This window comes from Stegodyphus dumicola, chromosome X2 (assembly GCF_044657685.1).
Source record: "Stegodyphus dumicola isolate Sdum_Otavi_A_Nest chromosome X2, ASM4465768v1".
Classification (NCBI taxonomy): Eukaryota; Metazoa; Arthropoda; class Arachnida; order Araneae; family Eresidae; genus Stegodyphus; species Stegodyphus dumicola.
Genome location: NC_140781.1, coordinates 120110490 through 121263922, shown reverse-complemented (window position 1 = coordinate 121263922; position 1153433 = coordinate 120110490). Strand labels below are relative to the sequence as shown.

Genomic DNA, 1153433 nt, shown 5'->3' with positions numbered 1-1153433 from the left:
CGTTCATTTCCAGTTCTCCAAGATCAGATGAAGAGGGTCCGCTTTTCCCAAAATGGCTTTCCGCATTCAGAGACAGCGAAGTGCAGACTTCAGTTTTCTCCCTCCCCAGGAATAGAGGGTCCCAAAATGGCTTCCCAAAGAGAGAGGGAGAGGCGTTCATTTCCATTCTCCAAGATAGGGTCGTCTGCATTTTCCTAAAATGGCTTCCCAATTCAAAGAGAGAGAGAGAGAGAGAAAGGGTGTGTAGAGCGGTCATGTTCATTCTCCAAGATAGGGTCGTCAGCTTTTTCTTAAAATGTCGTCTCCCCATTCAAAAAGAGATCGTGACCAATTTTTTCCAGTTTTTTCCAAGATGGGGGGGAGAAGAAAACCTAGGATGGAATAACACGACACACAGAGAGAAAGAGAAAAAAAAACGCCATCTTGTCATTTTCTGATAGGGTACCGGTGTTCGAATACTTTTGTGACCGACTGTCTGATTATACTGGGAGAACCATAAAATCGGAAAAGCGATGGGTTTCACAGTTAACGAGGCAATCGAAGACAGACTGGGAAAGAGAGATCCTTTTTTTAGCTGAGAAGCAGATTACCCTGGAAATCCGTGATTCTGACCATATAATTTCTCCATAGACTCTTTGAACGGTATTCAGGAGACATCCTCCATGAGGGAAAAAAATCTCCCCTTCCCCTTCTAAATCGACTGGAAAGAGAATGAGGTGGAAGAGATCCATCCACGAGAGATCATACTCTTGAACGTCAGACAAATATGAAGTCGAATAGCTTAAACAAAAAATGCTTGAAAAGTTATCGAATCTCGAAAATCTAGGCCTCTCTCTCTGAAGGAAATGAGAAAATGGGAATTTGCGTTTTTCTTCCTAAACGGCTAACATATCTGAAGTGACACTCGAAATGTTTAAATAGATAAACGAGAGTCCGTTCTTAAAAAAATGACGCTGTGTCGTCAGTTGGAGAATCGAGTCGGCTGGGAAAATATTTTGAGAGCCAGGAAAAAAATTTTCTAACTTTGAAAAAAAAAAAAAAAAAACTTTTTGTTAATTTTTATTATGTCTTTAGACATGATAAAAATTAACTACCTTCCCATTTTGTCTGGGAATGTTGTCTCACCGTTTCTAAAAATAGATCATCACTCATCCTTTCTAAAAAGAATAAAATTCCAAGAATGGGTTCTGGTCTATTTTTAGAAACGGAGAGACAACATTCCCAGACAAAAGGAGGGTAGAGTTAATTTTTATCATGTCTAGAAGACATCATAAAAATTAACCAAAAGTGGTTTTTTTTTTTTTTTTTCCCGGCTCTCAAAATTTTTTCCCAGCCGACTCGATTCTCCATTGACAAGACAGCGCCATTTTTTTTAAGAATAAACTCTCGCTTATCTATTTAAGCATTCCCAGTTTGGCTTTAGATGAGTGTCAGCCGTTGAAGAAGAAGCATCCTGTCACTTGGGAGAGACATATTTTGAGGAGTCAACATGTTGTGTGGACCGTTGAGATAGATTTTTCTCTTCCCATTGTGTGGACATTGTTGAGCGTTTTGTGAAGCTTTGAAAGAATGGAGGGGTTTTGATGGAGAATATTTCTTTTTATTGAATTTTTAAAAAAAGATTTAAGAGTGACATTTTATAACAGGTTTTACATGGAAAGAAGGTTTTTCTTCTAGTTTGACGACTTCTTTTTCTTGGGAGATGTTTCTATTGAAAAGATGGAAGGAAAGACGATTCCCACATTGAAGAAGTTTCATGAGAAACTCGTACGGATCTTGGTTCTCTTTTCGAGCCGATATATCATACGGAATCCGGGACATGTTTTGCAATCGCTCCAGTTCCTCCTCGTATTTTTGCTTGCTCGCCAATTTCATGCGGGGACGAAACTGGTCCAGAATATACAATCCCTGGGGTTGAGTCACTCGAGAAAAAGCGACATATTGCTGAAATCGATTAAAAGGTCCGTGCATGTAAATTGCGATCGACGGAAATGTGGCTCCTTGGGCTTTATGAGCCGTAATCGCTTCGGCTAACATCAAAGGAAACTGTTCGCGATAAAATGCGAGTCTTTTCGTCGAACAGGTGTCAATACGAATGGAGACGCGATCGATAGGAGCTAGACTATTCGAAAATTGCAGCCAGACACGCGTCACAACTCCGTCTTCGTCCTGGTCTATTTGGTGTAGTGTTCCAATCGCTCCATTCATCCATCCTTTGGATCTGTCGAGCGTTTTAGTCAATTGATATCGCGCTCCTCTTTGTAAATGGAGGACGGATTCGAGATTCGCCATCTGAGATCGATGTAAATGTCGACTCCGTTTCATCATCCTCTTCCGCAATTTTTCGCTCTCGGAATAAATCACGTCTCGAGCCAGACACGAACAGTACGTCCCTCGGGATTGGAGACGTTTCATATTATATTTCTCTGCATCCTTGCTCGAAAAACAGAGAATAATAGCTTCGCGAGGAATTTCGTCGAAACTGCGAACGCGGGACTGGAAAAATGCCACATCGTCCGGTTCTAAAAAGTGATTTCTCGTTAAACGATCGAGTCTCTCCTTGTAATCCAGAGAGAATCGCATACATTCGACTAGTTCATAGTAGAGCGTGGATTGAGGCGTCCACCTCCCTTCAGAATAAAAAATGGGCGTGTCGCGAATCGGTTGGAGCTGCTACAAATCTCCGAATTTAATCATATGCACATTCCCAAACGGCTTATCCGGCACATGACACAATTGTCGAAGTTGCTGGTCGAGGCGCGAAAATAAATTGGATCCGATCGTGGAAACGTCATCCAAAATCACCATCCGTAAGGCGGCTATCACACGGCGGTTTGTTTCGGAAGGACAACTGTTTGGAACAATTTTTCTGCTTTGTCACGTGATATACAACAGCCAATCACCGTAGATCACTTTGGGGTTAACATGTAAAGGGAAAACTGGTTCTCTACTACAGACACGAAGGTTACCAAAATTAGTTATTTTTAGCGTAGTTGGCGACACATTAATTAAATCGTCTGCTTGTGATTCTGTGACAATACACAGATAGAAGCAATTCTGGGAGCGAAGTAAACACGGCCATCAAACGCTATGTCGAATTCAAAAGAACGTTTCATTTTAGGAGCGTCTATATTTGCAGCTGCTTTCCTCATCAAGAAAAAAAGAAAGGCTAAAAGAAAAACATGGGCAAGACAATGGCTGTTGAGACGTAAAACGCTGGGCTGCTATGAAAATTTAATGCGTGAACTGGCATTAGAGGTAAGAGTTATTTCTTTTTTAAGTTTAAATATGTGCACATATGCATCCAAGGTTTTACAAATAAAATGTGGATAGTTTATAATTCATGAAACGTACTTAAGACTTTCCATATAATTTTTAGGACAGAATTTCATTGCAAATGATTGTAGATAGATATTTCAAGATTTTTTTCTAAATGCTTTAATTTTTAATATTTTATTTTCATTCACTTCCATTTTTATGTAGTTGTATTAGCATTTGTATGTATGTGCACTGTAATATGTATTTAACTACATAACAAAGTATATGTGTATATATTAAAAGCATAAATTTAAGGAATGTTTTATGGTAGTCTTCTGTTATCGGGATCTGATTCAGAAATGTATACACATACATATGTACATACGTATAGGGAATGTTTTATAGTAGTCTTCTGTTATCGGGATTTGATTCGGAAATGTATACACATACATGTGTACACACATATACATATGGAGTACATGAACATATACAACCATACATTTCTGAATCTGGTCCTAATAACAGAAGAGTAAATTTATTTTTCAAATGTTGACTGTTCAAAATATTCTTTAAAATTTTATGCTGCTTGAGTACTTGCATTCTTATTTAGTTTGCTGATTTTAACTATTAGTAAGTAATATATGGTGTCACTTTTCTGTTCCAATTAGCTATACTAAATACTTCATTATTTTATTTATTGCCTTTTTAAAATTAATTGTGATGATTTGCCTGCCTCTTCTTGAAAATGTTCCGACACACCAAAGAAAGTGTTAAAGCAATTTGGTATTCCTCATTAAATCATGTTAATTATTTTTTTATCTGATTACATTTGATTCTCGGGTAAATAACTAATTGTTCAAATATTCAGTACTCTTCTGTTAATGGGACTGGATTCAGAATGTATGTATGCATGCACACGTGTATAGATTTTGTATGTGCATATTTATGTATATGTATACACACACATACATACTTATATGCAGGCAATGAATGCATATATTCATACACACAAGCATATATACATACATTACCTGAATCCAGTTCCGATAACAGAAGAGTACCTGTTTTACTTCCAACACAGAATTTACTGTTAAAAATACATTTCAACTTATATATTTTTTCCCATGCTTCAAATAATATAAATATTATGTTTATACAAAAGCCTTTTATATAGAGTACCTTTAGTAATCTCTGGCACTTTATTAATTCCACCATATCTAGGCTGCACTCATGTAATTAATTTTATATAATACTGTTAGCCTAGCAAAAAGTGCCATATTCTTTGAAATTTTACATTCATCCTATCTCAGCTATAACTTCGTTATAAATTCAACTAAGTTACCTAACAATTATTCCAATTTTTAATCTGTTGCAGTTATAATACAACTGCATATGATAAATTTCAGGAATTTCTTTAGATTTTTATGATGTATATAATATATTTATCAGTTTTGCATTTTAAAGATATTTGCTTCAAATTCAAACTTTCTTATATTTTAGTATATTTTGGCATGTTTTATGTCAAGGAAATTTACATCTACTTAAATGATTGTATATATATAAGCATTAAATACATATTCATTGTTTGTGCTTTTGATGTTTTGGTCATAAATACAGACTTTTAAAGGCATGAACTGAAATTAACTTAACCATTGCTTAGAAGTTTAATAATGTTAATTATTAAATTTTTAGGACACTGAAGGCTATCGAAGATGGCTGCGGATGGATACTGCAACATTTGAGGAAATTTTAAGCCTGGTTTCGCCAATAATATCTAAACAAGATACACAAATGAGATTATCTATACCAGCTGGAGAAAGGTTATCACTAACTCTTCGATTTCTAGCCACAGGTAAGTGTCCGACATATTAAATTATTAAAAATATGGGCTGATTCTTATTTAAAATGAAAGAACAGATAACATGCAGTTAATTCTGTTGTTATTTTTCAGGAGAAACTCAGAGCTCATTGGCATATCAGTTTAGAATTTCTCAAAATACTATCTCGGGTATCTTGCCAGCTGTGTGTAAAGCGCTGTATGATGTCTTGAAAGCTGAATACATGGACACGCCTACGTCAAACAAGCATTGGGAAGAAATCGCTACAGATTTTTATTTAAAGTGGAATTTTCCAATGTGTTTTGGTGCCCTAGATGGCAAGCACATTAAAATTAAACCACCACCTGGTTCTGGTTCAACGTACTATAACTATAAGGGTGATTTTAGTATTGTCTTACTTGCACTGGTTGATGCTAACTTAAAATTCATATATGTTGATGTAGGAACGAATGGAAGAATTAGTGATGGAGGTGTTTGGGACAAAAGTAAATTAAAATCACTGGTTGAAAGGGATGAATTATTTTTGCCAGCACCAAACACTTTGCCAGGAACAGATGTTAATGTTCCATATGTCATAGTGGCAGATGATGCTTTTCCACTAACCTAATACATTATGAAGCCATATCCTGGAAGGCATCTCACAAAAGAAAAAAGAATTTTTAATTACAGACTGTCACGAGCAAGAAGAATTGTAGAAAATGCATTTGGCATTCTAGCTGCCAGATTTCGACTTTTCGGAACAACAATATTGACATCGCCACAAAAGGCTCAATACTTTGTTTTGGCAGCTTGCTGTCTGCACAACCTGTTGCGCAGCAAAAAAGAAACAACAAATTTATACACTCCTGAACATAGTTTAGATGCTGAGGATTTCGAAAATAATTGTATAAGAAAAGGAACATGGAATGAAAGTACTTCTAAATTTATTTCATTGCAACGAAGTGCACGCAATGGTTCGCAGGAGGCAAAAGATGTCAGAGATAGATTTTGCAATTATTTTAATGGTATTGGATCCATTCCCTGGCAAGAAGCCATGTGTGACTTACACTAAGGCATGTTTGAAATTATTCTGCATGTTCCAATAAAAACTCATATATATCTCAAGTAGTTCCTAATTATTAATAATTTATTAAAGCCTCTAGTATATTCTTAATCATATATACAAACACACATAAAAACAGTGAATCACTTTATTATAGTTCATCTATTAATGACTGCCATGAAATTACTGCAAATTTATAATTAAAAAGAGAAAATATTAGAAATAAATAAACAAGTATATTCACGTTTAACAGAATTTTATTGTGGATATTTGAATTCATAAATCAAATTTTGAATTTTCATCCGTAACAGTTCCTGATCAGCAGGACACTTTACTGTCTTCAGCTGACCAGCAACATATGCTCCAAACAAGTCGTTCACATCTTTGTCTTCTGTTATGTTTTTTAGACATTTTGTCATTGTAGTAAAAAATTCATCTTCAGGTTTTTTTCTTTTTTTGCTTGTGCCTGGAGCAACCAATTGACTTCCAGACATTTTGGGGGTTTCTAATAGATTGCATGTTTCTTCTGTGCTTGTAGGAGGAAGAACACTTTCTTCTGAAAACATTTCAGTATCTTGAACAAAATTCTGAAAGAAAAAGAATATTTAAAAAATGAATTTTTATCAACTCTATTAACACGTTGATGGCCATGGCACTTTTCGGATTCCGGTCCGAGAAGCCAAATCAATTTAATCATATGTTATTAATTTTTATAATTATATTTTTTGTTCATTTTTAATAAATTTTCTGTTTATGCAAGCTAGCATTGATTTTTTTCTTCTTTTCCCAGAAGCAATCTATCAATATTAGCACTGATATATTCTGAGTTTAATCGTAGCTGCACAAAAATGGCAAGTAAACACAGTGCGAGATAATTCGTAGTTGCCGTCCTAGAAAAGAACGCAATCTACGAGTTATCTCGTAGTTGGCAGTCAACGTGTTAATTAATGAACAATAAATATGATTCAACTAACATTATGAATAAAGTTATTTAATAAAAGGAATAAAGTGCTTAGACTTAAAATTATGGGAATAGTAAAATAGTTAAATTAAAATAAATGACTATGTAAATTCGAGGTAGGTTAATAGGTTCTTATAGCAAAGGATCTGAAGGATTCTAGAGTAAAATAAATTCAAACCATGTTTATCAATCCAAAATCAATTTACCCAGAATGATTACTAATTTCATTTTCGCATTTTGTGTTGATTCAATATAAGCTTTGTTTCACTTTTCAAATGGTTGCCACCAAATATTACTGCCCTGTATAATATTTAAAGAAATTAAATAATGAAGAATCTGCATAAATATATGTTTCTCACAGTGTGATAAAACAATGGTACCTAAGGCCATCAAATTTTCAATAACGTAATCTCCTATGAATATGGGCATCTGGAAGTCTAAATTTGAAATTTGTCCTATTATCGATTTAATTTTATAAAACTTTTATTGAATTTATGATTAACAAACTCAGGAATTTCAAATGGCAATGGCAACATTGTGCAGGAAAAACATTTTAATCTCCAGCATGTGAGACTGTGTATCAGAAATTCTAAAAATATGGTCATTTTAAAATTATTTTGCGATATTGCTCTTGAACTGAAATTTATGGTTTAAGTGTGAAGAACATGATATTTAATAAATAAAGGTAACACACGAAATTGTAAAAAACATGCCTTTAGGCGTAATTAAAACACTGAAACCTTTCAAATTTCATTTCATTACTTTTATGTTTTTTTAAATTTGCTTTATTGAATATGGTAGATTCTGCAAGGACTGTACATCTCAGAGGTGGCTTCATGGTAGATTTCCGAAAGAGAAACTGAAACACTTGGGCAAAACAAACATGAACCACCCTGATTGCCAAGATATGAATCCAGAGTGGCAAATGATACAAAATTTTAAATTTCACATGAGCCGTAAACACAGAGAAAGAAACATTGTATGATTTTTAAATTACAGCACACATATAAATTTGCTAATTTAATGGATAGTATTTTTAATATAAAAAATGTACAGATTTAAAAATTACCATTACAATACACTCAGATGAATTATCCATATTGCTACAACTGGCCATAGCAGCAAAAGAGTCATCTAAAAATTGAAGCCGTACATAATGTTCCCACTTTGGAACAAATCCAGTGGATCCTGTTCCACTTTTAAACAGCTTCGCCTTTTTTCTTTCCTTCCTAAAATATGTCCTGAGGTTCTGAAATTTTGTCATCACAGTCTCTGTACAATTTTATTTTATGTACAATTTTATTATATGTAGTATTATTCATTCTAACAGATTTTGTAGAAAGGGGTTTATAATCTGTGGCAATATAAGGAGTGGATCTGAAGATCAATCTATGTTAACACAAATAAATTTAAAAATATAATTAGTGGTAAATAAAATAAAAACATGATAAAAAATAATTTGACAGAAACTGCAGCTGTGCATCTGCTGGTATGTAAATATAATATGCATATATATATATATATATATATAATTGCATCAATATAAAATGACATATATACATGTTTTATAGAAATACACATGTCTATGTAAGTATGCATTTATTCATACATGCAATCTAGAAATGAGGACACCTTATCACATACGTACATATGTATTTATATGTAACATATGTAGATATAATTTTATATGCATTTAATTGTATATATGCATATTACACTTGTATACCTGCATATAGATGTTTAACACAGCTGCCATTTTCTTGTAATTTCTGACAAATCATTTGCCCAAAGGTGCATTAGCCCAGAACGGTTATTAATCTCAAAACGGTATTTTGCATCATATCACTAAAAATGCAAAATCACTTTTAAAACTGTCGTCACCAAATATTATCACCCTATTTTATATTTAAGAAAAGTAATAATGAAGAATCTGTATGAATGAATGTATACATTTCTTGCATTCTGAAAAAACAATGATAGCTAGAGCCATCAAATTTTGAATAATGTAGCCCTCCATTCCCCCTGGAAGCCTGAATTTTGTTGTAATTTATTTCATATTTTGTCAAACTTTAGAGAAATTTTTTATCCAAAACACCCCTTTGAATGTAATATAAAATCTGAAATTTTGATTAATGTAGCCCTCCATTCCCCCTGGAAGCCTGAATTTTGTTGTAATTTATTTCATATTTTGTCAAACTTTAGAGAAATTTTTTATCCAAAACACCCCTTTGAATGTAATATAAAATCTGAAAGCTTTCAGGGTTTTTACGTTTGCTTTTTTACCCCTGATTATATTTTCAATCTTATTTGTATGAACATAAATTGATCTTCCGATTCACTGCCATAGATTTATGGAAGATATGAATTACTATCCATTTGTAGTTTAAAAAAATTCAAAGCTGATGCCGTAACAAATTATAAAACATTTCACAGGAATATTCTACTTTCATAAAAGGAAATATATATATATATATATATATATAATTCATGCATGTATATATAAATGAGTATACCTTATTTCACAAATGAAGTTGTATGCACCAAATTTACAAATAATGAAATACATGTAATGTACACTGGTGAAATAAATTAAGAAAATTTGTATATTTTATCAAATTGTATGAAAAGAACTGAACTGAAGGAATAACCACTTCTTCTGGATAAAAATGCAAGTGTTGTAGAGCAAATACATAAGCATACACATGTGTGTAGGCCGAGTCAGCAGAAAAACAGGCTGTCCACTAGTTCTGGAGATCATAGATCAAATATTAAAATTCTCTTAATTTATTTCACCAGTGTATGTATATTACATAATGCACAAATATATGTAAATATTAGATTTGTAAACATACTTTTAAATATGCTTATATAAAGAAATGCATAAATTAAAAATGTCTATATATTAATATTCTCAGCCACTCTAAATTTCAGTAAACACTGCAGTATAAGATTGTTTCTTTTCAAAAATTTATATCCCTGACAGGGCCTTCTATTAGATTTAAACATATTTTTAAATTTAACTGAATATTTTTCAAAGGACACATAGGTGTGTATTTATTTATTTATTTATTTATCTATCTTTTTTTTTTATTAGAAATCTCAAAAAGCAGTATACATTTCTTTTTATAGTCTAAAATATTATTCAGATATTGATCAATTGAAGCTTTTAGTCAGCTCTGCTTAAATTTAACTTTCCTTATTTACTTTTTAAATAATAATTTTACCAGAAAATCTGTTTCTGAAATAAAAATCAGATTTCTAAGTTTTAACTGGTACAATTATATTGGGAAATTTAAAGGTTTTTATTCTTAGCTACATCTTTTCGGGTGATCCATTGCAATTCAGTAAAATATACTCCTTTGCAATATAGATTATACCCATATGCATAAATAAATCATTTTCATACGAGTGTAGAAATACCAAAACAGATATTAAGGGTATGGAAGTAACTGCGTCACACGCTATTCCAATAAGTAAATTTTTAAATTCACCTGGTAAGTTTGTAAGGATCTTAAGTTTTACTAACGTTTATTTTATTTTAAATCTTTACTATCACTTCTTATTTTCTACTTCCGGCCAGAATTATAAGCGTGAAGGAGTTTATGCAAAGTTGTCTGGCGAACGCCAAGTATTTAAGTGTGGCCTTTTTGCCAAGCAGAAGGGAGGAAGCCGTGAGTTCGAAGCAGGCCGCTTATCTTAGAAGTTACGCAGTTGCTACTTTGCCTTCCAGGCCAGAGGTTTTAATCCTCTTGATAAATTAAACGTATTGTAGTGTTCACAGTCTCTGTGCTACATACGCTTTCTGTTATTATAAGGCCAATCTTATTCTAAAGTTAAATTAGAGTTTAGTTTTATTTTGATATCTTTTAAGTTAGACCCCGAGTGGAGGGTCATTGTATTCCGAAGTACGGAAGTCATTGTATATAAAGAAAAAAATAAAGGGTTTTGTATACCCTTCGTCTGTATCCTGTCTACTTACTACAATTAGTGAACATAGCTTTAGTAAGCTCTCTGTTCTAGTCAGGTCATTGTATGTTTCCGAAGAAGGTTAGAAGAAACATTGAACCTGATAGTGGCGCCCGACGAAGAATAACCATGGCCGAGTTTCAAGAAGAACCTGTGCTGCCTGCAGAAACAGCTCAGAATCCAGAAATGCCAGCTGCCGCCCTGGAAGGATTTGGGTATATTGTCCAGACCATGCGCGCTTCGATGAAACCAGAAGCAACGTTTAATGGAAACTCACAGGTAACCAGTTTTTTGGAAAAATTGGATGACCATGCTCTACCCCGTGCACGAGTTTCAAAAAGTTACCTTAGCTACCAGCGCTTTGAGGGGCCAAGCGCTTAACTGGTTCAAATGTATCGGCAGAAGTCTCTTGGGTCAAGCAGGAAGTCCCACCTATACCTACGAAAATTTCAAGACTGCCCTACTAAAAGCCTTCCCTGTTGTAAGGGATCGTGCGAAATTAGAAACAGAACTTTTCAGTATATATCAACAAAGAATGGAAAACATCTCCAGGTTTATTTTAAGAAAAATTCACGTTTTCAAGCTCTTGTATGGAAACCGTCCGGATCCTGAAATAATTCAAGTGATTTTGCCGAGGTTACTACCCCAAGTGCAAGACTTTATTGAATTGAGAAATCCGACTACACTGGAAAAATTATTTGAGCTAGCAATCCAGTTTGAAAGTAGAAGAACGGCGGACGTCGAAAGAAGACGCCAATATCAACAGCGAAACCAATTTGGTACGCCAAGACTACAGCAAACTCAAGCACATGGCTACGGAGAAAAAGCGAATCAGTGGGCAAGGAAACCCGAGCATTCAAAAACAGCCGGCGAACGTCGACAGTTCAATAACAACCCAGGAAAAAAGTCTCAAGGCCAGTGCAGAAAGAAGGAAAGCACCGAAAGAAAAAATAATTTAAACTAAAACGGATTTCTGCGGACGAGAGGGTGCGGAAATCCGAAGGCCACGAAAACCCCTCTTCCTTCAAGTTAAATACAGTAATGGTGAAAAATTTAACTCTTCCGAAGATTGAAGTCTTGGTAAATAATATCCCGGCCACCGCACTCCTGGATACCGGCGCGCAGTGTTCCTGTGTGGCAGAAGTCTTTTTTAGAAAGTATTTTCGCAAATACCGCATATATAATGCGGATAATACAACAGTATTAGCGGCGCAAGGAGAACAATGTAAGTGCGTAGGTAAAGTACCTTTGTACATCCGTATCAAGGACGAACAAGTAAAGGTGATGTTTTTTATAGTAAAGAATTTGCAAGCACACTTAATACTAGGAATAGACTTTCTTTCAGACGCACAAGCTACACTGGATTTTAATGAAGCGTCTCTTAAGCTGACGATGAAACCAGTGCGTGTAGAAAAGGTTGAACCGCCAAGGTTAAATCTCGACCACCTGCCTAATGACGAGCAAGATAGAATCCGACAAGTGGTAAGTGAATTTGCTTCCTTATTTAGTGATATTCCAGGATTTACCCAGGTTACTAACCATAGTATTGACACCGGAGATGCATTGCCGGTTCGTCAAAAACCATACCGGTATGATAAGAATAAGGAAAAAATTATAGAATGGCATATTACCGATATGCTACGTAAAAAGATCGTAACGCCTATCTCAAGTAGTTATGCTAGTCCGGTGGTTTTATGTAAGAAAAATAATGATTATCCTTTGGAGCATCCAAAAAGGTGGAGATTCGCTATTGATTACCGTAAATTAAATTCCATAACGAAATATCCGGTATATCCGTTACCGATTATAGAAGAAATTTTAAGGAACATAAAATCAACCAAATTTATGACAACTTTAGACTTAACGAATGGTTATTTTCAAATAGGGATCAGGCCTGAGGACGTGCCTAAGACTGCTTTTATAACCAAGTCTGGCACTTATGCATTTTTGCGAATGCCGTTTGGCCTTTCAGGCGCCCCAGCAACATTTCAGCGATGCATGGACATTGTGTTAAGACCTGTTCTCGGAAAGTCCACATTTATCTATTTAGACGATATCATTATTACTAGTGATAATCTAGACCAACATGTACAGGATTTAAGACAGGTGTTTTCTTTATTAAATGAGGCCGGTCTAAAAGTTAATGTCGAAAAATGCAAATTTGCAGCCCCTGAATTAAAATATTTAGGTTACAAAATATCGCAAAAAGGGATCGATACAGATGAATCAAAAATAATCGCTGTACAAAAGTATCCGACTCCAAACACGGCAAAGAAGCTCTCTTCTTTTCTAGGACGTTGTTCATATTATAGGTCCTTTATAAAAGATTTTGCGGCTATCGCTGAGCCATTGTTAAAATTAAAAAGGAAAAAGGCAAGATTCTCGTGGACGGCCGAAGCCAATAGTGCTTTCGAAAAATTAAAACAAGCATTAACGCAAGCCCCTGTGTTGAAATTTCCTGAAAAGGATGAAAATTTAGAAATTTCAGCGGATGCTTCGGATTATGCGGTAGGAGCGGTACTTTCGCAAAATCAGCAGCCAGTAGCATTTTTTGCCGAACTTTAAATCAAACACAAAGAAACTATTCCGCGACCGAGAGAGAGGCACTTGCAGTTCTGTTAGCAGTGCAAAAGTTCCGAGTCTATTTTGGAAAGGCGCCGATAACAGTATATTCTGATCATGCGGCGGTAACTAGATTGTACTCTGGAAAAAATTTATCCCCAAGGTTAATAAGATGGGCACTCAAGCTGCAAGAATATAATCTGGTAATCAAGCATACCCCCGGAAAGGAAAATATCGTAGCAGATGCCCTGTCACGAATTAAATTAGACGAACAGGGTAATGCCGTAAAAGTTGCAATGCTGACAGCGTGTACAATAAATTCCCGAGAAACTGTAATAACCGAACTGGGTAAGGATCCTGAGTTTGGAAGTATTTATGAGTATTTGAAGGATACTGAAAATTTTAGCCACCAAGATATTGTGGCGATAAGAAATAGGGCGGCCCATTACGAACTAATAGATGGTCTATTATTTTATACAAAAACTACGAATTCCAACAACGAATTTCGACCTGTTATCCCAGCTAGTCTTAGATTAAATATCCTGCAAGAGCTCCATGACAGCCCTTTAGCTTCTCATGCTGGTATTCGAAAAACTACTCAACGCGTACGCGAGGCAGTCTACTTTCCTGAACTGCAAAAGTTAACAAGGGCGTATGTCCAGTCCTGCCCAACATGTCAAGCCGTTAATTATATTAATTTCCGCCCGGCCGGGTTTCTAAATAGTATTAAATCCGAATTTCCAAATGAAATAATTGGCATCGATTTATTGGGCCCTTTCCCAAAAAGTCAGTTAAACAAAAGTCGCTATCTCCTTGTTATAGTTGATCATTTTAGTAAATGGACCGAAATTGTTCCCTTAAAACGAGCCTCCGCGAAATTAATTACCGATTCTATTTTAAATAAATATATTTTAAAATACGGGGCGCTCCTAAAAGTTATATCGGATAATGGTCCTCAATTTGTAAGTAATATATTTGAAGACATGTGCCAAAAACTGGGCATACGTCATTTAAAAATGGTCCCGTATCGGCCGCAATCAAATATAGCGGAACGGGTCAACAGAAATATAGTGAAAATTATCCGTAGTTATGTTAAAAATTTTCATAAAAGCTGGGATAACTATGTCAATGAATTTGCTTTCGCCCTTAGGACCGCAAAACATGATACAACGGGCAAAACTCCTGCTGAGTTATTTCTAGGCAGAAAGGTTATAACACCGTTAGATAAACTATTTTATGTGCAACAAAGAGCCCCAGAATTTAAAATGGGTGATATAGAAAAACTAATAAAAGAAGCAAAAAAGAATACGGAAGTAGCACAAAGAAAACAAAAATTGTATTATGACTTGAAACGACGGGGAGTAACTTATAAAGTAGGGGATGAAGTACTAAAAATTAAGCATTCACTTTCTTCAGCACCAGAAGATAAAACTGCCAAATTTTTTCCACGCTTTGAAGGACCATATGTTATAGAAAAAATAACTCACGCTGTTGTAGTGTTAAAGGCAAGAAATGGTGAAACCTGTTCCGCAAACATTGACCAGATAAAACCATTCTATGACCGTAATAAAATGCAAATCTTTTCAGATCTTTTGCAGGATCCGGTACGGCAGACACCTCAGGCACAAGTTCCAGAGGTGGGAAAACGACAAGTACAAGGGCAAGCCAATGAGAGACAGAAGCAAGTGAAAAGAAAATTGCCCCGCGGAAAAATTGAAGGTACAAAGAAAAAGAAGCCGTTCCACCGTCCAAAAAACAGAGTTCACGAACACCCCCAGAATGAAGAAGGGAGAAGGACGACGTATGTGGAAAAGACCGGGAGAAAGGACGGCAACTATATCCCGGCTGTGAAACGGAAGATTGACTCATCCGACAGAACTCTCCGCAGCAAAAGTCGCCGAACTGCGGAAGGGCCATCAACGGCGGAGGAAAAAGTACAAGAAAAATTTGAACGGCCAACAACGAGGTCCAAGCAGGATCACGACAGAAGTTTCCCGGTTCCACCAAGACCAGCTGCCTTCAAACGGCCAAGACCACAAGCAGAGGACAGAAGGAAGATGTTCAAGGGTGGCCGTAGTGGTGAAAAACGGAAGCTTCCAGAGGAAAGCACTGAAGGGCGAGCCCGTACAAGAAGGAGGATCAACCAAGCTACGGTCTGCAGCACCTTTAAAGACTGGGCCCAGAAAATGATGTCTGAATATTACAAAGATAAGTAAAATTTTATGCTACTTTACAAACTTAAGTTAATCTTTCATTCTTACTGCAAGTGGCAGATTTCAAGAAGTTTTACCTCATGCGAGGTCTACCTTTATCGCCAAAAGGGCGAGAAATGAGTTGTGACCGATTTTCTTATTATGTTTTTCAATTACTCGCGCGTAAAACTAAAGTTGATGTATAATAGCGTTGTATAAAGACTTAAATATTGTAAAAAGTTATTGTATAAATTTTATTTAAAACATTCTAACAAGAAAGAAGTTTTAGTCTGAAAGACTTTTTGAAATGTAGTATTATTTCAATGTAGAAAGAATTGGCACTTGCTTTGAAAAGAATAGAAGTTAACAATGTACTACTAATGTATGTTTTCAAATGTGTAAAATTAACGGCATCTTGATATGTTCTTGTATACATGTGAACTGTTATTTTGAATGTTTAGAAATAACGTGATATGGTAAAAGTGAAAGTAATGTTAAAAAAATTTGTTACTGTAAAGATTAAATCATGGTGAATATGTGTTAAAGGTTGAATGATGTAGTTAGGCTCTCTGACGCTACACTTTAGAGTTAGCCACTTTCAGAATAGTACCTCAGGGTCTAGAGTTGAAATTAGGGTGTGTTAAGAGGTCTCGTATGTTGAATTTTAACACGTTAGTGTTTTGATTGTAGGAGGAAGTGTTGAACACATAGACAGAAACACATTCGTGTTTGGTGTTTTTACAACACATGTCAGAGAGCACGGGGAGAGATAATTAAAATAGTCATGAATGAAATAAGAATGTTAAGAAAAGTATATTCTATATGTTATTTGCAATGTCATTCTGTAACATTTCATTAAACTAGTTTTCCTTCCAGATCTCTGGAAGGAACCAGAATTGAATAAAGCTCCTGTTTTGATGCAGTACAGATGAAAAAGAAAAAAGATTGTTGTATATTCCGGGAGCTGCTATTGTAACAAATTTCTTTCTTTTAAAATTTTCTAGTTTCTAGCTAAGTTATGTTTGTAAAAGTTTGGCCTCGCGTTAGTTTCTAGAGCTAAAAGTTTTCAACAAGGTCGTTTTAGACCTCAGTTTCAAACTAATTAACTCTGGCGGGAAGTATGTAAGGATCTTAAGTTTTACTAACGTTTATTTTATTTTAAATCTTTACTATCACTTCTTATTTTCTACTTCCGGCCAGAATTATAAGCGTGAAGGAGTTTATGCAAAGTTGTCTGGCGAACGCCAAGTATTTAAGTGTGGCCTTTTTGCCAAGCAGAAGGGAGGAAGCCGTGAGTTCGAAGCAGGCCGCTTATCTTAGAAGTTACGCAGTTGCTACTTTGCCTTCCAGGCCAGAGGTTTTAATCCTCTTGATAAATTAAACGTATTGTAGTGTTCACAGTCTCTGTGCTACATACGCTTTCTGTTATTATAAGGCCAATCTTATTCTAAAGTTAAATGAGAGTTTAGTTTTATTTTGATATCTTTTAAGTTAGACCCCGAGTGGAGGGTCATTGTATTCCGAAGTACGGAAGTCATTGTATATAAAGAAAAAAATAAAGGGTTTTGTATACCCTTCGTCTGTATCCTGTCTACTTACTACAATTAGTGAACATAGCTTTAGTAAGCTCTCTGTTCTAGTCAGGTCATTCTATGTTTCCGAAGAAGGTTAGAAGAAACATTGAACCTGATAAGTTAACGTGGTGAATACCATGAATCACGATAATGTTTACAAACATAATTCTGCGAAAATTTGGCGTTTGTTTTGGCGACAAAGCCGCCTGTGTTTTACAAGTGTTTGACCAGATATCGCGAATGTAAAATACATACTTTTCTTTACATAATTATGCTTACGTAACATGAAAAACATCAAATGATATATTTATATATACATAGTAAATGTTTATGTTTAATTAACAGCACAAAATGCAATAATAAACTTACCAGGCGTAAACGTATGTCCATATTCAGGCCATTTGTCTGCGAGATGCTGGGCGATTGTGATATATGCATTCCGCTTCAGAAGTTTTTTGGTGTAACTGGGATCTGTAATATCCCATAAACATCGCCTTTGCCTCACTTCTTCAATAAGTTCAGCTTCGATTTCTGTACACCACTTGCTACCACTGCAGTCCGCCATCTTGAATGTTGTTTTGGTTGATGATGATGATGATGAGGGATTCGAAGCTGATAGCTGATTGGTTGAAAACGAACAACCTGCAACTTTTTTCGAACGGAAGCAAAAAATCGCGCGTCGTTTGCTCAGTAGTAAACCAGGCAGAAATCTTGTCCGAAACAGTTGTCCTTCCGAAACAAACTGCCGTGTGATATGGGCCTAAAGGAGCATACAGGGGTCTGTAATAGTCTAAAGTCTCTTGGGTCAGAGGTCGAACAAAAGTCCCGTTCATTTGAAGACGCAGGGCATGATGCAAAGTATCTCCCGTAATGTAGACCGCTCCTTGAGCACTGAGTGCGAGTTTGAGAACCGAGCACGGTTCGCTAAAAAGAGGCGTTCGAATCAGAGTTTGGTATAAAGCTTGGATCAGGAAAGATTTACCCGTTCCGGCAGATCCTTGCACAATAATATCCAGAGGAGGGGGACGTTTCGATTCAGGTAACGCGTAATAGGTGTACAAACGAACGAGAACGTAGATCAGGAAATTGTATTGCTCTTTATTACATTGTCGAATACATTTTTGATAGGCTTCTTCGGACCACATATCCTTATACTGCAAATTCATATAGCTTTCCCACTGCTTGGGAGGAAGATGTTTCTTTCGCGGTCGGGAGTTCTTTTTAAGAACAGCATAACGTTCCCTTTGAAGTATTCGTTCTCGCTCTCGATTTGCTGAATTGCTTCGCCAGCGTCGTTTCTGTTCACGCATTCTTTCCCTAAGAAGTTCTCTACTGGATAGGCTCATCGTGACACCACTCAAAAAGGTCAAGTGTGTGTATGGAAATCACTTCCTTTAATTTATATATATATATATATATATATATATATATATATATACTTTTTGAGGAGGGGGGTGTGAAATGACCTCGTCTCGAAACGAACCAATAGCACTTCGAGAAGACTTGGAACGAGATAGGTTTCTTAGAGAGAGAGAGGGACACAAAAAATATATAAAAAATCAGAATGATTTATCCGTTGACCTCTGGGCTAAAAGTAAACAAACAAAATTTGAAAAGGTCAAGGTGAACTCACTGAATTCATCTTAGAAATCAGATAGGAAAAAAAATGAGGGTACCCATGTTTCCTTTTCAACAACATAGACTCATCTAAAACGAAACTCGGAATGCTTACACAAATAAACAAGAATCCATTCTTAAATAAAAATGGGGACGTCTTGTCGATCGAGTCGGCTGGAAAAAATTTCTGTTACTCTGAAAAAAAAAAAAAAAAACTTTTGGTTAATTTTTATCATGTTTTCTAGACATGATAAAAATTAATGAACCCCCCTTTTTGTCTGGGAAGAATGTCTCACTCTTTCTAAAAATAGACCATCACTCACCCTTTCTAATAGCAACCATTCCAAGAATGAGTCATGATTTGTTTTTTTCGAATGGGTGAGACATCCTTCCCAGACAAAAAGAGGGGACAGTTAATTTTTATCATGTCTAGAAGACATGATAAAAATTAACCAAAAGTTTTTTTTTTTTTTTTTTTTTTTCTGAGAATTTTTTTCTAGCCGACTTGGATGGACAAGACATCTCCGGATTCTTTCTGGAATGGACTCTATGATCTATTTAAACATTTCGAGTTCCGAGTTTCGCTTCAGTTGAGTGTGAGCCGTTCAAGAAGAAGAAACCATCCTGTGAGTGGAGAGAGAGAACTATTCCTTTTTCCATTCACCCGTTGTGTTGAACCGTTCAGATATTTGCTTTTATTAATATTATTTTTTTTCCTATCCCACCCGTCTTTAAACAATGGAATAGTTTGAAAGGGTCAACCCATTTTATAGATATCAACCTCATACCCTCATCTCAACGGGTCTCGAGTGGGAGGAGGAAGGAGCAGGCGACGAGAACTAAGCATGTCTGTTTATCGAGTAGACGCATCGGGGAAAGAACGATACCCGACCGACCCCCAACATCCTCATTACGAATTATACGTTACGGATCCTGAAGGAAATCCTATCTTGGCTCGAGACGAAAACGGTCATGAGTATTACGCGGTAGATTTAAACGGAAACCAATACATTTTAGCTCCTCGACGGTATGCCCGAACGTCTTTTGGACGAGAATACTACCCGAAATTTCAAAATGGGGACGAGTATTCGCTTTATACGTCTGTTTTATTCCCTTATGCCAAAGACGAATCGGGGCATGAAATGTATCCTAAAAAGGCGGATGAGTCGAATATTGTTTAACGGCCGGCGATCGAATTCGTTATGCTCGCGATGCTTGGGGAAACGAGTTTTATCCTCGAAGAGCGGATCAGCAAACGGAATACCTCTGTGAAGAAGTGGGGTATGCGAAAAGAGCCGACGGATCCGAAACGTATCCTAAATTTTATATCTACACTTCTGGTTAAGATCTCTCTCTCTCTCTCTCAAAAGAGAAGAAAATAATAAAGAGTGTGTTACTGCAATGGAGCATTCTGACGCGGAATCTGTTTCGTATTCCATTTGGTGTGTGAAATGCCGAGCCAAGACCGATACGGTCGACGTCCACTATCGCATGTCGAAAAATCGACGGCCGATGGTCACGGGAAAATGTCAGGCGTGTGGAACCAAGAAACAACAGTTTATTACAAATGCTTCCGTTCCACCTGGAATTCAGTTCCTGGATGAGGAGGAAGAAAAAGGAAAATGTTCCGAGTAAGAAGAAACAAGTATATTCAAATCAAAAATTGGAAAAAGATGGATCTTACTATTATCTGCTCTCCTAAAGCGGGTGGTTCACCTTTACAGTTTGGTATACAGACGGATTCGCATAATCCGGTTCCAAGACTCGTGAATTTTCCTCAACCGGCAACTCCACCCTTAGATACTTCTTCTTTGAATGAGTTTTCTAGCATTCTGAAAGAATATCTAAACGTCGTGAAAGAATTGATTCTTCCCCTGCATCGAAATGTTGAAGAAAAGAGCTCTGAATGTGGAAGCAAGGACACGGATCCAAAGCCAAACTCGGAGGGTTGAAAGGGATAGGTGAAAGTCCATTATTTAAAAAAAACAATGGTCATGTCATGTCGATCGAGTCAGCTAGAAAAAATTCTCTAAATGAGATTGAAAAAAAAAAAACTTTTGGTTAATTTTTATCATGTCTTAAGACATGATAAAAATTAACTCTCTCTTCTTTTTGTCTGGGAAGGATGTCTCACCCTTTCTAAAAATAGACCATCACTCACCCTTTCTCAAGGCAATTATTCCAAGAATGAGTCATGATCTATTTTTAGAAACAGTGAGACAACCTTCCTAGACAAAAAGGAGGGACAGTTAATTTTTATCATGTCTAGAAGACATGAAAAAAATTAACCAAAAGTTTTTTTTTTTTTTCATCACTCAGAAAATTTTTTCCAGAGCTCTGAGAATTTTTTTCCCAGTCGACTCGATGATCCAAACAACAAGACAACCAAAATTGTTTCTAGAAGAAACTCTCGCTTCTCTATTTAAACCCCTTGCGTTTCCAACTTCAGATCCGTGTGTGCTGTGTACTAAACCTAGATACGCGCTTCTCCTCCCTCCTGGAAAGAGCCTTTTTTTTCTGAGCTCTTAGCATTTTTTCTCAGCTTCATTTCCATTCTCCAGGTTTCTGTCTCCTCATTTCCGTTAACACTGCAAAATTTCTAAATTTCTCATCACTCGGAGCTTGGAAATCTGTCATCAAAAAAACATGACATAGCTCTGCTTTCAAGGAGTCGGTTTAGATCCGTCAGGATCATGGCTGATTTTCCATGATGGCTCTCCAACCTCAATATTAGAGTTTGAAAGGAATAAGGTAAAAAAGTTCGTCCTAGATATCCAACGAAACGTAAAAAGAGCGACGAGGATCTAAAAAAGCTACGACCCTTTCCAGAAGGGGAGGGAGCAATGGATATTCAGGTGAGTCCATAGCGTGGACTGCACGAAAATGAAACGGCTTCCGCAGATAACAGAATGTTCGAGATGTCTCTCCTTGATCGAGTCAGCTGGTAAAATTTTCTAAGAGCTGAGAAAAATGTTCGCATACCTTCACAGAAATTCTTTCCAGGAGGGAGAAGTGTGTATCCAGGTCGAATTCACAGCACAGACTGAACTGAAGTTGGAAACACGAGTGGTTTAAATAGAGAAGGGAGAGTTCCTTCTAGAAACAATTTGGATCTGTCTTGTTTGGATCATCGAGTCGGCTGGGAAAAAATTCTTAGAGCTTTGGAAAAAATTTCTGAGTGATAAAAAAAAAAAACTTTTTGTTAATTTTTATCATGTCTTCTAGACATGATAAAAATTAACTCTCTCTTCTTTTTGTCTGGGAAGGATGTCTCACCGTTTCGAAAAACAAACCGTGACTCATTCTTGGAATAATTGCCATAAGAAGGATGAGTTTTGGTTTCGTTTTCGAAACGGTGAGACATCCTTCCTTGACAAAAAGAGGGGACAGTTAATTTTTTATCATGTCTATAAGACATGATAAAAATTAACAAAAAGTTTTTTTTTTTTTTTTTTTTTTTTTTTTTTTTTTTTTTTCCTCAGAAATTTTTTCCAGAGCTCTGAGAATTTTTTTCTCCCCCAACCAACTCAATGGACTAGACGATGAGTTTTTAAGAATGGACATTTTGTTATTTATGCAGATATTCCAAGTTTCGCGTCAGGTAAATGCGCGCTGACCTTAGAGTGGATTTTTTTCAAACAGGTCTAGAGATTGGATAACCCATCAAGAATTCTTCGACAGGTTTTTGGAAAAAGAAATCGTCAAGAAGTGAGTATTGATTTTGATATTTTCTTTTCAACCTTGGGTCAGTTTCTAGTACATTCCTATACTAATTCCATTGTATTTTAAAAAAAATAATGTCAGCACGGACTGATCTGACCCGAAACGCTTGCCCATCCAGTTGGCTGGAGGGAGGAAAAAAAAAGAAATTTGTTGTGAAGGATATGTCAGTTATTTTCTAAAAATAGATTTCTAAGAAAAGAATAAACCTTTGTTGGAAATCTATTTTTAGAAACATGTCTAGACAACATGTTGACAAGAAAAAAATTCTTTTTTTTTCCTGAGAGTGAAATGATTTTTTTCTTTCCACCCACTTTTCTTTTTTTGGGAGGAAGGAAGAACTTCCCTTCCCCCCGCCTTTTTTCCACTAGTATTTATATAGATCCGAGTTTTTCTGCCTACAGGGTTCATTCTCGTTCTTCCTTCTCAACCAAGCAAAACTAAAATGTCGACCGATGCTGTTGCAGTTCTACCTACCCTGGTGGAAATCACGCCCGTCTGTCATCTCGAACGAGCTCATCAATGGGAACCTCTCTCCCGTTTCGAAGAATGGTTTCGGGACCCGGAGCGTATGGAACAAATCGTCCAAGAAACCATGTGCTATTTATCCTGTTACGATGGAAAAATCCTGCATTATTTTTCGTCCATCGAAGCTTTCAAGCATTTTGCTTTCCAATCGATGATGGAGGCAGGAACCTTTCGCTTACACGCTTATCTGCGATGGGAAAATGTGATCGCCGTTATTGCTGGAACCTTTTTAAGACTGTTTTACGTTTCACCCGAGTGGGTTCATATTCTTCAAACCGGAGAAGCTTCTATCCGTCTTTATGGATGGGAAATGGAATCAGAAGCCGACGGGTATCGTATGATTCCCTATCGACTGCGAGCTCGCTCCGTGTACATTATTCACGGACCTCTTTACTACCAACTCCAATTTCATGACAAGACGGTGTTTGCCGTAGACGCCCTCTCCAGGAAGAAAATGGAGCCTTTACGAGCGTTGCATCCTGAACAGCATTTTCAATTCCCTGCTCGAGAGGAAGAGAGGAGAAGGAAAAGATCCCGAAGGAGGAGACACCTAAAGAGGTACTAAAAAGAAGTCGGAAGGTAGAAGCATATTTTTTTTCATTAACGGAAAAAAACTGTGGATCATTCTTTGTATATTTCTTGGAAAAAAAAGAAAAAGACTAATAGTCATAATAGAGGGAGTTAGGAGGGACCCTATCTATATATAGCTCTCTATATAAATCGGAAGCGTCAACAGGACGGTCCACCCAAAACAATCTACCTTATCTTTCTCAGAGCAGAGTGGAAGAAAGGCCAAGATGCGTGGACTCATTGGAAGCAAAATTCGAGTGGTTTAAATAGATAAGTGAGAAAAGATTTTGAGAGATGTTGTTTTATGAATGGAGCTGGCTGGGAAAAAAATTGGCAAAGCTCAGAGAAAAATTTCCTGAATTGAAAAAAAAAAAAAAAAAAAAAAACTTTTTGTTAATTTTTATCATGTCTTATAGACATGATAAAAATTAACTCTCTCTTCTTTTTGTCTGGGAATGATGTCTCACCGTTTCGAAAAATAGACCATCACTCATCATCCTTTCTAAAATAATAGAATTTCAAGAATGGGATATGTTCTATTTTTCGAAACGGTGAGACATCATTCCCAGACAAAAAGAAGAGAGAGTTAATTTTTATCATGTCTATAAGACATAATAAAAATTAACCAAAAGTTTTTTTTTTTTTTTTTTTTTAAACTCAAAATTTTTTTCCACAGCGCTGAGAAATTTTTCCCAGTCGACTCACTTATCCAAACAAGACATCTAAAATTGTTTCTAGAAGGAGCTGTTATTTTTTTCTATTTAAGAAACTCGAGTTTCGGCTTCCCATCAGTCTGTACTGTGCATTCAATCTGGATACCCATTTTTTGGAGATAGGGGGGGGGGAAACTTTGGCAGTTTTTTTTCTGAAACTCTCTATGGATCAGAGAATCTCACACATATCCTCCTCCGTGGATCGAAATGGACTGACCGCCACATCTGTTTTAGATAATAGTTTTGAATTTTCCACCTCCTCCCCAAGATTGGACTATCTCAATATTTTTTTTAAAGAAAAACAAAATTATTTTTTATGATTATTCTACAATTTTTAGTTTCCCCCACTCTTTAAGAAAAATAAAAACATAAAGCACATTGAAACAGTTCCGATAAATTTTGAAACTGAAAGTCCATCACCTTGTTCTCCACGGGACTAAAATAAGTTTCCCCGGTCTGAGAATCTTCTTGGATTTGAAGAGGTTCTCTCATCACACTCTGAAACCAGGTCGAAAAGAGGAGAGCGTCTGGACCCAAATCGTTAAGCAGTCTTTCCAGGGAATCGAAGGTGATAAAAGGGGTATGGCGGAGAATCCGGCTGGGGCGGTCCGACGTATCGATCCAGAGATCCGTCGTTAAGGATCGGTAAGGGCGAAAAGGGGCTCGAGAGATCCATTGCTGAAGAGTCCGTTGACCTTTCGGACTCATCCAAGTCCCTTGCTGGGAAAGGCAAGTCACGAGTTCCGATCCTCGAAAATAGAGCGTGCCCGACCCCAAGTAAAACGTGAGGGGGATCGTCTTGGCGAAACGGAAACGAATCGCGAGGGAAAAAGACTCTCGCCGTAATCACTCCATGGCATTTGGTTTTCTCTCTCTCTCTCTCTCTCTCTCTCCTGAGGACGAGATGGAAAAAAAAGAAAAGACAACTTTTCTCTCGGCTTCTTTTATATATAGGAAGAGAGAGGGGGGAGGGTTCTCGAAAAGACTCATGGGAAATTTCCTCTTCTTCTTCTTTTTGGGGTAGGTGGGAGGAACTCGTTTTTTTTGGCGGAGAGAATGCGTCGGATGACATCCCGAGACATTTAAAAAAAGAATAGATAGGATGGATTCTTCAAATGGGAAATGCGGGGTGGCTAAGGGATCTTATTCCATTTTTTTTACTTTTCTAAATAACAAATAGAATCGGGTGGATTCCATTTATCTCCTTCTAAAAAATATAGCAACACTTGATCCTTCCCGTCCTTTTTCATTTCCTGTTGACGTGTTAGATACTTTAGAGCCTCTTCGATTTTAATTAAGTAACCCCGATAGACCATCCGATCATCAATACTCCCGATATTGCGTTCGAGAGCCATTCTATAAGCAGCTTGAGATTGGAAAGGAGAATAATTATCAAAGTAGGTATTACAGCGTAAATGTTTAGGATGTTCGACTATAAAAAAATATTGTGTATAAATGCATTGATCTAAACCCGTAAATTCTAGTTTGATTAAGGGATACTGAGCCACGTCCGAGGGTTGGTAGGCGAATCGGTAGCCGGACTCTTCTTCGAATTCCTGATACGCGACTCTGAACCATTTGAATCGAGGGTCGTCGTCTTTCTTGAAGCGTCTTTTATCCATTTGTCCATGCGGGAAATCCCATTCATCTTCATAAGCTAATTTAGCCTTGTACCGATCATAATCGTCTTGTAAATTGGGATGGAGAGTCGGATAAATATGGTTTTCAAATTCATCTTGAAGCACCGATATTTTTTCCAAATCGAAGGGTGGTTCGATACGTTTATTTTTTAAAAGCTGAATTAAATAATTTTGAAAACAGTATGGCATTTTTCGATGAATCATCACCACCTGTCCTGATGAGGTCTTTACCACTAAACCATATGAAGTAGAGTATTTGTTTCTCTGGATCATCTGAAAAAAGGAAAAAGAGAGAAAAATTGCTTGATTACCTATCCACTCAATGAATACATTTATGAACAGCAAATTTCACTAATTGTTGGAGCGCTAGCATGGCCATAAATCGATGACAAGATTTCGATCGACAAGATGGACATTGCTGTGGCTGACGATGTTGAGGTTTGTAAATAACAGTCCATAAAACCTTGAGAGGTACCTTTTGATGAATTTTTTCTCGAGTGGGTTCATTCGCCACGTAGAGTTTTTCAATATGAAGTCGTTCCAGATCCGCATTCAATTGCCGAATAAATTCCTTCATATGTGTTTTCAGATCTCTGGCTATAAACCGGACGCAGTTCGTAAGAGTATATCCATCAGAGGTGACAGCCAACACACCAACAATTTTTTGGTGAAGCTTGGTCTGTGAGGACTTCTTTCTAGAGCGCTGATGAGTGGATAACGAGGAAGGAGAAGACAGTATTTCCAAAGAATGAGTTGGAGAAGGAGATGACTTTTTCGGTACTCTAAAAACGGGTGAAAATGGTCCATAAAAAGTGGGTTCCGTATCTGGAATATCCTCAAAGGGATCTTCTTCACATGAAATGACTAAGTTATCCGTTGCCATGTGTTCGCTATCTTTTTACGAAACAGAATGAACCCCGATTTCTTTTTCAACCATTTATATACTAAGAGAGGGGGGAATAAAATAGGTAGAGGTATCGAGATATTGTTGAAAAATATTTTTAAGAACTAGGAGAAAAAATTCTTCAATATTAAAAAAAAAAAAAAAAACTTTTTGTTAATTTTATCATGTCTTTTAGACATGATAAAAATTAACTCTACCCTCCTTTTCGTTTTGAATGATGTCAACATGTTGTCTAGACGTGTTTGTAAACAATAGACTTCCAAGAAAAACATGATCATTCTTAGAAATCTATTTTTAGGAAAGGTGAGGCATCATTCAAAACGAAAGGAGGGTAGAGTTAATTTTTATCATGTCTAAAGACATGATAAAAATTAACAAAAAGTTTTTTTTTTTTTTTTTTTTTTTTTTTCAGCTAAGAATTTTTTCCACCCGATTCGATTGACAAGACATCCCAGTTTTTTTTTTTTAAGAATGGAATTTCTGTTCTATATATTTCAGCATTTCAACTGTTGCTTCAGATCCCTCTGTGCTGTTGATAAAGCCTGCACTTCAACTCTCCTGGAAACAGTTTAAGCCAAGTCTCTCTCAAGATTCTCTTTAGATCCAGCAAAGATGTGGATTGAATCTCGTGAAAAAAGTTCATTGTTCAAGAAATTCATGGAAAGATGGGGAGGTCCTTTTAAATGTATTATTTCTTTTTATTAACTCTTTTCTTATGTTTACGACCTTGACAACTTGTTGCTTTCTCAACTTCAGGTTCTTTGGTCGGCTGTCTAAAATCAGCTCTTACCTCAGTGGACGACGCATCAAATTCCATTCTACTGAATTCTCCATTTCCCGAAAAGACTTCTTTCAACATGTGGATGGCTTCTTTGGTCAATTCTAATGTTTTATCTATCGTCTTATTCTTTTCATTTTCTCTACGTTGGAGGATAGCGGGAGTTAAAAAAGGATTTTGACAACAGGGTTCAAATTCTTTCGTTTTGTCTTTGCGATCATGACGATGTATTTCTATAATCTTGTCATCCGTATCATCGGGGTTTATCCATATTTCCAAATCTAACTCTTTACCTTCAGAATTTTTGGGAGATAGATGAATAAGTACAGGATCCATCGCCATGGTTAAATTATTGCTTCTTCCTTTTTTATTCCTCTTCTCCCTCTTCATTGTTTTTCAAAGTTTTTTCATATAATCCACTCTTCAAGTCCCATATTCAACGAATATATTTCTGGCTTTCTTTAAAAGCTTGCAATAGCCACTGAAATCGGTATCGTATCAAGTAGGCCAGAGCTCCAAAGTAAAATAATAGAATTAAACAGACCACATAATAATGAATCTTCAATACGTTGCCCAGTAAAGCAAAAAGAATCGTAGGACCCGCCGTTACCAGTAGTAAATGAATGGCGAACGTTTGTCTCTTCGACCATCCTTCCTCTTTGGGGCTTTCGTCTTCCTTTTCAAACCGACTCAATTCTTGGTCCGTTTGAAAATTTTTCTCGATTCGTTTGAAATGAGATGTCATTCTTGACCTCTCGAAATTTTAGGAACACTTGTTCCATGTACAATGACATAATCGTACGCTGTGTTGCCTCGCAAGACCCGTTTTGTGAACCGTAAAACCGACTGATTCTCTGGACAATAAATCGGTCGGAATTCAACAGATTGGTCGGTCATACATTCTCGTTTTCCCGTTAACCTATGCTTTTCGTTTATGTGTGTATATTCCAAAACACAGGGGGAAGATAGATCGCCCAGGACTCGATGCACGTAGGGTCCACATTCACAGACGTGTCGTTCGGCGTCCCATCCTAGTCCGGGCACGTTCCACAAATCTCGAACGCAGTAATCGACAGAACAGACCCACGGAGATGTTTGAATCATTCGATTACCTCGTCGATCTAAAGAATGGCATTGACACTGGTATCGGAACGATCCATCTTCTAAAGTTTCGTAATAATCGGCTACTTCTTGAGCGGGTTGTTGGGTTCGACGATCTATTAAAACATTGAGAGAAGGATCACGGGCTTCTGGATGTTGACAGGGATGGGTGAAAGAGGAACGAGGAGCACAGAGCCATCCCGAGGCCGAAAAAATAGGAATTTCCGAGGAAGAAAGACAAGCGGTCCGGATTCCTTGGGGAATACAATAAGTACCCGGTTCGAGATGATTCCATGTTTTATCAGAAAGGGTGAGTTTTTCGTAAAACGTGGGATTTGTTTCACAGAGCTGAGAACAATCGCAATGGCTATCGGGACACTGAAAGATTTGGAAAGGGCAATACGTCTCGGTTGAAATTTCTGGTAAGGCTAATGATGATGAGGGAGGAATAGAAGGCATCCGGAGATCGGGTTTATAAAAAAGATTCAAGAGAGTCACTAGAAATACAATGCATAGAATGATCGCGCTCGGGTGTATCATTTTTCTTTCTTTCCTCCTTTATAAATTAGAACCGGTTCCGATCCCTACGAGTTCTCATTATACTGTGATTCGACACTTTTCCAAGGACAAGTCGCTTCTGCAACTGTTTCCTCAAGATGTTTACGTGTTCGTCGATCAAGGTATTTGTTATTTTACGAGAAAACCAAAGAAGAAAAAACCTATATTTCAGCTATCCGGCTCGATACGCTGAGACGGCACGATCTTTTACATTATAAATACATGCTAAAATGGCCTCATACGATTGAAATCGTGTCGTATCCGAATCATCTCACCCATCCGATGGATATTTTAAATTACAGAGCTTGAGGTTCGGTTTTGATGAAAGGAGCCGTATTCTTCACGGCAATATCGTTTTTATTCTCCGTAGTATACCAATGAGCATCGACCTCCCAAATATTTTGAATAGCCTTGCGTTGTGTTTCATAGACGGGATCGTCGAGCGATTTGAGAGGCAATAACACGTTCGGTTGTAACCGTTGTTCGGCATTCAAACCTTGGTGAACGATCCGTTTCAACATAAACGTAAGAAACAAGCGACGTTTTCCAAAGAAGACCAGCGACTCTTCTGTATGGGTATCCATAGCCGGATGAAAAAGTGTGAAATGGCGTCCTTTTTGGGGATCCATCACGTATTGGATGACGATATGATGATACCAATCGCGTTGCCGCATTTGCGAGAGGAAGTGAAGTCGTTGCAATTGACGAAAATAACGTCGGGTTAGACGATACGAATCCATTCTGACTTACTTTTTTATCGCGCCAAGATCTTTCTTTTTTGTTGACCGGCATTTCATCCAACGCGCGATCTTGTTTTAAAAATGTCGATAATTCGGTTGGGAACAACACGCTGCTGCGTCCTTTTTCGGAATTTTTTGCTCTTTCCATAATTGGCACATCTCGTTTATGAATAAAGGCTGGATGCTCGCCATACTTTTATTCGTTTTGGGTTTATACTACTGTTACTTGTATTTCTATAATTTTTCGGTCCCGTCCCCGAAGGTTCCTTCTTCTCCTCCGACGACAACGACGCGTTTCCAATATCAGATCGAGACCTCAAACGACAACGAGGTTCCGTTTCACACCTCCACGGGAAAAACATGGACGTTTCCTCTCCCACTCGAATATTATTTCGCGGAAGGACGGATTTGGGAAAAGGATGAGTGTTTTGGACAGCCCGATGATACTCAGCTCCCCGCAACGGGGAAAAACCTCTACCTGTTTTTATTACGATCGCAGAGTTTTGTACCCCGCGAAAAGTCCATGATGTATTATTATTATCGATGTCGGCACGGTCGTGTTCTAGACGTGCTCATGTGTCAAGAAGAACATTCTCCTTCTACCTGCATTCCTGTCAATCCCTGCATCGATCAGCATGACGGATCGGTTTTACCCGATCCAACCAATCGACGTTTTTATTACGAATGCCAGAAAGAACAACCGATTCGAATCGCCTGTCCGCCCAAGACATTTTTCTACTACGACGCTTGCACTTCGCGAAAACATTTCGTATCTTACTGTGAAGACGGTCAACATTTTCCGATTGACGAGGTGACGTATATCGAGTGTCGTGGCCATCGACCGAAAATGATTCGATGTCCGCCCGGAGAAAAATATTCGACACATTATCGGCGATGCGTGTCTGATCTCTGCGACGGATTTCCGGATAATACGCAACGACCTCTCCCCATCGTCCAAAAAGGATCTTTTCTGTACTCTCCGGGTTACGCGATTTGTGAAAACGGAATGGTTCGCGACACTGTATCCTGTCCTATTTCCTGGGACACATGGACCGGCGATGCCTTATTCCATTTACCGATGGTGTACGACGAAACGTCCCAAACATGCCAACCGCCTCTTTTCTGTGAAAATGTTCAACCGAGCTCAAAAGAAATTGTCGTTCCCGCTCACGAGTATACGAAACATTTTCCGTCCTATCAATTTTCAACATCCTTGGATCGAGCTGTAGCTTACACGTGTGATCCAACCCGAAAACGTACTGTTCTATAACCAGGCTATCGAGTGTCGGATCAATATACGGTTGAATGGGCTTGTGAGGATAAGTCGTCGTCGTCGAAACTCGCGATAGGCGATACGAGCGATCGATATTTTGATTGCGCTCGGAGGGAAATTCAAACGTGTCCTCCTCAAACATTTTTTGACGGAAATGAATGTCGACCGCGCATCCCCGGCGCGTTTCAGTATCGGCATCTCGATGTGTTTAAATTCGATCATTTATCGATCGTTGCGAATTGGATTCGGCCCTGGACGACTCTTGATCATGAACCTCGTACCTCTTGTGACGAAACCAACGAAGAAGTTTATATTCCCGGCTATAATATTTGTTCTCATCCCGACTGCACGCCGTACCCATTCCTCAAACAATTGAAAACGGCTATTTATTTACCCACTTCTCCTCACATGTGTCTTTTCGAAAAGGGAAAAATTCGAAAGAAACGCGTTCGACGGCAAGGTTTGAAATTTTGGTCGCAGCGATTCGTGAAACAGGCTTCGACTTATAGCGTTCCCGAAACGTGTCGTGAAGGCCATCGCATACGATCGGGACGATTTATTCCCGATTCCGTATTATACGCCACTTGTAATTGGCGTCAACCTTTTGTCTCTTGTCCTTCTTCCTCCACAGAAGGAATTCGAGCCACTCCGTACGGGTATCACGTATGCGTACCCAAAGAAGAAGCCTATGAAGGGATTTTACCGGCTGGATTAACCCTTCGACTTGAAGTTCAAGAGCTGAGTCGTATTATACCGGAACATGGAGCGCGATATAAAATAGATGGACGAGAAGCTGTTTTTGATGCGACGCAGCATCCCGAAGGTATCCCCCTCCTGATTCAAATGGAATAAAGTAGAAAAAAAATGGATCGTTATTTAGGTCAAGGCATATTGTTTTACTCTACGGTTTATATCAGCATCATCCTAGTCGCAGTCACCCTCTTAACGAACCGGCTCATCTTTTTATTTTTATTAGTCCTCACGTTTGGTCTAGCCGCTTATATGGCTTATTTGACCGTTCATAATTCCGAACATCTCAAAACGACGGGCCAATCGATTGAAGACTGGATTCGAAAGCTGTATCAAAAGATAACTGGATAATCGTTTTTTAGGGAAGTGTCTCATGTAAATATCAAGATCGGTAAAGGAAAAAAATATGGTTTCGGTTTACACCATAGATGAATTTGGAACAGAACGATATCCAAAAGATCCTAAAAAACCTAAACAGGAGCTGTATCATTTCGATAATGACAATCGACCTATTTTTGCCAAAGACGAGCATGGAAATGAATATTACGCTGTGGAATATCGGGGTCATGAATATATAGCGCTTCCTCGTCGGTACGCCAAATCCAATTCCGGAGACGAGTTTTATCCTAAATTAAACAATGGAGGAGAATACCCGTTAAATTCATTAAATGTAAATGTGAAAACGTATGCTGTCAATGCGAGGGGAGGAGAGATTTATCCTAAATCCAGCATTGGAAAAGAATATTATATACAGGATAGAATTCGGGAAAAGCCAGAGACGAATTACATCCGATATGCACGAGACGAAAATGGAAATGAGTATTACCCGAAAGATCATAAAAACGAGGAATTTCTCTATATCTATCTAAGTTATGCTAAAAAAGCGAATGGTGATGAATTTTATCCGAGAAAGTGGTATTATTGAAAGATCTTCAGGAGAACAGTATCCGCAGCATGGACTCATCTGAAACGAAACTTGGAAAGCTTAAATAGGTAAACGAGAGTCCATTCTTAAAAAATGGTATCTTGTCCATCGAGTCGGCTGGGAAAAAAATTTCTCACTGCTGAAAAAAAAAAAAAAAAAAAAACTTTTTGTTAATTTTTATTATGTCTTATAGACATGATAAAAATTAACTGTCCCCTCTGTTTGTCTGGGAAGGATGTCTCACCCATTCGAAAAAACAAACCAGGACTCATTCTTGGAATTCTATTCTTTAGAAAGGAGTGATGGTCTATTAGAAAGTGTGAGACAACATTCCCAGACAAAAGGGGGAGGTAGTTAATTTTTATCATGTCTAAAGACATGATAAAAATTAACAAAAAGTTTTTTTTTTTTTTTTTTTTTTTTTTCCATCTAGAAATTTTTTTCAGCTCTTACAGTTTTTCCCCAGCCGACTTGATCCACAAAACCAGATATGTCAAAATTGTTTCTGGAAGGGATTCTTGCTTATCTATTTAAACTCCAAGTTTCACTTCAGATCACTCTGTGCTGTGAAAGAAGAAACATCTTCTTATAATTTGTAAGTACTAACTGATTTTTAGTTTATTCACTGGTTAGTTACTCCCCCTCCAAGTCATTCGTTTTTTTTCTCTCCAAAAATCTTCAGCTTTCATTTAGAATGACGATAAAAATAAAACACAAATAGGAAAAAGATGGTCACGCATAAGTAATGCATGTAGGGTTGAAATAGGAAGGTGAATCCTGTTAACAAATAAACAATTATCGTGAAATAAATCCAATTTTTCGGGGTTCTTTCGTCTGTTCGTGATTTTTGGAGAAATGACATTCGCGTTTGGGGTCGATCGGTCATGGGCACTTTATGGATAGCATCTAAATATTCTTGCACTTTCTCGGCAAAGAAGAGGTATCGATCGCTCGCATCTTCTTCTAACACGTCCCATAGAAGACCGGGTGTGATTTCTAGAACATGGTCCGTTTCCGATTGATAAAACTGAACGTCTAATCGCCAGTCGATATCGTAAAGATTTCGAGCGGTCAGCACTTTATTGAAATGAAACGGATCCAATATATCGAGTACGGCGGACAGAATACTTATACCCGTCAGCACATTGGAAGTAACCCAGAATCCTGTCGCGGCGATTCTGGAAAGTGTTGCGAGCGTACTTAATTGGGTCCGAACGACGGCTTGAAGGATGGCCGATTGAATGGGAAGAGACTGCATACTCAATTTGGTTAAGAGTTTAGGCATCCGTTTTTCAAGGATTTTTTGCGCGGCTTCTAATCCGATATCGATCCCTACATCAATCGCCCATTCATGAACCAAGGACCGTTTCACGTTTCTTGGGCCAGTTTTGTACAAAGTCGGGAAGATGAGGAGGATATGGTGGTAACGTATAATTTTTTTGCAGAGTGGAAATAGATCGATAGATACTGCTTCCCAAGAACAATTCGCCAATATCTTGCCCCGTCGTCGTCACACAATCAGACCCGTTGAAAACAAGACCGTACGCTTCACAATAAGGCTGGTTGAGTCGTAAATGACCCTCGACGAGATTGAGGCCGGCATGATGACGAGGAAGAGAAGGATGATTTGATTGAAAGAAAACTTGTTGGGGCAAGAGAGCTAATAATTTCTTGGCGAGATTTACGGCTACACATTTTCCATTTCGATATTCCGTGTTCATACTCTGCTGCGTGTTGGAATATAAACGATCGCAGGCGGGTTGGCAAGCTAAACTGAAACCCGTTCCGAGTCGAATCCATCGCGGTTCATCTTCCGGGGAACACGATTCTAAATTTTCTTGGAAAGGGAAGCAGGCAATCAGGTCACATCCCGTTTGCGTAAAAACAAATTTTTCGACGACGTGACATTGTTCCGGATCGAGGGTTTTAGGTATGTAGTAATCCCATTTGGAGTCGGCTTTTCTTATTTGGAAGGTGGTATGTTTAAAAATAAAAGCGTACCGACTTTGAAGAGCTTGTTCGTAAATATAGAGTTGAGTCGCTTCTTGAGCATACCGAATAGCGTGATCGAGATCGTAAGAAGTGACAGTATATTCATTTCTATTTTGAAACGAATCCCATTTCATCTTGGAGGAGGGCTTTGTTCCTATATATCGAAAAAATGTTCGATGTTGTTGCTTTTTTAACAACAAAAATAAAAGGATTCTTTTTTTTATATAGTAACAAGTATAAAATGAGATTCAGTTCAGTATTTACAGTTGCGTATGGAACATATACAAAAACCAGTTCGAAAAAAAAATTTTTTTAATTAAAAAATAAATTGTCTCAACTATAAAATCCTATAAATTTTAGTTTTTACAGTTGCGTATGGAATAGCGATAAAAACCAGTTCCCAAAAATTTTTTTAATGAACTATCTTATCTATAAAATCTTGTCAAAATCAGTTTTTACAGTTGAGGATGGAACCTGATGAAAAAATATTTTGGAAAGGATGCTATTCGAAAAACATTTTATCATGGTTAGTAGTTCTTCTTGTAAAGGACAAAAACAAGTTCATTTCGTCTAATATTTGTGCATCTAAAGTATTCAAATCTATTCCAAAAAATATATATATAGTCTCCCACATACCTTCAATGTATTATTGGAGTGTCCACTCTTTATATTGCATTAAAGAGCCATGGAAAAAATGTTCCGAGTCTCTAGGGGTTCATTTTGCCTTTTTCACTACTTGTAGTTTCTACATTTTCGTCTTCACACTCTAGTCTTTCGAAGGAAGCTTCTACAGGATCTTCTCCTCCCCTTTCCGATGGAGGTGGACTCTTGGGAGAAGGATAACGAACAGGTTGCAAATCGACAATCGAAGGGTCGAAATAATCACTCGAAGCTAAAGTAGGGTCCGACATATTATTTCTGTTTTTCTTCTTGATTCTAGGATCCTCTCTCACATTCTTTCTCTTTTGAGAATTATTTTCTTGTTGATTCTTTTTCGCCTGGTATTGTTCCAATTCTTTCGTCTTCCAGACTTTAATTTCGTAAAATATATTTGAAAATAGATCCTCTCCAAGATACTTTAAATACAATGCACCCCATTCGCTTACTTCATCACTGGTAGAAGGTGTAGTGTTTATTATTTCTTCTATAGTACGTCGAATCACATCCACGTAGAGAAGAGATTCCGATCGTTTGGAAACTTCGTGATATAAACAACGGACGATTCGAGCATGAACTGCTTTAAAATCTAGAGCTTCTTGTTCGTTTAAAGGTGTTTTTTCATCTCCTCCGTACTGTAGATTAAAAACATACTTTTGCAGATCCTCGCCCAGCAATCCGTCTACGGCAAATAATTTATACACTTCTATCTTAGGTATTTCCTGTCGTTTGAATAAGATGTTGGAAAGTCTTATTAGATCGGTCGATCTAGAATAGTCTTTAGATAAAACTTTCTCGATCATATTCCATTCATCTGGCGTGGAGATGGTTTTATTTTGTACCAACTGCTGTTGCACATCCATCCATAAACGCCAAATGGTATTTAAACAGTATCGATGGACGGGTACAAGAGGTTTCAAATCTTGAATCAAGGTCCACGGAAACATCATCATATTAGCTATTCTTTTTAAAACTCTCAACTGAACGGTGGTTTTAGTCGTAAACAAATTAGATTGACTAAATTCTTCCAGCACGACTTCATCCAACACGTACTTGAGACGATCCTTCAAGGGTAATGTCAAAGGCTCCAGGGTTACAGTGTTTTCCTGATCCATCTTGTCCTCAGTATGAAATGAGAAAATCGTCTCAGCTCCAGCTGTTTATATACTGTGAAACGAAAGGGGGGGAGGTAGAAAGGAGAAGCAAAAGTTGGGTAGTAGGAAAAAATTTAGCTTCGAAAAAAAAAAAAAAAAAACTTTTTGTTAATTTTTATCATGTCTTTAGACATGATAAAAATTAACTCTCTCTTCTTTTTGTCTGGGAATGATGTCTCATCTTTTCGAACATATTTCTAAAAATAAATTTCCAAGAAAGAAATGAGTCATGTTCTATTTTTAGAAACATATCGAGACAACAGATTAACATCATTTGAACAAAAGGGGGGATAGTTAATTTTAATCGTGTCTGAAGACATGATTAAAATTAACAAAAAGTTTTTTTTTTTTTTTTTTTTTTTTTTTTTTTTTTTTTTTAGTATAGCTCTGGGAATTTTTCCCAGTTGGTTCGATCGATAAAACCAGAAAAAGGACTTTCACTTAACTATTTAAATTACTCGAGTTTCGGTTTCAGATCAGTCTGTGCTTTGGATACCAGCCTCGAAAGAGCTTCAGTTAAAATCTATTATATACACATTTTGGTAAGTGAACTTTATTATTTTGTTGAATTGTTTTTTGGCTTTTGCGAATTGCTTGGATATTGTTTCTTTTTCAACTCGTTGTGTTTAAGCTCTTTTCTTTCTCAAAACAATACGAGCTTGTCGTGGCAATCGATCTCGAGCTGTTGGATGCCGTCGTGAGCAATGACTTAATAGATATCGACAAGCTTTATTGGGAATTTTCTTATTTCGTATGTGGGCCCCACCTTCGGTCACAAACGTAATGGAATGGTTACCATATTTATGAAGCAATCGATTAGGACCCACACGAACGGTTCGAGATCCAAGAACGTATCCTCGACGTTTTCTCATAGGTCTTCTACGAATGGGTCTTTGTGTTCCTCTACGATTGATATTGGAAGGAGAGGAAGAAGAAGATGCAGACGATGAAAAGGAAGCCGAACGACTTCTTATTACAGGACTTCTTCTTCTAGAATGACGTATTTCTAAACTACGACTACGATTTCTCCGACTTTTTCTTCTTCTTGGACTTGGACTTCTGCTCCTGCTTAGACTTGGACTCCTGCTCCTTCTTGGACTCGGACTGCGTTTTCTTGGACTTCTTCTTGAACTTGGACTCGAACTTCGAGAAGAAGGAGAAACGGACGGTCGAATGATGTAAGGGCTAGTGGTTACATCGGATTTGGCATACGTGTGGAGAGGAAATTGAAGTTCGAAATCGTCGGGAAGGTCGACTTGGTTTTGAATTTGTGAAGGTAGAATATCGTCATAATAAATAACTTCGGGTGTTCCAAGAGGTGGAATTTCCTTCGAAACATCATCATCGTTAGGATCATTCATTCTGACTTTATTTCAATCGAAACACGGATCCGACGACAGGATCTAAGTTATATCGCATAGAAGCTCGATACGCATCTTGAACCGATGTGCAAAGAATATATTCCAAAGGTCCGAATCGTTTCTTTTCTAAAATAATGGGAAGATCGACCGTCCCTGCTCGATAAAAAGGCGTGAGGGAGAGAATTTCATTCAATTGTAACACGTTCCCGTGCTGGAATTCCCTACAACAGAGATAATCGATCCATTTCTGAACGAGTTTCTTATAAGCACGAGCTTCCGCGGACGTTTTAAAACACAATTGCCAGCCTTCAATGCGATCGATATGATTCAGCATGTAATCAAAAGCTGTCCAAAAATGAAATAACAGTGACGACGTATTCCGGAAGGACGTAAGATCGATTAAAATCCATGACGTGTTTTCTAAGGGAGTCGGATCGGGATTCTCGGGACTGATCCATTGATCCAGGGTAGGACTAGGACCGATCGAAAGAGCTTTCTTGGACTCTTTAACTTCGGGTAGATCCGTTTTGTAAAGGAACGTCTGTTCCAAATCCATCAGCTGTTTGGTTTTTACCATATACCTTTCTAAACTTCCCGGGAAATGAAAATAGGATAAATAGGAACACGTATGGTATCGATCGATAAAAATCATGTGGCTCGTTAAAATGACGAGGTGTTGAGCCGTTTTAATGTCGTGGTGTAAAACGGCATGCGGAAAAGGTTCAATGTAGAATAATAAATCGCACGTGTTCGTGCTCAATTCTTCCGGTTTAATCACACGCACATGAGGGGAAGACGGGTACGTATAAAAGGGACAAATGACAAAAATGGTGAGGTGGGATAAATGTTTGGAAATGTAATCGTTGATCACATAGGGTAATCGACTCAGGTTCCCAAACACAATTGTTTTCTTGTGTTGGAGAAGGTACTGAAACAATTCGTCTAAATGATTCATTCTTTGCTCTTCTTTTTCTTTTTCTGAAATAAATGAAAAAAAATATTTAAAAATAAGGAACCATGAATTCAGAAACGATTATGAAACAAACTTTAACTGTAGCTTGCATTTCTTGGTTTTTGAATGAAACGTTCGGTCCCTCGATTGCCGATCGGTTCAACCAAGAAATTCAATGTTGGCCCGAGACGTGGAACCGGTTACGCGAATGGTTAGTTCATACGCCGATGCAGAATCCCAAAGACTGTATTTTATCGTTTGCTCAAACTCTGCCTCAGTACGAAACGTTCCAGGCCTCTTTAGAAAATTCGCTCGCTATTCACGAAGAATTTTGGAATAAAGTATTTACTAACTTGAGCGTTGCCCAGTCGCTTTTAGGATCCCCATGAACATTTCGAAGCTAGAACCGTTCGGTGTCTTTGCTTTAGCGGGCGGATTACTCTATTCCATTTGCGTGTTGATTGTGCATGAGGAAGAAACTCACTTTAAATTTCATTTCACGGTTTTAACGCTCGTCATTTTTCTAGCGCTCATGGCCATCACATCTTTCAAATATTTAAAATACCGCTATCAATGTGAGAGAATGGAAGATATAATGTCCGCTTTGAAAATTCAATAATAATAATAAGAAGAAAAAAGCACTTCCATCATGAATTTTGTCGAACAGTTATACGAAATGACGTTGGATGAAATGGCCACTTATTTAAGTGAGAAAGATCCTATTTTCCGGAAATTGTTCACTGAATATGTGGAGTATGCCAATTTATTACCCGAAGAACAAACTCAAGCCGAAACGCTTTACCGACAATATTTTCCAGAATCGGAGGATACTCTCGACGCGTTTATTGACAATTGGCGACGGTTTAAATTACAGTATCGTTCCGACAATGGCCGACAGGTCGAAGAAGATGTCGAACCGGACGAGGTGGAAGATCGTTCTCAAAAAGGTGGACCTTGTCCGGGTTTCGTCTTTGATCCGAAGGGGAAACGACTTTACAGTCCGAGAGTCCTGAAACCGTTCAAATCAGATCGCCGGCCAAATGAATTTGATGTGTTCAAGTTTCTCATGGACAAAGAACGCAATCGTGAAGTGTATCACCTAAATATTGAATCGAACGCCAATGAGCTGTATTTAGATATGTCTTATGAAGATAGACGCAACATGGACACTCGAGCAGATCAAGCGCTACGGAAAATGGCGAAAATGGTGACCATCTTAAATCAAAATTGCCATTATAAAATATTGGATCTCTATAGCGAAAGACGAATCACATAAACTAAACGCGAAAAGCCAAAGAAACAAAAAATATATTATTAACATACCTGAACAGAAGCTTGTATTCAGGTCATAGCACAGACTGGTTTTTTGAAGTCAAACTGGGATGGTTTAAATAAATAAGTGAAAGTTCATTATTGTAAGAAAATGGTGATGTCTGGTCAATCGAGTTGGCTGGGAAAATTTCTGAGAGCTGAGAAAAATATTCTCTAGTAGTAAAAAAAAAAAAAAAAAAAAAAAAAAAAAAAAAAAAAATTTGTTAATTTTATCATGTCTTTAGACATGATAAAAATTAACTCTACCCTCCTTTTCGTTTTGAATGATGTCAACATGTGTCTAAAAATAGATTTCCAAGAAAAGTATGATTCATTCTTAGAGATCTATTTTTAGAAACATGTTGACATCATTCAAAATGAAAAGGAGGGTAGAGTGAATTTTTATCATCTCTAGAAGACATGATAAAAATTAATAAAAAGTTTTTTTTTTTTTTTTTTTTTTTTTTCAGCTTTTGGGAAATTTTTCTAGCTGACTCTGATCATTCTTGTTCTTCCTTCTTGAGTGGGCAAGATGTCAATAAAAGCAGTTGTTGGTATATTTCTTCTTGGATTGAAGTTACGCCCGTCCATCACCTTGAACCTGTTTATGAATACGAGTGACTCATCGTTATCTATGAAAGTATTTCTCTGAAAGATTTTGGATTCATCTTGGGTAGGTCTTGTCATATTTTTTTTAATTAAATCATTACTTTTTCATAAAAATGCCTCCACCTAGCATCAGAGCAATAATATGTAGCATTATATTTCCGTAAAACATCCAGTTGCGTTGATTAAAATGTTCGGCTCCTGTTTTGGGTGTCGCATCACTGTAAATAGCTGTTGCCAGGTAGCCGAAATTGAGTAACGAGACAAATACAATTCCTAATAAGATAATTACCATGATAGCCTTTGTATCCATCGTGATGTATTTTTGAATCTAGACTTTATTCTCTTTTCGGTTACACGTAAAGTAATAAACCGACCATTAGTATATTGATCACATTGACAACCGTTGGAGCAATGAGCAACATTTTATTGTTGGCCCAGAAATCGCTCGCTGTCGTTCCTTTGGTCGTGACTTTATTCGGATCAGCAGCATCGTAAACGAAAGCCACACTGCCGTAGGAGAGACGATATACGATGAGGGCCATGATGACCAGTGTTGTCACCAGACATATTAAAATGGTTATGGCGAGAGTCGAACGAAGATTAAAACCAAACATTGTTTTATCCACTAATGATTCCTTTATTATGTGATTTCTTGATGGACTTGTCGATACCATTGAAGAAGATTGAAATGAAAAGGGATCGATTGTCCCGAATAATAGACGAGTAAATTTCGGTACATGAAACATTGGAATAGGTAAAGAATAAAAAACAGAGTAGATGAAATAATATCATGATGGAAACGATTCTTGATCGTTGATCAGCTTGGATTTCTTATCAGGAAGAATTTCTAAGAAGTCAATTGTTGTCAATTGACGTATCCCAAAAATATTATTTTTACAGCTCAACTCTTAGACGCGCATTTACGATATGTAACGGAACATGTTTATCCCAATTACCCCTCGGCAGAAAAATTCAACGTGGATTCTTTAAATGAGGTGGATTGGGCTCATTCCGTGATTCTGGTGAATCAAGACAGACAATTATTAATCGCTCCTGAACCGGTTAAACAGCTCGTCAACCTTGATCGGCGTTTACGGTATCATGAAGCGGCCGAAACTATATTCCATGGATTTCATTTCTTTCCTAAACTCTTCTATATATTTCAGTTTCGATGGATCGTGTTTCTGGTGTTGGTTGCGTGGTTTATCGAATGGAGAATAGACATTCAAAAAAAGAAATTCTTTTAAGAATATGGACCCAAATAAGAAGGTTTTTCATATGATGGAGTATAAGCTTGGATCCAGGCCACAGCACTGACTGACGATTTAAATAGTTAAGTGAAAGTTTATTCTGGTTAAAAAAGGGTAATGTCTTGTCCACATTGAACTAGCTGAAAAAAAAAAAAAAAAAAACTTTTTGTTAATTTTTATCATGTCTTTAGACATGATAAAAATTAACTTTACCACTCCTCAGCCCTATTTTGGTTTGAATCAGGTGTCAACATGTTTCTAAAATAAATTTCCAAGAACGATATTACTCATTCTTTTGTTTAGAAATCTAGTTTTAGAAAGGGTGAGACATCATTCACAACAAAAAGAAAAAAGGGGGGTAGAGTTAATTTTTATTATGTCTAAAGACATGATAAAAATTAACAAAAAGTTTTTTTTTTTTTTTTTTTTTTTTCAACTCTTAGAAAATTTTTCCAACTGACATTGTCATGTTTTGTTACTAATGGACTTTCGTATTCCTAAGCTTTTTTTTCATTGGTTATTTTTCTCCTTTTCTAGGTGTTCCGATCATTTCAAAGTCAGGCGTAGATGCAGTTGCATGATTCGCTGCGATCGCCATTAATATACTTGTCACGTATTTACTGACGGCATACATTTGCTGTGTGAAACGATTATACAAAGGATTGGGGACTTTGAGAGGTTCCTTCTTTGACAATTCGTCTTGAATCAAAAACGAAACGCAATGGAGTTCCGTGGATACGTTCGTATCGTCTGCTTGCAGAGTTTCTTGGAATACAGCAAAAGCCCGATTCAAATCGTGATCGGTGACGAGTTTCGTTAAATATGGAGCGATATATTTATCGTGAATGACTTTTCCGATCACGCCATTCAACATGTCAAAGATGGAATTAAACGCCATCAATTTTTTTAACTGAATTTCCGAATGGACGCATGTTTTAGCGATACTGTACATTTTTAAAAATCCTTCGTAGCCTTCTGGAATTTCGGTCGTTGAATCTAGAACATGTTTACTCATGGGCAGTTTTTCAATGACTTTCCGTAGATAAGAAACGAGATATTTTTCGCGAGCCGTTTCCAATTCTCGATTCATTTGCTGACCGGGATCTGTGTGTTTATTTTGAAGCTCTAATAATAGAGAGACGTCCGACTCTTTAATTCGTTTATGGGTAGGTTCTTCCTCCTTCTCCCCCTCTCCATGGTCCATTTCCTTTTCGGATTCTTCATGAGCGCGTTTCATTTTTATTTTGATTATATGTCTCCCTTTCTTTTATTTTGATTTTCTCTCTCTTTCTCTTTAAAAGATATGATTTTTTTCCAACGCTTTCGTGGGTTCTCCTTTAATATCGGGAAAGACGGCTGGATCTAACGTCGCCGCATATGTTTCTACATAAGGAGCTCGAGCAAACGTGACATGCCACATGCCTTCCTCATTCGGTTTCATCTGAATACCGTTCGATCGAAGAAGGTTTGGGAGGGTTTTCAACAGTAAATGGAAAGGATTGAGAACGACATGGCCTTGATAAATTTCGGGAACGCGTCGATCCTCCTCTGAAAAAAGACATACGGGATATCGATACAGGAGCGTGTAGGCGTTCGCGTGTTGACTTAATTTTCCCTCCAGTTCTTGCTCGATCAACTGGCAACGTGAGCTGGTTTTGTCGAATAATGGTTTCGTAGCACGTTTTAACATGAAAAATAGGATCTTCGTGGCAGTGACGCGTATGCACCGTAAAGGGAAGGTACTTAAAAACATATTGCATGTAGTCAAAAGGCCACGTTTCTTCGATTTGTAGATGGTGTTTCTTGGATTGGACCACGTAATAATTGAAAGGATAGGATAATTGAGTCGGGTCTAAATTCTCAAATTCGATGAACGCGACCGGCGAATAATCAAACATGTAGAAATAGGCAAACAGTTTCACATGATGGATCGGGGAATCGGGTTCGCTTTTAAAAATATTCGCGCAAGCATTATAGCCCTTATCGTTATTTTTCAAATAATAGGGATGATCGAGTCGCACCCCAATATTCCCATACCTCGGATCACACACACAACTTCCAAATTCTGCATGATAAAAAGTATGTTTTAAAGGCTGACCTGTAAAAGCATCGAAGGAACAGGGCTGCTGGAAGTAACCGGGTTTTTGGAAAGACGCGAGATACTTTTCGGAAAATACGGTCGGATCCCATACGTTGTTTTTTTCTTCTTCCTTCGAAAATGCTAATCGTTCGTGAGCGGTCATTTCTTCACACCCGAAACCTTGCAAAAGCGGCTTGTATCCAAAATCGCAAACACATTTACCTTCTTTCAAAGGATCTTTGTCTAAACTTTCTAATCGGCCGTGAGGTCCGCAAGCAATGTCTACGTCACAATTCCCCCCGCGTTCTTTTTGCGTGACGAGATGAGGGTATTTACAAAAACAGGTCGCGAATTTCAATCCTTTTTGATTCACCAGAACCCACTCTCCCGTAGCTGAAGAACAAGTGGCATGGGGAAGGAGTTTGGGAAGACATTCACCCCGAAAACATATTTGATCGTCGTCACAATCGGTTGCGTGAATACAAGTCGAATAAAGCGTGGTCCGCTGAGGAGGGTGGTAGGAAATGGATTGCCAAGGAGGGGTTGTAGTCGTTTGGGACTCGTTTCGAAACAGGTAGATCATGATCAGGTAAAGATAAAAGACGAGAAGAAATATCCAAAGCGTCATCTTCTTTTTTTCAATAGAGGTTCACAACTTTTATTTTATCGCCTCGATCTTCATGCACCAGACCGGCATTATCTCGTTGGGCCCCAATTTGTTCAAAATATTGCAAAAGTTTATATTTGGTTTGTAGATTTTGGATCGATAATAAATACTTTCGAACACTGTAGACCATATCGTTTCGTTGAGCCTTCACCATTTTGACAGGGTCGTCCATTATTTTTTAAATTACTTGTTTACGCCAAACATTTGATTCAGTGCATCCTCCGTGGAGGCTCCTGGACCCCCCTTAATAACACTTACTTTCCTAGCATTTGGATCCTCTATTGGGTCTTTAGGAAGTCCTCTTGTGTCCATCGGTAATTCTTTCTGTTCCGTTTTCACCTTTTCCGCGATCGAGGTGGCTATTAACTGAAGGAGGAGAGGTTGATTAAAATTGCGGCAAGGAACGATTTTGTTCAAATATTGACTGTACTGAGGATCAATATTATCTTTTCGGTGTATAATGCTGGAAAGCATATGATCGGTAATCACAAAACTGTTACTCAACAGCGATTCCGATAAACCTCGATGAATAAACATATTATGAGGGGTGAGATAGGAAAGTTGATCCATTTCTTTTTGAGCCATCTTGGCAAAAAATCGGTAACGTCGTTTGGATAATAAATGTCGACGATGGATTTTCCATAAATCCATTTCTAAATGCTTTCTTCTTATTTAAAAATGAGTAACGGGTTTGAAGTAATTGGGAATGCCGATAATTTCGGGACACTTCTCTTCCCCTTCTTCCATCTCTTCGACTACAGGGAGGGAAAGAGGAGTTTCGATATCCAGATCGGTCGAGAACAGGACAGATTCTTTAAATAAGATAAATTCGCGAACTAAACCTCCTATCTTGTACGAATTTTCTCCGAACGTGTACCGGTTAGAAATTTGAAGGTTTAGAATACCTAGAAAAGAAGTCGTCGTACCAAACATATTTTCAATCGAACACTGAAAAGTATTTTTTAAACCCTCTCCATTAAATATCCGACTCTTTCGTATACACCACATATTTCTATGAATTTGAAATTTATCTTGGGCTCCTTTACAAGCAGAGCAACCGGGATCGCACCGGTCCATGAAAAAACGACAATTCTCCGCAAATTTGTGTTGCGGATTCTCTTTCATGCTTTCGCCAATTTTAGTTAAAGGAGCACACAGTCGAGTCATGAACGAAGTTCCTGTTTTATTGTTCTCCTCCGGTTTCAAATACCAATAACCAGCCACGAGAACATTATAGCAATTTTGTAAACCAATAATGTTTCGGATGTGAACAGTATCTTTTCGAGTTCCTTTGGAAAATTGAACTTTTTGTTGATAATGTGTTTCGTACAGCGGATCGTGATTTAAAACATCTTCCCAGTCGGGACATATTAAGTTGAGAGCACCTTGACGTTCTTTTAATTCGTCGATAGCTTTCTCAAGGATGGGAGAAGAAAGAATATTCTTGATAATCAACGAATAATCCATTCTTACTCAATAGATTTCTTTTTTTCGAACAAAGTAGAATGTAGTATCTTGGTTATTAGACTACTGGCCTTAGATGTTACCTCTTCAGCAGCACAAACTGATTTGAAGCGAAAATGGGATGACTTAAATAGAAAGCGAGAATTCATTCTAGAAAGAATTTTGCAATGTCTTGTTTGGTTGAAGAAGTCGAGTGGAAAAAAAAATTTTGTGAGAGCTGGAAAAAAAAAAAAAAAACTTTTTGTTAATTTTATCATGTCTTAGACATGATAAAAATTAACACTACCACCCTTTTGTCTCTGAATGATGTCTTACCATTTCTAAAAATAAACTATGACTCGTTCTTTTCTTGGAATTTTATTTTTAGAAATGGTGAGTCATGGTGTATTTTAGAAACATGGTACTGAGACATCATTGAAACAAAAAAGGGGGGTCATTAATTTTTATCATGTCTAGAATACATGATAAAAATTAACAAAAAGTTTTTTTTTTTTTTTTTTTTTTTTTTTAGTTTTAAATTTTTCCTGACAGATTTTTTTCCAGCCAGATTTTCAACCGACCTTTTCCCAATCATCATTTTTTAAAACTGGTTCGCTATTGGTTTGTTTAAAAATGATGTCATTGCTTCAAGAACTATATACACATAACTTTCTCGTACTCACTTCTCTATACGGAATGGGGTTCCCAGCTGACATAGCAAAAACACTATCTCGCTTCATCTACAACTCTCGTTGATGATCTATACAAAATTGGGTAATTTTTTCCATGACTTTATACAGTTCTTGATCACGGGGATCTATCTGCTTGTACGGCTTCACGTGAATTCTTAAATCATAGCGCTCGTCCATATTTTCATTGACGTTATCATCGACCCCAATTAAAAGAATGTCGTAATCGTACAAGACTCTGATATGTTCCGAACATTTTGAAATATTATACTTTCGGCACGACTTTTCACATTGCGTGCGGCCAAATATCCGATACGCATATCGTGCAATATCGTGCAATGAACTGTTGATCACTCGTTCGACATAATCATCCGAACCTTTACTCCACAAAATGATATCGATATTGCAAAGACGTAAAAACTGGATCAGGAAATTGGTTTTGGGTCGAATTTGAAATGTTTCTCCTTCAAAGTATCCAAGCGTCTCATCCATATCTAAGACACAGACCACCACCATCTTTCTTTTTTAAAGAAAGAAGAAGATGAGTCGATCCACCACTCATACTATTATTGAACACGTGAAAGAAATTGTTTATTATGCTCCTTCCAAATGTCCTTGGCATTTTGATTATACCTGTTTTCTCATTTTAAATAATTTCAATCAAAGACGATTCCACTGCCTGTTTACTTCCCACTCGATGCAGTGGAGATCTTACAGTGCCAGCAGCTCTTGTGACTTGCCCGAACATTTTTTCGATTTGATCCTTCTTCATCGACAATTGAGTTCGGAGTATGTGTTGCCTTTTGCGACGCATTTCCGAGAACGTTCGGGATATACAATAGGTCTCTTTGAAATGAATCCTGGACTTTATAGTGCTCGCATTCTTCAACCGGAATATTTAGCAGAAACGTTTTACACGTTCATTGTTTTCTTGTGTAGTATTTGTTATCGACTCGGAGGAACGGCTCCCGTTTTAAAATTATGTTCTTTTGTGTACACGGACCATCATCCCGTGCTCGTGGATATTGGAGCTCTGAATGTGGAAAAGAGAGAACGCATCGGTCATCGAGAATTTTTAAACGAGAAGAAATGGCATCGGTTCTTGAAACGACGAACGACTCGAGACATTATTCGGTACGTGAAACTCATGCATCCGGATTATTTTAAGAAGAAATGTCGTGGTCAATGCATTCTCTCCGAGAAAGTGGTCTTCAACGATGTAACGCATCAACTGATTTGTAAAAGTCGACAACGCAGTCTGGCCGAGGTTTTAGATACTTTTCAAGAACTCATGCCCCATGAGCCTATTCGTCAACTCATTCGAACGTGGCTTTCTGCGAGATAAACAAGAAGATGGATTATAAACAACTCGTCCTCGATTTATTGAAACAGAAAAAATATCCCATTTTATTGGGTTATGTGGTCATGGATATTTATTACAAAGAGGTTTATAAATCAGACGGGAAAGTAAAACGATTTGACTCCCCATGTTTCGAGTTGAATCAAAGATATTTAGAAGAACCCAATCCATATAAACTGGAATTTATCACTTCGGACGAGAGTAGTAAATTGGTTATTCGACGACATCGATCCTAAAGATTTTAATATAAATCAATATCAGGAAAAATGTTTTCGTGTTAAACTGTCCAGTCACCATCTTGCTGAATTTGATATGTTTAAATACAAGATGTTCGAAGAACAAATTTATAATTTCATAATGTATCTGAATAGTAACATTCCTGCCATTCGAGAATTTTTTAACTTAACTCACGACGAAAGTACTCGATATTTACCCCAGTCCATACGACTATGGGTGTATAACTATAAAACGGCCAAGATCACTCATCAAATTATGGATCCCGAATATTTTGGACCCCGTTCATCTCTTTTACTGGAAACACGCATGATTCAAGGTTTATTGTCACCGTGCACTTCTAAATCAGTATTATTGTCCCTTCGAGATGATTATGCTTGGAAGAATCATACCGATAAAGCCATTTTACCGTCTTATGTATATGATTACGATCCTTATAATTTATATTATTCGGATCACTGGAAGGCTCTTGTCCCGCTGGCTTTTAATCCGTTAGAAAATCCTATCATTTGTTAATATTCCAGTTGCAGCACGTACTCATCGTCTTCACTCCCGTCACGAACAAAATTGATGTAACGTTTCGTTTGAGGATCCTTGTAGCGACAGACTTGGCGAATACCCCGACAAATAGATCCCGGCAAATTTAAATCTCGATCCATTCCTCGAGTCGGTTTTAGAATCAGACCCGATTCGTTTGTCTCGAGGGCTTTTATAAACTTTTGATCGTAGCCAACACGAGCTTTGAGTTTAGACTTTCTCTTTCTCCCTCTTTTTTTGGGTAGAGGAGCCAAGTAATGCCGAATGGGTATATCTATACTCGAAGAGCGACTTCGGGATCGATTTCGGACTCTTGTTGGACTTGGAGATCGACTTCGGACTCTTGTTGGACTTTGAGATCGTGTTCGGACTCTCGTTGGACTTCTCGATCGACTTCTAGAACGTTGACGTTGAGATCGACGCCGCATATTTGGATTTATTTCTACTTTATTACGGTTTAAGAAACGTTTTACATAGTCTTGGACACGAGGTTCTTCACTCATAGCGTCATACCAGTAATTTCCCGGAATGATTATAAATTTATCGTCTCGAAACTTTATAAACTCTTCTGGACTATAACGGGGAAAAAATTTTTGTAAATGAGACAAGTCGAATAAAACGTGCCCCAACGAACATGTTCCTGTCAATTCAGAACGACGCACGTTTCGATTTAATTTCTCTTCTAACACGTTTTGAACATACTCAATAGGAACTTTGGAAGGATAAGACATTTTTTTTTTTTGCTTTATATTCCCCAAATGACTTGTCCATAGAAATATAATCGGAAGAAAACTGAATCTCGAACGTGCTGGTGTGTATCATAGTAAGCGTGATCGTATAAATCAAACACATCTAAATGAGCCAAGGCATGTAAAGTAAAAATGAATAATAATTGCCATGTCGTTTCATTACGATAAAATCGAGTTTGATCTACATAGACCTGATTAGCATAATAGGTGTTCATATTGATCGTGCCCCTGTTTTGATCTACCAGCATCTTGTTCGAAGTGGAATAGTTTAAGCAGTAATTGCGATTAATTTTAATAAACTCGAAAAGATTAAAAATAACGTAGACGGGAATTTTTCCTTCCTCGGTTTCGGTTTCATTAATATATAACTGAATAACCTCTTTGGGTCCTCCTGGCTCTTCACAATAATACATGGACATTTCGTAACGGTCCAATCGACGAATTGGATTTTCCAAGATACGATTGAGAATCGAGACCCATCGTTCAAATATGAAATGGAATTTTTTAAAATCGATCGTGGCCCAATCATCCATGATTTTAAAGCATGCCGTACAAGCATCTCGCCAAGTATTAATTTTAGACTGAAGAGCCGTTCGATGACAAGATCGACGTTCTTCGTGTTGATCAACTCGTCTTTCCATATCCTTATCCTTTGTTTTTTTCCAAAGAAAAAAAAGATGGCTGAAATGTATATATTCTTGATGATGTTTGGTCTCTTTCTATTTTTCTTTCCTACTTCTGTCATAGAATCGGATTCCATCCCCATGAACGAATCTATACCGCTTAAAGATAGTCGACGAGAAAAAGTCCGGTGTGTGGATACATGTGATTTTCTTTGCACAAACGGGGAAGAAATGCAATGTGTTCGAGGACTCTGTATGCCCAAACTGAATCCTTACCCGTGTCAAACTGAAAAAGGAGGTATGATTATTCTTACCGAAAAAAATGGATTCTATCAGTGGTCGTGTTACTGTATGGATCCAGCTTTTTACAATGGACCGGATTGTGGAGAATTGGCGAAAGACGTTTGTCAAAATGGTACATTTATCTATAGGGGGTTCAATCAGCATGAATGCATGTGTCAATTTCCACAAGTAAAGGCTATGATTCAAGGAAAACCTCAGTGTGTGCATAGGAATATAGCTCGGTTTTATCGGGATCCGTAATGAACTGGATCATTAAAAAATGTAAGGACCAAATCAATTGAGTAAGTTGAAAAAAAAATCGTCTGAAAATGTCTCAAATTTTTTGAAAAAACAAACCGTGACTCTATCTTACATTGGGTGTAATTAGAAATTACCCCCCTTTTTGTCCGAAAATGATGTCTCACAATTTCGAAAAATTGAAGACATCAATTTCAGACGAAAAGGGGGATTTTTTTTAAGTTTACAGAAAATTTTTCCTACCAATTCGATCGACTTGATCCTTGTGGTTTTTTAATTATCCAGACTCTCACTTATCTATTTAAACAATCCGACATTCCCTACAGATCAGTCTGTACTGCTGAAGAGGTAACATCTTTCAACGCAGCTTCTACGTTACGACAAATGCTTCAATAAAGGTAAGAGATTTTTCCTTCTTAATTATTTTTCGTTTTACTAGAAAGAAATGATTATCCTATTTTTTTGAACCTATCTAAGTGTTTTGAGTTCTACTTCAGATTACGAAGTGCTTTTGAAGATCCAATCTGGTTATCTTTTTCAATCCATAAAAGTAATGATCCCTATATTTTTTGAAAGTTTTTTAAAGAATAGACTCTTGTGTTACTGATTCCATCTCCTTTTTAGCTTCTTCTTGTATATATTTACGATAACCTGAAATTTTCATAGAACGTTTAATGATGGTAAAGGAAGGACAAAAGGATCGATTCGGAAAATACTTTTGAAAGAATCGTTTTAGTTTTCTTGAGCAACTATCTAATCTTCGAGGGAAAAGTGGGCCGGCAATTACCCAAGCTAGAAATTCATACAAAAACCGATTACGTTGGTCCAATACATTGGATGACACCAGTTTCTTTTCTGCATAATGTCGACGAAGATCTGTTTCGTTCAAAAGTTTTAAAATTTCTTTTGCTTTTAATTCGGTTTCAAGAATGACCAGAATGAATAAAGCCATTTCTTCATATTCGTAGCGATCTATAACTATTTTTCTAAGTCTTTTGAGGTCATCTAATGTAAGAAGAGAACTTTGACACCTTTTAGTATTAGTTTGTTTCGGACGCTCCTTTTTAACACTTAACAAACGATATAGAAACCAAAGTCTATTCTTTACTTGATTAAGCGATTTCTTCTTTTCCTCAGTTAGATATTTTTCATATTTTTTAAGGCGTCAGCATAATGATCTGGTATACCGTCACCATGGTTACGATACCACTCATAGAATTCATTAAAATAAAGTTCATAGTTAATTCGTGTTCCTTCCGAAATATTCATACGTTTAATAATATTTTGACATTCCTCCATTGACGGACATGGTTTGAATACTGTATTATCAGGTTTATGTCTCTGTTTAGGAAGAGCCCTATCCCAACATTTCCATCGTCTCATTCGTTGGTATTCCCGCTCTTTGAATCGAACATTTGGATCTTTTCGCCTTTCTCGAGATCTCAATCGATTTGCTTCTTTTACTTTTTCCTGTGACCAATACCATTTCATATACGCTTTTCTTTTCCTTTTCCTTTCAGACAAAATTGTAGATGCCTCAATATTCATCTTGATTCCCATTAGTTACACTGATTTCATCTCTTTTTTAGCTTCTTCTCGTATATATTTACGATATTTTGCAATTTTCATGGAACGTTTAATGATGGTATAGGAAGGATTAAAGGGTCGATACGGAAAATACTTTCGAAAGAATTGTTTTAATTTTCTTAAGCAACCATCTAATGATCGAGGGAAAAGTGGGCCGGCAATAACCCAAGCCAAAAATTTATACAAAAACCGATTACGTTGATCCCATATATTGGACGATGCCAATTTCTTTTCTGCATAATGTCGTCGAAGATCTGTTTCGTTCAGAAGTTTTAAAATTTCGTTTGCTTTTAAGTCAGTTTCAAGAATGACAAGAATAAATAAAGCCATCTCTTCATATTCATAGCGATCTATAACTATTTTTCTAAGTTTTTTGAGACCATTTAATGTAAGAAGAGGACCTTGACATCTTTTAATATGAATTTGTTTCGAGCGCTCCCTTTTTTCACCGAGCAAACGGTATAAAAACACGATTTTATTTTTTATTTTATTATACGATTTCCTCTTTTCCTCAGTCAGATACTTTTTATATATCTCTAGTGCTCTTTTATAATGATATTTTATACCGTCACCATGTTTTTGATACCAATCATAGAATTCATTAAAATAAAATTCATACTTAGCTCGTGTTCCTTCCGAAATATTCATACGTTTAATAATATTTTGACATTCCTCCATCGACGGACATTGTTTGAATACTGTATTGTCAGGCTTATGTCTATGTTTAGGAAGAGCGTTATCCCAACATTTCCATCGTCTCATTCGTTGGTATTCTTTTTCTTTGAATCGAACGTTTGGATCTTTTCGCCTTTCTCGTTTTCTCCATCGATTTGCTTCTTTTACTCGTTCCAGTGACCAATAATGTTTCAAATATGCTTTTCTTTTTCTTTTCCTTTCAGATAAAGTTGTAGGTTCCTCAGTATCCATCTTGATTCCTACCCTTCATTATTAATTATTATCTATTATTTTTCACTTCGTCTTATATTTTTTTAATCTAATCCTTTTTTGGTACCTAAAAAGTAAATTGATTAAAAAAAATATAAGGATTCCATAAAACTTTTAAATTTTCCTTGACCGTAAAATAACAAAGATCCTAAAATCCTTCCCTTTTAAATGTAGTGTGTCCCATAGGACAAACCGGTTTGTCCTATGGGACACACTAGATTTAAAAGGTAAGGATTTTAGGATCTTTTTTATTTTACTAAAAATTTGATAAAAAGGTTTATACTAGAAGGTTTCAAAATTTTATTAATGATATTAAATTATTATTAATGATTTTTTGAATGGGTGCCAGGATCTGACGCTATTGATAAAGAAATAACTTAATCCATAATATATATGTCTGAAAAACAAATACCATGAAGGGGGAACATAGTTTTCCTAATATTTATCTTGCTGTGTTTCATAAATCATGTAGATGGTCAGACAAATTACTAATGTAATGACAAATAAACAGTAAAGCTGAATAGTATGAATAAAAGGCATAAATGTCTTATAATTAGATCCAAAAACGGATCGGAGAAATGATTCATAACTCATTTTATCTTGTTCATTCCTTTCTCTCTAATTACATACAAGTTCTATCAATATCCTTAATGGATCCAAGATTCTACTTCAACTATAAAATTGACTCAGCGTAAGATTTTTTACTTGCAGATACTCGAGGCAGTTTGGTCTGTTTATTAGAATTCCAAATACATTTCCCGCATCTGTTCTAACCAATGGATTCTGGATTTACAACGAGCGGTTTTTATCAGAAGCATAAAAGACTTTCCCATCTATTCTCTAGCCATGGATTTTAGATTTTATTAGACCCCTTAGCGAATGTCAGTTCGGATACTACGCCAACTATAAAATCGGCTCATCGTAAGCTTTTCCACTTGCGGATACTTTCTCAGATGTCTATTTTCTTCTTTTTTTAATCCGACCCTCTCAAAAACAAAGGATAATGAATATTCATAAATACGCTACACTTTACAGCCAATTTCATGGCTTGCATTTAGGAGGATTCAATGTGATTCAAGATACGATTTTTTTTCCCTTAGCCCATATGCGGCTTCAACCTTCTGTGATTCGAAAACTCGTTCATTTCGATAAAGTCGTCCCGAGTCAGAAACCACTCGTTCTCGCCCTAGCCGCCTATTGTAAAATGTCGGACTTGTCGTGTACCGTTTTTCTTCAACGCAATGCGTCATGGATCCTTCTTTTAGAAAACGAACGGGTCATTTTCCCCACGATCCCGAATTCATCGGAATCCTCCCACAATCTTTTCAAACTTTTCGCCACACCATTTTTTGTGAAAGATCCTAAAACGATCGAACGGTATTTACAAAATCCCGTGTTCGAAAACGTGTACCGCTCCCAAAATAATCATACAATTCTATATTTAGACGAATGGGATATACCGTATCCAGGAGGACATTACTTTGATGATGATAACGGGCCCAGATTACATTTACCAGAAGATGACGGAGGGAAAAGGTATCGTCTTTGTTTTTTGTCCAACCAGGTCCATCACGAGAATGACCTCGTCCATAATTTCATCAACGAATGGAAAGATCGACCGGACGTTTATTACGATCCTCTGAAAACGCGAACGGCTTTTCCGTCTTCCTTTATTGAATTTTTACCGTCCGTGAATCCTGAGAAACCCATCCCGTTTCCCATTGAGTACAATAAGAGTACGGCGCTCATTCAAAAACAATGGACGTATCAGCACCATCCTCAATATATTGTCCAAGATATTTTGAATACGTACGATCAGAGAAATTCGCTTGAGAAGGTCGGACTCTTGATCGAATACCCGTTTCAAATCGGGTTCGAAAATGCTACTCGATCGAATCCTAACGGGAAATGCATTGGACTCGTCGTCAACGGTTCTGAACCGGAAACGATTTTATATGTTCGATCACCGTATCAGCGGTACATGGAATATCAAGCCATCCCCACGACCGTGCACTGGATTCCTATTCTTTACGAACCAGAAACCACGTATCCACTCCAACCGGTCGTACTCTGTTCGACGATCATCGGGTTTGAATACAAAAAGGCTTTCTTATGTTTAAGTTATGTCATGCTCGAATCTCATCCGAAACAACCTGCTAATAGAAACACGGCGTGTCTGTTCCATCCCGTCACAGATGTGAGCGAATTGACGTTTCTCGAGAGTTACGAATACGATTGTCAGCATGCGCTTCACCGAGTTCGATATGCTTCCATTCCTCATGATTTATGGTGTCTGACCAAAATCGAAGAAGAAAAACCAGTTCCACTTGCTAAACCCTATGCTCATCTACCTTACCTGGTTCAATCATGGCTGGAATTTTATCATCAGAATCGTTCCACGGATCCAGAAATCAGGTACGGCAATCTGAAACTCTTTCAATTGGCTCTAACTTTGGCTCGACATAAAATATGCTTTTCGGCCGAAACGGTCGAAACCGAAGAAGAAGAAGGTATCATTGTACCAAGAAATTCATCGTCCCCGATCGTCATTCGCCTAAGTCGGGAAGCTCGAAAATTTCTCGATATTGTCCGGTTAAGAATTGAATTTATGGAACGACCAGTTTCCTCTCCATGTGTTCTGTTGTAAAGAGAAAAAAAACGAAACAAATATCTGTAGATTGAGAAATGGTGATTCCCTTAGCTCAGCTAGGAACTCAACTCACAAGAAGTGCGAAAGTTATCCACTGATATACACAATTCTTTAAACGATGACGTCATCTTGAAATGTCTTGTGAATCGAGTCGGCTGGAAAAAATTTCTGAGAGCTATAAAAAAAAAAAAAAAAAAAAAAAAAAAAACACCTTTTTGTTAATTTTTATCATGTCTTTAAGACATGATAACAATTAACTCTCTCTTCTTTTTGGCTGGGAAGGATGTCTCACCGTTTCGAAAAACAAACCGTGACTCATTCCTGCAATGATTGCCATGAGAAAGGATGAGTTATGATTTGTTTTTTTCAAACGGTGAGACATCCTTCCCAGACAAAAAGAAGAGAGAGTTAATTTTTATCATGTCTAAAGACATGATAAAAATTAACAAAAAGTTTTTTTTTTTTTTTTTTTTTTTCATCTACAGAAATTTTTCTGGGCTCTCAGAAATTTTTCCTAGCCGACTCGATTGGCAAGACATCTCAAAATTCTTTCTAGAATGGACTCTCGCTTATCTATTTAAACATTTCAAGTTTTACTTCAGATCGCTCAGGAGGGTTGAAGAAGAAGCATTTCGTAACTTGGAGATCATATTGTATTCTTTTCCATTTCGGAATTGGTCAAGATTCGACTAAGAGCAGCAATCAAGTAATCATACATCTGATTACATCGTAGCAAATAATCGACCGTGATCCAATTGAGTTGAATATTCACAATCAACACTAAAAAATAGAGTATTTCAACGCGAGTTATTTCGTACGTCATATCTCCCCTTTGAGCGAACTGGTCGGCTATCTGATCTATTTCCGTAATGATAGTAAAAAAGTTCAATGGATCCACAACCAATTCTGTATTCCATTGAATTGTAAATGGAAGTACGAGGTTTTGTTCACTCAAAAAATACAAATAGCCGTATTTCTCTTTTTCTCGAAACAGCGTTTGAATATAGTCTCGCACCGCTCCCCGTACTTCTGGATCGCGCACCAGTTCGAGCGTGACGAGGCTCGTGAAGGGCGGAAATTTATGAAATTTGATATATTGAGGTACCACGGTATTCAGTCGAGGACGATATTTATGATGAAGAAGGTGATCGATAGGAGTCTTTAAGGATTGAAGTGTAACGATATCCATCTTTTCTTATACGAATTTCCAAATAATAAGGCCGATGATGACAAGAACGATTCCCAACAAGATTGGTTTTAGGTACGGTATATTACCCAAAACATCCAAAATACCACTCGTGATGGAACCCGTCACGTCTTGACTGAAATGCGTTAAAGCTTCTCCGATCGTGGGTCGACGGCATTTCAATTCTTGCGTCGGTGTACAATCGTGATATTGACAATCACATAATCGACAACACGTATCCTCTTTCTCGTTGTCGTACCCTTCACACGCATTCCATTGCTGAATAGGAAATCCCATGCACGATTCCATCCCGTGAACAGGTTCGGGTTGACAACAACTCAATTCTTTAAGTTTACAAACCATGTCCCCTCCGTTGTAGAGAAAACAGCCCGCATTGTCCCGAATGTATTGGTTGACATATTGAGAACCGAGCGCGACGGCCGTCACCCCTCCTGCGGTCAGAAGAGCTTTCTTACTAAACACTTTATCAAAAGCTTTTTGAAGGGGTTTATTCTTCGCGACGACTTTAGCGACCTCCCCTGCTCGTTTGACAGGAATGTCGAATCGTTTAAATTGTTTAGCGATTTTGCCTCCAGACTTGTTAAAAAATCGCATGTCTCTTGACCCTTGCCGGATTTTCAGAAACCAAGACAATGAACGTATCCAATTGTATTTTTAGTAATCGAAAAATTCCTTGTGGGTCGGACAATATTTCGGCGTTTCGGAATATTCTCTGCCTGAACCATCTTCGAAATCCTTATGGATTGCAAATTTATTATCATCGAATGGAATCGGAATCGCATACCAAGGTCGTTGGACCTTTCGTGATTGTGAAGGAAAATTTCTCGTTTCCGAAAAATACTGTCATTTTACCGACACGCGAATTCCTGGATAAACATTTCCGACCCGATTTACACGACGTCCAGTTGGACGATCTCACGTTTAAACTCAACCCGTGCATCGAGCACTATATCAACCACCTGTATTCTCAAGACCCGACCGACTTGAAACGCAATAACGCCATGGATGTGTTTGATCGGCGTTTCCATTACGAACTGCTACGGAATTTAAGTGTTGGCAACACGAACGAAATTGGTTTAGGCGTGAACAATACCACGAAGATGCAAGAAGAAATGATGGTTCATTTCAAGAGCACGCTTCAGCAACGTCTTTGCGGTTTATACCACTATATTAATAATTCAAATGTAGCGACGCTCTTCGACAAGATAAAGGTATGCGACATGGCGAATGGAGGTCTCTTTGTCGACCCTAAAACGGAATTCTCTCCTTTTTACAATTTCCTGCTGGCGCATTGTTTATTCGATTTTCATAAACTACCCAATTTAGACCTCGTTCCCGAAACCGTCGTTTCGAATGTCGCGTACAAGAAAGGGGTTGGGTTTTATACGTTAGAAGATATTTGTCACACTGAACCGATTGTTGTGATGGGAGAAGAAACAGGATCTTCGTATCTCTATCAATCCAAATGCATCACGTATCCCAAAGAAACGACTTTAAATAAACAATTGACGAGGAAGGATTTGCCCGATAATCTCATTATGAAAAATGCCATGCAGTTTTCTGATACGCGGTTCCTAACTTGCTAAATGCGAAAAGGTTTGGAGAAAAAAATTGATTTGGTTGGGGGTTAAAAAGTCAGTACAGAAAAATTTCTATTATGTAAAAAGGAAAAAAAAACAAAATGCCAATATACCTTGACACAGAATCTGTTTTCATCATGTAGAAGCTTGTACACAGGCCACAGCATCAAACGATCTGAAATGAAACTCGAATGGCTTAAATAGATAAGTGAGAACACATTCTTGAAAAAAAAATGATGGTCTTGTTGATCGAGTCGGCTGGAAAAAATTTTTAAGATCTAAAAAAAAAAAAAAAAAAAAAAAAAAAAAAACTTTTTGTTAATTTTTATCTTGTCTTTAGACATGATAAAAATTAACAACCCCCTTCCCTTTTTGTCTGGGAATGTTGTCTCACACTTTCTAAAAATAGACTATAACTCATCCTTTCTAATGGCAATCATTCCAAGAATGAGTCACGGTTTGTTTTTCGAAAGAGTGAGACAACATTCCCAGACAAAAAGGGGAGGGTAGTTAATTTTTATCATGTCTAAAGACATGATAAACATTAACAAAAAGTTTTTTTTTTTTTTTTTAATCTATATCACGACGAGACCTGAGAGCGTACGGTTTATACGCAAATTTACTAAACTTGTTCTTCATAGAACTGGCAGAAACCTCACCTAAATTGACTGGATCCTCATTGCCTTTTACATCCTCAGCCTCCTTCTTAGGCTTCTCTTTCTTGAATGGTTTGCACAGATCTGGATTGATCTTGCTTTTGATGGGAACCTGGTCTGGATCCACCTTTTCAGTTTTGATTTTCTCTTTATGGAAGGTAGTGGAAATGGTTTCGTTAATAATATTTCTCGAAGAAGGTTCTAAAATATTTAACTGAAACACGGGTTTTTCGATCATATTCAGAGCATCTTCTTGAAAGAGAATCATATCTCTACAAATGCCTCCTACTCTACAATACAAAGCGTCCGTTTCGTAAAAGTACCGCGAATTAATTTTAATATTTAAAATACCAATAAACATATCGTTATTCACAAATTCTTGGTCCAGGGTTTCTTGAAACACGTTTAAAAGGGTCGTTCCATCAAACACTTTGGTTTTGCGTAAACACCATTGATTTTGAGACATCTGAGAATTCAGATCATTTCGTTGACTCATTTGCCGACACGCTTTACAGAGAGAAGGTCTACATTTTTCAATGAAGAACCGACATTGTTCTGAAATCAGCATTTGGGAATGATCGGCGGCCACGGCTTTGGTAATGTCCACCAGAGGAGGACAGAGTTTACATATGAAAGAATGGGCATTCAGATTCCTCTTATAATTAGTAGCGCAGAGAACCCAATACCCCGCTACGAGAATATTATAATGATGATTGAAATCTTTAATATTTTCAATCTGAATATAACCTTTTTCTACGGGATGCTGGAACGGGATCGCTTTAGCTTGAAAATCTTGAAACTGAGGATTGTTGGCTAATATATTTTTCCATTCCCGGCTCACGAGGTTTAACGTTCTCGGGTTATTTTCAACGATTTCTTCAATCCCCGCTTTTAAAATCGGGTGCACAAGAATACGATCGATTAACTCTGAATATTCCATAGTTCCCCTTTATTATTATTTTATGGACTTCTAAACATCTCGGTCTGTTTCCTCAATTCTTTCGCGTACCGGTCAATGATTTCAATCGTTTGATTCATGCAATAGGTTAAGAATTCATCTTTAATGTAGGCTGTATGCGACCCCTGCCAGTCTAATCCTCCTGTCAGAGTTTGTACGTCCCACTTGATGTATTGCAATAAAACATCGGTCCATTCTTTCACAGTCATATTGGATCGAATGCTTCGATCCACGAAATCCAATTTATTCAGCACGGATCTAATATATTCCTCCGACGAAAGAACGGTTTTTCCGTACACGACATCAAATCGTAATCGAAAATAGGACACGTATAATTGATAAAACAGGTCGCTGAGCATTTTGAAATCGGACGATACGGAGGGAGAAGGGGTTGGTTTGGTTTTAATGTGTTCCAATTCCTTTTGCAAGTGGGCTTTTTCGTCCAGACATCGATCTAAAGCGTGTTTGGCCTCTTGTAAATCCAATGACAGACCTCTTACATAGTCTTCGTCGACCGTCGATACGTGCTTTCGTTTATATTTCGATGTATCGGACATTTCTACATCCTGCGGAGCTACGAGAGCTTTAGCCAGTTGGTTTTCGAAAGTTTGGTTTCGAGACCGAGACACTTCCAGTTGGTTTTGTAAATCTTTCACTTCCCGCTGTAATTCCTCCATTTGATCCGTAGGATACGTAATGGCCGGTACAGTAGTGGGTTCTTTCACTTCGGTGATGTGAGGACGTTCCTCCAACTGCCGTCGATATAGGTCTCGTTCCTGCTCGAAATATAAAATCACCGAATTCGCCAATTCTTCAATGGGATCCGGTATGTTCGGAAACTGGGCTCGAAGCGTGACAATTTGTTTATAAACGAGATCTTGAAATTGTCGATGCTCGTGAATCACGTTTTGGAGTTGATGGACAACAGCTTGCGGCCAATCTTCTCTTTGATCACTAGGGTCATTCTGAAGGATCGTTTTTAGGAACGTGGTCAATTTCGTTTTGGCGTAGAGAAGGTACTCATTACATTTCGTATAATTACTTTCGACTTGATCGAGTTTCTGTTTCAATTCGAAAAGTTGTTCTTTGGTTTTACGGAGCTCGACTTCACAATCGTTGCGATTCTCGACCTGTCGAGCCCATTCGATCATGCTCGACGCCAAATTATCGAATTGAACGACCGGTATTTCGGGAAAATGACCTTTCAGTTGCGCCAATTGCGTTTCGAGGGTCCTCTCTAGATTTTCTTTGAAATGGAATACTTTTTCGAGTTCCGAGAGAATCTGATCGTAATCCGTGGCCCCAAAATACGCATTCCATTTAGTCCGTATCAGAGTTACCAAATTCGTTTTCAGGACCTCCAGTTTCTTTTCCAAAGCGACGCGTTGCCGTTTTTCATGTTCTAGACTCTGCTGTAATTTTTTATGTTCTTGGCTACGATCCCGATGGAGTTGAGCTTGGATTTGTTGTAGGACCTCCTTCGCTTCGTTCTGGTTCTCAATCGATTGTTGAAGATCGTGCAGTCGTTGCAAGACGGTCGTGTCTTCCATCATGCTTTTAGAGGAAGAAGGGAGACTGTGAAGAACGGAATGAGCTAAATTGTCGGGCGTTAGCGATTGATTTAAAGCATTCCCGAGAAGTGTTAATTGGTTCAAAAGCTGGGTTTGCCAATTTTGTAAATACTGGATATACGTTTGAATTTGCTGCAAGAAAAACGTTTTCCAATCTTGGTTCGCACCTAAAGGTTTCCAAAATGAGGGGGAAGGATCGTCTGTAAAAACGTCATAAACTGCGTTTCGTGGAACTCCTTCATTTGTTTAGCCATTTCGTCTCGAAGAATCGTCTCAATATGAGGATTTTTCTTTTGCAGCGTGTCAAGAACGCGTTGAATACCTTCCTGGAAATGTGTTTCGGACTCGATTTTCCATTTTTGCAGGAGGTCGGTTCGTTCTTTCTGACCCTGCTCCAACTGCTTTTCCAACATCCGTTTTTCGTTTTGACAAAGGGTCAATTGTCCTTTCAGTTCCTCGTTCAGTTGCTGGATGTGCTGTTTTTGTTCCGATTGATACGATGTTAAAAACTGGTCGAGGGTTTCTTGTAATTGCTCTAATTTAGATCGCGACGACTCGATCTTGAGCTGCTGAGAAGGAGGCGATTCGAGCGGTAAAGTTTCAATGACCGTAGTCGTAGAAGAAGGAGGAAGTTTCAGTTGCTCGATCGTTTCTTGTAAACCCCTTTGCAAAGGGCGGATTAAACTTTCCGTTCGTTGCATCCATTCTTCAAGTCCCGTTTCGTAGCGTTGGTGGAGCATTTGCCATTCGTTCATCAAACGGTTTGGAAACTCGATATTATTATTATTATTATTATTCAATTGTTGTTGTTGTTGTTGTTGTTGTTGTTCTACTATTTGCCTCTGCCATTGTATTTTTTCAGACTCGTGCGTTCGAATTTGTGTCTGTAAGGTTTCGTGATCTCGTTTCAATTGCTCCCACTGAGTTTGTAAGGTTTCGTGATTCCGTTTCAGCTGCTCCAACTCAGTCTGCAGGGTTTCTTTCTCCCATGTAAGGCGTTCCAATTGTCGTTGCAAATCCACGACTGAATGCTCTTTTCCGAATCGAGCGGTATTCACATATTGTTCTTTTTCTGCTAGAAAATAACGCATTTCGTTCCGGTGCTCTTGTTGGAGCGTCTCGATTTGTTTCTCAAAAGCTTTCCGATCTGCCTCCAATTGAGTATCCAAAGAAGCGATTTTGTTTTCCAGGTCCTGCGATTCCATCGGAACAATCTCTTCCAAATGCAAGCCCGAAATGCGAAACAAGAAATCGATGATGCTCGAACTCTTTTTATACAGTTGACGATAGAGATGGAGTAAAGGTCGACTCAGGAGAAAAGCATCTATCACGTCGTCTCGAAGATTTTGTTTGAGACCATCGACAACATTTAAAGATATAAAAGTGGGGTCGGACTGGTATTGAATAAGACATCGAACCAGTTCTCGTAACATTCTTTTCTTTTTGCTTTTTTTAAATCATTAAAAGGTAGGCTACTTTGTTCAAATCGAGCAACATATATTGATATTTTTCTTCGGAGCGGGACGATAACCAAATCATGACTTCTTTCAAGCAGCGACGATTCTTTCTAAAGTGGGAAACGTATATTTTAAATCCTTCTCGGGTCCATAATTCATTATTTCGGTAAAGCGGTAGCCAATAATTACATTGTTCACGATTCACGTCGAGGAACGTTTCATGATGGAATGACGCAATCATGGGCGAAACATACATCACTAAAGACATATTCAAAACGACAAACCAAACACCGGTTAATTTCGTGTCATCAAAAGTAATTTTACAAGTATAAAAGTCCGATGGAATAGAATCCGTATGCAGGTAAGGTGGAAGGGAGCGTTTCCACAATTTATGAAGTTTGGCAGCCAATTGAGCACTCGCAGCTTGTCCCGTTAAATGTATGAAGGGGAGGATGAGCATGGGATGTAAATAGTGATACCAGTTGGACCACGATTCCCAGACGTGCGTATTTCGTTTGAAAAATCGGAGGCGCATGCAATGCTCTAACTGGAAAGGTTCTCTTTTTATGTAGGTCATCGTCAGATCGCTTAAGGCGCGAAAAGCCATATTGCGAGGAAGTACTTTCCAGAACAAGGAAAACGGATTGATGGTCGAACAAACAAATAAAGTATTATTTTCATAGCAGACCTTGATAAAATCTCGAGAGGGAAATAAACTTTGTAAAAACTGATCGGTCGTATCTCTAGAGACGTTAATCCAACGAGGATCCTCTTTTGTTCCATGCACGCAAAAGACTAAAGACCCATGAAGAAACGGATAGTCTTTGTCTAAATTTTCTCCTTGGAAAATGAGTCGATTTTCACTGACCACGAGAATACAAGGTGCTCGAACGAGACCCGGGCTAAAATGTTTCAAAGTATCGACATGAAAGATGGGTAGTTTAAAACGAACAGCCATAAAATAATATTGTCTATAGACATTTCCATACGCTTCCACATAATCCGAAACATTATAGTACTTTTCATTATCCATGACAGAGCTTACTTTATCTCGCCTTCTTCCTCGAAAGGAATAAGTCTACAGAGCCAACTTACACGCTTTATATATACATGAGAGATGACGTCATTCAAGGACATAAACAAGGACGTTTATGTCTAGAAAAGTAAAAGCTGGCTGGGAAAAATTTCTCAGATAATCTGAAATGTATATTTAAAAAAAAAAAAAAAAACTTTTTGTTAATTTTTATCATGTCTTTTAGACATGATAAAAATTAACTGTCCCCTCTTTTTTGTCAGGGAAGGATGTCTCACTCTCTAAAAAATATACCTTGACCCATTCTTTTATTGGAGTTCTATTTTTAGAAAGGATGAGTCATGTTCTATTTTCCGAAAGTGTGAGACAACATTCCCAGACAAAAGGGGAAGGTAGATAATTTTTATCATGTCTAAAGACATGATAAAAATTAACAAAAAGTTTTTTTTTTTTTTAATATCTACTTTGGAATTTTTTCTGAGCTCTGGCTAGAAAGAACTCTGGTTTATCTATTTAAGACGTGCGAAACGAATTTCACTTTAAATCATTCTGTGCCGTGAATTCAACATTATATAGGAACAGACTTTATGAAGGTAAAAGTGCTCAGTTTATTTATTCTTTAGAGGAGCACGTGGAGATTTTATAGGATATTTACTTACAAAGCATTGCTTGTATTTTTTTAAGAAATATTAATCAAGTTAAAGATATATAATCATGTCGCAGAGCCTCCATTATTTAACAAGGATTAATTCGGTTGGAGATGCGCCCAACGATGCTTACATTTTCTACCAGATGTCGGGAGGAATCTTTTGCTGTAACCGAAAAGACTACGCACAATTTTCTCGATTTTATACTTGAACGTCTGCCGAAAATCTTTTTTTAACGATGGATCTTTGCTCGACGACCCATCATTCCCTTATCCTAGATATTGATATTAAAACCGAATGCGATGCATCCCTTCCTTCATCTATGCTCTACGATTATGTAGATTCTGTTATTCTCTCAACCTTAAAATTTTACTTTTTATCCCTTAAGCATTTTACTTTTATTGTGGCTATCCGTCCAGGAGGTGGTATTCACGTCCATTTGCCGGAAATCTCGATCGCTCATGATGATTATATTCAATTCTGCAGCCAACTTCAACCCCGGTTCTATCACGAAACATCTGAATTTATTTTCCAGTTGGACGTTTTAGCGAATGCGACGCTTGTGAATTCCTCCAAGCCCTATACGAATAAATACGAACCCATGCTGATTATTTATGTAGACGAACAAACCACCTGGCGTTTAGATTTGACCAATCCTAATGCTTTCAGCATGCGATTGTTAGGCATTCAATCAAAATTTAAACGTCGCAAGGATAATACCAATTCCTTTTTTCGTAAACTGCTCCACCTCCAGCCAATGGATATTCAAAAACAACTTTATGAATATATGATGCCTGTGGTGACACTGTACGATCCTTTGTATCGAGTATCGTATCCCACGCTTATTAGCAAAGATGAGGAAGCTGGACCCGACGATGAAAAAGTGGCTACATTTGTGTATAAACTAAAAACCCCGATGTATATTTACAAAGGGAAGGATTTTGGAACCGAAGGTCATCATTGGTTAAAAACGTTTTACTTTATCAAGTTTAACGGGTTTGTGATTTCAGACTTTGAATCGAATAACCGGGCTCTAAAACGATGGTACCGGGAAAGTTAAAATTCTATCGTCATCGAAAACGATGTATTCCAGACGGTGAATCAAGCTCTCAAGTTAGACAATCCTAGTTTGCATTCGGATCCCAATCCCCTTCGTACGATTATGCAGTACAATCAAGGTTACTATTTTTTACCTGTCTTTTGTGCCTTGTGTCAACATTCACGAATGTCCTCCCATACACTCGCATCCCATTTTCGTACAATATTAGAATCTCACGAACTCATAGATTCTGTGAAAAAAATCAACAGTAAAATTATAGATATCATTTCCCAAGATTTTACTCTCGACACGATCCTCTTTTGTGGTTCGAATCTCAATCCTAAAATTTACAAATTTAAAGATAAACTGAAAGCTATTATCAAAACCATGAAAGGCGTTATTTTATATTCGGTGTCTGGAGATCAGCTCGTGGAACAAATTCATCGAATTCAAGAGCGATATTTTCCGATTCTCGTCATTACCATGCACAATTCCTGTAAGAAACCTCAACGCTATATGTGGAATAATATCCACGAGTACTGGCAAGAAGTGCCCCACCAGATAGAAATTCTAAACCTGACGAATGCCATCTGGTCCTCCATTCAGGCCTATGCTCGGAATCAGTTTGCCGATAAAACTAAAAACATGTGTCCTTTCACAGACATTATGAAACAGGTCAACATTAATTATGTGGTCTCGTCCATTCTGAGTCGAACCAACATTGATCGTAAAATCATTCAAATGGATCGACATAAATGGCATATTCGAACCCACGATGGGGTTCTGAATCTCTTGACGGGTCATGTAGGAGGGACGGTTCCGGAATTTTACCTATCGGATCGACGTCTGGGCATCAATTTTAGTCGACACGAGTTGATGCAATTTCGTCACGATCCGGATTTGATAGCCATCTATCGTTTATTAACCGACCGGAAATTTTTTCGACAATACCTGAAAAGCTGTTTTCTCGACCTCACGGACGATTTACTGGATACGCTGCGGGAAAAAGTGCGCGAGTTTCATGACAAACTAGAAACCAACCCGCTCATTCAAAGCATGCTTCATTTTTATGTGCACATGTGTAAATATACGTGTTTCGAATACGATCTGTTCATGTACCTTTTAGATGTCCTGGCCAGTCTTCTCATTGCGACCAATTACGGTCGCAAATTTTTTATTTTGAAAGGCAACACGCGCAATGGAAAAAGTAAATTCTTTCAAATGATCTCGAAGGTCTTTGGAGGCTATAGTCATGGTATTCGAGCCGTCAATTTACAAACGACGAGTGGTCAAGGACTATCAGCCCAACCCGAACTGGCCTCTTCGTTATTTTGTTGTCGGGTAGTGACTGTTGAAGAAATGTCGGGAAAATTAAACGAAAACCTCGTGAAAGAAATCACGGGTAATTCGACCACCAGTTTTCGGAATTTGTACGAGCAAAATGTAGGAGCGATTCCCAGTGCCAAACTCATGGCTTCTACCAATACGTTCCCAGTGTGTACGGCCACAGAGGCGTTTAATGATCGCGTGGTAGCAATTCCTTTTGACGCCGTGTTTACGAAAAATGCTCCATCCCTCACCTCAGAACAAGTGATGCAGGATCAATATTTACTCGAAACCAAAGATTCTATCGTCGAAGATTCCTATAAAGGTTTCTTTTAAATGATTTATCTGCATCTGGCCTACAATATTAACATGGAGGACGGCATGATCAGTTACCGTTCCGAACCTGAAATATTAGTAGAATTCAAAAACGAATTTTTATCTTCGACCGATATTTTTACACAATTCAAACAGTATGCCGATGTACAAATCATTCCCGGTTCTGTTACGACCTTTAACGAACTGAAATCGGCCATTCGACAATTTTTGAAAACGATGCGCGACACCTCCATCCACGAAACGGAACTCATTATGCGTTTCAATGATGAATTTGGACATTTGAAACGGACCGAAATGGATTTCAGTTCCTTTTCAGCCGAAAATAATATTTCCTCGTCTTTGGATATAGTAGAACCCCTTCAGTTTGAAAATGCCGAATTGAATTCGTCTCTCAAACGAAAGCATGACGACGAAGAGGGAGAACACTCAACCACGAAACATTTAAAAGTGGACGATGAACCCATTGATCTGCCTCAGCATAAAAGACAAGTTATTTATTACGATAATGTTATCATCAAAAATATGAAAAAAGACAAGAATTACTAACCTTTTTACATATGCATGAGGTAGGTTCCCAACATGTCATTGTGTAATGACTTGGAAAAAACAAAAGTTGACTGAAGAAAGCCAGATTTCAAGATGTTTCTTCTTCAAAAACACAGAATCATGTGAAATGAAACTCGCAATGCTGAAATATATAAGTGAGAGTCCATTCTTAAAAAAGGGTGATGTCCAGTCGATCGAGTCGGGTTGGAAAAATTTCTAACAGCTGAGAAAAAATTCTAAAGATTTAAAAAAAAAAAAAAAAAATACCCCCCTTTAAGTCTGAAAATTGATGTCTTCAATTTTTCGAAAATTGAAGACATCAATTTCGGAAGAAAAAGGGGATTTTTTTTTTTTTTTATAGAATTTTTTCTCAGCCAGCTTCGAGTCATTCTTTCTCTTCTCACTGACTATATATAAGAACGTTGTTCTTACAGTCCTGGTATTGACATTAACGTAGCTGCTAGAATAAAAGCCATTGTAGGTATTTCAGCTAAGCACAAACAGAGGCATGGAAACAACTTTTTAAGAATTTCTTCAACGGGTACCGTGGATTGATAAACGCAGTTTCCTGCAGCATCGCATGTGCGTTTATAATGTTCTGAGAGAAGATACTTGTACTGTTCAAAATAATTCCAGGGAATGAGGACTTTTCCACTACATGTTTTAGCAAAGTAGATTTCACCTTGGGCATCTTTCAGGACGTAAGGTTCTTCATTTTTCACTAAATAATATTCGTTCCCTCGGAAATCCACCGGGTATCGTTCTTTTCCGTCCGCGTATTTGGCCAGAACGAATTCGTTTTGAATTTGAATAACGAGGGATTTTTTACGTTGTAGAGGATATTTTTCATTTCCTTTGCGATCTTTGGCATAATATGGAAGGCCGTCTCGGGTTTTAGCGAAAGGATCACCTTTGTCGGGACAGATTTCCCCCTTTTGGGAGTGAATGGCATACCTTTCATGACCATATTCACTTTTCACAAAGACTGGATCTTTTTTTCGATATTTGTAATATTCGCTACCATATCGATTCGGATAAAATTCCATTATATTGCTTTATCTTTTCAAAAATAAATTTCTCGTCTAATGATTTTATTTTTACTTTTCTTCGTGAGAATGTTTAGTTAATAAATATTGATGATATTTATTGCCGTGTATTAAATAATCCATTGTGATCCAAGTATATTTCGGATTCGCGAGTAGTGCGTAAAAATATAAGAGATAGATGCAAGTGATATGGTAATGAGCAGAATCTTTAGGAAAAAACTGACTGGCCATTTTGCGAATAGGGTCTAAGACTTCTTCATTCGATAAAATAAATTCTTCATCATTCCATTCCAGGGCATTAAACAGGGGCTGCTGATCGATTAAAAGATATAGGTGTCCATATTGCGAGATATTATCTAACACGTGACGGATATGAGCAACGGCCTGTGATTGAAAATCTCGAACGAGTCGAGGCGTAATCTCAAAAAATAGATTCAGAAACCGGTACGTCGCTTGATAGTTTTCAAGTTGAGGATTTTGCCCAATCACGAATCGGATGAGTCGATCAATCGGTAATTGAATAGTTTTCAAAACAGAAATATCGTAATACTCTGCCATGCTTGTTTAATCCTTCGAACCGAAGAAGAAAAATCAATTAAATTAAATTGAAAAAAAAATGAATCATTCAACCTTTCTTCCATGGCGAATCACCGAACGGTTCAATCGACAAATAGGTCCCTCCTTTCGATATATTGTTCTTATTTCCCATATTGCCACGTTTGATTTGGAAAGAGATTTAAAATCGACATTGGGTCTTCAATCTTGGTCCTTAATACAATTTCTACAAAAGTTTCGTCAACATCGAGTGGGTATAGAATATATAACTCTGTTCACTCGCACGGATAAGATACGTCTAGGACCTATTGCAGTACAAGTATCAGAGCGGATTTGTTTCCAACAATTAAAGAAAAAATATGGAACTCAATCCATCCACTTAGTTGGAGCCACCTATCTAAAAGTCAAATTGAGAGATTTTCATGTGATAACCGTAGAGGATTTTAGATTCAATGTTCTCCTGAAACAAGATGACCGATAAAAATAAAACATGGAATCCTATATCGTTCTCAATTTCGAAGGTTTCGAATTGAATGGTGATCCTCTCGCCAAAGAACTCAATCTTTCTTATAATGATGACTTTTCCGACTATATTATTAAAGAAGTGGCTTATATCACCCATGATCGTTCCCAAGGCATTATCTACGTGGAACCACCCATACCGTGGTCTGAATTATCCTATTCCGCCAAACAAAGCGTATCGAGTGTTCATTTACCGTTAGCGGATATAACGCATGGCTTTTCATGGAATGAGGGTCATTTGCCGTACGATCAATTAAAACCGTTTCTCGTAGCTCTAACGGCAGGATATAAAAACATTTACTGCCCTCATTATTGGAAAATTAATGTTTTGTACCAGATACTGGCCCGTCCTATTTATTTCAATTTCGTCTCCAAGAACAAGGAGGCGTTTCATACCGCGCCCATACCAATGAACTATGAATATTCATCGTTTTGTCCGAAACATATAGGTCGGACTAAATATTGTGCTTTCCAAGAAGCTTTGTTTTATTTTCATCGCCTTCAAGAGTACAAGAAAGAAACCTTTCCGTTTGTCATTCATAAATCTTTAGAAAAAAATGAAAAAGAAAGAGACTTACCTCCAACATTATCCAACACGTTATAGAATACTTTATTTTCCTTCCCCATGAATGAGTCAACTAGGATCTAGGTGGGTCCCTCTTCAACAGCACGTACACATTTGAAGCGAAACTCGAAATGCTTAAATAGATAAGGAAGAGTTCATTCCTAAAAAAAATGGTGATGACTTGTGAATCCAGTCTGCTGGAAAAAATTTCTCAGAGCTATTAAAAAAAAAAAAAAAAACATGATAAAAATTAACAATCCCCCTTTTGTTTTCAATCATGTCTCACCATGTTTCTAAAAATACACCATGACTCATTTATTTCTTGGAATTTTATTTTTAGAAAGGGTGAGTCATGGTCTAATTTTCGAAAGGGTGAGACATCATTCCTAGACAAAAAGAGTAGATAGTTAATTTTTATCATGTCTAGAAGACATGATAAAAATTAACAAAAAGGTTTTTTTTTTTTTTTTTTTTTTTTTTTTCCAGCTGTGAAAAATTTTTTCCAACCGACTGGATTGAAAAGACATCCCAATCTTTTTAAGAATGGATTGTCTCAGATATTTTTCTTTCTCTCACGACTTTAGTTTTTAAACAGTATATTAATGCAGATTAGGAACGCAAGTATGGCCAAGATACCTATCATAGAAAGAATGATTTTAGTCCAGTTGGTGGTGGATTGATGATTATTTCCGTCAGACTGTATCGGGTTGGCATATATTTTCTTTTTTCTTTTCTTCTTTTTCTCTTCCTCTTCCACTGGATCTTCCTGTCCTGGAAGACCGCTTTCCACTTTCTCGACCACTTTACCCTCCGAGTTATTATATATAACTTTATAGGGTTGGAACCCGTGTCGAGAAGCGCGTTTAGATCTCAAATTGGTCAAATAATCCATCGGTTTCGAATGCGATCGGTACAAGTAGCCTATCAAATTTTCGGGTTCAATTCTAGGGTCTCGTATAAACGCAGGCGTCCAGGGCTTGTCATTTAAATTGGGAACAATGACGATTTGATCACACGTGATGGGGTATCCACTCGCAAAGATTTGTTCCTCACTCACTTTCTTGAACTGGACAATGTACTCGTTATTCTATCGATCGACCGGGTAGTAATATTCACCCAATTTATTTTGAGCGTACCGGTTTCCTAAGGGTTTTTGGGTAATGCGCTTATCGGCATGAATGATTTCCGGATAGATTTCATTATTGTCTGAATCTTTGGCGTATCGTTTCACGGCCGGATCTTTCATCAATTGATCGTACGATCCTTTGTCCGTCACTAAATATCGTTCGTTGCCGTGTTGATCGACCGGGTAAATAATGACCCCGTTCTTATCATGAGCATAAAAGAATTCTTTCAGCCTCGTCATGGCGAATTGACCGCTGTCCGGGTAAATTTCGCCTCCATCCGCTTTCCGCGCATAGACTTGGTTCTGATCGGTATCTCTTCCAAAGATGACTTGCTGAGTGAAATGGTGAAGGATTTGATAAAATTCATCGCCCGTAGCATTTTTAGGATACATGGGTTTACCCTGAGAATTGATAGGATAGAACGGAATACCGTTTTTATCGAGGGCGTAAGACATGTATTCGGGCTTGTGTTCCGTATCGTCGGCGAACAAGGGATATTTTTCATTTCCTGTCTCATCTTTAGCATAATAATACCGCCCGTCGGCATCTCGAGCAATCATGTCGTTCCCAAACAAATCTTTGGGATACATCTCGGCCCCGGAATGCTCTTTGGCATAAATTTCTCGACCCTGGTACTTTAGAAAGACGGCCAAGTTATTCATTTTTCCATAATACTCCTCAAATTTTTTTTCTCCACCGATATACACGGGTTTTTTAGCATAATGGGGAACTTTATATTTGTCTAGGGCATACAGTAGACTGGGATCGTCAGTGGTAATATATGTTTCAAATTCCCTTCGATCCTTTCTATATCGCTGATTTCCAAGATTGTCGACTGCATAATACTCATCTTTTGCCATCGAAGATCCTTTGGTAATCGTTTTGCTTTATTCGTCATTGTCGTCGTGGTACATTCTCGGATAATATTCGTCCAAGTTTTCATCTTTCGCATAAATGCCTCCTCCTAAAGCATCTAAGGCCGGTTCGTCCCTATTTCCAATTCGAATATACGTTTCGAGACCGTTGAGTTGCTTGGGATAGTATTCGTCCCCACTCGCTCTCTTAGCGTAATAAGGGGTTCCATCGATGTTCCTAGCCGGCATTTCATTGTGCAAACGATCTCGAGCGTAAATTTCATCGTTGAATTCGTTGACGGGATAATATTCGCCTAGCGTATTGTTTCGGAAATACATTTCGTCCTGATCCGGAGAGAGTTCAAACAGCGGTCGTTTTGTGACGAGATTAAACGGGTATTGGAATTTATTGTTCTCTAAGGGAATATAGATCCGTTGACCGTTGGAATCGAGAGGGGCATATTCGATGGGGAATTGATTGACATCGAGTTTTCGAGCATAGTAAGGCTTTTGATGCTCGTCTTTGGCAAAATAGGGTCGATGGTGCTCGTCTAAAGCATAGATCTGTTCTTTGGTCTGAGGATTTTCCGGATACCATTCTTTTCCTCCGTAGAACAGATACACCATTTTTCCGTTTTCCATGGGAAACATGGGTTCCCCATCACTATCAAATCCATACACGGGACGGTTTTGGGCGTCGACGGGTAAAATAGAACGGTTCAGATGATCGACGGCATAGACAGGGGTTATTTTACCGGTGATGGGAGAGATTTGTTTTGCAAACACAATATTTCCATCGGGATCCAGCATATAAAATTCATCTCCTTGTCGATTCTTAGCATAAATCTCATTTCCGTCAGCCAATTTGGCATAGCGCTTATCTGATTCCATTCGATCGGGGTAGTATTCTTCGTAATTGAGGAGATCTCGCCTATGCCGACGAATTATTTCCTCATCCACGTCCATGGGAATATTGCCTACATTATCATTATTAGGAGGATTGTCATGGATTGGAGGAGGATGGTTAGATGGATTGCTTGGAGGGTGATTGTTAAGGGGGTTGTCAACGACTGGGTCTCCTACATGATTAGGAGGAGCTGCTTCCATTCGAAGCAATTTTCGTTCCGCTTTATCAGATTTGGATTTATCCCTTCGAACCATTTTTTTTAATTAATATGAGTTACTTTATTATTATCTCTTCTCTTCTGACTCAGAACAAAGAAAACAAAAATATGGTATCGATCCTCTTATGGATTTTATTATTTCTCTTTATCCACCATCCCGTTTATAATGCTTACCAGAATATTACGTATCGGACCCTTTATTACGAGACATTAGGTCAAGAATAGAGAAGAAGAAGAAAAAAAACAAATGGATTCCTTAACATTAGGAACGCTTTTAGTCGCTGGAGCGTATACGTCCTTCGTGATCCTGTTTTGTCTCATTTTAACACAAAGCTGGTTCTTTCTCCTTTTCCTCCTCATCAACGGACTCATTTTTCTCTTTCTGGCTTTTGGATACATTCGCAAGCTGACGATTTTTACAACTTTCGGCGAATTGCTCGGCAGTTTGGTGCAAAATAAAGACGTGGGAGATTTGTATTGCCGTTTTCGTCAATGGTGGTTTAAGTAAAGAGAATGGATGCTCAAACCTTTAAAACGTTTAAAACGAACTTATTTAGAAGATGAACCGATCGTTTCGAACGAACTCCAAGAAAGCCAGGCTCGTGTTTCACCGTTCGTGGCTCATAAAATTCATGAACTTTTACACTTCAAAACCCCTTCTTCTCCACCTCCTCCTCCGGGTATTGACATCACCCACTTTACGACCGCTTTGCGAGAAGAAGAGCCCCAACAACGATTAGATGAAGTCGTCATCACCTATTTATTATTCATGGCCAATTTAATGAACCAAGATAAATGGGGACGGACGTTTCTACGACCTGGAGCTTGGGTAGGCGAATACAGTTGGATTCAACTCTTTAAATTGACCACGTACTGCGTCTTAACGCTCCTGTACCGTATTCGATGGAAGAGCGAATACTTTTTCTTTTTAGACGAAGCGGTGATTGAATTACTCCAGGGGAAAAGTCAGGCGATTCGAGACTTGATGACCCAGATCGGCATTTCCGTATCCCCACAACCTTTTTCAGCCGAAGATTATTTTCATCACATCAATTACCACAACACGTTGGTCTTTGGTCCTTATTACTGGCGGCTTTTACATTGGATGGCCGAAGCGTTTTCAGTTCAGGACGAGCAGGACGAGGATATTCGTCTCGCGGAAACTCTTTGGAGAGACTTTGTGACAGAATCTTTATATCGAACTCTCCGATGCGGGATTTGTGTGTATCATTACTTATCCAAACTCAAAACGTATAAAGAACGGTTTTTAGGCGAACACTTTGCCCACGTCTGGTTTCAATTCCATAATGAAGTGAATGCCAGTCTTCAAAAGCCACCTTACCCTGAATCGGAATTCCAGAAAGATCAAGAATATATGCGAGCTGCGTTAAAAAAATAAAGAATAAGAAGCATGGGATCTTTTCTGACTCGTCTCGGGAATCAAGTATGCGGAACAACCACCATGGGTTCCATTCAAGATCTTTTCAAGAAATGTCAAGACGCACCCGTGACCGTCGTATTAGGTAATTTAGGAAGGCATCCTTCCCTCTTATCCTATCATTTGGAAACCCTTTTTGTTCGACATCATAAAACGGTCCATATTCTTCTCGACGATTCCAACGATTGGTTCGTCAGCGGGTTAGAACCGTCTTACGAATGCGACGGCACGCATTGGGATCTTCTCATTTGGATCGAACCGAATTTTGGAGACTCGGTGGTCAAACCAGCCTATGCCGATCGTCTCATTGTTTTCACGAGCCATCTTCATCTCAATTTATCTAATTGTCAGTTACTGAATTATCATTTAGGCGATCCCTACGACCTTCCTTCCAGTACCATGAAACCGTGGATCGAAGATGAGGCTGAAATATATTCACACAATGAAGTGCTGTACCCAAGGAAATATCAAACTGGGAGATGGTGGAAGCAAGTCGAGAATGAAATGGATGTTGTCTTTCATTTGAAACTGTGTCGGACAGCTCAAGAATGCTATCTCAGCATGTTAAACGCTCTCCAGATTGTTGGAAAGTATCGTCCCAAAACCTGGCGATTCCTTCTTTCCGAATATATGAAAAAGTCATTGGCTTTAAATCTTCGGATGGGATTAAAGAAATGGGATGAATATCAGTCCCAATCCATTCCATCGGTTCGAGTCCAATCCCTACATCCGTCATCGGCTAATTTACTCAAACCCATCTATGGTCTCGATTCCTTTTTCCAGTCTCAATTAGTTTCCTCACTCTGGTTTTCTTCCTCAGGTTCGATTGATTCTGTTTCCTCCTCCTCTTCCTCCTCAGAAGTTTCCCAAGGTCCCAATAATTCATACATGAGTAAATCATCTAAATCAGCCTCATCCTCATCGTCTGAAAACCTGATGCGGTTTTCATAATCGTAAATTACATCATATAAAAAAGAACGTCGCAAAGGGAGAAACATAGAAATTAATTTCTGCAGGGCATCTTCAAACGGTTCTCGGCAGACAGGACACGTCAATGCTTTTTCTCTCCAAATGTCAATACATTTCGTGTGGAACTGATGTTGACACGTTAAAGTAGAAATGGTTTCTACATCTTCGGCAATGAGTTCGTCTAAGCAAATTGGACAACATTCGGCCATTTTGTTTCTACTGTTTCTTCTTCTTATTATAAATATTTTTTTGATTCAAAAACCTATTAAAAAAATTATACTCTTACTTATTTGTAAGAGTTCTTCATTATACCAAAAATAAAAGAAGCATCATGTCTCCCTCAAAAACTAGTAAATTAGTCTACTCTATTTATGAAAATCAATATGAAACTTGGTGTTTACAAATGCATAAAGATCTAAATCATACCGAAACACTTCAAGAATATCACCAATATCTTATCGATCAAAAACAACGTTCCGCGAAATATATTTCCAATGCTTTAAATGCTATTCGACGAAAATGGTTCTTACCTTCTGCAGATGAGGTGGTGGTCAAGAAACTTCGTCGTCGAAAACACCAACGTTTTACAGCAGAGCAGATGAATCAAATCCGTAATCACTGTCTCTCCAATTATGAAACAGATGAACTGTCGCTGATAGTCTTATTACTTTTAGAAACGGAATTGAGGATGATTCACATCTTGGGCTATGTAAACGATGATCCAGAGAAACGAAAAGCGTTTGCGTCTAAATCTTTAGAAGTCTATAAGGATCCAAATCAGATAAAGTTATTCCAGTTTCTTTTCAATGCTCCTCCATCCAAACTATTTGGAAAAAATCATTACCAGTATTTATTTAATCTAAAGCGACGATTGAAGAAACAGTATAACATCAAAGGGGCTTCCTTCGAAATGCTGAAGCGGTCTCGATATCTCGTGAAAGCAAAGGCGAAAACGAATGAATCAGAACCCAGTGAGTGAAACTTATATATCGACTTATATATCGTTATCAACATCTCCAAAAAAAGAAAGTAAAACCGACCGACTGGTGGAAAATATTTCTCAAAAAAATCTAATGTGGTATTAAAAAAAAAAAAAAACTTTTTGTTAATTTTTATCATGTCTTAGACATGATAAAAATTAACTCTACCCTCCTTTTTGTTTGGAATGATGTCAACATGTTGTCTAGACATGTTTCTATGTATAAATTTCCAAGAAAAGCATGATTCATTCTTAGAAATCTATTTTTAGAAAAGGTGACATCATTCAAAATAAAAAAGAAGGTACAGTTAATTTTTATCATGTCTAAAAGACATGATAAAAATTTTTTTTTTTTTTTTTTTTTTTTTTTTTTTTTTACTATCAAATTTTTTTGAGAAATATTTTTCAACAGTCGGTCGGTTTTACTTTTCCATTTGGAAATAGATTTGTTGATATAACGATGTATAGGAGATGGATCTGTTGATAACAAAATATTATACACCAGTCATGAGTCTTACTTTTCCATTTTTGTTTACTGTTTTTATTTTTATTTTAAGAATCATCTAATTCCTTCTACTTCGTCTTTGTCGTCTCATTTCTCTCCAAAATGCATTCGGTCGACCAAAATAAGGATTGACTTCCCGTTCTTCATCATCTGAGGTAGGTGAACTTTGTCTAGGTGTATCCATATAAGCATAATCTCCCACTAAATCTTCTCTTCTCTGTCTTCTGGGTCTTGTCTGACTGGTACTAGGCCCTGAAAAAATGAGACCATGGCCTCCCAGATCGACTAATTCTTCTTCGGGTCTTCGTCTTCGTCGTTGCCTTGGCGGTTCTTCCACCTCTGGTTCTTCCTCCTCCTCCTCTTCATCCGAATCTATTCTTAAATGTTCCATTTGCAATGTTCCGCTGGTAAAATACAGCATATCATCCTGGCTGATACGAGTCCGACAGGTCGGGCATTTCTTTTTACCATACTCTCGAATCCATTTCTTTATACATTTAATATGAAAGGAATGCTCACAATCGAGATTGTAGACTTTATGGCGTTTCGTTTCTTTGAAGGCCTTCAAGCAAATTCCACAGATTTCTTCCTCTGCGTCTGTCATTTTTCCCAATGATTTACTTGATTATGACATATCCATCTCTTCGCCATCTTCGTTTCTTCTTCCTCCTCCTCCTTGACATATTTCTTGACGAGAGGGAACTTGAGATTCCTTCGTCGCTACATTGAGTAACATTCTCAATTCTTTTTCCATATACCCGTCGGAACATAAGAACAGTTTCACCATTTCCATCGTCCAGAAAATTTCTTCGTCGGATTTTTCAAATTCGCGTATTTTCAAGGCCACTTTCTGTACAAGACGGTAAAATTTCTTAACCGTCGCGATCGAACCTTTCACTAATCCTTTACCTTTGAGCTTGGAAATAATAAACCCGGTCCCGAAAAGATATCCGAGGTACTCATCAATTTGGGTGGCTTTTTTGATATTTTTGGATAAACATGATATTTTTGGTTTTACCCCTTTACACTATGCCTGTCAATTACGATGCAAACTCATCGTGGATATGTTGTCTCTTCGTCTTCTTTCGGAACAAACAGGACGTAGGGGAAATTTTGTTTGAACGCAAACTGCTTTATTCGATCATCCGCTTTTCCTAGGAACACTTTCGCTAAAAAGGTTTCGATTCGACTCATTTTTTCAATAAATTCTAGTGATAAGGCATCGTACGTGCCGCCTTGTTGAATCTCTCGAAGGAGTTAGTAGAATTCTGTATTCCGATGGTACGTAATTTGAGAAGTGACCAGTTTTCGCAATTGCTGGGTCAAGAACGATTCTTTGAAGAAGAAGGGGCGACGACAAATGCGAACTCCAAACTCACACACGAAATTCGCCACCACGTTGAGTTCGTTCCGGCATAAATTGCAATAAATCATGACGTGCACAAGATCAAATAGGGTCGTGTAAGGAGAATAACGAGCCCGAATTTGATTCGAGGCTTTCATTTCCAAACATAATTGATAAGCGGGATCCTTTTCAACATCCTTGGAAGTAGGAGGTAGAAGGAACGAAGCATCGTCGCCGTCACATATTTTTACATAGGGAGCTAGGACTTTGTGATAATAACTTAAGAAATTGAAAGGTTGGTCCTCGTCTTGATGGACATTTTCCATGAGCGATTTCATGTTGGTGAAAAGAGCGTGCAGAGCCGCTTTATCAACTTGGGAGTGATTCTCTTCATTGGCGATTTTTTCAATATGCCGGGCGTATTCGTCCATGTATTCGATCATGAACCGTTCGAGCGATTCATACGATTCAAAAGGTTCGGCCTGGGATCGAAAAGGGGCATTCACGCATTCTAATAATCGAATCCCGTTTAATAAAATACGTAACGTGACGGAAACATTACGGATCGGTAAAATACCAGGAATCCCTATGAGAGGAAATGTGCAGGGTACGTTCAAATCTCCCGTCCAATTCGCATATTCTCGAGCTAGACGAGCCGATAAGAACGGATCACTGTCATCAGGAAAGGACGCTCGTAAAATAAAAGCATACGCATCTTGAATTTGATCACATTCCGTGCACTGCAATTGACCATTGACACCTGCTACGATTTTATCGGGACCGTGACACGTTGAAATGAAATCAAGGAACATGGTAACCAAGATCCTACTTGTATTATTCTTATTCTTATCATGCCGTATACACCTATTGAAATAAGACGGGAAATTCGTCGTTCGTATTATGAACGAGGGCAAACGGTTCGTCAAATTGCTCGACACTTGAATGTCGCTCCTTCCGCAGTTCAATATTGGATCTCCCGCTCCTCGGAAAATGAGGAGAACTATCAAACCAAACACAAATCCGGCCGACCTCGAGCCACGACCCAAGAAATGGATCAACGTATTTTTGAAATGTCGACGGGTGATCCCTTTTTACCCGCGACGGATATTGGTCGTCGATTACAAGTGCCTTGCACCGCTCAAACGGTTCGTCGACGATTAAAAGAAAAAGAATTAGTGTCGCGCATCCCCGTCCGAAAAGATTATTTGCGGGAGATTCATCGTCAACGACGCTACGACTTTGCTTCTCAGCGTGCGGAATGGACGGTCGACGATTGGTCCCGGATTATATTTTCCGACGAGAAAGTATTCAGTTCGATCGGGTACGGTCCTATTCGCGTATGGCGGCCTCGACAGGTCCTGCGTTATCAAGACGAACGTTATTTTTCTTCTGCGTTAGAAGGCCGTCAACGTTCCGGTCGTTTTAATCTCAGTGTCTGGATGTGCATGAGCGGAAAATTTCCCAACCAAATCCGTCGAATCGGGATCCAGCATTTAAATGCCGACTATTACCTCTCTAATATTTTAGAGCCGGTGCTTCTCGATCATAGTCAACCTCCCGATGTTTCTTTAAACCCTTTGATCACCGAACACCGTCTCTTGTTCATGCACGATCTCTCTCCGATCCATACGAGTTTACGCGTCACACAATGGATTCGAGAACATGAAATTCCTATGGTCGAAGACTGGCCTCCTAAAGGAGCCGATTTGAATCCCGTCGAAAATGTTTGGGCGGAATTAGAACGTCGATTAGCGAATCGGGTAGCTCGAAACCGATTGGAATTATGGGACTTGGTCCGCGATGCTTTTTATAGTTTGGAAGAAACTTATTTTGAAACATTAATCGCGTCCATGCCTCGACGAATTGCATCTGTCATAGAACACAGAGGAGGTTGGACAAAATACTAATCATCATCCATAAAAAAAGACACTTCATTTGGTTCTTCAATGAATATATTTATTGACACCATATTTCACTATTTGTTGCAGGGCGATCATAGCCATAAATCGATGACAATATTTCGTTCCACAATACTCACATTGCTGTGGACGACGAGAAGGTTTATAGCTTACTGTCCATACAGATTCAACACGGAGCATGATAAATTTTTTTTCGACAATGTTCATTCGCGACATACAGTCTTTGAATATGAAGTTTTCGCAGATCCTCATTCAATTGCTGAATCCATTTGGTATGCGGTCGATACGTTTTCATGTCTCTAGAGGCAAACCGGACTCTGTTTGTCAGAGTGTATCCATCAGACGTGATGGCCAGCACACCTATGACACTCGGATGAATTTCAGTTCGATATTTCTTTTTTTTAGTAGAAGAAGTAGAATGAGATGAGGAGGGAAGATCTTCTTCGATTGCAGAACGCATGTGTGGTGGAGAGGATTGGTCCATTATTTCTGAATAATGAGAGGAAGAAGACGAAATGGGCGATAACGGCGGATTGAAATTCAGAGAAGGGGTATCACGAATTGGATTAGGTTTCTTCTTTTTGATCCTACGGCGGACAGGTGGAGGAGAAGGAGTTGGCGATATATCAGACCACGACGTGATATACTCATTCTCCGAAGAAACACATTCATATAAAGGCAAAGAAGGTTGCAAGTCCAAACAGGGTTCATCATCATCTTCACACGTCATGATTAAGTCTCCCGTAGCCATCTGATCTCGATCTATCTGCTCAAGAAAATGAGCCGCGATTCCTTCTGCAATCGTTTATATAGAGAAAGAGTGAGAGGGGGGAATGAAAGTAGGTAGGAGTAAAAAAGATAAGTCGTTGGGAAAAATATTTCTCTCAGAAAAATTTTAAACCTTAAAAAAAAAAAAAAAAAAAAAAAAAACTTTTTGTTAATTTTTATCATGTCTTTAGACATGATAAAAATTCTTTATTATCATATTTCTTTTTTAATTCTTCATTATCATTTATTATATTTATGTTATCATGTCTTTAGACATGATAACAAAAAGTTTTTTGTCTTTAGACATGATAAAAATTAACTATACCCTCTTTTTCAAATGATGTTGATAACCTGTTGTCTCGATATGCTTCTAAAAATAGAACATGACTCATTTCTTTCTTGGAAATTTATTTTTAGAAACATATTCGAAAGGATGAGACATCATTCTCAGACAAAAAGAAGAGAGAGTTAATTTTTATCATGTCACAAGACAAAAGACAAAAAACCAAAAGTTTTTTTTTTTTTTTTTTTTTTTTAAGGCTTATACATTTTTTCTTGGCTCTCAGAAATTTTTCCCAGCCAACTCGATGGACAAAACCATCCAATTTTTTAAGAACGGACTATCGCTCATCTATTTAAGCATTCCGAGTTTCGCTTTAGTTCAATCCGTGTTTCCTTTTAGAATGAGTGTGTGCTCTCCAACATGGTTCTACCCTCTCTTCTCAAGAACCCCGTCCATTGAAGAATTTAAGGATATCTCCTACCTATCTATCAAAGAAGCTACGCGTAAATTTAATAGAGTTGAATTCAATATGAGTTTTTCTAACATTTTTCATCAATGGATATTCACAAAATTAATAATAAACGCGAAACCACCCGTTTTTTATGAACACAGAGGCACGAAAAGGAATGCTTTACATTTCGCTATTTTGTTCTCCATGGATGATATCGTTCGGCAACTGATTCTTCTTGGATGCGACATGAACAAACATGATATTTTTGGTTTTACCCCTTTACAATATGCCTGTCAATTACGATGCAAACTCATCGTGGATATGTTGTTGCTTGCTGGTGCAAATGTCCGGTGTTGCGATCCCAACACAGTTTTAGAACGCTGGCGAAAAAATGGAAAATTTGAAGAGGAAAATATGCGGTTACTCAATTATGCTGTTGAACCACGTATTCTTAGCCTGGAAAATTTATGTTACATAACTATTAGAAAACATATGAGGCATGTCAAAAGGAATGCTCATCATCTCGGATTACCTGACTTAATGGTAAGACGTCTCACCCTCGAAGAATGGTAATAATATTCTTTAAAATAAGATCCCTTAACCACCCCGCATTTCCCACTTGAAGAATCCATCCTATCTATTCTTTTTTTTAAATGTCTAGGGATGTCATCCGACGCATTCTCTTCGCCAAAAAAAAACAAGTTCCTCCCACCTACCCCAAAAAGAAGAAGAAGAGGAAATTTCCCATGAGTCTTTTCGAGAACCCTCCCCCCCTCTCTCTTCCTATATATAAAAGAAGCCGAGAGAAAAGTTGTCTTTTCTTTTTTTTCCATCTCGTCCTCAGGAGAGAGAGAGAGAGAAAAAACCAAATGCCATGGAGTGGTTACGGCGAGAGTCTTTTTCCCTCGCGATTCGTTTCCGTTTCGCCAAGACGATCCCCCTCACGTTTTACTTGGGGTTGGGCACGCTCTATTTTCGAGGATCGGAACTCGTGACTTGCCTTTCCCAGCAAGGGACTTGGATGAGTCCGAAAGGTCAACGGACTCTTCAGCAATGGATCTCTCGAGCCCCTTTTCGCCCTTACCGATCCTTAACGACGGATCTCTGGATCGATACGTCGGACCGCCCCAGCCGGATTCTCCGCCATACCCCTTTTATCACCTTCGATTCCCTGGAAAGACTGCTCAACGATTTGGGTCCAGACGCTCTCCTCTTTTCGACCTGGTTACAGAGTGTGATGAGAGAACCTCTTCAAATCCAAGAAGATTCTCAGACCAGGGAAACTTATTTTAGTCCCGTGGAGAACAAGGTGATGGACTTTCAGTTTCAAAATTTATCGGAACTGTTTCAATATGCTTTATGTTTTTATTCTTCTTAAAGAGTGGGGGAAACTAAAAATTGTAGAATAATCATAAAAAATAATTTTGTTTTTCTTTAAAAAAAATATTGAGATAGTCCAATCTTGGGGAGGAGGTGGAAAATTCAAAACTATTATCTAAAACAGATGTGGCGGTCAGTCCATTTCGATCCACGGAGGAGGATATGTGTGAGATTCTCTGATCCATAGAGAGTTTCAGAAAAAAAACTGCGAAAGTTTCCCACCCCTATCTCCAAAAAATGGGTATCCAGATTGAATGCACAGTACAGACTGATGGGAAGCCGAAACTCGAGTTTCTTAAATAGAAAAAAATAACAGCTCCTTCTAGAAACAATTTTAGATGTCTTGTTTGGATGAGTGAGTCGACTGGGAAAAATTTCTCAGCGCTGTGGAAAAAAATTTTGAGTTTAAAAAAAAAAAAAAAAAAAAAAACTTTTGGTTAATTTTTATCATGTCTTATAGACATGATAAAAATTAACTCTCTCTTCTTTTTGTCTGGAATGATGTCTCACCGTTTCGCAAAATAGAACATATCCCATTCTTGAAATTCTATTATTTTAGAAAGGATGATGAGTGATGGTCTATTTTTCGAAACGGTGAGACATCATTCCCAGACAAAAAGAAGAGAGAGTTAATTTTTATCATGTCTATAAGACATGATAAAAATTAACAAAAAGTTTTTTTTTTTTTTTTTTTTTTTTTTCAATTCAGGAAATTTTTCTCTGAGCTTTGCCAATTTTTTTCCCAGCCAGCTCCATTCATAAAACAACATCTCTCAAAATCTTTTCTCACTTATCTATTTAAACCACTCGAATTTTGCTTCCAATGAGTCCACGCATCTTGGCCTTTCTTCCACTCTGCTCTGAGAAAGATAAGGTAGATTGTTTTGGGTGGACCGTCCTGTTGACGCTTCCGATTTATATAGAGAGCTATATATAGATAGGGTCCCTCCTAACTCCCTCTATTATGACTATTAGTCTTTTTCTTTTTTTTCCCAAGAAATATACAAAGAATGATCCACAGTTTTTTTCCGTTAATGAAAAAAAATATGCTTCTACCTTCCGACTTCTTTTTAGTACCTCTTTAGGTGTCTCCTCCTTCTGGATCTTTTCCTTCTCCTCTCTTCCTCGCGAGCAGGGAATTGAAAATGCTTTCAGGATGCAACGCTCGTAAAGGCTCCATTTTCTTCCTGGAGAGGGCGTCTACGGCAAACACCGTCTTGTCATGAAATTGGAGTTGGTAGTAAAGAGGTCCGTGAATAATGTACACGGAGCGAGCTCGCAGTCGATAGGGAATCATACGATACCCGTCGGCTTCTGATTCCATTTCCCATCCATAAAGACGGATAGAAGCTTCTCCGGTTTGAAGAATATGAACCCACTCGGGTGAAACGTAAAACAGTTTTAAAAAGGTTCCAGCATCGACGGCGATCACATTTTCCCATCGCAGATAAGCGTGTAAGCGAAAGGTTCCTGCCTCCATCATCGATTGGAAAGCAAAATGCTTGAAAGCTTCGATGGACGAAAAATAATGCAGGATTTTTCCATCGTAACAGGATAAATAGCACATGGTTTCTTGGACGATTTGTTCCATACGCTCCGGGTCCCGAAACCATTCTTCGAAACAGGAGAGAGGTTCCCATTGATGAGCTCGTTCGAGATGACAGACGGGCGTGATTTCCACCAGGGTAGTTAGAACTGCAACAGCATCGGTCGACATTTTAGTTTTGCTTGGTTGAGAAGGAAGAACGAGAATGAACCCTGTAGGCAGAAAAACTCGGATCTATATAAATACTAGTGGAAAAAAGGCGGGGGGAAGGGAAATTCTTCCTTCCTCCCAAAAAAAGAAAAGTGGGTGGAAAGAAAAAAATCATTTCGCTCTCAGGAAAAAAAAGAATTTTTTGTCTTGTCAACATGTTGTCTAGACATGTTTCTAAAAATAGATTTCCAACAAAGGTTCATTCTTTTCTTAGAAATCTATTTTTAGAAAAAAACTGACATATCCTTCACAACAAATTTCTTTTTTTTCCTCCCTTCAGCCAACTGGATGGGCAAGCGTTTCGGGTCAGATCAGTCTGTGCTGACAATATTTTTTTTAAATGCAATGGAATTAGTAGAGGAATGTACTAGAAACTGACCCAAGGTTGAAAAGAAAATATCAAAATCAATACTCACTTCTTGACGATTTCTTTTTCCAAAAACCTGTCGAAGAATTCTTGATGGGTTATCCAATCTCTAGACCTGTATGAAAAAAATCCACTCTAAGGTGAGCGCGCATTTACCTGACGCGAAACTCGGAATATCTGCATAAATAACAAAACGTCCATTCTTAAAAACTTATCGTCTAGTCCGTTGAGTTGGTTGGGGGAGAAAAAAATTCTCAGAGCTCTGGAAAAAATTTCTGAGTAAAAAAAAAAAAAAAAAAAAAAAAAACTTTTTGTTAATTTTTATCATGTCTTATAGACATGATAAAAAATTAACTGTCCCCTCTTTTTGTCAAGGAAGGATGTCTCACCGTTTCGAAAACGAAACCAAAACTCATCCTTCTCATGGCAATTATTCCAAGAATGAGTCACGGTTTGTTTTCCGAAACGGTGAGACATCCTTTTTATCACTCAGAAATTTTTTCCAAAGCTCTGAGAATTTTTTCCCAGCTGACTCGATGATCCAAACAAGACAGATCCAAATTGTTTCTAGAAGGAACTCTCCCTTCTCTATTTAAACCACTCGTGTTTCCAACTTCAGTTCAGTCTGTGCTGTGAATTCGACCTGGATACACATTTCTCCCTCCTGAAAAGAATTTCTGTGAAGGTATGCGAACATTTTTCTCAGCTCTTAGAAAATTTTACCAGCTGACTTGATCGACGACAGACATCTCGAACATTCTGTTATCTGCGGAAGTCGTTTCATTTTCGTGCAGTTCATGCTGTGGACTCACCTGAATATCCATTGCTCCCTCCCCTTCTGGAAAGGGTCGTAGCTTTTTTAGATCCTCGTCGCTCTTTTTACGTTTCGTTGGATATCTAGGACGAAATTTTTACCTTATTCCTTTCAAACTATAATATTGAGGTTGGAGAGCCATCATGGAAAATCAGCCATGATCCTGACGGATCTAAACCGACTCCTTGAAAGCAGAGCTATGTCATGTTTTTTTGATGACAGATTTCCAAGCTCCGTGTGATGAGAAATTTAGAAATTTTGCAGTGTTAACGGAAAGGAGGAGACAGAAACCTGGAGAATGGAAATGAAGCTGAGAAAAAATGCTAAGAGCTCAGAAAAAAAAAGGCTCTTTCCAGGAGGGAGGAGAAGCGCGTATCTAGGTTGAATGCACAGCACACACGGATCTGAAGTTGGAAACGCAAGGGGTTTAAATAGAGAAGCGAGAGTTTCTTCTAGAAACAATTTTGGATGTCTTGTTGTTTGGATCATCGAGTCGACTGGGAAAAAAAATTCTCAGAGCTCTGGAAAAAATTTTCTGAGTGATGAGAAAAAAAAAAAAAACTTTTGGTTAATTTTTATCATGTCTTCTAGACATGATAAAAATTAACTGTCCCTCCTTTTTGTCTAGGAAGGTTGTCTCACCGTTTCTAAAAATAGATCATGACTCATTCTTGGAATAATTGCCTTGAGAAAGGGTGAGTGATGGTCTATTTTTAGAAAGGGTGAGACATCCTTCCCAGACAAAAAGAAGAGAGAGTTAATTTTTATCATGTCTTAAGACATGATAAAAATTAACCAAAAGTTTTTTTTTTTTCAATCTCATTTAGAGAATTTTTTCTAGCTGACTCGATCGACATGACATGACCATTTTTTTTTAAATAATGGACTTTCACCTATCCCTTTCAACCCTCCGAGTTTGGCTTTGGATCCGTGTCCTTGCTTCCACATTCAGAGCTCTTTTCTTCAACATTTCGATGCAGGGGAAGAATCAATTCTTTCACGACGTTCAGATATTCTTTCAGAATGCTAGAAAACTCATTCAAAGAAGAAGTATCTAAGGGTGGAGTTGCCGGTTGAGGAAAATTCACGAGTCTTGGAACCGGATTATGCGAATCCGTCTGTATACCAAACTGTAAAGGTGAACCACCCGCTTTAGGAGAGCAGATAATAGTAAGATCCATCTTTTTCCAATTTTTGATTTGAATATACTTGTTTCTTCTTACTCGGAACATTTTCCTTTTTCTTCCTCCTCATCCAGGAACTGAATTCCAGGTGGAACGGAAGCATTTGTAATAAACTGTTGTTTCTTGGTTCCACACGCCTGACATTTTCCCGTGACCATCGGCCGTCGATTTTTCGACATGCGATAGTGGACGTCGACCGTATCGGTCTTGGCTCGGCATTTCACACACCAAATGGAATACGAAACAGATTCCGCGTCAGAATGCTCCATTGCAGTAACACACTCTTTATTATTTTCTTCTCTTTTGAGAGAGAGAGAGAGAGATCTTAACCAGAAGTGTAGATATAAAATTTAGGATACGTTTCGGATCCGTCGGCTCTTTTCGCATACTCCACTTCTTCACAGAGGTATTCCGTTTGCTGATCCGCTCTTCGAGGATAAAACTCGTTTCCCCAAGCATCGCGAGCATAACGAATTCGATCGCCGGCCGTTAAACAATATTTGACTCCATCCGCCTTTTTAGGATACATTTCATGCCCCGATTCGTCTTTGGCATAAGGGAATAAAACAGACGTATAAAGCGAATACTCGTCCCCATTTTGAAATTTCGGGTAGTATTCTCGTCCAAAAGCCGTTCGGGCATACCGTCGAGGAGCTAAAATGTATTGGTTTCCGTTTAAATCTACTGCGTAATACTTATGACCGTTTTCGTCTCGAGCCAAGATAGGATTTCCTTCAGGATCCGTAACGTATAATTCGTAATGAGGATGTTGGGGGTCGGTCGGGTATCGTTCTTTCCCCGATGCGTCTACTCGATAAACAGACATGCTTAGTTCTCGTCGCCTGCTCCTTCCTCCTCCCACTCGAGACCCGTTGAGATGAGGGTATGAGGTTGATATCTATAAAATGGGTTGACCCTTTCAAACTATTCCATTGTTTAAAGACGGGTGGGATAGGAAAAAAAATAATATTAATAAAAGCAAATATCTGAACGGTTCAACACAACGGGTGAATGGAAAAAGGAATAGTTCTCTCTCTCCACTCACAGGATGGTTTCTTCTTCTTGAACGGCTCACACTCAATTGAAGCGAAACTCGGAACTCGAAATGTTTAAATAGATCATAGAGTCCATTCCAGAAAGAATCCGGAGATGTCTTGTCCATCCAAGTCGGCTAGAAAAAAATTCTCAAAGCTCAAAAAAAAAAAAAAAAGAAAAAAAAAGAAAAACTTTTGGTTAATTTTTATCATGTCTTCTAGACATGATAAAAATTAACTGTCCCCTCTTTTTGTCTGGGAAGGATGTCTCACCCATTCGAAAAAAACAAATCATGACTCATTCTTGGAATGGTTGCTATTAGAAAGGGTGAGTGATGGTCTATTTTTAGAAAGAGTGAGACATCCTTCCCAGACAAAAAGGGGGATCATTAATTTTTATCATGTCTAGAAAACATGATAAAAATTAACCAAAAGTTTTTTTTTTTTCAGAGTAACAGAAATTTTTTCCAGCCGACTCGATCGACAAGACGTCCCCATTTTTATTTAAGAATGGATTCTTGTTTATTTGTGTAAGCATTCCGAGTTTCGTTTTAGATGAGTCTATGTTGTTGAAGAGGAAACATGGGTACCCTCATTTTTTTTTCCTATCTGATTTCTAAGATGAATTCAGTGAGTTCACCTTGACCTTTTCAAATTTTGTTTGTTTACTTTTAGCCCAGAGGTCAACGGATAAATCATTCTGATTTTTTATATATTTTTTGTGTCCCTCTCTCTCTCTAAGAAACCTATCTCGTTCCAAGTCTTCTCGAAGTGCTATTGGTTCGTTTCGAGACGAGGTCATTTCACACCCCCCTCCTCAAAAAGTATATATATATATATATATATATATAAATTAAAGGAAGTGATTTCCATACACACACTTGACCTTTTTGAGTGGTGTCACGATGAGCCTATCCAGTAGAGAACTTCTTAGGGAAAGAATGCGTGAACAGAAACGACGCTGGCGAAGCAATTCAGCAAATCGAGAGCGAGAACGAATACTTCAAAGGGAACGTTATGCTGTTCTTAAAAAGAACTCCCGACCGCGAAAGAAACATCTTCCTCCCAAGCAGTGGAAAGCTATATGAATTTGCAGTATAAGGATATGTGGACCGAAGAAGCCTATCAAAAATGTATTCGACAATGTAATAAAGAGCAATACAATTTCCTGATCTACGTTCTCGTTCGTTTGTACACCTATTACGCGTTACCTGAATCGAAACGTCCCCCTCCTCTGGATATTATTGTGCAAGGATCTGCCGGAACGGGCAAATCTTTCCTGATCCAAGCTTTATACCAAACTCTGATTCGAACGCCTCTTTTTAGCGAAGCGTGCTCGGTTCTCAAACTCGCACTCAGTGCTCAAGGAGCGGTCTACATTATGGGAGATACTTTGCATCATGCCCTGCGTCTTCAAATGAACGGGACTTTTGTTCGACCTCTGACCCAAGAGACTTTAGACTATTACAGACCCCTGTATACTCCTTTACGGATGGTGATTTTGGATGATATATCCACGATCGGATCCAATTTATTTTCGCGCCTCGACCAGCAACTTCGACAATTGTGTCATGTGCCGGATAAGCCGTTTGGGAATGTGCATATGATTAAATTCGGAGATTTGCAGCAGCTCCAACCGATTCGCGACACGCCCATTTTTTATTCTGAAGGGTGGTGGAAGCCTCAATCCACGCTCTACTATGAACTAGTCGAATGTATGCGATTCTCTCTGGATTACGAGGAGAGACTCGATCGTTTAACGAGAAATCACTTTTTAGAACCGGACGATGTGGCATTTTTGCAGTCCCGCGTTCGCAGTTTCGACGAAATTCCTCGCGAAGCTATTATTCTCTGTTTTTCGAGCAAGGATGCAGAGAAATATAATATGAAACGTCTCCAATCCCGAGGGACGTACTGTTCGTGTCTGGCTCGAGACGTGATTTATTCCGAGAGCGAAAAATTGCGAAGAGGATGATGAAACGGAGTCGACATTTACATCGATCTCAGATGGCGAATCTCGAATCCGTCCTCCAATTACAAAGAGGAGCGCGATATCAATTGACTAAAACGCTCGACAGACGCAAAGGATGGATGAATGGAGCGATTGGAACACTACACCAAATAGACCAGGACGAAGACGGAGTTGTGACGCGTGTCTGGCTGCAATTTTCGAATAGTCTAGCTCCTATCGATCGCGTATTCATTCGTATTGACACCTGTTCGACGAAAAGACTCGCATTTTATCGCGAACAGTTTCCTTTGATGTTAGCCGAAGCGATTACGGCTCATAAAGCCCAAGGAGCCACATTTCCGTCGATCGCAATTTACATGCACGGACCTTTTAATCGATTTCAGCAATATGTCGCTTTTTCTCGAGTGACTCAACCCCAGGGATTGTATATTCTGGACCAGTTTCGTCCCCGCATGAAATTGGCGAGCAAGCAAAAATACGAGGAGGAACTGGAGCGATTGCAAAACATGTCCCGGATTCCGTATGATATATCGGCTCGAAAAGAGAACCAAGATCCGTACGAGTTTCTCATGAACCTTCTTCAATGTGGGAATCGTCTTTCCTTCCATCTTTCCAATAGAAACATCTCCCAAGAAAAAGAAGTCGTCAAACTAGAAGAAAAACCTTCTTTCCATGTAAAACCTGTTATAAAATGTCACTCTTAAATCTTTTTTTAAAATTCAATAAAAAGAAATATTCTCCATCAAAACCCCTCCATTCTTTCAAAGCTTCACAAAACGCTCAACAATGTCCACACAATGGGAAGAGAAAAATCTATCTCAACGGTCCACACAACATGTTGACTCCTCAAAATATGTCTCTCCCAAGTGACAGGATGCTTCTTCTTCAACGGCTGACACTCATCTAAAGCCAAACTGGGAATGCTTAAATAGATAAGCGAGAGTTTATTCTTAAAAAAATGGCGCTGTCTTGTCAATGGAGAATCGAGTCGGCTGGGAAAAAATTTTGAGAGCCGGGAAAAAAAAAATTCTCTAACTCTAAAAAAAAAAAAAAAAAAAAAAAAAAAAAAAAAAAAAACTTTTGGTTAATTTTTATCATGTCTTCTAGACATGATAAAAATTAACTCTACCCTCCTTTTGTCTGGGAATGTTGTCTCTCCGTTTCTAAAAATAGACCAGAACACATTCTTGGAATTTTATTCTTTTTAGAAAGGATGAGTGATGATCTATTTTTAGAAACGGTGAGACAACATTCCCAGACAAAATGGGAAGGTAGTTAATTTTTATCATGTCTAAAGACATAATAAAAATTATTAAAATTTTATTAAAAACATATTAAATTTTTTTTTTTCCAAAGTTAGAAAATTTTTTTCCTGGCTCTCAAAATATTTTCCCAGCCGACTCGATTCTCCAATTGACGACACAGCGTCATTTTTTTAAGAATGGACTCTCGTTTATCTATTTAAACATTTCGAGTGTCACTTCAGATGAATGTTAGCCGTTTAGGAAGAAAAACGCAGGTTCCCATTTTCTCATTTCCTTCAGAGAGAGAGGCCTAGATTTTCGAGATTCGATGACTTTTCAAGCATATTTTGTTTAAGCTACTCGACTTCATATTTGTCTGACGTTCAAGAGTATGATCTCTCGTGGATTGATCTCTTCCACCTCATTCTCTTTCCAGTCGATTTAGAAGGGGAAGGGGAGATTTCTTTTCCCTCATGGAGGATGTCTCCTGAATACCGTTCAAAGAGTCTATGGAGAAATTATATGGTCAGAGTCACGGATTTCCAGGGTAATCTGCTTCTCAGCTAAAAAAAGGGATCTCTCTTTCCCAGTCAGTCTTCGATTGCCTCGTTAACTGTGAAACCCATCGCTTTTCCGATTTTATGGTTCTCCCAGTATAATCAGACAGTCCGTCACAAAAGTGTTCGAACACCGGTACCCTATCAGAAAATGACAAGATGGCGTTTTTTTTCTCTTTCTCTCTGTGTGTCGTGTTATTCCATCCTAGGTTTTCTTCTCCCCCCCATCTTGGAAAAAACTGGAAAAAATTGGTCACGATCTCTTTTTGAATGGGGAGATGACATTTTAAGAAAAAGCTGACGACCCTATCTTGGAGAATGAACATGAACGCTCTACACACCCTTTCTCTCTCTCTCTCGCTCTCTTTCTCTTTGAATAGGGAAGCCATTTTGGGAAAAAGCAGACGACCCTATCTTGGAGAATGGAAATGAACGCCTCTCCCTCTCTCTTTGGGAAGCCATTTTGGGACCCTCTATTCCTGGGGAGGGAGAAAACTGAAGTCTGCACTTCGCTGTCTCTGAATGCGGAAAGCCATTTTGGGAAAAGCGGACCCTCTTCTTCTGATCTTGGAGAACTGGAAATGAACCCTCTACACGATCTCTCTTTGAATTCAGACGGTATTTTGGGACCTTCTAATGTTGGAAAACTGAAATGGACGCTCTACGCTTTTTCTCCCCCTCTCTCTCTCTCTTTGAGATGAGTAGCAATTTTGGAGGATTCTCCACCACCATCCTAACCTTGGAAAACTGAATTGAACGCTCTACACCTTCTCTCTCTCTCTCTCTCTGAAATGTGTAGTCATTTGAAAACTCCCTAACTTTGGAAAAAACAGAAATGAACGCTCTACACTATCTCTCTTTGAAAAGGGGGGTGTCATTTTGAGACCTCCCTCCCCTAAACTTGGAAAAAAAACTGAAATGAACGCTCTACACTTTCTCTCTTTGGACATGGGTAGCCCTTTGGGGACCCTCTCCTCTTGGTAGGAAAAAAAAGAACTGAAGTGAAGGCTCTACACAATCTCTCTTGGAATGGGATCCATATTTCGGGAAACGTGGATCACCTCATGCTGGAAAACTGAAGTGAACCACCAAGATTGGACTCTATATAATATTTTTTTTAATTGAGATCATGACCCTCCTCCAATTTGTTATTAAAAAAATTGTTTTTTTTTTGTTTTGGTTTTTATCCCATTTCCGATGTGATTTCAGAAATGCAATTCCATAACAGTTCAATTTCATTCGAGGTTAAATGATCTAAACAGTCTTTGACCCACCCATCCGTATGATTATTTTCTTCTCCTTCCTTTTGCATCAAATTTTGTAAGTCCATATAGTCATTCCATACGGGAAGGGCTGGATCCTCACAAGGCTGTCTTGAAACACTTGGAGTCTCTTTGGGATGAGTGGAGGGATCTAGGATGTCTGGACCCGGCTGCGATTCTACCTCCATGATTTCTGGACCCGTTGGAACTTGTGAACCTGGCTGAAATTCTACCTCTACGATTTCTGGACCCGTTGGAACTTGTGAACCCGGCTGTGATTCTACCTCCATGATTTCTGGACCCGTTGGAACTTGTGAACCCGGCTGTGATTCTGCCTCCATGATTTCTGGACCCGTTGGAACTTGTGGACCGGGCTGTGATTCTGCCTCCATGATTTCTGGACCTGTTGGAACTTGTGGACCCGGCTGACATTCTACCTCTACGATGTCGGGACTCGTTGAAGCTTGTGGACCCGTCTGACATTCTACCTCTACGATGTCGGGACAGGTTGGAGGAGAAGAAGAAGAAGAAGAGGATACTGGAAGAGGTTCTGTCTGTGAGGAGTCCGAAAGAGGTTGCCTGTTTGAACAAGTCGGGGAAGAAGAAGAAGAAGCTTCTGGGTTCTGAAGCGGATGTTGCACGCCAGGTAGGTTCCGGTAAGTCGACCGTTTTTTAAGAGGTAATTTTTTTCTTCCTCCTCATCTTCAATCGTGATGACTTCAATTTCATTCCGTTGCCGGGTCGATTTTGTTTCGGGCCATGACGGTTTGGTCCAGCTCCTCTTATCATCTAAGGAAGGGATGGGTAAAGGTGGCGGAGGGTTCTCTTCTTCTTTTTCTTGAAACACCATCGGCGATTGGAAAGAAATCTCCTTTTTCAATTGTTTCCAAAGCGAGTACGAACACCGATCGACGAGAAAGAGACTCTTCTGGGTTGTGACGATGAGATATTGCGTTTTCGGGGGAACGACATAGTTTTGAAAAGGTCTTAGAATGTATTTCTTATATTTCATCCTGTCGTTGACTTTAAAACTTCTTTCCTTCAGATTGGGGGACGATGATTCGTAATAGGCGAGAGGAGCGGCTGTGGTCTGAACAATATGAACTTCGTCCTCAGCCGTCGTTCTCACTCCAAACGTAAAATATCGTTTCGTGAGAAAAATATTCTTCCACCGAAAACTCGTGCGCGGATCCGTATATCGCTGGTCTGTTTGAATGGGCCGTCTCAAAGCTCGATCCATCCGATTCCAAGAGAAGGGAGATTCCTCTTTCGTTTGTTGCGATTCGAATAAATTTCTGTATATATTCTGAACGAGCAGGTTGGAGGATTCGACATCTTGGTTGAAAGAAACGATCGCTTGATGAGGTGGTAAATGCGGAATAAATGTTGCACAATGACACGCCAAAAAATTTTCAAGTTGGAGATTTGCTTTAGCGTCTTCAAATCCTCCCCGTTCGAAATCCGTTGAGTTGGAAAAACGTCTAATAGCGACATGGCTCCCAATGGAAAAGAAATGATCTCGTCCAGTACTCTCGCCTTTTTATATATATAGACACACACAGACACACATAGAGGCTCTATGACAGCCGTTTTATTTTTTTTTTTGTTTCTCTCTCTCTCAATCTCCATGACCTCTTTTTCTTTTCTTAAAAGATGAATGTGTGTGGGAATGAGGAAGTGAAAGTAATAATTTAATAAAGAAAAAATTATCCAACCATGACCTTCTTTTTTTTTTTTTTTCAAAGTCACCCTTTCCAATCCAAGGACGTCCAGAGTTAGAGGAAGCAGGGAGAGAGGAGGAGGGAAGGGAAGGTCACACTCTCTTTCTCTCTATAAATAAAAGGGGAGAGCCCCAAAGTCGTATTTTTGTCCAAGTGGATCATGAGGAGGCATCCCCAGCTCACTACGTGTATTCCTTTCAAATATAAATATGTTGATCTTTCCTTTTATATCATCCAAGGAGTCGTATACTTGAAAGCCTCCGATTTTTCAAAATGTGCGGGTTATCATACCGTGGGGAGTTGTCAAAAGATGCGGGACGAATTTTTATCCGACGAAAACGTGTTGATGGCTCGTGACATTCCACCTTTGGATGCACAAATTTTGTTAATGAAACGAGCCAAATATTTTTACACGTCCCACTTTCTAACCGTCTCGCAAATGAATAGGATTATGGATCGTCTTGAGAAGACAAAAGGGATTCTCGTTCATTTTAGTGAATGGTTGCATAAATGTTTGCACGAACCTCTCTCGATCGAGAAGACTGGGAAGAATACCTATTATATTCTTCTCGAGGACTCTCCTCCTTCGTCTCATCTTAAGGAGGCCACGACTTTTGAAAAAATCCTCGAGCAAGAAAAAATAGAATGGTGGAACAACTACCCCATCCCTCTCCCCGAGCATCAAGAGGAGCCTGTTCAGAAGTAAAAGAAAAAACCTTTCCAAAAGCCTATCCTCATCCTCCTCGATAATGATGGGGATGAGGAGAAGCCTGTTCAGATTCCTCTCCGTTTGTCAAAACCCATCGAGGATGAAAAACCTCTCCCTTTCTCAAGACCCCTTGAGGAAGAGAGACCCCTCGAGAAGGAGAGATCTCTCCCATTGTCAAACCTCCTCGAAGATGAAAAACCTCTCCCTTTCTCAAGACCCCTCGAGAAGGAGGGACCTCTTCCTTTATCAAACCTCCTCGAAGATGAAAAACCTCTCCATTTATCAAGACCCCTCGAAAATGAGGGACCTCTCGATTTGTCAAAACCCCTCGATGATAAGGGAACCAAAACTTCTCTCTCTTTCGAAGAGGAGGGACCTCTCAATTTGTCAAGACCTCGCGAGAATAAAGGAACCGAAACTCCTCTCCCTTTCTCAAGAATTCTCGAGGAGGAGGAGCAGGAGAGACCGCTCCATGTCTCAAGACAGGACCCCCCTCTATCTCTTGAGGATACGAGGGAAACGATTCCTATTGAAAAACCATCTACGACGATCCCCAGAAAACGTCTTTGGAGGAGATTAGACTTCCATGTAGAAAACGAATCTGCCACAATCATCATCATCATAATAATAATAATAATAATATACCCCCCTCTCAACAACAGAATCCTACAACATTTGCAGATAAATGCATTCAAACCAATCCCTTTATAGTAACCCTTTTGATTGGAGAACCCGTGCATTAGCCTCGAAAAAAAAATGAGATTCCAGACTGTTTCTATGACCAGAATGTTAAGCCAATAGATAGGTCTAGCTCAGAATTTTTCTTTTAAAAGAAAATAAATAAATAAATTACCCAAAGACTATTCGTAAATATAAATGGTAAAGTCTTGAGTCGGCTGGAAAAAAATTTTCAGAGCTGAGAAAAATTCTCCAACTCAGAAAAAAAAAAAAAAAAAACTTTTTGTTAATTTTTATCATGTCTTAGACATGATAAAAATTAACGATCCCCTTCCCTTTTCGTCTGGGAATGTTGTCTCACTCTTTTGAAAAACAAATCGTGATTTATTCATGGAATGATTGCCATTAGCGAAAGGATGAGTCATGGTATATTTTTAGAAAGGGTGAGACATCCTTCCCAGACAAAAAGGGAGGGTCATTAATTTTTATCATGTCTAAAACATGATAAAAATTAACCAAAAGTTTTTTTTTTTTTCATTAGAGAATTTTATCTCAGCTCTGAGAAATTTTTTTTCTCCCAGCCGATTCGAGACTTTACCATTTGTTTTTAAGAATGATTTCTCCCTGATCTATTATTTCAAAATTCCAAGTTTCGCTTCAGAACCATCTGTGCTGTTGAAGAAGTAACGTGATATATGTATTTTTTTTAATGAGTTCTGTCAAGATTGAATTGTGCAGGATCGACCTTGCGAATTTCTTCTCTATGTCTTTAAATAATAATGATACCGAACCGCTTTTTGTAGAGCGCAATGGAAAAAACCTTTTGTATGGTTAGAACAATTCATGTGTTCGACCCCATTGTATTTGAGAATCTCTTGCGTCGATCCCGAAATGCAATAAATGGATCTTTGCAACCATTTCTCTAAAAACTGCCGTTTCATTTCTCCTCGCACCCAAATCATGGAAAAGGGTTCCGTCAACATCGTTAACACCCATGGAAAATAACTGTATGGAATTTCTCCTTCGTACCACGACAAGCCGTGATAATAATCACTCGCCCACACAGAGGTTCGTTTTTCTTTTTCGGTGAGCATTTTCCATGGAAACGGGGGTTTAAAAACAAATGCCCCTCGAGAAGTACCGTCCAATGTGACGTAAGCCAATTCTTTCACAATAAAGGCTCCTTGAGAATCGTAGAAACCTTCAAAGTCGAGCACGAGTTCCATGTTTTTTATTTCTTTTTCTTTCCAAGGTGACCTTTATTATTATTATGATGGATGTGTATTGAGATACGCATGATATTATTCAAAAACAAATATATATACGAATGTGACCTTTCCCAGAATTCATACGACCTGTCACGTGCAACCTTCTCTCTCTCTATAAAAGAGGAGACGGCGAGAGAACGCTATCCATTTTTTCCTTCAGGACACACAGCGAGAGAGAGAGAGAGAGAGAGAATTTTGTTTTCTTTTTTTCTCAATTGAAGAAGATGGACATTTTGAGTACCAAACCTCTCAAAGATTCCTACATTGTTCTGGACATGGAATACTTTCACTGTTATGATCCAAAGACGGGAGATATATGTTTCATCTTGAAAGAACTCGGCTACATCACTTGCGATTTAACCTTATGCGGATCCATGATTTTTCTCCCTCCTGTCCATTACGATGACTTATCGTCCCGCAATTAAGCTGTGGTCAACCAGACTACAAATAACCGACACGGCCTGCAATGGACCGAGGGTCGTCTTTCCTACGAGCATCTTCCTACGATCCTGAAAATACTGACCGAAAATGTGGAGACGATCTACGTCAATGGATACGATAAAGCCGAATTTTTCAGCAAGTTCTACCAGCGATCCGTTTACGAGTTTTACATCCCAGGGAGAACCGAGTGGCGGAACAAGTCGAAATGCACGTGACACCAATATTTCCAAAAGATGATTCATTGTGCCGAGAACAAGGTGAGAAATTTTCGATACCATTTGATGGAGGGTAGTTACGTTTTTCGGAAATTACATTGTTACCCCTCCGAGAGCAAAGCTGTCGAAGACGAAGAGGAGGCGGAAGAATCTCCCCAGGAGAACTCGTGCGACGATGAGGAGGAGGAGGAGGAGGAGGATGAACTTTCTAATAATAATAATAAATGTCTAAGTTGGGATGCTTTAGAGACCCAAGAATATTGGTCTCAACCCTTATCTCACCTAGACCTGAAAGAGGATCCTCAAGTGTACTCTTTGTGGTCCTCTTCTAAAATTTGGTCTTGGAGAGAACCCTTGAATGTTCATGAATGAAATGGTATGTAAATCCCTAGAGAAAAAAATAGAAAAAAAGTTCCTTTTTTTGTAATATGTTGATTTCTTTCCAATCCCATTTCTTTTCCATAACTCCACCCCAATCGACGAGAAGAAGAAGAATTTTCCAAGTTACACAAGACGAATCTTCCAAGTTACACAAGACGTAGAAAGATTTCACAAGGATTTATAAATTACACTCTCCCACATGATATATGTATAGAGAGAAAAACACCCTCTGTTCTCTAGCCAATACGTCAAGACTTCCCTAAACTAAGAGAGACCATGAGTACCGAGGAAACCTTAGCAGAGCAAGTGGAAAGACTTTCAAAGAGATTAGAAGAGTTAAGACGGGATAGATTTACAGTTCCGCCGACTAAAGAGGAAATTATCATCGATTTCAACAAACCGCTGTACTTTCATCCCCTACCCCAAAGAATGAGACGAGTGAACTCGCCGTTCCAATGAGAAACAGAATGTCACTTATTTGAAAAGCCAATTTCAACACATGAATATTTCATAAGTATTTTTTTGTTTTTTTTCCCTAAAGCGTAGGGAGATCGCATCCGTAGTTTTTCCCTTTCCATCGTCGAAAAAGATTGGGAGGAAAAATCTTTCTGATCTCTTTCAGAAAAATTTTTCAGCCTTTAAAAAAAAAAAAAAAAAAAAAAAAAAAACTTTTTGTTAATTTTTATCATGTCTTAGACATGATAAAAATTAACTCTACCCCCCTTTTGTCTGGGAATGTTGTCTCACACTTTCTAAAAATAGACCATCCCTCCTCCTTTCCTAAAGAATAGAATTCCAAGAATGGGATCTGGTCTATTTTTAGAAACGGTGAGACCCTATTCCCAGACAAAAGGAGTCTTAGAGTTAATTTTTATCATGTCTAAAGTTCAGGGTCCATCCATCTTCTTATGTGAAACGGTGACCCTGACGAGATCGAGATAAACAAGTCCTGTGAGTTGTTTTGTAATCTTGACGCGATCCAAGAAAGACTTTTTATTTTTTTTTAAATAGGCGGGGGGTGGGGAGAGAAAATGTTCTCACGACCCTCAGATATCTTTTCATAAATATATTTTTTATCAAAGTGTGTCTTTCATTCCGATCCTTTAAGAGGTTGGAATGACCCTGACATTTAGATGGGGTCGCGATCCCGACAGATGTCGCGCGAGTATAAAAGTGTGTGTCCTCCGCAAGATTTCTTCAGAGAACAGAAGAAGACGTGAACTGAGCTGGTAAGTCCCTTTGGTCCTATGAATATGGTTATCTATAAAATCGATTTGATTCTTAGTTTTTTTTTAATAATCATAATAATCATAACTTCATTTAAAAAGAACTCTCTTCTTAACCCTTTGAAAAGAAAAATGTCTCTTTCAAGACGACGACTCTAAAACGTTTTATTGTTTTTTTTTCCTTTCTAGATCTTCCCTGTTATACATATATACCTTTTCGATTCTTTTTTTGCTCCTGTTTGTGGGAGACATCACCGTATTCATCGCCATGGCGTGTTCAGAAAACTTTATGATGCTCGATCTAGAGGGTTTCCAGTCCTACAACCACAAGAAGAGTGAATTTACCTACGTTTTAAAAGAATTGGGCTATGCGACAAAAGATTTTTTGACCGTGGGATCGTTGACATTTGCTCCTCCTCAACCCTTCCACCAACTGAGTGACAAAAACCAAAAGACGAATGCCTGGCTGACGAGAAACCGGCACGGACTTCGTTGGAACGAGGGTCATATTCCCTACAACCATTTAGGACGCATTCTCCAATCGCTCACTCACAGCTTCTCCACGATTTATGTGGTGGGATGCCAGAAAGCTAAATTCTTTGCTAAAGCCTTGGATTATCAAAAACCCGTGACGGAAATTTATGTGCCAGATGGAATCATTTGGAAGTATCGGGAAAAATGTGCCCGACATCATCAAAGGAGGAAATATTTCCATTGTGCCGAAAACAAAGTGCGCAACTATCGATGGCATATTACGGAAGGAGATTTTCATATCAAACACGTCTATCCAGACGGAACGGAGAAAGAGCAGAGGATCCAGGAGGAAGCAGACAATCCTCTGCAAGCTTTTGATAAGGCCTACGATCAGTTAGAGAAGGATCCGTCCCCGAAAGCGTACGATAACCTCATCCAGAAATGGGATAATCTGTCCTGTTTCCAAGTGATGGAACATCCGGATGAGCATACGCCTTTCCACTTGATGGGCTCTTCTACTTCTTTTTTGTCGTCAACTTCCTCCAATAACTCGAGGAAGACGGAGGGTTGGGGAGACATACCTGAAAATATTCCCCATTACGATCCAGCAGCCTGTTGGGACGAACCTTCCAAAGAATCTCCTGAGACACCCAAAATATCTTCAGAGGATCCAAAGACAAAATCCACTGAGTGTTGGGACGATGAACGGACGACTCATGCTCCAAAATCCACTAAGACTATGTCCACTGAGTGTTGGGACAATGAACGGACGACTCATGCTCCAAAATCTACTGAGACTATGTCCACTGAATGTTGGGACAATGAACTGACGACCCATGCTCCAAAATCTACTGAGACTATGTCCACTGAGTGTTGGGACGATGAAACCGAAAAGACGACAGAGAATTGGGATGACCGTTCTCAAAAGTATTTGAATTGATATATACATAAACTCAGAAGAAAGAAAAAGAAAAGATTTTTAGAAATAAGTAGGGAAAGGTTCTCCGCTTTCCCTATATTTATGGAAATGGACTGAGAAGAGAGAGAGAGAGACGAATCAGGAGACCAAAAAAAATGGGTCTTGGAAGGAATGAGTGCAAATGCATTCGATTCCTTCCGAGACCCATTTTTTGGGGTCCCTCTCTTATCCAATCTTGGAAAAGAACTTTGTCCTATTTTTCTAGGTCCATTCAAAAAGAAATGAATCTATCCATAAATTTTCTTAAAAGAAAAAAACAAAAAGATCCATTACCTCTTGACGGTCCAAAGTCGAGAATCTTGGAAAACGTCATCCACTCTCCATCCAGTCAAGCTTCTCTGTAGAAAATCTAGTAGGTGCATCTGCATTCTTGAACACCCGGCAGTTATTATTGGACGCGAAACGTCGAATGCTGAAATAGTTAACAGTGAGCCCATTCTTAAAGAAACGGGGATGTTTCATTCATCCAGTCGAGTGCGGAAAAATTTCTGAGAGCCGGAGAAAAATTTCTCTGGCTAAAAAAAAAAAAAAAAAAAAAAAAAAAAAAAACCCTTTTTAGTCTGAAAATTGATGTCTTCAATTTTCAAATTTTCAGACTAAAAAGGGGGATAATTTATTTTTCAGAAACTTTTCCCAGCCGACTCGATGTGAATAAAACTTTACTGTTTTTTAAGAATGTTATTTAATGGATCGATTTCAACCTATCGAGTTTCGCTTGAGTTCCGGCCGTGCTGTGGGCCCACCAGGATACAAGTTTTCCCCTTTTGGAATAGAATAAAACTTTACTGTTTTTTAAGAATGTTATTTAATGGACCGATTTCAACCTATCGAGTTTCGCTTGAGTTTTAGATGTGAATAAAACATTACTGTTTTTTAAGATTGTTCTTTAATGGATCGATTTCAACCTATCGAGTTTCGCTTGAGTTACGGCCGTGCTGTGGGCCCACCTGGATACAAGTTTTCCCCTTTTGGAATAGAATTTCCGTCAAGGTAGGCTACTTTTCCTCTTTTTGCATTTTTCATGTCATTTCATTTGTATTACAATATACTGAAAACGGGCGTTCGAACTGATTTCTAGGCTATTTCTATACAAATGGAGCTCGATCCAAGAAAGAAATGATGTCTTTTTTTTTATTTTGTGGACTGCCAATTTGTATTGGAATATACTGAAAACGGGTGTTTGAGTCGGTTTTCAGTATATTTCAATACAAATGGAGCTCGATCCAAGAAAGAAATGATGTCTTTCTTTTTATTTTGTGGACTGCCAATTTGTATTGGAATATACTGAAAACGGGTGTTTGAGTCGGTTTTCAGTATATTTCAATACAAATAGAGCTCGATCCAAGAAAGAAATGATGTCTTTTTTTTATTTTGTGGACAACCAATTTTGTATTGGAATATACTGAAAACGGGCATTTACGTCGATTTTCAGTATATTTCAATACAAATGGAGCTCGATCCAAGAATGAAATGATGTCTTTTTTTATTTTGTGGACTGCCAATTTGTATTGGAATATACTGAAAACGGGCGTTCACGTCGGTTTTCAGTATATTCCAATACAAGTGGAGCTCGATCCAATAAAGAAATGATGTCTTTTTTTATTTTGTGGACAACCAATTTTGTATTGGAATATACTGAAAACGGGCGTTCACGTCGGTTTTCAGTATATTTCAATACAAATGGAGCTCGATCCAAGAATGAAATGATGTCTTTTTTTTATTTTGTGGACAACCAATTTTGTATTGGAATATACTGAAAACGGGCATTTACGTCGGTTTTCAGTATATTTCAATACAAATGGAGCTCGATCCAAGAATGAAATGATGTCTTTTTTAATTTTGTGGACAACCAATTTTGTATTGGAATATACTGAAAACGGGCGTTCACGTCGGTTTTCAGTATATTCTAATACAAGTGGAGCTCGATCCAAGAAAAAAATGATGTCTTTTTTTTATGTTGTGGACAGCCAATTTTGTATTGGAATATACTGAAAACGGGCGTTCATGTCGGTTTTCAGTATATTCCAATACAAGTGGAGCTCGATCCAAGAAAAAAATGATGTCTTTTTTTTTATGTTGTGGACAGCCAATTTTGTATTGGAATATACTGAAAACGGGCGTTCATGTCGGTTTTCAGTATATTCCAATACAAGTGGAGCTCGATCCAAGAAAAAAATGATGTCTTTTTTTTATGTTGTGGACAGCCAATTTTGTATTGGAATATACTGAAAACGGGCGTTCACGTTGGTTTTCAGTATATTCCAATACAAATGGAGCTCCATCCAAGGAAAAAAATGATGTCTTTTTTTTATTTTGTGGACAACCAATTTTGTATTGGAATATACTGAAAACGGGCGTTCGAGTCGGTTTTCAGTATATTCTAATACAAATGGAGCTCCATCCAAGAAAAAAATGATGTCTTTTTTTTTAATGTTGTGGACGGCCCTATTTTGTATGGGAATATACTGAAACCGGGCGTTCGAGTCCTTTTTCAGACTAATTCTATACACATTCCACTATATCAAAATGACGTCATCGTTGCGTCCAAACAGAGTCGTCCCCGGACAGAGTCGTCTCCGGACAAAGTCGTCCTTGGACAATTTTATACCGAATTTGTATAGAGATATACTCAAAATGGGCTTGAGGGCCGCTTTCTGGTATATTCCTATATACATTCGGTTGCATTCAGAAACAAAAAGAATGTCTGTTTGAATAGACAGGATGACTATGGAAACCGGATCTCTCTCTCTCTCTCTCTCTCTGCCAAGATTGGATGAGAGAGTGGCCCCTATTTGTATTGCAATATACTGAAAACGGGCTTTCGAGTCAGTTTCTAGACTATTTCTATAAAAATGGAGCTCTATTTACGAAAAAAATGATGTCTTTTTTATTGTGTGGACAGCCCTATTTGTATTGCAATATACTGAAAACAGGCGTTCGAGTCGGTTTCTAGACTTTTCCTATACAAATTTCACCATCTATATAGAAATTATGTCCAAACAAAATCGTCCCCGCATAATCTTGATGACCGAATGTGTATAGAAATAGTCTGAAAATGGGCTTGAGGGCCGGTTTCTGGACGATTTATCTACAAATTCGGCCGCATCCAGAAAAACAAAAATACATAGTTTCTTTTTTGGTGGACAGGAGATGATAAATTTCTTTTCTCTCTCTCCCAATATTGGAGGAGAGAGTGGCCCAAAAAAATGGGTCTCGGAAGAAATCGAATGCATCTTGAAATGCACTCATTCCTTCCAAGACCCATTTTTTTGTCTCCTGATTCAACTCTCCAGTCTATGGTATAGGGAAAGCGGAGAACGTTTCCCCTTCCTTAAGCGACTGGAGACCATAGCGCATCATCATCATCATCATCACCATCACCATCGTCCTCTTTCTGATACTTTTCAACGAAGGCTTGATGTCTCTGGATGATTTTGGGGAGATGATGGATCCCGAATTGAGTGATGAAAAGGAGAGGACTCTTTTTCCTTTCCTGTTCGTCTTGCACAGTCTCTCGGAGGGTGATATACGTTTCCCCGTCCTCCTCAATTTTCGTCAGAGATCTCATGAATATTTTACACATCCAAGGGAAGAGCGACTTGTTATGCAGGGATTTCGAAGCGACGAAGGCCGCTTCATTCGAAGTGAGGACAATCTGGTTCGGATGACCCCATTCTTTGAAGTAGTTGTCCAAATCGCCTAGTCGAAGAAAATGGTGTCGATTAGGAAAAAAGACTTGGAGAACACTCGTCGTATGCGAGACGTTCGTAGGCAAGAGAGTCAAGATATCTTTGGCATTCCAGTACAGGAATCCTAGATCCACATACGCGTGCACGTAATAGTCATCGTTATATTCCAGTTTGAGCAGCATGGCTTTTGTATTTTTTTTCCGTTCTCAAGGCGAAACACTCGTCTGATATGAACAAGAGCTCGCTGGCGATCCGTTTATATAGACTCCTCAGGAAGAGAGGGAAAGGGGGGGAGGAACAAGGTTGATGAATTCTAAAATAAAAAAAAATGATAAAACATAAGTGTTTGTGAAGGTCATACAGAGATGATTATAAAGTTGTTTTATTTTTTATTTTCTCAAAAGAAAAAACCAAAAGGGTCCCATTCCATACGACATGGCCTTTGAGAAGGTGACGGGGTCGAAATGGGTTAAGATGGGTAGCGTGAAGCGGGGGACACCTGGATCAGGATTCCCGATTAGGGTAGAGAGGGAGGCGTGTTGCATTTTCAACAGCCCACAGTGTTCTGAACAGAAACGTGGAATGCTTTTATAGAAGAGAGAAGAGTTGAAAGTGAAAGTCGAAAAACGAAATGAGATCGGCTGGCAAAATATTTTCAGAGCTCAGAAAAAAATTCTGAGATGTAAAAAAAAAAAAAAAAAAAAAAAAAAAAAAAAACTTTTTGTTAATTTTTATCATGTCTTCTAGACATGATAAAAATTAACTCATCCCCCTTTTGTCTGGGTATGTTGTCTCACCGTTTCTAAAAATAGACCAGAACCCAGGCTTTTCTTGGAATTCTATTCTTTAAAAGGATGAGTCATGGTCTATTTTTAGAAAGTGGGAGACAACATTCCCAGACAAAAGGGTGCTGAGTTAATTTTTATCATGTCTAGAAGACATGATAAAAATTAACAAAAAGTTTTTTTTTTTTTTTTTTTTTTTTGATCTCAGAATTTTTTTCTGAGCTCTGAGAAATTTTTCCTAGCCGATCCCATTTCGTTTTTCGACTTTCACTTTCAACTCTTCACTTTTCTATAAAACCATTCCACGTTTCTGTTCAGAACAGTGCGGGCTGTTGATGAGGCAACATGTCTCTCTCTACCCAAATCTGGAACCCTAGTCCCGAGAGAATATGAGACTAGAAAAATAGTTTAGCTTATTGATCTAAAAAATGTCCCATTCTAGAACTCAGAATTATAATCAGAGCGGGGCTTTCCAGTATCCAGTGCCAAGATTTTAGATTTGCCATGGGTGACATGTTCCCAAATTCATAAATTCTTCAATTATAGTCCCCTTTTTTGACAAATGGCTAAGAAATTCTTAAAGAATATCATGATAAAGATTTAGCTATCTATATATAACATTATGTTTTCTTTTCAAAAAAAAAATCCAGTCTTGATCGAAATGGATTTTAAGCACAATTTATTGTGTCCCCCCCTTTCCAAGATTGGTTTGAAGAAGTGATAAAAAATGGGTCTGGAAGGAAAAGAGTGCATTTCGAGAAAAGAAAAGAGGACCCTCTTTTTCTCGCAATGCACCCGTTTCCTTCCAGACCCATTTCTTTTGCCTCCTCAGAACTCTCTCTCTTTTCTCCTCCCTCTCTCTCTTAAGAGGGAGTGAAAGAAAGAGGCTAGATGGAAAATTTTCATTTTTCTTTCTTTCGAGAAGATAAAAAAAAATTTGGAGGAGGAGCAAATTTTTTTGGGTGGTGGTGGTGGTTTTTTTTAGAAGGTGATAACTTTAGTGACATTTAAGGAGACCACCAGAGGATCCGTTTGAGTCTCGACGACCTTTTCTTGACGGGGGTCTGTCTGGCAATAAGCGCTGGCATATTGTTTAGGGTAAGTAGAAGAGTCCGTCATGCCTGGATGAGGCGGTATGTAGCGCACTCCCAGATTAAAGAGGGTGATGAAGGGAAATCTCTCCCCCGGATAGAGCAGTCGGTAAACGGGTTGATTGGGTACAACTCGAACCAGCGGCTGAGTTAAAATGCTATACACCCAGGCCAGAAGCTGATTATTTTTAGGATTCTTTTCGGCCAGATGTAACATTTCTTCGCTGGAGAGGACATATCCCTCTTGAGAACTGCCGAGACTCTCAAGATCTTTTATTTTCCTGAAGACGTGGTGTTCGTCGAAAAACACGGAGAGAATGTCCCAGGTTCTTTTGCTGGAAGTATGAATCAGAGGCAAAATGTCCGTAGCGTTCCAAAACAATCTTCCGTCATCCACATAACAGCGAATGCTTACAAACTCATTATATAAGACGCGGATCATCATCTTGAGTAGAAATACAGCTACGCACAGCAGTCTCTCTCTCTGGGAAATAGAGTCTGTCTTCCACTCGCCTCTCTATATATACGAGAAGACCACGTGATGGGCGACGTGACAGTTGACTTCTAGAAAAAAAATCAACTTTGTCTACCTCTCTCTCTCTATGACCTTCTATTTTTTTCCTAAAGGACACCCCGTCACCTTTTCAAAGGTCATGGGATTGAGAGGAACGAAAAAAACAACCATCCTTTGTATACTACCTATGACCTTCTCCTAGAGACCCCTGTCATTTTCTTCTCGAGAGCTACGTGATGAAAGCTTTTTTTTTATTCTAGAGTTTATCAACTTTGTAGACACATGACCCCGTCACCTTCTCAAAGGCCATGTCGTATGGAATGGGACCCTTTTGGTTTTTTCTTTTGAGAAAATAAAAAATAAAACAACTTTATAATCATCTCTCTATGACCTTCACAAACACTCATGTTTTATCATTTTTTTTTATTTTAGAATTCATCAACCTTGTTCCTCCCCCCCTCTCCCTCTCTCTCTGAGGAGTCTATATAAACGGATCGCCAGCGAGCTCTTGTTCATATCAGACGAGTGTTTCGCCTTGAGAACGGAAAAAAAATACAAAAGCCATGCTGCTCAAACTGGAATATAACGATGACTATTACGTGCACGCGTATGTGGATCTAGGATTCCTGTACTGGAATGCCAAAGATATCTTGACTCTCTTGCCTAAGAACGTCTCGCATACGACGAGTGTTCTCCAAGTCTTTTTTCCTAATCGACACCATTTTCTTCAACTAGGCGATTTGGACAACTACTCCAAAGAATGGGGTCATCCGAACCAGATTGTCCTCACTTCGAATGAAGCGGCCTTCGTCGCTTCGAAATCCCTGCATAACAAGTCGCTCTTCCCTTGGATGTGTAAAATATTCATGAGACCTCTGACGAAAATTGAGGAGGACGGGGAAACGTATATCACCCTCCGAGAGACTGTGCAAGACGAACGAACAAGAAAGGAAAAAGAGTCCTCTCTTTTTCATCACTCAATTCGGGATCCATTATCTCCCCAAAATCATCCAGAGACATCAAGCCTTCGTTGAAAAGTATGAGAAAGAGGATGATGGTGATGATGATGATGATGATGATGATGCGCTATGGTCTCCAGTCGCTTAAGGAAGGGGAAACGTTCTCCGCTTTCCCTATACCATAGACTGGAGAGTTGAATCAGGAGACCAAAAAAACGGGTCTTGGAAGGAATGAGTGCATTTCAAGATGCATTCGATTCCTTCCGAGACCCATTTTTTTGGGCCACTCTCTCCTCCAATATTGGGAGAGAGAGAAAAAAAATTTATCATCTCCTGTCCACCAAAAAAGAAACTATGTATTTTTGTTTTTCTGGATGCGGCCGAATTTGTAGATAAATCGTCCAGAAACCGGCCCTCAAGCCCATTTTCAGACTATTTCTATACATATTCGGTCATCAAGGTGGTCCGGGGACGACTTTGTTTGGACATCATTTCTATATAGTTGGTGAAATTTGTATAGGAAAAGTCTAGAAACCGACTCGAACGCCTGTTTTCAGTATATTGCAATACAAATAGGGCTGTCCACACAATAAAAAAGACATCATGTTTTTCGTAAATAGAGCTCCATTTTTATAGAAATAGTCTAGAAACTGACTCGAAAGCCCGTTTTCAGTATATTGCAATACAAATAGGGGCCACTCTCTCATCCAATCTTGGCAGAGAGAGAGAGAGAGAGAGATCCGGTTTCCATAGTCATCCTGTCCATTCAAAAAGACATTCTTTTTGTTTCTGAATGCAACCGAATGTACATAGGAATATACCAGAAAGCGGCCCTCAAGCCCATTTTCAGTATATCTCTATACAAATTCGGTATAAAATTGTCCGGGGACGACTTTGTCCGGAGACGACTCTGTCCGGGGACGACTCTGTTTGGACTCAACGATGACGTCATTTTGATATAGTGGAATGTGTATAGAATTAGTCTGAAAAAGGACTCGAACGCCCGTTTTCAGTATATTCCCATACAAAATAGGGCAGTCCACAACATAAAAAAAGACATCATTTTTTTCTTGGATGGAGCTCCATTTGTATTTGAATATACTGAAAACCAACTCGAACGCCCGTTTTCAGTATATTCCAATACAAAATAGGGCAGTCCACAACATAAAAAAAGACATCATTTTTTTCTTGGATGGAGCTCCATTTGTATTAGAATATACTGAAAACCGACGTGAACGCCCGTTTTCAGTATATTCCAATACAAAATTGGTGGTCCAAAAAATAAAAAAAAGACAATTTTTTCCTTGGATGGAGCTCCATTTGTATTGGAATATACTGAAAACCAACGTGAACGCCCGTTTTCAGTATATTCCAATACAAAATTGGCTGTCCACAACATAAAAAAAGACATCATTTTTTTCTTGGATCGAGCTCCACTTGTATTGGAATATACTGAAAACCGACATGAACGCCCGTTTTCAGTATATTCCAATACAAAATTGGCTGTCCACAACATAAAAAAAAGACATCATTTTTTTCTTGGATCGAGCTCCACTTGTATTGGAATATACTGAAAACCGACATGAACGCCCGTTTTCAGTATATTCCAATACAAAATTTGGCTGTCCACAACATAAAAAAAAGACATCATTTTTTTCTTGGATCGAGCTCCACTTGTATTGGAATATACTGAAAACCGACGTGAACGCCCGTTTTCAGTATATTCCAATACAAAATTGGTTGTCCACAAAATTAAAAAAGACATCATTTCATTCTTGGATCGAGCTCCATTTGTATTGAAATATACTGAAAACCGACGTGAATGCCCGTTTTCAGTATATTCCAATACAAAATTGGTTGTCCACAAAATAAAAAAAAGACATCATTTCTTTATTTGATCGAGCTCCACTTGTCTTGGAATATACTGAAAACCGACGTGAACGCCCGTTTTCAGTATATTCCAATACAAATTGGCAGTCCACAAAATAAAAAAAGACATCATTTCTTTATTGGATCGAGCTCCACTTGTATTGGAATATACTGAAAACCGACGTGAACGCCCGTTTTCAGTATATTCCAATACAAATTGGCAGTCCACAAAATGAAAAAAAAGACATCATTTCTTTATTGGATCGAGCTCCACTTGTATTGGAATATACTGAAAACCGACGTGAACGCCCGAATATACTGAAAACAGTATATTCCAATACAAATTGTCAGTCCACAAAATAAAAAAAAGACATAATTTCTTTATTGGATCGAGCTTCATTTGTATTGAAATATACTGAAAACCGACTCAAACAACCGTTTTCAGTATATTCCAATACAAATTGGCAGTCCACAAAATAAAAAAAAAGACATCATTTCTTTCTTGGATCGAGCTCCATTTGTATTGAAATATACTGAAAACCGACTCAAACACCCGTTTTCAGTATATTCCAATACAAATTGGCAGTCCACAAAATAAAAAAAAAAGACATCATTTCTTTCTTGGATCGAGCTCCATTTGTATAGAAATAGCCTAGAAATCAGTTCGAACGCCCGTTTTCAGTATATTGTAATACAAATGAAATGACATGAAAAATGCAAAAAGAGGAAAAGTAGCCTACCTTGACGGAAATTCTATTCCAAAAGGGGAAAACTTGTATCCAGGTGGGCCCACAGCACGGCCGGAACTCAAGCGAAACTCGATAGGTTGAAATCGATCCATTAAATAACATTCTTAAAAAACAGTAAAGTTTTATTCACATCTAAAACTCAAGCGAAACTCGATAGGTTGAAATCTTTCCATTAAATAACATTCTTAAAAAACAGTAAAGTTTTATTCTATTCCAAAAGGAAAGAACTTGTATCCAGGTGGGCCCACAGCAAGGCCGGAACTCAAGCGAAACTCGATAGGTTGAAATCGATCCATTAAATAACATTCTTAAAGAACAGTAAAGTTTTATTCACATCTAAAACTCAAGCGAAACTCGATAGGTTGAAATCGTTCCATTAAATAACATTCTTAAAAAACAGTAAAGTTTTATTCTATTCCAAAAGGGAAAAACTTGTATCCAGGTGGGCCCACAGCACGGCCGGAACTCAAGCGAAACTCGATAGGTTGAAATCGATCCATTAAATAACATTCTTAACAAACAGTAAAGTTTTATTCACATCGAGTCGGCTGGGAAAAGTTTCTGAAAAATAAATTATCCCCTTTTTAGTCTGAAAATTTGAAAATTGAAGACATCAATTTTCAGACTAAAAAGGGTTTTTTTTTTTTTTTTTTTTTTTTTTTTTTTTTTTTTTTTAGCCAGAGAAATCTTTGTCCGGCTCTCAGAAATTTTTCCGCACTCGACTGGATGAATAAAACATCCCCGTTTCTTTAAGAATGGGCTCACTGTTAACTATTTCAGCATTCGACGTTTCGCGTCCAATAATAACTGCCGGGTGTTCAAGAATGCAGATGCACCTACTAGATTTTCTACAGAGAAGCTTGACTGGATGGAGAGTGGATGACTTTTTCCAAGATTCTCGACTTTGGACCGTCAAGAGGTAATGGATCTTTTTGTTTTTTTCTTTTAAGAAAATTTATGGATAGATTCATTTCTTTTTGAATGGACCTAGAAAAATAGGACAAAGTTCTTTTCCAAGATTGGATAAGAGAGGGACCCCAAAAAATGGGTCTCGGAAGGAATCGAATGCATTTGCACTCATTCCTTCCAAGACCCATTTTTTTTGGTCTCCTGATTCGTCTCTCTCTCTCTCTTCTCAGTCCATTTCCATAAATATAGGGAAAGCGGAGAACCTTTCCCTACTTATTTCTAAAAATCTTTTCTTTTTCTTTCTTCTGAGTTTATGTATATATCAATTCAAATACTTTTGAGAACGGTCATACCAATTCTCTGTCGTCTTTTCGGTTTCATCGTCCCAACACTCAGTGGACATAGTCTCAGTAGATTTTGGAGCATGGGTCGTCAGTTCATTGTCCCAACACTCAGTGGACATAGTCTTAGTGGATTTTGGAGCATGAGTCGTCCGTTCATCGTCCCAACACTCAGTGGATTTTGTCTTTGGATCCTCTGAAGATATTTTGGGTGTCTCAGGAGATTCTTTGGAAGGTTCGTCCCAACAGGCTGCTGGATCGTAATGGGGAATATTTTCAGGTATGTCTCCCCAACCCTCCGTCTTCCTCGAGTTACTGGAGGAAGTTGACGACAAAGAAGAAGTAGAAGAGCCCATCAAGTGGAAAGGCGTATGCTCATCCGGATGTTCCATCACTTGGAAACAGGACAGATTATCCCATTTCTGGATGAGGTTATCGTACGCTTTCGGGGACGGATCCTTCTCTAACTGATCGTAGGCCTTATCAAAAGCTTGCAGAGGATTGTCTGCTTCCTCCTGGATCCTCTCCTCTTTCTCCGTTCCGTCTGGATAGACGTGATTGATATGAAAATCTCCTTCCGTAATATGCCATCGATAGTTGCGCACTTTGTTTTCGGCACAATGGAAATATTTCCTCCTTTGATGATGTCGGGCACATTTTTCTCGATACTTCCAAATGATTCCATCTGGGACATAAATTTCCGTCACGGGTTTTTGATAATCCAAGGCTTTAGCAAAGAATTTAGCTTTCTGGCATCCCACCACATAAATCGTGGAGAAGCTGTGAGTGAGCGATTGGAGAATGCGTCCTAAATGGTTGTAGGGAATATGACCCTCGTTCCAACGAAGTCCGTGCCGGTTTCTCGTCAGCCAGGCATTCGTCTTTTGGTTTTTGTCACTCAGTTGGTGGAAGGGTTGAGGAGGAGCAAACGTCAACGATCCCACGGTCAAAAAATCTTTTGTTGCATAGCCCAATTCTTTTAAAACGTAGGTAAATTCACTCTTCTTGTGGTTGTAGGACTGGAAACCCTCTAGATCGAGCACGATAAAGTTTTCTGAACACGCCATGGCGATGAATACGGTGATGTCTCCCACAAACAGTAGCAAAAAAAGAATCGAATAGGTATATATGTATAACAGGGAAGATCTAGAAAGGAAAAAAAAACAATAAAACGTTTTAGAGTCGTCGTCTTGAAAGAGACATTTTTCTTTTCAAAGGGTTAAGAAGAGAGTTCTTTTTAAATGAAGTTATGATTATTACGATTATTAAAAAAAAACTAAGAATCAAATCGATTTTATAGATAACCATATTCATAGGACCAAAGGGACTTACCAGCTCAGTTCACGTCTTCTTCTGTTCTCTGAAGAAATCTTGCGGAGGACACACACTTTTATACTCGCGCGACATCTGTCGGGATCGCGACCCCATCTAAATGTCAGGGTAATTCCAACCTCTTAAAAGGATCGGAATGAAAGAAACACTTTGATAAAAAATATATTTATGAAAAGATATCTGAGGGTCGTGAGAACATTTTCTCTCCCCACCCCCGCCTATTTAAAAAAAAAATAAAAAGTCTTTCTTGGATCGCGTCAAGATTACAAAACAACTCACAGGACTTGTTTATCTCGATCTCGTCAGGGTCACCGTTTCACATAAGAAGATGGATGGACCCTGAACTTTAGACATGATAAAAATTAACTCTAAGACTCCTTTTGTCTGGGAATAGGGTCTCACCGTTTCTAAAAATAGACCAGATCCCATTCTTGGAATTCTATTCTTTAGGAAAGGAGGGATGGTCTATTTTTAGAAAGTGTGAGACAACATTCCCAGAGAAAAGGGGGGTAGAGTTAATTTTTATCATGTCTAAGACATGATAAAAATTAACAAATAGTTTTTTTTTTTTTTTTTTTTTTTTTTTTTTTTTTTTTTTTTAAAGGCTGAAAAATTTTTCTGAAAGAGATCAGAAAGATTTTTCCTCCCAATCTTTTTCGACGATGGAAAGGGAAAAACTACTGATCCGATCTCCCTACGCTTTAGGGAAAAAAAACAAAAAAATACTTATGAAATATTCATGTGTTGAAATTGGCTATTGAAATAAGTGACATTTTGTTTCTCATTGGAACTGTTCAACGGCGAGTCCATTCGTCTCATTCTTTGGGGTAGGGGATGAAAGTACAGCGGTTTGTTGAAATCGATGATAATTTCCTCTTTAGTCGGCGGAACTGTAAATCTATCCCGTCTTAACTCTTCTAATCTCTTTGAAAGTCTTTCCACTTGTTCTGCTAAGGTTTCCTCGGTACTCATGGTCTCTCTTAGTTTAGGGAAGTCTTGACGTATTGGCTAGAGAACAGAGGGTCTTTTTCTCTCTATACATATATCATGTGGGAGAGTGTGATTTATAAATCCTTGTGAAATCTTTCTACGTCTTGTGTAACTTGGAAGATTCGTCTTGTGTAACTTGGAAAATTCTTCTTCTTCTCGTCGATTGGGGTGGAGTTATGGAAAAGAAATGGGATTGGAAAGAAATCAACATATTACAAAAAAAAGGAACTTTTTTTTCTATTTTTTTCTCTAGGGATTTACATACCATTTCATTCATGAACATTCAAGGGTTCTCTCCAAGACCAAATTTTAGAAGAGGACCACAAAGAGTACACTTGAGGATCCTCTTTCAGGTCTAGGTGAGATAAGGGTTGAGACCAATATTCTTGGGTCTCTAAAGCATCCCAACTTAGACATTTATTATTATTATTAGAAAGTTCATCCTCCTCCTCCTCCTCATCGTCGCACGAGTTCTCCTGGGGAGATTCTTCCGCCTCCTCTTCGTCTTCGACAGCTTTGCTCTCGGAGGGGTAACAATGTAATTTCCGAAAAACGTAACTACCCTCCATCAAATGGTATCGAAAATTTCTCACCTTGTTCTCGGCACAATGAATCATCTTTTGGAAATATTGGTGTCGCGTGCATTTCGACTTGTTCCGCCACTCGGTTTTCCCTGGGATGTAAAACTCGTAAACGGATCGCTGGTAGAACTTGCTGAAAAATTCGGCTTTATCGTATCCATTGACGTAGATCGTCTCCACATTTTCGGTCAGTATTTTCAGGATCGTAGGAAGATGCTCGTAGGAAAGACGACCCTCGGTCCATTGCAGGCCGTGTCGGTTATTTGTAGTCTGGTTGACCACAGCTTCATTGCGGGACGATAAGTCATCGTAATGGACAGGAGGGAGAAAAATCATGGATCCGCATAAGGTTAAATCGCAAGTGATGTAGCCCAGTTCTTTCAAGATGAAACATATATCTCCCGTCTTTGGATCATAACAGTGAAAGTATTCCATGTCCAGAACAATGTGGGAATCTTTGAGAGGTTTGGTACTCAAAATGTCCATCTTCTTCAATTGAGAAAAAAAGAAAACAAAATTCTCTCTCTCTCTCTCTCTCGCTGTGTGTCCTGAAGGAAAAAATGGATAGCGTTCTCTCGCCGTCTCCTCTTTTATAGAGAGAGAGAAGGTTGCACGTGACAGGTCGTATGAATTCTGGGAAAGGTCACATTCGTATATATATTTGTTTTTGAATAATATCATGCGTATCTCAATACACATCCATCATAATAATAATAAAGGTCACCTTGGAAAGAAAAAGAAATAAAAAACATGGAACTCGTGCTCGACTTTGAAGGTTTCTACGATTCTCAAGGAGCCTTTATTGTGAAAGAATTGGCTTACGTCACATTGGACGGTACTTCTCGAGGGGCATTTGTTTTTAAACCCCCGTTTCCATGGAAAATGCTCACCGAAAAAGAAAAACGAACCTCTGTGTGGGCGAGTGATTATTATCACGGCTTGTCGTGGTACGAAGGAGAAATTCCATACAGTTATTTTCCATGGGTGTTAACGATGTTGACGGAACCCTTTTCCATGATTTGGGTGCGAGGAGAAATGAAACGGCAGTTTTTAGAGAAATGGTTGCAAAGATCCATTTATTGCATTTCGGGATCGACGCAAGAGATTCTCAAATACAATGGGATCGAACACATGAATTGTCCTAACCATACAAAAGGTTTTTTCCATTGCGCTCTACAAAAAGCGGTTCGGTATCATTATTATTTAAAGACATAGAGAAGAAATTCGCAAGGTCGATCCTGCACAATTCAATCTTGACAGAACTCATTAAAAAAAATACATATATCACGTTACTTCTTCAACAGCACAGACGGTTCTGAAGCGAAACTTGGAATTTTGAAATAATAGATCAGGGAGAAATCATTCTTAAAAACAAATGGTAAAGTCTTGAATCGGCTGGGAGAAAAAAAATTTCTCAGAGCTGAGATAAAATTCTCTAATGAAAAAAAAAAAAACTTTTGGTTAATTTTTATCATGTTTTAGACATGATAAAAATTAATGACCCTCCCTTTTTGTCTGGGAAGGATGTCTCACCCTTTCTAAAAATAGACCATGACTCATCCTTTCGCTAATGGCAATCATTCCATGAATAAATCACGATTTGTTTTTCAAAAGAGTGAGACAACATTCTCAGACGAAAAGGGAAGGGGATCGTTAATTTTTATCATGTCTAAGACATGATAAAAATTAACAAAAAGTTTTTTTTTTTTTTTTTCTGAGTTGGAGAATTTTTCTCAGCTCTGAAAATTTTTTTCCAGCCGAATCAAGACTTTACCATTTATATTTACGAATAGTCTTTGGGTTATTTATTTATTTATTTTCTTTTAAAAAGAGAAATTCTGAGCTAGACCTATCTATTGGCTTAACATTCTGGTCATATAAACAGTCTAGAATCTCATTCTTTTTTCGAGGCTAATGCACGGGTTCTCCAATCAAAAGGGTTACTATAAAGGGATTGGTTTGAATGCATTTATCTGCAAATGTTGTAGGATTCTGTTGTTGAGAGGGGGTATATTATTATTATTATTTTTATTATTATTATTATTATTTTTATGATTGTGGCACATTCGTTTTCTACATGGAAGTCTAATCTCCTCCAAAGACCTTTTCTGGGGATCGTCGATAGATGGTTTTTCAATAGGAATCGTTTCCCTCGGATCCTCAAGAGATAGAGGGGGGTCCTGTCTTGAGACATGGAGCGGTCTCTCCTCCTCCTCCTCTTCGAGAAGTCTTGAGAAAGGGAGAGGAGTTTCGGTTCCCTTATTCTCGCGAGGTCTTGACATATTGAGAGGTCCCTCCTCTTCGAAAGAGAGAGAAGTTTTGGTTCCCTTGTCCTCGAGGGGTTTTGACAAATCGAGAGGTCCCTCATTTTCGAAGGGTCTTGATAAATGGAGAGGTTTTTCATCTTCGAGGAGGTTTGATAAAGGAAGAGGTCCCTCGTTCTCGAGGGGTCTTGAGAAAGGGAGAGGTTTTTCATCTTCGAGGAGGTTTGACAATGGGAGAGATCTCTCCTTCTCGAGGGGTCTCTCTTCCTCAAGGGGTCTTGAGAAAGGGAGAGGTTTTTCATCCTCGACAGGTTTTGACAAACGGAGAGGAATCTGAACAGGCTTCTCCTCATCCCCATCATTATCGAGGAGGATGAGGATACGCTTGTGGAAAGGTTTTTTTCTTTTTCTTCTGAACAGGCTCCTCTTGATGCTCGGGGAGAGGGATGGGGTAGTTGTTCCACCATTCTATTTTTTCTTGCTCGAGGATTTTTTCAAAAGTCGTGGCCTCCTTAAGATGAGACGAAGGAGGAGAGTCCTCGACAAGAATATAATAGGTATTCTTCCCAGTCTTCTCGATCGAGAGAGGTTCGTGCAAACATTTATGCAACCATTCACTAAAATGAACGAGAATCCCTTTTGTCTTCTCAAGACGATCCATAATCCTATTCATTTGCGAGACGGTTAGAAAGTGGGACGTGTAAAAATATTTGGCTCGTTTCATTAACAAAATTTGTGCATCCAAAGGTGGAATGTCACGAGCCATCAACACGTTTTCGTCCAATAGAAATTCGTCCCGCATCTTTTGACAACTCCCCACGGTATGATAACCCGCACATTTTGAAAAATCGGAGGCTTTCAAGTAAACGACGCCTTGGATGATATAAAAGGAAAGATCAACATATTTATATTTGAAAGGAATACACGTAGTGAGCTGGGGATGCCTCCTCATGATCCACTTGGACAAAAATACGACTTTGGGGCTCTCCCCTTTTATTTATAGAGAGAGAGTGTGACCTTCCCTTTCCTCCTCCTCTCCCCCTGCTTCCTCTATCTCTGGACGTCCTTGGACTGGAAAGGGTGACTTTGAAAAAAAAAAGGTCATGGTTGGATAATTTTTTGTTTATTAAATTATTACTTTCACTTCCTCATTCCCACACACATTCATCTTTTAAGAAAAGAAAAAGAGGTCATGGAGATTGAGAGAGAGAGAGAGAAATAAAAAAAAATAAAACGGCCGTCATAGAGCCTCTATGTGTGTCTGTGTGTGTCTATATATATAAAAAGGGGAGAGTACTGGACGAGATCATTTCTTTTCCATTGGGAGCCATGTCGCTATTAGACGTTTTTCCAACTCAACGGATTTCGAACGGGGAGGATTTGAAGACGCTAAAGCAAATCTCCAACTTGAAAATTTTTTTGGCGTGTCATTGTGCGATATTTATTCCGCATTTACCACCTCATCAAGCGATCATTTCTTTCAACCAAGATGTCGAATCCTCCAACCTGCTCGTTCAGAATATATACAGAAATTTATTCGAATCGCAACAAACGAAAGAGGAATCTCCCTTCTCTTGGAATCGGATGGATCGAGCTTTAAGACCGCCCATTCAAACAGACCGGCGATATACGGATCCGCGCACGAGTTTTCGGTGGAAGAATATTTTTCTCACGAAACGATATTTTACGTTTGGAGTGAGAACGACGGCTGAGGACGAAGTTCATATTGTTCAGACCACAGCCACTCCTCTCGCCTATTACGAATCATCGTCCCCCAATCTGAAGGAAAGAAGTTTTAAAGTCAGCGACAGGATGAAATATAAGAAATATATTCTAAGACCTTTTCAAAACTATGTCGTTCCCCCGAAAACGCAATATCTCATCGTCACAACCCAGAAGAGTCTCTTTCTCGTCGATCGGTGCTCGTACTCGCTTTGGAAACAATTGAAAAAGGAGATTTCTTTCCAATCGCCGATGGTGTTTCAAGAAAAAGAAGAAGAGAACCCTCCGCCACCTTTACCAATCCCTTCCTTAGATGATAAGAGGAGCTGGACCAAACCGTCATGGCCCGAAACAAAATCGACCCGGCAACGGAATGAAATTGAAGTCATCACGATTGAAGATGAGGAGGAAGAAAAAAAATTACCTCTTAAAAAACGGTCGACTTACCGGAACCTACCTGGCGTGCAAGATCCGCTTCAGAACCCAGAAGCTTCTTCTTCTTCTTCCCCGACTTGTTCAAACAGGCAACCTCTTTCGGACTCCTCACAGACAGAACCTCTTCCAGTATCCTCTTCTTCTTCTTCTTCTCCTCCAACCTGTCCCGACATCGTAGAGGTAGAATGTCAGACGGGTCCACAAGCTTCAACGAGTCCCGACATCGTAGAGGTAGAATGTCAGCCGGGTCCACAAGTTCCAACAGGTCCAGAAATCATGGAGGCAGAATCACAGCCCGGTCCACAAGTTCCAACGGGTCCAGAAATCATGGAGGTAGAATCACAGCCGGGTTCACAAGTTCCAACGGGTCCAGAAATCGTAGAGGTAGAATTTCAGCCAGGTTCACAAGTTCCTACGGGTCCAGAAATCATGGAGGTAGAATCGCAGCCGGGTCCAGACATCCTAGATCCCTCCACTCATCCCAAAGTGACTCCAAGTGTTTCAAGACAGCCTTGTGAGGATCCAGCCCTTCCCGTATGGAATGATTATATGGACTTACAAAATTTGATGCAATAGGAAGGAGAAGAAAATAATCATACGGATGGGTGGGTCAAAGACTGTTTAGATCATTTAACCTCGAATGAAATTGAACTGTTATGGAATTGCATTTCTGAAATCACATCGGAAATGGGATAAAAACCAAAACAAAAAAAAACAATTTTTTTAATAACAAATTGGAGGAGGGTCATGATGCCAATTAAAAAATTATTATATAGAGTCCAATCTTGGTGGTTCACTTCAGTTTTCCAGCATGAGGTGATCCACGTTTCCCGAAATATGGATCCCATTCCAAGAGAGATTGTGTAGAGCCTTCACTTCAGTTCTTTTTTTTCCTACCAAGAGGAGAGGGTCCCCAAAGGGCTACCCATGTCCAAAGAGAGAAAGTGTAAAGCGTTCATTTCAGTTTTTTTCCAAGTTTAGGGGAGGGAGGTCTCAAAATGACACCCCCCTTTTCAAAGAGAGATAGTGTAGAGCGTTCATTTCTGTTTTTTCCAAAGTTAGGGAGTTTTCAAATGACTACACATTTCAGAGAGAGAGAGAGAGAGAAGGTGTAGAGCGTTCAATTCAGTTTTCCAAGGTTAGGATGGTGGTAGAGAATCCTCCAAAATTGCTACTCATCTCAAAGAGAGAGAGAGAGAGGGAGAAAAAGCGTAGAGCGTCCATTTCAGTTTTCCAACATTAGAAGGTCCCAAAATACCGTCTGAATTCAAAGAGAGATCGTGTAGAGGGTTCATTTCCAGTTCTCCAAGATCAGAAGAAGAGGGTCCGCTTTTCCCAAAATGGCTTTCCGCATTCAGAGACAGCGAAGTGCAGACTTCAGTTTTCTCCCTCCCCAGGAATAGAGGGTCCCAAAATGGCTTCCCAAAGAGAGAGGGAGAGGCGTTCATTTCCATTCTCCAAGATAGGGTCGCCAAAATGGCTTCCCTATTCAAAGAGGGAGAGAGAGAGAGAGAGAGAGAGAAAGGGTGTGTAGAGCGGTCATGTTCATTCTCCAAGATAGGGTCGTCAGCTTTTTCTTAAAATGTCATCTCCCCATTAAAAAAGAGATCGTGACCAATTTTTTCCAGTTTTTTCCAAGATGGGGGGAGAAGAAAACCTAGGATGGAATAACACGACACACAGAGAGAAAGAGAAAAAAAACGCCATCTTGTCATTTTCTGATAGGGTACCGGTGTTCGAATACTTTTGTGACCGACTGTACTTCCGGAAGAGGATATTACAGATCCGTCCGACCACCAGGCTTATACGCTGCACACATCTGTCCCAGATGATATGCCATTTACGGAGAAGGAAGTCTCCGCAACGATCAAAATTCTCCCGAAAAGTAAAGCCTCTGGTCCGGACTCAATAGACTATCCAATCTTGAGAGCAATACATAAAGCAAGATCCGGCTTTCTCACGCGTTATTTTAACAAACTGCTAGCACTGCAAAGCTTTCCGGAACCTTACAAAACGGGGCAGGTTGTGCTCTTTAAGAAAGAAGGGAAGGATCCAAACAGCCCATCCTCGTTTAGGCCGATTTGTCTTCTCCCGGTAATAGGGAAACTCTATGAGAAGCTCCTAGTCCAGCGGCTTAAATTTCATATGACGCAGAGTGGGGCAATCTCTGACGTACAATATGGATTCAGAGAGCTACGCTCAACGATTGCTGCCCTATCAAAGATAAGAGACTATATCAGCCACTTGCATGAAAGGAAACAGCATGCAGCGGTCCTAAGTCTGGACCTGCAAAGCGCATTTGACTCTCTGTGGTGGCCCTCAATTTTAGAGGCACTGCACCAGGCAAGGATCCCTGATAACCTCTTGCAGGTTTTCAAGCAATACCTGTCCAATAGAAAGTTCATGGTAACACACACTGGCGGTGTCATAACCAGAAGCCAGACAAAAGGCTGTCCACAGGGATCGTTCGCGGGTCCAGACTTGTGGAATGCAACTTTCGATTCCATCCTACGATACGAATGGCCGTCCCATACCCAGATAGTAGCCTTTGCGGATGACGCGATCTTTGTGGTGGGCGGCAAGAGTAGAGATGAACTGCAGCAAAACTGCAATGATGTAATTGATACCTTCTCTCGGCTATGTCAGGAGAAAAATCTAATAATTTCTGAGGCAAAATCGAAATATATAATTTATCATAAGCCAGGCCAAACTTTAATAAGAAACCCAACCATCCAGCTTAATGGGAAGACCATCAAAAGGGTCAGAGAACTAAAATTCCTGGGTATTATATTGGATGAAAAGTTCACCTGGCTGCCTCACCTTAAAGCCCAAAGAGAAAAGGCTCGCCGAATCGCAAACAATCTGCAAAAAATGCAAGGCCCGCACTGGGGCCTTCGGCCCAATATCTACAAGATACTTTACTCCACTGTCGCGGAGAGGGTCCTAACCTACGGAGCAGCCATCTGGGCAGCCCCGATGACAGTCAGAAAGGCAAAATTGCTAAGTAGTGCACAGCGACCATTTGTCCTGGCCATAACGAAGACCTACAGGACAACGTCGACTGCGGCCGCTTCGGTATTAGCAGGGCTTATGCCGCTCCCAATCAAAGCGCAGCAAGAAGCCTCAATTGCAAAGGTGACGCAACTCCAACAGCCATGCACATATGGGGATACATGCTATCTGCCAGAAGTCTACGAAACACGCAGGTCCAAACTAAGCACACATCCGTCGGAATATGGACTGGGCATAAGGACTTTCCACTCACCAGCGTTAACCCCGCGCTTAGACGGACCAGGGTCCGTGCTTTATACAGACGGGTCAAAAATTGATAACGCTGTAGGCAGTGCCTATATAGCCTATATAAATGGAAACATAGCAAAGGAATGGAAGGGCCGTCTAGGAGCACAGAACTCAGTGTTCCAAGCGGAAGTAGTTGCCCTCACAAAGGCAGTGAAATGGGCAATTGACACACGGCAGAGTCGAGCTACGATATTTACTGACAGCCTGTCAAGCATTTATGCTATCAACAACCCTCTCCAGCGCTCCGCACTAATCTCGCACCTGCAAGAAGTCCTCCGTCTACAAGAAAAGTCAATGAGAATCCAAATTTCCTGGGTGAAGGCGCACGCCGGAATCCAGGGAAATGAAGCAGCAGACGCTCTTGCCAAGAAGGCTGCCCAAAATGAGGAAACGGAGCAGATTCAGGTGCCCCTGCCCCGGTCATGCCTAAAGAGGCAAATAGAGGAGTCCGCAATTGGAAACTGGCAGAATGAATGGGACCAAATCCCGCAAGGCCGCAGAGCATATGAGTTCCCGCCCAAGGTAGAGGTGGACCGGCTCATCTCATCGCCCTACCTCACGCGATATATAACAGGCCACGGCCCCTTTCCGACGTACTTTGCAGAAAGAGGTCTAGCAACAACTGATATGTGTGTTTGTGGCAACGTGGGCTCACCAGACCATTATGTCACGGAGTGCCCCTTAACAGCAGAATGGCACATAAAATTCCCAACTACCAATGTTCTGCCTTTCAAACGCCTTCTCATAAAACATCGAGGCACGCGGCAAAAGCTTAAATGTATAATGGCCAAACTAGAAAAAATGGGCATAGACCTCTGCAGGCCGGAATAGGGCACCTGCAATAAACATAAAAGCATCTTACAACTGTGAAGACTCAAGATGGTTGCAGGGCCAGGGTAATACCCGAGTAGTCATAGAAAGGCGTCCGGGTGCCCTGTCCTGCTGTCCCCTGTCACCTGTCTGGAGTAATTCAGAATTTCAGAGTATTTGATCCAATTTGTAACTCCTATACTTCTGTCAAGTGAGGGGAGGTATTTATTAATGGGGATTTCAAATACAATGGGGTTGTGGTCGGAAGACAGGGCTGAAATTACAGAGATATTGCATCTGTTAGTAATGTTATTTGAGATGAAGAAGTCAATTGTGGTGGCGCTATTGTACCCGTAATGGGTGGGCTCGTCTGGAGCATGAATGTTATAATTATTTGATTGAATGAGTTTAAATATGTCATTTCCTTTTTTGTTAGCAGGTCCTCGGTTTCAGCAGGTGTGTTTGGCGTTGAAGTCCCCTCCGACAATGGTAGAAGTATTAGAATTAAGGAGGTGAATCAATTCTTGTTCGCTGGGATTATTATTTGGTGGGATGTATATATTCGAAATTTTGAATTTTTTATGTTCTATTACAATTTCTATTGTGTTACTTTCGAAAGTGGTGCTGGGATTAGGAATTTGAGAGTGTTTTATGCTCTTTTTAACAAATGTGATGATGCCACCGCCTCTTCCTGTCTCACGATCCGTACGGTAGGTGTTATAATTAGCATATTGTACTTTGAGTGCTGGTTTAAGGTGAGTCTCTTGTATGAGAATAACGTCAGGTTCAATTTCAATAATGAGGTTGGATAATTCATCTTTTTTATGGTAAAGACCGTTAGCGTTCCAAGAAAGGATTTTTATGTTGCATCTGTTCTTGAATTTATTAGAATTAAAGATGATTTCTTATTTTTTCAATGATTTCGACTACTGCGATTATTTTATCAAGAGGTGATTTCTTCGTTTTGATGTTTTTGAGTCCTTGTATCACATTGTCCAGATTGTTTTTAGCGAAGAGAAGTCAAAGAGGTCTGACAGGGAGGATTCTGCGGTGCTGGTAGTTTCTTCTGTTAGATTTTCGTTTTGAATGGAGGTTTGAGAGAGATTTTCGTTACTGTTTGATGTCAGCGGATGTCTTGTCTTCTGTTATGTTGATGTCAGCAGAAGTCTTGTCTTCTGTTACTCCAGGGATTGGTTGCTGGTGGAGGACTGGGTTGGAACTGAACTTGTTTGTTTTTTGGTCTGGCCGGGCAATTTGAGAAGTTGTCTGGGTGAGGACCTTTCAGTGATAACTGGCTGGTCTCGACTACGGGTGCATTCTATAGGTTTGTGATTGCCACCTCAACGGACGCATACCCAGTCTCTGGTGCAGAGCAGGGAACTGTGAAAAAATCCCTGGCATCTATAGCATTGTGGAGGGCCATGCTTCTTGCGTAATGATTCTATTGTTACGTTCATATAACCTATGCGTTTGATTTTGAATACTTCCTTATTTTCTTCTGATTTTGGCATATGTACTAAGAAAAACGGTATTGGTTTATTTTCTTTTCTGTTTCTTAATAGTGTAATAAAGTTAACCTTGAATCCTTTGTCAAGAAGTTCTTGAGTGATGGTTTGGGGATCTGTGGTGATGGGTAAGCCTCTTATTATGACTTTTAAAACTTTATCTTCGGGCAATAAGTAGGTGTGGGCTTTAAGCTTCGTTTCTTCAACTATTTTGCGAATGAATCGATGTGAGTCAGAGTCTGCAGGCTGTATTTCAAGGCGGCGTCCTTTTAAGGGGCCAGTTATCTCTTTTCCGGTTTGCTTGTTTAAGTTTTTTAAGAATTCATCCGCTTTTGGTACGTCATCTACGAGAATAATTGGCACTTTATCAATTCTGCTTGTTTTGGGGCTGGAGTTTGGTTTTCTATTTACGGGAATGGTGTCACTTTTGTTTGGTTGGTCTTTTGGGGTGGTAGTGAGCTGAGTAGCTGATTCATCTTTGTTGTCCAAATGCATGTCGTCTATTTGGTTCTCTAATTGTTTATATCGATTGCTGGTTTTGAGGGAAGGCTCCTCATCGGAGTCAGAATCCGTTTTTCTATGGCGCAGTTTTCTTTTTATTTGTTCTTTGAAACCACTAGTGGATTGAAGTATGTCGCAGAAGTTTTTAATCTCTTCAAATTGTTTAGCAAGCTTTTCGTTAGAGGTTTGTAATTCGTTTATTTTTGCATTGGCCATCTGGTTTTCCTGCATACGCAGTTGATTAATTGCTTTTACAAGGAAAAAGTTTAGTTCTTTTTGATCACTAGCGGACATAATCACATTTGGGTCGTTACGGATACCTTGGATATCTTCCACCAAGGATCTGGTAGTTTCGACGTCATTGGATAAAGCAATTTTGGGACTTAATATTTGGAGAACGTTGGGTTCATCATTGAGATGTCTCATGTGAGGATTTTCTGAGTTTGGAGGTGAATTTTCCCTGTTTGTATTATTATTAGTTACAGTAATGTTTGTTGTGTCATATTGATTAATCATGTGAGGCAAATAAGTTGGAAAAAAGGCCTAACTAGAGGCCGTACCCGAAGGTACCCTTATCAGCACGGTGAATAAAGAAAATCAGAAGAAAGAATAAAATACGACCTGTTTTATCCAGCGAAGGGTGCAGCAGTGGAGTTAAGGCGACGCTTTTGCGAGGCGAAAGCCAAAGAAAAAAAACAACCCAGAGCCCGTGAGGTGAGGCATCACCATCGAGATAGATAAGGCCTGCACGCTGAGTTACTACGTCACTGCTAGGGGACCGGTCTTCGCGCAGTTTAGCTTTCTTGCTAAACACCCATTTTTCTAAACCTATTCTATGAAATTGGTATCTCATACTATAAAATCAGTCTAAAACAAAATTACAAGCGGCAATATAATATTTTACAAAGTTTATACGAATATGAAATATTTTCATTTTCTTTTGTTGGTATTTATTTTCAAAACAAAATTATTTGAGAATGGTGTGGTGCTTTTAACAGCAAGTCATTTCTTTGAAGAAAAATTGGTTTTAAAATTCAGGTAGCTAAAATTTTTACTTTGATTTTTCTGCACTGTCTTTGTGTCTCTCGTTGATTCTCATCACCGTATCAAATTTTTTTGTTTCACCCAATACTTTAACAAAATGTTTGCCAGTGGGAACACATGTTATCTCTCATTCTATAATTATTGTATATTTTTTATATCTATCATATTAATGTAGCAGGATTATAAAACATCAAACGAATGCAAGAGACTACTTAATATTTAGACTAACATTTAAATATCTTATATCAGTCAGAAAATTTTTCTGAATGTAATATATTACTAAATAGTCTAGTCTTAAAATTATTTCTTACTTACATATTGTATGTTAATCTGTATTACAGTTAATGTTTTCCTCTTAATGCTACATAATTATTCGACAGAATCTGTAGTTAAATTGAGATAATGTTCATTACATAGCTCTGAAGACTATCAATATTAAAATTCAAAATAAGACAGGAAAAAAGTTTTTTAAATAAAGTTATACACAATTTTTTTGAAAATATTTTAAAAATATACGAAATACTTAAAAAACTTTTAGAAACTGAAACTTCTTGCAAATATTTACATCATACCTATTTAACTATAAGCGTTACCTCTGTTCTGAAATATTTTTTCTATTAATATCCACATGAAAAGAAAATATAAATCCTAACATCATGTTCAGAACTTTTCTGTATAATGTAAGCAATTTTTTTAACTTAACTTACATAGCTTTTGGTGGTGCCACGTACTCAAATTAAATATTGTAATTTAAAAGATAATTAAAAAATTGTTTTTAAAATTGCATTGAATTGAAATACAATGAAAACAGGTATGTCTACGTATGAATTCAATTACTACTGCTTCTTCAATAACTGTACATTTTTAAAATTTCATTTTGCAGTTTCGCAATTTAATTACCTTAATATGAATCTTACATACATTACTTTAGAAACTTTTCTATCATTCTCAGAAAGATTTATATTGCATAACAAATTTTAAACAAACTGATTGCATGATAATAACATATATAAAAGTGAACAGAAGCTATATTAGCTAAACATATGCATTTAAGTTTCATCATGATCAAATGATATTTAATGATTTGCAAAAAACATTGATATTTAAATTAAAGAACACAGTGCTCTGCCAAGAATCAAATTTACTCTATATTTGATATTCTACATATTATGTAATGAAATAAGTGTTATGCTTTTAACCCCTTACGACAGTTATTTCATATAAAATTAGTTTCCAATTAAAATAAATAATCATAAATTTTGCTGACAATTTTTATATTACTAGTGTTAGTAATTATTACAAGGGATGATGCTTCAGATGTCAAAAGTAAACATACGAGTTCAATTAGTAAATTCAATTCTTAAAACATAATGAATAAAAAATTACAACTTATAAAAGCCAACAAAAAGTTTGCTGAGGGTCCCTTAACCGTGACGTCACAAGCCAGTTTCGTTTCAGAGCGCAGGCCTTATCTATCTCGATGGTGACGGGTGAGGTCGATGAACTCGGTACAGTAGCGGGGTGGCAGCAACGCAAGGAAACGGAGAGCGAAGCGATAAGACGTCTATCTCGAACGCTGTCCCACCTCGGAATGATGTTTGTTGACTTCGAAATCTTCAGCCACTTTGGTCACACTACGCCCCTCTTCCAGCTTTCCGATCATCCTTCCACTAGATGATCTCTTCTAGCCATATTTCACTTGTACTTGCAGCGAATGTCTTTAATTGCGTCTCCGTCCTTCCTTTTATGATAGTCTCGAGTGGAGCGCATGCGTTTTGCGTACGATCACGTAGCCTGTGACGTTTATTTCCTGATATTAGCATATGTATGACCTTTCTACTGAATTGCGTGTTCATTGTACTGATAGCAAGAATTCCTTTTCTGCAACTGCATGGTTATCTGATTAAAATTTGCATTGTTGCTTAAGTTTTGCACACCAGTGTACGAAGATTCAGAACCTTCGCTTGACTCTCCAGAAATTGGCTTTCTGTTATAAAATTTCCAGAGAAATTTATTTGTTTATTTAAATGCGGCAAAGAACTGAGATCTGTCCCAATAAAAAGAATTCGATGAAATTATATTTTACCTTAAAATCATATTTTCTTCCATTGTGTGGCAAAGACTTCACTTTAATTAATCAGTGATTTATAATATGCGAATTTCCAAGTTATCACAATGAAATTTTTAAATTCCTTTGTGAAAGATGCTTTTCTTTATTTTTCTAAGCTTTTTAAATACGATTGCAGAAATCAGTATCTTTACATTGTCTATTTAAGAAAGTGATACATTAAAGAAAAACTAGATGTGATAAGGTTCGATAATTAAATTAGATGTAATTAGAGGGTTAGATGTAATTTTTAAGTTTCTAATAATAAAATAAAATATCTCGTTTGCAGAAGTGAAATATATTAATTTAATAAATAAAATAAAATTATTATTTCAAATAAAGTTTCTCGGTGAAGCTGAAATATACATTTCGATTTATAGTAATTTTCCTTACATCTATAAAATTGTCTACAATAGGTTAAATTTTCTTAAAATCAAATTTCAAATTCGGTTTCTTTATAATATGAAGTAACTTGTAATTTTAGAGACAAATTAATATTAATTTATACTCTTTTGTCACAAGGGAAATTTTAGCTTCCTTCATATGTAATTTCCTTATTTTATATTGTTATCGTTTAAATAATTTATATATCTATTTAAAAAATTAATACCATAAATATATTCTCTTAATCTCTCAAGTAACAAATACCTTTGCGCAGTTGGTTTTTGATATATTTCTTAATATGTGAAGTGAATACGAGTTAGTTTTCCTTAGAAAGTCCTCCACAAAGGCATCCATTCTCTTAAGCAGGCAGCCATCGTGTGTTTTGTCGTAATCAAATAATTTAACCTAAAATAGGAAAATTTTTCTCTAACTAAATCTCTCAATAAGGAAATTGGGTTACTTTAAGAACGCAACTTAAATATATTATACGTAAAAGTGTGACATAATTTGCGAAAAGAAAAGATCTAATGTAATAAATTTTAAAAATAATCTCAGAAATTTAATATAGGAAACATGTAGAAAGGTTCAATGTTTTAATGTAATACGCCATTTGTAAAGTTATAATACAGTCAAAAGTCGTTAATTCGGACACCCATAATCTGGAATGATCTATAATCCGGACCTCAAAGCTAAAAACGTTTTGCGCATGCGCCGCGTTGGCACATGCGCACAGGCGTTTTACGCGTGCGCGTAAGACCTTGACTACTGCGCATATGCGTGTGCGCAAGTGCAGAATACGTTTTCGCCTGCGCGTTTAATGTATAACGGACGGTGTAAGCTAAAATTATCTAATTATCTATTTCAGTTAATGTTAATGATTGCGTTGTTCCTTAATCTTTTAATTGGATCCCGCTTATTATATTTTGCAGAGTGTAAGAGCAATTTTATAAAAGTAAACTTGAAATTTCGATTATGTCAAATAGAATTTCCGATGCTGGAACTTCCAAAGGATCTACAAAACGAAAGTATGTTTCGATGTCCAACAAAGAAAAAGCGGAATTGCTCCAAAAAATGGATAAAGACATGAAGAATGTGACAGAGAGGTTAGTGAAAACGAAAAAATTTCGATTGACAAGTTAGTCGGGATTCTCGGCACAGCAATTAACGGGACTTGAACAGCGGAACTTTGTAACTAAACAAGGAATTATGTCTGTTTATAGAATTAAAGAGAAAGTATTATCACATATAACGAAGCAACTTAAACAACTTACATTGAAAGAAATGTTTAATAAAGTAAACAAATAAATATTAAGCTTTTTTTTGTAAATTTTGGTACCCTTTAGATCATAATTGTTCTTTATTTCATAAATTACGGTTTCATATTTTAAATTTTAGAATTTCTGCATGCCATCTTACGAGATTTAAACTGATGATCTATAATCCTGAAAAACCGATAATCCGGAATAGCCGAAGTCCCGACGAGTCCGGATTAACGACTTTTGACTGTAATTTAAAAACGTATTTTGTGTAAGTAGAAACGTGGTTATGGAAGCGTGGCATCATTTGTAATGTGGCGCTAAGTACTCTGCATAGAAGTAAGTAATTATTTTGTGAATAATTTCGAAAAATAGCTGAACACGATGAAAGTACTGCAGTAAAATGCATAAAATCAATTCCTTTTTCACATTATCTCTTAACTTTTAAAACAACAAAAAGTGAATTATATCTGCCAAATAAACCTGACTTACTAAATTAAAATTTCTAAGCAGTAAGACAAAAATGAGAGTAAACTTTTGACAATGGACCTTGCTTCCACGCTCTTTGCAACACAAATAAAAGCCAATCACCTGCCAGTATTTCTTTTTGTTCATAGCATTTAAATTACGCTTTTATTGTTATATATTAATTATTATACTGATATCATTCACATCAATGTACAATAAACAGTGCTTACCTGAAAACGTAGCACTGACGATGTGTTTGACCAACAGAACTAAAAAATTGGTCGCGATGATCCTCAAGACAAGCAAGCGCTATGCAGACAACAAACTCTTTTGTCAGTCTCTCTTGATAACAATAGAAACAGTAGAATGTGAATTCATTCATCACAGAACATAGTTCAGTAATTTCGAAGTATCACATCAATAAAAACACGCTATAAACTGTTAATATTTTTAATAAAAAGAAATAACTAAAATTTCAAGCTTTTAGTATAAAAGAATAATTTATTTAGAAAGGTTTACTGAATCACATAGCAATGAATCGGGGGGCGAGGTCAGCGCGCAAGAATACCTCCCAATTGTTGCGTCTTACGGTGTGGGTTCAGTGAAGTGCATGACCCAACCGAACAGACTAGTTCACGGCACAAACATTTATTTCTAACTCATAAGACAGCAGCGATGCGCCATTTTACGCAGTTACATTACATTCTCCTCTACTCTCGTTCACAGATGTTCTCAAGTATAAGAGTACTGATACTCTCGAAATCAGATGCTACATCCCTCCCCACTTATTTAGAGATTTAATCTCTGAGGAGCTTTGCGGATGCGCGAAGATCGTCTAAGTTGCTGCAGCTCTTTATCAGAATTCACTGGAATGACTGGCTCAGTTTTCCGGTGCAGATGGAACCTCGCTCCCTACCGATGTGATCTGATCGACGTGCCGGCGCAGTAAAGTTCCTTGAACGTCAATGGTATAATGGAGCGCTCCATCCTTATTTGTCACTCTGCCAATTTTCCATCGGGAATTTGCCGATCTATAGTCCCGAATGGCAACTTTTTCTACCATTTCATCGAACTTATCAAAAGAAACAGAAATTTTGTCTTGTGTATGTTTCGATTTCTCTTGCGATGCGACCATTAAAGCTTCATTCTGCTTTATTAATTCTTAAATTAACTTCTCCATTCTTTCAAAATAAAAATAAAATAACTTTCCAATGCTTTTAAATGAGACTGATCATCCCATCCTCGTCGCCAACTTGTTGTGTCTTAAGGCCCGTCTATCTCGGCCGACAATATCTGAGATAGCTCGCCTGTCCACCCGAAGTATGTTTAATCTGAGAACTTAGGTCTGTTTAAGCCAGATATTTCTAGCAACTGTGAAGTAAAACTACCACTCTATAGACAAATTTAAAGTTCCTCTGAATTCAGATTACTGTACATAACTATGAATATGATATGAAAGCACACATTGACTTATTTTATTGCACTACGATATGAAAGCACACATTGCAAGAAAGAAAGTACAAGAAAATGTTTATAGATTACTTGCAATCAATGCACATAAAATAAATACTAAAAAGCTATAGAGTAAGCCATGTTTGAACATCGATGAGTCGTAACCATCGAGACTCAAGGCCTCCGCACTACTTTATGACGTCACAGTCGTCGATCCTCTAAAAGCGAACATCGCCCGATAAGAACTGTGCTCCCTCCGGTATTTCCCTAAACTTTGTTTTTATATATACGTTTCATTCCGATGCTAGTCAAAGAATAAATTAGCAGTGATATTTCAATTGCAATAAATATTTTTATATTTTATGATTTCCAAATAAATTTTTGTTGCACTTGATGATTATTTCATAAACAAGAAAATTGAAAAATAACATGAGAATTACCTTAAGCAAACATAGAAGGAAAAGTAAAGGTTTAAACAGAAATAAACAATTAAACAAATTTCATTCAAAAAAGACTTTATTCAAAATTCCCTTTTTATTTTAAATAGATTAAATACAAATCATATACACAGATAATTATCATAAATAAAATTCACTCATGTTGTTTAGGTTATGCATATTATTTATAAAAATGAACAAAAAAATTACTTGAATAAATATTTGAGGAAAAAAATAGCAAAGGCGAAAATGTACAGAATTTTTCCTAGGTTTAAGAATTTCCTTACTATTAAATTCTCAAAATGAAATAGCAATATTCATATGCATTACAAAAGAATCAATATTCAGTTTGTAGAATCAAAATACTCAATATTGTCTTACATTTAAAATAATGTATGTGGATAAATTACATTATGAACAATTTGTAAAAAAATAAAAAAATCCACTGCAATTTTTACATTCAAAAGAAATATTAATAATATTGTATTTTAACAAAATTAAATTGTTTTGTTTTGTTTTTTGTCCACTGAATAAAAAATAAAGAATTATATTTCATCTTATTCTATTTTGTAAAGTTAATTGATTTAGAAAATGAGTGGCTCAAATCTAAGTATAACATAAAGGAGATGAATGAGTTGTAAAGGAAAAAAAAAAAGAAATAAATACACTAGTGCATTTTATTTTTCATAATCTGAAATATGCATCATGTTAATGTGGATAATTTTCTTTTACTGCAATTTCTTTTATCATTTAAATTTTGCAAATGTGTGTCATTTTTCACTTTACAGTAATTATTTAACAATATATTTGTTGAAGACCAAAGGATCATATTTATTATTTTGTTGTTAGAGTGTCCCAATTCACAGTTTGTTTCTTCAAATAGTTCTTCATTTAATATGATATTGCTTGTAATTGAAATAGCAACATTAAGCTGATTTGATGAATTTAAGAAAAGGCATTCATATTCACTACACAGTTTTTTAATAACAATATAATTAACTAAGACAATATTTAAAACACTGTCATTGGGACAAGAAAGTCTACCCCTATCTAGATTTTTGAAGTAATCAAAGTATGCATGTTCAATTGTTTTGTCTCTTAACATTTTTTTTTCGCAAAAATTGCATTTTAAATGCTTTAACACAGCAAAAGCACTATATCCTGCAACATAAATTAATACTGGAACAGATTTCTTACATGATTCAATATCAGAAAGGCTTACAGAGACATTGAAAGTTGAATCTGTAATAGAATTAAGATCTAAACTGTTAAAATCTGTCAAACTATTTAACGCAATGTCATCTGTTATTTTTGGAAATTTTAACAGAGACTGGATTCTTAATTTTGATTCAGCTTCGAACAGCTGTCTAATGCTTATATTATACTGACTTCCTGATAATTGCCTATACAAACCAAATCGAGACTCCAAATTATCAGTCTGAAATTTGCCAGGCAATATGTAATTAAGATTTAGTTCAGAAGTATAATATGATGTTACTTCAAGCAATGAATAGGTACTTAATTTTAATGCAGAATGAGTTTCTTTACTGAAGATGCCTGTATCACAATTGAATTTTTCCCAACGCTCTAACCAATCTAAAAAAATTTTTTTCTCATCATTTTCCGAATTTGTTAGCGGGTTTTGATATACATTGTTTAAACGCATGCCTTTGTTAGGCGATTTAACATTAACTATATTCCACCATATTACAAATATTTTAATAAAATCAGATGTGTCTTGGAAATGTGCAATATTATTTTGTTTACCTATTTCTAAAAGGCCATTCTTTACATAATCACTGAAAACTTGTAACACAAGTTTAACATTTTGTTTCTCAAGATTGGAGGGATTTAATGCTTTATGTGATAAATTAAAACCATATTTTACCAAGGAGTTAAATTCAAGTTTAAGCATTTTTTAAGTGCATTCCATGATGCTGTTTTCAAAGAGGTTTGATTAATATCATTAAATGATGGGAAATACATACATTTTTCACCTTTTTGATTGACCCAGTTGTTACGAACACATTTCAATAAGTGAACAGTATCAACTAAATAAAAAAAGAGGTCTAGAATATCCACAGGGGTGAGGATATACGATTTGTATTTGGGGAGGTGAAACAAATAATGACATACATTTTCTGTTAATAGAATTATTATCTGTTACGACACATATTACAAAAAAAAACAATTTCTTCTAAACCAATAATAATCTTTTTTACAATTTCATGTATTATTTCAGCATTTATTTTATTGGTTGGCAATATATGAATGACATCTTTGTATTTTGATAGCAAACTGCTAATCATAAATACATGGGCACTGTTTGCCAAATTTTTATTGTCATAAGACAAACCACAAATGTTACCGCCCTTATAATCTAAATGCTGTTTTAAATGTATCTCATCAATCATCAAAATTACTTTTTTATCATTATCTTCCAAAAGATTAAATTTGTGTCTTACATACATTAAAAAATTAGAATTCAATGTTTCGGCATCTGGTTTCACATCATACGACAGGCAAATGCGACAAATTGTAGAGGGATGTGGTAATAAAATATTTTTACTATTACGAACAAAATTATACGCATGTGGAGCCATGTTAAAAAAGAGAGCAGAAAATATCATCAGGTCAGAAGAATACCTGAGACCATTCTTATTTAAAAAACACAATGATAATTGCTCCTCAATAAATTTTAGTTGCAGTTTTAAAATTTCATTACCATCACATTTCATCATTTTTTTTAGTAAATAGATAACAGTTTTCATAATATCTGTTGATCGCTTTTCTTTACACATACACTTTCAATTAAAGCTTCAAAAATGTTGTTAAGGGCGTCTATGTGGCTTATATTTAAAGGAAAAGAGTACGTACCTAATTTATATACTTGAGTCTCATATATGTATGCACTTGTAGAAAGTTTATCATTTATTACAAGTGAACATTCTATCACTGGAGCTGTATCTGTTATAATTTTTGCAAAAATTATCTGGTCAGTTTTTCTAAAAACAGTCCACACTGAAGTGTCAATATATTCTATTTTTGCATGTAAATCATCCAGCGAGGAAAACATTCTTTTAGAGTCATAGTTCTTTTGTTCTGCAGCACTCTTCTGTAAAGCCAATTTCAAATAATCCTCCTCATGGCGTTTCCTTCTGACATCTGGATCTTCCCTTGGTGTCTTGGAATTCGATGATAAATATCCTGGCAAATTGGGAAATTTAGATGGCACTCTCCCTTTTATTAGCCTTGGATTTTTATAGGGAACTGTTATTCGACAAACTGTTCGCTGATCGAAGGCACTATTGTTGTATTCAAAATCACAGCCATTAAAATGTAGTTCACAAACCTATGGGAAAATACAAAAATTATTTATTAATTTAATATTAAAAAACATGTTTAATGTGATATTTTCTTAAATGTAAAATAACATAGATATGCCTGAAGAATTTTCGTTATTCGCAGATTGGAAGTTTTATTCACATAGTAGCAAAATATAATTAATTGAATTTGTTTTAATACGACTAAAACATATTGTTAAGTAGGAACAGCTTCCGTATAGGTCATTTTTTCCTTCGTAACCAAATATGGTCGCTCACACTACACACAGCGAGAAACATACAAATTATTTTTAGTAGTATATACGTAAATTATATAGTCATTTTTAATTCCATTTAAAGTTAAATTAGCAATTATTACACATACACATCATATAAAAATTCATATAAAATGAAAATATACATGAAACCTGATAATATTTAGATTTAGATAAATAATGGAATGTTATAAATAATTAACATACCTTACTATGAGGAGTAACCAGAAAATTATCTCTTCGTATGGCGCGTAGCCATTTAGCTGAATCTTGCTTATTCTTCGGAAATCCAAATACTCGAACTTTTGGGCCACTTTTATAATTTCCTTTACACCCGGGAACGCAACAAGGATGAGGCATTCTTCACAACTGTTTGGAAGCTTAGCTTATATACTATTTTTAATTAATTACCAGTCCTGGAACAAAATAACAAACGAACCAAGGCGCCCGAACACAAATGAAGCAAGTTAACGCCGCGCGAAAACATGTTCGGAGTCTCGGCGGTTAGATCGAGCTGTGTGACGTCACGACCTTTCAGGGGAGGGAGTGCAGAGGCCTTCAGTCTCGATGGTTACGGATGAGTACAGGGAAGCATAACAAAGCAAATGAAAACAGAAAATAAAGCATTAAATAATTATTTAAAGGTGCAAGACACTTATTTTTACATATATTATCAATATTTTATATTTTATTCAATTATGTACAATTTCTAATTTAATACTCTTTGCTTGATAAAATACATATTTCTAAAAAGATAAGCAAAAAGAAAACATAATAATATTTTCCCAATACGTATCCCGATCTGCTGCTACGGATAATCCCTTAGTAGGGAAAAAGTATCACGCTATCCTCCTAGAAGAAGTCAAGGAGGTTAGAATAGAAGGAGGAAAGGTTCAACTCAAACGGTGAAGCTTCGCGGCCATGTTTCTGTTATCGCTGTGACTTGTGCAAGAAGTCTGTAATTGCAATATTTTTTTTCTTTTCTTTTTGAAGCATGTCAGCTTGTGTTGCATATGGATGCACAAACAGATTTTCGAAAAAGATTCCTAAGATTACATTTCATTCATAAGTATTGATTTTCATTTTCTAAGTAATTTGATAAATATGTTAAAAAATATCACAATGTCATGTTGTTTTCTTTCCAGATGTGAAAAAAAGTACTTACTAATAATCAAAATACCTTAAATACATTTTAATGTTTCTGTTTATAGCTGGTATCTTCGTTCCTTAAAATAAATAGAATGATATATACTAGGATTTAAACTCTATAATTTGAACGTTTTAGGTAGTTCGTTTTGTAATTTTCTTTAAAAGTAAGAAATCAATTGTTACTGTTTTTATGAATTGTAAAGGTGTTAAATAAAGTAATGCTTTTCTTTATGTATTAATTATTATTCATTTTTAAGTTTTGTGAACTGTTAGGAATATAATTTGTGCATTTGATCAAGATAAACTAACTGTTCTGTTGTTAAAAATTTTTGCATAAACTTACAAATTTGCGGGCAGTATAGCGATAAAAGTAAGTAAAATATTTACACAACTGAACATGTGGAAAGATGTATCCAAAAATTTATATAGGTATATTTCTGTAATTCAGCTTAATTCAAGGCAATTTCTTTGAGATTCATAAATATGAAATGCGCATAAACTGAAATCACTGAATTCACATAAATCTGTTTTATTTTATTAATATTTATTTTCTTGTAGTTATAAAGTTGTTGGTTGTGAAAAGAATCTATTTAAAATTTTCATTTAAAAATAAATGCAACCTGTGACTATTTTTTAGATAATTCTCTGCTATTAATTTCAGGTTAAAATTATTTGAAATGATTCTTTAATAAATTATAATATTGTGAATAAATCAGAAATATCACTTCTTAAAGGAAAAATTGGAAAGTACACCCAACAGGTTCCTAATAAAAGCTAAACAAATTCTTGAAATATGCAGAAACATCATTTTTAAAGGCTTCAAGGCACATGCATTTAGATGTCGAACTATTTCTTAATGATTTTCTGTACGTAGTAAATTACGGATATCATCTTTATAACTTTAAAACAAAAAACTAACAATACAAAGCATTTCATTATAAATTTTACATATTTTTATTGGAAAATGCATGCACGGAACAGCTTAAAAACACGTACGTTTCACTGCCGTAATGCAATGTTTTGAAGTTACAAACATGGACGCCGCTTGTTGAGTGGAGTTTCATTCCCCGATAGTGGAGGAAACTGCGAACCCTCCCTCCTTGGAAGAAGTACGTCATGGGATGACAACCATAACGTGGTCTACCATAATAAGCTGTTTCTCCCCGTTTTGGCGTTAAGGCTGTTCTCCGAACCTTATCCCTGGAATTCACTCAGCCAATCACTGTGAAAGGAAGTGTTCCCGCCCTCTACAGCGTCACACTCTCTACGATTGTAAACAAAGCTTACGGTGCTGTGAAATAATCAAAATAATGGATGACTATTTTACATTAAATTGCTACTATAGATAGAGCTACAATTTTGAATTTAGCTTGAATTTGAAGGGGGGGAAAGAAAATGCGTTTGGACCAGGAATTGGGTCAAACGACGAGAAATTCATGGTGCCTGCGTAATAACCTGCTTCGGGAGTTGTGTATTGAAACGAGAAGCTAGACTCCGCGCTGTGCCCTCATGTAGCTAGCCAATTAAATTAGACTTCTCGATGACATCAGATTGTGGGCGTGGTCTTCTGTTACGTTACGCGATGGTCCATTTTATCTATTGACTATCTATCAGACAATTATATGTTTTGGTAGTGATTGAATGCGTACTGCATGCTTACGGAAGAATGTGTCCTTTGCATGTACTGCGAAAAATGTGTTAAAAATAGAGTGCAACTACGGAGTATACTTATGTTAATCCGCACCGTACATTTATTTCAGTACGCAGTAGAAGTATTACTTTTAATTTTTTTTCTCTCATTTTAAGGAAAATAAAATTACTGAAAAAGTGCTTTTTTCTTCTTTGCTATGCTTGAATTAATCGTTGTTAAACGTTTTCGGATCTTAACGATGTGAGAAGTGTTATAAATCTTGCTCTTTATCTTTTATTATCTGTAATACAAAAGACTTAACCAACATTCCACTTGCAAATTACAAAATTATTGAAACATTAACGTACCAGTTAGTCTTTTTGCATCTCTTGCATATTTAGGCTCCTTGAAAACTACGTTAATGGTATAAATTCATCACTCAATACATAAATTTTAATAACACTGTATATTTTTCAGTTTCATTGTCTTATTTTTTAAAAATTGGATACTCCTCTATAGCATTTCTGAATCTGATCCCAATTATAGAGGAGTACCCAATTTTTAAAAACTAAGACAACGAAACTGAAAAATATACTAATAAATATACATACTTTATATACAATATATACAGTCATTAAAATTTGTGTATTGAGTGATGAATTTATACCACACACATACACTGTACATGTACATCTGTACATACATGCATACATACATACATTTCTGAATCTGGTCCCAATAACCGAAGAGCACCAAAAACTGGTATCGATACATTAAATTCCCCTGCTAGACATGATGCAGGGAGATTTAATTGGATTAATTCTTTTTTTGCTTTCATTCACTAAAATGTACGTACCATTTTACATTGCTTCACAATTTTCTTATCTCATATATGTTGCTTTCTTTTAGATTGTTTACTTATTTTGAATACCTAAAGCTGATCATACTTGGATTTTTGTCATCTGCATTAACTTTTTTTTCAGTATATTTACCTTTCAGTTTACATAACATGTTTTGTGGATTTTAAAGAATCAAACTGAATAGATATGTTCATAAACCATTTATTGGAAAAATGGTCCTTTTATAATACATGCATTTTTCCTTTTAGTATTACAAATGTGAAGTTAGTGGACTAAAGAACTTACTGTCTAACAAACGTTTCCCCCTTCATATTTGTAATTAAAAACTGGGTTTTAAGTAATCTTAATCCTTAGCATATTTCCAAAATAATCTTTAATGAAAGAAAAATGAATACTTAAGTTTTCTTTCAAAGCATTCTTCCCATTTCCTTGTTATTATATTAAACACACTGAGAACACAAATTTTCTTATATGTATTATCTTAATTGTATCAATTTAATTTGTCCAATGTGAGAATTCCAATTACATGAAGCATGTTGCGGAATATTGGCAGCTTTGCAATGGTTTTCTTTAATGACTGGTTTGAAAATTAATTTATTAAAAAAGTCAGATATTACATAGAATAACAAAATCTTAACTGTAATGTTCTCCTCTCCTCTCTTCACCAAACTCCCTTAATCCAAACAATGGTTTAAGGAATTATAACAACATTCAATGTGTGTTATATCAGGCATGTTTACAACTTTGCAAATAAAATACTAGATGAAAGAAAGCACACTAATGGCATTTTTGGAAGGAATTCAACATAAGTGTGTGTGTGTGTGTGTGTGATTATGACAAAGCCTCGAGGGCTATATGCCTAAGGGGAGGGATGCCTTCGTGGAGGGTTTTCTAAGGGAAACTCGCTCGTATACACGTTACACAAGGGGGAAACCATGAAAACAGCCATGCAGCCAGCCTGTTCGCGGGATTCGAACCTCGGACCGAATTACCAGTGTTCAGCGACTTTACCACTCGGCTGCTGGTGGGCCAATTCAACATAAGACACTGCATAGAAATGATTGAAGGCCCATGGGAATAAGTGAATTCATCAACCATGAATGTTTTCTAGCTTCTACTTTCGCCAATGAACAATTTTAAAGGATTTCCATTGAGTGAAAATGAAGCCAAGGAAATCATACAAACTGCAAAAGGAATATTCATATGTGGAAGGAGAAATAGAAAAATTAGTCAAGAATGATAATTCTGAAATAACAAATTAAGAACTGAATAATCTTACATTGTTATTAACTGAACAGCAGCTGAACTGTGAAAGCAGCAATAGAGCGGAAGATGAAATGCTTTTATGTACAAGAAGTTAAGCAAATTGTTAAAAAAGACACAGGAAATGTCCGATTTCAGAATACAGATTGACCGAAGTGAAAGAAAAAAACACTTTGAGAGAAATTAAAAAACTGCACTCCTTACCACAATATGTTTAATAAGTTGCATCAAGTATTGTCCCAAACAAAAATCAGCAGCTATTTAAAATAATAGGTGTATCATGCACCTACTTATTAAGCAGTGATATAAATTATTTCAATTACCATTTGTTTCATGTTTGCCTTTTAATTACAATAATATTAAGGTTTGTATTAAGTATTCATGCCTTCTTAATCTGAAATATACCTAACCCGTTTTTTTCCATAAAAAGTTCGTCTTTGCGGAATGTAATTTTGCTGTATGTGCAGTGTGTTAATGACATAACCCCTGTTTTTGGCAAAGCTTTAAAGTATACATATACAATGAACTGTCTGGAAAATTACCACCCATGGTCCCAGATAATTTTTCTTCTGTGTAGATAGTTAGTTGTCTGAAAGAAACAATGTTCAATATAGATATTGACCTCAGAAATATTCAAAAATCATTTTTCAGGATTAATTTGGATTGATCAGATAATGATAAAGCACAGAGATATAATCATGGGGCCTCTTAAGGGAAGTTGGTTGTATTCATATTACACATTTAGAAAATTACATGAACAACTGTGCAGTTAGCAATTTCGCAGGGATTTGAACTGGATGAAACTAGCAGCGGCTGCTTGGATTTATAAATAGAGAAAAGTTCTTACTGCTGAGTGATAACTACCACCTACGTGCCTCTTGAAACATATAACAAAAAATCAGGATACTTGTTTTGCATGCTCTAGTTCATCTGCCTTACATCTTAGACACAATAACATTGCTTTAAAATATTTCAGTACTTCTAACATTTCTTAGCTGTGAAATATTTTGAAATATGTTAAACAGTATATTGAACAATATTTCGCTTCTAAGTCACCTATAAGCTGATTTCCAGATGAAAAAAAGTGAGAATGATAGTGATTACATAAGTTGTTGGTGCTTTCTGTATGAAGTAATTTTAAATTCAGCCACTAAAAATGACAGAATTTTTTTAAATGACCCACTATGTTAAAAACAACTACTATAGACTTCCTATTCCTTTTTAACATATACAGGTTAAAATTGGTTTTCATAGTACTATATATACTTGACAAGATGCTGATTCAAAATTGCAATATATGTTTATTACATATTATGAAATTAACATATTGTTATTAGATAATGGATTATCAATTCCTTTAAATTTTTTATAGAGCTTTTTATAAATGGTTACATGATGAGGAAAGAAATACCAGAACATCCTTTGTATTAAATAGCTCATGGGGGGGGAAAATTCAAAATCCCTTCTTCTCTAACTATGACAGGTAGCCAAAGTGGATTTTATAAATCTGAAGGGAAAAGAATATGGCAACTAAAAGCTCAAGGTTTGTGTGGACAGACATGTACAGCTAGCATAAATATTAAAATTTATGAAAATAAAATTTACAGTACTACAACACATACCACAAGCACAATTTTAATTTAGGTCATGTTCTTATTCCATCACCTTAAAAAGAAAAAAAAAAATGGTAAGGTGGTAATGATTTAATCTTTTTTAAAGATTAATTAATGGTAATGATTTTAATCTTTTTTATTCTATATAATGTAATAGTTATTCATTTTTTGTAGTTATCACAGTTTATTTCAAAAATCCCTCCTTAAAATATATTAAAGTTTTTTTCCGTCATAATACGCATCTGTTTCCCTCTCTGACTTTTTACGCTGCTGGTATTCAAAATGCAATACCATGAATGAAGGATCCAATAATCTTAAAATCTTCCTGTTAGATGACTTAGAATAGACTTTGATGGAATATGCAGATAATTAATATTGCAGTGTATACGCATATCACATACTCCAGTAATGCTATGTAGAAAGACTAAAAAATAACTATAGGTTGTTTTAATTACTGGAATTGTATGTTTTGCCAGTGCTCCTTTATGTGGGAAGTTTCAGCATTGCACAACATTCTTTTCAGACAAATCTCATTTTTGCCTTACCATTACGATGGTCTTATCTTAGTCTGGTGACATTTTAATAACAGATATCATGACCCTTGCATTATGACTTATCCTATCAGTCTATCACTAATGGTTATAGTTTAGGGTACCATTAGCACTGTTACTCATGCCTAATATACTACATTACAGGCACCCTCAGCAGCAATCACACATTACAGGCACCTTCAGCAGCAATCACTACATCTTAAAATTTTGTGCCCTGTTGTCTTCCCTCCCTTTCAAGATAGCCTGCTGCTGAGTTTCAATATGATCACAATATTCAACAGTTTTTCATGCCTATTAGGTCATTATGCTGCTTTGGCACAAAAAAAAAAAAAAAGCACAAATGCAAAATTACAACAAAAATCTCAAATACTTATAAGGCCACACAAAGATGCAAAATGTTTACAGTCTGAGAAGATTGATGACAGAATATTTAAATTTAAAAGTAGCTCATCAAGAAGAATCTATTAGGTCCAAAAAAAAAATTCAGAGCATGATTGTAACAAACACTGTTTGAAAATGTATACACAGTGTAGTATTAACATGCAAGCATATACTTGTGAATGTATTGACCTTAGTATTCAAAATAATTCGTGCAAACTCATTCTTTCAGCAGTAATGTACAACAGAAGTGAAACAAGTTATTCTGGAGCAATCATTAACTTCTGAAAAGAAGGAGTACACAATTTAGAAAAACCACACATAAACTTCACTTCTGAGAAATCAACTATCATATTTTTTTTAATCACTAGTAAATGAAATCCAAAAATTGTGCAATGAAAATAAAAATTTGCAGACTACATTAACAGACAAAATATTTCAGCAAATCATGCAACATTTAAATGCTGTTCAAAACTTTTTACAGTTGTCAGAAAATTACAACACAATAAATCAAAAAATATATATGCACTAAATTTGAATCTACAAGTAAAAAGATTATTCTACAAAAAATATTTTTCTCAACAAAAATTTGTAAAAAAATGAAAGCTGAACAAACCTACAGCAAATGAAACTGAAAGGTTCACAGATATTTTATTAGGACAGCTTGTCATTAGCAAAGGAAATGATTATAACAATTCAATACAGAAACATCACTAATAAGTTAACTTTATTTTGTTTGATAAAGAAATTTAATCATACAAGCTGATCATTACTTTTACTGTTAACTGCTTCTGTAAGTTTCTTTCTTTCTATATTAATAATTTAGAACAAACTATGAGAGATTATATGATTATTTCAAGTGGCTTTAGAACTTTTAAGATGTTTAAGAGCTAATTTCATCTAGGAAATCTATTTTCTAAATGAAAGTGTGCTATGATTAAAGAAAACATTTGTAAATAATCAAACTTTTGAAAATAACATGTGACTAATGTAATATGTTTTGTCAATTACATCATAACTAAGATTTGACTTTTTTTTTAAAATTTTTTGCTGTAAATATTATTTGTTGAATACTTTATAGATAATAAAAATTTTGTGCATGTGCTTAATGTTGTAGGTAATTTCGAATGCTTCATCCCAAAACTTTAATTCTTTATTCAGATTTGTGAGAAAAGAAAAGAAAAAGAAACTTAACATTTATTTAAAATAATATGTATCCAACTTTTTATTAATTTCATAGAAGAATTTTATCTAGAATGTTGAATACTTGCAAATGCATTCACAGTCATCTACTTCCTTTTTTTATTAACGAAAAAGCTCATTAAGCTGTTCATTCATAGAATGCTCCAAAAACGTCATCCTTATTACAAACAATGCATATTTTCCTATAGCTTTAAAATTAGTTAAATTATTTCCTTGTACAAAATAGTTCCTTATGTTATCTCAAGAACGAAAACAGCAACTTCATATGGCACTGAACTGTACTTCAGAATTAATCACTTATAAAATTTCATTATGCAATAAATCTTTGTTTTTTATTGTATTTTGATAGTGATTCTGTATAAATTGCATTCATAAACTGATAGACCTATTGCTGAAGGAATAATAACGAATTGTACAGATATTTTTTATATGGCACAGACGCTTAAACAGTGTGATGTCCTATAAATTATTTCATGTATGCTAATATTAAAGTTGACATGTAAAAATATTATTTTTGAGACAACTGGCAAAAAGCCTGCGAATTCACGCAGGCTAGGCCCAGTATAATAGCGGTAAATGGAATGGAATATTATTTTTGAAACTCGAATTAAATAATCAATGATTCAGCAACCGCCAAAATACAAAAAGAAGCAGCACCAGGAGATACTTTCAGAAGGCATAATAATCTAATATAGTATGGAAAACTTGAGATAATAAAAGAAATAATAAAAGATTATAAAAGAAAATAAGGTTATACTATAAAACTATATAAACACATTCATGTTTACATCGTCAGCCATTCACGATTACCCCGCCTATAAATGACGTCATTTTCAAGTCAAACATAATTGGCCAACATCAGAAGGGTACGGCGCGGAATCTAGCTTCTCGTCGTATTGAAGACACGGGTACAATTCGGAAAATATTTACGGATGATGCCGCGTGATTTTGATTTTTTGCTAAATTTAGTTTGCAGCAAAATTTTAAAAAATATGCTTTTCCTTTGTGTACTGAGTACACAGATTACTCTTTTTTTATTTTATTTATTTATTTATTTATTTATTATTATTATTTTTAAATTTCATTTTATGGCACTCCTATTTGTGCACTTAAATCTTGAAATAATAAAATAACCATGTTTCAGAAAAATAAGTAACTATTGTGCCTTTATTAATGAATAAATAGACAATAATTCATGAATATCAAACCAGTATGAGTAAAAAGTAGTAATAAAGAATAAAGATTACTACATTACAAAGCAACAGTGTAATTTCAGTGCAAAAATTTCAAATAAGAAATATCATAAAGGTGCAAAGTTCTAAGTCGTACTTTTATTGAACATTAAAAAACTAATATCAGCATAATGAAAGAACTAATACAGTCTGAAAACTATAATCATATGACTCTATCAGTTAATCAGCTAATAAAATTTAGCAATATTGTATTAAATTAAGCTGTAATTTGTTTTCGCAAAACTCAATTAACACAAAACTGAGTTTGTGGCTTTCTTTTGAGCTAATACGCAAGTACTGTAACGTCGTCAGCTATTTTCCCACGGACTCCCACGAAGTCTGGGAAAAGGAGACTTCAAATGGGCGTCAGATGACCACCCTGATGACACTTACGAATTCTGGAGGTTGAACGTGACCCCCAACAAAGTGCGGAAAGCATATTGTTTTTACGAGAGAAGAAAACTTTCATACAAGTTCTCACGGGTTGTGGAGTGTCCATTGTGTGTATGCGATAGACTGTCGCCAACTGCCTGTTTCTCGAAATAATTTAGGTAGACCTCCCAAAAAGACGTTCTGAATTTTCCCACGGAAAATTTCAGTTTCTCAGGCTGTCAAGACAGTATCTGGGAACAAATCAGCGCCTGTTAACCAATGGAGAGATGCTCCGAAAAAGACGTTTAGCGAATCACTGCAGCAGACGCACAAGACACGCCCAGAAAACCTGGACATAAAAACAGTGAGTGAAAATAATTAGAGAGATTTAGTCTGAAGAATACGCAGTCGTTGCGTAGAGAAGAGAGAGCCTTTCTCTTGTATTTTACGGCTCTTCCCGAGTCGCTAGTAAGCTTTAGAGAGCCCCTTTCTCTCTTGTGTATTTTACGGCTCGTCCCGAGTCGCTACTAAGCTCTGTCAAGAGCGGAAAAAGAAACTCACAAAGAAGCGTAGCCGGACTTTTTCTCCGCTACCTCTGTTTGGACTTTGTTTGAACTCGTTTCCTATGTAATTTGTTGAACTTTGTTTGAACTCGTTTCCTATGTATGTTATCGTTTCCTATGTATGTTATCGTTTCCTATGTAAACGGACTATTTTGCTAAGCAAACTACTTTGTTATGATAAGCAGTTGAACTTACCTTAAAATTCAACTTGTGTAATTTAACACCTATCCTTCATTATTTTATTTACGCTACCCAAAATAAAAATCTGACTGTTCTCAAATCGCTACAGCTAGAAGGTATGTGTTAATTGGTGGCAGCGGTGGGATCGTAAAAACCCAATAGACAAACAAAGACGTGATCGTTTTGGAGAACCGTCCCGGTTCTTATCTTCATTCGGAATCAGCCGATTCTAGCAGTGGAAAAGAATTCTTTCGCAGTAAAGTTTGGAGAGTTTAACCAGCAGCTGAAAAGGGATCATCGATGAGAAGCGTTCGTGAAGAATCAACTACTACAAAGACTAGTTCCGGAAGTGCCTGGGAAAGAGTGTGAAGTAAAATTCTCCCTCGGGTGTAAAGACAAGACATAAGAAGTCCAGACAAGAGTGAAGTGTTGTCAATTCGCGTTTGGTGTTTACCACCCTCTGTGCAGTGAAAGTGCTTTTGGTGTTTAGTGAAAGAAGAATCGCCCAGTCGACTATTGTTCAATTGGTTTCCTTCTTCGGTCATTGAATCGCGTGTGCAAATAGAAAAGAAAGGAAAGAAGAGCTGTTATTTTTTTGTCTGCAATGGGTAAGTTGATATGGCATTATCTTTTTAAAGAGGCATTTTAATGGAGTTTGTCTTTTGTGTATCGAAATTATATGTTTAAATGGTTACTCGTAAATGTTTTGTTTTTGATGAGTAGAGAATTTTATAATAGTATTTTCAACCTTTAGAAAGCACGCATCAGTTGTAAATTGAGTCAATAAGTATTGCTCTTTGTGACTAATATTCTTTTGCCAATAAGTATTTAGCAAATTTTTTTTATATACTGCATTAAGTATGGTTATGTGTTAAGCTGCAACAGATTGTTTAAGAAATGCTTAATTTACTTTAATTTTTTTTCCTATGTTGCTAATGGTACGTATTTTATGTCATACATACCATAAATTGCATTGCTATGTTGTTTTACTGTAGTATTTCTGGATAGTGTGAAACTTTCAGAGTAGACAAACTTGTACCTTTAGTTTTATTTTATTGTATCATTTTAAAATTTTGTCACTGGCAAAATGTCATATCTTGGCAAGGGTAGAAAGCAAGACCTCATAAATCTGTCTGTAGAATTAGGTCAAGAAGTTCCCCCAAATGCAAAAATACAAGATCTTAAAAACCTCATTGTACAGAGCCCTCAGTATGACGAAAAATTCGTCGAGGCAACACTAGAGTCGATTATCGAAGCGCGAATCGAACAACATAGACTCGAAGAAGCCGAAGAGCGTAAACTTGAAAGGGAAAGGGAGAGTGAATTTGAATTAGAACGTCTAAGGTTGACAAACGCCAATAATGGCCGAGAAAATTCTCAAAATAATATTCCGAGATATATGAGAGATTTGCAAAATTTAATGCAGAGATATAATCCCGAATCATCGGATATTTCGCTTTACTTAGCGATGTTTGAGCGTCAGGCTCGCAAAGCGAAGGTAGAGGAAGGAGACTGGGTGTCACATTTGATGGCTCTATTGCCAATGGACATTGTTTCTATTATTCTACGAGAGCCGGAACAGGAGCTAGATAATTACTCCTACGTAAAGAAAATTCTTTTGCAGCGGTTTAAGTTGAACCCAGAGGCGTTCCGCGTCAAATTTGTTCAACACCAGCGTAGTGCGGGTAGTTTATATAAAGACTTTGCTTTTGAGTTAAAAAAACTATCTAGATGAATGGTTAAACGGAGTAGACGTACGAGATTTCGATGCGCTAAAAGACTTAATGTTGACGGATCAAATTAAACGTCGAGTAAACAGCAAAATTCGCGAACACTTCGTGGATGAGTGGCCGAGTATAATATCTTCTGCCGAACTAGTGAACAAATTAGACGAATATGAAGCAGTACGAAAGTCCGTAAAAAAACCAACAGGTTTTACTAAAAATACCGAACAGGATTCAAATATTAAAGAAAGGAAAAAAAGAGAATTTTCAGATCGAGTACGTCGCCATGATAATGTTTCGAAAGAAAAAACTGCGAAGAAATGGAAGTCAAGTGTTTTCGAAAAACGGAGAATACCTAGATGTTATGAATGTAATTCAGATAGTCATCTCCGACCTCAGTGTCCTCGGTTAAACAAACAAGAGGCCGCTGAAGCTGTAAACAAACTAGGCACTTCAGGATCTCCAGATACATGGCTAGCTCCCTATATGAGTATAGCGAGAGTAAATAATCGAGAAATGCCTGTACTCCGAGATACTGGCTCCACTATCGATCTGATCGGATGGGACCAAGTAACACATCAGATGCTTCTAGGAGAGACAGTGTGGGTTAAGCAGCCGCTAGATTTACATTCCTTGTGTTTACCCTTGGCTCGAATTGAATTAGAGGGAGAGGACTTTGGGAAAGTCATTACTAAAGCCGCAGTGATTAGCTCCGACCTGAATCAAGAATATTATCTGCTGGGAAATCGAACAGCCCGATTGATAGAACAGAATAAAATGCAGCCCCATAAAATCAATGCTGTTATGACTCGCAGTCAAACGAAAGCTTGCAGCAGGAAAGAAAATTCCCCTAGCCAAGGTCCAGAGAACAAAGAAGTTGAGCGCCCCGCGGGGCGAATGAATGACGAGGAGGAGGGTGAAATTTCCCCCGTTAGAAGGGTCAGCGCGGGATGCGCAGAAGGAGAAAACCACTTACCCCCCCGGTCGAATGACGAGCCGATGAATACTCTATTAGGAGTGACAAAGGAAGATTTTATCAAGGCTCAAGACGAGTGCAATACCTTAAGCGATCTCCGAAGGCAGGTACAAGAACAAAGGACCGCTGGAAAACGGGAGTTTGTCCGAGAAGACGGTTTGATTTTCGAATTTCCGAGGATCACCATGGGAATAAAAGAAAACAGCTAATCATTCCTGAAAAGCTGCGGGAAAAGGTAAAGGTTTTGTGCCATGAAGGAACGGCTGCAGCACATTTAGGGTTTACGAAAACGAAAGATAAACTTTCAAGGTATTTTTATTGGCCAGGTTGCTTTAAAGAGATAGAAGAGCATGTTCGCACGTGTGACCCGTGTCAAAAGGTGGGAAAACCCGGAGGAAAGAAAAAGGCACCTATGAAATTAGTACCCATTATAACTGAGATTTTTTCTAAAATCAATATCGATGCTTGCGGACCCCTACCAGTCACTCCGGACGGAAATAAATATATCATAACTGCCATCTGTATGTCCTCCAAATATCCTGATGCAGTCCCCGTTGCAGATATCAGTTCCGTGACGGTAACGGACGCGTTGATGAAAATTTTTAGCAGAGTGGGGTATCCCAAAGAGGTCCAATGTGATCAGGGAACTTCCTTCACGAGCAACCTAACAACCGAGTTTTTCACAAAATTTGGTATCAAAGTAACTCACAGCTCTGTTTATCACCCGCAGTCGAACCCCGTAGAGAGACTTCACCTCACAATCAAGAGACTCTTGCGAGTGCTGTGTTTAGAGGCCGGATCAGAGTGGGAGAAACATCTCCCATCTGTTCTGCTAGCATTGCGTACGGTTACACACGAAAGTATGGGATTTAGTCCCGCCGAATTAGTCCATGGTAAGAACCTAAGGACCCCAGAAACACTATTGTATGAACACTGGGTTGAGCCCCAAGAGGAGAATGTCACTGTTACGGATTATGTTCTCTCGTTAATAAATAGACTGAAAAGGTGCCAAGATCTAGCTTTTGAAAGGTTAGGAGAGTTGCAAGGAAAACGTAAACTCTGGTATGATAAGAAAGCAGTTAAGAGACAATTTAAAGAAGGGGACTGTGTGTTAGTCGTTGCCCCCTCGAAAGCAAATCGATTATCAGTTCAATGGTTCGGCCCTGGTATTATTAAGAGTCAACTCTCAGAGACTAATTACGTAGTGAAATTACCGGGAAAAAAAGAGCGTTCTCAGATATATCATGTTAATATGCTGAAGCCGTACCATCAGCGGCCGGAGACAATTAATCTACTATTGCAAGAGGTTGATGATAAAGGTTTAGAACCGGAAGTTGATATTCCATACTTCACTGATGATCCCAATGTGTACGACTTTGAAGATATAACTTTGAGGTAGTTTACCGCCCAGGCAAATTGAATAAAAATGCTGATGGGCTGAGTCGTTTCGAATCGGGCGAAACATAGAGTGTAAAGAGGTGATAATGCCAGTTTCTTATCTGAATAAGTATTTTGTATACAGTAAAAGTGTAATATAAGAATATATCATCAATTATTTTGTCCCTTTGTTAAGAATATTTGTGATGTGTATATGTATATCTATGTATGTGTGTGACTCTGATTTTAAATATCCTATTAATTCTCTCCTCTAAAGTTAATGCCTTATTGACTTATATGTGAACTTTTCAATAGTGACACTATTAGCACTGTTATTAATCAATGTAGCTGTGTTCCTGTAAAGGTGTGTTTGAAAGTGTTATCGAGAGAACAGTTTATTTCGTGTCATTTTTTAAATTAATGAAATGATGAGGAGAACTTTCCTCTTCGTTTCAACTCGAGAAAATTTCTTCCGACGGGGGAAGGAATCTATAGCTGTAACGTCGTCAGCTATTTTCCCACGGACTCCCACGAAGTCTGGGAAAAGGAGACTTCAAATGGGCGTCAGATGACCACCCTGATGACACTTACGAATTCTTCCGGTCGAACGTGACCCCCAACAAAGTGCGGAAAGCATATTGTTTTTACGAAAGGAGAAAACTTTCATACAAGTTCTCACGGGTTGTGGAGTGTCCATTGTGTGTATGCGATAGACTGTCGCCAACTGCCTGTTTCTCGAAATAATTTAGATAGACCTCCCAAAAAGACGTTCTGAATTTTCCCACGGAAAATTTCAGTTTCTCAGGCTGTCAAGACAGTATCTGGGAACAAATCAGCGCCTGTTAACCAATGGAGAGATGCTCCGAAAAAGACGTTTAGCGAATCACTGCAGCAGACGCACAAGACACGCCCAGAAAACCTGGACATAAAAACAGTGAGTGAAAATAATTAGAGAGATTTAGTCTGAAGAATACGCAGTCGTTGCGTAGAGAAGAGAGAGCCTTTCTCTTGTATTTTACGGTTCTTCCCGAGTCGCTAGTAAGCTTTAGAGAGCCCCTTTCTCTCTTGTGTATTTTACGGCTCGTCCCGAGTCGCTACTAAGCTCTGTCAAGAGCGGAAAAAGAAACTCACAAAGAAGCGTAGCCGGACTTTTTCTCCGCTACCTCTGTTTGGACTTTGTTTGAACTCGTTTCCTATGTAATTTGTTGAACTTTGTTTGAACTCGTTTCCTATGTATGTTATCGTTTCCTATGTAAACGGACTATTTTGCTAAGCAAACTACTTTGTTATGATAAGCAGTTGAACTTACCTTAAAATTCAACTTGTGTAATTTAACACCTATCCTTCATTATTTTATTTACGCTACCCAAAATAAAAATCTGACTGTTCTCAAATCGCTACAGCACTAAAGTTTTCCAGTAGATCTAAAACACGTGCCAACGGCCATTCGAAAAATAAAAAGAAAGGCGTTAAAATTCACTAAACACAACACCCGTAGGCGAAAAAATAAAAAGTGACTTTTAAGTCATGCAGTTCGAATTTAGTGATGGAGAAACGAAATTAAAAAGTCCTTGCAGGCGCAGAAAGTCCAAATGTTAAGGTGGCGGACCGAACCCATGACTTCGATGTACAGAGTAAACCTGCTGTACTCCTTACCACTGGGCTATTATCGCTCGTGTAGGGGGAGTGTCGAGGAAAGCTATGTACTTCGCCACCTGGTTAACTCCCATTTTCGGCGAAGTCAATGAGTCTCTGCGTTGCATTAAATCTGCCCGTAATTTCTCGACTGGAAATTTTGCTTTCTGAATTTTTTCAGTAAGTGCGACCATAGTTTCATGTAGTTTCTGAATATTTTCATCTAGTACCCATGACATGGTATCATTAATAGTTTTTGGAACATTGCTTGGGGGAGTTAAAATAATTTTCACCCGAATAGAAAATATTTGAATAAATAAAGTAATGAGAAAGACAAAGCTTACCAAAATAAGAGAATCCCTTAATTTTTTATTTTTAAAATTTATATTACTCATGTCCCACAATACAATATTTTCTTGACAGAAATCTATTAATTCAAAAATATGAGTTTCGCTCCAACGAAATGCAGCCATGCTTTTTATTCCAAATGAGGAGAAAAGACACGGGATCACTCAAAGCAGTCTTATTGGCTAGAAACTCCAATTTTATCGTACGCTAGTGAGCAGTGAACACTAATTCTGAAATCGCGGCAGATAACATGACCGATTTTTGGCGCATGCGCAGATCCTTAAAATTGTTGCTCTACGAGAAAGTCGGCCGAGAAAATCGCTTCGTGTAGACGGGCCTTTACGGTGTGGGTTCAGTGAAGTGCATGACGCAACAAAACAGACTAGTTCACGGCACAAACATTTATTTCTAACTAACTCATAAGATAGCAGCGATGCGCCATTTTACGCAGTTACATGACATTCTCTTCTACTCTCGGTCACACAGATTCTCAGGTATAAGAGTACTGATTTTCTCGAAATCAGATGCTACACCATTAAAGAACAATTACGTGAGCAAGATCAAGAAAGGTCAGGGAGGGGGATACTGCGAATTTCTGTGTCGTCACATTAGAAGTTAGCTGCGACGTGTATGTGATATTCGTGCGACATTCACATCCACATCACAATGTGACATTTCTGCGACATTGGACCGTTTTCACAAATGTAATATGAAGAAAATGCAACATTTTGATGTCACTGCAACGCCATAGCAACTAAAGGGGTCTAGTCTGGACACCGGTCGAGATCGATATCGGAAAACCAGTCGGGATTCTCTTTCCACTCGACAGCAGAAGGAAGAGCGAGTCTGGCCCCTTCAAATTCCGTCGGCGGAAAGTGAAGAGGAAATCCCGTGCGGAAGTGACGTCTGTTGCATAGCAACCAGTCTATCTCACCTCTACATTGCTCCAGGCTCAGGGGAAGGGGATAGTTTGTTGTCAAAGGGACTGTTTCGCACGTGCTTATTACTGAGGATGGCGGTAGAAAAAAAAATCGAGTTCGAGTAAATGGTGAAAATTTCGAAAAAATACGCTGCTGGATTTAGTAAAGAGTATGGAAAAAAGAAATGGGGAACGTTAATGGATATTTTAAACGCAGAAAGAAATGGCCTTTTCAAAACTTCAATTATGTGAAGAAACGTAAACATAATTTTACGTATGATCTTTTGCAAAATGGAAATTTTCTAAACGGTTACATGTTTGTAAACTATTTGTTAACAGGAATTTTATGATTAAAATACATTACTTTGTCTGAAAAGGGTATGCAACAACTTCATAAGTCTAATCATTGAAATATAGCACGGCGTACGCGTGTTTAATATTCCTAATGAATTTGAATCAAAAAAATTTTAATTTTTAGCAACCAATGATTATATCAATAATTTTATTTATTCAGGAATTATACCTATCCCGTAGCTACAAATATACTACGTATCGTAGATACCAATAAGCAGCGAGTAAAAATATAACAAACTTTTAACAAAAGTAATAAGAAGAAAAGTAAAAAAAAAATTAATAACTATAGGTTAAATCATAAAACATATTATCTTGCACACACACACACATATATATATATATATATATATATATATATATATACCTTTAAAACGAATTTAAATTTTAACAAAACATGTATATACGTATAAAAGCAAATTTAAAGTTAAAATAATAAAAAAATGTGCAAACATATAAAAGATTTAATTTTCGAACTAATCTATATATTTTAACATATGCAGTGAAAGGACGTTGCAATACATATTCCTATTTATACCCTTTTTAAATCGATTCCACCAGTGACCGTTTGGTAAAATCACTGAACACTGGTAGTTCGGTCCGAGGTCCAAATACTGGAACGGGTTTGTTGCATTACCAACATATCTCTGATAACCAATATATCTGTCATTACCAACATATTTCTCGTAATATCCAAAAGCATGAAAAAATTAAGGCATACAAAACCTGTTTTAAATAAATAACTCTATGTATATATAAATGTCTTATAAATATATTAGTTCACTTGCGGCCGAGCGGTAAAATCGCTGAACACTGGTAGTTCGGTCCGAGGTTCGAATCCCGCGAAAGGGCTGGCTGCATGGTTCTTTTCGTTTTTTCCCCATGTGTAACGTGTATACGAGCCAGTTTTCCTTAGAATGTCCTCCACGAAGGCAACCATCACTTTAGGCAGATAGCCCTTGAGGCTTTGCCGTAATTACATAAAACCAAAACTAAGCACTTTTTAGATCTAAATAAATATACACAAAACTGATGTAATATCTAAAAGTTTACCACATTAAAAAATCTGATAACTAATTATAAATCTTGCATTGTAATATTGACAAGAATTTAACCGAAAATTATACAGGAAATTCTAGAAGCTATTGGAAATTGACATTGATATCGACACAGTTAAATCTACTTAAATAATTTTTTTAACTTAAAGCAATTTAATGTAAATGTTGAATTTAGGATGTGCATAGTTTGAATTATATACTGCATATTCTTTAATGCATGTCTAATGTATTACATTTTTATACACTACAAATTCAAATAAAAGTAGAGGGAAATGCATTATAATTTAAAACATAAAATTTCAAAATTTATAAATTACTGATCAAAACATGAAATTAAGTACATTGATATATACATTAGTTTAAAAATTACAATTTTAAATTAAAAGTTGCACGCCTTCTTTATATGTGAAATAGGAAAACACCAAATATATTATTTTCACTAAAATTTAATGAAGGCATTGATAATGTAGAATAAATAAATAATGTAGAATCGTGAGCATCAAATGCGTTATTTCTATAGCGAAATACTCGAGTTTTTCACAAATCTTAAGAAATTAAAATATCTATTACGTACACTTTCAAAAACAATCCGTGACCTCCGCCGTCCTCAGTTTAGCTCTAAAACGACAGTCAGAAACTTAAACGGCAGCTGTCCAGCTGACGGAAAAATTTCTGACGCGTCGATCTCTGTAATGATCGAGACGATGACACCAGACTCTCTCTCTGTCGAGTAGATAGCAAAAAGCGACCCGTTCTTCTATCTCGACGGTGTACAGTCGGTCACAAAAGTATTCGAACACCGGTACCCATTCAGAAAATTTACTTTTCCGTTGAGAAACAAAATTGTCTCCAGAGTCCATCTTGGTTCGATAGAAAAAAAAAACAAAAGGATGGCTCATGTCCAAAATTGGCTAGGTGCATGAAACAAAATACAACATGACCTATCTGGGTGAGATGGGAAACAAAATGGCTGCTCACGTAATCCATTATCGCGCTCATAGAAAACGCAAAGTGTGGCTGCGGCTCGTCTCGGTTCGCGAAGAGTGAAAACCCAAAACGGTCTGCAGTGTCTATCTTTGTTGAATGAGAAAACAAAAGGATGGCTCATGTCCAGTTTATTTAGGTGTGGGAAAAAATATAACGTGACCTATCTGGATGAGATGTCTCCAGCGATCCAGTATAGACTTTTTCCCCATCTGCAATAGGTGACATCTATAAACAATTCCATTGAAATCTCCTCGAAATATAAGAAACAGCTAGCTCGTGAAATTGTAAAGTATTCCCAAAGAATTCCACTTCTTGAAGAAGGAAAAACACCCTAGCTGCAGATGAGGTAGAGAGAGAAAAAGCATGTTGCACCATGGAGAGCCCGCACGGTTCTGAACAGAAAAAGTGGAATGCTTTTATAGAAAAGAGTTGAAAGTGAAAGTAAAAGCCGATTGGAAATTTTTCAATTGGTTGCCGACTGGGAAAAATTTTTCAGAGCTCAGAAAAAAAAATCTGAGTTGTAAAAAAAAAAAAAAAAAAAAAAAAAAAAAAAAAAAAAAACTTTTTGTTAATTTTTATCATGTCTTCTAGACATGATAAAAATTAACCCTACCCCCCTTTTGTGTGGGAATGCCGTCTCACTGTTTCTAAAAATAGACCATGACTCATTCTAGGAATTATATGTTTTAGAAAAGATGAGTCATGGTCTTTGGGTTTCTCCATTCCAAAGTAAACAAAGTGAAGACATCAAATTAATAGAAAAAAAGGAAGAGGTTTTTTTTTTTTTTTTTTTTTTTTTTTTAGCTCTGGAAATATTTTTCCATTCAACAGCCAAGAAATATTTCCAGCCAATACAATTTCATTTTTACTTTCACTTTCAATTCATTTCTTATATCTATAAGAACATTTCATGTTTCTGTTCAGATCAGTGTGGGTTGTTCAAGATGCAGCAACTCTACTCCATCCCACAACCAGGAAAAAAAAGATGTTCTTTCATGAGGAATTCTTTTGGCTTTCGAAAACAATTATGACATGATGATTGTAATACATTTCTGCTGTCATGTCCCATACTTGAACTCAGAATTATTTCCAGAACTCTGAAAATTTTTCCTAGTCACCTCGATGAACCAAATTTCGTATATTTATTTTTTAAGCCACTCGAGTTTCGACTTCCCATCCGTGTGTGCTGTGCATTCAACCTGGAGACACACATTCCCTGAGGTCTAAGAAAATGTTTCACAGCAGACTCAATCGCTGAAATGGATTAAAAATAAATTCTTTCATACATTTTTAAACCTCAAGAGTGTTAGCTGTCATGGAAAGAGCCTTTTTTTTCCCTGAGCTCTAAGAAAATGTTTCCCAGCCCACTCAATCGCTGAAATGTATTAAAAAATAAATTCTTTCATACATTTTTAAACCTCAAGAGTGTTAGGTGTCATGGAAAGAGCCTTTTTTCCCCTGAGCTCTAAGAAAATGTTTCCCAGCAGACTCAATCGCTGAAATGGATTAAAAATAAATTCTTTCATACATTTTTAAACCTCAAGAGTGTTAGGTGTCATGGAAAGAGCCTTTTTTTCCCCTGAGCTCTAAGAAAATATTTCCCAGCAGACTCAATCGCTGAAATGGATTAAAAATAAATTCTTTCATACATTTTTAAAGCTCAAGAGTGTTAGCTGTCATGGAAAGAGCCTTTTTTTTCCCTGAGCTCTGAGAAAATGTTTCCCAGCAGACTCAATCGCTGAAATGGATTAAAAATAAATTCTTTCATACATTTTTAAAGCTCAAGAGTGTCAGCTGTCATGGAAAGAGACTTTTTTTCCCCCTGAGCTCTAAGAAAATGTTTCCCAGCAGACTGAATCACTGAAATGGATTAAAAATAAATTCTTTCATATATTTTTAAACCTCAAGAGTGTTAGCTGTCATGGAAAGAGCCTTTTTTTCCCTGAGCTCTAAGAAAATGTTTCCCAGCCCACTCAATCGCTGAAATGGATTAAAAATAAATTCTTTCATACATTTTTAAACCTCAAGCTGTCATGGAAAGAGCCTTTTTTCCCCTGAGCTCTGAGAAAATGTTTCCCAGCAGACTCAATCGCTGAAATGGATTAAAAACAAATTCTTTCATACATTTTTAAAGCTCAAGCGTGCTAGCTGTCATGGAATGGGCCTTTTTTTCCCCAGGCCACTCAATCGCTGAAATGGATTAAAAATAACTTCTTTCATACATTTTTAAAGCTCAAGCGTGTTAGCTGTCATAGAGCTGCAGATGAGGTAGAGAGAGAAAAAGCATGTTCACCATGGAGACCCCGCACGGTTCTGAACAGAAAACGTGGAATGCTTTTATAGAAAATTGTTGAAAGTGAAAGTAAAAGCCGATTGGAAATTTTTCACTTGGTTGCCGACTGGGAAAAAATTTTCAGAGCTCAGAAAAAAAAATTCTGAGATGTAAAAAAAAAAAAAAAAAAAAAAAAAAAAACTTTTTGTTAATTTTTATCATGTCTTCTAGACATGATAAAAATTAACCCTACCCCCGTTTTGTGTGGGAATGTTGTCTCACTGTTTCTAAAAATAGACCATGACTCATTCTAGGAATTATATGTTTTAGAAAAGATGAGTCATGGTCTTTGGGTTTCTCCATTCCAAAGTAAACAAAGTGAAGACATCAAATTAATAGAAAATTTTTTTTTTTTTTTTTAAGCTTTGGAAATATTTTTCCCATTCAACAGCCAAGAAATATTTCCAGCCAATACAATTTCATTTTTACTTTCACTTTCAATTCATTTCTTATATCTATAAGAACATTTCATGTTTCTGTTCAGATCAGTGTGGTTTGTTCAAGATGCAGCAACTCTACTCCATCCCACAACCAGGAAAAAAAAAGATGTTCTTTCATGAGGAATTCTTTTGGCTTTCGAAAACAATGATGACATGATGATTGTAATACATTTCTGTTCTCGTGTACCATGCTTGACCTCAGAATTATTTCCAGAACTCTGAAAATTTTTCCTAGTCACCTCGATGACCCAAATTTCGTATATTTATTTTTTAAGCCACTCGAGTTTCGACTTCCCATCCGTGTGTGCTGTGCATTCAACCTGGAGACAGACATTCCCTGAGGTCTAAGAAAATGTTTCACAGCAGACTCAATCGCTGAAATGGATTAAAAATAAATTCTTTCATACATTTTTAAACCTCAAGAGTGTTAGCTGTCATGGAAAGAGCCTTTTTTTTCCCTGAGCTCTAAGAAAATGTTTCCCAGCCCACTCAATCGCTGAAATGTATTAAAAAATAAATTCTTTCATACATTTTTAAACCTCAAGAGTGTTAGGTGTCATGGAAAGAGCCTTTTTTTCCCCTGAGCTCTAAGAAAATATTTCCCAGCAGACTTAATCGCTGAAATGGATTAAAAATAAATTCTTTCATACATTTTTAAACCTCAAGCGTGTTAGGTGTCATGGAAAGAGCCTTTTTTTCCCTGAGCTCTAAGAAAATGTTTCCCAGCCCACTCAATCGCTGAAATGGATTAAAAATAAATTTGTTCCTATATTTTTAAAGCTCAAGCATGTTAGCTCTCAGGGCCTTTTTTTCCCCATCCCACTCAATAGCTGAAATGAATTAAAAACAAATTCTTTCATACATTTTTAAACCTCAAGAGTGTTAGCTGTCATGGAAAGAGCCTTTTTTCCCCTGAGCTCTAAGAAAATGTTTCCCAGCAGACTCAATCGCTGAAATGGATTAAAAACAAATTCTTTCATACATTTTTAAAGCTCAAGCGTGTTAGCTGTCATGGAAAGGGCCTTTTTTTTCCAGCCCACTCAATCGCTGAAATGGATTAAAAATAACTTCTTTCATACATTTTTAAAGCTCAAGAGTGTTAGCTGTCATGGAAACTGAAATTTATGTCATGGTTTGTGTCTCACACGTCGTCAACGGTATGGTTTGAGGTGAAAATTGAAAACCCGGTATGAAAAATCTCTTTAAGTTCACTTTAGAAGAAGCTGTGGGATAGAGAGATTTCGTCATGGAAAAATGTCTTTCAATGTCTTTCAATGTCAGTCATGGGAAAATGTCTTTCAATGTCCGTCATGGAAAAATGTCTTTCAATATCATGACATCTCCTTTCAAATAGGATTGAAGGATTTTTCTTAAACTATGTTGAAATCTTGATCCATCCAAATTACAGATGGGAAATTCTGATCCATGGATGGATCATCCAATTTCCCTAGAACCTGATAAACGGTTGCTGATGAAATCCAAACGAAAACCCTAGCTTTTCAAACAGGAAACATTTTCCCCTAAACGTATTAATGATTTCTATTCTGTGAGACATTAAAAAGTGGAAAGAAACTTGTGTTCACAGAAGCTCTTTCTAGAAGAGTGGTCCTAGGTCCAGATGAGATAGAGAAAGAGAAAAAGCATGCTGCACCTTGGATAGCCCGCACGGTTCTGAATAGAAAACGTGGAATACTTTTATAGAAAAGCGATGAAAGTGAAAGTAAAAGCCAAATCGTCTTGGCTGTAGAATTTTCACTTGGTTGCCGACTGGGAAAAATTTTTCAAAGCTCAGAAAAAAAATTTGAGATGTTAAAAAAAAAAAAAAAAAAAAACTTTTTGTTAATTTTTATCATGCCTTCTAGACATGATAAAAATTAACCCTACCCCCCTTTTGTGTGGGAATGTTGTCTCCCTGTTTCTAAAAATAGACCATGATTCATTCTAGGAATTATATGTTTTAGAAAGGATGAGTCATAGTCTTTGGGTTTCTCCATTCCAAAGTAAACAAAGTGAAGACATCAAATTAATAGAAAAAAAGGAAGAGTTTTTTTTTTTTTTTTTAGCTCTGGAAATATTTTTCCATTCAACAGCCAAGAAATATTTCCAGCCAATACAATTTCATTTTTACTTTCACTTTCAGTTCATTTCTTATATCTATAAAAACATTTCATATTTCTGTTCAGATCAGTGTGGGTTGTTCAAGATGCAGCAACTCTACTCCATCCCACAACCAGGAAAAAAAGATGTTCTTTCATGAGGAATTCTTTTGGCTTTCAAAACAATGATGACATGATGATTGTAATACATTTCTGTTCTCATGTCCCATGCTTGAACTCAGAACTATTTCCAGAGCTCTGAGAATTTTTCCTAGTCCACTCGATGACCCAAATTTCGTATATTTATTTAAGCTACTCGAGTTTCGACTACCCATCCGTGTGTGCTGTGCATTCAACCTGGACACACATTCCCTCAGCTCTAAGAAAATTTTCCGAGCCCACTCAATTGCTGAAATGGATTTAAAATATATTGTTTCATACATTTTTAAAGCTCAAGAGTGTTAGGTGTCATGGAAAGAGCCTTGTTTTTCCCTGAGCTCTAAGAAAATGTTTCCCAGCCCCCTCAATCGCTGAAATGGATTAAAAATAAATTCTTTCATACATTTTTAAAGCTCAAGAGTGTTAGGTATCATGGAAAGAGCTTTTTCTTTCCACAGCCCACTCAATCGCTGAAATAGGTTTAAAATAAATTGTTTCATACATTTTTAAAGCTCAAGCGTGTTAGCTGTCATGGATGAAATGGATTTAAAATAAATTGTTTCATACATTTTTAAAGCTCAAGCGTGTTAGCTGTCATGGATGAAATGGATTTAAAATAAATTGTTTCATACATTTTTAAAGCTCAAGCGTGTTAGCTGTCATGGAAAGGGCCTTTTTTTCCCAGCCCACTCAATCGCTGAAATGGATTTAAAATAAATTGTTTCATACATATTTAAAGCTCAAGCGTGTTAGCTGTCATGGATGAAATGGATTTAAAATAAATTGTTTCATACATTTTTAAAGCTCAAGCGTGTTAGCTGTCATGGAAAGAACCTTTTTTTCCCCAGCCCACTCAATCGCTGAAATGTATTAAAAATAAATTCTTTCATACATGTTTAAAGCTCAAGCGTGTTAGCTGTCATGGAAAGAGCCTTTTTTTCCCAGCCCACTCAATCGCTGAAACGGATCAAAAATAAATTCTTTCATACATTTGTTTAAACCTCAAGACTGTTAGCTGTCATGAAAACTGAAATTTATGTCACGGTTTGTGTGTCACACGTCGTCAACGGTATGATTTGAGGTGAAAATTGAAAACCCGGTATGAAAAATCTCTTTAACTTCACTTTAGAAGAATGTGTGGGATAGAGAAATTTCGTCATGGGAAAATGTCTTTCTATGTCTTCCAATGTCCGTCATATGAAAATGTCATCTCCTTTCAAATAGGATTGAAGGATTTTTCTTAAACTATGTTGAAATCTTGATGCATAGAAACCACGGATGGAAAATTGGATGATCCATGGATGGATCATCCAATTTCGCTAGACCCTGATAAACGGTTGCTGATGAGATCCAAACGAGGGGTCCTAGCTTTTCAAATGGGAAACATTTTTCCCTAAAAGGAGGAATGATTTCTATTCTGTGAGAAGTCAAAAATTGGAAAAAAGCTTGTGTTCACAGAAGCTCTTTCTAGAAGAGTGGTCCTGGGTCCAGATGAGGTAGAGAGAGAAAAAGCATGCTGCACCTTGGACAGCCCGCACAGGCTTTCTGAACAGAAAACGTAGAATACTTTTATAGAAAAGTGTTGAAAGTGAAAGTAAAAGGCCAATCGTCTTGGCTGTAGAATTTTCTCTTGGTTGCCGACTGGGAAAAATTTTTCAAAGCTCAGAAAAAAAATTTGAAATGTAAAAAAAAAAAAAAAAAAAAAAAAAAAAAAAAAAAAAAAATTTGTTAATTTTTATCATGTCTTCTAGACATGATAAAAATTAACCCTACCCTCCTTTTGTGTGGGAATGTTGTCTCACTGTTTCTAAAAATAGACCATGTATACCAATATACTACAAACGGACTTGAACGCCTGTTCTCAGTATGTAGCTATACAAATTTGAAGGTAAAATTAAAAAAAAGACATCTTTTTGGGGAAAAGGGAGTAAATTTGTATAGGAATATACTACAAACGGAATTTAAGGCCTGTTTTCAGTATATAGCTATAAAAATTGGAAGGTAAAGAAAAAATAAAAAAAAAAAGACATCTTTTTTTTTCGGGGGGAAGGCAGTGAATTTGTATAGGAATATACTACAAACGGACTTTAAAGCCTGTTTTCAGCATATAGCTATACAAATTGGAAGGTAAAAAAAAATAAAAAAAAAAAAGACATCTTTTTTTTTTCGGGAAATTAAGTGAATTTGTATAAGAATATACTACAAACTGACTTTAATGCCTGTTTTCAGTATATAGCTATACAAATTGGAAGGTAAAAAAAAATAAAAAAAAGATATCTTTTTTGGGGAAAAGGAGTGAATTTGTATAGAAATATACTACAAAAACATCAAGAAAAGAACATCATGGGTCCAAGAATTGAAAGTGAAAGTCCAAAAACGAAATGTTAACGACTGGGAAGAAAATTTTCAAAGCTGAAAAAAGATTTAAAAAAAAAAAAAAAAACTTCCTTTTTCTTTCTTAATTTGATGTCTTCATTCTTTTAACCTTGTAGAAATGAAAAAAGTGAAGACATCAAATTAAGAAAGAAAAAAGGAAGGTGTTTTTTTTTTTTTTTTTTTTTTTTTTTAATGTGTTAAAATTTTTCCAGAGCTCTGAGAATTTTTCCCAGTCGGTTTCTAGAAGCAACTCGTTAATGTATTTAAACCACTCGCGTTTCAGTTTCAGATCAGTCTGTGCTGTGCACTCAACGTGGATACACGCTTCTCATTCTCCTGGGAAGAGCTTCTGTGAAGTTATGTGAACATTTTTTTCTTACTCTTTTGTATTTCATAGACTACAAATATTTATTGAGTCACCCATTTTATTGAAATGTATTCTTATTTCCTTTCAATACTTTGAGGTAGGGTAATATTTTCCCCCCTGCTACTGTTTTTGTTTTTCAAGGTTAGAAATGTTTTACTCAATAGCTGTTTTTAGAGAAAACATGCTATTATTTCATATACTGATGTATTTTGTGAAACTTTAACAAATTCCTTTCAAGAAGCCAAGATATCGTGATCCACAGCTGGCTAGATACGTCAGTGTAATCGGATCACGATTGTTCCATCATATACTGATATATTTTGTGAAACTATAACAAATTCCTTTCAAGAAGCCAAGATCTCGTGATCCACAGCTGGCTAGATACGTCAATGTAATCGGATCACGATTGTTCCATCATATAGTGATATATTTTGTGAAACTTTAACAAATTCCTTTCAAGAAGCCAAGATCTCGTGATCCACAGCTGGCTAGACCCGTCAGTGTAATCGGATCACGATTGTTCCATCATATACTGATATATTTTGTGAAACTTTAACAAATTTCTTTCAAGAAGCCAAGATGTCGTGATCCACAGCTGACTCCATTAGTCAGGAAAAACGGATCGCGACTGTTCCCTCGTATACTGATATATTTGTGAAATTTTAACAAATGACTTTCAAGAAGGCAAGATCTCGTGATCCAGAACTGACTCAATCAGTCAGGATTAACGGATCACGATAGTTCCATTGTATACTGATATATTTTGTGAAATTTTAACAAATGACTTTCAAGAAGGCAAGATCTCGTGATCCAGAACTGACTCAATCAGTCAGGATTAACGGATCACGATTGTTCCATTGTATACTGATATATTTTGTGAAACTTCTTTAACAAATGACTTTCAAGAAGGCAAGATCTCGTGATCCACAGCTGACTAGACTTGTCAGAATTAACGGATCACGATAGTTCCATTGTATACTGATATATTTGTGGAACTTTAACAAATTGTTTTCAACAAGGCAAGATCCCATGATCCACAGCTGACTCCATCAGTCAGAATAACGGATCATGATGGTTCCATCGTATACTGATATATATTTTGTGAAACTTTAACAAATCGTTTTCAACAAGGCAAGATCATGTGATTCAATAGAATTGTTCAATCTTATACTGGCATATTCTGATAAAACAACAGAATGATCCAATTTTGAATACGATCCCAATATGTTTTTATAAAATACATTTCATATTTTGTTAAACGTGAACGACTGACTTTCAAGCTGGCTGCATGGGTGTTTTTTTTCGTGGTTTTTCCCCATGTGTAACGTGAATACGAGCCAGTTTCCCTTCCAAAGTCCTCCACGAAGGCATTTCTTAAGGCAAATAGCCCTCAAATGCTTTACCGTCCTCCGAATCGACTTGACCTCTCTCCAACTTCCACGGTGTCATTTGAACGATCGAGTCGGCTGTTGGAAAAAAATGTCTGACAGCTGAAAACAATATCTTCACACACCTTCACAAAACCTCTTTCCAGGAGGAAGAAGCGTGTATTCAGCTCCAGTGCACAGTACAGACTGATTTAAAGCTGAAACACGACTGGTTTAAATAGATGAGAACCCTTTATAGAAATAATTTGAATATATCTGGTTTTGTGAATCAAGCCGACTGGGAAAAAATTCTCAGAGCTCAGAAAAAAATTCTGCGATGTAAAAAAAAAAAAAAAAAAAAAAAATCTTTTTGTTAATTTTTATCATGTCTTCTAGACATGATAAAAATTAACTCCCTTCTCTTTTTGTCTGGGAATGTTGTCTCACTCTTTCTAAAAATAGACTATGACTCATTCTTGTGGAATTCTGTTGGGCTTTTACTTTCGATTGGCTTTTGACTGTTTCAATTCCCCAGTTATCTATAAAAGCATTCCGCGTTTCACTTCAGATCCGTGTGGGCTGTGGAAGAGGCAACACGTCTCTCTCTTTACCAGATCTCATGATATTCTTTAAGAATTTCTTAGCCATTTGTCAAAGAAGGGGACTATAATTGAAGAATTTATGAATTTGGGAACATGTCACCCATGGCAAATCTAAAATCTTGGAAGTGGATACTGGAAAGCCCCGCTCTGATTATAATTCTGAGTTCTAGCATGGGACATTTTTTAAATCAATAAGCTAAACTATTCCGCGTTTCACTTCAGATCCGTGTGGGCTGTGGAAGAGGCAACACGTCTCTTCTTTACCCAATCTCATGATATTCTTTAAGAATTTCTTAGCCATTTGTCAAAGAAGGAGACTAATATTGAAGAATTTATGAATTTGGGAACATGTCACCCATGGCAAATCTAAAATCTTGGAAGTGGATACTGGAAAGCCCCACTCTGATTATAATTCTGAGTTCTAGCATGGGACATTTTTTAAATCAATAAGCTAAACTATTTTTCTAGTCTCATATTCTCTCGTGACTAGGGTTCCAGATTTGGGTAGAGAGAGACATGTTGCCTCATCAACAGCCCGCACTGTTCTGAACAGAAACGTGGAATGCTTTTATAGAAAAGTGAAGAGTTGAAAGTGAAAGTCGAAAAATGAAATGGGATCGGCTGGGAAAAATTTCTCAGAGCTCAGAAAAAAATTCTGAGATGTAAAAAAAAAAAATATCTTTTTGTTAATTTTTATCTAGACATGATAAAATTAACTCCCTTCTCTTTTTGTCTGGGAATGTTGACTCCCACTTTCTAAAAATAGACAATGACTCATTCTTTCTAAAGAGTAGAATTCCAAGAAAAGATTGGATGAGTCATGGTCTATTTTTAGAAAGTGGGAGACAACATTCCCATACAAAAGGGGGGTGAGTTAATTTTTATCATGTCTAGAAGACATGATAAAAATTAACAAAAAATTTTTTTTTTTTTTTTTACATCTCAGAATTTTGAGCTCTGAAAATATTTTCCCAGCCGATCTCATTTCGTTTTTCGACTTTCACTTTCAACTCTTATCTTTTCTATAAAAGTATTTCGAGTTTCTGTTCAGAACACTGTGGGCGGTTGAAAAGGCAACACGTCTCCCTCTCTACATTAATTGGGAATCCAAGATGTTCTAAAAAAGAATTCTTTGAGAATCTCTTAACCTTTCTGAACTTTAGAAGAGCTAGCTGGATATTTCTTCATTTCTTTTTCAAGTATGGGTTCAAAGGATTCTTTTAAATAGTTGCAAGTAAGACGTTGTATTATTTTCTGTTGATCATGAATCTATTAAAAAATTTCAATGCCTAATTTTAGGGCTACCTATACCCGGCATGATTCATATGTTTTACTCTACGTTTTAGATAAGACCCTCTCTTAAAAACATGATTTTCCTATTCAAAGTTGAAATGAGTTTCCAAAAGCATGATCCTTTTAAAAAAAAACATGTGTGTTTGTGTAGGTGTGGTGGGACGGTTAGCTTTCTTTCTTACGAGATAGTCATCTCCACGAGATGTGTTTTGGATATCTTCTCCACCCTCTCGTGGTCGCTGAAATCTCGTGATGGCTCTCAAGTGAAAAGGGTTCGTTTATTTTGACTCACAACAACGTTATATTTTTTTGGATATCTCCTCCAACGACTCGTGGATTTCTTTTCCCTGAAATCAGGTATGTTTAGCAAGCCCTCTGAAGTGAAGCTCGGAATACTTTGACAAATCCTGTCGAGTTGATTCTGAAACCATTTTTAAAGGATCTCAGAGAAACACGTATGAAGACAATAGCAACGTGTCTTTTTTTCGGAAAGGATGAAGCAGGCTTATGGTGAGAGATGTTGCTGTAAAATGTTTTTTTTCCTTAGAAATTTGAAAAAAAATAGAGAGTAGTAAGACACAGTCTCTTTTTTCGAAACTGAGTAGGAGGGTCATTTTGAGATGAGCTGGAAAATATTTTCTGAGAGATTTGAAAAAAAATTTTTAAAAATTAGAAAATATATATATTATATAATATATATTATAAATACTTTTTGTTCATTTTTATCATGTCTTCAGACATAATAAAAATGAACGACATATCTCTTTTCTCTTTGAAACCTCTTTCAACCTATCTCGTCCTGTTTCTCAAGTAACATTTCTTTCCTGAAAAGCTAATTTCTTTAGAAACCTAAGACAACTCCTTTCCTGAAAAGTTAATTTCTTTAGACACGTAAGACAGCAGGTAGAGACATACTTCGAACCAAAAAGAGAGTAGAGATCCTTTTGAATAATGTCGAATAGACAAAAGACGGCTAGCCATTTCAGTTCTATGCTTTTTTTCCTAGGGACGATCCACGAAAGGAACCTCTTTTGTTCACGACCCGTGGTTAACCCATGAATTAAACACGTAGGCTCGAAACTTTCTAACATCTCTACCTCCACGGTGCAGTTTGAAAGGAAGGTGACCCACCCATCACCCCAGCTATGAAATGAAACGTCAAAACAGTGCACACGTTCTAGAATAAGAACCCTTGTAGACATTTGGGGGCTCTACAGCACAGACTCAACAGAAACAAAACGATAAAAACTTTCATACGTCCCAGAGAGTGGATGCTTAAAAATAAGGTGATGACTCGTCGATCAAATCAGCTGTAAATAAATGTCTAAGAGCTGTGAAGAATGGATGGTCTACCTTCACAAAAGCTCTTTCTAGGAGGGAAAAGTGTGTATCCAAGCAGAATACACAGCACAGACTGATGTTAAGTCGAAACTGGAGTGATTTCAATACACAAGTATGAATTCGTTCTAATAACCCTTTAGATAGGTCTCGTTTGACTCATCGAGTCGAGGAGGAAAACATTGACGTGTTGCCTTTCCGACAGCCCACACTGTTCTGAACAGAAACGTAGAATGCTTTTATAGATAAGAGAAGAATTGAAAGTGAAAGTAAAAAAACGAAATCAGATCGGCTGGGAAAATTTCTGAGCCGAGAAAAAATTCGGAGTCAGAAAAAAAAAAACTCTTCCTTTTTCTTTATTAATTTGATGTCTTCACTTTTTGACTTTCTACAAGGTCAAAAGAGTGAAGACATCAAATTAATAAAGAAAAAGGAAGAGTTTTTTTTTTTTTTTTTCAATCTCATAATTTTTCCTGAGCTCTGAAAAATTTTTTCCCAGCCGATCCCATTTCGTTTTTTGACTTTCACTTTCAATTCTTCTCTTTTCTATAAAAGTATTGCGCGTTTTTGTTCAGAACAGTGTGGGCTCTTGAAAAGGTAACACGTCTCCCTCTCTCTTTACCCAAATCTGGAACCCATGATGATCTTAAGAAGAATTCTTTAAGAATCTCTTACAATTCCTGAACCTTAGACAAGCTGAATGTTTCTTTTTCGTATTTCGAAGCTATTGATGGATCAAAGAAGAAGATTTCAATGGAATGACTTCATCGTTCTAGGATAGAATATTTTTTCGAAATCTCTTCCTACTTTCGTCTACACAGAAATGCTTTTCACGAAAGTTAGGTCCTCTTTTACATTTACTTTTTAAATAGTTGTTCAAAGGGATTTTCGTTCTGCTGATTCAGGTTTCCCGCGCTTCACGCTACCCATCCTCACCCATTTCTAAAGGATCTCAGAGAAAATTAAAAGGGAAAGAAATAGCCTCCAGTGAACACAACTTCAACAACGACAGTGGATAGTTTTTTTCTGTCCTTCCAGAGATATCACCGGTGACCGATAGGTTGTTCAGCCACACGGGTGTCGTGAAAAGGCACACCATACCTGTTTCCCTCCCAAAAATGTTTCTTCGGAAAAGGGAAAGTTTTTTTCCCACCCCTTTGGAGATTCCTTTTCCGCATCGATACCCAAACCATCGGCCTGAAAAATAATTTTTTTAAGAACATTTCCATTCTTGAAACTCAATATAAGATACGTATTCATTTTAATATTTTTAATAAATCACGCATACATGTATTTTACGAGCTTATCTATTATTTCTTACAATGCTTCGTCAATCTTACGTAAAGTAGCTTGGAAGAACCGTATTATTATTTCTTTCTTCTAACTTCTTACAACTATATTGTTTAAAGTTTCTAAGGAATTTCTAATACATTGTATATACAATTTAGCTAAAACCTGTGACAAGATGAATTTAATTCCCCCCCTCAAAACAATTTATATACAGTCAGTTTGAGTTAGCTGGATCCGTGTAAATAGTTAGATAATATTTATGTCGCGTAAATTATTTGCTATCATAACATATTTTTCCTTCTTATCATGCTATTTCAACCATTTTGTTTAGCAATCATCCATCTCAAATAAAAAGGATTTGACGAGACACAATATACTTAAAAGATTGATGAAATAACACTAAAATCTCATGTTTTTGGAATCATTTAAGAAATTTAGAGTTTACAGACTACTTCATCCAATGAAGGTAAAATATTAAAATGAATACGTACGTTTGTAATATATTTCAGAAACCTAATGTTCTTAAAAAAAATTTATTTTTCTGGCCGATGGGTTTGGGTATCGATGCGGAAAAGGAATCTCCAAAGGGGAGGGAAAAAAACTTTCCCTTTTCCGAAGAAACATTTTTGGGAGGGAAACAGGTATGGTGTGCCTTTTCACGACACCCGTGTGGCTGAACAACCTATCGGTCACCGGTGATATCTCTGGAAGGACAGAAAAAAACTATCCACTGTCGTTGTTGGAGTTGTGTTCACTGGAGGCTATTTCTTTCCCTTTTAATTTTCTCTGAGATCCTTTAGAAATGGGTGAGGATGGGTAGCGTGAAGCGCGGGAAACCTGAATCAGCAGAACGAAAAATTCCTTTGAACAACTATTTAAAAAGTAAATGTAAAAGAGGACCTAACTTTCGTGAAAAGCATTTCTGTGTAGACGAAAGTAGGAAGAGATTTCGAAAAAATATTCTATCCTAGAACGATGAAGTCATTCCATTGAAATCTTCTTCTTTGATCCATCAATAGCTTCGAAATACGAAAAAGAAACATTCAGCTTGTCTAAGGTTCAGGAATTGTAAGAGATTCTTAAAGAATTCTTCTTAAGATCATCATGGGTTCCAGATTTGGGTAAGGAGAGAGGGAGACGTGTTACCTTTTCAAGAGCCCACACTGTTCTGAACAAAAACGCGCAATACTTTTATAGAAAAGAGAAGAATTGAAAGTGAAAGTCAAAAAACGAAATGGGATCGGCTGGGAAAATCATGTTTTTAAGAGAGGGTCTTATCTAAAACGTAGAGTAAAACATATGAATCATGCCGGGTATAGGTAGCCCTAAAATTAGGCATTGAAATTTTTTAATAGATTCATGATCAACAGAAAATAATACAACGTCTTACTTGCAACTATTTAAAAGAATCCTTTGAACCCATACTTGAAAAAGAAATGAAGAAATATCCAGCTAGCTCGTCTAAAGTTCAGAAAGGTTAAGAGATTCTCAAAGAATTCTTTTTTAGAACATCTTGGATTCCCAATTAATGTAGAGAGGGAGACGTGTTGCCTATTCAACAGCCCACAGTGTTCTGAACAGAAACTCGAAATACTTTTATAGAAAAGAGAAGAGTTGAAAGTGAAAGTCGAAAAACGAAATGAGATCGGCTGGGAAAATATTTTCAGAGCTCAGAAAAAATTCTGAGATGTAAAAAAAAAAAAAAGAAAAAGAAAAAAAAACTTTTTGTTAATTTTTATCATGTCTTCTAGACATGATAAAAATTAACTCACCCCCCTTTTGTATGGGAATGTTGTCTCCCACTTTCTAAAAATAGACCATGACTCATCCAATCTTTTCTTGCAATTCTATTCTTTAGAAAGAATGAGACATTGTCTATTTTTAGGAAGTGGGAGACAACATTCCCAGAAAAAAAGAGAAGGGAGTTAATTTTATCATGTCTAGATAAAAATTAACAAAAAGATATTTTTTTTTTTTACATCTCAGAATTTTTTTCTGAGCTCTGAGAAATTTTTCCCAGCCGATCCCATTTCATTTTTCGACTTTCACTTTCAACTCTTCACTTTTCTATAAAAGCATTCCACGTTTCTGTTCAGAACAGTGCGGGCTGTTGATGAGGCAACATGTCTCTCTCTACCCAAATCTGGAACCCTAGTCACGAGAGAATATGAGACTAGAAAAATAGTTTAGCTTATTGATTTAAAAAATGTCCCATGCTAGAACTCAGAATTATAATCAGAGTGGGGCTTTCCAGTATCCACTTCCAAGATTTTAGATTTGCCATGGGTGACATGTTCCCAAATTCATAAATTCTTCAATTATAGTCTCCTTCTTTGACAAATGGCTAAGAAATTCTTAAAGAATATCATGAGATTGGGTAAAGAGAGAGACGTGTTGCCTCTTCCACAGCCCACACGGATCTGAAGTGAAACGCGGAATAGTTTAGCTTATTGATTTAAAAAATGTCCCATGCTAGAACTCAGAATTATAATCAGAGCGGGGCTTTCCAGTATCCACTTCCAAGATTTTAGATTTGCCATGGGTGACATGCTCCCAAATTCATAAATTCTTCAATTATAGTCCCCTTCTTTGACAAATGGCTAAGAAATTCTTAAAGAATATCATGAGATCTGGTAAAGAGAGAGACGTGTTGCCTCTTCCACAGCCCACACGGATCTGAAGTGAAACGCGGAATGCTTTTATAGATAACTGGGGAATTGAAACAGTCAAAAGCCAATCGAAAGTAAAAGCCCAACAGAATTCCACAAGAATGAGTCATAGTCTATTTTTAGAAAGAGTGAGACAACATTCCCAGACAAAAAGAGAAGGGAGTTAATTTTTATCATGTCTAGAAGACATGATAAAAATTAACAAAAAGATTTTTTTTTTTTTTTTTTTTTACATCGCAGAATTTTTTTCTGAGCTCTGAGAATTTTTTCCCAGTCGGCTTGATTCACAAAACCAGATATATTCAAATTATTTCTATAAAGGGTTCTCATCTATTTAAACCAGTCGTGTTTCAGCTTTAAATCAGTCTGTACTGTGCACTGGAGCTGAATACACGCTTCTTCCTCCTGGAAAGAGGTTTTGTGAAGGTGTGTGAAGATATTGTTTTCAGCTGTCAGACATTTTTTTCCAACAGCCGACTCGATCGTTCAAATGACACCGTGGAAGTTGGAGAGAGGTCAAGTCGATTCGGAGGACGGTAAAGCATTTGAGGGCTATTTGCCTTAAGAAATGCCTTCGTGGAGGACTTTGGAAGGGAAACTGGCTCGTATTCACGTTACACATGGGGAAAAACCACGAAAAAAAACACCCATGCAGCCAGCTTGAAAGTCAGTCGTTCACGTTTAACAAAATATGAAATGTATTTTATAAAAACATATTGGGATCGTATTCAAAATTGGATCATTCTGTTGTTTTATCAGAATATGCCAGTATAAGATTGAACAATTCTATTGAATCACATGATCTTGCCTTGTTGAAAACGATTTGTTAAAGTTTCACAAAATATATATCAGTATACGATGGAACCATCATGATCCGTTATTCTGACTGATGGAGTCAGCTGTGGATCATGGGATCTTGCCTTGTTGAAAACAATTTGTTAAAGTTCCACAAATATATCAGTATACAATGGAACTATCGTGATCCGTTAATTCTGACAAGTCTAGTCAGCTGTGGATCACGAGATCTTGCCTTCTTGAAAGTCATTTGTTAAAGAAGTTTCACAAAATATATCAGTATACAATGGAACAATCGTGATCCGTTAATCCTGACTGATTGAGTCAGTTCTGGATCACGAGATCTTGCCTTCTTGAAAGTCATTTGTTAAAATTTCACAAAATATATCAGTATACAATGGAACTATCGTGATCCGTTAATCCTGACTGATTGAGTCAGTTCTGGATCACGAGACCTTACCTTCTTGAAAGTCATTTGTTAAAATTTCACAAAATATATCAGTATACGAGGGAACAGTCGTGATCCGTTTTTCCTGACTAATGGAGTCAGCTGTGGATCACGAGATCTTGGCTTCTTGAAAGAAATTTGTTAAAGTTTCACAAAATATATCAGTATATGATGGACCAATCGTGATCCGATTACACTGACGGGTCTAGCGAGCTGTGGATCACGAGATCTTGGCTTCTTGAAAGGAATTTGTTAAAGTTTCACAAAATATATCAGTATATGATGGAACAATCGTGATCCGATTACACTGACGTATCTAGCCAGCTGTGGATCACGAGATCTTGGCTTCTTGAAAGGAATTTGTTAAAGTTTCACAAAATATATCAGTATATGATGGAATAATCGTGATCCGATTACTCTGACGTATCTAGCCAGCTGTGGATCACGAGATCTTGGCTTTTTGAAAGGAATTTGTTAAAGTTTCACAAAATATATCAGTATATTATGGAACAATCGTGATCCGATTACACTGACGTATCTAGGCAGCTGTGGATCACGATATCTTGGCTTCTTGAAAGGAATTTGTTAAAGTTTCACAAAATACATCAGTATATGAAATAATAGCATGTTTTCTCTATAAACAGCTATTGAGTAAAACATTTCTAACCTTGAAAAACAAAAACAGTAGCAGGGGGGAAAATATTACCCTACCTCAAAGTATTGAAAGGAAATAAGAATACATTTCAATAAAATGGGTGACTCAATAAATATTTGTAGTCTATGAAATACAAAAGAGTAAGGAAAAAATGTTCACATACCTTCACAGAAGCTCTTCCCAGGAGAGTGAGAAGCGTGTATCCACGTTGAGTGCACAGCACAGACTGATCTGAAACTGAAACGCGAGTGGTTTAAACACATTAACGAGTTGCTTCTAGAAACCGACTGGGAAAAATTCTCAGAGCTCTGGAAAAATTTTAACACATTAAAAAAAAAAAAAAAAAAAAAAAAAAAAAAAAAAAAAAAAACCTTCCTTTTTTCTTTCTTAATTTGATGTCTTCACTTTTTTTATTTCTACAAGGTTAAAAGAATGAAGACATCAAATTAAGAAAGAAAAAGAAAGTATATTTATTTTTTTTTTAATCTTTTTTCAGCTTTGAAAATTTTCTTCCCAGTCGTTAACATTTCGTTTTTGGACTTTCACTTTCAATTCTTGGACCCATGATGTTCTTTTCTTGATGTTCTTGTAGTATATTTCTATACAAATTCAGTCCTTTTCCCCAAAAAAGATATCTTTTTTTTATTTTTTTTTACCTTCCAATTTGTATAGCTATATACTGAAAACAGGCATTAAAGTCAGTTTGTAGTATATTCCTATACAAATTCACTTAATTTCCCGAAAAAAAAAGATGTCTTTTTTTTTATTTTTTTTTACCTTCCAATTTGTATAGCTATATGCTGAAAACAGGCTTTAAAGTCCGTTTGTAGTATATTCCTATACAAATTCACTGCCTTCCCCCCCGAAAAAAAAGATGTCTTTTTTTTATTTTTTTTTACCTTCCAATTTGTATAGCTATATACTGAAAACAGGCGTTAAATTCCGTTTGTAGTATATTCCTATACAAATTTACTCCCTTTTCCCCAAAAAGGTCTTTTTTTTAATTTTACCTTCAAATTTTCATAGCTACATACTGAGAACAGGCGTTCAAGTCCGTTTGTAGTATATTGGTATACATGGTCTATTTTTAGAAACAGTGAGACAACATTCCCACACAAAAGGGGGGTAGGGTTAATTTTTATCATGTCTTGAAGACATGATAAAAATTAACAAATTTTTTTTTTTTTTTTTTTTTTTTTTTTTTTTTTACATTTCAAATTTTTTTTCTGAGCTTTGAAAAATTTTTCCCAGTCGGCAACCAAGAGAAAATTCTACAGCCAAGACGATTGGCCTTTTACTTTCACTTTCAACACTTTTCTATAAAAGTATTCTACGTTTTCTGTTCAGAAAGCCTGTGCGGGCTGTCCAAGGTGCAGCATGCTTTTTCTCTCTCTACCTCATCTGGACCCAGGACCACTCTTCTAGAAAGAGCTTCTGTGAACACAAGCTTTTTTCCAATTTTTGACTTCTCACAGAATAGAAATCATTCCTCCTTTTAGGGAAAAATGTTTCCCATTTGAAAAGCTAGGACCCCTCGTTTGGATCTCATCAGCAACCGTTTATCAGGGTCTAGCGAAATTGGATGATCCATCCATGGATCATCCAATTTCCCATCCGTGGTTTCTATGCATCAAGATTTCAACATAGTTTAAGAAAAATCCTTCAATCCTATTTGAAAGGAGATGACATTTTCCGATGACGGACATTGAAAGACATTGAAAGACATTTTCCCATGACGAAATCTCTCTATCCCACACCTTCTAAGTGAAGTTAAAGAGATTTTCATACCGGGTTTTCAATTTTGACCTCAAATCATACCGTTGACGACGTGTGACACACAAACCGTGACATAAATTTCAGTTTTCATGACAGCTAACAGTCTTGAGGTTTAAACAAATATATGAAAGAATTTATTTTTTATTCCGTTTCGGCGATTGATTGGGCTGGGAAAAAAAGGCTCTTTCCATGACAGCTAACACACTTGAGCTTTAAACATGTATGAAAGAATTTATTTTTAATCCATTTCAGCGATTGAGTGGGCTGGGGAAAAAAAGGTTCTTTCCATGACAGCTAACACGCTCGAGCTTTAAAAATGTATGAAACAATTTATTTTAAATCCATTTGATCCATGACAGCTAACACGCTTGAGCTTTAAAAATGTATGAAACAATTTATTTTAAATCCATTTAAGCAATTGAGTGGGCTGGGGAAAAAAGGTTCTTACCATGACAGCTAAGACGCTTGAGCTTTAAAAATGTATGAAACAATTTATTTTAAATCCATTTCATCCATGACAGCTAACACGCTTGAGCTTTAAAAATGTATGAAACAATTTATTTTAAATCCATTTCATCCATGACAGCTAACACGCTTGAGCTTTAAAAATGTATGAAACAATTTATTTTAAATCCATTTCATCCTTGACAGCTAACACGCTTGAGCTTTAAAAATGTATGAAACAATTATTTTAAATCTATTTCAGCGATTGAGTGGGCTGTGGAAAGAAAATTCTCTTTCCATGATACCTAACACTTTTGAGCTTTAAAGATGTATGAAAGAATTTATTTTTAATCCATTTCAGCGATTGAGGGGGCTGGGAAACATTTTCTTAGAGCTCAGGGAAAAACAAGGCTCTTTCCATGACACCTAACACTCTTGAGCTTTAAAAATGTATGAAACAATTTATTTTAAATCCATTTCAGCAATTGAGTGGGCTCGGAAAATTTTCGTAGAGCTCAGGGAATGTGTGTCCAGGTTGAATGCACAGCACACACGGATGGGTAGTCGAAACTCGAGTAGCTTAAATAAATATACGAAATTTGGGTCATCGAGTGGACTAGGAAAAATTCTCAGAGCTCTGGAAATAGTTCTGAGTTCAAGTATGGGACATGAGAACAGAAATATATTACAATCATCATGTCATCATTGTTTTCGAAAGCCAAAAGAATTCCTTATGAAAGAACATCTTTTTTTCGTGGTTGTTTGATGGAGTAGAGTTGCTGCATCTTGAACAACCCACACTGATCTGAACAGAAATATGAAATGTTTTTATAGATATAAGAAATGAACTGAAAGTGAAAGTAAAAATGAAATTGTATTGGCTTCCTTTTTTTCTATTAATTTGATGTCTTCACTTTTTTTACTTTGGAATGGAGAAACCCAAAGACTATGACTCATCCTTTCTAAAACATATAATTCCTAGAATGAGTCATGGTCTATTTTTAGAAACAGGGAGACAACATTCCCACACAAAAGGGGGGTAGGTTTAATTTTTATCATGTCTAGAAGACATGATAAAAATTAACAAAAAGTTTTTTTTTTTTTACATCTCAAATTTTTTTTTCTGAGCTTTGAAAAATTTTTCCCAGTCGGCAACCAAGTGAAAATTCTACAGCCAAGACGATTTGGCTTTTACTTTCACTTTCATCGCTTTTCTATAAAAGTATTCCACGTTTTCTATTCAGAACCGTGCGGGCTATCCAAGGTGCAGCATGCTTTTTCTCTTTCTCTATCTCATCTGGACCTAGGACCACTCTTCTAGAAAGAGCTTCTGTGAACACAAGTTTCTTTCCACTTTTTAATGTCTCACAGAATAGAAATCATTAATACGTTTAGGGGAAAATGTTTCCTGTTTCAAAAGCTAGGGTTTTCGTTTGGATTTCATCAGCAACCGTTTATCAGGTTCTAGCGAAATTGGATGATCCATCCATGGATCAGAATTTCCCATCTGTAATTTGGATGGATCAAGATTTCAACATAGTTTAAGAAAAATCCTTCAATCCTATTTGAAAGGAGATGTCATGATATTGAAAGACATTTTTCCATGACGGACATTGAAAGACATTTTCCCATGACTGACATTGAAAGACATTGAAAGATATTTTTCCATGACGAAATCTCTCTATCCCACAGCTTCTTCTAAAGTGAACTTAAAGAGATTTTTCATACCTTGTTTTCTATTTTCACCTCAAACCATACCGTTGACGACGTGTGAGACACAAACCATGACATAAATTTCAGTTTCCGTGACAGCTAACACTCTTGAGGTTTAAAAATGTATGAAAGAATTTATTTTTAATCCATTTCAGCGATTGAGTCTGCTGGGAAACATTTTCTTAGAGCTCAGGGAATGTGTGTCTCCAGGTTGAATGCACAGCACACACGGATGGGAAGTCGAAACTCGAGTGGCTTAAAAAATAAATATACGAAATTTGGGTCATCGAGGTGACTAGGAAAAATTTTCAGAGTTCTGGAAATAATTCTGAGTTCAAGTATGGGACATGACAACAGAAATGTATTACAATCATCATGTCATCATTGTTTTCGAAAGCCAAAAGAATTCCTCATGAAAGAACATCTTTTTTTTTCCTGGTTGTGGGATGGAGTAGAGTTGCTGCATCTTGAACAACCCACACTGATCTGAACAGAAACATGAAATGTTCTTATAGATAAAAGAAATGAATTGAAAGTGAAAGTAAAAATGAAATTCTATTGGCTGGAAATTATTCTTGGCTGTTGAATGGGAAAAATATTTCCAAAGCTTAAAAAAAAAAAAAAAAATCTCTTCCTTTTTTTCTATTAATTTGATGTCTTCACTTTGTTTACTTTGGAATGGAGAAACCCAAAAACCATGACTCAACCTTTCTAAAACATATAATTCCTAGAATGAGTCATGGTCTATTTTTAGAAACAGTGAGACAACATTCCCACACAAAAGGGGGGTAGGGTTAATTTTTATCATGTCTAGAAGACATCATAAAAATTAACAAAAAGGTTTTTTTTTTTTTTTTACAACTCAGATTTTTTTTTCTGAGCTCTGATAATTTTTTCCTAGTCGGCAACCAATTGAAAAATTTCCAATCGGCTTTTACTTTCACTTTCAACTCTTTTCTATAAAAGCATTCCACGTTTTCTGTTCAGAACCGTGCGGGCTCTCCATGGTGCAACATGCTTTTTCTCTCTCTACCTCATCTGCAGCTAGGGTGTTTTTCCTTCTTCAAGAAGTGGAATTCTTTGGGAATACTTTACAATTTCACGAGCTAGCTGTTTCTTATATTTCGAGGAGATTTCAATGGAATTGTTTATAGATGTCACCTATTGCAGATGGGGAAAAAGTCTATACTGGATCGCTGGAGACATCTTATCCAGATAGGTCACGTTATATTTTTTCCCACACCTAAATAAACTGGACATGAGCCATCCTTTTGTTTTCTCATTCAACAAAGATAGACACTGCAGACCGTTTTGGGTTTTCACTCTTCGCGAACCGAGACGAGCCGCAGACACACATTGCGTTTTCTATGAGCGTAATAATGGATTACGTGAGCAGCCATTTTGTTTCCCATCTCACCCAGATAGGTCATGTTGTATTTTGTTTCATGCACCTAGCCAATTTTGGACATGAGCCATCCTTTTGTTTTTTTTCTATCGAACCAAGATGGACTCTGGAGACAATTTTGTTTCTCAACGGAAAAGTAAATTTTCTGAATGGGTACCGGTGTTCGAATACTTTTGTGACAGACTGTCTGATTATACTGTTACAACCACGAAATCCTGAAATGTATGGGTTTTACAGTTGACTACGGTAAGACGCAGGGAGACCTGTCATCCCTAGCTCCTCCTAGGAATTCTGAAGATACTATTACAACCCCAAAATCTCAAAAATGATAGGATTTACAATTGACATCGAGTCCCGAAACCAATCCAGCTGACCCTAGAGAGATTGGAAAGGAAGATGGATTCGATGGGAGGGAGATTATTCTTCTTTCGGGATGGAAACAATATTTGTACTGCTTTTCTTTCAAGAGGGAAAGGGGCATCCAATCCCACAACCTGTCGAGCGGACCCTAGAGAGGTTGAAAAGGCAGACAGATTCGACTAGGGCCGGTTTCGGGTTAAAAAAGAAGAGCTGTTCCGCTTTTCTTCCAACATGGAAAAGGGTATCTAGTCTCACAACCTACAAACGCATTTTCATTCAAAAAGTTAGAAAGGATTTTAAAATAGGTTGGAAACTATTTTCTTCTTCAAAATTCGGGAAAACAACAACATACGCTTGGGTTCCAAAAAACAGTTAAAGAAGGCTAAATGAACAGCCCGTCTAAAGTGAAATTCCGAAGAGAATAAATGGCTAAGGACTCATCCATCGAGTCGGCTGGGCAATGGGTTTCTTAGAAATTGAAACGGTCCACAAATAAACAACGCGGTAAACAATATCAACAAAATGGTAAAGCAAATCTATTGAGCTGGTCTCTCAAATCTCACCCCGGAAAATATTTTTAAACGTAAACAAGTCAACAACATAGTAAATACCATCAATAGAATAGGATAATAACATCGGCTAGAAGGGGAAAAACCTGTCAGAGAAGCAAAAACACAAAAGAGTGGAAGAAAAAATGTTAACATACCTTCACAGAAGCTTTTTCCAGGAGAGATAGAAGCGTGTATCCACGTTGAGTGCCCCGCACAGACTGATTGGAAGCTGAAACACGAGTGGTTTAAATAGCTAAGTGAGAGTTCTTTCTAGAAACAATTTGGAAGTCTTATTTTGATCATCGAGTCGACTGGGAAAAAATTCTCAGAGCTCAAAAAAACATTCTGAGATGAAAAAAAAAAAAAAACTTTTTGTTAATTTTTATCATGTCTTCCTAGACATGATAAAAATTAACTCCCTTCTCTTTTTGTCTGGGAATGTTGTCTCCCACTTTCTAAAAATAGACCATGACTCATCCTTTCTTAAGAATACAATTCCAAGAAAAGAATGGGTTGGGATCTATTTTTAGAAACGGTGAGACAACATTCCCAGACAAAAAAGGGGGGTAGTTAATTTTTATCATGTCTAGAAGACATGATAAAAATTAACAAAAAGTTTTTTTTTTTTTTTTACATCTCAGAATTTTTTTTCTGAGCTCTGAGAATTTTTTCCCAGTCCACTCAATGATCAAAACAAGACTTCCAAATTGTTTCTAGAAAGAACTCTCACTTAACTATTTAAACCACTCCAGTTTCAGCTTCAGATTAGTCTGTGCTGGGCAGTTCACCTGGATATAGGCTTTTGGATTACAAGAATGGTTTTTCTCAACTCGCAGAAATTTGTTTCCAGCCGACTCGTTTTCACTTTCCCATTCAACTCGTCTCTGATCTATAAAAACATTCCGAGTTTCAGTTCAGTTCGGAACGGGCTGTTGGACACGCAATACAACAAGATGCTTCTCCTCCAGACCTGGAAAATACTTCCCTATTAGGAAGATAGAGATACGTAAAAGAATAAGCTGTTACGTTATTATTGATTCCATCTCCTTTTTAGCTTCTTCTCGTATGTGTTTACGATACTTTGTAATTTTCATAGAACGTTTAATGATGGTATAGGAAGGATTAAAAGATCGATACGGGAAATACTTTCGAAAGAATCGTTTTAACCTTCTCGAGCAACTATCTAATCTTCGAGGGAAAAGGGGGCCGGCAATAACCCAAGCAAGAAATTCATACAAAAATCGATTACGTTGATCCCATATATTGGACGAAGCCAATTTCTTTTCTGCATAATGTCGTCGAAGATCTGTTTCGTTCAGAAGTTTTAAAATTTCAGTTGCTTTTAAGTCAGTTTCAAGAATGACAAGAATAAATAAAGCCATCTCTTCATATTCATAGCAATCTATAACTATTTTTCTAAGTTTTTTGAGGTCATCTAATGTAAGCAGAGGACCTTGACATCTTTTAATATTGGATTGTTTTGGATGTTCCCATTTCTCACTTAACAAGCGATACAAAAACCAGAGTTTATTCTTCACTTGATTGCGCGATTTCTTCTTTACTTCAGTCAGATACTTTTCATATTCCTCTAATGCTCTCTTATAATGATATTTAATGCCATCACCATGTTTTCGATACCAGTCATAGAATTCATTAAAATAAAATTCATAGTTAGTTCTTGTTGCTTCCGAAATATTTATACGTTTAATAATAATTTGACATTCCTCCATTGTCGGATTTGGTATGAATACTGTACTGTCATGCTTGTGTCTATGTTTAGGAAGAGAGTTTTCCCAACATTTCCACCGTCTCATTCGTTGGTATTCCCTCTTTTTGAATCGAACATTTGGATCTCTTCTCCTTTCTCGTAATCTCCATCGATTTGCTTCTTTTACTCTTTCCAATGACCAATAATGTTTCATGTAGGCCTTCATTTTCCTTTTCCTTTCAGATAAAATTGTGGATTCCTCATTATTCATCTTGATTCGAACCCTTCATTATTCATTATTATCTATGTTATTTTTGATTCCGTCTTATATTTTTTTTAATCTAGTTCTTTTTTGGTACCTAAAAATTAAATTGATTAAAAAAATATAGGGTTTCTATAAACCTTTTGAATATCCTTTAACCGTAAAATAGAAAAGAGAATAAAAACCTAACCCCTTTCATATTACCCCATTTCTCGCTCAAGGCACCTTGATCAAGTAATGGGATAATGATAGAAGGGTTAGGACTTTAGGATCCTTTTTATTTCACTATAAATTGATAAAAAAGATTTATACTAAAGGATTTCAAAATTTTATTAATGATATTAAATTATTATTAATGATTTTTTGAATGGGTGTCAGGATCTGACGATATTGAAAAAGAAATAACTTTATCAATAATATATATGTTTGAAAAATAAATATCATGAAGGGAGGAAAAAAAACATAATTTTTCCTAATATCTAGCTTGTTGTGTTTGATAAATCATGTAAATGGTCAAACAAATCACTAATGTAATGACAAATAAACAGTAAAGCTGGACAGTATGAATGAAAGACATAAACTTACCCCTTTTCAATTTGAAGATTTGAAAAGGATAGAATATGTTATCTTCTTTAAGTGGAAGAGATTCCGGCTATTATATTTCACCTTGAACTGTAGATTGGAAATCTAAATACTTCTATCGATAACAATGAATCCACTGTTTTTTTTTTGAAAAAAAACTAGTAGTGACACACGTCGGCTGGAAACATTTAGCCTTCTCCATATAAACTCCTTGCATATTTAGAAGTGATTTTTCTTTCTCCCATTTCAATAGCAAAACAAAATTGTTGATGATAACGTTCTCCTTTTTCCAATGTCACTTTAAAGAATATCTTTTGAGATCTTTTATGCATCTCTATCTTCCTAATAGGGAAGTATTTTCCAGGTCTGGAGGAGAAGCATCTTGTTGTATTGCGTGTCCAACAGCCCGTTCCGAACTGAACTGGAACTCGGAATGTTTTTATAGATCAGAGACGAGTTGAATGGGAAAGTGAAAACGAGTCGGCTGGAAACAAATTTCTGCGAGTTGAGAAAAACCATTCTTGTAATCCAAAAGCCTATATCCAGGTGAACTGCCCAGCACAGACTAATCTGAAGCTGAAACTGGAGTGGTTTAAATAGTTAAGTGAGAGTTCTTTCTAGAAACAATTTGGAAGTCTTGTTTTGATCATCGAGTGGACTGGGAAAAAATTCTCAGAGCTCAGAAAAAAAATTCTGAGATGTAAAAAAAAAAAAAAACTTTTTGTTAATTTTTATCATGTCTTCTAGACATGATAAAAATTAACTACCCCCCCTTTTTTGTCTGGGAATGTTGTCTCACCGTTTCTAAAAATAGATCCCAACCCATTCTTTTCTTGGAATTGTATTCTTAAGAAAGGATGAGTCATGGTCTATTTTTAGAAAGTGGGAGACAACATTCCCAGACAAAAAGAGAAGGGAGTTAATTTTTATCATGTCTAGGAAGACATGATAAAAATTAACAAAAAGTTTTTTTTTTTTTTCATCTCAGAATGTTTTTTTGAGCTCTGAGAATTTTTTCCCAGTCGACTCGATGATCAAAATAAGACTTCCAAATTGTTTCTAGAAAGAACTCTCACTTAGCTATTTAAACCACTCGTGTTTCAGCTTCCAATCAGTCTGTGCGGGGCACTCAACGTGGATACACGCTTCTATCTCTCCTGGAAAAAGCTTCTGTGAAGGTATGTTAACATTTTTTCTTCCACTCTTTTGTGTTTTTGCTTCTCTGACAGGTTTTTCCCCTTCTAGCCGATGTTATTATCCTATTCTATTGATGGTATTTACTATGTTGTTGACTTGTTTACGTTTAAAAATATTTTCCGGGGTGAGATTTGAGAGACCAGCTCAATAGATTTGCTTTACCATTTTGTTGATATTGTTTACCGCGTTGTTTATTTGTGGACCGTTTCAATTTCTAAGAAACCCATTGCCCAGCCGACTCGATGGATGAGTCCTTAGCCATTTATTCTCTTCGGAATTTCACTTTAGACGGGCTGTTCATTTAGCCTTCTTTAACTGTTTTTTGGAACCCAAGCGTATGTTGTTGTTTTCCCGAATTTTGAAGAAGAAAATAGTTTCCAACCTATTTTAAAATCCTTTCTAACTTTTTGAATGAAAATGCGTTTGTAGGTTGTGAGACTAGATACCCTTTTCCATGTTGGAAGAAAAACGGAACAGCTCTTCTTTTTTAACCCGAAACCGGCCCTAGTCGAATCTGTCTGCCTTTTCAACCTCTCTAGGGTCCGCTCGACAGGTTGTGGGATTGGATGCCCCTTTCCCTCTTGAAAGAAAAGCAGTACAAATATTGTTTCCATCCCGAAAGAAGAATAATCTCCCTCCCATCGAATCCATCTTCCTTTCCAATCTCTCTAGGGTCAGCTGGATTGGTTTCGGGACTCGATGTCAATTGTAAATCCTATCATTTTTGAGATTTTGGGGTTGTAATAGTATCTTCAGAATTCCTAGGAGGAGCTAGGGATGACAGGTCTCCCTGCGTCTTACCGTAGTCAACTGTAAAACCCATACATTTCAGGATTTCGTGGTTGTAACAGTATAATCAGACAGTCTGTCACAAAAGTATTCGAACACCGGTACCCATTCAGAAAATTTACTTTTCCGTTGAGAAACAAAATTGTCTCCAGAGTCCATCTTGGTTCGATAGAAAAAAAACAAAAGGATGGCTCATGTCCAAAATTGGCTAGGTGCATGAAACAAAATACAACATGACCTATCTGGGTGAGATGGGAAACAAAATGGCTGCTCACGTAATCCATTATTACGCTCATAGAAAACGCAATGTGTGTCTGCGGCTCGTCTCGGTTCGCGAAGAGTGAAAACCCAAAACGGTCTGCAGTGTCTATCTTTGTTGAATGAGAAAACAAAAGGATGGCTCATGTCCAGTTTATTTAGGTGTGGGAAAAAATATAACGTGACCTATCTGGATAAGATGTCTCCAGCGATCCAGTATAGACTTTTTCCCCATCTGCAATAGGTGACATCTATAAACAATTCCATTGAAATCTCCTCGAAATATAAGAAACAGCTAGCTCGTGAAATTGTAAAGTATTCCCAAAGAATTCCACTTCTTGAAGAAGGAAAAACACCCTAGCTGCAGATGAGGTAGAGAGAGAAAAAGCATGTTGCACCATGGAGAGCCCGCACGGTTCTGAACAGAAAACGTGGAATGCTTTTATAGAAAAGAGTTGAAAGTGAAAGTAAAAGCCGATTGGAAATTTTTCAATTGGTTGCCGACTAGGAAAAAACTATCAGAGCTCAGAAAAAAAAATCTGAGATGTAAAAAAAAAAAAAAAACCTTTTTGTTAATTTTTATGATGTCTTCTAGACATGATAAAAATTAACCCTACCCCCCTTTTGTGTGGGAATGTTGTCTCACTGTTTCTAAAAATAGACCATGACTCATTCTAGGAATTATATGTTTTAGAAAGGTTGAGTCATGGTCTTTGGGTTTCTCCATTCCAAAGTAAACAAAGTGAAGACATCAAATTAATAGAAAAAAAGGAAGAGATTTTTTTTTTTTTTTTTTTAAGCTTTGGAAATATTTTTCCCATTCAACAGCCAAGAATAATTTCCAGCCAATAGAATTTCATTTTTACTTTCACTTTCAATTCATTTCTTTTATCTATAAGAACATTTCATGTTTCTGTTCAGATCAGTGTGGGTTGTTCAAGATGCAGCAACTCTACTCCATCCCACAACCAGGAAAAAAAAAGATGTTCTTTCATGAGGAATTCTTTTGGCTTTCGAAAACAATGATGACATGATGATTGTAATACATTTCTGTTGTCATGTCCCATACTTGAACTCAGAATTATTTCCAGAACTCTGAAAATTTTTCCTAGTCACCTCGATGACCCAAATTTCGTATATTTATTTTTTAAGCCACTCGAGTTTCGACTTCCCATCCGTGTGTGCTGTGCATTCAACCTGGAGACACACATTCCCTGAGCTCTAAGAAAATGTTTCCCAGCAGACTCAATCGCTGAAATGGATTAAAAATAAATTCTTTCATACATTTTTAAACCTCAAGAGTGTTAGCTGTCATGGAAAGAGCCTTTTTTTTCCCTGAGCTCTAAGAAAATGTTTCCCAGCAGACTCAATCGCTGAAATGGATTAAAAATAAATTCTTTCATACATTTTTAAAGCTCAAGAGTGTTAGCTGTAATGGAAAGAGCCTTTTTTTCCCTGAGCTCTGAGAAAATGTTTGCCAGCAGACTCAATCGCTGAAATGGATTAAAAATAAATTCTTTCATACATTTTTAAAGCTCAAGAGTGTTAGCTGTCATGGAAAGAGCCTTTTTTTCCCTGAGCTCTAAGAAAATGTTTCCCAGCCCACTCAATCGCTGAAATGTATTAAAAAATAAATTCTTTCATACATTTTTAAACCTCAAGAGTGTTAGGTGTCATGGAAAGAGCCTTTTTTCCCCTGAGCTCTAAGAAAATGTTTCCCAGCAGACTCAATCGCTGAAATGGATTAAAAATAAATTCTTTCATACATTTTTAAACCTCAAGAGTGTTAGGTGTCATGGAAGGAGCCTTTTTTTTTCCCTGAGCTCTAAGAAAATGTTTCCCAGCAGACTCAATTGCTGAAATGGATTAAAAATAAATTCTTTCATACATTTTTAAAGCTCAGGAGTGTTAGCTGTCATGGAAAGAGCCTTTTTTTCCCTGAGCTCTGAGAAAATGTTTGCCAGCAGACTCAATCGCTGAAATGGATTAAAAATAAATTCTTTCATACATTTTTAAAGCTCAAGAGTGTTAGCTGTCATGGAAAGAGCCTTTTTTTCCCTGAGCTCTAAGAAAATGTTTCCCAGCAGACTCAATCGCTGAAATGGATTAAAAACAAATTCTTTCAGACATTTTTAAAGCTCAAGCGTGTTAGCTGTCATGGAAAGGGCCTTTTTTTCCCCAGCCCACTCAATCGCTGAAATGGATTAAAAATAACTGCTTTCATACATTTTTAAAGCTCAAGCGTGTTAGCTGTCATAGAGCTGCAGATGAGGTAGAGAGAGAAAAAGCATGTTGCACCATGGAGAGCCCGCACGGTTCTGAACAGAAAACGTGGAATGCTTTTATAGAAAAGAGTTGAAAGTGAAAGTAAAAGCCGATTGGAAATTTTTGACTTGGTTGCCGACTGGGAAAAAATTTTCAGAGCTCAGAAAAAAAAATTCTGAGATGTAAAAAAAAAAAAAAAAAAAACTTTTTGTTAATTTTTATCATGTCTTCTAGACATGATAAAAATTAACCCTACCCCCCTTTTGTGTGGGAATGTTGTCTCACTGTTTCTAAAAATAGACCATGTATACCAATATACTACAAACGGACTTGAACGCCTGTTCTCAGTATGTAGCTATACAAATTTCAAGGTAAAATTAAAAAAAAGCATCTTTTTGGGGAAAAGGGAGTAAATTTGTATAGGGATATACTACAAACGGAATTGAAGGCCTGTTTTCTGTATATAGCTATACAAATTGGAAGGTAAAAAAAAATAAAAAAAAGACATCTTTTTTTTTCGGGGGGGGAAGGCAGTGAATTTGTATAGGAATATACTACAAACGGACTTTAAAGCCTGTTTTCAGCATATAGCTATACAAATTGGAAGGTAAAAAAAAATAAAAAAAAAGACATCTTTTTTTTTCGGGAAATTAAGTGAATTTGTATAGGAATATACTACAAACTGACTTTAATGCCTGTTTTCAGTATATAGCTATACAAATTGGAAGGTAAAAAGAAATAAAAAAAAGATATCTTTTTTGGGGAAAAGGAGTGAATTTGTATAGAAATATACTACAAGAACATCAAGAAAAGAACATCATGGGTCCAAGAATTGAAAGTGAAAGTCCAAAAACGAAATGTTAACGACTGGGAAGAAAATTTTCAAAGCTGAAAAAAGATTTAAAAAAAAAAAAAAAAACTTCCTTTTTCTTTCTTAATTTGATGTCTTCATTCTTTTAACCTTGTAGAAATAAAAAAAGTGAAGACATCAAATTAAGAAAGAAAAAAGGAAGGTGTTTTTTTTTTTTTTTTTTTTTTTTTTTTAATGTGTTAAAATTTTTCCAGAGCTCTGAGAATTTTTCCCAGTCGGTTTCTAGAAGCAACTCGTTAATGTGTTTAAACCACTCGCGTTTCAGTTTCAGATCAGTCTGTGCTGTGCACTCAACGTGGATACACGCTTCTCACTCTCCTGGGAAGAGCTTCTGTGAAGGTATGTGAACATTTTTTTCTTACTCTTTTGTATTTCATAGACTACAAATATTTATTGAGTCACCCATTTTATTGAAATGTATTCTTATTTCCTTTCAATACTTTGAGGTAGGGTAATATTTTCCCCCCTGCTACTGTTTTTGTTTTTCAAGGCTAGATACGTCAGTGTAATCGGATCACGATTGTTCCATCATATACTGATATATTTTGTGATATATCTAAAAATAGACCATGACTCATTCTTTCTAAAGAATAGAATTCCAAGAAAAGATTGGATGAGTCATGGTCTATTTTTAGAAAGTGGGAGACAACATTCCCATACAAAAGGGGGGTGAGTTAATTTTTATCATGTCTGGAAGACATGATAAAAATTAACAAATTTTTTTTTTTTTTTTTTTTTTTTTTTTTTTTTTTTTTTTTACATCTCAGAATTTTTTTCTGAGCTCTGAAAATATTTTCCCAGCCGATCTCATTTCGTTTTTCGACTTTCACTTTCAACTCTTCTCTTTTCTATAAAAGTATTTCGAGTTTCTGTTCAGAACACTGTGGGCTGTTGAAAAGGCAACACGTCTCCCTCTCTACATTAATTGGGAATCCAAGATGTTCTAAAAAAGAATTCTTTGAGAATCTCTTAAGCTTTCTGAACTTTAGACGAGCTAGCTGGATATTTCTTCATTTCTTTTTCAAGTATGGGTTCAAAGGATTCTTTTAAATAGTTGCAAGTAAGACGTTGTATTATTTTCTGTTGATCATGAATCTATTAAAAAATTTCAATGCCTAATTTTAGGGCTACCTATACCGGCATGATTCATATGTTTTACTCTACGTTTTAGATAAGACCCTCTCTTAAAAACATGATTTTCCTGTTCAAAGTTGAAATGAGTTTCCAAAAGCATGATCCTTTTAAAAAAACATGTGTGTTTGTGTAGGTGTGGTGGGACGGTTAGCTTTCTTTCTTACGAGATAGTCATCTCCACGAGATGTGTTTTGGATATCTTCTCCACCCTCTCGTGGTCGCTGAAATCTCGTGATGGCTCTCAAGTGAAAAGGGTTCGTTTATTTTGACTCACAACCACGTTATATTTTTTTCGATATCTCCTCCAACGACTCGTGGAACTCTTTTCCCTGAAATCATGTATGTTTAGCAAGCCCTCTGAAGTGAAGCTCGGAATACTTTGACAAATCCTGTCGAGTGGATTCTGAAACCATTTTTAAAGGATCTCAGAGAAACACCTATGAAGACAATAGCAACGTGTCTTTTTTTCGGAAAGGATGAAGCAGGCTCATGGTGAGAGATGTTGCTGTAAAATGTTTTTTTTTCTTAGAAATTTGAAAAAAATAGAGAGTAGTAAGACACAGTCTCTTTTTTCGAAACTGAGTAGGAGGGTCATTTTGAGATGAGCTGGAAAATATTTTCTGAGAGATTTGAAAAAAAATTTTGAAAAATTAAAAAATATATATATTATATAATATATATATTATATAATATATATATTATATAATATATATTATAAATACTTTTTGTTCATTTTTATCATGTCTTTAGACATGATAAAAATGAACGACATATCTCTTTTCTCTTTGAAATCTCTTTCAACCTATCTCGTCCTGTTTCTCAAGTAACATTTCTTTCCTGAAAAGCTAATTTCTTTAGAAACCTAAGACAACTCCTTTCCTGAAAAGTTAATTTCTTTAGACACGTAAGACAGCAGGTAGAGACATACTTCGAACCAAAAAGAGAGTAGAGATCCTTTTGAATAATGTCGAATAGACAAAAGACGGCTAGCCATTTCAGTTCTATGCTTTTTTTCCTAGGGACGATCCACGAAAGGGTCCTCTTTTGTTCACGACCCGTGGTTAACCCATGAATTAAACACGTAGGCTCGAAACTTTCTAACATCTCTACCTCCACGGTGCAGTTTGAAAGGAAGGTGACCCACCCATCACCCCAGCTATGAAATGAAACGTCAAAACAGTGCACACGTTCTAGAATAAGAACCCTTGTAAACATTTGGGGGCTCTACAGCACAGACTCAACAGAAACAAAACGATAAAAACTTTCATACATCCCAGAGAGTGGATGCTTAAAAATAAGGTGATGTCTCGTCGATCAAATCAGCTGTAAATAAATATCTAAGAGCTGTGAAGAATGGATGGTCTACCTTCACAAAAGCTCTTTCTACGAGGGAAAAGTGTGTATCCAAGCAGAATACACAGCACAGACTGATGTTAAGTCGAAACTGGAGTGATTTCAATACACAAGTATGAATTCGTTCTAATAACCCTTTAGATAGGTCTCGTTTGACTCATCGAGTCGAGGGGGAAAACATTGACGTGTTGCCTTTCCAACAGCCCACACTGTTCTGAACAGAAACGTAGAATGCTTTTATAGATAAGAGAAGAATTGAAAGTGAAAGTAAAAAAACGAAATCAGATCGGCTGGGAAAATTTCTGAGCCGAGAAAAAATTCTGAGTCAGAAAAAAAAAAAAAAAAAACTCTTCCTTTTTCTTTATTAATTTGATGTCTTCATTTTTGACTTTCTACAAGGTCAAAAGTGTGAAGACATCAAATTAATAAAGAAAAAGGAAGAGTTTTTTTTTTTTTTTTTTTTCAATCTCATGATTTTTCCTCAGCTCTGAAAAATTTTTTCCCAGCCGATCCCATTTCGTTTTTTGACTTTCACTTTCAATTCTTCTCTTTTCTATAAAAGCATTGCGCGTTTTTGTTCAGAACAGTGTAGGCTCTTGAAAAGGTAACACGTCTCCCTCTCTCTTTACCCAAATCTGGAACCCATGATGATCTTAAGAAGAATTCTTTAAGAATCTCTTACAATTCCTGAACCTTAGACAAGCTGAATGTTTCTTTTTCGTATTTCGAAGCTATTGATGGATCAAAGAAGAAGATTTCAATGGAATGACTTCATCGTTCTAGGATAGAATATTTTTTCGAAATCTCTTCCTACTTTCGTCTACACAGAAATGCTTTTCACGAAAGTTAGGTCCTCTTTTACATTTACTTTTTAAATAGTTGTTCAAAGGGATTTTCGTTCTGCTGATTCAGGTTTCCCGCGCTTCACGCTACCCATCCTCACCCATTTCTAAAGGATCTCAGAGAAAATTAAAAGGGAAAGAAATAGCCTCCAGTGAACACAACTCCAACAACGACAGTGGATAGTTTTTTTCTGTCCTTCCAGAGATATCACCGGTGACCGATAGGTTGTTCAGTCACACGGGTGTCGTGAAAAGGCACACCATACCTGTTTCCCTCCCAAAAATGTTTCTTCGGAAAAGGGAAAGTTTTTTTTCCCACCCCTTTGGAGATTCCTTTTCCGCATCGATACCCAAACCCATCGGCCAGAAAAATAATTTTTTTTAAAGAACATTTCCATTCTTGAAATTCAATATAAGATACGTATTCATTTTAATATTTTTAATAAATCACGCATACATGTATTTTACGAGCTTGTCTATTATTTCTTACAATGCTTCGTCAATCTTACGTAAAGTAGCTTGGAAGAACCGTATTACTATTTCTTTCTTCTAACCTCTTACAACTATATTGTTTAAAGTTTCTAAGGAATTTCTAATACATTGTATATACAATTTAGCTAAAACCTGTGACAAGATGAATTTAATTCCCCCCCCTCAAAACAATTTATATACAGTCAGTTTGAGTTAGCTGGATCCGTGTAAATAGTTAGATAATATTTATGTCGCGTAAATTATTTGCTAACATAACATATTTTTCCTTCTTATCATGCTATTTCAACCATTTTGTTTAGCAATCATCCATCTCAAATAAAAAGGATTTGACGAGGCACAATATACTTAAAAGATTGATGAAATAACACTAAAATCTCATGTTGTTGGAATCATTTAAGAAATTTAGAGTTTACAGACTACTTCATCCAATGAAGGTAAAATATTAAAATGAATACGTATGTTTGTAATATATTTCAGAAACCTAATGTTCTTAAAAAAAATTTATTTTTCTGGCCGATGGGTTTGGGTATCGATGCGGAAAAGGAATCTCCAAAGGGGTGGGAAAAAAACTTTCCCTTTTCCGAAGAAACATTTTTGGGAGGGAAACAGGTATGGTGTGCCTTTTCACGACACCCGTGTGGCTGAACAACCTATCGGTCACCGGTGATATCTCTGGAAGGACAGAAAAAAACTATCCACTGTCGTTGTTGAAGTTGTGTTCACTGGAAGCTATTTCTTTCCCTTTTAATTTTCTCTGAGATCCTTTAGAAATGGGTGAGGATGGGTAGCGTGAAGCGCGGGAAACCTGAATCAGCAGAACGAAAATCCCTTTGAACAACTATTTAAAAAGTAAATGTAAAAGAGGACCTAACTTTCGTGAAAAGCATTTCTGTGTAGACGAAAGTAGGAAGAGATTTCGAAAAAATATTCTATCCTAGAACGATGAAGTCATTCCATTGAAATCTTCTTCTTTGATCCATCAATAGCTTCGAAATACGAAAAAGAAACATTCAGCTTGTCTAAGTTTCAGGAATTGTAAGAGATTCTTAAAGAATTCTTCTTAAGATCATCATGGGTTCCAGATTTGGGTAAAGAGAGAGGGAGACGTGTTACGTTTTCAAGAGCCTACACTGTTCTGAACAAAAACGCGCAATGCTTTTATAGAAAAGAGAAGAATTGAAAGTGAAAGTCAAAAAACGAAATGGGATCGGCTGGGAAAAAATTTTTCAGAGCTGAGGAAAAATCATGAGATTGAAAAAAAAAAAAAAAAAAAACTCTTCCTTTTTCTTTATTAATTTGATGTCTTCACACTTTTGACCTTGTAGAAAGTCAAAAATGAAGACATCAAATTAATAAAGAAAAAGGAAGAGTTTTTTTTTTTTTTTTCTGACTCAGAATTTTTTCTCGGCTCAGAAATTTTCCCAGCCGATCTGATTTCGTTTTTTTACTTTCACTTTCAATTCTTCTCTTATCTATAAAAGCATTCTACGTTTCTGTTCAGAACAGTGTGGGCTGTTGGAAAGGCAACACGTCAATGTTTTCCCCCTCGACTCGATGAGTCAAACGAGACCTATCTAAAGGGTTATTAGAACGAATTCATACTTGTGTATTGAAATCACTCCAGTTTCGACTTAACATCAGTCTGTGCTGTGTATTCTGCTTGGATACACACTTTTCTCTCCTAGAAAGAGCTTTTGTGAAGGTAGATCATCCATTCTTCACAGCTCTTAGACATTTATTTACAGCTGATTTGATCGACGAGACATCACCTTATTTTTAAGCATCCACTCTCTGGGATGTATGAAAGTTTTTATCGTTTTGTTTCTGTTGAGTCTGTGCTGTAGAGCCCCCAAATGTCTACAAGGGTTCTTATTCTACAACGTGTGCACTGTTTTGACGTTTCATTTCATAGCTGGGGTGATGGGTGGGTCACCTTCCTTTCAAACTGCACCGTGGAGGTAGAGATGTTAGAAAGTTTCGAGCCTACGTGTTTAATTCATGGGTTAACCACGGTTCGTGAACAAAAGAGGACCCTTTCGTGGATCGTCCCTAGGAAAAAAAGCATAGAACTGAAATGGCTAGCCGTCTTTTGTCTATTCGACATTATTCAAAAGGATCTCTACTCTCTTTTTGGTTCGAAGTATGTCTCTACCTGCTGTCTTACGTGTCTAAAGAAATTAACTTTTCAGGAAAGGAGTTGTCTTAGGTTTCTAAAGAAATTAGCTTTTCAGGAAAGAAATGTTACTTGAGAAACAGGACGAGATAGGTTGAAAGAGATTTCAAAGAGAAAAGAGATATGTCGTTCATTTTTATCATGTCTAAAGACATGATAAAAATGAACAAAAAGTATTTATAATATATATTATATAATATATATATTATATAATATATATATTATATAATATATATATTTTTTAATTTTTCAAAATTTTTTTTCAAATCTCTCAGAAAATATTTTCCAGCTCATCTCAAAATGACCCTCCTACTCAGTTTCGAAAAAAGAGACTGTGTCTTACTACTCTCTATTTTTTTCAAATTTCTAAGAAAAAAAAACATTTTACAGCAACATCTCTCACCATGAGCCTGCTTCATCCTTTCCGAAAAAAAGACACGTTGCTATTGTCTTCATAGGTGTTTCTCTGAGATCCTTTAAAAATGGTTTCAGAATCCACTCGACAGGATTTGTCAAAGTATTCCGAGCTTCACTTCAGAGGGCTTGCTAAACATACCTGATTTCAGGGAAAAGAAATCCACGAGTCGTTGGAGGAGATATCCAAAAAAATATAACGTGGTTGTGAGTCAAAATAAACGAACCCTTTTCACTTGAGAGCCATCACGAGATTTCAGCGACCACGAGAGGGTGGAGAAGATATCCAAAACACATCTCGTGGAGATGACTATCTCGTAAGAAAGAAAGCTAAGCGTCCCACCACACCTACACAAACACACATGTTTTTTTTAAAAGGATCATGCTTTTGGAAACTCATTTCAACTTTGAATAGGAAAATCATGTTTTTAAGAGAGGGTCTTATTTAAAACGTAGAGTACAACATATGAATCATGCCGGTATAGGTAGCCCTAAAATTAGGCATTGAAATTTTTTAATAGATTCATGATCAACAGAAAATAATACAACGTCTTACTTGCAACTATTTAAAAGAATCCTTTGAACCCATACTTGAAAAAGAAATGAAGAAATATCCAGCTAGCTCGTCTAAAGTTCAGAAAGGTTAAGAGATTCTCAAAGAATTCTTTTTTAGAACATCTTGGATTCCCAATTAATGTAGAGAGGGAGACGTGTTGCCTTTTCAACCGCCCACAGTGTTCTGAACAGAAACTCGAAATACTTTTATAGAAAAGATAAGAGTTGAAAGTGAAAGTCGAAAAACGAAATGAGATCGGCTGGGAAAATATTTTCAGAGCTCAAAATTCTGAGATGTAAAAAAAGAAAAAAACTTTTTGTTAATTTTTATCATGTCTTCTAGACATGATAAAAATTAACTCACCCCCCTTTTGTATGGGAATGTTGTCTCCCACTTTCTAAAAATAGACCATGACTCATCCAATCTTTTCTTGGAATTCTATTCTTTAGAAAGAATGAGTCATTGTCTATTTTTAGAAAGTGGGAGACAACATTCCCAGACAAAAAGAGAAGGGAGTTAATTTTATCATGTCTAGAAGACATGATAAAAATTAACAAAAAGATTTTTCTTTTTTTTACATCTCAGAATTTTTTTCTGAGCTCTGAGAAATTTTTCCTAGCCGATCCCATTTCATTTTTCGACTTTCACTTTCAACTCTTCACTTTTCTATAAAAGCATTCCACGTTTCTGTTCAGAACAGTGCGGGCTGTTGATGAGGCAACATGTCTCTCTCTACCCAAATCTGGAACCCTAGTCACGAGAGAATATGAGACTAGAAAAATAGTTTAGCTTATTGATTTAAAAAATGTCCCATGCTAGAACTCAGAATTATAATCAGAGCGGGGCTTTCCAGTATCCACTTCCAAGATTTTAGATTTGCCATGGGTGACATGTTCCCAAATTCATAAATTCTTCAATTATAGTCCCCTTCTTTGACAAATGGCTAAGAAATTCTTAAAGAATATCATGAGATTGGGTAAAGAGAGAGACGTGTTGCCTCTTCCACAGCCCACACGGATGTGAAGTGAAACGCGGAATAGTTTAGCTTATTGATTTAAAAAATGTCCCATGCTAGAACTCAGAATTATAATCAGAGCGGGGCTTTCCAGTATCCACTTCCAAGATTTTAGATTTGCCATGGGTGACATGTTCCCAAATTCATAAATTCTTCAATTATAGTCCCCTTCTTTGACAAATGGCTAAGAAATTCTTAAAGAATATCATGAGATCTGGTAAAGAGAGAGACGTGTTGCCTCTTCCACAGCCCACACGGATGTGAAGTGAAACGCGGAATGCTTTTATAGATAACTGGGGAATTGAAACAGTCAAAAGCCAATCGAAAGTAAAAGCCCAACAGAATTCCACAAGAATGAGTCATAGTCTATTTTTAGAAAGAGTGAGACAACATTCCCAGACAAAAAGAGAAGGGAGTTAATTTTTATCATGTCTAGAAGACATGATAAAAATTAACAAAAAGATTTTTTTTTTTTTTTTTTTTTTTTACATCGCAGAATTTTTTTCTGAGCTCTGAGAATTTTTTCCCAGTCGGCTTGATTCACAAAACCAGATATATTCAAATTATTTCTATAAAGGGTTCTCATCTATTTAAACCAGTCGTGTTTCAGCTTTAAATCAGTCTGTACTGTGCACTGGAGCTGAATACACGCTTCTTCCTCCTGGAAAGAGGTTTTGTGAAGGTGTGTGAAGATATTGTTTTCAGCTGTCAGACATTTTTTTCCAACAGCCGACTCGATCGTTCAAATGACACCGTGGAAGTTGGAGAGAGGTCAAGTCGATTCGGAGGACGGTAAAGCATTTGAGGGCTATTTGCCTTAAGAAATGCCTTCGTGGAGGACTTTGGAAGGGAAACTGGCTCGTATTCACGTTACACATGGGGAAAAACCACGAAAAAAAACACCCATGCAGCCAGCTTGAAAGTCAGTCGTTCACGTTTAACAAAATATGAAATGTATTTTATAAAAACATATTGGGATCGTATTCAAAATTGGATCATTCTGTTGTTTTATCAGAATATGCCAGTATAAGATTGAACAATTCTATTGAATCACATGATCTTGCCTTGTTGAAAACGATTTGTTAAAGTTTCACAAAATATATATCAGTATAAGATGGAACCATCATGATCCGTTATTCTGACTGATGGAGTCAGCTGTGGATCATGGGATCTTGCCTTGTTGAAAACAATTTGTTAAAGTTCCACAAATATATCAGTATACAATGGAACTATCGTGATCCGTTAATTCTGACAAGTCTAGTCAGCTGTGGATCACGAGATCTTGCCTTCTTGAAAGTCATTTGTTAAAGAAGTTTCACAAAATATATCAGTATACAATGGAATAATCGTGATCCGTTAATCCTGACTGATTGAGTCAGCTCTGGATCACGAGATCTTGCCTTGTTGAAAACAATTTGTTAAAGTTCCACAAAATATATCAGTATACAATGCAACTATCGTGATCCGTTAATTCTGACAAGTCTAGTCAGCTGTGGATCACGAGATCTTGCCTTCTTGAAAGTCATTTGTTAAAGAAGTTTCACAAAATATATCAGTATACAATGGAATAATCGTGATCCGTTAATCCTGACTGATTGAGTCAGTTCTGGATCACGAGATCTTGCCTTGTTGAAAACAATTTGTTAAAGTTAAACAAAATATATTAGTATACAATAGAACTATCGTGATCCGTTAATTCTGACAAGTCTAGTCAGCTGTGGATCACGAGATCTTGCCTTCTTGAAAGTCATTTGTTAAAGAAGTTTCACAAAATATATCAGTATACAATGGAACAATCGTGATCCGTTAATCCTGACTGATTGAGTCAGTTCTGGATCACGAGATCTTGCCTTCTTGAAAGTCATTTGTTAAAATTTCACAAAATATATCAGTATACAATGGAACAATCGTGATCCGATTACACTGACGGGTCTAGCCAGCTGTGGATCACGAGATCTTGGCTTCTTGAAAGGAATTTGTTAAAGTTTCACAAAATATATCAGTATATGATGGAACAATCGTGATCCGATTCACTGACGTATCTAGCCAGCTGTGGATCACGAGATCTTGGCTTCTTGAAAGGAATTTGTTTAAGTTTCACAAAATATATCAGTATATGATGGAACAATCGTGATCCGATTACACAGACGTATCTAGCCAGCTGTGGATCACGAGATCTTGGCTTCTTGAAAGGAATTTGTTAAAGTTTCACAAAATATATCAGTATATGATGGAACAATCGTGATCCGATTACACTGACGTATCTAGCCAGCTGTGGATCACGAGATCTTGGCTTCTTGAAAGGAATTTGTTAAAGTTTCACAAAATATATCAGTGTATGAAATAATAGCATGTTTTCTATAAAAACAGCTATTGAGTAAAACATTTCTAGCCTTGAAAAACAAAAACAGTAGCAGGGGGGAAAAATATTACCCTACCTCAAAGTATTGAAAGGAAATAAGAATACATTTCAATAAAATGGGTGACTCAATAAATATTTGTAGTCTATGAAATACAAAAGAGTAAGAAAAAAATGTTCCATACCTTCACAGAAGCTCTTCCCAGGAGAGTGAGAAGCGTGTATCCACGTTGAGTGCACAGCACAGACTGATCTGAAACTGAAACGCGAGTGGTTTAAATACATTAACGAGTTGCTTCTAGAAACCGACTGGGAAAAATTCTCAGAGCTCTGGAAAAATTTTAACACATTAAAAAAAAAAAAAAAAACCTTCCTTTTTTCTTTCTTAATTTGATGTCTTCATTTTTTTTATTTCTACAAGGTTAAAAGAATGAAGACAATAAATTAAGAAAGAAAAAGGAAGTTTTTTTTTTTTTTTTTTTTTTTTAAATCTTTTTTCAGCTTTGAAAATTTTCTTCCCAGTCGTTAACATTTCGTTTTTGGACTTTCACTTTCAATTCTTGGACCCATGATGTTCTTTTCTTGATGTTCTTGTAGTATATTTCTATACAAATTCACTCCTTTTCCCCAAAAAAGATATCTTTTTTTTATTTTTTTTTACCTTCCAATTTGTATAGCTATATACTGAAAACAGGCATTAAAATCAGTTTGTAGTATATTCCTATACAAATTCACTTAATTTCCCGAAAAAAAAAGATGTCTTTTTTTTTTATTTTTTTTTACCTTCCAATTTGTATAGCTATATGCTGAAAACAGGCTTTAAAGTCCGTTTGTAGTATATTCCTATACAAATTCATTGCCTTCCCCCCCCCCGAAAAAAAAAGATGTCTTTTTTTTTATTTTTTTTTACCTTCCAATTTGTATAGCTATATACAGAAAACAGGCCTTCAATTCCGTTTGTAGTATATTCCTATACAAATTTACTCCCTTTTCCCCAAAAAGATGTCTTTTTTTTAATTTTACCTTCAAATTTGTATAGCTACATACTGAGAACAGGCGTTCAAGTCCGTTTGTAGTATATTGGTATACATGGTCTATTTTTAGAAACAGTGAGACAACATTCCCACACAAAAGGGGGGTAGGGTTAATTTTTATCATGTCTAGAAGACATGATAAAAATTAACAGAAAGTTTTTTTTTTTTTTTTTTTTTACATCTCAAATTTTTTTTCTGAGCGTTGAAAAATTTTTCCCAGTCGGCAACCAAGTGAAAATTCTACAGCCAAGACGATTGGCCTTTTACTTTCACTTTCAACACTTTTCTATAAAAGTATTCTACGTTTTCTGTTCAGAACTGTGCGGGCTGTCCAAGGTGCAGCATGCTTTTTCTCTCTCTACCTCATCTGGACCCAGGACCACTCTTCTAGAAAGAGCTTCTGTGAACACAAGCTTTTTTCCAATTTTTGACTTCTCACAGAATAGAAATCATTCCTCCTTTTAGGGGAAAATGTTTCCCATTTGAAAAGCTAGGACCCCTCGTTTGGATTTCGTCAGCAACCCTTTATCAGGGTCTAGCGAAATTGGATGATCCATCCATGGATCATCCAATTTCCCATCCGTGGTTTTTATGCATCAAGATTTCAACATAGTTTAAGAAAAATCCTTCAATCCTATTTGAAAGGAGATGACATTTTCCCATGACGGACATTGAAAGACATTGAAAGACATTTTCCCATGACGAAATCTCTCTATCCCACACCTTCTTCTAAAGTGAAGTTAAAGAGATTTTTCATACCGGGTTTTCAATTTTCACCTCAAATCATACCGTTGACGACGTGTGACACACAAACCGTGACATAAATTTCAGTTTTCATGACAGCTAACAGTCTTGAGGCTTAAACAAATGTATGAAAGAATTTATTTTTGATCCGTTTCAGCGATTGAGTGGGGTGGGAAAAAAAGGCTCTTTCCATGACAGCTAACACGCTTGAGCTTTAAACATGTATGAAAGAATTTATTTTTAATCCATTTCAGCGATTGAGTGGGCTGGGGAAAAAAAGGTTCTTTCCATGACAGCTAACGCGCTTGATCTTTAAAAATGTATGAAACAATTTATTTTAAATCCATTTCATCCATGACAGCTAACACGCTTGAGCTTTAAAAATGTATGAAACAATTTATTTTAAATCCATTTCAGCGATTGAGTGGGCTGGGGAAAAAAAGGTTCTTTCCATGACAGCTAACACGCTTGAGCTTTAAAAATGTATGAAAGAATTTATTTTTAATCCATTTCAGCGATTGAGTGGGCTGGGAAAAAAAAGGCCCTTTCCATGACAGCTAACACGCTTGAGCTTTAAAAATGTATGAAACAATTTATTTTAAATCCATTTCATCCATGACAGCTAACACGCTTGAGCTTTAAAAATGTATGAAACAATTTATTTTAAATCCATTTCATCCATGACAGCTAACACGCTTGAGCTTTAAAAATGTATGAAACAATTTATTTTAAATCTATTTCAGCGATTGAGTGGGCTGTGGAAAGAAAAATCTCTTTCCATGATACCTAAAACTTTTGAGCTTTAAAGATGTATGAAAGAATTTATTTTTAATCCATTTCAGCGATTGAGGGGGCTGGGAAACATTTTCTTAGAGCTCAGGGAAAAACAAGGCTCTTTCCATGACACCTAACACTCTTGAGCTTTAAAAATGTATGAAACAATTTATTTTAAATCCATTTCAGCAATTGAGTGGGCTCGGAAAATTTTCGTAGAGCTCAGGGAATGTGTGTCCAGGTTGAATGCACAGCACACACGGATGGGTAGTCGAAACTCGAGTAGCTTAAATAAATATACGAAATTTGGGTCATCGAGTGGACTAGGAAAAATTCTCAGAGCTCTGGAAATAGTTCTGAGTTCAAGCATGGGACATGAGAACAGAAATGTATTACAATCATCATGTCATCATTGTTTTCGAAAGCCAAAAGAATTCCTCATGAAAGAACATCTTTTTTTCCTGGTTGTGGGATGGAGTAGAGTTGCTGCATCTTCAACAACCCACACTGATCTGAACAGAAATATGAAATGTTTTTATAGATATAAGAAATGAACTGAAAGTGAAAGTAAAAATGAAATTGTATTGGCTGGAAATATTTCTTGGCTGTTGAATGGAAAAATATTTCCAGAGCTAAAAAAAAAAAAAAAAGTCTTCCTTTTTTTCTATTAATTTGATGTCTTCACTTTGTTTACTTTGGAATGGAGAAACCCAAAGACTATGACTCATCCTTGCTAAAACATATAATTCCTAGAATGTGTCATGGTCTATTTTTAGAAACAGGGAGACAACATTTCCACACAAAAGGGGGGTAGGGTTAATTTTTATCATGTCTAGAAGACATGATAAAAATTAACAAAAAGTTTTTTTTTTTTTTTACATCTCAAATTTTTTTTTCTGAGCTTTGAAAAATTTTTCCCAGTCGGCAACCAAGTGAAAATTCTACAGCCAAGACGATTTGGCTTTTACTTTCACTTTCATCGCTTTTCTATAAAAGTATTCCACGTTTTCTATTCAGAACCGTGCGGGCTATCCAAGGTGCAGCATGCTTTTTCTCTTTCTCTATCTCATCTGGACCTAGGACCACTCTTCTAGAAAGAGCTTCTGTGAACACAAGTTTCTTTCCACTTTTTAATGTCTCACAGAATAGAAATCATTAATACGTTTAGGGGAAAATGTTTCCTGTTTGAAAAGCTAGGGTTTTCGTTTGGATTTCATCAGCAACCGTTTATCAGGTTCTAGCGAAATTGGATGATCCATCCATGGATCAGAATTTCCCATCTGTAATTTGGATGGATCAAGATTTCAACATAGTTTAAGAAAAATCCTTCAATCCTATTTGAAAGGAGATGTCATGATATTGAAAGACATTTTTCCATGACGGACATTGAAAGACATTTTCCCATGACTGACATTGAAAGACATTTTTCCATGACGAAATCTCTCTATCCCACAGCTTCTTCTAAAGTGAACTTAAAGAGATTTTTCATACCGGGTTTTCAATTTTCACCTCAAACCATACCGTTGACGAAGTGTGAGACACAAACCATGACATAAATTTCAGTTTCTATGACAGCTAACACTCTTGAGCTTTAAAAATGTATGAAAGAAGTTATTTTTAATCCATTTCAGCTATTGAGTGGGCTGGGGAAAAAAAAGGCCCTTTTCATGAGAGCTAACACTCTTGAGCTTTAAAAATATAGGAACAAATTTATTTTTAAACCATTTCAGCGATTGAGTGGGCTGGGAAACATTTTCTTAGAGCTCGGGGGAAAAAAGGCTCTTTCCATGACACCTAACACGCTTGAGGTTTAAAAATTTATGAAAGAATTTATTTTTAATCCATTTCAGGGATTGAGTGGGCTGGGAAACATTTTCTTAGAGCTCAGGGAATGTGTCTCCAGGTTGAATGCACAGCACACACGGATGTGAAGTCGAAACTCGAGTGGCTTAAAAAATAAATATACGAAAGTTGGGTTATCGAGCTGACTAGGAAAAATTTTCAGAGTTCTGGAAATAATTCTGAGTTCAAGTATGGGACATGACAACAGAAATGTATTACAATCATCATGTCATCATTGTTTTCGAAAGCCAAAAGAATTCCTCATGAAAGAACATCTTTTTTTTCCTGGTTGTGGGATGGAGTAGAGTTGCTGCATCTTGAACAACCCACACTGATCTGAACAGAAACATGAAATGTTCTTATAGATATAAGAAATGAATTGAAAGTGAAAGTAAAAATGAAATTCTATTGGCTGGAAATATTTCTTGGCTGTTGAATGGGAAAAATATTTCCAAAGCTTAAAAAAAAAAAAATCTCTTCCTTTTTTTCTATTAATTTGATGTCTTCACTTTGTTTACTTTGGAATGGAGAAACCCAAAGACCATGACTCAACCTTTCTAAAACATATAATTCCTAGAATGAGTCATGGTCTATTTTTAGAAACAGTGAGCCAACATTCCCACACAAAAGGGGGGTAGGGTTAATTTTTATCATGTCTAGAAGACATGACAAAAGTTAACAAAAAGTTTTTTTTTTTTTTTTTTTTTTTTTTTTTACATCTCAGATTTTTTTTCTGAGCTCTGAAAATTTTTCCCAGTCGGCAACCAATTGAAAAATTTCCAATCGGCTTTTACTTTCACTTTCAACTCTTTTCTATAAAAGCATTCCACGTTTTCTGTTCAGAACCGTGCGGGCTCTCCATGGTGCAACATGCTTTTTCTCTCTCTACCTCATCTGCAGCTAGGGTGTTTTTCCTTCTTCAAGAAGTGGAATTCTTTGGGAATACTTTACAATTTCACGAGCTAGCTGTTTCTTATATTTCGAGGAGATTTCAATGGAATTGTTTATAGATGTCACCTATTGCAGATGGGGAAAAAGTCTATACTGGATCGCTGGAGACATCTCATCCAGATAGGTCACGTTATATTTTTTCCCACACCTAAATAAATTGGACATGAGCCATCCTTTTGTTTTCTCATCCAAGAAAGATAGACACTGCAGACCGTTTTGGGTTTTCACTCTTCGCGAACCGAGACGAGCCGCAGCGACACTTTGCGTTTTCTATGAGCGCAATAATGGATCACGTGAGCAGCCATTTTGTTTCCCATCTCACCCAGATAGGTCATGTTGTATTTTGTTTCATGCACCTAGCCAATTTTGGACATGAGCCATCCTTTTGTTTTTTTTTTCTATCGAACCAAGATGGACTCTGGAGACAATTTTGTTTCTCAACGGAAAAGTAAATTTTCTGAATGGGTACCGGTGTTCGAATACTTTTGTGACCGACTGTACAGACTAGGGCCCTAAGTGTGCTCTATGGGTAGTATGCGAATGGTACAGGAAAATAACTTGTTACAAGCTTACACACATAATAAGTTGAAGAAATGTATATATAAACATGTTTACATGGCATACGAAAATTTTAAATAATTTTTGGAGTTTAAGAGACGCTAAAGTTGTTCGATAATTAAATTAATAATCGGGTAGCTCGTGCAAAGATCACAGGTGTGAAAAGCATTCTGGAAAGCTACGAAATTAGCCGTCAACCTTTTGATAACATGTGAAATGACATACATGTATGTATATATATATATAAGCAAGTGTGAACACAGAGGTGCGATATGAAAATTAACGTTTGACGACATTTTAATGTAATAAATTTCACCCACTGACAGCATTTTACTCTTGAAAATTTGAATGATGTTATTGTCAAAACTGTTTGTTGGATTTACGCAGTTAATGCATAGGCACTCAAGATTATCTCAAAAGACTGAATGCATTTTTTTCAGTTTAGTGAAAATCAAGTTCACCTGTGTTTCTTGGGCCAAAAGTTCTGCTAGTACAAATGAGCCTTTTACAGATCAATTGTCTTTCTTAATAGCAGTAGAAAAAAAATCATTTTTACTTTACTCTAAACTGATTACAAGATTTACTAAAAGTACTAGCTAAAATGCTTTCTTTTTCAATTAAATAGGTGTATGTTTGAGACATAGACATTTGGACTTCAAATGGCGAACTTCAGTCTAGCCTCCAAATCTTTTTCCAACTTCTTCTTTCCCCATTTTTTTAAATTAAGGAAATGAAAAACAACTGCTCAAGTATTACAGAACATGAATAATTATTTATGACTGATAAATAAAAAGCATATTTACAGATTTTATTAAAAACGGGACAAAATTGGTACATTTGTGTACAACTGGAGGATGGGAAGTATCAAGAACACTTTACTGGCCTTTTCAAAAGTGAACGCATGGTCAGCTTGTCTATTACATTGTTTGTCTGAAAAAATTAATTAGGAATAACAGAATTTATATTAATTGTAAATAATTTAAACCACTAATGAATAAATGAAATTCTTGCTGAATGAATATTTCATGTTACAGGAACGCCTGCCAAGAAATACATGGTGAAAATAATTTGTAGGCTACAATTGTACGAAATATTGAAAAATAAGCAACTTATTAAATTTAAACTGTTAAAGTGGGTAGTATTTTCAATTATGTTTCAGCTGCGCTTAAATGGACGTATGTACAGTACTTCTGAAACTGAAAATGTTTGTAAGAGATCGTTCCTGTTGGTAACGTTGCCGTGTAGACTGAACTGGTATTTTTTCTATGCAGAAGTATGTGTTAATCAGTAAGCAGTATGTTGGAAAATTTGTTGAATTATTCTACTCAGCATTAGTTTTCTAACCGTTCCCACAGCAAAATTTGTCATTTTGCGTGTGGACATCATCGCTTATTCAAAGTAAGTGTCTGGAATTAATTTCCTGTCGCAATATATTGTTTTCCCTATGGTAGATTTATTTATAACTTCAATGTATTATATATTCATAAGGTGGATTACTGTTTCGTTTTAATTTTGCAGTGTCTTTAAAACTGTGTGTTTTATCTTTTTTTTTTTTTTTTTTTTTTTTTTTTTTGCTGTTGTTTGTTTGTTAAAGAGTAAGTTTCTTGAAATAATATACATTGACAGTTTTCATAATTATACACTGACAGTTTGCAAAAACTTTTTCCAGGTGATTCAATTTATGCAGTGCTTTTCATTTTTTGTGCGTCGATAATGATAGTGCTTCGAAATATTTTTATACGTTATGTTATTAATTGTTTTGAGTTGATTTTCGCATAGTGTGTATTTGTGTGATTTTTTAAATGTTTTTCAAACTTGTACTTCTTTTAAGATAGTGATTAAAAAAAATAGTATTAAGAAGAATGCTCATTTTAATCGTTATCAATCCTTGTTTCTTCAAAACTTTACTTAGGTTTAAATAAAGAAGTGCAGTTAAAAAATTCATGCAAAAATAATTTTCCATTTCAGGCTTGAATTTGTCTAAACAATTAAGTGATGTGTTGCATAATAATACCTGTATTCTGCTGTACAGTTTAACAGTATTATGTGCTACTATTCAAATTCAGAGGTATTCGCAATTTTTTATTCTTAATTAAAGATTTAGATGTCAGTGGACTAAATCATGACTAATGAAATGTGAAATTTTAAGGGCTTGTATTTTTCTGCTTCATACTGAGTTTTCATAGTCTGTTATTTTATGTCATAATATATATATATATATATATATTGTCAAAATAAAAATTGCATAATGGGTCACTTTGTAGAAGCAGTACATATGTTGCTTTAATCTTTTTGGGAGAAACTGCATTTGATGTGTCTGCTTAGCTTTCAGATGTATTCTGCTAAAAAATTTGGCCTATGAAATTATTTTTTATTTAGTTTAAGAAAGAATACTGTCTCAAGCACTCATTGAGTTTTCAGTATCCAGAAGTAAAACAAAATTGAAATGTTTTTTTCAACATTTCATGTGATATTAGATTACATGCTCTCTCTTCTACTAAAATTGTTGCATCTCAATGTGATATGAAATTTAAAAGGTAATCCAACATATTCTCAGGGCAGTATTTTCGGCTAAAGTGCAGAATCGCCTACTTATTTGATTGGCGTTTGTTTGGCACCTTTTATAAGATTAAGAAAAATTGGATTTTTGTCAATTTTCTTTGACTTTTTAAGTGAAAATAGATTAGTGTGTACATGGATAAAGTCAAGGGAGTGCGCAATGCCATTTTTATGCAATTCTGGGATATTTTTTGAAGTGAAAATAGGTCAATGTGTACATGGATACTGATTTTGTGCAATTCTTAAAACATGCCAAGAAGTGGGCGATTCTGCACATTTCCCGTATTTTCTACTTATCCTCAAAGAGCAGTCTCAAGCTCTTAAAGTGTCAAAACAGCTCTTGGTTGAGCAGGAACATTTTAGTCTAGAGCAGCGGTTCTCAGCTTTTTGACTAATGTGTATCATCTAAACAAAAATTGAAAACCTTAAGTACCACCAGTACCCTTGAACAAAGCTCAGATGGCATAAATTTATGTGTGTTGGAGAAAAAGCTCAATCAGGATGTTGGGGTTTTAATTTTTGAATTTAATAGTTAAAAATATGGATAATCTTTGGAATATGGTAACAGGTAGTTTGGCGACATTAAAGATTACTTACTAGGACTTTAGCAGTGTACATGGATAAAATCAAGAGTGTGCGCAATGCCATTTTTGTGCAATTCTGGGATTTTTTTTTAAGTTAAAATAGGGCGACGTGTACATGGATACCGTGTATGTGCAGTTCTTAAAAACGCAGCAAGCAGTTTGCGATTCTGGGCTAATCTTTGGAATATGGTAACAGGTAGTTTGGCAACATTTTGGTAAGGCGATAAAGGTTACTAGCTAGGACTTTAGCAGTGTACATGGATATAGTCAAGAGTGTGCACAATGCTATTTTTGTGCAATTCTGGGATGTTTTTTTAAGTGAAAATAGGTTGATGTGTACATGTACGATACCGTGTATGTGCAATTCGTAAACACGCGGCAAGCAGTGCCCGATTCTTGCACTTTGTCCCAATTTCGCACCTAATCTTCGTCTTGATTAAGCACTTTTGTTCCATAAAATTTCTAGCATAAGCGTAATTCGGCTAGCAAATTGTGGGAAAAAAATGTTGGAAATGTTGAGTAAAAAAAAAAAAAAAAAAAAAAAAAAAAAAAAATGCCTTTACCTCGTGAAAACAAAATGGCTGTCCAAACAAAAACTAGCAGGTTGCTGTAACGGGGTTGGTCGCCAAATTTTCGCCGAAAAATCGCCAAGTTACCATAATCCAAAGATTAACCTCGATTCTGCACTTTCTCCCAATTTCGCACCTAATCTTCGTCATGATTAAGCACTTTTGTTCCATAAAAGTTCTAGCATAAGCGTAATTTGACTAGCAGACTGTTAAAAAAAAATTTTGAGTAAAAAAAAAAAAAAAAAAAGCCTTTACTTTGTGAAAACAAAATGGCGTCCAAAAAAAGCTAGCAGGTTGCTGTAGCAGGGTTGGTCACCAAATTTTCACCAAAAAATCGCGAAGTTACCATAATCTAAAGATTAAACAAAAATGGTTCTTTGGATGCCACCTATTTTTCTCTTCCGTACCACCGGTTGAGAACTCCTGGCCTAGAAGTGGTGAATGTTTGATCACATAACCCACATATTAACTTTATACTGGTGGGAAAAATTAAAGGAAGTACTTTATAAACTCATCTAATGTGAATGATTTTGCATATGAAATCATTGGACTTGCACAGAACTTTTTTGCCACAGTTGACATGTCTTCAAAATGTAGAATTACCTATTTTAACAAAAAGTAACTTTGAATAAGGCTATAGGAAATGTAAGAAAGTTGGCATTATAAAAAGTCTATCTTTTTAGAGGTACTTAGAAAAATTTTAATAAGATGTGTGGTTGCTTCTGACTGAAATGCAAACTTTAGCAGTTTTTCATGTTGTGTATTAGATTGTACAACATTTAGATGTGTACAGAAAAAAGTAATCAGGTCTGTTGTTACTTCGATGACCAGACAAAAGCCCATTGTATGAAAGCGCAAGTGCCAAAAGCCTGCAAATAAAAAAAAAAAAAAATAAAAAAATAAAAAAAAAAAATAAATAAAAAAAACACTGTGATAATTTATGCCCACGCGACAAATACCCACACCATTGAAAGTGCACATTGATAAAGTCCACACTGATAAAAGCTCATAGTGATAAAATGCCCATACTGACAAAAACCCACTCTGATGTATATGCTACGCTGAAATTAATATTTTCCCCCATCTTTTTTCAGTTATATTAAAAAATTCATGAAAAAATTAAATTAAAAAATAAATTAATTAAATGAATAACAAATTATTAAACAATAAATTAAAGAATCGGAACACATTTTATTTTGGGTGCCACCTGAATTAAAACTCTACATCTATGTAGAAACAGCTATCTGGAAAAGCAGGGAACTCAAGAATTGACCAAAAAGTCAGGGAATTTTAATATTTTAGTCAAAATCTGGAAAAGGCAAGGAATTTATTGTACTCTGATTATTATAAATCATTTTGGCGGCAAAAAAATCCTTGATAGTGTTTAAAGTGCAAACAAGCAAGTAATTATCCTTGTGCACTCTCTGCCACATAAATTCGTTTAAATAATACAAATCCAAGTATGTTTTGGTAGTTTCGTGGTATTTCTTGTTTCTCCATTTTGCCAAACCCCACAATCATTCTATATTTTGTGCATGTGTACCAGTTTCAGGATCCATAAAATTATATCTGTGATTCACATTAAAGTGTTGAAATCCTGCTACTTCCAGTTCATCAGTTTTGTAGCTTTTCTATGAGTCTGAGAAAATTGTAGTTCTTTCTGCAAAGTTGTTCCTAATTTCAGCCATTACAGTTACTGCATTTCGATTGGGAATCTTTATGATAAAACGCTCGTCGGTCTCTCTGCAGAGTCCCCAAAATGTCTCTTATTCTGGAAGAATACAACCGACTTGTTTTTTTTTTTTTTTTTTTTTTTTTTTTTTTGCTTTGTGAAAAGGCTCTTGTATTTCTCTACAATTTTGTTTGGACCTCCTATTTGTTTTGAATCACATTGTAGAAGGCTATGAGCGCACACATTCCTCATATAATTGTTCCAATCAACAATTGTCGGTTAGAGTATATTGAAGGGTGCTCCCTGTATTATCAAGGGTTTAATGCAATGCCTAGTTTGTGCAATTCTCTGATTTTTTTTAAGTGAAAATAGGTTGTTGTGTACATGGATACCATACGTGGTCTGTGCAAATCATTGTCTTGTTATTTTGTCATTGTAAAATAACAAGTCAAAGAATTGCACAAACTCGGTATCCATGTGCCGCTAAAAATCGCCAATTTTCGCCAAAGGGCAACCATAAATATACCTGTACCCAGTTGTCTTTCCTGTTAAATCCAGCTGTTTTTCTCCCCATTCAGTTGATGTTAATTCTTGTGACCAGCAGTAAAACTGGAGGGCAGTCAGAAACAGGAGTTCTGAGCCCTCCAACCACATGCCTTTTTGAATAGCTACTCGTTCATTGCACTGCCATTTCTTATCAGTTTTGATATATAATGCCATATTGTGGCCATTAACACACGTTTTCTTAGAAGAAATAATTCCCTACTCTTGAAATTATGCCACTGCACTATCTTCAGTGCTAGGCAAATCTCAAATTTGAATAATCTTGCAGCAGAGTAAGAAAAAGCAGTATATTTCAACACACTACTAACTCACGTAGTTGAGGATTACACAGTTATTTGCTATCTGGCCCAGAAGCTGCCTTTTGGTGATAATATCGGGTTTGGCGAAAATTGGTGGACGGGATAATCCCAAAGTACGAAAATGGTTGACGAGATAATCCTGAAGTTCCTACTTTTTTCATACAAACTTCTCAAATGTTCAGCTAATTCATTGAGAAAAAAGCACATGAGTATTATCACAGACATCTCGGAGGTAATGTCCGTGAAAGTTAAATCTGAAAAAATTATTGGTACTTTAAATAAATCTATTCCTTGGGAGCCTGAGAAAAATCATTGTACCAATTCATTTTCTTGGAAACTATCTTTTTTAGCATAGTAGTTCGAATATAATGTCCAAGCACCGCATGCTGGGGCTTTTAAAGGCAAATGTTCACTTTAACACAAGTTTATAGCCTCTCTGTACTATGTCACTTTGAGAAATTAAATAAAAATAAGGGAGATAAAAATAAAAATTAAAAAATCTATAAAACAAAAGAAGTTTTTGATGGTGGAGATTAATGCCTTTCATCCGTCTCTTGATATAAGTGTCTTAAGTTGATTTCAAATAATAATATTTAGATGAAGGGAATGCAACTTTTAGTCAGCATACCGAAGTCCAAGAGGTTGCTACTTAATATTTTATTTCAAGAACTAAGAGAGGCTTAAAATATCCTGTCATAGCTGTAAAATATTTTTTCTGTTCTTTGATTAAATACCATTTCCTCCATTTTTTTTAATAATGAAATATAATTATTTTTAATCTCAGCCATATAATGTTACAAGTAACATGTGAAGAACTTCACAATGATGTACAGTAAAAAGTCCGAGATCCAGACTCATTGGGACTTCGGAGATTCTGAATTTGGGTTTTTTTGGATATTAGATCATCAGTTTAAATCTAGTAAGATGGCATGTAGAAATAATAAAATTAAAAATATGAAATTATGATTAATGAAATAATGAAGCACTTATATCTAAAAGGTATCAAAATTTACAAAAAAGAAAAAAAGGGGGGAGACTAATATTATTTGTTTACTTCATTAAACATTTCTTTGAATGTAAATTATTTAAATTGCTTCTTTTTTTTATGCTAATACTTTCTGTTCAATTTTATAGACAGACATAATTTCTTGTTCAGTTACAAAGTTTTACTGTTCAAGTCCTGTAGTTGCTGTGTCAAGAATTCCGACTAACTTGTCAATCGAAATTTTTTCATTTTCAATAACCTCTCTGTCACTTTCTTCCCTATTGGTATTTTCCGGTATTTTCTGGATCTAGAACCATACTACATATTTTGCCATCCATTAATTGATTGATGATTGGAACATTGTCGTTGCTATGAAAAACTTCTGTAATATCATCCTCCTATATTACCGTTTCTCCACTTTTCTTTACAAAATCCATTAACTGGAAAATTTCACTATGGTTTGTGATATCCAAAAGCCTTCAAATTCATAGCTATCATCTTCACCATGAAATATAGTAGATGGTTATAAATTCTGCCAAGCATTTCTTAAAGTATCTGGAGGCACATCCTCCCATGATCATGCAATGCTCCACACAGCAGATTTTATGCTAAAGTATTTAAAAAATTCTTGAAAAATCTTGCCATTATTCAAGAAATTGAACATGGGCTTTGAAAATGCTACTTTATATTTGCATTTCAGTGCACACACTGTTCCTATATCTATAGTCTGAATGATGGACATACCATTTGGAATAAAGAATAACATGGGTACATTATCTTTCATTAAAACTTTTAAGTGAAATATGAGCCGAACTGTTATGTGCAATCAGGACAATTTTTGTATCATAAGGTAAACCAACCGAATTCAAATATTGCCGAGCCTCGGGTGGGAAATGATTTTCAAACCAATTATACATTAATGCTCGTGCTATCCATGTTATTTTATTTGCATGATATATAACAGGAAAATCTTTACTCCCTTAAATGGTAGAGGTCATGTATTTTTTCCTTTTTCCGACTATGAAATGCTTACTCTTGTGCGTTCCTGCAGTATTTGCACGTGTTAAAATTGTTAGTCTAGCTTTGGTCATATAGTCATTTAAAGTATCAGTTTTAAAGTTTAAAATAAAATTACTTCTTTTTTAGAAAAACATTTAATAGTACAGTTTTTTTTTTCTGTGTGTTGTATAATACATGTAATTTTATAAGAATATGTTCAATTGTCAAAATCGTTATTTATACTATGCATCAAAATTAAAGGATACTGACAGAAATAAATCTTAACTGTTACTTACTAAAAATGGTTAAAAACAATGTTCACAAGAGTATTATTTAACATAAATTACCATGTTTGATTACTGATTCATTGCAAAATATAATCAAATTTATGGAAATTAAAAAATAATAGAAAAATGATGTTTCCTGTTTTACAGTACCTCCCGGAGGCTCACCATCTGTGAGTATGGGTGTGACAATCCCGAGGTATCCTAGCCCTTCAAGGGATCACTTTCTTGGTGAGACGGGGGTCATTATCTTGAAGCCCTTAGTGATCTTTCCTCCTTTCCTTTTCATCTCTTCTGTCTACTATTTTCATTTCTTCTCCCCTTGTGGTTTCCCTTTTCGGAGGTTTGGCTTCAAGTGAGATTCTGTCACATTCCTTTGTTTAGAGTTTCTTACGGAGAGATAACCACTTATGTATTTGTCATGCGTTGTGACCTGTAAGGCTGGAAAGGAGGGTACTGGTAGTTGAGGGGCGAGGTACTGGCGCCAACACACTGATTTTACCTCTGCTTCGGATTGAAACGGGAGGCACTTAGTTGTCCCTGCTAGAGTCAATCGGCTAGGGGATAAGCTTTCGTGAGAGCTGACTGTGGGGTCTTCAGATTTCTTATAGATCAGGTTGACCCTAGCACAGACTTCTGCATCCCCTTGTTGGACTACGTGATGGGTGGGGCGGGTTTCAATCACTTCTCTCTTCAGTATGGCTAATTCTAAAATATATTTAATTAAAGACTTTGAAGTCAGTCCCATCGCTCAAAGCATTAGTTCTAAAAAGTCTGCTAAAAAGTATGTACAGGTGCAAATGCAAATAATCTTAACAATAGTCTCTGTTTCCTTGTTCCTCTCTGTTTCCTAGCAGCTCGCTAGAAGGTCTCTAGTCCTTCTAGCGAGCTGCAAAAGATGTCTCCTTTTCTGATAAATAAATACATCTATTCTTGTATTGGTGCGCCCTGAAATATAAAGCATCTCCGGTCTGGAGACTTTCTTATTGACACAATTTCAGCAACCCAGTGTTCTTCCTTACTTCAAGTAACCAAACTTGGACAAGCGAATGTCCCTGTAACAGCACATAAGACATTGAATTATTGTCATGGTGTAATCTCGGAAGTCGACCTTCTATGTGTTGCTGAAGAAGAGATCGCATCCTAGCTGTCTGAACAAAATGTCTGTGGTGCTAAGTGGATCAAGATGCCTAAGGAAAGTCATTTGATTGATACAAAACACGTGATCCTTACCTTCAACTCACCTGATCTGCCTAAGAATATTAAGGCCGGATCCCTAAATTGTCCTGTAAGACCTTATATTCCAAACCCTATGTGATGTTTCCAATGCCAACACTTCGGCACATAGGTTCGACCAAATACATCTTATGCCAATGCTCTTAAAAAATCTCGTACAGTAGCCACCCAAATTTCAATTGGTACACAGACTCTACCAAATAAAACCCAACCGATTACAAACAACAAGAAAAAAGAAAACCCAACTCACTTAGGTAAAAAAAAAAAAAAAAAAGAAGAAGAAGAAGAAACAGTAATTCAAAGTAAACCCAAAAATGCCAAGTAATTAATAAAAATAGAAGTTCCAGCAATAGTTCTCTTGATGGGATGATTTCTGAATCTGTGGATTCAGATAGTATGGAAGTAGAAGAGGGTGTGGAAGTTCCCAGGCAATCTACTTCCATGAAAAACTGAAAAGCAGCACAGAAAGAACAAACCTATCATAAAGGCCACCCGCCTCTCGTAGAACTGCCGCGGTTTCCGTCGAAATTTGCTCAACATCAAAGCTATAATCAATGCTTATCATCCTGTGTGTTTAGCAATACAGGAAACGAATCTGAAAGATGTCTTGTTGTGGACATATAGAGAACAATAAGCAAAACTTTGGAGCTTTTTCTTTCGTCAGGAAGGGTAACCTTACAGGTGAGCATGCCAGTGGGAGGTGTAGGCCCCCTCACTTCAACTGGACTATCCATCAAATGCACTTTCTTTGAGAACATTCTTTCAAGTTGTCTGTACTGAAGCAAATTTTTATATTGTTTTTTTCAGTTGTTTCTTTGTATTTGCCTCCAAATGAGCACATTGATCAGTAAGATTTAAGTGGTTTTATGGAGCTGCTGCCTTTATCATAATAGATTTTAATGGTCGTAGTCCGCTCTGGGGAAGCAAAGACACAAATTCCTGAGGAAGACAAATTGAGTAGATGATTGAAGATCATAGCCTTTGTCTCCTGAATAATGGGCAGGGTACTTACTTCCATGAGCCTTCAAGGACATTCTATGCTCTTGACCTTGCCATCTCTTTTGCCATTTTGCACTTTTAGTGTGGGACATGAAATTTACAACAGTGATCATTATCCTATTTTTGTATCTCTTGCACAAAGAGGAGTGAACCTCATGTCGAGATCCCCTCGGTTCATACTTGATAAGGCAGACTGGGAACTCTTCTCTTCCACTGCAGAGCTTACAGAGAACATGGTAGAAGATGTGCATATCGATGACACAGTTGAAGCAGTTACTAATACTGTTATTCAGGCAGCTATGCTCTCCATCCCTAGAAGAAAAGGAAAAATGCTAAAGTATTTGAAACCATGGTGGAATCGTGACTGCCATGAAGCAGTTAAAAAGCAGAAAAAAAGCATAGGGAATTTTTATCTGATACCCTAATTTGCGAAACCTTATAGCATTTAACAGAGCCAAAGCAAGTGGACGAAAAGTAGGAAGGCAGAGCCAGAGGGATTCCTGGATTTCATATGTGTCATCAATAACATCCTCTGTGCCTAGTAAGCAAGTTTGGAAAAGAGTTAAAAAAGCATGGGAAATATATAAAGACCTGTCACTTTCCTTTTTGGAAAAAGATGGTTGAGTGATTAGCTCCATAGAAGAAATTGCTAATTCTGTTGGTGAGACATTTGCTGCCATTTCTTCCAGCAGAAATTATTCACCTGCATTTCTTTCTATTAAGCAGTGCTGTGAGATAAATCCCATCGCTTTCAACTCTTCCAACTTTGAGCCATATAATAGAGATTTTACTATGCTAGAGTTAGAGAGAGCTTTAATGCAGACTCGTAGGTCTTGTCCGGGTCTTGATGGCGTGTATTACGAAATGCTGAAGCATCTTTCCTGTAAGTGACTGACTGCCCTTCTCACTCTTTACAATAGGGTGTGGAAGGAGCGAACTTTTCCTAGTGCATGGGTTAGAGCTGTTGTGATTCCCATTGCTAAGCCAGAGAAAGACCCGAGGAATCCCTCAAACTATCGGGCAATTGCCCTTAGTAGTTGCGTATTCAAACTGTTTGAAGAAATAGTAAACAGCCGCATGGTCTGTTTCTTGGAGAATAATAATATAATTTTGCCTTATCAAAGTGGTTTTCGAAAGGGAAGAACAACAATGGATAACATGCTCCTTTTGGAGACATCTATTCTTTAAAGCTTTTGTAAGAAGAAATCACCTTGTCTCAATTTTCTTTGATATAGAGAAAGTTTATGATAAAGCATGGAGATACATTATATTTCGTGATTTTCATGATAGTATCTTGCGTGGCAACCAACCATCTTTCAAGACATTTTTTTGAAGCTAGAACTTTTCAAGTAAGGATTGGCTCTGTTTTGTCAGAAGATTTCAAACAGGAAGAGGGTGTGCCTCAAGACAGTGTGCTTAGTGTAACCCTGTTCAGCCTAAAAATAAATTCTTTATTAGAACAACTTCCTCCCACCATTTCAGGATCTTTATATGTTGATGATCTACAAATTAGCCGTTGAGGTGCAGATATGAGACTTGTAGAGAGGCAGCTCCAGATCGCTTTGAACAGGATCCAGGAATAGGCAAACAGACAAGGGTTAACGTTTTCGAAACAGAAGACTGTGGGTGCACTTTTGTAGAAAGCGAGGTCTCTATCCTGAGCCTGAATTATATCTCAATGGGTCAATGATTCCAGTTGCATCTGAAGTAAAATTTTTATGGGTGATTTGTTAGACCAAAAATAGACTTTCTTTTCTCATGTCTTAAAACTGAGAAAGAAGTGCACAAAAATTTTAAATATTCTAAAAGTCCTGGCGAACACCTCCTGGGGTGCATAGTGTTACTGTATGCTTCGCATTACAGAGCTCTTGTTTGCTCTAGACTGGACTACGGCTCAGTTGTTTACGGATTCGCTTGGTCTTCAGTGTTGTTAAAACTAGATCCTGTTCATCATCAAGCTCTGCAGATTTGTTCTGGTGCTTTCAGGACATCTCCTGTCCAGAGTCTTTATTTTGACTGTTACGAACCGTCACACTGTTTGAGGTGTGAGGGATTGTCTCTTTTACAGTATTTTAATATATTGTCTCAACCTGATCATCCTTATAAACTGTGTTTATTTGATAATAGCTGTGACCTTTTATTTTAAGCACATCCATCCTGTGTGCCTTCTTTTTTCTGTCAGAGTTTGTCTTCTGATTGAAGAATTCTCCCTGTCTGATATGTCCCCACAAGTAGTGCAGCATTTTGAAATCCCACCCTGGGAAAATGCACAAATCCAGCTTCTTGATATTTTCCACAGTTACGTCAAAACAACCACTACTTAGATCATCTACAGACAAATTTTTGCTGAGCACAGGCATTAGTCACAGCAATTATCTTTCTATATAAAACGGATGGATCTAAACCAACTTGTCATGTTGGGATGTCATTTATAATTGGTGACCACATGGAGGGCAGATGCTTACACAATGCTTCCTTGGTCTTAACCTCCGAACTGACTGCCATATATTATGTGCTTTTGTACATCTCAGTGCTACTCCATAGAAAATTCATTATATATACAGACCCTTACAATGCACTGAAAGCTTTAGAATCTTTCCAGCACCTAGAATCCTGTGATAGTGGATGTACTCAAGTTGAATATTAAATTAACAAGTCGTGGATATGAAATTCTGTACTGCTGGGTTCCCGGACATACAGGAATAAAGAGTAATGAGCTGGCAGACATTGCAGCGAAATCTGCTGTTGAATTGTCCGGTCGCCTCATCTTTGAAGCCATCGCTTTGAGAGATATCAGTCGTGCTATCAAACAAAGGATCTTAAAAAGGTGGCAGCGACTTTGCGACCTCCAATCTTGTAACAAGTTAAGAACAGTGAAGCCTAAAATAGAGCTTTGGGATTGTACTAGAAATCATAAGGAGGAAGGTCTTTTGATTCTGCTTAAAATAGGTTATACTAAGGTGACACATAACTATCTACTAAAAGCTGAGAATGAACCTGTTTGTCCAAATTGTAATGTTTGCCAGTCCATCACATTTTAATTGAGCGTCAATTTTTTAATAATCTTCATCAGAAGAATTTTAATGGCTGTGATCTGCCTCTGGACCATTTAATCGGAAGAAAGGTCAATATCAATTTCTTTCAGTATCTTTAAGAAACAGATCTCTGTTATTTAATTTAATTTTATGTCGAGATTTTAGAATTTTAATGCTATATATTTTAATGAATCGGATGTGTTTGTGTTATGATTTTAAATCCATACTGCATATATCATTATCTGAATCTTAATCTGCATTCATCCCACCATTTCATTATCTTACTACTTTTCTCGATTTTATAAGTGTGCTGTTGTTTTTAAATCTTTTCCTCTATCTAACATATGTACAATAAATCCTGTGTTTGATGCATATGGCCTTTAGAGCGTTGCGCCATAAATCTATTACCACCACCTGTTTTACAGTAAATCTTTCTTTAATCTAGTGTGTGGTCACCAGTGACATAAATGCAAACTTAACAACTTGATGACCAAATTGTTGATCAAGTATTGCAGAACTGCATGGTATTTGTTACTGAAAGTACACTTTTCAGATCCTGGAGGTTTATGGTCCATAATTGCAATGGAGGGTCAAGGGAGGCATTTTGCACAATTCAGTTCGCTCGCATAAGGCTCACACATGTTCAGTTAGTGAGTCTGGTGAGAGAGCTCTCCAGTCCTGTTTCGAAGTGTTTTGGTACCTTTGGTGCTGAAAGCAGTTGAGCAATTGTCATCCATTAAGAAATTATCTGGGCAAACAGTACTCCTAAGTAACCATATGTAGGGTTCCAAGACATCCTTATATGTGGGATGTTACAGAATCTCCATCAGACATGTGTGGCCATTTTTGATGATTCCATGAAATCACTTCTATGGAGATAGGATCTTTCATGAGTAAGGGAAGGCATGTTACTGGCTCTTTTCAAATCAGAACATAGCTAGAACTGCTGTTCAGGCTGTACCTGTATTTGTCAGTAAACAGTTCATGGTTCCATTCCTCTTGGCTCCATTAAGCATGTTAATGACACCACCTTAAATAGTCTCCTTTGGAAGGTGGAACAAGTAAGACACAAACTGTTGGTTTTTTATCATAAAGTCTGATCTTGTGAAGCCTTTGTGCAGCAGTAGAATGGCTGATTTGAGTTCCTGTATCAACTTAAAGGACTAAAATGAAATTGCTTATAGTTGCTTTACTGTTTATTTGAGCCATCAATGACAGTACTTATGGTAGTATTATCCTGTGAACCATTGGTGGAAATTTTGGTAAAGGTTGCCAGTCGCCAATCATTACTGTGAAATTATAAAGGACATGGTCATCCGTAATTGGCAGTAAATTGCTCCACTTGGCTGGTCAACGTGATAATACCCAAGTACCAAAATGATCTTTAGTTACAATTTTTGCTCTTGACTCAGTTTACCAGGCTGCCTCAAACCGATTCACTGCTTAAAAAGGTGGTTCTAGATTCTTGATATGAATTCCAATATGCTTACATTGTACAATGGATTCTTAGTCACCGAGTTCACATATTTTAAACACTAACTTATGTGCAAAAGTGCAATTTTGCATTCAGTTGCAGGTAATCAATGTAAATAAAAACACCATAAGACATTCTTTGGAAATTTTAATCAGTGAGAATATTTTTTTAGATTATTCTTTTATTTTGATGATAAGCACATATTTTTTCATGCCAGTTATGGTAACATGATATTGCTTTAATTCTTAAAATTTTTAAGCAAAAGGTAAGAAAATATAAGTTAATAGCATGCTAAAATTGGCAGCTTTCCAGCTAGAAAAGTGTTTCAACTTCATTGTTTCTTTCTTTCTGTTTTCTCATGTAATGTTTCCTTATGATTGAATGATTTTTTTAGGTTTGGGGATTTTTTTTTCGTGGAGGGTAAAAAATATGGAATTATAAGTAAAGTATTTAATTATATGATAATTTCGTTGACGAATTGATCTCTGTTTTGGATACAGTTTCCAGTTTTAATAATTTTAAATTTAGGAACTGTATTCAAAAGAGAAATTGTAATAGCTCATTTAAAAGTAAATCTCTGTTATTTACAATTATTAGTAGTTTTTATATGTCTATTATGTTGTTTTTATGTTTATATATATTTGTTTATTTAGGTTTCTTTGAAAGAGTTTTGGTGCTTATTTATGTGACAATGGTGAAATTATACCATTTGGCAATTTTGTATAAGCATCCAAACAAAGCTGTCGCTTTATGCTCAACAAGTGATTTAACAACATTTGGCTTTTTTCCAAAGGAACAGGCAAGTAATTGTTCTTTCAATGTGTTTTGTTTTTAGTTGCCAGTTTGTAATGTAAGTTCCTTATGAGCTGTAGGTTTTATATACCACAGTCTGTGGTTGATATTTTAGAACTCGTATCCTCATTTTCATTGATTAAAATTTATCACTATGGATTAATTTATAATTATGATCAATAGCTATCCTTTACATCATATTATTATGTTTTTCTTTATCAGTGAAGACAAGCTCTGCAATATTTTCATTATATCAATTGCTCTACAGTACAATTGCCACAAAAAACTGAAGTATTAAACATTCAGCTAAAACTGTGGCTTAAGAGTAAGTTTGAGAAAGTGAATGCTACCTTTTGCCAATAGATGGTGCTGGCTGTTGCACTGGATTTCCTGATATCAGAATTGTGGGTTGCTACCTTTTTTTAACCAAGGTCAAAATGGAACTTTTTGCCAAAGAGAGTAGAAGCTAATAACTTAGGTAACCATAGCAGCACTTCATTAGGATTTAAGTAACATGATGCTTTAAGCTAAGAACACCATCTGGAATACTGAAGAGTAAAAAAGTACTTCTGTAGGGGGTCAAAGTAGAAAGAAAATACATTCAGTGATCCTCTTAGAAAATATTACCATTCACTTCTGCAGTATTAAGTGCTGTAATGAATTAATATTTTCTGTTCATTCATTGCCTTCTATAGATTTAATAACTTTCAACTGCAATATACAAAGACTCTGATTTGCTTTTTCATAGAATTATAAACTCTAGGATACTACAGTTATTAATAATTAAAGCTTATCTTTTTAGGGGCTAATGGACTCAAAATGGCATTTTGTTTCGAATTGTTATAAATGGCTGTATCACTTTACAAATTGTTGCCACCAAGTATCATCGCCCTGTATTATATTATATTTAAAGAAATTAAATAACGAAGAATCTGCATCAATGTATGTATGTTTCTTGCATTGTGAAAAAACGATACCTCGAGCTATCAAACTTAAAATAATGTAGTCCTTTACCTGAATCTTGAATTTCAAATTTATTTTGTTATCTGTTTCATATTTTTTAATTAAAAAATTTTTTGATTAAGAAACTCAAACAAAACATGTATGATTTTAAAGCAAGCAGTGACAACACACTCTATAAAATAAAATAATTTAACTCTAGCATGTATGACTGTCTATTGGAAATTCTAAAGATATACTGTTTTTAAATATTTTTAGTCGAAAGAGGCATTAACCCAAATGCTCTCAAAACGTGTATGTATGTGTAAATAACAACAACAACAATAATAATAATAATAATAATAAAAAGAAGGAAAAGACCCTTTGGGCATAATATAAAAGCTGAACTCTGATTTTTTTTAAATTGTTATTGCTCTCAAAACGTGTATGTATGTGTAAATAACAACAACAACAATAATAATAATAATAATAATAATAATAAAAAGAAGGAAAAGACCCTTTGGGCATAATATAAAAGCTGAACTCTGATTTTTTTTAAATTGTTATTTTTAATTAATTTTTTTTTTTGGTCCCTCACAATACAAGTGTTGCATTAGTAATATTTTAATCTTGTGTTATTTAGGAATTTTGATTTGATCTATTTAGCATCAGACATTATAAAATTTATGCCACATGAAAAAGTGATTAGAGCAGTAAAATAAAAATATAGTTCGGTCATATTATAGTCAAACTTCTTGTATGATAACTTAAAATGACCACCTGTGAAAATTATGAGTCTTTCTGTAAACTAAAACACTGTTATTGAACATCATTTCTTTTGAGCAGTTGTCTTGATTGGAAACCAAGGATAGGTTTTATTCTGTAAATTTCTTCAATTTAAATGAAAAATCAGAGATTGAAGATGATATATATATATATATATATATATATATATATATATGTCATATCTGACCAGTGGCATAGCTAGAGCATTTGCTGCCCGGGCCGGACCCTGAGTTTGTCCACCTGGGCAAGTCTTTGAATTTGTCATGCCTCTTAATGTAAGCAAATAACTGTAAAGAATGTAGAAAAAAGAAAAAAAGGACTACCTTTATTTGTGAAGAAAAATTTTAATTTCATCATTTTAAAATGGGTGCTGATAGTACATAATTATTTTATAAATGCAAAATTAAATGTTGTAGTTCAAAAATGATTTTTATTAAAAAAAAACTCTTATTGCAACTGGAAACACTTACAGCAATTGTGAAAAAGGTTCTCTGTGATATTACATTATTTGGAATTTTGTTCTGAAAAAATATATTTTAGAATGAATAGCATAATGTCAACAGGACCACATTTCCACATTCTTGTTTTGTTTTCTTTAGAAATAATAACGGAAATAAAACTTTGAAACACTTTGCCAGTGTCAGCACTTACCCAGTAAATCTGTGTGTTTTTTTTAAATTCCCTGCAGCGCAGGTTGCCAACACTGCTGATGGCACTTTTTTGAATTTTAGTGAACATGGCCAGCTGGTTCACATCCTAATGATTGTTTTAAACTGCTTGTTTTTCATGAATACGATTTACTGCAGTAAGTTTTTTTTCCCCTAACTAAGATTTTTTTTGCAGTAAGAAGGGCAAGTTCCTACAAAATGAATAAGAGGGCCATATGTTTGCACCACGCTGGTTTAGGGCATCAAGGAAAGGGAGCACCATAAAAAGATGCTTAGGAACTCAGGAAAGGACCAATATGCTTTGTTTAGGAGCATCTTTATAAAAAATTTAAAATTATCTTTGCATCATCAAAATGAAAAATTGAAATAAATAAGGGAAGCATTGGCTGAAGAGACTGTGAATAATACCTCTGTGCTACTGGAACTGTACAACTAAAGCTGGAATTCTGGTTTCTCTGTGATTTGGAAAACAGCAATTATTGTACCTATACATAAAAAGAATACACCACTTGAAAATTTGAACAGCTATTGCCCTATCTTGTTTATGAGTGTTTTATTTAAGGTCATGTAAAGAATGATCACATCTCGTCTAAACTGGTATCTTGAAAATAATAACTTTTTGATTGCTACAGAAGGCTGGATTTAGAAAACTTCAATTGACAAACCAACAAGTTACTTTTCTAAGCCACTGTATTAACCACTTGCGCTACGACTAAACTTCACAGTTGCAGTGCCGTGTGCTACAATATGACAAGCGGTAAAGTGTCTCATTTACGCCGCTCCGTGTCTGCGAGTGCAATCCAGAGCTGTAACTCGAGAAATAAACTGTTTGAAATTAATCAATTTCTTGCCTTATTTAATAACTTCGGACGAATGGTAATATATTTCACAGAGAAAACCTTTTTAATTAACAGCGAACTTATTTATTTAGCATTCTAAACACTACAAAAAGAATAACATTCCGTGAGTTATCAAGCTCAAAGCAATATATGAAAAACATAACTGTTGCCCCAAAAAATCTGTATTGTAATGAGCATATTAAATTATTGTGTATTAACTGAGTTCTTGCACGTTCCTAAGCATAAACAATCTCGTTGTTAGACGACAGGTGCACCACGTTATTTTCATTTTTGCGATAAATGCCTATCAACGTGGTGTTCACGTCGCTCGCAGTTTGAGACAAAAGCATCTCGACGTGTGTGGCACGTCTTTTTAGTGCAAGTGGTTAAGAAGGAAGGCCCTTGACTAAAGATGCTCTGTCCTGGCTGTGTTTGTATACTTTGAGGCTGCTTTTGATAGTTCTTGGCGACTGAGATATATAGAAAAACTGCAGATCTGGGTGTGTGCAACAATATGCTTTCTTGGATTAGGAATTTTCTTTCCCAGCTCTTTTGTGTCACTTGCTTTGGTAATTCCATGTCTAGCTTTAAACAAAACGAAACTGGTTTCCCCAGGGTCCTGTGATTAGCCTTACTTTGTTCGATGTCTTTATTGACCCTAATATCGATGACCAGGTACCCAGGTAACTTTTTGTGAGTGTTATCGTAATTTTTATCATTTCTAAAAAGTTGCATAGCATTGGCTATGCCACTTTCAATCCTCGTTATTTTCATGAATCTGAACTAGATATATGATTGTAACCTTTTCTGGGAAAAATTATTGTTGAGTTTTTTTGTATTAAACTTTCTTATACCATTGCTCAATATCCAGGTACTCATTATTGTCTCTCGTTCACATGTAAAAAGTATCTGATTATTATTATGTCAAATATAATAAAACATTATTATTATTAATTATCGCCTATTATTTATTATTATTATCTTGACAAATATAATTATAGAAAATATGCTTCAGCACATATTGTTATTGTTTATTACTAATATCTTGACAAATATAATTAGAGAAAAAAATTACGTTTCAATGCATGCTTTGTATAAGCATATTGAGATTGAATCCTCATCACAAATTGGATTTCCACAAGGTTTGCATGATTTTCTCATTTTTCTCCAAAAGCTTCTTGGGAGCAAAAAAACACATTTGGCAAATTCCAACAACTTGCTTTCTTCCAATGGAATCACGTGTCTGAAAAGAAAAGTTCCATTTAAATAGAAGGGGGTGATAAAAAGATAGCTGTTTTCACTTTATGCTTTAGAAATTCGATATGAGTACTGCGGTAAACGGTCATTGAATGTACGGGGAGCATTTGCTTATTAACGCTAGAGTTAATGATCTCCTTGATATACTGGCTTCTGACAGGCTTTCCGATATGGCTCTTTATGCGGATGATCTCGCTATTTGATGCTACACATCGAAAAAAGACCAGTTCAAGCTAAATGGCATCCTGAATTTGACTCTTGAAAGGCTAGATTGCTGGGGTGTATGCAAAATAGTATGACCATAAATTTAAGAAAGACTACTTGCCAGTTCTTTACTTTAAATAGGCAACCTTTCACCCATTGCCTTGTTTATAGGGGTACTGTTGTGCAATATAATGATGTTTCAACTTATTTGGGTTGTACCTTTGATAGCAAATTGAAATAGACCAAGCACACTCTGATCATGTTGTGTCAAGGGCAAGAAGAGGCTCTCTATTCTTAAAAGGTTGGCTGGGGTTAAATGGGGATATGGTAGGACTACCCTGAATACTGCTTACAAGTTATATATCCAGCCGACTCTGAATTATTGGAATGAAGTTTTGATCTCTGCCTGGGATAACGTCTTGAATCTCCTTGATATTTCCCCAAACCAGGTGCTATGCATCATGATGGGCTAAACCTACTTATGTGCTTGCTATGCAATTTATGACCAGTGGTCAGTGGCTAATTTAGTTCAGAAGAATGAAACTATTCTTTTCAGTTAACTAATTAGACTCTTAAGTAATCCTTTTTGGTGTGAATACAACAATTGCAGAGATTGTAATCTAAAGACTTAGGGCTTCATCCAATGCATTCATGAGAACACCCTTTATGAGGCTTTTAATGATGTGCCCTATGAACTACAATTTTTTGTGATTCTTTTGGAATACATTTCACTTGATGTCAGTTGCAGTTGGCTCTGAATGTGAGAAAATGTGATCTTAGTCATATTGCCCTTGGTGCTATTGTCTTAGAAACTATTAGCACTCATTTTCTTCTGACGAGAGACTTCACAACTGCACTAATGGGTCTCTTCTGGATTTTGCTCAGGGTCCTGTTGCTGTTGTTTTCAGTGACCTTTCTTTCATTTTACCTACATGTTGGCTCATTTACAGCTTATTGAAGCTATCCATATAGCCCTGAAACAACTTGATGTTCTTCTTTCCCCCTCTTGGGAAGGGTGTAATTTTTTTAAGATTCTATCTCTGCTCTCCAGGCTTTAAAAAGCAACCAGGAGAATGGGGGTTCCCATATACAGAGTTGCAGGGTGCTTCTGAAAGGAATTCAGGGAAAACTTGCTTTCGTGTGGGTACAATTACATTGTAGTCTGTATGGAAATGAGTTGACAGACCTTTTGGCATAAAAGGGAACAGATATTCTTCAGAGGTTTTATATAGATCTTCTGCTCCACTCTGCTAAATTAGATATGAAGAGAATTTTCAAGTGGCGTTTTCGTGATTTTCCCCGTGTACAAATATTAGTACAAGCCAGTTGCTTTAGAAAGTACTCCATGAAGGCATCTCTCCATTTATGCAGGTATCCCTTATGTGCTTTGCTGTAATTAAACAAACAAATCAAACCAACCATGGTAACAGATGCCAAATTAAAAAAAAAAAAAAATCTGCGTGACGTATAACGTATCAAATTATACTATCAGCTTAAATTTTAAGGTTCTCCCGTCTTCTTTGCATGCCTTCATGGTGTGTCGGTCTGCATGCTGAATGCATATTCTAGAGGTCCACGGCTCGATTCCTGGAGAAGGTGTTGCTAATTTTTCATTACTCCTGCTTCCAATTAACCTAACGTCTCTACAGTGGCACCTGAACTAAAAAGGGTGGCGGATGATGATTCTCTACACCCAGGATTTGGCAATTAGGTCCCCTAAAACCCCTTTAAAAGGAGGAGTATATAAGGCATTTCTCCCGCCTTCTTGGCAAGCCTTTGTGGTGTTGTTGTCTGCATGCTGGGTGCGTATTCCAGAGGTCTGCGGTTCAATTCCCGGCAAAGGTGTTGCTAATTTTTCATGATCCTGCTTCCAATTAACCTAATGTCTCTACAAAATTAAGATCTTGATCTCTTGTAATGGTTCTAACGCTGGCAGAGCTTGACTTTTAAAAATAAATGTAACGTAATGCATCCGTATCTGACAGGATCTTTGGAAGTGTAAGTGAAAATCCTCGGCTGCAAAATATTCAGGGAATTTTATGATTTATGCTTTGAGATTTTCATTATTTTTCAGTTAAGCCAACCTTTCCATGATGAAATAACTTACTATGTAATACACGAAATAATATTGCAATATTCAACAACAAGCATCATATTTTAAGAATTTCTGAAGAGGCAATGTTTACTTGAACTAATCTGTTATAGAATACAGCGCGTTATCCCTAATAATTTGAAGACTGTTTTAATTATGCTTAATATCAGCGTGTGTTTTAGTTATGCTTAATATCAGTGTATTTAGTGAAGTGCTGACCTAATATATAATGATATTATTTAGAAAATACAATTTGAATGCATTCTTTTTTTTTTTTTTTTTTTTAATTCAGAAGAATTTTGAAGATGTTATTCTGTGTAGCAGCAGACATTTTTAGTACTTCACTGCATTTTTTATGTTATAATATACCGCTAAATTTGCTTACATTGAAAGAATAGGCAGATATTTTCGAACAAACTGCCTTAATACGGGACTGCCTTAATATGAAACTGCAATAAAATGTTAAATATTTTCAGTTTTAGTGCTAGTTTCCTGAAGAAGTAGAATTTTAGGGAATTTGACTGTGTGTAACTAGCAAGAAAGGATACTTCTTTGTTATAGCGGCCCCTGAGATTGAATCACCAGTGAACTGAGATATCTTGCCAAAACCTGCTTGTGTGTTTCTTTTATACTTCACCACGTGATCATATATTAGCACTGGCTGCGTTTTCCTATACTTTGCTATATAATCATGTATTAGCGCCGTGTTGCATCTTGTTCTTGCCACATGCTCTTATATTATTAATTTTTGACGAGGTTTTTGAATTTGAATTGCTTTTTTAAAAACATATTTATTGCCTTTTTTTGTGTGTGTGAATATGAGGTTAGCAATCTTTAATTTATCAAGTAATGAGGTGAATGCCATGTTTTTTCGAGAAAGAGTTCTCTTACCTGTCAAACAAGTATGCCAAAATGGCCACATGAAATTTGATGTTATGGATGAAACCATAACATCAAGTTATGTTGGTTACCATCAAGTTATCAGGTTATGGAGGTGCAGTGTCAAAAATTGCAAAAAGAATGCCGCGTTTTGGAAATTGGTTTAGTGATTCCAGAATATCATTCCTCAGTGCTATTAGATTTATGTATTCTTGGGCAGAAATGTTGACATCGAAGAAATGGTGTAACAAACAGCTTAATCTGTGTGAAACTGCTGCAATTGAGTGGAACAATTACATGTGATAATAATAAGGCTAAGGATTCTTAAAAATATTCTTAGGAAACAACATGTGAGTATTATTATTATATATTGCATTTATTTTTATATTTGTGCTTCATGAGCTTGGTGAAATTATAGCTGAAACCTTGGAGCAAATCTAAAATTGCCAAATATGGTCAAGGCCCACTGTAACAAAAAAGTACCCAAGAAAGTTATTTCTCTTAAATTTCCTGAGAAAGAAATTTCCCCATGTGCTTATTTTAATTTCTGGATTAAGAGTGCGTATGGTATTTTATTCTTGTTAACTGCCTATTCTTTGTTAAATTTAGAGCTAAGAATATATAGTCATTCATTTTCAATTTCTGTTTCAGTATTCAAGAGTTCATGAACTTTACTAGTCAGATCTTAGTTGAGCGATGCCAGCCAGCTACTCGGACATCTGTGAAGGAACAAATTAAGTGGCATTTTTTACTTCAATTTTTATGCATGAATTTGCATTTCAAAAGCTTCCTACAAAATTCAAAAGTTTTTAAGTTAAAAGTTTTTTTGAAAAAAAAAATCATTGAATTATTTTAATAAAATCAAAAAAGCTGTGACAGTATTTTTTCCTAAATATTAAAGAAAATATTTGTTCAAGATTAAAAAGAAATTTATACTTGTAATTTTGAAGAAAAACTCTCAGATTATAGGCTTATTGATCATTATTCAATATTATTATAGTATTTCTGTATGCTTTTGAGATTTTCATAGGATTAGGACACACACAGATGGCAGATGATGTATAAATGTTGGTGTTAGATGTTTGATATAACAGTCTATTAACTTATTTATTTGCAGTTTTTATAAATTGAGCAGAACTGCAGAGTTGACTTTCCATTTTAAGATATTTTTATAGCAGTATCCATCTGTCTGACTATTCATCAGTATGTCTTTTGTAAAAGTCTTTGCAAATGATTATTGGAGGAGTTAAAGGAACAGGAATCAACACAATATTCATAAATTTGCTGGACAGGTTTCAAAGGTTTATATATAGAACCCACTTCTTCTGCAGAAGTGCAAATGATGAAAGAGAAGCAAAACGATAAGATGAGGCAATAAGAATGGGAAGAAGTCTCTGCAAATGGTTTGGACTTAAGGTCCAGGTCTCTTTACTAGGAAGAACGGCTATTTCTCATGTGATTCAAGTAATACTTTGTCTATACAGAAAGTGAATTCCCATAAAGTATTTTAAAAGCAGATTCTTATTTAAAAAAAAAAAAAAAAAAAAAAAAATTGAAGTTGGGGGGGGGAAGAAAACTGCAAAGAACTTATTATTTAGTAGGCTTCTTTATTTATCCCCCTTTAGTGACTAGCCATGCATAACCTAGTGCTGACTACTGGTATTTAACTTGGATTCAAATCCAAGTGAATATGCTAGCTGCATGGTTAGTTTTCATTAAAGTTGGTTTAAGTGTGTAACATGGATGCAAGCCATTTTCCTTAGAAAGTCTTCCATGAAGGCATCCCTATCCTTAGGCAGATAGCCATGGTAAGCTTTGCCATGTACAAATAACGTAACTTAGTCTTCGTATACCACTTTATGCAAGTACTTTTTTATTGATTTTGTGTAGGAAGTCTTTCAAAATCATCTCTTGCAAGATACACTGTCCTTGAATGCTTTTCTGTTTCATCAATATTCTCTATCTTAGTATACTGCTTTGAATTCATAGGTTTCTATTTTGAAAATTTTCCAGTTAAAAAAACTTATTACTGCTTTTATTGCCTTTTTATCTTCCAAATATTAAGCCCATTTAATTTTTTTGATACATAAACAATCTGTCTTTAGTATGTTTTAATTTTTGTGGTCAAAAAGCAGAACTAAGTGTTTGTAAATAGCTGGATTTTTTTGGATGATTTTACAAATTATTCATCAAGTCTAAGAACTGTTAGAAAACTTTCATATTTAGAACAACTTATAGTAGCTTCTAAAGTCAGTATTTGCTAAATATAATGAAATTTAATTTTTATATTTTGCTAAGTAATAGCAGGCTATTAAGAATTTAATCATTGCACTTACTTTGGGCCATTTTACATATGTCCTTCACTTGCTTTGGATTTGGTATAGTTTGGACCACCCTGTATATGCTCATAATTCCTTAAAGATATTTTATGCAGATTAAGGTGCTTTTTGGAAAAATTCAACCACAAAAAATTATTCCTAGTAGTAATTTAATATTTTTCTTCCAATAGGCTACATGTGTCATGTTTATGTAAGAGCTGACAGATTATCTGCTGCTTTAATATCAGATCATGAATACCCACATCGTGTAGCACATACACTTCTAAATAAGGTAAGTAAAAAGTATATATATATGCCACAATTTTAAACAAATCCTGTGATACATGTAACAGAGATTTACTGCTTTATTTTCCTCTTATTATTTTAATCATCTCTTAAATTTGTTTGCATGTTTGTTTAAAAATTTATAATATTTGTTAATACTATCATTCAGCTACTTTAGCCAAACATACCAATTAATCCATTGACTTGAATTGTGATAGGCATCTTCCCAACAGAACATGAGAGATTTTCGAGGGTATATGAGCAGCTTTGAGAGGTCCTGTAAAATTTCAAGGAAAATGGGGAGAAGATTTTTTTGGGGTCTGATTCTCATTTTTAGTCATTCTTTTGTCATTCTGCTATTTTTTTCAGCTGTATGATTCAACATACAGCCATTCAGTTGATTCATTCAGAGATCTTTTTGGAGGCAGTATGGATGACTCTGCTTTTCTCTAGAGGGGCTGGCCAACATATGTCTCAAATGTAATCATATGTTCCTCGGCTGAGAGATGCACTTTGTTTATCTTTAGAATGGGAAGTTTGCTGCTTATAGGCTTAATGAGTATTTTATGACCCCTTGAGATAATCTCTTCTCATTAAAGCCAATATGGTTTTCAAACTCATGTATTTAGCTGTAATACAGAATGTGTAGCAATCATATTAAAAAGATAAAACACATGCAGACATTTCCTGGAAGATAATGATGCATGAAACTGTTAATGCTGTGTTGAAAGAGGATTAAATTTCTCATTTGCTAAGGCAGTAGCAGATCCCCTTGTTGATGTAGAAACCACTTTCATTCATTTACTCTGAAAGGAGCTGTCAGGTTGGACAATAGTTTTGTAGGTTTTTGGTTATCTTGATAGGCAGTAACTGAAGATATACAGACTGAACGATATGTTGTGAAAGTTGAATTGAAGGTATGCATGTTTTAACAAATAAAGGTGTCTTTTTTTTTTTTTTTAATTGAGAAGAAATTCCCATAGCGAAATTCATCCGCTGTAGTTTTTACAGAGAAACTCTAGTTCCTAAGAAATGTCTATGAAGATACTTCTATCAGAAACTGTTTAATAGCCTCTTTCATAAAGTCTTTTAGTAGTAGTTTTTTTCTGGTTGTATAATTTTGAAACGATATGTAGACTGCATTATATGCATTTATATTGCTAAATGAAGATATAGTTTAGAACTGAAAAACAAAGTTATTTGCAGCTTACAAAAATAGACATGTTTACAAAAAAATGTAACAGCAGCATGCATTTGAGTGAATATGTGTCTCGGATAATTTTAAATAATTTCATAATAATTAACTTCAAAACAGACTACAATGATTTGTAAGATGAAACTTTAGGCAGCATTTTCTCTAAGGCTATAAAAAGAAAGGAATTTATAAAGCATGGCAAACTTTGAGAGAGAACGTTGCTTTTAGTGATAAAAATCTCTTCCCCCCCTGGTCTCTCTTTCTTTTTTTTTTTTTTTTTTTGTTTCAGCTATGGAAATTTAGCCATTAATTTTTATTCAGAAGTTGATGGAAAAGCGTATATTTTATTTCATTCAAAAGATTCATTTCAGAACACAAAAATTAAAAGTGTTTTTATACAGCTGAGAAAAAATTAGAACATTGATCCTCTTGTAATTCACTAGGAAATAATCATATAAATAGAGATTTCTCCTAAATAATTTTAACCTAAAAGCTCTTCTTTTTGAGTATGTAGAATCAACTGTATTTTCTTCTCCTGGATTGGTTTAAATTCAAATAAATGCAGATTGCAGTATTCTTGATAAACTGAGAAAGCATTTTAAGTAAAACAATACACTTTAAACTTCAGATGTTTTGCTCACTTAGAAACACATAACATGAAAAAAAAAGTTCACTGCTAAATTGATGTAACTAAGAAGTTGAAAATATGCAATTTACCCATCATATTACTTAAGCTGCTGTAGGATTTTAACAGGTCAAAACATTCTACTAAACCAAAACATTCTACACAGAAACATTGTTTATTTTACATTACAAATATTTTATATTCCTGATGCCATCCTGTCGAATCATTAGTATTATTTTGCTTTCATCACCACATGTTTATCAACACATGATAACTTGAGGATGCCTACATTTTTTTTTATATATTAGTAATTGAACAGCATAAGGTATGTTAACCTTTTATGTTGACATTATGCATGGCGATGATTACAGATTTAAGAAGAAATGTTGAAATGTGATGATTTAAGAAGAAATGCTCTGAGAAATATTGACGAAGAAAAATTTAACAAATAATTCTTTCCATATGCTAAAAACAGATATTGTTAATGATACTCATAGATCAAAAGATTACATTTAGTGCTTTTTGAATTAAGAATAACTGATTTGTTATTCACATAAACCTAGAACTGACGCACCGGGCTCGTATGGCCGAAACGGGCGGCAGAATTTAGGAAAGGCAAAATTTTTGGAGTTTAGAGAAGCACTGAGCAGTAACATTAAGGCATGACAAAATTTTTAGAATTTGGGAAAAGCACTGGGACCCAAAATTTAAGGGCAGAAAAAATTTAGAAATTAGGGAGGTGCTTGGTAGCAGAATTTAGGACCTCTAGAGACTGCTTCAGGCAGTAAAATATCTAGCGCCGGTCCTTTATAAGCCTTAAGTATATGTGCGAATTTATTTATTCAGGACTCAGATAAGCCTAAGGAATGTGAAAAAAATAGACTTATGTATAATAAATAACTAAATTAATACAATTCAGGCTTAACTGCTACAATGCACAATAGAAGGAAAAAATTTAGCAGAACTTGTCTTTTGTCGCCAATCTCATGATACCTAGCCAATAATGTATAGTGGATGATATTAAGCTAGGCTAAAATTATACTTTACTGATTTCAAGGAATTTCAGTTAACATAGCAGATTGCCCTGTTCCTTAACTTTCTGATTTGATCCCGCTTATTTATTACATCAATTTTATGAAAATTAAAGTTTAAGCTTTCTTTTATGTTGAAAAGAGTTTCTAATTCTGGAGCTGGAAAAGGATTTACAAAGCAAAAAGCATGTTTCAGTGTCCATTAAAGAAAAAGTGGAATTGCTACAAAAAAGGGGTAAATGTATATGAGGAGTATGGCACTGGAAAGTCAAACTGCATATGACATAAAAAATGGAAAAAGGAATTTTTTGATTTTGGAACTAATGACAGCAGTCATAGGAGCTAGAATAGGAAAGTATCTGAGAGAGGTTTTTAAGGATCTTATTGATAAGTTTGTGTATTTCACTGATTCCTTAAGGTAACCCACCTCGTTCAAAAGGCCGATTTCGACTGAAAAACTCATTTTTTAAAAATTTAATATTTTTTAAAGCCATATTCTTAGCTATCGAAAACAGTATTTCTGTTCTTGATATGTTGATTAGAAGTGGAGATATACCCGTTTTTCCGAGATACAACAGACCGGAAGTAACTGTCTGCCACACCGGAAGTTAAAGTTTAAAGGACAAATTAAATTTGCAATTTCCACTTTTTTCTGTGTTATATATAAATTAAATAACTTTAAGCCTTTCGATATGTTTGGAGAATCTGGCAAAGTATTTTCATTATATATTTTCTGTTTTACGTTTGGCAACAACGTTTCAAACTTATTGTTTTGTTTACATTGAGATTTAGGTATTTCAGTTTTTGTGTACAAATTTCCTGCGATAATTTATCAGCTAAAGATTCATTTTTCTACACTTTTTTTATTCTGTTTAATAATCGAAAGTTCGAAAATGCCAAAATTTATGTGTAGTCATTCAAAAAAGCGAAAATTTTACAGCGACTAATACACTAAATATGTGACTGCTGATGCTGGTAATCACAATGAAACTGAAACATATGTCTATGAAATTATCTGGAACATTTATTGCAAATAAAAAAAGTGTTTTTGATGAATTAAAAGGCAATCATAATGTTGAGGTTTCTATTCTTTTAAATGTTATACTCTCACTTTGTCACATATAATGCAGGAGCATTTTTAGTGAATATTTGTGAATGTAATGTCATGTAACAATCTGAAAACTTTAAACATGATTTTTGATTAGTTGTTTTTTTCGCGATTTCTGTTCACGGCAACCATGGTAATTCTAAACGTTAATTATAGAATCACTTGAAATTTTGCACACACGTTTTATACATTATTATGCATAATGTAGACTAGCAGTTAAAAAATTAATCCCATAGAATTTAAGTTACATTATTTTTTCTTCAATAGCGTGTGTATTTAAAAAAAAAATTTAGTGTTTACTGACATATTTGACCATATTTTGCTAGTGAATCAATATTTTCAAATTATTCTGGTTCAATACATGTTTCTAAGTAGTATGTATAAAATAAAGTCAAAACTAGATTTTTATCAACAATATTTTTTTGTCAGTGATGGTTGATATTTTTATTAATTTTGATATAAAATTTTCAGTTTTTTGCATACATTTCTCAAAATAATGATTTTTTTATCGCTTTTGCAGTTATTACACATAAGTTTGAGTACAATTCATTAAAAAATCACTTAAATTCAAAAATATAACAAACATTTTAAAAAACGCCCTACGAACGAGGTTGGCTACCTTAATTGTCTTAGTTTGGATAAAGGGTTCTATGAAACAATGGAAACAGATTGTCAGTAATAGAGTGGTTGAAGTGCAGGAAAAATCAGATCCCCAGGTCTTGGAATCATTGCAGTGGAAGGGTCCTGCTGATTTAGTTAGTAGGGATGTGCCAGCTCAATGTTTGTTGGAAGGTGATCGTTGGTGGTGTGGTTCATATTGGCTAAAAAGAAAAGATAGTTTTTTTCCTAAGCATCCACTGAAGGATATCCCACTGGAAGTAGTAGAAACTGAGAGAAAGGGAAGCATTGTGCATACTACTGTGATTAAGAATTTTGTGATTGATGAACTGCTTCATAAATATTCTTGGACGAAACTTTTACGAGTTATAGCCTGGTGTCTCAGATTTATAGCCAGTTTGAAACGGTCATCAATAACAAGGACAAAAATCAAATTTTCTCCAGACTAGAGAGCTAGCCGTAGCACATTTTTGGGTAATAAATTCTGTACAAATGCGAGAATTCAGTGAAGAAATTGATCATTTGAAAAAAAGAAAACTAGTGAGTCCTCGCAGTTAACTCAATATGTTGAATCCATTCTTAGACGATGAGGGTATTTTAAGAGTGGGAGGATGACTAAGAAATGCTAGTATCGCACAGAATGTAAAATATCCAGTAATTCTGCCTAAATCACACTATATTACAGAACTGATAATACGATATTATCACGATAAGTATCGTCACGGAGGAGCACAAATGCTCCTTTCAGAAATCAAGCAGAGATACTTGATTATTAATGTATGAGCAGCTATTCACAAGATCACTCGTAAATGTGTAACATGCTGTTGAGTGAGCTGTCATATCAAGCAATGGGCGATCTTCCAGTATCCAGAGTGAATCCCGCAAGAGCTTTTTCGAAATGTGGTGTGGATTTTTCGGATCCTTTCCAAGTTGAACCGAAGAAAGGGTGCGGTGTTCGGACAGTGAAGATCTATGTTTGTGTTTTTGTATGCTTTAGTACTAAGGCATTGCATTTAGAACAAGTTGGAGACATGACGACAGATTCCTTCATAGTAGCTCTAAAATGATTTCATTGCTAGACGTGGAATACCAGAGGAAATGTATAGTGATTGCAGCACTAATTTTATAGGTGCCAACAGACAACTGAAATCATATTGTACTGACCAAAAAAAGGTAGCTAGATACTTAATAGAGGAAGAAATTAAGTGGAATTTCAATCCGCCGTCTGCGCCACACTTTGGTAGAGTGTGGGAAGCCGCGGTAAAGGCTGTGAAATATCGTATGAGAAGAGCAATTGGTTCTCAAGTTCTAACTTATGAAGAATTTGCTACTTATCTAGCAGAAGTCGAGGCATGTCTGATGACCATTAGTAGTGATTTCAAGTGATCCAGATGATTTTTCCGTGATTACACCGAGTCATTTTTAATAGGAACATCATTAAGGGCTATTCCGGAACCAAATTTGTGCGGCGAGACACTAACACTTCGCAACCGTTGGAAACTAGTTCAGCAAATGTTGCAGTTCTTCTGGAGGAAATGGTCTAAGGACTATTTGACTCAACTGCAAGTTTGCACAAAATGGCATCATGCTTCAGGAAATATTAAAGTAAACGACCAAGTAATCATTAAGGAAGATAACACACCTTGGAAACTGGGAGGTATCACCGAAATTTACCCAGGTAAGGATTATAGAGTTCGTGTTGTAAAAGTAAAAACTGCTGATGGTGAATTCAAGAGACTCATTCACAAACTGTGTGCGTTACGAATAGACAGTTAAGTATCGCAAAAAAAAAAAAAAAAAAAAAAAAAAAAAAATTACTTGATATTCATTTGAATTCTTTAAGTTTTAATGTTATTGTCTTATTACTTATTTATGTTATTAATTTTGTGTAATTCATTGTTTACATTTATATGTTGTTTTAGGCTTAGTATTTCTCATTTATAAGCAAGAACTATTTAATCTAGAAATTATATGTTTACTAAGAATAATGTTAAGTAATAATTTCATGTAAAAGGTAGTTTGATGTCCTGAAAGGTCATCTGTAGGAAGTATGTTGAGATCTCTCATAGATCCCATAGATCTCCCATAGAGGGCATTGTAGCATCCCTCAACTGTGTGAGAAAAGTTTCGATTTGAGCCCGAGTTGGCGTGGGTTTTGAGAATGTAGTGAAGACCTGTGTAACACATATTTCCTGTATAATTGTACTATGTAATATAATGTAATTAAATGTGTTTATTTAAAATGTGAAGCAATTTTGAAGGAGTATACTTCACACACTTTTTCCATAGGAAATTAACTTAGTGGAATGTGATTTTGTCATACGTACTATGGCTTAGGGCATTTGGCAAGAGTTTACTATAAAGGAAATTATAAAAAGAATTATAAAAGACAGTATAACTTGTTACAGGAATTTGAGTAATAAATTACCAACTCAAGCCAAATTAGTTGCAGCTATCCATACTAATGAAAAATACAAAGGTCTTGTATATGAGTATTATATGATGGGTGGCAGAACAAAAAATCTAACTATTTTGGAAATTAATCATAGATTGCAAAAATGGATTGAACCGTAGAATTCTGAAAATGTTAGAATTAAAATAAAAATGAAATAGAGGATAGCAAAAACAAAAAGACATCACTTGCCGTTTGAAATATTGCAGCTAGTGTTGCCAGAATTTTATCAATGTTTTGACTATATATCTTCCATCTATTGAGTAAAATTTTAAACATCAAGCTATTTTACCATGCATAGTAATGTGTGTATTCCCAAGATATCTGATTCAGTTAATCTGCAAATTATTTTTTTCCCGCCAAAAAAGTAATTGAAAGTTATGAGTACAAAAGGTATGCTTCTTCACATTTTCAATGAATTACTGACAAAATATCAGTGCTGCTTCTTTTGAAAGATTTTGATGTTTGACCATATTGTTGGTTAGACCTTGTTAATCAAAGACAGAATATCCTGCCTATAAATTTTATTTTATGGTATTAAAGTGTTAGCAGACTTTTAATTTTTTAATGAGTCCATAATGCAAACTGTAATAAATTGCTTATGAGGTAAATTTTATGCTCAGATGTCAGTGTATGCTGATCATCCCCCAGTTTGGAGAAATGTTCTGATTTTTAAAAATTTCATTACAGGGCTATTTATTGTGAATTGTTCTTTTATTATTACTCCTTTGGTTTTCCCTAGCTTTTCATATAAAATGCATTGACTGTGATGTATTGGTTTTGGAAAAAGTTTGAGCAGTGCACAGAAAAATGTTCAGTGAGAGCACTGTGCATTTTTCTGATATTGGTCATTGTTCTTCATAAAGAATGAAAAAAAAAATTATAGAGAACCTTTATAGGTCATAATTTTTCTTCACTGATACTAACCATCATGCAAGGATTAATAGCCAATTTATAATGAACATATTCTGGTTTATTATCATTGGAGACTGACAGTGGCTGAATGGATAAGACCCTGAAATGCTCTCTGTTCAAACCAAGTTTGAATTCTTGCAAACAGGCTGACTGCATGTGTGTTTTTTGTGTGATTGTTTCCTCTGCATAACATAAATACAAGATGGTTTCCTTTAGAAAGTCTTTCTCAAAGGTGTTCCTTTGCATAGGTAGATAGAATTCTTGTGCTACATCAATTTGTTATCATTGGTCAATATTGGATTATTTCTCTTGGTATATCTGATTATCACACTGAAAATGCATGTCATTCATTATATTGCTGAAACAGTGCTTTTCTATTTTTGGGGCATGTGGAATCTTAGTTTATTCTCTAAATTTGTGTAATGTATTGTATGAAAATTTTATTCCTTCCGTACTCTGATTTTTTTTTATTCATGAAAATGAAGTGCTTTATTTTTTCTTACTGTTTGATATAGAAAGTTATATATGCTTGTATGCCATTTAAACTGGCTCTGCTTAAAATTGATTTATATAAATGATAGCAACAGGTAATTCAAATGGTTAAAAATTTACAAAAGAGTGAACTTTCTTCCCTATGTATGATGTATGTTTTGTTTTGAGTGCTGTTGTATAATTTGTTTCAATCTGAAAGTTATAATTTTGTATAGAGTTTTTTAGATATAAAATGTAAAATTTCTGCTTAATTTTTAAAGATTCTAGAACAGTTTACTTCAAAAGTACCTCCTTCTGCATGGGCTGGAGATCCAAAGTGAGTAGTACCATGTGAAAATGTTATTCTTATAAGCATCTGCATATGCTAGTGTTCATATTTTAAAATCAAAATACAAATGTGCTGACAATATTTTAGTTTTCTTAATTGACTATGAAATACAGTAAATTTTGTGTATATGTGTATTCTTGTTACCATTTAATTTGTCACATGTTAGAATTTCATTCATACACAGTCATTCATCAGCATAGACTGCTGACTGGCATCAGCTCTGGCCAGAAAGTATCATAAAGTCTAAAGGATTTCCTTCAATAAAAGAAAGAAAAAAAAAAAAAAAAAAAAGGCCATAGAAATCATACCATCTGCAAAGAGAAATGGGCTATGGAGGATTAACAGGTATGGAAGAAGTCAAAGAATTTGTCAAAAAATGACAAATGAAGAATTGAATGATCCTATATCACCAGCTGACAGTGAAAGCAGTGATAATGAAGGTGATAAATCGCCTTTAACTTATCAAAAGTTAAATGCATTGTTTAAAAAGGCACAGGAATTGGGATTTTGCAGTGCAGATCAAGCCAAGTGTAAGAATAAAGGGACACATTTTGAGAGGTATTAAAATACTCTGTGTTGCTTTCCATGAAACTTGCATCAGTTGCATCAATGCTTGTCCCAAGCAAATAATTGTATAACATGCTTTAAAGCAATAATAAACAACCCTTCAAAAGCAGTAATAAAAATCCCTTCAAGTAACATTTGTTCTCCCTTTTAATTCCAATAGTACTGAGTCCCCCCCCTAATCATGCATATATCTTAATCTGAATTATGCCTGATGCCTGTTTTTTTTTTTTTTTTTTTTCCGCAGAAAGTTAACTTTTGGGGAATGGGAGTTTGCCATCCATGTAATCTATTATTGATATAACCATCATGCTGACAATATTCTTTGGTAAGAGTGTAACATAGCATGATTAATGAAACAAAGTTTTTTTGCATTTACAGGCTACTAAGTTTTATGCAAAACTTTTAAGTTATATGTCAAGTGATTTCTCAAAAGTAAAATTTAACTTTTTGTTTTGTATGTAGGAAAAATGTCAGTATATTCGTTAATATTTGTTTTCTCCCTGTTCAAATGAGTGATATTCTGATGTTCAGATATTAGTGCAAATTGTCATTAAAAAACCCAGTAAAGTAGTTTGGAGTTTCAAATTCCTAAAATGATTTTTAAATGTTAGGATTATAGTCATCTTTGTTGTACTTTTTCAGTGAACTGATACAAGCAGTTTCTGTTTTTATTCCCTATAAAATTCAGCTGTTTAATTACTAAGGCTTATATAGAAGGTTAAACTCATTTTGGTTTAATCTAAATACTAGTCTAACCAGTTTACATTGTTAATAAATTATTCTGTCTTTTTTTCAATATGAGAACATTAAGTCAGCTGTGTAAGGCAATTTACAAATTTATTTGAATTTCAGTTTGAAGCTGCAGGAACCAAACTATTACCAGAATTAACTCTTACTTCTTGTTGGTTTAACAAACAGTAATTCAAAGTGAAAAGAGAGATACATGCTGAAGTAAAACAAAATTAGGCAACTTTACATTGCTGATTTAGTTTTGACTAAAATCTAAGCCAAACACAAGGTTGTTGCTTTGCTTAAATTTAAGTAATTCAAAGTGTTTACTAGTCAGATATCAAATCTAAAGCCTAACAGCTTACTCTTATGTTTTGCAATTTTTGATGCATTTTGAATCAAATTCAGTAGCTTATAACAACTCCACTGAAGGCAGGCAGTAGCAGGAATTTCATCACACCATTTACTGAATCTGTATTCTAAATTTATATTTTTGCCATTGCTATAAACTTACTTCATGTACACTGTGCAAAAAAAGGGGGGGCAGTTCTCCCATTCTACTGGGCCGATTGACAAAACTTAGTCTCGAAAGCATGACTTAGGATATATATTAGATTTATGTGTAGCATTGTTCTAACATAGGTATTTTGACACAAAATCGGACTTTTTCTGAAATAACATACTAATTTTTTTACATATTTTGATTCTATGACTCAAATTATGCCTAGATATTAAATTTTGTAAAATTTGGTGCAAAATTTACAGAGAAATTCAAAAATTTATCTTGATGAAATTTTTTCAGTTGCACCAAGCATAATTCACTTAACAAATTTCTTAACATGTGGCAACCTTCCATTATGGAGCGGAGAGAAAGGCACCTTGTTCCTACCTTTTTACATTATGCATGAGCGAAAAAAAGGTACTTCGTTTCTACTTCCAAATAATTTTAGCAAAGTGTCTAATCCACATTTGATATTTTATCGCTTTCAACAAATATTGGATATTGACTGAGCAGTGACTGAGTATTTGACGATATCATTGACTGACCAGTGACTGACTAAAAATTGGACATTGACCGTGTGACGATCTCATTGAGTGCGCAGTGACTCACTAAAAATTGACTGAACCAGTGACTGAGTGACGATCTCATTGGCTGACCAGTGACTGACTAAAAATTCAACATTTACAGACTAAGTGACATTCTAATTGACTGTCCAGTGACTGACTAAATATTGGCTAATGACTATCAAAATGGGCCAATATATAAATTTGCGTATATCTTTGGAAATTTTGAATAAAAAACTGTAATTTTTTGCACATATGCTTAGAAATACATCTACTTTAAGATAATGGTAAAATTTTTATAGATTATAATTTTAAAAAAAATTTTGAAAAATTTATAAAAATTATTTTAAAAATAAATCATAAAAAATGGGTGAATTTTATTTGGAATGAACCTGAACTTCGAAAAGTGAAAGGAAGAATCAAATAAGTTTAATAAAAAAAGAGAGATTATTAAATATATTCAAACTCAATTAAAACTGAGGAGCTAAAATTTTGAGAGTTAATTTTTTAAAAAACTACTCATGTGATTTTTACGAAATTTGGTAGTTTGGTGTAATATGAGTAATAGAATTGAAATATGAAAAAATTGGCATGTCATTTCAGAAAACGTTCAATTTTTGTGTCAAAATACTTTTATTAAAACGTTGCTATATATAAATCTAATAAATATCTTAAGTCGTGCTTTCAAAACATGAAAAACACAAGTTGAATTTCGTCAATCGGCCCAGTAGAATAGAAGATATAGAACTGTCCGTCCCCCCCCCCCCCGCAGTGTACATATTCTGCTGGATCTCATGAACCAGAAGTGCCAGAAAGATGAAAAAAAAATGACATGAAAAAAAGAAATGCCATGTTAATTAAAATAAACATTACAACTGTATTTTTGTAACTGAAGGGAGGAATAATCTCTCTGCGACCGGTTCTTTTCATGGGAGAGTATGAAAAGAAATAATTCATTCATTGACTGAAAACGTGGAAAGTGATTGCCTTATCGTCCTCAGGACTGGGTAGGTTATATGATAGCAACTAGTAAATGGAAAACTAAAAAACTTTTTTTAAATGCCTCGAGTATTTTTACAAGTATAGCATGTTGCATATTGACATGCTAGTGAACTGAGTTATTCTACTATCCATGGCAGTTTGCAACTTATATGCTTCTCACACATATTTATTGATTCATTTGCTTACATACAATTTGAAAACAAGTTTCTTGTATTGAACACTTTTTTTTTCTGTAAACCAAGTTGATGTTGTGGATATTAAGTGATATGAAAATATCATCAGTTCCACATTCATTAATTTACATAGCATAAATTAATCATCAGATAAGAATTTAGGTGTTTGGATATGTTACAGTGAAACCTCAGTTCCTGAATTTAATTCATTCCTAAAGGCTGTTCATTATCTGAAATGTTCATAAACTGAAATTATTTTCCTCATAGGAGTTAATATAAAATGGGTTTTCTGGATCACAAATGCTTGCTTATTTTTTTAAAAAAAAATTACAATGGTATTTTGGGAATCAGTTGAAATCATTCAAACTAATGAAAAGCATAAGTGAGTGAGGAGCAAGAAAACAGGTTTTGTTTGGATGAGAAATCTTTTTTAAAAGCATGAGGTAACTAACTATCTGGTGTATGTTGTTTACCTTTTCTTTGCCTCTTACCGCAGTTTGAATGCTTGAGAATTACTGGGCTTTTGTTTCACACAAAATTTGTCCAGTACCATTCATTTAAAAATGTTTCTAAAGTGATGCAGGACATTGTCATTGAAAATGCTTTGATAGCTTTTTAAAGCATTAGAAGGATGCTATCACCGCTTGAAAATTTATGCTGTAAAACTTTGGGAATCAAAGAATTAGATTCATCTTTCTTCTTTTCACGTCCTCTGAAGGTGTTTCTAAATTGTCTTTTTGTTGCTGCTGGTCTTTTTTGTTAAGCTCGTTTTTATGATTCTCTAATATCTCCCTCATGTCTTCATCAGTAACTTCTAAATTTTGGGTTTTTATTAGAGACATAGACCCCCCAACACACACACACAAAAAAAAAAAAAAAAAAAAAAAAACCACTTTTATACCACTCTGCCTGCAAAACAGTCCATTCATAATTTTTGCAAGGCCAAAGTCTGGGTCCTTGACAGAGTCGTAGCTAGGGTTTTCAGCGCCCAGGGACAACTGAAGATTTCACAACCCCTACTGCTTGCCAAGGATGGAAAACATTTAATTCTAAAATGTCGTAACATCAGTTTGGCGCCCCTTGGATTCTGCGCCCGGGGATGGATGCCCCCTTTCCCCCCCTCTAGCTATGCCCCTGGTCCTTGAACTCACTTGCTGTCCAAGTTTGTTAATGAGAATAAGCAACAGGAAACATTAAAAGGCCCATGAGGGTTAATTTTGTGTCATGAGTTTAACTTTTTTGAAAATAATTTGTTGCTGACTTGTATGTTTGTAACTCAAGACACTATGCATTACCGTGGCAGTTTTCATCTTATAATTTGTTTATGAACAAACTGATGAGAAACATCTGTGATCTGAGGTTCCATTACATTTACAAAATGCTGTTCCTTATGCTGGACAAAGTAGAAAATATGCATAATAAATTGTATAATTCTATAGTTGCTCATGCGACAGCTGTTTCATGCTTTGCTAAGTTACATGTTAATTCACTTATTTTTCTGTGAATGTATTGTTGGATAAAGTTGAAAATTATTAATAAATTGGTTTCTTATAGATTGTTTCATTTTAAATAAATTGAATAAATATTTTTCTTGAATTAGCAGTTTTTCTGTCAAAATCATGATATGTGTAACCAGTATTTATTTCTGGCATATAACCGCCTTGCTATAAAATGCAGTATTGGTTCAGACTCGTCGTTAAAAGAGTAGCCGTAAATATCTGGGATTTATGTAGAAAATAACAGATGAAAAGATGTAGGAGTATTGAATTCATCATCATGTACTACATGTCAAAGAAAGACATTGTTGAAACCGAGAGAAGATATATTTATGGACACAAGACCCAAGTGCTGAATTGTTTTTATATGGCTACTATGTTTTTTGAAGTGCAAATGTGTTTATATGAACCATATAACCAGAATCTAAAAGGCTGTTATGATGCAGTTCCATTGGAAATACAGTACAAAGTCTGTAATCCGGATTCGTCGAGACGTCGTCGATTCCGGATTAGGGTTTTTCCGGATTATAGATCATCATTTTAAATCTGGCTAGGTGGCATGCAGAAATTATACAATTAAAAATATGAAACCGTAATTTATGAAATAAAGATCAATTAGGGTCTAATGTGTATCAAAATTTACAAAAAAAAAAAAAAAAAAAAAAAAAAGCTTAATATTTATTTGTTTACTTTATTAAACATTTCTTTCAATGTAAGTTGTTTAAGTTGCTTCATTTTTTGTGCTAATACTTTCTCTTTAATTCTATAAACAGACATAATTTCTTGTTCAGTTACAAAGTTCCACTGTTCAAGGCCTGTAATTGCTGTGTTGAGAACTGGCTAACTTGTGAATCAAAATTTTTTCGTTTTCAATAACCTTTCTGTCACTTTCTTCACTATCGGAAGCGCGCATGCGTAAAGCATACAAAAAAACGTTTGTGGCTTTGAGGTCAGGATTATAGATCATTCTGGACAATGGATGTCCAGATTACGGACTTTGTACTCTTTTGACAGAGATCTAGTGCAAGTTTTCTGAGCTATGATCAGCTATACTATTAAATGCTCTCATTGGCTCTTGCAAGTCAGAAATGTGGTTATACTAAGTGGCATTCAGCACAGTAAAGTCGTAGAAGTATTTTTGTTTTTGATACTAACAATTTTTTATGCTATTAATTTCCAAACTTGTTATTATTCCGTAGGTATTATTGGTAAGTGTAATTGGAACATTTTATATTACTAAGTGTTAACATAAATATGCTGATTCAGAAAGGAATGCAATACTAATTAACATCCTTCTTTTTTTTTTCATTAACTCATGAATAGTAATTTCTGTTGATTTTGCATAAGAAGTTTATGCAGACCCCTCAAAAAATTCTCAATTTAAGGTATATTGTAAAGTTGAACTGAATAACTGTTTATGTGTGCTATATATTGTTTTATTTTCCAGTAGGCTGCTATTATATGAATTAGGAAAGGGAAATAATGTGTATAATATTTTAAAATTCATTTCAGTTCAGTTGCATTTCCTGGACTTGAGAAATTTCTGTCCGACTATCAGGATCCTCGAAGTGCTGATTCTTTAACAAAAATTCAGGATGAATTGGATGAAACCAAGATAATTTTGCATAACACATTGCAGGCTGTTTTAGAACGGGGTGAAAAATTGGATGATTTGGTTGTTAAATCTGAACAATTAAGTGTACAGAGTAAAGCATTTTATAAAACGGTAAAATTTTGAAATTTTTTTTAAAGATTCATTTTAAATTTCCAGTTCTTTTAATCACAGTTTTTAAAAGGTATTGTAGCCTGATAATTATTTTTGTTTTTATAGGCTCGAAAAACAAATTCATGTTGTAGTATTCTTTGAATTTGGAGGGGTATTCTAACTTGACCAAATATTTCTGTCTGAAAAATTATTTTTGGACCAGCTTGAAAGATTGTAAAATGGTTGCTGAAGTGTTTTATTAATATATGCCATTCATAAGTTCCATTTTATAATTCTAAATATAAAGTATATTTATCCATATTTGAATATGTTACTGTATATTTGTGTACTCATTTGTTTCAAGATAACTTGTTTATTGTCGCAATAAAATCTTGAAAATTCTGTGTTTAAATATGGTCATTTTTATTTTTACAAGAACTTCTAGGAAGTACTTAATTTTTGGCTCAGGCAGTTTAGTACATGTATTTTAATGTATAAGAGACAAAAATAGTATTATAAATAATAATATACTTATTGTTACTATGGACATTAATCACATAAAAATGATTATACATTTACATTTGCTTAAGGTTTGTTGATTAATTTATGTGCGATTAAGCTGTGATTTATTTTTTTAGATGATTTATTTCTCCGATGCTATTAAATGCTATATTTAAATATTTTTTGGAGATAAAATGCAGGAATAAAAAATGAACAGGAAGCAAAATTTAACAACCAATTAAATTTTGTTTCCTGTTTGTTCTAAAACTTTTAAATCAGAATTTTTTTTAATTATATAATTCTCAGTGACAGTAAGAGCTAACGTATTAAAAGTAGCATAGATAAATGGCAGAAAGTAATGGAACATTTAGCATTATGTATAAAAATATTAAGCGTTCTGTCATGTGATAATATCTAAATCCATAAATTACATGTTAATTTTCTCTGTACATGTTACTTACTGATACGTCCGTGAACTCTGATTTGACATGTCCCCTTCCCGAACAGTAAAATTTCCTAAAATTGTGGAAATTAATGATGCGATTATTCTGTAACACTAAAATTACGCTAAACTTATTTTGATTCATCACCTTCAAACCAAGTTTTTCAGTTACGACTATTGAATCATTTTAGATGTCAATGCATAGGTTTAAATGTACACTGAATGGTTGAAATATTCAGTAATTTTGATTAACTGGAACATTTTCTAGCTAGTGGATTGAATATTCTAAATATTGGAATACAAATATCTGTTATTCAGAAGCTCACTTGTCTGCATTTGAGTGAAAGCTAACCTGAATGAAAGAAGGTAAAATGTTATTCATCTTCTAAAGTATTTTCAAAAATAATTCAGCACCAGATAGAAAATTTTTAAGGAATGAAGGAAATAAGTATACTGATTATGGAAATTTATATTTGTTTGAAGGAAACTTCTTTAACTGTAAGTTCTGATACAAGCAAAGAGTGTATTTTATTTTATAGTGTATGTATTACTTTATACTATGAATGTAGCAGTCATACTGGAAAAAAAAAATTATTTCGCAGAACAGAAAAACTGAGAGATGGATGAGGTTGATCTTTACATTATGGTAACTTGGCGATTTTTTGGCGAAAATTTGGCGACCAACTCTCCTACAGCAACCCTCTATTTTTTTTTCCCCGCCGCCATTTTGTCTTCACGAAGTAAAGACATGTTTCTTTTCTTTTCCTCTCCTGAACACTTCTTCCAACAATCTACTAGCCAAATTACACTTATGCTAGAAATTTTATCAAACAAAACTGCTTAATCATGACAAATATTCACTGCAAAATTAGGAAAAACTGCACAATACCATCCTCCTTACGCATTTTTCAAAATAACACATACACATAAACCATGTACACGCCGACTTATTTTTACATAAAAAAAATCCCAGAATTGCACAAAAATGGCATTGCGCACACTCTTCACTATATCCATGTACACTGCTTTTTTCTCATAAATTACAAAAATTTCACGAAAATACATGACAATTTTCTCAATCTTTAAACCCGGTAAAAAGAACATATATGAAATTACCTGATCGCGAAAAAGTATTTACCCTTTACAAATATGAACATTTCCACATATAAAATAAATAAAATATCCAAAAACTTTTTACCTCTAAATCATCTATTACGTTATACACGTCGCCAACGAATTCATACCGCAAGCATTACAAATACTTAGTATCAGATATTTAAATTATTTCCATGCACGTTTATTTCAACTTAAACGTATACCAAATTCCTACAAGCATAAAATTCACAAAATAACTATAATTTCATTAAAATATCTCTAAACCATGTACACGTCGACTTATTTTTACTTAAAAAAACATCCCAGAATTGCACAAAAATGGCATTGCGCACACTTTTCACTATATCCATGTACACTGCTTTTTTCTCATAAATTACAAAAATTTCACGAAAATACATGACAATTTTCTCAATCTTTAAACCCGGCAAAAAGAACATATATGAAATTACCTGATCGCGAAAATGTATTTACCCTTTACAAATATCAACATTTCCACATATAAAATAAATAGAATATCCAAAAACTTTTACCTCTAAATCATCTATTACATTATACACGTCACCAATGAATTCATACCTCAAGCATTACAAATACTTAATATCAAATATTTAAATTATTTCCATGCACGTTTATTTCAACTTAAATGTATACCAAATTCCTACAAACATAAAATTCACAAAATAACTATTATTTCATTAAAATATAATTAAATTCAAAAACACTACTTAAAATATAAATGAGCACATACATTAAATTAATAAAAATTACCTTACAATCCTAATTACTTTAAACTAAATCATTGCTAATAACAATTTTCCCAATAATACCAAATTCCTTTCCACCTTACATTTACAACAATGCATAAAATAATATCCTCAAATAATTAAAAATACTAACTTACCTAATCTTCTTCAGAATCTTGATTACGTGGCGGATACACTTTTCTTTCTTTTGTTTCAGAATCTTTAAAATCATACTTATCTTTCAAAGCAAGATACCAGGTAAAATAAATAACATAATAAAACATCTTTATTTCTCTCTCGCACAACCTTAAAAAACATTTATTACTATCCTTTTCAATACCACTAAATACCCATTTCAAATTCACTTTAGTTAGGCCATAGGATCCAAAAATTCACAAACACTATTTCACACAACACAGAATAAAGCCAAATACAAAATTGCCAGATTTTTTCCCGATTAAAGAACAGTAATTCGTCCATTAATATCACATGACATATCCCATGATCTCTCATTTCCCTCACACAAAATAATGCGTAATCAGAACTGAATACTACTCACATTCTTAACAAAGTTTAACTAACCTAATCTTCTTCCGAATCTTCCTTACATGGTGGATACACTTTTATTATGGATTCAATAAAATTACTGAACGATTTTTTTTCCCGAATTTCATAGAATTTGATAAAAAAAAAATTCTCTTTATCACATCTACAATTCACTTTAGACAGCGCCATACAATCCCAAAATTATTCAACCCTACTTCACACAACACACAATGAAGCTTAATACAAAATAATATACATCCACAGATACTTGTCCAAATTCCCCCCTCTTCCAATTAAAGAACCGTAATTCGTCCATTAATATCACATGACATATCCCATGATCTCTCATTTCCCCCCCACAAAATAATGCGTAATCGGAACTGAGTACTGCTCACATTATTACCAAAGTCCCAGGTAGTAACCTTTATCGCCTCCAAAATGTCGCCAAACTACCAGTTACCATATTGTAAAGATCAACCATGGATGATTTCATTATTATGAAATTAAGGTTTTTAGGGGAGACAGGACCTTTATAGCCAAAAAAATGAAATATGTATTCATATATGTATGTGCAGGAGTAGTGAAGTTAGCAAATAAATCATTTTTGTTTGTAGTCATGTATTCCCCCGTTCTTATGTACCATTTGTTAAAATGGTACTGTATAAAGCTATGTCATTCAACACTGCATTTTTAGGAATGAATTTGTAATTCTAACTGAAGGATGGGTATATTCACTTCCCATTGATAGTTATGAGTGACAAACTGATTTTATTTGTGAAAGTGTAGAGTTTTGTACCCATTTATGTTTGTTCTTGCGGACATATATTTCTTTATCTTCATTCCCTACTTTAGTATTAAAAATAACTTATTTTTATTTCAGTTACAATTATAAAGTTCATAACTGTGTATTAAATAGATTGATGAACATTTAATTATTAATTTTCTTGCTTAAATGCCTTTTTAGAATTTACTTTTCTTCAGCACTGTTAGAGCAGTCAGAACTGTCAACATTTATCAATGTAACAAATGTGTTTGAGCTTTCAACATTTGTAACATGGTTATCTGAATTTCCTTCAAGCTGAATAACTGTGACATCACTGCTGCTAGATCGTGGTGTACTAGAGTTTCTTTGTTGGAAGTTCCCTTTTTTTAAAGAACCATTATCTTTTTTATTGAACTTGCTGTTCTGAATATGCTGCCGGCAAGTGCCATTAAGTCCCTTTTTGCTCCTACGTAACAGTGGTCGTTTTTTCCGAGGTCTTTCCAAATCAGCTGAGCCCGGATCAGATGTAGTTTCTGATATTGGAGTTTCAAGTTCTCGTGTTGAACCGAGAGAGCTTGCACGACCACATTCATCCTCTTCAGATGTACTGGCTATTTGATTTTTACTTCTGAGCATACTTTTGAATGCTGCTCGTTCTATTAGAACATGTGCTGTAAATTCGTCATTAATATTTGTGTGTACATGTCCATTTGCTTGATGAGTGAGATTTCCAAGTGAATTATTTATTTGCAGGACTTCTCCATTATTATATTTGCATTCAACTGATCGATGATGATGATGATGATGATGTTTGGCTTTATTTAGTGTTTTTTTCCGTAGATTTTCTTGAGAACCTTTTGATCCTCTGGATGTGGTAGATGAGCGATCGGATGTAGGAGTGCTGCGGTCACTACCTTTATCAACACATATATGCTGCCATGTACATAATGGCAAATGTTGAGATAAATTAAATCCTTTTGTTGCTCTGTTACCATTCATATTGCTAGCCAGTTTATTCAGGCACTGATCTAAAGGACAGTCTTCTCTAGCTGCCAGAACAGTTCCAAGTTGACTTAGGTAACGGTTCAAAGAACAGTCATCTGTAGGCTGGATAACTGAATCTGCCAGCTGGGCCAAACATCTGTCTATAGGGCTATTCTCATCCTCACTGATGTCTTCAGTATTATCTTCTTCACTTGCTCTTTCTAGAACTGGTGTATTTAGGGAATCTTCTGTCATGTCTGAATTAGCAACTGAAATAGAGTCGGATTCAATTGATGGTGTTCTCATGTAGCGTTCAGGACCTTTTCTTTTCTTCTGAGTGTTTTTGAAAAGTGTAGATGCTGCTTTATGATTTTCAGTAGGTATTCCATTATCTGTAGTCACAATACATGAATTTGTTTCATATTTTAATGTTGGTTCATGCAGTACTGTCCTGACTTGGTGTGATGTCCCAATTTTCATATTTAGTTGATCAATTTGTGGTTTTGGAGGTGGTAATGGTGGGGTTATAGCTTTTCCAACTCTTGGCATTGATGGTTTTGGTGTTGGTGAGGAAGTATATTCCATATTTTCTCTGTAAAAAAAATGTAGAATTAGTAAAATGAATGGAAATTCTAGAATATGCAGTTAAATTTTTTATATCAATTATCTGCAGAAGTATGTTCGTTATTGGTTTATTATGTGCAGAATTTAGTCTAAATTTTAAATGCTTATTTAGTAAATGTTACTTTTGCATGCTAGAAATGTTTCAGCAGTGCAAAACTTAAGCTAAAAAAATAAAATTGTCTTTTTAATTTGAGACCTGTGGATGTCTTTAGGAGGCTGATGGGGCTTTCACTCCTCTTGGAATCTACCAAAAAATGGATTTTTGTATTGATGCAATACTGTATTTAGTTATCTGTGATCCTCCTCTCCCAAATTAAATATTTAATTATAAATATATTGATGTATTTATTTCAGTCTTTGACTCCCCTGAAATATTTTTGGCTATCCATTTTTGGCTATTGAATTTATGTTAAAAGCACCATGTGATAATCACATATTTTTAACATAAACCGTGAAAGAAATAGGCTAAGTAACTTAGGTAGCCACCCTTCTTTAGATATTCTGAGGGTAACTGGGACCACTAACTGAGAGGTTGCAGTGACTCAGAAAATGGTTTGTAACTGCAGTGCTTACAATTTTATATAGCTAGTTTTGTTCTTAAAAATCTTGGCTAATAATATGAAGGTAAGAGTAACATTTGTTACTCAGCTTTGACTTCAACAGAATCATATGTTGTTTTTGTAGATGTTTGAAACTGTAAGCCTGGGCCTAAAAGTTTAACTTCTCTGTCTGGCATTATTGAAAAGCTTTGCAAAATTATATAAATAATTTAATAGTTTCCAGACAAAATGGGGAGGGGGGCGAATTAATTACAGACATGATATTGAATATATGAAAAATTTTCAAATTTGCAAGATATACTTCTTTAAAAATCACAATAATAATGATGATTAACTGGAGAAAAAGCTGTTTGATTAAATAATAAGGCATAGTTTATACGCTGTGTAAAATATTTAGACATTAGAAGTAACATACAACTTACACCACCGGCTGAAGGGTAAAATCATTGAACATGGATATTTCTGACCTGGGTTTGATTCAAGTCAGACAGGCTGAAATCAAACCCAGCCTGTTTGCCTGGTATGGTCATTTTCATGGTTTTTGCTATGTGTAGTTTATATATGAGCCAGTTTATATATATTTATATATTTATTTCCATTAGGAAGTCCTGCACAAAGGCATCTCTGCCCTCTGCTCTAGTGTGCTTTGTCGTAATTTAGTGAACCAAACCAAGCAACATACAACTGCATTCCACTATAAATTTTAGAAAAACTATTAATTTCAGAGCAGATTTGATTTAAAATCTAATTTCAAGTTTTGCAGATGTATAAAAATTTCTTTCGTAAATATTTCAAAGTAAATTTATAATTTAAGTTAGTGACTAATTGTGTAAATTGATGAAAATAAATACTGTTGGTTGATTATATGGCTTAAAATCCAAAGTTTGTGTAACATGAAATGATTGATGACTTTAATATGTTTTGTATGAAAATTAAGGGCTTTAAAGTGAATATTCTGCATTAATAACATGTATATTTAAATGAAAATTGCTTTAGTAATCATTGAAAAAGTTTACAGCAATGTTTAAAAATTGTATCAGAATTTATTTGCAAATATTTTAAAATTATTTATGAAAGAGATGCATGCTTAGAAGTAGTAATAAATCTAAAGAAAATTCTCAGCTTCATTTTCATATTGTAATTGTAAGGTAAAGCAACTAGAAAATGTCAAACTATAAAGCAGTTTAGTTACTATTGATACTTAAAATGTTAATCTCTGTTCAAAGTGCAACTTTCACTTTCGCTTATTAAATTTGGTTAATAAGCAAGGTTTCTTGTTAGAGTTGCCTCTGGTACTGATATGACTTAAAGATATGTTAGGGTCTATTGAAGAGCAAAATTTACTGGCCAGCTTGAAGTTCTAATTTTAATCCAACAGAATACATATAGGACAAGCTGAACTGCTGAGTTGATTTACAACTAAAAGTATTAACTTGTAACAGTTTTCTGACAGAGATTATAATTGAGGAATGGACATACAATCCCAGTAGATGGAAAGTAGAAGTTGAGTGCAAGCTTGCTTATATGAGTCTTAGCAGTGATTATGAATGGCAGCCACTATATTGATTGAAAAAGGGATATTTATTACAAATATTTCATACTTTTCTCATTTATCTCTCTTTCTGGATACAGGCAAATACATTAAAATAATAAAATTACAGTTAGTTTTTTCCCATTTGAGAAAATCACGGAAATATGCCAAGGGATTTTAAAAACATAAATTGATGTTGGCTTACACACCTCTCCCCCCAAAAAGTAGGAAAATTAACTGAAACTGTCTTTAATTTCTGAAAAATTAAGAGGGGAAGAGGCTTCAGAAGGAGATGAAATAAAAAATCAAAAGCCATGTGAGTAAATAAAAACAAAGATGGAAATTATTGGTTTAAAGTGCAAATACTAATAATTTGAGCTAGAGCCATGTTCTGAACTAAGTTATAACTACATAAATAAGTTTGGGTGCCAGTGTATGTGAAAGGTGTTCCTTGGCACTTTTGAACTGAGCATCTTGATGCTCAGTTCAAAAGTGGTTGTATTTTAGGTAGGATAGAAACAGGTTGAACCCTAAATAAATTGCGCGTTATCTCTGATATATACGAGGTATTGGCAACTGTGAGTCCGTAAAGATAGTGACTTGACAAACTGTCTAGTTGTCCCAGAAGCATGAGTGTGTGGTAAGCTGCAAATTATCCAACAACTTCATTGTCATCCACCTAGTTATGTAAGTGTAAAATATAGGTTGTGCTTTTTCTTCTCAAATCACAAGCAGATGATTGAAGCATGTAGGGTTTTCTGCGTAGCAATTCGAAATATCTTAGCAGTTAATGCACAGTGAAGTAATAGCTTTAACGCTTATCACGCAAACCACATCTATATATTTAATAGTACAACAAATTAATATGCATAGTTATTTTGCACTACATCTCTTCAACTGAATTCATACTTTTAAAATTTGAAAAGTCTGATCGATCAGATTAAGTTCACTTCGATTTTGTATAAAAGCATAACATTTTCCCCTTTCAGCAAAAATAAATATTAGTAACAGTAGAAAACCTTAAATCAGTAGGCATTGAATAGAAAATTGTCTGTAAACAAGTCTATTGTTTTCTTTTGTTTTAAACTAGTCTGTCTAAAATTTTTTTGTTTGTTTAAGAGATGACTTAAAATCTCTATATCACATTTAGCTTTTGCATGTGTAATATGATAAATATTCCACTTTCTTCATCATGTAATAAAAATACATATATATATATATATAAAGGTTTTTCTTATCGTTTATCAATTTTATGGGATAATACTTGTTTTCTGTTTTTTTTTTAATTCATCATGGTTTATAAATCTTAATATTTTAAAAACTGAAAGTGTTGATTCCCAGCTGCATGAAAATGTTGATTCCCATCTGTAGAATTTTAAAACTTCATTTGTTTATTTTTCATGCATTCTATTATACTTTCGTTTTTCTCATGAACTAGAATTATTTTTCCAAAAATCAAATTTATTTTCATTTTCAAACCATGCAATAATTATCAGGTTATTTTTGTTGTATTGTGTGCTGTAACTCTGTATTTCATCAAATACTGTTGGAGAAGTTGTCTCCCTGGCACTCACTGAAGCAAAGCATTTTGATTCAGTCCATTAAAATTCAGTTAAACCTCTCTAAGCATCAGTTCTCAGATAATATAAAGACAAATAACATGATGATGTTTAATATTTCTCTCCTTTAAAAAGTTCTCTAACTCCTCTGAAGCAAACTGTAGGATATTATCCAAGACAAGTTTATTTGGATACTCTTTCTGCTAAAAATAATTGTCAGAAAACTTATTACAGTTTGTGTTGTAAGTATAACAACTAAACTGACAGCATAAATAGTTATGAGGAGCTTTCTCGGAAGAGCCGATTATGTCAACAGGGGTTGAAAGGGAGTGACTGAGTTTTGTGACACACTGTATATGAATGTAAAGCATCAATAATTTCATTATTCGTGCACTACAGCCTAGGCTAGAGCTTAGCATTTTGCTGCCTGGTGCAACTTTCCAGGTCCTTTATTGTGCTGCCCAGTTCCTTTTCTAAATTCTAAAAATTTTGTCATCCCTAAATTTTGCTGCTCAGTGCTTCTCTAGTCTAAAATATTTCCTGCCTCTAAATTATTTCGCCTGGTGAGGCCCCTGGGAGTGACCATCACTAGTACACCAATGCATATCTCCATCTCTATGTAGTATGAATGATTTGAAGACATCTGCATGCAATTTGCATGTTTTCATGGGAAGAGTTTCAGGAACAATAATTTGATATGAATTTCTCATGACATAATCATCCATCTATTTTAGTCTGTCTTTAACTTTGAAATAAGTAATTTTTTATGATATTATGCTAGTATGTAGTTGAGTTTTTGGAAGCTTAGATTCGAGGAGATCATTGATAGGTTTCTTTTTAAATCCCATTTATGTTATGGAAGGCATAATTTGAATTATAGCAGCAACTGTTAATACTTCATTTTTTTTTCTGTTGCTGCATTTGCTTTCAGATAGTATTCTCGATCAGCAATCAAGTGTTTCCCTAATCTGTAGGTTATTTCATAATTGAATTCAAGCAATCTGCACCATCTAGCTACTCTCATACCTGCATGATCATTTTGTATGGTAGATAGTAAATTTTATTGAAGCTTGATGATCTGTACATAAAACAATTTCCTCAAAACCAGTGAAGCCAGTTTTGCTACAGCCCAGACACAAGATAATAATTCTTTTTCAGATGCTGTATACTTTATATTAGTGAATATTCTAGATGCAAAAGGATACATTCAGTTCACTCCAAATCATTCCGAGTTAAAACTGCTCCCTGACCCTAATAAGAAGCATTAAGTAGCCATGTAAGTTTTAGGAATTGGATCAAAAGCTGATGTACTGATAGCATCTGTCTACTATTTGAAAATACAGTGGTATGGTTGATTCAGTATCCTCTTTTTCAGTTACCCACAATTCACAACGTATGAAATCTTAAGTTACAAAATGTATGCCATGTAACACTTCAAATATGAAATAAACCAATAAAGCTAACTACTAAGCACATTTCTTAGCCTTTCTCTCCTCTACAGTTATACAAATGCCAACAAAGGACTATAGCTGTTAGTAGTCAGAGACATTTTATTACAGCTTTCATAGACTGAAATTTCTTATTTACAGTACATGGCGTTCAAAGTGTAAGTGTAGTGGCTGTTACTTGAGCTTCTAAGCTTAAAACCATGATAAGCCTTGTTCGTAAGTGAGAATGTGAAAATTTTTGATATAGTAAAATTAGATAAAAACTCCTATGCAGTATTTTTATCCCCCTCTGAATGTTATTTGTGGCAAGTTTTCAGTTAGTGAAATAATGAAAAAATTCATGCTAGATGTTTCTTTTGCATCGCAGACCGTAGAAGTTACCTACCATAGTGCGGAATAAAATACTAATGAAAGGGAGAAAGGCCTTAAATTTTTGGTTCTTCTTATGCTTTTGAAGAAGATGAACCTGAAGATCCAAAGCCCATTTCCTGAATTCAGTATAAGAAGGATCATCATCATGATTTCCTTTCCTCGTTACACGTATTTGTGCTATCACATAACAATAGATATTTCAGAATACATCTATAGTTATGTGTGATAGCATGTTATATTATTGTGACATAATGAGAGTGCACATATCAGTATCATCACAAAATACCACATATTACTACTATTGTGTACTGTGCACTATCATTACATAATTTGTAGTTATAGCACATTATGCTTTTTATTAATATTCAACAAGGAAATACTTTTTACTAAAGTGAAATTTTCTTATATGCTATGTACAGGTATGAGCACATGATTGTTAGTTTTCAAACATCACATTTTTTGATTGCTTTGTAAGTAAAAAAAGAAAAGATATTTATTCTACCATCCTTTGAAATAGTTCAGGCACTTTTGTTTACATCCAGAGCATGTTCTCTTGACGGAGATTTAGTGATGCATTTGCACATGAGAATTCCACACAAATCAAAAAGCAAGGATGCTTTCACACAAAGAAACATTCATTGCTAGGCGGATAATAGCAGCTTGTATACTTTAGTGAGTTGCGTACACAAAGAACATCTTGATTATATTTCGATAACTTGCAACAGTGACTTTGATTATTACTTTGTTTTATAAAATTCTAAACTACTGGATTGCACAAATATAAGATTTTCGGAAAATGTTTATGTTAAATGTAAAGAATGATAACTACCTTAAGGTACTTTTAAAATGTCACAAAATATATATTGCAAAAATATAGCACATTTTAAAGCTGAATTTCTTTACAACTAACTGCTAGAAGCGTAAAAATTTGTTTACTTTTTCCATCTGCTTTATAGTGAGTTTGCTTCTTTTATTTTATGTTCAGAATATTGAGATATTTTAAAATACATAGTTGTCATCCACGTCTCATTTTAATATGCACTGGTCTCAGCATTATGGATAAACAAATCACTGTTTTTAACTTTTTTCAAAATTATTTCATTATTTTTGAACATAAAATTTAAAGTAATTTCTAAAACTTTTAGAGGACATACGTAATATATACTCATTTTAAACTCACTTAGGGTTTATATAATTGTAAAACGATCCCTTTCAGTCTCTAATGCCTAAGAAAAGTAGGAGAAATTGAGCAGTGCTCTATTAATTTTAAAACAATTTCAAGACGTGAGAAAAGGCATTAATATACAAAATATATTGAATATGCACAGTTGCAATAAATTTCTATTCTCTTGTAGTTTGTAAATTTCAGATATTTGCGAATTTAGATCAGCTAGTTGTTTAAAATGTTTAAAACTGAAGCATAGTTGTTTATGCAGATCAAGATTGTGATGTGATGACAATGAGATTAATGTTTAAATGTGAATGGGTGGTTGCTTATTAAATTATTATAGAACAATTATGTAAAATTATTAAGATTGGTATTCAGAGGTCTGCCAAAATATATATACCAGGAAATTTGATTTTGATGATGAATATATCAAAAAATGTGTTCCAAGTTAAAAGTTTGCAGCATGATGGCTAAATGTAAATATACAATTAGCCATGTTAAAATATTTGTCATTCAGCACATAGTTCGATTAAGCTTTTTAAACAGGTTAAAGCATGAGCATGCAGTGCCTATTTGCCTAAAGGGAAGAGGTGCCTTTGTGGAAGTCTTTCTGAGGAAAATTGATTTTCTGTGTGTGTGTATTAAAAATATCGCATGTAATTTTCACTTGATTTATAGTTATGCATACTTTTACATAAAAATTCTGATATGTGCATAATTATTGAAAGTAACTCAAGCAAAACAGTGAATGCACAGAAAATGAAAAATATTAAATATATATGAATATTTAAAAACATGCATTTGCTTTTAATTAAATTTGTAAATATTTATGAAATTGTATATAGATGTATTTGGAAGTGAAGGATTTATTTATCGTAAACTATTCTAAATAGTACTCTGAATAAGTCTAGTTATTGAATATATTGAGATTTATGTAATGATTATAGATATTATCTAAATATATAATGACCGTAATATTTTATCTGTAAACATGAATTTAAATTTTGTTGACAAATATATTTATAAAACTGTTTAAACAAGAATTATTTGTACTACTGGAAAAAAAAATATTAGAAGTGCTGTAAAGCACAATGTGTGAGATGCGTACTTATGGAGTCAAAAAATTTTTTGAAAGAATTATTCCATTACATTTTATAATAATTCAGTTACATAATGAATAAAAAAATATTAATAACACCTTTTTATACCCCTTTCCGAATGCCCATAGAAAGTTAAGTACAAAATAAAAGGTACCTAATTTGAAATAAATCAAGCAGAGCATTAAAATTATAGAGTGGTGAGGATTTTTGATTTAAGAAATGCTTGGGAAGCTAAAAATTCCGATATTTGAGAAAGTGTAAATAGAAAAGTATTAATACCTGATTTTAATATTAATAAAACAAACTTTAATTTTTGTGATCGTTAACCATATAAAATTGTATTAATTTAAAATTTCTTTCTGATGTAATTTAACGAAAACATTTTGTTCAAATTAAAACTATTCGGAGTACAGGAAAATTATAACATTTAATTCCGTCCAGAATGAAATATTGTTTAAAACTGTGTTTCTTTCATATAGTTAGGTCTCTGAAATATAGTAGGTAGTAGGCCCACCAGCGGCCGAGCGGTAAAGACGCTGAACACTGGTAGTTCGGTCTGAGGTTCGAATCCCGCGAACGGGCTGGCTGCATGGGCGTTTTCGTGGTTTTCCCCATGTGTAACGTGTATACGAGCCAGTTTCCCTTAGAAAGTCCTCCACGAAAGGCATCCCTCCCTTTAGGCAGATAGCCCTCGTGTGCTTTGCCATAATTAAATACACTACACCAACACCACCTGAAATATTGTAGAAAAAGAAAATATATTCATTTATACTTACATTTACGACGTAATTACTAAATGTTTATCTCCGAATATGTCAAAACAGGCACATCTTAAGGGCAGGTCACTGAATGTTTTCGTAAATAAGAACCCTTGTTTTGAAAAGTTTGCAATACTGTGCAGAAAAGTAAATTGCGCACAGCTGCGTGAATGAAGAGGTCGCGAAATGCGTCAAACATTCCAAAGAACGTTCAGAAGTACCATTCATTTTTTAACCTTGTAGAAAGGATTATTAGCTAAATGAACCACGGAGATAGCATTTCATCGTCTTATTTTCTCATTTATACCCTCAAAAGTAATAGGTTCATTACATTTCTTTCAGTATTTCAGATTAAATTAACATATTTTGCATTAACTAAAGTTCTAAAGAATACGTATTTCCCTATAAATGGTTCCATATGTACTCCTAATTCACAAGCCTTTTCCCGCGTTTAATGCTGTTCAAGCAATAACATTTTGCACATGTGAGGAACGAAAATGTTTTTAATGCATTTGATCTGATTCATTTCATTTATAATCTAGCAAAAATTACAGGTTAATATTAATTGATGTATTGTAGAATTATAACTGTTGATTGATTCTCCTTTCTGTTTATCTACTGCATAAAATAATATTCCATTGTAACTGCGTTAGGCTTATGTGTTCTAGGTGTACCTTTCAATATACACCGTGCTTTGCTTACAAAAGTCATTTCGCGGCTTTTACTTACACAACCGTTCGTCATAGATATTATAGCAAAAATTGTTCGTTTCGGTTGAGCTACTCATAGCTTAGTGGAGAAATCGCAGGACTCGAAACCCGAAGGTCCCATGTTCGAAAACCCATCAATGGCAAGATGCCTGATAATTGGTTTTTATGTAAATTTCCTTCTTGTTAATGCTATCTTATTTATGTAAATTTCCTTCTTATTCTTCCAGAACATTTCGAGTGTGAAATGTTTCCGCATGCTCACCAGCTGTATATAAGTTGTTTTCATTCAGATTTGATTTAATAAAAAGAGTTTAGACTTGAGTACTTGCCTGTTCATTTGTACGATCCCTTCATCTACGCGACAGTTTGGGGGAGGCATCGGGTATCTCTCAGTTATTACGGCAGAGTTAAGCCGAGGCCTGCGGATTTGAGGACTTTCTCCCGAGTTTGGACTCTTACAGGATTCACGTAAAAGGTCGAGAAAGATGGTTGATGAGAAGGAAATCGAGCAGAATCCTCCATTAGGAGCTAGTTCCGCTTCGAGTAACATCGCACCAATACCGATCGAAACATACCAACTACCCAAAAGCCTGTGTATATATACCAATGACAGCCAAGAAGATACTAATAGATGGCTCAAGGACTTTGATCGAATTGCCAACTATAATCACTGGGATGTCCAGATATGTGTGGATCAAATGTTAGGTCCCTTGGAACCTTCTGGAGCCTGACCTAATGGGAACCGGTGGATTATAAGTTTGTACAGATTACCAGATTTACAGTCACAAAGGCAATACCGACAGCTGAGGGCACCGAAATTGCCAAGTTTATAGTTGAAGAAATTGTACTGAAACATGGTGCTCCCTAAGAAATGATAAGTGACCGAGGACGCAGCTTCCTATCCATTGTGTTATCCACCGTTGTTAAAGAAGTAATTCAACTATGCAAGACGTCTCATCTTCTGACGACTGCTTACCACCTCTCAGACCAATGGCTTAACTGAAAGATTCAATAAGACACTGGCAGACATGTTGTCCATGTACGTAAACATTGGACAGAAAAATTGGAATACTATTCTACCATTTTTAACCTATGCCTATAATTCAGCCAAACAAGACACAACAGGATTCAGCCCATTCTTTCTCATTTATAGCAGAGATATCCAGACTCCTCTTGACGTAATTTTTCCATACAGTATCGAAGATTGGTTTCGAAGATAATTGGGTTCTGCACATGTTCGAATCGATGCATCAGCGAGTTTCGTGAGCTCCGATTAAACTTATTTTTTTCTTGGTAAACATACTTTATTTCATTGTGAAAGTGCATTTTTTGGATTGAATTTGTGTTCCACTTTAGGAAAATAGTATTATTGCTGCATTAATTACTGTATTTTTCTTGCTTTGACTCAATTTATTATGCAGCGTAGCTGAGCCTATCTTAGGCCTAAATTTGGATAGTTGTTTACACTTAACAATGAACGGTCTTGCGTTTCTTAATGACTTTTATCCTGTTAATTAATATTGCTGCCTTTGCGTGGAACTTTATTCTGAGTCATTCTTATGCTAGTTTTGTTATGAAATCTTTGGTTTTTTACTGAATTAAAAAAAAAAAAAAAGATTTACTGTTATTTTAATTTGTTTTTATTTACATTGTATTTTATTTAATTTTAAAAGATTGTGTTATTTTAACGGGTTTTAACTTAAATTGTATTTTAATTGTACTTGGTTTTCTGCATCTTTGTGATATTTGATTATGTAAATTTGCGTGTTTTTTTTAAGGGTAGCACACTTTTGTAATATTGTATTAACATACTTTATTATAAAACTGTTTGTTATTTGACTTGTATAACAACGACGTTATGAGTGCTTGCGATGATGATCACTCTGATACTTTTGTAAATGAGTCTAATAACGTTGTAGCTTTGGCATGGGAATCATGCACAATTGTTGAAAAAATTAAAAATCAAAAAAAGATTGCCAATGCCAAAGATTGCCAAATAAAAAAAAGATTGCCAAATAAACTTTTAGAGGGTTTGGGAAAGATTCAAAAAATGGCATCTGCACGAAGTGTACATTTTGTGGAGACAGACATTATAAAATCGAATGGGAATGAGATTAGATGTATCCGAGAAGATATTGCTGAATTTAAGAATTTCGTTGCAAATAGAGTTGATAAAATTTGCAAAGGTAACCTCGCTGGCATTGATGAAAAAATTCCTTTGACTAATAAATGAAAGGGTCTGGATGAAATAATTCTGAAGCCGATGTCTGACGGCGTTGACGCTTTCGTTGAATTCAACAGTATGGTTAGGTCGGATGATATAAAGGTCAGTATTAAAAAATCTATTAGACGGGAAAATGGTGACTTTCTTCTGAAATTGGGCAGCAGAGCTGAGGGATAGCGGTTAGAAAATGCAATCGAAAATAAGGATAACTTGCGAAAATTTATTGTTCCCAGACACAGGCGATTTATCAGACCCAAAATCATCATATATGGAATTGGAGAGTCGCTTAATAACGACGAGTTGGAGAAAGCCCTGAAGCGAAAGTGCGAGTGCAAAGGGGATTGTGTGCATCATCTGTTTAATATCCCCGTTCGTGGTTCAGAAAAAACATCTCACCGCATCTTCGTAGTCAGTTCTATTAGTCAAAAAGAGATCCTTCAAGATCAGCGCCTAGCTATTGGCTGGCGCTCTTATTCTGCCAAACGTTTTCTTAGACCTAAACAGTGCAGCAAGTGCCTTGCTTTTGGACATTTTAAAAGGTTCTGCAAAGTCAACGTTTGTTGTGCAGTTTGCTCAGGTGATCATCTGGCGTCAGAATGTAAGAACAGAGATAAAAGTTTGATGTAAAAACTGTGTTTCCATGAATCAGAAAATTAAAATTGATTTAGATTATAATCATAAAGCTTTTGATAAAGACTGCCGGACATTTTTAAAAGAAATTGAATTTCTTTAAGAAACATTTGGATGTAGATTTTAAACTTTTTTCCTTAAAATTTTTATCTTTTTACTGTATTGATTTCTGAGATATTTTAATATTAGCGGCCGTGTTTTCGATATGTTTTTAATGTAGTCTTATTTATACATCAGACTACTTGTTATTGCTGCTTTTATGGATCTACTTAGTATTGATTTAAACCACTGTGCGGTGGCTGCTACCCAGCTCTCGGTGGTTGAAAAAAAATCACCGGTGTTTGCCCTGACATGATATTGCTGCAGGAGCCCTACTTGGTTGAAAATAAGGTTGCTTTCATTGAACACAAATCGAGAGTCGTGGCTTGCAGTGGAGGTAGATCTGTTATCGTGATTACTAATGAAAACATTGATTTTGCTGTAGATTATGAATCCAATGAGATCGTGAGTATTACTGTTTTCTGGCAAAATATGAGCCTTGCAATAATTTCTGCTTATTCTCCAGCGGAGGACATTGCTTCCCATCTATACAGATTAGAGAACATTCTTAACTTGTATTCTATGTTTTTCATTTTCGGAGATTTTAATTCTAAACATTTTAGCTGGGGGGGGGAGGTCTGAAGGATCCAAGAGGGGTTTTAGTCTTTGATTTTATTGTTGCCAATGATTTACCTTTTTTTAGCGATTTTAATTCAATTCCCACTTTTTACTCAACTGTCGGATGTGGATGGATTGATTTAATCATGGGGTCAAAAAATATAAATGCTAACAACTGCAAATTGAAGATTTGTGAAGAAGAATCGCTGAGCGACTATCGGTATATCCTGTTTGAAATAAACTATTTTCGTCTTAAAATAAATTTTTCATATCTAAAATTGTGTACAGAGTCGACAGATTATGCAATTGAATGAAGAGAACCATCTATGGGCTTAGGGACAAATTAAGAATAATTCATAATCAGGAAGAACTACTTTAAATAATTGAAAATTTTGAAAAGTTATTGCAATTGAGAATAGATAAAGAATTACTGGTTAAGAAGAAAGAAGCGAGAAAAGTTACTTGGACTAGAAAAATGTAAAAGATATATACGTGCTCTTAGGAAGAGTTCACAGTGTCCAGGTCTGGATGAACCAAAAAGAACCGCGCGCAGAATAAAATATAAAAAAGAATTAGCAAAATACAAGCTACTGATTAAAAAATCCAAACGAGGGAAATAAGATGAACTATTTTTTAAAGAGCGCTAACTACGTCGATGGCTATTATAAGACAGTGGTCGATAAACAGAAATCTCGTCTTATTGTTAAAAGACCTGATGGTTCGGGGAGCAGGATAGAGGAAATCAACGAGTTTTATATACATGACATCTTTGAATTGGGCTCTGCTGTTGACTTTGAAGCTTTGGAAAATAGTGCTTGGCAGTGCAGTGAGAACGATCCAATGTTCACCGAGGACGAAATCTCCTGTGTCATCTCTCGATTTCGGAATTCTGCTGCTGCCGTTCCGGATCGAGTACATTCAGTTCTAATTAAACGACTGTTTGGCATGTTTCCATCATTTTTCGTGGACATATATAATGCTTGTTTAAGATTGTCCGCTTTTCCTCGGAGTTGGAAGTTAGGTCGACTCATTTTGATCCCTAACAGCAATGGGAAACAAAGGCCCATAGTGCTCTTAAAATTTCTTGGAAAAGTTTTGGATAGATTGATTACAGATAGATTAGTTTATTTTATTAGCAGAAATTGTCCGTTTAGTGACAGCCAATTTGGATTTGTCTCTGGAAAGTCTGCAGAAGATGTTTTATTTGAAGTTATTGAATTTATTAGAAGTAATAAGAAGGAACAACGTGTTATTAATCTCATTGGATATTTCGGCGGCCTTTGACTCGGTGGATTGGTTCTCATCGCTCCAGCGTTTGATAGAACTGAAAATCCCTAAAAATTTACTTAATCTAGTTAAAAACTACTTCATCGATAGGAAGATCTTGTTTAATTGTTTTTGTGATAAAAATAAGGATTCTGTTTTTAATATAAAGGTTGCCCACAGGGATCCTGCAGCGCTCCCCTCTTTTAGAATGTTATCATTGATAAATTACTAAAATATGAAGTCCCCCAGAATGTTAAGATTTATGCTTATGCTGACGATATCACGATTTTAATTAAACACGATTAATTGGAAAAATAAAGAGAGATCTTTCATTGATATTTGGAACATTTTAGAAAGTTGGCAAAGGAATGAAAAATTGAAATTTATTTAGATTAAACAAATGCTTTATTTTCCCCCAAAGGTGGTAGGAATGTGAGAACATCACGACTGAGATTTTTAGGGAAAAGAATACGTTTTGTTGAAGATATAAAATTTTTGGGTGTTATCGTTGACAATAAATTGCATTTCGTCAAACATTTTAAAGAACTGCAACGGTGAATAGATCAGATTTTATTGTACTATAAAAGGACTTTTTCAGCTGACGTCTTAGCAACGAAATCCTTCACCCTGGGGTTAATCTACTAGAATGTTATTTTGCTAATGATCATGCACGGCATAGGCGCTTGGGGACTTAGAGCAGGGGAGCTTGTCAGGTTGAGGCTTAAGCTTGATAGCAAACAGAGAGCTAGGGCTTTAGCGGTCACAAGATGCTTTAGGACAGTCCCCACTGAGGCTGTGTTTGTCTTGGCCGGATAGCCGCCCCTTTCAATTCTCTACGAGTGCTTTCTGGACAAATTCTTATTTCGTACCAACCGAACTGATTTTAAAGTATATAATGATTATATTGTCACAAAGTCAACTTTTGCACTCCTCTAAAAGAATTGGCTTTTCTTATGACAAAGAGATTGTTAATTCTAGTGCATACGATATATATACAGATGGGTCTGGGATTGAGGGGAGGACTGGAGCAGCATTTGTTGTATATTATTTTTGTGTCGAAATCGACTATATGAGATTTAGATTAAATAACTAGGTAAAAGTGTGTTTTAGGGTCCCCCTTGGTGAAACTTGGCGATTTTTGGCAGTTTATACAATTCTTTGACTTGTTATTTTGGCTTGCGTAGCGGCGATTTTTGGCGCAAAATGTCCGTTACACAAAGCCAAAATAACAAGACAAGGAATTGCACAAACTCGGTATCCATGTACACATCGACCTATTTTCGCTTGAAAAAAACATCCCAGAATTGCACAAAAATGGCATTGCGCACTCTCTTGACTTTATCCATGTACACATCGACCTATTTTCGCTTGAAAAAAACATCCCAGAATTGCACAAAAATGGCATTGCGGACTCTCTTGACTTTATCCATGTACACATCGACCATTTTTCACTTAAAAAGACATCAGAGAATTGCACAAACTAGGTTTTGCGCACTCTCTTGTCTTTGTCCATCTACACATCGAACTATATTCACTTAAAAATATATCATCTGAATAAACTAAATTTTAAATCAAACAATGAAATAACATAAAAAAGGAAATTCATCTTGGCACTAATAGCACTACACGAAGGAAATATCCACTTACCTTATTTACGAATTTACGCGTCATCAGTCAAACAAAATTCCTTAACATCAAACACTTCCTAAAATTATCTGAACTAGAATCTGTACACTGATGTCGCCACATAAATTCACAAAAATAAGAGTAAAAAATATCCTCCGTTCGAAAATATCCGATGTTCGACCACCTTCAAACAGGACACTTAATAATGGCTGCTAAGTAAACCTTCATTTACACACCAGTCAATTAATGCCTTTCTCCCTTTCATTCCAAATCCTACAGAAACTTTGAAAAGGGGGCTGTATACCTTAGAAACCGAGATTTTGGTAAAAAAAAAAAACTCTTTCTTACGTGAAATGAAAGTCTTATTTCTCATGTTTCCAAAACTGCTTGGAATTTCATTCCTACGTTGATTTAAACCGAAGTTATGATACTTTATTTGACACCTTGTCCTCGAAAAGCATACCAGAAGTGCACAAGACGTAAATATTCAAAAGGTCGAAGTGGGTGTGTCAGAGTTGTTTACTTTAATTTTAGGGGCTTAAAACTTTATCTAATTGCATTTTAAAGACCAAAAAGTATTTTCATGATGGCAGCAAAGGAAAGTTCTAGCATATTTTCAAGCTGTGTGTTATGAATTCACTAACGCATATTCACTCGTATTTTGATTCTGTGTTTACATTGCTGATAAGCGCTTTATTTATTTATTACAGATATTTTATAGGTATAAATTATGTGATCACACGTCCCGATTTTGGCGGGACAGTCCCGCTTTTTGGAGGATTGTCTCGCCGATTTTTAAATGTCCCGCTTTTTAGAAAACATCTGCATTTCTTATTTTAAATGTATGTAAAAATATATTACCTATTATTTATTAATTATTATATTGAATATAAAGAAATAAAAAGAACACATAAAATGCTTGCAGAGTAAACTTATTTAGGCGATGTAATGAGTTAGATTTACTCGGTGGTGTTCGATCATTGTCGTTACGTCTTTTCAAGGAATATATATTATCAACGGAGGAACAGCTAGCACTAGCTGAAGGGCTATTTGCTTTCCACACCATAAACCACAATCAAAGTTTCAGATCAATTCATTGTACGTCGCAAATGATCAAAACAATGTACGACAAAAAATTTGCATGTGCAAGGACAAAAACCAAAGCAATTATTTATAATTTTTTTTCAACATATTCGTTTTCACAATTTCAGAAAGAATTAGATAAATACACATTTATATCCATATATTATAATGCTTCCAACCACAAAGATTTAAAATTATTTCCCAGAAGTGTTAGATTTTTGATCCAAAAACAGGAATTAAAATTAGAATTAATATTAAAATTAGAATAATTAGACTTAAATTCAATAAGTACTATTTTAAAAAGAATAATTTGAACAATAAAATTATTGACCATTATGAGGATAACACTAACGCAAATTTTGTTGGAAAAGCTAGAAGAGGCATCAATAACGTTTTTACGAAATTTAACGAACGTTTGAAGCAAAATATTGTTTGAGTAGGTTGTGCAGCGCACATTCTACACAATACAGCATCTGACTTACTTCCAGTGGATGTTGAAAATATTATTACAAAGATTTCTTCATATATATATATATATATATATATATATATAATTAATGTACGTGTTGAAAATTTGAAGGATTTTTGTGAAAGCACAGAAATCGAATATAAAAGAATGATTGCTTACAGCAAAACACGAAGATTAGCTCTTTTACCAGCTGTAGAAAATATTTTCAAAATATACGAAATATTAAAATCACTTTTTATCACAAGATAAATGTCCAAGAATATTGCAGCTCTTTTTTGAAAATGACACATCACAAATTTGGCTTCAGTTCATCCACAACCAAGCTACATTATTTCACAATGCTGTGAAAATTATTGAAGGGGACAAAATTTCAGTTACGGAAGTGTCAAATGAAATCAATAATTTGAAAACAAAATTGCAAGAAAGAATTGATAACGATTACGTTCCTTTAGTTATTCGAAAGGCACTAGGCTGGAAGAACAAGGTGCCATTAAACGACCAGATTTTCTGAAAGAAGTCAAGAAATTTTTATAATAACTGCTTGGAATATCTTGAAGAACGGACAATTCAATTCGAGGATATTTTCATTGGGTGACTTTAAAAAAGGAGATTTTATGGGAATATGTGGAAAAATCTTTTCAATGTATTAGTAACCATTTTACGAAAAATAATATTTGCGAAAATATTTTTCATGACATGTCATTGGTAAAAAGATACGTTATTACTAATGAAAAAATTAAATGTTAGTTGTCTGCAAATGTGGAAGCAGACAAAAAAATGGACGGAGTTATTCCTTCATTTTAAACAGAATAATATTCCTTATGAAAATATTTTGAAAACTGGTGAACACGCGCTCTTCCTTTCAGGAACAAATGCAGCAACAGAACGTGTTTTTTCTAATGTCAATAAAATATGGACAATTGAAAAAACGCAGTTGAACATAAAAACTTTAAAATCTGTATTAAGCCTAAAATATAATTTGACCAATTCATGTGAGAAATTTCACGACATTTTATTAAATGATTCGAATCTGTTGCAAAGTATTTACTCGAATAAAAAATATGACTGTGAAAGAAAATCATAATTTTTTAAATGTTAAATTAATTAAAAAACATAATATTAAAATTATTGTTTTTACAAATATTTTTATAGTTACCAATAGTTAATAATAAATATATTTTTGTATATTTATAGACAAGTATATGAATGTATCTAAGAAAAACATATTTTTGAATTATTCGTCTGCTTTCATAACTAAATTATAATTTTCTTTTCATTCCATTTGTCCCGCTTTGTGTCAATGAAAATGTGGTCACTTTAGTATAGATGGATATCGATATCGATTAGGTATAGATATGCTAAGTTAGGTATAGATATTGGTTATTACACTACAAACAAGTATGAAAGGTTCGATGTTAACCATATCGACAATGCAAAACGACATTCCCTAATTTGGCTTTAAAAAGCAGAGAAAAATTTTAAAAGCTGCTAGGAAGAAAGAAAATGTAAATTCTAAAAAACAAGAGGGCATTAGTTATAAATCAGCGAAATTTTAAGTTTAAAAACTGATCAAAAGTAAGTAATCGAATGTTTGAATTCTTTAAATGCGTTTATCTCGTTTTTCATTTTTCGTCTTTTAATGCGAATATGAAACACAATATCTCGAAAACTTATGATTGAAATCTTATGCAAATTGGTATACATGTTTAGAACACATCATGTAAGGAGATAGACTATTTACTAATTGATAAATGCATTTTTTATAAAGTTATTATGTGTTAAACATGAATTTTAATGAGAAAATATGCTTTTTTCTTTGTTATATTACACATTCGGTAAAAGTATAGTTTAGGGTACCCCTTGGCCATTTTTGGCGGTATGGATACCGATTTTGTGCAATTCTTTGACTCGTTATTTTAGCATGCATTTTTGGCACAAAAATCGCCGCTATACAAAGCCAAAATAACAAGACAAACAATTGCACAAACTCGGTATCCATGTACACATCGACTTATTTTCACTTAAAAAAAAAAAAAAAAGACCGAATTGCACAAAAATGGAATTGCGCACTCCTTTGACTTTATCCATGTACACGTCGACATATTTTCACTTAAAAAAAAGGCTGATCTTTGGAATATGGTAACTGGTAGTTGGGCGACATTTTGGAGGCGATAAAGGTTACTACCTAGGACTTTGGTAATAATGTGAGAAGTACTCAGTTCCGATTACGCATTATTTTGTGTGAGGGAAATGAGAGATCATGAAATATGTCATGTGACATTAATGGACGAATTACAGTTCTTTAATCGGAAAAAAAGGGGGGGGGGAATTTGGAAAACTTTAGTACTATATTATTTTGTATTAAGCTTCATTGTGAGTTGTGTGAAATAGTGGAAGTGTGTGTGCCACGTAATGAAGATTCTGAAGATTAGGTAAGTTAGTATTTTTAATCATTTGAGGATATTATTTTTATGCATTGTTCTAAATGTAAGGAGTAAATAAATTAATATGGTATTATTGGAAAATTGTTATTAGCAATGATTTAGTTTAAAGTAATTAGGATTGTAATCTAATTTTTATTAATTTAATGTATGTGCTTATTTATATTTTAAGTAGTGTTTTTTTAATTTAATTATATTTTAATTTAATTATCTTGATTTTGTGAATTATATGTTTGTAGTATTTTGGAATACGTTTGAGTAGAATACGTTGAGTATTTTCATGCATTTTCGTTAAATTTTTCTAATTTATGAGAAAAAAGCAGTGTACATGGATATAGTGAAGAGTGTGCGCAATGCCATTTTTGTGCAATTCTGGGATGTTTTTTTAAGTAAAAATAAGTCGACGTGTACATGGTTTAGTGATATTTTAATTAAATGATAGTTATTTTGTGAATTTTATGTTTGTAGGAATTTGGTATACGTTTCAGTTGAAGTAAACGTGCATGGAAGTAATTTAAATATTTGACACTAAGTATTTGTAAACATTTGTAATGTTTGCGGTATGAATTCGTTGGTGACGTTTATAATATAAGAGATAAGTTAGACGTAAAAGTTTTTGGATATTTTATTTATTTTATACGTGGAAATGTTCATCCTTGGAAATCCTTTTTGCGATCAGGTAATTTCATATATGTTCTTTTTACCGGATTTAAAGATTCACAAAATTTTCATGCATTTTCGTGAAATTTTTCTAATTTATGAGAAAAAAGCAATGTACCTGGATATAGTGAAGAGTGTGCGCAATGCCATTTTTGTGCAATTCTGGGATGTTTTTTTAAGTAAAAATAAGTCGACGTGTACATGGTTTAGTGATATTTTAATTAAATGATAGTTATTTTGTGAATTTTAAGTTTGTAGGAATTTGGTATACGTTTCAGTTGAAGTAAACGTGTATGGAAATAATTTAAATATTTGACACTAAGTATTTGTAACCATTTGTAATGTTTGCGGTATGAATTCGTTGGTGACGTTTATAATATAAAAGATAATTTAGAGGTAAAAGTTTTTGGATATTTTATTTATTTTATACGTGGAAATGTTCGTCCTTGAAAAGGGTATATACTTTTTCGCGATCAGGTAATTTCATATATGTGCTTTTTACCGAGTTTAAAGATTCACAGAATTTTTTTGCATTTTCGTGCAAATTTTTGTAATTTATGAGAAAATAGCAGTGTAGATGGATAAAGTTAAGAGTGTGTGCAATGCCATTTTTGTGCAATTCTGGGATGTTTTTTTAAGTAAAAATAAGTCGACGTGTAAATGGTTTACGTGTATGTGCTATTCTGAAAAACGCGAAGGAGTTTGCGGTTGTGCACTTTTTCCCAATTTTGCAGTTAATATTTGTCATGATTAAGCAGTTTTGTTACATGAAATTTCTAGCATAAGTGTAATTCGGCTAGTAGATTGTTGGAAAAAGTGTTGAGTAAATAAAAAGAAAAGAAACATGTCTTTACTTCGTGAAGACAAAATGGCGGCGGGAAAAAAAAAAAAAATAGAGGGTTGCTGTAGCAGAGTTGGTCGCCAAAAAATCGCCAATTTACCATAATCCAAAGATCAACCCCCCCCAAAAAAAATCCCCGAATTGCACAAAAATGGCATTGCGCACTCTTTTAACATTGTCCATGTACACGTCGACCTATTTTCACCTAAAAAAAATCCCAGACTTGCATTTCACACTCCCTTTACTTTGTCCGTGTACACATCGATATTATTTCACTTAAAATGTCAAAGGAGCACCAAATTCTACAATATAGGCAAACAAAAAATACATAATCTCAATAAAATGCATTTTAAACCAAACAATAAAATAACATAAAAAAGGAAAAACATGTTATACATTTAAGCACTACCAAAAGCAAATATTCACTTACCAGGATTTTCGAGTTCGCTTCGTACATCCAAAGTCACGTAAAAATCAAAATATCAATCATACTGAAATGACTTTTTTCAAACCAGGTACTCTTTCTGATCAAACGCTTCACATAGTGACCATCTGAACCTTTCTTCCTACAAACCCATTCAAATCCATCTAAACGCTTTTTTACGTTCGACTAGATGCATATCCTTCCTACATACAGGACACTTATAATGGCTACTAAGTAAACCTTCATTTACACACCAGTCAATTAAAGCTCTTTTCCCCTTTCGCTCCAAATCGTACAGAAACTTCAAATTAATCTTACTACATTCGGCCATTCTACCGTCTAAAAAATTAAACCAACACACACCACAAAACATCCCGTGATTCAAAATTTCCCAGAATCATGCACCCGATTACGTCACAATAGGGTTTCCATAACATTCAACTACTCAGGCTACCATAAATGAAACAACAACTTGGCGATAAATCAAACAACAACTTCGCCATAAAACAAGGGGTACCTTAAAGTTTACTCTACGCCCTTTAAAATAATAGTCTACCTCCTTGAGAATATCATTATGATGGGTTTGCATTTTACAAAATATGAAAATATATTATATTTTTTTTAACAGAGTGTTTCTAATTTATTGTAAATATTGCTGTTTTTTTGCTTGTTTTCTTACTTTACTCCAAAAATACAAAATGAATGGTCATTAAATAACTCAGCTTCTTCATTTTTTTCATCATTAATTAGTTTAAAGCCAAAATTAAATGCACAAACTTAAAAATTAAAAAAAAGTGTTCGAAGGTATACAGCCCCCTTAATCTTACCACATTCAGCCAATTTACTGTGTAAACCACAAATAAAAACGCACTAATCCATCACACACAAGCAGCCCTTACTCAAAATCCGACACACACTTTCCAAATTTTTTCCCATGATTCCCAAAATTCGCCGCAACCAATTACGTCATAATTGGGTTTCCATAGACCTCAACTATTCAGGTTGTCATAAATGAGGCAAAACTTGGCGATAAATGAAACAACAATTTCGCGATAATACAAGGAGTACCCAAAAGTCAACTCTAACCAATAACTATAACTCTGTCTTTCAGGCAGAGTGCGAGGCTCTATATCAAGCCTTAATTTGGATTAACAGATGCCTTGCTTATCAAAATGCGATTAATATTTACACAGATTGTTTGTCGCTGCTTCAGTCTCTCTCCCGCCCAGACAACGCCAATCCCATCATCTTGAAAATCAAAAACTGTTTACAAACTTTGAACGGGTATTTAGATGTAAAACTGCACTGGATCAAAGCCCATATTGGAAACGAGAGGACCGATTGTCTGGCCAAGGAGGCAACCTCCGATATGGATATCCCTTTTATTGAAATTTCAGGATCTAAACAGGTGGCCATCACACACATGAAGAAATTTTACATTGACAAATGGAAAATCCTATGGGAAAATTCACCGAAAAATAAAGGATACATGAAAATTATCAGAATTTCTAACAAAATGGCTATTTTTAACAATACTGATTTAAACCAAATCCTTACTGGCGATGGGAGATTTCCCTATTAGTTTAAGAGATTCAACGTACAAAATAATGAACTTTGTGCTTCTTGAAATGCAATTGGAGATGCGAAACATTTTGTGTAGGACTATCCTATTTTCGCCGATCAGAGGAAGCTTTACAAAATTGATAATGCTATATATAATGATAATTTTGATATCAAAGCTTTTATATCTTTTGCACAAGATGTCCTTAAATTTATTAATGCAAATCGAGGTGTAATTGGAATTCTGATCTGATGTTGTCCTTTGTGTTAATTTTTGTTTGTGAGTTCTTGTTATATGTTTTTCCCTATTTTTATTTTATATTTGAGTATTATTTGTATCTTATTTATATTTTGTATTATGTATTATTTATTTTGTATCTGATGTTCTTTTTTGGGGGGGTCACTCTTTTTTTGACCATGAGGACACTTCGTGGCTAGGAGGGTCTGAGTGTACCCCAAATGTATTACAATGTAGTACAGTATCGAAGATTCCGACGATAGTTATGTGCAACATCGGATTACTAGAGCTGAAGAAGCTAGACAGCTTTCAAAACTCTACATTCTTAAAGCGCAAACCACAGAAAAGCACTGATACGACGAGAGGCATCGACGAGAGCTACAACATCGGAGACTTAGTCTGGGTCTTCACTCCAGTACGAAAGGTTGGATTATCCGAAAAGCTCCTAAGACGTTACTTTGGACCGTATCGAATAACAATACAGCTCTCTGACGTGACGTACGAAGTAGAAAGTATGGAACAAAATAGGAAACGACGGAATTCAAAAGACATCGTTCACGTATTGAGATTGAAGCCCTATCTTGATCCAGAAGTATAACTAGACGATGAAAAGGAAGCTCCATATTTCGAGGAAACCTGTTACAAGAAGCCAGACCAGATCGCAGCGGGACGCTGCTTCTTCCTAAAACCCCTATCACATACGATATTTGTTGCCGAAACAAAACGTTTGGTTTAACAGTTCTCAGAAACGCTCTTTGGCGAAATAGGGTTACCATCATCACTTGGTAAACAGGCTGAAAGCCAAACAAGAATCAGTTATCGCTCAGATTGGCGAAAATGACGTTTCCTTTCAAGTGACGTTTGCTTCTTCGTGTTGTTTTGTATCGCTCACACTCTTTTCGTTTTAAACTTTATTGTTAGTAATGGAAGACAATAGAAAGGTGATTGCTATCAAGTTGATCACTTTGATCTCCACTCTGGCACTTCAAGTAACAGATACACACTTCTGGTTATAGCAATCAATTACATCAGTAATAGCCAAATTCTGTATACGCTAAGAATAGTTTAAAAAGTGTGCAGGATAAGTTTCTTTATCACACGTTACTTATGTGTATTTTCTGTTGTCTGCATTCCAATGAAAATTTGATGGTTCACTGGAAAATTTGTGACCTGGTGAAAGCATTTTCTTGATTAACTTTATGGCTCATAATTACTTTATGGCAATAATTGTTCTGTCCATTCAAACAGACAAAAAAAAAAAAAAAAAAAAAAAAAAAAAAAAAAAGACCTTTTATGACAAAAATGTATATGGCTGATATTTGCATCCTCACAGCCAGCAGATACTATTCAGCAAAATGAAGATCAAATAAAGCATATGAATACATGAGCAATCAAAATATGTACGAGTTGTTTACTGTTCCATAGAACACCCGGTAATATACCTAAAACACATTACTTATACCAACTCTAGAAATTAGGTGGTGCACATCATGAGTTTTATGTGATTACGGCAAAGCCTCGAGGGATATCTACCTAACGGGAGTAATCCCTTTGTAGAAGATTTTTTAAAACTGGCTCGTATACCAGTTACAAATGGGGAAAACCAAGAAAACGCCCATGTAGCCAGCCCGTTCGCGGCATTCTAACATGAGATAGAACTACCAGTGTTCAACGACGCTTCGGCCACTAGTAGACCCGTGCACTTAATTGGAAAGTACAATTCATTATGTAAACAGACATGAAGGTGATAATCAGTTGTGCACTGTTTTAAGTAATCAAATGTTATAAATGCACAGCTGTTACATTTCTTATTATTTATTAGTCATGTTTATATTACGTAAATCATGCATATGATATAATTATGAATTAACCCAATAACAAAATGTATACACTCTTTAGTACTCAAATGCTCATCAATTATTTTTCAACTGATTATTACATATCCACAATAATTTGCAAAGAACTGATGACTGCAGTTGCTGCCAATTACATGACTGTTATATGAATTAAAAGTAACTTCAAATAAACTTTTTGGCAATGTTCATTTTCATATTCATACATACATATATACACATCTAATAAGTCATATATTTACATAGAGATAGAGAGATGTGATGGTTTAGAAGTTGTTAATATATATTTATTAGTATTAATGTAATGAATAAGATTTATATTAATGAATGTATATGCAAATGCATCATCATGCATAATAATAAATCCATAAATTTCCAATGTTTCAATATGTAGCATTAACTATAAAAGTATAGTTTCTAATGTATTTATAATTCAAAAAGTATTTCATTAATAACATGAAAATAATAGACAAATTTAATGAATATTCTCATTATTACATAAGCTATGCTTTTCTTTTTTTTTACGCATCTTTTATGCTGTTTAAAATGTGTCACTGATTATGCAATTAACAATTTAAAAGATAAGTAATTAGGAGAAAAGCTGCGCATATACAAACGGATTTAAAAAAAAATTATTCAACTTAAATTTAAGAACTAAAATTCTATTATATAACAGTGATAATACATGATCAGCACGAAATACGACAAATTTGGCGAACTTTTGGCGACGAAAAATTTGTAAACAAATCTGAACTGCAAGAACGTCGTAAAATACTGTCAACTCTGAAATTTCCACGATTATATATTTAATGAATATATAAACATTTTTAAAATGACTCAGGCAGTTATACTACAACAAAAAACAATAATTAAATCGGCCTCTATTTCCACCGTCCATGACTTCACAGTGAGAGCCATCGCCATATTGAAAGTTACCCGTGATCTTTCAGAAGCAGAACTTTCGTCTGATTGGTTGAATATTCGAGGAACACGTCTCCAGTCGGAACATTTTCGGAAAAGTATTAAAATGTTGCTCGTAGCCGGGACATGTTCCTCCTAGCTAGACGAAACATTTCTCGGAAGCTTCCCGCTTAAAGCAGTGCAACTAGAATCTTGTTTCTCGGAATTGTCCCGGGTAGCGTAATGGCAAACCGCACATTGAGTTGACCAATGTTAAACGAATTTCGCTTACTGCGCATGCCCAAAAGAGAATTTGGCGCAGTTACGACTTTGGCGCAATTTTAAAAGAAGATAAATACGGTATATGGTTGATATTATGTTATCTTGGGCGTAAACAGTTCGAGGTTTTAAACGTGTCAGGTTGTAAGTTGCTTCATTACTTGGAGTGTAAATGTCGATTGTAAACTACCCAAATTTTCTTTTAAAAAGGATTACAAAACAGGAAACATTAAAAGATGTATTAGCTAATTATACTTCTGAGGAATAAAAATAATTGAGTATTTATCATACGTTTCATTCATATATACTTTAACAAATTAAGCATTAAATCTAGTTTAAATTACTGAATTAAAGATCAAATAAATTACATTAAGTAAATGAAATAGACTGTTGCAATTGTAAGCAGTCGATAAGACCTATATGACGAACAGGCTTGTGTAGGGTTGCTTATGCTTAGTCGCCAGTATTTTCTCCCACGCCAGCGGTACACCATTGAACATGCGCAGTAAGCGAAATTCGTTAATATTGATCAACTCAATGTGCGGTTTGCTATTAAGCTCCCGGGTAGCCGCGCGCGTCTCTAGAAGTGATAGCCTCTTAAGAAGGGAGGAATGTAGCCAAAAATTGTTCCTTTTGACCAAGCTACTCATAGCTTAGCGGAGAAGACGCAGGACTCGAATCCCGAAGGTCCCGGGTTCGAAACCCATGAAAGGCAAGATGCCGGATAAGTGGTTTTTATGTAAATTTCCTTCTTATTCTTCCAGAACATTTCGAGTCTGGAATGTTCCAGCATGTTCACCAGCTGTATAAGTAGTTCTTCATTCATTTCGAGTTATTAAAGAGACTTAAGTTTAGACTTGAGTACTTGCCTGTTCATTTGTACGATCCCTTCATCTACGCGACAATATATATACATTGGCCGCCGCTTATTAAACTTACTGGTTGATAAACTTGGCGGCTTATTGCGTTTAAATTTCCAAAAATCAAAACGAATATGTACTAATCAAAAGATAAAACGCTGTTTGTTAAACTCATCTCCACTGCTTACTTGTCTGATTGTTCTCACTGTCTTGTCTGATTGTTCAGATCCTCAATAAACTGTGGCTGATAAAAGTTGTTTGTAGTTCATTCATTTACCTTTTAGTTATGTAGTGCTTCAATAAAACGGATTTAGTAGAAATTTCAGGCAGTTTAGTTAGAATCAACACCCTCAGGGGAGTTGGTTACACTTCCCTAGTTTCCGACAGATAATATTTACAAGTCTCTTTGTCCAGACTAAAAGTGAGAGCGACAGAATGCCATTATCTTATGTGTAACGAAACTGACTGGTCTTCGGAGATTTTTACCCATCTGCATAATTTTTTTTTTATTCAGAAAATAAAATTTCGTACAATATTTTATATTATTGCCATAATTTGAAGATCTGGAAACCATAATTTTGTCTGAAGATTGACACACTTTTGCTCACATTTGTTACTTGTAACGTCGGTTTTTTTTTTAAAGTATATGAACTGCTTACAGCTGTCTAGGAAGGAATAGAAGGAGACATCTTCCTTTCACCATGGCTAATGCAATGCTGCCCAACTTTGATAATCCAAGAGGTTGAGGCACTTTTGTTTACATCCAAAGCATGTTCTCTTCACAGAGATTTAGTGATACATTTGCACATGAGAATTCCACACAAATCAAAAAGCAAAGATGCTTTCGCACAAAGAAACATTCATTGCTAGGCGGGTAATAGCAGTTTGCATAGTTTAGTGAGTTGCGTACAAAGAATATTTTGATTATCTTTTGATAACTTGCAACAGTGACTTTGATTATTAATTTGTTTTATAAAATTTTAAGCTACTGAACTGCACAAATATTGATTTTCGGAAAATGCTTATGTTAAACGTAAAGAATGATAACTACCGTAAGGTACCTTTAAAATGTCAAAAAATATATATTGCAAAAATATAGCACATTTTAAAGCTGAATTTCTTTACAACTAACTGCTAGAAGCGTAAAAGTTTGTTTACTTTTTTTCCATATGCTGTATAGTGAGTTTGCTTCTTTTATTTTATGTTCCGAATATTAAGATATTTTAAAATACATAGTTGTCATCCACGTCTCATTTTAATATGCACTGGTCTCAGCATTATGGATAAACAAATCACAGTTTTTAGCTTTTTTCAAAATTAATTAATTATTTTTTAACATAAAATTTAAAGTAATTTCTAAAACTTTCAGGAGACAGACGTAATATGTACTCATTTTAAACTCACTTAGGGTTTGTATATTTGTAAAACGATAACTTTGGGTCACTAATGCCTAAAAAAAAAGGAGGAGAAATTGAGCAGTGTTAATTTTAAAGCAATTTCAAGACGTGATAAAAGACAATATACAAGATATATTGAATATGCAAAATTGCAATAAATTTTGTAATCTCTTGCAGTTTGTAAATTTCAGATATTTGCAAATTTAAATCAGTTAGTTGTTTAAAATATTTAAAACTGAAGCATAGTTGTTTATGCAGATCAAGATTGTGATCTGATGACAATGAGATTAATGTTTAAATGTGAATGGGTAATTGCTTATTATATTATTATAGAACAATTATGTAAAATTGTTATGATTGGTATTCAGTGGTCTGCCAAAATACATAATTCTAGAAAATTTGATTTTGATGATGAATATATCAAAAAATGTGTTTCAAATCAAAAGTTGGCCACTTGAATGCTAAATGTAAATATACAATTACGCATGTTAAAATAAAGTTAGGTTAAGCTTTTTTAACAGGATAAAGCGTGCAGTGCCTATTTTCCTAAAGGAAGAGGTGACTTTCTGGAAGTCTTTTTGAGGAAAATTAATTTCCTGTGTGTGTGTTAAAGATATCACGTGTAATTTTCACTCGATTTATATTTATGCATACTTACATAAAAATTCTGATATGTGCATAATTATTGAAAATTACTCAAGAAAAATAGTGAATGCACAGAAAATGAAGATTTTTCCCGTCCCGAAAGTGAAAAGTATTAAATATATATGAGTATTTAAAAACATGCGTTTGCTTTTAATTAAATTTGTAAATATTTATTAAATTGTATATAAATGTATTTGGAAGTGAAAGATTTATTTATCGTTAACGTCTTCAAAGAGTGGTCTGAATAAATCTAGTTATTGAATATATCGAAATTTATGTAATGATTATAAATATTATCTAAATATATTTTGACCTTAATATTTAACTGTAAACATAAATTTAAATTCTGTTGACAAATATATTTATAAAACTGTTTAAACAAGAATTATTTGTACTACTGGAAAAAATATTAGAAGTGCTGTAAAGCACAATGTATCAGATGTGTACTTATGGAGTCAAAAAGTTTTTCATAAGTATTAAAAGAATTATTTCCTTACATTTTATAATAATTCAATTACCTATTAAATACAAAAATATTAATAACCGTCTCTTTATACCCCTTTCCGAATCCTCACAGAAAGTTACGTAAATGGAAATCAGCAACAGAATTTAACATAGTTAACTATTAAAATAAAAGGTACCCAATTTGAAATAAACCAAGCAGAGCATTAAAATTATAGAGTAGTTATGATTTTTGATTTAAAAGATGCCTTAGAAGCTAAAAATTCTCATATTTGAGAAAGTATATTAGTAATTTTCCATAAAGCATTTGAGAGTAAATTTTGCAGTACTTTATTAACCAAACAATAAGTGAAGTAGCACAGTACTTTTTTATTGACACTTATTGATACTGAGCAGAAGTCATCAGTTAAGTTTTACCGTATTTATGTATGTTGCAGGAATATCCTGTTTTACATACGTTCGCTATTATCCGCGGTGTGTCCTGGAACGAATTGCCCTCGGATACGCGGTTATTTCTACATTCTTTTAAAACTTAAAGTTTCTAACACTGTAGCAAAATGTGGTACAGATTTGCTGTAAAACGATCCCATGCTCTTAGATATGTATAGGAAGAAGCACCACTAACTTTTTATTGGCTTAAGACTTTTAACAGAATGTGTAACCTAAAATTTGAGCGTATTCCTTCGAAATAGACATATGTCAGTATTTATTGACACCTGCTGTATCAGTTTGTATAAGAGCATTATCGAAATAATATTCTTTTGTTGTCTTACCAGACACAGTTATGGCATTCAAATAACATTGCACTTCTTAAAAACCTTTTAAAATTAATGATATGATCTGCATGAAAAGAATCAGAGGCTGAGCTTAAAGCCAAAAGAAATACAAACTTGTGGAATCTCTACCCTGTTAATGTAATTTTACTTGATGATGTCTACTTAATGAAAAAATATCGCAACTTTTTAAAAATTGATCACAATATCATAAATAAGGGGCAGAGGATAAAAACAAATCGATAGTATACATTTAATTTGGTATGCCCTGAATCTACACAAAATATAATACTTTTTACTTTTGTATCTGGCTACTACTTTAGCCAAAACCTACTCTGATGAATCTATTCTTTGGATGATTCATTCAGCTTCTAATTTATTTTTTTAGTGACTTCATTTTAAATTAATACCGATAACCTTTTTAATTTTACTTTATTACTGGCTTTACGTTTGATCGTATTTTAAAACGTATGATCATATATGATTATGATTAACATCTTGTTCTCTCTGCGCAGTGGAATTAATTAAATTACTCTCAGTTCGAAGCTTCTTAAGTGCGCTAGTTGAATATGTTATCATTATACGTCTCCGTTTCAAATAAACATTTTGGCTTCTGCAATATCATTTTCATAAGCTAGTTACAATAGACAATAAAGTTTCTACTACCGGCAGTACTTTTTTAAAAACAGAAAAGGATACGTTTTATTGAATATACAATTATTAAAATTTTAATTTAATCCATATATATGTGCTTCAGGAATAGTAATTTCATCAATTCTCTTTAACGAATACGCATTTCAGAACATTGAACTAATTTTCAACACGAATTACTATTCATTTTTTAACCTTGAAGAAAGGATTATTAGCTAAATGAACCATGGGGATAGCATTTCATCATCTTATTTTCTCATCTATACCCTCAAAACTAATAGGTTCATTACATTTCTTTCAGTATTTCAGATTAAATTAACATATTTTGCATTAACTAAAGTTCTAAAGAATACGTATTTCCCTATAAATGATTCCATATGTACTTCTAATTCACAAGCCTTTTCCCACGTTTAATCCTATTCAAGCAATAACATTTTGCAGATGAGAGGGGAGTAAATGTTTTCAATATATTTGATCTGATTCATTTCATTTATAATCTAGCCAAAATTACAGGTTAATAATAATTGATGTATTGTAGAATTATAACGGTCGATTGATTCTCCTTTCAGTTGTACTCTTTTGCGAAATTTATATCGTTCTGCCATTACTTTATCTACGGCATAAAATAATATTCCATTGTAACTGCGTTAGGCTTATATGTTCTAGGTGTACCTTTCAATATACAATTTCAATTTCAATTACAAAAGTCATTACGCGGCTTTTATTTTCATAACCGTTGGTCATAGATATATACAGTAGCCACCGCTTATTAAAACTGGTTGATAAACTTGGCGGCTTATTGAGTTCAATTTTCCAAGAACCAAAACGAATATGTAGTAATTAGAAGATAAAACGCCGTTTACTAAAATCATCTCCGCTGCTCATAAAAATTAACTGTTTGGTGGTTCAGATCCGGAATAAACTATGGCTGTGAGATTCAATAAAACAGGGCTAGTAGAAATTTCGGACAGTTTATTTAGAATCAACACCCCCTGGGGAGTTGGTTATACTTCTCTAGTTCCTGACAGATAATATTTGCAAATACTTTCTCCAGACTGAAGCTGAGAGAAAGTTGTTATGTAAACCCATAAGTTATGTGAAAGTATTTCACTAAAATACCGTATACGGGTAACTATTGAACTATACAGGATAAAAGACATTTTATTGGAAAAAATGAATTTTGTTTGTTTATGCTACAGAATATGCTAGGAGTATGATTAAATTTGAGAAAAGGGGAACACCGGTTCTCAAGGTTTTAACGATATAAATAGTGGAATGTACCATAATTTTTGCGTATTTTGTTTATTTACATCAAAGGCGCAGCCAAAGAACTCGGAAAAATAATAACGTTTTAAATTAAAAAGTCATGCCTTACTGTATTATTAAACTTCTAAAATTTCATTTTGGCTGTATGGTAACAAGTGCAACAGCTCTTATAAAATAATTGACTTGATGTATTTTAAACTAAGATAGCCGGGATAGGCTGCGAAACATCATTTCAACCAAAGTGCCGCATCCTTAGTGTCATTTGCTTGACTAAATCTTTTCTGGGGCAAGCTGAAATTTTCGGTCTAGTTTAGGTAACGGATCTTATACGGATGAAAAATTTAATTTTAATTTCGATATTTTTAGCACAGTGTGACATTTTAGTTTATTACTAGCTTTTCTTTCAAAACCACTTTGTTGCTCCATATCTGTGTTTTATTACGCACAGCGTAGTTGAGTATCAGGTCAGGTATAGAAGAGTCAAATTTTATATAAATTTGAAAGATGCATAATGATTCCTGTATATTATTATATAATATAAAGATACAAAACTATGCTGTTAAAATATGCATAAATGAACATAAATACTGTAAATACATTTAGATACTTTACCTCCTTTCCGGTAATCCAATTGACCCCTTTGTATCATTCGTGATTGAGATTATTGTTTTATCACCAGTGAAATCAACTACTTTAGCAGAGGGGACTATCTCTGGAGTTTTGCTTTTGTACTTTGATCTTTTGCTACTCAATGACGAGGCAGTTGAAGATCTACTGCTAGCAGCATCACGGTCCGTTTCGCTCACTAAATTCATATCATAATAACTTTTTCCATTATCTTCCGTGACCAAAGGTTCTTCATTTTTTCTGCCTTTCAAAGGATTGCGTTTAAAAATACTAACTCGACGCGCTACTTTGGCTCTCGTTTCTTCCCTTTTTAGAGTCCAATTATCAGCCCCTGGTGAGGTGGTACGCATTGATCTCAGTTTGCTATCTTCGGCCATTTTCAGCCTCCCGATTGTTGTTTTGAATTCTTTCATAAATTGACTAATAACATTTTTTTCTCTTGGAGAATCATTACTGAAGGCAGGAACAGTTCGTTCAGACAATTTTTTAGCAACTTGAGAAGAAAGCTGTAGGTATTCTTCCAAAGAAGGGTGCTCACTGTCGTCCAAGCTGTAAATTTCAGCATCCAAATCTGTACTGAATCTGCTATCATCATCCTGCGTTGTTATATCGGTCATGTCATCCTCATCGACATCAGGGTCCTCATCGTCATCATCATCATCGTCATAATCTTCTATTTCTTTGATAGCGGTCGATGAAGTTATAACACTTGAGCCTGAAATCATGGACAAATCTTCTGTACTCTTAAGCGATCTTCTCGACTCCAGCAAAGAAGGTGAGCGAACTTGTTTTCTAAAACTTGAATTTAATGAATCTCCAGATAAAGATGCTTCCGAAGTTTCCGAACACTCACTTAAATCATCCCGTTTTATTAGAGGATGGCTATTTTCTCGAATTAATAATTTCTCTTTCATTGTAGAGGGTTGACTACTCGTAGTTCTTGCAGAAGAATTACTCATCGCAGTGCCTGGTCTAGAACTACATGTGATGCTTGCTTCGTTTATAACGCTATCTTCGATGACACTTCCTGTATCAAAAAGAGGGGAAAATTCGTCATTATTTTGCTATTTTAAATTATATTTCCTTTTCTTTATTCATGATGATAAATATAACATAAATACTCCTAAAGAAGAATTTGTTTTAAGGATGAAAGTTAGAATAATTAGAATTAATTTTAATATTAATAGATACAAATAAAGCTCTAAAAAGTTTTGAAATGAAACATCTCTAGGGTAACTCACTCACTTACGTTAGAGCGTTACAAAAGCTGTAATACCTAGCTAGACGTTTGGAGATTACAGTACAATAAGAGCTAAGCTAAGTTCGGTTTTATAAACAATTCTCATTTATCGCTACGAGCTATCTTTTTGAAGTGAAATTTCTGTAGCAACTGCAACTCAGTTTGAGAGCTTTACGTTGGCTGTTAGAATGCAGATTAGCAAGCATTTGTTTCCTAAATATTTCAAAAATATCCCTCATTGATACAAATGGTTTAGCGTATGAAATAATTTTCGTATTGTATACCTATTACCTCATAAAAACTAATTACTTGAGAATAAAATTAATGAAATTACTTTCAACTAATTAATGAAATTACTGTCCACTTATCTCTGTCCGAGCCAGGACAATTCATAATTCACAAGGAGAAAGTTCAATGAGTTTATTTATGGTTGTTAAAAGAATCGCATTCACTACAATTACTGTACTATTACCAGTGATTGTCACTGAAAGACTTTACCGTGACCACTATTAATAACCCAATGTTTTATCACTATCGAAAAGTAGCAAGGCCAGTGTGCAACCTTCAAGAATAATTCTGTCGACTTCAACTTAAATGTCTTAAAATGATAGACCTACTACTCATTGATCTCATAACCAAGAGTTTTATCCAAAGAAAAGGATTATATATCGTCAAAGTTTAAAAGACCATGCTAGAAATCTCATAGATTCTTTTCTTGAAAAATTTAACACTTTATTGTTTTTTAAACTTGGCTTAATAAGGAAAACAGCGTAGAAGTTCCAAATATTAATTTTATCCTCCAATTTAAACATTATGAAGTTAGAACCGCTGGAGGAGCTGTATATCAAAACATTAACTTATATTGCAAGTGTTATCACACGTAATTTAACTTAATTTATCACTAACATTGAAACAAGCAAAATATGGAAGCAATTGGTATTTTTATAACTGCTTGTAAGCCGAAATGTGTTCTGCGGAATGTATCATTGAAAGCACTTTGCGAATAATATTGGACTATGCAAATAATGCAGCATATCATACGTTTTCTCCATAGAATATTACTATACTGTTCATGGTGCTATGCTATTGGGTGAAGACCTATGCTCGGATGAGAAAAATTAATTATGACTCTTGGCGGTGACTTTATAAGGAATTTTCTCCTTCCTTTGAGGTCGAGTTGGTAGCGCATCTAACTAGTAATCGGAAGGTCCGAGGCTCGAATTCCGATGAGGGCATTACTGAATTTACAGTTTTCTGCTGCGATAAATATCTAATCTCTCTACAGCTTTAATTAATTTTGATACATAAGAAGCACAAAAATTAACTGATTTCGTTCAAAATAAATTATAACTAAAAATTAATAACAGTCCTAAGGAAGCAACCATAAGATCAGGAGTTAAAGTTCATGCAGTATTTTCAAGATACCTCAAGTAATTTCCATCTAAGTGTGTTTAGATCACATTTTATATATCACAGAACTATTGTATCATTTTAAAATTCTGAAGATAGTGAAACAAAATAAAAGTTATTACACTGGTTATCATAAATTAAAGAAAAATCACAAAAATAGCGATAACTCCCTCAAAATTAAGCCAAACCGTGTAAAATTTGAATATGTTGCCAAGTAAGAGTAGCTGAGTAAAACTGCGATATGCAAATTAGTAGCGCTGCTTTCGGAATACATCATCCGCGAGCAGCATAAAAGTCCATGTTTGAAAGCAAGCCCACATATTTCACTATGACAATGACATCAGAAATCTGAGATAGCCAATTCGTAACAATGATCTCCGGGCATAATTTGCCTGCAGAACTGCGTTGGAGAGCCATTGGGAGACTAGAGGCAGAACAAAGTCAAACAGAAGTGGCCAGATGGCTAAATGTGAGTCCTTCTGTGGTTCATAGACTTTGGAGGTAATTTCAAACCACAGATTGGGCATCTAGGAGGTTCAGCCACGGACGGCCAACTGCTACGACGAGTGCTGATGACCGATATTTGACATTATGTGCACGCAGGAATAGAACCGCTACTCCGACTCTTCTTAGATCCTCCCTTGCTGCAGCCACCGGAAGGTTCGTGTCAACGTCAGCTGTGCGTAGAATGCTTCACGAAGGTGGTCTGTATGCGAGGCGACCAGCCATTTGTGTGCCGCTCACGTCACGCCATAAGAGGGACCGTTTTCAGTGGGCATGACATGTCTACTGGACGCCTGATCATTGGAGGGCGGTCCTCTTTACGGATGAGTCCAGGTTTAGTCTAGAAAGCAATAGTAGGCGTTATTTGATATGGAGGGAACCTAGAACCCGTTATCATCCGTCAAACATCCGTAAAAGAGACGCATACGGAAGGGGCAGTGTCTGTGTTTGGGGGGGGGACATCTCTTTGGGTGGACGCATAGACCTCCATGTCTTTCCAAGGGGAACCGTGAATGCTCAGATTTATAGAGATGACATCCTTGATGTTTATGTGCGCCCATATGCCGGGGCAATAGGTAATGCTTTCCTGCTACAGGACGACAACGCAAGACCACACAAGGCTCGCGTCGTAGATGATTATCTTCAACAGGAAACAATTATGCTCATGGAGTGGCCAGCTCGATCCCCGGACTTGAATCCTATCGAGCACGTTTGGGATGCTTTAGGGAGACGTCTAGCTGCTTTCAATCCTTCTCCTCAGACCCTTGTCGCGCTTGCAACTGCTTTGTAAGAGCAATGGCTCTCGCTTCCTATGGAACTGATAGACCGCATAATTGAAAGCATCACACATCTCTGTATGTGCTGTGTTGCTTCTAGAGGCGATCATATTCCATATTGAAGGTACTTTTCCTATAGCAAACTGACACCTTCGATTTGTTCATTTTATACATGTGCTAATTTCTATACTACCATATTTGTCTGGTAATTTCTTTTTAGGTTATTTGATACCTTACTATGTGTTGTATATTGTGGGTAAGTTTAATTAAATTCTACATGTAACTTTTTCAGTAATCGTGATTTTTGTGATTTTTCCTTAATTTATGATAACCAGTGTATTTTTCGATATACATAAAATGATTTTTCATTAATTATTTTTACAGAACCATGCTCTTATAACCTCTTATATGTAATATTCATTGCATAGCAGCTTCACTTCAACTTCGGGAGTTTTTCACGCACATGATGTTTTTAATGGGATGCACAAAGTTTCTCAGCGGATTTTACCTAAAATCTTAAACTTTTACTTACGTACCGGGAAAACTGAATAAAATTGCATCAAATGATGTTTGTTTGGTTACTGGTGTCATGTTAATTGAACAACCGAATTGGTTGATGACCGATTAAAACAACTGTACTAGTATAAATCAATTTCCTAGAGTAATATTTTTCTTCCATTAGTATTCTGAAATGCTGCTGTTATTGACACAAGTTCATCTTCCAACACTTTTTAGACACACGAGACATAGTTCAGACACTTGTTCCTTAAGTTCAGGAACAAAATGTGCTCATAAAGAAGAGGAGATTTAGTCTGATCGCATTTGTAATTGATAGAGTTTTATTGGAAAGTAAGATGGTCTTTTGGCCTACTTTTTAATATTACATTAGCATTTTTTTCGTTAATTGCAAAAATATTTACATAGCGGGATCTTACCGATGATTCGCACAGCTACAAGAATTTCTGGGACGAAGTGAGGTTTGAAACTCTAAAATCACGCATACGTTTGCAGGGTTATTAGGTTTTTATTGAGTAGGGCACATGAAAAATCAATGACGCTCTCTCCAGGTCTCGAACTCCGAATCTTTTGTTTGCCAGCTGAACTTGCTTTCGAACTATACATCGAAGACATGCGGTAAGGAAGGAGAAAACTCCTTACGCATTTACTCAGAGAATAATAATTACAGGAAGTACAGCCTTTACATCTAGCAACCAATATCTTTTCTCAGTTGTACACACGATTCCTTTAGAGGGAGAATTATATGCTAACATACACACGAACCAGATACAAAGAAAAATGTCTATAATGCATCCCACAGCCTGTTTGCAATTCAGGTATGTAATTTTGGCTCAGATGTATACCCGAATAAATTTAATAGCATCAGTGTCTATCAAGCAAAGCTCCTCGTAGTGAAAGAATCTTTAATATATGCAGAAATTATAACAATGTGTCGCAGAAGTTACTGAAAGTCGGTTTAGATCTCCTTTGGAAAGGCAGGTCAGGAAAGTTACCTTGTATCCCCAATACGCTGAATCCTATCCTGTGTGAGCATTACTAGTTAACAATAAAAAAAATAAAATAATAAAAAAAAAAGACAAGAAAACTTCAGTTTCTACTGCGAGTGCATTAATTAATTTTCCGTATCATGTCTCTTTTCACTAAAAGTCTTATACAATGCGCATGTGCGTTAGTGGTAATGCAAACGAGACAACCCGAATTATGATAGATATACTTCAGAAATTTGTTCTGAAGGTTTCTCGTGAGTTGTTTAAGTTGCACCTCACATTAACAGCAATTTCCAGTTCTACTTCATCAGCCTTGGCCTCGGTTTAAAAGATTAGTTTCTATGGCAGACACTTTCAGAAATCTTGGAGTGGGGCAGATGTTTATCTAGGGACATACTGCTATTACTGTACTGCGTATTAAAATTGCGCATATGGCATAATTTAGCGAGATAGATCATCGAGTCTAACATAGTATATACAAGACTATTTGTTACACATTTGACTATTCTGTGATTAACAGAATAAATACACTTACACCAATCATCTGATGGAACAGAAAGGGTTTGATCAGAGTCCATTTAAAAAAATAAAACTTTTAGCAGCAATGTAAACCTTCTCACGAATTTTCTAGCCAACATCTTAAATGAAATTGCAGTTGAATTTTAAAACAGCAGTTGTGCTCTCTGTTACTCTGGAATTTATTTTATGACATACACCTCCGTTGCATAATATCTGTCTTGTTTATACACTAAACGTACTATTTCACGACATACACAAACAAATTTTTGAAACTTTCAGAGCTTAGGCTAATTTATTACTTATATAACACCTAGCTACATTTGTATATCACTTATCTAAATTTAGTCTTTTATATCGTATTTATTGTATTTAATGAAATAATCATTTTTAAGTTTTTAATTTATGAACATTGAATGCTAGTAGGTAGTCTCAGGTAAATGGGTTGGCGGAATGGTTAGTTTTAACAGTTTTCAGCGCGTGTAATGTGAATTCAAGCAACTTTCTCTTAGAAATTCCTCCATGAAGGCACCCATTTCCTTAGGCAGACAGCCTTCGCGTATTTTGCTATATTCAAATAACCGAATCTAACCTTCAATTTTGAATTCTTTGGAAACAGTAATTGTATTCTCTACTGCTGTCAGTCCTACAAGTCTAATTGTAACATATTTCACATCTTGCTTATCTATGCAATCAATTACAATCCTGCATCCTAGTTGAATAAATAATTTGATATAATTAATTTGTATCTGTGCGTGTTCATTAAACATCAGTGTTACTATATTCTGACTGTGTTCAGTCATGCTCATTGATCTACCTTCCAGCCTTAGGACGGAATTCCCAGATAAGTGTATTATTTCCGATGGCAGACTTTCATTTGTAAATTTCGAATGGGCCAAACGACTGTCAAACAGCATATTATAGCAATTACATTGTATCCTATACTTTCCGGAATAGTAAAGTCTTAAAGTTTTGTTTGCAACTTCAAAATAAAAAGAATTATGTATATATCAGCTTCAAATATAATGAATTTTCATAACGCTTAGAGTTGTGTTTCATTCTTTCTATACAAATTTATTTAAAGTATTCCCCTAATACCACCTGAGATTAAACTAAGCATTCAAAATGTCTAAGAAGCTTTCGATAAAACGAGGTCAATTATTAGTTAGAAGTACATTGCTTCTGGTTATAATTTAAAAGCAAAATTTTCATTATAAGATTTAGCTTTCAATTTTTCTTCCTTCTTCGTTTGTCACCTTGGAGAATGAACAGTAAGTTAATATCTTGAACAGAGAATTATGTAAATCTTTTGAATATAAAAGCTTGGTGACAGGATTAGAGAGAGAAAAACAAAGTTTACTTAATGTTAGAAATCATATAGCTTTTAGTCCATTTCTTTCTTTAGATTTTAATTCAGTGTAAGCGAAGATTTACAGACTACTTATCTCAGAACTTTCGATTCCCGAGTGAAGTACAAGTACTTTTAAGCAACTTAAATGAGAAAAAGGAAAACTGATTTTGAGAAAATGTAAACAGCTTTGAAACATGGTAACATGTTTTAAAATTCCAATAAGTAGTTTCCGACGTGAACTTGTACGTATTATTATTATTTGAATGACAGGTAAGTACCCGGTTTAAGTTATTTTGTGACATGATTTGCAGTGCTTTTGCAAACTTAAGGGAAGCAGTGAAAAGTATGTTCACTGATTAACGCTTTCAATCAGTGTCTGGTGTTGTCACTTCCGTCAATTATCTGCAATTGAATGCAAAATTGAACTTCTGCGCATAGGTTAGCGCAGATAATATGTAAATTGGGCAATTAACAGCGTGCTGCGCAATTGTCGCATGTCAAAATTTGTGTGTGTAGTGTTGCTAAAAGTTAATGTGGTTTCTCAGAGTGTTCAATATTCATTAGTTGATTCAAAGGCATCATTCATGTTGTTCGTAGAAGTGGCAGTTAATTGGTAGATTTGTAAATTGATAAACTCAAATCATAGGCAAAGGTCTGAATATATTTCAAAGTGTCATATAAAAATTTAGAACAGCTTGTTAAGCAGCGAATCAGTAAACAGATTATCCAACGGCGGCCAAGAGTAATAACTGCACCTGAAGACCGTTTTTTGTCATTGTCGGGTCGAAGTAATCATGAAGCGACTACAAAAGAGCTAATTTTAGACCTTCAGGGTCTACAGGAATCGTTCTACTGCTGCACGAAGGTTTTGCGAGGTTGAATTTTCAATCAAGCTAAGAGGAATGAGACCGTGTACCGTTTATTGACGAATTCAGGTGCAGCTTGAACCGCGATTCTAGAAGTGTTTTAATTTGGAAAGACAATAAACATGCGCTTGTCTTCTCTTGTTCCTGAAGGGTTCCATTTCTATGGAAGCGGTTTCGTGGTTTGGAGTTTAATCGTCAAAAATGGTCACACCGAGCTATATATTTTTGATGTATATAGCTGTAAACGGCCGTACATGTAGAGGAATTCTTGTAACCCCATGTAAAGCTGTTTAGGAGTGCTGTTGGCTCAGAGGTTTTAAAAATGGGAAGATAATGCTATTTCGTATTTAGATGTCAAATACTTGGAATTGCGGGTGTCAGAATACTTGGAAACGGAATATATCGAATGGATTGGCGGCTTCTCATTATTTATGAACCCGAGTGAGAATAAGTGCAATGCATTATGCCGCGGAATTGCAGTGAGCCAAATTCCCGTATCCTGCAGGATCTGAAAACAGCTTCTCATTGACTTGATGAGCAATGTGGTAAATTGTATGAAATCAAAATATAAGGTTTGAATTTCTGGCAGAGGTGATCATACACCGTATTAAAGAAAGATTTAGTGAAAAACAAAGGAGATCATTTTCTCATCATTTTAAAATTTCCATAAATTTGACTTCCAGTTCACGTTAGGTTAGGCTGTCTGAATATGGCAGAGCCTAACAGGAGAGCTATCTGCCTAATAGGAGGGATGCTTTTGTAGAGAATTTTTTGATGGAAAGTGGCTCGATTCACGTTATACATGGAGAAAAGCAACCATGCAGCCAGCCCGTTTGTCTGGGTTCGAAACCAAATCGAGTCGAACTACTATTATTCAGCGGTCTCAACCACTCGGCAACTGATCGGACGACTTTCCATTCAATTTCTATTGGTTAATCTTAATATTTTGAGATTAATTAACTGCAAAAATTATGGCACATTATGCTTCTGAAATAAACTGAACTTTTACTTACTGAAAAATTATCAACTTACTTTGAATAAGTAACAACGAAATTTTATTTTTGTTAATATCCGTTAAATATGATGTTCAATATAAGTATGACATCAGTTTATGCACGTTTGCTTATTCTAGGTCGTGTATTGCATATAGAGCTTTAGGTTGGCAATTTTGTTTATTGCACAGAAATACAGCTGCTTTTTCGATTTTGATTCCTATGTGAAAATAGAACTGAGAGACATTTGTACACTTTTCTCTTCTTTAAAACACATCCATATTTTCCAACGAGAAAAGAATCTTGGCTTCCTATATAGAAATAATGAATTTATGCCAAATAAAGTTACTATGTGCATTTATTTTTACTGAAAAGTACTTACCGACATGTGATGGCACCCCATCATCATCATCATCCGGCTCATAATCCTCTTTGACGGATCTATTTGACGCTCCGTTTTTTGTGTTAGAAAATTCTGCTTTTGCTCTCGACTCTACATCATTTTCTTCATCATCAGAACCGTTCATATTCGCTGTTTCTAATTTATAGAGGAGCTGACGACGCGATATTTTTATGTCTTGGATTCCAGGTGGATAATCGAGATTTCTACAAGAGCCCTCTTTTCCATTTCTATCATCTGCTTTATGATGACTTGCAGATTCTGCATCATATATGTCCTCTGCGGAAAATAGTTAACATGTAGCATTTATAATAATTAATTAAGCATTACTGAGCTTAACTATGCAATGCGAAGAACAAAAGTGAGTGAAAAGATATTGACAACAGATTATAGAGATGAAATCAAATATTTTAAGTAAAATAATATTATGTTCAAGTTTTATAAGACGAAATAAGAAGATATATAGGCAAACATCGAAATAGTGCAAGCTCGGTTTCAATAAAGCACAGTAAGAGAATATCACATTAAAATTGCATTACATGAAATTTTGGTTTGTCAGTGAAAACAAATTATGTTGTAACTATATATTATAAATATTGCTCATCAAGCAGTAAGATTTTTTTCGCCTTCTTATTGTTTAGTAATCAATTGGCTATTAATTTTCTTCAAAACATTTTTGTGAATTCATAACTGTGCTAAATATTTTAAACCTTGTGTTCGATCTCTGTCTGTCGATTTATACATATTATGGCCTTATCAGACCTACAAACGCAGTAAACAATCTAAGATCTTTTCCGAGAAAAGCGTTCCTCCCAGAACTAGTTTGAACGGTAGATTTGTAGCCAAAGCTTTGATTGTAGAAAAAGTTCCGTTCAACGATACGTATCTCATACTAACCCGTAATATTTTACGATGCTGGGAAAAAACTACTCTGGCTAATCTGTTTCGCGTAGGTCAACCAACCAAAGGAAGGTCAAGTATTTGTATAGTATACTTCTTCTTCCCTTTATCCTTCTAGGGGACACGCGTGTTTCTTTGAAGGGTTAATTACTGCGTTTGATGTCACTAGGTCTGATTAGAGTTTTACTGTCTAAGATTTATCATTTCACGATTTTAATTCAAAATTAGACACAGGCAAGTATTTTTTACACTTGAATGCTTAGATGCAGCTGTACAATGATTAAAATTCCTAATCTGAATTTAATATTTCCGAAATATGGAGAACAGATTTGGTATTATTAACTTTTGAAATTTAAAGAAATATCGTAATGTTCTATAAAACGTTCACAATGTTAGTTCATGAAACTGACATTTTTAATGCATCACAAAAATTGAAAAAAATCATCTCTGGAAGTTTCAAATTCAATATTATCCACTAAAAGCTTAGAGATTAGAGTGTGGTTCCTATTTTGTTTAATTTCTATGAACTACTTATAATGAAAAACTTGAAGTATATTATAAGAATAGTTGTCATGTATCAAAGGGTATCAAAGGGAAGCAGAAAAAGCAAATGGGTTTGCAAAATGGCGCCGATCAACTATTGTCGTTGGAAGACTCCTTATACCCTTTTGTTTTCAAAACAAATAAACAAACAAATACAAGCAGTATCATCGAATCCCTATAAAACGAGATATAACTGCATTGATTTTCAATTACAAATCCTGCCTGAGAAAAGCTGGATTCTTAACAAAAGAATAACTTGATTTTCAAAGTTAAGATAATATCCACATTTGATCGATTATTTCCAGAACTGGTGGGAAAATTTTAATGAAATTTGGTATGGATGGAGGCTGATTTAATACAAAAAATAAACCATAAACAGTCCTGGTAACCATAGATAATCGCGTGCAAGGCTTACCGGCGCAAAAATTTTAAAACAGATGTTACAAAATCGGGCATAAGTGGAGGCTAATAGAGAGTATGGTTATATAATGACACAGTCACAAAACTCTCACAAGGAAAATATTTCAAATATTCGGACTTAACTAGGATCACAGCTCATTTGGATAATTAAGTGTCCCCCCCTGTCGACTAAATACATACGTGTTTACTATAATGGAAGTGCCAGAATTTCATTTTTTCGCTTATGGTGACTTTTGTTTGATAAGGCTCATGCAAATAAAAATACAATATTGTTAGAAAATCTACAGGCGCGGTAAGACGGCTTCCCCGCAAAGCAGTTTTAGGGTTACCATAAAATGGCAAAGGGAAGGCAGGGTTGCCACATTTGGCAATAAATCGCCCATTTGGCGACATAATTGGAGATATAACTAAAACTTTGACGGACTTCTTAGGCGAGATGAGGGCTGAGATAAAAGCCGGATATCAAGAGAGGAGAGCTGAAATGAAAGCCGAATATCAAGAGAGGAGAGCTGAAATGAAAGCCGGATATCAAGAGATCAAGGCTGAGTTGAAAGCCGGACTGAAGGAGATGAAAGCTACACTGGAAGAGAGGAACGCCCGACGAGAAGAATTAAATGTCTGCCAAGAAAAGGTGCGAGAGCAACTCCGACAGCTGAAAGAGGAGCTTACAGAAGAAACTAGAGCCATAAAAGACGATGTGGAAATGAGAGAAGTGGCTTCTGAAGAATCAAAGGATGAAGAAATGAAGAAAGTAGCTAATGAACTGTCTGAGGAAGATCAAGAAATAAAAGATGAAACAACTAACGGGATTAAAGATAAAGAACGAAAACATAAAGAAATAAAAGACGAGAAAGTAGATTTTTATTCTCAAGTGCCTGAAGTGGAAGAAAGTGAAAATGCGATTGTTAAGTTCGTCGAAATTGATAGTGAAGTTATGAAGTCGCAGTTCGCGAATACTGAACCATCTGAAAATGCATGTGATGCAGAGATGACAGAAGTTGATGTGCAGCTTCAGCAGTGTGCTCCAGTATTGCGAGAAAATCCACCCACTTTGCAAACTATGTGTGCGTCTCATAGTGCAGGTTTTGCAGACAAGGACTTGATTTTGATTTTAGACCAGGATACTTGCGTTTTTAAAGTATCGGGTTCCGTTCATGACTCTGATGCAGAATTTGGAGCTGGTTCTCAGGAAACGGAGGAAAATATGCATGTACCAGCTGCTGAAAATACCGAGGGGAATTGTATACATGATGCAAATAAACCAGATAATGGTGAGCGAACTGTTTTAAATCTTCCAATGGATGAAAAGTCTGAAAGGACAGAATCTTCAGACTGTAACATGAAAAACAGAAATGTATCTGAGGACTACAGTGGAAAAGTATTTGACCCGGCTATAAATCATGAAAAGACTGAGACTGCAATTCATTCTGAACTTTAATGTACATAATTTAAAATTGTTATGTATCTAATTTGTGTATATAATTTGTATATAGTGTAAATATTTGCTTCTTTAATTACGTTATTTGTTTGTATCGAATTATGCTTCTGACCAAGGGTTGTACTGCCCGGGACGTGCAGTCCTTGGGGGGGGCAGTGTTACGAAATGTATAGGCGCGGTAAGATGGCTTCCCCGCAAAGCAGTTTTAGGGTTGCCATAAAATGGCAAAGCAGGCAGGATTGCCACATTTGGCAAGAAATCGCTCATTTGGCGACAAAATTGGCGATATACCATGGACGGATGGAGAACCTTCTGGAACGAATTCTTACCGGTTTAGTCCAGAATGTTCTCGAACACAAGCCGAAAGCTATATAAGCCCTGCTGGTCCGCAGTCAGTTAGTGTGTCTCAGAGAGTGTGCCTCGTCTAGCGAGCCGTGCGGAGTCGATCGAGTTGACAGCCGGGTAACGAGTGCCGAGTCGGGTAACGAGTGCCGAACGACCAAGCAGAGTCGAGAGCTGTACTCCGGAAAGCAGAGTCGGGTGCTTTGCAGGAAGCTGTCTCCACCGTGATAGCCTGATAACCTGAAGGCTGTGTCGCTGATTATTCCAGCGAGTGTTTATTACGACGACTGTAAAAGTGACTTTGGAGCTGTCCTGACAATACTGGCCAATAAAGTGTGTTTCGATACTTCATCAAGTGTCGTCGTTATTCACTCCAAATCTACAAACCCCGTACGAATGTGAAGGAAGAAAATAACGTAACAACTAGTGTCAGCAGAAAAGAAGAAAAACGTAACAATATGTACTTATTTCCATGGACTATAATTATGGAATTAAAACCAGCAAATTTAACCAATGAAATTACTTTTTACTTGCCTAAATTGCACAAAGCATCTATATTTCAACTAAGATAAAACAATGAGATAAGTATTTTTTTATGTAGATTCAAAAAATAAACACATGAATTTGGTTTTGTTTTTACGATGATAAATTTGAAGATTTGAGGGCTGTCTACATGTCGTTAAATAAATTTAGTAGCTTAAAATATATACTACACTCTGTTATCTTTTTCACATTATTTAAAAAGCGAAAAAATTAATATGCACTTTAAAGGTTAATTTTATTTTGTTTAAGGAAAAAGGTATTCTGATAGTTAAAGATGCAGAAATAGAGAGCTCAATATATCTGAAATATCCACATTTAGTTACTGACTTTTGCATATGCTTACATGACAAAACATTAATCTCACACTTGGCAATGTATTTAGTCTGCTAACTTATATGGCACATAACGAAAATTTCAGATTCTTAAGTAAAATGTTTTATGAAAGTCGACTAAGTCATGAATGTTTGGAATTCATTAATGAATCAATAATGGTTTAACTATTCAACGTTTCCCCTTAAAAATACTCTAAATGTGACGGAAACAAGGGAAAAATGCACTAATAAGAAGTTACCTGATTGTAACGAAATCTCGTATGTGAATACATTTTGATCCAACACCGAAATGATTAAATTTTGATGGCCAATAAAGGGATAGCGTGAGCTACAGAACTTCGAAACTGAACATTCAGAAGTTGTATAAGAGGGCAGAAATTCTAACACTAGGACATAACTTTCAATCGAATTTGGGTCCTTCTACGCACTTCAATTGTACCGGTGCATCGCAAACGGGTTCACGCACTGTATCATCAATTGAAGGAGGTTATGTAATCGGCAAGATGAGTGGTCAGACAGAAGGATCGCTTGACACTTGGGGGATGTGTGTTGGCAGGAATAATGGGAAGGAATGGATGAAGGTGTTGGCAGGAATGGATGAAGCATGGCAGAGAACACCGACAAGAAGACTGCAGTCAATGAATTCACTATAATTTTCACAAGTACTTGAGAACAGCGCGATTATCAGAGTGGCTCTCACAGCAACTGATTTGTCGTTATCATCGATCTGACGAGCAACCGGGACAATACTGGCCTCATGGACCATTGATAAACAACTCAAAGAACTGTGTTTGCTTTGAAGACGCACATTGCTCTGACTACGCCTCACCTGCGCCCACCTATATATATGTTTGGTGTGGTACTGGGCTTATCTGATCTGGAATCCCACGGACTGGAGTAGAATTACTTTTAGTGATGATTCCCGCTTGCATATCTCACAAGTGCACATTTGTGTAGCCACCGAGGGTGTGCCTTCTAGGATGGACCAATGGGCATCCAGTAATATTTCTGACATGTCACATGACCTTTCGCGTGCTTTAAAATTTAAGTAAAATGGTTTAAAATATTTTGCCACGCAATTTTCTGTATAAAATAATTAAAGTACCGTCGAGTTCTGAAAATTTTCATTGCGAAGTTAGATCAAATATAAGCAAATGTGAAGATTTCACTACCTGGTTGAAAGAATTTAAAATAAATAAAAACACATTTTGGATACTCCGCAAAAATATCCATGTGAAATATTACTTAATGGTAAATAAGATGAAGAAAGAAGTATGTCATAAACATCTGAGCCCAAATGCTATCTTTATATAAAACTATGCATATGAGAAAAATATTTACACCAATTATATATGTAAATAGAAGTCAGCACATTTTATTGCAGTCTATATGAAAAATTATTTAAAAAAACTATACACTCGAATTTTCTTAATTCACAGGTGTTAAGTAAATGCATAATATTCGAAGCTAATTATAGCTTGAGTCATTTTCTCGATGTAAAGAGCGATAATATGCCGTGAACATCAATCCAAATATTGTGATAAAAATCGCGAAAGTAAAATGTCAGCGATTAATTAAACTCATGAAACGAATGCACTACGAGATTTTCTTCTACTACGCCATATATTTTTTACCGCGAAACAAATGCAAATTAAAACGTAAACGACATACGCTCACAAGCATGAAGATTTAGCGTCACAAGAGCAATAGACGCTCATTGGTCTATTTTCGAAACCCCTCCCTCAGTGGCTACGCTGATGTGCACTTGTGAAATGTGCGTCCCGCTTCGAAATGCGCCACGATGACCAGTGAAGACGTGTCTGGAGACATTAAAGAGAAAGTTGGATATTAATCTGAGAGTCATCCGTCACACAGCGCGACAACAGGAAGTTATTGTCTAAGGTGCCCTTTCATTAGATATTCAGGTCCCTTTGGTTGTCACCTCTGATAGTCTTACAGAACTACTATACGTTGATGATATTCTCTATGCCCCATTCTGTTTCTCTTTTAATCCCTGACCACATTAGGCAGTCATTTCTGCCGACTGTCTCCGTGCATACCAAACATTTCCTGGCCGCCAAACCTTCAAATCTCTCCCCAGTGGAACACGTTTGGGGCTTTATGAGAAGGCACCTCCAATTGTCCCAGACTGTCCCCCAATCTCGAAAATTCCAGAACGTTTGACAAGAAATCCCACAGGAAGTTATCTGAAAAATCTATGAACCAGTGTCAAACCAGATAATAACTTGCATAACGGGTTGGCCAACGCCTTTTTAATTTATTTGCTACGTGTACCTGTATCTTCCGAATAAAACATTGAATTCCTCCAAAATTGTGATCTTTCTTGTTCGTATACATCACATCTACAAAACAGCGTCTCGTTCAGATAAATCCATGGTGAGTCTTTATTTTCTTAGTATTTAATAACAATTTATTAACATTTATTTATATAACAAATTAAAAAATATCTAAAAATTAATAAATGATAGTAATATATTGTATAGAATTAAATATTAAGCTGCTCCTTTCATATAAAAATTTATTTTAAACATATTTTTAATATTAAATAAGTTGTGCACTGAATTAGTACAACTTTTCTCATCGGAATTCTATAATGAATCAAAACATGAATTCAAAAATATCATTATGATCTTTTTCATTTGAATGAAGACCCACCAGTGGCCGAGCGGTAAAGTCGCTGAACACTGGTAGTTCGGTACGATGTTCGAACCCCGCGAACGGGCTGGCTGCATGGGCGTTTTCGTGGTTTTCCCCATGTGTAACGTGTATACGAGCCAATTACCCTTAGAAAGTCCTCCACGAAGGCATCCCTCCCCTTAGGCAGATAGCCCTCGAGGCTTTACCATAATCACACACACACGCACATTTGAATGAAGATTGTTTGATTATACATTTGCAGTAACATAAAAATCTTTAAAAGCTGTATAAGGATCTTAAGTTTTACTGACGTTTATTTATTTTAAAACTTTACTGTCCTCTCTTATTTTCCACTTACGGCCAGAATAAACGCGTTAGTTTGGTTATGCAAATTGTGCTTGCAAAATCTTAAGTATTTAAGTTGTAGCTTTTCGCCAAGTGAAAAGAGAGAGTGAGCCTTCTCGCCATTTTATTTCACGCATGCTTTCAATCAGTTGCTGTCCGCCTTTAAGGCCAGAGGTTTAGTCCTTACGCTATTGAAGACGTATTGTACTCGTAGTTTTCCTGCAGTTTGCGTACTACATACGTAGAAATCTAAAAGGCCAATCTTAGTGATATTAGTCTGTGTAAAGTACTCAAGTTTAGGTCTTATTTAAATTTAGTTGGATTGTAGTTCCTATTTTCTCACGTTCGGACCACAAGTGTTTGGCCTCTGTATCCCGAAGTGCGGGAGCACCTGTAAATTGTGGAAAATAAAGGGTAATTAAACCCTTCCAGTAAACTCACTGTTCTACTCAGGACAGTTACTTGCTCGCAAAGCAGATAAGGAGAAATAGTAGTCCTGATAACTGTAAGGGTCCTAATAAATCCCACAGGCGTTTAATGTTCTCATTCATGTTTATTCTCCTCTACGTTACCTTATATAACAAATTTAAAAGCCGCGAGTATTATTCCTGCCCTAAATATCCACAGTTTCGATTTAGTAAGTTTACCAAATTTCGCCCTCTCCCTTCATTAACAGAAATTTTAAATAAATGCTTATGCAGTGTTAAAATATTAACAGAAATTATAAGTTTTACCACTGTTTGTGTTAGATGTTAGAAAGATCTTACTTTTGTTCATAACATTTCCAGATGAAAGGTGAAAATGATTAGATAATTATTTTGAGCTGGTTAGTTAGTTAATAATAGCAAAGAACGCATAATGCATCAATAAGAAGGCAAAAAATGCCTTCTTATTGATCTTTCTAAAGAACTTTGGACCCATTGCATACCGTCACCTCTGGAACATTAAGACCTCCCTTCTGGTGTAATTGTCAGGAGAGGCTATCCAGGAGAATCCAGAGAAAGTCCAGGAGAAGTCGTTTGCCCGATTCGTTGAGGTGGCGTACGATCGGATGGATGGAAATTGGTCGTCACAAGCTGATGCTGCTAGATGTCTCAATGTCTCTCGTAGTGTAGTCCATCCACTAAGGAATCAGTTTGAATCCGAGGATTCTGTACCTAGGAGACATCCTCCAGGCAGACCTAGAGTTACAACACCTGCGGGAGACTATTATTTTGCTCTTTCGGCCCGAAGGAGGAGTAACATTACTGGGTCTCAGCCCATGGCACATCATTTAGTGGCAACAGGAACAAGAATGTCAGCTAGTACAGTACGCAGACGCCTGCACAATACAGGTTTGTATGCAAGACGACCAGTTGTTTGTATCGTCTTGACCCGAGGACACAGAGGTGCCCATTTATCTTGGGCATCTCCTGGGCCAATCAACAATGGGGGTCTGATCTCTTCACAGACGAGTCCAAGTTCACATTGGAAAGTGATTCCAGGTCGTCAGCTGATATGGATGGAACAACGCGTCAGATACAAACAATCCCACATTGTGGAAAGACACAGTTACCGAAGTGGTGGAATAATTAATGGTTTGGGCTGGGATCTCTCTCGGTGGTTACACTGACCTGCATGTGTCCCATGGAAAAACGTTGACCGGTGTGAGATATCGAGACGAGATCCTTGATCAATATGTCTGTCCATATGCCGCTGCTATTGGTCCTGGATTTCTTCTGATGGACGACAATGCGCGCCCTCACCGAGTTGGGGTTACTGAAGAATATCTTGAGGGTCACAGTATGGAGCGAATGGAATGGCCAGCTCAATCACCAGACCTGAATCCGATAGGGCATTTTTGGGACTACCTTGAGAGACAGGTTGCTGCTTTAAGTCCTCCTCTTAGATGAGCTTGAACAAGGATTACTCCGTGTCTGGTCGTTGCTTCACACTTAACTGACCGACAACGTAATTGACAGCTTGGAAACTTGCTGCCGCCAATGTATTGCAGCTAGGGGCGGACACATTCCTTATTATAACTAATTTTTGTAATTCTACAACCCCATTTTTTTTTTCAAAAAACTGTCATATACTGTTTTTCTACGACTGGATGTGAGGAAGAGTGCAATTTTTTGTTGTAATTCACGTTTGTGTCGAACTTATAAGGTATTTCTCCCGACTTTTTAGCATGCCTTCGTGGTGTAGTGGTTAGCATGCTCGGCGCGTATTCGAGAGGTCCAAGGTTTGAGTCCCTGCGAGGGCACTGCTCATTTTTTACATCTCCTGCTTAAAATAACCTAATGTTTTCGCAGTGGTGCTCGTACTAAAAGAGGTGGTGGATATGATTCTCCAGAACCAGTATTTGGGGATTGGGTTCTGTCATATATTACTTCTGCGTCGGTTTTGGATATATATATATTTCCTACTTAACGGGAACGTGAACGTACTGTGGGCACTGCATATAACCGACATTTAGCAGCACGAACGCTGTATTGACACACGAACAAAACACATAGTTAACACAAAAATAGAACCATATGTATCATTTGTACGCTGGCATACATGCGACATGCGACGGGGTATGTAGGCACCACCCCTTTACCGTCGGTTAATTGGTGTAGCGCCACGTCCACCAATATCTAGAGTTGAACCTTGAGTCTTTCAAAAGAGCAACTACATGGCCATACAAGGATTGTTAATATTTAGTATTACATTCTTGTTTGCTGGTTAACATATTCTATGGATAACGTGATTTACAGAGTTACATACTGACTTTGTCTCTCGCTTTCATTACTTCCTTATTATCAATCTCTTCTCTTCTAATGTAAGTCACGTGAGAGAAAGGCATTGCACGCCGTTCGGCTAAACTGCGCATGCGTGGTCATCACGTCATCACAGCTTCCCTAATTCCCAATCGCCTTTAAAAAAGGGGGGAGTATATAAGTTATTTCTCCTCGCGTTCTTAGCACGCCTTCGTGGTGTAATGGCGAGCACACTCTGCACGTATTCGAGAGATGTCAGGTTCGAGTCCTGGCGAGGGCATTGCACATGTTTCTCTTCTTCTCCTGTGAAATAATCTAATGCCTTTACATACTTTAGAAACATTCTATGTCGCATTCATTAGAACTGTTTAGTAAACATGTCCTGTAAATTTCTTGTTTCTATTTTGCTTCATTCTCAAATTAGATACAAAAAAACATGTTGTTCCTTAACTTTTGGAGGGCAGTGTATTTCTAAGCAGCAACACGAAGATTTGTTTTTCAGTGTTATAAAAAGAGCTATTTCTGTATTCAAAATTGTTAATAATAATGACAGTGATAAGCAGAAAACTGTGGCATTCATTGTAGAACAACTTTCACATGTTATTTTTTAAAAAGGAAGGTATTCGTTATTCATATATTTTATATAATGAATAATATATATATTCAAGACGCCTTCTTTCAACTCTTTACACAATAAGAAACGACTCTATGATCTAATCAAAAAACAAGAAGATAATTTTATCATTACAAAAATTGACAAAGCTAGCAACAATTTTAGTGTCATTTGAAAAAAGTTTTGCTTCGACCTTCTGCACAAAGAACTAAATAGTAATGGCACTTACCAAAAAATTACTACCAACACCAAAATTCTTATCAATAAATTTAACGCACTACATAAAAGACTTAAGATACATCTCCGGAACTAAATAACAGATTTGCTAATCTCTATGCGCTTCCAAAATTTCATAAGTCTCCTATTAAATTCAGGTTTATAGCCAATAGTACCAAAAGTTATCTTAAAGAAATAGATTACCTTTTTGCAAAAAAACTTCGTTTAATACGTGACTTGATTAATAACTATGATTTTCAGGATCTGCATTGCAACTGGATGATTTTAAGTAACGAACTCATGATTAAGACAATTAATTCACTTCAAATAGACCATGTACAATGCTACGATTTCGAGAACCTTTATACTATCTTACCACTTGAAGAAATCTATACCAGCTTACTTGCTCTACCAGATATAATTCCACAGATTTCGACAATAATTGATAACGAAAAATGGCAACTTTATCTTTCGAGCGTGCTTTTCAATAATTTTATTCTCTTTAACAATAGCATCTTCAAACAAATTCAAGGAATCCCAATGGGGGGGGGGAATTTTTCGAGCGCTGTGTGTGAATTATTCCTTTTCACAAAAGAATTGACCTTTGTCCGTTCACTAAACAAAGAAGAACATAAATTTTACCAACACATATATCGTTACATTGATGATATTATAGCCTTTAACAACCATAACAAAATAGAAGCTGCTAATATCTACCCAACTTGCTTAAAACTAAATAATACAAATACGGCGCAAAATAATGTAGTATACCTTGGCCTAAATATTATTGATTACAATTTTATTAAAGTCTACGACAAGAGGAGAGAATTCACTTTTTCTACACTAAAGTTAACCGACTGGAATTCTAATATTTCCAAAAGAATCATCAACACAATTTTTTCACAGCTACTTAGAATAAAAAGAATATGTAATACTACAGAACACTTACAAGAAGAAATACTTTACTTCGTCACAATTTTGAAAAATAACCAAATTCCTCTTAAAATAATTAAAAATACCTTAAAAAAAGCTGGCATTAGCCTTACCAATTTTTAGATAATTTGTTTTGGATAATGAAATTTTATGCTTAAAGCCCAATGGGACGGTATAAAGTGGATGGCTGATTCAGATAATCTAATGTAAAAATTATATAAATGTACAGATTATTCTCCTAAATACATTTTCTTTCCTCCAAAGATTTTGGCACTATACTTTAATAGTATTATTTAATAGTTTTAAATTACTTAGAAGGCCAAACTCTACTATTATTAACAAATCGGGCCTTTTCATTTTTCATAGTAGCTTGACCGCCCTCTAGCTTGAAGAATGACGACTTTTATTAACAAATGACTTTTTTCCAATTTACTCTTTCTTTTGTGGCCAAAAATAAGTAATTTTAGCTGAATTAGCCATTTTCACTTATTTTTAGCAGTTTTGTTCTTCTACCAACTTGACTGACGCCATTTTGAGTTCTTTCCGTGTCTTTTCTCGTTTGTCACACCCTCTATAAAAGAAGGGGGGGAGACAGGAATTCCCGCCAAACTACAATCTCAGCCCGTTGGCCTATGCAGATTTTATAGTTTCGCCCACCTACGTCACACGACGAGAAGGAAGGTTGGTTGGACACGGAGGGGTTTTGCACCTTTTTCTAAAAATTTTTCGGATGCAAAGGACGGCACCTCTCAGGTCAGTTTTTTCGTTTCTATTGTCTGTGTTTTTTGGTCCTAATAAGACCCTACGACATTTGTTTTCTTGCAAATTTAATTGCATTTTTATTTGATTAGAGCACCATTCTCTTTATAAAAGTTCTATCTTCTTTAAGCTATACAGGACCAGCCCGTACGTTGTTGTAATTTTTTGACTAATAGCAGACCGCTATTTATTTTATTTTAATTTTAATTTTACATTGCTCGGAGTTGCAATTACTTTTAATACCCTAATGTGTTTTTCAGCGGACGCGTCGGGAAAAAGGAACAGAGCAGTGAAGCTCCAAAAAAGATTTATTCGGGAATATTCATGTTTTTTATAAAAATTTTTTCGCATTAAACAAGAGCTTCAATGGTCTGTTTCGGCGAAACGCGTAATGGTATTTAACCTAGTTCGACACTCAGTTTTTTCCCCTTGAAAAGCCAATTGAGGGTACGAGTGGGTTAATTTACCATTTTCCGCTATGTAATTATTGTATTTTTCTATTGTTGCAATTTATGTTTTCATTTTAATTTTTGCATTTTATGTATTGGCATTTTTTTCAGCCTATATATTTTATTATATGTATTAACTTTTCTTATATATATATATTTTTTCAGCCATCTATTTTTATGTGTGTTAACTTTTCACATATCACAACGGTCAGATTAATTTTTTCGTGCATTAGCATGTCTTCCAACATTTATTTTGGCAGTTTTTTTCACGTGTTTTCAGTTTTTTTCCAGTTTTTCCAGACAAAAATTTCTTCTTAGTTTATATTTTAGTAATACAGCGTTGAAATATTTCGTGGAGCTACAGCTCCTGGTAACTTTTTAGCAAGATCGCTGCAATGTTTCTACCTACTACTATTATTTCATATCTTTTTGAAGCATTATGCGCAAAAATTTTTAAGACCAAATAGGTCTTACGTCTAATTACTTGTTAGCTTTACAATTTCTTTTTCAATTATATATATATTATTATAAATATATTTCTTTGCTATTTTGTATTCTATTTCCCTATGCATATAAATTTTTAGACGCGTAAGCAATACAGATTGTGGATAATTCTGAAACACCAAAAAATTTTGAAAATAATTTTTCAGTACTTAATTTAGCATATGACTAGGTATTGTTCTTGATACTTTTTTAGTGTATGACTAGGTATTAGTCTTGATTGACTTCATTGTGTTACGATCTGGAGTTAGTACTCAAAGTTCAAAATTGCTTAAAATGTATTACATTTAATAAGTCTAGTTACTCTTTATTGTGCAGAAACACTGCAATGTTTCAAGTACACCCATGTCCATAAATTAAGGATAATTCGGAATCACGCGGAAATCGAACTCTAAAATAAATATATCACCTGTAAAATCACTACAAACATCTTCAAGAATCATATGCAAATTTCAGGAAGTAACCAGATGACACCGATGGTACGTCACAATGACGAGAGTGTAAGAGAGTGATATATAAGGAATACAGACAAAGAAGTATAATTGTTGGCAGGCGCTTTATAAGCATTTCAGTGCAATAACCGAATAGTTATGACACAAAGGACGCATTTGGATGATTTTTTACGTGGTAGAATTATCGGCCGTCTGGAATGTGGGCGTACCCAACTGGAAGTATCAGACGAACTTGGAATTGCCCAGAGTGTCATCTCCAGGCTTTGGCAACGATTCCAAGATGATGGTAATGTGAGTAGAAGTTACAGCACAGGTTGCCCCAAAGTTACAATGCCGAATGGGGACCGATATTTGGCAGTTACTGCCAAAAGAAACAGGCGGAGTACAGCCTCAGACCTGTCTCGTCAGCTCTCTTCAGCCACTGGTACGACAATTTCAAGGCAGACCGTGTACAGACGCATAGGGCAGATTGGTCTATATGTTCGTAGACATGTCAGATGCGTTCCACTTACTGCAACTCACTGTCGCCTGCGGTTAGCCTGGATTAGAGAGCATGCATTGTGGACACCGAAACAGTGGGCTTGTGTGATGTTTTCCGACGAGTCCAGATTTAGCTTGCAGTCTGATTCTCGCCGGAATTTCATATGGAGAGCTCCAGGTACCCTTTACCACCAAGAAAACCTCATTGAACGACGCCGTTACGGTGGAGCAGGAGTGCTCGTTTGGGGTGGAATTATTCTGGGTTCCAGAACTGACCTGCATATTCAAATTGGAACCATGACAAGCCAAATCTATCGGGACGTGATTCTGGAACAACATGTACGTTTGTTTTGGGGCGCCGTGGGCGCGCAATTTGTGTTTATGGATGACAACGCCCGTCCTCACCGTGCAAACAACGTAAGCGAATGCCTTCAATCGGAGGATATCACCCGTATGGACTGGCCAGAATTCTCACCGGACTTGAATCCAGTACAGTACGTGTGGGACATGCTGGGCCGACGAGTTGCAGCCCGTCAACCTCCTCTTACATATCTACCGGAACTTCGGAGAGCATTGCTTTTTGAGTGGTGTAATATCCCCCAAGATCAGATCGATAATTTGATACTCAGCATGCTTGGGCGTTGTACGGACTGTATTGCATGTCTGGGGGACATACAATGTATTAACAATCATACCAACCATGTAATATTGGTTTTTTGTAAATAGGTTTTTTTTGTAATTTGCTCCAGGGAGAAAAAATCGCTAATTTTCTTAATAATATCAAACTTATAGGATCTTTTTTTGCTCTTTACCTTTTGTTTAATAAAAACAAATAAGTCAAATTTGTTTTGCTTCTAACTCTTCCATTGCCTGATTTTGCATTATCCTTAATTTATGGACATGAGTGTAAATAATATTCGACTGGAAACAAATAGTTAAGTATCAAGCTGTTTAAATAAACTTTTTTTATGAATCGTGTAATAGTTGCTATGCTATAGATTTGTTTATCAAGTTTATGTATTGCAACAAAATTTGAATTATTTAAAAGGAACCTAAAATTTAAAAACGTATTTGTCACTACAGAAAACTTCAGTAAATACCTTAAATTTGATAACGTAAAAGGAATTATGCTCAATTAATAGACTATAATGTTGATATTAAGGGGAGGGGAATTTTCACGGAGCGAAACAAGTCTCATTTGTAACTTATACAGCATTAACTAGGTGCGAGTACGTTCTTTGCTTTACCCAGTACTAGAGATGTCACGATTCTAGTGACAAGGCCTTGTTCTTTCGGTGGTGACATTCATACACGGAGAAAACAGCGAAATCCTCATGCAGCCAGCTCATCCAGTCGCGATAGATGATAACTACTAGCTTTCATTGCGCTTTTTCACTCAGCCTCTGGTGGATCTTTATATAGTACTAATTTGGAACAAAAGATTTTGTGCACATAACGCAGTAGATTGATACTCCCCCCTTTGTTTAAGTCGTCTGTTGTAATATGGTCGGATTTTCGCGCTGAATCAAAGTAAATCTAAATATCTCTTTTTGATTTCCAGAAAGTACTGGAAAATTCTAGCGCGTGATTTTAAAATCTTATAAAAGGAGGAAAACCTTCTCAGTTTGTAGGAGTTGCTTAGTTTGTTGTTGTTTAGAAAACTGCTCTTGTTGACTGTAGCGAAGTCGCGGATTAGCGTTCTTTAGCTGTTTTGAATTACGTTCTATTGGACATTTGAGTAGTTAAAAGATAACTACTGTGAGATATTGTAATACTGCATGATAATTTGAGAAAATTTAAGCATTTTTGTTGTGATAATAATAAATTTTTGTTCATTTTTCATCGGACTTGTGCATTCATTTCATAACGAACCCGTACGCACGCAACAATATGTAGCATATTTATAGTTAACATAACCAAGTCTAAAAAAATTCCAATACTAATACTGGAGCTTCAACATGGGTACGTGATCCTTCATGCCTAGTGATGTTTAATCCTTTTTATTAAAAAAATATAAATTAAATTTAAGAAATATAGAATTGCTTATTTAAATCTTATAGATGTTAAAATTCAGAATTATTTATGCATTATTTCAAATTTAGAATAATTTATTTGAATTTGAAATCTAATGAACTTCATGTGATGAAACTAGTGGCTTGAAAAGAATTTGGTATATAAATCAAATATTGAAAATTTACCTTTCATTCGATTAAGTTCACAATTCATTTCCAAAACAGCAATTTCGTTTTCTGTGCTACCACCTTCTCTCATCCTGTTGATTTTTTCATACAGATCAAGTCGGAATAGATCAAATTTTGAATAATTTTCGGAGTTCACTGTTGTTATCCTTCCGTTCTTTCTCTCCATGCTATTCGAGAAGTCTTTCAAACTGACAGGTGATGGCGTTTCCCGAGAATAATCTGGCGTAGAAATCCTCTCCCCTGGTGGAGAAGGAGCTCGTTTTTTGCTCTTTGGCTTCGAATTTCGTGGAGGTGGCAATGGAGGAGCTAATTTAGCTTCCAGCATGGCTGCTCCAAGGTTGGATCCATGAATTGACTCCATTTTACTTGTGATAGGAGAGCTGGTTGTCTTGCCGTTGAATTTCTTGAAAGTCGTTTTTCTGTTTCCAGATGCTTCATCTCTTTCTTTAAAATCCTGATAAAAATAATCATCTTCTGGAATGACAAGGAGAGTTGGTCTGTACCTGAAGCTGTTGAGACGGTTTTTAGCTGCAGATATCATTCCACGAATTCGGACAAAAAATTCCTGTGTTGGAGGTTGTGTGGAGGTAATAATGAGGTCATCAGGAATATCGGCAGAAGTCCTTGAGTAATTTTCATAGTGAGAACATTTTTTGCCATTAGTTTTGTTATGGGTGGTGTCCTGGGTTATCGATGTTTCTGACTGATGGTTTCCCTCTGATGAACCATTATCATGGTCGGATGCTGGCCTATGGGTGGATGAACCCTAAATGAAAATGATAAACAACGTTTATTAAATTTCATTGTAAGGTCTAGTTTCTTGGCTAACATAAACTGCTACTAGACCTATTTGCAAGTCTGTTAGCGACTTATCGCTAGACTAGAAGATGCATACAACAGGGAAAGCATGTAAAATACCATTTTATTGAACTCAATTATTTACAGACGGCGCAGGCTTTGTGCTTACAAAGCTACCACCCACTTGTGGTGATAAAACTAAAGATAATGGTTAAACTAAACTGAATTTAAAGATAACCTACTCATGACTCATGACTGCACAAATTAATTTAACCTAGCAGGTGGACTCAGAAACCTACACCGGCATGATAATGAACTTCGGCGGCAAGAATGCGAAGCCAAGATTCAGGGTTCAAACAGCTAGTTGAAATAACAACGTGCGCCCTCTAATCTTTTCGCTACTTCAGTTTAAAAGCACTCTAGTTCACAAAAACTCATTTACATCCTGGCGAGGAAAACAAGACAGAAAAAGGAAATAATAGGAAAGACTAACAAATTAACATAACAATTAGTAAGAGTATATATGAAGTACACCTCACATTCATATATAATTTATGCATCTGTAATTTAAAACAAATTTATAATTTATCTCAAATTTAGTAAGAAGTTATTATATTTTAAAAAAAAGTTCTCGTGATCTTTGAAAGATTAAGACTGTAACTGCTCATTATCAGATAAAATGTTAAATAAACAGCTTGCCTATCGTATTTGTCAACTTCATCGGCAAAAGTAAATATAAGCATGGTAAATTTGTTGATAAAAGTATACCTTTGAAGGCTTTAAAATGTATCCTTTTATTGGTTAAGTAACAAACTTACAAGTAACCAGTGAAAATAAATATAACATTTAAAATACGCTAAACCGACGCTATATGTACTTTGAGACTTTACTACAAAATGTTGATATATTTTAGTAGTCAAGTTACATATTATAAATTATTTTTCTTAGGAACGAAAACAGAATTAATAAATAAAAGAAAGAGTAAATCACTAATAAATTATATTAAGATTTAATTTATGTTGGTCACAGGGTTTTTTTATGACCTATAATCCACAGTTTACAATTTCTACTTAGTTTCAGATAAGTTTTACTAAGTTATTTTACGTTTCGAACAGTTATTTTTAATTTTGAAACCCTTTCCTTTCAATTCTTGCTTCCGACTTACAACTGACTACCAGAATGAGTTTTTAAAATTGCGTTGAAAGTAAATGACTTTTCAAAGCTAAATACGCTCAGCCGTATTGAACGTGCCTGCTCATATTCGCCAGTTACGTTAAAGGACAACTACGTTAGATAATTGTGTACAGCTTCGGCTAAGTTGAGTTTAATTTAGCATTAGATTAGTTTCTTATTTTCTTATCCTAAGTTAAAGCTCAAGTGGAGGACATTTTGTAAGCGCGAGAGAGGAGTCATCTATGTTCTTAGTCTGAGATATTATATGGTGAGTTTAACCCTTTTCTGGACCTTTTATTTACACACTTAGACTCAGCAAAAAGTCGTTACATAATTCAACAAGGTTTCTACTAATTTAAGCATAGGTAAAGTAGTCAGAAACATTACAAAGTGATTAAACTCATCTCAGTTGACTGTTTGGACACTAATGTGATTAGCTTGTGACCCTTTCCTGAAGTGTGCGTAAGTTTGTATTGGTTAATTTCTAATTATTTTTTATATGCGAATAATTAATTAAATTTTCTGGTTAATTAAATACGAGGGTAAGGCAATAAATATGTCACAGACTAGCATGATGTATTTGAAAATATAGTGAAGTACTTTCCATGTATGTTAATTAAGCAGCAGAACCATCCTGGTTCATGATCTTCATTGCGTTAATTACTAAGTACCAGTGGCAGAGGAGTAGCTCAGTTTGAATAATGATGGAATTATAAAAGTCTGCTTAAAAATGCCTTTAGAACTATGCAAACGATGGCTATACAAGAGAGACGCAGCGCGTTGTTATCCGTCATTTTTAGGGGGGGAGTTCTACATGTGAAAGATATTCATATAGGAATGTTTCCTATTTATGAAAAGAAGTGTTTGTCTAGTAAAGATGTACACAAGTGGGTGGAGAAATCTCTTTGCAGTTGATAACGATCTTCAAGGCAAAGTCACAATGTGGCTCAGCTAGAAAACCAAAAATTTTCATGAGATTGATATTGGAGCACTGACAAAATGATAGGATAAATGGTATAAATAATTATAGAAATTATGTGCAGATATAAAAATAGTTTTCATCCGAATACCTCATTAGATCATTTTATAACTGTCTTTTGTGATTTATTTATTGACTTCCACCCATTCATGCACTCAATTTCATATTCATAAATAATTCTTAACTTAATGAAATTTTCATGCAGCATATATCGGTGCTTTCCATTTAGTAACCCTCTGCATGGCGGAATTTTCACTATACGGTACTTTGAACAAAAATGCTTCTGCCAGTCAAAAGTATCTGTATTCTTCACAATCCTTCGTTCGATACTGGCATTTTCCAAACTGATATTAATCATTCAATATAAAAGCAGCTTTTACAAAATGAGAAAAAGATACAGATCATGTAGCATTTTATAAGGAAAAATATATTAATTTTTTTTTACCTTCGGTGAACTCTTGGTGGTGAATTCAGCTTCTTGAACTAAATTATTGATATATGCGTTTCGTAACTGAAAATTGAATGCGTTATTAGTATGTTACAAATAGAACCATACAATCTTCATACATTCTTAATATGAAAAAGCTTAATATTTTATGTTCAAAATAAAATAGACAATGATAAATATTTTTTCTCTTTCAATAATGTGAAACCTGCCATCGATGTTGTGTTCCTACAGCAACATCTTATATGGAATCGACGTTAAATGAACACATTATGTATTTAACATCTTCAGGAACACTGAAACACATGTTTATGTTTTGTTTGTTTTTTATTAAAATTATTCTAAGGCAAAAATATTAAAATCTGTTGGAGAGATAGTTATTATCGAATCTCTCACGAACAAAAGCAAAATTTGTTAGTATATGATTTATTTATTTCATAATCACTGCTTTGTTTCTGTAATCAGACTAGAATATATACATCACTTTTCTAAAATATTGGAAGAAAACGTTACCGCGATGTCATGACAGACGTTATGTAAGATGGTTTTGGTTTCGTTTATATGATTAAGGCAAAGCCCCGAAGGCTATCTGCGTAAGGGAAGGAATGCCTTCGTGGAGAACTTTCTAAGTTGTGTAAGATGGACTGACTACATTTGCGAAAAAATGCAAAGAACCAGCATGCACTGAATACGTGAAATATTTTGATTAATAATTTGCCATTAATGTTCAACGGCTACATATGGGAATAATATTTTTATACATTTATGATTCTTTCCAGGTTTTCTGGTTTACTGAGTTGCTCTCGGTATGAAATGAATAATACTTAACCAAAGAAAGAAATTAAATATTTTTGGCAATAAGATAATACGCGGAAAAAATATACTAAATCAAAAAGAATCACAATAAGTTGCATGATTTTTACCGGGACTAGTTTTAAAGAACTGAAAAAAATTTTCTTCAGCTACATGAGTGAAAATGATGAAGAAACAGCATATGCTCACCCGATAACAACAGACCAAAAACTTCGAGAAATTTCCATTCAAGGAAAGAAACAAAGCTACTACGTCATCTGTTGACAGAAAAGGAAAACAACCATGATAAAATTTCTTTAAAAGTTGAAGAGAAAGACACTAGAATCGGGATCATTAACTAGAACTGAAAGAGTTTTACAAATATGAAACGCCTGTAGCTAGATCTGAAAATCTAATTCGTCAACAGAAGATGATTTTGTTGAAGGAAAATGGAAAATGTGACTTTTAGACCAGCAGTGTTGGGCAATTTCTGGGTTTCGTTTTCCCTAACATATGCCTCATGCCTCATAATTCGAAAATGCTTATATCTCATGCTCAAGTGCAGGGATTTTCTCACACTAATAGACATTCGATATATGTTAGAAGGAGGGAAACAAATCCTCTATTGGCCACGCTCATGAGACATGAGCATTTGCACACTAAAGAGCATGAAACATATATTAGGAAAAAAGAAACACATAAATCCTCTGTTGTCCAAAAACCACCATTCTCCCTTTACAGGTGTTTGTTTGCAGACACATTTCAAAACTATTAAAAATTTTAAAAAAATTAAATTATTCTTCTTACTACATTCTTTTTCCTATATTTGACTTTACATTCATTTTATGATTTACTGTTTATTTAAATTTAGCCACATTGGGCGTTCATTTACAGTCTGTCGGGGTAGGGCTAGTAAAAACAGATATTAAAATTAATTTTTTTGAATAAAATTTATTTATTAAAAAATATAACTAATTTATTAAATTTCTGGAATGTGCCCTTTGTCATCTCAGAAACAGGCTATTTTTGTTTTACTTTTTTCATAACACCTGCCCCTGATGAAGATGAGCCGGGAAGTGCAAAGTCTATTTGCTTTGAATTTTAATAATAATAATAATAATAATAAAAAAAAAAAAAAAAAAAAAAAAAAAAAGAAAAAACTGTAAAATGTTTCTTTGCATTTCTGCTGTTTATGAAGCGATTTTTGTATTAGAGTTTCGCTTAGACACAGCTTTGGTTTATCAGGAAATTTCTCAATTGTTCTCGTTTTGTTTTGTTTTCAAATTAATAATTTAAGCTCCCAAAAGTTTTTGATTTTAAAAATATTTTTCACTTTCGTCAATTGATAGAGTAATTGTTTGCACATTCTGAAATTTTGCGTTTTTTATACCAACTTATTTTGCCAAACTGAATATGATATTTAAATGTGATTTTCTTGTGGTTTGATTTTAATTATTAGCATTGAATTACTGCGCCTTACAGCGCGTGATTCGGCTTCAGATTTATTTGGATTTAATTTTTCTCTTTCTTTTGAAGTTAATTTTATATATAAATAAATCTTGTCTAAAGGTTAATGAACAAAGACAAAAAAAGCGGATAAAAAATTTTTTTTCGAAATCATTGAAACTTTTACAGAAAATGGTGAAGACACTAGCGGGGGCAAATTCAAAGGAAATTATTAAAAATAAAAATAGGGTGTTTGGCGGCAAAATAAGTAATATGGCATTCTCTGCTGGATACGTGCCGTACAACGGTGAATCATGCAATGAATAGCATACTATAATAGTGTTTTATGATATTTATGTCCATTCAATGGAGCAAACATATTCCTAGTTCCTGAAGTTTGTGGGTAAAGTCATGGAGAGAAATTAAATATCTTTCAAACATATTCCATACGTGTTGGATGGGTTTCAAGTTGATAGACTCCGATATTCATTTCGTACTAGATGGTGTTCTCGATTATTAGAATTGTGCAAACTTGTCAGCCGCATGCATTCGTCGCGCTGTTGTCTATAACAAGGGATTAAGATATGCGGCCGCAAATAATGGGCGAACACATTGAACAACGGTATGATCTCTAAGATGCACCGTTAACAGCTTTTCTTAGCCAATCCTCCGTATTATTGCTTTTGGATGTGTGTATTTAGCATATGTTTTTGGTGTGATAGGGAGTTCCAGGAATTCTCCAGATCAGTAACCATCGGAAAACAGTCTGTAAATTAAACCTAGCTCTTCCATTAACTCCACAGTACATCATAATTGAGGAGTACAGCTGAGGTGATATCGAGCTGTGGAATAATTGACTGTGGTGTCGTGCTTACAGACAAAGAAAGTTGTATTCATCAGACACATGATACTCCACAAATAGGAAATAAATTTATAGAATAACAGAAAGTAGATGACAGTCGCGTTTCATATAACAGCCGTAAAGTCAAAGCAAAAGGAATTAAAATAGATTCTCTACTTAACGCAAGGCATTAAAAGAATACTTGAGAAAACAATTTGCTTGTAACACAGCTGCAAAGAAAGTTCGAAGCATCAACGTACTCACGTCCACTGGTTACCTCCTAAAGTATAACTTCCTAAGTGGATGTTATCGCTAACCGGTGGGCGCTGTGGAGATACAAGATGCATTACTGCTTCCAGGGACAGTAAGGGAGCAATGGATAGCAAATGGCCACTAAGAATTATAAAGTTTGACTGCATTGATATTACAGTTACATATCTATCACATATAAAAAATAATATTAAAGCAGATCAGTGGATCCTTCACACAAGTTTGTACTAATTACGTGCAACTTAATATTCCAGGGAAATAGAATTAAAACATTTTCGGTATAATGTTTCAAAAACATTAAAAAAATTGTACCTACAGCGATACCCAAGGATTTTTGGCTCACCATATGCACTCTGCTGCAAAAAAATATATTCACCCAGAAAGAAATGAGACACAACTATGAAACTCGACAATAGTATAATGTTCAAGTAGGTAAACAAATGATCAGAAACTGGGGCCAAAAAAAGCGTTTTATTTACGAGTAGCAATGCAAAGAATGAGAAAATCTGTAACTGGTAAAGCCATCTCTGGCAACTATACAAGTCGGTACTCGATTGGGCATGAAGTCTATTAAGTTACCAATGTCTCTGCGGTAGATTGTGCGACGAATGGAGCAATTGCTTAGCGAGTTGGAACGTACACGGCTGACTTTGCCTGCCCAACATGTCCAATATATGTTCGATCGGGAACAGGTCTGGAGACCTGGCAGGCCAGTGGAGGATATTATCATGTCGGAGACATTGTTGGGAAAGTCGTGCTGTATGTAGCCGAGGGTTCTCCTGCTGGAAAACAGAACCTGGATGACCTGTTAGCATAGGCAGTACGATCGGCTTCAGAATGTCGTGAAGGTATGTGGAAGCAGTCAGAGTACTTCAGCACGACTAATGGTGAAGATCTGTCTCAGCTGATCTCTCGCCAGACTGTCACACACTGTGTTATGGCATTGTGCCGTACATTGTACAAATAGTACATTGGACCGCTCACCTGCCCGTCTCCAGACACGTATGCGGCGGTCGTGAGCATTAAGAGGAGAACGTGATTCGTCACTGAAGATCACATTTCTCCAATCGGAAACTGTCCACCTTGAGCGAGAGCGGCACTATGCAAGACGACATTTCTTATGGTGGAGTGTCAATGGCAAGCGTTTTAACGGACGTCCAGATTTAAGGCCAGTGTCAACTAGTCTTCTGTGAGTCATATCCCTGGATTTGGCAAATGGCGTTGAATCGACAACAGCGTAACTGTTGGTGTAGACGTAGCAGCTCTTCTAACTGCGCGATCTTCTCGCGCATTCGTGGTCCGGGGATGTCCCGAGCCACTATGGTGACTGACTATATCTTCGTTGAGTCACTGGTTACAACAATAGACGACGACCAGATTGCTTCTACCAATATGCCGGCTGATCTTCCTGTTCGACCAACCAGCCTCTTTTAGCCCTAGGATGCGACCCCTCTCAAAGTCTGACAACTGTGGTAACGTCATCGAGTACGTCTTAAAGGCATCTTTCTTTACAGTGTCTCGTATCCAAGCTATCAGTGCGGTTGCAGATTCTGGTCACTCACCGCACCTGCCCTTCTTGCTCACTTCAGACTCGCCTTGTATAGCTGCCCAGTGCTGACTATGGTTGGAAGTTGAATCATTTACACAACTCCCCAAACCACATTTGCATGCCGCGTTTGGTAATTCTGGCTCACTTTTCCTGGGTGCATACATTTTTTTTTGCAACAGAGTATATTTAGAGTGCCCCCTGCCACACCGATATTATACACTTCTCCGAGATTCAAACCCGAGCCCACATGTACGGCAGTCAGTGTTACTAACAACTATATCATATGGGTGGCCTTTACAATCAACAGTTCCATTTGTTAGACGCATATCTGCTAACTACGCATTTATGAAACCTTTCTTCCTACTACCTACCTCTGAAGGCGGTTTTCCTGCGTGGCCATTGTATTGGTTTGCCCAAGATTCTTCCTATCGCATTACAATTGCGTTTTGAACCTTCATTACTATCTGATCCAGATTTGTCTTTGAATGGCCTACTCTTTCCAGAAGCTTGCACACGCGGTAGCAAAACACCCCATATGTATTATCACTGCGCGTGCTGTAACAGGAATTTATGCGTATTTTTCACGTTCATTATGATGGTAAAATATTATAATGAAAATTTTAGTGTATTATAAATGAGCTGGGAAACTATTTCCTGAAGGTACCAGTGAATATTCGTTAAGCCTAAAAATGGACAGGACGAAGCACTTGCTGATCCGTAACAACTGATTTGTAAATAAATTTTTTAAGTTAATGAGTGCGCCTCCCAGATAGAAAAGTGGTTAGTGTCTCTGACTACCGTACCGAAGGCTCGGGATAAAGCATGGATGCAAATTGTCTGTCCCTTCATAGGAGATAACAGTGGCAGCCTGCTAAGTGTCTCCATAATAAAATGACCACAGCTTCTGGCCTTAGTATTGGCCAAAGCCTAAAATCAGTAACAACAAAGCCTAAAATAGTGTCCGATATAAAAAAGTTATTGGATGCTGTGCATGGATACAATGTATGCAGAATGCCAATCTCCAGGAAGTATTGGGATAGAATTTTCAAGAGATTCACCGCTTTTATATACCTCTTAATCAAGAATGAAACGTGAAGGATGAAAAATAGAATGTTGTTGAATGTAAGTTTCTTATATACAGGAATCGGATCGTATACGGGAAGCTTTGGGTTTGAATGAAGGATTCTTGAAGGCTGAAAAGCACACACGGTCTTCTAGTTCAAAAAAGTGAATCAGGTTTCATTTAAGAATTCTATCTTCTTTTTCAATGTAATCTACAATCTCTCTCGATATATGTGACGTCAGTACCTTGACAACCAACCTATAAATCATTTACATATAGTGCTCTAAAATTGTTGGTAGTTTCTTTAAAATGGAGTTAATTTTAAACTAAAAAGTGCAATGTTTAAGTTTTGTATCATAACCTCTACACGACAAGAAACAGTAAACTTTATATAGCTATTCTTCGTCTGAAAGAAACATGGATGCTACAGTAGACATTTTAAGAAAGTAAGCAAGGCAATGAAAAGAAAGAAACCGTAAAATTTGGCTTTTATCTGAGTGCTGGGCATTTGCCATCAACTGAGTTTCGGAAAAATACAGATTTTTTCCTCACTGAATTTATGAGTGAACTGCAAACTTAAGACTGAAAAAAATGATGAATTCAAGAATGTTCGGATTGAGTGACTGAGTGAAATCCCATGAGTACTAGCTGCCTAAAATAAGGAATGCCTTTTTGGAGAAGTTCCTAAGTGAAACTCGTTCGTATTTACGTTACACACAGGGAAGATCGCGAAAGTCACCTTGCTGCCTACTAGTTCCCTAAGATATGAACCGGGTGCATATTTCACAAGTGCATATCAGCGGAGCAACTGAGGGAGGGATTTCGAAAATGGACCAATGAGCTTCTATTGCTCTTGTGACGCTAAATCTTTGTGCATGTGAGCGTATGTTGTTTACGTTTTAATTTGAATTTGTTTCGCAGTTATAAATGTATGGCGTAAAAATCTCATAATGCTTTCATTTAATAAGCTTAATTAATCGCAGACATTTCCTTTTCGCAATTTTTATCACGCATTGATATTTGGATTGATGTTTACGTCATATTATTGCTCTTGACATCGAAAAATTGACTCAAGCTACAATTAGCCTTGCATATTATGCATTTACTGATACCTGTGGATTAAGATAATTCAAGTGTAAAGTTATTATTATTATTATTATTATTAGAGCTGAAAAGAAATGGAAGTGTTACAATGAATCTAGTGTTTTCTTATTTCAGTACTTGCATTCTTTTGATTTTGAAAGTGCAAGATTCAGAATACATATTGTGTATGATCTGATTATAGCCATTGTTAACATTAAAAGTTTTATGTAAATAAATTTAATATATTCGTTGTGAATAAGATAAATTCATTCTGTTTGATGAGCATTTCTTGTGTAGACGCTACATTTAAGAGTGAGCAGTTAGTAAATGTGAAATTTAACACACTAAATCCGTACGAATGCAAAGTTCACTTTGAATAACATTCTGCATTGGCTATTATTACAGAACATCTTTTTCATATAGACTGCAATAAAAAGTGTTGACTTCTATTTACATATATAATTGGTGTAAATATTTTTCTCATATGCATAATTTTATGTAAAGATAGAATTTGGGCTCAGATGTTTATCATATATTTCTTTCTTCATCTTATTTATCGCTTATTAAGTAATATTTCACATGGATATTTTTGCGGAGTATCCAACATGTGTTTGTATTTATTTCAAATTCCTTCAACCCCGTAGTGAAATATTCACAACTGCTTATATTTGATCTAACTTCGCAATGAAAATTTCGCGAAGAAATCGACCATGCTTTAGTTATTTTGCAGAGAAAATTGCGTGGCAAAATATTTTCAACCATCTTTCTTAAATCTTAAAGCGCGAGAAAGGTCATGTGACGTAACAGAAATATTACTAGATGACCATTGGTCCAACTTAGAAGCCACTCCCTTGGTGGCTACACAGATGTGCATTTGTGAAATATGCGAACCGGGTTCAAATTACCAGTATTCAGCGGTCTTCATTTCTCGGCCAATGGTGGGTTTAAAAATGTTCAGTATGAAATGATTAACTCAAATCACCCTTCAGAACAACACTATTGCGGGAAATACCAAAACGAAATTAAACGCAGTTTGGACTCTGTCAATCATTTTTCTGGCTTGGATTCAAGCAAACATGTTTTTCTCAGAGAAAAATTTTCAAATTCAGAGCAGCCGAAATTTTTGGCAGCAGAAAATATAATAAAACCGTGGTTATGGAAGAAGAAGAGAAGAACTTCCTAGCCGCGGACGTTAATTTTGAGGTTGTATGTAAATATAATGATGTCAAAATTATACGTTATTAAAGAGCTGACTGAAAACGGATTTCCAAGTAAGCGCTTAAATAGCGAGATAAATAGAAAAATATTCCTACTTTTCCTGTCTGTACATTAACACTGCTTCTTCTTTTGAAGATACAATTCACTTCGTTTATAAGGTATTTCTCCCACCTTCTTGGTGTGCCTTCTTTGTGTAGTGGTTCTGCACGCTGCGCCGGTATTCCGGAGGTCCGTGGTTCGATTCCCGGCGAAGACGACTGCTTATTTTTCATCTTGCTTGCTTCCAAAAATAACCTAATGTCTCTACAGTGGCGCCCGAACTAAAAGGGTGTTGGATGATTATTTTCCTCACCCAGGATTTGGCGATTGGGTCCTCTAAAATCCCCAGTCGCCCTTTAAAAGGGGGAGTATATAAGGTATTTCTCCCACCTTTTTGGGTGCCTTCGTGATGTAATGGTTCTGCACGCTGGGCCGGTATTCCAGAGGTCCGTGGTTCGATTTCCGGAGAAGGCGATTGCTAATTTTTCATCTTGCCTGCTTCCAAAAATAACCTAATGTCTGTACACGTTGATAAACTTAAAAGTTTTCTTTTTTTTATCATGACATTAATCAGCAAACCTTTTAGGAACGTAATAACAGCTCACAGTACATTGCTTAAGGTTTGATATCAAACTTGCCTTTTTAAACCGCATTTAATTAATCATCTGCATATATGTTAAAATTTTTCATTGGAAAACATTTTACCTTTTGCAAATCGGCAAATAAAATAAAAGTTTGATTGTTCTCAGTTTTATGTTAAGTATTACATAGTATAATTATACATCTTTGAATTCTCACGGTTTTAAAATTAAAATATTTTTGCTATTTGAAATACAAATAGTATTTTAAGGAAACTAGAAGTGAAATGATACAGTTAAGTTTGCGTAATTATTAAATAGTAATATTAAGATTCCCAAGCTAAAGTGTACATATTATATCTTAAATACAGTTTTCGATTACACTCTGTTTCACTTATTCTTCATTTTTTTATAAATAGACTGAAAAAAGCGTATAAATAGTAATTTACTGTAAGTGCATACCTGCACATAAACTACCATAAAAACAGAAAAAACTAAGTGCAAGTAACTGGCTGTTCTTAACGATATTTATGCCTTTCCACCAGTTGCAAGAAGATGCTGTACTTTTCTTGCTAATACAAAAATTTGAGGAAGAAAATTCCCACAGAAATTGATTTAGTTTATTGGATTGCGGTAAAATAGTCGAGTGCTATCTGCCTCATAAGAGGGATGCCTTCGTGGAGGACTTTCTGAGGGAAACCAAGCTGGTATACACGTTACACATGAAAAAAAAAACCCATGCAGCTAGCCTCTTCGCCTGAAATAGAACTCATCTCGAACTATCAGAGTTCAGGGACTTAAACGCTCGGCCACTGGTGGGCCTTCCAACAGCAGAAATACAAATAATATTTTGATAAAGTTAGCTTCTTTTACTACAGAGTGAACAATTTTATGTCTTGAGATTTTTATTACTATCAACAGTTTCTTGACTGGCATATAAGGCAGATATATAATAAGTTATATAGTTGAGAATGAATGTCTTTCACGTTCTGGCTATTTTAGACTCATGTACTTTTGCATGTCTAAGCTTGCACTTCATTGCATTTTTTGGATTAAATCTAAAGCTTTTTAGTGGTCCGTTGCTAAACGGTAGCAAGAACACCTCTATAACGAAAAAAGGATCTGGAAATATGTCCATCAATTTAATTTCTTACAAAAGAAATCTCTAAAAAGATAATTGCCAGAACGGTGACTATAATGCTTTTTATTACTAAGTAAAATTTTAGGGCAAGGAAATTAAGAGAGGGCCTATTGAAGACTAACTTCTGCAAGGCTGTTCAGTGGAGGCTTTCTTAACGGAAGTGTCTAAAAACGTAGCGACAATGATTATGGAAGATCATTATGTGAAGGGGAGTGTTATTTCTTTTGAACCAGGCATTTCAGCTAGTACAGTTTGTTTAATCATTGGCATTCATACAATGATATCAAAGGTGAATTCTGGATGGGTAACCCGAATATTGACAGTTGTTCAGAAGCTATTTCACCGCAATGTCCGTAAAGAAGGTTTAATGGCGAATTATGGTGACTTTTTTTCTACAAGGCGTAAGGAGACGATAATCCATTATTATGACCCAGACAGCAAACAATTTTTAGTGCAATAGAAACATAAAGGGTCTTCAGCTTCCATGAAGTTTCGTACTAAACGATCGGCCGCCATGACAGTAATGATTTTGTATATTGGGGATATTTTAATTGTTGAATTCGTGCCAAACGGGCCTACCACAAACTGAAGAATCCTATGTTAACAGTCATCAAAAAGAAAATTTTCATTATACTTTCAGCTGATGTGCTGATACTATGAACTTGTACGCAAATCTTATATAGTGTAGGCTACTATTACAGAATGCGATATCGAAGCATTTAATTATCTTGCCTATAGTACAAATCTCGCCTCTAATGATTATTTCATATTTCAGTATTTCGACACCTGAAAATAATTTTTACGCGGACAAAGATTTTCTTTTCATAATAATCTCAAAGCAGATATGTCTTACTGCCTCGATAGCTAAGATGGCGTCTTTTATTCCAAGCCAATTTTCTCACTCGAATCAAGGTGGAAGAATAGTGGTGAAATAATGATAGATTGTGCTGAAAAATCCGCAGTAATTTTTCACTCTCAAATCCCATTTAGGTTTTCACTCTCAATCACATTTAGGTAGCTTACTTATAAAATGCCCCATGGAGTAATAACTCTAAGATGCTTGCTAGAGAAAACAGCAGAAAGTACGAAGGAAATATATAGCATATAAACACAGGAAATTTTCTATTTTAACAAGAATGGACGATTCTAAGACAGGCTGTTGCGCTTACATCTGCAGTATGTTTGCAATAATTGTAGAGGCCGCTAGCTATTTAAACTCTAATTCTCATCCCTCAATGTTACCCAAAAACTACGATGAGAGTTGCCGATGATTGATAAATTAAATGTTAAAAGCACTCGAGACCCATATAGATAATCTTAAGTTTAATTTTATTCCACTTTCCTCTTATGAGAGACAAAATATTACAAAACAAAATTACCAGTCTTCTGGACTGTGCAGAGAAAAAAACTGGGATGCAAAAGTCCCTAGTGTACAATCTCTAAGTAATTTGTTATCAAGGATACAACGCACTGGTTAGACAACTAAAATATAGACCAAATCATCATCAAGGCAAAAGTTCGGAAATTTTGATTTTCTCGAGCAACGGAATTCGCTAAATGACAGATAAACGTTGATCTGATACGCTCATACGGTTATGAATTCTTTCCCTCACTTAATGCTAAACCGCTTGCTAATCAGATCTGCATAAATCTCTGGAATGAGCTAGTAGGTGACGAAATGAGACATAAAGAAAAGATGCAAATTAAAAATTAAACTAGATAGTTAAACTCAACTAAAATTATTATTATTATTCTTTACGTTTTCCACCATAAGCCACTACAGGGAAGGGGGGGATGCCTTCGTGGAGGACTTTCTAAGAGAAACTGGCTCGTATTAATACGTTACACAAGGGGAAAACTACGGAAACGACGGGCAACCAGCCCGTTCCACGGGATTCGAAACTCAGACCGAACTTCCAGTGTTCAGGGACCTTACCGCTCGGCCACTGAAGGGCCTAACTTAACTAAAATGCCACAGGTTTTTCCTATTATGAAGCACCTATGGAATTAATTAATGATTGTACATCTGTAAGGCATCCAATTCATTAAGTATAAACAGAATATAAAAAAGGCGTAGTTATGTTTTATAAAGATGTTTCAAAGCGAGCAGAAATTTAACATAAGTAAAATTAAAATGAGAGGAAACAATCCGTAATTAAAAGCAACTGATAACGAATTAGGAATTTAGAGGACATTTTGAATCAAACAAGGCATTTAAGTATCTATATATCATAAATTCTTTTCTTCTGTTTCATAAAAAGAATAGATACCGAAGTAATATTCTGAAAATATCGTGACGGAGCTTTGCGATAAAAATTTGGAGCCAGTGCTTTAACTAGAAATATTTTTAATGGTGATCCTTTGATCTGCAATATATTAAAAAATTTTCTTAAATATACGAAGAAGCAGTATGTAATGACAAATTATTAAGAAAAATTGTTAATAAATTGTAGAGACATTAGATTATTTCGAAGCAGAAGACGTGAATAATGAGCAATGCCCTTGCCGGGATTCGAACCACGGACCCCTCGAATACGCCCGAACGTGCTGACCACTACACCATGAATGCATGCTAAGAAGGCGGGAGAAATACCTAATAAAGTATAATTTAATCTCGATTAAAATTTTCGGAAATTCCATCTCATTAGCCAAATGGCTTGGATAAAATATTTTAGAAAAAATATATATATATAAAAATTAAACAAACACACACAAAGCTTCTATTTTTGGAACTGAAAGCAGCTGATTTCAAAAGTTAGAAAGACTGTCTCCTCAGCTAATTGCCATTTAGCCTCGAGATTTAGTCTGTCAATAGCCTCGAGATGTAAGTGGTAGCACGTGCAACTACCACTAGAAGAAGACCCGTGGTTCGAATCCCCGGGAAAGTGTAGTTGATTTTTCCCGTTCTCAGATTAGAGGAAATGCAATGCCTCACCAGTAGGACTCTAAAATATGGTGGTCAATAGTTCGTTGTCACCTACATTTGGTCGATTGCGTCTCGTGCCTCTCCGCAGTCATCCTTTAAGTGAGGAAAAGGCTAATAAATCACCACATTCCTCCTCACATGTCTTTATCGTGTAAGTGGTAACACATCCAGCTAGCAATGGAAAATCTGGGGGTTTGACTCGTGTCGAGTACACAGATAATTTATAACGTTTTTAGTTTAAAATGAACTTAAGGTCTCTATTAATTTATAAGATTAAGGCAATCATACCAATATATCTGTCTAAGCGAGAGATATTTTCTAGAAGGACCTTCTTAGGAAAACTGGTTCGTATTTGGGTTACACATGGGGAAAATCAAGCAAACGCTTTTGAAACCAGCCCGTTTGTCGAGATTTGAACCTGGTTAAAATAAGAGTTTCAACGATTTTATCCACTCGATTACTGAGCGAAGATGCTAAAGTAGAGGAAAGAGTTCATAAGAATGTAAAATAAAAAATTAATTTAATTTGAAACTAAAAGTGTATTATAAAAGGAAAGTCACTTTCGAAATGAAATGGTTAAAGCGCTGAAAACGAGAGAAAGTAGAATATGCAATTCAGTGGTTCTTTTTTTTTTTTTTTTTTTTTTCCTATCAAGCAATGTTAACACACTTTTCTTCTTTTTCTTTAGGTGGTTATTAAATCGGAAATGAAATCTGGGATTTTGTCAAAGCCGAAGGTGGAATATTTATAAAAAAATTCCAAGCCTATTCCTCTAAATTGAGATAAAACAGACCTACAAAGCAGTAATTTCAACTATTTTTACCCCTTTTACTATTTCTAGAAGATCATACACTTTCTTTTCCAAACATGAAAAATACACATTTATATTATTTTAGATTATTTTCTAATGTGTTTCATAAATTAAGCAACAAAAAGCGTAGAAAGTGTTCGTAAATGCTAAAATTTGAATAAAAGTAGTTTTTTATATTCGAGAATTGAAACTGAATACCCAACATCTAAAGAAAAGGTTGACCGCATCTCCCCCTCAAACTATGCAATTCTCACTGGTTGAGAACCGCTGCTCTGAAAAAGTAATCTGTATTTTGCTATCCTATCATTCGAAAACAAAGATTTCATCTACTTTATGACCAGAAAATATTAAAACTTTTCAAATTAAAATATGCAGTCATTGAGACATGTTTTTCGCTATTGCATGCATGTATGAAAAGGGGTCCAAAGGTGTATTCTTGAAACCTGGCATGTTTCTTTATCTACATGTATATTGTAATATCTTGTTATTTAATAAATAACTATGTTGAAGTGGCAACTCCATATTTGTATTATGTAACCGTTGCTCAGCAACGTGAGAAATTGTTTTAAAATTCAGATTCTGAAGTTTTTACCAGCTAGTAGTAGTATGAAAGTTTTGCCACTAAAGAATTTCTTCAAATTATCTATCTCCATGAACTAGAAATAAAATTTATGTTCTACTAAGAAGATTGCCTGTTTTGTCAATTACTGCAAAATACATTACAATATATAAATATTATCTTCATACAGAATTTAAATTTCATGAAAATGTTACAAAATAATGATATTTAAGATATTATAAAACGTTCCTTGAAATGTTTTCATTGAAATTATTTTATAAATTTATTTCAAAATGAAAAATTATTCATGAAATTCTTATATTACAGATCAAAATATTCTTAAAATATCATGCAGTTCATGTATTAACAGTTGTTTTATTCCTTGTACCATAAATTATCTCTACATCAAATATGGTTTTGATGTAATGTACTACCAGCTGTAAAACAAAGAATTACTACAACAGTTGCGAGAATTAACGCCAGGAATGTTTTATTTGAACATTATGTGTAAATATAATTTCAGTGGGTGAAATATAATTTCTTTCAGATAGGTAAATTAATTATCATACTTTTAATGACGTTCATGCTGAAATACTGTCCTAGTTTAATGAAATTTGCATATATAGATAGATGATTTTAGTGCAATTATATGGGAAACTGTTATATGTTTTCGTTTGATTGAACGGGAAAGTTTAGAGAAGCGAAGGTTGCTGGAACTTAAGAATACAGGGGCAAATCTATTTATATTTAACATTGAGTAAATGGCTGTCTCGCTAAATTAGCGAAATATTGTCAAGCTGGCAACTGTTATGGAGTCTAATTTTTGTCGCCAAAAGTCAGCAAATTTGGCCACCATTTGGGGACATTTTGGTGCGGTACTAGTATAACCGTAATGGATATTATACAAGGTATTTTCTCCCGCCTTCTTAGCAAGCCTTCATAGTGTAATGGTCTCCACGCTCAGCGCGTAATTAAGAAGTCCGCTGTTCGATTCCCGGCGAAGGCGTTGCTAATTTTTCATCTTGCCTGCTTCCAAAAATACCTAATGTCTCTACAATTGTAATTCAATAACTGTAATTGATGTTCTATGTAGCTGTAACAGTGATTCGGCCCCCATATGCCTTCCAGTAATTTCGAGAAGCAGAAAGTACTAGAAATATCTCGGCGGCCGTGCTCTATAAGACCGGACAGAGCATCTGTTCTCAGTTGTTAGGTTAGCGTGAGCAGAGTGCTGAGATATCTCTGGGTTAGCTTCGCTGGTTTAGATGCGCTTTGCATTGCGTTGTGTTTAACATTCTCAGTAGTTTGAAGTGTAACTACTGATAGTGCTCTGCGGTACTGTGAAGAGTTGTACGACAATTTTAATGGAAAGCTCCAGAACTCTGAAGTGTTTCTTTTGATAAAAGAAATTTTATCAGCCTATCAACGGATTTGCGTGCGTTCAATCTGTTACAAACCCGTACACATGCAGCAGTTTTTTCAGAATCTATGCTAGCTATTAACTGGTATAAAATTATTTCAAAATATATTGTGTAACATTTCTTATCACATTAACTTATACCAGACCCAAAACTTTCTTTCGGACATTCTGAGCTACGTATAATGGTAAAGGAACTTAATGCAAATTAAAGAAATAAAATACATGCAATAAATAAAACGTTTAGTGATTTTCATAAAAAATTTTCTCTTGAAAAAATTATGAAAGATGTATTTCTTAAAATGTAGCGTTAACTTAATAATTAATGATTAATGATTAAATAAATCATATAATTAATAACTTAATTTGAATTAATGGATTTAATAAATCATTCGTAATTTTATTAAACTTAAGTTTTCAGATAAAATATGCAAGCACCTACTTGAGTAGAATTGCTGTCCTCCTCTGCAGATTCGATGGTATTATGGGAAGGTGCAAGTCCCTGCCTTGTCGCCAACTGTCGCCTATTTTTGCGTACTTTGAGATAAATAAGTACTGCTCCCACGTATATCAGCCCCAAGATTCCTAGGCACAGTCCGATGATTATAAAGTTATTCTTGTTTGTAGACTGATCAATCAATTCAGGTTCCAGACCTATGATTAGAAGTGATAATTTGTTTCGTTTTAGAAATAGCAAGAATTCTTAGAGTTAGTTGGATTAGATAAAATATTTCATGTTATTTGGAAAAGAGGCTTTGGCTCATTCAATTTCGGCCGTAAACCTTACATTCTAAGGCGAGCCCCCAATACAGGACATTTGGGGGTTCCCCCCACCTGTCACTAAGATTTAGAGGCAAGTAAGATACTCTAAATGATTAACGGTAAAGAAAATCAGATTAAATGGCGATACAAAATAATGTTTAGAGTCATTGATGGTGATTATGGGTGTACATAATAAAAACATAATAGCAAAAATGATCTCAAAGTATATACGCTACATAACTTTTGCGGACTCAAAGTTTTAGTGCCTTCAGTAAAATCAGCTGCAGTAAATTATTGAACACTAGTATTTCCATCTGAGTCTGGATTCCGACCAATGAACTGCCTGCCAGAAATTTTTGGTGGTTTTTTTTCCAAGTGTAATGTGAATATGAGTTATTTTCTCTTAAAAAGTTCTTCCAAAAGCACCCTTTCCCACAGCAGATAATACCCGCATACTTTGCCATAATGCATTCTAAAACGGAAGCTTCGATTGTATAATGTTTTCAGAATCCCCCATCCGTCAGGTTTTTCATTTGCGAATGTTTCTTCGGTTTCAGTTAGTGCACATGTGAATTAGGCAAAAGTGCAACTTTGTATTTTTGTACATTTCGAATGAAAACAAAACAGCCTTTTGTCTCATTTTACATTGGCATATTGCTTTTCTAATTAGGTACCCATGTAACTGTTGCTTCTCTTTAGACATACTTTTATACTTGAATGGTTTTATTTAGCTTATAAAAGCAATAACGAAATTTATTATACAGAAAAACCTTTAATTAAAAACGTTTCTTCTCTACATACCCTGAAAAGTAATTACAAGTCAGAAACCTTTCTTACGGTTCAAAATTCCGCCGCTTCTGTTAAAGATATGACTTTGACTGCCAAAACTTTGCTTAATTTTTTCCCCTCCAATTGGATACTGTTTGAGGTTTTGCTTACGACCGAATTTTTCTAAAATATACATAGTAAGAAAAGCTTGGCACATAACAGTTAATTGTGGATACCATACTTGGCAACATTCTCTCTCTGCTTAGCAACAAAATAATTCGTGGTAACTTTAACAGAAAAGTACCAAAATTTCTTTCAAAAGGATTCTTAATATGGCGAAAAATCATTAATATTCTGTTGCTGATAATTTTCAGAATTTGATTTTGAGGGATTAGGGAATTTTATAGAATTTTAATCACTAGTATAAAGGATTTCTTCTGTTTCTATGGCTTAAGAAATTTTAGGGAAAATATTGGTTTTAACGCGAGCTGTTTGTAGTTAAGGAGGTAGTTTATAAGGTATTTCTTCTGTCTTCTTATCATGCCTTGGTGGTATAGTGGTCAGCACGCTCGGCTCGTATTCCGGAAGTCCGAGGCTCGAGTCCCAGCGAGGGCATTGCTCATTTTTCAAGTTTCCTGCTTCAAAATAAACCTAATGTCTCTACGGTAGCACCCGAAGTAAAAAAAAAAGTTGTGGATGATGATTCTCCACCACTAGGATTTGGTGATTGGGTCCCCTAATCCCCAGTCGCCCTTTAAAAGGGGAAGCTTCGAATTGCTTTTTGCTCATTTTTTATGTTTTCTGCTTCGAGGTAACCTAATGTCTGTACAAGTTAAGCAAAACATATTTGTTGGATTGGATTGAATTGGACTATTTGGGTTATGGCAAAGTATACGCATGTTATCTGCCTAAAGAAAGGATGCATTCGTGAAGGTTTTAAAGGAAAACTGGCCATGCGTTACACATAGAAAAAAAACCAAGAAAACTTACATGCATCCAGCCCATTCGTCGGAATTCGAACCTTGGTCGAGCTACCAGTGTTCAACGATTTTACCGCTCGGTCGCTGGTGGGAAAAATTTATTTTTTGTTTACCAACAACAACGATATTTTAATTACATAACTAACAATCTTTTGTTTAGAAAGCTTCGGTATAATTTTTTTTTCGTAATTTGGCTGAGTTAAAAAGTAATGAGATGACTTTCTTTCCAGCGACAGCGAGGCAGCCGGTCCACTGGGTAGTTAGCATATCAGCCAGGTAGCCCCGCTGACGGAAATAACTTGATTAACATAACACACTTATATATACATATTGTGCTCAAGACGAGTGCTGGGGGCAGTGCAAACAAATGCTGGACGAGACGATAGTGCAGTGATGGAAGAAGGGTGCATTGCGGGTGAGAAGAACAATTTCAGTTACATATTTACAGAGGTGGTGGTTACAAAAGACATCCACAACGTGAACAATAAATGAGTACAGTGCAATATATAAGCAATTAACAAAGTGACTGATAAACAGTAAAAGTAATATCTAAAATAGGGCTAAATACTAAATAGCAATACTAAAAATAATAAGAAGTAAAATACTAAAAAACGAAATAATACATAAAATAAAAAAAGGCAAAACAATACATAAAATAAGGCAAAATACAAAATTCAAGGTTCACAAGTCAGGGTTTACAGTTCAAGGAGATAAGTATATACAGGGAATAAGAAAAGCCGAATAAGCTAACTTAAAATAAAATTAGTTCATTACAGGTACAGAGCATACAGGGGCTGTGCTGTTGACGAGAATGGCAGCTGAGAATTACTCCTCCCTGTCTAAGATTTTGTGTGCAATATTTATGCAATCGCATATGCGTTTCAATGCATTGCGATTTTTTGAAGTAGCTTCGGTCCATGCATGGATGTAATTTGCTACTGGTTGCCTAAGATGATATTTGGCGGTCTCTCTGTAAGCGAACAGATAGTGGTCCGGATCTCCTACCATCCCGCATAAGCAATGGTCGTTTTCGCGTCGTCTGAAGCCATGCAGGTAAGTCATGAAGGGACCATGACCTGTTTGAAACTGAGTGAAGTGAGACGAGCGACTTTTTAGAAGCCGGCAGACTTTTGGAAAAAATCTGTGAACTCTTCTGCCGGTGGTCTTTGTCTTCCAAGATGTTGCCAACGTTTGAGTAATTCTGTCTCGAGCTCAGCTTTTAAGAACGAGCCCGGGAGAGGCACGTCAAGTGTGCGAACGTGGGGGTCAGTTGCTGCTCTTTTAGCTATTGCATCTGCAATTTCATTACCCAGTATTACGGTGTGGGCAGGTACCCACTGGAGTTCAGGCCTATAGTATTTTGGTGTTCTTAGTAAGAGTTTTGTATGGTCCTGACGAGCGGATTTTTACTACATGTGCCTTGGATTGCCTGGAGGATAGAGGCTGAATCTGAATATATACTGGAATAGTTATGTTTCAGTGCGTAGACAAGTGCAGCTTTGAATGCAATAAGTTCAGCCTGAAAAACCGAGTTTTGGTGCTTAAGATTTCTTTCCCAGATCTTTAAGATCTGGTTTCCATGTAGAACACAGTATCCGCTACCGGTGCGACATTCTCCTTTGGAACCATCGGTGTAGATTGCAGTGACTTTGAACCATGTTGGTGACCTGCAGTTAATCGAGATGTTGAATTCGGCTGGGTGGCAAGATGGCTCGGGAATGCTTTGCTCATAGTCAGTAAAAACATACGTCCTGTCCCATAAACTTATTGTCTCTTTGAGTCGGAGCACTTGCACTATTGCACTCTCGCGCTGAGCTAAGAGATGCAGAGGCGGCAGTCCTGATATCACGTTTAGAGCATTAGTGGGCGAGGTTTTATATCCTCGGGTAATGCTTAGGAGGAATGGTCTTTGTGCTGAGATTAGCAAATTCTCCATTTTAGTAGTGATCGTTATGCCCCACATAGAGGCCCCGTACAGTGCAATACGCTCAGCAACTACAGAGTACAACGTCTTAAGCATCTTCGAAGAAACTCCCCATGTTGGAGCTGCTGTTCTGAGCATGGTATGAAATATTTTGTGAAGTCATGCCTTGACCTCCTTTAGATGTGGCATCCAAGTGAATGTGTCGTCAATTATAACTCCAAGGTACTTCAAGTTTCTGACTATTTTAATATTTTTCCCATGAAGTTTGATGCACGGGGTTCTTCGATGGCGCTTACCTGGGTAAATAAGCATACCTTGTATTTTTGAGTTGGCTTATAATTAATTAATAATTAACTTATGGTAATTGGCAAATTTGGCCATCTTGTCCATTGCTTGTTGCGCCCTAGTCTCATATGCGTTGCGGCTGTGCCCTTTGGTTATCAGCAAAAAGTCATTGGCATAAGCCAGTATTTCCGTGTGAGGATCTGTGTTAAAGAGAGTTAGCGCTGTGTCGGCTACAAGATTCCAAAGCAGTGGACCCAGACAGGATCCTTGAGGACAGCCTCTATTGATGGAACGTGAGTGCACTCCTGCGTCCGTAGTAGCTTGTAGGCGGCGATCACTTAGGTAGCTGTAAATAAGGTCAAAGAGGATCTTAGGGCAACCCATATCCTGTAATCTCTTCAGTACGTCGGGCCACCACAACGAGTCGAAGGCGCCCTGTATGTCCACAGAGATAATGAGACTATGCTGGTTATTTCTTCTGTTATTTGCTATTATTTTTCGTAGATGCTGCAGCGCGTGATCCACCGATCTGCCAGGAATGAAGCCGTATTGTTTGTCTCTTATGCTTTGTCCAGACAGGATATAGTGTTTAAGTCTTTGAAGGACGACTCTCTCTAGTACTTTACCCAAGGCAGGAAGAGGGCAAATAGGCCGGTAAGACGTTGGTACATTAGGGTCTTTTTTCGCTTTGAGGAAGAGCACCACCTCACCAAGTTTCGTGCCGGCTGGGAAATATCTGTTGCGCCAACACGCAGTAATGTAGGCATACATTAACACCGGATGAGCACTGTTAATGGCTTGCAGAATGACATTATCTATCCCATAAGGTGTTTGGTGTATTTAATTATGGCAAAGCACACGAGGGCTATCTGCCTGCTATACCATCAGGACCTGGGGCTTTATTGGTGTTTAATGCTTTAACAATGTCGCTAATTTTTTAGGCTTTTGGAAGAGGTTCAAAATCTGTTTTCTTGGTATTGTAATATTGCTCAATACTGGCTCTGATATTTCTTTGTGGGGGGTTATCTGTGTCTGCGTTATCAAGTCTAAAGATATTGTCCAGAATGTGCGCGACTACTTCTGTGCTATTTGCTGCTCCGTGGCTTATTGTGGCAGTAAGATTAGTAGGTGTAAACATCTTATGTGCGATATGTGTGATCATGTGAGCTGACTATAAATTAACACACTAAACCATACCAGAAATATGTAGATCAATTCCAATCAATTTTCAAACCGCACAATATCAAGAAGCACCCTTTATATTGTGTTACATGCTCTCAAAAATGAATCGTACATTCATAGGAAAAATTCAGCATAATTTCTGTAAATCCTGAGCATGAAATTAGCGCTATTGTAAAATCCACGTTAACCACCGGCGTCGAAAAATTGAAATGCAAATATTAACAGAATTTATGCGATGAAATCAATAATGTACATCCCGTTTACCAGTTAGCCAATATTTGCCTATAAGTCGTCAAAAATCCCATCCATGACTTTATCCTGTGAGAAATTCAGGAAAACTTCCGAATTCTTTTAAAAGAAGTGACTTCCGGATCCTTTTAGAAAGAAGCAATTTTTATTTCTTTTCTATTTTATTAATGGTATTTTTTCGGGGAGAATAGAGGACGGAGATGGTTTCCCTTTAAAGTAATTAGAGCAACAGCTGACTTGCAGTTTTTCTTTGTAGCTCTTTTCAATTGGTAAATCCTTAAGACGATGTTTGTCCATCAGACGATGTTTGTGTTAGTTTTTATTGTGTTTTACAGCATGGGTTTACTAAATCTCCCAAGAAAAGAAGTAATCTATTATTTTCAGACATGGGCATTTTATTCCATGTTTCCTAGAGTATTGCAGTTCTTATGCGACGAAGCTGTACTCGACGGGAGAAGTACGATACAAATACAATGTTAACAACTGCCAATAAATTAAAATAAAATAAATAAATATCTTTAAAATAAGAAGAATTAGGAAATGGCTTGAGGGAAAGTCGAATTTCTTTCACAAAGTATTAAATTACAGTATATAAAAAATGAAATTTCAAACTTTTTTTACCGATTGTTGGAAAGATTAAAGTATAGAAAAAGCTGGATTTAAGCACTTAAAAATTGATTTCGAGACACGTACTCACACACAGGCAATTAAAACACGTTTAGGAATCAGAAACGTAGAGAACTTGTCTTTATAAACGATTTCATATGGAGGCAGAGACAAGTTGAGCTGAGTAACAATCTTTCTGGATGCGATTTTTAGTTCCGTTACTACAATTCCTGATTGAAATCAAGAAGACTATTTAATCGACCTTCTAGGACCACAAGCGGCCGAGCAGTAAAAGCCCCTAAACACTGGTAATTCGGTCCGAGGTTCGAGTCTCGGTGAATGGGCTAGCTGCATGGGCACTTTCATAGTTTTCCTCATGTGGTAAAGTTGATACGAGACAGTTTCTCCTGAAAGGTCCTCCACAGGGCATCTCTCCCTTCTGTGCAGTGCCAAGAGTGGAGCACGTAATAAATAAAAAAAAATTGACCATCTGACGTCAAAAATGCATTTCATTGTCTAAAGGTTCTAGTAATACACGTTTACTTTATTTTTCGGCACATTCGTGAAAAGAACAAATATTGCGTAAATAATCTTCACTTTTTCAAAGTTTAAGGAGAAGAAATTAAATTTATCAGAAATGAAATTTATCGGATTTTTAATTTATCAAGTTAGCTCAAACTTTTAGAGGAAAGAATTGAGAGTATGCATAACAATCAAAGCAACATGAGCTTGGTTACAATACTTGCTATCTGGGAGAGTACGTCAAATCATCAGCACGTAGCATTGCCAAATCGAAAGGAGCGAGGAGGCAAATTATCTTTGCAGGATATCATAGACTATCCTGCTTTTCTGCTACTTTGCAACCTAGTCCATATAAGCACCAACATCGTGAACGTGAGTAAATATATTGGCTCTCTACCACGAATTTCCTTAAGTAAATTCTGAAATTTTACTCTCTAGAACATATATTAAATTGCAGATGAAGCCTTTAGGTAAATGTTATATTAAAATGAAAGAGTACTTACGTATTTTCCTGTCGAGCGTGAAACTGTCGGCTAAATTTAGCATTCATTACTGCTACGATTTAGCATTAATTATGAGTAAGCGTGGCATGCCACATTCATAAAATCTGTGCATTGATATAATTCCGATAGACTCATAACATTAATGTAAATCCTTGGTAAATCTCATTGATTCTAGATTCACCAGGTTTTGTTTTTATGAGCAAGTTTGTGAGTTAACTGTTATTGCTGTCCTCTTTTTCCTTGAATTTTAGAGGTAAAAAATGAATAAATAAATAAAAACAAGATTTCTCCATTCTACAGAGCAGCAAGCAGTGGTTTATTTTTTAAATTATGGCATTCTAATATAAAAAAGGGAATATTAATGGACATGCTATAGTCACCTGAATATGACTCGATAAAACAGCAATAGACTAGGAACAAATACGTGTGAAACGTTTGTACTCGTATCGTTCTCAAAAGAGCTTCCGATAAAATCAGAGGCAAAATAGTAGAAATTAGCAAAATAGTAGAAATTGATGAAAGCCTTTTCACGAAGCAAAAAAAAAAAAAAAAAAAAAAAACGAGACGAGGGTTCAATACTAATTGTTTATTATTAATTGAAGAGGAATCAGTTCCTTCAGAATTCTGCTGGAACAACTGACGCATCTTTAATGGGATCTCCTCCATCTGTTGTTGTTCACTGGTAGTCAGCTTTCACGGTCTACGGGAAAATACGCAAGTACCAATAAAAGTTATGAAATTGGTTCCATTTTTATATCATTCTCACCAGTGACGGAACAGGTAAAACGGCTGAGAGGTTCGAATAGCTCATCAGTATTATTATCAATCAGCTGGGAGGTCATTGCAAAAAGGAAATTTAAAGGATAACATAATGCGCCTAACAAAATAAAATAGTTAGATAATAAAATAAATGTCAATATTTTATACAGGTCTTTTCAATGATCACCTGGATTACCTGGCCCTCAGGCTGGAGCCCTTTTGCCATTTGTGTAGACCGCAGTGCCGACAGTTTATAAAGGTAAAAACGCAGTGCCAATCCAGCACGAAAGTTTTGATTTTGATTGACGTTAGAACACAAAACTCAAGTTTCCCAGACAGCTATTTAACAATGCAGATTTCAGATCCTTTTTCATCCACTGTATTTACAGATTTGACTCCAAGGGAATTTTTCGTGTTCCAGAAACTGTAGTAGTACTCTCTTGGTTCATGCTAGAGCGACGAGGATCTTGTGAAGAATAACGTTCTCACGGTTTCAAGACTGTGAAAAAATACCGTTTTCGGCTGGAAATACGAAGCATAACGGATCGAAGTCGTATGTGCATTGAAGTCAAAGGAAGTTAATAGAAAACTGATTAAATCATTTTGAACATTTTATCTCCTATATGCCTGTTGAGTTTAATTGTTTAATGCTTCTTATATGACATGCTTTATATTATTTACATTTATTCTCACAAAATTTATGACCTCGCATTTCTTTTCCAATAGTTTCTATGCAATATTGTTTAAACCATGTGAACCATGTCTTCTATTAAAAAAATCAGTGCTGAAGATTTTTGAATTTTATGTATTTGAATCTTTAAGTAAACGTTTTAGGTATTACAATGTAAGTGCAAACTTATTAATTATTTAAAATAACTTTTCTTACCTGGGGCCCATCCTATTCTCAAAGCTGCACATGGCTCAAAGGTTCCGTTTGACGTCTCTCCCTCGCATAACAACCGTATTAAAACCAAATGATGTTGAAGGTGGCGACGATCTTCATCATCTCCTAGCCACTGAAAGGAAAAGCTAAATAATATACAGCAAATGCATGATGCTCTGAATTTAAAAATTTTCAAGAAAACTATATTAAAAGATATTTCATTTGCAAGGAGTTTTGAAAATGTGTATTTATGCCCTTCACTGCATGAAAAAAAAATGTATAATACTGAAACTTTTTCTCGATATATTTAGTTTAGGTGTACAGTGTAGCTTGATTCGTATCATCCAGAGACATAAATTGTGGTTATAAATGGAGTCTTTAGAGCTCTTGCCTTGAGGATAAAATTGAATTTGATTATTGCAAAGCACAGAAGGGCTATATGGCTAAGACGACGGTTGCCTTCATGGGGAGCCTTTTAAAGAAACCTATCGTGTATTTACATTACAAATAAGGAAAACGACGAAAAGTGCCATGCAGCTAGCCGATTTGATGGGACTTAAACTTGGATCGAACTGCCTGTGTTCAGCGTTGTTTATCTCTAGGTCGCTGGTAGACCTCAAAGACAGAAATTTGGTTACATAACTTTCCGAATCAAACGTAAAAAGTTTGTTGTAAAGATTAAATGTATATTACCAGAAAGGGCAGAGAAACTGGGCATAGCAGGTATTTTTTTGGTATAATATTGAAGAACAATGTTTTCACATAATACGATTGAATTAATAACCACAATTCTCGTACATAATTTTCTTTCAAAATGAATTTATCTTTCATTTTAATTCATTTCTAAAGACAGGAGAAAGCAATAAAGAAAAGTATTATGTAAACACTTATGCTAGTTACAAATCAAGAGACTGTTTATAATACAAAAGTTATATATTTTTAAAAACCTGACTAAAATGAATTCAGAATCTTAAGATTAGTTCAATGCATTTAAATTACAACACAGAATCTTAAAGTTCTAGTTAGGATAAGCATTTAAGACTAGATTTACGCTGGGAAAACCATGTGTCCCCTCATTGTTCTCTGTTTAAGTGAAAGAAGGTGGCACTGATGTTAAATTTATAAATGAACCTCAAAAGTAAGGCTGGATGAATGATTAGATAGAACTGAAGAGAATATGCTCCAGGTGATATTTAAGCAGAAGAAAATACAAAAATACCAGTAATTAAAATGAGTTGTTGGAAGTCAGTTATTGACTTCAGTGAGAGAGTATATACTTTGGTTCATATAAGCAGGTAAATATTTTCTATCAGATTGCACAAATTATTAAATGATTTTCAGAATTACACATACTTGCAAAAAAGTTTTGTTGCCGTCGTAATATACGCCGAATATCTCAGACGGTGTTCTTATTGGTTGCCATCCGTGTGATGTCATCAACAACGAGGCCTTTACATTGCAAGAAAGGTGGTGCTTAGGAGCCAGTCTTGTGATTCCTGTAAGATAACAGCCTCACCTTACATGAATAACACCATACTAGTGCTATGTACAGTAATTATATTTATGTATTATATGATACATATATTTATGTATTATATGGTATATTATATTTATATTTTATGTTATGTATTATATTTGAATATGTAACAAACAACAGAAAAATATTATAAAACTTAAAAGCGCAAAGGAATACATATATATTTTACATCTGAAACACAATAAGATTAAAAAAATTAATTTCTAAGTTTCAGATTAGAAAATAAAAGAAAACGGTCAATAATTAAATAAAATGTGTCTTACCTCTATCTTCCAATGCTTAAGTAAAGCGTTTAGAAATTAAAATACATTTATGTATACATACCTTTCAGTCATACGTGCAATCATACCGTAAGTTGGTGTTACTTAAAGGGTTCATAAATAACAGCATTTTCATTGCTAAGAGCTCTCCTTTAGCAAGAAAAAAGATACTTACCTCAAAAGATTTCAGAGTTATTGCTGGAGCTTTTAAAGCTAAATAAAAATGAAACTTTTCTTGCTTTAAGTATTGTATCATATAAATTGCACGTCCTATATGTCAAACATTTGCAACTGCTGAGCTACTTTGGTTAAATATAAGCATAAAAAATAATATAAATAAGCATAAAAAAGCATTAAGTTCAGCATAAAAAATAGCACAAGATTATATTAGCATGTACCGGATGTCAAAAAAGTTACAAAAATTGTTAAAATAGTGCATTTCGTTTCATGATTTATAACTGCAAGAGATTTTCAGATCAAGCTCTTGCTGTAGAACATGTCTATAAGCCTGCTGAACCGGAAAAATGTAGGATGTGGATTAAAATTGTCTAATCTTAAATTTCAACTGAATGTTCCAGTGAAAACGTTACTAGACAGGCTTCTGTTTAAGCAGTTTTGAACTGTAGGTCTTTTCATAGCAACTAAAAATGTGCTGTTTGTTATAAAGTATTTGCAATGGTATAATTATAAAGTAAATTAATTTATTTGCAATTATAAAGTAATGCAAAGGTGAAATGTTCGTCAGACATTTGACGTTTATTTCTAGAAGTGAAATGGAAGTATTTTAAGGCAGAATTTTATTAATAAAATAGTATCTTTTTCACCCACAAAAGAAACAAAAAGTTTAAAACTATTTCCTTTCTCTTCCTAAATTTCTGAAATAAAACCATAAAATTATTCAAAATAAGCTGTAATAAATTAAAATAAGTTTTAGAAATAAAGAGTATGTTTACCAGATACTGTCAAATATGATCCAGGATGGATGAGCTGCCCGGTCATTGGAAGGAAAACCAAAGGAATTCTTTCTGCAAAACCTCCCAAAGGGGGAAGGGAAGGTGGGGCAAAGGGCCGAACAAACATGGCAACAGGACATTCTGAAAGAAATACAATAGAATTGTAAGGATAATGTTCTACCTCACACTGTAATGATTCATGTAGGCCGTTCTTCTCTGGAGCTGCGATTGTGATATTCTTTTGAAACATTTCAGGAATAAGTATTCTAAAATATGGGTGATACTTTATGAAGGAGAAAATTTATAAAAAATCCTTCTTTAATAGATAATATTAATCTTCTTTTATAAAATTCTTCTTTCTCCCTGCAGGCATATACGTTGTTAAAATACCTACTAGTTACATTAATATAAAATTTTTATCAACATCGAGATATTAAGACTCAAGAGTGTATTGTATTAATAAATTACTTCTGATATTTAGAGGGATTTTAAATAAGTGGGATTATAGTGATTGTGAAAATTAACAAAATAACCCAATAACATGGTTTTGGAAGCTTCATTATGTATGAAACAAGATAAACACACAGTTAGTGTCAAAAGTTTTCATACAGTAATAAAAATTTAAAAAAAAATATTTTTCTGTTTTTCAAGAAATGCATTTAAAATTCGTTTAACTGTTATTTTCATTTATTATGAATATATTTTGACTTGGGGGAACTAAAATGAAAATATTCTTGGTTTACTTTTTCTGTAAAATATGTAAAATTACGTTAATTTGTACTACAGGCACATGCCAACGTTATTGATATACGCTTTCTTTTGTGTTATAAGAAACGACACATGATTGCAGTTTGCTACTGTAGTTACATATTTTGAAAACAATATACGTGATTTTTATCTACATTTTAATTTACTTTGTCACTTATGGATGAAATAAGGGAAACAACACTAGGAAAATAATAAGCTATTTTTTTAAATTGGTGAAAGAAGGGAAAAGCTACTGTGGAAGAGGGAAAAGTTTAGGTAAGAGCTTTGCTATTATAATTCAAAGTATAATATAAAAGTATAAAGTATGGGGAACTCTTGTAAATAATTCTTGGCAGTGAGCGTCCTCAAAACATAACACCGAGAGGTAAAAGACTTATTGTGAAAAAAAATAAAACAAAATCTTCACATTTCACTCCCAAAACTGACAGCTGAGTTAGAACAAGGATCGAGCATTATAGTTTCTAGATTAACAATCAGAAGAGTATTCGATGAAGAAGGTATTCACGTACAATGTACTCGAAAAATTTCTATGTGTCTGCTCTCAACGCAAGAAAAGACTACCATTTGTAAAACAATATCAAAATCGACCTCTAGAATTTTGGAACAGGGCAATATTCGATGAATAATCTAAATTTAATATTTTTGGACAAGAAGAAAATTTTAAAATATGGCACAAACCAAGACCAGCACTTCAAAGAAAAAATAATTATGAGCCACTGTAAAATATGGTAGTGGCCATATACTTGTGTGGGGATGAGTGTTTGCTTATGGATCCGGAAAATTAACATTAATCGAAGGAAAAATGGATATATTTAAATGCATAAACCTACTTGAAGCAAATCTCCAGAGTGCTAAAAACATGGGATTGGGAAGTGATTTGTATATCAGTATGATGACGCTCTGAAGCGCATTGCTTTGGATACCAGGCTGTGGCTTCTGTGTAAAGTGAGCAGTTAATTAAATACACTTTGTTGCTTGACTTCTAAATTAACACTTTTTCAAGCACCAAATAGAAATTTCATAGAATATGTGAGGGTCAATTTTCAACGAAAAATGAAACTTCATCAAATTTCTAATAAAATGCAATTGAAAAAACTTTACGAGAGGAATGGGATTAAATTATACCAGAATTTTGCCAAAAGGTAGTTAATTCAATGGCCAGATTAACAGCAATCAAGACAGTTAATTGCTTTCCAGCCAAATAATAAATAAATTAAATATGAAGGAACTATGTTAATGAATTGTTTCGAATCTAATGTATGAATACTTTTGATGTGTTCAATTAGAACCGAGATAGTTATTTGTTTTTGTTTTTCAATGGGAAATAAAAAGAACTTATTTTTTTACATCTTCCTTCATTGTGTAATTCATGAAAATAATATGTACTCACTGCATCATTTTCCTTGCAAATAACAAAAGTTTTGCAACTTTGTTTATTATTGTATGAAGACGTTTGATGCTGACTGTAGTCTTTTCTATTGTAGTGTAACTTAAGAGATGTTGCAAAATTATGAAAGAAAATAATGCGGACGTTTTTACTTATATTACTAGGAAAAGGCTTAAAAACTAAATTAAAATAGAAAAGATGATCATTTTTGTTTCGTAAAGCAGAATTGTAAATGAAGATACGAATTAAATTAGTATTAGAACACAAATTATAGTATTTATCTGCATACATACAGTCTTCTACGTTAGTAACTACGTCGTAACCTGTGCAAAAACATTATGATTTCTTCTTCGAAAATATCCAAACATTTCCAAGAGTTAACCCTGTCTCGTTTTCGCTTTTTTTTTAATTTCTTAAAAACAACGATAATAACTGCAACAACTGATTATTTTCCGATTATTTACATCCTTCGAAAAATCGCCAGCTTCCTGGCGACTTTGCGAATGGGCGGTAAATGTTTGTTTGGCTATCTTTACGACTCATAGGTACTGTTTCGTTGAAAAATACTAAAAAAAATAACGCTTTATATAAAACAAAAACATTTTGTAAGAAAAAATTCTATATGGCAGATTACTCCACTCAGCAGGCAATGCTGTCCTAAGTTCCGACAGGTGCTTGACGGGCTGCAATTCGTCGGTCAAGCATGTCCCACACATGCCCTATCGGCCTCAAGTCAGGTGAGAATGCTGGCCATTCCATACGGATGCTATCCTCAGATTGAAAGCATTCCTTTACTGCGTTTGCACTGTGAGAACGGACGTTGTCATCCATAAACACAAACTCTGCGTCCATGGCACCCCTAAACAAACGTACATGTTGTACCAGAAAAATGTCCTGATAAGTTTGGCTTGTCATGGTTCCGATCTGAACATGCAGATCTGTTCTGGAACCCAGTGTAATTCCACCCAAAGAAGCAATCCTGTACCACCGAAACGGTGTCGTGGATTGATGTTGTCTTAGTGGTAGCGGGTACCTGGAGTCCTCCATATGAAAGTCCGACGTGTATCAGACTGCAAGCTAAACCTGGACTCGTCCGAAAACATCACACAAGCCCACTGTGACGAAACTTGGAGTAGCGACATTGCATGTTCTCTACTCCAAGCTAACCGCTGGTGACAGAGAGTTGCCACGAGCGGAACACATTTGACAGGCCTGCGAGCATACGGACCAGTCTGTCCCAAACGTCTATACACGGTTTGCCTTGAAACTGTCGTACCCGTGGCTGACGATAGCTGATGAGACAGGCCTGATGCTGTGCTCCGTCTGCTTCTTTTGACAGTTACTGATAAGTATTGGTCGTCATGCGGAGTATTAACTCAGGGAAGACCTGTACTATAACGTATACCGACATTTCCATCAGTTTGGAATCGTTGCCAAAGCCTAGATATGACACTTTGGGCTATTTTAAGTTCTTCGGATACTTCCATCTGAGTACGCCCACATTCTAGGCTGCCGATAGTTCTACCACATAAAAATTCATCCACATGCGTCCTCTGTGTCATAACTATTCAGTTGTGCGACTGAGCGGCTTACAGAACGCTTGTGAACAATTTTACTTCTTTGCTACCTTTCTTTATATACACTTCTCTTACACTCTCGTCATTGTGAAGTACTATCGGCGTCATCTGTGGGTTCCTGTAATTTGCATATTATTTTGAAGATGTGTGCAATAATTCTACAGGTGAAATTTTTACTTTAGAGTTCGTTTTCATTGCGATTTTGAATTATCATTAATTTATGGACATGAGTGTAGATGACCTAGAGGGAACGTTCTATTATTTTGCAATATAAGTTTTTAATTTTACACTGTCATATATAAAATTGTGAGTGTTATGAATGGAAAAGGAATTTTTTTGTTTATTAGAGAAAAGTCATTTTTTCTAAAGCATGTAAGTTTTCTTTTCTTCTGATTAGATCATGGATCCACAACCGTTTCATATTTCATATCACATTCTAGAATATTGGTAGGGTGGCGGACACATTTATTCCTTCAAGGCAAATTTACAGCTGGATGTAGTTAATAATACAGGGTGATTCTAAATTACTTTTACAAATTAAGAAGGGTGATAGTACTCATCCAGATGAGCAATAATTACCATAGAACATAGGGTCGCATTACACTCTGAGAGGCAGAAAAGAAGAATATTAGAATTCCAATCTGAACTTACAACAGTGTTGGGAGAGCCAATGAACGAGATCAAATGTTGCACATTCAGTTTAGTGACAAACTCAGAGAGAGTGCACAAAACGGATAAAACCGAAAACTTGGCGTTCGAGTGTTGATTCCAACTCAGACTTTGATGGCAAACACTCAAATGCACAACTTTGGTTAGCAAATTTCGACATTTAAGGATGACAACACCCACTTTGTTTCCTTCGCAAAATGATCAGCATATTGAAAAACCATAAATGGTGCTGAAACGATATACGTATGGCGAATAGTGCTGAAGTAAAGTATTTGCAAAGCACAGCATTGTAAAGGATGAATGACAACACAAGACTAGAGAGAGAAAATAAACTTTTATTGGAATTAACAAAGTTTTCAACGTGCTCACCTTCGCAGACGATATCACATTGCATGCGAGAAACTGTTGGTAACAATGATGAACGTAACACCGCATGATGAATTTGTATAATTTCACGTTTTATCGCATCTTTCAACTCTGAAAAATCTTGCGGATTTGAAGTGTACACCTTAGATTTCAGATAACTCTAGAATCATAAATCCATCGGAGTAAGTTTGGGAAATAGCTGCGGCCATGAAATTTCAAAGTTACGGGAGATGACTCTATAGTGAAACGTTGTACACGTTGAAAACTTTTTTGTCATTCCAATAAAGTTTCTTTCACTCTCCACTCTTGTGTTGTCATTGGTCTTTTAGAATGTTTTTGTTTGCAAATGTTTTACACCAGCAATTCTCATCACACCTATATCATTCCAATGCCATTTGTGGCTTTTCATTGCGCTGATGTGATTATTCGAGGTGTCGAATAATCACATCAGCGCAATGAAAGGTTACAGTTACAGTGAAAACATATCGAAAATTTCGATATGTTTTCACTGTAACTGTAACCTTGAAAGCTCTATTTTGAATCATCACAATCTCGAGCGCATACCTTCAAATAACAGTATCTGGAATTTTATTTCGTTTGATTGAGCAGATAGGCCGCCAAGGGGTTCGTATAACGGGAAAGGTTTTTTTTTATGACCACCCTGTATTTTGTTTGTTTGCGTAGCCTAACGTATGGATAATAGCATGCACTGTAGAAGTAAAAGGAATTGATGACACTAACTGTAAATGACTTAATGTGGAAGTGAAACACACCACTGTGTAACAAAATTAGGTTAAAAAAATTAGAATAGTTCAAATGTTACCCATAAAGCACATTTGCTGTTCCTTGTAAACTGGGTAGTTTTCAATTTACACTATTCAAACAGGAAAAGTGTTCCAAAGCGAAGTAAGTGGAGAAATGCACGTGTAAAACAAAACATGAATTATGTTAGCGACGTCTAATCTTAAGGAGCGATATTTAGCTGAGTAGGTTAGACATTTTTCCCCTTCCAAAATATCCAATCTAAAAATTTTCAGGTATTTAACATTTTGGCTTGGAAGGAAATCTATTGGGGTTAAATAAGTGAATGTTGATGATCCACAAATCAGCTTACCTTTCCTAATCTATTTTCAAGAATATGATTATTCAAGTACAGCCTGAGATTGAGAATGAAATGGCATATTGCTGTATTCTCATTTATATGCTTAACAGAAAATAATAAAAAAAAAACCTTCTAAATTAACTACAGTAAAATAAATTAATAAATAGTAAATTCTCCTTAAAATGTACTAAATCCCGTTTTTTAAGTATTTTTATAGGTTGATTTTATTATGCACAAAATGGAAGCTATGAAGATTTACTAAAAGGAAATGACATTAGAACGGCCCAATATTTCACTTTCTTGGCTGCTGTAAAGATAAGTACAACAATTGAAAGATGCCTAGTCCCCGCTATTGGAAATAACAGGAAAAAAACTGCCAGATACTTTAAATTCAGGATTTTTCAGGAAGTATATGCTTTCGCCTTGCTTGGACTTTAAATTTTAAAGCAGTAATTTATTTATGCTATCATCTGCTTATTTATTTTTCATTTATATCTTTCAAAATCTCAGATTTGGAAGATAAGATACATTAGGTTATTTGAATACGGTGAAATATACAAAGACTATCTAAGAGCAAAAATACATTTATGGAACACTCTTTAAGATAAACTGTTTCGTATGCATGGTGCACATAGAGAAAACCACAAGACCTGATATAAAGCAGAGATTTGAAATTGAGTCCAGCTGCTTAATGTACATTATAAGCATACTAGCTAAAGCTCTCATTCTAAATTCTTTGTCTCTTGAAAACTTTCCTTTATTAGGTTTAATAATATGGGGTTTACTACTTAAAGTATATTTTAACCACACAGGGGTTTAAAGTGGCAAGAGTTTACCGTAAAACCAATTCTTTGCCAAGGTAACCATTGCTTGGTGTTTCAAAAGAATCTACTCTTTGCGGGGGGGGGTCAAAGTTACTACTGTAAGTTATGTGTATGTTTGAACATATTAATGGTAGAACTATTTTTACGTTCCCCTGTGAAATTATAAATTTATGCCTGCTAATGGTAAAAATCCAATAGTTTCTGTTATCCTGTGAGCTATTTCCCTCTGAGCGGGAGCAGGATTTTAGATCCGTCATGAAAACCGGTATTTAAACAGCATTTATTAATTGTGTTTCTAAATTACTTATTTTAGTCTGTATTTTAATAAACGTATATTCATTAAAATGATATTTACATTATTAAATAAAGTAAGAAAGCAAAATATCTTAAATTGTAAGCTAATATATGCGCCAAGTAGCAAAACTTCTGATGACTGGATAAAGCCGCTCATAACGCTCAGGGGGTTAACAAAATACGAATTAACCGCAAGTCCAATTTATTGAACTTTTGAGTATAATTTTATCGCTTTAATTAGGTGTATATGTGTAAATAATGGTATTTATAACTATGACGGAGAAATGGGAATGTATACTTTTTAGGTGATAAAGCACAGTATAAAATTATAGCAAAATTTCACATGTAGGTATTACTCTAGCTTGCCTCGACACTTTGACAGAATTCCTATTATTATATTAGCGGTTGATGCAAGACTTCTTATTTTATGAGAGTCCTAAGTGATGTAACATAAAACAAAAAGCTTATTCTCTATATGGAGGATGTCTTACTTGGCAGCGCTACATTGGATGCAGTTTCGTGTTCCCGATTTTATTATTTCTGTTTTCAGAAATTAAATTTTTACAATAATTTTAATGCAACTGCATTTACGATAGTTTTAATGCAATTGCTGAGTAAATAAATTTACTCAAGATGCAGGAGCTGGTTGTTAAGATGCGACAGAGTTTTAAGATAAGAAAGATAAGTTTCTGCTTAATATTGCTTTGAATGAAAATAAGCTGTTCCCCTGAAGAATTATAATGGCAGAGTTCTGATATTTAACTCAACTTTGTCTTATAATTTAAAGGGAGAAGTTTCTTATTTCTTGGTTATGATTAAAAATAAAATGTAATTTTTTCCTCTTACACCCGAGCAAAGGATCGTTGAACTTTTAAGTACTGTCTGGTATTTGCTGATCTCTTGAATATACAATCTCTTGACTGAACACCGAAATAAGATCTTCTAGATAGAAGTTGATGGTTTCAATATGAAGCAGTATTTTGAAGGATTAAATAATAAATATGTTTTTAGTCACAAAACACTTGGAGGGTAATTTCACCTATTATTTGGTCTAGTTTTAATGCAATAGTAATGACAAACTTTGAACATTTTGGTAATTATTAGCATAAGATATAAACACAAAGTAAGCTGCAAGCCGAGCAATATGTCTTGCTTAGCGGGTATTTAGAAATATGTCCTGTAATAAGAGAACACAGCAGGTATACTTATTTCAAATTATGTTTGTAAACACATCTTAATTGCATAAAAAATTATGCCTATAAGAAACTCAAAATGGTTTCTGGGTATTTTCTAACCTTAATGTCTTTCAAAACAATACAAACCAATGCCTTAAAATCTATTACAAGAAAGAACTAACAACCCAAAATTTTCACTGATCATGATATCAGATAACTCCAAATCTGTGCTCTGCATTATTGGTATAAATTGTGAAAGGTCAATCAATAATACTAAATTTTGTTATTATTGCTGCGGTCTGATGGCCTCTAGTTGGCCACAACTGCTTTAAAAATTTCTTATACGCAATTTATACGAATTATTGCCATAGAATAATCTCCGAGCAAAAATAGCAGAACATGAAAAATAACGATTTGCTGCTGTCTGTAAGTAAACGAGTGATATAATGAGTGTTGATCTATGCTGTACAATAAAAACAATAGTAATGCCTCTATATCATTAATTTCATGACGTATAGTAGATTTAAATAGAAGATATGCGAAAGAATAAATCTTTTAAGTAGGGTTTTAAAAAGCCTTGCCACTGCAAAATTTACATCAGCTACTCAGAGAAAAAATGCATAAGTCTTATAAAAATATCTTAATGGTTATGATGGAAAAATGAGAAAAATTCATAAAAGTTTCAGAAATAACTCTGAAGGTTTTGAATTACAGATTTTTGATTAATGAGTCAGCAACGAAAACTTTCTCATGCATTACATTAAAATATGGTTTGTATCATAATTTGTATGAAAATCACAATCAAATAACAGTGTATTACAGTCGAAATTTTGGATCTGTTTCAAATAGCTTATATAAAATGCTAAAGTGATTTTGAATTCAGGAAGGAAGGGTATAAGAAATGATCAAGGTATAGTTATTCAAAAGAAGAAAGCAAAAAATTACCTCCAACAACAACAACAACAAAAAGTCTTTGATGCACTGTTTCATATCTTCTCGAAAAGTACAATGTGATGGGGCAGACTGGTAGCGACATTTTTCGCCTGGGATTGGTTAGCTGCTTTTCTTCCTGACTCATCACAAGGTTCACAATCTTCAAGGCTAAATATATTTCCGAAATAATCTCTAGTCACATGTCCTATAGTCTGCCCGCAAACCCAAGCGGGGCTTGCCAGAAGCCAAGCAATTAAATAGGTCAGCTGCATGCCGAGCAAGCCAGTTTTTCGGACATTACAAACTTAAAATTTACACTGTAGTTATTCAAAAGAAGTAAGCAAAAATTACCTCCAACATCTTTGATGCACTGCTTCATATCTTCTCGAAAGGTATAATGTGATGGGGCACACTGGCAGCGACATTTTTCGCCTGGGATGTTAGCTGCTTTTCTTCCTGACTCATCACAAGGTTCACAATCTTCAAGGCTGAATATATCTCCAAAATAATCTCTAGTCACATGTCCTATAGTCTGCCCGCAAACCCAAGCGGGGCTTGCCAGAAGCCAAGCAATTAAATAGGTCAGCTGCATGCCGAGCAAGCCAGTTTTTCGGGCATTACAAACTTAAAATTTGCACTATTATCATATAACATTTTAAGACTAGAAATTTCCCTCACATTTTATGTACAGATTTAAACACTTAAGTAGTGTATTTTGTATGCTTCTGATGTATTACTTAGCCCGTGGCATACATTTCAAAACGATTCATCTGACATTTTATGTTTAGTTGCCAAAATTTAAATAAGAGTCTAGTGTTATACAGAAATATTAATACTTCAGTAATGTTAAATGATTACAGAAATACAACACAATACTGAAATATTTTTGATTTCTCATAATGCATATAAATCAGCCATCAAAATTTTAGATTATATAATGACGCTGATAATCACATTATTATCGATGTTTCGTTAAATGCAGGTATTTAAAGAGATGCTATTTTTTTGGAGAGAAAAGGGAAATACTTTAAAGAAGTTTTCTTAAAGATTGTGAACATTTTGGTTTAACTTCCGTCTGAATTATAAATCCTAAAAGCCTGCAAAAGAAAAAAAAATCATTATATTTTCAATTATATTCATTGCTTCATACAATTCATTGCTTATATTAATTTTTAAAGGGCTGTTCAATAAGAAATCAGAGCTAAATATCATTATATATAAATATTTCAAAAGTATATGGTTGTGACAAAAAATCTAGATGAGTAATACAAACATAATGCTTGATGAATTATGCTAAATGGAGTATTTGCGTTAATTATTACACACATCATTTCATAATATATCGTTGCCTCAGATAGACAGATTAGACCTTTAATTATACATACTACTTGATTCTATGAAAATCGACTACACCTGGCGTAGATTTTACTTCAGCAGAATCGCTTTCAGCCATTTAAAATCTATCGCCTTCTTTAGCTGCTAAATTACAAACTTAAAATTTGCACTATTATCATATAACATTTTAAGACTAGAAATTTCCCTCACATTTTATGTACAGATTTAAACACTTAAGTAGTGTATTTTGTATGCTTTTGATGTATTACTTAGCCCGTGGCATACATTTCAAAACGATTCATCTGACATTTTATGTTTAGTTGCCAAAATTTAAATAAGAGTCTAGTGTTATACAGAAATATTAATACTTCAGTAATGTTAAATGATTACAGAAATACAACACCATACTGAAATATTTTTGATTTCTCATAATGCATATAAATCAGCCATCAAAATTTTAGATTATATAATGACGCTGATAATCACATTATTATCGATGTTTCGTTAAATGCAGGTATTTAAAGAGATGCTATTTTTTTGGAGAGAAAAGGGAAATACTTTAAAGAAGTTTTCTTAAAGATTGTGAACATTTTGGTTTAACTTCCGTCTGAATTATAAATCCTAAAAGCCTGCAAAAGAAAAAAAAATCATTATATTTTCAATTATATTCATTGCTTCATACAATTCATTGCTTATATTAATTTTTAAAGGGCTGTTCAATAAGAAATCAGAGCTAAATATCATTATATATAAATATTTCAAAAGTATATGGTTGTGACAAAAAATCTAGATGAGTAATACAAACATAATGCTTGATGAATTATGCTAAATGGAGTATTTGCGTTAATTATTACACACATCATTTCATAATATATCGTTGCCTCAGATAGACAGATTAGACCTTTAATTATACATACTACTTGATTCTATGAAAATCGACTACACCTGGCGTAGATTTTACTTCAGCAGAATCGCTTTCAGCCATTTAAAATCTATCGCCTTCTTTAGCTGCTAAATTACAAACTTAAAATTTGCACTATTATCATATAACATTTTAAGACTAGAAATTTCCCTCACATTTTATGTACAGATTTAAACACTTAAGTAGTGTATTTTGTATGCTTCTGATGTATTACTTAGCCCGTGGCATACATTTCAAAACGATTCATCTGACATTTTATGTTTAGTTGTCAAAATTTAAATAAGAGTCTAGTGTTATACAGAAATATTAATACTTCAGTAATGTTAAATGATTACAGAAATACAACACCATACTGAAATATTTTTGATTTCTCATAATGCATATAAATCAGCCATCAAAATTTTAGATTATATAATGACGCTGATAATCACATTATTATCGATGTTTCGTTAAATGCAGGTATTTAAAGAGATGCTATTTTTTTGGAGAGAAAAGGGAAATACTTTAAAGAAGTTTTCTTAAAGATTGTGAACATTTTGGTTTAACTTCCGTCTGAATTATAAATCCTAAAAGCCTGCAAAAGAAAAAAAATCATTATATTTTCAATTATATTCATTGCTTCATACAATTCATTGCTTATATTAATTTTTAAAGGGCTGTTCAATAAGAAATCAGAGCTAAATATCATTATATATAAATATTTCAAAAGTATATGGTTGTGACAAAAAATCTAGATGAGTAATACAAACATAATGCTTGATGAATTATGCTAAATGGAGTATTTGCGTTAATTATTACACACATCATTTCATAATATATCGTTGCCTCAGATAGACAGATTAGACCTTTAATTATACATACTACTTGATTCTATGAAAATCGACTACACCTGGCGTAGATTTTACTTCAGCAGAATCGCTTTCAGCCATTTAAAATCTATCGCCTTCTTTAGCTGCAGCTGAATGGAAGACAAATGCTAAATTAAAAACTACTCCAATTATCTCTTCTGCTAAAGTTAAATCTACGTCAGTTATCATTGGTTTTCTAAGATTTACATTTATTTGGCATGTTATTTTTTTCCAAGCATTCTACCAAGTCCTGCGCCAGAATTCACCTACATGATTGCACCGGTGTCCGCCGATAACATCGCAGCAAAAACATCGCGGGCGAAAACGTCGCGGAGAAAACAGCGCAAGGCGAAAACGTCGTGCTACAAAACATCGTAGGAGAAAACATCGCAAAAAGAAAACATCGCAGTTCTAAAACATTGTGGTGCAAAATATCGTCTTCGAAAATAAAGCGGTTGAAAAACTCCGCAGTTTAAAAACATCGTCGTCGAAAATATCGTGGTAAAAAATAAAGTATCTACAAATCATCGCATGACTATAACATCGCAGAGATGCTTTTTTCGGGCTTTAATTGTAAATGGATATTCTCATAATGATTTGTGAGAGCAAGATGGAAAGAAGGATAATCCAAATAGGTAACGATGCAGTATTAAATTTTCTTAATTTTTCTTTCGGTACTTACGTATTATTCCGTCGACCGTGAAACTGTTGCTAAGTAGCGCGCTTTAGCCCCAGTTATGGATAAGCATGACGTCACGACACATTCATTTTATCTGTGCTTTCGTTTAATGTTTTGGGAACTTGCTATCTAAAATATTTGGAATAAGAGATTACAACAATATTCATTTGGCCTCCGATTGAGTCTCAATAAATCATCTTTTGTTTTTATGAACAAAGACATGAATTAACTATTAATGCTGTATTTTTTCTTTGTATGTTGGAAAAAAAAATGAGTTTGAGGGCTGTAGAATTACATTTGTGACGGAACTCTTTCTCATTTAGTCGTCGAAAGAATTAACATTTGTTGAAAGGGGGAAAAGAGCTGAAATAATGGCAGACAAAACAGTAATAGTTTCAAATAATAATCTGTAAGCTGTACTCGTAGCGATCTAAAGAGCTTTCGGTAAAATACGAGAGCCTAACAAAATAATGAGTATCCATGAGAGCCTTTTTGCGAAACGCAGAAACGATGCTGGCTGAATACTTCTGCAGCAGAGGTGGTTTGGTGCATTGTGCAGAGAGACTAACGATTTAAGAGCTGCAGATAGAAGTGCGACTTAGAATTCCGCATGAACGATTGCCACAACTTAGACGGGATCTCGCCCAACTTTCATAGTTCATTAGTAGCCAACTTTCAGGGCCGACAGAATAATATGTAAGTACATTTCTTTCTATATCATGTATTGTTTTCAATTAAGAATTAAAATTAAAAAATTAATTCTAATCTTTATATATAATCACCTTTACTTTTATTTCTTGAAATGGTACTTTTTTGTTATAGCGGCTCCCCAACCATATTTGGCGATTTTAGATTTGCGCCAAGATCTCAGCTGTAACTTCACCAAGCTCGTGAAGCGCGAACATAAAAATAAACAACACAATATATAATAATAGCAATAAAACTCGCATGTTCTTTCCTAAGAATTTTTTAAGAACCCATATCTTTTATTATTATTTTATCTCATGTAACTGTTCCAATCAGCTGCAGCGCTTTTCACTTTCATACAGCTGTTTGTTAAAGCATTTCATGAACGTCAACTCCTCTGCCCAAGAATACATAAATCTAACAGCAGTGACAAATGATAATCTGGAATCCCTAAAAACCAATTTCCAACACAAAGGCCGTTCTTTTTTCTTTCTTTCTTTCTTTCTTTTTTTTTTTTTTTTTCTTTTTGCAATGTTTAACATTGCACCTCCAAATGGCTTCGTTAACATAACGTTTCCTGTTGTGGCCATTTTCTCGTACTCGTTTGTCAGGTAAAAGACCTCTTTCTTGAAAAAATTATATGACATCCACCTCATTACTTATTAAATTAAAGATTGTTAACATCATATTCCCAAAAAAGCAACGAATATATTTTTTTAAATAAACAACGTGAATTTGAGAACTTCATCAAAAGTGATTAATATAAGACCATGCGGCGAGAGCAAAAATGCAACACGGTGCTAATATACGATTACGTAGCGAGGTATAAGAGCATGCAGCCGGTGCTAATATACGATCACGTAGCTAGTTATAAGAACACAAAGCCAGGTTTTGGCGAGATGTCTCGGTTGATTGGCGATTGAATCTGGGGGGCCGCTATAACAAAAAGTACCCTTAAGATGTATCCTAAAATGAAGGGGGAATCTTACATATTCGAGGGGGCCATATTTGAGTAAATACGATTGTAAAATCATATTTTGATGTGTAACTAATTCTGGTTGAAAAAAAAACCTGCCAAAGGGTGGACATAAATATGGTTCGTAAAACGATATAATATTAAATATAAGACTTTTAAAACATTTTCCCATTGGTCTAAAAACAAAACAAAAAAATCTGAAAGCTTTCAGATTTTATATTACGCCAAAAGAGGCGTTTCTTCAACGTTTTGCAGCTGTATTTATTAAATACCATGTTCTTCGCATTAAACCAATAAAATTCAATTCAATAGCAATATCACAAAATAATTTTAAAACAGAATATCTTTAAAATTTCCGATACAGAGTTTCACCCGCTGGAGTTCAAATCGTTGAGTTTGTTAATCATAAATTCCTTAAAGTTTTACAAAATATAAAATAGATAATTAAAAAAATTCCAAATTTGGGCCTCCAGATGCCCATATTCGAGTGGAGGACTACGTTGTTCAAAATTTGATGTCTCTGTGTGTCGTTGGTTTTCCAAAGTGCAAGAAACATACCTACATTCATGCAGATCCTTCATCAATTATTTTCTTTAAATACTATACAGGGCTCTAATATTTGGTGGCAACAGTTTGAAAAGTGAAACGCTGTTTATACTGAGCCAACGCAAAATGCCAAAACGAAATTAATAGATTAATAGCCCATCTGTGCAGATTGTCCGTTTAGGTTAACAAACTGCAGAAATCTTTTTCTGTTTAGAAATGAAAGGAACTCAGAATACCAAATAGGATGTAAAAATGCCTATTATACCTAAACATTCCTAAATATTTGATAAAAGATTTCCAATGGTAGCATTCATTTCACAAACAGATTCTGTACCTTTAAATATCAGAAATGATGACAAAACTTAATCCTTAACTCACTAATAGCACTTACTTTGACAAAATAACTTTTGAATATTAAATGCGGCATTCGTTTGCTTGAATGAACTTTGAGTATTCAAGGGGCTCATTTTTATGGCAGTTCTGGCCAGCGAGAAGCTTTTGCGAATAACATTGCTAACTACATCTTATCTGCTAAATAGTATTCATTACTTTCAAATAACTAAATAGGATAGAAAAGGAATTACGTTAGGTTGGGTTAAAATATTGTGGTAAAAAAGATTATTTGTCTTTGGCAGGGATATCTTTTGTTGAGGCTCTTTTTACAGACAATTTGCTGATACTATTTATGACTATATAAGACGGAAACTATTATAAGTTGGGCATATTTAATTGGGATGAACCTACATTCATGCAGATCCTTCATCAATTATTTTCTTTAAATATTAAAGAATATATGTTTTTATTTTTATTTTATTAAATTTATTTTATTAAAGTTAATAAAATAAAATAATATTTATAATTTTATTATATAGTTAATAATTTATAATTTTATTAAAGTTAATAAAATAAATAATAATATTTGTTTTTTAGTTTATTAACTTACTATGCTTAGTATTTTATCCACTTTGATCTTGGGCTAGTTTGATATTAAAATAACAATAATAATAATAATAATGAAATAAAATATAATAAAAATAAAAAAAGCGTTTCCTACAGCTCCGAAAGTTTTCTTGAAAACGAAGAGAATATTGTTACATAGCTGTCTGAGCTTCCAGCTCATCTGCTGGAAAAGATGTATTTGCTTTCAAAACATTCGGAGGGCAACTTATTTTATCCTTTAAATTAGTGCTTCTTAAACTTTAATCAGTCATGACTCCTTTTTATTCTCAAGTTTTTTTTCCCAACCACAGATCAGGGTTACAGTTTTGAGCTAAATTAGCAAGAGAGAAATGGAAAAGTAGCATGTGACGTCAGAAGTTCATTGGAATATCAGCTCATATTTACTCTGACGTCTTCAGAAATTCAGTCTCCATAATTTCGTTACTTCAGGCCTATAATTTGATTCTTTGTGGTTTTATCATATATATTAGTTTTGACGAAAATCTTAAAACCATACTGCTAATTTTCTATTGTTTAAATCGCCATTACTACTTTGAATTAATCAACAGCTGATTTTACTTTGTTAATTTTTTAGTTAATTTGATCTATTATTAGGTTTTTTCGTCCCGTTTGGATTGTTAATGCTGTTATACTAATTCTTAGAGTTTACGGTTTATTTTTATTAATTCATCGTTTTTTCTTTACTTTAATTGTTAATGATTTTCAGTTATCTCTCCGTTCCGATCGTTGAACTTATTTCACTTCACCATATTCTAATTACAACCCTGTTATGTGATCAACCTTATATAGGCAGATAACCCTAGTGTGCTTTGCCATAATTAAATAAACCAAACCAAACCAAACCAGTTAATAAAAACTATGAACTTTCGCTGTTAAATTTGCTTGCGTTGTTATTTAGAAATCTTATGTTACTTAAATTTTTAAGTTTCTACAGCTTCAATCAATCTTAAAAAATGTGTCGGTATTTTATTTTCTTTCATCACAATAACGTATACATAAGCAGAGACGCTTAAAACTTGAAACGTCCATAGACTCATCTAATATCAAAGAAAAAGATGATTTATTAATTTCAGTTACTTTTAGCAACTCATGTGAAATGACTTTCTGTATAAATGATGTAGATTCTGCCCTGCGTAAACGAAAATTTCAGGTGATGTATTTGATGACATTTCACTGTTATAAATTTCACTTAAACGGTAGATGGCCTAATGGAATAACTGGCAAGTAACAAATACAGAAGTTTCAATCCAAGTTGATTTATGCTAATCACTTTTGTAAATGCATTTTTTATGTTATTCTGAAGTAGGATTTTTGAGAATTTTGCTTACTCTGTGAAGAAAGTTCAGTTTGGTTTAGTTGATTATGGCAAAGCGCACTAGGGCTGTCTGCCTAAAGGGAAAGAAGCCTTTCGGGGAGGACTTTCTAAGGGAAACTGGCTCGTTACACATGTACATGCCCATGCAGCTAGTCCGTTCGCCTAGAATTGAAGCCAGGTCGAAACTTTCAGCGATTTTACCGTTCGGGCCGCTAGTGGTATCTTTAAAGAAAAAGTGTATTTCATTGAAACACTTTTATACGTTCTCAGTTCACATCGTTTATAAAGCCTGCAATAAGCTTTTATCTGTTTTTATTCTTTCTAGCCATGTTTTAAACATGGTTATGTTAAGCAAGCATTTTGAAAGATAGTGCAGAATTTTTTTTTACGTTACCCATAATTCACACTTTAGCAGCAGCTATAATATAAGCTCACACACAGCAGTTGTAATATAATGTTTCATTATATACAAGACTACTCACAGTTCACGAAAATATTAAAGCAATCAAACAAATAAATGGAAACAGGGCTGAAAACTGAAAGTACATGCTCTACGGTCACAGGATTGCCAGCTGCCAAATTTTATTTAAGCCTAAATAGATTATTGCTTTTTATTATAAATTAATTTTAATAGCTACATTATTTTAATATATACGCATTTCACGCTATATTAAAATTTTTTAAAGTAGCAGAAATTAGCACAAGGAAATGATAGGGTAGCGGAAAATTCTCAAAATCGCGTAGATATAAATTTCAGTTGCAAAGGTATAGCAAAAGTAGCAAATATGCGCAAAATCGTATGATCTGGCAATGCTGTTCCACGTATTAAATACAGATATCTTTCATGAATAATTTATTTCTTTAGAAAATAATGTACATATAAAAGGAAGTTTGGGATTTGTTTCAAATATACAAAAATTTGTGAAAGAAAATCACGTTTTAATGAGACATATGTGCTTGGTGTTTGCTACATAACAAATTAAATCTTGGTAGAATATTTAACACTATTAAACGTAAAGCATCTTCAATATTTTCAGGGTTGAACGAGATTTTGATTTAATAAGCGTTAAAGCTTAATAAACCGTTCCACATAAGAATGTGATTCTGAACGGGAGAAGAACATTTAATGAAATCTCAAAATTTAAGCGAAATTCAGTTCAACATTCGATTCAGAGTTTAAAGATTTTTTGTGGAAACTCAAGATTTTAGTTTGCGTAACTCGACAGCTCAACAAATTTCGTTTGAATTTTATACGGCTGATAATTTATCTCATTGATGTCAATTAATGTAACTTCTTTCAAAGTCTCATTAATGTAATTTACTTATATTCATGTATCTAAACTAAATTTTCACGATCCCATCATTTTGCTCTACGACTCCATTTGGGATCGGGATCCAGGGTTTCAAAAACTCTTGCTTTAAATATTCATCCTACACGTAAGCTTCAATTTTCAAAGTTTCGCAAGTGCAAAATTATTTATGAAAACTGTCACAACGTTTAAAGCATACGTGAAGAGTAAAATCGAACCTTTTATATGGTTTCTGAAGCATATCCATTCCACTTAGTGAAATAATTATTAGCTTTAAATTAGCTAGCTTCCTGTATTTTTACGAAAGGTACTTGCTGAGTTACGTTTCATCATTTCCGAAGGGCTATCTAAAAATTAATACTCAATATCTCAAACATTGGTCTTTTGGGTGCTTTTTAGATTTTCATTTTAAATCTCGAGCGACGTCATTGATAAGTATAGAAAGCTGCGCTAATCGAGTGCTTATGCTACTGACTATTACGTTGAATTTTGAATCTGAAGATATAAAACATTTTATTTCTTACTGGTTAAAACACAATGCATATGTTACAAAATTGAATTTTTACCTTCGGCGAACATATGAAATGCCAAATTAATTTTTTTTTCTGAGCCTTCACTCGATTCATTGAGAGTTTTTCATATAATTTTTTGCATTTTATTTTAGAAACCCTGTAACCGGCAGTATATAACTAGTGGTAACTGTTACAGCAAAATACTTTGATGCATCAACTTTTCCGGCGATGAGTACGAGTTATTTTCTTTTATTATATCTAGTCAAACATTCGTTATTTATCTTTCACTGCATGGTAAATTACTACGGGTAATCTGCATAGTAAACGGATACATAGTAAATGGTTTAAAATATTTATGATAAAAGACAGACTAAAAAAATAAAAATGATGAAATGTTATCTAGAAGAAAAAGGTTCAAATGCAAGTCTTGATTTTAGATGCTTAAGACGTTAAAAATGAAAAATAAAAAATAGGCTTATTTGTTAGATTAATAAAAAGTACTTTTATCTTACTTATCAAGCTGCAAGAAAATTTCTCAAGAAAAGACGACTGACTGTTGTGAAACTTTACTAAAGCTGATGCAGATATTTTGTTAACTTATTTAAAATCAGGTGTAAAGATGCCTTGGAATTTAGATGCTCGTCACGAAAACGAGTAAACAAAAAGCCGCTGTTGCGTAATGAAACATAATCATATGCGAGATTAAAATTCCCCCAAGCATAAGGAATGCTGTTAAAATCCAGATAAAGGAAAGTGGTTTTAAGCAGTGTTCCATATACCTGGGTGTACGACACAAGATGAAAACAAAGTTCTGTATGCTGAGTTGCATAGCTGCTATGAGACTCTTAAAATAATCGCCTACTCTGATTATGTTTTATCTTTCAGCAGGTGTTTTTTGTGACTGTCATGTTAATTACTGTACCCAATGAAGAAATATTCAGTTTTCTTTGCTTTACCTTTTCTATCTAAGCACTGAGACCTAATTTCTACTGTATGCTCTTGAAAGTAAACGATGAATGTGAGGCAAATTTTCAGTTGAGCTTGTCGTAAAACATGTGGCTGTCAACTTAGAAAAAAAGATTCTAGATCTGGGAGAGTTTGATTTAAAAAAAGCTGTGGTAATTAGTATGGGGTTAGAACTTAAGTTACACATTAAAAATAGTAGTGTTTTTATTATAAGGGGGTTTTGAAAACAAGTTTATAAACAATTCTAAATTATTTTACTTAAAAACAGTCATTTAGCTCATTTTACATAAAGTAAATCAATGCATTTACTCGACTGTTTATCTGACGACTAGAGAACGATTGCTCTCAAAGTGTGCTAATACTTAGTAGCTAGTTCATCGCAAACCCTGATAAATCTGAACACTTAAAATGAGCTCGTGTTTCTCAATATGGGCTTTCTGCTCAGGTTATCAAAATATATGGCTATAAAAGAAGTTTCGGAACAGTTAATGCCATGCATAGAGCAGTAAGTAGCAAAAAAAGCAAAACAGAAGGACAAGGTTTAGTTGATATGATATCTGTCTGAAATGCAGAATGATTATATTTTATTTCCCTTTTAATATGTTTTTTGGGTACTATTCCGTTTCGAGGACCGTGAAAAAACTGCAGCGAAATTGGATGCGCAAAAGCGCCAAATCTAGCAAACGCGCCTATTTAAAAGCGCCCCAAATCTAGCGTACGCGCTGATTTCAAATTTCGTAAGTTTAGACAGTTCTATATTTCTTAAGACACCATTGAAATACCAGTTTAATTTTTAAAACCCTTTTTGATTTTAAATCCTTTTTTGATATCCTATGGATTTAACAATTTGGAAATTGTCCATGACGAAACGACTGCAATAGAATTTTTTCAAAGAAAAGGCATCATTCGTTAAAGAAAATTATGTTTGAAAAGCCAAAGATGAAATTATGCTTTAGCGATAACTCGGTAGCGAAATAGCGATGCAGGAATCCATTCAGTTATGTTTAGCCTTTTTTTTTTATATAAATTATAATAATGATTAGAAATAGTTATTTACTCTTATATTTCCATTCAGTTATGTTTAACCTTTTTTATATAAATTATAATAATAAACAAGTTTTTCATGAAATTAACCTTTCATCTAAATTAAAACAATAATCTTAGATAGTTATTTACTATTATACTTCCTTTCTTGCGTTAGGGTTGCCGGAATTATTTTTGGCAGCACTGGCATCAACAATAGTTTGGCGATTTTTTACGGTCCTCAAAACGGAATAGTACCTTTTTTGCACAAGGTCCGAAGAAAACTTAGTTCTTTACTTTTGTAACATTAAATATTACCAAATCTCAGCCTACGGTATTTAGTATCAGAGAATTGCTTGTTTCTTGGTTTTTCTTTCTTTTTCCCTCTGTTTTTTTTTTTTTTTTTTTTTTTTTTTTTTTTTTTTTGTGTGTGTGTTTTTATTAAAAAATATTTGTAGAGACATTAGGATTTTTTGGAAAAAGGAGACTTAAAAATGACCAATGCCCTTGCCAGGAATCGAATCACGGACCTCTCGAATATGCGCCGAGCGTGCAGATCATTGCACCACGAATTCACGCTAAGAAGGCGGGAGAAATATTTTATAGAGTACCTTACGTTATATTAGTGCGTTGAACACTAAAAACACGGCAAATAGCCGTACGGATTGACAAAATGTTCAGAAATACATTTAAAAAGAAAATTTCTAAAAAATACTGAAAGCTTCTTAAATCAAAGCATTTAAAATCATCCAAAACATTTTGAATGAAATTAAAAAAAAAAATATCCAAAACATTATACCCGCTAAGCGTATGATTATTTTATTATCGTCTACAAAGTGATAGAAAAAATTCTTCCCGCACTCTACACCAAAAAGCTTTGTTTCTAGCACGAAGACATAACGACATGGAAGATGAACAACTTCTGTCTTTCGGAACCACCCACAGAACTAAACATTCATCGTAATCTTATCACTTTTCTTCGAAAGCCGAGTTGGGCTTAATTTGCCTATAACCACAGATTGAAGAAACTTTTCAATGAATTTTTCAAGAGCCAGTGCTATCATTTACAGTTAGCACAGAATGGAAATGTATACATGATATCTCGTAATTGTAAAGTAAGTAAAGTAAGTCGTAATCAAAGGAAAAATGTGTTTTAGATTTATGGAAATTTTAAGAGTAAAAATTTTATCTTTAAATTAATTTTAATACTTCTTTCCACCAGAAGTAAAAATCCATGAAACCAAAACTAAATCTCCTTCAAAGACAATCATTTCTTCGCTGCAGGCTATGCAAAATTTCCACACATGATTGCCCCTCTAGTCATTCTCTCCAGAAGGAACGGCCCGGCCGTTTACCTGTCAACGTAAACGGAATTGAATCTCTCCATAATTTTCTCATCTTTCGACCTCGGATCATGTGCTGAGGGAATGTCTCAGATGCAGTCCTATGCGTAATCGGAGGGGAATATAATATACCAGAAGGAAATGTTTTGGATACCGCAAACCATTCATGCTCGACATTCGCAACATGTAGCGTAGTAAGATTAAAGGGAGTTCCAGCTCAGCTAAATGGGGATTTTAGAGAGAAATCTTTCTCTGAATGTTATTTGCCTCTGGCAGTAGAAGAAAAATATTTTTGATAACTTTTGCTTTCACAAGAGTTTATTGAATGCAGATTAATCCAAAAGTGAAGTTCTGTGAGAACAGTGTTTTCTGCATACCGAAAAAAAGGCAATTAAGCTTTTATTTTAATCAGTTAGTTTTAAATTTAATGACTTTCTTCTACAGAATAAGTTTTAGTTTAAATTTAATTACCAAATTTCGCAGAATAAATTTTCTTTTTAGAGTTTAAAGACCTAGTTTTAGTAATTACGAAAGTACGCATGTTTATAAAATTGGAAAAACACAATAGTGAAAAGATATTTTTGTCACAATATTCATGATGTCATTTCTTTAAAGTTGTAATATTTTTCTGCTGCCTAACAAAAATTTTTATTTGATATTTTGGTCTCCTATCCTTTCAATAGACCTAGTTATGTATGTTGTAAAGTAAAGGAAAAATAAATGTTTTTTGCTTGTGAATCTCCTTTTGGGGGAATTTATTCACGATAAGCTAGATAACAAGTTTGGCATTTAATGTTTAAAAGATGAAGAGAAGTTTAACATTTACTCCTACTTCAACTTTTAATAGCATTATTAAGAGTTAAATTTTTTATTATCTTTTTAGGAATATAAGTCGTTACTAACTATAGAATAATTAAAATATAAATTACTAAAAAATTCAAAAGTAAGTATATAAAATAACACATAGTCAGGTTTACTAGAGGCCCGGTGGCGCAATGGTTAGCGCGTCGTGCAGCAGCACTACAGGTCCAGGGCTCAATCCCCGCCTGGGCAAAGTTAACTCAGCCCTTCATTCCGTGAGTGGGTCGATAAAATTAGCACCAAGTTTGCTTGGGGACTAAAAACCGGGGGGGGTACTGCGACAAGATGACCATTTGTCCAAGGTAGATGCTCATGCATCCCGGAGCCCACGGCAGCAGATATAACGGTACAGCAGATATCACGGTACTGCTGACCACGGTTCTTTAAGGACTGCAGCGCCATGAGCTTTTTTAGTTTTCTAGTCAGGTTATTTTTATAATGTATTGGAAATGTTGGGTTTTTGCACATAATTCTTGAGGTTATTTTTGAATGTATTCAGCATAAAATTTTGTTTCAAAACTTCTTTTTAAAACTTTGAATTTTCCTAATTCATATTAAATAAGTAATAAGCATCTTTCGCTGCAAAATCATTAAATTTTTATTTTCAATACAATCATCACTCGTAAACTATTAAATCAATGTACCATAGAAGAAGCTAAAAACCACGGAGAAAACTAACATACCTTTTCAAAATTACCCATAAATAATATCGGGAAATATTGTTGACGCCAGTGACCTCCGCTTAGGAATTTAATCATAGAAATACAAAAGTTCATTGAGAAAATTTTATAAAAATTTTTATTAGTACTTACTGCAATGCTTCATGCTTTCAGTTTTTGGATAATACATTATCCAAAAAAGTGCACTTTCAAATAATACAAAATAAATTTGACATCAAACAGAACAAATACTTCATCTACTAGAGAAGAATTTAACAATCTATTATTTTTACAATGTGTGATAACTTGTTTACGTTAAAATATGCATGTATATCTAAATATAATGGGATTATGAAAAGGTTGAGCTAACAGTATCGTTAATGAATAGTTTTTAGACGCAGAGATCGTTTCATTTTTTTTAATTTTAGGAGAGATGCTTTCACAGGTCTTTTTGAGGCGAAATCGGCTCGTATCCATCACAGTCACACGGAAACAACTACGTTAATTATAATAAAACTGCTTATACTTTCCTTCAGTACCGGAACTAAACCTTTTTCAGTGGTCTTTATCGACATAAGTGTTAGCTGGTCAATCTCACAGCAAGAAAGTAAATCGAGGATAAGAGAATAATAATAAAGAAAGTTGAACGGCGAACTTTTGGCTAGAATCCTTTACATCTGTTACAAATTAACTTCAATTTTAAATACCGTGATATTAGTACCATTAAATTAATTGCCATATTACGCGGAATCAGAATTCAAAAACTATCAGCTATAGAATTTTATAACAGTTCCATCAATTACTGACTTTCAAAGATCTGTATACTGTGACTTTTAACTGCGGCATTCCAAATATCTGGAAACTAAAATCCAATGTAGTCATCTAGAAAATTTTACGAATGTTAAGCTTTTGAAATTATGCTCATAGTTAGGTAATTGAAGGTTATTTTTGCCCGGGAGGTGATCCTTCTTGAAGGTTTCCTAAGGGAAAATGATTCCTCTCTACTTATACAACAATGAATTTGAGAAAACTTCTAGGTGAATATCCCGAAATTATGTCTCGATTAAGTTATTTGAATAGGAAAAAGACCATGACGGCCATTCGCTTAAGGAAAGGGATGCCTTCGTGGAGGACTTTCTAAAGAAAACTGGTTTGCGTATCTTACATATGGAGAACAACAAAATCTCACGCAGTCAGCCCATTTGCCATGCGTAGTACATAAGTCGAACTGTCAGTATTCAGCGCGCCTTACCCATTCAACCTCATGTGGGCTTCTATCATTTACCGCATGTGGAAAAATAACTTCACATACATAAGTTCGTCCAGACACTAAAAATACATCCAACCTGGATTGAAATAGATTGTAACGAAAGTTGTGGACAAACAGTGCAAACAAGATACTTGGACCACGTGTATTAAAGAAATTAAATCAAAATATTCAGAATAGTTTGGACTTCAAATTAAAAAAAACCATACATAAAGAATTAAGACAGAATTAGAAATAACTATTGCAGATGCATTTAGAATACTAACACTAAAGACGTTTACGCAGATTGCATGAATGAAAAGGAAATTAATACTAGGTAGGATATAAAAGTAATTCATTCACCTCCATTCTCTAAAAAAAGTTAATAGGTAGATAAAACGGAATATGTACGTAGTGAAAATGTATGCATTAAAAGGTTTTCAAAGTAAGAACAAACGCTGTAGAGATATCTTTCCCATCACGGCATATGTTTTAGCGTGTGTTTTTCAAAAACGCCCGTTTTCTGAACGTACAGCCATCTTAATCGACTGGACTTCTTAAGCCGCACTGGCCATCACGAGGCAAGGCATCAAACAAGTGCAGGTCTGCGTGTCTGCGAAATTCAGTTAGAGTTTTCGTTTTCATTTAGAAAACTCACTACAGGTCATTCCTTTTCATTAATGCCATTGACAACAGCCACAAATGTAAATTTTATGTTAATTAACTCAGATATTTTATTATTTTGGCTTTATGTTCACGTGTACTTTCGTCAACTTTCACCAGAATGCAAATTAATTAGCGCGAAATTCTTGAGTTTATGAAGAAGTATAACTTAGAGCATAAGCTGAAAGTATTCTGTTCAATAATCTATCTAATTAACTTATCTGCTCACAGCTTTTGCTTTGTGAACACTTGAGCTCGAGTAGAGTTTTAGTAAGGCGAGTTAATTTTGCATTTCGCATTGAATTTAATGTCAACACAAAGATATAATAACCATTCATTTAATTAAATTTAAATAGTTAAAACAATTTGGAAAACAAAAAATCTTGAAACTAAACAAAAAACAACTTACATTTAGCAGACAAACATATATTTAAAAAAGCTTATTAATCTACCATTTTCGATGATTTGAAAAAAAAAAAAAAAAAAAAAAAAAAAAAAAAAAAAAAAAGGTTTTTAACTCTCTGATAATAAAAAGAGCTGAAATTACTTTGTGCTAGCTTTGTCTGTTGAAAGTTAGTCTATATTCATCAAAATTAATGCTTTCAGCTAATGCATTTTCAATAGTAAGGACTGCCAAACCATTAAGTCTTTCTTAGTTCATTAAGTCTTAGTGCCAAATACAATTTAGGCACGGATTTTTGGAAATCCATTTCTACAATAAACTTTAACATTTTCAATGCGGACGACTTTTTAGCTTTGCCTTTTTTATATTCCTACATACTATAGGTTACATATATTTACTTAAGGTTCTTTAGAGGCGCCCCCTGATCAGAGGCCCGAAGAGGTCCGCTGTCTCCCCTCATGGTATGCCCCTGGTCTGACGGTCTTTAGGTATCTTGAGTTGATTCTGGTAATTTAAGATAATAATGTATCTTGTAATTTAAGATAATGGAATAACTGTGTAAAAAATCGCCATTTGTTGACAAAGGTCACACTTTTTCATGTAGCATAACACAAAACCCTGAAAAATTATTCTGTAGTAGAATATTCAGACTATTCGTCTCCCATTTTGTAGTCTGCTACTCGGAGGGATCCGAATAAAAAACAGTTTTTGTGTATTACTTTTTAATCTTTCTTCGTATAAGATGATGAAGGTGTTCAATCCGAGAAAACATTGTAAACCTTTTGTGTTATTAATTACTAATCCTTTCAGGGAAATCTCAAAAATAGTATGTCATGAATTTCGCATTTTAGTCCTTAATGAGAGAATATACTGTAAGTTTAAAAATGTTCTTAACAGTATAAAGGATTCAGGTAATCTCATTTATTAAAAAACTTGCATAAAATCATTAAAACACAATTTTTCCAAGCATGCTTCTGCTTTTGAACACTTTTTTTTTATAACAGCGACCATTGAAGCTAAACGAAAACAAATGGTATTGAAATGAGTTTTAAATATATCGAGTGGATAACCTTTCCAAACATATAATACGGTATTTAAAATGAAACGCAATTTTTTTCGTTTAGAAATAATGCAGTAATTTCTACAAAATCTCTTTTGCAAATATATGAATGCTGTGGAATTTTAGAATTTGATATTTGAACTTAAAAGCTCAAGAAAAAATAATATATCAAACGAGATTCTAACCTTTACTGCGAAGGCTTACTGTTAAGTCAAAGAAGACTGTTAAGCGAAACATTGGCTTTTGATAAAATAATTATTTTCACAGAAAGGTAATATCTTCCTTGTAAAACTTTCTGACTATGCAGAAACATTAGTGAAAATCCTAGGAGCTAAGTGCTTTTTATGCCATTAAATACTTTTAACAGTTGCTTCCAACATTTTTCTAGTTGTAGAGAATATCATTAAAGTCAAAATAAGTTTCATCTTTATTTCATTAAACGTAGTATGTGTAAGATAAATTTTAAATTAATTAATGTAACTAACTAAATGGTTTAATTAACGATTCTGAGAAAATTCAAGGTTTTAGAAAATCATAAACATATTTATAGCCTAAAGTCATGATACATGTAAATGCCTGACGATTAAGTGTCACAAGTCTAGCTCCACCCAGAACCGAGCACATAAATAAGGTGAAACAGTATTATCATTAGTGCAAACTTGAAAGTATCCTCTTACTCTCCCTCAGCTGTGATTGATCTTCCTAATACAAACTTGAAAAGCGCCTTCACACTGTTTTACAAAATTTATCATTTTCACTTTTCTGAGCTATTTAATATAATAAAACATTTCTGTTGTTAATCTCAAACTAAACTCAAATTAGAGAATTTAACATTTGCCGCCAAAGCTACTAACAAAATCAAAACTTTGAACGGTTGCTGAATGTTATTTGGCTATTATTATATATTTATCACAGTCGCCTGAATTATGTAATTCAAAAGTAACGAATTATTATTTATTTTTTGATTCAATTAAGACAATCGAAAATCTAGATTCTAACTTCTATGAACTGTTCAAAAAACGATGCTTTAAAACACCTCCAGCTCTTCCTGAATTAGATACAATTAAAGCAAAGGTAACAACTGAATGCTCCCTTTAAAACCTCTTCTTCATATAAAGCTGCTAGTCAATTAAATAGGTCTTGAGAACTGTGCCAAACATGAAAGATATTTACGAAAGGTCATCTTCTGGTCGAACGGCTAAAGTTGCCTCGCATTATTATACAGAACAAAGAAGTTTTGAGGCAGAATGAATACTCACTCTGTAGTTTTAGAATTTATCTAGATTCCTTTGAAAGGTATTATTATTTTTCTATTGATGCTACCACATCTCATCGAAATATTTGTACTGAAAATGAAGTCAAGTGACAAATACCTTTTTTTACCCTGCAAAGTCTAATCACGTCTATAAAAATGGCTGCTTAGAAAGCCGATACAAGTATTTAATTATTACAATTCTTTTAGCTCAGAAAAATGTGAATGAAAATTGTTCTGTGGGATTTGATAAAGGCAGAAGTAATTAAAATGAGCCAAGTTTATTGAACTAACAGGAGCAAGTAATACGTTATTTTATAATTACGTCGCATGATACATTTTTTGCTTCGTATCAAACAAAATGTTTTGTAAAACTGTAAAGTAATTTAACATCTGCTGTAAATAATGTTTTAAGTAAAGTACTTTCGTATGGAAAACAGAAAGAACTTTTGACAAGATTGTATTGATTGTTTTAAAGTAAAAAATAATGGAAGCGATTGTGTTATATAAGAACCTTATCTTATTACGTGAATATTAGGAAGCTATGGAAAAAAAGCACATGTCAGGAGTTTAGTTCAAACACATGCATCACAATCGTACTAAAGAATTTTAGTAATATTGAATTAAGAACTCCCAAAACGTAAAAATTAATAAACATAATATATCAACAGTACTCTAAAAACGATTTTGTGAACTGTATCATTCATAAATTAACAAAGAATTACAGAGAGATAGAGCAGATTACTTATGTTATTATTATTCAATACTTCTGTGAAGCACGTTTCATGCATGTTACTGAGCGAAAGATACGGGATTACCTGCAGGCGAGCTAATCTGTTCAGATAAATTTCTTGCTACAAGCATTACAAGTTGCAAAACATCCGTTTACCCAGGAAACTGCTTTAAAATCCATACCCGCCAGGGTTCTTCACCCAGATTCATCATACTAGCAGATTAGCAATTTCCCTAATGCGACCTCAAAAACTTTCATTTTTATTGCTACCTTATTTCTGTAGCTCTGAACTGACATGGCCTTGAACTTCAAAGATGTTTTATAACACGGAAAAAGCTTCTTTTTCAACGGTTAACGAGCTTCCTTCTGGAGCTGTAGGGTGCCTGACATATCAGTAGTTATACAGTGTTAGTTCGGCCAAGTTAAACTTATTTTTATCATTGTTCAGGAAAACATGCCTAGAATATGAGCAATCTTTTTATAAACTTGAGTAACTTGCTTGCTGTTATTCAGGTAAAACTTTTGTTTATATTATCAACAGAACGGATTTTTTAAAAATTTTTCAATTAAACCTATATATCATAGCAAAACACGGTACAACTCAAAACATGATAGTTTCTCGAAAATAAGGACATAATGAGTAATAAGTATTGATGATAACATCAAATATGCTTCTTAGTTTTGCATTCTCGTTACGACAAAAGTTAATCCTATATTTCTTATGTTAATTCTCAGGTTATTTATTTTTCTCATTAAAATACACATTTGCTTAGTGTTGTTAAGTATCGATGCTAGTAAGAAATATGATTTCTAAGTGTGTATCATATATTATGAATTTCATTTCCTGAAGCTGCATACTACACTTTTAAATTTGCGATGAAGAAAGAAACAATAGTCACTACTATCTCTCATTTTTGTTGGGAATAAAAGGGAAGATAAACATAGAAACTGCTCAAATCATACACATTATAATAAAAGCAATGTTTTGTACCGATTACGACAGCTGTCAGTTGAATTTAGTGTAACTGTATAAATATAATAAAAGAAACTGTGGCTTATAAGCTAGAGAAATACTAGTATCAGGGCGCTTGGAATGATCTAGCCGCATCACTACTTGGAGGAGTAGCAGCGAAGGAGATATAGAAAAGATGAAGATTTAAGACAACACCAAAAAATATTTAAAATTAAATGTATTCTTTGAGTTTGAGTTCTGTTGTTTGTGGTTGTTCTTCATGGCTTCGAATCGAGCTTTAGTACTCCTGAATGGAAGTGTTAGATTGTGGGTTGTAACAGATCCAAATATAAATGAACACAGGTGGCTTGGTTGAAAAAGCCAATTTACACAACATTACTGTGATGGACCACTTGAAGACTCGTAGTCTAGGAAGCAACCTTCAACTACGGAACACTCTATACGTTGGCAGTTGGCGTGAAGATCATCATATATAATTTTGTAAAGAATATCCATCAACAATCCGGCGTGAGAACCTGTGCTGTTGTATCATCTGTTGTACGACATTTCGATGGATTCTATCATATCAGGGAATAAAGAATAGTGCATTTAAGTCAACACGAAGCTCATAAGAACTTGCATAAAGAAGAAAGGGTTCCCAACCTTAGCTCTGAAACAAGCTCCATTACCAAAACTGATACTCTTGGAGTTCAAGAATAGTTATTCTTTAAAAAGATTAGCGAGTCTGCGAAAGGTGTGAACTGAAATATGATGAATGATAATTCGTCACCATTTTAATTTCGCCCATTGAGAGAGGAGATAACGCTAGATAATGTAAAAATATTTCCCTCTTGCGTCCTCGTGCTATACTGATCAGCACATACAACTATTAACTGGGAGATTTCCGAAAATTTGTTTAAAGATTCCTGCTCACAGAATGCTTAATGGCTTCATAATGGGATATTATGAAATGATATTTTGCAAAATCTTTGCAAAAGCTAATATTAAAAAAACTGCTGATTTTTTTATTCAGCAAAGATCATAATCATAAAATAAGTTTTTTCCGGTTACGTGATTAATGAAGTTTGCTGCTTTGTAAATACTGCAAATCTGCAATTATCCAGTCCTCAGTTACCCGGAACTCCGGAGTTATTTCAGTTATCCGGTCTTTTGTTTCTCTTTCGAAGAGATTTTTAATTAAGTTTATTGTTAATTTATCTGACTGCTTTTATTTTTACATACATTTAAATATTACAAAACGGTAAAACAATATACATATATAAGTTTAAAAAAGCTATTAAATTAATTTGGATGAACGCTATGATATATTGGCTTAGAATAAAAAGGACAATTAACATGATGACATACTTGTTTATGTCATATAGTTCAAAACACACACCGTCGCTTATCAGTAATATAGTATTACATATAATTTTTCAGATATATGAGTTTTCAAGATGAATCATTACATATAAATAGGAAAATAAATGGCTAGTAAAAATTTATAAGACAGTAATTATGTACTGTATATAAGCCCACACTTCTTTTTATTGGTGAGTCATTGCTTAGAAATAACAAATGCTCCTTTTTTAAAAAAATATATTACCAATTTTGTTGTTTTGCACAAATATTACCTTGTTTTAATTTTAGTTGAATAGAAATAACTCATTTTCAGTTTTATACAAACAAAAATGATTTTTGTGTTTAGTTTTAGTACAGGAAAAACAAAAATGTATGTTAAGTTTTAGGAGCTTGGTAAATAAAAATTAATTTTTTTTTTTGTGGAAACAAAAATGGGTTGGGAGCTCAGTCTGATAAAATATAATTCCACCAAAATAATCATTCTTCTTTGCTGAATAATCTTCGCTGAAACAAAACAGGACAAAAGGTAAAACTCCTTTCACCTATATATATATATATTTGGTCAACAGTGAAGCATTATCTGGATTTCCTGATTACCCGGATGAGAGATAAAAGTAAAAATAAAAGCGAGTAAACTTCATTTATACCACTAACTTATCAATTTTTGCTTTTCTTTTAAAAAATGAGATTGCTGTGGAGGGAAAAAACTCGGATCATCTTTGAAAGACAGAGAGAAAATAAAGATAGTATTATTCCCGTGGTACAAGATACACAAGTATTTTTGGTGTACTTTCAAGCATACAAAATAAGAACTGAAATTTAAAATGAAGGGGAAATTCTTTAAGTAACAAGATTTAAAAAGTGCAGTGTTTCCAAAAACTGCATCATTTCAGTCCGGAACAATGGAAATGCTGTTCTGAAGAAAGGATATACTATAAACCTCGTGCAGGAAAACTAAAAACATTTGTGTACGAGGAGTAGCGAAAACCAGATTAAATACTGGAAGCTTGAAAAATGAGTGTGTATGGTACTTTTTATTGAAAATTAAATAAATAGTTTTTAAAATTCCGATGAATTTTAGCAGGCAACTGATAGACTTACAAGTATGTTGAAAATAAAATTAATAATTATTGTGTTTATTAATTAATTCGTTCATTAGTAAAAAACTGAAGTATAGATTTCCTATACAAATGATAAGAATTTGAAATATATAGCGTTTCACGTTGATTCAACATTCCGAAGTAAACGACTTTATTAAGTTAAATATAGAGACAGACTCAGTCTTCAAGTACATAAAGATCATAATTATATATTCTCAGTCATTCTTTTATTCAATGTTTAGCTTACCTTTATCCTCGTTAATATGCTCATTGCTTATAATTTTCATCAAAATAAGTTCATAATCATAGTAGTACAGTATAATTTACTCGAGAGAAGATAATGTAATCCTGTTTTTTGCTTATTTATGAAATTATGAGGTTATTTCTAATTTAATCTCGATTCGATTCAGTTGTTTTTTTCCATCTGTAAGCATAAATCAATGGGTATACCTGAAATTTTAAAGTAGTAATTTCTGACATATTTTTTAAGAACAAAATGTGCCACCTATACTAAATGTGAACACTAGTACTAAGATCTATGACCTATGATATCTAGGTTAGGTTATTTGAATACGACAAAGCACACAAGATCTATCTACCTAAGGTAGGGATGCCTTGGTGGAGGACGTTTAAGAGAAACTGGCTTGTAATTACGTTACACATCAAAATAATCGCGAAAACACACACACCGCCAATCTTTGTCTGGGATTAAACTCGGGGTGAGTTACCTTGATCTGGGTCATGACCACATAGCCGCTGGTGGGGGGTGATCGAAAACAGATAAATTTCTACCATTCATAATTTTTCATGAATTGTAAATATGGACGACTGCAACTTAGAAAAAAAGTATGTTTCGATAGATTACTGTATAATGCACTTGTCAATATTCACAAAACAGCAGTTTATTTGGCTCATTAAAATTATGAATTAATGCTCATTACAAGCACAACTTCACATTTGATTAGACAACTGAGAGGCAACGGGATACGTGTGGTAATTATCTTCATCCTACATCCGTCTTTGCTCAAGGAGAAAAGTTCAGTTTTTCTAGTGTCAGTCCACAAATTTTGAAATCGGAAGTCATATCTATGTAAATTTTGGTCATCGAGTAACAGAGAGCGCTTTGTAAGTGCCTCCCATGACATCCGTTTAACCATAAGAGATTTTGTTCGTACTGCCTACCTTACGGGAATAGCTAGGGGTCGTATTCAGATGAAATAGAAACTGGTTTTGCGTCACGAATGCAGATAAATAAGCGAGTCTAATAACATATCTAAAATGAATCAGTGGTGCGGATGTTCCGCCACGTGTCACAGCACATACAAACTTTCACTTCTTTCCTAGAGATGTGAGTTACGCAACCGCGTCAGTAAACTGTGCAGAAAAATCATTGCTCCGTAACGTCATGACGCAATAAAAGAGCTGCCAAAAATTCCTAAGGGGATAGTCGAGTATAGGGATCTACTTTAAAATCTGGCCATTGACCCAGCTTAAAGAGTAAATACTTTCTTTTTTAATGTTTCTTACTCTAAAAGTTAGTTGGTCGAAATGGGATTTTAAAAGGCTCACGTACACATATCGACTGAACCGCTTTCTAAAATTTTATTAACTGGTTTGTTTCAAGCCGCTTCCAAACATCGCTGAGAAAGGAAACCGTTGAAACATATGTAATGTTATTTCGTGATGAAGGACTGCATACTGATGAGGTTAAAAAGGTAGATATTTGTACATAGTAAACGGCATCACATACCCTCACCATCCTTGGCATGAAAATGCGTTATTGTGTTTGACTAAACTATTAGAAAAGGATGTCGTTACTGTATGATCGAATGGATGAAACAACGAAAATTGGTAGTCTCCCTTTGAATTTTATTTTTGCGAAATGAAAGTTTTCACAGATTTTGTATTTGTCATATAAATAGGGAGGCCCGGTGGCGCAGTGGCTGACGCGTCGCGCTGCAACACCACAGGCCCGGAGCTCGATCCCCGGGATGGGCAAGGTTGACTCAGCCTTTCATCCCTTGAGTATGTGGATAAAATGAGTACCAAGTTCACTTAAGGACTAAATACAGGAGGTCTCGAGACAAGTTGACCAACTTGTGCAGGGTACATGCTCATGCACCCCGAGGCCTACGATCAGAAAAGCTTATTTGAGGCCACTGCAGGCCATAGCTCATTCAGGGCTGTTTTGCCATTTAGTTTTTTTAATATAAATAGGATTTAGTTCCATTTGGAAAGTCTTCCACGAAGGCAAATATCCCAAAGTAGATCGTGAGTTTTTGTATCTGTCTTTTGGACTTTGCGATAATTAACTACTTTTCACATGTAAGGATTATGTTAATTTTATTAACAGTTAAATTTTAAGTTAAAGTTCCTCTCCTGTCAAATTCTTAACTTCAACTTACTACTCCCGGCCAGAACGTAGTTTTAGAATCTTGCTGAATATTTTATGAGGAGGAGCGGTATTTAAACCACGAAGTTACTTACTGAGTCAGAGAGAAACAGAGTTTCTGATTTACGCGCGTCTGCCTTTTTGGCCACTCTCTCTTCCAAAGCTGTTATTACGCTCTGCCGTACTCAGGCCCTTGCTAAGCTTCGTAGTCAAATAAGTTAAGGGGCCAACTCGATTTGAACCTTGATAGCTTCGGCTATACTTCTTTAGTTAATCTTAGTTTTACTTTAATTCTTAGTCTTTTAAGTTCAAGTCCAAGTGCGGGCTTTGCATGTACACTTCCAGGCGGAGTTTTGTTAATTCTTATTGAAATAATAAAGGGTTAGTTACCCTTCTATCTTGTTGTTTCTTGTCACCGAACTCAAGCGATTATTCGCTTATCAGTTCTTAGATTCTTCACTTCCAACATTAACTTAGAATTCCAAAATGAGGAACTTTACACACATACTGTAAAATCAAAATCATCTAACAAGCTTTATAATACAATCTTTTGGGGATCCGTATTGGTACATATGAAAGATTTTAAAGAAGTTGTTACATGTCAAGCCTAAGAAAAATATACCTATAGTTTATACAAAGATGGTGCATTTCAAAATTCCTTTTGTGAATCTGTTTAATGAAATAGAAAGCATATCTGTTGCATCAATTCAAAAGTTTTCTTGTTTCTGCAATATTTAGAACTTCACATTAAAATACTGATTTTTTAGGTTAATTTTAAAGAATCACACTTGCCGTGGCTCGAGTTTCTTTTTCTTGAAGTGTCGATTTTTTAGCATCCCTTTACCTTGGTGGTTAAAGCAAGCCGTTCAAAATGGAATACGGTTCTTGACTTCTTTGTCATTTTTGCGTTTAAAATTTGCGAACTTCAGAAATGTCTCAAAATATATGCACTGGTCTTGGCGAAGATACATAGGTAGAATGAAAGATCTAAGAATAATTTATAAGTTTAGATGTAGAGGTCAAAATTTTGAAATTGCTTCACTTTGAGTTTTATTATTGTTATTATTTTTAAGAATATTTAAACGTCTTGTGGATCGCATTTTATTACACGAGACTTATAGAGGTAAGTAAAAAACAAACAAATACAAAAACACAACCCCAAAATAAAATAATGAATTCACAGAAGAAGCATAGGAAATAAATATACAGAAAGAAGAGAATGCCAGAGGCTTCATGGCTAATTGTTCTGTAACCACGCACAACTATTAGTAAAATTATTCTTGGAATTCTGCGAAGGATACGGAAATTAATCTTCTTTTCTAAAGCTTTTCCCCACATTTTAAAAGCTTAGCAAACAAAAAGGACTATACCCTGTTTATAGATCATATGAATTAGATTTTTAAACTAAAAGTATTGCAAGAGACACGATTAAGTTCTCTGCTTATATATTATGTTCTTTCAGTAAAACGTGTTTGAATTTGACCATATTGGGTTTGGCTTTCGAATATTAATGCGTACCATTTGATGAAACTTATGGAACCTAATCCGAAAAGTAGGAGTATGTATTCATCAAAAGAGCTTTAAGCTTCTAATTTTGCTGTGTAGAGTGATCTCCGTAAGAAAAGGAAATAGGAAAGGTGGAAAAATGCAAATCTTGTAACCTATAAGGTTTCTGTCTCTCTCACCGCTTACCTTCGTGGTGTAACTGGAAAGTACGTCCGGCTATCAGTGGAAGGTCCGAAGTTCGAATCATTTGCGTGGGAATTTTATAGGTTTCATAGCTTCAAAAAATTCTGAATGATGTGGTGCCCAAACTAAAAGGTGGTGGAGGATTCATCCCTTCAGGATTTGGCGGTTGGGTCCCCTCACCCCGATGCTTTCATGATGTAATTGGAAAACACGCCCTTTCAGCAATCGGAAGGGTGGGAGTTCAAGTCCCGGCGAGAGCACTGCACATTTTTCACGTCTCGTGTTTCGACAAACCTGATGATTATCCAGATTTCAGCAAAAGATGAAGCATTTCAATTGTTTCCGAACCAAATAAAAATTATTAACTTTTATACCAAGTTATGATTTTAACATTTTGAGAAAATAAGATGTTGCTAGAAGCAGGAAACATGAAAAATTAGTTTGACCAATGACGACAGGTGGCAATAAGTAAATCAACAACCATGCCGTTAGGACGTTATACTCTGCCTGACACATACATCCTGCAACTGCCATCTCGCAGCAAATCTGTAATAAGTTATTGTTTCGATGGATGTATATTATTATTCATAGAAATGGAAGTATTTACAACTGCAGAAACACAAGCTATCATGTTTCTTTCTGTGCCTTACTGCCCTTGGGATACCATACCTGATTGTGAAAAGTCGGTACTACCTACAATTTTATGCCTAATCTAACTAAAATTCCTGATCTTTGCAGATCCCTGCAAGGGAAGAATTAATTACTGAGAGTTCATCTTTTAAGCCTGGATGCTCATTCTACGATCTTGAAGTTGCCTATTTACTGTTGAGCGCCATTTGTGCTAATAAGAGACAAAAGATAATTTTCAGTCTCGCCTATTCTGCTCATACGTTGCTTGCTGAAGAGAAATGCGGGAAAAAGGGTGTATGGTAGTTCACTGCGTTGTTAAAAAAAAGCAAATTAGTTGCCTACCGTAGTTACCTCATTACTTATTTCATTGTTTATTACCACTGTTTTAATGAAAACACAAGTTTTCAGATTTTTACTGCTTTTAAAGATATGCATATTTCTGAAATATGAAATTATTTCTGAGGTGTTCTGTGATATGTATGGAATTTATAATACCTGTTTAGTAATAATGAGTTTAAATAAGCTCAAATAATTTCCACGTTTCTCAAATCTACGACCCCTGTAGTTCAATTAATTATTGACCTTGTTTCACTGTGATTTTTGTTTTTCATTTACATGTGCATCTGCAATGTAAACAAAATTCTTAAAATTATTGAATTAACAATTTTCCTGATGTAACTTGAAAATGCTCCAGTTTCGAAAATAGATTAAGAATCTGCAAATCAGTAAAATTATTTTTTCAAAGGCCAAATACAAAAGAATAATCTTCACAGCTTAGAAGATACAACGAAAAGCATAAACGAAACAAAAAAATGTAACGAACAATTAAATAGAATTTTAGGCAAAAAACAGATAGAGTTGCAGGTTTTATGCGTATAACTTCAGTAACGAAATAGAACTGCAAAGTTTGCTATTCCTGATATATGCAAGCACGAGCTTCTAGTCTTTCAAAATAATAATAATAATTTAAGATTAAAAATATAGCACACATTGTTCGCATAAATATTTAACTTCGAAATACTACGAAACAATTATTTATTTCATAGCATAATACGTATATTAAATATAATTTATATACCCGTCATTAGTAAAACAACTACAATCCCGAAAATATTTATTTCTTCCAAAATTCATTTGAGATTTTTCATTCACCTGAAACCGAATAAAATATTAAAAGACGCGAAATATCATCTTAGCGATGTTATGTTACAACTGCCAAGTCTTATTTTGACTGTAGTAGTTTCTTTTCAAACTGAATCACGCAGTAAAAATTTTACCGAAAATAATAATCATATCTATATTCGTAACTTTTACTCACCTCAAGGAGAATCATTTTTAACATTTATGAGGATTAACTCCTAAATAAAATTATCAAGCTCCCATCGCAACAGTAATTATTTAGATAAATTCGCAATACAAGTTTTTGTACTGCTTATTCTGATCTTTTGATATTTTGGGTATTTGAATTCGGCTATCGCTGTGCTGATATTTAATTAAAAAGTGCAGATTTTTAATTAGTTAAATCTTTGTAGGCAAGAATAAATCGTAGAAGAAAATCTTTTTGTGACAGAAATGAGCAAATTCGTCTCAGTTACTTTTCGAAAAGAAGTTAATAATGTGTTATGTCATCTTTCACGACCAGCAAATGGCGCTGCACGCTGATAGAACTTTGTGAAAAAACATAGACGAGGCCTTCATACTAACAGAAGATATTTAAAACAAAATACAAAATGTACGCGTTTTAGAGATGAAAGAACTTTTTTCAATTTTTGTTTATTGTGACAGTTTTCTTGTAAATATTCATGTTACTGTCGCTCATTTTTATAGCGTGTAAAAGCTTTGGCTGTCTCCATTAAATGTTCAGGTTAAAATATCAATTGAACACACGTATTACGCTATTGAACACGTCTCAGTTGAGCGCATCTATTATTATTAACTAGACATTAAATTATTCAACCATTTATGAAGTAAGTTATCAGAAGAAGAGAATAGTAAATATTTCGCCTATATAATGGAGGCTCGGTCCGAGATGAGTCTAGAATAACGAGAGAATCATGGCGAAGATTACAACTTTGGAGCAAGTAAGTTTGTTTCGAACTACTATTTATTTGCATATAGTTACTTGTAAGAATAGTGAACTACTGTAGTGTAAATCAAGATGACTACTTTAAATTCTATTCCTAGAATTTCTGATTATTTGAGAACTGGTCCACAAAGTTTCCTGAACTTTTACACCAAATTATATTTGGAACTTTAGGTGATAGGAAAAATAGAGCAAGATTGCGTAACTTTTCTGGTTTTCCATCTGATTTTAATGGAAAACATCGCAGAAACAAAGCAAAAATTACTTCATACTTTCATTGCAAACGATTTAATTACTGTGTGAAATTTGTTACATCTTAATTATGAGTCAAATGCTGATAAAAACAATTGTTTAATATTGAAGAGTCTTTATGATTTTAAGCTTTTACAATCAGAAACTGATGACGATGATGAGTTATGCGAAACGCAAGTGTTCGCGATTCTGATTAGGATGATGGTGTTAATTCTAATAACTCAAAATCAACTCCCATAAATAATTCAGTAAATCAAAACATGAAGCCTAATAGTATTTCATTACATTTTCGTCACACTTTAGAAATTGTTTCAGAATTTAATGGAACTGATATATATGCGATCGAATCGTTCATTCGCGACTAGAATAAGCTTTTAAATTATTTAAGTTATCAGAATTACCAAAGATTGTTTTTACTAAAACATTTCTTACATATTCTGCTAACGTGTTTATCCGGCCTTTGAAAGGTATTGCATCATGGGACACGTAAACAGAAAATCTTTTATCTAAATCTGGTTTTAAAATAAATAGTGCACAACCTCATAATTTGTTACAGAAACGACATTTAAAACCTGATGAATTCCTTTCTGAGTATTTAATTGCAATGTGAGAAATAGCCATTTGGGGTTCTGTTGATGATTCATCAATTCTTGATTATGCAATTAATGGAATACTTAATCCAAGTAGCAACAAAATTATTTTGCATGGGCTTAAAAATATATGAGAAAATTCGCGCTCCAGATACAGAGCCTAAGGTTTATTCAAATAAAAACACACAAAATGAAGTACGCTCTCTACCTAGTAAGAATAAAGGACCAAGGTGGTACAACTGTGGAAATGTAGGCCATAAATCGAACTCATATAACAGTAAGAGTAAAGGATTTAAGTGCTTTAAATGTAACTTATTTGAACACAAAGCCGTGGATTGCTCCAAAACGTCTCCTAAAATATTCAAGATGTCAAAACTGTAACTTGAATAGCTGAGACATTTCATAAAGAAATACATAAAACTGTTAAATTAGATAATTTACAGATCAACGCTTTAATAGATATTGGCAGTCAAGTAACGTTAATCCGAAAAGATGTACATAAGAAGCTAGGTTGTCCTGAACTTAAGTGGGCAAATCGGCAGTTAACGGGATTTGGCAGAAGAATTCAAAATTGATGTTTCTTCATTTAGATCAAATAATTGTGTTATTACAGAGAACGTAACGTTTTTACAAGCTATTTTTGGAACCGATGTTATAAGGCAAGAGCAATTGACTGTAAATGAAAAAGGGAGTCGAAATTTAAAAAATGCAGCCTGACAACTATCTAATCTGCATTCGTGATATTTATAATGACGAAGAAATTGACTTAAATCTCATTAAAGACGGGGTACATCGAGAAGAAATGCTTCAGTTATGAACGAATTACGTATATGCCGAATAAAATAAAAACATCTGCCTTGAAGGATGAGACTAGTGTTGACAGATAAACTTCCGTTTCATTGTGCTTCGAGATGCTCACGGTGTAGGCATCAGTTGTAATATCGAACTGAAAATGAGTCTAGTCTGGGGTGTGGTGCCCTCTCATAGTCAGACAGGTCGCGCAGCGTGACGGAACACTGGATAAGAGACAGTTGAGGAGTCTCTATGGCAAGGCAGTTTTCAACTCAGGATGATTCTTGGAGGGAGATGTTGCTAATGTTGATCACATGCAGTGGCGTCTAACATTAAAAACAATTGTTCCAGAAAGCCTGTTGTACAGATAGCTGTTTCTCATGGGATACTATGGGAATAATTTCTGTCCGTTCCTGAGCTGGTTCACGAATTTCATAAAAAAAATTCATAATTTCATAAAAAAAATACCCAGACAGGTTCATGAATTTCATAAAAAAAATTACCCAGACAGTTAATACACCACCAGTATTGGAATTTATGACTTATTAATTTATTAGTTAGGGAATATTTATACATTTATACATACAAAACTATGTTATACACAAAATCTCAGAATTTTTCAGACTTCATTTAAGTTTTCTATTTTCTCTTCTTCTCTCTCTCTCTGTTAAAAAAAAGAGAGCGAGAAAAAATGCTGATCAACATTACTGCCATATTTCGATTTTTAAACATTTTATCTGTTCCGTGTACAAATTCCGAGTTTTATTAATGTATTTTCTCAAATTCAGGGTGATTTTATCGTCCTTTGAGTGTACGAATAAATAACATCTTTATTGGTTTCCTTGCAGAAAAAGGTTTTTGAGTGTGCAAATAAATATTGTGTTCGGTACTCAGCTTTTTTGTCGTTTTTCTTGCAGAAAGCAGAACGCTTCTGTAGTTCATAGTAAGCACTGCGATGAATCTTTCATGAAATGGAATCAATCGATTTCAGGTATTTGTAAGAAACATGCTAAATCCGAAATTAACTTATCTTTTCAATATGAAGCTACGTAAAAACTGGAATTTAATATTTTATACATCAGATATGATTTATGATCTCTATGTTTTCTGAAATTATATTTTTTATCAATATTTTATTTCAGAAATCTAGCTAATTTTATTGAAAATTTCGCTGCCTGCTTAATGTTTCGGTGCACATAAATTATTTATTTGGAAGGCATTTAATTTCATATTCATGGATGATGGCTTTCATTTCGGTATGTTTTGAAATATCAGCTCGGTATCCATAAAAATAACGACTTTGAATTTCAGAACTTAACGCAGGCAGTTAAAATGTTTGTTTGAACTCACAGAAGTAATTTATATACCCGGTGAATATCTTTTCCCTTTAAAAGACTAATTAAAAAACACTTTGCAACTTGTAGCAGTATCGATACTATTTTTTGAAAATAAATCCTTTGCTCGAAAAATACCTAAATATTGTACTTTGAAGTCAATCAATCTGTTTCTCCAAATTTGACACCAGGAGATTTCTGGCTATGTCTGCACAAGTCAAAAGTCGCGAGATTTTTTTTTAACTTGTAAAGAATCTATGAAGACTTAGAGGATATCATAAGGGTAAATGAAACTGTTGGATATCTGATGACTGAGATATACGCAACTATTACGAATATATAATTGTACGGAGAAACGCATCACAAGAAGTGGTAGTTTTCTTAAATTATAGTCTTGGAATTATATTTTTGATAGTTAAAATCTTAAATAATTCAACTTTCAAAGAAGGAAAATAGCTAACTGTAAAATTAAACGGTATTTCTCTCCTCCTCTTATAATAATATTCAAACATGTCAGTAGTATTCTCATTTCCTTAACAAAATTTTCTTGCGGATTAATATTTATATAAAGATATTAAAATACAAACAAATGTAAAAACAAATTGACGATTACTAATGACGCCTTTCTAAAAACAATAATACAGATATTTTTAGTAGATGGGATATTTTGCAGCTCGTGGAAACACTGAGGAGATAACGTGGAAAACATAACAGATAACTGCATCAAAATAATTCAGCCAAAACGCCAGTCTAGCCTTTTTTCTTTTCTTTTTTAATAAACAGGATTAAAATGGCTCCGAAAGAGGTTTTATGCCTGCAGTTAGTTTCGCTAATGCCTCATCCATTCTCGCCGCACGTATACAAAGACGTTGGACTCAAGGCAGAAAATAAAGACTTAAACCTTTTTGCTCCGCGGAACGATGTCGTTCACCTTGAGAAAATCACTGAGAATTAATTCTCTCATTTTGCCAAGACTCAGCCTCAGCGAAACAAACGATTTGTCTCCACTTGTTCTTCCGCAGTGAGATACAGAAAGAGGGTAATAGGATTTTATTAGTCACGGATTTGTAATTTTTTTAGCAGCTGTTTATTTTTCAAACGTAATTTATATCAATTTTATTTGTCTGGCTTAGTCCTTCGCATATTAAAGTAGCCGTCATTTATTATATTAGGAAAAAATAATGTTATTGATAATTAAAACTTAAAGGATGTTATTCAAATTTCTACTGCGGTTAGAAAGTTGCAGCTGAGGTTAAATACAATACCTCACAAATTATATGTATAAAAATACAGTCACTCTCCTTGAAAATCTGTGTTAAGGAATTCTACACAAAAACAAAATGGAATACATCTCATTCTGAAAAAGAAAAGATAATTGTTGCTTTATCATGTGATGAAACAGTTTTTTAAGTTAAAAAAGAGTAAAATAATTAGTTAACTGTAAATGCGTTGGAAAGATAATCCTCTTTTTGGAGTTTCCATATTATCCTATATAAATGCGTAACTATTCTTAAGAAATGGATGATAATTGTTGAAATTAAGAATCCTTTTTACATTAGGTGGGAGAAACAAATGATGCAGTACTTCTTTTTATGGAGCAATTCAAACACGATAGAATTTTAACAATTCTATATCAGTTTGAATCTGCTTGCATATCGTGTTTTGTGTGACTGATAGATAACTTCGTAATAAAGGCTTTGCTAAAAAAGCATAAGCCAGCTGTTTTGTTAAGACACTGTAAAACTGAATTTACATTTCTTGATTTAAAACAAAAAATAATAAAATTTAATCAACTATTTAATATAAACAACTAATTATTTCATTGGATTTATTTTAGATCTATTCACTTGATGTTATAAATATTTCTTGAAAACATCCACTGAAACCCACCACTTAATTTCGGTTTTTAATTTATATGCGCATCTGTACTACCCTTTCAGACGGTTACAGCCGAAAACATCGCAGCAAAAACATTGCGGACGAAAACACGTTGAGGAGAAAACAACGCACTGCGAAAACGTCGTAGTACAAAACATCGTGAGAGAAAATAGAGCATAGAGAAAATATCGCAGTTCTAAAGCATCGTGGTATAAAATATCGTCGTCGAAAATAAAACAGTTCAAAAACTTCGTAGTTTAAAAAAGTCGTCGTCGAAAATATCGTGATAAAAAATAAAGTACTTACAAATCATAGCATGACGATAACATCGCAGACATTTGTTTTTCAGGCTTTAATAATTGTAAATGGATATCCGCATAATGATTTGTGAGCGCAAGATGGAAAGAAGAATAATTTTTACTCTCATATTTTTTATTAACTAATAAATTTTTATAAAACATAACAAGAAATTTAAGCAAAACAAGGAATAATTTTTACTATAAGAATATCAGATTAAAGTGAAGAAAATAATCTCATAATTAACAGAGCAATTTTTTTAAGGTCATGCAGTTACTTATCTTTCCTTTCTTATTCTTTTTTAGATTATACTTTTCATGAAAAATTACAAGTAAAACTTAATAAAAAATAATTTATTAATGACATTTGTTAGTTAACTTTGTCATTTTAAAATTAAGTGCTATAATTTTCTATGCTTAAGTTTCCATTTTACGTTTTCAGCAAATATTTATTAGTTAATAAAAATATGACAGTAAAAATAATCCTTCTTTCCATCATTATGTGAGTATCTTTTTACAATTATTAAAGCCTGAAAAACGCATGTCTGCGATCTGTTATCGTCATGCGATGATTTGTAGGTACTTTATTTTTTACCACGATATTTTTGAAGACGTTTTTAAACTGCGAAGTTTTTGAGCCGCTTTATTTTCGATGACGATATTTCGTACCACGATGTTTTAGAACTGCGATATTTTCTATTTGCTTTATTTTCTCCCTCGATATTTTGTAAGCATGACGTTTTCGCCTTGCGTTGTCTTCTCTGCGACGTTTTCGGCGGACACCTTTCAGATCTGCAGTATCACATGTTTCAGATCTACATGTTTACATAATTCGAATTATATTTAATAACTCATACATTTTCAATTACATTAATAGGTTTTTAAAGTTTTAGCAGAAAGAGTTACATTTTTTGTTATGTCTCTTCTAGGCATTAAAATAAAATTTATGTACTTCATTGAGAAATATAATCTTGGGAACGTTTTGTCATAAAATGAGATTTATTAACAGATAATTTCAAAGAAATTACAGATGTGGCAAAAATGTAGCTTCAAAAACTAGTAATTCAGCAGGTCTCACAAAGAAAGAAATCAATGTTTAGTAATTATGTAAAATTTTGAATCCCATGAATAATTGATACAGGTAATTTAAAACTACAGTTGTATCTAGCAGTGAAATTTAGATTGAATTTCAGAAAGCAGTTTGAAGTATTATTAGGTTTTTTAATGAATAATTTCAAATTTCTTTAGGTATTTACTAGCTTTCTAAAGTTTCTTGATTGTAATATAAAATACAGGCATTTGTTATTTTTATCTCCTTCTTCAAGATTTTGTCTTCTTTTTCAAGGTATCTAGTTATGATGTATGGGAGAAAGAACTTTCTTAATTTGCCTCAAACTGTTTCGTGTCAGTATTTTGACAAATAAATGTAGACCTTTAGGCTTAAGTGTTTAATAAAAAATGCTAGTACAGAAGGAGCTTAGCACAATTACTTAGTGATATATACTTATGGATAAAAAATTCAACAAGTATTTTAACGTGCCATGCTCCTCAGTGTGAGATATTCTAATTCGTGGCATATGTCCAAAACTTCTTCCACTTCAACCCTCGTCGAAGACGTATTTAAAGAGGTTCTTCGTGTATTTTAGCATAAATGTTGTAAGGTAAACACCAGCGTTTCAGTACTCAAGCTAAGCGGGTTCCAGCACATTTTGCCTTCTTTAAACAGCAGTGTCCTTCCCATGCACGTCCTTGTTTCGGTGTCTCTTTCAGTTTTTTCTTTTATATTATTTTGCATTGCCGAGTCTTGGAGAAGCTAACGCTACTATCTACTCTATATCGATAGGATCCAACATGCAGATGTGCACATTACTCAGTAAATCAGCTTTTTTCTCAATAGCGAAAAGTAAAGAAAAGAAAGTATAAGGCTTACAGACTGTGCATGTGTGAAGTCCACGTCTGGGGTTTAAACAGATCCCCATAAGGAAAACTATCAGGTGGTTTAAAGTCTAATGATATTGGGAGTCATGTAGTTGAAGAGGATTTTCCCTGTATCTACTGAAGGTGAAGTAGTAACCATGCACTGCACAAGCATTAATGATAAGCGTTAACTGTTGTCAGTATGTGTTGGCTATATAAATTTCAGATATGCCTTTTTACACTAGCACATTTACGTTATTAGAACCAATATTTTAAATGTTATGCATTTTTCTTTTATTATGATTTTAAATGGGAGAATTCGGCAAAACTCAAAGCAAGCATTTAAAATTTTCATTCTCTGTGAGACTTCTGTGCCGTCAGTCTTATATTAGAAAAGATGAAGAGAAAAAAATAAATAAAGGTGGAATAAACGCTTTCAGCAAGTCTTTACAAGGTCAACGTGTAATCCCCCTTTTCTATTGTTGTTTCGCAGGGCTTCAGAGCAGCTAAATTTTCTACTATCTGCAAGCCGTGCTATTATCACATCACGTGGAAGTGCATTCTTTAGCCTTAAATTTGGGGCAATTTATTATTACGTTTTAGGCATTATTATTAATGTTTAACAATGATTTTACCCGAAACATTGAATACAGTGAAGTTTTCTATTAATTTGACGAGTTCCTTTATTTTGTTAAACATTACTGCTCATACTCAAAGTCTGAGTTATGTTGCAAAATAAAAAAATAAAATAATTGATCCACCTTTGTTTAATGCTTATTTACTATTAGTTATTTACCATTTAATTTCGTTTAATTTTATCGCCAAGTCTCAAAATCTATGTACAACTTTAAATATGGATTTATTCACTACTTTTAAACTTCTATTCTGATTCCCATGCAATTTATGGTACCGAGTTTCGCGTGTTCGCTTATTCGATTCGTTAGAGCATCGGGGCTTACTAGTTATGAAGGAAAAGGAGATACTTTTTCCACGCGAATTAACTGCATTCTTTTATTTTTTTCTGTATGTATGTTTTCATGAATGAAATTTCCCGACATTTGCTTCAGATTCTTATTTACTATTTTTTTTTTTTTTTTGCATTAGTCACTAAAACAGTAAGGTAAGTAACAGTAACTTTGCATTAGTCACTAAAACATAAAACAGTCACTAAAACAGTAACAGTAAACTAACGAATTTAATTGAAACGATTTCTGAATACTGGTTTAATCTGAATAAAAGTTCTTTTGTTAGTTTTCGGCTCATTTAGCGCAAATGAAACTGCGTTGTGTTCGTTAAAATTGTTAGTCAACGCAACGCGCAAAAGAGAAAGAGCCCTTTGTTCGTATGTAATGATTTGGAACGCGAACCAAATTGCATCTGCATAAGATAAAAATAAAGTTAAAGAACACCAAGAGAGTTGAAAGGTTCATCGATTGACTTCTGACAACAGTTATTGATGAAACGAACTTAAAAGTGCTATGGCTTCCTTTCTGTGGTGCTTTGGTTGATTGATACAACTTTCAAAAGTTTTTTAAATTGCCATTTCTTCATTTATACCGCTAATTTGTTGTTAAACAAGTATGGTGCAGGTAGACGAACGCAGTACCATTACCTGAATGCAAAAGATCTTTTTTCCTGTGTATAGGATGTACGTGATAGGAGTACATAGTCTTGATGCATAATTGATCACGCCATTCCAATTGTTTTGTAGTATGAAAGGGAAAACCAAAGTACAATAGACTGTCACCAGACCGATGTAATAAAGGAAGGCCAGGTGCACAGCCATATTAATACTGAATTTCTTGTCAACAGCATGCTATTAAATTAAACTTCAGCCTAACAACATTAGTGGCGCTATATTAATTTGATATAATATAGTTTATAATTTCATACTTCATATTAAAATTTTTAATTTGTATTAGCTACACGCAATCAAAAATTATTTTACGACATGCACAACAAAAATACGAAGTACTGGTATGATAGGATTAGCATATAAAACGGGATTAATGTATTTCAGATTAATATTAATTTCCTTTTGTATATAATTAATATGGAAAATTGTAAATTTATTTAATAATTGCAATATTATTTTACGTCAGTCTTCAATAGCGCCAAATCTGAACTCCAAAAGGTATTTGGTCATACAGACGTGAAAATTTATTATATAAGTTGAAAGCTACTTTTAAACTATTGTATTATTTAAAATCAGTGTTTTAGACTAAAAGCCTATGCTTTTAATTTTGATTCGGAAATACTGAGACTGAAGATATGTGAGACTTAAAGAGTGGCTTACGAAAGCTGATGGTTATCACTTTTGAAATGAAATATCGGCTAAAACGAAAGGAAACCATTCATAAATAAGAAAATTCGAGATCCTTAACATAGCTTCCAATTACTTTAGAGCAGAATAAAAAATTAAACTCTAACAAAACCGAAAACCATTATATTATCAGGTGGCATGAATAAAGACTTTTGATGATGAAAATAAATATTATTCCGAAAAAACCTCGCAAAACTAACTTTTAAAAATGAAAAATGCCTCGTTAAGTAGTCATATTCTTAAACAGTAAGGAATATTTTCAAAAAACATAATTTTCAAAGCTGAAATGTTAGCAAATTGGCTAGCTACGTTTCAATAAAAAAAAAGAAATTTAGAAATCAGTAAGTTTTGTTAATAAGAAATAGTCAAGGAGTTTTACTCTCCCCTTAGGCAGATAGTCCTAGTGTGTTTTGCTGTATTCTCAATATACCCAATCCATAAGATGCAATCTTAAAAACTATCTTTCCCTGAAGCAGGAGCTAAGTTCATTACTCTTAAATGTAATTTGGCCCACCAGCGGCCGAGCGGTAAAGTCGCTGAGCACTGGTAGTTCGGTCCGAGGTTCGAATCCCTCGAACGGGGTAGCTACATGGGCGTTTTGTCGTTTTCCTCGTGTGTAACGTGTATACGAGCCAGTTTCCCTTAGAAAGTCCTCCACGAAGGCATCCCTCCCCTTAGGCAGACAGCCCTAGTGTGCTTTGCCATAATTAAATACACCACCTTAAATGTAATTTGCAGTTAAGAAACGGCAATAAGTAATCTTACTCTCAACCAACTCATATCTGCATAATGCATCTGAATGGAATGGATTATGTTGACAGGAAGTCAGTGAAATAGGCAAAATTTAACGTTGATTAGGAAAAGTGACATACTGTTACAAGTCATAATGTGTTAAATACGCAGTTTTTTTTATTATAGACATATTCGAACTTCGCTGTCACTCATTATACTATTTATAATTCCCTGAGCACTCATTGTTTGTATTTTATAAATATTATGTTTTGTGACTCCCTTTGAAATGTGAATATAATCCTAATGCTAAACAAAGACAGAGCCAACTTACCTGAGAAATAGATTAAAAATGATAGTGAAAGCCTACTATTTATGATATTTATTGCAGAAATGCAAATGATAATAATAATAATGCGCAGCAAAAATCTTTAAAATTTATAAGATCATCTAAAATGAGAAACAAGAAATGGTGCAAAATACATCGCTTCCGCTTTGTGGGATGCTTGATCTTGATTCAAAAGCATAATAGTTACATCTCCAGAGGTCAAGTACAAAATGAACCCAACCCTTCATTCTTGAGATGCCAGCTGCAAGCTGAATTCATTAATATGTTGTTGTTATCAATCTTCTCTATGCCAGCGTTACTGAAACTCCGAAACATCTAACCGAATTTTGTTCAAGTAAATAAACAAACAGAATTAGCGCAGGAACTTCCTCAGGAGCACAACATATAAAACTCCTTTGGAGTTTGAAAAAAAGGAACCAGAGGGAACCGGTTCCTTGAAATTCTCCACAAAATGTGAATTACAAATCGTGACCTACGAACGAGCCTGACGGTAACTTCAGCAGGTAGTCCCGTGAACTTGTAACACTACTAAAATGTAGAGCGGCCTTTTGATCTTGCGTCTGGTCGCAAGGTTAATTATTATTATCACAAATATGCTTCAGCTTTGGCAGTGTATGCTTTTGCGCATCCTGCTAAGAATTAGATTCACTCCAACATGTACCTCAAGAAATTGTACTAAATATTAGAATGCAGTTTATTTTTCTAAACTCTAAATGAAGCACAATATAATAAAGTTGCTCAAGAAGCCACATAAGACAGCTAGTCTTACTATAGAAAAGATGCTTAACAGTTCTATTCGATTTTTAAAAGTAGACGTGAAAAAGTCATACACGTCTAAAAGTAGACGCGAAAAACTTCTGTACGAAGAAGTTTAGTACCTTTTAAAATATCAAAGAACGCATGAATATTATTTTCAAATATCTACAACATGTGTAAAGTGTATGGCTAAAATTTGAAGGAATACAAGTATCAGAAAACTTCATATCAAACTGCTGCATATCAGTTGCGAAAATAATACTTTTATGTAATGGCGAAGGCGGGAAATTGGTACGGTTTTTAACTCCGGTTTTAGATGGCCGGATTGGCAAATTCAACTTGTAGCTTTCATATCTTGAAAGAGCAACTTTGGAAGTTTATTACATTTATACATAGCATTGTTCCAAAATGTGTACATTGACAAAAAACAGGACTTCTCCTAATATAAAATGCCATTGTTTTCCACATTTCGATTCTAAGCCCCACATTATGCCTAAATATCAAATTTTGGGTTAGGTTAGGTTATTTAATTATGGTAAAGCCTCGAGGGCTATCTGCTAAAGGAAGGGATGCCTTTGTGGAGGACTTTTTAAGGGAAACTGGCTCGTACGCATCTTACACATGGGGTAAACCACGAAAACACCCATGCAGTCATCCCGTTTACGGGATTCAAACCTCGGACCGAACTAACAGTGTTCAGCGACTTTACCGCTCGGCCGCTAGTGGGCCTATCAAGTTTTGGGAAAATCATACAAGTAGCCTTGCACTTATTTGCATTTGATATTTAGCGCTAGTTTTTCAACTTGACGCCAAAAATAAAACTCGGCAAACTTCTAATTTACATTAAGCCTTTTTTAATCTTTAATGTATGACTTCTCGAATACTATTGAAACAGTTTTGCATTTTAATTACAATGTTTTTCTGAGTTCACGAAAGGGTATTTTTTTAATCTTTACATTTTATAAAGTAGTTAAGATGTCAGAGAAATATGTAGATTTCAGTTTCTAAAGCATTTATTTCAGCACTTCTTTTCAAAGCGTAAAAGTTGGTATAAAAAGAAGAAGATCAAAATCTTAAAAAAAATGTATTACTATTTAAATACAATCAAAAGAGAAATGTATAGAAAGGATCCGGATTAATTGATTAACTACTTGGAGGATTCTTTTGCTGAGGACACGCTAAGAGAAACTGAATATTTTACTTGAGGAAAACACTGCAACACTAATGCAGCCTTTTAATTGCCGGGGATTGAGCTCAAGCTGAATTGCCAGTATTCAGAAGTCTAATTTACATAGACACTAATGGGCTGTTACATAGAAAATGCTTGAGATGAGTAATATTGCAGCAAAATTTTACTGTTACCATTGAGAATTTATTTTGAATACAGACGTTAGTGTACGAAAGAAGTAGGATTAGAAAATTTGCACTCGATGTATTTACATAGCTATTTGAATAATATACTAGTAATAATTGCACAAGGTATTTTCATGCCGTATGATATAAAATAATATTTGTTACAAAATAACATTAACAAAGTACGATTCGAACCACGGCAGCTCGGTTCGGCAGTTCTTAACCACTATATCGCCCAGGCAGTATACATTAATTATACAGAAATTAAATATGTTACGCGTTGTCGATTGGCAGCAATGTGCTGTCGTGTTTCTGGTCTTTGTTACAGACAGGAGTTTTAAAATTCACTGGAAACAATAATATTTCTTCGAATTTTTGACATCTGTGTTTGAAGTTGACGGATAACAATGTTCTCTAACTTCCATAGAAATCAGTTGTCTGGAAATCTGAATCTCTGTCTTAGGTAGATAATAAGGCATATAAAAACAACAACAACAACAAAAAAAAAAAAAAAAAGGGGGGGGGGGAAACTAAATGAATTATTCTCAAAATTTTAAAATTTGATACAGTTTTTTTCAATGTGTTTTCCCTTGACGAAAACATTAGTGAATATATAACCTTTACCCTGTGCTTTGAGAGGTTCAGGAACTCAAGAGTCAGGATTTATTTAATGATAATTCGATACACCTAGGGAGAGAAGTCATAGGTGTTTTGCTGTCGTCATTATTTTATGAAAAGTATCTGCGAATTTATTATTTTTCTCATTAATTTTAACTTACTATTTTAAAATTAAAATACTTCATACGGTAAAGTTAAATTTCTTAAATGAAAGAAGCTGAACGAAGGAAAATAAACATAAAAGAAAGAGACATTCTTATATTTAACTGAATAACACAAAAAGGGTTCTTTATCTGGATTCGGAATCATTATCAGTTTTAATCTTGCACTAAACTTGAATTTTTAGCAAAAAGGGTTTTGTTTTTAAACCTATATAATCTTCGAAGTCTCACTTCACGAACAATTCGGTTCACGAGCAAATTATCTGAATAAAATACGTCTCATACGATGAATTGTCTCGAGTTACGAACACTCAAGTCCGCAACATATGATTTTAAAAGGTGTTTTGAGATAATCTATGCCATACTATAATTAATATTCATGTATTTCTTGAAACTTCATTTCAATATTTTCTCTTGCTTAACTCTCAAAGCATGGCAGCAAGTGACTCACACGACTATTATGAACAGAATGGGTTGCAGGCAGACAGTTTTAGCACTTTTGGAAATTCAAGACTTTTCTTGTTATCTATCATATTGTGTCTCTAGATAAAAGCATGAGCCAGTTAACAGTGAAGACATGGCGAAATTACTAGAGGACTGTAAAAATGAGCTCAACAAGAAAGAACTACGGCTTCAAAAGCAGCAATAAAAGATGATTGGTGGAGAACTGCTTTCAAAAGAAGAGAAAAAAATATAGTACGGTAGATTACTGTAGTCCTCTGATCTACGAAAATGAGGTAATGTAAAGTTTTTGCATAAAATTATCAACCTGTTAACGGAATAGCAAACTTAAGCATTTTCAGTGACAATTCTATGTCTCACTTTAGAAACATTTTACAGCGTAGGAAATCAAATCACATTGGACAAATTTTATATGAAACAGAGGCCCAAATAGAGTAGCAACTTAGAGACAAAAAAGGTGGAAGAAGATACCTCCTAATGGTGATGGAAGTTAATCAAGCGTGCGTATAATCATATCTTCCTCATCATTTTCCACTTATGCCGTCCACTCTCCTTTGTACAGATTCAGTAAAACTAATTTTTAATCTATTTTGCTGTTTAATATTGTGATTATCTTTTTAGTTTTATATTTAGTGATTTCAGTTGGATATGAGTTGGGAACTTGAACACAAAGTACTGTTGCAAAGGTTAAATAAGTAATTGCATATGGTGAAGGAACGAATTAATCCATTATACATTAATTTCAATGGAGAAAATTGTTTCGGTTTGCAAGCATTTCAAACGAATGGTGTTCAGGAACGAAGTAAATTTGTGATCCGAGATTTATTCAAATTTTTTTGGAATATGCTTAAAAAATACTATTTTATGATATATTAATATTTTTTAGATTATAATTCAAACATTTTTGAGAAATTTATTAAAGTGTTTGAAAAATAATTTAAGAAAAAAATGGAATCGGATAAAATGCTTGAATTGTGTTTGCATTGAGACTAAATAACAAATTATGGAAAACGAAAGCGAAAAAATTTAATAAAAAAGCAATATTTTCGAATGAAAAACCGAATTCAGCTAACATTACTGAGATAACATGTTTGAAGGCAGCTTTTCAAAAATATTGCTTGGGAGATTTTTACAAAATTTGATATTTGAACATAATTTAACATCGGATTTTATAGTTGAATCATGAAAAAAAATCTGAATATTATTTCAGGAAAACCCGAATTTGTATCAAAATATATATGTAAAAATAACCGTATTAAAAACCTGATATTATATTATAAACATGCACTTGAGTCGTGAAAAGTGAAAGATGAGTTCCTTCGGTCAGCCAACTAGAATAAGAGATATGGAACTGTCTCTTCCTCTCTTCCTTTTCGCAATTTTTCTCATAGTTCCTGGATAGGTTAGGTTATTTAATTACGGCAAAGCCTCGAGGACTATTTGTCTAAGGGGAGGGATGCCTTCGTGGAGGACTCTCTAAGGGAAACTGGCTCGTATACACGTTACACATGGGGAAAACCCCGAAAACACCCATGCAGCCAGCCCGTTTGCGGGATTCGAACGTCGGACCGAACTACCAGTGTTCAGCGACTTTACCGCTCGGCCGCATTATTCCTGGAAATGATACTTAATATAATTTTGACAAAGATTAATGCGTATTTCGTTCATATACTGAAGAAGAAAAAGTAATTTATTTTAAACATCGCATTTAAAAAAAGGGTTTCGAGGGACAGGGAAGTGTGTTCAGTAATATAAATTTTATCACTCTAAGTAAGAAAATTGAAACTTTAATAAAAGTTAATAGTTAACAATCTTTAATGAAAGTTAAAACATAAAATAACAAAAAAAAATTGCTTATTGAACTACACTTTAGTCTTCAAAAACCTAGAGCCCATAAACCAATCACGAAATCCGAGAAGATGAGCAAAATGAGCAAAATTTCAGAAACTTCCGTGAAACGAAATTAATTCTTTTTAAGAATATTATGGTATAGTCCTTGGGCACCTTAATAGGTGAAATAGAAATTACCTCATTTCTCCTGGCAGACGAAAAAGTGGTTAGAGACGTTGAGCTATATCGAAGGGCCCGTGTTCGAATTCCGGAGAAGGCATGGATATAAACTGTCTGTTCCTTCATAGGAGGAAACGATGGCCGCCTATTAGGTGCCTCCATAATAAAATGACCACTGCTTCTGGCCTTAAAAGTGGCGAAAATCTTAAAATGGCTAGTGCCCGCCATTAAAAAAAATTGCTCTGTTCCGTCTTACTTCTAAACGAGAATTCCCCGGGCAACGTGTCCAAGATTCTCCTATCCCTATTTCCCTACTACCAAACTACTGGAGAGAACTTTAGTATCACTGTGCATTTTAAGTACACCATGCCGCAAAAGCAGTATATATTTACTAACATTCAAGCCTTCTTTGGGATTCGCATTCAGGTCCAAGGACACGGTAGCCAGCAACACTATACCAATCAAGGGGCTTAGTTTGTCTTAAAATAGTCTTTGACTGTAGAATAAGAATTTTGGAATAATAATTTATTATTTAAATAAGGCGTTCTATTCTTGGAGAACTTTATTCTCTTTTGTGAAGTAAAAAGAAAATCTAAGGAAGTTTTACTTTAAACAATTTCAACTTTAAGGTATTTCATACTGCTAAAGATCTTTAGCAATATAAAGCATTCCATACTGATAAAGATCTTTAGCAATATAAAGCACTTAGCCTGGAAAATGAATTCAGGCTAAGTAGAACATTTCTGACCGAAAGATGCCATATTTACGTATCTGTGTATCGACGAAATAATAGAACATGTGCTTAAAAAGAAGACATTTGATGATGAGGAGGGTGAGGGTTAAGAGGAAGATGACACTCAGAATAAGAGAATTACGTTACTGGAAGCTGACACAAGATTGAAACCTTTCATTGGATTTACTGAACAGTGTTTAATTCTGTCAGTATATGATGTTATGAAGCTTCGTTGTACACAAAGATAATTTTTAAAATTCCGGCGACAGTCTTATAAGAGGTAGTTTAAATTTATATATCATCAGACTAAGAAATTTGTAATTTCCATGTGATAAAACAGCTGGTAATATTCAAATATTGTTTAATTTTATTTTTCTGAAATCTAAAATCCTGCATATGTGCGTTAATTTAAATCATCTGTAGGATTTTTTTTACTGTTTACGTAATAATGAGAGATAAATTAGGAAATACGACTAACGGACTTTAATTGCTGCCATTTCTAGATGGCATCAAAAACATGAACAGATAAATTCTAGAGTATATATTCAATTATACAGGAAAATCTCTTATCCGGTATTAATGAGGTTCCGTGGTTGCCAGTTAAGAGAAATTCTACTGTATTTGTAAAATGTGATTTTAACATTAGCAGACTTGTACTGTATAATTCTAATATTATAAAACTGACGTTTGCTGTCTGTGCTATGCTAATTTAAGAACAGTTATTATTTCTGTTATCCTCTTACTTTTTAAACAACCAATGCTAGTTTTATGACAAATATTAACGGAGGGGAATACGAGAGGTAATTCTTTATATCTGCAGCGGAATAGCTTTTTGATTTACTTGTAATGTTTTCTCCAGAGACTTCCAGAGTTGCTCAGGTGAGTTCTCAGATCGGCCTTGAAAGGTTTGCGAACTCAAATGACAAACCCTTCAAGGTCGTATGGAACTCGTTTTATAAGAGAAGTCTTAGGTGCTTTTAAAACTTAACAATAATCTGTTTACACTTATGGAAAGGTTAGTGTATGTATTTTATAGTACTTAGGACAATATTTCCCCTTCAGTCTGGAGAAAAGAAGCGTACTGTTTTTTTTTTTCGAAATGTGAACAGCAAGTTTTTTTTTTTTTAAATTTCACTTGATTTTTTTTTTTTTTTTTTTGCTACATGAGGTAGTTTATACATAAAGCAGCCTAGCTTTCCTGCTTCTAAGAAGGAAAGTTAACCCAAAAGGCCCTTATTTATCCCTATTTATATATTTGTTAACAAGATGAATTAATGCGATAATGTGCCCTAATGAAGTTAACATTCCTTTGTTCGTTCTTCAATTAAGATATACCTAACATCGTCGAGCGGTAGTGTCACTGAACCTTGGTAGTTTGACCTGAGTGCGAATTCTGGTGAACGGGCTGGCCAAAGAATATTTATTGTATATATATATATATATATATATATATATATATATATATATATTGTATAAATACGTACATAGATGTTCTTTGAGCTGGCTGCCTAGGAGTTTTCTCACTTCTAACGTGGATACGAGCCAGTTTCCCTTAAAAAGTCCTCCATGATGGCATTTCTCCTCATAGCTCAAAAACTACTTTGCCTTATTTTACATTAACCTAAGATATTTTTTACTTCATATTTTGCTTTTGTCTCTCTGAAATAAATATTTTGTAAAAAAATGCATATATTTAATTTAATTTTATTTTCTATGACATAATACGAAATCTCTGACAGTATTTGTAGCATTTGAAACTCTTATTTCGCGTAAAATATTTTCTTTCCCTGAATTCGGGAAACCATGCAAGAAAAACTTGCCTAAGGGAAGAAAGGCCTTCCAGAAGGGCTTTAAGCAGCTAGTTCCTATTTTATTAATTATTTATTACATTCATATTGTTGTGTAGAGAATTTGTCTGATAGCGTTATAAAAACTAGGTGAATGATTTTCTGATTTATGGAAATCTTAATTTTATTTGATTATGAATTATTTATTTTAATGCTTTAATTTTGGGGAAAAACAGATGCTTCTGGGAATATTATTTAGTTTAAAAGAATATTATTTATTTTTCTTTTATTTGCAATTTTTGTACAAGCTTTGATTCATTGTGAAAGGAAGCAGGGAAAGGGAGGCAATTTTGCTAAGTCATGATTTCGCGCGCCTTGTCCTTTAGAATGTTCTAGAAGAAATTTCATTGTGCAGTTGACCTTAGGACAAGAAGTACGTGACAGAAGGGTCAGAGGTTGCCACTTGACTTTCGATGTAAGTCATTCAGGTTTTTAACGATTGAGGGTCCGGTTGTTGGCTAAGTGAAGAAGGGCGCGCATGCGCGATCACCCTTATTTCCGCATTCAGGGGTTGAAAACGCAAATTTTGCCAAAATTAAGGGGGCGATAATTGAAGCCATAGTGGGAGCCCGCGTTTGTGAAGGAGAGGAAGAAAATTCGAGTTTGAATCACTTTTTCGTGTGAGACTTTTCGTGCGAGACTTGCTTGCGGAACTTACTTTGGACGTTACTTTTAAAAACTTGCTTGAAAGCGTTAGAAACGATGGAATTTACGAAGAGAGATGCTCCCTGGCCGCGTTTTGACTGAGAGGCGAGAGACTTCATTCACTTACTCTTCTTACTCTTGGAATCACTTACTGGCTGGACTTGCTTACTTTTGGGCAAAGATTGTAACTTCGAGCTTGCTCTTGGAATGAGCGAGAAAAGGCGAGCTGTAATTGCCTAGAGAGACGTTTCCGGCCGGGAGCTGCAAACATGCTCCCCTGCCGCGTTCTGGTTAAAAGGCGAAATTGAACCTGGCGAGTGACTTAAGACTTTCAAGACCAGGCGGACAGCCGTTCTGGGCAGCAGTGCTCCTGTTTCTGTTTTCCAGAGTAAAAATAGCTTCGACGTTATGAAAACCAGTTACCTGCGTGTGTGTTTCGCCAATAGTGCCAGGACAGGACGATGTCTTCTGAAACTTCCATTTGTGATCGTAAAAATCAGCCCCGCCGACGTCAACGCTTATTAGGATACGAGTCCTCCACTTCAAGACGTCCTTACAAGATAAGTTCTATTTTTTTGTGATTGAACTTTAAGTAAGGTTTCAACGACTTCCTTGGAATGTAAAATAACAACGTCGAATCTTAAATTAATTCTCAGGCTTTCAATTGTTTCCCTTTCCCCTTCTTAATTGACCGAGACAAACCTTAAGGTCTTTATATGAATTAGGATGTAATAATTTAAGTTGTTTGTGTAATCTTCCTTAGAACAGATATGAATTGCAAATAATATGTTTTCCTTAACCTCTTAGAAATTATAGAACGGGTACCCGTTAAATTAAAACAGTCATGTAATAGATTTGCAAATCATGAATTTAAATGTAACAAAAAGTAAATGACAAATTGAAGAATTCCCCTGTGTCTAAAAATAAGTAAATTAAAAGGTAACACAAATAAGAAATTAGACTCTCTGATGAGGATAAGATTTAATTTTTATTGTGAGGAATTTGAATAAACTGATATTTAATCTGGAAACCTATTACTTATGTTTTCTTTATATCTGTTATGTGTTTTTCTTATATATATATTGATTTTTCATGATGTTTATTCGATCCTCTCACGGCGCGGTCCCGGATGCATTTTCACAACGCAATACATTAAAAATTCACTTATACGATCACTAAAAGTTTGGTAATTAGCAAACTCTTAAGAGTTTAGTTTCGCAGTTGATATTTAGCTAGTTACGGTTTCACCTGTCTGTTTCTGCATTAGTTTCCTCCCTAAGAGGAAGTTGTAACACAGCATTGGTGCCCATGATTTTTTCGGCAAAGTATAGAAACAAAACATAGGTTTCTCTCTCAGAAACAGAACATTGGTGTAGTAGCTATTTAACAATATTTCGCATACGGGAAAACTGGCATATAAATTGCACCAATACTTTTCTCTGGACAGAGGCGCCAGAACTGGAGTATTCAATTATGTCAATCAAATACGGGATAATTTAATAGGAAAGCACTGTTTCTTGGTCTTAAAAGCATTTATTCTGCTATTAGAATAAAGGTTTTCTCCCTGTATGTGCCGAAAATATGCTGAGGTTACTTTTTTGTTTGGAAAGCCCATTTTCACCAAATTGACATCAATTTCCTTTATTCAATCGCATTTTTCTTTCCAAACATTTTTGAGTATAATCGACGTTCTTAACATAGCTTTCATAGCTGAATGAAACTGGCAGAGTTTTGATAAATATAGAATAATATTTTCTCTCTCATTACACATACTTTATATACAAGAAATACAGTTTTGCGAGTTTGAACAACTGCGTCATTTCCCGACTCACTAAAAAATATGCAAACAAAAATAAATTATGGATAAATATGAAGTAAGAGATAGAATTAAAAATTGAGCAAAATTACAGCTTAGAAAAAGAAAAAATGGGGAAATAGGCTATATTATAATTTTTTAATTCAATTAAATGATATAAAATATATATCAAATGTAAGAAACGTAGAATTAAAATAGTAATAATTAGACTAATGTTTAAAAAAACATAATAGTGATGCCAGCCAAATAATATTATAATACATATGTTAAATAAGTATTGACATTTTAAAATTAAAAAATATGTATATTCAATGAGCATTGATTTAAATTAAAAATGCTAACAATAAGGCTGTCTACAAAAATAAAAATTAAAAAATTTTTTGGTTTGAGTGTAATAATTTATTCGCTTCTGTAAATATATAAAAACACACAAATATTTACGGAATGCCCTGTCCAGTTAATTTCCGTGCAAATTCTACATCCGCATGAATTCTGCAGTCATTCCATGCTTTGAGGAGACTAAAAGTATCGAAAGAACTATTTTTTCGAAAGCGAAAAGGACGAATTAAAAAAAAAAAATTATGAAGTCCCATCCGTTGTAATGAAAAATATTTTAAGTATTTATTAGGCGTACTCAAAAAGCAAATTACGTTTAGCCTCAAAGAAAAAACGCTGGGCGATTAAATATTTTTTTTTTTACATTTTGTCCTCTTTAAGTTATTATTCTACATAATCCTCACTATTATTCTTATATTTGTTGTAGCGCGGTACCAATTTTTGTATCCCTTTCTCAGATAAATGTAAGGCTTGCCCATTCAACCAATGCCATAATTCTAACCATATGACTTAACGACGACTTGAATTTGAATACTGATGTACGGTTAAGCGTTGTCAAGAGGTAGGACTTCGCCTTTTGTCTTGAATTACTTGACAAACATTTTAAGTCTTACAGTAGACGTCTGAGTTTATCATCTTGCTTAAGGCAAGAATTCCATAAGCAAAATTCCACATCGATCCAATGACTCAGTGCACAATATAATTGCCTTTGTTGAAAATATTTGCTTAACAGAAACTTTGAGCAAATTGATCAAAAGACGAACGGCTGATAGTAATTTCTCATTTGGTGGAATTTTTAGTCCTTTTACACATTTCAAAGACTTAGAACGGCATATAAATACTTTCGAAATTTTGTAGAGAAGGAATAAATGTGGTATTGTTTAATTTCCAAGAATTTAAAAATATTATTATATTTGCACATTTTATAGCACAGTATTTTGTGTGAAAATTGCTGTTAAATGTTTTGAATATGTTCCAGTAAATATTAAAGTAAAATTAAAAATTAATTTATGGATATTTCCGAAAGCATTATTCTTGAGCAGATATATGCGATTTACATTAAATTGTATGGAAATTCTCAGTGTTTCTTTTGTTTAAAATCATCTAGAACCTATCAGATAACAGCAATTCTTCGTACACTAAAATTAATTCTGTTCGTGAGTTGCTGAAATATTCATCATTAACAATGTCAGAAACATACTAACAAACCCTTCTATTTTAATCAGTGTTGATATTAATAACATTTAGAATAAAACTTATTTTCTTTGCACCATATTTGACTTCCTAATTGTTTATTAAAATTCTTCTTAGAGAGGTTCTTTGGATGTATATTGTTCATCAAAGTAAGGAATATAACTGTGCAGAGTTAAGCTGCATTTACGGGATACTTTGTATGTGTATAAGGAATTTTTTATGGGAAATGCGCGAGCAAAGTAAATAACTCTGCCGAATTTTTGTTAGTTGCTTAAAATTTAATTTATATCTAAGTACATAACAAATGAAGGGTTTATGATTATTTTCTAAAATTGTAAGCTGGAAGTGGAAAGAAAACATGGATTTTCAAAATGTCAAGTCACTTTCCCCATTTTCGCTTAAATATAAGAATGAATTTGCCATTAAATATTTCAGATAAGAAAACATAAAAAATTCATCACGGGTCTGCTGTCAATTAGCTGGACATGTTAACTACTCACTACAACAGCACGCACTGGTAAATGCAGTAATCCTCATAGAATCGTTATAATTTTCCTCGGGCTTTGTAAAATGTTTACTCGGGCTTCAACGCATCTGAAAAGCAAAAATTAGGCCCAAAACAACCATTTTAGATTTTAGTTTATAAAAGTCTACGGCAAAACAAGGTTGCTTTTCTTAAATCTAATTATAATTTTATGTTGGTACGTCTCTCTATCAATTTTACATTTGAAATTCTTTTGCAAACAGCTGAAAAAGAGAACTACAACATTTACTTAAACATTTGAATTTTAATACATTCATTAAACACTTTTTTGTGTCAGTTTTATTGACAACTTAAATTACAGTTATGCATTTAGAATTCTAATGCAAAATTTGACATCTTTAAAATTGTATGGCCTGTCATTGGAATCAGATTGTTATGATAGTGAAGTTATGGAGACATTAAGTTTGCCGAAGCAAGAAACATGAAAAATGTGCAATGCGCCAGGATTTGAATTTCTGATATATGGATTGGTTGCTCAGATAAAAAAATGAAATATCGTGAGGAAGCTCACGTGCACATCATCAAATGACCATGCCATAACTGGCTCTACTGAGCCATAATAATGCCCTCAGAAAGAAAACGTTTTATATTTTATACCAGTCAGGGGCACTGAAGTTCAATGTCTATCATCTTAGTTATTTCAAAAAGTAATAATTTAGGTATAACGTTTAAGTTAGAACATTTTCTTCAACAAAGAATAATAGGACGATTGAAAAAATTTATAAGGTTATTTTTAGAAAAGAAGAAAGACTTATAGTTAGCAATTCAACAATTACAAGAGTTCTTTTTTACGTGACCTTGGGTGAAAAGGAACGTCTATCATGATGATTTCCGGTTTTCAATCTCGAGAAAGTCAAATGTCAAAATGTTGACCATCAGGTGATGTTTCGACTGCGAAAAACGAGGAAAATTATTTCGAATTTATGACTTGACACGTTAAAAAAGAAGAAAAACCCTCTCTAGAAGATCCTAGTTCACATGAGCACGTAATTTGTATTGGTACATCGGAGTTAGCTGAAACACTTGATTGAATAAATTGTCTCAAAATGCCGTGAAATTGCAGGAGTCAAGTGTGAACTCTTTTAGAATTCAGGTCGTAAAAGTAAGAGTTTCGTTCAAGCTGAAAGAAGCAGCTATTTTACGAACGCAAATAATGGTTAACGAAAAACATAACTGGGCTTCCGTAGCAGTAAACAAATTTAAACAAAAAAACTGAGACAAAATATAATGTTATTATTACGCTCCCTTCTCAATTTTTTAAAGCAGCATTAATATTTGTGTAAGAAGAATTCTAAAAACCGTCTTTCTCATATGTATATCTATGTATATTTATGATCTGATAACAATTAGAATTGGCAACTGAATTTACTCAGGATTTCAAAATTATCTATACAGTTTTTCTCTTATGTCAAACTATGTTCTTTCAGAATTACGTATAGATATTTCAAAATTATGTATATATTTTAGTATTTGGTTTATTCAAAATGCAGTTACGTTTATAATGTAATGTTTGCTATAGCAGCTTTGTTAAATCACGAAAAGTCTGGCGTGCAGTTTAAAATTAAGTACAATCTATTCAGAGTTTAAATTGTCGGTAATTAGCCGTTACACTTTCCTGCAGACTAATTCTGCACAAAAGCATATTCTGAATCACCTTATTGACATTCTTTGCTCCTGAAGGACATGGGAAATTCCACACATATTATAGTTAAGAAAAATCTACGGTTCTTCTCAAAATATCATTCATTATACCCCTAATCGCAGCAAAATCTGCTGAGCGTATTGCAGCTTTTTTGCATAGACCTGGCTTCGTAAATGGTAATTCTTGGTCAAGATACAAAAAGAAAATGCAGAACATTAAAACAAAAGTAAGGTTAAAGAACATCCCATTCCAGCAAGTCTTTCAAGTCCTGTAGCACTTTTAATGTTACAAACTACTAATTTGGTGTATTTAATTATGGCAAAGCACACTAGGGCTATCTGCCTAAGGGAAGGGATGCCTTCGTGGAGGACTTTCTAAGGGAAACTGGCTCGTATACACGTTACACGTGGGGAAAACCACGAAACACACATGCAGCCAGCCCGTTCGCGGGATTCGAACCTCGGACCGAACTACCAGTGTTCAGCGACTTTACCGCTCGGCTGCTGGTGGGCCACACACTACTAAGAGAAATATTTAAACAAGAAGCTTATTTCAAATCAATATTCCTTTTCTATTTCTGTTTTCGAGGGCTAAAAAATATAAGGTCCTTAAAAGCAAGACAGGAATTAAAAAAGTCCAAAGAAATTTTTATTACAGCAATGAAATCAGCATTTCTCCGCCCCCCAAAAAAGTAATAAGGTTTTTTTAAACAAAATCTAAAAATAAATTTAAATGTACATGAAAAGGTCTAGAAGTGAAACCTAATAAGAACTTCAAGTAAAATACCTAGAAATAGAAGTTAAAAACATTAAGGCACAGACTTAAAATGCATTTCTTCGGTTTAGATTATGATATGGAATATTTAAGAACCTTCTAAGGGCTTAGAAGTTTACGTAATAAGAGACTTTCATTCTTTTTTATTGTCAATTGGACTAACTTATTTTAATATATAAGGCGTGGAATCGAATGGCTATTTTGAAACAATGGAAAGATGACTTTTAATGGACACTTGTACCTGTAGGCAGAATTTAATACGTGTTTTGCTTTCAAGGTTGAGAGAACTCACGCAAAGGACCAGTTTTAAGGGGGTGTATTGATAGCGTAACGAAAAGCTGTTGCAGTTTAATTGTAAATGTCGAAGTTCTGCTGCGTGAACTGCTTTTCTAAATCTAAAGAAGTTTGCTTTAAACAGTTTTAGTTTTGCCTTCCATTAACTTTTTTTTTAAAATCACGATGTTAAATGAATCCCCAGTTAAGAGATGAACGAAGCTAGTAAAATTTTCCAACACTCAGTTCTGTGCTTTCTAGTAATAACTCGCTTAATTCCCACTATACATTAATAAAATTTACTGTTTAATAACTCTTATGCAATAGATACTGTTGCCACCGAAAAGTTTTTTAAGAATACAAAAGAAAGCGCAAACACATAGCAAGAAGAAAGGTTTTAGTATTTGTTTGGCTTTAACAAATTTCAGCAACACTTGTGACTGAAGATAGGTCGCATATTGAAGTTAAAACCTGGATGAAAGTCGCGCTCCCAAAAATCAATTTAGTGAGAATTCATTAGGTTAATTTATTGGTTAACTGCTTATTCAGTCACTGGCGGACAGAATTTAATAGGCAAAAGCGTGTAAATAAAATTATAGGAATTACAAGTCATTTTAAACTCATTAATAAGCATTTTCAAATATACAAGTATGGAGCAATTTGCTGACGATTTCAAGCTCACTTCAATTGGCTGCTCTCTTTTTGTATGCTTGCGTTAAAATAAAACTTTAAATATCAAATAACGTGCTTTCAAATATTATAACAAACGCTTTATTTTAAATGCTTATTTTTATCTGTTAGGTGTTCGCGATTTCGTAATGCTTTTCAGTGTGACCACTGCATTCCCTGGTTTCATGAATCTAGTAAATGTTAAATATACGATGTTTTTCATAGATGATTTGATTGCATCATTTTTTATGCAATCAAATTATCATTTATCATTCAATAATGATAAATAATTTGTTTTAACGATTTGCTGTTTTTTAAAGTTAAATGATATATTTTAGCGCTAAATGTTATTAAATATTAAATTATATATATTTTAAGCGCTAAAATAAGTTTCTTCAAGAATCCATTTCTTTTTGCTAACTATTAGTAGTTGTTGTACTGCTAACTATTAGTATGCTTGTGAAACTATCAAGTGGTAAAATATAGTTTACACTGCATAAAGCTTTTGATACAATAATCTGCATAGCTCATTCTTGCTTTTAAGTATAGCTGCTGTTTGTTTATTAACATAAATATATCCTGTTAAATAAATTTTCTGTCTGCTACTGTGCTTTGTATTATTTGAATTTCGGATCTCGGAATAGCTTTAATTATATCGAACGTCTACGGGTTATTTCCCACATCGCATCACATGCGTAGCAGATTAAAAATACTTTGTTTTATTACTTTTTCAGAGGTAAAATTCAAAACCAAATATTTGTGAGTTTTGCGCATCGTAGAGCAGAAGAAATCGGAAACTTAAAAATAAATAAAAAAATAAGCAGAATGATTTTTCTCACGATACGTCTAGTAGCACGTCTATTTAAATTGCTCAACCTTGCAAGGAAAAGTTGCTTTAATGTTTTTTATAGTTCAAAACTTGCGTGCTTTAAAATTCCTATAGAAATAGAATGGAAAAGCTTTAATTATTTTCGTAAGTATTAGAAAATATTATCCAAACTTTGAGTTTTATTTCACTATTTTAACTTTAATTTCGTACAAATATACAGCAACGCACAAAAGAAAGAACTTTTTCAAAGTGCTGAGAATGCGAAGAAATATACTTCATACTCCATAATCCTTATTTTTGATACAAAGCTCTTGTTTCGCGCTAATTATAAGTATTTTAAGGGTTGTTATTTTTACTTTCCCTAACTTTCTTAAAATCATTAAATTAAGTACTTTTCATTAAACTATCTTTCTCTTCTTCTTCCCTCTCTTTCTGTATACATGTAGTACATTAAACACAAGTGTAGAAAATTATAGGCGAACATGGTAAATAGTCTTTAGCTCACAATTAACATTTAAAATCCTATCAGCATGCGTGCAATAATTTGAAATAATCGAAGGTAAAAACATTTAGAGCATTTCTTTTAATGCGGAGAATATGTAAGTAAAGTGCAAACGTGTATTCGCGAATGTAATATTTTAAAAATTATACTCATATTCTAAATATAAATATATTCATGTTATGACTCAGTTACGTTCATGATATTTAATTACATTTATGCGTTACTAAGTATTTACATGTTCTTAAACTTACCTTAGAGATATCACTAAGACGAATGTTGGTGTTGAGGAGAGGGGGACAGGCTAGAAGCTGAATTGAAAGCCTTCAAAAGCTGAACAGATCGTCAAATTCCCAACGGAATGTTTTTTTAAACTAATCCTACAGAGGGCTATTTCAGACATATAAACACCATTTCTTAGCCAGCGGCGTGTCTAGAGAGGGACTGAAGGGTCAGTCCGCTTAAGGTGGCAAATTTTAGAGGATGGCATTTTTCATGTGAAGGGTTAGTCATACGGATCTTCGAAGCAGAAAAAAGGATAAGAATTTATTAGATTATAGCAAACTTTACTACGGTTTTATGTCTAAGGATGACTTTGCGGAGGGTCACACTCTTCCTCGAAGGCTTAGAAACTAGAAATAGTACGTATTCATATTTAAACGGGCTCATATTCACTTTACAAATCGATAAAAAACACTTCAGACTTAAAAATGATTATCTTACGTGTTATTGTTCCAAAATACTGGACACTTGGTCCAGTAATTAATACAATAGTCCATTTGGTAATATTCCTTTTTTATAACATTAGATGGAAATGGCTAATACACTGCTCATTAACCATCTGATCACCGAGAACGTAGCTGTGGATGTACTAGCAGGTCGACCGAATCCCATTCACAAGAGAAGGGAAGCTATATCCTAGCTTTGTTGAAGAATCGAGGGACGAATCGGAGGGTCTCTCACCCCTCTTCTTCTACCACTAAGCCTTTCGAGAGGACTTTCGGTTTGCCAGTATTTTAAGTGATTTACTCCGTACATATGCTACACACTTATAAATTTCTAAACCCTCTCCAAATCGAAACCAGAAACATTGCAAACCACCATACCTCTCAAGAATGGTGTTTAATTATGTTTAAGAAATATTACTGTATTGTCTGCAGAAGAGTAGCTGGAATAAATAAAGCAAACTTCTTATAATGTGAACGATGGCTTTTCTATCAGGAAAAGAAGCAAAATACCCCGCAGCCTACTGAAATTAAAATTTAATTTAAAAAATAAACACAGAACTTTTATTTACTTCCCTATATATCGTTTGACAATTTATAGATTTGACTTTTTGGTGTGAATTAAAAGGAGTGGCAAAATTTCTGGCTCCGTCATTGTTCTTAGTACTGGAAATGTTAATTTTTGCGAATGCTAGTATTCTCCATGGGCCATTATCTCATTCAAAGATCGCTACCAGTGGAAGTCGAAATGCTATGCGAGCACTGAGAACTGATATGAAGATATCTACTGCCTTTCCGTTGAATTAATTAGAATGCGAATGAAATCATGATGAATTTTATGGAGAGACGCTTAGATGCCTACGTTTTAGTTCCCAGCGATCATACATAATATTAAAGTTTTCTAATAGGATAATGGGGGTACTCTTGGTTTGCCTTTTCGCTAAACATTTACGAACTTCCTCTGCAAAATTTTACTTTGCAAATCTGCCGTATACGAATATCGAAAAATATTAAAATGCCGTGTAAAAGCGACATTCCTTTCCTCATATCACAAATAATATGGAAATTTTTAAGTTTTCCTTTGAATTTTATACAGCAGGTGGTTACAAACATAAATAAGTAAAAATTTATAGTAGCCCTTAAGATCTTTTTTTTTAATTTATTTATTTCGCATTTTATCCTGAATAATGCAGTTATAATTAACTAACCTGATGTGTCTCATTCCCTAATTTTTGGTATTCATATGTCATTTATATAACGCTACTAATGAACACACTGGAAGTCAGGAGTGAAAAATCAGGTCACTGTCCAATTAGGTTTCACTGCTTTACTTTAAAGCGATAATATTCATGCTGATAGGACCTCATTAGTTAAAGGATGATCCTAACTGATCATAACTTTAATGCTTTATTTCATAAATTTCTGGTATTTGCTGTTTTCCTACTTCCATAGCAAGATATGTAATTCGTCTTTATAACTGTCGAAATGTATATTTTGTTACTATAATATCATGAGGTGAACAAAAGAATGCTTTTCGAGAACTTGCACGATCTACAACATGAAAAGAACATAAGAATCGAAGATTGTACGAATCTATATCTCTATATCTTTTATACAGGGATATATAAATTTAAGAAGTTTGTAAGGATTATGTTAATATTATTAACAGTTAAATTTTAAGTTAAAGATCCTTTCCTGTCAATTTCTTAACTTCAACTTACTACTTCCGGCTAGAACGTACTTTTGGAATCTTGCTGAATATTTAATGAGGAGGAGCGATATTTAAACCGCGAAGTTACTTACTGAGTTAGAGAGAATCAGAGTTTCTGATTTACGCACGTCTGCCTTTTTGGCCACTCTCTTTCTCAAAGGTGTTATTACGCACGGCCGTATTCAGGCCTTTGCTAAGCTTCGTAGTCAAATAAGTTAAGGGGCCAGCTCAATCTGAACCTTGATAGCTTCGGCTATACTTCTTTAGTTAATCTTAGTTTTAGTTTAATTCTTAGTCTTTTAAGTTCAAGTCCAAGTGCGGGCTTTGCTTGTACACTCCCAGGCGGAGTTTTGTTAAATCTTATTGGAATAATAAAGGGTTAGTTACCCTTCTATCTTGTTGTTTCTTGTCACCGAATTCTAGCGGTTATTCGCTTATCAGTTCTTAGATTCCTCACTTCCAACATTAACTTAGATTTCCAAAGTGAGGAACTCTATATGTTTTTGATGTGTCCTTGAAACGCAGTTATCAGTGCATCATAGGAGACCTTGGGTTCTAAACGAAGGTATGTTTAATGTTTAAATTCCTTGCCCGCGAAAGCTTAATAGTCTGTTTATTTATATTAATAACAATATTAAACAACATAAATACATAGCAATATTTAACATTTATACATATAAATATAAATACACACAATCGATGCTCTCTCTCTCTCTATCTCTATATATATATACACATACACACGCACACTGTAAAGCATTGAATCATTCATGCGGAAAAGAGGTAAAAAGCTGACTAGATGGTGAAAAAGCAAATGGTAAGCTGCTTGCGTTCCGGCATTTATTTTTCATTCTTTTGTTCAATGAATCGAAAAGAATGAAACTCATAAATGCATAAGATCTTATAAAATAAAACGTCTTTATGTTTGGAATGTGTCTCGGAGGCCAACTGCTTTTTGGAATAACCAGAGTCGCCAAGATTTAGTAGGAATTTCGTCTAGACTTATCTAGTGCCTTGAATACCTGGAACATTACGAATATTCTAAAAGCTAGATTAAGATTACCATATCAAAATTCAAATGTAGATAAATATTTGTTTCACTTGACTTTCGCATGCTATCAACAAGGGATTAATTCCATTTCATTTCATCCTTATTTCTGAAGATACAGTTCACTCCGTAAATACCTTAAGGGTATCTAAAGAATAACTTCCGACAGTTCTGGAGGAGAAATTCGATTATGCTGTTCGCGTTATTGCTGCTGGATTAGGGTTTGAAAAAATGTGATTTTACATGAAACTGGATGATCTGTTAATTGAGATGAAAGTTTTGTTTTCACGTACTTTGCGGTTTTCTGTTTTATTATCAGCTCATAAAATCTTACTTTATTTCTTAAATTCCAACAGATAATAAAAGGTGATATTTACGAATGCGGATAAAACTTCGTGTTCAGTAAACTACAGTGAAACTTTATAATTTCTTTAACGATCGCATGTTCATCAATCCAAGCTTTATGAATCGTTTAGTGACAACATTTGTTCATCAGTTTAAACTTTATGAATCGTTTAGCGACTGCTTTTGTTTATCATTTTAATGCCAATTAGCTCTATGTAGAAGATAACGTTATAAAAAATTTTAAAGAATTTCGAAAAGTTGCCTTTGTGTTCTTGTAAATCAGTTAAACTCGGGGAAATACTGTCTAAATTATTGTCTATTTTGGATAAGAAAAAGTATCAATTAAATGTATTAGTGATTAAAAAATAACGTGATTGCTAAAACAAACTTTATTTTTTGCATGAAAATTTTACATTCTTTCTTCGGTAACTTGGTTAGAACACGGAATAAACTGTGATGAGATGTGATGTTTCATGGCTCAAAAGACAAACATATAGATTAATAAAGAAAATAAATTTACATTTTATAATTTATAACTGAAGCTAAGCACAGTGATTGTAATATTGAACTGATATTTAGAAAATATTTTATCCTTACATTTTGAGGTAAGCAACTTTAGATGCGATTTATTTTTTCTGAAAATTACTGTGCGTTTAAACTCTTTGCCTAAATATTAGATAACTGCCCTAATGGAATTCTTTCTTTTCTAATCAGTTTTATTCCATATTATATAGAGGTATATATAGATATTTTATTTCATATTTGTACTTTTAACATAATTAATTTTTGTGTTAAGTGGCGTATATTTAATTAACTGTTACAGGAAGTTGATAAACACACGTCTTCATGCCAATTTCATTAGAGTATTTTCCCCTCATTCAAAGAAAAATCGTATTATCCCAGTTCTAGTGTAAAACTTTCAAAATTCTGAACTGCTTATCTTAACACTCAACACAATATGAACTGATATCGTACATTTAGATGCTAAAATTTCCCATTTATTCTGTTACGCAATTTTCTGAATGAGTGCTTCTCCATAAGTTAGCTTCAGAGACTACGAGAAGATCGAGCGGGATAAGAATACATTCTGATAGATGATTTCAAGCTTTATGGTGCAATCATTATGAACGGTGGGATACGAATAACCGGTGCTCGTGCCTTTGCAACTAGTAGAGACTGAACCTGATAAGCAGTGTCGAAAATGAGTCGTTCAACTTTAATTCCTTCTTCTTTTTTTCCCCTAAAGGCAGAAGTTGTCCCTAAAAGGAGAGACCACGTCTTTCACGCATTGTCACAAGAATATTACTTTAAGCCATTTCAATGTTCTTTTTTCTACAGCAGAAAGCCTTTGGACCTTTGCGGGTTGCGGATACCCAGACATAGCCAACTGTCTGCCTCTTAACATTTTACATATTCACAGAGATAAGATTTCTAAATAGATGTGGACTAAATTATTCAATTATAGTTCATTAGGTATATGAGGAGAGGTGCCTTCGCAGAGGAGTTTTTATGGGACTGTAGTGCATATTTGTGTTACAGAAAGTACGGAATGTTCATTCAGTGAGCCGCGTAAGAGCTGAGAACGGAATCTAAAGCGAATTACCAATGTTATGCGGTTTGAAATATTCGGCCGCTGGTAAATTTTGAATCGGAATACATTTGCTTGCTGTCGTGATACAGTCAGTTCTTGATTTTAAAAACTTCTAAGAACCCCCCCCCCAAAAAAAAAGGTTTGAAAATAAAATTATCATTAAAAAGACCATAAACGTTTGGAAATAATGTCACAGTTTGTAACTGAAGTTCATTGAAATTTAGTTTGTGCACGAGTCTACTGACACTACCCATAGTTAGAATACATAAAATGCATTATACTTTTATGTTAGTTATTTTTTGTTTTATATGCACTCAAAGCCATCGTAAATAAACTTATTATCAGAAATGTCTATTTCTTTGTTCATGTGTTTGCTTTTCCATTTTTAAAGAACGCATCAAAAGTCGTTTTTTTACGATCTGTATATTTAACTTAATACATAAAATTCTAAAAATTAACAAAACAGTTCCTGAAATTTTGGCTTTAATTTTTACTTAAACAATGCCAATAGTAGTAGTGAATATAAGAAAAAAATAAAATATGTGGACATTAGGAAAATTTCATAACATTCGTGTTTAGAGAAGATCAATAATGAAAGTAATGAAACATTCTTATTTAACATCAATTCTCTGATAATTAGAAGAAAGTCTTTACATTTATAAGACATTTCAAAATTTGCATTTTATTTCTACGAGAATAAATAGGCTTATAAATATGAACCAATAAAATCAGTTTTAGTGCTGTACTAAAAGAGCTCTCTGAATACATTTTGTATAAGCATTGTTATTTATTTCAAGTGCAAAATTCGTAACTTTACTGAAATTAACTGAAAATTAATAGTCAATTTGAAAAACGTTCAGTTACATGCTCAACGAATTAATTTTCCAAACTCAGAAAACAAAAATCTAATATTCGCAATGGACTATTTTCTCTTTCTTACAAATGTCATTCAGAACACTTCTTTCAATACATTTTCGTAACGCGATAAAAACAGGGTTAATGATGGGTTCACAAATGCGTCTATTCTCAATGTCATCTAAGGGTGATATCGCCTTGCAGTTATGTTGCTTTGATAGTAGCCAGCAAGTTTTTGCCAAGAGAAAATAATTAGACATCCAGTGAAGTGAAAAAAATGGGTTAACTCAGCAATAACATCTTTTAGTGATCGATATTTAGACTTTTTACCAATGAAGATAAGAGATTTTTCAATAGAGTTGTTCCGATTTTTTTGTCTGTTCCCAAATGTAACTAGGCAATCGCATTTCTAAACATTTCTTTGCTGAATTCGCACGGTATGTTTTGTGGGCCGATTTAACGAAACAAACAAAAAAGAGTAAGACCACTAGAGTAAATTAACAATATTTTTCAGTTAATTACTGGATTTATTGATCCGTAGTAGAACTAATTTGGGAACATATTTTAGCGAGAGATAATTAAAACTGAGAATTCTTAAATTTACTAAAATTTGAAATATGTTCCTTTTAAACAGTGACGCCGAAAAACAAAGTTAAACAAAAATTCTGTAACAAATATTATGTTTTTGTGTGCAGAATAGCGAAATTAGGTACGAAAGTAAAAATAAAAGAAAATATGACGATGAATTTCGTCCAAAATTCATAGTCGTATTTCTTGTTTCAAACTAAATGAAATTAGCCATTTAATTTAATTCTCTAAACTGTTTCAAACTAAATGAAATTAGCCATTTAATCAATTCTCTGATAATTAGAAGAAAGTCTTTACAGTTCCAGGTTGATTGATGATGATGTCTCTATTAAGTGATGGATTATGTCTCTATTAAGTGAAACTATCAAAGTCGAATTATATTGCTAAGTAGAAATTATCAGCAGCTTATTAACCCCTGGTTAAGGGTTTTGGAGAGCACGTTTCGTAATAGAACTTGGGCATGGACTGGACACATTGATTCGGATTAGGGAAGCGTGTTCCGAGTAAAAAGTAAAGAATATTGGCCTTGTTTGGTAGATACCAATTTTGCAAGCTTCTATATACCTGATTAAATAATTAAGTAATAATTTATAAATTAAACTTTCCTTTTCCAGTCTGAGAGAAAAGGTAGGAAAAAATGGAATTGCCATAAAAGTTGGAAAATAGGGAAGCACGCTGTGCTGTATAATAATTATTGTATAATAGTTGTTATTGTAATTATTTAATAATTGTATGTCATTGTGTAATTATTTAATTATTATATATCATTGTATAATTTTTATTACAATGAATTTTAATATGATAATTTTAAGGCAACAAATAATAATAATAGCAATACTATAATTAATAATTTATCTTTTTTAACCTTTGAACTAAAATATATGTACATTATTGTATACTAAAAAAGAATTTTTGTAATAGCTAGTTATAATTATATGCTAATAAATGATTATTATAATTATTTACTTAATTATAATAATTATATGCTAATAAATGATTATTATAATTATTTACTTAATTATAATAATTATATTATAATAAATAATTATACTTCTTTTTAATTTTTTGGGCTAAAATCTATATGTATTGTTACACATAGTTGAAGTGGGGCGAAAAAAAAAAGAAGGAAAATAATTCTTGCACAAAAGGTCATAATATTGGCATATATCACGTTATATCAACTACGGTCAGGGAAGACCTTGCTCAAATAGTGTAGATACCTGTTGATTTTTTTTTAAACTAAGGAAAGATTATATAGTTTCATTATTTTTCATTAATGGAAATGTAATTAGTTCATTAATGGAAATATAGTTTAATTATTTTTAGAGAACTTGTTTTTAAAATTAAGCAATGGAATATGCACCATTCACGTAACATTCACAGGTTATGATAAAATGTTTTCAACATTTTTGGTTTTCAGCATTGCACATCAGTGCGAATCTTCGCGTTTATTTCTGCGAATATGAAATAAAGGCGCGAAAAACAACTGGTGACAGGAACTCCCCATGAAACAGGGACTATTCTTCCTTCGACGGCCCACCAGCGGCCGAGCGGTAAGGTCGCTGAACACTGGTAGTTCGGTCCGAGGTTCGAATCCCGCGAACGGGATGGCTGCATGGGCGTTTTCGTGTTTTTCCCCATGTGTAACGTGTATACGAGCCAGTTTCCCTTAGAAAGTCCTCGACGAAGGCATCCCTCCCCTTAGGCAGATAGCCCAAGTGTGCTTTGCCATAATTAAATAAACCAAACCAAAACCAAACCTTCCTTCGACAGTAAGTTCACTTTTTCTTGTGAAGTGCGAACTTTCATGTGACCTCCTCACTCATCGGGCCGTAATTAACAGTCTTTCTGGACGATCCTAAGTGATTGGCAGAATGCCAGCCAAGGTTTTACGCAATCGAACTATAAGACTACGGAAAATAAACTTCAATCAGTCTTCAATTTAGAATTAAATTAACGAATTCAGCAGAAAATTGCCATTAAAATTCTATTTTACTAAAAGATAATACAGTATTTTTTTTGGGGGGGCTAGGAGTGTGCCACTGGGGAGCTTATGAAACTTATGAAATTTTAACTACATTGCCTAGATAACAAACCATTATAATTTTAGATTTAAATAGAAGAAATGACTTTATTTTGCTAACTTGATAAAATAACAATTTTGAAAGCAACAAATACACTCATGTCCATAAATTAAGGATAATGCAAAATCTTGACTTATTTGTAAAGCTTATTTATTAAACAAAATGTAAAGAGCAAAAAAAGATGCTATATGTTTAATATTATTAGAAAAATTAGCGATTTTTTCTCCCTGGAGCAAATTAAAAAAAAAAAAAAAAAAAAAACCCTTTTTACAAAAAAACCAATATTACATGGTTGGTATGATTGTTAATACATTCTATGTCTCTCAGACGATGCAATACAGTCCGTACAACGCCTAGGCATGCTGAGTATCAAATTATCGATCTGATCTTGGGGGATATTACACCACTCAAAAAGCAATGTTCTCCGAAGTTCGGTAGAAATGTAGGAGGAGGTTGACGGGCTGAAACTCGTCGCCAAGCATGTCCCACACGTGCTCTACTGGATTCAAGTCCGGTGAGAATGCTGGCCAGGCCATACGTGTGATATCCTCCGATTGAAGGCATTCGCTTACGATGTTTGCACGGTGAGGACGGGCGTTGTCATCCATAAACACAAATTCCGCGCCCTTGGCGCCCCGAAACAAACGTACATGTTGTTCCAGAAAGACGTCCCGATAGATTTGGCTTGTCATGGTTCCAATTTGAACATGCAGGTCAGTTCTGGAACCCAGAATAATTCCACCCGAAAAGAGCACTCCTACACCACCGTAACGGTATCGTTCAATGATGTTTTCTTGGTGGTAACGGGTACCTGCAGCTCTCCATATGAAAGTCCGGCGAAAATCAGACTGCAAGCTAAACCTGGACTCGTCGGAAAACATCACACAAGCCCACTGTTGCGGTGTCCACAATGCATGCTCTTTACTCCAGGCTAACCGCAGGCGACAGTGAGTTGCAGTAAGCGGAACGCATCTGACAGGTCTACGAGCAATTAGACCAATCTGCCCTAAGCGTCTGTACACGGTCTGCCTTGAAATTGTCGTACCAGTGGCTGAAGAGAGCTGACAAGACAGGTCTGAGGCTGTGCTCCGTCTGCTTCTTTTGGCAGTAACTGCCAAATACCTGTCCTCATTCGGCGTTGTAACTCTGGGGACACCTGTGCTGTAACGTCTACTCACATTACCATCATCTTGGAATCGTTGCCAAAGCCTGGAGATGACACTCTGGGCAATTCCAAGTTCGTCTGATACTTCCAGTTGGGTACGCCCACATTCCAGACGGCCGATAATTCTACCACGTAAAAAATCATCCAAATGCGTCCTTTGTGTCATAACTATTCGGTTATTGCACCGAAATGCTTATAAAGCGCCTGCGAACAATTTTACTTCTTTGCCTGTATTCCTTATATATCACTCTCTTACACTCTCGTCATTGTGACGTACCATCGGTGTCATCTGGTTACTTCCTGAAATTTGCATATGGAGGTGTGTGTATTTAATTATGGCAAAGCACACTAGGGCTATCTGCCTAAGGGGAGGGATGCCTTCCTGGAGGTGTTTCTAAGGGAAACTGGCTCGTATACACGTTACACATGGGGAAAACCACGAAAACACCTATGCAGCCAGCCCGTTTGCGGGATTCGAACCTCGGACCGAACTACCAATGTTCAGAGACTTTTCCGCTCGGCCGCTGGTGGGCGAAATTTGCTTATGATTATTGAAGATGTGTGTAGTGATTTTACAGGTGATATATTTATTTTAGAGTTCGATTTCCGAGTGACTCCTAATTATCTTTAATTTATTCACATGAGCGTAAAATAAGTCTTTCCAACAAAATCAACGGCGTATTTCTAAAAGTTTCAAGATACAGCTCGATTTACATATATGCATAAAGGTACGTGAAATATTTTCTGTTTTTGAATTTTCGCACTTCTAAAATAATTTAGCATCATTTTTTTAACCACGCTGGGGAATCTAAAACATAAAAAATTCTGACAGCAAGCAAATATAGCATTTTTAAGGGTCAGAAACATAAAATTTTTATCATGATAATAGTTTCATCTGTTACATATTTTTATTCATATCATTTTCTTGCAGTATTTCTTGTTTTATTTATATTATTTTTTCGAGTAAGGACTCGGCAGTGGCAGCGTCATAAAGACCGCTAAATACTGGTAGTTAGGATCCAGGTTAGAACCCTGCCAAACAGGCTTACTGCACAATTTATTTCCGTCTGTCTTCCTATGTGTAATGTGATTAGGTCAGTTGCTATTAAAATATCCTCGATGAAAGTATACGTGCCCTTAAGCATATAGCCCTTGTGTGCTTTGTTGCATTAATTTAATTTGAAAATAATAACTAAACCTTTTTAATTAAGTAATATTTGATTGATAATTTTTTATAGAAATTGCTTCTACTTGCAGCAGGATTCAAATATCTTTCTCTCCATGTCTATTTGTTTTCATATACTTTATTATTCTGTGTTTTACATTTCTAAGACTAAATGAAGTTTGTGCATATAGTATATTGACTAAATTACTAAATATAAAAACAAATTCGCTATTAGGTATTTGTAACCTGAATTAACACATGCGTGTTAAAAATGCTCAGTTAATTACAAAGAATACCTGACAGAGGCGCGTTAAATGTGAGGAGAGTGAGGCACTTATTTTACTGAAAAATGAAATGGGGAACAAATTTAAAATATACGTAAGTAGTAATGTAAAAGTAATGAAAAATATTTAATGCTAACAATTTTAAGATTTACCTCGTGGCTTAAACTCTATGAACGCGACATTGATTTACAGTATATGATAATGAGGAGTAAAACTCAGTGCAGAGATTAACAGGCTGAAAATTTAAAATTTGGATAAAATTTGTTAATGGATATGAAGAGACAGAGTCATAAGTTCCAAAAACCAGCTAAACATCCTTGCAAACATGATGTTTAGAGACTTTAACTGATGCTTTAGCTCGAAAGTTTTCAAACTATGATTAGGTCTACTATAGATTTAATTTACATTACTTTCTGGATGACCCAATGTTCCATTTATCAGTATATTGGTGTAATTTATATTTTCTTAGAATTGGAAGGAAATTTAATTCATGGAATACAATTTTAATGAAAGTTCGGCTAGCTAAAGCGAGACTTGAAAAAGAGAGATATTATTATACATAGCTGTTTATTCAAAATCATCTTTCTGTGAGAGATGAGATGCAATTATAGTTTGCTGATGCTTTTTTTGACACAGAAGACCTATTAACAGACAAAATTTGCCCAAATACCTCTCGGTTTAAATAAATAAAAAACAAAAAGACGACAGAATAATGTTTATTATATCAGGAGTTTTTTCAAAATTTGAAAGTAATTCTGTTATAATATAATATTATCTTTACTTTCTGGTTTAAGGTTGTAATTAATCTATTTCCTTTTGCTTAACACAATTATGATAAGCCTTTATTTCATATATAGTATTTATGCGTTCTATTCATGTTACTGTCGCAGCTAAAATTCAGTCACATTCCAAGAAATACTGATTCTATCCCAATCTAGATGTTATAAAATGTAAGTCGTACATGTTACATGATGGACGGTATTTCCGAAATAGGAAAAGAATTTAAAGAACTATTAGTGTAATTTTCAGAAAGAGAAAATAATGAAATGAGACTAGTATGAAATAATTTTTCCTTTGAGAAACTCCAAAATGTTTTCTTAATAAATGACACAAATAGCTCACACAGTACCTAATTGTCTCTGGTACTATTTAAAATGGTACTAACCTCTTAACTAATTCCTCATACAGTATCTAACTACCTCATATATTAATTTTTAGGTATGCAGATATGTAATACCAGAATGCTATATGATGCTAGGTACGATTTGTTAATAAAGCACTCGTTGCCAGATGTCTAAAGTAACTATATTTTACAGCAATGATACCAAAATCATTTCTATTGCCCATAATACACTTCCCAAATTAATATTTCATCAGTTTTTAAACAGTTAGTTATATTACAATGTGATAGTTATCAAATTAAACTATACAAACTATACTATCTTGCGAATAGGATTCATTGAGAGCGTGAGTGACGGATATGGTTCAGTAAATCTAGTCGATTTTGAAGAATCAATTTAAGATTAAAACAAGAAAGTTAGTTTGCAAAGAATGTAACACGCACATTTATGAAAGAACTCAGAGGCTTCAATGAGATGTAGGAATCCAGCTGTGAAAAGAAAATAAAATATCCACAGGGAAAAGCGGAAAGAGAGCGAGCATCTTAACCTCCGCATAAAACTGAATAAAAAGATACTTTTTTCCTCGTCTGTTTGAGGCACAGTTTAGCGCTTTTATTTCAGATTCTTCTCAGATGTGACAAATTGCAGATAAATGAATGGGGGGTCTCTGAAACGAGAATAACGTTGAGTGTTGCCTCATGTTGACTAATATTATTCTTTTCTTTCAGAAATAAGTTCAGCTGCTAGTCATTGGTCAAAATACTTTAACTGTGCTTCTTGTATATGGAAAAATATTGACATGAAAGTTTAATTAGTTTACTTAAAACGTTTAATGTGTTAATGCCCCTCCACGTCGCACAGTTTAAGAATTTATTCCTTATATTAAATATACACCGGCACGAAAAATCCTCCAATTGTTAAATATACACCAGTTTTGTCTTCTGTTTTTTAATTCAGAAACTTGTTGTAAGCTCCTTATTTAAATATAATCCTAATTACTGTTAGATAATTATATACTCTTTTTTAAATGAATGCAAAGTAAAAGTCAAATCCTTTACATTTTTGAAATTTACTGGAGTTAAAAATCAGTTTAAAATGCAGTTTTTACTATTAAACAATAAAGAATTTACAAATTTATAAATCAAGAAAAGGAATAAAAGAGATGAGAAAGTTTCGACCAGTTATTGAAAGATTAAAAATTCTAGGTAATTTTTCTGTATTTTATTGTAATTAATAGTCTGTAGCTACTCGGCGAATAGTTTTTTATTCTCTGAGCAACCAGAAATGTGGCTTACCATACGTTTTTCTAATCTGGCAATAATATAAGTTTTTATTAGAATTTTCAGTGAATATTTAGTGCATCTGTATATTTTAGCATAAATTTGTGATTCTTAGTTCACTTGCTATTTCCTTTATATCTTCAAAAGATATAAAATAATTGCTAGAATATTTTCTGTAAGTATTATTATGAGTAGTTAGAGTATACAAAAGGTAGTAATTTCCTTTTTAAATTGAATAAGAAATTAACTTTAGCTAATTTATTTGTATTTGACATAAGACTTCTGACTCTTCTGAATCGTCTTATTAAGAGTAAATTCTTCGAAATTTTATAGTTCATATAGTGATTCAAATAAAAAGGAAAATCACTGACTTTTGTATACTCTAATTACTCATAATAATACTTACAGGAAATATTATAGCAATTATTTTCTGTCTTATGAAGGAATAAAAGAAATCTCTATTAAACTACAGATAACAAATTTATGCTAAAATGTAAAGATGTACTAAAAATTCACTGGAAATTCTAATAAAAATTTATATTATTACCAGATTAGAGAAAAGAATGGTAAGCCCCATTTCTATTAGTTTCTATGAGCGTCACCTTTCTATATGTTTTTGGGCATAAAATAGTTTTAGAAGCGACAATTGATATATAAAGCAAAAAGTTACAAATTACTATAAATTAAGTTGCAACTTTATAGTTGCAGGAACTTTATAGTTGCGTTAAAATGGCAACTGGGTCATCCTCTTTAGTTGCCAGAAGTATACGTCGAAAATGTTTAGAGACTGGCTTTGTTATTCTCCTATACGTAGTAAAAATTTATCTGATAAAACTCTAACTTATAAGAGCATTAAGAAAGTACTAATTTTTAATGCGTCAAAAAGAATTAAAATAATGTTGAACCATAAGTATGCATTTTATGAAATGCAGAAAACGGGTACGTCAGTTTAAAACTTATTCAAGATAAAATTTAGTGTTGAATTAATTTACTGTATACGTTTCGAGAGACAAGAACGTAAAGTTCATCTTCATGAAAATGGAGTATATACGTATGCTACCCTTGAATTAAAAAGGCCTGTGTCTGTCTCTTTCTAAATGCATAAGTTTCTGTTGAAACAGACATCAGTAAGAGGTTAAATTTTGCCTCTATTTGAATGCACTTCTATTTATTAAATGAAGGCAAAGGTTTATTATTTAGTTTACTTTTGCTTGTATAATACATTTTTCAGTATTCTGGCATCATGCTGAAAGTGATGAGTAAGTAGTTTCTATATTGTAACAAAAATGTGAGCTAATTTGTATGACTCTGAAAAAACTGTCACCATATCTCTATATTGTAGTACACATTGGAAAGATTACTTTTAAATTTTCAGTTTTTCTTAGACATAAATTATTAACTTTTTACATTAGTACTACTTAAAAGAAGTATGGAAAGCTTTTCCTTTGAGACGTATGCAAACGTCGGCAGTCTAAAAGCTTTGCAAGTAGAGAGGGAGATCCAATGACTTAACGAAACGTTTAAGAACTGCATCAATGAGTATTTATGACACTGGAAATACTTTTAGGATAACAATAGAATTTCCTAAACAAGTTTGAAAGTCAGTCTTTACGTTAAGATAATTCGTAAACTAAAACTGCAAAGAATTAAAAAAGTCATGGTCTGCTATCTCATTGATTACAAAAGATGTACACAAATAAACGAAATATTTTGCATTTAAAGGAAGACTATTTAACAAATTAACGAATTAACGAAATATTTTGCATTAAAGTATAAAGAAATATTTTGCATTTAAAGGCAGTTTCGTGAAATCTGAATAAGTCATCTTTGCGAAAGGAAAGTTCAAAATGAAAACTTTTAAAAATCCAACAATTATTGGACCAAATATTGTTGCTGCATTAGATTAAATTGTGATGTATATACATCAGTTCATATAAAACGGAACTTTACCAAGACAGGCTACAAAAGTAGTACTGTGTAAGAGGTCCTTTATCAAGCAAATAATCAGAAAAAACATCTTGAATTCTCAAGGCATTTCATTAAAAAGCTGTTTGATATTATATTAAACAGTCACTTTACGAATCAAAATTTTATTTCCGCCGAGTTATAACATACTTTGAAAAAGAGTAAATGTCTTAAAGCTAAAAATTTAAGCCTAGTAGAAATATTTAGTTTTCAGTAAGACAATGACAGCAATGATTTTTAAGTTGTAGTTATTGCATAGGATTTAAGTAACACATCCTTTAAAATCTCCGGACATAAATCCCATAGAATATGCGCGTAAAAAATTGAACATGAGCATAAAAGCGAAGAACAACAGGGAGCGGAATTCAAAACTCAAAATTGCAATAATAGAATTTTGGAGTAAATATAAGAACAAAAAATTGGAGCCAGTACAGTATAAGAGTAGTAAAAAGCAAAATAAAATCCAACTGGCCCTTTAGAAAGTTTTGTATATTAGTGACATAATTCTGGAAGTTTATGTTTTGTATTATATGTTACTTTTGTATTTGTGAAATTAATTGCGAATATTTTGTGATATTATTTGAGACTGTCTAAACAGTCGAATGCAAAAAATGTTTTGACTACTAATGTATTATATTATATCGTTATAATAAATTATAGCTTTATTACTGAAATTAGTTTATTTTATACTCTATGGTAAGATACTATATATGATTTCTTTTTTTGTGTGTGGGGGAAGTTTTGTTGACGGTGCCCAAAGTGTCGGAATAAAGTTTTACTTCTCACTATAGGTACAAATTTATTTTCAGCATAGCTAATTCGGAAGAAAAGCTTAGTTACTTAAGTTATTTTTTATTAAGTGCTCCGCCATTGGGCACTACTTGGAAAGAGAGAGATGTGTCTTGGAGGACTTTGTAAGGGAAACTGCTTCGTAGCAACGTTACACATGAGGAAAACTACGAAAACCGCCATGCAGCCAGCCCGTTCGCCGGGACTCGAACGTCGGACCCGAACTACCAGTTTTCAATGGATTTTACCCCTCGGACGCTGTTGGCCGACTGGTATACTGGGATAAGATCTTTCATCGAAGACCTTATGAATAACTATTTGCATATTTCCATCGGTATACTGGCACTGCAACAAAAACCACCCACCCATCCAATCCGATTGACTTAATTTGTACTTGTATTTCTAAACACAGAAAGAAAACTTCAAAGTTTTAGCTATTTAATATAGTTGCCCTGTTGGTTTCTCGTGAGATTTATAAGCACAATAAAGAAATGAAAAAAGTGGTTTTCATTGGAAAAACCGTAAAAAGTAATAAAATAAGGGAAGTAAGTAAAAAGATTGGCTCCAATGTGATATTTGACTTTGCTAAGCTTGAAAATAAATAAATTAGTAACAAATTTATGGTTCGCAACTAATGAGTTGTATGGCTGTCATCAAAGAAAGTAAAACCGTCTTCAACACAACAAGCCGAAAAAAGGGAAATTTGTTTCTAAAAAATATTATTGCTTACAAAATGTAATTTATCATCAGCAAGAATGGGATTGAGACTGCTTTTCATGATAAATCATTTTGCTTAATTATTTCTAATAAAGTGCTTTGTAACCATCGGCCGAGCGGTAACGTCGCTGAACACTGGTAGTTCGGTCCGAGGTTCGAATCCCGCGAACGGGCTGCTTGCATGGGCGTTTTAGTGGTTTTTCCCATGTGTAATGTGTATACGAGCCAGTTTCCCTTAGAAAGTCCTCCACGAAGGCATCCCTTCCTTAAGGCAGATAGCCCTCGAGTGCTTTGCCATAATCTAATGAAACCAAACCAAATGGTAGCGGAACTCGGTGACTGCACTATAAACTCGTTGCTAATTTATTTTCAGTTGCCTGTTGGCATATTTTGCTGTTCATCCTACTGTTTGGCTTATTGTAGTATAAGAATTCATGAGGAATTTACAAAAATGTGCTTTGTCTATTCATCTTACATATATATTCGTATACTATTTAAAACACAGCTAAGAAGGGAATATTCAAGCTTACCGGGCTTGTAAGTTTTCGTAATAAGCATTACACGCTCACTAGCAAGAAATACACTTAGAAAGTACTAAATAAGGCGTTGAAAATAGATGCTTGGAGTCAGATGCTTTTTGATAATTAAAAGCGAAGAACGCTTTAACAGCAAAATTGTAACCAGAAGGGGAACGTTAAAACATCCTTGTTATATCACGCGTAGATAATTTTCGCCTCTTTTCCACTCTCTTTAAGGGTAAGTGAGGGGAACAAATAATACCTTTGACGCTGCATTAAGAGGCAAGAATTCACCGCTACGCTTGGCTTCTCACCTTGCTTGAATGCAAGTTTTTATTGTATATTTCATGTTCTTACTATGCATATTTTTCGAATGACATTTAATTACTTTCGGACGATGTGCTTGACTAAGATTGCTCACGTTAATGCATTATGAGATTCAAGTGCAAGGACACTTCTTCCTGTAGCTGAAATTATTATTCGATATATCGGCTGAAAAAGTCGATAATCTCTCAGACCATTGAAACTTTCTGGTTAAATTTAAGATTAAAATTTCTAGCAGTTTTCAGGAAATTCGGTTAAACTGAAAATTGAGCCTATTCAGTTTTCAAGAAATTAGTCAAGCGAATTAAAATGAAATTTGATCCTTCAACGTCTAACATCCTTTTTAAAGAATGTACAACTGTTATCAACTTCGACATATTTCTGGTCACATGGTTTTTCAAGATTAGTGTAAAACATATTTTCCCAAACGTATTTTCATTTTTGGCCATTCAATTTATATTCAATTTCAGGAAAGATTAAGGTTTAAAGAATTGAAAAAGTTTGATTTCGAAATTTTTTTAAAAAAAATTGTATTACGTGCTTCGCCGCCAGACACTACACGGAAAGGGAGGAATTACCCGTGGAGGACTTTTTAAGGGAAATTGGCTCTTATCTATTTTACACATGTGGAAAAATCACGAAAATGCCCGTTCAGACGTCCCGTTCGCCGGAACTTGAAACCCGAATATTCAGTGGCTTTCATCGTTCAGCCGCTGGTGGAATTCAATGATAGTTTGAACTGATTTTTTATGCTTGTGTATTGGCGGCAGTGGTGTAGTGCGCGTGGCATATAATTAATATCTATGCCTCTGTAGCAGAATTTAAGTTCAAAATGCATTATGTATATCTGCGTATTTCTAAAAAAAAGCGCAAAAAGATGCATATTCTTAAATATTGTTTCTTTCAAATTGGAAGAGGGACACTATAATGTAAAATTTAAATTTTGGCAAAACGACAATTTTATTATATTGAGTAAAACTCCAGTACCCGAGCTTTATTCTCAATCTATGCTGAAATAAGGGCTTAATTTTAAATGCTTTGTCTAAATGTAAACTATTTCTCTTATCATAACGGTAACATAACACACATCTGATCATAACACATTATTTACAATTTTAATTTCAGTTTAATGGTATTTTGTTTTAGACTTTTATGTAAATTGCGTTTTTATTCACGCAATTGTATTTCTCTTAAACTTGTGAGAAATGTTTTTATTTTGCTTCCCATTTTGTGTATATTTCTCATACCTTCTTCATTTTTACAATTTAAAGCGCCATTTCAACTCTAAGTAACCGTAAAGGTTTTACAGACCATCTGAGTGCTAACTAAAAGCATTGGGCCCACCAGCGGCTGAGCGGTAAAAGCCGCTGAACACTGGTAGCTCGGTCCAGTATTCAAGTCATGGCTAACAGGCTGGCTGAATGGGCGATTTCATAGTTTTCCCTATATGTAACGTGGATACGAGTCAGTTTCCCTTAAAAATACCTCAACGGGGCATCCCTCCCTTTCCGTGTAGTGCCTAACATAATATGTAAAAACGTAGCGTAATATCTAAAAGCACTGTAACTAAAGTTTAAATAAAACTATTTAATACCACGTCGATCTGACGGTTACATAAGCTAAAAGTAAATAGAAACTAAAATCCATTAGCTTGCAGTTAACCAAAACAGACTCTCAAATACATTCAAATGCAGAATACAAAATAACCTTGGCTCACCCTTGACTAAGTATTTGCGAAGAAATCACGGCTGGTAGAGACTTGTGCGGTCAAGTTTAATTGCAACAATAGAAAGCCAAAGGAAAATGTCAACCACTGTACGTTGGGCAAGCATTCTCTGCAAAAGTTATCATCTTTTGTCCTTATTTGCACTTGACGAATTCGTATTTTGGTGAAAGATGATGCAAGTTAGATAAAGCCAAAATAGCAAGATAAACTGATTTAATTAAAATAAAATATTATAAAAGCTACTTGATACTTAATAGTTACTCTAAGCGTACTAATACAGACGGAATGTCCGTCAGATTATGAAGAAAATGAGGAAAACGGTGACTTGAAAAATTCAAATCTTAAATTAGATAATTAAAATTATTTTTCAAGGCTTTGTCACACGCGGTGGAGGAAAGGCAACCGCATGACAGATAATTAACCATTACCAGACATGTTTTTGGTATAGAGCTTGAACATTAGGTAATATGGGAAATTTAAGCATAAACAATTAATAATGCCAGTACAAGGTAAATGCTATACACTCCTCCAATGTGTTTGGTTTAGTTCCTTAAAAATAAAAAGTTGTGTCTAATTTGGATCAGTCAAGTAATTTTATATTATAAGGTATTTTCTTCTTATTTTCCACATGCCTACGTGGTGTAATTGGAAGCATATTCGAGGGGTCCAGGGTTCGAGTCCCAGCGACGGCAACTGGAATTTTTCATGTCTCCTGCTTTAAAAAAAAAAGTAACGACTCTACAATTTCTTTGAGATCATCTGTTACCTAATTAGCGCCACTGTCTGCTTATCTAACTCCTTATTAACTGATGCAGAGTTTACCATGTAACTCAAGCTCCTATTTTGAAATCGTAGGCATGAATGTCGATTTTTATTATGAATCAATCACAGTTTTATTTCATACGTATCGTATATATTTACTGTCAATAAATTAATCCGCGGTTATCCTTTTTCTAGATTTCATCTTAATACAGTAATCTGCAGAAGATCCTGAAGACCCAGTTTTTCGACCTGTAGATTACACGTTTATAGTTCAACCAAAAGAAAATAGTTTTAAATTGCTGCTTATTTATCGGGAGCTGGTGACCCTTATAGCAACCTGATTTCTAAATATTCTTATACTTATCTTTTTAAGAACAAGACGCATTTGAAATCTCAGGGTCATAGCAGACTAATATTTCACGTTTCTATAGCCTAGATTTGTTTTATATTTGCTTAGAAAATTTACAATAACAGTTTACAAATTTAGAATTTTTTGTAAATTGGAAAATTTACAAGGACAAGTTGTCAGATTTTGACTCTAGAAATTTAACAATTCCTATATGTTTTTCTGTTGTAAAATGGAATAATTATATACATTAATATATAAATATTCAATATTAAATATTTTTAATCCTACTACTGATATATTTTGAAGCAAATACATGAAATGCATCCTTATACAGGTGGTGTTTATTTTTTCTAAATTTATATTTTATTGTACTTTACATGCTCGCTCTTAGTATCGAATCTGTACTTGTTTCATCGCTTTTAGTCCTTTTTTCTATATTGAATGAGTGCATTAAAGTTTTTTTTAATACTGTAGTCTCTTAATAGTACTTAATATGAAAAGATATTTCAAAAGCAGAATTTTAAATAGAGGCATTTCTAATGTCTTTAGAAACTGTGAAAATAATTTAAGCTTTCGTAGCACTTTAAAATTATAAAACACACGGTTTTTAAATAACGTAAAAGAAATGTTATATTTGAAGAGCTTAAGCTTTCAGTATTGTCTTCTTTAATTCTAAAGAAATAAAACTTAACTTTTAAAAGTACAAAAAATTAATATTCAAAGATCAGCATTTGATCTCAAAAAAATGTTTCGTTAGAAGTTGTTATTTTCAGAGTAGGTTACCGGATAATTATTTCGAAATTAAAAGTGCTTGGGAAGGGGAAGTAATTTTCTCATCAATTACCTTGCTTTCAAGAGATACATGTGAAAATAAAATAAAATTTGGGTATTTATGAGACAGAAAATGAAGGAAAAAAAGCGAATGAAATTCATGTAAGAAATAAATGTAGGTGTTTTCTAAGAAAAGGGATCGAATTAAAATCCTGTGAGAATAAAGGTCTATTTTTTTAACGTACAACACATAATAAAAAGTGGTCGCCCTTTCACCTGACCTTTTCGTAATGTGCCGATTCTAATTTCTTCTGTGCACTACAATTCTACTTTCCTGTGAACAAATGGGTTTTTCATTTTCTTTTCTTTTAAGGTACTCGAATGCTATAAAACTAAACTATTCTGTTTATTTTATTTTAATTGCATGCACTGCATTTTACCATAAATATCCTAAAGTAAAACCGAGAAATTTGTGAATTTATTACCTTAAGAAATATAACGGTAAAATAATGAATTTATATTTAAATTTTCTGATATGCAAATATATATGTAATGATAGCACAAATTTTGGAAGCACTGAAATAAGAACACTGAGACGTAGATGCGTAGAAATACTAATTGCGTAGATACTTGATGCTTAGAGCATCCATACATTTTGAAGAAGCAGTCGAGCCGGATTAAATTCCTTTTATTTATTGAAATTCATTTGTAGCCACAATTCACTTGGTACTCCACTCGTGCCTATTAAAGAACATTTACAATTTTGATATTAATGCCATAGAAGCGAAAGTAGCAGCACACACATGATTACAGAAAGACGTCTGGCCAAGAGGAAAGCACAAGCAAAAGTGACACATTCAGGAGCAGGAATTTTGATGTCGTAGAATGCTGATCCATAATGACTAAGAAATTGGATGCGAATGCAGATTAAATCTTCAGTTTTATTTTTAGCAACATATTTCAGATACACACAAGTCGAAAGGCTTACATTTTTGATAACTTTGTAGCAAGAAAGCAGCAACAGACAGATAGCATTCTAGCTAAGGCAAAGCGTAGAAAGAAAGTACGTAATGTTCAGGATGAAATCTTAAGTCAAACTGAGTTAGCTTTGGTTTTCAAAGCATTTTGATTTGACAGTTAATATTGCCATAAAATTACTATTGGCTGGTTGAGTTTTAGTTCTATTTACATCTTAATAATTACGCAAGAATCATATGACATAGATTTCTCTCGAAATGACGTAGTGCAAATAGATGTTGCTATTTTTAGGACAGATAGATAAAGTTTCCAAATGAAATAAAAAATAAAAGAGGTTATAGTGAATTAAATTTAAAAGTTTGCTTTCATATTTTTTATCTTACACAAACACACACACACACACATATATATATAGATGGATAGATATGAATATGTGAATATGTGCTAAGAGATGTAAAATCCAGTTATCTATTTTGTTGTCATATGTAATGTTTGAGGTAATATTTTGTACAAACTTTGGTTTTCAATAGGTTGGTTTATCTGGAGATTTTGAAACAGCTGTCATATTGTTTTGGTGTGTTTTTTACAATGGTTGTTTGCATTAACATTTTTGCTATTTTTGCCAAATCATTCCATATTGAATTTGCTTAAATTATGTTTTGATTAAAAAATTCTCTTTCTTTATGTATATGCATACGTATGTATATGTATGCATGTATATATATGTGTGGTTTATTTAATATATAGCACTAAATGTATAAAAAGAACTATTATTAACTAAAGTAATGAATTATGCGCTTGTTTCACTAAAAGCTGTGTATGTCAATAAATAACACAGAAAGGAAACTGCAAGTATAGATTACTTTTCTGTCAGTTGTAGGTAAGATTAATGGTATAGCCATATTTATCCTATTATTTAGAAGAAAGGTGACTAATAAATACTGCTGAAAACCCAAGCACAAAATCCAAAGACATGAGCTATTAAGTACTTGTAAAGAAACTAACAAAAAATATTTTGGTTGCAATAACGTTTTTAAGAAGTCAAAATGAGAAAACAAATAACTATGCAATTGCGAAATAGAAGCACCGAAACGTAGTTTTAAGTTGCTTGGGTATTTTAGTTTTTTTGCTGACACCCTGAAGACAACAAAAATCAAGGAAACATTAAAAAGCACTCATTGATTAAAATATTGATTGAAACAGTCGTCTTTATTTTTTTAGGATCTATATTTAATAGATTCCAGTTTAACATTCCTGCCTTCTTAATTATTCACTTAACAAAGTTAATTGATTTATTTTCACAACATACTTTGTTTATTTCTTTCTTAACTCCTTTTTTTTTTTTTTTTTTTTTTTTTTTTTTTTTTTTTTTTTTTATATAAAAACTGAGTTTCTATGTTATCAATTTTACTTAATTGCAAAGTGATTGCATTATTTCTTTACTTGCTGTACCGGATATGGCACTATTGATTTAAAGTTTCTTCCTTTTGTCCCTAACAAGGGTTTTGTAATTTTAGTAGGTTATTGACTTTAGCAGCTATAAGTGCGATTTTAGTAGGGTGTTTTATTTCTCTTTCTTTTCTATCAGTTTTGATTTAGACCCGTTATATGCGTATATTCACACACGTCATATGAAAAGTATAGAAGATGCCGAGAATTTAAGCCATTTCATTAAAAAATAATTCACTGTTTTATTCTTAATCTTACTGTTTAATTTACTGTACTTCACTGTTTAATTCTTAAGGAAAATGTTTTACTTAGCAATCAATCTAATTACTTTGTAAGCATATTATTAAATCTTACTGCCCCAAATTATATTTAAATGTTACTAATTTAAAAAAATATGAATAATTTCTTCAGAGCTTTGTGTAGGCAAAGAAATATTCTCTAGATTGAACAAAAATATTATTATATATTACGAAATATTTTTCGAAAATATAATATCTAATTCAGTGAGAAAAGGTTTTTGCAAATTAAACTTTTTAGATAAAAGTTTCCTCTGGAAAATTGAATAATTTAAAAATCAAAATGGCTGTAAGTAAACTACATTTATAAAACATTGAAAATAATTCAAACTGGCAGATAAAAGTTTCATTTAAATGCCTTAGAAATCATTATTTAAAGATTGCATTGGTTTGTAATCATAAGAACTGCCATGCAACGAAGCACTCGTACTATATATATATATATCTATATATATATATAAGAGATAAATGTAGAATAAAAAATTGAATTAATAAAATGTGTGCTTTCAAGACCCTTTTTGTAGCCTCTGTCTTCTTACTTTTAGAATCCTGCAGCGAGAAGGTGATAAGAGCAGAGGTTTTACTCTTCTGTATTCACTCAGACGTGACAACTTTGAGCCATTGTTTATAAAGAGGCACCTTTCAATGTTCTGCTTAAGCAAAGAAATTTTTTAGATTTCAGGAGTGGCTTAGACATACGGCTAGATTAAACCATCAAATATCCTGCTGGGAAGTTTTCTGGATAATAATATATTCACACATGAGCTTTTATTTTTATTTATCTTTTCTTTAAGTTACATGGGTTAATCTGCTAAAATTTGTGAGTCAAGTGGTAGTTAGAAATTTAATTCGTAATGTTATTATTTATAATTATCGACTATAAAAACATGGTGATAAGTAATGTAACTTTTCTGTGGACTGTTTTGGGATCGACTATGAATAGATGAACCGATTTGTTGATTTAATTTTGATGGAAATATATTGATATTGATGTTTTTTCTTGGAAATAACGATATTTATATATTCATATAACAGCCAAAGTCCGAAATTTAGCCACATCGCGAATTGGCCAGCCGATCTGATGAAAGCTCGAAACAAATAATTTATAAAACTCATTCGGGACTTAGAAAGCCAACTCTAGAAATGGCCAAAAGTAACTGGCCAGAGCTCGAAAATATCTTTTCTACGCTTTTGAAAGAAACTGACGTTTTTTTTAGCACCTGAAAAATTTATTTACTTTTTAATGATATAATTGTTAAAAGCTACAATTTTTCGTTGGTCCGTAATAAGATAGCTCTATAAAAATTTAATACCGCACAAAAAATTAAAAAAAATCAATTGAAAGTAAAAACTAAAAGTAAGTAAGTAAAAGTTATTATTTTTCTAGACTTTCACGAAGTTCCAAGAACTGCTTGAAAAAAGATATACAAATGAAAATCTAATCTTTAAGATTTTTTTTGGGAGGGGTGGCTTACTTCCATAGTTTAACACTGATGATACGTGTTTTTTAAAGAAAAGTTTAGTTTTCCCTAAAAAAGCTTAAGGTTTAATCACCAAGCCTAAATTAGTTAAAGAACTTAATTCCCAGTGTCAAGCAAAACTTCTTAAACGAGGAATACTGTACACACATACACACAGATTTAACTAATTAACATTTACCTACATTCTATGCATATAAGACATACCAGTAAATTTTTAAATTTTCTTTTTTATTTGTAGATTACGTTTTTTCTAGACCTTGTTTTCCTAAATTATAAATCTCTAAAAGATTTCCTGCATACAGAATTATTCACAATTCCGGGAAACATTTTAAAAACTAAACTGGTACCAGTAAATTAACTACTCCAATTAAATAAACAAATATCAAATAACATACTGAAAATTCAACTGTTAAATAATTAAACCGACCGATAAATTAACTACTCGATGAATCATGGTAATTCCTATTCAGTCTATAGCGAAAGCTACTAACGCAGTCCATTTCTTTAACGAAAGATTTTATTGCTTAATTATCATGATTTGCTGACAGGAATCTAATATGGCTTTTTATAAATGTGAACAGTCATTTTGAGATTTGGAATGCATAAAATTCTAGTCCATAACGGTTGTGCAGGTTGGAATTTTAACAGACAACTAGAAAGTTTGTTTTCAGTAATGTCAGTAATTGGCATGCAAAATTTTGTAATGAGGACTTTAGAGATCTTTAGTCGGGATATGTTTCATGTAGGTCTTTGTCAAGGATACTTACTCTATTCCCTGTTATCTTCGGAATCTTCATCATAAATTGTGTCACCGACAGCGTGGCTCTGGTCGACCGTGATAGCGTGACACCATATCATAGTTGACCAGAGTGACCAATATGCTGACACGCTAATAAGTGTGGAATGAAATGCATCATCGCATAGCTAGCTGCCATATTAAGAAATGTGGATACATTTACCATTTATATAATACGTTTCAGAAAGTAATGGGTTTAACCTATGGTTCAGTATATTAAAATCTGATGTCCATTATGTATTTTAATTAACATGAATTTAAAACATATTTAACGGAATTAAGACTAACCCTGTATTTGTTGAGAAAAACACGCTTATAACCGGTCCCTATGTAATTCAAATACACATGTCGAAAAGCAACGGAATATTCCTGTACGTATATGCAGATAATACTGAGAAAGAGAAAAGCAAGCAACAATTAGAGCGGAGCTAAAATATTGGTCAGAAATTATCCAACCACGTCTTTGATGAAGTAAATTGGATTAGAGTGCAGAGAATTATTATAAATCTTTGGCAAAGCAGAGAAAAACAGTATCAGAATAGTAAAGTATATTTTCGTGGAGGAACTTCTGAAAGAAACGGGTCCATATCCCGCATTATACATGAAGAAAGCCAAGAAAATATTTTTCAATTACACATTCCCATGAACTCGGGGAAACTAATAGTGTTTTTCGGCTTTAACCACTCGGTCACACGTGGGCGCCTTTAGCTTCTCTGCGGCTTTTGGCATTCTTCCACCTGCACACGCAGGATTGTATTATATTGTGCGATGATGTTTCAATACACAGTTATATAGATTTTTAAACAACTCTACGAGTATTCCATAAAATTGCCAGAGTTTTGTGGATAGAAAACGCTTTAAATTATCTGAATTTATATTAGTATCATGAGTTTTTAATTTCTAAGTTATCATTTGACCTTCCTTCTTTTAAAGTTTTAAATATTCGATTCACAAGCCAAAATTTCATCGTACTAAGTTAGTTTTTTAAGTTTCACCATCTTTTTTCCACTTTTTCGTTTTCGTATACGTCACTGAGATAAACTAATATTGATCACGATTCGGAAAACGATTCTTTTGTTAAATGAAGTTTAAACAAAATTATTTCAATAGTAATATATTAGTTTAAGTTTTGTAAAATGAAATAGTCTTCCTTAGAAACATGCGAATCAGTAGGGCATAAATTGTTGGCAAAAGTCTTTGATAAATCTTTTGTAAACTGACAAAGAAAGTCGTTAATGATTAAGCTTGAATAGAAATATAAATTACTTGAATTGTTAATAAGTTACATTATGAGAGAATATAATGATACACATAAAACTAAACTGGTTAGATCAAATGCGCAGAAAGAATTTAAAGAGCAATATCATTCATTTAAGTTTGAAATTCATAGCGAAAATATATTGAAATCATGAAAGTATTACGAGTTTATAGTTTTAAAAAAATGCATAGTCTGCTTTTGTTATTTCGTATGGGTTCACAAAGCCGAATGGTGCAGCTTAATGAAGGAATTTAAAGAGCAATACCATTCATTTAAGATTAAAATTCATGATGAAAATATATTGAAATCATGAACGTATTATTTTATATTTAAAAAAATGCATAATCCGCTTTTGTTATTTCTTATGAGTCCACAGAATAGAATGAACAGGATTACTGAACACTGCTACGTGATTCAGTGTTTAATTGGTGATGGTTGAATGTAGTTTTCCCATGTCTAATGCAAAGTACAACTTGATTTTCGTTAAAAAGTCCTTCCCGAAGGCCTTTCTTTCAAGACAGATAGTCTTCACGTGCTTTCCGATTATATATAATATAATCTATCTTAAGAGAATGGATAGGAAAATTAAACTTAGCTAATTATGATTAAATTAATGATATTCAACAAGACTTCTGCTTTTGGTTTTACGTATTTTCAGTGTAAATTAATAATGCCTTCAGTACTATGTGAACACTGATTCATATGAAGAATGGCAGGGTTAAAAGAAGTTTTAAAAATGCTTTGAGATTTACTTTATTAAAAAAATTTTTAATTTTAATTACAATTTTTTCATATATAGTTTTCAGCTTGCCACCTAGACAGTATAGTGATTAGGAGAGCCTGCTGCGAGGGCCCGGGTTCAGATTCAGGAGAAGGCATGGCTGTAATTGTCCATTCCTTCATAGGAGATAACAGTGACCAATCTATTAGGTGCTCCCACAATAAAGTGACCGCCACTTCCCGACTTAGTAGTGGCCGAGCCTGAGTCGGCTAAGTGTACGGTGCCAATGGAGAAAAAGGTGTTCAGCTTAAGGTAATAAATACACTATGACACTATAATGGTCATACATGCTTCAGAATTCTTTATTGACTTCCGGATGCCTAATAACCATAAAATTGCAGATAAGTAATACGCACTGTAATATTCAGATGACACTAATACGATTAGTTTGTTCAAAAGTTTATCTTCGTTTCCTTTTTTACAGGAGTAGTTGAATAAAGTAGAATCTTAAGGTTCGCAGAAAGGAATATCTTTCTAATTTAAGCATGAACTCAGTAAAATTCAGTCACAGATAAAAATAGTAATAATATTCCTTAGACAAAACCTGAAGAAACAAGATGGGGACATTATCCGACTGATCGATATTTTGTGTAAATCTTGTAAATTTAAATGAGTAGCAAATAACATTGAGTTTCAAGTAAAATGAGTGAAGATGTCATTAACATTCGTAAACATTTATTTTATGTAATATCGAACCACATTTGATTCCTTTAAGATGAGTTCTAAAATGTGTGTGCTTGTCCTCACAGGTACACAAAATATTAATTTCAAGAATAATTTGCGAAATTTCATTATTGATTTGGATTATGTATATAACGTATCAGAAATTTTGTTAAATAGTTTAATAGGTCTGAAATTTAAAGGCGAGTATATAAATAGTGATTAAAAAATAATAACAGTAATCTTGAAAACGGGAAAATTATCAGAGTGGAGTTCTTTATTTTGGATTCTCTTTCACTTTATTTCAGATTAGCGTTTACTAACAGTAATGTCTTGTAAATCGAAAGAAAGTGTTATTACAAAGAAGTGAAACTTTTAAAAGTAAACTTGTTTTAACTGAATAGTAGTGCTATGGATTTACGTCTTTTATTTGTATTTCATATTAACTATCTTAAATGTTATATTAGCTACCTTATCCCTCTCTCTTTGCAGTGGCCCAGTGAAAAAAACCACTGAATACTGGTAGTTTAATAAGTTTCAAATACCGGTGAACGAGCTATCTGTATAGCCGCACGATTTTTGAGATTTGTTTCGGATGTTAAAATCCGTCACCATGATTATGAGTTTTTGTTCAGATACAGCTCAGGTATAAATGATCCTTTGAAAATAATCCTTTGCTTGGAAGAGTAAATTCAGAAATTTGTTTTCGCAGTAAGTAAATGTTTATTGCATAAACACTCCATTGAGGAAATATAACTAAAGTTTCTTTCACTTGCATATATGACAGTGTTTACTTCTCCTTAACTGAATATTTAAAATAAAGCAAGTCGCTATTCAGGTCTCATTTCTCATTTTCAGGTTCACAATCGTGCAAAACAGAGAGTTGATAAATTTTTTATATCTGTTTGATAATCTTAAAGCTGAATTATCTTATACGCTTAAGTTTTTATGATAATAATCGTTATTAATAAATATTTACTTATGGTGCATCGGAAAAGATTATGAATGTCTAGTATATAGAAGTAAATTCCCTGTTAGTACTGCTAAGTTTGGTTATAAAATCTAATTGTAAAAATGAAATTCCTGAATCGTTTTTTACTAAATACCGAAAAATCACGACAATAATCATGCTTATAAAGAATTAACAGAACAAAAAGACTAAATTCGATTCTCTCTTTTACCAGGGTTTACAACATAGCTTTCATAAAGTTATTTCACCTTTCTTCATTCGTCTATCACCAATGTTTTAAATATACATGTTTTTCATATATGACCGAATTAACTAACAGTAAAAAATATATCATTATGTTTTGGCCATTCAATACATTAAAAAATTCTTGGCTGCTTATTTTACCCTTTTGAATAATATCGAACGAAATTGCTACAGCTTAAAGAGTATAAAAGTGTGTCTTTAGCATATTAAGGGAAATAAAATTAAGCATTCATGTGAAAGAAAATTCTAAATACGTTGAAGAGGCTCTACGTCAAAAGTAGTATAATGTGGACATTTTTGACAGGAAGAAAATTTACTATTGAATTCCTGCGTTATCTGTTTCAGTCCTAAGTGCATTTAAAACTTTAGATTTCGTAATGACCCCTTGTCAGATCCCAAATATTAGAAAACATTCGAGTGGATATTATTTGTCATTTGAAGTAGAATTATCCAGAGCTCTTGTCGGGAAATATGCGAATGAATTTTGGTGTAAACGTTCTGTAACAAATATATATTTTGAATATTGGAACCAATTTAAATCTTTAACTGCCATGGTTGGGTAATAAGTATTTGCTACAATTTTTTTAAAGTTTATAAATTCACCAATGAGTAAAATAATCTAATTTCATTTTAAGGCGAAATATGTTCAGTGTTGCATATAAAAGATTAAAGGTATGGGAATACATAATACTCTCAGTGAAGATATTTTACTAATTTCTTATCGGGTGTTTTTGAAGCAATATTTTCGATGTATCGATATACTACAGGTTTTCCTTTTGACTTTAGAAATGCATAAAAAGGCAAAATATACTTCGACGTTTTCATTTTATTTCATGATATAGGTGACCTCATCATACCCCTATGCCGTATACTGAATTTAAATGTTTCTGTGTTACGAAACACGCTGAATTTACTACACATTTAAGTTTGAGAGTGGAAGATCGTGCTTACATTAAAAATTTTATTATAATTATGTAATTAAATTTGATTTAAAGTTAAATAGTTAAAAAGTTCTAAAATAAATTAATATTGATTGTAATAATTTTTATTGATCTTTTATTAGGATTAATAAGAAACGAATTTCTAAACATAATGTTGCTTAAATTTTAGCTTTCATTGAAAGTGCACTCTTATGCAGATGTGCGTAAAACTAAAACGGGAGACGAAATGACCTAGGAGATATATTCTTGGTAAAAAAACATATTTCAAAACTGGTGATGTAAAACCCAAAAGCTGGAGAGAGAGGACATATATATTAAAGGTAATAATTTTTCTTTTATGTAAATTTTAGTTTAAGTAGATTTAATTTTTTACTGGTCTTTGTTATAATTTCGCTGAATAGAGGTGCTTAAAAAAGCAAAATAAAGTAATAAAAGAACTTTAGAAAGTGAATTTGTAGTCGCAATGAAATAACTAAGGATAATGAATGTCAAGAATTGTAAAAGAAATTTCTCTTCAACTTTTCTCGTGATAATATTTGTTTGGAAAAACATACTTAGTTATAACGCTGGTTTAGAAATAATGGGTTCTGTACAAAAATGTTAATAATAAATAGTGATATAAAATTTACTCTGCATTAATAGTTTAAAATTATCGCAAGAAATTTAAATATACGGAATGAGTAAATAAAAAGCAAGTTTTATTTTCAACTTCATTATTAAAAAATAAAACTAGGTAAACTGATAAGTTTATATAATTTAATTTGTTATGCATACCCAGCCTTTGAAATATACTATGCCCGAAACATTGCGATCAGTCATTAGAGTTTCATCACTAAAAATATATCAATAAGCTACAACACCTGGAATACTATAGGTCACTTATCAGAATTTCATTGCTAATCTATGTCGATAAGATACTGTATTTGAAAAGCTGTAATCACTTATCTGAATGTAATAACTAATATATAATATATTGATAAGATAATATAATTTTGAAAATTAAATTCAAAGAGAAAAGCGTACCTTTGATAACTCTAGTTGTATTATAAAACATTCGCCGTTGAAATCATTTCCGCCTAGAGAAGAAGCACGTGCTGCATCAGATATCCTGCGGCCAACCTTTCATGCAGTTAAGTATGAGCATCCATATGAGAGCGAGCAGCACAATGAAATGCAACCACTTCTGTGGAGATGCGTGCAACTGCTTCTGCTTCAGGTTTTGCTTCTTGTTCCGAAGCTAATCATTCCTCGGTAGGAAGAAAAACTTCGGGATTGGCCCTGAGGCTCTGAAGATCTACCTCAGCAGGTGATTGGCCCGGTTTTTCGGATGTCCTGTGACTCGTACCAATATCAGGAGAGATGGAATTTTCTTAGAGTAAGTTTTTGTTTGTTTATATGCTCTCTGCTCGAGCATAGTGTACGAAAGAATGTGACTCTGCTTCAGGAGTTTATGTAAGAAGACTTGTAAAGTGAGACGCAGTGCTTCTTCGATACGGAATTCCTTACGAAATTTTATTCTGTGAGAATTCTTTGAATGCGTAGCGTAGTAAGGCACCGATTTTATGTCTTCGTGTGTATTGGAAAAAATTCTCTAATATGGAATTATCTCAAATTTTGTTACACCAGTAAAACACTATTCTTTCAAAAACATCAAATTCTGCATCAAAATAAATAAAAATTGTTATTAGTTTGCATACTGATGATAGATTAGTTAACTTATATTTTAATTAAAACTTTTACTAGGTCGGTTTTAAACAGGTTTCCAACAAAGAGCAACGATGAATAATGCATCAAGGTAAAGATTAATAAATTTTACAAACTTTACTTTGAAGAGGGAATTTGTAAAACGAAGGCGAGTTAAGATCCGGTTTTTGTTTTAATGAAATGAAATTTTGTTCTAAGAATAAAAGTTATGTTTTTTAACATCGTTTCTAATAGGCAAATAAAAATGAATGAATAATATCATGAAGTTGGAACTTGCCTTTATTTTACCTAGTGCAAATAGCTACAGTTCAAACGTCCTGATCTTGACCAATAATAATAACCACAAATAAAACATAGAGTTCTAATAACTTTTGAAATATAATTAAGTAATAAAACCTTTTCCTTAAATCAATAGCTATTTTTAACAATTCTTTCACTTTGTAATTCGTATGTTTTAGAAATAATTCCGTACAATCGTGTTTTAATGAGAACAAAAGCTTAAAAAAGAGTCTGAGAGTAAAAGTTAAAGGAAGATCATACTAAAGTATCAGTATGTTTTATTTAAAAGCACGAGATCAATTGAGTATGGAAAAGCACGTGAATGAAGAAGGGGAAGTATTCGTAGAGGATTATCTAAGGGAAATCTGTCATATTCACGTTACAGGGGGATAATCTCCGAAACACCACGCAGGCACCCCCTTAGTCGCGAACTGAACCTTGGGATGAACTGCCAGGATTCATTCCTTTATTCATTCATTACCTTTATGCATTCGACTACTGATCGGTGCTTAAAAAAAGATACACGTATGACATATGCAGTTGATAATTCTCTTGGTTACTCCTTAAAAAAGCCAAAAAATTATTTAACGATATTAAATTACTTTCTTTATTTTATAATTTTTATTTTGTTTCATAATTAATTTCCAAGTTAACGTTTCATAATATTTGCTTTTTTCATATTAGATAGTTAATTAATTTAGAGTAGATTAATAATTAAACTAAATATTCTCTCTGTCTGATTATATATAGATACACATATATATACTACTAATAATGTTCTAAGAAATCTCAATAATGCTTGACAAGAGTTCAATGCTAAAACAGTCTGTAAATGAAAAACGAGAATATATAAGATAAAAAATATCCAAATCAAAACTCTAACTATATTTTATAACATCCCCCCTAATTGTCCATTTTAATTTGGCTATTTTCTCTTTCTGCCCTAAAAAAGTATCTGCTGATAAAAAATCTTCCTAAATTGCATTATTTCAAGCATACGATTCTTGCATAATGTTTATGACGCAGATACTTACATAAATTTATAGCTAATGATAGTTTCATAAACATAAAATTAACCATTCAAAGCTTGGGAGGAATATTAAACCAAAAGCATGTTATTCTGAATCGGGCTTTCATCTTAGATACATCATATTTGCTCTAGACTTCTTTCTCAGCTAGATAGCTGTCCCTGCTTCTCTTTTACCAAAACTTCTTTAAAGGTGTGAAACTCTTTCAAGAATGGACGCCAATTTGTGAATGATGCATTAAGAATGTTCACCTACAATGAAACCAATATTTTGTCTAGAAATAAAAGAATTGGTCTTCTGACTATGCTTGCAAGTATCTACTTCTTCTTTAAAAGATTATTATATATGAGCTTGCGTTTAACTGAAATTTATTTTCACTTTACTCTAACAGACTCTAACCGAAAATCAAATCGAAAGACTCTAACCGAAATGCCTCTAACCGAAAATCAAATCCGATTACTGTAAGATGTGTTATTACTACACCACACTTGGGAGGAATGCCTTTAATTCCTTAAACGATAATTAACGAGATAAAGCTTGAAAATGGAATTAAAATTAATATTCCTTTGAAAAACACTCATAAAATATTAACAACGATGTCTATTATTAATGTATATCTAAAAGCAGAAAATGCCAGCATTCAATATGTATTGTCCCTCACTCTGAGCAAAAGAAAAATTCTGAAATAAGAGGGAAGTAATCAGACGGATAATAGAGAGAATAAGAGAGAAAGAAAGAAAGTAAATTACACCATTATTTTTTATATAATTTCCTCTAGTGTAATTAAAGAAAAAAAACTAATAGGAATCTAACACATATCATTGCAAACACTGGAATGCAACAGAAATAAGAATGCAAGTGAAAAGCAAACTGAAATATGCGAGAAAAGGATATTCATTGAAAATATGTGTCATCTTTAAGATGAGCCACATTTAAAACAATCAAACAGCTTTCCTTCTGATAAATTAACCTTCACAGCGAGTTAAAATAAATGATTTGGTAAATGAAATATAATTTGAAGTAATCTAACCCAAAATGTTGCTTTATTAGTTAAATAACTATCCCGCACATATTTCCAGAAAGACAGGAATACCGAAATTCATTGTCACTTTGCGCCTAATGCAAGATAAATTAAAAAATGGCAAAATCAACTATTAGTTGAAGTTAAAAATAAATTTAAATTCAACACTCTATAGCATACAAAGTGTTACAAAATTATTGGCATAAGATAACGCATAACAAGGCTTGGAAAGCATAAGAAGTAGGAGACTTCAAAATATACCCGACCATAAAGCTTACAGGCTGAAAATGCTATCTTCTAGAGGCAAGTAACATATTTTACGCTGGCTAGATGAAGTTCAGAAATATTGCGAATAATTTGGGCGCTTTATTAGAGCGCAAATTTCTTAATAATATTAATGACTAAGATCACCACATGATAGGCCACACAAGAGAGAGATAAGGAGGAATAAGAAATCTACATTCTATTAGACTAAGTAAAGGTTTTGAAATGATGTATTATATTCTATGTAATAAAAGTGATAGGATCAGATGTCAGTATACTACGAAAAAGCTAATGTGGCAGTTATATAAATCTCTCGTTTTTGTCCACAGATTGAAAAAGCTTTACTTTCATTTTTAACGTCTTTAAGGAATGCTTTCGGATATGTGCGATTTAAATATTGCAATGCGTTAACTTTAAGGCCACAAATCTGAAATTTTCTGACATAAGGTGCAGAAAATTTCTTCATAGAGATTCGAGTCTATTCTCAAATCATGTCCAAATACCAATTTTTTTGTAAAGTGGTACAAATATTTTTGCAGCTATGCATATGTAAGAATTGGCTTTCATTTTGAACTTCACAAAATACGGTTTCACTTTGAGAACTTGTGTTAAGCATGGCCTGCATGTGCTGAATCTGTTGTTGTTGCTACTTGTGCTCACATGTCTGACGAAGTCACCCCAAGCCCACGAAATTCTTCGTAGCAAGGAGAGCAAGATTACGCCTGTCGTTGGTAACAGCCTTGAGCCCCTTACAGGTGGCAGTACGATTTCGCTCAGTTCCGCCCCCAATTTTGATGGAGAGCACTTCGGGGGAAGGACGGGTCCGAGGGTCTCTCACCCCTCTCGCCTTCCACAAACCGCACGAGAGGACTTTCGGCTCGCCGCATATTTAGAGTGCCGTCATGCCGCACCGACACTATACATACCTGTTGGGCAGCGTGACGAACCTACTTGGTTAGATATGCATTTCAATCAGAGTAATTTTATTATTTAAAATAAGCTTTTTGTTACCTCTCATGTGTAAATATGTACATAGTTAAGCTAGTTGACTTATAAAATAAATATGTAGAGCTTTTTGGAAAAAAAGAAATATCTCTAATATTTCATTCACCAATGACTAAAATTTGATAAGATTATTTTCCATAAAAAATTAATAATTTTAATTTAAAATTGATAAAAGCGTCTCAAGAAAGGATATCTACGAAAATCATCATGTTAAAATGCTAGTTTGCAAACAAGTTTCAAATATGATGCTAGTTAAGTTTTCAAACAAGCGAAAACAGCCCAAAATTCATCGAATATTTTCTTTAATTTATGTTTAAAATATTATAAAGAAAAGAATTATTAATTAAGCCTTTATTTCTGCGCTATGTATAGTTTATGTATTATAGCGATAATAAAGAAACTGATATGAAATACTTATTTCATGGCGATCCGGTATGAGCATCGTTGGTAGTCATGTTCTTTAACTTTCTCCGCAGAAAATCAAAATTGTCCAGGATGGTGAGTAATCGCCTTAGAGAGGTTTCACTGTATATGAAATAAAATAGCTAAATAAGAGTATTTTTGTCCTTTTTTTTTTACAAGATTTGAATAGTTTTTCATCATAATTCTTCCATGTAATGGAAAAAAGCCGATATTTTTTTACTTGACCGTTAACTGATATAGTGCTTGTTCCCAAAGGTAGTACATCACTTACGCACCGTGTACTGTATCGAAAGTGTAACTATTTATTTTCAATGAAAATATTAGACATATTTTACGGTGAGATAAAATTAATACCAAATAAAATAAAGTAACATAAAATACTGATGATTTCTTCAAGTACATGATTACTTATTTGGAAGTATTTGCAAAAGATGTAATTTTGTTTATAATTCCATAGAATCCTAAAATATTATCTGTGCACAAGATTTTGCCATATCAGTTACGTCATGAACTTGTTGTGCTTGCATAATGTAAGTTCTAAGGCAGATACAGGCTCTATAACTGACGTGAATCAATAGTATTCATAATGTAGGGAAATCTTATGGCTCTGTTGCGTAGTCACATGTTTTTGCCCTACAGGTGAAAGCGCCTTTAAGATGTGTGCGTGGATCCTAAGCTGAATTAAACGATGTGCTCCTTATTTTTAAATTATATTGGTACATCTGTCTTTAGTAAATGAATTTCTCTGTCTAATACTACATAACTGAGTACTTTACCTTGGTAACTAGTTTTACGAGTAAAAAAAATCTGATGTGTACACCACATAACTTCCTTGTGCGGCCTATTAAATTATATTCGTTTTTCGCTACAACAATAAACTGATATTAAAAATTGTAAGATTTACAATAGCAAACCGATATTAAATATTGTTAGGTATTTATTGTTAGACTAACTACATATATAAACCCTTATTATGTGTGGAGTTAGATTTCATTATTTGCTGAAAATTATTTTTTTAAATTTAAAATTACCAAAACACGAATATTTATGCTATTCAAAGCACTTCTATAATTAGAAGTTTATGATTACAACCAACGATTACGAAAATAAAGGCCGGGTAAGTACTTTTTTAAGCCGGGTAAGGGAGTAGTTTTGTATATATATATATATGTGTGATGTACCAGCTTTTGTCCGGAATAAAAAGATCGATGAAGAATCATAGGTGTAGTTTGTAGCTTAAATTATCAGACGATAAGTTTTAAAAAACAGGATCCATTTATTATATTTCAGGAGAAAATAGCAGTTACAAAATCAGATATCCGGAGTAAATAAAAAAGAATTACTAGTAACTTTTTGTATGAAGTTTACTGCATCGTGACATTTAAGAAAAGCCCCTGATATCCTTTTGCGAGTCCTTTTATAGCCTCTGGAAAGGCGGAGCTTCCAAGAAATGACGTCAGCCTCGTCAGCCATCCCAGTTCGCTTTAAATATTTCCAGAACACTCTATAACTGTACGTGTAGAAAAGGCGGGAAAAACAACTTGACTACGGGGCTGTGGATTTAATTCCACGTACTTTCAAATAAGAGAACGTCGCCATTAAGAATGGAAAGAACATACAGTTAGAATTTTAAGTGTATTCTTGACTATGGAATTTTATTATTACAAATATATATATATATATATATACATTTTATACTACTGATTACAATAAAAAATCAGGTACACAACCAGATATTATAGCAGTCCCATAAACAAAATTTCAACGTTCAACACTTAATCGTTTTTGAGTTATGCGAGATGCATGGATACATACATATATGCTTACGTACGAACAGAAGTCACTAAAAATTCCGTTTTGAAAGCATTTTAAATCCATTTCATAATTTGTTTCGGAGTCCTTTATTTTGCCTGTACGTACAAAAGTCGCACACAAAAAATGTTCAAATAGATTCGGGAACGGTCAAAATGGAATATTTTCGCTGTGAGATGATACCTTTTCGCTTTCACAGTACTTTCTTTACTTCGTACAAGGAAGTAAAAAATATGTTTTTATTAAAGTTCAGTTTGAACAATTAGTAAGTTTTCTTTTTTTTCTTTTCTTTTTTTTTTTTAAGTAAACTATCAACGAAACATAAAGCAATTTTTATATTCATGGATAAATTGGATGATGAAATAGTAATCCCAAACTTGATAAAACTGTTCTGTGAAAATTTGTAAAGCTGGAGGATAAATATTACAGTTTTGGGAGGCATAACATTTCATGATGCACACCAAGCACACCAACGTAAATTTTTGGCTAAATAAAAAATTACCTTCCTATTTATATCATTCGAGAATGTAAACTCCAGTGACAGAAAAGCAAAAAATAAATGAACTTAAGCGGAAAGGGGGGGTAGTTTACATTTGAACAGAAAAGTTTCAAACCTTCATACAGTAAAATGCAAGCATTATGTTAATGGAAGAATGGAAGTAAATTAAGATCTTTACTGTGACATTTAATTAGTTACATTTTCATAAATAACATTAAAAGGTCTAATTTTTCAAAAACTGTTTCCACGTTATTTTTAGATTACATTATAGCTCTGGTAAAATTCGTTCTATTAATATTTCATTGATAAAACTGGAATAGAAATGATGTGATAGTAATATTATAGAAACGCTCAGATATTCAGCATAATCAAAACTTTAGGGTCTCATGATAAAAAATAAACTCATCATCCGGAGCTTTTAATTATATAAAAATACGCACTTAAGATATTTGGATAAAAATCTCTAATTATTCTGGAATAGATCTATGGAAAAAATAAATATCTATTTAAAATCTGGTTGTAAAGTTCTTTTTCTAATTGCTTTTTTATCAGTTTTCAAATGATGTAGTTGTTGCTATATTTTGTAGATAATGAAGTTTTACTTTTATAGCTTTGCTAACAATTTTGAATCTCTTTAACATAAATTTTCTTGCTACTATTGATTACTAAATTTGGTTATTTAATGAAATTTCATAGTGAATTTTTGATATTGTACCTAGAATGCTGGTATAATTGAAGCATATCTCAGTCTGTAGATTCTAGTTGGAAAATATATCATATACTGTTTTAGAAATATATTGCAAAGGACTGGATGTTAAGGTGGATGTAAAATTTGAATGGCGAAATAAGAAAAAAGTCTTTGAATTTTTGTTGCAGATAATTTATTTGACTGAAGCATTAAAAGTATAGTTCTGGTGTTTTATGCTTGAGGAAGAATACGAGCTGCAATTGTTGAAATACGAGCAATTGTTGAAATACGAGCTGCAATTGTTGACATCTAATTGTTGAAAATAAGCTGCTTTTATTGATATAATGCTTTAGACATTTTTTAAAGAAGAAATTATGTCTCTTTAACATTAGAACTGTCAAAAGAACTGTCAAAGTGAACAATTGCATCATGATAAAACCCCAATTTTTTCTAAATTTCTTGAAAAGAAAAGAAAGAGAGCTTTAAATCTGCATCTTTCTTTTACATTTCTTCAAAATGCTCTGATATTTTGAATGGATTGTTGTACTTTTGGACTGCTAAAAGAGCAGTTTCTAACTGTAGAAGTAAACAAATACATGTACTGGGGAAAACGTTGAAAGAGGGGTGAAGTAAAGCAACACTTTAAGAAATAACTTTTTATTTTCAAAATAAAAATGTTGAGAGCAAAACCCAACTTATAGAGGTCTTAGGATGAAAGTATTTTTTTATTTAAAATTTTAAGTACAGTGCAGTAAATTATTTAAAAACGTGTTTAAACGTGTCAATAGAGTCTCTACTGAGTTTCCGTGACTTATAAAAGACAAAAAGTTTATGTATACTTAATTTATATTGATTGTCTGCTGATCTGAAGTGATTGTATTGAGATCACTTAGGTTTGCATTTTAGAATGTAAAATGGTGCTTTACACGAGGAAATATTAAAAAACATTGCTTTGATTGAGAAAAGCGTTAAAAAACACTCTGAATGAAAGAAAAGTATTGTCTTTAATATTAGTTATTTCTGCTTTTCTTATCAATTATATATATATATATATATATATACTCTCGCACATACGTTAAGATTAATTAGTTCAGTAAAAATGTATGTCTCACAAAATGAGGTATTGTTATACAATGTCGTATAAATATAGTAACGATATTGGTGGTATTGTCATGTAAAGTTAAAAATACATTATCGTTAAAAAGTTTGTTATACATCGCTTTATTATTACTGGTTGAACCTTATGTACGTGATGCTATACCTATCTTGTATATTAATTTTTTAACACGAATATATCGTTTTTCTGTATCTGTATGTGCAAATATGGCATACAAGAAACACAAATGAAAAAAAACTTGAAAACATTTTTCTTTATTTTAGTTATATATTTTGAAAAAGACTGGAGATGCTATGCCGAAACATACAAAAGGCATAAAAAAACAATTTTTTATGTCACAAAATAACAGTTTTCGGGGAAAATATCTTAGAAAACAATTTTAAAACACTAAACATCGTGTTCAAGATATGATATATTACGACGAAGAACATTAACATAGCGTCACACAATTAGTAGGACCTAAAGCACTGCGGCAGAAACAGAAGTAACATAACATAAGAGGGATATGATTTAAGCACCGGAAAAGTGCGAAGAGATGTAAAACGTATTTCACATTTACACAATTTTCAACAGTCAGGTATTATATTGACATATTATTGATTTTCCTGATGCGTAGCATTCATCTCAAAGATCAATGGAATAAGTTGAAGGAGAATTTTTGGCAACTAATTTATACCGTTTTTCTTCATAAAATTTCAGCTACATGTTAGAATTGACCCAGAAAATAAGTGCTATGTAACTGAAAACGAGGACCTGAAAATTCCCTGCCTTTTAGAATTAGTTTTTCCATTTAACTCTGACATAAGAAATTTCAACATTAAATTGAAATACCAATTTTTGCAAGTGTTTTTATTAATTACTCAATTTCAAGGAAACAGTTTGGATATTTGGAAATCGTTAAAGAGAGCAGTTTAAGTAATATGGTTCTTTGAAACGAATTCTAGCGAACTAGTATATAACATTAAGCAAGTTGGCTAGAAAAATATCACAAAATCTGAATCACCATTTTTTCTAGTAACGGATTTTAAAAGTTTGAATAATTTGATAGCTTTGTAATTTTCAAGTCCTGGACAATGCAGCTGATGACACTGAAATACTAAGGGAAGAAGAAAGGAAAAAGAGCTGGAAATTAGGTTTAACGTATAATCACATAACTCCACGATATCGTATTTCGAATTACATAGATTTTAACAGGGGCGAATTTAGAGAGCTAACCGTACATTACGTGCAATGCACTTCTAGAATCCATTACTGTCCAAATAGAACTCTACAACAGCTCCACACCAACTGTTTTGTGGCATGATTTCCTGCTCACATGTTTAACTTCATTTAGAAGTTATATAAACTAATTAAGAAACGAATTTTGAGCGAAAAATATCAAAACAGTATTCGAATTCTATGTTTCTTTGCAAACAGAAATTAAGCAAAAAATATCGAAATGATGAGTGAAAATGTCACTTTCTAGAGGGCTGTTTACTGGTTCCATTTCCACGAAACTCTGTTATTTGTCTGCTACAATTTCCTAAAATATAGCATCTTACTTTGAGTATTCTCACGATCGCAAATGTTTCGATTCAAAGGGGAAGAAACTCTTCTATAAATTAAATACTATAATAAGTTTCATTCTAAAGTGTTTACAAAAAATGTGCATCAAATGTATTAACATTTTAAATCAAATTAATACTCGTAGTTGTTACATATCTTACACACGTTATTCATTACTAAAACATAGTTAAACTAATACAGATGTTACTGGTAATGGTAACAATGAAACACTTGGGGCGGAAATTCTTACGTTGATCGAGGTAGTATGAAAATTGTATATGCTTTCACATCGCTTATTTGAGAAGTGGTTTGGCCACTAGCGGAAGGATTAAGTCATTTAAGAAATTGGCAATGAGAATGTATATTTCGCATTACACTTTTTTTTCTGTGAAATAATAAAAGTTTGTCACCTTTTAACACTACCTTCAGGTACTCTTAGTTCTTAGATCAACAGCTAAGAACTGGGAAAAAAATTCGGTTTCTTCTATCGTTCATCAAACCTTGCATTTTTTTAGTAGTTGTGGACTCTAACTTAAGCTCATTATTTAACACTTAAATATTTTAGTGCGTACAATAGCCATGCAGTATTATAAGAATGGATAAAAAGTATATTAAGTTATCGTTTTTTGAGCAAACTTTGTATCTGATCATTTTCGCTTCTAAATATTAGGGTTGCCAACATTTAAATATTTAAACTCACTACCTTGTCTGAACTTTAGCTTCCTTCACACGATGGTTTAAAATTCATAAGAGGTCTAAGCCAAGTATCGTTGCTAATCCAGACCTTGATACGTCACAAAAACTGGTTTAAGAATTTTTCTGAGAGTTTTAACTTTTCAACTTTAAGCCAACTTGGTATAACAACCGACGAATCACAGCGAAACAAATATTTGTCGACAGTTTCATTTTGTCAGCTACACATTTACGCATGCACATCTTTCCCATCCTTGACTAACTACGGCTTAAACCCTGCTAAACAGGTGTGAATGGACATAGTGACTTTTATGCTTTAAACCATGAAATCTTATGATGACAAAACCTTCGTCTGAATGAAGCCTTTAAACTACTGTCAACCGTGGTTTTCTCGCATTGTCACAGGTTTTGGAGTACAAATATTAGTCAAAGCTGTTGTACTGTTTTAAATTTTTCCAAATAAGGTAAAATTACTAATTAGTGAAGAAGGTTATTAAATGAAGTAAGTAACAAAAAGATAAACATAGCTTTGACGCAATATAGTATCTCTGACACTATTTTCCTTCCTTGTTTTGAGAAGACCCTGACTATCGAAAGTTTAAGATCTGAAAACTTTTTTGATGCAGCTAGGGAAAAGAACTTAAATAAATATTGCATTGTAACTTCTACTATATAGGTATTTAAAATATCACATGCAATAATTAATTGCAAGAAATTTTGCACCTAAAATTTTACTAATGTTCAGTTTTTAAAATTTTTTTATTGAGGAAAATTTGGTAAAGTTTACGAAGAATACCTCAGTTAAAGATTTAAGATAATAATAGAGAAAATATCCCTCTTCCAGATATAATCTTAGTAATCCATAAACACAGAAAAGCAAGTAAACAATGAAGATCAGGAAAGAAGAATTACGATCCGAATTAGGTGAAGATGTCATGATGAGTTTTCCTTATAAAGACTCTAATAGTTCTCTTGACAAAACTTCAGTCCCCGTGAAGATAATAAAAATTAAATAAGCCTATAAACACTGTTTCCCAGACATGTTTTTGAAACTACATCTTTGATTTTCTTTAAACTTTACAGTTGTATTCTCCGTTAAGTGTATTTTGATACTAAGAGAGACACCATAATGAGAAATGTTTTCATACACTTCATAAATGAACGAAACTTTAAATAGATTAAAAGTTCTTGATAATTTAATGATAGAAGCTATTTTTATTTTTTATTGACTACTTTAAATAATAAATGGCAAAGTTTTGTGTTTTGCATTAATAAAAAATACATTTTGATGAACTCCTTATTTTTGTAAGTCTTAAGCGATCAGTTTTCTTTGACCAAAATAACTTATTTTAAAAATTATGTTGTACTTTTTCCTTAAAACCAGAGGCAATTTTGCCTTCAAAACTCAATATCTAAAGTACATATTATTGTAACAGCATAAAATATGCTCCTCTTATAGAGTACTTTACAATAAAAAATAGTAACTAATAGAAAAATTTAAATAATAATAAAAAATAATAACTAAAAAATTTAAATAATAATAAAAATAATAACTAATAGAAAAATTCAAATAATAAAAAATATTTTTAGGTTAAAAATGAGCCTTTTAGAATTTTAAGTAATCATATGATTTTTAAAAATTAAATAAACGATAAAAATAGTCTTTTTTATTGAACCGGAGGTCTTCAATTTTGAGCAAAGTAACCCAGGTTGACAGTATTGTATTGATGATGGTTTAGATGCAAAGAAGTGCTATTATGAAAAGAGAAGTTACGTAAGAGCTAGAAATTAAAAAAAATTAAGTTGGATTGATGAAAAAAATTGAATAAAACTTATAAATAGTGTTTTCAGAGTTTTATTAGAGTTAATGGTGAATTTAAAACTATAAGAACCTTACTATTCTGTTAATCAAAGATAGAACTGGAAATATTTAATAAAAGGAAACCGAAAGGGTTTTTAACAGGAGATTATAAATGCCTTACTTCGAAATGTGGGATGAAAAATCTCATAAGGATGTATGACGTGCAAAGTATGACGTGAGGAGGACAGGTGACTCTAAGAGAGAAAATACACCTTGAAAGATATTTCAGTTATACAAAACCTCTAGCAGTAGTGTTGGGTTAAGCGTTACTGCTTTGCAATATGGACAACATATAGCTGATTGATTTGTTTCTGAGTAAATTTTTAAATATGTGAGAAATAAGGAATGATTTACTTTAAATTATTTATTGAAATTTAAAGTCTTTATGATATCTTTTAAAAAATAAAACTTTATCAAAACAGTGCATAGTAGTGTAGTATCAAAGCATTGACAGCTATAATTCTTCGATAGTTATGCGCATTTTTGCACTTGAAATAATCAGCAAAATATTAGTAAACTTCATCGGCTAGTAACCACATTCGGACAACTTAATTTAGGAGAATTCAGGCTAGAATCTGAAATACAAATGTATATCAGAAATGAAATATTTAACTGTCCATGCAGCTTTACACAAAAAACGCTTGTTAATGCCTGGTCGAAACCCTTACACTCATTAATCGACATCATTTCTAGGTACTGGAAATTTGTCGTACGCTTTTACTTGCTATTTGAATAGGGGTTTATAAGTACATACAGGTTTTATTTACCGAAGAACTGCAGTCATGAAATCATTAAAGCTAATGGAATGGTAGTTATGCGATATTGCAAGTCAGTGACAAAAAGAAAGAATTTTTAGTGAAAACCATGATTTGCCTATCATAATCATGCTATCGATTTAGTGACAGTCGACCAACACACAGGCAGTATTCGGCGCAATACTACAGACTTACTTCTTGAAACTTGCATAATAGTTTTCGAAATCGTGCTTCGGTTGGAGACAACTCAGCTAGTTGTAGAATACCTTATTATATATTCACTACAATACCTTAGTAAAGGGTTTAAAGGAAGAGTTAAATATTTTAAATCAAACGAATTATTTAGAAAATTCGGAAAATAAATCAGTCAACTATTGTACCAACTCTATTTTAATTTTATATGTGTATTTTCATAAGCAATGGTCACCAAAATTAAAACTAGAAGTAGATTTTAAATGAACCTTGAGAATGTATGTAATTACCGTAAAATAATTTACATCTGCGTATATCACCAAAGGTAAAATCTGAGATCCTTCCTAAAATGCGAGTAGATAGAATCATAATTGTGGAGCTTTAGTAGGAAGCAATTAAAACCTCAGCATTTAAGTGGGGCAGTTTATATTAATTAAACAAGCTACTGTATTTACTGGTCGAGAACTATGTCATATATCGAATCATGTTTTTGCCATTACTATAATCATTGTATTGACTGTTTATCACTAACTCATTACCTGAGGATATACAGGCTGATTATTTTCTCAGAATCAAAGTTTTAGTATTTCAATTAAAATGTGAGAATAAAAATCAATTGAGAGAGCGGGTAACGCTTAGAAAAATGAGTAATTTAAAATAAATTGGCCAACAGACTGTGTTTAATCCTATATATAAATTCAGAATGAATAAGTTAAGAAATGCATGGATCTGAGAGTAATTTTTGAAAATCTTCCTCTCATTTTCGACCATGTTTTTATCATGTAATACATCCGTAAGGAGTGATCAGCCCTTATTGCTATGCAAATTAAATTTTCTTTCATAAATTATGAAATTTTAGATTTAATTTATTTGATTTTTCATTTTTCTAATATTTTATTAAATGTGCTGTATTTTTCCCTTCTAAATCTTTCCTTCTAATAAATTTTGGCGTAAAATAAAGAGTTTTCGAATTCTTAAATGCGATGTCATATTTCGTACGGCAGTCTAAATATCAATAGTTTTTGAATCTGAAGGGTTAATGTACAATATTTTAAGTTTTAGAGCTTATTAAGAAACATTTAAAATTGAATTATGTGACTTAGAAGTATTATTTAATAATTAAAAATTATCTCATTTTTTTGCATTCTATGATTGGCTTGCGATTTAATGCCTCAGACACTTGCATTAAAATTCCTGCTTCTCATTTTGATGCATAATATATATATATATACCTATGTATTAAAGAATATGCATGAAGTTGCATGTTTTAGTGTATAATGTATATATATGTTAAAATAAGGATACGCCATTTACCTCCTGTTACACATTTCATTTAAAATATTCAGATTGCTAATGCGTTTTCTTTTATTCTGAATTTTCACTTGTAGTTGCTAATGTGTTCTTGTATTCTGCATTTTCACCTTTAATTACAAATGCGTACTTTATGTTTTCTTTTTTTTAAAAAAAATAAAAATGTATATGCTGTATTTTCTCTCTTAGTTGCTAAATGATATTGCATAGTTGCTAATTATACATTGCATAGTTGAAAAGTTAGCAACCCAACAGGGACCATATATCAATAATAACTTTCTAATTCTGAGGTGCTCGATGATAAAATAATGACACTTTTTATAATTTAGGGGGAAATTATCATAATGAAGGTATTTTTTTAGAGTAATATTTAAGATCTAATTTTTGTTCTTCCTTTGAAAAATTTCTAAATACGCCCCTGAGTTTAGTAAGCAAAAATTTAAAATTATAATTAAACACAGCATTGCGTGAGCGTGAAATGGCTAAACGATTTGTTTCCTTAAATTTTATATCCACATGCGGTTGCTACTCGGAAATTGATTTCAGATTGTTATTAAAGCAGTTAACAAATATGGATTAATTACTTTACTTGTGCGTCAACTGATCTTTTCCATATCTTACTTCGCTACAATTTATTCTTTGGACGTTTTTCTGTGATATTAAAAATTTAGGATATGTATCACATCATTACAATTAACTGTTAATGATATGACTCATAATATATGGTTTCTTAAAGTTTCTTGTCCTAAATCTACTTTCTAATTGCAATAAATTTGATAAAATATAGCAGTCGCAAAAACAACTGGTTAGTACCGTTTATTTAAAGCGACTAAATATTTTGATGTTTTAATGGAATGATATAATACTTATAATTATTTAATACGTCATAAACTATCGCAAAAACTTAACAAATATGTCACAAAACTTTATCTAGCTGATGTGTTGCTTCGTAATGGATTCATGAAAAAATTAACAAAGCAGCTACACAAGCTCACAAAAGATCTCTGTAATAATTAAAGGTTCCTTAACTGACAGTTTCTTGGATAATTATAAGACTTTCAAAGCACGAAAACAAGAAATTGGCTTACAGTTGATGTTTGTTGCAGAGAATTTGTCTAGAAGAGATCTGAGTTACAGAGGAGAAATAATAGTGCTGGAAGAGGCGACTAATAAATCATTGTCATACTCATGCCACTAACAGAAGCATCTACTATTTAAAAACTAAAACTGCAGATGATGAAGACTGAAAAAGACTATCAGACCAAACACATGAGCAATGTGCAATTCAATATTTGAGTAAGAGGGCTGCTCTGTTTTAACGACAAAAGTATTCTCAGTATCTTCAAACTATATCCATAGATGTGGCCTATGATATGCATTAGTCACGATGATTTCTGCAGAAAAGAACAGTTCGCGTAATTTTAAGTTTGACTGGCGTAAAGAATATTTTGAACTGGAATGAAAGATTTTGACTAAGAAAAGTGGGGTGAAAGATTTGCTCAGATAACATGGCAATACGTTAATCTTAAAAATCCGAGACTTGTTCGTATTTAGGTTTTGTTTTCACCGATGCTGGTATAAGCATAGTTTGTGGCACAGTCTCAAATATGCAACCAGATGGAACAATCCTGCCAATGAATATTTTTTATGTATTTTTCGCTTTTTTTTTAAAGAATGGGCGAGTTTTATAGATTTTTTTTTTTGTTTCTTCCAAGGATATGGCATTCGAATCCAGGAGGCATGAAATTGCATTCTCTGGGTGATTTGCGATATGTCGTGGTTGCGGATTTCAAAGAAGGCCACACCAAGATTCTCATAGCAGACGGAGGAGCAAGGCACCCACGACTAAATAAATGGAAGCACGAATCAAGGACCCCAATCCACACTGCTGTCCGATGCTGCCTTCCTGTAAAAAGCCACCAAAGATAACAAAATTAGCATTCTTCAAAACATAAATCATAAGAAAAGGTTGTTATTTAGGTTTATAAAACTTCTACTTGGTTTAGGAAATAAGTATCGTCATATGAAGCTAAAATAACTATTACTATATTCCAAACATATAATAAATGTATCAGTTTCTTCTGATACATTTATTATCCTTTTGGAATGTATTCTTCTGGTTTAAATACATCTTAAATGCAAATACAATAACAGATAAAAACTGATCTTAAGATTCTCTTTGCAAACCTAATTTTATTCTAGAAAGCGATTCAGAAAGAGTCTAAATCTACTGTTAGATGAAATGCTGTATTAAGAAAAATCACAATAAGCTTTTTAACTTTGCTTCAAAAGATAGTGTGTGCTTAGACCTACTGGAGCTGTCTCCTTTCCCAAAGTGACATACACGCTCATATATATAATACATATACATTCAAATATATATACAGGTTATCCTCCAAGTCTTTATTCATCTATTTTAAAGTTGAAGTGGAATATTCTAAACTTTTGATTGAACTGACGAAGCTAAAATTTCTATTTAAATGGACCTTCAAAACGTGTTAATGTCTAATTAACTTTTTCCCTTGTTGTCATCAAATGAGATTAAAATGACGCAAAGAATATATTAGATGTTTCTGCTACACGGTAAAGATTTTATGGTGTCTGCATACCCAAACGTCTATGGGAATGGTGTCAAAATTATGTATGTTCCACATACATTCAGTATTATGTATGACAGCGCGAATGGTGTCAAAATTACACAGGGTGATACGCTATCAGACCGACAAATTTGCAGTGTGTGTAGGGGGTACAGAGACGACTCGGAATCATATAGGAATGTAGGGTCGTCGTTGTGCGGTTCCATATGGTACTAGCATGACGGGGATCCTCCACATTGCACGACTGACGTCCGCCGACACCTCGACGTAACCTTTCGACAGCGGTGGATAGGTTGTGGGGGCCCGGCTCATTGGCCTGCCAGATCCCCAGACATATCATGTAGGGATTTCTTCTTCTGGTGTCACATGAAAAGCTTGGTGTACGAGACACCCGTTCCTTCATTTGCAGACCTCGTCGCTCGAACATCTGTTGCTGCCAGGAGGAAACGTGACATGCCAGGAATCTTCCGGAACAGAAGGAATTCCATACAGCGCCGCTGTCAGGTCTGCCAGAAGACTTCTGGTAGTAATTTTGAACACCTTTTGTAGTACAACCTTTCAATGAAATGTTTTCTGTTTCATTGATGTGTTGCTGTTTCTGCTCTTTTTCTCTGTTTCTTTGCACCATAGCTCGCAACTACGGTATTTGCGATCCTGCATTCCCATGTGATTTCGAGTCGTCTCTGTACTCTCTACACCCCCTGCAAGTTTGTCGGTCTGGTAGAGAATCACCCTGTATATTTCTCACATACATTTAATATGTCAGAAAATTATGTATTTCATAGAAGTAAATATGCAAAAAAATCTTCAGTACTGAATGGGCTATTTTACATAACCACCATCATGTATTTACCTCATTTTTATCGTCAGTATGCATGATATATCCAAACATTCCATATTAAAAAAGTTGGAACCGAACATTTTCGTCTACTTTGCTTTATAAGTGAGAATTGTAACTTCTTCAGTTCATCGCCTGAGGCATGGCAAATTTTTATATCTAGCGTGATGAGTCATTGGATCACTAGCTGCACACTTTCTGCGCAACATAGTTGTGAGTATATATGCTCCACAGCGAGAAAAATAGGTAGATTATCCATTCATATTATACTAAATCTAAGGGCGGGTTGTAACCTTTAACTCTTATTTTTATTCTACTGATTTTCATCCTAATAGAAACGAAATGCAATAAGCAAGTAAAACTTATTAATTTTACTTACTTCTGGATGATGGTGGACGCATGACTCTGGCAATTTTCTAATCGTGCCATTTCTCATCCTTTGGCATCTTACCTCTTCTTCGTAGATAACTTCTTCAGGAGCTAACGACTGAGTTCTGACGCCTGTTCTATCATCGGTTTGATTCAGATCTCCCAGTCCTGGTATGTACGTTACTAACATAATTAAATTCGTATGCGGAACTCTTTGGACAATGTAATTTCTGCAAAAAAGAAACATTTTTTCTCTTAAAAGCGTGTAATTCAAAAAAAAAAAAAAATTTTGCAAAATTTTTGTAAAATCGAATGAAAATTACTGTGCCTTTACGAATTCCACGTCAAAGCTCAAATTCTTGTTAACAGAAATAAAATAAAAAATAATAAAAAATATTATCGCTGCCATTCTGATTTAACCTTGCATCCAGCTTCCTTTCCATAAATTTATTTAATAAATTTGGGGTTTTTAAATCATACCTGCTTAGTTCGTGAATTTTCTTATACCGAGAACATTTTAAATTTCGGTCACTATGTTTTATATATAAACTCTAATACTAGAAGATTTTGTGGCATAAAAACCATAAACAAAGTCAATATTCTATACAGGACTTATATTGTATGGTTAGAATATACATTGTTGTCTGATTAGAATATATTGTTGACTATTAAAATGCAGCACTGAAGAACAAGAGATACCATAGCTATATATACTATTAGTAAAATAACAGAGCGAAGTGATTGAAATTGGAATCCCATTCGACTTGCGAAATATAAAGAAACCATTATTTAAGTGTAATCGTCATGGCTGCAATCACTCTGATACTCAACGGTATTGGCAAAAGAGGCTCTGAATGTACGCAAGGGTTATGTCAGTCTATGCTGTTTTCATTTCTCTATCAAAAGCATATGTGAGTGATGATTGCTGGGCTACTCGTTTGCCGATCAATCGAACCAAACGTGTTCCAGGGGGACTTATTGAGCGAACGAGCACACCAAAGCAGCAGTACAGTCTGGAAGGCAATAAAGAATTGTAGAATACTGCGTGTCACGTGCAGTAGCACACTGTCCTATTGAAACTTGGTCATTGGCAAATCTTGAAGGTACAACAAACCCCAGAGCTTGAGATAACAAGAGATTGAAATATGTAACTTAAGAGAAAATTCAAATATTCTTCCTGAAATAACTTTTCATAATCTTAGTTTTAAATTCTATTGCAATTTTAAGATATGAGTTATACCTTAATATGTTTAACATGAGTTCCATATTATTGTCAAAGAAATGCGAAATAAACTACGACTAAGAATCCGTTCTATTTATAGTTTCAAAATTAAATAAATATTTCCATTTATTAGATTTTTAATAAGGTTAACCTTCGTATTCTAATTTTTTTCCTAGTATTAAATTCGTTTTTATATAATTTTTTTATTCACCTCATTATTTTATTTTCTTCCCTGTGTTCATCATAGCATTATAGTTAAATGCAACCCAATATACTTGGAATCGTTTTTATTTCAATGAAAAATATAAATATTTTGGAAAATATCTCAGTATAATAAATAAATACAACAAAATGCACTTCCGAAATATTTCCAAACGTTTATGGCTTACTTCGTGAGATTTTCCAGGGAATTGGGTAATACACCTTTCAAAGGCTCCCAGGAATCACTTGGTCGCATTTCATATAAATAGAACTCCTTGTCACACGGTCGAGGCCTATACTTCCTCGTAATTTTTACTTCATTACTCTGACTATCATCATCTTTACAATTATCGCAACGTCTAAGTATATAATCCTCACAGTCTGTAAAAAGAAATAATTAAAATCATTAAAAGGTTGTAAGATTGAAATTTTGTTCACAATTCAATACACCTGAGTATGGCTTTCTTGGTTGTTTTTCTTGAATCTGAAAATTTTGCGTGTTTTAATACTTTTTTAAACTTAACTGAAACTCAACTTATGGTGCCGGACAAATTAACTAAAAAATATATTATAAAACATTCAAAACACATTCATATAGCATATGGTATATCATATCAACATTCCTATAAACATTCGTATATCAAATCTATCAATCAATCAATCAATCGTATAGTGGTAGTACAATTTAACTTTTAGTTCGCGTTGTGAGTAACCTATGCAAAGGAAAAATCAATAACCCCAAATTCAATTAAACTCCATGTTTCTTAAAAGCCTCTCGGCTCAAACAAATGGAGGGATATGACAAACCACAGTAAATTATACATAACATAAATACACAAACGCAATTAAATTTTAAACACACATTTATTAAATTCTTGACTATTTTATATAATTAAATAATGGATAACTGATCAGTAATCCTACCACATATTTTTCTAAGCAAAATAACACATAATACTACACCAAATTACAGCTTACATTAATTAAGATTGACATTATCAAATTCTACTGTATCATAAGAGTAACAATAGTATTTCTTCCATTTCATCTTCTAACTTTAAGTATTTATCATGCTGTAGGGTTTATATTTATTTTAACTAACATTTATTTTAAGTTTAAACTATCTTTCCTGTCAAGCCTTACTTTCCCCTGGAACTGCCAATGCCAGAGTATGTAAATTTTAGTAGAAAACGCAAGGATTCAAATTATTAGCGGGAGTATTCTGAGTTAAATGGAATGGAAACGAGTTCGAGGTGTGCTGTTCTTACTTCACGAGCGCGGAGGTAGTTAGCCAGAAATTGAAGAACCCCGCGTTTCGGCCTGTGTGCTTGCCTCGGAGAATTGCTAATCGTTGAACGTGATATTCAAAGTTTGCTGAATTAGCAGCGGTATTGTAAAACGCGGTGAGGTTAGTTACGTTTAGAGAGCCTCGTAGTTAGAGTCTTGTTATTATTTCTTTTCAGGTTCTTATTTTTATTTTACCGCCGGGTCGGCGTAGTTTGTGAGCGTCAAGAGCACGCACTTGTAATATCTTAAGTTGAATAAAAAGGGACTTAAACCCTTCGCAAGACTCTGTCTATTTTCCAGTTTCAGCAGTCAGCACTTTGTTGCGTGCAGGTTGGAGTCGCGCAACTCTACAATGGTAATTCACTTTAAGAACACTGATAATTTCCACATCGATTAATTAATTTAAGTAATTGCTCAAATTTCAAGAAACATTAAAATGACGACTCTTGCTTGAGTATTAAGATAATTATTAAAGTAAAATAAATAAAAAAAAATCACTCACGGAGTGAAGTCCATACCGCGAACTTTCAATAATCGGGAATACCTTCGTATACTGATTAATAAGGCGATTTGACAGCTCTACAGATCGTTCAGCGTCTAAAGTTTACTCGAGCGCCACATTATTCCTGCTGTCCTTTATTCACAAAACCTTTGTTAATGGAGATAGACATTCCTTGCGAATTTTAAAGATGTCTTGGTTGAAACACCACTGAAGCTGTCCTTACAATAAATAAATTCCAGAGCACGGAAGGATGAAAAATCGACGCAGCTGACACAGGCAGAATAAACAGCATCGCACACCTTAGACGGATCCTACACGAGTCTCTTTCGTTCTGTAAGCCTCGAAACGCACGAAAAAACGTTGAGCACTTTGGAACAAAATCTGATTAGGAAGTCAAAGTCGGTAAAAACAGGAATACAGCATCAGGATATCAGGATCACCAAGAGAATCTGCAGTACAATTCTTGGAACAAGAGAATCGAAATTCTCTGCTGAGCTCTACGCCTTATGCCAACGCAAATTCTCGCCAGCTAAACGCCTAGAGAAAATCATACCCGCTGCACGCTGGTTCACGCGGCTCGCGAGAGCAAGACCCGAAGGGTCAAGCCCCCACTTGTTTCTCCTTTTCCTTCTTCTTCAAAAAATCAGAATCCGAATTCATTTCTATCCTGGTGCAAGCACCCAGGAAATCTCGGTTTCTCCGCCTCTGTGAGTTCATAGGCTTTCAAAAAATCATAAAATTAAATCTTACCAATCCCGGAATTTTACGTTATCTAAATTGAGAAAATGACACACCCATGACGAATTAAACACCAGAAAATCTGACAATGAAGTCCGAAAACATCTGTACACATAACGTGAGAAAAAAAATGGACCCCCCAACTAACAATCGAAACTAAGCTTTACGAGAATCCAATTACCTAAACTTAGTACACCCCCCACTGTCTTGAAGTAAGCCAAACTGCAATTTTAACAAAGCGACAGGAAGACGATTTTCGTTTCAAACACCACTAGTTAAAAGGCGACACACAATACCCTACTGCATCCAATGTTAATAAAAAAGGCCATAAACCAGATGGCTTGTTACAATTCCTACTCAAGAATAACGAGTTAAATAAAACCTTAACAGCTTAAGAATACTTTTTTCCAGATTAAAATACACATGAATACAAATAAAAATATTAGAATAATAATAACTTAAAACACATATTAATAATTAAAATATACGGCATAACATTCCCCCACGCACCAGGGGAAAAACATTTTGAGCATCAAATTTTTTTTTTAAACAAAACAAAACAACATTTTCCAAATGGTAGCAAGTTAAGTGCGACACAATTAATCAATTCAAAGCTAGTTGTCACGGAGAGCAGTGATTAAAAAAATTAAAATTTACACACAAAGCATTAAGTTTAACAAATTAAATTCAAAATTTAATTACCACACTAATAACCAATTAAACAGCAGCAGGAGTGAAGTGTCATAAAATCCATTTGCAAAAACAAGTTAATAAAAACACACAAATAAAAAAAAATTAAATCACTGGTGAGTAAAAAAATACGTTTTAAGGTTCCAGTCAACCAACAGTGACAAAAAAAAAAAAAAAAAAAAAAAAAAAAAAAAAAAAAAAATCCTAAAAGAATTAAACCCTGAACTGAACCAGAAGTTGAAACAAACGGAGAACATCCCCAGGAACGGAAACGAAAACTTGACCAAAAAAAAATTAAGCCAAAAGAATCTAGAGCGCATCTAGAAGCAAAAAGGGAAAAATAATTTAGATAAACTTACTTGATTTTTGTTTGTTTGTGTAATTATGGCAAAGCCTCGATAGCTATCTGCCTAATGGGAGGGACGCCTTTCTTGGAGGACTTTCTAAGGGAAACTGGCTCGTATACACGTTACACACGGGGAAAACCACGAAAACGCCCATGCAGCCAGCCCGTTCGCGGGATTCGAGCCTCGGACCGAACTACCAGTGTTCAGCGACTTTACCGCTCGGCCGCTGGTGGGCCTTAAACTTACTTGAAACAAGGAAATGAAATATTTCGGACCAGCCGAAAAACATCCTTAAACGCAAAATACTATTGTATCAAGAACTCGAAACCGAAACTAAAAGAAATTCACACAAATGGAGACAACCGCTAGACCAAACCAGTTGCAAAAATACGGAGGAAAAACTTTAAATACTCTTTCAAGAAAACAAAAGTAACACTAAAAAAAAAAAAAAAAAAAAAAAAAAAAAAAAAAAAAAAATGGAATTCAAATTCATAAGCATATCAAGGTCAAACAAAAAAAATTAATTCTGAAATTAGTCAACATAAATTCAACAAAAACTGAACTGAAGCAGGTTATACACACAGAGAATTTCTACGTAAACAAGAAAGTGTCCTACAAAAGGGTTTGCCACAATTTAGAAGAAAACCAAACTGCATCAAGGTACAAAAAGAAGTGAGTCACAACGAAGAACAGTTGTTATCCATACCTTTCACTGACATGAAGAAACATAGAGTCATCAAACCATAGCCATGTAAGTCGGGAGAGTAAGGCTTTTTAATGAACAATACTTGCAATTCAATGCATTCCCTAGACAAACCACCAGCCCAGTTAAAAATGCACTCGGAATCCACGTCTAGTAAAAAAGTGATGTACCGAACTAAGGCTGTAATCAAGCACAACTACAATGAACGACACAAAATAGTTCTCAAAAGTCTAGTTCCTGGAGAGTAAGTAATGAAGATGAAGAGTATGCATTGCACTCTAGGTAGCAATCGTAAGCATGACAACTTCACAACAAGACTACAAAACTGCAGGCACAAAAATGCAAAAGCAGACAAGAGGGAAGTGTTTACACACACACACACACAGAAAAAAAAAAAAAAAAAAAAAAAAAAAAAATCAAACTTCTCAAACTCAAAATCCATAATCTCACAAAACTCAATTCTATACTTCTTAAACCACTTCAAAACAAAACTCCTTGAAATACACTAAGCCTCAAGAGCAATCACACTTTGTCAGTAACCACACAGTGTCAACCAAAAATCAGAAAAAAAAATTCAAAACAGAAACTCAATACAAAACTCAATGGAGTTAATTACTCTCAAAATCTCAAAATCAAATCAAATTTCTTCTCAAATCTCCACAACACTAAACTCACATAAGTAATTTCTCATTCCACAAAATCAAGTTTAACTTCTCAAAACAAATTTCACTTCCACTAGTATCAAAGTTTAAATTCCCTAAACTTATTTCACATCCACTTTTAAAATTACTACAACACTGCAACCAGTTCAACCAAAGAAAAAAAATTAAATTCAAAACCAAAGCAATAAAACTATTAAAGCTCAAAAATTGACAAAGTCAAAAAAAAAAAAAAAAAAAAAAAAAAAACTTTTAGATCACCGTTAAAACAAATGTTACACCACTCACTAGTAAACTCACTATAGAACTACCATTAAAACACTTGAAAAACAGTATGAGTATAGAGCAAGAATAATATCTTTTAACTACATTTCCAAAATTCCCAACAAAACCAGCTCTACTTTTCCAAAAAAATGTTTTCAAAATTCAAAACTCACAATTGCTGTAAAACACAAAACTCACTATTCTACAGTTTTCACACTTTTCTCAGACAGCAATAAATGTTCACAAAACTCACAACTAGGTAGAAAATTAATTACTCAAACTCAGAAAAGCTAAACAAGAAACTTCACTCCGGCTGAAAATTAACTTCTCCAAAAAAATTCAATGAATCCCTAAGTAAACTATCACTGGTCCCGCGAAACTTTACAAATCTAAACAAATTAACTTTAAGAAACAAACATTTCAGATTTCTCCAAAAAAATTAAAAATAAAAGTTTTAACTCAATTCTATTAGGCACAAATTTCATAAAATCTATTAACACACTTCAAGAAGTTTAAAAAATTTACTATTTCTAGAACACAAAAATACTGCTCTGACATAAAATCAATTAATTAAAAATTAGAAATCTCCAAAGCAATTATTCAAAATGTAATAAGTAAAATCAACCAACCCATTAACACAAATGCAATTCTCACCAAAACTTTAAACTAAATGATAAATGGATCAAACATCTAGGTGAGCGCAAAAATTTTATCATTTATAATCAAAAAATGTAATATTCATACACATAAAAGTAAAATAGAAATCAAATATAAAATAATACTCAAATAATATGCACAAAAATTATTCTAGTGGTCTGCCAGTCGCGAGGTCACGGCACCATTGTTGTGTATCTGAAAATTTTGCTGTGTTTTAATACTTTTTAAAACTCTGAGATTCATGGTGCCGATCACACTAACTCAAAAATATAATATAAAACATCATTCATAACATTTGTATAATAAATGAAAGGGTGGGGTTAAAAGATATTTTAATTCAAACTTGTCTTAAAATTCTAAAATCAAATTCCGCCTCATGTGGGGCAGTTTTGTCACTGTAAAATGTAATGCTGTGGTGAAATATTAATGCAAAATCACCATAGTACTCCCCATAGTATGGTCTCAGAGACAACGAGTATAAATTGCATGCCAATTGAACTTTTTTAATACAAAGTCTGGATATTTGAGCTACCAATCTAAATTTTTTAATGCTTAAAAAATCTAAGTATTTGAAGCTGTACTATAATAATGTTAACCCAAAATAACACATGCATTATTAAAATGCTCAAGAAGCAGAGAAAAATAAATAAATAAATATAAGACATACTTATTCCGGTAGCTGCAGCAATATGTTCTGATAGCCACGGAAATACATTTGTGTGGACAAATAACCTGAAAGACAAGACGAATAGAATATAGCTGTGAACAAATATATATTGCAGAAATGTACACTGTGGAAACATTCATCATTCCCTAACAAAACTTCAGGCATTCATTAGCCTTTGAATGCAGAAGTTTGCATGTAAAGATATGAAAATCTGTACAAGGTGATCTGAAAGTTATAGAAAAGGTAAACATTCAATAATTCGGAAAGTATAGACAGTAGAACGATGTGAATTTAACAGAAACGCACGAAGACACGGAAAGTTTTAATAACGAAGAATATTATAGTCAGAATAATTACATCTCTACTTGAAGTCATAGACGCAGAGAGGCCGTTCAGCTCTTTTGGCCATATTGAAAATGTTATTTGACCTTCTTCAGTGCTACGCAGAGTAGTCCACGTCTGAAGACTGTTCTAAATGAATGATAATTATCACGTTGGACATTTGAAATTTTAGCTACGTTACGAACTATGCTGAGCCACTGTACGATGTTCTGACGCAAACAAAGAACCACCTGTTAATAAAAAATTCAAATCTTCCGGCAAAAATTATTACTTACCATAACTATTCACTTACTTTTGAACAACTCTGTTTATTTGAGATAAAGTTCTAATTTTAAGTTGTAATAGCCACAGAAGTTTTCATTTTAATTTGATTATTTCCCGTTTCTATTTTGAGAATAGTAATATGCTTGTACTTAAGATTTTTGAAGTTTATGATTCCAAAAATAAATCCCTGTCACATGATTCTTATATAATGTTAATAATGCATAGTTGACTGCTCGTTCTTGTAACCATCTAACTAACATCATAAGCATCTACGTTAGACCCAAAATCTTATGACATATATTCATAAATAAACTATACTATTTTTTTAAAAAAAACTTACCCAAAATAATGCTGCGAAATGTTTTTCTTAATAATTAAATCTAACCTGTTAATAGATTCTAAACATTAATTTTTGTTCATTAGAGCACATATATTTTTATTAGTCTCTCCCTGACAAGGTTCTGAGGTCTCATTTTATGTGGCTAAAGATCTGAATCTAAAAATTATTGTGAAATAAATTATCTGACGAAAAAGAAAACTTTGAAAAGCTAAGCTTCCTTTAGGTTAAAGTTTTAGATTTTTGTTTGAATTACTTTTGGAACAGTATCTAGGCCAGTAATATTGCTGTTAATCAAAACTGAGACAGAATAAGGTAAATAAAGCAGGTAACCATCTGAAGTCGTGCTCACCAAATTTCCAAAAATTGTTGCAGTTCCAGAATGGATACTAATGATTAATTGTTCCAATGGATTCCATCGCTATAATATTATAAGTAATACATCACGAGAAATTTGAGTTACAACTTATGACGTTGTCTTTAAAAACCATTTGTTTGCTGCAAAATGGAGATTAGGTTTTCCAAAGCAGAAACGGATTTTTATGATTGAGTATTTTTTCGAGCAAATACGATAATAACAGCTTAAAAAACAATGTGGCCTTTAAAAAACTTCGAGAATCCGAAAAATATGTAGACGTCAGGTATATGGTTTGCTGGACATGGAAAGAATATGCTGAGGAATTTGGAGATAGTTTTTAGACAGTAGAAAAACGATTTTCAAAGCTGTGGTTTAGAAAGATTTAAGAAAAATTCTAAGTTCTACGAACGTTACAAAGTTATTATATAACGTTATTTACAAAGCGATATCGCGGAAGAATCGGAGTATTTGGAAGACTGAAGAAAAAGGTACTTTTTACTGCATCATTCTGTGATCAGAGAAAACAAAGAAACTTTGCGTTGTCTTCAACACGTCATCACATGCTAAAAATCAGCTGTCGTTAAACTGATTGCTTAGAAGCAGAACCTGACCTTTACCCAGACATACTTTAACTTTTGGTTAGATTTCGACGACGTAAGATTCGAATCACAGGTGATATTCAACAAGTTCAAATTTCGTCGGAGCCTAGTGACAGAAATGCAGTGAAATTCTTACCGAGGAGTAGCGTTTCTGAAAATCTTAAAATCTTATCGGGTATCTCGAGTAATCTTGGGAGCAAAGCCAAATACATGTTTACTGAAAACAACTATAAAAGTTCATATAAAGAAACACAAGGACTATTATCTCGAATAAGTTTCCCTTTTATACAATCTCTTGTGTGGGGACGACCTAATAGCAGGTACAGATATAATGTATGAAGCAACTGAAAAGGTAGAGAAAATACATTAATGGAAGGAGATTTTAATATGAGGGAATGAATAAAATTCTTTACAAAAAATCTGGAAAAAGAATGTAAAACACATTCGTTGTAGAAATAGCACGGGTTTAGGTTACACTTGGAAAACAGAAAAAGGCTCTTCATATTCAGATACAGTACTTACAAAAGAGAAGACGAAGTTCGGTGATAATATTACTGAGAAAGCTTCTAAACCTTTGGATGTTTAATTCCACCTCTAGGTTTTTTTAAATCAATAATTTTTATTGAAAGAAGCATGGAAATACGGATTTCAGTGTTATGAAATATTACTTCATGAATTGCGTATAATTTGGGAAGAATGAAAGTAAGAATTATCATAAATACAAAATGTAGAAATATCGAATTGTTTCAATAATTTGCAATAACAGCAAATAGAATATTTTCAGTTACTTTGCTTTGCAAATGCCAGTGAGAAAGCTCATGGCACTAGATATATTTTAGATTCCGGCAAGGTACAGGAGTAGAATTTCAATCTGTAATATTAAGTTCCCGAGGGACCTCACTGTAAAGATTCTCTTTGACAAGATTAGAACTCATAGCTGCACACTAATAAGAGCCAGAATTTGTGCAAAACAGAGAGATTCAAGAAAAATCTGTACTAGCGCCGTGGAGATACTGCTTAATGAACAAAAACTTAGCAGATGCCGTAATTAGAGGTGAAACTATCACAGAGTTGAAGAATAAGAATTGTTAGATTTGAAAAACAATGGTTGATGAAGAAAAACAAATTACTAGCCAAACGTATCCATAAGTTGCAGTTCTGAAGAAATTCAAATTGACAGGAAAATGTAAAGACACTTCAAGCAGGTTTTATATTAAATTCAAGAAAAAATAAGTTACTCAATTTGGAGAAATTTAGAAAACTTCATAAAGTTCTAAGAATTACAGCCTGGACAAAAGGTTATTTGAACAACCTTATAAACGAGAGTAAACAGAAGATTTGTAAGAATCGGAAATTTATTGGATTAAAAACGTACACCAATCATTTTTCTCGAATCAAATTAACTCGTTGGCAACTGGAAAACCTTTGACATGAAATTAGAAAATTAACGTGTCTGTAATTCATTTTTAAAAGCACTTCGCAATAGTGGAAGATTACATGCAGATATAGACTTAAACACCCTATAATTTTGGATGTTATTCAGCAAATTTAATAATTAAAGATAGTAAAGAGCAAAGTAACAGAAAAGTTAATAATAAAAGATAGTTAAATCAAGACAAATGAATCAAGATGCTACGCCTTTGCCACTAGACAGTGAAGAGAGCATTCCCATTTGAGATAACATGGACAGATTTTATAGAAACGTTATAAACAAAGCATAATGGCAAAGCTTATCATTTTGTTTATGTGAACTGTTACGCGCGATCTGCTTTTGGGATTGATTCCCAATTCGACTGCAAAAAATTTATTGCTAGCATCTGTAACATTCGTTGCTCAATGTATTCCTGGCAGCATAGTTTAGACCGACAATGCAAAAACGTTTGAAGGAGTCTAGAATGATTTTAAAGACTTATAGAATAAGATCGGATACCAAGGGTACAAGAATATTTTGGCAAGCAAGGGATTTCTTGCAGGTTTGTTAATTGAAAGAGCCGCTTGGCGAGGTGGCTTTTAGGAGCAACGTGTATGTTTCGTTCAATCATGACTAAAATCTCCCAAGAATTAGAAAAAATATATATAGAAGTGGACGCAAAGGTAATTTCTATACGATTTCAACTACCTATAACACAACTGTACTGAATCTGGTAATCTTTCACAAGCGCATTTTTTTGCGAGGACGTCGATTGCTTACCATACCAGAGGAAAAGCTTAACATAAATTCAACAAAGGATAAGCTAACCATGCGTTACAGACACAGAAAAATAAGAGAAAGAATCTGGCCAATGGACCAGACCATCTGATGGACCAGAGCATCTGAAATTTCTAAATTTTGATACAGGATGATAATGCCTCCAGATTATTTTGGAAATTAGGGAAATTCTTGCAAGGCTTGGAAGATTGTTGTTGTTGTCTTGTCCATATTACATGGAACAATGGTTGCGAGAGCTTACTCTAAAGAAAAGTTGGACTTCTATTTTCGACCCTCTTTTGAGGGAAAGTCTTTTGAGGCATGTTAGTCATTCTATGAATAATTGTTAAATTTTAAAGATACATTTTGTTGGTTTTAAATTAAAAACAGGAAATAATCTACTGAATAAATGGTGAATTACTGAATACCAACTGAAAAAAAATAAAAAAAAACGACGAAATGGGCAGTGCATGCAATGAAATAAAATAAAATAAATGGAAGAGAAGCGAAAAAGGAAAAGCGTTCACATCTAACGTACTCCCAGTAAAGTAATACTTTTAAATGGCGAATCCGTTGAAGTTTAAGTTTCCACTGAGCGAAGGCTGGAGCAAAGACTCAACTAAGTCCAATTATGCTGGACCGAGTTGAGCTGTCTACCAAAAGCATCAAATTTGAATAGTGGAAATAAAATCGATATTTTTAAAGCAAATCGTGATCAGTTTAGAAGAGCCTACTGAGAAAAATTAGAGAAGTTTAATTTGTTTTCAAGGCAGTAATGAATCATATATAGGTGATTGATGTAAATAAAAAAATCGTTAAACATAATGTTTTCAATAAAAGTATATAGTATGGGAATGCATTGGGGTAGTTAACGAAATAGAGCAGGAAAGTTAAAAATCAAAAGCTTGGCTTTACACAGCTGTGTAAAAATTAAAATATAAATTTCCCTATTTAGTAAAATAGATAGAAAGTGTGAATATTTACATATTTACAAATGTTATCCTTACGGTATTAATCGACTGTTGAGTTTTCCATTTGTCTCTTCTTTTGTAACATTAAAAAGGGGGTGTACTTAATGTTAAGTTTTTGGAATAGTTTGCTAATGTAATAGGCTGGGAATTTTATTTTCTTTGGTCTGGCAATAAGTAGTTTAATTTCGTTATGTATATTGCGTTATATATTTCTGACTTCATTGCAATTATTTTTAATTCAGTTGAGTTGGTTAAATTTTTTTTTTTTTTTTTTGGTAATTCAGTTGATTTAGTGGTCTTCTTTGGGAGATGTTTGATTTCCAGTTAATAAGTTAAATGATTTTAAAAGCAAGTAAACTGTTTTGGGAGAAATGTTTCTTTCAATAATGTTAAGGTCAAAATATACAATATATAAATGATTTCTTGTTTTATTTTTGTTTGTGTGTGTGTGTGATTTTTTAGGTTTTAGTCATGTGGGGTAAAATTTACATTTTCTCGTAAGTCCTTCTTTATTCATAGCAATTATATCATTAATATATCTAAAAATAAATTGAATTTTTTCTTCCTTCTTCAGAGTATTCGCAGTTTTGCACAAAAGTATGTTCTTTAACAAATAAATTAAGTTTGCATATGCAGTGAAGCAATTTTTGTTCCACTATGTATATGGTTAATTTGTTAGATTTCATTTATATTTTGAATACAGTTATTTAAGAGTGTTCAGTCAAGAAAGGTAATCCATTTGTCTTGTTTGATAACTTCCTTAAAACAAGGGAATTTTTTTTGTAATGTGATTAAGTTTTTAAAAATTTTCTTCCATGGTATAGAGGATTAGTATAGAAAATGTTGTATAAAGATTTTTAAAATCGTAGCAATTAATATCATGGATAATTTACATTGCTAATTTAATATGTAAGAAAAGTAAAGAATATGTAGAAGATTAAATTAGCAACGCAAATTTCCCTTCTCAATTCTAAAAATATTAACTTCTTTCTGCACTGCGTCATTGCTACATTAATCCATGTCATATGACTCTTAGATAATTCTGATGATGTAAATGGAACTAAAACTCTAACAGCCAATAGTAAATCTATAGCAATATAAACTATCCAATCAAAATGCATTGAGAACCAAAACTAACTCAGCTTGAATTAAGATTTCTTCCTGAACATAACGCATTGCTTCCTACGCTTTGGCTTAGCTGGAGTGCTGCCTGTCTGCTCCTTCTTTCTTATTGTAAATTTACCTAAAATGTAATGGGATAGGCACATGTAATGTGCCAAATTCACTGTGGCCACATGTTTGCTGAAATAAAAAATGAAGATTTAATTTGTCTTCGCCTCCACTATGGATCAACACATCTACGCCATCAAAATTCTGCTGGTCATTACTTCTATGTTTGTTTTTATCATATATATATATATATATATATATATATATATATATCATTATGTTTACATATACATATATACACATATATGTTATATAATGCTCGTGGAAAAGTTTAACTTGCAGAAATTATTTTAAAGATTAAGACTTTAAAACTAATTTTCCTCATAAATTTTCAAGCAGAATTGTAGACATAAATACTGTAGGATTACGTAAATCAAATATAAAACTTCCATCTCAGAAAAGGAGGGATATTCTGTTAGCATAAAATTATTTTCTTTAGAAAAAGAAACTGATGTTTAAACTTATGTGGGTAACATATCTCTTCTTAAATTATCTTCTCGAGTACTTTCTCTACTCCATCAACTAATATGAAAGACTGCACTTACACTATTAAGATTAATGTATGCTCATTCATTAATTATCAGTTCATTTAGAAATTTAGATTACCGATAGTTGAAATCAAAAGTGACTTTTTTGCTTGAGCTTTAATTCCTGAAAATGAAATTTTTCTCTATTCTTCCACAGATATTGGCAAAGTGTTTTTAAATATAAACTTTATTTTAGAATGATAGGTTTTTCGGATCTAGCATATCCATAGCTGAATGTCGCATTTCATATTACTATGAATTACTTAGATTATACACTTCTTATATTCAATAAGAATGATAATTAGGTAGATGTTTCTTTTCTGTTTACAGAGTGAAAGGTCATACATAATTTGTTAAAAGTTAGATTTTTTTCCCATCTAGGACTGGTATTGTTTAGTCATTGACTTTAATTTTTAGAAAATGTCTTCGAACAATGGATTATATTAAATAAAATTATATCGATAGTCCTTGATGTTTTGATTAAAATCTGCTCGAGTACAAGAAGGCATAGCCTATTTTTTCTAGGTTTTCTAAATGAGGGTCACTGTAAAAGTCAAGTGCGCATCTGATCAAAATTTAATGAAGCAAGGCTGATACGTCGAATATATTAGTTTATAAGAGTAAGGTTTACATTGTTATATATTAGCATTGTATTCTTATCTTTGCGAAATCCAGAGTGCAAACAATGGTGAATATGAATGTCATCAATTAGTATACTATTCATTTATCAATAACGTACCTTAAGCATTTTTTGAAGTAAAAATAATGTTTGAAAAATTAAGTCAAAAATGCTGCAGCTATATTCATTTACGCTGACAGGTCTTCAAACTGTAATCATTTAACACCAATTCACTTGAAACTGAAATGAATTAATTGACTTCTTTCTACCCTTGTTTTCTACTTTCTACCCTTTTAGTAATGTTTTAGTTATTAACTGGATTATATTTGAATTATATAACATCTAGGCTCAGGAGGTATTTAGTAATTACCATTTTTAGATTTTTTAGACAAACTACAGTGACTAATAAATAATATTAGTTATTGTTACTTGTATTTATCCGTGTATTCATTTTGAAACTTGTTGGTTTAGTTTTTTTTCTGACGATAATTCGTTCAGTGACGTTTAAAGGAAGAGAACAGCATGAAAGCTTGAGAACTATAAGCTACCGGCTGAAATTTTACGTAAGATTGTTTATAAAAGTATTCTTTCTGACGCATTTTCTTTACATTTGCCTTAGTAACTTATAGTTAGTTTTCTGACGCATTTTCTTTACATTTGCATTAGTAAACTTATCTATTCTGCGATCGTTTTCCTTTACGTAGCTCAACTAAAATTCACAAATTTATTTACATTAGACATCACGTTAGACGATATGCTTCTTGGGTGGATTAGGAGCTTTTACGAAACCATTCCGTTAAGTCTAATCATGTTACTAAAGTGGAAAGCTTGAATTTAAAAAAAATTAGAAAGGCACAATCCTTTTTTCTATATTTTTCCGAAAATATTTGCTTCACTTTGAGGTGTGATACGTAAAAATAACTTAAAATTTTATAATTCTGTTTGCATTTTAATGAGTAATTATTCAAGCATTTTCATTCCAAAGTTCTTAAGGAAAAAGAGACTAAACATTTTTTTAAAATACTTTTCACAGAAAGGATGCTTAACGTCATAAAAGAAAGTAATGAAGTATAACTATAATGAAGTAATATAAGAAGAGTGAGGGTAATACTTATATTTACAATCTAAATCGAAACAGTATTGTTGCGTGCGCACGGGTTCGTAACAGATTGAATGCACAAGTCCGATAAAAGGATAATAAAATGTATTCTTATCAAAAGAAATATAACAGAACGCTGGAAATTTTTTCAGAAATATTTGTACAAGTGTTCACAATAACACGCAGTAATAATGAGTAGTTATACTTTAAACTACTAAAACCGTTAACTAAAACGCACAGCACAGAGAAAGCTAGTCGAATCAACAATAACAACAGCACCTAACTAAACAACTGAGCTAAGATGTCTCTCTCCGGCTTTTTAAAGTTTTCAATCGGTCGCGAGATATTTCTAGTAATTTCTTTGCTTCTCGAGATTTCTGGAAACCAACAAGCGTATAAAATAACGGTTACAGCTAACAACTTAGTCAATTACATTTATTTACTTTCAAAACAAATGAAAGAGAAATTTATATATTCAATGTTCAATGCACGTACTCCTAATTTTTAATTTTCTGGCGTAGCCTTCTCTTAAAATTTATCTCGCGCTGCATTGCAAGAGGAAACACAACAGTTTTAATTATAATTCTACTAAAAATATCTAACTAAATACAAAATTCGTAACAGTATGATAGTACAAATAACTTCTACATGTCCCAAATAAATGGCCAAACTGTCAAAATACTGGGGGACATAAACAAATCATGCAACAAAATTTAAAAAATTGCTCCTGGAATAATATAGAATTACTTAACTGAGATACTCCGACTACTAAATCTAAATTACTCTACGAGTGCAAATTATTTTAAGATACGGGTACTGATTTCAGGATGAAAAGTGCGCGTGTTTTGGATTTTGACTATTATACAGGTTTAACCAATCATAACCAGGCTTAAAAACAAAACAAGGGCTAAATGCTAACAAAGTGGATATATTCAAATCAGAGTTGATAATAAAATATAATCCCCACTTCATAGTTACTAAAATGTTACACTGGACATTTAAAACATTAAACCCGAATGATTAATGAGTGCCGTAGTTACACTTCAAACTACTAAGAACATTAAACACAAGGCAATGCAAAGCGAAAGCTCGCACGCTGATCTCTCAAAAATTTGAGCTCAGTACTCTAAACTAAACGCTTTCCGGTCTTATATAGTTTTCCTCTAGCCGCTAGAGAAATTTCCAGCAGCTGGATTTCTGGAAATTGCTGGAAGACATACACAGTTACATGAGGCCGAATATATTTATATAGGACTTGATGCAGTTACACTTACACAGGGATCAGACCAAAATATCGCCAAATGGTTACCAAGCCTGGCGAAGTTTTCGCGATTTCTCGCTAAATTTGGTGATAAAAATTAGTTGCTAGGGTTAGACATATCCCTCAATATTAAACGGACTTCCTCTATAGCCCTATTTTTCTGGCGATTCTTTGCTTTTTGAGGCCTTTCATGCTACATTATACCAGAGATGCTACAATTCGTGTATAATTTCACTAAAATTATTTACATATATAGAAAATTTGTAATAATGTATTTATAGTAAACTTATCTATATTTATAGTAAACTTATCTATATTTATAGTAAACTTATCTATATTTATAGTAAACTTATCTATTATTGCGTTTAAGAAAGCTGTAAGAATACATTCCGGCCTGATAGAAAGCAAGTTATACGAAACATTTTCTTGCCGATATATAAAAACAAAAATCATCAGTTGAAAAAAAGGATTGGAGAAGGACTCTTGAAAAAGAGGCGAATTTTGATATTCGTTTTGTCACAATCGGGAAGCACCCACTAATCAAATCAAATTAGAAATTATCAAAATCAAAATTAGAAAAGTAATTTGATTTTGATAAGGCTTAATTCTTGATGGCGAACAAAAGCATAATATTAATAAGCGTAATATTAAGTAATACAATCCTTCCTTTTAGACGTGCCCTTCGATGGCCGTTTATTTTAATTAAATGTTTGTGTTTCTTTTAATTTATTGCTTTTCATTTGGCTTGCTTTCCATGAGGTAATAAATATATTTTTACATTTTATTTGTATTAATATTTTTATTTATTTATGTTATTTGCAGTAGCAATAAACGTGCTTTTATGGATTTTTATTTTCTGGCGTTTCTATTTTGATTGTTTTTCAATCATATATACATGTGGATAAGAAATACTGTTGCAGCTCTTATGAAGTTTGAAAAAATTTAGTTCGTTATTAAAAATTAGTTACAGAAAACTTCGAAATTTTTTAACTCTCAGCCAGAAATAATTTTTCATTTAAAATCTTGAAAAATATTATCTTGATAAATGCACAACTATTCTAGTATCAGCATAAAATTCATAATAATATTCATACAGCAAATTTGTTTTTAGATTAACAAGCTATGCATAATCTATCAAAGTCCTGGATCAAATAATGCAGTTAACATCTTTCATATACTAATTCAGAAGTCAAACAACAAAAATCAGCGCTATATTTAAAAAATTTTTGCAGGACTAGTTTCGATGGCGGTAAAACCATTGAAACTAGCCCTGCAAAGATTTTGAAAATATAACGCCGATTTTTGTTGTTTGACTTCTGAATTAGTATTTGTTCGGAGTGTTATTGTGTCTTAATCTTTCATATATTTAAAAAAAGGCTTTCCAACGAATTAGCAAAATAAATGCAGCACTGAAAGCAAGCATACTGTTGTAAAAGAAACGTAAACCTCTTCTAAATTTACAAGATCTCTGTAGCTTATGAAGATCAGGACAACTGTCACTCATGCATCTCGTTTAAAGAATTGAGTGAGAAGCATTTTAGATTATTAAACTTCTAAATCTTCCTTCGAAACGTTTTTACATATCATTACGGGTGTTTACTTATACATTTGCAGTTACATTGTGATCTTTCTGAGTCATAGCGTAATCTTGAGACTGATGATGCTGATTCTGTTTTCCCTTAGGCATTTTCATAATATATTCAAATCCATTCAATTTTTCCCTTATCAAATAAATCAGAAATGTCTTAAACTATGATGCTTGAACAACTTCTTAAAGCACAATAATAGTTTTTCATCTTTGTCTTTAGAAATTTTTCTCTCTTATACCTTTTTAAACTTATTTCTCACTCAAAATTTTGTTGTTATTCTTATTTTTGTTATTTACTTCGTCTTAAACAGCGCAATTTTGATTCGCAGGAAGTCCCGAGGGTTGATTCTTAGGTTCATGAGATTCACCGAGCAAGTTTTTTCACTACTAAACATGATGCATGTGAATTTGTCCTTTGTTGAAAAAATATAGTATAAAATAAAGGCGCGTGTTTTAATATTATGAATGAAAATGTTGCATTAAAAATTAGAATGGGCTTTAGAAATTAAAAACTGTAGCTATATATATCCAATAAAATTATTCATAATCATATTTTGTTTCATTAAGAAAGTAAAAGATATTGACAATTAAGTGATCATATACTGAGTGAAGTTGTAGAGATGGAACTGAGCATGAAAGTGCATTTCATAATTTTCAAGAAAACACCTTTCAGTTACTATTACACTTAAGTCAATTTAGAAATCGTTTTATATTCCGTTTAAAAAAGGACAGACAAATTACACAATTTCAATATAAATATAGAATTAATACCAATCCAATTAAAAGTGGGAAACTTTCTAACAGGACAGAAAGGCAGAAATTAAAAATAATTGAGTCAATAATTTGGAAAGAAAATTTTAATAAATATAAATTAATACAAAAATGAAATGAAATTCACGTAATATTAAGTAATAAATGATAATTCTTTAGTCTTTAACAAGAATCAGCTGAATGAATTATCAACAGAGCAACGTTTCTGAATTACATCTGAATGAATTGCAAAGGTAATCAAAGAAATCCAATTTATAATATTTAAATGAAATTTAAAATAATTACATTTATTTCAGTTTTGGTTTACAAGTTATTGGTTCAACTGTTTTAAATTTCTGTCTTCCTGCTTGAAAATTTGCCTCATTTGGTTGATAATAATTATATATATTTTATATCTTTCCTAAGTAATAAACTTCGCAACATTTTGCGTGACATTAATAGTACTTATTGAGTCAATATTATTCAATTTTTGATCTATTTATGTACATCAGTGCTTAAAACAATTTATTTAATTTCAAAAAAACACGTTTATTTTTCATGTTTATATTTATGCACTTAATTATTTAATTATTTTGTTACTGTCAAAGTTTTGAGAAGAAAAATATTTTTACTATTACATTTGATGAGATATATCTTAAAACTTAATAGTAACTACACTCCTCAGTTTATATATTGTCAGCACATATAATTTAAGCATTTACATAATGGCTATGTAATAACAGAACATTAATGATGTAATAGTAATAAAATAATTAATCACTTACATAATTAATTTGCTCCACAGCCAATTCATTATTTTCCCAAAATGACATAAGGGCTGAAAAACAGAAATAGCAATTAATTGTGATGCTTTTAACTGGAATATTTTTTCTAAAACTCCTTTCGCCCACCAGCGGCCGAGTAGTAAAGTCGCTGAACACTGTTAGTTCGTTCCGAGGTTCGAATCCCGCGAACGGGCTGGCTGCATGGGCGTTTTCGTGGTTTTCCCCATGTGTAACGTGTATAGGAGCCAATTTTCCTTAGAAAGTCCTCCACGAAGGCATCCCTCCCCTTAGGCAAATAATCCTAGTGTGCTTTGCCATGATTAAATAAACCAAACTAAAAACTCCTTTCATTTAAATTTTTATTTCTATTGTTGTACTTATTTAGGTTTTAACACAAACCATAGTACGTTATGTTAAATGTTAACCTCAAGAACATGTGTTTAAATTGGAAAATACTTTTCTCAGATAAATGAAAAGCATTAGGTCAATCTGACCTATGTACTTGTGCTTTGTGCATAAAAGTTCACACTTACATGGAACTGCGGAATGAACATACCAATAATTTTTAGATGCCAGAATGTTAATACATTTCGAAAAACTTTACAGGAAGAGAGTATGTGGTTTACGTGTGCATCTGCGAAACCATACATCAGTACTTCACAAAACAGCATGTTCCAATTTTCCATATATGCCATTTGTATGAATTACCCCTCTCCCCAACACATGATTTGGAATTTGGACGAATGTTATTTAGAAGAGAAATTTAAATGTTAGCATATGGAGATTTTAGAAAATAAAAAAGTAAAAGTGGTTTCCCCCCCATTTCTCTGGCTACTTTTGGTACTGATTTTGGAGTCCCATTATGGAAATCTCTAATACTTTTCTCCGAGTCCAGCTCTGAATATTTGGCATTTCATTTTTGTTAAAACTTTGTGCTTTAAACACTATTTTATGCAGCCATACACATTAATTATGCATGCTCATTAAATTTGAGTTGAAGACACATAGACATAACATTTCTCTCTAAGAAATGAAAGCCAACTGCAATCGTCTTAGGTAAGCTTAGCGCAACCAATAGTTAGAACATTTCATGATTTAGGTTGGAATACACATTTCCACATTAATATTAGCAAGCAAAAAGACAGGTAGTACGGAATAAAGGTCTTTCTGAGAAGAAGACTTGGTATTTATCATTATCCCTACAGCTATTTGTAACTGAATAAGCTGAAGTACAGATGAACTTCCGGCTGCACCTGGAGTCATCGAACCTCGAAATTGCCAGGAACAAGTAAGTATAGACGAGACAGCACTTTAAACTTAATTTAAATATTCACGTCAGATGAAATGGGTGAAATTTTTTCTTCTCTTTTTCTTACTATACATTTTTTACAGTTTTACTAGCTGTGTATAACTGAGTAATTTAACTATTCTTATGCGAATGTGCTATCTTAATCCACACTCCAGGGACTACTTACAAGCATAAGCATGCGACACTATTTGTTTTTTCCTGGCATGACTCCTTGCATCTTAAATGTATCTTAGTTTTTACAAAAATTTTGAATTCTGCAGATACCCTGACTTCACTATTTTAGTTTATTTGTTCTACATTATCTGTTTTAGCTTTTATTGCTGCAATATTGGGAACAGTTCTTTTTGTACTGTAGCATTCTAAATTTTTAATGCTTGCATTTTTAGTCATTTTTGTAAATATTATTGTTCTACTTACTTATAACGTTACATTTTTCAGTTTGTATGAAGTTTATCAGTGTTTCAGTATTTTCTCCCTCTTTTCCGAGTGCCTTCAGGGTGTAACTGGAAGCATGTCCAACACATAATCGGGAAATGCAGAGTTCGAATCTCGGCGAAGAAACGACCCATTTTTCACTTCTCCTGCTTCAAAAGAACCTATTGACTTGACAAGTGGCGGCCGAACTAAAAGGTGGTGAATGATAATTCGCTGTAAGCAAGATTTGTCGATTGGTTCTCATTCCCATTCGCCCTCTAAAAGGAGAAGTGTATAAGGTATTTTCTACTTTCTTTCCATTGCCTTCGTGGTAGAACTAGAAGCACGTTCTATGCGTAATCGGCAGGTCAAGAGTTTGAGTCCCGGCAAGGAAAATGCATATTTTTTACGGCAGGTGCTTCAAAACAATCTGATGAATCTACACTTTTTATTGCTGTACAGCGGACATTACTGCTGATGACCACATTTCATAATCTGTATTGTGTAGCATTTTTATTCTTTTTGCCTTTTATTGATTAAGTTGGATAAATTATGCATTTATTCAAGATCTGTTGATAGATTCTGTTATTGTTTTAAAACTGAATTTTATTTGCTGTGTTATTACTAATAACATTTTTATTTTCAGTTGCGTAAATTTTCAACAATATTTTACTTCCCAAGTTTATCTTTAGCTTCAGCTAAGGCTAACGCAATTTTCAGCATATTGCTATTAAACCACTTTATGCCATGTTTTATTCTAAAATTATTAGTTTTGTGAAAAATTTGGATTTTAAAATATTTTGACAGAATATTTTTGTCAAAAGTAGATGTATTTTTTAACTGATGTACTGCTACAAGTAAGTCTTTTACATTCTTTTAGGGTAATTTCTTAGAATATTCCCAGAAAATGTTTAGAAAGTAAAACTTACAGTTTTAAGAATTGAAGCTGGTCCAGATGAAGTAATTTCGTCAATGCATATTGCTTGATAGTCGAACATTCGCACACTGAAAAGAAAAGACATGAATGATAAAAATTTCCTTTTTTACATTTATAAAAAATGGAAATTAGGATATTTTAATTCCTTTATTTAAAAAATTCCTTTCGGAAACTATATTTAATAATTATTTTTAACGTTAAATAAAAATATAAACCTACACATAAATAAAGATGAAAAATTAATCACAGGTTTTCATTTTTGACTTGAATCTGTGTTGATAAACACATTGAATCATTATTTCTTTGTATTTAAAGAAAGACAGTTAACTTTAAAAATATGTGCCATTTTATTATGTATTTCGTTAAATGGAATTTTAATAATATTTGAAGTTGATTAAACCGTGCACAAAAGGGAATATATCATTATTAATTTTAAATCAGTAAATTTGGGAAAGTTTTTAATAGTAATACATTTTAATCGATTTTATGTTAGCAGATACTGAATGAAAACCAGAGATTTAGAGAGAGACTGAACTAAAGAAAACGGGTACTATAGAAAAACCAAAGATACGGATATTATAGAGGACAAACATTTTAATTTTCTTGATTACTTTGTGATTAAGTTATCAATTATTTTGTATAAATCTTTTATGCATGTAAGAAAATAGATATTATTACTAAAAGTCAACAAGTTTATTTAAGCGTCTCAAAGTACATTGGACTTTCACTCAACTTAGATGGAATAACAGAAAGAAATATGTTAAATAAAAATATGTTGTTATGAATGTACCCAGATGAACAGCTTAAAATTCAACACTATGACAGAAAATGGACAGTTCAGTTTGAATATTTATGAGCTAAATATTAACTTTAACATTAGTTTTAAAGGTAGTATTGATAATAACACTATATATTTTTTATACAATGGGGACTTTGAGGAATAATTTGTTTTTGCATCAAAAACTAAAATTGCCTGGCTTTTTTATTACAGCAATAATTTTAGAAATACTACATTGTAAAGTTTTTAATGCGAAGATCCGTACATATTTCCTCAAAAATTTGACTTAACAAGCTATTTTCTGTTGTTTCAAATTATTTTGATTGTAGCTCCGTACTTCAGTCTAAATTTATTTAAAGTGGAATCTGAAACAATTTTCGCAGAAGTTTTTTTGAGGGAAATTATTTTTACCTACTTCGAAAATTGATCAGCAATCAGGAGTGAATATCTATTTTCATTTTTTTCACTACGTGGGTAGGGACCTACGAAGATAATGATGATGATCACTTTGTATATTGCGACTGAAGAAGTCAGATTTGATAGACTTAAAAAAGGGAATTTGACAGTGCCTTTCAGTACAGCAAAAATAGCGAGACAGAAATGTATTGATTAAATTCGATATTTAGAAATAAGCGCAGAATTTTAAGGAGTGGCCAGTTAGAGGGCAGAAATACATAGAATTACAGAACATTGTGGTTGAATATCATCACTGGAAGTTTTATATATAAATTTGTTTCATCATCTGAATCTTTTCCCAAAGCTTTAATAAATTATAACTAAATGAAAATAAATTAACAATTTTGTAACACTTTAGAAAAACATCAGTAAGTTTCATGTAATTCTTTTTTCTTCTTTCATGCTGAAAAGTAACTACGTTTGCAATGAATAATGAATTTTGAAACAAAGTTTTCACGACTGTACAGATCTATTTAAGGAAACTATTTTTATTTATACTTGTTGTAAAGACCTAAAAATATTTAAAGTTCTTATTTTTGTGTCACACTTTTCGTGTATATCTTTATAAGTTTAAATACCATATACGCTGCAACTGAAAATTAATTGTAGAGCTCCTTTTAGCTAAAAAACTAAAAGAAATGGTATAATTAATCTATTAACTAAAACGAATGGTAGGACTAAACTGTCTTATTATTAATATAAAAATACATTTTAGTGTTATTAAATTGCACTAGGAAACAAAAGCTGGAAAATAATTACAAGAGCTTTTTAATATCTGACCAAGTGCAAAATAAGTAAATAAACACACTTGCAACACACTTGCAAAATAAGTAAATACATTAATACATTAAATAAACACACTTGCAAAATAAGTAAATACATTAATGATTTTCATGAGTTCAGCTTGAATAATGGACATCTACTAAGCTAAGAAGAATTAAAGTGAAACTAAACCTAATGCAAAAACATTTTTCCTTCAAACTAAATTCCTAGATCTCTTGTGCGGACAAACAAAAGTTTGACTTCTTTTAGATGTTCTAAGCAAACAACCCCTCCAAAAACTAGAGCAGCGGACAACAAATTTTAAATAATAAAATATTCTTTATTTATAAATTAGAATTTTGGGGATTATTAAACGAGCCTCTTACTCGTAAACATAATATTTACTAAACTATGGTGACAGATAATATGCAACTCTAGAATGAGGAATACGTTAAGAGTGATTTATAAGTAAGGTGTCTTATTGCATAACGTCGCCAGTGGTTTGTGAAGAAAATATGTTTTTTTGACAGCTGCGACTCTTAGAGCCGAATATGCTTGGTTTCATTTCATTGTTCACCTCCATGAAAGTGGCATTCGTTAGTCATAACTGGTACTTCTGAGTTATGCATAAAGCAGAGGTCGGTTGTAACGTCTAATTTTCTTGGATAGTATAAACTGCTACTAAACCTTGGAAGTCTGTTAGCGACTTATCGCTAAGACTAGAAGATGAATACAGCAGAAGACCCTTTTATTGAACTCACTTATTTACTGACGGCACAGTCTTTGTGCTTAAAAATCCACCCACCATTAACTTGTGAAGATAAAACTAAAGATAATAGTAAACTAAACTAAATTGAAAGATAAGCTAGTAATTCAAGATTCCACAAATTAATTTAACTTATCAAGTTGACTTAAAAACAGTAACACCGGCCTACACCGGCATGATATTAAACTTCTGCGACAAGAATGAGAAGCCGAGTTTCAGAATTTAAACAGCTAGTAAAAACAAAAACGTGCGCACTCAGGAATGAAACACGTTCTATGGTGAAAATCAACTAACCTTTCCGATACTTCAGTTTAAACACACTCTCGTTAACTCTAACTCATTTACATCCTGGCTAGGAAAAGCGAAAAAAACAAGAAATGATGGAAAATGCTAACAAATTAAAAAAATAACTGATAGTAAAAATAATATAAACTTCACACGGTAATACTATCTGCAATAATAAACATGGTCAAAGGCCTGTAAAATATTCTGATTAAGAAAAACACCATTATAGGGGGAAGTGAATCTTAACAGCAACAACCGTGAGTAGATACATCAGTAATGCTTGGGCTTCATCAAAATTGCTCTGTGGAACGCAACTCGCAAAACTTTAATAACAAGTAAACTGACTTTCATGACTTTATTACTAATCAGGATGTGGACTCATGCAACATAATGAAGACACAAGCTAGTTCATTCCAAAAATTTGATAATTACTACTGCTGGATTATCTCAAAAGTACAAGTCAGAACATTTTCAAAAACGCCTGGGGAAAAATATGCTCCGTTTTATTGATATCTTCTGTTATCTTATCCTAGAAGAAGATTTTATTGGTCAAGGCATCTCATTCTCTCGCAATTGTAACCATGATTATTGCACGTTTTAAATGAAACATATTTCTGCTTTGTTGCATAACCACGGTACTTTTCTTTCAATTTCTTTCAACCCTTGTGAACTTTGTGTATCTTCAAATGTTTTTTAACATATCTAAAGCGTTATATGTATTTAAAGAACTATTTAAACATTAATATAATTCTCTCTCCCTAGAGATGTCCTTCGAGGTCCTTACGAAGATGCGACGCCAGTGCTACATTTCTGCCTATATCTAAATTAAAAACCATAAAAACTTTGATATCAAAAATATCAAAGTATCAGGTTTTTGACAGTTGGAATTCGCCAACAGAAATTCGCAAATATTTTTATAGCAGTTTAGTGTCATTGTTATATGACTGTGACCAAAGGAAATCCATGAAATATCATCATCCGAATTCTCCGGATCTCAAGAAATTTAAAACTGTTTCTTCAGTAAATAAACTCATGTTCATTATATTTTGGAATGCAGTGGGTGAGATTTTTATAGAAATTTTGCCTAAGAGCCTGACAATTAATCCTGACAATTTATTCCGAAATGCATTATGAAACCTTATCAGCATTCAAGCAATGCATTTGTATAATCAGGCTTGAGAGCAGAAACGTTTCGCTTTTGCATTATGATAGTGCAGGGCCGCATTGTAGAAGATGTATAACAGTAACAAGCTTGAAATGTACACTCGTTCAAAACTCTCTTTACAGTCCAGATTTGGCATAGCACAATTTTAGTTTCTCAACATTTGAAAAATATATTGGAAAGTCAATATGTTTTATTTAATGCTAAAACTTAAGTGTCTGTGCTCAGATAGCTCAAAACAAACCACAAACATTCTTCATGTGAAAGCACTAAAAACACTGATCACACTTTTGGAAAAATGTATAACAATAAATAGAGATTTTGTAAAAAAATATGTAATGTTTAGGAGAAATCATTTTCCAATTGTTTATATGCAATTTTCATTATTTTAATTTGTTGCAAACTTGTATTATACGATTGGAGAATTTATTTATAAGTCATCCCTCGTATTTGTTAGATTATCGAACATTTTTTTTCTGCGAGCTGAATGACTATAGATAAACTTTAATTACGATAATCTTTAGCAAAACATGCCAGGAATAAAAATTATGAATTTATTTTACATTTAGTTAAACTTATAAACTCTTAAACGTGATTGAATTAAATAATTTTAGGGTAGCTATTGAGTTAAAATATACTAATATGACTCCTCCAAATTCACTGAATTGTGTCTTGCAGTATGAACCTACTTTTGCATTCCTTATCGAAACAAAGTTCAGAGCTGCACTTCAGACATTTTGTTAATATGGTATTACAATACAATCATTAAATCATTCTTCTTTGTTTACTAAACTTTGACAAAACACATAAAGGCTGCAATGTCTATCTTTCTAATTACTGACGAATAATTCAAGAGTGGTAGAACCAAAGGGTCTTCTACGTCCTGCCACGCTTCCGCCAGTATTTCTAGAAGACTTTTGTATAAACAGATTCTAAATACTTAAGATGCTATAATTACAAATATGCACACTTTATCTATGAATCGAACTTGAGCCCAAATACTTGGGAATCAATTAACCTTAACAAAGCATTCTACCCGGGTAGGCGATTCTTTTAAATTGATAGCAGGAGTAAATGAATATTTTAACTTTATTTACATACAATATATGAATTTATGTTTGAAGGTTATGCCGAAGGGCTGGGTTAATCCAATAAAGATAAGGAGAAATTAGTTAAAACAGAATCCGAAGCTCTAGTTTCAATGTTTCAAAATGATTATTTTTCAAAGCGTTGGGACTCTTATGGAATTTTGTGCATTTATATATTTTTCATCATCTCTCAGTACAAGAAGTTATTAAATATGGATTGACTTTATTACTGAAATTTGTAATAATAATGTTTATAATGTGAAGAAACACTGGCCAGAAATTTGAAAGAAAGCTTTTCAAAGAGTACGTATTCATCGCAAAAATATGGATAATAACAATACGCCAATCTTACCTTTACAATTGGCGAAATTTCTGTTAAATTTCGTTCGTAAACAAAATATATGACACCTACTTTCCGAAAACTGAGTTCCAAGCAATTTATTTTTCTCTTATGTACAACATGAGCCAAACGTTAAGGAAATTAGACATAAATATTCCATGGAACTTACCTCCTATATATGTTCTCCTCGACCAAGATTTCGAATAAGGTGAAATCTATTTCTCCAAAAAACTTCCCCGTCTGTTGGATAAATAAATAAGAGAATTTCAGATGATTTGGCTTGATACTAATAACGTTTAACACAAACACACGCAAACACTATGTAAACTCTTAAAAATACAAAGAAATAAGGAATGTCTTACATTTCAAAGCTGATGAACAATATAAGTCTAATTAGTGATATATAAACAAAAAATTTAATAGCAACTGAATGTATTTAATTTTAATTGTTACTTATAGAGTATTAGAAAAATTCTTAAAAAAGGAATTAGATGTATGGAGATCTGTTTACTCTAAACGTCATCTCGAAATGTTAACTTATTTAGTATCAACTGAATATTGCCAACTGAATAGTACTAGTGGGAAAATATCATCACAAATACATGCCCCTATTGCGATACGTTTTACATTTTTAAGAAATGGTTGAAAGTTTTTATCATGGATTTTAAGGAGTATTATTATTTCAGCTCAGTAACTCTTAAAACGCATAGAGAATTACACGTTTGGAAACTGTTTATTACGAACATAAATTTTGTAAAAAATTTCTAATTATATGTGCAATATTAATTAAATGTACTTACAGTGCCATATTTGACATAAATGTAATAAAATAATTTTTAGAAAACCGGTATTATAAATACTATGACTTGTAATTTCTGAACGATTGGAATAAAATTAAAACTGATTCAGTGCTCGAACGTATTCGATAACTGAATACTTAAAAAATTAAATTGAAATAAAAATGCATATTATGCATTAAATAGCCTATGCATTTGGAAAATCTATCAGATCAGACGTACAAAATTTTCATTAATCTAACGGAAATAGTCTGAGCATTAACGAATGAATGTACTTTTATCGTTGATTAATATATTTTCAAAATCGTCTAGTAATTAAAAATAGACTTACTGACCTGTTTATCTGAAACTTTAGTGAACGCGATGTTAAAAGCACGTATCCTAGTATAGCAAATGCTAACCTGCTAAGTACTGCAGGCGTAGAAAGACTATTCATTATCTTTTGTGAGTATCATTTATTTAAAGACTGTTCTACGTTTGGGTTTTAAAGTATAGCAGGTGAATCAGAAAATACGAGGGATGGTCAAGAACTGAAATACCTACATCTAGAATGTACTACTTCATTAAGTTTGTTTAAGCCCTCTTTTAGAGGACAATACTACAGAGATTCATCTTGTAAATGACGGATCAAGTCTGGTTCAAGCATAGCTAAGCTATTTTTAGGTACTACTGTTTCAAAAATGTTGCTATTTTACTGTATAAGGATTGGAGTGGAAAGTTATATTACTTTATGGTGATGGAGATTTTCCAACTCTGCCCTCTAGCATACCTCAAGCAGGATGAATTTTATTGAGATCAGGGAATAATGCAGGATGTATTGACGGTGTTCAAACTCACTGTCACGTTTATTGGAGGATTTAAAAAGCAGTCTTCCAATAATCGTTACTCGGCGTGTTATTTTAACTGAAATTTCACTTTCACGTCCTCTAAACCGCTCTATCACCAGTTTTTCGATGCGAACTGATACATTGTTATCCTAATACAGGGAATGTGTTTCGGAATTTAAAGCTTTAGCAACTAGGTGATTTAATACATCAAGGATATCTTACATCAAGGCTTCAAGGATATACGTTTTAGGATGCAACTGTCTAAGTTTACGGAAATTCCTTCTCTGCTTTCGCTTTTTGACGATTGAGAAAGAAAATATTTTCCAACTCTTTCTAGTATCATACCTCAAATAGCCTCAAAGACCTTATTGTTATTTCACTTTGAAAAAATAGTTTCGTAGGTTTAGAAATAATGCATAATCCTTTACAGTAATGTGAAAGAATAATCAGTGTTCCCTGAGATTTATATGATATTGTTATTCAGGTCATCACTGGTAAGGGGAAAACTGCGAAAACCTCCTGTAGCCAGCCAGTTCAACAGCCGTATATAGAATCGAAAAATAGCTACTAGTATTTTACGTATGCAGTCCACTAAACCACTATCGGCTGTTTAGCAGTAAGTGTCACATAGAACACAAGGCATATTAAATAAATTTAATACTTTATAAATTCGGTCACAGATGCCAGTTGTAAGCTTTCCATCCTTTGAGTGATCAATCAATTACCATCCTTCATTTTTTTCTTTCCGATACATATTTAATTTTCTACTCGTATGATTCCCATTTATAGTAAAAAAAAAAAAAAAAACTTAAAGTTACATATATTCATATTTGGTTTCGTTTGGTTTATTTAATTATGGCAAAGCAGACTAGGGCTATCTGCCTAAGGGGAGGGATGCCTTCGTGGAGGGCTTTCTAAGGGAAACTGGCTCGTATACACGTTACACATGGGGAAAACCACGAAAACGCCCATGCAGCCAGCCAGTTTGCGGGATTCGGACCGAACTACCAGTGTTCAGCGACTTTACCGCTCGGCCGCTGGTTGGCCCATAGATTCATAAATTTACTGAGGTATGTTGAGGATGACAATTATTTAAATTTATGGGAATATATTTAGATGAGGAATACGCTTGCTTACAATGGTTTTATAATGGCTTCGCTTTGTAAGGAGACTATGGTAGGTTTAGAAGTAACGATATGAAAGAGTCTAGAATGCGTCTTCTTAGTGTCTAGAATGCGTTTATCAAAACATAAAGAATTATTTTGAGTATAAACTTATTACCTTATTTTAGTATATATTATAACTGCAAATATTTCTGTCTCAATGTGCGATGTTCTTCGTTCATCGTAAAATGCTTGTACCATTATAATTTAAACACTTTTGAAAACTAATTCTCTTAATAAGGTGTGCTGGAAACGAGGCAATAAATTATGTATTTAAAGTTTTATTATCGTATTTTCATGACATTACACACTTTAGAAGTACTTTTCAATACATTTACTTGAAAGTTTGATGTTTACTTTGTAGATATAATAGCCAAAACATTAGACACATCATCTGCACAACTTTCTGAAAATGATTTTAGAGAGATAAATACAAATATATTTATTTTAACCAGTATCCATAATTATTTTGTTGAGCCAAAATATCTATACATCAAACGATATTCAGATTCGTTGTTGTGTTCCTGTTTATTAATTATTACTGAAAATATTTTAGATAAACTATTAAAAATTCTATGCTTAAGGAACAAGAAAAATTACTATGCCTGATTATGTACTAATAATGTGACATCTGTACGAAATTTTCATTATTTTTAAGTTGATCATTTTTAGAAATATCTACCTCTGAAATAAGAAAATATGAACTGAGATAAGGAATTTAGAAGTGGAATTTACTAGATAGTGGCTAAACAAAATTCAGATATATGCGTATTAGTGTAATGTGAGTGCTTTGAAAACGTAAACAGCTGTAAATTATGCTACAAACAGCTGTAAATTACACGTGGTGAAAGAAATGGCGAAGAATATAAATTGCATTAAATTCGCGAAAGAAAAATCGACAAGAACAAAATAAACATTAGAAGACAGATGGCGAAAATATAATGATAAGAACTCATTAAAATATATTGGAAAGATGAGGAATTTTGCTGAAGAGTTCTTATTAAGACGGCAGCATGCATTTCAATGTTCTTTCAGACTAAGTGTTTAGGTTATTAACGTAAGAAAAAATATATCAGTTTCATCTATGAGTATTTAAATAGAAATCAGAAATAAAGTAAACAGATCTTGATTTTCTCATGTTTTGAGAAGCATAACTGGTTGCTAAAATTAAGATTTTTGGTTTATTATATGCCTATATAACTCTTTGCAAAGATTCGAAGCATATTATGTGTGAAAAGGCTCAACTATGAATACTTTTTGTCACCAGTCTTATAAATGTAGGTTACATTGGAAAATTTATATGTTATTTTAATTATATGCATTTATACAAATTAATGCAAGCATAAAGTGTAAGTTATTTCGAACTATAAAGGGCAAATTTTCAAAACAAAGTGTGTTATGAATACATAAGCATAATTACTGAAATGATAAAAACTTTACATATGTTTCATTTAAAAATGTGAATTTACTTTATTTGATTGATATATACTTGTGAGAAATGTAAAATCTTTCTTGCCAAATGTTACTTCAGTTAGAAGAATAAGTTTACAATTTTAAGTTTCTTAAACGTTATAGATAGGATTTTATATCTATTGTCATAGACACTTTAGCAAAATCTTTCGTACTTTATTGTGCAACTTCCAAATATCATCAATATTATTATAATTAAAAACAGAAAAAGAATATACATTCTAATTATGAATAATGTTTTGTTTTCTTGTCCGTATATTTGTATAACTCTATAAAAGTCCAAAAATTATACTGATATTCTTTCGTGAGTCCAAGCATAGTTAACTATTTTTTTAAAGTGCATAAATTTAAGTTACAGTATAATGCAACGTTCTTTTTGTGCTGCATTATTTGTAGCGCAGTTTAAAATTATCTGAAAAATAATTTAAAATTACTTTATTCATTTTGAGAAGAAGCAGATGAGGTTTCAAAAATTAAACAATCTGATTCGTTGGTTTCCAAAACATAGACTAAGAATAATTTATTTGGGTGCCTATGTCACAGTTCATCTTGTACATGTGTAATTTCTCGTAATGATTCTAGTAGCTAATGTTTAGATTCCTTCACATAAAGAACCTTGTATTGTTAAGGTATTGTTACGTTTTAGATGGATCACGTAACGAAAATCTTTGGTTCACTAGAAGAAAGTTGCACTTCCTCTACAGTATTGTTACATTTATCTTTTCAGCAAAAAGCGTTCATGCTACTGCTGCGTTTGTATAGAAATTCTTTTGGTAATGTCTGTCATGTGACAAGCAAGCCAATTCACTGTGAAAAGTTGTATATAAAGGACTAATTGATATTTTAAAGAGGTCGATTAATATATCATCTATAATTCATTAACTAAAGGTACTATTTACATTACCTTTATTACATTATTTTATAAACTATGACATTACATGTCTTTTAATTTTTTAATGTTCTAATTTACTAATGTTTTTAATGTACTAAATTTTTACACAGAGTAACTTTTACTTTAATTTACGTCACAAATCTGGTTTTGTTAAAATTAAACTCTCGGATAAGCAGCCCCCCCCCCAAATGGCTAAACTGTATTCTTTTCTTGACACTTATTTGCTGCTTCCATACTTTTGCGGCTTACTTTCTAATGACGCAAAATTCTTACTCAACAAATTTTTTTTCTTACTTTAATAGTTTTTAAAATTTTATGTATTTTAAAACTCTTTCGCATACAGTAGAACTCTTATTATACTGGCTTTCTTATGTAATTTTAATTTGTTTTAACTTGCTGCTGATATTTATAAGTTTTGGACCAATAAAAAATGAAATAATACAATGTTCATTTTAAGAAGCTATTAAAGTAGCTGAAATGAATAAAGATGACATATGTATTGACTTACAATAGCAAACATTTTGTTATAGACAACAGTAACAAATAATTTGTTAGCCTATAAACATATCATACACATTCATCTCATTAAATTCAGAAATATATCATACTAAATATCACCATATATTATTTGGAAAAATGTAGTTTTTAGTAACACATCATCTCATATGAATAACATCTCACTACACACCATCTGTCAAATATGTAGGTTTTCATTAATATGTCAACTTATGTCAGTAAAATATTATTACATATCATTTGACAACTATGTTTACTACATTTTCATCAGTAACACCGCATAGAACTTGGTTAATATGTAGCTTGTATACATTAATAAAAAACCAATTACGTATCATATACAGATCCACTGTTTTTCGTTTACTTCGCCAGTCGTCGCTTGATCATCAAAAGTGCTTCTTTGCTTTCCTGATTTTAAAGCTTTTCTTAATTTAATTTAATAGAAATTTGGTTATGTATTTCGTTTTATTCAAAATGATAATACAGATTATTTGCTTGAGTCTGGTGTAGCGAAAATAAAAACAAGACTATTTACTCCTGTTAATAAAAACAGGAAATTTAGGGTGCTGTGTAAATAAAATTAACTTCGTTGATTTATTTTAATTTGAAATAGAAATGGATTGTGTGTATTGGCACATAAAATGTTCTTTCATTGCTTGTTTGTTTCCATGTTTTGCATTATCTTTAAATAAAATAAAAAACTTAAAACTTTTATTCGTCTTAACTGAGTAAAATTGTTGAAATAAAACATTATAAACGAAAAAAAAAAAACTCTCTCACAATATGCTTCATTATAAATAGGTAATTGGTCTATTTACTCCGTAATCAACCGAGTGAGCTGTGGTCCTAGAAAATTTGGATATTTTGATTAGATATTTTACTGTACCTGTAATATATTTATATGATTATTTGAAAGTACTGGTATAAGTATTTACTTGATTATTATTTAATTGATTATTTCAAAAACTTATTTTAATTTTTCTGATTATTTCCCCACTCTTAATAGGAAGCCATAAGAGTTAAGTTCGATATATAATTGAAGAGTTTTAAACCTCAACATTCTATCTACATTTCCGCTCGTCATGAAAGAAAAGGTCGAACTTACCTCATCAAGTGCAACCACACCTACCTGTACCTTTCTTTTCAAAAATAAATGCCTTCTTTTTATTTATAGAAAGTCAAAGTCTTACCTTTACAGCATTTACTTCAGGTATCCTAATATTATTCTGATATTCATTATAAATTCTTAGATATACAAGCTTATACTGAGATATTTCATCTGCATTTGTCATTGTTCCCAATGGTGAACTGCGCTGAAAAATTTGGGTACAATTCACCAACATGTGTCTAAATGAAAAAAATCAATTATTCCTATGACAGCTGAAAAGGGTACGAAAATTCACTGCTTTTAATCTACTCAAGATACTTCATTTTTCGCACACGAAGCAAAGGGAAACTTGATGCAAACGTCTAATAATCCACATAAGTAAATACTACAGTTTGATTCCAATTCAGGATCTGAATATCATTTCAATCTTGAGGGATTTCTTAAATCATAAACTAATTTCAAGTGAAAGTATATTTCTCTAACCTAATTACTTTTACTCTTTAAACTAATCTTATGTGTCTTTGAAATAGATTTAAAGGAACTTCGAAATAAATAAAGTTGCTTGATAGAATAGATAATTGTTTGAGTAATAGTTCTTGGCTCGTGCACTCTTAAGAGTAGGATGAGGTTGCTTAAGAAAAAATGAGATTTACAATAATTATTCAAGTTTTATATTTAGGCTAACAAACTGAAAATATAAAGCACCTTTATGATTTTATTATTGATTAGAATCAATGATTCAGTTTGTAGGCATTCCTCTAAGAAAAACATAACAAGTAGAAATTTAGTCATTGAGTACATACATTCAATAACGTTACTGAGGTGCCATAAACATTGATTTGTATCACACCAAAGGGTGTTTTTAAGTACCATGTTAAAGTCCAATTTAATCAACTTCCGGTTAAATTTCAGTGGAGGGAGAAATTCTTGTAAGTTTTTAGATCTTCGAATAGAAGTAGTAAGAACCCGGTATCATGCCACAGTGAAAGCCCAGACTTTACATATCCTAAAACGCATTTTATTTCTGCCCCCTACTTATTTCTTATCACACAATGCTATTTTTCTTACATTAAATATGCTTCGCTAATAACTGAATAAACTCGTATTTCTATCACTGAATAAGCTTTGAAAAACACAACTTCTGTTTGAATTTAAGCAGCATGGCACTTAATGAACCCCTGACATTCATTTGGTGAAAAAATATTATTCATCTAGTGATAATAATCAAACTGCTAATAAAATATTTCAGAAAAAAACTGATAGCCTGAAGAAAATTTGTGTTTTAAGTATTCCGAAATATTTATGTTTGAATTTACAAAATTTTCTTAAAATTGAGGCTTGAAGGAATGCTATTGTAATTAAAAAAAAGGAATACGGCTGAATCGGGTTCCGGAGATGAGACGAGCATAAAAGTTTTATATGGAACTTAAGAATCCAATGAAAATAACCTTAAGCATTTTTCATAATATAGAGAACTTCTGCACCAAATATTTGTCAGTAATACTTCAGGGCTCATATTGCATTCGCAAAGACTCTAAACAAAGTTCCACTCTGTTTGCCTGAAGCGAATGAATGGCTAATTTAAATAAAATTTCTACTAATTTGGTTAATAATTAAAATATGTTTTCTACTTAAGCACTACTAATCGCTCATTTTCTATAAAATAAAAGTGGGAAAGCTCATGTTCCTTTTTTAAATATTAAAATAAACTTAATAACGCCTTATTGTATAATAAAGTGAAATGAGCATTTGCATTCATTCTTAATGCATAAAGCTTTATCTTCATTAAAAATGTTAATAAATAAGAAAGTTATAACGCTAGATATTTAGCTTATTAAGTAAAATCCTTGCTGTAGAGCAACACAATTTAAAATTCACTTCTCAAGGTGTTTAGGTAATGATTTCTTATATAAAATGCTTCAAAATCAGTTTATCTTTGTATAAGGGCTGTTAAAGTTAATGAATTACGCTCGGTAAATAGTACTTTTTTACACTTCACGAAATCCTATTGATATTTGAAGTCCTATTATATTAATATGCATAATAAATGAAGTGAATTATTTTTATATCTCAGAGGCTAAAATTATCAAGCAATTATATAAATTTATGCTTTACTTTGCCATAAAAGCTTTAAAAATTGCTTTGTGGTGGGTCGCTTCATTGCGAAATTGGTGAAAATTTGTGCAGTGAGTGAAAAAAAGCTTTTGAATCCTTTCAAACGTGATCTGAACTGCAAATTGGTTGATACGTGTGCAGAACAGCCAACAAGAAGCGACAGAAGGAGAAAAATAATCTGAACTCTAATCGAATTCTGCAATGGGTGTAGAAGGAGTTTGAACTGGTATCAAATTCCGCAATAACCGCCAGGAGGAAAGTTATTTCATCACTTATACGAAACTGCGCTGTACCTTTGTTCTAATAGCCCAGCTGTCACGTGAAAATTAGAAACCTTGAGAAACCATCATCAGATAAAAATTTGAACCTACTCTAAACTTATCGTTTTTCGAAACGAAAGAGGAAACTTTCAGTTGCTCAATGTGTAATTGCTTTCATTCTGGTTCCATAATTTTTTTAAAAAAATGAAATTCCTAACATTATTTAACGTAAAAGTTTTCTTACTTGATTTTGAAGTATTTCAGTTCAGAACATGTTTTCCTAAGGCATGGAATTATATTTTTAATCTATCTTTTTTCGGACCCTAACTAATAAATTGTTTCTTGCTTTCTAAAGAAGAAACCCGATCGCTTCCATACGTTTTCCTCTGGGGAGAGGGAATTAAATGATATTAGTTAGAAATAAATGAATCATTTAGCGCTATGTAAAATGTATTGACTATGCATTACAATACTGTGATTTATTATGTAAAAGCCATAGATAGAAATAATAAATATTTTGGTTGGTTTGGTTTATTTTAATTATGGCAAATCAGTCGAGGGCTATCTATCAAAAGGGAGGAAAGCCTTCAGGAAGATTTTTTAAGGCAATCTAGCTTGTATACTGCATACATATGGGGAAAACCACGAAAACACCCATGCAGCCAGCCCGTTCGCCTAGAATCAAATCCATGACGGAACTACCAGCATACAGGAATTTTACCGCTTGGCCGCTGTTGGGCCCAAAATAAATCTTTTAAATCGCCGTTTTAAAGCAGATTACTTTTCAAAATAATTTAAGAATCTAATTTGTGATTTTGAAAAGAATAAGTCAGTTCAGTAAAATTATTTTTATAGAACTAGTATGAATTGTTTGAAAATTTATAAAAGCAAAAACAAGCATTTTTTTAATCTAGTGAAAGCTTCCACAATTTGCAGTTTTCCTACTGTTGATAAGAAATAAATCTACTTTTCCTTTCAAGCAATGGATGTAAATTTTAATAATGTATCTCAAGGGTACTTTTTTAAATTAATTTAACTTACCTTTTGAACTATATTACACAATTTTTGTAAAATTTGAAATAAAGTTTATTTTAATTTCTAATGTAGAAGTAATATTTGATACTTGATGTGTAAATAAATATACAAAAATGTGTGACGTATGATACTTTTGATTTGATAACATTCATTGACTTTAACATCCATTAAAGATATGTACCCTCAAAGAATATTTAGTTTTCTAATCTAAGTGCTTGAAAAGAATCGTTCCTTAAAAAAGAAAAAAAATTCTTTTAACTAAAATCACAATCTTGTTCCCAGCGTATGAGAAAATTGCATATTTAGCACTAACCTCAATAGGAGAAACTAGGAAAACAAATAACTCAGAATTTTTAAGATGGGCAGAAATAGTACGTACTTACTAATTTTGAAGCTTGTTGTTGGAGACCGCAGAACTCTTTAGTAAATAAAGTTCTTAGACGATAAACATTTAAATACCGAATAAAAATTTTTTAAATAAAAATAATTGGAAAATGCAAATAAAGTATTGTGAAGATGTTACCAAGTCTATTATATTTTGATTAAGAACAAGAATACGAGAATAAGGAAAGTTGTAAAAAGAGGATATCTATTAAAATTTCAAAATTAATTTTCAATCTGGAATTAATATTGAAATGAACATGAAGGATATTTATTAGTTTTGGATTGCTCATGCATTTTTTTCCTTCAAAATTAGTGGGCAATATTGACTAAAACATATACTACAATTGTAAGTATTTAGGGAAAACTAAAACTGTGTATTGCAGTTCTAGCAAGGAGAAATTTCTCAATCACCAATTGAAAAACGTTTCTAGAAAAACAAATACAGTATGAAGATTAAAAGATTTTTTCCTAATTTTCATTCTGGAAATTTTAATTTGCTCCTTAATTCGTCCTTTTCGTTTCCTTCGTAATATTCGGTAAATTTTGTATTCAGGAGTACAGAAAGCATGGACTGAAAAATCTAATATATATATGCATAATACCTATTTTTACATAATTGCATTTCACCTGTAGTCTCATGGGCAATAATAGGGAGATAATGTCAAAAGATTTAGAGCATTCTAAAATTCAGAATACCTTCAGTGAATAACAAAAATATAAAAATGTGATGTGGACACTACATAACTTCCTTGCACAGCCTATTAAAATATACAAATTTTTTTCCGCAAGTAATTAAACTTTTTCCTTTAATTATTCTAAATTGATTAACCGATCCTTTAAGGCAAGTTGAAAAATGGCACCAAAAATTGAAAATTTGAAATTAAATATCCTGGTCAATTTTTGTCGTATGGACGTCAAACTTCTTCTAATATTTTAATTTTATTTTTCCATAACGAGTATAAAACTTTCCCAAAAGTATAGAACCGGAAGAAAGCATTCAAAGTTAAATTTGTTTTACTTGTCGAAAATGATTTTTTTTTTAAATTTGACTTTTTAAAACTTGCCAGCACTTCCAAATGAATACTTTTATCTTTAAAACACTTCTGTAATTGAAGGTAACTACGCCCAACGATTGCGAAAATAAAGGCTAAGTAAGTACTTTTAATCCGGGTAAGGGGGTGGGTGTGTGTATATATATCTTTCTACTTTACTTTAAATTATATATATGTATATTGCAGTAAAGGAAGGAAGTGAAAAACAACGATGTGTTATAACAGTCCCATATACAAAATTTCATCGTCCTAACCGCGAATTGCTTTTGAGTTATGCGAAATGCATACGTACGTACAGACGTCACGAGAAAAATCCCTTTTGAATCAATCTGAAATCCACTATGCAATCCGTTTTGGAAAACAGAATCATTTATTCTGTCCGTGCATACAAATGTCACACCAAAAATTCGCTGAAATGGATTCGGGAACGGTCAAAATAAATATTTCTGTTAAAATATAATGCCCGAAATTTTTCGCGAATACAGTAATTTTTTACTTCGTACAACGTAATGAATAAAAAATGAAACAGTTTCATTGCAGTATCTTAACACAATTAAAAAGTAAACTTAATCTAACGAGCAATAAGAAAACAGCAGGAAGCAAAGGAATTTCGCAGTAGCCTACTATGGGACAAGTGGAGGAGGGCCCCATAATTCCAAGAGGACGGGGAGAACAAGGGAAAGTAATCACCCCTGTTTTCGTGTTGGGACGCTTTTATGATATAGGTACTTCGGTATAAAGATATCGAAATTAGATTTCGGATCTTTGGCCTCGTGTTCGATAACGCTGAAACTTTAGCAACGATGCTCTTGAATAAAGATATCACTACTTCTATGAAAAATAGTTCTTAATTTGAAAATAAAATTTAATAATTTGAAAATAAACAACATGCATTAAAGTGCTGACATTTTTATGGCGGGCCACTGTTATCCAAATATGATTTTGGTTTGGTCCAAATATGATTATCCAAATATGATTTTGGAAGTCCTCACTGCATTGAGTGGCAACATTCATCTTTCCTGCGCAGTATACATGTATACTCTCCACAGCGCGAGGATAAAAATTTGAACTTTTTTTCAGAGCCTTACTACTTCTCACCCCTTATTCAGAGCCTTACTACTTACTTCTCACCCCTTATTCTTGTTAATTTCAAATGCCTGGAGTCGGCTCGTGTGTGTTAATAATTAAATAGTATTTAACCTTTTGCAAGATGGGCTTTCCTCTTTTTTAAATTTTAACTGTTAGCTGAAGTTTGTGATTTTTGGTCTTTTCTAGTGATTTTCTGATGGATTCTAATGGCGATTACCCATCGCCATATTTGCTGATGTTTTAACGAACGAACGACACTGGTGAACTACTGTACGAACTGCACTGGCGCATCTTGTATACCTGCCTTGAAAACTGATTGTGATTTCGGCCATGACGTTGCACGGAAAACGCCTCTCCAGTTATTAATTCTTGTTATTCAGAACTTATCCTAATAAAGTATGCCTCTGGTTTATTTATTGCTGGAGGAATATTTGTGCAACCGGGATAGATTTTGTGATTTCACTGCGGTATTGCATCAATACAAATGATCCTCCTGAATATTTTGCTGAAGTATTCTCATCAATTTGTATATCGGTGCTGAAACCGGATACCTTTTTAAATTATCGGTTTTTTTTAATACAAGGAAAATTAAATTATTTTTTCGTATGAATTTTTTTTGAATTTAAGAGTAAGTGTTTTACAGGTTTTATTGGTTTTTGAAAAATGTTTAGATTTCTCTGTGCATTTTTTAAAAGAAATATTTTTTATCGCGCGTTTTTGGCCTTCACTGGAGTCGGTTTTTCCTTATTGACAATGTGTACAGTATAATTTTACGAGGTGAAGACTCTGCATCTTGTTAATATTCGTGTATTTTTTATTCTCGTGTGCATTTGTAATGAAAGGTTGTTTTTTGTTTTAAAATTCAACAAAATGAAAATCGTTTCGGCGGTTTAATGCAAATTTTAATCAAACTTCCTAACGTAATTTTCGGGCTGGAAAGACTGGTAGAAGAAATTTTAAAATATAGGCTTTTTGTGTAAAAATAAGTCATGGGCTAATTTGTTTATCTGAAAGGCAAACTGAAGTTTTGAGAATCCTCCAAAAAATTCTAAGGAGATGATGACGGGTCTTACTCTTAAGACTTCACACTGTACAACTTGCAAAATTTTGCAAGAGTTTCTAATATTTATTTCGGTACTTTATTTTACTCTACCGACAGAGCAACAAGTTCAATTGGAGATGGTGCTTAAGCCCTGCCAGCGATTCTAATTCCATTCACAAGTCCGGATGCAGGGAGCTATCTACATAGCAAAGGGCAATGAAAGTACATGTGAGAAGTGTGCATACAAGGAGTGAAGTCAGCCATGCGGCTAAAAGCATTCTGTTTTTATTATACACATATTAAGCTGAAGAAGGCAGTGAATGTTCTGCTCGTTTGGCTTAAGAATAGAGCTGTCTTATTCTGGGTTCTCGAAATACATTACTCTTACAAACCTTTTCTTATAAAAATAGATACATGGCTATAAACTATTCCACATATCCAAATAAAATAATACTGTACAATATATGATGCAATTCATCACATAAGCACTTAAAATGTTATATGCTTCTGCAATACCAAAACACTGGTACACCAATGCAAGTACATATATATAAAGATACAATTATAATATGAGTACACAATACTATGTTACACTATTATGTTCTAATACTAATGCTAATTTACAAATCTGTTGTACGTATATTGATACTGTTACGCAAAATTTGCATTTGCGACAAAAATTTGAACAGAACTTGAAAAGATGTTCAGTATGCTGACAAACCACTGCCTTGAAAAATATGCATATTTTTCTTTTTTCAAGCTCGTGATATTTCTTTCTTTTCTTTTCTCCGACAACGTGGTGGTTGGCCCATTCCCTTTGACGGTTCTAGATTGCTACTGCCTTTAGCTGTGGCATGGTGCTGTCTAGTTTTTTAGTCGATTGGAGATCCAATAGCTATTTCAGTATACTTCCGGATGCGTTTGAACGGGGATATGTTGCAGCAAATGTTATTTGCACATACAAGTTTGTTTTCATGGTATGCGGAGATGATAAAAACTTGTTTCTGGGCAGTTAAAAGCTGTAATTGTGAAGGTCTCCAACTCCTTCAAACAATGCACTGTTCGCTGTCCCGGAAGCTGAAAGGAAATAAGTAGCTAATGTATGAGCCATATCCCGTCAGGAATTGTGTCATCTTAGAAGTACCATCATTTTATCTCTGATCTTGGAAAGATAAGCCAGTGCCGTCTTTGTCCTAGGAACTATGTCACTGTTACGTCAAAAAGGCCCTAATGGTCGCTATCATGTGCGACTTCGAGCATGGCAGTTACAGTATCCGCACACATTCGACCGTGGCTGCCCAGTTTGGCAGTTTCATTCGCTTTCCCATTGCCATGTACTCTAGTACCATCTATGCACCGGCACATTGGAACTTATATTCGGTCTGATATTTGCTGACAAGAAGAGTAGCATTCTCTTTATTTTCTTGACTACGGTGTTGCTATTTTTCAAATTCCGTATAGAGTGGAGACTTGATGCTATGTCAGAATATATGGTTAATTCCATAACCAACTAGAATGCTCTAACGAAATGTGTTTCTACGTGCTCGAAGTTCAGCCTGAGATATTCTTGTGAGGGAATTTATTCTTTGTGCACAGGTAAATACACCGTTGGCACCTCGTATAACAAAGAAATCACAACCTTAGTCTCCCTTTGGTCCATCAGTACATACAGCATACGAGTCGACGGTTGATGGAGTTTGTAGTTTCTTATCAAGATCGAATTCTGCCGGGTGTAGGGACTGTTGGATAACGGTGCTCATAGTCAGTGAAGATGAATTCTCTGTCCCACTGAGATGTATTGGTGTGTAAGTGTGAGGATTATAGCATTTCCTTTTGTACAACCGCATGGAGAGAAGGAAGGCCAGCTAGGAGATTTAGTGCACTGGTATGGATCTTCTGGATCCCCGACAGACGCTCAGGAGGAAAGGTCATTGTGCAGATCTGAGCTGCAAGCGTATACATTTTGTGATATGAGAACACATTGAGGCTCCATACAAGGCTACTGTTTGAGCTATTGTCTGATACCACATTCCTAGCACCTGAGAAGGTACTCCTCACTTCAGTACTGCAAAAATTTAGTACAGCACTGCAGCTTTTGCAGTTATAAGGTATTTCTCTCGCCTTCTTAGTATGCCTTTGTGGTGTAATGGTCAGCACATTCGATTCGTATCTAGAGGTCCGAGATTCGAGTCCCGACGACGACATTGCAGATTTTTCATGCCTCCTGCTTCGAAATAACCTAATGTCTTTACAATGGCATCCGAACTAAAAAAGGTGGTGGATGATGATTCTCCACCACCAGGATTTGGTGACTGGGTCCTCTAATCAAACTCGCCCTTTAAAAGTGGGAGTATATAAGGTTTTTCTCCCGCCTTCTTAGCATGCCTTCGTGGGGTAGTGGTCTGCACAATTGGTGCGTATTCGAGAGATCCGTGGTTCGAGTTCCGGCGAGGGCATTGCCCATTTGTCACGTCTTCTGCTTCCAAAAAAATCTTAATGACTCTACACAGTACTCATATGAACTTAACCAAACAAGAGAAATCTTTTGCCCACAGATATGGCCATTTTGTTTATTGAATCATGTGGCACTGTGATGGCTTGCATTATTGCATGAAATGATAAGGGTAAAAACTTTATATCTGCATGCATATAACCTTTCATATTTTATTGTGATATCTCACACTGTGCCTTTTTTATACATTACTGAAATTTCATACTTCTCTTTTAATAACCCTGTATAATGAAGACTGCTATCTCCAGTAGTGTAAGCAAATTAAGTAGGCTCCAGTTGCAGTGCAAATAGGTTTCATTTACGTTAGCATTTTTAAATGGGAGAATAATAATTACTGTTTATAAATTGAATAATTTTAAGAGAATTAGTTCAATAATATTTTAACCACAAATTCAAAAATCATTCTGTTATGGAAATATTCTTTTATATAAAAATTATATAAACTAAGGAAGTTAAGAAAAAGCATTCTTTATCGGAAGGATTATTTTCCGTTGTGTAGGACAAATTATACATTATGAAAAGATAATTGTTAATAGATCAAAAGATACGCTACATTATTGCATATATTTCTTTTCACTGAGATTTTCGGAAATAAAAATCTCACATTATCCTTTCTTTGCGGGTAGTTGATTGGTTTATTATTTGACTGCTATTTCTGTTGAGGATCAAGATCTCATACAGATGAGATCCGGTACTTACAATGATAGGATTTAAGAATTTATGATTGAACGATGATACCATGGTGTTATGCATTCAGTAAAACCTATTTTGTATTTAGACTGATTTCTTGGCTAGCAATACGTGATGCATCTTGGTACATATAGCACATACATAAAAGACGCTTAAAGGCTGAAAGAAAGTATTCTTGCTTGTCGCAGAGATATAAATAATGAAAAGATGAAAGTGCAAACAAAACTTGATATCTTTTTGAAGAATCGATTAAGCACTCCAAAAATGTCCGTTAACTTTATGACAGTTTTTAAATGGCTTAACGTTTCAAACATGTTTTACGCCCTCTGCATTTTTAGCTGTGTGCATTAATGATGGATACCTGTGCAGTCGTACCGTTTTCCATTTTCGATACAATACTGAATAAAATGGATGATGCATTTCATTCTTATAATAATTCTTATAATTCTTAAATAATTTTGATCACACGTAGAGTAACATCTCTCAGCATATGTACCTTTGGGCGCACTCGCAGATTTGCATATAGTAAGTACGCGAGGCGAAATTATTTATCCCCCAAATTAAATCTCGCTAACAAAAAATAAAATAAATAAAAGACGAAGACAATGACTTAAAAGGAGAAACGTTTTTTTATAGATATTAGGCATTAGAGCATTTTCTACAAATACTCTGATACCTAATTAATAGAAAGTATTCTACAAATAGATATTCAATATGGTATAATACAAATATGTAATTTAATACTACAAATACAGGCTGTTCGCACATTTTTAGACGATTTTGGTAAGAGGTAATAAAACATCATTTGCTGTAAAAGAAGTAATTGCAATTGTACTATGTTTTTAAAAGTCAAAATTATTGTCTGTGGCTTGAAAGTTTTGTTTTTATTCAAAATGGCGAATTTAACAAAGCAGTTGTTCGAAGGCTACATTTACGCTGTTTCCGAAGAGAAATATGCATACTCCGTTATCCAAAAACAATGTGAGAGTCATGGTTTTGTGATATCTAAAGCGTCGATAGGTAATATCATCAACAAGAAAGGAAAGAAACGTCAAATTGGAGCCTCAAATGGGACAAAAATTCCAAACAAGTATCAAAGGAAAAAACGGAGATCTTCGACTATTGCAAAGGTACGTTGTTTAATGTTAAAAGAAAATCCCCCTAGTCAAAGGACAGTTGAAAATCATTAAAATGCTCGGTGTTCACTGTAAACAAAATGATAAACGTAAATTTAAATATTAAGAAAGCGAAAAAACGCAATGTGCATCGTCTTCTTCCAAAGCATATCGCTCAACGCAGGACCGCTGCAGAATTCTATATGAGAAACACTTATCCAAAGAAAAATAGATAACAATTGTCACAATAGATGAAGAATGGGTGTATTTAAATGATTGTAACAAAAAAAAGTGCCATTTATTATCATAAAAGGGGAGAAAAAAATTAAGCACATGGTTCAAAGAATCGAAAGAAAGTTTTTCTAGGGGATTCATGATTGTTGCTGGTTTTTCTTATAATGGCAAGTTAAAAATAAAGAGAGTGCCAACAAATGTCAAGATTAACTCCAAATACTATCAGGAACATATTTTATCGCCAGTTTTTCTGAACGAAATACCATCGCCTTACCCACAGTGCCATCAATCTGTGAGACTCCATCAGAACAAAGCTAGCAGTCACACATCAAAATCCACTGTCAATTTCCTAAAAGAAATGGAACAAAAAACTGCTATCAAGGCCATATCCTTCACTGATATCCTTACTAAATCTCCCGATGTGTCAACTATGGATTTTTGTGCTTTCGGACTTTTAAAAACTGCATTATCCAAACGTTGTCCCAAAACCCTAACAGGACTCTGGAAAGCTGTTCTGGAGGAATGGGATAGAATACCTCTTCTGCCACTTCAAAAGGCATTATTATCCTGGAAACTGCGGTGTCGAAAGATAGTTCAGAATAAGGGATGTCAAATAGAACATTTGAAACACAAGAATTTTATGTAATTTAGTTTTGTGAATACAATATTCATTGTCTAAAAAAATGTGTGAACAGCCTCTGTATGAATATTAAATGAAAAATAATCTACAAATAGGTATATCAAATGGGAAGTATTCTACAAATAGGAATTTTCTATAAATATGCATGTTTGTTCCAACTATAACGTATTTTGCTTTTTTTCTGTGATTTTTAAGTGTATACTTTCGGAACAGCTTTATTAACACAGAATTACATACATCTGAGCACAACTGTTTATTTTACTATATAACCGAGTATTGTGACAAAATAATGGTGATTTGGTTTATTGCATTTTTCTACTGAAACATAGCAAGCGAAATGGAGAAAAGTATTCCTATAATAATAAATCCCTCTTCTGGAAACCAGATAAGTATGTGACCATGAAATACTTTCCATTTATGTACTTACTATCTGATAAATGACTCTGAATGGTACATTGATATCTAAGGCCCTCGATAATATGTTCACTCATTTATTCGAAATTCTTTTTAGCTGGGTTAATTTTATCCGAGCGCGTGGGTTAAAACAGCAACTTCTGCATCTATGAGTTTATCCAAGAGTTATTGGTCAAAGTTTAGAATGTAGCTTAGTATAGTTATAATGATCAATAGTTTAGTCATTCTAATGAGTTTAATAAGATGTAGTCCAATCGAAGATCAAGAAGCATCTATATGCAGACCGTTCCCTGGGCTACAGCAATTAGTCATGCTCAGATGAGTTTTAAATTCTCCATTGTGTACAAAAATAATCTCCTGTAACATTAGAGTGCATCTGTCACGTCACACATTGTGTTCACACTTAACACATTAACACATATGTATATTACAAAACACAAGAATATAAACCTTCTTGTTCTATTCCTTTCCTTCAAAAATATGAAATTAATTAACTTTAGGAATATTAAATAGATAGTTGAAAACTGGAAGCTTAAAAATATCATAAACTCATATCAAACTAAACTTTCTATCGAAAACAAAATTCGAATAATTAGTTCTGAACGTATTTAAAGATTTTTGGAATATCTATATGTATTGTGTTCTATAACTCTTGATTATTATTTTTTATTCTTAATCAGGAGTTCTCTACTAGGTGAAATTCCCCTAGGCGTAATTTCATAGTTTTGGTGGGGTGCAATGGGGCCAACGTTTTATTTAGTTTTAAGTATTTAGTTTATGAATATATAAACCACTTTTATTCAAATTTTGGTATTTATCAATATTTTCTATACTTTTTCTTGTTTATTTTATAAAACACAGTAAAGGTAATTTAAATAAATTTTTACGTATTTTCAGTGTTTGGGGAAAGGGAGGGGGATGATCGTCAAGGTGAAAGGGGTGCATGGGGCAAAAAAGTTAAAACTATTGTAGCCGCTAGTTAAAACTAGCATTCTCACAGAATGGTGTCGCCATCTGTTGTGCCATAAGATACTCAATTTAAAATTTTGGAAAAATATTTAACGGTAGCTGCAAAGTTTAGAAGAAAAAAACCCCACGTGCAGTAAACAGAATTTCTGCTGTATTTCTTAAATCTTAGTATCTTTATGCTACGTAAAAATAATGTTGCTTCAATCATATTAAAAATGTATGATTCGAAAATCTTTTTCTTTTTTTGGCAACTTTTTCCTAAATTTATACATAAATGACGTTTTCACAAACTTAAAGTTATAAGCTTTTAAGATTTCTTACCATTGGTTTCAAGAAAACAATCTTTGCTTCCTGTTATTATGTTTGTGTACTACATTTCTTAGTAACTATAACAAGATAAATTTATAACAGTTTATAGAGCATGATCTACTCGATCGCTTTTGAATTAATTACATTGGATTAATTAGATACATGAGTTAATTAGACTGAATTAATTATACCCAAATATGTTGTTCGCGAAGAAAAGGGACTCATGTCTCACTGCCTTAATGGATAGAGAGTTGTTCAAAATCTACGCCAAGGTAAGGTTGCTTTATTTGCCTAATTTTGAATCACATTGGTGAGCAAAATTTCCCTTTGCACGAGGGAAGGGGGCAGGACATCACTTTCTCAAGATATGTTTAGTAAAATTAAATAAATTTATTTGAGGAGATAATAATAATCCTTATGCCTAACCATTATGCCCTAATTATTAATTATTAATAATAATTATAAATTATTAATTATTATGCCATTAAAATTAAATAAATTTATTTGAGGAGATAATAATAATCATTATGCTTAACAGCACCTTATATCTAGCAGCGTAAAGATACGTATTGAAAAAATCTCTGTAACATGTGAAGTTGGAAGCATATAGAGTAGACTTTTTTTTGTGTGTGTTTGTGTTGTTTCTGTCTTCAGCAATTTTTATGCTCTTTTCATGTTATAGATAATGTTAATACTACTATTATTTTATATTATATACATATTAAAATATTAAAAATTACAGAATATAGTGAAAATCCATTCAGCTACTAAACACAGTGATCAAATAAAGACAAGTAATATTTCACATATACTAGTTTAATGGCAATTGACATCTTATTTTATGTACAATTAATTTATTTGCCATTTGCTAAACGAATCATCAAAATTTTGCTTTCAACTTTTTATGTTTTTATTTAACTTACGAGTGTTTATACTCCAATATATTACGTATTAAAAACTTTTACTAATACTTACATGTGCATTATTTTCTGAAACTACAACAAATCCATTATTGTCCAATAAAAAGCAGTCCATTTCCTAAAAAAGAGATCGGAATGTTAAGGAAAAGATCAGAAAAAAAGATGGAACGCAGTATATTTTATGAAAATTTAAGTTTAGAATAACTGGCTGAATTAATTTATTAAAATAGTAATCAATATTAAATCACAAATTTTATTCATTTTCTTTCCATTTCCACTCCTACCCAGCCACATACACTAGATGTGTCCATAAAGTAAACGGACAGATTCTTATGAACAAGAAAATGAATACACATGTTCAAATAAATTTATCTCCTTAGAAATAAGCTCTAGAAGAGTCTATACAATTTTTCCAACATTTCTTTATTCAAACATACTTCACAGGCATTGGAACTAACCGTTCGCAAAATAAATGTAAAATTTTATTTAATATCCTATACCTTTTCAAATCTTCGACCTTTCATGGTCTCCTTAAGTTTCGGAAAAAGGTAAAAAATGGCGATAAGTCGGGAGCATATGGTGGGTGACTTATAAGTGCCAATTGGATGCTTAGCAAGAAAATGTTGTTAATTTTCAGGGATGAAGTCATAGTGAGTAAGTCCTTCGTAATTAAGAAATTCAATCAACTACACCTTATCCTTTGATTTCGACATCCGCTTATATTTTATTTCTATGGGAGAAGACGGTCCTTTCCACCGTGCACTTTGTCTTTTTTTTTTTTTTCCTGGGTCGTATTGTAGACACCAGATCTCATTTGTCGTTATGATATACTTTAAAAAATTGTTGTCCTGTCTCGCAAATCTTCACAGCAAGTTTTACTGTGCTCTCTTTGCTGTATTGTCAACATTCGAGGTACAAATCGAGGGTAAACTTTCTTATTTTCAGATTTTCAATTAAAATTAATCTACAGCTTCATTTGTTTTCCCAAGCATCTCTGAAAATTGCTGACTTGTTAAACGTCTGTCAGCTTTTACCAAAGAACAAATTTTCTGCATATTTTCTTCGTTCTTTGAAGTTTATGAGCGCCCTATCCTTGGTTCATCTTCAACGTTTCATGCCTATACTTAAAGCAGTTATACCACTCATACGCTTGTGTTCTTGATAACGAAGCGTCACCATATACTGTTCGAAACATCTCTAACATTTCGGTATAACTCATTTTTTAGCAAAATTTAATGTTATAACGTTGTTCCATCTCGAAGCAAATTTTTTGCGCGACGTTTTCTTACTAAATGAAAATAATTCCGGCGTTTTAATATGCAGACGACAAAATAACCAGTTTAAACAGGTTTTAACAAGAGTTTAGATGTCACACTTTCTAAACATCCACTTATTATTTTACTTCTGATATTTTATCGTTAGGTCTTTTGAATTGTCCGGTTACCTTACGGGCGCACCTTGTATATGAATGACATTTAATAAAGCGAAGAGTGGGAGAAAGGAATGTTTTGAATAAAATTAATTACATTTTTTTCCCCTGAATTATCAGTTAGATTAGAGATTCTCAATTTTGGGTCTTCGGAACATTAGAGGATCCAAGATGGAACATCTGAGGTACATACGATGTGTGGTTTGTGTCCTGAATTATAACTGAGTTACAGTATGAAAATTATTTTAAGTTAACCAACAGTTAAGTAAAGCACTATCTTACCTTTCATTTACATCATTCATTCGTACAGCAAGGTTATGCAAACTAAAGCATGCGGCAGAGAATTTAAAAGCTAGAGAAGGTTGACTGCAGCTCATGCTTTGTTGAGACAAGAGTCGTTTTGCTGTTCGTAAGAACTAGCGCTGATGTGTCTAGAAAGATTTTAGTAATTATTGGAGGACGGAATGATTATGTTAATGCTCGAGGCTGGTAAAAATTCCTTTCTATAATGACGTAACGAGAAAAACTCCAGGTGCAATGTTTAGAAGATTTGTTTTTGATAATTATCTATTTCAATGCACGTGGCCTAAAATTTTGCTAGTTATTGCCGATAAGTAATCGACTCTTTTAATTTGTAAATTCTGGCTTTATATGTAATCCATGACTTGAGACGGATAAAGTTTATTTAATTTTAATCTGTGCTTGTGCAAGTGGTTGTAGTCAGGGCTGTAACTTGTCGACATTTAGGAAGTACCATTAGGTGACACCGCCTTCTTATAATATTTATTTATAGAATAGTTAGGTGTTACAATTACATAGCCAGCAGTCAAAATACATACAAATATATGCGCAGGGAATGCGAATCAATACTTTGTAGGGATTTATATTTATTTTAACTAACAATTTAAAGTTTAAGTTCAAACTTTCCTATAAGCCTTCATTCTCCTAACTGTCCGTGCCAGTATAGTTAAATGTTGTAGCGCGCCTGAAGGAATGCAAATTTCTACTTTAAAGAAAGTATTTAAAAGCCGAGTTTCGATAAGAGAAAGGTGGTGTGGTGTATTTAATTATGGCAAAGCACACTAAAGCTATCTGTCTAAGGGGAAGGATGCCTTCGTGGAGGACTTTCTAAGAAAACTGGCTCATATACACGTTACACATGGAGAAAACCACGAAAACACCCATGCAGCCAGACCATTCGCGGGATTCGAACCTCGCACCGTACCACCAGTGTTCAGCAACTTTACCTCTCGTCCACTGGTGAGCCCGGTAGAAGAAAGAATTAGTCTCTAGCCGCCGTCTCTGTTGTAAGTACGTTTGCTTATTGCTGGTTCAAGTGGCTTAATTGCATTTGTTTGCTGCCAGTAGCTTCGAAGGGGGTTTAAAAGTTACGGGATTTCGCTGAGCCCTGTAGTCTAGTTCTGCCGTTTGTTAATATCTTCAAATTTTTAGTTTCGTTAATTGATTTTCAGTTACCGCCCAAGCAGAGGCGAAGTATGTTAGCGTCAAGTTGACGCATTGTAAATTTTCAAAGATTTAATAAAGGGTACTTTAAGCTTTCTCTTGTGTAGTTTCCTGCTACTCCAATTTCAGACAGAATTTCATCTATTGGACTCTACAACTTTTACAATTAATCAACATTTTCTAGGTGAGCGGAGTGCATAAAATACTGGGAACCACTGATGTAGAGAATGCATTGAATGTAATTAACTGTAGTGCATTTACTTAGCTTCTGAGACGTTTAAATATATGTGAAAACAACTTGTTTTTTTCCTCTGAGATGAAAGGGACCAGGAAAACTAATTTGTATTTTTTTTTACTTCTCAAACACAATGTGCCAGTATTGCGATTCATTGTTTTTCTTTTAAAAAGGAATGTCGGCTCATAGACATAAGACTGCTTCAAACATATTCTTTCTATTGTTAAACAATTCTCTTCTCTTTTTTTTCATTGGGGTTAAAGTTCAGCTTGCGGACTGTTTGTGCGTGTGCGAATAGACAAATTATCAGCATAGTCACAACATGAAACGCTTTCATTCGAATCAGATTACTGTACAATAAATTACGCTCAGATTAGATTCATTTATTAGTTTACTACTTATATTTTGCAAGTGTTTGTAAGGAATAAAGGCAGTTCTATGTTCTACTGTTTAACTATCAGCACATTGGTTCGATGGTGACAAAATCCCGGGTTCAACTACAGAAAAGGCCAAACTTTTTTAAAAAATGATTTATCGCTTTTGAATTCCTCTCATCCTTCCGAGCTACCCTCAGAAATTATAATATTTTTACAAATGGAATGTTATTTTCAGGAATAATTTCTCTTGCCTTTTCCTCCATTAACAGAGAATTTTAGTCACAGGCAATCTTCAGAACATTGGCCTCTGTACTATTGATTTCATAAATTTTATGAGAGTTTTGGAAAGCCCATCAGTAATAAATAAACAAAAACAGGAGCTAGTGATTTTAGTTATAAAATAAAATTCGCATTTTTTATCATTATTTAAGAAAAAAAAATGCAAAAAACCTTACATTCCACAAGATATGTCACGAGGCTTTCAGAAGCAATAAAACTAAAATCTGCTATTCAGAAAGCTAATTTGCTTATTTACGCTATTCGAATTATCCGTCAATTAACTTCGGAACCTGATTTAAAATTTGTGGTTGATAAATATTGTTACAAAAATGTATTTTTAGGTACTTACCTTATCTGTGCACTTGTAAATGCATGTAGTATTTTGGCACTGAAAGAGAAACATGTATACATTATTTCAAGCCTTTTATATAAAATATTAAATTTTACTATTGCTTTTGTAAGACTATTATTGCTTTTGTGAGACTATTATTGTTTGACTACTATTGTTTTTGTAGATTTTTTGGGACTATATTTTGTTTTGCTTGGGTACTTTTATTAGCGGTGTTCTATCTAATTTTTCATAGTTGATTTATATTTGTACATCTATGTTTTCCTATCTGTACTGATAAAGAAAATTTAAGTATGAGTTACAAAATAGGCAGTGTTTCAGAGTGGTGTGTGGAATTAGCGACTTAATACACTACGTAATAGAGAAAATGCAACATTATGCAGATTTTGCCGTAACATTATGCAAATTGTAAGGAAATCGTATATCATACACGTAAGTTCATGATTAGCTAGCGGAATAAAAGGAAAGAAAAGTTAGGTGTGCATACATTTGTCATTTTCTCGTGTCCACGGAGACTCTTTTTTTCTTTAATTGTTTACCCTTTCAGAATAAAAGCTAAATTAGAAAGGTAATTGGGAGACGCTGCAAAAGAAAATTCTGTTGAGTGGACGCTTTAAGGATTTTTTTTTCATTTTAAGCCTATATGCTAATGTTTGGTCATACTATCATATTACATATGAAGCGCATTAACATTTTCGACTGTACACAGGATTTGGAGGCACGATGGTCTGAAGATAGGTCGGAGTTTGGGACTAACGTAAAGACAGTTCCAGTCCTGTTGAATTCTGAAATTTGAACGTCGAATAGTTTGCGAGCGTGGCATCTTAGTTTGAGGTGCTGTTAGCAACAATAGCTGATCAATTCTAACCACGTAAGAGATGCAATGAAGGCACGACCGCACACAGCTGCGCATCAGCATCCGAACTTTGCAAAGTACCTAAATACTTCCTTTGCTATCACTGTCTCGAGATTATTCTCTAATCGAGCATGTTGGAATGTAATTGGTCTTCGTTTGAATGCCGCCAACCTCAAATGGAAAACTAGCTGTGGATAATGATGGAAACATAACCGGTAATCCACCTCAAGATCTGAAGTAAATATACACCTCAAATTATGATCAGTTGTTGTTTGTTTTGCGGAAGACGGGATTGTGATTCCTTTTGATGTGTGAAGTGCATTACATACTATATTGGGCAAAATTAATTCCAATGAAAATTTCAGTGAAATTCTATAAGATGCGAAGATAATCTGTTAATATGCTGTTAATGTTTCTTAAATAGATTTATTACATTTTAGTTATTACCTTCTTGATAAAGCTTTACAGCAAAATTACGATTACTTATGCTTTTCATTAATCATATACAAAAATATGAAATGTATGAACAAATTAAAATTTTATAGAATAAAATACAGAAGAATAAACTCTACCACAGATCTTACCGTTCCTGTCATATTGAGAAATCTTTCTTTGAAGGCAGCATGTTGAAACTGAACCCCAACGACAGCAGCAGGAGCTTTTTTCTTTCCCTTCCCCAAAAATATAGCTTGGCTTGCTGTTACTAAACTTGAGCCCCGACTGCCTAAAAATTAAAAAAAAAAAACTTTCATTCAGAAATTAGTCATAAATTTTCATAATCTCATATCTGATGCCTAATGCATAAAGTTTATCAAGGGCATATTCTCTAACCCACTGGTATCATAAAATTACGCAGCTATGAAATGTGCATTAAAAGTGTTAGTAGTATAACTAATTGTTTTCGTCCTTTAACAAAGCTTGGCATTAAAGAAACTAGAGTTTTAAAATATTTTACGTAAAGACATAGTAAAGAATTTAAGCAGATTATGGTTCTCTCTCATGTTAGGCTCTTGGTTATCAAGAGAAGCCATTATACCAAATTCTATTAATTCTTGAACATGATATGAATGAAAAGTTTTTATACTATTTATGCTATCATAAGTGCTTCTCATTCAACCAAGAATATAAAATTGCGGTATTTTTTTTTCCTGTTTTTCGAGTTTAATATTTAGTACTGTATTTTTACACACAGTGCATCAAAAGCATGAAAAATTATTGTGTTCACATTATCTTTTATTGTCGTTCTAGCTTATAATGTGTTTTTAAATCATTTCTTGGTTTCTATAACTTTAAGACACATCCATCTCTATTCTGCATATTACAATAATTGCATTTTGTTTTTAATACAGCTTTTTCCCTCTATTCAATGCCTTTAAATTTTTGCTCCAGTTTTGTTTGCTCCTAACGTACACATTTTTTCATGGGATGGAAAGTTCATTGTTGATATCCTTCAACGGATCTTTGACCTCTTGTATGTCTTTATCCCTTTCTACTTAGCCTTGAGTTGAATTCTTGGCTTACATCTATCCATTATTGGTTCATCTTGAAATTTTATCTTAAGTTCATTTCTTACTGAATATTTACTTTCCATTAACTATACTTTTTCTATCACCTTTATTATAAAATCAGGGAAGAAATATTGCAACCACCTAACACGACTTAAGTTAAAAATATTCTGACAACTAATCCACACGTCATAAAATTTCAAATAAATGTGAACAAAAACAGAAAACAGAACCTAGCAGACTCAACAGGCATACAAAGCAGCAACAATAGAAATCAATATTCATAGCCTTAATGTATTTGACGAAGCACTCACACTTCATAATAACGCAGTTGCTTAAATGTTGTTAATAGAACAACCGAGGAAAAGTTATGTTTAGCGTACAAAGTTTGCTTGCGATTTAAGATTTTCAAGATTTGTAATGCCTGTCTTTCAGAAATTAGGAAAATAACCTTAGTTAGAATGATTATTATTAAGGTAGGGTGATAAATAGTAACAAGCAGATCGTTTATCTATGACGAATTTAGAATGCATAATTAACGCATTTCAAGACTAACCTGACCGTTTCGCAAAACAACATTTATAGTTTTTAATTCGTCAGATTATAAAAATGCCTCAAAACATAACGATGTGGAACAAAACTATATACTTGGCGTTATTGAAACAGGTTTATATAAAAAATTATATGTTTTGGAAAAATGATGCTCCTAAATTATATTATTCTATTTATTTATTTCATTTATAAGAATCTAGTTTCAGCTTTCAAAAGGTAGAGTGATTGGAATTTTAGTAAATTACATATTTTTTCCTTTCTTCCCCTATTTTTTAAGTACGTTGTTTTTATTGATATTATTATCTTTGGTCTTATCAAAGAATTCAGTTTCGGAAACGTCTCAAAAAGTATACAGTAATTTTGATTCTACGGGGGAATAATTGCTAAATGCGTTGAATGTACAAAAAAAAAAAAAAAAAAAAAAAAAAAAAAGTGTTACGTACCTGCGTCAAATGGAACGGCAAACACAAACGCAGAACTATTTATGTGATAAAAATCGACTGCTCTTCTGTAGAATAATTCGTCTATAGCTTTTGTATGAGTCTCGTAAAAAGGCCTGCAAAAGAGTTTCACATTTAATACAAAAAAAAGGAATTTGTAACGGAAGAATATTTTACTCTTGTTGATCTAAAAAAATTACGTATCAAGAATTATTGAGGAAAGGGAAAAGTATACTGCTGCCACAACTACACTAGTGTGCAAATTTAAAAGGAAAAATTGAAGATAATTAATACATAATTAATTACCTTAAAATTATAATTTTGTAGAGTCATTAGGTTTTTTTTAATAGTGAAAAATGTGCAGTGCCTTCGCCGGGATTAAAATCCCAAACCTCCCGAATACGCGCCGAGTTTGCTTCCAGTTACATGGTGAAGGCATGCCGAAAGAAAAGCGAAAATACCTTATAATTAAATTGTTCAAACAGTAGTTAAAAACTTATTACTGATTAAAGTTTTTGAAGGTAAATGCATATTCTAATTTGAAATTAGTGAAGTAGGAAATGCATATCTGTTACTAGATTAATTCAAAGAATTAGGAGATTATGAACCAGTGAGATACTACCACCTGCCTATGTATTCTTACTCTTAAGATGTTTATGAGCTAGTAAATATTCACATAATATTTAAACAAGCCTTGATGAAACCCTTATAAGTCAGCTGCTATAGTCTGTTAACTTAAAATATGAATTTCAGTGTTATTTTCCGCCATCCAATTTAAACAACACGTGCAGAAAAGAAAGAAATTTCCTCTCACTTAATTTTTTTAGCGTGTTTAGCTTCATGAAAAACACGCGAATGAACGTTGACTTTAAGTACATTCTCAGAAGACGTGGAGAAAATAAATGCTGTGCAGTGATAACTGCGATCTGGGATTGAAGTGTCTATTTTAGAGTACCAGACTATAATTTCTGGCAGACTGAAAGCTAACTAATCGTTATGAGACGTGTCTAAAGATTTAATTATTCTACAAAACGTTATTTCAAACAGGCGGAGATGTTTTCTTATCTGTGAAAATTTTGAAAATATAACACTGATCTTTGTTGTTTGACTTCTGAATTAGTATTTGTTCGGCGTGTCTTAATGTTTTCTTATCACTTATTCATCGGAAAGGTCAAGATTTGTTAAGGGTTGCTGTTGTACCACGAAGACACGCTCTTGTGGTGAGATTAAATCGCCATGTAATCGCTAGGCGACTTACATCAGATCTTGAAGCAAAGAACAAATATTACTATTTACCGATCCGTAGGAATACGGCCCGTACACAGAGAGATTAAGTGTTGTATCCCTCATCCTCTTCCAAAGAGAGACATTTAAGGCAGTGTCGTCTTACATCGTCTCTTAAATCCAAATTATTAGAAGCGAATTCTTTTTTAAGTCAGATTCAAAATACCATTTAAATATTGATTTGAGTCTCCATGCGCTTGCATTCGGACATAAACAGAGATCGCTTAGCTTTCCATCAAAGATTTGTTAAACACGTAGCTTTAAGGGCAATCTTTTTATTCGTTGAAGAACAATCATAATAAATGCGGGACCTATCTGCATATTTACAGGTGTAGTCCTGTAACTGATTATAGATGCGGTGATGAAGTCCTGTATCTACCAGTAAGACTGTTTTAGAGGTCTGTATACCCAGAGTTACTCCTAACAGAAGGCAGATCTTTAGCTTATCAGGTCTCTGTAACGTATGAACATTAGAAAATTGAAGATATCATTCTACTGGGTAAGACAACGCATATGCTCTAACTCAATTCAATTCCATTTAACATGTATAAAATAGCTTAGGACACCAAACTGCAGCAGTTTGAATTTTCACTGAATTTACCAACTTGGTTTTGCCATGTTAGAACAGGGGCTGAAATCTTAGAAAATTTAATTCTCAATTTCGGTAATTCTACGGGGTGGAACACAAAAATTCCATGCTTGTCCCCTTTGTAGCTTGCAGAAGTCGGTTTTCCAATTCTCTTTAATTGTTGTTTAACATTTGCTGTGTAAAACTTGACCCACAATAGATTCTGGCCTTTAAAGTATCTGTATGACGAGCTTGTGTGGCACAGATTAAGTTCTTGGCTCTGGTGCTTTCCTTACTTTCAGCCAATAGCTAAGCTTCCGCCAACCAATCGTTAAACTTTCAGTCACGTGTACCATTTGACCTATCTCATCGCTTCAACTTCTCCATCTGTGCTTTAGATACAAGCTCCGATATCGGCGGACATACTTCATTTCGTATATAGCCTTTATTATGAACAATTTGCCATCGTTTTTTTCACCCTAAAACGAATTGCTACGAGGACTGTTCTGCTTATTATACGTTATTGTATTATTTATATGTTACGTTTTCATGCTACGTTTATCGCATATCTTGTTAGCCCGGGATAGGGCTCCGGCCCAGGAACTCGTGTTTCGTGGCCTACGGCAACCTAAGAAGACTATATTCTTGATATATTCTCTGTTCGATTAACAAAAGCCATCAGAATCTTATCATTCACAGAAATCCTGATACTTCTTGGTAGGTCAACAATGTTTCATTTTTCTTAAAATGCTTGAGAAAAGTTTCCAGTATAGGGATGTTCTTAATATCTGCAGGATTAAATCCAAAAAAATTTCAAAACTTCCGTTAAGTTTAATGAGGCACGAAATGTAATTGCTTTTTTCTGTGGCCTACTTATTACTAAACTATACCTAGTATAGTATACTAGGTATAGTTTCTTGTAAAATATTTGTACTCAGGGATCGACTTTATTTTCACCCTGTATAATATCAGTATAATATTGTAATCTCACCTTTCTGTACTGTTTGCCTTTTCTTCTTCTGTTCGATAATCATGAAACCTTAAAAGTCCACTTCGAGTTGCCACAAACGTCGTCACAATACCGTGCATGTGCTTCATTTGTTCCCTGGAATAAAACCTTCGCAATAACTAACACTGTTGAAGAATCTAAACTACCATTATTTGATTTCATTTTTTTAAATTGAAATAAATAAAAAGTGTGAAATGAGAATTTTTTTTTTCATTTTATAAAGAAAGCAGAATGAATGAATTGCATTTATTAACGTAATCCAAAGAATTTAATGTAAGAAACTTGTTAATAGTAATATAAATACAATAAGGCAAATATTGCATTACATAATATAAAATAAAAAAGGAGAGAGATAACATCAATGTTGTTCACTTTAATCGTAAAAGAAAGTTGAAGACATTAGCAAACGAACATCTTCTTAAAATATTATTATCCTGTAACTGAAAACATAGACAGCAATTTAATAAAATAATACAATAATTGGAAAAACACGTTAAAAATTTAAAAAGGCATTTATAGTTATAAATTATTGTTACTGCATTTGATATTCGTTTTTTTCTTCACTTTTTTATACATATGCACATGAAATATATATATATATATGTAACAAAATAATAGTAACAACCTTAAGTCAGCTGAAAATAGCTATTAATAAAAATTTGACTATAAATAAATAAACCAAGAATGTGATGATTAATTAGTTACCGATATTCGATAAAGAAGATAAAAAATGTAATAAACTGACGAGAAAAGAAACACAAAGGTATTTGGCAATATTAAATATATCAGATATATAGATTTTAATTTGCAAAGCATAAGAAGCCTAATGGCAGGAAAAACAAAGTAAAAGAAAAAAAAAATGAAATTTTGAAAAAAAAAAAAAAAGGTTTTAGAGGGGTAAAATAAACTAAATAGCAAAGTTATTGGAAATACGATTGCTTGTGTTCGTCTTTTAAGTTAAGTGTAATATATTTTAAGTTAAGCGTAATATATAAGTTAAGTGTAAGTCAATTTCTGTTTCGGCATGCACTTTATTGTGCTGTTAAGTAGCTAATGAAATAAACAGCTGTTAGTTAAAAATTTTCTAATTGTTTCAAAAAAAATTATAACTTTAAATTTCTGCTGTTATTACTGGTAGTGCATCTAAAATTTCTCGTCATTACAGATATCAAAAACGTAACTGCTTGGAATTTTGTTGGTTTCATTACATTTATAGTATTCCCTGAAGTAGAAACTACAGGGTAATCGATAAATTTAGGTTTGAAATCTGAGAATTTAGCTCTATTATCCCATTATGCAAGCATTTTCTCAGTGGTTATTTTGCGTTGCTCTTCTGTCATTTTATATCTTTCTTTCTTACATTGCATTTTTTAATATTTATTATATTGTTGTTCTCTTTGTTGGATTGCTCAAAATTAACTAATTAGCATATTCTTGGTTTATTTATTCATTTTTAATCACAGACATGTAGATAAATCATATACCCAAAACATAAACAGACTACTCCCATAGTGAAACAAAGAGATTTACAGCTGAGGATGTAAGTTAACATAAAGATCAGAAATGAAATAAACTGTGCGGTATATACTCGATAGTTAGCATACAGAAGCATGATATAGCAATAGCGAATGTATATATTTAACGTTAAAGAAACAAGGAAAAACTTATATTTGCAATTTCATTGCTATAACGCACCGTTTATACGTCTTTCGAGGATATTTTTGATATGTCGTCTTTGTTAAAGGAAGACTTGCAAATAAGAGAATTATATAATTGAATTTTTAATTTAGGATGAGACACGAGAAATTTTCGTTTGTCTATTGAAATTTAAGGCTATTATTATATTATTGGTAATATAAAACTTTACTTTACCATTCTTTTTGTATTTTGTTTACAATATCATATACATTTTTTAAAAGGTAAAATATTTCTTTTTTAAAATCATAAGAATTCAGATTGTAAACACTTAACAACAGAATGCAATACTTCATCGTTTTGTCTTCTTATCGCCTTATTGATTTCCTTCAGATATTCTAAAAAAATATCAGCTATCAAATAAGCCTTTCTATTTGTTTCATAATATAACGACAAAGCTGATATTATAATGACAAACTTTTATTAGCTTTATGAAACTTTTTAAAAACCTTGGTATTTGTAACTTTCCTGTTACTAGAAGTATAATTTTTCATTCAAACAGCATTTTCTCAGAAGAAAACAGTGAAGCGATCTTCACTTTCTTTTAATTGCATTTTATTATCACCTTTAAAATCTGGTCTTCTTGCAGTTACGAAATAAGGGAAAAGTCTTAGTTTCAACGTTAAAAATGTCTTTTAGCCTACATCCATTTATTTTATTCGATAAATGTTTGAAACTGTTTTCAACACATTCAGGTGGTATATCTTTAGATTTTCCTTTATAGCGTGGTATGAGATTCGATAGCCTTTAAATTTATGCTGTAATCCAGATGAAAAACAATCATCCTTCCCATTCAACCACAGTACTGCTTCTTCCGATTCTGACATTGGCATAAGTCCATAATATTAATAGACAGGTATTTGATGAATAGCACTGAGTGAAAGCAAACTTCACGGAAAGCGTCCTGAACCTCGAGAAATATCACACCTTTGAGTACGCATTTCATATAAAAAGAATTTTACACAAGCTGCTGTTCTTCTTTCTACTTTTTTCCTGTCATTCAGGACCATTTATTTTCAATACTGATACAGGGTAGCTCAAGATTCTCGACAACTATTTTTTATAGGAAGAAGGAATAAAAGAAAGGAACAGCTGATTTAAAAATATTTGCTAAATCAAACAAGGTTAAAGCTTCTGTCGTTAGCAAAACTGTTTGATTAGCAGAATCATTTTATGTTATTTCACCAAGGGACTTCTCTTTCCGTTAACCAACTACATTACAAATCCTGTAGCAGCCTGAAACAGCCCCCCCCTCTCTCTGCTCTCTGTACCCTCATGTATAATTTCTAGATACTACTAAAGGAAAAAAATCGCATCCAAATATATTATTTAAGCTGCGAAGTGCCGTCCAACTGGGATAGTGGCTAGTGACTTTTATTCCCATACTGAAAAGCCCGGGTTCGAATCCTGGAGGAGGCATGGATGTTTCTAAATGTATAGTGCCTGTGCGGCATAGAGGCACTCTAAATATGCAGCCAGCTGAAAGTCCTCTGGAGAGGTTGGTGAAAGGGAAAGAAGGATGGGAGACCCTCGGACACCGTCCTCCCGGAGTGCTGTACCTCAAAATTGGGAGCGGAACCGAGCTTATGTCCAGTCTGTCACGTACAGGGTGCTCAAACCTCATGCCAAAAACAGCCCAAAATGATTCATTTCCACGATGAAAGTCGTGGGCTTGTGCTGAGCATTGCCAGACAGGTGAAATTGGTAACAACATCTAGTGCGAAGTGATAAATCGATGAATAAGCCAGAGAGAAAAAGCGACATATAACCATATCGATATATTGTACTTCATCGACGGATTGCAGTATATGTGAAATATTTCACTATTAACATGAATAGGAATGAATCAGGACTGAAACAAAATTATGTATAAATGCTTAGAAAAGAAAGACTTATAAAAGAAAAACGTATAAACGATGTTTCGCAGTATATTTATTATTTTGATTTCGTCAAGGTTTTTGATATTAATTACGCAGATTCTTCTAGATATCCAAAACTGATGCAGAAAAGAAAATACTTCATTTCTAACCTTTATAACTTTATATATATGCAATTAAATGGTAACTGTAGTGGCATAGAGCAATATCATATATGGAAGATGAAAGAAACATATATACACAAAAGATAGCTTCAAAACGTTCACCGAATACATTTATTTTCGATAAATGCTTGATAATAAAATGATTTAAAGTAATTTCTTTCATAATATTTACTTTTGGCAATACACGTTTGCTAAGTTCATGAAGTTGTCCTTTGACTTATTCTTCAGTTTGTATTTCAACGAAGCAAATACTTAGAAATAAGCTGAAGTCGATTTCAGATATTGTGAAATTGCACTTTTTCTGCCTGATATTTAATGATGTCCATTTGAGATTTCCACAACACTATACAAAGATCTTATAGAAAAGAAAAAGAAAAACATGTCTATGTTCGGTATAGGGATGGAAACAGAGCGGTTAAGTGGTGATCTGGACGTATTTAAATGCTAATAATGTAATGAAGCATTTGCTCTCTCTCTCTTGTTGCAAGAGGTGAGGATTCCGAGAAAAGTTTGCAGCTATTTTTGGGTACACATGTGTGCATATATATGCAGCTCTCGGTTACAGTATTTTGACAATAATTTTTTTTTTGTCTGTTCCCCTGAAAGTATCATTTTCCCTCCTGAAGTCTTATTTTTTGGCAACCATTGTCAAAGCCAAAATGCATGAAAGCGAAAAATAAATATTTTACTTTACTTTTAATAGAATATTACTTGTATGCGAGCTTGCTGATTTTCGAACAAAAGTTTATTGACTTTGTCATTTAGTTATTGAAATAGTGAAATTTATTTCTGTATTTACTTGTGATTTTAAAAATATTCAACATCTCATATCATTATTCTTTTTGTGCACCAAAGGAGAATTTTGTTTCCAACGGAATTAATTATAAGAATTTTGAAAGCATAAAGATTCATTTCCTAATTTTCCATTTTAACAGTATTTTCTCTGAAAGTAATTTAAATGCTGAAGTCTACTGAGCAGAAAACAGATATAAAATTTTGAAAGAACCTAGCGGGGGATGATAGCACCAAACATGGAAAACTCTTCAAATGCTGTAAAATATAATCTTTATAGACAGGAACAACTCAGACATTCAAAGAAAAAGAAAGAAAAGGACGACCAAGAAAACTCAATAATATCGATATTAGCTTTCTTCAATAAAACTGCCTCAAAGGATAAGAAAAAACTGATGTTAAAGCAGGAATTCATTAGTACATATCGAGAAACTAGGAGAATCTCTAGATCGAATGCTCCAAGGAAGATGTGTGAAGACGAATTAGTAAAAGGGTAACTGCCAGAAAAACCAGTTATGCGAAAGCTGAACTCAGTGTGCAAGAAAACGTCACGATTGGACACTCAAATAACGGACAAAGAACTTTGGGTAAATGGATCGAAATTTGACGTCTTTAGTACAAAAAAGAAGCATTAAGTTCGAATGCAAGATGCAATTAAGAAAGTGAAGGCTATTATGAAACACTAACGTATCAACGTACTTTTCTGAGGGCACTTTGCTGCTAATGTAGAAACGGAACTGAACAAAAAATATAAAACAGACGCAGGAAAATGGTCCAGAAAATGTATTATAAAATCTTCTTTAATCGTAGTGTGCCAAATCGGGCTTTGTTCTTTTGGGCAAAACTTTTACCATCAACAATATGAGATGGCTCGAAAACCATCTTAAGCTCTGTGAAAACTGTGTAGCAAAAAGGGAAACAGAAAGTATTTCAAATCCTGCATTGTCCACCACAGAGCCCATATCTAAATTATATTGAATACTTGTGGGATTCTCTAGGTAAAGCGCTCAAAAAGCCCAAAATTATCTCAAAACTGCTATTGGAAACCACCACAAAAGAATTCGAAGAAGCAATTTTTAAAATTAGTCTGTTCAGTGACACAAAGATTAAAGCTATGATTAAATCAAAATTGAACCCAGGCAAAAAAGCGATTTTATTACTGTTTTGTATTTATTATTCAGCATAAATAATGATATTTAATGCTTAAATTAGATGAATATATAAATATGTTTATGTTAGATTATACGTTTTCCTAATTGTTCTTGACATATTCCTAGCAAATGAAAAAATTACTTTTCTAACACTTTTATTCAGAGTGTTATGTGCATAAATACACGCACATTATATATGTATTCCTTGGTGAGCTATGAAAGTTTTAACAAAAGGCTCAAACTTTAAATACATAAACAAAGCATCGAATTGCAATTAATTATTTTTATTTTTTAGAAAATTGGAAACTACAAATAATTGTACATAAAGGAAAAAGTAAATAAAAAAATAAGTTGAAAACAATTAAACATAAAACGTAAAAGAAATTTCATAAAATAAAGAGTATATTAACTATGAGGCAAAATTTATGCCAGAAGTTGCTGCACATTATTTTCTACTCTCATTTCAGTTGAACTTTTAGGAAGTTCTGAGGCCAAGTGGTAATTTCGAAAGCGTTTTTACATAACGTTTACGACCAACTGTTGTAGGTTTACCATTTAGGAGAATTCTCATTAAATCTGAAATATGTTGTGCAGTCAAAGCGGATTTTTCTATGGAAATGAAATACTGCTAATCAACCTGGAAATTCATTCAACATCAGTACCTTTTAGACTCTTACAAGGCTGAGCCAACATCCTCTAGAGTCTTACAAAGTCTGAGCCAATATTTTATAGACTGTGTCAAACTTTACTTCTAGTTGCTTCGAGACGGTGTTCTTGATGACTTTAGCTTTTTTTACACTATTAAGAACTTCGTTATGCAGGTTTCCCGTTAAAACCATCTCGACGAAATTCCGAAAATAATTTATTTTTATTGCACACGTTAGTGTGAAGTTTCATATTTAATGAAGTATAGTTATGATACACAAAACATGTTTTCCCCCCTTGGAAAAAGAAATAGGCAAGCAAAAAAGTATGTGTGATTATGGCAAAACCTCGAGGGCTATCTGCCTAAGGGGAGGGATGGCTTCGTGTAGGACTTTCTAAGGGAAACTGGCTCGAATACACGTTACACATGGGGAAAACCACGAAAACGCCCATGCAGCCACCCCGTTCGCGGGATTCGAACCTTGGACCGAACTACCAGTGTTCAGCGACTTTACCGCTCGGCCGCTGCTGGGCTGCAAGCAAAAAAAGAAGGAGCTCGTAAATTAGATATAAATTAACTAAGCGAGCCTTTCGTGAGGCTCTTTTAGTTGCGTATAGTATGTAACTGCGCACAAATTAATATATAGTTAAATTTAAATTTCAAGGGAATTAATATAGAAAACAATAAATTAAGGCATCAATGTACTTTATGTCGAAATAATATAAATGACATATTTCAGAACATCGAAAAAGCAATTACTGATTAAAATCAGTAACATTGCTTACTGATTAAAATCAGTAACAATGTTATAATTGATCGGTATCAACCATAAAAATACTGATATATTTTTACAATAATAACAAAACTAGATGTCCTTTTGAGAAAAAGTATGGGCCTAAATTAAAAATTTCCTTTTCTATAAAAAAATTTTTAAACTGAAATACAAAAGTTTTATCAAATATATTTTCAATAAAGTATTGCAGTAAATCAGCTTTGAACGCAAAAAAGGAAATACTAATTCACAGAAATAATTATGTTGCTACGGGGCGCAATATTTAAAGAATAAAATTTTATAGTGATGTATTTAATTAAAATGTGAAGCTTATTCTACAGATTGTTATAAGCCTTACATCTTCCTTAAGCAAAGAAACTAAAAATATCTTGAATTTAGAAGTTGTTAGAATATAGGTCAAATGAAAAGAAGAATCAGAGGCAATTAATCGAAAATCTACATTAAATAGAGTTATATAAGTAAGCATAAACGTGATTTTGAAATCTTTATTCAACAGTAATGAAACCTTTTACCATTATTGTTCACACATAGACACTAAATATCTAGGAATCAAGATCTATTTATTTATGATAAATTTAAATCAGATAAATTTAAATAGCAGTATAACTAAAAATGCTCGCCAGAAATTAATTTCATTTGAAATTTTTGCTTCATAAATTTTGAATATGCATTGAATAAGAAATAAAACGCTTAGAGCAACTTTTCTGTACAGATTTTATGAAATCTATGCTTGAGAGTGTAAATATGCAGGCCACTTCAGCGCATGGCTCTACTTAAACGATAATAACATCATTTCTCTTTAGTTTTTATATACCCGTGTATGGTGCAATATTTTTGTATTTTAAACTTAAGTGAACCAAAATTTTTTGTAAATAATTCAAAGGCTTCAGGTAGCAGTCAAAGTTTATAGGTTACAAAGCAGTACCAATAAATCAGTCAGAAACAGTGAATCTGATGAGAGACTTAAAGGTGCAGCATTTACACTCTTCTACATCTCATATAAGAGAGAACTGGGTACTATTTCTTTTTATTTCATTTTTATATGACTGTATTTATAAAGTATCATTATCATTTCTATTATAAATTTATGTATAAAATGTACTCTTCTATGTAGATTTTTATTGCCTTGCGTTCAACATGATTTGCTAGAATTTGTAAGGTATTTATTTGTTTTAAATAATTAATAGTTTATGTTACCCATTTTTTACTGCGATTTCTGCTTTTCTGTTTTCCTGCCAGAATGCTAATTTTAGCTCGCGCGTATTTAAATGAGGTAGAAAGAGATAGTATTTAAAGAGAGGTTTTAAGCTGCTTAAATAGAACGTGTTCTGCCTGCTAAAGGCCACATTGCTAGTTGAAATTCTACGATAGCGTTCCTTTCTGCGGCGGTTAGTTTTCTAGCCGATAGTGCTTTTATTCCCGGTGTAGGTTTTAGCCAAATTACGCGTTAATTATTTTTGAGTAGCCTTTGGCTAATTGAAGACGTAAATTTAGTTTACATTTTATTTTCTTACTTGTGAGTTTACGCCATTAATTCAGCCTAGTTTTGTGACCACCAGGAGTGTTTTCTGTTTAACTAATTGAGTTCTTAAAAGGGTCTTTAACATTCTTATTTTCTGTTGTTTACCTAGACCTAGCAATAATTCGCTTAGTTCTGTTAGAGTCTTGACTTAGTGTATGTTACCAAAACGAGTGAGACTCTATAAATTTTAAATATGCACGATGGCACATTTAAAATGACACACAGAGAAGTATGATAAGAAGTATTTAACGATGGGACACAGAAAAGTATGATAAGTAGTATTTAACGATGGGACACAGTGAAGTATGATAAGTAGTATTTAGCGATGAGACACAGAGAAGTATGATAAGTAGTATTTAACGATGCGACACAGAGAAGTATGATAAGTAGTATTTGACGATGGCAAACAGAGAAGCATATGATAAATTTATACATAGGTGATTTTAGGTACAGATTTAAGTATGTTTCGTGGATTGCAAGAAGCATTCTTCCTGAACACATGCGTAAGAGTTATTAGAGATGTTGAGCCAACAGCAATCGGCAGTAATTTTCATAAATTTGCAGTACTGGTTTCGAAGGTTTCAATACCGAACCTACTTCTTCAGCTGCAGAAGTAAAAATTACGAAGAAAGAAAACCAGTGCTCAGGCGACACCAGTGAAAACAATAGATCATAAAATTCGAGAAAGCTCCAACAAAAAAATGAAAACAAAGCTACTGGCACAAACTGACTATTATATGAGTAAGGGCTTTATTGGAAACAGATAAAAATTAAAATAACTGTAGTATAATTACCATATATGAAAAAGAGTCTTAAACCTTGTAGACTTCAAAGATAAATTGTAATATATTTTAACAAAATAAGGCTTCCACTGTATAAAAATAATACAGTTGGCATCCTCAATTACCTTTACTTATGTAAATGTGTTTCATCAAGTAACCAATGAATCTGATTGCATGTAATATTTTATGAAGTAACGAATTAATCTGATTATATATAATATTTCATAACGTAGCCAATGAATCTGATTTTATTCTTCATAACATGAACAAAAGGTAAAAATATTTATCACTGTCCAATCTATTTTAAAAATGCTTTTATTTATATTATCATCAAAGGTTGTGGCAGCCTTTCACCCGCAGTACAGTCAAAGTGATCGACCCAATTTCAGAGGATTTTAAGTTCATCGCAGAGATAGGAGTAATATATGAAATGAAATCAATATTGCCCAAGTTTTATAAATGTTTCATAATTTCTTTTAGCTACAGGAACAATTTAAGACCAATAATCATATTTTTGTTATGTTTACTCCAGCGTATCCTTTATTATTGTCTCTACAACAACAGCAGTTCGCGTTTTGAAATCATGCAGTTTTTACAGACAGTTTTAGAAAAAAGAACATTGCATAAATTATTATCAAAGGAAGAAATCGCACGAAATAAGGTCTGGTGATCTAGGAGGTTAGCACTGAAAACTAAGTCATAGGTGTCTTTAATCTATTTGTTCAAAGCAGCACTTGGTTAAGAAAACATTATCAGTCTTTTGATGATATGTTATTATTATTCATTATCAGTCTTTAAAAACTGATTTATTTGATGTATATCTGATTAATACACGGTTCACACTTATGACGTGATAATAAAATGGTCAATTATTTTGAATCACCTTGTAGGTGTGTGTATTTAATTATGGCAAAGCACACTGGGGCTATCTGCCTAAGGGAAGGGATGCCTTCGTGGAGGACTTTCAAAGGGAAACTGGCTCGTATACACGTTACATATGGGGAAAACCACGAAAACACCCATGAAGCCAGCCCGTTCGCGGGATTCGAACCTCGGACCGAACTACCAGTGTTCAGCGACTTTACCGCTCGGCCGCTGGTGGGCCTCCTTGTAGGTGTCTTCACAAACGTCTGAAATTCAAAGTGCGATTTTAGAGTTCATTGAGTTTAAACAGTTTTTTTTATACAGCAGAAATTCCATTTGGAAGAAATTTCGAGGTGAATACCTGTAGGCTATTTAGAAGCAGACCAGGCAGTTACAGAAGTAACAAGAAGACTGAAAATTTCAACGCAGTAGTATGTACTTTCTGGAAACATTTTAAAGCTTAAAATTAATAGCTGAATGGTTTAAGTGACATGCTCGTGTAATGCTGAACGCAAATTCGATCCTGGCAAATTTTGAGAGCTATAATAATTAGAGGAGCATGCTGCGGTACCGAAAGGCCCGGGTTATAATTCCGGAAAGGCATGGCTGTAATTGTCCGTCCATTGATAGAGGGTAACACCACCATCCATTCATAGGAGGTCCACAATAAGATGGGTCCACCTATTAAGTACTTCCAGAATAAAATGGCCACCACTCTGGCCTTAGCAGTGGGCGGCTAAGTCGGCTAAGTGCCCGCCAATGAAAAAAAGTCCCTAGAAAGAAATTCACTCACAAGACTAGTTTTTATTCGCAATTTGCCCAACTCAACAGGAACTTTACTCAGTGACTCAGATGACGCAGGTTTCAAAGCTTGCTGCAGCTACTGGAACTTGTGCATGGCGACAAATTATATACAGAAAATTTAAAAAGAAATTTCTCTATGCTAAAAAGCCAGTGATGTATGTTTCACTGATATCAGAACTAAAACGTAGGTCCTTCATGAACTGGTGCTAATAATATCAGAGATAGGTTCTACAAGTGAGGGAAGAGCTGAATATGTGTTCTCTTCAGCAACGGATTGAATTTCAGTTTAACATCTCATTCCACACACACTAATATCTTTTTATATATACTGTAACTTAAGTATTTTTAGAGGTGCATTGGAATTCACTTTTTTTTATTTAAGGACAACAACGCTGTTACACATCGATCGAACGTGGTTGATGAATTTTTGAAACTCAAAAGACATTAAAAGCACGAAGTGGTCAACCAAATGCTCCGATTAGAATTCTCTAGAGAATTTTATATTAAATCCTTAAAAGGCTCTTGCATAGAGAAATTCTGTACCTAAGTCACTTTAATACTTTGAAGAATGAAAATTTCTCTCCAGACATATTACCTGAAGTATGAAATTGCATTATGATGCATGTATACAAATTAGGAACGGATTCTATTTTCTATGAATGATAAAATTCTGCATTTTTTGCAAAGTATTCACTTTTCTCCAAACTTTCGCTGTTAAGTATTATTTCAGATTTTTTTCCCTTCATAATATGGTTTCGTGTGGTTTGGTTTTACTGTTTGCATTTATGTATTATGATGCTACATATCTCCTCAAATAACTTCATTTATCTTTATTCAATAGTTTTCGAGAAATTTTACATATAATGATCATTTTATACGCCAGCGTATTTTCGGCTTGAATACTCTTGCCCTTTTCAACGCATTTGTAGACATCACATTTAAAATGATATTACAACCTTGCTAGTGGAGAAAAAAATGAATAGGAACCATTCAGTGTACTTTCTACTGACAAAGTTTCAATATGATTGGTAAAGCTTTATCACGAGCAATGCGATTCAAACGATTTTAAGAGGATGTGGCTCAAAATAATTTAATGAGTTTTAAACGCGAAAGACCTGATCACGATGTAATATTTAGATTTTACTGAAGAAAAGACCAATATATTTTTCTGTATATTGAGCAGATCTTAGAAATTATTTTCAAAAATTTTTGTTACTCTCACCCATAGTAGATACCTTCTTTGTAAATTATATTTACAGATTTATTTTATCAGCCTATCTCTACTTGAAGTAATCTTAAATAATAAGAATATTTATTCAAAGTTTTTTTCTAGTTTCTAGTCAAAACACTATCGCGATTTCTTTGACAGTAAGTCTTACTGTGAAAGGAAATATTTTAAATCCAGTATTTTGTGGTATATTACTCAGTTTTCATTAAATTGTTACTTTTAAATTACTCGTTCGTGTCTCTAACCTGCTTTTTATGATATTCATATTGCTTGCTCTAGGATCTATGCATACTGATATAGTATCAAGATTCCGAAGCAAGGCTAAAGTTAGGATAGTAATTAATTGTTAAAATGTGGAGAAGAACCACCCGCTGTGAAACTTGGTAGTACCCGAGAGCTTTTGCTATGAACGGAATCAAGGGTTAGTTCCGTAAATTCCGCACGTTGTTAGAAGGAATTCCAGAACCTCTGGAGGCCGTAACAGTAGTAGTTTAAATTGAGTTCCTAGTCGTAAAATTTGATGAGACCTAAAGCTTAAATCTCCCCAGGCTAAGAAGTTCAAACTGAATCTTGGGTTAAATGCTAGATGACACACTGAGTGAAATCACCGCCAACGGCAATAGCTTTAAATTGCAATTTATTTTTTTGCTTCGTAGCTACTAATGAGAATTCTAGTTACAGTTTCACTTCGCCTTCCATTATTTACACATCTGAGAGAATTTAACCCCTTGCCCTGTGAAAAGTCTCAACTTCGCGTGCCACAGTAAATAGCATGACGTTCATGCATCGAGCCATTTAACATTTCGGTCGAACCGTCGAAGTTGTGTTAATGGCACACGTCTTATAATATGTAAATGCACATGTAAGGTACAGCTGGTTTAATTTTATTAGGCTTTTGAGGTAAGATTCTTCAGTGGAAAAAATGTATTTATTACCTGGAAGCAATTAATGAATGAATAATATTTTACTCTGATTTCTGAATAAATGCTTATTTTAAATTACAGTAGTACCCCTGTATCCGTGAGTAAGATGTTTCAAGTCACACCGCGAACGCTATAGGAAACCAGCATTATGTATGTATCATAGGTAAATAACGGTAAGTGTAATTCATAAAGTATATCGTAAAAGATATTACCAGTATTTAATTACGTATACTGCGCATTTACTATATTACAAATATACATACAATTATTAGTATTACGCTGAGTATTACAAAATAAATTAATTCAAAATATACGGTACACTGCTCTCTCTTTCATATGTATAAGAATAAAGTATTCAGACTTTTAATGTAAACCGCAAAATGTGTGAATGAAAAGGGTAAACGTACTACTTGGGATCACAGGAATAAAATAATTTATTTCATAGCTCTAATAGCATACAAGTAGTTTCCAAGATAGTAACTTCACTACTCCTACGCTTTGGGGCCGTTATTATATACATGCGAAAAACTACGATAACTCGGTACTGTTGAGAAGAAGAAGAATACTGGAGACAGAGTGGAATCAGTTTTACGATTGTTAATTTGATCGATTAACAATGAAGCACTCAACACTATCTTACTAAGAGGAAGGATTCCATCGTGAAAGGTATTTTAAGCCCATCTGGCTTGTGTTTATGTTTTATATGGAGAAAACAATGAAAATACACATTACGCCAACACATATGTGAGGATTTTAACCATGGTCGAACTACCACTGCTCAGTAGGTCTCACTGACTTGACTTCTGGTGGACTCGGTATTAAATTTAACTTTCTGAAACGAGCGAATAGGTGTATGCGTGTCTGAGCATTGTATTTCACTATGCCATATACCTTGTCACTTGGAAAATATGCCGAAACTTAGGCCTTTTCCTTTCTCGTCTTTTTTTTACTTCCTTGTACGAAGTAAAGGAAGTATTGTAATCACGGAAAATTCCGGGTATCATATTTCAATGAAAATATCCATTTTGACCGCTATCGAACACAATTTAACGATGTTTTTGCGCGGTTACTTTACGTAAGGACGGGATAAATGACTCCTTATAAAAATTGTTTTAATTTTTGCTTCTTATTAGGTTTATTCATGTATATATATATAGATATACATGAAGAATATATGTATACCTACTATATTTCTTGGCTAAGTGAGCTCAGTATTTTTTTTATTCTTATATGTTAGTAAATTGTGCATTTTTGTTTTAAAAATGTTTAAATTATGCTATTATAATCCTCCGGTTAAGGTTTTTATGCGATTAGTTAATCTGCATGCAATAGTTATAGAATTATCAACAATTTAAAAGTTGTTTAAGTGCGGCTAAACCTATTTTTTAACCATAGCAACCATATTTGTTTACATTTGAAACTTAGCAGAATGGTGAATTGAGTGAGTTTCTGTACCTTCAGTGTACTTTTGCCGAGTGGAAATAAAAGTAAACTTTCATTTTTGTGCGCCGAAAAATCTGCCTTCTTGCCCTCTGACTGATTTGCTTGTTTTTGCATAGAAACTCTAATTTTAATTGTAAAAATTGTTTTTTAATTGCTTTAACTGTATTTGGTGTTTTATATTTTTCTATATTTTTCAATTTTTAATAAAGATATTTTGAGGTTTTCATGTATTTTTGTCTTGTCGCGAAGTGAGAACTGAATTAATTGCATGAGAAATATATCTCTAATGAAATTTGAGGAAATAAGTTTGAATGAAATGCAGGAAAAAATGTGTATAATTTAATAAGCTTGTACAAGGAAGTCATGTCGTGAACACATCAGATTCTTTTTGTTTCGTATTTGTGAGCTGCGAATACAGAATTAGAGGACAAAGGGTAAAAACTATATTAATCTTCTGAAAAAACTTACATAAAATTAATAATTTTCAGTCGTATGGTTATATTTCGAGGTATTTTGGTACACGTAACGCAACTTGATATTTTTGACATTCCCAAGTAATTTTACTATTCTTCTTGTTGTTTGGTACAAATTTTAGAAGCTTTTAATAGCTTTTGCTGCCCTGATGTTCTGTCTATATGATTGGGAAAAGAGCCTCGATGTTGCTCGTGGCAGTCGCAGAGGTAATATTGCCATTTATGCAAACAGTCCTCCTGTACCAGTTAATTCGAATTGTTGGTTTTTTAATGTCAGCCGTTGTTGTACATAATATAGAAAAAAAATATTTTTTTTTCGTCCTAGTCTACAGTATCTCAAGATTCGTCGATTTTTTAATCTTTCGATTTATTGTTTATTATTTGTTTTGTGAACTGAGTCGTCTCCGTTGCAACAGTTCCCCGAAAATATTGTGAAATATTATATTAAAAATGCAAAATTACATTTTGTTTCTACATAACTGATATAAATTTTCAACTTCATACCCGTATCTATATAATTCCAGATTTTTATAAGTACCAAGAGCCTCTATATATTTCAAGAATTTCTCTCACATTTAACAGATTTTGGGTTTAATATTTTTTCTTTCCAATATCCATTGCTTTCATACTTGATGAATAATGTGCTGTTCATCGCCAGTGTCATTTTCAGTAATCAGTTCTTTTGAACATTTTCGTACAAGTAATAAAATAACACTACTGTAATTATCATTATTAAAATTACCTATCAAATCAATTTCTTCCGTGGAGCCAAGCAGAGGCCGAGCGTTAAAATTGCTGAACACTGGTAGTTCCAATCGGGGTTCGATTCTAGGCGAACGGGCTCGCTACGTGGACGTTTTTGAGGCTTTCCTCATATGTAGCGTGTATACGAGCCAGTTTCTCTTAGAATGTCCTCCACGAAAGCATTTCTTCCCTTAAGCTAATCTTATATAAAGGTTTTCTCTAATATTAAGAAAATACATATATTTCAACGTGCGAATGCGAACAAGAATAACACGTCGCTAAAACATAAAACCTCTTGCAACCCATGGGAAACCTCTTGCTAATGTTATTCTTTTTTATTATGCACGTTTGACGAATTAGCATTCTATGTTTCTTACGTGAAGCATGTTAATACCTTCTGAATAAATTGTTCCTTTACTGACAGTGTTGTTAAATTTTTATTATTTTTAATTTTTAGTTCTATATTTCTGGTTTTTTCATACAAAATATTTGACATCCTAGGTTGTTTTTATCTGCGACCGAACAAAATAGTAATTACATTAAAAGTGCAAATACAAACTACCTAAAGCTAAAAATACTGTCTGCATGTTTTACTTACTTTTCGTGATTTTATTTTAGCTTGTTTGCTTAAAGGGTCAATTTTTCATTATATTCAGTGTTTCTTTTCTTTTCTGCAATCATTTAATATCAAGAAACATGTTATTTCATTTTTAACAAAGTTTAGTGAGACATCTAATGTTATATACTAAGAAAGTTCAAAATAATATTGGAGAAGTTCACTCTTCTCTTCTGAGAATAAGTGATCAGTGGAGTTCATGTTTCCATAATAAATCAACTTTACCGCTTTATAAAAACTTGACCAGTTATAAATTAATTTGTATCACGTTAAAATATTCCTTTTCCTTGCTGAGCTTTCAGAATGCTTTAACTGCACGAGGTTTTGTGATTTATACCGTATGCAATGTGAGAATGCTAGAAGTTCGAACCCAGAAAAACGGGCTGACTACATGGCTGGCTTTTGTGGTTTTCCCCATGTGTAACGTTAATATGAGTTAACCCGTAGAAAATCTGGTTTTTATCCATGTGTAACTTGTATACGAGCCAGCTTCCCTTAGAAAGTTCTTCACCAAAACATCCCTCCTCTTAGGCAGATAGACCTAGTGTGCTTTGACGTTATCCAGTGCTTTGCCATATTCAATTAACCTGACCTACCCAAACAGGTTTCAAAAGCAAAAAGATTAAGGAGCTTCCATAATAAACTTCTAGAATATTTCAAAATTCGAGCTTTTTAAAATCAAGCCTGAAATATATGTGAGAAATATTTACTTTAAACAAATTCATATATCTGTTTCTGGAAAAAAAAGTTTGCGTATCTGCAAATATGTTAAACTATTTCTTTAGCAAATTAAAGTAATGATTCCAAAATATATAAACGCTGTAATTCCAAAAATATTTCCAATGCATTCAGATTGAAAATTGGAAACTTGATGCACAGTCTTTCTTCTGTGTAATTCAGAATAATCTAACGTTAATTTCTATTGTTCAACATTTATTTTATAATCTATGTTAAAATTATTATGCTTTATGCATTAAGTAAGTAATTTTTATATTAATCTAATACATCTGGAATTAATACAGATATTGTTCATTTATACATATGTATTTGCATAATATGCGCGCTCATATGAACAAATAAGTACTGATAAACAAGTACACAAGTAGTGACAAACAAGCTACACCAACAGCCTTAAACAAGCTACACAAATCAGCAAGGTAACTACAGAAAGAAGTAGAAAAGTAGAATAGTTTACGGCATCCCGTGTACATAAAGAATGGTTTTTCTTCATTGACTTATTCATTTCAGTATTTTTGATGTCTTACTGTGATACAAATAGTTTGTTTTAAGAAATAGTACAGTAATTGTGATTCAAAAACCTATGAACTCTTTAACTTTCATCATTAGACCATAAGAAATCTTCATTTAGATAATCTATTTAAAAATGCATATCTTATTTAGGAATTAGCGTCTAATTTCAAGATTTAACAATTATTAATTATTGAAAGCTCTGCACCTTCCTTTTAATTATCTGCAAATATTTTAGTTAGTGACTGTTAATCAAGTGTCTTCCTTACTGTCTCTAATTATTTTTCAGCCTATAGGTTTTACCTAAATCTCTCCATTCTCTTCAATTTCATCGTTGTTAATTTATTATTTATTTTCATTGCTATTTTATTATTACTGCTGTTAATGTTACTTTTTTTAAAATGAAGCAAAATCAGCTGACAGAAAATGCTGATAAACATGTATCTGAGAAATTCACTGAACTTTACAAATATATAGAATTTAAAGGGTGGAAACTATTCCATTTTGTATGAATCTGTAGCTACCCTGCTGATAAAAATATGTTTATATTTATGTGTATAATATACAACTTCCGTAGTGCGCTGAAAGAAAGCAATGTTAGCTATACTTACTTTTACCTGTAACATAAAGTAAGAATTAAAAATGACGCACTACTCTTTATTTAAAATTTACTAACGTGATTCAAATCACTTTACCTGGGCATTAGAGCCAGCAGCAGACCAAGTGGGCTTTAGCATTAAACAATGAGTACAGGTTAATAATTAATCAAGTAAACAACTCATATTCCTTCATGGAAGCCTAATAGCTTCATTCTTGTTGCACGTTAACTATTATAATTATAATAACTATTATAATTTCAAAAATGCAACTATTTTCTTTACTTACGCTGTGAGTAAATGAATAAAAGCACAAGCTTTTTTTTTTTTTTTTTTTTTTTTTTTTTTTCCCATGAACGTTCCGTTTAGTGAAGATAATAAAAATCTTTTTTGCCATGTTTACAGATATCATTTACCAGAAGGATTATTATCTTTCAACCGAGTTATAATTTGATGAATCATGTGTTTAACAGTTACATATGTATTGACAGTAAGAACCTAAATGTAATTTTAGTTCTTGTATCTGGGAAAAATGTGAGAGATATGCAAAATTGTGCAACAAGAAAGAAGCAAAGCGTTTTATCTGAAAATACATGAAATAATTAATCATTTAGATAATACTTACGATTCCTGGAAGCTAAACTTGATACATTGGTACATGATATAGCATTGCATATATTTTATCAAATATAAAATAAAAATCATACGTGAAAATAGAAGCTGAAAATAGTACATCTACATAAATTAAAAAATTATATTCTTCTATCAAATCTCTCTTCTATTAAATTCTGAAATCTTCTTTAAATTATCCGGCTGTCAGCATATTGGTAAAATCGGATATCTCCAGCTAAACACTGAAGAAGATCAATTAGGCTTGGCACTTAGAATGTTAAATTAATTTTTCTCTTAAAACTCTTAATAGCAGTAACCGGTTGGAGATTATGTTAGCATACTCTACATGTGTTATGTTCACCAAATGTGCTCAAATGGCCTACTTTCCATTTGAGGTTATATGATTTGACACATTATTTTGTAGACAAAGAAATAAAAATAACATAAAAAATTCGAAAAGACAACCTAAACTTTGAAAATTGGAAATTACCCTTTCGCATTTCATAGGACAAAAAATTTAATTCTCTTGCATACAAAAGCGGGCACACATGATTTGAGAGAATATTTTATTTTTTTATTTTTATTCATAAATATTTCATAATTTATAGCTCTAAATTATTCATTTCATAACTTCATTTATATTTCAAAGTTTTCAGATAGAAATAAAGCAGAATTATTTGGTAAAATTTAGACCATGAAATTTTAGAATTTCGCTAACTTTTTAAATTTTTTATCATATATTAAATTATAGATAACTATTAAATTTCTTTTGCTATATGATATGTTTGCTTTGCTTTCAGCAATCACAAACACCTGGTTAATAAAATATTTATCGCAGATAATTAGTTTATGCTTAAAATTTCTTATTAATTAAGGGCACCATTTTGATTTCTGTACAGATGGTGGGTACTCTAGTTCTATACTATTGCCTGTATAGAGCTATATTTCGAGAATTAACTTTCTGCGATTTCCGGAAAGCTGGCGAGATAAATTTTTTAAAAAGGGTTAAAATTATTTTATAGTTACAGAAAAATAAACTCGAATGGAAAATAAAAGAATAGGTTCTCTTAAAATGTTGTTTAATCGGATGAGTTTCTTCTTTCAAATTTTTTAGCGTGGAATATGCAAATGATTAAAAATTAGAGGTCTGTGCTAGAAGGATCCATCATAACATATGCAGAACAAGCATTGAATAGTCCATATGAACACAATTTCAACATCAGTAGTGACAGTATGACGTTGAGTTAAATCCTACTGACTATGAAGATGCCTCGATGTTGGATTTTGCATAATCTGAGCAGTTTGGAAAAATTATATCAGGGCACTAATGAACGCAATGGTCACCTAGCACATGGATCTGAGCAATGTTTTAGTCCAATGACAGCACAACACTTCAACCAGAGGACCATCGAAGGTAAATTTTCAGAGACCATCTCTTAAAACTGCGCACACAGCAGGCCATTTAACTATCCAGGATCATATAGGCAAATATATGCCATCCAAACCGTTATGAGACGACTTGCTGGACGTCTGCCAGCATTATCATGGGATTGTATTCAGATAGAAATGTGACCTTCAGTGATTCCTCGCGATTTGCAGTCAGCTTTAATGGCTTTCTCGCATGTAAACTGTATGGAAAATTACTGGTCAGCTCCTGCACTTTACAATGAAATGCTAATGGACTTTGTTTTTATAATGGAGCCTCCCACATCGCGAGTATTGATACAAGATCATCATCATTCTACGACCAAATTATTCCCATTCTTATCACAGTGTCTCCAAGTCATTTTTAGAAAGAAATATCTGGCCATACCAGGCACTTGAAAATGAAATTTGATTTCAAGTAACATTTTATTTCAGCATTTTTTACGCGCTTAGGGAATTTTAGATTGCACACACACACACCTAAAGAATTCTTGAGCAACACCATAACCCCTAATCCGAAATCTGCATCATTTCAGTTTAAGAAAGGTACTACAATTCTTCTGCTGCCGATTTAATGTTCCCCTCCTTCTGCAGCAGTATCCAAAATTATCTATTCAGCATCGCTTTATCGTTAAGCAATCATCGGAAAGTGCAGTTCAAGTGCAAATAGTAGAGAAGACAGAAGTTTATGGCTTCAGTAGTTTAAAATAAATAGCTTGCTTGCGAAAGTGTAGAACACAAAATTGTGGATCAATCAGCTTGAAGCGCTGTCCTTTACATTTCAAAAGGACAGGAAAGAAATGCCTTTTGATTTATAACAGAGAGTACAAAGTTCCACATGATATGCTATACTTTCGTCTGTTGCGTTTAAATTAAACTATACTTCCATGAACAATACTTATACTTTCAGGAACTTATCAAGCGTGTTTTAAACTTAGTTGTAGTTGGCGTTATGTCTAAAACAATGTTACTACGTCTAAGTTTTCTATATGGACGGTGATCTAATAAATTATTTTGACTAAAATCCGTTACATATTTCCTTTAGTACAAATTGCATTTTTTAGCACTTAAATTTGGAAATTTAAAATGATATAATCTGACAAATATGCCATCACAGAAGAGTTAAAATTTTTGCAACCAATTTCGAATACAGGAATTTTTTACTATAACAAATATGTTTACAACCTAAATAAGCATATTAATATGTAATTATTTTAAAGTTATTAAATTCAAATTTAATGCACATCCTTCAAAAGGTTTCAGTTTCATAATTTTATGGAAAGTTACAGAGAAAAAGATTTATGTATATTTATGTTAAAAATTTCAAGCATTTTTTATAATAGGTTTACAACATTCTTTTTTATCAGAAATGTTTCTTTTGTTGGTACCCTTTTTCCACATTTTATGCGATACCATTGATGCTGCATTAATAAAATTAAGTATAAGTAAGTGCATAAAACAATAGGATTAAATATATGGATAATATTTTAAATGTATTCGAAATAAAATTCAAATTTTGCTGGATAAGCATTGCTACATTGTAATTATATTAATCCAAGTGCTATCAAAGAGTGAAACATCTTCACAATTAGTGACGAATTTAATATTAATCTCTTAATATTAAATTATTAATATAAAAAAATTCTTTCGAAATTTGTTTTCTGTAGCATTTCTCTCACCCAAATCGACGTAGCACGTGTGTGAATTATTTGGGGGATTTCTGTAACTTTATTTTGCGCTTGTAAAAAGTAATTTTACCGATTTGAAATATCAGATAAACAAAAAGAAAAAATAAAATGCGTTTCGAAAATTAATTCAAAGCTGCTAATTATATAAAGAGAAAGGGGCGTTGTAGAATATAAGCTGCATTGGCATGAAATAAATTTTAATTTTCGTTGGCTGTTTCTCGCAATTTATCTAATGCATGCGAATTGCACAAATCGAGAATTTGTAAATAATTTTATAAATATTACTAACTGATTTCATGAATTTATTAAATCGTTTGTCTCTTGTAAATCATACGCTAAATGTAATTTGAATATTGTATTCGTTTGCTTTGCAACACGAAAACACTTTTACATATGAAATGTACGAACAAAAGAGACCTCTTTAAAGTATTTTAGAGGAAAATAAAATAATAAAAGCAATGAAACAATAATGGGTTAAATATTTAGGAAAAAAGGCAGTTTTGAAGTTACACTAACTAATTTAATTAATTAGCTTTACGGAATATATTTTACTTTTAAATGCATAAAATTCTGAACTTAGTTTTAATTAACTTCGGATTGCTCTCAAAAGTCTCTGAGGATATATTTATTCTGTACTTAGGGTTATAGAATGCAATTTTTATATCGCACTAAAACAAAATCAGATGAATAACAGCAGTACCTTGTATGTGCAGTACAAAAAAACTAACGTTTCTGTTGTTTGTAATAACGTTTACCTCAAATATATCTCAAGATCATAAGAACATTATTTAAATTAAAAAATTAATTTAGTGTTGAAATTATTTTTATGTTTACACTTTTAAAAGCAAAGTCAATATTTTAATGAAAACTAACTTCTCACCCAGTATAAAAATATATGAAATACAAGGGTGACGAACTGTAAATAGTTTGAATACTATTTAACTATATAAATGCTTATTAACGCCTTATTTATTTATCACTGTTTGCGTTATGATTTAATAGTACTAAAGAATTTAGACGCAGAAGACAGAGTAAAAGATAATAAAATTATTATTTCCTATTTCTAGAAAAGGCTTGAAAATTTACAGTAGTATGTTTCATCTCATAACATTAAATCATACTTTATTTTCCCATTTACATTGAATCAGTTTATATTAGATCAATGTATTTTTATCGATTTTATTTCATATTTACACTTTTAGTTAACATGTCCTCTACAAAGCAAAATTTCTTCAGACTGACTATTTTGCATTACCCTTGGTAAGCAGTTATGTTGTACGTTGTATGGACATTTCATGACTTGTACTGCTTGACTTATTTTTATTTCATGAAAATTATATCTTAATCAAAAAAGAATCTGTAAAGCAACTTACTCGTTAGGCGTCTCACGAGTTTCTACATCAAAATCTGTCGCTTTTGCATCAAATACGAGACTTTGAACCAAATGTTTATCACCTAAATATGAAAAAAAATTATGACGATGTGAAACAAATTTCTCATTAATAGCAGCTATTTAATATTAAATAACAAAGTAATGATAATTAGTACTGATTAAAAAATTCTGGTATGAGTTACATTTTTTCTACAGTAAAAAAGCACAAAATCACTGCACAAATTGCTTCACATTCAGAACATAATTCATATTGAAATCAAAGTAGTCACGGTTGATATAGGAAAAAAGTTAATAGATTACGCTTTATATCATTAATAGAGCACGCTTTATATTATGGTTAATCATGATTAAGCTGATTTTGTGGGGAAACCCAAAAACAAAACTGATTGGTTTAGATAAGATGCAAGATTTAAATAAATAATTGACATTTTATATGTATCTTACAGCCATTCAGATAATATAACATAATTTAATCTATAATTTGATTTCAGGGCAATTAAAGCGATCCAGAATACAGAAATTCTGAATGTATATTAATCAAGCCGTCAACATGCAGAGAATACTAATTTTAGTAATTTAAATAAATATTTTAGGATACTGCGGTTTAGGAAATGTATTTATCTAAGAACCGCATTATTATTTAATAGGGAATTACCTTGCGGAATAACGCACAAAGTTTTTAAATTTTAATTTCTGTGTTTGAACTTGTATTTTTTATCACAATATTTGAGAATATGATAGCGTTTTCAAAACTTGGTTCACCTTTAGAAGGAAAATGTGATAAAATGGCAAGATATTACACTTGAAATCTTGGATGAATAGCTACATGAAAATTTAAAAGATAGCTATATATTACTTTTCATCAAATGTAATTTTAATTATGCTCTCGAAACTGAAGTCGGATAAAGTGTTAATTCAATTTTTGAATTAACACGTTAAATTGAACCTATTAATTTAAAAATCTAGTTGTAGAGACATTAGGTTATTTGGACAAGCCGGAGAGATGAAAAATTAGCAAATTGACCTCTGGAATACCGACCCAGCGTGCAGAACCACTATACCACGAAGGCACGTTAGGAAGGCGGTAGAAATACCTTATATACTCCCCTTTTTAAAGGGCGACTGGGGTTTTTTAGGGGACCCAATCGCCAAATCCTGTGTGTAGAATCCTCATCCAACACTCTTTTAGTTCGGGCGCCACTGTAGAGACATTAGGAATTTTTTGGAAGCAGGCAAGATGAAAAACTAGCAAACGACTTCGCCGGTAATCGAACCGCGGATCTCTGAAATACCGGTCCAGTGTGCAGAACTACTACACCACGAAGGCACGCCAAGAAGGTAAGCGAAATACCTTATATAGTAACACATTACTTTGGCCACCAAATATTTATTTTAGGAAAACAACAGTGTAACTCCAACCCCAAAATTAGAAAAAACTCATATCAGCAGATTCTAATATTTACAAGGGTAAATTCTAGACTATATTTAATGGGATAGAAAAATGTTTGGAACATTTATAAATGTAATATAGCTCCGAAGTTCCGCCTTCTAGATTAATATTTTACATTTAGGAAACATTTCAGCTATTCATAAAATTAGACTATTGTGAAAAGATGGCTACAGACATAAGAATATCTCAAAATTTTCCGTTTGATTTAGAGAAGACTATAATGCTAAAACGAATTGTCCAACTAAATATAAGAATGTTCACATGCCAATTATTTGCGTTTAATAAATGAATCAAGCAAAGTAAGCATTCAAATCACTGCTGGTTTAGTTTTAATTTGTTGCATCGTTTAGCAAAAATATGAAACAAAATACTTATGCAAAGAAAAATTCCAGTCAATTCTAATTTGTTCCGTAACTTTTTAAAGATCTTGTACAAGGAGAAGGATCTTTATCTTTAGTATACCGAAATGGGCCTAAAGAAAGCTCAGAGGTATGTGAAAAAATAATAAAGTTCGAACATAAGCATTTCTGCAAATAAGAATATTCTTCACTAATACCTCTTCACCGTTTGATTTTAGGCAAGAGTTCAAGGTAAAAATTTAAAACTAATATAGAATAAGGAGATTAGCATACAGCCAAAAAATTAACATAGAAATTTCCTTTCAAACAATTCCTTTTATACCCTAAAAATATCTGGAAGATTTCTTTGAAAAATGAGGGTATTAAGAAACTAAACATGGCTGAAATATATGGACTGGTTTGTGCTGAGCTGCCATCTACTATAAATAAAGAAGGTTCAGAGTAACCTATAGTAACCTTCAAATCCTTTTTCATTCAATTTTTCTGTGCGTACAGAAGGAAATTTTTAGGTGTGCCCAGACTGGGCACACCGTGCCGCAAAGGGTTAAGTAAGGCTTGATACGTATAATCGGGTTCATCCATTATCCTCAATGCATCTGCACCCAGTTTTATAACATTCCTTGAAATTTACGTTTTAAGAGAATGGACGATACATAGAATCTAATGGTAATCAAGTTGACAGCAGCACAGCAAACGCGAAATAGGAAAAATAAGTAAGCAGTCAGCAGCAGCGAAAGGTACAGTCGGTTCTTTGTTGAAATTTTGATCTACGCTTTACATAAGTACTATACTACATCTACATCTTATGCAAAGCGTACTACTACATCTTATGTAAATATACTACATCTATATCTACATCTATATATACACTACATCTATATATCTCTAGCGATATACTACATCTTATGTAAAGCGTAGCAAACGCTTTGCATAAGATGGTATTATGTGCAATAATTTCAAAATGATGCACTTTAATTTCATATATTATAAACAGTTAAGAGTTTTAGGACAGGAAGGAAGTAGCCAAATTAAAATGAATAAGTAGCCAAATTAAAACAAAATAAGTAGCCAAATTAAAATGAAGAATAAAAGGTACTATTGCCAAATTAAAATTGGTAGATTTCTTTCATATTTCATAGCTTCTGTATATATGAACCGATTACTCAACCACACAAGAAAGCAGCTGTAATTTAGAAAATATTTAAAATTAATAAAGAGCAAAACTTTTTATTAACTAGTACAAAACTTTGAAACTTGAAACAGCGGTATAAGAATATAAATGAAAAAAAAAATAGCTTTGGCGTTGTGCGATCCTTCAGTTTTTTCCTTCCACGTTTACTTATCACTTTTTCAGTTGCCTGCTGAGGTTCATTCACTGTCTTTTCGTTTTTATTGTCAAGGCTTTGTTTCAATGTAGTGCGAATTAAGAATTTTTTTTGTACTATTTATCAAAATTTTTGCTGTTTGTTATATGGATGTATAATTTAAATTTTCTGTGATTAACATAGAAAATAGTAAAAATTATCTAACTTAAAAACATACATTGTCAAACGATAAAGTATAATCGGTAGATAATTAGTATGGAAGTACCCTATATACCATTACAAAAGTTATATTCTTAGTTAAAAGAAAACATGTAACACCTATTTCATTGCTATAAAATATCCTTTTCTTAGCAGAAACAACGTAATATTTCAACTTATGAAATTTCAGTTAGAGAAGTTAACAAAGTTTACCTTAAATATTTGCATGTGATATTATACATATACTTACAATATGCTTGCATACAATGTGACATATACTTACAATGTGTGACATTATACATTGGAGGGTTCGTTGAAGTCGTTCGCCATTTAAAATTTTGAGTATTTTCAGCTTCTTTTATGAAATTTCTTATTACATCTTCTGGACTAATATAAGGCTCGTTTTCATTTTTCTGTGATTCACAGTATACCCTTCAAAGAAGAAGAAACAAAATTATAAAATATTTTTAATTAGAAAACCTTCTTCATGAAACTTGCAAATGACTATATTGAACTGATTGATTATTTGATATATTTTCTATCAACAGTGGCTTTTGCATATTAAGGCTTAATATTTCTTAGGGTCTGTTACTTGATCATGAATATTTACATAAAACAGGGAATTAAAACAGCTAAATCGGTGGTTAGCTTGATTAGCTATTTGCTCTAGAAAAGCGCTATTCAAACTATGTGTCGCAACCCTATTTGGGATCGCGAAAATTCGTACTGGTGTCGCAAGGTGGATTAAAATCGTAAAATTTCTGAATTAATAGTAAATAACTGAGGGTCGAAGCTCTGATTAGGGTCGCAAAATTGCTTTTTGGGATAGTTTGCATTTTTATGGGTTCGCCCTACTATAAAATTTGAATACCACTACTCTAGAACACTATTTAATAACTTCATCACCATTTTACAAAATTTAGACAAAATCTTATATCGAAAAAGCGAGCCGAGTGCTCAGTTTGAAATCGACCAAATATTTTCAATCACTTCTCTTTAAAATATTTTGTATTTTTAGCTTTACAAATGGGTTGATTTCATGCTATTAAGTCAAGATTCCACCACCTCTGTAACTGTGTCTTTCCACAATATGGGATTGGTTGTACACAATATGGGATCTGGTGCGTTTTCTCCACCAAATCAGCTGACGACATGAATCAATCTCCAATGTGAAGCTGGACTTGTCTGTGAGGATGATGAGTGGTCCAGGAGACTTTGTTCTCTTGCCCGACATAAGTGCGCACCTTTGTTTCCTCGGGTCAAAGGGACACATCAGCTGGTCGTCTTGCATACAGACCTGTATTGTGCAGGCGTTTGCGCACTGCAGTAACTGAGATTCTTGTTCCGGTTGCCACTAAATGATGCGTCATGAGCTGAGGATCAGTAATGTTACTCCTCCTTCTGGGAGAAAGAGCTAAATAACGGTCTTCCGCAGGTGTTGTATCTCTAGGTCTGCCTGGAATATATCTAGACACAGAATCCTCGGATTCAAACTGATTCCATAGTCTGTGAACCACATTTCGAGAGACATTGAGACGTGTAGCAGCATCAGCTTGTGACATCCCCACTTCCATATATCCGAAACGGAATAGGGAAAAACAGCCAAATTCACATTTAACTAGGAGAGTTATAGTGGGTTTCCTTGAGGAAGGTGTTGAGCAAGAGGCTGAGTTAGCTGCAGACTACTAAGATCATTAGAAAAGCCTACTAAGCTTCAGCCTACTAACATCATTAAGAGTTTTTCTGAAATGCTTCTCGGAAAATCGTATATTCTTCCCCACTTGTTGTTAAATAGATTTGTTTCGCCTCGTGTTATAATACTGCTTTCATACCAACGCTCAGATGAACTCTTATTCAATTATGAGGCAGTCAGTGTGCCACTTAACCACAGCTTAAGGCTCTACTACATGGGATGCAAGGAGAGCAATTATTGATGACCTGATAATGACCCGCTGGACACCTCCTTATTTTTACTATCGGACAGGTCAGCAGCTCGCTTATTAACCCAAAGCGTCAATTTGACCAGAAGAGCTATTCATTTCGTTCTGGCGCTTTGCGTTTATTCACTATAAACGGGGAATCAATTTTAAATTGTTGTCACCAAATCTTGGAGCCCTGTATTATATTTAAAGTAATTAAATAATGAAAATCTGCATAAATGTATATATGGTTCTTGCACTGTGATAAAACAACGGTACCCAGAGCCATATCGTACGTGAATATCGTACGTATCCACCCGTATATTGAATATCGTACGTCTCGACCCGTATATTGAATATCGTACGTCTCCACCCGAATATGGGCATCTAGAAGCCCAAATTTAGAATTTGATTTACTATCTGTTTCATATTTTGCAAAGCAGTTATGAGGTTTTGATTAAAAAACTCAACGATTTCAAAGCAAGCAATGGCGACACTGTACGAAACAAAACCCATCTTTATCTCCATCTAGCTTGCAAGACTGTGCATCGGAAATTCTAAAGATAAGGTTTGATTTAAATATTTTGTGATATTGCTGTTGAATTGAATTTTATGGTTTAAATGCAAAGGACATGATATTTAATAAATAAAAATAGCACAGAAAACGTTAAAAAACACCCCTCTGGGCCTAATATAAAATCTGAAAACTTTCATATTTTTATTCTTTTCTTTTTGCTATAATCGTCAGAAATTTCCGCTAGTCCGAAGTTATGGTTGTTGTAATAAAACTTTTATGTCCTGGATTGGCGACACTACTAAACACACCTTAGCTTTCCCATTGCAAAATAGTTGGTGACTTTATTTTCGGTTTCCTTTTTTTCCGGTATCCATTTTTCCGTTTCTTTTTTGCTGTGTGATTTTTTTACTACAACCGTGTATGATACTCAGCACAGACTAAATAAAAATAATGTACTCCCTTCATAAGGAAACTTTTATAAAGCCCCCCTTTTCATTTTTAGAAACAAAAAAGGTATTGTAAATTTAACAGCCGCTCGAACTTTCATAAGCAAATAATATTTGAAATACACAGTGAAAGATTTTGAAAAAAAAAAATGTGAAAATTCCCTTCTGCATTTAGACTGAAAATAAGTTACTTTGTTTTTTCTATTAGTCTTACATGAAAAAAATGTACATAGCTTTTTCAAAATTAATTCCTATCGTACCTGTCGCAGGTGTGTAAAATCGGTAAACGTGCAAATAAAATGAAAATTCTCATTTATAAACGTAACTGCTAAATTCACATTCCATTATTCTAACTTATAACCGTACTGCAACTAACGCTAATTTATAACTAATTAATACATTTGAAAATAATGCACCTTGAAATAAAGGTCATGTACTTGTGGTGAAATTTACATGATATTCTAGATTCTTCTACGTTATGCGTAAATATCTCTTTGATATAGGTTTCCGTAAATTAAAAACATCTCTATAAATATTTCAGACTAAACTTGGCACTTTAAAATTCGAATAACGTGTCTTATAATAAGCTTTTATAGCCAAAAAAAAATTAAGACATGAAAAAAAGGGAACCTTTATTAATTGCAATATAAAATGTAAATAAACGGAAAAATAATTTTTAAATATTTTAAAATTAGGTCTTTAATAAGTTTTGATTATAAACACACCTTTATCGTTAAGGAAAGGCTGTAAAACTGCATTTACAAAAAACATATACAAGAGTTAAAAACTATATGATTTGAAATTAAATAAAATAAAAGTCTGGCTTTAGGGATGTATAAAATGCAATATAGTTTTGCACTTTGTTATTTATTAACATTTCTACACTTAAATCCATGAATAAATAAACCTTTTGTTTATAGTAACATCCCTTTTGTTCAAAATTCATTGAAGTAGTAGATTTAGTTAAAAAATTATAAGCAACTATAGAGTTATTTTGAGTCAAATAATTAATTTTACATTTCTTCGTTAGAAGCTCGTGATATGTCTTTTACGTTTGCTCTTTAAACAATTAAAATTATTTATTAATTTAAATAACATATTAAAATATGACGATAGTGTACAAAATTTTAGTCGAATAATAAAACATTTTACTCACCAATCAGGATGTACCCTCCAATTATTTTTTTCAAACAATTTGCTCACTGAAAAATTTTTATAGTCGTTAGAAATCAGAAACATAATATTTAAATTGATCGAAAAATATATGCTGAAGTATTTGCTTACAGTTTTCACTTTTTTCCTTAACTGCTATTTGACCAGAAACCCTGTAACGGCCGTAGGATTCTGGTAAGACAATAACTAACCTAAAAAGGAAAAAAAAAATCAATGTCAATAATTTTTCCAGTCATAAATTTTAGCCAACTAAATCTCAGCCAATTTCTAGTATTGCAAAATATAGATCGCACTTACGAGAAAGGGGTTCCATCAATCGGACCGTAATAGTAAGAATTATTTCGAGTTACAACTCTACTCTGTAACAAAATGCAACATATTATATAATGCAAGAGGCTGAAATGACTTATGCATTAAAATAATAAACATAAAGGTAGAACACAATAAAAATATGGAAGCTTTAGAATATATCTACTAAATGCAGATCCGAAATCGATAACATTTAATATTAGATTTCACACTAAAAGGAATTATCAAATAAATCAAATAAAAAAGTTTGGTAATTAGTAATGCGAATAAAATTGCAATATGAGCTAATATTTGTATAAGCTTAATAATGTTAAGAAGAAGCTTGCATAAATCGAAGCAAAATAAATGCACTGCGTGTAACATGAAAAATTATATATTTTACTACAAGATAAATATTAAATATTTTAAAATTATACACTGAAGTGTATATATGTATATTAATTGATATTTACTAATATCTTACCATGCTGTCAAGGTGCAGTTTTGTTGAGAGTTTTTGCCAACCAATGCGTCTATTTATTGTTGAATTTTTCATCTAAATTAGAGACAAATCTTTAATAAATAAAACAAAAAGGCAAATTTATATGAAATGTAGAAAGGATGAAGTACAATGAAAGGAAGAAATTGTGTTAAAACGGAAAAATGCAGTCGGAAGGACAAAATCAAGTTATTTGTTTTGAAGTACTCAAGAATCTTGTACTTTAGAATAAAAGGAAACACTGCATTTTATTACAATATTGCTAAACATAAATTAGAAAATTATAATTTAATATACTTTGCTAAATTCTTAAGATTTCTTACAGAGAAAATCTCAGCGGTAAGTAGCAAAGAGAATACAGATTACTCTTTATATTTTAAATTAGTTAATGATTTATGATCGATGCCATAATGGACAGCAGTCGTAGGTTCGAAGGAGTGATAGCAAAATATAGGAAAGCAAAAAGTATATAAAAGATAAAAATGTGACTCAGGATTTGGTAATTAAAACTGAGGCGACAGTAGGTTTCTTGCTTTCCGAGTGAAGATGAAAAACAGAATTTTTCGGCAGGTTAAGGCTAGACAAAAGATAATTAGACAGAAGTTAATTAAATGTTTAAATATTGATTTCGTTAATTTAACCCCACGTTTCAAGAAACAGGTTTCTTTTTGAATTTCAAATAGAAAAGAGAGACAATTATTTATCGCTTGGTTACATCTTTGGAATATGGAATTTATTTTGATACTTAAAACTGAATTGCAAAATACGTCATTATCAATATTGAATTCAACTCATTATATATCATTGCTAACAAATAATAAGCATTTGTGTTCTTAGTTTTAACAAAGATGACTCGTTCCATCAATCTTAAAATGCCTATTATTATAACTCTTACACTATTTTCAGAAAAGTAATTGATTTTACACTCGAAGAATATGCACTGCCTTTTAAAATGAACTGAGTCTATTTAACTGAAAATAAAGCATCTAAATAGTTTTTTAAAATTTTATTAAAGCAATTATTTTTAAGTGTATTCTTTCAGAAAACACATCATATGTTTTAAAGAAATCCAGATTTATAAATCATTATTATTTCTAAATTAAAATAATACTTTAAATAAATTGAATAAAAAAAATTGACTTACTCCCAATAACGTTTCATCAAATTCCTGAAAAACATTAATATATATATATATATATATATATATATAAATGTACTGGATGCTAATTTGAAAGTTTAAATATGGAATTATTAAACAATTGTGTAAATATTTACCCTTGGGCCTAACTTGTCATCGTCTACTAATTCAACTTCCGTCATGTCTACAGTATTATACTGCGGTTTTAACATATCTTGAAACTAAAGGATGTAAAAGCATACATACATAAAGTAAGTATAAAAGCATAAACATGTAAAGCAATGCACATTAGCTTTTTACTAAATGTATCAAGTATAGAATGTAGTACATAAATTGCAACTAATTTTAGTCCTTAATTAAAATATTAATAATTAACAGATGCAAAAATAGCGCTCCATCTTGAAAAGTTAATAAGCGGCAAAATTTTGTGCTTGTGTTTTCCTGTAAAGCAGGGTTTCTTAAACTTTTTTCAGTCGCGACCTCCTTTTATGACTGAGATTTTTTCGTGACTCCCATAATATTTACAAAAATTTTGTGGGACCCCATAAGTATTACACAAATCCAACACACGCGTGAGTGAAACTCAATTTTTTCACTTGTACTGTAATATACTACTGCAGTTTTAGGTTATTAACTTTAATTTCTAATTTTAAGATATAGAACAATGTGAAAATTTTAAATAAGTAACAGACGAAATGACAGCATCACGTGCAAAGCAAGGAAAATGAACGTTTATATTATAAAAAGAATGCTTCGAAACATTTTCGTTTTTTTCTTTGTCTGTATTGTCTTATCTTTATCTTTTTTCAGATACATTGTGTAAAAATATTTGATAATTGCAAAATTATTATAATAAGTTAAAGAAATATCAAAACTGTTAAAATTTTTTGCGACCCGCTTGGAGATCGTGAACCACAGTTTAGGAAACCCTGCTGTAAAGTAAGAATCTCAAAACTCACTGTTTTTAAAAAAATCGGTTTGCTGTCTTCAAGGCGAAAGAATTCAGCCAAACATTCTACTATTGTTCTTTCTCCCTTTTAATGCAGACTTACATTCCTCCATGGGGGCTGTGGAAAAGAAAAATTATGGCACTTTTGTGGGTTTCTGCAAAAGCGCCATAATTTTCCCTTATATTTCCGTGAACGCAAAACATAGAGAATTAGTTTATGTTTCGTTTGATGGATGAAGCTGTGTCCTGCAAAATATAAAAAGAATTTGGGAATTTGGAATTACTGTTCAGCCACAGCTGAGTGACCCAGTTAGCAAAAATGATAGAAATTTTGATGACGTCATATGACAGTGAGTGGCCGTGTATTCCCACTTCTGGGGAGTGGCGCATTCTCGTCTCTTACGTCTTCAGTTGCTGGTTGGATGCGGTCGTGAATGGTTTTACAGCTATATAATTTTATTTAACTAAAATTAATATAATTTTAAAATTAGTGAATGAGAAAATTTCTTGAACGGAGGACTGATTTTCTCTAACTTAAATGTTCAAAATTTGGCTGCATATTATGAAGGTCTTGTAAGAGATAAAATAATAAAGCAATCCGATTTTATTGCCATGTTTGAGACTTGGATGTTTGAGGATTAATCTATTCATGTGGAGGGTTTTGAACTGAAAGCGTTTGTGAACACTACATTGAAAAGTTGTTCTGAAGACAGATAACGAAAGACCAGTGATGTGGCTATCTACAGGACTCTAAAGAGCACTGCCGATTGCAATTCAATTCTGTTTACTTTAAATTATACAAGAAGGATAGAAGAAATAGGGGCCGGTTATATAGTATGTATGGTCGATGTTACAATTAATGAACAGGTGAATTTTAAATTGGCATCTGTATGCATTCATCCTTCAGTTAGTTCAGAAAATTTAAAATTGTTTCTCTTCAGCGCGATTTATTTTATCAGACGATTTCTCTTATGAGATATTCAAAGCTGTTCAATGAATTCGATAGAGATACATACGTACCGATTATTATGATGAGAGATTTTAAATGTAAACGCGGAAAGAAATGAAAAGGTATTGGTGTGTATGGTGTATTTAATTATGGCAAAGCACACGAGGGCTATCTGCCTAAGGGGAGGGATGCCTTTCGTGGAGGACTTTCTAAGGGAAAGTGGCTCGTATACACGTTACACATGGGGAAAACCACGAAAACGCCCATGCAGCCAGCCCGTTCGCGGGATTCGAACCTCGGACCGAACTACCAGTGTTCAGCGACTTTACCGCTCGGCCGCTGGTGGGCCGAAAAGGTATTGGATTTCCTAAAACAGTACTTATCTGAACATGGTACCTTTGAATTATCAGAGCATCCCTGGCAAGTCATTTGTAGATCTTAGATTCACACGAATATTACTATTCAATTATTGAATTCTGTTAGTTATTTCTCGTGTCATCATCCTATATTGCTTAAATAGTTACGAATAGAAACTGTATAAAAACATGTACATTTTGTAACCATTTTGGTTTTTGAAAAATGTCAAAAGTCCCAAATTACGAAAGGAATAGTTAGTCTACGCATTGAATCCCAGCGACTGTTTGAAACAGCCAGACTCCCGAGAATTTTTTTTTGTTCTTTCAGTGCATTGAATTTTTAATTTATTACTTAAGCTAAGCATTACTGATTTTTGAAATTTTACAGGATTGCAGAAATATTTAAATTAATTTTTAAACTAGTAACTATGAAAATCCTGAAGAATTTAAAATTACTTTATCACAACAAAAGGAAGAGTTCACGAAAATTTCAGTTCAAAAATGTGATAATAGCTTTATACTAAATTAAAAATTCAAATTTACAGTAAACGCATACCTTTAAGTTTTTTTCTAAATTCATATAATTCAAAATTTCTGACATGATAATTTTATCCATTGAAATGACTTAATGGTTAGAACTTTACTAATTTTTTAGTTATTTTCTATTTTATTACCATTTAAAGGAAACATGTAACTTCTTTCTGAGAAAAATTAGATACAGTATTTTTAATACGAGTACATTTCCACTTCGCAGCATCCTAAACTAGATCACACATGTATTTTCATTTTTGAATTAACTCGTATTTCACGAGCTTAAACATAATATCATAATGCCATTAAGAAATTATCAAATATTTCTTTAATTTTTAGTTAATTACTTCAATTTCTGTGGTTTTCCACTTCAAAGAATTTCAAATAAATCAAAAATACCCCAGGTAATATTTACAATTAATAATAACACACTATATTTTCGCTGAAACAGTTTATTCTAAAAGTCAGTTTACTTCAAATGAAAAATAAATAAAGAGTTTATCACAGAAATTATAAAAATAGCTTAACAAATAAATAACTTAGCGGTAAATGGCAACAGTAAGAAAAATTTTAAAAGAAAATGATTTTAAAAAATCTATCAACTCAGCTAGTTCGAGATTCTGAGGGTTTTTGCACAGCCATAACTTTTCCTCTTGTCCCAGATTAAAGTACTTTATGTTACTTTTTTGTTAATTTTTTACATGCAATTTTTTTATGTGGTGGTTGTATTTTAATTACATTTACTCTGTTAAATATACAAAAATTTATTTTCAAACTTAAATTTACTTACAATTTTCAGTTAGCCGATAAAACAACGCTACAATTTTTAATAAATGTTCCTATTTGGGAACTTTGGCAGGTAAGCTTTGATAATTGTCTGTTCAAATGGAAATTTGAATTAAACCTTTTATTAAATAATAGCAAACTAACTGAACAATATATTTAAAATCCAATGCAGTAAACAAATTAATTTTAATAATTTTCTATTCATGTCTTTAATGTTACATCTATGAAAGAAATTTTCAACTTTTATTCTGCCACTTAAAAATTAAGCTGAATCTAACGACTTATATAATTGTAGTATATTGCAACATTAACTGTACTATTTTATGTAATATATATTATTAATTGTAGCAGCAGTACAATATAAAATGTGTAGCAAATTAATAATAATTGTAGATATAATTGATAACACTCGTAGAAAATTGTGGTACATTATAATATAGAATGTATTTGTAACATATTATAATATACTACAATAAATTGTAGCTTTTTTAATTTCTAATGCATGAATAAATGCATAAAATACTCACTAAAGGTCTGAGGTCTGGATGATACAGTACAAATCCATTATTCGTCACAACGAATGAATATCCATTGACGCCAAGCTTAAAAAAATAACAAAATTATAAGGGGATATATATGTACGAAACTTGTTTTGCAAGTTTTAATATTTCTCTCTAAATACTGTTGTCTTTAAACATTGAAATATTGAAATTTTGAAGGCTGAGAATTCAGTGGTCCCAAATTCTTCTCTTTATAACAAATTTTCTACATAAAAACATTAAATGATTCAATGTTTTATAATAATAACATTCTCAATGTATAAAACTAAAACTTTACTCGAAATATGTTTCTACAATCAATACCTTTTTGAATTTTATGTTATATCTTATGAAATTTGATATTTATTATTACGAGTATATATTTTGAGTATTATGAGTTAGTATTTTTCAATCTAAAGACATTATTACAAAACTGAACATTCTGAAACGTCTGGGAACTGTATTTAGGGCTTAATTAAATGCAGAATTGAAACAGATAAGCATGAATATCTATTCTAATCCTGTACATAGTTTATTCTTTGGCTGCTAATGTTTAAACTGTTCTATACAAATAATAATAAAATAATGCACTCTAAATTGTATGATCTAAAAAAAAAGTAAAAGAAAGAAAGAAAAATAAAAAACAAACTAAATACATTTTAGACAAGACTACCTATAAACAACAGCTCTTTCTTTGGGTACAGTATAAGCCTTGAATAAAACACAAAATAACACTTTCTTAAAGCAAATGAAAGGAATTACTTTGAATATATTAAAATAAAAAAATTCTAAGATATTTTACGTTTCTCTTAAATATTTATTTCATAACTTTTCTAATTACGGAATACCTATTATGTTTAAAATATGCTTCGTTAGTTAGAGTTTTATTATTGTTAATTAATAATTATTACATGCAACAATTAATATATTTTAAGTAACTATATTGTATTATAGGTAGCTATTATAGACAAACAGAAGGAATCTTCTTTAGATGAAATTATTTAATGTAGCCCAATAAATTAGTTGAAATGTCAGATTTCCCTGACGGCCCGTAATTTATGTGCTCGATTAAGGTCTTTAAATCTTTAGCCGTAGTGTAAAAATAAGAAAATGCATAGCAGAAGTATTAAATTGTATTTTTATATACGTTCGTTTCTCAATGCATAAAATAACAAATGCTTGGTGTTTTAAATTAAATGTTAAAAAGATAACAAATACTTACTTTATGCGGCGGCGTCAGTTTTATTATTTCTCTTATTGGAACATCAGTTCCAGCTACGCCAAGTATATTAGCAACTCTCATCTACAGTGTGAAAAATAAAAAAAAAAAAAATAATAATTAAGTAAGCAGTTACATGTGACATAATTTTGCATATGATTTAATGCTAAGTTAATATTCATTTTGATAACAGGAGCATAATTTGAGAAGGAAGTTTCTAACATACTTCTTTTGTCCTTTCTATCCAAATGTTTTTGCTACTCCTAATTCTTTCTGTAACATTCTGTAATGAAAGGTGCGAAGAAAACATAGTAAAAGACATTTCAGAATAGCTTAAATAAGCAATATTAGTATAATTTGCATTAAAATATAGCATATTTTCGTTGATGGTGCAATACATTGTATGTCAAAAATGTCCAGTTTAAATTCATTGGCAAACAACGATTTTTCCAAACGCCATTTAGAAACGCCAGATATCTCTCATGTATCAGAACTCTTCAAACCAAATTTATTTATTCACTTATTTTAGATTGTAATACAATTTATTGTAGCAATAACGACAGTATTTCATAGTGTGTCAAATTACTTACAAATTACCCGTGTTACTTTATAACATTGCATATCTTTATATGGAGTTATATTTTTCCAGCAGTATAATCTAAATATTAAGCACAATTAACAAGCATCCCTTTAAATTTTATAGCAACAAATCTTGTATGATTGTCATTAGAGACTGCACCAAAAATACTAGCTATGCAGTTGACAGCAGGGTCTAAGTTCGTGAAGAACTTAGTTCGAACTTTAATGAAGCCACTAATACAGACCACTTTAAATTCATTAAATTAAAACGACAATTTGAATGCTTAGAAAACATCCACTTCTTTCAGGCTATGGATACATGCAAATTAATTTCAATTACTGTTATCCAGTATAAGAGGATTTCACGCCATTTTATGATTACTTGAAAAATGTAATTTTTAATGCATTTAGGATATTTTTCAAGTGAAATAGGAAACTGTTTACATTTAGTGTGAAACTAAAGAAATCTCGTGTGCGTTCACCTCAGCATGATACTAGGGAGGGAATCTGGCTTAGGAACTACCAATGGAATTGCTATCTTTCTCTCGTCGTATCAACGAGTTTAATTTGCTGGCCCGAAGAAAATGTGTTAAAATATTGCTGATCCTTCTAATGTGTTTCATGCTTATATCTATAAAATTCATTCGGAAAGTTCTTAAGACCTCTAAGTCAACATTCTGAAAAAATCACACGAGGACATAATAAAAAATGCATTTATTAAAGAATTCCTTGCGAACATAATCTTGCGTAACTTATGAAAATAATGTTTTTAATAAAAATGCAAAACTTAACAAATAAAAATCATTTATAGCAAAAACATTTACTCACCGAGAAATTTCTTTTGTCAAACACAGGCGTAGCTACAGTGATGAGTAGTTGAACAGACTAAAATCAGATAAATAAAAATACTTAAACATGTTATATAGATCATACAATACAACAAGACAAGAGATAAAAAAAAGCACTTGATATTCGCAGAAATTCCACGAAAAGGCATATTAAAATTCATAAGCAAAATAATATAATCCATTAATATTTTTAATTTCTTAAGGTATTCAAAACAAAACGAAATTAAACTATTGGTATTCCATCCTGCATTTATTCAGTTTAAAATTTCTCAGAGTTGTACAATTATCCATACTGCAGTCGTTGTAGACGTCAGCTGCGTCACGGGTTATGACTCATGGTCAAAATGGAGAAATAGGAAGAACTGGCTGAAGATTTCGCAACCGATAAGCTGTAGTGCTAAGTTGAAAACTAGGTACTTACATTAATTTGTTTTGGATATTCCTTGAAGTATGTAAAGCACATGAATAGTTGTGAGCAAGGGTGCTAGGCTATTTTACTTAAAACTAATAATTTTCGATACCATGCTTTCATCAAAGTGCTAGATAAGAAGTCTGTCACTACTGAGGACATTCATACTTGTTTTACTGAATTACACATCCCATTTCCCCAAAATGATTTCCAGCAGCAAAAGATATATATATATAAAGATCTTATATATATATATATATATATATAAAGATCTTATATATATATATATATATATATAAAGATCTTATATATATATATATATATATATATAAGATCTTTTTATAGCAAGGGAGTCTTTAGGTGAAATCCTTAACAATCCTCTTCCTCATCAAAGGAACTGGGTAGATTGCTTTGAACCACCTTGCAAGAAACCCAAATTTCTCTCTAATTCTGCTAAGAAAACAGAAGAAAGAATGCGGATATTAAGCAAAATAAAGTTACTACATGTTTATCACCGTGAAAATACTCAATATAGAGGATAACTTGGATCCCGAGTACATTTCTCCCAGCCATACCGAGACTATCACTAAAGCTAAAACATCTACTTCTATAGCCTACTAATTACTAAACAAAATGATATCTTTAGACGCAAATTGGCTCATGTTAAAAGCGCAGCTGGTAGAAAATTTCAGGCTAGATATAAAAAGTGTTTAATTTTGCAACTCTTATCTGTATATGGTGTAAAATACGTATATTAAAGACAGAAAATCACATTAAGTGAAAAATGTATTACTATTCACTATCAGAACTGAAAAAATATAAAACGAACAGTAGGTTGATAGAATGAACAATTGATAGCAATTTAATCAAATTCAAGATAAGCCGTAAACTTTGTATTTAAGTGTTTGAAATATATTTTAACCCATTAAATATTTCTTTCCTAGAAACAAACTCAAAAATACTTAGTTAAAATGTGAAACATATCACTTGAGTGTCTAAGGTTATCCTGAAACATAGGTGTTCTAATAAAAGAAAATTAAAGGTGAACTTTAAAATCCAAAATCAACGAAGGAAGCAAAATATCCAGAACTGCCGAATGCATAAATATGTGGAAGTCATCATCAAACAGCCATCAGTCATTAATGAAAAAAATCAACTCCCAATCTGGTCTGGAAGTAATCTTACAAATGCTGTCAAAGAAAATGTGCTTAACTATCCAAATTTACGTCTAATTGCTCTAGATGTAACAGTATTAGAACTCGCATTGATAAATCCAGTCTTTATAATCACAAAACTGTCAAATCAGTTTACAAACCAATGAAAATAGCTCATTGAATCAACAAAGCATTTTGGTCATGCTTCTGTGCATCGTATAATTAAAACTATTAAAGATCTTACTGCTAAAATTTAAAAAACCCTAGAAACTTGAAATACGATCCTTTCTTTTTACGATATAAATAGAGTCAATGACTTTAAAAATTAACCACTAAGATTGCTTGCCGGAATTGATCACGCTGCCGAAACCTCAAAATATTTTTTTAATCAAGAATAAAGCTAAAATTCTTGTATAGGTGTGAAAATAGCCTCAGATATAAAGAATAACTTATGCTTTTCCTTAAACTGTCTCAAGCGTCATTCATCCTCTAAGCTGCTGATCGTTTGACTTTTTCATTCAACTACAACACACCTGAAGTTCCTTATTGATCACCAAGTCATCAGTCATTCATTGACTGAAACATTTATTGTCCCAAAACATCAAGGATTATTGCACTACAAACACGTTCGCTCCCAAGATAAAATTTTTTAAGGCCAACGGCCCAGCGGTAAAAGCTCTGAATAGTGGTAATTCGATCGAGATTCAAATATAGGTGAAAGAGATTACTGGATTGGTGTTTTCGTGGTTTCCCCAGTGTTATGCGAATACGAGCTAGTTTAATTAAGACACGAGCTAGTTTCTCTTAAAAAGTCTTTCATAAGGGCATCTCGTCCCTTGGACAGATAGCCATTTTGTACTTTGCTGTAATCTAAATAATCCATCAGAGCGTACACCCCTTCAGCCTTCATTGTTAGAGGAGAAATGACATAAAACTAAAAACTGTTATTTTTCTATATAATATGTTTTAATCATTTATGAAGCATTATTTTAAAGTGTTGCTTGTAGTAATTTGTCGTAACATAATCAGATATTCAAATGTTCTTTTGAAATATCATTATACATTACAGATATATATTTACCGTTTCTTTCAAGTATTTTCTAAATGAAAATGCATAGAAATTGCAATTCGAATTAGGGTTTCTTAATGTCAACGATTTTGGTTATCTATCAAAACATCTCCTAATACATAAAAAAAAATTTACATGAGATATTCAGCCATCGTTTTAAGAGCTCTTGCTAGATGTCTCATTGATGTTCTCCTTTTGTTGAGGAGTTTCAGCTCTTATGCCGTGGTACATAAAAATATCGTACCTGCTCACGATGATGCGAACACGTAGCTCTAAGAATGAGAAGCCTTTTAAAAATGGATGTTAATTCTAAATCTTTGAAACAGCCTAAAAGTCATCACGCAGTTGTAAGCTCGAAGTCAACTTACTCACGAATTCGAAACTAGCATCACTATACCAACCCTTTCTCAAACTTTCAATAACATCCGACTCATGTTAACGTTTGCTAACGTCTGCAGCGGTTAAAATAGCAAGAGAATATGCAGTTGAAATAGCTCATGTAGATGATAAATATATTCCTAAATCAGGTAGCAAACTTCTCAAATGATACTATTATATGAGAATGGCAAATAGAAATATTCCATTTCAAATCAAGGGGCTAGAAGTTGTTCAACCTTCATGTCACAGAATTCTTCAAATAATAGATAACCTGAAATAAAAAATTCTAAGGTGAGCTTGCACAAAAGAGTAATTCAGGCTAACAAGTGCATTTCTTAAAATTTTTCATCTATTTTGTAATTTTCTTACATTAATGGAACAAAATTAAGATAAAAAAATTATAATGTTTAGGTAAAAGGTTAAAAAATAAAAGCAGGTATAAATTAAATATAAATGTTAATATTTAAAATAAAGAATTAATTAATACGTTTTTAATTCCTAAACCACTTCTGTAAAGTCATTAGGTTATTTTGAAGAAAGAAACGTGAAAAATGTGTGATGTCTTCTCCGGGACTCGAATACGCTTCGAGTGTACACCCCGAAAGCAAGGAGGGAGAAAATACCTTATACTGCTTTTAAAACAGTGTTAAGTAATTCATATCTCAGCTTTTACTTCAGAATAAACTATACAAACTTTGTTCATTAATAAAATTCAAATTCCAAAATGTAGTTTAGGATTGTTATATGGCTAAGTACAATATAGATACTAATTCATAGTGCCAAAATGCAGTAAGGTTATTTAATTTGATTCTTACATAGTAGCTCGGTTATCTTCAAATTATCCCGCTAAACACTTTCGTTATTCTGGCATCCTCTCTTAAAAAATATGACCAAAATCAAATAATAATTTATTAGCTAATAATGGTTTATAACTTTCTTGTAGTCAAAAATTTTTTATCTTCTATTTTAAATAAAAATTATAAATTTTTTGCAATGATTTATATTATTTCAATACGAATTTGCTGTTTGAAAATACTAGATTGCTAGGTAAAATATGCTTATATAAATATAAACGTTTGCATATGGGAAATAGCTCTTGAGCGATTTGATTTTTTTAACCAAACAAAAGATTACCTTTGTCTACATCCAGAAGAAAGTTTTATTTCTCGATTTTTCTGTGGGTATGTATCTTAAATACGAATATAGTTATCTCTGACGCTAGCAATCATTAACTGCGTACATCAGTTAAAGTAAAAAATGACAGTCACTCATGAAGATCGAAAATTGGTTGCCACTAACATTTTCATGGCAGCTACAAGTTAAAATAAACATTTCTGTGTCAACTACATGATCATTTTAATGACCATATTCTCGCTAAACATTGTTTGACCTGGATAAAAGGTCTGACCCAAGCTTGATTTTTTATAGGAAATACCCATAACTATCCCTCACTTGAGACTTTTAGCCTATATATCATATAGAATACAATTATTATTAATGTACCTAAAAGTTTTCAAAAAATTTAAATAGTCAACTTTATAACTAATTTTATCTCAAGTTAACCAACTCACGTTAATTAATTTCACGTTCTTGCATTTCAGATAATTTCATCTAAATGACACAAATGAATAGCGTAAACAAAAAAATATTTCTCACGGAACTTCTAATCGGAAGTAGTATCTTTTGTTTGCACTTTTGTTTGAAGACACAGTAATGCTGTGCAGGTTTGGCATTGCCATCGAGGAGAGCTACTATTCTTCAAAACGCACTTCTACTACTAGAAATTTTGCTCCTATGGGGCTGCGTTTTATACCTCACAGAAAGTAAACTTGAAATCTTAGCGCTATATTTTTGCAGAGGCCTAAAATCACGGTAACTAAGATGCCTTATAAAAGCATTCAAAAATCAAACTGAAATTATTGATCTCTGCTTACATCTAGTCTAACGAATAATGAATACAGATGGTACATAGCTGTATGTCTATATCACCAAAACTTATAGAATAAGTAACAGCTTAGAAAATAAAACTTTTTCCCCCTTTTTTTTCTGAAAAAAAAAAAAAGAAACTTTGGTTTTTCTGAAAAATAAATAGATTTAAATGCGCTTATAAGTTAAGCCTATTTTCAAAATTTAGCCGGTGCTGCCATCTATACTTAATTTTAAGAATCTTAGCTGTCTGTGGAAATCATCCCTGAAACGTATTATTGTTACATAATCATAATATTATATCAAAACGCAAAGGACCACATTGCTTTTACTTTTAAGAAACATGACCAAGCACAATCAACGATTTCATTAGAGTATTAATCTGGTTTCTTACGATACTATTGATTATAAGTAAACCAATTCATATTTTAAATTTTTTGCATAATATTTACCTTATTTCAGAGTTTTAATCCAATGCCATATCGTTGACAATTTTTCCATGGCATTGTTTCGATGACAATGCCAGGCAATGTTTGAGAGCCAGGTATACATGCGATTAACAGTTCATTGATTTAAATTATAATGTTGCTTCATTTGACACCATTTCATCCAAGAATGCATGTCTGCAGGAAACCAAGAGCAACCTGTATAAGTCAAATAACTGCTTTTATTTTTTCTGCGTCTTGTTCTTTAATGATTGGTTTGATAAACTGATTGACGTACACGTAGGATCTCTTCTTCCCAAGGGAGGGATACATTCATGGAGGAGTTTCCAGGAGAGCTGATTCATATTTACGTTAGATACCGAGGAAACCACAATGACGGCCATGCCACCAGGCTATTCGCCGAGATTCAAACCTGCATGAAGCTGCCCTGGTCAGCGGTTTTTATTCACTTGGTTCTTAATTTAATGAAAACTGAGACGAAATTACTGCTTAGTTATAGGTTCTCGAAAAATAAATTTTAAATTTGTTGAAGATAGTTGTCTGTTTCTAACTGATCAAGTAAGCTGAAAGTGTGAAAGTTGGGAAGGGTGGAATATTTTTCCTTCATGGATAACTTGTTTCCGCTAGGCACTTTCAGAAGGTCTTCTCCATTATCAAGTTGTCATGAGCGTTCGGGAGGGGAAAAGCTCCAGATTTCTTAAAAGAATAAGGGAGGTGGTTTTGAAAAACCTTTATAATCGTTACAATAGGAACTTAGATCGGCATTCGCTTTTTATTCCAAAATCTCTCGAAAAAAACGAAAAGGGTATGGATGAATGAGCAGTTTTTTTCGATTGATTGGTTGCATACTACATAAAATTTCTAGCTTCTGAAAATAAATTTTAGAATTCGTACTTACTTATTTGGAAGGCAAAGTTATTTAAGAGAATGTAATCTGACGAAAGGAATTTATGTAAAACGTTTTCAGCATTCGAATAATAATAATAATGATATAATAAAACAGAATCGAAAGTAAGGTTTAGTTGCCAATCTGCATTAATAAATGGTTATAATTCAGTCTTGTTTGGCACTGATTTCAAATAAAAAAAATTAATATGCTTTGAGAATCAAACAAGCAAACTTTCTTCTTTATCAAATTATTTCTAAAGAAAAAAGAAATGCCACGACTCTCGAAATTCAATGATCCTTTTCATTTGAAATTTCTGTAGACAAAGGTTAATATTGTTAATTACGTAAGCCTGCGAAATTTAAGTTCTCGGAAACTTATTTTTAAATTTATGCTGAATTTGCAGTTTTCTCTCCTTTAATAATCTGCAATTGACTCTGTTTACTCTTGCACGCAGAATTTTAATGCATTTTATGTTAACCCCTTCTTGACTGATGCAGTGTTGCCGGAAATGTTTTAGTTAAAGTAGCAAAAGAAAATTCTAAAAGTAGCAAAATGTAGCACGTAACGGCAGAAATCATGCAACTCGCATTATATTCATGAGGTCACGTGACTTTTGAAGTCATCACAAATTCAGTCTTCTTGTGCTTTAAGTGACGAATTGTAATTCTATTCTTGCTCGTTTGAAATATATATATACTAATTTGGACAAAAATCTTAAGATCAGATTGATAATTTCTCCTTTTTTAATCTCTGTTTCTTTTTAAAATTAATTTTTCAGTTAATTTAAATTATTATTTTTCATTTAATTTGCTAATATCTACTGTTAGGTGCTTTTTCGTCTTTAGAATGTTGAAACTCTTGTATGCTAATTCTTTTGAGTTGGTGGTTTATTCTTTTTATGTGACCTCAGTTCACATTTACATATCTTGCAATAAGTTTTTGTCTAATCTGTTTTGATTCTTTCTAATCAATTCTCTAACACGCGCATTTTAAGCCAAGCATTTCGAAAGACGATGTTATAATTTTACGTTACTTATAATTTATACCTTGATTAACACAGCAGCTATTACCCTGAATTAAACTTTGGAATCCTACTCACAAATCATCAAAGTATTAAATGAAGAAATCAATAAAACACATGAAAATACCAGCGAGTAGTGCTAAGAACTGAGGGCACATGCTGTCATGAGCTACGGTCGCAGAAAATTTTATTTGAGCCTAAATAAAATATTACGTTTTATTATAAATTAATTTTTATAATTACATAGTATTAACATATACGCATTTTATGATGCATTAAAAACATTAAAGCAGGCAAAAATAGCACAAGGGAATGATGGAGCAGCAGAAAATTCATAAAATGGCATACACATATATTTTAGTAGCATAGGTTTGTCAAAAGTAGGAATTTTGCGAAAACTCGCCCGATCGAGCAACATTAGACTGATATTATAAGTTTTTTTTTTCTTTCGAAGTGAAAAGCGTAACCTCAATCAAATCAAACAACTTCAATAGAAAATATTATATGTACTTCAACAGAAATATTTTATATAAATGTTAAATATATATTTAAAAGAAAGCATTTAAATATAGTTGTTTGCATGAGAATGTTAAAGAAACGATTAAAACAAATATTGGTGGATTTTCGTATTTATTTAACGTCTTACTTAAAACATTATTCTTGAGTCTCACTTAATGCGTTCAGATTTTCTGGATTTAAAAACGAAATTCTGCGGTCATAGAGCAGCTTAAATGCTTGGAGTATATCTTCAACTACAGCCACACACAATCATGGTTCTTATTAATACCTAAAAATTATAGCTATTTCATCACTTAGATCAATAAAGTTTCCTCTTTAATTCCATCCATAAAAGCTATAAAATTTTCGTCTAATATGAATTTGCTGACGTCTGGCCCAACGAAAATATCTTCCATCAACTTGTCTTTTGACGGATGGGAGAAATTTTCACTTTTGATCAGTGCATTCATAAACAATTTTCATGAAAACAAGTTTAATATGCAGCAGTTTCTCATTGTTGAAATGATTTTGACATTATTAAAATGTTTTGTTTTCAGACTGAAGGAATTTTCTTAGTGGCTAGTGGTTTTGTTTCCAATGCTGATGTTTTAATCTCTTAGCAAACTTGCATACGAAATATTTTAAAGTAATATTAATACCTCTTCTGAATAAGTAGTATATACAGTTTCTCAGATCATGTATTCATAATCATTGTAGTTTACATATTTGAGTACTAATTTTAAAACTTAGTAGTTTATAGGACATTAACAGAATGGCAACAGATACAAAGGCATATTTTTCTCGCTATGCAAACTTACCGCTTCAAAGTTTCTTTTATAAGAGTTTAAGTTAAAGACTTCTTAAAAATTCATGATTTAATTTTATATTCACCATTACTTATCGGGCTTCCTCTAAAATTAATTTAATCGTGCTTCGAAACTGCGGAAGCAAATATGAATGCATCTATTATATGATAAAATGTCATGCACTGAAATCGGTTTATAAAAATTTAAACATATAGAATATTACTGAAAAAATTATATTAAGATAAAAAGTGAAATGCGCATGGTTAGACATTATGCAAGATTTCCTTAATATTTTCACCTTGCTGGAGTTTAACCTCTTGAAGGCATATGGACATTCAGTTTAGCAGTTACATTACGATACAAACCCTCTCTCAGTCCTTAGAAGAGAATAGCAATGAAGGCTCGCAGCTGTACTGCATTTGCAGATATACATATACAAGAAATTATCTATCAGAGCTATCAGAGCTTAGTGGCCGCTACTCTGAAATCGCTTTGTAATCTTTCTGGATATCGATGGGACATCTTACGGAGGACAAAATATTCACGCAGAAATTCAAAGCTCCGTATGATGTTCTTCGAATATCCAGAACGTTTACAGCGTTTCAAATTCTAGCCCCGAAAGTACTTTGAATTAATGGTATGAAGATTTCTAAATTAAAGGCAGTTATCAAAACCTGAAATTTCAACAGACTTGAAAATATTGTGTGCCACCAAAAGTAAGCATATTGAACACATTCTGCGTTTTGGCTTCTCATGCTTAGTCCAATACGTACTTAAACATAATCTTTTCTGTAATATTCCACGAAAAACATTTTAAAGCTATTTTCAATGCATTTCAATTCGTGCGCTACTCTTCAAACACTTGTTTGTGAAACAAAAAGTGCACATGATATCCAACTTTTTATGCCATTTTTGAAGTCACCGTCTCAAATGATATTATGAAAAGCTAAAATACTCAAAAATATTTTAAAATAATTTGTAAGCATTTTTTTGTAAGAAATGTTTTTGTTAAACATTCAGTTAAATTTTTGCTAAGTTGAAGCGATCTTGGAAAGTTTAAGTGATCTTTACTAGACTTTTAACAGTTTATATTTTGAACTACGGAATGAATATATATTGGTCTTACTGGATTTCAACAGTCCTTTTTTGGTATTCATTGATCCTTTAAGTAATCCATTATCACCTATCTCAACATAAGAAAGCGTGCTTTTACATAGGCACTAGCCAAGAATAAAAGAGAAAGGATTTAAATTGTTGTACTTTAGAAAAAGGGGCTTTCGTAAAACTGGGCGAAACCATTTATTTTCAAAAACATTCAGGGAAAAAAAATCAGAATTTATTATGATTAAAATAAAATTCACAGATTTACAGTTTATTATGACAAAATGTATTGAGAAGTAATAATAATGGTGTAATTCATTATGAGAATTTTACATGTATGCATATTTTAACACATATCAATATTCAAGTACTGCTTTCTAGATTTAAAAATTAACGAACCCGTTTAACGTGGTTATTCATAATCTAGTCACGGTTACTGAAACCAAGAGAATCTGGATAATTACTTGGCAAAGCATCTTAAGGCTTTTAAAATGTTCTTTAAAGATTCAGTGTATTTCGAGATATAATGTGCACATCTCTCGTGATGAAGAGAGACTTCTCGATCAAAATTACCTACCAAAAAAAAAAAAAAAAACGAAAAACTTATTTTGGCCAGTTATTAAAGTCAATTCTCGAATCTGCATTATATATAAGTGAAGAGTTAACACTATTACATGTTTACAACAGTTAATAACGCAAACTTTCGAGACTTGCACATAATATTAAAAGTGCTACAGTTGATAAAATAAATTCCGACTGTACATTCGGATTGCATAAAAATGAAGAGTATTAAAATAATAGAATTAATGAGCCCTAGGTCACAAATTGTTTCAATTCAGGAAATTTCATATTAAACTATCGCAAACAAATTATTCCAAATCCCCATCACATACCCTGCATAAAAGTCATAGTGTTTGAGGAATACACCGGCTCGCATGATAACATATTCATGGTACCACAGTATCATGGTTGCAGATTTGTAGGAGGGGTAGGATGATCCAGAAAATGTGGAGGAGATTGGGACGGGAAATGACAATGTGCGCGCAGAAAACGGCAGAAATAAAAGGACACCCCGTAAGTCAATATGTGTTTTAATAATAATTGTACGCTCACAAAATAGCAAAGATCAAAGAAAATGGTTGAAGTGTTCTCCACGAGTTGTAATGTCTTAATCACATCTCTCGCTCATGGAATTCCGAAAATTTTGGAAGATTCCAGACATGTCTCGAACTTGTCCGGCAGCTATTAAGATGCCTGCAAGCATTTCCTCGGCTCTGCCAACGGGGATGTCATGCACAAATATTTGCATATACCCCCAAAACCTATCATGCCTTGATTGTCTATCATGGACATAGCCTTGATTACTTAAGACATGATAGTCTCGCGATTGAGAAGGCTAATGTATCACGCCATCATACCCGATCTATTGCTGAAATATTAAGTTGTCCCTTGCACTAGTTGCATATCAGCTAACTCCACATTAGTAATTATCACCCATCTTACTTGAAGCTCACGGACGCAATTCATCCCTTGCCTTCCGTGCGTGAAATGAAGCTTACCTGCCAGAACTTTGAACCAACGCCATCTACAGTGTCAGGAAAACATTTTCGACACTGTATCACAATGCGATTCCGAATTGACTAAATGCAACCGACACCTTTAACAAGTTTTTAACCCTGGTACTGAGACACCCTGTATAACTGTGTTTTCTGGTACATTTACCTAAATCTTAGAATATAGAGAGTTGGAATAGTTTCAAGAGCAAGAAATAACTCGGAAAAAAAAACTATGTTCTCTCTCGGAGTCGAGCATGAGATAGTTGATGCACCGAAACGATATACTAGTAGTGCATGACAAAATAGCGGATGCAGAAAAAATACGGGAGAAGTACTCTATATCCACACAATAATGCCTCAGTTCCTTATTTTGTGGTAGAATTCAGTCACAATATTTCATAACTTCTCTGTTGGGAGAAAGGTAGTGATTCTGGTAAACAAAATATGAAAATAATTAAATTAAAGTTATTCATTATCTAAGCATAAAGAATGCTGTTGAAGCATGGTTGTTGAGTCTGATACAAGCTTAACTTGAAAGAAAAATGTTCTACTATCTGAACACTAATGTGCATCGCAATTATTATTGGTTTAAAAACTCAGCTTTTCTTTTAGAAATATACCGGGGAAATCACATAATGAATTTAACGCAGTATTTATTTTGATAGCAGTTTTCCTTCTCTTCCACCTTTCACAATAAAAGCTACTTTTCAGTTTCTGCAAAAGCTTAACTACTACTAATGAATTAACCTCATTTGTTGGGTTTAGACAGCTTAAACCTTTCTTCTGTTTATTTCGGTTTGAAAATTTTTCAATTTGTATAAGACTTTTTTTTTTCGAAAGTCAAAGCAAACTTACCGGCCTTTTGTAGGGTCTTCGATAAAATTCGGCATCTGATGGATAATCTTCAGCCGGTGCTGAGGCCATATAATGGGAAATTGAAATATTTCCCATTTGTCCCATTTGGGATTCTTCATTCATCAGTTTAACAGTATCTTCTTCCCGTTTCTTTCTTTGGTTTTCTATTTCTTCCAACATACATTTACGAGTAATCACCCTTTCTCTCTCTCGCCACAGCCAATCGGACAGTTTTACATCCTGAAAATATGATATTTTGCCGGATTAAAATTCAAATAATATAAAAATCGCATTGTTTACCATCTTAATGATGCTTATAGTAGAATTTAAATTTAATTAGTGTGCGCAGATGCTAATTGCAAATTAAAAAATACAGAGAGTAGCTAAACCAGATCCTAAAATATTACTAGAGCCTAATTATTAATTATTTGGAAGTAAAAAAGATAAAATAAGCTTGATTATATACAAAGTAGTCTAGAAGTCCGTCAAGATTTCGAAAATTTATAAAAATGGAATAAAACAGTATAAACAAATACAGCCTTCTGAGAAATGCATCGCGGTTCTCTCTTTTCACTTCTGTGCGTGTGAGGAGGGATCTTGCGTCACAACACCAAACAATTAAGTTCGTGAAATTTGAGGAAACTCTAGTGACAGCTCCGAAATTGTGAAGCGGGGATTTTCGCGAATCTTTTCGTCGATTTTCTCTACCAGTTCAGTATTAACAATGCTCGGCCGGCCACTCGTGAACATCAGTGCGGCCATTTTTAAATATGACTCACCATTTTCTCACTCCGGCTCCACTCATTAGGTCATTTCCATACACCGTACCAAAGTTCCCGATAAATTTCAACTAGTCTCAATTTTTTTTAACTGCCAAAAATCTAATCACTGATCGCAGTTCAGAAATGGAGGGATTTCCTATTGCCGCACACATTTTAACCATTTTTTTTCAATGGCAGGCATTTGCCTGTAACGACACTGACCACTACTAAGGCCAGAAGTGTTGGCCATTTTGTTGTGGAGGCACCTAAAAGGCGGATTCGAACCCGGGTCCTTCGGTACAGCAGTCAGGCTCCCCTAACCACTATACCGTCTGTGGGGAACATTTTAAACATTCACAGTGAGCAAAGCAGAGGCAACGCTTACCGCAGCCGAATGCCTAAGGATTCAGTAGACACTTCGACACCAACATGGGGATGCTAGCGCCATCTCTCGCTGCTACGCGGTGAGACGTAAGTTACTTTCTGAATAGTCCTTTAGTTCAAATTTTGACCGAAAATAAAGGACATGGTACCATATAAAACCAAGTCGACTGTAGCAATCACAATCAGTTTATCACAATGCAAGAAATATGTGTCGTGTGGCAAAGGGTATTCACTACTAGGCGGAATATCAGAAATAGCAATTAGCATGTCATACTGCAAGAAATCTGTCACGTGCCACAAAGGTAATTATGCCATGTATCCGCCAGTGAGAGAAATATGGTTTTTCTAAGGCTTAAATCGCAGCTGTCGTTACAATACAGTTCTCTTTGTCGATAAAAATGAGACCTAAATGTATTCCACTTCTAAAATAAATCTTTCTTTTCGTGAAAATTGCATTCCAAAGCTTTACAGATATATTTTAACTCCTCATGCGTGCCAAATTACGTCCTCTAAATACTTTTTCATCGCTTTTACGTTGCAATTTAACTTATGCTTCTGTGAAAATATTCCCGCTCTGATATTTTACCTGTTATTCTAATTAACATATTTTTTTGTGCTAAGCTTTCTATGTACTTCTGCTTATTCCATCAGACTAAGCAGAAATGTATTATTGATCGGGTTTTTATTAGCGAAAGGAAATAAATACAAGTTAGCAGAAAAAGAGTATGGCAACTCAGGTAGTGGCGGTATGTCTCTTGTAAACCACACTCCTGGTTAGCTGTGTTCGTTTCTGTGAGTTTTCTGGCTTTTGGTAATAACTTTATTTAGAAATCGAATAGAGCTAGAAGTCGGGTTGTTAAGCTATTAATTTGCCATTGTTTTGTAGATATTTAAGTTGATGTATTTCCAGACCACACAAGAAGAGGTAATTTAGTTATAACTCTTTGTTTGTATCTATCTGTTGTATTCAATGTAAATAAAATTTATTAACTGAAAACAAGAATTCAATCAAAACAAAGTGCATTTTAAATTAAAGGCGTGCAGCCCAAGGGTTACAAAGTGGAAGATTGCATTTGCATTTCTACGGTTTCCTTATTTTAAACGAAATGGTATGTTCTCATATTCGTTTAATCAGGATATTGGTTAAGGGCTCTCTTGAAAGCTCGGCTCCTACCGACTGTGACTAGCACGATCCCATCACGTCACCTCTGAAGACGACAGCAATAAGTCTGCAGCTTAGGAAGGTTAAACAACTATGTAGTTTAAGTGTAGGCGAGATTTAACATAATAATATAGGGTGCGGCAGCTTTCATAGTAGGATATTAAAAGCCCACCATAAGGCAGTAAGTGAATTTATTTATTACCTATGTCAATTAATAGTTAAAGTTATGGCATTTACTAATGTGTAAGTCATTGTCCATTGCATGGATTACTTTTTGAATATCCTCTGCACAACACATTCATCTCTGCACAACACATTCATCTAGCACCGCCTCTGCACAACACGTTCATCTAGGCGGCTTTGGAAGCTTGCCATAACGCGGCGTAACGTATTCCCTGGGACATTGCCGACGGCAGTTCGGATGCGATCCTTCAACTCAAGAATGGTGGCACAACGTGTTCGGAAATCTTGCTTCAGGTGCCCCCGAAGTCGGCACATGAAAGATCAGGTGAGCGAGGCGGCTAGGAAATGTCACCAAAACGGGAAATTACTCTACTTGGAAATGTCTGTCGCAATGGTTCGTTCATCTGGAACTTTCCGATAACGTCCCAAGTTGAAACGTTGTCGAAATAGACGCTGGGTAGCAATAACAGAGTTCTTGAAATAAAGTTCAACAGCAAAGGCACGAGGCTGTGCACTCCAACAATCCATATCACTGTCACACTCGAAATGGCAGCTCATTAGTACACGAATGCGGCACGAGCTGGCACGCATTCATGCAGTACGTCATTGTGCTACACAAATCAAATTATGCTATGAACGCTGCCGCACCCTGTATCAAGTACAGTGCTGCAATACTCCATTAGACTGAACTATTCGAATTTTCATATAATTTTCGAAATTTTTCGGGACTTCTGGACTCTGCTTATACGTTTGCTAAAAATTAACATAAGCACATTTAAATCAGAAACATTTTCAGCATAAAAAATTAATATATCTAGCATTTGTGACTGAAATTATAATTGAGAGAGATTCATTTAAAAAACATTATCATTGATTGCATAGGCAAGCTACCAAAATTTCGAACTTTCCGAAAAATATTGCATATGAGGAAATTATATACTTCTAACATTGAAAAATTAAGAAGCCTTTTAAAAATTTCCTCTTTTTTGTTTTATTTAAACTTAATTAAAATTCATTAATTGAATCAATCATTACATTAAATATCAATTAAAGATTTAAAAATTAATTAATTCAAGAATAAATTTCATTAAACAGACATCAAAATATTTAAACCTCTTAATTTGTATAGTGAACAAAGTGATGCTAGCAGTTTTTTTAAATGAGTAAGTGGTTACATGGGCAAGTACTGAATGTAGCAGTTATAAAATAAATAATCAAAAAATTATCTCGTACCGATACGTCAGCATAAACTGATGACCACACGATTGGGTGTTCACCAGAGAGAACGACAGGGCGACTCATAACAGGAATGTATTTCTGCAAGTATAAAAATAATGCATCATTTAAAAAATAAACTAATAACATTTGTAGAAGTTAAAAGGCAGTCTTGTTAAAAAAGCTACCAGAAAATTCACTTGTATTTTAAATTTTATGTTTCAAACTAATTTTGCAAATTTATTTTAATCTACACGTTTTTTCTTACGTTGAATCTTTCCTGTATTTCTACTGTTTTGTCTATGCCGAAAGAAAATGTATATGAAGAGACTTTAAATAATGAGCGAAAATCTTAAGTGTGTAGAAAGAGTTAACAATTTCAGCCTTCTGTGTTGTTGTCTGTTTTTAAACCGGTATCAGATCTACACAACTATTCTTAATTTCGAGTTGAAAGAAATATTTCTGGGAATCTTTGTTTTCAGCAAATCTGATTGATTGGCCTACGCCAAGATCTTAAGTATATTCTCTACTTCTCTTCCTATACGAAACAAGAAATGCGAAGACATTTTCCCCTCGTAAAATATCCCAGGAACGCAAACGTAATACATTGCTGAGCGCAAATGTTTCGGCTAGAAACCGCCCGTTCAAAATAGTGCCGGTTGATATGCGTTTCTCGGAAAGGTTTCTTATAACATATCATGCTGCTATATATACTATAATAACACTATTAACGCTGTACAATAAGCCGATAAATTGTCTGTGATTGAAATTATATTAGCAGCTGTGGGGTAGAGAAGTCAGGATGATAAGCTTTAAATTTGAACTGTGAATTGTCAATAATTTGAATCGTTGTTGTCTGTCCAGGCAACAACAAGGAGGTTAGCTTTGCTAACCCTTTATGTTTTTGTAACTTCAAGTTAAAATGAATATAAATGTTTTCCTGTCTACCCGCGACACTTCTGCGCATGGTCGAAAAAACTCAACCCGTTTCTATTAAAAGATTACTCAATTTTGCCTACCCCCCAGACGCGTCAATTTTTTTTTTGTTCCTTTCTTTTTTCCTTTTCTTTTCTCCCCTCCCTTCCCCGCGTGTCTTACCGGACTCATTGGTTTTTTAAGTACTACATAGCCCACAAGCAACCAAAAAGCGTTTTCCAGTAAATAATAAAAAAAAGAATGCCAGTGTATTCACATGAAGGGAAATATTGAAATATTTCTTTCTCCTTTAAAATGGGCACGGAACTTTTCTGGCACGCCTCCAACAAGAGTCCTATCAACGATGGGTGGACATTAGCTTGATTTTTGTTCTATGTTGTTACTTTAGCATTCTAGATTTGAAGGTAAATACGGGGCGATAATTCGTAGTATTCTTCTTAAGAAGATTAGATTAAGAAAATGCCAAGATAGGAAAATGTTTAGTGACTTTAATTTTACCGTACCGAAGGTCCCGAGTTCGAATCCCGGAGAAAGCATGGATGTAATGTGTCCGTCCCTTCGCAGAAAGCAACGGTTAGCAGCAACCTGTTAGGTGTCTCCACAAAGAAAAGACCACCGCTTCCGGCCTTAGTGGTGGCCAACGCCTATAAACGTCTAGAGCCTGCCATTGGCGGGGAAAGACTGATCCAAATTACGTTTAGGTTTACAATTCTTGGTTTAGTATTCAAAGTTTCGAATGTTTGGTAAGGGACTATTATTTAAATTCAAAGTATTATTCTAAAGAAGTTAAAAGTGCAGATTCTAAAAACAAAAACAAAACAAAACAAAACAAAAAATTACAATTTACCTGGACCTGCTCCCTGACTTCGGCGAGCGTAGTCACATGGGTGTAGTAACCTAAAAAATAATAAATACATATGCAGAACAATGAAGTGAAATTCTTATATTTTATTTTGACAATGTAACTAATGTCATTTTTATAGGCAGATGATGTACATAATTAAAGCAGCATTTTATTGGTATTTCTTTTCTTATTTCCAATGACATCAGTCGAAAGAGTTTCATTTGAAACGAAAATGATATTACAATTTATTGATCTGTCTTTATTCTTTGAAACTGAGACCCACTAGCGGCCGAGAGGTAAAATCGCTGAAGATTGGTGGTTCCGATCTGCGGTGAAATCCAGGGGAACGAGCTGGCTGCATGGGCGTTTTCGTGGGTTTCCCCATGTGTAACGTGTATACGAGCCAGTTTCCCTTATGAAGCAATCCACGGATGTATCCCACCCTTTAGGTAGATAGCCGTAGCGTGCTTTGCCACAATAAACTAATCGAAACCAAAGCAAACCTTAAAACTGAATGTTAAAAAATGCAAACGTATATTTCTAATAAATAACAGAACATATATACAGCTATTCCCCACTTTCATTTACTATTTTTTGGTTACTGAATTGTCTAATGTTCAGATTATTAATATATAAAACCAAATAAACTGATGGATATATTAATTCTCATACATAAGGCCATAAATAAACTAAGGGCAACTACATATTTGGAAAAAAATCTCAACGAACGTTATTAATAAAAACTGATACGGCAATTTTCTTCATCTCTTCGAGTCTTTTGCGTAACTGAGACACTTATTAGAACAGATAAACAAATGCTCATTGAGGGTATCTGAAATATGCAGCACATAAAATGTTATAAATTTTAGGACTGATAAGTCACATTAACGACATATTTACAAAAATTAAATTTAGATTTTTAATTTTGGAAATTCAAAAGAGACTTTATAGTTCTTCTGTTAGAAAATATGCACGTGTCAGAAGTGTAATACATGGCAATGGTCTATAAGTTTAACACCAAAAAAAAAAATGCACGTATTTGTTACATGCCTATTTTAAATAGCATATTTACGCGTGAATAAGCCTGTTTCTGAAGAAATATACTTGGAAACAAATTAAAATCTTAGAATTCTAGCAAGGGACGAAAATGCTGGTATAAGTATGCGGATATACAGCAACATCACAAATTCCCAACAAAAGGGTAAAGTGGTAGTTAATGCTTAATACTGAGAGTCTGTTCAATAGTTAATGAGAATATATTATTTTTAAATTTTAAATTTAGTTATTACCTAGAATATTACTTTATTATAGCTGATTATCTTGACTATACGTAGCCGTCTAATTCTAGTAGTGTAAAAGAGTGTGGTAGAGTTTATTATTTTAAGAAGCAGCATTAAAAAATACTATTGGTAGCAATTGGTCATATTTTGAAAGGTTGCGACAGATATTAATAAGAAAGAAAAAGGGAAGCATTTCAGTACAAAATTTTCATCACTATTAAGTATTTAGCTCTTTCTCTGCTGTTATATAATTTGCTTAAGAGGCTAATTTATAGCTCTGTAAAGCCGATCTGTAAAACAGTGACCGATTGGTTAAGACCGCTACATACTGGTAGTTCAATCTGGTTTGGCTGGAACTCAGGAGAACGGACATGGTTCGTGTGCGTGGTTTTAAAGACGTGTAACATGAATACGAGCCAGTTTCCCTCAGAAAGTCCGCCACGAAGTCATTTCTACTCTTAGGTGGATAGTCTCGTAGCTTTGCCACTTTTAAATAAAATAACTTAACCTATAGCTTTGTAAAATGTTAGACTGGCTTCTGAAATTTCTTTAAATTTATAAAATATTAAACTACTGATAATTCTAATAACAGTCTAATTAAGTAGTCTAGTGAGCTGTAATAATTGTCTTTATCTGACTGGGAGCTTTTAATTAATTGCGAATTTAAAGTATTGAACTTGAGACGTATTTTGCATTTCCTCTTTGAATTTAAATGAGTGGAGTAGCATATATTCAACTCCCGATTATCCAGGAGCAGGTTAACTAAGTTGTGGATTACTTACCTTGCCCTGACTACAAGCAAATGTTAAGTTTGTTTATTCAGTAAAGATGGAAAAATTACTGTAACAAATGATCACTGTAAAACAAAACTGTGCACGGAAAATGCAGAAAAGTTTAAAAAAAATATCACGGGCTAATGGCATTAGTAGCCGATGATATCACAGTATAAGGGGGTCATTTTTATCCAAAATAGTAATTTAATTGTGCGTAATTCGGAACGCATAAGCATTCTTTAATCCGACATTAAAATAAATTGATCAGTCTTAAAGGTACAACTAATGCACATTAAATACCTTAAAAGTAAATCAAATGTAAATGACCTTAAAAGTGCACCTCAAAAATAAATGAAGTCTACAAAGTAAATCTTCTGTTTCATATTGACTGTTATTCAAATACAAAAATAATGTAAACGTGAACAAACATAATAGCATGTGCATCGTGAAATAAGAGTGAAATATCGTCAGTGACTTTTCCCCTTCTGCAAGATAAATACGCTTTTCTTAGAAAGCCCTCCACGAATGCATCGCTCCTTTTAGAATGGTACTCATAAAAGCAAGAATGTCTTTTTACGTGTGCTTTGCCATAATGTAATTAATTCAGTTCAATAGACAATGATAGGAAGAATTTGAGAAAGAGCAACTATGCATGCACTGGAGAGAGACACAGCCAGAGAACTTTAAATACCGAAGTAGTTTTCTTAAACAAATGAACTAATTATCCAAAATAAACTGCTTGAAAATGCAGATAAGTTGTTAATAGCACTTTTCGTTTGATTATAATTTGTATTATTCGTCTGTTCAGTGCTTTTTTAACTGCCGTTAGATTAGCCGTAATATTGAGTTTTAACTGGGAATTAAACAGTAACTGACATAATTAATTAATTGTTTTGTCCGATTTTTCAGTTAAACTTGCAAATTACACCATGGAAAAATAATCCCATCTTAAGATATATTTCATCACATTTTGCAAAAGACTGGTAAGCTTCTGCTCATTCTACTCTATTTTTATCCGTATCTAGTGCGTACTTTGGGATGTATTTGCAAAAGATATATACTATAAGATGTCTCATAATAATTATATGACTAGTCATAGACCCTTGTCACCAGTTTAAGAACTAGGTCAAGCAAGATAGACCTTTCTGATTATGAAAACATTGATCACCTGCAGCATTTCAGTAAAAATGTCTGAAATTAAAAATTTTATATTGCTCCTTCTACGAAGAAAATTCTAATCCACAGTTAGTTTCGCATCATAATGAAGCGAGTTTAGAAAAGCTCTGGTCCTTAGCATGGATTTAGCCAAAAAATGTTTAGAATCATACGACTTAAAGTACGTTTACACTAAAGAAAGAATGTCGATTTAGCGTTTCTACAAATAGTAATTTGAAGACAATGCTTCAAATTAAATTATAATGATCTTCATAATGATAATGATTCGAACTGATAACGTAACTATTTAAGGCGTTATTTAGAAATTTGCATTCGAAAACATGCGTAGCTGTTTTTGGAAATCTTTGTGTGAGGTTCTCCAAAATTCTAATTTAATGACATCTCAGTTAATTCTGATCGTATGAGGATGACGTTTTGGAATATTTTCTTTAGCTGTCGGGTATAAAATTTCAGTTTCATCTATATTTACTAAAAGATGTTTCTGTTAAGATATCAGATGTACAAGTCCGATAGCCTGAGTTATTTAATTTATTTTTAATTAACTAGAACTAGGTATTTTAGATGAACCGTTCAAGATAAAGCCGTGGATTAGTTTCGAAATACACCCTGTATATTTTACAAAAGAAAAAAAAATAATTTTCAAGCTTCCCAAACACCTACGGCTTCCACAATTTGATCCTCAATTATAGATTAACGAAAAATGTAACAAAATGAGCATTTCGAAAAAACTAAATGTTCCAATAACAAATAATAAAAACCAGAATCTCTATAACATGAGTAAATTTGCTGGGTGGTTAATAGAAACTTCTTCTTCAATCGTGCAAGAGAAAAACTGACGAAATTAGGAAGTGTGCCTGCTTGAAAACAGCACAGAGAAATATTAGTGTTTTCATAATATAAAATGAACCCAATGTTTACCAAAATGTGAACTAGACCAAATTCTTGAAAAACTGACGGAAGATCTCTTTTTACCATTAGTTCCTTCACGTTTCGATCGCAATGTCTTCTTCGTCTTATAGCATATTTAGCTAAAACATTATCGAATTTCTCTTTATTGCCCTCACGCAGTCACATGTCGATTTTTTCAGTCATTTTGACTGCCGCCGCTTAAGAAGAAGGTTTTATTTAACCTCGAAACTACAGTCCTGCAAATTTACTCATGTCATGGCAGTTCTTGTTGCTTATTATTTGTTGTATTAACGTAAAGCGAAAAATGCCTGCATATATTTCTACATCTATATCTGTCCACTTATGTGTTTATCCATGTGTATAATTTTTGGCAAAAAAGCTTTCCCTTACCTCTATTATAACATGCCATCCACTGGACTTCATCCATGTCGGTTACTTCCCTTCCAATTAAGTAAGTAAAAACGCGGACCTAAAGGAAGCAATTTAAGTTTTCAGTAAACACACTTTGAAGGAGGTATGATGATGCAAAATAAAGATTAAAAATAAGCTAGAAGATTTAAATAAAGATTTAAAATAATTTAGGAGTTTAATAATGAAATGATACTGTACCGGAATATTTGGCCAATTATATTGTTGAAAAATTTTTTCATAAGTGTAGGGTGCTCCATCGGTTATCAGCATGATTGCTTGATTGCACTGGCTCCCCTCATTATTTTTCGCTACCTGGAATAATGGAAGATAGGAAATAATTATATTGGACAAAATTTCTAAGATAATAATCACATTAATGGTGTCATCAAAACGCAAATATTTCGCTCTTTGTACATCAAATTTGAGCGGTATTAATAAACACTGTGTATCATTTTATCATTAGGGAGCTTTCAAAAATAACAATGAACGCATTCTAGTTCATGACAGAATTCTTCTACTTTTTTGAATAATAATAATATTTGACAATTTTTTTAGGATTCTTTACTTTTCGATGAATTCATTTATTTTTGGTGTCAAAATACGTTTTGGTAATGAATTTAAAGCAATATGCTTTGAGAAAGAAGATTATCTTTTCTTACCTTTTGAAGTAATTCAAAAGCAGTTATTAATCCTAAAGTAAAATTAGCTATATTGACTGTATCTAGATCCTTCAAAAGTTCACGAAATTCCTGAAACGAAATATAAGTTCATCTGTAATAACTTCACATATATGCAAAAGTGATCTATAAACTAGGCGCATATTTGCATTGCACAGTGTTTTTCGCACCGTTTTAAAGTTTTTTAAATTACAAGAAAATGACAAATATTCTAATGCACAACTTTTGCTTTGACTCATTTACACTACTTGGGTGGTTTCATTTAGGATATTTTAATAAAAATATCATTTTGAACAAAGAAGAAAATAGTTAACACTACAAATGATATCTTACCCTGAGATTTTCCTCAGTTGCTTGTACGAGTGTATTCTCGAAACAAGGAACTACTGATTTGACACTCTCAGAAAACTGAAAATTAAAAAAAAAAATGCACCAGTGAATGATCACTCAAGAATATAAACATAAACACATAAACTGTTAAACTTAAACATACTATATATGTATATAAACTGTATAGACATAAACTGTTTTGCAAATCATTTTACTTAGCAGAATATTTAAAACATTAATTTTTGACAAAAGATTTTTATAAAGGCCTTTTTATGAAGAAGACTACATATGAGAGGAGACTACTGTTCTTTTAAGAGTAAAAGATCCTTTTCTGGAAGCTTTTATTATCCAATCAAATATTGTTCAATACGTTTGATAGCTGGTGTTGTTTGATCGTGTCTGAAGATAGTTAAAAGGATTAATGTATTTAACTGTAGGTAGTCTTCAAATAAATAGAAGCTCTTTGCAATAATTTGTTAGACGTAATTTCATTTTACAATATTGATATTAAGAAATATAATAATAATATGATTAGGGAAACCGTAGCTACACTTACACTGACATTTGTTAGGATCGTATGTTAATTAACCATATATTATGATTTAGACCTTTATTGTAAGTTCTTTGTTTAACAGAATGCAAATTAGTTGTTAGAATATTTAGGTCAACAAATTTGAGTGCTTTGGTGTTAGAGCTTTTGGCAGCTTCGCTTTCAGTTTACGTCCTATCACTAGCTCTGACAGCGGCTATTCCAGCTTTAGGCCTTTTGCTAGACGAGGTTAAGAACTTACATTTTTCAGCCAAATTAGGACGAACATTTTGTGTAGTCTCGACTACAAAATTTGAATTTAAATTTCAACTTATATTATTTTAAATACCTCCAAGTTGAGGAGCTTTGTTTCGTAAGCTGAACTGATGCCTTCTGTTATATTTAAAGGGTTAACAGAAAGGTCATTTTAAGACTTTATCATTTTAATTCGGATGGAGTGATAACTCCTTTATAGTTTAATAGGTCTGAAGGACACTGTTTCAAACTTCTACACAATTAGAATTCTACTCATTTACCTTTAGGAAAGACAGCACCATTTTTTTACATCACAGAAGCAGCTTCTTACGGAAAGGTTTACTGTAAATACGTCAAAATGCGTGTAATATTATAATTTGGTTTCCTTGACCAATGCTTAATTATTGGAAACAAATGTATAAGGGAGTCTTACTACTGCCAGCATTAAAGTCTATTTATGGTTATCTTACTTATAATTCCTGAAGTAAGATGCATGCTTTAAAATTTTATGAGTCTTTCACTTGAAGATGCCAAAGAAATTGGTACATCTACTTGTTTATGGCACACACCGAGACGTTTTCCTTGATTTAACCATATTAAGCCAAATTTATTTGAGCCAAAAATCCAAATTTATTCCTTGAAGAACCAAATTTATTTGAAGGTAGTAATCTCGATGGTTAAATTGTATAAAATTCAACAAAATGTTAGACTCACGATAAAAAAGCAAAAATTACTAAAGAACTGAAAATAAACTATAAATAACTGCGTTAACTATTTGTTTTGCATATACATGCACATATATAATAATAAACTGAAAGCTAATGTTGCAATATTCTTACCCTTAGAATTGTAACAAAATCATTATCGCTAAGGGTTTCTAAAATATTGAGTACTACGTTTCGAGCAATTTCCTTCCTAAGACCCGTCATTGATCCACTACCGTCCAACAATATTACAATATCTTTGGCTGAAGCAGCTCCTTGAATATACCTGAAAAAAGAAACAGCAATTTATGCATTTCGCATTCAAACTAGTCTATAAATTTAAAGAGGCGAAACACGCATATGCGTCTGTAATTTAGTTTACAACTTAGAAAACACAACATACAAAAAACAATATAATCCTACGCGTAATCATTCTTAAAGGTTTGTTTCGTATACTGATTCGTAATTTCATATCCAACGGCGTGTGAATTACAGCCATTATCGTCCTGAATTTAACGCAAAACACAGAATAAAATCAATGAACATTTATTTGATCACAAAAAGTGGGTACAGCTAAAAAGAAAATGTGAAGCACAAAAGTTGTCCATACGTGAATCTAATAAAATTTGCAATAAATTCAGACTACTCTTCCTTATAACGTTATAAAAAATACTTCACTTTGAACTTTAATAACCGTCTACAGAAGGGATAAATTAGCAATCTAGAGCGGTATGGGACTCTGTGTGGTCTCAAAAACCAGCACTATTTCCCTTTAAAACTCGAATAACGGATCCAGCTATCACAGCTCTGAATACAGTTCTTAATAACTACTGGGACTTAAAAAAAACTATTGCAACTGGAATGCGAATTTAATCTCCTTTCAATTTATAAAAGTATATTTTGGGCTGAAAAGCGTAATAAAATCTCTGAATATCTATCCTCTGCGAAAGCAAAATTTCGTATTTTGATTCGTATACACACAGATATTCAAAATTAAAGGATAGATTAGAAAATTTAGTATTACCTGTGATATATTAAAAGCAAAGGCTCGTATTTTTACAAATAGTTTAATAGAGATACATTACGCTATTTACCTGTCTTAGAGTACTACATTTATATTAGAAAAATGTATACAAGATATTAGAAAAATGTATACAAGATTATAAACAAGAAAACTCATCATATTTTCCTTATCCTCCTAAACTCTGGAGTTACGTATCCCTAAAACGCCTTATTAAAAATACAAGACCTTATTTATGTACTTTTCAGCCCGTTACGGAACCTTTGTTTCAAATAAACAAGGTAAAGACCATTTAAACTGCTACATAGGGCACCGATTTTTGGAGAGTGCCAGCTAAGTTGTTTCCATAAGTGACAAATAAATAAAGATAAAATTGTTCTAAATTACTCATACACTTGTTATAGAGTGTCTTTATAGAGTGTCAACTTTATTGATCGGCAAGGGTGCTGAAAATACTTCATATGGGCATGGATGCAGGGTGATGTGGCCATTTATCACGATTCATGCTCAAAAGAGCAAGAAACTGCCATGAAAAGTCTGTCTTTTAATGACATTGAGGGAAAGCACTGAGTGCTTCAGCTGGTTAGGATTGCCTCATGAAATTAATCAATTAATTGCAGAGGAATCTGAAGAGGATGCAATAGTTACAAATTAAAAAAATGCTTTGGGCGATATTAAGGTTATAAGCTATTTCTCCCGCCTTCTTAGCATGCCTTCGTGGTGTAGTGGTCAGCACGTTCGGCGCTGGTGGTTCGTGTCCCGGCGAGGGCATTGCTCATTTTTCACATCTCCTGCTTTCAAAAATCCTAATGTCTCTACAGTGGGGCCCGAATTAAAAAGGTGGTGGATGATGATTCTACACCCCCAGGATTTGGCGATTGGGTCCCCTAATCCCCAGATTCCTTTTAAAAGGGGGAGTATATAAAGTATTTCTCCCGCCTTCTTAGCATGCCTTCGTGGTGTACTGGTCAGCACGCTCGGCGCATATTCGAGAGGTCAGTGGTTCTAGTCCCGGCGAAGGCATTGCTTATTTTTCATGTCTCCTGCTTCGAAATAACTTAATAGCTCCACAAGTCGCGATTAATTTATGTAATCATTAGTTTAGGAAGAAAAATTAACATGGAGCTCTTAGAAAGATTATCCTTTTGGACTGAGCACTTATTTTAAAGAGTTAGTGGCGGTGTTAGAAATTAATATATTTGCCTCGTTGATGAAATTGATCAAAACGAATAAATTAAAGGATAAAGTCCCCATTGTAGCAAGTGAACACTTGCTGCAATGGGGAGTGTAGAAGTTCTGCACCGGTTTTAGCTGCCAGTTTGGCATAGGCCAAATAGTGATTAGAAAAGGTGGTTGCTGTGTTGCTGGGATCAGGTTGGATATATGCTTATAGGTGCCTCTCTTTCTGGGTTTGCACTTAAAAATTTATTATACCAAAAGTACTCATGAGAAAATGCGAATATGAGAAGAGCAGTACAAGACATTTATATTCTATCTTAATGAGTGTCTTTGCTCAAAATAGAGATTGAGCTCGGCAGTTGTTCTGAGCTGAGCATTTGGTTTCAAGACATATTATCATCATCATCGTCATCTCTTCACGGCTTATGTCATGAGAGGGGTTTCCGCCAGTTAAGGCCGTTGAATACTAGGACATTGACTTGGTTTCATTCCAAGGCGAACGGGCTGACTTCATGGCTGATTTTCGTGAATTTACTTATGTGTAAAGTGAATAAGATACAGTTTACCTTACAACGTCCTCCACGAAGGCATTCCTACACTTAGGCAGATACTTTTGTGCATTGCCATTTTCGAATAATCTAATCTATAATGGTAGGTGCATTTTCATCATGCCCATGACATGAATAAAGCAGCTTTAGTAGTTATACACATGAACACATGATAATGTAAGTTTTTGTGTGTGTCTGTTTACTGTCCCACATATGCTTAATCTCTTTTAAGTCAAGAAATTGAGCTGCAGTCTATACACACATTGGTCTCGTAAACGTATTCCATCTGAGCTTGGTGTGAATGGTAATCTTATTATACGAATATTTTTACCATTGTATTGCATAAAAATATATTCAAAGATCTAAAATATTCTTTTAGATTTCATTCAGACTAGATTATCCCTTGCTTGAATTATTTTAAGAATATCCTTATCTTCTGTATATATAAAGATTTATTGCATTTGCAAACATAAATAAGGTATTATGTTTTTAATTCCATGCAATTTTTATTACAATTAATTACACTCATAATTCAAGTGAAATAAAGCTTAATTAATAAATAGCATTAATTAATTGTATTAAGAAAGAAAATTAATTTAGTTTTACTATTCTAATAAATGCTTAAGATTTATCATCAGTCGTTCATTACCCAGTTTAAACAACTTGAGAGGATTTTTCTCTTTGACGAAAAACTGACATAGCACTATTAAAATAAATCATTAATGATAATGTTATAAATGTTGTTTGGGAGATCACGTACTATATCAAACTGTTGGGTAAAAAACAGCTAACCTAAGGGTCATATGAAATTTTTGTTTATACTGCTGAGATTATAAACCTAAGTCACCCTACTGCACGCTGGACTTTTACCTCCTCCCATAAATACTACAAATATTTCTACAGAGGTGTTATTATTCGTTTTCAGAAACACTGGTTAACATGCCTCTAAACGTTCAGGTGCTGAGGTTTATATTCACACACATAGTGATTCTCATAGAAAATCCTTCACGAAGGCATCACTTCCTTTTGGGACATAATGCTCATATGCGTTGCTATAATTAACTAACCAGTCGCAAGCACATATAGATCTATATATTCAAATGGAAAGCACCAAAATACATATGCAAATATTTATATTTTTTCTTTGAGGTAGATTATTCTGACGATAAGATGGCTTGATTCGTTCTACACACGCAGTAATTTCCAGAAATACCTTGTTTCTGATTGGATGCAAAACAAGCAGTTCACAGTGAGAGTATTATTTTAAGCCTTTTAAATAAAGATATCATACGCAGGAAACAATTCCTCAGACAAAATCCAGAGAAAGTGCTTTTTAATGAAAACTTATGGCTGACACAACACTGTGCAAAATTTTGCTTACATCTTTTCTGTGAAATATGCAATTTAGTTAGTAAAGTATTTAGATGTGTTGGTGAAACCTTAATTTTTTAAAATGCTTGGAAAGTATTTCTGTAGAAGATACTTCAAGAGTGAGAAAATAGACATTACCTTTTTTGTTAAATATAATTGTATATAACATGAAAAATAATATCTGTGTTGCAATCGCATTAGTTGGTAAACTGGTGAAATTATTCAATAACCACTCTTAATTATTAAACTGCGTAAGTGAAAATTGCTATTTATGTAAGTTCTTGCATAACCCTGAAAATTAACCTTGAGTGTTTCTCAGATAGCTGATTAAAATATTTCAGAGCAACATATGTTGATTAGAATGTTCAGAGAAGGATTTCTGAATATAGCCATTAAAATTTATAACGGCTTTTATTAATTTACATCTTCATAAAAATACATATTCTTATAAGTATTCATGCATTTAAACTTCTGTACTGCTAACATTATTGTTCTTTTTTTTTTCATTTTCACGTGTGTAACATTTGTTTCATAGTATAAAGAAACAGTGACTCAAACAAATATAAAAAATTAAATTCCCTCTAGTGCTTTGAAAAAATATAGTAAAACTTTAGAAAAAATATTAAAGTTTAATTCAGGAAAAATAAGTTCAAAGTATCAGTAATTGCGAAGGTAAATGCATTCAAAAATGATTCGTTCGCCTTTTTTTCCCGGGGGGGGGAGGAGAATGAAATCGAGAACATAATCTTGTCCGGAAAAAACTATTATCCGAATTATTTTTGACCTGACTATTTTAAATAAACGAGATAGTAGGATTGTTAATTTATTAAACTTTCTTCCTCCTCATTCTGCTTCAAAACGTCTGCTTTCTTGTTGCTGCCTTTACAAATTATATATAATAAGTTTTAGAAGCTAATGTGGCTGAATGCCAGCTCTGTATTTTGCTTGCAGAAAACATATTTTTCGTTTATTTCATTATGATTTATTATCATTATTATACTTTTTTATATAAATTTATTTCAGTGACAATAATTAAATGAATGATATGTCTAAAATTATAAGCATTAAGTTTTAAAGTAAAAACGTATTTAGAATTTTAGCTCAGTTAACTCCCTTTTATTAAGCACGTTAGCGAGGGATCTTTTCGGCCTAGTGGTTACCAAGCTCTGACTTTACAGGCCAGTTTTATTTCCCTACTTGCGCGTTTAAACCATCTCGAAAATAACATGAAATTTCTTGGCATCAACGGTAAAAGAGCGATTGGCCCTTCCCCATGCTCGCGGTACCACCTTGGTGATACGAGATAGGGGCCACTGCCGAAAAATATAAGTATTTTAATTGTTTTAGTCTTTTAGCGACTTAAGTCTACTTAAATGGGACTTAATTTTTAGCGACTTAAATGTCTACAATTTAATATGACACTATATAGTTTTACGAAGATATACAGCCATTTTTAATCGTATTTTAAAAACTGTCGAAGAACCGGAAAGCAGAACATGAACTGATATATAACCAACATTAAAGATACTGCAGCTATGTTCTGGAAACTTAAAAGCATATCAAATTTTCTGAGGAAAAATTTACGTTAGTAATTGCCGCGAAGATCTTTTTGTAATTTTGATATTTTAAGTAACGTTTCTTTATCAAGTCATATTTCTATGTTAGCAGTAAATTAATGCAATGAATTCAAAATTTTAACTGACACTGTGGTGTTTTACGAAGCTATAGGGCTATTTTTTATAGCATACAAAAAATCGAAGAACTAATATGCAAAGCAAAAACTGATATATATATCAACATTAAATATATTGCTGAAAACGTAAAAGCATATCATATTTTGTGAAGAAACATGTATACCCACAAAAAGAAAAACCACGAAGAACTTTTAGTTTTTACTTTTTACATAAATTTAACTTGACACATTTTTGAATTAGCAAATTATTTAACGAAATAGATTCAAAATTTTAATTCATTTTAGTATTTTTTAAAAATCTTTTAGTAACATAATTATTATGAAAAGTGACTGTAAATATATAATTTTTATATACATATATTCCTTTTTTATAGTTAATAAATTTATGTTAAACTTAGTGTATATATTTATTCAAAATTTCGTATCATCATGTAAGAGTGATGTTACCCCCGAAACAAAATCCTCTCTTGACTCCTTGTAAGTATCCATTTGATTTTGATAACACGGAGAATACTTTTCAGTTTTAGACGATAACAAAAGGGTATTTTGCCTTTAAAATTTATCCAAAATTTTGAAAATAATTGTGAACAAAATTTTATACCTGGCATTTCGTTATGCCTCCTTTTATTTAATACCTAAAGCTTTAAACCCGTGATTTTTTTGTTACTGTTTAAATCCAGGACATATTTTGCATAAAATGAACATAAAATACGATGCCCATTATATGCAGATAAAAAATTTGCTTAAAATATACAAAACTGCTGTTTACTGTAACAAAGTATTTTAAAAACAAATGGAATATTATTAACCATATCATAAAAATGGAAAAATCGTTAAATTTGGATTAGAATTAATTATTTGAGAATAATTTTTTGAGGGGTATTAATTTGTTTCTCCTACCAACAAAGTATTAATTTTACTGAGAAAAAGGGCTTTATATTGTTTTTCAAAGTACTGTGTTAGCTTGAATAATATTAGTTATCCGAATGAAATATAGATGGCAGCACGAGTATTTATGGCGAATTTATCTGCTGTTGGTTTTTATCTCGTGCTTCTTTTATTGCTGTTAATCTTAACCGAACAAAATGAGATTACTTACTCCTTTCTACAATTTGAAGCCCTTTTGCTCCTGTTTTTACTATATACAATATTTGGATTAATCAACGAAATACGTCATATTCATGAGGAAAATATTTACTCCGAGAAAAAAAAACATGCTTGACTTTTTTTTTTTAATTACCGTGCTTGAACTAACAAGTTCGTGTTCTGCAGCTCCTGGGCTTACTGTCTATTTCAGTGTAGCTTTGAGTCACGTTTTGAATTTTAACCGGCATAATGAAAAGATATTTGTTGATAAGCTCGAGTCAGAGAAGAAATTTATTTGCATCTGTTGCCATCTATCGGTGAACCCGACAGACTAACAATATGAATGGTTGGGTCAAGTTACAGACAGGTACTTTTAAAATGGGGAAAGGCTCATTTTCAATAATGTATAGTTTTGAAAAAAATAGAAAAAAGAGTTAGAAATTTGAAGAATATTTATTTTTAACACAGTAAGAAGAGTTTTTTTTTTAAATATTATTATTAATATGTATTAAGAAAGTATAGTATTAAAAAATACAGTATTAAGTATTAAGAAAACAAAAGAAAGTATAGTATTAAGAAAACAAAATAAACACAGGAAGATAAAAGTACTTGAGAACATTTTAAAAGTCTCCTATTGCAGAGCGGTAGTTTTTATTTAACTATTTATGTACAAGTAAGTGGCAATATTATTATTACAGTGTGAGTGACAACAGTCAAAATTTCCAGTTACAACAGTGCGGAATTATTTTAGTATTTTCCTGTTATGTAATGTGTTTTAATTTACTGTTTTGTTCTGTTACCTGTAGAAATAAATTTAGAAAATAAGTACCTTTATTTTCTAAATAAGCTTTACTTTCATTCACTTTTAATTTAACTATTTTAGCTGTCTTGAAGCTATCATTTTTCTTTTTTCTGGAACAGATTAGACCTTCTGCAGTCGAGAGGGAAGGTGGCACTATTAATTCTGAACAGGAAATGAAATTAATTATTACGATGCTAATAATGATTTGAACTTCGCACGTGTAAGGATTTTAAGAGAAATCGAAAATCTCGAAATGAAAATTCAACAGTGTACTAACGTGATATATACCATTGAAAAAAAAAAGGTGTAATTACTGACCTGTATAATTTAACTATTGCTTTATTACAAGCAATAGAAGACAACAGAAGAAGAATCCAACTGCTGAGATGTTAGTTAATTAATTCCCTTGCAAGCAATCCCTCACCCTCATTAAAAAACGTACATACTACTACAAAAAGGAGAAAAAGTTAACTGATAATTCAGACGATAATATTAATCATAACAATGGATTTGTGAAATCCGCCACAACTGACGTAAATAAGCCTGAAAATTGACTTAAATAAGAAAAATATGCATAATTATAACGCTTTTAAAAATAACTTAAGTCCTCTGGTCTCAGAAACGAATGATTCACCTTAGGCAACAGTAAGCATAAATAATGGTGCCAGTACCTCTGTGCAAAAACAGCTTCTAATAATTCTCAGCAGTCAACAATTCCACGGATAATGGTGAAATGTGCAGAGCCTACACTTTTAATATTTACCTGAAGCAGTTGTGATATATGACCAAAGTAAAATTTCTTGGCCGAGTGAAAGAAGATTTTCTAAAAAAATAGTTACAGGAACCACATATGATCATCGAAATATAATTAAATTGCTTCAGCATAGATTTATAGAGACCTGCATCATAATATCCAAACATCAACGCGCAGTAAAAATAATTATAAGAGGATTCCCTCTCAATATGGAGGAGACTTTAATAGTAGAAGCATTAACCGATAAAAGATTTACTTTTCACAGAGTGAGCTCACAACAAACAGAACGAAGGAACCGATGCCACACAAAGTTACTTGCTGAAAATATCGAAGCTGTCTATAGTATAACTAGTTTGTCTCTGTTTATTGTTATAGCGTTAAAGTACATCAACAAAACCCTCGATCCGCACTGTCATAATTACCAGCGTTGGTATTATTGATTTGGACAATCACCGTTGTTGCAACTGTGTTGGAGACCACAAACAGCCCTTTGCCCTCAACCAGGTAGAATTGAAAATCCTATCTATTCCAAGTTCTATGATAAACACCCGCTTCCTGTCATGATTGGAAAAAAAAATTCCCAAGTAATAAGCTACAGAATAAGCCAAACCCGAATGTCACCAAGTAAGCCAGCTCTGCCTCCAGTCCATGTATTTTTATTGATGTTGCACAGAAATACCTCCAAATTTTGGAACCCATAAGCTTTGACAATCCAAGTAATTCTAATAATGTGAAACCCTACGCCCAAGCCCTCAGAGGCAAAAGTAATAAAATTGCATCCCCCGGCTTCATGGACTTCCTAAAAACCAGGAAAGGGTTAGAAACAATCTTTTGAACGCAGCCAACTCATCAAACTAATTAATCTCATTAATGACAAATTAGATAAGCTTCGCAATGCTGAAAACACATCCGTAACAATTCTCCCCTTCGTCTCTACTGTTTCTTCAACCATCTACTGAAAGAATCCTGTTACTCTTTCCCAAGGGCATCCTAAAATTCCTGAACTCTGAGAAGTCCAGCCAACAGAATTAAAGATGTAATGGTTAAGCTTGTAATTTCAAAAATTGCTTAGTACTTTAACCTTAAAGAATTGCATTTAAGTTTAAAATTTTTCATCACTCTTAATTAAAGTTTTTAAGGAACAAAGCTAATGAAAGAATAAGTTACATTCTAGGATACCCTTAGATGGATAACCCTTTTACAAAATGCAAAATTTGACAAAAATATGGATTCTGAGTTTTCTGTAGGAAAATTAATCCTTTTCGGTAAAACATTCATTAAAATTTGGCTTCCATTAGTAAACATTTTATCATTTCACGTGAACGGAAAAAGGGGACATTGGAAGCAACATCGGAATTTATTTTATCTTTGTTAATAAACCTAATTATGATGCTAGAGATATATCAGTTTCGGATCTGAATCAGAGAAAAAATTCTAAAATAAAATCAGGCAGTTTTATACGGCGTTAATAATCTTATAGTATTATTCAATAACGCTTCAAAAGGTTTAATTGAAATTTTAGAGGTATCAAACATCTTTACACGTCATTACATTTACAAGACTTTACGCATCTGCGTCTCCAGTACTACAAGAAAGATGATAAAGCCCATATACATCAACATTGAGTGAATAATCACCAGAATTAGGTTGATAAGAAGAAGATAAGAAAGTAGGATATTAAGCACAAGGATAAGAAGTGTATTGTAGAATCATTAGGTAATTTGGAAGCAAGAAATATAAAACTGTGCAATGCCCTTGCCGAAACTCAAACCCGGACTTTTCGAAAACGCGCCGAGTGTGCTACCGTTACACCACGAAGTTGTGCTAGAAGGAGGGAGAAAGTACCTAAGTACCTTATATATTCCCCCATTTATAGAGCAACTGGGGATCAGGGGACCCAATCGCCAAATTCTGGTGGTGACGACTTATTGTCCGCCACATTTTAATTCGGTGTAGAGCTTTTAGTTTTTAGTTTTTTTTTTTTTTTTTTTTTTTTTTTTTTTTTTTTTTTTTTAAAAAACAAGGGACCGGAAAAATGAGCAATGTCTTCCCCGGTACTAGAACCTAAACCTTTCAAATACGCTATGAGTGCGCTACCGTTATACTACAAAGGCATGCTGGAAGGAGGGGGAAAATACTTTATAGTGTCTTATGAAAGAAGATAAAAACCATAAGAATAAATATTTCTGAAACCTATAAATTAATGTACAAAAATTTTGTAATTTATTTTTATTTTTCTGGAAACTAAAAAAATAGTTTATTTTAATTAGTTGCGAGCAAAGATGACTTTATTTCTATTGGGACTTTGAACCTGAACTGTTTACTACAGCATATTTGGCGTTTACAGCAATTTATGATTGTAAAATCACAGATGTGAAATCATAGGTCTCAGTTACCACAGATACTAGAATATCTATGTAGAAAGGGTGAAATGTTTTAAGTCTCACAGGGAAGAAATGGTGTTAGGTGATTAAAATTTAGTAGGATATTTGACTTAAGCTTTGTGGCACACTGTGAGAAATTTCATGAAATTGACATGTATTTTTGTTTCAAGTGGAAAATTAATGAAATGTCAGAGAAGATAGTGGTTGACAGGACTGTGATTCGGCACCTGCGTCTGAAGAATGTTATTCAATGGAAATTCACTAGAACATATTACCTAGGTTAGGAAACAAAGCTACATGATTTGCAAGTGCTTAATCGGTGGGTCTCAGGCTTAATTGTGGGCCCAAAACAACGTTTCGATGGTCAACGAGAAAGACTTCCAGTGAAGGCAACAATACAAGCAAATAATCAATGTTATGCTGGATATGATCGTGCACAATTTTCGAATGACTAAGAAAAACAATGTATAAAATTTTCAGATATTCACCAAACATGTGTGATACACCATTCATCAAGAACTGTCCATGTACAAAATGTCGGCTCGTCTGATCTCCCCAAACCTCCAATCCAGAACAAAAACGAATAGGAATTTTTAAAAAAAGTGGAAAAAAAATTGTTAGGTTTGGCTGATTGTTTGAAGAAAGGTTCCACTATCAACGGGGAATATCATACGAATCTGATAGACGAACAAGGCGAAGAGAAAAAGAAAACTGAGACAGAAGCCATCTTGCATCAAGTAATGCACCTTTTCACCGTGCCGGAATTATACAAGCTGCTTTAGTCGACTATGGCTTCCTCTCAATTCCTCATTAATCTAATACCTCGAAATGACACCGTTAGATTTTCATTCAGATTCTCCCTGATATGTAGAATTCACTTTGATGGCATCACGATGCCCTTCAAGCGGTGGCTAAGTGGTGTGAGACTTAAAAAAAAAATATTCTATAAGACAACAGTAATCAAATTGCAACATAGAATGTATATGAGAATTGATATAAAAGCTGATTACCTATAGAAATTTTAACTTGAAACGGTAGAACAAGCATCCCTTCAGAGTGAGGCTCAAAGTTCTGCACTTTTCCGTCGTATATTCGAATCTAGATCTGCTTTAATATAGTGTCTTTTGAAAACGATTTTCTAAACAATCAATCCGTCAGGCGAAAGAAAGGAAATCGTAGATGAAATTTTTATTGATTGTGTCTCAATTTGAATTTTTAAGAGTAAGCATTTTTCTAAGAATGTGAGGTTAAGTTTAATTAGCAAGGTTATTTTTATATTACGTCTTTTATATTACTTTAGTTTCTCTGTCAGCCTCATCAGAATGTAAATTAGATGGGGTTTAAAGACCGAAAGCAGGTATCTTCGGTTCCTACCCCTAAACAAATAAAATATTTTAGCTTCAGATAAATTGCTTTAACGTAACTAGAGTACATAAGTTGTTGATGACTGAGTGATAAATTAATCAAAACCGCTCAAACTGTTAAGAAGGTAATAACCAAAATATATATGGGCATAATATAATTCTGAAAGCTTTCAGATATTTTTGATTATTTTTTTAATTAGTCTAAAGAAGCAATTTGCTCAGAAGGACTATTAATTTCGTTTTGGCATTTTGCGTTGGTTCACTATAAATGTCGGGTCACTTTTCAAATTTCCAAATATTAGAGTCCTATATTATATTTAAAGAAATTAAATAATGAAAATCTGCATGAATGTATGTATGTTTCTCGCATTGTGACAAAACAACGGTACCTAGAACCATCAAATTTTGAATAATGTAAGTTTCCATCCGAGTATGGGAAATATTCCCAAAACTTGGAATTTGTTTTATTTTCTATTTCATATTTTGTAAAACTTTGAGAAAATTTTTGATTAACAAACTCAACGATTTCAAAGCGAGCGATAGCAACGCTGTACGAAAAAAAAAAAAAAAAAAAAAAAAAACATTTTTATTTCCAGCGCGCGAGACTGTGCATCGGAAATTCTAAAGATATGCTTATTTTAAAATTATTTTGCGATATTGCTGTTGAATTGAATTTAATGGTTTAAGTGAACATGATATTTAATAAATAAAGGTAACACACAAAACGTTAAAAAAACGCCCCTCTGGGCGTAATGCAAAATCTGAATGCTTTCAGATTTTTTTTTATTTATTTATTTTTACTTTAAGTAATCATCTATCGAAAGACTATTTTTCTTCCTGAACTGGATGTACCTGTACCCTAGATATCATAATTGACAAAGATTAATGCGTTATTCTTACCTAGAACGATTTTACAGCATCAGTATTTTCAAACTGACATTTCAATTTAGAAAAAAGAAAAATGTAAAACAAAAAGAAACATTAAAATATTTCATTTTCGCGTTTTCCCTTTCTTTAATATATTCAAGAGAAAAAGTCCTTGGAACATTTTTAGATTGCACATTTACCGAAACTGGGGGTGGGGTGAATCCTACTTTGCCAGTTTAATATCAGTTGTTAGGAAATAACGTTTTGGATGAAATTGCTGGCCGAAAAAAAAATCGATTGAATGAAACATTCAAAAAGGAAATCCTGTTTGAGATATCTGTGTCGAAGTTTAAATAGGGTGTTTTGTTCCAAACATTGCACTGATAAGAAAAAGGAATTACATCCATACCATTAAATTAACATTCGTACATATGTTGGTGTAATTCAATTGCAAATATTTATAATGCAAGAATTTAATTTTTTTTTTTTTTTTTTTTTTTTTTTTTTTTTTTTTTTTTTAGATTTGAGGTGAAAAATAATATTACATAATTAAAAAAGCACGTTTATATTTTGTAGGGATACATTTCAGTGCATAATCATGTTCTTGTATGAGCAATTAACAATAACTGATGTATATAATCTACTAAGTTACATTTCACTATATAATCATGTTCTATTGAATGAGCAGTTAACATGAACCAATCGAAACGTTTTCTAATGAAACCCCTAAAGCCATCTATTGATGCAATAACAACAAACAGCCCTCCATATTTTCAAAAGTTTCCAGTTAGAAATAGAAACATTTGAAAATGTGGAGAAAGCATTAAAATTATTTTTAACATTGTTTGTATCCAGCTGTTCTGCTGAGAGATCATTTTCACTATTTAAGAGACTTAAATCCCGTCTGCGTACTTAATCACAAGAGCTCCCGAGTTTTATTATTGCTAGAAGGAGATTAATGTTTAAATGATTCTGATGCAGAAAAATTTTCAAGGAGAATAATTAAATGTCGTCAGTTTAGTTTTCTAATTAGTAGCTTAATAATACTATCGTTAATGCATATAGTTCCATTTAACAATCATTTTAGAAATTTTGACAAAGTTAGTGTGCATGCTTATATTTTTTAAAGCAGAAGAGACAAGTTTCTCTTCCATGGTAAAAGAAAATCATCAGCAAATATTATTTTCTATTTAATGGAAGGAAACTGAATTTTTTTATTCATATAGTTACTTATTATAATGATAAACAGTTTAACTGTATTAATTTCATCTTATCGCTTTCATTTCATGAATTAAGGTTCGTAATGAAATCAATAAGAATACTTTAGTCTTTTGTCTTTTTCTAGTTTCTTCCGGAAAAAGCAAGACTCTGGGTTAAAATGTATAAGATATATTTATGCAATATAAAATAAACTCATACCACGGGAACACAATTTTCAAGGACGTGAAATCTGTGTTTTGTTTAAATTAGCTTAAACAAACTAAAAGATATTGAGTTATTTAGCCATGTCAAGGAATACTTTGTGTAAGTTCATACTTTAGATAATTATCGGCTGAATTTTTACTTTAATTAATTAAGTTTCGCGTTAACTTTCGCCTACATACAAGTCGTTAATACACGTGTAAATACATTAATGTCGTTACGTAATTACGTGTAGTTAATACATTAAATGTGTTAATACAGTCACCTAATTTCTACAAGAAGCTGGAAGTTACCCTTGTGGTAGGAAGTTTAAATACAGACTCTGTAACATTTATCTAACAAAAAAAGAGAAGAATATAGAATGCATCAGTGCTTGCACTATCCACCACAGTGCGAAAACCTTAATCCTATTGAACAGCTATAGCATTTTAGAGACTAAAAGCTTGAACAATAAAAATTACCTCATTATGTGCATTTCAAAAGCATCATTAAATATCGAAAAAATTCCAAGAGAAAGTTTAGCAAAATTACTCTTGAACGTTCAAAGACACTTAAGCTGGTTAAGGCGAAGCTGATGTCATACAAACTGCTGATATTTTTTCCGCTGTTTTCTGTTGACAGCTGGAAGTAAATAATTCTTTTTTTTTTTTGTTAAAACATTAGGGATTCCAGACATTTTTCTTGCATAGACCCCTTTTAAAGGAATGAATTTCTCTAACCACACCCTTACAAGTTTCTCTATAATATACAGCAGCGGTGGGTAAAAGCCATTACGCGGGCCATATGCGGCCCTTGAAATTGCTTAATTCGGCTCGCTATGAAATCCTATGCAACGACATTTTCATGTCTTTCCTATCCAATTTTATACACAGACTACCGAAATCAACAGCACGATAACGCAATTATTGATACAGTGTATGTGCATATACATACGCATGAGACTATACTAACGATCACTCTAAATTAAGGACTTTACATGTGTTAGAAAGCATGTGCATCTGGCGAAGAATAATATCCTATCATTTCTAACAGCTTTAATTTCAAAATTAAACAACGAAATATGAAAATTTTGGGAATAAAATAGGTAGATCATATAAGGAATCCGGGACAAAGACACTTGAGCCCTAATTTTTTATTTAAAAATGAAACACTATACATATCATTCATTTAATGGCCAATAGGAATAGATACCGTGTTTGGAGCATTTGTTTTTTAAGGTATTTCTCCCACCTTCTTAGCACGCCTTCGTGGTGTAATGGTCAGCACGGTCGGCGCGTATTCGAGAGGTCCAAGGTTCGAGTCACGGAGAGGGCATTTCTCAATTTTCATGACTCCTGCTTTAAAAAATTCCTAATGTCTGTACAGTTTTGGAGCACTCTTTTAAATGGTAATTTTTTTATTTGTATATTTTAAAAAACATTTTACATGTGAAAGATGTCCCCAGCCTCCCTACCGCGCTGTGCAAACAATGAGCACGACAAAAGTTCCTTCTCTCCCTGCCCGCAAAATACACTAAGAAAGAACTTCCTGGGCCGTGGTTAAAAGTATTACGCTCAACTGATATACAGTACGCTAATTTCAAATAAATTATTTAAATATTTAGAATTAGATTACAATTAGATTAAAAATATGAACAAAAGATTTGAAAAATGGTTTATTAGATTTATGTTATATTATTTTTTGTATTATTATTAATTTAAATTTTGAAAATACAAATAATAGTTCAAAAACAAAATCGCAGACTCTAACTGCACTAAAGTTCGATTTTAATTAATGTGATGATTATGTTAAAGTATTGATTCAATTTTTTTTAATATTTGGTATAAAATTGCTTAATTTGATTTGTAAATCACCTCGTTTAAAAATATTCAATCTGTTCTTTGTTTTCCATTCTAATTTTTCTTTCTTCGTATTTTTTGCCTTATTTTAAATTCTTGCATTTTATTTTTTTATATTGCGCTTATTGCATAAAATATGTGTATATTAAAAAAACTGTTTGATTTAAAAAATATATTAATTTAGTGTACTTTTGTATAATAATTTTAGTGTATTTAGTGCTTTTTAAATTTTATGTCAATAAACAATTAATTATAAATTTTATTGATAATTGTTTTTTATAATAAATGGTATGCGGATCAATTCTGGTGCATATTCGGCTGTTCGGCGGGGCATTCTCGGTTATGCATAATCAGTATATTCAGCCCAGCCGACCTCTTGATCGTGCTTGATACCCTTTAAACGTTTTACTTCTTCCTGAGGGTTAATATCAACTCCGCTGGAAATCCCCGGTTTAAATCAAAAGAACGATATATTATTGCATGTGATGGTATATTTTCTCAGTTACTCTTTATAAGTGATGGAAAAAATTTCTTGTTTGTTCTGTTACTGTACTTTACACACTTATATGAAGATGTAGCTATCTACTAATTTGTAGAAGGCAAGAAAGCTTTGGTAATTCAGGTTACTATATTTGGCACTTAAGCTACTGGATTCACTCATAAACAGAGTTATGGGTTTGAGTTTGGTTCTAGTAAAGAATATATGTCTAAGTTAAAAATACTAAAATATTAAAATATAATTTTTTAAAAATAACTTTAGCTTTTTATTAACCGTATGTGGTTTTCAGTAGTATGCATAATGGTTATCAGTCATCAGTAACTCATTAGTATCGTTTATCCAACGCATTTATAAACGCAAGGAGAATACATTTTATTCTATAAGAATTTCCTTTGAGTTTCACTAGTGCACTTCAGTACTGTTTGTTCGAGCCTTTATTTTACCATCGTGCTCTTAGACGAGTAAGATAAAATTTTGCCTTAATTAAGTTCTTTATATATTCTCCAATTTTCAGTTTCTAGTGATGATCTTGTTTTATACTTTGCAGGTACAGAAGATTTTACTCTTATTTTCAGATACAAACTTAGCAGAAGTATTTTTTATTACTTTACATTTAAGTATTATATAAACCATAATCAATTTCAGAAGCGTCTCATTACAAACGAGTTCGCCCATAGCATGGTGTCAGAATGACAAAATGTTTCCATATTGATTGCTTCAACCAGGGTAGATAGAGATGGTGGGGGAGGCGAGATGAATCTTATGAGCAGAATAAAACCTTCTCTTCCCCTTCCCATCTCATTCTTTTCGTAGCCCGACAGGTCCGGGAGAAACCAATAATTCTCCAATATTCTTGGAAGAAAATAAAATAGAAATAGCTATCAAGCTATGCATTGCGATGAAATTTTACCTCGCCCTTGAGGAGATTATATTGGTTCATAGATCCGAAATTTGACTTCTTTGGGAAAAAAAAAAGTATCTTTAGTTTTATCCTTAAATAATGAAGGCATGCAAACAGACGATAAAGAGCCGTTGTTTCGTAGGGCATGATGGGTAGAATGGCGAGTTGGAAGTTCTTGAAAATCGAGAATGGGATTTGGTTTCAATTTGGCGCTGCAGAAGTTTTTCCCTATTATTATTATTATTATTTTAAAAATTTTACCGGTTTTGAATTAACGAAGTTGAGCATATTGGGTTTCAATAAATATGAAGACGGAGGTTTTATAGCTTCAAAAGGAATATTTTTGGTGATTCTGTTATGATAAATGCTTATTTTTTCCTAAATCTAGCATTAATTTACTTTTTAAAATTATCTTAGAGAAGTGTCTTCCTTTGGAATCATATTCTGAAGAACAAATTATTTTTACTTAATCTGGGCTGGATTTTTAAAGAGATTTAATAATTCAAATTCATTTGGTTATGAATGAAATGATAATTCTGCACTTCTTTTTCATTCACTCTAAGCACTTAGCAAAGTAGTGTAAAAAGAATGGAACAATGTGCGAAAATGGATTATTTTATAGCATTTTTAATGAGCTGCTGAATCATTAATTCAAATAAAGGAAACTTATAAATTCAGCCAAATCAAGCAATTAGTAATTTTTTTCTTTCAAGATCTTTATCTAGAGCACATATGATTTCTACAAGGCATTGTTGTGAATTTTGCCTTGCTTTCAAGAATGTATTGTTACCTCTATTTCATAATTTTTACGATAAATTAAAAATTCAAATTAACAACAAGAATATTCATAACAGTGATATGTTAAATAGAATTAATTCGGTAGAATTTTTAAAATATGGACTTTAGCAAACTATGAGATTGCAACAAAATGAATGCAAATACGAACTCTATTTAATTATATATATATGTAAAAGGAATTCCTTGCAAGAAATGTAAGCATCACAGAACTGACTGAAAAAACTTCGGAACTACTAACCACAAAATACTGAATCAAACAAACATGTGAATAACCATATTCCATATGATTTAACAATATTTATTTAACAACATGCAACAAATTTGTAACTACCATGTAAAGTCAGTTGTATCACCATGATGAAGTAATATTCATGCACCGCCATGTATAATGTAACTTTTCATAGATATAAATGTATGTATGAAGCACTCGGGACATGCGGACGAGCCTCTAATGCACTGCTGGCAGGGGTAGGGCCCGCGGTGTAGCGTGAGGCGGGCATCTTCTGTTCCAAGCTAGGCTATTCGGGAAAGTTAGTACGAAGGGACACCTGGTTCACCTGTTGGTAAATAGCTGGTGTCCCCCTTTTACCTATACCTATACCTATCTTAGTGTTATATCATTATTTAATCAATATACGTGAAATTTGTTTAAATTCGCTGAAATGACCAATAATATTGATGGATTTTTTTCAGGGAAAAAATATACATATGTTTCGAAAAAGCATTTGTAGAAAGGTGAGAAATGCTAAGATCTCATTTATACTTGAATTCATGTAACATAATGACTGTTTTACTGCAGAAGATTTAAGATGTTTTAGTAATACATAATGCATTTTAACCACATTCGCAACGCATGATACGACATCAGCATATCATATATTTTTAGCGTCGTGTTTGCCGTAATTTACGCTTGTCATTGTATCATTACTCATTTTTCAATAAAATTCTGGTCTAACTGGCAGTGAGATGATTAGCGCTCTGGCCTGTCATTCGTTGCGTGTTTGAGACAAGTTCGTTTGTATCGATCTAGAATCTGTTTTAAACAGCACGTGCTGTCTAATTAGTTTTCTGGGGAAAAAATGATCACTGAGCCACAAACTTAGACAATCAATAAACATTCTGACAGCCCATTAAGACAATTTACTCATTTACAATGCATAGCAATTTAGTAGCTTTTGCCATTTTTTTCCAAATTTCAATGTCTTATAATTTTTATGGTTTGTTCCTAAATAAAGGTACATTTTTATAAGTTCATATTTTGCGTTTATTGAATCTTACTCCTCGTACTAAATGATAGTAGACATAATTTTACGTAGTACTAGGGTCTAAAATATTATTAGCCCACACAGACATATAAGGCTACTTTTCAATTTCCATTTATTTAGTGTATAAGTGTATAGAAAAATGTTTACAAAATTTTATAGAATTATTTATTTTTTTACGATATTGACTGGATTAAGAAGATATTACAGGCTTAAAACAGCAGTGGTTCAGTTGGAAGAAACCTTGATGGGGACGATAATTCGAAAGGTTTAGTACTGGATTCCCTGTAAAAGTATTTTCGAATCGCAACTCTGGACTTTTTTCTGAATTATAGACCATTGTCGTAATTTTACAATTATAGCTGCATTAATAATTAATAAAATATTGAATGTGAAATCAGCTTGAGATAATGAAATATAAAATATATTTATGAGTATTTACTCAACAGTCAGTAACATACGGTATTTTTTCGTTTCCTGCATTTGCAGCTTTATCTTAAATTTTACACAACAACAAGCTTCCGAGATTTTTTAGTTTTCTATGGTTGCATTTGTTTTTAATTTTACGCAGCTACCAGTCTGCAGATGATATTTTCACTTTCTTACATATGATATTTTCACTTTAGTTACAAAAGTTTCTTAAATTTTTCCTAGCAACTAACTGCAGACAAGACCTTATGGTTTTCTGCAGCTGCAGATTTATCTGAAAATTAACTTTAGACAAGATTTTCAGTTCTCTGCAATTTCAGATTTCAGCCCCCAGAATGAATGTCTTCTAGGCTGAAGCTCCAAATATTCCAATACGTCGAAATATTCAAATATTTCCAAATATATTCCGTGACTGCTGAATTGGGGAATAAAAGAAAGCTAAGATAAACGTATTATACTTACCAAGGTCTCATGCGGCAATCGTACATATCTGGTCCTTCGAGAACTCGCCACTTGGTGGCTGCAAGATGAAAAATATTTTTGTTTTCTTTCTTTAACAAGTAAACATAAAAGCATTTGTAAAAGCATATATAAGACGTCGAAATAATTCATTACAAGTTTCAAATATTTATTGACTCTAGATATGAACTTTCAGTTACAAAGTTTCTCTAAATGAGGTATAGAATTTTACCGAAGTAGTTTCAGGGCTGCAGAGAGGAAGATTATATAGATATAAAATCTAATTTTTCATACGATTAATGTACACCGCAGAAATTCCAGTTAGCCAAATTTTCATTATGCTTTTACAAATTAAGTACAAAACATTTTCATACTTTTACACGCGAAATTTCTAATAATATATAGAGCTACCAATTTTATGCGACCAGCTATTTTTTCGCATAAGGAATGCTGTTTTTTCGCATAAGGAATCATTAAAAGCAAGAAAGTAATGTTTAGTAATTTTCCCCTAATATGGTCAAGAAATTTCAGGTTAGCCCAGTAATAGGTATTGAAATCTGAACTTAATTGATATGTTATTTGTTTTGCCCTGAAGCAATACGTCATTTGTTACCATACTTTTACCTTCAAAATTCTTAATGGTATATAAAAGCTATTAATTTTATATGGCCAGCTAAAATTTTAACAGAATATGCTGTTCTACAGCATAAGTAACAGAGGTATTATAATTAGACCCGAATCAATGTGTTATTTATTGAATTTCCCGTGAAGTTCGCTTGTGAAGGTATGAAACATTTCATATTTAATTAATTTAAGGATGATTATTATTTCACAAAGTGACAATTTATCTATTCAGAGATAAAATGTTAAATAATAAATGATATAAAATGGTATTATTTTTTTTACTACGGAGTATTCTCATTTGCATTCTTGAAATTGTTTTTATGAAATTCTCTGTCTTTATGATTAGATGTGCATGTTTAAAATCATTATTTAAGCTCTGTACCGATTTATTTGATCATCCTATATGCAAATTATAGAATATAGAGGGCGATCTAACAAATAACTACACAGACCAAGTATAATAGTTTCATATCCTTTAACTTATACAGCTATTATATTCATAATAGCTGTATAATATACTTTCATTAGCTATTATGAAGGAAAGTTAAATGATTTTGACTTGTCATTAAAAATAAAAATTTTTAAACAATTGTTTAATTTGAAAATGTTTTAAAATTGCAAAATTTAAGGAGTTCTTACCAGGAAATAGTCGAAGGAAGCCAGTAGCACTGCCAAAGAACTGCCAGATAAGAGACGGATCATACATGAAGTTGTTTTGAAATGTAGGATTTAATTTTTCTGACCATTTTATAGCGTTCAGCACCTCAGGAGCTAAATGAAAGGGAAAAAAATTCAAATTATCTTTAAATTTCATACATCTAATTAAGCTGCTGTAATTAGAAGGATCGGATTCCTATGTCTAGCGACTTTATGAAGTTGCACATACGCACAAAATAAAGGATCAGCTAATTAAGTCACGTGACTTTAAAAACATGCGCATCTACGGAAAAAATGCATACCTTTGTTGTTATGCAAAAATTTTTCAACTGCTACTGGAGGAATTAAATTATTAAGTGACTTTCCCCGTTCCTTTTCGGAACACTAAAAGGTTTGCTTTTGTGTGACGTTACTGACTCCTAATCTGCTCAAAAGCAACTATTCTCTTCGCGATTTTGTTCTCTCACTTATGCACGTCAATGACGTTAGCGTAGAGAAGAGTCCAACCATGTTCGTCTACTGACCTTGTTCGGTATTTAAGAGCTAAAACGCTACACAGTTCTGTTCAGTTTAGACAGATATTGTTAGAAATAATATATCATTATTATTTTAATTAGTTTGTCAACTAAAGGATTTAGTCTTTCGTTTTTTGGCCCTTGAGTTGTAGAAAAATGTCAAAGATAAAAATCTTAAATGTTTGACCAATTTTAAAAGCGGATGCCATACTAAGTTTAATTAGTCACAACAATGCTATTACTGATGATTGCCATTTCCAATAGAATTCGAAATGGGTGTAGTTTCTTCCAATTTATATGCACTTCTTTGCTTTTCTTCATTTCTTTCTTTCTTTTTTTTAAGTATTTTATTATATAGCAGTGGCTTTCAAATCTGAATAATATTTACTATGTTGCAGAGACTTCCAAATCTCGAGCTTTTGTAGTATTGCATTTAACGAAAATGCGCGGAAAACTTTGCTTTAAAAAACCGTAATTTCAGTTTAACACGCAAATTACAGGAATCGCATTGATCTCTCGGAAATGGTGCTGCTTTGCGATTTTAAATTAATTTATCTACAAAAAAGAACCTTTTAGTCATTTCGATATATTGAATTTTCTCCTATTTTCTAAAGAAGATTTTATATTTTTTCGGAGTTAGGAAACGTAAGAAATCCAAAGCTCCCACGCTGAAATTCGAACCACATTAGCTGGACACCAATAAAATATTTCATGGAATCCAATAATTCCTCTCATAAATGATGACTCGGGAGTATGAGAAACTCCCCAGTCAACCAAACTCAGGTCTTGGCAAATTATCGTTCCTCACGTTTTAGCTCAGGCTCCACTATAAAGACCATTTTACATTTTATTGAAGCAGAGAAACGTGAGAAATTTACTCCTCACCAAGTTCGAGCACTAAATATTGTAATTTGTTAGCTAGACATACTAACCACTTACAGCACGATGGCTCGGACGAATTAATGAGATAATATCTTTCAACATCGCATGCAAAATATTTGGATAATATAGAGATTATCTACACACGTTACTGAAATGAGAGGCTACAGTAATTAGCAGCCACTAGGGGTTTCGAGTTTGGAGGAAAAGGTAAAAGTTTAGAGACTCTGAAGCTTACAGTCCTTAACAATCACAAAAGTTTTCTTTAGTTAAAGAATTGCGATCAGTCAAAGAGTTTAACAAAGGTTGTAAGACTGTTAGAATACAATAATGATACTTTGACTTTTATTAAGTTATAGCAAAGAGAAAAATAAAGTTATACTATTAAATTTCCTTACATCCCTTTAAAGAATATAAATTATCATTACTTTTTTCTGTCTCCCGATCATCCAAAAAACACTCTTCCTTTGCATTATAAAAAGATTAAAAGCGCTTAAGAATTCTGTTTAATAGGAAAAACTAAATATTACGTTTATAAAGAACAAGGAGGATTAAGTAATACTGATGTTATGTGAATTTTCTAAGCAAAAGACGATAAAAAATTTATTTTAGTTTGTTCCAATCTATACTGATTTCTTAAAAATAAAATAATGAAATAAATAAATAAAGATATTGTGGTGTTATTCAATGTTTTGTTGTTTTTATAATTTAACCTGACGCTACGATAAAGAAAAAATGTCATGTGTTTAAATAAAAGAATTAAACTTACTTTTAAATGCATATAATACTGTTTTACGTCAAATACAAATATTCAGTTATATTTGTGCAGTTTTTTGTTTTTTAAATAAAAACCTTATACCCACCAGCATTGACTTACGTGTAGCTGAAGTACCTCAAAACTAAAAATAGTGTACGTAGTCTGCACAAGATGGCGCAGGCATCGTATTACTGAAAGTTGGAAGAGTATTCGGTTTAGAAAGCATGGCGAGTTACTTCGTGAGGTTTTGATGGTTTTCATCACATTAACAGAAAAAACAGGGAGGAAATCTATATGAGTTATGCCAGAAGTAGGAAGAAGGTGTGTTGAAATTTATGAGATACTTTCACATCTTAAAAACTGAATTAGAAAGTTAGTTCCCTTTATTACTGTAGTTTTCCCGAGTTTATGCAAAATTTTTATACACGGCTGTTAGACTGCATTAATTTTAAAGGGAATTACCCTTCTAATGTAAATTTTATAATTTGAATAATAACGCAAGGAACTGAAGTAAACATCTTCCTATTTCGAACAGTACTTTTACATACCTCTGCCTCATTCTCTCTTAACGTTATCATAAAAACGCTCCATCTTGTAGTTTTAGGAACAATGCCAACAAATTTCTATATAATTAAACTTTACACTTTAGAATTTCGATATACTTACATGAGATAAATTTACCCAGTCAAGCGCGACCCACAATTATTTTAAATGAGTTTTAATTTACCTTTACTGGTAGTTCAAATCTGGATGGATCTACCAGTAATCAGCGGTTTTAACTACTCGATCAGTCTAAAAGATTAGCGTTTGAATACTTTATTCTGTCCGGTGATAAACTTTGAAACAGGATTTGCAACTACTGAATAAATAAAAATAAATAATAGTAATAACAACAAAAGAGTGCAATTAAATATATTAATGCATCTGGCTAAACTGATACACAAAAACAGTCTTCAGCAGCAATATGCCATTTTTGTTCGCCTGAATATGAGAGGTTTTTGAAAATCGAAACTTTACTCATGCATCTAAACTGCAAGTATATATTTGGAACTTTCAAAATCAGGTATCTGAAATGTTTTCCCAACTGTTATTTTAAACACTAGAAAAAGATTTCACGCTGTTTTTCTTTCCGAAATTTTTAACACATTTGTGGAACACGATTTTATACTCCGACCGATTTTAAGGTCCTTTGTTCTATTTATAAATATAAAAAGTGCTTATTTAAATTACACTGTCAATAGTTTATAATTGTCCATTTCGAAATTGTTGTCTAGATGCAATAATAAAAAATGCAATCACGGGACTCAGTTTTCAACTGTTTTCTAAAATTTCAATTTTGTATTAAAATTAAAATATGACACAAAATGCATTTTTCATAACCTTTGTCGAGAAAAAACGACTTTCATAATCTTTTACTTTTTTAAGAGTTAATCGTGAAAATAGCTCTGTAGAATGGTATTATTTTCACAATTTCATTTTATTTTAACATATTTCTTTACCTTACGTCGATAGAAGCGTTTGCTTTGATACCAACTTAATTTAATTTTCTAATTACCTTAAATACTTTTCTAGAAGAAAAAGCAAACAAGCGTTAAGTCAAGGTGTATTAAGGCTAGTCTTTACATTACATTGTATTAGAGCTAGTCATTGCATTACATTATATAACAGCTAGTCATTACATTATATAACAGCTAGTCATCACTTACATTTGTCATACACATTCGTAGGCACATGCACAACACTGTGATTGATATTCACAGGCACTCCATCAAAACTCCTATGAGGTGAGAATTCCATACGCATCCAGCCCGGTTCAAGAGGTTTCGGTTCTCCTGGTTCATATAGTTTCTTTGCATTATAGTAGTCCAGCTGCATTAAAAGGAATTCAAACAAAAATGTTCACATGGTCAGAGAAAATTCTATCGATAAAAAAAGCATATGACAATCTCCTAGTGATGAATGTAAAACATTCCTACAATAAATATATGAAATAAATCAAGTAAAAAAAAATTGACCTAAAACATACAATCTCTCATCTTGTTTATACTCATGCAGACGCAGTTTAACAATTTTATTTATGTAGCTATATATTTTGATCTGTCTTCCTATTTAACTATCTATAAATCTACTGTCTGTACTCTCACCCAGTTTTCTCTGTGTGTGCGTGTAAAATTGGTATTTTGTTTTGGTTAACTCTAATTCAGCTTTCATTCATTATCCCGGGTAATCCAATAGCGCAACAGAATGAATGAGCGGTTAATCAGTTACAGCAAATTTTTTAACGTTACGCGAAACTTTTATGACTGTTATCTCTTAAAAACTATTTTAAGTCACCCAGGATTGTTAACACTTATTTATAAAAGATATAACAATATGGACAATATAATTCTATTCAAAGTATTTTTTCTAATTAAAAAAGGCTCAATTAACAGTTTAAACATAAAATATTTTTATTTGTAACATAAAATATTTATTAAGTATAAATAATATATAATTAATATTTATTTTATTATAAAACATAAAATGTTTATTTGATTATTTTTATTAACATTTTGTTAACTTTGAAGATTTTACTCTACATTGTATTTCCTTTTCCTCCTTTACCCACTTACTTTAACTAGCTCGGTTTGGTTTATTCAGATTACTGCAAAGCACACTAAGCTATCTACCTAAGGGAAGGGATGCTTTCGTGAAGAACTTTCTAAGAGAAATTGGCTCGTATATACGTTGAGCATGGGGAAACCATGAAAACATCCACGCAGCTAGCCTGTTTGCCTGGAATCGTACCCAGGTCGAAACTGCAAGTGTTTAGCGACTTACCGCTCGACCATTGGCGGGCCTACTTTAACTGATGCCTGGACTACACTTACTCCTATATTTTATTTTATTCACAGAACACAATTTTGAGTAGCAGGTTTTAGTTGATGAATCAGTTTATAGCGCTAGGTGAGGTTTTCCTGCAAAGCAGAGGAAAGATAACACACATGAATACTAATTTAAAAGAAGCTGGGGGCATAAAAATTTTAAAAAGTATTTATTTAATTAATTCTGTGAGATGTACAGTAAGTGAGAGAAACACACAACTTCCAAAAACGTGAACCAAAAGGATAAGAAAAAAGAATTATGAAATAAAAAATGGGAAATTTTACCAGTAAATGTTCAGTTTATTAGTCTACATCAAAATACATTTAAGAAGAAGTAACCTTTATTCTTACCTTTAAATCTGGATCAAAGTTATATTTCAAAACAGCTGACTCCGCTTCTTCTCTAATATTCTAAGAAATAGAAAAAAAATTAAGTTTATCTTCTTTTAATTAAAATAAATAATTGCAATGGAACTGATATCAGATTTATAATTTAATACTGATAATTATGGAAAATTAAGTAGAAGTAAAAAATGATCTTACTGAAATGACTTTTGCTTTCCAAGACATCATAGTCTGTACATCAATTCGCATTTCTTCTAACATTTTTGTCGCCTCTACCCATTCAGGCACTGCCCCAAATTTGTTAAAATTCTGAAAAGGAAATGCGTAAATTCAATTTTAAGTAAGCCTCTGTTGAAATTTTATATATAAATTTATTCAAAATGTTTCTCAAGGTTACAGATGAGCATAATTGAGTACCTATTAGCTGCATATTAATTTGATAGACATCAAATGAATAATAAATAAAATATTAGTCTTGAAATGTCCACGAAAGGTTGATCAAGTTTTCTTAACAAAGTTTTGTACCAAACTTTCGCTGATACGGTGGACATTAACGAATGCCGTCTTCTCGTTACTAGTGTAACTTAAAAGGGTCGCAAAAAATCAGTTCTAGGAAAAACCTCAGACAGTTTCCCTTTCTTTTCTAATATTACTTATTTCTTTGCGTTTTCATATGTTTTTCACAAAATCAACCTTTTGAAAATTATTTAAATGTACTTAAGGATAACCGGAAAAAATGCTTAATATTGCATGATAAACTTACCGAAAAACATCCTGTACTTAGAAATTAACAGGACTTGACAAAACCCTTTCTAACAATAAAGGCTAGTATGCTTTCGGAATATCTCGGCTAAAGTCAATCGAAAAGAAGCCGATTAATCGGAAATTTGTTGTAACTGATATTTGCATTAAATCTTTTCGCATTTCAGTCAAAGAAGTGAACACAGTAGGGGCCGCGCAAACGGTGTAGTGGTTAGGGAAGCCTACTGCGATACCGAAGGGTCCAGGTTCTAATCACGGAGAATGTATGGATGTTTATAAAAGTATAGTGTTTGTGCGGTATGAGGGCACCCTAAATATGCGGATAAACTAGATATCGTTTTTTTTCATAATGCTAGAAACATATATGCATTCATGAATATTCTTCATTATTTAATTTCTTTAACTATAACACAGGGCGATAATATTTGGTGGCAACAATTTTAAAAGTAATACAGCTGTTTCTAGTGACTTGACGCAAAATGCCGTTTCGAGACTAACAGCCCTTCTGGGCTTAAAAAAATGATAGATATCAAAGTCTATAAGTTATTCATTGTAGTTTACAAAATGTCGTAATTTGGGCAATAATGATAATAATAATAATAGGAGGTCAATCATTTAAAAATTTTACTCTTAAATGCGTACAATTTGAGATATCAGTGCTTTCAGTTACACCGTCAGTTTATTGCTATTCATTAGATTACTAGGGTACCTAAGAATTGTAGAATTATCTGACTAAAATTATCGCCCCATTCTTTACGGCTTAGAATACCACTTCTTTCTTAACCGCATTTACACTTTTTACTCGAGGTAAATAATCAATTCCACGATTTCTTTCACTTGGGGATGGAAAATTTTGTTTATTTAAAAATAGGTTCAGGTTTTATTTTTATAGGAAAAAGAACAATAAAAGATGTTTTTAAACGTCTGAACATTTACTTGACTGTTTTTCAGTTATTGATAAGACTAATTACCGCGATTCAGCTTTGTTTCCTTTTTGATGTCATACAGTAACTTCACACATGTTTCAAGATTATTGCACTGAATGTAAAATTTATTTGGAAAGTAAGAAAAATTTCAAGCCTCAGCTCTCTGGATTGAAACTTATAGCCTTAACACTTCAAAACATTGATTTGATAATGTTTCTGTTATTTTCGTAGATCATAATAAATGTAACACAGTGCCATAATTTTGTTAATACCCCATTCAACTTCACTTCCAAATGAACATAAAAGTAATGCTACGCTTAAATATCCAATAATTCTTCAACTAGGAATTCAACTAGGAATTTTACGCATATAACTTTTCTGCTTCTTTTTTAAAACTTTTTTCTTTCAAATCTTCTTCGACTGAGCTGAATAGAACTGAATAAGTATTTTAAAAGCGTTCGTAGAGAAAGAGGAAAAAAATTGCCTTAAGTTATGATCTAGCGTGCTGTGGCAAAGTTTCTGACAATAGTCCATTTCAAAGAAAAATGAAAAAGATTTCTCACTGGGTGAAACTTCTCTCTAACACTCCCCTCTCCATGTAAAAGAGAAACAGAAAAAAAAAAAAAAAAAATGTCACAAACGGGAACATTTGCATCTGCATGGGCCTGATTTTACAGTACGATTACTATGTGGTAGAAGAAGTTATCGTGATGAAAAGTGTCGATTTTTATTCTATGGATAAAACTTCCAGTTTTCCTCCAGGATAAATTTAGTCGCGCCTTACAGAGCGCAAGAAACGAAATCGCCGGTTAATGTTTAAAGAAAATAGCCCCCGGTTACGAAAAACGACTGCTCCAGCGACAGTAAATATTATATATATATGTATATACCATCTCTATATATATATCTACCAGTTTTCCTCCCTTTGGTTATATACATATATATTTGGCCTTCCTCACACCCCTGACACATCAGAAAGTTTCTTTTCCGCAAATGTTATTGTTCACTGCTCTTCCAATTTTCCAATTACTCTGATATTGTGCAAGGAATCCATTTTCTTTCATTCCTCATAGCCCACCTTCAGGCATTCCCTTTTTTCGGCTACACGCCAGCCGTTAGGAGGCGCCATTACCTGTGAGACACGAGGAGGGAAATGAATGGCGAAAAGATATCACGTGAGAAAGCACATCTAACTGTCCGTCTGTCATGGCGGCCAAAACGCTGCTGAGGATTAATAATTCAAATTCGTCTTGACAAGCTCACATTCCTTTCTTCTTTTCGTAACCGAACAGATTCAACAGGAAATCACTTTTGTACGTTAAAGCAGATAGACATAAGTAATTAAGTTGTATTGGGCTGCCATTACACAGAACGTAAGCCTGGATTTTCGGTTTTCAAAACTTCATACAAAAGAAAAGGGGGGGAGGAGTAATAAATCCCTTTTCCATAAGTGCTTTGAGTGAGTTTATTTCACTTTTACGAACAAACTTCTTCCATTTTATCTTCTAATATATTTCTTCTTTCCTCCGAGGCAATTTCGTCCACTTACATCAAATGTAGCGTTTTTGGAGGCCTTTCTTCAATATAACTAGACGAAAGAAAAGGCAATAAGAAAGGACAGACTCTTAGAAATCGTACCGGGATTACTTCGGATTGTCAATAGCACAGTAGTTACGGAAACTGTACAAATAAATAAAATTTAAAAATCTGTATCCACGTGTTTCTATTTCGACAAAGCCAGTTCCGTGTAATTACATTTTAAAATCAATATTAACCTATAACTTCTATAAAGTATTTTTTAACAAATAAATTATTTAAGACTATTTTAACATCTCCTGGTTAGAGTTATCTCTAATAGTTACTTTTAACGGAATATTATTATAGTTTTTATTTTTGAAACTAGAAATTGAATAGCACTCAAAAGTGTAAATTAAATTCAATTTTTTTCAATACGACAACTCGTGATGGCATTTCTCATTTCCCTAATAGTCGTATGTTGATATTATTATAAAATTCTGAAAGATAAATGGAATGAAAGAATAGTTATCATAAACTCTTGTTTCGGAACTAAGAAAATATCGTTATTTAGAATCATTGAATTAGAAAGGCAATTTAGTACGAATCAGAACTATTTAAAACTAGAACACCAGTAAATTAATAACGCATATAGATACATTACTGAAACTGTTTTTGCTACGAAATTAATGACTCTTGATGAAAATATGACGAAAATTGATACGAATGATTAATTGATAAACTCTGGCATTTAAATTTAACTTTAAAAGTTATCGAAAAGAAATGTGAGATGAGCTTTTCAAGAAATGCATGCGATGACACTACTTCTTACATAATAGAGTCAGGCTTGCCTTCAGAATTTTCGATGCCAGGGCTCCGGAAACTGAAGCCCCATATAAATTAAGATGCAACTGGCATTCCATGTTAGCTAAGCATATCAATAATTCAAAGTAAAATATATCTTTGTTTAGTTATCGCATATAAGAACATCTTAATAACTATCCTCAGAAAGATGGGAACCCTAGGCGGCTGCCTATGTCATCTATGCTTGGAAATGGCCGTAAATGACGCTAACACGAAACGATTAAAGGGTGATTGCTGGTAATTAAAATTATTGTTCAAAATTGAGAATTTATTCTTAAAGCATTTAAGAAACCTGCTTAATGTAAGACTGCAGAAGAAACATTTGCATTAAAAACTAAATAACAGTGAATGAAAAATATGACAACTTACAGAAGAAATGTTGAAGAAATTCCTGAAGAACATAAATACATTGAACGCAGAAACATCCTTTACAACGGATATGAAAGAGAAGAAATCTTCTGTTTTTTATATTTGTTGATCGCGGAGCAAGAGATTGAAAGCTTAGGAATTTCGGCGCGCAAGGGACTAATTTACACAAACTCTTAATCAATTTTCCTCTCGTCACTATCTGATAAAGAAAATTAGTATTTTATAATTATCACGTCTGTATTTCCTTCTAAAAGTTTAATATCTGCACGAAACAAAGATTTTCACGATAGAGTTTTATTAATAAAAGTACTTAACAGCTCCGTGGAAGTAATTTAGATTATCAGAATTTCACTTTAGCTTTGTTTCAATAAATGCAGTTAAGAGGCTAGTATTAAAATGCTACTGCAATCCAAATACTTCCCTAAAAACGTAACTCGAACGAAGAAAATGTAGTTAAACAAAATATATCCACACAAAAAACTATACAAATAAACTGAAAGTCCTCACCCCCCCTAAGAGTAAAATTTAATGAACATCAGAAGAAACAGCAAGTTCCGCATCGGTAAAAACAATACACCTCAGCACAAACACTTTTTAAATTGATATTTTCCCAAAGGCAATCTTCTTATGCAGACTATCAGTGCGTGCTATTTAGGAAATCATTTTAATTGCTTAGAGCTCAGGAAGGAAGCCAAAATAATAATTAGTCATAATCTTCATTCGCTGAGCAACATTAAAAAACTGGAAGAGACAGGATCTAATAAAGAAAGCGTTTCTTAAGAAATGCGGCGACTTAATACGGACTTTATTTAAATTTCTGAAAGAATGCAAGACTTAATTTTAGAATTCTATGATGTCATTTCCCTTTAAATTGTCTTTGCTATGCATCGTATCAAACCCTATTCTTTTAAATATTAAACTAGGGGAGCATTTATTGAGCCACACATTTTTATATGTAGATTATACTCTAACATAAGCAGTGTATTTGAAATTCTTCCTTTTAGGTAATTTTAGTAAACAAAGTTACTTAATTGTAATTTGTGATACCTTCAACTGTTTTTAGTATTCGGTCTGTAGGATTTTTTTCATTCCATTGTTTCAATAAGCATGGTGTTACACACATTGGCCAATGAATTAGAAACCTTTGAGAGTTTCATGGATGAAGTATGAAATTGTTGACGTGGGTTGCACGTGGTTAGAATGCTAGTATAAGTAAGGTGTAAGAGTGCTTTTCACGATGAATGAAGCAAAAGGGGAAAAACGACAGATCTTCATCATTTGAAAAAAGGCTTATTGTTTGCGTCCGTTTAGCAGGAGCCGCGATTTCGAAGACAGCAAATCTCACTGGGTTCTGAAAAGCAGCCATATCAAAGGTTTTCTAAAGTTGGAATCAAAACTCACAGTCCTTCTCTAGAAGACGTAACTGTGGTTCGAGCCCAGTTTTCCAAGAGAATCAGCGGCAGCGTCTCCAACGAATTATATGGCAAAACAGGGACTCTAGCGTGCTTCAGCTGACACAGATCGTTAACCAAGCCGCTTCCCAACAGATTTCAGATCGAATCATGAGCAGAGGATAGGAATGCATAGTCGGATGCCTGTGAGAAAACCACTCATTTCTACCCGACATGTAAGAATTCGTTTGCAGTGGTGTCGGGAAAGAAGACACTGAAACTCTGATGGTTGGTAACGGGTAATGTTATCGGATGAATCGCACCTTATTTTCCACTGATAGAGGACATCGAATTTGGCGAGAACCCCATGAAGCCATCTTGCCTTACTCGTGCTGTGTAAGGGTCTGGTGGAAGTATCCTGATATGGGGCATGTTCTGCTGGCATGGAAGTGGTGCTCTGCTGTTTCTCGAGGGTAAACAAACAGCCATGGGCTATCTATACATACTGGTAGATTAAGTGCACCCTGCAATGTTGCATTTTTACCCTGATGGCGACGGATACTTCATGGACGATAATGCAACTATACATCGCGCTAGAAGTGCTCAAATTGGTTCGCTGAACATCAATCTGACAGCCAGCACCTTCCCTGGCCACCGAATAGCCCACATCTTAACCCCATAGAAACTGTATAGGATATGGTGGAGAGAACCATCGACAGTACTCTTCTCTTCCATCTAATTTACAAGATCTGAAAAGCTGCATAGCCAATGCATGGTATTCTCTAGACGTAAATGCACTCCAGAAGCATGTAAACTCGATGCCCAAACGAATCGGAGCAGTTATCCGTGCAAAAGGTGGTCCAAAATAATATTTATTTTGGGTTTCTAATTCATTGGCTAGTGTGTGTAATAGCATATAGTTTAAAGCTTTCTTTAGCGGGTACTGATGCAATATGAAATGTATTAATCCTACAGGTTTTGAAGTTATGAATAAAAGGTGTCGAATCATTTCTTTCATTACATTAACTCGTTGCATAACTGGAGAATATCTCACTAGTTTTATAACATGGATTTTAATTAGGTAAATAGTATGGAGGCACAAATCACAAACATTTACAGACTATTATAGCTTTCGAACACAGGAAACATGAAAAATCAACTGTTCTTTCATTGGGATTCGAATAAGGGGTCTCTCATTTGCCAGCTGGATGTGCTACCACCACAGATAATGCTAAAATTTCTTACAAACTAATTTTCAGACGCCAGCCTCTGCGTATAAAACTGATATTGCTGAGGTTGCTGATTTGATCAAACCCCAAATATTCAGATGCCAGCTGGAACGCACTAACCACTTTCACCCCAATAATACTAACAAGAGAATGAGAAAATTCCTTACAAACTGATTTCCAGGTATCATGGGGTTTTAGCTAACTAGCGAATTATTTTTACGTTAGTTCCCCCTATCATTTCTACTTTTCTGTCGGCTTTAACCAGAACACAAAATCAGTAGAATTTAAAATCAGATCCAACTATTAGATATTATTTAATTAGCTTGTGCCTTTAGGGTGTGACTGGAAGCACGCTTGGCTAGCAATCGAGAGGTATGGAATTCGAATTCTAGGGACAGCATTGCTGATTTTTCATGTTTCTTACTCTGGAATAAACCTAATCACTCTACACGCTTGCGTTAATAACATTGGGTTAACATTTTCTTTCTTTTGCTTTAGATAAATCTTTCTTGCATATATTGTAACATAAATAAATACAACAAATATATAATTTGAAATTCATTGTATGGTAGTCTTACCTAATAAAAAGTTACTGCACATCATTGCATTCTTCTACTATGAATTTAATGAATTCGAAAACTAAATCTACCATCTTTATCTTATAAGGGCTAACTGATAAAGAAGATGTGTGTTTTAAGTACTATGACGTCTGTATTTCCTCCTGAAGTTTTAATACTTTCTCCACATTCCGGATTGCAATAACTTCAGTAAAAATTCATAAATGAATACATCTAAGATCTTTATTGCTGTAACTTGTAAACTTTGCAGAACTCGATGGTCGAGTTTCGGATTTATCATTCTTGTTTTCACAAATAACAAAGCTGATCCTCCGCTGCTTGCAGGGAGTAAAAAACCAAACCACCAATTTAAACTTAACAACACATAAAATTGAATAATGCTAAATTGGGTAATAGAAATATGAAGTAGTTTCCTTTATAAAGTCCTCCACGAAAGTGTCCCTACTCTTAGGTAAGTGTTATGTTGAAAATTGTCGATGCGAGTTGTGTGAGTACTTTTTCACATTTTTAGTTGTAAGAGTTCTGAAAAGTCACTTCAGATGGTGGCTGAACTAACATGTGGTGGACAATAGCTCTTAACCACCTAAATCTGGCGGCTAAGTATCCTTCTTGTGCAGTCGCCCTTTCAGTAAGGGAGAATATAAGATATGCTCGTGTATCTTTGTGATGTAATTTAAAACATATCCGGGTAGCAATCGAAAGGTCCGGAGTCCGAATCCCAGCGACCGCATCGCTGATTTTTCACATTTGTTGTTTCAAGAATTTTAAACGGCTTTTAAAATTGCAGCAGAAAACTCAAGTACTGTTTTTAAAAGGAGGGACGTCTTAGCGGAGAATTTTCTAAGGGAAACTGCTTCATATTCCTGTTACACATTTTAGCGTACTGTCCGAATATACTACCAGGACAGCCATAATTAGCCGTAATAAGATAAGGATGGAATATTTAATTAGGAGTTAACTTTGCAGAGGTAAAACTTGATAAAGTACAGACATGACAGCGGGAAAAGTGTTGTTTCTCAAAATCTAATTGAAATTATTTAATTGCTTAAAAAGTAAAATTAATATGCCTTAATTCCAAACTATATTTTTACTAAATACATGTGAAAAGCACATTTTCTTTAAAAATAAAAATAATGCAACATTAAGCTATTTATTTTATATTGCACTTGACATAAAAATTAGGTACTATAATAGACAATAGAGTAAAACAACGCAAAGGGCACATCCTGGAAGCCCCGAAATTTACAAAACGTGCATGCATCATTAGAATTTTAGCAAAAGAGGAGAAAGGTTACAGTTAGTTGAAGATCCGCAAACTGCTATAACGATGAAGAAAGATTCAAGGCAAAACGCAAACGTACAGCTGTCGACTCGGTCGATCGCTCTCAAGCTAATCTCTGGACTCAAATCACTGCTACTGAACTCAACATTCTATTCAAGATACGGCCCACCAGCGGCCGAGCGGTAAAGTCGCTGAACACTGGTAGTTCGGTCCGAGGTTCGAATCCCGTGAACGGGCTGGCTGCATGGGCGTTTTCGTGGTTTTCCCCATGTGTAACGTGTATACGAGCCAGTTTCCCTTAGAAAGTCCTCCACGAAAGGCATCCCTCCCCTTAGGCAGATAGCCCTCGTGTGCTTTGCCATAATTAAATACACACACACACACTATTCAAGATACTCTCCACTATAAACTGTTACTCTGCGTACAGGCTGGGTTTATATAGCTTTTGACCTGCCTTCGAGAACATTCTGGGAAAACTCGGTAAGAATTCGTTCGAGAACGTTCTTGCTCCGTCTATGGCATATTGCCAATCTTGTCGGGGAAATGGGCGATTTCACGCCAAATCTGGCAACACTGACTTACCTTCCGACTTTCTGGTAACCATAAACCCGCTTTTGAGGAGAAGCTATCTTACCGCAGTTGGGCATTTTGTAACAATATAAAAGAAAAATCCTTCGGTTGAGGAACACGGTACATCAGATCGTGGATCCATGAAATAAAAAATAAGTTTTCATTGGAAAATTTCTTAGTCGAAATTTTCTTCATGGTATTTTTCAATAGGCTAAATAATGCAATATAATTTTGAAATTACTTGATTTGAGATTTATACTAATAAATTTTAAAAATTAATGTAAAAACTCATTTGTTTCGAATTGATTCCATTTTTATTATTATTATTTATGAGTTCCGTCCTAAGACACTACACGGAAGTGAGGGATGCCATCACGGAGGACTTTCTAAGGGAAAATTTTTAAGGAGTCGTATTAACACTTTACACATATGGAAAAGCATGAAAATGCCCATGCACCCAGCCCGTTCGCAGGATCCGAACCGCGAACGAAACTACCAGTATTCAGGGACTTTTCCGTTCGAACGCTGGTGGGCCTAATTAATTACATTAGGCTTAGTTTTCGTATTATAAGGTATTTTCTCCCTCCTTTCCTCCTTGATGTAATTGGAAGCACATTTGACGCGTATTCGAGAGGTCCAGGGTTCAAGTCCCGTCGAGGGCGGTGCACATTTTTCATGTCTCTTGCATCAAAAACCCTAATAACTCTACAAGTGGCCACCGAACTAAAAGGCGGTAGACGATAATTCGGCACCACCAGAATTTGGTGACTGAGTCCCCTAATCCCCAGTCGCCCTTTAAAATGCACGTAAGGTATTTTCTCCCTTCTTTACGCTTTGTTGTGAAGTTGGAAGCATACTCGACGTATATTCGGAAGATCTGCAGTTCGAATCCTGGCGAAGACACTACACATTTTTGACCTTTCCAATAGCAAAACAACCTACGATTCTACCGCATTATTAAATGAATATGCACCAAATATTTAAATATTGATATTTTAGAATTTTCTTAGGTATGACTTTTTGAAATATGATTCAGACATTATAATAATTATAAAAAGCAATACATTACGTAAAATATTAAAAAAGCTTTTAAAAAAGTTTAAAGTGCTTAATGAAGTTAATTTCAGCACAAAGTGTGTAGATGAAAGTACGTAGTGCGCGAAAGTGCGTAGATCTACGCAATTTTGAGGAAACAGAAACAAATAGATAATTCACCATTTAAGAGTGAAAAAGAAATCGTGTGCGAAGAGAAGATCATTAGAATATGCAATAGAATAAAATTGGAAGAATATATGGTTGCCATGACTACAAAATCTAATATTGTTGAACTGTTAGGTGGTTTGGACTAGCGAGAGATCAGACAATTTAATGCTTCATGGAACCGTCTCGGTCGTAAAACTAACGTGGTGACATTATATAAAGACTTCATTCGCGAATATAAAGTATTAGGATAGTTTAGAATCGACAGAAAATAAGGTATATTATTTCACCCAGTATGATGTTTATTGTGCCAATAAAAGTACAGTTAAATTACACATTGCGTTTAAAGGCTTAGCTAAGACATCGAATGGATTTACGTTAAATTTCATTAAATCCATTTTCGCTAACTTTGGCGGAGTCCAAAATAACTTGTTTTCCATTTTGCTAAGATTAACAAAGCATGAAATCGCGTTCGTAGAGAATAATATTGATCAATCCTAGCCAATGTGGTTTATTACGCATTTTATGGAGTAATGATACAAATGCTAAGCTAATAATATTTCATCTTCGTTACAGATACCTGTAGTATCAGTTGCGCGCCATTTCTAGCCACGAGATTTCTAAATAAATTAGCTTTAGTTGGAGTACTAAATGAATTTCGCCAAGCTTTTGGTGGCTGCAGATTTGGAAACTACCAAAGAATTACAGAAACATTTTGTCAAATGTTTAGAACCTGGAGGCGCGACTCTTCATTTATGATAATAGTGGTATAAAATAACGAGACTTTCAAAATGATTTTTAACAATTTTATATGCTAAAATTGGTTTTACTTAATATAAGGTGCACTATTCTTCATATGATTAGGTGTTTCTATTTTGTTTTCAAATCCTGCATTTGTTAATGAATCAATACTCAAAACATTACATTTCCTCAATAACGCAGTATTAAATAGAACATAAAACTCAAACTTGCCTATTTCCAAGATCATGACAAGACCTTCTAATACCGAAAAAGGAAAAGCTAATCTATAATCGTTAGTAGAGAGAATTCAAAGTATGAATGTATTTTAAAGATTTTATTTTATAAATTGAATTTATTATAAATATCCATTAAAAAGACAATTATAACTCACTAATGCTTAGATTTGCAAAACTTTTCCCAGGGATATACAGTGTTTCGCATTTTGAGGGGATGATATGCAACTAACTACAGCTTTAAAATAAACTGAAAGCGATTTAATTTCATTTAAGATATAAAATAATCTCGCTAACTTTATTAATTAAAAAATAAACTTAGAAATGTTCGTAGTATCGATTTTGATGCTGTTTCTCAGGATGTATAGCTCTGCGCCTTTTATGAAGTGACGCTACATATTTGAATATAACATTAAAGTAAACTGAAAGTTATTTAATTCTATTTAAGATATAAAATTCCTTGCTAACTTTATAAATTTAAAAAATGAACGTTCGTAGTATCGATTTTGATGCCGTCTTCTGCAGAAGATCATTATACAAAATTTTATGTAATGGTTGATCTTTATTGGACTGCGTGTTTCATGTGAAATATGAAGAAGTCACTACCGTGAATTGCAATTAAGTGTACTTGTGTATTATCGCAACTACCTTGGCGCAGTTTGGCGAATTTTCAGAAGAAAAAGAACAGTTGCTTGTGTTGTGAAAAATTTATATATTATATGCATAAGTACGTTTGCAAATTTGTATATTACATGCATACATATAATTACATACACATTCTACGTTTCATCTATCATCTATCTCTCTCTATATATATTTCAAAAGGCAATCCATAAACCTAGTAACAAGTGGGTTTTTGTTATGGTGGAAATTTCATAGCGATCGGTTTGAGAATACATCCAAAAGCAATTCTTTTAGGTTTTGACGGCATATAAATTCCGCTAAATATGATTCCAGTTGGTGACGGCATGTCTCAGTGATTCTTGTTACGCGATCCTGCGGATCCCCACGTTCTTTCCACGTTTTGCATATGCATGCCACTACCGGGGCCAACAATGGTATACGCAGGATTAACAGTTTTGTGCATTAATCCAACTTCTAGTTTTTGAGATTTATATCCGGACTAACAGTCCGATTAGATAATACCTCCTTCTTTAACATTTTCATTTATTTTAGGTAGATTCCTCTCAGAATTCCATTGTGGCGGTTGATTTGATTTGTCACACCAATAATGTTTTGATCTTCGGACTCTGTATCAAGCGCGCAGATCTCCCGCGTGTAATTATTCCAATCTATCAAAGTCTTGTTGGCCATTTCTAAGTCTTTCAAGCAAAATTTAATACTATTTAATATCTTTGCTCCAGCATGATATAAATCTGACTGCTGTACTAAATGACAGAAGAGTATTCTCGAATCAATTACCGGTGCGAATGCCAACGCTTTTTTTACACTTGTTCAAACTGCATTTTCTAAAAGACTGTTTTCCAAAATACATCTTCACCAATTGTGAATCTGAACATTCGGGTCTTTGTGGCAAAGTATTATATTCTCGGAAAAATTTCACAGATCTTTCTTTATCTGGAGACACATCCCACTACAGCATATTTCAAAATTCCCCTGAAAACCAAAAATATCGTAATTTACCTTTACGGCTTATAATACTCGTATATTATAACAAAACAGCATGTACAAAATGGCGATGTTGCTTGTTCAAACTTACGGTTATGGATATGGTTACTTGAAGAATTGTTATGCGCATGGTTGCCACAGGTTGGCGAACCCTGAAGACTTGGTGGTTTATACCAAGCTGATTGCAATAATAAGTAAGTACCCAATTATGGAGTTTACAAGTGAAAAATAGAATGTACGTATATACAATACACATCTATTTTATATGAATATCGATATATTTAAACCAAAATTTAAGGTAACTATATATATACAACATTAAGCTCGACTTTTTGCTCAACTTTAAGCTTTTCAACAACATTGTGCGCTTAATGTTGGTATAAAGATTGTAGGGATGTGATTCAATATTTCGGATGTTTGGATATATACAAAAAATAGGTGCAGATTTAAAAGATGGAATACGAATCTTAAATATAAAATAAGTTACTTGAAATCATTCTTTACTTTTTCATTTAATTTTGTTCTATATTTTATTAATTTTCTGTTGCTTTTTCATTTTTGCTAAGTTGATCAATGAAGCCTAAATTTGCATCGATTCGTTTTCCCATTTTCTAATAATTATTCTTAATACAAATATACTTAAGGATTCAACAATTTTCTAATAAGAGTTGTTGGCAAATTTTAACTCACACTGTATTGTTTTAGAGAATAACATAAGCGAATACTAGTCGATGTTCTAATAAACAATAAACTGGAGTGTATAAATATAGATATATATCTGAGTACATTTAACATTCCATGATCGGAAGTAACTGCGAATAGGACCACATTCTTCAAAACAGTTTGTAAATTTGAAAAAAAATTCCTGGTGCTGAATGTTCTAACAGATTCTTTTGTCTAAAATTAGAGTGTAATAATAGCATTTGCTAAAAAGATGTCTGCAGCGATGAGAATACGAGGTTTGTTACTTATCATGCCGAAGAATTACTCTAAGCATCAAACTTACGGACTAATAACTAGTTCATAAAATAATGAGTAGTCATTTCCCTAGGCTCAACTAGTATTTCGAGACTTTTTCCTCGTACAGTGGAACCTCTATTAACCGGTGCTCTGTTAAACGACGACTTTGCTAACTCAACCGGCAATTAGTTTAACGGAATAATTGAGAAAATATAGTATTTAAAAAGTATTTACGAATAATTGGGAAAATATAGTATTTACGATTTATGAAAAGAATTTACGAACGATGCAGCGAAAATCAGTCACATTCTCGAATTTTATCGGCAATGAATCGACCTTCTGAATTACGGTAAAAAATTGGTGCATTACGGTAAAAATGTGGTTTACATGTGTTAAAAATGAAAGGAACGCTAATTGATAATTTATTCGCAGACGTGCTTGAGAGAATACAAGTTCGAGGTTTCGGAATGTATAAATGTAGAAAACAGCGAACTAAATTTTCAAGTTTTCTGTACGAAGAAATCATTTCCTGCATAGTATATCCAAAGAACAATAAAAACTGCAGTGGTACTGAGGAGGATAGTAGTGAAACGAAAAATATGAAAGTTACCCATACTTGAAGTATATAAATATATTTAATTATGCCAACGTACAAGAGGGACTCTCTCCAAAAAGACATTTTAAGCGAAGTTACTCTATATATGGCTTAGTTTTATAAGAAACTCATGAAAACTTCTACGCAGCAGTAACGCTCGATGGAGGTTTGAATTCGGATCGAACTGCCAGTTTTCGGCAGTTTTATCGTACTAGTAGGGACTAAAACCTTGCGCGAAGACTTTAAACATTTAAAGCAACGTCTTGATGCTTCGTTTGGGGACCTTTTATAGTTCAAAACTGGCATGATAGTCTGGTAGCTGATAGAGTTACATGACTATCATAAGAAAAGTTAACATGCTTTTTCTAAGGGGGAAAAGGTCTCATAAAAAGACGTGGAAGAAATATGATAAAATTTTAAATTTGCATAAGTTTTGATGGAGTTTGTTTAGTTAATTTTTTCATGAATATTTTATCATGAAATGAAATTTTGTGTGGTTTGTTTGTTAAATGGAAAAAAAAACAAATTTTATCTAGCAATAAAAAATTTTATTAAATTAAAGTATTAACTGTTGAATTTGGGCACTTATTTTTTAGAATTTCAAATGAACAGTTGTAGAGACATTAGGTATTTTTGGAAACAAGAGTCATGAAAAATAAGCCTTCGTCGGGAATGGAAGCACCGAACTCTGGAATACGCGCTCAGCGTGAAGACCACCACACCACGAAGGCACGCTAAGAAGGCGAGAGAAATACCTCATATACTCATTCAAAGCCCATGTTGGCTTTGTTGGAAATGAAAGGGCCGACGTGCTGGCTAAAGAGGCGACCACTAATGATGATTGTGAATATAATAGAAATTTCTTGTTCGAGAAGTTATGCAATTAGAAACATGAAAAATTTTTATAATGATATTTGGAATACTAGATGGAATGAATCAGAGAGGTGCGTGGGTCTTTTGAAGTCTATTAAAATTCAAAATGGTATGCGACCAATTAGTAATATTGATTTAAACCAGTTTTTAACTGGGCATCGAAGATTTCCCGCGTACCTTTCGAGATTTAATTTACAAAATTCAGACTTGTGTCGTCATTGCCATCAAGTTGGTAACGCAGATCACTGCTTGAATCATTGTTCCTTATTGGAAAATTTGAGAAAGAAATGTTTGGGAGATAAGTCATGGAACTTGGAAATCTTAAAAACATATTCTAAATGTGCAATGGATTTGATTAATTCTAATAGAGTTGAATTTGGAATATTTGTTTAGTATTGGGTATATTTATGTTTTGATTATATGTATTATATTCTCAGTTATGAGTATTTATAGGTTTATTACGAAAATTTTGAAATTTTTCTGTGTACTGTTTTATTTAATGCATTGTAGATGTTTTATACATACAATATTTCGAGGAAATACAGTTAATTGTTACATAGATATGGCTTTGCAAATGTTAAGAATCCTGATGGATTACCAGATTTAAATTATCGAAATTAATGGTGGTTTTGAGTTTTAGGATTTTTAAATTTTATGGAATTTTTATATTTTTTCTTAAATTTTTAATTGTAGTTTTTGATTTTAAAATGTTCTGAAATTTTTAAGTTTTAAAATTTTTCTTATATTCTGTTCTTAATGGAGTAATTACTAAAGTTTTAATATGATACATGGCAATCTTAAATTCTTCCAGTTTTGGTTATTGGCAGTCCTGGAGCTTCTTTGCTATGATTATTAATAACGATAATTAATACATTTGAATTCAGATAGTGGTAGGACTATTAAAGTAAATTTTTAAAATAAATTAAAAGTTTAAATAGAATTATGATTATACAAATAATATGCTATTAAAGTAATACTGTAGGGAATTTGGTTTGACCTTCTGCAGGTTATTTAAATTGGGAATCCTCGATGACTTTGGACCGCCTGTGCCTGTTCCGAAAATTCATGTGAATGAATGTTTCTTGAGAGTTTCCGCCACTCTGTTTGCCCGTGGGGTTTTTAATTGTTTTTGGATTTTAAATGTTTGGTGTTGTGCTTCGTTGTTTGTATGTCTCTTCCTTATTTTTAGTTCGTTAATTAACCCCCAATTATTTTTAGTTAATTAGCTTCTTTTTCTCTCTTCTTTCTTTTTGTGGTTTTGAGGGGGTCGATCCTATATAATCATATGGTCCAGTGGGACTAGGAGGATTGGGTCTTCCATGTATTATGACTATTATGACCTCTATTTAAAGGGCGACTGGGGTTTTTAGGGAACCAATCGCCAAATCCTGGGTGTGGATAATCATCATCCATCTCCATTTTAGTTCGGGGGTCGCTGCAGACACATTAGGTTAATTCGAAGCAGGTAACATGAAAAATGAGCAAAGCCTTCGCCGGGAATTGAACCACGGACCTCTGGAATACGCGCCCAGCATGCAGACCACTACACCACGAAGGCACGCTAAGAAGACTGGATAAATACCTTATACAGTTCCAGTTAATCTTATCGAAAGGAAAACTGTCATGGTTTGAGATTAATTCGCTGTTATGTTTTTTATTATCCGAAATGATTACAGCCTGAATTACCTCAGATAACCGAGATTTTACTCTGTTCCCATTATCTCTAAAAGCTGTCCTTATCCAAATATATATATGCGTGCGTATATTTACTTTTCCCTAATTTAACTGCAGCTTATTAAAATCTCCATTTCTGAATATAAAACAAACAAACAAACAAAAAAAATCTCTAACATAATTTCTTACGATTTCCATACTTTCCTCTACAATTGAAATTAAAAAGTCCAACTACAGAAAATTGCATGCTGTAACAAACCCTTGATTAAAAGGGATTCAAGGAGAAATCGAATTGCTTGGAAAAAATTATCCCCATTAATTTAAATAAAAACATATAAGTAACTGATATTTATACTGATATTAAGTTAAACTGGTATTTAGTTCTATTTATTTAATTCGTAAATAAAATATATAAACTAATTAAATAAAAATAATATAAAACTATACATATTATATGTTCTATTCAGCTGTAAACTTTATTCATCACTAAAATTTCAACTCCTTCAACTCTTAAGCCATAATAATAACAAAAGTTGCATTTGCAATACAATAACAAACGCAATTTTGTATGAGAATGATACAAAAATTTACGACGTTAACTTGTATATAGAAGGAAAAGGGCGCTTATAAATTAGTCTCCTGAATTTAACACCATTTTCAATAGAATTTTCTTTCTGCCTTTTGATTTCGAAATTCGTTCACTCGGGAGTTTTAAACTGGACTCGTTGATCGTAATTAAATTTTCAATCAAAATATACCTTAATGATTTATTAATTAATAAATTATAATTTTCCCTAGCAGACTTTTCTCCAAAGCTATGTTTTCTTTACTTACCGTAATTATACTTCTTTGGCACCTTAAACTGCTGTATCTTTAGTTTTTAAAAATAATTTTAATAAGGTGATTCTTTCCAGTTTATTTAAAAAAATACAATGGTAGCTAATTTATAATTAAGCAAATTATTCATTTCAGATATAACGTTTCTAATGCATAAGAGAAGGGAAAAATTGTTAACCGTAGGATGTATATATATTTTATGAAATCATTATGCTTCAAATGTTACTCATGCAGTCATCTCAACTTTAAAAAAATAATAATAACAAAAAGGTCAATTCTGAGGAGAAATAGTAAAGAGAAAATATACAATTATGATATGAAAAACTTCCGAGGTATACAGAAGAGTCAAATAATGTATGATCGATGTAAACTGAAACCTTGACTTTTGCGAAGCCAAAGAAGATGTCCAAAAAAGGCAGATGTCGTGCGCCTTCACCTCCTTCACCCCGCTCGTCAAAATCCTAAGCGCATTGTAAAAGATCTCTGCCAGATTCTTGATTATAAAATCAATCGCATAAGATTATTCATAACGTCGAAAACATTCACGTTAAATTGACTGTTTGAATTTCTTTTTTGTGAGGTATCCTGAAAGAGTATCTGTCATTACAAGAATGTGTAAAGTGAAAAAATGCCTTGAAAATGCTTTAAAAAATGACTGCTAGCTGGGAAGCATCTATTTTTAGAGAATGAGTTTTTCACAACATTTAACTTTTTTTTTTTTTTTTTGAGTAATTGATAACGTTCTTCGTAACTTGTTTAATTATCTGATCGAAGTACTCCGGCTGATTAAGGACAACTAGCCACCACTATTCTTTTCTGAATGGCTTTTCCAATTTTTCCTGTTTAACAGCTTTTCCCAGCCAGATATCCAGCAAACAGAATAAGAATCGTTTAAACAATGTGTTTCTTCTTCCTATACGTTTCAGTCAAAAATTAACCTAATGAACTAATTAAGTTAAATAGTAACTTAGACTGAATACTTAAAAATTCCTTTTCACCCAGGCAATCTTTTGTCAATTTAAATCATCAAGTTTAGTTTCATCAATCATTAGTTTTCAAGGAGTACGTTTTGTCATAATAATAATAATTGAGGAAAAGAAACTGACATGCATTCCTTGGTTTATTTTGCATTAGAAAGCTCATATACTATTTCTTACACTTTCTTCGCTTCAAGTATTTTTAACAAAATGACGTTCTATTGAATCAACGGGAACATCTTCTCTACATCTGTCTAATCTACGTTAATATCTTTCTTTCGAAATATCGGAATTATTTGCTATGATATAATATGTAATACCCGGGGATTTTTTTCCGTACTTTACTAAAGGAGTTTTCTGAAACTTATATGACTATGGGCTTATTATGGGCATGCGCAGAAGAGATTTCGTCCCACAGGATCTAACGTCACTCACTGTTTCCAACAAACAATCAACGTCAAGTTTTCGGTTTTATCCGTTTTGTGCATTCTCTGGGAGATTTTCGCTAAACTGATTGCTCAGCTTTGGTCCCGTTCATTCGCTCTCTCAACACTGTTGTAAATTCAGGTTGGAATTCTAATATTCCTCTTTTTTGCCTCTCAGAGTGCAATGCGACCCTATGTTCTATTGGTAATTTTTGTTCATATGAATGAGTACTATCACCCCCTCTTAATTTGTAAAACCAATTTAGAATTACCATGTATATATCTATAGAGAGAGAAAGAGACTTGAAAGGTATATTGCGTAGATAGAATGATAACACCTGCAGACAGACGTAGCCGTAGATTCAACATTAACACTATTCTTTAGATGCGTAATATGATCCACGTATATCATTATGGGCGCAATATTCAGCCCACAATTCTTGGAAATTACCATGTTAAAGCATTCAGTGGATGACAGACAAAAACGAGAGGCGACGACCTGCGTTGATGCAGTCAAGCGGGAGAGTGTATATCACATTCAAAAGACTCCTGGGAGATGAAAAAAAAATTTGGTCCAATAGAAATCTTATTGAGTGATTGGATTAGAAGTGTTTGCATTGCAGCGTTGCGAAATATCCTGTGATGGGAATTAATTTTGAAATGACGCAGTTTAGATTGATATGTTATACATAGTTACCTCTTTTAGGATAGAAAGGGGGAAGCACCCAAATTAAAATGAAGAATAAAAACTGTTGCCAATTAAAATTAGAAGTTTACATATTTTTATCTTATATACACACACATATACATATATTGTTCTTATTTACATCCCTTTTCTAACAAGATCAGCCCTCGAATTTTATTGCAGCTGATATCTCAAGGGTTGCAGATATCGCTGGCTAAAGCCATGGGCGCCTTAAAGCTGACAATACGAATTTGCCTGTATCTGTCCCATTTTGGGAAGATATCCTCCGGGAAACGTAATCGAGGATTTCCCACCTCTCTTTCCCCTTCCAACAGTCTTTCGAGAAGACTTTTAGATCGACAGTATTTTAAGCGCCCTACGTAGCAATGTCATTATACACCAACAAATATCCAGAGTTTCAAATCCGGGCTTTCCTATCACCATGGCAGTGGCACGGCGCAGTAAGGCAGTATAATGAACAAGCTATAATCTTCTTATGTACAAATGCTTTCAAAAGCAAGCTTAAATCTAAACACTTGCATACCCATATAATTAAATCTATAAATGAATAAATACAAAGTAAGCAGTTACCCGAAACACCTAATCCAAATGCGCGCTGAAACAACAACAAGCGTTGATAATAATTCAAAACAAATTAAAATAAATAATACGTTTAAAATCGATCTCATATTCAGTTTCGCATAAATTATATGCAAAAACCAAAAAAGTTTAATGTTTAAAACAACCTCAGGAAAACAATGTAAGTAAACTATGTCTGGTACTTTTCCGTTTTGCCGGCGCAAACGATAAAGTCGCCAATAATGGTACAACTGATGCCAAACGGAATATCTTCGCTGGTAACCTTTTACGCTTCATTTTCAAAACAAGTCGCAGCCATTTATTATCAGATTGATAGTTTCTTTCAATACTGGCATACAAATATATAGAATTTTTGCAAAATATAGTTAAATTATATACCCTACGACCATTTGCGGTAATTAAGTCAATTAGGATGCAATCACACTGCTCATCTGAAGGCGAAAATATAGGAAAGGCAAAATTAAGGCTTAAATTAATCAATTCTAATGAGAATGCACTAGCGAAGTAAAACACTGCGATTTTACATAATTTCTGAGTAAGCTATTCGTACGAATTGAAATAATTCTTGCATTTAAACTTGTATTCTAAATTAATATTTAACTTGAAATTAATGTAGATATTACTGAGGAAATTATATTTTTGTAGCGTAGTTTACGTGAGATGAGATCACTTTGGGTAACGTGATACGAACCGGCGAATCAGGATGTTGAACCATGAGAGCTTAGTAAATTCTTAAATTAATGTCTTTTTACAAATTTATTGTCTTTATTTAGTGGCTTTTAAAAAAAATAAATCATATTAATATGTTTATACCTTCAAAATAAAAGGGCTACCAGTGGCCTAGTGGTAAAGTCGCTGAACACTGGTAGTTCGGTTCGAGGTTCGAATCCCGCGAACGGGCTGGCTGCATGTGTGTTTTCGTGGTTTTCCCCATGTGTAACGTGTATACGAGCTAGTTTTCCTTAGGAAGTCCTCCACAAAGGCATCCCTCCAATTAGGCAGATAGCCTCGAGGCTTTGCCGTAATTAAATAACCTAACCTAACATATGCGTATATTGTACGCTGTCGCCAACAAAGTTTGCTTGGCGAGATTTGCGCCGGCGAAACGGAAAAGTACCCTATTTCTTTATCAGTTCAAACCTGCAAGCCGAAGGAAGTAGCATAAAAATTGTAAAATTATAGCATGAAAAGCGTAAACAAATTTAAATTATTTATTTTAATTTATTTTGCATGCTATATATATATATATAAATAGATAGACAGATAGATAGATAGATAGATAGATAGATAGATATAGAGAGAGCATACGCTAAAATAAATAGTAAATGAAATAAGCTAAAATTAAATCTATGAATTAAACAGCACATTACAAGTTGCAGTTATTTTTGTAAATAATTTTTTGTTTAGATTTAAATACAATTAAAATAATTCTGCTATTTTGTTTTATGTATATAATGCGTAAATTAATTGAATTTATATAACAATAGTTTACAAACTATAATATTTGATCCCTTGTTTTGCGATACCATCAGAGTTAAGGCGATATAAAGTTTCAAAATAAGTCGTAATGCAAATGCAAGATGAGGGGGTAATTTAACTTACCTCCTCATGAAATGCGTGTATTTTACTTTTTTCAAGCCAATAACATGTAACTGCAGCAGTTTAGAATGCAGTTTGAAACATAAATTTATAAAAATTGTTTTAAAGAGAAATATAAATTCCATTATTTCTTTTAACAGACCAGAAGTGTATCTTAAAAAGAGCGGTTTTCGACTCAGCTTGTAATCGAGATACATGTAAGGAAGGCAACAGGTCCCCACTCCCATTCAAGAAAGGATAAATTCACGATTTGATCAGCCTCGTGCTCGCCGTGTGGCTTCGAAGATTTATGAGATTAAAAATGTTCTAAATCGCATTGAAAGAACTTTGGCTTACAACAACTTATTCTAGTGCAGAATAACCTCGTAAAACACGCAGATTCTAAACCAGAATACAAAAGCTTCGCTTTCAAGGACAAGAATGTGTTAGATTATTAAAGTACAAAGATTACATTAAAGATTGTGAGTTTGTTGACGATATTAAAAGGATTTTTTTTCGCAAAAACAGCTTAGCGGTTTTTCGAATTGACTTTTCAAATTTGGCGAAATAGACACCACAGCGATCCATATTTTCGAGTAGCTGAAGTCCCTGATTTAATTTAGTGTGTGTGTGTGTGTGATTATGGTAAAGCCTCGAGGGCTATCTGCCTAAGAGGAGGGATGCCTTCGTGGAGGACTTTCTAAGGGAAACTGGTTCGTATACACGTTACACATGGGGAAAACCACGAAAACGCCAATGCAGTCAGCCCGTTCGCGGGATTTGAACCTCGGACCGAACTACCAGTGTTCAGCGACTTTACCGCTCGGCCGCTGGTGGGCCTGATTTAATTTAGAAAAGTCTAATAATAATTCTTCCGTAATAAATTTTTTTAATGTTGTCTGTTTTTAACTTCCTTGCTTTGGATTTCTTTTAAAATTATCTCCTTCTGGAAGTTAATGAAATCGTTACCAGGCAGTTCACTTTTTTTCGTGATTCACTAATTCTTCAGGATCCCCTATATTGATTTTTAAATTCAGTGCACCGGCAATTTCAAACCACTTCAATTGTCACTCATTGTACTCTTCCAGCGTATTATTGTTACTCATTGCACTCTTCCAGAGTCCTTTTTTTTTTTTTTTTTTTGCTGCAGCAAATTCCAATAAATTATTTAATGCATTATTCCAAGACGTCTTTCTGCTGATTTCCAATATTCTGTCCTTGTTGTGACTGATCTCACATGGCTGACAATAACATCAGAGAAAGCCCACGAAATTCATCGTGGCAAGGAATGCAAGATTGCACCTGTCGTTGGCAAGAGCCTTGAGCACCATACAGATGACAGAATAACTTCGCTCAGTTCCGCCACCAATTTTATTGGACAACCCTTCGGGGAGACGGGTCAGAGGGTCTCGCTCCTCCGTCTTTCCTACCACCAACCTCTCAATTGGACTTTCGGCTCGCCGCATATTTAGAGTGCTCCCATGCCGCTCAGTCACCATACGTTTACAAATATCCTTACCTTCGCCGGAATTCGAACTCGGGCAGTCAGCGTCGCTAATAACTATCCCGGTTGGGCGGCTTCAATCATCCGGATACATTGATTGATATCGTATTTTTTCCGAAAGCTGCGTAATCTGTATTAAATATTGTTACAGATATTTTATTCCTCCAGAGTATTTTATTACTTATCACAATAAACAAATAAGGAGAATAAGTAATATCGGCAAAGATCGCATAACGAATTATGTAGATGCAGCGATGTTTAATGGCCGTGTTGCATCGCGCGTACAAAAACCGTGTGCATATGTATATGTTGGCAGTAAAGTTAACAATTTTGAAGTTAAACAGTTTTGAATATTATACTTAAGTTAAACAATTTTGAATACTAGGTTTAGCCGTCTTAAAAGCGAGTCGTCGTTAAGGGGAGGACTACTTGTATTTATTTAGAGTGCCAGGAGGAAAAGGTGGAGCATTGTCCTTTCAGTGTATTTGCTCACCTGCAAGCTGTCCTCCTCGACTTACGTTCAGAGATCAGTTTACTTCAAGCTCTCATCAAAGCAACATACATTAAGATACCTGGAAAACAGCTTGCTTAACGCAAGCTAGTCGCAGTATATAGAGATAGTTGGAGAGCATGCACGAAAACCTCCACTTTTTTGTAAAAAGGACATTTTATTCGAAGTTTTCGTGTTCATTATTATATTTACTGCTTTCTGTTTATAAAATGTATCTAGCATTTGGAAGGAAAAATAAAAAATTAATGTCCATCATTTAGGAAAAGAATCTAAATGTATGAAATGATATTTCTTAGAATTTAATCACCGTGTGATGAACCCTCATTTATGAACGGCCTTTTGTAAAGAAAAGTTAATGTTTTATCAGTCCTGAGTCATCGAGAACATATTTCAGTTTTCTAGAGGTTGCTTAAAAGGGTGAAGGATGAAGGGGATTTCATTTCTTGCGCTTCTTGGTTTATCAGCCGAAATGCAAAGTGAGGCATCTCAACGTCTTGAGCAGGGAGACGACGGTCTAAACCAAAAATCGCAAGCGGGAAAGAAAGAACTTTGCCTTAAAAAAGGCAAAGTTCTATTGATTTTAATGAAACTGAAGGAAAATTTGAAACCTTAATTAAAGATGATAATCATGCAAATAAAGCTACTGATTCTGGAAATGAATGATTTTTTTTCGTCCAAAAATGCAAAACATAATAGTAGTGTTACAGCGTCGAAAGATGTAATTTCAGTTGCTGCTGATGGATTAGAACCAGAAATACAAGTAAAAGCTGAGAAATCTAATTTTAATTTAGAAGTCAAACAACAAAAATCAGCGTTATGTTTGCAAATTTTCACAGAACTAGTTTTGATGGTTTTACCGAACCATCATCCTCAGCTACCAAAGCGCAAATGAACTAACATATAGTGATTAGAAAAGATAAGATAAGAAGGGCTGAAAAGGAATTAAACTGCTGGTGCCATCTATTTATGAAACGAGAACTAAAACAAACTTTCCTTAAAGGCTGAAGGCAAAGATGGATTAGAATTAGGGTCGTTAACTTGAACAGAAATATTTTTTCGAATGTGAAACGCCTCTAGAAAATCTAATTCACCAATGGAAGATATTTTTTGAATAATTTTGGCTACAAAAAATCGAAAGCGTGATTTTGTCCGCTGGGCAACAGCGGACTTCTATGTTTCCTTTATTCTAACGTATGCCTCATGCTCCTTAACGCGAAATTTTAAAGCTTTCTTAGTTTGACCGATGTAAATTAAAACACACTGGAAAGGAATCCTGTAAATACACCAAGAATTCATATCCGGAATAAGGGTCCTTGAGAATGGAACTCGGAATTTTATTGATAGAAGAATAATCGGCCCGAAAGTTAAATTTCTGTAAAATACGGGCAATTTCTAGCTAATTGATGGAAAGAAAGGAATGGCAACACAATTCTTATAAGCTCCTAAAACAAGAATCTGCCTTTTGGCGTGTTGTGTTTCATTTGCACTTTGGCAGCTGAGTTTGATGGTTCGGTAAAATCGTCGAAACTAGTCCTGTGAAATTTTGCAAATATGACGCTGATTTTTGTTGTTTGACTTTTAAATTAATACTTATTTGGCGTGTTGTTTTAGTTTAATTAAATATAATTTTATTAAGAAACAACGAGGCACGGACCCAAAGGAAGAAACAGAGGAGCTCAAAAGAAAAACAAACTCCCGAAAGAAATTACTTTGTTTCTACATCAGACCATCAGACCTTGAAGCAGAAGATCGTCTAGCATGAGGGAGATGTTCATCATGATGAGTTGCAAACATGGCATTACTCGAGATAAGAAAAGAGAAATTGAGGAGAACTCTAGATTTGTAATGAGAGAATGAATAACGTGTAATAGATAACAAAATTCGTCAGATCTTGATTAGAAAAACCTCTGGAAAAAATTAAGAAAGGAAAGAACTGACAATCGTATGTAACTAGTGATTAGTGGCTGCCCTGCCCCGCAACACATTTAAGGTCGCATTACAGGTCCTCCCCACTCCTCAGAATCAGAGTCGAAGGTTCAACCTCCTTTCTGGCCCCTCAGACAGAGGGGCGCGTCGCCCGGGCCCTTACCCGGACAGCACCGGTCGTCATTTGCTACCCACCAGTCGCTCGGGCTGCCCGTCGCAGTGGGATATTACCCAGCGAACCCGGAGGAAAACCCCCGGGCTACTAGTACCACGCCGCGTTAGGACGTGCCAGACTCCGAGGCCGGCCAATAAGTGACCTTTCCCAGAGCCTTCAGAACCACAAGTTCATAAATTTTATACCCCCGTGACCGAGACTGCCTAGGTACAGATCCTAGCCAGTAGCTTCGCAGAGTTCTCTACGTCGACCCCCGGGGGGGAATCGTATGTAAGTAATTCAATTCTTTAAATCTTGAAACAGATTTGTATTTAAGTAATTTAATATTTGTGATTAAATTCGTGGAAAGTTTGGCATTGGCAAATTTTCTTTTTATTATTTAATTTTAATATTCGGAAATCTATTAATTTTTTTTTTTTTTTTTTGTGTGTGTGTTCTATATTTTTTTGAACTGCTTTATCCATCTTTTCAATAACTAATGTTGAATGATTTTAGAAATGTTATTAACTTTTCTAAAGTATTTTAGATTAATTTACTATTACTTAAGCTTTCTTATCCTCCTGATATGCTGTTTAAAGTCAACATTTAATTAATAAAATGAGACTGGTACTACTTTGATTTTGCATGCATGTTATTCAAAACTTGTTAATTTATGTCTACTTAATTTTTAAACCTATCCACTTTCATGTTTCAGTGTCTAATATTAAAAGCTTTATAGATAAATCTTTTTATTAAGTTTTTTGCGAATGTCAAAATATCTAATGTATAAGTGGAATTCTTAAATTAATTATTTGTTTGATGTCTTTGGTTTCAATTGTTATATTTTACATGATATTACTGTATTAAAATATTGGCAATGATAAAAAGTTTGATTTTAAGAAATCTGTTTTAAAGCATTTAACATTAATTGGTTTTAAAATTTACTTACTTTTTCTTCCAGTGAGTCCGAGAAATACATATGTCCCTGTCATATTTCTTTACGGAACCATATGTACTATATTACAAATTGCAGTACTATATTACAACCAGTTGAGTTCGTACAGTACAGGAAAGAAATCCATTTCCCCGCAAGACATATCCAAAGAATTTTGCTTACCCAATGCGTCATATACTATATTGCCTCCCGGCCTTAAAAAGTAATTTAATTCCTTTCATTACTTTGAAAGGTAACCCGTAACAATAATATAGATGTATAGGGACTTATTAAATATTTTTGGAAATATTATTCTGATACTTAACAGCATCTAATGTTTAGTTCAAAATCAAATATTTTAAAATATCTGTATGTATTTTGGAAGAGCTGTATGAAATGAACAAATGGTTGTTTATTCAAACATTTTACAATTACATTTATGTGAGATGCCGTTTCAGTTTATTAAGTGATTTCTTATATATATATAGTAATATATATGTAAATGCCTACAGGATTGTTTTATATATTTGTGTATCTTGATATTCGATATAATATTGGTATTGCTGGTACAATTTTGTATGTGTAAGAGTTATTGTAAAACTATAATGTTAGGACAGTTTTTAAGATTTATATACTCTGAAGTTTTCCACCGGATGTTTTCAATATTAAAGGCTTCTGGAAAATTATATTAAATTTCTGAATGTTAAGAAAATATTTAGCAAGCATGTGAAGTAGTAGCTATGTGAAAACTATATGAAATGAGCAAACGGTTGCTTATTTAAACATTTTGCAATTGCATTTACGGGACATGCTCATATAGTTTATTAAACGGTTGTTTATATATATCAATGCTTACATGTATTGTTCGGTCGTTTCATATATTTATGTAACTTGGTATTCTCTACAAGACTGGTGGTAAAATTTTATTTTTGTGAAGAGGTTTTGTAAAACTGTAATGTTATGACCATTTTTAGAATTTATATATTCTGCATTTTTTTAAAACATTTTTCTGATGCTTTCAGTATCAAAAGACTTTGCAAATTACATTATGTTTCCTAATGCATTTAAAAAAAAAACACTTAGCAGGTATGTGGAGAGCTTGAATAAGTGCTTCCTTAAACGTTTATGCAAGGAGTTTAAAAAGAATTGCACAATTAAATGTGTCTTACGCTTTCAAATTCGATTTTGCTTTAAATAATATCTTTTAGAAATTTAGATACGTAAACTTGAGATGCATAAGAGTTTTCAAGAATAACAAGAATACCTGTCTTCAACAACCAGAACAACATTTGTATACCTTTCTTTGAATTTGAAAAAACACTTAGCAGGTATGTGGAGAGCTTGAATAAGTGCTTACTTAAACGTTTATGCAAGGAGTTTAAAAAGAATTGCACAATTAAATGTGTCTTACGCTTTTAAATTCGATTTTGCTTTAAATAATATCTTTTAGAAATTTAGATACGTAAACTTGAGATGCATAAGAGTTTTCAAGAATAACAAGAATACCTGTCTTCAACAACCAGAACAACATTTGTATACCTTTCTTTGAATTTTTAAAAGATCTATAAAAAGCGTTTTAAATCTTTTAAAGATCTTGATCTTACAATGATAGACTTTAGCACATTGTTTGAGTACTTTGGCCGTAGAAAACATTTGATTAAAGTATTCGGTACTATTCCGTTTTCAGGACCGTAAAAAATTGCAGCAGCGATGTATGCGCAAAAGCGCGCCAAATCTAGCAAACGCTCCTATTTAACAGAGCGCCAACTCTAGCGCACGCGCTGATTTCAGATTGCGTCGCAAGTTTATATAAGTTTATATAGTTCTATATTTCTTAAGACGCCATTGAAATACTAGTTTAATTTTTAAATCCTTTTTTGATATCCTATGGATTTAACAATTTGGGAATTGCCCGTGACGAAAAGTCTGCAATAGAATTTTGAGTAAAGTGCAGAATCACCCACTGCTTGACGCGTTTTTAAGAATTGCACATACTCGGTATCCATGTACACATCGACCTATTTTCACTTTAAAAAAAATCCCAGAACTGCACAAAAATGGCACTGCGCACACCCTTGACTTTATCTATGTAAACATCAACCTATTTTCACTTAAAATGTATAAGGAAATTGACAAAAATCCAATTGTTTTTACCCTTGTAAAAAGCGGCAAACAAATAAGTGGACGATTTTGCACTTTACCGAGAATTTTTTCATAGAAAAGGCATCATTCATTATAGAAAATTATGTTTGAACAACCAGCGAGATGAAATTGTACTTTAGCGATAACTCGGTAGCGAAATAGCGATGCAGGCATCCATTCAGTTATGTTAACAATTTTTATATAAATTATAAAAATGATCTGAAATAGTTATTTACTCTTATGCTTCCATTCAGTCATGTTTAGCCTTTTTATATAAATTATAATAATAAAAAAGTATTATATAAAATTAACATTTCATCTAAATTAAAACATCAATCTTAGTTATTTACTATTATACTTTCTTTCTTGCGTTAGGGTTGCCGCAATTGTTTTTGGAAGCACTGGCATCAACAATAGTTTGGCGATTTACGGCCCTCAAAACCGAATAGTACCAAGTATTCTAGTATAGCACTGTTTTTATGAAACAAATGATTGCTTATTTGAGTGTTTTATGTGTCTGTGACTTAGTACTTCTGACATAATTTCATTAAAGGTATTGAAGTTTATAGAAAATGTTGAATTTATTAAGTTTCTCTTAGAGAGTTGACCGTTTACCCTCAATATTTTGAATTCAGAACATCTGTAAAAATTTCTCGCAATAGTTTTCAGCTATTACTCATTAATTCATTTATTGCAGTTGATCCTTGAGTTGAACTAGTATTTAAAATAATTTTTATCAAATAAAAAATACTGTATTACTATTTAATTTTGCATTGCTAGTAAATATTATTCTATCTATTTTTATTCCTTTAAATTTCTTGAAAATAGAAAGAATAAAGACGAAATTGAAACTACTTAAAAATCGATAAAAATTATGTAATGGTATTCTAGAGGTATGTTTAAATTTTAATATAAATGGAAAATTATTAAGGAAAGAACTTCTGTGAACTAGATTCAGAGAAATACTCCTGAAAGAACACGACAAAATGCTATTTTGAAATTTTTCCTCTACCTATTGTATATGATACCTATTGTATATGTACCTTCATTGTATATGATAATACAATGAAAAAGACAGGAAGACTAAATTATAAATTATTATGAGTGAAGGAAGTAAGCTTATAAACTGTTGTGTGTGTGTGTGTGTGTGATTATGGCAAGGGTTCGAGGGCTATCTGCCTAAGGGGAGGGATGCCTTCGTGGAGGACTTTCTAAGGGCAACTGGCTCGTATACACGTTACACATGGGGAAAACCACGAAAACGCCCATGCAGCCAGCCCGTTCGCGGGATTCGAACCTCGGACCGAACTACCAGCTTATAAACTGTTGATATTACAGTAATTTTCAAATAAAATTTCATAATCTGTATTGAAAAACGTTGGTTTTATATTTCTAAGATCTAATGTTAAAAGCTTGAGCTTTCTAATAAGTTTTCGCAAAACCTTTAACAGCTATTTGAAATATTTAAGAAAATGTTGTTACAGCCAGGAGGCGAAGTCTTGAAAATAATTGTTCGTACAAGTAATATTTTAGTAATTGTTTAGCCTCAGTTTTCATGATTATATGATATTTTTCTTTTGGTGAAGTTTTTGAAGGTACTTGTATTGATAAATATTTAATTTTATAGTTTTCATTATAAACTTATTATACTTAAATATTTTTCATAGTTTAAAATTCTTAGTTCAGGATTTTGTTTAGGATTATCTTAGATAATTAACCATTTACCCGCCTATGTTTGTACATTTGTAAACATTTGTACATTTGTATTGAGAACATTTGTAAAAATATTCTTTGTAAAAAAAATTGTTTTAGCATATACGGCAAATTTTTAAGAACGTGATATATGCGTTCTAGATTTAGAGAAGTAATCCAAATAAAACATGACGAAAAGTATTATTAAATTTTTCTCGACCTGTATGATAATAGAATTTAAAAAAACACTAAATTTGGAAGTTTTACGTGTAAATAAAGTTTGCGGGTAAATAGTTAATATTAGAGTAGATTTAAAATGAACTAGAATAACCTATATTCAAGGACGTTGGTGTTATATCTATGAGATTTGATTTTAAAAGCTTTCAGTAAGCTTAATATATGTTTAAAAAACAGCTGACAGCTGTCTGAAAGTTTTAAGAAAATGCTGTTACCACTAGGCAGCAGAGTCTTGGAAATTATTGGTTTTCCTAGTAGTATTTTAGTTATTGTTTATTCACAAGTTTGTGTGCTTATATCATGTACTGCTCCTAGTATTATTTTTTGAACGCATCGGTGTTCATAAAAGTGTTTTCATAGCATCTATTGCAAAATTTGTGTCGTTAAAGAATTTTCTTATGTTTATTTATGTGTTCTGTGTACTTAAAAGTAGCGTGTCAATTCTAAGTTATTAGCTGATTATTTAAAAGAAATCCTCCTAATATGATTTTAATTTTTTAGGCACTTTTGAAGACTTGTTAGTACTTTCAAAATCTGAGCCATACTTTCAATTTATTGTCACGAAAATTTATGATTCAAATAAAATGATTACTATTTCTGTGTTTCCAGAATTAAATATATGGGGATATCTTGTCTGCAAGCATCAGTAAAAATTCTGAGAGCCTTTCGAAAGTGAAAATATTAAAAGTATATAAAATAGTCAGTTGTTTAAAAATTTCATAACGCTATTTAATATCATAACATATTTGAAAAGGCTGCACAAAAGTTTCATACACAGTGAAAATTACTGAAATGAAATTTCCTACATTTACAGTCCAGATGGTTGACAGACGTTCACCAAATTTTCGGAAGTACAATTATTTAATGAAAACATCAGAGCAAGGAATTTTGTTGTCTTATATATATTTTGAATTTTAATAATTTTAATCATGAATTTTGTAAAACAGTAAAAGATGCTAAGACGTGAATATAATATTTACGGTCACTCTTATACCTCAAACTGAGAAAGACATTTTTTAAAGTGTGAACATGTCTTCTTACTCATGGTATCTCGGGAAATGCTTAAGATTCTCTTTTAAAAAGCATTATGAAATTCTAGAAAATTTAGTAGTATTTTGCGCTTTAATAATTCTACAATGCTTATTAATATAATTTCTTGGTATAATAAGGCAACGTCTCATAACTGATAAAACATATTTGTAACTACGTAAGAGTTATTACTGTAATGATGTTTTGCAATTTGAAAAAAAAAAAGTCCTTATTTTACACAGCAAACACGTGCACAATACAAACAAATTTCCATTACTTTTGTCACTTGTACAGAGACACAAAATAAATTTACATTGCCAAAGCATGAAATTTCATAACTGAGGTAACAAATATTTATAACATGCCAAAAATGCTCAAGTGAAAAATAATACACAGTATTTAATATTTAAGGAATGTTTATTCAAATATAGCGTTAAGTGAGAAGCATTGTCCAAAAGAGGTAATACACATGCATTTCATGTGGAAAATAACGCATTTATAACTCTGAATTTTTCAACAGACAGCTAAGGACTGAAAAAATGTAACAGAATTTAATATTTAAGGAACGTTTACTCAAACACAGCACATAAATCGAGGAATTTGCATAACAGGATCCAAAACATGCATTTTCTGCTAAAGATGCTCATGTAAAAAGCAAAGTTCTTTAAATTCTATAATTTTGGGAGATAGATGAGGAACTCGCAAAACCTTACCAGAGTATAATATTTAAGAAAATGTATTCACGTATAACACGCAAATCAGTAGCATTTTATCACAATGATAATAAGCATGAAGAATAAGGCACTTGTAATTCTAAATTTCTTAGGTGATATTTAAGGATTCGCTAATATATAAAGAATTTAATACAGTATTTTAAGGCAAATTTTTCAACTATAACATACAAATAAACTTCTGTTGCTGATTTATTGACACGGGGTTTATTGACACTTTCTAGGTTATTACTGACGATTACTGCTTGGACAGATCGTTGCCATGGAAACGTCAACGAAATGCCTTGTCCTACTTCTTGTTTCAATTTATTCCCTGTTCCAATCACTCTTCCTATCGAAATGCGCCTATTAATTCGCTCTTAAGACGCTATTTCGAGGAAGAGTGTTCTCTGTTATGAGGTGTCACTAATGCGTACCGTAAGAGCTATGCAACTTAAGTACATTTCAATCGGTTTTAGAACTGTCTTCTGACGGTCGATTCTAGGAAGCGAGTTAGTCTTGCGGGAATATTGAACGAGCAATCTGATAATGTATTTCCTATCGAAAATTTAACATAAAACATTCCGTGTAGCTTTGTAAACGGATGCCTAAATGGAAGTTGATATTTCTCAGAGTATTTTTTGAGTGCTTTGCATTTATTAAATAATATGCACCAAGCATGAAATTTAGCTAGCTTTCTGCAAATATGGATTCGGGGAAGTGAAAGAAATTTGAGAATGCACTGCAATTTAAATTTATAGCATGCGAACAATAATTTTTAAAGTCCATTACCTGAGACTTTATGCTTGAAATTTTATCAACATTATGCTTTAGCATACTTAAATGTTTATTTTATTTGTAAAACTTTTTTTGCCTGTAATGTGATTATTATAATTATAATGTACTTCTTCAACAATTGAACTAGCTTTAGTGATTGTAATTATAGTGAAAAATAAAGTCATTTGGTAATAGATGTTTACATAGTTTAGCCTATATTGAAACACAGATATTTGTTTCACGAAATTTTCTAAAATTTTAAGTTATATATTAAAAGTAATCTCCTCGTATAAAAATAATAATTATCCAATATATGTAATTTTGAAGGATATAATTCGATTGCATATGTCATAAGAGATTAAAAATCTTGTAAATATTTTAAAATTATTAAATCCTGCTGAGTAGTTTTGAAAGGATATTTTATTAATTAGCATAACACTACATGGCATAATTTTGCAACAATTCCAAAGTATAGGAGTTCGTTGCAATAACTTCAGAGAAAACTTCTTTTAGTAGTATTCCAGCGTAATACAGATTTACAATAGAAACCTTTTGATGTAAATTTTGTTTCATGTCTAAATGTATGCTGTCATTTTAAAAATTGTTCTGTTTAAAAAGCAAAAAGCAGTTTTCAATCGAAGAAAAATAATTAAAACAGGGGATTGAGGAATTTACTCTTTATTGAGAGGAATTGTTTCCTTTGTATAGATACTAGAAATTTTATAGACGAAATAATAATTATTTTTTCTAGTATAGGATAAATGTCTTTATACTAGGTAATTAAAGCAGAGTATTGACGCCCATTTTAGTAAAGTAAACTAGGTATATGTGAAATAATAAATATCCATTCCCCCCCCCAAAGAACTGAAGCATGTCAGGGTTAAAAATTTGTTTCATATACATATTAGATTCGATTCATTACTTTGAATGATTGGATAGGAGTAAAAGGTTTGCAGTATATATGATATATAAACGTTATTTTTTCTCACATTTTTTAAAATACTGTACTTCATTTGGTTTCAGTTTCTTATATTCTTATAACATTCATTTATGAGGTTTGCTAGTATGCAACGCTGTTAAATAAATAGGGAGAGCTTATGACTCTTGAGCAGTATGTTTTCACATGTCTTAAGACATCTGTAACTTATGGCGGAGAGCAAAAACACCAACACCAGTTTTGTTAAAAACATTCATTTGATGAAAATTTATGAAGTATAAGACTCCGTAAAGTAATTCTAAAAGAGGGTAACTGCATAATTATAAAAATAAGACTCCGTAAAGTAATTCTAAAAGAGGTAACTGCATAATAATAAAATAGGAAACTGCATAATAACATTACTTAGATGGTTAAAAGTAAAAAATAGAAACGGTTAAATGTAGATTAGTGATTAATTTAGTTCTACTCAAATTTATGAATAAGAAGTTCATGTTACCGTTTAAATTACTCGCTAAAATATTCGAATGTTCTTGAATTTTTAAATCTAATCTACTTTTTTATAATCTATGAATAAAAAGAGCTTTATAACCATTAGTCTTTAACCACTACGTCAGTACAGATATGCTTTAAATTTAACAGAATTAAAATATTTGAATTACATTCCACTTGAAACAAGAAATGAGAATATTAAGTGTAGCACTTCTCCTCCGTAGAAAAAATGTATTTGTAAAACATAAATAAACATTCTTCAAATGAAACTTAAAAAACACATCCGGGTATTATTAGTTATCCTATTTTTCTCAACTGAAGTTAATACCAAGAAAATACAAAACAGAAAAGGAAGATAAAACTTTTTCTGTTTGCGTTTTTTGATAGTAATCTTTTGTAGATAGAAAGAAGGGGAAACCAGAGAGGAAAATTTAATATTTAATCATCTTATCATTATAAAAGCGTATCCGTAAACGAAGTTGGAAGGGGATGATAAAGAATGGGACGGAAACACGAAGTGAAATGTCATAAAGTAAAATAAATCTATTGTCATACAGGAAATTAAAATAGCTGATAGAGAATTTGTGGCTGTATGAAGTAGCTGAATTAGAACATAGCGAGTAGTTGAATTAGATCGTTAAAGTAATATGCAGCAGTAAATGAGAGGATTTTAAATTTTCCCGAAACAAAAAATGACTATAGGGATCCTCTGTTCTTAATCACAGAAAAGCACAAAATAATTTTTACTAAAATAATAGTTATTTTTCTTTAATATTTGATTTAGAATAGCAGTTTTCCCATTATATAAATGACAGTTATTTTATACATAAAATAATAATTATTTCATTCAACTGTTGGGTGAATCTGTTATTGTTGTATAATTACGGTGTATCACTAGCGATAATTATTGTAGTAAAGGTAGCAAGAACTGTTTGAAATAGTAAGTCTACCTTGGTGGAGAACGTTTTAAAGAAAAGTGGTACATATTTAGAACACGGGAGGAATATATGCAGCCAACCTACAAGTGAGTTTTAGAAAATCGGGAAAACCAGTGGTCTTTGATTTGTACTTTTCTAATAACAGAGACATTTAAATGAGAACTTCACCTTTAGGTCTTAAAACACGACAATTAGTAAAAGATAATATTATATATACTTATTTTTAGAGGAATATTAAAAAGAATGTATTCATTCCATTACAAGGCGCCAATTGCAATTTCATTATCCCTAACGGGGCAGGGGGGAATAACGTAAAAAGCTAAAATAGGTATAAAACGAATTTCTGTTGTAAAAGAATTTGATATGTCAAATCACTATTTCTTATTTATCAGTGAGATATACTGTCCATCACTTCGTTCTGTATTATACTAGAATCTAATTATTTTGGGCTAGTTGATACTTATACCGTAACCTATCAGAGCCATTTCCATTTGCAGCATTTTAACTGATGCAGTATTTTAAAATTAATCCTATAATAGCAAAATGCTGAACTGAATGTTGAAATAATTAGAGAAGGGAAACATAGTTAAAATATTTTAAAAAAATTCTTTACCTCTATTACCTCTTTCAGTGATTCCTAGGTTGTCATCATTAATCTTTTTATAATAAAATATTCGGAAATTATCTTTCAAACATCTGATATCTATTCTATAAATTTTCATATCTGCGCTTTCTTTGTTCTTAAGATATTCGGAGGAGTTTGTCACCCCACCCTAATATTTTCTTTTCCTTTCTGAAGCAATCCTGCGCGGTGGTCGCGCCCTGAAACCACCAATTTTCGAATTTTTTTCCTCCTCTTCCTTCCGAAATTTTTGAGTGAAAATCAATTGATTACTGATCTTTTACCTCTAAATAACACAAAATGTTTGCAGAATCATACACGTTTTAGGTCTTAGTACTTCAAATCGGATGCTTTTCAAAATTCGTTTTCAATGAGACAAAATAACTTCCTTTTAATTATATAAACAACTTTAAATTTCAAAAGTTATTCATCACACATCATGATTTCTATCATAAACAATAAAAAATAACAATAATTAAACTGCATATATTAAAAAAAAAAAACCTCTATATGTATGGCATTTGCTTTGTGGTTTCAGGGCGCGACCACTGCACCACTAGAGCATTGTTTCACAGTGCTCTAGAGGCTCGGTTGTCGCGCCTTGAAACCACTGCACTTCACAAAGGCGTTTGCTTGCTTCTCAGATAGGAATGTTTATTTTTACCGGATATAGATAAGGGGTTTTGAAATACCAGAGTTGTTTTATTACTATACAATACATGCACCTGCCCAGTAAAAAGGTCTTTCTTTTCCAGAGACTTTTCTCTGACCTCAACACACTTGCTCCCCAAGCTAATATTGTGATTTTATAAATTATTTCCTGTGGTTTAAATTTAATGTAAATATAATGTAATTTAATGTAAATATAATGTAATTTAATGTAAATATAATGTAATTAAAAATAGAAATCTCGTAAAGTTTTATTTAAATTAAAAATATTTTCTGAATATTTTGGGACGAAATACGAATAAAATAAGTATGAATGAGAAACGAATGATCCTTATCAAAGCCAAAAAGACCAAGCCCCTCCTCATTAACATGAAAAACTACAAATTTCATGTGCCAGATGAAAAGAAACTAAATAACGCTGGACATATACCAGTGAAATTTAGATCCAATCAGTGTACATTTTGTAGCATAAAGAAGAAACCTCATAGAAGAAGATACATGTGGCGAAACGTGCAATGTGGGCATGCATGTACCAAAAAGACAAAACATGCTTTGATCAGTGTCACAAAACATATTTGGTCTTTGAAATTAAAAAAAAAAAAAAAAAAAAAAAAAAAACTGAGTCTTTTTTTTATCCTTATTTTATTGAGTTTTTTAATCCATCTATCCAAATGTCCTTATAATGTAGGTACTTATATTTTCACTGCTATAGAAAAATTACATAAATGTTTATTTTTTATTTTTTCTGACGATTTACTTTGTAAAATAATGTAAAAAATATATATATATATATTATATATTATGCAATTCCTACACGCATTTTGTTTTAAATTCGTAAATTTAGTCATTTATTGGAAACGCGCAGGGAGAAAGGTAAGTTTTTTTTTTCCTACTTACCTCGGTAAGTTTCAAAGTCCTAGACGCGCGGTGGTTTCACAGTGCGACCACCACCCACAGAACAATGGGCAAGAGTAGATTTTTTAAAATTCATATATTATTTGTCTCTAGGATCATAATATTCAATTTCTACAGTTTTAGTTAAAAAAATTATAAAAATAATATCGCGCGCGTCAAAGGGTTAAGAGGAATCATACACCTTAAACCCCTTATGATCTTCGAATATGTGACTGTTGCAAGAATTATGATATTTTACTTATTTTAAAAGAAATTACTTCAAACCTTTTACAGTTGACTACATAATATAGCTGTTTTGGGAAATAGTACGCAGAAAGTTTGTGTTGCCCCAAATATTTTTGTAATTTAATCCGCTTTGTGACAAAATATTTTGCAATGCTTCCACCTTGCGCGCATGATATTTTAAAAATGGCTAGTGAATACTTGAAATTTGATGAAACTCTTTATATGGACACTATTTTCTAACTGAACCAACAATCTGATGAATATTTTAATATTACAAAATTTTATGGACGAAAACATTACAGATTTGTTTAATAAAATATATTTTATAAACTCAACTCCAAATAAAATAAACATTTAACATAAAATTCTTAGAATTTTTGGTTCACAATAGTTTCCAAATGTTATAAAAGCTATATATAAAATATGGAATAAGGTTATGCAACAGAATGTTTTAAACTGTGCGCGCAAGGTGGAAACATGACGAAATATTTTGTCACAAAGCGGATTGAATCAAAAAAATATTTGTGGTAACGCAAACTTTCTGATTACAATTTCAGAAAGCAGCTATTTTATGTAGTCAGCTGTAAAATGTTGGAAGTAATTGCTTTTAAAATAAAAAAAAAAATCCTAATTCTTGCAACAGTCACATATTCGAAGATCATAAGGGGTTTAAGGTGTATGAGCCCCCTTAAACGGTTTGTTGACTGGAGTCGGAATTTCTGGGTGGAGGCAAATTTCGCCTGCCGTAAGCAAAACGGGAGAAACATTTTTAGGAAAAAAATCATAACCTATACCGCCATTCTCAAATGCCATCAATTTTAAGATGCGCATCTCATAACCGAAACAATATGTTGACAGCACTCACAATAGCATCAATTTTCTAGTATGTTACTATCAATGTGTCGTTATGAATCTTATATAATGTAACGTGAAATGTCTTGAAAATGCAAAGGTCCGACGGAAAAATTAGATTACAGGGCAAAGGTCCATTTAGTACATTGAGGTAAATGGACCGCCAGGCTGGCGATGGTTTTGGCGACTAATTGTTTCGCCAAATTTGGCTAGAAATTGCCAAAAGTTGCTGAACTTGGCAACCGTTTGGCGACATTTTTGTCCACTCTGTGTATAACTATGTATCCACACTTATAATTATTAAATAAACTCCAGGGGAGGACGCGGGACATATGCCTGTTAACCTCTGTTAAACTTCAGGCGTCCCCGTCCTCCGTCACCTGTCACCTGTATAACTGTAATTTGTAAAGTAACTAGATATCTATAATTGATCTCTGTATGTAACTGTAATCGTATCTGGTCCTTATATGCAACTTTAATCACATATTCCTTATAATAATTTCGAGAAGTCGAAGGTACTGGGAATTTCTGGCTGTGGGAAAACTATAGAAGACAGGAGAGAGAATCAGCTCTCAGTTTTTAGTTCAGAGTTGACTTCGGATTGTTGAGAAATCTCAGTGCGAACGGAAAGTTCCGCAACTGTAAAATGTTTCTTTTGAGAAAATAAATTTTATCAAGCTATCATCGGTTCTGTGTGCCTTCAATCTATTAGGAACCCATACGAAAGAGGTATTAAAAATTATCGCAGTTTTGTCAAACCAGATTTAGATTCAACAAAATGAACTCAGTTCAACTTCTGTAACATGCATCTATTGAACAAAGCTAACTTTTTTGGAAAGACAAAGAATATGTTTATCAGATTCAAACACTTTCAGCAACGATTTTAGAAAGCTCAGTTTATGCATGTTTTAATACTTCAAGTTGGGGCATCTGAAATGGCTTGGTTAACGAGGTCAACTCTTACATCTTTCCACCAAGGGCTGAATCCTGGATAAAGCATGGACATTTGTGACTGTCCTGACATTTATGACTCTTAACAAGTATGAAAATAGGTTTCAAGTAAAATCCATCGGTGTGAAAGCTCTCTTGTATAGTCTGCTGCAAGGAAAAGAGTGCATTAGACCTTTAGATGCCAGATGTGTCTCAATCAACCTGGGATTGTGTTAGCTAAATAATCCCTGCTATTATCCCTAATGTTCAAAGTTTGTGACCAACGACATAATTCCCCACATTTCTTCACGATCATTTAAGTTATTACAATATAAATTGCGATATTATATCTATCGCATGTTGAATTTCTTTTTTCTGCTTGTCGTGTAACTTTTTTTGTGTACGTAAAAACATAAAGCCGCTATATAAGGAGGGAGCGTCAGTAATCAATAGTACGAAGATTCACAGCTTGGATCTTGGTCTTTAAACTATCTAATAGCCATTTATTTGTTTTCAGAATTTCCATAATAAAACAATTCTGTTAAGCATAAAAACGTATCTTCGTGGTTCGACCCTATTTCAAAAAGGCAACAAAGTGAGTTTCGAGCCCATCAGACTGAATATCCTCTCATTTTTTCTCGATTCTTTCAACTACCTCATCGAGGTAGAAAATTAACTCTTTTTTGCACATCTATATTCTTTCAGAAATCCGTTAATGGTTCTTGTCGGAGACTAAAGAAAATTCCTTTTTTATTTTATTCGCGATCACTTACTCCTTCGTCGGTCAAGTACCGTCCAATTCTTTCTTGGTGTTCTTTATTTTCCCTTCTGAAAACTTCGTTTCATTCTGACGATCTTTCACTTTCAGCGAAAGCAATCAACAGCTACACTTTATCAACGTTGGAATAGTTTGCCGAGAACATTAATTTATCACGGTCTCGGCTTCAAGCTCGTAGTCACAACTTCCCCACCTTGGCTCACCCCGTCACTGAAACTGTTAGCTGTCCCTGCTCTCTTCGATTTCCCATCCACCCCAAACCCCCGCACCTTTTCAAATCTGTGTGCTACGAAATATGCCGCGGCCTTTCAAACTACTTACGGGGGGCTCCGTTACTGCTGAATAGCGGGGCACAAATTTTATTTTCTTCTCTCCGGCATACAGTTTTAAAACTTTGTTTTGTTCGTTTAAAAGTGTCGTCTATACTTTATCATTTTACCGCGAGCGCATGCAATAACAAAGTAAGGTTACTTATCTAACTCGGATTGGGAGCCAGCATACAAGAATTTGAACAAGGTAGAAAGTGTACCTTTTAAGCTAAGAAGGTTCTTTACAAGGGGAAAAACAATGGTCTTTTAAACTTTAAAAGAAAAGAAAAACTTTACTGCAAAACGCTAACATAAATCATTAACCCGATTGCAAACGTTAAGAAAGTAAGCATTTTATAAATCAATGCTTTATTCACTGTAAATGAGGAAAAAAAACTGCTGAAAATACGCTAAAATATGAACTAAAATAATTAACTGTGTGGTCAGTGAATAAGTTCATTTAAGCGGTTTCTTCCGGCGAGCGAGTATTGGCTTTTCCTGTACTTGGTAGGAAAATTTCACTATCAGTTATAGAAGGAAAAGGTGGTTCCACCATCTGCTGTTGAAGCGTAAGATATTAACAGCTGTTGAAGAAATTTTCCAACGAACTACTGAAGAAGTTAAAAGGGTTTGTCTGATGAATTTTATCCACTCACGTAATTTTTTATGCCATGAACTCGTTGATAATTTATTTAATTTTAATTTTCCTATTGAAATACATTTTCAATTATTGTAGGACAATTCGTTTGCATGCTGTAAACCAAATAAGCGGTTTCAAGAAACAATCCAGTTATTTGGCTTTAGAAAGCGGTCCAGCCCTCTGACTTATGAATAATGAAATAAGGGCGCCGCTAATCATATTCATTTTATATTAAGAAACACAGCTCAAGAAGTCAAACTGAACACTCTATGTTCGAGCAGCAAGTGATTTTAACCAACGTTAAAAATGTTCACTGCACAAATTAAAGGTAATCTTTTTTTTTCCCTTACGCAGTTTAGATTACGAAACTTTTACAGAATGTTGTATTTTTGTAAAGGAGGAAAACCTGTAATTACACGAAACAACAATCTAAAACATTTTCTTACTTTATTGGTTAACTTGCTGCCCATTCCATTCTGTGGTGGTTTTCTACTTCAGAACTGCAATTACTTCCGTGGAGCTTTATGAAAGAAGTTACGAGCTTAATAGGTAGTTAGCTAGGTCTTTTACATTAATATGTAGTGTTTTATGCAGTGTATATCATTTGTTTCTGCCTTCAAGGCAATAAACTACTTGTATATTTTCTGTTCAAATGTATGAAAAACAATATTTTGAGAAAAATAAAAATTTTTATTAAATAAATTAAAAAACAGTTATTTTATTAAATTACACTATCGAGTTTATTCTTTAACTTACAAGGCTTTGTTCTGTTGATACTGATAATGCTCAGTTTTAGGCTTCCTAATGTCTTGCCCAAACCCAACTTTTCTCTTATTAATATCTAAAATTTTAAACTCAGGTTTTCTTAAACTTTTTTTGTCCATTGAATCTAAAACTGAAAGCAAAATCTTTTATAATTTTAGCAGAATCTTAAAAAAAGTAATTATTTTTTAAAAAGAATACATTTTATTTTCTCTGATATCAAAAGAGAATTAGCTAGATTAAGAATTCCGCATCATATTATTCTACATTACTTAATACACGGATATAATATTAATCACTAGCAATATTAATTCTTAAATACCTCAGTGTACAAATTAACAGATGCGTAATGAGAAAGATCAGCAAGAGACGCAAAATAGTAGAAAATAAATATAAATATTATGATATCTTATTAGTGCAAAGGGAACGCATTTACGGAAGGGAGATATCGTTATCACATTTAAGCATAGCCTAAACAGCGTAAAGGATTTCATAGTGTATTACAATAAAGAATAGATGTACTGAACACATCATTACAGCCACATCCATGAACAGAACTGAATTAAGAGAATTTTAGGAGCATTCCAAGGTATTCCTAATGGAACAGATAGAATTAGGTTACTTGATTTTCCAGATTTTCTTCAAAATTTGACTTTTACACCTAGTTGAAACTCATTTGATGTACGTGAAGTATAGATTAAATCTTGTGTAAAGCTTTATTAAGTAAAGTACATCTTGTTTTGCTACGAATATATAACATTCGCTTTGCTCTCTCTTCCATTTTCTACTTCTTTATTCTCCCGTATAGGTATGAAATCCCTGTGATTGTAATGAAAAAACGTATCTCTCAACAGTTAAAATTATCATTACATGCATGAAATCACGGATTTATCAGAAACTGTGAATTTTACATTTATGAATTCCTATGTAGTGATACATAACGTCACAACATATAAATATGTACTAAAACAGCAAAGAAAGGAAAAAAGTTAAGAGCACTGCATATGATATAAAACTGTAGCATAAAACAATGGAAATGATAATAATATGTTACAAAGAGAGCTCAGGAAAAAAGAATAACTCAGTAAAATTCAAGACTTTTGAATTTAATATGACATGTAATCCTCTCCTGGCTTGTACTTCCATATCACAACGTGTTTTCATGCTGGCAACAACACTGTTAACCAGAGTTTAGGGAATTAAGTTTTATCCCTCCAGAAATGCATTTACACATGCACAGGGCATTTACTTTTCTAGAAGAAGGATATCTCCGTGCAACTTTATTTTTAAGGTAATCCCATAAATTCTGTATTAGGATAAAATCGGGAGATTTTTCTGACCATGATATTCTCTTAATGTCTTTAATTTCAATTAATTCGTCAACGAGGTTTAGGTGATGGAGACGAACATTATCGTTCATGAATCGTCAAATTCATATACGCCACAGAAAAGTCTTACATAAAGTTCCAAAATCTCATCCAGATATTTCTGGCAGGTCCTAGGCCCGGTGTTGAGAACGTGTAGTGGTGTTCGTCCATCGATCATTGTTCTTCCTCATGCCTTCACACAAGCATTACCGAAATGGTCACGTTCCATAATGTTCGAAGGAAGATTTCGCTTTTTGAACTCCCTCCAGATGTAAACACGTTTAGAATCATATGTTAAACCATACTTCGACTCAATAGTAAAACGAACATGGGGCCAGTGATGTTCATTCCAGTTATAATGATCTGCTGCAATTAAAGCGATCCTTCTCTGGTTGTGAAGATAGTGAAGTTCATAACCTTTGCTTCTGGCTTAATAGCTGTTTTCATTAAGCCTTCTGCATACAATTTACCATGATACTATACTTCCAATGGTGGCTTCAAGCTCTGAACTTAACTGCCGAGCAGTAGATGTCCTGTTACGATCAGCGATTATTGTCAGATACCAATATTGGAAAACAGTTATTATTCGTTTATCACCTCGTTGATGCCTCCTTACAGGAGTTACAGAATTCTGAAATTGTTTCAATTGCGTAGAGACTACCTATATAGAAATATTCACATATCCTCACAGCTTTCATGATTGTCTGTGCTGTTTCTAAACTGCCAATGATTCGCTCCTTCACAGATTCTTCCAAATTACATTTCAAAACCATAGAAAACCGTTTTGAGTCCTTATACACTGAAATAAATCGTTTTATTGCAGAAATTCATTGTGATATTCACTTTGAGCAAAGCTCTTGATTCACCGTCAGATGACATTACGCTTCAATTTGCATATCCGTTTGATTACTTTCGATTGGACAATGCTAATTAGGCCTGTCTTTCAGACATTCCTTGCAAAAATGGATCACATCAATTGGATATTTCATAGAATATCGTTAGTTTTAAAGTACGTAAAGATCAATTTGAACGTAAATTTATAATTGATGAAAGAATGGTAAGAGAAGATATCTTTACAGGAAGGAAGCAAGGACAGAAATTCGACTCATTCAAAAAGAAAAAGTTGGAGAAGACGTGAAAATGTTGTGTTTCCCAAATTTGGCACTGGCAGTTAAAATATTCGATATTAGTTATTTTAGTTTCAGTTCGCAGAAACATTAGCTTTACCAACGTTATTTAAGAGTTATATGCTAAAAATTAGTTTCGAAATGAAGCATTTTAGAGAGGTTTATTATAATCACTTACTATTAAGATAGAAAGGGGAACTAACCAAATTATAATGAAAAGTTATGCGACTATCGCAAATTAAAGTTAAATTTTATCTTACACACACACATATACACATATGACTACACACTTCAAAGTTACACAGTTAGTACGTTATTCAAGCTAAAAGGAAACCGAAATGTAGCACAACGAATTATGTAATATATATCATGCTCTATGAATTAAATGGAATTACTTTAATTCAGTTAGGCATTTGGAAGAAAGCCAATCATAGTATAAAGTATGCTATATAACACAACGCAATATATAAAAATTATGAATAAAACACGTTTTAAAAACAGAATTTTTTAAGTTTCGAGAATGTTTATGCTGCTGTATAGAGGAAAGAACTAAGCTGCCTGATGAAAGCTTGGAATAGAAATCTATCCCTTAATTTACGCAAGGTAGAGCAAAGTTCAACAAAAAAGAATACTGTAACATAAAGTGTATACATAAAAGAATACTGTAACATAAAGTGTATACATAAAAGAACATAAAGTGTATACATAAACTCACCTTCATAACTTAAGTATGAGGTGTAATGTAATTACAATTATTGTAAATCTTTCAACTTCAAACTATATAAAAATTATGGAAAAGACTTTCGAAATATTATTCCTGTTTTATTAGGAGTGATGTTTAGCTATCATCGTAGCCAACCTAAAACGGTATGGAGGTAAGTAAAGAGAGTTGCTCAGCTTGAATTTAATTCCCTGATTGCCTGTGCGCGTCTAAGCTTGCTCAGTACCTTTGAGAAATATGGCACTTATAACATCTCGATCTAAAAGTCCTCTAGTGGTTCAGAAAGATGGAAGATTTCATCTTCTACCATATTATCTACCAAAAAATGGAATGAAACTGGATGTAAAGCCATTCTGTGGCGACTGGTGCTCTTCACCTTGGAACACTGGCAGGTGCGTTGCTTTTCCCAGCCATAGTCGGCCGTAAGTAGATCTGGGCCCAAACAAGTTGACACACTAGCAGCTACAATAATTCAATAAGAGTTACACTGCGTATTTGAGTGCGATACAATGTGCTCAGACGCATCAACAGCACATTTCTGATTGTAAAGAGGGACAATCATGCATTGATTGCATAAGGTATAATTTAGAAGCAGGCACTGGACACAAAATTGATCATGCTAGCAGTTCGACTCAATATCCAGTTTACCAAGTAGAATTGAAAATGCAGTTAAGAAATTCTTTTAACTAATATAGATTAATTGTGTAATTCTGAATTAGTTTTATTCTGTATTTTCTATTGTGTAATTCATAATTTTGCATGTATTGTAGGTAATATTTTTCTCAATTAAGTAATTTAATTTGTAATTTGAGATTAAGTTTGCTGAGATGCTTTAATTAATTTGTTATACAATTCTGTTTGAATTCCGTTATTCTTGACTGCATGTATTTATTTATTTGAGTTTCTGTAACCATTATTTCATTGACATTACTTAAAAGGTATTGAGGATGACAGTTATGACGCCGACGCGAACTCATTGACTGTTTTGGTAGTGCCATGTCATAATAAAAAAGGGATTATTATCTACTGTTATTAAAGATGATTTATGTTATATATATATGCGCAAGGGACATATGGAAGTAATCGCATGTGACGTGTCTGCCAAGTAACTATAGATTATTCAGATTTTGATGCCAAAGGATAGACTTTTTCTATTGAACTTACATGTATATATAATGATAGTGATTATGTGATTTATATTATTACTTTATGAACCTTGATAGCATCAGAACTTTAAATTGCGAACTATATAATTGGACTTACACGTCTACATAATGATTACGATCTTGTGAATTATGAATGTTGATAGGCAAAGTTTAGAGATTTTCATGAATATTAGCTGAACTAATATATTTAAAAGACGAATGTCTATTTTGACCTTTATAAGACTATACTTTGATGTTTTCTGAATAGTTGAAGGTAGCCTTCGCTCAGAAAATCATATGAACGTCAATTTTGCTTGCGTAATGATTTGCCTTTAGTCTCACGTCGCACATCAGTGCAAAGATGTCTATGTTTCATACTTCATTTATGTACACTGATTACTGTAACTTGTATTTGCTTGCGAACAAAATTATTGCAGCTGGTCGGTGGCGGTAGTTAGTTGGTAGATCTCCTTCCGCTGTATAGACATTATCCTACTTGATTATATCTTAGGTCAGGAGCCTACACAGTGGTGTTCAGCAATTACACTGCGTTTTTAAATCTGCAATTAAGTCAGCTTTTGACTGGATCTTTTCTTTATTGTATCGATTTATATTTCATAAACAGTGAGTTTAAAAATTTATCAGCTCAGAAAAGTAACTGTGCTTTTTTATCTTTATGAGATAAATAATATTATTTAAATCTAATGTTGCAGGGTAATTTATTGCTTTTTTAGGTAAACAGACTGGCACATTTATAAAAGTTACTATTAGTAAAAATTACATATCAATAAAGATATTCATTGGTTTAATGAAAATAAATGAAAGTTCATTCATTAAATTAAAAACGTTTTTACTAAAGGAAGAGTTCTAATTTTGAACTCAGTCTTTAAAGTTTTCACAATATATTTTGTTGTATATACATAGTACACTTTACTTACATATGCGACTATATAAAAATATATTCAGTAGCTAGGCAAACTGATTCATTTGCTGCATTTAATATATGATATGGTACATTTCATCAGAGCAGGTCATATAAAATGTAATGTGTCTTTCTTAATAAATTTGCACATAGATTTTATCATATAAATTTTACACATCTATACATCTGCAAAAACAGATTAAAGTGCTGCATTTCTGCTATGACAACAAAGAACAGAAATCATTTCGTAAAGTAAATATACACTCATGTCCATAAATTAAGGATAATGCAAAATCAGGCAAAGGAAGAGTTAGAAGCAAAACAAATTTGACTTATTTGTAAAGCTTATTTATTAAACAAAAGGTAAAGAGCAAAAAAAGATGCTATATGTTTGATATTATTAAAAAAATTAGCGATTTTTTCTCCCTGGAGCAAATTACAAAAAAAAAAAAAAAAAAAAACCTATTTACAAAAAACCAATATTACATAGTTGGTATGATTGTTAATACATTGTATGTCTCCCAGACGATGCAAAACAGTTCGTACAACGCCTAGGCATGCTCGCTATCAAATTATCGATCTGATCTTGGGGGATATTACTCCACTCAAAAGGCAATGCTCTCCGAAGTTCCGGTAGACATGTAGGAGGAAGTTGACGGGCTGCAACTCGTCGGCCAAGCATATCCCACACGTGCTCTACTGGTCCATAAACACAAACTGTGCGCCCATGGTGCCCCGAAACAAACATACATGTTGTTCTAGAATGACGTCCCGATAGATTTGGCTTGTCATGGTTCCAATTTGAACATGCAGGTCAGTTCTGGAACCTAGAATAATTCCACCCCAAACGAGCACTCCTGCACCACCGTAACGGTGTCGTTCAACGATGTTTTCTTGGTGGTAACGGATACCTGGAGCTCTCTATATGAGAGTGAGGCGAGAATCAGACTGCAAACTAAACCTGGACTCGTCAGAAAACATCACATAAGCTCACTGTTGCGGTGTCCACAATGCATGCTCTCTACTCCAGGCTAACCGCAGGCGACAGTGAGTTGCAGTAAGTGGAACGCATCTGACAGGTCTACGAGCATATAGACCAATCTGCCCTAAGTGTCTGTACACGGTCTGCCTTGAAATTGTCGTACCAGTGACTGAAGAGAGCTGACGAGACAGGTCTGAGGCTGTGCTCCGCCTGTTTCTTTTGGCAGTAACTGCCAAATACCGGTCCTCATTCGGCGTTGTAACTCTGGGGCGACCTGTGCTGTAACGTCTACTCACATTACCATCATCTTGAATCGTTGTCAAAGCCTGGAGATGATACTCTGGGCAATTCCAAGCTCGTCTGATACACTCCAGTTGAGTACGCCCTCATTCCAGACGGCCGATAATTCTACCACGTAAAAAATCATCCAAATGCGTCCTTTGTGTCATAACTATTCGGTTATTGCACTGAAATGCTTATAAAGCGCCTGCGAACAATTTCACTTCTTTGCCTGTATTCCTTATATATCACTCTCTTACACTCTCGTCATTGTGACGTACCATCGGTGTCATCTGGTTACTTCCTGAAATTTTCATATGATTCTTGAAGATGTGTGTAGTGATTTTACAGGTGATATATTTATTTTAGAGTTCAATTTCCGCGTAACTCCGAATTATCCTTAATTTATGGACATGAGTGTATTTAAGGTCGGAAAAATTGTTAAAGGTGAAACTCGTAGCATCAACATACTTAAATATGACATTTCTTCTTTAAGTACAAATCTTAGAGAAGCGATGTCGACTGAGGAACAAATTCTTGTGAAAAAATTTTCAATTCTTTCTGAATAAAAGGCATATTTAATCGTTTTAAACCTAAATGTAGTGCATAGACTGTCAGAAGCATATATTTGAATGTATATCAGAGAAATTACAAAGTTTTCCGTATGATGCATACACATATGTTTAGATCATATATGCATATCTTATAGATAAATCTAGACACTATATATTTTGTTTGTGATGCATATGCGTACATCAAGAGATAATATATTCATATATTATTCAAAGGCATCAAGAAAATGAAAGTTTTTTAAACAGGATGCACTTAAATAGATTTTTATCATAGGTGTATACCAAGAATGTGATGCGCACCCATGTACTTGAATCATAAGCATATATCTCTCATGTGAAAGAAAAACAAATTGGCAGCTTTTCGATACGACCTTTGAGAATTATTACATATCTTGAAAATGATGTGTTTGAAGACTATTAATTTATATAAATATAATCTATTAGAAAAGGATGAAATTTTGTCATATCAAGCGTTCATACAAATGCGCATAAAGGAACATGTAATCACATATATACGAGAACGAACAGTCTGCCCCACTTTTGCGGAAAAGGTAGAAAACTCACAAAATTAAGAGTTTAATAATTAATTTATTAACTAATGTTTAAGTTTAGAGAACAGAAAGATCTTCAGAAATAATACTTTAAAGAAAAAAGAACTGCACAAGAAACAAAGAATATTGTTACATGAGTTGGTAGCTTTAGGATACATCCTTTCAAAATTAGTATATAATTTTAATTTGAAATGTTGTAATCGGTTACTGTTAATTTATATGGATATTATCTGTCACAAAACGATGGAAAACGTTCACATAAATGCGTATAAGGGAACACGTAAGTATATGTATAGGAGTACAAACGTAAGAAAGTTGTCACAAATAAGTACATAAATACCAAAAACTCACGAAAACAAGAATTTCAAAATTAATGAATTAGTGTCTTAAGTTTAAAAAATACTTCAGAAATAACGACTTAAGTTTAAAGAAAAGAGAACTGCACAAGAAACTTGGCCGCAGACAAAGCAACAGAATAAGAAAGCACCTTAGTATAAAGTAATAAAACATTTTACAGAATTATCCATAAAATACAGATTCGTTCTAGCGATACTAGAAATTTAACGTATTTAAAAAGTTTTGCAGCAGTAGTTTGATGTTCTTTCTTCGATGGGAAAAGATTCATTTTTGCTTTAAGCCTTTAACTTGAGGAAGGAGTTTGCAGGGAGGAAAGAAACAGAGTCGAACCATACATTATGTATGAAAGGAAACACCGATATCTCAGTTTCTGGAGTTTCCTCAGAAGGAAAAGAATCCACTTAAGGTGACCAAGTTGACAGGTTTCTTAGCTATTCCACTTTCATTGAGAATGAGATGCTTTGAAAAGTGACCAAAAACCTGAGTACATTATTCATTCGGGCATCCAGTAGAGAACAGTTCTTTCTGGCAGATTTTAGAGGGTTGAAACCTTTAAGAACTCCAAAACTTGCTTTTCGGTTCTCCATTTTCTTCGAGGATACTAAACTGGTTTGGGAAGCTTCCATAAGTTCTAACTCGTGATAAATAATTTCAACATATTATTTAATAGATATGTTTCTTGAAATTATGGAGTACCATAATAACAATATGATCTTATAAAATATCATGAGTCTCTATGTATTTTATAAATCGGCGCCTTTTTTGGTCTTATTTATCTTCAAGGTAAGCTGAAATCAGGTAGTGTGCAAGTCCTGTAAGTGTAAAAAGTATTTTTTAAGTCTTATTTCCAAAGAGCTATTTACCTAAATTAAATATATTCTGAAATTTGTCGCGTAGAGGTAAATGTATTCCACAAGAGAAAGTTCTATCTGGGGGGGGGAGGAGTAATTCATACTTAATACAGTTAAATTATCCAAACTATTGGCCGCTGTCAGTGAATTTGACTAGCGGTAATCTAATTTTATTTAATATCAGCGACGTGAAAACTACTATTCAGAGTTAGAATCAGCATCAAAAAAATTATGAAATGTTATAAATAATAACGAAATATATTTCTTTCACTTCTTCATATTTAGGTTTCAAAATTCTCAATATTCTGCAAATCGACAGCAAACATGAAATTTTAACTATTTTCTAATTGCTACAGGTAATATTTTATTAAGTTCCTTCTGCAGATTTAAAGTCAAATAAACTTACTACCGTTTTTATTTAATATTTTGAACACATTTTATCACAGTCATCCATTAGTTGCTTTTGTAGTTTATTAAGTTTGCCTGAATCTCCAGTGTTAATTTAAAATTAAACGAAGTTTTATTACTATCAGCATAAATAAATGCGATAGCCGTTAGTTACTTATGCGTGAACAACAAGATCAACTATGTACACTACCGTTGCAAATCTTGAATTATTTTATGAACTGATGATGCATGTCCACATTAAATATATGACTGTAAATTTGATTTTCTTTATTTTTTACATTACCTTCATTAACAGCTTCATTTCATACTACGATGGCATTTAATGACTACACATAAATATGCCCACCAAGAGAGTTCAAGTTTTACGAAAAGGGGAAGAGAAGCAATTTATGAAAGTAGAAATATGTTTTTAATAAGTCCCCCCAACCTGGCGAAATTTCTTTAAATTCTGAAAATTCCATTGAGTAATGACAAATAAGCAAATCCGAAAAATCATATCTGAAGAGATTTGAGCTATATCATACGGACTTCCCGTAGCTTCGAGGGAGTCAAACTGTTGTTCTGGCTGTTCAAAGCTTATACAAGGAAGAAAAGAACTCATTTCCCAGTTAATCTCTTTAAACATTAAATTTCTTCTTCGTCTCCATAACTTTGTTCACCCTAAATTAGCATTTCCTTCCTTCTGTATATTTATTTCTTACATATCATCTGTGAATTTGTAAATTTATTTTTTTCATGTTGTTTTCATTGTAGTTTTGAAAAATTATTCATTCCTGTAAGCTTTGTATTATGCTGTGTGGTGTATAAAGTTTAAAAAAATCAGAAAACTTGAATTTAAATTAAATTAAGAAATTACGTATAGTCCAGAAATAATGTCTAAAATCTTAGTGATGTTTAAGGCAAGCCTCATCAAACAGAAAATATATCTGTGATAACGTGTAAAGTAGATTCTAATTGTGAAGAATAGCCCATCTTTCTACCAAGTCTTCGGTACTGCAGTCAGTAAATATCTACTTCGCAAGTGTAGTAAAGCATGGCTTGGCCGATGAATGGACCTTCGGCTTTAGTGGAAGTAAGTACAAAGTGATCGATAGGCTCTGCAGGCTACCGTTCCCCGGGGCCCACTCACATTCCAGACCGAGGGGCCTATTCATTTGATGTTTACTGCACTGTATGTCGTGTGCTACTAACTGTGATGAAGTAAGAGTGGTTTGACTTCAAACTGAAGCTTCTCCGAAGGAAAACTTCAATGTCGGTCTCAGGAGCTAAAATGGATTTTATTCATTATGCATCACTATTTGCAAGGAGAACGTTTTGCCACTTACTTCGGCTTTGGATCAGAATTCTTTTAGACTACATTCTAATAAAGCTATTTTTCTTTTGCTATTTAAAAAGAGATAGCATATTTTAGATTTATTTATCTGACTAAAGGTGAAAACATCCAGTTTATTTTTTTCTAGATTGTTTTGCCCATAAATGTTAATCGATAATTTCTTCTTTATCGAACAATATTTAGGCAACACATCTAGTTAAAATAATAAATTTTTATTAAAAAGGATGAAATTAAATTATTTATTTCATCGGATAGAATTGAAATTAAATGTGAAGTTACTGATGTAAGCAACTAATATTTCAAATACAGAAAGTTTATTTTAGTTTGTAAATTTATGAGTAACATTTCCAAAACTCTCATTTCATTGACAAATATTTTTAACCGGTGTATGGCATCTAAAACCTATATGTTAGAGTAATGTTCAATAATATGACCATATAATTCAACAGAAGTAGATAACCGGCAACACAACCAACTCGCAAAAATATATTTAAATAAAATAACGAGAAATTTATCTTTTTCTTACATTTTACAAGAAAAATAAGTACTAACATTAATAGCCACTATTTCAAAATATCCATGAATCTATCATGCTTCTTTTCCTCCACTTTTTTTATCTTCGACTGAACGGTGCTATGATTTCCAAATGGAAATAGTTCACGTATTTACAATTATTGTTTGGAGCAGACAAATTTGATTTGCGTTACGTTAAATAAAATTTTTGACTTTCAGTTTATTTTAATTTAGCTCATACTGAAATGCGTTTCATTATCTGCCGAAGGGAATTTAACTTTACATTTAACTTAGTTTATGTGCGAATCTAAAATGCATCAATAAATTAAAAGCTTTAGATTGGATATGAGTCGCTCCCTATCCACTTAAGTCTTCTCTTCCGAAATAAAAAAGAAAAGATTTTCATAAAATGTAATATTGAGAAATTTAATCAAGTTACAATGCTATTTTCGGAATTATTGACTGAAGTAGGTATTAAATTTGAAGCAGGAAAGATTCTGCGAATGCTTATGATTACCTTGAATTCGTAAGATAACGTCAAAATTCTTATTAAATAACGGAAATTTACCTTGTTCTGTAAATCTAAAGAATAATTTATTTTATTCTCAAGGGATTTACGAAATCAGATCATGTGTTTAGGGGGACAGGTTTTATTAGATCTGTAAAACTCATCGTGTATTGATAGGAACGCTATCAAATCATTCTGAAAATCATTTATGTAAAGGTACAATTCAGATTCATCAAAGATCTAAAGTTTATTTTTCAGAAAGATATGAATGCACAAAAATCAGTTGAACTGACTTCGCAAATAATGCGAATGCGACAAATAAAATAATTCGTACAATGAAATTTCTAAGCAAAGTAAATCTCGTAGACGACAGAAAAGATGCCGTTTGTTTAGTAGGGAGGAACATTGCATGATACTATAAAACATTTATTTCTGAACTTGGTTTTTGTTCACATAATGTGCGTCTTTATTGAGAACTCTATAGAGAAACATGGATGAGAGAGTACGTGCATCTGTCATTCACCGTTAAACTTAAACAGCAATAACAATATTAAAATCTTTTTTTAATTGTTCAACGCAGTTTCATTACCAGCGTAGTTTAAATTCAGACACCCTAAGAGAGGGATGTGCTAGGTTCTCTTACGCCTTTTTTTTCTATCGGGTGGCCTAGATAAACCGAACTCAAGGCAAGTTAAGGTTTCTATATTCTGTTCGGTTTATTTTGGGCCACATATAGTATCGCCTTGCAGTTCATGTGTTCTCACTTTCTTTGTGTTCGGTTTTACTTGGGCTACCTTGTACTGATTTTGTAGAGTCTTTAAGGCTTTTCAAAGCAGGAACATGAGAAGCGTAGCCTGTTGCCAATCAGAAGAGCTACCAAATACACCCTGAAGGTGAAAATTCGTTATAACATCGCCAGATGATTTAGAGATTGATAGACTCTACCTCCTCTGACACCGCGTAGTCATGGCAGTCACGAGCATGCATTTCTGCTTTGGGATTCGAACTCCACGCGTTGGCCTTTGCTAATCACTACAGCAGCTTCAAGCGTGTAGTAAAAAAATATGCTATTTTTATCCACACATAAATGAAAATATAGCAATGCAAATAGTTAGATCAGGTTGAAAGTGCACGTGCGCCAAAGAATTTTTTTAATTGTGTTAAAGCATGAGATCTATAGCTAAGTAGTAAACAAAATGAACAGTCTCCACTATTTATGACTGAATTAGGCGGTTGCGCCATGTAAACAGCTATTGCAAGATGGAAAAGAGAAGTGTTGAAGAAAGCTAAGTATTACATTTTAGTATATAATGTGACATTTCAAGCAAAAATCGTCCTTCAAAATATATTTATGATTCTAAGTAAACAGAAATCAAAAATAATATTATTATATGGAGATTTATCAAAGAGGGAAAGTAATAGTGGTAGGCGACTGTACTGCCGAAGGACGTTAAAAAAGAAATTTTTGCATGTAAAACCGTTGTTTTTTTAATTGATTTAGCTTTAAATTTAATTAATCTTTAAATCTAAACAGACCTAAATTAGATTATTATCATTTGAGACTGAATGGTCATTTATCATATTTTTATCTTCTACCGTTATATTTGCACTACCATATGCAGTGTATTCAATATTTTAATTAACGGAAGCTTCCTGTTTTCACTATCAGTTATTTACAACATAACCATTTTCGTTTTCAGCCAAGGAAGTGAAATGCATCATTTTAAAAGTGATTTTACAATAATTTCGACTTTTCTGCTTTCAAAGATCAAAACCTTGGATGTATCCCAGATATATATATATATAAAATTGCTGATTATTTGCATAAAAATCTACAATAGATCATAGATCGGAAAATACAGTTTTTAAATATTATAATACGGTATTTTTATATCACGTAATAATACTTTTCTATATTATGTTACAAATATTATGTAAAATAAATTTGCAATTAATTTAAAATACATTTGCAATTTTATAGGATATTAAAACGTCTAATATACTACAAAATTTTAACTATTACAGTTGTACAGTCAACTCCCGATTAACTGAAGTAATACCGAAAACGACGTCTAGGGTCAAATCGAGTGCAATTAAAATAACATACAAAAGGAAATTACCTACATTATAATTAATGGGAAATTACAATTAACAATTTATATATAATTTTAAGCAGTTTAATTGAAGTTAATTTGGTTATGCTGTAAGGATCTTAAGTTTTACTAACGTTTATTTTATTTTAAATCTTTACTATCACTTCTTATTTTCTACTTCCGGCCAGAATTATAAGCGTTAACGTATTTATGCAAAGTTTGTCTGGCGAACGCCAAGTATTTAAGTTGTGGCTTTTTGCCAAGCGAGAGAGAGGAAGCAGTTAGTCGAAGCAGGCCGCTTACCTTAGAAGTTTTACTCAGTTGCTGGTTGCCTTCCAGGCCAGAGGTTTAATCCTCTTGATAACTTTAAACGTATGGTAGTGTTCGCAGTTCTCTGTACTACATACGGCTTCCTGTTAATATAAGGCCAATCTTACACGTTTATTATTTCAAACTTAGCGTTTAGTTATATTGTTATATTCTTACGTTTAGACCACGAGTAGTGGGTCTTTGTATTCCGAAGTACGGAAATTATTGTAAATAGAGAAAAATAAAGGGTTTTGTATACCCTTCTTGTGTATCCTGTCTACTTCCCACAGTTATTGAACATAGCTTTAATAAGCTCTCTGTTCCGAGTCAGGTCCTTGCATGTTCCCAAAGAAAGTAAGACGGAACATTGAACCTGATAATGCAAATTAAATTAGAATTCAAAGTTCTTTCAAAGTTCGGTTATTTATAACATTATTTAATTTGCTGAATTTTTGGAAAATAAGTTCAAATCATTTTTAAATGCCGTATGTAAGAAAATGAGGTGCACCATCAAGTAAATTTGTGTTAATCGAGTATAATTAAGTGATTAATTAATTTATAGATATTATAATTTCTGTAACTTAATATTGCCTACGAATATCAGATTTTTGCTTAAATATGAGTTTAAATTCTGCATTTGCTAAGTTTACATTTAACAGTAGATATAATTTGCAGTAAAATTTAATAAAGTCATATTGATTTGCTTTTCATAATTTACTGTTTCTTTTAATTAGTTATTACTGTTTAGTGTGGATTTGCTATCATATGGCAATTATTTTTGTCGTTGGGCAATCATTTCAGAAAATGTTATTATTATAAAAGTTTATGAGCATAACGTTTACTGTATTAGAAAATTGCGTTCTTGAAAGAAAGTTTAAAACGTGTTAGAAAATGATAGCTTGTAATTTAAGTTCAAACAGAAACTTAAATTGGATTGTCGATTTAAACCGAGTAAGTTTGCTTTGAAACTAGAACACATTCTTTAATATTATAGAATTGCAAATCCTCTCTATCGTTTAGCGTGTCTAAGAAATCGCAATTCAACATTAGACAGAAATTTACAATATCGATCAAATAATCTGACTCTCAGATAGCAATTTATTTAAATTTTCTTCTTTGAAAATACAATTTATGCTATGTAATTTATCTTCATAAGAATATTTCTTTTACTTTACTTCTATGTGTTTCATTCTGGTCATTTTTCAACTGAATCTGAGTATTGGAAAGTTATTAGAAAGACGTTCCTTTTCAGAGATAGGACATTCTTGATAGAGATATATGTATATAAAATGAGAGATTGAAATATGTTGAAGAAAAAACATACGCTTGCAAATATGCTTTATCATTGTTACAAAATAAAACTAGGATGTTATGGAAAAAAATTGAATGAGCATTGGAGAAGTAATTTTGTTGTGTTAGACTATGAACGCAGACATAATATTAAATACTGGAGTTGTATAATAATTCGTAATAAATCCATTAGCATGTGAGACACATCTTCTAGAATTTTTAACTAAATCTTCTACAAAATATCATTCGAAGTGGTCTAAGATCTAAGTGATTATGAAAAGTAACGATCTTATTAAGGATGAAGTGAATTGAGATGCAAAATATATTTAAAGAAGAAAAATCAGCAAAATTTCGTTGGATATGAACAAAGAAACCGAGGCATATTTCAAATCTTACAACTTGCATATGCAAGAAGCCATCTTTCATCCATTCCAAAACGATCTTTAAGAGAGCATTCTGAATTATACGAAGATACTAGGAAAAGAAAAATCTTGAACGGAAACGGAAAACATGCATCCTCAAATGGAACTGTCTAGTGAAAGGACGGTAAATGGCTGGGAGCCCGAGGATTAACCCAAATAAGACAGAGGACTCTCGAAAAGAAAGATTCTTAAAAGGGAAATTTAACAAGCAAAATCTCCAACGAAGAAGAACCTTACAAAGGAAAGTTATCGATTATAAAATTACTAGATTCCAAAAGAATAATTTAGAATAGATTATTGTACGTCTGTGCACCGACAACTGTAAATTTGTGGTGTTCTTGGAGTTACACGTTTCACGTGGTTATGAAAAAATTTCTTGTTTTTTATAATTTCTTGAAAAATAATTTTATAAATTTTTATAATTAATTTCCACTTTCATAATTTCTTTACCACTAACTTTATAAACAATCAGGGCTTTCGGTCAGAGATCATTTGAGTTCAACTCCAATATGTCTCCTTTTTTGAACAAAATCCTAATTCCAGCCAAAGCTCGCCGGGGACCTAAATAAGATACTTTGTTATGTATCTAAATTGCGATATAAATTAAAAAATTCTTACTATTTCATAGTACGTAAAATTTTAGAAACTGTTTTAGAGTATCTCTTTCTGAGTTAGTTAGTTAGTTAGAATCTGGCTGCAGCTCGGCCTGTCTAGCGAATGTAAGTTCACTTTATCAGGTTCAATGTTCCGTCTTACTTTCCTTGGGAACATGCAAGGACCTGACTCGGAACAGAGAGCTTACTAAAGCTATGTTCAATAACTGTGGGAAGTAGACAGGATACACAAGAAGGGTATACAAAACCCTTTATTTTTTTCTATTTACAATAATTTCCGTACTTCGGAATACAAAGACCCACTACTTGTGGTCGAAACGTAAGAATATAAAAATATAACTAAACGCTAACTTAACTTTGAAATAATAAACGTGGAAGATTGGCCTTATATTAACAGGAAGCCGTATGTAGTACAGAGAACTGTTAACACTACAATACGTTTAAAATTATCAAGAGGATTAAAACCTCTGGCCTGGAAGGCAACCAGCAACTGAGTAAAACTTCTAAGGTAAGCGGCCTGCTTCGACTAACTGCTTCCTCTCTCTCGCTTGGCAAAAAGCCACAACTTAAGTACTTGGCGTTCGCCAGACAAATTTTGCATAAATAAGTTAACGCTTTTAATTCTGGCCGGAAGTAGAAAATAAGAAGTGATAGTAAAGATTTAAAATAAAATAAACGTTAGTAAAACTTAAGATCCTTACAACTTTATAGCCAAAAATGGACGACACCCGAAAGAGCATTAGAGAGGGAGGGGTAAAAAGAAAGTAAAAAAAAATCATGTGGAAAACAAATTAAAACACATATTGCAAACACGGACATACTATACCCTCACACCAAGCGCGCATTAAACACACACACACTTACGTTAAAAAAAGGAAGAGAGCCGTAATTTTGAATTCCGATCCTATCGCTATTATTATTTTTAATTTTCATATTATCCTTTCACATTTCTCTTAGAGTAATAATCACGTTCGCTGGTGATATTAAAATCTTCTCAAAAACCAGTAATTAATTCACATGGTTCCTGAAAATGCATATTATTACCTACTGCATTACAAGTTTTACAGAATAGATTGTCCTGGACACCAAATATTGATAAATATTGTGGAAAGCGGTCAAGGCCCATAACAAGCTGATTGAAGTTGAGTTCGTTCATGATTTTCATTTCCTTCTTCCCTATTAAAAAACGTAAGAGATATTTATTTCTGTTAGACTTCATCCAATATGTAATCCAATATTCCATTATATTTTTAGACATAATAGAACTGGAATTTTGTTTCGAACCAGGAACATCGATCTCATAATCACCGACAACATGTGTGGCCTCTTTAGCTAAAGAATCCGTCCTCTCATTGCCCTAGAAACCTCTGTGCGCCTTTACTCATAAAAAAAAAAACAATACCATTGTGTTCTTTTAATTTTACATGTAAATTCTTAATGTTACCGAAGGCTCTATAATAGCTATCCGGGCAGGAGAGCACCTGAAGCGCAGAAAGACAATCAGAGTATATGAAAACTGCATGCTCACTTTTGAAATTCCATCTCAAGGCATGAAGAACAGCCTGAAACATTGGATTATACATTTTCAATTTAATATTTGTATTATTTATCTCAGCACCATAAAAGTAGACAATAAAGGCCCCACCAGTGCACTCTCCAAACCCGGAGCAATCAATGTAAATGTCAAATTCATGGATATCTGGGAGAGTTTTAACAAAAGGAATTAATGTTACGTATTTGCAAGGTATGAATCAAGTCTACATTAAATGTTTCGAAGGCAGTTCTTGTTACTAAAGAGTCTCCATATAATTTCATTTCCAAGTGAGGAGATCTTAATAAAATTTTGTCATAAAAGTCTCAAAGAGGCAGGAAACCTCCATTTATGTAGTACTAAATGATCTCGTAATGGACAGCATCAAGCCTCTCTGCATAGATTAAATTTGTGTGTTTTCTGTAATATTACTTGCACTAAAATATTTAAGAGTAGTTTCAAGCTGTTTGAATATGATTTTATGAAGCTATAAGAATTTTAAATTTTGTTCTATGCACATTTAAATATGATACTGTGTTATATGTGTATCATTTTTAAATACGCATTTGTATTTAAATATGTTATCAATTTGCTCTATGCGTATTTAATATGATACTGTGTTATATGTGGTATTTTAAAATATATACCTCTTGAGCTTCCAGATTGTCATTTAGTCGACGTGAAGTTGCTTTAGGTTTGCTCTTATGTGCTTGGTTTGATGTTTCTACATGAATCTGTGTTTCTGTAAGCGTATATTTTATCTTTGCTGCTAAACCTAACGAAGCGTTGAGCGCTTTGCAGCAAGTCTGTGCGTCTTTTTCTTCGAGTTTTGGGTACAGTGCCTGATGTTTTCTGCTCAGCACAAAGGATGCTGCCCAATTAGTGTTGGGTCAAGTACTTTTGTTGGTGCATTCCCTGAGTAAGCTTTTCTGCATCACCAAAATTAGTAATTTTTTAAGCTGAGTGGAACTTAAATTTTTGAATTTGAAAGTGCTCTTTACTGATTTTATGACGTTTGAAAGGGCATTTATTTGTATTCAGTGTTTTGTTAATTTACGATGTTTTAAGTGTAATCAAAATTCTCTTTAGAATACTTTGCAAAACTTTTTTTTATATGCTCGGTGTGCCATGTCTTTTTATCATTAATTTAGTGGTTTTTCATTTTATTTCAGCAAACATTAGTTTAATATAATTTAAACTAATGTTTAAATTTTTATTCACTGATAATTAAATTAATTTACAAATACTTTTATTTATCTTTTTATATTTTATTTTTTTCAAATATTGATTCTTTGTTGCTTTAGTTATTAACTCATTTATTTTTTTAGGGCCCACCAGCGGCCGAGTGGTAAAGTCGCTGAACACTGGTAGTTCAATCCGAGGTTCGAATCCCGCGAACGGGCTGGCTGCATGGGAGTTTTCGTGGTTTTCCCCATGTGTAACGTGTATACAAGCCAGTTTCCCTTAGAAAGTCCTCCACGAAGGCATCCCTCCCCTTAGGCAGATAGCCCTCGAGGCTTTTCCATAATCACATACACCCACACCCACCCACATTTATTTATTTATCTTCGTCAGTTTAGCTTCCATAGGACATCACTGCTTTAGTTACTATTAATTCATTTATTTATTTCTCTTCTTAATCCTCTTACATAGGTCTGCGGCACTTCTAATTAAAGTACAGAAATTAAGAACTGTAAATAATAGTATTTTTTACTTTTATTTGATAAATTTTCATTGTGGTAACAGAATGTAATTCCTATTTTTACTTGCAAAAGCTTTCTCTCGAAGAATCCTTCTGTCTCGCGTTTCCATGTCGAAAGATCGATTGCTAGTATTCGCGCTTTCAGAGTTTTGAAATTAGCAGCTTACGTTTCAAAACAGCTCTGAGTGATAATTTGAAATTTTCAGCTTTAACATTTACAGTTGTTATTTTTTTAAATCAAAACCTAAAGCCTAGGAAACATTCCTTTGGTGAAAATCTAGTTGCTCAAAGGTGCATTGGAAAATTTATTAAGCTGGAGAATAACAAAAGAAAAAAGTCTCAAGATAGAGATTTACGAAAGAGGTGCGTGAGTTACATGGCATAAGCATACAGAATTCCTTGTTCTCAGCCTTAAATACGACAACCGGATGCAGTAAAATATGCAAATAAGACTACTTAGAAACTTTTTTTTTTAATCAGAAGCTAAACTGCTGTGAGCTCATATAGTTTAGCAATTTCAGTCAATAAGGATAAAATTTTCGTCTTTGCAAGTTAAATGGGGCGTGGTACATTTCTGTCATAATGTTAAAAGGCAAAATTGACGTTTGAAAAGAAAGAATTGTTTGAAATAGGAAAACTCATCGGTAATTATATAGAAGGGCTAGAGTTGACGAGAAACTAGAGTTGAGAGATTTAGGAAACATGATTTTTTAAAATATATAACTTAAACTTTTACTTTATAGATTAGTTTCATTTTTAAATGTTTTGCTATAATATTTATAAAAATATTTTAAGTATTATTTATTTTAACAAAATTTTAAACAATAATTTAGCACGTATTTTTAGTATTATTTAAATTTAATAAATCAAAAGTATTTATATTAAATTTATATTTCATTAGACGAATCTACCTTAGATTAATATATTTAGATGAAATAAAGTAATGAAATATTGCAAAATAAATCTTACGCGGACTTCAGTTTCTTGAAAGGGCAGATTTAGTCTATTTTCAATCTAAAAGTAACGCTGATGAACTATGAAAAAAGTGCTAAAACGACCACGTCTAAAAGTGATCATATCATGACGTTTCAGCGACGTCGACAAATTGCCATGATGCAACGGCAATATTTTTCGTCTTCGCAACGTTATAAAGACGTTGCAAAAGTTACCACAAACACTTTGCAATCTCTCGGACCAGTTTTCAACGTCTTTGCAAAGTCGTGTGCTGCTTGGGAAGGTAATGTAAATGAAAACATTGTCGAAAATACAACTGAACATTATTGAATATATATATGTGTGTGTGTGGGCACAAAAGTTCGTTTTACGTCTAAGAATGCCAAAGTCCACAATAGTTAGAAGGTTCTGGAAGCTGTGTGAAAGGATTCAGACGATTCCGCCTTTGAGTCGGGAGATGGAAACAGAAGCAGCAGGAAGACGCATTTTGAAGAATCGAAAGAACTATGGACTGTTTTTGATACTATTCCAATTGCGTGATTCACTGAGTACACAATTCTTCCACATTTTTAGGCTTTTCCCTAAATTTGGGAAACTCCTGTTTTTGCATGATCCATTTCAGTATCAATAAAAATTTAATTACCCGTTGCAGACATTCAACTCTGTGCCAGATACCATCTTTATCGTGCTTTACATTATGTGCAATATTCATTAGATTCAATTCTCCTATTTTCAAAATAATAATAATAATAATAATAATAATAATAAAATAAAATAAAAACTTGCTTTTATTCGCAAACATGACCTTATTTCAGTGTGATAAAGTTCTTTTTAATAATATATTTAAAAAAAAAACTCAATTGTTTACTGTTTATCTAATTTACGAAAGATTTTTCTCTGTTTCTTTCTGATAGAAATCTAATAATTGTTTGGACTGCATCAAGAAAAAATGGTATTTTAAATTTTTCAGTTAATTCAGTGAAAACATATTTAGCACTTAAACGCAGATTCCTAAATTTTTTGCAATAAATAAAATGTTTAGTCTTGCAAAGTAAGCTTTGCTGAATGATTTCTTTTTTGGTATTCTTTTTTGAATCACTTCAAAAATCTGAAATTAGCAAAATGTGATAAATTCAAATTTTTAGCATTTTTCTTAGCAGGTTCATAGGATGGAAATTTATAAAATAATATTTTTCATATTTAAAATGAATAATGACTCTGTTAGGTATTATTATATTTAAAACAGATATACCTGTTTAAAACTGATAAATTTTAATAATGACAAATAACTAATTTTTCTAACCTTATTTAACGTGTATTTATGATATCTTGCTATATCATATCATAGAACGTATTAAATTATAATTTATTTGTATAATACAATTTCAAATAGAAAGTCGATACGTAAATTGTTGCAATAATTCCAAAATAAAATGGCAAACCAAAGACTTTTATTCAGTTCTAATTACCCTGAAAAAAGAAATAGTTTTCCAAAACTTTTGTGAAAGTTTTTTTTTTTTTTTTTTTTTTTTTTTTTTTTTCATTTTGCGCTGCTAATTTATTTTTAAAATTGCTAAAATATTACTTGACTAAATTTCGCATATGATTTTGTAAGGAATAAAGTAGATATTATTTTAAAAAAACGCATTCAAAAATTGCAATTTTACCCGTGTATACTACTATTTTTAATATAGGATCCAAGCAGTCCCAACGCATTTGGGAATTATTGTACACATAATTAAATAAATCGAAAATAAAAAAAATATTAATTAAATAAATGAAAAATAAAAATAGTTAAATAAATGGAAAATAAAACTAATTAAATAAATGGAAAATAATAATTATTAAATAATTAAATAAATGAAAAATAAACAAAAGTCTTTATTTGTTAGTTTTAACTACACAATTAACAAAGTGAAAGGTGTACCTAAGAATTGTTGAAAGTTAAACTTTAACACACGATAGATTTGAATTTTGTCCATTTTGTTTAATTTAATTTTTATCTTAAAGGGGCAATTTGTCTAGAAAGGCTATTAATTTCGTTTTGGCATTTTGCGTTGATTCACTATAAACGGCGAATCGCTTTTTAAATTAATGCCACCAAATATTAGAGCCCTGTGTTATATTTAAAAAAATTAAATAATGAAGAATCTGCATAAATGTATGTATGTTTCTCGCATTGTGCTAAAACAACGGTATCTAGAGCCATCAAATTTTGAAGAAGAAAATGGCCATCAAAATTTGAAGATCCATCAAAATTTTTTGCACTTATAATGTACGTCTCCACCCGAATATGGGCTAACAAAATTTGGAAGGCCTAAATTTGGAATTTGTTTTATTATCTATTTAATATTTGTAAAGCATTTATGAGTTTTTGATTAAGAAACTTAACGATTTCAAAGCGAGCAATGGCAACACACTGTACGGAATAAAATATTTTTATCTCCAACGCGCGAGTCTATCTATCGGAAATTCTAAAGAAATGCTGTTTTTAAATATTCTTAGTCCAAAGCTACGTTACCAAATGTTCTCGAAATGTATCTCGAAAGGTGTATGTATGTACAAATGAAACAAACGCCACTTTAGTCATAATATAAAATCTGAAAGCTCTCATATTTTTTAGCATATTTTTATTTTATTTTATTCAATTATTTATCTATCATCCTCATGTGTACTTTTCACAGTTATTGAAAGTCTCACTATAATCCTATGGACGACTTTACGATCTTACATTATAGTACATCTTCGGTCCAACAGGTGGCAGCATAACATCTCCGGCAAACATCACGTCGTTTAACTGCACTCGCAATTTTATTTAAGAAAGTTTGTATAATTTCCTGTTTAACATTTTAAGGAAATCGTAAAACATTTTTACAATAGGTATTTATGATGTTTGCAAATTATGTTCTCAATAAGTGTTTTGCTTTGAGTTATGTCTATTTAAGAATTATTCTGTGGTAGTATTTTAAACTTAATAATTTGCATTCTTAAGTAACTTACTTCTTTTTTCCCCCACTTAATTTATATTTAGTTATTTTTAGTTGTCATTATTATTTTTACTTCTGGCATCATTTTCAAATGCTACAGTATTTCAGCTAATTGCTCATTGTTTTATATCGCTTGCTCGGAGAGCATTGTGAGCATTTAAAAATTTGAGGTAACAGGAAGAATTGGTATGAGAGCTTGTCGCTCTTTTTACAGTTCTGTAATATTAACATTATTTTTGCTGTTTCTGTTTTTCTTTGAAAATATTATTTATTTCTAGAGTTTTCCGATTTTTGTATTGCTATTTTATGCTTAATTTTTAGATACTATTTCTCTTTTGAATTATAATTTCGTGAGTTTTAGATCCTTTAAATTAATTTACTCACACCATTTATTTTTAATTATAATATATATATATATATATATTCCTTGTTTAACATAAGCAAGGGAAAGGAAATCCAAAAACTAAATTTGTGCGCCAGATGCGGCTATTACAAATAATGTGATAAAGCAAAAAAATTACTTTTTATAGTTTGTCTTTTAGACCTGCCAACCATAAAGGATATTAAAAAAATTCATGCTAGGGGTTGGACTGATAAAGACACATATTACTTCGATTATTTTTCTCAGATAATTTTACGTTTTTAACTTTGTTAGTTCAGAAATAGGCTGATTTATTCATAGTAAAATTTGTCATTAATTCTGATTGGCTAAGAACTATAAGCAAACCGGAGATTAAAATGACGTAATGTGGAATTAGTTTTCAGATATGACGCAGTTTCGAAAAAGCTATTCGTTGCCCCCACCCCCTGATTGATTGCGTTATATCTATCTATCTTTCTATTTATCTATCTAACTATCTATATGTATATAGATAGATATAGATAAGATAGATAGATAGATATCTACACAGGAAGAGAAACAAAAGTTTTGTTTAAATCATAGTTAGTCCCTCACGGATAATCGAAAATTATTTTGAATTCTATGATTACCATTGAAAGCTTTCTTGTATACTAAGCTCCTTTCCTAGTGACTTTTTACTCAGCTCATTTAATGAAAATAATTGATAAAATTCCAAATGACAGCCTTGAACTTTCTCACTTTTTCTCTGTGAATATATATATATATATATATATGTATATGCCATTCAGTTGAAAATCTCATGACAGAAAGCTAAGTTTTGAACATTGAGGTGAAGGTCCGTAAGCAATGCAGCATAAGCATAGGGAGTAAATACTTTTATTGGTGTTAATGAGCTGTCTCCAGGCTATAAGAAAAAATGAATACACCTGTATAAAATGTGTAAGTAGAGTTTTACCCTTTCTTCTTGCAGAAGGGGGGGTCAGAAGTGGGCAGCCTCCTATGCGAGAATGATTAAAATTTTTATTAATTCTATGATAGTCTTCTTAAAGCATACTTGATTTAATTCAGAAAATTAGGGAATGTGATGTTGAACTGAGCTAAGACTCACAAAAAAGAAAAATTCCAAACTATATTTTTTAGACGGCTTAAGTTATTTACATATTAATAAACAGAAGACAGGTGACGGAGAACTGGGGCACCTGGCGTCTACCAGAGGCAAGTAGGTTCATGCCCCTCGTCCTCCACTATCCAGCGCTTATCGAAGAATTAAGGAGTTGGGTGAGAAACATGGCCTTACAGGGGCTAGGTGGCTGTACAATGGCTACAGATTTGGGAACAGAGGGCGCAAGAAACATATTGCAATGCATGTAAATATAATAGAGAACGTAAAGCATAAAAGTAATACAATAAATAAATAGAGCAATATAAAGTACATAAGTAAAAAATACGTAATAAAATAAATAAGTAGTCCAATGAAAAAGTAGTGCAGTATAAAAGTACATTTAGTAGAAAGGTGATGGAGAGCTGGTCACCTGGCATATAACAAAAGTAACAGGTATGCGTCCCACTTCCTCCTCTGGCTGGAAGCAACAACTATCTGGAGCTCATGGGAGCATCCTTCGAGAGTTTAGACGAACATAAATGCAATGAGTCTGTTTAAGATCGTGGCTCGCCGCATATTGTAATTATCATGATCATACTATGTTGCGCTAAGAGTTCAGATTGCGCACGGAATGCGCAGCAGCTCTGCACTGTGCAGAAAACATGCTGTTTCAGGAAGCCTGGATCCTTTTCTAAGTGGAATGAATAAATATGATATAATTTGTTTTATTTTTTTTTCCGAAAGAATCAGCGAGAAGTCAACGATCCTTTCCAAAAGAAAGTAAATGCATAAAAAATTATTCGATTGGCAAAATAAACAGATAAGCAGAAAAAGTGTCATTTTAGAATTATTACATCTCGGTTCATTGATCAGGCTTAAATACAGTTATTTCTGGTCATGACATTCTACGAAAACGTTCCGAGCATTCCCAAGAATACCCTCACCTTGAAAAATTTCAGAAACACTGCCTTGGGGTTTCAGAATAAAGTTACACTCATAGAACCGACATTGCATAAGTTTTCACCATGTAGAATTTACACGGCCTAGGGCCAACACCAACGCGGGTTTGATACTGGTATATGATCGAGACGATAAATAGAAATTTTGATAATCATGTCACAATGAATAAGAGGACTGATGCATATTTGTCACTTTCATAAATTTGTCAGAGGCATGCGATCGACGCTGCGTAGTTTTGAGACTGGCACTTCATTGACACGGAGTAGGACTGAAATGTGCGTACAAAAACGGGTTCTTAATAATGCAGCCAAAGATTATAATTAGCATCAACACTTAATTAAGAGACAAAGAATTCGATCAACTCATTAAATTTTAGAATATCTGCATAGGACCGACACAAACACAAGACCCGGTATCAGCAAAGAGTCCAAACAGGATCTAATGCCAGCAGAAAGGCTGTCGGTTCCATGCAGTGTCGGTCTTGTGCCGCATTCCCGTCAGAATACGAGACTTTTCCAATAAGTTTATCACAAAATGACAAAACCATTAAGCTTCTTATAAGGTAAAAGGTTCTAGTGAAGCAATTATGAAATTAGTATATATTCTAGCAAAGTTTCACAATGTTCCATGTGAAAATTTAGACTATATTCATAAATCTGTTAATTTTGCTTGTCTAAATGATAAAGCGAATGAATAAAAATAACCTTCATAAGCAATTAGATTGTCATTTTTTAGATAATTTAGACTAGAGTACAAAAGCAGATGAGTCTTGTTTTGTTAAAATGCTATTATGCAATTTATTTTACTGATTAAAATCTGAACTTATTATATATAATATTAATGAAGGTGTCAAATTCAGAATTACATCGTAACAAGCTTATGATTCGAAGAATTTTAGGGCTCATTAATCATGCCTATTGTGTAATTCCTAATTATTTAAAACTACATAGCTTATATGGTAAGGAATAGCGATTACAGGCCGCTTATTTTAGGTCAAACGTCACTTGTCGTCGAATGTGTAATTTACTTGCAAGCAGTCGGAAAGTTTCATCTTTTCTAGGCATAAAGAATTTTAAATCTACAATGTTATATATTTATTACATTATGTTTTAATACTATAAAATTATCTCGATCAGCAAATGAAATGCCTTTGACTGTTTAAACGTTAAAACAAAATCGCTTTTCCTGAAATTGTGTTAAATAATTTCAGCCGACATAACCGTCTGGTTTCAATTTCTAATAACTTAAGCACCTTTATCTCATTTTTAAGCTCATGCCAGATATTATTTAGTCAAATGTGAGTTTTAGTTTCTTCATGACTTTATGACACTTGTAAGAAATGAGCGATATAGTGTTTTCTGACGAAGAATATTTTTCCAGTTTTTAAAGTACAATAAATTGTGGATTTGATAGCTTTTATGCGTATACATGGTCGATTTCAAGAATACACGAAGAAGCCTTAGCTTCGCCGATACATGCAGCCAAATCTATCTGTTGATATCAAATCGTTCTCTTTTGATTATATTCAATGTTAAATGGTGACCAGCACATTTATTGTTCCGCGTAAAATCTATTCAGCTTTGAAAAATTAAAAATAGCATAAAGGGAAAAATCAATGAACAGCGAAATACTTTGAATCGACAGTTTATTCCGATACAGTTCATTAAAGTTGCGTTCTTCTCGCGTTATTAATACTTTCCACGTTCTATATTGAATCCAATTCGAATTTAAGCTTCGAAAAGGAAACTACCAGTCACAGTTTATTAAAATATGCAACATTCTTTTCAGTTCTGTTCGTTAATCAGATTGCTTGAGGAATGAGAGTAATACTGAACAATACGTGCAAGTTTTATTTAAATGGTTCTATCATCCTGGAATAATATTCCAATTAAAAAAAGATCGAATCTATTTTTATTTCTACAAAATTTAGCTGATATTTTTATATGAAACGCTGTAAAATTCTATTCGTCGTTTATATCGGAAAATGGAATATTTCAATTTGATAAGTCCATAAAATATTTTGCATAGCACAGCAAATTTCATAAAAGGAGTTTTAATAATAGAAATAACTTTATTCATTTGGGGAAAGGAAAGTATTCACATCAATATGAATGCCATAGAAAGAAAGGATTAGTTAACATTAGAGCTTTTTGATTCTTACTAACCTTTTTGCAAATAATTAGAAAGAACTTCCTGTATAACTACTTGTGATTATTTTTCGTACTGCGACACATTTACATTTTAATTTGTAATTATTAGATATTTATTCCCAGTGTTGTTCTTATTTATTTTATTTTGCTATCTGCGGAAATATTATTTATAAATTATACACAAATTCCATGTTAATTATATCAGGGTCTCACTTAGCATGCAATCACAAAGATAATCGAGATACTTGTAAGGATTATATTAATTTATCTAACAGTTAAATTTTGAGTTAAATTTCCTTTCCTATCTTTCCTGAATCTCAACTTACAACGTCCGGCCAGAACGTAGTTTTAGAATCACATTTGAATGCAAATTGAGGAAGAGCGGTATTTAATCGCGAAGTTCTACTGCCTTAGTGAGAGAGAACCAGAGATTCCAGCTAACACGCATCCGCCTTTTTATGCTACTCTCTCTTAAGCTATTATTACGCTCGGCCGTACTTTAGGCCCTTGATAGCTTCGCAGTTCAGCGTTAAGGGGCCAACTCTGTTACACTTTTGATAGCTTTGGCTATATCTTTTTAGTTAAGATTAGTTTAGTTAAGTTCTTAGTCTCTTAAGTTGAAGTCCGAGTGTCGGCTTTATTGTACAATTCCAGGACGGAGTTCTGTTACATCTTATTGGAATAATAAAGGGTTATTTCCCCCTTCTTACTTGTTGTTTCCTTTACCACTAACTCAAGCGATTATTCGCTTATCAGTTCTTAAAAGATTATTCCCACTCAACTGTAACTTTAAAGTACACAGTAAAGAATCTTACATACTAATATATTTATTAGGAAATGAGAAAGTAATGTCACACACAATGTTTTGAAGGAATATAGATACAATATTCTTAAGGATAACTGTAGTCATAATCTTAAGATCATAGTTACCGGTACATTACTGATAAAGATTTGAAAGAAGCTATTTCAAATACACAGTAGAATTTGTTATCGAATATAGATTTCTAATATTTCCTGTTATTTGAAGCCATACGGCTTTTAATAATTTTTCTATGATTTGTAAATTTTACTAAAGTAAAAATTTAGAATTAGACAAAAAATTAACCTTAGGTTGGCATACAATTTCAATAAAGCTCTATCGATTTCGAGAGAAATCAGGTATCAGATTTTAGTTAGATATACAATTTAACTGAATAAATACAAACTAAAATAAGCGGTAAAGACGCTGAACACTGGTAGTTCGGTCCTAGGTTCGAATCCCGGGAACGGGCTGGCTGCATGGGCGTTTTCGTGGTTTCCGCCATGTTTAACGTGTATACGAGCCAGTTTCCCTTAGAAAGTCCTCCACGAAGGTATCCCTCCCTTTAGGCAGATAGCCCTCGTGTGCTTTGCCATAATTGAATAATCCAATCCATCCAAATTAAAATAAATAAATAGAGCCAAACTGAATATATAAACGAATGAAACGCTGTAAAGTCTTCCTAGAAAACATTCTTTTTTCATATTTGTTTCTTCAGTATGTTTGATTTCATATAAGACTTAATTTCACAAATATCTGTCATTTCGGTCACTCCGTATAACTTCGAACACACATGCACTTTAGAATCCACCGATTTCTTCATTATCGTACGTCCAGTACTAACAGCAACATTAAAATTTGTAAGTTCGTTACCATTCGTTTTAGAATCTACTTCTTTTCTCAGAATGCAAGTATTGAACAAAAAAAAAAAAAAAAAAAAAAAAAAAAAAAAACAAAGAATCATATAAATTAACTAAAAAATCCCTCTCATTTCAAATAAAATTGGAAATATTACAAAGTATTCAAAATAGGCGATCACAGTATACTAAAATGAAATCGTCAATTTACCCTAGGAATTTTGATTAAATACAAGAACTCTTTTTAATTAAACAACGTCTTGTTCTTATTTACTTTATCTTGCTATCTGTGTAATGTCTATGAGTTGAAATTGTATGCCAAATAAATTATGCAACTGATCAAGTAAATCTGAGGGCTGCTCGAGGAAATCTTTAATAATCCTTAGACAGTTATCCCTCCTTTATGTTTATTCGTCGTTTATATCGGAAAATGGAATATTTCAGTTTGGGAAGTCCATAAATTATTTTGCATAGGACAGCAAGTTTTATAAAAGGAGTTTTTAATAATAGAAATAACTTTATTCATTTAAGGAAAGGAAAATAATCACATCAATATGAAATGTCATAGAAAGAAAGGATTATTTCACATCGCTAGTGCTCACCTGTAAAGCGGAAATTTAAATTTTGACTTAACATTATGCATTGTTAGCAAATCTTCTCAACAGCCGTCATTTCCAGCAAGAAAATCATTCTCTCGCAGTTTCTCATTTTAGTTTCTTTTTCTTTTCTTTTTGGTCTATCTAAGAATCTGTTTAAAAAGAGGAGGCAGAAAAACATAAAAAAAGGACCACTTCCGATGAATTATGTGGCTAAAGCGTAACAACTTCCACATTTCCGTAAAACCAAGCCATTGAACAAATACGGCGCTCTTCCTTTTCTGTTACCTCTTTTTTTTTCATCATGTTTTTTCTATCTTCCTTGCAACTTGGTGCTTGCAGTCAAACGGTCTTTGGTTGACATTCTTCAAATTGCTTTTGCCCGCGTTTCGTTTCTGAAATCGTAAGAAATGTGACTCGTGACAGATTGTTTTCGCCACCAGAGAAAACGTTATATATATATATATTATGTAACCTTTTATTTTTCTGCGTCTGCAATTATTTTTAGGTTTGCAGAAGTTTTTCCGCATTCAGCGACGGATGGTTCCCTCAGTTCGCGCATTTTTATGTCAAAGACGCCCAGAAAAACCTTGTGACGTATTGTGATAAGGAAATATTTGTCAAAAAGAAACACGATTTTTTTCATCTGCGGCTTATTTTTATTTATGTTCTTACAGCTCTAATCGTTCATGTAGCAAAACAAATTGACATAAGAAGAAAAGTGTTTGTTTCTGTATTTATTAACAGAAATTGGATCCATTGCAATTCTAAAATTACGAGAAAGCGCCTCTTTAATATGCATTAATTACCTATAGAAGAAAAACAATACTGGAAAGTTGGAAAGAACACGTGTAAGCAGTTTAGTCGTTAAATAATTTACTCAGTGAATTTTTAATAAATCTTCAGTCATATAATAACATTATTTGCAAAAATATTATTATTGCAAAAATATAATAAATTATTTCAGTAAATGTATACGCACTTTATTTTCCATACTTAATGGTTATTGAAAAGGCAGTAGTGAATAAGAACTATTAAACAATGGTATTACTTCTGAGCATGTTCGTAAAATATGCTATAATAAAATATTTATAATCTGATTAAAATTAAACAAACTGAACCTCAGTTTAGCTTTGATTTTAAATAAAATGATTTATACCTTTAATGAAAAATATGTAAATATTTATTTTGTAGAGTTATTGCATACATTAGGCGAAACAGACAAAATGTTTTAAACATAGCTAATCCGTAAATTAGTTTATATAAAGAACATAAGTTTCGTGAATCAGTGAGAGAACTGTGATGAGAAATCTGTTCAAACTTTGGGCAGATACTTCATCACAGTTCTTCTCTTTGTGTAAAACAAAGCGAAATTTGTTTATTCATTTGAATTAGCAACGATATATGCATTCCAAGATAAGCTGCAAATGATTTACTATGAAAGCCACTTTACATGTTAGTTAATTGCACCGGATAAAAGGAACACAGTCTGAACGCGATAAACACACTCTGAACGTGATACGTCCACCTATCATGCAGTATTTTCTATTTGCAAATATTGTTTACATAGTTGTAATTTGCTACTCGTGTCTCATAAAAACCGAGAGCAAAATAATTGCTAAATCAATTTCGATATTTCAAAATTTTCATACACAACGTTACAATTATTTTTATAAATAAAGAAAAAACATTAGTAAATTTTACCCACAACTAAGTCACTGGAAATATTAAAACATTTTGAGTCTTACTAATCTTTTTGCTGATAATTAGAAAATATTTCTTGTATAAAGACATGCGATCATTTTTGGTATTGTGACACATTTACAGTTTAATTTGTAATTATTGGATATTTGTTCCAACTTTAAAAATATTATTTGTAAATTGTGTACAGATTCCATGTTAATTATATCAGGTTCTTACTTAGGTATGTAATCATTGAGATATTAGGGATACTGGTAGATTTATTATGAAGTAAGCAATAATATGTAAAGTCTCAGACAGTGTTTTGAAGGAATATAAATATTATATTCTGAAGCATAATTCTAGTCATAATCTAAAGATGATATTTACCCGTACATTAATAGCAGTTTGAAAGAAGCTATTTCAAATACACAAATACACAGCAGAATTTGTTATCAAATATAGATTCTAATATTTCCTGTCATTTGAAGCCATACGGCTTTTAATAATTTTTCTATCATATGTAAATTCTACTAAACTGAAGTATAAATTTAAGCTTAGACAATAATGTATCCTTAGATTGGCATAGGTTTCTAATACAACTGTATCAGGTATCAGATTTCAGTTAGATATGCAATTTAACTGAATAAATCCAAGCTAAAGCCAAACTGAATAAGTAAACGGAGACATACTAAAAAAAATTAAAGCCAATTAATAAAATTAAAAGGAAATACTAATTAAGAAAATTTAGTTAGAATTAAATTGATTTAAAAGTTCAGCAAATTAAATTTTTTCGAAATTTTTTATTTCAATTTATTATCATGATGTAACGTGTTGTGATGTGATCCCAAAATAAAGATTATAAGCATATTAAAATGATAATAATTCTCAAGTAAGAAACGAGAATAAATCAAATACTATTTGCTTTTTTGGGTGTCACATCTTAGCAATTTATGTCTTGATGATTAATTAAAATAAAAAAATTAAAAAAAAAACTGTTTTGCACTTTAAAAACAGTTTAATTTTAACTAAATTATCCTAACTGGCATTTCCTTTTAATTTTATCAATTGGCTTTTTAAAGCGTTTTTTTTTAACATTTCAATTATTAACAATCTTCTAGATAAAATTCAGAAATATGGCTCTGTTGAAAATTTTTCGGCTGTTCCTTTAAAAAGAGCAAGGAATTTTCAACATTTTTTTATGTTTTTTTAAAACTTTTATTGAAAGGTTTTTGTTTCAACTTTGAAATGTTTATGTTTTTGTTTTAATTTTGATTTTCATATTTCCTGTTAAAGGTTTGCCCATTTTGATCGAACTATAATTTCTTGATTTAATAATGAATTTCGAAGCAAACGGGCTGACTTTAATAATTTATATCATTTTTATTTGAAATTTATTAACTTTTCTCTCTCTCTGTATATATATATATATATATATATATTAAAAATAAAATAATTAAAATTAAATTAAAAAGCCTAAAACTTGCGCTGAAGCTGCAAAATAATAAACCAATATTTCATAATAATTTATAATAAGAAATCATTCCCTATACCATCTCCAAGGAACACAAATTGAATTTAAAACCATGAAAGAAAAAAATTTAGAATGTAAATAGCATTTTAAAAAGTAATTTCAACTACTAGTTTGTAAATCGGTGAAGAAAAGTCTTTAATCGCAAAAATCCAAAACCAAAAGTAAATTTAAAAAATTGAATAAGCAGCTATTGTCATTGATTGCAGATTAATCGACTTATCAAGGGGATAAACCAATCTACCATCAATTAACAACTATGGTTTCTTATTATATATGAATATATATATATATATATATATATAATTAGTAGAGAGATAAAATTTAAATTAAAATTAAATGTTGATAAGCGGGCTACTCCCTAAGAGGAAATACACAAATTAAAACAAAAACATAAAAGTTTAAAAATACCAAAATAATTTTAAAAATTAAAAATTATAAAATATAAAGAATATGAAATTGTAAAATTTCTGGAAAATTTTTTGGTCTTTTTCAAGGATAATAATTTGATCATCTTATTTTGAATTTTTCAACCTTTCCAATATATTGGTAATTAATTAATCATTATACCAGTATACAGGTATCTTACTTCCAAATGTTTTGTTTTAGCTTAGAACTCCTAACTTAGTCTTTATTACTTTAAGTAATATACAGTCCAAGTTACTTTTTAAATTAGCTTCGATGATGGTGTTTACTTCAATTTGTTTCCATATAGTAGCTGTTTTCATTTTTCCTTTCTTTATTTTAATTAAATTTTTTAATTGAATTTTTCAAGCAATTAGTAGATTTTTTTAAAAGACATTTCCGAGATGAAAAATTCCTGTAACTACCTCAGCAAGCAAGCAATTCTAATTATTATATCTGCAACAAATAGAAGCTTTCCCTTGACATATTTCGAGTTTCTTTCATTTTATATATGTTGAGTGCAATTCGAATCATGCTGATTGCTCCTTTTTTCTCCGGTTTATATAAATTGGAAGTGTGTCATAAGATCTTGTACAGAAATTGTCCTTTCAGTCAAAAACGTGAAATTAATATAATGCGTTTGTTCTGATATTAAGTAAGTGAAAAATATTGATAAACGAGGAAAGTATCTAAAATATGGGAACTAATACTAGAAAAATAAATATGCTTCATCATAAATTAGAAGAGAAGAACCGAAATTAAAATTAAAAAGTTTGAAAAAAGTTTGGAGAGTAATTAAAAGAATCTAGAAACAAAATTAAACTCTGCAGAATGCTTTGGGATTTTAATAAAATCTTTTATTAAATTTTATGAGGCAGAAAAATTACAGTGTTTTTTAAAAAAATTAATAATTTAATGAAAAGAAAGCAATGGTTTAACTTACAATTTGTTAAGAAGTTATTATTTCAAACAACTCAATTTTTACCAGAAAAATTACAATGTTGTAAGAAGTATAAACGAAGAAAATATATAAAATAGAACACCAGATGTGGAATACCAGAAAAATTAATATATTCCACATAAACTAAAAGCGAGAGCACCGAAATTAAAATTTGCTGCTGTGTAAAAGAAATTGGGAAGATTTATTAAAAAACACTATTAGAAACACGATTCAGATCTGGAGAATGTTTTGATATTTCAATAAAGTATTTGATTTAAATTTTATAAGCCAGAAAAATTGCTGTATTGTAAATAATATAATGCTACTTGAAGAATTTATTTAAAAGATCTTATTAGCAATTTAAAAAAAAATTTTAAAAAATCGAGCCTGAAAAAATTCAACGATCTAAATTTAATACGTTTAAACTTAATCAGAATGAAGATACGATGTTTTTTAATCTAGAAGAAGAAACGTTATTTAATGAATTTGGAGGAAGCGTTTTTGAGATTAACTCTGAAGTGCAAAATAATAGAATCCGTAAGAAAGGATAATAATTGAAAATAAATTTAATTAAAATCTCCACTAAATGTAACATCAGTTGTGGAATAACCTATAAGTAATATTAACGAAATGATAAATATGCGAGAAAATTTTCTAACTAATATCAGTTTTTCTATTATATTCCAAAACCTTTTTTCATTATATTTTGATATGTATACCTTGCCATCTATCGCTAATTATTGTATCTTTGGATAATCATTGTACTATGTTGCTGTCCAAAATTTTATTCTTAGACTAGGAGCTTTGCTGCCAGCCTTCGTCTGGCTTTTAAATGTACCGGAAAAATGGCTGAATGGAACACCAAACGTTAAATTTAAAAACTGCTTAGAATTTTACTCTGCAGAACAACTTCATAAAAAAGTTATTACGTATATCAAAATTACAATGAAATAAGCGATATCGCTTAATACAAATATTAATCATCCTAATAAATAAATTAACCAACTTCTCTTTGCAAAATTTTAAGAACTCGAATGGTATAAAGAAGGTTAAGAACTTTGTTTCCTAAAAAAGTCACTCAAAACTTTTCAATATCTTAAAGACAGTGAAATGAGCAATAAATAACATAAAAGAATACAAAAAAAAAAAAAAAAAAAAAAAAAAAAAAAAAAAAAAAATTCTGAAAAGCAAAGTATAACTAATGATATTTTGTCTTATATTTTCAAGAGAAAAAAATTACAATGAAAAAGCTATATCCCTTAATAAAAATATTAATTATCCTAATAAAAAATTAACCAACTTTCCGTTGAAGAAAAAATATCATGCAAAACTTTTCAATATCTTGCAAATAATGAAATAAGCAAAAAATAACATGAAAGAAACACAAAAAACAAAAATTTCCGAGCAGAATTCTACTCTGCAGAACAACTTTATCAAAAACAAAATCAATAAAAATGACAATGAAATATGCCAATCTCTTAAAAACAGTGACATAAGAAATACGATGAAAAATTGTTGCCAAACCCATATTTCTAAAAGAATGAAACTATTCAAAATGATGCGATTTCATCAAAAATCTATCAAAAACAATAAGAAAGGAAAACTGTTGCTAAAATCACATTTTTAAAGATGTGAGAAGTGTACTCGGAAGCTTGATTTAAATTTTTAAAAAAAATATATAAAATATTATCATTTTTCCAAAATAAACTTTTATCCTTGCGACAAAAAGCAGTCGGAGTTAGTTAGTTAAACTTTTATCCACAAACTTTATTAGTTTAACGTGTCCGAAAATCAAAGAAAAATAAACTGTACATTTTAAAAAATAAACTTTTTTAGAAAAAATACCGTTGAAAAGGTGTTAAGCTCGTTTTGTTAAATAAATTCAATCGATTTATTGAAACACGAAATTTATTTTAAGTTCGTAAAATAGCTAAGTGCCTACGTTTCATGATGATGTGAGAATGGAGTGTGTAGAGTAAAATCTCGCTTTCCTATAACCCATTATGTCTCAAAATGACGCGATTTCGTCATAATACATAAAATAAAAAAAATTCTAATTCGAATTTCGAAAAAAATCGCTTCGAGGTGCACTGGCTCTTGTCTAGACGCACCTATGTACCAAATTTCATAGCCGTGGGTCTGTTAGCTTACGCGCAGCGCGAACGAAAGACACACTGACACACACACAGACAGACTCTTTCTTTTATTGTAGAGATGTACAAGAACTGTTTAATATTTAATTAAGACACTGAAACGATAAAATGTGATAGGCATAGACTAAATTTAGATTTATTAATATTCATCTATTAATGTTGTATCAGAAGCACAAACCTCAATAAAAGCATTTTTTCAAATAATTGTTCTATATATATTTTCATTGCCATACAAATTACTTAATACCTATGTTATGACAACATGCTTTGAATATTCAGTTTTATTATTAGTAGTACTGGATATATTTTTAGCTGGAATGTGAGAGGAATTTTTAAGTATTGGATGCTGCTTCTAACAATCGTTTATTCCCTTATTAGCTGGCCACAGATTTTAAAACAAGAACACTCAAACCTGTTTCGATATTGTAGTTTAAAATCCCTACAAATAGTATTTTCAAATTGTCTAATGAGTATTATAGAATAAAATAAAACTGATATTACATTTCATAAGTCTATGATTTTTTTAATTCCTTTCCTGATTCTGATTATATTTTTATTCTAGGAATAATATTCGAAAATATTAATAAATCTCACAATTTGAAATTATCCATAAAACATTAGTCACAGGAATGTAAGAAATAACATAAAGGACTGGAAATCATTTTTCATGTTTTACAACTTATGGTCATGAATAAATATATAAATTTTAAGCATTGCTTGTTAATAAAAGAGTCTTTTGACAGTAAACACTTTTACTAATTATTTACAAAAACTTTTGTCAGCACATTAATACATTAATGCCTGTATTAATTCGAATAATATGTATCATAAAATGTAAGACATATAAACTTTACAGTTTGCATTAATGAATGAGCTGAAAAAGCGCAACGATCAAGAAAATCTTCCTTTACCGTTTTCTACAAAAAAAATAAAAGCTGAACATATTTAGCTGCAAACTAAACATTTAGGATTTCTGACTGTTTCTGGCTGTGCATTTAAGTTTTCACATTATATTATCTTTTGACTACCTGTATAATATTTCTGATTTTGCATCTGTAATATGTCCACTATCGCTATTATTTTGGTTTCTTTTTTCCTTTTTTTTTTCTTTGGATTAACAATTCATCTTAAATTTGTTGCTATGCACGTCTTAGGTTAAGCGGAAAGCTAGAGAACAAAAATGGCGTATGTGCTAATTAATGGTTCCCTTCCCCATTTTTCCCTTTGGTTTCGGGGGGGGGATAAAGCACCTTCGTATGCAGCATGAAGTTATAACACATTGTCCGAAAAGTTCAATCAATAAAGAGAAATTAAAAAATTAAGAATTTAGATAAAATAAAGAAATTTAGGGGGGAGGATATGTATATTTAAAGTCTACAACCGTTAAAAAGTTTTCGCAGACTCTACGAAATCTGTTTGCATAAAATATAATTCAAAGGAGCTGGTGGTTAGCAGATAAAGAGCTGTCGCAGTCCATTTTAAAGTAAACATCTTTGGCGCATGGAATTTCGACATTCGTGCAGGAAAATACTATAGATCCTCTTTATAGTCGCATTTTACTATCACAGGCAGCGAGCTGCTTTAAACTGCTGCTAAACGTATCAGGTCCAGTGAAATTTACAGTTACCAGGAAAAACCAAACATACACTGAAACATCTTTACTTAGAACACAGATTAGATTGTTAGTCTTAATTCGGTTGTTACCTACAAGTATAATATTATTTAACCAATATTTCCAAGCTTTACGAAATTTGCTTGTATGTAATGGTAATTTATTAAAATAATGCCTGTATGTTTCTTTTCCTATGTTATTGAGCAGAAAAGGCATAGTCATCTATTGCTTAATTCAAAATTCAGTGATTTTTCATTAAATGCTGAATAATTTTTGAACAAATAACATCCAACCGCTGGTGGGATCGTATTTCAGATTGTATAGAACGATACAGAATGCAAATATAACCGAGGGGAAAAATTTCGTAATGCATTCAGCTTCTGGCAGAACCCCATGATTAGCATGATTTGCTAATTTCTTCTTAAAATCACCTTATACATATTCATTATATATATATTTTTTGAGCCTGTACGAAATTTATGCGAACTTTTTAGTCTACTGTAATTTCATACATCATCAGAAGAACTTTATAATATATCTAATTATACAGCTGACGTCTGCACTCAGTTGAATAGGCAAATTCGTTGAATCTTCTGTGTAACTTCTTTCCGAACATACTTTTATACTCGTATATTGTGCTATAATAAATGAATAATATAACGAAAAACTATACATCAGTACTTCTTAAATAACAAACAAACAACAACAAAAAAAAAAGACTGACTTTATCTTCAAAATTATTTCCGCTTTTTGTTTTCTGTAAATGTTACTATATGTTTAAATTTTAGCATTTAGTACAAACGCGAAATATTTTTCATACTGGAATCTAATCACGTTGTCTTTGCTTCTGAGGAGGTATTTATTGTTATGTCGATCAATCTTAACTATTTTAAATTTGTGAAAACTTTAATATTCCCTTTTATATTTCATGTGAAAGCTTTAATATTCCCTATTTGAAAGGCGAAGGGGAAAATATCCCTGCGTGTTATAGCATATTAATTAGAGGTTTACTTTCTCAAACGAGTGTAGTTTAGATATTTTTAGGTGTTATCTGATCCAATTCTTGCTAACTTTCACTAATACCTAAATACATAATATTAGACAATACCTAAATATTAGACACTGCAAGTAAGTCATTTGGCTACATCCCTCCAGATGGCTTCGAATTAAATATGCATCTTTTCAAATTCACTTACTTTTCTGTTATTCTTAGGGTTGAAAGTACTGAATTGAGATTCATATTATCTCGCTGTACTTCAAATTTACAATGGAATTTATTATTTTAAAGATCCTTTTAAGATTTTCGGTAGAAAAGACACTAACAAAAGCGCACATAGAGATCACGATAAATCGATTTATGAACAAAGTAAGAGAAATAAATTATTCATCTAATCACAAGGAAGGTTTCTAGAGTTAAATGTCAAAGTCATTTATTTTCCTAAACGTTGAACTTAAATGCTTCAAAATAATCAGGCTGCATATGCTTTGAATAATAGTTCAGCCTTATAATAGGAACGTATTTTAATTCCTTAACTACGATGGAAGGTCTTTGTAGTATCATATTTACGTTTCTATAAACAATTACCCAGACTCTTTACAAACTTGTTCTAACACGCCTTGAATAAAATGGAAGAATGGGCATGTTTTGAAGTGAAATTGGAGGGCTGAAGCTTAAATGATCTCCTTCTCCTTTATTCCCTATAAAGCCATTCCATTTATAAGCCTCGATATTCTATACCCACGGTAAATCATGATTATTAGCTAATTAATTAAAGGCTGTTCTATTCGTCGCATAGCCCATTGGTTGAGATTTCAATTATTCAGTTGCTGTTCTAGAGACTACTGATTCATTTGGAAATAGTACCAATATGCCAGTTCCCTTCCATTTGTCCTTCGACGAGAACAGAATACGTTATAGTGCTATTCGCGAAATTAAGAGATTCTGTTGTTTGATTGTGACAAGACTAGTAGGGGGGTTTACCGAATATTTTCAATAAAATATTCTCAGTTCCGATTGAATTTTGAATTTTTACTACTGCGTAACTTATTGGGAACAAATAAAGATTTCAATAATTATGCGTGATTTATTTAGTAGAAATAAAATATATATCCGGAGCTGATATATATTTATCCACGAAAGAGACTAAAGACTTAAATATCTTCTGTTAATTGATTCTAAGACCAATAGGTTAGTTATCTACTTCACGTAGTTAAAGAAGTTTCCAACAGAAAACTCTAAAGAAGCATAAATATGTAAAACAACTAAATGTTATAACGACTCATAAGTTTTTATGAAATTAAAATACAACAAAAATGTCCTGAAACTCGTAGTTTTAATTATACAAATGGCAACTTTACATATAACTATTTACAGTAACTCCCAGAACTTATTTGAAAGAAAGACTAACTAACTTCCCCAGAAATGACTTATTCCATGGAAATGTAAGTCATTTGAACTACTAGCAGCAGTTACAAGGTAAAGCTAGAATCACATACCAGAACAGTCTGAGATAATTACTACTTTGTCTCGATTTTTATTGCTAAGTAATGTAAGTGTTTCTTACCAAGATTGCTAAGTAAATGGAATCTGGCTTTATCCATTGTTTTCTGATAAAACAGTTATGATGCCCGCTAATAGAAATTGTAGATTTTAAATGTCATAGTTTGAATCTAGTTTTAAAAAGGAACAATTTGAAACATATATGATTTAAAGGCATGCAATTTAAGCATCTTATAAGTTTGTATTATTAATTATGATCCTGTGCATTGCGGACCATAAAAAATTCAAACGTCAAGAACTTCTAATGAATATGAGGTTCTTAAATGAAAGCATATCTTTTCACATTATTTTAAAAGCCTTTCTTTTTACATATTAAACACATATAAATGAATCATGTGTCTAATACACCTCATACATTTCGAAGATTTTATTCATTTTCAAATCGCACATCATGTCAAATCCTGTCCCGGCATTGTCCTCCAAAGTGATTCTTCACCATAAGACATCCATCGAAACAACTTTCATCTTTGACTAAGATTTTTTATGATATCAGCTAGTTTCTTCAGAAATGTTCTTCACCGCAGCAGTAATAACGTTTTCAGTTATCATTCATACGCGAATTATTTCACTAAGCATTATCCTTCAGGAATTCCGAGATTCAATCATAATGGGGATCGAAATCCAGTGAATGCACTGGCCAGGACCTCCTCCTACTCAGCCAGTCATTTGGAACAACGGTTGAAGAGGATGATTCCACCAAGTCTTCATTCAATTAATTCAGAATGACATTCACCGCATATAAGCCTGCTCCATCTTGCTGGGCAATTTAATTGACATTAAATGACATTCAGTTTGCTAGAAATTGAATGCATCAGTACACATTACAGAACAAAACCTCCCATATGGGAGACAATGAAAAGTTTGATTTAGGATGGCAATAAAAACAAAAACAAGTCTAAGTTCAAACAACATCATTTATGTAAATGATATGCGTAAAGGAATATTTGATTTGAAAATATAATGCAAAGAGAAATATATTATGCTGAAAGTAAAATATTGAAATAATACTGAGAACATAATTTCTTCCTTACAGAATTGACAATTTTACTTGCATCGTAGAAATATTGCATTTTCCCTTGAAACTGTTGTTTATATTTAAGTTTTGTTAAACTCTGAACAAACCAGCAATTTCAAGCGAATGGATAATATTCCACGGTTAAGCAATTCTTACCAATTAAAACACGTTTAAAATATCAACCCAACCGTTAAAAATTCTCCTGCGAAGTACACGCCGTATCACACAAACTTTGACATTATTAATCAATGCAACTTCCATTTTATTGGGATTAGACAGGAGTCATGCGGATATTCGGTATTGAATACTTCAAATATAATAAAGAGCTTAAAGATGTGTGCTATTAAAATCCACAGCTACTTAAACCGGAGGCGAGATATCAGAGGGAAGAATTCACAAATTTCGCCTCAAATCGGGGATTTCAGCCTTACTTTTGTTTCTTGCTTGCATTCATCTTTAGCTGATTAAACCACCAGCATGGAAACCAAAGGGGAATTAACTTTTCGTCGTGTCCTTGGCCATTAGATATACTGAAGCTATTAAAAGCGGTTATTACAACAGGCTTTGTGAGAAGGGGATGTGATCGCGGGAAACATAATGATGATTAGTTTCCTCAGCGCGTAAGCATTAAAAGGATTGGCATGAGGGAAGGGGGGCATCCAGAATAAAATTCACCCTAAAATTTCAAAAAAGGAAACATTTCAAATGAAATGCATTAAATGAACACTTAGAAGAAACAGCGCTAAATGATAATAAAACATAAAGAAATATTATTTTAGTAACTTTAAAATTCTTCTTACATGCTTTTAACTTTACACTGAAGCATTATCTTTCCACATGCATCTAAAAACAAGATAATGGGAATTATTATCTTCTAAATGTCACGAAAGGCTTTCAACCATTGGTCTGGAAAGTCTTGGAAATTTTAATCACTGTGTAGACGTAAATTTGTGTAATATATTCTACATGTTCTTTATGTACATCTGATGTTCCCATCGGGCAAAAAAATATTTTCTGCTGCCTTTAGGATGAAACGTGGTAAAGATGATGATTTAAATTGATCGAAAGAAAGCAAGAAAAATAATATCTGTCTATCAATCAACGTTTTGCACTTTTTGCATTCTTTATGTTCCCTCTTGTATTCTAAGTTTTGGCTATTTACCCTAAATTTGCTAGGATTTGAAGTAGTTTGGAACAGAAAAATCCCTTTTGTCACCTTTATTGATTTATATGGATTTCTGATTTTTGCTAGACATTCATCTGATAGTTACTTAGTAATATTTTGCTGCTTATTGCTTTAAAACTTTACGGAACTCTGCAAATTCCTTCCATTCTATTACGTTTCTTTCTGATTTATAGGATTTGTGAAAATATTCTGATATAAAATAACGCTTAGCAGGCTTTTTATTATTATTTAAAGCAACCTGCCTACACTCTGTATTTGCAAACAATTTACTCTTGCATTTTATTTGTATTATTTCTGTCTAGATTTAACTGCAGATTTTAATGCAACTAGGTCATATACTGTTGCCTTTCAATAAAATTTGTTACTTTTTATTACTTCTCACGCTTATTCTGTGCTCCTATTGCTGCAGTAGTTAGTATATTGAAGATAATAAGAAAAGGTTTCACACAGTCGCAATGTATGTTCTTTATTTTTTACATCTTTTTAGACATTGTTAGATATACATCACTGATTCATTTAATTTACAGAATTTTTTAAATAGTAGATTTTAAAGGGGCTGTTTGAAAATGTCTCAGTAGTAGGCAGAGAAGGACAGAAAAACGCTAAAATGAGATTAACAATAGTTATATTAATAATGTCGCCCACTATAATTGTTTCTCTCTTTCCTAAGCCCTCCTAAAATTCTGCTGAAATATTCATCTAATACACACATACAGAAGTAAATAAATAATTTTATAGATAAACAAACTAATAATAATAAATTGCAGTCTTATAACTTCAAATTAACACCTAATACCTACATTCGCTTGCCATTAAAGTTTCGAAAAGTTAAAAAATATAAAAATCGTAAGGTTAAAAGAAAATGTAATCCGGTCTTGGTATGCAGATTTCAATTCCCGAAACGACCAAAACAAATTTAAGCCGATCTATTACAATAGGCCACAAGTTTAAAAACTCATACCTTCAGAAATTAAAGATATAAAGCATAAATTGTGGTATTTAAAATGAGCTGTTCTAAACAGCAAAGCCATATGATAAGAAAAATATAATATCCAATTTTAGTAATATTAATTTCATAGGAAATCAGTGCTACTTTGAGACCTTGTTCTCTTACTTAATAAAGAAAAAAATATTGTTCAAGACATAGCTTCGCATTTATTTCATTACCGTTTGAGCAGAAGACTTGCAATGCATATTTCCCTCAAATGGTAATATTTTGTATCTATTCCTTTAGAGGTATTTAATAAAATAAATTTAATGTTTAAATAAATATAAACAAAAATTCTTCTTTCCTTTTAAAAATTTTTATACTGAAGCCAGAGTGAAAACACTGCTTAGAGGTTTTTCTCTAAGCATTCTTCCTTGTTTCAGAACCTGGACATTGAAAAATTTTTTGAAGGGAAATATCTGGGACGAAAAACGGGAAAAAGAAGGAGAGAACCCTTAAAAACTATCAATAAAATATACTCAACAAATAAAATTACTTTTGAAGAACTAGTTGCTCTACACAACATGAATATCAGAAAATAAATTTGTGACAGCACGGAATTTTTATTTGGTCCTTTTTTTGCTATTACAATAGCATTCGGTATCTAACTTCGATATAATTTTAAGCAACTAGCGACGTTCTGTGTGGTAGATTTTACAAAAATACATTTAGCGGCATTAAATAATAAATTTGTTATTTAACTCCTTTAACTATGTAGAATCATTATTTTATAACGATGCTGGGACGTGAAAAATGTGCAGTGCCCTCACCGGAATTTGAACTCTATACCTCCCGAACACGCATCGAGCTTGCTTCCAGTTACACCACGAACACATGCGGAAAGGCGAAAGAAAATACTTTATATCTATTTTGTTCCTTTGATAAATTTAAACATATGCCTATTAAGAAAGTAAATCCTCATAAAATGCATTGTTGGAATTAACGAATATGTAACTAGATTAAGTAAATATCTAAATTATTGCATTTATATATTTTTTTTTTCCTGATTGTAACCAAACCAGTGTTTTTGGTGTGTGTGTGTGTGTGTATTTAATTATGGCAAAGCACACGAGGGCTATCTGCCTAAGGGGAGGGATGCCTTTCGTGGAGGACTTTCTAAGGGAAACTGGCTCGTATACACGTTACACATGGGGAAAACCACGAAAACGCCCATGCAGCCAGCCCGTTCGCGGGATTCGAACCTCGGACCGAACTACCAGTGTTCAGCGACTTTACCGCTCGGCCGCTGGTGGGCTCCAGTGTTTTTGGAAACCATAATCTAAATAAAACGAATTAGGTAAATTGAAAATCGGCAACACATTTACCACTATAGGATTTTGAAATGATAATATGTTAAATAAGTATGTTCTATAGTCTATTAAATAAGTATGTTTTGCAATTTTGATATTGAGTATACAAGTGCTAATTCAAGAGAGTTAGGTTTATGGGAATAAATCAAACAGCAAAAGCTGAATAATTGAAGGTATTGAGTTTAATCCGTGATGAAATTAAATGCAGATATTTTTGCAAAAAATGCCTCGATTGATATGAGCAATTTAGTAATTTTAATTTTGATTCAGTACATGACTCATTTGCTATGCAACTAAAGCATATCTGCAACTACGTTCGTCTGGGGATATGAAACACTAAACAACAAAGAACACTAAATCCTGTTAAAATATGTGTTGTTAATAGGCGAAATGAAAACCTATAAATAATTTTCGCCTGTAACAAAGACATCATATTTTTGATCTAATCGAAAAACGAGCGAATATTTTCCATTATCCTTTTTATTCTCCCACAAAGCCCTCTAGTTTTTACTTGCTTGATAGAATGTATTTCGTTACTTGCTTTTTATGATCACATAATTGAACATTCATTGCTAGAATTTGTATTTTACTGCGCATATTTCCTAGCTTAATGGCGAATGTACACATATTTCATTTTGGATTCTATTAGGATGTTAAAATACGTTATTCTCCTTGCATAACTATGGGTGACGAATTCGTAATTCGCTCAGAAAATTATACTGTCACCTTTTTTGTTTATTTGTGGGCATCCATCTGCGTCTAAGAAATTGTATGCACGTGACATGTAACGTATATGCACATTTCAGGAAAACTACGATATTTATGCAAAAAAAAGAGGACATATTAGAAACGTTACGTATAAATTTAATACACATCTTAAGCTGATCTTTCAAGATATGAAAACGCAGGTTGAATTTTGTCGACAGACCGATTCAAATAGAAAATACAGAGAACTATATCGTACATTTATCTTACTTTGCAGCTATTGCGCAAGTATTAGAAAAACTTTTTTCGAATTCAATGAATTTTAGATAATTCAATATATATGTTGTTTATATATATAGTTTATTCTTAGTTATTAAAGTTTAAATTTATGCAAGTATCCTTTACAAAAACCCTTCGAGTACCGGACCGAAAGAAGCATGCAAATATTCAAACTATTTGAGATTTTTAAAGAAAATCATTGGCGCCATAAAGTTTCAGGAACAGTAATCAGGGTTTTTTCAAAATATTTTAGTGTACTGCGTAAAAAACTCAGTATAATAATGTAATCAATGCACGACAGACTTCAAAGAATGAAAAATATACATGAGCATAAAAAAAATTAATCAGGAAACACTTGAAGCAGAAAATACAAAATAAGCACTGTTTCTTTTTTCGCGTTATGGATCCAACAACTTTCCTTTCATGCTTATGTTACGGGTAGCCACTACTGTAGCATCAATCTGATGCTGGCAGCAAATAGCCAACCGGATCCATTCCAGGGGCTATTGGGGTCCTTCGCTTTAATTCTTGTTCCTCTGTTTCATTGTTTCTTCTGGTGTAGTAGCAGTCTTCGATAACGGAATCACGTTTGGCAAGCCAGAAAGACAAGCTGCAGTAACGACACAAATTTATCTCTAGCCTGATTACTTCGCAGAGTAAAAATCTAGGCTATGTCCTTTTTGGGATAGATAAAGGACAGAAAGAAATTTCCCACGTTTACTTTCTTGGCATCCACTCGTTCTTTATCGCACTTCGGCTCCATGATGTAGAAACGTATTCTCGTCAATTGGATTTGCTTCTAGGAAATATATTTATTTTATTAGCGCTGTCAACGATGTGCTCACATCGATGAACGAAATACTGGGCACTCGTGTCTATAATTTCAGCGTAAACGTTGCATCACTTTAAATGGTTTCTGGTAACAGAGAACTTTTGTTGGTGGAGTCAGGGATAGAACGGGTAATTTCATGTCAACGTAAGAAGATAAGTGTAGCTTATTCTGCAAAATTGGAGATCGTTTTGTACATAAATGATGTGGATGCATTTCTTTTTGTCTGGTTATTGGAATCACCATTTATCTTAGTTATATTCTAAGAGCTACGTTTGTTACCAACTTTATATTAATTACACAATAACATGAGTAAAGTCTTTAATGAAAATGTTTTATTTGGATTATATTAAAATTTGATTTAAGCATTAGATTAAAATTTGACTCTGGTTTGGGAATAAGATTATTCTCTTAATGTTTCTTTTTGGTAGACGGGTTTGGATTATCTCGTTTCACCGCATGCGGGATGTGGATATAGCCCTATCTACAAAAAATGCTTAAGGGAACTGAACTACTCAAACATTTCCTCACCTTTTCTAAACAGATACTTGTTTTAAGGGTTGGTCATCATAATATTTGCACTTAATACAGACTTATGTAAATGCAGTCTAATTCCTCATAAAAGTATGCTCGTTACACTAGGAAAAACAACTAATCTACTAAGAAAGTTACAAACTAAAATAATGAAATTTTAAAATTTTACACTAAAGCATATTGTAGCAAGAAGAGCTATCTTTAACGTACGTACAAGAAGACTAATTTCAAATGGAATTTCCTCTTTAATATGTATCGTGTAGTAACCAGGCAATATTTTCGAAACAAATTAAATTTTTTTTAAGATTGGGTATGTTATTTCCAAAAATAATGTAAATTCCTATTTCTTTCTAAATTTTCTAAGGCTCCTAAATCAATAATTTAGCCTTCAAACATCAGCAAGAAACGAAATACTTAACAATATTAGAACTGTATGTCTGCGCTTAAATAATATTCTTGTACCTGTTCAGTCTTAAAACAGTTCTTAAACCTGTTCAATCAACCATTTGAGGACAAAAAGTTAGTACCACATCCATTTTACATATTTCTGTCAACGCACGCTTTATATTTAGGGGAAAACACTCTATATATACAACTGCTTTTATTGATAAATTTTTAACGCGATAAAAATTTCACAAATAAAATTGAAGATTTCACTCAAGAGAGTTACATCAAAGAAAAAGAAGCTTCTTTCATCTGGAAACGTTGGAAAGATCATTTTGCCCAATGTTCAATAACAACGCATTCCTGCTTTCTAAGATATGGTTATTTTAATTGCAGATCTTCCAAACATTGGGTGTTGAATTTGTCTCGCGCACACTTTCTTACGAAATGTTTGGAGTTATGGTAAAAGAAGAGACATAAAGAAGTAAAGCTATTTATCTCTATCAAAACAGTTAAAATATGAATGATTTTAAGAGTTGGAAATTTGTCAGTCAAAAATTCTATGAAGAAGTTCCAAAAATACATAAAATTGTCAAAGTGAAGCTCCATTATATATTGTTTCGCTTAAAAGTTAACTTTAACTGAATACATTATATTCCGGCTAAAGCGTACAGGTCGTATAAATCGCTTTAGCCTTAAAATATATTATACTTATAGGAAACTGAATAGGATTAAAAGTTATCATTCGTTACATCTAAAAGTTCCGCTCCGTTATAATGGAGTTTCATTCCAGTTATAAGTTTGGTTTTCCTAAATGTCATTTTTTTAATACTGCTGTCATGTGCTTTACAGGTATCTATTCAAATTTGTATCAAACACATGACTTAACCAAAAGTTTGAGTTAAAAAACTAGATAAGTTTTGTTATAGAGGCAGAAATATTACTGCAAAAATGCAACAACAATAAGCATTTCAATATTTGTATCTGTAATACTGCTGGTTTAAAAGGAGCTTTTGAAAATACTTAAATCCCTTATTGAACAGATTAAAATTTCAAGAACAGTAATACCAACCTTGTTTTAATTTAAAGCTTGCAAACAAAAGAAGCAATTAAACTTGTTTTATTTCTGACAGATACCGAAGAACGTATATCAGCCCAAAGAGATAAGCTAGGTTTGGACCATTAAGTTTTGAAAAGACCCTTAACTCTGTTATTATTAATAATAAAATGCAATAATTTTGTCACTTTCTAGTCATATTTTCTGTTTCATTTTTAATTATTTTACAGATCTGTTTCAGTACTGAATTTATAACAAAATAACGATCTCAAAATGCAAATCACAGTGCCATAATGCAACAGATAAAGAGAAGAATATTCCTGTAAAGGCAGAGTAATAAATTTATCTGTTAGATTTTTCATTTCTATGGCATCCCAAGAGAAAGGAATTACATCCAAATACATCGTCCATACCTAATATTATATTTCTTTTCATTTTAGGATAAGTTTGTAGGAGAAAAGTCAGCCAGCAAAGTCTCTGCTTTGAGTATCCATATAAATTTTAATCTCTAGACCTTTTTCTTCTTCATTCTTCCTAAAATTTGTTGCCCAGACATCAAAAAAGGATTTACTTTCGTAGTCAATAAACCAAGTATCTTTCCGTTTTTAGGATTGCTTTCTGAATTCATTGTATTTATATCAAGGCATGTACATCTGAAACTTATTTTGTGAAGCAAAAATTGACTTTAAATCATGTATATTTATCAAACACAGAAAACAGAAATAAAACAAGATATATCTTTCATCTTCCTTTAGATAAAATTGTACAGTCGGAGGCTTCTTGTATATTTATTCGAGTGCCAGATCAACTTGGGTTATAATAAAAACAAAGCACTATGCCCTCGTGCTTTAGTTTCTTGGATATACTAAATAATCTATGCGGAAATAGCAAAATAAGAAAAACCTTACTTATTCTAGATTCTTTCAATTTTTGTCCAGTTTGTAGTTGTTGATGCATACGCATTAATAAATAGTTAGAATGTTTTAATGTTCCTAACTTCTAAAAGAGAAAGTCAATTTTTTAATGGCACATAGTTTATCAGGTTCAATGTTCCGTCTTACTTTCTTCGGGAACATGCAAGGACCTGACTTGGAACAGAGAGCTTACTAAAGCTATGTTCAATAACTGTGGGAAGTAGACAGGATACACAAGAAGGGTATACAAAACCCTTTATTTTTCTCTATTTACAATAACTTCCGTACTTCGGAATACAAAGACCCACTACTTGTGGTCTAAACGTAAAAAATATAAAAATAAAACTAAACTCTTAACTTTGAAATAATAAACGTGGAAGATTGGCCTTATATTAACAGGAAGCCGTATGTAGTACAGGGAACTGCGAACACTACCATACGTTTAAAGTTATCAAGAGGATTAAACCTCTGGCCTGGAAGGCAACCAGCAACTGAGTAAAACTTCTAAGGTAAGCGGCCTGCTTCGACTAACTGCTTCCTCTCTCTCGCTTGGCAAAAAGCCACAACTTAAATACTTGGCGTTCGCCAGACAAACTTTGCATAATTACATTAACGCTTATAATTCTGGCCGGAAGTAGAAAATAAGAAGTGATAGTAAAGATTTAAAATAAAATAAACGTTAGTAAAACTTAAGATCCTTACAAGTTTGCTAAGGGCAATACTATTATTTCTTTTGCAATTACTAAAGAAAGGTTTTATCGAAAAGGCGATCCAATTATCTACATTAGTGAATAAACTTAATGCCAGTTTCTAAAACGCCAGCTAAAACTTGACATTAAAATATACTTCTTCCTTACTTATATACAATAGATGGAAAATGATTATTAAATTAAAAGTAAGAACACTTGATTATTTATTTATATTAAAATTAATGTTAGCTTTCTATCTGTTTGAATTAAACTCTTTTTCAAAAATATGAATTTAACAAGTATGATAAAAGTTTAGTAACAAATTACTTAATATTACTCCAGCAAAAATTCATTTTAACAACAAATTACTAATTCATTTAGCAAAAAAATACTAAAACTAAAAAAATTACTAAATTCACAGAAAAGATATTGAATGTCTGATATATTGATCATATTTATTAAAGATAATGACAGGGTCATAAGACAGGTAATTAATTATACCTAAAGAGAAAGAGAAATCCTAGAACTTGCAAATGTCAAACACCCTATTAACAAGGACAGGTAAAGTAAGAATGCCAAAACCAACAAGGTGAAAGCATCTGAAAGTAAAGTCTAGAAGAAAAATGAAACAAAGGCAACGTCAGAAAAACCAGTCTCAAAGAAAACAACTACATTTAGGTAAAACCCCCAGGAGCATAATAAATGTAAACATAAATAAAAACTGAGAACAAGAAAACACATCACCAAAAATATTAATCCTAAAAGAATGCGATAAGAAAGCTACATTAAACCTAAAGAAGGTTAGGTTAGGTTATTTAATTACGGCAAAGCCTCGAGGGATATCTGCCTAAGGGGAGGGATGCCTTCGTGGAGGACTTTCTAAGAGAAACTGGCTCGTATACACGTTACACTTGGGGAAAACCACGAAAACACCCATGCAGCCAGCCCTTTCGCGGGATTCGAATCTCGAACCGATCTACCAGTGTTCAGCGACTTTACCGCTTGGCCGCTGGTGGGCCAAACCTAAAGAAGGAAAAAATATATACATAAATTATGTCACGATTATATAATTGAGTTATGCCAAGAAAAATAACTACTTCACATCATTAGTATATTATTGTATGTCACTAAAGTATATTCGAGGTGTATAGGAAAATATATTTGAACTCCATCATCAATACTTTGTGTTATATCAATGAAATGTAACTACTTTACGAGTAGAAAAGAGGATTACATTTTATATATGAGTTTTATAGTCAAAAGCTCATTGGGTTTTGACATAAAAATAGTTACTTTACATCATCAACGTGTAGGGTTTATATTTATTTTAACTAACATTTATTTTAAGTTTAAACTATCTTTCCTGTCAATCCTTACTTTCCCCTGGAACTGCCAATGCCAGAATATGTAAATTTGAGTAGAACGCGCAAGCATTCAAATTATCAGCGGAAGTAGTATGATTTAAATAGAAGGAAACAAGTTCGGTGAGAGAGAGTTATTCTTACTTAGCGAGCGCAGAGGTAGTTATAGAGATTTGAAAAACCCCGCGTTGCGGCCTATGTGCTTGGCGGGAAGTAGTTGCAATTGTTCCAGTGAGCTTCAAGTCTGCTGAATTAGCAGCCGTATTGTAAAACGCGGTGAGTTAGTTATTTGAGAGAGCCTCGTAGTTAGAATATTGTCTTTAATTTCTTTTCAGGTTTTTATTTTTATTTTGACTGCCGAGTTGGCACCGTTTGTAAGCGTCAAGAGAACGCAATTGTAAATTAGTACGTTGAATAAAAAGGGACTTAAACCCTTTATAAGACTCTGTGGTTTATACAAGCTTTCACAGTCACCTCTTGGTTGCGTGCTAGTTAGAGGCGCGCAACGTTATAAACGTATTATATTATATTATGTCACTACAATGTATACATGCTGTGTCGGAAGCATACGAGTACGACTGCAGGGCACCCTCAAAGTATGGTATAACATCACTAAAATAGTCTTGCATTATCCTGTGAACTATACTGTATTATACGATACTATGAACTATTAGAAACTATAATTGTATTATATTGTAAGGTTATTTTTATCTTAATTCGTTTCAGTACTTTTTTCTCTGCCTTTCTCTTCTTGTTTCATCAGAATGCAAATTAATTTGAGGTTAAGTCGTGAGTAAATTGTACTTTAGAGAGAGTACAGAGGCATACCCTGATAGTATTTAAACTATGACGACGAGCCGCCGACAGAGCGGATTTGTGGATTGGTGAGTAACGTCGTCTGTATCTGTTAGAGAACAGGATTAGAAGTCCCGCTACCAGATAGATCCAAGTTAATACTAGATGAAAGATTTATCATTTACCTGAGTTCCTGCAATTCGAAAGTATTGGTGACTAGTATTTTTAAAATTTCAGTTATATTACAAGACATAGTTCTAATAAATCTTTTGGTTGAGTTTTACGTATTGTCTGTGTTACTGAAATTTAGTGAGATGTCTGTTTATTTACAAAATTGTAATTCTTTTGAATAAGGAAGGATTAAACAGGAGCAACTAAATGGATTATTGTATTTAACTTAAAATGTAATCAAATGTAATTGAATTATATTATTAATTTATGTGATCTTAACTAATATTCTCTGTCGTAGCACTCCATACTGAAGGTATTCAGTTTAACTGTGATTAAGAAAAGTTTTGGGGTCATCCGCAGCATAATAATTTTTGCTCTCAGCCGATGTAATGCGATTCAATAATTGCTTAATAATAAAATAATAGAATTTCTTAATAATAATAGAAACCAAGTATTAGGAAAAATAGCAGTTTGAATTTCTATGTTTAAATGTTTTCAAGCCGATTGATTTTTTTCGGGTATCTTATACTGACTTTATATTAAAAATTTTGAATATGAATTTTTTTAAATATGAAATAGGATTTTTTTATATTAAATTACGTTATTTAAAAAAAAAAAAAAAAAAAAAAAAAAGAGAACTAACACTTTGGAACAATTTTTCTTTGCCTTTACTATGAGATTGCGAAGTACAAGTAAACTGAGTTCATCTGCTGAACTAACGAAAATAATGGCGAACGACTGGATACTGATAACTAATTTTTTAAAAATGTGCAAACTTTTAATGAATGGGATAGAAAAAAGCTCCCATATCTGTCTTTAGAAATAAAACAAGAAGCAAAATTATTTTAAACAAGTGGTTGTCTTAGACAATTTTTGCACGATAACTACTTTATATTCCGTTGTCTTAATTACCCCACTAAGACTGCTCTTGGTGGGGAAGATTGCTCTTTGTAATTCTACCTGATATGTTCAACCAACGCTTCAAGTGAAAATGCGTTTGAGTCATGAAATATGAAAACCTGGAAAGGTTTAGAAGAAGAAAGGCAATGAGGAGAATACAGCTTTCGAGGAGAAAGCAGAGCCGGGACAAGGGCGCGGCAAGCGAGGAACTTGCCTCAGGTGAACAAATAGAAAAGCGCCAAATTAGCTATGAAAGTTTAAAAATAAATTTAAAAAAGAAAATTATGATTTTAATTTTAAACTTTTAAACTAAGCACTTTACTAATACGTTACACCAAACAATTTGAAACACCAAATTTTCGAATACACCAAACAATTTGAAAAGAGTTTAATGATATAAACAATCCACCTGAATTGAAAGAAAAACTAATAGCATTAATTTGTTCTCAAAAGGCGTTTCAGAGTAGTGCATATATTAATTTCTAAAATTAAATTTATTATTGGAAGTCACATGCTGTTAATTTATACTTGTTGCAACAAGTTGGAAAGACTAAACTTGCGCGTAAAATATCATTCTGCTGACATCAGTAATTACCTGCTCTGTCTCCCATTAATCTGCACTGCTTTTATTTTGTCGTAACAAGTTTGCTAAAATACACTAACAGACAGTTTCTTGCAGTTTAACGCATGACGGCCTATTTGAATAGCATTGTGAGACAAAACAAGGGTATTTGAAAATGAAATGTTTGTTAATTGTTTGGTGTAAACGAAAATTTTCTTTAAGAACATGCTTTAGTTCATGCATGTTAAGTGTGTGTGTTATATGAAATACATGTTAATTGGGGTCATTTCATTTAAGTTGATCGATAGTTAAAATTATGCTGATTCTTTCCTTAAAGCCTCATTTCGTCATGTACTCGCTTATTCCAGAGAATTATGAAGATTTAATGGGCAAGCGGCGTATTAAAATGAGTAGAAGTGTTGTAACCTGTATGATCTGGAGTACAGACATGGCTTGCTGCCGCCGCTGCTGTTTGCTTGCAGGAGGAAACTCGCTGATCAAAAATACTGACACAGTTAGTTAGGTGCTGTAAATTAGTTTAGCCTTTGTCTGTCCCGCCCAGTTTGGTAGTAACATAGTGTAGATTTCTTAGCTGATATACTGCACAGTTCCAACGAACTGCTGTTGTAGACAATTTGTGCTGTATTATTTTAAGTTAAACTCACCAACGGCGATGAAATAAAGCTTTAAGCAACGATTTACATTTTGTATTGTATCTAGTGCTCACAGTAAAAATCAGCAAAGGCGATAACTTCCCGACATATGGTGGTAATTCCTGCAGGTGGGCAAATCATGCATAGTTATGTATGTTATTAGACACCTTGAAGTGTATGGCAAACATCTTACGACTTGTTGGTGACTAACTCATGTAATAAAAACTAACTCATGTAAAGTAAATTAAATTTGCCATTTTTTAAATGCAAAGCCTTATTTTTATTTTTTTTAATTTTATGTTTCAGAATATGTTTCAGTCTATGTTCTTGAATATGTTGCAGCAAACTGATTTTTAGGCGGGTTGTGGGAGTGGCACGAGTTCATGGAAAAGCCTATCTTCATTGACACTCACAGATTTTTATTTCTAATACTATTTTTTCAGAATGTTAGAATTTCAGAATTTTCCTATATACAGATAGACACATAATAGGGTAAGAGCTGAGTAAATGATTTATTTTCTGAAATTTTACTTCGGCTTCACTACACTGAGCTGGTGACCAGAAGTAGCTCAAGCCCAAGATATTTCTCACTTACGAGCAGGCTACTCTTGAATCGGATTTAGTTTATATAGGATATGTTCATATAGCTCTTCCAATAAACTAATTCCAACAAACTCAACTAATTCTAATAAACTGACTTATTGAATGAATGACTTTAAATGACCTCATTATGATTGCGTAAATATTTTCAGTACTTAGTGCGTACTGCCAAGTAAAATTTTAGTAATTTAATTAGTTTGAAGTATTAGATGTTTATGACAGGTGGATAAAATACATCGCAAAAGAGGCCAACTATGTTTCCAATTAAAGAGATATATTTTTATGTCGAATTCTGTTTTACTTGGTATCAAAGTATTTTTTGTAATGACCAAATATACCTGAAACTATCATATTTAAAATAACTGAACTAACAGTAATGTAAGCAAAATTTATTATTATTATTCGATTAATATTTAGAAACTATTAACATCTATTCTTTCGGATCGAATATCCGACATTTGAAGCACAATAATGGAGAACAGAATCAAAAGAAAAATCGAAAATAATTAGAAAACGAATTGAAAAAGCAGCCATTTATTAACACATGTATTGAATATTTTCGTTTATACGCTTTTAAAAAGGTATCTCAAATTAATATAATAGATTTGGATTTTAGAATTAAATTCGGAGACAGAAAACGTCTTATGTTGCCTAAATGCTGAATTATACAGCTTTTGATAACAATAAGCTCTTTTTTAAAGTAAATTGATATCTTTACATTATTGTCGATATTTTGACAATTTTATATTTGATCGTTTCTCTGGGAAAAAATTGCGAAAAAAGCAGAGTTCTTGGAAATACAGTTTTGCTCACATCTTGGTTTAACGTTAATAATAAAATATTAACTCAGATAGCAGTTTAGATATTTTAAGAAACCCTGTATGAAAATTTTGCTTTCGTAATGTAAATGGTTAAAAAATATTTTTTCCAGTCATAACGCACAGAATGACAAGATGCATCACGATTAATAAGGAATTTTAACTTTGCATTTTTACCAGCATGATACATAACATTGCAGTCGCGCATTATAGTTCTCTTACGCTATCTTAGTAAGCACGGTAGTATTGCTTTTTCAAGCATTATTGTTTTATGTGTTTTGTAAAGTACTTATCACGTAACTCATAACGGCATTCTATATAACATAGCCACTTATAATATCAACCTTAACCACAAAAATACAGAGATAATCCGAAATGTTGGTTTAAAACTCATTATAACTAATAATACTCGAGGAGGCCAATTACCACAGTGCCCTGCTGCATTTTTTTATTTTATTTATTAAAAACGGAAAAATGTGAAACTGCTTCCGGATAGAAAATGCAAAATGTCAAAGAGTCAGAGTAATGTCTCTAATACATACAAAGCAATTAATGATGTAATCTAAAATAGTTTACGTATGAAAAGAAAATGTGATTTTGTGAATTAAAATGCATAATATAAATGACAAGATTGTTCCTTTTAGAAGCCGTAAGTAAATAAATGATCGTAACTTAGCTTCCTGATTTACTTATATTTTAATACATCAAAAAGATACATTAAAGAACTTAGCAATACTAAAACTCTCTTTAAAGCTTACGATAAATGGTTCAAAGATACTTTTTTTCTGAAGTCATATGAGAAGGAGTGTTCTTTAGAAGAATACAAAATCCCATCAAGTGATGGATGACCTAGAGTAACCTTAGGATCTCTGGATATTCCATCTTTTACATAAGGATTTCTCGCCTAAGAAAACGCAGAGTCCACAGTTAAAAATCCTTCTTATCAATTCAAAAAGAAGTACAGTTTTTTTTCCGCATAAGATTTTTATCAAATCCCTGAAAAACGTTTTCCCTATCGGTTTGGGGTAAAAAAAATATACTTTGGTGAATAGATGGTAAAAATATTTGCGTATCTTTTTTGTGACTAAAAGTAATTTGGTTGAGCTTATAGTTTTTTTAAGTTCACGGTACACTTGTCAGATACATTTTCAGTTGCCACGTTATGTCTCATTCTGTTATCAAGTATATGATTCTTGTATCAAGCAAGTTGTTTTGGAGGTAACAAGGATTTAATAATGCATCATTAGCATAAATAGAAATTGAGCCATTTAATGGAATATTATCGGTGGTTAAATGCTAGAATCTTAAAATAGCTCACCTAGAAACATTTTTAGTATACAAAGAGCCATTAAATCCCTTGGGTCCTCTACAGTACATTAGACCATACCCATCAATCACCTACGATTACTTGCGATTGCAAATACAGTTTAACATGATTACTTCCGATTACCGTTTAGCACGTTTAATCAGTGCACTCATTCTTTAGAAGGGTGCCTTGATGAAATGCTGTCTCGACTGACGGAAGAAACTCATACATGCACTCACTTCAGAGTAATAAATTACTATAAGCATTGTTTTATTTAGACAGTTATATGACTGCTAGAAAACACCACAGCATAAAAGAAGATAACTAGAAGTTACAGATAGTTTCTAAACTTTCTGGTTTAGAACGGAATCGTGCTTTTAAACTCTAAATGATGTACTATCACACTCCTTTTTCTCTTGTGTGGAAAATACACTAGTCACTCTAGGATGTCGATGTATATGCTCACCGAACTTTCATTCTACAGGATTTACTTCCTCATGGAAAATCTGTGTTTGAGCGAAATAACAATTACAATGCCATTAATCTAAATCCAATCCGAAGGAAAACCTTCCAAGATTTGAATTCCTTCAAAACAGATGAGTCGAAAACAGTGATTTCCCGTTTGAGACAATTCGACCATCTTGATGTCTTTCATATGGGCAGTTTTACAAACATATTGAGTTAAAATAAGATTTCTTTTCAGTCTTTTCGATTAAATTTAATCTTTGAACACGTTAAAGAGCATTTTATTATGTTCCAATGCAATATTTTTAAACTTAAGAAAAATATTTTTAACTGAATTTAAATTTTTTAAAAATATTTTTAAACTGAAAGAAAAGAAATAATAAATATAAAATTAATTAATCTGAGCTTACTTATCAGCCTACTTTTAATTTTTATTCCAAGAAAACTTGGCTAAAAATTAGTATTAAAATTCCATCTATGCATATTTCATACATTACTTGCAATAAAAATGCTAAATGTTGCAATAAATAATTTAAGCACTTAAGTAACTTTACAATGCTAACTGTACAATACGGTTAATATTCGTTCCGCAGAGGAGAAAGCGCTCACAAGAAGCAGGCTAATAATTGACTAATGTAAGCAGGTCCACAAAAAAATATTTTACTGATACTTTTGATAAATCGTGGCTTGTCATATCTACACCAGAATTTCATGTATAATAATTGTTATGCTGTTAATTAATTGCTATGTTGACCATTTAAGACGTTAAAAATGTTTAGATATTTTTCTGAACCAAAATCTCTAGATTACAGAAGTGAAAGTTCATAGAAATTTCTTTCATTAAAATTTTATTTGTTCTCCACAAAAAGTAAGTTTGCAAAGCATGAACCTCAGGAATATACCAATGTAATTCATTCTGCTTGGAATTATTTGAAAAGCAGAGTTTTATTATCCAAGAAATTTCTGTAAAAGCTAAGAATTAAGGGAATTTCTAGTGAAAGAGAAAAATCGGTGAACATATGAAGGAAGTCCATTTAACTCTCCAAAAAAGAGATGTCTTGATAGTTTTACTAAGAATACCGATTATCGTAGCAGCGTAACATATAGAAGACTTTTTAGCATGTTTTGACATGAAGACTCTAGAGAAGTATTAAGCTATGATATTTAGTGGTAAGAAAATTTTAGATGAAAAGGAATTGTTAATACTTTTACTACTTTTTATACTGAATAGAAATATTTTACGGTTTTCCAGACTCGCTGAAAGAGAAATGAATGTAATGGACTTTAGACAACAATAAATTGGCGCATTAACTTTTTAACAGGTAATTTAACAAAAATTTAATATCCATCTATGCATCTATGCAACTAAAGGGAAAGAACTAATTCCTTTGACTGTAACGAAAGTCCTGATTTAGATTGCATTCATGGATTATTCGTAAAACATTAAGGGGTAGCATAATTTTGAATTGATTAACAACTATTGGAACTCTACATTTTGAAAACAATATGCATATTGAAAACAAATCTTTCCAAGCTAATTCTAAACAAATAGAATCATTAGAAAAATAAAGATAGGTAGCTATCAAATCATCTCACTTATAGAAGGTTATAGAAGAAATGATTGTCTAAAGATTTTGATCTGGACTTAGAATGTCATTTAGAAAGTAAGAACTTATTATCACCAGAGAGTAAGAATTTATTATCAAGAGATACATTTAAACAGCACCAGTCCCCTTGAAGAACTAAACTTACTGTTGGCTTAAGAGACAAGATGATAAATCTTATTTAGATATAAAAAATTACCTATATCCATATTTATAGTCTTCAAAGAATGGTAATAAAATTTCTAATAGAATCTTATAAAATATTTTATCTCTCCTTAACGAGTACCTCCGTTGTGTAATTAGAAAGCACGTCCAGCCAGCAATTGGAAGGTCTCGGAGTTAAAATTTCGGTGAGGGTATTGCGTATTTTTCATGTTTTGACAGCAGAGCCGTAGCTAGGATTTTCAGCGCTCGGGAACAACTGAAGAAATTGCGCCCCCCTTCTGCATGTCAAGAATGAAAAACATTTAATTCTAAAATTTTGTAACATCAGTTTGTCACCCCATGGATGCTGCGCCCGGAGTCAAATGCCCTCCCTTGCCCCATCCTAGCTACGGCACTGTTTGACAAACCTAATGACTTTATAATGGTACCCAAACTAAAATGTGGTCGGCCTTTAATTTGGGGAAAATGTAAGATATTTTCTCCTTCCTTACGGTATGCCATCGTGGTGTAATTGGATTATAAGTCAGACAAGCAGTCGACAAGTTTGGAGTTTGGAACCTGGTGAGAGCACTGAGCATTTTTCATGCTTCGCGCTTTGACAAATCTAAAGACTCTACCAGCTAAGTAATGCTGGGTCACTGACGGTATAATGTAGTCAATCAAGTCAAGACTATGAGCTCAGTAATAGTATTTCTGATGAAGATGTAAGTTAGCGCAAAGCTCTATATCTCTTTATTACGTTATCATCAGCTCCACTAACATGCTGCTGTTTCGTTAATAACTCCTATGCTTGTCAATTCACCCCTTTTGAAGTGACAAAGTTTCTATCAGATACTTTTCTTGCTGAAAGAGAAAATACAAAAAGGATATTATTTTCACAAAAAGTTAACATATTACCAAATAACTATTACTGGAGGGATTATGTTATTAGAAGGAAAAAATCAAAATCCCAACAATTACTGTATTCTAGGAACATTCAAAACTCCTGAACCTTAGAAACCTTCAACAACTCCTCAACTTTAAGAACCGTTTCGGGAATGCAGTCAGTCATTCAGATTCCAGAGTGCTGTTCGAATAGATTGTCACTAACGTGCGTTAGTTTAATAATACTATTTACGAATGCAGAGCAGTTTTTTAAGTCATGACGGTTAAAAGAGAGGAGCAATGGATTTAAGCCCACTGTGGAATAGTGAAAAAATGTTAAAGAACATCAGGGGGCCGAGAAGAGAGCAACCATAATTGAAAAATGTAATGTGAGCATGAAATTCCGTGCAACAAAACTGTTCATACATATCCATTTCAATAAAATCAGTAAACGTTTGATTTTCAGAAAAGTCATTGGTAGATCATGATAGGGTTTATTCTACTTAAATGTTTTATTTCTGGACATACCTAGAATATGCTCTGTGGCAAAACGTTGCCTTCGCATGATTACTTTAGAATAACTAAATTTTTCACTGAGCCTTCTGACTATATGTTACGTAAGAGCGGACAATAAATGACTGTTTGACATATTAGAGTGTTCTGCATTACATTTTTATTATACGTATTTTGCACAAAAGCACTGGGAAGCTCATGAGCTAATAATAAAATGCACGAAACTTGCAAAATATACATAAAGAGATTCTGATAGAGAAAACTTTCGGGTGACACAGTTGCAGTAAAACGATTTAATCTTATCCTTTCATCATTTCTTTCATTGCATTAAATTGCAACACTCGACTAGTTTTATAAAAACTATTTGTCCATTAAACTACTAACTCAATTTAAGTGAAGGTAAAATATATTGGTTCTTCAGTAGAAGTAGAATATATAAGGAACGAGTATTTAACGAATGAGTAGTAAGCCACTAGATGAAGGAATATTCGACGTGCGTACTTTTTATCTGAAAACAAATGAATAAAAAGCCTTATATTTTATAAAATGTTCTTTGACAGATTATCCGGAATTCCTCTTCTCATGTGTTCCAGATCGGAAAGACCGAATTTTGAATTATGATTTAGTCTGAATTTCCTCTAAGATTGTTCGAAATATGTTTACCATTCTTTTGTTTTACACTTCCACGATCAGTCTTGATTTAGAAGCTTTCGCAATACTTTTTTTAATGAAAAATTACACAAGCAAAGCTTCCTCATGTTCAGTAGGATCAGTGTCTTTTCTGCAAAGAACAGAATAAACCATACATTACAACACGTTCATTTACATACTACCGTTGAATTCAATTCCCTAAAACTGTCAGTTTACTTCACCTTTTTGTCTCCAGACAAGAACTCCTTTTACAGCAGTAAGCATTCTGTAAAGTTATATCATTCTGGTTCTAAAAACTCCTTTGTGTGATCCAAACGTTTCACTAATGTCCAGCGAAGCCGAATGATCTGCAACTTTCAATATAAAGAAAGAAGAGGAGATATAGTACTGAGCAACGGTGATGTCTCGTGGACAGGATTTTCTTTTATTTTGCGTATTTCTTTGCGAGCCTGTCAAATGCAGATGCATATAGATTTAACAAGTGACAGAAAGAGGCAGAAAATGTCGTCCACACTTATAGTACTTTTCTTTTTGTGTTTGTATTCCATGAATGTCAGTAAACAGGATAAGGAATTTATTCCTTCAGAGTTACAGTGAATATTTTGTATTGTGTTTCTGATGCATAGTCTAAAGATTAGCTTAATCGAAAACTTTTAATCAGACACTTTGTTTTGTGAAATTTTCCTGCACTGCTTTAGATTAGCTATTTAATGACGTATTAAAAATAAAATTCTAAATAAATAAAATTTTGTGCATTTCAGGTTAATGTTTTATGGTGTAACTTATTATAGTAGGTTGCTAAAATGTAAATTTTCACATATTTATTGAAGAAGGTACAAATAAATCTGTATACATTCTATATTCGTAACTGAGGTTTCGGAATTTCTTAGAGGAATATACAGATATTAACTTTGAGAATATTTAACAAATGATGCATTGTTTTTAAAACAACACATAATTTATGAAATCGCATGTTATTTGTGAAACATCAGCATAGGAGACTTAGCTTTACTACATTCTTTACATTTGAAATTCCTGCTACGTATTTCAAACTGACTACGAAGTTTTTTTTAAAACAATTTCTACTTAAAACTCTCCTCAGTTCATTAAAGAATTTTGTTTCAGTTTTCCCTTCGAAAAGTACAATACATTTTATGCAGTCATACGGAATAAAGATCCATAACTCTAAATTATTATTTTTTGAATAATAATAGGAAATTGCAACTACACAAATATGCTAGTGAATTCTTGCTAACAACAAATATGCTTAACTAGCATATCCTATGTTATAAATAATATAATTAAAATGTTAAATATTTGTATGGGAGATTAAATTCTTTATTTTTGTGCTAACAAAGACCCCGTTTCTTGTCACTTCAAACTAGGAAACTATTTATGTAAAACGTATACGCTATGAGAAACGTTTACGAAAGTACCAAGGACGAGAGAGGTCAATAAATGAAAAGAAAAAGACGGAATAGGTGATATAGCAACGGGATCATAGCAACGGAATAGGTGATATAGCAACGGGATCATAGCAACGGAATAGATGATATAGCAACGGAATACGTGATATCATGTCGTATAGCAAATATATCGTTTTCAAATGTGCTTTAATTTGTACACGCTGAAATGGCAAAAAGCGCATATTGATTCAATTCACATGAGCACTAAATCGGAAGTAAAAATATAACAGGAAAAAGAAGAAAAAATAATAAAAGCACCAAAGCGAAATTCTATCCAGAGGAGAAGGGGATATTGCGCTGCGATGGAGGATAAGAAAAGAAAATTAGCTGTTAAAATAGCATGCTGCAGTAAAGAATAGTAATACTAAAAATGACAATTCCTGAAATTGAGTAGAAAAGAGAGATTAATAAAAATAAATAAATGCTAAATAAGAAATGTTTATCCAAACGAACTGTAAATTAGGTGAAAGGTAAATTAGGTCTGTATTAGCGTTATCATAGAATCTGATACGAAGTGCTGAAAGATCTTCAAATATTTTGAACAGGAATCATGCGCCATGCCCTTCTTCAAAAGCAGCTGTTGGATTTCCGCATTCTTAAGGGCTAATAATAATAGATTTCATATGCCTGGAAACTGCATTTTCAAGCGAAGTCATGTGATAGTTGACAAAAAAAACTTCTCGTCAAAATAAAAATCGTCAAAATAAAAGTATTTTATTACTATTTTTTTCATTATTACTTTAATCGAGGAACCGGTAGTCAAAGATGTTGAGTCCAGCAATTGTTTATGGCAATTAAGGAGACGACCACGGCTGACCTGCTTTTGTCTTAAATGTGGTATTTAAGTGCTCCCGAACGTCACTGCTGAAATGCGCTGGGATCACGTATCGTGCTAGAACCACAAATCATGACGCAGCTACTGATGGACCTGTTGGTCGATCAAAAGATCGGGTAAGACTTCCTACAAGACAATCTTTTAACACTTTCCTTCCAAATAAACAGGCATTGTAGTCCCCCCACAATGCCGAATCAAAGGCTGACAATAAACCAATGTTGTAATGCAAATTTTCTTATAGAATTGGGATTCTCCATGTGCTGTACATGTCTTGGGGAAGTATACATCATCTGTTAATAAGACGGAAGCCGAAAAAAAGAGGTTCTGACGCACTCTTCTGCATTCTGCAAATAACATTGACCCAACGCAAACCATCAGGCTGCAGTAGTTGTGGGGGCTGTTAATGGTGTGGGCGGAACTGTTTCGAGATGAGTATATTCCAGACGATGGTTTGGGTAAGACCGAAGCAAGAAACGATTGCTCACTGGCACGTAGAGTATGTTCTGCATGACGAAACACCATATCTTCGATTTTGGGTATTTCGGAAGTTTGCTTCGATTTATAGCGCGTGTTGTGAAGGAACAAATTTCCATAATCTTGGATGCAGCTGCGTAAACATATGGTGGTTCAGAATACGCCTCATCAGATAACGCTGTTGGTAAAGTCGCCCAGCGACTAATCCATTACATTCAACAACTTCATATGCTTAGATGAATATCTACTAATTCGATATTTTTGAAACCTTCCACTACTTAAATTGCGGATGCACTGTGAGGATTTATCTACTTATTTTTAACTATTAGTTAATTTTAAGTTCACGTGCTTTCCTGTCACTCTCTTTTCACTCATACCTTTCGTGGCAGAATACAAACAAAATAGTGAGCGTTTATTTAGATTGAGGGAGAAAGAAGTACTATTTAAGCGAAGGATTCGAAAATTGATATTAGAGCTTGTTCTATCTACTTGAGGGCACGTTGTATCGTGACTTATTAACGATTTGATTAATTGGCGTATAAAAAAGTTCTTGCCGTTTTTGACGTCCAGTTTAATGAAGCTCTCACAGCTAGGAAAAAAAAGAGACATTCCGATAAAGCAATGTAAGGTTAGTTTAGCAAAAACGAGAGCCTTTTCTGCTCGTTACTTTATCCTGTGAGCCGTTAGGCTAATCTATTACATTTTATTTTAGTTCATTACGTATTTAAGTTAAGTCAGAAGTGTTGGCTTGTGTAAACCCAGGTTAATCTTTGTTACTTCTTTTAGTTTAAATAAAAGGATCTGATATAACCTTCATCTGACTTTTATTTCTGTAATCACAAAACGTGAAGATAATTCTTCTATAGTCTTCAAGTCGGTATTGTATTCTTTCTAAGAATACCAGACTTTATAACACAAAAACGTTCCTAGGTAGTGAGTAAGCTGCTTCGGTTTGACGATGAACCGTGATGTTTCATCCTTCTCGGATCAGTTTGGCGTGTGCTGTACAGACTGGTGATAGACCATCTGATGACTTGGAACCAGATAAATCCAATATTTCGTATTGCAGTATCGAAATAGCAACGATAAACAGCCTGTCACTTGTTGTGCCTTGTTGACTAGGGGCAATGTGTGTGATACCCATTTTCTCAAATTATCAATCCCCAATGTCAGTGGTTCTCAATCCGGGAGAAATGCCACCTGAGGGAATTCGATGGTTTTATGGAGGAATGCGGCCAGCCTCTAATTATCTGCTAAGCACTTAGTTTTAGTTTATGACTATAAAAAACTACTTTTATTTGATAAATACAAGTTTTGGTATTTATTAACATTATGTACACATTTTGTTTTTTAATCTACAGACACATTAAAACTACTCTAAATCCAAATAGAAGTGTATATGTTCTTTTCGAAATCTGGACAGTAGAAAAGATGATATTTTAGAAGGTATGTGTGGGACAAAACGTGTTGGAAACCAATGCCCTGTGCGGTTCAGGAAAGTATTTTTTTTTTTTTTTTGGAAACGTGAAAGCTTTCGGCAAGTTAATCACACGCTTGACTGCTGTCCTCATACAGGCTGCCTTCAAGGCTTCGTCATCCGGCACCTGTGGCAGCCCACTGTGGGCTTCACAGGAAGTGCTCAAATTTCTGACGCTGAATTTATGGAATTAATGCTTGGCGGAGCTTTCCTTCAAGGCATTCTTCCCAGATACCTGATATATTTGACAATTTGATGCGGCTGCTAACAGACCCGCCTTAAAGTCACGCAGAAACCGCTAATGAGTTTCGATACATCCAGTTCTCTTCGACAATGGCGGAGCTGTGATTGCTGTAGCTTTGCAACGCGCCTGTATTATTACAGGTCATTTACTAAACTAGCCTTCCATTGCTTTATCGGAATGTGAGTCTCCTTATTTTCTCGCTGTAAGAGCTTCATTAAACAGGACATCGAAAACGGGACGAAATTTTTTGGTTAATTTAATATAATATAAATGACATTGGGAAACACTACCAACAACTACTGTCTTCAGTAACGCAGTGATACAGAGTTTATCATCAAACGAGGAGATCTTGGTTTCGAGTCATAATCGAAGTGTAGCTCTTATAGTGGTGTCCAACTTGAATCAGAGCGTTCTGAAGATAGATAATATATTTGACAGGGATATCATTCTTAAGACTTACCTGTTCCGCTCCCTCTCCCTCCAAATAAAACTAAGTTGAAGAGCATACGCTTATTCAAAAAATAATCCAGGTACAAATAGTGAGAGTCAGATCCTAATTCTAAAGTATAAAATACGAAAATCCAGCTATTGCTTGTAATGCAACGGAAACTTTACTTGTCCGCTGACGAAGAGTGTCTGAGTATGAATACCAGCTCAACTATGAGGAGCTTATCTGTACTTGAACTGGAGTAAACAAATGCATTCCGTTATTTATCTGACGCACTTGTATCGGGATTGTATCAATAATATGAAATCCTGACAATTTAAGAGTATATTTTATAGCTTAATTTCTCTGCGGAGAATAACGTTGAAAAACAAATTTAAATTAATTTTTTGTGCTCTTGAAGTTAAATATAGTTATGTGTAGAATTTATGGTTTTAAATCCAAATAATGAAATTCGAAGATCAGTTGCAGTTCTCAAGTTAGTTAAAAATTAAATTACTTCCCGATTTAATTAATTCGAAACAATTCTCCAAAAATGCAAATTTGAAAATTTAATTTTCTTTCCAAATTTGGAGGCTCAGCCGCCAAATTTTGCCATATTATTCCAATTAGCTGCATTTAACTTACCTTTTGATTTTTTCCAAAATCTCTTTTTAATAAATTTAGAAAAGAAAAGATAAAAATTATATTCATCATATTTATGTTAGTTACAACAGAAATTAATATAATTCGAACATCTATTGCATCTTAACATTCTGTTGCCTCATGAATATTTGATTAAATACATTGGATCTTTAAGACGTGAATTGAAAAATGCTTTTAATTGTTATATTCATGTTCAGCCTACCAAATTTAGTTAATAACTTTATTTTATTTTGGATGATATTCAGTACAGCGAAAACGTTTATTCTGAAATTCCTGTTTTTCTGTACCATGGCAGATGAAACTACTGAAACTCAAAAAATAGAAGTTCTTTTTTCTTTTTAAAAAGTGCAGCAGAGATTAAAAAAGTAAAACGTGTTCTTCCCTGACCTGAAATATCTTCGGAGTAATTTTGTACCGGATATTGCCTCTTTCCTAACGTTTATGTTTGTATTTTATTTAACATATGATTCTTATTTGAAGAAGATCTTTTTCTGGATCCATTTCTAAACAATACTTTTTCCCTTGTTGCTCACTTTAGAGCAGAAATAATCAAGAAGCAATTTATCACGAAAGATAAGTTTTTTTCCTTCCTTTTTCTTCTTTCTGATAGTCTCTCGCAATGTAAATCAAAATATATCTACCTCTGTAGAGCTATAGTCTGATTTGTATTAGCTGGCTTTTTCTTTTCCTTACCCACCATCTGCGGCCTAGAAACAGATAAATATTTATTATTCCAACACATGCCTCGGTTTCTAAGATCTTTTTCGGACCCACGAGACGTAAAAGTTGGTATTGATGTAGTGTCCATTAAGCCCCGTCAGAAAAAGTACAGAAGATTTCATTTTATGTTTTGTTGTTCTTCGTTGATGTAGAAAGTTAAGACATTATACTTTTATGTGCGATTCAGTCCGTCGAATAATGCGTATTCAGAATTTAATTGATAAGATTGCTTATTGTAGTCTGCGTTAATATCTGTCATTAAATGTCATGAGGACATAGGTGGTAGTTAACGAAAAAACTAATGTTGAACGAAACTGATAATTATACTCCCAAAAGAGAGGTATAAGACATCAAACGAATCCTTTGTGTGAAAGCGGTAAGCCTATAAAATAATCAATGAGAATGATATCTAAACTAGTTCGCAAAAGTACGTCAAAAGAGCTCCAAATGTAATGGCTTACTCTTAAAAGAAATACAGTATTTTACAACAATTGTAATAAACATTCTCTGAAACGTCCGAAAAATGATGATGTATATTTATGCACATATTAACTGCAGCTTATGACACTTCTATCAGACGTAAACAAAAGTTGCCGAAACATTGAGTTAGTTGACATTTCCATAGAATTTTCCTTACCCTGTTAGTTTATTATCTTTGACTAATAACTTTGCTCCGACACCAAAACGAAGTGTATTATTGCTCACATCGATGAAAAAAGATTCTGGGTCATCCTTTGCCTTGTTTCTGATTGGTTGAGAAACATTCACATACATCAATACCAACTTTTACTCTGTTACGGACAGCATATGAGCTCTTGGAGCAAAATTTTCCAGCTGGAAATTTACTTTTTAACCTTCGGTTAAAACCAGAAAAAAGAAAGCAAAAATAGTTCTAGCCAAAATTGCTTATTGCTTCTGCTTTTCTATAGTCTGATAAGAAGATTATTCTTTTCACAAACCTAGAGTATTACCGCACTTTCCAGAAAGAGCGAAGAAAGCCTTTTTACCCGTTTGATTAGTACCATATAAACTAGCGACAAATCTATCATTTTTGATATCTTGTATTATGCAATTAGCCAAGATATATATAACTTTAAATTGTGTTTTTAACTCATAAAAACTTATCATAAAAGTATCGTTATTTAAAACGACAAGTAACCTACGAGCGTGATTACTTTTAGAAAATTTATGGATGGAGTAGATTTAGGAAGTTTCAGGTATCTACATTACATCTAGATTAGTGTAATGAAAAAAAAATGAGGCATTGCTTCTTATTGAATGTTTTGTATATATATAAACACACATTTATATATCTTCTGATTTAACTCCGCTTTGGAGTGGTGAAGTTTAGATGAAAGAATTTTATTTTTTCCTTTCTAATATTACTACTTGATTCTGTCATAAAGCATTTGATACTGCGTATGCTGTTATTCAGTTCTACCCTGAATTTCAAAAATAAATGTTAAGTCATTTGGCAGCTATATTGGGAATGATGTCGCACCAACCTCATGAAATAATAAGAGACTAAATGAATGCATGTTTTTTTTTTGTCAGGTAAACTAAGAGTACACATGATTTGTAGATTTTTTATTCGCTTTGGAGCAATTCACTCGTTTCATTACATAAAAACAGACGGATTGGTAGTTGTTGTTTAGAAGGATGAGAGTTGTTTCTGATCTTGAATGATTCCTTTGGCAATTTCGTTTCACGTAGTGATTATAAAATACTTTTCTATGTGTTTGAGTATGTAGAAATGATGGTATTAGAATTAGTTAATTTGATTTTGGAAAAACATAACGTAATAAGACATTTCATTTCTCATTTTTTAAATAAATAAACTTATAGAATAGAATAAACTTATATTAATTAGCCGAAGCACCTATTAGACAATCATAGCGTTCGTTTTTGCATTAAACATGGAGCTGTCTATTAACATTTTTTCACAATGAGCATTTAGCAGTTTCTTTTTCATATTTTTTTTATCCTTATGTTTAAAATAAATTAAGGCTTTTCAAATGATTGCCAACTAACAGTACCATAATAGGTGAGTAAACTTACCTATTGCTACAAGTTCTTGATATTACTATGAACATGTCATTCAAAAAGTTCTTATTGGTCATAAAATAAGGAGAGAAAAAATCGAAAATATTTGCAAAAGACAGCACCTTCATACATGTTAAAACCCTTACAGCTTTCACTAAGGTTTATTTTCTCAAAAAGTGTTTTTCGACAATTAATCTAGAAAATTAAGAGTATGTCATTAATGATCATTTGTTGAGAGCCCCAGGACTTTTGAAGGTGTTACCAAGGGGACAGGCACGATCATTGCACCTGGAGCAGCAGACTCCAAGGAGGAGTGACATACACTTCTAGATTTTAAGTAGCCATGTTACTCATCTGAAATTGCTACTTTCCACTATACGCTTTTGCAAACCTGCGTTTCATATATTTATGGTCCCTATGCTCTTTCAATATATATTTCTTCATGTATTAGCATTTCCCATTCCTGTGCCTTGTCTTATGTCTACACTCGTCAAAAGTGAATATGCAACACCATGAAGGAATGCACATAGCCATGTGAAAATAACAGGATCGGCAAAGGTAAGGCACATATGTAGATGATTAAAGAAACAAAGATATGAAAATTAACTGTTTATTCAGTATCTAATGTGGTCACCACGGACAACTATAAAGGCCTCTGAATAGCGAGACATACTGTCTTTGCGGCTATTAATGGTCTCCTGAGATATTCCTTGCCAATCTGAGTCCACTGCAGCTCTCAGTTCCTCTACGGTATGCGCCTGTGGTGCCCTATACATGAAGCATGGCAACCCACACATGCTTGATGGGACAGAGATTGGGTGAGTCTGCCGGCGAGAAAAGGAAGTCATTTTCATTCAGGATGTTTAGAGTGTAATGTGTGACATGAGGCCTGGCATTGTCCTGCTGGAATAACGTGCCGGGGCGAACTTCAAATGTGGCCGAACCACAGACATAACAACTTATGTTACGTACCGACTCGATGTTAAGCTGCCAGTAATGGGCACAAGGGTTATTCTCTTTCCGAACATGATGCCATCGCAAACCGTGAAGCCCGGTGTGGAGCAGGGATGATCTATGATATGGGCTGACAGGTAATGGACGGATGCTTTGTCAGGAGACAGATGCCTCTTCTGATAACGGTAGGTAAGATTGAATGTGACTTGCCACGGCGAACGGATTTCTAAGAAACATTCGCCGAATTTGCCTATCAGTGCGATCTGACATGCACTTGGATGATCTACTGCCTCTTTGCCGTGTTCTCAGAAGATCCTGCGTCCATCCTCCTACACACTACACAGAATTGTACTTACGTTCCGTCCAACACGATTGGCAATTGCGCGCATCGACAAAACGAGCTCTTGCGGTTCCAGGATATGTTCTCGTTCTTCAGACAATAACTGCTGGTATTCAGTTCACTGATATCTCCAATGCATTTTCCACCCTTTTTCAATACTTACGTTACAACAATCTGTCACTGACAGCATATGCAGAGCGAATAGAACCAGAATATTCCGCAAATATCGCGCAAGGCATGACGTGTCCGGATCAATTCCAAATAATGTCATAAAGGCGCATAACATATTGCGCCTTTATGGCATTGCTGTCATGAACTAAGGACCCAAAGGGAGTAACAGTGTGTGGAGACAAAGGGCCATGAGGATCATAAAATGTTCCAACTTGCGAAATAGAAGGAGGGCTGGAGTATGTGTGAAGCAAGCAATTCAGTAAATGTACTTAAAATTAACTGGCAGTAGTTCAAAATAAGGAAATTACCGTTGAATAAAAATAGGAAAGACGTTAAGGTAGATTGTAACATTACATGTCCAATGAAATACAGAGCAAATGCAATTACAGAAATGGTAAGAAAATCCGAAACAAGCTTGGTCAGAGAAAAACTCATTCTTTTTGTAGTGTGCAGCAAATGGTCTAAGATGATAGGTAATTGTACGCTTCATGGTGTTGCAGCTTCACGTTTGACGAATGTATGTTCCAAAGCGTACAATAAACGTTGCATCAACTTAGATTTCAAAATTATTTATATGCGATACTTCGCGGAATTCATCGATATATATATGCGCTTCACACATAATTTAAGATAGCAAGCCTAACACATAATTGTTTTACCTAAATGAGTAAATTATTCAATACGTATTTGAATATCTTCAATTCAGAGCACACATTATCTTGTTATTGTGGCTTACCTCACTTGTCTGACCTATTCAGAACAATTTTGTGAATTTTATCGTGAGAAGGAGCTCAAGAGTACGTCTGTTGTTGTCAAGAGTACGTCCTTTGAGCACGAAATCGATAAAAGGGCGACTTTGGACAGGCTTTCTCATTTTTAAAGGTGAATCTTCGGGGAATGAAGCTGAGAGTCTCTCACCCCTCTTTCCCTACTACCAAACCACTCGAGAGGACTGTTGGCTGGCTTTGTATTTTAAGTTCCCCCCAGGCAGCTATAAATTTACAAACATCCATGCCTTCTCCGGGATTCGAACCCAAGCGCAGCGAAGGACACAACTGCCAGTACCACTGACCACAATAAGGTGAGAGGCCCATATATTATCTTGAATAGCGATATGCACTATTATCGATGTAGGTATTTTAAATAGTAAGGTTGTGTAATTATGTGGCTTACTTTCATAGAGAACGCTGATGAAAATTTAAGCATTTTTCTTGCATTTTGTATTTATGTTGTTGCTTGTATGTTTGTTAAATATTTTGAAACAGGTATGTTGCCGAATATTTCTGACATTAATTGTATTTTTCAAAACTTCTACATTCAATCATGGCATGGTTCCAGATACAAATATTTTTTAGATTCTGCGCATGGGAAATATTATGCATTTACAATTTTTGCCATATATTGTAACATGAAAGATTGAAAGTTCGTGAATTTTGCCTTAAAAACGCTTAAATACTGCTGGAAGATGAATAAAGCGCAATTTAATGATAACTGTATGCATCAGATGCTAATACAGAAAATCAATTTTAATGCATTTAAGTTTTTCTAGTATGCGAATATTTCTAAACAGTTTCTTGTATTAAATTCTGTCTAATATGCAATCATGTTAATTTGTAGATGATATACTATTAAAACGTTTATTACCTATATCTTAATACTTAGTTTTAATTTAAAAGCTTTGACAATTTTATATATTTCCAAATGAAAATTACATGCTAAAATTATTAAAAAATGCGTAACAACTAATCACAGAGTTGCGGCCAAATACTTCTTGAACCTGCCTGGTGCAATCAAGATACCTGTTCATAGCTTTAAAATATAATTTTAATTCAAGATATTGAAATTAACGGAATAACCAGCATCAGAATCAATTTATACATCTATATATATCCTTGTACATTTATGAAATAAACCTAATATGCAAGAGTTAATTAAATAAAAAATTAAAGAAACATAAAGAAAACTTAAATTTTTCAAAAAACATTCCAAGTGCCATTATAAATTTGACAATAGTATTGCTTAAAAATTTTAACAAATTTTAATGCGGCAAAAGTCTTGAGAGATTTCACTGATTTCTTCTTAGTGAACGAAGATGCCATAAAATCAGTTTATTTACCCCAATTGAAAAATACAACTAAATTATGTGTTAATCTTAATACTTGAAGATTTATGACTAGCGTGTATGTGCATAGTAGAGAAATTCTGAAATTTGAACTTAATATAGGTTTCAAATAACTTTCTGAAAAAGACATTTTACAGGACAGAGAAAAAACACTTAAAACATTTAAGTTTTGTATTGTTTTGGGATAAGCTAATGTTTCTGTCTGTTACAGTACAAAATAGCAGACACCTAACAGTAAGAAAAATGCCATCAAAAGCGTCTTGAAATGAAATTTAAACAAAACTTAGTTCTTGTCTTAAGATAATCTCTCTATTTTCTTTTCCATTTGGTACATTGGTTTTTAGGAGCTTTATTTAAGGTTACAAAAGCTAAAGTTAAAGACATTGGACTTTAAGCGCTGCTGATACGCGATATTTTTTGCAAGTAAACTAAAACACTCATCTGAACTTAAAACGATAGAAAGGTTTTCCAGTAAAAAAGAAACTGTAGTGAAGCTGTTTCATTTACCTGAATGCTAACATTATAGAATAGAGAGCAATAAATGAAAGCTACTCCGGGGTTAAAAGATTCGCTACTAAGTATGGAAAAAATTGTTGTGATCAGAAAAAGGTATCAGCAAATGCTTGAATCGATAAAGATTTTGATAGGAGGCATTGCTTTTCCAGTAATAGTCAAAGGTTTAAAAGGTTCGTCAGGCATTGGCAATAAAGAGGCGTCTGAGAATTCTTTCGAACATCACCGCTTTCTGAAAAATGCTAGCTTCTGTTATTTGTCGCATAGTTGTTCCAATTTTATAGAGAACTACAGAAATTCCATTCTCTTATTCTTTTAAAAGTGAAGTTCTTCATGCTCAGAATACAAAAGTGCTAAACACAGTTTTTTTATTACATATGTCTTTAAAAACGAAGAACTTTCTAAGTAAAAGAGAAGTAGAGAGAAATACTTTTAAGTATTTTTTTAAGATTACATTAACAATTGTTTTGATTATCTGTAGACGAAAATTTGCTGTTGTTTTCCCTTATTTATTACGAGTTACTTTTTTCCGTTATTCATGTTATTTCATTTCTAATTCTCAATAATTTTTAAATACTTTAGTTTCGCAAATTTATAATAATAAATGCTACATCGTAGCAGAAGTTGTCAAGCTTATTTTTATAGATTAGAAATATCCTTCAAGTTTTGCTATTCTCAGTCCCTTCTAATAGTAATCAGGATCTGGTATTTTTGGATAACTTTCTTTCAATCAAGTTTTAGCGAGGCTTTTATTTATCCTGAATATTATCTTTAAGTAGTTTAAGATACAATTATACATAGTTAAAGTACTTTTATTTCACTTTTAAATAAATCTCCTAACGTCTGTAATTTTTATGATGCATTTTTTTAAATACCCATTGTTATTTACAAGCACATATTTTACCTATTTGCTACATCCTTTAAGTAGTTTTAAAATGGTTTGAAGAGGAAAATGGGATCAAAACTTTATTGCTAATACTTTTCTTTCATAAATACATTTCATAAATACATTTCTTTCAGAGTATGCTATTAGATTTTGAAATGTTTCTGTGCCATTTATATAGCTTGTATTATATTTCTAATGCATCCTATATTGATTTTTTAATAATTTAATTAACAAAAGATTTAATTTTTTTATATCCAGCTCTACTTTGATTGTAAGTAATTGTTATACCCCACGACGTACTTACTGTTGTGGTATAAATGGTTCATACGTCCAGCTAAAAAATGGAATACCGGTGGTTTGTTTCCCGGCATGGACACAATTGGTTTTTCATGTTCCCCACTCGTAAAACTTAGTAGTTTCTACAAAGGACGCCCGAATGATAACTTGTCATCCCTGAATTTGGTCGACTGGGTCTTGTGCTTGTCGTCAGTTGCACATTAATTTGGGAGAGAATGTAATGAAATATCCCATTCCTACTGATTTCATTTATGGTTTAAGTGCTTAGCATGCCTATTTAACAGTGGAAGATCCGAGTTTCGAATACCGGTAAAGGCTCAGTTCGATTTATTATAATTCTTTCGTCCCAAATATCTCATGACTTGTACATAATAAAATTATTTTTAATCGATACTCTTTTAATGTTTTTTGTTAAATCTGTTTGACTATTTATCGTTCAAACTTGCAATTATTGACATATTTTCACAACCGTTTTGCATATTTTTACATAAGCATATTAGCAGGTGTGATTTAAAAGAGATTTCAGTTGTTATGCAAGTCCTACCCTTAAAAATGTCATTTCATATTTCCAAATTAATGTTATAAAAATATTCATAGTTGCAAACGGACAAACAGATTTGTGTTTTTTCAACAATTAGTATTTATTATTTTTGTAAATGAAGAGATATTTATCTAATACGGTAGCATACATACATTTACATACGTTTATTAACATTACTTTAGAGCTTCCCAGAGGAATGCAATTGTTTCAACTTTCATCTTTCTACAAAGCAGTTAGAAAACATGACATTTGCGTTCGCTAATTAACTAAATTTGAGGTACATTATAAAAGTGCTTTTATTCCTTTGTCAAAATGTCCTGCATTTTAAGCAGAATGCAGTTTTTCCCTTGGAAACAGAATATTTTCTTCTGTAAACTGCTAATTTTATTAGTTCTTTCTATTCTAATTATTTTCCCTTATTTGCGTATAAACACTCTTTTACTTAGTACAAAATTCTAAAGTTCAGTATTTTTTTAGCGTGTAGATAATTAACTTAGGTAAATCACTGAGGACAAGTATATTTTTTAAGTGAATGAAATTTAATTTTAGTACTAGTTAACAAAAAATATCAAACAAATCCAATAAACTATCGCAAAAGAAGAAAAAACGCGCTTTTCAAACCATTGCAAATGTGTAGTGAAATGACTAAATTCTGCGTGTGCATATATGTAAATGATGCAGGAAAGCTTATTGCTTTACACACTAAAAGTTTTAAAAGGGTTACTACTTTATAAAAAGCAAAATTTTACTGACATACTAAATTCGAGTTTTCATTACAAAAATTTTAGAAAGCAATAATTTGAAGAAAAATAAACACACACACCTTAATTTGAGCTATTCTTTCGGAAATTTATTACTATTTAAGTAAATCTTGTAGTTAAAATGAAATTAGAAGCGATATCGAAAATTCGTTTATGATTAATAAAAATCCTAATTGGAAGTGTATCATTCAGAATTGTATCATTTTGATTTTCGAAAAAATTTAATTAAATAATGATATCTTGAAACTGCATTATAAGATCTAACCTTTTTTGCTATCATACAATTAGTGCCATCTTGCTAGGAAGCGACTTCTCGCATAGACGTGAATAATACCAGCACAGGAGAAGGTTAAAACAAACCCTTTATTATTCGTGAAATTCTTAACAAAAATGCGCGTACTTCGTGCTCACAATAACACCGACTACTTGCGGTGGGAGTTTAAGAAAAATTTAACAATAAATTTAAATGCTAATGAGTAGTGCTAGACTACTTAAGACTAACAGGCTTACTCAACAACATACACCCGCGATAGACTTCAACTAAACGGCCAGAGGGCGTAGCAGTAACTCGGAAACTCGTAGCTGAAACTAAAAAACTAAAAACAGTAACTCATAGCTGAAAGGACACACTAGTAACTTGCGCTGGCTGGCGAAATCATGCTTTGAGTTTTTAACTTTCTCTTTTAGCTCGTTTAAATACTCTGTTTCACTTTAACTTAATTTAGATCCTTGCGAGGAAATGCGAGGAGAAGTTGAGGAGTCAAAAAAAGGTAACAGAAATTAGAATAATTGGTTATTAAAACTAAGGGAAATCTACAGCATGACTAATTTATATGGTCTCTTATAATTTTGCTTACTTCATTTTATTTTTAAAACAAACAAAAACATTAAAGCACTTTTATACTAAAGATTTATTTTGATATTTATAAATAAGCATACGTCACTGTTTTAGAATCAAAGAAGCTATCTCAACGAAGCTATCTCGTCATCCCTCTATCAAACGTGTTCAGTAATATGACAGTTTAATATTTTAAGGCTCAAACTTAATTACTTTTATGTATGAACTGAAGCCCTTTGAAACAATAAATATCTAACGTATTAAAAATTATTATTAAGTATCATTATTCGTAACTAATTCAATTAAAAATTACGCATGAAATTATTTTTAACTTAGTGACATACTTCAGTTTCTCAATTTGTCAGAAGATACATAATAAAATTATTTAAACCCATTTTATATGTATTTCTTTGTAAAGCATTTATCGTGCGCTGCAACTAAAGTATATACGAATATTTTAAAGTCTATATCGTCAGTAAAAACATATCTAACATTTGTTGTTGTGGCTTAAGGAACTTGTCTGACTAATATGATCTAAGCCCCGACATATATCGTAGCAAGGAGCGCAAGACTGCTTCTGTCGTTGGCATAGAATTTGAGAATCTTGTAGGTGACGTACGACTTTGTTCATCTCCGTCCCAAATTTGGAAAGCACTCTGAGTGTCTCACACCCCTCTTTCGCTACCACCAAATCACTCGACAGGACATTTCGATCGTCCTCATGCAGCACAGACACGATACTCTTACAAATATCTATGCCTTCTCCGAGATTCTAATCCGAGTCCTACGAACGATGCACCAGTCACGGCATATTTAACATTTAAAAATACAGATCCACAGAATAATCATAAAATCGATGTTTCTCTGTAGTATAAGGTAGAATAAAGCTGATTCATTTCATATAATACTTTCTGTATGATCCTTTTCGGTTTAATATATTTATTCAATGATATAAAAGTATCCTACAATTTTCCTATGTATAAATAAATGTCACATACCCCTCCAGTGTAGAATAACATAGTACGGCACTTCTATGTGATACTTAGAGGAGAGCGAAGCTAAGCTTTGAGAAACGACTTTCCTTCCTGTCCGACAATGTATATTGTGTTTCGTGCTCAAATATTTTTCTTCATTTCGTCTGGTACGTTTTCATATGCGAGGACGTCATCATATAACATATCACGACCAAAGATGCTCTAAAATTATAGTCGAGCTGGTGCGCCGAACTATTAATTTTGAATCCAATCGTTTGGTGAAGGCTTCCGAGTCACGTTGCACCATTAATCTTATAGCTGCGATAAAATTTGAACAGACCGAAGGATGTGAAGAGACAGGATATTGTTGCAGTCTAGTTTTGATAGCACGCACTCGGATATACAATAGGCAAAAACGAATTTCGGAAAATTGCACAGGAAGTGGATTTCGTACATGCCTTTGAAATTCATGATTCAGAGGAAGTAAATGCTTCTTCCGAGTTTTGAAGTCACTTCAAGTTGGAGATACTTTTCAGCGATGCAAATAATAAAAATTTATTCATGAATGATAGACGTAGCAATAGATAAATAATAAGATGAAAAATATATAAAAAATGCACTCCCTAACCTAAGAGAAAAACGTTCTCCAAATTTTATATATTAATAATATTTTGAATAGCAATAAAATGTATTCAAGAGGAAATGGAGGTGAAACCTTAGTAACGCATTTTATTATAATATTTAGAAGAGAATGCAAAAATTCGGAATATAAAACATAAAAGGGGAGTAATGAGATAGAAAGGAAACAAAAATAAATACGTAATGCTCTATATACAGGTCTCAAACGTTACAAGTTATGAAGAAATACAAAGGATTTTCCCCCATAGTTTATCATAAGTTTTTCATTATCGGTATACAGTAGATATCTCTTCAGCACTGTTTCCATTATAGATGAGGGAAATGTACGTGGAATATTTTTCTCGTATAATCTAACCATTTTCTTTTTCAGCAGTTTTGCTAGTTATTTTTATAACTTTTTCTCTCAAAATTCTTAAAAATATAGAGGGAGTTTGCGCAACACAATTTCGATCGAGAATTTAAAAAAAGCACATGCTTTTGAATAAATATATCTGGCAATAGCTTACTATTTGAAAATGAGGCCTATTAGTTTGTTACTTTTATTCCGCTGTCCAACCGGAATAACGGTTAGCTACTCTGACAGCCCTATCGAAGGGCCCGAGTTCGAATCCAGGAGAAGGCGTGAATGTTTGTAAATGTATAGTGTCTGCGTGGCATGGAGGCATTCTAAATATGCGGTGATCCGAAAGTCTTCTGGACAGGTTGGTGGTAGAGCAAGAGGGATGGGAGACTCTCGGACTCGTCCATTAAAATTAGGGGGAGGGGACTCAGATTCGTACTTTCACCTGTATGGTGCTCAAGGCTGTTGCCAACGACAGACGCAATCTTGCACTGTTTGCCGCGATGAATTTCATGGACCTTGTTCTGATGTTGCTGTGCGACAAGTGAGATAATTTACAACAACAAGAACAACACTTTCATTCGCCTTGCAAAATGTCGCAGCTAAACAAGCTATGGATTGACCGATATGCTTTTGCGCTTTCCGAAAAGAAACATTCCTGTTCAAAAACGTTCAGCTAATTCAGACGCATTGCGAAATGCCTCTTATTAAAATTCCTAAATGAATAATAAGCCACATTATAAATAGAAAAGGGAAAATCTGTCAATCATTACTTTTGCATGGAAAGAAGACTCCAAACGAATACTCAGAAAAGTAGCACTGTTCCTGAAATATAAATAGACTTAGATTGTTGGAAACAAGAGACAAGTCCTGCTGCAAAAGCCTTAAATACATCTGTAACAATAATAAATAAAATAATAAACCAACATTTACAACTTGAAGTTAAAATCATAATGTTCACCAGCTTTTGCCACGGAATGTTGCTTAACGCAGGACAATTTGTAGAAACCAGTATAAAATTTATTTAGTAGGAAATAAATGGAAATATATTGTGACCTTGAAGAAGCATGAATTTAGAAATTTATTATCAGAAACGAAGAGAAAAATGTGTTCAAACCAGGTTTTATCGGTGCAAAGAAAGTTTCAATAAGGGATATTTTTATTGTCGCAGGATTATTTTAAAATAGGAAATTAAAGCTAAGAAGACTGAAACAAACGTTAAAATCAACTCAACGTACTATCATGAGAACGTTTTACGTCCGGTATTTACGGAAGAAATTCCATTTCTTCATCCCAGTTATTTTCAAAGACTACAACTTCATCACGTCAAAGCAATGCGTCATGCTTTCAAAAACGCACTGCATTCCTTGCAAAAATCTGAAGAATGATACAGGTATTGCATATATACCTTTTTCACATATTCCTGAAACGCCCCCTGAAGTTTCACCAGCAGATTATTATGCTTTTTGTCTCTTGAAAAGAGCTCTTTCTAAGATCAAGCCCACCACGATTCATGGACTCTGGAAAGTAGTGGAAGAGGAATGGAAATCAGTACCCCCCTAGAAGTTTTACGAAATTCTCTTCTGTCGTGGAAATTTCCATGCAGAATTATAGTCCAGAAAAAAGGCTATTTAAACATTAATTAAACATCTCCGAAATCGTTCTAAACACCCTCTGTATTTAAACATAGCAAATAAGAAGTGATTATTATACGTACTATTCGAATTACAAATATGAGTTAAAAATACAGTCAATTGTGGAAACTTTTATACACTATGAACTAATTTGTTTACTGTGCTCTAATTCGTTTACGTGCTATAATTCGTATACTGTACCGTTTATTATGCATGCATTCAGCATTGTATATATGTAAAGAAATCTTATTTTACTAATAATCGTTTTAGAAATTGCATTAATTTAATGTTATAGTTTATAATACTTTTAATGTAGGAGAGAGTAAAGAAGATAATATTTCTGATCTTATACTTGCAAAAGCAACAGATTTCTAGCTCTCTGCCTGTTGATGCATTCTAGAATAGAATAATATCTGTTACTGAGTTAGATACTCTTGTGGGTAAGTGAATTTAAGCTAGGTTTACCGTGGGGAAATTCTGCTGAGACTCGTAAAGAAGACGCTTTTGTCTCCGGATTTCTGTCTATGGATGCATTCTAGAATGGCTTACAGTCTGTTGCTGGGTTAGATACCCTTGTGGGTACGTGAATTAAAGCCTGCTTTACCTTAGGGAAATTTTGCTCAGAACCTTAAAGAAGAGGCTTTTCTATCGAGTCTTTTGAGCTCATCGTATATAGTCAAGGAATATTAATATGCTTTATTATTTGTCTGCAAGTTAGGAGTCATTTAGTTCACATTCTTTTACTTTATTAAATCTAGGCTATAATTAAATAAATTTTACATGTTTACTTTTACTTTTCTGGGATTTTCTCATTTAAAGTTTTGTAGTATCAAAGGCGATGGCAACCAGCAAGACAGGCTAAGTTAAAACTGATAAATTTAAAACACTCAAAGCTCTTTGTATTAGGAAAATTTCCTTCAGAGTCTTTATGGAAGAATGTGACTTTTATTCTAGATACAAAAGACATAGAACGATAAACCCCATATTGTAAGTTCTCTTCAGTCGCGAGGAGTAGAACTACTATGGAATTTAAGGCAATTTTAAGGACGCGGGCTTTATAATCTTAAAGTTACGTCTCTCAAGAGCAGAAAAAACGAAGCCCTAAAATTAAAGCTTCCGTAGCATCAAAACTATCATTCCCCACTTAGCTCCAAACGAAAGCCTACGCTAGTTCTGAATGATTGTTGTTTAATACTACTGAATAAAAACTATTTGTATTTGGATCGTGCCAAGTAATTCTCACACTGATCCAATTGTGTCTTTATTATTTTATACGTATATTGTTCATTTTTAGTAAAACAATGCAAACAAATTTTAAAATTCAAATGTATAAAATTAACTAGAATTTTGTACAAATATTATAAATAAATATTTTGTTTAAAAACACTTAAAATTATTAAAAATAATACGTTAACATCGTTTTGAAGGTATTTATTGAAGCTTGTCCTTTATCGATGCATTCCTCGCCAGACGAAATTTAATAATGCTAAACTTAAGCAGAAAGTAAAGTGGTGCTGCTTTTATTTTTATTGTAGTTTCCTTAGATACAGAGAAATCTTAGCATTATGCTAACTACATTTCGAATATCTTCAAAATATAAATAATGTAAGCCCCTTTTATGGTATAATATTTCAGGAAATAGCGTAAGATTTGCTTTCTTTTCCACATAAAAGTGTATTAGATACGTTTCGAAGATTAACTATAAGAAATTCATCGATCCATCGTTCGAAAATTGCTTGATGTGATACACAGTGCTATCCGTTGAGAGAAAAAGAGCAAAATCAAGCAAATATTTTTTATATTTGAAATTAGTTGATAACTGCATTGTAATCAATATAAAATTTATCTAAGTTAAATTGGTTGTATATTTAATGGCAGCGTTAAAAATGTATTAGGAATCTGCGCTGGTTAAAATAATCCGACTTGTTTTCTACAATTTGATCAAGATCGAATTCACTACTAAGACAGCGAGCTCATTTGATGTCTCAGGTGTGCCACGATAAATACACTTGTCTGAATTAGAAAAAAGCAAGTAAAAATAAAATAAAATAACGCAAATTAAATTACTAAAATAATTACTTCATGTTTTTAAATTTTAACATAATATTATTATTTAATTTAAGGATAGATGAATATTGTTTCAGTATTATAAATACATTTAGAACTTTTATTTAGCTTGCTGAAAATTAATTAAAATATAGCTTAGTATTTTCAATCGTACTGCAACATCTTATAAAAGAGAAGGAATAGAGATATAGAGTTGGAAGATGGGAGGAGCAATCCAGGGATAAGGGAAAATGAGAGGCTAAGCAAGCATCATTGACTATGATGACTGTAATAAAGAGGTAGACAGAGGAAAATAAACACCGATATAATCTACCGCAAATTTAAGTTTACCATTGCGACATAACAATACCCTTTTATACCCTTTCGCCCTAATCGAGCTGATCTGATAAATTAGAGGCTTTCTAGTTTGATTTATTTCATATTAGAACGATCGTTAAAGATAAAAAGTTAATATATACAAAAACCTGAACCTTCAGTGATGCAAAGGGTTCAAAAGAATTCTTTCATTTCCTTCACAATTTTTGCTTATAACTGCCGACTTAATTATTAGTATTTTTAGACAAAAAATGCAAGACAATTTATTTAATGCGTCACTTAATTGAAAAATTTGTGGAAGAGTTTAGGCAAACACGAGAAGTTATATAGTTTTTTTAAATGGCAACGTAAAACGATCGCATAGTTTTTAAATTAATCTACTTTGTGTTCTTGTCTCAAATATATTTGAGATATCTAGTGTTCAAATTAATTTGAAAAGAATACTTATGTTTTTTTTTTTTTTTTTTTTTTTTTTTCAGTGTGTTTCTTTATAACATTTCTTCTCTTTTATAAAATATAATACTTGGATACAAAGTTATAAACATTTTCTTAGTTATTAATAAAAATTTCCAAACGACACTCAAGTTAAGGTAAGAAATATGCGCTGATTATTGGTTTCTAAGACACATTTAAATTTAAGTTATTTAACTAAAAACTTGGATAAAAAGTCAAGCAAAATTATCAAAGATAAATATTTACACTAGGTACTTTACAATCAAGAATTAAAAGTTGCTGAAGAGACCAAAGATCCTATGCCTGTAATAAGCATGCAAAAAGAAACAGAGGCTGATTATTATTTACGTTACTAAGTAAGGGAAACGAGTTTAACCAGGGTATCGCAGTAGCAACGCAATTAGCCATCAGTCCCCAAAATGATCCTTTGTTATCTGAAAGCGATTTTCTGGAATAGATGCGAAAACTGCCGGAAAAGTTTATTCATCCGTCTAAAAAGCTTCCAACACTTTTTCGTGGCAAAACCGAATCTCACTTTTTGTATTATGAGACTATTTTCGGCTCAGTGTCAATCAAGAAGCGGGAAAGAGCGGGGGCGCTAAGATCGTGCTCTGCAGCTTAGTCACGATTCTTAGCAGTGGTGATCTTCTTCCTTTTCTCTGTTCTTTCATTTCAGCGGGACTACTGGACGTACGTGGTTAACAGCTGTTAACCGCATACAAATGTAAACGGAAGCCTGTCCAGAAGGCATAGCTGAGCGGGAAGCATCTAACTCAATCTAAACACGTAGTGGAATTTGTTTCAGAGATGCTACAGAATTTGCTGCCGAAAAAGAATCAAAAGCAACGAACCTGGGCCTGACCAGACCTCTTAAGCTTGGTAGCGATCACAGCTAGAATCTTAAAGAGAAATTAAATAGAGTTCAGACACAGAGTGCACTCTAGTTGTCGTCTGATTTGATAGAGCAAAAAATAGGATCTTGTATCTAGGCACGACAGCAATGGGAAATTGCAGCCATATATCGCAATCCTGCATTGCATGCTAGTTACTAGACTTCCTGTTTTGAAGGATGCAATAAGTGAACTTTAAGATAGTATGAAAATGAATAACCATACAGAAGTTAATGTAAATCAGCTAAAGGCTTACTGAAATCTTTTCTTATCCTTATGCTGTTCATAATTTTGGTTAATTTATTTCTAGGTGGTGGAATTTGTTTTTTGCTGGGTTTAAATGTTTTCATGTTATTTAAGGTCAACCAGGCTGAACTAAAATTACGGGCTTTCTGCAATGAATCTGGGTATGGATAAGAAAAAAACTCTAATCCAGTAAATTAAAAGCTTAACATGCTTGCTGCTATAGTTCTTAACCGAGAAACTTACGTTAAACGGTTAAGATCTAGTTCTGATTTTCCTTATGCTAATATTCCAGGTTGGTATAAACGGAAATACCATACAGAACAGAAAACAGACAGTTGATATTAAGGACAAAATTTTCAGAATTTATACAAGAAAAATTGCATCTAGAAATCTAGGAAAACTTCTGAAGCAAACGAAACTTCCGTTAGCTATGGAGTTTTTAGTGATTAATCGCATATTCTTATCTAATAGCTAAACATTTGATAGTACAAAATTTAAAGACTTGTGGGGTCTTAGAGAATGTGTGAAGTTGGTTTTCTTGACTTAAGTTCAAAAGCGGTTTCAGATTTTCACTTTTAATTCTCAGCTTTTATGTCTTGCATTATCAAATTTTTGCTTCAGAGACTAAATTTATGGCTAAATAAAAGTACACTTATATAGCAAGCATTTAATGTTAACATTAATTTGGGTATTGCATAGATAAAAGTGAACAAAAATGTATTGCTAGTTGCAGTCAGGCAATACATAATAGAGTTCATAATAACTCACAGTAATTTAAACAAGCACTTCAAAGGACACATTTACATATCTCTTATATTAGATTACTTAAATAAATTAGCTTTAAATAGGCTCAGCGTAGCCAAACGAACGTCCTGGTAATTGATTTCGTGCAGCAATTAAGTTTTATTTCTTTACGGTCCGTAAGGTGAAATAACATCAAAGGACAGATCACTAAATTATGGGTTCAGTTAATCTCAATCCAGAATTTTATTCAATAAATCATCCTCTCTCTTTCGTTTATTTAATCACTAATTCCCACATCTCTAGAGCAAGTGGGCATAAGATGGGAAAATATGAATAGGAAAACTAGTTAAAAGCCTAATTGGATACTAAATGTAAAAACACTAACTTACATCTGTTCCATAGATATTGAATTCAAAAAAGACTAGATACCTATTTTATTTGACTGATTCTAATCGTTTTTCTTATTTCTGTCCGATTTTTCATATATTTTCATATGCTTTTTTTACATTTATTACTTATATTTTCTAAAGTAGTTGTAGAATGCAGAATTTTTTAAAATTTTCTCAGCAATCGTAAGTGAACTTTTTCATTCTTTTTACTCCTACACCATTTTATACAGATCCTTAATTTATGAATAATATAAAGCTTAGTGAAAAACTAATAATCTGCGGTTGCTGATTAATCATTTTTATTGCATCTGATGCGCAATAAATATGGACGCATTCCTTAAGTTAAAGAATAAAAAGAATGTTTCTTCGTAAACAGATTAAGATAAATATAACAAAATTCGTAATAAGAAATGCTAAAGAGGGATTCTTCAGTTTTTTCCCCTCTACAAACAAATAGTTTAGAAAAGTGCAAAATCCTATAGAAAGGAAGTAGAAATAAAAGCGATACTTTTTCTGTATAAAATTAAAAAAGAGAGAGAGAGAAGCAAAATAGTTATTTCGAAAAATGTACGTGGATAATTGTTTGAGAAGAGAAAGCCCAAGGCTTTCATCTTACATAGAAAAAGGTTTTCGTCCAAAAATAAAGAAATGATAAAAATAGTACTGTCCGGAATAGATTCGTATATACCAGTAGAAGTTGATAGAGATAATCTCTTATTTTTGTTCTCAGGAATTGAAATAAACATTTTGATAAGAATTTCAACCCGAATCGTAGTTTCTACGTTTTTTTAAACTGATCGTATAATACAGTATATTTTACTCTGATTTGCTTTCAGACATTTAACGTCCTTTTTTGTTATTATATTTACTAGTTGTCACGGCTAGAAAATAATTCTTTGTTAAAATACCCGAAAACGATTTGTTGCTATCATTTATTTATTTTGTAGCTTATAGACTATAAACATAAATTTCAGGAAAAACAAAATCAATTCAAATTAAAGTCAGACGAGTAGGCTGGCATAACCTAAATAAAGACATGTGTAATTCCTTCGTAATCTTCGGAAATTTAAAATGTTTTTCAGTTTATTTGATTCAGAAACTAAAGCAAGATTTCCAGGGCGATCGATCGAGTGCTTCAAGCTGGTTAATGCATCAGGGCTAAATTTCTGCAAAAGAATTGTATGTTGTAGGAAGAATATGAGAAAGGAAGTATCTATAACGTTTAGCAGAAATATTGGTTAAGAAGAGAAAAAACGCAGACATTGTCATTCGATATATGAGTTGTGCGATTAATCTTGGTCAAAATGACTTAAGCAGGGTTGTGTTTTAAACTGTTTACTAATCAATTAATAAAACCGTTGTGTTAGAGCTTCGTTTTAATTGCTTATTTTTTTTTGTATACAGAAGAATATTAAATGTTTGTCAATAGTTCCTGGCTTTTCGTGCGTAATAAAAATCTCCAAATTTCTTATTCAATTTTTAGATAAACAGCCAAATTTTATTAATTTTCGTCAACAGTATTTTCCGGGATCAAATTCGTCATTATCCGAAAGAGGTAGAAATTTTTCTATCGTTTCGAATCAGTTACCGCTCATATAAACAGTGAAAGGTGGTATCTATAGTAAAGCATTTTTGCTCAATAAAGATAGATTCTAGATTTCTTCCTATTATAATGTACTTATTTCATTCAGTTGTACAAAATATTAAGTTCTCGTTGTCTGGGATGCGCATGACGGGTTGCTGAAGATAGTAGAGTTGGTTCTGTGGCGTGGAAAAACACATCTTAAAATCGAAAAAGAAGGCTTATAGGTTGGAAAAATGCCCAGCGATTTATTATGACGGTCTGGTATTCCCTTACGTTACCTCTCTGATATAAATATTTTTAAAGTTCCTGAAAACCAGGGAGATATGTCAAATTGCCCTCGAAATCGACAAAGATTTATTCAAAATCTACGTCAATCAAAAAATACCTGATTTTAATATTCGATTGATACTTCTACGTGATAAGGAAAGTTTTAACTCGGATGAATGGAAAAAATTTAATAGCTTGAACGCGAGTTAACTTGATTTCTAGCACTTATATCATAATACATTTTGAAGCAAGCTAATGGAGGTAAGGATACATCCTAAGTGTTAATAACTGGTGGACAAAATTAAGAGATGAAAAACACTTTCCCACATTTCTCCTAAAATAACACATAAAACCTGAACAGTTGGTTGCGATATAATGTCATTGTGGTGCTGGTATCACTGAGTTTACGTATTCCTGTGGACGTCGCTACTCGAACAGGAGGTTTAAAAGTACACGTCCAACTGCTCAGCTCATTCCGCTCTGAAACACAGGAATGGTTTTTATAACGTTTTTCTTGAATAAACTTGCTCTTTTCTGCAGTTTTTTAGCTGACATGAATACACGTCATCGTTTAGACGAAGGTATGAATAAAGGACGAAGATATGGTGAATTGTTGGTAGGTTTAAGGTAGGGCAGTCCCAAGCTTAGGTTGCAAGAGAACTGTATGTAGCATGAAGTGCCATCTCCAATTTGTGGAATCAGTTTTAAAACAGTGGAACAGTGTCTAGAAGACCAGAAAAGGTTGCGGTTGCCCGAGAGCCACAATAATCAATTACGACCGATATTTGGTACTTTCAGCCAAGCACCAGAGGACGTCTACAGCCACACAGCTGTCTCGTGACCTGGCTACTGCCACAGGAACATCAGTATCAGTTTCAAGGAAAGCAGATGCCAGAAGTTTCCATGAGACAGTACTATAAGCCAGAGGGCCTGATATTTGCATCCCACTCACTCCATCCCACAAAAGAGAGCTTTAACAATGGTGCATACAACACCAACACTGAACACATCTTCAATGGGCTAAAGTTCACTTCTCGGATGAGTCCAGATTCAGTCTACAACTTTATTCTCAGAAATTATTGATAGGAAGGGAACCTGGGACCACGTACCATCCCAGCAAAATCATGGAAAGGGCCCAATATGGTGGTGGTTGAGTGAGGGTCTGGGTGGGGTCATGCACATTGCCCGCACACCGCTCCATATGTTTGACCCTGATTCCGTCTATGTCCAGAGTTACAGGCAGGAGATCCTAGAGTCCTATGCGTGACTTTTCAGGGCTGCTGTTGGCCCTAAGTTAATTTTATGGACGACAATGCACGACCACATAGGGAGTACTTGGTTGATGACTATCTGCAAAGCCAGGATATTCACCAAATAGATTGCCCAGCAAACTCTTCTGACCTTAATCCTATTGAACAAGCTTAGGATGCTCTTGCGAGAGCTACTGCAATACGCTAACTTCCATCCAGAACCATTCAGGAGTTGAAACCTTCTCTGGTGGAGGAATGGGTGTGACTCCGCAGGAACTCCTGAACTCTCTTGTTAACAGCATATCTACTCGTTGTGCTTGTTGTGTGTCTCTCAGAGACGACCACACACCATACTAGCCTCATTTTCACTGCCATTTTTCAACCTCAAATGTAGACCACATTGGACTCTTAACCATAACTCATGCTAATAAAGGTTTCATTGGTGTTTTACACACATTATTGTCATACAATAAGCTATGATCGTACTTTATTTCTAACCAGTATTTCTCAAGAAATTTGGAAAAAATTTCTTTAAACACTTTCGAAATTATGAGTATATATATATATATATAATACATATATATAAACACCAGCATACATACTTTCGATAAGCACTTTCGAAATTATGAAATTCATAGTTCATACTATTTTATATATATATATATATATATATATATATATATATATATGTATATATGTGTGTCTAAGGTAAAAAAATATGAAAGCGAACTTGTAATTTTAATTGGCTATAGCTTCTTTTGCACTTTATTCAATTCGGGGACTTCATCTCTCTGTCTTAAAAATAGCGCTAGAAGTCTAAACTGCGTCATTCAAATTGATCATGCTATTTTACGTAACGCTTAATGCAGATGCCTCTTGTCCAATCAAAGTAATTGTAAATCAAAACTTAAAACTGAAACTGTTTGACTCCCTCCCTTCTTCTGCCTTACTACTGAGACACTCTCTCTTCTGGCTTACGCTTTCATCCTGCTAAGACGCTGGATCAATCATCTATGTTCGCTTCCATTGCCATAATATCACAAATGTTCTGGAAATAGGCACGATTGGAGTGCCAAGTGAAATGTGGCCTCAGATGACAATTTAAATAAATATGGAATTTAATCCGCCTCGAGTTCTTTTTCTTCAAAATGGATGGACGCTCTAGCTGCATTATTATAAATAACATACTCAATAATTGGTTATATTTTGAAATCTGAAAATATAATATAGCACTACTTTATGTAAATATCAAATTAAAATGTATAAGTATTCTAAGATTTTATTCAGAAAAGATTCTAAAATTTTATTGTTATTAGCATGTATAAGTTTTGTCAGAAATTTTGAATTAATGTTAAGAATTTTGCAATTATTTTGGTAACAAAATGAGAATTTTGGAATCATTTTGTAAATAAGATTAATGTTTACAAATTTGAATTTTAAGAATTTTCGAATTATTTTCAGAATTATGTGTATGTGAAAATATAAATGAAATAATTATTAAATGGGAGAATATTAAATATTGTTAAAATTAACATACAGATACAAAGATTTAAAAAACTGAATAATTGTAATAAAATTTATATGAGAATTAAGAGCAAAATGTACTAAAATTTGTTTGAAATTATTGTAAATGAATGTTATAATTATCAATAATTTATGTTAAATATAAAGTATGTTGAGGGAATACTGGTTCTGAAACCAGAGGCTTGTTTTACCTCTGCATAATTGTTCCATTTACCCTACTCATATAATATAAACTTTGAAGGCTCCCAGCTTATATTTTTTTTATATAATTATTTTTTATATATAAATGGAGTGTGTTAATTTTTTTAATATTATTGGAATATATAGTGCAGTTCAAATGGAAAGTTGCCTTTAAACAATTAACGGAGGCCTTTATAAGCAACTGCCAAAAGCAACCCTTAATCACTCTTGAAAATTTAATACCTGAGTTCGTTAAAATGGTGATGCCCAAAAAGCTGGATATGTGTGTACTAGGAGAAAGCTGTGGGGTCTTCCAGTTTGCGTAAGATAAGAAAATTGTAAAATGTAATAAGTAAAAACCATAATTTCAATAATGTTTAATGCAAATGATAAAATATTACTTATAAAAAGGAAAATTAGTATAATATAATATTTTAAAACATTTTTGGTAATTCTTCCCTGGCGTATCAAAATTGTGATGTGAAAGTTCCAGAAACAAAACCTTTTTACAGATTGGACATGTACTTAATAGGACTTTAAAAGCGTGCAATTATTTTAAGAGAATATTATGTTTAAAATTATGATTTAATCCAATATTTTACGACTTATAATTTCTTAATTTTTCAAAATTTTATGGTTTGTATTTTCAGAATTATATCTATAATATTTTGCTGCTCTAATGTTTTTCCTCTCAAAAAGGGTTCTCTATCCCTTCGCCTTTTCCTTTTTGAAAGGGAGGAATGTGTAAGGTAAAAAATATGAAAGCAAATTTGTAATTTTAATTGGCTATAACGTGGTTTACTTTTTATTGAATTTGGGAACATCATCTCTCTGTCTTAAAAATATCGTTACAAGTCTAAACTGCGTCATTCAAATTAATCATGCGATTTTACGTAACGCTTAATGCAGATACCTCTTGTCCAATCAAAATAATTGTAAACCAAAACTTAAAACTGAAACTGTTTGACTTCCTTCCTTCTTCCTCTTCTGAATTACTACTGCGACACACTCTCTCTCTTCTCGCTTACACTTTCATCCTGTTAAGACGCTGCATCAATCATGTGTGTTCGCTTCCATTGCCATAGGATCAAAAATGTTCTGAAATTAGGTACGATTGCCAAAATTTAATCCGTCTCGACTGCTTCTTCTTCAAAATGGATAAATGCTCTAAACATAAACTATCTATGCTAAACAACATTACTACTCATTTACATCTCAGTATTCTTACATCAGTGCTTCCAAATTTGTGCTAAGCTTTACATATATATACTCAAAAGTCATAAGTCAAAACGTTCTAAGAAGATTTCGAAATCAAAGCTGAAAAATAATATTCCTTTCCTGATTTGGTAACATTTCACGTTGGTATTTATTTCATTACAGCATTTTAAAGTTTATTTATTACTCTTTCAAGCCTTTTTTACTCATTACTCAAGTACACTAACTATACAACAGTTGCTTTTCCTAAAATATCATTGGAACAGTAAGAATGCATATTAAGAGACCTATAAAATTAACTGTACTAAAACACATTTTAGTAAATGCTGGAAATGTACTAATTTTATTTCTAGTAGTATATTTTGGATTAATATAGGTTAGATCTAATCAGTTGCCACTAATACTTTGCGAACTATTAATAAATTAATTTATAAACAAATTTATTATTTCTTATTTGATGGCTTAGTCAAATTTACACCATAAAATGATAAATTTAAAATCGAATAAATTACAATCGAACAAATGTTTAAGCACTCTTTTAAAAGTATTGCTAAAACCCAAGCAGTTTGCTCTATTTGATAGATCTCAAAGTGTCTGTATTACAGAGTTTGGTTTTTTACACATTTTTACAAGGCTTTTGACAGAGAATTAAAAAAACGAGAAAATGGCCAGGGATAAAAATTCTGACAACAGCTTATTATTTGAAATGAGAAATATTTCCTGCTACTTTTAAATCTATTTTTCCTTCAAACCTTTTCCTGGTAAGCAAGCTTAGGATTGAAAGGTATGTTTTTTGCGGTTCTTTTGAAAAGGGCTCTTTCTGAACGCGAACCTAACACAACTGATCTTACGCTGAAAGTTGTGGAAGAGGAATTGAAATCAGTACCCCTGAAAATTTCGAGAAAATCCCTTCTACCATGGAAATCACAATATAGACTTATAATCCAGAAAAGGAATTATCAAATAAATATTTAAACTTTACTCTTTCACTTTAGACATTAATTAAACGGTCCCAAATTTGTTCTAAAAATGTGTAAAAATCCTCTGTTATTGTCAGATCTCAGACAAGTTTTATTTTATCTTCTTGGCTATTCGCAAGAATTATACGTGTTGTTGTAAAGTTTAATCCTGAGTTTAGCTAACCAATTATAATTTTGTATTGCGGTGTCTTTTCCTTTCTCCTTTTTTCTTTTTTGAGAATCCGCAGAGAGGATTAGCCTGCTGAGCATTAGTAGTTCGGCCCTAGCTGAAATTCGAGAGAACTTGGTGGCTGCGTAGAAAGTTTCGTGTTTTTTCCCTTGCGGAAAGCTGATTCGTGTATTTTCCTTATGAAAAGCCTGAGTCATATGCCCATCAGTAGCAGAGCAGTAAAATCGCTGACCACAGGTAGTTCCGACCTGGGTTCGAATCCTGGCGAACGAGCATGGCTACATGGGCTCTTTTGGGGTTTGTTTCCCTATATACGAATTAGTTTCCCTTAGAAAATCCTCCACGAAGGCATCTCTCCCCTAGGCAGGTAGCTTTAGTGCACTTTATCATAATCAACTAAACCAAATCAAACCACTGGCAAACATAGATATCCATAGAATGTTTTGCCATAGTCTAATGATATTTTTCTGAAAATCACATATATGTCCTCTAAATGTATATAAATTAAATGAGCTCAGAAGAATGAACATAGTCGCGGTTAAGAAATAAAACATTTTGAATAGCTGTTAGTTGTTGCCTGAGTCTTTTCTTTTTATATAATTAATAAATGAATGTCTTGTAATTTCTTAACTTTAGGAGTTAGTGTTAGGATGGATATGATAAACCTTCGTTTTCTGTCAGAGTTTTTTAAATTAGGCCTTATCCCGTCAAGTATATAGAATTAGAAACTTTATATTAAATTTATACATAAGAACTGATTACTACTCGATTTTATGTAATTTCTTGTCTTCCTGAAAATTGCATAATATAAAGTACAAATATGTGTGCTTATTTTTATCTGTGGAAGTGTAAGTCATTAGTTACTAATAAATATCTTAGTCATCATAAAATCAGTATTTTCTATATGCGCTACATATGTACTTTTGACTGTGTCCAGCGCTAGCTTCAAAGTCAGTTGGAATGTAATTACTAATTAGATTAATTTTATTCGTCAAGTAATTTTTATGCTATTTTTCCTTAGAATTCCGCAAAATTACATTTCCAAAATCTATACCATAATTCTGAATTATCTTAAATTAAGGGGGATTTCTAGAATACGTTAAAAAATTTATTTCCCGAGATTAGATAAAGTCTCGCTGACAAACAATTTCTATGTCGAAGGAAATTTTTAATTTAAAAGACATGCTACTTAAAAAAATCTGTGTTTGTATTGTATATGGTATAAAAGCACCGATCATATTGATTAATCTTAATTTAGTTTAAGATTACTATCTAATAAATAATAAGGTCAAACTAAGATAAAGATGTTTGATAAAATAAAATGAATATATAAAATTAAAATAAAGATATAACGTTTTTTTAGCTACGTACTAATTATTTGTGTTACTACTTCATTACCGTAATCTCTCCCCCTCTCTGAAGTACTATAACAAACCTTCAGGTGACATATTTTGCGAAAATTTCAGTATTAAATCTCAGGCTGGGAAAGTTTCGAGAAGTTTCGCAACAATAGACCCCATTTAATGTGGTTATGGTCAATGTTATCATTTGGATATTGTTATCGATTTGCCAAAGTTCCGTCCGTTTGCGTAGTAAAATATGGAGTACATCTGTTATTGAGATAAATTTTCAGTTAATATGATGAAATTATTATAGAATATTTTTTAACTAAATGTGGACAAATAACAGAGTATTTTGCCTAATGAAGTCAAAATAGGTTATAAAAATTGCCAAGCGGTAGATAAATGAATGTGGTAATTCACTAAATATCTTGGTTTCGATTTCAGTCCACCACAAACTTTAAAAAGTTAGGTAAAAAATCAACCTTTGTTTGAAGTAGATTTTTGATATTGAGTTTCAGAAGGATCGGCCACAAGTCTTCTACAAGGGAGGGGGGGGGAGCATATTTTTTTTCTCTTGGGAGAAAGTTTCAATGAAAACATTTACGAAAAACTAAGGTATTATTATTGTTGTTACTGCTTAATTTAAAATTTTACTTTAGCATGTTCTCTTTCAATGAAGTATGCCCTCCGAATGTTAAGATAAGGACAGTATCGGTTAAATAATTTCCAGAAACATCATGAAAAGTTCATGAACAACCTTCTGCATTCAAGACGTTATGAACAGTTCTTAAACAAGCGTTTGCAGTTTCCTAATTAAAATAAAATATTTACTTATATGTTTCTTGAAATTTCTGTATTAAATGAGCAAAATTCCTTTTCTATTTTGAAAGAAATTTTTCCTCATCACGTAATGGTATCACTCAGTTAATTTTATCAAAATAGCCAGTTGCAAAAGTTATCACATATCAAGCGGCGTCTACTGTACTTAATCTTCGACTAACCCTCAAATTTTGCTTTTTTCCTCGCAATAAAATTACTTAGACATCATGTATAAATAGCAAATACATTTTAAAATATAATCCTTCAAAATAAATCCATCTGAACGGTGATAGTTTAAAGGCGATAACATTCGCAGTTATCTTAATTTTGAATAAAATCGATTTTTGTTGTAAAGCAAAATTCTGTTTTAATAAAGATATAGTTTTGAAACAATTTGTATAAAAAGTCAATACAGAAAAAAAATACATGACTTGCTACTATTACGGCTTTGGAGAGTCTAATAAAATTAATAAATAAGCCTTAAACTGCAAAACAGTGATTTAATTAATCAAATTAAAACTGATGAAATGCACTGGCGGATCGACTAGGCGAGCATATCATGAGAGTACATCCTCGGTGGAATTAACACCTTTGCCTTTGACCAACCTTCATAAAGAACAACCGATACTATCCACTCTTCTAAGACTTTAGACTAAAAGAATGCTCCTGTGTCCTCTGCAGCTGACTAATAAAATGATAATAGCTGCCTATGGAAAACGACAAGGGTGTGTGCCTAATTAGATTTGATAAATGCCGGATCAGTGAGCGCACTTAATCAAGGAGCTCATTAGAGGCGCTACGAGTGCTTTGTCACGAAGGGAGGAGGAAGGCGACCCCATCTGGTGCCTCTAAAAGGCACAGACCTAGGCTGCTGCAAAAGTTGAGATTTCATTATCCATGATGTGAAACTTAAATTTCAGCAGTCTTCAGAAAAGAATAAGATTTTGTATTGTTTCCAAAATGAGTTACAGAAAGAGTTGTATTCGGCTATTTGAGATTTCTTCAGGACTTATTTTCTGAGGCATGTTATAAATTAATTTAAAGGTTTTATGTTTTACAGTGAATTTTTTTAAACGGGAAAGAAAATAAAAACATAACCGTCCTAACATAACTTTGCTGTCAGCGAAAAAACGGTCGAAGTTTTAGTGACGCAGCTATCATACAAATTTTGTTACTTTTAACTTTGCTCTCAGGAAACTTTTGTAGTCAAATGTACAATGTGAAAAAATGCCAAATGTATAGGAAGACAGGCAAGTTTTAAGCTTCTATTTTAAAGCAAGTAGTGGGGTTGAATTGAAATAGAAAATGAAACAGAAAGCAATAAAAGAAACATTTAAAAATAATAAATTGACATCATGATGTGCTTTAAAAATGGCATCCAGTTAAAAACTTCTATATCACACGCTTTAAAAATGGAATTTTTATATTGAAAGGAAATCATGGTTGAAGATATAAAAAAGGAAATTTTATCTTTTACCTCATGCTTCTTTTTATTCTACCAGGTTGAAAATATGAAGACTTTTTCACATATAAGAATTGCAAATGAATAAAAATTGAAGAAACATACTTGAGACGCTTGTCGCCATTTCTGTGATGAGTTAGTTGAATAAATATTTTGTATTACAACATAAATTTCTTTCATTTATCAATTCAAAGCCTTGCTGCGCTTTGAGTAAAACTAAAATAAACGCAACAAGTAGCAACCACGTAATGAAAAAGAACATGATGTGTTTTTCTATTTTATAAGGAGTGACAGAAGATACATCTCCCTTTTTGTCATATGTCTCCATAAATGGGTTATGATCATAAAACTTATCAGAGAAGAACAGAATGAAGCACCCCATAAAATTATATTATTTATGAAAGAAGGACTTCTTGCAGTCACTCCTGTTTAGCCGGAGTGGCTTCAAAGAAGTACCGAAAAGAAGCAAATAATTCTTTTCCACAGTAATTCGATATTACTTAGAGTAGCATCTAATATGAATCAGAACGCTAGTATGAACATTCATGGTATTTATTCGAAACCACTGACGGAAAATTTCTTGATATTTTTATGACAAAAGGGAGGTGAAAAAGCAAACATCCGTGAATTTAAAAAATAGCTTAATTGTGAACTAATGTTAATTTATCGAATGCTGTGTATAATTTATTAATAGTTCGAAACCGATTGAATAAATGTAATACTTGAATGTTCTAGAAGCGTTATCTATCATTAATTTGTTGATAGAGATATAAAATTAGGCAAAATCAACCTAAGGTAAGTTTTTTTCGTAATTTTATATTTGATTTTGTCGCAAGTGTCATCAACGTATGCTACTACAGATGGCTATCATGAATTCTCGCGTGTAATTCTCAACTATGTTTATAAAGCCTTATTAACTTAGAATGTATAAATGTTAATTGAAAAAAATTACTTTTTAAAGAAAAATAATGTTATTTTGACAATTTTGTATATATATTTTCCTTTATGAATCTTTTTCTCATCTTAGCTCTAAAACGGCAAATCACTTAACAGGTAGGGTTAAAACAAAGCTTCTTTAGCTTCATTTAGCTTTTCCAGGGGGCTAGAACGTATACGTCTCCACGTATACTTTAAATGTGTCATGAAATATCAGTAAATTATGAAGATTTGAAATTTACTTTTTTAAAATGGAGTAGGAAGCGTAATGCCTTGTTGAGTTGTTTTTCTCCTCCTTTTGTTAAAATAACTGACTAAATGGTCCTAATACATAGAAAATTGGTCCTATAGCCCACGGGAGAAGGTCAGTGCTAATACCAAAATGCTTTCTGAGGATTCAAAAGCTAGAAGTTTTGAGAAAACAAATTAAGAATTTCTACTTTATACTACGTTACTTCCGTTACACCCGAATATATTTTGGATACCCTTCCAAAAACAGATAATATAGTTTAAAGCTGTCACAGCCTATGAAGGAAATTAGGAAGATATCTTAATTTGAATATTTAATAGATAGTCTCTTTTATTTTACAGAGATTGGATTAAATTATTTGGATTATTTCAAAACATACCAGGGATACCCCCCTAAAGGAAGCTTGTCTTCGTGGAAGATTATACTAAAGGAAACAAGGTCGTATTTTCGTTACTCGGGGAAAAATCCCATGACAACTCTCTTGCATCTAGAACATCACCGAAATTTGAACCCAGGTTAAACTATCAGTGTTCAGTAATTTAATCGCTCGTCTACTGGTGAGTGGTCTTTTACAGGACAATTACTTCTTTACATTACTTTTCAAAGAAAACTGCAAACACACATCAGAATTCTCGATGCAGACGATGGTAAAAGGTTGCAATTCACGATAAGACCAGCTGGTTACAAGAGATGCATACTCACATATAGGCAATAATCAACTGCCCCTTAAAAACTTCAGATTATAGTTTGATAAATCAAAAAAGAACTTACCATGAAAAATTCTAAATATTTAAATTATTAAAAAATGAAAAACGTTATAAATATTAAAAAATGAATCATTATAATGTAGCTTAAAAAGCATCATATCAGTCACGAATGGTGAGGCTCTTGCAACACGATCTTGCAGCGACAACTGTTACAATGTTGATGTTTGTCAGAGCGCAAATGATGCGCAAGATAAAAAATGTTTTGCAGTGTAAGTGATCGTCGAAGAAACACATACACTGACGAGCCAAAACATGATGACCATCCCCACATTTTTCAATGAACTATTCTGGATGACGGGGAGGGCACGTGATTAAGCGGGAATGGTTTAACTGCTGTTGGAGAAGGTAAGGAATCATTATTACACTTACTTTTGCGAGTCATGGGATAGGCTGCTGATGTAAGCGAATTTGATAAAAGGCAGACTGTAATGGCCCGAAGACTCGGAACTAGTATCTGTGAAATTGCACGACTTTGTTGGTTGTTGACAATCTGTCATCGTTAGTATTTAAGCAAAGTGGCTAAATGACGGTGAAACCAGCTGTAGACGCCAAAGTTTTAGACGTCCATGCGTCATCAAAGAAATGAGACGTCGGAGACTGTCCCTCCTGGTATAGCAAAATCGGCGCCAGACAGTGGCTCAGCTGACAGCCCAATACAATGCAGGTCTAAGTGCAAGTGTTTCAGAACATACAGTTCAGTGGACACTATTGGATATGGGACTGCGCAGCAGACGTCCCAATCGTGTTCCTATGTTGTCCAAGCATGATTGTTCACTACGCCTACACTGGGCCCGGGAACAACGAGACTGGTCCATGGATAAGTGAAAGACAATTGCCTGGTCGGGTGAATTAGGATTTCTCATTTTTCTTATTGATACTCGTGTCGAGGTACACCATCCAGGCGAATAGTTGCTCTCTCTGTACAGCAAGTCATACACAGTCTGGTAGTGGCGGTATTATGCTTTAAGGAACGTTCTCATGGCCATCTGTGGGACCCCTTAGTTGAGATAGAACAGACAACGAATGCTGCGGACTATTTGAACATAACTGCGAATTAGTTACACCCTTACATGGCATCCGTTTTCCCAATTGGAAATGGATTCTTCCAGAAGGACAACGCTGCATGTCACAAGGTTCGAATTTTGTTGGAATGGTTCGAAGAGTATAGGGATGAATTCTAATTAACGTCGTCGCCAACTCGTAACCTGACAGAGCACATTTGGGATGTCGTAGAGCGACAGCTTTGAGCTCAAACACCACCATGTCGGAAAACATCGACTTTGCGTGACCGTTGCTTAGACATTTGGTACAAGTTATCTTCAGTCATTTACCAAGAACTTATGGCATCCATGCCAAGGCGAGCTGCAGATGTTTTGCAGGCCAAAGCTCGCGCAGTGTGTTATTGAGTAGATGGTCATAATGTTTATGGTCTTCATTGTATATCGTGTATCTGTCATACCCTTTTGTAAAGGAATGATGTGATTTTTTTCTAAAAAATATCATGTTTGTTACTTTGATTATAAAAACGAACAAAAAGCTCAAGCGTAATGCAATACTTGTTTCGTCGTATTTTGATTTTCGTATTGTTTGCTCTTTAACCATAGTAGTTTACGTTAATGTATATCTTCTTAACATTAAAAAATTACATGACCTTTTACATGCATATTATTGTAATTTTTCAGCGATGATGATCTTTAATATCACAACGTTTTCAAATGTACTTGAAAAATGTTAGATGTATTTTAATTCAAAATAATAAAATACATCATTAAAAAGTAAAAAAAAAAAGTTTTCTTATAGTACAAAGTGTCTGTATTGTTATTAAATCTCTTAATATTTTAATCAATAATGCATTGATTATATGAGAAATACGCCTTTTGAAGGCACGAATATGAAGAGAAGATAAAGATTTTATGCCTTTCCCAGCGACAACATTTGGCAAGATCCCTGTGGATGATAATTGTTGTTTTGTTGATTTTGGATTCTTTCCATTTCCCTTCCGCGAGTTTCAGAGCAAGATCATATATACAGATATTATTTTTCCAGGAAATAATTTTACATAGTAACTGGGGCAAAAAGGTTGTTTTAGAAAAGGTCCTCTTTTGTGTCTGTTTGTTTTGTTTTGAGAGAGATTTATGTCTAGACGGATGCAAAATTATACGGTCCATTTATATTACAAAAAGGTTAAAATGCATATAAATAAAAAAAACATTGCTAATTTTTTTCTATTTACCTAACTACTAACGTAAAACATTCGTTATTTTTAAGATCTGCATGCCGATAAAAATAATAGACCTATTCAATTAATAATTGTAAATTACTCTGAAAGGCTACTTGGGTATATTTAAAACTTATATGCTGTTCTAGAATTCTTTACAATAATTAATTACGTAAGCATTTGACTTTTATTACTTCTTCTGATCTTAATAACAGTGATGACGGCTTAATTACGTTTCGTAATGTGTAGATGTAGTTATAGTTCTATGTTACCTACAATCCGCTCTATTAATCTACTTACCTTTCCTTGTTTTACTTTATTTTTATGCTTATATTATTAACCTTATTCTATAAACTGCAATGTCTCAACTTCATTATAACGTTTTGTGCACTGCACTTCTTCCTTTCCTTCCTTGATCATCAGCGGCCAAACGGTTAAGTCGCAGAACACTGGTAGTTCCGATCTGGGTTCGATTTTAAGCGAATGGGCTGGTTTCATAGGCGTTTTAATGGTCTTTCCCGAGTGTAATATGCATAGAAGCTAGTTTACCATAGAAATACCTACACGAAGGCATACTTCTGCTTAGGTAGATAGCCCTAGTGCGCTTTGCCATAATCAGCTAAACTGAAAACCGAAATCAACCTCTCAATCTGTTGTTTTCTCTTTGAATAACAAGCTATTTGAATCTTCTTCAGTTTAAAAATTAAAGTGTAGAAACATTTGATTAGTTAATAATAAATTGTCTGGTATATATAATATGGATCACCCGTTCTACGTTTATTCACTTTAACGCCTTGATTGATTAATAAAGCTGTAGCTCATATTATTAAGCTGGGTGGACACTGTTTTAATCAGCATGTGTAAATTAAAGACCAAAGTTACATGCTTTTAAGAATTAAGTAGATGAAGAAAAATATTAATACTTATATCTGAAAGATTTTTCAAAGTAAGTAAAAAGTAGACAGCTATCTGTCCAAAAACACCTTATGCACAAAAAATCGTATATAATAAACTATTCATATTTCATGAAGACTCTGACAAGGAACATGATTGGAAGCGACATAAATTGCATCGGAGCAATATAAGTGGTTGTTGCCCGAAGTATCTTTCGGTGTTAATCTATTGTGCAATTTCTGTATAAGAGAAAGCAGATATTTGTTTTCCACTTAAAATGAGAATGCTTAGTGAACTATACTTTTATTGGTGAAAGAAAGCAGGCTGCAGGCTGGGTAAAATGAATTGCTAGAAAAATGTGCATAGTTGAAGAAATTGCTGGCATAATGAATTTAAATTATAGAACACATTTGAAAGGTATTAAACCGTCTCTCATTTCTTCGGTTGTTAAAAGCTGAATGAGCTTCAGACCATGAATTAAACAAAATTGTGGCTAGAGAAACTGCTACAGCAGTGCTGTTTGTAATGATATAAAGCAATATATCTAATACTGCAATATTTATTGCTAAGAAAGGAAATAAAAATAATTCGAGGATCAAGCATATTTACGAATAGAACCATAGTTCTTTCAGTTTGTTAACTGAATGTGCTGACAATTGCGGAAAAAAAGCGGGAGGAACACTTTTTTTTAACCTTTACAATATTCTTACTGGTTTCCTTATTTACACATAGTAGTACTTTGCAAGCTATTCTGAACCTTTACTATAGTAGTACATGTTTCCTTTGCAAGTTTCGTTTAATTCTTCTGATTACATAATTGCATAACGTGCGTTGCATGTTTTTTATGCTAGATGTGGTAATAAATTTCCAGATTGCAATTTATTTTGTACATTTTTCAACGGTTTTAAAACTCACACTCATATTGTTAAGGCTGAATTTACATTTTTTCTTAAGACAGGAAAATGTTTGACACGTAATATTTTGAACAACAAGCTGTCATCTCACTCTTAGAAAGAAGACAAAGGCCAGTGATTGATGATTGAAAGTCAATCGTTCACGTGGCCGACGAGGATAACATATCCCACCATCTGGATACAAATATATCACAATGGAATTCGCAAAGCTTCCTCGTCAGATATTCGTGATGATCGGATAAAAGGGAAACTCGATTTTCTTTCGATATGCCTGGGGGCATAGTGGTAGGGGGAAAGAGCAATTTCTTTTGCCTGAAAGACACTTTTGTTCTTCAATGGGGGTTAAGTGAGCACTTCGCCCCTCACTCTAGTCAGATCTGAATTTCAGAATAAAGAGAATGAATATTTTGCAAACAGAGGCGTGCAAAAACTATTAAATGCATGTTAAGTTTCAACTTGGTTCAAAATGTACTATTATTTGCTTCTTTGCAAGTTAATACTTTTCATAATTGCAGCATATAGGTAATCTTTCATTTAAATATAAAAATATGCAATTTTATTCTAGCTACAGTGCATACAGGAAATTATCAATCATGTAAATTATATATATCGCGTCATCAACAAATGTTGTTCAATGATAATTTCTCCCTCCTTCTTATCATGCCTTCGTGGTGTAGAGGTCAGCATTCTCAACGCGTACTCGAGAGGCTCGTGGTTCGAGTCCCGGTGAAGGCGTTGCTCATTTTTCCCACCTTCTGCTTCCAAATTAGCCTAATGACTCTACAGTGGCGCCCGAACCAAATATGGGGGTGAATGATGATTCTCCACCATCAAGATTTGGCGATTTTGTCCCCAATCCCCAGTCGCCTTTTAAAAGGGAGAGTATATAAGGTATTTCTCCCGCTTTCTTAGCATGTCTTCGTGATGTAGTGGTCAGCACGTTCGACGCGTATTCAAGAGTCTCGGCGAAGGCTTTGCTCATTTTTCACATCTTCTGCTTTCAAATTAGCCTAATGACTCTACAACTTAACCGCAAGACTACATTTTAATTTTATATTATTGCTTTAATATCTATTTGATTAAAGCACTGGTTGCAAAAAATATACTTTAATATAATTTAAAATACAATTTATTCAGTATAAATTTATCTATCATTTTGAAAGATAAAGTGGTGTTTTTTTTCATAACCATTTTTATTTTTACGCATTATCATTTTTCAGTTAATAAGTTCAACTTTCCTGAATATTTTACGAGTAATCGTTTATATTTTATAAGGTTGTAGGAAGTGTGTTGAAATTTTAATATATAATTCATACCTTTAATAGAAGGAAAAACTAGGCAGCTTATAAAATTTTCCAGCATTAGTAAAATTAAGTACGAGTACGAACATGCAAGTGGGAAATCAGGAAAAAACTTTTTTTTTTTTAAAGGTACATAAAACAAAAACAAAAAAAAAACTGTCTAATAGAACATAACCTGAATTCACAAAACCGAAGTACGAGTAGAAACTGGTAAGTGAGAAATCGGAATAAAATAAATGTGGCGTCCGATAACCATAATCTATCCGATAAACCATAACCTAAATTTATAAAGGCGCATTCTGCGTTATAAAATTAAAGTGTAATATGGAAAGCATTGCAGATACTAAAGTGTTACTAATTTGGATAAAAATTTTCAGAAGTTCTAAATTAAGGACTGTTCTAATAAATCATTTGCCCAAATAGGACAAAAGATTATTAGATATTGCAAAATTTTATTACGAAGAATACGAGCTGTTAAACTTCGCTCGTTTTTCCAGGCTGTGCCACCTGTTAAAGCTTGAAGATTCACAATTAAAGAATTCCGAGATTTATGATATTCTCATAGGAAAACAGTGAACTAGCACAAGTAAGCCTATTTAGCAGTGTTTAAATTACAACATGCAGAAGCAACTATCTGGATATACACAAATCAGCAGGAAGGAATGTCATAGTGGGAACAAAGATCGATTAATCTGTGGATCAATCCGACAGATATGGAAGCCATTATAAACGCCGAAATAGCAACTCTACTCAACTGTTCCACTGGTTTGGATTTGTATGAGCAATTCCGCAGTCCGTCAATGACGGCAATTGTGGCTGCCAGAAACCACGCATATACTCGCAGGTTATTAGTGCTTTTTTTCAGATAGTAGTTTGCAGCGGCAATGACTTAGTTTGCCAGGATTGTTGAGCGTAAGATATTTGTTTTTTACGTTCTTTTATAATTACAAGATGCTTTATGCAATTGTCTGCACATCACACCTTGTCTGCGCTTTTGCAACGGATTTAATAAAGTTTCCACGTCTCCTTCAGGGTACTTGAATTTCTTCAGGGTATTCCTCTTTCTGTTTAGTAATGCATGTAACTGCATTAGTAATATAATTCAGGAGTATGCTTCTTGGACTTTAATTCGCAAGCGGTATTTGTCTAAAGTACAACTGAACAAGCTAATATTATGTGTTTACAGTAACATGAAAATATTTTGAAGAAATTCTATCTTATACGGCCGGGAATTTTATGTACTTATGCTTCATCATCAATGAAATTTAATATATATTTTTCCTCAGTTAATTATTAAAAACACTGCATGCAATTAAAACAATGTTTCAATCAGGTATTTACTACAACTTAGTAGTAAATTTATATAAAATATTATTTCATTTATAAACTAGAAGTAGTTTAGCAAGTATTTTTAAGCCAAGGATTAGGTTAGTAGTACAAGCAATCCATATTTATTTTTGAAAGAACTATTTTTACTTTACATAATTACGCTTCGTAAATTATGTTGCTAACTAATTATATAAATGATCATTGGAAGTAATATAGAATTAAGGTATGACGAAAAGTGTTTTTGAAACTAAAAATGTTCCATTCTTTTAATAACAATTTTTTAAAACTGCCGCAGAATAAAATTTGTGAACACTAACAAAAAAACCATCTACCTCTGAGATGTGTTTTCGCATAACTGTCTAAGAATATACGGAAAATATCTATGAATTTAGAGCAACAACCAATTGATTTTATTTTTATTGATGTAATATAGTCACGGAAAAGGAATTTATACGAGACGTTCAAAACAAAAGTCGCGTTATGCTTAAAGAGGCATTGCAACCTGCTTCCAAATGAAAATATCTGCAGCTCCAAGTTTCTTGGGATATATTTACGAGCTGTAAATAAACAACAATAAGAAAAAAAAGAGAACCATGAGATTTGCGTCTCTATCTGGCAGCTTCGCAGCCGGGTTATAATTCTTCTTCGTCAGTACATTAATTTCTTAGTTGAAGAATTTCTTAAGTATCAGAAACTCTACCGGGAGCATTTTATTATTTTTTTTTATCTAGTTCTCCGGCTACATATTTCAACTTCGTTTATTTTTAAGCGAATAAGTGCATTTAATGTACTGAAAAGTTCGATATATATAGATTACATAAAGCGGTGAATTTAGTCGTGTGTAATTTTATGCCTAATAATAACCAAATAATTTTACAGTAGACGAGTGATGAGATACATTGAAGTATTTGAAAGGAATTGCACTAAAATAAAATCAACAATAAACTGAATAATGCTAAGAAAATATACTGAAATTGATAAGAATAGATTATAGTAATGAAAAGGAAATGAAAGTAACAGAAAATAGACTGCGCAGATTTGTTAAATTAATTAATCTTCAAATCCCAAACCTCATTTGAATAAAAGGCAGTAAAAAGAAGAACAAAACCATAAATTTAAATATTAGTAAAGGATGTTAAAGACAGATGACACTTTCACATTAAAAAAAGACTGCTAAATTAATAATGGGATTAATATTTAGAAATTTAGCTAAAAATATTATTTAAAACTAAAGCAGTTAAATAATTATGTTTCTGAGAAGGTAAACCGAAGTCTATAAATTTTAAATGAGTCTGAATGAAATATAAAGTCCTGATGGATTGGAATTTTTATCAAATCTAAAACGTGAGTAACGCTGACCTGTACACAATCTATAAACATGATGAAGATAATAGTGATTGGAGCTACATCTGATATTATCCCCTTAGCCTGATAAATGCTTTAGCTCTGACATTTCGGAAATGAGTATGCTTATTATTCTAGCTACTGCAACGGATTGTTAATTCTGTGCAACACATATATTTTTAAGCTCATAATTAGAGAGTTTAAAGTTATAAAAATAAAAGGCTATGGAAATTATTTGTGTGGTGAAAGTGATTTATGTGGTAATTATGTCTATTATTATGTCTATTATGTGCTGATTACTATATTACTATATTACTATGTCTATGAAAGTGATTTATGTGGAAATCAGTTAGATATGTACCTAATATAAAAAACTGCAAAATGAATAATTTTCTTGCTACTCGAAAATTTAAGAATTCAACAAGGATGGGGAAAAGTAGAGAAATATGAAAATTCAGCACTAAAAGGTAGAATACTAGTAATCTGTTGTACAACAATTTTAACAATTATTTAGTATTTCTTGAATTCGCAAAAAGTTTCTTTCAAATACTTTTAAACTACTGTATAATTTTGAAAAGTAGTGTTTAAGCCTATTATTTTTATGTATGATATAGTTAGACTCTCGTTTTGCTACTACTCATAAACATTGATCATAAAATATATTAAAAGTTCGTTTTTACTTGTTTTATTAGACAAATCAGTTAAAACATTAGTAATCCAAAATTAATAAATAATTTAAAGGCCTGTTAATATGCATGTCAATGACATAAAAGAGAAAAAATGAAATGTTTGATGTTAGATTAAGGTAAATTTCAGGCCATTCGTTTCAAATGTTTTGAATAAAAAAATAAAAATAAGCATTAAAAATAAAATTATTTTATAGAGAATTGTTGTGAAATTCTAGCTTTGGAATAAATGTCCAGAAATTATTTAGTTGAAATTTAAAAACTATCAGTCTCTATATTGTTAGCTCAGTTGATATTGATACATTTTTAGTTCAGTTGTTTTTATTTGCACATTTGTTAAATTTCCAGAATTTGAAACTCGACAGCACTTTAGTACCCAAAATCGTGTTCACATTTTCCTACGCGTGTTTTATTGGTAGGGCTTACTGCGCAAAACAACTTAAATTTTTAAAAGCTTAAAAGTCAAAGTTCTTTCTACGAAGTTTAGTTTCTCGCTATGTCGAAAAGCAACTACTTTAAATTCAAATAAAACAAGAGAATTTGGCGTGTTCAAAAATTTGGGTTAATTTTTTTCCTCCACCTAGCAATCTTTTCTTGTTTTCTTATAAGACACCTAATAAACCAAAAGTTATCTAATTTTAATTGAAAATAGTTTACACAGAATTATCAAAGTAAAGGAAAAAAATCTAGTAAATTCAATTTGCGTAAGAAATACTTTCTTTCATTCTCGAATAAATGCCTCTAGACGTTTGCACTCTTGAATGATGAAAAAAGAAAAAAGATCATATAAAATGTTAGAAAAATTTACATGACAAGAGGAAATTCGTCCTGTCAAAACTCAGGAGTGGCTTCTAAGTTTTAAGGCCGAAGCTCATTACCTCAAGTAACTTTGGAATGCAAGACGAACTTCATACGACTCACGAAACGAGTTGCAAATATTCGAGCATAGAAAAATGGAAATCGGGAAAATGAAAGTTTCCAAAAACGTATATAAATTGCTTCAGTTTATTTTGAATGCTTTTATAGACAAATTTCCTTCGCAGAAGATTTCAATGAATGCAAGTTTGAAAATGAATTTTTAGGGCGGAAAAGAAATATCAAAATCTCTTTTTTTTATCCCAATATTAAAGCTCATTAGATATTTTCAATTATTTTTTCATAAATTTTCAGCTTTAATACATACATTTTAGTATCTTAATATGCAATTAAATTGTTTAAGAATACTTTGTAAAATAAATACAGATTAAAAAAATAATTTATACTGTTACGATATGTTTTTGTTAATATCTGCTGATCTGTTAGCAAGATTTGGTAGTAACATTTTATTAGTTGTTTATGAATTTATTGTAATTGATTCATGACTTTGTGTTAGCGATTGCGGTTTATTCGTTATGCAGTTAAATAGTAATATGCAGATACATGTATTTATCTTACTAGCATTTTTTTAATTCTAATTTAAAGTTCATTTTAAAGCAACTCATTAACTAGCCACCTTAATATAATCAGTCTTTCAAATGTCTTTGCTCTTTATAAAGAGGAACATGTTGCCCCCCGAAATCGACTGAGATTTTTGTCTAAATCTGCTCTAAATACAAGGTTTTTTTTTTATAAATTTAAGTTTCACTTTGGCGTGTTCTTTTCAAATTTCACCTTAAAAGACTTCAGAATATAACATATGCAGTTATATATAAATCTATGCCAGTACTAATTAAATATTAAAAGTACATCATAAATTTAAAAAATAATGTTTGTTAAACCTATTAAACCCTACAGTCTAGATACCACTTTAGTTGCCAGGTAAAACTTCAGGTACATTTGTATTTAGAATAGCCTTTTCATCTAAATCTGCGTCTGTTTATTTAAACTGTTGACTACACATATGTAGTAATTTAGGTATGCGGGAGATAAGACACATATTATTTTAACCATGGTGGATGGTTTTAGGTGGTGCTGGCATAAAGAATTCATATTGTGTAGTAGAAAGATGGAATCTGCAGACAAATGTAGCTGTAGATTCTCATAATTAATTTCTGGACAAATTAATTGAAACGTATATTGTGATTCACTCATAATTATGGGTCCAATCTGGAGCCTACGTTTTGGGAAATTTGCTCCATCTTAACACAATGGCCATTAGAGAGAAGAGAGTAACTACATGTTAGCTGGGTTCAAGCATGTGAAGAAGTGCGACGCATTCATAAGAAAGTCTAAGACAGTAACAAAAGGTTTTGGTTTCATTTGAAATTTTACTCGCTGTTTGGTTAAAACGTAACTGCATTGCAGCGTTATGTAAGATTAATTTGAAATGTCTCAAATTAGCTTGATATTTTATAAATGGTTGCTACTTTTAGGACAGAAAGGGAAAATACACAAATCAAAATGAAGAAGGAAAGGGGGATATTGCCAATTAAAATCTTGAGTTTCCTTTACATATTTTTATCTTATGAATATTCATACGTAATTTAACGAAAGAAAGATAGTTAAAGACATTTTACAATAACACTTATTTTTTCGTTTCTGTAAGTATGATTAATATCTGCGTGGTTTGTTATTTAAAAGGAAATCAAGTTATCCTGAATGCAATATAGTATGTAAAAAAATTATACCTTCAGCCCACTCGTATACCACTTCCATTTCAAATGTTTAAAAGGCGAATACCACCGTGAAACAACATTTGTCAAACCAGCGCTTTCAAATAAAAGTAAAGCACACAAAGGATTTTTTATTTATTAAAAAAATGAGACTTAAAAAATAAAAGTTCTCCGGATGTGAGGTAACCGCAACTCATTATACTTAGAGACAGACTCGATGGAATTCTCTCGGAAATTTCAGCAAAAGCGGCAGATATGCACCGAGATCCCTGGATTCACATTAGTCGTTGTTGCGTTGATACCGAGGCGTTGGAAAAGTTGGAGGTTGGGAAGAGGAGCGAGGAGTTAATGGAAATGTATTGCACTTAGCGTTCAGGGCACGTACGGGAATATCAGCGATCTTTCTTTTCCCCACCACGTATTTTATAGATCAAATCCATTCCCCTTGAAATCTTTCTACTTCTCTACGAAACTCCTGGAAAATGACAAAAAAAAGTAAAAATAAAGGAAAAAGAAGTCAAAATGAAGGGGAGAAAGTCAAATCGTGAAAAGTGACATCAGGTGGCGTTACCAACGTTTCATTTTTTTCAATTGCAGTCCATAAAGGCATATCTTAATGCTAAGAAATTAATATCTATAACTTAAAAAATTCGAAAGCGTAATGCTTAGGAAATCTGTCAGTTCTTGTATGTGATTTCAGAATATAATTTCCCAAATTAAATGATGTTTTCAATAAATGTCTCATTGACGCTCCTACACTCAAGATCTGCAACACTTTTCCCTTTTTTAATCCAAAAACGTTTTCTTTGTTTTATGAGTAGCCACTCTTACTGTATTATGGAGATATACGTTATTTGCAGACATCAGCCAGTGAGAAATATATCGTATGCAGAATCATGTACCAGGCTACACTCTCAAATTTATTTGTAATCTCCTAATCGGTAAAGGGTGAGGTGGCAATGCTAGCGCAATAAACCTTTTTAATCGTTTCTTAGCTAAACTTCAAAACTAAAGCAACATTAATTTAGCAATTGCCAGGGGAAGTTGAGGTTTAACTGAAAGTGAACTTCTGGCAATTTAATAATAATTTTTTTAATAATTCAAATCTTCTGAGCTTCTAGCATAATTAATTCTTCAAAAATTATAAGCATTCCTTTTAACTGATTATTATCACACAACTGAAATATCTAATACGCAGTTAAAAGTTTGCAGCTTTAGAGTTGTTCAAGCTGTTCAGATGAAACGAAAAGCTTGTTCAAGGGACTCTGAATAATTAACAGCCAGTATAAAACAAGTTATAATAAGCTCTTTCTTTTTCGTTATATCCTTCTGCATTATTTTTCTCTCTGGATATTTTAAGAAATATTCTGAACTGAGCCTTTATTGGCAAAGTATCGAAAAAGGAAACAGTAGAGTTTACTTTAACACTGATTAGTAAAATGCAAACTAAAGTTTTATTACAAATATGATATTTCTTAAACTCTTAAAAAGTATTTAATTCTTAAATGATGAACATTAGTTATATTTCTAAAATAATGTTAATACACTCTCTTGCATTGTGTACAACGGTTGAATTCCAGGAATATGAAACCAAATACAAGTTGAGATGAAATATGTCTTTCGTCTTGGACCTAGTTTAATGATGAAGGATGTGAATAAAATGTAAGCATTAAGAACTTTAGCTTCAAGCAAGAAAATAAATATTTTATTATCTGCTGACATGATATCCTCATTCACTCAAAAATTGATGGCGCCTGGCGAAGAGAGATAAGATGTATTTTCTCGTGACTCCTTAGACGAAACAGAATTTTTTTTAGGTTTTTGTGTTATGAATGTGTTTTCACAATTTGAAAATATGACGCATATTAGTTTCATGCACATAAATATCAGACTTTCAGCAACTACTTTGAAATTAAAGCAACAAATAAATCAAAAAAATGTTGAAATATTTTAAGTAAGAATATGCTGGGGAACACATATTGAATAACTCTGACTTCTGTTTAAAGCAATATTATCTTAGTTTAATTTATCAGAGCACAAAGCAAATGCCCAAAGAGTTATTTGACCTCCAAAAGCAGGGCCATTTTTGAGAAAATCGTGTAATTTGCGAGAACTTATATATCCCTCATTAAACTGTATTATGTCTTTGATTTAACGAAGGCTTATTATTAATTGCCGCGAATTATATAAAAATTAGGAAATTTGAGCGAGTTTGAGTAGACGGTTATTCTCCGGTCAAGAGGCGCAGCTGATATAATTGCCGTAATAATAACCTGAATAACATGGTTTAAAATTGGCATAATAAATCATGTATCTTAATCGCGTTGTCATTCCTATAACTTCGTAATCTGAGGGTGTTAGAAGGTCTCAGGATATCACGTGCTAGCTCTTGGGGGTAATTAATTACCAGCAAATAATAATTAAATAGTGGGATGTTGACCATGCTAAAGCCTGCTTCAACAGAGAAAACCTGCTTCAGCTTAGCTCTCTTCACGAGTTAAATCATTCCTACGCTTCCGTTTAGGATGCCTTTCTAAATGATGGCTTTCTTTTTGATCGGAGGTTTAATTAGTAAATGCTTACTTAATTAGCATATAAGGTATTTTCTCTCCCTCCTTTCCGCATGCCTTCGTAGTCTAACTGGAAGCACACTCGACGCGAATTCGGGAGCTCGAATCTCGGTGATGATATTTCACGTTTCACGTCTCCAGCATAAAAAAAAATCACTCTGCAGTGGGGTCCGATTTAAAAGGTGGTAGAAAATAAATTGCAACCACCATGATTTGGCGATTGGGTCCCCTAATCCCTAATCCCTATCCCTAATCCCTAGTCGCTCTATAAAAGAGTATATGAGGTATTTTCTCCCTTCTTCCAGCATGCTTTCGTAGTGTAACGATAGCACACTCCAAGCGTATTCGAGAGGTCCTCGATTCCCGACGAGGGCATTGCATATTTTTCATCTGCTCTGCTTCAAAAATAACCTAATGACTCTGCAATAAATGCAAGGAAAACTGTGAGATGTTATAATTATGAATGTGTATTCTTCATTCGGATATTTCTATAAATAAAGTGACATTAACAAAGAAAATATCTTTGCGGTAACTAATAGTTGTATTAAGTAGCTTCGTAAATGAATTCAAAACTCAAGAAAAACTTTTAACATGTTATAAATAAGTATTGATCCTTCCGAATTCTATGCATAAGTTCTATACATTTCTATACATAAGTAAAATTAAGAATTTCGACAAATAATTGTGCTAAGCACTTTTTTAAATGAAGTCGAAACACAGTAAGGCTTTCTAAATTATCATTTACTTTTTTATGAGAATCAATTACACATGCTTTACTTAGGCACAAAAAATCACCTTTCGTTTAACAGAGGTTTTTGAATATAATTTTATCGATTTCGAGTATGTTCAGACCTTTTCTTTCAGGAACAAAAATTTTCAAATGTAGGAGGAAAGGTAGCCATTTTATATGGAAATCAATAGGCGGAGCAAAAGGAAAGTGAACGGAGGGCCATCTGTCAGAGACAATAGTAACGAAACGCGAAAAAGGTAACATATTAGAATTTTTAAAGCGCTAGCAAGAAACGCGATAGGAATTACTGACGCTAAGTAAAGATTACATTTTATAAATATGAAAAGATTTACATTCCTTTACCTGAATTTAGAGAAATAATTATTCCACAAATAGTAAGTGTAAATGCATTTTATAGCCAAGTACAAAATAACGTATTAATATTTAAAGGCATTATCGATTCAAAATGATTTTCTATAACACCTTTAAACTACATAAAGAAAAAATAATGAATTTTTCCTTGCCGTTTTCGTTAACAAATTAAATATTTCAGTACTATTCTTGACAACTAAAGGCAGATGTTCAATTTTGTGTTCTGCAAAAATACATTATCGCTACTCTACCAGCAGAAATTAAATTTTGCAGTCCTCACGTGCAAACGATCCAACGATCACGTGCAAACGATCCAATTTTTAATTGAATATGTGCTATATATCTCCCTGTGGCGTTAGTTTATAATGGAATAGATCATAATAAGCGTTTTGCTGAATGTTTGGCAGTAACAGTTTAAACATCTTATTTTAAATATTTGAATTTATGCTTTCTGCATCGTGAACTTTTGAGAATTAATTCTGAACCTGAGAGGGTTTATCATAACGGCTTAGCTCAATTCCATGAATTTATTTATAGAACAAATTTATTTATAGAATATTATTTTTTATAGAATTTATTTATAGAATATTATAAATTTAATTATTTACAGAATATTATTTTATGATACTAAATATTCCATCTAAGACGCTTTTAAACATTTAGAAGAACTCTTTGACATTAAACAGTATCAATGAAAAAAAGGGAAATTAAAAGTTTGCTAGCACATGAACACATCTATACCATGTTAAGGAAAAAGCATAAATTGTAATAGCTAATTATATCAGTAATTATCAGAAATTACTTGCATTTAAAATCTATCTTAAATAATGAAGGGAACCAGATACTTTGATTTCCCCCCCCCCCCTGTGTGTGAGTGTGCGTGTAAAATGTTAAGTTTTTATAAGCAATGCTTTTTTTTTTCGATAATTTATTGATTAACGCATAGAACAGTGGTTCTCAACCTTTTCTGCCCCATGCACCCCTTCCACCCCTTAGATTATCATTTTAATTTAGATTACTTTTTAATGTTTATTAAAATCTGAAGTATAAAAATTTTTGATAAATGCCAGAATTTAAATAAAAGCTGTTTTTTATATTCTCAAAATAAAACTAAACAGGTAAAAAAAAAGGCTGACAGCACTCCAGCCCCCTGAAACTAAGAAATTCCCCCCCAGTGGGAAATTCCTCCATGTTTGAGAACCTCCGGTATAGAAGCATTATTTAAACGGCTTATTTCTTCACGTTTATGGTGATTAATAATTTTATTTTGTTACAAATGACTGTGGGTACTAGTAAGAATTAAAGGTGATTTGTATTTCTTGAATTTGAATGTGAAATGAAATAAATGTTTTCTGTCTCAAAGGTTATTGATTGTTCACATAATTGATAAAACTCCAAAGAATAATAAATTTACGAGGTTCTGCATTACGAATTGCTGTTTATCCTCGAAAATATTGTAAAGAACTGTGTTATGGAGCTTTCTGCTAGTAAGGGCTGTTTAGATGACTGAAAATGGTTCAAGGAATGAGGGTTTTTCGCCAAGTGTGATAAAATATCCACTCTAGCAGCCAAGCAGCTCCATTCCTGTTCTCTCATTTTGCCCGTTAATCGATTTCCGTTGGCATGGCAACTTTAGAAGCCAATCATAAGCTGCAGAACTGTTCCTGAACTAGTTGGAAGGACACCGGGTTGAGGAAGGTGTACGCTGCTAAAATTGCGTAAAAAGAGAAGACTCCCCTAAGACCCTACCCCCTCTTCTTTTTCCTTTCTACTTCACGTCTAGAGAAAGATTACAGATCTCGATGTCTTTGCTGATGAAAAGAGTGCTGTAGAAAATAAAGATTTTGTCTTTTACCTCTTTAGCATCAGGAAGTCTCTAGTATGAGCTGTGCCAGATTGCTGCTGCATTTAGTGCGCTGAAAGAGTTTCAGGGTTTATATAAATCCTGCGCAACATACCTTACATGTAGCTCCTATCGAAACAAACAAAGCACCAACATTTTCACCAAAAATAGTCAACCTGCATTTCCGTTCCGAATATCAACAATAAACAACTTATATCAAATTTATCTGGAAAAATTCATGAAATACCATAAACTCCTCTTTAGAGATGTCTAAAACTGTTAACAGAAACGGGGGGCAGCATACAGAAATAATTAACACAATGTGTCATTATAGGTGCAAGATATATGATATATTTCTATCGACATCAGTCTTGATAATGGCATAGATACGTGATTAAAACTAAATCAGGAAGTCATAATTGTGATAGTGGTACTTCTTTTATTTTTTAACAAAACAATTCTTGACACAGAGGTACAAAACTAAACTCTTACAAGACATGCGCGCATACTTTAAAACATTATTCTACGTTTCATATCTTTGAAACCGTAGAATCATTAAATATGCTGAAGTAGGAAACATAAAAAAAATGTGCAATGCCCTCTTCAGGATTCGAACTCCTGACCTTCCGTCCGTTAGCCGGACTTGATTACAGTTATACCGTGAAGGCACGCAGTAAGGAATGAGAAAACGCCTTTACTTTCATTCTCCCTCACCTAAAGAGCGACTGGAGAGGGGGGGGACCTCGAATCGCCAAATTCTGATGGTGACCAATTATCGTCCACGTCATTTTAGGTCGGGCGCCTCTGAGATTAATTAAGTTTGTCGAAGTAGAAAACATGAAAATTCGAACTCCAGACTTCCCGTTTGCTAGCCAGACGTACTTCCAATTACATCAAGTAGGTAGGCAGTAAGGAAGGAGAAAAATCTCTTACAATCTAGGAAAGAAAATCGTTGACAAGAGGCTTACGAGAAAGAGAGCACAGATTCCAATATGAAGGCCTAGTTCAGAATGGTAAATTTTTAATCGACTTTATCCTTTTTGGCTACTTACGTTTCAGTTAGCAAATTTTAATATTATAGTTCATTTGTTCATTCAGTCGTCATATAAGTGCTGCAGCATTAGCGTTATGTAAGAATCATATGACAAGGATTAATTTTGAAATGAAGCAGATTAAATGGATTTTGTTACGATGGGAGATAACCAGTTTAATAATAAAATTAGGCATATTACATATTAAGGTTAGAATTTCATTTTACATAATTTTATCTCATATGTATTTATGTATGCATGTATGTACGTAAGTATGTATGTATATATACATGGTAGTTAAATGCTTAAATATATTATGTATATCCGTAATAAAATACGCGAAATCAAGGCCATTGCTTTCGGTTATAAAATTTTAATTGTTAGTTATCGTTAAATTTAACTGCAACTTTTAGAGAAATTATTGGTCAGTTTTCCTTTAACATTTTATATTACAATCTCCTTGTTTTAAAAATTTACATGTACTGCATTTTGCAAAGCATTTATTTCCTTACTTTCACTTTTCATTCTGTTCACTTTAATATCTTTTAGTTAAAAGCCTTTTATTTCGCTAAGCCAGATTACGTTTTTGTTTTGAAAATAGAAGAAAGTATATAAGATAAATTTTAACTTTAATTTTTAATAACCCCAAAGGCTTTCTTTTAATTTGGTGATTTCCCGTAATGTGTCCTAAAATAGCTACAGGTTTAAAGTTAATATTTTTGAAATACTTCATTTCGATGAGGTATCGTCCTATCTGTTTCTTGTACAACGCCCCACCACATAATAGTAAAACGTTAAATCGAATTCTTAATCTAAATGCATTCAAATCAAAAATATTTAGTAATAAAAATATAGAAATAAAGTGATAATATTAGTCGTATTGAGAAATCAATTAGCTTTCCTCATCTGAAAGGTTTCACGCTGAAAGTAGTTCTTCGGGCTTTTTTGTCTGACCCCATATGAGAAGATGTAAGTTTAAATGCTGTAAAGGTTTAACTGACTGCCCTTTTATTTCTTTCCCGCCTGCCATTTTGCTCCCCTTGCTATGAAATTCTATTTTTAACAATATATATAGATATATGTAAAGTAAAACACAAAACGTTTAACTCTCGTATGACAAACATTGACCGAAATATTGAAAGTTTAATATGAAAAAATAAAATATGAATTAATAAATATTTCTGATGTTAAAATTAAGAGACGAGCAGCTGATATGCAGACTATGTAATAAGTTCCAATATTTAGTTTTTTAAGGAGAACTTGTACACAGACTTATAAAATTTATACTTTAGAAAACAGTGGCAGGCTTCTAGTATTGGCAGATTGCCAACTAGTAATAGTGCTTTCATAAATTATATATTATTTTTAGGTCCGAATAAATTTGGTTTTCGTATGAGATTATTATCCTAAAGTAACACAAATTCATGTGTTGCATTTAAATTCTTATAAATTACTGGTATAAAAATGCTTTTGGCATGCCAAATACCGCGAAAATAAAATTTAAATATATAAGGTATTTTTTCTTCCTTTCCTCAAGCCTTCGTGGTATAACTGGAAGAACACTCGTTGCGAATTTGGGAGGCCCGAAGTTTTAGGAATTCTACTGCGGATTTTTTAAGTTTCCTGACATCGAAAATTTCTAATGACTCTACAACTGGTGCCGGAACTAAAAGGTAGTAGACGATAATTCGTCACACCAGGATTTAGAGATAATGCGCCCTTATCTCTAGTCGTCCTTTAAAAGGGGGAGTAGGTAAGGTATTGTCTCTCTCCTTTCGGCTACTTAGGATTACACTTATACAATTATGATTTTAAACGTCACTCAGCAGTCTTCTTTCACTTATTTACGGGCAAAACAAGCCTAAGCTATTTTGTAAATCTTACCCTTAATTGACCAGTCATAATAAGCGCTACTTTCACAATTCTTTCCCCCCCCCCTCGCTTTTTTTTTTTTTTTTTTTTTTTTTTTTTTTATGTACATCAGAAATAGATGTTGGAGAGCATATAGAAAGCCGCAAAATCAGATTTTATCTTTCTACATTCAACACCTTTTGTATCAGAAATCTTTTGAACGATTCTCTGTACTCCACTAACTTGACTAAGATCTTCGCTCTTTTGCTTAAAGTGAAATTCATTGTCTTTCTTTTAATTGAATTTTTTTTATTTTCCTATCACAATATAATAATTTACTTAATTGTGACGCCTATTTCTTATTAGCATATTCTGAAGCAGTGTATATCAATTCTCGACTACTAATCACTCATTGCAACTAAAATGGCTTCTTCTAAGATTCGGCTTAAAATTTTTGAATGGAAGGAAAAGAAAGCGACATCTTTGGGACTACAGGAATCCTGTTGTAATCTTTGCGAAAGAACTAGACATGACTGTCATCAGTCAAACCGTCGTAGACCAACCCCAAAAGAAATGGGATAAAAAAAGGGACACAGTGTAACCTATCCTGGGATGAACTATGAGCTGCAGGATCGAAGAACGTAATCTTTGCTTGGGGAAAGTGCTTCTTCGTATTGGACATTTAGAACCAGTCGATATCCCTCATTTCACATTGATTTTTATAGCCAAGTTCATCTTAAGTTTTATGGCCTAGGTGTTATTCTGAGTGTTGCTACCTGACTGTGTATTCTGAGGAAGAATCTGCAGCATTCCCTCTGTTTTTGATTCGAAGATCACATGCGATTATCATTTATGTCTAAAATTTAAAAGCATTTGATTACAAATTACAAAATTCATTCTGCCCTTTGATTTCGCAGCACGATTTCTCTTGTAAAATCTTAATTTACATAGATTGTCAAATATCTTAAAGCTAAAATAGAATGACACTTACTAGTATTTAATATCGGGCTTAATCTTTCTGATATTAGAGTTCGGCCATTAAAGGCTAATTAATTAGCATTAATTGATCATTAATGTGTAAAATGTCAAACTAAGTTACTTTTGGAAAGGCTAACAGACTCTTTAAATGTAAACAAAAGAAAAAAAATGTAAAACAGTAAAGTAAGCAGCGCAGCAATATTTTTGGAACACATGTTTTCCGACAATTTTAATAACAGAAAGGGTCTCAGATAAGTAACATATATCCCACCTGCGAACCTATGCATAAATATAAATGATTAAAGTATATGAAAAGCTTTTACAGTACAATTATATGTGTGATTATAAAAATGAATTAGTATATATAACTAATAGTTACATTAACAATAGTTATGCTTATTAGTATAGCTATCTAATGTATTACTTAGTGTATATGTCTAGTAAATATACTACTACTATTAAGTCAGTGCATTTATATAAAATGAGTTACTAGGTATACTGCTAATCAGTGAGTTAATGCATTTTCAATATAAAATATACGCATATAAAATTAGTTAGTTTATATACCTCTGTTTACAAAATGAGGTAGTATCTCTGAATGTTATAAAAATGAGTCAGTGTATCTATCATTTATACTTTGCAAAAACAATTCTAGCAGTCATAGGGTAAGAAATAAATTTCAACAACAAAATGCAAAAGTAAAGAATAAAAAAGTAGAAACACAGGAAAAATTTTATTAGAAAAGCTAAACAGAAGCCACATCGCAGTCTTGGCCGCAGCGCTTGCAAGGATCATGTGCTCCGAATAACATCTAACTAGTTATTCGAAGGACATACACTCAACTTCGGAAAAGATCGGCCCACCAGCGGCCGAGCGATAAAGTCGCTGAACACTGGTAGTTCTGTCCGAGGTTCGAATCCCGTAAACGGTCTGGCTGCATGGGGCGTTTTCGTGTTTTTTCCCATTTATAATGTGTAAACGAGTCAGCTTTCCTTAGAACGTCCTCCACGAAGGCTTCTCTTCCCTTAGGCAGATAGCCCTAGTGTGCTTTGCCATAATTAAATAAACCAACCCGTAAAAGATCTGAGTTTATTTCGCAGAGAAAAAAACTCACCTTATTTGCCATCTTCCAAAAGTCTTAATGTCTTTACAGTCTAATTAAACCAAACTCCCAGTGCTTATGTGTATTACGCAAAGGGAGTTCATAGGAGTTTTTAGAATTTTGTTTACTTTTCTTCCTTCTTGCAGCATGCCTTCGTCATGTAATGGTTAGCACACTCGGCACGTATTCGAGATGTCCAGGTTCGTGTCCCGGCGAAGGTATTGCCTTTTTTGCATGTGTCTTGTTACAAAAAACCTAATGTCTCTGCAACGTTTTCTAATATTTATCCCTTTTGTTATTATTTCATTTAATTCATTTTTTAATTTATAGTGCATTTTAGAAAAGATATATTAATTATTTCCATAATATGTAGCATTTAATTTATTTTAGATTTATACATATGCATACATACATAGTACTTGCTATGTGAGGCAAAACAGCAAATAATGTTTTAGAATCTTTCTAGATCAGCCAGACATCTGTTCATTAAAATGTAAGAGAAAAGAATACTCAAAAGGAAATTTAAAAAAATGAGAACTTGATGAATCGATTAGTGTTACAGCTGAAAAAACTCCGTGTAAAACACCACGGCAAAAACATCGCGGCGAAAACGTCGCGGAAAATACAACGCAAGACGAAAACGTCGTGGTAAAAAAAATCTTAGGAGAAAAGAAAGCAAAGAGAAAACTTCATATTTCTAAAACATCGTGGTACAAAATATTGTCATCGAAAATAAAGCGGTTCAAAAACTTCGCAATTGAAAAACATCGTCGTCGAAAATAACGTGGTAAAAAATAAAGCACCTACAAACCATCGCCTGACGATAACATCTCACAAAGCTCTAAAGATTTGGAAGCGCAAGAAATGTTAACGACGCTTTAAGAATAAACGAAAACAAAACAATATATAATTTTCATCAGAAAAATATGAGATTAACAAACGTGAAAGAAAGTAATTTGATAATTAACTAAGCAATTTTTATAGAGGTAACTTCATGCAGTTATTCATCTTTCTTTTCTAAAAAAAAATTAGGCTGTATTTTTTATGAAAAATTATGAGTAAAACTTTATAAACAAGATTAATTTATTAGTGACCTTTGTTAATTAACTATGTAAAGTTAAAAATTCCATTAAGCGCTATAGGTTGCATTAATTTTCTACTCATTTTCACATTTTAAATGCTTAAGTTTCCTTCTTACTTTTTCAGCAAAAGCTTATTAGTTCATTCAAAAATGTGAAATATGTTTATAAGTAAAATTATCCCTCTTTCCTTCTTGCGCTCCCAAATCATTATTCAAAAATGCATTTACAGTTTTTAAAACCTGAAAAACGCATGTGTCCGATGTAATCGTCATGCGATGATTTGTGGGTACTTTATTTTTTACCGCGATATTTTCGACGGCGATGTATTTAAACTGCGAAGTTTTTGAACCACTTTATTTTCGACGACGATATTTTGTACCACGATGTTTTAGAACTGCGATGCTTTCTCTTTGCTTCCTCTTCTCCCACGATGTTTTGTACTACGACGTTTTCGCCTTGCGTTGTTTTCTCCGCGATATTTTCGGCGGACAATATCAGTTAATATAGGTAATAAAAAAGTATAATTTATTTCGTAACATATGTACAAAGACAATTTTGCTACTTTTTTAATTCCTGTTAAATCAGTTGCAGCTTTGAACGCATTGTTTAAGTCACGAGCTATATATGTGTATATACATACCACTCGCATATATATATATAGGATAACCTAATCCAGAAATAGAATGCAGGACAATGTTTAGAATCCTGGCGTTTTTGCTGCATAGATTTAATTTACAAATAATTTAATGAAATAAAAATTAAATATATAAAATAAATTAATTTTTAATTTCATTATATATACACATGTTACGGTGAAACACCTAAATCTGGAGAATGTCGACTTTCACCGGTGAATGTCAGCATTCACATAGACCATGTCCGAAATATTTGCCAAATATTCTTATTTCTGACTTACACCGGTAAATGTCGACATTCACCATGTACTAATGGTGAATGTTCAACATATAAGAATATTACATTTTCTTCTCTGTAATTCAGTCGCGAAAAACGCATTTGAGACTTAAAATAATAACTTAAAACACACAGTACATTCAAAATGAGAAAGGAAAATAATAGAAGTTAAAATCTTATTAAATTATACAGTACATTCTAAGTGAGAAAATAAAATAATAGTTGTAAAAAAACTAGTTGTAATAAAAAACTAGAAATAGTAGTAATAAAAAACTAGAAATAATAGTAATAAAAAACTAGAAACAGTAGTAATAAAAAACTAAAAATAGTAGTAATAAAAAACTTACTAAATTATGTGATTCAAATCTTATTTATTGCAAGAACTTAAACTATTATGACAGTTTATGACCTCTCTTTTCAACCTACACCAGAGCATATCTGTGATTGTCGACATACAGCGGTGAGAGTCCGAATGTACATGAATGTAATGCAATATTCGATCTTTCACCGACGTATTTGGTGAATGTTGGCATTCTTCGGTGAAAGTCGACATTTTCCAATTTCGGTCTTTCACGGTAACATATGTTTATATATATATATAAACTTATATATATAGTATAAACTTATATATATATATATATATATATATAGTATAACTTATATATATAGTATAAACTTATATATATATAGTATAAACTTATATATATAAACTTATATATATATATACGCTCGCGCGCGCGTGTGTGTTTATGTAGACTAAATACAAAAACATTTAAGACAAATTATCAAATCAAACTGATTTTAAAAGGCACATAAAGCCGGAGTAATGTAAAGTAATTAATGAAGATTTAAGTTTGCATATTTAAGGTAAGTATTTAATAATGTTGGTTTCTCTCTCCAGAGGAAGTTTCATAATTCTTGAAAATGTGTTAACATAACGAAGGGAACAGGAAAAATTGGAAAATTTAAAAGTAAAATAGAAGCCAAAATGAAACAATTACGATTAAATTGCAAACCTGCAAATGTTGAAGCAAGAACAAAACTCATAAGAATCTTCCATCGAAAAAAAGATTCGCAATGTTTTCTTATTTTAAAAACTATAAACAGAAGCAAAAGCAAAAGAAATGACACTTTCGTCTAAAACGTGCTTCAATGTGCAGCTTCATTGTTCCTCAGAATATTCTCGACGAAGGCATCCCTTCCCTTAGCGAATAGTCTGTCCTTTTGCTCTGAATATGGGACAGTCCCTGAATTAAATGTTATAAAACTCTGCGAAACCTAAAGTGTCCACATTTATTTGTTTAGTACTTTTGTTTGCAGTAGCTTTATATTTATTAAAAAAGGAGCCTTTTATAAATATTTAATTTAATATTTATCTTATTTTTTATATGCACTTTTTGGGGTTTTGTCTGCTTACAAGCATATATACGTAAGCATTTACAAGATGAGTTTTATCAGATTTTTCAGTGTAAGTTCTGCGCGCAAATAAATATCATAAAATGTATCATAATCAGGTAAACATTTACTAATACTAAACATGAGGTAATGTTTTATAATGGCGTTTGTTTTAAAAACACTTGCAGGGTGTTGTTTGAGAATAAAACCTATAATTTTCCTATTTTTTATTAAAGGAAACTCATTTCAAAATACATTTTACCATTAGAACTAAAATTAATATAAATTATTTTTTTTTAATAAAATAGAAAATTTACACTGATTTATTGAAGACATGTTTAGTGAATAGCTTTCTATTTACGGAGAGTAGTTTAAGAAAATCTGACGTAGACTGTTAAAAGAAGTACTTAAATTATTTTAACATTAAGTGTTTAAAAAGTAAAGCTGGGGCTAACGTTTTAAAATTGTTGCACGCGTTAGGCTATGTTTCTAATTTTGATTTTGCTTCCCTCAGTTTTAATGCTGGAGTTTTTTGCCTTTCATTTGTCCCGCTGCTTTCAGTTAAGTTCTTCTGCTATATACTCATAATATCGACAATATATATATTTTCACATTTTAAATTTCAGTTAAATGAAGTGTATTTAATTAGGCGACTTGTTGATGTTCTGATTGTATAAACATAATTCTGATTGCACACATATAAAACAAGGATTGGAACGTAAACTAAATCCGTTAAAAATGCAAAGTGCACCAAATTGTTTCATTAATTAATTCTTAAGCAACTATGCATATTCGGCTAGGTCAAAATAAATTTTAAACTTTTTATCAAAATTCTTCCTAAATACACAGTCAGCTCCCGATGAACTGGAATAATTTCGGGGAGAAGGTCTATAGTTAATCTAAGGCGGTTAAAAAACACAAGTAAGAGTTCATATTATAATTAACAAAAATAATATTAATAATTGCCTTATATTTTCAAGGAGTTTAATCTGGAACAGGGGTCCTCAACCGGTGGTACGCGTACCACTGTTGGTACGGAAGAGAAAAATAGGTGGTACGCAAAGAAGCAAAGAATTTTTAACTATTAAATTCAAAAATTAAAACCCCAACATCCAGATTGAGGTTTTTCTTTAACACTCGTAAATTTGTGCGATCTGAGCATTGTTCAAGAGTGGTGGTGACAGTAGTACTTTGTAGTGGTGGTACTAAAGGTTTTCAATTTTTGTTTATATAGTACGTGTTAGTCAAAAAGTAAAGAACCGCTGATTTGGAAAATAAGTTCATTTGGTTACGTAAATTAAATGAGTGTTCAAAATATAACATACTGTCAATAACTGAAGAATAAATATCATACGAAATGAAGAAATTAGTTAAAAGTAACACTAAAGAGCAATGTTTGCAAAACAGCTTGAATCCAGACTACTATAAAAATGTCTCATTACTTCGGACTTATATCAAAAAGTCAGTTAGAAGTTTGGCTTATGGCTGCGGTCATGGCGCACATTTTTATATTCATTTTTGTACTTTCCTTAAATACTTTTGGTTCCCAATTACGGTTTGTGGTAGTAGTTTTACCATTCTTTTGAAATAAGCAAATATGTGTGTGTCTCTCTCTTTGGTTTTTTTTTTTTTTTTTTTTTTTTTTTTTTTTTTTTTTTGTAGGAGTCGTGTTGTAAATTCACAACCCAGTTAATTCCGGTCCTCGTTAACAGGAAACTGTCTATAATTGATTAATATATACGCTTGGTAGGTAAAAGCATTCTGCTGGTGTGAATCATCATTCCCCATGCGAATTGCCAGGGACATGCATCGCTACGCAAACGAGAAAATACATTAGCAACATCTTATCTATACTATTGTGGACGGAAACGGAATAGCTGCTCAAAGCAGGTACTCAAGAATCATCATCACTTCGTTTCGCAGTAGCCCTATAGATCAACTTCATGTCAACTGTGGTCAACTGCATGTCGGCGAGGTCCGCTTTCATGTAGCGAAGTTCGCACGTTGAATAAAGATTTACGCCACTAGAACGCTTTTAGTGCCACTCAACAGCGCTCTGTAGAACCATAACACACCATTTCATTATACAATCTGCTTATTTAGGTCCTCTGTACTCATTTGAAGATTTCTGCCAAATATTTATGAAACACTTTATATATATTTTATGTATGTGTGCGTGTGTGAAAAGCAAGAAGAATACGCCATTTGAAACGTAAGATTTTCCAGAAAACAAGCAATTTATCGAATTCTAAAACGTAGAGTCACGTATTATCATGCACGATTAGCACAAAAAACGGGTATTTGATATTTTATTCGGCATATTAAGGCCTTTGCGTTAACTCTAATGATAACTGTTTGTCAGAAGAGCACAGCCTGTTTGTCACACATACTTATATTCTGAACGTGATTTTAAATTTGTTTACTGAAGTGAATTTTGAAGTCAATCATCAAACTTAAACGAACTTTCACAGCAAAAATGGTTTACAAAAACCATACCTTATCAAAAATTCTTTTCAACGCATAAGAGTTTTTTTTATGGTACGCAAATTTTATTTTTGGTCAATATTTAACTTTCCAAACTGTTAATTAGATGTCATTCGCTACGTTTCTTAAGTCTTTTTATTAATACTTTATGTCTAAAATGAAATATGGCTCTCAGGGAATTTTTCTGTTTAAGAAATAAAAAAAAAAGATGAAAAAAAAGGAAAAGAAAAGTTTTTTTTTTTTTTTTTTTTTTTTTTTTTCTTCTGCTGCGTAAAAGCAGTTTAGAGGAATGTTTTGAAGGGAAATAAGCTGCATACTGGTCTCTTGGAATTTTTTTCAATGCAGGTACACCTATCTCTTAAATTATGTGCTAATGACATTATCCTTTTTTATGGAGAATAGTTAAAATGCTCTTTTACACATGCATTAGTAAAATATTTTCTTTCTTTTTCTTTCTTTTTAGCACCACTGGAAAGAACTTCCTAAGCGGATTATGTTCAAAATTTCTTTGACATTCAATTAAGAACACTGCAGACATAAAGCTTTTCTGTATTTCTCAAATTTACATTCTTAATTACTTTTCCTTCTTTTCCGTTATAGCTCTCTGAAAACCCTGTAACAATATTTACACGTAGATTAAAGTATAGACAATTTATAATTGACATGTTTCGAGTACTGATAAGTATTTTTGCTGTTAATTTAAAAAACAATATCGTATTCCTCGTGCGTGCTCTCTCAGTGTACGTGGTTAGTATATCCACCTAGAAAATGGTCTCCGGCTTGAACCCCGGCGAGGGTGTAGTTTTTTCACATTACTCACTTCCAAAAACTAATAATCTTTGCAAAACCCAAATTTTAAAAATCTTGAAACAATCAGCTGCAGAAAGTTATTTTATCGTTCAACATTGTAATTTCATAGTCACAGCAGGTGACGTCTGGATAATACCCGGAGGAATAAAACGCAGTATATATCTAAAATTTCTCCCTTTTCTTACTTTCAAGTAAAGCAAAGTAAATAGCTTTCTTTAAACTAACTAATATATATAACTAAAAGGCTTGGAAATAAATGATAAATTACCTAATATTTTTATGAAATGTCCGCAGTGCATATGGGAATATAGGAAAGTGCGGATTTCATAAAATGTCTTCTAAACATAATGTAATATTCTCATGTTCTGGCCAACAAAATAAATGTTCCACGAAATATAGGGACTTATTATTGAATCATTTATAATGTAATAATCGTATGTGTTGCGACTTACGTCACTTCTCTGACTGTAATAGCAGATCAAGTTCGCGAACCTTATCGTAGCCAAGAGGCAGATGTTACGTCTGTCATTAACTTAGGACCTTAATCTTGTAGGCGAGAATATGAATTTGCCTTGCTCCGTACCAGGTTTTAAGAAAAATGCGTCCGGGGATGGATCCAAGGGTCTCAAACCCTTTCTCCTTTCTTCGAAACTCTCGAGAAGACTTTAGTGTCTTATGTTCCCCCATACGGCAAAAACACTGTACACTTACAAACATCCGTGCTTTCTCCGGGATTCAAACCCGAGGTTTCAGTTTTAGTAATCATGTGAAAAAGGGCACATTTATGTGCATGTTATGTATAATGAAATTGGATTAATTTAAAAGTTGCGAAATAGGCAAGACAAATACATTGATAATACAAATTTTGGATTAAACTCAAAAGAAATGTCTAGTTATTTTTTAAGCAAAATTCATTTTTACATCATTAATTATACGGTAAGAGTAACATGACGTCAAAGATATTGAATTTTTTTATTTTTCTTTTCTATTATAGAGTAAATCATTACTCCTATCAAGAAAGCCTAATTTAAACAGTTGGTTGGTCTAGATCCAGTGCTTCTACAAAGTTCAAACGCCTCTGTCTCTCTCGCTGTTTTTTTTTCCTTAATGAGAGGAAAGCAGGAGAGCATAATTATTATAAGTTGAATTTAGGCTCCATAAAATTCGGGCCTAATTATCGTCTGGGTCTGTGCGATAATTAGAATCTTTCCATATAGCTTTAAATAAATGGACACAGAATAATTTAACTTACCTCAGTTATTTTCCTAACGCAAGTAACGACTGCGCATCCGTTTGAGGTCGTAACACCGAACTTGAGAGCCCAAGACTTTACACTGAAAAATTAAAAATAGAAAGTCGTCACATCCATGATTACAATCAACATCAAACATGAATTTAAAAAATACACATTTCCAATAAAAATTTTTCATCTTGTTGAAGAAATTACTACAAATCTTCGTAATTATTACCAAGCGCAGTAAAATTAATTTTTAAGATAAATGATACAACAAATATGCAAAAGTAAAAAAGGCACTTAGAATAAAACATTGCATACGTCATTTTAGTTTGCAAACATTAACGCTTATTTAAACACCTGGATGTCCAACGTGACGCCATCTATCATGCGAGCATATTTCTAGCACGCAACATTAAATAATCTATAAAACCTACTCTTAATCAAATTTATATTTTCAAGATAACTTGGAAGTGCACACGAGGACACCCTTTAAGATATAACTTGCATTCATAATGAAAAATGCATTCAGTTTACACATGACTGCCGTTCTAACACTACGCTGGAAATAAATAGTAATAAATCGAATCTTTTAGTAAAGCACATTTATTTTGGGTGACACGTATAACACTTCCAGACATAAGATTTCGGCATACTTTTACTGTCACGTTGTGATCACTTTATTTATTTTTTATGCACCGTAACGCCATTTGAATGATATGTGCATTAAAAATAAGAAGGAAGAAAACGTTTTTTTCTTTGGGAGGCCGAGTTGTATTTGTTGAGGTCCATATTTCATGGAAACAGTTTTACGGGAAGGTGGATTTACAATGCGCTGTTTTTAATGCCTCTCTTTTATACTAGTGTGGACACTTTATTTAATGGCCGTTCTCTGCAAAACTAAGCGGAACAATTCTAGAAACAGAAACAAAAGACACATCTAGAGATGATTTGCATTTGCATCGAATAAGCAATATTGAATTTTAACTACTTAGGCTATAAAGCAGCGCTTTTTTGGATGTCATAGTTTCATATTTATGTTCAACTGGAAATCTAATTAATGAAAATCGCATACTTTACGAGATAAAAACTAATTTTTGTGACCTTAATATCTTAAAGCGTAAGCTTATTTTCAAAAGAATCTTCTATATGTGTTTGAATGAGAATAATGTGAATTCCATTTGTATTAAACCAAAATACACCAGAAATAAAGGAAACCTTAATTTTGAAATATAATGGAATTGAAAAGAAAGTCTGTAAGGTACAATCCTATGTAAATTTAACTAAAAATTAATTAATTCTATTTAAACTGACAAACAAGTATCATCTTATCAATGAAAATACCACAAAGTTCTAAGAAAATTTTGAAACTTTTGAGAACCCTTTTGAGATTTAACTTTTTTATTTAAAACTTGAGCTTAACGGTTTTACAGCTTGTGCACACAAACTAAACTCAGTCACCTGCGGGCCTTAAATAACTTAAAATTGAATTCCCACATTTAAATGTACTCGTAGCTAAAAACTGTAGTATAACTGGTCTAAGTAAGAGTTTGCCCAAAACTATAATTGTGTGCAATAACTATCATCATAACTTCGGGTAGGAAAATGGCTGGTGCCGGAGTACTAACTTAGCAGAGTTGCGAGAGAGAAAGTGCAACTGCTAGCGCCTCTGCCAAAACCTTTATCTCTAAGACTTTAAAAAATCCCGCTTTAAATAATTTAAAGTCATTTGCATGCTGGTGAGAGCTAACGAAAGTAACAAATTTTAGAATAGACCTAAATCAAGATAAAATGGATTAATTAACAAAAACTATACAAATCTTATTTAGGATATTCCATAGATGACATCGTGTCACATTTAATTTAAATTCAAAAGTTCAAGTGCTTTCTATTTGCTATGAAGAAAAAAAACCATTTATTTTTCTCGAAATTATATTTATTTTGGAATCAGCACTAATTACGTGGTTCATTTATAAAAATACATTACAATGTTTTATCATTGTTACGCTCTAAAAAGGCGGTTCATGACGAAAGTAATGATGGGGACGAAAGTAAAAGTTCTTTTTACGTATTAAATAATATGTGTATAGAGTCAATAGCTCTGAATGGCCAAATTTAATGAATAATTAGTAAATGTTGGCAATATTCCCGAAAGAGAATGAGTAAAATAATAAATATTTTCGAAATGGGGAAATAAGAGAATACAATTTGCTACTCATACAGTGCTTGTATATCTTGTCGCTTTAAAAATTTATCAGCATTCCTAACCAACAAAGGCGTGGCAAACGCTCAATCAAATGAATAGTGTCTTCACGCTCAAATAGTGATGGCCATTTCGATACGTCAGAAAATGGTAAAATATCCAGTGGGATGCATCACTGGCAAGAGGAGATCTGAAACAAGTTCCCACGATGCCATCTTATACCCGTCACACGCAGCTGGCGCGAATGTAACAAGACCTATGCCACATTGCTTGCATCTTTGATGTAGGACTACGACCGCGAAAGCTACATACATTTTATTTTTCGCTAGCGCTCGTGAATTCAGAGAAAGGGTGTAGCAATATAGTTTACAAAGAAAATCTATCTAGATATAAGAGGTAATGATACATTTATAAAAATTTTTAGGCGATGAAGTTGTTAGTAATAAAAAAGCGAGTAAGTAATGTGCATTTAGAATATCTCTTATAGAAATTCCTTCCAAGAAGATAGCACGATTAAATAAATATATCTTGAATGGACAGATTTTTGAATTTACAATTCACAACTAAGTATTAAATAAGATAAGCATTTACACTGCGACAATTTTGGTCGCAGGACACTTTACGGTAAAGTAAACAAAACGCAAACTTTCAATAGGCATCTTTAAAAAAAACCGCGGAATAAATTGCTTTTACAGTTAAATCATCATTAATAATACCAACAATAACTTCTTGCAATCAAAATTACCTGGGGGATCATTAGCAAAATCTCTCGGAGATTTAGACTGTCGCTAGCCTAACTAACTGGCAAAAGACCTACAAGTTTTTGAAGCAGATATTTTTACGATGCTTAAAATATATTTGCACCATTATGAAAATGCACCACATAACCAAAACTGTGCAGTCTAAAACCTTTTTGCCTCTTTATAAATATGCACTGTCAAAAAAAAACCAAATATCAGAGAAAATAGTTTTTCAGAAGTGCATTTCAAATAATGTAGTGGACTAAAATTTAAATTAAAATGACATTCTTTTATAGGAAGTAAATAATTAATCACCATAACAAAATTAATCTCTCAGCCGCAGAATATCAGGATGTCAAATCTATTCCGAAAAACATTATTATTAGTTACCTTTCTATAAGTGATAAATTAAAAGTAAATCACCACTAGTAATCCCCAAAACCTGCCATGATATGGACGTTATGGAAGTTTTCAAGTATAACGGTGCCGAGCAGAAGAGTGGCCGCGGGTTAAAATCCAGAAACTTATAATTCGACCCGGGTTCAAATCTTGGCGTACAGACTGCGTAGCCGGTTTTGTGGTTTTCGTCCTGTGCAATAGTTTCTTTTAGAAAATCTTCGAAGAAGTTTTTTTTTCCTTAAGCCGATAGCCTTTGTGTGCTTTAGCATACTGAACTAATCAAATGAAATCATCTTTTTAGACAAAGAGCTCTAACGCACTTTGATATAATCCTAATAATTCCGTCCTCTCCTGTTCCAAGTAACACTCAAGCTAAGTTTCTTCGCAGTTTTTCTAAAGGAAACTATTGCACATGGCAAAAACTACAAAATCTGCTATGCAGTCAGCCTGTATGCCAAGATTTGAACCTGGGTAGAATTATAAGTTTCTGCGATTTTACCTCTCGGCCAGTCTTCTGCTTGTCACCGTTATACTTGGAAACTTCCATAACTTCTGTATCAAGGCAGGTTTGGGAAATTACTTGTACATTATACAAAGTGGTTCGAAAATGTCAGGCAAAAATGTAATAGCAGATAGATAGGACTGAAATGAATAGAATTTATAATGGGATGTGTGTGTGGAAATGGCACATTGAGGTGGTACAGGGCGCTGTTCAACGGTACGTAAAAGCAATTTGCTGGTGTAAATGGTCATTTCCTATACAAATTCTATGGTATTAATCTCTACGAGAACGTTCACCGATATAAGTTTCATTTGTACGGTTACTCAAAGGAGGTACAGTGAACAACGATTCCTGGGTACATTCATTGCAGTTTCCCCCCGCAGCCCAGAAGATAAAATGCAAATCACAGAGTTCACGCTTCTGTAGCGATACATAACGGTCGAATTTCGCAAGGGGAATGATGCAGACATCGGCAGACTGCTTTTACTAACCCATTTTAACGACTTTTACCATCCCAACGTGTCATTTTTCCGCACGCACATTCTTCTACAATATCTACTTATGTCGGTAGACTTTACCTGCCTATACATTTTTGCCAGATAGTTTTGAATCACCCGACATATATATATATATATATATATGTAATGAAATTGTGGTTCAATGACATGAGATGAAAGATTTGATTGAGAACGCGGCATAAACTTGAATTAAAATCTTCAGTGAAACAGGACTTTCCCCATGATTCACTGTCAACATAGCTTAACAAACCCTTGTAGATTTCTCCATAATCAGAACGTGCCGAAGAATGTAATGACAGTACAATTTTGGAGGCATTGTAATACGAACGCTGACACATAGATGCGTAGAAATACTAATTGTGTAGATACTTGATGCTTAGTACGTCCATCCATTTTTTGTACTAGTCCATCCATTTTGAAGAAGAAGCAGTGGAGCCGGATTAAATTCTTTTTTTCTTTTAAATTCTGATTTTGTGGCCACAATTCACTTGGCAAGCGGCTCGCGCCTATTAAAGAACTTTTAAAATTTTTTATATTATTGACATACAAGCGAATGTAGCAGCACACACATGATTGGAAAAAGGCCTCTGGCCAAGAGGAAAGCACAAGCAAAAGTGACGTATCTGTTCATAGAAAGAAGGGAGGGAGTCAAAAGTTTCAGTTTTTAGTTTTGATTTACAATTTAGTGATTGTTCAAGAGGCATCTACATTAAGGGTTACGTAAGATCGCTTAAGATAAGTTACGTGATCTATCGTACATAAGATTAATCTGAATGACGTAATTTAGATTTACAGCGCTATTTTTAGGACAAAGCGATGAAGTTTCCAAATGAAATAAAAAATAAAAGAGGTTATAGTGAACTAAATTTGGAAGTTTGCTTTCATATTTTTTATCTTACATATATATATATATATGTTAGATACTAACAGAAACTGTATACAACAAATAAAACTACCCAGAATTTTTATACAGCATTTTTTGTATTTCTGCAAAATTTCTCTGTAAATATACCTTAAGATAAGGAGCTATCATTTGACCCAATTTAAATACTAATCTTGATTTTTATTTATGCTATACCAAATCCTAGACTAAAAATGGATCTTCGTTATTAACTACTCGTATCTGGTGATGGTAGTTGAAGGCGGTTGTACTAGTACTATTGTACTAGTTCACAGCCAGCGTTTCGAGATTGGCAGATAATCGAAGTAAATCAAAATCACTTAAAATTAGGGGGAAAAGCGACCTTATTGAAACTGTATTAATTCAAAATCTACGCCAATCTAAGGCCACTTTATACCTAATTTTAAATTCTGAATTGGAACGTTTCTTTTAAAATTAAATTTTAAATCAGTTTGACCTACAAAGATCTGTTAATTGTCTTCTGTTGTACTTCGTTGCAATTGCGTTTAATCGTCCATGACTAAGTTTTGAAAAATTTAGTTAGCTCATGAGTTCATTAAAGTAAATTTGTTTTTTAAAATATTTTGAATGTCCATGACTATTGGTTTAATTAATTATATCATTTATCGTTGAGATATTTTAAAGACATTAAGAATCTAGTTAGCACATGATCTTGCGTGATGTTTCAATTTTAAATAATTCGAAAGAGCAGGCAATCGAAAAACAGACCATGAAAAAACAAAAAATCTATATCCTTTCATCTCTCCTTATAGAGCCCATAGGCACAAAGAAAAATAAACTCAGCGCATTTTCGGAATCAATATTAAGGTCCCCATTCGTTAGGATTAAATCAGAGAATAACTTATTTTTAAAGACGGGAAACCGTGTCATTTGTCTACTGGGATTTTTCAGCTATTATAATTTTTACGGTACCAATTTCATTATAATTCATTATACACAAATGCTAAAGAATTGGTGTTTAATAAATACAGAAGTTAATTTTGAATATTTTAAATTATATACCCAGATATTTCATTATCAGGAAAAATATATACCAGGAATCTTAGAAAAACGTAGTTGCAGTCAGAGGCACTTTTTTTTTACTTTTGTTTTTGAAGCGTACAATAAAAATCACTTAAGATACGAAGAAGGAAAAAAATTCAAAATACTAAGGAATTAAATGTGTCCTAAAACTAACGCTTAAGTAGCTTCCCCCCTTTCTCCAACATTTAGTTCTTTCAACAAGGAAAAGTAATTAAAAACCAGAGTTAAGACATGTCTTTTTTTTTAATTCCTTGTAGATGCTGCTACTTTTTTTAATGGTAATGAGTGACTGGTTAAAGAAATGATAGCATTCTCTCATTTTTCAAAGTATTTTTTCCTAAATAATGCACAAATGTATTATAAATGGAGAGAATCTGTTATAATGATTTATTAAAATAATTGGCATTAAATTCAAATATTTCATTTAAAACAGTATATTTAGTTTTGTAGCAATGTTAATTCTATTTTCGTTAGAGACTAAATCGAAGATAAAAATTATTTCAAATTTTGCCTAAATGGACCTATTAATAATTTTTTGTTATTCTAGAACTGAGCGTAAAAGCCCAATATGGTCATATTTTGAAAAGATTTTAGCTTCATTTCATTTAAACATCCTTCTTTCATGACGTTTCAAAAATTACTATGACTTTAGACACTGTTCATATAAATGGTTTTCTAAAATGTTTTTTAACTTTTTTTTAGAAAATCATTTTATATAAGTAGTGTCATAAATTACCATAAATCATGTCATAAATTTATGGCAGTAAAGAAATTATTCGATGTCTAATGATATCTACGACAACAAGTATTACGCTTTTCAATGAATTTAAACATCGTGTATATTCAATACCCCATGTTATAGAACATAAACTCACCAGTGGTTAAGAAGGCTCATTAGATGTTTGACCGGATTAGATCTCAGGCGAACGGGATGGCTACATGTTTGGTTTTTGTAATTTTCCCCATCTGGTTAAGATAAAAACGAAAGTTCTTCATGAAGGCATCTCTTCCCTGAATCAGATAGCCCTACTGTGTTTTGTCACATCGAATAACGTAACCTGTGCAGAACATTGCCCACTAGCAGCCGAGTGGAAACGATTGTTGTTTGTAGACTCCCGTCTCAGGCTCCTCTCCCTGTGAATGGATTGGCTACGTGTGAGTTTTGCTATTTTATCACATGTATAATGGGAATAATAGTTTGTTTGGCTTAGAAACGCTTTTAGAAATGTATTCCTTCTGTACATCAGAAAGTCCTTCTGCACATCAGAAAGCAAACCTATTCTTAATTTTAAAATATAATTTTACTGCGGATCGAGCCTCAAATGTTTTCAACAGTGAAATGGCACTTAAAATGATAATCCACGTAAAATTATAATAATACGTATACAGAGCAAGCTCTAAAATTATCAAAAGAAATCCTCCAGACTTCTCTTAAATGACACCTAAGATTTTCTTATTTGAAAAACATGCATTTAGATTGCGTTCAGGAATTCAAGTAGTAATGTTCTACAATGATGCTGACAGTATATTTCAAATGATTATTCGTTAACTCATGTTCATAATTAAATTTATATCATTCGTAGTGTACATAATTTCGTATGCACCGTACTCTTCCCAGACAATAAAACAGAACATTACACAGAACGATGTAATATTCAAAGCCATTTGGCAGTGGTTGAAAGGACCAATTCTGGAGGACCAGCAAAAAGGAGTAAAACATGTTATTATTACTTTAGCGGATATCCATTTGCCAACTTGTCCCCGGAGTCCGAGATTCTGGGAAGAAGATGAATTCGTAAATTGTATTTGAATTTTTTTCGTAGTAATGTTTATTTTCGTTATATAAACTAATAGATAGTAGGTATTGCATTTGGGGAACGCTTACAGTTAGGTGAATGAGATTCAACTGCGCTGAATATTTAAGTTGATTATTCTTCATTGTACATTTGACATAGTGTTTACATCAGTTTTTTCTGTGTGACAATAATTCAACTCAACAGTGAAAGAATTTCAACACGTGATAATATGAAGAATAGAAGTTAACAATAGTAGTAACTCTAATCTATAGTACTAACTAAATAGAAATTTAAAACTTGGAAAGTGTTTTCATTACCGTGAAAATTGTTTCATTCAACCGGGAAAATTGCAAGCACACGAATGTCGACAAGCACATTTCATACTCGTAAAGTATACCACAATAATATGCTTTACACATAACACAAGAATGACATGGTGTTTCGTTTTTCGAATTTAGAATTCAAATTTTGCAAAATGCATTTCTGGAAATATTAAAGAAATTTTAGAAGAGATGTTTTACGTATTATACTGGTGAATGAAACTATTTTTTTTACTATTTAATATAATGCTTCAATATACAATCATATATAATGCTATTAGACGTGTCTTGCCATTCTTGAGCAAAAACTTTAATTAATGAGAAACGACCACTGTATCTCAGATCATCCGGCAAGTAGGGGCATATGCTTCGATCTAAATTACAAAACTCAGCACGATTTAAGAATATCTAGATATTTTCCCATCTTTTCTGCCTTATTTGACTTCTGCTTCTCATTTTTTAAAATATATTCTCTCTGGGTTGATGCCTGTCGAAATCTATTCCTACTTCGTTGAAACGACCCTATTGGCAATTATAACACTTTACAAAGAACAGAAAAAGATTGCGAACATATGAGATCAACCTACACTGAAATATTTGAGAAAACAAATCCATATCAGAAACAGTGAGAAACGTTTCAAAGAAAACATTTAATATTTAAAAGAGAGAAAGGGCTGGAGAAATTCTAGCAAAGGATCATGGTAAAATTAACGTTTGTATAAGTTTGAATGCTATGTTATGATATAAAAGAATACAATTTATTACACTAAGCTTTATAAGTGTTCTCTGAATGCAGAAATAAATTATAAATTATTAATGCAGAAATAAATATTTATAAATATCAATATTTATAAAAATTTTAAATGTATTAGTCTAGCATTGTTTTACAATTGAATTCAATGCAATATGTGAAAAGCAGAATATAAAGACTAACATCTTGTTTACAGTTTACTTTCCCGTTTTTAATGTAAATCATAATTTATTTGAGTAAAGAACAATAACTCTTTACACACACTAAATGTTCTTAGTACTGACGTTTTCGTGATGTGCATTTTTAAAGATAGAATCAGATATATAGTGACAAATAGAAACGAAACGATGCTATGATAGGAATCCTTCAAGTATTATGTTTCTGTGAGATCGATTTCTTTCAAACTACAACAATCTTCTTACAATTGCATCAGAATCCATTATCAAAGAATATCACCAAAACGGATATTTACTTGCATTACATTAGATTCAATTCGGTGAAATTCTTTACTAAGTCAACGGCTAGCCATACTCGCTATTTAAATTTCAAACTATGCGTGGGAATGTTCTGTCATAATATATAACGGAGGATAAAAACTGCAAAGGAGGTGGGAGATTTCTAGTCTATTTTTCGTCGCTTAAACTCTTCAGATCTTCTTTTGACCATCAAAGAAAGAAGTATGGTTGACGTCGAAGTTTTATCACTCAGGGAATCTAATGGATACTTTAAAGCCATTTCTGAAAAATGCGTACTGTCTGATTTTCTTCGAGTATTTTTTCTGTTCTTTTACGTCTGTTTCTATACACTCTCAGTATTTAAGTTAATAAATACGATACACAATGTAATAAAATATCTGTATAATAAGGGATATTTTATTCCTTATTATCTTATAATATGTTGATATATAAGTGTATATACATACATTTTATACATATAAAAATTTCACATGTAATAACAAAGCTATTTAACTGCATATATGATGCTGAAGAAAATGGTGCCATAACATCTAATTTAGTGTTATTTCGTTAATATCATTAGCAGTTAAATAGCTGCCTTGCTAATTATTGACTGCAGTATTGAAATACAAGAAAATGCAACTTCGTATGGAATTATCACATTTGGTCCCTGTGTGGTTAACACATGTAGCTGACCACTGGAAGAACAATAACTTAAATTCCAGCAAAAGCACTGTGGATATTTCATACTTCCTCTCCGAAAAATCTTATATATAGTTAGAACAGCGTCCGAATGAAAAATACGTTGGATGTTAATTTTTTAGTACCTCAGCTGGGTCTCCTGCCTCTTCCTATTTGCCTTTTAAGTAATGAAGAATTTAAAGAGTTATTGTATTCCCCCTTGCATGCACTGTAGTATAAGTGGTTACGTTCATCTGCCAGCTGCAAAATCCATGGTTTGAATCCCAGTGCAATCATAAGTGGTTATTTACGTTTCCTTCTCCGAAACCCCTAATACTATCAACAGCATAATTACGATGAAATTGTGTGTATTATAATGGCGCTATTTTGCTTTCATAAAAAATACAATGTCTTAAATTTTCTGTTGTCTTAAATTCGATGCTGAGGGATGTAATAAAATAAGTGCTCGAAATCTTCTCATATCTAAAACAATCATTAGTAACAGATTGAAGCTTAGAATTCAAAAGAAATCACTCGTGTTTGTATGTCTCTCTAATTAGATGTATCACAAAATTTTGAAACGGATAAAGGCGATTACACGAAGAAACAAGTATAAAATGGGCTTTAAATTCGAATGGATATATAAGTTGACGGAGATTTGGTGTGGGCATTATCTTCATTATGACTTTCGCGAAAAAAATTTAAAACGAAAAGTAAACAAATAACTAATTCATTGAGATGAATGCTCGTTAGAAATCTTCCAGTCGAAAAATTTTAGAGGCCGTGCATCGCAAAAGGATATATAGAAAAATAAGAACTAAGTCGATTTAATATGACGTATTAACTTAGCAAGGTTCTCTAAACTGCAGGAACTATTGTTTGATTTAATGAGGTTTTACATTAGCTGTTTTTAAAGAACTTTTCTGTTCCACAAACCTTTTGGGGTTTTAGATAACTAGCTTTATTTTTCTCACTCATTTTACAAGATAAGATTTTCCTTTGATTTTATTGTCGTTGATGCAATATGTTTTAGTCTGAACGAAGAGGTTGGACAGTTTTAAAAGAATTTCCTAGTATACTCATAACTAAACCTTGGAGAAATTCTGTACCTAAGCAAAAGATGTAGCATAACTGTTGGAGTAGTGAAAAGTTCAAAAAATTTGTAAAAAATATATTGCGAAGTTCCTTTCCAGCAAAGGTGTGTACTATTGAAAATTCCAGTTGAATGATTTCGATAATGCAGTTTGTTATTTTAGTTCAAAAATGCAATATTTCTTTAGAAAAGAATAATTCTGAACGATAGAGGTTGATATTTATTGCTTATTATAAAATGGCTGATATGTCTATAGTGTTTTACTGCATTCTACAGCAGCGTTTCTCAATCTGTATCCTGTAAACCGCAAGTAGCCTTTGCCTACCCTTGTCGTCCTCCTAAATTTCCACGAAAGGAAAAAAAAAACAAATAAAATTTTAATTAACTACGTATCCACACTATGGATAAAAATCTCGGATTTTGGAAGGTACACATGGCAATCGTAAGTCACATTTATACCCAAAATTGGTGTTTTATAAATTTAATTATCTGTTATAATACCTACAGACCTTTCACTATTGTCCCTCCCCCGGCAGTCGTTTATTGTACTGGTAGGGCTCTGTACATGGGCAATGTCTCAGCGCTGGGGAATGGAAACACTAGCCTCGTCGGTTTTACGTATTTTACTGAGAGATAACTTCGGAAAACGAAAAACGATTGGCCCAGTCAGCTTGTTTGGCATAGGGCCTGCTGCGTAGGGAAGGCAGCCCGCTTGATATTGTTAGGAAGAAAATTAGACGATCAACCAGGTCTCCGGGCTTATCCCTTCCCCACCATAGTCTCTAGTCACCGGGACTGATGTCACGACCTGATCTGATCAGGTATGGGTTTAGAACTTTATTAAAGACTGCTGATCCGGGATTGTGGAATCGGTCTCAGCAAAAGAATTTGTATAATCTCTAAAGTGACTTTTGACTGGAATGCCCACTTTGTGCTTAATATGGAGGCATTTCCACTACGACCCAATCCATGTAGTGATATTAATTTATCGGAGCACATAGATATTCTTTATCTGTTTCCCACTGTTTTCCGTCTTAGAAATAGAGGTATTTAAACACTATGACTGTAGTGCTTCTTACTAGCATGTATTCAAACATAGAACATCTATACAAGAATTATTACTGTGACTACAATGATTTATTTAATTTTTAGTTAATAGGATAAAGATTATCCAAACTCATTAATAGTCTCAAATTATTAAAAACCAATATAAATGTTCTTCTATTTTATTACTTAATACCAATATTTAATTAAACGAATTTTAGTTATCTGTATTTTAAAAATGTAAATATCATGGTAGGATATTATATACTGGATATTGTGTACTATATTATCTTATATAAAATTTAAATACGTTACATATAATGTATATTATGTAAAAAAGGTGGCTAAAAATTGCTTTTGTAGTTGACAGGAGCAAAGAAGTCCTAAAAACATAATAATTTATATAAGTAGTCTCCACTTGAAACAAGTCCCGCGAAAGGGCTGGCTGCATGGGCGTTTTCGTGGTTTTCCCCATGTGGGTTACAGCGAAAACATCGCAGACGAAAATGTCGCGGAGAAAACAACGCAAGGCGAAAATGTCGTGCTACAAAACATCGTGGGAGAAAACATCGCAAAGAGAAAACATCGCAGTTCTAAAACATCGTGCTACAAAACATCGTCGTCGAAAATAAAGCGGTTAAAAAATTTCGTAGTTTAAAAACATCGTCGTCGAAAATATCACGGTAAAAAATAAAGTATCTACAAATCATCGCATGACGATAACATCGTAGACACGCTTTTTTCAGGCTTTGATAACTGTAAATGGATATTCCCGTAATGATTTGTGTGGGCAAGATGGAAAGAAGGATAATATTTACTTTCATATTTTTTATTAATCAATAAATTTTTGCTAAGAAAATAAAAAGGAAACTTAAGCATAGAAAATTAATGCAACTTATAGTACTTAATAGAATTTTAAACCGACATAGTTAACTAACAAAGGCCATTAATAAATAATTTTTTATAAAGTTTTTACTGGCAATTTTTCATGAGAAGTATAATCTATAAGTTACATTTAATTTTCTATGCTTAAGTTTCCTTCTTACGTTTTCAGCAAGAATTTATTAGTTAATAAAAAAATGTGAAAGTAAAAATTATCCTTCTTTACATCTTGCGCTCACAAATCATTATGAGAATATCCATTTACAATTATTAAAACCTGAAAAAGCATGTCTGCGATGTTATCGGCATGCGATGATTTGTAGATACTTTATTTTTTACCACGATATTTTAGACGACGATGTTTTTAAACTGCGAAGTTTTTGAACCGCTTTATTTTCGACGACGATATTTTGTACCGCGATGTTTTCTCTTTGCGATGTTTTCTCCCACGATGTTTTGTAGCACGACGTTTTCGCCTTGCGTTGTTTTCTCCGCGACGTTTTCGTCCGCGATGTTTTTGCCGCGATGTTATCGGCGGACACTCCCATGTGTAACGTCTATACGAGTCAGTTTCCCTTAGAAAGTCCTCCACGAAGGCATCCCTCCCCTTAGGCAGATAGCCTTAGTGTGCTTTGCCATAATTAAATACACCAAACACCACTTGAAACAATTTTGAGAAATGCTGGTCTACAGTGTCTATGCCTTAAGAAGATTATTTATCAGATGGTTATCATTTTGAGAAGTATCCTTTAGAGTAGCGTTTTGCAACCCAGTCCCTATCTTTCTGCAAGAAATCACCAGAAATTCGCAAGGTATAGCGATGAAAGAGCTAATTATTTTTAAGTGATTTTTACGTTTAATTTCATTTTCGAAATCTTACTAACTACTGTGATTTGCTAATTTCTTACTTAGCGTAATTCAATTAAATGATTTTCAAGTAACTTGGTGAATCTTATGTCTTTTTAAGATCATCAATAAACGATTCAGTCATTATTGTAATTACTATCTCTGTTTGTTTTTATTGTAGTAATTACTAACTTTATTTGCAATTTATTTTTGATACAAGTCGTACGAAATGCTTAGTTAATACATGAAAAATATGCTTTATTCATCAATAATTAAGACTGTGAATTAAATTTATATCTTTTTTAAATGTTGTTAATTCATATTTATTTTTTATTTATACAGATATGGGCTTAGTTTTTTGTTTGAATGCAAGCATGCACATGAGGCTTCATGAACAAGAGATTTGATTTCATTTTCAATCCTTTCAGTTTTTGATTTTTTGAGATGTGAGAAAAAAATTTATAAATGAAGAAATTATAAAACATATCTAGAAATTATTGTTTATAGGTTGGTTTAGAACTTTCTTACAACATATAAAAAAGTTCCTACTCGAGTTTTAGAAACTAGGATGCCATGGCAATTGCCACCATCAGGTCTCAAAGTTGAGTGGGAAAACACATGCAGACAAACCGCCAATATATATATATATATCAAGGCTTATATATATGAAAGTGGCACACGCCACCAGCAGGGCCGAAAGGATTAAGATAAATTCTCAATAAACTTGTGAAGGGAAAAAGTTACTGCTTAGTGAAACCTGCTGCTAGTAAACATTCCATACGTTACGTTTTCTAATCAAGCTTTATTTTTACGGAAAAGAGAGAAAGGTGTTATATATTTAAAGATATTAATGCATAATTATATTTATGTACAGTTTTCGGAGACATGAGTACTATTAGAAAGAATCCACAAGGGAAGAAATGTTCAAAAATGCTGCTTTAAAACAATCGATATTCAACTAATAAATTTCTAATAAATCACACCAAAAATTTTGCTATTTGTACGAGTAACACCCTTGTTAAGTTTAAAAGCTATTCATGGGAACCTACACAACCAAGTAATGATATACTGGATTTGATCAAAAGGCATTAAGAATACTCCTTCATCATTTATTCGCTCATCGTAGAGAAAGACCTTGACCAAGCATTTATAAGATTGGATACGTTTCTGCACTTCGGTTGATTGCATTTAATTAAGAGAATTTCTTGTCTTAAATGAAGGACTTATGGGTCCAAACCGGTAATTACGATTCAGTATCCGTTTTGAGGGAAATGAAATTGGGTGTTGAATACATACAGGAAATTCGGTTTCAATTCCACAAGAGCAAATTGCTTCTGAATGTCTCTTGGCATTCACAAGTATGACTCAGAATATTTATTAGCGTCGATCGACATATCTTAAAGATCCAATTGAGCAAGTAGATAAATTGATGTAAATCTGATGGAAGGCTCTTGCTGTTTTATAGTTATAGGGCAACGTTATGTAGAAATAATACAATATTTTACAATATTGTTAGTTCATCGCCCAGCTAGAGTTTTTTCCCAAATGCCGAAAACTGTTTAAAGTAGTTTATGTAAAGAATGTTAAGAAATAAATTTTACAAGTAATAGCTACTTAACTACTCATCTTTGGCTCTGAAATAAAAAGAAAAAAAATTAAAAGCTCGGTAAACAAACGATAATTTCCTTTATCTCTCATATTCCTCTAATTCACTCTGCAAGAAACCTTGCAATTTCAAAACTTTTCATAATTTGCCGGCAAAAGTTTTCTTCTTTTGTGTGAGTTTTAATTTTGTTGGCGTAAGTTCTTTTCTTTCGAGTGAGTTTTAATTTTATTATAATTCAAAGATTTAAAGATCTTTCGCAGTTTTAAGTGTCACTGTGATTTAAAATTTTATTTCAGGAAGAAAGAAACAACTGACAGTATTACCCTATTTTCGATCCCATATTTCCAGATTTAACGAAATCACTTACCTGCTCTCAAGTGTCAGTTATGCCTATGTAATGCTATTTGTACTATGTAATACATATTCAATGATACTGGGTGTATGAAAACTGAAGGAGGAATTTATACTTTTGCCGCGGATATACAGAGGCATAACACTCGCATTTTAACTATAGAAGATATGAAAGAATGTGTAGCATATATGACAGTCGACTGTAGAAAAGCCAGTCATTCTTTCGATATTATGAAACCTCAATATCTTCATTGGAAGTCATGTATAAACTCTAATATAATAGTATAAAGCTTTAGGAATTTGTTCATTCGAAAAATACGTTTCTTAAAATGGTAATTCAGCATGTTTGTACTCGTTTCAATATATATTGTACTGTTAATGGCGATGAAGCATACATAGAATTATTATGATGCTATTCAGAATGCATGTTAAGAATGCATGTTAATTCCAAAGAAAAAATTTCAGAGCATGTTGCCATAGGAATTATAAATCTCTCCAATACGCTTAGAATATCTTGTTCATATTACAAGAAGATTATTTAAGTTAATCATTGTTTAGATAAACTTTATTTTGAAATTTACCAATACAGAGTGACAAAGAGCTTATGAAATGGAAGCAAAATATTGGGCATTTGGGGGGGAGTATATAAGGTATTTCTCTCGCTTTTTCAGCATGCCTTCGTCGTGCAGTGGTCCGCACGCTCGGCGCGTATTCGTGAGGTCCGTGGTTCGAGTCCTGGCGAGAGCAGTGCTCATTTTTAATCTCTCTTGCTTCAAAGTAACCTAATGTTTCTACAGTGGCGCTCGAAATAAAAAAAAGGTGGTGGGTGATGATTCTGCACCGGCAGGATTTGGCGATTGGGCTTCCTAATCCCCAGTCGCTCTTTAAAAGGAGGACTATATAAGGTATTTCTCCCTCTTTCTTAGTATGCCTTCGTGGTGCAGTTGTCAGCACGGGCACGTATTCGACGGTCCATGTTTCGAGGACCAGTGAGGGCACTGCTAATTTTTTATCTCTCCAGCTTCGAAAAAACGTAATGTCTGTGCAAATATAATTGGAGCTTAAAGGAACACATCAAAACAGTAATTCAATTCTTGTCATACTTACTCTAAAATCTTTAGCTTCATAGCGTTTTCTGGCATCATGTTGCCTTAGAGACGAAAGTGATATTCTTTATAATAACCTCTATTTGCATGGTGTAACGACCTGGAAGTCAATTAGCTTGAAACTGCTGTAATTTGGGCAGTTCCATGCACACTTTGCACATATAGGCACAAACATTCAGGCAGCGCTTAAAAATTCATAAATTTCGATTATCGGTTTACGGGTTAGGGGACACTTTCTAATTTTTCGAATATTTCCTTTATACACGCGGTCTAAATATGTTTGGGCTTTTACAGAAGTACACTTTCATTAGCTTCGTTTTTGAAGTTTATAAATATTTTTACCTGATGTAACACATAAAAAAAGTCTTCTATGTAGTAGTCCATTTTCTCAAAAGAAATACATTTCACGCGATTGCTCAACAGTAGCACGGTCGTTTCGTGATATTTCAAAACTCGGAGATTTCGCTTTGCAGTAGCTAATGTTGTTAATTAAATGGATAACAAATTAAAACACAGTTAAACTCTGAAAAGTACTCGCCTGAAATCGGGCCAGTTACTTTGAATAACATTGTAAATTATCTTTATTGTTAAATTAATATTTACTAATTGCAACTATAATAAAGTTTATCAGGAAAAGCGATGCCGCGAACCACACAAAGATAAGAAATTCATGTGAGCGGTCCCCCACAAGTCGCAGTCTTCGAGTTGTTACGAGATGTTAGGCTGCATCCTCTGATATTTCAGAAGCAATTATTAATTCAGTAACACCTCCACTTGACATTACAAAAGTTATAACATCACGACCAGTGTCAAGAGATTTAAGCAAACTGTACTGTATCTGTCATTAAAGACTCTCTATTTCAGCGAGGCTGACCGACCAATGATCCTTTTGCTCCTCTGATAGTGTTTCAACTATAACAAATCCGAAGACGTAAAATACAACCAAAAAATTAAGAAGGCGAGAATAATTCAATATGCAGTCTGAAGATTGTGTCCGACAGAGCAACAGTTCAGAATGTTTCTAAACTCTCACCTAGAGAGAATCTTGCCGCTAATAAGATCCTGTGGACAATAACTTTACTTGTAATAATTGTTTCTATGACTTCAATGATGTTATGGATTGTTAATAGAGTTTTTCATAGTAAATGTGTTTTAGTTCTATATGTAGTAAGTAATATGCAATCTAAACAAATCGCAAAATAGTCAGTTGCTAATCCTTACATAGAGTCACCTCATCAGCGCAGCTTACCGCGCCACTACCCCCAAAGCAATTTAAAAAAAGTAAATGTTCACCACATTCCTTACTTAACTTTCAATCTTGGATACAAATTTCATTCTTATTTCTTTCATTCTTAGGTACAAATTATAATGAATAATTATACATTAATGCTAATTTTTAATTTTTGATACTTAAATAAGAAAACCTACAGATATTAAATACTCCCATTCGTGTAAAATAAATAGTAAAATTTTTCTTCTCCATTAAATTCATTAATATTCATTATTCATTAATATTTATAATTTTATACGGTTTGAGGAATATAAATTTACACTACAATTTTATTGCAGAAATGCAGTGTATTTTCTGACATATATTTTAACAAACAACTTCACAATTTTTATTATCCTAAGGGAAAAAAATATCTTCAGTATTGAAATTTCAGCCAAAATAAACTTCTTTTAGAAATATAATAAATAGAAAATAAAGCTTCTTGAGTTTTATTTGTAACTGACATAGCATCTCGCTCATTGTAGCATACAAATGCACAAAAGATTTAAATGCACAGACAGTAATTACCATAAAGGTGATCAAACTAGTATCAGAGCCTCATAATAACTACTTTTGCAAAACATTTCACTATTATTTTAGTTTCTTCTGCTGTAGTTAAGTGGAGTAGAAAGCGGGATTTCTTTTAAGAGGATGAATACATTTGCTTTACAAAAAAGGAGAAGAGAACTTAAATTATATGTAATTTAAAGGACGTAATCCATAAACAAAACTACATTGTTGTTTTCTACTTTCCTTTATAATAACACTGTGGAGTTTCTACTGTTACAAGGAATTCTTATTTCTAAAAACGATGTTGAAAGCAGGAAAGATAATTCAGAACAAACAATGAATCGATTCTTTTAAATCTCTACAAACTGTACCGTAACAAAATAGCATTTAATTAAAAATTGTATTACAGCATATGGTGTCTATAACAATCAGTTTGATGCCTGCAAGAATCAGAGTTATTGATTTAATCAAAGTATCATTGGGAAAGTAATAAATGCAATTGAATTAACAAAAGAAAAGAAAACGGTTTGCTAAAACCGTTTTGACTAAGATTTACGAGTCAGGAGGTTTTGTGACTTTTATTTAGAAGAAGTTTTCATATGATAATTTTGTGCACTACTTACATACATACTACTTTGTGCAACCCAGTTACATATTATACGGCAGAAATTGAAGAGCAGATTGTGAAAAAACTATATGACTATTCGAATAAAAACGTATTCATATTGCTGTCCACATGAAAAATTGGATAAATTTATATTTTTATACTTATGTTTAAAATGTTTATTTTCCTTGTTAGGGTCAAAGAAAACCTCAGGCTTTCTGGATTTAATGCTTCATATTCCCCAAAGCCAGAAATGTTTTGAAAACGTCTCCATGATCTTTAATTTTTCAAACGTATGTCATGTAAAATATACATAGTTGTATACAAGAAATGTAGGCAAACGCAAAACTGAGAGTAAAACTTTCAGAGCACAGAAAATAAACTATGCATTCATATGCTTTGACGAGAATGTGTATATGTTTTGAATCTTCCAAGATTCGAGCTAAGAAACTGTTTTAGAAAAATAAAAAGTACACAAAAAATGGACTAAAAATAAAGAAAAAGAAAATGAAATAGAAAAAGGCCTTTTGCTACACATAAATAAATATGCTTAATAAAGCGAGACTAAGTACTACTGCGCTTATATCAATGATAAAAATTGTGACACTACAAGCACCACCCACGAAAGATAAGGTATTTACAGCTCGCTCTAGAGACAGCTGTTTTTGGAGTGATCGGTAAGACTTTCAAGCTACAGAACGGAGTATTGCAGAGTCTGTCCTCATTGGTAATAGAAATCCTTATAAACATGCATTTCACAAGCGCCCTCTATAGGCAAACATTGCTAATAAATAATTAGCGTAAAATTTAAAAAGCGTGAGCAATTGGTTCACTATACCAATCGTAGAAGGCGCCCAGAGACTGCTAGGTCTAAAAACAACAAGCATCGTCGACAATAATCGACCTACGCCTCATTGGTGACCCGGACGTGATTGAATGCTCTGTTATTTGTCCTCGCACTCAGACAAACAGCTGCGTCACAATAGCATTGACCACATGCTCGCGGAGCAGAGCTCAATTAACCAACAGCGCCACAATGGCTACAGCTCACTCCCCGCCCTCCACAAATCTAAGAGGAAGAATTCACTCCAACATATCGAGGTATTTCAGATTACTCTCATGGGCTCAAGACGGGTTCGCTCGCGACACCCTATGGGCTGTCTATCAAAATATCTCACCTGTCAAATTAAGGTGCTACCAGGAAGCTCACGATGGGGCGCTGCAAGCACCACTCACGGAAGACACTGTATATAGAGCTCGCTCTAGATACAGTGGTTTTTGGAGTGATCGTTAAAACTTTCAAGCTACAGGGCAGATGATTGTAAGTTTTCCCTCACTGTTCATCTCTTCCGGATGAATACGCATCGCATTTCACATGCACCCTCTATTGGTTAACATCGTCATTAATAACTAACGTGAAAACAAAAAAAGCAGGACCAATTGGTTCACTAGCGACCTCCTTCACACATGCAGTTCACGCATGGGAAATATTAAAACTTAATTAAAACTAAGATCTTCAGTGTTGAAGTTTACATGTATATCTGAAAACAGCTATATAACCAGTGAAAATACACACGTTTTTAAAAAAAAAAAAAAAATTGTTGTTAATTCTGACGTTTGAGACAGCATTTCTTGTTATGAAATTGAATTATGTTGTATATGTACAGGGCGTTTCAGCAAATTGGTCCCAAACTTTCAGGAGAGATAGTGTATACTTTGACTCTGGAAAATCATACAGCAGTGCCTGGTCGAAAAGGCTTTCCTAGAGTGCTAGTCACAACACAAAACACAAGAAAGGAAAAACATGAACAGAGAGAGGAAATATGTTCATTAGGCTTAGTACAGCAGAAATCAAGAAATAAGAACAAAAATAGACAACAATGGTCATCAAAGAAGGTGTTCTAAATTACGACTTGGAACCCTGATGCAGGCCTCACATCTCCGGCACATGGAAGGTCTGATGTTTTGGAAAATACCGGACAGTCTCTAACTTCCACAGCAGCGTGCATCAAGTTCCTCAGCACTTCTAACCGGGGTTTCGTGCACCAAGGTCTTGACGTAACCCTAAAGGAAGTAGTCAATTCAAGCAAGGTCTGGCGATCTTGCTGGCCAATGCACCGTACCACCCCTGCCCATTCCAAATTGAAGATACGTTTCGAACACCTTCTTTGATGACAGCCGTCTATTTTTGTTCTTATTTCTTGGTTTCCGCTGCCAGGATCTGAGATCACTGAAAAGCAAATATTAGATATGAGTTTATATTCTCAATAAGCCAGTGCATATTTTGCTGCGGTGTGCCGAACACATAGTTTTTCTGTTGAGGATCATCGTTTGGGACAAAACATGAGTCCATCCCTGTAATCTCGAAAGGTATAGACATAGCATAGGATGGAATATCCTAGCTTCCTATGAAAAAAGAATTTTGGAAAACTGTAATTCAATGGTTTGAGAAAAGAAGCAGTGCATTTTCAATTGACGGAATAAACACCCCAAACGGTTTTTTTTCCTGTAGAAACTAAGCAACTTGTATGCAGATAATAAAATGTAAGCCGAACAACAGGGAATTTATACTGAAAAATAGTACAATTTTTATCTGGGCACTTTTTAATTTCTTGAATTTGTCACAATATTGAATTTAGCTTTTAATTCTCTTTTGCAAATAGTACTCACAAAAGAAATTTCACCCATTTTGCGACTCCCATGTCTTAAAGATACTAATAATGGGCAATAAAAATCAAACTAATAAGCACTACTAGATTACAATTTCAGATGTTAAGCAGGATCTTCTTTAGCTTCAGGAGCGAAAATGCCCAAGGGAAAACATTCGCTCACTTTTAAGCTTTTCACGCTGCTCTGATTTCTTGTTCCTAAATGCTAATACATTTTGTCCTTCAAAATGATTTGTTTGTGAAAACCATATGTTTACTTTTATTAAAGTGCACTTTTATTTAATCACAGAAGCGAGAGCGCTGTTGCTTGTCAGTGCATCTAACTCACCCAAAAGTCCAAGAAAGTGCAAGTAAATTTGCACTAAAGGATTCTACAGCGAAGTGTGAGCTATGAACTCCATTATCTGGTATAATATCTGAATTCGGCTTATAAAAAAAAAGGAAAATTAAAGGAAATAATTTTGGTTTCATTGATTTATTTTTCTTTATTTAATAAATGTTTCAATTTTTCGCCGAAAGCAGTTTTTTTTTTTTTTTTTTTTTTTTTTTTTTTAGTGGAAAGCGATAATTTTGATCCCGAAATATTTATGGTATCAAATTTTGAGTAACAAAGATTGAATAAAATCTGATATAAACTAAAATAAATAATCAAGATTTAAACTTTTTAATCTTATCAGTTTTACGTGTGAAGTTATCTATTAAGAAACATTGCACTAATTAATTAGGGATAAACAATCCAGATATGAAATTCTTTAGGACAGCCAAATAATAAAATATTTTCTGTTCGAACGTAATAAGAAAAGTCGCAATTTGTTGAATTTCATTAGAACATTCTGCAAACAAGGAGTAAAATTTAACCGAGTGTAAAAGTTTAATTATTGACACGTAAAATGTTTACCGAAATTCAGCTCATCTCGAGAGTACTTTTATTCACAGAAAGATGGAGCAAACTTTAATATTTCTAAATAACATATTACTGTGAAATTAGCAAAAACAAATTGTAATAATATGTTCACTCCAATTTCCAGTTTGCATATTTGCAAAATTTAAAATACTCAATACACGCATTTAGAACATGGTCAAAATACCTTTTCATTATTGCCTACGTAAAATATTGTAAAAAATGTATTTTCGTGTCAAATTTGGAATTCTTGAATGACTATCGCTAATTCCTTTAATCCACAACAGTTTTAAATATATTATAAATGATTATAAATATATTTCATTCAAGGATTACAAATATTACATTTTAAGGTAGTAGAAATTTGTTATTAAATAAAAATTTTAACTTACAGGAAGTCAGCCGATAAGGAAAACTATCCATTTCATGATAAACAAAGCAATAAAATTTAATGACAGGATCATTTTGAGGAAGTAAGGAGAATAAAATTTCAAGGACTTTTTATATCCATTTCTGAAATACAGAAAATCCAGTATTAAAGTTGCAAGAAAGCGAGAGCAAGTGAACCATGAGCAAAACGAATAGTATCGCGATGAGCTTTTAATGTAAAAACGTGGAATTATAAATGTTTTTTGGGATGTTTTTTGGGATCAAATAAAGTTTCTATCCTTCCAGATATGAAAGGGAATCTATTTCGGCTTTCTGCTCGCGTATTTTGGGATAAAGGCAACGAAGTCTAATTCGGCGTTTTTAAAGAAAGAACAAGAGAATACGGATACAAAAAAAAAAAGAAAAAAGAATGTCGGTTTAAAAAAAAAAAAGAATTATTTCTGGTAAAATCTTATCACAGGGGGGGAAGGGATATATTTAACAGCAAAGAAACAAGATAGAATTTGCTAATAAGCGTACAAAAAATTGAAGCACTGAGCGTTTTCAATTATCTTTAGTTTTTCTTTATTTTAAAAGATAGGTAATCTAAAAATCTTAAAATTTTGTCTTCCTAATTTTTGATAACACACTCAGTCTTAAAAAATACACAAAAGTAAGATGCTGGAAACGTCCTTTCTGATTGGTTGAAATTTTATTTTATTTATTACCAAAAAATGAGTTCAGAACATTTTTTTTATTCAGTATTGTTCTCATAAATTTAATGGTTACTTTTCGTTGATTCTACATTTGATAAACTGCGTCTTTCTCATTATTGAACCGAAACATATCTGAATCGACTGCCTTTTTGTTTTTTATTGACAGAACTCTGAAAATGTTTTCCCAATTAATTTAACGTATTTTGTATCACGTCGTTTGCTTATTTTGTTATAAATAGTTAACTTAATTTCTTGCTTATTTTCCCGCATTTTATGAAAGGGTTTAGTATACCAAGAAAACAGTTAAGTATATTTTCATTAAATCGATTCTAAGTTTCAAAGACCTTTGTACCCCTGCTGATAAGTTGAACATTTGAACTCATCCTTTACCTTACTATTAATATTTGAACATTAAATCCACAGACATAACTGTATTCTTCTGAATTTTTGAAATTATGCACTGAAAATTTTGGCTTTTATAATGGTCGTTTTATTTCTCGCAGGATACTTTTCATCGCACTTTCATCAAGTGAAATGTTATTTCTCAAGACCTCAGACTCAGACTGTATTACAAGATCCATTTCCTCCTAGAACGCTTATACTGAGCAGCATTTTTGCTTCTATTTATAACAAATCATCAGCCTTCTTTCTTACATGTTTTTTGCCCAAGAATATTACTACTTGTGGAAAATTAAGAGGCATTTCTTACATTGCTTGCATCTTTCTGCTAAATGTACTGGAAAGAAATCTGTTTGGAAGTTATGTAACAAACTTTTCATGTCATGTCCCGGATAAGATTGCAGCTCAATTTCGCGGATTGGGTTATTTTCTTATAAACAGTTGGATAATTACTATGTAAAAACAGATCTACCTGTTACGTACTATAAATTGTGTATTCTTAATTAATGTTCTGGAGGTACGAGCTCCAATCAGGACCTGTGCTAAGCACATTACTCCTCGGAGCAATCTCTGCAAGCCCTAAATTCTACTGCCCGACACCTTCCTAACTTTTAAAATTTTTGTCTCACTGAAATTCTGCTACTCAGTGCTTTACTTAATTTTATAAATTTTGCCACTCGATTTTTCTCCAGATTCTTACTTTTTGCCGCCTTGTGAGGCTACTCCTTTTGCACTGGCTGTAACAGCGATCCTGATTCCAGCAGCATATAATGCAGGAGCTAAGAGTTTCAGTAAGCAACATCGGAGTTCTGGTAGCAGCATGCAAAAGATAGAAGATTGCTAAAGTATAACACGTTGTAGAGATATTAGGTATTTTTTGAAGCATAAGAGAGCAATGCCCCCGCCGGGAATAGAACCAGGGATCTCTCGAATACGCGCCGATTGTGCTGGCCATTACACCACGAAGGCATGCTAACAAGGCGGGAGAAATACCTTATATACCCCCTTTTGAAGGGCGACTGGATATTATAGGACCCATTTGCCAAATACTGGTGGTGGAGAATCATCACCTACCACCTGTTTTTAGTTCGGGCACCACTGTAGGGACATTAAGTACTTTTGATGCGGGAGACTTGATAAACGAGCAATGCCCTCACCAGGACACGAACCATGGACCTCACGAATTCACATCGAGTGTGTTGACCATTGCACCACGAAGGCATACTAACAAGGCGGGTGCAATACCTTATAATGTCAGTACAAAAACAGTACAGTACTGATAGCAAAAAGGGTAACTGACTTCTTTAAAGGATTAAATAAGGTTATTTTAACATGACAAAGGACTCAAGAGCTATCTGCCTAAGAGGACCAATACCTTTGCAGAGAAAGTTCTTAGGAAAACAGGCTTGTTTTGATGTTACATATTGGGAAAGCCACGAAAAACACACTCGCGTAGCTAGCCCGTTTGCCGGCGCTCATATCCGAGTCGAACTAGTATTCAGCTGCCTCAACCACACTGCTTCTAACAGGGCCTTGACATAGTGGATATAGTGATGTTAATTTTTCATGAAAATGCGTGTGCTAATTCTTGCCGATTTCCAGTTATAATAATAACGCTGCTATGTATAATGGTGGTGGATGTGAATACAAAAACAGCTCTATGTTAAAGCGTTTGATTAAAATCATAGCGGAATGAAAAGAGCTAGTTAAGTTTGCATAGTTTTCTTCAGTTGTGGTAACATCTCCCATATGTATGAGATAAACATCTTATAAAATTGTCCATCAAAACTTCATTTCTACTGATTTCTACTTATTTGTTCTGTCAACGCAATAAAAGCCCATAACTATGTAACTGACTGCTTTAAATAAATGTGTGCTTGTTACGAGTATAGTAAAGGAAATAATACTCGTAATAATAAGATAATAGATCGGCTTTCGTTAGTTTGTTTTCTCATTAGTCAATTACACTAAATTTAAATAGAACCATATAAATGTATATGCAGGCAAATACATTTCTTATATAGAGAATTAAATTTCAAAAACTTATAAGGTATTTCTCCCGCCTTCCTAGCGTGCCTTCGTGAACAGCACACTGAGCCGGTATTTCAGAGGTCCGTGGTTTGATTCCCGGAGAAGGCGTTGCCAATTTTTCATCATTTCTGCTTCCAAAACTTACCTAATGTCTCTACAAGTGACGCTCGAACAAGGACAGGGTTGTGGATGATGACTTCCCACACCCAGGATTTGGCGACTAGGTACCTTAAAACCCTAGTCGCCCTTTAAAAAGGGGGAGTATATAAGGTATTTCTCCCGCCTTCCTAGCGTGCCTTCGTGGTGTAGTGGTCAGCACACTGAGCCGGTATTTCAGAGGTCCGTGGTTCGATTCCCGGCGAAAGCGTTTCTAAATTTTCATCTCTTCTGCTTCCAAAAATTACCTTATGTCTCTACAAACTAAGACACATAAATGTTTTGTTTGCTGATAGGTATTTAAATACGTATCTAACAAAAAGTATCTATTCAAATTGCCATACACCCATACGAAGAAATTTGCACGTAGATCCAATTTATTTCAGAATAAATCCTTTTTAGTGAGGTAATTTAAGTCTAATTAATTTAGGCGTACAATTCAGTTCCCTGGCATTTAGTAATTCTTCCAAATTTAAAACATTCTTTATTCAAAATTTAAAACAAAGATAGTGCACGTAAACTATATTTTGTCGAATATTAATAGCTTTCTGGGACTTATGCCAAACATTTAAATATTCTTTCAGAAATTCAATTTCATCAAGAAATTTAATTTTATTACCTTTACGACAATTTATTATACTTTGCACGCCATTACTGTAGCGTTTTTATTGAAGCAGGCGTCTAAGACGAGGTCACTGAGCTGAGGGTCACTCCCCCTTCAGCTTTATTTAATGAAATTTGTATCGCATATAAGATTGAAATTGCAGCAATTTTACATTAAGGGCAATAATTTATCCCTGAAACTTTGGTTTTTAATAAGAGTTTGAGAATAGATTTTTGAGATTTCAGCAGATAGCAGCTGCATTTCGATATATCTCTTAATCTTTGTATAAACCTTTTTTTTTAAATTTTTTAATATATTCATCTATTTATTTATTATTTATATTTACATTTGTATAATATATATATATTATTTATTTGTTTTATTCATATTATTTCTTTCTTTATTTATTTTATTTTTGTTTTTATTTTTATTTTCCCCCTTCATTTATTTTATTTTTATTTTTTCCTTTTGTTTACTATTTTAAGTGCTTGTAAAATTTAATCAGTAACTTTTTTTTATTATATTAAGTACCTACTAATAACTCGGCAGCCCATGTAGCATATGAATGCGAGTTGTCATTGAGTAAGATTCATAAGATACCAAGTATCTACTGGTCATTATCACTCTTTCATAACCCTCATATTCAACACTGCTACTATACGTATTTTATGTATTTTTACACTCATACTATATGTATATTTTTAGATATATGTATATTTTATATAACATGTCTATTTTTAGACTCATGCTTCATGAGAAATACATATATATTTCCTATTCTGGTAGCCAAGTCTGGAATTTCTTTAATCACCCCTCAGTTGTAGTACACGTTGATTTATAATAGAATAATATTCGACATATGTTTATGTACATTTTTATTTCTCTATGGTTACATCAAAAGTTATTAAAATAAATTCTTTTAATTGTACAATTATCGATAAATGTAGCATTTCTTATGAAAGATAATGAAAGCAAAATAATTAAAATCACATTTGCTAACGAATCTGAAATCTCATTTTAACGCTGTAGCATTTTCCGCCTTATTTCCTCAGAGCATATGTAACTGGAATCAAACACACCGCGAAGTTAATTGATATTGGATTTAAAACACTCACCGCTCGAACTTTGACTAGAAGAGGAGAAGTGAAAAAGAAAGTGCTTCACAACAATAAGCATTCCATGAATGCATAAACAATGAGCCAGACAACAGATGAAGGTGTCTAGTCGCACGAAATGCTTTGTTTGCAACCGACTATCGGTTTTTGTAACCATAGTAACAGCAAATATACTGGAGCGCTAAGATTCATAAGATACCAAGGATCTACTGGTCATTATCACATTCTTTCATAACCCTCGTATGCTTTGCCTTTTTCGAATAAACAAACATCTTTTCATGATCATCCTTCGTGCTTTGTAATAGAAATTCATTAAAACAGATTTATGTATCGCTGCAGCAAAAATGTAAAGGCATCTTCAGAAAGATTTTAAAAGTAGAATATCTCTAAATAATTTTCAAATAAAAGATCTTAAACCTGAAAAGACAAAAGAATCTTAAAATACATAGATATTTGAAATTCGAAGGTGTAGAGGAGTTGAGATCATTTACTTAGAATTTTTAACTTATTTCTATCCATAAATTATAATTAAAAAAAATTTCATTCGGAAATGAATAATTCTTGGATCGAACAATTCTTCTAAGTATTCAAGGTACTTGAAAATAAAAACAATTTTGCTCTTGAGTTTAACTATAGAAAACTTTCAATGTATTAGGGTTTTTTTTTTTTTTTTTTTTTTTTTTTTTCCTTGAAGCAGGAGAGATGAAAAATGAGCTATGCCATCGCCGGGACTCGAACCACAGACCTCTCGAATACGCGTCGAGCATGCTGACCACTACACCACGAAGGCATACTAAGAAGGTGGGAGAAATACCTTATATACTCCTCCTTTCAAAGGGAGACTGGGGTTTTAGAGGACCCAGTCGCCAAATCCTGGTGGTGAAGAATCATTAATCACTACCTTTTAGTTCGGGCTCCACTGTAGAGACATTAGGATTTTTGAGGCAGGAGAGATGAAAAATGAGCTATGCCCTTGCCGGGACTCGAACCACAGACCTCTCGAATACGCGTCGAGCATGCTGACCACTACACCACGAGGGCATACTAAGAAGTTGGGAGAAATACTTTATATACTCCTCCTTTTAAAGGGCGACTGGGGTTTAGAGGACCCAGTCGCCAAATCCTGGTGCTGAAGAACCATCAGTCACCACCTTTTAGTTCGGGCTCCACTGTAGAAACATTAGGATTTTTAAAGATGGAGAGATGAAAAATGAGCAATGCCCTCGCCAGGACTCGAACCACGGACCTCTTGAATACGCGTCGAGCGTGCTAACCACTATACCACGAAGGCATGCTAAGAAGGCGGGAGACATACCTTATAGTCTAACGACAAAGTAAAACAGAACTGAGGATATTACAACTTGAACCATGACTTTTCACTGATTACAACAGCAACTGTACATTCAATTAAATTGTGGAAAACCTTCAGCTGAGTTTTCCCTGCTTGTTCTAGAGCTGCGTAATTTCTGCTTATTCCAAGCAGAATGTGCTTTCATATAATCTGATGGATTAAGAAAGTTTGTCTCGTTCGTTGCCACTTTTATTTAAGAACTTTCGGGAATGCATATTTATAGCCAAACTGTCATCCTTGAAAATGTTTGCTCTTTTAGATTTCCGTGCCTATTACAGGCTGTAATAAAAGTTATGTCAAATACAAATCACCTACGTCTGTTTCTGGAATTTACTTGCGATAATTTGATTTCATCTGAAAGCATAAGCCCTGTGCATTTTTCATACAAATGAGGCTAAAACAGCACGGATATTTTTCCTCTCAGCTGAAGGATTTTTGTATTAAAATAATATTAATCGTTAATTAGTCCGAGTTGCATTTGAGTTAAATACATCGGATCAATGAAAGTGAGCACTGCTGCATTACGGACGCTTTTAAATCTTTCCTATTATGATCCATAAAAAGCTTCAAACTTGAGAGGAAATCTTAGAATGTAAAAAGAATATTAAATTGGAAAATGCAGACGCTATATTACTATTTCGCTTGAATTCTTAATTTAATCCTTTTAACAATTGAAAATTCTAATTAATTATTTGAAACTGAGCAGTTGTTGGATAAATTTTTTCGGTCATTCCAGAAATTAAATAGTGAATCATACAGCGAAATTGGAATGAAAGTTTTAAAGTGTATTCGAAATCCTTCTGAAATTACACCTATCTTAGTACAAGAAGTTCTCGATGTATATTACGAAAGAGAGTCAATTTCGTGCATAGTTCATAGAATTACTTTCAACTCATGGTGAAAACGATAATTCAGTTCATATCTGTATATTGTAAGAAATGCAACTGAAACTAGAAGAATTTTGCATAAAATATGACATATTTATCATTTCGCAATTTTCACTTTTTCAGCCTTTTCATTCATGCAGATGACATAGATCTGAAGTTCTGCGGTTGTTTATTTTAGGGAAAAAATGAGCTATATCAGTTGACTTTAAAATAATTTTTCCTCGATTTTTCAAATATCTTCATCTACCTTTTTCGAATACATGCAAGGTGAACATGCAGCTAAAAAATACGTGTTTTTCGAAAGGGGAGGAGAACACATATACGTATCTTAAACCATCAAAGTAAACATCCCTTTTTGTGCGAAAATTAGAATAAGGCGAGAGAAAATAAGTTTGAAGAAATATAATTATTCTTTTTTATAATTTTGACTTATTTTGATCTTATTTATAACTCTTCATTTAAATTTGCTCTGTATGACGAAGGAATGCGAATATACTTATTAATAATTTTGAAATAATTATGCATTATCTTCCACTATTATTTTACTCGTCTTATAATTTCTCCCACTGTACATAATATACATCCATCTATGAGCATATATTCAAGTTAATTAATTCATAAATTTTAACAGAATGGAAAGAAATAAGCCTTTCTTCAGCAGAAAAGGGAAGTTGACTGTTGAAGGAAAATGTTAACAACTAACAGCGGTTTGAATTAAACAACACAAATTTTCTCGTACACATTCTTTGAATTAGATTTAAAAGGTAAATTATTCAAATTTATCATTACCTGTAATAAACATCTACGATAAACGGAATTTTTATTATAAAGTATTATTTACATTTTGAAAAGTCTTGCATGAACAGTTTGAAAGTTATCATTTTAGAGAAATTCTTACCTATGTATTTGCCTGACATACGCTATTTAATTAGAATGGAATTTCGTGGTTAGTTGTAAAGTCCTTTTTTGAAATCAAAGCTGCACTTGAAGTCCCGCAAACCCTACTATACTAATCGCGAGTTATCGCTACGTCTTAAACAACTTATAAAATACTGAAAATTTTTAAAATAACATTTTTATTTAGTCTTGAATTGACAGAACAGGCACAGCTTGTGATTCAGAAGAAACTTCCACTACATGTAGGTTGAATTAACATAACAATGTTAAATTTAACATAGAAACTTAGACTAAGACTACGCAGAGACTAAGGCTAAAACTACACATAAAATAGACTAATTTAAAGCTAACTCAAATTTTTTACCAGCACGTTCGTTAAAACTTCTGCTAGATGAGATTTGAAATCGACTAGCGAAATGCTAAAGCCAGAATATAACATTTAAACAGAGCTGGCGCGAATACTAACAGCAAGAAGCGGTTGCCAGAAGTTTTAAACTAAAGATTCAAAACCTTCAGCTTAAATACCTCCGAAACTAATTTGTATTTTGGTGATGAATACGGAAATTAGAAAATTGAATCATAATTACTGGTTCATTTACATAAGATACCTTAACACATTTATTACAATTTAGGCTTGTCTTATTTCCTTTAATTACAATTTTAAATTTTAAGTTTTAGTTTTCAAATGTCTGCTAAGCACTAAGGAGATTCTTAATCCAAGCGATTATTTTTATCTAACTAAACTAAATTATGGTCCCATAGAGATAATAGTGTAAAAGAAATTTCCAGTACAGTTTCTCGACAGTTGTTATCACAAACATTGATTGTTAAAATGACATCAAAGAAGATGATATGTAAAAGTCAGGATATATATCTTACTAAAGCCTTAGGCATGTTTAGCTTTAGAGTTATTCTTAGTGCTCATATAACAGCTGACTCCCTCTGCTAATTGAACAATCATGGTTCCCGCACGAATTACCCTTTAATGGCTTTCACTCGTTAAGGGGTGGTTTCAAAATTTAGAAAAAGCGAACGGATACAAATTACGCAACTTTTTTTTTTCCTTTTAGTCTTTAAAACCACTATGATAATTCTGTTTATCACGGATTAGAATGTTATGAATGTGCGATAGGTTATTAACATTTAATAGACGAAGGAGTAGGAAGTGTGAGATAGATATTTAAAAATAACAAGCTCGTGTATCCCTATATCTAATGAGACTAATTAACTGCAAATACAACCACATGGCTCTTTTGCACCTCATTTTGTACAAGAAAAATTAATTAAATTTTTAGCTTTTTTGTCGAAACTACCATTTGATTTATTCTTAGTTACAATTCATGAATGCCATTAATTAAACTTGTAAACGGAATATTTATGGAATTCTTTTTAAGAAGTTTATTATTCGTTTAAACTAAGTGAAAAAATGAAAAATTTTATATTATATTTTAGGATATACTGCATGAACTTCAAATAACTGAAGCTTCAGCTGCGGACGAACATTTACATCAAGCCTAGTGTGATCATTGATCTTACATTTCAAATATTAAACTCGACTTCAAATAAATAATATATGGTATTCATTTTAGCTACTGGCCCACCAGCGGCCGAGCGGTAAAGTCGCTGAGCACTGGTAGTTCGGTCCGAGGTTCGAATCCCGCGAGCGGGCTGGCTGCATGGGCGTTTTCGTGGTTTTCCCCATGTGTAACGTGTATACGAGCCAGTTTCCCTTAGGAAATCTTCCACGAAGGCATCCCTCCCCCTTAGGCAGTTAGCCTTCGTGTGCTTTGCCATAATTAAATCCACCAACACCGTTTTAGCTACTTTCCGTCGTGTTTAATAAAAATTTAATGAATAATATACGTATTTCATACGATAAGTTTTAAGCATCTAAATATGTATATATATAAAATTTTCGTATTCATTTTAACATTTAAATATATATTTTACATATTCATTCATACATTTAAAAATGATATTTCTATTTAAATCGCAATAAGCATTTTACGTCTCTAAAAATTGATTTTCAAATCAAAAATAAGTAAAGTTACTCTTTATCAACAGGGTGAAACATTTTACATGTTCCATAAGACTTTTAAGTATGTAATATAAAATTTTGTAAAATTTTTGTCTTTGGGAAGAGGGAAATGCTTTGTCGTTGTTTACTCATATGAAGAAATACTAACAAGAAGGAATAACTAGGAAAACTAGCTATAAGAGAATAAATACTAAGGTGATGAAAAATTGAGTTTTTAAATATTACTAGAGCGTAGGTTTAAAAAAGTATTTAATTTTTATTATACGAATCAAGCTGATATTCATGATAAATGCAGAAATTCGTCTTCTATCATTTAAACTTAAAATTAAGAAAATATATATATATATATTTCTATCTGCTTTATGTTAGGGGAAAAAATTAGACAAATTATGCAGTTGTTAGCTTTTCGGTGATGCGTGATTTCAGTCGTATAAGAACATACCCATGTCACCTTTGTTTTAAATTTTTGGATCAGAGTTATGAAAGCAAATGCGGAAAAGTGCTCTAAAGTATGCTTGTTGCTTTTTTGTAAAAATGTATTAACTTATCACTAATCATAACATTCTAAATTAAGGGAATTTTAAATAAAAATAAATGGACCGATTCAAGAACTTGTTTCTTCACTACATGGTATTTAATAAAATGAAGTAGTTTGAATTAAGAAATAGAAAAAGGAAAAATAAAGCTTTGCTTTAGGAGCGTAAAAAATGTATAAAGTTAATGACTAGAAATTTGCATTTGTATCCCTAAGCTCCCATATGCTTGAGCTGAATTAATTAGATCGTTATTGTTGGAGCATCAATCAAGCGCTGATGTCAGCAACAGACGTCAAATTAGACGCTCCCTGCTGCCCTGACAGACGCGCTCTGAGAAAATTCTGACAGAAGCAGATTAAAAATAAAAATTAAAAATTACTTCAATATGTCAAAGACAATGCTTTTTATAAATTCACCATTTGTCATTAATTACTGTTGATTTGCAACTTTGGAATCATACAGTGCTTCTGTAGTTCTAATAATGAACGGATCATTTAAATCGCAATTTACAATTTAGGTCATGGTATGTTGTTTAGATAAATTAAATCTATTTTTCATTTATTTTTAACATATTTTTAATGCGTTTTCATTGCTTAACTTCAACAGTTTAAGGCTATTTTATTTATAAAATTTTATTAATCATGCTATTGAATGATGCCGTCTCAAAAGTAAGAATTAAATTTTTTTCTCATATTGTTAAACTTTCTGCTTTTGAAATTCTGTTATCTCAATTAGTTTATGCGAAATTAATAGCTGTCATTTATCTCAGATCGTTTTGGCCCACCCACAATAGAAATTTTGATACTTATAAAAAAAAGAAATTTTAACTTATACTTATTTAATCATTTTTGTTTAGCAGTTTAAAATGCTATGTGTAAAGCGCACAGTCTAAAAACACAGAAGGGTTGAAATAATTAAATTCCAGGAAGTGAGTTCAAATTTTCATCTTATGAAATGACCTTCTAGAGGGTTTCAAGCCTTTTTTTTTTTTTTCAAATAAAAGGAAATACGATATCGTTCTCCTTAGTGTTTCCTCGAGAGCAGATTGCCCTCCTGCGGTAATATTAAATTACTTACTTATAAGCAGACGTTAATCATAACTATTGTTTGCATCCAAATACAAATAAAGTTTATGTTGGGCTTCGATTTGGTTTAGAGCACATAAATTTTAAGAGCAAGTAAATCGTGCGTGATGATTAGTGACTCAGTGTCCTGTGAAATAGCAGAAATGATTGTACAGTTGCTGTTATGTATAAAATAGACTGAAGTATTGTACGTTTAATTCCGTCCTTTGTTTCATCGGTTTCGTATATAAGGTATTTTCCCTCTCCTTGCAGTATAACGCATGGTTGCAGCATGGTGTAACTTGCATCTTCGTGGTGTAACGGAGCACACTCGGCGGGTATCCGAGAGGTCCAGGTTTGAGTCCCGCCGAGGTCATTGTACATTTTTCACATGTCCTGCTTCAAAATAACCTAATGACTCTACATAAAAATCAGAAGTTTGGTGCTTGTTTGTTGGAACTATGTAAGTATGCTTCTTTCATTTCACGAAGTTCTTTGAGAATTTCTAAAATTTGTCTGCTTTATTTTGGCATTATTAATAAATATTGTTTTAACTTCGCAAGATGCCCTTTTTATAAAGATTAGTTTGTTTCTGAATTTTTAATTTAAAGCCCTTATAATTTAATACATGCGCAATAATAAAATTTATTAATATTAAGACATAAAATATTAGACCAAAATGAATTAATGTTTGCCTAGATGACAGTTTGTAACAATTAACATTAACCCTTAAATGCATGAATTTTTATTTTTATTTTATTTTTAAATTTAAGACAAAAAGACATTAGAACTTATATTAAATAAAATAGCACAAATACTAAAAAAGATCTAAACTAAGTTTTTATTTCAATTTTTGAAAAAAATATTGTTAACATTTACAAAAAGAAAAAATATGATAGGGAATGTGTAATACCAATTTTATGTAATAATGCGTACCTTATAAACTTGTTCAAACAATTTTAAAACTTTGAATACATCAAAATAAAAATAAACAAAAAATCAAAAATCAAAAATTCGTAAACACAAATAATGTCCTCATCCTACACTTTAACTCACAATAATGAATGAATGTTACACCATTAGTGGTGCAACCACACTGAAACTTTGAAACCTATATACGTAAGCAGTGTGTATCCGATTGGTTACATTATGCAGTAAACTAAAATTTGTGTTTTGATTTGATTTACATGACTAAATATGAGTACGTTGCCAAATGACAAATACGCGATTTTAAGGGATAAAACAAATCTTCATCTAAACAAACACAGTAATTTAGATAATAATGTCACATACGCATTTGCGGACTGTATGCGGCCTTCAAATTCCGTCCTTTAAAGCTGTTTCGTATAACAGAAAAATTAACGGCAGGCGATCGCATGTAACATTAGATTTAAAAATGAGAACTATTTGGATAATTTTAAGACAGCTTATTTAAATTAAGACTACTAAGTGAACTTAACCTAAAGGACTAATGAATGAGTTTCAAAGAAAAAAAAGCTTTCGAAGCAATACGAAAATTGCAATAATCTCATATTAACAGCATCAGGTTATTTGTCTCTAAAATTTGGCCTAGTTAGACAATGTTATATAAACAATGTAAAACACACGACGTTGATTGTCATTTTGTAACTGGCTTGAGAATAGATTTCAGAATACACCAACAGAATTTCAGCTTCTTACCGACTTCATTTATAACAGACACAATTTTTTGCTTCTCTGCATTCGAATTGTTGTTCGTGTATATAATTTATATATAATTATTAAAATCATTGGTCAATTCCGATTGAGATAACTCACCTTTACTTTACATTATTCTGAGGATCAATCATAATTCCTTTTATTTCTACAACTGAAATTATATCATCTGAGCTTACAAGGTATGTCTCCCGCCTTCTTGGCATGCCTTCGTGGTGTGGTGGTCTGCACGCTGGCCACGTATTCCAGAGGTCCGCGGTTCGATTCCCGGCGAAGGCGTTGCATATTTTCATCTCTCCTGTGCTTCCGAAATAAACCTAATGACTCTACAGGGTAAGCTTTCTTTTCTAGCCCATTAACAACATATTACTAATTTGTAATTCCTTATGTTTTAACTCGTGCTTTCTTTCTGCTTCTCCTTTAACTCTATTTCTCTTAAAACTTTGGTGTTTTTTGCCTCTGATTTATATTTTTCTTAATTTCAATTATATTTAGTTTCAGACTGTATACTTTTCACAACTTCAACAAACTCTTAAAGCCCTCCATTGGTTCTGCTAAACTGTTGCAACTTCCGTTAATTTGTCACAATTTAAGGGCTATGGCTTAACAATGACCCAAAGCTTTAAAAAATATCGCGTCATTATTCGGAATTAAAAAATTCCCCTATATATATTGCGCTTGACACTAAAAATTCTAAGTCACGTGGTGCTGGATAAAAATGGGCGGGATTGCAATGTGGTAGTTTAGAGGCTTGATTGCGAAAGATTCCGATTTCGACTTCCGATTAACTGAGGAAATGACCAGGCGTCAAGAAGCTAGAGTAATTTGAAAACAAGTAAATTCGTGTTTTCTTTTGCTTTCTTGGGTATCACAGTGTAAATTTGTAAAGATTACAGAATAACGAATAATAAATGATTTAAAATGTACTACAGTGCCGTTGTGGCTGAAAATATAATAGAGAATTCAATTTCTTCGGGAAACGCGGGCGAGCTATTATAGGATCATAATTATGTAATTCTGTGAAGGGCTGAAAATCATTTACTGTAATAAAACACGTAATTTATTTATTTTCGTAAAGTTAACTATGCAGATCATCTTTAATCCCTTTTAAAGTCTATTTGAATAACAATTACACAAACATTTAATTTTTTTGGCAAAGGTGGGTCGACACATAGCACGTTACAATTTATGCGATGAATTAGCTTTTCTATAACTGCCATGATACAGAAAACGTTAAATACCAATAAGGTTACTAATTTAATAGTTTTTTAATGTGATCGATAAAATATTAGTATAAAATTACACTTATTCCTTATAAATAATTCCTAAAATAGTTTTATATCGTAGTATAGACATTTTAGAAGTAGCGACGGATAAAAAGAGAATTGTATTTTAGCTACCTTGAAACACAAAAAAAAAAAAAGGACTAACTGCGGAAAGTTAACGAACATAATATTCACTTCGGCCTTAGAGGCAGGAATTTAATGCGTCATATTTAAGCTGCCGACCCCAAACCAATATCGCGCTTCAAACCTCTGTTAGACAGGTAGCCAGATAATTAAATACGGAGCATGCTGGAAATCTGTATTAATTAAATGCTAAATTTCCCACCCTAGTCGGTTAGGTGTCTGTAATATATCGTCGAGTTCCATCTGCTTCGACGAAAAGGCTACACTTTCCATTTATTTTGATTGTAAGCCAACGGAAAATTGACTACTGGTAATTTTCACTTCGAGGGGCAATTTGTTAAAAGTATCATTGATAAAAATTTTTGGAAATCACTAGCTTCAGAAATAGTGTAAATAAAAATTAAAATACTTAATTTTCCGTAATGTGAGAAAACAAAACTGAAACAAAAGTAATTTTATGTCCGTTTTGCTTAACCATTGCTACATGTGAAATTTATAAATAAACTGTTAATTCTTGTATACATCTGGCATCAGCAATGATTACGTAACTGATAGTTTTTAATGATATCTGTCCATAGTATATATTTTACATTGCTTAAGGGGACTCATACACCTTAAAACCCATAAGATGTTCGAATAGGTGACTGTTGCAAGAATTGAGATAACTTATTTATTTTAAAAGCAATTACTACCAACTCTTTACAGCTGACTACATAATAAAGCTGCTTTCTGAAATAGTAATCAGAAAGTTTGTGTTGCCACAAATACTTTTATAATTTAATCCCCTGTGTGACAACATTTTTCGTCATGTTTCCAACTTGCGCGCACAGTTTAAAACATTCTGTTTCATAATTTAATTCCATATATAATATATAGCTTTTATAACATTTGGAAACTACTGTGAACCTAAAATTCTAAAAATTTCTTGTTAAATTTTTATTTTATTTTGAGTTAAGTTTATAAAACGTATTTTATTAAAAAAAATTTTAATGTTTTCGTCCATAAAGTTTTTCAATATTAAAATATTCATCAGATTGTTGGTTCAGTTAGAAAGTAGTGCCCATATAAAGAATTCCATCAAATTTCAAGTATGTACCATTAGCCATTTTTAAAATATCATGCGCGCAAAGTGGAAACATGGCGAAATATTTTGTCACAAAGTGGATTAAATTACAAAAATATTTGTGGCAACAAAAACTTTCTGGTTACTATTTTCCAAAGCAGCTATATTATGTAGTCAGATGTAAAGAGTTGGAAGTAATTGCTTTTAAAATAAATAAAATATCCCAATTCTTGCAATAGTCACATATTCGAAGATCATAAGGGGTTTAAGGTGTATGAGTCCCCTTAAATAGGAAATAAAATATGTTATTTGCTATTTAAAATTGGTGTTGCGAGCTGGAAATGAAATTTTTTAAACTTTTATTTTTTAAAACTACCACCGTATACCAATTTCGGGGACTAATTACGGTGCGCTTTTAAGTTAATAAGTTGCGCATTACAAACTTCGCGATTAAGTTTACCAGTTTTGGCACAAACTGCAGCGAACGTAAGATTTTATTTAAGGAAAAGGGGAATCAAGTTCCAAGTATTGTCTCTTAACTTTTTTTTTAAACTTTTTTATAGCACTGTAGAGGCATAAGGCTTTTGAAGCTGAGAGACGTGAAAAATGAGAGTGCCCTCGCCTAGACTCAAACATAGGACCTCTCGAATACGCGCTGAGTGTGCTCACCATTACACCACAAAAGCAGACTAGAAGGCGGGAAAAATACCTTATATACTCCCCCTCTTAAAGGGCGACTGGAGTTTAGGTGACCCAGTCACCAAATCCTGGTGGTGCAGAAAATTTTTTAGTTCGGGTGCCACTGTAGAGACATTAGGTTATTTCGAAGTATGAGGCATGAAAAATGAGCAATGCCCCCGTCGGGACTCGAACCTCGGACCTCTCGAATATGCACCGAGTGTGCTGCCCCTTACACCATGAAGGTATGATAGAAGGTGAGAGAAATACCTCATAACATGTTTAATCAAAAACTAACTTAGAATGATATAGATTTAATATAAATTTATATCAATTTCAAGGGCGTATCTTGCGTAGGTTCCTCTTTTTCGAACAGTAAAAATTTCTGCTTCTAGAAGAAGAGGCGATTCGGTTGTGTCAATTGTCCTCATAATCGATAGCCATTTTGATAAAACTTGCTCCAATGTATTTTTTTTTTCTTCTTTTTTGACTAATTTTATGTAATATCTGTTCATATAATGGTTACCTGTTCCAAAGTTCTGTACTTAGAGTTAGAAAAACTTAGAGTAAATCTTAGAGTTAGAAACAGACACAAAAATTATAAACATGACGAAGATAACAAGTAATGTAAATAATTCCATAGAAAATCTTCTATGAACGAAAATTTCCCAAGGCAGACAGCCCTTACATGTTTAAATAAAACAACCACTGCCTTTAAGATAATGCGCAGAAATTATTAATATTTTTATATTCGTTAAATAAATTTCTTTTATTCACATTGCTGCCAACAGCACAATGCACAAAAGGATTTTCATAATGCTGAACTTAGACTGATTACTGATACAAATTATGTTATGCTTAATACCAAATACTTACGACAAATAAGTATTTGACAGTGTATTAAAAATACAACTTTTAAGTTACTAATTCGAGTATCTAACACTGTTATATGATAGGACATAATACACCTAATTGCTAACAAAATACCTTCATATCATATTTTTATTATTCATTAAAGTTCACGTAGAACCTTCATTCGTTATTTTACAGATATATTTATTCGAGTAAAATGAAGCACTTATAGGGCATTTTATATCTCCTTTCTGTATACCATCGTGGTGTAACGGTAGCACACTCAACGCATATTCGAGAGGTCCAGGGATCGAGTCCCGGCTAAGGCATTACATCGTTTTCGCTTCTCCTGCTTCTAAAATTCCTAATGACTCTACAATGGCGCCCGATCTAAAAAAAGGTGGTTGCATGCTGATTCTTCACCACCAGGACTTGGCGATTGGGCCCCTAATCCCCAGTCGCCCTTCGCCCTTTAAAATGGGGAGTATATAAGGTATTTTCTCCCTCCTTTCTGTATGCCTTTGGTGTAACGGTAGAACAGTTGGCGCGTATTCGGTAGGTCCGGGTTCGAGTCCCGGTGAAGACATTGCATATTTTTCACGTCTTCTGCTTAAAAAAATCCTAATGATTGTACACGATTTTTAATATTTAGTCCAATTTTCTTTCAAATATTATTGTTGAATGTGGTATGAGAATTGCAGTTGCATTAACCGCTGAAAATTTAAATCACAACTTGTTTATTTTAATCAACAAAAATTTCTTTTACAAGGCATAATTAAATGTTTTAAATTCTTCGTAGGCCAGTACAGTTAAAAAGGCATATGGCTCTTAAAGAAAATACTCAAATGCTGATTAAAAGTGCAATGAAATAAATAAAAACACAGAAATTTTAGGGTTTTTAGTATAGTAACTGTAACCTATGTAACATGTTTCAAAGTAATACACTTATGTGACGGAAAAAATCCACTTATCTATAGAAGGAATGAATCATAATTAAACTGACTTAGAACATGGGGAAGACAGTGAGAAAAACAGAACACTGGAAGGATTAGTAACATACTTCATTGCAACAAGAAGACCTTCTAAAACCGTTAGAGATTAATGTGGAATGAAACCATGTCGGTCATAGATGCGCATGAAAATGAGTTTTGACATGGACGCATATAAACGTCTAATGAAATCCCGCCAGATTTGGTGTAACAGCGAAGCCAGATCAGACATGGTTTGCAACGACTGGAGCGGGCGGCAGACTATGTTTCAAACGCGTTTAACTGGGGAAATATCAGGTGATTGAGACGGCTATGCCACGTTGCGTAGAAAGTCCGTAGCGACATGCGCCGCGTACAGACAGGCATTCTCTTACTTAAAAGTAGCACCTGAGTGGTCCAACATCATGGGTACTCCGGCAGGCCGAAGGTTGTCTTTAACGAAACGTAAGCCTGTTAGGATGTCTTGGAAGACTGAAGGTTATGGATACGAAACGCAAAAGCACCAAACTTGATAATTTCGCGCATGGCGCTCCTCAACTGTATAGAGATGAGCAGTTTTGGCCTGACTTTCTTTACATGGGAAAGCAGCGATCGTTTGGACAGAGGAAAAACTGTATTCATCTCTCAGAAAAATATGACTCCAGTTTACTTTCGACTCGCGATGTGAGAGCACCACAGTAAGGCAATGAGCCGGTGAGCCGGTAGACGTCATAATGGACCCGACAATGCAGCCCACGTTCCGCCATTCGTCGTGGAATGATTCTATGCGATACCGAAATTCCCGAAGATTTGGGTGGGTTTCGCTGATTAGGTTAGCTTATTTGAATATGGCAAAACCACATGGGCTATCCGCTAAGAGGAGGGATGCCTTCGCGAAAGACTTTCTGAGGGAGGCTGGCTGGTATTCATGTTGCACATGGGGAAAACCACAAAAACCAACCATGCACCCAAAGACCCTTTTGCTTAGTCTCGAACCCAAAACAGGTTGAACTTCCAGTATTCAGCAGTCTTAACCACTTGCTACTGGTGAGGCAGGATCCGTGAAAGCCGTCGTGTGGTTATGGCAGAGTACACGATGGCTCAGTTCTGGCATTGAGATGTCCTTCGTAGCCTTCCGCCCGCTGACGGACGTCATGTCGGAAACACTCTGAGAACGTCGTTTCCCTGTTTCTTCACTCCCGACTCTCATACTTGGCGATTCGGTTGTATGACTACCCTGCTTTCCGGGGGGCGTAATGTCCTCTTCGGAACTCGCTGTATTGTTTGTTCGGATGTGCCTTATCGTGTAGGTCTCTGAGGCATTCTCCTTGGCTACGGTCACAGGTCTACCTCGGACTGAATTTATAAGGGAGCGAGAGCTGAGTGTTTTGTATTAGCCGGCTTGCACTGTGATCTGCATTCAGTGGCTGTGCATGTTTAATGACCTTCATGACTGAGTTTTGGGTATTTGTGTATCAAGTGTTGCTATTTTCCAGCGCATTTTCACGGTGCTTGATTTTTTTTTTTTTTTTTTTTTTTTTTTTTTGGCTGCAGAGCGTATAACATATATTAAGAATTGAAATACCAAACAATAATTTTATATAAAGCATTACTGATCACTTTTAAAATTTTACGTATGATTTTCTAAAGAAAAAAAATGTTTCTTCTTTTTTCTATCGTACATGCGTTAAAAAATTTTCAAACACACCATATGTAGTTGTCTTTACTGGCTATGTTAAAATATGTAAAGCGTATGCTACGAAATGCGCTTATCTGGTTTCTGTCACAACTCTAAAATACTCTCACGTCTGATTGCTGATCTATGCTTAAATTGTTCAACAACTGCAAAATTACAAAGAATAAATTTTTGACCAAAAAATAAATCGTTTTGAAAACAAATATTTTATACTGGCACAGACATTTTGCTGCTGGTTTTATTGTTATTTCTTTACTTAAAATTATAGCTTTTGAACGTTTTTTACATGGGAAAATTTATGAAACACCTCTATAAGCCGTAAAACATAATGTCTTTATGCGCTGCAATTTTGCTGTTAAATTAATCATTTTTAATTTACCTTTGATTTTAATTTGTGTTACTGATATTACTGTAAGATTAATTATTGTAGAGTTCCGAATATATTATTCCACATTGTTATTATTACACAAATAACTACTCTTTTCGCCCTATAAAATCACTCCTGGAAATTTTATCCATCTTATTTACAAAGGTTACCATATAAAAATCAGTTAAGGTTATTTACTATTTATTCCTTATCTTTAACGATAAAAAAGTATCTGCTTTATTTTACCTTTATTTTATCTTAAAGGTGTGTTATTTGAAATATTTAATATCCTGTTAGAAGAACGTCTTCTGCAGTCCTCATATATAAGACAAATAAAAAATTGGGCTTGCATATAAGGCAGCTTCATACAACTGAAAACTTCTTGTGAGGAATTAGCTTATTTTCCTGCAATTTTATCAATGATTACAGTCGTAAAATGCAATCAATTTTAATCCTGTAATGCCTTATCGCATTCCCTCATGTGGAATGTGCAGGTGGTTGGCACATCTAGCTAGCAGTTGTAAAATCCATGGTTCAAATCTCGGCAAAATTTGATGTGAATATACCCTTGTTTCGAGTTACCTAAAAAGGCGCATAGTGATGCTCGAAATAAAACGTTGTGGATGATAAGTCGCCGTCACGTAGATTTAATCGACTGAATCTCACGCCTTTCCAAGTCGACCTGTAACTTGGAGAAGAATGGGATTCTTCACAGCAAGTTAGCTTTTAGAAGATTCGTGGTTTGAATACCGGCGAAAACAAAGGTAAATTTTACGTTTCTTCCTCCAAAAAAACCAGTTGTCTGCGCAATCCTAAATGCTAACTCCATTTTGATTGTAACAAAGTCTTCAAACATGCCGCACCATTTTAAAAGCAAGGTTGTCTTACATTAGTATCAATACAGTATTTTTAAAAAGTATAACATTAACTACTGATTTGTACACGTGTAAACATTTTTACTGCAGTGTAATTATGAAATTAAATCCCCAGCAGATAACTCAATTTGAAGAATGCGCTGTCATTTTTTCCTCCTTCAGCACACTTACTTAACATGCTTACTAACACCCTTTTACTTCAACATACTTACTTAGAGCATGAAAGACAAGCCACCGAGTACACTCTTTCCCATCCCTTTCGCTTTTCCCCTCCACATGTACCTTCTCAGGACGTTTTGTAGCTTGCTTCCAACGGAAACTTAAATAAAACAAACAAATCCTTATCTGGTCCCATATACATTAGCCACTCTTATCTTTAATAACAAGAACTACTCTGGCAATGCCTTGTGTCAGTGTCAGCTGGCATGGAAAATGTTTCAGTGTCACATTGCTCCAGTGAATTAAGAGGATATGGTAATCAAAGTTGTAGTGTATCTCGCTCAGATTACTTTCCCGAAGAATTTAATAAATTTGAAAAAGATGTACCTTCTTGATTAATGTAGGAGCGTGTAGTGTGAAAAAATTGATTATTTTCTCCTATTTAATATTTAACGGGTGGAGGAGTCTCTGTTCGGAGATTAGAACACGGTCGAAAGTTTTAATAAAAGCATCAATTTTAGCATTTGGTGGAGTTACATTACAACTTTACTTTCTCGTGTAATGTAATAATGACTTTCGGAAATGAAAAAAATAAGTTTTCTGAGATTATGTTGTATGTTTAAGAAAAGTAAAAAAAAAAAATTCAGAGTTTAAAGTAGTAGGCAATTAATTCTTGATAAATTGGCGAATTTTGCTTTAGTATTGGTTGTTCTTTCTTAAAGTCTGGGTTCGCAATCTGTATTCCAATTACATTTTCAGACTAATATGGTGCTGACGTAGCTTATATGCGTCTTTTGCTTATGACTTAATTAATGAATAAATGAAAATGCAGACAGGTGTCAGCTATTTTTAGGTTGCAGCACAGCAATGCGTTTCGCTATATCAACTAATATACGCATAAAAATAACTATTTAATTAAATCTTATTAAAATTGCTTCAAATGTTTTGTAAATATTTTAAATAGTTAGCAGTTTCAATCTTATAAATTTGTTATCGATTTGAAATATTTACCAAAAATATACCTCTTAACCAACTCGGTAATATAAACGAAAATTGTGTAGAGCAGAGTTTTTTAAACTTATTTCAGTCGCAACCCCTTTTTATCATTGAGATTTTTTTTGCGACCCCGAAGACGCCATAATATTTACGAAAATTTTGTGGGACCCCATAAGCATTGCGCAAATCCGACACACGCGTTTGTGAAACTGTCCGTTTTTCACTTGTACTGTAATATAATATAGCTGTTTTAGGTCATTAATTTTAAGACAAAGAACAATGTGAAAATTTTAAATAAGTAACAGACGAAATGACAGCGTCACGTACAAAGCAAGTAAAATGAGCGTTTCTATTATAAAAGGAATGCGTCGAAACGTTTTCCTTTTTTCTTTGTCTGTATTGTCTTATCTTTATCTATTTTCAGCTACATTGTGTAAAAATATTTGGTAATTGTAAAATTATTATAATAAGTTAAAATATCAAAACCGCTAAATTTTTTGGAGGCCCACCCCCTGCTTCAGGTCCCGCGACCCACAGTTTAATAAACGCTGGTGTAGAGTAATGAACGCTATACATAGCAACATTAATATTATTATTTTTACATGGAATGCACATTGCTTCAAGCATTTGTCATTCGCATAGTTTTAAGTACTTGAGATATGCATTTATTGATTCCTGTTTCTCAAAATCTTCCATCCGCAAGCAAAATCAAACGCATAAAATTCATTGCAATGCACAAAATTAATCTTCCAGAAAAAATGCGTAATATTAATTTTATGGACTGCTTTGAATTTTTGCGAGAACTCCAGTTTAAAAAAATTTATCAGTTTCAACTAAATAAGCATTTCATACTCTTATACAATGGTCTCAAACCGGCGGCCAGTGGGCCGCATGCTTCCTTGAAGCAATTTTACGTGGTTCGTGAAAATATTTCAATTATGGACTTGTTGCAAATATGGTGTTGCCAAACTTTTAGTTGTTTCAAATTTAAGTTTATATATTTTTTCATTTCTGTAAACAACGAACATAAACAGACCACCAGAAAACATTAAAATGAAGCTACTTAATTTACACTATGATGTAAATCTTACCCAAATATTTGATTAATTTTATCCGTACCTGTCAAAAAACAGATAATCAGAGTTATGAACTTTTACACTAAAAATAATCGCTTTGTTTAGAAGTACATTTATTATATGAACAGCTTTTTTTCACACTTTAAAATTAATAGCAAAAGAATTTGATTAACCAATAAGCATCTGTAACTCGTAATAGAGATAATTTGTAATTTCTCTCCAATGTTACAAAATTTATCAGAATCCAAACGCCATTAAGTGTCAAGCTATAATAAGAAGTAAAAAACTTTATAATTAGTATTTACACATAAACATATATATTTTTATTTATGGGTGGAAGAAAAATTTAGTAAATAAGAGAAAGAGACTTCGATTGTTGATTTTACGTTTTGTCTCACTTAATAAGGTTTCTCTGAAAACTTTAAAAGTTTACATATTTTTTATTTTTAATTAAAATTAAAGCAATATGTTTAATAAATATTTAAATATGTTAGAACTATTTGAAAGAAATGTCAATATAAGAATTTAATATTTAGCTATGAATATATTTAAATTACAAAGCATAAATGTGCAACCAACATAAATGTCTTACAGATACCAAACTTTAGATTTGAGATAAAAAAGTAAATATAAATTTAAATTTTTTTATTTGTTATATTATTATTATTGTCTATATATGTTTTAATGAATATTTATCAAGCTTAATTTTAAATTTATATAAAATATTTTTATATTGTTAATAAATTTTTTTATCGTAGCAAAAGAAGAAGAAGAATATAATCTGGCCCTTCAGCTGTTTTTAGATCGTGCATAGTGTAAGGAACTTAGTTTCTTTTCTCCTACATTAAATTTACTTAAAATATAAAACATTAATTTTAGTGTACATCGGTGTATTTACTTAATGTACAGAAAGTGTTCATTGTCAACTTTGCATAACATTATCTTTTACCATACAGAAGAGCTTTTTCATTTTATCAAAAATACTTATTATTTATATTTATCTAATAATATAAATAATAAATATTTTATTATCACATAGTTTATGTAATAATGCATAAAAATTTTAAACATGGATATTAAAATAATTAATAATTTTATCCAATATTTATTAAATACTCATAATTTAAACTTAAATGAAACACATTGACTTGAGTTAACTAAACTTCTTGGAATTTCTATAATATCTAATATTAAGCTGAATTTATTATTTTCATACTCTATATTGTTGTGTCGTCATACTCTGTATCATTACTGTATTGTGTTAAATCAGAAATGCGATGAATCCTAACTAATTTTTCCTTGGAGTAATAATTTACGCATATGAAGTTTTCTCATTTTTTTTCAGATTTGCAGTTCTTTTTACAAGTCGAGTAAATAATTTATATTAATTGCTTAGTTTTTTTTATAATTAATAATATTAAAAATAATATGAGATTTTAAGAGACGTAACAGAAATTTAAAGAATAAATTCGTATTTCGAAACAAAAAATATTGAATTGAACATTATAGTTAAAATGTGTCAAACTATAGCAGCTATCGAAGTATGAAATCAAATAAATCAAAATAACATTATTATAGCTAACACCAATATCGAGAAATTTCGCTCAGTAAATCTGCATTTAAGCCTCTGACATAGATCTTAAATTTTAGTTTGCCGAACCTTCGATTCCATAGGTTGCATTACTAGACCCCCTAAGATAAATAAATGATAAATAAATTCTTCTGCGTGTTTCTGAAAGTATTTATACTGTACTTATATTTCAGAAAATAATTTTTAATGTCTAGTAAGATCTGTTCATCTGGGAGTGATAACAGACATTTACATCGCGAAGAAAAATTAGTGGTCTGTACTTAAAAAATATAAAGGGTAAGCTATATCGGGAGGCCTAAGAGAAACCGAATCTAAAGTAAGTAGTCTCCGAGTTCCAGTTCTGTTTATGTTTGGCCACATTATGCACATTATTATCTCCTTACAGTTACTTGCTTTGGGTTTGGTTTATCTTAGGACACCCTGTATAACGTAAGTTCATTACATATGCATTTGCTTTCGGAACATATTTGTCTTAGGCCACCCTGTATAATTCAAGTTCATTACATATGCATTTGCTTTCGGAACATATTTGTGTACATACTGCGTGCATTTTATGTATAGCATGTATATAGGGCTATTTGGAAACGAGCGGCATATAATAGTGGTCTCAAACTCAAACTGCATGTGGGCCGAATACAGATCTAAAAATAGCTTATGATAGATTTTTTTTTTGTTTTGTTTTAACAAAATGAAAACATTTATAAACAAAAGTAAAAATATTTTAGATAAATTTGAAATTTCGCTTCATAATATTTATCAAAACATACATAAATAACAGTAGTAACACGCAAAGGGAAAAAATAGATTTTATACTTACTTTTTATGTGAAATATAAGTTTGGAACCTGTAACGTATTTTTGTCCGTTACACTTAGTAATTCAAATATATTGACAGTTAAATCAGTCTTAAACTGATATTTTTATCAAATAATTGTAACATGTTTAATTAATTATTTAAGAACTTACTTTAATTAAAACTAACGATAAACAAATTCCGAAAATTTTCAAACTTTTCAGAGAAAATTTACCAAGAAGAACAAACCTTAAAAATAATTTATAACAACTTAGTCTCTTTCTTTTATTTTAAAATTTTTTCTTTGACGCATAAATAAAATTACATGTCCTAGTATGCAAATAGTTATAAATTTCTTTATTTATTACTATAGGCTAACACTCGATGGCGTTTCGACTCTGATAAAGTTTATAACCTTGGTGAATATCTGTTTGAAATTATCTTCATCATGAATTGTTAGATGCTCATCAATCATTCGAGTTCTTTTCCTATTCATTTTCAACTCTGAAAAAAAAGCCGTTCACATATGAATATATTCCCAAACAAAGCGATTATTAGTCTAAAAGCTCATAACTAAGCTTATTTATTTTCTTACAAGTGCTCATAAAAGTTAATAAAATCTGTACGTTCAAATCTTTGAAGATTTTGAAAGGGTATAGGTTAAAATAAGATTTGTCTCACACTCTAAATTAATTAGCTCCATTTATAGATTCTTTGGTGCGTTTTTATGTTCCTTTTTTAATGGAAAGGAAAATAATATAAACTAGGAATAAAATCTTGAAATCTTTTCAATAGTGTTATATAAACAAATGTCTTCGCGAACCGCATAAAATTGCTTCAACGGCCGCATGTGCCCTACCATATAGTTTGAGACTACTGGCATAGAGTACAAATATATAAACTCAGTGTATTAAAGAATGTATATCATTTATGTGAAACTTCTTTTGACTATATCTGCCCAGTTATCATCGAGATAAAATATTGTAACATGAATATATAACAGAACAAACGGTAAGGAAATACGGCATCTCGCTTTTCGGCAATTCATTTCAGTAACATTCACTAATAACGTGGATGGGAAATAATTCGTAGCACGATCTGTGTTATAAATTAAATGGATTATACTTATGTGTTAATTTAATAACATAACGTATTATTTTTTCCAACGGCGGGCACTTGCCTATAACGGCATTGGCCACTACTAAGGCCAGAAGTGGTAGCCATTATATTGTGGATGCACCTAATAGGCGGCCACCGTTGCCTTCTATGAAGGAGTAGACAATTTTTACATCAATGCCTTCGCTGGGATTCGAACCAGAGCTCTTCGGTATCGCAGTCAGGCTACCCTAACCACTATACAGTCTGGGCGGCATAACGTATCCGATATTAACAATGCTTTACTAAAATAGTGAGTGAAAATATTTCTGCTGTCTTGGATTCACAATACTTCCTTCTCTAAAATGCTTTTGCTATGAGGAACCATGAAAATGAAAATATGATGCCTTAGTTGGGCAAAATAAACAGACCCTCTGTAATTCCATGAGGGGTTTGACCCAACCGGCTTGTGCACTAAACAATCCACATATTAATATCTTAAGTTTCGAAATATATGCTTCCAATTACGTAAACGGCTTTTTTACATAAATATATGCACGTCTTCCAGAATTAATCTTGGTTATAAAGATTTGCAAAGTTAGTGACTGCATACCTGAGAGGAACAAAAGGTTGCTTTTTTTTCTCTGAAGAATGGAGCAACTTTGGTACCAAACATCTTTTGTCCTTTTCTGAATTTTGATAAAAGCTGAAGAATTTAAATTTCTAAGCAGAAAAAAATAGCAAGCGAAAAATTAAAAACGCAAATGCTTTTCGTACAATTTTGCTTAATGAAAAATGCTTTCTTTTGTTTACTTATAAAGATGACGAAAGACCATTGATAAGTATGGAATGAAATTCCTTGAGTTTTAAAGTATTCTTCATGTACTGTCTGTCTATACCGTATATGAACATACCACTGATGCGCCTAAATAAAAATACCAAGATCATCCAAAATTGCTGCAAGAAATTCCTAGGGTAATGAGGTTTAATTGCACCTCATATTCGGGCACAGATTAGTGATACCCTTCATATGAGGTATAACAAAAAGAAAGTTACCTCGGTGAATGAACAGAGACTTGAACAAAACTTTTAAACTAGCGGTAATAAAAAAGCGAGAGAAGAAAGCAAAAACTAAATGACCCGTTCGTAATTAAATCATATGACACAGAATTCTGTGGCATTAAAATGCTAAATGTGACGAGTAAGTTAAAAAACAGGCCATGCTTTTCTTCTAAGTCTAATTTTTGTACTAGTTTTGAATTGTATTTTTGGGGGAAATCAAAAAGCAAGTGCAGGTGCAGGCCTGTAAATTAAGAAAGTAATTAAAATATTACGAATTCTGAAAGTTGTTGGAAACTTTGAGACAGCAAATTAATGCCAAAAGCGTTTTAAATATTTTTATTTGCTTCTTGTCGCTTTTTTCAGTATTTGAAAGCATAAAGGGTATTCCACCTTCCAACGTATGATTTGCCTTTCTCGTTTTTGTGCTAAAATCATGTACATACATATACATACAAAGAAAAGAAAAGAAAATTTCTTGAAATTCCTATGCTAATAGTTTAATTTGCCCAGCTGCAGCAGCAATTCAATCCCTAGATTAATATCAATAATTCATTAATTTTGATACTTTTTAATAACATACATAAAATAATTCTACGTTCTTGGAATTGTTCAGCATCAGATAGTTGGCAGTGATTAATTTGTCACTAATTATCAAATGTTTATTTTTCTTTTGTGAATTTTCTTCGCCTATTCTTCCCTGCTTGATGCTGGTCGTAAAAACGATAAAAAGCTTTATTCGTCCTGGTGTAGCCCCTTGAAGGAGAACCTGGTTGAATCAATCTTTATTTTTTCTTTTCCGTTCATTATTTTATCTATTGATTAATTATTAAGAGTTTATTTCTGTTCTAACTTTTGATTCTTTTTTTGTTCAGTTTGGATTTTATCTCAATTTGTCTTATTTTAATCATTATTCTTTATGCATTTCATTTGATATTTGCTTATTATTTGTTTAGTTTTTGTTTGCTTCTTTATAAGGAATTATTAACATTAATTAAGGATTTGTAATACGTAGATATATATATTCTGGTTCCCAAAAGTTAAGCAGCAAATTGAAAAATCATGATAAATTGGCTAAAAGTGCGTAGTTCGAAATCCTTAAAATTTGGATATGTTACTAATAAAAGCGAGCTGCATCGATTAGCATTATTCAAAAGAGTGTTATATACAGATTTTGTCTTCAAACGTATTCCTAATTATCGGAAACTAGTGACAGGAAATGAGCAATAGGCACCAGTAAAACTGATTGCGATTAGGATAAAGGATCTTTTTTGCGCTTGTGTCTATTACAAACAAAAAGGAGAATGCCTTCATCGTCCCTTAATAAGAAGCAAGCCTCGAGTCCCGACAAACGAACGGATGTTTGAAGTCTTCCTTACGGTTCCTTACGGTGTTGAAAGCTTGGATGGAGGAAGTTAAAACTAATCTCCGTTGCGGGAGGTTACGGATGGGCGACATTGTAAAACAAAACTTGAGTGGGGACTGACGCCAATTATTGTTTCTTGGACTATGGTGCAAACAGAAGTAGGCTAATGTATTGTTTCGTGGACGATATTTTATCGGGGTGTGTCGTATCTGCAGGAATTTCCCAGCACGAACGAGATAGGAAATACCTATATCGTCTTTCTTGAAATGTGTAGTAAATAAAAGTTCGGCACCTGAATTTAATTATTTCGTGGCTATAATTGGTTCTCAAAAGGTTGATGCAGATGGTGATTGACCAAATATATTCAAAGAGTCATTAAGCACCCGAAGAGTGGTTAATGACTAATTAGGTTTGAAGTTTAGGAAACGATTTTTGTGAGAAAAGAGGAGGAGAGGTTTCGGAAAAGATTCTTTATTTTCTCCTCTGTCTTACTTCACTTGCTAGGAGACATCAGATTTTGAGAAAGGTGAAATGTTAGTTGCAAGTTAAAAACTAGCGGGTGATCATTGGCTAAAAAGTGTGCACGGAGTGTGATGGAGAAAGAACTTTTTAGCAAAGGTGTCTAGGAACGACGAAGCGGCAGAGAATTCTACTGTACTTAGAGGAAAAGGTTCCTGTTTGCGATTCTGATGATTAGGTGATGCGAGTGCAGATCTTCAAATGAAGACCGAATGAAAAGAGGTTTCTGTTCTACAGAGGAGAAGTCTCCGAAAATGGTTTCTCTTATAAACTAGTATATCGAACTGTGTCGTTATAAACATTATGAACGAAAATGTCGTTATGAATTATATAGAACTGTGTGGCACTCAGTGCTCTTATGAACTGTATCAAACTGTATGAAAATCAGTACTTTTACCAAAACTATCGATCTGTGTGAAAATCAGTGCTCCTACGAACAAAATCAGACTACAGAAATTTACTCTGAAGCCAAAAAAGACATAAGTACTCTTTACCTTTTTTATGCATGCATGGATGATTATGTAAACTAATATGTTAAATCGTAAATGGATAGTCAGAAGTTTATTTTAAATTTAAAGATAAGTATTTATGTGTATGCTGATTGCATTTTCTATATGTTAAAGAATTCTTAATGACTAATACAAAACAATGAAATTGTGTAGCTAAGAATATGCGAATTTTAATAATATGTTCCTGTTCTCTATAGTAAAGTAAGGAAATTAAAATTTATTATTATGTAAATCAAGCCTGGGTATGTTCAACTGCAGTTGCTTTCTACATTATTATCAAATGTTCGTTAAAAATAGGATTAAATATCTGGCATTTTATTATCAAAATGCGTGACGTAATTTTGAAGGAAGTTTCTTATTTTGTATTTGTACACTTATTTTCCCCTACACAGCAAAAGTGGTGCTACTATCGCTTTACGCATACGGTACAGCTTAAACCAGCTCTTTATGAGGGACTCGCTGTTCAATGAACGGCGATATATTAAACAACTTCGAGATAGCCAATATGAAAAAAGGAGCTTGAAGCGACATTTGCTCACCGAATTGCGTTATTGCGCCATAGGCCGTTTAGAAGAAGATTAATGACAATCTGACATTGCAAAATGGCTAAATGTTGGCTGTTGCGTGGTAAGCCGGTTGTGAAACCAATTTCGGACTACTGGTTCAGTCTTTCTAAAACCATACCTCTAAGACCAAACCATATCTCTAACACCTATCAAGAGTTACGACTTCTGTAGATGACCGTAAGTGCGACTTAGTTCACATCGCAACAGGACTGGAATTCTATCCCAGCTTAGATTCGTCGATATATCTGCCACAGGAAGGACAGACAGAGTAATTCTCAACGTATTTACTTATGGAGAGAAGCAAGCACTTGATATCTTACGTTTAACGTACGGGAAAGGGATACTTATGCAGGAGGTAGTGTTTTTGTGTGGAGATGAGTACCTTTGGATGGACGCACAGATCTGTATGTGTTGCTACATGGAACTCTGAATTCTCAGAAGTACAGAGATGACATACTTGATCCTACTATTCGCTCGTATGCTGCCGCAGTTGGCGATACCTTTTTATTTATTTTTTTTATACTGCAAGCAAATAATACCCTTTCTCACACTACTCTTCTCGTGCTCCAGTTTCTTGAAGAAACTATATAGTTCAAATGGAACGGTTAGCATGCTTTCCCGATCGTAATCCCATTAAGCATCTGTGAGACGCTCACGGGAGGTGTGTTGCTGGCTTTCAACACCTTCTCAAACCCTAGATGCGGTTAGAATTTCTTTACTTGATGCTTTACTGCCTTACGTGCCCTGCTTTAATTGATCAATGGGCATTGCTACCCATGCAGTTCATTTACAACATTATAACTGCAGAAGACGTCGCTGTCAGGCCTGTATTGCTGTTCGTTGTGATTATACTCATTATCGAGAAGTTTCTTTATTTTGTCCGAATTTAGGAGAGTTTGTGTTTCTGTTGATATCTTAAAATGTATATATTCTGCATAATATATTCTTGTGATTTTAAGTTACAAGAGGCATATTAAATATTTTCACCAAGCTTCGTCCACTTTGCTTGTATGTTTTTTGAATAATCATCAGTTTTCCGGTTGTTGATTAACTTTTGGAAATCAATGTATATACACACCGTGTCCACAAAATACAGATTGGTTTTTTAATCTGACTGTTTTAGTCATTATTAGTGTATACTTAAATTGTCTGATTTCCATTGTAGTTTCTTTTTGATTATATGTAATTCCTATTAAGTGTTGCCATCCAACCGGAATAGTAGTTAGTAACTCTGGTTATCTTCCCGGAGGGCCCGGTTTCGAATCCCAGAGTAGGCATGGCTGCTGGTAAATGTATAATGTCTGTGCTGCGTTGGGGCACTTAGAATATGAGGCGAGCCAAAATACCTCTCGAGAGGTTTGCGGTAGGGGAATAGGTCTGGGAGGCCCTCGGATCCTTTCTCCCCCGGGAGCTCTCCCTCAAACGTGGGGGCGAAACTGTGCAAAGTTGTATTGTCACTTACATGATGTTTAAGGCCAACAAGCAGCGTTGGCTTTTTGCCACGAAGAATTTCGTGGGCTTGCTCTGATTTCAGACAAACGAGATTAGTCACAACAACAACGAAAGATAAATTGTTACTGAACATGGTGCTATTAAGAAACATGAAGATAATATAAAATTTCTTCACCTAGCTACTGGATATCGTATTTTATACTAGCATTTATTATATACATATATATATGTGTGTATATATTTGTTTGCTTGCTTATTTCTTTCAATTTACCGAACATTTTTTCTGGTTTCTTATTTCTAGAAATTTTATTTTATGATTTTTTACAGTATTATTTGTTTTATGGTAGAATTTAACTTGATAATTAATTAAAATTAAAAAAGAAATCGTAATTTTTTTTATTTCATTATTTATTGCATTTTAATGTCCTTAATTAAAATTTAAATTTTAATTAATTAATTTTTAAAATTTTTATTTGGATTCATATAATTCAAGTATTTTTTTATTTGAGTTATTTCTAGAATTTATAATGGTTCATGAATAGTTCGCGCAGGCTGTATTGGCTCAGAAACTACCTCTATTGAAAATTCTTCTGCTGCTTCTTGAAAAAGACCAAAGAATTTTCAAAAATATGTTATTTTATATTTATTGTGTTATTTTGTTGTTTTGTTTTTGTTTCAGTTTTGATGTATGTGCTTCCTGTTAAAATATTGCCTACTTTTTTCTGATTTAATTATTATTTTTTTATTATTATTACTATTATTATAATGCATATACTTATATGTATTGAGATCTCAGTTGTCTTAACAGACATAAAGATATTTGAAACGAGTAAAAATGCTGTATACCAGGGTCTTCAGGGAAATTTGTATGTAGGAATGAATTGACCTAGGCAATAAACTTTAGGTCTGTCCCCAGCATATAAATCGATAAAAACCGAATAAACCGATTTAGTGCAATAATAGGGAACTCTGCAGTGAAATGATACAGAAGAAAATTACCAATTAGAAAACCGCACAGAATCAGCTGATTATTAAGAATACACAAACAGAAATTCATCAGTACCTGTCAATTAATATTATACGTAATCGGTTATAAACTGATTGCAGAATGCGTGCTTTGACGCAAACATAGATACAGACATGTTTCTCTCATAGTTCATAACTTTTCATTATATTTCAGGGCTGTTCAAAATTCCCATGCGGTTTGATCCACGTGGCTTAGTGATCAGAATTGCACTCAGACTTGGAAATAGCAAAGGCCTCGTCGCTCCAATAACGAAGCTGAGAACCTGAATAAACTGTTAAACCAAGGACTTAATATTTATATGTGCTCTTGCAATGTGAGATATGCAAATCATCTCAAAGCTAATGAGGCACAGCATCTGTAAGTCGTATTGTTAAATGAAAATAATTCTTTTTATGGAAAGAATAACCACAAACGCCAAAGGTGAGTGTCTAGCATTTTCCATCCAATCCATATTCAAAAGACAAAACCATATCTAACGGCTTTTGCGGTCTCAAAGAGACAATTATTACCGCTGTCTTGAAGTAACAGAAACAGACGTTCGGATATTAGTACTCCGAAAACTTTACCTTGGGATACGCCTTTGATATTCAAGTCTGAGCACGAAGGCGATAAGCCATTTTCTCCCTCCTTCCAGCATACTTCGGGGTGTAACGGTAGCCCTCTCGGCAAGTATTCGAAAGGTCCAGGTTCGAGTCCCAGTGAGGGCATTACTCACTTTTCATGTACTCCTGCTTCAAAATAAGCTAATGGCTCTACAATGGAGCCCGAAATAAAAGGTGGTGGACGATAATTCGTCACCACCAGGATTTGGAGATTGGGTCCTCTAATCCCCAGTCGCTCTTTAACTCTTTCGCATCGGTAGAGGTCAAAATCCATTTGACTCAAACGCCCGTGTATATGTGTATATTTGTTGGAATGGATTTCTTCCCCCCTCCCAATGCCAAGTAGAATGCTACAGCTCTAACAATAGCCTACTTAAGTCAAGAGAAAACTTTTTTCATGAGATCTTTATGTGTTTTCTTCACTGTGAGCCGTTTTACCTTAGGACAGGATTGCAACTTCGGGCATCAGTAGCTAAACAAAGGAGAAAGAAGGCACATTCAAATAATGGAACTAATTTTAGTTGCTTCAAAAGAATGATTGGCGTGTCATTTAACAACTCTCAAAACCAATGGGCCATGCATTGATTTGATGGGGGAAAGCACCAGGTCGGAAATAATGGCTGAATATAATAATGTCTAAATGGTCGGGCATTTTGGGCGACTTCGATGCGAAAGAGTTAAAAGGGGAAGTATATAAGGTATTTTCTCCCTTCTTCCACCATGTATTCGTCGTGTAACGGTAGCAAACTCAGCGTATATTCGAGAGGTCTAAGTTCGAGTCCCAGGAAGGGCAATGCTGATTTTTCATGTCTCTCGCAATCAAGGATCCTAATGACTCTATAAAACGAGGTATATAGTTGTTACGTTTCTGCTAGTATTAACTGGTAATCTTTAATAAGGACCAACTGTGATAGCTTTTTCTGTGGAGCTTCGGCTGGTTTTAGTTTAGTTAGCATTAGATTAGTTTCGTATTTTCCATCTTGAGTTAAAGCCTAAGTGGAGGCTTATTACAAGCCCGAGAAGGGGCCATCTGTTTAATAATTTTTAGTTGTGAACCTGAACTGTTTACAGTTAATGTGAAGAAAACAATGAAATAAATCACAACAACATGTGAAACATGTTGTTGAACTTTTAATGTGCATTATTAATTTCTGTCATTAATAAATTAATGGGACGCTCGTCTTTTCCTTTCTTCAGTTCTTTTTTAATATCAGGTGTGTATTACGTCATCTTCAAACCTCACCGCTCAGACTTCTAGTCCTACAGAAAGATAGAAGAAGGTAATTACTTCATGCAAAAGGTTAATTAATGAAGTCTGGTTCTGTAGTTATTTCTAGAAATATCTTCTAAATGAAATTCCTGAAAAATGGTTAGAAATATAATAATAAAAAGGTCGTCTACTTGATTAATTTTGAGCGGGTAAGTGATTTAGAGGTGAAAACATTGACCTCACAAAAAATGCTGTCATGTTGTTACTGAAAAGTGGAAGTTTTCTGATTTTCAAAACCGTTATAATTGGAGTTCTTAAAAATCAGATATGTTATTTTTTATTTTCTTTTGTTTTTGATGAATTTGAAAACTCGAAATAGATTTAAAAGCATTACGTTAAGCTATTAAGCGAATATTTGAATTTTTATGAGATCTTAATTATTATATTTCAAGTCATTCTGTTTGCCATTGCGTATTGTTCTATTCGTCCTGCTTATTATGCATGTTGTATATGTTGACGCGTGAGCTGAGCAGAAAATATGCGAAGTTTGTGGGATTCTCACTCGTGTATTTCTCAGCTACTGTAGAAAGTGAAGAATCTTAAGAACTGCTAAACGAATAATCGCTTAGGTTCGTGTGACAAGAAACAACAAGATAGAAGGGTAACTAACCCTTTATTATTCCAATAAGATTTAACAGAACTCCGTCTTGGAGTGTACAATAAAAGCCGACACTTGGGCTTGAACTTAAGACACTAAAAAATAAACTAAAACTAACATTAAATTAAAGAGATATAGCCGAAGCTATCAAAGTTTTAATGCAGTTGGCACCTTAAACACGAGATGACTGCGAAGCTATCAAGGGCCTGAGTACGGCCGAGCGTAATAACAGCTTTGAGAGAGTAGCCAAAAGGCAGACGCGCGCAAATCAGAAATTCTGCTTCTCTCTCACTCAGCAAGTAGAACCACTCTTTCTCATTATGTATTCAGAGTGATTCTAAAACTACGTTCTGGCCGGAAGTAGTAAGTTGAAGTTAAGAATTTGACAGGAAAGAAACTTTAACTTAAAATTTCATTGTTAATAAAATTAACATAATCCTTTCAAGTTTATAGTGAACTTTTAGCAGCTTTCTCATTTCATCAATAAGTGTAGTTTCTATTTTCTTTCTAGTTTTCTTCAATAAGTAAGTAGATCATTGTTCTCAATGTAAATTCTTAGGAGTATTGAACTTATTTCTTTTTCATTCCTTTCTTTTTCACTTTGACATAGTGCAAGGAAACATTCTTTAAAAAGTTACAGTTTCAGATGTTCAAAGTACTGTATAAAAGTATTAAAAAATATTAACTTATTTCAGCTAACAAAAGGTACTCGGAAAATTTGAACTTCCCTTTCTTACTAGTTTCTAAAGAAAGCTTTGAAGTACTGCAGAGGTTATTTCCATTTTTTATAAAAAAGGAAAAGAAATGGATCTTTAATTATCTTTAAGCTTTTCTTGCAAAAGAAACATACATAAAGTAAGATAAAAAAATGAAAAAAGACAAAGGTTTTTCAGTATGTAAATCCTTTTAACAGAACAATGCTTTGCCATGCAGGAGAAGGTTACTCGGTATTTGCCAACTAAATGCGGCGAAGTGAAAAGATGCATTTTATGGGTTTTCGCGTCCAAGAAATCTTTGTACTCCCCCTTTTCTTAAAGAGAGGCAACCCAAGATGCAACATAAAGAGAAAAGATGTCACTTAAAAGAGGGGTTATTCGGCGATTTCTGTTGTAACTTATACTGCCTTAGTTGCTTTTGACAAATAATTAAGGTGAGATATTCTATGTTTAATCGATTAGAACTAAGGAGGAGGGTATTATGAATGTTGAAGTTTATTATTTACGACCTACAGTTTGTTTCTTTTGTTCAATATATTTTTTATATTGAGCAAAAGAAAGAGTATAAAGATACAAAGCCATCTTGTATGAGTTTATATATGTAGTAAGAACATATCTGAACTTTGAATGTGTGGAAAAAAATGTAACCTTTAAAGAGAAAAACTAACTAACGGAAATTTTATCAGTATATTACTTTTATTTGATAAAAAAGGCGTACTACTGTTCCTTTATCTGTTTATTCCGTATATTTTTCTCTTTATTAGCTTTCCAGAAATTACTTCTTCCAAACATCAGTCACATTCAATGTTGAACGCATTGCATATTCAAATACCTAAATGTTCTTTTAAACTGTGGCTTTTAAAAGGCCAGACCAATTGTGGACCACAAGCTGCTTTCTCAAAGCAAAGTATTTTTCAATTGAAAGTTATACATTTTTATACTATTAGATTACTATTTTATTGCTGACTAGTAGATAGTATGCTCTTTATAGAAAATAAACGTAAATTACTCACACAAGAAAGCTAGGGAAACTCTGCCACCCTTTAATGCTGTAAAACATTTCCCTTCCATCTTGGAGAGTTATAGCATTTTATTACGCTTGAGGAAGTCGTAATATTTAAAATTTAATAAGTGGGCTTTGTTGTGGGCAACAAAAATATACAAAAGAATTTTTTTGTGTTATGTCATAATATGTTTTACGATACCGTAACTGGGAAACTTTTCTTTTCTTGTAAATGTATGTTTGGAATATTTGGCTTCTGTACCATAATGTTTTTAATGCATCGAACAAAAACAAAGTAGTTTTGTTACGGGAGCAAGTATATGTACAGTTTCGTTCGCAGTGCCAGTTTTGTATTCTTTTATGGAAAAGACCTGGCTTTCCTGCCACTAAACAAGTGTTACATGTTAGATATTTTTATCACTTATTGCCTAAATATAGAACATTTCTTCTTCCTTTTTTCTTTGAAGAAACATATGTAATTTCCAGTTTACTCTCTTAATTGTCCACCTATTGGTTACGAAATAAGCTGCTTTATTTTCTGTTTCTCTGCATACCAAGCCTCTGAAGAAAAAATACCAAAAGATGTAAAATTCCTTGTTTTTTTTTTTTTTTTTTTTTTTTTTTTTTCAAAATCTTCATGTACGTGATTGTTTTTACAGTACGTGACACAGTTGTTATTTGAAATTTTTGTGCCAATTTTTCTGTGTTATTGTCAAAATGAATATGTCATTTGAATTTCCTTTGAATTTATATTGATTTTAATTACACACACACATATATACATATATAACGGGTGTTCAAATGAAAAGGTACGAAACATTGTAACAACCAAACCGGTTGAAATTTGAATATGCCGTTTTGGGATGACGTAATGGGACATATAGTGACACGAATGTAGTGTCCGACGTGGTTGTGCGCATGCGCGGGGCGTCCGAACATGACACAGGAGAGAAGTTCTGTTGTGTGTTCTGTATAATTGATGCGGCAGTGTGTGTAAGGAGATCATGGCGTTCACATTGCAAAATTCGACTACTGAGTTGCAGCGAGGTGTTATCAGATTTCTGACTGTGAAAAGGGTTAAACCAGCCGATATTCATCGCCGAATGGTGACCGTGTACGTGTTAGACTGTGTGTCCAACAAATCAGTGTGAAAGAGGAGTGCGCGTTTTCGTGAAGGCCGGGAGTGTTTAAGTGATGACCCGAGACCATGCCAGGCAAACACGGTAATCAAGGCCAAACTCATCGACAATGTGAGAAATGATCGGCGTATAACAATGCGAATGTTGGTAGTGCTGGTGGGTGCCAGCATTGTAATAGTGTGGACAATTGTACACAACAGTTTGTGTTACTGGAAAATGTGCTCACAGTGGGTTCCGAAGAAGCTCAACGAACCGTAAAAGGAACTGCGTATAGGGCTAGCACTGCAGCAACTGTTCTAATATCATGAAGACCGCAGTTTCCTGGAGCGGATCGTCGCCGGTGGCGAGAGCTGGTGTTGTCACTTCGAGCCAGAGACATAGCAGGACAGCATTCAATGGAACAATGGGTGGTCACCACCGCTTAAAAAATTCAAAGCTGTGCCCTTATCAAGCAAAGTGATGCTCACCGTCTTTTCGATGACCGACGTCCGTTACGCATCTAATACCTCCGAGCACGAAAAAAATATTAATAGTGATGTGTACTGTGAGACACTTCGTAACCTTCGCAAGTTCATCAAAAGCAAACGGCCTGCTCTGTCCACGGCGAGAGTCATTCTGCTCCACATTAACGCGCGTCCACACGTCTCCAAGGTTACACAAAGTGTAATGGCCAAGCTCAAGTGAAAGCAGCTTAAGCATTCGCTCGTACATATCGCCCTCCGATTTCCATGTGTTTGGTCCTCTAAATACACATCTCAGAAGGGACTCCGGACGGCGAATTGAAGGGAGTAGTGGCTGCTTTCACAGCCACCGTAATTCTGGGAAAAGGGTATCCTTCGGCTCGTGAAAGAGTGGGATAGTTGTGTTCATGCTGGTGATTTCTTGTGAATAAAGACTTCAATTATACCCATAGTGTCGTTTCGTACCTTTTCATTTGAACACCTCATATATGAATACATATATATATACAATAAGCTAAAAAGTTCATTTATGAATATATTTGTAGTATATATTTGTAATCATATATTTGTAGTGGCACTGCAATAATTTCTTGATAGGTGTAGTACTAAATGTCACAAACAACATTACAAAAAGATCTTGTAAACAAAATAATGTTTGGAAGCATAATTTGCATTTATGCAGTGAAAATATAAATGTCATAAATCTTCTGTTTTGTGCCGGTCAGTAGTATATGAATGAAAGAAACCATCAAAAGCTTGTAGTTTGGTCTGAGCTTCATTGTCAAATAATAAAGTTAACTACATGGAATCTTTATGAATGACGTCATGAGTAAGGTAAATTTACAAGTTATATTTTTTCCTGCTAGAAATCAGCTTGCAAATAGCGTTTGCATTTTTTGCCATAAACAAATGTCTTCTTTATATACATTTCCATTGGCTTTGCATTAAAATGTTTATATGATGACGATTTTAAAGAGCGTGAAAAGATTAGCCTGACATATTATCAGTTGAAACAGAATTTTAGTTGTTATGAGAGATTTTTATGCAAGCTGTGCTATATTTTCATTACTAGAAAGAATGAAGTTCTCAAGTAACTGTTATTATAAATTATATGTTAGTTTCGCAATCGAATTTCGTCTGCATAGTATAAAATTAACTTTTTGTTAGAATTAAAGAAAATAGTGTAATGTTGTATATTTACTATTAGTAAGATATACCAAACTTACGTTTTCAACACTTATATAAATTTCTTTATTGCTTTGTTTCTGTTTATCCTTAGCTAAATGCGTCAACTAAGTCCGCTATGATTTCGGTCAAAATAAAATTGCGAATCAATTTTCAATTCAATTACAATTTCATAATTTTCTACCAGTGGGGAAATAAATAAGCATATTATCACCGAATGGTTTGGTAATATGAGATCTAAATTTGTAGGCAGCAGACATCATATAACGTATGATAATTTATTTAGCATAAGCTTATCACAAATATTTCTGTGCACAAAACATTCGTGGAAAGTGACACCACTTTTGTGAAATTTGTAATAATTGAATTTGGTTGTTAAAGGGCGTTAACTTAACTCTATAGAAGAAACATATGAAGTCTCACAATAAAGGAGAACGTACTTCTCGTTGTATTACAAATGAACTTAAAGCATTTTTCAATCATGTCGCATTTTGTACAAATGGCGTTTGAGTAAAGCAGCTTAGCATTTGGATCAGAAATCACAAACAGTTCCCTGGCATTCTGTAATCATTTTGTTGCCAGATTTCTTGCAATTTATCTCCACTATTCTCCCTTTTTAAGAAGATTTTACGGCGTCAACCTCTGCAGACAGTTCAACTATCTAAAACAACGCGACAGCCAGTCGGTGACTGATGCTGAAAGATGCATATCGTTGATGCAAGTGTATGAGTTCTGATGAATATTACTTTGAAAGTGATTACGTAATAACGTTTTTGTGGAAGCACCTAATAGGCTGCCACCGTTGCCTCCCATGAAGGGGCAGATGCCCCTCCGGAATGCATTCTCCGGATCCATGTCTTCTCTATAACTCGAGCCCGGTCCCTTCGTTACGGCAATCAGAGTCGCTAAATATTTTGCCATCTGGTCGACTAAAATATAAAAATACAAGATCGCTTAAGGACATGTGTTATAATTTTCAGAAAGATTTAAATCCACATTTTGCATCTTTGATGAAGCTTTATTTGGATAGGTGCCATATTGTCTTAAATTTATTCTTCTTATCATTTGTGTTACTTGCCACGACAAAATTTGTTAAATATGTTTTGTTCACGCAGGGAAATAATGTTATGAAGCTTAACTCACTGCACCAGCGTTAAATAAGAAACTACTAGCCGTGAAAGGTTTCTACTTCCTCTTAGGGAGGAAACTAAACTCTTAAGAATTTGCTAATTACCAAACTTTTAGTGATCGTATAGTGAATTTTTAAAGCATTTGCGTTGTAAAAAAATTGCATCCCGGGACCGCGCCGTGAGAGGATCGAAAACATAAGAAAAACATATATAAGATATATAGGAAAAACATATTAAATATATAAAGAAAACATACTGTAATAGGTTTCCAGATTAAATATCAGTTTATTCAATTTCATCACAATAAAATAAAACCTTATCCTCATCAGAGAGTCTAAGGAGAATTCTTCAATTTGTCATTTACTTTTTTTTTCATTTAAATTCATATAAAAAAACTTTAAGGTTTGTCTTGGTAATTTAAAAGGGGAAAGGGAAACAATTGATAGCCTGAGAATTAATTTTAAGATTCGACATTGTTTTTACATTCTAAGGAAGTTTTTGAAAAACTTACTTAAGTTCAAACACACAAAAAAAAAAAAAAAAAAAAAAAACTTATCTTGAGTGGACATCTTGAAGTGGAGGACTCGTATCCTAATAAGCGTTAACGTCGACGGGGCTCATCTTTACGGTCACAAAATGGAAGTTTCAGAAGACATCATCCTTTCCTGGCACTATTTGCGAAAACACACACGCAGGTAACTGGTTTTTCATAATTACGAAGTTATTTTTAAGTCTGGAAAACAGAAACAGGAGCACTGCTGCCCAGGACGGCTATCCGCTTGGTCTTGAAAGTCTTAAGTCAACACGGCGGGTAACTGGTTTTCATAATGACGACGTTATTTTACCTCTGTAAAACAGAAACAGGAGCACTGCTGCCCAGCACGGCTATCCGCTTGGTCTTGAAAGTCTTAAGTCAACACGCTGGTAACTGGTTCAAATTTCGCCTTTTTACCAGAACGCGGCAAGGGAGCATGTTTGCAGCTCCCGGCCAGAAACGTTTATCTAGGCAATTACGGCTCGCCTGTTCTTGCTCATCCCCAAGAGCAAAGCTTCACGAGTAACGTCCAAAAAAAGTTCCACACCAGTCAGTAAGTGATTCTCGCCTCTTAACGAAAACGCGGCCGGGGAGCATATTTGCCGCTCCCCGCCGGGAAACATCTCTCTTCGTAAGTTACATCTTGCCTATCGCTTTCAAGCAAGTTTCAAGAGTAACGTCCAAAAGTCCAGCAAGCCCGTAAGTGAGTAAGTCTGCCTCGAATTTCCTTCGTCTCCTTAATTTTGGCAAAATTTGCGTTTTCAACCCCAGAATGCGGACATAAGGATGATCGCGCATGCGCGCCCTTCTTCACTTAGCCAACAACCGGACCCTCAATCACCAAAAACCTGAATGACTTACATTGAAAGTCAAGTAGCAACCTTTGACCCTTTTGTCACGTACTTCCTCTCTTAAGGTCAACTACACAATGAAAATCCTTCTAGAACATTTTAAAGGACAAAGCGCGCGAAATCATGACTTGGCAAAAAAATTGCTTCCCTTTCCCTGCTTCTTTTCACAATGAATCAAAGCTTGTACAAAATTGCAAATAAAAGAAAAATAAATAATATTCTTTTAAACTAAATAATATTCCCAGAAGCATCTGTTTTTCCCCAAAATTAAAGCATTAAAATAAATCATTCAGAATCAAATAAAATTAAGATTTCCATAAATCAGAAAATCATTCATCTAGTTTTTATAACGCTATCAGACAAATTCTCTTCACAACAAATTAAAATAAACGAAAAGTTTCCATTAAGTGATGAAGTCATTCGATTCTAATTTAATTTAAATATAAAATTAAATATATTATCTTTATTTTATATGTAAACTTACTACCTTTCTATAGAAGTATTTGAACAAATTTAAAATACAAAACTTCAATTTAGAATAAATATAAGGCTAGCCATTGAAGGCCAGAAATGCAACTTATAAAGAATGCACAAAAGAAATTTACTAATTTCTTCTTTTCGCAATTTTAAGATTCACTAATTTTTGAAGATTTTAATTAATTTATTTTTTATAAAGAACTTTTATCAATTCCTTTTATTAAAAGAAGAACTAGAAGAAAATCTCATGACTTTTTTTAATATTTTTAAAGAATTCTTAACTTCTAATACGCATTCTCTTCACTCAGATGCAAATTTTTGAAGCTAATTAATCTTAATGCACAGTGTCAGAAAGCTCAAACGTGAAGGGAAAAAAATCACTTGTGGTAAGCAAATTTAATAAACCTACCAATTAAGCTTTTTTCCCTCTTTTTCTTTTCATAAAAAATATTTAGTATGTTATTCACTAGTTAAAAGAAATATTTTAACAAAACTTAAGTTTTGATCTAAACGAACAAGAAAGCAAACACACACACACAAAAAAAAAAAAAAAAAAAAAAAAAAATTCCTGTGCTTTGCTTAATTAATGGTCTACAAAATAGATGCAGGTCATGGAAAAAAAATCGTAAATATTACCGGAAGAAATGTGAAAATAAAACTGTACGTTGCTCTTTTTCTTATTGCGTGCCGAATAACGTTAAAAAAAGTTATATATTTTCCGCTTCTTCTTTTGACATTTCCAGTCGAATTGTAATTTATTCATCAATCCTCTCCTTTCTTTCATCGTTACTTTATTATAAAATAACCGCTAGATCAATATAAAAATCAAACCTGGGAGACACTGTAGAAGTAAAATCCAAACTTAGTGAAATTGAAACCGTTCTCCTTGTAATAATGTTTTACCAAAAACTTTTAATCTGCCTTTACAAAAAATTTTATGCATTTTAACAGCAGGTATTACTAAAACTTTTCGAGCGAAATCAACTAACGACTCCGAATAAATGCGTAAGCCCTCCCTAATGAATAAAAGAAAGGGAGAGAGATCGAATTTTAATAAAACATTACTTTTATTAATGTATTTATAACAGGGACATACATGTAATATGTAATAGTATCGTATAACAAAACAACAAAATCAAAACTTTCTTTACTGTGTAGAGTACTCACTTTGGAATTCTAAGTTAATGTTGGAAGTGAGGAATCTAAGAACTGATAAGCGAATAATCGCTTGCGTTCGGTGACAAGAAACAACAAGATAGAAGGGTAACTAACCCTTTATTATTTCAAAAAGATTCAACAAAACTCCGCCTGGGAGTGTACAAGCAAAGCCCGCACTTGGACTTGAACTAAAAAGACTAAGAATTAAACTAAAACTAAGATGAACTAAAGAAGTATAGCCGAAGCTATCAAGGTTCAATTAGAGTTGGTCCCTTAACTTTTTTTACTACGAAGCTTAGCAAGGGCCTGAGTACGGCCGAGCGTAATAACAGCTTTGAGAGAGAGAGTTGCCAAAAAAGCAGACGCGCGTAAATCAGAAACTCTGATTCTCTCTGACTCAGTAAGTAACTTCGTGGTTTAAATACCGCTCCTCCTCATTAAATATTCAGCAAATTTCAAAACTAGTTCTGGCCGGAAGTAGTAAGTTGAAGTTAAGAATTTGACAGGAAAGGAACTTTAACTTAAAATTTAACTGTTAATAAAATTAACATAATCTTTACAACTGTATTAACATAAATCAAGCTAGCAAGATTTCCGGTTCTTCTTTTGAAATTTTTATTTGAATTATGGCGATTGCCACTAGGGTACTCTGCAATTCGTACGTTTTAAGGGAAAGTGATTCGAATCCACGTTGCGCGTGGAGAAAAGAGCAGAAACTCCCATTAAGCCAGCCTATTTATCGGGATCTCCGCAGCTGACAGGTTTTTCGGTTTGCCTTGGATATACTTTTATATATTTGGGATGTCTTTTATAGCATGCTTTTGGTTTTCTTCGACGTATTCTTTCGGTTTCTCACAATTATATCTGAAATCCATATATTCGACTCGTAATCCAATTTTCTCCGCATTTTTTCGTGCTTGTATGAACCTTAAACTATTTTTAAGTTTACCTTTACATTTGTATACATGAAAAAGTATGTTACTTAGTTCTTAGACGCATGAAGACCTCATTTATAGTACATTATTTATGTTCTTGCTTGATTCTAGTAATTTTTCTTTCTCGAAACTTCTTTCTAACCTGTTGACTCCACTAACTGTAATAATTTGATGGAAGTACGTAAATTCTGTTTAAGTAATTGAAGAAACTGGCGTAAAAGGTGAAGCAGAATACTTAGTTCTTTTTTTCGTCCAATAAACACACAATCGTTCGTTTGTAGGAGATCATCTTTATTCAAGTATAATTCACATGCCGCGAAGTATTATTATAAGCTTTGAGCAGGAGACATTCGCTGTTTGAAAATCTCAAGCAAATGTTTGAATAATTTACGGCATTTAAATTTTGGAGAGACAAAGCAGCAGCGGGAAAGAGAAAAGTGAAACGGGGAAACGGGAACAAACGGGAAAGAAAACAAACGGGAAAGAGAAAAGTGGGATGAAAAAAATACTCATATAGTTCGAAGGGGTGGATAATATTGATTCAGTTTTGGTTCTTCTTCATTTTGATTCGTTGTTTAAGTTTCAATTGGCAAATTTTAATATTATGATTGGCTGAGGCGTTACTTAATTAACTCAACCGATACTGTTACATAAAAATCATCTGAGAAGAATACATTTTGAAAGGACTCTTTGAGAGGTTTGCTATAGACAATATTAGTTTTAGGACAGACAAAAAAAAAATTAAAAAAGAGGTAAAAGTCTGTGGCAAGCCAAAATTAGCATTTTATTTTACCTGTTTTTTTTTTTTTCATCTGATACATATATGTATGTATGTGTGTACGTGTGATGTAGTTTCTGCGAAAGATAAAACCAGCTCACGCTTTAGTCATGGCCGAGAAGACTGTTGCTTAGATAACGACTGGCATGAAAATCACAACAGACTTTATTATATTTAAAACAGCATTTTTATTTTACGCAGGGAAAATTATTCAAAAATACATTTTTGCTTAAACTAGTACAACACTAGAGCTGCTAAACCCGCTGCACAATTTCTATAAACGAAGTTTACTTGTTAAACAATCAAAAAGGAAGGCGAAGCGAGAGGTTAAGGTAAGTTAAATTAACGTTGAAATTTTTTACAAATCGTATTAAGCAAGAAAAACAGAAAATGAAGCTTCCTTAGCTTTGAGAGAATTCGAGAATCCTTCCGTTACGTTTCCTTGAGGTTATTGTGTCTAGCAACTGGAAGACTCGTGGTTTGATTTCCAGGGAGGGTCCTATATCCAATGTTTTCTGCGCGACTTCCGATTTTACAATAATAAATCACAAGCAATTAGCCTTATAATAAAAATACGTACATTTAATTTAATTTTAATTGTTTTGAAAGTGAAGAAAATTATTCAAACTTAATGTTTTACACACAAACAATGCTTCTATAAAAAACATTTAAGCTGACAGTATTCATTTAACTTACACATGCTTCAAAAATTAGCTTTGTTTATTAAAAAACTCAAATAAAAATTTTAATATTTTACATTTTTCTAAAAATATATTATCTCTTTAATTGCACTGTGTGAGGATTTGATCTGACTATTTATTATCTCCAATTATTAACTGTAGATATTTTGAGCCGCTTTTGCAATGAATATTAATTAGTTAGTATCAAATGTTCCGATATAACTGTATTTCTTTGAAAATTCAATTTTCAGAGAATAGTTTTGCTAACTTTGTTTATTTCGTTATTCTATTAAAAGAGTATCTCGTTATTTAGCAACTGATCATTAGTTCTGATTGATTTTTCTTACACAAAATTAAATAACTATTTTGGTCTATCCCATGATTCACATGCTTTTCCAGAACTTTTCCTCCAGTTTGTGCTATTAAATATCTCCTGCAGAGGTTCTCAAATTTAAACCACTTCTGCATTAAATATTAATTGGTCAAGTGTTCCGATATATGTGTATTTCTTTGAAAATTGCATTTTCGGAGAATCGTTCTGCTGACTTTGCTTATTTCGTTATTCTATTGAAAGAGCATCCTATCATTTTTCATCTGATCATTAGTTCTGACTGATTTTCCTTAAGCAATCTTGAATAACTATTTTGGTCTATTCCATGAATCGTGAGTTTTCCCAGAACTTTTCCTTCAATTTGTGCTATTAAATATCTCGAGCAGAGCTTCTCAGATTTGAAGCCATTTCTGCATTAAATATTAATTGGTCAGCATCAAATGTTCAGATATAATTGTATTTCTTTGAGAATTGCTTTTGCAGGGAATCGTTTTGCTAACTTTGCTTATTTCGTTACTCTATTAAAAGAGAAACCTATCATTTTTCATTTGATCATTAGTTCTGACTGATTTCCTTAAGCAATTTTTATTAACAATTTTGGTCTATTACATGACTCGCATGTTTTTCGGAACTTTTCCTCCAATCTGTGCTATTAAATACCTAATGCAGAGGTTCTCAGATTCAATCATTAATTTTCTAAGACCTTGTTCTCCTTATATTCCTTGTAAATAACGAAATACGAAGCTTACGCAATCGCTTCTTCGAATTAAAACCTGTTTCAACAAAATCAGTTCTTATAAATATGTATTTATAGACATCTCTAATTCTCAGAGAAACTTCACAATAATCACGATGAAGATAGATATTACGACCGCAGAAGCTGTTCTCATTATAATATATCTTTTTCCAAAGCTACCTTAATTTACAGATTTTCGCAATCGTTTTGATAAAGAGAGCCATTACAGTCTGAAAAAACCTTCTTTTTACTCCTATTTAATTACTTAAAATACTAGCATCGATCGCAGGAGTCGATCCATGCGTAAAATGAAATCCCTAGTCATATGATGTCTTCACAGCTAATTTATTTCTTCTTCTATTAAAATGTTGCCTTCGTCTTAGTTTAAGTACTTTGTTTCTCAGTTGCCTAAAATTTACATAGCAGAAGCTGATTATGTTTCAGAAATTATACGAGGGTTTTAAGGATTCTCGGATCTAATTTAATTACTTTTGAGAATTTTTTTAAATTAAACTATTATTATCGTGCTCATAATTCTTCCTTCTGTAACACAGGTACTTCGGACTGCAAAACTATTGAAGGACGTTTAAGTCTCAACAATGAAAAAGGACACGTTATCGTTGCTGTCTGCAGTATCGTTGCGCCTGGGTTCGAATCCCGGACGAGGCTTGTATGCTTCTAAATGTATATTGTCTTTGCGGCATTGGATCACTTAATAATACACTACAGATCGGCTGTCCTTTCGAGCCGTTTGATGATACGGAAGAGGGGTAGGAGACCCTTGGATCCCTTTCCCAGTGGAATCTCTTCCGTAACTGCGATGAAACTGGTACGGTCGTACGGTCACCTACATGATGTCCAAGGCACATGCCGGTGACAGATGCACTCGTCCAGACATGCTCCTCGCCCAGAAAAGTGAGATACGTTACAGTGCAAGGCAATTCAAAATGAAAGTGTTTTAATGATTGCTACGATACAGAAAAGCTTAACAGTTCTGCAGCATTATAAATTTTTAGCTCAGAATGAAGGAAAAATTTCATACTACGAGTATTACAAACAGAGTTAATCTTTTGATCATTTGTCAGAGCTAATAATTTCGGCAAGGTTTTTGTAAACATCTAATCCCACTGCAAAATACATTTAAATAAGAAACTGAGTAATGAAAATGTAAACTCATGAACTCATGTTCGTAATTTCATGAACGTGCAACTATTGTTCATTAACATTTCATACCTGGATTCAAGCCTCGAGATATAAAATATATTCTCGATGTTTGGTGTTACCAAGTATGTAGAGTACTTATAAACCTCATAACTTTTTATGAAGCTTTATAAATACTTCTACACAATATTCTTGCATAATCATTAATATTCCGTATTCTCTGAGAAGGTATTCATTGCCACATATTTATTGTTTACAAAGCCTTTCATTATACATCATGGATTCCTATCAGCGTATACCTTGGAAAGGAAGGTTAGAAATTCTTCAATTTCATGTGATGGAATCAAGCGAAAAGAAGACTTCCTTTCCCTAGAGAAAGTTAACTTGTGTTGGAAATGATAATCATCCCCTCTGAAGGATGAAACAAACCTCCAACATTATCCATCTCCTCAATCCTGAAAATCCAATAACATTATTGTCGCCTCTTTGCTCATTGTTTTCCTTCCCGTATAACCAGTATCAATTCAAGCAGGCAGATGTCACTTCAGCAAACCTGTGTGGTCCATCTATTACTTAAGCTGGTCTGGCCATTCGCCAGATGACAGAGTTAATAAGATAAATTAGGTGAAAGATCGAGGGTTCGGCAAAGATTGCATTATGTTGTTCTTAAAGGTAGATTCTAGGATCTGGCATACGCCCAGGCCACTATATCTCACGCAAAACGACAGATCAACTCGTTTAACTGATTATGAGGTCATCCTCTTCTTGTTACGGCTGGTAGAACAAAGGAATTCATATACAGATACTGACATAAATACTGTTATGTGCAGAATACAGTAAGTCCTAATAAAAATTCAGTCAGTGGTTTAAAATCCAACTTTTTAGTCACTTCTGAAAACTAAACAAGTTATACAAAATTTTCTGAAATGAATTATAAAATTGTACTAATTATTTTATATATATATATATCTGTATAAAAATGAAAATGCAAGAAGAGAATTTTACAATTAGAATGCGTGAGGACTGAATTTAGATACTTAAAACAGAGATTGTTAGTCTTATAATCAAACATCTACACGAAATATATTCTCTGTTATCTATAAGGTAATGATTTATTAATAAATCGGTCAAAAGAAACAAAAAAATCATTAAATAAAATTTTAAGGCTTTCAGATTTTATTTTACTCTTAAAGGGGCGTCTTTTAACGTTTTGTGGGTTACATTTATTAATTAAATATCATGTCTTTCGCATTTAAACCATAAAATTCAAGTCAACAGCAATATCACAAAATATTTAAAAGAGCATATTCTTAGAATTTCCGGTACACAGTCTTGCGCGCTGGAGATAATATTTTTTCCTCGGTACAGTGTTGCCATTTCCCAATTTTAAATCGTTGAATTTCTTAACCAAAAACTCATAAATGTTTTACAGAATATGAAATGGATAATAAAACAAATTCCATATTCCAAATTTGGGCTTCCAGATGCCCCTATTCGGGTGGAGACGTACGGTATTCAAAATCTGATGGCACTAGGTACTTTTGTTTTATCACAATGCGAGAAACATACATATATTTGTGCAGATTCTTCATTATTTAATTTCTTTAAATATAATACAGGGCCCGAATATTTGGTGGCAACAATTTAAAAAACCATTCACCCGTTTATAGTCAATCAACGCAAAATGACAATATGAAATTAATTCTGGACAAATTGCACCTTTGGGCTAAAATTTTCCATAGTTTTTTTATATATTTATATGGTCGCCATACAAAAGCAACATAGATTATCAGCGACAGAAAATAGTTATTTCCTTTTTCTGCATTTTCTAATGATTGTATTTGTTGATATTCTCTACATATAAATTTTGCTCTTGTCTCGTAGGTTGTTCAGTTTTCCTGTAGTATAAACATTTATTTAATTATATGCCTTAGGTTTGTTCTAAGGTATTTCTCCCGCCTTCTTAGCATGCCTTCGTAGTGTAGTGGTCAGCACTCTGGGTGCGTTTTCCAGAGGTCCGTGGTTTGATTCCCGGCGAGGGCGTTGCTCATTTTTCATCACTCCACCCACCCCCCAAATCCTAATGTCTCTACAGTGGCGCCCGAACTAAATGGGTGGTGGATAATGATTCTCCACCCACAGTATTTGGCGACTGGGTACCCTAAAACCCTAGTCGCCCTTTAAAAGAGGGAGTATATAAGGTATTTCTCCCGCCTTCTTAGCATGCCTTCGTAGTGTAGCGGTCAGCATGCTGGGCGCGTATTCCAGAGGTCCGTGGTTCAATTCCTGGTGAGGACGTTGCTTCCTTTCAAAAATACATAATGTCTCTACATTGTTTATCATGCTTTGGTTGTGTCGAAAGTGGACTTTTAGATAAACTTATGGACTTATTTGATTCTCCTCTTTACAAATATTTATCATTTTGATACCTCTTGGCACTCTCTTTATTTATTTCTACTGCGATTTGTAGTGAATCTTACGTATATTTTATATTGTTATAATTTTAATTTGTTTCTTTTTTATTTCTGGTTCGTTACTTACTTGGCGCTTTATGAGAACCAGTCATTATATTAAGCACATATAATTCAAATAACTATTCTTATAAATAAACGCATAAATAATCTGTGCTTCTATTCGCAGCAGTTATAAAAGCATTTTAGAAAGATTCATGCCTCTAATTTCTTTTCTTTTGTTTCTTTTCGATATATATTAAAAATTTCTGACGAACCATTTTAACATTCTCGTGACAGATTAAAATATGAACATAAAATAAATTATACAAAAATGGATAACATTTTCTTAAAATTAAGTAGTAGAGCCGAAATTTTTTTTAAACTGATATTAAAACGTTTTTATAAAAAAAACAGTATTTAATTAATTTTGCTGCTGAAGGGCGGATGACCCTTTCTCTTGGAATTTGGCATAAAAATATTTTCCCGCTTCCTTATATATATACACATATCATTAAAACGAAACAAAATTTCTGAATATAACTTAGATAGGTATATCATAGATGTCAACCCAAAAGCAGCTTTAATAATTGGTACTTAATTTAGAAATAAATTATAATTCATTTCCTAGGACAGAAAACTTTTAATATAAAAATGCTAGATTAAAATTGTTTTCTTGCAAAAAATTGAGTAAAAATTAATCTGTGTTTAATTTCAAAATTGAATAACGGTAGTCAATTTGTCTGAGCTCGAAGTTCTTCAGGTTAGTCTCCGATCTCAGTTCAGTTTACTTTCGTCATATGCCAAAAAACCGTTTTAGTCGTTTAAATCATTTCAATATACGAAAAAGTCCAAAGATCTTTCATTTTACGGCAAAATACTCAGAGCAACTAATTATCGTTATTCAATTTTTAAATTTAAAAAATTAATTTTACTTAGTTTTTTCAAGAAAACAATTTGTCTAGTATTTAAGATTTTCCTGTCCATGAAGTGGATTATAATTTATTTCTAATTTAATGTATATATATACAATATTTATATTAAGAAAGTTAAAATTAAGCAAACTAGACCATAAATTGAAATTTTCAAAAATTATTAAATTAGGAATTAAAAAACAATTACAAAATCTTTCCTTAATATTTTGTGATTAACTGCATATTAACTGTTCATAATTTAATGTTTGAGATAGACTCATAAGGGGTAATTACCTTAAAAATTAAATTTGAATTATTAAGAAGTCCTGAAAATGCGTTTAGTTCTTGACTATTTGAGAGAACTAAATAAACATCTATAATGAAATATTAAAAAGTATATGCAAACAATTTTTTCACCCCATTCTCAAAGCTTCAAGTATAATCCTTAATAAGATGCCTGAAAGTTAAATGGTAGCCAAATCGGCAAAAATCATGTTGGGGAATACTAAAATGGCTATCCTTAACATTAGCCAAAAAAAAATTGAGAATTCTTATTGTTTATAAGGGACGCAAGAATTTTCTTATTTGTCACTCTAAGCTAAAAACCGTAGTATTACTTAGTAAAATAAAATAACCTGTACCTTTACTTCAAAAGTACAAACTGTTGAATTAAATGGCAAAAGACGGTTTAAAAGGTCAGTATACATGAAATGTACTAAAAACAGAGTATCAGAGCATGTACTGTTTTTAGTACATGCATGTACTAAAAACAGTACATGCTCTGAAAACTAAAACAGAAATTCAAGACTGAAAATTAATACTTAAATGTTACAAATAAAAGACAGTTGTAGCCTTAATCGGCTAAGATCATAAATGTTGAAGGAAATGACGTCACAAAAATTTAAAAATTCCTAAGTGTTCTTATTGCAAAGAAGGTATGCTAGATTGGCACTTATTGCCACTGATGGCTAAAATCTTTGCACAATGTGTAAAAGTAACAAAAAGCTCAAAAGTGCGATCAATATATACTTATGCACTTCTATTGTAAAAAAGTAGCTATAGTGGTAAAATAAAAAGGGTTGGCTAAAAATTGTCGACAAATTAGTAGAGTGTGATTTGACTTCGAAACAGTGAACATATGTGACTGTGGTTAAGAAGTAAGGAACTGTAGAATTACACGAGGAAGCATTTTAAAGGTTTAAAATGGCTTCCAAAGTAGGAAGAAGGATACAAATTTAATAATATTCTCGCATAAAGTTACGGAAAACGAAAATTGCAGGATAAATTTCAAACGTCTTCAAGCAAAATCGGCTTTTGTTGCGTGTTTAAGAAAATGAAATTAGTTAATAAAACAGTTGAGAAACCGGAACCTATATACATGAATAACATGAAATAAATACATTATTTAAAAATATTTAGTTCTAGTTACTCATGCAGCTTTATTGTCCTAGAAAGGATTGGAATAAAGCAATCCTAACGTAATAAAATAAAGACTAAATTTGGTAGTTAATTCCTGCTTTTATAAGAGAAAGGTTAATATAATTAATTGGTATTTTATTTTCAGTTTAGATATTGACTAATAAAAGAACCTATTTTTGTAAGTAATTAACTTCTGTGCAAGTACTTTGATTCTAAGTAGTTGATTGTGCATAGGCTTACTTGTGACTTTTTTTGGAGATGCTTGACTTCCAGTTGATTATTTTAATTGTGTCAAAATTAAAATCTCAACGTTATTAAGTGCACTAATGTCATCAAAATACCTACCTAAAAGTATTTTGATGCACTGTTTGATGATAATTTGATGGTATTTGTAAGTAATTTTTATTATTTTGGTTAAATGTCTTTGGGAACTGAAATTCCTCTGAGAAAAGACGTGGTGTGGTGTTGGTGTATTTAATTATGACAAAGCACACTAGGGCTATCTGCCTAAGGGGAGGGATGCCTTCGTGGAGGACTTTCTAAGGGAAACTGGCTCGTATACACGTTACACATGAGGAAAACCACGAAAACACCCATGCAGCCAGCCCGTTCGCGGGATTCGAACCTCGGACCGAACTACCAGTGTTCAGCGACTTTACCGCTCGGCCGCTGGTGGACACCTGAGAAAAGGCGATTAAATATTTTAGTTGAATAATTGTAACCCGGTGGTATCCCATTCATTTGTTGAGAAGCAGAATCTCTGCACTGAATGTAGTTAAGAAAAAGTGCGCAATTAAGGACAGTTCCAGATGTCTTCTGCGATTACTGTCTGGACAACTGCATAAAGAATCAAGGTACAATCTGCATTTCGATTATTTAAAATGGGAAATTAATATTCTAAATGAGTCTTTTTTATAAATTAATTAAATAACATAATAATAATAGTAAATATACAATCTGCAAAGGGAGCCACGTGGTTATGAAATTTCTGAATTGAATGATCCTTCATGGACCTCCGCAAAAGACGTCACAAATTTTGAATGTCCCCTTTGTACACAATTCATTCGTCACAGTTCTACGGAAAGCAAACATTTTTTTTTTTTTTCGAACTGTTTTGTCGCACTATTTTGTCATTTTTCTACATTGGCCACTCCTAAGTCCGAACGTGGTGGCCATTTAATTGCGGAGGCATTTAATAGGCGGCCCCCCCGCTACCTCCTTTGAAAAGACGGACAGTTACAACGCTTTCTCCGGGATTCGAACCCGAGCCATCCGGTATCGTAGTCGGCTCTCCTAACCACTATACCATCTGGGCAGCCGAAAACTAAACATGAACACTGGAATGTTATTCTGTTTTATACATCGAAAACATTTTTGCCATTCATCTTTGATTGCCTGTATCAGTTAGAAACAATATGTGCTGATTATTTTTCTAAGTATTTACAATATTTTCAACCAAAATTTTCTCATTTGTATTCAGTATAAATTTTGCACTTAGTATTCTTTTTCTTTTGATGCCCCCAGGATGTTCAAGATTTATATGCATTATTGTTTCTTCCCTCTTCTTTGTTGGTGTCAAAACTGCTTTTGCTTGTTTATCACTGGTTTAAATGATTGCCATTCGCAGTTAATCCATTTATCTTTTCTAATCTCCAGTTTTCCTCTAGTAATATTTATCTTCATTGATTTAATGGAATTAATTTGTCATGAAATTTCTCTTTAGTGTCAGCAAGTTTTCTTCCTAAGTGTAGTCATAACTAATATTAATTTCACATGACTTTTTATGTTTTTCTATCTGAGCACTGGCATAGAGGAATGCAACACAATAAAAGAAGCTGAAAAACTATCTTATTCTTAATAGAAAAATTTTCCTTCTTCTGAAATCAGTAATAAATACTAAATTCGTTTTTAGAATATTTAAAATTCGGAGAAAAAATTATAATGTTTACCATGCATGCAGTAAATTAATTTTTATTCGGCTAATATTAGTTATTTTCTCTTTCCATTCATATTTACTCACGTTATTGTTTTATTTCTTCTTATCAAATGACATTTTGTTTATAGCTAATGTATTAGATAAAAATGAAGGGAATTATTTAAATAAAACAGCAATTTTTGCATAAATGTTGTAGATCTATGTCCAGGCAATGTTGCATAATGTTTTCCTTAGAATTATTTTGTGTTGTTCCATTGATATGAGATATGCTTAAAGAAAAATTTACGAAATAATTTTCAACTTCCAGGGTACAAATGTAATAAAATTCATTGATGTATAAATTTTTTACCTGATAAATCGAAGAAATTTTCAAGGTTTTTGTAGTGCAATGACGATAGTATGTAAATTACGCAACGCTAGCACACTTAATTAGGAATATTAAGAAAATAACGCATCCTTAATACCTAGAACAGATATTGGAAGAATCTTGCAACCTTTATCTACAATCTCTTGTAAAGTAAGTTTATAGAGGTAAATTCTACTACATTATTTGTATAGAGAGCAATGTTCTACTACATTACATAAATCTAAAAGAACCAGAATTGGCTCTGATTTGTGTATTAAGCGATCAATATTCGTTTTCGCATGATACTTTGATGCTGTCTGAGTTTGATCAAAGAAACAGAAGCTCAATAAAATTGAATTTCTCTTAGAAAAAATCAGTTATATGACGATAGAGTGAAGTACTAAAGGTTTTCTGGGTATATATAATCCTTGAAATATTTCAGCAATAAAATATATGATACGTTAATAGAAAGAAGAAGTAGATAAATATTTCGGTTTTCTTCTCAGATCATGGGCAAAGCTTGAGAATGGTTCTCCGTAAAGGACAAATGTTCTATTCAGCCGACATCATTGAATACTTATTCTAAAATGACAACAAAATTTTATAATTTACTTTTTTCTATGTAATAAAGATTTATTAGATGTTCAAAGACATCACCATAAATCTCTTTAAAATATACTTATGATGAAATTTAGTTTTAAATAATATTCCATATAAATATTGGTTTATAAGAATAAATCTTTTTATAACATACCGCATGCTTTTGTTGCGGATTCCGATTGTTCGTTCACTTTGACATGCAAAGTATTTATACTTTAAGAGAAACTATATTATTACTAATTTTGAGCATATATGAATAATTTTACTGAAGTTACATGTGAAATTGTTAAACGAAGCTTTGCCTGCCGAAAAAGTAAGAATACAAGGGCTATACATGTCTATTTAACATTGACTAAATGGTTGTCTAGCTACGAGTAAATTGAAGAGATATCGCCAAGCAAGCGATGTTTTTTGGCGACTAATTTTGTCGCCAGGTTCCCCAAAATCGACAAACCTTTATGACCATTTGGCGATATTTGGGTCTGGTCCCTTTATAACCGTAGTGGGTATTGTAACTGTAAATGATCTTATATGTAGCTGTAAACGTATCAAGACCTCATATGCCTTCCAGTAACTTCGAGAGGTGAACGGTATTAGAAATCTCTCTGTTGTACTAAGAAAAACTATATAAGACTGGGGAGAGCATCTGTTCCTGAGTGAACTATATAAGACCGTCTGTTTCTGAATAGCTGTTAGGTCAAAGCTGATTTCCGAGTATTGAAATGTTCGTGAGAGCTTCTCCTTTTAGAGTCACTTTGCATTACTTTGTTTTAGCATTCTTAGTAGTTTGAAATGTGACTACTGACTGTGCTCTGTGATACCAAGAAGAGCTGTACCAGTGCTTTTGGGGACACTGTAAAGTGTTTCTTTTAGAAAACATAGTTTATCAAGCAATCATCGGTTCTGTGTGCGTTCAAGAATCCATACGCCCGCGACAATATTTACTTCCTAGTAATTATTAGCATAAACGAAAAAAAAAACACGAGAAACTTTAAAAAGTATTTTTTGAGAAAGCCAAATATTCAAGCTTAAAATTCAAGTTGCTAAAGGAAAAAAAAGTAAGCCTCTTTAAAAAAATCCATTCCTTATTTTCTAATTTTTTATTTATATTTTTTTAAGGGTAAACTCCTTCTTTTCGGCTACTAAGTGCAACTAATGATAGATTAGAGTCTTCCTCTTAATCAGGTTTGTAAGAATTCATTTCTGTTATGTATATATACATACACATACAGTATGTATTTAAATATAAATGAATAGATAGGAAGTAAAAAATGCGTTTGAAAACCTAAACCAGTTTCGCATTGAAAGCATCAACAAGTTTTGGTAATAATGCACAATAAATTTAAATAAATAATACATTTAAAATCCATCCCGTATTTAATTCGGAATACACCATATGTAAAAAAAATACATGCTGGGAAATTGCATGTAAGGGGAAAAATGCCAAAATCAAAAATGAAAGAAAAAAAAATCTGCATCTTCGTCAGGGAGTTGGGGCAACGAAAGACGTAAAATGAGCATGTTTCTGAACCAACAAAGTCACAAGTTAGAGTTTAATACAGGAGTTAGAGAGATTTAAGATAAAAATTGGGATTTCGATTTAATTGAACCGACTTCAGAAATCAAAAACATGTAAAACAGAAGCAACCCAAGATATGAAATTTTAATCTAAAAAATATAAAACACAAAAGGAAAAAGAAAATGAAAATTTAGTTCTTAAAATCTATAACATTAGAGCAACAAATTAAAAAAATATATTCTACATTTTTAGTAGCAAAATGCTGTTGTTAAGCTTAAAATGTGCTAAGTAATGAATTTAGATAAGCTACGAACAGAACGGAGGATAACTATTGAAATTCTTTTAAAAATTTTAATCCAGGTAATTCGATGCTTTTACAAATTATTCATTTTTACTCTTGCCATATTTAATGCTGCGACGGAAGTTTTTTTTCTAATAATTTGTGTTTATCAGTTTAAAATTCGTAATTTATCTAATTTCGCCATTTAGCTCATTTTAGGCTCAGCAGCAGTATTTTGCTGCTGAATATATCGAATACATTTTTTCATTTCAAAACTTTTGTTGCACTAACGTTACAGATTTTAAGAACTAACTTTACGTTTTAAGTTTTATTATATTCTTTTGATCAAATTTCCATTTACTGTGTTTTCATATGCTAGACTGCTACTGTTTTCCGTATCTTTGTTTCTTGGAATCGGTCCAGTTGAATTGAAAATAATAATTATTAGATATTTAAGCTTTTTTGCTTATTTTTGATGCGATAATTTTAGATACATTTTTTACTTCTTCCTAGAATTTTTGAATGTTTTTTTATTTTTTCATGCACTAGATTAATTGTATTTACATGCTTTGTTTTTTTTTTTTTTTTTTTTTTTTTTTTGGACTCGTTACTCAAAATAAATATTTTAAAGCTTTTTTGATGCTACAATTTTACAATTTTTACACTACTTGCTATGGCCTACAGGGGTTGGGCAGATAAGGAAACAGATTTTTTCTTGGCCCAAAGGGGCAATTTGCCCAGAAGGGCTATTAATTTCGCTTTGGCATTTTGCGTAATTCACTATAAACGGCGAATCACTTTTAAATCGTTGCCACCAAATAATAGAGCCCTGTATTATATTTAAAGAAATTAAATAATGCAGAATCTGCATAAATGTAGGTATGTTTCTCGCATTGTGATAAAACAACGGTATCTAGAGTCATCAAAATTTGAATAACGTACCTCTCCACTCGAATATGGGCATCTGGAAGCCCAAATTTGGAATTTGTTTTATTATCTATTTCATATATTTGGAAAGCATTTATGAGGTTTTAATTAAGAAACACAACGATTTGAAAGTGAGCAATGGCAACACTGTACGAAAAAAAAATTATCTCCAGCGCTCGAGACAAGTATCAGAAATTCTAAAGATACGCTCTTTTAAATATTTTGTGATAATGCTGTTGAATTGAATTTTATAGTTAAAGTGCGAAGAACAGGATATTTAATAAATAAAGGTAAGACAGAAAACGTTAAAAAAACGCCCTTTAAGAGTAATATAAAATCTGAAAGCTTTCAGTTTTTTTTATTTTATTTTATTTTTAATTTTTTTTTCTTATTCTTTTCGTTTTACCAAACTCCTGATGAAGATGCAGTGAAAGATCTGAATTTTCTTTTTCATTTTTGGTTTTGGCATTATTTCTCCTTTCACGTAGTTTGCCAGTGTGCTTCAGGGTTTTGTTTTTTGCATATGGTTTATTCCGAATTGAATATGGCATATATTTTAAAAGTATTATTTACTTTAATTTATTTTACAGTACATATGTTACGGAGAAACACCGAAATCTGGAGAATGTCGTCATTCACATAGTCGCTTGGTGTATGTCCGAAATATTTTCCAAATACTCTTATTTCTGACTTACACCGGTAAATGTCGACATTCACCATGTACTAATGGTGAATGTTGAACATATAAGAATATTATATTTTCTTCTCTGTAATTCAGTCGCGAAAAAAAGCACTCGAGAATTAAAATAAGAACTTAAAAACATAAGAACTTAAAACACAGCGTACATTCAAAATGAGAAAGGAAACTAATAGAAGTTAAAAACTTACTTAATTATACAGTACGTTCTAAATGAGAAAAATAAAATAATAGTAATAAAACACTTACTAAATTATGTCATTCAAATCTTATTTATTGCAACAACTTAAACTATTACGACGCTTTGAATTGCACAAGAAGTCCTTGCTTTTACAACTGCATTTATTTGTGGAACACTTCCTTTTGCAATGACAGCGTGTATAGCCTTGCCCACCGCTTCCTCGAATTAGTTGCAGCTGCTTCTCTCAGCGACATTTCTTGAAAATAAATCTTATCTGTGTAAAGTAACTTTTCTTTACAAATTACGAACTGATTACGTGTGTAACGCTGCTTGAGGGTACCATTTTCGTTTGCAAGTTTATAGAATTCGGAGTCTTCTATTCCAACGACAACCGCTAACACATTTCGGTTATCTGTACGACCTCGGTCGACATCAGGGACTTGTATTTGTACAGTATCACCAATTTGAGCAGGAGGAAATTGTCTTTGTGCGGTTCTTAACATTTTTGTTGCTTGCAGTTGAAGATTCTCTTTCACAGCCACTCTTTTTATAGAAATTAACTCGTGTTTTTCAGTCAGAACTTGATGTGAAGACGTGGTAGATTGCAAGTCCACTTCAATATTTTTCTTTGGAATATGGTTTTCGAAATGACCACCGCTCATTTTGTTTCAGAAGTATTAACAGTTTCTTCAAGCTGTTCTTCGGTTTCGACATTTGCGATTTGTTCACTAGGCAAAAAAGACGATGCTATGCCTTTTTTTGCTTTAACGCCAAACATGGCTTCATAAGGACTTTGGCGTATACCTTCGTGGTATGTAGTGTACTTGGCCTTGTGTTTGACTGTGGCGAGCCTTTCCATGAGCTAACTTAACACTTTTCCACATAGCGCATATTTCGGATATGACTTGATTACTAAATTCTCTACCATTATCTGATTGCAATATTGCTGGAGCACTAAATGTTAAAAATATTGCAAGAACGTGATACGCTACTTCTTCAGCTCTCTTAGTTTTCAAAGGTCACAGCTGGACAAACTTAGTTAAATTATCTTGATAGACCATTATGAACTTATATTCGTATTCTCTGTGATTGCAGATCTATCAGATCAACTTGACATCTTGAGTTTAACTCAGAACTGATCATTGGTTTCACAACAATACCTTTCTTAGGTGTTTCATTTGACACTGTTTGCATAAATTTAAGTCCAACATTACAACTTTATATGTAATATTTTTGTATTTAATTTGCAACTCTTTAAGTATAGGTGTTCTTCCTCCGTGGCCTATTCTGGTGTGAGTTTCATATAGTACACTGAACACGAACAATTCCTCATTGGTAACATAATACTGTATATTCGTTTCTCCTGGTTTTAATGGTACAATTGACTTCTCTTCATCATTAATTTTTAAAACGTGAAAACGTTTTAATCGTCTGTAATCCAAAGGTGTGTTGCACTTAGTTTTAGCAGAAAACACTTCAGAAAATATTTTAGAGTACTTTTCTTGAGAAAAATAAAAACAATTGTCTTCTCGTTTACCCGCAATTAATGCATTTAACTTTTCAAGGAAAAGATCACGATTCACTGCAGTATTCATTCAGTATAAATTAGGGTATCGGGAAAAAAATAAGAAAACGCTGCTTGCACCATCAAACGTTACATATGACTGACAAAGCTGACTGACTCCCACCAGAACAAAGGATTTGGCGGGAAACAGCCAGTAGTCTCTTTGTTTACTCCTCTCATTTCGACCAGAGCATATCTGTGATTTTCGACATACACCGGTGAGGGTCCGAATGTACAAGAATGTAATGCAATATTCGATCTTTCACCGACGTATTTGGTGAATGTTGACATTCTCCGGGGAAAGTCGACTTTCTCCAATTTCAGTCTTTCACGGTAACATACTATATATATAAAACACTTATCGATTTTAAAATAATGCAAAATTTAATATATTTTTAATATTATTTAGTCATTTACATATAGACCACTAGAACGGTTGGTTTGACTTTTAAAATATCCGATGTAAAAAAAAAGGCTAGGAAATATTCTCTTAATATCTTTTTATTTCATTAAATTATGTATTCAAAACAAATAAGCCACATTTCATGTTTTTCAAAAATAAATCATCTACGAATATTATTTATATATCGGAAACATTTTCAAAATTTATTATAGCGATGTTGTTTTACAAGAAATGAACTAAAAGTCCTCGCATTGCATATTCCTAAATTTCAGATTCATACAACAAACATAAAAAAAAACTAAGATGTATTTCATGAGAGCAATCTGCGTCCTAATTCTTCATATAAATTATGAATAAATCTATTTCGCGCCATTAAAAGCAACAAATGTCACATCCATGGAAATTGCTGTGGTGTAAGTTAATCTGACAACTGGGATAATACCATAGAAATAATTGTATTCGTTCGGCATAACTTCTCAATTAAGGAACGGTTTGTCATTGATCAGCCTTTTTTCGGATGTTGTGGGAGGCTTACCTTTTAGCGGGGGGGCGGGTTGAGGATTAGGAGAATAGGGATTCCTTGACAAATGGATCGGGCGTCGGGAGCAATTATACTTAGCGATGCATTCATTTGCCGAAGTAAGTAGGCGGGTGTAGTTTCAATTTTCAGACCGGGAGGTAATAGAATTCTTTCTCCTAGCTTGAATACAGGTCGATTCTCTAGGAATTCAAAATTTTCTTTTGACTGAAACTAATGCACAAATATCTACTATATACCCTTATTCAGAGAGCTTTTAAAATGCGAGCGGATTCCTTCTGATTTTGGTCGGGAGAAGAGGGTGTATCAGATTATAATAAGGTATTTTATTCATACAAGTATGAAATTTTAACAGTATTTTGATTATCTAGTAAATACCGGTAATATTATGTTTTAATAGGATTTTTTATGTCTGCATTATTCCCGTTATTTGCACCTTTTAAGTTAATTTTAATTTACTAGTATAGTTAACATTATTAACTCAGTTATTTTATTTTAAATTGAATTTTTTGTAGATCAGTGCCAGACGCTGCTTCTTTTCCGGCTTCTCCCTCAGAATGCTGCAAGCACTTTAAATATTTCTTTAAATATTTTATCAGTTAAATCTTACTAAGATGACAAAGGTAGTTTCAAGCAATTTCAGCTAAGAAAATTGGTTATATGTAGAAGGAGACAACATTATCATTTTCCATGGACTATAGATTTGTCTGGTGGGTCTGTTCTTATTAAGATTATTGACTCCATTGAAAGATAAATGCACAAGTGAAATTGCAATGCATTGGTTTATCAATGGTACACAGGTAATCCCACCAGTGTATAAAATATTCATAAGATTCAAATTTATAGAAACCTGTACCTTAATATTTTGAAATATTGGAAGAGAATCAAATTTTGAAATAAAGAAAAGAGATATTATTTGGGAAAAATTTTGACACCAGAACTTATTTTGATTTGAGTGCTATTCCTTTCCGTGTTCAGATATATTAACATTTTTAAAACATATTGAGGTTAGAATTCTTTTACCCTTATCATTCGACAAGAAATAAGCAGCATTACCTTTGTTTTACATTCTCAGCGTGATGAGCTTTGCAGTCTTTGATTGCCAATTATTCAGCTTTTAAGAACAGATAAATAGGCCGTGAATGCTCTTAAAATGAGAAATTTTATAAATATGCAAATATTTTAGTGGGCTCATCATAATATTCTAGCTAAATAGAGATTTAACTTTCAGACCATAGATTCTATAAGTGTTTCAGAAACAGAAATCTCCTGAACAATCACTCTGTATCCTTAATTTTGTTATTTGAATTTCTTGGTTATTTTAAATAATTTTCCTAAAATATGTTGCAACTTCTTGATAATTTTCGTACTTCAAACCAAGAAAAGGTTAATCGTTTATTTATCCATAGTTTTCAAAACATCTTGTTGTTTGTATTTTTATTAAACTTTTAAATCATTTTTACTTTTCTCCTTCGATTTATATTTTCTTCACAAATAACATTAAAATGTACAACAATTAATTGTTATTCAGGTATGATTATTTACTTCTGCTTTCGTATCATAATACATTTGTCATATTGCAATACACATTGCAATACGCTGTTACAAAAGGGCCAGTGGAATTTTTCCAGTTCCTACTTGCAAAAGTCTTACTAATTTACAACCTGAAGAATATTCATATTACCCTTTAGTTTTTGCTTCACAACGACACGAGACATTTCTCATATGCTATGACAATTTGGAATAAGATGTACCCGAGGATATTAGAAGTCAGAATTTCACATGACATCGCAGAACAACATAGAGGAAATAACTGCGAGAGAAATTCAATCCTTGGTAGAATTATCTTATTCAAAACAAGCAGAAGGTTTCTGGGCCTTCCAAGCTTGTTTCTAAACCCTTTAATCCAGCAAGAAGTAAACGATGTTTTCAGTTACTGATTAAAATCTAAGGTTAATGTAATGCCTGAAGAAAACGTAATCAACTGTAAATTTTTCTGGATGAATTTGAATAAATCCAGGGGTTAACAAATTTTATTAGTGCAACAAATCAGTCGTCTTTTATCACTAAGTATCTTATGGGAAAGCTGCGAAACGAAACAATGGCAAGAGAAAAATAAATTGTTTTAAATCCAATTATAAAGCTCATCTAGATATGCTGTGCATAATCTAAATAAGAAAACGAAATCGAACGGCCATGAGGGAATGTAAACGTCTCAGATGTCAAGCTATCGTGGGTTATTTCGAAGAATAACGCAAAGCATCTCGTAGCGCAAAGTAAGTATATGTCCTTAAATAAAAGCAGAAACTGAGTTCGAAAATCTTCATACTTTCGCGCGTAAACTGAAATTTCTCAAGATTTGCTTTCCTCAACTATATTTTCGTCTTTTCTTCTTAAAATCTTCATCGACGCATTCTTTTCTTTTATCACTTGAAAATAATATTCGTTTCTTTGCGTATGAGTTCTATATCACTTTCGGCCTGTCAAATGTAACAAAATTATACATGATTACAAACCAGTAAATCGCAAGTAAATATCGTTGGATGACATTTAAGGGAGACAATGAATCCCGAATCATTCTAATTTTTTATAAAGCAACCATCCAAGAAAAGTTGAAAATAATGTTATGTATTCGAAATTTTTGCAATGAAGTAGCTTGGTACGTTTTCGTCGTCCAGGTGCGATCTTTTTCCTTTCATAATGAGTATAAATGTTTAATATAGGTATAGGGGGCCAGTAAAATGTATAAAATATTGATTTTTAAAATTTGTTTAACATATACTTTTTTAATTTAAAAAGTGTCAAATCATAAATATTTGCGTCATTTAAAACAATTCCGTAATTGAAACTAACTGTTGCGAAAATAAAGGGCCAGGTACGGAATTTTGTGAATACGATGTATAGAAACATAATAATGTTATACTAATAGATTTCAACAACAATAGGTTTCATTAAGATTTATGTGCTAGTATATTAGTAAGATATGTTTATGATAACATGAATTATGAACCTAGATTACAAAAGTTTCTGACTTGCATTAATGTCTTAATCAGAAAGTTAAACCTAATGGTAACGTCAAAATTTTGAACCAGCTCTACATGGGAATCAATGAGACAGTTCTTCCTATTTTTAGTTTTTTTTAATAGGAAAAGACGAGGTTTTATTAGATAATAATAGTAAGTATTATTTCTGTTTAAATAGGGATGTAGAATATACATACGCTTTCACACTGGTTTTTATTTCACCGAAGTTCGGTTTTCAAATTAAGAATCTATTTAATTTACATATCATACATATTCAAAAATAAGCATATCCCATTATGAATAAAAAATTTGGCTTTTTAGTTATTTTGGTAGTTTATGTATGAATAAACTACCAAAATAATTTCGATATTTTAATAGGATTGTACATTTTATTCTGCAAAATTACTTGTTGATAACGCGTTTTAGACACTCAGCCGAAATTTGATTTAATCATATTTCAAGGTTTTTTGCTTTAATTTTTGTTAACATTTTTGCTCAAAATCTTTAAGCAGCGAATTAAAGTAATTTAATAATTTATAGGAAAGTAATTTAGCACACAACTTTACACTTCAAACTGAAATGATGCATTGTCAATATCTCTATTAAATTACATTTACGCAAAATTAAAGGAAAAATTCTTCAAATACATCTGCCTTAAATACGGATTTCTTTTTTCTCTCTCTCAACAAAAGAATAAATAGGCGTTAATCTTCTTTCAGATAATATCTTTTTTTCACAATTCATTTCGGGAAAGTAATAAATGTCAGAAAAAAATGGGATTAGGTATTTAAGTTTTAACCGGATAAGAAACGAGATAAGTTTAAGTATTCTTCCATTCTTATCATCGTCCCCGCATTCATCTATTTGGATAACACTCGCAAATTTTCATTCTCAGTTTATTTATTTTGCAAGTCGAATACTATCACTTACTCCTTCGTATTAAGAAGGTGCTTTCTGGATTTATTTTCAGCCATTCTTTTATCTGTGAACTTCTCATAAAAGCACTTTAAGAGATAAATTTTAGCCTCACTTTTCTGATTGAAATTCTGAGCATGGAGCTCAATGAACGTCATCAGAAACTTTCTTTGGTACACCATCTCTGCGTTTCAGCAATTTAAGGTAGAGTAGCAATAGACCATAAGAATGTTAATTTTAAGAAAATGTGTGGCAACACCCAGCACGTATTCTATAAAATGCCTTGGCGTCAGTCTAATTTGAATTTCAAGCGATTACGAGCCAGACTATCCCGAATTTTTTTTTCCTAGAAAGTACTGCTCTTTGTGCTATATATGTGAAATTGAAGTACTTAGCTTTCAATACGCAAAGCGCCTGAGTGTCGCTGAAAAACTACAAACTGCGTAAATAATGTTTTACTTGTGTGAATATTTGTGCAAAATTAATGATTTGGAAAAAGAAAATTGCTATGGAAGGACAAAAATCATATTTACTTTGATCTTATAAGTTTACTTTGGATGAAGATATATTTTTCTCGAATTCAAGAAAATAACGAAGTCGAGTGTATTTCTGTTAAATAAGTTACAGTTCCGAATTTGTTCCCTCTCATTTTCATTTGCTTCAATAATCAGTCAAAAAGCAAAGCAAAATTATGTTGGTAGCTTCAATTCATTCATAAGAACAAGGAATCTGCAAGTTAAATGCGTTAGTTGTTATCATATTTTCAACAAGTATTACACCGTCCAGACAGGATAGTGGTTACTGACTCTGACTGCAGTACCAAAGGGCCCGACTTCGAATCCCGGAGAAGGCATGGATGTATGTGAATGCATAATGTCTATGTGCCATGGCATGGAGGCACTCAAAATGCAAAGCTAGCCAAAATTACTATGGAGAGGCTTGGTGGTAGACTTTCGGAGTTGTCCATCGGTTTTCTTTCCCTGAAACTGGGCAGAGCTGGGAAACGTCGCACTGTTACTTACGTAATAACGGCAGGCTAAATCTTACACTCCTTTTTAGGATTTGTGTGGAATTGTTCTGATTATTTAGAACAAATGAGATAGGTCAAACACAGGTTATTAGGTTTATAACCTTGCCATATTCTAAACTCCTTATATTAGACAGGTGTGAAAATAAAGTAATAATACAATGAACACTAACAAATCAAGTAATACAACATCATTTCTGATGTATCCAAAGTTATGAGCTGTAGTTTTATGTAAACTTCAGTGTTTTCAACTTCGATAATTTCGAATTAATTCACATATTTGCTTTCTTAAAATTATAATTGGTAATGATGTGTTTAAGAACGGACCGTTTCTTAATTTAATTTCATATTTTGCTAATAACTGTATAAGCTTTCCATTTCATTAGTCTGTTATTTTTGTTATATGTTCCGACTTAAATATTGAAGTTTACATTTCACACACTCAAAGTTAAAACTTCCTTAATTTTATTTTACAGTATCTAAAAGCAATTTATCTTTTTATGTTTTCAAAATAGTTCAGATTTTTATTCCTTGTAGGTTTGCATAATAAGCATTTCTCGAAAACATGTGTGGAAAAATTGTTATTATTATTTCATTAAGATATATTAAATAAGAATAGCTATTTTCATCATAAAAGTTTAGCTTTTTTGACATAAAATGAAACCAGCAATTCAGCGAAAACTGCATTCAACCAAATCTGAAGTCTGTTAAAACGCTTCTTATTCTTTTAATTATAATGCAGTATTATTTAGTGTGCCCGTTGCTAAAGAAACCATAGCTACTGTGATTTATTCAGAAAATATGTTAATTACATAGCCGCGTGGGAAAGCGATAACCTAGAAGTTCTGTATTCCACAGAGAAAGGGAATTTAATAGTCCCCTTTCTAGGAGAGCTTTCCCTCTGTTCCTGTTCCCAGCCAACCTGCCGTCACCTGCCTTTCCTATTTTTGGCTTTTTGGCACATAATCGCAGAAATAAATACTAAGCTTAGTATTCATTTGTATTTCCTGGATCAGGAAATAAAATTTTCATAACGTACAAAAATTTTATACGTAGACTATGCATACCACATAACTTGGAATTTAAGCAGGCTTTTAAAAATGGAAAATTGGGACAACAAAAAGATAAAAATTATTTTATAATAGGTATTTAAAAATAAGAAAAGCTTAAAATATATTATAACTAAAATATGTCAGAAGCTCCATAATTAATTGGAAATCCTCTTCACATACGATTATTTTCAGAATTGGAGTTATCATATTCATTACTGCACCAGCAACTATCATCTTCATTACGATTTAAATTATTAATATTGCAATGTTTTAAAAGAATATTTTTATAAGATTTAAAAAAACAATTCGTGTGATTTGAGAGATAATCAAAAATAATATTCAAAGGCGTTTCCTCTCTCCTTACAACGTGCCTTTGTGGTGTAATTGGAAAACACTTCGGGCTAGCAATCGGAAGGTTTGAAGTTCAAATCCTAGGAAGGACATTGTATGTTTTTCATATCTCCTGCGTCGAAATAAAATACCTAATGGTATCTCTCCGGTGGAACTTTGAACTAAAAGGTAGTGGACGATAATCCATCACCACCAGTATTTGGCGAATGGGTTCGCTCCTCCACAGTCGCCTTTTAACTGAGGAAGAAATCTGTCTCTTTACTATGTGCCTCCATGGTGTAATTATAATGTTACAACCGGCTAGCAACCGGTAGTTCTGTATTTCACATTCTGACGTTGGATTGCACTCTGAAATAAAATGTCTAATAGTTTCTATTAACATATACGCTTTGAATATAAGCGGCACTCTAATTTTAGGGCTTAAAAACTGGAATTAAAATGCGACTTAAATTCGAAATAATACTGTAGTTTCATTGCTTACTTTTAAAATTAAGCTCACTAAAAATTGTAGAATTATGTTCCTTGTGGAAGGTTTTTTTTTTTTGTTTGATGTTGTCAGGGGGAAAGTAATGTATATTTATTTTAGATTAATTAGTCTAATTATCGCATGATTACTGTTTGAATTAATTACAATGATAATATAATTACGAAATTACGCAATAACAATAATATAATGATAATTAAAACTTTAATAGCTACTTATTGTGTAGAGAAATTAGGTTAATTTAATTGGAAAAGCTGGAGAGATGTAAAATTAGCAACCGCAGTCGCCGGAAATCGAACCACGGACCTCTGGAATACCGTGCAGAACCACTACACTACGAAGGCACGCTAGGAAAGCGGGAGAGATGCCTTACAATTGTACCCTAATTACTATAACTAATTACAACGATAACATGATAATAGAAATTATACGAAAAATATTGATACACGAAATAATAATTATTATTATTTAATATAGTATAATAATGTTTTTACTCTTTGTCATAAATATGTATATATATATATCGCAAAATTATGTTTTTAGGACACTCGTATTTTAAACAATACATAAATAAATAAATGCTAAAAATTAAGCACAATGTAATCAAAAATTAATTACAAATGATGATCCTCATTATTAGCATATCAGCTTATATTGCTAGAAAAGGATTTGTGCGCCTCTTTAACATTGTGTTTTTTGAACGCTGTGTGAAATAAAAATGGAAAAAGATAAAGTGAATAAAAACGTATTGGGTGTCTATCCAATCTGCTTCTCAAATGATATGTACCGAATCTCAGATGTCTGTGATCATGGTCGCGTCTACGGTGATCATGCTACAAGACTGTTTTCGTTTACAGAAGTCTTCGTGAATTTTGTTTTGTTTTGTTAAATTAAAATTTTAAATGTAGGAAGCGCTGAAAATTTATAACTTTTTTATAAGATAAACTACCTTTCAAAGTTTTCCTCTAAAGAACTGAAACTAAAAATTATAACGACGCCAAAGATGCCTGAATATCGGATGTGGTTCCTCCTTAAGCTCTAAAATGAGTACCAAAGTATTTGTTAATCTGAAAAATACCTTCTCCCCCCAAACGTTATAATTTTTTTGAAAACTGTTCATTTGGCTTCTGTCCGTTAATGATTACAACACTACCAAAATATGCAGGAGATTGCTTGGCGACAGCTGAAAGTACTATGCCATTATTGCAGGATGTAATATTTGACGTGTTTCTATTGTAATTCTAACAATTACGACATCCACATTAAGCTCGGCTTAAGCAACATATCATCTGAAACATATGCTCTTCCTAAGGAATTTAGATTATTTTTAGAATTTGAATCTAGGCATATTTAGGCTGCAACTCTAATATTTAAATTCGAGTCAGCTAATGGTACTTCACGGCAAGTTACTTGGACCAATGCCAGTTATCGCTAACTGAAATACGATTTACAGAGATTAATCGACAGACTTGATTTGACCACTCCAGGTGTTCTTAACTAAAAAGAGAATTTGAAAATTAAAAGCTCGATTACGTCTCGATAGTAACTGGCAATAATCAGGTAATCTTCCTTGAAATGTACAAACATCAGAATAATATTCCTTAAAATAAGGCACGTGATTTTTTATCCTTAGCAAATTATCACAGAAGGTGTTCTCTTACCAACGAAGGACGGCAGTGAGGCTCGATGTGGCCTCCGACCAGTACTACTTTTTTCTCAACATAGGTAATTGAATCGCCGCTAGCAACAAACAATAATAAGATAACGTTTCAAACAACGAGACATGCGTTGCTATTATTATTCGATAATATTTATAGTTCATTGCGCGTTATCGACATCTGCGTAACCTTCGGCTCTGAGCAAAGGTATGAGACGTGAATCAAAGGGAAGATAAGATAGTCTAAGCTTTATATTTAGTGAAATTTAAAATAATTGTAACAAGGTTTTCAGGGAATAACTAATCAGTTGTTCTCAAAAAGGAAAGTTATACATGCCGAAATATCATGATTTGGACAAGGATAACTTTGGGGAGTAATCCATTTCCGTATATTTGCTTATGCCATTTTATTTATTCAGAGGTTATCAGCCAGAAATTGTAAATCAATAAGTCTGACTAATTTCTGTTGCTTATTGGTATGCTTTTTTTTATTAAGGATGATTATGCTCGACATTTCAAAGTAGCTATAGTCACTCTTTAGATAACGATCACAATATTGAGTTACTGAATTGTCCAAACTCAGCCTCAGTTCTCAAAACGTTTCGTCTATATTTTGTTCGAACTTTCAGTTTTTTTGAACAAATTCTTGGGTTGTCAAAACTACATAATGTAAAAAGAAATTAAAACTTCTGTACCTGTTTCGCCTTATCTAGGCCAAATGTCATCTTTTTAACTTGCTGCTTCGAAACGTCTAGCACAAAGTACTGCTGGTTCCTTAATTTTTGCAGGAAAATTACTTGAAATATCATGCCAGTTGTTTCATAACTGTAGTGAATTTTTCTCGAGTATGTATGTAGCTTCCCATGTATAGGAGATCCGCAGCTTAAATCAAGTGACTAGATGTACTAAATATGGATACAACCTGCTTTCTTATTTCAATCAATAAGATCTTGGCGATACTTTTCATTGAAAAACACCAGACACTTTTAAAATTGGCAACCTCTTCATAAATTTAGAACCATTGAATTATTTGCTGGATATCGAGATAGCAAATGGCAGGAACTCTAGAAGCTGCAGATTGAAAAGTACAATAGCCCTGCTCTTCCTCGCACATTTCAAAGGGAGTATCATCCAGCGGATAATATATCCTCTCCCCTCCCGAGGCGTCTAAAAGGCAATCGCACTTTTTTCGAGACAGAATATAAAATTCCTATCTGTATATACGATATAGGAAGAAGTTTCGAAGGGACTAGGAAAAAAAAGAAAAACGAAAATATGAATTTTGTTCCTATATTCTTTTTATTTGTTTCCATGCATCGTGTTTTAGACTAGGACCAAGGAAACTCATTTTTCTTGAGCCCTGGAAAAAGTTCAAACGAAAGAGGAGGACAATATTCACAAGAAAAATCTACCCTTTATTGATTATCCCTGATTGATAGATTCAGCGATATTGTATTTTCTTCCGCGTAAAGAACTGGAGGATTGCATCAGGAGATCATCAGAGCAGTTTAGACAAATCTGAGTTAATGCAGAGAATTGTTTTAAAAATTCTTATCTTGTTATTTAAATTCCTTTTTTACACAAAAATTTTATGAAGTGAGTAATAAAGGTACTGAAATTTAACTTGTTCTTATAAGAAAACAAGTTCTAGTTTTTGTAGAAAAATCTCAAATCCCTTAAGATTATATAATCAATTTCTGTAAAACATTTATATCGAGGAACATATTTTTCTAATTTAGTCTAGACATTATATTCCGTTGCAAAAAAAGGAAGCCTACGTATGAAGTAACTAAATTTGAAATCATATTTTACATATAAATTAAACTCAGTTTGAAATTTTAGCCTAAACATTAATTAAACCTAATTTGAAAGTATAGCCTACATATGAATTAAACTCAGTTTGAAATAGATCACAGAACCTTTGGACTCAGACCTTAATTTTAAACACCAAATGTATGTGAAAGAAAACAATATGAAATGCTTGAACGAAAACACTTTTCTACTAAAACAGAAAGATCTTTTTAGTATTACTTTGTAGGGTTCCGTATACTTTACAACATCTTTGCCACATCTCTGTTATTGTCATGCGACAGTAATAAATGTGACAATTCTGTTTAATAATTGTGGATTAGTAGTTACAAAGAACAAAAGTAATTGCTTGTTTTGCGAATGCACGTATGTTACCTACCTGTTGTTTTAAATAGCGTAGTGCGGCAAATACTAACTGTTTTTTACAAAATGTTAGAAACTTAGTAGGCATGGCATTATTTTCTTTTCGAGTATTATTCAACATTGCTTAAGAAACAGAATGCACTGAGGGCAAGACAAAACGCACTTTTTTGCATTACGAAAAATCACTTTAGAGTTAGTTGCTTGTAATAACGATAATAAGGTAATGCAATAAAAACATACATGATACGGACCCTTTGCGCCTTTTTATTGATCTGATTATCCAGTATTTATAAAACCTGAAGTGCACCATGACATTTTATATTCTTATGAGCCCCGAAGGAAAGTGAAAGAAGGAAAATGGTATGGTATGTAATTATTGTTGAATAAAGCAATAGACACTTACGCCACTTTCGTTCGAAATAATAAAGTATGTGAGTAAACGTACGCCGATAAACATAAAAATGAATATAAGATTTACTTTATGATTTTTGAAAAACCAACAGAATGATACAGCGTTTTGGAACAAACTGATCATCAATATCTGAACTAATTATATTTTTCTGACATTGAGATATGATTTGTAGAAAGGTTAGTAGTTTATGTTACACACTTTTATGTACATAATAATGCGGTTCTCTCTTTTATGAACCTTTTGCAACTTCAGATTTCATTTTGTAATCTCGCTAATTTTGAACTCTACAATGTTCTGATTAAAAGGGATATTACATAAAAGACCACCCTGCCTGTCACAAGTATGCTAGAATCAAATGACTCTTAAGCATTATTTCTCTAAACTAATAATTCATAAAATACACGATGCAGCATTCTAAATTGAGTTACAGGCAATATAAAATTTTCACGTGCAGAAATTCTCAGTAATGCAATGACAATATTTGCAAATCATTCAACTATCATAACAGTATACGCGTCTGGGTATGTTTTAAGATTAATGCAGTCAAGTAAGTATAACACTCATGGGTTTACTTCTTTAAAAATAATACCATTATTTTTAATTGATATTTATTTTAAAAATACGTTTATACATAATATGTACATACATTAGTCTAGAATAAACTGAAAATCAAAGAGACACTAAACTAAACAAATGTAACAAACAAGTGCAAAATAAATTTAAATCAACAAAATGTCAGAATGATAAATGTTAATAAAGAATATTAATAATATATAATATCCAAACTGTTTTAAAAACTTAAATCAAAATACAACACTGACATATATACATGATAATCATCGAATGTTCAGAACTGTCGTTAATTTGGATTCTGGCCAGTACTCTCGTTCTATTAACATATAGAAGAGACGGGTCTATTGAAAAGTAATTGTGATTTAAGTTTGTCAAAAGGAAAAATGGTTAAGTTCATGAATTCAGTAACGACTGAGTAAAAATTAATAAAATGCTCAATAATAATTTTCATGTTATAGTATTTTAATTTTGAAAATCAAAAGTTCATGGACTGCTTAAGCACGCCAAGCACTCATATATGCATGAGTATACATACATACAGTTATACGAAAATAAAAACAAACCACAAAAGACAAAATTTTAATACATAACTGATTTTAGAATGCGCATAAAGCTGCAGTAAGATAAAGTAGTTAATAAATATTTAAGTTTGCTTGTGTAAGATAAAGGCAAATATTTAATAGCTTAAGTTTATCGTACCTAGGACCAGCATGTTTGTACACTTTCATTCTTACATTTACATATTTTCATGAATTGCCAACTGATCCTGTGTGAACGAAGCTCGTACTGAATACTTTATTTTCAAGTATATAGGAAAACTTTAAATTCTTTAAATTTTGATCTCTCTGTGTTTTCTCTCTATATATTTATATACACGCATGTATGTGTACATATACTCACACCTATTATATTGAAACAGCTTCATTTCCAAAAATGTGAGAGCTGAAGAGGTACATAACAGTAAAAACTTCTCAAGGTGGCCATCGAATAAACACATGTCCCAGAATAGTAAATTTGACATCTTTCGCCACCGTCGAAAGAAAGAACATCGCAGCATCCTGCGTTAACGGCAGGAGATATTTCCTCAGCTCGAAAAAGTGGGGGAGACGCTTTTTTCTGTCTTATCAGTCCTGTGCAAGACTAGAAGAAGCAGCGAGGCTGTTAAGGGAGGACCGTTTCCTTGGGTGAATGACAGGACGAGAGATAACGGTTACTTGACTAAATTTTGGCTGCCAAATGTATCATAGTTTTAAGCCGTAAAAATGAACTTTAAATGCGGCGTCGACATTTATATGGGAAAGCCCTTTGATGTTCACTCCTCCTCCGCCACACGCATACTTTTAACCCCCTTTTAACTTTTTTCGCAATCATGCCATTGGACGATGCTGTTACGAAGAGAGGCATCCGGTCAGCTTAATAAAATGTTTTAATGTTTAAACTGAAAAAGTATATAATTTTTTATACTTGGTGTAAACGTATTCAGCGTCAAATATCTGCAGTTGGAATTTCAACATATGCGACGGGCATTATTTACAAGGAAAAAAATGTGAAAAAAGTAAAATGGAGACTACTCAGAATTCTACCGTTTTGAGAAAATATTTGGAAAATTCGGAATAGGGTAAAGCAAATATACTTTAGGGTATATTTTGATAAGCATTGTAGATGTATTTTTTTGGAAAAATGTCTTGAGAATTTTCGAGAAGTCAGCTTATTCTAGGCGCCTCACGTAAAAATTGCAAAGAACCGGAAAAAGTGAACCTTGATATTTTTCGCTAAAATATATTCACCGAAAGCATGTAGTGGAAAGTCTTGAAAGTTATTGCTTTAAATCTATTTACATTATAATATATAGTTTATTAACTCTGAAAAGACATATCTACGACTAAAGAAAGCATTTGAAAAAATTTATTTACGTATTGAAATTTAATTATTGAAAATATACCAGATTTTTATGAAAACAAATTTAGTCTATAATAAATACATTAAAAAGCTTTTTCATTACTGACTATGTAATAGCAGGGTAAGAAACTATGAGGATGTAGTGAAACTGTTAATCACATTGTAATTGTCTAGCTAATTTAGTAATCTTTGAAAGCTAGACTTCTTATGAACTGCGTAGCGAAGTTAAGCAGAGTTAACGTACTTAAATGAAAACTTCAGAGAATTATTAAATTACCTTTTATTCCAACTCAAAAAGATTCGCAGACGGCGCCTTTTCGGGTTTACAGCCTCCACTTTAACTTAAAATATAAAATAAGCAACTAATCTAATGTTAACCAAACTAAAACCATCTGAAGCTGCACAGCAAAAACTAACAGAGTTCGTCCTTATTAAAGATCACCAGTGAATACTAGCAGGAATGTAACAATACGGCTGAAAAGTCGTAAGATTAGACATAAAGCAACGACGTGGCCAAAAGGCAGAATACGCTGTGCAAGAAGCTTCTAAGCTCTTCTACTCAAGTGACAGAGACTTCAACTTAAATACTCGTTTCTAGCTCATTTACATAAAACGCAATCTTGAAAATTCATTCTGGTAGGGAATTGTAGATGGGAAACAACAGAGTAAAGGAAAAAATAAATATAACTATTCGGAAATTAAAATAAACCCTTACAACATCTTCACAGATTCTCTTGGTTCTTCGGTTGCGATAAGTATGAAATATCAGGGCCTTTTATTTCCACATGCTCATGTTACTCATGTTATCATGCGTCATGTAGTTTTAGCAGAATATTGTTATAAAAGACTTCAAAAATTAAATTGAACAATAATTTGAATACATATTCTCCCAACATTTGTTTTATTAATGCGTTTGTGAAGTTTGGTCTTCGACTGGGATTAAACACTGCTCTCTCTTCTCCAGCTAAAGAGCCTTACAGGCCTGTTAGCTTACAGAAGCAGAAAGGCAACTTCTCATATTTCCTGCTTGCAATGTGCTTTAAATTTTTAGGAAATTTTATGTTAATTAACCAGTTATTTAGAGTTTTAGCCTCTAAAATAACTTCTTCTTTCCGTATTCCTCCGCGGAATGCAAATGAGAAGCCAGTATGTAAACTGAGAGTTTTGGATCGTAAGGCAGAGCGTGTTCCTTGCATTGCTGTCACATTACGTGTTAGTTTCCAGTCAGCTCTGATACTTACAGTTACTTGACTTTGAGCTTTCTCGCTGCCGAAATTTCAATTCTGATGTTTCGGTAGAATAGTGAGCCAACTTTTAGTATAGTAATTAATTGCGTAGTCTTTGACTGCTATTCCCCGTTTAAACTTAAATTTGAAGCTTCTGTTTAGTTGCACCTCCACGAGTTCGGATTATACTGTAGAACAAGAGAGTGTTTTTGTGTTCTAAAGTCTTTAAATTAAAAGGTTATTTCTAACTTTCTCGCGACTTTGTCTTGTTTCGGACATAGTGACAGTTCACTTCGCATCTGTTAGGGTTACCAGATCAAGTGCAATTCTACAAATTCATTCTTTCCAGTTTGAACTTGGAGTATGATTTAAGGATTAAGGAAAACAGACTAGAAGCTCATACGAAATCAAATTTATTTTTATACAAGAAAAGAAAACACTCGAAATAATTTTATTACTATTTTTTAAAAATAACTTCATTATTATTTTATAAAATCTTCAAGCAAATGTCGTGTAATAAACATTCTATGCAGCATTAACTGTTATAAATGTATTTAATGTATATATGCTTTTATTTGGTATTCGGAGTATTAAATCATTGATACTTAATTTTGGGATTATTTACTTATTTTAGGAAATCACACTTTTCTCGTCATTTGAGTGAGAGCATGTTGCATTGCATGCATTCTCAGTTCAGGATTTTGACTAAATTTCTTTAAAGCAAAAAGTTAAAAGTGCACTATATCTTCGCGACGCATTCCAGAATTATTAATTGATCTTCAACAAACCACCTATTGAATTTAGAGATGATGGTGACGCCGTAACCTGATGAATTTCAATTTTTGCATTCATACTTACAATGAATAGATAGCAATTAGAATATGTTATGGTTTCTTCCTTTATTCTTAAACCGAACAGCTTTCTTTAATTTGATCTAATCTAGTATCTCCTTTAAAGATTTGTCTAATCTGTTATACTCGTAGTTTATAATGACAGTAATAGCACATTTGCGTGTAAGCTTGCATTTTACGTTGCTGATAATAAGTTCTGCTGAACAGCTAACTTCTGTTTGTTTTAAATATTGTTTTGGCTAAGCAGAAAAGATCAATGTATTTAAGTACTTTATGGAAACGGAATGTAAGTTTGCAATGAATGCAGCTCTATCAGTCTTCCCTGTTCTCTGGGCGATAAACTAGCTTCACCTTTCGCAGAACAAAAGCAGTTTAAAACTAAGTTACTTAAGAATTCATTATTTGTCTTGTATTCTATTTGCCCATTATTTGTATCACGTACATCAGTCATTCTATGTCTTTATTCAAATATATTTTGTAAAACTGAAAAATATGTGATTTTTAAATTGTGCACTTCCTATTTCAAAAAGAATTTCTAGAGATCAAGTGCAGTAAAACCTTTCGCAGCGATCACCAAAACTATCAAGTGACCATTATTTCTGAGAACACAATTAAATGAAAGTAATGATATTTCCCAATAGTCATGTTCAGTCAGGCGGTCACGTTCATCGATAAACAAATTCGTTGCAAACATAAGAGTTCGTCTTAGAAAGGTTTCCGTAATTTTATTCTATTTCAATAAGATATTACCTTGTAGAGTCGCTAGGTTTATCTTTCCATGGGACGGGAAGAATGTGCAATGCTCTCGTTGGGAGTCGAACTCCGGAGCTCCCGATTACCCGTCTGACATGCTATCCATTTATATCCCGATGACACTCTAAAGAAGGAAGAAAATATCTTATACAATCTCCCTTTTATAGGACGATTGGAGACAACAGACGCAATCGCCAAATACGGGTTATGACGAATTATCGTCTCCAGCCTTTTTAATTCGCGCGCCAGTTGTAGAAACTTTATATTTATCGGTGCAAGAGAGATAAAAAATGTGCAGCACCCTCGCCGAGATTCGAACTTCAAACCTCTGGATTACGCATCGGACGTGCTATCCAGTTGCACCACGGAGGCATACCTATAGGAGAGAGAAATTCCTTGTAATCTTCAAAATATATTGTTTTGCCAAGAAACCGATCATAGAATTTTTGGGTTTATCAAAGTAGTAAGGCCCAAATGAAGCGGAAAATTCGATATCCACATCATTTTAATTTCTTCGTACTTATTATGAGTTGGGTATCTTTGCAACTTTTTAAACGATGTTACTCAAGAAATCATTGCTTAATCAAGTTCACGAGAAAGATTCCCTTCATTTACGATTGCGTTAATCATTGATTTCATTTCACGAGACGTCTGCTAAGTTCTGGTTCACTCACTTCTCTATTATTAGACCACAAACGTCTTTCCAGTGGAAAAGAGGAGGATAATGTTAGACATGAGGTACAGAATGAAAAGGATACGGAGTATACGCTTTACGAGCCACAAGGACTTTTATTGCTAACTTTACTGCCAGTATTGTTTTACGGCAGCATACGTCAATTTTAAGTACCACTTTGTAGTCCAAGCACTTATTTTATGTTGTATTTAATATTTTCGCGATCTTAAAGTCATTTCCTTTGGGAATCATTTTTTGTCTCTTCTTTGGAAATATTAGTTAGTGCATTATTTGAAGATTTATTTCCGAAGTCACTCAAGAAAATGAAGTTCACTTCTCGCTAAAATAAGACGGAAAGTTATTTTATTATGGTTTCGAAAGATTTCAGTGTTATTCAAGTATTTGCATAACAGCATCTATAAAAAATATAATATGATAATTATTAGCATCTATAAAAAATATAATATGATAATTATTAGCATCTATAAAAAATATAATATAATAATATCCAGTATCTAAATAAGATACATAATAGTCCCAATAAAATATGCAATAAGCATCAAGATTACATGAACAAAATAAAAAAACTAATTGTAAATATTCTGAAAATTATATAAGATCGTCAATTCACTTCATCCCCTCTGAATATATTTTAGCTATCATAATTAGAAAATTTTTTATTAAAGACTGACTGAAACCAGCCATATATCAAATTTCAATCAAAAATTTATTATATCTACAAATTTATATCCTGTTGATGAGAGGACGAATTTTCAGATGCATATGAATTTGTGTTCCTGAAATATGATTTTTCAAAAGATTGAAAATTTTGTTTAATGATAGTGTATATTTTTTCAGATTTTCATGTTTTTTGCGAAGGGGGTTTCAATAAGAGCTAAAATGATTATCATACCGTTGTCAGTAACATATATGTATATAGTGAAAAATTTCCCTGTGATAACCTCTAAGACAATCACATTTGATAGTAATCAGAATTTTTTAGAATCAAAATAAATACCGGTATGAAATATCATATTTCTAAGGCTACAATGTCCACAAAAGTTCAGAATCGTCTGCAGCTATTTTAGCGAGGTTTCACTGCATCCGTATAGGAATATATGAGAGGAATGTTTTATTATAAATAATAAAAGCATTTTTAAGACTAAAAATAAATAATTCTACACGAGCCAATTGCTGTAGTTAACTCCTTTCGATTACTCGAAAATTCATTTTCTTTTATTTTCAGCAACAAAGTGATTCTTCATAATTTAAATCTGCAGTAGAAAGGTTTATGCTTTATACATAGGTTATTTTAAACATTTTTTCTTTAATAGCTTTAATATGGAGACTTAATTCCAGATAAAATGAAACGAAACCACCCTGACTGGAAATTGAGTATCGAAGATCTAACTCTCTGTCTAAACAGGTTTAAGATCACTCTTAATTGCAAACCTCATATTCTTCTGAGTGGTAAATTTTTTTATTAAATTTATTCCCCTTATAATTTAATGAAAACGATGCAGTAAAAAGGAGGAATAAAATTTTAAATGATTAAGCAGAAGAAAATAACGTAAGGAAAATAACTAAAAAATTATCGAAACAATGAAAGAGTTTGTGAAGATTGGTTTATTTATTTTTGATTAATAGTTAATTTTGAGTTAAGGTAACTTTCCTGTTGGTTTCCTGTTGGTTTCCTTTTCACACACGCTTTTCATGCCAGATAGTAAGTAAGATAGCACGCGATTATTCAGAGTGAGGGAGAAAGAAGTATTAAATAATTCGCAAGTTCATTTTAGAGTGTGTTCTGCCTACATGAGGCCATGTTGTTACGAATAAATATCGAGTTGATTCTATGACGTTGAGTGTTTTTAGCCATTAAGCTTGGTCTGTCCGGTGTTTCTATAAGCCAGAACCTTCCTGCGTGTTACTTTATCCTGACAGCCGTTAGTCTAATTTACTTTATCCTGACAGCCGTTATTCTAATAAGCCGTTAGGCATTTGATTTTAGTCGAACATTACTTGTTTAAATTAAGCCAGAAGTGGTGGCTTGTGTAAACCCAAGTTGGTTCACGGTTGCTTCTTTGTATTCAAATAAAAGGGTTATTTACAGACTTTACCCTTTTTAGACTTTGTCAGTCTACAGTTTAAGGTAAGAAGATTATTCCTCTATAGTCTTTCTAGAGGTTCTGTTAATAGTTTAGACTATTGAAAAGGGAGGATCTTATTAAAAATATGCTCGCATGAGTTACTTAAAACCTAATTCTGAGGATTACCTTTCACAGGTAAATGAAAGGCCACTTAAATTTCATTCTATTTATGGCTAAAAGTAATCTTTACCCACGTAAGATCTATTTTAACTGAATACATGCTGCTTACAGTGTCGAAATATCTTTTTAAAATCATTCAGGTATTCTGTAATACCATTTTATAGGATATTTACAATCCCCGGTAAATGATATCTGCCCCAGCTGATAAATGCAGATAATCAGACAGAAAGCTTACAAAACTAAAACGTATGAGTTTAATTATTGCTTCTATGAATTACATTGAGACGTTGCGCTGCACTTGGAACAAGAGTAATCGAGTTTGCTTTATATTTATATTTAATCACAGCAAGACATTTTATGAAATGTATTGTCCTGTAGATGAAATGAATGATAAATCTATATGATAAATATATCAAAGTATTTGTGCAGAAGGCCCTGCAAGACGCTCGTGTACTTCATTTCAGCTAACATAGTGTTGAAGCTGTTTCCACAACCATTTAATCCGCATCGGTGAATTCATTTGAATATTAATAAGTTTCCATTGTCAAGGTCTATTTATTCAAGGCAAATTATCATAATTATTTGCGCATAATTAAGTCGCGTTTTCTGCAGGTATCATTTAATAATGCAGTGATAAATATTTTAATGGTTTCTGAGGCAATATTGAAAGCAATAATTAACATTTCTTTCTGTAAAGTGCTTATAATTACTGGTAGAAACTAGAAGGTATTTCGTCATTTGCTACCTTAAACACGTTAGGTGAGCAGCGATCTTAAACAGTTTTACACATTTTTTCCCCGAATGCTACCTTTATCATCAAATGTTACCATTCTTAATCTTTCAATAAACTAACACGCTTTCCGTTAGAATGAAACGCAAAGGAAGGTGTGTTTTACTGTATCATTAATAAACGGTATATTGTATTTTTAAAAAGCTTTTAAAATTAATAAAGAATAAAAAAAAAACTTTTAAAGATAAGAAGAATCTTTTAAAAATAAAAAGTAATACTCTAAGGCGAAGTTATTGATTTATGGATTCAAAGTTTAAGAATACAGAATTTTAATTAATATGTAAGAGTACAGAGAGTTTAAAAACTTAGTGTTTAACAATAAAGACAGGAGAAAATTATTTTGAAATGATTCACAATTATTATTACCATAAATTAATAGAAGTTGTTTCACATTCTATTGGAATAATAAAACTTTTTACGGAATCATAAAGAATTTAATGAGCTCAAGTTTTCAGCAACACACAGTTTGCGAACTGCTACGTATAGTTACTAGCACTTTTACAAACGGCTACGCTAGTTACTAAAAATCATATGTTTTTCCAATTGTCTTTACTATTTAAGATTTTCGAGCTTAATGTATTTTTCTTCATGTGAGTTCGTTAAATGAAAAGCCTCTGCTACGTTCGCAAATATGGTAGGTTTCTTAGCAAGCTGTGTTTCAACATTTTGCCAAATATATATTTAATTATAAATTATGCTGTATTATGTAATTGTTTTAATTGTGCAGTTACATCAACATACATATAACAATAAAGTATAAAAAATTCTTGTCTATGATTTCGTCCATCTAAGTATGTCAGGCCACTCTCAGTTTCTTATTTATGTGTTAAATGTTAATATTTTACTGTTCATCTCATCGCATATTATTGAGCGTAAATTCTCCTTAGGAACCTGATAACTTCATAGAGAAATAAATCTAATGCAGCAATGTAATTACTTATAGTAATTGCAAATTATTAAAAAAATAAAATAATAATAGTCTCATGCCATTTTTTGCATCATTAAAAATCTTTTTGAGGTCCTCTAATGATTAAAAAAAGAACAAGTACTCTTTTACAGCTATAATTTTATTTCAGGAAAACTGAAATCATATATGATATTACATACTGCTGTAATATTTCAAGAAACGGTTTATATATTATTAAATGCAAATAGATTAATTCATAATTAAGGGGGAATACGTATGATTTCTCATTTAAACATTATAATTAAAATTATTAAGAACATGCAAAACGGACTATCAGTAAATGATAATGGACGATGAATCTTGCATATACTTAAACTGTCATGCATAACAAGTTATACATAAAGAAAAATGAAGAGAGCTGTTGCGTTCTGTTGAAATAGCAAGCGAAACTAATTACCAATGAAAATAAAATATTTCTCTTAATATTACTCTGAAGAAGTTTCCCTAAATAAAGCAGAACACAAACGCAGTTCATAAGTAGCTTCATTTTCAAATGATATGTTATCTATTGTAAAATGGTTTCAGATTATTGAATTCCTATCAAATAACGTCTTACAGTACTACAGGATAATATGTTATATAGAAGTGGCTAAAATCTATGCGAGCGAAACGAAGTATCTCATTTTGCTGTAAATGTAGCTTCACAGTTAAAATAGTTTACATGTAACAAAACCTCCTTTACATGCTTGCCCAAGCTCAAAATAATATCTCCAGTATTTTGCCAATTACTTACCTCCCTTCAAGCAAATGCTTTATAAAACTGCTAAAGAGAATAAAGTAACTGTTTGCTAATAAATGCTTTATCAATTTCAATACTCATCTAGAAAGGAACGGATAATGTAGTGTCATTCACATAGAATATAAAGGAAGAGGAATCAATCTTCTCTATGAATAAAGGCTCTACTTCTCGCATCCAATGGTTTCTCTAATATAATTCTTAATTGTTGTGAAACTGATCATTTGAACAGTAAATTATTTACGTATAGCAAGTTTTTCTCAAAATTTAAGTAGTCTAACATTATTTTGTGTATTTTGTATATATATATAAATTTGGAATAGAATATAATTATCGTGTAACAAAATACTCCGCGGTAAATGCTGAGTTAAAATTAGATAGGCACTTGCATATAGTTAAACAAAATGAGATAAAATCACTGCGCATCTCTCTAGGACACCTCAAAGTCGATTTATTTCAGCCAGTCTAAGAAATCCTTAAGATAAAGACGCGTATTTTACATTTCAAGGATTCGAAAAAGCATTTAGGAAATAGAAGAAAGAAAGACAGAGGCCAAGGCCAGGAAACGATGAAAACGTGAGACGGTCCAGAGATTTTCTGAAAGGAACCAGGTCATGCATCAGTTAAAACTTTGAAAAGAAAAAAAGCGAAGAAAACTGGACGACCGCAAGGGAAAAAAGAGAGTAGTTTCAGTCTGTGGATTTTAGACGGCGCCTCTATCAAAATAAAAATCAAAAGGGTTACCAGTCTGTTGCAGTTTATGTTCCATTACTGACAAATTAAGGAAACTGAACTAAGAAAGAGGGAAGGAGTTTTGAAAGAAAGCACATAGTAATTTAATTAAGGTACTCAATTTGCAGCAGCTAAGCCCTTATTGTTGAATAAATTTAATTCTGGGCTCTGTTTTTTTCTCTGTAATTATCCAAAAGAGCGCAAGTTAAATTTAAAATATTTAATCAGAGGTAATTAGTGAAATTCTTATTTCTGATTTAATAAGTGACCTTTCATATGATGCTGTAAATTTCATTCTTTTTTTGTTTTAAACTTCTGATTTCTTAGAATGTCCTTGCTACATCTGTGAGGATACAACGATCAAAAGATCATGGCAATAGTAACAATAAGTTTAGTAGATACGTTGAATGCATTTGGTAGACACGTTGATGTGTCTAAATCTGACTCTAGATATTCAGAAAATCTTTAATCAAGTCTAACGGACATACATAACTCAATAATAGGTAAAATGAATACCCAATACAAGGAATATTCTGTACAGAAGAATAGACTGGCAATGTTCTGAAGAAAATAACGCAGTTTGAAACCAGACAAACCTATAATACATAAAACCAGAAAAGAGTAAGTTGTTTTTATACACAGAGATTTCACATGTGTTTGCAACCAATATCGCAAAATAGCAGTCTCACTTAAAGTACTATATTATTAACATTATCCGAGCGGTTGTGAGTTCGGATTAAAGTTACTTTCATTTATTTATCCAAAGTACGAATGATATTTTACTAATATAATTAATTTTATTGGACAGGTGAAAATGCTCTCAACGTTTTGAGTGCATATTTGACTCGCTAGCATACAGCCTGCGAGAAATATTTTACTCTGCATCATTGCCTACTTCGCAGAACTTTTCCTATCAACCGTCAAGGTTTTCTTACGAAATTTAATTAATCTATGATTACGAATTTAAGTACAATTTGCTACAAAGAATGACCAATTACAAATATTTGTGTCCTAAAGGAAACCAGACAAATAACCCAGACCAAATAATTGAAATGTTTCAGATGCAGAGTCTAATTTGTCTTTCGATTACACATATCCTCACCTTTTGAAAAAATATGCTATTTAACGTAAATTAATTATTAAAAATTTAAGTGTTCCCATAAACGCGTAATGCTAAAGTAAGTTCTTTCTTTCCTTCCAAAAAATACCTTTGCTTTTGTGAACAGTTAAAACGCTATCTAGTGGCAAAACTATGCAGCAACCCTGAACGGCATTTTGTTAATTACAAAATCAATATTTGTGTGAAGGCACTCAGACTGAGAACAACTGTGCCGAATAGCAGGTTCGGCAAGAACTAACACCATTTGTGCTCTCAAATCATTGAGAGTGAAATATCTCCTCCTGCTAATTTCTTTTCGCTGTTTTAATCGGATGGCATGTAAAGCATAAATTGATTGTCAGATGTTTATTTATGTTGTAATTACAAATTTTCTTTGTGGCGCCATGTTTTGAACGCTTTAAAGAACAATAATTTCTCAAAAGTTTGCTTCCCGTTTTAATTTGATTCAGTATAAAGCAATAGGTATAACGACTGACTAGAATTAACGAAGAATGCCTGATAGAAAAGCTAAGAAAAAAATGAACAGCTTTATTATACATTTAATGAAGGAAAGCAAAATTATCATTATCACGTAGTTAGAAGATTATTACATTTTATGAAACTTTTTAAATTCTCCTTATAGAAGTAATATTAATATCACAAATTATTATTTAAATTAGTAAATGAGTTTGTAAAATACTTATTGTTAATTAAATTTAGTTTTAACATTTAATTTTTAACAGACTATTTGTCCTTTTCTAATCATACATACTAACCGGCTATGCTTAACTATTCTTGGAGACTCGTGACAGAAATTCCTTTTATATTTTTAACTTTTAGCCTTAATTTGTTAAACAATACGAGAGGAAAAATTTCAAAATTAAAAATACTTATTTTTAGCTACTCATAAGAGGGCAGTTAGAAATTATTCACAATGCGAAACATATTGCATCTGACAACGATCAAATCTCCGGACAAAATAAGGTAACCAAAAATATTTTACAATATTCGAAAACTTTTCTAAACAGAATCTGAAGTTCTCCTCGCCTCTCAGCTATAATTAACGAAGCATAGTTACCATTCCAGATGCGGATTAGCTTTCAATTACTCACGCTAAAGCTGGCTCAACTTCTGAATTTCTGTAGAGTAACGAGAATAGTTTTCTCATACTCCTTCAGGTGGACTACAGGCTGACAACTGCTAGCTGTTATGGAACGTACTCGTGAAAGATGACTGGCTTCAAGCTATATTTCCTCTACAATTCAGCTTAGCTTGTATTTCGGCTTATTCAACTTGTCTGATTAAAGTGCAAATATGTTAGAGAAGATTTTCACCACTAATTCTGGAAAGGTTTTTAAGAATACAAAATTTACCTTTTACACGGTCCCAGTAGAGGGGGAAAAGAAGAATTTCGTAACTCTTTGATACGTTAAATGAAAAAGGACATGTTTGGAACAAAATTTATGAAAAATGTTAGAAAAAAATGCTGACTTAGATTATTTTTCAAAGGGTATTTTCAACAGAGATTAAATATTGCCTGAAGGTTTTAGTAAACTTTCCCTTAATCTCAGGAATAGTGCTTTAATTAAAATATCACTGCTACAATTACTATGCAATAGTGAATCATAAAATCGTATGAAGTTACGCATTTAGTTGGTCCCGAGAAATAGTTAATCTTTTTCTTTCCACTGAATTGTGCGGGTAATGTATGGAAGATTCTGAACTTAATAAAGCATAATAACAATTTTTCTACATAAGGCTTTAACTCTAGGATGAGTATATAAAAATTATTTTCCCTTTTCAAAACCATTCCATTCACAATATTTAAAGTGTTTCTATAAAATTCCGCCTGCCACTGAAAGAAAAATATAAGAAATAGTCCTAGGTTTAGTATTTAAAGAAATAAAGTTTGTTATCACCTTTCGTGGACGCTAAATATATCTTGTCGTGTCAGCTTCCTCTATACAGATAAATTTGCATAAAGTGTTCTGAGTTGGGAATGAGGCAAAAGGATAGAACATATTAAATATTTAACTTTTATTGCATGTTAAAAACATAACTGTTTAAATGTTTTTTCGTTACGCCCTTTCCATTCTCCTTTTTCCGAACTCTGTATGTAAATTAATTCACATACGGACATCACACACTTCAAAACTATACAGATGAGAAGTAAAACGATTAAACTAGTTTTTGTTTTTAACCCTTGTTGACCATTGCCTAGCAAATTTTCAGTGTCTTCTGACAGACTATCTTTCAAATTTTAACTTAATACGATTAAATAAAATTTTCATTTTGGTTAGAGTTTCTAAAGTTTGAATTTGCTCATTCAGAGTCGTGAAATATGGTTTGCTAAATCTGCAATAAGCAATCACTAAATTAGAATAAATTATTTGTTAAAATACCATATTTTTTTCAAACTGTCATTGTTTAAATTTCTCTAATGATGAACTATTAGTCGCAAATAAACATCTTAGTTGTATTTTTACTTAGTTTGTGTAGTAAATTTCTCAGTTTGAGCTTTTATTGTATGATAGGAAACTTTTCTTGATTCAAGTCAAGTATTATATTAAATAATTTCTTTCTAACGACGATGCTACTTTCAAATTGGCTTAAAATATGAAAATTTTAATTAACAGTAATATTATAATATGAAATTATAAATTTCTTGCTATTAAATTCTAGGTTTTTTTTAAATACCGGGATATCCTTATTCTTAAGGTTTGTCCGGTTATATTTTATTTAATTATGTACTCGAACTGAAATTTTCGATTTTATTTTGAAATAAAAACAACGGTCAATTAATATTAAATTTTGTCAACAACTTACATCTCCAACAGAGAAAGGTTTGATCCGCTTATTATTATTTAAATTCTTGAATTAGTTTCGAAGTCAAGGCATCATTCAGTGAGGAAACATCACATAAGTAAAATGTTTCAAATTTAAAAGTTTGGGAATAATCTTTCATAAAGAAAATAAAGCATTAATTGTAATTTATATTAAAAAAATTATTAACGTATTTTGTTGAGAATTAAAGAAAAATGTTAAGTCACCTTCAACTATATACACATGGAATTGTGTGAATAACTAGAAGCGTTATGACACTATAATTTATCTTATTCATTATTGCGATTTAAATGAGAAACATTTACAGGTATATCATAAATACGGACCTATACTGTGCAGAAAAGTAGATAGGCTTTAAATAAACAATAAAAGGTAAAAGGCGAATATGTTAATAAGCACTGTGACGTTTAGTTATGGAGTTCACATTAAGAAAGTAAAGAGTCAAATATCATCAAAATTAATTACAGAGGAAACCAAAATTTCAAATACAATATCAAAAGCGTAATTTAAGACGTATCTTTTTATATACCAAAGCAAGTTTTATGGAATTTAATTAACAGGAACATAAAACAATACATTACTTCTGGAAGAAGCATGGAGCAACGCCACAGGAGGTTGAATGAAATACATTTGTGAAAAATGAACATAAATAGAAAGAAAGAGAGAATAGGTGCTGGCTGAGAAACATTATTGATTAAAGCGTCTTCTTCAGGAGGGAGCACTGAAATCAAATCAAGGAGGCAGCGCTTCCGATAATGTGGAATAAACAATATTCAATAATATGTAAAAATGTAAGTATGTTTAACTAAGCAGAAAATCGAAATAAAACAAAATTCTAAGTAAACTATAAGCCGTTCATAACAAAATAATATATGTGATACAACCCAAATGGATTTGAAATTCATTTATGAAACAAATCTTAATGCAACAAATAAGCTCATTTTCTTGAGCATGTGAGATTTTGTAGAAATAAAGATAAATAAATATATTAAATTACAAAATCTACAAAAAGTATTTTAAAATATATGAAATGTTAATAGATAGCTCAATAAGTGTGAATAAAAAGCCATAGCGGCTAACCTTAAGGAAGTAGACATACCACTTTTGAATTTTGAACTGTGAAAATGATTTAAGCTCTAACAGAATATGTTGAAAATAAAATTTTAGAGTGCTAGAATAACTTACACTGTAAAACTAATAAAAGAATTACCATTAAAAATTACTGATGCATATTATAGAATAAAGTAAAATTGCAGAGAAGAGGAGTAGATGAAAACCTTCATTTCATTTGCCTACATAATGTCTCAAAAGCAAAATAATTTTGAATTAAATAATAAGATAAATAAATTTTCTTTAGTAATGATAAGTGGAAGGAATATATTATTTATATGCATACTACAAACCCACATCCAGTAAGAGACTTCTAAATAAATTTAAGTTAGACTAAAAGAGAAACACGCTAATGTGACAATCAAAATCGTAAAAAAAACTTGTATTTAGCGTATGTTGAAACACTCAATCGATTTCGAGGGCAGCTAAAGGTCTCTCATCATCAGGAGAAAGAAATACCTAGAAAGAAGAAAAATAAAGGGGAAGGAGTCTCAGAAATACGTGGTCCTTATCAGCACTGCACGTGGTTATAACCGGATTTTTAATCAGAGTTACACTGGCCGCCTACTTTTACTAAGCCAGGCTATCTGATCAAACATGTAACACAAATGACAAGAAAATTAGCGAAGTTAAAAATAGGGAGCGAGGGGCAACAGCACCTTCACGGTCAAAATCTGAATCTGAATTTTTCTTGTCGTTTGTGTTACATGTTTGATCAGATAGCCTGTCTCAGTAAAAGTAGGCGGCCAGTGTAACTCTGATTAAAAATCCGGTTATAACCACGTGCAGTGCTGATAAGGACCACGTGTTTCTGAGAGTCCTTTATTTTTCTTCTTTCTAGGTATTTCTTTCTCCTGATGATGAGGGAACTTTAGCTGCCCTCGAAATCGATTGAGTTTTTCAACATACTTACGCTAAATACAAGGTTGTTTTACGATTTTGAAGTTTAAGTTAATTGTAATCTACGCACCTGAAAAGAAAAACGTTTTAAATAATTTTAAGTATAAATATTTAGTTGTGTGTCTGTAAAATTGATGGATGTGTTACCATTAAATAATTTATATTTAGTTCGTCATGCATATGTTGTATTTTCAGAGCTTTATTTAACTTGATGATTTGATTAATAATACGGGCAGAATTGTCTATAATGCTTTGACCTATATAAGACTTCCAGTTAATAAAGCTACATAGAATTACATGGAAATAACCTATTTTTGTTAAATAAGTGTTATGATATCAAATTTATAATGTTCATTACCCTACAATGAGCCTTTTCTTGGCAATAATTAGTCATGTCACAAAAATATTTAATCTAATAAAAAGGCATTCGAAATTCGCGTATCAAAAATGGCTTTATATCTAAGAAGTTTAAAATGAACTATATACAGTGGAGAGCAATTTGAATTAAAATTGCTCTTATTTTAAGCATAAATAAATTTTTCTGTCGTGTGTCCTTTCTTTAATTATCCCGTCTGATAAAGAAGGATGTCATATCTCTATGCTTGGATCTAGTTTAAACCAAATTGCTAATGTAAGAGAATGGAATTTTAAGCTCCCGAAGCTCTTAAGACAGCAGTGTTCTGCATTATTCGTGCAAATGAAAACCCTGGAGGCATACAATTTAGAACATTCAGTGCATGCCAGCACAGAGCTGCAAATTAGAGGTAATTTAGAAAAGAGATCTCTTCGGGCAGCAGGCCAAGAAGCTCTCGTCTCCACCTTCAAGTTCCACTAGTCTTGGCTTAAGATGTAAAATGCCACATTTTAATCTCTCATGATGAGAAAGTGTATATTTTGGCATTATTGTTGGAAGCTTTGCATAACATTTCATTATAATATTCATTTATTAATTTTGAATTAATTATTCAACTTAGTTCACGTTTCTCTATACAACTTTAATTTCAGATGTAAGCTTCAGTTCCTTTAATGTTTCTTAAAAGCGCCTCATAAGATTCAGATTTTAAATGATTCAGATTCAAAATGATTCAGATTCAAAATGATTCAAATTAAAATGATTCAGATTTAAAATGATTAACGTGCAGATTTAAAATCAAAATAAAATACTGAATATATTGGTTATCACTTCATCTTTATTAAATGACTTTAAAAGATCTTTAAACTGATAATACTGAAAATACCGTAAAAAATTAGATATTTTTAATCCAATTTTTGTGTTAAAATTTTACTTTGTACAACGCAATTATTTTTAATGAGTCCTTCCTGTTACTTTATTAATACATCACTCATTTCAAATAACTAGTGTTTTTATAATATTAAGTGATATTTTACAGTTCTGTTCTAATTGTAATTGCGTCAAAATGAAAGCAACTGCATGTAAAACGATTCAGTCATTCAGATATGAGATCTGAATATTTAAGCAAATTTACTAAAAGCTGTTTAAATCTCTTATTAAAAATTCAAAATTATGCTTTTCAAAACATATATATATAAATATATTTTTATATAAGCAAGATAAAAGAAGAAATGTTTATCGAATTTTGTAATAATTAAAGAATTCCCTTTCAGTTTGCCAGTTGAAACTGAAGCATTACTGTATCAATTCAATGTCATATCAAATTGCATCTGATGATGAAACCGCGATAAACCAGACGTCTTTTTGTTAATATCTGTATTAAAGTAAATACATAATTCTAGATCACCAAAGAAGAATTTCGCAGTGTATTTACGAATTAAAGTAATTTTAACCCCTTTCAAGGTTGTGGTATTTATTTGTATGAGCAAATGTTCTATTTCTAACTAGGAACTCCTATAACCTTAGCAGTCATTCTTTTTGATGCAATTCTTGATTTTACTTGCAAAATTATTTTTGTTCTATTTAAATGTTCTGTGATGTCTGTGCATCTTTCTTTGCAGCAAGGCAATATTTTAATTTTACTGTTCAAAACCATCTGTCATTTCAAGACCATCATCGAAATACTAGCATTCGTTTTAAGTATTTGAGCCTTGCTTATTTTTAGAAGTAAAAGAATAGTTAATGTCCCACTGAAGAATAATAAATTCGCATCATTTCAACGGACATATCAAGAACTCAGAGATACAGTTGCCTCATTCATAAATTTTTCGAACTTTTAGCAAATTTTGCGCATTCTGTATTTATTTGAATAATCAAGCAAAATAGGTGAAATAATAATCATTACACACACAGACACACACACACATATATAGAGAGAAGAGAGATAGAGGTAAACATTTTTTTTACGATAAGAAAACATAGAAATCCAATTTATCCTATACCTGGAATTGAAACTGAGATTTTCCATTTACTAACAGATGTACTGGCTACTACGTCACAAAAGCAGACAGAATATATGAGTATAACCCCGCCTACAAACTGCCGATTCCCAATGCGAATTTAAGAAAGAAGTCAAGATTCAGTCTGACAATTCAACGTTAAAATTTATTTCGGACTGTAATCTAGGGTAATCTTGTCCCTGGGAACAAGAAAGTTTGAGAAGCAAACTCTTTCCTCTGCTGTAGTGGAATGGGAGAACTTCCAGTTGCTTGGTAAATGTACTAAATGCCACACTGCAAGAACACAATGGAAGGAACGCCTTCAGTTCTTTACAAAATTGTTTTAGCTCAAAACATGAATACAATGTAGCGACAATATTTTTACGTTAGTAATTGTGCACATCAAAAGCATCAATACAAAGTTTGGTATTCAAACATAGCTTTGGTAGTACAACTGATAGATTATAAAAATTCAGCAACTTGATAAATCTAATTTGTATCAGAATTCAGAAGTTAGAGCAGGGCTGTATGTATTAATTTAATATATATAAAATCTATGTGTGCCTCCCTTTGAGACAATAAATGCTTTTCAAATTTTATTCATCGACCAACCAGAACACGAAATATCGAAATGCCACAGGCTTTTACTCACTCTACAAAACGATTTGATGATAACATTTCTATAGTTTATTTTAAAATATTCAAATTGCATTTTGTATAGTATATTTTACAGTTATTTTATAAATAGTATGTTTTTAAATTATATCATAAATGCTATGTATCAAACTTTCATGTTCCCCATCATTTAGTAATATATTTTGATTAAAAAAAACTTAATAAATTTGGCAGATTTTGTACAAGCAAGCGACTTACTCAATATTTAATAAATTAAAATTAGAAATAAGAATACCTTGCAGCCAGAAATTTAGTTGCTAAGTGATCGCATCTCTCGAAATCTTAGTATAATGAGCTATAAATTGAATAACCCATCCCTATGATTCGTTTCTGATTTGTCTCCCTGACTGAACTAATAATTCTCAATTGTGTACAATTAGCTCTACTGGATCTCAGTCAGAATATTTCATTAGAATGCCTATGATCAGGAATTTACAGCTAATCATGCTCCACGTTATTCTTGTGTTGCTAGTAGATTGTTCAGTTGATGAGGCATGCTGGTATATAATATATTGGTAACTACGTAACCGAGTTGCTTCAAAACTCCCTTGTCGTAACTCATAAATCACCCAGAAATTAACTCGTCTATTTATTTTCATAATGAATATTCCTGATAATGACACTTTACATTTAAATGAATCTCTAAATCTTACATACAATTTAGAAAGAGGTTTGGGCAGAAATGCAGAAGTTTGGAATTTCAAACAATAGACAGTTTTTTTTCTTAGAATGAAGCCTCATCTTCAAAGCGTTTTCTCCAGTTTTTAAAGTATGACTCTGAAGATTTCTAAAAATACCTCAATTACTTTTGCATCGTAGTTTCGGAGTTAAAAGGCATAAATATTATTTTTATAGCCAAATTATTTATTTAGATTATCCTGAAAATAATGCAACATTCGACATAACAAAGTTTAAGCTGAGGTCTTTCTTCTTTGTCTGTATTCAGAATTGAGTTATCCGAAAGTGGAAATCGATTCAGATATTTTCTGTTTACAGATGTAACTTTAAATTTGACATTGGCAATATGACTTGTTGACACCTTTATTAAGATTTTTACGTTTGAGTTACACAGTGAACTCTGCAAAATAATAATTCTAAAGGATGTTCAAATCAAAATTTTAGATAAATGCTTTATTTTGTTATGCATTCAAATAAATTGTATATGCATTTTATATTTTTAAATAAATTTTATATTTTATATATAAACTATTCTTCAAACATTGTTCGGGAACAATATTTTATTTTATGCTTTTTATTTAATTTAATGTACCAAAAATTGAAGTAAATCGCTGCTTCTGTGCTTAAAAACCATACAAAAAATGGCTGCTCTGCAGGACTGGCATTTTCTTACGTCGGTGTTGCGGTTGCGAGGAAGTATATATAAATATAAAAAGCATCATGCTCAGTTAATAATAAGTGGATTTCCAATAACACTGAAAATCATGCAATAAAATGTCATGTTAGGCCTGAATCCAAGTCTACATTGTGATTCTTGACAGTTCAGTAGCAGCAAACAAAATACAGCGTAGTTTCAAATAACTGTCATAAATAAGTTGAAGTCTTTATTTATAATTGTGAATTAAACTCGATTTTATTAAGCTAGAGTCGGAAGTAACATTTAGTTACACGTTAAATCTAATTACAGCAATTCGTATTAAAAGAATAAAAATCAAATGGCACGGGAAAACGGATCATTTACTAAATGAGAGATGGTTATCGTATTCCATGCACGACTCAAGATATATTTTGACTAATTTTACGAAACCGATTCCATTGCACGGGTCGTGAAAACACTTAAAACTATCGCTCAGAATTCGTTTCATAATCAAGAGGTGGCTAAATGCTTTCGCAGGCTCATCTGTTTTGCGCTGAAGACTCTGAAGCGATTAATAGGAACCAGGTTAAGATCTGGGTATTCCGGAAGCCTTCGCACAGCGCCTTCGCCTCTTGATTTACTATCGCTCCTGAAAGGGATGCTTACTTGCAGAAGGGTAAGATTAAGGGTCCGGACATCTGAACTGTTAATGGCAAGGATTTCAAAAGCTTACACTTCCTCCCACCCCTGCATCATTCGCTTCTTGGCTCGTTGCCCAAAATGTCCCTTTTCGCCCAAACCGTCATGTCTCTAATTGGCTGAGGTTCTCGTGGAACCTTAATCTCTCATCGAGATAAGGTAGGCCTTTTTTAACGGCATTCGCTACTTTTAGAGTATAGACTTCTTTATTTTCTATATCACAAAATTTTGGCAGTCACTCATAAAACTGATTTAAAAGGTAACGAGACAAACTAGTTAATCTAAAATCTCTGTCCAAATTTATTTTCAGCAAGGTTAATAATAACTATTTACCTTCTTCGCAAAAATTCCTTCATCTTTTTGAGCAAATGTGATTACATTAAATGGTGATATTATTACATCCACTGAATATAATCAAGATATATATGCTAAACAAAACTATCCTCTGAATACAATCAAGAAACCTATTACAAGAATATGATTTAGACATTCACACACCTTTGTGAAAAAAGGCATTTACGTAAGATGTGCCACCACTGATAATGAGCATTAGCAAAACACTAAAATAGGAAGTGCCTTAATTTGTGCGCTAAACATGTCGAGCAACGTTGCAATGTAGTATACTAGCAATCATTAAGCTCGGGGGAAACTGCCAAAAAATTTTCAATATTTTGCTCATTTACTTTATCAGATTCCAGACATTATTAAGTTTTCATAACTTATTTCTCCGTCATTTAGCTCTTCTGTTAAATATTGTCTGCTGTTTCAGGGATACTAGACAGTAAAAAAATCTATTTCTGTTGAGCTAGCTGGTGAAATTTGTTATTTGTCCTGTAACTTTCTTTAAAATTTCATGCCAAGTCTTGCTGCTAAATCATGTTAATTTAGCTCAAATCGCTCTCATCTAACTTTCAGCCACTTTTATGTCTGTTAGTAAACTTATAGAGTCTTTAATAACGTATAGATCACGCAAACTTTGTGCGCACAACTACTTGGGAGTATTAAAATAACATAAAGTTAACTTTACAATCCGAGAAAGAGATTGTAATCCTAGATTACTAAAATTTCGACTAAGGTGGCTCAAACTTTAATGGCGAAATATAACTTTGGCTAGTAAATGGCTAATGCTGCAATTTTAAATGGTAGAGCTGATAGACAGAAATTAAAGCTGTGTGAGTCGCTGCAAAAAGCTTCTAAATCTCGTAAAACATTCAAAACCTTTCAAAATCTCGTAAAATAAGCTTCACTCATTTGCATTCTGGTAAGGGCTAAAGTGAAATAATATTACACGTCCAAATAAAGAAACCTCGTTAGCTAACATAAAATACCTTATTAACTTCCGTCTAAATATCAAACTGTTAAGTATTTCTTTCATTAGCAAACTCTCCTTCCATATGCATTATAGAATACAAAAGGAGTTTCCTTTTTGCCTTCTGTTAAATAGCTACCTGCTGTTTGAAGAATAAATAGTCAAGAAGTTAGTTTGATCAAACTGAAAAGTACATTGACAGAAAGGTAGCTATGACTGCGTTGTTGTATTAGGAAGGTGACCTGAATTTGTGATTTGCTTTTTCTTTTTTAATGTTCTCGTCCTAAATTAATTTAAGTTGAAAAACATATAATTGTGTGGTCCGATATTGGTCTCATCACGAACCAGCATATGCTGTAGTTTTGCATTTTCCTTCAGGTGTTTAGCGACACTTGATACGGCAACCCTGAAACGGGAACCCATCCGTTTTGTTCCACTTGTATAAAAACACGTAGAGTTAGCTGGGAGTGGTATTTCATTCTTGCTTTATTGATTCTCTTGCTTCCTCTTCCTATTAAAGATGTTCGCATTTCTCTTTTTATCGCTGATTTCTTTTATGCATGTTTTATTTTGCTTCAGTCTTCAACTCATGTGCACATGTGTCTTTAATTAGATGTTAGAAATATAAGATGAACTTGGTAGTGAAAATATAGCATTTGCTTTCATTTTACTTTTATCGGTACTTCACCATTATACTTACACCATCAAGACAAAGAGTACATTTATTCAGAGTAAACTCAAATGATGTAATCTGTTTATGCACAAAAGCATTTGTGAAGTTAGTCTAAATCTACAATCACTTCATTTATTCACGAATAAACTTACTTTCTCATTACTCTGAAAAATGAAGTGATTGCATTATGTATACATAAAGTAGTAATGTTATTTGTGAGAAAAATTTCTAACTTAAAGATACTATCCAGGATATTTGTTAATTTACACTTCCTCATACACCGCGTTTCTTTGAATGGGAGACACACTTTCTTTTCCATGCAATTAAATTTAAATGGAGTGCAACTTAGAATTGTAGTCGGAGGCTAACAATTTTTCTCTAAAGGCCTGTTTTAAATGGGAATACTCTTATTGCCTAATAAGCTGAATTACTGAGTACGTCTTAGAGTAGAAAAAATATCGTCCATTTAGTCCCATACTTATTAAGAGCGGAGTTCAGCCACCTTCTCTGTTCATATTGCTTTGTTTGCCTTCTTCACATCCTGTCCACCGAGATATCACAACTAATTTTTACATCACTAAAGAATCTCATAATTTTGGTAAAACATTTTATCATTTTCTATAGGAAAAGAATTAGCAAAGCTTATGGTTTTCAAGCTTTATGACTCCAGGTTTTCTTCCCTCTCCATTATCCTTTGATTTTGCTAATGAATGGAGTTTTTGATGACGCTCCCATCCTGAATGTATATTTGCTTTTCATGTGTGCCAAACAGCAGAGACATCAGACGTAGAAATGAAAACATGTATACTAACGATGCATAGCATAAACATTAAAACCGAATATAATAAGACTGTAAACTCTGATGAGATCTTCAATGAAGCCTTCGTTTTGTAAAATGTTAAAAAACATCTTAAAAATGAGAGCTAATAATTTGGAAGATTACTAAATGCTTTAATTCTAACTTTCAAATTAGCTTAAATTTTTCAAAACTGTCAAAAGAGAAGTAATTTTACGATGTATATTTCATATGGTCAAGAGGAAGTATTTTTATAAAAATATTTCAGTAAAGTACACTAAATCTGAAATACTTTCCTGTAATAACTTTCTTTTCCAAGAATCTAATTGCTCATCTTAGAAATTGCGTGTTGTTTGAACATAAATTAATGTAATCATTTATTAAATATATTAGGACAAGGAAATTATTATTTATATTTAGAAATATCACCTACATAAGCTAATGACAACTCAAGTATGCATAAGGCACGGAATTTAGGACAAAAACTTCTGTAAACAGGTACAGGTAAAACAGGCTTCTGTAAACAGGCGTATAGAACAGGTACAGGTAAAAATGGGTGGGATCCCAGAGATTCACTATTGATCTTCCAAGTATAGTCCCGCACCGCTAACTGTGGAGTTCTGCTCTAGTTTTAAGAGAGAACACCCCGGCCCGAGCCGTCGAAGGTCTACCACCCCTCTTCTCCTACCATCTACCTCTGGAAAAGACATTCGGCTCTCTGTGTATTTTAAGTGGCCTCTTGCCGCATTGACATTATACACTTTCAAACGACCATGCGTTCTACGGGTTTCGAACCCGAGTCAGAGCCATTAACCACTATTGTAGCTGGGCGGCTTATGCAGATAGATACCTACACGTCTTTTGAATGTTTCTTTTGCAGAAATTAAAAAAATTGGCAAATAAGATACGTTATTTTTTTTTCTTATTCTTCCTTATCTTTAATATCAGATTTTCTAATAAAGTGATTTCTTTAATCATACGTTGCATATAATGTCTGTTTGAGATAAAGAATAAAACAAACTTTAAAAGCAAAGTAAAGATGAAAATAATGTCCTTTTAAAAATTTACGCAAAATTCAAACTTAAACGTCTAGAAAGTATGCAAGTTATTTCTCTCGCCTTCTAAGATTGCCTTCGTGGTGTAGTGTTCAGTAAGCTCTGCGCATATTTGAGAGGTCCTTTTTTCGAGTCGCGACGAAGGCATTGCTCATTTTTCATGTCTTCTGCTTCGAAATAACATAATGTCTGTACAGTGGCGACCTAACTAAAAACAAATGGGTGAATGATGATTCTTCCTTACCAGGATTTCGCGATTGGGTTCCCTAATCCCCAGTCGCCCTTTAAAGGGGGAGTATACAGTCGCCCTTTAAAGGGGGAGTATATGGTATTTCACCCTCCTTCTTAGCATGCTTTCGTGGTGTAGTGGTCAGCAAGCTCGGCACGTATTCGAGAGGTCCGTGGTTCGAGTCCCGGCGAGGGCATTGCTAATTTTTCATGTCTCTTGCTTAGAAATAACCTAATGTCTCTACAAGTAAAGTAGAAACCTCTGTTCAGTTTGACGCAAAACAAAGCTATTTTGATAAAAAATTTCTTTGCTTGACAAAGTGGATCTGTGTTATGCTGTCTCGAAATACAAAAGTGTCTCAAAATATCAGTTTTTGTTTAATTCTGAAGCTACGCTACAGTGCTTTTCTTCCATCTGTTTTGTTCTACCTGCATTTTTAAAATGCCTTCATTGAAATGTCATTTTAAAAATTCCATTAATTATTCACGCACATTAAATTACACCACATTATGGTACTATGCCCCCAATGTTTGCAAAAAATACAGAAAAATGAAATATAACTGGCAATGTTTTGCGGTTAATATAATCTGCATTTCCAAGTTTGGATGCTTATTCCAGTCATTTAGAAACAAGCATTACACTTTACCTATAGAGGTTTGTAGATGTATATTTCTTAATTAAAGTATACTGTGAATTCTCGGTAGAGATAATTAGAAATTGTTTGATTTCGAAACTAGCAATACCAAAGAAAACTTAAAGGGATTTCTTTGATCTCTTAAGATTTTCGCAGGCAAATACGTACATAAACAACATCAGTAGAGCTTAATTCTTTCTCAATTAAAATTGTTATTTAAATGAACGATGATATATAGCATACACTGAAAATGTGAATGAAGTTTTATAATTTAATTTATTTTGAAAAAAATAACCAAATAAATATTTATTGAGAAAACGCTGCGCATTTAAATAAATGTAGCAATATTTGATTTTTGCCAAACTAATTTGTCTCTCTTACATCTGTTTTCGCTTGAAAAGAAAAGTGCTTCCAGCATATTACAATTGTTTCTATGAAGCTTATTTTGTTCATGAATACTTCAATCTAAAATCCTTTGCATGTGTATACACTGAACATTAACGTATACACATGTGGGTCTGAAGATATCAAACAAAAATAAGACAGCCTTAACCTGGCAAATTTCCCAGTGTTCTTTCCCTGTACACCAACTAGATATACGATTCTTATTCCATTTAATGCTCCCGTCATTTATCTTAGCATTCCTCGATCACTCTTCATGAATAATCTACCATTTAGTGATCTAGCAAATGCATTTCCATTACATGGTGGGTTAAAAAAATAATTACTGGTGAGCTGGTACGCGCAATTTCATATTGCACAAATGTATAGAACTTGTACCACTAATAAAAATATCAGTCTTTTTCTCTGCCTTCGGGCCTTTTTTCAGTTTTCCTAACTAATGTCTCAAAATGATATAAAAGCTGAAAAAAATGAGTCATTTTTAAGCCATTTAATACTATCCAACTTTTAATGTAGTTTCAGTAGCGATATAACCACTAGCATATCATTTTCAACGTTGCAAAACTCTTTCAACTTATGCTTGAAAAAATATTCTCATCGGAATAAATTGCATGAAAATGGTTTCTGATAATAGCAGCGAAATATTTTGGAGATTGGAAAGTGAAACATTTCTTTGGAATATTTTTTCATAGCAAACTGATTTCAGTCCTTTCTGTAGTCACGGATCAATCAGTTCAAAAAAAAAAAAAAAAAATAAGGTTTTCGCGTGGAAATACATTCTTTTTGGACAGATTGAACTCTTTACTACTAGATTATTAACTCCAAGAGCTTCACATTTACCTGAAATACTTAAAATAATGTTTAAGTATAAGAAATAAAAGCTGCATTATTAACGTCTAAACAATTTAATTTGGCTGCACAAGGTGGGTTGCTTTTGTAGATGATGTTTTATTGAGCTTGCCCGTATTCACATTACACGTGGAAAAAACCCCATGCAGTTGTTTCATTCATCGAAAACTGCAAAAATCAATGTTTTTATCCAGTGACCAGTGGTGGAGCTAAGGTCTTTAATCCAAATAAATACCAAAATAAATATATATAAACATAGCATTCATTAATATATTGCGCACAATAGCATATTACATACATATCTCTTACCGTATATTAAAAGAAAGCCACAAAGAGTGAGAAGAAAGAAATAGCATGCTATGGGATAAATACAAGAAAGAGTTATGAGAAGCATATCTAAATCCTCATTTCAAGGCATAACTGCAAAAACAATTAAAAACATATCGGTAATATATTTTTTGATTGGTAACTTATTTATGAACTTTTACGTGAAAATTCTCTTTATGTACCGTGGTATATACTTGACGTACCACGGTACATAAAATTCTTAATAAATTCTTAATAAAATTAGATTAGATTTATTAAGGCAAATCACATTATTTACCTAAGGGAAGGTATACTTTTGTGGATGCCTTTCTGAGCTATCTAGAAAAGTATACCTTCCCTTAGTTAGATAATGTGATTTGCCTTAATAAATCTAATCTAATTTTATTAAGAATTTATATGGATAATACTATGTAGTGCTCCACACTTCATGAAAGCGAATAATATCAAGGCTGAAAGAGTAATAATTCATCGTGTTAGTGTTGAAACTCTTTTAACATGATTCATGATTGCATTATACGTCCTGCGTTATTAATTTCCAAATAATACTCAAGAGCACCATGTGTCAAGTGAGAATATCGATTAATCAAATACAAGCATGCGAAGGAAAAAGAAAAAGAGTGCCGTTAAAGAGAAATTAATTCACTTCACTTATTTAAGACAGTATCACAGGAATTTATTTATTATTCATTTTGAATAACAAGCATACGAGATCTCAGCTACAGAATTATTATATCCGGACACAAGATACGACCCAGCGCGCATTTGCAAAACTACCAGTTTTATTTTCACCGAAATATGTGCTCTTAATGTAACATATATGGACGTCGAGTAGCCTGTAAGTGCTGACAGTTATTGTTCGTAAAAAACGTTTTGTTTAAGCAAGCGTTTAGATTATGCGTTAGTCATTATGGCTGTTAGTTCTTGTTATTGGTTTGGCAGTAAAATCCCCCTCTAAGTACCTTTTTAATTAGAAAAATGTGCATAAAAACTAACTTAATGGTCGCTTGAAGTTGCAATTAAAAAAGTATTAGATGAGTTTTGGAGTTTGAGTATTTATTTTCCATTATAAAAGATTGTTGTAATATTGGGAGTTTAAGAGACATTTATTTAACAACGAGTAATTATGCTTCCACCATTATTTAATTCATTAAGCTTTCCATCTTAATTTATATGCTTCAGAATGCTGAGTGTTTTATTATTATCTGCGAGAAAAATTCAAAGCATATGGTGGGCATACATAGAAGAAAATAATCGACTCCTTGAATAAATTTGACTAAATGAATTTCCTACAAATAATCACAATGCTGATATTTTTAAAGTATATCACTTCCTTCTAATTTCACAGTTGAGTCAAAATGCTAGTTTGTAAGTGATGTATGATGTAAGTATGGCGAAATGCGTTCAGGGGTAGGTCAAGAATATGTATGATAAATATCTTTTCCGAAGAGTACAGAAGGTTGCTGCAATGTTGTAGCCACGTTTTCATCTTGTGATCTACTGGTAACTACGGAAAGGTGTCGCACTAAGATTCATATGCAACTATCGTTGTAACATAGCAAGAAATCAAAAGGATGTTCGAAACAGGACAATCCCGGCACGAAAAACTGTTCGAGGCAATTTCAGCCACCCTTTCATTCTTCCTCCTTTAAACGTAAAACGTGTATGGGGTAAGAAAGAATACCTCTCAAGGTCCATTGTCGGAATTTCTCGCTTTATCCTGACTTCCAGCATTATAACAGTAGGAAGATATCTGGTCGAATGACGACAGCTATTTTGTCATTTTGGACATCGGTATTCTGATGTGATTTAAAATGCTTAAGCAAAGTGTACTTCCTTTTTAACTTCATAATTAAGAATAACTATTAATATAAATTTTAAGAATAACTATTAATATAAAATTATAAATGTATATAGTGTTGCATTATAATAATTCAGAGTTTAGAAACAAGCTCCGTTCCTCATTTATTTCACATTTTAAAGTACTTCCTACATGGAGTTTAATTCTTTATCGTTATACATAAAAAATAAAGATTTAAAGATGTTATAAAATTCAAGCATTTACATAAAGAGAACTGTCTTAGAGGTTTGCGGTTTTTTTATTTAATTTTTAGAATAAGGTTTGGAGATTATATTTACTTTTTAGATACAATAGTTTAAATAACAGCTTCGTGCATATTCTTTATGTACATGTGCACAAATTTGCGATATGAGTGCAAATTATTATGTTAAATTCAAATAAAATTTTAGATCTGCCGAATAAAAATTAAATTCCTATATTATACAATTTCGCAGCCAAGCTTTTCCTTATTAAAAAATTTCTGTTCTTAATATCGAATATTAAATAAAGATGATGATAAAATAAATACTTCTTTCCCCAAAAAGGAGATTATTCATTTTTACGGTATCTGATTTTAAACTTATACCAAGTTAGCTTTTTGTTTTCCATTTTTCGGTCACACATTGTTTTCGAAAATCGTTATTTGGAAAAGTAACTCTTTTTGAATAAAATATCAAATGGGTACAGTAGCTATATTGTTTTAAATATTCTAAAAGTATAAATGAATTAATCATAACCTCTCTCATTAAATATCTTATTGTTTCGTTTCTTACATTTTAATAAAATCAAAACTATATAGGATTCGAAAAATTAATACATATTTATATTAAACAAAATTTAAAGTTTCTATAATGTTTAAATTTAATATCCTGTGCTTAATTTCAGTTAAGTATCTGAAGCAAATTGCATACATGTCTCTATTTCCTAAAACCGAATTTATTAAAAAGTTCGCTTTCGAGATACTTATTGCATATTTATGAAAGGAACACAAGAAATATTTTATCATTAAAATAAAATCTTCTCTTATTATTGTCATGATTTGTTTCCTCCTATATTGCACATATCATTATTACAGTGTCATAAACGTTTTTTAAAGTTATGATTTAGTGACAGACCTTTTTACATATTACGAAAGAAATTATTTTTACAATCATTTCTCATTATCTATTTTTGGGACTATTTTTATACAGAAGGTTTTATAGACTACTATATCAAATGTTATTTTTTAAATTTTTGCTGCATATTGTTCAAAATGTAATAATATTTTTCAAAGGTTTTTGTTTCAAAGGTTTGAATACGATTCTGCAGAACATAAACTGAATATATAAAGTGAAACTACATTTCCCCAAAGGGTTATTTGAAAGTCTTTTATAAGAAATAAATACATAAAATGTGATCAGGGAGCTACTTCAACACGAAATGCGTTAACTTTTAAACGTAACGACAGTTCATTTTGCTAACTATAGCGTATATTTTGCCTTATTTAATAATTTGCCTTATATAATTAATTTGCCTTTTATTACACATGTTGGTCTGCCTGCCCCACAAAAGTTCATAATGGGGCTGCATACTTTTAGTTTAATATTAAAAATCCTTCAGGGATCGCACATATGATGCATGATAATAAGAATAATGGGCTATATTCTAAAAAAACCCACTAAAATAAATTTGAAAATATGCATAACAAAAATAATTTTTACATTACGACCAAAGGGGCGTTTTTTCTAAAGTTTCGTGTGTTACTTTTATTTATTAAGTACCATGTTCTTCGCACTTAAACCATAAAATTACGTTTAGCAGAAATATCATAAAATAATTTTAAAGTAGCATATCTTTAGAATTCCCGACACACAGTCTTGTGAGCTTGACATAAAAATGTGGTTTTGTTTTCGTACACTGTTGTCATTGCTCGCTTTGAAATCGCTGAATTCGCTAATCAAAAATTCGTTAAAGTTTTACAGAATATGAAATAGATAACAAAGCAAACTCCAAATTCCAAATTTGGACTTCCATATGCCCATATTCAAGTGGAGGGCTACATTATTCAAAATTTGATGTCTTTAGGAGCCGTTGTTTTTCACAATGCGAGAAACATACATTCATGCAGATTCTTTATTATTTAATTTCTTTAAATTACATACAGGGCTCTGATATTTGCTAGCAAAAATTTGAAAATTGAAATTAAGTTTATAGCGGGTGTCGCAAAATGCCAAAATGAAATTAATAACCCTTCTGGGAAAATTGGCCCTTTGGGCTAATAATTGTGAATCAAATAATAAACTTTAATTGGTATTGTATTTCCAGGAAAACTTCATTTATAACTAAATCATTAATATACGACAGTTAATATCTTCTTAATACAGTATGAGAAAAGTTAATATTAGGATACTGAATGTACAATCTGGCAATTGTATAACGAGATAGTCATATTACACAATTCTCGGCAAAATCAGAAATGCTATTTGAAATTTTAACTAACTGTGAAGCAGATAAATGCTATTTATTTTATGTCACGCATATGCAATGAAGATTATCCTTTTAAATCTTTATGTACTAAAATATTACCTTGTATGAAGAGTTTAAAGGTAAAATATTCAATAATAAAATGCGATATAATTATTTTACTTCGAAATGCAACGGACAATGTCAAAAAAGTAAAATATTTATCAAACAATTACATATTTTAATTAAATGAGAAATAACTATTAACTATAGCAAGAACACAAAAAAGCTATTTCAAAACCTTTAAAATATTATTAATAATTACATTACCCACTAAAATACAAGGACAAAGAGAATACTGTTATTGAAAAATTTGAAGCTGACCATAAAAGTTTAATATTCATATTAGTCTTGGGTATAATAATTATCCTATCATTTATGCTCTGCCTAAGTTTCGTACAAATCCAATAAAATTCCGATTTATTACAAATGGAGTCGAAGACTAGAAAAAATAAAAAAGACGATGCATATTAGTTTTAAATATTTATTTAAAAAGGCATGACAATTTATCTCTTCAGATACAAAAAAAGCAGCATGCTTATTGGACCATTAATAATGGTAAAACGATTAAGAATTCTTAAAATATGAAGTTGAAAGTATTAACTGTTATGTATCGGAAAAATTCTGCACTTCTTTTACTTTTACAGAATTTCATTGAAACTTTTTATCACAGCACAGCAGTATTCCAGGTTTAAGTGATAGCATTGATGAAAATAAAGGATTTGACTTGCTATTATAACTCCGAACTTTAAGCAGTTATTGAAGCAGTTATATAAAGCATAGTAACATTACTTTTTAATATATTAATGGTCTTCATACGGGATGGATTCAGATTTATTTGATCATGAAATATAAATTAGAGCTATCTTCCTAAAGGAAGAAATGCCTTTATACAGGATTTTCTTAGGAAAGTCTTACAAAAGAAGGAGAAAACCATAAAAATACGCATACAGCTAGCCCGTTCGTCGGCAGTTAATTGAATATAAGTCAAAATTTTACATGAAAAGTATGTATTCCATAAATAAAACTTTTTCCATTTTAAAAAATAATTTTAGTGAAGATCTTTACAACTCCTTAATCTTTAGAACTTACTTTATACAGCTTGACTTTCTTTGGGAGCATAAACTAGCATTAAATTCCTAACAGATATTTAAGTGAATTATCGCTGTGTCTCAACTGAATTACATAGTGTTGCAAAGGTTTAAAACAAACCTTTTTATTTAAATCAGAACTTTAACATAAAATGCACGTCTCGTACTTTGATAATCAGCCACCTTGTGTGGCAATGCAACTTAAAGTAACAATCAAATTCAAAATTTAAAATGTAAGCTAGTAGTCAAGATTACATAATTTACGTCTAAGTTGGCTCAGAACTTCAGTCGGTGAAAAAAATTTAAATGATAGCAGTTACATCGCAAAGCCGAATATACACAATCTTATCAGAGCTGGCAAAACTAAGAAACGTGCCTTCGAGAGGTGGAAATATGTTCTGCCTTGCAATTCGAGAAACCTCAGCTTAAATACTCTCTACCTCATTTACATTTCTGGTAAAGAAACGTAAAAGGAATGTTACAGTAAAAGCTTACATTATAAATAACAGATTAGTTTAAATAATAAGCTTATAACTTCATACATATGAATACTATTTTTGCTGTTAGTAACCTGAAAATACAAAACTAACACATTTATCCTACACATCTTAAATAACATTTTACATTGATTCCAATAATGACCTTGACTTAGCTCAGAATGGCACCCTAACCAAAATAAAGAAAATTTGAGAGATAAAGTAATGAAAAATTAATGACGTCCTATAGCGTTTTTGATTTACGCTTCCATTTTTCACCCACAGAATTCTTTGTTTCTTTTTACTGTGAATCATATCTATATACTTAGTAGGTATTACTTGAAGCTTCGTCTTTTATTTCATTTTGTTGCAATAATGATTACTTTTATAGTAGCAAGAAATGATGGCAATTGCACATGGAATTCCTAAAAGCACCGATTTTCATTGTTTTAATTTTTAGATCATAATGGCACTGAACTTTTATATCTTAAAACTAAAGACAGCAAGTATATCACAATTTTAGACAGAAGAAGTACATTCTTTTTTCCTTTTAACATAATTAAATATAGGTACTATCAGGTTCAATGTTCCGCCTTACTTTCTTTGGGAACATGCAAGGACCTGACTCGGAACAGGGAGCTTACTAAAGCTATGTTCAATAAATGTGGGAAGTAGACAGGATACACAAGAAGGGTATACAAAACCCTTTATTTTTCCCTCTTTACAATGATTTCCGTACTTCGGAATACAGAGACCAACTACTTGTGGTCTGAACGTAAGAATATAAAAATATTTAACTAAACTCTAACTTAACTTTGGATAAATAAACAAGGGTCGACGTGGAAGATTGGCCTTATATTAACAGGAAGCCGTATGTAGTACAGAGAACTGTTAACACTACAATACGTTTAAAATTATCACGAGGATTAAACCTCTGGCCTGGAAGGCAACCAGCAACTGAGTAAAACTTCTAAGGCAAGCGGCCTGCTTCGACTAACTCCTTCCTCCCCCTCGCTTGGCAAAAAGCCACAACTTAAGTACTTGGCGTTCGCCAGACAAATTTTGCATAAATAAGTTAACGCTTTTAATTCTGGCCGGAAGTAGAAAATAAGAAGTGATAGTAAAGATTTAAAATAAAATAAACGTTAGTAAAACTTAAGATCCTTACATACTTCCCGCCAGAGTTAATTAGTTTGAAACTGAGGTCTAAAACGACCTTGTTGAAAAATTTTAGCTCTAGAATCTAACGCGAGGCCAATCTTTTACAAACATTTCTCACTAGAAACTAGAAAATTTAAAAAAAAAAAATTTGTTTTTACAATAGCAGCTCCATGGACACCCAATTTTTCATCTGTACTGCATCTAAACAGGAGCTTTTATTCAAATCTGGTTCCTTCCAGAGATCTGGAAGGAAAACTAGTTTAGTGAAATGTTACACAATGAAATGGCAAGTAACATGCATATTTATATTTCTCTTAACATTCTTATTTCATTCATGACTATTTTAATTATCTCTCCCCGTGCTCTCTGACATGTGTTGTAAAAGAACACCAAACACGAATGTGTTTATATATACGTGTTCAACACTGCCTCCTACAATCAAAACACTAACGTGTTAAAATTCAACATGACAAGACCTCTTAACACACCCTATCTTCAACTCTAAACCCTGAGGTACTATTCTGAAAGTGGCTAACTCTGAAGTGTAGCGTCAGAGAGCCTAACTACATTCATTCAACCTTTAACACATATTCACCATAATTTGGTCTTTTTACAGTCACACGAATAAGTTTAAAATTTTTGGCATTACTTTCACTTTTACCATATCACAGTATTTCTTAACATCTAAAATAACAGTTTACATTGTAGAAAGTACATATTAACATGCCGTTAATTTTACGCATTTTAAGACATACATTAGTAGTACATTGTTAACTTCTATTCTTTTCTAAGCAAGTTCCAATTCTTTCTACATTGAAATACTACATTTCAAAAAGTCTTTCAGACTAAAACTTCTTTCTTGCCAGAATGTTTTAAATAAAATTTATACAATAACTTTTACATTATTTAAGTATTTACACATTCCTATTATACATCAACTTTAGTTTTACGCGCGAGTAATTGAAAAACATAATACCAAAATCGGTAACAACTCATTTCTCGCCTTTTTGGCGATAAAGGTAGACCTCACATGAGGTAAAACTTCTTGAAATCTGCCACTTGCAGTAAGAATGAAAGATTAACTTAAGTTTGCAAAGTAACATAAAATTTTACTTATCTTTGTGATATTCGGACATTCTTTTCTGAGCCCAGTCTTGGAAGGTAGCGCAGATTCTCGTTTGATTTATCCTCCTTCTTGTGCGGGCTCGCCCTTCAGTTTCTTCCTCTAGAAGCATTCTTTTTCCTCCAGTTCGGTCACCCTTGAATACCTTCTTTTTCGCCTCTGCCTGTGGTCTTGGCCGTTTGATGGCAGCTGGTCTTGGCAGAACCGGGACACTTCTTTCGCGTTCCTGCTTGGACCTCGTTGCTGGCCGTTCAAATTTTCCTTGTAACTTTTCCTCCGCCGCTAGTGGCCCTTCCACAGTTCGGCGACATTTGCTGCGGAGAGTCCTCTCCGATGAGTTGATCTTCCGCTTGGGAGCCGGGTTATAGTTGCCGTTATTTCTCCTGGCCTTCTTTGCATTCGTCTTACTTCTCCCTTCTTCATTCTGGGGGTGTTCGTGAGCTCTCTTTTCTGGACGGTGGAACGGCTTCTTTTTCTTGTTACCTTCAATTTTCCAACGGGGAAACTTTCTTTTCAATTGATCCTGCCTCCTAATGGCTTGTCCTTGTGCTTGACGTTGTTCCACCTCTGGAGCTTGTGCCTGCCGTTTCTGCCGTGCCGGATCCTGCAAAAGATCTTTGAAAATTTCCATTTTATTACGATCATAGTAGGGTTTTATTTGATCAATGTTTGCGGAGCACGTTTCACCATTTCTGGCTTTTAACACCACTACAGCGTCAGTTATTTTTTCTATGACATATGGTCCTTCAAATCGTGGAAAAAATTTGGCAGTTTGTATCTTCTGGTGCTGAAGAAAGGGAATGCTTAATTTTTAACACTTCATCCCCTACTTTATAAGTTACTCCCCGTCGTTTTATATCATAATACAGCTTCGGTTTTCTCTGTGCTACTTCAGTATTCTTTTTTGCTTCTTTAATTAATTTTTCTATATCACCCATTTTAAATTCTGAGGCTCTTTGTTGCACATAAAATAATTTATCTAACGGCGTTATAATCTTTCTGCCTAAAAATAACTCAGCAGGAGTTTTGCCCGTTGTATCATGTTTTGCGGTCCTAAGGGCGAAAGCAAATTCATTGACATAGTTATCCCAGCTTTTATGAAAATTTTTAACATAACTACGGATACTTTTCACTATATTTCTATTGACCCGTTCCGCTATATTTGATTGCGGCCGATACGGGACCATTTTTAAATGACGTATGCCCAGTTTTTGGCACATGTCTTCAAATACATTACTTACAAATTGAGGACCATTATCCGATATAACTTTTAGGGGCGCCCCGTATTTTAAAATATATTTATTTAAAATAGAATCAGTACCTAATTTCGCGGAGGCTCGTTTTAAGGGAACAATTTCGGTCCACTTACTAAAATGATCAACCATAACAAGGAGATAGCGACTTTTATTTAACTGACGTTTTGGGAAAGGGCCCAATAAATCGATGCCAATTATTTCATTTGGAAATTCGGATTTAATACTATTTAGAAACCCGGCCGGGCGGAAATTAATATAATTAACTGCTTGACATGTTGGGCAGGACTGGACATACGCCCTTGTTAACTTTTGCAGTTCAGGAAAATAGACTGCCTCGCGTACGCGTTGTATAGTTTTTCGAATACCAGCATGAGAAGCTAAAGGGCTGTCATGCAACTCCTGCAGGATATTTAATCTAAGACTAGCTGGGATAATAGGTCGAAATTCGTTGTTGGAATTCGTAGTTTTTGTATAAAATAATAGACCATCTATTAGTTCGTAATGGGCCGCCCTATTTCTTATCGCCACAATATCTTGGTGGCTAAAATTTTCAGGATCCTTTAAATACTCATAAATGCTTCCAAACTCAGGATCCTTACCCAGTTCGGTTATTACAGTTTCTCAGGAATTTATTGTACATGCTGTGAGCATTGCCACCTTTACAGTATTACCTTCTTCATCTATTTTAATTCTGGATAGGGCATCTGTTACGATATTTTCCTTTCCGGGGGTATGCTTGATTACCAGATTATATTCTTGTAGCTTGAGTGCCCATCTTATTAACCTTGGGGATAAGTTTTTCCCTGAGTACAATGTAGTTACCGCCGCATGATCAGAGTACACTGTTATTGGCGCCTTTCCAAAATAGACTCGGAACTTTTGCACTGCTAACAGAACTGCAAGTGCCTCTCTCTCGGTCACGGAATAGTTTATTTGTGTTTGATTTAAAGTTCGGCTAAAAAATGGTACGGGCTGCTGATTTTGTGAAAGTACCGCTCCTACCGCATAATCCGAAGCATCCGCTGAAATTTCTAAATTCTCATCCTTTTCAGGAAATTTCAACACAGGGGCTTGCGTTAATGCTTGCTTTAATTTTTCGAACGCACTATTGGCTTCGGCCGTCCACGAGAATCTTGCCTTTTTCCTTTTTAATTTTAACAATGGTTCAGCAATAGCTGCAAAATCTTTTATAAAGGACCTATAATATGAACAAAGTCCTAGAAAAGAAGAGAGCTTCTTCGCGGTGTTTGGAGTCGGATACTTTTGTACAGCGATTATTTTTGATTCGTCTGTCTCGATTCCTTTCTGAGATATTTTGTAACCTAAATATTTTAATTCAGGGGCTGCAAATTTGCACTTTTCGACATTAACTTTTAGACCGGCCTCATTTAATAAAGAAAACACCTGTCTTAAATCCTGTACATGTTGGTGGAGATTATCACTAGTAATAATGATATCATCTAAATAGATAAATGTGGACTTTCCAAGAACAGGCCTTAACACAATGTCCATACATGGCTGAAATGTTGCCGGTGCCCCTGAAAGGCCAAACGGCATACGCAGAAATGCATAAGTGCCAGACTTGGTTATAAAAGCAGTCTTAGGCACGTCCTCAGGCCTAACCCCTATTTGAAAATAACCAGTCGTTAAGTCTAAAGTCGTCATATATCTGGTCGATGTTATGTTCCTTAGAATTTCTTCAATAATAGGTAACGGATATACCGGATATTTAGTTATGGAGTTTAATTTACGGTAGTCAATAGCGAATCGCCACCTTTTTGGATGTGTCAATGGATAGTCATTATTTTTCTTACATAAATCCACCAGGCTAGCATAACTACTTGAGATGGGCGTTATGATCTTTTTACGTAGCATATCGGTGATATGCCATTCTATAATTTTTTCCTTATTCTTATCATACCGGTATGCTTTGTGGCGAACTGGCATTGAATCTCCGGTGTCAATACTATGGTTAGTAACCTGAGTAAATCCTGGAATATCACTAAATAACGAAGCAAATTCACTTACCACTTGTCGGATTCTTCGTTGCTCTTCATTAGGCAGGTGGTCAAGGTTTAACATCGGCGGTTCAGCCTTTTCTTCTGGAACTGGTTTCATCGTCAGCTTAAGGGACGCTTCATTAAAATCCAGCGTTGCTTGTGCCTCTGAAAGAAAATCTATTCCTAAGATAATATGTGCTTGCAAATTCTTTACTATAAAAAACATAACCTTTACTTGTTCGTTTTTGATACGGATGTATAGTGGTAATTTACCTATGCACTTACATCTTTTTCCTTGCGCTGCTAACACTGTCGTATTATCCGAATTATATATGCGATATTTACGAAAATACTTCCTAAAAAAATCTTCCGCCACACAGGAACACTGCGCGCCTGTATCCAGGAGTGCGGTGGCTGGGATATTATTCACCAACACTTCAATCTTCGGAAGAGTCAAATTTTTCACCATTACAGTATTTAACTTGTAGGAAGAGGGGTTTTCTTGGCCTTCGGATTTCCGCACCCTCCCGTCAGCAGAAATCCGTTTTAGTTTAAATCCTTTTTTGTTTCCATGCTTTCCTTCTTTTGCCACTGGCCTTGAGACTTTTTTCCTGGGTTGCTATTGAACTGTCGACGTTCGCCGGCTGTTTTTGAATGCTCGGGTTTCCTTGCCCACTGATTTGCTTTGCTTCCGTAGCCGTGTGCTTGATTTTGCTGTGGTCTTGGCGCACCAAATTGGTTTCGTTGTTGATATTGGCGCCTTCTTTCAATGTCCGCCGTTCTTCTACTTTCAAACTGGATTGCTAGCTCAAATAATTTTTCCAGTGTAGTCGGATTCCTTAATTCAATAAAGGCTTGCACTTGGGGAAGTAACCTCGGCAAAATCACTTGAATTATCTCAGGATCTGGACGGTTTCCATACAAGAGTTTGAAGACGTGAATTTTTCTTAAAATAAAGCTTGAGAGATTTTCGATTCTTTGCTGATATATGCTGAAAAGTTCCGTTTCTAATTTCGCACGATCCCTTACGACAGGGAAGGCTTTTACTAGGGCAGTCTTGAAATTCTCGTAAGTATAGGTGGGACTTCCTGCTTGACCCAAGAGACTTCTGCCTATACATTTGAACCAGTTAAGCGCTTGGCCCCTCAAAGCGCTGGTAGCTAAGGTAACTTTTTGAAACTCGTGCACGGGGTAGAGCATGAAATGGTCATCCAATTTTTCCAAAAAACTGGTTACCGGTGAGTTTCCATTAAATGTTGCTTCTGGTTTCATCGAAGCGCGCATGGTCTGGACGATGTAACCAAATCCTTCCAGGGTGGCAGCTGGCATTTCTGGATTCTGAGCCGCTTCTGCAGGCAGCACAGGTTCTTCTTGAAACTCGGCCATAGTTATTCTTCTTCTTTGGGCGCCACTATCAGGTTCAATGTTCCGCCTTACTTTCTTTGGGAACATGCAAGGACCTGACTCGGAACAGGGAGCTTACTAAAGCTATGTTCAATAAATGTGGGAAGTAGACAGGATACACAAGAAGGGTATACAAAACCCTTTATTTTCCCCTCTTTACAATAATTTCCGTACTTCGGAATACAGAGACCAACTACTTGTGGTCTGAACGTAAGAATATAAAAATATTTAACTAAACTCTAACTTAACTTTGGATAAATAAACAAGGGTCGACGTGGAAGATTGGCCTTATATTAACAGGAAGCCGTATGTAGTACAGAGAACTGTTAACACTACAATACGTTTAAAATTATCACGAGGATTAAACCTCTGGCCTGGAAGGCAACCAGCAACCGAGTAAAACTTCTAAGGCAAGCGGCCTGCTTCGACTAACTCCTTCCTCCCCCTCGTTTGGCAAAAAGCCACAACTTAAGTACTTGGCGTTCGCCAGACAAATTTTGCATAAATAAGTTAACGCTTTTAATTCTGGCCGGAAGTAGAAAATAAGAAGTGATAGTAAAGATTTAAAATAAAATAAACGTTAGTAAAACTTAAGATCCTTACAGTACTAGTTTCGAACATTTCAAAACAAGTAATAACTTATAAAATTACGCATCAAACTATTTACAGTAAAATCCTTCGTAACTGGCAATATTAAAATAACGACACGTTTGAAACTCTAAATTTAAATCCGAAAACATTTAACATAGGCCTATAAGATAGAAACTGTAAAACGGGCTAATACTCTGAATACTTAGAGCTGGAAAACATTTGTGTCATGTTTGTGACCCCAACATAACAAGCCTTATCGAACCAATGAATTATCCAGGATGTAAAAATGAACTAGCGTCGATATGTAAAAGTTGAAGGTAGAGTCCGTGACTTTCAAAAACAATTCACATTTAAGAACACGATGTTTGCTTTGGCTGTTGCCTCGAAAGATCATTGAAACATGACTTTACGTCGCTGTTGGTGTAAATTGTGCTGTATAATCGTGTTCACAGATGATGACTCTAGCGACAAAGATTCGTTTGGTTTCAAAGCACGTCCGGCATGTTCCGTTTAGATACATGCTAGGAGAACATCAGTGTACGTGGAGAGCAAGTACAGGTTTGGATGGATGCAGGCAATTCTGCTACCGTCGCACATCTAAGGATGAAGACGAAATAATCGGACATGTACTGAGAAAGAAGAAAGAGCAAGAAGAGGAGGAAGATGAAAACATAAATAACATGCAGAATAAGTTATGCCGATAAAAGGTGGCGAAGGAATGCGCACTTTCATAAAATTCCCTCGAAATGCTCATGTATGTTAATACATGATGTTATGAAGTTTCACTGCATACACAACGAATATTTAAAAGTACGTCGACTATCTTTGTAAGCAGGCAGACATTCGAAACTATATGCTTTTATACTAAGAAATTAGTAACTTTCATACGATAATAAACATAATAATTTTAAAATATGTTTAGCTTTTTTTTTTTAAATATAAAACCGTAATGTGTGTTTTAATGTTAAATAACCTGCACTACTTTTGACATTATTTATTTAATTTTGAGCAGATAAACTAAAACACAACTGACAGACTTCGGATGCTGTAATTTCTATAGGTGGCATCACTAAACATGAATAAGTAAGTCCTAGAAATATATATTCAGTTATCCGGAAAAATTTCTTATTCGGAATCAGTGCGGTACCGTTGCTGTCGGTCCCGGTTAAAGAGATTCTACCATAATTTAAAATCCATTATCTACTAGTTTACAGAGACGAAGTCACCAAAAGTTCATTTTAAGCTTGAGTTATTTAAATGCTTTCACTTTGTTAAACAATTTAATTAGCAAATAAGTTAAAACTATTTCGCTCACTATACTTTCGTCTTTAAAAAATGTAATTAATCAAAAATATGCCTTGTGAGATTCTACGAAATTCTCAGTTTTTCTGTAAAATTGGCGTCAATCTGTTTTCCCAAAATTTTGTTCTATTATTTTTAACCCATACCAAAACAAAAATTCGCTACAAAAAGCGCTTATTCAGCTATTACTTAAAAGACCAATTCGGAGGCGAACCTATCAGTTTTTAGTTCATTTATATATTCAAGACTTCTTTATTTATAATACTCATAAGCTGGAAGAACTACATACTCACTAAAAAAGTAAATTTTTTTAACATAAAAAAACTATCATATTTTATAATAGAGTCCGCAATACATGGGGTTAGAAAATACATTAATTACATCAATTTGTATAAAGAAACTATCCGTTCGTTATCTTATAAATTGCATTATTTTAAGAGCTATTAAAAGATATTAAGTAAAGATATAAATTATTATTGATTTTGAAATGCTTGTTTGCTTTATATTAATGTGATTGAATTTTATAATAAGAAAAAAAAAGTAAAAATTGTTATCTAAAGCTTTGCAAAAGTCTAAGACTTTAGAGTTTCCAAAGCAGTAAAAATTCTAAGACCTTTAGCCTTAGGATTGTCAACAGCTTTAAAATATGGATCTTTGCCAGCACTCTTGGAAGATTAAAACTAGTATTACATTTAAAAACTACCTCAAAAGCGCGTCGAAAGAAACATTTCTCGGAAATTTGGCTTTTGATTGGCTGGGGAAAAACTACAGGGAACACAAGTTTAAAACGAAATATTTTTATCTGGACTGTAAAATGTCCTGTTTCGCTAGCCGGGACATAGGTTCCAGCGAAACTTTTCTCAGCTAGGATCCTTCCTTTGGCAGGAGAAGTAAAAGCTCTTTTCTCGAAGAAGTTTCTCATAGCCTTACGACCTTAGATATAACTATCCTATAATGGTATGGTAGTGCAACGTAATATTATTATTTTTAATTTTGATAATAACTAATTTAAGCACTGTCCTAGCTTCCTTTTGATTCAAGTGACTTATACTAGCTAAGACAAGAAAGTTAGGTAAATTAAAGTAGGAGAGTTTAAAAGTTAGCGAAATGCAAATGCTATTCATGCCTTGCTTAGCGCAGAGTTGCCCTGCTGTTCGTATTTGCTAGGGACGGTGCGATAGGAAGTCACATAAATTCCTAATGTCTCTCGTTAGTGGTATTTGCCCACTTCTGTAGTAATTAGCTAACGACAAAATCGGGTGTCTGGTTTTAGTGAATTTGAGTTCTGATGCTGGTATATTTCAAAGTAGTCTGTTATCTTAGAGAGTCTCATATTTCTTAGGCAGGTCACCTAAAATGTTTTCAGTTGTTGTCGCCAAGTATTCTACCCTTTGGTTTCGTTTCTTATGTGAATTGATTATAGTTAGGACTATAGTTCACCAACATTTAGAGAGTAACTCTTATCAAAGAAGCATTAGTTGATATTGTAGAATTCCTCACTTTGTAATTCTAAGTTAATGTTGGAAGTGAAGAATCTTAAGAACTGATAAGCGAATAATCGCTTGAGTTCGCGTAACAGGAAACAACAAGATATAAGGGTAAACTAACCCTTTATTATTCCAACTAAAGTTTAACAAAACTCCGTCTTGGAGTGCACAATAAAGTCGACACTTGGGCTCGAACTTAGACTAAGAATTAAACAAAACTAATTTTAACTTAAGAGATATAGCCTAAGCTATCAAGATTCTAACAGAGTTGGCCCCTTAACGCTAATCGATTTTGAAGCTATCAAGGGCCAAAAGTACGGCCGAGCGTAATAATAGCTTACGAGAGAGTAGCCTAAAACGGCGGACGTGTGCATCCAGAATATCTTGTATGTCTACCACTAAGACTGTAAAACTTCGCGATTGTATACGCGGTTATGTATTCAGACGTGATTCTAAGACTACGTTCTGGCCAGAAGTGGTAAGTTGGAAGTTAAGAATCGATAGGCAAGGAAATTTAATTCAAAATTTAACTGTTAATAAAATTAACATAATCCTTACAATATACTTAAGAACAGTTTAGGCATTAGCGTTACGACTTAAAATATTACTGTGACGCGAAAAATTTGAAGTCTCTACTGTAAACGTTTCTAATTTCAGTATCTACAGAATTCGTAAAAAACCAGATCATAAATTTGCATCTCCCTTTTATTTTTACCTTAATATGTATGACAGAATTGGTGGAAATCTCATGTTAGAATTTATTTAGCTAAACCATGTAAATAAGTTTTCTTTTCTATTACTATAACTAAAATTTTGGTTCGTTTTCTTTCCAACCTTACTTCTCTTCTGTACGAATTCTTCTACCATTTTTCTTGGAATCTTTTTTGTGTAAACATTTCTGTTTCTCTCTCCCTCTTTTTTGAACTTTCCTTTTTTCCTGACAAAACGTAATTTTTAATACTAGAACTTTTCAGACATTACAATGACTAAAGAATTTCCTGCAACTCTCACGTAATATGTGCAGATAAACGGAGTTTGAAATGCTTCGCGTTTATTTTCTCCTCAGTTCAATGCCGGGTAATCTTTATCTCTTCTGTGCTGTTCTTGCTTTTATGTCTAATATATCTATAATAATTTTTGATTTTATGCTTATATCGTCCATTTGCTTTGGTATGTACTTCTGTACATTGTATAAAACAAATTTTTTTGTGTGTAATCATAATTATTTCAATAACATTTTTTGTTTCATAATCGCAGTTGCGTGAGGTCTTTTTTCCGCTTTTTTGACTCCTCTGTCATATTGGTAGAAATATTTAAAACGGACAGTTCGAAAGATTATTACTTCGAATTATTCGATTGAAAAGTAATTTTAATTATTTTAATTATTTTTTCTGAATATGTTCGTCTACAGAACTCGGTTTCTGCTGTATTGAACTCGATTTATCATGCCTTGGATCCCATAATGAAAACGATAAAGCTGAGGAATTTCTAATTTTTTAAACTCGAATTTTTAACGTCCCCTTAGTTAGAGAGTGTTTTTCGGGGAAAGGAGAATGCTGCTTCCTGTGTGTTTATGGACAAATTTTTCTCTCAATTGCAAATTTACTGGAGTTTAATTTAATATAAAATAATTTAGTGTTTATTTCGAGGGTCAACTATATTTTATTCACTGATGTAATATATTACTACCTTTTGGTCTTCTTTATTATGCTGAATGATGTATCATTATGTTTTAACAACTTGAAAGAATGAGCATCCAACGTTAAACAGATATTTCATAGCAAAATCTGTATGCCATTAATTTCCGTTGATTTTTCTAATAACCAGATCGATGTGGAAAATCTGATGATCGCCAAATTAATTCCCTTAATGTACAAGAATTCACCAGTGTTCAGCAAAACTTAATGTGTGAGTTTAGTTTTAAAAGCAAGAAATATTTCTTTAATTTAACGTTGAACATAATGAAGTTGATTTTTAAATAAAAAGTTATAAGGTATTTCTCCCCGCCTTCCTAGAGTGCGTTCGTAGTGTAGTGTTCTGCACGCTGGGATGATATTCCAGTATTTTAAAAAATACTGTATATATTTACAAAAAGGAACATGAACGATGAAAATGCTTAAATACTAATCTGAATAATTTTGTCAAAAATATCTGTATTTGTTTAAAAAAAAGAATACACAGCATTAATTATAAATAAACTGTAAAAAACCTGAATATCTCACCCGCAATCGATTAAGGATCATTATACAAGTTTTAAGAGCTTCATTGTGGTACTTACAATTTCTTCGTGAAACATACTTTTTATAGTTTGAGAGGTGTATTTAAGAACATATTAGACATTCCAGTATTTCATTAAGAACAATAAAAGGTCTTAAGAGAGATATAAATAATTTGTTCATAGAATTTAGATATCCTAATCATATTAAGCATAATTATATATATATATATATATATATATACACCTTGCCCACACCAGGAGTGCTTTTCATATATAATTATGATTTTTCCTCCTACAATCCAAACGTACCAAAACTAGTAAAATTCAAAGAAATGATCTGCAAGAACATAATAACTACGATGATGTTAACATTACATTATGAAAGTTGTAAAATATTTTGCATGTTGACTTTGCCACCTTTTAACATCTCCCCGCAAAAAAAAAAAAAAAAAAAAAAAAAAAAAAAAAAAAAAAAAACTAAGATTAAATTCTGAGTTTGAAAAACCAAGCTTTATGTATTCGCCATTTTATGTGATACTCGATTTCCAGGAAAAACTTCCCGCAAAATCTCACTTTTGCAGTGGTCTTGAGACTTGATAAGAAACTGAACGAAATGATCGATTGCAGAAACTACCAACCACTTTCTCAATTTTACTTCGTAATAGGGAACATGCACAAATATTGAGAATGTACGCAAATGTGAAAAGTGGGGAAGAGTTAGCTTCTGAATACTAGGTAGTTTTATATTTCTTCTTAAAAACATTCTCTGCTTCAAACGATATTTAGCTTAAACCATACAGAGAGCCATTTTCTCATCACTTCATAAAAGTAAAATATTAATATTGCAAAGAACTGTTATCCTATAAATTCATAAAATCGATTAAAACTTATATTTTTTAAAAAGTTGGCGAGTCGTTATTTTTAGTCTAAAGGGGCAATTTGCCCAGAAGGGCTATTAGTTTCGTTTTGGCATTTTGCGTCGATTCAACTTTTGAAACTGTTGAAAATAAAACGATTATGTGATCTCTGGCGATCGTGCGTTTGCAAGCGTTTGATATATTTTCCCCGGAAAGCCTTGCGATTAATGTTTATGTAAACAAATATTTAGAATTCGGAATGTAAAGGATATTTTAGCTTACTAGGTTAGTATATTCTTCATTCTTTTTCTCGGATTACCCGATTAATTAAATTATATTATATTTCAGTCTAATATGTTTATGTATGATACGTGTTGTGAATATAAATAAGAAAAACTTGGACAACATGTTCCGTCTTCATGCGAGAATCACGTTTATTCTTTAGTGTGATATAATATTATTTTTTATGATATTGTTGTTGAAATGAATTTTGTGGTTTCAGTGCGAAGAACATGATAGTTAATAATTAAAGTTAACACACAAAACGTTAAGAAAACACCTCTTTGGGCGTAATATGAAATCTGAAAGCCTTTCATATATTAATAAAATCCATTTGCGTGTTAATTCTTTTTTAAATGATAATGATTCCCTTAAATAATCTACACACATGAATCGTCACACATTTTTTGGCTCAGTCATAATCGCGAAACATGTAAGTTTATCTCAAAGGTTTAATATTATTATTAAATCTTATTCGTATTGCATACTCAACCATTTGGAGGAAATTGGAGATACGGTGCGTGATTCCCATTACTTTCTTCTCACACTGTTCAAATCCGTTATAACTGTAATATGAATGAGAGAAGTAGCGAACTGTACGTGAGAAGTCCAAATTATAAAGCTACTAAAATATAAATTTTCTCAAAACTAAGTGAAAGGCATCACAAAGTTCTCGTTCAAAACTTAGTGCAATTAATTGCGTTCCTTCATGTTATGAAATATTAAGCTCTTTAATCTGCCCTCATAATAATTGATTAATACCACTGAAACAAAGACAGGAAACTAGGCTGTTTCAAGATGGTAAGCTTAGATGACCGTACAGAATTTGCTTATGCTTAACTACGGTGAAGTCAAAATTCAAGGAAAATCATTTCCATCACTGTTAAAAGGCTGTGCAATATTGCGTGAGATTCATTAATTAATTACAGAGGCAGCGACTAAGCCTGAGGATTTAAGAGCTGACCTTGATGAGTTAAAGAGTTAGGGACAAACTACTTGAGGCTTCTTTTTCGGTCTTCTCTTAATAACGAAATACAGTTATCTTTTGAACGAAGGGCAGAGCTATGGCATTTTACCCCTTTATTTTCTCTTAGTGCAAGGATAATAATAATAGTATCATTCTCACGTGGTCGTTACATATTAAAATAAAAATAAAATGATTGTCTGGAATCTTCCTCGAGGTAGTAATATTCAGTTAAATTTCAAAGTTTTATACCAAGAATGGATTCTCTTCTTTAATTCAAGTGACCTGATGTCAAATGATTGATACCATTTCATTTTTTTACACTTCCGACTATGAAACATTTTCCTTGCAGACAAACTATGTTAATTTTTTTTTCATTTCTTAACCCTTTCTGGCACACTACCTTTTAAAGTTGGAGTTTTGAAAAAAAAAAAAAAAAAGTAGCCAGTCTAATTAGGCTTAGAGGAGTACACAAGTAAAATTTTGTGAAGATAGCACTTATCGTTTAATTCTGTGTGTGTGCCCAAAGTGGGCACACTGATTGAATAGAGTTTCGAAAAGGGTGCTGAAACAAGCATTGTTGCCAATGAATTTACCGATGAGATGCGGAGAAACAAAGAATACAGACTCTCAGTTGTCCTAGATTATCGGTGAGCCCGGTCTGGGCACACCTAGTGTTCGCCGTTTGATTTTAGGCAAGATTTCTAGGTAAAATTTTAAAAATAATATAGAATAAGGAGATTAGCATACAGCCAAAAAATAACATAAAAATTTCTTTTCAAACAATTCCTTTTATACCCTAAAAAAAATCTGGAAGATTTCTTTGAAACATGAGGGTCTTAAAAAACTAAACATGGCTAAAATATATGGACTAGTTTGTGTTGAGCTGCCATCTACTATAAATAAAGAAGGTTCAGAGTAACCTATAGTAACCCATAAATCTTTTTTCATTCAATTTTTCTGTGGGTAAAGAAGGAAATTGTTAGGTGTGTCCAGACCGAACACATACTGTGCCGCAAAGGGTTAAAAAAAATGAAAAGGCATATTGTTAAGAAACATTTATCCTAGACTTCTTTTGAAACAAAATTTAAATTTACTTCTGATTTTATTTATTTCAGTTCCTATTCTGCTTCAAAAAGGTCTTTTGTATTACAAAGTCACCAACGGTTTCAAGCGATTTGACTTTTCTATGAAGAGAACTGTTTTCGAAAGGTAATATTCAAATACCCTATGTTTATTTATTATCTCAGCTATATTAATGATTGTTATATAATATATTCGACATAGACAGGTGATCACCGCGAGATGATTTACTGCATTTGCATATTCTGACGCAAATGAATTAATACACAAGCATCATCTAAAAGTGGTGGACTAATTTAAGGTTCTTAAATTAAAAATTTTTGAGAAATTTTAAATCCCGAATCTAGCATCATAATTTATGTAGTTTCATTTTTCAGTAAAACATAAATTTACATAATATGGAAGCTGATTGGTGAGATTAAAAAGTAACATCAGAGCTTGAACCTTAATGCAGTATAAAAGGAAATGGGAAATGGTAAATTAAAATCGTTAGGCAAAGAAACTCAGAAATAATGCTGTGTAGAGTCATTAGGTTATATCGATGCTGGACCGGAAGAAATGGGCAATGCCCTCGACGGGTTTCGAACTATGGACCTCCCAAATACAGGTCGAGCTTGCTTCCAGTTACACCATGAAGGCATGCGGAAAGGAGGGGGAATTACCTTATACACTTCGCATTTTAGAGGACTACTGAGGATGAAGAAATTCGATCACCAAGTCCTGGCGACGGTGAATTACTGTCCAACACCTTTTTAGTTCGGATGCAAATTGTAGAGCCATTAGAATGTTTTCGAAGTTCAGAAAACCGTAATACCCTCTCCGGGATTTGAACTCTGGACCTCCCAAATACGCGTAGAGCGTGCTTCCAGTTACATGACGAAGACATTCGGAAAAGAGGTAAAAAATATCTTACAGCTCTTACAGCATTTATGATTGTATATTTTGCATGCTCGGTAAAATATACTTTTTCTTTAAATGTTTATCGGCATAAAACAAAATTAAATGAAACTGATTTAGTTTACACATTTTATTACTTCCAATGCATTAACTAATCAAAACTGTATTTTAATAAACATAAGAAATTTAGATTGAACAATGAAATGCTCCTTTGTGTTGGATCCTAACTGCGTAGAAAAACCGCAGAAGAAAATTTAATAATCATATAAAATGGTAACATTTTGGAATGAATAAGTATTAATGCAATATGCAACATTTCTTGCATGATAGAAAACTTTGCGATTAGTACTGAACTGACTGCAAGGAAATTTAAAAACGATTTTTCAAACGGATGGCATAGGCATCAAAACAACAATTTAGCTGTGTGTAGCAGATATTGAAAATCATCTAGAAGTTATTTTTAAGGAATAATATTTATTTAAAACCCTTAGGAAAAATTTTTTGAAAAATAACTTACTTTTGTTACATTTTGTGATCTTTATACCACTAATCAGCAAGAAATCACTCGCATTAAAAAGTGGAAATTTTTTAACAATACCCTTTTATGGCAAAGTTTTCTCCCTTCCTTTCAGTTAAGACATTTTCCCGTTAGTAGAGTGATTCACATTAGTAGGTTGACTAAATTAGTTTTATATTTTTTGCAGTAACTTTTAGGGTAAGGGACTGAACCAATTAGTGAAAAAAATGCGATGATAATCACTTTGTTGTTTAAATTGAACCACATCTCTGTAAATAAATTTTATTCGAATCATAAATAATGTTCGCTAAAGTGGAGCATTTAGCTACAATCAGTGTATCAATCCGTTTTAAATCAAACATGTTTGTCTTAATGCACTCAAAAAATTGAACAGAAGCATGATTTAGTTAAAAAGTTGAAAGCAGGCGGAACTAGACTTGGAATTTTACAGTCTGATAAATAACGCAATTACAGTATCCACATTCACATTTCAACTGGATCTTAGTCTTTGTGTAAATATAGTAACTATAGAATCCTTTCTCTGAAAACAGCCTCTGGCATTTCGTTCAAATGAATCTCCTGTATGTGATATGAGCTGTAAAACTGCGCAAGAAGTTACAGAGATTGCCCGACAGAAGTAACCGCTTTAACATTCTCTGTTACTGAGATACCACGGAGATTTCCGGCAGTTTAAATAAATCTTTACATAAGCCGCAGGAAGAATGATTTGTTTGCATTGAAAAGAGTTTTACGGTTACATGGGAAGAGAGACGCGAAAGTTTCGATTCAGATCGCTGATTAGTGTTCCGTATCATTTAAATTGTAACCATCCTTGTTTATTGAAACAGGCGCTTCTGCAAACAAAAGGGTCATTCGACTGGAAAAATTCATTTCATAGTCAAATATTGCAGATACGCTTGTGCTTGGAATCTAGTGACATTTCTTCTTGTGACGTTCAAATTAATTCTGTGTTGCTTTTGTTGAACGCGCTTTGTTAAATCAAGACTAAGAAGTATTTTTTTGTAAATTTGCATACTAATGTATTCATTCGAATGCTACTTCGTGAGACATTTAACAAAACACAATTGCATGATCTGTAGTGTTTACAACGCTATAAATTCAATGGAAAAGAAATTTATGTTGCGAGTTTATATTGTTAAGAAACATTTATCCTAGACTTCTTTTTAAACAATATTTAAATTTACTTCAGATTATATTTGTTTAAAATAGTGTATAATAGGAATAAATAAAGTAACCTACAGAAATACCAACAGAATATAATTAGCAAACATTTAATTCAGAGAACTACTGTAACATTCCGAAAACGCACTAAAGACAATACGTAAATGTTTTATCAAAGTATGTATTTTAACGGAATGGGTAAATTAGTACCTGTAGAAGGACATTTAAGTAAATAACATAGTTTTTCAATATTTAGAAATGTATTCCGGAAATATTGAAATTCGTATTTATCCACAAACTGTTTTTGTTAGGTTCAATATGAAATTCGTTAAATTCTCTACAGAATATGTTCAATGTAAGAGACAGATTGGTCAAAATAATAGAAAATTATACTTTGCTACAAAATTCCAAATATTGGAGGAGGAATTCGCAAGAATGCACATGAAACTTATATTTTATTCACAAATAATATTCTAAAAACATTAAGGGATTTGTTAGATTATCTATTCTATTATGAATGAGGAAATATTTCATCGTCAGACAGTTACATCATTATCAGTGAATTTATCTTAATTTTATTTAGTCATCTTGGACATTTACATATCAAAGTCTGCTAAACTTACATATATGTGAAATAACTAGGAAGTTCATACATGCACATATACAGAGCGTGCAGGCAAGGGGGCTACAAGTTTTATTTCCTTAAATATTGATCCTAAAATTAATGTTTCAAAACTTTCTAAAAGTATCTGTGAAAACTTCAAAAAAATTAATTAATTAAAATGCAGTACAGTAGGTAATGTAGAAAGCGTTCATTGGTGGTTTCTTATAGAAAAAGCAATGTAGACTGCAGGGAATTCCGAATCGAATGAAATGGGCCGAAACGCAGTCATATCGTATAAGTCAAACAAAAGGCAGCTGCTTTATCTCTACAATGGTCCGGTAGATTATTGAGCAACCCAATCCTTTGCTTGTAATCCTATGTTTGAAATCCTTCCTTGTAGAAATGTTTTAAACCTGATCAGAGATTCAAAGCATATTGGAAGAACAACTGTTTAATGCAACTTTTCTGCTTTTCACGTGATGTATAACATCTGGCCACCACAGATCACTTTGGGATTACTACGTAAAATAAAAACCGGTTCGTCATTAAAAACACTGAGCTTACCGGCAAAGAACTCAAGGTCTTTAGTTCAGTGCTGATTCGGTAAAAACGTACACTCTATAATTTCTTGAGGGAATCATGCATTTTTTTTCAATGACAGAGTGGGAGGGGGGAATTGTTTAAAATAGTTATTCGTCTGAAACAGATGTATGTATGAGAGCGCTCTTGCAGTTATTTAGAATTCTTTGACTTACAATGGATGGTATAGGTCGGTGAGAGAAGAAATTCGATTCAAGACTCTATCCATAATCTGATGCTTTGTATTTTTTTATTAATTTGGAGATATATTTCCTCAACTTTCAGATAGAAATTTGTTTTTCCTTAAATTTTTACTTTGCTCCCAGGGTAATAGTTTTCATTTTATATGGGGGCAGGCAATGTAATTTTCGCGTAGCAGGACGTACAGTTCATTAAGGACTGGAGGAAATGGCCAACCCATCGATCATGCAACCTTTTCATCACCAAGAACGTTTCCCAGGATTCACCATCGGAAAAACCGATACTACATCTGTGAATAAGGAGAAAGTGAGAAAATGAAATAGCAACATCACATTATTGTATTTGAACCATCAGTCAGATTTTTCTAACCACTATACCGTCAAGGGAGGCCATTAAAAACTTGGAATTGTGTATTTATATATATACATGTGTGTGTGTAAATGGAATAGTGAGAGAGAACGGAACAGAAGAATTATCTAGAGACTACAATTACTGCCCTAATCGGTAGCGTGGTTTCTACTCCTGGCTGCTGTATTGCTGGGCTCGGCATCGAATCCCGGAGAAGGCATGGATGCTTGTAAATGTATGATGTTTATGCAACAAGGGGATCCTCAAAATACATGGAATGCCGAAGGTATTCTAGAGCAGTTAGTGGTAGAGAAAGAGGAGTGGGACACACTCGGAGGCCACTTCCTCCGGGATATTCTGGACGAAAACTGAAGCGGAGCTTAGTAGCTAGTGTGGCGGGATTACACCTGTACCACGAATGGTGAATAACTTATGTCCCATTCCGATTATACTTGCACCTGGAGACTAAAATTACGAATATTATGTTTTGGATATGTATGAGATTTTCTTTTCCTAATATAGAATTTCTGATATGTGTTATGAATTGTTTTATGAAAAGTAATACATAGTACTAATGCTACTCAAAAGATTTTGGGTTTCTATAAACTCTTTAGTTAGGTTACTTTAATGCCTTACGAACTTTGAGTTCTTTCTGACATGTTAGTTGCCGTTTTCAAAGGAAAATTCCATATTTCACCATTTCCTTCCGAAAGGCATTTTTCTCGTTTTACCGTATTGTCTAATCGCAGCAGAAAAGTGCAGCTTTATTAACATTTTTCAATACTATTAATTTTAAACGTATAAAATAATAATAAATATGATATTCTCATGTCTCTTTTGTTTTATCTGCCCTAGAAAATGATTATTTAAACGGGAAATAAAATCTTACCGCTAAATTTTTATCATGATACCTAATTCCAGATTAATATTTTCTTATTTGGAAGAGAAAAGACAAATTTATTCTGCTATGTTATCTTCAAACTATGTGATCTGAGCACTACTCACATGTTTTTCTTAAAGTGTGATGCATCAAATCTCAAGAAAGTCTTCTTTATTGTATATTTCATCTTTTAAGAGTGCGTTTTATACCTGACGCAGCAAGTTCTCTACCTTTCGAAATCTGAAACGGATGTCACACCAGAAAGTGATGGCAAATATATACTTCTATCTCGCCTATAATATTTGCCAGATATCTATCTCAGTTTATTCTGGCAAGTATCGAAATCGGCTTTAGTAGTTTTGCTCCAAATCTGAAATAATATATACCACATCTGACCTGCATGTAAGTTTTACATTTTAATTTGTATGTGATATAAAAAGGCATGTTTTTATAATTATAAAAAGAGATTATTTTTTTAATTAGATAATTTACATCTCTTTTGATGTTAAAATACGATAAGTGCGGTGCAAAATTTGATACGATTCGAATATTACTATGTTTTTTATTGTAATTTTATAAATAAGATGTTAAAATACGATGCACAGTTTAATAGCACCGGGTATTTTCGGTATTAAATGGTGGTTAAAAATTCTGAATGTTATTATCTAAACTAAACATCTATAGGATTTAAACATTCTTTTTCCCTCTCTCCAATGGCGAGCACAAGTCGTCATAGACGTTGGAAACTACTAAGGCGGGAGGCTGTGGTCACTATATTACGGAAGCATCTGATAGGTGAACCTCTGTTGCCTCCTATGAAGGGACAGACAATTTACATCTATACTTTCTCCATGATTCGAACCCGGGCCCTTGAGTACAGCAATCAGAATCACTAACCACTTTTCCGTCTGAGCAGCAGAGCTTAAACATAAACAATCCCTTTAACAAAATAAACCAAATTTTAATTCATAAGTTAAGCTACGTACCATATCCTTTCCAGATAATATTCCCAGTGGTCGGGCAAACAAAACATCTACATTCTGATAGCTCGTCCTCGTTTCGAATAAATAGCGACAGAGCAAGAGACTTACGTGGTTTTCTTCAATGCGTCAATAGGACAGGCCTTGGTTCTTCAACGAAAACTATTCTTGAGGGTACCCATATTCCATTATATAGTTTCTAATTTGCTTGCCATAACAGAAATTAAATACCAATTATCTTTTCCAATATAAAATAAATATAAGTTTTAGCAAACATTATCAGCTACTGAAAAACCAGTGATATGGTTAAAATTATTCAATACTGTAATTTTTCCATTACGATCTATTTTCAGCCGGATGGTTTGACTCCAGGGAAGCGTTCATAGCTTTTGTTCGTTTTTTAACGCTTCCCATCTTGTTTTTTTTTTCTCTTTATAAGGATTTTAGAGCTATTAGCATAATTTTGGAAGCAAGAAACATTAAAATAAAATCAGCGGTGTTCTCACTGAGCTTTGAACTACAGATCTTCTTATTGTTAGCTAGATGTAGTATTACTTACACTTCAAACATATGCAGTGGGAAAGATGAAAGCTTCTTGCAAGACCTCTACGAAAACCTTTCGTGAGCTAAATAGTTATAGCGTGTTTTAGTGTATTAGGTACAAACCTACATATTCCTTCAGTATAAGAAACTACTCAGTCTTCAAAATATATTGTATACATGTGAATCTATTTGTAATAATTTTTTGAATAAACCTAATGAGTTGCTGGTTTCATCTCAGATCCCTCGTTATTTTGTTTGCTTTCCTCATTCATCATTCTTCACAAAAAAGACAGTCAGAAATAAAACGAATAAGGTTGCGAAATATTTTATTAGCCTAATGATTTTTTCTTATAGGTATGTAGTAAAGCTATACTTTTTGAAAGAAAAGTTGACCACATATTTTTATTCCACAAATGCTATTACTGTATTATTCATGTTAACTGCACTTTTATTATTTGTTTTTATTTTCCTAAGTGCAACGCAAATACTAGTTGGTTTCCCTTGAAGCTCATATATCAGGGGTGGCCAACGTGCGGCTCGCGAGCCTGACATGGCTCTCGTGGGCAATTCGTGCGGCTCGTGCATATAAAATATATGTATGAAATATAGTGAACTAAAACTATTCAGTGTCCAAAAAGATGTAATTAATTAGTTTAGACTCTTTTTACAAAGTTATCAGGAATTTCTTTCTATTTAAAACCTCCTCTACTACTTCTATAATGATGTAAATATGAACTTGTGGCTTTTAGAAAATCTAGATGCGGCACTCGAACATTCCTGAATTCAAACTTGCGGCTCTTACTGACATGAAGTTCGGCCAACCCTATCATATATAAAGGCATCCCTCGTATTAGGAAGCAAACCTTCACTTGTTTTACCATAAATATTATTATTATTGTGTATAGAATTGTGCACATAAAAAACTTAGAAATCATTGCCATGTAGAAGGAATAAAGTCGATAATGTGATTAAATATTTCCTGAGGAAACTAGGGTTTCTCTGTAGTATAGAAAAGATGCAAACAATATATTTCTCAGTTCGAATATTTACCCGTCTTACCTCCGAGAACTTTATCCAGGGTAAACCGCAAGAACTGATATTGAATCCTCGAAAAGGGAAGAAGGAAACACATATACAGTCAGCAGTCAGTCTCTGGAAACGACTCTATACTCTAGAATGGCATGCTAGCAGTATAATATATTCGAAAAAAATATATAAAAACTTCCATATTTTCTAACCAAATGGTTTATTTATGTATTCAATTCTTTAGAGGGAAGAACTAGTTTAATTAACCTCTTTATAATATAAAGAGAACTAAGACAATTAAAATCCTGCTCAAATAGCTTGTACGGTTTCATTATTACATTTTTTCTTTTTTTATTTCACGAAGCAGCATAGAATTTTATGTCACCTGGAACGCAAAGTTTTGCTAAACACGAAATTAAATTGAATAGATAAATAACAAGTGGAGACAGAAATTTCCTAGTGTCCTCTATTTGATAAAATTGTCCTGACTCACATATAAACACACCCGCGTGCATATTTATGAATGCCATGAATCATTTACTATCGGAGTCATCGCAGTTAAAACGATGACTTTTCCATCCTCGCGACCGAGCTTGAGAAACCGTACCAATCAATTCGTCAAAATCTTTGAGCGACGAGATAAGCAGCTAGAAAACAAACTCAGGCAAAGTTAATATTAAGGGGGAAACATTGTTGTCAGCTTCAGAGCTCTGTAAGTACTTCTCGATCACTCAACTGAAACACAAACCCGAGGAAAGAAGTTCTTTTAGAATATAGAGGAGAACCACCTTTTTCAATATCAAAAGAAAAACATAACCTCTCTAGGTATTTCTTTGTCTTCTTTTTTTTTTCTTCCCCGCAGACAGCGAAAATGCTATACTCGATCAAACGGTTGTGTACGAATTACTCAGCTATCGAGGAAATAAATTCCGTCTCCTTATAAATAAAAGAAGAGTCATAATATTCGGAAGAACCTTACCCGGTTGCTTTTAAAGAATCTCCTTGGCTCACGCAAGGACGAAAGTAATTGAAGAATTCGACAATTTCTTTCCTTGCAATAAATTTCCTTCTTTACCACTATGCCCAAAGGCTTATGCATTGCTGGTGTTCCGTTATTTCAAGGAATTATTAAGACTTTACTACGTATTACTGTTCATATCTTCTAAGAAATAATAGTTTGATAATAAATAATGGCATGCCATTTTATCCCAATCATAAACAAGATTGCCAAATTAAAATTTTGATTTAATACCAAAGAATCCTGCATGTGTATATTCAAGAATTATCAAAAATAAAATTCAGATCTAAACGATGGCTATCATTCTCACCTAAGTGAATATAGTTTGGGCCATAGATCATGACAGATTGATTTCTTTCATTTCTGAAGATAGTGAAAATAAATTAGCCTATTATTGAAAGTTGGTCTAATCGGATTTTTACAGCACCACCAAGAAGATTAAGTTTATTCTATTTCTTGCTTTCGTTTGAGCTCAGGATTTTAGGAAATAAAGCCTTTTGACTACGACTTTTTTTGTTATTAAGAAACCTAAACAACTAAAACAAACGATGAGTGAAAATGCATTTCATGGCTAGTTTGTATAATTATAAAGCAGATCTCCACTCTTTGGAAACGAGTGTCAGACTGGATTCTAAGTTTTGCTTTTATCACCACTGTTGCTAAAAATGAAGCAATTTATACGTGAGAACGCCAGGATAAAATGAAATTCTTTCTCCGACTACAATACAATTGTAGATATTTCCTTTTTTTTTTTTTTTTTTTTTTTTTTTTTTGAAGTATAATTAAAAAAGACACTATGTAATTACATTGGTTTGGAGCAATGACTAAGTCATAAATTTTACACATATATTACACTTATAGAGTCAGGTGTTCGAAGAGTTAATTTTAATAAATTCTAGTATTCTTTTTATTTTGTAGAATAAACTAGATTTGGGAATGAAAGGAAACAAATTTATTATGCAGTTATCTCTTTATTAATAAATCTGCAAATTCAGGTAGGAGAGCATAATTTAGTAAGCTCATAAGCAGAAAACAAAGGTAGTTGATGAAATAAAGAGACCAAATTATCGTCATGTAGTATATTTATTTAATAGGAAAGGCTTTAACAGAATATATTTAACTGATTTTAAAAAAGGAAAGTAGCATTTGGACAGATTTTACCTTCGCCGTCATGCAAGCTCTTGCCTTATAAAAGAGCTACATCACAGCCATTAATTCAGAAACAACGTTCTTAAAAATATATAGAATAAACAAATTCCTAATAGTTATGTTTTAAGCTCATGTTTCATTGACATGTTTCTTCTTGACTTTCGTCACGTCAAGAGTTCATACAAATCTTGGAAATGGTAAGATCAAATAATGTGGTTTTTTAACCGAAACTGAATTGAATACTGGAACGATTACTGTTGGTGAAAGCACTGTTTAGTTTTAAAGATTCTTTTTGCTTTGCTTATTGACCTTGGCTTTGAAATCTTAATTTTAGGGCTAGAAATCGAAAAACTAAAAGGTATAAAACTGTCTAGTTGATGGAAGAGCTAACAGTTTGAGCTGTTAAAGATTGAAGACTTTTGTACGCTTATTCAAAAGCGAGGGCTTCAAGTTTTTCATTGCATATGATTTTAAAATAATTATCAAGCCGTGTCTGCAATAAACATTTAGTATTGTTATTTCGCTTTTAGAAGTTTTTGAAAGTTCGTTATCTCGTTTTTGAAACTCAGTATAAACATAGTTCTCTTTTATATGTTACAAAAGAAATAACTCGGGTACACTCTTTAGTAGCTAAGACAAACCATTAGGCACTAGAAGTATGATAGGCGGATAGTTTGGTTTAAGAACTATGAATATTATTTTTAAGGTAGGAAACGAAAATTATTAGCTTAAAAGAATAATTTCATATGTTATTACGACTAAACATTACCACACATTAAATAATTCAAAGATATTTTACAAATAGGCTATGTAGATGTTGCATCTTGTGTTCCCTAAAAAATGTTTTTATAAGAGTTTCTATAAAAGAAATCCTCTTTTCTTTACGCTAAACTCAAGAAGACATCAAAGCAACCCCAGTGTGCCACTAGTGATTTGAAAAATGGTCATCGCTGCGTGCCTAATTGTAAACAAAATAAGAAGAACGAAAACACGAAATATAATAATTAAATGAAAACAAAAAAGATGCAGTAACTGTTAAAGAAAAACGAAAAATATTTTAACAAATGTAGCAAGCAGCATTTCGCAAGAAATGTTTAGCCCATAATTCCGAAGCATTACCTTAGACAGTAATCAATTCTTTTTACCATTTTGTATGAAGCCCCGCATAAGTCAAAGTTCATTGCTTGAGGTATAATAAAACAGAGCGTGGAAACATTCGCTAAGTCACAGAATCGTTAAATCTTTGATGAAACGAAAAGAACCTTTTGCCAATCCCTTTCTACTAAATGCGGCTGACTAAATCGAACTAAAGCAGTACGAAAGACTTTGAAATGTCTTCTGAATGTTATTTAAGTTACATTCCCTCCAGTTCTGTTCATGCAATGGTTTCAAAAGATTTGGAAAGCCAAAATTACCTTTAAAGGCCTTAAGGTTCTCTTGACTTAATTTGAATGGAATTTAACTGTAATATACTCTGTTCTAAGAAGGAAAGGATTTTACTTTTTTGCTTGGCTCAACTTTTATTCGTTATATGCCCATTTCTTTTAGTCTTAAGACAACCATGATAAGAGTATTGCTAAACCTGATTCTAGCTTCTCAGGCTATTATTAAACGAGTGAATTGTTTCCAACTACCTGAGGAACTGACATTTATAAATAAATAACAATTGTATAAGAAAGTGACAATATTTCAGCACTTCTTCATTTATTTCCACCCCCCTTTCTTTTTAAAAATTTTACTTCTTTAACCCGAGAGAGAAATCTATAGGGCGTATATCATTTTTGAGGGATGGGCTTAAATGAAGATTGTAGCACATTAAAAAGCAGATAATAAGTAGACATTAAAGATTAAAAAGCAGACATCAGAGATCATAGTACGTTAAATTATATATATATATATATATATACACGTGTGTGAGTGAGATAAAAATATGTAAATCAAAATTAGAATTTGAACTAGCGGTAACCCCATAATTTCTCCTCTCTATTCTAAAAATCGTAATAACGATTTTGGACTGCGTCATTTCTAGCTCAATCCATCTTGCATGGCTTGCATAAGGGTGATGACGTAGCTAACTCGAAACTTGAACTCAAATTTTCGAGAAATAAAACCTTTCTAATCTAAACCAAAACCTTCTCTTGGTGAATTTCCCTACTGGATAATTCCGCACTTCAAACTTCAGCTCGCTTGCTGTAAAGATACTACTACTTCGGTCCCTTTGCTTTGCGTGCTGCTAACTACACCGTTATCTAAAATGTGATACTTTGTATAAAATTGTGATGTACGTATTGGGCCCACAATCATGTGTGACGAAAAATATGTTTTCGATAATTATTTCGTATCCACCAATAAAAATTATATTCAACTCGGCTACGTCTATCCACGAGTTTCTCCTTCGAGTGCCATCTTTCTAATTACGCAGTGACGTCTTTCCAGGGTATAACGCAGAGAACCATCGTCAATCTGTTGCAGCTTTTCTTTAAGTCATCTTTTTACATATATATATATATGTTTAATATTACTGTACTGCATGTTTCAAAGTACTTAGTTAAAGCTTTTAATTTCAAGAATGTTATTTTTACTTACACCATATGCTTTCCTACTGCTTTTCTGTGCATACATTTTGTTGTTGTTGCCATAAATTCGAAATTTTTAAATAATATACTCAAAACGTTAAGCGGCAAATATGTGAAAGAGAGAAATATGTGAGTCTCTCTCTCTCTCTCTCTGTATATATATGTAATAATTTCTTCTCTAATGATTGTACTTTTGGCGGAAGATGAAAACAATTCACCTTTAGTCATGGCCGGAAAAATTGCTGCGTAGATGGCAGGACATTATAGCGTAATTGGATGATCGGATGGGATTTTTAGTAGCACGGCCAGCTTGATAGTTAAACATCATTTATTCTTGAATGAAGAATTTCTTATTGCATAACTGCAGAAGACTAGGGGTGCTAAACGCGCCCCATAATTTTAAATATGCAATTACATTTTAATTAATAGCGAATAGCCTATCAGAGGCTCAGCGACAAGCTGTCAGCACGCAGGCGAAGAGGCGAAAAAAAGGAGAGACTACGCAGTTATTAGCTATTTATAGAAGATAGGTGCACAAAGTACAGCTAATCTGTGATTGGTTAATTTTGAGTCTTAGTTCCATTTTTCAAGCAGCGTTATGTAATTTGGAATGATCTAAAGTAAGCCAGCTGAAAATTTTAATAGTACGATTTAACGTCTGCTAGCAAAATCACTAATGCGGGAATATCGACTGGTTCGAGCTGGGCGGTAAACGACTAGCATTGCTGTCAAGAGCTCTGTATCTAAAACATTCAAAATTCTCACCATAAATACTGTTTAACCTCATTTGCATCCTGGTCAGAGCTATTAGGAAGGAGAAGTATCAGTATAGGTCAAAATCATGGATTGGTTAATTAACATAAAATGCCTTAAAAACTCTTTAAAATTACGGTTACGGGTGAAGTAAAATGAGAACTGAAAGTCAGTTTGAAGTACAACTTTAAGACGTACAATCCTTTAAAACAAGTCCTAAGTATTGGTATTGTTTTTAGTCTGCATGGATTTAAGATTTATTTTGAATATTAACGAAAGATTTTTATTTAATCACAGAATGAAATTTTTCCATTTTCAAGCATCCGTTTATAAGGTATATTCTCCCTCCTCTCTGCATGCCTTCGTGGTGTAAGGGTAGCACACTAGGCGCGTATTCGAGAAGTTTAGGTTCGAATACCGGCGAGAGTATTGCTCATTTTTCGTGTCTCCTGGTTCAAAATAATCTAATGTCTCTGCGCGTTTATCTTCGAATAAACTACGTTCTCTGATTTAAACGGTGCCCCCTTTTTTGTTTGCTATTAACTAATTCTAAATATCTTCATAGAAGATTTAATTTTAAAATATTTTAATTTAGAGGATTACTTTCCTTTTTGTCATTTTAATTTTATGTCTAATAAATATAACATATCCACAAAAACAGTAATATTAACCAAAATTTTCTAGCAAAATATTCCCTAAATCCCATTTTGCTGACCCTTCCCTCAAACAAATATCGCCCTTTCCAGATATCCTATTATTTGAAGATGAAGGTAGATAACGGTTTATATTCTAATAGCCTAACCTTTCTCTTAGATTTAAGAAAATTAACAAGCACTGCTTTGCTAAAGGATATGCGGAAGAAAACCAGAGAGTATACAAAATGGGGTGTGAACTTCCACAATACACCAATGATATATACCCAGAGTATAGCTAAGCAATTTGCCTTAATGGCTCTTTTTTCTGGCAGCCTCTAATTATTGCCTCTCCTAAGTCTGTTTTAGCCATCCATCATTTATCAGCCAATGTCAAATGTACAGTTGTCATCGAGCGGTTGGCTAATTAAATCTAGAAAGAATAGCTGCTGCAGAAATAAATTTCTGGGCCTTTTTTGAATAAAAATAACAGCTTCAACCGTTAATGGGTATAGTATTCGAACAATTAACGTCAATCGATATCTGCTTTCGTGAAATGCCTTTCTTGCACTCGATGATCCAAACAAGAGCTTGTATGGCTCCAGCATTTTTTTTAAAGAAAAAGGAAAGAAAGACGAAACTTAGAGTTTAAGAGTTCAAGAGTTGTGCCTCAATAACATAAAAAGAAATCTGGATTTTTTTTATTGTTCCATCTGCGCCGTTTCTGACTTTAGCTAGAAACTTGCACGTTTCGCTAGAGATATCTGAGTTTGAATTTCTTTTTGTTACAGGCGGTGACCGGTACTTCTGTTGAATTATTTCCGAGATACGTTCGGCTACCAGGTAATTCTTGAGATTTCTGGACACGAAAACCATATGACTATTTATTGATTAAGTAAGATTTTTCATCATCAGTAAAGGAAAATTAACATAAGAATTATTTTAGATTGGTTATCTTTCCTCCTACTAATGTTCTCTACCCTCATTCTTTTTCTTTCGTTTCCATTGTTTGTACAAACACAATACTGCGTCAGCAATTTATTTTTAATTAAATGCATTAATATTTTTATATAAAATTGTAAATATTTATAGTGCATCTATTTTCTTATGAAATATATTTTGTTAAACATATTTTATCAAAGAGAAGAGAAACACTCCAAAGTAAAATTTAAAATTAAGTGAAAGAACAGCTTTATGTTTGGCGTATATTTAACTGAAACTCTAAAATTTGGAATTTGTTTTATGTTATTAAGAATTCTATTTTGTGGTTTTCAGAATTTTTTTTTATTTCCAAAATAATTGTTGCTTTACTGTTACAGTTTTGGGAACTATCTGTCCGCTTTTTTCTACGTTTATTGTATCTCACGCTTACTATGTCTTACGATGTTTACTGTGCACCATATGTTTCATGTTTGCTTTGTTTGTGAGTAGTTAGATTTATTGTTGAGACTGGTCTGCTCGACATTTATTATTTAATTTTTGCGCAACTTTTAAACAAATTATGTTTTCGATGCTGTTTCTTTACAATTCTGGTTCTCTTGTAAAACTGTGCAGTTTTACTGTACTCGCTTCAGTCTGTAGGGCTTGGACTGATTAGAACACAAATTCCTATTATTAATTTTTACGTCTAATTGAAGCATTAGATTATAATTTATAAATTTTTATCATTATCAGTTCAGAAACAAGCGGGATCTTTTGCTTCATTCCTTATACCAACTCTCTGACTACGAAGTGGAGTAGGATGTAAATAAACTTTTCTCTTTTACTGTTTTAATTTTTTTTGTTGTGTAATGTTTTTGCGCCTTTTCATGGAATTAGTCACTGTGATTCTCAATATTTTCTAATGGTATGTTACGAGATGAATATGAGATGAATTTAAAAGTTTTATTTTTATTTTAAAATATTACAACCAGTTGTTGCGGCTATTTTCAATGCATAATCGGATTAGATTTTGAACTGCTTTTTATTTAGTATTTATCCATTACGCTACTGAATATATGCATTACACTTACACTGAATCTATGCACAAGAAAGCATACTTTTATATCTACATAATATTTGCTCATAGAAATGAGGCCTTATAAATAATAAATCGATATTTTGCACATATTTCATAATTTTTTTGCAATCGTTTTATCACTTTATAAGGTATTTCTCCTCGCCTTCGAAGCATGCTTTCGTGGTGTAGTGGTCAGCATGCTCAGCGCGTGTTCGAGAGGTCTGTGGTTCGAGTCCCGGCGAGGGCATGACTCTTTTTTCATCTCTCCTGCTTTCAAAAAATACCTAATATCTTTACAGCGGCTCCCGAACGAAAGGGTGGTGAATGATAATTCTTCATCTCCAGGTTTTGGCGAGTGGGTACCCTATAACCCCAGTCACCCTTTAAAACAGGGACTACCTAATGTCTCTCTACAACTTAGTTTATACGTAAGTTAACGTGATTTAACTAATTGTTATTCCCTTAACAAAACTTTTAATTTCTCTCATGTAACAAAATCCATTGAGGTATAAAAATAAAGTGCTACTACACAGAGAATACGAAACTAAGCTGAATTAAAAAGAAAAAAATGCAATCGATCGATCTACAGATTCATTGATTTTTGTTACATTGAGAAAAAGTATAAATTATTCGCTTTCCTGTTGAAATATCTAACAAAAGAAAGCTCAATAACTCAGTTTCTAACAATAGTCTTGAAATAGAAGAATGCTATCCATATGTTATCATACATTTACAACTTATGTTACGGTTTGAAATATTTTTAATTTGTCAGTAATTAAAAAGTTTTTTATTTGATGAATAGTTAAATTTTCTACCTTTTAATAGATGGCATTCACAGACACGTGTTAGATCACTGCATGAGAAAAATCGAAAAATCTTATATCTAACAAGTTACAAACAATTAAATGCTAACACTTTAACAACATGAAATACCGATTTGAGTTCTTGCTAAAATTTTCATTAACTACTTAACATGTTTAGTTTTCATTACACTTTTGGAGAATTTATTGTTTAATTTACTTCCTATTCTAAATTTAACATGTCGCTTTTACCTTTCGCTTCGTAAGCGCTCGATAACAAACCATTGCTCATAGTCAGTAAGAGATCCCGGTCAATGAAATGTTAATTTAAATTAGGTGAAAGACTTATCTTTAAAGCACAGCAACATGTTTCCATTGATTTCATGAGAAAAGAGAAAACTAAAACGAATAAATCACCTATCTGTCCACGGTAAGGGCTTCCCCTTAATTCAAGCTTGGCCTTTCCAATTTATATTCAAGATTCAGTAAAAAAAAAAGAAAAATAAAGATAGAAGGAAGGGAAGAAAACTACATTCTTTTTCCGATTAAACTGTTGAATGGATTTCCAAAAATTTCTTATTTAAATTATTTCCTTTCACAAAACCTTATTATTTATAAAATATATACATAAGAATATTCTAGCACTGTAACTTTTAGGTTGCAGAAGACACCAACATTTATTGTTCACGTAAACTTTTTTATATAATCTTTTGCTACGCAAGTTTCAAATGAGATTTCAATGCATTTCTTTCTCATCCCCACATTTCATATTACTTATTTGCATACCTATATGCTTTCATTCATTCTTTTGTGGAATTCGTTCTTATTTTTGGGCTACTGGTTCTGTCTTTATACTGTTTAAGTGGAAGAAAGCAATTCCATTCCATCTGTAAAGCCTTTAATTCTTCAGCTAAATTTATCCTTATTTGATACATTGTCGGATCACGCCCTCTTAGGATTATCTTTAGTTTCGTTCTAATTTGTGACTTTGTAAAGTCATTAGGTTATATCCAAGCAGGAAACATAAAAAATGTGCTACGTCTTTAATAGGATTCGAACTCTGAACGTCCCAATAACGCTTCGGACGTGCTTCCGATTACATCGCGAAGGCACGCAGAAAGCAGGAAGAAAATACCTTATACACATCCTCTTTAAAGAGCGATTGGGATTAAGGGAACCCATTCGTCAAATCCTGGTAGTGACGAATTATCATACACCTGTCCTTTTTTAGTTCGGGCGCCACTTGTAAAGAGCTTTCAGAATTTTTCGAAGCCAGCTAATTAAAGAACTCTGTAGTGCTTTCGTCGCAATTTGAACTCCGGACCTCCCGATTACGCATCGGAAGGTCTTCCAATTGTAGCAGCAAAGCACGCAGAAAGGAGGGACAAATTACCTTGTAACTGAATAGGGAAAGCAAGGCAGTTATTCCGAATAAAGGCATGTTTTTAAACATGAATAATAAATCGGTAGAAAACTTTTGTAATAAACCAATAAAAATGTAGCCACACTGGATATATGGCCAAGTCCAAATTACTTGTGTAATAAATTAACAAAGCATAATAAGCCAATAGAAAAGGTAACAACATTATAAAAAACGATCAGAAAGCATAACAGTTTAGTAACAAACCACAAGAAATCATAATAATAAATTTATATCACTAGAAAATATGAACGTTACATTTTTCTAATAAGCCTACAAAAAACAAAATATATTTCTATTCTCTCGTTAGAATAATATTAATCAAAAAAATAATGTTGTTTATTTTTATTATGTAAGAATAATGAAGAAATGAATTATGCATTTAATTGCATATTAATCATATCCGCAAATTTAATATAAATTAGTTCATGAAGTTTTACTAAGTTCAATTATTATAAGACTTAAAACAGAATATTATATAATGTCTGTAGAATTAGCAAACTAATACGTAACACGATGAAGTGTACTGCAGGCTTTAAGAAAAGATGATGACCATGTTCACTTGTTTCTACGCACGCCTTCGCTAATCTTCAGCAATACAAATATTTTTCTGTACATGTACTGCTTTTAATGCTTTAATCGTCGGTCAGATATTGATATTCAATAGCGCTGCTGCCAGTCTTTAATCATTTTTATCTTCTTCTAAATTACAGTCTTCAGAGATTGATCGTTTCGTCCATGTTACAATAGAGCTTCTTCTATAATATCACTAACCAATTTCTGTGATCATAAAAGATGACCGTTCAACCATCTCTAAGATTAAAATTTCATATAAGATTAAGCACTGGCCAAAAAGTAACATAGTCCTTGAGATTTATCTTCTTAAACTTAAAGACTAAGATTAATTTATTAATTGCTTAACTTAAAGTTAATTGAGATAAACTTTGAGATATATCTTCTTGAACTTAAATTTACTATAATTTAAATTATAATTAATTCATTAATGAGAGGCTATGAAAACTGAGAAGTTAGAAAAATTATGCGAAGGTTTTCACTAATGTTAAGCTCAGTAAAATATTTTTCCCATTTTAAAAAGTATTTTGACCACAAAACTTAACCAAAAAGCCTATCTCTGGCTTCAGAATGACAAAGCAGTGCTTGAGATAAAATTTTCATTTTCAGCTATACTCGGCTCAGGTAACCCAGGTTCTACTGCACTTTAAATTTGATAGCAATAAAATATTTAAACAATCTTAAAGTGGTATCAGAAGCTTAAATTATATTTTAAAACTAATGCATCATTTAAATTCATAAATATAGAGTGAAATTTATACTTTAAAATGCAGAAAGGTCATTCAGTGGCAGCCTCCCAAAGAAGAACAATTTAAAGTGGGCTTTAAAATCAAAACCTTAAAAAGAAATATTACTTTAATTATCATCAGACTAGAATTACTCAGAAAATCCGACTTCTTTTTCACTCGTCGCATTCAGTTCTGGCTTACAATCCAGCGCAGTTTTAATGGGAGCATTTAAACATGAGGGAGTGCTGTGATTGATGAGGATGTTAAACGTGTGGTTGGCCTCAAGTCTCTGTGGTATACCTTAATGACAAAGCGGGAATAGAATATCTGAGAATTCCTCTGCAGATGTTTAATTTCTCCGAATCCCAAGACAAATAGCTGTCGCAGTTGCCAACTAGAATGCTTTTGGTAGGTTATAAGAGACATTTCGTGTAAGCCGCGCAGAGGAATTTTAAATTAAATGTTGTCTTAGACTTCCGTTTTGACTGTTTTTGTTACTTACGTAGATGCTTCATTGCGTGAGAAATGCTTTAGTCGGGCATATTAAAAGGATATGCATGTAATTAAAATGCAAGAACAGTTAAATGTTCCTTTGAGATCTAAATTAATTACTTTATTTTATACATTTCGTTCAACTACCGTTTCTAAAACTTTAATTTTCTCTCTAGAAAACACGAATTACAAATATCCAGCTTAAATTTTACTAAGATTTTAGTGCCCCGCTTGTTATGTACTAGTATTTCTGTTGGAAATGTAGCCCCCCAAATAGATTAAACATTTTTAATTAGATTTTTAGCAATTCAAAATTATGTCTCAGGTTAATTTATTTAGCAGACAAAAAAAACCCATGAAATTTAAAATAACGGAGTTTGTTTGGTTGTCCGAAACTTAAAAGAGGTAATTAAACTGCAGTTGTTAAACAGTTACAACAATTCTAGAAGTCGAAATCCTTCTGGAAAAATTCTCTAGTTTTTTTTTTTTTTTTTTTTTTTTTTTTTTTTTAATCTCCGATTCAGAAAAGCATGAATAACGCTAGGGTCATGTTATGGACAAGCGATTCAGGGTCAATTAATGAACAGGTACAAGCATTAAAATGCTGAACAAGGATTGGTCAAAACACATCCCCAGAAATTAACTACGGAATCGAACACGGAAATGTCGGTGCTCCAGGCCGTTATGCCAACCAATGCACAGCGTGTATAATTGGTTATAAAATGACGGAATATCGTGGATCGTTGAACTGAACTTGATGTAATAAATCTGATACAGAAAACTAACTGTGGATAATGATTAATGTGAATATAATGAAATGCAATATCTTGAATGTTTACACTATTAGTAATATTATTGATCTTATATTGAACAACACATTTAAATTTTTTCCCTGTCAGTGAAAGTATCTAAAAAATGAAAGAAATAAAACATTTAGTAGTTCAACAGTACTGGTTTCACTAGCAGCCTTCCGACTTTTCATGACCATCAATCATTCAGATGTCTCATCTGTAGATGAAATGGAATTTCTGAGACCATTTTCTGTATATAAAAGTAATTTGACTTAATTAGTGATTTAGACAGAATTCCTCTCTTCAGTATTACAACGCATGAACATTTTACCTGGATCATTTACAAACTGTTGCATTTCATAAATATACATTATGGCATATAAAATGTATCTTTACGATGATTTCTAGGTAGTGGTAGAAGTAGATTTATGGCGCAAAGCTCTAAAGGCCATATGCGCCATACACAGGATTTGTTTCTCAATATATAAAAAAAAAAAAAAAAAAAAAAAAAAAAACTAAAGTACAAATTTTGGATAAAGAAAAATGTCTAAAATTAGCAGCACACTTAAAAATAAAATCGGAGCAAGTCAAAAGATATTGAAATGGTGGGATGAAGATGCTGATTATGATTCAGATAATGAGATATGCAACATAGATATGAAATCCGAAAACATCTGATTCATTAAAATTCTAACATAAAATCTCAAGACAAAAATCAAATTAAATAATAGAAACCTTTTTCTTCCAGGTAGTGAAACAAAGTGGTATTGACCTCTCTTCCGATTAAACGGTCGAGAGGCAGGTCGCAGCTATTAAAATACTTCTCACGAAGAATATTAAAATACTTCTCACGAAGAATATTAAAATACGGACACTCAATTAAAATGTGATGTACTGATAGACAAACAGTACAATTTGGGTCATTCTCAGCTTTTAGTAGATAGCTATGTGTCGCTCTAGTGTGACCAATTCTAAGCCGACTCAAAAGAACTTCCTCCTTAACGATTACTAGTAGTATCCCAATGCTCTATTTTAGGCTTCACCCTTCTCAACTTGTTATGAAGTTATCAAAACTTCTCAACTTGAATGTTCCAAAGTTGCTGCCATTTTTTTCTGATCTTCTCTTTGATGACACAACGGATATCTCTAAAAGGGATGAGGCGGCCTGACATTTCAACAGCAGAGTTCGCTGTGATGTCCGCCAGCTCATTGCCTTTTATTCCTCTATGTCCGGGGACCCAGCAGTACAGAATTTCATATCCACAACTTGTCAATTTAATATTCAACTTGCGTACATGCACTATCACAGGAATCGATTAAATTTTAAACGAATAAACGCATTTTAAAGTTCTATAATTCATGCTTAATCCTTACATAAATTCTTTAATTTTGACTATCTAACAACATTAAATACATATGAATTTGTTTATATGGCCTAAAAACGCATTGCTTTAGTTTTATAAGTGTTATTTTTTACTAAATTAATGTTTAATAGTATCTTACTATATTTCATATTTAGAGTATAGTATCGAAACCCTTCTTCCCGCAGCTGATGGTCAGCTAATCTTAACACTGGAAAATATTAATTGCCCGTAATTACTGAGCGTAGTGACACAGCTTTAGACAGAATTATTATTGACATAATATAAGAAGAAGAAATAGAATACTGAAAGCACAAAAACCACCAAATATTTTATACACAAGCCCTTTTTATGTAGCTAGAAACACATATCTTCGTAACAAAACTATCTAATACATCTTTATTTCCGTTTTATTACATGATAGCCAATTACACATTAGGCCTGGGCAAGATTTCAAACATTCTATTTCAAATTTAGAGATTAATATTTTTACTTTTTTTCAATAAAGTAAAAAGAAAACTTATGCAGATTGAATGGTATATGTATCTGTACTCGTTGAAACATGATTTTAATCAACGTTAAATTAAATTTCTATCATTTTTTAATTATCTAGTTTATATCGCTTTACATTTTATGTTGTTAGATTTTAAAATGCTGTTTTCAATTTAGAGATTATCAACATTTTGTCCCAGTTTAGAAAACAATGAAAAATACATTTTGTTCTTCAAACCTAAAAGTTAATACTTTTATTCTCCTTCTCGTAGGCAAAAATGAATTTTATTACAAATCAAAGGTTTCATTTTCCTCTCTTCCACGTATAAAGGAAAGCTTTTCTTTGATTTTTCCCTCGCGCTTTAACATTTAGTACATTTAATAAGATCTTTAATTTTTCTCATTAAAGTACCAACACAACATCAAGTAGCATATATGAGAATCGAAACAGAAAATCCACCAGATGGCTCAGTAAAGTAGAACCTTCAAGAAAGAAGCTAAGTAAATATTCGAAACATTATACGGGATTCAACAGCTTCTTTCCCCTGTGGGGATCTTTTCGTCCTGGGTACATGCATCCAAATGGAAAAATCAGCCGAGAATAAACTAAACGGCTATGTAGGAATAGCTGCAGATCTGGATAACTGAATAAATAGCTGTACAAGACATCGAAAACGGTAGCATTGGTCTGCTAAGCAAATAATATGAAACATAAACGAAGTGTACTCAGTTTCGTCCATATTATTCGATTGCCCAGGAGATATATTGGGTATCAGAAAGATCTTGGTCTAAATTATTTTTTATTTTGTTGCAAATGAAGTGAAAAATAAGAAGGAATAAAAGCTCTGATTACCAAAGTACTATGCCATATTTAGTCGAGTTTTCTCCTCCTTTTTTTATCAATTTTTCCGCTTGAAAACAGGGAGAAGAAAAATATTCGAAGTATAATACTGTTTTCGAAGAGACAGCTTTAATGATAAACACAGCACATTCAAAAGCACTCATAGATCCATATTAGCATTTTATATTGTATGTTTCAAAGGACTTTTCAGTTTTAATAATATTTTTTTACTTACATAAAATACTTTCTTATTTGTGCAAATATTTTCGTTGTTAAGATATATCAGAAGTTTCTAAACCATATGCTGAAAACACTAGGGACAAAGTATTTAAGGGGGGATAATATGCGATTAAATACAGTATACTATAAATATAGCAGGAAAATATCCTGCATTATATATTAATCAAGCCTCAGTGCTTCCTATAACTTTTCTCAATACTTAAAATGTTAAATACACATAATTCTTATTTCGACAGCTCGAATTTTAAAAAGCATTCGAAATATTAAAGAGCATATACGAGAAGTTTATTTCCATGCTTTAAATCGTTGTACTGAATGAACAGACTTTTGTAAAAAGGCCTATGCAGCAAACGTCAACCTTTGCAGGAATGAAAATACACCATACTTTAAATCCAATATAGCTGAATGAAATTCTGAAAAAAGATATGCTATTGATAGTATATATTATCTATGTTTCCTTTCTGCACTTTTGCCAAAATAGAACATTCATCTGGATTTTTCAATGCGTATCCCTTTTTACAATATTTACAATCTCTTTTTGCAACAAAAAACAGGGCAAAATTGGGCAGAATTTCTTTAACAGAAAATATTTTAAAACGATTAATCTGAGAAACAGTTAATACAAATTACTAGTATATTTTAAATACTGCGATAAATAACGAGTAATAAAGAGTTAAATATCATTTTATCATATAAGCCTTGTTGTTCTAGAATTGATAAACGTTTCTCTTTGGCAGTCCCAGTGTAAAAATATTTCTCTTCCTGAATACATTGCAAACATTTCAACTATTATTGGTAGATATGGCAATTTTATCGCAATAAAATTATTGGGGACATAGAGAGAAGAAGAATATTTTTTCACGAGAAAGCGTTTTGACAAAGATCATGTATGAATTCCATTCATGTTTCTACTTCTGTTAGATTTCTCTTGTTATCAATAAAATGTTTCTTCAAAGACATTCTAAAGCTTATTTTATCTTCTTCCTATATATTTCTTCCATAGCTTCTGCTAGAAAATCCTCTTGTTATAAAATATTTTAACAACAAATTCTTAAAATTGGCGGTATCTCAGTGATTATTTCCTAAGCATTTTTCTACATCAGTTGGCAAGCTTGTGGCGTATTGACCAGTTAACCGTGTCTGAATTGTCTTTTAAATTCAAAACAAAAAGCCATTTGTTTCTCCTAATGTTTTCTACTGGGATTAATTTTAGAGAATTAAGATTTTTCACAGTTTACCAGACTCAAAGCAAATGTAATATTTGAGCAATTAGCTTACTTTCTGAATAAATGTCAAGTACTTCCATTTTTAAATGCTGGTTCAAAAGAACTACTTCATTAATTACTGTTAAAATTCAAGCTAATTTAAATACGGACTAAAGCCTTATAATTCTGTGGAAAAGGCTTCTTACACAAAAGTAAAACTTTAAAAAAGTGTATCTTAATTTGATTTAAAGGTAAATTAAATAGCATATCATTTACGCTTAATACATAGCATAAAATAAATTAGGAAATAAATTTCCCATATTGTAATTGACAGTAGCATTGCTCAGTGTTCCGATTCAGGCATATGAAAAAACTATGAATGTTCCAAAAACCTTAAATGGGATGTTTTTGAAAATAAACTTGCAGAAGTTTTGAATTTTGAAAGTAAAATATAATATCTTATAATATTTTTAAAAGATATTTTAAAATATTAACATCGTACCCATCAAGATCAAAAGGGAAAACCTGAATATGGAATACAAAAATATCATAGGTAGGAAATCCCCTAAATAGGTGGGAAATAGTCTAAAAGTGAAATCTCGAAAGAGGGAGATGACCCAAACGGGAATAAAAGAGGGAAAGCTGAATAAAGACAGAAGAAATAGACAGTAATCGTTGCTTCTTTGATATGAGCCCAAGATGATGAGGAAGTATTAACTGAGTACGAATTTTAGGAAATAAATGTATTTACTTTCATCATTTGAATATAGACTGCAAGTTAAATTTTTAAAAAAGTACAAAGTACCTCCTTACAAAGCTTACTTCGAGTCAGTCGCCCAGAGAACTGTTTCATGTTGAACTGCTTAGTCAATGAAAGGGAAAAGCTTGTAACATTTATCATGAACCTCTGCAAAAGGTTTACATGAATTTCGACTTGTTTCGTCAGGAAAACTCACTTCTAGCTAGTTTTGGCTGAGCAGAGAAACTGAACTTTGATATAAAGTATATAAAGTGGGGTTTCTAGATACTCTTACTGTGTCCTAGCTTTAAACTGAACCCACGACGACAGGTTACTGAACTAATATGTTATCACATAGCATGATGAAGGAATGTTTTCAATTCTTTACGAGATTTTATTGTTTTATCAGGTAAATTCGTTTCTTATTAGATGGGATCAAGCAGACAAATTAAACTTGATAAAAAGCGGAATTTCGTGAAAACTGCACTGTGCCATCTCTGGAAACTGAACCCACTTCTTCATATTACTGAAATGAAATGCTGGTCACAATATAACAATAGCAGTTGGAAGGAATGTCTTTAATAACTAATAGTTTTTAGTTTTATTGTTTTGTTACACAAATTTATTTTTGATCAGTTGTGATCAAGCAGGGAAAAGTGAGATTTCGGAAAAAATTCTCTGTATTTTCCCTATAAACTGAGCCCATGTCTTCACATTACCGAATTCATTTGTCAATCATTGTACTACAATAAAAGACTGAAGGAATGTCTTTAATTCCTTACATCCTACATATATAAAGGGAAACTGAAGTTAGTTTATCACTGGTTTTTAGCCCAAGATGATGAGAAATTATTCTCCATAATGGAATCACTTTCTTCCAGTTTGACCCTAAGTGTTTCAAGAAATCCAGCTCAACATTTTGTTCTTCTTGAACTGGATTTCTTGAAACACTTAGGGTCAAACTGGAAGTAAAATACGTCAGTGTAAAGTTAAAACTGACCAAAATAGGAAGTTTTTGTTGGCAAACAGCAAACAGGTTTTATTCAAAATTTACGGCAAAATAAGTTTGTTTTTATGTCTAATTTTAAAATTTTGGTGACTGACAACGTAGGATCCTATTATCCGGATTGCAAATGTATGCCACTCCGCATCGTTAACACTGCAGTGGCTCTTATTGCTCACAAAAGCTTTCATACCCTTAAGAGAAATAAAATTTATTTTCAAAATCTCTAGTTTATGAAGATAACGTATTTAAAGAGAGAGTAAATTAGCTCGGCATCGCTTTCCAGAAAGAATTTGTAAAATTCATTATTAGTCCATCTTAATATTCCTGATAGAAGAGCAGGACACAATAGCTAAAAGCAGTTGATTAGAAGTCACGACTGATGAATAAAGAAGTTTATTTGAGTACGAGAGTACTCTATCAAATTTCTTTGGTTAGACTTTTATAATTATTTCAAAATGGAAGATATTTTTCTTTGAATTTAGAAACGTTCATAGCAGAGTAACTTTAAAATTTTTAGACCGTTACCATCACCATATAATTAACTCGCCTTGACAAACGTTGCCAAGATACGACACATTGTGTCTTAAACTTATTTTCTATTCAGTCTCACGTATAATCAAATCTCAGAGTGGTGCCTTTCAAAAAAAAATATCTTTAATATACTGTCGTTTATTAAAATGCAGCGATGCGACATATTCAGCGATTAAATGTAAAAAACGTATATCTTAACAATTCAAATCTTTAACTTATTTTAATAGCTTATCTAATTGACAAAAGTTAGAAAATATTTAATTTGCGCCATATCCAACTGATAATTTTTATGAAAAATCTCAGTATTATTTTAATCTACTAAAAATGTCTCTGAAGCCCTATGTTACATGCCATGTAGAAAGCTGTATTTTTAATTAAACTAGGCTTAAATATTTCCAGTTTTCTGCTGCAGAAAGCTGGATGGATCTTTTAACTTAATTCGTTCAGTTTAATTTTTTGTAAACGTATATATTTCTAATTTCAGTTTTATTCATTATCTTTTTCCCAGTGGGTGTAATATTTACTTCATAAAACTAATAGTATTCTCTTCGATAAGAAAATATTTCTTTAAATCTCTCGAAATTAACATTAACAATATGTTTGTATATTTTCTTTACTTAAATTCATCTGTAAATGCATTTATTAATAAAGTTAGCAGAATATTTAAAATAAAATTTAGAAGCTACGTATAATACACTTATTAATGTAAATATGATATATGAATATATATATATATACACATTTGACAGGAGTTTAAAGGTATGCAAAATAAATGTGGTACTAGCGAATTCATAATTCCTTTATTTCGAAAACGAGACTTTACTCTTTTATTTGCAAGCAATTTCTGTTAAGTTCTAAAACTTACAATTAATTCAAAAAGATTGATTAAACATAAACGTGAGTAATGTATGGCAGATTTCTTTTTATTTTATGTCTACAGCTTTTATGTCTACAGCTGAGCTGCATGAAAATTCAAACAGATAGGAATAAATTAATTATTCTTAAAGGAATGTCTAAACTCAAATTTCCTCGCTTTGTGATGCTTTCCAAGCTGATTAAGTACGTTTGAGCAATTATTTCTGTAAGTACCTAAGGTAATTTACGGTCTCGTTGTTTTTACTACGTAATAATGTAATACAGCCCAGTAGAACTAGGTAGACTAATTTGAGAAATACAAATGTGCCTAATGAGCTTTTAAGTTAATTCCTTGGAGTACTTAATGCAAAACAACTCAATTATAATTAGAAACAATTCTTTAAGAAACTGGTATAATAGATTAGTAAGCGAACAGAAAAAACGCAAGTAAAATAGCCGATAAGAATGCTAAGAAAATAATTAACTTCTTGTTGCTTTCCGGCAATCTATAATCGCCCTTCTACCTGTTATGACGAACCATTACTTCCAATGCCTTGAGCTTACCATGATCGTTAAAATCCTCCTGTCTCAGCAAAACCAAGATTATTTTCTCAGTTGCTTTTGCTGCAATTTCACGTTTAAGCCAAACTGAAGCGAAAGCTAAACAATGGTTGAATTTACAAAAAGCTTCCTGCTGGAGATGAAAACAGAAAAATATATATATATATCTCTTTCCTGCTGTTTCTAAACGCAGTTTTAACGACTATTCTCTTCCCAAAAAGGAATAGAAAATAAAAATCAAAAAAACTTCCGAGCACATTTGATCAAAAATATGAACGACACAAACCGCAACAACCAGACCTCCATCGTGAGGGGAGGGGAATATCTATCGAAGAAGAGTGTGTGCACCTAAAGCCTCTTCTCTACTACCAAGGGTTGGGATTCAATAATATCATTAAGACGAGACCATGAAAAGAGAAGAAAACAAAGGTGACACTCATGGCTAGCAGTATAACACCATAGTATCCAGGCACAATGTCACTCCCGCCGCTAAGTAGCATCCCTGGTGTTTTATAGCAAGCCGGGGATGGAGTAAGTGCTAGTCTTCAGAAGAGAAATCTTTTATGGAGAGAAAGAAGGGGAAATAAAGGAATGGTGGGTCGATGCAGCTTGCTTTTCTTTTCACTTTTCTTGCCGTCGATTTCCAGGTAAAGGTGGTATACACTGCCGTTTATCTTCTAGAGCCCCTATTGCTTAAGACAATGCTTTAAAAGCGCTTTGCGCCAACGCTTCAATTTTTATTTCCATCTTTCTTAACGGTACTGTCTCAGTGCTAGATCATTAGCGAACAGCACTGAAATCTAAATTAATGACTGAAATTTCTTATCTAAATTATAATTTAATGATATTAGCTTACTACATTTTTGTAATGGCAATTATTCATGAGGCTTTTTTGATTAATTCCTCTCTAGCTTTCGAAAGGAAATTCTTGTTTGGTGGTAATTTATTTTACCTTAATTTGTTTATAGCTTTTAATATTTTAAGAAAGTCTGAAAGGCGAAACTTAGATACGAGATGAATTGCTTTAGACTAAACGATGAGCTAATTAAAAGGTATCAACCAAAAATAGTATTAATATGCTAGATCAGCTGTTAGTTTATCATGTATCCTTACGTCCAGGTAATAATTAAATAACTCAGAAAAGAAATTCTTTAAAGATAGCAGTTTTAGTATTCTCTATTATCAAGATCAATAGGCTGGAACAAACTTTATCTTGGCCAAATTTGATAATGGTTAGTTAACATTAACTGAGGAAATGCCCTGGAGTACTATTTTTCAAGGGAAGGATTACTTTATGAAGGATTATTTAAAGTAAATTGGCTCTTTGTTACGCCGTAGAAAAAGGCACCAATTACATGTTTGACGTAATTTGAATGCTGATCAAACTGCCATTGATAGCGGTTTTATCCACTTGATCACTGGTGAGTTTGATATTATATAATTCATCATTAGTAATGAGCATTACCAAAATTATCTCTTTCTTATCAGTCGTACCTCAAAGAGATAAACGGTCGCCCCAGTTTAAAAAGGAATGAGATTTTCAATTATCGAGAGAAAAGGAACGTTATCTTAGGAGCAGAGAAACACTAGAGAGATCTTCGAGTTATAAAGAGAGAAATAATTAATTCAAATTAATTAATTTCATGATGTCTAGATTGAAACCAAAGCCATGCAATGTACTTTTAACATTTATTTATTTTTTAAAACAATGAGATATGCATACAGTGCCATTTATTATAAAGATTCCATTTCCCTACGCTGATTGTTCCAGCTTCAACTGTTTTTCATAATGTTACATGTTTCAACTTTCCTAGATTTATTAATTAAATGAAACTTCAAGGAGTTTCTGAAAAACGTATAATCATAGGGAAAATTATTCGAGGTCGTGACAGCCTTGAAATGCCTTCTTCTTTAGAAACCACACAGTGGCATTATGTTTGAGTTTCACCAATATTTACTTTGTAGAATCATAACGTATTTTTGATGCGGGAGACTTGAAAAATGAGCCATTGCCTTCGCCGTGACTCGAACTTGGACCTCTTGAGTATGTACTGAGTGTGCTACCGTTACACCACGAAGGCGTGCTGTACGTAGGAAGAAAATACCTTGCATACTTTCCCTTTTTAAAGGGTGACTGGGGATTAGGAGACCCAGTCGCCAAATCCTGGTGGTGACGTGACCCTTTTAGTTCGGGAGCTATTTGTAGCGTTATAAGGTACTTCTTCAGCCCTCTTAGCATACCTTCATGGTGTAGTGGTCAACAAGCTCGGCGCGTATTCGAGAGGTCCGAGAGTCCTGGAGAGAGCACTGCTCATTTTTCATCTCTCCTGCGTTTAAAAATTACCTAATGTCTCTACAGGAGTGCGCGATTAAAAATGATGGTAGATGATGATGCTCCACCACCAAGATTTAGTGATTGGGGCCACTAATCCCCAGTCGCCTTTTAAAGCGGGACTATGTAAGTATTTCTCCCGCCTCCTTAGCATGGCTTCGTGATGTAGTGGTCAGCAAACTCGCCGTGAGGATCGAGTTCCGGCGAGGGCATTACTCATTTTTCATGTCTCCCGCTTCGAAATAACCTAATACATCTACAGCGTCATTAGGTTATATTGAAGCAGGAAACGTGAAAAATGTGCAATGCCCTCAATGAGTCTTGAACCTTGGACCTCTAAAATAGGCGTCGATTATGCTTCCAATTACTCCACGAAGGCATGCGGAAAGGAGAGAGAAAATACCTTATGACTTAAATTACGTCTTTTTGTTTGCCTCATTTTTCCACGAGATTTGCGCATTCCAGGATTTATGTAGATTTAAGTGGTAAGCAGTTCTACTCTTAAAGATAGAACAGTATTGCATAGCTGATGTGTGAAAGTTATGGGCATTCAAGATGACACTGCCTGTCGAGGAAATCCTCTTCTGGCTAGGAAACACTGTCTCATGTTAGACTGAAAGTTGCAAGATAAATTTGGTTAGGTAAGTTATATTTTTGAGTCAGCGATCTTAGATAAAACTTATAATCTTTGATATCAGGCATTATAACTAAGGAAAGCTTTTGTTTGCATCAGATCCAGGCGACTTACTACTGCGTTATACTATTCTTAGTTTAACCCAAATATGTTGGTGGGGTGGTGTTTATTTAATGTTTCTTTTCGCTTCTTTAAGTGTCTAGTTATTCTTGTGGTGATAACTGGCCCAGAGAACCTACGTAACACTTAGTGTCATTTGTAAGTTGAATTAGCTGAGTAAGTTAAGCTCAACATGGCTGAGAAATATCTGCTGCACCCTTGCAGTATATAATGATGTTCGATCTTTCTGGAATCGTAGCCTCTTGAAATCTGAAACATTTCCATCTTATACTATTGAACAATTGTCAGAATTCTGGAGAATATTCGAAAAACATGTTAATATAAAAATAAGAGGACGAAGAGAGAAGTGTTTCATTCGCATGAAGAGAGGCGTGTTCAATATTTCAGTTGCATTTCAAGATAATGGTTTCATTCTCAAAATCAAATTCTCACAGTCCACAATGCGTGTGTAACATGAAACTTTTCTTTGGGTTTTACATTCCTTATTTCATTTTGCTTAAGGAATTATCCCTTTCAAGTTGCTTCTTGTACTATGCAGTGTCTAATTTCAGCAACACTTTAACGCGTCATCATTAACTGGCAAACTATTTTCAAAAACTACGTTATTAAATCTAAATATTTCCTGACTGTGGCATACTTCTTAATTATTTCTCTTTTCACCAGAGTAAAAAGTATTTTCTATAGAAAAATTATGACAATAATAAAATGCATGTGAACTTTTGATCACTCCCATGTAGTCTGACATCGTTAAACGTAATATGCTAACGTTTTGACTTAAAACTGAAATCTTCGTCTAGCGCCGGCTCTCCTACTGTTAATCTTACGCTTTAACATTTGCATATGCAGCACCCGTTTTTAGTGACAATTATACACGTATATGCTACCTATAATTATGCTTTAAACATAAAGTTAATTATCTACGAGGCCTCTACAGTGACAAAACTATCTAGCACCATATCAACACATCCATTACACGTTGGCGCACACACTCACATATAAATATATATTCTTATTATATGGCTATCAATACACACACACTCACATATATATATATATATATGTGTGTGTGTGAGTGTGTGTGTATTGATAGCCATATAATAAGAATATTTCAATTTAAAGTTAACTAGTTATAAACTTGTCACAGTAATTTATGGAAGCTGATCATCTTTAGCTAAAAAAATAATCTGTTTATAACAAGCGGAAATGCTTTAGTCAGATCATTAACCTAATTCTCGCTTTCGAGGATAAATTTAGAATAAACTTTGCTCACATGGTTTTGCTTCGAACTTTTTAATGAATCGAACATAGTTTTAAGGAAGTAATACAACTCGGGTATCTGGAATGGAGAATTTTTTTCAAAAAAAAAGTAACAAACTCAGCGCGAAATTTATTAGCGAAAAGTCTTTTGAAAAACAAATTAAAAGGAAGAGCAAAGATAAAAGAAGAAAAAAGAGAATGAAAAATGTCGAAATCGGAAGGTTTTGTTTTATTTTTAAAAAATCCGAACTCTCTTCATTGAAAGCAATGAATAAAACCGGACCCAAATTCTACTAAATGCTATCCGTTCGATTTTTTTTCCCAGCAATTGAACCGGAGGCATGGAAGATAAGTTACCCCATTTCCCTTTTATTGACACTAATCCGTTATAAAAATATTTGTCGTATTTATTTTGTATTAGTTTTGATACATTTTTCTATTGATTTTGACGGGTGACCTACGTAAAGCTTGAGGACAAGGCGGTTCTCCTTAGTGTCGTTTAAGACTCCCTCCCCGACGTGTGGCGTTCTGAGTGCTCTTACTTTTGTCAGCACTCGAATATAGAATTTATTTTTCTAAATTTGCTCTTACACGTAGCTACATTTTCTTTTTATAATTTAAATTATTTTATAATTCACGTTAAGCCTCTGCTGTTCACTATAAGCTACTTCTCTCAGCATAAAACTGTCTATGGTTAATTAATCGTTAAACACTCAACTAACGATGAATTCATTACTGGCTCCCGAATGAAAGCATCAGTGTCACTACAATCAATTAACGATAAATTCCTCAAACTTGTGCTTCAAGAAATGTTTCAAGTATTTAATTTTAAACACGAATAAATATTATACCCCGAATTCTGAGAAGAATTCTGTATTTGTAAAATTTATTAGTTAATACTTTATTTTTATGTAACTTCCTGTCTGTACTTTCTGTTTTCTCTAATACCCGTCATCAGAAGAAAAATTAAGTTGAATTTAAATTTCCAGCGAATTTACAGGTAGACACGGCAACCACCCAGTAAGGCTAATTTGCCGAATTGTATGTTTGGTGAGTAATTTTTTGCATCTGTTAGCGCGTAAAATTGAAGTCCTCGTTGCTTGCAGTCCAGTTATTAGTAGGTAAAAATTAAATTGTGACTTGTAGTTACTAAAACATTTAAGTTACCGAAACCCGGCAGTCAACGACGACTAATATTTATTAATTTTCAGTTTTATTACAAGACTTAGTATTAAAAAAAATCTTTTAACTAAATTTTACCTTTCACCTATTGTTGAAGCTTAGTTACACATTTTTTTAGTACGAAGATCAAAATTTGTTCAGTGCAAGGAAATGTTAACCAATTGAAACGAAGTAACCAATTACGTTTAACCTAACGTAACTTCACTATTTTGAAATGCACAATATCTGTAAATGAAACATAAACACTTCCGTTGATTGGAACTGAAACTGCTGCAAACGAATGCGTAGATACTCACTGATATCTGGTAGGGACCGAGTGATTTCAGAAAAATGAAGCTGTTCTGCAAACTGTTTGGATGACTATACTAAACCTGCTGATGGCAGAACCTGATGATTATTCAGTTACATGAAAGTGCTGCAGCCTTCTTATTTAGGACTTCGGTGCACTCCGGCTATAATTATGATTTATTACAAAAACTAAGAAGCACCGGGACCGGTGTGTTCCGGCCCAATTTTAGCTCTGATCGTAGGGGGGAGAAGTTCTTTTTACATTACAAAAATTAAATATACTTAAAGTATAGCTGATGAAAATTCAGATAATGCTAAAAACAGGGAGAAACAGAATGAGGGCGTGCGTGGGTGGAAACATAAAATAAGGGGAATCGTGGTGAGAGAGAACGTTCTGTTTGACCGCGGCTTTCTGCTGATATATTTATAGCCATCAAGAAGATGTGTGTCAGGTGTAAAATGAGTCCTGAATCTGACTCCTAAGGATGAATGTAAAGTTGCTGGTTACGCTTTTCGCCCCCCCCCCGTATTTGGTTACATTAGTGGATACTGTGGGAAGACGATGTATAGGACATGCTTGAGCTGTTTATTTCAGTATTTCATTCTTATTGTACTCTCTGTCACTTAACGTGCATTAAAGAACACAAATTTTCCTTCCTGCGAAGTTAACTAACTGTAACCATCGATAACAATACACTAGATACGATGGCATGGCGAGAAATTTACGCATTCCTAAACAAACTCCTTCAAATTTATTGCCCTTCTTAAAGAGAAAGGTTTCCGCATGTGAGTGAGGGGACTTTACTTGAACGTCTCATGTTCTCACGAGTATTTATTTCTAGGGAAATAGAGTATTGCAAGGTCTGCTTACTGTTAAACTAAAACGATGGGAGTTATCAATTTTTTCCCTTGAAATTGTGGCTCAGTTTTATAAAAAGAAATATCACAGCTCATCTTATTTAGGGTTCCGGTGCGCTCCGGCGCAATTTAAGCACTGGGCATGGACCCTCTGATTCCCATTTTCTATGTACTGTGACGGGACATTATTAGTTTCTGTATTTACAGTTTAATTATGCGAATATTGGGATAAAATAACAAAAACAGTTGTTTTAAAATGTTTGGCATGTATAATTTTATCTAAACTGAAAGTCATTCGTTTGATGACCACAATATTTTGGGGAGAGGCGGTTCGGAAGAATGCAGGAATGCACTAAACGTTTTTGTATTTATTCCAATCCTGTGCAATGCAATACTCATCGTCGTAAAGGTTATTCACGCAAATTTTCGGAGCTGTAATTACTTTATCACTTTTCTCTAATGGATTATATTCTAATTAATGTTCTTATATGCAACTAGTTTTCCCCTCTAAGGAAAATACCAGTAGCCATCAGTAATTTATAAGAAAATATATAATCTAATAAGTATGGTTTCTAAATGATTCTCTTTGTTAATACTAAACTTTCCTTCTTTTATAGAACAAGAGTAATGTCAAGTTTTAAAACATTTTAAATAGTGCATTATTCAAAACATGTGTACTATGTATTCAATGTATGTTTCTATGTAAAATAATGTTAGATGCAGTATAATGTAATGTCAGGTTTTAAAACATTTTAAATAGTGCATTACTCAAAACATGTATAATATGTATTCAATGTCTGTTTCTATGTTTGAATATGTAAGGCAAATGTATAAAGTAATGAGAAGTATGGTAAAATGTAGTGTATGGTAAAACATTGTAATCTGGTGAAATGCACAAAAGTAAGGAATCATGTATAATGTGTGACGTAATATAAAGTACGGTTTAGTGCAAAGTATTAGATAATGTAATCTGTGTCAAATAATATAAATACTATGCAAATTAGTAAAATGTGCAAGTGTGAAGCCTAACGTATAATGTGCTAAAGTAATGTAAGATGCAGTATAATGTAATGATGTATTGATGTTGATGTATTTAATTATGGCAAAGCACACTAGGGCTATCTACCTAAGGGAAGGAGTGCCTTCGTGGAGGACTTTCTAAGGGAAACTGGCTCGTATACACGTTACACATGGGGAAAACCACGAAAACGCCCATGCAGCCAGCCCGTTCGCGGGATTCGAACCTCGGACCGAACTACCAGTGTTCAGCGACTTTTACCGCTCGGCCGCTGGTGAGCCGTATAATGTAATGTCAGGTTTATACAATTCATATAAGGCATTATTCATAACATGTATAATATGTTCTCAATGTATGTTTTTATGTTTAAATACGTAAGGCAAATGTATAAAGTAATGAAAAGTATGATAACATGTAGTGTATGGTAAAACGCATATTGTAATATAGTGAAATGTACAAAAGTAAGGTGTCATATATAATGTGTAACGTAATATAAGGTACAGTATAGCGCAAGTATGGCATAATGTACGATATATAATTGTATATATTGTAATGTTTATATCTATGCATGTTTATTTAGGTAATAACCAAGAATGTGTAGGAGGTCATCGTCATGCAAGTCCTATGTAGCAATAACAACAGTCTGTCATGCCATGTTGACAAAGCCCTTGTATGGCCATATATTGATTGATATTGTTTCAATAAATGCTGGGCCCGGGCGATTGGATGAGGGGGAATTCCCGAGGGCATATTGGTCTGTTCGACTGCCCACCGGATGCTCTAGGCACTGGATCTCGGAGTCTTGTGCGAGGCTCTCGTGTGGCCACACCAACTGGCCAACTCTAGATAAGGGTGGACGTGGTGCTGTACTGATTAACCGAATGGCAAAGGAACAGTGCCCACGTCCTCCGTCGCTTATCGCTTAAAGAACAAGAGGGTGGTACTTAACCTCAGCATCGAACTCATACATCTAAGCCTAATTGAAATTTATAATTGTATTTAAATATAATACGATACAAAATGTTGTATATTGGTGGTTATGAAGTAAATTTTCTTGCAGGAATTTAAATTGTCTCACTAGGTTAAGACTTTCTTGTAACTATTGGAATTTAAACATATTAGTGAATATAAAGCAATATAAAACATTCAAAGTTTAAGGAAGTCTTGTAACTGTAACATTACTCATGACTGTAACAAATTAACAGAAATGTTGGCAAGGTATTGCAGCAGCAAACTCGTTGCACGGTGGTTAGAAAATGAGACGCCTACATAACATTGTACCTATTTAGAGTAATTAAGTAAGCGTAAATATTCGTAAAGTAATACATTCAAAGGGATTAGAAAAAAATACTGAAACAATTTTGAATTATTGAGAAAAGATTAATTTCAAATTTTAAACAGTTGCCGCTCGTTATGTTGCCCCGCTTGTGTGTTAAAAGCAAAAAAATCATAATGAATGAATGAAATGAAAATGATGATGATACTGTCATACTCAATGAAAATAATACTCTCATAAGTTGGAGACAATATGCACTAGGCGTTGTAATATAATATGCGTATTATTGCGATATTTATTTCAACCAAACAAAAATTTCAACTTATCGACACATTTCGAAGTGTAAAATTCAGCTACGGTACGTTACAAGATACATTCATAAGACATATTTACGTGGAACAACTACGTTTCTCATGCCTTTTATTGGAGAAAAAAATGAGAAAATTATGGTTAGTTAGACGACTAGCAAACATATTACTGGCTGAAAACGAAAGAAAACAAAAAAGGAGAAGAACGACATCTTATTAGAAAATGCTGTTGAAAATGCCTCTGCAAGCATGTTTCCTGCTAAGTATCCTCTTTAGTTTAAACAGCAATTTATACTACACGTTCCTTCTATTCAGCTAAGAGATTCCACAAAAACAGTAGCCAAACACGAAATGTTTGTTTTTTCATTAAAAAGAAGCTGAGTGCCGATACATTAAGAAATTTTATTAACGAAAGTGTTCGGAGAAAAAATGTAAACAAAATAATTACTTTACAGTAAATTTTAATTTTGCTATAAATGAGTTACGAAAATTTTCAATGATCTGAGTTTTAACATACTAATATATTATGTAATTAAACATGGGGTAATAAACTGAATGGAATACTTAGACCTTTAACCGAAATTTATTTTCGTCATGTTTGAAAATGCGCTTAGATTTTGAAAAGTAAGTATAAAAATACAAGAACCATCTGAAGAAGAAACTAACAATCCTGCCAAAAAGGACAAATTACCGTTATAAATAAAGCTTAAGAAATATAATATATAATGGGTTTTAAGCAGAACCCAGTTGAAGAAGTAAAAAGACCCCAAACAACAAAGTTTCCTAATAATGTGCAGTATCGAATTGACTAAAATGGAGCTAATGCATCAAGCATAGTTACACAATTACTTTTAGACGGTTTATAGAACCTTCACTAACAAACACCACCAAATAATGAGGCCATTCGTCTTGAGGAAAGTATAATGAAATCGTTATTCATGATTATTCTTTTGACAGGCTCAAAATTAACACAGCAAGTTTCCTATTTTCTAAATGCTACGGGTTTCTTAGCCTTTTCTAATGATGGTGACTAAATTCTATGTCACCCTTGGGAACATCTCGAGATATTTGCGGAGGATGACATTAAGCAAGACAGAAAACTGCAGCTTCAGAGATTAAGCTTCCGTGATATACGTGACCAGTAAACAGCTCCCAAGCCTCTGGAGAGAACTCTGATCTGTGTCTAGTGAGTGATGAACAGAGGCACATGGTGTTAAATACACGGTCTCTTGGACAGTCATCCCTGCTTAAGAAGCTCTACAGCAATTTTCTTTCTTGAAAGTTATAATGCAATGTATTTTTGAGCATAAATCTCAGATAAACTTTATTTTAAAACTAATCTACGGGATGAAATCATAAAATAAAATTGTGATTTTTTCAGGGTATACATGCTTCAAATTGTGAACGAATTTTTGTAAAGCGAGATGGTATATAAACTCAGACTGGAAGAAATATATATTTTATGCTAACATGAGACATCAAACCGAAAGTTAAGGGAGTTAAGAATCCTGAAAGAAAAATTATCTATAAGCCTATTTTCTCTTTATAATCCAAACACCGACAGATGTAAAGAAATTAAAAGTTATTCAAGTTTTCTACGAATTTGCTGATAAAAATTCCAGTTCCTCAGAAGACTTCTCGCACAATATGTTGAATATATTTTATAATGTATTAAGTGTTGCGATAAATTTGAATCTCAAAACTCCTGAAGAGCAAGTAGCTTTTTCCTTAACTTTTTTCTGTTTATGCATTTCACTAAGCTTTAAAATTTAGAGATTCGTGAGATATTAAAAACAGCATATTTCTTCCACCTGAACATTATGTTTAACTTAAAAATTTTTAAATCTAAAACTTTATTTATCTTCACAGCCAACAAAATTTTAGTTAAATTTAATAGTTGCAATTAATTAGTTTGAACAAGTTAACTAAATATTTTTCTTTATTGTTTTGAATTGTGAAACCTCTATTTCTTATCAAAAGATTCCGAACAAGAATAACATGGCTGTATCGAATTTGGTATTTCTCGAAAACTATTTTTGCTTTTACTCAGAAAGTACAATATCTCCTTTCATGCTTCAATCGATAAAAATTTCGTTTAGCAGGTCACGTGCTGGTCATTGAGGCTTCTTTTAAGAAACAAATGATATGTTGGTATACTATCTTTTTTTATTAATACTACACATGTTTTCTACAGTAAGTGTACTGTTATGGTATATGGACATTTTTATTATTTTAGCATCGGAAAGATTTACGATACACGTTCGGAAGACTTTCAGTTGCAATTTTGATGTCTCCACACTTTCAAAGTTAGAGTTTTAAGTTTATTGCAAAACATTAATGTTAGTGAAAATCAATAGCAAATTCAAGGTACTTATAGGAAGACCAAAGTATACCTACTAGTTCTTTTCAAGTTTGGCAACAATATTAGAATAGGGATAAGCGAATAACTTTCGTGTGTTTTGCATCAATTAAAATATACCAATCAAAGCTTGGGGACTGAAGGGTAGAATAGTTACTTTTGTAATTACTTCGGTCTGTAATTCTGCATCTAAGGAACATCTGAAAGTTTCAGAAAAATCTTGAATACAAACATAAAATACGCCAGGTACATACATTTGTTCTTGCGAAAACTTAGTTTCTCGTTATATTAGTTTAGATCTCCTACATCTTAACCACGCTCGCCTTCTTTTATATTGAATTAATCCGTTTATCCTTCGAGTAAGCGAACACATTAAGAAACATAAAAGATGAAAGACGAGAGCAACTTAAAAATTCATCTGTTTGATAAATTAATTTATATAATCTTGGAATAAGTGATTAGATTAATAACAAAGCTGAAAGAGTAGAGCAACTTAAAATTTTAACTAGTTGATTAAACCAAATACAAAACCTTTCAACCAGAGTTCGAAAATAGCTCATAACTTTTCGCAGAATCGGCAACCAAGTGTGCATCATAAGGTTAATCTGTCACGCACTGAATAATTCATGACTGCATACGTAAAAGATATTACCTGTAAGTACATTTTGAAACATCATGATCTAATGATAACTGTGTTCAGTTTTCATGAATAAACTTGCACTAAAAGAGCCACGTATTCTTTGCGTGCATTTACATATAAGTCTCTCCGCTACTCATCGAAAGTGTATAAGAAATTTTTATCGCTGTTCTTTTGAGACTTCTTTATCAGTGGCATCGCTACGATCAGAAAGTGTTCTGTAACTTCCGTGTTTTCCAGTAGCAGCCTATTCTCTTTTTTAACTCAAAGCAGCAATTTCTTCCATTCAACTTTTGGTAGCGCCAGCTCGTTTATTTTTGCCAAAGATGGAAAATTAGTTGGTCTTCAGTATTAATTAAGGTACTCACGTTTGCGGGCGATAATTTTAGCTGTTCGAATACTTTTTTCTTCCTTGTACGAAGTAAAGGACGTATTCTAATCGCGGAAAATTTCGGGTATCATATTTCAACGAAAATATCCTTTTTGACGCTCTCGGGACAGAAAAGGACTCCTTTTTCCAAAAAGAATTGTAAAATCTATTTAAAATGGATTCAGAAAGGAATTTTCCGTTCTGTAAGTACCTATACATCTTGCATAACTCAAAAACGAATAGCCTATAACGTTGAAATTTTTTATATGGGACTGCTATAACATGTGATTGTCCACCTCCCTTTTTTGTTGCAATTGGAAGCAACAAACTTATGTATATATATATATATTGCCACTCTGTTACCTGGCACGGTGAACTCGGTTTGTTTATCCTTATATGTTGGTAAATTCTGCATTTTTGGCTTTAAAAGTGACTGAATTATGTTATTCTTATGTTCTGATTAAGGTTTTTATGCCTATAATTAATCTGCATGCAATAGTTGTAGAATTAATCAACAATTTTTAAAGTGGCCTAACGAGCCTAACGAGGTCGCCATTTGTTACATTTTTACTGTGTCATTTGTTACTGTGTCATTTGAAAGTCTTAGTTGAATAGTGAATTACGTTAGTTGGTGCAACAATTTCGTTGCCTTTTTGCCCAGTGCGGCCAAAACATAACTTTTAATTTTGTGCACCGAAAATTTTGTCTTCCTATCCGCCGGCCGAATTGCATGTTTTTGCTCGGGAACTCTAATTTTAATTGTAAAAAATGCCTTTTTAACTGTATTTGGTGTTTTAGGCCCTTCTGTATTTTACAAGTTTTAGTGAAGATTGAGTTTTTATGTAGTTTTGCCTTGCCGCGAAGTGATAGAATTAGAAATAATCCCTCGTGAAATTCGAGAAAATAAATTTAAATGAAATGCAACAAAATTGTATGTAATTTAATATGCCTTACAAGAAAAATCATGTAGTGTCCACATCAGATATTTTATTCTTGATCACAAAGTGTGGGAGGATCGGTATTAAATGCTTTTCTTTTTGTATACAAAAGAAAGAAAATTCCAGTCTAAAAATCTTTGATTTTAGTCTCTAAAAAATCTTTGATTTTTAGTCTCTTATACCAAAACAAAAATGAGATTACGACTAAAAACCTTAAATAAAACAACAAAGAAAATTTAAAATAATAAAAACTACTCGCTCAAATATTTTTAGTTATATTTTTAGATAAAAATAATATCCATTGCTGCCATCTCGTATTTTACTACTGAATAAATTTAAATTTCATGTAATAAAAAATTAGATTTAACAAAACTCTGGCATTTTGTTTGTAAAATATGACTCTGAAAGCAAAAGTGTGTAAAGAAAAAAATATCAAAATATTAAAAAAATTATACTAACGTTTAATAAAATTTTTAAAAACTATTTATATATTTGACTATTGTGTGCAGATTTACAAAATAAAATTTAACGTTCATTTTAATAGCTCCTTAAGTTCCCTTTTTAATTTGATTATTTTCCCTTTCTATCCTAAAAGTAGATAGAAGCTTAAAATAAATCTCTCTGAACTGTGTCATTTCAAAATTGAACTCTGTCACATAATTCTTATATATGCGCATGTACTTGCATAATGCAAAACTCCTTTCAGCCAGTAAGAAGTTAAAATGTGCAAACCAAACATTTGATATAAAAATACCATAAGGTAACTATTTTTAATGTAATCTTTTTTTTTTAATTTACGCTTTGTTCTTATGTTACCTACATTTAATTTTATAAGAAGTGAAGTTTTCTAGAATTTTATCATTATCTTTATTATTAAATCGCTGCAAGCTTATCTTCAAGATTTGTTAAAATAAAAACAACTTGATTTTAGTAAAATGAAGTGACTATAATGTGAGAGCAATAAATTTAAACATCAAATGTTAGTAATTTATTGCGTTTCAAGTTTCATTTAAAAATAGCTAATCACGGTGAAATGCTGATTACCTTCTTAATCTATAAAACACTGGAAATTTTTTAGACTTAAGGAGTATGGAAGAAATTTTCTGAAAACATACGTACGAGAAAAATGTACCATTTTCCCAACAGTAACTCTTTTCTAATCACTGATTTTAATTCCTTTCACAATTCTCATGTAAAAAGCCTAAAAATAATAACAAATTCAGTATTACTTACTTCCCTCCCATTGCCAAATTTCTGATAATCCTGTAGTAACATTATCTCACCCATCATGAATTTAAACTGATCTCAAGTGTTTGAGGCTCAAAGGATTATTATAATAGACTGTCATTATTCCTGTGACTGAGCATGGATTTACCGAACAGTTCATCAGCATGAGCTTCGTAACGTTATTAACAAATGTATTAAACGTTAACACACATGTTATACACATCTTAGGAACCTAAACACCTACGCAAATATCTACTTTTACGGAATGTATTTAAGTGCAAGATGTTTCCGCTCATACAAATGAATTCTTTAAATTTATACCTCTGATCTGCAGTACAACGCTTTTTAATTTTAGACTGGTTTCTATGGCGGTACATAAACATATTTTCTCCAACAAGTTCAGCATTGCAAAAGAAAATTAGATATGTAAATCTCTTAAACGAATCTTTATTGATTTAATATGACTCTGTATTATTATTTACTGATGGGATTTATTTTAAGATGCTTATTTATTCTGTTTAGATGTCGTTTATTTTTTCTACAAAGAATTTATTCCAAGGCATTTACCTCGTGCAGTGATGTTTTATCTGTATCATAAAACAAATTTTCACCTTATTTTATTAAAGTGTTTTTATACGAGCAGCTCTTTAAAAATGAGTAAAGATTTAGAACTTCTTATTCTACTTTCATACTTTTTTATTATTTGAATTGATATCACATTTAAATTTATAATGGAAATTTATAAGGTCATTCTCGGTGAATCCTTAAGAAGCAAGTGTTTGACCGGATGATATAAATTGAGTCAAATAACCAGTTTTAATGCCTTTGATTAAATTGTTCTATCCTCGTTCTGTTTCTTTTAGATATATCGTATGTAAAAAAAGAGACGCAGCACGGTTAAATATTCTCAGTTACAAGAGCTCCTAACTGCGAAAGCGTCATCCCTACTTTTGCTATTACTTAGTCTTCTGTAATTGCCTAATTTTAAGAAATCACATCTACCTACTTGCAACATATCGAGACAGTAAAAACATGTAAATAAACCTTATTACTCTAGTAAGGGCTCTAAATTTGAAATTCATCTCTTCATAGCAAGAGATTGCAAAATATTGTACATTTAAACATTGTGCACATTAACACTAGATTGCAAACAGTGTTTTTCAAATTGCAAAGAGCACAAACAGTTAAGTTATCATTACAGATTCCAAGTATTCGTAACAGCTAAGACGATATTGTTATTAAATATCTTAATTACTATTACCTTTGAGTATTTTTTCGAAAAATTACTATAATAAACTATATATTTAATTATACATATTGTATTCTTTAGTTTTTTATCGTGAACAACAGATAAATTCTCATATAATAGTTAAAAATTATCTTCAAATCTCCAAGAATAATTAACAAATAGAACATATTCAGCAAATCTAGAGCAAAACGTATGTGGCCTCCGGAGCGACTATAGCTTCATTCTAGAGGCCGCAGGTTAGTCTTAGAGAGTTTAGAATAAAAGGCAAATTTTCATGAAATAAAATAGTTATTAGCCTAATGTGGTAACATTATTAACATGATAAAAATATTTAAAATAAAAATACGAATACTAACCCTATGTTACAAAATACTGCGTAGAGAAAAGTTTATTTAGTTAATAAGTATAAATGTAATTGCCGAAGATTTATGAAAAGGTGACTTATTTCAGAATTTAACTTTTTCTAGATTAAATTTATTCTTTTCTAACTGAAAGAATTAGAATCTTTTACGGTGTAATAAAACTACGTTTGTATGCAATACTTTCATAAAAAATACAATTTTATATGAACAGAAAACTTAATTAAATAAAAATAACAGTTCCTTCAATAGTTTTAAAATTAATATATTCATTAATTAATCCAAAATTTATATTATACAACGAGGGACCTCTAACTACACGATAGTGTCTCTGAATTAGGGATAGATAGTATTTTTGAAAATATCATAGCACTGCGGTCTCATTTTGCGTTTGTGAGGACGCTGCTATAGAGTATAAATAGCTTGTAACCCTGGTCTTACTCCCTGTTAAAAGTAACATGGCAGGTATAACTCTTGTGAACACATAATGGGTTATTTAATTTCAGAAGTCTACGGAGAATTCGTGTTTTCTCGCATAGTACCAAGACTGCAGAGAGAGTACACACATAGCGGGAAAAGTAAGAGTAATTGGGTGTAAAGGACTGAAAGGGGCAAGTAAACTTGAATAATCGTGATCTTCAAAAATTCAGCTGTATCGTACGTAGCCAGCTACAAGAAACCTTAGTTCAAGTGGCCACCCAACTGATGAAGTGTCTAGTCGGACAGTCAATAAATGGACTGTGCAATGCTGGCTTCAGCATATGGACTTCAGAAGCCAAAGTCCCAAGAAAGCAGCACTTCCCACCAGATGCCACCGCTCTCAAAGTGTTACATGGGCCGCAGAACACCGTAACTAAACAATCGGAGTTTGAAAGCGAGTAGCGGGGAGTGATATCGCAATTCCGACTGTAGCACGCTGATGGAATCTAAGAATATGTCTTCAATCCCATGAAACAATGGCATAAACGTGCCAGGTTAGAACTGTGAAGGTCATGGAGCTCCATGATGGTGTTTTCTGTTGGAAATGTTCAGGGCTTTTGCCACTTATATCAGTCATCTTCTCTACATCGAAGTACGTAGATTTGTTGGGTGATCACTTATATCCTTGTATGATTCCCTACCATCTGAATGAAAGAGTGTGTCAAAAGGATAACAGCTCTTATCATGGATCTCGGATGGCTATTACCTGGTTCCAGGGGCATTATTCTGAATTCTGTCTGTTGAAACAGCCAGTGAAAAGCCTGAGCTTAAAGGTGTGAAAGCACAAACATATTCCATCGCCAGCGTTTTTACCTGAGTGATGGTAAAATCTAGAAGATGTTTGGCAAGCTATACTCTTGTAAGAATTCCATAGATTTGTTGAATCCATGCCATGTTATGTGGCAGCTGTTATCAACGCAAAGAAGCAGCAACTCCTTACTACTCAGGTATTCCTAATTCGGTGGCATCTGTAGCTCCGAGAGCTGTGGTTAGAGAGTATTTAAGAACAGTTAGTTTACAGGATTTTTTGTCTCGTACAAGCCCATCTAAAGATACGTTTCAATATAATAATGTTTGCGCGAAAGTACAATGATAAACGTATTATAGGGAGGTTGATTTAGAGAAAATGTGTAATGGGAAATAATATTTTTAAATAAATCATCATTATAAGTAAATAATAATCTTAAGCAATCTTAGGCTTTCTGGCTCGTGGATTAGCTAAGTACATTTTTAAATTAATAATGACATATTTCAAAAACATCCAATGATAAATTTGATTTAGCAATTCGCCTACATGATTTAATTTTCTTTTAACTCATAAGCAGAAATTTCTTTTTATAATTGGAATTATTACTAAAGTATAATGATCTTTCGAAATGGGGGAATGGACAAAAGATAATCTCCATTCATGACACGCACTCCGTTTTTATTCAGTTCGCGAAAGCTTTTTTTATCTGCTTTTTGCCTCAACCAATTCATTATCTCTTTTAATTGAAACTCAAGTTGATTCCCTTTCCCTTCAAGTAAGACAGTTTTAATTTCCTGTAAAAAAATGCATCCATGCTAAGTTCACTTCTACCTGATTTTAATCAAGTCAACACATATAAAAATGTCATTTAATGAGATAACTAATGATTAGCGAGAGTTTTTGCGATTTTTCTCATTGAACACATCTTCCATTCTTTTTAAATTCCAAACTGAAGTAAACAATTATTTCTCAATCATAGCGTAAGTATATTTAGGGGGAGTAATTATTATTATTTTTTCCTCTGACGGAAAATGTTTTAAATATATTTCGAAGAAAGTAAAGAAATGAGCGGCTATCAAAAATGTCTTTAATACGGAAATATTCAATAACTCTGCAAAAATGTTTTTAAAAAAAACATTTATCAGCTATAGAATAAGAAAAAAACTTAAACAATTATTGAGATCCCTCCGCTCTTTTGCAATATAATTTGATTCTTCATTTCTCCAGAGTTTTTTTTTTTTTTTTTTTTTTTTTTTTTTTTAAGGAAAAGGGGAAAAGCGAATTTTTTGCTTAGTATAATTAACATATTTATTATTCTGTAGCAAAATAATATCAGCAAACCATTAATTAAACTTCTGTCTTTTGACAACGGAGTTATTAATTCTTAAAACTTCTTGTTACATAAAATTAGGCTTCTTATATTTAATCCACTATTTGTTTTATATTTCAATTTAGCGATTTTAACAAATTTAATTGTCTCCACGTGTTAAAATCTCAGATTTTTTTAGAAAACGATTATCTGAATATTTCACTTTAGTACTTTGTATAAACTCTACAGACCCCTGTAAGAGCTGTTCTGTTCTAAAACGCACTGTGATAACTAAAACTCGCATTTTTATACTCATAAATAGGTGTCTGAAATTATTACTCTGAAATGTAAGGAAGCACAGTAGTTTTAAAAACGATGTTGAGTAATCATTGGAAACACCAAATTAAAAAATTAGAAAATATAAGGCAATCAATGAATGACTGATTTTAAAAAGATCTGCTAAGTGTATGCATAATTTTTCTTCCTATCCTAAAACTGACCATTCAACTTTTACTGCAAACCATTCACCCATTCAAATTTTATTGCTTTACACTATTTTAGGCAGTGTAATTTTAATTGCATTATACTCCAGCTTGTACCAATCCTATGGTTATCAATTCTAATAAAGCCCTATCAATCCTTTAGTCAGCTATGTTAATGCCTGAATCTAATTATCAATTTTATTTCAAATTTTTTATGTTTATTATCATTACAATTAATTACCATTACTGTACTCTTCAAGAGTTGTCATTGTTTTCAATCAGCGATAATTTTTTAACGCCAACAAACATCAGCAACATGACAGTTTGTTTGTCGCCGATTGACCATGCATTAGGGATTTCATTTATCTTCGACATAAATATGCCCTGCTCATCGGCATAACAAAATTAATGATTTTAAATGTCATTATGCTTCGACTTTCTAAAAGCCATTTTGCAACCATTGTTATTTTATATGAGTGTCATAAACAAAATAGACTATCAACATCCTATAATAAGTCAAGGGCAAAGTTTTGATTTTACTTTTTAGTATATTATTTACTTCATCCAAACTAATATTGACTTGCTATAAATAAATTGTTAGCAACATACACCTCTCAAGGCGCTCTCTCTATATATTTTTTTTATTTTGTTGAAAAGATAATGAGCTTTTTAAATATTTTGATATTTTGTGATTATAGGATTTTAAGTCCCCCCCCAAAAAAAAGCAAACCCGGAAAGATAAACGCCGGATCTTTTAATACGGAAATTCTTTTTGAGTCGAATTTTAATTTTATTCAGCACTAAAGAGTTAATGCTTGACATATCCATTTTATTTATGAAAATCGAAATATATTTATTATTTTTATGCGCGTGTTTCTATTATTATTTAATAATTTTTTAAGTTTTAAAAATGTATCATAGTAAAAAGTTCTCCAAGTACAAGAAAGCCAGCAAAATTACACCTTAGCACAGTAGAGAATAAAGCTGAAGCAGTTATGAAAAATGGAAGCACGTGAAAAGAGAAGTTTTGGTTTGCAATTTAGTGATTGGTCAAGAGGCATCTGCATTAAGGGTTACGTAAGATCGCATGATTAATTTGAATGACGCAGTTTAGACTTGGCGCTATTTTTAGGACAGCTAGATGATGTTCCCAAATGAAATAGGAAATAAAAGATGTTATAGTGAATTAAATTTAGAAGTTTGCTTTCATATTTTTTATCTTACACCTATATATATATAAATGGGAAAAACATATAATCAAAATTTCAAAGTAAAGTGTAATACTTTATTTGAGCTCTTGTCTTTTAATCCTAACATTATAATGCTATTGTACTGCTATTATATATATTTTATATATATTTAATTATATTTTTCTACGTTTAGCTTGCATAAAATGCTGTCTACATTAAAAAATAATTTAAACTATTGTATTTCATTTTTTAAATGTAATAATTCAAACTGTACACCATTTAACATCAAAATGAGAATAACTGTAAAATATTTTCAATAGTCTATCTTGAATAAATAAGAATGTTGAATCGATTTTTCTTCACGAGCATTTTAACCATGAATGCCGATTTGAATTTACCTAAGGAAACAATTCTACATTTGTCGCCTGACATACCATTTGATTTTCAAATTAAAGCAAAAAGCTATGAAACGAACTAAGTTCTTATAAATTTTCTCTCTAATACCATGATAGTAAAAACAAAATTCCGAATATGTCAATCGTGCTTCATCTTGAAAAAAGGAAATTGATTCATCGTCCAGAGAAATTATATGAGCTGTGGAAAGAAACGTTGATGACAACGCAAGAGCAAAATCTACTTATAACGAACGTTATGTGTTATATAAACGATATATGTTAGTATTATGATGAACAGGAATGAATCGGAACAGATACGAAAAAGTGTATAAATGCTTCTTCAGTATAATCCCAGTATCGTTTCTTCTTTTTGAGTATTTAGCCTTACAGATGAAACTTCAAAGAAAGGAAATTTTGATGTATTGCTCATTAACACATCTATCTTGTGAGTTCACTATCCTTTATTTAGAAGAATTTCCTTAAAGAATCATAAGTTGAAACAACTAAGAAATCTTTATTTAAAAGTGTTTTTCTCAGCTTAAGGCAACTTAACAATCTTTACAGACATTTAAAATTGAAGTGTTGAAAAGTGTTATTCATTAGTCATAAATATCTTCAGATATTTATGACTGCAGTACAGCCGATAGAAAGATAAAGTAGAGCCGATATAGTCTATGCTAAGCCTAATACCTATTAGGCAGTAGATGCAAGATCATATCCCACAGGTAACATTGTAAAGACATTAGGTTAATTTGGAAGCAGGCAAGATGAAAAAAAAGCAATGGCCTTGCCGGGAATCGAACCACTAACCTCCCTCTGGAATACGCGCCGAGCGTGCAGAGCCAATACACCACGAAGGCATGACAAGAAGGTGGGAGAAATACCTTATTACATAACTGAAAGAAAATGTTGAATGACTAATACTCTGGCTCAAGTGTAAGACAAAGGGCAAATCCTCTCTCGCTACTACGTACCTTGAAACAAGCTTGTTTTCACGATTCCCAATTTCATCATGCAAAAGTTAGAAAGTCATCCACGAAGGCATGCATTCCCTTAGGAAGGTAGCTCTACTGTGCTTTGCCATAATCTTTTAAATTAAACCAAACCGTAACACAAAAGAGAGGCTAATTTATTCTGATAAATTTAAGCTACTTTTACTAAACCTGTCTGCAAACCACTTTCATTAAACTCAAACTGTAATTAAAATTGTTAAGACAATTTTAACTAAAACTATTACTCCAAAACTAACTACAAATCTCACAAGTAGTTATCTTAAATTAAAAACTTTAAATAGATTCTAATACCCGATATCCCACTTTATACCCCTTGTAATCCTACACGGTTTTCTCATCAATTTCAGGTTTACTTTATAAAGTCACCTTTCTTCAAGTATATAAATGTGCCCTCTTAGGTGAAATCAATCATGTATACTTTCAGTAGGCATAACTGTTTGCGGGTTTGTAATGTACTCCATTAACTCTACTTAGAGGTTCTCGTAAAATAAAAGGCATCAGTTTCAGACTTCTGGATTGTTATTCAGACTTTCTCATAATTATCGGAAAATTGTTATGTCCATAAAAATCGAACAATTGGATTGTTGATTGGTGTCGACGAAAGCAGTCTGCTAACAGATCGATGAGCCTATCCATGGGTTTTTCTATTCATCATAAGTTTGCTGAAAGGTCCATTTTGAAGCAATTTCTCCGAAATATAGTTGAAAACAGATGAATTCACTTGAGAGTTCAAAAAGAGGTAATAAACTTTAGTTCCCAATGGTATTCACGATACCTTTGGAAAACAAAGATATATTCTTGGTCCCAACAAAGCTTTAAACAGAACAAAATAATGGTCGAAGATCTATTCTAGAAAATATTTACGTAATTTTAGACGAAAGGAATTTCATGATACATTTTCGAAAGCTGGAAGCTTTTATGAATATTGCTCGAAAGAACCCTAAGGATTGCAAGTACTTTCACATGCCTTTAATTTTGTAGTTTAATCAACGTTGTCAGATGTGTTAAAATCAATTTGACAAAAGGGGTAATAAACCTATTTCTGTAACCGCCTTCAAAGCACAACGATGTTCGTTAACCCTTTAAAATTTTTACAACTATATGATTTCATTAAATTAAGTATCACTGAAAGTCATAAATAAACGTCATAAAATTAACATATGAATAAACATTTTTAGTTCAGAAAAATTTAATAGCAAATAAAAAGAGGGTAGGATATTTCATTATGTAAATTAACTCCAGGTGATATCTGCCATCGAAATAATACTTGCATAGGCGACTTTATACCAGAAAATAATGCTCAGCAGGTTACAAATGAGAAAATTTCCTGGAACCTTATGCAACCAGATATTTCAGTTGCTGGCGACCTAAGCTTGAGTGAACTTATTCACTTCACGGCTAGTGGACTTAAAAATATGGAACAAAGGTATTTGTTCTGCTTTATTCTATTTCTTAAGAGAAAATTATAGAAAATAGGTATTTGAATCTGCTATATTTTTAAAGGAAAGCAATATTTAAAACGTCTACTTAAAAAACGTTTTTCTCTTATTACTTTGTCAATGTTCTCAGAGATATTCTTTGAAGAGATAAGATTACGTTAGGTTATTCTGAATATAACAAAGCACACAAGGGCTATCTTCCTGAGAGGAGGAATGCCTTCGTTGAGGACTTTCTAATGGAAACTGGCTTGTAATCACATATGAGATGCACATAAGGAAACCTTCGAAAACCAATTATGCAGCCAGCTCATTTGCTTTGTATCGAACATGAGTCAAACTTCCATTGTTCGGTGGCCCTCGGTCACCAATGAATTCTTGAACGGATAAATAAAACTAATGGTGAATTCTGTATAAATTGCAGGTGATGTCAAAATTAAGACCAAAAGTAACATTTCTAAACTAAGGAAGGATTTGAAATTTGTGGTCTTTTTTCAACTAAATTGATATTGAGACAAAAAATTTAAAATAGTTTCATAAGGTACGTCTTTCGATTTTTAATCGATTTGTGCTTTTTTTAATAATCAAATATGTAGAATAAAACTTTGAGATGAAAATAACTTTTACACTGTGATCTTTAGTAAATTATTGGCTTAAAATATCTAACAATGTTTAAATAAATCTCCAATATAAATGAGGATAAAAAATGCAATTTTCATGCATATTTAGGGCTATTTTGTGACCTTTCAAGTAAAATCAGCCATTACAATTTTTAGATGTTTTCACGTTAGCTGAAAAAATTTTCTTTTATTTATGTGTAATTATTTTAGAATTTTTATAAGATGCAATAAAGAACGTGTTTTCAAGCAATACTTTATCTTTTATGTTGTCTAAACATTTTCCTAATTATCCTCCTTTTCTTTTTCCTATACATTACAGACACAAAATTTAATTTCAGAATTGTAAATACCTTATTTTAAATATATATGCAGAAATCATTCCAATTTCTTTTCACGCGATGCAATTACTAACATCTGCAAGTAGTCCCCTTTTCAACACCATTATCTATGATATTTTATAGAGCAGGAGTTCTCAACCGGTGGTACGCGTACCACTGGTACGCAAGAGAAAAATCGGTGGTACACAAAGATGCAAGGTATTTTTAACTATTAGATTCCAAAATTAAAACCCCAACATCCTGATTGAGTTTTTTTTTTTTTTCTAACACTCGTAAATTTATGCGATCTTTGTTCAAGAGTGGTGGTGGTAGTAGTACTTTGTAGTGGTGGTACTGAAGGTTTTCAGTTTTTGTATAGATGCGTTAGTCAAAAGGTTGAGAAACGCTGGTATAGAGGCTTGAATTTTCTAGAGCAAGGAGAAGTGAAAAATTAGGCCATCTTCTTGCCGTCAGACTTGAGTTCCCGACCTCCATATTACAAGTCGAATATGCATTCCAATTAGACCACAAAAACACGTTGCAAGAGCAGGCAAAATAGCTCACAGTATCACGAAGAAAACCAGACATTGTTCGACAACAAGCAAAAAATAACTATATATATAAATATGATAAACTGAACGAGACATTTTAATTCAACACATTACTGTTATTCCTTTAAAGTATCCACTCTAATATCTATATACTATAATATATATTACTATATATATTCCACTCTAATATATATAGTAACCCTTTATATATTAGAGTAATCCTTTACTACAACAATTTAGTAAAGCTATCTTTTACAGTAACGTTCTATAGCATTATCACATTTACCTAAAGCTTTTTATCAGTAGGATTTTCACTCTACTACTCGTACCCATAAATGATACTGAAGAATAACCTGAGTTCAATTCCTTTCTCAAGAGTGAGAATTACGTCTTTAAACTTCATAGTAAATCAGTATTTAAAAATTCATACGAAATAAAACTCAATTAACGAACCAATATTTTTCACGTAATACATGCCTCCCAAATGCTCGAAACCGATCGAATAATACTCCTTGCTGCACTCAACAGAATGTATCAAACATTAGTAACGTTCAAAAGATCTACATCTCAAAGTCTTCTGCTAGAAACATCAATCTCCGAGATACGTCTAGGCGGCTGACTTTCGGTTTTTACAACCGTAAAATAATTAATTGGCAAGAGGGGACTGGCTACAGGGGACATAAATGACGGATGTCTCAAATGGTTTTTGCTTCCAAGCTCCACGTGCGCCAGTCAGTGCTGTTCAATCAATTTCATCGGCAAAACCATTTATAAGGCCCCGGGGCATCTTTTTCCTTCTTTCTGTGGCTGGAGCTTTCTTCGAGAACTTTCACTGCGGTGACATTCGGTAGCTGGAGATGTCATTTATACAAGTAAAGTTAGGTTTCGGATATTAGACTCCAGTGGTTGTCCCCCCAATTTGGGATTTTACGTGACGCCGCGTTTTATTCCACCATTGATCATGCCATATAAAATGTACTATAAAGAATCTATGAAAGTGCTATGCGAAGACTTAAGTCTTGGATGTCATTCCAAACATTCTGAGGCAAAACATTTCATAAGACACCTGGCCATTCACCTGATTGATTAGTTTCATTAGCCACATGTTAAAGCAAAACAATAGATCCAATTCTTTTAATTATATTTGCAAAGGAAGATAATTATTCTAAAGCACAAGCTAAGTGTCAGTACTCTTTTGCAAGAATTTGCTACGTATTAAACATTAAATATTATTAATTTTAGATGAGGAACAATCAATTCTAATTTTGCGACTATTCACTTCGTTAACGTAAGAAGTGAATTAAAATGGCACGAAAAGAAACTTCCTGGATATTCTGAAAGGACGACTGACATGATTGGAAATCTATACTCTGTCAGTGGCCGTATGGTTACAGCTGCAAAACACCGGTAGCTTGCCCCGCGTTCGATATTTCGTATGACGTAAAAGATTTCCTGGGTTGGTGTTTTCTTGACTTTTATAATTCTTAACACAAATTTCAGCCAGCTTCAGGGCAAAAATCCTCTGAAAATGAAACTCTACAACTCATTTGAAATGCATGATTTTATGTTCTGTATCTTAAATTTCTGGGTATTAATTCTTGAAATCCTATTATAATTGTTAAGCATTCCGTAGCTTATCAGCTTGACCCTTTAGCCTAAATCTATTTCAGGCTTTACAATGGAACTAAAAATTAAATAAAAACGAAAATCAAATAACATTTTTTAAATTTTTATGAATTTCTTTTTCTGAATATCTTAGTGATAAACCCTCCTTTTCCAAACCTTAGACTGTGATCGAAAGTTTTCAGGCTGCAATTTGTCACTTTTCAGTATAACTCAAGAAATGCTTCTTGGCTGCAGTACTTCATGGTACAATTGTTTTGAGCCATTACTTTAACATGATGCTTTTCGAAAACCATTTTGCATGCTTGAAAATATTAACATTTATTCCTTTCCTTAATGGTTAAAATTAACCATCCCTCAAATAAAATTACTCGGAAACTTAACGATATCGACATATTTTGATGCTGAAGAAAGCATGAACGAATTATTTTTTATTAGCATTTGAAGTTGTCCAGTTATTAAGATTTTTGAAGTGGAAAATTTGAAAAATGTGCAATGCCTTCGCTACGACTCGAACCTGGACCTCTCAAATACGCTTCGAGTGTGCTACCATTACACAATGAAGGCATGCAGAAAAGGGGGCCTGTTATGACCATGAGACTAACGTGTTTGGTTAGGCGGGTCGGGCTGCGCCCACTAGTGATACCTTATATACTTTTAAAGAATAACTGGGGAGTAGGGGACCCAATCTCCAAATCCTGTCATGAAGAATCATCATTCACCACCTTTTAGTTTGGGTCCCACTGAAGAGTCATCAGGGTTTTTGAAGCACGATATGTGAAAAATATGCAATGCCCTCGCCGGGACTCGAACCTGGGCCTATCGAATATTCACCGAGTGTGCTACCGTTACACCACGAAGGCGTGCAGAAAGGAGGGAGAAATACCTCTTAAAGTAATAAATAAGGACTGAAGATTATTTCAAAGTTTAAATATTTTCTGTTTGCTGAAGCTTATATCTGGAATATAGATACGTAAGAAATCAAAGGCACTTATTTTTAGGATGAAATTATTGAACCTGAATAAAGTACCATGAAACAAAATACTCAAAAGGCAATTCGGTGTAGAAAATCATGCCAAAGCATCTAACATCCCTAAAAAAGGGGATAACGGAATACCTCGCTATAATAATTCAGCAGCAATAAACCATTGAATAAACCATCAATAAACCAGTGAAGAGACATACAGATCTCCATTCGCTTTTTCTTATGAAATCTAAATGGGTTGAAATACAATTGATGACTGATAAGAAACAAAAAGTTAGAATTAATAGCGAGTTTACTTGATAATTTTTAAGAGATACGCGCACTCCTTTTTTGAGTTTATGTGTAATTTTCCATTTACGTTGTACTCAACGTAACGCATTTTCAACAAGAAAGAAGTTGTAAGAACGCTGAAAAAAAGCGAATTATTTTATTACATGTGTTTAATAAGCAAGCTTGAAATAAAAAGTATAACTAAGCTGGGCAGTTTTTTTAAGAGCCCTTGTTCTTGTGAGCTTTCAGATGTAATAAATTATTAAAACTGCATACCTAACCTTTACCTATAACAGCGTAAAAAGGAATTTAATAAACGAGATAGCAAATTATACTCATGCGTATATTCAAACAATTGGTTCGATCTAATTTTATCCAAATTCAGAAGCTTTAATATTTCTGCCATCTGATTTATAAACACTGCCTAAGCGGCTGAATTTCTTCCCTTTATCTTAATGAGTATCCTCTTCACTCATGTCAAGTCTGCCAATCCGTTAGGATTTTCTCATTTAACTCTTAAATGCTAAGCGCTTTAGATAAGCTGATAAACACTTAATGGAAATACTTTGGCGGCAAAAGCGGTCCATAACCCTGTTAGGAAATCTGAACATCGCTGCAATAAAAGCAGAAATACCTGTCGGGATTGCCTTGGTGAAATGAGAGAAGGATGTACTTTCTCAGCTAATACGCTATGCAGTCACAAGGCCGGCTGCGAAGATTTAATAACGATATAATTTTTTTATTATGATTTTAAGCTTTAAGCATTATAAAACGTTTTTTCTTTGCTATTAAAAAATTTAAAACAAATACATGGTACTGACAGTAATTTTCTTCAAATTAATATCAAGTTTAATAGCTTGCAAGGTTGATTAAAATCCATACAAATTATGGCGCGGAAAATAAAATGTGCAGGAAAAATATATTAAAGTCATCGATCCATAAAATTTTAACTTGCTGTTTGATCACTTCTTTGTTAAAATAATTCTTTGCTTAATTAATAAAGTTAATTAAATAAGGAAATTTAAAATTAAAATCTATGGATTAAAAGTGAGAGACTACATAAAAAAATATTGTTAATTTCTTTCACTCGTTTGTAGCCATTAAATTTACAATTCATTTATCAATAAATTAGGCTGTAGAAACATTTTATGTCTTTCTTCACTATCTAGATGCCCACAACAATATTATTATAACAGTACCAAATGTATTTTCGGAAAATAATTTTAAAATATAAATTAATTAGTTATAAAAATAATTTGTTTTCTCCATAACCTTTATAAAGATGCTCAAAATACACTCACTTTTATATGGTTATAATATATTATTGTTGTGAAAATGAAACACTGCTCTTTAAAACATTCAACAAAGTAATTTATTAATATCATTTCTTTAAGTGCGGCAAATAATCCCCGCCTGTTAGCACAAAATTCCAAATTACATTAATGTATACTTAAATGTCTTGTTGTACTTGTTTCTAATCCTATTGACATGATACAGCAGCCATATCATGTCCATCAATTTTATCATGCTCAAAGGATGGTGCGTCTGTCGCTGGCTTAGGCCTTGGGCACCTGGCACCTTATAGGTCTTTGTCTACCATCAGCACTTCTAGTAAACTTTCAGAGAGTCAGTATTTTAGGTGCTTCCAGGCAACGAAGACATTTACACTTAAAATCAATCATGCCTTCTCCGAGATTATGGCAGTTCTATATCCCTACCACTATGCCAACATACGGCATATTTAAGCGTATTTAATATAAGGACAAGTGTAATTGTTATATAACCAAAGTCTACCACTTAGCTTTTGAATTTTTATGGTTGAACTTAAATGTGCGTAGTTAGAGACCTTTTAAGTTAAGAAAATCATAGATAAATATTTTTTCTTTGTTTATTTATTTTCATTTCAATACAGAAACATTTTAGTACGAAGGATAAACTGCTTAGTACGAGCACTTTACAGAAAATTGCTCTAATAATGTCTGTCTAATGAAGCTTTTTTATCGTGAATTTATGTTTTGCTACATTAAAATATCTTTACACTGAATGTGAATTTACTTAAATAGAAATGAAAAATTGTTTATCTGAATAGTTAGAATAAAAAAGAAATTAATGCAATATCAGAAAGATAGCCTTTGGTTACATAATCTTACAGTATTTCTGTTTCATCTAAAAACATTCATTCATTCTCGCTAAGCAAAAAATAAGTAGAATTCATATTAAGAAAGGGATTTAGAGCTGATTGTTCAGATTAAAAACTGAAGAATTTCGACTAAAAGCTAACATTTGGACCTGAAGGAAGAACATTTACCACTGTTTAAGAAAACCATCCTAGTACACTCGCAAAAATTTAATCTGAAGTCAATGTTTAAAAGCCCTTAAATCACCCCATCTGGAAACATTTAGGGCGTACTTGTACAAAACGGTTCGTAAAAACGCAGCAATTTCAGAAAGAGATTTGTTCTTTCACACTTAAAGAAAATAGGATATGCATATATGTATACAAACGCGGATTGACTAAGCTTAGAGTAAAAAAAAATATACGGTTGGGAGTCTTAGGGTGAAAGAAAACTAGCGTTAGAAGAAATAAAATATCAAAATCCAGTGAAAAATAAAAGGAAAGTGAAAAAAAAGTTCTGGCGCCGATTTAGAAACCAAGTTAGTGTGTTATGCATGCTTATAAACGCAGCTCATAATAACATCTAACGACTTTGCAGTCATTTTAAACTCATCGGATATTTTCATCTCGTCTTCATGTTAATGGGAACTTCGCATTTTAGATGTTTTTAAATTTTTTCCTTCTTTTCCTTATCTTTATTCTCTTTCAAATAGTTTTTTCACTTTTTTTTACCGCCATCATTTCACAGGCAGAAGTTTAATTACAAATTTTCTTCTCAGCATCAAATATAAATTTACCCTCTAGTGGAGTTCGTTTAGTTGAAGCGGATAACGCTGTTCCTACTAAATACTGTTAGTTTTCTCATTCATTCGCTCTTTCTGCTAGCATCTGTTGACGCCGGAAATTGAACGAAGAAAAAGGGGGGATTGCGAGATTAAACTGAAGGGAAAATAAATTTAAAAAAACAGATGGTAAGAAACTAACAATTCAGTTCTCATTACTTTAATTAACATTCAGAAAAAGGTTTTTTTTTATCTACGTAACCGTTCGAGAGGAAGAAAATTATCTTAAATAACTCGAGAAAAAGAGAAAGACAATTTTCCCAATAAAACGAAAACAAAACTAAATTGCCACTTTATTGTCGCCTCATCTCTCAAGCACGTTCTTTAGCATAATAATAAAGGAACCTTGTCTCCGAAAATCTCACTTTAAAAATGCAACTGCTTTTATGAAATATAGAAAATTAATCATCACTCTCGCAGAGTTAGACTCAAAATATCTACCTTTTTTCTGTTTTAATTTAAACGCAATCATGCATAACCAATCTTGAATCAAACTTCAGGAAGTTAGTTTGACAGAAACGAATGTAAGTTAATACTGTATTGAATTTGTGGGAACTTTTTTTTTTTTTTTTTTTTTTTTTTTTTTTATGTAAAGAATCAATTACGTTTCAGTCATTCCGGTTTTTTGCAGTCTGTACATAAAAGTTTTCATAAAGGTGTCTCCACAAGTGGCCAATAGAATAGAAACACTGAACCTTTGTTATTTCGTTCAAAGCGATTAGGCAACCAGCGCCCGAATAATTAACACCGTTTAAAAATGGTAGTTAGACCCATATTTCATATCTTGGTGAACGAGCTGGCTGCATGAGCAATTTCATGGTTTTGCATTTATTGTAACGTGAATACAAGCCAGTTTCTGTTAGAAAGTCCTTCATAAAGCCATTCCTAATTATAGGCAGATAGCCCTAGAGCAGTGGTAGCGAACATTTTTGGGAACGCGGGGCCGACTGTGGCACGCGTACTATTGGTTCGCAATCACTGCCCTAGAGTGCTTTTCTACTATAATCAAACAGGCTGATATTCAAAGAGTATAGCCACAAGAACTTTAAATATCTTCCTTTTAAAATTTATTCCGTAGGACTTAAATACAAGAGCGTATTTTAAGTAAACGTTTAAGTATCTTACGTTTATTACCCTGTTATTATTAGTATATAAGACTTTACTATAACTTCTCCTTTCCGTGTTCCTCACCAGAGTGCAAATTATGTTCTTGTGTATATAGGATGAGGGTTCTGAATCTTTATATTAGAGCTGCTGGCACTCACATCTTGTTGTCAGTGATTTCGCCAACCATTCTCGCAAGCCGAAGTTTTAAATACGTGTCGATATGATATCTGAACCAGTCTGTTTTTAGTCTATTTAATGTCTTAGACTACGTTACGTAGTCTTAGACTACGTTACCAACAGTTGAATTTAATTGCTACATTAAGTTAAATATCCACAACTGGTGGAAGTCTGTCTATAGCACAAGTTTTGCCTGTTCTGTTACATTAAGTCTAAATAAAAAAGAGGTCATTTTAACCAGTTACAATAAAATTCTTAACAATTACAATAAAAATCGTAACAGTGAAAAACATGAAACTGCGGATACTCAGCATCAAGTGACAGTAAAGTGAAAAAATGTGTGAGATTGATCAAGGAAGGTCAAAAAAACGTCCATGACGAAATGCTCTTCAATTCAAATAATTTGAGAAATTTGAGATTTGAGAAAATTCCAGAAAGAAATTAAACCTATCCATGACGAAGTGAAAACGACTGTGTTAACCTGGCTGCCATCACTGGTGGCACAGATTTATCAGAAGGTTATCTAGAAACTTAATGGATATTCTTTCTTAAAAAAATAAAATATAAATAAAAAAACATAAAAGCTTAAACCGACAAGGAACATATTAAAAAGTTGTATATGTGATTCAGAAAAGTCTGACAAGGAAACATCAAAAACACACAAAACTGTATTAATATTTAGAAAATAAATGTTGTGAAAATTATTATTTGTTTCGATTTTATTGGAAATCAAAATAAAATAATATTTTTTTTTAAATGAAGAAGGTTGATTCAGCCAAGTTTTTTCTCAATGATGATAGAATTTAATAAATGCCGGAGCCATTTTTCTAAACTCCTATCAGAAAATGCTTGGCCTTCAAGCTTGGCTTTTTTTAATTCTTTTAAAAATTATTTCATTTTTCTTTGATTTTTGTAACTTTTTCAAATTTCATTTATTAATGAACACTTTATGTTTTTTGTTCATTTTAAATAGTTTACGAATTAATTCCTTCTATATTAACTGATAATTAAATTTATTTTATGATTATGCTTTATTTTTTATTTCTTATGAGGTCTTTAGAAAAAAAAATAGCAAATTTGAAATATTTTATTGTAAATAATTGTTACTGTATCTGCACATATGAAGCAATTTTTCTAGGAAATTTTTTAAAAAATTAATTTTGTGTATATGTATTCTACACAAAAGATCGACTTATGTACATCAGCATATCTTTCTGCAATAAATTTATATTTTAGGACGCATCTTGTCTTTGAACAATAAATTCAAGCGCGATTATGGCGAATCTAAAATCAGAAACCAGTTTCTTAGACATCCGAAATGTTACATCCTTTTCCAAGTCTTTCTTTGAATTTGAGATTTCTAATAGAATAAACTTCGGAAATATGTTGATCTTGGCATTTAGATGTCCTCCAAGCGCTAGACAGAGGAAACTAGATGCCTAGAAACAGCTTTCGTTCCCCTTAATCTGGAATGCAAATAGCTGCAATAATTTCCTCCCGTTTCTATCAGGCAAGATCACTAAAAGAAAAAAATTCAGAAAGAAACATTGCAGCTTATCTATGCGAAACGCGTAACGATTAGGTAATCTGTTCTTATTAACTTAGCCATCATAGACTACGTGATTTCGATAAACATAATAGATTAGGTTATATAAAGTATAAAAAGAAACTGCGTTTGATTTTCTGAGGTTATTTAAAGATTTAGAAAGTTTATTATCATTGCAATTAGGTTTTCTAAGACGAAAACGTGTGTAGTAAGTTATGTTGTTTTAAGTTTGCAGTAATTCGGGGGTATTGGTTTTCTTAATAATCGCTAATTGTAACACATCTTTTAGAGAATAAATCTCGTCAATAGACATTTCGGTAATTCTTAGGAACATATATAAAGACATTAAGGACATTAAGATTTTTGGAGCGAGAAATATGAAAAGCAGCTATGCCCTTTCAAGCACTCGAACCATTTTCTAAAGTCTGTTACTTTAAAATAGACGCTTCAAAGCCGTTACGAGCCCCCACATTTGCGATCGGTTTTCGTGTCCTCATCATCTCACAGCGTTTATTTTCTCTCGTCATCTAAAAACTTCAAATCATCATTCATTCGCGTCGTTTTAATGAAGAGAAACACGCTAAACGGAAATTTAGCTAGGAAAAAAATTAAGCGAGTAAACATTTCTTGTAGCTGTTGTTTCTATGGTAACGAGTCAAATCAAGAGGCGAAAAATTATCTTGAAGTTCCTGTTTTAAAGTAACAGACCTATACCACCACATAAACCACGATAGCATTCAAGGAGGAATGTGGTAATTCCTTATTTTCTCCCCCATTTAACCTTTTCAAGGCCAAAACGCCTGACACAGCCTTTCATTCAGACAACCACAACCTCTCAAAATGGCCAAGACTGCGATGTTATTTTCTTCCCTTACTCTAAGGATGCATGCAGTAGCAGGTGCAGTTTTCCCAAATGCATTGTATCAATGTATTGCACACAGCTTGGCCTAAAAAGATTTATTTGTGGTTTCTTATCTTTAGTTTCGCGTGACCTAACACCTCTTTTTGCGTTAATGGACGGGGACGGGAGGAAATTTCTATGATTCTCGAAAGGCATTTCAGACGTTTCGTTATTTTAAGCATACAGGTTAGCTTAAGCTTTGTTTTGCTAGGGTTAAAAGACGAAAAATGCGAGATCAAATTCGGGTGATAACCAATGATCATCCGCTAAATTTTCGTTCGGACGACAGTGGGTTTTTCATGTAAAAGATGGGAAATCAGCTATGCCTTTGATGGGATTCAGATAACAAATCTTGCATTTGCTATCTGGACATGCTACCACTTACGACACAAGAGCACACGGGGGAAGGATTGGTTTATTGGTTTATTTTAATTACGGCAAAGCACACTAGGGCTATCTGCCTAAGGTGAGGGAGGCCTTCGTGGAGGACTTTTTAAGGGGAACTGGCTCGTATACACGTTACACATGGGGAAAACGCCCATGCAGCCAGCCCGTTCGCGGGATTCGAACCTCGGACCGAACTACCAGTGTTCAGCGACTTTACCGCTCGGCCGCTGGTGGGCTACACGGGGGAAGGATAAATTCAATAATTTCTTACACGAAATACAATAAATAACTGCAGAAAGAAAAGGGTATTGTATTTATTTATTTATATTAATCAGCCGAATTTCCTATAAGCCTCTTGAAGAAATACCCGAGTATGTAGATGGATTATACAATTCAAGTGGTATCGCTAAAGGACTAATGATAGATTCCTGTCCCACTGAATGTTTAAATTCACCGTCTGGAAACTAGGCTCCCTTTATTCCTGAACATGAATCGATATATATTACATGAAGCTGAACTGAATTATTATTCAGAAAGAAATAATATTATCAGAAAGAAATAATATTATTATAAAATGTGTAATTTTTGATTTACTTGAAATGCGAAGTTAAATTAATGTCTACTGCTGACATTCTGCTTTGTCTCTGTTCTAAAATCTTACTTTAATCCGGAATTATTTTGTTTACCTTTTATAATATTTATGTTAAAACCTTTTATAAAAATTTTTTAAAAAACCTTTTATAATATTTATTTTAAAACCTTTTATAAAATTTTTTAAAAAAACCTTTTATAATATTTATTTTATTTTATAACAGAAAAACTTGTCGTCAAACTTGTTGTAAAATTAGTTTACCAATAAGATTAGTGTTGAGTGTATAAAAACCAAATAACGAAATTTCACTAAAGATTTTGCTGTATATTTCCTGTTTAATTGAATATAACACAGCATGAGAAGGCCATCTGACAAAATGGAAGGATGCTATCATTCAGGAATTTCTAAGACACAGTAAGATCTGCAAATCACTCAAAAATACTTAATGTTTGTTAAAGATTAAAACCCGTAACTAACAGCGAGAGTTAGCTATCGTTTACACTCAAACATTGGTGGAGGGCACTATCAATTTAAAAAATGTAGTTTTACTGCTTCTGAAAATCACAAATTTTGACCCTGCTGTGCGAATATAAGTTTATAAATTAATCATTCATTATTTCTCCAGAAATATTATTCAAAGCAAAAACTAGGAAGGATAATAAAATATAAAATTGCATCTTAACTTTAAGTGATATTTAAACTTTGTAATAAATTTCGTAAATAAACATATTTATGAGCCTTTTTGCCTCCTGTATCGCTTGAATGTGTAAGCAATGATAATTACAAATAATGAACTTTATTGTTTGAATGGTTATCAAAAAATTATTTGTGAAAATGATTTTAATTTTTTTTTTCCAGAAAAACTTAAATGCTTATATCGTATAAACAATTTTCTTATTTGAAACCTAATGTCGAATCTTTGTTACTACTTGAGTAAAAATGGGAGAAAATATATGAAGTTTAATTTCAGTTAAAAAATATTAATTAAAGATAATTTATTAAAAACATAGTTAATTATTTGTTGATTTCTATCCTGCTTATATATATACAGCACACTGATAAATATAAAGCAGATAGTGGTTCGTATAGTGCATTTTTAGTTTTAGTTTTCACCAGTTTAGACTGAAAATACGTTGTACAAGCCTATGCACAGTTTAAACTGACATTAACCTTCGATTATAAAATACTTTCTACATGCTGATTATTATCTAAATGTTTCAATATTATTTACAAAATTTGAAATGTATTACAAAAAGAGAAACAGAAAAGGCTTTCTGAAAAAAGCCTAAAAATTCATCACAAATGGTAACTTACGAAAGCGTGCTTACAAAAGGATATCAGATTCTACACTGAAATCTCTAATGCACTATCTTGCAGTGTAATCAAGAAAGCTGTTTTGAAACGCTCTTTTTAAAGCTTCATTTATTATTCTCCAGCTAGGAAATCTAGCAAAAAAGCAGCTAAATAAATTTGATACAAGGCAAGAGAAAACAATTGCCGCTTGACGGCCACCTTGAATGATTGATGACAAATACGCTCCATTCCTTTCATGCGGAAGAGGAAAACACGATCAGACACGTAATTTTCTTTACTGGTGTGTCTCACAGTAAGTCCTCATTCTTTATGTGTTATTTTGTCTAGAAAGATCAGAATAAATCCGCCTTGTAGGTGTCTCCCTTAAGACCGCCGTACCAGATTTCAGTGTTATAATGCAGGTAAAGCTTAAGTTGACTTCTTATGGGCGTATCTTTTTGCAAGTTTTACAGCTGCAGCGAGAGGCAATCGAGCAGGTTGTAAATGATGCGTCCAACTGGGAAAAAACAGACTACTTTTTTCAGTTGGAAGTGTTGCTGGAAAATTTAACTTGAGTTTGCATCTGAGAAAGATAAAGACTCGAAAACTAAAACGGAGCACTGTTCTGTTACTGCTTTTTAAAATATAATATTCTACGAGATTCTGCAAAGAATTTGTCAGATTAATGCGAGACGTTGCAAAAAGCTTAACATCAGGCTTTGATCTCAGATTCAGGGGTTCATTTCCTTTTGCCAATCAATGGCGGTCAACTGCAGGCAAGTGGACCACATGTGGCTCATGAGTTCCTTTTCTGAGGATGGTACCTGAAGCAACAAATTGATTATTGATCTTAGACTTCTGAACATATGCATATTCTAATAATATTAATCATCACGGACTTGTTTTGAAAACACGACGTAAATATCAACATGAAAGATAACTTTGGTGAACCGGTTCTTTGTATGACCCAGCCAAACGTTATTATTAGCTTGCAATATTTTAAATGTTTTAATTTAAGAGCGCGAGTATTGAATTAAAAAAAATATGTCTAAAACGGGATATTAATAGCTAATGGGCTTATGTTTCCTGCAAACGAGTTTCAAAATGTAGTATGGAAATAATTTAAAATGTATGTAACAGCTAATTTTGGAATTTCCGACGACAGCAAGCACAGAAAGTAGAATTAGAAATTTTGCACTCGACATATTGTATATTAGAAATAAAATTTACTTATTTTACTAACGATAACGACTTGAAATACATGTAACGGCAAATGTTGGAATTTTAAGAATTAGTGTAAACAAGGACTAGAATTAGAAATTTTTCATTCCTCATATTAGGGTAAGGTTGCCATCGATGGGCCACTTAAATAAAATTATCCTTAAAATTCGCAAATTTGTAAATTTTACAACTTTGTACATGTTAATGTAAATATTTCTTTTCATACTATTGTATTCCTACTATTTTGTAATCTACTTATGCCCTACACCATTATTTTTAATAAATACTGGATGCGGGGCGTACTGTGGAATTGCACGATGTACCATAATAGGCAAACTTTAGACCTTTTGAAAAGCTTCAGTCTATGCAAATTCTTATAAAACTTGCAATTACCCCCCCCCCTTTTTTTTTTCTCTCAAAGAGTTAGTATGGGAAGGCATTACCAGTTGACCTATGGTACATCGCTGGTGTCCCCCATACTTTTACCTTTACCTTTACCTATACATATTTAGAAGTAGACGTTACAAGTAGAAAAATAAAAATAATTGGCACTGTCCCAATGAAGGAAACCAGTCGCGTTCTTTGGTCGGTAGCTATTTCCTTTTTAATACAGTATTGTCTTAGTACAAGCCAATAAAATGTTTAAAACTATTTCGAGCACAATTTTAAAATAAAAAATGCTGGTTAGAAACCAACACAGACTACTAATAGCTTATAATTATTTTTATAACAAAGAAAATTATATCATTGTCTTATTATACTCGTAGAATTACTCCTAATAGCTTTTTCTAAATCATATACAGTGACATTTGATTTTTCAACTCGAAAAATTTGGAAAATAGCCTCGATAAGGTTTCCATGGTTGGGCCACCAACCCATTCATAGCAACGCAGACTGGCTCATTGAAGGTAACTAGCAGTCGGCATGTGATACGTTCGTAGCTTCGGTTACAACAAAGTAAACAACCATTGTTAATATAGCCGGATAATGTTGATTTAACACGGTTTTAAATATTATCAGTATCAACTAAAACACTGCTAATGTCTCACTGATATCATATTTTCATTACATTGATAAATTACAAGAAAAGTACAAAAGTTTTACATTTTTGTAAACCAACCTTGTTTAAGCGTGGATCAACTCACAATCAAATCGTCGGTTTTCAAGCATCATGTAGTACACTAAATAGTCAACACATAGCGCCTACTGTCAAAAACTAGAAAATAACGGAGGTGGCTCAAACGAAGGAGCCGGTACGTCGATAGCAACCTTACCCTATATTGGTATTAGAGATAAATTTTACTTATTATACTAAGGACAGTGATTTGATGATACATACATACTAATTTTAGAATTTCAGACGCTAGTGGTGTACACAAGAACAAGAATTAGGAAATTTGCCCTCGACGCATTATATAGTATGCAAATATACTTTGCTTATTATATTAAAGGTGCGAAGTAACATTTATTACAAAATGTTATCAAGATACAGATCAAGTACAGATAAATCTACTTTTCAAATTATTCATTTCGTGACATGGATATTATATGATATAATTGAAAGAGTTCACGTCTCGTCCTTGGCAACAAATACTGAGCTTTACAGAAGCCACTAAGTGAAAACAATAACAAAGTTCCCAGAGGCTGACAGATCAGTTATGGATGGAAACACTATACCACAGAAAAAAAAATTAAGCAAAAGATTTAAGCTTGTTTTGCCCTGTGGTAACAGGAAGCTTACATGTGTTGATTTCCAGCAATAAATTCAGTTAGCTTATGATTCTACCATTGGCAGATCTTTTTTGTGTTATACAGTTTTGTTCAAAGCTACAAGTAAAAGATCGATATCTATATTTACGTATGACCTGACTTTGTAATTAAAAGAAGTAAAGAACTGTTACAAAAATAAATCGCTTAAGTGGGAACTCTAATTAGCTCAAAGCTTAGGCTAGGATACTTTCAAGACCAAAACGCAGACGTTACATCCTATGTTTTCGTGATTTCGTGAGATCTTTATTAAGGTTATCATCAAACAGATCGAACTAAAAAACTACATTAGATTTATGATATCCCATCCGCCATATGTGTAAACTTTTCTTTCTCCTAACAGATAGTAGTTAATTTAGAAATCAAACAACAGATTATTGTATCTTATTGTTATTATTATTGTATTGAGGGGAAACGGAATTGAGGCAGGACGTCTTTTTGGTGTGCTCCCGAAAAAGCGAGTTTTTTCTCAGCAATTTTAATCCTACGAATATAATTCTTACATTAAATAGTGCTCGAAGTATCCCTGTACATTTGGATACCTCATATCTGTGTGTGCGATTTGAATTAGTTGAGTTACTAGTGTTTTTGCGCCATCAACAAGGGAAAACAGGCAGCAGCAATTTTACGGTGAGCGTGCCAACCTACTAAGTCGACACTGCGACGGAAGGGTGCCGCGGAGCCACCACGTGGTTATCGTAGTAGGCATAAGAATCTAGTGATTTCCAGCAGTGCCACAAAGTGCTTAAAAGTTTAAAAAATCAATATCTTGGAATATAATCATCGCAGGAATCCCATCTAAAGAAGATTAAGGTAGGGTTCTTATAATCTACCTCCTAAAAACTTCAATAGCCTCTAACTGTGTAATCTCAAATTTTGATAATAGACTTCTTCGTTCAATTCAGCGGTAAATCTACCAGCTTTAAAATGTGTAATTCTTAATACATTCATATCTTGTTTAATAATTACAGTAGAATCCTCATCTAAATAAGTTTTACCTTGTTTTATGCTCCATCTGATTATGTGTTTATTTTAATTCTTTTTCATTATTCTGTGTTTTGTTTATTTAGTATACATGTAACGCTAATGCTATTTGTTATACTGTATGATACTTTCAAAGTGCTAAAATTGCCTAAATACCTAAACCAATATCTCTGCTTAAAATAATCCTAGAATTTTCTTCTGCACAGATTTTAAATCAGTATTGTATTTTTATGTGTATATATATAGAGTCATATATTTCTTTTATGTGCATCTGTAATAGTTGTATGTCTTAATTCACTGCCGTCACAATCTAGATAAATTCTAAGTCCCCAACAGGACGGCCATATTGCCAACCCTGCCAAAATCTCAGCAGTAGCTGCGCAGGGTCCGTCCATGTAGTTCGGATATAACTTCTGCCTTGTATTTAATTGCTATTAACATTGACCTCTCATTGAAATTTTTGCTTTTATATACTGTGTCTGCTATCATGTATTGTATAGTGTGCAACAGCATTTACAAAAATCTCTAAGTCCGGAGTCGGACAAATTCTGCATTGCACTTAATTGCTATTAACATTGATCTCACATTGAAATTTTTGCTTTTATATACTGTGTCTGCTATCATGTATTGTATAGTGTGCAACAGCATTTACAAAAATTTCTAACTCCGGAGTCGGACAAAGTAAATAGACAACTTTTGTTATTATTATCACCAGAGGTTCCTAAGCCTAAATCTCAACTTTTTAACCTAAGCCCCCTTCTTTAATTATAGTACTAGACACACCAAACTCTAATAAAAGATCCCCCTAGTCTTCCCCTTTCAATAATAAATAACTTTCATTGAATCTCTCCTATTAGTTACCCCTCAAAAAAAAATACTTTTTCATTAGCTTTAATTTCGTTTAATTTCACTTAATTTCTCCTATTTCACAGCCCCTAACCCCCAGATACTAACCAAACCTAAAATGTCTTAATCCTCTCTTCCTCCTCTTTCTGAAAACCTATCACTCAATAGTTTCAAAATTACAAGCCCTCCCCTCATTTTTAATATTTTTTTTATTTTTATTTTATTTTATTATTATTATTATTATTATTATTATTTTACCTTTTTATTTTCCGTTTTTTACTTTTTATTTCTCCTATATCTTCCCTCCTAATACACTTAGTCTTGTAATTCTTTCAGTCTCTCTCTCTCAGCTTGGACTCAGGTTTTCAACAATATTACACTTTAGAACCTCCCTTCAAATTTATTTTCTCCCTATTTTTAATCACTCCTTATTAGCATTTTATTTCTCTTCCAACTTCCCAACTAATAGTAGTAACTCCACCGTACCACTTCTATTTACCAACATAAACTCCCTCCTTCATTCTACCACCATCCCCTCATATCTATACTAATTAATATTTTGTCAATGAGTTTAATTAACCTCTTGTCTCTCATTTTCACTTCTAATTTCCACTAATCAGCACTCGTAACAGTCTCAAAACTACGCAACAGAACCCAGCTTTTCTCTTATACCCCTGCGCCCTCCTGACTTACCTAAAACACATTAACTAATTATTCCGTAGATTCTCCCCTACTTTCCAATCTTAACGTAGGACTTGCGCATCAGTACTCACCTCCCTCATTTCCGAGCCTCTGGCGTATCTCCTGGGAATGTCAAGATATATACTGCTGCTTTTCTGTATTGAATTGATTAATACTGTTGTTATTCTGCATTGAATTACCCATTTACCTATTATCATACTTGTGAAATTACATTCCTGCATACATTCAAAGTGCATTTTCTTATTTACTAACTTTGCTATCCTCACCACTTGATGTCGCATCTTCACTGTCCGATTCACTTACTTTAATGTCCTGTGATATCACAAATTAAGCATATGACTGGTGGTGCCACACTGTGATATTAAGTGCTTACATCACGCATTCTCCCACCTTGCATACCTTAGTGTCCAACATAACAAGGGCCTTTTTAATCAGTGCATTTCAAGAATCAACGTATCCGCTCTGACATGTCGCGTCCCTCGTTTCAACCGACCGACACAGAGAATACCCAGTCGCAAGGCATTTTAGATCCTGAAGCTTTATTGGCATCGGACTTATCGCACGAAGAACGTGTAGCCGTCCTAGCAGGAAACATTCGGCAGATCTCTGCAACGTTTCGAAGAAATAAATTCCTATTAACCCAAGATTTAAGGGAGCAATTGGAAAAGTCCTTAGACGTCCTACAAGAATTAGCACTTGCAGGACCAGCATACGCACCAAAGCCAGTAACTGAAGACACAGGCACTAATACTTCTACCTTTGTGTGCTGTCAAGCAGTTCACGCCTCCACACACCCTGTGCAACAGCTCAATAGCGAACCAGCTCTGACTTCGCAGTCCAATACCTCCATTCCAACGTTCGCTGAGGTATTGCGTAAATCCAGAATACCTAGCATCATAATCAAGCCCATCACTAAGAAACCCACTGGAGAGCTAAGGAAAGAACTACAAGCAAAAGTTCCCCTTACAAAGATCCCAGTCACAGTGGAAAAGATACAACCTACACCACAAGGAGGATTAGAGGTATTCTGCCAGACAGCAGAGGAACTTGACCAACTGCAACAGCATATACAAAAAGCCAACATAGATGTCGACGTCAAGAGACGCCAACGACGACGACCGAGGATTGCCATACACAACGTTCCTGAGAGCACCAAGCCGGAGGAGATCATCTCCGAGCTTAGTACAACAACGGGAACATCGTCTAAGCTCTACAAGGCGCTATACCGACTTAAAGAAAGGCGACCAAAGACAGTCAAGTGGATTATCGAATGCGCAGCAGAAGGATTTGCCGCCGCAACCAAAGCCCGACGCATCTTCACTGCATGGCAATCCCATGGCATATCTGAATTCATTGGCATCAGGCGATGCTATCGCTGCAGCAGTTCGGGCACAGTCAAGACGCATGCAGGTCAAAGAAGATGTTCTGCGGCTTCTGCTCCGGCCCGCATCCAACCAGATGTTGCACAGCTGAGCAGCCCTCATGTATTAACTGTGGGGACTCAAACTGTAGATGGGGCACAAGATACAACGTCTTTCACCCGACTTATGCTACCGAATGCCCAGTCTACCAGCGGGCAGTCGATACAATCCGCAGCAATACGGATTATTAATGACAGACCAGCTTGCACGACCTCGTTATGTGAAAACAGTAAGCAGATGAAAGATTCATCAACGACAAAGGATGCACTTAACATAATGCAGTCGGAACGACAATCAGAAACCAGGTGCCTGCAGATCAACCTACAGCATGCACGTGCAGCAACATCGCAGACAGCTCTCTACGCTGCAGAGGAACGAATAGACCTAATCTTAGGTCAAGAACCATACTGCAGGAATGGTAAAGTAGTCGGCTTCCCCTTACAATGGAGCATTTATCAAAAAGAAGATATCGATCAACCACCAAGAGCATTTATAGCAAACTGCAACCCCAAATGGTCACCATTAATGATAGCAGCCGAAAGGGACTTTGTAGCAATACTATTAGAGGTACTAAATCTAACAGTGGTTCTGGTTTCAATCTACTCTCCACCAACAGAAGAAGCAGACCCCACATTAGAACGCATACAACGATTGATGAGATCGGACCGAATTGCTAACATACTATTTGCTGGAGATTTTAACGCACACAGCACCACCTGGGGCTATGCAATCACAGCTCCTAAAGGCCGCATACTCGAGGACTTTGTTCACAGCAGTAACCTCGTAATTCACAATCGTTCGGATGCACCGCCTACATTCAATAGACTACACTCGCGCGGCTGGCCAGACCTTACCATCACCACCCAACAGTTGGCACCCATACTGCAAGACTGGACAGTCGTCGAAAACCTTAGTATCTCCGACCATAATTATATACGGTTTAATCTAGCAAATAGCACAGCCACCTCTATTCTTAAACGGTACAATCTCCCTGGACGGAAAGTTCGAGCATTCACAGCCATCATTAGAGCCCGTCTGGCACCTTTTGCAACCGCAATAAGACAGGCCAACAGCAAAGAGGCCCTCCAGAACCTCACCCAAGACATCTTAACCGCAATCAAGAAGGCATGTGATGAAAATCTTCCCCTGCGCACGGCCAAAAGAATCACAACGCTGAATTGGTGGAATGGCACGCTTCGAAGTCAACAACAACGGTGTCGTGCTCTACGGCGACGCATAAAGCAAGAGCGCAGACATAACCTAGAAACCTCCACCCTGCTCATTTACCAACGGGAGCGAGCACTTTCTAAGCGAATGATTCTGGAAGCTAAGATAAGCAGCTGGAGAAAATTCTGCACAGAAACTACGACCACCTTTGGTATCCACCACAAAATCGCAGCTGGCAAACTCTTCAAGCCGGCAACTCTCTACCTCCAGCCAACGCCAAATACTAATGACCATCTCACGGAGGCTACGTTATCAGAGATCCTAAGGACAGTCTTCACCAAGGACAACCCGACAGAAGACACAGCCTTTCATACCATCGTCCGAAACCAGCCTCTTGAAATAAATACCATGGATGACCCTGATATTACAACTGCAGAAATACTCCAGGTCCTGCGCCAGCTTCCGCAGCGTAAAGCACCTGGACCAGATGGCATCGACAACCGGATAATAAAATTAATAGTGCGAACAAATGACAACATCTTCCAAGTGCTATTTAATCAGCTTCTTCGTACCGGGACATTTCCCAGGTGTTTCAAAATCGGTCATGTAGTCTTGTTCCTGAAGAAGAACAAAGATCCTACGAGACCAGAGTCATTCAGACCGATCTGCTTACTCTCTACCCTGGGTAAGGTTTTCGAAAAGATACTCATGACAAGGCTAAGACACCATCTGCACAGAACCCGGTTCCTGAGTCCAATTCAATTTGGCTTTAGCCCAGGTAAATCAACACTACATGCTCTGATGGAAGTCAAAAACCAAATACTGGCTAACAGATCCTCTGGCTACCACACAGCGTTCATTTCAATAGATCTCAAGAGCGCTTTTGATACGCTGTGGTGGCCAGCAATATTACAAGCTCTACGAACCGCTAACTGCCCAAGCAATATTTACAACACTATCGTAAACTATTTAGCGGACCGCCGGCTGATCCTTCCACATAACAGCGGAATTATAGAACAAGATCAGACACAGGGATGCCCGCAAGGCTCATGCGCCGGACCGTTCCTATGGAACATAACCTTCAACGGAGTCCTCAACAACCCATGGCCTGACCATACAAGGATTATCGCTTACGCAGACGATACAGCCCTAATCGTCAAAGGAAGAACCAGGGAAAAGCTCCAGGCCAATGCAATCGAATCCTGCTCCCTTTTTCAGGAAAGATGCACAGCCCTAAAACTTCAAATAGCAGAGGCCAAATCTCAAATTTTGCTCGTCCCAAAAAAAGGCGGATCGCTGGCAAGACAGCCAAGGATAACTTTAAACGGACATCGCCTCCGCATCACTCCAGTGCTGAAATATCTAGGAATTATCTTCGACACCAAATTAAACTGGATCCCCCATGTGCTGGAGCTGAAAAAGAAAACTGCAAGATTAGCCCAACAACTAAGATATATGCAGGGCTATAAATGGGGTCTCAATCCCTATATCCAGAAAACGCTTTACACAACAGTAGCCGAGAAAGTTATAACTTATGGAGCGGCTGTTTGGTCAGCGCCTATGCAGGGCCGCAAAGTCAAGCATCTACTTAGCATACAAAGGCCTTTTCTCCTGAATGTCACCAAGGCCTTCCGAACATCCCCTACAAATGCGTTATGCGTACTAGCGGGATTGCTACCGCTCCATCTGAGCGTAGAAAAGGAAGCAGCCTATCAGGAGATCACTCAACTTGGCAATCTAACCACCTTCAGAGACGAGCTATACTCACCAGCCGAATTTGAACAAAAGATGATACGCCTTGCCGATCACCCCTCAACGCAGGGACAGGGAGTAAAGATTAGCATCAAGCAAAACACCAATGTAAAGGAAGATGATCTAGTCTATTATACCGACGGGTCAAAACTAGATGAAAATACAGGTTGCGCCTATGTTGCGCTCAGACAGCAAAGCACAATAGCACAATGGAAAGGTCACCTGGACACAAACAACAGCGTGTTCCAGAGTGAAGTAATGGCCATCAAACAAGCTCTGCTTACGATAATCCAACAGCGGCAAAGAGACAGCTTCATTATAACAGACAGCCTTTCCTCCCTGTATGCAATTGTGAACCCTGTGCACAGCTCCCCACTGATTGCAGAGATTCAGACACATCTGCGCGACCACAGCCATCTTAACACCAGGATAGAATGGACCAAGGCCCACGTTGGCAACAGGGGGAACGAGCAAGCAGATCAACTTGCAAAGGAGGCTGCAAGAAACATCAACGCAGAACATATTACCATCCCTTGGCCAGTTTCATATTTAAAGAAAAGTCTGAAACACAAGGCAAAATCCGTTTGGCAGGAGGAATGGGATACTGGTGAGACAGGACGCCGTGCTCACTATCACGTCCCTACGGTAGACTCAAACCGTCTCATAGTGCATGCACAAATGGTCCGATACATTACCGGACACGGTCCTTTTCCCGTGTACTATGAAAAACACGGGATCGCACAAAATGCACATTGTATATGTGGTGAGATGGGCACCCCAGATCATTATGTTACCCAATGCCCGCTTACAGCAGATCTGCACCTGCCAATTCCAACTACAAACACGCAGGCTTTCTGCAGATTTATGGTTAAAGACAAACGTACTGTCCGAAAAATCAACAAGATAGTTGATAAACTCATGAACGTGGGCACAGACTTATGTCTAATCTAAAGCAAACGTGCTAAGCTATGATATGCAAATGCAAGGTGGAGTGTGCAACGCCATTTACCATGTGCCATGTATCGTGTAAATTAAAAACCATGTCATACAAACTCCATGTATATATAACTATCGGCATGATGTGCTACGAGCAGCTCACAAACTAAAACTGTAAATAATGCAAATGAACTGAGTCAGTAATGAACATTACGCACTGAGGTCAGTTATCGTGCATATAACTATGCACTTTGCAGCGCGTATAACTGCCTTCAACAGAACAGCAACGTGTCAATACTGGCAAATTACGCAATGCAGGACAGTTCATGTACTACGCGTACTAATACCATCACATCCATATACCGCGACCTATTCTAAGGTGCGAAATGTAAGTAATGGAGAAATGCACAGATGCAAAATTCTGCAGTAATATGCTAACTGTAAATGCAAAGTAATCTATGTATATTAAGGAATGCTAATGTAATCCATTATATGTTTTTGTACATGGTAAATATATTAATGTAATGATTAAGCAATGTATTATAAGTGTAAAGAACTTCGGTACAGAATAACATTGTAAAGCTTACCGGCTTAATTATAAGGAGTAATGTAATATGCACTTTCGTATAAGTTAATCAGTATAATTTATCCTGCATAATGTTTCACCAGTGCATAACAAATTTCCCTGCGTGTAACTTAACACGCATCATGTATATACACCCTTCTGTGCATAATGTTTTTCCTACGTATCACTAATTTCCCTGTGTATAATTTAATGCGCATCTTGTGTTGAATGCGCAGCCAGTGCAAAACAACATTATTACAATCTGATGATAATGTATCTGTTACCAGTATACGGTATATTAGGAAAGAAAATTAATGTAATAAGTATTTGGAAGTTAATGTAATGTTAAGGTAAGGCGTTATTTTGTCTTGTCAATCTGATGTGTAGAATATAATGTAATGTGTAAACCATGTATCGCAATATAAAATATGTAGTGTAGTATGTACTGATAAACTATCCTGTTAATTTGATATGTAGTACATTATCTAATACGTAAGCCAAGTATCGTAATATGTAATGTAATCGTAATAGTGTCATATGTATCATAATATATAATGTAATATGTAATACAATCGTATTAGTGTCATATGTATCATAATAAATAATGTAATATGTAATGTAATCGTAATAGTGTCATATGTATCATAATATATAATGTAATATGTAATGTAATCGTAATAGTGTCATATGTATCATAATATATAATGTAATATGTTATGTAATCGTAATATTGTCATATGTATCATAATATATAATGTAATATGTAATGTAGTCGTAATAGTGTTATATGTATCATAATATATAATGTAATACGTAATGTAATCGTAATAGTGCCATATGTATCATATTATGCAATGTAATATGTAATGTAGTATGTACTGATTAATGAGCAACATGACACAGAATGCAAAGCCCAACTGAAGAAACTTTATAATAGTATTATGCATAACGATGTAGGCAGTGTATCGAGAAGCCTATCATGTGAATAAGTTATCCTGTATAATGCAATACCTGTGTATAACTAATTTCATGTGAATAATCTAACCCGTATCGTGCTTATAACCCCCTATTGCGTATAATGTTCCTATGTATCATTAATTTCCCCGTATATAATGTAATGTGTACCCAGTGTATAATGATAATATAATGCGTATCCTGTGTCTAATGCGAATCCTGTGCAAAATAACCCTTTTATAATGTACCAATATAGGGTTTATTAGAAAAGAATTTTAATGTAATAAGTTGATGTGAAGTTAATGTAATGTTAGGATAAGGTATTAATTTGATATGTAGTATATAATGCAATGTGTAAATCATGTATCGTAATATATAATGTAATATGAAATGTAAGATAAAGGTGGACGTGGTGCTGTACTGATTAACCCAAATGGTAAAGGGACAGTGCCCACGTCCTCCGTCGCTTATCGCTTATTATTGTATTGTTATTGTGTTATTATATCTAAAAGATAGTAGTTAGTTGAAGTATTGTTTAAGAATTAATAAGTTTCCATAACTTCAAACTGCATAAGACCTAACGCATTGTTGCATATATGATACAGAGAAAAATTGCAAATCTATCTAAGTTTCTATCGGATTTCGGAAGCTATCAGTTTTTATGTTTTTAATTTTTACAAGAATGGACAAGTTATTACAACAAAAAATTATCTTTTTATTTTTAACTTTGAGTTTTATTGGTATGATCAAACTGTAAAATACTGCAGTTACTTTTTAATTCTTTCGAAATCTTTAAGATTATTTAAAATTTCAAAGCAAGAAACGAGAAAAATCAACTGTGCCCACGGATCTTCCAGTGTTATTCGAACGTGTTAACTGTTTTCACCATGTGAATACCTTTGGAGGGATTCAATAATTCTTTAGGCCTTTTTCGCACTTTTTACTCTTGAATACTAATAATGGATTTTTTTATGCACAGGTGACTTTTACTTTACAGTTTTATATGTTACCGCCTTCAATAAGTATTTTTATTCGAGGCGGTAACATGTGAAATTTTTATGTTTAATCTTTCTTTTTTTAAATTACATCAAAAAGATAAAAAATGCATTAAAAACTGTTATCTCCATGCATTCGAAATTAAGAAAGCCAAGGTAGCAATTATAAAGATATAAGTTACCCTCGGTGTAATCAAACAGAACAAGAATTAAAATAACAAGAGTGCGATGACCTTCCCATCTGATTATTATTTTTTGGAGGACTGATCTGATACTAATTAATCAGACGTGGATCAACTCTCACTCACGTGATCTCCAAATATTAATTGGAATAATCTCGATATGAAAGGCCTGATTAAGAAGGAGTTAATGAGAAAAAATACAAAACGCGTAAAGAGTTCTGTTCTTATGTTTTTTTCTGTTTTATCAGAGCAGCTCATACTTAACAAGAAAGTAATTCGTAAAGAGGATTAAAAAAGACACCCGGCAAGCTTAGGAAGTTTTAATCTGTCTATGCCACACAATACATTTCGAAGAACGTTATTAAAAAGAAACATCTCGTTTAATTCACGTTTAAGATGATGCATGTTCATATCATTTAAAAAACAAAAAAACAAGGCTCTAAAAAATACCTCTTGTAATCAAGCTTTGTTCTTGCCGATTATTTTGTTGCAGCTTGACTGAATGTTTTCTTAAAGAATAAATGTGCTTTTGAACAGAAATTGAAAGAATGACCTTTAATTTTCCGGATCTCATTTTTAATTAATTTTTGTTTTTAATTTATTAATGCTTAGGGCGAATATCTGCTTTTCCTTTTTTTAAGCTCTGCGTCTAAATTGCTTAAACTTGCATCGACATTTTAGAGAAAAAAGTAAAAGCTACGCAAATCTGCATTACGCAATTATCTTCATTGAAACAATTTCCCGTGAATTGGAAACACGTAAAATATACGCACATTAAGCAATAAAAAAAGTATATTTTCTGCTCGTTTTGTGTCGAAAACATCAGCTGTGAAATTTTAAAAAAATACCTCTAAGATTTCGCAATCACTTTGATGTATCCTAACCACAGAAAAGTGAGCAAATGTAACAGCATGTTTTATAAAAATAATGACTAAAAATTTAAAAAAAGAGGCAAATTTCTATAATCTTAGCGTCATAGAACATTGCTTAAATAGCAAAAGCAAACAAATTCTCTAAACTTTACGGGAATTTTTTATCATTTATTGCATCATAATTAAAAAGTGAGTGATCATAATTAAAAAGAAGGAAAAGGAGAACAAATTCAGTATTGTAAACATCCATTCAATTATTCTTTTAATTTCTCAACTTAGCCTTAAAATGTAGCTCATGTGTTATCATCTCTGGGGAACTTAAAGCAATTACTATGGGAAAGGATATAGTGACAAATAATAAAGGGTAAAGCACTTAATTAGTGACTTTAAAGCAAAGCACAAAATTGTGCCTTTCTTCCAAACTCCTTCCGGTTCTAAACTTATCACATTTAATAAAGTTTCGCAAGCTAACAGAGGAATTGTCTGCAAAATTTCTTCATCCCATGCGTGATGTGTCTTTTTTATTTCATTTAAATACGCATAATGAAGTGGTCTGATTTAGAAACAAATATATAAAGGACAAATTAATCTCTTAATGGAAATCTCAAATAAACTTAAAATGTATAAAATTATTATTTCGCTTATCAAATTTAATATTTCCGTTACTTTTCTTACATTTAAAATACAAAAGCACTACACTTTTTAATATTCATGGTTTAATTTCAGTCAGACTCTTTCATGACTGTTGAAGGTTATTCATGAACGAACTTATACCGGTGTTGTTGTAAACGCATTTGACTTAAAACTGATTAATTTCCTTTATTTGGAATTTGATTCTATCAAAGTAACCTAAAACCCAGAGGAAAAACAATTTAAGCGTGGAGTTGAACAACGTCTTCCGGAGCGATGAATGATAGCCTCTGGGGACTTTCCTCCTCGGAGCATAGAAATTAAACAAAGACTTAATCGTAAAAGGCCACACCGCGTTTTGAAGTTTAAAGTAAAATTGCGGCATTTTTTTAATATTTTGTATTTACTAGAGAGTCACAGCTCAATAAAACTTTTATACGTCGTGTTCCGACGTATACTCAAATTCTAGGTGCGAAAACTTAGATTTTTCAAAATTACTAAAATATGTGTTTATTGTAGGTTTCTATTAATCTCGTTTTATTTTCTATCATTTAAGTTAAAAATGAGCTTATGAAGTAAAAGTCTGAAATTAAAAACATTTTACTTGTAAAAAAGCAAAATTTCATACATTTATTTAATCACGATGTTTTAATAAATAAAATAAAATAACACGCCGAAAAAATATTAATTTTGAAGTCAAACAACAATCTAAACGTGAGAGAAAGAGCTGCAATGTGCGAACTTCATTCTAACTTGGCCGTTATCAATTCAAAGGTGGCCAGATAGTCGTCATGGACAAGAACACTTGCATCGATGGTGCCAGTAAACTCTTAAACGAAGGACCATATAATTGGATCCCTAAAGATTCTTCACCTTCGGACCTCTCAAAAACAAAAACTGCGATAAAATCTTCACAAATCCTTTCGACCAACTTAAAACGTTCGCTTATCCCATCTGTTGTGAATTGTGCCAGATTATATGCTCTTCCCGAAATTCATAAAAGTTTTATTCCTTTCCGCCGTATTGTATGAAATTTAGGCACTGCCTCGTAGCCGTTAGCTAAATATTTAGTTTCTAGATTTTCAACTCTATTAGATAATAACATTTACACCATAAAGAATTCAACAGAGTTTGTAAAAAAAGTTAAAAGCATTTCTCCTAGAAATTTAATCATGGTTTCTTTTGATGTAAAATTATTCATTATTCACCAATAATCCAGTGGAGGGTGCATTAAGATGTCTAGAAACCGGACTTCGTGAATTTCATTTCTCCTGCATCGAAATTTATGAGCTAATTTTCTTTACTCTGTTTGAAACAAACACATTTTTTTTTTCCAAAATAAATATTACAAGCAAACTGTAGGATAAGCCATGTGAAGCCCTTTTAGTCCCATCCTGGCTCATATCTACATGCATTATTGTGTATCAAAATTATTTGAGACATTAAACTTCCGGTATGGTTCCGCTACGTAGACGATACTTTTACCCTGTTTGACGGTAATAAAGATGATTTAAATAAACTTCTTTCAATAATGAATTCCATTGATTCTGCTATTCAGTTCACTTCTGAACTTGAGACATGCAATTCTCTTCCATTCCTAGACATTTTGCTCACACGTAACTCATCCAACTTCAGTACAACGGTTTACCATAAACCTTCATTGGTGTAGAAACTGTATTGCGCCAAATGGCGCTGTGTGTGCTTGAATTCTTCGGACTAGTTCAGTACCTTGATGATTGCGAGAGATGTAACAGCAACGCGAAACATTAACCAAAGTTTATCTGTGCCTCTCTTTGTTGTAAATGTATTTAATTGTGTTGTCAATAAAATATAGAGAAAATGATAAAAGTGGTGAATGCGTCTGACAGGTAAGTGAGATTTCTTTATATATTGAATTGAATTGAGTTTTAGCGACAACGAATGTAAATGCGTATTTACAATCGGTTTGCCTACCACCACACTTCAAATCATGTGATCCGACTAAACAAAAGTTAGCTTCATTTTATTCCTTTGTTTTCCGTGCACTTCAAGTTTGCTTCTCCAAACTGGCTTTTGATCAAGAACTAAATTATTCCAAAGCAGTATTTTTAACTATGAAATTTTCACTTAGCATAAGAGCGACGGTTACAGAGGAGTGCAATCTATACTAAATTACCATCAAAATATAATCGTATATAGCCTCTTGGATACAATTATATATAAATCTCTACTTTATGGAAAGTAATAGAAAGCATAATTTTCAAAAGGCTTGTAAAGAAATAGTACTTTTCATTAGCAGTTTAAATTAAATTTCTATGCGTTAATGATATTCTACGTGTGTTAATGAAAGTTCTAGGAATCGCAAATTTAGTTACTTTAACATACGGTTTTTGAACTCAAAAACTTTAATTTAAACATAATAAAGGTATTCGAATTTATTTAACAAATTATGTAAGACGTAGGAAAAAGCACAATGAAGTAAATCTTTATTAAATGCAAGTAACTGTAATAAACGATTAACTTACGTAGCTTATATTCTTACTCGTTTTGTTCATACCCAAACTTTATTTTTAAGATCCATCGAAACTAAGAAAGGTCAGATAGCCGAATCATAATTTTTCGTTTAATAACACTCATATCTAACATGAAAATTTTTACTAATGTCATTTTAACAATTTAAAAAGCATTTGAAAAGGCTGATTTTATATATTCGATACTATAAATACTCGCACTTCTATTGGTGCTTCAGAAAAAGAATAAAAAATAAAAGTATTTCAAACGTAACTGAAAAAATGTTTTATTTACGTTGGAAAAACGCATTTAAATGCCAGTTTGAGTTTAAAATGGCAAAGAATATCGACTTCAAGTTCTGTGATAAAGTAGTGCAATAAAGTATCAGAGACAAAACATTTTAGATTATTTTATGTAACGATTTCTAGAAAAATCTCTTCCTTGAATGCAGTTTTGCCTCCTCAGCCCATATAATGTGATTTTGCTGAACCACTATAAAATCACCATCTATTTTGCTTCGTTTGCACTTAAAAAACACTTTTCAACAAAGCATTTTAATTTAATTTTAAGGAAAGCATTGTAATTTATGGAATTTAATCTCCGCACCTGGAAATGGAAATCTTCGTTTCCTTTCTAAACTCTTTTATAAAATTCTTTCGAGGGGTTTCCTTTTGAAATTTAACGCTTTTTAACACCTTAACTGAGTCTTCGTAATTTTTATCAATCCACTTTAACGCCATTATTCCATGTCAAAATAACATCCTTTTCAACTCACTTTGCACTTTCTCCAGGTCTTTAGATTATATCCATTAATGTGAAAATACATTCTATAATCCAATAACATCATCCATTGTTACTCAGAGAAAGTACCCATAGCCCTCCGAGAGGATGAACGGCTTCCTGCCATAGTTATCTTCGTAATATAAAGCACCTCACGAGCCACTCATTCAATGCGTGTTCTAAATCGCGCCTCATTAGGTCGCAATAGAAAAGCGTAATGAAGTAAACTGAACTCACGCCAGAGATTCGGCGCTTAGCACTCGATGTGAAAACCCAACGATTCATCATCGAAGTCTGTACACGTAAAGACAGATATACGCCAACCTTCCTCCTTTCTGTTGACGAACTATTCACATGAAACTGGAACCGTTTACTTTCACATCACACTTATCCTGTCCGAGAACTTAATGTAATATATAAGTTCTCGCAACTAGAAATAAAATCTTATCCTTACTGTGATTCTTACTTTGTTCGTGGTCATCTTAGCCTATAATTTAAACTGCCACTTTTATATACACCAGTAATGATGAAATTAAACATTTTCTCCTCTAGTAAGTACTAAGAAGCTTATTGACTTCGATCCAGCCATTAAAAAACGATTAATTTCACTCTATTTAACGACTAATACTTAAAATTTCTTTCTTGGCTATTTTATCCTTAATGGGGCTTCCTAAACTCTAAAGTGAAACGAATTTATTAAAATTCTTTGAAGCACTTCCAACAGCCCGACATTACGTATTCGTGCCTATTAAATGCATTTCAATTACTGTTTATAATTAAGAACAGGGTCTCTTTCCCATCACTAAAAGAGTCGATGTATTTAACATCGCATTTTAAGTATCTCGAGGTAGGAAAAATAAGCAGCACTTAAGTAAAATTAAGATTGGAGCTAACGTCCCGTTACATTTATGCTAATTTTTTCCTTATCTTGATAGCTTCTGAAGGCAAAAAACTACAGACCAAATGAATAAGTAAATTTTATCAACAATATAGCCTGCTATCCATTACAATTACAATGTCCAGAAGGATGCGTTCGAGAGACCCAAAATGTGCATGATGGGGTTGATCTGGTAAGCTTCGAAAACACTTATATGATTAGAAGAATGTTATTAGATTAGAAAATTACTAGATTAGATAGTAATTTTCTAATCTAAGAAGAATATGGAATACTCAAACTGTATGCTGGAAATAGTATAAAATGAAAGAAAAGAGGGTGACGTCTTCGTATCATACCTTACGTATGAAGGCAGTTGTTCGAAAAGACAGAGGCTTTCATAAAATGTATGATGGCATAAAGATGAAAGGTCAGTTTTAAGTTTGTAAAAAGCAATCTTCATAACGGTAGAAGGGACTTTATGCTGTGCGATTCTCCGCAGAGCAAGAAGAATTTACGTTCCTGATCAGAGTAGTAAACCAAATGTCTATTTACATAGTGAGGCCTTGAATTAAAGGTTTCCACTACTCCTTCGTCTGTGTTGGCTTTATTGTAGCCGGGACTGTTAAGAAATTTATGTCATCACTAGTATTCGAACTCCTGTGCCTTCGATGCTAACCCGATATGCTATCAGTTACACAAGAAAGCACGCACTTAGGTAGGCAAATATTCCTTATATTCTCCTCCACTTAAGAGGCAATAGGGCAGAAGGGCGCGAGACCCAGTTGGTAACTGAATAACGTATTTTTTCCATTATAGTTTTAGTCGGCTGCCATTGTAGAATTGTTGCATTTTTCCGGAGCCTGAAAACGTGAGAAATCAGCTTATGCCTTTCTCCGGATTCGAGATCCAAATCTTCGGGTGACAGAAAGCGCCGGATGTCCTCCAGAGCACCTTTACGAAGCGTACCTCTTTCGAAAAGTAACTGACGTGCATAAAGTTTCTAGCTCTTTTATGACTGGGTGTGTTCATGAAGCTGTTCCAAACAAGTTATAGTATGACTACATATGTTATAACATAATCATAAATACGAGCAATATTAGTTTTCCCTCTATTGTTGTTATCTGTATTTTTTAAATTTCTACTTTGGTATTCTTCATAATAAGTACCACCAATACCGGTTAAAGAAAAAGGGTCATTGACCAATGAGAGACTTCACAACAGTATTTTATGACTCTTTGCAAGTTATGAAGTTTCCATAAGTTACTTCCCTTTTCTTTCACTTACCCCTGATCTCAAAAACTTCGATTCAACACCACGAATAAAATAATTCGATTGGTGTTCACTTGATTGTGATTACACCATCACCCTTTGAAAAATAGGAAGAGGGCTTCGCAAAGGGAGGGGATGTTCTTCAAACGAGGACAGAATTTCAATTAGGGCAAGGAACTGAGAAAAGGCTGCTTACTTGGTTGCGAATTAGTCTGTTATTGAGTTTAATAGTCCTACGTAGATATTAAACTTCCAACCTACTGTACACACCATATAAGAATGTTTTGCGCATTTTAGTTAAAAAATACTATTGAATATAATTTTCTAAATATGTAGATATATATATATATATATTAAGATAATTCTACTTTAATTAAACTTAGGAGATAATATAATCAAATAAGCAATATTATTTAGTAAATAAATTATAGCTGAACAGCTAGAGCATGAATATATTGTATAACAACAATCTAACTTATAACTTACGCCTGTCTTGTATTTTTACAGTGACAGTTATGATTACATCAACGTAAATGTCTTAATGTCAAACTGGAACTTACTTACTTTATGTCTTAAGTGCCAAACTGGACCTTACTTACTTAATATCTTAACTTAAATGTCAAACTGGAAATGTACCCTTTTGTGTGTACGTGTTGTTGTTGCTGTTACTACTCCTCCTGATATGAAACTCAGCCAGATCAGGCTCACGAGTTTTATCACTAAACCAAGAGGCAACATGTAGCGTCTTTCGTTGGTTTGAACCTTGGATACTTTAAAATTTGCTCAGTTTCGTGTCAGTTTTGATCGCAATGTCCCCGGAAGTTGGATCTGACAGACTCCCGTGAATCGTTTCCTACCAGCAACATTTCCACTGTTCGATAGTATTTTAAGTTCTGTCATGTCGCCACTACACTGCACATTTAGAAACATTCATGCCTTCTCCGGGATTAGAATCCGAGTCCAAGATGGCTTCTCTACCACTATGCTAACAGCGTAGCCTTGTGTACGAGTGTGTATGCAAATGAAAATGTACAGGTATATAATGCAAAAATAAGGAGATAAAAAATAAATGTATTTATTTCTTTAAATGCATGCTAATTGCTGCTACAGCTAACGTCAATAAATAATGAAATAATTACTCTACATTATGTAAGAAAGTTGGGTATTTCTTACTTTTATTCTTTTCTGAATTAGGCTTCACTTACTTGCTTTCGTGAGGCCGAAAACTGCTTTATACAGCTTTGGTACAATTATTTCTTTACTTATATATTACTAAATGCCACTAAGCCTTTTCTTTTATGTCTATGTTAAATTTAAAAGTATTTCTCTCGCCGTCTTAGCATCCTTCGTGGTGTACTGGCTAGCACACTCGGCGTGTATCCCAGAGATCCTAGGTTCCAGCCCCGAGGAGGGCATTGCTTGTTTCTTCAGTTTCCGGATTCCAAAAAATTCTAAGTGAATCTACAGTGGTCCCCGAACTAAAAATGGTAGTGGATGATAATTCTCCTCCACCGGGATTTGGCGATTGGGTCCCTTAATCCCCAATCGCCCTTTAAAAGGGGGGTCTAAAAGGTATTTCTCCCTTCTTCTTAGCATGTCTTCGTTGTTTAGTGGTCAGCACACGTATTCGAGAGGTCAGAGGTTCGAGTCCCGGTGAGGGCATTGCTCATTTTTCATCTCTCTTGCTTCAAAAATGCCTAATGTCTCTACAAATTGTGGATATATTTCTTTTCAGACTTATAACTAGCACTTGTTGATGCAGACTTTATCTTCAACTATTTATGACTTTTACCATTCTTTTCTACCCTTTTCTATTTTTTCTTTCTTTTAAAAGTAGGTATTAAGTATTTGTGTGGGTCTGAAAAGACATCTGCGATAACTTTCTTTTTTCACTGTCAGAATCATGTAAGTTTAACTCTTTTTTTCAGTATGCAAATTGTTATCCGCTGTATTGAGTATTAAATATTTTTTCTCTTTATTTATTTATCATTTACCTTCATTTGCATCGTTTCTTTATATATGTATCTGTCTCGCTTTATTGTTGCCTCTCTCTCATTGAGATTTGTATTCTGGATTTCTCCGTCAAATGGTTTTAGTTTCGTTTAGGAGTTTTTTATAATTCTTAATTTAGGTCTGACACCTTGGGATCATAAATATTACTTTAGGGTAATTTTATTATAATTTCACTTAAACTTATCTACTGATTCCTCGATTACTTTCGAAAAGTGACCATTTTGTAGTTTTGAATATTTTTATTATCGTCTGCTGGTGAAAAATATTCATTTAGAAAATTTCTGGTTTTTTTCTCACATTATAGATGAATTCTAGTTTTTCTTGTAATTATTTTTTTTGTATGGTTATCTTTGTCTGTTTGCTTTTTTCTCTACTTGTCCTTGATCTTTGCTTTTTTTATTTCTTCCTATTATGTATCCATTTAATCATTTAATGATTAGTAATATCAACAAAATATTTTATTCAAATTTTCCCATCATTCTCTGAATCAAAGCAGCAACTTTTGTAGCTCTTGTAGACTATGTATATTTTGTTCAATTAAATATTCAGTATTCAGTTTACTTATAATGTGTTACAACAAAACAAGTCCTATTATATAGATTCTCTCAAATGGTAAATGTAAATGTACCTATACGTCCGAAAGCACTTTTTTTTTGTGTAATTTCCCTTAAGCAGAATAAAGCTACATAAAGCGCAGTTCCTGTGATAATATAAATCTTTATCATAAATTTAATCTAAATTTATGTGTCTAGCTAAGGTCTCAAATTTTCACATACTGCAAAATCCCATTTTATTTTTATAGTAAAGCAATCAACTTAGTGCTCATGAAATATATTCAACATTTCTAATACTTTATCATTATGGCGTATTATATGTTTCCTTAGCTCGGCGGAAATCCAAATAAAACATTTACAATGTTGTCAAGACATTTATGATGACAACCAGTGTAACCACAGAGGAAATTTCGTCACAAATGGTAAATATATTCTTCGAAGCACTTGTTTCATCTCGAAATGTAGCCTTTCCTTATAAGATATTTTTTTTCTAGATAGATATCATATTTCAGCTGTCAAATATTTCAGATAAAGGCCCCAGAATAACATTGTAACACCTCTGCTACCCATGGAAAAAAAACCAACATATTATGGATGAGTTGTCAAAGATCTCCCTTTGGCGCGTTTTATATCTAGTTCTGAGGGAACGATTGAGATTGATTAAGGGTTAGGGTTTCAAAAGCGCAAAACAAAGTTTTCACAAGAATTTGATGGAAACGCTGTTTACAGGAATATTATCTTATGAACCTACTGCAACAAAAATACAAATTTTCTAAATTTAAATCTTAAATGAAATTCTCTAAATAAACTCACGTTAAATGTATGTAAAATTCCGAGTTTGCTCACATTTAATGCGAATTTATGCAGTATAGATCTGTGATTTTTAAAATTTTTTATGATCCCTTTATTTCTTGCAAAACTTTAAAATGCTTGATTTGAGAAATATAAAAGCGCATGTAAAACAAAGACTAGACTACAAAATAGACACATTTTTATTCTTAAGTAACCTCAGTGGAATGTTTTATAGAGGGATTAATTTAGATGTTAAATTTTATTTTAAGCTTAATCTAATTTTGGGAATTAAAAATTGCAAAAATTAACAGACATTTTAAGAACCTTTAGTTTTTATTGTTACTCATCCTTCTGATCTGAAAAGATTTCTCTATTAGGTCCATGAATTAATTATGATCAAGAGGAAGTAAACGCCTGCCATTGGCCTAGGCCTTTTTCTACATTCTTTTAGCATTAAGTATTGAAGGTATTTTAGTATATTATGAATCGCTTGTCACACGAAATTGTTGTTATTGCATTTCTTCCTCATTAAAACATCATCCTCCTATAATAGGTATTTTCAGCCTCCTTTCAACATGCCTTCGTGATGTAACGATTAGAACATTCGGCATGTATTCGAGAGGTCCAGGTTCGAGTCGCGGCGAGGGTATTGCTCATTTTTTACATCTCCCTACTTCAAAATAACTTAATGACTCTACAGTGGCGCCCAAACTAAAAGGTGGTGGATGATGATTCTTCATCACCAGGATTTGGCTATTGGGTCCCTAATCCATAGTCACCCTTTAAAAGGGGGGTATATAAGGTATTTTCACCTTCCTTTCAGTATGCCTACGTAGTGTGACGGTTAGAACACTCGACGCGTATTCGAGAGGTCCAGGTTCGAGTCTCGGCGAGGGCTATGCTCACTTTTCACGACACTGCTTTTAAATAACCTAATGTCTGTAAACTATTTTAACTGAAACATGTTTTTATTTTTATTTTTCTGTACGAATTTTCTGAATTTTAAAACTACGTTCGCACTCTCGTTGTGATCGTTAAAAGTGTTCTTTCGGATTTATAGGAAGAAATTTTAAGCACCCATACCAGCAATACTAAATTGTAAATAATAGAAAGGAAAACTCCTTAACCTTTCAGCTGGTGCTTTGATGGACAGTGGGATCCAGATCCTTGCCGTTGAACTCCTCTCATTATGGGCGTACAAACTTCAATACCTTTAGTCTTTCTCCTGTGCAGTATTGGATGCAGATTTATCTTCAGAACTTATTTTAAAAAAGGCAATTTTTGTACGTAAAGTTAGGATTGCAATTATCTTTGGATTTTAGTATTTTATACGTTTCATTCATTTTACTGCTCTTCTCCTGTCATAACCTCTCGAGAGAACTTTCAATTCGACACATTTTAAGTGCCCCTATCCCACAAAGCCTCTGCGTCAATGTTTTATCCGAGATTAGATATAGATCCAACAGCGCGTACGACCATAATTTCCGAGGTGGCCACACATGCGTTTATGAAAAACCTGATGCAAAATAGAGCTTATGAAAGTATATTTTATATCATGCTTCGTGGGTACACTGTCATTTCAGTTTTAATTTCCTATGATAAATGATATGATGAGCAAATTTATGCAGATTTATTTTGTTATTAAATGAAAGATATACCTGAGGTGTTCCATTAAACTGGCCTGAATGCAATAGATAATGGCTGTAATTTTTGTTGGATGTTTCTTTTCCAAAAATAGCGTGCTATTCAAGACTTACCTAAACGTTATATCATTTACTATGCGCTTTTTCTGAATTTAAGAAATACGTATTCAAGTAATGCAAGAATTTTAAGTTACTTCATTGTTACGAGATGTAATAAGTAATTAAATTTTGACGAGCAAATATTGCTAATTTAAAGAAAAATATTTCACATTTTTTCACATAGAAATTCAAATACGATTATTAGCTTTATGTATTAATAAAAGTATCTTAAATTAAACCGAATAAGTATAATGCTAATGAATAAATCAGGTTAGTCATCTAATATGACTGACTTTGAAAACATTTTAATAGTATAATATTAAGAAGATGGGCAACACGAAAGTGAAAATATGGCACTTTAGTACCTACTCAACTTGCTGAATATATTTATAAGTAACTGAGTAAAACTTTTTTTTTTCCATTGGCATAAATTTATCACATTTCGAATGCCCATAAACTTGTTTTACAAACATATATTCCTATTATTTTGTTCTGTGAAAATTAATTTGATACATATTAATTAAGCTTAATTTCGCGAAATGATATCATAGATTATTTATATAGTGTAATTTATGAAAATTAAATAATATTGTTTTTAATTTGATTTTCATGATATTAGTATTGAATTTTTATGGTATTTTTATTTGATTATTATGATATCATTATTAAATTTTGGTGAATGCTTAATTTTGTGCTACAACGCTGATATTTTTTCGTACGTTCTTAGCTTCTAAAGCTTTGAGACATTTCATGTCATTTTTTTCTCATTGTAGCAGCCCATTTCTCTTAAACTACAATGAACTCATTCTGTCGTGAAATGATTTACTGGTTGTGCTTCTGTTTCATATGTAAGTTTTAGTTCTGATGCGTATAGCTTTGGAAAAAAAGAAATAGACTAAGCCTTAGCTCTTTTATCTTCATTATACCAGTAAATTAAGATAAAAAGAGACATTTTCTGTTGAAACTAAATAAGTTAGAGGAATTCTTGCAATCCCTTCAAAGCTTTGGTTCCCTTGATATCAATTTAATTATAAGTGCTTTTACTTTTTTAATACTTTTTAGTGCATTAAATGTCTATGTTATAAACAATGTGTTAATAAACTTTGCTTAGACGCTTCTTTCTATTTTTGGTGAAATTTAATATTCGAAAAACCTTTATCTTGATATTTGATCAATCGACCTTTTGCCTGCTGATATTCACAGCTGGGAATACTTGTTAAAAATATTTAAGATACTTTTTGTTAAAACAGGCACTATACTGGACGAAACAAGTTTTCACACATAACATCGCGCAACAGTATTTCAAATCGATACATAGTGTACCTTACTACCATCGAGATATACGACTATGGTAAAGACCAAGGAAGCAAAAGGCTGCAAATCCAGATGTGGGTTCAGAGCACAGCAGTACAGAAGATAGAAAAAATTATACGACAAGAAATATAAATACAGTCTTCAGATGGGAAGATGATCACTCTGATTGCTATATACTCTGATTGCTTCTGTTCATGCCTACTACGATGAGCTCTTGAAATAACTTGGCCCTATTCATTTTTGTGGTTTTGGAGTAAAAATATGCAAAATTACTTCACTCGGATAATTTTTCTTTCGCAATAGTTATATTTTTATTATGATTTGTTAGCGAAAAAATAGAAAATGGAAAAAAATATAAAAATTTAAACACCTCGAATAAGGTAATATCTGTCTAAGGGACAATATCGCTAAATGTATAGTATTTACATAATACACCAGTCTACAGTGTCTCACTGACAAGGATTGAAGATATAGGAAAGAAATAGAGCATATGAAAGTACGAATACACACATGTTTACTTTTATTTCGTTTTCAGCTATGCACAATGGTTAGAATGTGTGATAATACAAAGTGAGTTCATCGGTAAGTCGTTCCACCGTCGCCAATAATAATAGAAACAGAAATATGGCCCGCAGAAGTGCTCTACAGTTTACTGATATAGTACTAAAGAAATAAACACCATCCACAGTATTCTTGCATAATTCATAGAGATTTGCTCTGTCTATTCGAATTCCCTCGTGGATCCACAAACTTTTGACTGGGAATAAATATTGCAATCTTGCTGGCTACGGTAGTCCATAAATATGCTGTACTTGTTGTCTGGAGTTCTTATCTGTCACTGGAGGTTTTTATGAAAAATAGAATGGCATAGACCATTCGGTACTGCAAAGCCTCGTCAATAATGGTGGGCAAAAAGGACCTTTTATGGTATGAGTTCAGTCTCTGAACTGAATCGGTTCTATTTTGTGATTCACGGCTCACTAACAATAACCCCGATAAATCAGATCGGAAAAAAACGAGTAAATAAAGAACAGTGCTCAAGGATGGAGCGAAAAGCAGAAAGAATAGAACGAGCAGTGGGATCGGAAGACTCAATCGAACCGCTATCGTCTGTGGACTGATTTCTTTCAAATGTAGTTCTGAGATTCCCTAAAACTTTCTTTCGGAGTAGAACTAATAATAAAATTCTGGAATAAAAATTTTCGATATGAAGCGAAATGATAAAAATTAAACTCACTTTTAATATGGGAAGATAAACCTTCTTTTCCCTTCTTCGGTGGAACTCGAACGTTCCTGGAATGCTTCTAAAATAGCTCTTGGTGTGTGAATTTTAAATGAGCTACCGTTCTTTCTTGAAGAATCACCGTTTGTTCGTCAAGTTAATTGGTTCTTTGAATCAGTTTGCGAATGAATAGTCATGTCTACTCGCTGACGTATCGTATGGCTATCAGTGTGTTCATTAATGCAGAGAAGACTTGTTCGCAGTAACATCTCATATCTTGTGGCTTCTCGACTGGGTGGGTGAAGGTTGTGGACGAAACGTTACTATTTCTATTATATCTCTTTTATTTATCTCACGAACGTATGGTCCAGATCAACGGTCATAGACACCAAATCAACAATATTTCTACAACTCTACATCCGACTTGCAAAATGGACATATCTTTCTGGATGCTATAGTATCGACGATGAGCAATGTATTACGACTTCTCTAATCCTATGGTAAGGAAACGGGAATGTTCATGGCTTTCCTTCTTGTTAAATGAGTTTTACCGAGATAACACAAAATGGGTGTGCATGCTTGGGAATACACCTGGAAGTAAACTGGGCTTGAAGAATATTTGAAAAATTTGGACTTCAAGTAATTGCTTAAGATGTGGATGCTACAGTAGCAAGATCATCAATTTCTCTTTCTCTTCTAATGAAACTTGAGAACAACTGTGATATATTGTAAAGGGGCATAGATACTCGGGATTATAATGCAGAGCACTCTTCAGAAATATACCAAGGTATAACTGCTGAATTTTATCTACTTTTTTAGCATCCTTAACAACAAAGCACTCTGTTTCCCAGATGCTTTGCAGCATCTTATCATACTACATATTACTAGTTGGGCAAAAGATCAAAATTCAAAGCGCAGGTTCTGTTAAATGGGTTTTTGTTAATTATGTTCGTAATTATGTTAATTATGTTTGTAAATTATACTTCCATCCTTATTCAAGACTATGGGCAAATTTATTTTCTCAACACAATCTGAGTACTTATTCATCAACTAAACTGCATTTTAAGTCATCAGTTATGTTTACCTTGATATCAATGGGACCAATATTCACTTTGGATTCAGATTTACATGGTGAAGGGAGCAAATGAAGAAAAACGCAATTATAAATAGAATCAGATCTATAAAACGCGACTACAAATCCTGCTTTAAATGCGTGAATTTAAATTGCTAATACGAAACATCCACACTTTATTTTAATTTTCAACTAAAGCTTTAAGCTTCTATACCTTATTCGAAAAAAGCAGCCAAAATTATTTTGAGACACATTAAAGCCTGAGTCCTTTTTAAGTCTGAAATAATTAAATGCATTTAAATTAATGAAAAAACTTAACGATAAGAAATAGGAGCCAAAGAAATATTTTTCAAGCATGTGTAAAAATAATCGCAAATGATCCACAACACGAGACTTTTTATTCATTTATTTTTTAATCTTAAAAGCTTCCCCGCTCCCAAAATCCCATCTGAGAGTTTAGAATTGAAAAAAACGCATGCTTAAAGTTTAAAAAAATGAATATAATTTAAGTGCTACTTTTGCTAATGGAAAATAGCAAAAACTTCCCAGTTAAGTAAGAGAACGCAAAATGCTCACATTTAATGTCTTTGATGCTTGTATGGGTCTTGTGCCTATTAGTAAAATAAGAAATAATGATTCGCAATGAAATGCGATTTCTTAACTAGGGCTCAAATAATAATCGTAACCTTCACGAAGAATCACAAAAGAAAGCTTAACTGCTTCTTCACTTTAAAATTGTAGTTGTTTAATATCGTAGGTATTTTGTCCTAAAGCTTAAACAAATGTGTGTGTTATATCCCATTTGTTTATTTATGGAATAGCAATTTGTGTAAACATTTATGAGAGACTTTTTAAAGAAATAACTTAACAAAAGGTTTTTGCAGCAATACTTTAAATGTTGCTGTGTGATTCCAATACCATCTATAATATTCTGGTTTATTCTGATATGAGTCTCTTCCCATCAAGGAACTCATAAAATAGAGAACTGAGTATGATCTATGTGAAGAAAGGTTTGTACCAGATGTTAATATTTTTAAATGTATATCAAATTGTAAGCAAAATTCCGGCACAAATTAACTAAATTACGTTCATATGTTAATATAATTTTAAAAAGTTTATTTTGTATATAAAATATATTCAAATACTTGAAGAAAGTTCTCATGAACCAAAAGCCCCCCCCCCCAGTGAAGAAGAGGTTAAAACCACGGAATGTTAACAGTTCGCTAGAGCCTAAACAAGCGGGCTGGCTGCATTTGTACTTTTTGTAGTTTTTCAAATGTGTAGCATAAATACGAGCTGGTTTTCCTCAGAATTTCCCCCTTGAAAGCATTCCTCCCTTAGAAAGACAGACCTCCTGTAATATACCATATTCCAATAATTTAACCTCATGAATCAGCCTTGCAAATCTAATCCGAGAAACAGACTTTTTCGGCCATTATTACCTTAAAAATGTTTAATAGTCTAGCAGCACATATTGTTTGTTAGTTAGATTTCCTTATTTTCTTCGTAAAAATTTTCTTAATAAGTTATGTATTGTAAACTCACACACAAAAAACAAAAAAGTTATTGTTATGTTTTAAAATAACAATTTTAAGTAACTACTAACAGTTTCAAGTTATGCATGTTATAACGTGATTATATGTGGGTTTGTTTCATTAGGAGAGATAATGCCAGGTCTTTGTTGTTTGTTATTATATGCCTACATATTTTAAAGATTAATTTAAAAGACTAATTGATTAAGCCCTCTATAACCATTTGCCTAAGGAGATGGCTGCATTTTTGAAAAACCTACTAAGAAAAACTGGCTCGCATTCACATTATATCGATACATGCGGAAAATTATGGAAACGCCCACGCAACTAACCCTTTCGTTAGGTTCAGAACCCGAGTCGAACTGCCAATTTTCAGGATTTTACACACTCAGCCACTGAAGGACTAAATTTAATTAAAAAAATTTATAAGAAGAAATACGCGATTAATTTATGTGAAGTATAAATGTTATATATATATGTATATACATATAAGTACTTTTAAAAAACTGTGAGCAAAGTATAAAATAAATATTCAAGTAAACATCGTCTACATAATTGCTCATTAATAGAATTTAAACGTTTTATTTTTGTGGAAAATATGAATGTATACTTGAAAAAGGTATAACTTTGCGTTAATAAGGAATATTATATGCAAAGTTTTAAATTTTACATCCTATAAAATACAATCAACTAAAATATTTCAAGCTTACTAATAAAAATGAATCACTGTAGATATGTGTTTATTATCACCGAAATTAAAAGGGTTGTACAACTTTATTTTATTTTTCTGAACGTGAAACACAAAACGAAATATAGAGTAATTCTGATAAAAACAGTAAAGTTTTGAAAACATTTCACGATAATATTTAAGGAAACATACAGTTTATTCGCTAGTTATGTTTCTTCAGTGTTTTCAGTATATGCCATAAAAATGTTAAAGTAATTCGTTCATCATCGTGTAGACTAGGCTGCGAGGAAGCAATCTAATCAAAATGCATTTACCTTGCTATTTTGAAAAAATTAGTATAACTGCTTTGATATAATTCCCTGAGTCTCTGCATCTCAAAATTTTTTTTTCTTCACGCTATACTTTCCTTTTTGATATAGAGTTATCGAGTAGTAGGTACTGACTGGTATTTTATTTAGTTTGTAAACAAATGATCTAAACTAACTTTTATCGATACATTATAATACTAGATAAGTGTTTTAATTTCTTTCCCTCTAATTTGATTTCTTTTAAGAATACAAAGTGTAATGTATACGAAATACGTTTTATAGCTACGCCTTTATACAAAATATGACTTTTAGTTGGCAACAAAATTTAATAATTAATATTAAAATTCGGAAATTGTATGGGTATTTAATTTGCATTGAATGTTAAAGCCCCTAAATTCCAATTTAGTTCAAGGTTAATTTTCATTTCAGAGTTAGTTTTATTTTTAAAAATAATGCTCAAATTTAAAGTGTGCACAGTAAGTGCACTGTGAATTTCAGAATACTTTAGCAATTAAATGTATAGAGTAATTCAAAAAATACTAATTTAAAATTTCTTGGATGTACAGAATATCTGCAGTATAAAACTGAGCCAACAGGTATAAATACCAAATCCTTTTCGAATAAGTTTGAAAAGAAAAGTTCGATAAACTGAATGAAAAAATATAATAAATGTTTCTGAAAGATATTAACAAAATGAGTTTTTGCTCAAATATTTATTATTATGAGGAAATCATTACTGTTGGAAGAAGCAAAAATTGTACTTTTATGGATATGAATATTTTCTATGATATTTTTGCTGTGGAAGATCGAACTAACAATTAAACAAATAAAGATTTTAATGCCCCTTTTCTAAGCCGCCAAAAGCAAATTCTTTTACTTGTAACGCTTTTTTAATACATCAGCTGTTATGCCTATCACAAATTATCCTCAATATATGTTTATATCCACGCTGTGAAGTTCATACGCATTTCTCAAAAACAGTATTTTCTGCCAACATGAACTGTGAATAAAGTTTCAAATTTTCACAGTGGCTTATTGAAATTCTTCATGCATCTAATTGTAAACTGATTTAAACTATGCTGCTTCGCTGTAGGCGCACACCCATAGATTAAAAAAATAACATTCAAAACCAAGAACTATAACGAATAAGTAAAACCCTACACTAGCAAAAGAATGATCAAAATAGAAAATCGAATCGTAATTAAAAAGTATAGCAAGAAAAGCCTGACAACATGCATTTTTAAGTTGGTGTTTCAGATTTTCGTTTGTGAACTCACAGGAGACGTTTGTAGGAACATCGATATTCTCAATATCTTACGAGTGTCAGGTGATTTGTGAAAGCATAAAAAAATTTGGGGGATTCGTAGAAACATTCATTAGCTTCTACTTAATTAAAATCGGTTTTTCTGAAACTTTCAGTGTAATCTTCTGTGCTCCAGGTAATCTCTTTTTTTACATACAATGATTGAAAACAAATTTAAAATACTCTGATACAAAATAGATACACTAGTGTATTCTTGTGATTCAATTTACAGATTTATGTATACATTTTTTTTTTCAGTTTTTAAAATTACTTACGAGAAACTTAGTAATGAAGCCATTTAAAGATATTTGTTTGGCTGGAAGCATTTTCATAGTGGAAGCGATTAAATCTCTACTATTGAATAATGAAGAATCTGTGTGTGCGTATATTTGTATGCACCTCGCATTGCGAAAAAAGGCGATATCTAGGAGGGTGGTGTATCCAATTTTTAACACCCGTAGTCCTTCAGCCGAACATGTGCACCTAGTATTTTGAATTTTGAATTTCGAATTTGTTTTTCAATTATTTCATATTTTGTATGACTTTTATGAACTTTTGGTTAATAAACTGAAATATTTGAAAACGAGTAGTAAAAATAGTGTTCTAAATAAAATATTTCCATTTCCAACGCGCTAAACTGTTGCCATTCGACAAAATGTAAAATATTACGCTTTCAATTTTTATCAACAAACTCAACTATTTAAAAGCAACTGCCTGAAATAAAATACTTTTACTGTCCACTCGCCAACATATTGCCATTCAGTAAAACGTAAGATATTTAGCTTTCAAATTTAATCTGGGTAATCTGTGTCAAATGTAATCTGGGTAATGTGTGTCAAATTTAATTTGTGTGATTTAAAGATTAAGCTCTTTTAAAGCAATAAATGCAATTAATAAGAATACTTCTTTTTACCTTTCCATATGGTCGATCTAAATAAAAATGCATTTAAATCGCGAGATGTCTAATTAGAAATATTAAATATTTTTAAAAAAATACTCTAACTGGACTCATTAAAATTATTACATATTTTTTAAGTTTTATGATACTTATTTTACGCGGCTATTTATAAAAAAAACTCTTAGAAATCGTCTGTTACCTGTGGAGAATAAAGAAAGCTAGAGATACAGATTTCAAGAATTTGTCTTCGGTATTTTCTAAATTTGAAAATTCTCACTTTCTAATATTATCCAAAGGTTCCCAAAAAATCCAAAGTTTTGATTTAATATAAAGAAATAACGTATTTAATTTCTTTATATACGGATAAAGCGAGAAGAATGGGGGGAAATTCGCATCTTTTCTTCTATCGAATAAGACGTCAAGCAATGTGATTTCTACTTTTTCCCTATTCAGCTTATTTCTCCCCAACAGCTCGATATTCTAAACAGCAGAAAAATATTTGAAATCCCGTTTATATAATTGAAATCAAATAAATCGAAAGCGTGAATTTTTCGTTACAGAAAAATGCAAATTTCAGCTTTTTTAAATGGCCGATAGAATTTCACAGTGCATATTTGTTTCAAGATTTATCGTAATTGAAGATGAAAATGCAAACATCTTTTCTTTTATCTCTTTTTTTTTAATTATTGGTTTCCTTCTAAAGCTAAAGAAATAAAGTTTTATCTTATAAAAAAATTTCGTTTATTCACGTTGCGTTAGATTATTTTTGTAGCTTAAGTCTTTCGCAGATACTGAACTTTAACAAAATACTCTTCGCGTATGACAACAAGCAGATATTCATTTTTTAAAGAAAAACTTTCAAAAAGTACATTTTATGTGCATATATGAAATATGTCTTTAAAAAATAAATATAGACAATGTGTACACGGAATGAAAAGCATAAAAATGAAATTTAGTACCTTATTATGTAATTCCTGTTTTCAATATTTTTTTCAAAATGATTTCTGTGTTTTTTAACTGTATTAAAGGAAATTTATGAGTTGGAAAGTATTTGTTTTATCGTTTCAAAAAGAATTTTTTTCCATATGCTATATTTAGCGCCTGAATTATTCTAGGGCAGAGTTTCTTAAACTGTGAATCGCGACGCCCATGGGAGTCGCGGGACATGCAACAGGGGGTCGCCAAAAACTTTATAAGTTTTTATATTTTTTTAACTTATTATATTATAATAATTTTACATTTACCAAATGTTTTTACACAATTTATCGGAAAATAGATAAAGATAAGCAATTCATACAAAGAAAAATTTAAAACGTTTCGATTCATTCTTTTTACAATATAAACATTCATTTTATTTGCTTTGCACGTGACGCTATTATTTCGTCTGTTACTTATTTAAAATTTTCACATTGTTCTATGTCTTAAAATTAGAAGGTAAATTTGATGACCTAAAACTGCAATAGTATATTACAGTACAAGAGAAAAAATTGACAATTTCACTCACGCATGTGTCGAATTTGCGCAGTGTTTATGGGGTCCCACAAAATTTTCGTAAATATTATGGGACCTTGGGGTCGGAAAAAAATCTTAGAGATAAAAAGGGATTGCGACTGAAAAATGTTTAAGAAGCCCTGTCTAGGGCATCGAAGGTAAGGAATTGATTGTAATTATACTCACAGGAAGTAATCAAAAGGTGTCAGACCTTAATGATGCTAATTGGCAAAGAAAATCAACGCAACACTCAGCATAATTAGTAAACAAAATCTGCTAATTATCAAACAAAATCAGCGTGAGAAGGCTAATAATTGCATTTTCAGAGTTTTATTTTCAGAAGTTAAATAGAACCTTCCTCTTCAGACAAAATGGAGTCAAAATGAAGATAAAGAAACGTGTGCTTATGCGATAACAACAAACAAATTTCTAGAAAGTTCTAGTTAAGAGAGAAAAAAAGGAAGCTGCTGGTGGCATCGATTAACAAAATGTAAAAGGAAAGTGAAAGTGAAATAATTTCTTGAAAACTAAAAGTACATACGGATTAGAAATGGAGCAGTTAAAACAGAAATGAAAGATCTTTGATTATGTCAAAAGTCTCGAAGAAAAATGATTCGTCAAAGAAAGGTGTTTTTTGAATCATTTTGGCTGAAAAGAAACGGAAAACTTTATATTTAACCAGCAGTATTTCATCAATATAGGCTTTATGAGTTTTATTTTTCCGAAGTCTTATGCTCCTTAGTGATAAATTTCAAAGCTGTCTTTGCTTGTATGGTGTACACTGCGGGAAAGAAAAGAGAGAAGTACTGTTCTATATCTTCTGTTCTACTGGGGCGATTGACGAAATTCAATTTGCGTTTTCCATGTTTCGAAAGCGCGACTTCGGATATGCATTAGTTATATATATAGCATTACTCTCATATAGGTATTTTGACACAAAATCAGACTATTTCTGAAATAACACACCAATTGTTTTCCATATTTCAATTCTACAACTCAAATTACGCCAAACTACCAAGTTTTGCCAGTAGCTTTTAAAAATTTAGCTCTCAAAATTTTAGCTCCTCAATGTTATTTGAGTTTGGTATATATTTATTAAACTTTCTTTTTTGTTAAACTTATTTGATTCTTCCTTTTACATTTCAAAATTCAGGTTTTATGATTTATTTTTAAAATTTGTATTTTTAAATAATTTTTATAAATTTTTCAAAAAACATTTTGAATTCTGCTCATGTACAATGTAAAGAGATAGGAACGAGGGGCCTTTTTTTTCCCGCTCCGGCATAATCGAAGGAAAAGGAAAATTGGTTGCCATATATTAAGAAGTTCGCCAAGTGAATTATTTTTGGCACAAACTGAAAAAATTGCGCCTTGATAATTTTTTTAATTTCTCCGTAAATTTCGCACCAAATTTTATAATTTCTCTGTAAATTTCGCACCAAATTTTATAATTTCTCCATAAATTTCGCACCAAATTTTACAAAATTTAATATTTAAGCATAAATTGAGTCGTAGAATCGAAATATGGAAACAAATAGGTATGTTATTTCAGAAAAAGTCCGATTTTGTGTCCAATTACCTATGTTAGAACGATGCTATATATAAAACTAATATATATCAAACTTTCGAGACATGAAAAACGCAATTTGAACTTTGCCAATCGGCCCAGTAGAACGGGCGATATAGAACTGTCCTTTTTTGTACAATGTACATCAAGTCCCACTGGCTACGTGCATGTAGAAATCCTAGAAGTTCATTTTCGGAATGGGTTCTTTCAAGATCGAACTGCGGATTTTATTTGCAGGAGAAAAAAACGTTATACAAAGTTACATTTCTGTAATAAAAGGTGTCAAATCATTATTTTTCTTTGACACCTTAAGACATAGTGAACAGACAGAAAAGAAAAACAATATAAGCGATCAAAAAACTCATGAAATGTATTAAAGTTTGTAAAAGATCAAACCTTCAAATCTAAATATGTGTGTGCTTGGGGATATATTGAACGTTAATGAAGAATTGCACTTTGAGTCTATATACATGTATGCGGGCGTACCTATATGTAAAGTTTCAAATATTTCCATATGATAATAAGAACTAGAATTACTGAGCTAAAACAATGCACAAATCTAACAAAAATAAGTTTCACAATCAAGTAGTATTCAAAAATCTGCTGTTTGGCTAATTTACTTCATTGGTGAAGAATATATTATTTAAATAAATCAAAGCAATAGGTTTGATTGCATTAAATGTCTGATCATAATGCTGAAATTAAAATTCAAAAAATGTAGTGCCACATTCTTGTATGTAAATATGTAATATACATATTTACATATATATTTCAAATAAAATTTCTTTACATACATATTTCAAATGTAATTTTATTAATTTTATTGTATTAAAAGAAGAGTTTGCTTTAATTTTAAAATGGTTTTGTTTTAATTTTGATATGTGTATTTCCTTTTAGAAAGTTGCCCCTCTTCCATGATCTAATTTTGATTTAATTATTATGCCTTGTTTATTAAAGTAAATTCTTAGCATACTTTAATATATTTTCAAAATAGGAAATTTTTAATGGAATATCTGTATGCTTATATGTTACATGCAATGTTCTTGAAATACAGCATTTTAACAAGTAAAAGCTCCCTTTATCAGTTTAACCCTAATTAATTTATCATTTGAAATGGAAGAACAAACGGAACCATAATGAAGCTTTAAAAGCTAAATGAATTTCCCCTGAAAGCATTCCTTCTGTTGCATGTGGAAGACAATCTCAAATCCAACGAGATAATCGCTAATTTAAGCAGTTAATTATTCTGTGAACTCTTGCGCTTTTTTTATTTCATTTTTGAATAGAAAGAAAATATTTTAGTTTTACAAAATGGCAATTCGGATTAACTTTTTTAACGTATTTTTACCCTCTTCCCAGCATATCTTTGTCGTGTAACGATAGCACACTCGGCGCGTATTCGAGAGGTGCATTCGAGTCTCGGCGAGGACATCGCACATTTTTCACGTCTCTTGCTTCAAAATAACCTATACATACTTTATCAGTCATGCCTGAAATCGATGTCCACGAAAAATTTGTGATGATTGTAAAAAGAGAATCCTTTGCTGTTTATGATCGATATCAGAAATATGTAATTAATATATGTATTTAAATAAAAGTTATGTCACTTCTTCTCTTTTTCGTAAAAATTAACTTATGCGAATGTTATTAAATTTTTTATATGCCATAATATTCCGAATTCGGCTTATTTGTAAAGGAAAACATTTTGAAGTATAAATAGCCAACAACAGTATCTGTATTTTATCGCAAAATGCTTTTTTTTTTTATTTTAAAATGTAACAAAACCTTCTGAAATATTTATATATATTGCAATATCAGAAATGATGCATTAGATATCTTTTTCCTTTTAATCATTGTTATGTGAAAAGCAATGTGAAAACATCAAACATGCCTTACTGAACAAAATAAAACGTGGTTTGAAATATAAAGAAACTCCTAATTTTTTATGGCTTTATGAATAACTGCAAGGGCGAAACATAACTTTCTGAATTGTTGTAAAAAGGATGAGCAATAAATTTCATGACATAACTTCCCAGAATCCCCTTGGGGAGAAAGAAGATTTCAGTCAACCTCTTTATACAACAAGATCAAAATTTCTCTTTTGTTGTCAATCATTTCCATAGAGAGAAAACAGGGAGAGTAACTTTGCCGCTCGTGACAACAAAAACGCTTTGGAGCTTTAAAGATGAGATGGGTAACAGTAGCTTAAGGCAGTATGTAACATGGCACAGATAACATGTAAACCGAGCTTGTCTTATTTTACACTTTTTAGTAAATACATTTTTCCCTTTTAATATTCATCTGATAACAAGCTCTTTTTACGTTTGAATTATTTAAGGTAACAAAATGGTTCTGAAGTAGCCATAAGCTGAAATATATTACTCCACAATTATGTAAATGTGTATCCTGCATGCAACATTTTTTTTCATTCTCTGGCAAGCATTAAAATCTAATGTAACATTTATAACATTTAACTGTAAAAAAATAACCTAGAGCTTACTTTCTGTAAAGAAACAAAACATAAACGTAAATTTAATTTAATTTAATTATAAGATTTAAAAGGAAGATTTGTTGAGTAATTTATTACAACAAAGCGTTCGAGAGATTTCTATCTTAAGCATGCTTTCGTACTGTACTTTGAAGGGAGATTGGCTCGCATTTACAAAGCACTTAGGGCATATCACAAAGTGCTATGCAGTTAGCCTAGTCAGACACCTATAAATAATCTTTATCCTCGGATTTCAGAAAATTCTCAGGACTAGGACTATTTAGATCATGGCAAAGCACTTCAAGGCTACCTGCCTTGCGTACAGATGACTTCCTACAGGACCTTTGAACAGAAACTGGCTCATATTCACTCTGCATGTAGGGCAGAATATGAAAAGTCCTATGCAACACCAGCCCGTTTACCGGGATTTGTTCAGGTCGACTTACCTGTTCTTTGTAGTTTTGCCGCTGGTTGTTTGATGTGTTAGAGAAAGCTCAAGACGACTAATCTTCGGGGACTTATGATGTTCAATGATTGACCGTTAGCGCGCAATTGAAGAAACACGATTTTTCGAGTATTCGAGAATATGTAAAATTAGGCACGAGGCAGTCTTGGATCGATGTAGATTTGGACTAAAATTCTATCGATTTTGAGAATGTTTTTGGCCTACGTTGATTTCGAGAATCTCTTATTCAGAAGGGAAACAAGTTGCTCCTGAAGAAGAGAATCCTGTGTTCTCTAAGTCGATAATGCTTTATTAATATCTATTCTAATATACATTTCTCTTTATGCCTACTTTAAATTTCCAATCGATATATATCTCTCTTCTCAAATTCTAGGATTAGTAGATTATATATATGTATATATATGTAGATAATATATATTATGGGATGAAAGATAAAAGAAAGTGAGTACCAAGATTTGAAAGTACTAATTAATGCATTAGTTATGAAGTAGGCAAAAAAACTTGTTTATAAACGTATCTTGATAAGTAGCAGTCATTTTATATATTTCTTCAAGTTAAATTTAAAATGTTGGTATTTTTCAGTTCCCAAATAAAAAATAAAAAATTTATTTTCTTGAATGAAAAGTTTTTTTTTTACTACTGAAACACCTTTCCCAAATATATGAAGCATTACGTTTCAATATCTTACAGACCACTACGAAAAAACGGGATGCCACCAGCTTCAGGGATAATATATCTCTCTCCTCGTCAAGCAAGCTGTCAATAAGATGTCTCTTCGAAAAAATTCAAACGTTGAACTGAAATCTAATGAAAATCTGTAACCGTAATACGAAATAAAAAACATCTTAATCTCAAAAACTGCAGGTGTGGCGAAAACAGAAAGCGCATAGATATGCGAAATTAATGTGCTTTTTGTGCTGCGCTAGAAATAAGGGCACAATATGTTTTAGTATACCTCTATGTGAGTACTATTTGAAATTTGGGCTTTGTCTATGCCATATTTTATTTCACTGCATATGCTTGAAACCATTCCTGGTAAGACCTAGAAACCTCTGTTTTCCGTAATTATGTCGCACAATTTGAAAGAGGTCAAGTCCGCTGCGTCCCAGACTTTTCCGGCGAACAAAAGTTTTTGAGTTCTTTCCAACGAAATAAGCCCCAATGCAATAACACATTCATTTCGGATAACTATGATGATCTTTTTCATCGCATCTTTCTTGGACACCCTGCATATCTGATGGAAAATCGCTTGATGTTAATACATGATTTACTTTGCAGAGTTTTATGTTTATTATTTAATTATCTTTTTATTTTGTCTGCGCTATCACTTCCATTTTCTTCCGCTTCTACCAGGATGCAGAGTAGTTAATGCATATGATAACAGAGTTTTTGAACTTTTCAGAGGTCTTTTGGCAGCGGCCGCTGAATATTTGAATACTGTTTTCGCCTAGATTCTAAATTCATTTGAATTCGCTTCAGCTTTTGCTAACCGTATTTTCTCGCTTAAGTAAAGGGTCTCAGTAAGCCAAAAAAGTGAGATATTTGTTAAATAGGGAATAAGTGAGAGAACGAACAACCAAAGATTCAAATTTGTTTGAAAAAGGATAAAAACTTCAATATTTGCCGTTTTACCACTATTTAGTTTCGAAATTATTTGCAACGCATTTATCTCAATTTATCACATTTAGTTGAAATTCAAAATCATTTTTAATTAGTGCTCTTTATCATTAAGCCGAAAAACTAAATTTATCAGGGAATTTCGATATAAATGCATTAGTACTTACAGAGGCATACATCACTATTTTATAGGTGTTGCTTATCTGTAAAAAATTTCAAGTCAAATGTTTTTACCCTTATTCAACTCTCTTAATATATTGCCACTTTTAAACTTTTGAAGAACAGTGTATCAGCAGCGCAAATGCTGCATTTTAAATTGCTTCTCTAAACCCATGGCAATTTTACAATAAAAAAATAAAAGTTCAAAATTACCTATAACTTGCTCTTACCAAACGCGTATGAAAGCGCTGCAGATGTTTCTGTATGCAAGGGAAAATGTAGCTCTTTAATGTGTTATTTTCAAGCATTAAATTTCTTACTCAGTCTATAATTTGTTCGTTGTTTACTGGATTTTCCCCTTACGCAATCAATATCAACAGATGGCACTGTTCTGTCAAATATAACTAAGTTATTTTTCGAGAATACGTTTTTATTCGTAAGGTAAACAGGAATGAAATCATTCGTCCTTAGAGCTGCAATTGAGAAAATAACCCAAATTGGAAAAATTTTTATTTTAGTTTTTATGAGTTTTGATGTTACTGCTATTTATTTGAAGTAGAATTACATCTATTAAGATTTCGTTTATTTGAACATACTTATTTCCTCCACTTATAACCTATTTCAATAGAAAAAGGGTTTTCAATAATTATAGTTATGCAATTGTAGGAGCTTTTTAAATTCTTTATAAATATGTGAATCTAATTTATATTTCTGTCACGTTTTGATTGCACAGGGTGTCTCTAAGGGTTTACAATAATTATTTTTAAGCAGTTGTAGAAATCTGTTAATTGTGTTTCATATTTTAGGAACTTTTTTAAAGCTTTATAAGTATGTGACGCTAATTTATATTTCGATAATTTTTGGTTTTACAGGGTGGTCCTAAATAAACGTAACCGGATAAACTGAAAAGCGTTAGCGTATTCAGTGTAGAAAGAAACAATAGCATTTTGAATACCATACAGTGAGCTGTAGCTCACGTTGATTTTGTCTTTCATTTAAGTGTGTAATATCGCATTCAGCTCAGGTGTTATTCACTAGCTTTGGGTTCGGTTTATCTTGGGTCACCCTGTATAAAAGACTGTCTTTAAATAATACGTATAACTACACTTATCCTATTTTGTGTTTTTAAAGCACTTCAGATAGTGGTCTTTGGAAGATTAAAAGGTGGATTGAGTAAACTTTTAGAACAACTGCATCCGTTGGACGGAAAAAAGTGTACAAATAATCATCAGTTTCAAATATTTTGTTTAGAACTGAATTTCTAAATATTTATTCCGTTAAGGTTCATTTGCTTATTCGTAGCATTTGGATCGGTTTATAGTTTGAAAATTCAGTCGATGCATTTCTTCATAAAAGAAATTCTTAATCTTTACGGATCTCTGACAATCTTTACGAAACCTGTACTACTATTTTCAGCATATTTGAAGGAGATTTCTCCTACCCCTACCTCTCTTCTTAAAACGATTTTTAAAATATTTCGTTGCATGTGGTCTGTATTTCATTTCTTTTTAAACAAACATTTGCTAAAAGTGTGAAGTTTAGTCTTTGGGTTATTTTATTTTATTCGAATGGTTGATTGTTTTCTTTGCTTTTTAGCCCTTAATTACCCGCGTGACTCACCTAGTACACCAACGAACATTAACACCATATCGTAGAAATAAGTATCATAAACTTTTTTCATCTTCCAAGTGCATCTCTGCTCACAGCTGACAGAAAAACTATATGCATTTAAAAGCTTAAGTTTTTCTCCCGTTAATCTAGAGATTTTCAGAAAGAAAATCTTTTCTTGAACAAGGCGCTAGATATTTCTCTCAAAAATTGAAAATTCTTAAAACAAATATCAGATGCCTATCCTAAAATGTATAAAAATATAAAATTTCTCAATGGATTTAAGTTTTTAAAACTATTATGAAGAGTAAAATCTGATTTTTTTAAAGTGTTCAGTTTGTTAAAGTATTCAGAAAATTCCTCTTGTACAAAACAATGTACACTGTTTAATGTCCTACTTCAAAATGAGATCGCAGTATAGAGAGACAAAATAAATGTTAGGTTTGTTGATGAGCTTTGATTTCTATAAAGAATCCAATACGCTTGCAAAGGAATCATATACAACGCTTTCTGTTTTGCTCCAACGATTTCATATCATAAATAACACAGCTAACAAGAGTTAACATATTAAAAACTTGCCGAACACGATTCACTTGATAAAGCATAACATGGCATTTAAGTAACTCGCAGTCCTGTACGGAAAACCGAAATTAACAACACAATTAAATTGCTGTCAGATATAAAGAAAACGGCCATTCCAGTTATGCCAAAGCATTGTCACCCGTAAAATAAATCACCATTTAATTTCTGTGTCTTATAAGAATACAGTAAAAGAATTATATAGCAAGATAAGAAATACATTTTAAGGATAGTCATCATTTCACTCCAACTTTCAAACGTACAGTGTACTCAAGCGAGGCACTTTGTAAGCTATGAGCCACACTTATCCTCTATGCTAGAGCTACTTCTAAAGGAAAGATATGCAAATGAGAAACAATTGTAAATCAAACTAGCTTCTTTGATCGGTTGCAGTGAATATACGCAGAACTCATTTCCGATAAATATTCTAAAGCGTTTCGAATGTGAGTTTTAAATTTTCTTTTGAAATATTCACTAATTTGGTATTTCACTGTGTAAATTATTTTATGCTAATTAATCAGTTATTATGATTTCTCCTTTCCGTAGTCCTCACCAGAATACAAATTAATTATTTGTGTATTTAAGCCAAAGATTTGACTGTTTAGATTAGAGCTTCTGGAAGCCTCGTCTTCCTGTTACGTATTATCGTCATCTTTTCCCAAGTTTATTTCCGGCTTTAGCAGTTTGCTATCTGACGTTTAAAATATACGTCGTTATCTATTTTTAGCCAGCTTGAGTAGTTTACTTTTTGTGTAAGCTCAGACTATGTTACCTACATTGAAATTTAACTTTATGCTATGTTAATTTAAATTCCCGCAAGTAGCGGAGGTTCGTATGTTACATAGGCAGTGCCTTTCTATTCTTTAAGCGTTAAATGAAAAGGGTTATTTGTTTCGGACTAAACCAATGACTCGTTTCCAGTTTAGTTGGGTTCTGAGGATATTAACATACATGCAGCAGAACCCTACAGTTGTGTAACCAAAAACTGTTTTATATTTAAATACATAACCGTAAAATGTTTTATCTGGTCCTAAAATTTTATAAAAGTTAGGAATTGTTGTTGCCATCAAAATAAATCCAAAAAGGGATAATGGCTGCAAAGCAGTTTTATATAGATTTTTTAATGAAAAGTTTTGAGCTGAAAGTAATCTGTTCATAATTCAAATAAGCAGGTATTTTTGTAAAAAGAATACTTTTCTTCGCGTAACAGGTTATAAACTTTAAAAGTTAGAAGCAAATTTTCTTTCTTTTTTTCTTTCATTCATCTGTCACTGGCATTTCCTGCATTCATCTGCTTGTCGAAATGAATGAGAGCAGGTCTTATTGGAACCACCTGTGGCCGTTTCCGCTGAGCTCCGAATAGCATTTGATTTACGGCACATTTATTTTCGATTCAGTGTGCATGATTAATACGGTGAAATGTTTCACATAGTAGCTGCTCCATCAGTTGCATCTGAAATTATTTCATTTTGATGGGAGTTTCATAATGCGAAAGATTTCTCAAATTTCTGTATACTGCTACATAACACTTTTTTTACTTCCTAAAAGAAAAATTTGAAATATTTCGTTATAACATATTTTCTCAAAATAAGAGGATTTCAAATGAATAATTAGTTACTACAAATAAAAATGGGGCTATATGTTCATTTGTTAATATTTAGTATATATTACATGCGAAATGCATATTTTCTGTCTCCGTGGTAAAGTTATTTTACATATACATCAAAACTTTTTAATACTTAGATGAGATTTGTTTCCAATTTTTGTAATTTTCACAATCTCGAAAGGACAGTAAATAATATTAAAACCATTCTTAATTATACAAGTAATCCGAATAATACATAATTTTGCAAAAGTATTGTGAAAGCTTGTGCAAATGACACAAACTAATTCAATGAATAGTTGGCTAACAAAAGCTAATCACGTTTCGTCAGACACGAAGCCTTATCCCCCTTTAAATATATTTTTGCTATAATTCCCTGTTTTGAGATGTTAGACAAGCTATTATTTACCCAAAAGCAAATTTTAAAACTTAACTGCTTAACTTAATTATAAACTGCATTATGGAACAATTTATAATATAACTGTGAGTTTACAGTATTATTTGGGCATAAGGAAAGAAAGTATGTAAAAATAAATTACAAAAATAAGAAATGCGAAATAACTAAGTCTAAGTAAAATTAATAATATGAACTTTGCGGGTGGAATATGTGAATGGAATGGAACTTGAAAGGGGGATGTACGGCTCATAGACATATTAATATGGTACTTAAGTTGTTAGAAACTGAACTTAAGTAATACAGAAATATAAATTTATATAGTTTATATGAATATATAAAAGAGCTAATTTAGATAATAATAAATAATCACATTTTAAAACAAAGAAAATAACTACAAAACTCAAGAGTTCAATAAAGAGTTCATTAGCGATAAAGATATGCGCAAAAAACAACGAAAGCATCCAAAAAGGATTACTGAAGAGGAATATCTACGAGAAGTATCATTAAGAACAATGCGAAAACCGCTAATGTTAAAGTAATATCTGACATCTTCGTGATTTTCGAATAGCGGCATTGTACATGATGAACGCAGTTTTTTATCGTCTTTATAGTAAAAATATTTTCATATTCATACGGCATATCGCAGATAGTATAATACCATATTGTCAATTGTTACTTAGACTTTTAATGCCTTTCTATTAAAAATATGCATAGATTCACATTTTTTGAAAGCGAAAAGAGAGGCTGTAGGCCTATCAGAATCCATGGACGTTTTAATCAGTCCTTTGAAAATCAGGAAAATCATGCATTAAATTACAATCATTGAACATTTTAAATGATAACTATATCAAACCTTAATATGTTATGTATTTTCAAGAAAAGGATTCAAACGCTTTTTCTAAGCTGAGCTTGCGTGCTCTGTGCAACCACACTGATCCCACATTTTCCATTAAAACCCTCCTCACTCTCTCTCTTTCTCTTTTGCATGGGTCTTACTATTTGCGGGAGGATGTTAAATCTCAGATACTAACGCATCTTCGCTCTTCGTGCCTCTTTCAGAATAAATTTAGCATCCTAACTGTATCTTCTTTTTGTGTTTAAATATTCAGAAATGCAAGGGGAGATTTGAAAACAACATATGTACCGTTAGTCTGAGTCGACCATAAGACGCGAATTTTCTCGGAGAATTTAAGATGTTGAAGAAGTTAGAACAGATCCATTGTTTTTTTTTTTTTTTTTTTTTTTTTTTTTTTTTTTTTTTTTTTTTAAGTTTGCAACCCAGTTTTAAATGCAGTCATTCATTTTCGGTGAGGAGGGGGAAGGTACTTCAGTAAATCTCATTTGAATTTGAGCAAGGTAAAGTAAAATCATAAAGCAAAAGCTACTATATGGAAACACTGTATTTTGAACGTGCCTGGTAATATTGCCTCTAAAAAGAACCCTGAGCTTGGAAAAGCTTTCAGATAACTAACGTTTTAAATAAGGAGAAAAATGATTATCATGATTTTTATTATGAATTTTTATTAAAGGTGCGACTAATCACTAACTGGGAAAATGTTTTTCTTTGCTTTGACAAAACTTGCGTGTTCTGCGGGTTTATTTCATTTGTTGATACATTTAATTTTGTATAAACGCTGCATTATTCCACTAATGGTATTTTAAATGTTTGAAATTTAGCTTCCAAAACAGTGATTTTAAATATAAAATAAAATGTTTATACATTATAACAGATTACAGAACTATAAACAAAAGGAAGATAATATAGTGCAGGACACTGTGGTTTTCCTTTACGGTATAAAAATGGTGCAGCTGTCTTGTAAATCTATTTTATGTTTCCAAAAATGATGAAAGTGAAAGCTAAATAATCTCCCATTTGTGATTTAGTAAGAAAAATTAAGATATAGTACGATTTCTATTAATGTTATTCGATAGCGAAGCAAGCAAGAGAGTACTAAGCAAGAGAGAAACCTTAGATTAGTGTAGATTTTAAACTAGCCTCGTTGTTTTCGAGGGCAATCATGCAAAGGTCCTAATTATTAAAGGAACAAAAAGCGATAACCATTTTATATGTAAATCAATTGCAGAACAAAGCAAAAATAAATAAGCTTATTCAAAACCTATGCTTATTTAAGATTACCTCTTTGTCTAATTTTATGCCATTTGTTATTATTGTACGTCATTTATTAACCTAATTGTTAAATTACGGCTTATAAACCCATTAATTGTCATCTGCTAATTATTTTAAATTGCTAAATTGTTGTCATGTGCTAATTGTTGTAATTGCTGACATCTGCTAATTGTTGTAGCTGCTAATTGCTAGTTGTTGTATAACTTTATTCTAAAAGTGAGAAAAACTTTCCGTTTTCAATTTTTAATTAAACATTTCAATTTTAATGATTTCTTTCACTATAAATACGTTTATCATTTTCTGGGAAATGCAAGCATGTCTGAGAAAAATTTAGGTAGTTAGATGATTAAACTATTTATTATAAAAACCGCTTATATCTTTTTGTGTACAAACTCGCAATTACTGCTGTTTGGTACAAGGTGCGCTCTAAAACTTTCCGTGTTGCTATGTAATCTTGAGGAACAGTAATTAATATGTGAAGGGAGAAACAAATATGTATGGTACAGATTTCGTTTACAAATTTGAGTGAGAAAAACTTTACTTGAAAGTGTGTGTGTGTGTGTGTGTGTGTGTGATTATGGCAAAGCCTCGAGGGCTATCTGCTTAAGGGGAGGGATGCCTTCATGGAGGACTTTCTAATTGAAACTGGCTCGTATACACGTTACACATGGGGAAAACCACGAAAACGCCCATGCAGCCAGCCCGTTCGCGGGATTCGAACCTCGGACCGAACTACCAGTGTTCAGCGACTTTACCGCTCGGCCGCTGGTGGGCCTTACTTGAAAGAGAAAATTTAATTTGTGTTCCGCCAAGTGCGTTGTTGCAACTATGTTTAAATTACGAAGTATTATGAAACCCATTTGGGCAAAACCTTTTTACAATGACACAGAACACGAACTTTGGATAAGCTTTCTCTTTGATTATAAGAAAACGACAAGAAAGAAAAACTTCACATAAAAAATGAGAAAATTAACAAATCAAATTCTTGTGTTTTGTCATTCTTTGTAACATTTCATAATTCCCGAGTATACATAACGGGCAAGTTCAGATGTTTGGTGTGCTAGCACGGCAAGCAGCTTTTTCAAGTTGTAGAAATTTTGAAATGTATAAATTGAATTTCCTGTAGTGATCCTTATTTATATTACATTTATACCAAAAACCATTTGCAATACGTACAATGTTTAGAAGCGACATCAAATATTTAAAACGGGCCTAAACTACTTTTTTTCAAAAGGCTCTAATACGTATTTTTGGAATAAAAGAATGGAACTTGGAATTATAATTTTTTCATATAGTACAAATCTTTCAGAAATAATTGTCAGTGTTATCGTTCATTGTCATTCTTCCACAATACGGCAAATAAAATTACATCGTCTAAGGTAATCTAAAGAGTATCATAGATCTAATTATTTTTTGCACGAATCCGTTATTTTTTAACGTCTAGAAAAGCACAAAATCTCAGAAAATGTAAAAATGTGTCATATATGCACGAAAAGGAATTTTATTTTGGGGACCAATATTTTGCTTAGATTAGTTCTAATTCTTACTTAAAATTAATAATAGTATCATGTCCTTAAATAAATAAATTGTGAAAAAAAAACCTATATTGATCTATTAAACAGCGTAATAAATAGTTTTGTATTACGCATTATGATTATGAAATTGGAATGCACAAATGAATATGAATATGTTATAATTATGAAATATGTATGTTATTACTGTGAATTAAAATGTACAAATCATATATACTGTATATAAAAATATCCTTTTTTGATGCGAAGAAAATACTATTTAATAACAGAACTTCAAACATTTTTGAAGAAAAATTCCTTTCGTCAAAATACGTACCACTCCCTAGTGATAAATTTCAGTTAAATATTTTATCAATATTTAACTGAAAATATAAAAAATCATAGCAAAGCTCTTACACAAATAAAGTTTCTTTAAACTACTTCACTGATGCTTCATTTTAGAGATACAGCATACTTAGGCGAAGCGTATACGAAAATGGATGCAAGCAGCCATCATCAGAAAAATAATCAGAGCCATTTAAGGTTTAGCAAAAGAAGACACTATTTTTTTGGAAATCTCAGATTTGAGCCCCCCCCCCGTTTGCTATTGCCTTTATTAGTGTTATACGTGTAAGAAGCAAAACAAAGAACTAACGCTTAAATATCCGTGAGAAACAGATATAATGATGGAAATAAAAATTATTTTGCAGTCTGTAGCCAGCTACTTTAGTTTAAGAGTGTCTTTTCAACTAATTGTGAACACGCCTGATTATACTTACTTCTTTATTGTACATCGCATTCTGGTCGAGCAACGCATAAAAGGGATAATAACAATATGTACGCAAACTGGCAGAATATTGTTGTCTTGGAAATGTCGCATGCAAATATGAGTCAAATGCTCTTGGCTTGATTAAATAGAACACACTGCGTCGGGGAGGGAGCTATGGTTTGGGAGCTTCATGCAAAATGAAAGGTTGAGGAGAACAACAAAGCAGTATTAATGTTCTTCTTTTAATAATAGCTAAAATGCTTACAACGAAGTATAAAAGTCGTTTTTTTTACTTTGGGATATAAAAGAGGTTTTTCGCAACTCAATGGATACACTGCAAAAATTTTATAATACCTCTACAATTTGCATACCTACAGATTTTTTAAACATGCGTTATTCATTGCCAAAAAATATAATTCTTTTTGTATCTCGAGGTCTTTCTTTCTTTACCACAAAAGCTGAAAAATATAACATCTCTAAAAATCTTTATCAAACATAAAGAGAGACGTATTTATGGATTTTTGATCCATCCAAACAACACAACGTTTAATAACTTTTCTTCGATAACCAGTCAAGAATTGAAACAATAAGATTGTAATGCAAATGCAGGTAATGAACAAAAGATCACTAATTTTAAGTAATTTAATAATAATTTTTCTTTAGTATTTGAATCACAAAAATTATTCACTGTTCTTAATTAAATATTTTACAGTAATAAGATATTGAATAGTAAAGGAATTCCTATCCTCGAAGTATAATATGAAAGTTATATTAATCAAATCTGCATTAATTGATAAATTAAAGTAAACTCAGCGAACGCTTTATTAAAAGACTGTACAAATGTGTGTGTGTGTGTGTGATTATGGCAAAGCCTCGAGGGCTATCTGCCTAAGAGGAGGGATGCCTTCGTGGAGGACTTTCTAAGGGAAACTGGCTCGTATACACGTTACACATGGGGAAAACCACGAAAACGCCCATGCAGCCAGCCCGTTCGCGGGATTCGAACCTCGGACCGAACTACCAGTGTTCAGCGATTTTACCGCTCGGCCGCTGGTGGGCCAAAAAGACTGCACAAGAAAATGAAATATTGCGGTTGCAGATAAAAAATAATGCAGGCAATTGATTTAAGAGTGTTAAAGATATAAAGTTAAAAGCCTTCCTCTTTCCTATAAATATCATTATATACTTCAAATTTATAAAATCACTTTAAAGATATCACTTTTGTGCTCTATATTTCGTAAAACATTAACTGATGCAGTTGTCACTCCACCATTATTTTTAATTCTTTGTAATTGAGTTTTAAATGTATCTTCTTAGTTTTGCAATATATTCTAAGTTATATCAAATTACATATTCAGAGAGGTAATGAAGTAACTCGTGATTCCAAAAGCATGTAGGGTTTCTATAAATTGTATGCTGCCAATAAGCGTTTGCCTGTAAAAGGAGGATGTTCGATTTAAGATGGCAGGAGATATTTAAAGCCCGGAAGGCAAATGCCAGTATTTCAGAAGAAACCGCAACTACCCTTCTACGAGTTAATAATATAACCAGGAATCAATTAAGAATAACTAGACATCAAGAAAAAAATATGTTTGTCAACGCCGCTAGAGCTCAGTGCAGGATATCACACTGTTATCTTAACAATGCACTACAGAAGTCCCACAACTTATCCATCAGTACTCGAGTACTGAGTTCTGTACTCGAGTTCCGCACTGACAGTTGGAGTGGTAAATGGGGTAAGCAAACTGAAGCCGCAACTTCTGGTTACATATTTGTAGTTCAGCAGCCGTTGGAGGTTATTTCGAATTTGAGGAACTTTCTTGAGGCTGACCATAACTCTGTTGGATGCTGTTCCATATGCAAAGAATGATGGATGCTGTATAAGATTAACAGCTAATAGTTCCATTTTTAAATCTGCAGAAAACTTATCCAAACCAAAGATCTCACCTGTGTATATATTACAAAGATATGCATGTATTTGATTTCATATTATATTAAAAATACACATCTCTGCATGAATACCCATTAGAGGCCATTTTCGATTAAAACATTCAATTATTTCATGCATTTACCATCAAAAAGACCTGAAACTAGAAACTTTTCTTCTTAAAACCTGTTACTCCAATTTATAAAATCTTTTTTCTTTAACGTATATCTGATTTTTTTTTTCCTGTAACGTATAAATGCAACTTTCTTATTGTCCTTCACAATGTTCTTTCTTGTAGATATAAGTCACATGTAGCCAATTATCACATCAGACAAATATCTGAATCATGAGTCATCCTTTAAATTGAGGCGCTGCTTGAAAAATCTCAATTTTAAGATTTAGAATGCAATATAGTATATATATATATATATATCCATAAACATGACCTTTACTCTGAAGACGAGATGCCCCTTCGCTAAATGTATTGCGTAAACAAAATGTAACGCAAAATGTAAAAGCTAACTTTTAACGTTATTTTCTCACCTCTGGGAAGTTAACATAAAATTATACAATAAAAAATTCGAGTCTTCTTGACTTACAGCTATAGACTAGCATGTATGATAAATTAACTAGTTACAACACCCTTACTCCTACACGAAGCCTCAAATATCAATTGGCTCGAACAAAGTAAACTCTCTTGAAGTTCATGCTTATCAAAATCCTCTCCAAATGTCAAGCATTCAAGTTTAGTGGAAAAGTTGCTTTAAATAAGCAGGATAGGCAGCGGCAGCCAGGTTTCTACTGAAAGTCCTGCTGATTCTGATTCTTCCTCTCAATTTAAGCTCCACAGCTTGTTACCGAATATGCATAAACTTCTAAGCTGAACCACTGCTTAAAGGAAAGTCTGGAAATAAATTTTAACTGTTAGTTAAATGAAATGTCGCAAAGTTATTTTACCCTTAGTATTATTTTTAATTTAAATATAAACGTTTTGAAATGTATGCTGTTCTATTAATTATATTACAGTTAAGATGTGTGTTGCGTTATATTTCATTGTAATGACTGAGTAAAAAGTAAACACATAATTTGTAACAAGTAATTATTTTGAAATAAGAACCGTATCTTCGATAATTTGAATCACAAAACGAGGCATCAAGGAAGGTCTCAAAATGAATTTTAACTATTAATTAAACTTAAATGTACTGTCACGAACTTATTTTAACTGTAGTATTGTTTTTAATTCAAATATTAACATTTTAAAATGTATGATGTTCTATTAATTATATTATAATTAAAATGGGTTTCATGTTCTATTTCTTTGTAACAATACAATAATACGTAAAAGTGTAACTGGTAACAAGTAAATGTTTTGAATTAAGAACCGTATCCTTGATATTTCGAAAGAAATTACGCACTTTTCTATGTAATGCTTAAAACTTTGTGCTAAAGCCAAGTAAGAAACTTAGCATATATTCTCATAACAGAATTTTTTTTTAACATGCAGTTGCGCATGTACTTTAAAGAGCTTAAATAATCTTCTGTCGAAAAAGAAATAAGAAAAATATTTCATACTAAATATGTTTTATAGACCAAGAAGAATGTTATCCAGCATAGTAATATTTCCTTACATATACATAGTTTGAGTTAAGAAGCGTTTCTATTATAAACGTACTTATTTTGCAAGCCTCTTATTACACAGCTCCGAGAAAATAATTTTGCGCCAGACTTTCTAAGCTACTCAGATTCTAAGTCCTTTCTTAATAAAGAAACTCAACGCTCGTTTTCACTAATATCCTAAGCTCAGAATTAGAATTAAACTTCGAAAGTGAAAAATGTTTCGCAGTTCAGAAGGCGGCTGGAGTGGGGATTTTAAACCTTTTACTTGGGTGCTCTATCCTGCTGCCTAGATTACAACATATTTAATTTGCTGTGTTCGATCTTTCGCTTCTGGTACACTTTAAAATCTACTATATTAGATGTAAATACTGTAATTTTACCAGCTAAGTATCAAAATACTACATTTAAACTGTTTCTGGAAGAGTCAAGTAATGTGATTCTTCACTCAAATTTGCATTTTTTACAACAGTGGGCCCAAACTCAACTTGCACGCAGGCTGAATGCACCTGACGGGTTGGAATAAGTTTTAAAAAAATAAACCTTCCTCGATTCCTTTTTGTTTTTAACAAAATGAAATTTTTCACTAGATTTCACATTTTTGTATTAAATATTTACCAAGGCATACATAAACTGTAATGATAATTTAAATTAAAATGAAATTTTTTACTTATATGTTATCTGAAATATAAAGGCTGGTATTTTTCAGAAATTTCTGTTGGCTATACTTCGTGATTCAGACGTAATCGCAGCTAAATATTAAATTTTTGGCCTGACATTTTTTAAATAATTCTACTATATTGAATTAACGACTAAATAATTTACTTTTAACTTAAAGTAAACAAATTAAGAAAACTTCCCGAGTTTGACAAAACTTGAGAATAAATAATGACAACCTGTTCCTTTTCTTTTATTTATTATTTCTATTTTCTATTCATATAGAAAAAATACGTTTCTATTTTTCTATTCCTGTAGAAAAAAATATGTTTTTACAAATTTCTTTACTTCTTACTACAACTTTTAGCTACAGTACCTCATGACGCGTTACTTTTATAAAGTTTGTAACCTTGGAGAATATTTACTAGAACTATGCTCATCATGTATTGCAGATGCTCATCGGCAATTAGGTTCTTTTCTTGAAATTATTAATTTTTCACTACGGGGAAAAATGTTCGTATATAAATGTTCTCCCAAACTAAGCAATTGTTCTAATTCCAAAAATTCGCAACTAAGATTATTTATCTTTTGATAAATATGAATAAAACTTAATCAAGTCTGTATCTTCAAATATTCGAATAAGATTTATATCAAAGTGGTAATTTATTAGCTCCATATTTTAATTTGATGCGATACCCACTTTCGTTTTTGGCAATGAAAATGATGTTAAACTTATATGGTATTTTTCCGCCTTCTTAGCATGCCTTCGTAGTGTAGTGGTCAGCACCCTCGGCGCGTATTCGAGAGGCCCGTGGTTCAAGTCAAGGCGAAGGCGTTGCTCATTTTCCACGACTGCTTCGAAATAACCTAATGCCTCTACAAAGTGACTGCAAATTATTAAGATCTTAAAAGTTTTCGTTAAAATTCTTGCCAAAAAGGTGCTAATTACTTTAAAGGATATGTATTGACGGGTCGTGTAAAATTGCTTAGTGGACCGCATGCAGCCAGAAAGCACTAATTTGAGACCATTGCTTTAGAACATAAGGTCTTATGCACTATTCTTAGCATCGCGTTTCAGAATATAAGATGTTCTGATTAGAACATCAGGTGTTCTTATGTCTTTCTCACAACTTCGTCAGATATGAGGAAAAAATTTTTAAATACATGTGATTTTCCTTTTCTGACATTGTTGAGGTCGAGTGAAAAAATACCTTTTATTTAAAAAATTCTCGAGAAATGCCGAAAATGAATTCTCATTCTTTTTTCAGTAATATTTGAGAGACATAGAAAATAAATACTTTTGGAGAAATGTAGGAGATGAAGAAAAAGTAGACGAAATTCTCTTCATACCTTTCTACTCTGTCCCCCCCCCCACCGCAAAAGAAAGTTCCTCTTTTTATTTGGAAAAAAATGTCCTAGCTGTCCTAAAACAATGTGTCAGTATTTTTCAAAACAGGCAAATAAAATTCTACTGCTGGAGATTTTGAAGGTATAAGACGATGCAGTTGGAAGCTTATTAACATTGTACCCTAATTATATTTAATCTAAACTCTGGATATCCTTCCTAGAGTAACATCCGAAATCATGTCTCATCTCTGACCTAGAATTAAATGACCCAAAATTATTACAACAAGTGTAAAAAAATTACAGCATTTATTTATATTACATTTTGATGTTAAGAAACTTCAAGTGGTTCAGCTGGTACAGGTAGAAATGGGTGGAACATCAAAATTTCTCCTTTCATCGGTCATGTAAGTCCCGGCGTACTAACTGTTTTGTTTAGCTCCAATTTTGAGGGAAAATACCCCAGAGGTTGTCAGAAGATATCCCACCTCTCCTCTTTTACCAACAACAACTCGAGACAACTTCCGGCTAGCCTTGTATTTTGAGTGCCTCCATGCCGCACAGACACTATACGCTTACAAACACCCATGCCTTCTCTAGGATCTGATCCATCGGTACGGCAGTCAGCATCACTAACCACTATACCGGCTCGGCGGCACAAGTCGCCTAACAGAAATTAAACACCCTCTTGCGGCCTAAGAATATAAAAGTAATTCAGTTACTACAAAGCAAATGCTAAACTAAAGGCTGAGTGTCTGGCTTCTATATCAGCCCATCTTCTAATGTAACTACCAGTGAAAGCTAAACTCATTAGCAGTCATCACATCACTATAGCAGCCTCCCAATCGGGACAGTGATACCTAAGGGCCCGGGCTCAAATTCCGGAGAAGGCAGGAATGTTTGTAAATGTATAGTGTCTCTGAGGCCATGGAGCACTCAAAATATGCCGCGAGCCGAAAGTCCTGTGGAGAGATTGTGGTAGGGAAGAGGGGTTGGATACTTTCGGAACCGTCCCCCTCCGGGCTGCTGTCCCTCAAAACTGGGGGCGGAACTGAGCAAAGTCGAACTATCACCTGTATGGAGCTCAGGGCTCTTGCCAACGACAAGCGCAATCTTTCACTCCTTGCTACGAAGAATTTTGTGTATTGTTCTGATGTAACTGTCAGACAAGTGACATAAGTTACAGACATACACTCATCACTATGGCGGGTAGAATCAGAATTACAGCAATTATAGTGTAAGTTACCAATACTCTATCACTTATTTCTCGCTATTTTAACTCTCCTAACTTGCATTTCAGTTGGAGTTGGCGGAAAGTAAAAATGCAGGAAAGATTTAATGTAAGAAAATAACTTGTTAATTAAAATATAGCTTATAACTTTAGAGACTTTTACCAGAAGCTTCCGAGCTACATTTCATTCGTACACTCGAGCCGTTAATTTTTCTGTGAAGCTCAATTAGCATTGGAAGATGAATATAAAACAATCTAGTAGATTAATCACAAAATGAATTCGTATTAGATGCAGCAAATAGAATTTAATCACAAAGGCGTTCAACTTGGATACCGTAATTAGAAGTCACATTATTTTATGCTTTCGTGTAATTCCTCAAAATTAAATCTGTGTGATTAGCTTCTTTCTTAATAGTTTAAATTTTATGTTTAAAAATTAACTGAATCTTCTTTTACAGAAGTACTGACAAAATCCTTGGCTTTGTAATGAAATGGTTTCGACAGTTCTGCGCAGAGTATCAACATGATTATAGTTATCGCATTTTGCTTTAGTATTGTGGTTGAAGTGCATAAATAAATTTAAGTAAACTTTTAGATGTATTTTGATGAATATATATTATTACCGAAGGAGTGTATTTGATGAGTATATTGTTAACGATCAGTACTATTTTATTCTTGATGTTTACAAAGAGAGGGATTGCGAGTAATTAAAGATTTTTGTACCCATCTTGTTGAATACGAACTTCTAAATCTTTTGTGACAAACTTAATTTGCGGTTACCTTTAATTATATTAATATATAATTAAATAGTCGCAGTTACAGATTGCAGAGAGATATATAATGCTCCATAAAGTTTTGCTCTTTTTTTTTTTTTTTTTTTTTGGACATACGAATATTTTATAGCCTATTAAAATCTTCGACTAATTCACGGAATCTTGAGTTACAATATATTTATTATAAATCCTTATAATGCTTTTTAATTGAGATCTGCTGAAGAAGTATTGCATTTGCAATATTCATGTAAAAGGGACTATCACTAAGAGCTTCTTAATTCTAGAACCTTCACGGCTCTCTGTTAGGATTAAAATGTGCTAAACAAATCTGTATAGTTTTCATATAATCAGTATTCAAACATACATATATTACAAAAAACAAGTTGTTATGTTTTCTTAGTAACTTCATTTATAGGATTATTAATTTGATTTAATCATAATGTATCAGAGCTATTTGCTGTAGTAGGGGTGTCCGTGTAGAAGCAACTATCCAACTTCTGTAAGTGTAAGATTTAAGACATAAGAATGATAGTTATTTTGACCTAGAATTTCATTTAGTTTTTTTTTTTTTTTTTTTTTTTTTTGTTTTCCCACATCGATGTTATACGACCTTTTCTGCTTTTTCTTCTCTCCTTAGTGAAGTTTGCCGTATTTGAAATAAAATGTTATTCATGTTTTTCTCGTCTATGTAAGGCAAGCTCGCAATATCAATCTCGCGTTTTACATGAAGTGAAATTTAAGCGAAATTTTTATTTATTTAATCCTCCAATGTAAAACACAAGTTGAAAATGTTTATCAGAACAGTTTCAACTCTTAGTCCAAAATGGTTTTGAAATTAGAAAATTTAACTTTTGATATCGTGCCCGTAATGCAAAAGGCCCGATTTGAGAAATGTTCGAAACGGTTTGATAATTCAAATGCGGAAATTTATGTTTCTTTATATGAAACATTTTGAGAAGAGATGTTATGTGTGTTGAATAATAAATATTTATCTGAAATTTCTTAGATACTTTATAAAATGGTATTATGAAGCAGAATAAAATGTATTTTTAAAAACGATCATTATTTTAGTTTCTTTTTGAAATTTACTGAAGGCATGTAAAGTCTTCTACATATGCTTAAAGCCCCTCGATACATACATTCATTTATACCACTCGATACATACGCTACTCTGTACATACTCGTATATACCACTTATTATATACATTCGTATAGACAAGATAATCGTTTTGGGAAAGCTGAGTTAAACTTCCTAATATTCAGGCTGTATTATTGGGAAAAATAATTTTGATAATTTTGTAGTATATTATGATATTGTAAAATTTTCATAAACATTGTATTAATAAGGGCAAAAAGAGTATTATTGCAAGCATATCAAAGGGTTATGAGAGAAAAATATCTTTATAGCTTGCATAGTTTCATGCATTAGAATGCAATCATATAACATACGAAGATATTCGCATTCTATTATTAACACTGTTTATCGTAAAATTAAAAAATAATTTATTTTCATATAGTAATTGTCCAAAGGAAAGACAAAATCAGTTTCAAAATACTAAATGTGTGCGCTGAAGTGTGTTCTTTATTTCGAACAAGAACAACATCATCCAAATAAACATCTTTCATATAGTCATTCATGAAAACCTTAAACACTTTATGTATCTGCAAAGTGAGAAAAAGACATACTTACAAATAGGATCGGAGAAAAAGAAAATAATCTCATATTGAAATAAATGTTGTAGCTAGCGTTAAGTATGTAAATATGAGATTACGTAAGCATACTTCAGCTAACTCTCACTTTACAAAAGGATGAAAAAATGCTTAAAAAATTTAAATAACCATGACTGTGAAATTTAAAAAAGAGAACTGCTATGTTTACAATAACAGACTTTGGCTTCCGATTTGGGCTGTATCGAAGCATGAAAATGAAAGCAGCAACAGAGCGAGACATTTTTATTCCTTATCGACGCATAGTGTTATAGCCTTCTAAAAATACCAATATGGTTGCTGCGAACGTCTTTCATTTTTTCTGCCGAGTTTGAGGAGTAGTTATGTTAAAGCAAATCGAAAGGAGAAACGTTCACATTGATGTTTCTGTTTATTTAAAAAAAGTGTTTAGTTGAAATTTTCAAACGGTTTCTGTCCCATTCTGTCTTTCGTTTTGCACGTTTTCCATTCTATGGCTGTGTCGGTCGGAAGAGTAACAGATTTAACTTTGAACTGCTTATCAAATTATGGTATACTTTATTATTTACGGTATAAAAGGGGAAAATATAGTCAGACTTTGTTGGTCTCGACTATTTTGCGATCCTTCGGAGTAGCATATTTTCTAAAATTCAGGCAATATACGGTTCAAGGGAAGTATACATTAGGAATGCTTCAACAATACAGTAATTAGTGTTTCGATTTGCAAACCAGATTTTTCAAGATACAGATTTTTCAAGATACGGATATTTTTTCAAGATACGGAAGCATTTTTCTGCAGGAATCAGCAGTAAAACACATAAATTCTTGAGCTTTATAAAATCACAAAACGTGTTTCAGAAGTTACTTTTTGCACATCTCGTAAATTGTCAAACACTTAAATAAGGAAGCATAATTCTGAAAGATCATTTTATTTATTTTTAAGAGATAATGAGAAATGTAAAATACGATACGAATGTTCTCATTACCGAATGCTTTCAAGATATTGTAATAAACCATAGATTGTAGTGTCCACGTTCTTCTTAATGCCCTTTTGCAATCTGGTAAGGTACTTTTACTTAAGATTTTATTTTAGATTGTTTCATCTGAAAAACATAAAAAAAGTAAAATCTCATATTTTCTAAGCGAAAGGATATTTTTTCATTTCGTATTTCAACATATTGCGTCCATCCCATAGTATAGATTCGCAGTTTCGAATTACATTACAATTAAATTTTTTGGGGTTGTTAGATCCAGTCTTTTTTTGAAAGAAACAGGATAATGTTTCATTTATTAACATAAAATATTCAAGGTGAGAGATATCACGGAAAATTGTAGCGGAAAATACTTTTACAACCAAAATAATACGATTGAAAATTAAATTGCCCCGTTCCTACAGCACTGATAAATAAGTCATCATAGAAGAATAAACCAGAACATTCAAGGGAACTAAAACGTTATTAACAAAATCGATGGCAAAAATCGTTCGTAATACGTCTATGCATTGCAATGAAAGAAGAAAACATGCCTTTAATAAATCAATTATTTCTTGAGTAAGTTTAAGAAATAATTGAGTAATTAAACTTTATAACAGTCACTGTATTATTATGTATCAGTTAATTACATTTTTCTATAGTTTTCTTTCTCGTTGGCATTTATAAATAGTTAACGTAAATTAAAACCGTTTAAAATGCAAACATTTTAATAAAAACCATGCCTAAATTTCTTATGTGTTAAGGCATTTAAGGAAATGTTTTCAAGCACACTGGGAATGCTGTTGTTGTTACTAATCTCACTTGTCTTAATCAGAACAAGAAGTCTGCGAATCATTATCCTGGATAGGAATAAAAGATTGCGTCTGTCGTTGGCCAGAGCTTTTAAATTCCATGCAGGTGGCAGTCCGACCTTGCTCAGTTCTCTACTCCAATTTTGAAAAAAATGCACCCCCGAGGACAGGTGCAAGTGTCTCTCACCCCTCCTCCTCTACCACAAACCTCTTGCGAAACTTTTCGACTCGCCGCATATTTTGAGTGCCCAATGTCGCACAGACACTATACGTTTACAAACATCCATACCTTGTCCGGGATTCTAACCCGGGCTCTTCGGTGCCGCATTCAGCGTCGCTAGCCACATTACCGATTGGGCGGCCCTGTAGAAATACTTTTCTTTATTAAAAGTATTTCTACAGGGTATTAAAAGTATCTCCAACAATTTCGATTCTTAAATGTCTTCATTTTTTATCAAAGTGATTTGTAAAAATTTTAGTTTCTTTCTTAACAGTATTGCACCTACAAACTTGGGAGGTCAGTCTTAAAATTCACGAATACTTAATTTCAAAATATTTCGAAAACCATGTGACACCTGTTTAGCCCAATTAACAGTCGCAAGTCTCCTCGCATTCCAAGGTTTCCACGCTAAAGGTTCCCACAAAACAGTATAAAATAATAGTAAATATACACCATGTCCTACAATAAGGACCTCTTAAAGTTCGGGCTCCTTAAATGAAGTTGTATCTCAAATATCCCTTCGTAAGTTTACCACTTTCTGAAGTAGAAATACGGGAATTTCAGGGATTTGCATTTTTTTTATTCAAAAATGTTTTTACATGAGTAAAAGCGAACGTTAGCGAAAGTTTGCCAACTTTTAATGTTAAGATTCATCCAAATTTCAAGTTCATTATTTGAATAATATATGTGCAATTTAAATTTACTAAAACTCCTTTTGGTCTTTGACGGTAACTGATATACTAAACTTAAACTAATATATCATTAATTAATTTATAATAACGATTTTAACTTAATTATCTGAGCGAAACTATTAGTTTATTTAACACACATTTTGTTAATTTAAAGAAACATTTTAAAATGATTACTATAAACTAAATCACATTTATTAGGTGTATCATCAAAGTAAATAACAGCAATGTTTCATCTAGTTGAATTCCTTAAGCATTGGCTTCAGAGGTATTGCTTTCAATTTCCAAGAAAATACTTAAACTTAAGGTTTTACTTTTTAACATTTTTCTGCATAGATTCGTGAGAATTCTGCCAATTGTTTAGCGAGCATTCTAAACAAATATCTAAAAACCTTGCTTGTTGCATTTCTAGTAACAGAATTAATAATTTTCCATCATCACCTTTTATAATTTTTGCAGGCCTTTTCCCAGCTTCACAAACATTAAACAATTAGAATGTGTTTAGAAGATCGGTAAACAGCTCCACTTCAGATGGCCACTCTGTTTTTCGTCATATCTAATAAATTTGTTTTAAAAAAGTCGAGAATATACAGATCTTTAACATTTTTAAAGACATATTTTAAATTTTCTATTGAATAATTGAATGTTTTAGGATTTATTGCTGTGTCAGTGTTTTTTATGAATAATTAAATTCCTTTTCCACTAATAAAGCATAAACTACGGAATCGCGAATAACGACTCACCATTTTTCTTCTGAGAAGCAATATTACTCAGTTGCTTCTAAGATTCTGACAAAGCTATGGAATCATTACTCTGCATTTTTTCATTTACTTCATCAGTAGAGAAGAAGAGGATAAACATCTCTTAAGCATTCTGCAGCTTTGCTAAAAGTATCTTAACTGCTTTCAGAACTTCCTGTATTCTTCAATTGAAACTTCCATTTGCTGAGGAAACAGATCTTACAATTTGTCGATTTCCGTTTCCTTGTCATTCGACATCTGTAGCACAAATAGTTATAAAAAGGTTTGTATCCCACATTTTATTTTCTAAAGGATTGTGAGTGCAATGCAATGGTTGAACATTTTATGGGATTTGAAGTCAAAGAATGAGAGAAAAGCTGTGATCTGAAAATTATACTGATGTTCTTCTTTAATTCTAGAATCTCTCTTTTTGCGGTGTGAACGTGGCTGAATGAGGTTAAAATACATTGTTTCCTTTATCTTTTGTGCGTCCAGGTCAGGCTATAGTTATTTTTTTAAATACTTTTGAAAACAATTCTGGTGAGAGATCGTAAATTTCGATGATTAGAATTAGCTACTTCTTATAATTACACAGCTCGCGATTAAAGTGCTCTTTTGAAAATTTTAACTGCTCTTATTATCTGTCATTTGCTGTTCTAAGTTCAAAAGAGGCATTAAGAATTGTGAAATATTTAAACATTTTTTCGCATAGTTGAACATAACATTTTGCTTGCTCCAATTATAATTCACTATTTGAATTAATCATAAAGACATAACAAATTAATTTAGACATAAACAAAACATTACAAACTAAATGCTAATTTTGTATAAATTATAAATTTTTAAGCTCTTTAGTGACTCGTAAAAGCCAATAAGGAAAGGTAGGCATCCAAATCTGCTAGCCATTATGCACATCTCTAGTAAATTTATTAAAGTTCGAATCAGTGCTCATGCATATAAAATACAATGGGGAAGAAAAGACAATTTGTTGAGTATCGTACGTGATTCCTGGCCACCGAGCTTTTTATATTATTTTCCCGTATTCAATACGTGAGCAGGATAGTATAGCAAAATATACGGCTCGAGGAAACAACTAAAACAGAGGCCTTTACGAAAATCCCTTCAACGTGGCAGCAAAACTCACTTCACGTCCGAATCTTGCTAATATTAAAAACGAAATCTTCCAGATTGAAATGAATCTATAAAATATTTTCTGATGACATTGCTAAAAACGCATTATTGCTTTTACACACCTCTGTAAAAATTGTTATCCCCTTTCCAGCCAAACTGAAAGAACGCATTTTCGTCTGACCAATCACTATAAAATGAATGCTAAATACAACGTTTGAGCTAGTCATAAAGTATGCTTAAATGGCAGCTCGGATTGCCTAAACGGAAATCATTAGTAAGTTTTTGGTAGTAATAAAGTCTCTAAATAGGTGGCCAGTTATATATCCTCCAAAAGTTTAAATAGCTTTTTTGTTATATTTGGAAGTGAATTTAACTATAATTTTTTTCAATTCACATTTAAATATTTCCCTAGAAAATATTAATGCCATAAATGGAAAAGAAGATATTAAGATGTTGGGAATATTAATTTGCCTACACATTATCTGAATACTGCACCGCGAAATACAGGGACTTATACCGCGAAATAAGGGACGTAGAAGAAAACACGAAAATGTAGCTTTGCTAACAAAAGATAAAAGCAGTGCAATGTCTTTGACTGAGCAATTTTCTTATGCAAGCAATTGCACTGTAATATTTTATGTAAATTTGCATGCGATTTCCTGCTCATATAAAGCATTTTCTGTTGACATATATTACATAGTATTCTATACTGAAGTCATAATGTTTTCGCTATTTAACTCACAAATCTATGTAAATACAAAACCTAATCAAAACCGGCTAAAATAAATTTCAGTAAGTTTTCATGATGCGAACAGATTAATTTTATTTACAAATCAGCAATCTTAATAAACTGTAAATGTTATATAATTTTTTTAAAAAATAGAAATTTAAATTTTTGTACGCCTGTGTTACTTGAATTTCAATTTTAATTATGTCCCCGTAAGAATATAATTCCTTTTCCTTCTGTAAACCTTTTCTGGAATGATTGGAAAGTAAATTCATTTGCTTTGCATTTACACGGCTTTTACGCTGTGTTGTGAGAAATGAAGAAAATATATATATACCGCACATGAGTTTGAAAATTTCTCAGTGGCAAATATCTTTCTCTTTTACCTATAAATGCACAATTGACAAGTAGAAATAATCTTTTACTTTGCAAAATAAGGTTAACGTTTTCAATATGTATAATGCGAGAGTTTATACCCTACTTCTGACATGATTCCATACGCCTCTAAATTACAAATTAGAAGTATCAAATACATTTGCTATAAAAACAACATTAACTTACATTTTACTTGAATCACACTTAAGGATAATTTTCGCGACATGATTTTAAACATATAGGCAAAAATGTGTGATGTGGAAAATTAATTCCTAAGTATAATTGTAATTTAAAATCCGAAACTTTTGGGGGAAGGCTAATAGTTATCAGTATCTATCTATTGATTTTCATCCTGCTGTCCTCTAGATAAGATCTGACTTTGGTAACAGGCTTTTAAAATTATAATGATTTGTATATTCTTTATAACTGAGATACTTAAATTTGCAGGTTTGAAAACACTTTCTTAACAGAAGTTTTGCAAAGAAAAAATTTTCGTTGAAATAAAAATAAATAATAAGGGTTTTTAAGTTAAATAATTTACGTTATGCAGAACGAATGCTAAAAACGGAGCAATAGTAGTTTAAAAATACCAATATATACTGGAATGTAAGCAGAACATATAATATTCTTCATTACAAAAGTATAGTTTGAGAAGTTTATTGCTATCTAAACTGCTCACGCATAGTCATGTGTAAATTATTTATACGACGCACTACACTACAGAAGTAATTATTTTTAAAAAAATACAGAAATGTGTTTTATATAAAATCTTGATAAACCATTGGAGCTAATGCTCATATATATATATATATATATAACGTAGTGAGAGGAAACAAATTATTCGCAGTTCTAGAACATTATGCTTTCCTGAAAAGGAAATAGCAGACAAATGAATCACCTCCTGCAACAAAGTTCAAGCAAAAGAGACTATAGTTAGAGGCGGTTAGAAATACCTGAGCAGAGTTCAAGAGATTCTTGGGCACAGATATTTAATTAGTGAAATGAAAAGAGATAGTGGGAGCATTAAAAACATTTACTGGTCTACCATTACAATGCGATATTTATAATATAAGAAGATGAATGATGAACTTATTCCCCAATTCTTTTCTACTACCATTTTCTTTAAGTACTTATAAAGAACTAATGCCATTTCTCAATATTGAAATAAAAGTTTCCTTGTGAATCTTAAAATTTTTTCGCTAGTTATATATGGAGCCCATAATGTTCAAAATTCTGCAAATGTTAGAATTTTACAATTCCTGAAGTTGATTGTTTCAGGTCTAAGCATTTACCTTATTGACTTCGCTGTGTTACATATAAAATACCGAATAAAAATCATAATTAATTTTTCTATATTTCCAATAAATCAAAGATATATAGTAACCAAAAAACAGTTATCGATTTTAATTTAGAATTTTTTCTGAACACCAAACTCTTACGAAGTCGTAAGCTGAAATCCTCTCTCTTCTGTATAATTTACTGTAATTAAAATTTTCTATTAGAAGAAGGGTTACTCTTGCAGTTGAACACAATCAATGTACATCACAAGAAACTACTATGCTTCCTTCGAGTTAATGGTTTGAGATGTATATAAAAAATAGTAAAAAATGAAACGAAAATGTTAGCCAAGATGCTTAAGGAAAACTTAAGTATCCTACGCCTATGTTTGTGATTTCTTGAAATTCCTTTGCTCCTTCATGAAACGGTGAATTACTTTTAAGCTCTTCTTCTTAATACCCGTCATTTCTCGATGAGTGGCAAGCGTTAAAAGGAACTCGCGTGCAGAGGGATGGCTTTCCTGTCCGGTCGAGTCCTGTCGGGGGGAAATGCGTGTTCTGAGGTGTGGTGCATGTGATATTCCATCATATTTAAGTTTACGCATTTATCACGTTCTAGTTGGGCAAGTACGTATGGTGTTATTCTTGTCGGATATTTATGCGTTCATAAAGTGGATTAACTCATTATAAAATAAATATAATAAATATAATATAATACGTTCATAAAGTGGATAACATCATAATTATACAGCACATTAGGATAATTATATTTCATAACTCGTTTATTTTTTTTTAAATTCTAATATGCATGTATAGCCATATACTAATACATCAAAAACATAATTAGTTATACGTAATTTTTTTCTAATTGAAATCTGCTTTCGCTGCTAAGAAAGATTTTTAAAATATAAAAATGATCAGAGAAATTTCACTTGCAATTTTCATAGTTTAAGTACTATAAGCAGTTTTATATTAAATCATAGTTCTCTGGACAAACACGCAATTAAATATATATCGCCTTTTTTGCAATATAAAGGATTTTGCATTTTTTAACTGAAATAATGCGTAACACTGTATTTCTAGAAATATGATGCAGTCAGATTAAAAGAAGTAAACAAACAAGGAGTACATAAAAATGAATGAGAAAAATTTTAGAAACACGAGCAATAACTAACGAGCAAGATTTTTCTTGAAATGTATTTTTTTACCAAGAAAAAAGAATTTCATATTTTTCAAGTTTGCCAAAATTATTTGTGTAATATAATATATCATATAATTTGCTAAGTCTAACATACATATTTGAAAAAAAATTCCAGAAAATATTTTTCAGTTCCTTAATTTAAGCAAGGCGATTAACGTTATAAATTCGTAATGTTAGTACTTTGATCCAAAGTAGAATTATCGTTTATTAATCTTTCTATTATCGGCACTATGTAATCATTTAAATGATACATAACAATATTTAGAATAGAGCATGGGTTTACTAATGCGAATAAATAACTAGTGATGAATATTTTGAATGGAATAAAAAAAAGATTTCATGCATTTATATTTACGCATATTCTAACATAAAGGTAAGTGTAGATTAAAATTAAACTGATCATTGCAGACGCTTTAAAATTTAAATAAGTTTAATTCACAATACATCGTAAATCCTATAATTATGTAAAATTAATGCTATTGTTTACATCTATAATTTCGCAAATTATACAATTATTCCGATAAATTTGAAGTTGTATATATAGTATGCCGTCTTCATTATTTCTGCTTTTTTACTTTTGTATGTACTCCATGAAATATCAACATGAGCTGTTAAAATATTTTTAAAATCATATCTAAAGTATTAAATACTACATTTTTTACATTCCTATACTAAAATATACACTTATACATATACAAAATATTACAATCCCAAATTAAACTATGTCATGCAGTTTGCAAGCATCTTGAGCAGTGCGCAGCTTGAGAAATTGGAGTATCTGTAGCAACCAGAAGCATGCACACGTTTTAGCGTGAAGCACACCTGTATGAATAAACAATGACGTAGCATGTGTTGTGACAACATGCACTCGATTCAGAATACAGCTGATGTTTCTATAGATGCAGAAGAAGCAAATAAATAAACAAAAAATTAAACAAAATGCACACTTACTGTTCAGCCACTATTTGTAGTTCATTTACGGAAACTGTAGGGCAACTCGGCTGAAAAAGCGATAGTAGAGACAGTAGAGCCAGCAAAAAAGCCCTTAGGGGCAGGTGACTTGACGCAGGTAGGAGGTCAGGTGGTCCTATTTTGCGTGGTCTCCTACACGGAGCTGGTTCCATGGTTCTTTTTCGGTCACATGGGTGCCTGTCCTTTTGGACAAAGTAGCGAGAGAGCTCAGCTAAGAGCTACCCTGACAAAAACCATTCTGGAGGTAAGGTCTTCGTTTCCTAGATACGCAGAGGATCGCGCTCTACCACTATTGGCGCTTTCTCATCACGTGGCCCAATATCGATTCTAGACACGGCGTGGCGGTTCCCATTGGCTCACCCGTATTCGTATCGGCCGCGACAGACAAGGTGACGTCAATATACTGACGTCATCGCAGGATCACCATCTGTCCGTAAGAGGTTTCATCGCTAAACACAGGTAGAAAAATCCAGGCATATTACGTAATCAACTTACCTGCCTCAAGCCGATGAAAAACTTCAACTTGAAAATTAGGAATGTTATTATGGAAGAATTTCTTTATTAAAAAATATATAATTCTTGCAGATATGAAGACTTCCTTAATATGCAATCATTTAAGACTTTTACGCATAATAATTCAAATTCTTTATAACTTTTATGAGGAAAAAGATTTTTACACGTTTCTCAAACAGCATATTATCTGCAACTGGGAGTTAAACGAGAGACAAAATTCTTTAAACGTATTTAATAACTGTATATCTAAATCTTCTTCTGAACACTCTTTATATATGAACATGAGAAATAATAATAAAAGAATTTAAAAGATTATTCAGTCTGTTCCTGCTTGCGCGCAATCTTCTTCCATCTGGTAATATTGTTCCGACTTAAAGATAAAACTGCCCAAAACATTTAAATCATTCAGAAAAAAGCTTTTTTTAGAAATTTAATATTTAATTAACAGACAAACAAGTAATTCTTAAAACATTCTTTCACATATGTTTGCATATTTAATTATAGCATAAAATGTGCATGTAATATGACTAATCCATGGTATTTTTTGTCATACGCTTAAACGCTTGATCATTAATAATTACACAGTTGTGCAAAATTCAAAGCTAATTACGAAGCCAGAACTTACCACTAAGTGAACAACTGAATTTTCAGTACAAATGTGTTCATGGGCAAATTTCGTGTACCGGAGAACAATAAATATGCGAATGCATTACTTACAGAGCAAAATATAAAATAAAGGAAGAAAAATAACAAATTTAAGGAAAAGGTTTGTAGTTGGGAATTGAATTCTCTTTCTATTCTTCCTACTAATCGCCTGGTTCAAGATTATTTCTTGATCCAGGTAAGTGTGAGAAATAAAGCTCGATCTTAATGCTAGCCCCCAAAATTAATCTGACACTCAGTTTGGGATCAACTAATAATGACTCTGGAACGCCAATGGCTATGCAGTTGCACATGCGCCATAGAGTTATTACAAGCGTCTTTCAGTTACAAAAGGTTACTTTCAGCCAGCCAAACACCATTGAATATTTCAATGGCACAGCTTTAGAAATCTCTTGGTAAAAATATCACCTGAAGCAAAATCTGAAGAAAAACTAGTTGGTATGTTTACAAAATGTTTGGGATAGTATTTCTCAAGGAAGAGGTCTGCATGATTTCTCTGATATTCGATAAAAAAAAGAAAGTGCAAAAGTTTCTGTTTCAGCTAGTATCTACAGCATACGGTCTCTTTCCTGCTTACGTCTTTGGTTAGACAATGATGTATAATAACTATTGTGTACTTGAAGAAACAAGCTATTCATATCATTTCTAAGCCGTTCGTTGGCATGATTGTAGAAGATTCAGCTGCCAGGTCTGTAATATCAGAGAATAAGAGGATCTTTATAAATGCACAGCTTTTTTAGGTGGGGTGAAATATTACTGTCTTATCGAAGATCTCTCGAGAGTCTGATGCTAGGAAAAGAAGTTGGAAGAACCTCGGATCCATCCTCTGGAATATTCTCCTTCAACTCTGAGCCTGAAATGAGCAAATAAATACTGTCACTAATCTTCATGACCTAAGCCAACGACAGTCGCAGCCTTTGTGCTGTAGAACATTATAAAATACATCGACGTGATTTTATGTTACATTCGGACAACTGAGGTAAGTCACAACATATTGATTAATGTACCTAATTCTCATTTGCCCATCAGTACTTTTTATTCCCACTTAATGTCCATAATAACAAATTATAAGCTGAGTTTATTTTCAAAATCGTATTCTGTAAAGAAATGAAGAATCTCTACTGTGATGTTGCAATGCAAATGTTCCATAAAGAATAGAGGCATCTCTACCCTGTGATTTTGCCATGCAAACGTTAGCGCATATTATTCCATCACGCGAAGGTTCCGCGTTCGTCACCCGGTAAAGTCATGAAAGAAATGAACTGTATTATTCAAGATTTCTTTTTCTTAATCTCCTCGGGACCTCTAGTAACTTGAATTTCTAACATATGATCTTAATTCCAAATATTTCAAAAATCTCTTTACCGTGAAATGTATTTTCTCATTGATTTAAAATTCACTGACCAGTACTAAGAAAATTATATTTTATGCTTCAAGACACTAAATTAATTTATATTTTATATTTAATTTTAAAACGCTATATTAATTTAGAACCCATGTAATGAATTTCATAAAACAGGGAAGAGTTCAATTAAAGGAAAGCCCTAAAGCTTTCCTTTAATTGAAAAATGAAACAGACGAAATGCGAAATATTTCTGAAAATATACCACATATTAAAGTAATACAAGTTACAGAATAATAAAAGTACTGCGCACAGGTAGATAAACCATACTTTGTTTTAATGTTGTTGTACACTCATAAGGAAAACTGCATAAATATGCATTGTTGCATAAACGTCTCGCCAGCTTAAAACGCCTGTAAAGTCGTTTACTCTGCAGCAATGGTAGCATAACAGTGAAACAACCTTAACCTATTCGATTCTGACGGAGGAATAAAGAAGAGTGGAAGACGATATAAGGTTTTTCTACTTTCTTGCGGCGTCCCTTCATTGTAATTCTAAAGTAGATGCAGCTAGCAATCGGAAGGTCCGACGTTTGTATCCAGCAAGAGTACTACTCATTTTCTTGTTTCCTGATTCGAGTAATGACACTACATACTGTTGAAAGACCTAGCCGCGAAACGTCTTTAAAGTATTTCTACTTGGAAAACACTCTTCTACATGTTTCATCAAACAAACAAAATATAGATGTTATCCATTGAAAAAAATCACCATTAATATCTATTTTGAAATTTCTACAATTTTTGAAACTTGGTGTAATCGACTTTTGGATCAATCTGCATTTACTTTTAGGAATGCTGTATTTGCCATGTGTAATAAATTGCTTCTCAAACTAATATAAAACTCTATGAAAATAATTATGTGTAGTTATTTTTTATGGAAAGATATAGTTTTTTACAAAAATGTACAGTATCTCAAAACATTATTCAGTATGTATAACTGTATCGCGCCATTTACATCCTTGGAATAAAATTTGCAAAAAAAAAAAATAATAATAATAATAATAAATGCAACATCAAGGTAAAAGCTCAAGGAATTCCATTCTAAAACGTATTAACATATGACACGCAGGAAATGAATGGTTCAAAACAGGAACTATTCATACATATTGTTACACTTTTGTACATATATAAATAATTTCAGTGAAATTATATGCGGATTTTTTTTAGCCCAAAGGGCATTAGCCTAGTATGGCTAAAAAAACCATACTTTATTTTAATGTAACCATACTTTATTTAATTTCGCATTGATATTTTGCGTTGAAATCTTTAAATGTCGGTTCACTTTTCAAACTGTTGCCACCAAATATTATATTTAAAGAAATTAAATAATGAAACATCTGCGTAAATTTATGCATGTTTCTGAGCATTGTGATAAAACGACGGTACCTAGAGCCATCAAATTGTGAATAACGTACGTTTCCACACGTATATGGGCGTCTGGAAGCCCAAATTTGGAACTTGTTTTATTATCTATTTCATATTTTGTAAAAATTTAGTGAGTTTTTGATTAACAAACTTAACGACTTCAAAGCCAGCAATGGCAAAACTTTGGGGAAAAAAATCATTTTTATCTCTAGTGCGCTAGACTCTGTATCGGAAATTCTAAAGATATGCTCATTTTAAAATTGCTTGAAAAGTAAGAATACAGGGGCGAGTCTGTCTATTTAACATTGAATAAATGGCTATCTTGCTAAACTGAAGCTAGCGATGGTTATGGCCAAGCTGGCGATGCTTTGGCAACTTTGTCGCCTAATTTGGCAAGAAATCCCCAAAAGTCGTCAAATTTGGCCACCATTTCTCGACATTCTGGTCTGGTCCCTGTATAAGTAAAATAGATATCGTAACTGAATAATTGTAATTGATGCTAAAAGTAGCTAGAACCTTATTCGGCATTCATATGCCTTCTAGCATTTTCGAGAAGTACTAGAGATTTCTCGGCGGCCGGGGGAAAACTATTATAAAACCGGAGAGAGTTGTTAGTTCAGAGCAAAATAGAGCAGTTGTTAGTTCAGAGCTGAATTCGGATTGTTGAGATATCCGTGAGAGCTTTCAGATACGTTTTGCATTGCGTTGCATTTAGCGTTCTTAGTAGTTTGAAGTGTAACTACTGATTGTACACTGTGATACTGTCAAGAGCTGTACGAGTATTTTTGCTGAAATTTCCAGAACTGTTAAGTGTTTCTCTTCGTAAAATAAATTTTATCAAGTTCTCATCTGACCTGCGTGTATTCAACATATTACGAACATGTACGCACGCAACAATGTGTTCTCTTCAATTTTAGCTCTTTACGTGCACTTGCAATCAAATCTTGTGGATACGTTGAAAGATTCTTTGGAAGTTTTACAATCGATTTGAGATGTCTGCGCGAGTAAATCACTTAGAGAAGCGATAGTTCTTTTTGCGTGGGACAAAGAGTGATACCGAGTTTTTCCAGATGACTGACGTTCCGTTTATCAGTGAAACAAATATCTTTCGTACTTTATTATGCATTAATACACGATATTATAATATCCTCAAATAGTTCATTGCACACAATTTCATTATAATAATAAATGTGTAGAGACATTAGGATTTTTTGCAAGCAGGAGACTTCCGTTCAGACCACCTCACCCAGAAGGCGGGAGAAATACCTTATATACTCCCCCTTTTAAAGGGAGACTTAATTTTTAGGAGACCCAATCGCCAAATCCTGGGTAAGGAGAATCATTATCCAACACCCTTTTTATTTCGGGCGCCACTGTAGAGACATTATTACTTTTTTTGGAAGCAGGAGACTTGAAAAATGAACAACGCCTTCGCCGGGAATCGAACCGCGGACCTCTGGAATACGCGGCTGGCGTGCAGACCACCACATCATGAAGGCATGTCAGGAAGGCGGAAGAAATACCTTATAAATGCATTAAAACGAATTATAAATATAATCTTGCAACAGTTTTTGTATGGTATGGCTTGTTATTTATAATAAAGTATAATTACGTTTTTGTTATAAATACGATAAAATTACAGTGTTTTTACTTTCTCTTTTCAATTTTTAGTTTTTCTTTCTAAAGGAAATCTCTCAAATTATTTAGTTAGATGGATCATTTCGCGTTGCTTCTTCTTATGAACATTTCATAAGAATTTCGCGTTGCTTTTGAAAAAAGAGTTTAACAACAAAATATGTATCGCTGATATTTGCACCTCAGATAAAGTATTTTGTTTAGCTTATTGTCCTATGTCTTATTTAGTTTAACCTTGTGGTTCTGTATGTAAATTGAAACAGTTATAAATGGGCTAATTTATGTTCAGGTTTTTTTGGTGCATTTTCTTTCAAGCCACTTAGAGGACTCGGATTAAATACAAAACTATAGTCTTTCATTTTTTTACGCAGAAAGTCTGGTTATTCTTTTTGCAAAATATTCAAAATTAAAACTTACTTTGCATTATTTAAGGTGCATTTGTATGTAATTTGTTATTACAGTATCGGTTCATAACATTTGACGTATGCTTTAATTTCATGTTAAAGACAACTTTTCCTCTATAATAAAGTATTTGTGCTCTGACAAAAATATCTGAGAATATTTCATGTAGAATATACATTTCCGAGAAAAACGTTTGTAATGTTGTTTTGCCAGAAGTTATAAATTTAGACCGACATTTGGGAACAATCCGCTTTTCATTGCTTTCTGTTGTTTACAAATAACTTTATTTTTAAAGAATAAAGAATTTTTGAGTCGGCAAATTCTCCAAATAGCAAATGTAACTAAGGAAAGTAACTTTTCTTTTTGCGAGACAATATTCGCTGCAAAAGCATTTGAAATATTGCAAAACACTTTTGAGATCATATTGTATGAAACGTAAGAGTGCTAGAGTGATAAAAGATATTTCAAGAAAGCAGAGAATGAGTCAAACTATCTAACAGATCATCCTTCTGTAATTATTAGCAATATGTCATCAAACCGCAGATGTGGTTGCTTAACAGTTAGGAGTATTATTGAACAAACTCCTTCGTGTTTTGGATCCTTTTAAGCAGTTTTGAAGGATAAAATAAGTTAACTTTTGATGAATTGCTTCTCGAGCTATTCTAAAAGCAATAATCTTTTTTCCAAAAACAGTAAATCCTTCAAAGCACATCGTTACTAACCATGAATCATGAATTTAAGTTTCTGATCCAGCAACAGCTCAACAATCAAATGAATGACTCTCGGAAGTTGAAGCATGATCGGAAGGACAACGTCATAGACGGTTAAACAGTGTAACGTTGACTATTTACTATATGATGTTGTGCAGCATGAATTCAACCAACCATTCAAACTATCAACAAAGAATATTGTTTGAAGGTATTCTATTCCTTTGTATGAAAGAATGAATTCATTAAAAATGACCTGAACTGTGGCGAGGTAACCAGTGGATTTTGCCCCATGATTATGCACCTGCTCGCAGTACTCTTCTCGTGTGTGAACATTTGGCCCCAAGTCCAAAAAGTGAGGATCCAAAACTCCGTATTCATCTAATATGGCATCAAGTGACTTTTTTTTATTTCCATGATTAAAATTGACACTTTTAGTCACTGTTTTGAGTGTAATTATACAATAAAAAAAGTTCATTGCGACTTCTGAAGGGGTTTCAGAAAAGTGACAGTAAAATACACGAGTATTTCAGGGAATAAAAGAAATTATAGTTGGAAGGGACGCTTTAAAGCGATTTTAAAAAATATTGACCAATACACAGAATTTTTTTGTTTTATGACCTCATTCCTAATACATTTTGATTATATTCTGACACACGTAATCTCTGAAACTCTTCTTGTCCTGAAAGTTTAAAACTTTAAACTTGTGATATAAAGAACGTATAAACTTGTGATCTATGTAATTCTTTTCATTAAGGAAAAACACAGAGTAGTTTAGCTTGGTTTACTGATTACATTGTTTCATATAAACGCTGATGTTTAGAATGCTAGTGAATTTAATACAGGACGAAATATAATTCCATTTAAAAATTATTTTTCCAGTAATTATTATCATATCAGTTCAGTGCTTTATGTGAGGGGAAATGAAGAGATGCTGAGAGACTATCGCATTTTGCAATTGATACTATCATATATTCCAATCTAAATCTGTCTTTTCCCATTCTTTAAACCCTAACTTAAATGACAATACTCTTAAATTCTAAATCACGGTTTTAAACATTTTTACGAAACACTTTCTCTTCATTTGGTATGCGAATCCACGCCATCCATCTGTTAGACAAGCGAAATTTGGTTTCCACATAAAAAAGGACTTAATTTAAATAGAAAATTTCCCAGTAAAATTTAAAAATATTTCTTATATTTGCAGTTTAATAAGAATTAACAGAATTTTTTTAAACATTTATATTTCCTTTTACAAGCTTTGTTTTAACTAATACGCTATTCTTATATTAATTCTTTTCTATACATTCCATCCTTTAGATTTTACCAGAATGCAAATTATTTTGAACTTAAACAGCAAACAAATTCTTAATTTAGAGATAATATTGTTGCAACTACCAAGTTTAACATATTAATTACTCATAACAGGCCTTCCACATAACCGGCGTGTTCATTTAGTTAGTGAATTCTGTACCTGTTAAAAGGTGGGGTTAGAATCCTCATTAGCTGCGGCCGAGTCATTTAACAGTTTAAAGTTTAAAATGTAGTTATCTAAATAGTTGAGTTCATGGAACGCCGCAAGTAGTGGCGGCGAGTATTAGTTCAGTTATACTGCAAGATGTAGTTTTATTATACCTTTTAATTTAGTTATACTTTCTACCAATGTTATTGAAGTTTGGTTATATTCTTGTTTATTTTTGAAGATGATAACATTATTTAGATCAAGAAAGGTTAAAAAATGCAGTTAGACAGTTAATGCATTTATGCATATAGATATCATTTTCACTGTTAATTAGGTGCTATATCCTTTCAATGCTATTTTCACAGTTCGATGTTATAAAAGCATTCCCATTTGTAGTCAAATATTCGCTAAAGGAAATGCTAAAACAGTTTCAGTCATTTCTCGCAATTAAACAGTTTAATAGTGTAAAATGTAAGCTTTATAAATGTATTCAGAGTAGTTAGTGATTTGCTATTAAGCAGTGACCTCAGTTGAAATGAAAGTTAAAATATGTTTAAACATGGCAATCCTATTTTTGCTTTCATGCACGAAGTAAAGGAAGTATTGAAATTCCTAAAACTTTTGAGTATCATATTTCAACGGGAATATCCATTTTGACCGTTCTCGAATCCATTTAGATCATTTTTTGCGAAATGTCTATATGTACGGACAGAATAAAGAACTTTGATTTTTTCTTACGTCTATATGTACATACGTACGTATGTATGTATCTATCTCTAATAACTAAAAAAACAAATAGCAGTAGAACGTAGAAATTTTGTATGTGGGGCTGCTATAGTTTCCAGCTGTACACTTCTTTTTCAATTGCAACCGGCAATACCAAGCATATATATATACGTATGTAGATAGATAGATAGATATCTACGATTTTTGCCCGGCTTTTATTTTCACAATCATTGGTAGTAGTCATATACTTCCAGTACCAGAAGTGTTTTAAATGACGAAAATATTCATTTTTTGGCAAATGTAAAATTTTTAGAAACTTAATTTGACAAATAAACGAAAACTAACTATGTATAATAGCATTTTATATATTTAGTTAGTCTAACAATGAATATCTAACAATATTTAATATCAGTTTATTGTTGTAAATACCTGACAATATCTGACAACAATTTATTGTTGTAAATATTTATAACAATAATTAATATCAGTTTACTTTTGTTCTAAGAAATGTTATAAAGTTTTAATAGGCCGTAGAAGGAAGTCATGTGGTGTCCACATCAGATGTTTACTTATGTAAAACAAGCTGTTATTGCCATGCGATTTATACTGTTAGTCTACGTCCAACTGTAATAAAACAAAGAAAAAATGCAGCTGCAGATATATGAACTGAATCCTTCACTCTTTCTAATACAGCACGCGTTTCATAAAATAAGTGTATTTTAAATAAAGGGCAACGATTGTTTCTACATTTAATATCACTCGGAGAAAAAAAATTTTCGGAGTTATTAATTTGCTGCATACTTCTTCAAACTGTTAAAAAGTTTAATTAAGTAAATTGCAGAGAAATCTTAATACCAACAGGTGGAAACATTTTAGGCGCTATTATAATTTATCTTCAAAATATTCACAGTAGTATTATTCATAATAAGCGCAGACATTTTACAATTCGGGCCCACCAGCGGCCGAGCGGTAAAATCGCTGAACACTGGTAGTTTGGTCCGAGGTTCGAATCCCGCGAACGGGCTGGCTGCATGGGCGTTTTCGTGGTTTTCCCCATGTGTAACGTGTATACGAGCCAGTTTCCCTTAGAAAGTCCTCCACGAAAGGCATCCCTCCCCTTAGGCAGATAGCCCTAGTGTGCTTTGCCGTATTCTCAATACACCAACACCAACATTTTACAATTCTGAAAAGTTTGAGTATATAAAAGGCTTAAATAATATTTCTTGAAATTGATAACTATAAGGAAACCATTATTATATGAAGAAACACTACTTTTCACAAAAAGGCTACCTATACGGCATTGCAGTCATTTTCCGACTCAGAAATCAAAGCGCCGAAAAAGATATCACTAAAGACCGATTCTATTCTTTCAGTTACCAAAATGACGTAGATAAAAATTTCCAAATATTAGTCTAATTACAAGCAAAATGAAGACATAAAATAATTAATTAAAACTCCGATTTTTCGCTCCTGCCCTCCAGATTTAAAATTTTTAAAGCAAGATTGCTTTTTTATTTTTGTTTCCCCAGTTCATTTTATAATAGGATATGTGCGTAATATAAAAAATATAAAAAGATATGGAAAATGTTTATATATATTAATCGCATTGTTTTTCTGTAACAATATCCTTTCGAGTTTACATTTGAAGGTAAAATTAATCTGTAACATTATTTGCTGTAATTCCTTATTCATATCATTAAACACTGCAGTTTTTCTGTTCATGTTTCGTTGGTCCCTGCCTCTACTCAAACATTAAAAAATCCAAAAAATCAATAATGTTTTTAAACATATTCTGTCGGATGTTTCAGCACTCAAACCACTTCTAATGTGCATAGCATCAATTCATCTGTGCATCATCTTTATCTTTACCTTATCTTTATCTTATCTTTACCTTATCTCTACCTTTGTTTTATATATTGAACTGTTTTATCTCACATATAAAATATGATTTATTTAATCTCTAACACAACTAAATCTTAGGAAATGTAGTAAACATTTCTCACTGAAGGGAAAGAGTACTTACTCCTGAAGTTATTATAGTATCTTATAAAGATTTATTTTTGTACCTAATTAAATCTTGATAACAAAATAAGAAAATTTTCAAAACGCTGTGTTGTCGATTCAAAATTATCCTTTAATTAGGGAATAATTTCCTTATAATTGGTAGTCTATTAATGTAAATGTGTCAGTATCTTGTCACAAGTAATTTAAGCAAACATTAAAAACTGTCGGTTTATTTGACAGCCAATATTGAGCGAATTTTCTTTTAAACCTGCATCACCATTAATTTGTATCTTTTCACTTTCTTTCGAAATTAAATATCTTCTGCTTAAAAGAGAAGCTCGAAGTTTAATTCATTCAGTTTCAATAACATTAGTTTATTCTTAAAATGATCCCATTATTCGAAATTATTGCAATGCTCTTATCAAAGTAAAGATAAGCGTTATTTCAGTATAGAATTTTATCTACCAATTAAGGTTTAGAAACAGCACAAAATATTTCGCTAAATAAATTGCTTATTATTTAATAAAACGACTGAAAGTCTTCACGAAATTAAGTTCAAAAGCTTTCAAGTAGAAATTTGAGATAAAATATTTTCTTTACTCTTGTCTAATTTTATTAGCTTCAAAAATCTGTTTAAGGAGAAATTTTAATTTATTATGAAATATTTTCATTGGGCCTATGCAATTTTATTACAAAATAAGTATTTTAGTGAAGAAAGTTCAGGAGTGTCATGGCAACTCCTTACTTTTAAAATCATTGTTATTATGGTTTAGATATAATGCAGCAATGATGAGATTTTAAGAAATAAATCACAATAGAACAATAAAATTTCTGGCTTAAAATTTTTTTTAATTGAACATATATCCATGCTTCTAACATAATACCATAAATATGTTTTATAACTTGTATAAAAGATTAGAACAAATATTTGTAGTAGCGCTGGAATAACGATGCTGCTATTATAAAATGTATATGCTCGTTTTCTTAACAATTTAAATATTTTTGTTAAATTGATAAATTTTTGCATACACATGCACCATATCAGCCTACTAAGGACGAGACATATTATCCATAAGATGGAATCTAACACCGAATGCACCTTGAAAGGGTTTACTTACTGAAGTAGGTTGACTTCATTGTCATGATATATCATAGCTGTTATGGAGCAGCTGAAATGGGAAAGAGAGACTTACATGACCCTGTCATAACCTCACTCGGCACAAGATTTTGGTACCATTATCACTGTCGTTTTTTATCTCTAGTACTTAATATGTCTTAAGTTTTATTAACAAACAGTACTTCACTAGAGTTACTTCAACAAATGTCAGCGTACTATCACCCGAACTGAAATCAAGTATACACAGGGTAATCTCAAACTAGCTTTTATTTGACAGCTAGTTGTGGTTTTATGACTAAACATAAAAATAAAAAGTTAAAAGATAGATATTTGTCAATAATAACATTTCACAATAAGGCTACGTACTTTGTATATGTGCAGATATCTAAATCTTGTTCTTTAAAACAAGGTTCCTGGTTTTGATCTTTTGTTAATTAGTTATAGAATACTTAGTTAAGACAGTTCTAGAATTAGTGTTAAATCATTTGTTAACTTTTTTTTGAATTAAGTTAATATAATGCTGACGAATGTTGGCTATTGCTGAGCCCCACCTTTTGATGCTAATACTTAGCCGCAGCGGATTGGCAACAGCGAGTTCTTCTCCTCTAAGATAGCGGTATGTGAAACCGTAACTTGCAACGAATCCGCATTTCTGTATATAAATTTACGTTTTCGTTACTCTTATGAAGAGCATTTTTCTTGCTACATAACTCGATAGAGTTATCTGAAAGTAAGAGATCATAGATTTTCCAGCACACTCTGCAATGCAATCTTCCTAATGCTATTGTCAACTGTCAACTGCGGCGATGAATGACGGTCTGGCTACCATGGATCAAGCGAATGTATACAGGCGTGTTGGAAAAGAATATATGCCCTATTCAGTGTCCCAGCGTCTTAGTTTCTTGCATCTCTAAAATTGTTGCTGTGTCTGGTAGGTAGGTAAGTTACGGAAGGTGGAAACACCTGTTTGCTACCAGTAGCAAGCAGGTATATATGCCTCGTACTCGACTATCTAGATATAACGCCTCCCATTGGTTCACCAAAGACGTACCATCAGAAGTTTATTAATGTCGATGACAGAGGTGCAGCAAATTCGCAGAAACAGAAGCCATGTCGTACACACTCGCTGGAGAAATTTCTGTTGAATAATGCTTGAGGACATCGCCTGCTCTCCTTTGCTACGATAATTTTGGTATCCGGACATAATCCCGACAGCCGAAATCCCGACAAGCCAGAATCCCGACAGACGGAATCCCGACAAGCCAAAATCCCGACAGGATCGAAATCCCGATAAACCAAAATCCCGACAGGGTCGAAATACCGACAAGCCAAAATCCCGACAGGGTCGAAATCCCGACAAGCCAAAATCCCGACAGGGTCGAAATCCCGATTGTCCAATATCCCGACAGGTTCAAAATACCGACACGGGCGAAATCCCAATAAGGCCTAATGACCCCTTAACATACTTCCACAGCTGCAACTAGTATATGTTTTGATGACTAGCAAATCTGAAGAAAATTACAAAAGATTTTTCCAAGATTTAATTGATTTCGCTGAAGAAATTAATATTGAACTGAGGCCATCTAGAATCATTAGTGATCTAGAAAAGGCAGCTATAAATGCTCCGCGCACTCAAAATGCTGTCGAGGATTGGCACAGAAGATGGGAGACCTTAATTGGACGGCCCATGTTGGCGTTTGTAACATCATAGAAGGATTTCAAAAAGAACAGGAGTATGTGGAATACCAAGTTGAATGCATTCTTCGCGGAAAACAACAACCAAAACGTAGGAAGGTAGATGATGACAGAGAAAGGAGAATTATGACTGTTGTGGACGATCGTGATAATCGACCTGTGATGGAATATCTTCGTGCTATCGCTCACAATGTGTCACTGTAAATATGTCGTTTGCATGTGTAAGTGATGTTTTCTTTTTCTTAATAAAAAGAATTTTATAAATCTTCATTTCAAATTTTAACGGTTATTTCAATTTGTTAAAAATTATTTTAAGAAATGACATAATTTTTATGATTTTTTGATTTAAACTTTTAATTAGTAATATGTAATAGTTAGTTAAAAATTGTATTTTATTAAGCTAAATTCAGTGTTTGTATTTAGATATTAACTTGTCGGGATTTTGGACACTCGGGATTCTGACCCTGTCGGGATTCTGGCTTGTCGGGATTTTGACCCTGTCGGGATTTCGACCGTGTCGGGACTTTGGCTTGTCGAGATTTCGGCTGTCGGGATTATGACCCAGACCCGATAATTTTGTTGATGCTAAGTCTTGATCCATCGCCGATGCCGATATGTATAAAGTTTCTGTCATCTCGTTTTGACAAAAATTATAGGAGCTCTATATGCTTTCCGTTCGATCCATTAAAACGTCTTGTGTCCACTATCTCCACATACGAGTAGTTATAATGGCATTTCATACCACACGTTCCGCGATCTCATGGTATGAGAAATCACTTTTTATCAGTTAATTCTTCTTTCAAAGTCCATCAGCTCTTCATATTGTCTTATCTTGCACGGAAGCATGTTTTCATACACACTTAGAACAACATCGGTCGAATGCAGATGTCTTGTCAGGAGTTTGGTTTGATAACCCTCTTTTATAACTGCCGATGTGCTTTCAACCAATAGTGAGCGCGCATCTTCTTTGCAGTATATGCAGATGAATTTGTAATCATTTGCACTTGCGTGATAAACAAACCTGTCTTATTTCTGGTCAGTATTCGCGCAACAACTAACCTGTCTGCCTGTCTTCATTCTTCGTATTGCAATTACTCTGAAACAGGAATGTAAATTTAATGAGATCCAGGGCTAGCGTTTTCCATTCATAATTACTTTCAAGTTAACTAATTGAAGCGAAAATATATGGTATAGTGTTCATGGGCTATGCCGTATTCGATTAATTAAACGACTAATCTGTTTTGATGCGGTCATTAATAAATGTCTAGAATATCTGATAAATACTTCAAAAAATTATAATGTTTAAAATAATTTCTCTTAACTTCCATAATATAATAGCCTCTGTACAATTTAAATAATCCTAAAGAAAATTCAAAAACATTAAAGATTTGCGAGGAAAAAATTGCTTAAGTATTTACATGCATCAATGTTCAATCAAAATGTGCATAAAGTTTTCTTTTCTCATAATTTTATGTTTGATGTACATTAAATATCTTTAAATAAAGAAAATCTGCTTTGAAATGCCGAATTATTCTTCAGGATAATATAGTACTTTCACTAAAGGTACTTGATATATCCCTTTTTATAAGCTCTAAGTAACAACTGCAATTTCATTTCCTTGGCTTCTTTGTCTTTGTCATCTTGTAAATGCATAAAGTAAATAAATTTTCACTGTTTCCTCTGCTATGACTATCATTATTTTTAAGAAGAATTAGTTCAGGCAATAAAGTAATCAGACAACCACATTCTTGCATAAAAGCAATGGGAAATTCTAAGCTTAGAATTATTTCAAAAATATGGCAACAATCCAAATTCCATGTCCGAGAATTCAAACGAAATCTCTGACAAAGTTTTAATCATTCTATTATGCGTTTTGAATTTGAATTATTACAACTCTCGATTTATTACTTCCGTACTGTACAATTTCTGCCGAGGTCCTTTATCTAGAATACGAGGATTTCCTTCGTAATTTATTCGAAAGGTGGAACAACGAGCAAACATTCCCATGACAAACAGTAGCACCGAAGCATAAAATTTTTAATGCTTTCTTCATGTAAAATAATAATAAGGATTCTTAATATGCTGCAAGTACTATAAAATATTATCCAGAAACAATTCAGAGAGCAAACTTTCATAAACACATGCAGCACAACCACCTTCCCTCGGTACAACTTTTAAAGTTTTCAGTCTAAAATATTGCATTTACTTAATAACCATTATATTTTGCCTCAAGTTTCATATTTATAATTTTTCTTACAAATTTATTATATTGATAGTAAAAATTTATAATTTATATTGAAATTCAATAATAAGCTTTTTTGAAATAGCGTATATCTGCCTAAAGTATCGGTGTACTTTATTACAGCCTTATTTCAATTTTCATTTCTTAGTTTAGAGCAATTTCTTAGTCTGGATAGATATTCTATCATCTTGTTTCTGTTACTATCAAATACGTTAGGAAGTTGTTTGAAAAGAACCAAATCCTTGTACGATTGCCTCTTACAGAATATAATCTTGCTATCTACACCAGCGTATCGAATAAGATATTAGTCAGTTTAGGTTTAGTCTAAAAGGTACTTATACATTGGTATTAGCTGAGAGCTAGAGCATATTGTTAAGGAAGATCGGTGCAAATTTCGATCAACAAAATATTATTTTTAATCATAAAAACAATAATAAGTACATTCCTAAAATATTAGCATACTACTTTAGCTTGAGATGTAATAATAAGTAAGGAGTAAGAATATTATGTTATTTTAAAAATATAAATAACAATAAGCATTGAAAGCAATAATTTTTTTTTATGTTTTAGTAAATATTTGGTACTGATAATGGACTGAAACTGATGAAATTTCCTTTACTATGTTACTTTAATTAATATTTTGTTATCAATATATAGTTAATATAAGCAAATCCTTTGGTTTAATTGATTCTTTGTCCTGTATACAGTTCGTATATTTTTATTTTACTCTGTAGTTACGAATGGAATTACATTAAAATGGCAAAACTGCAGCTTGACGAAATTTTTTGAAGCGCATCCTTACTTTCTGTAGATTTCTATAGCTGAACTGGTAAAAGTGGTTCTAGCTGTTGCTAGATTATTTAAGATACCCTCTATAAGGTTTTAAATTTTATGTTAACTAACCCGAATTTAATTTAAAGGCCTTCTTGTAAAAAATTCTAGTTTTATTTTATTTATTTAAATCTCATTTGTTAACAATAAACGTACGGTAGCATTGCGTTAACTGCTTAGAAATCGATGCGATGCCAAATGCAATCTAACAAAAGAAGTATTATGTTATGCTTTAAGGCTTTTATGTTAATTAACTCAGTTACCTTATTGCTTTGACTTTACACTCACTTCTACTTCCATCAACTCCCAACAGAATTCAAATTAGTTAAAACACAAATAAAAGGCTGAACTCTTAAATTTAAACAGAGAGCGCTTAACTGCATAGGCTGACTGTCAATTTGCTTAGCTTCTCTGCTGGCTGAATTTAAGTTACCTGTTTAGATTTCGGCTAGACATTTTTACTTCGCAAACACTGAGGGTCAAGAGACTTAGTAAGACGTGTTGATTTTGTATTTCCCATTCAGTTTATTTTGAATAAGTTTCTGTTTTATTTCAGATAAATTTTAAGTTTGTGCAATCATTAGTTTGACGTGTCGCTAACAGCTTTTAGTTTAAACATTTACTCAAAGTTGTAATACCTTTAGTTAGAAGACAGAAGGTACGGCAAGTTGTCTGTTAGTCTCTGTAGTTATATGAGGTGTTTCGATAGATAAAAGCAACAATAAAATAACCACGTGCAATAATGCGTATGCAACATTTTGTAAATGAAACTAACATATTTTAGTTCGTTTAGAAAATGTTTACATTCTTAGGGCTTCGGTTTGGGAATTTAGAGGATGATAGAAATAAATATATGTATTAAAGTAGAATTTTACCTTTATTTCTTTGGTTGAAATGAATTCCTTTACTGAAATTACACACTCGAGTGAAATTATGCTAAACGTGTAAGGTTTTTCTCCTTTCTTACCAAATGCCTTCGTGGTGAAAAATATTTTCGTTTGGCATTGGAAGGTTCCTGAAGAAAGCATTGCTCATTTTTCGTACACTTTGCTCCTATATATACCTATTATCCTGTAAGTGGCATCTAAAGTAAAATATGGTGGCCAACAAGTTGTCATCACAGTTCAGATCTCGGCGAAGGCATCGCTGATTAAGAATGAACATTATTATCTGTTGGAGAAATAATTCTTTTAAGAATATCCCGAAATGAACAGAATTATAAAGCATTTTTCTTGATGTTCAAAAGTAATATTAAATCAACTCAGATAATATATAGAGAAGACACACGGCAGGGTGAGATATAAATTAAAGTAAAATTCAAACTTAAGCTGGCACTGGCTTTAGATTAAACTACAGAATTAGAGAGAGACAGGCTAATAAGTCATTTTCTTCGAGAGGTAAAACTACTGTTTTAAAGCGAGAGACAAAAATTATGATTTACGCTTATGCCTATCATATTTATGAAGATGTATTATTCTACGTAAAGACTTTTTTTTCGTTTGAGTCAAGATGTGAACTTCTGTTACCTGAAATATGGTAGGAAATAATCTGAGTGGAGAATGCAATATTTCTTTGTAATAAAAGAAGAAATATTTAAAGCAGTTTGTTTATAAAGTTCTACTTTAATTACGTTTCTTTGGCATCTAGAACCTTGGAGAAGAGTATAGCAACTATTCGCTGGTCTTCTTACAGCTACAGAAAGGAAGTCCAAAGGGAGGGTTAAAACACCCTTTTCTTCCTCTCAAAATTACAGTTTTCCCGTGTCGGGCTTGCAAGAAAGCCTCTACTTGAACTTAAGATAGAAAATAGGAAACTAAACTAATTCTAACTAAACCTTAGCCGAAGTACTAGAGAAATAACTAAAGGAGTTGCCCCGTAATTAAATCCCTCACCGGCGAGTACTAACAGGCACATTAGGTTACGGCCGAGCGTAGTAAGATAGGCATAAAGCAACAACGTGGCTCGAAGGCAGAAAACGCTCTGCTGAGAACTTCTCAGCTCTTCTTTTGAAGTGATTGAGCTTCCCATTAAATACAGATTCTACCTCATTTACATAAAACGCAATACTGAAAACTCATTCTGACAGAGAGTTGTAGATGTGAAATAAGAATTTAAAGGAAAGGGTTTCAAAATTAAAAATAAAAATTAGAAAATTCAAATAATCCTTACAAGTTGTACTAATATTCAACACCAACTACGTATATCTGATATTTAGAATTATTAAATAGCATTGCTAGAACAAGCGGTGTCTCACTTTCAGTATACAACTTTTCAACTCAAATGGCCAAGCTTAGTCAAGAAAATCACAGAGCGGTGCGATAAAGGTCAAATTTTGTTAGCAAATGGAACTGTAATGAGATGGTTAAAGGTTTATTTAAAGGTCTCAAAAAGATGTGACAGCAGAAACTTGTTGTCTCGTAGAATCGAACAGGATCATGAAAATACGAAAATTCAGATCGTATTATAAAGCAAAGTGGGCAACATTAATCTCCCAACTGAAAAGGCGAAATTCACTTCCTCGTGTAACTTTTGCAAACATCGTATTAAATACGCAGGAATTGTGTTACTCTCCCATTTTGACGTTTCACTTGCAGAAAGCTCATGGTTTGTGCTTATGTAGTATGCTAATGACGTAAAAGTATTAAAACTGGTGAGTAATTAGGTTAATTTGAAACAGGAAACGAGGAACGAGTAAAGCCCTCACCGGGACTCGAACCTGGATCTCTAGAATACGCGTCGAGTGTGTTAAAGTTGCACCAAGAAAGCATGTAGAAAAAAGGGAGAAAATTTCCCCTTTTAAAAGGCGACTGGGGATTAGGGGACCCAAACGCCAAATCCTGGTGGTGGATAATTAACATCCACCACCTTTTACTTCGGGCGCCACTATAGATTCATTAGGATATTTTGAAGCAGAAGACATGAAAAATGGGCAATGCCAACGCCGGTACCCGAACCTAGACCTCTCGAATACGCGCCGATTGTGCTACCGTTACATCACGATGGCATGTAGAAAGGAGGGAGAATGGACGAAGAAACTTCCGTGCAAAGGGAACAAATGCCTGCTAGATCACACTTGTTGTTATTCATTGGTTTGCTTTATTGAGATTACTGCAAAGCACACTAGGACTATATGCCTATGGAGAGCGATCGTGGAGAACGTTCTAAGAGAAACTGGCTTGTATACACGTTACACATGGGGAAAAGCACGAAAACGCTCGTGCAACCAGCCCTTCTTTTCATTCATTGAAAAGAGAAGAAAGAATTTCTTAATTCAGAAACAAAATGTTTCTGCAAAAAACAAAACACTGATTATTGAGTCTAAATTAAAACAGACCGCGAGTGTAAAAAATGAAAAATTATAAGTATAAGAAGTTAAATGAAATATCTCTAAATATTGTTTCTTTGAAAATAATTAATGCTGTAGAATTTCTTCTGTATTTAAGATACGCGCATATCTTTTGTAACTGGTATTTCGTTTTTCGTATATCAGACAGAAGACGGTCCTAAATAAAGCACATTACAAATGCATAATAGGAAAAGTTAATTAAACAATTTATTTACTTCCACTTGGATTTAAATGAAAGAAAAGTCAAAAAAAGAACGCGGTGATTTGTTTGAAGTAAAACGGGAATCCAAACTTTGAAATCTTCTTTTATGAATCTCGAAGACTGCATTCTCGCGCACTTAAGTTTCTCGCAAACACATTTTCTCTCTCGTTTCTTTCACCCATTCAGAACTTAAATGGAAAAAGAAAGAAAAAAAGAACATTTATTTTCTTAAGTGCTTTAAATTCTTTAAAAAATATGTCCTTTGTTCGTTTTCTTTTTGTTGTGTTCCTGTTGTAATTTAAACTACCACAGTTATCATAATCGTTGCTATCGCTTATAAATCTCTTAAAATGTGGTCGCGTATTCTATTTCGCTTCGAAAAAAACATGTTTTTGTAAGGAAAAATGATCTGAAATTTACTTAGAAATGAAATTTATTATCTTACTGAACTTCCCTGAAATATAACAATAAAAAGGTAATGTTGAGAAAATAAATAGAAGAGGTAAACGTTCGAATAAAAACACATAAAGAAAGCAGGATAAAAAGAAGAGGAACAGTTCTTTCAGGATTTAACTGACAGAAATGTGTTACAAGAATGCTGGGATAAATTTTGTATTATGAGAAAGCATTTGAGGTCATCTACATAACAGCTGGTTAGTTTATTTGAACTTGACAAAGAACACGAAAGCTACCTGCTTAAGGCGACGCATGGCTTCATGGATGGCTTTCCAAGGAAAACTGGCTCGTATTCACGTTACACGGGGAAAAACACAAGCTTCGGAATTTTTCTAATCGTTCGACACATTCTGAAAATTTTTGTTGTAATTCGGGTGAGAAAATACTATTGCTACTTTCTTTTAAATATGTGATCCAAAATTGCTTTAGAAACTCTGCGTTGTTTTATAAGCGCCAGTTTGTGCTTGAACTTGAATCAAAGCTTCATTTGTAAACATTTGTGGTTCGGAGGCGCAGTGAACATCATAAATTTACTGTCCCCTCACCAAGATTTGAGCGACGGATCTTCCGATTGCTAGTTGGACATGCTAAGCGCTTACACCACGAGAACACAACTGAGGAAATTCTATGATTTCTATAATCTTGCTGACTTATACGGCAAAAGCGAACAGTCATGAGATCCAGGTGATCATAATGGCAAATTATCGTTCTGGACATTTTATTTCGAGAGACACTGTACAGATTGTAAAGTTTTTCGTAACCAAGAAAGATCAACGATCTACTGTTTCTTCATCAGGATTCGAACTAATTATCTTTCTCTTTTAAATGAATGTGTTAAGAACTTATACCGCCATAACGCACAAAAAAGGCGGTAGTTCCTTAAACATATAGAAAACATTCATCTTATGAGCTTAATGGAAGATTCAGAACTACAGCTTAGGTAAAGTATGATAAAGATCCAGTAACTCTTTTCTCTAACTCATCAGCTATCAGACAAGCACAAATTATTAAGCTGGAGGCTAATGCACAAGAAACGTACAAATCAAAATTAAAATTAAAGTTTTATTTGGGTCTTACTTAGGTGACAAAAGCTTAAATAGCTTCTGTTAGTAACATTGCAGATTATGCAAATGACTTGCATTTTAATGATCTTTTTTCCGTCAACGTAGTGTATCATAACTCGCAGACAAAACTAATAACTTCTAAGTTTTATTCTAAGTTTTATGTTTAAACTCTAACTATCATAAGTCTGATTTCAATTCCAAAATTATACGCTACTGCTAGAGAAGAAATTATAGCATAAACCTTCCACAGCTTTTCTTCGAACGCATACAGATTTATTTAAAGGCAAGGTGTAACGTATGCTCGGTCTGGCATTTAATAAGCTTAACTCACTATTTTCTCTAACGAAAGCTCTCTTGTACTTGAACTACCTCTCTCTCTCTCTCTAATTTGAGGTACCTTGGGATGGCAGAAATGGAAGTAGTTTTAGGATTATCTACCGACCAATGGCGTGCCGTGGTTTTCACTAAAGGGGACTAAGTATATAAAGAAAACTTCGAATCTGTTCCAGGGCTCTAAATGATTTTGGTCTTCGGTAAAAGAGTCCTTTATCTTCTAGACAAGAGAAATTTAGGACCAGTATTTATCTATGGCCTCAGAAATACTAATCCTTTTCAGAGTGGTTGTCTTAGAGGTGATAAGGTTTACTTAATTTTAAATACAAATAATAGAGATGTAATATAAAGATTAATGATATTTGGTCAATAAGGCATTATATGTTGTGATGACATTGGGAAACTCAGACGAAGAGGAAATTTCAAAGTGATCAAAATACAATGAATAAGCAGTTTTTTAATTTGATAAATGTCGTAAAAATAATTAATTAATTAAAAAGTTTTCTGTCTCGAAAAAGAGCATAAAGCTAGTAAAGCAAACCATCACTTCTCGGTTTGCATGTCAGTAAACTGTATAATGTTATAGTATGGAATGATGGGTTTAATGTTTAGGTACACACCCAGTGCAAACACATAGGCGAGACTAAATTTTAAGATTTTCTCTTGCTCGTTTTGAAAATATAACATCTCAAAAGGTGTAATAGAAGGGAAATCGGGACCATAAGACTACGATACTAACAGCTGATCAATGCGTTGTCATATAGCGGCTTCATAACTTGCCTGCGCATACTTATTTAAGGATCTATTATATGGAGACATCTTACTGCTTCCCTCTTCATAGTTTAAACTTGGAATTACTGCGTCAATCCATTTTATTTAGAATTCTCTTGTGTAACCCAAAAGCCTTTTATGAACACGAACTAAAACATAATACTAAACGCGTAGTTAATTTCGCTTATAAAAATCATGAGGGGAAAAAATTTCGACCAATCCATCGCCAGTATTTAACAGTATGTCTAAGTTGGTTATCGAGACAGGTGAAAACTAGCTAGTCCTTCCTCATGTAAAGCCACCGAAATCTGAAGTCCTCCCATTCACGAGAAAATCCAACTAAATTCTAAAAGTGCGGTTCTCGTTAATGATTTTGAATTTTACGCAAAAATATAATCGAAAATGTTATTACCTAAAACGTTAGGGAATTAAACTTCTTCTTCCTGTTCATTCAGGGCACGCCACTGCTAGTTACTGATTGCATTGTTAGTTGAATTTGGTTATTTTCTAACAGAGAACATTTTTAAGGTTATCGGCCGCTAGTAGCTACTTAATGTAGCTTGAATGCGAAACATTTTTGTGCTGAAGCTGATTTCTATGATTAGCTCGGAAATAGCCATATTCATTTTTCCCTCCTTTAAGCTAATATGGAAACTATTTAAAATTTGTCTAAATTACTTTTAAAAGTAGATTTTACTGCTAGGCAACCGTTGAGCTTAAGTTTTCAAATCAAAATGTGACCTAAAAAGGGTTTAGTTTTTATACTTTACTTTGTTTTTCTGTTTCTAGTGCAGTAAACGTTCGATTTCCATCTTGCGAGTATTAAAAGTAAAAGAGAAATTAAAGCATTAAAAAAAGGATTCAAACAAACCCTTTATAAATTTCCAGACCGATTTTAGCACTTTTCAGTTAGCCATGCGTAATATAATCGTTATGGTGTTTAGCGAAGAGGTTCCTCACAGCATTCAAAAACGAACCGCAGGAATTCATTCTAAGCGTGGCATATGATTCCTATGATTATGATGTAAATCCAAATCATAAGATCCATTTACAGAAGGTTATTATATTCTTTGGTGTTGAAAAATATTTTTTTAGTTTGAAAAATTTATTTTTTTGTGCATAAATATTTGAAGAAGCTGCAAACAAACTCACGTAATATTTCTGATTCTTAATGAAATTTTTCAATAAAATAAATCTGATTAATTAAGAGTATCTTGTCATCTATAACACTGTAGGGTTCCTAACTCCTTGTCTAAGATGAACGTCGAGAAACCAAGTGAACTATGTAGCGATTTATCGCTGAGTTCAAAATAACTAAAACGTAGACTCGAGAAGTGTTAAAATACCATTTTATTCACTCAAATAAGAATAACAGTTGGCCCCTTCTTCGGCTTTAACTCAGAATAAGAAATGAGAAACTAAACTATAATTAACTAAAAGAGAACCGAAGTAAACTATAATTAACCGAAGCTAGAGACAATTATCTAACGTAGTTGGCCCTTAAATTAGCTAACCGGCTAACATCAGAAGGCACGTAATATACGGCTGAGCGCAACAGCTTCAGGGATGACTTATCCAGAAACACACGCTACTGAGGACTCCTAGCACTGTATCGAAGTTAGTTGAACTTTCCTTAACTACTGCTTCAAACTCATTTGCATTCAACGCGATTCTAAAAACTCATTCTGGTAGGGAGTTGTAGGTTGAAACAAGAATTGAGAGGAAATAGTCTCAAAATTAAAATAACTGCTCTAAAATTAAAATATACCTTACAGCACGCCAAGAAGAACTAATAATGACAAGGTGATTATTATAGGTGACAAGGTTAAATATTTGTATATATGCTTTATGCATCTATAGAAATCTCTCTTACTAGAGAGACGAAACTTACTAGAGAATACGAATACTAGAGAGACAAGAATCATACAAGAGAATGTTAATCTTACTAGAAATGCATCACATCATATCTAACAAATTACGATACAGGTAATTTTAATAATTAAAACACTAAAATGGATGAAAACGATTCTCTATTGCGTACTTTTTTTGTAATATGATGGATTCTACTTGCCGCAACGGATTGTATCTCCTGGGGTAGGGAATAATTAAAGGCATAACTATTAAATGTAACATTAATGATAGTGAATAATGTCCAATGTATATAGGTAGATGGGCATCCGAATGTCAGTTTTATCGAATACTTCACTGCTAGGCACAGTTATTTGATCTTCCTAAATAATAATATGCAAATTATTACAGCCATATTCTTTGACATGTTGAAGGGTTATGTGCTAACTAGTGCTTAAATTTCTGTTGAAAGGATTCTAAAAGCGGTAATAAAGTACTCCTGTGTAGATGATTAAATGTGCCTTTTGAAAGCTTTTAATTGACTGCAATGAACGATGTGGTATTGAGAATAAGAAGTAGAACAGAAACAGGCATAAGTGTCTGCGTGTCGTTGATCAAGCTGCTGCACCACTTAAGGTGCATATCAGCAAAACTAAGGTGGAATTATTAATTTAATGGAAATTGAATCGGATGTGATGAGAAAATAAAGTGACAGAGGGGCAATAAAAATGAGTGAAATAAAAAGTGAAGTAAAATGTGCGTGTTAAATACAGTTCACAGTACACCTCACACTACAGTTAGTTCACAATACAGAAATAATTATACTTTCACAATGACTAAATCTGCCGAAACAAAACTTAGAAGAATTTCCTGAAGCAAGCATTATAAAAAAATCACTGCTTTCAATTCACACTTCCCCAAGTACTAAAGTTTCAGATGAAAAAAGCATATATGAAATACTTTTAAGTCAAATAAAAACATGAATGAAATAGCCTGCAGTAATGTTTTAATTCACTTAGTGTTGAATGGATGATATATTGCGGTACACATATTCTGGCTGGATGTTGTTGTTCTTGTCCATGTATTTCATGGAAGAACGGTTGCCTGAGCCTGAATGAGGTTGTACTTCTACTTCCACCCCAGTTTCGAGGGAAAGTACTCCGAGAGTAGTCCTAGGTCTTCCACCTTTCTTCCCTACCAATAAACCTCATGAGAGGACTTTCCCCTCACCACATATTTAGAGTGCCCCCATGCCGCAAAGACACTATACATTTACTAACGTCCATGACTTCTCCGGGGTTTGGCACCGCAATAGGCTCCGCTAACCATTATACCATCTGGGTGGCAGTCTGACTAATTTCCTTTGAAAATAAGAAATATTTAAAAAATGTCAAAATTCGTTGTTTCTACTAGACATTTATGGAGACTGTAAAACAATGAAATGTGTGTCAAAATAATATTGTTGATTGTTTTCCAGAATTTACTAATTTGTTTTGCTTGACAAATAATAATGTACTTTTTAAGCTATTTGATTTCTTATATTTTAATACCCCCAAAAAATATTTTTATTATCGTTTTCACTACTTAGCTTCATTAAAACGTGTCCATCAAATTTTAGTATATTAATGAAATTCTAATATAAACTATGGGCGTCAATTAAATGTTCTAAAATTAACGAAAGATTATTCTTTCCTTCTTATTCTAACTTTCTGCTCGTTTATGACAATCAAGAGCAAATCAGCGAATCTGTAAGATGTGCTCTTTCCAACAATATGTCTTCCACCGTTTACCATAAAATTTATAAGACGACGCACCATTTTCCTTCCTTGAGGAGCCCGTCTGTTCGATATCAATAGACCACAAGATTTTGCCAGGTTATTTATTTATTTTTAGAAAATATCAAACTTTAGAAAATGGTGGTTTATTTTTACAGATGATGTGTCATCACCAGGGCATCAGTACAGAAGAAATTCCGTCACCTTTTTCCTTGCGACTGTTAAAAGGAAAGAAAAATTTCCCCACAGGGCAACGATTTTGAGCGTGACAGTATCTTAGTGTATTGAAAAGGTCTAAAATTATGTTTTTCATTTTTAATCGATGACAAAAACAGATATAATTTTGAAGTCCATGATGCCTTTACTTTTAAATGAAATCTTAAATTAAATGGAGCAACAACTTTTCCAACGTGTTATTTAATGTCGAAATCTGCAAAATATTTGCTTTTAATTTAAGTCGGGGAACACTTATTGCTGCCGCACAATTGGGAGATGAGCTGCATAGTAATATTAAATGTACTGCATTTAAAAATGTTTGTTATCTGTTGATCATACCGGTCCCACACTACTTTAAGCGTTAACTGCTTGAAATATAAAAACAGTCGTCCGCCTGTCGAACCTCCCTCCTTACACAATTTAAATAGCAACAGAAAATCAAATTTTCGGAGCCTGAGAGAAATTTAGAGCAAATCCTCTAGCAAAATTAAAGTATTAAATACAAGTAAAGAGCACATCTAAGTTTTACCTCAGCTCTCGGTCTTTCATGAAATAACTACGGGTAACAAAGCTGAAGCCAGTTTAAGTAATTCAGTCGCGAGGGAAGAAATAATACAGTGACGGTCAGCAATAGCTTCTAAGGATTGTCTCTCGAGTTCAGGGACTCTGCGCTTAAATACACTAATTCGCATCCTGATGGGAGTCGACGAAATTAGAAATGAAAGTATAGACAAATTAATAAGATAATTGATTAGTAAACAAAAAACCTTTAAATATCAGTTTTGCGCCAATATTTCGAAGCATCAGAAAAACTGCTGTATATATGACATATATGGTCATTTTGCGTTCAGCCTCGGACATAGACACAGCAGTGTTTAGATAATAAAAATTCAATGTAATGCTACTATGAAGTGGATGACAATTATTTTCATGTTAAAAGGATAATTAATACATCACTGAAGGGAAATAGAACTCAATTAATTTAGAAATTATCATTCTCAGTATTTATTCTGAGCTCAGAAGCTATCTATTAGCTTCTGTGTGTATTCTTTCTAAATCTGTTTTTCGTTGGCCCTGATGTTGTTAATATTCATTTTCAAAACATGTCTTCTGTGTGTCTTTATTTAGAAATATTCTAATCTTCGAGTTTCTTTTCACGTCTTTTAATATCTTGAATTATTACAAACTTCTGATAATAGTGATTTTGTGTTTTTACGTAGCTGGTTACAATAAATATAGGCAATGCAGAATATATCTCTATTTATTTTAAATTGAGCCTTTTTATAAACCAAATCCATTATGCTGTATTGCTCTAAATTTCTTAGTTTTATTTCTTACGATTTATATTCATCTTGAATAATTGCATGCTCCTCGTCTTGGTGATTACGCAATTTTACGTAGATTATAATAATAAGGATAGACAGTCCTCTAAATTTCTCAATGTTATTATTAGTTATTTGTGACTTATACTTTCGGAGTACTTTCGACTTGTAATTTACAAAAGTCGAAGTACGAACTTCTATAACGTAATTTACAGTCATAATGTAAGGCAATAACATGTGGCATCTAATCAGCAGCTAATATATCCTAAAAGGTATTTTGATTGGTCAGTATTTTCTCAATAATTTTTCAGACTTAAAGTGTATTACTAAATTTATCTGCAGAATTAGACATCACGCAGTTTTCATCTTTTATGGTAAAAGTTTTCTCTTAAAGCCTCATCATAAAGAAACTAAAGTATAATTAATTTGTTTTCGTCTCAAAAGGACTTCCTAAATTAGCGGATTAGGTATTCTTATTTCTTTAAAATTATTATAACTGAGATAGTTAGCGAAGTCCTCATACTAATCCCCAAAGCTGGTTCTTCCTTAAGTTAATTTATTACCTGTACTATGAGCTGTCTGACTGCATGTTATTCAGATGGTGTTTACTTACGAAACAGCGTCTTATAGTCTGCAGCTTGAGAAATGAGCTTTATTTTAGAATAAGAATAGAGAAGGAGGAATCTTTTATTAGCAGCCCGTTTTTCACAATTGTCGTGCTTTTTTTTTTAATGCAGCTTTCAGTCTTTTCAAAGATAGAGCTTTCTGTGAAATTTAATGCATGAAAAAGATCACACTTCGAAAAGTATTTCTTTCAAATCAGTCTTACTATTTCATAAGTGCAAATAGACTTATATTTCAGACAACACGGTTTTCATTTCTTTTGCATTAGTTTAGAGATTTTAATTCTAGTATTAAAAAAATGAAAGTAGTTTAGCACTCTCGTGTGTTTTATTTTACGTTTCGTTTATTTACTTTATAAGATATTTCTCCCGCCTTCTTAGCGTGCCTTCGTGGTGTAGTGGTCTGCATGCTGGGTGCGTATTCCAGAGGTCCGTCGTTCGATGCCTGGCGAAAGCGTTGCTCAATTTTCATCTCACTCCTGCTTTAAAAAATAACCTAACGAATCTACAGTAGCGCCCGAACTAAAAGGGTGGTGGATGATGATTCCCCACACCCAGGATTTGGCGATTGGGTCCCCTAAAACCCCAGATGCCATTTAAAAGGGGGAGTATATAAGGTATTTCTCCCGCCTTCTTAACATGCCTTCGTGGTGTAGTGGTCTGCCTACTGGGCGCGTATTCCAGAGGTCCGTGGTTCGATCCCCGGCAAGGGCGTTGCTCATTTTTCACATAGCGTGCTTCCAAAATACCTAATGTCTCTACAAGTTTAATTTGTAGAATCTAGTATTTTTAACAATTAAGTATTAATTTTAATAGCAGATAAGGAATCAGGAATTTGAGAATTAGGAATTCATGCAAACAGTATGCGCCATTACCAAGAAAGGTATCCGAAATCTACAAACTTAAATTAAAATTAATTGCATATTTTATATTTTACTTTAAATAATCGTATTTAAATATTGCTCTAAGCAATAGCTGTATGTTTTGATACAACTATTTCTTAAGCAATTAATACTCTACACAACGATTGCTTAAGCAACTGTTGTATGTTTTGGTTACTTGTGAAAAAAAATTACTGTAGCTGAATTGAACACGGAATTGGCTGCAAAAACCTTGTGCAGTATTTTTATAAGTATTTAAAGAAGTTAAATTTGTAAGGAGGAGGAGCAATTTGATGTCATTTTGACGCAACTGCAATCAAGGTTTTCCTCTTTAGTTTAAGTGATTGAAAAAAAAAAGTAAACAAAAATGTTTGAATGTGTGTATATCAGGTGAAACACGGAAGTCATCATCCCTTATGTTTCAATGTGTATTGTTTAATTTTCTAAACCGTTATTTTAAGTATCTTTCAATTCTCATTTCGTTTCCCTGCCAGCATGCAAATTTCCAGCAAGCACGGTATTCAAATTAGGCAGGAAAGGAAGTATTTAAACAAAGGTTTTGGAAGGTGAATTCAGAGCGTGTTCTTTGAATGCTCGAAGGCCATGTTGCTAACTTTGGTTCTCTAGTAATTAGAATTCAGCGGCGCTGAGTTATTCTTGCCATTAGACTTGTTTACAGTGACTTTAAGTCACAGCCAGCTTGCGCGATATTTAAACTGCTAAGCCGTTAGGCTATACTTAACTTCATCAATTTTTAAGTTATTTCACTTCATCAATTTTAAAGTTATTTTTTAGTTATTTACCTTTTCATTTAAGCTTAAAGTGTTGGCTTTTGTAAGCACGAGTTGCTGCCGACTGTCAAACTTTATTTGAGTAAATACAGGGCTCTTTACACCTGTCTCCTGACTTTGTAGTACTTTAAAAGACTTGGTGAGTATTCATTAACATTCTTCAACATCCCGAACATATTGTATAAGCTAAGCAAACACGACATTATAGTAAAATTCTGCAAATGAAAAGATACATTTATCCAGCCTCATTCCTAATGCATTTAATAAGAACGCATAATTTTTATTGGACGTTTTAAGAAAGGTAATGGTGCAAATTTATTTTAATATATTTTAAATCAGAAATAATGATGTTGTTTACACATTTTTGGAACGATTTCGGGGCCGTTTAATTAATATTTAAAATTTAAAAGGTATTTTTCAAGCATTCTAATTTATAGTCTTTTTTCCTAGACTATAATTATGAATCGTGATTTCTAAGACAGAAGAGCTTTTCATAAAATTCACGGGTAGTATTGATTTCCATTTCTTTTCCATTACTTTCCAGAGACCAATAGTTGTCGTGGATTGCGCATAGAAAGAAAGAATCTTTCGAAGAGACCATAGCCCCAATACTCCAAAGGTGAAACATAAGGGAACTTCGCAGGAATACGTTGAAAACTTATATATGCAACATACCAGTCTTCATTTTTTCAAGGAATCCAATGATGCTTTTTGAAGTATTACTTATCCTTTGTCTTGAAGAAGTTTCATTATTTGAAAGTCATATGGGTAAAAAATGAAATTTCTTCTGTAGATATCGAACTTAAAACTTCCTTTTGATAGGATATTTAGTGGATTTAAACTTTTTTTTTCATTTTTCTTATTTTTAATTTCCCATCGTAAGAGAATCCTACGACAATCATAAGCCCGTTACTGAAGCTTTCTTTGCCATTAACTTAACCAGGTTTTTTCTCTTCATTTTCGACAATAAATAGGCTTTTTTGGTTGCAGTCATTTATGTACACCTAGGCTTCATCAAGGGTCACATTGTATTTCCGTTTATCTCCTGCTAAATAGCTTTCATACAGGGTTCTGCAAATTGTTCTTCATTGAGCCACATGTCTCGACAAAAGCTGATGAACATTATGTTTTCCAGTTCTTTTTAATTTGTAAATCTTGTCTTATTATTTTATTTATTATTATTACAGATGTAATTAACTACTTTGCAACGCATTTCTTTGTCGGCGGTTTTCCTCTTATTACCAAAGATTTAAGTATATAGAAACCATTCGCATCTTTTTTCGGGTATTCATTGGAGTCTTCCTTCCATATAGAAGTAATGACTGGCTGTTTTTCCCTTTCTGATTAAAAATGTTGCATATTTGGCACTTACAATTTTTAATACTATGCACTTCACAATACTGTGCTTTTTGAATCACTGAATAGGAGTATTTCTCTTCGGAAAACGCAAGAACTTATCCTTCAATCTACAGCTTGTTTAGATCCGACATTCTGAAATAAGAGCAAATTTAAAAGCAGCAGTCGATATTTCTCATTTCAGATAATAAGCTGTTGCTAGAAATTTTTATTCCAAAGCATTTGTGTTTTTTTTTCAATTATTTGTCGAATTCCTTCTAAAAATGTTTAAATACTCTCTGTATGTATGAAAGTTTTCTCGGAATTTGCATCAGTGTTAACAGTACAGCAATCACGCTAATAGTAAAAAATGCTTTATCCGAACCAAAAGGAAAACCAAAAAAAAAACTTCGTAATCCAAAAACCCTGAAAACAAAAATTATGCTTATCACAAAAGTATAGTCAGTGTTTCATAGCACCGGCATTTACATACGACTTGCAATATTGCTACTCTAATTCCTAATATTCCGTTCAACAACTGGAAATCTTAATGATTGTTTGTTCATTTCTGTCTTATATTCTTTATTTACTTCTTAAGACTTTACATCGTGAGGACATGTTTTCATTCTTCACTGAAATAAACTTGTTTCATTGTAATTAAGGGGACTCATACACCTTAAAACCCATAAGATGTTCGAATAGGTGACTGTTGCAAGAATTGAGATAACTTATTTATTTTAAAAGCAATTACTACCAACTTTTTACAGCTGACTACATAATAAAGCTGCTTTCTGAAATAGTAATCAGAAAGTTTGTGTTGCCACAAATATTTTTATAATTTAATCCCCTTTGTGACAACATTTTTCGTCATGTTTCCAACTTGCGCGCACAGTTTAAAACATTCTGTTTCATAATTTAATTCCATATATAATATATAGCTTTTATAACATTTGGAAACTACTGTGAACCTAAAATTCTAAAAATTTCTTGTTAAATTTTTATTTTATTTTGAGTTAAGTTTATAAAACGTATTTTATTAAAAACTTTTTAATGTTTTCGTCCATAAAGTTTTTCAATATTAAAATATTCATCAGATTGTTGGTTCAGTTAGAAAGTAGTGCCCATATAAAGAATTCCATCAAATTTCAAGTATGTACCATTAGCCATTTTTAAAATATCATGCGCGCAAAGTGGAAACATGGCGAAATATTTTGTCACAAAGTGGATTAAATTACAAAAATATTTGTGGCAACAAAAACTTTCTGGTTACTATTTTCCAAAGCAGCTATATTATGTAGTCAGATGTAAAAAGTTGGAAGTAATTGCTTTTAAAATAAATAAAATATCCCAATTCTTGCAACAGTCACATATTCGAAGATCATATGGGGTTTAAGGTGTATGAGTCCCCTTAAACGGAAGCGAATTCCAAATTATTCTCCGCATTTTCACAGAGCAGAAATTTTAGCATTTTATAATCAGCATATGAGTCTTCCTAAGGGGTTTAATTTTCTGTTTCCTCCTGCTTAAGTACTGCATCAGACGTCTGGTTAACCGATCAAATTCGAAGTACATTGAAAGCCTCTTTCTTTCGAAGAACCGCGATATAATCTGTTGTCATCATACATGGGAATAGATTTTTTTTTGCACATTACCTTTAACATCAACGTTATTTTTAATTACTTTACAGCGCTATTTTAAGCTTTGATAATATAAGCGTCAACGTTTCTTCAAAGGAACACATTTAAATTATTAATTCAAACAATGTATTAAATTTTTATTTAAAAAGTCACTTTTAATTATCACATCATTGTCTCATATATTAAGTTAGAAAACTGCATGTTGAATGCGTAATGTATTTTTACGTACTCCTATACTATTTGCAAGCGTAATGTATTTTTGCCGTCCCAATAACTACAAAAATATCCAGCTTACAACGAAATGTGAAATTTAAAAGGAAGCAAGTGATATTACTATACAATAGTGTTCTTAAAGGCTTTATGAATAAGAAAACTAGACAAATAGAAAAATTTCAACCTTTATTGGAGCTATAAGCGATAACAAATGAAATTACAATTGGTCAAATTTTATTGATCACGCACTTGAGTTAGTCAATAAAATTAAAAGTAATACTCCTAGTAGTTTAACAATGAATTCCTTCAACGTTCAATCTATTTAATCATGCTCCATTAGCATGTGCGCTGGTATATTTACAAAAAACGTGTTCGAGAATGCCAGTTCTCATATATCAAAAGTAATAATAAATTTTTCTTGCTGAATTTTGTCTTAACTAAGCACGCTTTCGTTTCCAAATAATTACCACTTACTGCTTGAGGTTACAAAGTACAAGAATTCCTCTCAGTCCTTGTCTCGCTGATAAGCTTTATTTTTAATCTCAGTTATTTAAAATATTAAATTTTTCAGTTTGTGTCTGCTGTGTTGATGATATGTTTGCTGTGTCTGGCAGTTACTAAGGAAATTTAACTCAAGTTATGTTTCATGAATTCAAAATCTTCTGGTGTTCAGATCATGTTTGAAATCGAAACATCTAACTTTCTGCCGTTCCCTAATCTTCTAGATAAATTCAGAGAATTTAATGTATGTTATTTACTTCCTCAGTTTGCCTCCCCACCCCATTTCAAATCTTACCATTCTGCTACATAAAACTGGCTTATTTTTATTTTTTGATTTCCTTACATTCAAAATTTGCTATTCCAAGATAAAGAACTCAGCTATACAAGAATGACTGCAAATAATGAATTTTTAGCCTATATTATTGATCACAGCTGTTAAAACCTCTATCTAGTCAGTAGAAAAGATATTCGCTTTTCCATTTAATCATAAGAATTTAATAGTTTTCACGTTCTTTACTTTGATCAGTTACGAAATTGCATGTATTTTACATAAAATAAGTATAACTTTTCGTTTCTTCCCCCTTTCTCTGACAAAATTAGTAGTTCGTTTCAAAGGCCCTATTCTAGCATTCCTTGCCACTGTGAATAAATATACTTTAGTGAAATAAGGTTAGCCTTAATATTTTGCACTATAGAGCATGAAAGCTATTTTCTAAAACAGAAATTCATAAATATTCCATTATACACCTTTGCTGCTTGAAAAACCACAGGTTTCCGTTTTCTGCAGTCAAGGTTATTCAAAAAATGTGTCCAGTAGGCAAAATAGATATCCTGCAGCTTCTTCATACCGATGAAAATATTTGTTTTCCGTTAATTATCCTAATTGTAGTCCCCTTGGTAAGCGTTGTATTTTAAAGAACTTGATTTTTCTTTGAATTTATTTCATTTTTGAATCAGTAGATGACGTTAAGGGTTCCATTTCCTATTATTTGGTCAGAAATGTCTGGAAACGCTTGTGTCTGCATGTAGGGACACGCATCTCTTTTTCTTAATAGTTGCTTTCGCAGCTGAGGGGAAAAACTTTGGCTGACCTTCAAAACTATAACATTGTACGCTTTATTTCATTCCAGTTTATTTTGCTGATTCTGTTTCCTTTAACGCCGGGACTCCAACCACGGACCCTCGAATACGCGTCGAGTGTGCTGACCACTACACGACAAAGGCAAGCTAAGAAGACGGGAGAAATACCTTATATACTCCCCTTTAAAAGGGCAACTGGGGTTTTAGGAGACCCAATCGCCAAATCCTGGTGGTGAAGAATCATCATTCACCACCTTTTTAGTTCGGTCGCTGCTGTAGAAACATTGGGTATTTTTGAAACCAGGAGATATGAAAAATGAGCAATGCCCTCGCCGGGACTCCAACCACGGACCCTCGAATACGCGTCGAGTGTGCTGACCACTACACGACAAAGGCAAGCTAAGAAGACGGGAGAAATACCTTATATACTCCCCTTTAAAAGGGCAACTGGGGTTTTAGGAGACCCAATCGCCAAATCCTGGTGGTGAAGAATCATCATTCACCACCTTTTTAGTTCGGTCGCTGCTGTAGAAACATTGGGTATTTTTGAAACCAGGAGATAGGAAAAATGAGCAATGCCCTCGCCGGGACTCCAACCACGGACCCTCGAATACGCGTCGAGTGTGCTGACCACTACACGACAAAGGCAAGCTAAGAAGACGGGAGAAATACCTTATATACTCCCCTTTAAAAGGGCAACTGGGGTTTTAGGAGACCCAATCGCCAAATCCTGGTGGTGAAGAATCATCATTCACCACCTTTTTAGTTCGGTCGCTGCTGTAGAAACATTGGGTATTTTTGAAACCAGGAGATATGAAAAATGAGCAATGCCCTCGCCGGGACTCCAACCACGGACCCTCGAATACGCGTCGAGTGTGCTGACCACTATACGACAAAGGCAAGCTAAGAAGACGGGAGAAATACCTTATATACTCCCCTTTAAAAGGGCAACTGGGGTTTTAGGAGACCCAATCGCCAAATCCTGGTGGTGAAGAATCATCATTCACCACCTTTTTAGTTCGGTCGCTGCTGTAGAAACATTAGGTATTTTTGAAACCAGGAGATATGAAAAATGAGCAATGCCCTCGCCGGGACTCCAACCACAGACCTCTCGAATATGCGTCGAGCGTGCTGATCACTACATCACGAAGGCTTGCTAAGCAGACGTTAGAAATGCGTTATAACTTATTTTACTTTTATTAACTTTCTTTTAAAATAATGATTTTCAACTTGATCAGAAAACATTCTGATCTTTATATTGATAATCAGTGAGATTCCTTAACCTGTATTGAAGTAAAAAAGATAAAAGAACATCATAGACAAAATTTAAAGGAAGATTCTCGTTTGAAAGAAAAGTTATACTTATTAAATCAAACTGATAAATTTTATTATACATTTTTGGATATCAAAATAAAAGCCAAGAGTAAATCATTTGTGTTAAAAAACAAATCTTTGCTGTTTTTTTTCTCATAGTTGACACGGATTCTTACAATCATACCGAAGCAGAAAAGGGAGCGAATAAGGAGGTAAGTAACGAACGAGCGCACAGAATTAAAATGTAATAATTAAATATTAATGCAAAAATGGAACAACAAATTTATACTTTATTGCTCAACAAATCTCAGAGCGCAACTCTGAGATTTGCTAACACTCGCTGCTTTTGCAGTTGTGCTCTTTCGTCGATTCAAACCGCATTTCATGGATTCAAAACAAAATCAAATGCATAGATTGGTAAAACATTATATACATTCTAAGGGATTAAAAGCATTCCTTCTTCGTTTTCTTGATGTGCTACTATCAGATAGCACATCAATTCGATATTTCGAAGAGCCTATGACCGACTCCGGGCAAGAGTGCATATAATTTTTCAGTGATTGCAGTTCCCCAAAATTCCTCTCGTTCCTATATCTTAAAATAATATACGATATTTTATCAATCTACTTACGATTTTCCAACTTCGCCCAGTCGTCTTCAATTGGAAGGAATATATGTGGATTTATCCCTCTCCCCATGTATTCCTCTGGAGGAATTGTTATGTTATATATTTTGGATAACTGAATGTCATGAATTACGATAGAATGAAATTTTCAAAGATTTTTCTACCTCAAACAACACTTTCCTGAACAAACTAAAGCAGAATTCAATATAAAATATAAAACTGGAACAGGAAAATTAGGAAAAAAAGAAACAAAGAATACATTTTCCACCTTTAAACGATATCTATAATAGACTTAATACACTTAATATAAAACTGTAAGATAGCGAAAACATTTCAAATTAATTTTAATATCTCAGAATTTGATCCCAACATACCTATGAAATTATTCCAGTTAAGAAGGAGCTTTGAATTTTCGAGTTAAGAATTCTTGGCAGAGGAAACATTTACGTGGCTACTTTCCAACAAAGAAGTATGAAATTAATATGATTCTTAGAACAATTTAATATTTTTCGAAATCTAGGTTAATATAAAAAAAGAAAATATGAACTATTTTTAAATCGTTACGTTTAAATACTTTTACAAAACAGTCAGTTTGTAAAATTTATCTACTTCGCTATAATACTCAGTTAATCCTTATTACAAAAAACTGAAAATAGTGCAGAATTTATTGTTTAAATTCTCTCTGAAAATATATTCTAAACAGTTGTTGTAATTTCTAATAAAAAGGCGGAGTATACCTTTGTAATTGCTAATCATGTCTGCAAAAGAATGGATTATTTGGATTACCACAAAACCCACAAGAACTATTTGCTTAGGGATCTTGTTGGCTTAGGTCATTTAGATTACGGCAAAACACGAAGCACTGCGACGTCATTCACAAAGAACTTCAAATTGATTTGAATTCACTTTATAATGCGTGAATCAGGTTACTAAGTATTTATGATGTGATTCTGATGTAAAGGCTGACTGATGTACCGGTGAGCCCGGGGTTGAATCCTAGAGATAGCATGGATATTTATAAGCGTATAAGTGTCTGAGCTGCAAGGCAGCACTTAAAATACATATGGGATCCAAAAGTCCTCTAGAGAGGTTGATGGTGGGGTAGAGGGGCGGGAGACCCTCAGACCGTCCCTCGAAATGTTCTCCTTCAAACTGGGGAAGGAATTGTACAATATTCCATTGGGACTATACCTGTACGACCAGTGGTGAAAATTTCATGTCCCGCCCACTTCTACCTGTACCTGTAAGTATATTAATAATTAATTAAATATTATAATATTTATGTTTTTGGAAAAATTTCATTTTGTAAGTTGTTTACACCTTTGTAATGACGAGAAAATATTGAGCAGGGAAAAATAGAAAGAAAAGCTGTTTTTCTTTTCAAATTACTTTTAAATACGATGGAAATAAAATTAATAATCGATGCACATACTCTGATGTGCGGATAAGCTTATTAATTACCATATGTTAACGTAAATTGTTTGGTTTTTTGATTATGGCAAAGCACTCGAAGGCTATTTGCCAAACAAGAGAGATGGCCAAACAAGAGAGATCGTTAAGGATTTTCTAAGAAAACCTGGCTGGAATTTACGTCAAATATGGGAGAAAACTCCCATGCAGCGTGCCTATTCGCCGGGATTCAAACCCGAGATGAATTACCCGTGTTCAGTGATTTTATCACTAAGCTGCTGGTGTCTTCATAAAAAACATTCTGAAGGAAACGTTTTCATATGTATGTTACATATAGGGTAAACTACAAAAATGGCAACCTTGTACTGGTAAATACGAAATAAATCAGCTGAAATTTTATTCTGTATATCAATTTTGAGTAGCACTTACTATGAGAATTTGAGGCCTCTAGAAGATGCTGTGCGTTGTATTTTAATGTACTAACCGTTATCTTCAGGATCTTGGAAAGGCTTACGAAGAAAAGATAAAGTGGAAGTTTCGGTAAGGAGGAGGACACCATTCATGTTTATATGTGCATTCTACGTGATTCAGTATGAAAAATTTTGTTGATTAGTATTCGATAACTAATATTTTATTACCAGGGAAGGCACGTTTCTGACGATTACAAGAATTATACAATGAGAAAATTAATTACTAATTCCACTCTATCTGAAAAACACAATTATTACTAATTTTTCTTAGCTTAATATTATCTTCCTCTACATTACCGCTTCTAAGAGAAAAGATTGTAAATCATGATTCAGTTTTCCCTATGAATAGCTGCAAAAGTTAGAAAATAACTTATGAAATATTTTCGAGGAATTAAAAATCTTAAAGTTAGGAAAAACTTGAAATAAAATTTAAAAGTAAGTATTTTTTCCCTGAAAGTGAGGGAATCTTCAGGGAAAAATCACCTTCGAAATCTTCTGCTCTCGAAATCTATATAGCTATATCAGAATCTATGCCACCCTAAGTTTGTTGCCTAGTTGTAAACGTAGTAATTGCCTTCGTCAATCGTACAGTCTGAAATTTGTGTTATCTAGTTCGTAATAAAATGTTTATAATTTCCTTTAACAACAGAAAGCATTACATACATTTATAAAAGTTTATGATTATTAAAAAGTATGCTAATTTTATTCCAGTAACCTAAGAAACGATTTTAGATTTACTGAAATATGGGAAATTACGAACAGCTATTTGCCATAAAAGTGGAATTCTGCCGATTAATGTTAGTCCTATTTTGTTTTCCAAATAGCCTTTATTTTCAATTCGTAATATAAAGGTTTCTTACGGGCGTTTTAATAACAAAATAAGTTTTACAGCTCCAAGGCGACCCAAAAATTATGAAATTGTTATTTTTAAGTATTAAGCCATGACTCCTGAAATGTTTTGCAAATATCCCATAAATTTTAGCCCTTGCGTATTGACACCTTTTTCAGTCATATTTTATATATTTCATATTCTGAAAGTAGTTGAGACCTAACCTTACAGTATCTTAATTATTCTTAGGCGAAATTCATAGGGGAAAGTCTCCGTCATGGTCAATGCCGCACTCCTTTCATTTAACTCATTTATTTGACACAATCCTCTTACCAATTTTCAGTGGACACGAACAATTTCTGCACCAGAATAATGTGCCTTACTTAGGATGAATTAATGGAAATAATAAAAACAAGACTAATAAAAAGAGCGGCGTCTAATGATGCTTCTTTTCGAAAGTACCGTCGATAAAACAAAGAGTTCCTCAAATCCGAAGTTACCAAAGAAGATTCTCCCCCTTGAAGTTAGCTCATCTAATGACTAGAGGGTGGAATTCTGTTTCCTTTTGTCTCTTGGTTGTAATCCTACAACTAAGAAGAAGCTTCGCCAAAGAATGTGACATGTGACCACTAATGAGGACTGACTGGTCTTTACAGGATGCTACGAAACTGGCTTCTGCCACAGTGTAACGGGAGCCCTGTTACGGAAGTTTCTTGGAGGAGCAAAAGGGAAAGAACTTGCTAAGATCTGCGAATGGGATTCAGAAGAGTGGTATAATAATGCGTGATAATTAATTTATTCTCAGGCGATGTTATTTTCAGAAAGTAAGTTTTTTATTCTTTTCAAAATTTTATTTGATAATATGTGATACCTACTTTCAGAAAGACTGAATAAAAAATATTTGATATTTGGAAATGGATTTTATTCACTTATATATCATATATATATATATATAGAGAGAGAGAGAGAGAGAGAGATTGTATAGATAGACAGATTTATTTAAAAATTTTATTGCTTTTATCAAACAGTGTTTTTTTTTTTTTTTTTTTTTTTTTTTTTTTTTTTTTTGTTATTCCAATTATTCTGAAGCTGTATAGAGGTGGACCTATCAATTCAATCGCTGTGTACGAATTAATTTTTGTCTTTCACCTCGCTAAAAAAGTTTCTAAAAATTATTTTTGTGATTCTCGTGCGGAATCAGAAACATGGTTAATGGAATTTAACATATGTCGTCCCTTAGTACGGCACAGGTATAATCTCATTATCCATTGATTATCTGTTATTTTTATTCTTTTCTCGTCGCTTCTGTCATAAAGATTTTATATGAATAATAAATGTGGGGAATTTCTTGGTCCCTTACTGTGTGACAGAGGTTTTACTTTAACATTCACTCATAAAAACTGCAATTTTAGGCAATTTCTACAAAATTTTAAAAAAAAACCATTTAATTGAGGGTTTTTTTTTTTAATCTTTGATTTTTTTCAATTTATCATGCATTTTATTTTTAATCTTATTGCTTACACATCTTTACTGCGTCTCTTCTTTTATTTACACATTTTTATGAATTGTCACCTGGCTCTGGATGAGGAAAACTCCCTTTAAATAATTTTTATGCTTTCATAAGCAAGCTTAAATCTATATTCTATTTAAATCTATTTATCATACTGCAGCCTCACGCTAGTTTAAAAGTCAGCATTTTATAATTTGATTTTAGTGTTTGTTTTGTTTTTCTCTATTTATGTATGTGTATGTGTGTGTGTTCTAAAAATATCAGAACTATTTGAAAGATAAATTTAAGAAGTTAAGTAAGCACACCATAACCTGTTTGATAAATTATGAATAAAATTTCGCCTGTGTCGTACTTACCAAATGGCTATTTCTTTATATCCTTAGTGGGTAAAAACTCCCTAGTGTTGGTGAAATATTTTTCTCTTACTTATTTTCTGTTATTTTTCACCGAAATATTTGCGAAATTCCAACAACCTCCTATTAATACTCAAATTTATAACATTTCATTTCATATTTTTCCTTCTAATTTATTTTGCATAGTACTTACCATCTATAAAGCCAAACTTAGTATGTGTTGCGCTAATCATAGCGCAATATAACTAAATTCCTTCAAAGCAAGCCTGTCCGTTCTTTTTTCATTACTAAGGGGTAAGCTGATATTTTCTCAGTTTTCTTCTTCCTTATTTTGCCACAGCATTGTTCTTTGGTATGTTATTTACATTCAGTTTTATTCTTTTACGTGCTTTTACCCTGCACCATTTGCTGTGTTTTCAGTGTTCATGAAATAATTTCCTTTTTCATTTTATATTGCTGTTTATTTCATTTTCATAACTACTTGCTTGCTTTATAAAGGGCTAAAAAGATTTTTTAAGAAAGATTTTTTGTGTATCTTGTTTAAAAAAACTAGGGGATTCCTCAATGGTACCTGAGGTAAAATGAAGTGAAAAATAATTCATCACCACCCGAGTTTGGTCGGCTGGGTGCCGTTCCTTTCCCCAGTTGGCCTTTAAAAGGTGTAGACTTCCTAGCGTGCTTTCGTGGTGTAGTAATTCTGCACGCTGGGCCGGAGGTCTTCGATTCGATTCTCGGCGAATGCGATTGCTTATTTTTCATCTTGCCTGCTTCCAGAAAATGTCTACAAGTTTTTTTAATATATATATAGATATATCTATAACCTGAATTAATAGGATTATGGGATATTTCTCTCTCGGTGTCATGTTGGTTGTTTTTGAATGTCAACTGTTATTTTTATAACTGCATAATTGGAATACTATCCTATGCTTTCATTATTTAGTATTACCTATTTATTCACTGGTCATGCTCATTGCATTTTCCCGCGCAAGTATCTTATGTTTCTCTCTATGACCTGGGATTTTATTGACTGGGAGGAGGAAGAACTTTTTTTGTTATGAGATGTATAACCTGCTAAATTAAATATTTTCATTGCATACATCTCTTTTATATATTAGTTATTGGAATAATAATAATATATACGTTATTGGAAGTTATTTCCAATATTATTCAAAGCTTTAAAGTAAGAGCAAATTATCGCTTGAAATTCAAATTGTTTCTTATCTAAAGTAACGAAAAACGTTATGATCATTAAAACATTCTTTAAAAATCAGTGAGAAAGAGAAAGTTCAAGAAAGCAAGATACTGTCATAAAAGCACTGCCTCTTCTTGCAGTGATTAGGGAAAAAAAGTTAATAAAGTTCACCTGCAGTAATTTTGGTCTATCTGTCAGGATGCATCGCAGCAAAGTTGAGTACCTACTACACTCTCACACTAACAACTCTTTACGTGCATTCAAAGATTTCTAAAAGTGTTAGGAAATGAAAACACCTAATGAGCTTACCTTGAACACAGTCATAAAAAAAATCAGAAATATTTTACCTAAATGAGAAACACTGGAGTTTGAAGGTTTATTTATTACAATTGCTTTTGCATAGAATCCATGAAAACCTTGATATATTTTTGCAAAAGGAGAAAAAAGGGGAAATGAAATGGAAAAACAAAAATGGAGGAAAGGTTTCGCCAAGATATCAAGGAAATAAAGGAGACGTATCCGGAAATGTGGAACATTACTACGGTGGTTTGATACTCTTAGAAGAGAGAGTGAGACTAACTGACTAACTAGAGCAATGTAGAGAAAATATAATAAGAGTTTAGCTTCTGAGAATAGAACATGTATATTCCTCTCAAGAAATATTCAAGAAAGTATTGTTGTAATTTATCTAAATACTTGTATTTATGGCTTTATATTTTTTTTCATTTTAGTTACTCTGTATTTTGTTATGCTTTATGTTTATTTGTTACTTATTTAAATATTAAAATATTTTAATGGAAACTTTATGTTTATTTATTTAATATTTTCTGTAACTTTTGTTTTCTTGGTATTAATTCCATTCGTGTACGCGTGAATTGACGAGTAAATTGTAAAAATTATTAAAGAAGAGCAGGAGTTATAGGCTAATGATTCCAATCGAGTTTCAATAGCTAATTTCTGTGGCCAATCTAGTGACATTTTTTAAGCTTCCAGAACAGATTTTTTACAACGAAAGAACTATTTTTCTAGTCATTTCTGTTAATGCCCACCCCTTATGCTGTGATATAAATAAGAGATTTGAAAACCCATGAGGCATTTAAATTCTTTATCATATTTATACTGCATAAATTAAAAATTTCATAAACGTGTTCTCTCATATACACTAAGATTAGAGCATAAAAGTATGAAGCAGCGGACTAAGCTGAATTTTCGTTCATATATTGATGAATGAGAGGGTTCATATAGGAATGTCTTGAAACAAACAGTAGTCCATTCGTTTTCAACAGTACTTCGTACTGATTTGTGCCTTAATATATGCTGCAATTCTTTCCGGCATTACGTCGAACAGCCGCCTGATGCTGTCCTACGGCACTCAGGCCCACATTTGTTGAAAGATGGGCACCAGATGTAGGACACTGCACAGAAGCTAGCATTTTAATTAGTTTCACACGTGCTAGACAAGGAACATATTCGAAACGCTGGCAGGCCAAGGACGAGTCTGGGCATGATACAGACAATCCTGGACATATTGTTGCGTGCTTACGGGTTCGTTATGAATTGAATGCACAAGTCCGATTAAAAACGAATAAAATTTGTTATTATCACAACAAATGAAACAAAAATGCTTAAATTTCCTCAGATATTCTTACAATATCCCAATACCTCATAGTAGTTATCTTTTAAACTACTCATCCGCTATAGTAAAACACCACCGCGAATTCGCTACAGTAAAACAACAGCAGATTTCTAAACAAAACTGAGCTGAGGTATTCTTTCTCTGGTTTTTATAGCTTTTTAAATCTGCCTAAAGAGATTGTTCTAGCAATTTCTCGAAATCAAAAAGAGATATTTATTTATTAAATGCTAAATGCACGTGTTCTTGTATTTTTAATTTTCCAGCTTAACTTCATCTTAATATTCGTCAAGCACTGCACTGCACGGGGAGTAAAACAACTTAATTTATAATTCTACTAACATTAGCTATTTAAATACCAAATCCGTAACAATATCGATTATGGCTGGATATTATACACGGAAAATCAGAAATAAGAGGTAAATTACAACCTCATTCACATGCCGCTGTATCATCCTTCTGTGTATCACATTAGTTTTAATCAACTAGATACATAGTGAAGAGCTTCTGATACCATAAAGCCTATAGTGAAAAAGGTTATTCCCCCCCCCCCCAGTGGCGGGCTTTAGCCGTTTATGGACGTTAGTGATTTGGGCTGATGCTAGAAGTTGTGATCTCTTTATTATGGAGGCACCTAACAGGTGGACCACCGTTGCCTCCTATGAAGGAGCGGACAAATTACATCCATGCTTTCACAGGGATTCGAACCAGGATCCTTCGGTACAGAAGTTAAGACCACTAACCATTTTCCTGTCTGGGCAGCTCAGAGGAGAAAGTATGTCACACGATAGCAATGTTAAAATTTGACCGCTAATTACGGGCCACTAATATCCCGCAACCCTGCCAAACACTTATTTTCTCCATTCTGTGGCGTTCACAGTTGATCTGTAATTGTATTAATTGTATTCGTGTACGAGTAAATTGTAAAATGGATTAAAGAAGAGCAAGAGTTATAGGCTAATGATTCCAATCGAGTTTCAGCAGAAAATTTCTGTGGCCAACCTTATGACATTTTTGAAGCCTCGAAAACATACATTTATTTACAACCGACGAACTATTTTTCTAATCATTTCTGTTAATGTCCTTCCTTATACTGTGGTACAAATAAGAGATTTCAAAAGCCTTATCATATTTATATTGCATAAATTAAAACTTTCTGGTCTGTCATATTTGGACACTATTCTTATGTTAAAGACAGTACACATAAGGTGCACTGGGATCACAGATTTTCTTCCGCGAAGCATTTAGAAGTGGTTAGATTTGGTTCCGTTAGTACACAAGAACTGCTATATGTGCCTGTATTGTGTACCAGCGGATCGTTACACCAACGCACCGTCACATGCTAACTTCCTTCGACGCAATCTAATGATATAATCAGTTTGATCTACGAGGCGGGATTTTATCGGGACCGATCACAATGGTTTTCAGTTAGATGATAAGTCTTCTTTTGAAATACATTACTCACATTAAGTTTTGCGTGTTTGGCATCTGCCCAATGTTTTTCTTTCACGTACTGTTTGTTGTTTAGGCCCATGCTTTCCAGATTCATGAACTATCAAGTAGAAGCAGGTTTATGAGGTAGCCTATTCGTGTTTGCAGCACCGCTATTGGATGTGCGGTCATGGCAATCGCATGAAAGTTGTATATTAGGCATACTAACTCGCACTCTAGCTATACACATAGTTACGCTGTTGTTATACATTTTTTTTTTAAATTTTCGCACAAATTTTGTTCTTCATGAGTATTCGTTGCATATTAAACGTGTAAGAAATTATAAAGATATATTCTTGAACTGTACGGTTTATGTTTATTAACCCATTATCTTATTTTTTTTTTTACTTTACTATCACTTCTACTTTCCTCGACTTCCATACGAGTGCAAATTAGTTAGTACATATAAGAAAAGATCTCTTGAATTTAGGAGACCACTTTTGGCAGCAACCGCTAACCGTCTTAATACTAGCTGCTAGATTTAGTTGAACAGGCTTCAGCCTTTACTAGCCATGTTGACTTGTATGACTTGATGACTTGAACCAAAAATTTTAGGCGCGATTTGTCTTCTGAATATCACATTAAATTTGACATAAACTCTTATATTTTGCTCACGCGCAGCGGAGATCTTGTATTATTACACGAGCTGTGTAAATTTATTAGACTAAAGAACTATAAAAAGTTTTATTTAAACTTTCTTCCGAGCTAGAGTTGCTTTACTGGAAGATTTAAAATGAGTCGATTGCCTGGCTGTCTTTGCTGAGGTCAGAACTTAACACTTAAATAGCTAAGTTTCTTGCAAAGTATGTGTCAACGAATCTATTCATTTATAGAATAAATATTAGTCATTGAGGTAGTAAAGCAATCTCCTTTCTAGCGCAAGGTTGTCAAAGAATGTATAAAATATATACTTTGAGCATGAACTTTAATTCAGGGCACATTCATTGCACCCCTTTCTAATAAGCTAACATACATAAAACTTGTAAGTAGTTAATTGTTCTGTAATGCATACAGTAAACATATTGCTTGTCAACCGCTAGTACCAGTCCTTTGTAATAGTAAACTATCAGTCTTTAGAGGATTATTATTTTTTTTACTTAACCTAGTTCAACTCCTTCATGTTCTCTCTTCTATCCCTGCTCAGCAGACATTCAGCTTCTACAGTAATTAACTTTATTTATCTTTTCCTAACCAAGAGCTGGCAGGGACAGAACATGATTTATGTGTTACATCTTGTTGAATAAAATTAAAATATTCAGAAACATATCATCAGAGTCTAATTAAAACGTGAGAATGAAAAATAAAAAAATGAAGAAAAGTTCAATTTTAAATAAAATGAAGGAAAAGCTGTAACAAAATATTTAAGATAAGAATAAAGCTGTTTCAGCAAAAGACTAATTCTAGGAATAAATTAAAATAAGGGTAATGCACATAAAATGAAGGTATATATAGCGCTCTAAATTAAATTAAGGTGTAGTGTAAGCAGAGTCCAATATTTTAGACAATGGTACCTAGTTCTGTGCTATATTAAATATTACATATTTCATTTTTCTTTGAAACGAAAGGACTGAAAATATTTTCTTTCAAAATTCAATCGATTTCTGCTCTTCTTGTCTCTGTCGTGAATTTCAATTAACTCTGACTTACAAGACCGAAAGACATTAGAGCAGAGCTTATTGATCGAAGTAAAACAATTAGAAATAAACCTTAGCAAACTCTTCAATTAATAAAAAATATCTCTTTTTCTATAAAACAAACAAAAGAAAAACTTGTCAGTCTCCAAAAAAGGAACTTAAAAAACAAACTTGGAAAGAAGTGCTATTTCTTGTCGAAGAAAGCCGAATTTGAAAGGTGAAATGAATTTCTTCAGTTTTTCTAAAATGTGTAAAAGAATATGTTTTAAAAATTACATCAAAGTCTGCAGAGTTTGTTTTGAAACACTCGTTTTGCAAATTTTATGTTGCTCGCAAAATTTACGTTGAAACAATGTATATGCATTCGTTTCTTTAACAAAATCAATTTGTTTCTTTGTGCCACCTTCACCTTTTTACGCTCTCTTACATGAAATTTTAAAATTTCTTAGAAGACGAAAAATTGTTAAATATACAATTATCTTTTTTATTTATTGTCTTGCTATTATTCAAATATTTTTACATCATAATACATGTGAAATATCACATATTTGTAAGTATTTTCTTTAAATGTACACATAACAAATTTATTATTGAAGCAATGATTAAATAACGAGTACAGAAGAAAGCAGCAGGCCTATGATTTTCTAAGTTTCTTACAAAACTTATATAACAGCAATACGCTTCTAGTGGTTTATAATAAGAAAAAAGTGCTTTTGTTTATTTCCTTGGATGGGAAAGAGAAAGCCTCGACGTATTCGTTGTGCATCCAAAAGAAGTTTTTTCATATTTAATAATCGTTTCAAATTATTTAATTTTATGTCTTTGGTTCAGAAAATTAGTAAAATTATTAGACAAATTTTAAAAAATCAGAAAAATTTAAATTCCAAAGTAAACGAAAATATCAACTTTAGATTGAAGTTCATTTCACAGGAAATTTCTCTGCATTTCAAAAAAGACCTAAAGAGGGTCCTTTTCTTTCACGAAACAAACGTATTTTGCGTTGAGATCTAGAAATAAGTCATTTTATTGGGTAATGTAATGCTATAATCGAGTAAAATAAAAAAAGAATAAAAATTCTAAGGTAAAATTTGCAAAACACTAGGAAAAAATATCTTCAAGATAACCTCATACATCAACAGAAGTCTTTTGAATAATTTTATATCAATGAAATCCTTATTTATGAAAAAAATGCATTTTATCAAAGAAAAGGCCAGCAACAGACTAGTCCTTTTTTCTTAATTCAGCAGCTGAATGCTTGCTGGGAAACTTTCGTCAGGAATGGCCGAACCCGTCTCATCATTGCTAACGTTGCTCAGGTTGATAATCTGGTAACCTACTATACTGCTAATACAGTATTGCATCGCGCATTATTTCAGGCTCGCAGTCAGCCTTCACTAACCACTATACAATCCAGGTTCGAGTTTCTGAAATGATTGGCTATAGAAGACTTCTTTATTTATTCATTTCCGCCATTAAATTCGTGTCTTTGATGGAAAATTTTAACGCATTTAGAACTAATTATAAAAATAGGAGGAAAAATGAATTGGAAGTATGGGAATATCTGATCAATTTATAGCTAATAGAAAAGAAAATGGGTCGACAACAGCATTATTGTGATTGTGTTCAATTGTAGAAGCTTCTTAATTTTGATATGAAGAAAAACATTTATGGGTTTTATCGGGAGTAACAAAAGCGTTAGCCTTTTAATTAGCAATAACTTTCAAACAATTGAATTTCAAAAGAAGAACAGACTGTGAAATACAAATTTTAAATGGGCGATAAACGTCGCAATAAAAAAGGCGTGAGTTTTTATTTATGTTTTTTTGAAGTAGAACGGAATGATTTCCTATAAAAATCGAGGCTAACAGAAAAAAAAGCTTTCGGTAAATTGTGATGCTGAAATTAAATTTTTAATATGTAATTAGAATATCAAGAAGAGGGAGGGAATTCATGAATTCAATTTCAGGTGTCAACTGAATGACTGATTCAGTATAATTTTAATTAATAAGTCCCTAATTTTAATTAATAATAATCTGAAGTCACTTTTATTGTCTTCAAAAGAATACGAAAGTATCGCCACTATAACAAAACCAAAACGTAAAAAGAGAAAAAACGAAAAACTAGTAATATGACATCCAAATAGTGTTGTAAGTATTAACAGTCACTAGATTAAGAGGATTTTCTATAGTTAATCCTCTGCGATAATAGTATTCCTGGGAGAGATAATATAAAATTCAATAGCTTGGTAACTGTATCTAATGTAAGAGAGATAGAATTCTCGAAGCTTAGGTTCAAAATATTTTAGTGTTCCTCCAACAGAAACATCAGTAAAAAGTGATTCGACATCGAACAAAACCATAACTGAATTCCGAGAGGAAATATTCTTGAATATATTGGTAAATGAGTTTTTCACTTTGTAAGTGTTCTTGAGAAGTGATGAAGAAAATCTTATAAAGAAATTATTTGGTTAAGGGTATGATGCAGTTTTTTAATTACAAAATTAAAGGATACTGTTGGGCATTGTAGGTATTTACATACAGAGTGTTCAAGTCAAATTCTGAATTTTTTATGGTCTGCGTTTTGTTGAAAAGTAAGGAAGAAAATTCCTTTAGCTAATATATTTGGTTAAAGATACGGTTTCTGAATTAGAAACTGTAGAACGAAATTAAATACTGGTTATACGAAACTTGAAAAGGGCATAAAAATCTATCCAAGTTTAGTACGATATGAAAATACTGACTTTTTAACTGAATTGGAAAGACGTGAGGCGATTTAACAGCGTTTTTAACTTTAGAAAATAAGTAATTGAAGAATCTGTAGGAATCGAGGAGTATGGGTTGTTATTAATGAGTTTCGAGACTCCATCCATTGTTGACCATAAAAATGATTTGATTACCATTATCAGTTTTCGAAACACTATTTGGATTAGAGTACATTTTAAGCAAGGCTTTTCCTATTTTTCGATTAAGATTGGAGGAGAACTGTTTGTCAAAGAAGTTAATAATGTGAAAAATTAAATGATAAAGTACTTTATTCAGTGATTTTGAAACCTCCCTGGATTAAAGTTGCGTTTTCTGAAGTTGTTTTGATAATCTGAGAGACATGTTTAAAGACATTGTCAGGACTGCTATTCTTTCTAATTGCCTTTGGAAACATCTAGTAATCTTGAATGGGAACAGGGAGCTTACTCAAGCTATGTTCGTGTGTGCATGGAAGAGACAACACAAATAAGAAGGGTTAACTTTACCCTTTATTTCTCACAGCGTATAGGCATTCTCGCACTTCGGGAGACAAGGACCAACACTTTTGGTCTAAAATTGTAGAAAATAAGAAATATTCAAATAACTAAACTAAATAAGAATTAAGCTTGAATTCTGTACAGAAACTATTAACGCGAAGATTGGCCTTTTGACACTACATATGTTGTGAGCGAAACGCAAATACTACAATACGTTTAGTATCTCAACGGAACTAATTTCTGGCCTTAAAGGCAGACATAAACTGACTGAAAATCACGCCCGTGGCAAAACACCTGGAAGCCACACTTCTCTTCTCTTGGCTAGAAACCACTTCTTATATACCTAAACAGTTTGCAACTTCATTAGCATAAACAATTCCTACTCGCGCTTATTCTGGCCGGAAATGGAAAATAAGAGTGGATAGTAAAGTTTTCAAATAAAATAAATGTTAGCAAAACTTAAAACCCTTATAACATATTTAGAGATGTTAACATTTAAAATATTAATTATGGGGTTGGTTTTTACTGAAGGAATTTTGTGAAACTGAATTTGGACTAAATGTTATGGGAATGGGTATTTTGAAATTAGGGGGGAAAAACAGAAAATTTATGTCCCAGATCAAAATTTATCTTCGATAGATGAAGGGCTAAATCTTTATCCGCTACTTTTACTCGAAGATAGTATAATTCACGCTCAGTCTGAAGTAAATTTTGCGTGTGTTCCACACAATATAAAGAAGATGTGACAGGTTGAATTTCTCTATGATTTTGTGATAGCGAGCAGAAATATACATTTAATAAATGTGTGTGAACTTAAGAACGATTTTATATCTTTTGTATTTTAGTAAAAACTGCAAATAATTCACAATTTTCGTACGTTTGATACTCGTTATATAAAAACAGCTGGTTTCTGATGGCTCATTAAACAAAATTTATACAATGAAAAATATAAAAACAAGAAACAAAATAAAGGTATCGTAATAATCAAAAAAAGGTTAATAAGAAAAAACTCGGATAAAAGCGAAAAATGAAAATAAATCTAAAACCTAGAAAATCCAAAAAAGTACTAAGGAAGAATTACTGAAAAGAGAATTACGTCTAAAATGAAACAATAGCAAAATTTCTAAAACAGCTGGTTAAGGCAACTAACAAAATATAAACAAAAATACAAAATCAGAACTTAAAACTTACATAAAAAAATGCAATGAGGAAAAACTAACAGAAATAAACTGTTAGCAAGAAAATGCAAAAAGAACTAGCAGAAAAGTTTTTTAAATTGTTAATGGCAAACTGACAAATTACGAAAAATTGATAAAATTTAAAATCATAGAGCGAAACGTACAAAGCTTTAACGGAAAAGGTACTCCGCTGGGACATACGAAAGTATTAGAAGTATTAGCGAATGTGTATTAGCGATTATTTACAAAACTGAATCAACAACAGAAATCTTAAGATTGCCAGCTAATTTCAATAAAATGTACAGATGAGAAATATGTGAGTATCAATATTAAAACTTTGCTTGACGTTAGTTTATAGAAAACCTTAATCAAATAATTAACTCTTCTTCCAGGAGTAAAAATAAACTGATCTACGAATAGAAACTATTTGATTTAAAAAGACAGGTTACCACCTTCTTTTTTTAGACAAAACTGGATTAAATTAATATCATTAATTACAGTTGATAAACTTTAACTAATGATATTAAGTTATTACTATTAATGTATTAGTTGAAATCTTCGCCCGTGATCTACACAATTTCAAATTGTGGAACATAACAACTGAACTTTTGAAACTACTAACTAAATAATAAACAGCTTATTTCCTCTTATATCAATAAAATTCATTATTCAGCTCTTAAAGATACTATTTCAGATTGTAGTGCTTAGAGATTTTTCTGCATTGCTTTTTGATGAGATTTTATATACATCGGCAAACAAAGAAAGTATTAAAGTTTCGCATTAAAGAGCATGTCACTTATGGAGCTTAAAAGAAAAAAAATAAAATCGTCCACAGATAATCATTGTTAATCTCTAAACGATTTTTTCGCTTCTAGTTGCTCTAAAATTATCTGAAAAGCCTTTTCGTTGGTAATTTAGATTTCCTTGAAGCCTTCTGCTTTCAACAAACTTCACTGGTAATATTATTTTTAATCTAGTTTTTCCTAATTTTTTTAAAAGCCTTGCCTCATAATTTTTGATTCCTTTGATTTCTATTTTACTCAATAGATGGCGCAACATTGCCTAAGTGACGTACTTCCGGTCGACATTTTTTTTTCTCCTTGAACTTGACTTGAAAATCGGTAGAGTTTTTCTACAGAATCACCATCTATCTAAAGTTGTTTTTCCCTAATTTTAATTTTATCATTCGTGGACTTCCTTTCGATAAAATTATATTCATACAAATTCCATAGAAATATCTATGCTTCTTACAGAATAACAAAACGTTACATATAAACTGGGTATAATATATCTAAAACCTCAACGTAAAAGAGGTAACACTTAGCACAACCAGTAGCTCTCGCTTTAATCAAACGCACCGGCAACATTTAAGCACTGGCAGCTCCGGATAATCTGTTATAGTTGCTGCAGAATTATTCATCGTCCGCAGCTAAGAAGAATCAGCACAGAGCTTTCCTACAGAGCAGCTTAGGTAGTAAGTAGGAAATTAATCTAGCTCCTTCTGCTGAAGCACTTAATAACTTCATTTGTGTGCAATCGAGTTGTTTTGGAGACGACGTAGTATTCAGATAATAGAAAAAAGTAAAGGTATAACTTAAACAAACCATGTTCGCGAAATAAATCATATGTATACATTTGAGGAGCTGAAATTTTAAAATAAAATGAGGTATAGAACTATTAAACACCACAGAGCTAATAGTTGAAGAAAACGATTCGATTTAAACGTCGAATGTGCCCCAGAAATACTTAACTTCCAAACGCCAGTTTTGGTTGTTTGGCCTGAGCTTTAAGCTTACTTGCCGATTTCAGTTATACGTTATAAGAGTTTAATAAATATGTTTGATTTGTAGAGAATATTTGTATTGGGGAACGGAGAAACGTGAAACAATCACTGCACGCTTGCCGGAATTCGAATCTCCTGTCTCCCAGTTCCTAGCTGGACGTGTTAACAATGTGCGCCTTGAAACCATACACAGGGAAATGCAATGGCTTCTTACAAGTTTCGTGAATATTAAATAATTCAAATAATTTTACTATAGGAAGCTCAGATTTCTTTTTCCACATAATGTAATTCCATCACTTGTGAATTATTTTACGTCGATGAATGATAAACGAATATTCCGAAATTTGTCTTGACAGCAATTAAACTGATTATATTAATCGAAAAGCATTCTATTTCATAGAATGATATATAGACGTCAAGGTTTCAACTGTCGCATAGGAAATTGCTCGATATTTATGCGTAGTGGATGTAGTGGATGTAATATCATCTAAGCGAATTATCGAAATTCCCTTGCATATTATTATAAACCATTATATCTTCGCTGTCTTCTGAAATAGGATAAGGATTTATTATCTTGTGCTGTACAGGATTTAAACGTAAGCAAAATTATGTTTATTTTCGAAATTTTGAATGGTTAATAATCTTGAATAAGATGATTAATCTGAATAACATGATGTCTGTTGAATTAGTATGGTATACGCAAAGCAAATTTTTACATTATACATTCATCTGTTATCTCTCCGCAATTTGCATTTTTCGCACAAAACTTTCAATAGCTTAATGATTTCTTTTCTTAAACTGCTGATGACAAACTTTCTTTATGGAAATACTATGTATGCAAACTTTTATTCAGTCAGAAGGAAGGGAAATTTTTGTTCATGCATGTAGGTGCCGTCAAGATTTAACAATGAGTATAGAAAACAATTAACATTTCAATGGGAAGACTTTTGCAACAAGTTAACCACAGATCTAACTTTTTTTCTCTCAATATATGGACCATGAGCCTGAGAAGTTTTAGAAAATGATGAATTTGTTTAAACACTGCATTCTTTAAAACCATCTACCATATGTTTGTAGTTTTTTTATTTAAAATTTCTTGAACGATTTCCCAGAAATAATATTTTCTACTTTAATATTTAATTGAATCATTCAAGAAATTCTTATGAATAATTGAATAATGCAAATATCCAAATCCTGAAACCTTGCCTTGAAACTTTGCTGAGTTTGGAGAATAAACTATAAGAAAATGTTCTCCGAGTTTTATATTTATTTAAATTTTTCATTATTAATGAGAAAATTAATTATAAATTTACATCTACTTACATTATCTTCTACAAGACAAGTAGCATAATGGATGACTGTAACTGGAATAAGTTCATGTTCAATAGCTGTAATATGTAATAAATTAAAAGGATAGATGGATTAAAAAATTTATTAAGGCAAAGCATGTGAGAGTACGATCTACCTCGGGAAGGATACTTTCATACTTACCTCGGGATACTTTCATAAGGATGAATACCTCGAGAGAACCTTAAAGCGAAACTAGCTCGTATTCACATTATAGAGAGGGTAAACTACGAAACCTTCTTTAACCTGACCGCTTATCAGAAAGCAAATCAAGAATATCTCAAGGAATGTGCGAGCATTAAAATTAAGCACAAAATTAAGTTAAGCATAGATTATCGTTAACTTTAAAAAAAAGCTGTGTGTATAAGATAATCTGAAACAGGTTTCCCTTCTTAAAAGGAAATAATATTCTGTCAGTTATAGGCAAAACGTATAAGGCATAGTTGGCTGAAGAAATGAAAAATAGAAATCATTTTCTCCTTGAAGAATAGAAATCAATGTCAATTTCTTTTGAGATGCAAAAAATATTTAACTCAAATCTAAGTTTGAGTTTTTCCTTATTTTGAGAACGCATTCAGTATCATATAAAAACCCCCGAACAGCATTAGAAGTCTCCGATGTAGCTTCATTATGAAAGCACCCCATGAGTTTACATATAAAGTATTTGAAACAGATGAATGAATTTATTTCTCCCCTAAAATATTCACGTTAGCGAATTTATTTAGTGATAATGACATGAGAAATAAATAGTCTCCGTGATCCCACCTGAATAGACTGATTTATATAATCAGGCTCCGAGACCACGTTAATCACGTCACGTATCGTCGAACCTAGACAATTTATGAACTATTTGAGTGAGGATTGATTCAAACTGCGGAGGGAGTAATCGTTGGTTTTGTCAACCGTTGCGCATGGTGACAAAACTGGAATTTCACTCATTTATCCCTTCATGCGCTGCAGTTCATTACGGGATCTCTCGACGAGAGATGTTTTATTTCTTCCCTTCAGGAACAGAAATTTTGAAGAACAAAAATTATAATATTTAAGTTTTGATTCATTATCAGAGATAATAAATTATTAACAAAAATTAAATAGGAATATTTCTAAGGTACTTTTGAAATGATTATTTTTTTTCTTATATACAATGTATTTAAATCATTATGTTAGTGGTTTTTAAGTTCAAAGTTAAAGAATTAGAGCTAAATTTTCAAGATAGTCAGTTTTAAAATTTTTTTGAGTTACTTTTATGCTTCATATTGTATTTATGTACGGATTTTTATATGTGAAATTTGGCGTATTAAGTTAGAAGTTTTCGATAATTATTTATATAGGTTGTAGTGTTTATCTTAATTTTCTAATAGTTATTTTTATTTTGGAACAAGCCTTTTCTTTATCTTCTTTCTTTATCTTCTTATTTATATTTCCCATCTATGTCACCCTGCCAGAATGAGTTTTCAGGATTTCGATTTATGCAAATGAGGTAGCAAGAATTTAAGCTGAAATCTGGATCACTTTATTAGAAGAACGTAGGACAGCGTGTTCTGCCTTTCGACCACGTTGTTACTGCTAGGGTTATTAGGCCGTATTGTTACGTGCCTGCTAATGTACGTCGGGGATCTTAAATAAGGGCCAACTCTGTTAGTTAATCCTGTGCAGCTTCGGCTGATTTGTTTTAGTTAGTATTAGATTAGTTTCTTATTTTCTATCTCGAGTTAAAACCCAAGTAGAGGTTTATTGTAAACCCGAGAAGGAGTCATCTGTTAACTCATTTTGAGTTGAAATAAAGGGTAAATTTAACTCTTCTTTGGATTTCTTACTTACAAGAATTCAACGAATAGTCGCTACACAGTTCTTCAATATTCTAGCTCTCAGGGACTTCTGATTTAGCTAAGATATTACAATTAAAATTGCTTTCCTTCAAATGAATGTTTGTTGTCTGCGAGTAATTCAATAAATTTTTAAAGAGAAATTCAGCTCGTTTTTCATTTTAAATGGTTAGAAGTGGACCTTTTTCAGTTGTTTTCCTAAAATGTTTCAAAAGTTTTTATTATGGCAGAAATTATGCTCATAAATTGCTGACAGTTATAAGAATACTGGCCAAAGCAACACGCGAGAAGAATATCTCCCTTACTTTATCTCATACAAAAGTGTTTTCTGTTCGTATTATAACGTCTCGAGTATTTTAAAAGCATAAAATGTACGAAGCGTCTTAAAAACTAGAAGTAAATTATCACTACGTCTTGTAAGTACACAGAGGCAGGGAAAGAAGTGTAAAGAGCCCTTTTATTTCACTCAGTAAAAGGTAACAGAAGACACCACTCGTGTTTACAAAATGTAGCCAACAATTATGGCATAAACCAAAGATAAAGAATTTGACTTAACTAAGTAATAGTAAATCAGCTTAACGGCTACACAATTAAAAGTAAGGAACATGTAGGCTCTGACCTAAAGGCCGGCGAGATAAGGAATTGGGGAATGTCAACATTCTCCGGAGAATGTCAGCACATACCAAATACGTCGGTGAAAGACCGAAGATATGACTATATTCTTATACATTCGGGCCATCACTGATGTATGGCGACAAATACAGATTTGCTGTGGCGGAGGTTGAAACAAGAAGCCGAGAAGAAAGACGTGTCCAACGACCAAATGCAGGTGTAAAAGCAAGGGACTCTTCTGCAGTTCAAAGTGTTACAACAGTTTAAAATGTTGCAATAAATAAGATTGTATAACGTCAGTCACATAATTAAGTAAGTGTATTACTGGTGTTATTTTCTTTCCTCATTTAGAATGTACTGTTCTTTTTAAGTTCAACATTTTATTTGCATGTGCTGTTACTTAAGCTTTCTCGTAGTTTGACATATATCATAATATGTTTTAATAATAAAATATGATTTAAAAGCGTAACAAAAATGTACTTCATTCAACGTTCACCATCAGTGCATGGTCGACATTTGCTGATGTAAGTAAGAAATAAGGTTATTTAGCGAATATTTCGGACATATATCAAGCAACTATGTGACTGCTGACATTCACCAGAGAAAGTCGACATTCTCCAAATTTAGATCCTTCACGGTAACATATATCTATATATAATAACATATAAACTAAAATAATATAAATATAATATATATAAGAACTCCAAATGAATATGAGTTTCCTTGGGGGGTCTAGAACAATGTTTTTGAATGAAGCGCAAATTCCTATTGAGAATCAACTTTTATATTGCATAAACTCTAGACGTATTTAAATAGTACATTTTATTGTTAAGTTCATTACATAGCTGTTAAAGGATTTATAGTTCATCGAAATTAAACTAGACAGCGCACGCAAGGGTTGTCTTTCTGATGAATAGACTGTCACGAATCTTATTTGAAAATTACTAAAATAATTTAAACTTTCTTATTTTTATAATCGCTTTTTATAGAAATAAATGTTAAATGTAGCAAAATGTAAGTTATAAAAACCTTTCTTATTGCAAAGTACTACGCCAATTATCCGACGTGATGTGGGCCAATGCTGGCTCTGAGAACTGAAACCTCGAACAAAACATATTCAGTATAAACTCTCATAAAAAGAAAAACGCAGGCATTTCAGATTAAACATTACGGAAATAAAAATTTTCGACTGTTCCTATGACAGAACTGGTGATCGTATTTTTCCCAAACTTTTTGCCTTCTTGAGATTAGGTAATTCCTGAATTAGTAATATAATTAATTAATTCCTGAATTAGTAATCATTTATTTCTCGAAAATTTCGAAATTTTAAAAAGCAATTTTAGTTGCAAAGGGCTGCTTTAATGATGGAAAACGTAAAATGAAGCAGAAAAAACAACATATAAAGTAAAAACAGAAAATACTGAGTTGTTTTGCATTTGTTTTATTTAAATTTTATATGCTTCGGAAAAAAATGGAGAAATTCTTCGCTTTTATATACGGGAAAAATCTTAGCTTTTGTTACTGATGTTATTTCATGGGAAATGCTGCGTTTTCAAATATTTCTAAATTCCATATCCATACATAATGTAATTCTGCTACAAAGTTTCTCCCTAACTTCCCTATCCTATATCTGATTAAAATCTACATCAGATACAGATCCTCGTGGTCATGATAAAACCTTGTAGAAATACAAAACTACAAACTACATCGGTTTGTACATAATTAAAAGCGAGTAATTCTGTGAACTTTTATTCAGTCCTTCAACTGTGCCTTCTTCACAATTCCATGGAATAGCAAATAGATCAGATTGTCAGTTGCCCTGGTAACAAAATTCTTGCTTTTAATGCTATTATTTACTGTCTCTGAAGTCACATTCTCCCATGAATTTCAATTAAAATTCAATCTGTCAGAAGCGTTGATTACAAATTTTTGTTTACTTGAGATTTCACTTCCACATCGTTCCGTATTCCTCTCATATTTCATATTAAATAATTGACTTATTTCCATACCAACAGACTCTTGTTCATATGCACAGTGTGAAAGGCTCAGATTTCAGAAATCGTAATTTCTCAGATGGACGAAAATATATTCATTTAAATTCTAGCGTTTTTTAAGAATTTTTCTTCGGAATCAGGAGTATCGAAATAGTATAAAAGAACCACACTTACCGCAAAACGGAACTTGAGATTTTTCATAAATCTTGATTTCCTAAGACGGAAATTTTTGAATGCAATCGCTAGATAAAATATCTTTTGTATAATATTTTTGATATCTTAGAAACTTTAATAACTAATAAAAGCAAAATAGCATATATATGTACACATTTTTTGGCAGGTTATTTACTATAAAGCTGCTTGAGTTTGGAATAGCATCATTTAAAAATGCAGTGTAGACCAAGAAAATGAGCTATTAAACTTCTATTGCTATAATGACTAAGGGTGTCTAACTACCTAATAAACTACTGCCAACTGCCTAACCTTAGAAGTTATCTCTGCGTGTCGGCGAGTTACCGCTTTTGCTTGATTCTTACTGTGGACACAAGATAAAACTCAAAATATAAACATTAACTTAAAACTTTATTTCCTCACCGTTGGTAAGATTAACTTAAAGTAATAGAAACAAAAATTTAAATCTTTTTGTTTCTTTAATTGTGCAATATATTAGCTGGATAACACTGCCAGCAAATCTACTCTAAGTTATAACACTTACTGGGTCGGACAGATAAGGCTTAACTAATTTACATCATTTACCAACCCTGCCGATGTCAAGCGTTCATGTCTGTTTTGATCAGCTGTTCTTTTCTGTAAGTAAGCACTAGCGGTAGCAGGAGCAAAGTCTCTACTGTGAGTCATGCCAGTTACAGTTCTTTTTCTCATTTTAACCGACGCCGTTTGCCATAAAATCTGCATAACCCTCTGGCCTGAGAAATTACAGGATGAAGCAAGGGGTAAAGGAAAAAATCAACATAAGATAACTATTATCAAACTTTAAGTGAAATGTCACATCGTAGAGACATTAGGTATTTTCGAAGCAGGAGGGATGGAAAAAGAGGAACGTCTTCGCCGGGAATCGAACCATGGACCTCTGGAATACTCGCATGCAGACCACTACATCATGAAGGCTCGCTAAAAAGGCGAGAGAAATGCTTTATATAATCCCGCTTTTAAAGGGCGACTGGGGTTTTTAGGGCACCCAATCGCCAAATCCTGTGAGTGGAGAATCATCATCCACCACTCTTTTAGTTCGGTCGCCACTGTAGTGACATTAGGTTTCTTTTTGGAAGCCGGAAAGATGAAAAATGAGCAATGCCCTCGCCGGGAATCGAACCACGGACCTCTGGAATACGCGCCCAGCATGCAGATCACTACACCACGAAGGCCCGCTAAGAAGGCGGGAGAAATACCTTATAACATTACTAATTTGAGAATGAATTTAAGAAAATATACGAAGACTGCTGTAGTTCTAAGACTATAAACGCGTACTGATTTACATTTTAACATGAAGCTTTTGCTTTACAGAGTAAAAGTAAAATATTAATAATAACAAATAATTAGCCCAAAGGGGTAATTTATCCAGAAGCGCTATTAATTTCGTTTTGGCTTTTTCCGCTGGTTCATTATAAACAGCGTTTCACTTTTCAAATTGCTATCATCAAATGTTAGAGCAGTGCATTATATTTAAAGAAATTAAATAATGAAGAATATGCATGAATTTATGTATGTTTCTCGCGCTGTGAAAAAACAACGGTACCTAGAGACATCAAATTTTGAATAATTTCTATTCGAATATGGCATATGGAAGCCCAAAATTGGAATCTGGAATTTGTTTTATTATCGATTTCATATCTTGTAAAACTGAAGCGAATTTTTAATTAACAAACTGAACGATCAATGGGAACACTGTACGAAAAAAAAAAAACATTTTTATCTCCAGCACCGGAGACAGTGCATCAGAAATTCTAAAAATATGCTCTTTTTAAGTTATTTTGTGATATTCTGTTGAACTGAATTTTATGGTTTATGTGCGGAGGACATGATATTTAATAAATAAAGGTAGCACAGAAAAGGTTAAAAAAACGCCCGTTTGGGGGTAATATAAAATCTGAAAGCTTTCAGATTTTTTTAATACATTTATAAGCTTACATTTAATTTTGCTTTGTCTAAACACTAATCTAACTTTCTTAGGCAGCCGGATGAATTATCGGCCCGTCTCTACCTTTAAACCTACAATGCTAATGGCAACGCTACAACGGTAGTACTATTATAAAAACCTAAACTAAGTTATTATTTCCATTTTATTTTAAAATTACGAGAACTAAAGTGCTAGCAAACTTAACTCCGCTTTATACAACCTGGGCAGAAGACAATGATACAAATTATTTTTAAATAGAAGTTTAATTTTAAAGCCTAACAACATCATTCCGTTATCCCGTCGATTTCGGAAGTAATTTCGATTAAAGATAAACTCACAAGCTTGCAGTAAAATTTTAAAGACAAGCAACAGCAGACGAGTTTCAGCACGGCAAACTGAGGTTATCAGCTCTAAACTTTGATTTTAAAGTTTTCTAAACTTTGATTCTAGCTTGTTATTTTAACTCACTTCGTTTCGGCTTTCTGGTGGAGAAGACGATACAGAAGTGCAAGTAAGATTCAACTTAAGAAAATAACGTGTGTTAATTAAAATACACCTTAGACATTTTTTCACTATACGCGTTTTTAAAGCTGTCGTCTAGAACCATTTTTCTTAAGGAAGGTCTCTACAATTTTTGCCACAAATTTCCGAAGCTGCCTAGGTATCAAAATACAGATAGATTTCTTTTCTTCCATTTGTCAACATGCAAATCTCTTTTGATCACATTTAGACCCTCTGTAAGAATAAATTTTGTAAGGATTTTTTACGTGTTCCATAACGCGCCACGATGAGTTTTTAATGATCATTCTGGAAATAATGAGTTACAACGTGAGGTTAGAATCAAATAATGATGAAGTTCAAGTATAGTATTCCATACACAACACAATAATCTACAGACTATCTATGCATTGTGGTGTCATGTCATAAGCGGGTCTACATAAGAAAAGTTAACTGGAAAGGTTTTGTATTATTACAACCCAAAAGAAGCTTTAGATCGATGCGGGTACCCAAGACCGTCATATCCGGTTTACCCCCAACGCAGCATAAAAAATGACCAGAAGGGAAATCAATCAATCAGTGAACGTATAGATCACATTTCAGTTTCCTCTTTTCTGGAGTCAGCCGTCATATCTATCACTTTTGTCATGAAACAAGAAAAAATAGGCGGAACTTCAACAATTAGGAATAATGAAATAAGTAAAATCGTAGCTTTTGCACTACCAGCTACTTTACTTAGAAAATGTGGTGCAAAACATAATGAAATGGATAATTATAATAAAAATCTGAAATACAATTCAAGATACGTATGACTTTTAAATGTTGTGAATATTACACGCGTTGATTAAACCGTTCATATGAATTAACACCCTTTAATGTATTGGTCGCAAATCCCTCTAATTTGAGAAATAAATAAAAAAGCAGGCTTCCAAAAGATGATAAATTATATTCGTGTTTACCTTTAAAGAACTGCACCAAACTTACATTTCTAAAATCATTCTGTTAAACAAAAAATGTCTGTAAAAAAATGTTTAACACATGCTAATTAGGCAAATAAAAATATCTATTCTTGTGTGATTAAAACTACCTAAGATTCCATTAGTTCAAATTTTGAGAGATTTCACAAAACCTCAGCCCCGCCCCCTTAAAGACAACTATGCAAGTAGAATTTCCAGACGATAACTTTTACGTCAGGCAAAACACTAATATATAAAAAGGTCTTGGAATTTTCTTTTCTAAATGCTAAAATTTTAGAAATTGTATCTAATATAACTCAGTTTTTATAGGATTCCTTGTAGAGATATTAGGTTATTTTGATGCAGGAGGCAGGAGAAATGAACAATGCCTCGAAATTGGACGTATAGAATGCGCGCCAAGTGTACTACCGTTACACCATGAAGGCATGCAGAAAAAAGGAAGAAAATACCTTATACCTGATCTAGACGTTTTCTGCTGTTTGATTTCATCGTAAAATGCTGTTTAAATAATAACTGTGATATTTTTGAAGTCCTTTTTTTATATCGCATTTTAGAGCTATTTGGTTTTCGGAGGGCGAAGAATGAAATATCAGCAGTGCCTTCCCCGGGACTGGAAGCACGGTTGCTTCGATTACCAACCAGTCTTGCTATCAGTTACACCATGTAATCATGCTCGGGGTAAGGTGATAATTCCGTATATTCTCCCCTACTTAAAAACGAGTGGGGTGAAAAAAGCGAGACCCACTCGGCCTAATCCAAACAGTGACAAATTATTGTCTGCAACATTTCAGTCCGGCGTCTCTCTACAGCAGTTAAATTATTTGGATCAGAAGTCTTGAGAAATTAGCTGTTCCTTCGCCGGAATTCGAACCAACGTCTTCCGACTGCTCTCTGGATGCACTTTTAGTTACACCACAATAGCATGTGTGAGGAAGGAGATAATTTTTTTAACACATTTCCTTCAAAAGCAGTTTTAGCTCATAAGTTATTAATTGAGATTTTTTGCTGTAAATAGTACTAATAAAAATTTTAATTTCGTATATCTTTCATAAAAATATCACTTAACATGATATCTTATTAACTGAGATATTTTGCTGTAAATGGCATTTATAAAAATATTAATTTTGTTAATATTTCACAAAAATAGCAGGCGAGCAAAATTATCGTAATCAGAAAACTTAACTTATTTGATTTATTTCTTGAATTATCCATGATCTCAATCTGTGAACCTTCATTCCAGATGTTTAGTCGTAAAATCCTTTTAAACACTCTACATAATTTTGCATTTAGTAAAATAAAGAAATAAACAAAAAAGTTAATAATAATAGTGCAAATATCCAAAATATCCGTAAGACACACAGTTTCTCAATGTGTCATTGAATACATTAATATTTTTTATATGATTTCCATAAAAGTTTTAAAAATTCTAAAAATAAGGAAATGAAAGGTACATTTTTTATACACAATAATCGTGGAAATTATTGATTAAAATGAATTAGTTCTGTTTGAAAACTTAACTGCCATCCATTCCATCTGTAAAGTTTTACTTTAATTTACCCAGTTATCTCATTATTTTGGGTTGTCTTTACGAGTGCTTAGTCAAGGATTGAGTAGAGGTTTAGGTTAGGTGGGGTGTTGGGATTTTGTACTTAACTTTGGATCCAATTTGGATGTCGCTTATTTATTCAATTATTTATTTTTACTTTATTTCAGATACTTTTAGTTAGAAGTCAGACGAGACGAAATGTTCTCTAGTAGTTTGTGAGGTTACTCAGAAGTGAAATGGAAATGAAGTTGCTTTCGTAACTATAAAGGCCTTTCAAAGCCCCCCCCCCCGCCTCCTAAGGGTAAAAATCATTGTGGGGTCAGAAAGAAAAAGCATTATTGAGAAATTTCACGAGATACTCTACTCTTGTTCATACTTTAATTCAGGGAATTAAAATGTGAGTGATTAAAATTCTTTATGTCTTTCGCGAGATAATCTACTCTTGTTAACTTTAGTTAAATACTTTTGTTACATAAGAGCTTGACTTCGTTCTTTTTATCAATCTGAGAGAAAAGAGTTAACGAAAGAAATTTCCCATTAACGTAAATGTACGCTCATTCATTATTGCCTTTTTCTGATATAAAGTTAAAACAACTGGTATACGTACATGCACTTTTTTTAATTAAATTTCGTTCATTTTCATTAATTAGCTGTGAAATATAATCCAGTATATAATGTTTTTGGATATATAGTATATAATGTTTTCGAAATATAATGGTTTTGCAACACATTAACATAAGTCTCTTTTATTTGATCATTTATACACTGGCGGCATCTACCTGTCATGGATTCCCCAACTTTTCGAAAGCCACCTTTTTCGACAATTTTATATGTAAATTTTTATAATCGGGAGACTCTATTGAAATTCCTTTTCAAACTGTTTGTCGTACTATGGATTTTCAAAGGTAAGATTTCGATTTTTAAAAGTAATTCCGTAAAGTTTTTATTCAATTTTCGACTGAATTCCGGAGTGATATATTTACTGCATGCTGTATTTGAACAATATATTACATGCAGGCAGATAACTACATGAATCAGCTTTGGAAACAATAAAATGTCAGTTTTCTATTAAAGCTTAAACCGGAAAACTTTTATATTTTTCACATCCGCAATAAGCAACTTTAAGAACATAGCTACGCCTGACTCATTTAAAAAAAAACACCTTTTCCAAGGGGAAAAAGTATGTACTATAGCTAAACAGGTAATAATTTTTAAACTCGACTACTGATGCAACAAATAATAATAGATTATAACTGAGCTGTGACAAGGAGTCTTAACAGCAATAATTTGGGATTCCCAAAGCCTTGCGTGAGTGAGAATTTTATGCATGATGTTAGTTATTAATGTTTTCGCCATTGCGTGCATTTATTGGGTAGATATTTTCTCAGCTTGGATAAAGAGTGATAAAAAGAAAAACGATTATACAGTAAAGAGCAATACGTTCAACTGATAAGTAATTGTCGGTTATTTAGTTCGAGCTAAATTACACATTTATCGAGCCTCGGTATTCTTCAAGTCCTTAAGTTCTGAAGTGCATTTTATTTTATCAGCTTCAGCTGTCGGTTAAAGATGGCACGTCTGCCTTTTATTGTTCACTACGAGACCCGGTGAGCGCTTAGTATTTATTAGTTATTTAATTAACTTATAGCAACGAAGGAAGGTCGGAGTATATGATAAACATGACGTCTCCAGAATATGGGTTGAAACACTATTGGAATGAAAGCAACTGATTTCAGAGGAATTTGAAGACTAAGAGTTGATTCTCGGAAGAGTTGGAAAACAAATAACCGGATATTGAATTATCTGCATCTTATGGTGGCTTCATCCATCGATTGATCAAAAACAGAAAGTAATTTAAGTTGACATCGCCTTCATTATTCATCTGGTGAGAACTGGCTTCATCCAGATATCGATGAGATAATACAGGCGTTTAGAAACCATACAGGAAAGAAGTTTATACAACGTAAATTAAATTTCCGAAGTGTAGATAGTATGAAGATAGTATAATGAAATTTTATCTTGCATTTTATTAATACCAAATCAAAAAAAAATATTGTTGTGTGTAACACAGGCTGATACTTTCATGGTTATTTTCTACAGAATGCACAGACGTCGAAAGGCATTAGAATGTGAAAAGGTTTAGCTTGGTTTGTTAGATTATGGCAAAGCACTCGAGGGCTATCTGCCTTAAGGGAGGGATGCCTTCGTGGAGGACTTTTTAAATGGAAACTGGCTCGTATACACGTTACACATGGGGAAAACCACGAAAACGCCCATGCAGCCAGCCCGTTCGCGGGATTCGAACCTCGGACAGAACTACCAGTGTTCAGCGACGTCACCGCTCGGCCGCTGGTGGGCCAGAATGTGAAAAGGATATAGGTTAGTTTGGGATATATTTTATGGCATAGCATTCTTGGAATCTCTGCCTTTGAAGTGGTCCTTATGAGACATTGTAAAGGTAACCTTCTCGCAGTCAATTTACACATGCTTTTAGATACATCACGAGAAAATACTAAATCTGGATTCAGCCAGTCTTCGAGAACCAATTCTAGTATGAGCTACAAGACGGCTGATCCAAGAAATCCAAGATCCAAAAATCCATTCAGCGGCTTGAAAGATCTGAGATTCACTTGGCGGTTGCTTCAAAAAAATGAAAAGGTGCTGATATATTCAAGAACTTCTGACAAAGTTTTGTGTAAAATGTATATTGATAAATATATTTTAAAATCTTGGCATACATTAAAAAGCGCATTTTTAGGGAATTATATATCTTTTAAACTACATTTCAAGAGACAGAAACCTTAGGAGCACGAATATACATTCCATAAGTTTTTCTAGTCTTATAAGAATTTCCGCCTTCCCCAACTGTGTGTTTTCAGGCTGTTAAGTAGTAATACGTCAAGGTAGCAGTCAAAAGATCCCGAGTTCGAATCTCAGCAGTTGCATTGCTGATTATTCGTGTTTCTTTCTCCACATAAATGTCTAACAGTTCTATAGAGACGCACAATTAAAATATAGTTAATAATAGTTTTTTACTACTTGGATTCGGAGAATGGTTCTCCCTCTCCAGTTGCCCTTTAAGAGGAAGAGAATACAAAAACAAATTTCATCCTACCCCCCTACGTTCCCTCATAGTTCCTATGGTAGCAGTTTCAGTTAACAGTCGGACTATCAATAATTCCATTCCTAGCGAGAGTGCACAGTTTGTTTTTCGTATTTCCTGTTTTTGGAAAGTCTAATAAACTATAGCCTCTGTGTTATTAAATTGTTATATAAAGAGATCGAACCATCTTTGTTCGAATCCAATGTATTCTCACCAAAAACTACCAAAATAATATAGTATTTTTAAATCTTATATGCTTACCGAGGGCAGCTTGAGTGCTTTAATCAAAACACAATTATAGAAAATCAAAAGAACACATTGTAAGATACTTTATTTAATTAACCATTTCTTATGATTTAAGACTTTACTATAACTTCTCATTTCCGTATTAATCACCAGAGTGCAAATTAGATATGTGTCTGTTTCAGCTGAGGGATTTGACTGCTTGTATTATGGCTTCGAGCAACCGTGTCTTCCTATTAATTATTCTTGTCAGCCCTACTTAAAGTGATATTCCGGCTTTAGTGGTTTGCTGGCCGATGTTTTAAAATACGCGCCGGTAATATTCTCAGCCAGCTTATTTTATTCTGTTCTATATGGAGTCTTACTGTACGTTTCTACGTTTAAATTTAACTTTTTTTATGTTAATTTAAATATCCGCAAATAGTGGAAGTTTCGTCTGTAGCACAAGTTGTGCCTGTTCTGTTCAAATTTAGATTAAATAAAAAAATCCTATTTTAATCTTCTTCAGTTATACGATTCCCCACTGTGTAATTCTAAGTTACAGTTGAAAGTGAAGAATCTTAAGAACTAGTAAGCGAATAATCGCTTGAGGTCGTATACCGGAAAGTAAGAAGGGTGAAATATCCCTTTATTATTCCAATTAAAGTTTAACAAAACTCCGTCTTGGAGTTGTACAATAAAGCCGACACTTGGGCTTGAACTTAAGAGACTAAGGATCAAACTAAACTAATCTTAACTAAAGAGATATAGCCGAAGAGCTATCAAAATTCTAACAGAGTTGGCTTCTTAACGCTAATTGACTGCGAAGCTATCAAGGGCCTAAAGTGCGGCCGAGCGTAATAATAGCTTACGAGAGAGTAGCTTAAAAAGGCGGACGCGTGCAGCCAGAATATCTGGTGTCTATCCCACTAAGACTGTAGAAATTTGCGGTTATAAAATACCGCTCTTCCTCATTAGCATTCAGGCGTTCTTCTAAAACTATGTTCTGGCCGGAAGTGGGATGTTGAAGTAAGAATCGATAGGAAAGGAAGTTTAACTCAAAATTTAACTGTTATTAAAATTAACATAATCCTTACATAGTACTTTTAGAGCTGTTTGAGGAATAGCGATAATTTGCTATTAGTCTAGTAGGATCTGCAGGACTTTGGCTTTTAGTTATAACAGAAACCCTGCAACATTATGCATTAAGAATATTTCTGTTTAAAAAATATTGCGATAGAAACAACATCAAGCAATATAACATCCAAATAGCCAATGTAAACTGTTTTTCCATGACACAGGTCTGAATAATTCTTTATAATTCCTTCTTTGAAAATACCATTGCATTTTAGTTAATGAACACGTCATACGTATTGGTTTCCTACATTAAAATAATATTCAAATTTGATCAATTATTTCCAGAATTATTTTATAAATTTTAATGAAATTCTGTAGGAATATTTTTGATATAATAAAACATATACCTTACAACAGTCAATATTCGCACTCATTATCGTGCGAAGACTCATCGGCACAAGAAAACCTAAAACAGAGGCTGCGATATCGAACGAAAAAGGAAACTATTAGGGGATACGTTCCTCTCTAAGAGCCATACAAGGCATACTAACAACGGAATTTCATGTTGGGAAATGAGGCAATTTATGAGCCCCTGTGGCTGTCAGTCACTCCTGCAAGAGCGCTGTTTTCAGATCCTATATGATTCTAGGAACGTAAAGGCGAGTTACAGTTACCCTCTCAAAACCGTCTTAGACATGTTTTATAAAATTCACATCTGGAGATCTAACTGGCCGAGAATTTCTTGTACGATTAGAGCAGGAGAACTAAAGTGATGAGTGAGAAATTAGTACGGTCCTGTCTGGTAAAAGTCAGAAGAAGAATAAATAAGAGGAAGAAGATTGGCCCAGTTATTTTACTATCTTGAACTTTCAGACTGAAAAAACAATTTTCAAACTCCTTATGGATATTATTTAGTATTCACATATTTCTTGATTTTTTTACTTTGCTTTGATTTGAGTAATATTCCTATTTTATATGAATACTTATTTTTTTTTTTATCATTTGACTTAAAAATTATCTGTGTATTTCATGTGTTAATAATTTACGTAGCAAGAATATTTTGACAATTTCAGTTCACATACTGTATTGCTGCATACGAAATTATTTTAGGGAAGTAATAATTTTGTAAAACTCGTTTAATAGTATGAACTAAAAAATCCTAATAAATGTGTTTGCTCGCTTGTAGACAGCAATGACCACTAAAAGAATCCCTTTGATTTCGCAAATGTTCTTTCAGAAGCCATCAGTCTTTATGATTCTACTCCTTTTATATAAAAAGCCATTCTTTCATTTCTCTCAAAATTGCTTCAAAACTGAAACAATGCACAATATAAAGTTCCAGTTTTTTAATTAGAAAACTTACCATTTTCTTGAATCCGTATTTTTTTCCTACCAAGTATTAGCAACAAAGCGTCGGGAAGCTTATACTAAGAGCTGTTTCTGGTTGGGCTACTAAATTGGGTAAATGCAAAGAACTGGATCTTATAATTTAGTTCCATAAAAAGAACAATTTGTTTTAAGTAAAGAATTTAATCCGCTAACGTATAATTACGGATTCTTTCTCCAGTATAGAATGCAAACACAAACATGAAAGAAAGAGCACTGACATCTTTATTGATAATTTATCATTAGCCCCATCAAGGGCCCGAGCGGATAAAATACTGCGATATACTAGGTGATATACTAGTAGTTCGTGCTGGGCTTGATGCCTGGGGAACGGGATAGAGCTAGTCTGGCTTTCGTGATTTTCTCCAAGGTTACTGTACTACAAGATTTGCTCTTCCCAAACAGAAATTTTTGACGTCACTGGTTTTATGTACAGTCACTAGCTCATCGTCTACACCAAAGCCGTATCTTCGTTTCTCCCATTTTTGTAACAGTAATGTCACTAAACTCTAACGTTGAGAAAAGTCTAACATAGTTTATACTAACAGGATCCTAGCCTAGCTTCTTGGGTTTCCCCATGTGCAACGCAAAGATCGGCCAGTTTTCTTTAGGAAGTACTTTTCAAAGCACCCGCCCCTTAAGCAGATAGCTCTCGTGCTCTTTGCCATATTCAAAATAACTTATAATAAATTATCAAATTTTAATTACTCAGTAATGTTGCAAATAGTTATGTTGCTTTCAAAATAACTCTTATCTCAAACATTCTGCTAGAAACATGAACGTATTATCCGTATAAATTTTGGTATTACTGCCAATACGTAGAAGATGAATAGAAATTGGTTTCTAACTTTTTTTCATTATTTTTTTGGCTGATGACATGGTCATTTTTCTTAGGGTCGTACCTTCCATAACATAACCAACTCATAAGAAATCATTCGTCTTTTCTATGTCGTTAATGTACATTATTTGATGTTGGACGAGACCCAAAATCAATCCTGTGTCTTTTCAAATCGGGTGACCGTGATTTGAATGCTATACTTAATCAGAAAAACCTATTCCTAATCCTTTGAAGAGCAAGCTACACGCTTTCACTGGAAAGTGGCTAATACGAAAATAAAGAAAAAAAAGAAGCAACCTCATCTTTAAGTTATTGTTATTTTTATCATTTTTTTTCCTTTTATTACTGACTTCTTGTGATTATTTTTTTTAACTTTACCAGCTTCCTTGGACTTCGAGTATTGTACAAGTATTGAATGATTTTCCATATCCAAACAAGTATTAAACTTTTAAAAAATTTTTGTAATCACTGAGTATTCCTTGTCATTTTACTATTGTTCATAATACACGCATCATTATTAAGCTCTTGTTTATGTTGTATTTTAAATGTCACAATGCAGATGTATTTTTACGATCTTTCAGTAATGGATCCACTGCACAAAACAATATTGCATGCATAGATGCATATAAATAATGCTGAAGGGTAAAATTTTATTTTTAATTATTATTTTATTCCGTTCTATCTGAGAAATTCCACTATTGGGGAACGAATTGTCAAGTACAAGGTAAAGAATGAGAGCCTACTTGTTGCAGAGTCACAGGTTTTTCTTTTGAAGTAGGAGATGTGAAAAATGTGCAATGCTCTCGCCGGGACTCGAACCCTGGAACCTCTTTAAAACGTGTCGAGCATGCTTCCAATTACACCCCGAAGGCAAAAAATAACTCCTTTCCCGAAGGAAAGAGGGAGAAAATACCTTATGTATCTTCATATTAAAGGTGTGTGTATTTAATGTGGTGTGTATTTAATTATGACAAAGCACACGAGGGCTATCTGCCTAAAGGGAGGGATGCCTTCGTGGAGGACTTTCTAAGGGAAACTGGCTCGTATACACGTTACACATGGGGAAAACCACGAAAACGCCCATGCAGCCAGCCCGTTCGCGGGATTCGAACCGAACTACCCAGTGTTCAGCGACTTTACCGCTCGGCCGCTGGTGGGCTCATATTAAAGGTGACTGAGGATTAGGAAACCCAATCACCAAATCCTGGTGGTGACAAATTCACCATCACCTTTTTAGTTCGTTCACTACTGCAGAGTCATTAGGTCATTGTGAAGCAGGAGATGGGAAAAATGTGCAGTGTCCTCGCCGGGACTCGAACCCTGGACCTCTCGAATATGCGTCGAGCATGCTTCCAATTGCTCCACGAAGGCATGCGGAAAGGAAGGAGAAAATATAGTAGTGGCTAAAATCATGAAACCTAAATAATTAGCCTCGGATTCTCTTTTTGGCGGTTGAACGACCTGACTGCTTAAATTCTAATCTTCTAGATATTATTTTGAAGATTTTCGTGACAAGATCATGATCAACCAGTCGAAAGCTTCAAAGGCAAGCAGGCTTCTTTACTTTCTATTACCTAGTCTATCCAAGAGAATCTCTGCCTGTATTTTATAAGGTGTTTCTCTTAAGAGTGCAGAAAAAGGATAACTGACTTAACCTAATCACAGGCCTTAGTTTTCTGAAGGAACCATTTTCCAGTAGACAGAACACCTTCTCGCTTTTTCTTTTTTGGATGACTACTCCTTGATAAGGGAAAGCATCAGTGTACATCGCATGCCCTTCTGATCGGTATATTCTGAGAAATGTAACTCCCCTTGATATTTCCTTGGGAAGGGCGAGATAATTTAAGTCACGATATATGCTATACTTAGTGGTGCAACTAGAATTCTGGAACGCTATGACTGGGCTCTACTGAATTACAAAGTTGAAAGGAAAAAAAACCCAAAAGCAACAAAATTCAAATATTCCAGTAATCAGTATTCTGAATAAGGACGTTTTTTGCTGGAATTGATTTAAAAACCATTAAGCATTAATAAGAGCGTACTGAAGCACCAAAATTGATGCCATGAGCACTAACCTTGGTAAATTTCAAAAGCAATCAGAACATATTCTTTTTGCTAGAAAAGTCGTGAAGTTGTAGAGACATTAGGATTTTTATGGAAGCAGGAGATGTGAAAAATGAGCAATGCACTCTCCGGGGCTCGAACCACGGACTCTGGAATACGCGTCGAGCGTGCTGACCACTACACCACGAAAGCATGCTAAGAAGGCGGGAGAAATACCTTATGAAGTAACCTTTTTTAGGTAGACAATATTTAAAAAAGAGTGGAGTTTGGAGATCTGAGGCTTCTGTCTATCTCGGTGCTTAGAGCATCAGATGGTCTTAATCTTATTGTGATTTGGGAGATCTTATTGTGATTTGGGAGATTTGGGGCGGCATACTTTGCATAGCTCTATTTAAGTCACAGGCTACGTCAAATTATTAGCTAGAAGAGTTACGACAGAAATTTGCGATGCAATCAACAATATAAGAACTGCACTCTACAGGTGCTTCTTAACGTGTTATTTAATGCAGAATTCTCTTAGACTTTTGACGTTCTATGAATGGAGCATACTTTGATATACGTTAAACCAATAAGGAATTTTTCTGCGTTTTCTTATCTGAAAAATTAAGATTGCGATCCTTTCAAGAGCAGTTCAATCATTATTTATAATTCCTTGAATGATTTGATTGATGATTTGTTGATTCTTTGACTTATTTAAGAATTTTTATGCTATAATTCTTTGACTGATTTGACTGATGATTATTTTATGATTTGTGTATCTTATAAATTGCATATGATATGATCTTATTTTTGTTATTTGCAAACATTATTCTTATTCTCCTCTATATCCTTAAGTCTTCACTTAGCGTTTCGATTTTACTGTTAATATATTCAAACACATGCTGCTTTGTTTCAAATTCAAGATCTCAAGAACGAATGATTCAAACAATAGCAAGAGAAATTAATTTCTCTTTATCTAAATATCACCTTATGAGTCATGAGTCAAATTTGCTTAATAGGCTGTAAATTAGGGTAGTTTTATTACCCTCCACGACATTTATATTGTTTCTTATCACTTGTTATATATTCCAAAACAAAACACAAAAAAGATGTCTTCTATTTGTTAAAAAGCACAATTAAAATAACAAGAAATTTTAAAGCAAAAATACAATAAAACCAGAATTTATTTTCATTTCAGAATTATCCATCGCTTAGTGAATTCTTAAGTGAATTCATAATTATCCATCGCTGTGGTTATTAGAACTGCTTATATGCGCTGAACCTCCATTCAAATATATTTTCTAAGAATATAAGTTCTTTAATAAGCACTATAAAAATGTAATAAAACGTGAATTATTCCACAAATTTGGGATACTACACTGAAACTTTTTTCCAATATCTAAAATTCTGAGAAACTTTTAAAATAGAAACGGCTATTTCTCAAAAATTTCTCCACTACTCATTGTTTTCTCTGTTAGACTATCATAAGCTGCTTCCATTAGGTTGAACGACTTTTTTAATAATATTGGCAAGATAAATTTGATGCCACATCTGTCTTGAAATAAAGTAAGCGCAATATACTTGTAGAGACATTAGGATTTTTTGGAAGCAGGCAAGATGAAAAATTAACAACGCCTTCGCCGGGAATCGAACCACGGACCTCTGGAATACCGGCCGAGCGTACAGACCACCACACTACGAAGGCACGCTAGGAAGGCGGGAGAAATACCTTATATACTTTTAAAAAAGTAACCAATTAATGTTGCACGGGGAGTTCAAAGTGAAAAACTATCAAAATATGAATAAAAGTAATAGGGGGACCGGAAAGTAATGTCGCTTTCTTACATTAAATTCACACGAATAAATTTTTAACACGTTTTTATTTTTAACCAATAATGTAGTCACCCTCGTTATCAACAACCTTTGCCATCTAGTGTGCAGATTTTCAATCCCCAGACCGATATAAATCAATTGGTTTTTGAGTAAAATATCTCAAGCTGGCATTTTGGACATCATTCAAATTTTCAAATTTTTCGGCACTAAGAAAATGTTGTAGGGATCGGAATAAATGGAAATTCGAGTGTACGATATCGGGCGAGTATGGTGGGGGATGCAGCACCTCCCATCCCAATTCATTCATTTTTTCCAGTGTCCGTCTTGCACAGTGCGGTCTTGCGTTGTCGTGTTGCAGAATGATGCCTTTTCTATTGACAATCGCCGGATATTTTTCGATTAAAGATTGGTTCACTTGATCCAATTGTTCACAATAAAGATCTGCATTAACAGTTTGTCCAGGTTCAAAATGAACAATTCCGCCAATGCTCCACCAAACACATAGAAGCGCCTGTTTGGGATGTAAACCCTTTGTAACCCCTATTAAAACTGCGTTTTGTATTATCATATAGGACCCATTTTTCGTCTCCAGTAATCAAATGATCAAAAATCGGTTCTATATGGTGCCGTTGAAGCAATACGTTGCATGTGATGGATAGGTTAGCTTTTTTCTCTTCGGACAGATTATGGGGGACTCAAACACCTGCTTTGCTTATTTTTTTATTCTGCTTTAAATGTTCTTGGATGGTCGACCAATGTTGGTTAAGAGTGTTTGACATGGGTTTGCTTCCACTTCTTCCCTTAGCAGAAACGACATTACTTTCCGGTCCCCCTATTAATTCAAACTTGAATAGAAATACTTAGTCTTTTAATCTAATAAGAGGGGAAAAAATGCCCATTTTTAAGATTAAAAAAATGTAAAATCATGCTTAAGCTCATGGTTCTTCAAATTATGTACTGGTAAATGAAATCATATACTAGAAACTGTTTACAGGTATATAAATTGAGTGGATTATTTAAATTTCCTAATAGTTATGTTTAATTTTGAAACCCTCTAGTTTATGCTTTCGTTTCTCACCTACAACTTCCTGCCAAAATGAGTTTTCAAGATCGCGTTTTATGTAAATAATGTAGAATCAGTATTTATAGGAAGTCTCGGTCACTTACTTCGAAGAGCTCAGTAGTTCTCAGTAGAATGTGTTCTGCCCTCTAACCACGTCGTTGTTTAAGCCATATAGTACTACGTTCGAACGTATTATTACGTGCCTGTTAGTATTCACCGGTGAGGTTTAAATAAAAGCCAACTCGGTTAGTTATTTCTGTACACCTTAGGCTAAGTTTTAGTTAGTTAAAATTAGTTTAGTTTCCTATTTTCTAACTTAAGTTCAAGCCCAAGTGGAGGCTTCCTGTAAGCCCGAGATGGGCCTGCTGTGAATATTTTTGAGTGGAAATAAAAGGGTATTTTAACCCATCTTTGGACTTATACTTGCCTTTTCAAGAAGCTAGCGAAATAATCGCTACACATTTCTCCAATTTCCAAGCACAATCAGTCTAACTAGAGTCTTATAAAATAAAATAATACTTTCACAACTGTGCCTATAATAATTCAGGTCGGAATCATTTTCTTTCAAGCACGTTATGAAAAAAGAAGTAAGAAATGTATTGAAATTATTTTTTGTGACTGACAAATATTTTATTAAATTTTGTAGCGGAATACTTCACGTAGCAAATTCAATTTCTAAATCGTTTTCTTAAAACTTTCTCAAACTTTAAGATAAGCAGATGGATTTTAAGACTCTTATGAAATATGAAAAGAAGGAAGACGAATAAAATAGCATGCGCAGTTTTTCAAAATTAAAAAGGTTTGTGATTAAATGATTCAGATAGCTTTTAGTGAAGTATTTCAGTGAGTAGTTTTAATGAATTGCAAAATATTTGAAGCTGATACATTTTTCGACAACACATAGAGAGTTTCTTAAAGTTCTTCTATCTTTTGGCGAGTGGGAAAAATATTATAAGGAAACTCTATTATATTAGCCACAGCGTTAATAAAAAAACCTGCGACAAAATATACTTTGCAATACTAAAATAAAAATGTCTATTTTATTTCCATTACGTATATTGATTAGATTCTAAATATCAAAATAATTCTGCACGTATACATTCAGCTTGCTTTAGTTCTTCTTAAAGCAAGTTAAAATATGCTGAGAAAGATTTAATGTTTTACTCAAAATTTCTGTTCCGGTGAGTATGTTGCGCCGAAATTTTTTATTTTAGCATCGTGTTATTTTAGTCTTCAAAAAAAATTACTTTGTAAACATATACATAAACATGCAAACTTGTGAACAGAATTTTGTTGCAATAAAGGAATAAACCTTTTGCTTTCATTTAAAGGGCTTTACTGGACATAGGATTTACAAATATAACGCAGATTTTTGTTGTTTGACTTCTAAATTAATACTTGTTCGGCGTGTTATTTTACCTTAATTATATTTTGTCTTCTTAAATTAGGTAAAATGTATGAAATAAATATAAAATTATATCTGTATTTTTTAAATATCTGTATAATTTAGAACTAATTATTATATAATGAATGTAATTAGATTCACGATTATTTACATAAGGTTGAAACATAATACCTATTCCCGAATGATGCGTAGCACTGCATATTATACAGTGAGGACATAAAATAAAAAAAGACAAAAATTACAGACCAAGGATGCAGAAATAAGCCTATTTATTTCTCATTTCTTACATTATTCAACGTGTCAATCGCCTTTTGAGCTAGGAAAGTTTAACATTACCATTTTGCTTATTCTTCTTTCAGCTGATTAAGGAGTTCCATTTGAGATTTTAAAACCGGATCCAGAGGACGCTTAACTCTCTGTATATTTTCTTCAGATGAAATATTTAATGTGCAAATACTTAAATAAAAACATAAGAGCTTTTACGTAAAATAGTAATATCTGCTTTGGTGTATAAAACTATTTTTAAACTCAGTATTTTCCAGCGTTTTAATTACGTTTTGCATGTAATCCATAAACTTAGATTTGAATACATATTTTTATTAAAGTAAATTTAAATTCATTAAAAACAATCGTAAATTTAAAAGAATTTTCGAAACAATTTAGAAGTAATTCGTTCGGACAAATTCAATATTAAAGCCATCAATCAATTTCATTAAATTTTTCAGCTTTCTTTCTTGTGAGGTAATAAATTCACAGACTTATTCTTTTTAAATAATTCAATCTTAAATATTTTTTAGAAATAAATGTGTTCAAATTTAAATTAAGATTTTGAAATATTTATCTTCAATTAAAAAAAATGTTGTTTTTCCTTCTTAGAACGATTTACATGTCTACATCAGAGTGTTCAAACTGGCTGAGATACGTTATAAAGTATTTCTTCCGCCTTCTTGGCATGTCTTCGTGGTGTGGTGGTGTGCACGCTGAACGCGTATTCTAGAGGTACGTAGTACGATTCCTGACGAAGGCGTTGCTCATTTTTTCTCTTGCCTGCTTCCAAAAAATCCTAATGTCTCTATACTGGCGCCCGAGCTAAAAGGGTGGTGGATGATGATTCTCCACACCCAGGATTTGGCGACTGAGTCCCCTAAAAACCCAGTCGCCTTTTAAAAGGGGGAGTATATAAGGTATTTCTCCCGCCGGTATGCCTTCGTGGTGTGGTGGTCTGCACGCTGGGCTCGTATTCCAGAGGTCCGTGGTTCGATTTCCGGCGAAGGCGTTGCTCATTTTTCATCTTGCCGGTTTCCAAAAAATCCTAATGCGTGTCCAACGTGTGTTAGAAAACAATCAAATCAGTTAACACTAAATCATCCTTTTATCATGTTTAGTTGATAAAACGGATTTCTAGTTTATTAGGTATTTGTCTGGGATATAAATAGGTAAAATTAGCAATGTCTTCTCTAAGATTAGATTCGAACTCCGTAACTCCCAATTGCTAGCCGGATTGTGCTTCGAATTACACCTCCCAAGCATGCGGTAAGAAAAAAGAAATTACCTTACATTCTCTCCCACTTAAAGGGCGAATGAGGAGGAGAGAATCCAATTACCTAATCCTGATGACGAATTGTCGTCCTTCACCTTTTAGTTCGGGTGCCACTTGTAGAGGCTATTAGGTATTTGGCTGAGAAGTAAACATGAAAAATGATCAATGCCGTCTCCAGGATTCGAACTCCGGATCATGCGATTGCTAGCCGGGTGTGCTTCCGTTATATCCCGAAAGCACACTGTAAGAAGGGACAAAATACCTTAAATATTAATAGCAATTTTTTTCAGTTATCAGCAATTTTTTTTCAGTTCGTTAAATTCGGGAAAAATAACTGTCAAACTTCTTCAATAAATATATTTTAGCAGATTTTGTATTTACTATAAAATTTTCATACTTTTGTGAAATATTTTTCAGATCATCTCAAATTAAAGAGCAAAGATAAAACGATGAATACAAAGGTAAATGCCGGTAATAATACAAAGGTCTTCAGTGACATAAAACGATAATTGATCATAATTGCTCTTCATATACTTCATAATACTTCATTCTGATCATACTTTAATGATTTCTGTTATCTTCTTTCTGAGATAATTATTCCTCTTCATGAATGCATGCATAGTAATAGTTATGGTATATATAGTAGAATTTGATCTTCTGCATCCGAAATCTATATCACTTGTATAATATAAGAACAATAATTTTGAAAAGCAGTAAAAAATTATTGTGAATAACAAAAGAATTGGTTATTACATCTACAAATAGAAATGAACAATAAGTCAAATATTTTAAAATATATCATAATATAGGTTAATTGCATTTATTATCATGCGCAATTATTCAGTTAGATTTTCGTTCTTTTTCTATTTTACCATATGTTAATACTTTTGTACGTCAAATTACTTAGCATAAAAGTCATACTTCAGACTTTTTCTCGAAATATATATGTAAGAAACTAAGTCATAAATCCGGTACTTTTAACTTCTGACTGTAGACATGGCTGGGTGGATAAGGCATGAGTAAAGACATTGACAAAACTAATTTCAGCGAATCACCATCTTTATTTTTAGGCACATCAAAAATTATTTCTTTGGCAGACAAATTACTTTTCGATCATAGTTGAACAATAATTTTTAATAATAATAATTGAAATAATTTTTTACATGCAGAAATAAAAAGCTACGACGTCATTTCAGGCAGAGAAACATAAGCGGAGCGGAGTTGTTTGCTTGGCAGAAGTCAGGAAACAAGGGAAGCGTAATGCTCGTGACTCAGTATTTATATTTCATAGATGCAGAGAGTATTCCAAGCTATGATTGGTCAATATTAGTTTTGGTATCTTTTTCAAGCAGTGCTATGTAATTTTGGAATGATCTCGAATTTGGGAGAACAGATGAATTTAGGGGGGAGATTACCAAATGTAGAATGTTAATTTTGAGGTCGCCAATTATGTTTTTAAAGCAGCTATCGTATTTTGTTATCTCTTACATATTAAACTTTCTCTTGCTTTCGCTAATTCACCAATGCTTTTCTGTCACCCTGCTGCCCCAACCTTTCTTTTGAAAGAGGATATTTATTCTAGTCCCTTCGAATTGTTATCTTAATTTTTTGGTTTAAACTTCGATGTTTAATCACTGCAGAATTTTTACGGATTTTATACTCCATCAATCGAAAATTAGATAAATTAAAACAGTTGTAAATTACTGAATCAGTGCTCAGTTATAGAATTAAATTTTCAGATTTAAGAATATATCTTACTCTGCAGAACTCTATCTTAAAATTCGTTTACATCATCTCATTGTGTTATATCGGAAGTGCTCGGAATTTGCCTGAAATATTGTTACTAAGCGCATTTTCGATCATGATTGGTTATCTGACTATTAACATAAGCCATCTTTATTCAGGGGAAACAGCGAAAACATACCTTTTAAGCAAAACTTTTGCGCAAAATAATCACACTGTTTGAAAAGATGTACTTCCTGGTTGAGAAAATATTTTAATTACTTTGCCTCGAGAACTCTGTTTCAGCAATATAAAAGAGTACAAAAATCTAATATTCATGTGTAAATCTAAGTTTACGGATATATACAAGACTATATATGGTTCGTATGTATTGCTCTGACCATTCTTTGGACCATATAGCTGCGTCGAACTAGGAAACGGTTGAATATATATGGAAAAAAAAGTACGAAATATGTCGATAAGAAGAAAAATCCCCCTTGTATGGGAAAGATAAAGAAGAAGGAAGAAGAGGAGGAAAATGGCATGCCGTTCAGGATTTTGATATCGAATTTCCGATAATATCCACGTTCTAGACAAAAGCAAAAATGCAAACTAAACAAGGAAGAAAGGCTTGATGTTGCGGAAACTCAGGCCTCAAAACTCCTTACCTCCTTTTCCTCTGATATTTTCAAGTATTTTTTCTCTTTTTTTATCTCCCGCTCTCTGTTCTTCAAACTTTAATGTCCCGCTCAAATGTTTACAGAAATGGGATATGGCGATTTTTCTTCCTTCGCTTGAA

The 1153433-nt window shown here is 33.3% G+C and overlaps 4 protein-coding genes across 7 annotated transcripts; 1 reads left to right on the top strand and 3 right to left on the bottom strand.

The window, feature by feature from the left end:
• Nucleotides 1-6226: 6226 nt before the first annotated feature.
• Nucleotides 6227-17958, bottom strand: LOC118199046 (uncharacterized). Its single transcript, XM_085808825.1, has 3 exons — nt 17763-17958; nt 8169-8371; nt 6227-6725 (listed from the first exon to the last, which is right to left on the bottom strand). The coding sequence occupies exons 1-3, from the start codon at nt 17956-17958 to the stop codon at nt 6396-6398; spliced, it is 729 nt and encodes a 242-aa protein (XP_085664951.1). The 3' UTR covers nt 6227-6395.
• Nucleotides 17959-208397: 190439 nt separating this feature from the next.
• Ykt6 (YKT6 v-SNARE homolog) lies at nt 208398-249409 on the top strand. The gene is made up of 7 exons (XM_085809256.1): nt 208398-208576; nt 223091-223259; nt 231545-231627; nt 233403-233503; nt 242193-242248; nt 248805-249018; nt 249124-249409. Exons 2-7 carry the CDS (start codon nt 223129-223131, stop codon nt 249157-249159), a joined length of 621 nt encoding a protein of 206 aa, XP_085665382.1. The 5' UTR covers nt 208398-208576; nt 223091-223128; the 3' UTR covers nt 249160-249409.
• Nucleotides 249410-253120: 3711 nt separating this feature from the next.
• Nucleotides 253121-355683, bottom strand: LOC118181445 (uncharacterized). The gene is made up of 10 exons (XM_085809251.1): nt 354931-355683; nt 345485-345625; nt 344088-344230; nt 342738-342867; nt 333754-333965; nt 317579-317644; nt 314181-314949; nt 297297-297593; nt 287740-288781; nt 253121-254684 (listed from the first exon to the last, which is right to left on the bottom strand). The coding sequence occupies exons 1-10, from the start codon at nt 355169-355171 to the stop codon at nt 253313-253315; spliced, it is 4413 nt and encodes a 1470-aa protein (XP_085665377.1). The 5' UTR covers nt 355172-355683; the 3' UTR covers nt 253121-253312.
• A 98833-nt stretch (nt 355684-454516) lies between these two features.
• On the bottom strand, nt 454517-1071932 carry stj (voltage-dependent calcium channel subunit straightjacket). Of its 4 annotated transcripts, XM_085809252.1 has the most exons (40): nt 1071628-1071931; nt 789634-789715; nt 617197-617307; nt 617005-617064; nt 615496-615658; nt 611621-611752; nt 610361-610418; nt 589816-589966; nt 588196-588270; nt 587845-587934; nt 587384-587497; nt 587165-587243; nt 582640-582689; nt 580875-580958; nt 577152-577391; nt 565024-565080; nt 563843-563899; nt 563620-563700; nt 562386-562460; nt 558425-558508; nt 558294-558317; nt 557135-557206; nt 556660-556721; nt 556474-556553; nt 556346-556391; nt 552591-552739; nt 548956-549037; nt 543957-543989; nt 525479-525592; nt 522639-522751; nt 520723-520862; nt 519283-519321; nt 515205-515267; nt 493766-493836; nt 487952-488027; nt 485300-485352; nt 472382-472446; nt 466056-466248; nt 464455-464674; nt 454517-462546 (listed from the first exon to the last, which is right to left on the bottom strand). In XM_085809252.1, exons 1-40 carry the CDS (start codon nt 1071798-1071800, stop codon nt 462454-462456), a joined length of 3804 nt encoding a protein of 1267 aa, XP_085665378.1. In that variant the 5' UTR covers nt 1071801-1071931; the 3' UTR covers nt 454517-462453. The 4 variants fall into 4 exon arrangements, with proteins under 4 accessions (XP_085665378.1, XP_085665380.1, XP_085665379.1 ...); XM_085809254.1 differs by lacking the exon at nt 558294-558317 and having other exon boundaries at nt 1071628-1071932; XM_085809253.1 differs by lacking the exon at nt 543957-543989 and having other exon boundaries at nt 525479-525604.
• Between the last annotated feature and the right edge of the window lie 81501 nt (nt 1071933-1153433).

Coding starts and splice junctions, on each gene's coding strand:
- LOC118181445 (XM_085809251.1), bottom strand. CDS start 355,171: ATGCAGCTGACCTATTTAATTGCTTGGCTTCTGGCAAGCCCCGCTTGG. Junction 345,626..354,930: donor GTGCATCAAAGATGTTGGAG/GTAATTTTTGCT, acceptor TATTTCTTTCAG/AATGTCCTGTTGCCATGTTT. Junction 254,685..287,739: donor ATTGGATTACCGGAAAGGAG/GTAAAGTATCTA, acceptor TTTTTTTTACAG/AGAAAATATGGAATATACTT.
- stj (XM_085809252.1), bottom strand. CDS start 1,071,800: ATGGAACCAGCTCCGTGTAGGAGACCACGCAAAATAGGACCACCTGAC. Junction 789,716..1,071,627: donor CTACAAATAGTGGCTGAACA/GTAAGTGTGCAT, acceptor TTAATTTTTCAG/TGTAAAGTCTTGGGCTCTCA. Junction 556,554..556,659: donor ATTGATGGAACCCCTTTCTC/GTAAGTGCGATC, acceptor TTTCCTTTTTAG/GTTAGTTATTGTCTTACCAG.
- Ykt6 (XM_085809256.1), top strand. CDS start 223,129: ATGGTGAAATTATACCATTTGGCAATTTTGTATAAGCATCCAAACAAA. Junction 231,628..233,402: donor GACATCTGTGAAGGAACAAA/TTAAGTGGCATT, acceptor TTCTTCCAATAG/GCTACATGTGTCATGTTTAT. Junction 242,249..248,804: donor GCATGGGCTGGAGATCCAAA/GTGAGTAGTACC, acceptor AATTCATTTCAG/TTCAGTTGCATTTCCTGGAC.
- LOC118199046 (XM_085808825.1), bottom strand. CDS start 17,958: ATGGCGGACTGCAGTGGTAGCAAGTGGTGTACAGAAATCGAAGCTGAA. Junction 8,372..17,762: donor TGGACATACGTTTACGCCTG/GTAAGTTTATTA, acceptor AAAATTGTACAG/AGACTGTGATGACAAAATTT. Junction 6,726..8,168: donor CATCTGAGTGTATTGTAATG/GTAATTTTTAAA, acceptor TTTTTCTTTCAG/AATTTTGTTCAAGATACTGA.